Genomic DNA, 1,153,433 nt, shown 5'->3' on the forward strand with positions numbered 1-1,153,433 from the left:
AGTGCTGGCGAACATCGGGTCCGCGGGACCCGCTGTGTATAATCACAGCAGAAGCGAGCGGCTGCTAGCATGCCCTAGCGCCTAAAACCCTAAAGTGTAGATTTATATATATATATATATATATATATATATATATATATATATATACACAGTATCATCTCACAAAAGTGAGTACACCCTTCACATTTTTGTAAGTATTTTATTATATCATTTCATGTGACAACACTGAAGAAATTACACTTTGCTGCAATGTTAATGTCTAAACCGTTGGCAACAAAAATTAGTACACCCCTAAGTGACAATGTCCAAATTGGGCCCAAAGTGTGAATATTTTGAGTGGCCACCATTATTTTCCAGCACTGCCTTAAAGTGGTTTCAAACCTCTGATTGTGACTTTTACCTATAGATAAGCCTAGAATAGGGCTTACCTATAGGTAGTGGAAATGACTCCTAAATGTGCCCTGTCTAGTAGATATTTGCTATACACTGCGTCGATGATGTCATTGGCGCATGCGCTGTGAAGAAACAGCCATCCGAGCCGTTTCTTCACTCGCAAGTGCCGTAAGTGATGGCTCCCGCGCGCATGCCCAGGGGTGACATCACGCTGGTCTGGCCACTCACAGACTTGGAGTTCACAGCCCTGGAAGAGGGGCGAAGATGGATGTGGCCACCAACTGGGACAGCACGGGCTTCGTTTTCAGGTAAGTGCCACATATTGGGCTAGTATACAATGGATACTAGCCGATTATGCTTTTACTTTGCAGGGGAACAAAGAGGAAGTAAAACCCATCAGGGTTTATGTCCTCTTTAACCCTCTTGGGCATGGAGTTTACCAGAGCTTCACAGGTTGCCACTGGAGCCCTCTTACCCACCTCCATGATGACATCACAGAGCTGGTAGATGTTAGAGACCTTGCGCTCCTCCATCTTCCATTTGAGAATGTCCTACAGATGCTCAATAGGGTTTAGGTCTGGAGACATGCTTGGCCAGGCCATCACCTTTACCCTCAGCTTCTTAAGTAAGGCAGTGGTGCTCTTGGAGGTGTGTTTGGGGTCATTATCATGTTGGAATACTGCCCTGTGGCCCAGTCTCCGAAGGGAGGAGATCATGCTCTGCTTCAGTATGTCACAGTACATGTTGCCATTCATGGTTCCTCAATAAACTGTAGCTCCCCAGTGCTGGCAGCACTCATGCAGCCCCAGACCACGAAACTCCCAGCATCATGCTTGACTGTAGGTAAGACACATTTGTCTTTCTACTCCTCACCTGGTTTCCGCCATATACGCTCAACACCATCTGAACTAAATAAGTCTATCTTGGTCTCATCAGACCACAGGACATGGTTCCAGTAATCCATGACCTTAGCCTGCTTGTCTTCAGCAAACTGTTGGCTTTCTGCAGGCTTTCTTTTGCATCATCTTTAGAAGAGGCTTCATTCTGGGACAACAGCCATGCAGACCAATTTGATGCAGTGTCCGACGTATGGTCTGAGTACTGACAGGCTGACTCCCTCCACCCCTTTAACCCACGGCAGCAATGCTGGCAGTACTCATACCTCTATTTGCCAAAAACAACCTCTGGATATGACACTGAGCATGTGCACTTAACTTCTTAGGTTGACCATGGCGATGCCTGTTCTGAGTGGAACCTGTCCTGTTAAACCGCTGTACGGTCTTGGCCACTGTGCTGCAGCTCAGTTTCAGGGTCTTAGCACTCTTTGTATAGCCTAGGCCATCTTTATGTAGAGCAACAATTCTTTTTTTCAGATCCTCAGAGAGTTCTTTGCCATGAGGTGCCATGTTGAACTTCCAGTGACCAGTATGATAGAGTGAGAGCGATAACATCAAATTTAACACACCTGCTCCCCATTCACACCTGAGATCTTGTAACACTAATGAGTCACATGACACCGGGGGAGGGAAAATGACTAATTGGGCCCAATTTAGAAATTTTTACTTAGGGGTGTACTCACTTTTGTTGCCAGCGGTTTAGACATTAATGGCTGTGTGTTGAGTTATTTTGAGGGGACAGCAAATTTACACTGTTATACAAGCTGTACATTCACTACTTTACATTGTAGCAAAGTGTCATTTCTTCAGTGTTGTCACATGAAAAGTTATAATAAAATATTTACAAAAATGTGAGGGGCATACTCACTTTTGTGAGATACTGTATATATATATATTTTAGGGCTGTGGAAATTAACGATTAATTCCTCGATTAATCATTAATTTTTTTGATCGATCAAAATTCTTTCGTTCGGTAGCCTGTCTGCTCTGGGGCCGCTTTGGGCCAAGCTGTGGCTGCAGCGCAGTGCTCCACTACCTCCTTCTCCTCCACTATACGTCATACACAGTCTGCGGGCATCTCCTGCTGTGTGTCTCCGAGCTGAGTGTGAAAACTTTGGCCCGCTGTGTTCTGTCTATCACACAAGCTGATCTAGGAGGAGGGTGGGACTTTTCTCACAGCGCTGCCAAAGTTTTCACACTCAGCTCGGAGACACACAGCGGGAGATGCCCGCAGACTGTGTAATCCAGGCACAAACACTGACTACAGTGAGGCTGCGATTATGGGCACGGTGAGACTGCATTATGGGCACGGAGAGGCTGCCATTATAGGCACACAAGGCTGCGATTATGGTCACGGTGTGAGACAGCATTATGGGCACGGTGAGACAGCATTATGGGCACAGCGGGGCTGCGATTGTGGGCACGGTGAGACTGCATTATGGGAACGGTGAGGCTGCAATTATGGGCACGGTAAGTCTGAGATTATGGGCACGGTGAGACTGCATTATGGCCACAGTAAGGCTGCGATTATGGGCACAGTGAGGCTGCGATTATGGGCATGGTAAGGCTGAGATTATGGGCACGGTGAGGCTGAGTGTGAAGTCCTAGCCATGCCCTGCTATGTCCGGCTTCGGCCGCTGCCATAACAACGGTGCTAAATCAGCTAAAAGTAGCTGGATCTGTATGTGCGTTATAATTAATCTAAATTAGTCCATTAATCGATTTAAAAAAAACTATTAATCGAACACAAACATTTTAATCAGTAACAGCCCTAATATATTTATAATATATAATTATTCTTCTAGATGTAGTCTTAGTATGTTTTATTAAGTTAAAACAATCTGTGGATAAGTGGTTAAAAGTCTTACATTACAAAACAAGTCCAATATAATTTTTTATTTATTTTTTCTTCAGTGTTGTCACATGAAAAGATATAATAAAATATTTACAAAAATATGAGCGGTTTGAGTCTTGGTTCACACAGCGAGGCGCGGCAAGGCGTCTCCGACTTACCTCGCCGCGACCTGCGGGGAGCTCAGCGGCGACTTGCAGAGGACTTCTGTATAGAAGTCAATGCAAGTCGCCCCCGAAGTCGCCCCGAAGTAGTACAGGAACCTTTTTTCTGAGTCGGAGCGACTCGAGTCGCTCCTCTCAGAACGGTTCCATTGTACAGAACGGGGGCGACTTGCGGGAGCGAGGCGAGGCGAGCCGTGTCGCCTCGCCTCGCCTCGCTGTGTGAACCGGCCCTTAGGGTCCTTTCACACGGGGCGGATCAGTGCTGATCCACCCCGTGGATATCCGCTTGCTCAGCGGGGATCGCCCTATGGGAGATTGGGTGAAGACGGACCGCAGTGTCCATCGTCACCCTATCCGATCCGATGACGGAAGGAAAAATAGCTTTTTCCTCCGTCACACTTTTTCTGATCGGAGCGGGTCGGATGTCAGCGGACTTGTAACCGCTGACATCCGCCGCTCCATAGACCTCTATGGAGCATCCGTTCAGGACCGCCTGAAAAACTGACAGGCGGACCTGAACGGATCGTCCGTGTGAAAGGGGCCTAAGAGACCTAGTACTAATCCAATCGCTAGTTAATATACAAAGCGCTGGGGCTATAGCAAGCAATAAATAAATAAGACTGGCAAGACTGGTATCGGAGAGCAGACAATCAGGGCTGCAGACATAGACTGAGCTCCAGATACGAAATGTAAAAATAAATCTTAATTTCCTTTGTAAATAATCTTCTCTGCAATCTGTACTGGAATCATAAAATTAGTGCCATAATAAATAATAATAATAAAAAAAGCAAATCAAAATAAAATTAGTACTTTTCACCTATAGTATCATAATATATATATATATATATATATATATATATATTATTATTATTATACATGATTTATATAGCGCTGACAGTTTACACATCTCTTTACAACACACACACACACACATATATATATATATATATATATATATATATATATATATATATAGATTATTATTACATAAAATGGATAAAAGCATATTTTTATATTTTGTACTCTTGCTTTAGCCTCCTTAATGAGGAGCGCACGGAAATATACAGCCTCAAGGAAGTAGGTCTTCTTCCATGGGGCCAAATATATGCACTACTGTGTTTCTGCTGAGAGACAGCACTGTACAGCCTGCCCTTATGTTTTTTCCTCCTCTTGATTAGAGAAAATTACACATTGGGGTTGATTTACTAAAGGAAAATCCACTCTGCACTGCAAGGGCAGTTGGAAGTGCAGTCACTGTAAATTGGAGGATCTGGATTTACAGCGACTTTGCCTTTAGTAAATAAACCCAATTGTGTTCTCTTTTTCTTGTAAACAAAAACGTGTCGAATATTTAAAAATATTTAAAATGATAAGCTAGATCAGAGTTTGATCTAGGTCAGGGTTAAAGTTAGGGTGAACAGTCATGGTCAGAGTCAAAGGTCAGGGCCAGGTAGGATTTCAAAAACATTTTTTAAAATGTATTATCAGTGTCAGTTAGTATCAATGTCAGCGTGTTTTAGGTAGGATAATAAAAGCAAAATGCACAATATTGTTTCTGGGCCCTACTTTGGGTACAAAAGACAAATAACATACACATATGTGGTATGACTGTGATCGTCTGGAGCAGGAAAATTGGTTTTGAGTTGTTACTTGGTGGTAGGTTATGGTAAAAGCAAATAAATATATAGCTAAATTTTTAAAACATATAGTAAGTATAATTCATCTGGATATACTAAGTAGTTGTAATGATATGTCCATCTTTACTAAACACATATCAAAGTTGCAAAACAGTGTTCAGGCATTAAGATTTTTTTGTTTTGTTTTGTTTTTTTATTTAGGAAAGAAAGGCAGTTTCCATTTGGGGCATACATAGCAAATACATTGGAAACAAGCATCAGAAGAAGAGACACATACCAAAATGAAACTTAATTGGAACAAATCTATCCATCAAGGTTACTGAAACATATTAGTAGGACAATTAAAAAATGACCCCACTCCAACAAAGGAAATAGAGAGAGAGGGGCCCAGAGGGCGAAAAAAAAGAGAGACCAAGAGAAGGTCCCATTCAGGGATCTGAAAGTGCAGCAACCCCCGGAGGAGCCCCTCGTGTATCAGAAAACCACCAGATTTTACATAGATAATAGTAACAAAAGACTAGGAACATAGGAAGAAAGAAAGAAAGAAAGGGGGGGAGTGGCAAGGGGGGGGGGGGGGTTATTACATAGAGCCAGTGAGAATTCCGGAACGTGATACAAATACCCAATCAACCAGTGGGAACTACATCAATGAGAACCCTCCCTTCCTCTGAATAGATAAACATGTTCCATAAGGCCCAGGTTTTCATGTAAGTCACACGTTTCTGCTGGGCCATCAAAAGATTTGTTTTATCCTCCGTCATAAAGGGGATAAAATAGAACTTCAGGTTATTGATTTTTTTAAAGTGTAATGTCCAGTATGTTTAAAAAAGAAGCAGCTTTTGCTGCATTACCCCTACCAAACCTATGTTCCATAGTACCTCTGAATGCTAATCTCATAAGATTTTGGAGCGGGATTTGGTGATGCCACTACTGGATTGCTTGCTGGAGAAGAATTTTTACCTCAAGACTCACACTGCATGTATCTCCCTGCTTTTAATCTTTCATTCTGTAAATCTGTGCCTCCTTCACCTCTTTTGCCGTTTCTTGAATATTCCCTCTTTACCAGTTATCAGATGACCAGTCATCCGAGTTGCTCTGACATTCAGGAAGAAAAACATTACTCTTCTACCTAGATGGCCACGTCCAGAGAGACACAATGCAGTAAAAAGCATTGTAAGTTTGTAGTGAGAAAAAGATCAACTGCAGGTAGCCCACTGAAAATACTGGTGGACCTCCATCTGCCATTTTTGGCCAAGACTTCCAATGTGCAGGTTATCTTTACCATAATATGTTATGAAGCAATTGTATCCCATAGATGCACACTTTGATGCTTTGGGTTTAATTTACTAAGTGTTAAGTGGGATGAAACTAAAAAGTGCATCTAAAAATCCAAACATCTATAGTAGAGTTTTAAAAAAATGCTTCTGTTGTCCATGGATGGATATTGAAAAGAACACAGATTTATTTAATTTCACATTTTAGTAAATCAAGCCCATTATGTTATGTGGTTGCAATCTCAAAATATGTAAAAGAAAATTGTAGATACATGTGTGGCTGCTGTATAATACAAGGAGGTGCTGATAAGTATTGAGCCTTACCCAGAAAAAATATTTCTGGAGGTGCTGCCATGTTCACTTTGAACCCAAAAAAGAAAGAAAAGCATCCTCTGGGACTGTGACATCATAATGAGCGGGGACATCATCCGGTGATGTCCCTATATAAGTCGCTGCACGCCGCTTCTCTGTCATTGTGACCGGAGAGAGCGACGAGGCAACATCTCCTCCGGCTCCTCCGCTAGTAAAAGAGCTAGCAGAAGATAGCGGAGGAGTCCAGCGAGAAGACCCCCGAAGATGAAAGAAGACCCCCAGAGCAGTGCAATAAACTATTTTAACCCTTGTGTGTTGTGTTTTTTTTTTACTTTTTTTCACAGGTGAATGGGTAGGGGTACATTGTACCCCATACTCATTCACATAGGGTGGGGGCCGGTATACGGGGGCCCCCTTATTAAAGGGGGCTCACGGATTCCGATAAGCCCCCTGTCCGCAGATCCCGACAACCAACGGCCAGGGTTGTCGGGAAGAGGCCCTTGTCCTCATCAACATGGGGACAAGGTGCTTTGGGGTGGGGGGCACGCGGCCTGGTACGGCTCAGGAGGGGGGGGCGCTCGCTCATCCCCACCCCCTTTCCTGGCTGGCCGGGTAGCGTGCTCAGATAACGATCTGCTATGGACCTGGGGGGGGGATCCCCGCGCCGATTTTTCGGCATAGGGGTTCCCCTTTAAGTCCATACCAGGTGACGGGGCCAGCGACGCCTCCTACACTGGCCCCAGCTACCTGGAGACGCACTCAAAACGAGCGGACTTTTCCCTGGGCGGGAAAAGTCCATTCATTTCAAAAGTACGGTGGACTGGCACACACACGGCCGGATTGTCCGCCGAAATGCGAGTCCGGCGGACAAATTGGAGTGCAAAAATACTTTCTTAGTCCGCCGGACTTTTGGGTAAAAAAAGTCCACCGGAGCCCACACACGGCAGGATTGTCCGGCGGACTTGAGTCCGCCGGACCTTTCTACCGGATTGTTTGATCATGTGTACGAGGCATTAGGCACAATACTTATCAGCACCCCCTCGTATATCAGGAATTACTATAATATTTATTGGATCTTTATTGCAATTTATATACCTTTTATTCATTTTTAAATGTGCCTAACAATATATGTTTAGTTTTAAAGGCCTGGAAAGTAAGCAAAACCTTTCTAAGTTTCAGGTACTTTCCTAATTTTCAGACAATAAGTCACAGTGAAAGAATTGGAAGAAACATATTGTGGGGAGCATGAAACCATATGTACAGAAAATGCTACTGATGTACGTCTAACAACCGCTACAGAAAAGGCTGATGGAAAATATTGCTCTTTCTGCATTTTGCGGATTGCATTTTAACTTTGACAATTGAAAGTAAATACGGATGATCTAAGGCACTGTGTCACGATCGCAGCCACTAGTCACTGATACAAGACAGCGTAACTGATAATAAAAACAGAAGTTCATTCTACTTATACTTTTTTAATATTTGAGAAGAACCTGCACAACTGTGCAGGACTGAAGTTAAACCGGGCCTTCAGGTTTAAATTGAATGGGTCGTCTATAAAATAAGGAGACCATATAATGGAGGAGACTGAGACAATGTAGAACTAATATAAGAAGCTAATTACAGCAAGAACCTTCAATACTGCACCATTTTGGAAACTACAGTTTTTTGAATATGGCTAAATTAAAATTTTGATCAAAATTATTATTTTATCCAGGCCATGGTATAGCTAGTAGTGGATAGTGAAATTATATTGGACTTGTTTTGTAATGTAAGACTTTTAACCACTCATCCACAGATTGTTTTAACTTAAGAAAACATACTACTGACTACATCTAGAAGAATATATATATATATATATATATATATATATATATATATATATATATATATATATATATATATATATATATATATATATACACATATATACAGTATCTCACAAAAGTGAGTACGCCCCTCACATTTTTGTGAATATTTTATTATTTCTTTTCATGTGACAACACTGAATAAATTACACTTTGCTACAATGTAAAGTAGTGAGTGTACAGTTTGTCTAACAGTATAAATTTGCTGCCCCCACAAAATAACTTAACTCACAGCCATTAACCTGTATCTGTATGCCCCTGCCTCCCAGTGGGTGGTACGCCCCTGCCTCCCAGCGTTTTTGATCAACGTTTTTCAGACTTGTTTACTCCCCATCAAGTTGTCTGTGGTGATGAGTCCCTGATTAATTTTTCTGCCCGATTGTCATTCAAACAGTACCTTCCCAGCAAGCAGCCATAGGCTATACATGTAGTTTTATGGTTTATGAGGGAAGAGATAATAGTCACATAGAGCTGACAAACTGCCCTGACTACATAGGAAGCGCTGGCAAGATTGTGTGGGACTTGGTGTCACCCTTATTTGGAAAGGGGCACCATTTGTATGTAGACAATTATTACACGAGCGTGCCACTTTTTAGTCATTTGTTTGATCAGCAGATTGGAGCATGTGGCACCGTGTGATCTAATCGCTGGGGCTTTCCACAGTGGCTTGTAGATTCCCATCTTAGGCTGGGGGAGAGAGACTGCTTGAAGTGTAATAACTTGCTCGCTATGAAGTGAGGGATAATAAGAATGTTCTTCTTGCAGACACGACGATCCAAATTACTACTGTGACTGGTGTTGTGGAGAAACCCCTCTGTGTTCACAAATATAACCTTAATATGGGAGGACCTCAACGACCAGTTGTTGGCGCCATACCTAGTTGCCCGTAAGACCAGACGCTGGTACAAAAAAGTGTCTGTTTATTTCTTTCAATTGGCTTTGCTGAATGCTCATGTGCTATACAGAGCTTCAGGATGGACTGGATACTTCTTTAAATTCCAGGAAAAGATCGTCAGAGCCCTTCTGTTTCCAGACGGTGTTCCACCTCACTTTCCCAATCCAAATGAAGTAAGCCGGCTGCATGAGAGGCATTTCCTTATGTCCTCCCGAGTACCCCTACTGAGCCCCCCAAAGAAAATGTTATGTCTGTAGAAAGCGCGGATATAGGCGTGACACGCGTTATTATTGTCCCCGCTGTCCTGACAATCCTGGTCTTTGCATTGGTGAATGTTTTTAGCGCTACCATACACTAGTTGAGTTTTAGCATAGGGTACAGCATTGCACAGACTAGGCACACTTTCACAGGGTCTCCCAAGATGCCATTGCATTTTGGGACCCAAACCTGGAACCGTTACAACCAGTTACAAAAAAAGGTGTAAAAAATAAATAAATAAATAAATAAAAAATACACCAAAAATATAAAATAAAAAACAAAAATAGTTGTTGTTTTCTTGTTCTCTCTCTCTCTATTCTTTCTCTATTGTTCTGCTCTTTTTTTACTGTATTCTATTCTGCAATGTTTTATTTTTATTATGTTTTATCATGTTTGCTTTTCAGGTATGTCATTTTTTATACTGTACTGTTTACTGTGTTTTATTGTTAACCATTTCTTTGTTTTTAGGTGCACCATTAAGCTGCAGCACAGATTTATTTATCTTGACAGCAACAGCATTTGCTCCCACAATAGATAAAGCCATGACTCCAGCACTGCAGGAAGTGATTTCACCAGCACAGTTAAAAAAAGAGCATATATGCCAAAACATGGGGGCAGCAAGGGTGTAGGAGCGATTTGCTCCTAACTTTTGCAGGATGATGCCAACATGCTTCGGCATATATATATATATTTTAGGCACAGATTGCGTTAAAAAAAGTTTTATTTTTTACAATTTTTTTTGTGTTTTGCTTTGCAGGTCTTATGCCGCATACACACGATTGGACTATCTGGTGGACAATCCGCCCGTGTGTGGGCTCCGGCGGACTTTTTTTTCCCAAAAGTCCGGCGGACTTAGAAAGAAGTTTGGACTCAAGATTGTCCACCGGACTCGGCAGTCCAGCGGACAATTCAGCCGTGTGTGTGCTAGTCCGCCGGACTTTTGAAATGAATGGACTTTCTCGCACATGGAGAAAAGTCTTTCATTTTGAACGTGGCTCCAGGTAGACGGGAAAAAAAAAAAACAGCATTTTGCTTGCACTTGATTGGAAGTCAGAAGAGCTTCACCTCATTCACTAAGCTCTGGAGATAATTCCCTTGCAGAGTACAACTGCACTTTCAAGTTAGTTAATCATAGTCTTTTTTATTTAGGGCCTGTAGTCAATCAATAAATAGTTAGTCAGGTGAAAAAAAAAGAAAAGAAAAAATCATACAATTCCATATACACAATCCTTCACCCACAGTTGATCCAGAGAAAGACGAAAAACCCCAGCAAAGCATGATCCAATTTTCTACAATAGGGGAAAAATGTCCTTCCTGATCCCCTGAGAGGCAACCGAATGTTCCCTGGATCAACTTTACCTATACACGTTAGTACCCAATTGTATTATGTACATTAAGGAAAGAATCCAGGCCTTTTTTAAAGCAATCTACTGATCTAGCCAGAACCACCTCTGGAAGGAGTCTATTCTGTATTTTCACAGCTCTTACTGTAAAGAAATATCCATATTTCCATATTTGGAGATGAAATCTCTTTTCCTCTAGACACAAAGAGTACCCCCTTGTCCTCTGTGTTGACCGTAAAGTGAATAACTCATCACCAAGTTCACGGATCCCTTATATATTAGTACATGTTGATCATATCCCCCCTTAATCTCCTCTTCTCAAGAAAGATTCAATTCAGTTCCTCTAATCTTTCCTCATAGCTGAGCTCCTCCATGCCTCTTATCAGTTTGGTTGCCTTTCTCTGCACTTTCTCCAGTTCCCCGATATCCTTTTTGAAAACTAGTGCCCAAAACTGAACTGCATATTCCAGATGAGGTCTTACTAATAGTGTAGGTATTTAATAACTGCAGGAGAGAGATTCATTCCATGGATATTAGGTCACTGCAAAAGGTATGCTCTTCTGATTACATGTATCAGTAGGCATACACTTTTTATTATTTAAACCTGCCAAAAATGTTCAGAAATCTTCCTTTTTGGTGTAGCACTAACCCCCGAAGGAGCTGCTGGTTATTTTTGGGCTTACTGTTACCTTTCGTTCTCCTTGTTTCACGTCTAGGGGATGTCCCGTGGTAGATGGCCCAGTAACTTGAGACTGACAATAGATCCACTTGAATGGATTTTATTTGCTAAAGCTCAAACCATTGAACAGTCTTTCAACTTGGGATCAGAGGGTTGGAAAGGAAAGTTCAGGTACTCTCAATGTCAAAGTCCAAAAACGTTAAAGAACTTGCTTACTTTGACTGCATCCAGAGAATAGCCATTTGCAGCTGGATGAACACTCAGATTGGACAGTCCCTCTCTCACAAGGCTTAGCAGCCAACCAGGTGTTTACTCCGGAACAAAGTCTTTATCGACGATTTTGTTGCAGAACACGTAGGGAAACTAAGCTGTAGAACACTTGTAGGATACGTGGATCTTTCAGCCTGCATGGTGATATCCACAAGACCGGATTCTCTCAGTTAATTCAGCCCTTCCAGGCTCTTGTTAAGAAAACCAACCCGCACATGGTATTCTTCTAAAGAGTCCTCCCTTGGAATGCTCGAAGTTCAATGGGTCTCTCCCGAACCGGAGACAGCACCCATCCACCTTGGAATCCTTCCTTAGTTCCCTTGCCTTGGGCTAGCCAGCCCCAAGGCATTAAAGTTGGGTGGATCCGTACCCCAGGCCATAGCCTTCCTTGGGGCTGGTCAGGAGGACCAGGACCATGTAATCAGCACAGCATACTGGACCGAAACCCCAAACCACGTGACGTCCGCATCTTAAATACCCTCTCCCAGAGGGCACAGCGAGAGGGCCACTCCCACTGACCTGACTCCGAGAGAGAGTAAATTAAACACCCAACCAGACCATAGTTCCACGCCTGCCACCAGAGACAGCGCCCCCTGTGGCCAGGCTGAACAATTCACAGCCCAGTCAGACTGACACAGAAGTCAAATTTAGGCAAATAGACCCAAACCAAACTGTAGTAAAGTTACATTTTGAAAACACATAGCGCGTGCTCTTCAGGAGCCCGCCGCTACATTGGTTCCCGCAAATCAAAAAGCAATAATATGTACATCTATGACACTGAAAATGTCAAATGAATTCACCCTATGATTAGGTTTATGTGTACCATTATGTTTCAGATTGGTGAATAAATTGGCAAATTTAGTGGCAAATGATCAGCTCACAGCCAAGCCCTTTAAGTGAATGTAATATTCAGCCTTTAACCAAAAATGCAATTTTGATAAATGTAGTTCATCAAACATAGAATATTTTTTTCTTCTCTGGTATTCATCACAAAAATCTGAAATGCTTCAAATCGATAGTGTTAATATTTATACTATTCAGTTATCTTTAAAATAGTAGCATTTGAACTACCGCTTGATTATAGGAAGGGAAGGTACTTACCATAGGCTATAAATGTAGATCAAAGTATAGTGAGATGTGATAGAACCAATTTTAGATATTACAAATCTAACAGGAGAAGAAGGTGGGGGTCTGGAAACTCTTCTGTATCCTAGGCAGTACCTAAACATGTATTATATACTAGCTGTTATTCAGAAGTTGTCATAAAAGGTTCCCTAAAGGTGAAACATTGAAATACACAGTTGGCATACATACAGTATACGGGAACTGTTTTACATACAAAAGAATTTATATTTCTGGCCATCTAGTCCTGAGATTTACACAGCTCTGTCATGCAGCATTAATTGGCAGGGCATGAGACCTGAGTTTTCTCTGCTACAATTAAGTAACACTAAGCCCCGGTTCACACTATTGCGATGCCAGACATTGCATGTAATGCGCAGCGCACTGCTGTTCACATTACATGCAATGTCTGTGCGGGTGCGATGTCAGCCCTACAGATAGTACGGCTGATATTGCACCGCATTCGGTGCAAACATGCACAGGACCTTTTTTTCAGTTCAGACCAGAATCGGATCGCATGTGTGTTCACACATATGCGATCCGATTCATGTCCGATCTGTCAGTTCGCAGTGCGATATGCGAGCTGAAATGGGGGTGTCGTTAACATATAATGACACTCCCTAGCAGTTTGCATATGGCAGTGTGACCTGCCATGCGTGCCGGGTGCGATGCGGGAACCTGCAGTTGATTCGCAGAATTCTCGCATCGCAATAGTGTGAACCGGCCCTAGGTTTTGTTCCACTCTGTGACTGGACATTGAAAAAAACAGCAGCAAACTGATAAGTTATACTCTATGTCATCCTGCTCTCTCCTCCCATCAGCATGCTTTTTGGTAGCAGGTGAGCACTGCCCCTCTTGCAGTGTGAGGTCTGTTGTACATGCACTTCAATAGGCTAATGCCAAGTCAAATTCAGGTAGCAAAACTGCTTTCATTTAAAAAATATGATTCATGACAATTTGATTGCAGAACTGCATTTATTCCTATGTTTATACCTGCCTGGGGTTCATCTTTAAATGTACTTCTGGATGAGGTAGGTCATTGCTCAATCTTCTGATAATCTCCATGTCACCTCTTTTTGTTCAATTTATTACTTATAATATTTTTGTTTCAACATGGCCAAACCAATGATCTTTTTTAACTAGTTTAATTACAGGAGAATTGTCTTTCATCTTATCTAACACAAGCACATTGTTATAAAAGTACCAAACATTTTCATCCTTTACCCAGAAGATGGCGTTGTTGTTCAGTACTGCTCATGATTCGATTCACATCTTACTTTGTAAAATTAACATGAATATCAGACAAAAAGCTAAATATGCAGATGAAATACATACATGAGAGCTGTGTTTTTTGCCAAAGGGTTTGTGTATTTGTCTATCCAGTCCACAGATTTAAACAGATATACCACACATCACTGTCCCTAGCAGGGAAGTTGGGTTGGAATTATCAAACCTGTCTGGGTTTGATTCGTGGACCCTATATACACTATATATATATATATATATATATATATATATATATATATATAGTGTATATTGTATAATGGATAATGTGACTTTTAACTGGGACATGGCAAAAACACCAATCCTTTAAAATACATACTTAGAGATGCCTAGGGTTGCCACCTGTCAGGGTTTGGAACTATGTGTCCGGGTTTCAGTCTGCCTGAAACCCGGACACATTATTCAGACTGGGCCATGGCTCCCCAAGTAACTGAGATAGTCACACAAAATCTGTTGCCATGCGGGAGCTGCGGGCTGCTGTCTGGGGGTAGGTTTGGCATTAATGGGGCACTGGGTGGGGGCAATGATGTCAGCAAGAGCAGTTTGGCCACATCCACTGTTTGCCACAGCGCGCTGCATTACCATTCTCTTTGGTGCACCAAAAGATGCCCCAGGTCTTTTATAATCCTATAGTGTAAACTATGAAAAAAAAAATGTGCCATGTGCCAAGTGTTCGGGTTTGGCTTGAAGAAAAGGTGGCAACCCTAGAGATGCCTATAAATTTTTTACCTTAATTCATTCACTGTATTAAGGTAAATATGCAAACAATTACCTTTTACCTCTCTTGATCCAACACTGTCCCTGCCGGCAGCTCTGCTCTCCTCTCTTCCTCTTCTCGCAAGACACAGAGAAAGCAGTGGGAGGAGGGAGTGAAGGACATGTCTGAGCCATGCTGTGTGTGTCTATGGATGCACATAGACCTGATCGTGAGAGCGCCTGCATGTGCACTCCCACAGCACACAGGAGGAGGTAAGGGACCTCCCTGTGCAATACTGTAGTACAGAGAAGGTAAGTGTAAACCTCTTTCTTTTTAAATCCAAAACATTTTTGACTTTAAAATCACTTTAAGCAGTATGTGGCAGTGGCGTCCTGTGCATTGTGGCACCTGACACCTCCGCTGCCCTCCCTATTCATGTTCCTGGCCCCTTTCAGGACACCGAACACATGAAATACTATGGTAGGCATAGGTGGGGGGGGGGGGTGTATTTTGAAGCATGTGATTAGAGCCAGAGGCTCTAATAGGTTTCAAAATAGGGTGGACTCGGGGCACAGAGCACTGCGTCCTGACTCCACCCAGTCGTGTCTCATATAGTGATTTAATTTTCCCTATTTTCACATTAACATTGATGGGTTTTTTTTCAGTATGTTTGCCCCCCCCCCCCCCCCCCAAAAAAATTTTTTTTTAGCACCAGCCGCCACTGGTATGTGGTGTTAGGAAATAGTACGATACATCAGTGGTGGTGTGTCCATTTAGGGCGCACGGGCGCTGCCCCCTCTCTCCAGCCACCCCCTCTATATACAGTGGTGTGAAAAAGTGTTTGCCCCCTTCCCCATTTCCTGTTCCTTTGCATGTTTGTCACACTTAAGTGTTTCGGAACATCAAACCAATTTAAACAATAGTCAAGGACAACACAAGTAAACACAAAGTGCAATTTGTAAATGAAGGTGTTTATTATTAAAGGTGAAGAAAAATCCAAACCATCATGGCCATGTGTGAAAAAGTGATTGCCCCCCTTGTTAAAACATACTGTAACTGTGGTTGTCCACACCTGAGTTCAATTTCTCTAGCCACACCCAGGCATGATTATTGCCACACCTGTTCACAATCAAGGCATCACTTAAATAGGAGCTGCTTGACACAGTAAGGTCCACCAGAAGATCCTTAAAAGCTATACATCATGCCGAGACCCAAAGAAATTCAGGAACAATTGAGAAAGAAAGTAATTGAGATCTATCAGTCTGGAAAGGGTTATAAAGCCATTTCCAAAGCTTTGGCAATCCAGCGAACCACAGTGAGAGCCATTATCCACAAATGGCAAAGACATGGAACAGTGGTGAACTTTCCCAGGAGTGGCCGGCCGCCCAAAATTACCCCAAGAGCGCAGCGACGACTCATCCAAGAGGTCACAAAAGACCTCACAACAACGTCCAAGGAACTGCAGGCCTCACTTGCCTCAGTTAAGGTCAGCGTTCATGCCTCCACCATCAGGAAAAGACTGGGCAAAAATGGCCTGCATGGCAGAGTTCCAAGGAGAAAACCACTGCTGAGCAAAAAGAACATCAAAGCTCGTCTCAATTTCTCCACAACACATCTTGATGATCCCCAAGACTTTTGGGACAACATTCCGTGGACCGATGAGACAAAAGTGGAACTCTTTGGAAGGTGTGTGTCCAAGTATATCTGGCGTAGAAGGAACACTGCATTTCATAAAAAGAACATTATACCAACAGTAAAATATGGTGGTGGTAGTGTGATGGTCTGGGGCTGTTTTGCTGCTTCAGGACCTGGAAGACTTGCCGTGATAAAAGGAACTATGAATTCTGCTGGCTACCAAGAGATCCTGAAGGAGAATGTCCGACCATCTGTTCGTGTACTCAAGCTGAAACGAACTTGGGTTCTGCAGCAGGACAATGATCCTAAACACACCAGCAAGTCCACCACCGAATGGCTGAAGAAAAACAAAATGAAGACTTTGGAGTGGCCTAGCCAAAGTCCTGACCTGAATCCTATTGAGATGTTGTGGTATGACCTTAAAAAGGCCGTTCATGCTCGAAAACCCTCTAATGTAACTGAATTAGGACAATTCTGCAAAGATGAGTGGGCCAAAATTCCTCCAGGACGCTGTAAAAGCCTCATTGCACGTTATCGCAAACGCTTGGTTGCAGTTGTTGCTGCTAAGGGTGGCCCAACCAGTTATTAGGTTTAGGGGGCAATCACTTTTTCACACAGGGCCATGATGGTTTGGATTTTTTTTCACCTTTAATAATAAACACCTTCATTTACAAATTGCATTTTGTGTTTACTTGTGTTGTCCTTGACTATTGTTTAAATTGGTTTGATGTCCCGAAACACTTAAGTGTGACAAACATGCAAAGGAACAGGAAATGAGGAAGGGGGCAAACACTTTTTCACACCACTGTAGATGCATTTAATGGCACAGTGGCGGCATTTGATGGGCACATTGGTGGTGTTTGATGAGCACAGTGGCTGCATTCGATGGGCACAGTGGCTGCATTCGATGGGCACATGGGCACAACGAGGCTACAATTGATGTTTTTTTTTAGACTAGGATTGTCCTGCCCGGGACCTGAGGGGCTATACCTGTATAGGCCGGATGGTGAACTGCAAACTGCAAGTTTTCAATGGGGGGGGTCCTATGTAACCCATGGATGGACAGATATAGGAGTGTAAATAATATGTAGATATATTAATGCAGCGCCGGGCTCCTGAAGAGCACGTGCTATGTTTTTCAAAGTTAAAACTTTACCCAAATTACAGTTTGGTTTTGGTCTATTTGTCTAAATTTGACTTCTGTGTCAGTCTGACTGGACTGTGATATGTTCAGCCTGGCCACAGGGGGCACTGTCTCTGGTGGCAGGCGTGGAACTATGGTCTGGTGAGGCGCTTAGGTTACTCTTTCTCGGAGTCAGGTCAGTGGGAGTGGCTCTCTCGCTGTGCCCTCTGGGAGAGGGTATTTAATATACGGACGTCACGTGGTTTGGGGTTCCAGTCCAGTATGATGCGCTGATTACTTGGTTCTGGTCCTCCTGACCAACCCCCAGGAAGGCTATGGCCTGGGGTGCAGTTCCACCTGACTTTGATGCCTCGGGGCTGGCTAGCCCAAGGCATGGAGGAGGATTCTGAGGTGGATGGGTGCCTTCTCTGGTCCGGGAGAGAACCATTGAACTTCGAGCATTCCAGGGGAGGACTCTTTAGAAGAACACCACGTGTGAGTTTGGTTTTCTTAACAAGAGCCTGGAAGGGTTGAAGTAACCGAGAGAATACAGTCTTGTGGATATCGCCAAGTGGGCTGAAAGATCCACGTATCCTACAAGTGTTCTACAGCTTAGTTTCCTACGTGTTCTGAATAAGCACCTTGTTGGCTGCTAGGCCTTGTGAGAGAGGGACTGTCCAACCTGAGTGTTCATCCAGCTGCGAATGGCTATTCTCTGGATGCAGTCAAAGTAAGCAAGTTCCTTAACTTTTATAGACTTTGACATTGAGAGTACCTGAATTCCTTTCCAACCCTCTGATCCCAATTTAAAAGACTGTTGAAGTTTGCAAATAAAATCCATTCAATTGGATCTATTGTCAGTCTCAAGTTACTGGGCCAGCTACCATGGGGCATCCCCTAGATGTGCAACAAGGAGAAGCAGAAGGTAATGGTAAGCCCAAAAATAACCAGCAGCTCCTTTGGGGGTTAGTGCTACATTAACTTGATGGAAATAAGATCTGAACGAGAGTGATCTATGTGCAACCAGACTTAAAAGTCAATCCCCAACCAGGCCACTCAGCTGCGGGCCATAGCTTCCTGGTTTCCGCAGAAGTCTTATAATAGGTGGTCGGAGATTGAAAAGATCTGGCTAGCTCCTATACATCCGAACAGCTTCTTATGGGGGGCGAAGACTGATATAGACTCGGGTCGACTACTGGGGCCGATGGCCCAGCTTCGTCTCCTCTGGCGGAAGCTCTCCCGCGACCACAGCCTCCACTCGGAGTTCTCCCTACTGACCTCCTTCCTCTATAACCCGACTATCCCGACCAGCTTGACCCACCAGATGTCCTGGCCTTGGGCCTCGCGTGACCTGTTCCACTTAGGGCACCTAGTGGACCCCAGAACACGACGGCTGTTGTCCTTCTCGGAGCTTCAGGCTAAGCATGACCTCCCCCGTCAGACGTTCTACAGCTACCTACAAATTAGGCACTTTGCACAATCTAGGGCCCCTCACTTACGGTTCTCCCCACCCTCCCCCTTTGAGCAGATAATCCTGGCAGGACGGGATCGCAGAGGGTTGATCTCAGACATATACCGCGTCCTCAACGCATACCACTTTCAAACGAAGGGGAAGCACTCCTACATGAAACGCTGGGAGGGGGAATTGGGTGAGGAGCTCCCCCTTGAGACCTGGCAGGCGGTGTGGCGCCAGGCAGCCAAATCCTCTCTGTGCACATTGTACAAGGAGAATTTCTACAAAATTCTTTTCTTCTGGTACCAGACCCCGGATGTTCTCCACAGGATATACCCCTCTACCTCGGATCGCTGCTGGCGGTGTCTGAGGGAGCGGGGCTCCCTGTTCCATATCTACTGGGCCTGTCCCCTGATTGCCCCATACTGGCTTACGACCCGTGAGCTGCTCCAGCGTCTATTCGACGTTCCTGTACCCCACTCCCCCAAATTTTTCTTGATGGGCCTGTCCCAACCCGCTCTGTCTAAGCCGAGCCGGAAGCTCCTGCGGCATATCTTGACAGCGGCCCGCTGCCTGATAGCCCTTAACTGGAAGAATCCACTGCCCCCGTCTAGGGAGGCCCTTTACTCCAGGATCAAGGACGTCGAGCTCATGGAGAAGATGACTGCCAGGGTGAGGGACAGGCTGGAAGAGCATGACCTGGTCTGGGGGAGGTGGCGGCTGCTGGAGGACTGATGGTGTACCGGTGTGGACATGGTGAAGTGGACCGTTGGCACTCTATTTCTTTTTCTCTGTCTTTCCCTCTTTCCTTCCTTCTCTCTCCTCTTTTCTCCTCCACTCTTCTCGTTCGCATTAGTTTGGCATGTAAGTTACGCAGCAGACCCCGGGTGGCCTTTCGGACCCCAGCACGGATAACTGACTTTTGGTGTCTTCCGTCCTGCTATGCATCCTGGGCCGGTTGGTCTGATCCCGCTGTATTTCCCGGTACTGTACTTTTCTGCACTGCACACTCATGTTGGGCCTCCTGTGTTTTGGAAGCCATGTTACTATTGCTGTATGCCTGCACTACTACTTTTGTTCTGCGACCACGAAAACTTAATAAATTGTTATTTGAAAAAAAAAGTCAATCCCAAGGCTAGAAGAAAAAGACACTGAAAGTGACTCAATTTAAATATATATAATAACCATCCCTATTTCGGTATTATTTTGTGTGTGCACAGTTTTTACCAGTACAATATCTACGAATGTTACGGTTTTAATATCGTGCTTACCAGAACGATATGAAAACAGGCAATGTAATCATATGATGCAAGAGGTCAGTAATGGACTTGAATGGCACACTCCAAACTTGATAGGCAGGTCATAAAGATATCCAGGTTCATCAATATCAGAAAAAACATCAGGACTCCAGAAGATGGATATATTGTGCAGTCACCACCAGAGTGTAAAATGTAAACCCCAATGAGGAAAAAAGCAACAATAGTGAAGCCTGTAAAGGTAAAACACACGTATATTTATTGTAGTCTACTTACAGGACAGAAGCAACATCATGTCATATAAAAACTCAGCAGTTCACAGCGTGCTTGCATCAGCCAGGCTGACATGTTTCATCCTATGTGGATATCATATATGTGATATCCACATAGGATGAAACATGTCAAGCATGACATACATGATATCCACATAGGATGAAACATGTCAGGCTGGCTGATGCACTTTGGATTTTTATTGTTTATGTTTGATGAATCAGCAAACTGTGCGGGCTGCTGTTGTTTTTGCTTTTGTATAGTTAGCGCAGAAATGTCTTCACCCGGTTTACTTTAATATCATGCTGCTGTGTACAACTATATGATCTATGTTTTGTAATTTTGTATTATTTGTGGCTGGAATGTACTATTACAATAATCATTTGGTTTTATGCATTCTCTGTTAGTTATTGTTCTACTATGGATATATATATATATATATATACACCTTTGTTACTAGTCATACAAAGTCCCACGTTTGAGGCCAAAGACAGCCAGGCAACTAGCATTTTAAGAAAGAAGTCATCCTCCATATTTATCAGTACAGGTTTTCTATAAACACATAAATGCACAGTGTTACTATGTTTATGTAGGTTTATAACTGCTTTTTGATTCCCTCTTTCTTCTAAGGAAATTGTTACCACGACTACCAACTCCTCTCTGGGTGCAGCCACTGTGGACAATTATCTCCGCCATCAAGTGTCAAGAGCTCCCAGCTCTGTGCTGTGTTCTCCTATAGAGATTGAAGTTCAATACACCAAACAGCTGATTACCCGGCAGTGGCAGTATTAATTTAAAAGATAAATACACTGGCAAGACCGGTCCACACCGCGGGCGATGCGTGGCGACACGACTCGCCTCGCCGCAGTGTGACAAGTCGCCCCCGTTCTGTACAATGGAACCGTTGTGAGAGGAGCGACTCGAGTCGCTCCGACTCAGAAAAAAGGTTCCTGTACTACTTCTGGGCGACCTCGGGGCGACTTGCATTGACTTCTATACAGAAGTCATCTGCAAGTTGCCGCTGAGGTCGCGGCAGGTCGCGGCGAGGCAAGTCGGTGTCGCCTCGCCTCGCCTGCAGTGTGAACCGGCCCTTATGGTACTTATCTTGAACAACCCTATATAAATATGTAGTACCAGTACCTATCTGATTGCTTTTTGTAAATATAAATGTAGCACTGACTACCGAAGGAGCGGCTGGTTTGATTTGGGCTTACCGTTACCTTCTTTCGCTCGCTCCTTATGTCTAGGGGTTTCCCGTGGTAGATGGCCCAGAAACTTTAGAGACTGACAATAGATCCGCTTAAAGGGATTTTTATTTGCTAAAACTTAGTTAACAACAGTCTCTCAGTATAGGATCAGAGGGTTAGGTGAAAAATCCAGGTACTCTTAGTGTCAAAGTCAGTAAGAAAGAACTTTCTTACTTTGAATAAATCCAGAGAATAGCCATTCAGAGCTGGATGTTCCCTCTAGTTGGATAGTCCCTCTCTCACAAGGCCTAGCAGCCAACAGGGTGTTTGAGTCAAGAAAAAGTCTCTACCACAGACTTTGTTATAGAACATGAACAAGGAAACTAGAAACTTGTAGAACACTCGCGTGGCACCAGTATCTTGCAGCCGGTCCGTGGATACCGCGCGAGATTGGATTCATTTAGGTCCTTCAGCTTTATCAGGCTTTTGCTAAGAAGCCAACCCTTGCGTGACCTTCTTCTGAAGAGTCCTCCCCTGGATAACTATGAAGTTGCTGGGCCTCTCCACAACTTCAGATGGCACCGGACCACTTCCGAATCCCTTCCTTAGTTTCCTCGCCCCGGGCTAGCCAGCCCCGAGACGTAAAGTCAGGTGGATCCGCACCCCAGGCCATAGGCCTCCTGGGGGCTGGTCAGGAGGACCAGGACCATGGAGTCAGAACATACTTCTAGACCGGAAACCCTGAACCACGTGACATCCGCATCTTAAGTACCCTCTCCCAGAAGGCACAGCAAGAGTGACACTCTCACTGGGCTGGCTTCAAGACAAAGTAACCTTAAAGCACCCAACCAGACTGTGTTTCCATGCCTGCCAGAAGAGACAGCGCCCCCTATGGCCAGGCCGAACACCCTATAGTCCAGTCAGACTGATGCTGAGGTAAAAATTTAGAATAATTATACCCAAACCAAACTGCAGTTCAGGTGTAATGTTAAATTTCAAAAACACATAGCGCATGGTCTTCAGGAGCCGGAGCTACACAAAGATCCCCATAACCTGGTCATATACTGTGCAATTTTTGGCTGGTTCCTGATGAACTGGCCACAATTCGCTCCATGGATGGCCTTGCTGGCCCCTCCCAGTCTGACGTCTTCCGATTGAAAAGTCAAAGGAGCCAGGCAGAAAGTTGTCAGCCAAACAGCAGGTGCATCTAATCAGACATAGTACTTAAAGCGGTATTAAAGCCTTGTTTTTTTTTAAAAAAACAACAATGTTGTACTTACCTGCTCTGTGAAGTGCTTTTGCACAGAGCAGCCCAGATCTTCCCCATTCTGGTCCCACGCTAGCTCTCTTGGCTCCTCCAGCAGTTTGCTATGGGAGCATCCAAGCAGGCACACTCCTGACCTGTAGCTCTGTATGTCCATTCACACAAGGAGCCATGGCTCACCCCTGTCCCCTCGGTCTCCAGATTGGCTTGCTAGCTGGGATTGACAGCAGCAAGAGCCAAAGGCTCCCACTGCTGTCAAAAGCCAATCAGGAGTGAGAGTCACCGGAGAGGCAATGCTCTTGAGGACATCGCTGAATAAAGAGGGGGCTCAGGTAAGTATTAGGGGGTGGGGCTGGGGGGGGCTGCTGCACATAGAAGGTTTTTTTCCTTTATGCATAGAATGCATGAAGATAAAAACCTTGTACCTTTACAACCACTTTAAAATACAATAGCCTGCCAGGGAGATTTATCCACCCACCCTGTAAATCTTGGATGTGGCCTGTTTAGGTAGTCAATCACATTATATACTGTCAGGAACTATAAACCACATTGTACAGAAATTGTTCAGATTCCAACATGTTAGGGAAGCTTTAACCACTTCAATACCGGACACTTTTACCCCCTTCCTGCCCAGGCCAATTTTCAGCTTTCAGCGTTGTCACACTTTGGATGACAACACTGTATCCCAAATTCGATTTTTATAATTTTTTGAGACAGATAGAACCTTATATTGTTGGTATTTAATCACTACTGTGTTGTTTATCTTTTGCTAAATAATCCAAAAAAAAAGAACAGTTTTTCTGTTTCTGTTATATAGTTTTGAAAAAAAAAAGAATCTTTCTTCATAAATTTAGAACAAAATGTGTTCTGCTACATTTCTTTGGTAAAAATAACCCGAATCTGTGTATATTATTTAATCTGTAGAAAAGTTATTGGTTCCACAAACTATGGTATATATGGTGTCTTGAAATGTGTTCATACCCCTTAAAATTTTCTAGATTGTGTTATTTTACAACCAAGAACGTAAATGTATTTTATTGGGATTTTATGTGATAGACCAACACAAAGTGGCACATAATTGTGAAGTGGAAGGAAAATGAAAAGTGTGGCATGCATTTGTATTCAGCCCCCTGAGTCAATACTTTGTAGAACCACCTTTCGCTGCAATTACAGCTGTCTTTTTGGGTATGTCTCTACCAACTTTGCACATCTAGAGAGTGAATTAAAAAAGAAAAAGTGTTAAAAAAAATGGCAATACAAAATGTTTTTAGGAAAGAAAGCTCCTTCAGTTAGGGTTTACATGATTGCCCATGTTTTATCCAATTCCACTGTAATATGGGAAACCTAACCATCTTCAGTGATAGTGAGTTTCAGGGCCTTAGATCATTTTTTTTCCTAGAGGGGTTCAGGTCTTTCAAACTTAAAGGCATCATTTACACTTTTATGTTGGGGGAGGTACGGTAAAAACATGTGACAGCAGAGTGGGGCCATGAGACTTTGCAATTCAGCGCAGCAAAAATGATCCTTTGCTCTTTTCAGACCACCACTTAGATGTACAGGCTGAGCAGAGATTGGAACATCTGAGATGATGATACCTCGAGGAGGAGTCTAAACAGTGCTGATGCTGAGGATAAATAGCAGGGGCACTGTCTGGGCATTTTGCCAGGATGCTCTGGCTGGTTTGAATACCCCTGACCCCCTCCTTTTCTACGCCCCTGTGAGTTGGTGACAATACTGAAGCGAGACGATCTGCATGTTAGCCAGGCAAATACAATTTTTACTTAAAACAGTATTAAACCCAAAACCAAAAATGTAATATATTGCAGCTTACTAATCATAAGTTGTGGTGACTGCTTTTTCCCCTGTTTTCACCTGGTGATCTGGCCAGTACCACACCTGCTGTATTGGTGTGTGTGTGGGAGTACTAATAAATATATTAGCAGATGTAGACCCACTAACAAATTGAAGCCAAACTCCAGCTCACACTTTATAATCAATAATAGCATTTTTTTTTACTTTTGAATAATGGGTTTGCAAGAATAAATAATAGCTGATAATTTTATTCACTGCTGCCAGTGTTAAGTGGTTTATCCTATCTGTGTAAACAGATTCATTCTGCTGGAGAGTTTGTGCTGTGAAAAACAACAGCGGAACTAAAGTTCACAAATTCTTACCTTTGCTTCAGCGGTCCATATCCAGCATCAGCACCTTCTCTCTGGTCTCATCTTGATTGGTGCTGATTTGGAAATCTATTACAGCAAAAAGTAAAATATATTTTGTTTTTTTCAAAATTGTCGCTCTTCTTTTGTTTATAGCGCAAAAAATAAAAACCACAGAGGCGATCAAATACCACAAAAAAAGCTCTATTTGTGGGAAAAGAGGACGTCAATTTTGTTTGGGTACAGTGTCGCACGACTGCGCAATTGTCAGTTAAAGCGGCGCAGTGCCGAATCGCAAAAAAATGGCCTGGTCAGTGAGCAGCCGAATCTTCCTGGGCTGATCATACTTACCAAGCTATCCTCCACTTTCTCTAACACTGAGAACTGAGCGGTCAAACACTCCCGATCACTCAATTTTTGTCAGTCACTGGCTCTCTGATCTGTAACCCCCCCCCGCACTCACTGGAGCACTAGGCTGTGGAGGGGGTGGGAGCGACCAGCTCAGGCTCTCAGCGACTCGCTGAGAACCTCAGCCAACTGCTGATCCAGGCATGTGGGCGGATCTCGACTTCATTGTCGCGATCTTGCCCGAGCCTGGACCAGCTCTGTGACGTCAGCCGACAGCAGACTTCAGACTTGCTGTCTGCTGAAAACAAGTCATAGGAGCACAGAACGAACTGCAGTCCTGTGATCTACAAGAGAAGTACATCCAAACAAGCTTTGGCTGTACTTCTCCTTTAACACACTTCCTGATAACATTGTTTGAGATAAACTGCAGAGGACAGAGCTAAGTTTCCGGCAGGATCAATAGGCATTTTTTTTTTTTTTTGGACTTATTGATCTTATTCTACAAACCACTTTCAATGGTATATTTATCAGACCAAAATGGAGTAAATAAGATAAGCTTATTTTTGGGGTTCGCATAGACTTTTAGTATTAAACATTATTATAAAATTGTTCACCTTTTTCATGATCCTCTTTAACCATTGATCATTTATGTACATCATACGAACGACTTTAGATCATTTCCCTCATTAAAATATTCCACTTGCTACAATTACGTCTTCCTTTTTCCCCTATGAGAGGGGCATAAAGGAAGCCTTGTGTTAATAATCCTCAAAATAGCAAAACATCTCTTGAGAACTGCTTTTAATGAGATAGGAAAAACAGCTCATCACCACAAAGGATGACAGGATACGTTTTGTCTACAAAGAATACTTGGTCCTGCGAGGAATAAATGTGTGAATTATATTTGGTTCATTCATAATAGGAGGATGTGTGTAGTAACAATACGTATATAGTATTAGTATGCAATTAACTGAAAGGGTATTTAATGCTCCACTGTAATCCTGTGCATGTCCATGTAGAAGAAAAATTATTTATGTGTAGTTTGTGATTCTTTGAAAACCCCCTCATCCTCTGCACACCAGCTGGAATTTACCTAAATCATATTATAGCGTCTATGCATACAAAAAACATATTCACTGCATGCTTGCAATATATGCACATTTCTCCATGACTTATCTCTTAAAAAAAAGTTAAAGTACAGAAAAAATACCTGCTGATCTGCCATACCTTTTTCCAAGCTCTATCAAATAGAGGGAGGTGTTTTGTAGCCCTATAACACACTTTCTGATAACATAGTTTGAGATTGTACTGCAGGTTAATACCTCCTGTTTAAAGAAGGCTTTGCTGTGCTACACCCCAATTAGAAGGAGTGTGTTGTGATTGCTTAATCCCATCTCACAATAACCTTTATGGTTATACTGTCTCATTGAGTTCCAAGTCCTACTCCATTGAAGCCATGGTTTCCATACACTGTACTGATGATGGCCAAATAAATGGTTTAACCAGTTTCCGCCCGGCTTATAAGAAGATGATGGCGGAGAGGGGCAGCAGGGCTGCGCTGCCGCCCAATCTGTCAGACACGATGACCGATCAGTGTACACATGACAATTGTAAACAATGGATGGCTTCCTTTCATGGCATCCATTGCATACAATTGTGTTTCTAGCTGTGATTGGTCACAGTGATCACATGGTACAGACAGGGCCCATCTGTACCATGTGCTTGGCTTTGGATAATCACAACAAAACACACTCAATGAATCAGTTTCATTCAGTAAAGATGGTTGCTTATACCAGTGAAATTCACTGGTATAAACAATTATAATGTGTAAAAAAAAAAAATCCTGGTCACTTCCCCAGAGTAGTACAGTATAACTTTGGTAACACTGTATTGCTCTGGTCATCAGACAGTGTCCCTAAACACCGCCACACCTGCTATATAATAACACTATACTGCACTGGTGACAGTATGTAAAAAAAAAAAATTGTGGGGATAAAAATATTACGATTTCAAAAAAATTCCCATGCTTCTTACTAAATACCTTGGATTTTCTACTTTCAAAAAAAGGGTAATTAGGGGGCTATTTGTACTGTCCTGGTGTTTTTGGGTCTTAAGAAATGATTTTCAGATATATACCATAGTTTGTGGACATAGTTTGTAACATTCCTACAGACTAAATAATATACACTGATTTAAGTTATTTTCACCAAACAAAATGTAGCAGAATACATTTTGGCACATATTTATGAAGAAAGATTATTTAATTGCAAAAATTTTATAAAATTAAAACAGAAACTATAAAAAACTTGTTTTTTTCCTACATTTTGTTCTTTTTTTGTATATTTAGCAAAAAATGAAATAACCCAGTGGCAATTAAATGGCATCAAAAGAAAGCTCTATTTGTGTTAAAAAAAATTATAAAAATGTCATGTAGGTAGAGTGTTGAATGGCCACACAATTGTCATTCAAAATGTAGCAGCGTGAAAGCTGAAAATTGGCATGGGCAGGAAGGAGGTAAAAGTGCACTATACATCAGCAGTTTTGGATTTACAATTGGCTAGAAGGGTGAAAAGCAATGATTTGCACAGCCCCTCCCACTGTCCTAAAATGAGGAATTTCTGGAATCTGAAGGAATGAGACATGTGAATACCTTCTGTTTTTGGAGGGCTTTGATGTCCTATGCACTAATTAGGGTCAAGTGCTTTTTTTTATTGTTTTAATCCCTTCCCACTATAACTTGTATGGTTATCCTGTCTTGCAGATCTTCCAGAAATCCATTGAGCGCCTAACCTGTTTGGGCTGACAACACTGTTTCGCTTACACAATGAAAACCTAACCAGCGTAGTCAGCTCTGCTTGCTGGATTACAGAACTCCATTTACCCTCTTTATCCCTCCTGCTGATCTGACTCCCAAGTGATTGTCCATACATTTTGTATAAGTAAAAGGCTCTTGCGAGCAGTGGCGCCCTAGTGTCACAAGAAAAAAAAAAAGTGTCACGAGATTGCAGACGCGGCATTTAATTTGCAGGCATTTATCCCGCCTTGTGGCGCTTTCCGAAGTGCCAAGTAGCTTCCACCCGGCGCTATCTATTACTACGGTTGGCCGGTTTGATTGACATCAGAGTTTGATGTCACTTCCTGTTTTCTCTCTCCCATTGCGCCGGAAGAAAACAGGAAGTATGAGAGGAACGGACCCCTCCATCACCACTGTGGAAGGAGACACCGCAGGAGAGGACAACACACAGTAAGTACCGCTGTGCTCCCAGGGAGAACGGGGGGGTTTGATGTGACACAGGCAGGATGCATTATTTTATGTGACACAGGCTGCATTATTTGATGTGACACAGGCTGGCTGCATTATTTGATGTGACACAGGCAGGCTGCATTATTTGGTGGGACACAAGCAGGCTGCTTTATTTGGTGGGACACAGGCTGCTTTATTTGGTGGGACACAGGCTGCTTTATTTGGTGGGACACAGGCTGCTGCATTTGGTGGGACACAGACGGCTTCATTTGGTTGGACACAGGCGGCTGCATTTGGTGGGACACAGGCGGCTGCATTTGGTGGGACACAGGCACGCTGTATTTTCTGGGACACAGGCAGGGTGTATTTGGTGGGACACAGGCAGGCTGTATTTGGTGAGATACAGGCAGGCTGTATTTGGTGAGACACAGGCTGCATTTGGTGGGGTCCAGGCTGCATTTGGTGGGACAAAGGATGCATGTAAGGAGGGACTCTGCTGGGGGCACCTGATGTAAGGACGGACTCCGCTGGGGACACCTTATAGTATCTGGTGGCAGGTGACGTGGCTAGTGACACGCTCAGGGCTGCCACTGATTCTGCATTATAGAGAGTTGAATGATTTAATTTTATATTACAATGTAATAATAGAAATAATCCACTTCAATCATCCTGACACCATAACAACCATGGCGCCGGGATGATTGAAGTGCTAACACCAGGTGTTTGGAATATCTTTAGCTGCTGATTGTTAAACTTTCTAAAATACACATATTTCTATTGCTGTGTAGGATCTGGGCCTGCTGCCCCTCCATGTCTCTCTCCCTCTCCCTCCATCCCTCATTCATCTCAGACGCTAACCACACCACCTTAGAGCCACACCCACTATTTTTCTGAAACCACGCCCATTTTCACCAAGTGGGAGGGGTCAAAAAAGGAGATGTAGTTCTGGGAGGGGGGGGGGTGCTTTCATGAGTACATAATGACCTCCCATTAGCCACCCCTGCCTGGTGATCAAGACACAAGGGATAATGAAAGAAGTTTTTTACTACAGGAACAATGTAAAAGAAAAACATTGAATGCATTTAGCGCTCCTGCTTCTCATTCCCGCATCCTAGTTTTGGCTGTGGCATTCTCTTTGTCAGTCTGTCCACCTGCAAGATGATTAATGTGGCCAGTATCGGGGTGGAGACCAAACATGATTTAAGCCAGCCAAGCTTACAGTGTGTAATACATGCTCCAAAGCTCCCTGTTTGTCTTCCCTGCTCTGCTAGATTGTATTCCCTCGCTGACAACCTCAGAGAGGATATCGACTATTCTCTGAACTCTGCCTGCCTTTTGACTGTGGATTGACCCCAACTATTCTGAACCTAGCCTTCCTTGTACCGGAACTAATATTGAACCACTTTGCCTGTCTACCAACCGCAAGTACCCATTTTCTTTCCTCAGATTGCGCCTGCCACGTCATGGTTGCCAGGCCCTATAGCATTGTGTATTATTCCTGGGGGCAACCAAGTACCAGTAGGCCTGCTTCTCTTATGGGAAAGGGGGCTGCTATAGGTGAAGAACACAGAAGCTAGCTATAGTGTCTGACCACTTGCGTTAAGGGTAAGCATGACAGAATGCTTTAACATGTTCTAGAGGAGGAGAAAGAGGTTTGAGGGTAAATTTTGGTAATTCCTGGACAAACCCTTTGAAATATTTCTAACTCCAGACAAAACTTGTTTTTTAATTTTTAGATAGTGATGAGAGGGATTAAAAACACATTTTGTCTGTGTTTTGGCATATGCCGGGTGCTGGGATGAATTAAAACAGAGCTTTACCCAAAAGGTGACCTCCCCGCTCCTCTTTCAGAAATCTTTTTATTTATTTTTGGTGGGGAATGGGTACCTGATTTGACAGGTACCCGCTTTCAGTCCCATTCGGATCATCCAGGTGATCTGAACAAAAGTTCTCTATTCCCCGTCCCTCCCTGCAGTCTTTTAAAACTGGTGACAGCTCCCAGAAGACTGCGGAACCATTCACAATGTGCAGGGTGTATTGCACATGCGCAGTGGGCACCCAGCTGTGAAGTCACAAACTGTCACAGCTGGGTGCCCACAGTTAAGACTCCGCCACCGGGGACCAAAGATGCATGGAGAAAAGAGCTTGGGTGAGCACAACTCTGGATCCTGGGACAGGTGAGTGTCTGTTTATTAAAAGTCAGCAGCTACAGTTTTTGTAGCTGCTGACTTTTAGTTTTTACAATAATGACTGGAGCTTCTCCTTAACTCCTGTGCACATGTATAGGAGTTGAAGTTACATCAGCCTGCTCTGGCCAATTAAGATTGACAAAGTCCCCACACCCAGAGGAGAAAATGTCGGTTGTCACATCTTTGAACTGGAATATTTTGGTCATTTAGTTCTGTTTTAATAAAAACCTGACAATGGTTCTACTACCCTACTCTGCTAATGAAAAATGCTTCATCTTTGCTTAGGTGCTATAGTGGAAACTGGGTACAAGGTAAATATATTTTTTACTTTTCTCTGTATATGTTATTTTTAAAGGTATAATGTGGGGTTCTGAGATTTGGGCGCAGGGTGGATTTGGTATGCCATTATTTAAGCTTGCCGGCTGGCTCACGCCGATATACGTTGGCAGAAGGGCACATACATGCAGATTAACGTACCTGCACATTTCCCTTTAAGAAGTGGTTTGCAGACGTGCCTGCCGTGACCTCAGTGAGTGTGATCGCGGGTCCCACGGACTCAATGTCCAGGGGGATACCTGCGATCATCTTACGGAGAGGAAGGATGGGGAAATGCTAATGTACACAAGCATTTCCCTGCTCTACCTAGTGACAGGACACTGATCACAGCTCCCTGTATTCGGGTGCAATGATCAGTGTCATGTCACACATAGCCATGCCCCCCCCCCCCCCCCCCCACAGTTAGAATCACTCCCTAGGACACACTTAACCCCTTCACTGCCCCCTAGTGGTTAACCCCTTCACTGCCAGTGCCATTTACACATCAATGCATTTGTATAGCGCTGATTGACAAAAATGTGTCAAAAATGTCCAATGTGTCCGCCATAATGTCGCAGTCCCGATAAAAATCACAGATCGCTGCCATCACTAGTAAAAAAAACAAAAAACATAAAACTATCCCCTATTTTGTAGACGCTATAAAGTTTTCGCAAACCAATCAATAAACGCTTATTGCGATTTTTTTTTACCAAAAATATATAGAAAATACGTATCGGCCTAAACTGGAGAAAAATTTATATATATATATATATATATATATATATATATATATATATATTAGCAAAAAGTAAAAAATAATGCATTTTTTCCAAAATTGTTGCTATTTTTTATTAATAGCGCAAAAAATGAAAACCGCAGAGGTGATCAAATACCACCAAAAGAAAGCTCTATTTGTGGGGAAAAAAGGACGTCATTTTTGTTTGGGAGCCACGTCGAACGACCGAGCAATTGTCAGTTAAAGCAATGCGAATCGCAAAAAACGTGAAAAGCCAAATGGTCCGGGGCTTAAGTAGTTAATAAGCGGACTTTGCATTTGGTTGCCAGATCCACTATAATTGACAGTGTTGAGGCACCAGAATACGTTTTAAGAGTTGAAGAGCTCCTGACATTTCACTGAGCAATATAAGTTTTACATTATATACAACTAGTCAAACAATGTGAATAAACCAGACTGGTTATAAGTCTAAAAAAAAAATGCAATTCCAGAATTTTTACATACTGCATGTACTAGTAATGGCTAATAATAACCTTTAAAATTGGTCATTTTCTTGGTTGGAAAGCTCTCCTGAGATAATACTCAGTGAAAGAACAGATCGTCCTGTGTTCAGCTGAAATTTTCCTCTAGCTCATCATTTCTGTAAATTCTCTGTCTGTGTAAGGGGAGATTTCTGGTAATAAGTCCACCCACACAGGTCCCCTGTACAAAAAGGAAAGTGGATTACTTAGGCTTTCAGTGACAAATATTCAGTGCGTGCAATGACTCACAAGTTATTTGTCGTGTGCATTCCCCAAAGCACTTCTTTCAGCCTGTAGTAAGGCACACGTGCATCCTTTACATTCATCAATGTACAAGATATGTCTTTATCATGAAACTCACCTGCTCTCTGATGACTATGAGGGCTGGAAACAAAGGCAAAACACTGCAATGTTCAAAATATGGGGAATTTCCTTCAACAAGCATCAAATTTAGAACAGATACACCTATCTGTTTTTTATGTCCTTTTAAAGTGGTCATTCACGTCTGAATTATGCAATCTCTGTACATATTTATTTTAAGAACGCCAATACATTTTTCCTAGGGCTGGGAAAATTACAGATCAATTCCTCGATTAATCGTAAAATTTTTTGATCGATCACAATTCTTTTGATCGGTACTCACCTCTCCGCCGGCTTCCGGGTCTTCAGGGAGTTCCGTCAGAGATCCGGTGATGTCACGGACATCGATCCCCCCCCCTTTCCCAAGTGCCTCCGTCTGCTAATGAAGGGAAGGGGGGAGGAGTCCGGTGACGTAGATGTCCGTGACGTCACCGGACAGCCTGGACAGTGATGGTAGATATGGATGTGGTTAACTGGAATCATTCAGTGAGCTAAGTGTAGGCAAATTTGATAACCTCCGTTTTTAACACTGTTGTAAATAAAACAACAAAATGTAAACACTCTGGTATGTCTGCATGACTGGCTAAAGTGATGCCTACTTGCCTACTATAAAGTGACTGACAGTCAAAATTACTTAGGTCAGTGCTACAGTTTGAATTTAAAAATGTATTTGTGTGAAGTTAAGTCATGGATTGTGGAAACGAACTAGTGTCGGGTGATTGTATATAGTGTATAGCACATTTACCACTGACTAATGCAGAGCTACAATGCAAGGAGATCAGCTAAAAGTAGTTGGATCTGTGTGTGCATTATAATTAATCGAAATTAGTTGATTAACCACTTCCCGACCGCCGCACGACGATGTACGTCGACAGAATGGCACGGGCAGGCATAAGGGCTTACATGTACGTCCTTGCCTGTCCGCCGGTCGGGGGCCCGATCGGGCCCCCGCCCGGTGCCTGCGGCGGTCGGTATTCGTTCGGGAGCGATCCCGGACGAGGGGACGGCCATTCATTCATGGCCACCCCCTCGCGATCGCTCCCGACGAATGAAAATGTCCCGTGACATCACTTCCTCTCCTGTAATGTAAACACAGGAGAGGAAGTGATGTATTCTCTCCTCCGTGTCGGTATTTTTCGTTCCGGCACCGAGGAGAGAGCATCGGTGAGTTGCACAAGCACTACACTACACAGTAGAACATGCCAGGCACACTCACACCCCCCCTTTACCCCCCGATCACCCCCCAATTACCCCTGCCCCCCCAGTCACAGTGACACCAATTGCTTTTTTTTTTTTTTTTTTGCATTGGTGTCATTTGTGACTGTAATAACTGTTAGGGCAGTTAGGGTTAGCCCCCTTTAGTTCTAATGTGCCCCCCTAACCCCCCCAATAAAGGTTTAACCCCGTGATCACCCCCCCTCGCCAGTGTCACTAAGGCTGGGTTCACATTGCAGCGGTTTATGAGAACGAATGTGATTCGCACCGCACTGCAGTGCAAATCACATCCGATCTCTGTGCGATTCGAGTTCAGCCATACAGATAGTATGGCTGAATTCGTGTCGCACCCGCCGCACCCGCCGCAAATTCGCACGGGACCCTTTTTTTGGCCCGCAGCAGAATCGTATCGCATGGGTGTTCACACCATGCGATCCGAGTTTGCAGATCGCACTGCGATATGCGAACTGATCTGGGGGTGTCATTAACATTTCACTGACACTCCCAGCAGTTCGCATAGGGCAGTGTGAACTGCCGCCGGGAGGCATGCGATGCGGGAACCCGCCGCGGATTCATAGCGTTCCCGCATCGCTCCAGTGTGAACCCAGCCTAATAAGCGATCATTTTTCTGATCGCTGTATTAGTGTCACAGGTGACGCTAGTTAGGCAGGTAGGTATTTAGGTTCGCCGCAGCTTTTTATAGCGCCAGGGACCCCCATATACTACCGCATAAAGCCCCCTGATTGCTCCCTAGTTAACCCTTTCACCAGTGATCACCATATAACTGTTACAGGTGACGCTGGTTGGTTAGTTATTTTTTTATAGTTTCAGGGCACCCGCCATTTATTACCTAATAAAGGTTTAACCCCCTGATCACCCGGCGGGTGTCATTTGTGACTGTAATAACTGTTAGGGCAGTTAGGGTTAGCCCCCTTTAGTTCTAAGGTACCCCCCTAACCCCCCCAATAAAGGTTTAACCCCGTGATCACCCCCTGTCGCCAGTGTCACTAAGGCTGGGTTCACATTGCAGCGGTTTATGAGAACGGATGTGATTCGCAGCGCACTGCAGTGCAAATCACATCCGATCTCTGTGCGATTCGAGTTCAGCCATACAGATAGTATGGCTGAATTCGTGTCGCACCCGCCGCAAACTCGCACGGGACCCTTTTTTTGGTCCGCAGCAGAATCGGATCGCATGGGTGTTCACACCATGCGATCCGAGTTTGCAGATCGCACTGCGATATGCGAACTGATCTGGGGGTGTCATTAACATTTCACTGACACTCCCAGCAGTTCGCATAGGGCAGTGTGAACTGCCGCCGGGAGGCATGTGATGCGGGAACCCGCCGCGCATTCGTGGCGTTCCCACATCGCTCCAGTGTGAACCCAGCCTAATAAGCGATCGTTTTTCTGATCACTGTATTAGTGTCACAGGTGACGCTAGTTAGGCAGGTAGGTATTTAGGTTCGCCGCAGCTTTTTATAGCGCCAGGGACCCCCATATACTACCGCATAAAGCCCCCTGATTGCCCCCTAGTTAACCCTTTCACCAGTGATCACCATATAACTGTTACAGGTGACGCTGGTTGGTTATTTTTTTTATAGTTTCAGGGCACCCGCCATTTATTACCTAGTCTCACTAGTGTACCCCTAAATTTAGGGGTGTCTACTTTCCAAAATGGGGTCATTTGGGGGGGGTTTGTGCCATCTTGGCATTTTATGGCCTTCAAAACTGTAACGCCCTTAGAAAGCCTGAAGGCGGTGCTTGGTTTTCGGGGCCCCGTACGCGGCTAGGCTCCCAAAAAGTCCCACATATGTGGTATCCCCGTACTCAGGAGAAGGAGCAGAATTTATTTTGGGGTGTCATTTCACATATGCCCATGCCATGCGTGAGCAATATGTCATTTAGTGACAACTTTGTGAAAAAAAAAAAAAGTTTGTAATTTTCCCGCAACTTGTGGCAAAATATAAAATATTCCATGGACTCAACATGCCTCTCAGCAAATAGCTTGGGGTGTCTACTTTCTAAAATGGGGTCATTTGTGGGGGTTTTGTGCCATCTTGGCATTTTATGGCCTTCAAAACTGTAATAGGTAGTGAGGAGTGAAGTCAAATATTTACGCCCTTAGAAAACCTGAAGGCGGTTCTTGGTTTTCGGGGCCCGGTACGTGGCTAGGCTCCCAAAAAGTCCCACATATGTGGTATCCCCGTACTCAGGAGAAGCAGCAGAATTTATTTTGGGGTGTCATTTCACATATGCCCATAGCATGTGTGAGCAATATATCATTTAGTGACAACTTTGTGAAAAAAAAATTAAAAAAAATTAAAGTTTGTAATTTTCCCGCAACTTGTGGCAAAATATAAAATATTCCATGGACTCAAAATGCCTCTCAGCAAATAGCTTGGGGTGTCTACTTTCTAAAATGGGGTCATTTGTGGGGGTTTTGTGCCATCTTGGCATTTTATGGCCTTCAAAACTGTAATAGGTAGTGAGAAGTGAAATCAAAAATTTACGCCCTTAGAAAGCCTGAAGGCGGTGCTTGGTTTTCGGGGCCCCGTACGCGGCTAGGCTCCCAAAAAGTCCCACATATGTGGTATCTCCGTACTCAGGAGAAGCAGCAGAATTTATTTTGGGGTGTCATTTCACATATGCCCATAGCATGTGTGAGCAATATATCATTTAGTGACAACTTTGTGTAAAAAAAAAAAAAAATTATTTTTTGTCATTATTCAATCGCTTGAGGCAAAAAAATAAAATATTCAATGGGCTCAACATGCCACTTATCAATTTCCTTAGGGTGTCTACTTTCCAAAATGGGGTCATTTGGGGGGGTTTTGTACTGCCCTGCCATTTTAGCACCTCAAGAAATGAGATAGGCAGTCGTAAACTAAAAGCTGCGTAAATTCCAGAAAACGTACCTTAGTTTGTAGATGTGACAACTTTTGCGCAAACCAATAAATATACAATTATTGACTTTTTTTTTACCAAAGACATGTGGCTGAATACATTTTGGCCTAAATGTATGACTAAAATTGAGTTTATTGGATTTTTCTAATAACAAAAAGTAGAAAATATCATTTTTTTTCAAAATTTGCGGTCTTTTTACGTTTATATCGCAAAAAATAAAAATCGCAGAGGCAATCAAATACCATCAAAAGAAAGCTCTATTTGTGGGAAGAAAAGGACGCAAATTTTGTTTGGGTACAACATTGCATGACCGCGCAATTACCAGTTAAAGCAGCGCAGTGCCAAATTGTAAAAAGACCTCTGGTCATTTACCAGCAAAATGGTCCGGTCTGAAGGTGGTTAATCGATTAAAAATAAAATTGATTAATCGAACACGAAAATTTTAATCAGTAACAGCCCTAATGTTTTCCTCCAATTCCTCCAGTTGCACTTTTTCCTTCAGAATTATTTACTCCATATCCATCAGATCATGGGCTATACGCTCCTCTTTCCACCGCTTTGGAAACCTTTCAGTATGTAAATGTGATCCCAGAATGACTTGCTTCCTTAAGCCTCCAGGAATAATATTTTTCCTAATATAGGATTCAAGAAAGCATTTATCCCATTTCAGCGTCAAATGTCTGCACCAGAACATGCAAAAATATGAAATATTTGAGCGCTGTTTCAAAAGCATGCTACAAAATACCCCTAACCCACACATACATGGGGGGGGGGGGGGTATAGCATGCTGGCCTAGAGAAATGTGTATTGATTTAACCACTTTAACCACTTCAGCCCTGGACCAATTGTCAGCCTAAGGACCAGAGGTCTTTTTACAATTTCGCACTGCACTGCTTTAACTGGTAATTGCGCGGTCATGCAATGTTGTACCCAAACGAAATTTCTGTCCTTTTCTTCCCACAAATAGAGCTTTCTTTTGATGGTATTGATTGCCTCTCCGATTTTTATTTTTGCGATATAAATTGAAAAAGACCGAAAATTTAGAGAAAAAAATATATTTTCTACTTTTTGTTATAAGAAAAATCGAATAAACTCAATTTTAGTCATACATTTAGGGCAAAATTTATTCAGCCACATGTCTTTAGTAAAAAAAAAATGTCAATAAGCATATATTTATTGGTTTGCGCAAAAGTTCTAGCGTCTACAAACTAGAGTACATTTTCTGGAATTTACACAGCTTTTAATTTATGACTGCCTATCTCATTTCTTGAGGTGCTAAAATGGCAGGGCAGTACAAACCCCCCCCCCCCCCAAATGACCCCATTTTGGAAAGTATTTTTTTTTTGTCCCAAGTGATTGAATAATGACACAAAAAAAAAAAAGTTTACAAAAAGTTGTCACTAAATGATATATTGCTCACACATGCCATAGTTATATGTGGAATTGCACCCCAAAATATATTCTGCTGCTTCTCCTGAGTACGGGGATACCACATATGTGGGACTTTTTGGGAGTTTGGCCGCGTACGGCACCCCGAAAACCAATCACTGCCTTCAGGATTTCTAAGGGTGCAAATATTTGATTTCACTCCTCACTACCCATCACAGTTTTGAAGGCCATAAAATGCCAAAATAACACAAACCCCCCCCCCCCCCCCCAATGACCCAATTTTGGAAAGTAGACACCCCAAGGAAATTGCTGAGGGGCATGTTGAGCCCATTGAATATTTTTTTTTTTCCCAAGTGATTGAATAATGACACACAAAAAAAAAAAGTTTACAAAAAGTTGTCACTAAATGATATATTGCTCACACATGCCATAGTTATATGTGGAATTGCACCCCAAAATATATTCTGCTGCTTCTCCTGAGTACGGGGATACCACATATGGGACTTTTTGGGAGTCTAGCCGCGTACGGCACCCCGAAAACCAATCACTGCCTTCAGGATTTCTAAGGGTGCAAATTTTTGATTTCACTCCTCACTACCTATCACAGTTTCGAAGGCCATAAAATGCCAAAATAACACAAACCCCCCCCCCCAAATGACCCCATTTTGGAAAGTAGACACCCAAAGGAAATTGCTGAGGGGCATGTTGAGCCCATTGAATATTTTTTTTTGTCCCAAGTGATTGAATAATGACACAAAAAAAAAAGTTTACAAAAAGTTGTCACTAAATGATATATTGCTCACACATGCCATAGTTATATGTGGAATTGCACCCCAAAATATATTCTGCTGCTTCTCCTGAGTACGAGGATACCACATATGTGGGACTTTTTGGGAGTCTAGCTGCGTACGGCACCCCAAAAACCAATCACTGCCTTCAGGGTTTCTAAGGGTGCAAATTTTTGATTTCACTCCTCACTACCAATCACAGTTTCGAAGGCCATAAAATGCCAAAATAGCACAAACCCCCCCCAAATGACACCATTTTGGAAAGTAGACACCCCAAGCTATTTACTGAGAGGCATGTTGAGTCCATGAAATATTTTATATTTTGCCACAAGTTGCAGGAATATTACAATTTAAATTTTTTTTTTGCACAAAGTAAATGATATATTGCTCACACATGCTATGGGCATAAGTGAAATTACACCCCAAAATAAATTCTGCTGCTTCTCCCGAGTATGGGGATACCACATGTGGGGGACTTTTTGGAAGCCTAGCCACGTACGGGACCCCGAAAACCAAGCACTACCTTCCGGATTTAAATATAAAACGCTACCAAAAAAAAATGTTAGCGATTGCAGGGATCAGGCCTGACTCTGCGAACGCTGCAGTTATGTGTTTAGTGTTTTGTAAGTGACAGTGATCGATCGATACTGCACTTGGGTGGGCTGGGCGGAGGGGCAAAACGCAGGTGCCAGCAGGTATCTGGTCTGATCCCGCTAACAATGCGTTTTTTTGGAACCCTAAACTGCTGGGGATGCTAGTATAGATCTGATCAGATCAGATATTGATCTGTTCAGATTCTATACCAGTACGGGAGGTTTATGCTTTGCGCGTGGGTGTTAGCGGTACTGGCACTAACCTGGCGCTGCCTGGGGTGACGCAGACCCTGACCCTAAAACCTAATTGATATCACCCGCCGGGTGATCCGGGGGTTAAACCTTTATTGGGTAATAAATGGTGGGTGCCCTGATGCTATAAAAAGCAAACTAACTAACCAGAGTCACCCGTAACACTTATACAGTGACCACTGGTGAAAGGGTTAACTAGGGGCAATCAGGGTGTTCAAATTTTTATTAGGTAGTATATGGGGGTCCCTGGCGCTATATAAAAACCTGACGGGGAACAAAAATAACTAACTGGCTAACCAGCGTCACCAATGGCACTTATACGGTGATCGCTGGTGAAAGGGTTAACTAGGGGCAATCAGGGGGTTAAAACCATTATTGGTTAGTATATGGGGGTACCTAGCGCTATAAAAACCTGGCGGTGAACCTAAAAAAAATAACTAGCTACCTAGCGGCACCAGTGACACTAATGCAGCGATCAGAATAATGATTGCTTAGTGACACTGGCAAAAGGGGGTGAAAGGGTTAACTAGGGGAAATCAGGGGGTTAAAACCGTTATTGGGTAGTATATGGGGGTACCTAGCGCTATAAAAACCTGGCGGTGAACCTAAAAAAAATAACTAGCTACCTAGCGGCACCAGTGACACTAATGCAGCGATCAGAATAATGATTGCTTAGTGACACTGGCAAAAGGGGGGGAAAGGGTTAACTAGGGGCAATCAGGGGGTTAAAACCATTATTGGGTAGTATATCGGGGTACCTAGCGCTATAAAAACCTGGCGGTGAACCTAAAAAAATGACTAGCTACCTAACGGCACCAGTGACACTAATGCAGCGATCAGAAAAACGATTGCTTAGTGATACTGGCAAAAGGGGGTGAAAGGGTTAACTAGGGGCAATCAGGGGGTTAAAACCGTTATTGGGTAGTAAATCGGGGTACCTAGCACTATAAAAACCTGGAGGTGAACCTAAAAAATAACTAGCTACTTAGCGGCACCAGTGACACTAATGCAGCGATCAGAAAAACAATCGCTTAGTAACACTGGCAAAAGGGGGTGAAAGGGTTAACTAGGGGCAATCAGGGGGTTAAAACCATTATTGGGTAGTATATCGGGGTACCTAGTGCTATAAAAACCTGCGGTGAACCTAAAAAAATAACTAGCTACTTAGCGGCACCAGTGACACTAATGCAGCGATCAGAAAAACGATCGCTTAGGGACACTGGCAAAAGGGGGTGAAAGGGTTAACTCTAGGGGCAATCAGGGGGTTAAACCTTAATTGGGGGGTAGGGGGTTACCCTGGACCTAACACTAACTGCCCTGACAGTTTTTACTGTCACAACTGACACTAAATGCAGTGATCAGTAAATAAATGATCACTGCAATCAGTGACACTGTGACTGGGAGGGGGGGCGGGGGGATCAGGGGGGGATTTGTGTGCCTATGTGTACCTACATGTCAGTGTAGTGTTGGTGCACACTTACTTTCTGTGTTCTCCTCGTAGTCCGGTCAAAAAGACCGCCCCGAGGAGAATGACATCACTTCCTCCCTGCCTGTGTTTACTATACACAGCGGGGGAAGCTTCTCATTCGCCAGGAGCGATCGAGAGGGGATGGCCAGAAACCAATGGCAATCCCCTCATCCCGGATCGCTCCTGCAGCGAAACGGACCGCCGCATCCAGCGGGAGGGGGTCCGATCGGACCTCTCACCCGCTGGAAGGCGAGCACGTACATGTACGTGCTTGTGCCTGTCGGTGCCATTGCACCGACGTACATTGCCATGCGGCGGTCCTTAAGTGGTTAATATAGGGCATTTTCACCCCCGTCCTGCCCAGGTCAATTTTCAGTTTTCAGCAGAGTCGCATTTTGAATGACAATTGCGCGGTCATGCAACATTTTACCCAAATTAAATTTGTATCTTATTTTTCCCCACAAAATAGAGCTTTCTTTTGGTGGTATTTGATCACCTCTGTGGTTTTAATGTTTGCGCTATAAACAAAAGAGTGACATGTTTGAAAAAACACAATTTTTTTACTTTTACTTTTTGCTATAATAAATATCCCAATTCTTTATAAAAAAACAAACAAACAAAAATGTCTTCCTCAGTTTAGGTTAATATGTATTCTTCTACATATTTTTGGTAAAAAAATCACAATGAGCGTATATTGATTGGTTTGCACAAAAGTTGTAGCGTCTACAAAATAGGGGATAGTTTTATGGCAGTTTTTATTATTTTATTTTTTTTACTAGTAATGATGGCGATCTTTTTATCATGACTGCGACATTGCGGCGGACACATCTGACACTTTTGACACTATTTTGGGACCATTCACATTTATACAGCGATCAGTGCTATAAAAATGCACTGATTACTGTATAAATGTCACTGGCAGGGAAGGTGTTAACACTAGGGGGCGATCAAGGGGTTAAACATGTTACCCAGGGAGTGATTCTAACTGTAGGGGGAGGGGACTTACAAGGGGAGGAGACCGATCAGTGTTCCTCTGTACTGGCAACACACGATCGGTCTCCTCTCACCTGACAGGACGTGGAGCTGTGTGTTTACACACACAGATCCATGCTTCTGCTCTGTTATTGGACATTCGCGGGTGCCCGGCGGACATCGGGGCCACTAGGCCCACGCACCGGCTTCCAAGTGATGCGCCAGGTGCACACACGCCCCTTAAACAGCAGGGAAGCCCAGGACATCATTTGATGCCCACCCAGGATGGGAGATCCCTCCTGCGGACATCATATTACTAGGGGCGGGATGCCAAGTGGTTAAAGTCCAGGAGGAGAGGTTGCAAAAAATGTTTTGGTGGATCAGTACATATGATGGCATAATTTAGACATTGTCAACATCTGCCAGGTCTGCTACCACACTTTTAGCTAGTCACTCTTACTACAGAATTCCATTTGGACTTCTGGCCATCTGCTTAACACCAACTCCAGTTGGCCAAGCACCCCCACAAGACCCCAATTGTATTGGGCCATCCTTACCAGAGGATGGCTACCCTGACTGTCAACCCCTTTTGACCAGCCATACCCACAACACCCCCCTTTCCCTAAGTGCCCAAAGTTGTCACTAAATGATATATTGCTCAAACATGCCATGGGCAAATGTGGAATTACACCCCAAAATAAATGCTGCTACTTCTCCTGAGTACAGGGATACCACATGTGTGGGACTTTTTGGGAGCTTATCCGTGTACAGGGCCCCGAAAACCAAGCACCACCTTCAGGATTTCTATGGACATACATTTTTTGATTTCACTCCTCAGTACCTATCACAATTTTGAAGGCCATAAAATGCCAAGATGGCACAAAACCCCACCAAATGACCCCATTTTGGAAAGTAGACACTCCAAGCTATTTGCTTAGAGGCATGTTGAGTCCATGAAATATTTTATATTTTGCCACAAGTTGAGGGGAAAATTGCAAACTTTTTTTTTTTGCACAAAGTTGTCACTAAATGATATATAGCTCAAACATGCAATGGGAATATGTGGAATTACACCCCAAAATACATTCTGCTGCTTCCCCTGAGTACGGAGATACCACATGTATGGGACTTTTTGGGAGCCTAGCCGTGTACAGGGCCCCGAAAACCAAGCACCACCTTCAAGATTTCTAAGGGCTTACATTTTTGATTTCACGCCTCACTACCTATCACAGTTTTGAAGCCCATAAAATGCCAAAATGACACAAAACCCCCCCAAATAACCCTATTTTGGAAAGTAGACACAACAAGCTATTTGCTGAGAGACATGGTGAGTATTTTGCAGCTCTCATTTGTTTTTGAAAATGAAGCAAGAAAAGAAAAATGTATTTTTTTTTTATTTTTTCAATTTTCAAAACTTTGTGACAAAAGGTCTGCAAAATACTCACCATACCTCTCAGAAAATAGCTTGGGCGTTTTCTTTCCAAAATGTGGTCATTTGGGGGGATTTTGTGCCATCTAGGCATTCCATGGCCTCAGAAACTGTGATAGGCAGTTCCTCACTGAAATCAAAAATTTACACCCTTCGAAATCCTGAAGGCGGTGCTTTGGATTTTGGTGTCCCGAACACGGCTAGGCTCCCAAAAAGTCTCACACATGTGGTATCCCCATACTCAGGAGAAGCAACAGAATGTATTTTGGGGTGTAATTTCACATATGCCCATGGCATATTTGAGCAATATATCATTTAGCGACAACTTTGTGCAAAAAAAAAAATTTGTAATTTTTCCCGCAACTTGTGGCAAAATATAAAATATTCCATGGACTCAACATGCCTCTCAGCAAATAGCTTGGGGTGTCTACTTTTCAAAATGGGGTCATTTGGGGGGGGTATGAACTGTCCTTGCATTTTATGCCAACATTTAGAAGCTTATGTCATACATCATTCACTCTTATAACCACTTAGGGGGGGACAGGGGTGCTGTACTTTTTTTGCTTTTTTTATCTTATTTTTAAACTGTTCCTTTATCATTTTTATTGTTATCTCAGTGAATGTAAATATCTCCTATGATAGCAATAGGCAGCGACAGGTACCCTTTTTTGAAAAAATTGGGGTCTATTAGACCCTAGATCTCTCCTCTGCCCTCAAAGCATCTGACTACACCAAGATCGGAAAATGCTTTCCCAATTTCCCAATGGCGCTATTTACATCCGGCAAAATCTAAGTAATGAAATGCTCATAGCTTCGGGCTTCTTAGGCCATAGAGATTATTGGAGCTGTTCTGGTCTCTGATCAGCTCTATGGTCAGCTGGCAGAACCACCGGCTGCCTTCTCAGGTTCCCTGTTGGGACAGGAGAGCCAGAGAAAACCATGGAAGACGGTGGCGGGCATTCCCTCCCACTGCTTGTAAAAGCAGTCTAGAGGCTAATTGGCTGCTAGGATTGCTTTTACATGAAAGCCGACTGCTGGCTGAAAAGAATGATACCAAGATGATACCTAAATCCGCAGGCATCATTCTGGTATAACCACTCAAAATCCAGCAACATACCAGTACGTTGGTTGGGCATATATTGTAATCTTTTTCCTCATGCAGCCTGTGGGCTGAACGGAAAAAAGAGATTGATGGGGGGGGTATGCCCACCATTAGAATACCTCCCTTCATCCACCCACTTGATGGGCATATATGTACCATTTATATATGCCGAAGCATGGGGGTATCCACCCCAAAACGTAGGAGCAAATCGCTCCTCCAATCCTGCTGCCCCCATACTTCGGCATATATGCTCTTTTTTTTAACTGTGGTGGTGAAATCACCTCCTACAGCACCGGAGTCACGGCTTTATGTATCGTGGGAGCAAGCGCTATTGCTGTCAAGATAAATAAATTTGCGCTGCAACTGAATGGCATACCTGCTAAGCAAATGATGGTTAACTATAAAACAAAGTAAAATTACAGTATAACAGTAAGACTTACCATACCTGCAAAGCAAATAGAAAAAAAAAATAGTAAAAATAAAACATTTTTTAACGCAATCTGTGCCTAAAATATATATATGCGGAAGCATGGGGGCATCTGCTCCAAAAGGTAGACGCAAATTGCTCCTCCACCCCTGCTTCCCCCATGCTTCAGCATATATGCTCTTTTTTTTTAACTGTGGTGGTGAAATCACCTCCTACAGCGCTGGAGTCACATCTTTATGTATCGTGGGAGCAAACGCTGTTGCTGTCAAGATATATAAATCCGCGCTGCAACTGAATGGCATACCTGCTAAGCAAATGATGGTTAACAATAAAACAAACATTACAGTATAACATACCATACCTGCAATGCAAATACAACAAAACATAGTAAAAATAAAACCAAGAGATAGCGATAGATATAGAACAATAGTGAACGAACGGTAGAGTGGAAAGTAGAGAGCGAAATAAGAGAGAGAACAATAGAAAGAGAGAAGAAAAATACAACCACAACTATTTTTGGCTTTTTTATTTTTATTTTTTTTGTGTTTTTGTGTGTGTTTTTATTTTTTATTTTCACTTTTATAAAAACTGAACTGAACGTTGCAGATTAGGGTCTCTCACATCTTTTGAGACCCCAAGACCATGTGTACATGTGCCTATGACTGTGTGGTGCTGTACCCTACGCTAATACTCTAGTGCAGTGATGGCGAACCTTGGCACCCCAGATGTTTTGGAACTACATTTCCCATGATGCTCTACTACACTGCAGAAGGCACAAGCATCATGGGAAATGTAGTTCCAAAACATCTGGGGTGCCAAGGTTCGCCATCACTGCTCTAGTGTGTGGTAGCATTTGAAACAGTCACAAATGCAAACACCAGGTTTGTCAGGACAGGAGGCACAATAAAAGCGGGTGTCAGACCTAAATATGTGCTTTCTTCAGACACATCTTATTTGGGGGTTTCTTTGGGTAGGGGTATCATAGAAGACATGTGGAAAATGCCTCTCATGCAGTCGGCTTACTGCATTTGCACTGGGAAGTTGGGCCAGAGCACCGTCTGGAAACAGAAGGGCTCTGATGATCTCTTCCTGCAATTTAAGGAAGGATCCTGTTCATCCTGAAGCTCTATATAGCACATGAGCGTTCAGCAAAGACAATTGAAATAAGTATACAGACACTTTTTTTGTACCAGCGTCTGGCCTTACGGGCAATTAGGTATGGCGCCAACAACTGGTCATTGAGGTCCACCCCTCCCATATTAAGGTTATATATTCGTGGACACAGAGGGGTTTTATCACAACACCAGTCGCTGTAGGAATTTGGACAGTTGTGTCTGCATGAAGGGAGGTAAGAATGAAAACATTCTTATTATCCCTTCACTTCTTAGCGAGCAAATTATTACATCTCAAGCAGGCTCTCTCCACCAGCCTAAGACGGGAATCTACAAGCCACTGCAATTAGGTCGCACGGTGCCACATGCTGCAATCTGTTGATCAAACAAGTGACTAAACAGTGGCATGGTTGTGTAATAATTGTCCACATGCAAGTGGTACCCCTTTCCAAATAAGGGTGATACCAAGTCCCACACAATTTAGCCAGCGCTTCCTATGTAGTCAGGGCAGTTTGGCGGCTCTATGTGACTATCTCTATCTACTATATGTATAGCCTGTGGCCTTGTCACAGAGCTTATACATCTTGACCCCGTATCTGGCACGCTTGCTGGGAAGGTACTGTTTGAATGACAAGCGGCCAGAAAACTTAATCAGGGACTCATCAATGCAGACAAATTGATGGGGAGTAAACAAGGCTGCAAAATGGTGGTTGAAGTGGTTTACGAGGGGCCGAATTTTGTAGAGCCGATCAAATTCAGGGTCACCCCAAGGATGACACTGAAGTGCATGAACCACAAGATCTGCTCGTATCGTGTCCTGGTCATGGAGGCAGAGAACACGGGCATATGGTGAATTGGGTCAGTTAACCAATATGACCGCAACTCACTATTTTTGGTTATGCCCATGAGGGAAAGGCCCAGAAAGGTCTTAAATTTGGAGACAGTAATTAGTCTCCAATCTCTGGCAAGGGTCAGCTGGGGATTAGGGAAAAATATATAAGCTGCGCTAAACCAATATCACACAAAATAAATAAATAAGTGTTATAAACTCGCCTGTGTACTGAGTCGCACCGGCCACATCAAATTGGCCAGAGCAACTCAAATACACAAAGGAGCACTCTGTGATAGACTAGGTATATATGTTAGACAATAAATCTAAACTTAAATACACTCAATAAATGAAATATACAGTGATATCTTGTGAATAATAAATTACAAATGAACACAAAAATTAATGCTAAATTGCGTGCAAAAAATGAAAAGTGATGGCCTCTAAAATAAAGTCCAATTGAAGGTGATTTTAAATAGCAATTTTTGTAGTAAGTTGTTGTTTTTTAGTGGCAATGGGGGTTATTTACTAAAGGCAAATCCACTTTGCACTACAAGTGCAGCAGTTTCAAGTACACTTTTGCAGTGCACTTGTAGTGCAAAGTGGATTTTCCTTTATTAAATAACTCCCACAGTCCTTTATAATTTGCCACAATCAGGCCATTTTCGTGACTCTGCAAAATTCATTCATGGTGCTGAAAATGATGTATATTTTTAACAGTAATGCATTACATACATTAACAACAAAAACAAGGTGTGTGTGTGTGTGTGTGTGTGTGGCAGACCCACAACATAATAATAGTTTGCTTTAGAAGCTTGTCACCTCGTATCAAATAAATTATGTTTGCGCTATTGAAGAAAATGTCAAAAAATAAAAGCCCATTGGTGAAAGAAACACAAGCAGTAAATCAAAGGAAATATTATTTCAGTTTAAATGATAAAAAATTATTTTGAAAATGTTTGTTAAAAATTTTCTGGCATATCAATGCCCCCCCCCCATCCCACAAAGTACTCCATATATTTTATACTGACCTCGCATGCTCATGGGGGGGGGGGGGGGGGCAAGAACTGAAAACCAGATACAAACCCACAAGCACAAACTGAAGAGCAGTAACGAACAGAAAAGCACGAGGCTGAAAAGCACAAATCGTCTCTCACCAAACTTCTACTAACATGAGATTAGTAGAAGGAGCCCAAACGGTGGCACACTTGGTAGTGAACTTCCCTTTTCTAGTGCCGTCGTGTGTGCTGTGCGTCACCGCGTTCTTGACGTTCGGAATATCCAACAAGATTTGTGTGACTGTGTGTATGCAAGACAAGTTTGAGACAACCTCAGTCGGAAAAAAAAAACATGGATTTTGTTGTCGGAATGTCCGATGGTGTGTACGGGGCCCCAGTTCCCCCAGTCTGGATGAAGCAGAAACAGAAATACCAATGGACAGCAGCATTGTCAGGTTTTGGCAAAGCACAAATATACAAAAGAACCATTTTATCAGTCCTAATATGATAAATACTAATTAGCATTTATTGATGAAGAATTATCATAAACTACAGTTCAGACAGTTGTGTGAAAAAGTATTTCTCCCCTTCCTGATTTTAATTTTTTTTTGCATATTTCTCACACTTAAATGATTCAGATTATCAAACAAATTTCAATTTTACATAAAGATAACCTGAGTAAATCCAAGATGCAGTTTTTAAATTATTATTTCATTTATTAAGGGAAAAAAGCTGTTCAAACCTGCATGGCCCTGTGCGAAAAAGTAATTGCCCCCTCCCATGCTGAATTATAAATGAACTGTGAATAACCAACATTTTTTGGAAGGCTGAGTTAAATTTCAATTGCCACACCCAGGCCTGATTACTGCCAGACCTGTTGAATCAATAAATCACATAAATGGAAGCTGTCTGACAAAGTGAAGCAGGCTAACAGATCACAAAAAGCCACATATCATGCCACAATGTAAAAAAATTCAAGAACAGATTATAAACAAAGTAATGTACATGTCTAGGAAGTGTTTCAAAGCCATTTCAAAAGCTTTGGCACTCCAGTGAACCACGGGGAGAGCAATTATCCACAAATGGAGATAACATCTGCCATAAAACGAATACAGCATTTTATAACAAGAACATCATACCAACAGTCAGACATGGTGGTGGTAGCGTGATGGTCTGGGGCTGCTGGAAGGCTTACCATAATTGATGGAATCATGAATTCTGAGCTCTACCAGAAAATCCTAAAGGAGAATGTTCAGCCATCAATTTGTGATCTCAATCTCAAGTGCACTTGGGTTATGCAGCAGGACAAAGATCCAAAACAAAACAGCAAGTCTGCCTCCAAATGGTTGAAACAAAGCAAAATTTTGGTTTTGGAGTGGCCTAGTCAAAGTCCGGACTTAAATCCAATTGAGATGCTGTATCATGACCTTACACAGGCCATTCATGCTGGAAAACCCTCCAATGTGGCTGAATTAAAACAATTCTGCAAAGAAGAGTAGGCCAAAACACAGCAATGTGAAAGACTTATTGCCATTTATTGCAAACGCTTGATTGCAGTTGTTGCCACCAAGGGTGGCACAAACAGTTATTAGGTTTAGAGTGCAATTACTTTTTCACGTAAAGCCAGACAGGTTTGGACAGCTTTTTTGCCTTAATAAATGAAACCATCATTTAAAAATTGCATTTTGTATTTACTCGGGTTATCTTTGTGTAATAATAAAATTTGCTTGATGATCTGAATCATTTAAGTGTGACAAATATGCAAAAAAATAGGAGCAAATACTTTTTCACACAACTGTGTGTGTAATATACTGTACTTCATAGGCATGACGATGCTCTCAAGCTCCCCCTGGTGATTAGGTAAGGAATACACCAACAAAATGTAAATAAGATATAAAAAATGACTCCTAAGCAAGAAAATTACAAGCAGAACTCCAGGCAAAAATCCCTATCTATTCATCGAATCATTATTATGCATAGAAATGGCCTATCTTTTTTTTTGTCTTTTAGAATGTTTTAAAGAAAAAGAATCCCCAAATATCCCAAGGCAATCTATCCCTTCTCACAAAACATTAACATAACATTCATACCTCAACTGTGACCTCACAAAATGTACCTTGTTTAAAATAAATAAAAAATATGCATATACAGTAGTTATATTTCAGCTGAGGAATTTTAAAAGTCTAAATTCCATTCAAGCATACACTATATTGTCAAAAGTTTTAAGATGCCTGCCTTTACACGCACATGAACTTTAAAGGAGAAGTACAGCCAAAGCTTGTTTGGCTGTACTTCTGTTGATCCCAGGAGTGCAATTCATTTTGCACTCCTGTGACCTGTTTTCAGAAGAGAGTGGGCTGAAATCCGCTCTCTGCTGATGTCGCAGAAATGTCATCACGACAATGGAAGTCAGGATCCTCCAGGGGCCTGGACCCACACCCGGCTCAGCCTCTCATTGAATCTATGAGAGCCTGAGACAGCCGCTCTGTCCCCTCTACAGCCCAACACTCCAGTGAGCAAGAAGGGGGCCTAGCAGAGAGTTGCTGATTGACTGTGAGAATCGAGCGATTGGCAGTGTTGGATCGCTTGGTTTTCAGTGCAGAGGAGTAGGGAGACCGATGCTGCATCCACCTAGGTAAGTATGACACTGGAAAAAAATATACTTCTCTTTTAATGGCATCCCAGTCTTAGTCTGTAGGGTTCAATATTGAGTTGACCCACCCCGTGCAGCTATAACAGTTTCAACTCTTCTGGGAAGGCTGTCCACAAGGTTTAGAAGTGCGTCTGTGGGAATATTTTACCATTCTTCCAGAAGCACATTTGTGAGGTCAGGCACTGATGGATGAGGAGGCCTGGCTCGCAGTCTCCACTCTTATTCACCCCAAAAGGTGTTCCATCGGGTTGCGCCCAGGACTCTGTGCAGGCCAGTCAAGTTCTTCCACCCCAAACTCACTCAGGTCATGGACCTTGCTTTGTACACTGGTCAAAATCATTTGATTATGGTGTGGGGTCGTTTGTCAAGGGTTGGGCTGGGCCTCTTAGTGCCAGTGAAGGGACCCCTTAAGGAATCATCATACCAAGACATTTTGAACAATTTCATGCTCCCAACTTAGCGGTAACAGTTTTGGGATGGCCCCTTCCTGTTTCAACATGACTGCACACCAGTGCACAAAGCAAGGTCCATAAAGATATAGATGAGCGAGTTTGGGGTGGAGGAACTTCACTGGCCTGCACAGAGTCCTGACCTCAACCTGACAGAACACCTTTGGGATGAATTAGAGCAGAGACTGCGAGCCAGGCCTTCTCGTCCAACATCAGTGCCTGACCTCACAAATGTGCTTCTGGAAGAATGGTCAAACATTCTCAAAGACACTCCTAAAAACCTTGTGGACAGCCATCCCAGAAGAGTTGAAGCGGTTATAGCTGCAAAGGGTGGGCCAACTCAATATTGAACCCTACGGACTAAGACTGGGATGCCATTTAAGTTCATGTGCATGTAAAGGCAGGCATCCCAATACTTTTTACAATATAGTGTATATAGTTCCTCTGTTTAGATTTGCAGATTTCACTGTCACTCCTCTACCTCTAGCTTGCTTAATGGACCGTGAACTAGTACAATTAACTGTTCAATAAGCACGCAGCTGACCCAGAAACCTGTTAACTTGATTTACAAAATAATTGTGTGATCTTTCTGGCTGTGCAATGAAGAAAAGACTGATAAATCACAACTGGTCAAAAAATCCTTTGAAAGATAAACAAAGTCATTCAAATCTGCATGTATTAAACTGCTTGTCTAGAGTTCTTTCAGCAGTGATGCTAAATGCAAGCATGTTGAGTTCTGGTAAAAAACGAATTATAAACTATAGGTCAATAATTTATCCAAGTATTCTGTTTCCATTCATTGAATTGGGGGTCAGACCAATGGCATCTAATAAACCAGTTTATATTCTTTCAAATCAAATTGTTGTGAGGCTCCTCTAAATTCTAATATTTTCCAGCTTTAGAGTAGTATTAAGACTCTCAATCCACTCATTCATAAATGTGGATGGAACATTATAAAGTAAATTAAAAAGGGAGATTTTTTTTGTATTGTATAATAAACCCCTGAAAGCACTGAATTTGTTTGGGGAATACTCAAATTCCTTGCCCACATCTGTTACATTGCACCATAAGTTTGAGAGCACCATATTCCCTGTGCAGAATAGAGTCGGGTATGCAAGCGTGGCTCTACTACCATAGGAGCCGCAGGAATAACTTGTCCAGGTCTTCCCAACTTCAGCCCCGCAGCCAGGCATACAACAGGCTCATTCAATAATTCTGCAAAGACCAGTCTAGGGGATGTTTTTATTTTTGGAGACTTTGGATAGAGATGATGGAAGTGGTGGGATACTCTAAGAATAAGAACTATGTACATTGAGAACGTAATCTTCCTATAGCTTACATAGTATTAGTAGTAGTAGAGCCAGTAGAGCAAAGCCCCTTTAAGTAGCAAAGGAGCTCTTCAGAACACCAGCCCGTGTCCCCTTTAACAGACCCACAGCTGACAATAACTAGCCATCAGAGGGGTAGCTAGAGCACAAGGTCCCCAAGTTTCAGCAATGCTTGTACTCACAAAGCCCAAGGACAGATGGATGCCGCCTTCCAAGAGATGTCCTTCAGCGATACTAGACAGATCTATGGCAGACAGCTCCCCTCAGTCAGCTTCTTCTAAGCAAAGGGTCTCTGCATTATTCCCTCAGGTTGCCGCACCTGAGGCCTTGTGTCTGAGAGGGCAGCGTGCCCCTAAGGCTGGACTGCTCCACTCTGGGACAGGAGCTCTGTGTGCTCTAAGAAAAAATACAGTATAAAATTTACAGAATAAAATAAATTCCAGCCTGTCTTCAGAGCCTGACTCTCTGGGATAGGCTGGGGCTGTATATATTCATGATGCTATCTTTTTAACTCCACACCTATCATCCAGAAACTTCTCAAGTTGCCTGGATACAGAGGGGAACTATCCAGCAGCAGCAGAGTACACAGATCAGGCCTGACTAAGCGATTTCAGCTCACCGAGTACAGTGAGCCAAACTATGCTTTTACCTCAACAAAAAAAAAAATCACAGCCATACTGACTACAGTGTGGCATCTAAATTTACCTGTCAAAAATGCCACTTATCAAACTATTCTAGCACCTACCTAGGAGGGTGCTACACAAGTATGAAGAGAATTTAGACTAAATTTGGCCATAGATGGATAGAATTTCATGAAAATTCTGTGGAAAAGAATATTCCAAGAAAGTTTGTTCATGGTTTTTAATCATTAGTGGGTCAAAATTAAAGTGATTATAAAAAGGTTGTCATTAAAAGTATGTATACTCATCTGCTCTGTTTATTGGTTTTGCACAGAGCAGCCCTGATCCTCTTTTTGGGTCCCCTGTCAGCGGTCCTGGCTCCTGTCCCCTGTCGACTACCCCCGATAGCAAGGGCAACGGCAGGGGTGAGGAAATCATTGCTTTTTTTTTTATATAGCGCAAAAAAAATAAAAAAATAAAAAAAACGCAGAGGTGATCAAATATCACCAAGAAAAAGCTCCATTTGTGGGGAAAAAAAATAAAGATGTAAATTTTGTTTGGGTGCAACATCGCACAAACATACAAGTCTCAGTTAAAGCAACGCAGTGCCGCATCGCAAAAAGTGCTATGGTCAGGAAGGGGGTAAATTCTTCCAGGGCTGAAGTGGTTAACAACCAATGACTCATCCATGCTGGCTGATAGAGATGAGTCAAAAAGTAGTAAAAAAGAATAAATAATAATAATAAATAAATAGGCATCAAAACGCAACCAAGTCACACTACATAAATCGCACTGAAAACTGGATCCAATTGCAGCCGCCCTATTGTGAACCTGGCCTTAAAAGCACATCTAAATCCAGAGACATGGATGAATTTGTTTTTTTTCCCCCCTCTATTTGTACATGGTGATTCTACCAATTATACACTTTCTATCCTGGAGTAACAAGGCTCACTCACTTCACTGTATAAAAATAAGGAACACTGGGGGTTATTTACAAAAGGAAAATCCACTTTGCACTGCAAGTGCACTTGGAAGTGCAGTCGCTCTAAATCGAAGCCCTTGTACACACGGTCGTACATTTCGACAGAAAATGTCAGATCGGACCGTGTTGTCGGATAATCCGTGCGTGGGCTCCATCTGACTTTTTCCGTCGGAGTGTCCGACCAACAAAGTTTGAGAGCTGGATATAAAATTTTACGACAACATGATCCGATCAGACTTTGTCCGATCGTTTGTAGAGAATTCCGATCGGACAAAGTGCCACACATGCTCAGATCAAATTACGAGACCAAAGCTATTGGCTACTAGCCTGAACATAGTCCCATCGTAACGAACGAACGTCATCACGTTCCGAACGATCGGATTTTCTGACAACTTTGTCCAACCGTGTGTATGCAACACCAGTTTCGGACAAAATCCATCGGAAAATAATCTGACAGATTTTGTGGTCCGAATGTCCGACCGTGTGTACAAGGGCTAAGGGGTAGATCTGAAAAGAGGGGAAGCTCTGCTGATTTTATCATCCAATCATGTGCAAGCTAAAATGCTGTTTTTTATTTCCCCCTCGGATCTACAGCGACTTTACTTCCAAGTGCACTTGCAGTGCAAAGTGGATTTTAGTAAATAACCTTTAGTAAATAACCGCTAATGCTGTTACCCTACCGATTTAGACTAATTATACCCCCCAGCGCTATTACATACATTGTTTTGTAGTTCAGAGACGATAGCTGGGAAAGCTGATAACACAATTAATGAAGCGCAGCCACCAGAAAAAGTACTTGTAAATGGCAATATACTATATTACATTTTCCTTGTTTAGATATACTTAAAGGCATGACTTCTTGCATTCGGGGCATTCATCCCTGGGCGCATACTGCCCTAAAATGTTAGTAGCACTTGGTGCACCATCCCCAGCCAGAGGCCGTCAACCCCTCAGAGTTTACCAGGCAGCCAAAAGCAGGGCTGGATGGTGCACTTGTGCGTTCCGCCACATGTAAATGCCAAAGCCTCACGAATCGGGGCTAAATACCCAGTGTGCATGGGGCTTAATCGTTTTTCCAATTAAAAACTGGTTAGAAAGTTCTTGAAACGGAGGTGTGTATGCTCAATATAAATGTCTAAATCAACTGCTGAATGAGAAATAGACAGCAACTATAGGTCTCAAACATTGGTTTTAAAATGCAACTCTTCAATCTGCCTTTAGATCAGGAGTGGCGCTGTATGGTTACCGAGTAAAGATGAACCCATACTGTATGTATGTATGTATGCGTGTATGTAATGACCTTCAATCACAAGCCTTACTGACATGTGCGAGTGCCACCTAAGCAGCTCTTGGTCTCCACCATCTACTCATTTGCTGAGTTCATCAATGATTAAAATTTGTAACTGACACAGTCATGGACAAGAAACTGCCATAAAAATAATACCAGGAAGCTGAGGGGTGCAGCCTTGCTTTGAGAGTGATTTGGCTAATGAATACATACCACTATTTATATATATTATATATATATATATATAAAAAATACATTTCTAATTCAAGTACTCCACAGCCAGCATATCTATAAAAATATTTTTATTAGAAAATATTTAATCAATATGCTACACTACACTTTAACACACACTTATCCAAGACAAAGCAAAATTGACTTAGTTTTTTTTGACCATTCATCCATTACAATTCAAAAACAGAGAAGAGGAATCTCTATTATGCTCTATGGATACATTCAGTTAGTAAATCTAACATACAGTTCTGTATCTATGTATACGTAATTCAAGGTGTTAATGGTTCTCATTCATAAAAACAAACAGGAGCAAAATGTAAAAGGTTGCCCATAACTGCAAATCAAAAATGAAACTCATTCGGTTACAATGGGCAACATATCTTCCGTTTCTTTCTTTGGATTTTTTTTCTCCTTTCTTGAAATACTATTTTCAAAGTATAGCAAAACACACAGCCTCATTCAATGTAGATTTCTTATCCTTAAAGCTCCAGCAAAACATTTTTTTTTTTTTATAAAATATTCTAGCATTTCCCAACCGTATACAAAAAAAATGTTTGCCTTGAGTTGGGCTTCAAGTGTAGAAACCAGGGGTAACGATCGGAATCCATCTTGTACTGGTTTGGCTTCATAAGCATTAATTATGATGTGTTTAAAACAGAAAATTGCACCTTAAAGCGGAAAGAAAGTCTGTTTCAAAAGCTGCAAGCAGGCAGGATGTTTATTGCTGAACAGGCATGCAATGTTTCTTCTGCAATAATATAAACCTACATGCCTACTCTTAATCTTACTTAGAATGTACACGGTGCTGTGCAAACGCAGCCCAGTTTACATTCTACCATAGATCCTGTATGCCAGGATGACTAAACTCCTTTACATGCACTTGAGTGACGTCATCGTGCACCAGTCAATGAAGATGGGGGCAGCCTGAAACATGCAAGGAGCCGGGCAGAAGATGCCGACACCAGCGAGGGACGCAAGACCGGTAACAGAGAGGCAAGAATTGCAGACTTTAGTCCCGCTTTAAGAATAAGAATTCTCGACTGAAAAGGCCGACAGTGCAGAACGTATGGCCATGATTTATATAGTGGCACAATTCTGAGCATAGGTGGCAGAAACTATACAATGCATCGTCTGGATACCAGTTCCAAAATGATGTTATGACACAAGTGTCCTTTCCTTCTTCTGCTTTGTATGCACATAATGTAAGTTGTTGGCATGCTCTGTTTTGTACTAATAAAGGCTGGTTTTTCGCATGATCCTAAGAAATTCTTGTTCATTAATTTCTCCATCTCCATCACGGTCAGCTTCATCGATCATTTCCTAGAACACATTAAAATTTGTGTCAACACAACAAGACATACAGTGGTTAAAATTAAATGGTAGTCAAAACAATAACTGTCAATTTATATTCTGGAGACCCCTGAGATTCACCTCCAGAGGGGAACAGATCTCAAGGGTAGAGAGGTTCGGAGCAGAAGCATCAAGTTAAAAACCACACACACACACACACACACACAGTTATTTTTTATTATCCTAACCAGACCAATTAAAGCGGAGCTCCACCCAAAAAATAAAATGGTTATTGAAGCAATGAACATAAATTAATAGATTATACAAGTAGAACAATTTGACATGTGTTGGGTTTAATATAAAATTAAATAAATCTCAGCAATAAGCTGGCAAGCATGGGAGGAGAAAAAATGTGTCAATAATATGCATCAGGTGGTTGGTTGGGGTGCAGATTTACTAATAAAATCGAATTACATCTTTTGCGTGGGAAAGGTGCATATGGTATGGGTTATACAGTATTTTCTCTTATGTAGCCTATCATGCTTCTAAAGCTAATCATTAAGAAGGTGAGGTCCAATTTGTGCAATGGGAGTGGCAAGGAGTGTCCAGTTTGGAGTGGGGGTTATTTTGTCAGCTTTTATGTGTCAATCCCTTGTCAACATTTCTCAATAGCAAGAATATTTGTTGTCCAAGAAAGGGGAACCTGACTTCAACTGCCATCACAGTAGACAACCAAGATGCCAGACTAAATAAATGGATCCTTCAGTGTGTCTGGATCTAGAGTTTTATATCTAGATTTCTAGATGAATACTTCTGCAGTCAAGACATGCATATATCTTCTTTTGAAACATCAATTTTTAGTTTTAAAAACAAATCCCCCCAATTTCCATTTACAATCTATGTTGTATACATATAGAGTCCGCTCTCGGGGGGCTGCCACCTCCATCTCCGCTAAGGGAAACCATCAACCATGAAGCCTTGTGGCTCCACGGCTGGTTCTCTACTGCGCATTTGCAAAGCTCGCTGAGCTTTGTAAATGGCTCGGCAGCGGGGGGAAGGAGGAGGGGGAACAGGAATTCCTGCTGTCTTCGCCACTGCGAGATCAGCCGAAAGTGTTAAAACCAGGTACTCCCCCTCCCCCTGAAAGGTGTCAAATGGGGCACTGGTGGGGGGAGAGGGCAAATCCGCAACTGGGTTCCAAAGTGAGTGGAAGGCAGGAGCTCCGTGAGGCATAAACTAAGCTCGGTCTCCACAGTTCCACACTTCCAGACAGCCAATACTCTCGCCAAGCTGGAAGAGTGCTCCAGAACACCTACCCCCACCCATCAAGGGAGATTCTGGGATTGTCGCCAAAAAAAAAAAAAAAAAAAAAAAAAAAAAAAAAAAAAAAAGGGGGGGGGGGTACACCTGGGGAAAACACAGCACCACCATGGTATAGTAAACATAATAACTGAGGCCATAGAGGAAGGATCTTGCCTTATAAGATCTAAGCTGCGGTGTTTCCTGGAAGATAGGGTGGAACTAGCCAGGTGCTGTCCACAAAGACAAATGGGGAAAGTATGTATAAGCAGTAGGCAGGCATTTAGGTGAACCTGCTGCTTTCCATAGACAAAGAACTAGCTTGCTTTAAATTAACATCTTTTGGTTAAGCACCCAATAAGGAGATAGTATGCGAACGGTCTAAACTACTTGGCATGTTCACCAATGCCAGGAGTCTGGCGGACAATATGGGAGAACTAGAGCTACTGTTGTACAAGGAGGATTTTGATTGTTTAGGAATTACAGAGACTTGGTTCGACAACTCTCATGATTGGCTGGCAACCATTCAAGGGTATTCCCTATACCGCAGGGATATACAGGGTAAAAAAGGGGGAGGGGCATGCCTGTATATCGAAAATGATGTACAAGTGAATGTGAGAGAAGACATCACTAAGGGAGCAAGGGAAGAGGTGGAATCCTTATGGGTAGAGCTATAAAGGGAGGAAACTAAGGGGAAAGTAATACTGGGAGTATGCTATAGGTACCCTAACCATAGGGAGGAGGTGGAGGCGGACCTCCTATCACAAACTGGATTAGCGGCAAGAATGGGAAGTGTCATAATGGGGGATTTTAATTATCCAGACATTAGACTGGGTGGAAGGAACCACACATTCATCTAAGGCTTGCCAATTCCTAAAATGTCTTGCAGGACAATTTCATAGATCAGATGATAAATGCACCAACTAGAAACAAAGCGTTACTAGACCACTAATTACCAACAATACAGACCTGATCACGGATGTGGAAATACGGGGCAATTCAGGAAACAGTGAACACAGGTCAATAAGTTTTAGTATAAATCATACAAATAGGAAACATAAAGGGGAATACAAAGACACTGAATTTCAAAAGAGCCAACTTCCCTAAACTACGGTCCTTGCTAGAAGATAAGTGGAATAAAATCTTAAGAACAAAGAACAAAAAATGGGTATGCTTTAACAGCATATTAAATAGGGGCATTAGCCAGTGCATCCCAATGGGAAATAAATGTAAAAAAGAGCTAATAAAAATCCTGGGTGGCTTAACTTCAATGTAAAAAACGCATATAAAAGCAAAGGGGAAGGCCTTAAAAAAAAAAAAAAAAAAAAAAATACAAGGCTGAGGAATCATCATCAGCATTCCAACTTTCCAAAGAATGCAACAAGAAACAAGAAATGTATGGGTCCAGTCAGGGCGGCTAAGATAGAACACTAAAAGGTACACAATGGAAGAGAGTAAAAAAACAAAACAAAAAAAAAACAAATCCCCAAGAAGTACATAAATAGTAAGAAAGGGAGGTCAGATCATATTTTTCCCTTAAAGAATGATGAAGGGAATCTGGTTACTAAGGATGGAGAGATGGCGAAGGTATTGAATTTATTCTTCTCAGTCTTTATAAGGTTTTCTAGTAACCAAAACTGCTATGGTTATCCTCATGGTATGTCACAGGAAGCAACCCCATGGCTAACAGAGGACAGAATTAGAAATAGACTTGAAAAACTTAAATAAGTCACCGGGACCAGATCGCTTGCACCCGAGGGTCTTTACCCACTTTCGTCCCTTCACTCCCAGGACGAATATCAGCTTTCAGAGATGTCGCACGTTGAATGACAATTGCGGGGTCATGCTACACCGTACCCAAACAAAATTAATTTTGGTGGTATTTGATCACCTCTGCGGTTTTTATTTATTTTAATTTTTTTTAAAAGCCCAAAATATTTAAAAAAAAATGTTTTAGGTTTCGTATTCATGCTTTGTAGCCCCTGTGAGGGCGCTCAAGGAGCAGATTGTAGCCTCTTGTTTATTTCTGTTTATTCAAATTTTCAATAAACATATTGAAACAGAAAAAAAATGTTTTATTTTTGCTATAAAATTTTGTTTTCTCCTTTACTGATGGGCACTGATATGTAGAATTGATGGGCACCAATTGGAGGCACTGACAGGTTGCTGTGATGGGTACTGACAGGCTGCTGTGATGGGCGGTACTTACAGGTGGCACTGATGATGAGGTACTGACAGGTTTTATTGCTGGGCACTGATTGGTACTGTGATGGGCACTGATTGGCACCGTCATCTGTTTTTTCTATGGGTCACTGACTGGTAGCTTATACGCACATTTTAGCAGCTGTGGTGGCACATCTGATAATCAATGTGCTAATTATCAGCACAGACCCCCCTTCTGACAGGGAGAGCCGCAGATCGGCTCTCCCTGTCAGTGCGAACTGAGGAATGCTGCTTCCCGGCACTTCCTGGTTCATGTGATGTTCAGCTGTGATTGGTCACAGCTGATCACGTGGCAAGAAGCCTCTCTCAGAGGCTTCCTACCACCATCGGAGATGCGGCGTGTCAGAATGACAGGCGCCCGCCGGCATGTTATGTTGCTGGATGTCATATGAAGCCCAGTCAGGATAACTGAACCACTTCCGGCCGTCATTTTGCTATAGGCCAGGCAGGAAGTGGTTAAGGAACTCAGTTAAGTAATTGCCAGACCATTGTTACTACTTTTTACGAACAGTCTACTGACTGGAATGGTACCAACTGATTGAAGAAAAGCCAACGTAGCACCAGTATTTAAAAAAGGGCCAAGATACGTCCCTGAGAATTACAGACCAGTTAGCCTACCATGAATTGTATGCAAGGTCTTGGAGGGGATAAGGGATTATATATGGGCATACCCCACTTGTAAGTACACAATGGAGTTTATTTACTAAAGCTGGAAAGTGCAAAATCAGGCTCACTTCTGCATAGAAACCAATGAGCTTCCAGGTTTTTTTTACCAAAGCTTAATTGAACAAGCTGAGGTTAGAAGCTGATTGGTTTCTATGCAGAAGTGAGCCTGGCGGAGAGGGAGGGGCCTGATGTGGGCGTTGGACCGGAGTCAATGCTGAGCCCGTGAGGCACGCCAAGCTCCCTCCAGCATGATGAGGGCCTAAAGAGAGGCCGCCTCCCCAACCTTCACAAACCACCCTAGTTCTACGTATGTTCCCTGGAGGATCAATCCCGATCAGTGCAGAGGTCAGTGCCGAGGACCCGCAATAGCGTTGACGGAGGTGAATGCACCTCTGCTTCCCCACACAATGTGCGAGCTCTGCGATCGCTTGTCCCGGTCAGCTGTTGGATAGAGGGGAGGGAACAGCGGCGGTGGGATTCCTGGAGTACAGAGCCTGCGTTGCTGTGAGACACCACTGGAAGGTGTAGAGAGACCCAGGAAGTACACAAGGTACATGAGACGCTGGTGGGAGAGCAGGAAGAGAGCCGAACAAACTAAAAAGTGTCAGCAAAAGTGTGCACCCCTATGAGCGGAGCAAAGTCGAACCTTTCACGGACCCCCCCCCAATTCCGAACTGAGTAGGTGACTTGGTGACTTGCAAGCTCTAAAAAGGTAGAGGGTCCTTTTTGCTATGGTCTTACACGTATTACCCCATATAGACTGCATATGGACTATACAGAGACGGTTGGAGATGGCTGGAATGTTGGACTGGTAAAATATGGTATAATACGTAGAAAGTAATGTGATCAGAGCATATGCAAACAGAAGGCAGACAAAAAGGAGCTCAGAGGGGTGGAAGACAGCCTGCACAGAGTAAGGAACTGAGAGACACAGTGAGAGACATTTTGATGGACTGAGGCTGTGCTGAAGGTACCTGTGAATCAATTTCCTGATGTAAATAAAGAGTGTGCTGGTAGGGAATATCCAATATCCAAGGGGTTGCACAAGTCTACATCCAAACTGAACCCAAACCCTGGAATAGTAACCCTGAAAACAAAAAACGAACCCCCAGGAAAGTGATAGGCCAGAATAAGAGTGGCACAGGAGGAGACCTTAGATGCCAGAAGGTATTAAATAGTTCAACAACTAAATAGGTAAAATAAATGAGGGGTAAAGCGGTGAGGGCGGCAGGAGCAAACCCACCTAAAGTGAGTGCCAGTCCAGGCACCATCAAAAAAAAATACATGGTACAGGAGGGAGGCAAAGAAAGCCCAGGGAGACAAACGGGGACCAAAAGTAAAGTCCGAGGGGGAGGGAGTGTGGCGGGTATGGGAGCCCCCAAATTTAGGGAGGGTATTGGTTTTGTCCGACAATTACATTCAGAGCTCAACCTCTAGAGAGACAAACCATAGGGCTGAGAGGAGTCTGGAGGGCCACGGTTTATGGGGCCTCGCTTGGGGGAGGGGGGGGGGGGAGGGTAGGAAACGGTTTGGAAGGGGCACCTGCTCGGAAAGTAGCACTGATCCTTTTTTGTGGTTGCTGGCTTTCTTTTTCCTTTTTTTACTCCTATTGGTGGTGTCCGATAGAATACTCCCACAAATAAGCAATATGGTCTAGCTTAAATATAATCTCATATAACGTGCGCGGTCTAAATCCTCCTATAAAAAGTGACAATATAATAAGTGAATTAAAACATCTTAAAACAGACGTGGTACTTTTTTCTTTCTGGTTCGAAACCGCGGAATATTTTCAAAAGATTTCCCGTTATGGTACTATGGGGACTCCCCTATTAGCCAAGCAAAGGGAGTAGCCCTAGGGTTTGCCAGGGGAGTGAGGTTCGATATAGAGGAGAGAAAGACAGACCCAGATGGGCACTATTCATTCCTGAGGGTGAAATTGAATGGAGCCAAATATTCCCTGGCAAATATATATATATGGCCCTAACAAAACCCCCATGAAATATTTAACGGGGGCCATAGCAGAGTTTATGGAATTCAAGAAAGGAGGAGCAATTATAGCGGGGGATTTCAATCTCCGTTTAGAACCAAAGAAGGATACTATGTCATATGAACAGGAGACTGGAATGGCAGCAAGGAATAAGTTAAAAAAGAAAATGCACCAATGCCAACTGGTGGATGTGTGGAGGACGTAACACACCAGGGCAAGGGATTACACATTCCACTCCCCTGTACATGGGACGTATTCCAGAATAGATTTTTTTTTTGATCGAGCATAGGCTGCTGGAGGGAGCAGTCAATACAAATATTGGAATAATTACCTTTTCGGAGACATTACAACTAAACATAGGAGAGGCTCAAATAAGAAGTAACTAAATGAAGAACTACTACAGGACAAAGCAATAGAAGAGCGAATAAAGGAAGAACTAGAGCAGTTTTTTAGGATCAACAAATGGAGGGTGTATCAGAAGCCACAGTATGGGAAGCCCATAAGGCTTATATTAGAGGTATCTTGATAAAGTCCGGTTCAGAAAGGAAAAATAGGAATAAGGAGAATAAAATAATTTTAACTAAAAAAGTATAAGAATTAGAACAGCAACATTAGATAACAAGAGATGGGAAACTTCTATTAAAACTTAGTCGAAAAAAGGAGGCTATAAGAGAACGAATAGAGCAGGAAACGAACGGCCTATAAACTAATTAAGAAAGAAAGGTACCAATGGGGTGATAAACCGGGGAAACATCTGGCGAAGGTACTTAAAAAAAATAAATAAAAAAAACTTCAATTATATAGAGAAGATACAAACAAGTACAGGGGAACTGGTGTACAAAACAGTATAAATTGCCAAGACCTTTCAAGACTACTATGGGAGACTCTATTCAATCAACAAGAATGATACAATAGAAGAGGTAGAATGGAAACAAGAGAAAATAAAAGTGTTTTTAAAGGATGCCTGCCTAAACAAAATCCCAGAGGATAAACTTAGCTACTTAAAAGGCCCCATAACAGAAGAGGAGATGATAAAAACACTAAAAGAATCACTGGCTGGAAAGAGTCCTGGACCCGACAGTCTGACAAATTTATACTATAAAAAAAAAAAGTAAAGATATTTTAATCCCTAAACTGTGTGCTTATATGAATGGGATTGGGGATAAATGGGAGTTGAGAAAAGAGGCGCTGGAGGCCACTATCATTCTGAAAGAGGGGAAAGAGAGCACACTTTGCTCCAGTTACAGACCTATTTCGCTCCTAAATACCGACACCAAACTATTCGCGAAGGTAATTGCAGGGAGATTGAAAACAATAATGAATGACATCATACATGTAGATCAAGTAGGATTTGACCCAGGAAGGGAGGGGAGGGATAATGGAATTTGAACACTCCTGGCAGTACAGAAAATGAAAGATAGTAGGGCCCCAGGACTACTCCTGTCTATCGATGCTGAAAAAGCATTTGACAGGGTAGACTGGGGCTTTATCCAGAGTACTTTGGAGGCATTGGGATTAGGAGCAAAAAAAAATGAGGAGCTGGATAAAAGCATTATACACCCAACCTACAGCAAGGGTGAAGGTAAACGGGGTAGCCTCGGGACCACTCAGACCGTTTAACGGCACCAGACAGGGGTCCCCACTATCTTCCCTACAGTTTGTGTTGGTGTTAGAACCCCCTCTTAAAGAGGGCAAGACAAAAATCCAGATATTAGGGGGATAAAGGTAGGGGAGGAGGACCACAAACTAGCGGCCTATGCGGACGATATTTTATTCTTTATTACTAGCCCTAGGATAACCCTCCCAAATTTAATGAAATCCCTAAAAAAATAAAATAAAAAAATAAAAATTAAAAAAAAGAAGAGTACAGAGAGATATCTAACTTTAAGATGAACCCAGCCAAATCAGAAACCCTAACCATCAATACATTTAAAACAGAGGAGCTCACATACCAAAAAGATTTTCCATTTGTTTGGGGGGGAAAAAAAAAAAAAAAAAAGAATTGAACTATCTTGGGGTTAAGATAACAACATCTATTGAGACATTGTATCAAGCCAATTTATCCCACTACTGAACGATATTAAAGCAGAATGCAATAGAATAACAACAGGACAGTTATCTTGGGGGGGAGGTAAGCCTACCTAAAATTAACATACAAGATACAAATGCTCCCAATCCCACTTTCACAGGCTTACTTTAAGACATTACAATGTTTCTAAGGTTTATTTGGAGAGGGAAAAAAGCATGTTTTAGTTTGGCACAGCTGATAAAAGAAGGTGCAAGGAGGATGGGGGGCACCGGATTTAAGAACCTACTATAATGCAATAAATTTAGCACAAATAATAGAATGGGCAAAAAACAATAAGGAAAAGAGATGGGTAAAAATGGAAAGCACAATTAGTAAAGTTGGGGAATATAATTTGGATTCCTGCACAATATAGAGAACTTAGTAAATACACATACAGTATCACAAATAATGCACTAAAAATATGGGATAATTTATACAAAAAGGAAAAATGGGAATACAATTCCCCCCTGATTTCACTGAAAGGCACAAAATATTTCACACCAGGGATCGAGGCAATGTTTGGTAATTGGATTACACAGGAGGACAGACAACTGAAAGATGTAATGGTACAAGATAAACTGTGTGCTTACCAGGAACTAAAAAACAAAAGAGAACTGATGGCGATAGATGTATGTCGGTATAGCCAACTGAAACATTTTGAGATACTACCCCAGCCCATTAGATCGGTAGAGAACCTACTTCCGCTGGAGAAGATATGTGTAGATAAAAACAGGAAGAGGGTGATCTCTCAGATCTATAAAATACTGAATGAATTGAAAGGGCCAGAGATACTGCCATACATTGGGGAAACAGAACTGGGAACACAGGTGAAAGAGTTGGAGATCCGACAACTACTAAGGAGAGTTCATTCTACGTCAATAAACATCAATATGACAGAGTTAAACTACAAGTGCCTGGCCAGATGGTATTTTACCCCCGACAAGGCACATGAATGCCAACGGGAAACATCACAGCTCTGTTGGCGGGGGTGTAAAGAAATTGGGACTATAGCCCACATATGGTGGCTATGCCCTAAAATTAAAATATATTGGGAGGAGATCAGGCAAATAATAACAGAGATCACTAACATAGAGGTCCTGAACAACCCGTGGGGTTGCTTATGCCACGGGATTACAATGCCAACCAAGCAATATAAGAGAACGCTGCTCCCACAGCTCTTAAATGCCCAATACCTAGACATTGGCAAGAATCGGAAAGGCCAACACTGAAGAAATGGTGTAATAAAATAAACAAAAACAGAGTATCTTATGCCGCGTACACACGATCAAACAATCCGGTGGAAAAGTCCGGCAAACTCAAGTCCGCCAAACAATCCCCCCGTGTGTAGCCTCCGGCATACTTTTTTGACCCGAAAGTACGGCGGACTTAGAATGCCGTGTTGCACACCAATCTGCCCGCCGTACTCGCATTTCGGCGGACAATCCGGCCGTGTGTGTGTGCCAGTCTGCCGTACTTTTGAAATGAGCGGACTTTTCCTGCCCGGAGAAAAGTCCGCTCATTTCGAGCGGGTCTCCAGGTAGGCGGGCCCGCGAAGGAGACGTCGCTGGCCCTGCCGCCTGGTATGGACTTAAAGGGGAACCCCAACGCCGAAAAAAAATTGGCGTGGGGGTCCCCCAAAGTCCACAACAGACCCTTGTCCGAGCACGCTACCCGGCCGGCCAGGAAAGGGGGGCGAGCGAGTGCCCCCCCCTCCTGAGCCGTACCAGGCCGCGTGCCCTCAACATGGGGGGGTGCCTTGGGGAAGGGGGGCCGCGCGGCCCCCCCACCCCAAAGCACCTTGTCCCCATGTTGATGAGGACAAGGGCCTCTTCCCGACAACCCTGGCCATTGGTTGTCGGGGTCTGCGGGCGGGGGGCTTATCGGAATCCGGGAGCCCCCTTTAATAAGGGGGCCCCCGGATACCGGCCCCCCACCCTATGTGAATGAGTATGGGGTACAATGTACCCCTACCCATTCACCTGTAAAATAAAGTACAAAAAAAAAAAAACACAACACACGAGATAAAATACTTTATTGCACTTCGGGGGTCTTCTCGCCGGACTCCTCCGCTATCTTCTTGTAGCTCTTTTGCTAGCGGAGGAGTCCGGCTTTCTTCCTCGCCGCCGGCCTCTTCTCCCGACTTCGGGGGTCTTGTCCCCCTCTTCGGTTCTTCTGCCGGGCCACCGTGCCTTCTTATAGCTCTTTTACAGGCGGTGGCCCGGTCTTCTGTCGCCGCCTTCCGTTCTTCTTCTTCTTCTCCTTCTTCTCCTGGAAATGTTGACTCAACGCTCTCTCCGGCCACAATGCCAGGGACGCGCTGCGCGGCCACTTATATAGGGACAAGGGGCGGTGTCACATGGCTTTATGTCACATGGGTTGGTGTCACATGGTGACCCCGCCCCCTTACGATGTCACAGTCCCCATGTGACATCAACCCATGTGACCAACCCATGTGACATAAAGCCATGTGACACCGCCCCTTGTCCCTATATAAGTGGCAGCGCAGGGAGTCCCTGGCATTGCGGCCGGAGAGATCGTCGAGTCAACATCTCCTGGAGAAGAAGAAGAAGAAGAAGAAGAAGAAGAAGAACGGAAGGCGGCGACAGAAGACCGGGCCACCGCCTGTAAAAGAGCTATAAGAAGGCGCGGTGGACCGAAGAGGGGGACAAGACCCCCGAAGTCGGGAGAAGAGGCCGGCGGCGAGGAAGAAAGCCGGACTCCTCTGCTAGCAAAAGAGCTACAAGAAGATAGCGGAGGAGTCCGGCGAGAAGACCCCCGAAGACGGAAGACCCCCGGAGCTGTGCAATAAAGTATTTTATCTTGTGTGTTGTGTTTTTTTTTTGTACTTTTATTTTACAGGTGAATGGGTAGGGGTACATTTTACCCCATACTCATTCACATAGGGTGGGGGGCCGGTATCCGGGGGCCCCCTTATTAAAGGGGGCTCCCGGATTCCGATAAGCCCCCCGCCCGCAGACCCCGACAACCAACGGCCAGGGTTGTCGGGAAGAGGCCCTTGTCCTCATCAACATGGGGACAAGATGCTTTGGGGTAGGGGGGGGCCCGCGTGGCCCCCCCTTCCCCAAGGCACCCCCCATGTTGAGGGCACGCGGCCTGGTATGGCTCAGGAGGGGGGGCGCTCGCTCGCCCCCTTTCCTGGCCGGCCGGGTAGCGTGCTCGGACAAGGGTCTGTTGTGGACTTGGGGGGGACCCCCACGCCGATTTTTTTCGGCGTTGGGGGTTCCCCTTTAAGTCCATACCAGGCGGCTGGGCAAGCGACGTCTCCTTCGCGGGCCCCGCCTACCTGGAGACGCGTTCGAAATGAGCGGACTTTCCTCCGCGTGTGTGGGCGAGTCCGTTCATTTCGAAAGTACGGCGGATAGTACGGCGGACTTAGTACGCCATATTAGTCCGCTGAAAAAGTGCCGTGTGTGGGCAAGTAGCCCGTTCGGAAATTCCGACGGACAGTCTGGCGGACGTCCGGACAGACGGCTACGTGTGTACGCGGCTTTAGGTTCAGTGACAAGGAGGGCATAGCGGAATTTGAAGAGAAATTAAGGGAATGGTCAGAATTTAAGTATTCAGTGAGATTTGCTGAAGTAATAGGAGTATAAGGTAAAACGTATAAAGTAAAAAGAACAGGAACCAAGAAGCTGGACATATGGAGGGAGTAGATAAGGAAAGTGCAGGAGGGTTTGATCAATAGTCATCTATTATTAACTACATCACTTGGAATAATGCACCTAGGCAGTTATTACATTTATTTAATTAATTGGGAGGGGGCGGAGGGCAGAACAGAAATTTCAGGGGGGATCAGGGGGACACGTACAGTTCACAGCTAGATCCCAGTTGGGGTGGCTTGCGTGTCTCCCTTGTTCCCTCTGGAACAAAATCAGATTTTGATACTCTGCCGACCCCTGCTCAATCTTATTATTCTATAGCAAATAAAGAATTTATTGTCACTAATTTGCTCTGATCAATGGTTTATCACAACCCTTCAGGGCATTAATTAGCATTGTTATGTTATAAATATGTTGTTACATTAACATCGCTGTTACCTTCCTAAATTTTGTTTTTGATAAACCCTACTGAAGGGCTATGTTGGCTCCCGGTTTGGGATATTTATTTCTCCATTGTTTTGTTATTTTGATGAAAAATTTTCAATAAAAATATTGAACAAGGGAAAGTGCAGGAGGGACCAGGAATGAAAGATGAGACAGGCAGGATGCTGGGGATGAGTGAGAGGGGTATTGGGAATGCATTATGAATGGTTTTTATTGCTGATATTATGTAATTTGGAGATGAGAGGAGCATCTTGCCAATTGTAATGTATTTTGATACAGAAAAAGCTAATAAAGAAATTGGAAAAAAATAAAAATAAAATAATTCTAACACTCTACAAGACGACTGGTCCGGCCGCAGCTGGAGTATGCTGTACAGTTCTGGGCACCAGTCCTCAGGAAGGATGTGCTGGAACTGGGGAGAGTCCAGAGAAGGGCAACAAAACATATAAAGGGAATGGAGGACCTTAGTTATGAGGAAGGGATACGAGTGCTGAACGTATTCTCTCTGGAGAAGAGACGCTTGAGAGGGTATAAGATTTCAATGTACAAATACCGTACTGGTGAGCCCACAATAGGGATAAAACGTTTCCACAAAAGGGAATTTAATAAGACACGTGGCCATTCATTAAAATTAGAAAAAAAGCGGTTTAACCTTAAACTGTGTAGAGAGTTCTTTACTGTAAGAGCAGTAAGGATGGGGAATACTCTTCCACAGGCAGTGGTTTCAGCGGGGAGCATCGATAATTTCAAAAAAACGATTAGATAAGCACCTGAATGACCACAACTTACAGGGATATACAATGTAATACTGACATAAAATCACACATATAGGTTGGACTTGATGGACTTGTGTCTTTTTTTTTTTTTTAACCTTGACTACTATGTAACTATGGTTTTGAAAAATACCTGCAACTCCTCATCTGTAAGGTTCTCTCCCAACTCCTTGGCAACCCTCTTCAAATTTTTGAAAGAAATTTTTCCTGTGCCATCATCATCAAACAGTCGGAAAGCTTTCATGATTTCCTCTTTGGAGTCTTTCTCACTCTGGCAATAAATGAAAGAAGACAGTAAGCTTTCATTCACATAAAGAAATATGCAGAATTAACACGGTTGTAGGACTTGCCATTTTCTGTGTCATTAGGGCCAAGAAATCTTCAAAGTCAATAGTGCCAGAGCCATCCTTATCAATATCAGAAATCATCTTCTTCATTTCTTCCTTCTTTGGCTCAAAGCCCAAGGCACGCATGGCAACCTGCAAGGAGGACATATAGTAAATTAATCAAATATATCTAAAGCTCTTAGACATCACATACATTATATATTTATTATATACACACATATATACATACACATACAGTAGTTTCTACTGCTGTGTTAGCAACGAGCCGTATGTTTGGTAGATCTTCCTACTAGACCTTGCTCACACTATAACTTAAGATTGAAACTTGAACCGCTTTCCATTCTACACACCAGCATAAAATACCAAACAGAGGTCATGCCGTGCTTTCCTCCAGTCAGAAACAAGAAAAATGGTAGATTACTAAATTTTCTTTAAAGCGGAGTTAAACCCAAAAGTGGAACTTCCACTCATTTGTCTCCTCCCCCACTCCGGTGCCACATTTGGCACCTTTCGGGGGGAGCGGATACCAGTCTTTGCCCCCACTTCTGGGTGACCAGGCTGCGGTGCATTACATCAGCAGCTCGGCTCCTTCCCCCACCGCTGGGACAGTAGAAGAGAGCAGCGGTGCCTCGCAAATGCATAGTTGGGACCGGGCGTGAAGCCGTAAAGCTTCACTACCATATTCCCTTACTGGCAATGGCGCGGCAGCACCCTGGCTCTGCGGTGCCGACATTGCTGGACTTCAGGACAGGCAAGTGTCCCATTTTTAAAAATCACCAGCTGCAGTATGTGTAGCTGCTGGCTTTTAATTTTTGCAAAGGTGGGCGGACCCCCGCTTTAAAGAGCAAAGGACTAGTTGGCACCCAAAAGGGTGATCTGTACACTATGTGAGGGGTTAGCTCGGCAGCGGGTGTGTGTGACCCCCTGGATGGGTTCACAACACAAAGTCAGGCACAGCAGACAGCGGTGTAGGTTCAAAAAACAAAAGATCCGGTTTATTTATGCTCCATGCAGTGATACATATAACAGCCAAACAAAATAAAACAAGAAAATAAATCCTGGTCAGCTTGACCTCTAACTACACACGTAGACTCCCTGTCTAACAACTGGGTACAGCCTTGTGCTGCCCCAGTCCCTGTCTCTATTGTAGGGGTTTGCCACACAGGCGTTAACTCACCGCACAGAACAGATCTCAGACTCCCCAGTCTATACACACAAAACTGGTTCCAGGATGGAGCATCTCCCTATGCATGCTGGGGTTTTTTGTAGAGGTCTTAATGAGCCCACTTACTACAGCTGGACTCATTAACTCTTCCCCTCTAATTGTAAAAGTCTGCATAAAGCCTGAATCTAGGACACACATATTTCCCATCCTGGATACAACCAGGTGATTTTACCTGCGTGCTGCCACAACTAATTACCCTGCTCCTGTATTATGCATGTAAAATAATCATTCTGTCATCAGGACACACTCTGCATGAAGTTTGCATGTCCTCTGTGTGCTTGCATTCAGTTTCCTTTGAGCAAGTTTAAAGTGATACTAAAGTCTTGTTTTCTATAACAATAATAAACATGTTATACTTACCTGCTCTGTGCAGTGGATTTGCACAGAGCAGGCCAGATCCTCCTCTTCTCTGGTGCATCTTCTGTGCTTCTGGCCTTATCCTCCTGCTGAGTGCCCCCACAGCAAGCAGCTTTATATGGGGGCACCCAAGCCAAGTCACAGCTCCCTATGTCCATTCAGACATGAAGCTGTTTGGCCCCGTCCCATCTCCTGGATTGATTGACAGCAGAGGGAGCCAATGAAGCCACTGCTGTGTCTCAGCCAGTCAGGAGGGAGGGTCCTGGACGACCAAGACACTCGTGGACATCGCTTGACAGAGAAGGGGCTCGGGTAGGTATTAGGGGGTACTGGGGCAGCTGCTGCTGCACACAGAAGGCCTTTTATCTTTAGGCATCTAATGCCTTACGATAAAAAAAATCTTCTGACTTTACAACCACTTTAAGTAAATTGGCCCCAGTGTGTGTGAGATACGGACTTTAGTTTGTAAGCTCCTTGAGGGCAAGGACTAATGTAAATGTACAGCATGTGTAAACTGATGGTGCTATAATACCTGTAAGGTGGCATATAGAACTGAGGTGGTGGTAGAAAAACTTTATAGGATCCCCTTATATAACCTACTACATGCAAATGTGACACAGCAGTCCCGTACAGTTTGAAAGTATGTAATTGTGCTGTGCAAATAAAGAATTCTTGCAAGGAGAATTCCTTCTGGTCATTTTCTAGTTAGCCATTGAAAAAGGAACGGTTAGCTCCTGTTCGGTTAGCTGGAGCACAGTTCTTTCTAAACTGCAATGACACATTGTATTTAGAGAATTTGTTCCTTACCTTCAATTCCTTGACATCAATTGTACCAGTTCCATCTGTATCAAACAAGTCAAATGCTTCACGGATTTCTTGCTTTTGTTCTTCCGTTAATTCAGGTTTTGTGCCAGTTTTCTTACGTTGGGCAGCACCCAGGCCAGGTTTTCGTACTGTTGCCTTAAGCAAAAAAATAAATAATAAAATAAAATATTTTTTATTAGCTATTATTTCACAATTACTGGCCACATTCTAGACAGTTAGCATTAAATTGCAAAACAAGGTAAGCAATTATATCTTGATTGTCAAGATAAGTATCTCGGCTTGAAAAAGTAAAATGTCAGAGCCGATGAAGCTACAAGACCCAGCTTGTTCTACAGGCAACAATGGCAACCTGAGGAAGTAAAGACTCTGATCTATCCTCTGATCTCCAAAAACAATTCATTGTGTGTTGTGCTTGCCAAATAAACAGTACTGAATCCATGCAGTTGTGAATAAAACCACCATTTGTGAAATCTAGAACCCAGCCCTTGTAAAACATAGGAGAACATTGTTACCATCATTCCAGGATACATTGGTCGTACAGGTGGAATAAACAAACGCGGAGGATGAACTGTGTGGGAATCACTAAATACTGATGAGGAGGATCCCATATTGACTCAGCGCTGTGCTAATACATTCATTTCTACTGGTATACTGATGATCTGCTGACTTGGGAAGAGCTGCTCCATAACTCATCCCTTGAGGATCAATAACTCCTGGCAACTAGATCCGCCGACAACTTGATTGGTTGCAACTTCAGCTGTAGCACCCTTGCCAACTACCTACTTGCTTGGCTTTTGGGAGCCATAGGGTGCATACAAGATGTGAAAAGGGGTCCTAGGTACAATTATCCCAGGAACGCAACGTGGATTACAGATCAAACATCTAGCAAGCTATGGAAGATATCTGATTCGATAAAATACAGGCTGTAGTATGAGGTGTGTGTGTGTGTGTGTGTGTATGTGTATATATACACACACACACACACGCAACATACATGTAATCACTACAGTATACAAAATCCGAGGGGGGGACACAACAGTGTGAGCATAAATGTATGTGTTTATTATCTTATTTGTTGTTCTAAGCTAATTTAATACATCCTGTATTTGACAATAACCCACGCACATCTCTAGAAAACTGAAATGCATACAATGAAAGGAATCACCGTTTAGCTGGAGGAGTGCCTACTGCCTAGCATACATCAGATGCAGGTTTACATGGGGGAATCAATACCCTGCAATAATAACCTGTCAGCGGATATCCTTTTGTTTGTGCCTGGTTACACCATCTTTTTTTTTTTTCCAAAACACATACATTTCAATTTTTAAACTACATGCAAGTTGTATTAAGATTTATATTTTTTTTCTACCCAGTTTGCCATATAAATGCAGCAAATAGTACCTGGAAATATAATCATAGAGATCAATGTAATCAGATCCCAGTGGAATCGTAGAAAGCAATGTAACCATAGACCCCTCTATGAAATCTCCAAACTAAATGCAATAATAGTGTAATTACACAGTCTTCAATGTATAAATAGATCTCAATGTAATCACAATGTAACCATAGAGCTTAATGTAATCATAGCTGACAGTGTCATCACAGATCTCAACGTAACCAGAATGTTTACACAGATGTCAGTGTATTCATAGATCTGAGTGTAATCACAGATAACCATAGACCTCAATGTAATAGATCCCTGTGTAATCTCCAAACTCAATGCAATAATAGGGTAATCATAGACTTCAATGTATTAATAGTTCTCAATCTAATCATAATGTAACCATAGATCTCAATGTAAACATGGATCTCAATGCAATCATAATGTAACCATAGATCTCAAACATAGATCTCAATGCAATCATAATGTAACCATAGATCTCAATGTAACCATAATCTAACCATAGGTCTCAATGTAACCAGAATGTTTACACAGATGTCGGTGTATTCATAGATCTGGATCAGGGTCGCCAACTGCCAGTAAATTTACTGACAGTTTGTAAAAAACAGTGATTTTTTTTTAAAACTGCCAGTAAATATCAGGGGATATCAGGATCATTTCATGATGTGTTGACTTTAAGTGTAAATCAAGCAAAATTACTTTATTAGGTATTGTCAGCGTTTCCATATCATGTTTATACTGTTCAAATATTCACTGTGTGTCGCTTTCAATTGGAGTTTTGTCATTTCTCGGGTTTCCAGTAAAAAATGTGCTCCGCCAGTAAATTTTCCATGTTTTATCAGTAAAAAAAAATAATGTGGGAGGTTGGCAAACCCTGATCTGGATGTGATCACGGATAACCATAGATCCCAGTGTAATCAGATATCAATGTATTCATATTATAATCAATGTAACTACAGATGCCAGTGTAATCATAATGTAACTACAGATCTCATTGGATTGTAGTGTAGTCATAGACGTCAATGTAATCACAATGATCGTTATCAATGTAATCGCAATGTATTGATCGATCTCAACCTATTGATCGATCTCAATGTAATCGCAATGTATTGATCGATCTCAATGTAATCGCAATGTATTGATCGATTTCAATGTAATCGCAATATATTGAACGATCTCAATGTATTCTCAATGTATTGATCGATCTCAATGTAATCACAATGTATTAATCGATCTCAATCTAATCACAATGTATTGATCGATCTCAACGTATTGATCGATCTCAATGTAAATGCAATATATTGATCGATCAACGTATTGATCGATCTCAATGTAATCGCAATGTATTGATCGATCTCAATGTAGTAAGCCATTGTATTCATAGATACCGATGTAACCATAGATCTCAATGTAATGATAGATGTCAGTTTAGCAGACAGGGAGGCAGAACACAGCCATGGTGACGATGCACTGTGGTAGACTGCAGACATCGCTGGCCATCATCAGCCCTGTGTACTTCCATTGCAGGAGATGAGACTCACCATTTCCCGGAGAGTAGCGCTCTTCCCAACGTACAGATGATCGGACGACCCTCCTCGCACTGGCTGCAGGGACCCTCTGTTACTGGGTTACGGCCCCAACATACGCTGGTCCAGGGGAGGAGCCTGTAGCTGTTCTCCCGCCCCGTCCCTAGTGTTTACGTCTAGGTGCAGCAACAATGGGCGCCCGATGTGCCCGCCATATCAGCAGAACGTTAGCACAACAGACGCTCATTAGCGTGTATCTATGGCGACACCCCGCCCACTCACCCCGCGCCTATCTTTGATCAAGCATGTGTTGGGTTTAGGCAGACCCCGCCCCTTTGCTGGCAGGCTGTGGGCGGAGAATGGTCGTAGCATGGCGGAAGTAGTTGGGATGAGTGGATTGGAGAGCGTGATTGTGAGGTAAGTAGAGAGAAGACTGGGGACTGTTCATGTGTTCTAGTGTACGGCCACACATATTGGATGGAAATGTCTGCTATATATTTAGGCGGGAACCTCTGCTGTAGGGGAGGTCAGGCTGGCCTGTATGAAGGGAGGCTTCTGGTAGAATTTCCATTTATTCTTACATGGCAGTGTCACCTGTATGTGCTACAGCTTAGTATGTTGTTATAAAGAACCGCCACACACTGAGCGCATTTTAATGGGATGTGAGCTCACAGAATGCTAGGTTTGGCTCACATATGTGGCTGTGTTCTGTAGGTAGGACAGCCCATGTATTTTATTGGAGTCCCCCCAAAAAAGAGGGACCCTTTAAAAAAATCAAACCGCCGGGAATCACGCACATGAAGAAAAATTCCGTCTTTTTATTAATGCATGTGGGCGCTGTTAAAAATTGATGGTGCCCCCATGCATCTGTTAAAGCGGAGTTCCACCGTAAAAAATGTTTGGTATTAAAAGACTCATTTTAACCTAGAAAAAAAACATTTGGAGTAATTTGTTTTTTTTATATATATACTTTCCGGAAAGACCCTGAGCTCCTCGTGACTTCGTCCCTCGACTATGCTCCTAGTAAATGATGACACATCATTTCCCAGGAGTCTACGCTACAGCCGCGGTTGAATTGCGAATGCGCGAGATCGAGAGGTGCATGCTGGTTACCCAGCATGCTTCTCTCAAAAGCTATTCCAGGAAGCGATCTCGATTGGGCTTCACATGCCCACGTTCATTATGGAAACGGCCACAAACGGAGGAATAAATAATTACAGTAAGAAAATTATATTATTGAACAATCGATCATGATAATTGTATAATATTTTTTTTTAAATTTCATTAGCAATAATGATGGGATCCAAAAAAAAAAAAATAGGATTTTTGCACTCACCGTAAAAAAAAAAAAAAAACTTCTCTGAAGTTCATTGACGGACACAGCATCTTCATCTTGACCTTAGGGTTGTATCGCACCTTTAGGAGAGGACTAGGCAGAAAGTGTTAAAAACAGCAACACTTGCACAGTACTGCCCAGGGGCTATAACCCCTCATACTGCATCCAGCAGCTCAGTTCGTCAAAAGCAGTACAAACATAAATAGGAGGGGTGGGTGCTGTGTCCGTCAATGAACTTCAGAAAAAAGGATTTTACGGTGAGTACAAAAATCCTATTTTCTCTTTCGTTCATTGATGGACACAGCATCTTCGTCTTGACCTTATGGACGTCCCCAAGCAGTGTCAAAGAAACAAGGGGTGGGAACAGCAAGAAAATAACTACCTATAACAACCAGAGCTCAATGGAGGAGTTGCAACCTTTTTTTTTAAAAGGTGTTTATTTAAATTTTCAACATACAGCATACAAAACAATCAGTATACATAGCGAATAGCCTCACTCCAGAGGTGCAGACAGAGGTATCGGTGGAGAGGCACCACTGGAGTAAACAAAACACAGAAACCCCCCCCCCCCAACAACAAAGACACAACAAGGATATACAGGCATCCCAACACACACACACACAACTCAATCACACAAGTCACCGTCCCACTGTGCAGTATCATTTTTAACATAAGTAGCAGCCTCGTAAGGTCATACAATTGCTGATAACTACCCTAGTTCACCCCTCCCCCCTATACCCGGCATCACCCTCTACAGTGCCCGAGGCCCTGGCCCTACCCCTACAGTCCCCACAGGGGGTCCTGCGAGGATAGCACCGTCCCCCAGAAAGAACCAGAAACATCCAACCACGGCTGCCACACCTTATGGAACTTTTTCAAACAAGCTCTGTTTTTATACACAATTTTAAATTTAGGGAGTTCTCCATTAATAATAGCATACAGGGATTGAATTCTTGGAGGGGCACTCTCTTTCCAATGCAATAAGATCACTTTACGTGCATAGAATAAAATGGTACGTAGTAGAGTCCGAGCTGATGTCCTGTGGACAAAGTCATTCAGTATACACCGGGAGAGCAAGATGATCATCAAAAAATGTAAACAGGTCCTTCCAATATGCATCCAGTCTAGGACAACTCCAATACATATGAAATAAATCAGCCTTATCATACGTACATCTAGGGCACAAGGCCTCATTTCTCAGACCCATTCTAGCCAATCTAGCCGGAGTATAATGCAGCTGATGAATAAACTTAAACTGCACATATTGATCGGAAGTGCTGATAATGTCCTGGAAGCAAGTTTCAGTAGTTTCCTCCCACCCCTCCTCCTCCAGGTCAGGTATCAAACGCTTCCACTTCACAAACGAGTTGTGAAATGGGTCTGCCCCTAGAGGAGTTTCAACCTTAAACAGCCTCCTGCAAAACCTTGCGGCCAAAGCAAGCATCCGAAGATGCACTCACATCTACCTTGTAAAATTTTGTGAAAGTGTGAACGGACGACCAGGTCACCACCTTACACACCTGGGAAACAGACGCTTGATGTCGGAAAGCCCAAGAGGCACCAATTGCCCTGGTAGAATGTGCCGTGACAGGAAAGGGAGGCGCCCACCCCCTTATGGCATAAGCTTGAATCATAATCTGTCTGATCCACCGAGAAATGGTGGCCAATGAGACTGCCAGTCTCTTCTTCGGACCAGCCACCGATACAAACAGCGAGTCTGACCTCCAAAAAGGAGCCGTAGAGCCCGGACCACATTCAAGGAATGCAAAGCCACCTCTTTGGGGTTTGTGCTTCCGTCCTTATGTCCTCGGCCGTCAATGTCCTCACTGAGATGAAAGGCTGAAACAACCTTTGGCAGCAATGAAGACTGCGGACGCAGCACCGCTTTATTCTTGTGGAGGATCAAGTAGGGAGACTTGCAAGACAAGGCCGCCAACTCAGAAACCCTCCTGGCAGATCTAATAGCCACTAGAAAGACTACTTTCTCAGAGTGTGTCAATAAGGGGATCTCCCTAATATTTTCAAATGGCAGTTTCAGGAGCACAGAGAGCACCAGATTCAAATTCCCCGGAGGTAGCGGTGGTCGAACCAGAGGGGCCACATGTCAAACCTACTCACCAGTGAATGAGACGCCAAGGGTCGCTGAAAAAAGACAGCCAAAGCTGATACCCGCCCCTTGATGGTGCTTAAGGCAAGTTTCTGATCCACAAAAACAGCAGGATCCTGGAAATCGAGTATGTGCGCAGACGTCACCCCATCTCCTCACACATGGAGATGTAGGCCTTCCACGTACGATGATAAATCTTCCAAGATGACTTCCGTGCCCTCCGCATAGTGGATATTACCGAATCCGACAGACCTTGGTCCCTTAGCACCTGGCTTTCAACAGCCATGGCGTTAAAGCCAGTGACAGTAAAGCAGGATGAAGTATTGGACCTTGCGACAGAAGGTCCTCTTGTATCAGCAGTAACCAAGGAGCATCCGCCACCATTCGTACTATGTCAAAGCAAAGGAACGGGTTGGCATGGGCTACTCCATATAAGTTACCATGCAACACCTGTGGTGATTAAGGACTATCTTGATACCCAATAATTGAACACAACTAAGTAAAAAAATATAATAATACATACATTTTTATTTAGAAAAACAATTAAAAAGATATGGTAAACAACCAAACAAGGGTTGTTATATCATCATTACATAGACAATTTGATTGTTGAACAATTGTCTACCCCCCATTGAATGGAATAGGGAGACTGGTGCCAAAGCTAACGATGTCCTCTACTAGTTTTGCGACTAGGTCGCTGCTTCAGGAGGTATCTTGACGCATCTAAAATTAAGTAAATACAATCTCATAGTTATATGCTTCACAACTAAATTGCTACAACGTATTCACAATATAGTCTTACAGCATTACATAAATGGAGTAAATTACATAGCGCAACTTACCACCAAAGTCCCCAAAGGAAACCCACAAAATAGGCACGGGTGGCACCTCAACAAGGGTGTCACGCCCCCGGGGCAGACACGGGAGGCGAAAAAAAACAGAAGGCTGTAGGTAACCAGAGTAAGTATAACTAACGTATTATATTGACCAAACACATATGGTAAATGTATAGCTAGAACTCATACCGATGCACCTTTTGAGGATAAGCTATTAAGAGGGGGGAATTATCAGAAAAGGGAAAACCAAGCCACTCAAACCAAATAGAATCCCCACATTCAAGAGCACAGGGAAAGAACGAAGAAGGAAGGAGGGGAAGAGGAAAGAAATACCAGATAAGCAGGGAAAAGGTAAGGGGATAGAAAAGAAAAGGGGGCAAAGGAAGGTGAAGGAAAAAGGACAGTGGGATGAGGGGGAATGGAAGGAGGGGGAGAGGGAAAAAAAGGGGATTGGCGGGGGAAAAAAGGAACAGGGAATGGAAAGGAGGGGGGAGGAGAAGTAGGGGAATAGAAAGGGGGGGGGGAGAAAAAAGGGGAAATGGAGAAGAGGAGAGAGGGAAAGGAGGGGGGGGGAGAAGGGGGAGAAAGCAAGCCTAAATCAATATAAAGGGGCATTGACTATATAAACAAGGGGAACAAGTATAAAGATACCCACCCTTGTAAGGGCTTTTAACGGTACACAGATGTAGCCTGGGGAACTGGAAAGCGCACAGCAAATAAACGTGTAAATGATTCAGGGTACCTTAGGATCAGGTCAAAAGAATCTTGTAACGAATTGCCGCTGGTTGGAAAAGACTGCAATAATGGCATAGGCATTATAATTAGTGGTGATCCCAAATACATGGCTCATAATAGTCACAAAAGAGATCATTCAAAGGTAGCTTCTATATAATGCCAATGGTTCTCTCGAGTTACCTGCAAGTGCTGCGCTTGTTGCGTGGTTCTCTGAAAGCAGGATGAAGTATTGGACCTTGCGACAGAAGGTCCTCTCGCATCGGCAGTCACCATGGAACATCCGCCACCAATGGTACTATGTCGGCGTACTATGGACGCCGAGGCAAATCTGGGGCAATCAGAATTACCGGAATCCCCTCGGCCTCCACTCTGCGAAGCAGACATGGTAGAAGTTTGAGTGGGGGAAAAGCATAAATCAGCCGATAATGCCCCCATGGAGCCACCAACGCGTCTTCCGCATTCTCCCAGGGATCCTTTGACCTGGCCACAAACCGCTGTACCTTCTGATTGAGTCGAAAAGCCAGGAGATCCACGTCTGGCGTGCCCCACCTTAGGCAAAGGAGCCGAAATACATCCGGATGTAGCGACCATTCCTCTTGGTCCAGCATCTGACGACTTAGGTAGTCCGCTTGCCAGTTTTCTATGCCCGCAAAGGAAAACGGCCGGCACATTCTGCTCTGCCCACGGCAGGATGTGAGTGACCTCCAGTGCTGCAGCCAAGCTCTTTATTCCTCCTTGATGGTTGACATATGCCACTGCTGTGGTGTTGTCCGACTGGATCCTGACCGGATGCCCCCGCAGCCTCTGTGACCATGTGGAGACCACCTGACCGCCCGAAGTTCCAGCACGTTGATCGGCAGGCAGGATTCTTCCTGGGTCCAGTGACCCTGGGCTGACTGTATGCCTCAAACTCTCCCCCCCCCCCCCCCAACCGGTCAGGCTGGCGTCCATTGTGATTGCCGTCCAATGAAGAGGAAGGAACGACTTCCCAGACCAAAGGGCCGGCAACCTCAGCCACCAGAGCAGGGAATCCCTGACTAGCTGGCTCACCTGCATTTGACAATCCAGGGACAATGGAGATTTGTCCCATTTGGACAGGATCTCCTTTTGCAAGACTCGAGTGTGGAATTGAGCATACGGTACTGCCTCAAAGGGGGCTACCATGAGACCCAGGACTCGCATGCAAAAACACAGCGATGACCACCTGCGGGACACCAACAACTTTGCAGCAGCTTGAAGAGTCTGAAGCTTGTCCAAAGGGAGAAAGACTCTCCCCTCTGAGGAGTCCAGAAGCAGGCCCAGGTACTCCAGGCATTGAATCGGCACCAACACAGTTTGCATAGTTATTGCCTCATCCTCCCTTAATTCTGAGGCAGAAGCTGCTCTCAGAAGGAGGTCGTCCAGGTACCCCACGATTGCGATCCCTCACTGCCTTAGCAAGGCCAAAATTGGGGCTAGCATCTTGGTGAAGACCCTTGATGCCGACGCTAGGCCAAAAGGGAGAGCTACAAATTGGTAGTGCTTGTCCCCAACCGCAAATCGCAGAAACCTCCTGATGCTTGATGCATATGGGGACATGCAGGTATGTGTCCTTGATGTCCAGGGACGCCAGAAAATCCCAGATGGAGTGCAGCGACCACTGAGCGAACTGATTCCATCCTGAACCTTTGTACATTCACAAAGCTGTTAAGGGCCTTGAGGTCCAGGACCGAACGGACCTCTTCCTTCTTTGAGACTACAAACAGATTGGAGTAGAATCCCTGAAACCTTTCTGGCGTCGGTACAGGTACTATCACCCTGCAAAACAGCAGGTTCCGTACTGCCCAAAACAGCAGGTTCCGTACTGCTCGGAAAGTATGGAGGTCCATCGGGCTGGAAACTCCTGGAGGCGACCCCCCACCCGAGAGTCGGACAGGACAAACCTTCATGCAGTAACAGATTTGCTCGCAGGCTTGTTTGGCTTGCAAAACCAGGGACGCTTTTGTCCCTCAGCAGGCACCTTGTCGGGGTGGGAATGCTTACCTGCCAACCTACCCGCAGATGAAATTTCCGCTTCTGAGCGGAAAAGGAGGGCCCTTGGCTACGACGTGGCTCCTTACCTTTTCTGGACTGTGGGAGCATTGTACTCTTACCTCAAGTAACATTCTTAATAATGTCATCCAGCGAGGCTCCGAATAGCCTCTCTCCCTGGAAGGGCAAGTCCACCAGTGCTTTCTTAGATGCCTGATCTGCAGACCAGCATTTCAGCCAAATCGGACGATGTAGCACTACTGCTGATACAGAGGCTATAGAGAGCAAGGGGGCCATATCTAAGGCCGCATCACAGACATACTTAAGGCCCTGCACCAACTGGTCCGCCAGCTCCACGCAGATCAGGGAAGCCTGTTGCTTCTCCAACTCACGGTGCAACAATTTTGCCCATTCAGTAAGCACCTGTGACACCAGGGCCGTGGCTAACACTGGCCGCAATGCTGACCCCATCACCGTAAACATGGACCGGGCAACCGCCTCGGGCCTTCTATTGGCAGGGTCCTTGAAAGCAGTAGTCCTTTCCACCAGAATCGTGGTTACCTTTATTTAACCTGGCTACTGGGGGGGTCAACAATCGGAGGAGATCTACATTTCTTCAGGAAACTTTCCTCAAAGGGTTAACACAATGCCACCTTAAGGAAACACCTTAGCCGTGCAGGCTGGCTTGTGGGACCCGAACGGGACTGACACCTCTGTAGATGCCCCTGCTGTATCTTCCATCTTTAGGGTATCCCACACTGCTGTAATAAGTGCTCCTCCAAGCACCTTTTCCTGCGCTGACCTGGACACGGAGTCATTCTCGCTGTCCGAACGGTCCTGGTCTGCATCTTCTGACACGTCAGAACAGGGGCCGCCTGTCACAGCGGGGCCCAAGTATGAATTCGGAGCTTTCCCCAGAAGACGGCGGTGGGAGGAGGCTTTTTTTTATCCCCCTTCGCCCGCACAGCGCTTCCACCCTGGCAACAAAAGGCCTCCAGGACCACCAACTGAGCGTCCATAGACACCGCAGGTGCAGGGGAACCAGTTGCAATAAGAGGGATGTCTGGGGAAGAAGTGCCAGCTTCTGACGCCATGCTGACCCACACTCGCCTGTCACCACTTAGGGACCTAAGGCAAGTCACACAAAATGCCCACCCTCCTATCTGCCACAGACTGAGGGGCCCCCCTCAGGTCTCACCACCCTGACCCAGGTACTGCGCTGTGCTGCTGCTGTCCGCTCTCCCCTGTGTCATCCATGAGGTGTCTGTGTGAAAAGCGCGCTGTTCTAGAAGGAAACAAGCACCCAGTGCTGGAGGCAGAACTACCTGAGGCTACTAGAAAAGGACCGCCTCAGCAAAAATGTTTGGCGCAGAGAAAATGGCCGCCAAACTTCCAGAAAGTGGCTGAAAGGCATAAAACTGGCTGTGGCTACAAAAAATGGCTGCTGCCCCAGGAAAATGGCCACGGAGCACACGGCGGCCTCCCCACATGTCAGACCTAGCACAAACACCCCACCGTAGCCCAGAAACGGGGAAAAGGACAAGCGGACCCCCAACACCCAGAGCAGCCCCCTGCCAGGACCCAGAGCCCCCCTGGAGAACCCCCGGCCAGATACGTGCACCGCACCCCCATGTGCCCAGTCACACAGCGGCCCATAGCATGGGGAGGCGGGAAGGGACGAGAGGGAGAAGAAAGGGAGAGTGAGAGACCCCCTAGTCGAACTCCCAGGGAATGCCCAGCTGCTCCATCCTGGACAGGTGGAACCATACTTACCCCTCCCTGGGGACTACTGGACGCATTCCACAGACCGACCCATCACCCGAGCAGTACGGGGTGGCTGTCAGCCACAGCACTAAGTGGCACAGTGGGCACTGGCAGGTGACACTGGTGGGCACAGCCACGGCTTTCTGAGTGAGGGACCGATGTCCCTCTCTATCAGAAGCTGGTGATCAGGTTTTTTATTTCCCCTCACGCTGACAGCGTGATGTTTACATCACGTGATCAGCCTCCATTGGCTGACAGCTGATCACGTGGTAAGGGGTCAGTATCGAACCCTTACTCGGATCTGTGATCAGCCGAGTCTCAGACTCTGTGATCACAGTAGTGCAGACTGCGCTTGCAATTAAGGCCCACGCTGAAGCTGTCTTTTTGGCTATAGCACGGACGGCAAGAAGTTAAATACCACCAAAAGAAAGCTCTATCTGCCTCAAAAATTCATTAGTATACAGTGTGGCGACTTCTCAATTGTCATTCAAAGTGTGACAGCGCTGAAAATTGGTATGGGCAAGCTGGGGGTGAAGTGCCCTCTATTGAAGTGTTTCAAGGATAAAGAAACCTTGAAATAAAGTTTAGTTACCCTTTTACTGGCTCTCCAAAGCTGTATATTTACCAGATTATCTCTGTCTTCTGGCTCTATATGGGTCGGTGGGTTCTCATGTGCATGTAAAAACATCTGGTCAAGAAGTTGCCACAAAGTATTTAAACATGGAGGACCTGCGGAGAAAAAAAACAGTAAGGCCGCGTACACACGGGCGGACTGTTCGCCCAACCTTGTCCGCTGAACAGTGTTTGGGCGGACAGTCCGCCCGTGTGTGGGCTTTCAGCGGACAGTTTCAGCGGACAGTTGGACGGACAAAGTCTTTCGGAAATTCCGAAAAACTGTCCGCTGAAACTGTGTTTGAGCGAACAGTCCGCCCGTGTGTGGGCCTGTCCGCTGTACTTTCGAAATGAGCGGACTGTTCCCGCTCGGAAAGTCCGCCCATTTCGAGCGCGTGTACAGGTAGGCGGGGCCCGCGAAGGAGACGTCGCGGGCTCCGCCGCCTGGAATGGGCTTAAAGGGGAACCCCAACGCCGAAAAAAATCGGCGTGGGGGTTCCCCCAAAGTCCACACCAGACCCTTGTCCGAGCACGCTACCCGGCCGGCCAGGAAAGGGGGGCGAGCGAGCGCGCCCCCCCTCCTGAGCCGTACCAGGCCGCGTGCCCTCAACATGGGGGGTGCCTTGGGGAAGGGGGGGCCGCGCGGCCCCCCCACCCCAAAGCACCTTGTCCCCATGTTGATGAGGACAAGGGCCTCTTCCCGACAACCCTGGCCGTTGGTTGTCGGGGTCTGCGGGCGGGGGGCTTATCGGAATCCGGGAGCCCCCTTTAATAAGGGGGCCCCCGGATACCGGCCCCCCACCCTATGTGAATGAGTATGGGGTACAATGTACCCCTACCCATTCACCTGTGAAATAAAGTACAAAAAAAAACACAACACAGGGAAAAAATATTTTATTGCACAGCTCCGGGGGGTCTTCCGTCTTCGGGGGTCTTCTCGCCGGACTCCTCCGCTATGTGTGTGTAGCTCTTTTACTAGCGGAGGAGTCCGGCTTTCTTCCTCCCCGCCGCCGGCCTCTTCTCCCGACTTCGGGGGTCTTGTCCCCCTCTTCGGTTCTTCTGCCGGGCCACCGCGCCTTCTTGTAGCTCTTTTACAGGCGGTGGCCCGGTCTTCTGTCGCCGCTGCCTTCCGTTCTTCTGTCGCCGCCTTCGGTTCTTCTGCCGGGCCACCGCGCCTTCTTGTAGCTCTTTTACAGGCGGTGGCCCGGTCTTCTGTCGTCGCCGCCGCCGCCGCCGCCGCCTTCCGTTCTTGTTCTTCTTCTTGTTCTTCTTCTTCTTCTCCTGGAGATGTTGACTCGACGAGCTCTCCGGCCGGAATGCCAGAGCCGCGCTGTGCGGTCACTTATATAGTGACAATGGGGCGGTGTCACATGGTATATGTCACATGGGTTGGTCACATGGGTTGATGTCACATGGGGACTATGACATCGTAAGGGGGCGGGGTCACCATGTGACCAACCCATGTGACATATACCATGTGACACCGCCCCATTGTCACTATATAAGTGGCAGCGGAGCGTGTCCCTGGCATTCCGGCCGGAGAGCTCGTCGAGTCAACATCTCCAGGAGAAGAAGAAGAAGAACAAGAAGAAGAACAAGAACGGAAGGCGGCGGCGGCGACGACAGCGGCGACAGAAGACCGGGCCACCGCCTGTAAAAGAGCTACAAGAAGGCGCGGTGGCCCGGCAGAAGAACCGAAGGCGGCGACAGAAGAACGGAAGGCAGCGGCGACAGAAGACCGGGCCACCGCCTGTAAAAGAGCTACAAGAAGGCGCGGTGGCCCGGCAGAAGAACCGAAGAGGGGGACAAGACCCCCGAAGTCGGGAGAAGAGGCCGGCGGCGGGGAGGAAGAAAGCCGGACTCCTCCGCTAGTAAAAGAGCTACACACACATAGCGGAGGAGTCCGGCGAGAAGACCCCCGAAGACGGAAGACCCCCGGAGCTGTGCAATAAAATATTTTTTCCCTGTGTTGTGTTTTTTTTTGTACTTTATTTCACAGGTGAATGGGTAGGGGTACATTGTACCCCATACTCATTCACATAGGGTGGGGGGCCGGTATCCGGGGGCCCCCTTCTTAAAGGGGGCTCCCGGATTCCGATAAGCCCCCCGCCCGCAGACCCCGACAACCAACGGCCAGGGTTGTCGGGAAGAGGCCCTTGTCCTCATCAACATGGGGACAAGGTGCTTTGGGGTGGGGGGGCCGCGCGGCCCCCCCTTCCCCAAGGCACCCCCCCATGTTGAGGGCACGCGGCCTGATACGGCTCAGGAGGGGGGGCGCGCTCGCTCGCCCCCCTTTCCTGGCCGGCCGGGTAGCGTGCTCGGACAAGGGTCTGGTGTGGACTTTGGGGGAACCCCCACGCCGATTTTTTTCGGCGTTGGGGTTCCCCTTTAAGCCCATTCCAGGCGGCGGAGCCCGCGACGTCTCCTTCGCGGGCCCCGCCTACCTGTACACGCGCTCGAAATGGGCGGATTTGCCTCCTCCTTACGTGGGCGAGTCCGTTCATTTCAAAAGTTGAGCGAACTGTTTGCCCAACCTTGTTCGTCAAACAGTCCGCTCGTGTGTGGGCAAGTCCGCTCATGCAAATTTTGAGCGGACTGTTTGCCGAAACTGTTTGACGAACAAGGTTGGGCAAACAGTCCGTGCGTGTGTACGCGGCCTTAGTGTAGAGTTTTGGGTGGGACAGGGACAAAAAGGTAATAAAACATTGAGTTTTATTGTTCTAAAACAAGTTTTTCTACTTTTTAAAGAATACGTAAACCCAGTATTTCATAAATCTGACATGTGCCTTCTGTACCACATACTTGTAGAAACAAAGTGTCCTGTACTCTTTGTATTGCTTTCCTTTGTGTGAACTCCCTGGTGTTCCTGCCAGTCCCTCGCTTTCCTATTAAATACTGACCACACTAAGCAGGAGAGCACACAGTGGTCAGTTCTCAGTCTATGCTGAGAACTCGGCCTGCTCTCCTCCAATGATCACACTTGTCCTGACATGCCTCCCCCTGCACAGCCATTCACTGGGAAGGGCAGCGTGTTGCTGTTTCTCCTCCTCCAGCTGTTTATGCAGCTGAGAGCAGAGGAAATATAATCATTTATATAAAAGGGGGGAAAGGGTGTTTTATAATGTGTTTTGTGTATAGATATTTAAAAAAAAGTTTTTTTTTAGCTTTTCATTTCTATTTGAATTAAATGTGTTGTATTACAAAGTGAGAGTTTACGTATACTTTAAAGTGCATCTCCAGCACTTCAGAAAAATAAAGACATTTGTACTATATTGCTGTATATTCAAACATACACTATATTACCAAAAGTATTGGGACAGCTGCCAAATATACACACATGAACTTTAATGGCATCCCAGTCTTAGTCCGTAGGGTTCGATATTGAGTTGGCCCACCCTTTGCAGCTATAACAGCTTCAACTCTCCCGGGAAGGCTGTCCACAAGGGGTAGGAGTTTGTCTATGGGAATGTTTGACCATCCTTCCAGAAGAGCATTTGTGAGGTCAGGCACTGATGTTGGATGAGAAGGCCTGGCTCGCATTCTCCACTCAAATTCATCCCAAAGATGTTATCGGGTTGAGGTCAGGACTCTGTGCAGGCCAGTCAAGTCCTCCACCCAAAAAACTTGTTCATCCGTGTCTTTATGGACCTTGCTTTGTGCACTGGTCCAAATCATTTGGTGGAGGGGGATTATGGCGGGGGTTGTTTTTCAGGGGTTGGGCTTGGCCCCTTAGTTCCATTGAAGGGAACTCTTAAAGCGTCAGCATACCAAGTTTTTTTGGACAATTTCATTCTCCCAACTTTGTGGGAACAGTTTGGGGATGGCCCCTTCCTGTTCCAACATGGCTGCGCACCAGTGCACAAAGAGAGGTTCATAAAGACATGGACGAGCGAATTTGGGGTGGAGGAAATTGACTTACCATGCTTTGTGCACTGGTGTGCAGTCATGTTGGAACAGAGAGGGGCCATCATTAGTTGGTCTACCTTTCTTGATTAGAGTTGATTGGCATTCTCAATTCCTTGGATATCTTTTTATATCCCTTTCCTGTTTTATACAGTTCAACTGCCTTTTCCCGCAGATCATTTGACAATTTTTTTGCTTTCCCCATGACTCAGAATCCAGAAATGTCAGTGCAGCATTGGATGAAAGATGCAAGTGTCTGTCAGAAACTCACTGACCTTTTATACACACACAATACTTACAAACAAACAGATCACAGGTGAGGATGGTTACCTTTAACCACTTGCTTACTGGGCACTTAAACACCCTTCCTGCCCAGACCAATTTTCAGCTTTCGGTGCTCTCACACTTTGAATGACAATTACTCAGTCATGCAACATTGTACCCAAATTAATTTTTTGTCCTTTTTTTTCCCACAAATAGAGCTTTCTTTTGGTGGTATTTGATCACCTCTGGGGTTTTTATTTTTTTTATAAATAAATGAAAAAAGACCGAAAATTATGAAAAAAAAACGCATATTTCATTGTTTCTGTGACAAAATTATGCAAATTATGAATTTTTCGTCATACATTTTGGCCACAATTTATACTGCTACATATCTTTGGTAAAAATAACCCAAATTAGTGGATATTTTTTGGTCTTTGAGAAAGTTAGAGAGTCTACAAGCTGTGGTGCGAATCATACAAAATTGATCACATCTGATGTACTGGTGGCCTATCTCACTTCTTGCAACCCGAACAAGTCAGGAAAGTACAAATACCCCCCAAATGACCCCTTTTTGGAAAGTAGACATTCCAAGGTATTTAGTAAGAGGCATGGTGAGGTTTTTGGTGTTGTCATTTTTTCTCACAATTCTTTGCAATATTAAGATTTTTATTTTTTTTTATTTTTTATTTTTTCCACAAAATTGTCATTGTAATAGGTTATTTCTCTCACATGGCATGTGTATACCACAAATGACACCCCCAAAAAAATTCTGCTACTCCTCCTGAGTATTACAATACCACATGTGTGGGACTTTTTCACAGCCTGGCCACATAGAGAGGCCCAACATGCAGGGAGCGCCGTCACATGTTCTAGGAGCATAAATTACACATCTAACTTGTTGACTACCTATTACACTTTTGAAGGCCCTGGAGCACCAGGACAATGACACGTGACACTGATGACAGATGGCACTTATACATGGCACTGATGAAAGATGGCACTTATATGTGGCACTAATACGTGGCACCAATGACAGATGGCACTAATACGTGGCACTGATGACGCATGACACTGATGACAGATGGCACTGATAAGTGGCATTGATGACACGTGACACTGACAGGTGGCACTGATGACAGATGGCACTAATATGTGGCACTGATGACAGATGGCACTAATATGTGGCACTGATGACAGATGGCACTAATATGTGGCACTGATGACAGATTGCACTAATATGTGGCACTGATGACAGATTGCACTAATATGTTGCACTGATGACAGATTGCACTAATATGTGGCACTGATGACAGATTGCACTAATATGTGGCACTGATGACAGATTGCACTAATATGTGGCACTGATGACAGATGGCACTTATACGTGGCACTGACAACAGGTGGCACTGGGGACAGATAGCACTAACAGGTGGCACTGGGGGCGGATGGCACTTTTTTTTTTTTTAAACTTACGGCCGCTGCAGCCGTTGATCACTCCCTTCTCACACGCTGTCTGTGTGAGGAGGGAGAGCGGCGCTGAGAGATAATCTCATATGTTTACATATGAGATCCTCTCACATTGGACACGCCGATCGCGCTGTAAACGGCCGCTGACAGTGATCTGTGACTGGCTGTGTCCGAGGGACACGGCCAGCACAGAACTTCCCCGATATGCGCTCGTGGGAGCACGCATTGCGAAAGTAAACAGGAGGCCGTTCAGGAATGGCCTCCCGGCAGTTAGCGTCCGCTCTGCAGCCGTATTTCGGCTATAGGGCAGGCGCGAAGCGGTTAATAGCCATTCAAACCCCTTTGTGTCAACTTGTGTGCATGTTATCAGGCCAAAATCATCAGGGTATGTAAACATTTGATCAGGATCATTTTGTGAAGTTTTTATTGCCATTTTGATTTAAAAAGAGTAAACACAGTTGATTGATAATAAATGGCTTCAGCCAAACACTATCCATGAGGGAAAGAAACGTTTTTGTATTATCATTCATATTCTCTGAAAAATGGCCAAGAAATCATCAATTCTGCCAGGGTATGTAAACGTATGAGCACAACTAGTTGTGAGTTAGGGAACTTAAAGTGTAAGCTCTTTGAGGGCAGGGACTGATGTGAATGTACAATATACAGTATATGTGATGTGCTACGTAAATTGACAGCACTATAGAAGTACCTGTAATAAAATAGTAAATACTGTAAAATCAATTGTAAAAAAGTGTATTTGTTGTGTTTATTGATTGTATTCTGTTTAAACCCAGGTTTAGGTTGCAAACCGTACAGTGGCTACTATGGCAATCAGAGCTCACATTGGACTTAAAGAGTTATGTGACCTATCATCTTCAGTCAAGTCCTTCCTTGGACCTCTTAAATCATACAAGTTCATTTATGACCAAGATACCCAAGAAAGTTCTCTAACTTGCTCAGCATTTCGACTTCTGGAGAATCTAGACTTAACAGGTGCAGTTGGTCAACTTCTTTATGAAACTATTCAAGCCCACCATAAGACATACAAAACCGGTACAACATCATTGTTTTTCCTTGTTGGAGCTTGGAGTAAAGCTGTATTGGAATGTCTTCATCAAGGAGTTCCTGTTTCACTGATTGTTTCAATAATGCTAGAAGGACTTAACTCTTGTATTGAAATAGTTGAATCTTTACACATAGAACATGAGTGTGTACTTGTAACTAACTTAAATTCAAGCAACCAGATACTTGCAAGAGATGAAAGCAATGCTTGTATTCCAAGTAGCAAAAATCACTCGGTTTCCTGCATAGATCAACCTGTTGATACATCTGGTTTTCATCATTTAAATCACCTGCCTAAAAACAGGATGCAAATGCAATTTACTCATACTCAAACGGGAGGCTTAAGAGGCCAGGCTTGTCAGATGAATAGGCTCTCTCATAGCAGACACTTCTCTGTCTCAAACAGAAGCTGTTTTCACAGCTCAGGATCACTTCCCACCAATAATCATACTTTAATGGATTTGTCACGATCTTTAAGTCATGGAAGTTTAGAAGCCATGAGTCTTGTAGAAGAGGCAGTTCGTCATCTCTGCGTAAGTGTGGAGACAAAATCGGTCACTAAAAATCTCTTTCAGGCATCATGGCTTGAACTTTGTTTTATAAAAGGTCAATCAGAGGCGTTCTCAAATGCTTCCTTGGGGTACACTACTTTAGTGACTGCAGACAATTATGCATTGGTCAAAAGCTTAGAAGGCAAATCTTTGAAAGCCCTTCTTGTGGATGGAGACGTGGCTGAAAATTATCGACATGTAGGTTTCAACAAGGCAACAAATGTGAGGTCAATAGCTGAGTTTAAAAGTGAGAAAAGTGAACTTGATCTCTCGTGGATAAATACTGTGTGTAAGAAAATTATTCATGCTGGTATTGATTTAATTTTAGTAAGAGGTGATGTCTGTCAACAGTTTATGATTCAGTGCAGTTGTAGAGGTATTCTCGTCATCCCTCGTGTACGACAAAATGTCCTGCAGGCATTCAGTGAATGCACAGGAGCAGAACTTGTGACATACCTAGCACAGATTAATTGCAACAGCATAGGCCGCAATGTGTACGCAAGTGTATGCATGTGGGGGAATTCCATCTTAAAATGCGGTCAAAAGATTGCTGTTAACCTCAAGGCAAAATGTTTGAATTTTGTCACAGTGGTTATAAGTTGCAGATGGTCGGCAAAAGAGGAATTGCTGGAAGATGAGTTTTGGGCCTGCGCTTATAGATTACATCATGCCCTTTATGACCAAAAAGTGTTTCCTGGTGGAGGCGCGGTTGAACTCTTGTGTCTCAACCATCTTAGAAAACTTGAGGAAATGGCTGGAACTTTCAGTTCAGAGAGTAAAGGATCTTATCCCTCATCATGGCTTTCTACTACTGCCATACATTATAGAGGTTATATATATAAGTGTCTTGCTGATGGTTTCTATAAATACCTCTCTGTTGTTCTCTGTAACATGGGTGAATACTCTTCAGAGCTGGAAGCAATGACTTTCATAAATAATGAACTAAAGAACATTAGAGATTTTTCTTCTCCCTCTTCATATATTTTAAACAAGTATGTCAGAAACCTTGTTTCAGTTGATGGTCAAGAACTTTCCTCATCATATAGACCCACAGTGTATGATAATGTGATCCCAAAACTGGAAGCATGGCGTAGAGCCCTGCATTTGGTTCTCATTGTTCTTCAGTCTGATGCAGAGATCATCACAGGGTCAGCTGCACACAAGCAGAAACTAAAAGGGGACTTTATAACTGGAGAGCATCTTGTTCTGTAATGTGGCCACTCCACCCCACATGCAGTCCAGTGCATTTTTTTTTCTGCTTCAAAAATGCATGGATAGGAGGTTATATGGTTTTCAATGGCTTAGTTCACACCAGTGCGGCCAGTTCCAGTGCTTTCCTGTTCCAGAAAACAAAAATCGAACATACTGGTTTTTTTTTGCCCGGAACATCAAAAATGCACTGAAATGTACATGTCCTTATTTAAGGTGAAGAAAAAAGAGGGGACACAATGCACTGGGATGTATCAAAAACGTGCATACAGGAACGCAACCCGGACTGCGTTACTATGGTGTGAACTGGCTCATAGGCCTTGTTCACACCATGTGCAGAGACATGCGTTTCTCTGCACCTGCCTCTGCAAGGGCACCAAGAAGACAGTTGTTCTATATGTGCCCTGTTCACAGCACAACACGGGTATCGTGATGATTTTTTGCAACCTGTATGCAGATTCCTGCACAGAAAAAAAAACGCATGAACTTTAATGGCATCCCAGTCTTAGTCCATAGGGTTCAGTATTGAGTTGGCCCACCCTTTGCAGCTATAACAGTTTAAACTCTTTTGGGAAGGCCGTCCACAAGGTTTAGGAGTGTGTCTGTGGAGATGCTTGACCATTCAGAAGAGCATTTGTGAGGTCAGGCACTGATGTTCGATGAGAAGGCCTGGCTCGCAGTCTCTTCTCTAATTTATCCCAAAGGTGTTCTATCAGGTTGAGGTCAAAACTCTGTGCAGGCCAGTCAAGTTCCTCCACCTCAAACTCACTCATCCATGTCTTTATGGACCTTGCTTTTGTGCACTGGTCCAAAATCATTTGGTGGAGAGGGATTGTGGTGTGGGTTTGTTTTTCAGGGGTTGGGCTTGGCCCCTTAGTTCCAGTGAAGGGAACTCTTAAAGCGTCAGCCTTGGACAATCTCATGCTCCCGACTTTGAGGGAACAGTTTGGAGATGGCCCCTTCCTGTTCCAACATGACTGCACAGCAGTGCACAAAGCAAGGTCCATAAAGACATGGATGAGCGAATTTGGGATGGAGGGAATTGGAGTGGAGGAACCTGACTGGCCTGCACAGAGACCTGACCTCAACCCAATAGAACACCTTTGGGATGAATTAGAGTGTAGATAGGGAGACATGCCTTCTCGTCCACCATCAGTGCCTGACCTCACAAATGGGCTTCTGGAAGAATGGTCAAAAAATTCCCATAGACACACTCCTAAACCTTGTGGACAGGCTTCCCAGAAGATTTGAACCTGTTATAGCGGCAAAGGGTGGGTCAACTCAATATTGAACCCTACAGACTAAGACTGGGATGCCATTAAAGTTCATGTGCAAGTAAAGGCATGTGTCCCAATACGTTTGACAATATAGCGTATGTTATGGTGTAAACAGGGCACATGGAAAACAATGGTTTTCTTTGTGTCCTTGCAGAGACCTACATAACATAATAGATTAACGTTCATATTTGACAGCACACCACGGATCACAAATGCCATTCGGAAGGCTATTTTTATTGAAGAATGATCACATCACAGAAGGAAAGATGCAAAGTTTTCAGAGCCTCATAGGACCCCTTCGTCAGGCATTTTGTGATGTGATCATTCTTTAATAAAAATAGCCTTCCACAAAACATTTGTGATCCGGGATGTTCTGGCAAATATGAACAATGCTCTATGGTTGTTCCAGTTTCCAGCTGGCTGTTGCTGCAGTGCCCGTTCCTTTTAAGCCTGATTCGGGATAGTGTGCGATGGGAATATTAACATTATTACTACATAACAATTACGCGTGTCTGTGCACATGGTATGAACAAAATTTTCTATGCAAGTGAAATCTGCACAGTTTTTCTGCACTATGGTGTAAACGAGGCCTCCATTATTAGTGTCAGCGTATATGAGCAGATGTTTGAAACCGCCATTTCTCTTGATAGGTGTTAGGGATGCTGTAAATCAGGGGTTGACAAATTTGTTTGGAATCTGGGAGCCAGCTAAAAAAGTTAGGAGCCAGGTCCGTGACGGCGATCTGGACCTGTCCCTGGCCTGACATGGAGACAAGTGAGGGGAAGATAGCCTCCAGCCCCCCACATATGAGATCACCTCTCATTGGACACACCGCTTGAGTGCTAAATGGCCGCTGTGATTGGCCATTTAGCATGATCTGTGATTTGCTGTATCCAAGGGACACGGCCAACACAGAACTTCCCCGATGTGCGCCCATGGCGGCGTTCAGAGGGGAAGTAAACAGGAGGATGTCCAGGGACGCCCTCCCGGCAATTGGTGTCCGTGCTGTAGACATCTTTTGTCTATAGCGCGGGCACGAAGTGGTTAACAAAAGAATGTGACTTTTATTTCCACCATGTTCCCGCTTCTTAACGTCATATCCCCGCTAAGGGTTAGATCAGGTCCGCCTGAAAAACTGACAGGTGAACCTGATCAGACAGCCCTTGTGAAAGGGGTCAAGCAGGGAGGATTACAAATAATATTTTTTTTTTCCCTTAATTAAAATATTTTTTTTTACTTTTTACAAAAAAAAAAAATAATAATAATTAAATAATTATATATATATATATATATATATATATATATATATATATATATATATATATATATATATATATATATATATATATATATATATATATATATATATATATATTTAATTATTATTATTTTTTTTTTTTTTTGTAAAAAGTAAAAAAAATTATTTTAATTAGGGGAAGGAAATGGGCGGGCAGTGAAAAACAGTCAGGGAGCTTCAATCCATTAGGAATTATCATTATTGGAATAGGGTGTAATTTCTACATCCACCACAAGATGGCGCCAGACTACCGAAAGATTTTAGTAGGCCGCAAAGCCGCGGCCTCAATTACTGGCCGGCGCGGCACGATGGAATTGCGCGGCGGAGTTCGGGGTCCAAATGGAGACAGGATACCCCAGCAGCGTTGCCCCAGTCGCCAGGACACGAAATCTAGGCGCAAATGCGACCTGGCGACCGGGGTTTGTCGAGCCCTGCTGTAAATGCATAATGTGAAAGGCAGCGGTGTGCCCTCAATGAAACATTGGGATTCAAAGAAAGCTGCTGGGCTTCATAGGACAACAATCCTGGATTAAAGTTGAATATTGCAATAAAATCTGGCTTTGTTATTTTATCTTTAAATGGACTATTCTTTTTTATGTTATTCTTGGTTGCAGTTCTGCTTTAGGTTTGGTTATACTGTACATACACGAGAAAACCAACAAACGCAAAGCAATCTGAACTGTCACATACCGTTATCACTGAACATGGTGCAAGTGCAAGCTCTGTTACCTCTATGCTTGCTTTACTTCTTTGTCACTGATCCAGTAAGGATGAAAGCACTGGGCCCATCACCATTAAAATAATTTTCAGCTCACGTTTTCTTTCCTGGCATGTTTTATTTAGTGTTTTCCATCTGTAACAGAAAATGGAAAGTTCCATAAGACATTAATGATGATCGTAAACAATAGTTCCAGTAGGCAATTGGTCTGTTGTAATATGCCAAGTTATTAAGTGTGGAAACAGATACCTTTTACAATGTTGTTGTGAAATACAGCACTTGACTTCTAGACCTTACTGATATTATTCTGCTGTCCTTTGCAATGGTGCTGTTGTCAGGAAAGTTTCACGCGGTCACTTATAAAAATTGTTAATTCAGGTAGATGCGATCTGTAATAAATTGAATGTATATTTATAACATAAAAAAGATATACAACTGTTGAATAATTTATATATAATTTTTATACTTAAATTGTCATATTAGTGTGTGGGAGCAGCCTTTGGTTTTTGCTTTATAGTGCTGAACAGTGGTTATCCTGCAACTGCTTCTAGGTCACAATGAAAGTTTACTAGTCTGGGGACTAATTAAAGCCTAGGTTTATGAAAAAAAAAAAAAAACAACATAAGGATCTTGACTTGCTATTAATCCACTGTCCCTTGTGCGACTGGCTCCTGCACTTTATCTTACTCCTCACCCCACGCCACCCAGCCATCATAATCTTCCAGAACAGCAGGGGTTAACAGAGCTGAGGAACCTGTGAAAGGCACTCATCAAGACTGCTAACTATGCCCGCACCTCCCCCCCTCCATTTATTTAAGCTGTACTATAGCTTCAATGAATGAAAATCAATCTATGAATGGATGGGCAGATGGCTGAAAGGTCTGCCTTCTCTAAGTATAGATTCTTTTTTATTCATGAAACCTAAAGTACAGCTTCTGTGAATAGAGGCAGTGGACACTGGACAGGTATATAGTAGGTGACACTCTTGATGAGTGTAAAGGACAGCTCTCTTGTAGGGTTGCCACCTCCTGTCCAGGATTCACCTGGACAGTCAGGTTTTTGAATCATGTGTCCGGGTTTCAGTCTGCCTGAAACGCGGAAACATTACAGGCGATTCAGTTCGCATTGTGCGCTATACAAGTATTTCATTAATTATTCAGACCGGGCAGTGGCTCCCCAAGTAACCAAGATAGTGTCACACAAATCTGTTGCCGACTGGAAGACAACATATTTGGCTGTCTGGGTGCAAGTTCTGTATTACTGGGGGGGGGGGGGGGTTGCAGAGTGATGTCAGCAAGAGCAATTTGGCCACACCCACAGTTTGCTGCGGCACTCTATGTGCACTGCATTATTACTCCCCTTGGGTCACCCAAATGTGTTCCAGGCCGCTAAAGTGTTCAGGTTTGGCTTGAAGAAAAGGTGGCAACCCTAGTCCCTCGGCTCTATTAATGCCATAATCTCCCGACGGGGGTGGGGGGATTGTAAGAGGAAGATTTCGACAAAAGCAGAAGACAGCAATATATGAGCCATGCCAAATTTATAGTAAGTCGCGTGTCCCTTGTGCTTATTTTTATTTTATAAATTTTTTACTAAACTTAGGCTTTAAAAACAATGCATTCGTTGTATCTGTTCCCTGAGATTTTATTTCCATCTTTTTGGTCAAAGAGATTAAAAGGGCCCTGTTGCTATACACTATTTTCTCAGTAAAGGCTTCTCTGTAAAAGAACAGGGTACATAAACCTCTCTTCCACTGCCTGTGCCACTTTGCCCCATGCTACTTCATCCTGAGAAACGGTCTCCTGAAGTCAGCAGGGAAACAAACACTTTTGGAAGCGTTGATATTCTTACTTATCCCTTCTACTGATCTTCATATCACTGGTCTCCAATGACGTGGAGGTTAGAAGGAGGAACCAATGAAATATGTGAGATAAGCTCTGAATAGGAGATCTTAATGTAAGAAAAACAATATGTATTGGAGCACTGGCCCTTGTGTAGTGGTACCCCCTGTAAGGGCTGCTAAATGTTGTGGACCACCTGTCACCTGCCCAGCCTGGCATCCGCTTGCAGACACTCCAAGACAATGAACAGTCTGTCATATTTGTTTTATTGAGAGATTAGAACTTGGATGGGGTTAAGGAATTCATGGGATGCCCAGAAAGATTTGAAAGTGTGGGACAAATTAGACTCCCTCTTCTTCCTCCAACACAACTTTTTAGGCATAGCTAGCACCTGGTTAGGCATGAATCTGATTTCAGCCAGGCCTCAACAAAAACCCTTTGCAGGCAGCGCCTGCGGCCCCTTTAGTGTAGCAAGAAGAATAGAAAGTTGTGGTGCTAGCTGCCCTTGATGGACTACTGATCCCAGTCAGCCCTCTTCAGGTCCCGCCAGCCCTCCCAGCTGCTGCTGCCTGTCTTCACTGCCCATGGCATCAGTCTCTCCCCCTGGCTCTACATCCATCTGCCAGCTCTCTTGACTGTGCCTGCCACTCACCGACATCTGGTGAATCCCTCTTGGAAACTTTGCCTGGCAGTACCTTCCACTGTCTTCTCCTGGTCCTTGTCAGGACACCCCTGTGGTTTGTACGAGGGTCCCTTCCACTCCCGAGCTCCAGGCCCAAGGTCACCCCCCCCCAACTGGGGAGCTTCCTCAAAGCCAATGACAGCTAGCACTCCATCTCCCAGTTCTTCCACCCAACTCCTCCCCAGCTGGGCCCTGCCAATCCAGATTGGGGATTGGTCAGGGCTCCTTTAGAACACCCCAGACAGCTCCACTCTTCTTTCCCTCCTCTCTTCCAGAAGCAGAAGTGGGGTAACCGAAAGGTGATGCTAGCTGTGAGTCACCAGCCTACTCTAAGCCACTCCCAACCCACACAGATCAAAACAAACAGGCCTAGCTTACTGCTAGGCCTCATTAAATGTACCTGCACTTACAAAAACCTACTTCTAGCACCTAAAGTAGAGGGTGCTACACTAGTATATTCCAACAACATAAAAAATGTTTTGCAACAGAGTTGCAGGAAAGGAAGAAGAGTGAATCTGCTTTTTTTTTTTTTAGAAGCTAAGCTACGGTAATATCAGCGGATGTAGCAAAAGCCCTATCCTGCTTTTTCCTTTAAAGTGATTCTGTCCATGGATGGGTGCAGTGGCAGATGGATTAAACATAAGGCCCCCTACCCCCACCCTTCTCATCACCCTCCCCCTTCTGGTATTTCTCCCTGGGCACTGGGAGTACCAAAGTGCCATATGCCCATCATCCTCATTTTCACGTATGGGTGTTTTTTGGGGACACTGCTTTTTTTCAGTCCCTCTCTAAAAATGATCAGGTTTAGGTGTGTTGGGAGATATCAATTTTCAGGCTTTCTTTTAAAATAAATGAAGTTTTGCGATTGCATAGCTGTTGGTTGCATGCTTGCACCATTCTCCATTGAAGAACAGATGTTAGCAAACTTTTATATTCCACTCAGTGATCAGTTATGTTTTTTAGAAGAGGCACATGTCTCCCTGGCTTATGTGTTCATGAGTTTATGAAAATCTAAATAAAATACTAATCACTGCTAAAGGAAGAATCTACTGATATGTATGCTTAATACTGTATGCAAAATATAATGGCAAAGAATACAAGAATTAGAGAGCTACATTAATATTTGCTCTGGGATAAACCTTAAAATAATTAAAAATGTGTGCCCTAGAATGCAGTCATTTCCCCATAGAAGAATATATTATATGTGACCACTAGGTGGCGCAAACACCAAAGTGACATTTTTGTATACCACGAACGATGCATATTTCTTAGGGGAGAGTTGTGTTTACTAAGTCATCATAGCTACATTTCTAATCATATTTACATAACTTCCCTCCTTGGTCCCAGGGCTGGATTAGGAACATAATGGGCCTGGTGCTGAGGATTTTAGTGGGGCTTTTTTATAAAAAGATAAAATAAAAATGCAAACTATTTTTTGTTCTAACAAATTAAATTAACCACTTGCCGCCCGCCATATAGCAAAATGACGGTGGCAAAGTGGTTTTAATATCCTGACCGGACGTCATATGACGTGATCAGGGGGCGCGCATCGTGGCGATCGTTGTTGCGGGGTGTCAGTCTGACACCCCACAACTACGATCTCGGTAAAGAGTCTCCGACGGAGACTCTTTACCACGTGATCAGCCATGTCCAATCACAGCTGATCACAGTGTAAATAGGAAGAGCCGCTGATCGGCTTTTCCTCACTCGCGTCTGTCAGACGCGAGTAGAGGAGAGCCGATCGGCTGCTCCTCTGACAGGGGGGTCTGTGCAGATGCCCACCAGGGACGCCACCAGACCACCAGGGGATGCCCAGCACCACAGGTATACCCCCTAGACCACCAGGGATGCCAGCCAGTGCCCATAATGAATGCCAATCAGTGCCCAAAATGGATGCCAATCAGTGCCCACAATGGGCATCACTGATTGGCATGCATTATTGTTTGGCACTGATTGGCATCCATCCCTACAATACTTTAAATTACAATTCCGCCTATCAGTGCCCATCCATGCCGCCTATCAGTGCCCATCCATGCTGCCTATCAGTGCCCATCCTAGCCACCTATCCGTGCCCATCCGTGCTGCCTATCCATGCCAATCCGTGCCGCCAATCCGTGCCACCTATCCATGACAATCCGTGCCACCTATCAGTGCCACCTATCAGTGTCTATCTGTGTCACATATCAGTGCCGCCTATCAGTGCCACTTCATTGGTGCCACCACATCAGTGCCCGTCACTGCAGCCCAGTCAGTGCCCATCAGTGAAGGAGAAAACTTACTTATTTACAAAGTTTTGTAAACATGTTTTTTTTTTCAAGATTTTCGGTCTTTTTTTTTTTGTTTAGCAGAAAATAAAAATCCCAGAGGCGATCAAATACCACCAAAAGAAAGCTCTATTTGTGGGAACAAAATGATAAAAATTTAGTCTGGGTACAATGTAGCATGACCGCGCAATTGTCATTCAAAGTGCGACAGCGCTGAAAGCTCAAAATTGGTCTGGGCAGGAAGGTGTATAAGTGCCCTATATTGAAGTGGTTTTAAATAGATAGAGGGAGGATGAGAGAGAGAGAAAGGGGATGAGAGAGGGGTGAAGGCTAAGGGAGGGAGCATGAGAGATGGGGGGGTGAGAGAGGATGAGCATGCGTGGGAGTGACATCAACGCAGCCTGGCCAAGGCAAGTGACCGAAGGCACAGAACCCGGAAGGAAGACCGGGTGAAGATGGAAGTGCCCGGGACCCACCGGATTGATCGCAGTGCTGGGGGGCTCAGTCTGATGGGTGAAGGTTCCCTAATGTGCTAATATGCTGTGGCTACTAGTACATTATGGCATAACCTCAGGGCCTCTAAAAAGTAGTAATGTTAGTGATGTTTACTACTTCTTTAATATCACAGGATTCCAGGAGCCTCTCATGGGGCCTTCTACTGACCCAGTGGCCCTTGGGCAGTGCCCAAGTGCATAGTTGCCAACATTTCAAAAATATTTAGAGGGACACTTTTTTTTTTACCAGTGGTATATTTAGAGTTGCAATAATGATGTTTAAAACACCCTCCTATAACACAGCTCCGCGCACTAGACTAATAAACCCCACGACACCAAATATACTCAAAAATGAAATAAAATTAATTTGGGTAGTGTTGCATGGCCAAGTAGTTGTCAGTCAAACTATTACAACACACTGAAAAAATGGTGTAGTAATGATGGGTTATATACAGGCTCTGATCCCATGTAAAATGCCCTGATTCCATGTGCCCTGGTCCCATGTAAGGTGCTCTGCTGTGCAGTCCGATCCCATGTAAGGTGCTCTGCTGTGTGCCCTGATTCCATGTAAGGTGTCCTGATCCAATGTACATTGCCCTTCTGTGTGCCCTGATCCAATGTAAGTTGCCCTTCTGTGTGCCCTGATTCCATTTAAGGTACCCTGATCCAATCTAAGTTTCCCTTTTGTTTGCCCTGATTCCGTGTAAGGTACTCTGATCCTATGTAAATTGCCCTTCTGTGTGCCCTGATCCGATGTAAGGTACCCTGATCCAATGTAAGTTTCTCTTCTGTGTGCCCTGATCCCATGTAAGGTGCTCTGCTGTGTGGCCTGATCCCATGTAAGGTGTCCTGCTGTGTGTCCTTATCCCATGTAATGTACCCTGATCCCATGTAAGGTGCTCTGCTGTGTGTTCTGATCCCATGTAAGGTGCTCTGCTTTGTGTCCTGATACCATGTAAAGTGCCCTGCTGTGTGTCCTGATCCCATGTAATGTGCCCTGATCCCATGTAAGAGGTGCTCTGCTGTGTATCCTGATCCCATGTAATGTGCCTTGATCCCATGTAAGGTGCTCTGCTGGGTGTCCTGATCCCATGTAATATGCCTTAATCCCATGTAAGGTGCTCTGCTGTGTGCCCTGTTCCCAAGTAAGGTGCCTTGATCCCATGTAAGGTGCTCTGCTGGGTGTCCTGATCCCATGTAATATGCCTTAATCCCATGTAAGGTGCTCTGCTGTGTGCTCTGATCCCATATAATGTGCCTTAGGCCCCTTTTACACTTGTACGACTTGTCCTGTGACTGCAAAGTCCAAGGAATCCTCACCCTCCTGTTTGTGGACTTAACTTGGGTCAAAGCATTAACTCCAAGCCCAATAATAAATAACACGTTATCTACTCCGATTTCCACAACATGTCTGGTTGACGAATGGCCGTTCAGAGATGAACTGAAAAGCACAAAATGAAAAGCGTGACTCAACCCTCACCAAACTTCTACTAACACAAAATTAGCAGAAGGAGCCCAAAGGGTGGCGCATGACAATTGAACTTCCTTTTTATCATCTTGTAGAACATCTAGTACATCACTACGTATGTGTTTGTTGGCCAACAATTGTGTGCCGTTTGTATGCAAGACAAATTTTGGGCCAACGCCCTTCGTACCAAAGTCCGAGGCTTTATCTGCGGAAAATCCGGTCATGTGTATGAGGCTTTACAGTCTGCAAAAGACTTGAGACTGGAGCGGAGGTTCACCTCCCAGTAGGACAACGACCCTAAACGTACAGCCAGAATGTGTTAGAATGGCCAAGTCAATGTCCAGACCTAAATCCAATTGAGAATCTGTGACAAGACCTGAAAATTGTTGCTCAGACGCTCGCCATCCAATCTGACAGCTTGGACTATTTTGCACAGAAGAATGGGCAAACAAAATCACTTTCTAGATGAGCAAAGCTGGTAGAAACATACCCAAAAAGACTTGCAGCTGTATTTGCAGCGAAAGGTGGTTCTACAAAGTATTGACTCAGGGGGCTGAATACAAATGCATGCCACACTTTTCACATATTTATTTGTAAAAACTTTTGAAAACCATTTATATTATCCTTCCACTTCACAATTATGTGCCACTTTGTGTTGATCTATCACATGGATATGCAATTAGCGGACCTCCAGCTGTTGCAAAACTACAAGTCCCATCATGCCTCTGCCTCTGGGTGTCATGCTTGTGGCTGTCAGAGTCTTGCTATGCCTCATGGGACTTGTAGTTCTGTAACAGCTGGAGGTCCGCTAATTACATATCCCTGGTCTATCATATAACATCGCAATAAAATACATTGGTTGTAACATGACTAAATGTGGAAAATAACAAGAGGTATGAATACATTTTTCAAGGCACTGTGTTTATGTGTGTGTATATGTATATATATATATATATATATATATATATATATATATATATACAGCATCTCACAAAAGTACATATTTTATTTTATCTTTTCATGTGACAACACTGAAGAAATTGCACTTTGCTACAATGTAAAGCAGTGAGTGTACAGCTTGTGTAACAGTGTGAAATTGCTGTCCCATCAAAAAAACTCAACACACAGCCATTTATGTCTAAACCACTGGCAACAAAAGTGAGTACACCCCTAAGTGAAAATGTCCAAATTGGGTCCAAATAGCCATTTTCCCTCCCCAGTGTCATGTGGCTCATTAGGGTTACAAGGTCCCAGGTGTGAAGGGAGCAGGTGTGTTAAATTTGGTGTTATCGCTCTCACTCTCTCATAGTGGTCACTGGAAGTTCAACATGGCACCTCATGGCAAAGAACTCTCTGAGAATCTGAAAAAAAGAATTGATGGCCTAGGCTATAAGAAGATTGCCAAGACCCTGAAACTGAGCTTCAGCATGGTGGCCAAGACCATACAGCAGCTTAATAGGACGGGTTCCGCTCAGAACAGGCCTCGCCATGGTTGACCAAAGAAGTAGAGTGCACGTGCTCAGCGTCATATACAGAGGTTGTCTTTGGGAAATATACATATGAGTGTTGCCAGCATTGCTGCAGAGGTTGAAGGGGGCGGGGGGTCAGCCTGTCAGTGCTCAGACCATACGCCGCACACTGCATCAAATTGGTCTGCATGGCTGACATCCCAGAAGGAAGCCTCTTCTAAAGATGATGCGCAAGAAAGCCTGAAAACTGTTTGCTGAAGAGAAGCAGGCTAAGGACATGGATTACTGGAACCTGATGAGACCAAGATAAAAGTATTTAGTTCAGATGGTGTCAAGCGTGTGTGGCGGCAATCAGGTGAGGAGTACAAAGACAAGTGTGTCTTGCCTACAGTCAAGCATGGTGGTGGAAGTGTCATGGCCTGGGGCTGTATGGGTGCTGCTGGCACTGGGGAGCTACAGTTCATTGAGAGAACCATGAATACCAACATGTACTGTGACATTCTGAAGCAGAGCATGATCCCCTCCCTTTGGAGACTGGGCTTAAGAGGGTTAAGGCAGTGCTGTAAAATAATGGTGGCCACACAAGATATAGACACTTTGGACCCAATTTGAACATTTTCTCTTAGGGGTTTACTCACTTTTGTTGCTAGCAGTTTAGACATTAATGGCTGTGTGTTGAGTCGTTTTGAGGGGACAGTAATTTTACACTGTTATACAAGCTGTGCACTCGCTACTGTACATTGTAGCAAAGTGTCATTTGTTCAGTGTTGTCACATGAAAAGATATAATAAAATACAAAAATGTGAGGGGTGTACTCACTTTTGTGAGATACTGTATATATAATATAATTATATAATATAATATATATATAATAATAACATTGCTCTGAAGTGCTAGGTTCTTTTCTTTCAATGGATCCCAAGATAAGGTCCTGAAGAAGCTATTTATGAGAAATGCGTTGAGTTTGTGGATCTTAATAATATGGTCTTAATAATATAAATTGTACATATCACGCAATGTTGTATTGATGAAATTTGAGAGACTTGCACTGAATTATATGAAAATATTTATTTTTTTGAATATGGTTTTTAACACATAAAGGAAATGGAACATAAAGTTTTGTGTCAAATGTGTCGTCTCTCATGTACCAGTAAAGTCAGTTTTTTCCTTTTTTTCTTCTGTTTATAATTAGGATGTGGTACACATTCATAATATGTGGTGCTTTACGTATGTTACTAGGATTAGTTTAAATAGCTGATAATTTGCTTGAAAGACCAACGCCGACCAACACTTATTTCTTCAGTTTTGGATAGAGTGGGGAGGGGTTAGGACCTCTTTTAGGTTTTTAGTGTTCTCATTGGAGCGAATTCTCTCACTTTGTGTCACTCACTATATCAAAGAATGAGATGAACTGATGTTCATACACCAGAAGAAACCAACAACATCTGAACAAGCTGAAATTAGAACCTGATAAATCAGTATGCCCAGCTGCTCCCGATTCTCTCGGTTCCAGTTTTAGTTACCCCCCCCCCCCCCCAATTAAATGTATTCTTTACTGAACTGACTTCGGTATTTGATTGACTTCTATGGGTTACTGAACCGTGCACACTGCCGTTCCTTTTTTCTACTCGTTTATTTAACAAACATGATTATGTTGCTACATAGTCATGTTCTCAGTAAAACTGTCAATTGCCGACACTGTTTTGTCTGGCTTAAGCTCATTGTGGTTTCAGTATAGTCAAGCAAGACAAAGCATTACTTCTTATAAAGTATACGATTATTTTCTTAATATGAAACATAAAGTAACACTGCCAGTGGATATTAAAATAAAACCTCAAAAGTTAAAATTCATTTCTTAACTGTAAGCAAAGTCTATAAGACGCCTTACAGATGTCTTAACAATGTTGTTTCTCCCAGTCCAATACAAATAAGTATGATATTAATAAAGTGAGCAATAAAAAAATATTGCAGAAAATAGAAAAATTGTTGAAGAGCTCTTTCAACTAAATATTAGCTTTAGAAATTGAACCCTATGCAATTTCTATGCCACTAATGGGCTTGTCTTGAAAAAAAAAAATGTTCATAGATTTCAAGGATAGGTGCCATTATAGTCAATAAAAAAAGGCATTAAGCACATAAAGACACTAAACTCTCAACAAATATATGGAACTCTTAAAGCTTTCTGCAGAAAACCTACGTCCATTGTAGTGCCAACGCCAATGTTTCCTCGCTTTAGGACCTCATAGCTCTTTATTTTAATTAGGCACGAATGCCAAGCTGGGTATGGGGAAGACCAGGTCTGGCTCGAAGAATAATGGCCAGACTTCATTTTCAAATGAACTGTTCAAAGGTTTGGATTCTCATAATAGTTTCTTGAATTGACAATTGGTGGATATGGATTCTGAAAATGCACTTTTTTAATTTTGTTTAACCGGTTCCCGACCAGCGCACGCCGATGTAGGTCAGCAGAATGGCACGGGCAGGCATATTGGCGTACAGGTACGTCCAATCTTCAATGCCACCCTGCCATCGCGAGTGCGCCGCCGGCGGCACGCTCGCGTGCCGGTCGGGACCCCTGTGAGTCCGGTCGCCGGTCCCGCGGACTCAATCGCCGCGGGCATACCCGCGATCGTCTCACGGGACGGCTGAATGGAGGAAATGCCATGTAAACAGCATTTCTCCATTCTGCCTAGCAACTAGTGACGTTGATCTCTGCTCTATGTGATTGGAGCAGAGATCAGTGTCACTAAATGAAAGCCCAACCCCCCCACAGTTAGTAACACACTCCTAGAAACACTTAACCCCTACACTGCCAGTGTCATTTACACAGGAATCACTGCATTTATATAGCAGTGATTACTGTAGAAATGACAATGGTCCCAAAAATGTCCGATGTGTCCGCTATAATGTTGCAGTCACAATAAAAATCGCTGATCGCTGCCATTACTAGTAAAAAAAAAAATAATAAAAAATTATTAATAAAAATGCCATAACGTCATAATGCCAACTATCCCTATTTTGTAAACGCTATAACTTTTGCGCAAACCAATCAATAATCGCTTATTGCGATTTTTTTTTACCAAAAATATGTAGAAGAATACGTATCGGCCTAAACTGAGGGAAAAAAATGTTTTTTTATATATTTTTGGGGGATATTTATTATAACAAAAAGTAAAAATAATGCGTTTTTTTCAAAATTGACGCTCTATTTTTGTTTATAGCGCAAAAAATAAAAACCGCAGAGGTGATCAAATACCACCAAAAGAAAGCTCTATTTGTGGGAAAAAAAGACGTCAATTTTGTTTGGGAGCCACGTCGCACGACCGCGCAATTGTCAGTTAAAGCGACGCAGTGCCGAACTGCAAAAAGTGGTCTGGTCTTTGACCAGCAAAATGGTCCAGTCTGTAAGTGGTTAAAACCGCTGTCAAGCTTTGATTTTTGCCAACTGTGTTCCACTAGGGAGATTTCTCTTCAGTTCCTGTCTTTTAAACACTGTAGGAATTGAGAGGAGATTTCTCCAAAGTGAGGCAAATCCCCTCTTAGACAATTACCCCAGGAACAAGCATCTCCATTGGAAGATCTTCCCTCCTATTCTTTTATTGGGGACTTCTTAAGCCTCATACACACGATAGGACTTTGTACAAACTTTCCCTTGGATTTTTGTACAAAGGGCGTCGGCCCTGAACTTGTATTGCATACACACAGCAGGACTTTTTCAGCCAACTTTCACCAAATCATGTGTTTTTTTTCTGCTCTTTACCGCCACCTTTGGTCAACTTCTGTATTGTTGTCTGATCTTTTGCATTGGTTCTGAGCATGCCTGTTTGTACTTTGTACAAAAGTCCTATGGTTTTCTGTACACACGATCAGACTTTGCTCCATCAGACTTTTGTTCCCAGAAAGTTTGTCCGTTCGCACAGCCAACAAAAGTCCGATGAAAACCAAAAAAGTTTGTCCGATGGAGCGTACACACGGTAGGATGTTGCTCCAAAACAGCTAATTTGCATGTTTGTTGTCAAAAAGTCTGATCGTGTGTATGGGCCTTTAGAATTAGGACTTTCCCACATTTTTAATCTTGGTGACATTGGTCACCAGAACAAATACAGAGAATAAATGTCTCTCACGTGGAACTATGGGCACTGTTGGATAGCAACACTATTTGTTATGCAGTAAAATCACAAAGCAGCAGCTAAGGGCCAATTCACCCCATATGCAGTCCAGTGTGTTTTTTTTTCTGCATCAAAACCGCATGGAAAGTAGGTTATATGGTTTCCAATGGCATAGTTCACACCAGTGCAGTCACTTCCAGGATGTTCCAGTATCAGAAAAATAAAATATAACGTGCTGCATTTTTCCTGCACTGGACTGTACTGGAAAGCGCCAATACAGATCAAAAACGCACCTGAATGCACTGGATTGCATCAAAAATGCACCATTCCCCAGTACAGTAAAAAAAAAAAAATACAGAAAAAACTAAGAAAAAAAGCATCTCTAATGTATCCAGAAACTCATCAAAAACGCACCGGAATGTGTCAAAAACGTGTTTAAAAGGGTGCATGCAGGAACGGATCTGGAGTGAGATTTTGTGGTGTGAACCAGCCCTAAGGTTCCATCTTAGGTGGACAGTTTAAATGTTTTTTGGGCTTCTATGATGGAAAGCTATTTCAATTCATGGGGCCCTCAGACATCTGAGGTCTGCCTCTTGGATATTGTTAAAGAAGAAGTCCAGCCAAAGCTTGTTTGGCTGCACTTCTCCTATGGATCACAGGAGTGAAATTCATTTTGCACTCTTGTGACCCATTTTCAGCAGAGAGCGGGCTGAAGTCAACTCTCTGTTGACGTCACTGCTGTCATTCCAGTCACCACCTCATCACCACAATAAAGTCTGGATCTGCCGGATCCCTGGACTGACACCCGGCTCAGCCTCTCAGTGAGCCGCTGAGAGCCTGAGACAGCCATTCCGCCCCCTCCACAGCCCAGTGCTTCAGTGAGAGAGGAGGGAGAAGAGCACAGAGCTGTGACTGACATTCTACAGCTCTCTGCTCACAAAACTCTGCAAAAAGAGTGATCGGCAGTGTTTTATCGCTCAGTTCTCAGTGTAGAGGCGCCGGGGGACAGATACAGCATCGGCAAGTATGATTCAGGAAAAAAAAATCCTTTACTTCTCTTTTAATGACTTGTGCAATTTATACCCAGGGTGTACAATTTGAACCCGGGGTGAGTTTGGACCCATGAACCTGCACCCACACAGATTTCACATTGGGACACAGCAGCCACGTCCATGCAGCCATGCCCATGCAGCCACATGTCCCAATACCCATCCAAAGTACTGCCAGCACAGGGATGCAGGGATATCTTTGTATCCATGAGCTAGTAAAAGACGGGACTGCAGGAGCCTAACCGCTAATCACTCCATGTGAACAAGTCTAAAATGGTGTCCTGCTTTCCTTGTTGGATTCATAATTTATTTTAAATTTTTGATAAATTCACAGGAAGAGTGGGACCACCCCAAGGTGGATGGGAATTGCAAAACGTTGCAGTAAGAAGAGACAATGCCAAAAACTAAGTCAATGAGTGACCAACCATAGTCCACTAGAGCTGAAATATTTTTGTGTAAACTGGCAGCTTCACTATGGAGCAATTCATTCTCGAAATTCAAAGCAGAAGTCCTTCAAATTGTTTTCCTAGAAGCTCGTCTTTTTGCCTTCCTGCCTTTAAATTTCTAATGTAAACACAGAGCAGGAGCTCTGGGAGAGGGATCAAAGAAAACTATGCTGCTAGGAAAAGGTGTTGTAAAACTAAAGTCCTTCTACTGTGAACTTTCAAGATAAATTGCTCCATAGTGCCTGCAGGTATGTGAAGTCAGGGAAGGCTTGTTTTCCAGATAATCTTCTGCTTATTAAGAATACTTTATCACTTGTTGCCTGCCCACAGTACATCAGGCACCACAACCTACTGGTACATCACAGCTTACTGCTATGATTGGTCCACAGCTATCACATAGTAACTGGCACCCTGTACCATGTGATTAGCTGTAGCCAATCGCAGCATCACAATAATAAGCAAGATTTCATGAATGAAAGCCATTCATGGCAGGTAAAACTATTGCTTATAACAGTAATCATCAACGATATAAGTAATAATAGTGTAAAAAAAAAATCCTTATCAAGTCTAGAGTAGTACAGTGTCACATAACTAATCTGATGACAGTACGTAATAAAACAATTATATATAAATGTTGTGCCGCGCTGTGTAAATATCTATACATAATACTGCAAACTAAATATTTAAACCTGCTATCAATCCATAAAGTGCAAGTGCAAAAATAAATAAATGTGTCCCACTGTGTAAATTTCTGCTACAATATAACACAATGAATATAAAACAATTCCAATTAACATGGTGCCAATACAAAAGAATATATAAAAATATAGAATATTTAAATATGTGCTATAAATATTCCAGTGCAATAAATCAATGTGAACAAATTGTATAGATAAAAAAAAATTCAATCCTTAAACAACTGATTAATCTACATATAGTGCTTCCAAAGAAAATTCAATAAAAAAAGTGCAATAAATCAATGTGAGCAAATTGTGTTGTGTGTTCGTGAAAACCCCTGATGAAGACACGTGATAAGCCCTTTGTCGAATACGCGTAGGGGAGGGGCTAGGGCGGTGAGGAGTCAGCTGAGGCGCTGATCGCTGAACACGGCTGCAAGGACATACATTTTGTTTGGGTACAATGTCTCCCGACCGCGCAATTGTGAGTTAAAGCACTGCAGTGCCGTATCGCAAAACATGGCCCGGTCAGGAAGGAGGCAAATCCTTCTGGGGCTGAAGTGGTCAACCACTTCCATACCAGGCACGTTCCCCCCTTCCTGCCCAGGACAGCGTTGAATGACAATTGAGCGGTCATGCAACACTGTACCCAAACAAATTTTTTATAATGTTCTTCCCACAAATAGCAAATTCACACAGCAGGTCTGATCACACACGGGCCCCACGGGCACACGCCAGCTGTGTTCTCCTGATCACGTCATATGACGTCCGGTCAAGATATCACAACCACTTTGCTGTCATCATTCTGCTAGATGGAGGGCGACAAGCAGTTAAGGATTGATCAGTTTTCAAATATACTGTATATACCATAGTTTGTAGACTCTATAACTTTCACACATAATAAATAATATACACTGCTTTGAGTTATTTTTACCAAAGAAATGTAGCAGAATACATTTTGGCCTAAATGTATGCAAAGCTGCTCCAAGCAAAGCCAACAGAATATTAGCATGCATTAAAAAGGGAATTCACACCAGAGATAAAACAATAATTCTTCCACTCTACAATACTCTAGTCCGGCCACATCTTGAGTATGCTGTCCAGTTCTGGGCACCAGTCCTCAGATGTGCAGCGCTAATAAGAACGGTCACTATATTAAATATGACCATATAGTGATCATGTGACTCTTAAACACATAAAGCAACACCTATGAAATGACATGATTAGATGAGTCCACAAACTTGATACTAAGTTGAAGAATGAACGTGAAGTCCACAAATGAAGAAACGGAACGTGTGAATAGTCCAGACAAATAGAAAAATTTCTCATGCCATCCTCATGGTTTCAAGAGTAGAGGCAGATGTGAGGAAATGTAGGCAAAATATCCACCACCGACTGTAGGGAGGTTTACCGTAATGCTTGGACGCAAAAGGGCATACGCCTGATAAGTCAAGAAGGCTTATGGTGAAATTACACCAATGGATAAGGGCATCCATGTAGGCAACCTCTGGTTTGTAAGTAGGATGATCCCACAATCTTCCAGATGGTTCACAATGACAGTAACCCTCGGGGTGGACAATCTCAGATCGAGGTGGATTAAATTTCTCCCATAGAGTCATATAATAAGTTCAAGAAGGAGAACAGAGTGGCACATAATGCAATTCCTTTTAGTAACAAAGAGTATTTATTAAAATAAGGAACACTCACATTTAAGAAGATGTAAAAGCACTTTTGGTATAAATGATGCAATGGCATCAGCAGAACTCAGCCCAACGCATTTCGTCTAACAAGACATCATCTGGGAAAAGACTGCAAGCACTGAACTTATTCTCTCTGTAGAGGAGACACTTGAGAGGGGATATGATAGCAATGAACAAATGTCTTACAGGTGACCCTAGCATAGGGAAATTTTTTTTCAGGTAAAGGGAATTCAAAAAGACACATGGCCATTCACTGAATTTAGCGGTTTAACCTTAAACTGCGGAGAGGGTTCTTTACTGTCAGAAAGGTAAGGATGTGGAATTCTCTTCCACAAGCAGTGATATCAGCAGGGGGCATTGATAGTTTCAAAAAACTATTACATGGACACCATACCAATCACAACAAACAGGCATATACAATGTACAACTGACATAAACACAAGGACACTCACACACTACAGGTTGAACTGGAAGGACTGGTGTCTTTTTTTTAACCTTACCAACTATGTAACTATGAAGAAATGTTATAACAAAGACTATGAAAAATTTGTTTTTGTTTTTTCAAAATGTTTCATATTTTTTCTTTTATATAGCAAAAGATAAAAAACCTAGTTGTGATCAAATACCACCCAAAAGAAAGCACTATTTGTGTGAAAAAAATGATATACTTTTTTTTTTGTGTACAGTGCTACATGACCGAGTAGTGTCCAGTTAAAGTAGCACAGTGCTGAATAGCAAAAAAAATCCCTGGTAATGAAGGGGGTAAAACCTTCTGGGGGTCAAGTGTTTAAATACTTAAACTGTTTTGTCAGGTCAAGTAAAATCACCACATTAGAATCAGGCACTGCAGAAAAGCATCTTTTGCTTTTATAGGGTCAGATTGTGCAGCAATATAGTGATGTCTGGTGGACTTAATCACCCGTTGTCTTCTAGTAGACTCTCAAGGTAAGAGCTCCCTGCTTTTTGCTAACAATGTATAAATAGCTGAATGTCTATAGCCTGGTCACAGGTTCACTTTAGATAAAAAAAAAAAAAGACTTTTAAAGCCACCATAAATCTAAAATAGAACAGAAAAATAGGCAATAAAGAAAGTAATGCTAGCAATATTGTAGGATCTCTCATGCCATTATCTTTGTATTTTCCATTCACATAGAATCAGAGGAAAGTCTAATTATTCCTATTCAGAATAAAAGCCACCAAAACACTATTTGTATTATGTAAAACCAATAATTAAATCATAATTACAGCCTAATTGATGGCGCAGAGCTAACATTATGTATATCAAGAAAACTGAAATGTTTCCAAGCTGTCTGCACACATAAAAGCAAACAGGATAAAATAAGGTCTTCTTCCAAAACACAGTCTATTTGGGAAAGTGTTTTTCTGCTTGCCTCCAAAAATAAAGTAAAAGCCAGCAAATGTCATAGGGACAGCTGTAAATGTACATAATAAAGTACAATCTGTCATTTGCTGTGTGCCTATACATCAGATTTTAAAAACCGTATTGTTATTACACTAAAACGTGTTACTAATTTAAAGTAACAAAACAGTTTGGCTTTGCAAGAGAAATCTGCAGGCTTCCATTGCTGACCTTTCCTTTATGCTCTAACTTCAATACTTTCTAAGTTATTGACCTGGAACATGCAGTTTGAGGTCAACAAAATGGTTCATTGTCCAGCAAGCTATATACAATATGTATACAGTATATGTACATTATTTATTTCAGCTGCGTAATTAGCTACTTTCCTAAGAAGCGGTTTAAATGAGACTTCCAAAACACACATAACCTTTGTTGTCAGAAGAACGTGCACAGGAATAAAGTGGAGACAAAATTTATGAACCACAATTACTATTTTGTTTTCTAGGATATGCTAGCAGTACATGGTAAACCACTGACCACAGAAACAAGCATGTGCATACCAAGTGCAGGATTGCTGATATGGACATGGTTAAGCTGGCCATACATGGGTCGATATTTGCCTGTTTAATTTGTGTATTCTGCCGGGGGTAGGGGGAGCCTCACAATCGCACACTGGGGAGGATTCCCCCATCCACCTCAAATATGTGGATGGGGAAATCAGTTCAGTTGTTTTTGTTCAGCCCACTGGCTGCATGAAAAAAAAATGAATTGTGTATGGCCAGCCTTATTCTGGTCTGTGACTTACTAACCAAATAAGTAAAAATAAGTGGAGCAGGAAAAAATAATGTAGTAATTGCGCTCTCATATGTCTATCCTAACAGATCCCCCATGAAAACATTGTTGTTGTTGTTTCAGGTACTTGTATAGCGCCGCCAGTTTACGCAGCGCTTTACAAATATATATTATACATTCACATCAGTCCCTACCCTCAAGGAGCTTACAATCTAAGGTAGGTTGATTTACTATAGAAGTTACAGATTATTAGATTTGAAAAACCATTTGGTGGAGCAGCAAGAAACCATAGGCATGCAGACCCACTAGTGGTAAATTAATGAATTGTGGAAGCTTACATATTTTTGCTTGAGCAGTGATAGTATGCCAACAAACATTAGTAAATATATTAGCAGTACAGATGGTATATGTGTTACATCGCCAAAGCTTTGAAATGGTGCTCTGTTAGTAGAGGTGTGTCTCCTGCATGCCTGTTTTGTGAATAATTTTCAAAGAGATTGGTTTTGACATGCACTTTCATGACTCCTCTTTTGTGGCAGAAAATAGTATACTCCACTACTGGTGAACCGTTTTTCAAATTACTTTAACAGGTCATGTACTGGACTTGCCTTTAACTATGAAATAGCTAATTTATTTGGTGCATCATTTTTGAAATTAGCCAAACCTAAACCCCATTGAAGTCTGTAGGCCAAATATGGTCAATGATGTCACATCACCTAGGTTTCCCCTGCACTGTGTTTACATTCCTTGCAACAGCAGGAATCTGTGTTTTTGAGGTGGGAATGAATCATGTTAAGATTGGCAGCTGGAGGGTCATTGTGATTGACATGGATTACATCGCTGGACAATGTGACAGTAGATTACAAAGGTAGACAATAATAAAAATACTGTTTTGGGTGTGTTTTCATGCAATTAATGGACCTTGTCAAGGGGTCTGTGTGTTTGTTTATTTTCATGTAATTATTCCTGGAAATTAATAATAAAGGGTATAAATGTACCTTGTACTGGTTTTCCTAAGGGGGGGGGGGGAGGTTATTATAAAGGGAGCTTCTAAATTCTGATAAGTCCCCCCTCATACTTCCATATCCCATGAGTTGAACAGGATGTGAGGCTGAGACCCTTCTTAACATAGGGTTAAGGTGCCTTGCAAGGGGAAAGCTTAGCCACTCCCCTTGTAAGGTACCTTCCCAATGTTGTCCTCCTTTTCCTGGCCACCCAGACTATATGTCTAGACAAAGGTATGGTTTAAATTGTAAGGGGAAACCTGTGCCGTCTTGCCCTGAGGTTTTATTTTAATGTCTCTTTGAAAGATCTATACTGTACTCCTTCATAATAGCATGTGCAATTCTTAAGCCCCATACACACTATCAGTTTTTCTGCAGAGTTTTTCCTTTAGATTTACCAAAACCATATAATATGAGGTCAAACCATAGGAGTTTCAATTTATATGCAATCAGGCAAGCCCTTGCACTACATAGTTTTGGTAAACCTGAAGGAAAAAATCAGCAGGAAATCTGATAGTGTGTATGGGGCATAAGGGATCTCTGAAGCATGTTATTTAAAGGGCTTGGGGTTTTTCAGATGGTGACCTTGAAGCCTACTAAATAGACCCTCTCCTCACTGAATGGGCTTTGTTAAATATCTGTTTGGCATGTACATGTTCCAATGACAGTGCCCAGTTCTTTGTATCTTTTTTGACAATAGCATGCCTATAAACTGCAAAGCAGGTGAAGTTTCTGGCCCTTGTTCCTGTCCAATCACTGTCTTGCCAACACCCACAATTTTTGGATACCTATAGCAGGCTCTGGCTGAGCAGAGAAACTATTATGCACTGCCCACATTCAGGAAAGGGATGATGAGTTTGCTGCTCCCCTTTCAAACTACCACCAGTATGACAGGGTGTTAAGCAAGTGTTTGATGCCATTTGTCCCTGAACCCACAATATATCTGATTTCTGTAAACCGATATTGTAGGGGAAATCAAGATGGCTTCCCTCAGGAACCACAAGCAAAACCACAAATATGTGATATCAGCTTCCAGACTGTGCTAACAGGCTTTCCAGGGTACATACAATGACCTCAAACTTTAATATGTTATTGTCCTAAAAATATATTTTTAAGGAGTATAGACATACAATTAAAAAAATAGTGAATCATCTCCCATTCTCCTTTTTATATTATGCCTTAATTTGATGTAATTCATGGACTCGTCTCCTATTGCCTTCCTTTCTTGCTGTACCCCTAATAATGTTCTATGAGTTACTCCTTCCATCTCCCAACCCAATTTCAAACTATAAAACTCGCCAATTGCTTTGGCAATGCTAAAATTTATTTTATTGTGCCATTAAAGCTTATTTGAATTTGACTGAGCAGAAAAGCAAGAGAGCAAATGAAAGAGAGTGTGATAGAGCGAGTGAGACGGTGCAGGATAGATGACATAGATCGATAGACATTTAACAAAAAACCCAGCTACTGCCGCATAGGTGAATAAAACGTTATTATATCATTGTCTGGGTAAAACACATGCATGTGGCCACCATTTCATCTTCCTTTTTGTCTGTACTTTGTTAAATTCAGGTGTGTGAACCAGTGAGAAATATTGCAATTTGTGAAAATTGAAAAATATTGTAATTTGAGGTTATAAGATGTAAACTTTCTTGTTCAATATATAGCTATTAATCATTGGCTTTAAAAATAGCCGGTTCACATACAAAACTTGTTCCATAATAAAACAACAGATGTAAACTTCAGTTTAAAAATGCAGTAAAATAGCATTGATCCCCAAATTGTTACATTCCCTTTAAAATAACACTGTAACTGCTTGTATTACGCTGTCTATTTTTAACATTAGCTTGTCTGGAATATTATACCTATAATGTTTAGTTTCCAGTTAAATGAAGTGCTGGTATAGGAGCAGTGCATGGGAAAATATTCCACAAAGCAGTGGAAAACTAGCCAAACTTTATATCTCTAGGCACCCACTGGCAACCTTTCCAGCCACAATGACATGTCAGCTAATTGCGTTACTATGATCCTGTTTTTAACAGGGCAATGTTTCTCCTCTACGGCTTGGTAGAAAGTATAAATTCTGCATAAATAATAATAATAGGTTTCCATGCTAGTTCAACACCATTAATATACAGGAACATTAATGGGCCCAAATATAATACAGCAGTTGTAGAGTTCTAGTGTGAGGTTGAACGACACTCCTATTTTACTGCCTGCACAGAATGCTATGTTTGACCTGAGCCAGCAGTTTTCATTTTCCATACTTGTCATCAACTTGAGTTAACTTAATATTGGAAATTGTGTTTTAATTTGATGCTTTGGGCAGCATCCTAATTGGTTGCATAATGCTAGTGATAGGTAGTAATTTTTAACAGAATTGTAGATTTACTGCATTATTATTTTTGTAACTTGCTCTACAGTTTCCTCATGCCTGAACTGTGGTATTGACATGGGCATACCTAAGCGTGCACCCATATGCACAGATGTTCCGTGCATCCACGTGCAGTCAGTACAATTCATGTCAATTGGGATGCAATGGCTGCATGGACACAGCCGCCACTACCAATTTGACATCCAATTAGGTATGGGTGCATGTGGGTGCGTGTCCCCAAACGTAGATAGTGTGCATTCTGAGACACGCATCTGCACCAACATGGATGTCAAATTGGGAGCAGTCACTGCTTTCCAATTGGCATGAATGTGAATGTTTACACACAGATGCACAGAACACCTATGTAGACAAAACACAGCCCTCACACAGATGTATACTTAAAGGGGTTGTAAAGGTAAATGTTTTTTCACCTTAATGCATTCTATGCATTAAGGTGAAAAAACATCTCACACTGCCGGCGCCCCCAGTCCCCCCGTTTTACTTACCTGACCCCTCGAAAATCCCGCGCTCGCCCCCGCCGTCCTCTTCGCCGCTCAGCCTGGCCGCTGATTGGCTGGAGTGGATGGATTGAAAGCAGCGCAGCCATTGGCTCGCGCTGCTGTCAATCACATCCAATGACGCAGCGCGCCGGGGGGCGGGGCCTTGTGATACAGCGAGCGGCTATAGCCGCCGGCTGTATCACGGGAGCGCGCCCGCAGTGCTTCTCACCAATGCGAGGGAGCTCGCATTAACGTGAGAAGCACCTGCGGGAGGAAGCTGAGACAGCCGCCGAGGGACCCCAGAAGAGCAGGTTCGGGGCCACTCTGTGCAAAACGAGCTGCACAGTGGAGGTAAGTATGACATGTTTGTTATTTTAAAAAAATAAAAAATTTTACTTTACAACCCCTTTAAAGTGTAACTCCACTTTTGTTGAGAAAAAAATATTCCCCTCTGGGTGATCTGTGTACATTGCAAGGATTTTAACAACCTTTGTTGCAGATTCCTACCTTTTGTTATTTTGCAGAAATCACTCTTCCTCTGTGCCTCTGTTCTGAGTGGGTCTAATGAGAGTGGTTTCATAATTATCAGTCACTAATGAGGAAAGCTGCTGGACCCACATCTCTTTAGATGTGATTTCTTATTGGGAGTATCTCATCAACAATGACATTTTTATTGCAGGAGATGCCTGAAATCTCATTACCAGAGAGTGAGCCATGCTCTACCCGCACCACTAGAGAGAGCCACGCTGTACCCGCACTACCGGAGGGGCCCATGCGGTACCCACACCACCAGAGGGAGCCACACTGTACCGCACCACCAAAGAGAGAGCCTCGCTGTCCTGCACCACCAGAGAGAGGGTCACACTGTACCCACACCACCAGAGAGAGAGCCACACTGTACCCGCACCACCAGAGAGTGCCATGCTGTACCCGCACCACTAGAGAGAGCCATGCTGTATTCGCACCTCCAGAGGGAGCTACGCTGTATCCTCACCACCAGAGGGAGGCACTCTGTACCCGCGCCACCAGATAGAGCCACGCTGTACCCACACCAACAGAGAGAGAGCCACGCTGTACCCACACCACCAGAGAGAGAGCCACGCTGTACCCGCACCACCAGAGAGAGAGCCACACTGTACCTGCACCACCAGAAAGAGAGCAGGTCAGTGTCACTGGGCCATGTGGGCATAATAATATAAAGGGGACTACATTGTAATCATTGCAGTGCCCCTTTATAGCGCAGTTCCCTTTATATCACAGTGTCCCTGTACATTACAGTGTGGGGGACCGACCCCCCCCCCCAGTCCCTGGAAAAAATTAGCTGCTCAGTCTAAAATGCCCAGGCCTATTTTTTGTCCCAGTCCGGGCCTGGATTCAACCAATAAACAAAGCTCATACAACCAATACACATATCAGTAGTGGTGTTCCAAAGTACTCAAAAGATACATAGAATATGACATATCCAAAGAGCAACATTCAACCCAAAAATACACCCACCATTTAAAATCAAGCCAGCAAGAGATATGTGTAGTAGAAGAGGAGTAGCAGTAAAAACATGACCATTCAAAATAAAGGTTCCGACATTTCCAAAAGAGACATAGGTAATATCTCAAACCAAAATTCTATCTACCACTAAGTCGAGAGGCGTAAGGACTGGGACTGCCAGCCAGTCCTCCCAGAGTTTTTAAATTTTCTTGGGCACCACCTATGCTGGAAGCTAAGCTTTTCTAGTCTAAGGGTTTCACCCACATGGACAACTCAGTCTTTGTGGATGGGGGCCCGGTCTGATTTTGCCTTGTCTGATTTCCACTGTTGTAGAAAGAGTCGGCAGACTTGAAACAGCTGCCCTCTGAAACTCAGTTAATGGGAGGTCATCAAGAATACCCAGAATACATTGAGTAGGTTCAAAAAGAACAGTTATACTTACGTAGCTGTAAGTCGGGCATCATAGCTGTAAGTTGGGCACGCGGCAGCCAAGGGGGCACACACTCACCCGGCGCACCCGTGGCAATCGGATTTGCTTCAAAACCAATCAGTCTCCAGGCTCAGGCCAATTTTTTCTGGTCTGGACCAGGTGATCGGTTCTGGCGAATGGGAGACTGTCCCCTGCCTGTAAGTGTAAACACAGGTAGGGGAAGTGATGTCATCTCCCTCTCTGGAATTCTTTTCCATTCCAGAGAGAGGACATCTGAATGTGAGCTGCACCAACACTACACTGACACAGTACACATAGGAATACTTTTCACCCCCGCCAGTTAACCCCTTCACTCCCTGTCACAGTGTCACCAAGTGTATTTTCATATTTTTCTTTGATCACTGTACTGGTGTCATTTGTGACACTAATCAGCATTAGAGTACTTAGTAGCAGGCCCAGATAGGTCTAGGGACCCCCCTAAACCCCCCTAAGAAAAGGTTTAACCCCTTGATCACCCCCGTTAGTGTGTAGTTAGCCAGTTAGCTAGTTACTGTCACCATCAAGTTTTTATAGCTTCAGAGCACCCCCCATAAATTGCTGAATAAAGGTTTAACCCCTGATAGCGCGGTGGGTGACATCAGTTAGGTTTTAGCGTCAGTTAGGGTCCGCATCGCCCCAGGCAGTGTCAGATTAGTGCCAGTAGCGCTAACACCCACGCACGCACCATACACCTCTCTTAGTAGTATAGTTTCTGAATGGATCAATATATTTGATCAGAACTATATTAGCATCCCCAGTAGTTTAGGGTTCCCAAAAACGCAGTATTAGCAGGACCTGAAATGGACCAGAAGATGCACAGGACTATTCTGCAAACCTCTCCGCAGTCGGCCCGGAGCTGTGTGAACCGGCTACATTGAGAACTGGTCACAGTCTTCTGACATTCAAATTGGATGCAGAGAACCCCACATTGAATTCGCACTAGTGTGAACCCAGCCTAAATGCTGGGAGTAAAGCAAAAGGTGGTTTAATAAAAATACTGAAACAAGGGGGTCATCTTTTTTCCAACTCAGTGATTCTGTTTAAAAAAAAAAGGTTGACATGTTGGTGTTATATCTTTCACTTGGATTTTATAAGTTGCACTCAGTAAATACAAATGGATAAATCAAAAACTGTGCCTCTCTTTATTTCTGGCTGCCAAGCAAGAAAATGTGATTGTTTTAAAGGGGGTGATTATTTTCTATACCCACTATATGATCATAGTTTTCGTTCTCGTACATCACGGGACACAGAATCTCAGTAATTACTGATGGGTTATAGGGTGTCACTAGGTGATTGGACACTGGCACAACCTAGACAGGAAGTCAACCCCCTATATAACCCCTCCCCTTACTGGGAGTACCTCTGTTTTTTCTCCAGTGTCTTAGGGGATGGTCATTTTGGAGATCCGTGTGGCATATCTAGCCCTAAAAACCTGGACGTTCAGGTTACAAGGTTGCCCTGTCAGGATCCAGTCCGACAACGCCACAGCAGTGGCTTATATCAATCACCAAGGAGGAACCAGGAGTCGTGCAGCTCAGGAAGAAGTAAACCAGATCTTAATCTGGGCAGAAAAGCATGTGTTGTGCATATCGGCAATCTTCTTTCTGGGGGTAGAGAACTGGCAGGCAAACTAAGTCGCCGGCAGTTAGCCCCAGAGGAATAGTCTCTTCACTCCGACATCTTCTTGGCCATATGCCAAAGATGGGGAGTTCCAGATGTAGATCTCTTTGCGTCCAGGTTCAACAACAAGATTGACAACTTTGTGTCTAGAACAAGGGGATCCACTTGCATGCGGGACAAATGCGTTGGTGACTCTAGGGCATCGGTTCTCTCTGATTTATGCATTCCCTCCTATTCTTCTGCTGCCGCGACTTCTTTGCAGGATCAAGCAGGAAAATAATTTGGTGCTTCTGGTGGCCCCAGCGTGGTATGCAGAAATAGTGAAGATTTTGGTAGGTTTCCCTTGGACCCTACCGTCACGTCCAGACCTGCTATCCCAGGGACCAGTATTTCATCATGCCTTACAAACGCTAAATTTAATGGTTTGGCTTTTGAAACCCACGTTCTGAAGAGTCGTGGGATTTCAGGCCCTGTGATTTCTACCTTGATTAATGCAAGGAAGTCAGCTTGCAGAATGATTTATCATAGAGTCTGGAAAGTATATGTCTCCTGGTGTGAATCCAGGGGTTGGCATCCCAGAAAATATGTCATAAGCAGAATCCTTGACTTTCTGCAAATGGGGTTAGAGATGAAGCTGGCCTTGAGTACCATCAAGGGCCAGGTCTCGGCCTTATCAATTCTGTTTCAATGTCCACTTGCTTTGCATTCTTTGGTCCAAAGCTTTATAGAGAGGGTAACGTGCCTTAGTCCTCTGGTTAAGGCGCCTCTAAACCCCTAGGACTTGAATTTAGTTCTGTCAGCTTTACAGAAGCAGCCTTTTGAACCGATATGCCAAATTCTCTTAGTTCTGTTGACAAGAAAATTTATTTTTCTGGTGGCCATTTCTTCTGCCAGAAGAGTATCATAATTAGCGGCCGTTTCTTGTAAAGAGCCATATCTAATAATGCACAAGGATAGAGTGGTGTTACGCCCTCATCCTAGCTTTCTACCGAAGGTGGTTTCAGGTTTTCATCTAAACCAAGAAATTGTTCTGCCTTCCTTTTTTCCAGATCCCTGTTCTACGGAAGAAAGGTCACTACATTCTTTGGATGTAGTAAGAGCAGTCTAAGCCTATCTGGAAGCGACTGCTCAGGTTTGCAAAACGGATGTTTTGTTTGTATTGCCAGAAGGTCCTAATAGAGGACAGGCAGTGTCAAAACCTACCATTGCTAAATGGATTTGACAAGTAATTGTTCAAGCTTATGGTTTAAAGCAGAAAGTTCTGCCTTTTCAGATCAAGGCGCACTCCACTAGGGCTATTTATGCTTCATGGGCAGTGCATCACCAGGCCTCCATGGATCAAATCTGCAAGGCTGCAACCTGGTCGTCAGTCCATACATTCACCAAATTCTATCAGGTGGATGTGAGAAGGCATGAGGATATCGCCTTTGGGCGTAGCGGTACAAGGTGCTCAGGTCTGATTACACTCTACTTTGTGTGGTTCCCCTCCCCTCATATAGCATTGCTCTGGGACATCCCATCGGTAATTACTGAGACTCTGTGTCCCATGATGTACAAGAAAGAAAATAGGATTTTTATAACCGCTTACCTGTAAAATCCTTTTCTTTTGAGGTACATCATGGGACACAGCGTCCCTCCCCTCTACTAATACACTTATATTGCTTTGCTACAAAACAGAGGTACTCCCAGTAAGGGAAGGGGGTTATATAGGGGGTTGAACTTCCTGTCTAGGGTGTGCCAGTGTCCAATCACCTAGTGATACTCTATAACCCATCAGTAATTACTGAGTCTCTGTGTCCCGTGATGTACCTCAAAAGAAAAGGATTTTACAGGTAAGCTGTTTGAAACCTAATAACATATGTTAAAGCACAGAAATATAGAACACTTATTTGTTAGAAACATGGAGACATTAAAATCACACCGTGTGGACTGTCATCACATCTCACTCGGTCCAACCCAGCATATAGGAATAAGCTCTCATTAATAACTCTTTATTCCATGAAAGCCAAACTTGCACATCAGAACTTAAACACATAAAATGATACATGAAAAAGCAGCAGCATGATGATGTTAATGAAAACAACAAATCTCTACGCGTTTTGTTATCATATCTGTTTGACAAGGGCAAAAAAAAAATAGCTGTTCTAAAAAATTTGTGAGTTGACATTTTCCTCTATTTTCTGCCTCTGGACTGTTATTCTTCCCTGCACCATAGGAGAGGGAGGTGTTGGGTAGTCCTAACACTGTGTTGTCTCTTTGACAACACTGCTCAGTGCAGTTGTTGTCCCAGGACAGGAAGTGCATTATTGGCAGGATTAGCAGGTTAAAATAAGAGAAGAAGAGTGTGAAAAAAAGGAAAACAAAAGCAGCCACTACATCTAAGGTGGCAGTAAGCTGCATCACTATACATTTTTGTTCTTGGGTTCAAAAAATCTTAAATGTTCGGTGTATTTAGCTAATTCAGAATTCCTGAATATTTACATGCATTCAGGGAAAGTAATTTGTTTAACCACTTGAAGCCCGCGCTATACCCGAAAGAGGGCTTCAACCCCGGAAGATTTGGCTGCTGAATGACCAGAGCATTTTTTTTTGCGAATCCAAACTGCGTCGCTTTAACTGACAATTGCGTGGTCATGCGATGCTGTACTCAAACAAAATTGATGTCCTTTTTTTCCCCATAAATAAAGCTTTCTTTTGGTGGTATTTGATCACCTCTGCGGTTTTTATTTTTTGCGCTATAAACAAAAAAAGAGCAACAATTTAGAAAAAACACAATATTTTATATTTTTTGCTATAAAAAATATCCCCATTTTTTTTTTTTTTTTAAAAGCTATTTTTTTTTTCAGTTTAGGTCAATATGTATCTTTCTGCATATTTTTGTTAATAATAAATCGCAATAAGCGTATATTGATTAGTTTGCGCAAAAGTTATAGCATCTACAATATAGGGGATAGATTTTACTAGGAATGGAGGCGATATGCGATTTTTATCATAACTTCAACAATTTTGACACATCTTTGGGACCATTGGCATTTATACAGCAATCAGTGCTATAAAAAAGTATGGCTTACTGTAAAAATGTCACTGGCAGTGAATGGGTTAACACTAGGAGGGCGATCAAGGGGTTAACTGTATTCCCTAGTGTGTGCTCTAACTGAAGGGGGATGGGACTAACTAGGGGAAGAGATAGATCGGTGTTCATACTTTGTATGAACACACGATCAGTCTCTTCTCCCCTCAGAGAACCGAGATCTCTGTGTTTACACACAATTGATCCCGGTTCTTGCCGTGTCATGGGCAAGAGCCCGGCGGTCATCGCAACTGCCAAGCACTCGCATCGGCTCTGGGGGCGTGCAGCAGGCACGCTCGCCCCTAGTGGCCACAAATAGAAGCCATGTAACACAATGGCGATTTGCACAGTACAGCTGCGGCGGCTGGTTGGCAAGCTGTTAAATTGCCAGGAGGGCGTATATGGACATCCTCCTATGCTCACACTGCCTGCATGCCCCCTGCAGCGCGCTCTGTGGTCACCGAGTCCTTGGGACTTGGCTGATCACAGATCAGAGTAAAGGGCCGATCCTGGTCCTTTACATCATGATCAGCTGTCACTGTCAGCCAATGACAGCTGATCACATGATGTAAACAGATCTGCTTTTTTTCTGTCCGCGTGAGGAGAAAACAACAAGCTGATTACTGGCTTCTATTAAAAGGACATCGGTCCAATACAGTTTGCTAACCATTGCCCACCAGTGCTCCTAACCAGTGCCACCTACCAGTGCACACCAGTGCCACCTATCAGTGCCCATCAGTGCCTCATCATCAGTGCCACCTATCAGTGCTGCCTATCAGTGCCCATCAATGCCCTATCTGTGCCCACCAGTGCCGCCTCATCAGTGCCACCTATCAGTGCAGCCTCATCAGCGCACATCAGTGATGGAGAAAAATTACTTGTTTGCAAAATTTTAGAACAAACTATGAAAACTGTTTTTTTTTTGGTCTTTTTTGTTTGTTTAGCAAAAAATAAATAAAAAATTGGCGGTGATTAAATACCACTAAAATAAAGCTCTATTTGTGTGAAAAAATTATGAAAATATCATATGGCTAACCTGATGAAGTCATGTAACAGTGATGAACACGTGCGGGAACACGAGGCACCGGAAGTGATGTGGGCGAGCACACAGCTCGTTTGTTATATGCCTGTTTGATACTTCTTATTGTGAGTACCTTGATTTTACTTTTACTGTTTTGTCAATAAACATTTGGAAATACTACACTATCATGCATCCCTCTTTACACCCCCCCCCCCCCCCATGCCCCATTGCGAGGTTCATTGGATGCGGACACACCAGGGACAATACTGGGAGGCTGCCAAGAAACACATTGTGATATACTCACATGCTGTTACCTTACAGTGGTAAGGTAAGGGTACATCTATACATTACTCTGCGCAGGAACCAGGAAGTCACCTATCATCAGCACTTTATGCCAGAGGATTGTCACCAGCACTTTGTCATTCTATGCTGACACTGCAAATATACAGCCACTTACACTACTTATCTTTTTTGCTTTCACCTATATGAACATTTGTAGCATATACCTATATGGAGAAAACTTTTTTGTATGCTTTTATATGCCTTTTAGGATTTTACCTATTCCTTCAGGATTTATTGCAATAGTAGTGCACCTTCTTTTTGAGCACCGTTTTTTTCACTTTATGTGCACACCATATGGATATATTTCCTATCACTGTTCTACAAAGAATCATTTGAGTGTTTGCCCTTGTACACACGGTTGGAGATTCCGACGGAATGTGTCCTATCGGACCAGTTTGTCGGATATTCCGACTGTGTGTGGTCTCCATCGGACTGTTTCCGTCGGAATATCCGACGGACCAACTTTTCCAACTTGCCGGTAAAATTTTCCGACAAAATGCTCCGATCGGACATACTCCAATTATGTGTAGCCTACTCCGACGGACAAAGTGCCACGCATGCTCAGATCAAATTCCTAGACCAAAGCAATTGGCTACTAGCCTGAACGTAGTCCCGTCATAATGAAATAACGTCATCACGTTATGTACAATCGGATTTTCCGACAACTTTGTCCGACCATGTGTATGCAACAGTTTCGGACAAAATCCGTTGGACAAAATCCAACGGATTTGGCTGTCAGAATGTCCGACCGTGTGTACAAGGGCTAAGATATACTTTTATTGTCTTATTGATACACTTTCATGACCACGCAATTGTCATTCAAAGAGCAACAGTGCTGAAAGCTGAAAATTGGCTTCGGCAGGAAGGGGGTATATGTGCCCAGTAAGCAAGTGGTTAAAGTTGGCATAAACCACCCAACAAACCTTAAATATTTTACATTATGACCTGTTGTCTAAAATTTAAACTCCTGGGAACATTTGTATCACACATATCTATTAGCTGAGACCATCTCCTTCCAGCTGTCAGCTAAACACAGGCACGGAGGCTGTTCACGTTGGGGCTGACAAGCCAAGCAGGGTCAGCCGATCAGTGGTGTAAAAAGTGGGTGTTAAATACTTTCATTCACTGTTTTCGTACACTTTAGTGGCAGAGTTGGAATGTCTTAAAATCCTGCATTTTCCCTGAGTTTGATTTAAAATAAAATGAACTGTGGAGGTGATCACTAGTTACATAAGGCTTGAGAGATGTGTGAAAGTCATCAGTGTGTCAGCTGTTGTACCATGTACTGTAACAACTGTTAATAAATCACACACATCTATATTGTTACTAGTACAGCTGCACCAGTAGAACAACCATCTGTTCATTTCAGAAAAAAACATTTTGGTTCTATATTTAAAGCAAACCTGTGTTTTACCCATGCAGGGCAAAGCCACAGGTTTTCCTAAATGTCCATTACCCTAGCAGCTCATACTTAACTTTCAGTGAACAGGAGTGAGGACAGGAGCCACTATGTAAGCACTAAATCATTCTAGTCAGAGTGGTCTCCCCAGCTCCTTGTGAACAACAGTGGGCACTCAACAAGCACTGTAAAGCCTAGTACACATGAGCCAAATGTTGACAAATGTTAGCCAGCATCGGCCGGGTCAATAGAAACCAGCCGACAGATCGACCCATTAATACGGAATGTTCTTGCAGGGGGGCAGATCGAATTGTTAGTACAGTGGCTCCAATCTGAGCTGTCAGATTTTTTTAAATTCAACCCAGCGGTGGAGTGTACTAGGCTTATTTGCTGTAAGGCCTCGTTTACATAGGCGTAAAGCCTTCATCTAAAGCAGGAGTCTCCAAACTATAGATAGTATGACAGCCCCAAAAATTCACCAAGATACCATCGTCCCAAAAAGTATATATAGAAAACTAAGCATAGAGCTCAGAACATCAAGGAAAGACAACTCAACGAGAGTATTTCCTAGTAGTTCAGTGGGAACAGGGACTATTGCGGTATCGTATACTTAATCAGAAAAATTCAGTAAAATTCAATCATATTTTATTATAAATTAATCCACAACAGTAGATAACAAACAAACAATTATACAAAACATAAATTCAATCCAATAAAGGACCGAATCAGCTCAAAAAGGATTATAACATTGTTTCAAAACAAAGAGGTTTTGTTACGGAGATGCAGAATTGACGTATAAATCCGACCGGTTTCGCGGTACTAGAAACGCCGCTTCATCAGGGAACGTCACTTTACAAATCGAATATGTACAGAGAAATTGGATTTTTAATACATACAATACATGAAAACTTTTTATCACCATAATACAGATTATACACAAAATACAGTCAAAAGACAGGATTAATACAAACGTAATAAACACAACAGTAGATCATGACTCACCCCTGGAATTCCCAACCCCTCAACAACCAAGCGACCGACTTCGAGACACCCTCAGATCAGGGTGCCCCCAGACATGGGGGGTATGTAAATAGGTGGAGGGACACTGAAACAGCGAGTGAAAGGACTAGGAGGAAATGGATAAAAATAGTCCATTTAAAAAAAATGCACAATATATAAAAGAGGAGATCTAAAACCATGGACAGAAAAATGTTTAAGAATTATACTGTTTAGTAGATAAATAGATAGATAGAATCTATCACACCAAAGAAAGCACCCAGTGGTCCATGGTCTATGCTGCTAGGTGTGACTAAAAAAAGGCATGGCCGTTAAACAAAACATACCCCCACTCTTATCTGGTTACTGGACAATCAGTTGTCAAGTAAAGATCCTGGCAGGTCTTCAATAAACAGTGCCAACAGGTTCAAATGGTGAGTTTCCTGGTTATCAGTTTAAAAATAAATATATAGGGATAGATCAGCAAGGAACACTACTATAGCCTGGTTAAATTTAGGAAAGAAAACGGATAACAAAGCGCAAATATAATAATCATTTTACCTTCTAATCACTCGCCACACACATGTCCCATCAATACCGGCGTCGCTCTGAGAATTCAAATTCCAGGTGCGCCTTTCATACCCCCAACCCGGAAGTCATCAGAGCGTACTAGTGCGCTCCTAATCTCTGTCCCTCCATTACCGCGCAGGCGCGGGATCGCTCATGCGCAGGAAAAAAGGATCCCGCATAGATCAGAAAAGACAGGGGGAGTGCTGGGAGGCGTGACTGGGCAGGGATTTACATAATATGCCATCCCCGTCCGACGTCATCGCAAACCAAGCAAGGTTAATTCCGGGTCAGGCACCCAGCGCAATACATATAGTATAAGCGCTCCTCTCACCGCTGCATACAGTATCTGCAGCGAGGCGAAAGGGGCATGGCTGGAATGCTGCCACTATAGGTTGCCACATATCCGCCCACAAGGGGGGAGAATAAACTCCTCGGGTCTCTCTGGCTGTGGGGGCGAGACCAAAGGGGGGAGTCACAATCCACACACAGTGTATCATAATAAACTTGTAAGTTGGCAAGTGTCATCAGGCTGCAGGCTCCGAGCACGGAGCGAGGCGACTCGAACGAATAGCCTCACCTCAATCTCAAAAGCCGCCAGCCGGTGACACCCGCCAATATAAAATAGAATTTAATAAAAAAGGAAAGAAAGACCAGCCCTCAGGGTAGTGCCACCATATACAGGAATTCTAGAATTCCACAATAAAAAAAAGAAGTATTATATTAAAAATAAGATAGTATACTAGAGTCCTGAGTATAACCTAAGGGATATGAGCGCGTGGTAAGTACAAGTCAAAAAGGAAAAAAGGGGAAAGAAAAGAAGGGGGGGGGAAGAAGGGAAAAGAAGAAGGGGGGAAAAAGGGAGGAAAGGGGGAATGAGGGAAGGGAAGGGAGAAAAAGAGAAAGAAAAAAAAAAAGAAAAAATCTAAGAAATCTCCGCCTCCGAAAATCTCTTAGGCTGGTAACCCTCTAAGGAGTGCACCTATATGTGTATATATTGAACTAGCCTAGAAATTGCTACAGATATTTAGTCAGTATATAGACATATGTATATATATGTGGTACTTTCAGAGGAAGCATTTATAGGAATGAGCTTCATTTAAGCCAGGGGGAGTAAGAGCATTTAACCGCTCTATCCATAATGCTTCTCGTCTCAAAATGGCCTGATCCCAGTTCCCCCCTCTGGGGTCCTGTGGGATGACTTCGAGAACAAGGAATTTTACCAAGTCAAATTGAAATTTATGATGTATGCCAACATGGTGACCTACCGTGGTCATTTTCCCGTTAGTCGAATAATATAGGTGGTCACCGAGGCGCTGGCCTAGTTCCCTGATGGTCTTCCCTACGTAAAACGCTTGGCAGGCGCAGACCATCAGGTAAACCAGTCCTCTGGTGCCACAGTCAGCGTGGGGTGGAGGCGAAAATGTCTCTCCATTCGGCAATATAAAAGTCCCTCCCTCTTGAATCCACGGACATTTAGAACAATGTCCACATTTGTAAGTGCCCTTAGGTCCCTCCAAGGGTCCAGAATGCACTCGATAATGACTGCTTGTTAATGTATCTCTAAGAGAGACGGCTTTTTTAAAAACTAGTTCAGGGGTGGGTTTAACATAATTACCCAACACATGGTGTTCAGTCAGAAGGTGCCAATGTTGAGACAGAATGTGACGGAGTTGTTGGTGGTGAGAAGAGTATTTAGTTATTATTTTGGCCGTAGGGGGTTGTTGAGCCCGTGGAGGGCCATAAAGCAATGACTGGCGACTCCGAGAAAAGGCTTTATTAAAAGCCTTTCTAAGGTTTGTGTGGCTGTAGCCTCTAGCCAGAAGACGATCCCGCAATAAATTCGCTTGCCTGTGGAAATCCCCGTCCTCTGAGCAGTTTCGCCTCAATCTTAAATATTGAGCAAATGGAATGCTGCGAACCAGAGGACGGGGATGTGCACTGGAAGCATGTAGGATCGTATTTCCGGCAGTTGGCTTTCGATACAAATCAGTAGTAAGAGCACCAGATGAATGTTTACAAATATTTAAATCTAAAAATTAGATGTTATTATTGTCCACCGTATAAGTGAACTGTAAATTAAATTGATTTGTATTGAGGATATTAATAAACTTTTCAAGATCCAATTTCGTGCCGGTCCATACAATGAATAGGTCATCAATGTAACGGTACCAGCACAGAACTGAATCCAAAAAATACTGCAAAGTGTCTTCACTGAATACAAATCTTTCCCACGCACCTAAGTAAAGATTTGCATAGGAGGGAGCACACGAGGTGCCCATGGCCACGCCCTGCTTTTGTAAATATAGCTGATCCATAAATAAAAAATAGTTCCTAGTTAATATAAATTTCAGCAATTTCAAAACAAAACAATTGAGTGGCCAAAAAGCACAATCCTGCTCCCTCAAAAAGGTTTCGACCATCCGGATACCCTGCTCGTGGGGGATGCTCGAGTATAAAGCCTCGACATCAACTGCCACAAGCAGGGCATCCGGAGGGATCTGAATATCCTCAATATGTCTGAGTAAATCAGTTGTGTCTTTAATGAAGGACGGCAGTCCTATGACATGAGGCATGAGAAAGGAGTCCACAAACCGACTAGCATTCTCAGTCAGAGAACCTAGACCCGAGACAATGGGTCGGCCCGGGGGAGTTTGTATATTTTTATGGGTCTTAGGTAAAGTGTAGAAAGTAGGGGTACGTGGAGTTGCAGTATTGATTTATTTTAAAGTCGCCTCGTCAATAAGGCCCTCTCGGAATGCACCAATTACCAATTGGCGAAATTCCAAAATAAAAGACTCAATCAAAGAGGATTCAATAGGAGAGTACCATGATGTATTGTGCAATACCGAGTAGCACATTGTTTGGTAATGTAGACGTGTCATGAGGACCAAGTTTCCGCCCTTATCTGATTGTTTGATAATTAGATCTGGATGTTTTTGGAGTTTCCTGATTGCTAATTTTTGTCTAGGAGTTAAGTTAGACGGCTGATCCGCCCATTTATACCTTTTGAGAGATTTGATTGACTCATGTAGAAATGCCCAAATAGTGGGGCAAGTCATCAAATCAGGAAAGGCACGAGACTTGGCTGTAAGTTTTGTTCTTTTATGTTCTTTCACATTAGAGCCCAATGGTACAGGGCCTTGGTAAATAGCCAATGAGTCCTGACCAAGGGTGTCCACAGGGTCTATATCAGTAGCAATAGCTCCCTCATCATAGAGTAGCATCAGGTCTCGCAGTGCCCTGAACTCTTGCATGGTAAATTGTTTGGTGCGTTCAGCTAATTCTTTTTCGAATTAAATTTTTTACGTTCAGGATCGTAAATAAACTTATAAGTAAGGTTTCGGGCGAACAGGTAAAGGTCTTTTATCGTCTCAAAAATATCAATTGGTTCCGATGGACAAAAACCAAGGCCAAGTTGAAGGACATATTCTTCCTCTGATGTTAATTTGATAGACGTCAGGTTGATAATGTTTAAGGAGGGTGTCTGATCAGGATGTATTACATTGGTTTTCTGAAGGACACTCTGAATTCAAGCCTTGTGCACAAAGGCGTCCAGGCTGCCTCTTCTGGTGACTTCTGGATTTGTTGGAATTAAAAGGTTGGAGGGAAAAAGGGATTGGATTTGGGGTTGTAATAGTTTAGGAATTACACTGTGTAATGTGGGAGCCGTTATCTCTGGTTTGTTAGGGGGAAGAGAAGAAGCCGATGTACGCAAGGCTTGTGAGGTTTTAGCCGATTTCCCCAACTTCCTATCCTTTTTGGGATCTTTATGGGGGTGGCCATTTCCAGTGAGCGATCTTTTACGTGGAAGGCTAGGGCCCTGGGGGTAAGTAGATTGAGATAAAGCCTGAGAAGATATAGATGATAAGGAAGAGTCTGATTCAGACAGTTCCGTTGGTGGTCTGGTTGAAAATTGACGAGTATGTGAAGGGTTTCTCCTGTTATATGCTCGACCGGCCCATTTATAGGCATACCCCTCAAGGAAGGCTTGTTTGTCCAATGCAAACTTGCCTTGTTTTTTGATAATGATTTCCTTGTTTAAAGTTTCAAGACGGTCCCTAAGTTCCTTCCATTTGTCCGCAAAGATGGTAGAAGAGGTAATGTCAGGATATTGCTGGATTAATCTATCTATTTCCTCATCTAGTGAGGACATATCAGCAAAATGTTGTGCCATCAATTGTTTCATTAGTTCCAGACTACACGAAGTCAAAGTATCTTCCCAGATCTTTTTGAATTCAGTACTGGGATCTTTTAAAGTAGGAAATACTTGGATCCGAAGGCCCAGTGGACATACTTTTTCCTGTTCATAAAGTTTAAAATATTGCGTGTGCCAATGAAGATGGGATTTCCTTTTCAAGAGCTTAAACATTTTATCCAGGAAGGTTTTAATATCATCATCAATCTTGTGGCTAGTTAGACATTCTGCCTGTATAGTGGACATAAAATCACCCCAACTTGATCCCAAAACATCCATGATACCAAAACTAAAGAAATATTTAACCAATGCTTACCAAGGCGCCACACCAAAAGGATACCCCAGTCTCAAGTGTTTTGCAGATTTTCTTCTTTTGTATTAATCCTGTCTTTTGACTGTATTTTGTGTATAATCTGTATTATGGTGATAAAAGGTTTTCATGTATTGTATGTATTAAAAATCAAATTTCTCTGTACATATTAGATTTGTAAAGTGACGTTCCCTGATGAAGCGGCGTTTCTAGTAGCGCGAAACCGGTCGGATTTATACGTCAATTCTGCATCTCCGTAACAAAACCTTATTGTTTTGAAACAATGTTATAATCCTTTTTGAGCTGATTCGGTCCTTTATTGGATTGAATTTATGTTTTGTATAATTGTTTGTTTGTTATCTACTGTTGTGGATTAATTTATAATAAAATATGATTAAATTTTACTGAATTTTTCTGATTAAGTATACGATACCGCAATAGTCCCTGTTCCCACTGAACTACTAGGAAATACTCTCGTTGAGTTGTCTTTCCTTGATGTTCTGAGCTCTATGCTTAGTTTTCTATATAGTCTCCAAACTATGGCCCTCTAGTTGTTCAGGAACTACAATTCCCATGATGCTTAGTCATGTTTGTGAATGTCAGAGTTTTACAATGCCTCATGGGATGTGTAGTTTTGCAACAGCTGGAGGGCCATAGTTTGGAGACCCCTGATCTAACGCAAAGGGTTGTGTTTGTCCACATAGGATGTATAGTTGTTCCATGCATTCACTTGGAGGCAGTCTTGTTCATTTCTATTTGGACACAGAAGCTGCACAGACACAGCTGCTGCTCCCACTATGACATATGTTTGGGTGTGGGTGTCTGAGTGTGCATGTCCTCGAATGTAGACAGTGTGAGTTTGGGGATATGTATCCGCATGCACTCACACCCACACAGATGCCAAATTGGGAGCAGCCACTGTGTCCAAATATGCATGAATGGGACTGCAAGCATGCTGATGCACAGAACAATTGTACATCCAATGCAGACAAACATGGCCCTTCACATGGATGTACGATTAAGTACACCCGGATGAACAAGAACTAACATGAGAAGAAAGGAAGGGGAGTCATTTGCTTCTCCATATCTGGAAGTACCAGGTAATGTCTTTTCTCCTGGTGGCTAAATGGAAAGGCAGGGGGAAGTGGTATTTGTGGTGCTAGGAGGAAGGGGGGGAGGCATTAAAAACCTGTTACTTTTCTCTGCATGGACAAATCACAAGTTTGCTTCAAGAGGTTCACCTGAAAATTGTTATACATTTACCCTTACTTTCAGTGAATTATGGTGATCAGTTTGTGATAAACTTACCTGAGCTGTCTGAGGGACACCTCAGGGAGATGAGGCACATACAGTGTTGTAAAAAGTGAGTGTCATTAAATTATATGTAGGGCCACTGATAAGCCATTACAACTGGCCCTGTTGTACCGAGCCCGGTGTAGTTGGCTCAGCAGGGGGGCCAGGGCAATCTGAACAGAGTGCAGAATAAAAAAAAGCCTTTCTGAATTACAACCATGATTTGACCCCCGCTCCCCTCCTACTAACTTAGCTGGGGTTTTTTATCCATTTTCTGGGCCCCTCTCTCCACCTGTAATGTGATAGTGGGTGTGTGGAACTCTTTGTTCTGTTTCTGGCGCATGTCAATTCTGCGCCATGTCAGCACTGCATGTTGATCTTGGCACAAGTCCTGGCCGCCTGCCTGCATGTTGCCTTCCCTGGCGGAGTAATTTGTCTTCCTCTGCTCACGGTGCTGAGGTCTGCTCCCCACCCGGCCTGAGAGTGGAGAACCTATGTCACCGTCCTTGTACTCACAAATGCTTCTTAATTCAATCTTAATTTTATTGATATAAAGAAAGTAAGATAGAGAAAGTGCAAAGTAAACAAACAGGTTGGATGTACAATGATACTTAATCAGTAGAAATCAGCTTTGTTACAATGGTGTTACACAATCATGGGGTTAAAATACGACGTCGAGCTTCGGATTGTCTAGTATAATGTAAGAGCTTGTACATCTACAATGTTTAGTCCAAGTTAAAGTGGGAATTTGTGCCCCACTATCCTCTCTACGAGTGAGGCCCACTCATTACAGGTAGGCTAGGGCTCTTGTTCTTAATCTGGCTACGTTCTCTCTGGAGGGGACGCTCTGTGCACAAATGCTTCTTAATTACAGTGTCACAAATGAGAGTCTTACAGACACACATAAAGCTCAGCACAAAGAATCCCTTTTTTTTTTTTTTTTTTTTTTTTTTTTTTAATCTTTATTTATGGATTGCAGGTAATACAGAAACATACTGATCAAAACATGTCACTCCTCTTCCCTTGGTACCGATTAATACACATATTACAGTAAACAGATGAATTGGAAAAATAGTATGCGATAGCATTATCACTGTGAGTAACCTACAGCCAAAACACCGGCTCTCCCATCCAGCTGGCAACCCAGCGGTATATTAACGTCTGAGTCCTCCTCTGAGATAGGGCCCCGTCCGGCCGTCTCAGAGAGGTCCCCTGCGGCGCTGCACCTTGTCGCCATTGGGGAGAACCCTGGGCCGCATCATCTGTAAAAGTTGCCCTTCCTCGGTAGGGAAGATGAGAAAATATTGTGGCCACACCTGGACAATCACTAGTTTTTAACTTAAGTTGAGGGGAAGGGAAAGAGTGGGGGGAGGGGAAGGGGAAGAACGGGAAGGGGAGGGGAATGAATGGGGAAGAGCAGAGCAAGAGGAAAACAGACAGTGGGGAAGGGGTAGGGGAGTAAGGTGGGCCAGAGCGGTCCATGTGTGGCAGGATGGAGGGGAGACTCCAGTGGTTCCCGCTAGCCAGGTCTTCCCTTCACTCTCCACCACTGGACTCACTGATAAGTCTTATATTCAGCAGAAAACCTGAAAAGATTCCAAGGCAACCAGCGGGCATCGTGATCCTCCTCCCTATCCCCCATGGCCGCCGTCATCCGCTCCATACGATAGATATCGCTTATCCTCGCGAACCAATGCGTTACCGCCGGCGAGGACTGTTGCTTCCACATGCTAGGTATGCATGCCCTGGCTGCACTCAGGAGGTGTTTCAAGAGGGATTTACGGTATCTTTTCCCAGACATAGGAGTCAGGTTAAGGAAAATCGCAGCTGGGTTATCCCGAAGGTCAACCGAGGTGAGGTCATAAGTGATCCTTAGGACTTGTCTCCAAAACTGAGTTAACCGCGGGCATTCCCAAAAGATATGAATCAACGTACCCACTTGCGTACCACACCTCCAGCACATGGGGCTGTGACCCGGAAACATGGCAGCCAGGACCGTGGGGGTCAAGAATCCCTTTTTTAAATTAAAGCTCTTTTATTACACATGCTCATTCCTGCACAGACTATAGACAGACAGCTAACATCTAGATACTACCTTAAAGAAGACTTTCATTAAAATAGTTGCAGACTACATATCAATCAGCAACTGTTGAGATAAATAAACCTCATGGTCAGGTGTATGAAGTGTACAGCACAGGTTACAGAGTGCATATAACATACAGTGCTTTGAAAAAGTATTCACACCCCTTGAAATTTTCCACATTTTGTCATGTTACAACCAAAAATGTAAATGTATTTTATTGGCATTTTATGTGATAGACCAACACAAAGTGGCACGTAATTGTAAAGTGGAAGGAAAACGATAAATGGTTTTCAATTTTTTTTACAAATAAATATGTGAAAAGTGTGGTGTGCATTTGTATTCAGCCCCGCTGAGTCAGTACTTTGTAGAACCACCTTTCGCTACAATTACAGCTGCAAGTCTTTTTGGTTCTGTCTCTACCAGCTTTACACATCTAGAGAGTGACATTTTTGCACATTCTTCTTTGCAAAATAGCTCAAGCTCTGTCAGATTGGATGGAGAGCGTCTGGGAACAGCAATTTTTTTAAAGTCTTGCTACAGATTTTTATTTGGATTTAGGTCTGGACTTTGACTGAACCATTCACATGAATATGCTTTGATCTAAACCATTCCATTGTAGCTCTGGCTGTATGTTTAGGCTCATTATCCTACTGGAAATGAAACCTCTACCCCAGTCTCAAGTGTTTTGCAGATTTTCTTCTAAGATTGCCCTGTATTTGGCTCCATCCATCTTGCCATCAAGTCTGACCAGCATCCCTGTCCCTGCTGAAGATAAGCATTCCCACAACATGATGCTGTGTTCAGGGTGATGTTCAGTGTTAGTTTTCTGCCACACATAGCGTTTTGCTTTTAGGACAAAAAGTAAAATTTTGGTCTCTTCTGACCAGATCCCCTTCTTCCACATGTTTGCTGTGTAACCCACATGGCTTCTCGCAAACTGCAAACTGGACTTTTTATGGCTTTCTTTCTACAATGGCTTTCTTCTTGGCACTCTTCCATAGAGGCCAGATTTGTGGAGTTACATAGTAGGTGAGGTTGAAAAAAGACACAAGTCCATCAAGTCCAACCTATGTGTGTGATTATATGTCAGTACTACATTGTATATCCATGTATGTTGTGGTCGTTCAGGTGCTTATCTAATAGTTTTTTGAGACTATCGATACTCTCTGCTGATACCACCGCCTGTGGAAAGGAATTCCATATCCTTGCCGCTCTTACAGTAAACAATCCTCTACGTAGTTTAAAGTTAAACCTCTTTTCTTCTAATTTTAATGAGTAGCCACATGTTTTGTTAAACTTCCTTACCGCGAAAAAGTTGTATCCCTATTGTGGGGTCACCAGTACGGTATTTGTGAATTTAAATCATATCCCCTCTCAAGCGTCTCTTCTCCAGAGAGAATAAGTTCAGTGATTTTCCTCATAACTAATATCCTCCAGACCCTTTTTTAGCTTTGTTGCCCTTCTTTGTACTCGCTCCATTTCCAGTACATCCTTCCTGAGGACTGGTCCCCAGAACTGGACAGCATACTGCAGGTGCGCTGGACCAGAGTCTTGTAGAGTGGGAGAATTATCATTTCATCTCTGGAGTTGATCCCCTTTTTAATGCATGCCAATATTCTGTTTGCTTTGTTAGCAGCAGCTTGGCATTGCATGCCATTGGTGAGCCTATCACCTACTAGGACCCCCAGGTCCTTTTCCAGCCTAGATTTTTTCCCACGGTTCTCCCCCCAGTGAGTAGATTGCATTCATATTTTTGCCACCCAAATTCATTATTTTAAATTTTTCTACATTAAACCTAATTTTCCATTTTGTTGCCCACCCCATTAATTTGTTCAAATCTTTTTGCAAGGTTTCCATATTCTGCGGAGAAGTTATTTCCTTTCTTTGCTTAGTATTGTCCTCAAATACAAAGATTGAACTGTTTACCCAATCCTCCAGGTCGTCCCAGCACAGAACCCTGGGGGACCCCACTACCCACCCCTGACCATTCCAAGATCTCCCCATTCATCACCACCCTCTGAACTTGCCCTTGTAGCCAGTTTTCAATCCATGTACTCACCCTATGGTCCATGCCAACGGACCTGATTTTGTACAGTAAATGTTTATGGGGAACTGTGTCAAATGTTTACCCACACCATGTCTACGGAATATACCACGTCTACGGGCCTTCCTTTATCTAGATGGCAATTCACCTCCTCATAGAAGGCTAATAGATTGGTGTGGCAAGAACTATTTTTCATGAATCCATGCTGATTACTGCTAATAATAACATTCTCATTACTAAAATATTGTATATAGTCCCTTATCATCCCCTCCAAGAGCTTACATACTATTGATGTTAGGCTAACTGATCTGTAATTCTCAGGGATGTATTTTGGCCCTTTTCTAAATATTGGTGCTACATTGGCTTTTCTCTAATTAGCTGGTACCATTCCAATCAGTAGACTGTCAGTAAAAATTAGGAACAGTGGTCTGGCAATTACTTGACTGAGTTCCCTAAGTACCCTAGGGTGCAAGCCATCTGGTTCCGGTGATTTATGACTGTTAAGTTTCGCAAGTCTACTTTTAATTCTGTCCTCTGTTAACCATGGAGTTGCTTCCTGTGATGTGTCATGAGGATAAACACTGTAGTTTTGGTTACTGAAGCTCCCCGATTCCCTCGTGAAGACTGAGGAGAAGATAAAATTCCATACCTTCACCATCTCCCCATCCTTTGTAACCAGATGTCCTTCCTCATTCTTTATGTGCATGACTAATAGTTGTCCTGTGGCCAGATTCTCCCACCTAAGCTGTGGATCTCTGCAGCTCCTCCAGAGTTACAATGTGCCTCTTGGCTGCTTCTCTGATTAATGCTCTCCTTGCCCGGCCTGTCAGTTTAGGTGGACGGCCATGTCTTGGTAGGTTTGTAGTTGTGCAATACTCATTCCATTTTCAGATGAGGGATTGAACAGTGCTTCTCGAGTTGTTCAAAGCTTGGGATATTATTTTTTATAACCTAACCCTGCTTTAAACTTCTCTACAACTTTATCCCTGACCTGTCTGGTGTGTTCCTTGGCCTTCATGATGCTGTTTGTTCACTAAGGTTCTCTAACAAACCTCTGATGGCTTTACAGAACAGCTGTATTTATACTGACATTAAATTACACAGAGGTGGACTCTGTTTATTAATTAGGTGACTTCTGAATGTAATTGGTTCCACTAGATTTTAGTTAGGGGTATCAGAGTAAAGGAGGCTGAATACAAATGCACGCCACACTTTTCACATATATTTATTTGCAAAAAATTCTGAAACCATTTATCATTGTCCTTCCACCTCACAATTATGTGCCACTTTTTGTTGGTCTATCACACAACATTAGTTATAGTTATAGTAAAATACATTTACATTTTTGGTTGTAACATGACAAAATTCCAAGGGGTATGAATAATTTTTCAAGGCACGGTAAATCACAGTATTTACAGTTAAGCAATTAGGGGTATGTCACGTACAACATTGCTTATACAATGCACAGTTCATGAGTGGAACACAGAGCACAATATACAGAGTGTAAAGGTAAGGAGTATGTAACATAGGTTAGTGGAAAAAATTACTTTGGTCAATGGGTAAAATAATTTATGTCAGTAAGAATGCATCAAGACTCTCCCCTCCCTGCATCTGCATCAGAGGCAGTGAGAATACCTTCTCCCAAGGCACTAGAGGTTCATAGGAGGGAGATTTCCCCTACCCTTTCTTAAATATTGGTGGTCAGTGGATTAAAGCCACTTACTCTTTTCCAGACATTGAAGGTAAGTGAGGGCCCATTCACACTAGGGGTTGCTGTAACAAACATTATGTGCATTGATGCACTGTGGTGCCATGCATTGTGAATTGTAATCCAATGCACCTTTCCAAAGCAACTTGGGATGCATGTTCGATTTTTGGTCCACTGTGGTGTGTTGACAGCCTCAAAGTAGCACATGCTAATGTGTGACATAATGTGGGTTAAATGCACTGCAGCAGATCCCCCTAGTGTGAATGTGCCCTAAAGGTCCCCACCCTCCGTTAGAGGCATTGGTGGTCAGTGAATTAGCCCCCCCCCCCCCCCTTTCCAGGCATTGGTGGTCATCTCCTTTGAAAGCATTGATGGTGAGTGGTTGCTTTTCCCCCTCCAGCATTGGTGTCTAGTGGTAGTCCCCACCCCTAAAAAGCAATGGTGGTCAGTGGTCCCCCCTCATAAAAAGCATTGATCATTAGTGTTTTTTCTCTGCCTTCCCCCCCATCTGAAAAGCATTAGTAGTCCATTCTGTGGTGTTTCTACACCCCCTTCCCAAAAAAAAGCATTGGTAATTGGTAGTCAGTTGTATTTCTCCAACCCCCCCCCCCCCATAAAGCATGGTGGTCAATGGTATCCCCCTCCCCCCACACCTTTGCAAAAATCACTGGTGGTATCAGGGAATTATTAGACCAGACTGTGTGGACTGCACAGAGGAAACCCAAAACGCATGTAGGTGAAATAAGAATAGTGTTTATTATAAGTGACAAGAAAGTGAAAACAAACAGTGCACTACCAACCACAAACAACAAGCAATATATACAATAAATGGGAAATACCAGAGTCATCAACAAAAGCCAGGCTGAGGTCATACACCGGGGAATCAGTAGATGGGTAAGGATGGGGAACTAGCAGGAGAAGGAGAGGATGGATGGATGGGCTGCAGAGAATAGATCTTTAGGTAACAGGAGAGGGACAGGTCCAGGATGGGCTCAGGATCAGGAGGGATCAGGTCGGGTAGATACAGGCTCAAGGTCCAAGTACAGGCAACACGGTCAGGGCACATGGAGAGAGCGATACCAAGGCAGGCATGTGAAGGCTTTCCAGGTATTTATAAGCCTACCAATGATTAACCTCACGTAACAGCTGAGCGCAGAAGGTGCTGTCTGCTCCACACTGCCGGAGTACACCCGCTGGTGGCTACCGGTACTACAGCCCAAGGATCCAATAGTCCCACCAGGAGGTAGGTCCTCTTATTACAGACCCTGGGTGTTAGAAGACACCCGCTGTTGGACACTGGTACTGCAATCCAAGAGACCAAGTGCGCCACCAACGGGTGGACCTTTTCATGACAGGTGGTTAGTGGTATTTCTTTCCCCTTTAAAGGTATCGGTAGTCAAAGATATTTCTCTCCCTTCTCCCATGAAAAGCATTAGTGAACAGTGGTATTTTTCCCCTCTCCTCCCTTGGAAAGCATTTTTAGTCATTAGAATTTCTCCCTCCTCCAACCCCCCCCCCCATAAAAGCATTAGTGGTCAGTGGTATTTTGGTAATCCCCCCCCCCTGAAAAGTATTGGTATTTTTTAGGATTTCTCCCATTTCTGCTGATTGTTGATCAACTTGTGTACAACAGCTGGTGTGACAAAAGCCAGCTTCTGTGTACAGTAGGCGGTGCGACAAAAGCCAGCTTCTGTGTACAGCAGCCGGTGTGACAAAAGCCAGCTTCTGTGTACAGCATCCGGTCCGACAAAAGCCAGCTTCTGTGTACAGCAGCCGGTGCAACAAAAGCCAGCTTCTGTGTACAGCATCCAGTCTGACAAAGGCCAGCTTCTGTGTACAGCAGCCGGTGCAACAAAAGCCAGCTTCTGTGTACAGCATCCGGTCCGACAAAGGCCAGCTTATGTGTACAGCATCCGGTGCGACAAAAGCCAGCTTCTGTGTACAGCAGCCGGTGCGACAAAAGCCAGCTTCTGTGTACAGCAACCGGTGCGATAAAAGCCAGCTTCTGTGTACAGCAGCCGGTGCGACAAAAGCCAGCTTCTGTGTACAGCAACCGGTGCGATAAAAGCCAGCTTCTGTGTACAGCAGCCGGTGCGACAAAAGCCAGCTTCTGTGTACAGCATCCGGTCTGACAAAGGCCAGCTTCTGTGTACAGCAGCCGGTGCGACAAAAGCCAGCTTCTGTGTACAGCATCCGGTCTGACAAAGGCCAGCTTCTGTGTACAGCAGCCGGTGCGACAAAAGCCAGCTTCTGTGTACAGCATCCGGTCTAACAAAGGCCAGCTTCTGTGTACAGCAGCCGGTGCGACAAAAGCCAGCTTCTGTGTACAGCATCCGGTGCGACAAAAGCCAGCTTCTGTGTACAGTAGGCAGGCCAACAAAAGCCAGCTTATTTTTCGGCTCCAGACCAGCTCTTGATCAGCGCTCTCAGCCAATTTGGGGGGGGGGGGGGGGTAGTGTTCTTCATGTCAGAATACAATAGAACAGCAGGGGAGATCTCTGTACTAGCATTGGACTATTAGTACAGCGTCAGTTTTTCTTTTTTAAGTCCAACTCAGCGGGTTGTATTGTGTTCTAGGCTTAAGACTGCAGACTTTACACTTAGCTCTCTCATGGAAGTGAACAGTCACAGTTGAAAAGAAACAGTTTTTTGTTTTTTTTTACTGTTGACTTCAGATGAATTATTACAGATCTCCGAGTATACGAGGTGATGATTTAAGATGCCAAATATGAAGTGCGTATGAAGAAGTTGTCAAGCGAACACTGAATGAACACCGCGCAAATTATTCATGCATTTGTCATCTCAGGGTAACTAGAAGTTTTAAGCCGATTCATATTTTTCCTAATAAAATTTTGAGGATGTTTTTGTTTCTAACCTTTCATAGCATCACCCTACTAATAGTATTTGTCTTGCTGTCTCTTTTTTCTTTTTTTTTTGTGTATATGTACAAATCTTCCTAATGTCAGGCTGAGAGTCAAGCCCAAACAAATAGTCATAGCCCGGCGTGTCACAGGGAATGACTTTTCCAGAATGCCTCTGCCAGTTCTGTATGACTGAGGTCCACCCAGTACTCAGGATGTTCAAAATAATATAATAATGTCTGGAGATAGCAGTCTCATACATCATCATTTATTTATATTTCTAGGGAAGTATTGATCGGAGACTGATCATGAGTGATTATCAATAAAATTGACATGGCAATGTACAGATAGGGTATGTAGGAGTTGAAAAAAAGGTATCTTTATTTTGTAATGAACAAGCTATATACTGTATTGTTGCAAATAATCGGTGATGTAATGTGATTATTCCCAATCCTCTTACTTCACTGTCAGTGATATTAGGAGCCCACAGATGGTGTAACTATTTAGTCAAATCCCAAAGATGGGCTGTGTACAGACATACCAGTGAGGTCAGAAAAAAGACGCTCATTCCTAAGAGGTGAGTGGATGAGTTGTGTGGGACTTGGCAGCCAATCAGAAAGGATGTAGATGGATTCTTGGGCCAAGATGATGAAATGTTTTCCTTCAGTCAGCAGGTAAGCAGAGTATTGCTGATTACATGGAGCTTTTTTATTTTTTTTTAATTAATTTAAGGTTTCCATTATTGCTGGAGAAAATTCTTAAATGTATCATTTTTTTTTATATTAAATCACGTCAGACAGGCAATCATACCACTATAAAGTCATGCCACCCTGAGTCTTATTTCTACAACATAACCACTTCACCTTCAGAAGGTTTACCCCCCTTCCTGACCAGGCCATTTTTGCGATACAGCACTTTAATGTCGCTTACACACGAGTGGAATGTCCGACAGAAAGAGCTTTTCATCATTCATTCCGATCGTGTGTATGCCTCATCTGACTTTTTTTTTCGAAAATTCTGACGGACCTAGAAATAGAACATGTTCTAAATATTTCCGACGGAACCAATTCCTATCGGGAAAACCGCTCGTCTGTATGCTGTTCCGATGGACCAAAAACGACACATGCTCTGAAGCAAGTACGAGACGGAAGCTATTGGCTACTGGCTATTGAACTTCCTTTTTCTAGTCCCGTCGTTCGTGTTGTACGTCACCGCGTTCTTGACGATCAGACTTTGGTGTGATCGTGTGTACGCAAGACAGTTTCAGTGGAATTCCGTCAGAACTCTGTCGGAAAAACCTTCAGAGTTTATTCCGGCGGAAAATCCGGTCATGTGTACAGGGCATAACTGACAATTGTGTGGCCGTGCGGCGCTGTACCTAAATAAAATGTATGTCTTTTTTGCCCATAATTGTAGCTTTCTTTTGATCACCTTTGTGGGGTTTTTTTTGTAGTATAACAAAAAAAAGACAGATAATTTTGAAAAAAACAACAATATTTTTTACTTTCTGCTATAAATCATATCCAATAAAAAAAGTTTTTAAAAATCGAATTTCTTCATATATTTAGGTCTATATGTATTCTGTTACATATTTTTAGTAAAAAAAAATCCCAAATTGGTTTGCGATAGCGTCTACAATCTATGGGATATTTTTATTTTATTTTTATTTTTTTTACTAGTAATGGCAGCAATCAGCAACTTATAGAGGTACTGTGTTATTGCAGCGGAAAATTGGACATAAACTGACACTTTTTTTGGGAACCAGTGACATTAATATAGTGATCAGTGCTAAAAATATGGACTATCCATGTACTAATGACACTGGCTGGGAAGGGGTTAACATCAGGGGCGATCAAAGGGTTAACTGTATGCATAGCTGGTGTTTATTTACAGTGTCGGAGGTGCTTTTACTAAGGGAAGACATGGATCCTTGTCCCTGCTTTGCAGAGACACAGGATCCATGCCTTTCCTCCTAACAGAACGGCAATCTGCCTTGTTTACATAGGCAGACTGCCGCTCTGCCTCTGTACCAAACAATTGGCGGGTGCTGGTGGACATCGAGCAAACCGCCGGCCCCTACCCAGAAGTTCAGAATCACACACATATATATATATATATATATCATATATATATATAAATATATATATATATATATATATATACGTATATCTATATACGTGATCCTGCACAAAGGGGAAACCATGTAGCAGTAAAACTGCTGTAGGGTGGTCGCTTAGTGGTTGAAGTCTATTTAAACCCTAATAATGATCTCTTATTTTGTTCCCTTTTATTATATATAAAGGTTTTTTTTATAAAATTTTTTATGTACTATTGGGTACAATTCCCTTCACTTCCTGTATCAGAGACACAAAAGGAAGTTAAAAAAGTAAGAGGAATTCCCCACTTACACAGTTTTCCCTAGAACAGGTGTCCCCATTGGAAGAATTCACCTTACCCATTCTTCTGGGGACAAATCTAAATTTTAGATTTCCTCTCACTTGCTGTTTTAGAGGCAGTGGTCATCACCAGTGGTGTAAGTAACTCAGTTAAAATAAACGGAGCTACTTAACGCAGTTACTTTAGAGGGTAATGAGTAATCTAACTGATTACTCTTCCCCTCATGGTAACGCCGTTCCCATTACTTGGGCATCGTTACCGCAATTAAATCCTGTCTGGACCTCCCCATCCTGCCCCGCCTATCCAGAAAGAGAGAATGTAGGGAGGCGGGGCAGACACTGAAAAATGAAGTCAGTTTACCAGCTTAATTTTGAACGTGACTACAGGTAGATGGGACTAGCGAAGGAAGTGAATGTCGCCGCCTCCATCGGCGAGATTGACACATCGTGAGCCCCATCACCTGGTATGGGTTTAAAGGGGAACCCCTATGCCGAAATCATGCCTGTTGATATATTTCTGCACTGTCTTTGCTGACTGTTACCATTTTGCATGGTTCCCAGCAATCTCTTTGGACTACAGAACATCTGGAGGGAGGTATTTTGTAGTCCCAACTCACGTCATGTCCTAGGGTGAGAATGGTGCTCGTTTATAGATACAGTACAGTCAGTTGTCACTCTAGTAAAGTGTGTTACTGGCAGGATTACCAGGTTTAAAATTAAGTTCAAAATGCATAAAAAAATAAAAATAAAACAAATGCAGTCAGCACCTCAAAGAACCAGTGAGTTGCGATATGCTATACCTTTTTTAATTGTTTTTTTTTATATATGCCTTTAAGTGGTGGTAAACCTCAGTCATGAAATCTGCGCAAAGCACATACAGTATATCTGTAGTGTTTACTTATCTTCGTCCAAAGCTCTTAGTGTCGTTTCTCTCTGGTGCTTCGTTCCCCTGTTGTAACTATGTTATTAGTAGAGTAATTTCTAAGAAGTTTTCCTGACACATGTGATAAAATTTGTGTCAGGGAAGGAGCTCAGCACACAGCTTGTCTGTTCACAACATAGTTTTTCTGCTGTGTGTTGGAGGTTATGTTCCTTTTCTCCAATCAGCTCTCACACAGTGTATCTGCTGCTCTCCACCCCCTCCTCTGTCGTACTAACAGATGAAGAAGGATTTTAACACTTTTCTTACCTCTTGAAGGGGTGTAGGGAAGAAAGGGCTGCAGATAAACAAGTAAATTCTATGTAGGGGGATTTGCTTCATCTCTGTGTATCATCTGAGGCTGTTCACTTCCCTGGTAATATGAGAGGCTTTACATCCACTTTAAAGTTGACCTTCAGTAATTTTTTCAACTTTCCACCTATTAAATCTTCTGCTCTTGTTGTTTTAACTTAGTAAACTTAGTAACATAGTAAAAAAAAAAAAAAAAAATTCTACCAGTAAATACCTTATACAGCCCACTTCCTGTGTCTTATCTGGTAAAAAGCCTAGGCTTGTGACATCATGCACAGCTCTTCTCTCTCACTTTCGTGAGAGTTTGCCAGGAAGCAAGGAGGGGTGAGTAATAAGAGGACCAATGAGAGCTACAGGCTGTAGAGCTGGAGGTGTGCATCTGTGTCTGTGTAAATCCAGGAAATGAACAGGCAGCAGCCTCAGCTGCCCACAGTTAAAATGGCTGCAGCCAGACTTCTTCAGTGGAGGGAGATTTGTGCAGCATATTTGACAAGTACAGAATCACAGTATATCTAAAATAATATGCAAAGTGGTTGGAGAAAAGCTTCAGAATGGCAAAGATGTTTTTATTACAAGTTATATTTGTTACATGTGTGTATTATAGGTGTAATAAGAAGCATAAGGGAGCAAAGCCTGATCACACCTGCAACTGCAGCGGTGCTGTGCTTCTATGTTCTTTTTTTCAGGACTGACCCATGTTCACCACTTCAGCCCCGGAAGATTTGGCTGCTCAATGAACAGGACATTTTTTGCGATACGGCACTGCGTCCCTTTAACTGACAATTGCACAGTCATGCGACTTTGTATCCAAACAAATTTGACGTCTTTTTTTCCCCACAAATAGAGCTTTCTTTTGGTGGTATTTGATTCATCTCTGCGTTTTTTTATTTTTTGCATTATAAACAAAGAAAGAGCAACACAATATTTTGTACTTTTTGCTATAATAAATATCCCCAATTTTTTTTTTTAAAAAAGCAAATTTTTTCCTCAGTTTAGGCCAATATGTATACTTCTACATATTTTTAAAAAAAACGCAAAAGCATCTACAAAATAAGGGATGGATTTATGCCATTTGTATTATTATTTTTTTTACTAGTAATGGCAGCGATCTGCGATTTTTATCAGGACTGCGATATTGTGGCGGACAAATTGGACACTTTTGACACATTAGTGGGACCAGTGACAATTATACAGCAATCATTGCTATAAAAATGCACTGATTACTGTATAAATGTCACTGGCAGGGAAGGGGTTAACACTAGGGACGATCAAGGGGTTAACTGTGTTCCCTAGTGTGTGTTCTAACTGTAGGGGGATGGGGCTGTCTAGGAGGAGAGAGAGATTGGTGTTCATACTTAGTATGAACCACAATCTGTCTCCACTCTCCTGAAAGAACCGGTATTTCTGTGTTTACACACACAAATCCCGGTTCATGCTCTGTCACGAGCGATCGCAGGCGCCTCCGGCGGCGCGGCTCGCTCCTAGTGGCCAAAAGGCGAAGCAACGTGAGGTAACGCCGTTTTCGCCCAGCCGGCCCATTCTGCCGCAGTGAAACTGCGGCGGCTGGTCGTCAAGCAGTTAAAGCAAACAATATATTTTCATTTTATAAATTGCACTAGAGGCATGTAAGTTTGTAAGTTGGAATGTGAATACAGGCTACCAGTAGGCACTATAAGATTTGATTTGCAAAGTGACATCATCACCCTGCCTTTCCATCTCATCCAATCAGAAAACACTTTGCATTCATTTATAAAATGTAAGTCATTCTATTCTCTTAATGGCTCCTGTGCTGAGCAGCCAACTACCTGTGTTCACAATGCATCAGGCTGATGGCTTAGCATGAGACCCAAAAGCTAGTGGAGATAATTGGAGTAGCGGTTTCTACTTCAGTGATTTCCAGCTTCCAGCAGCATCAGCCAGGCTTGATATATACATGTACATAGTTACATTGCTCCAAGCTGGACCAAAGTAACTATGTATAAAATATTCACACCAAGAATTCATATTTAAATCTTGTTTAAGAGAGCTATATTATAATGCTGAAGGGTTGACTTATCCACCTAAGATTATGCATATGAAGTTATTCACCAAAATTGTCCTGCACAGGGCACAGGTTCTAGTGAAGAAAACATGTTGATGGAAACATTAAAGAGGAAGTAAAGGCAACATTTTTATTTATTTTTTAAAACATACCCTGTAAGGCAAAGGCATAATGAGCTAGTATGCATAGCATACTAGCTCATTATGAATAACTTACCTGAGAACGAAGCCCCCCGAAGTGGTCCTCCGTCTTCCTCTTCGCAGTTGCCATGTATCCCGGAGCGACTTCCGGGTCTCGCTGCTCCTGCGTTGTGATTCGCCACAGCCGCGATAACGTCACTCCTGCGCATGCGCATGGGAGCCGACACTCACGGGATATCGCCGCAATCTGCGGCCTGCCCAGTGCGCATGCGCGCCGCTGTCTACGGCGCATGCGCCATAGACAGTGGTGGCTGTCTTCTGGTAAATATCTCCTAAACCGTATAGGTTTAGGAGATATTTCTTGGACCTACAGGTAAGCCTTAATCTAGGCTTACCTGTAGGTCAAAGTGGTTTGTAAGTGTTTACAACCACTTTAAATTGGATGCACCAGATTTTTGATCCCTGTTCTCACCGAGCAATGTCCCCACTGAGAAATAACGAGACGTGACTTTATGCAACCTTTAGAGATACAGGGACCTTGTGGGTACATGCCCAACAAGACTGTGGAACTTTACAGCTAAAGGATTGAGGAAGTAGTATGTAAGGGAGGTATCTATAATAGCATTTAAAAAATATAGAGTTTATATAAACGTGTTATAAAAAATAATCATAAAAAAATTATCTGAGCATAATGCCTAGTACACACAATGAGAAAATTGGACAAAAAAGACGCATTTGGTGCGATCGGCTGATAATCTGTTAGTTGAAACTCAGCTTTTGAGAGCTGATCACAACAGTTCATGTGGAAATATCCAAAGGGCCAAGCATGAAAAAAATGTTTGTAAGATAAAAAAAGCAAATGATTTACATGTAATTAGTATAGTATTAGTCAAAAAAATTAAGCGACCAAGACTGCGCATTCTCAGAAAGGAAAGAATACATTACAAAAGATAAAAAAAACAGACAATTATTCGTCTGATATTCTCATCTTGTTTACGAGGCTTGAGACTAATAATGGAGGAAAATCGATAGGAACTGTAAGAATTCCAGTAGAAAGGTAAGTATTTCTGATATAAGTGTAACACATGCTTATGTGGATAGTAAAAGTCCACTTTATTAGCATAAGTGATCCTAAGCACTGCAAAGCAGCCAGGCGGTTGACCAAGGTTTGGGAAACATTGATATACTATAAAAACGCCAAAAAGAGTAAAGGTGTTAAGGAATCCTTACAGTTTTCCAAGTCTGAAGTGCCAGGAAATCAAGATGAATAACATCACAGTTTCATAGTGATTTCCTGCCTCAAAGCTCAGTTTAAATATTTTTAAATAGCAAAACTCTAGATGGGGTTTTCCGTTCTGTTACATCTCTGTTTTTTTTGGTATCAGTTTTATGTTATATATTATCCCAAATATACTATTACTAAGAAGATTATTCTGGAGCTGGAATGCCATAGCAACATTAGATAATAAGGAGACCAACTGGTACTAGGTCTATGTGTAGCTTTAGCTGTAGATTTAAAATGCTCAAAACTTTGCCATTGTGTGTTTTAAAGTTAGTAATACTTATGCCGCATACACACGATCAAACAATCGGGTGGAAAAGTCCAGCAAACTCAAGTCTGCCAGACAATCCCCCCGTGTGTAGCCTCCGGCAGACTTTTTTGACTTAGAAAGTAGTTTTGCACTCCAATCTTCCCGCCGGACTCGCATTTCGGCGGACAATCCGGCCGTGCGTATGCCAGTCCGCCGTACTTTTGAAATGAACGGACGTTTCCCACCCGGAGAAAAGTCCGCTCATTTCGAGCCAGTGTCCAGGTAGGCGGGGCCCGCGAAGGAGACGTCGCTGGCCCCGCCACCTGGTATGGACTTAAAGGGGAACCCCAATGCCGAAAAAATCGGCGTGGGGGTTCCCCCCAGGTCCACATCAGACCCTTGTCTGAGCACGCTACCCGGCCAGCCAGGAAAGGGGGGGGACGAGCAAGCGCCCCCCCTTCTGAGCCGTACCAGGCCACGTGCCCTCAACATGGGGGGTGCCTTGGAGAAGGGGGGCCCCCACCCCAAAGCACCTTGTCCCCATGTTGATGAGGACAAGGGCCTCTTCCCGACAATCCTGGCCGTTGGTTGTCGGGGTCTGCGGGCGGGGGGCTTATCGGAATCCGGGAGCCCCCTTTAATAAGGGGGCCCCCAGATACCGGCCCCCCACCCTATGTGAATGAGTATGGGGTACAATGTACCCCTACCCATTCACCTGTGAAAAAAAGTACAAAAAAAAACACAACACAGGGTAAAAATAGTTTATTGCACAGCTCCGGGGATCTTCCGTCTTCGGGGGTCTTCTCGCCGGACTCCTCCGCTATCTTCTGCTAGCTCTTTTGCTAGCGGAGGAGCCCGGCTGTCTTCCTCGCCGTCGGCCTCTTCTTCCGACTTCGGGGGTCTTGTCCCCCTCTTCTGGGGTCTTGTCCCCCTCTTCGATCATCTGGTGATGTCCCTATATAAGTCGCCGCTCATCGCGTCGGAGCCATTGTGAGCGAAGCATGCGACGAGTCAACATCTGAAGAGAAGAAGAGAAGAACAGAAGGCCAGAAGGCGGCAGCGGCGGCGGCGACGACAGCGGCGACAGAAGACCGGGCCACCGCCTGTAAAAGAGCTATAAGAAGGCGCGGTGGCCTGGCAGAAGAACCGAAGAGGGCTGTGTAATAAATTATTTTTACCCTGTGTTGTGTTTTTTTTTTTTACTTTTTTTCACAGGTGAATGGGTAGGGGTACATTGTACCCCATACTCATTCACATAGGGTGGGGGGCCGGTATCCGGGGGCCCCCTTATTAAAGGGGGCTCCCGGATTCTGATAAGCCCCCCGCCCGCAGACCCCGACAACCAACGGCCATGGTTGTCGGGAAGAGGCCCTTGTCCTCATTAACATGGGGACAAGGTGCTTTGGGGTGGGGGGGCCGCGCGGCCCCCCCTTTCCTAAGGCACCCCCCATGTTGAGGGCACGCGGCCTGGTATGGCTCAGAAGGGGGGGGCGCTCGCTCGTCCCCCCCTTTCCTGGCGGCTCCTTTCACTCCAGTGTGAAAGCCCGAGGGCACACTGAGACACTGACACAAGACTGAGCTGTACTTACTGTTAATGACACATGATCAGGAGGAATGGAGTGGGGGGATGGGGGCAGGGATGGATATAAAGATCAGTCTGGCTGAGGGATGCTGCAGGAACATGGATGGGGGGTCGGCTCTCTCTAAAAAAATGTTGGTGGTCGCTGGCTGCAGAAAAGGTTGTGGCATGGTGGTAGCTTTGCCGCACCCTGCAGCTGGAGCCCATGATTCCCCCCCCCCCCTACCAGCACTGATTCACAGCCCCAGAGAGGGGCAGCCCAGACACCTCTTCTCTCCTACCTTCCCTTCTGTCGGATCGGCTCCATACAGCGCTCGTGAGGCCCCCTCCGCGGTACCCTCCTCTCCTCGTCAGCCAGATGCCTCCTCCGCTGAGCACTCCAGTGATGGTGGTGGTGGGGTGACGGCTGGGGAGGAGGTGGGGCGCGCGATCTGTGTCTCCGGAGCAGAGGGAATTATGCTCAAACTGCTGGAATCTCCTCCCCTTCTCTTCCCTAAGACAACACAGCGCTGGCCCCGCCTCTTCCCCAAGACAGCCACGCTCCGACCCCTCTCTCCACTGCTTGGCTGTGGAGATCACAGGCAACCCGCTGCTGGATGGAGCTTAACGCCGCACCCACGGCGACATTTTTCAGCAGAGGTGGCTCTTCAAGTAGCCTAATTGCCTAATTAGAGAGATGCCTCGGCCGGGCCCCACTCAGCTGCGGGCCCCATAGCGCCTGCATGGGTTGCTATGGCGGTAGTTCTGCCACTGCCATCGCACCTCCGGCTCTCACCTCTGTCAGTCTGCAATCATGACTGGGAAGACTACCCTGCAGCAGAGCAATCTGAAAGCGAGGCTTGAAGTGCCCATGTACCGTAGTGTGGAAGGAATGACATCAATCGTGGTGTGGAGGACGATCTATCCCAGATGCCTGCATACTTAGATGTGTCTGTTTTAATTATCAACCATGTGATTTGCTAAATGATGTACCTTCATTAAATGTAACCATATTGCTACACTTACAGGCGCCTCTCTCCTCTTTTATACTCAGTTGTGAGGTGACGCTACTCTTATATCAAGACATTGCTTGTTTATCAAGTCAAAATTTATTTTAAAAAAATGTTGCTTGTCTTGCAAAACACTCTCAAACCAAGTTACTCTCAATCCAAGGATTTACTGTATAGGCAAAACTTTTTTTTTTTTTTTTGAAAAGAGCAAGGGAGGGTTATAACCCCTGTCCTTCTAATTAAGGGAATTCCTTGGGAACCCCCCACTGAGTGGCACAGTGGTGTAGTGGTTAGCACTCTCACCTACCAGTAAAAAGGGTCACTGGTTCAAATCCCAACGACACCACAACACTACCTGCCTGGAGTTTGCATGTTCTCCCTGTGCCTGCATGGGTTTCAGTCAGGCACTCTGGTTTCCTCCCACACTCCAAAGATGTTCTAGTAGGTTAATTGGCTTCTGTCCAAAATTGGCCCTAGTATATGAGTTGGGGACCTTAAGGATAGAGACCAATGTGAGTGTGCGATGTATGTGCAGAGCACTGCATAAATTGACAGTGCTATATGAATACCTTAAATATATAATAGATGAGCATCTTAATGAGACACAATGGGATAGGGACAATTGTAGACATGCACCCACACTCACTCAGGATGGACTCGTGTCTTTATTCAACATTACTATGTTACCAGAACTAGCTGCCCCATTGGAAGATTTCCCCTCTAATACTTTTCTGAGGACAACCCACAATTTGGGATTTTCTTTTACATTCACTTTTAATGATAATGGTAAACAAGACAAATAGAGAGGGCGAATCTCCATAATAGGAGCACAAACAGCCATGAAAACTGAGAGGTGTTCTAATCCCTCTCCACTCTATCCAATAAAAAAAATAACGTTTGCTTTTAGTTATACTTTCATCTCCTTGGCAGTTTGTCTAGGTCCATGCAAAGTGCTTTTTTAGCTTGTAACTTTTTAATTATCATATGTTTAGCCTTTACACGCGTTGTTTATTTTATTATTTTTGTTATATACAATATATATTTTTAAGGGTAATGAAAGTTACAGTTATATTATTATACAGGATTTACAGTATATATTGCCAACAGTTTTCAGAGTGGTTAAAAAAAAAAGAGAGGACAGTACAGTTTCTGTTTCAATATGTTTATTGAAAATTTTGAATAAACAGGAATAAACAAGAGACTACAATCTGCTCCTTGTGCGCCCTCGCAGGGGCTACAAAGCATGAATATGAAACCGAAGGGCAAACCATCACATTATACTTATAAAAACACAAGAAGGGAAGGAAAAAGTGTAGGGAATGGTATCGAGACTGGTTCCAGTACCAAGCAATTCGTTCCTTTATCGTTTCCGGAGGGCAAGCCCTTCTCCCACTACCCCCTCCTACGGGGGGCAGCAGTATTTGTTAGCAATGAGAGAGATTACAAAGAAGAGTGGAAAGAGATAGGGAACAGGAGAAGGAAAGGTAGGGAGAAAAGAGGGGGAAGAAAGGAGGGGGTAAGTTCAGGTGTGGACGCCTCGCCAAGAGGAGTTAGACCAAGCCCAGGCATGCAGCTTGGAGCCGGGGAACTCATAGGAGATCCACGGCTCCCAGATTTTTAGAAACTTAGCATGAGAATTATGGACAATACTGGACATACGTTCCTGAAGTAGCATAGCAGTCATGCGGGTTTTAACCCCTTGAAAATCTACCCGTTGGGACTTCCAGGCTTGGGCAATGGTCCGCTTGGCCGCTATAAATAAATAAGTAGCCAGCTTCTGTTGAGGGCCTCGCAAACCAGGTACCGGGCAATGTAGAAGAGCTAGCTTAGCGTCCCTTCGGATCGTAAGGTGGAAGAGTGTCTGCAGCAAACCATAAATCCTAGACCAGAATCCCACCAGCCTTGGGCAAGCCCACCATGTGTGCAGAACATCACCTCGCTGTTCACAGTTGCGGAAGCATCTGTCAGTACTCCCAGGGAAAGCCCGAGCTGTGCGGGCAGGTACCCAATACCATCGGAACATTACTTTATATGCAGCCTCTAGGGTATTTGTGTTGAACGAGCATTTGGCGACCGTTTTCCAGGCCCTGCTCCAGTCCTCTGGGTCTACTGGGGCCTGAAGGTCCTTTTCCCATTGAGTCATATAAGAGAGGGGTGCTGATGGCGGGCGACCATTCAGAGAGGCATAAATGGCCGAAATAAGACCTGGGGACCCTGGGGCGTGCTGGCATGAATGTTCAAAAAAAGTTTTTTGGAAGGGATAGGTGGACATGCGGCGCAACGTTGCAATCCAGTGCGAGGACAGTACAGTTTCAGTAAAATTCAAAGGGAGGAGGGACCTGCTCATGAGAGCTTACAATCTAAAGAGAAGGGCAAGTGATACAAAAGGTAGTAACTTTCTGGGTATGAGATGTTCAACAAAGTAAACGTCAGCTGTTATCTAGAGGTGGAATAGGCTTTCCTAAAAGTTTTTGAGTTTTCAGGAATCGCTTAAAAGGTAGACAGAGAAGAAGAGAGCCATACAGGTTGGGGTAGGAAGTACCAACGAATGGGAGAGGTTCTGGAGAAGTCCTGTACATGAGCATGAGAGGAGGTGATGAGGGAGCTAAAGAACAGGAGGTCTTGAGAGGAGCAAAAAGAACGGTTTGTTTGAAATTTTGAGATGAGGTTAGTGAGGTAGCTGGAGGCAGAGTTGTGGATGGCTTTGCAGGTTGTGGTTACTATTTTGAATTGTATTTGTTGGGTGATCAAAAGCCAGTAGAGGAATTGGCAGAGAGAGGTTGTTCACACTGAACTGATGGAAAAGTGGATGGGTCTGGCAGCATCATTCATGATATGCTCATTATTAGTACCTTTCATCAAATGATTTGTAACTCTCTCTTGTGTTCCTGCACCACTGGGGTCTGACGCACATCTCATTAATGGTTTCTACCTTCTTATGTTATCTCTCTAGTTTTCTTTTTTTTTTCAGGGTCACCTACTGTTGTGATCATTCATTGCCCTGTTTAATATTTTCTTGACCCAGAAGATATTGAAAGGATCTACAAATCATTGATTTGGACTGCATGCATACAATTGTGTAAGTTAATCAGTATCATTCACACCTATTGTATTGAGAGTGGACAGTTCATAAGGATCTTGGACACAAACATACAGCGTCTCTTATAATCTGGAACTCGTTCCATCTGAGAGGTAGGATCGTGGATCATTCTTCTGTGCATGAAGTGGTTGTGATTTACCCCAGGATGAAGACTGGATACAGAAGCCTGTAATATTCTTTTGTGATCACATTGGCTTTTTTTTAATTAAGAACTAACATTTGCATTAAAACTTTAATTGAAATATATTTCTTAATAGCCACACATTATATAAATTTACTTTCTGAGCACCAAATGCCTTTGCAAGCACAGATATTACTCTTTATAGATAGCAGTGACATTATCACTGCACTGTATAGAGCCTATACAGAGAGTTGAGCTGTAAGTGACCCAGCAGGCTCCATACCCTACAGACTGCTACCAGAAAATTACATTAGGGGGGTGAGAACAAGACCAGTCACCAGTCAACCAATTTTTGATTGAAGCACCACACCATGAAGTGATAGTCCAGGTAAAAATGTATTTCAGTATAAGATCAAGTAGAAGACTATAAAGAAATCCAATGCATTTTGGGGGTCAAAATGTGTCCCCTTTTTTAGGGCTTAAAGTTAGCGAACAGTGTATATGATATTTTGAAGAAGAACTTCATTGAAACAGCTGGGGACTAATTAGCAATCATTGTCTGAAGGTTCAGCTGCATACATCAGGTTTACCAAAGCATAGAATCTATATCAGATTCATGACAAGGACTGAAAGTACACAAATGATGGACTGGGGGGCAATTCCTGTAACCAGCGCATGTCCCAATGGAGCGCCCTATGGTGATGTACTGTATGCTGGTTATAGGAATTGCCCTTCAGTTCATCATTGTGAATTTATACACTGTAAACTATATCCTTTTCAGTACAACAATAAAAATATTAAAAGCTGAGTTTAATCAAGTGAAAAAAAAATCATTACAAGGGACTGTACAAATCAATTAATTCCGAAGTGAGCCTTGTGCTGCTGACTGTAGATTTTAGTTTAAATTTTCTGTCCTTTGAATGATCCCCCCTACACACACACCCACTATTGCAGTCGTAATCTTGCAATGTTGCAGAGGTGATTATGAGCCAAAGGATCTGTCATATGCACTTGTCAAGAGTGCCAACTATGCTTGTCCACTCTGCTTCCCTCCTCCATTCATAGACGAACTAAAGCTTCTATCAATCAAAAACAATCTATAAATGGAGGAGGCACACCTTTCATATATCCACCTCTCCTCCATTCATACAGCACTCTTCATTAATACTCTCAAAAAACAGGCAGACCCTACGCATGACCCAAGCACGCCGGACACCATGGCCATTTTGGATGTTTATGTGAAGCGCTTATTGTTTTGATATACACGTGAGTGTGCATTTTTAAATAAAGATACTACTGCTTTTAAGAACATATTGCACTATGGTACCTTTTTATACCTTTGCGAGGTGACCTATATTAGAATTGGATGGGGACGTGTGCTTTAGTGCTGGCTATGGGAGGTTTTTGTGGTTGGCCTTATGGTACCGGCTCCCTGTTATCTGCTGGAGTTTTTCCATGTGACATAGTTACAGCTCCTTTGATTGAGGATTCCATCTGATGCCTATCAAGCGAGTTTGACCACTCTATAACTTGAGGGTCTACACCAGGCATATGCAATTAGCGGACCTCCATCTGTTGCAGAACTACAAGTCCCATGAGGCATAGCAAGACTCTTACAGCCACAGTCATGACACCCAGAGGCAGAGGCATGATGGGACTTGTAGTTTTGCAACAGCTGGATGTCCGCTAATTGCATATTCCTGGTCTACACCATCCAGCAAGGAGAATTGCCTAATCACAGTGGTGTTGCGTGGTTCCATCTGTCACACTGAAGCTGATGCTGGGATATTCCTTCTTCTGGCTGTTTTTCTTTTTCAAGGACTTTTTTCATGATTTGCTATACATCTCTACTTTTATTAAGCGCTGCATGTTATTGTATTATACTCTTAATTGATAGAAGCTAGTTTATTTATTGATAGTACAGCTTCTGTGAATAGAGGAGAGGTGGTCATAGTTGGGCTCTCTTGGCCAGTTTATATGACAGGTCTTTTGGCTGATATTAACCCCCATGGCACTGGAAGATTACAACTGCGGGGTGGCCGGGGGGGTTTTGAGCTAAAACCCTAGTCATCGTCACAAGGGACACTTGATGCTGATTGTAAGTACTGATTTTTTTTCTTTTTTTAATTTTGGCTAAACTTATGCATTAAATTCAGGATTTAATGACACTTGGTTAGTACTTATCCTGCTTCTTATACACTATTTTACTTTCTCCATCAGCTCATCCCCCCACAGCTATTACCTTTTGTATCAATTGACCCTCCCTTTTAGATTGTAAGATCTAATGAGCAGTGCCCTCTAATTCCGCTTGTACCAAATTGTAATGTAACATTAATGTCTGCCTTCATTTTGTTAAGCGCTGCGCAAACTGTTGGCGCTATATAAATCATGTATTATAATAATAATAATAATAATGTGATAACGAGAACCACGCTGAGTGTAATATAAATTGTTTGGTTGCTCTGCTAAACAAAAATATACATTGAAAATGTGATCTGCGTGACGTATGACCGCTTTATACAGTCCAGATGACACCAGGACTTGGTACTTTAAATGTTTTTTGCAGGACGCCTGCCTCGTTGAACAGAGTGCTTTGGAAAGTCAGTTTAATAATAAAAGATCTGGCAGCCTCCTGTGTAGCACAAACCCCCCATCTCCTCTCCTGTCTCTGCCCCCTCCCTTGATTGCCCTGCAAAGTAATTCAGTGCTGGGGGGGAGGGAACTGAATGCTGAGAAGTGACTGGCAGAGCCTGTCTAAGAAAATACCCAGGAACACTATACCGCTTCTTATAGTCCATTTGCTTTCTGGCACTGAGCTTTTCTTTAGCTTCCTACACTTGAGAGGCTGGGAAAATACGTGCTGGCTCAGAGACTGTCACAACATCCCTGAGACACTCTGGCTGTTAGTTGCCCTGAACTTAGAAGCAGTAGGAGGAAGAAAAAGAGGTGGAGAAGGAGGGCTTCACCTATACAAATAAATAAGGCCATTCTGACATAACAAGCCTTGATGGTAGAGGGCTGGATCAGGATGAAGAGCAGCCTGCACAGTGCCCCTGGCTCCAGCCACCTCTGCTCTCATTTATAAAGCAAGCACTACGCACTTCTTTAGAGGAAGCATGGGTCAAACACTTGCAGGCTTAACAGAAGAGCAGAGCTGAAGTCAAAGGACACAGCATCCTATGTACCGATTTCGTATTTACAGTATGCGTCTGCAGTACGGTGGCTTTTAGATCCGTGTGACGATGGAAATACCTAAAACGGCATAAGCTGGTCCTACTTCCAGCTGCTAGTAATTGAATGAACAGTGAGGAGGCCCAGACGAGGGAAAGACGCTGAAGAAACAACGGCTATTTAGGAGACACCGCTACCTGTTGAGCCCTTACTGACCGTGTGCCGTTGTTCCAGGAAGAAAGAGTAGCTCTCTGAACTCTGGAGGTGGGAATGGCAACTGGGAGCATCACTACCCTCCCAACAGGATCAGATGATGGGGGTAGCAGTCCATTCCCCCCAGGAAACTTCAAGGATCCCAAAAGACTCTATTGTAAGAATGGGGGCTTCTTCCTAAGGATCAATTCAGATGGGAAAGTGGATGGATCCCGAGAAAAGGGTGACTCGCATAGTAAGTGTTCTGGAAATGGGTTGGTGGGCATGACTTTGGTGTGTGCATGTATACTGTACAAGATAGATAGATAGATAGATAGATAGATAGATAGATAGAGTGGTCCTTACAGTTTGGCAACTGCCAGATATCCAGTTGCACATGGATGACTTAAAGTCTCAACATAACATACCTCATAAACCGCTAGTAGTAAAGATTGACACATTTGACACACAGTTGAAAATCAGCGGAGTTTGTTTTAGTGACTAGTTATGAAAACATTCAGATCAAACCAATTATAAAAAAAAAAACTGTGTCATCTGGCACAGCAAACATGCCAGCTGGTTAGTTTACAGTGGCCTGGCTGCCAACCACAGAGGATAAAATATTGCATTTGGTTGTTGTGTCAGCACTTTACTGTAATAGCAAGCCTTCACCAGCATTGCTTTGCTAACCTCAAAGTAAGATATATTATGATGTGGTATCGATCATCCCTGCATTGTCTGGTATTTTACAGTGCCCATCATTAGTTGAGAAAGGCTTCTTCTACACAGCACTTTGATGCCCGCCTGTTCTTCTTTAATGATTATCTGCATTCTCTACTATAAATAATGGTGGTCTTGTCATACACATAGCACAAGCCTGGGCGCACTGCGGCAGGCCGAAAATAATAATCACTATTGCATTTTATTTGCATTTATTTCCATATTAGGGGCCACATCCACATATCTAGAAGTGAACAGAAAAGAAAATATAAATATGAATAAAACTTAAAATTGAGAACAAATTACCTACACAAAATCAAACTAAAAAAGGTATGCCACCCCGCCAGAAGAGCATGTTGAGCTAGGCCTCAAAGCCAACACAGCCTTGTCAAAGCCTCCAGTTTACTTTTTTATGTATATTAGAGATTGGCACTTACTGACACTAGATCCTGACATTATATATTCAATAACTGAGATCCATGGCTAGTTAAATGTGATGTAATAAACAACAAACGTAGAGGTTGGGCCAACAACCTCTCACCCCAATATTTGTGGTTCAATTTTTAAGACTCAGTGACAGGTTCATTCAATCTAGTCTACCGGCTTGTTTGGAAAAACTCTAAAATATATTTGTTAAAGTAATTTATAAGGGTATAATTTCACTTCAAGCATCTAAAATTTGTTAAAATCGAGAAAGAAATAATGCATTAAATGTATTAAAGCCATTAAAGTGGCTGAATCCCCAAACGTTAAAGAAATTTTGACATTAAAAACATTACAAACAATCACAGTTATACCATTAAGGGCCTGTTAGTCATCTCAACATTGCTATTCATTACTTGTGACACTGTCAGCATCATATGAAGTCCAAATAGTGGACATGTCAAGCCACTAATATTGACAGAGGCTATCGGTCATTCAGGTCTTGTTAACCTAAATTGCAAACATGGCCTAACATATATGCATGTATATATGTGTGTGTTTCCTGATGCATGTACCGTACATAAGAGTACTCTTTTTCATAAACTACAATTATAGGCATAACGCCAGACAAAATAACCTCAGAGTTACTCCTTAAACAGCCTCACCAATCGGTATACATACCCCTATCAAGGTCTTTCCGCTTTCTTAATGAGTACAAGCAATTCCTAATAACTCTGTAAATAAGATACATGAAAACCACAGTACATCTCGTAAACATATATCCAAACTAAGCTTAAAAGTACCACATAAAAACAAGCACCACAAGGCACCCGCTTTGAGGTTTTTTAGCCACAAAGCCCTCCTCTGTGCGTTGCTGTAATCCTGAGAAATCTCAATTATTAAGGCCTCGACTTTTCTAAATTTCCAACTAACCCCTCATTTTCAATGCTAAGCTCTACAATGACCTCCCACTATCAATGCATTTTAATAGGCAAATTATTATCATCTACTCAGGTGCTACCATTAGAAAGATTGGGGAATAGCAGGTAGATGGAGTAGTTATGTAAATGAAAATGAACTCTTCTATTCTGGGGAATAAAGGTCCTAGTAGCAGAATGCATCCAGGGTCAGAGGGTTGCGCCGAAGCTGATGTTTGGCTCAAAGGAGAATTTTCTGGCTAATTAAAGTTAGGAACTGGCAAAACCCGAATGCTGTCTGCTCTTAAGCAAAACTTGAAGGTTTGGAAAGGGTGAAAGGTTCAGTTTAAACTGACATAGAAGTAAGGTGGTGGTTGGATATGCAAAAACTACCCAATGCAATGTTTTTTGGATAACATTTAGAAAAGGAAAATGTACCATATGATTGTATAACCTGGGTGTGTTCACCTAAACAGCACCAAGAGGGCAGACCCCATGCTGTTGACCTCATTTATAAAAAAAAAAAAAAAAAAAATAGCATTCCATTTACTGTTACACCAAAAATAACACGTCACATGGTTTTTAAAGCCTCTCATGTGGTGCTGAAAACATTACAGTGCTTAAAGTGGAAGTAAGTATTTATTTTACATTTGTGCCTACATGTAAGCCTGTAATAAGGCTTACATGTAGGCATGTACAATAAATATCTGTTTAGAAGATATTCACACTGCATACGGACAGTGACGTCACTGGGGCATGTGCTCTGAAGGGTATGCCATCCCTTCAGAGTCATTGTGGCTTGGCCAATCAGACGGCTGGAGCACATAAACCCAGATGAAGACTGGGTGAAGATGGAAGCCCTGTCAGCAGTGACAGCGTGTCGCTGGAGGGCATTGTTCCAAGCTAAGCATTTCATAATGTGCTTTTAATGCGATGCATACTAGCACATTATATCGTCATGCGGGTTTTTTATTTTGTTTTTTTTTAAAGACTGCGGTCTACTACCACTTTAAGCTTAAAGTTTATCCAAACCTTAAACCAAAAATGAAATATATTGAAGCTTACCAGCCCTAAAAAGTGATGGTTGTATTCATTTTCTTTTTACAGGCTTTTTCCCTCATTTATTTTACCAGGAAATCCTGCAAACAACACGGTTCCTGCCCTAGGGTGACCATGCTAACTCATTAAGTGGAATTTATTAAAACTGGAGGAGACATAGTCTGGAGCAGCTGTACATGGCAACCAATCAGTATCTAACGTCAGTTTGTTCAGCTGAACTTTGAAAATGCAAGTTAGATGTTGATTGGTTGTCATGCTCCAGATTCTTTCTGCCCCAGTTTTGATAACCCCCCCCCCCCCCACTGTACTGTATTGTATGAGGAAGCAGTGTTGCCACCCTAGGCTGCACTACTTTGTTCATCTCCATTATTTGGGGCGTGGGAGGTTAGTATTTTACCAGAGATTGATTCTTCTTTCAGTTCAATTCACAAATGGTGAAAAGGACCTGTATTTCAGAAGATATTCAGAAGATATTATCTGTACTTGCATAAAATGTTCTTGGAAAATGAAAACTAATGCAGTCACCATGTCTAAAGTCTGGTAGGCTGCAATATATTACATTTTGGTTCTTGGATTTAGTTATCCTTTAGAGCGATTTGGAGAAGAAGAAAAAACAGGAGAAAGTGAAGGACTAAAGAGAAGAAGTCCGATTGTCAGTAATGTTTGTGAATACAGAAATCCTTGTCCATGTAACACCAGCTTTTTATTATTACACATCAACAATGACTATGTTATTAGTCACTAATAATTCCTATACAGGAGCATTACTCATTACACATATCTACATTAGATCTTTTTACAGGATACGTTTTCCCTTTACAAACCTGTAACAGTATTTATTATACAGCAGCCTTATAGTCTAAATTTAGCAAGTCAAGTATATGATTAACTGTTAAAGCTGGCTATACAGCGTAATAATAATTAGCTATGTGCAGTGTATTAGCTATGCAGTGTATTGTGTGCAGTAATTAGCTATGTGCAATGTATTCTATTACTGTTCAGCAGACCTAACTGTGGTAAAGACTCAATATGCTGAACTCTTGTTTGTCTGAAAGCTCAGTATGCTTTGGCACAAAGTTAAAAAGTCTCTGTTTTTATCTGAAAGAATGTTAACGCTGAACAGATATTAAAAATAACAGTTAATGCAGTTATGTATTAAAGTGTTACTAAACCCACACCAGTAAAATCAGTCTATATATGCAGTAAAGCATGTTTGTTATACTTACCGTGGAACCTAAGGGGTTAATCCTCTCCATTGTGTAAAAAGACAGTTTGATCCTGTCTTCTCTGATCCTCCCCTTCTTCCACAGTGCCCAATCCATCTCCTGATAAGACAGAGCCCTTGTAGTCACTGTGCACATGCTCAGTTTGGTGTGTACTGCTAGAGAGTTTTTATTTGTATGTGTGCACTGTCCAGACAGAGGGTCAGGGGTCCTGCAGCCTCATAGGACAGTCAGAGTACAATGAACACACACTTTAACCAGACACTGATAGAAGTAAAAAAACTGCTATATACTGCTGATGAGAAAAGGTATTTAGCAGTTTCTATTTATTAAAATAATTGCATTCCCATGTTCTGTGTACTGTGGGAGACTAGATAGTGTGAATGCAGGGTCCTGGATTTAGTAACACTTTAACTGGAACAAAATAACTGATTGTATTTTAAAGTACATTTAAGTAGTTAGAACCACTGTCAGGTATTAATTTCTGTCTGTGTTCCCATTAAAGCGGGAGTCCACCGGGACTCCGCGTTTTTTTTTTTTTTTTTTTAAAGCCAGCAGCTACAAATACTGCAGCTGCTGACTTTTAAATAGTGACACTTACCTGTCCAGCGCGCCCGCGATGTCGGCACCCGAAGCCGATCGCTCGCTCGTCTGACGGGTCCTGCCGCCATCTTGGGTATGGGAATCAGGAAATGGAGCCTTTCGGCTTCATTTCCCGGTTCCCTACTGCGCATGCGCGAGCCACGCGGCGCAATCCGGACGGTCCCCGCTGCCTCTGGGAGCTGTGTGTTTCCCAGCAGGCAGCGGGGCACTTGCTGAAGGGGGCGGGCGCTTGCGGAAAGGGGCGTAACGTACGCCCCTTTCCGCAGAGAGCTAGCCCGGAAGTGGGTGCAGTTACCTGGATTATCCAGGTAACTGCACCCCCTCCCCCCTGAAAGGTGCCGATCGTGGCACCGGAGGGGGGGGGGATTCCGATGAGCGGAGGTCCATTTTAGGGTGGACCTCCGCTTTAAGGAGAATCACTCTCCCCTATCCTGGTGACTGCCATCAAGTAAACTAAAAGCAAAACCAACATTTTGAGTTGTCACCATAACAGGAATAAAGGAGAAATCTTACGGGGACACTTGTTCTCATGATAACTGTCATGAGAACAAGGAGAAATTTCTTCCCACTGTTTCACTGCTGTCTCCAAAGGACAGGAAATTAAGAGAAATCTTCCTAATTGGATATAGCCAGAAAAAAAAACACCCTACTCTACTGAAAATTTAAAAAAAACAATGTTTTGCCTTTAGTTATACTTTAATGCATGTAAATACCCCACTCTGTCATGATATGTCCCTCCTCTTACCCCTCATACAGCATCACTTAATCCAGTGGTCTCCAAACTGTGGTCCGAGGGCTGGATGTGGCCCTTTGCTTGCCTTTGTCCCACCCTTGAGGCATTATTGCTTCTATTGAGACCAATGATGGAGCACCATTCCTTTCACTTACACCAACAGTTGGGCTTTATTCCTCCCACTGGCACCAACAATGGGGCATTATACCTTCCACTGACACCAACGGTTGGGCTTTATTCCTCCCACTGGCACCAACAATGGGCCATTATACCTTCCACTGACCCCAAAAATAGGGCATAATTCCTCCTACTAACATCAATGATTGGGTACTGTTCCTGCCACTAATACCAATGATGGGGCACTATTCCTCCACCTATAGACAACCAAGACTGAGATACTGTGGACTCCCATTGATGCTGGGGCATTCTCTACTCTCACTGGTCATGGTCTGGCCCTCCTAAGGTCTGAGAAGCAGTAAATTGGCCCTTTGTTTAGGACGTTTTGAGACCCCTGACTTGGACACTAAGAGGAGAGGCAGCACCAGAAGGTTGACCTTGGCAAAGCTGTGCATCTGCAGTGAGGATCAAGGGGTTGGCTGTGTTGACTGGCATAGGTTCCTAGATCACAAGGCAGGTGTGTATATCACAAGCACAAAGTTAGATGTGTATTATTAACTGTAAATTGATATGGTTGTCTAAAGTTCAGCTTTCATTGTGAACAGCACAGAAGAAAATATATACTCAGAAAATATCACATGTCTATTCAGAATACCCCCAGTAAATGTGTGTTATAGAAACTGTGCTGTCAAAATTCACAACAGTACTTCGGAACAGACAAGGGGGTGATTTACTAAAAGCAAACAGGCTGTTCACTTTGCAAGGGAATTTTCCCCAGACCTTAGTGAATAAAGTTTCTATTATCCAGTCACGTGCAAAACAAAAATACTTTTTTTTAATTTTCTTTCTTGCACATGATTGGGTATACTTTGCAATGTGAAATTTCACCACGCTCACTAACGTCTGGGCAACATTTCCATATAAAGTTTTTCTTTCTTGCACTTGATTGGGTATGCTTTGCAAAGTGAAATTTCACCATGCTCACTAACCTCTTGGGAAAATTTAAAGTTTGCAAGTTGTAAATTCCCTAGCAAAGTGAACAGTCAATTTGCATTTAGGAAATCAACCCCCGAAGTGTATAGAAAAGGTTTTACAATTTGCCCTCGTGTTAGAAAAGATCTGAAAGTGAGTATAAAAGTGATAATTAATTACTGAAGCGTGTTACAGAATCTCTTATGTTAAATAGAGACTTAGAACATGACACAAATGTAGAGGGTTATATAAACTGGCACTGATGTAAAAACGAAGGAATTTAACAAAACTGATACTGACTGGTATCATGGTACTTATAGAAACAAGGACAAGCCAAAATTGTGCTTTGCTGGAATTGTGTTGGAATTGTTAACCTTATTGCTAATGATCTTCATGGGAAATATGGGGAAAAAAAAATACAGACAACTAATCTCAGAATTTTTTTTTTTTTATCAGAACAAAAGTAGAATTGTAACCTTGCAATCAGAAGGAAGGAAGAACACTGCCTGTGCAGGAAAAAAAATATTATAAAAAAAAAGACACAGGACCTAAATAAAAGTGTCTGAAATCAGATATATGCTAATACATTACATGGTTTATTCCTATAGGCAGGTATAATAGACTGAAAAGGAAACCCTACGTGCCTTACTTATAACATTAAAAGACAATCAATGATTATTATTATAATACAGGTTTTATATAGAGCCAACAGTTAGCACAGAGCTTTACAACCTAAGGGTAGACAGTAAAGTTACAATCCAATCTAATACAGAAGGAATTAAAGGGCCCTGCTTTTAACGCTTACAATCTAAAAGGGAGGGTCAAGGGGAAAAAAAAAAGGTAATAACTGTGGAGGTGAGCTGATGGAGAAGATAAAAGTAGAGTTATTAAGTGGAGGCAGGATAGGCTGAAGGGAAGGGTTTCCATAGATTGCCTAAAAGCGGATAGAGTAGTAGATAGTTGGACAGATTGGGGTAGGTAATTCCAAAGGATGGGAGAGGCTCTGGAGAAGTCATAGAGGTAAGCATTGGAGAAGGCGATAAAGGATCTAGAGAGCAGGAGGTCTTGGGAAAAAGGAAGAGAATGAATTGGTTGGTATTTTTTATGCAAGGTTAGTAATGTAGTTATGGCCTGAGTTGTGGATGGCTTTTTAAGTTGTTAGTTTTTTTAATTTAATTTGTTGAGTGAGCAGAAACCAGTGGAGGGCTGGCTTCCGCTCTACCTGGTTTGGCAGAGAGGGGCAGCGGACACTGAACCGTTGGTAAGGTGGATGAGTCTGGCAGTTGCATTCATAATGGACTGATGGGGGAATAGCCTATGTAAAGGTAATCCAATGAGGAGGAAGTTGCAGTAGTCAAGGTGAGAGATAATCAGTGAGTGAACTAGAAGCGTTGTGGTGTCATTGGTTAGGAATATAGGAATAGGGGCATATTTTGGAGATGTTGTGTAGACTGAGTTGGCAAGCTTTGAATAGTGGTTGGATGTGGGGCTGAAAGGAGGTTTTGTGGGGCTGAAAGGAGGTTTAAGAGTCTAGTATAACACCTAGCACCTTGGCATGCGGGGACAGGTTGATAGTTATGCTATATTTTAGCATATTTTATCTTAATGCATAGAATGCATTAAGATAAAAAAACCTTCTTTAACTTTGGGTCTTCAGGAAAGAATACGAGGCAAACTCTCAGGGGAACAGACAGCAATAAAAAACAAAGATAGGTTCTTACTCTCCCCAACGCTATTAAATACAACACAAAGATTCTGTTTAAATTGAGAAAAAACAGGTTGTATATAGAGAATATTTTTTCCTATTTAGGTTTCCTAATGTTTTAGAATTTTTTGATCCACAAAGCTATATTGATAGCTTGTTTGTGTTACCATCAAGAACAGGAATACAGATTACTACCTAAAGTAGAGTTTTTTCCTTTATGAACAGAAATTAGCAGTAAATTGTTCCTTCTCGTTTATTGACCTTTACTAATAATATTATTTCTCATGAGCAGAACTTCTGAATGGTGGCTGGGTTGACAATGAATCTATTGATGAAAAATTGTAAAGGTAAATACAGTCTGAGAAAAATATTAGACAACTTAAATGACTTGATTATAGAAGATTGCGAGTCATTTCCATTAGACCCCCATTCTAATTCATTCTCTAAATAGGCTTGTTGAAGCTCAGCGTTGTAACATCAGGAACATAGTATTCCAAAACAAAGTGCGGCTGAAAATGAAGTCAATGGTTTAGTGAGACCTGTGAATAGACCAGTGAATAGAGCATTAATTCTACCTGCTACTGTGGCTACATATTCTGACAGGAAACTATTAAACAAACACGGTTTCAGGTTAATGTTTTCCGTATTTTTGGGGCTTTCATTCTGTGAAGTGGAAGGAAATTTTAAATGGTTTTCAATTTTTATTTACAAATAAATTAATGTTTTCGGTATTTTTGGGGCTTTCATCCTGAAAATCTTTTTTTTTCAATATATAAAATGAAACAAAACAATACAGTGCCTTGAAAAAGTATTCATACCCCTTTTCCACATTTTGTTATATTACAACCAAAAATTCTAAAAAAGAATTTTTGGGGGCGGGGGGGTTATGTGATAGACAAACACAAACACAAAGTGGTACATAATTGTGAAGTAGAAGGAAAATGGTAAATGGTTTTCAATTTTTATTTACAAATAAATATCTGAAAAGTGTAGCATGCATTTGTATTCAGCCCCCTTTACTCTGATACCCCTAACTAAAGTCTAGTGGAACCAATTGTCTTCAGAAGTCACCTAATTAGTAAATAGAGTCCACCTCTAATTTATTCTCAGTATAAATACAGCTGTTCTGTGAAGCCCTTATAGTGAACAAACAGTATCATGGAGGCCAAGGAACACACCAGACGGGTCTGGGATAAAGTTGTGGTGAAGTTTAAAGCAGGGTTAGGTTATAAAACAATATCCCAAGCTTTGAACATCTCACAGAGCACTGTTCAATCCATCATCTGAAAATGGAGAGTATGGCACAACGGCAAACCTCCAAAGACATGGCCATACACCTAAGCTGACAGGCCAGGCAAGGAAAGCATTAGTTAGAGAAGCAACCAAGAGGCCCATGGTAACTCTGGAGGAGCTGCAGAGATCCGCAGCTCAGGTGGGAGAATCTGTCCACAGAACAACTATTAGTCGTGCACTCCACAAAAATGGCCTTTATGGAAGAGTGGCAAGAAGAAAGCCATTAAAAGTCCCGTTTGCAGTTTGCGAGAAGCCATGTGGGGGACACAGCAAACCTGTGAAAGAAGGTGCTCTGGTCAGATGAGACCAATATGGAACTTTTTGGCCTAAAAGCAAAACGCTATGTGTGGCAGAAAACTAACACTGCACATCAACCTGAACACACCGTCCCCGCCATGAAACATGGTGGTGGCAGCATCATGTTATAGGGATGCTTTTCTTCAGCAGGGACAGGGAAGCTGGTCAGAGTTGATAGGAAGATGGATGGAGCCAAAAACCTGTTAGAGTCTGATAAAGACTTGAGACTGGGATGGAGGTTTACTTTCCAGCAGAACAATGAACCTAAACATACAGCCAGAGCTACAACAGAATGGTTTATATCAAAGCCTTGCCATGTGTTAGAATGGCCCAGTCAAAGTCCAGACATAAATCCAATTGAGACTCTGTGGCAAGACTTGAAAATTGATGTTCACAGGTGCTTTCCATCCAATCTGACAGAGCTTGAGCTATTTTACAAAGAAAAATTGGCAAAAATATCACTCTCTAGATGTGCAAAGCTGGTAGAGACATAACCAAAAAGACTTGCAGCTGTAATTTCAGCTAAAGGTGGGTCTACAAAGTATGGCTGAATACAAATGCACGTCACACTTTTCAAATATTTATTTGTAAAAAAAAAAATTAAAACCATTTATCATTTTCCTTTCACATCACAATTATGTGCCACTATGTGTTGGTCTATCACATAAAATCCCAATAAAATACATTTAAGTTTTTGGTTGTAACATGACAAAATGTGGAACCTTTCAAGGGGTATAAATACTTTTTCAAGGCACTGTATCCTCATTCTCCGAAAATAAACCATACGAATAAGCTAATTAAAAGCCCTGAAATGTGTCATTAAATTGTTTCTTACTGTGATTTTCTGCCTCCTTTCAACATCCTCTGTGAACTCTCGAACCCCTTCTTTTCCTTCCCGATTGCATGGTATGGCCCCCATACACTAGATGAAATTTTTTTTTTAAATAGTACATTTGGACTGTTCATTCATTTTTTGTACAGTTTAAGGGCACAAAAAGAAAATAATTTTCGAATTTTGAGACAAAAAAAATCAAAAGAGCAGGTTTAAAAATGTCTGCAGAACGAATCAAAAATTGAAAAGTTAAAGGGGTTGTAAACCCTGCATTCTATGAATTAAGGTGAAAAACCTTTTGTGCTGTAGCACCCCCCAGACCTGCCTTTTTCTTACCTGAGCCTGATCTTTCTAGCGATGCGGACAAGCACAGCAACTCCAGCCACTGTCTCGGGTCCTCATTGGATAGATTGATAGCAGCAGGAGCCATTAGCTCCTGCTGCTGTCAATCAAATCCAGTAACAGGGGAGCTGGGGGAGGGGCTGCGTCCTGCTGTCTGTGTCAATGGATGCAACAGCAGGACACAGGAGTGCATCTGCACAAGTGCTCCAAAGGGGAGCGGATCTCTCCATGGGGGCACTTGAGAAGAGGAGGAGCCAGAAGCATTGTGGGGGGCCCCAGAAAAGGAGGATTGGGGCTGCTCTGTGCAAAACCCTTGCTGAGAGCAGGTATGACATATGAGTTATTTAAAAAAAACAAAAAAAACAAAGCTTTACAATCACATTAATGTGTTTCGCAGCAGTTAAAAATTGTACTGATCATATAGAAGACTATGAACTAATCAAACGAGAAGTCAATTCACTTATGTCATTCTTGTTTGAAATTTGCTAACTTCAGGATGGTGGCATTGTTTCTTTTTACAGCTGATTTTTTTGGGCTTCGAAAATGAGTTTGAATGTTTTTCAGATAGTGTATGATCTGTATTAGATAGTCATGTGCACTGTTCTATGCACACTACAAATCCCATAGTCTATAGTCCAATTCAGGAGCGAGCAAGAGAATGTGCCTACATACAGTGGGAAAGTAGAAAAATAATGGCATTTGGGTGTTTGAAGGAGACTGATAGCTAGCAATGGAAGGTACTTTTTTGAGTTAAGACTACATATTTAAAGTAGAACAGTTCCACTGTCACACACTGTGAGCAGGCAGGCTCTTTATTGGAGAGGAGACATGTCCTTTCGGCAATAAAATGCATCTACCTACCTGCTCGCAGCATTTACTGCCATGAAAACATCCCTGGCATGGTCCGTGTGCTAGGAGGACTGCCCGCTGCACATGCCCTGGGGTGATGTCATCCCACGCTGGCCAATGAAGGTGGTCAAATACCAGCACCCAGAAGATGCCGGCACCAGCGAGGGATGGGGCCAGGCCCTTTGAAGGAAAGGTACATTTAGTTACACTTTAGATTGATTTTTTTTTTAAACAGAGTTTAGTGTCACTTTAGGTAAGTGATCACCACGCTAAGTCTGGCAATAGGCAAACCTGACTTTTGCAGAAAGAGTGAGTTGGTATCATGGCCGTCTTTAGCGCCGGGCAAACGGGGCACCTGCCCGGGGCCCAATGTTTATAGGGGGGCCCGCACTGCTACCCGCGAATTTGGGCCCCAATGAAGGTTTTGCAGAGGACACGGGATGGGAGGCTGTATTCCCATGCTAGCCAGCTGAGAGGGGGCAGGGCCGGAAGCTCCACTGACACTCCCACTCCGATCACTGGCTCTCACTACAGTCGCTCTGTTCCGAGCATACAGGCTGCACTGGGGCGGGGTCAGAGCATCAGTGGAGCTCCCGGCCCTGCCCCCTCTCAGCTGGCTAGCGCGGGAATACAGCCTCCCGTGTCCTCTGTGCACTCTGCAAAACCTTCATTGGGGCCCCAATTCACGGGTAACGGGGCCACCCTACAAAGCATCAGTGGAGCTCCTGGCTGTTGTAGTGAGATCAGAGAATGGAAGCCCCGCCCACATTCCTCTAAATGTATGTAGTGAGTTTGGCTGCCCAGGTATGTCCTTGTACCCATAAAATGCCTGACTGCTTAAACCCTGAGCTGTGTTATTCAACTGTCAAGCTGTGCGTTGCTGAAAGTTCTGTGACCATCACCTGTAGCATGTCCACAGTCTCTGATTGTCTCCTGCAGTATGTCCGCAGTCTTTGATTGTCTCCTGCAGTATGTCCCCAGTCTCTTATTGTCTCCTGCAGTATGTCCGCAGTCTCTGATTGTCTCCTGCAGTATGTCCGCAGTCTCTGATTGTCTCCTGCAGTATGTCTGCAGTCTCTGATTGTCTCCTGCAGTATGTCTGCAGTCACTGATTGTCTCCTGCAGTATGTCTGCAGTCTCTGATTGTCTCATGCAGTATGTCCGCAGTCTTTGATTGTCTCCTGCAGTATGTCCCCAGTCTCTTATTGTCTCCTGCAGTATGTCCGCAGTCTCTGATTGTCTCCTGCAGTATGTCCGCAGTCTCTGATTGTCTCCTGCAGTATGTCCGCAGTCTCTGATTGTCTCCTGCAGTATGTCCGCAGTCTCTGATTGTCTCCTGCAGTATGTCCGCAGTCTCTGATTGTATCCTGCCGTATGTCCATAGTCTCTGATTGTCTCCTGTAGTATGTCCGCAGTCTCTGATTGTCTCCTGCAGTATGTTCGCAGTCTCTGATTGTCTCCTGCAGTATGTTCGCAGTCTCTGATCGTCTCCTGTAGTATGTCCCCAGTCTCTGTCTCCTGCAGTATGTCCGCAGTCTCTGATTGTCTCCTGCAGTATGTCCGCAGTCTCTGATTGTCTCCTGCAGTATGTCCGCAGTCTCTGATTGTCTCCTGCAGTATGTCTGTAGTCTCTGATTGTCTCCTGCAGTATGTCCGCAGTCTCTGATTGTCTCATGCAGTATGTCGCCAGTCTCTGATTGTCTCCTGCAGTATGTCCGCAGTCTCTGATTGTCTCCTGCAGTATGTCTGCAGTCTCTGATTGTCTCCTGCAGTATGTCCGCAGTCTCTGATTGTCTCCTGCAGTATGTCCGCAGTCTCTGATTGTCTCCTGTAGTATGTCCACAGTCTCTAATTGTCTCCTGCAGTATGTCCACAGTCTCTGATTGTCTCCTGCAGTATGTCCACAGTCTCTGATTGTCTCCTGCAGTATGTCCACAGTCTCTGATTGTCTCCTGCAGTATGTCCGCAGTCTCTGATTGTCTCCTGCAGTATGTTCGCAGTCTCTGATTGTCTCCTGCAGTATGTCCCCAGTCTCTTATTGTCTCCTGCAGTATGTTCACAGTCTCTGATTGTCTCCTGTAGTATGTCCCCAGTCTCTGTCTCCTGCAGTATGTCACCAGTCTCTGATTGTCTCCTGCAGTATGTTCGCAGTCTCTGATTGTCTCCTGCCGTATGTCCGCAGTCTCTGATTGTCTCCTGCAGTATGTCCGCAGTCTCTGATTGTCTCCTGTAGTATGTCTGCAGTCTCTGACACTCTCCTGTAGTATGTGTATTAATGTGCCCCTTTACTTGCTCAATTATTTAGGATTGCTCCACTGCTCAGTGAGAGGTAATGATGTGCATTAACCTGTAGCAACCAATCAGCGAACAGTAGTGATCTTCTTTAATCTCTAGCAGCCAATCAGTAAGTGGTAATGATGTGCATTAACCTTTAGCAACCAATCGGCAAGCAGAAAATTATATGTTGTAACCTCTAGCAACCAGCCAGCGAGCAGTAAGGATAGGCTGTAACCTCTGGCAAACAATTGCAATCACTGCGTGATCTGCTGCAGTAAACTGATTTTGAGTCTACCTGCTATTTTTTGTATGTCTCAGAATGGAGGGGGGGGGCCCCAAGAAAATGTTTGCCCAGGGCCCAATCAAAATTAAAGACGGCCCTGGTTGGTATGTCCAAAGGTACTAATTCAATATTCATCTTATAGATTCACTAATAACTGGTAACAGATCAGGGATCTGCCTATGTAAACAAGGCGGATCCCCACTCTGACAGGGGACAACATGGAGATCTGCTGTTCCTAGCGATCTCTGTGTTGTCCCAGTGAGCCCAGCCCCCACACAGTTAGAACACACCCAGGGAACAAAGTTAACCATTGATCGCCCCTAGTGTTAACTCCTTCCCTACCAGTGTCATTTATCAGTGCATTTTCTTTAGCACTGATCACTTTAATAATGTCACTGGTGCCCAAAATGTGTCACTCGGAGTCAGCTTTGTCTGCCGCAATGTGGCATTCCCACTTAAAATCGCAGATCGCTGTCATTACCATTGAAAACATAAAAAAAAAAGTTCATAAATCTATCCCCTATTTTGTAGACGCTTTTACCAAATATATTATCATTTATTATTCTGATTGTCATACCCTCTGCACTTCGTTTCAGTGTATACGGCCTACTGTTGTATCTGCTGCACTCCTTTCCTGTATATAATGCCCACTGTCATAACCTCTGCACTCTTCTGTGTACACTGCTCACTGGAAAATGGAAATGGCCTAGTCATTAAGGGGGTAAATCCTTCTGGGGCTGAAGTGGTTAATCTATAAAAAATGAAAAAAAGTTTTGCCTTTTTAGTTCTACAGATTGACATACACATACATTATTCCCAAAGATATGCAGCCCCCTTGTCACTGTGAATCATTTCTCCAATTTTGGTATCATTAGGAAGATGGAGAAGCAATTACTAAGTCATGTGATATGCTTACTGTTATTTGCTTTATACTGGTTATAAATAAATTTAATTCAGGCAGCCGATTGTAGGGGAGCCAAGTATTCTCTAGTCCCCGATGAACTAATGAACTCTATTCTGCTTCAGTCTGTAAGATAACTGTCCCCCCTGTGTATGGTCAGGAGGCATACTTTCATGAAATATGTGAAACCTACACAATGTAACTGTAATTCATACTTTAATTTATTTGAATTACTCAGCCACTTGTGATGCATTCCTAAATGTTGGTGTGTGGAAATGTGAAGACGGTTTTAGAAACCCCTGTGACCTTCTGAGGAAATTGCAGTTTCTCCAAAGAATTTTTGACATACTGTGTGACTTCCAGAACCTGATTTCACTTGGAAGCTTTCTAACATTGCTTATGTCTGATGACATGTCATGTAACACTACTTACACTTAGTACCTAAGATCTAAATGCTTCTTTTATAAAGTATTTGGCTTTGGACTTGCTAAGATAGTGATACTTTAGTGTTAAATGTTTCAGCTGTCTCCTTAAACTTTGACCTGTTCCCCAAAGACATGCATTTACTGAAAAATGTTAACACCCTAAAATTAAAACTTGATAAACCTTTTCCAATTTCAGAAAAAAGGTCATATTGCTGATACTAAGATCTATATATATGAATGGTATGACAGTGGGCAGTATACCCAGGAGAGGAGTGCAGAGGGGATGGCAGTGGGCAGTATACACAGAAGAGGAGTGCAAAGGGTATGACAGTGGATAGTATACACAGGAGATTTGTGCAGAGGGTATGACAGTGGACAGTATACACAGGAGAGGAGTGCTGAGGTTATGACACTCTCCAGAGCCTCTCCAATCCTCTGGAACTCACTACCTCCACTGGTCCGGCTATCCCCTACTCTTGCTACCTTCAGGCGATCCCTGAAAACTCATCTATTCAGGGAAGCCTATCACGTCTCAATCTAATCTTCTACCACTTCCATCAGCTCATTCCCGACAGTTATAACCTTTTGTACCACCTGCCCCACCCTATTAGATTGTAAGCTCTTCTGAGCAGGGCCCTCTTAATCCTCTTGTATTTTATTGTTTTGTAACTGTATTGTCTCCTTTTTATATTGTAAAGCGCTGCGTAAATTGCTGGCGCTATATAAATCCTGAATAATAATAATATTAATATAAGAGTGAGCAGTAGACATAGAAGAGGAGTGGTGAGGGTATGACAGTGGGCACTATACATAGGAGAGGAGTGCATATGGTATAACAGTGGGTAGTATACAAAGGAGAGGAGTGCGAAGGATATGACAGAGGGCAGTATACACAGGAAAGGAGTGCAGAGGGTATGACAGTGTGCAGTATACAAAGGAAATGAGTGCAGTGGGTATGACAGTGGACAGTGTACACAGGAGAGGAGTGCAGAGGGTATGACAGAGAGCAGTATACAAAGGAGAGGAGTGCGTGGGTATGACAGTGGGCAGTATACAAAGGTGATTAGTACGGTGGCTATAACAGTGGATAGTATACAAAGGAGAGGAATGCGGTGGGTATGACAGTGGCCAGTGTACACAGGAGAAGAGTACAGAGGGTATGACAGTGGGCAGTATACAAAGGAGATGAGTGTGGTGGGTATGACAGTGGGCAGTGTACACAGCAGAAGAGTGCATAGGTTAAAGCAGTGGGCATTGTATACAGGAAAGGAGTGCAGGGGATACAACAGTAGGCCATATAAACTGAAACAGAGTGCAGAGGGTATGACAATGAGCAGTATGTGCAATAAAGGAGTCTGGAGGTATGAAAGGGGACAATATGTGCAGGAGAGAATTGTAGAAGTCATGACAACACGCATTATGTGCGGAAGAAGAGTGGCATAACAGTGGGCAGAGCAATTATTCTTTTGACTCACTAATGGTGGCTACGCTAATCCTCTTTCCATAATTAGGAACAAAATAACTAAAAAATATGGTCATAGCCATACAAGCAAATGGTTGTGGAGAAATGTACCCCATAATGCATTTGGCGCCCATTTACAAATAAGTTAGTTCTAAAGAAGCACCATAGAAGCTGAGGATTTTACAGAGGAGGAACAAAGGTAAAAAACTGTATTTAGGAAAGGTTATTTTGGGAAAATGGAGATTAACAGGGATCATTTTGGTGGCACCGCCCACTGTAAAGTTGGTGGGGGAGGGGAATACTGAAACAGTGTGTGAATTGGGGACAATGAAGGTTCTATCAAGTTATTGGCAGGAACTGTTACACATAGCCCAGGAACAGTGGTGGTAGTGCTGGGGAGGAGGTAGATGTTGCCAGGCTTTGTTAATGGGGATTGTTTAAACAGGAAATGAGGCAGTGGAATTGAGAGTCCTACAAGACCTGGGTCAGGGGAGATGAGACGAATATTTGGTGTAGTGTACTTCATAAATGTAAGGGAGCAGCCCACATGTGTTAAGTACCAAGGGGTTAACCTACATGCACATGGGTTTAAGATTAAGTGTTGAGGGGTTATCACATATGCACAGAGAAATTAACAGTGAAGGGTTAAAGTACCTGAGCTGAGGTTGGTCACTAAAGGGGTTAATGCTTATATAGTGAGGAATGGGCACTGAGAGTTTAATGCGCACACATACTGCATATTCACCAATGAGGAGTTGATGCACAAGCTCTTGAAGCAGATCACAAACATTGCAACAGGTCACTAAGGGGTTTACACTTATAAGCTGATAAAGACTTGTGGTTAACACCAGGGAAAGACCAATGCATGTGCTAGAGGTGTAATGTCACTGAAGAAAGACCAATGTGTATGCTGAATGTGTGGTGTCACTGGGGAAAGACCAATGTGTGTGGTGGAGATGTGATGTCAATGGGAAAAGAGCAATGTGTGCGCAGGAGGTGTGGTGCCACCAGAGAAAGACCAATGTGTGTGGTGTCACTTGGGAAAGACCAATGTTTGTGCTGGATAATGAGAAGAAAAGGAATTTGGGGACTTTAAATGAGGTAGGAACCAAAGGGGCAACTGCCTCTATCCCTATCATTAATTAAAGTTGAGAGCAAGTGGTGGGACTTTATATGAAGCACACAGCAGCACAAAAGGAAGTCAAGTGACTGGGAAATACTGTTTATTCATGTTGTATAATCTAACACACAACAAAATGGGTATATAACCTCCAAAAGCATTTGATCATTTACAACATAAGTTACATAGTAGTCCACAATCATTGAAACAGTTATAGAACAGACAACGGATACATTTTTATAAACATAGGTAGATTAAGGGCCGGTTCACACTGCAGGCGCGGCGAGGCAAGTCGGAGACGCCTGCGGCGACCTCAGCGGCGACTTGCAGATGACTTCTGTATAGAAGTCAATGCAAGTCGCCCCCGAAGTCGCCCAGAAGTAGTACAGGAACCTTTTTTCTGAGTCGGAGCGACTCGAGTCGCTCCTCTCAGAACGGTTCCATTGTACACAACGGGGGCGACTTGCGGGAGCGAGGCGAGGCGAGTCGTGTCGCCTCGCATCGCCCGCTGTGTGAACCGGCCCTAAAAACAAAACTAAATATAACAAAAAAATATAAGAAAAGGGGAACAAAATAAAATAAAAAATGAAAAGGAATAAACATAATTCATATACTGAATGATTATAAACATGAATAAAACCGTAGCGAATATAAATTGGTCCATGGTAGAATGATAGTAAAGTGTAAGGATTGACGCGTTTCGCATCAGAAGCATAAACCATGTAAAATATCAGGCTGCATATTGAACCTACATCTCCATCTGCACAGGGGCAGTGCAGCATCGAAAGTTGCCAAAAAATCACAAGGTCTCATCTCCGGGCACCACAGTCGTCAAAGGGGCAATAGCAACCAGCACAGACGATTCGTGGGCCATGTAATGTTTGTGCTGGAGGTGTGATGTCACTGGGAAGAGACCAATATGTGTGCTGGAGGTGTGGTGTCACTGAGGAAAGACCAATGTGTGTGCTGGAGGTGTGATGTCACTGGGAAGAGACCAATGTGTGTGCTGGAGTAGTGATGTCACTCGGAAGAGACCAATGTGTGTGCTGGAGGTGTGGTGTCACTTGGGAAAGACCAATGTGTGTGCTGGAGGTGTGATGTCACTGGGAAGAGACCAATGTGTGTGCTGGAGTAGTGATGTCACTCGGAAGAGACCAATGTGTGTGCTGGAGGTGTGGTGTCACTTGGGAAAGACCAATGTGTGTGCTGGAGGTGTGATGTCACTGGGAAGAGACCAATGTGTGTGCTGGAGTAGTGATGTCACTCGGAAGAGACCAATGTGTGTGCTGGAGGTGTGGTGTCACTTAGGAAAGACCAATGTTTGTGCTGGAGTTGTGATGTCACTGGGAAGAGACCAATGTGTGTGCTGGAGGTGTGATATCACTCGGAAGAGACCAATGTGTGCTAGAGTTGTGATATTACTGGGAAGAGACCAAGGTGTGTGTAGGAGGTGTGATGTCAATGGGGAAAGACTAATGTGTGTGCTGGAGGTGTCCCTGAAGAAGGACCAGGAAAAGACTGACTTGCACAGTTTAAAAGTAATTGAAAATGCATTAAAGATATAATAAAGGACGTGAGTGCATTAATAATTTGTTGCGTCCAAAGAGCATTTTGCATCACATCAACTCGGTCAACTGTTCCAGTGACAACTATCTAGAAGGACACAGAAAAAAATGATGACGGCATACCTCCCAATGTTTTGAGATGGGAACAAGGGACACCTATTAGCAAAAGTATATAGGCATAGAGCACCCCCCTGTCACGCCACCTTAAAGGTGAATTATACAACAAAAAAATTATTAGTGAAACACACAAGTGCTTTTTTACCACTACTATTCCTTCATATTGGCTTTTGAAATTTACAAAATGCAGCAATTTAAAATGTGAATGAAATGTTTAGCACTGGGAAACACTAAAGATAAATAATGCATTTTATATACAACTATAGTGATCAGACCAATGTAAGGGACAACTGAGGAGGAAAGAGGGACAGAAAGACTTGGCACCAAATCAGGGACAGTTAAGATCTATGCAAAGGTTTTTACCATTACCATACCCTACTCTATCCAAAAACAAAAAATGTGAGCTTCCTTATCCAGCCTATTCCATGGAGGGGACACATTTTTTTAGGCCTGTGTTATAGAAATAAACTATCTCCAGCCAAAGGCTCTTTGGATAAATGTACCCATAGTCTATAGCAAAAGTGTTCCCTACCACCCTGACTGTGTCAGTGTGGACTGGTGCCTGATAATTCAAAGGGTGGGTATAAATAAGGAGACTGTGCACAGCGGCAAAGATGGCTTTAAGAGTAGACTGACTACACATATTCCCTACTTTAAAGTAGATCTATAGTCACAGTATACACTTTAATTTTATAACACCAGCATTATAAAACCAATCCAAACACTAGTTATATCTGACAATCTAGTATAGGCTTACTTGAAAAATCTCCTTTCAGGTTCTGGGTACTTCCTCCTTGCTGGCCATCTATTTCCACAACTTAGGCCGCGTACACACGCGGGGACTGTTCGCTCAACTTTGTCCGCTGAACAGTGTTTCGGCGGACAGTCCGCTCGTGTGTGGGCTTTCAGCAGACAGTTTCAGCGGACAGTCTGCTGAACAAAGTTTTTCGGAAATTCCGAAAAACTGTCCGCTGAAACTTTGTTTCAGCGAACAGTCCCCTCATGTGTAGGCTTGTTTGTCAAACTAAGTTCCGCGCATGCTCAGAAAGGATTTACACGCCGAAGTTTGCATTGCAGTGTATAGGACGTCGTTTTCTAGTCCCGTCGTACGTGCCGTTCACGTCATCGCGCACGGTTTCAGCGGACTGTTCGTTCGTCGTGTGTGGGCAAGTCCGTCCATGCTAATTTTGAGTGGACTGTCCGCTGAAACTGTTTGACGGACAAAGTTGAGCGAACAGTCCCCGCGTGTGTACGCGGCCTTACTGGATTCCCTGCATGTTTAGCTTAACCTCTGATATTTACTTTCAATTTCTAAGGACTATACATCCCATGATACCTTGCTGCCTGCCAGCAGCGATTCCTGTACTGACTCCACCTCCCGAAACTCCTCCTCTCAGCACCTCCGTAGTTCAGAAGGCAGGCTCTTTGAAATGTGTGACACAGCAGTGCCTATTCACAGGACATAATGAACTCATGTCACAGAATTCAAGGAAGTAAATGTGTGGGGATCTTCACAAAGCAGGTTTACAAACCTCAAGATTGTTCAGAGTAAAAGGAGTAGGCTAGAGATAATTGAAAGAGTGTGAAAATCAAATACAATTTTGACCAAAGATATGCTTGGAAAAAGGGTTAAATGATCTACTGATGCCTCTATGTATTCATTCATGCAGTGTCTTTTTATCAAGAAAATTAGGTAACAAGTCTCCCCCACATCGTTATTCTGGAGCAGCTGGCTCCAGTCTGAATGAATCAAATAAAAATGAATGATAGCGTGTGATGGGATTCCAGGATGTTGCTGATGTCAAATTCCAATACCACCATCGTTGATTGGTTCATAGTAGGGACTAGTGTAGATTTCTTTGAAATCACAATTATTTCTACCAAATTAGTGAGCAGCAAATGAAAAAAAATATATACATTTTGAAATTACATCAAGGAACATGTTAAATCTTATATGGTATTTTAGTTATTAGGTGTACATATATAATTTAACTGAGCTGGTACAGTTTACATTTTAAATAACTCTGAACACTAAAAACAGGGACCAATGCAAATGGTTAAAATGGCAATATTGTATTCTTGCGCATTTGAGCAAGCTTAGAAAGCAATTTAATCTTTCATTTCATGGAAATATTTAATATACAGTGGTGTGAAAAAGTGTTTGCCCCCTTCCTCATTTCCTGTTCCTTTGCATGTTTGTCACACTTAAGTGTTTCGGAACATCAAACCAATTTAAACAATAGTCAAGGACAACACAAGTAAACACAAAATGCAATTTGTAAATGAAGGTGTTTATTATTAAAGGTGAAAAAAAATCCAAACCATCATGGCCCTGTGTGAAAAAGTGATTGCCCCTAAACCTAATAACTGGTTGGGCCACCCTTAGCAGCAACAACTGCAACCAAGCGATAACGTGCAATGAGGCTTTTACAGCGTCCTGGAGGAATTTTGGCCCACTCATCTTTGCAGAATTGTCCTAATTCAGTTACATTAGAGGGTTTTTGAGCATTAACGGCCTTTTTAAGGTCATACCACAACATCTCAATAGGATTCAGGTCAGGACTTTGGCTAGGCCACTCCAAAGTCTTCATTTTGTTTTTCTTCAGCCATTCGGTGGTGGACTTGCTGGTGTGTTTAGGATCATTGTCCTGCTGCAGAACCCAAGTTCGTTTCAGCTTGAGTACACGAACAGATGGTCGGACATTCTCCTTCAGGATCTCTTGGTAGACAGCAGAATTCATAGTTCCTTTTATCACGGCAAGTCTTCCAGGTCCTGAAGAAAAAAAAAAAAAAAGGGAGGGGGGGGGGGAAGGGGGGGAAAAACAAAACTCAAAAACCAAACACACACTGAGTTTTGTTCCCCCCCCCCTCCCCCCCCCCCTCCCTTTTTTTTTTTTTTTTTCCTGATGTAGATGTGGATGCAGATATCTGGGGATATTCCCTTTATATGCACACAAATCATGTACATGATATCTTCATACCACACATGTGGGCCTATATATAAAATATATAAAATAAAAATATATATGTCTAATTCCGATTATGTTGGGATTTCCATCACAGGCGTGGCTTACCATACAGGCAGGCTGCCTACGTTTGCACCTACTTCCTACAACCTTTGTGGGGCATAGGGTTTTCTGTCGTGTGACCGCTCGTGAGCCGCGCCTCTGGGCTTCCGACCCTCACCCCACTGCTGGACTCTGTGGCGAGATGTATGGACCATGTACCTTCTTTAATTTGTGAGGGACGTCTAAGCACGAACCTGGGTAAACTCCACCATTAAGCACTATAATTTACGTGAACCTCTTGGCAATACTATACTGGGTAACTACACTAACAAATTTAGAATATGGTTAATACTAATACTATTCGATAGATTTATTAAGTTTTATCTTGTCTCTCTATCAACAGACTATCTCTGAAGAAGACCCTAGTGGTTGAAACGCGTTAGAACTATAAAAAAAATTATTTTGCTGTTATTAATTTTATACAGTATATTTATAGTTAGGTCTGCTTAGTGTATGCCCATTGATGTTATTGTATTTTTTGTATATAAAAGCTTGGTTCTATCTATTTTTTGTTTTAAATACCCGGGTGAAGCTCATGTTTTTACCATACAATAAAATAATCTTTTTTTATATTATGCTACGCTTATTGTTTATTGCTGCCTAAAAACCCCGTTGGTGGGGGAATTTGTTTTATTTTTTCGATTTATAGGGGTGAGCAGCACCCTTCTTGCTCTTGTCAGCAGTGTGTTCTTTCCAATATTATAGAAATTGAACTCAGGTGTGGACAACCACAGTTATAGTATGTTTTAACAAGGGGGGGCAATCACTTTTTCACACAGGGCCATGATGGTTTGGATTTTTTTTCACCTTTAATAATAAACACCTTCATTTACAAATTGCATTTTGTGTTTACTTGTGTTGTCCTTGACTATTGTTTAAATTGGTTTGATGTTCCGAAACACTTAAGTGTGACAAACATGCAAAGGAACAGGAAATGAGGAAGGGGGCAAACACTTTTTCACACCACTGTAGCTGTCTATTGACATTTGTTTAATAGATTTAGGTTTTCGATTAGCTGGCAAATACTAACACTTTCACGTGGAAAGTTTTGATAATGTCTGTCTGCATGCATAATCTCAAAAGGTTTCGAGTTTCTAATTTTTCCTTCTTTAAACTTTATACATTTTGAAAAAATATTCTACTTTGATATCTTATAGTGAACATTTCTCTATAGCTCAGCTTCATTGTTCATGCTTGAAATAAATTAGCCCATGCAATGGATGAATAGGGTTCGTGGTTAGAGTGCTGGCCTTGAATACACAACTCTGTGGGTTTGTATTCAGCCTAAGCCACTTAACCTCCGTGTGATGTTGGGCAAATCATTTTCCCACTTTCTTCCTGACGTACCCACCTGCACTTGAGGATTAAAAACTGTTTTCTTAAGGCCCTCTGGGAATCTACTGTGCAGAGAGAAATGTGCAGCTGTGTAAATGCTTCTTAAGGATAAGAGGTCAGCCAAAAATATATATACATTTATGAATGTACAAATAATACTTTTCCTGTAATGATAGTGTGCATACAAACCAAATAATATAGCGAGAACATGTTGATTTGGGCTGTTCGCTTTTCAAGGGAATTTGCTCCTTAGTTTAGTGAATGAGGTAAGGCTCTGCTGATTTACAACATTCAATCATGTCCAAGCAAAAATATTGTTTTTTTTTCTTGCATGTGATTGGGGTATACTTTGTAAAGTGCATTTACACCTTTTCACTAAGCTAGGAAAAAATTCCATAGCAAAGTAAAGAACCTATTTGCCTTTAGTAAATCAACCCCATGACATCTCTAGTCACTGATGATATTTATTATTATTATTATTCAGGATTTTTATAGCGCCAGCAATTTACGCAGCGATTTACAATATAAAAAGGAGACAATACAGTTACAATACAATACAAGAAGATTAGGAGGGCCCTGCTCAGAAGAGCTTACAATCTAATAACATTCCATAATTTATTTATTCTGGAATAATTCCCAGTTGAAGGGAATAGAGGTTTACATTATCAGTGGTTTGCTCATTGCAGGTTGTCAGCTACTATACTAGCATACAATTGTGTAACATTGAGTAATAACTGTAGTTTTAGTACAGTTATCCTGTAAATTACCACTTCCCCCGCCCCCAGCAAGCCCAACACATCTCATATTCACCTGTACTCACTTCTCAGAGTTCTTTTCTGTCTATCCCACTGTGAGCTATACATCCACCACTATGAAATCTCCCAACTGGGCTCTTCTGCAAAGAATCACCAGTCATCTCTATAAAGAGGTTGTCGGGCTGCATAATAGACAACCTCTATGGAAATGAATGGAAATCCTTCTGCACTTTTACAAAAGAAAAACCTGGGCAGGATATTCTACAGTGGTGCCTTCCTTTGTGCCACACAGTGAAATTCTCTGGGGCACAATGATAGATGGGGATAACACTTGGGGAAGGGGCATGCTGCGGGGAGGAGACCACTTGAAGGATACATGTACTATAAGAACAGTTATCTTTTAAAGAAACGATCCAGGCAACAATCAAGAGCACAACCTGCTTATGGTGTGCATGTAAAATTGCTAGGATTCTAAAGAAGCACTCTAGACAAAAACAGCTAAATATAATAAATGATATACAGTATTTAATATTATTCAGCCAGCATTGTGATTTGGGCACCCCAGGCAGACAATAAAGCCAAGTCCTGCACATCTCCAAAGACCTGAAGTCCACATGCCAACCTGCTGAGCAATAGTACACTGATAAGGTTACATTTTTCTCTTCCCTCTTGTAAGTTTGACATGCATGGTTCTGCAAAGTAATAGAGCATAGATTCCTCTACAGGCGGCTCACAACACAGATTCAGGTACCTAAAGTAGTTTTATTAAAAATGAATTTAATACATTTTTATAGTGAAGGATGAATTCCATATTTTTTTCCATAATACATTTTTATTAAGTGAAAATTGCAAAAGCATACACGGTTGCCCACAGACACAGAAAACACAAGTCAAAATCCCAATCATGACATAAACAATCCTACACAAGTTAGACACAGTATGCAGAGGGATGTCTGTGGAGTCAAAACCCCAGAGGAGTATTTGGAAGCTACATACCATTAGCAGAACATAAAATAAGAACAAAAACGAACTAACAAAAAAAAGTAAATAATCACATACCCAAAATGGTGCAGTTAGGGATATCCAGGGCCACTGATAAGGCAGTACAACTGGCCCTGTTGTATTGGGCCCACGCCTCATCAGCTAAACAGGGGGGCCAAGAGCAGCTTTATTGTTAATTTCTGCCTAAATTAATAATCGGGTGTTGTTAGATCACACCCCCGTCCCTACTTGCTTCATAGGGCTTAAATTACATTTCCCTGGGCCCCATCAGGTCAACAGAGGGGCCCAGGAGGTGGGAGCAGAGGAGGGGCTTTTTTTTTCATTTTCAGGGGGATAGGCAAATAAAGTAAGTGCCACTGTTGGGGGGCCTTGTCAAGAAGACTGTATGGAGCCCCATGATTTCTAACAGCCCTGGGGATATCTGTCAATCATACCATGCCCCAACCCATTAAGCAATCCCTGTCAGTTGTGAGTAGTCCCCCATGGAAAATGCCAGGCCAATCCAAAAGAGGAGAGAGAAAGAGGACAAGGAAAGTAAGAAAAGGAGACTGAAAAGGGAGTAGTTTTAATCACCGTTTTCACATTCAGCAGACCTATTACACAGCCCCATAGTTTTATTCTAAGAGCCTTCCATCTTATGTTCTAGTTTGTGAATTAAACTACAAACACTTATTTAACCTCTGCTCATTTGTCTAATGAAAATTGTAACAGTTGGGCGCTGTGGCTAAGAATTACGAAATTAAAAAATATATTACAAAAACATAGACTATTCTGGTTATTTATTTTATACGTGGAGTGTCGGACTACAGTATATAGAAGAACAGTGGTTATAATGAGTTCCCAGCAAAATCGACCTAGGATGAACATAAATTAGATCCATCCTGGCTTTAACACTATGTTAAAGGAGTTCGATGGTTAAAGCACACACTTTTATTTTATAACATTGGCATTGTACTATCAATGTAACAATAGTTATACAATGTGCATTTGAGAATCCAAAATAAACTCCATTTGTGTTGTGATTTTTGCCTGTCTGCTGGTAAACTCTTTTCACAACTTTCTGCTGCTTATTCTGCCGTTTACTGTCAGTTTTTAAAAAACTACATATCCCATGGTACCTTACTGCCTGCAAGCTTTGATTCCTGTGACTCCACCTCCTGAAGCTGCTCCTCTCAGCACCTCTGTAGATCAGAAGGCAGGCTTGGTGACATGCGTGACACAGCAGTGCCTACTCATAGGTCATAGTGAATACGTATCAGAGAATTCAAGGTAGTAAATATGTGGGGATCTTCACAAAGTAAGTTTATAAATTTCAGGATTTTTTTAGTATCAGTGTCAGTTAGTGTCAGTGTGTTTTAAGTAGAATAAAAAATAAGCAAAATGGGCACTATTGTTTTGAGCTCTATTATGGCTACAAACAACAATTAACATGCACATTTGTGGTATTGGTGCAATAGTCAGGAGCAGGGAAATTTAATGTGGGTTGCTTTTGGTGGAAAGTTATGTTAGTAGCAAGAAATATACATCTAAATGTAAAAGAAAAAGAGATTTTCTTTTTTTTTTTTACTATTTTGGGCCAGTTTTCCTTTTGATAATAAAAAAAAAATCAGGAGATATCTATTACCATTTACCACCAAAAGAAAGCCCAATTTGTCCTGAAGTTGTGATGATACGTACAGTTTTACTAACACATGTCAAAATTTAAAAATTTTTACCCTTAGGCGTGGAGGGGTTAATAGGAGTAGGCTAGAAATAACTGAAATACAATGTGGATATTAATATGTAATTTTACATTCTGACCACAGATACTTTTTCAGTAAAGTAACAGTAACCTACGATATGATACATCATGGGACTCATTTTATTTATTTTTTAAATTGAATTAAAGGAAACTGAATTCCTAACAAAAGAGCTATTTTTTTTTTTTTTTTTTTATAAATTGCAAAGACATCATGTGTAAATTAGGTACAACTAATCCCTATGCTTTTCTCAGTGCTTCCATGAAATTGTTAAACTAAGAAACCTTAATATGAAATAACGTTCATGTAGTAATGCTCATATTTCTATAGAAATTCTTGAGTAACCATTTATGATTAGGATTCCGAGATGTATAAAAGTTCAGCTATAGGTCAATACAGGTAATTAATCCAGTCTCACAGATATATATTCCTTAAACTGCACTGCAGACCTCATTAGAAGTCTTTTCGAGACCCTAGTTAATTGGGGCTTATGATATCTCAGCATTCCTTCTAGCTTGGACCGTGTTTTGTCAATTATGTCACCTTGGAACACTGCCTAGCATAGACAAGGAGGTATTGATCTTACCATCTTGTCAATGACTTTTGATTTTTTGGGGGGAAATCAGGGTAGCATTGTGTTTAATACCACTCCCCTATTCTCTCCACACAGTTTGGGGTTTGTCAGACCTCATTATTTTACAGGTATCGTTTGTAACAGGCAAAACTTTTTTTAAGTTCATACTGTTTTTCATATAAATGCCAGAACTTTATTTCGGCAAAAAAAGAAAAATCATCCTGCCCCTGTTAATGTCTTGATAGAGTGCACGACCAATGGTGATACCATACAAAATCGGCACCAGATGTTTTTTTAAGTACTTTTTTTTTGTATAATGTTTGTTTTATGCAGACCTCAGTAGAGTTTTGAGGTCTCAATCTTTAGGCATGCTGGCTTTGTCGCAGGGTTTCATATCTGTGTCCTTTACCCTTATTGTCCCTTTCTTTGGGGGAAGAATGTTATCTGAACTGTGGGAACATTGGATCTCTCTATTTGAAGTTGTGCTACTTTGGAAGATGCAAAGTGGTTGACTGTTGGAAAGCAACTATCTTTGATTATACAAGTAAAGAATGTACCCTCCTGTAAAAATAATTTTTTGCTCTTCAGTGGTGCTGGTAATCTGGCTCTGCCAGGCAGGTTGCTGCTTGGTCTTACCAAAGGGGTGTGGGTGATGTTCTTCACACCCACCGGTGCCACCTCATGTAAATTCAGACTCTGGGTACCTGTGTTGGGAAACATAAGAGCCCAAGTTAGATTAATGCTAAGCTGCTGTGAGATTCTGTAGTTGGAGCTCTCCCAATGATGGCCTGTGTGAAAGGAAGAGACCGTTTTCCAGCCATCAATTGTCCTGGCCTAGGAGCATTATGCATGCATTGAATGTTTTGCAGTGAGTATGCATGTAGTTTGTGCCATGTGTAGTCTTGCTTCTCATACACATTCTGTAACCAATACAGAAATTTTGCCAGCAAGGTGTTATTGTCACTAGATAGGCCTATATTTTTAAAAAACATTCTTTGAGTTTTAAACTCCTTGAAGGGTCCATTGTTAATGCAATCAAAAATATGCCAATTGAAAATATACAGTGTCAAGCTGTACAGTGGCATACTCCTACGTGCTCGTTCCCGAGCCAGCTCTCTGCGTCCAAAGGACACAAAAGAGTACGGCTCTGCCCCCCCCCACTCCTGCCTCATTGGCTGTGATTGAAAGCAGTGGGAACCAATGGCTCCTGCATCTCAGCCAATCACTACGGAGAGACCCAAGAGAGCCTCAGGTCTCGTGCACATCGCTGGATCGAGATCGGACTTAAAAACCTTCATGCATAGAACCTTAAAGTGGAAGTAAACTCCCCTATCGTTTTCAGCCAAGGAAGCTGCCATCCTTGCCTCTGTTTAATATTCAACTGCTATGGTGCTGCACATGTGATTTGTTATGACACCAGCCAATGGATGGTTTGATAGTTTGGCTGAGAGCACAGCCAATGTGCAGTTAGAATTCCCGGCATGCCTTTTTTTTTAACTGTTTAAATCGATGGGTTTACTTCCACTTTAAGCCTTTACAACCATTTTAACTAGTTAACTGGTTTAACAATAGACAAACACAATATGCTTCAACTGTTGTCAGAAAAAGTAACGTGAACCCATACACTAATTACTTCAGCAAAAGCTAATTGGAGTCCAGGCAATTTCAAGGGGTTCACACACAGTACTTTCCCAAGGGGTTCACACACTTTTTATTGCCACTGTATTTGTGTACCCTCTCTTTATTTGTGGATGAGCTGTCTGGAAGGAAACAAAAACATTGTGGGACCTGTAGCAGGAAATAATGCCTTTTGTGGACAGCGCCCTGTTTCCAGACATGATTGTAACCATTAAACACAATGCAATTCCATCAACAATTCAGGCTCATTTCCATTTAGGGTAGCCCTTGCCTACCCTTTAAAACATATGTGGTGGAAAGCTTTTCCAAGGGAGATGAGGTAGACTGACAGGTGGCTGGGAGGTGCTATGTCACATCCTCAGCATGTGTTCTAACCTTTAAGATCAAGTTAAACTGCTACAGCAACCAGCCACTGTGCTAAGTATGGGGGGGGGGGTGTAGTAAACATATGTCTTAACCACCTGTTTTTACCACCCCTGGCCTGGCTGCAAGCGTGAACAATTACTTACAAAAAGATTCTTAGCTGTACAGTGTGCAAGTTGAATCCTAATAATATATGTACTTTTGTTCCCTGCTGCACAAGATACCCTACGTGTGTACTTATGCCCCCTACCACTTTTATAGAAGGTTTGTAAGAAGTTTTTTTAAATTGTACCCAATATATTAATCCTTATTTTCACTGCAGTAAAATTTCCACATACTTGATAACCACAGATTTTGTCACATAATATGGCTTTATGTATTCTACAAATTAATTATTATCCACTATTAACAAACTGAACCTCTATCCCCAGATTACTGAAGTTAGGTAACATTGCTGTTTAATTGTGGGTTTGCATAATTACTTCTGAGGTCGAATGATTCAACACTTCTTTTTTGTGCAGTTTTTTACAGGTCATTTTTTCCATCTTTCTTCTCTGTCTTACTTTTTTTCACCGGAACAACGCTTTATAAGGTTCTATACGATGATGCTGAAGCACACACACTATTAGTGGTTTCCTCTGGCTGGGGACTGCCTGGAGGTGTGGGGGCAGGATCTGCATCACGCAATTACAAGCCTTGGAACCAAATGAATAACAATACTACCGCAGCACGTTGCATCTGGGAGTATTACTCATACAAGACTTTAACTCCTGGAAACCTAGTGAAACTACTCCTAATTGACCAATTGATCCCTGTTGTGCATTTCATGCTGGTTTGAAGCAATGAAAAAGGCTAAAGAAAAATGTTATATTTTCATTTTTAGGTATATATATATATTACACTTTGCTCTAATGTAAAGTAGTGAGTGTACAGCTTGTATAACGGTGTAAATTTTCTGTCCCCTCAAAAGAACTCACACAGCCATTAATGTCTAAACCAGCTGCCAACAAAAGTGAGTACACCCCTAAGTGAAAATGTCCAAATTGGGCCCAATTAGCCATTTTCCCTTCCTAGTGTCATGTGACTCGTTAGTGTTACAAGGTCTCAGGTGTGAATGGGGAGCAGGTGTGTTGAATTTGGTGTTATCGCTTTCACTCTCTCATACTGGTCACTGGAAGTTCAACATGGTACCTCATGGCAAAGAACTTTCTGAGGATCTGAAAAAAAAGAATTGTTGCTCTACATAAAGATGGCCTAGGCTATAAGAAGATTGCCAAGACCCTGAAACTGAGCTGCAGCACGGTGACCAAGACCATACAGCGACTTAACTGGACAAGTTCCACTCAGAACAGGCCTCACCATGGTCGACCAAAGAAGTTGAGTGCACCTGCTCAGTGACATATCCAGAGGTTGACTTTGGGAAATAGACATATGAGTGCCGCCAGCATTGCTGCAGAGGTTGAAGGGGTGGGGGGGTTAGCCTGTCAGTGCTCAGACCATACGCCGCAACACTGCATCAAATTGGTCTGCATGACTGTCATCCCATAAGGTAGCCTCTTCTAAAGATGAAGTACAAGAAGGCCCGCAAATAGTTTGTTGAAGACAAGCAGAATAAGGACATGAATTACCGGAACCATGTCCTGTGGTTTAATGAGACCATGATAAATGTATTTGGTTCAGATGGTATCAAGCGTGTGTTGCAGCAACCAGGTAAGGAGTACAAAGACAAGTGTGTCTTGCCTAAAGTCAAGCATCCATTTCTTTAGTCTGCTTGTCTTCAGCAAACTGTTTGCAGGCTTTCTTGTGCATCATCTTTAGAGGAGGCTTCCTTCTGGGATGACAGCCATGCAGACCAAATTGGTGCAGTGTGCTGTGTATGGTCTGAGCACTGACAGACTGACCCCCCCCCCCCCCCCACCCTTCAACATTTTCAGCAATGCTGGCAGCACTTATACATCTATTTCCCAAAGACAACCTGTGGATGTGATGCCTGTGCCCTGAAGTATAGCTGCTACAGTGCTGCTTCAGTGCACCTTTGGTTGTGTGAATACCTGCTCTTTCTTCCACATGGAGTGTTGTCTTCCAGTGGGAAGGACTATTGCATGCAGCAGGAAGAGGAAGTATTGAATCAATCTAGCCAATCCTATACCTGCAGCGGCTGGGAAAGCAGCAGCATTTCAAGACACAGACCCCCATTATAGCACTAATATTTTTTTTCCCCATGTGACGATAGGGTCACTAGTGTCCTAGTTTAAGTTGCAATAAGGCTATCTTCATCTCCTACAGGAGATTGGTAGCTATAACCCACCTTGCGTGTTTGAAAGACTCGTTGGGTTCCTTGATCCTCGGAACCAATGCTATGGAGCAGATATCCGGCCAACAGATAGTCCCTCTGTGTTTGTTTACTGAGGTACTTCCTGCTGGTTGGAACGCAACCCGTTTCCGCCATCAGTGCGTCGTCCCGCCTATATAATCCACTCCAATGTACATCTTGCTTAACGACAGGGCAGAGCCTGTGACAAGACGTGGAGTTAGTGTTTGCCAGGATTCGGTGGCCATCTTGTTGGTGATGTGAGCTGTGAATTACATCCAGCAAACAAGCACTTTTTAACTAGGATCATGTCAGTGTAATACCCTCATTTTAACATTAATAAATTGTACCAAAGATTACTGCACCATGAGGTTAATTCCTTTATGTTACATGGGACATGCTTTTGCATTGAATTAACATCTTAAACACTGAGAATGGATTGTGGAGATCTGATCATCTATGTCCATCCTGCCCCGCCTGATTGATCGTGGTGTGCTGTGATCAAGGATCACTTTATATTCAAGGCTTATTTGACCCCTGTAATAAGGGTCTACAGAGGAGGGTAAGAGGAAGTGTGTTTGGGTGTCGGAGGTTCTCCTCTCTTCTTTATTATCAAGTACTCCTCCCATGAAATGTGGTTCTTTATACATTTCTTTTGAGGATTGATTACCTTAAAGACAGCATTTTTGAGCGCTGCACCTATCTCCAATTAAGTCCCTTGAGTAAAACTGTAGCTGAGAGATACATTCAAACAGCCTGCACCACATCCAAACAATGGAGTATTATCTCCTTGGGATGTACTTGGTCAGGACAGAGAGATGGAGCAGAATCCTGGTTAAGGTGAAAGGAAAACCTACCTTAGGGAGAAAGTAGGCCTTAGATCTCAAGAAAAGGCTGTCTAGAAATGGTGCTGATAACTCTTGCCTCACAGGGGAGATAGCAACACAAGGAAATTATCTTGTGAGAGTAGACAGAGAAATCTCCCTTGTGGGTTCTAAGGCAGGTTTTTGAAGAACCGGCAGAACCAGGTTTAGGTCCCATGAAGTCACAGGTGGACATACAGGGGGACTGTGTAAGCAAAGCCCTGACAAAAGCTGTCACCAGAGAATGAGTGGCCAGTGGTCTTTGGAAGTAAATCACAGGAGCCCAGATCTGACCTTAGATGGTACTCAAAGCCCAATGCTGATCAAGACAGTGGAAAGGCCAAGATACATCCCACAGATTACATCCTGGGATGTAAATTCCTTGCTTTGCATCATGTGAAGTAAGCCTTCCAGGTGTGATAGTGGAAAGAACATTTCCCAGCTTAGGAAGCATAGAAATAATGGAATCAGGTAGACCCCTGTCTTTTAGGATCTGGGTTTCAACAGCCATGCCATAAGGGCAGTGATCAAGCAAGCATTGTGGTAAACCAGTCCCTTTGACAGCAGATCCAGGCAATTTGAGAGAGGCCATGGAGTTTCCACCTGGATTTGAGATCCAAATACCACATCCACCTGGGCCAGCTTGGTGCATTGATAATCACAGAAATTCCCTCTGTTTTGATGCCGCAAAGGGGAAAACATGATTCAGGTTGAACTGATCCTATAGAAACACCATGGCATCCACTGCTATAGTTAGAAGGTCCCTGGACCTGGAGACAGACTTGTTGTTGAATGTGGAAGCCAGGAGATCCATGTCTGACATTCCTCACCATTGACTATTAAGGTTTTTTCAACATCTGGAATGTATACATTGGACAAGGGCAGAGCATGAATTTCCACCCAAGTTAGAATCTAGTTGGCCTCTCTTTGAGCCTTGAGACTTCTGGTTCCTCCCTGATGATTGATGAATGATGCCACTGTAGTGTTGTTATCTAAACAAACCAGGACCCTGTAGTCAAGAGTTACTGCAGTGAAGAGATAACAGAATCGCTGTTTATGTTCATTGGAATGTGAGCTTCCTCCAGCACAAAAGTTCCTTGCATCAAAGGAGTGTCCATGATTCAGCCTGTCAGGCTTGCTTCCATTGTAAGAAATTTCCAGATCAATGGAAGAATTTCTGGACTCCAGGGCTGCATTTGTGTGCCAGGAATAATCTAGGGTGTCAGGTGCTTGCGATTGTGCAGAAAATGTACCCTTTTGTCTAACGCAGCCAACATTTTGAGGGACAGTAGGCTGGAGTGGAATTGAGTATACAGAGCTACCTCCAAGGAAGCAGCCATCAAGCTCCAAAGCCACATACAAAAGCAAAGGACTGACTTGCTTTTGCACTACAGGGTCCAAACATGGAAGAAAATAGTCAGAAGCTTGCCTTGTAAAGAAAAAATCTCTGGACTGAACTGTATCTAATAGGAGAGTTCCAGCACTGATTTATGAAGGTTCAGGACCCAATTGAACCTCTGCAGAGTCTGAAGAGTTTGATAAACATTGGCAAACAGGCCTATGTTGACTGCTCTATCAGGAGAAGGTTGTCCACTATGGGTATGGCTTGTGAATAAAGCAAGTACGGGAGCTAGCACCTAGTCCCAAGGTTCAGTGGACAGATCAAAGGGAAGGGTCCAGGCAATGAACTGGTAGTGTTGGCCGACTTTTCGGGATCTCACAAGACACTAACAAAACACGGGAACTTAATAGGAGTGGGATGGGTTATATCTGGTTGACTAATTTTGTTGCTGTCTGTACTCCCCAGCACAGATATCTCCACTCCAGTACACAAAATTCCCACTTTCTAGCACAGAAAACCACACTTAGCAGCACAGAAATCCCCACTCCCCAGAACAAAAATCACTCCTCAGCACAGAAATCATCACTCTCCAGCACGCAAATGCTCCCCCCCTATGCACACACACAGAAATCTTCATACCCCAGCATAGAAATATCTATTCCCCAGCACACCACATACTCACTCCCCAGCACAGAAATCACCTTATAGCACAAAGATGCGCATCTCTCTAGCATCCCCCTGCCAAGCCAGTAAAAAATTATATTCTTCCAAACCAAAATCCCTACTCCCCTGCACCAACATTCACACTCCCTCAGCATCAGAATCCCCACTGCCTAGCAAAGAAATTTCTGTGGTGGGGGATGGGGATTGCTATGCTGAGGAGTAGGGATTTCTGTTCTGGGGTGTGGGGATTTCTGCATGTTATCAGAATACATTAGTGTGATAGGAGAGATCCTTGCATCAACGTTGTTCGTTTTGATGCAGGGATCTGTCAGATTTTTGTTTTTTTAAACTCACTGGTTAAACGAATAAAAAAAAAAAATTAAACATGTATAGCCTGCTTTGTGGTAGTGAGGCTTATGCTTTCATTGGAGTTTTTTATATGTTTGTGTGTCCCTTTGCTGTGGCTACTCTTAGTATTTCTTTGCCCAATGTTATTGTATGCTTGACCATACAAGCTGTGGTTGACATTTGCATAGTCTTGGGTTTTAGTTACTCTGGGGAGATCTGAAGATGATCTGCACATAGAAGGACTTTATAGACTTTGGTTAGATGAGCCTACAGGTTCATTTTAAATTAGAGCATATGCCAAAAGTTCTAACCTGTTATAACAGATAAATGTTAGCTAGAAGATGAAGAACTGTTTACATTTAAGAAATTCATCTTATTTTATATTTTTCATTTTGCAGTTAAATTGCAACTTCAAGCAGAAGACAGAGGTGTTGTTTCAATCAAGGGAATCAGTGCAAATCGCTATCTTGCCATGAAGGACGATGGCAGGCTAATAGCACTAGTGAGTATTTCCTAAATGTTTTATGTGCAATAATTGTGATTATGCTTGTGTCCTTAAGTTAAAATACTGTATGAACAAAGCAGTTACCACATTAAGTGCTCATAAAGACTAATGCCGCGTACACACGATCGGAAATGCCGCCAGCAAAACTCTGACGAGAGCTTTTTTTTGGAAAACGCGTGTGTATGCTCCATTGGTCTTTTGCTGGTGGAATTCCAGCCTGCAAAATATTGAGAGCAGGTTCTCTATTTTTTGCTCTGGAAAAGTTCCTCTCCGAAAATGCAATAGTCTGTATGCAATTCAAAAGCGCAAAAAATCACGCATGCTTGGAAAAAATTCGACGCATGCGTGGAAGCATTGAACTTAATTTTCTCGGCTCGTCGTAGTGTTGTACGTTACCGCGTTCTTGACGGTAGAAAGTTCAGAGAACTTTTGTGTGACCGTGTGTATGCAAGACAAGCTTGAGCGAAATTCCGTCGTAAAAATCATCCAAGATTTTTCCTACAGAAATTCCACTCGTGTGTACGCAGCATAAAAGTACTTATTTAACCACTTGCTTACTAGGCACTTAAACCCCCCTCAGTCCCAGACCAATTTTCAGCTTTCAGCGCTGATGCACTTTGAATGACAATTGCGCGGGCATACAACACTGTACCCAAATGAAATTTTTATCATTTTTTTCCCACAAATAGAGCTTTCTTTTGGTGGTATTTAATTACAGCTGGGAGTTTTATTTTTTGCTAAACAAACAAAAAAAGATGCAAAAAAAAAAAATCATGTTTAATAGTTTGTTATAAAATTTTGCAAACGGGTAATTTTTCTCCTTCATTGAAGTGCGCTGATGAGGCGGCACTGATAGGCTGCACTGGTGGGCACTGATGGGCTGCATTGGTGGGCACTGATAGGCTGCATTGGTGGGCACTGATAGGCTGCACTGGTGGGCACTGATAGGCATAGTTAAGGCGGCACAAATAGGCACAGATAAGGCAGCACCGATGGGCACAGATAAGGCGGCACTGATAGTCAAAGATGGGCACATAAGATGGCACGGATGGGTGGCACAGATGGGTGGCACGGATGGGTGGCACGGATGGGCACTGATAGGTACCACTGATAGATGGGACTGATGGGCACTGATAGGTGGCACTGATAGGTGGCTCTGATAGGTGGCACTGCTGGGCACTGATGGGCGGCACTGCTGGGCACTGGTAGATGACACTGATGGGCATGGATATGTGGCACTGGGGTGCAGCACCTTTGTTAAGGCAGATTGTGGGCACTGCTGGGGGGCACTGTGGGCACTGCTGGGTGGCACTGTGGGCACTGCTGGGTGGCACTATGGGCACTGTTGGGTGGCACTGACGGGGGGCACTTACTTTTTTTAATGTGGCTTTTGCAGGGGGCAGGTGGGCACTGGCAGGGGGCAGTTGGACACTAGCAGGGCTGGCCGTGATCGGGACTGATGTCCCGATCACGGCCGCCGGTGATCGGCTTTTTTTTTTCTCCTCGCGCTGTCAGTGCGAGGAGGAATAATAGCCGATTACCGGCTCCGTTATATCACATGATCAGCTGTCATTGGCTGACAGCTGATCACGTGATAAGGGGTCGGGATCGACCCCTTGCACGGATCGGTGATCAGGCGAGTCTCGTAGACTCGCCGATCACAGAGCGCGCCGCGCGCGCCCCTCAGGGGGCGCGCAGGCCGCTCGTGCACGGGACGACGTCAATAGACGTAGTCCCGGAAAAGGAGATCCGCGCTGTAGCCGTCATTTGACTATAGCGCGGATCTCAAGTGGTTAATAAAGTTAAATGCAATATGTAGATGCAGTACTCTTTGGCAGCCAATACATTCTTTTCTTCATTGTTTTGACTGAACTCAATATGTGAGAAAGCTGATTCTACTTATGATTCTATTTGTGAAGCAGAATAATTTCTAATGCCACGTACACACGATCGGAAATTCGGCCAGCAAAAGACCGATCAGAGCTTTTCGTTGAAAAATGTGACCGTGTGTATGCTCCATCAGAATTTTGCTGGCCGAATTTGCTCCAGCAAAAGTTTGATTTCAATTTGATTTGCAATTCCGACGTGCAAAATTCCTACGCATGCTCGGAAACAATTCAACGCATGCTTGGAAGCATTCAACTTGTTGTACATAACCGCCTTTTTGACAGTCGAAAATTGAGCGAACTTTTTTGTGACCATGTGTATGCAAGCCAAGTTTAAGCTGTAGCCATGTGCTTGAATAGAGACAAAGCGATTTAGGACACTGCTGCAGTGCTTTCTGGGTCTCCACTGGACTTCAGCTGAATGATTTAACACTACCTCGCCACCATCCACTAGGGGGAGCTGACAAGCAGAAGAAGGTGGGCAGAATTGAATAATAAGAGATGTAGTGCAGGGGAAGGAACATGCTAAGGGAGTCAATGGACTTCTGAACTACAGTTCTCAATGCGAGCCACATATAAAGAGAGAGCTGTATTTTAACAGGCTGAATACTAAGGAAATTTCTCTTTGCTGAAAGGAGACTTAAGCCCCGTACACACGAGCGGACTTTTCAACATCCAAAGGCCGACAGACTGAGTCCGTCAGACTATTCGATCGTGTGTGGGCTGCAACGGACTTTTGACTCGCCAAAGTCCGAAGGACTTTAGAATATGGAACATGCTTCAAATTTTTCCGAAGGAACTCCGCCGTACCCGGTCCCTTCGAAAAATTCGCTCGTGTGTATGCTATTCCGACGGACTAAAACCGACGCTAGGGCAGCTATTGGCTACTGGCTATGTACTTCCTTATTCGAATCCAGTCGTACGTCATCACGTTCGAATCCGTCGGAGTTTAGTGTGATTGTGTGTGGCCAAGTCCGCTCAGCCGAAAAGTCTGTCAGAGCTCCGTCGGAATTCCAGCAGAACTCCGACGGAACTCCTTCGGAAGTCTGTCGGACATAAGTCCTCTCGTGTGTACGGGGCTTAAGATGTACACATCGCTGCTCCTGTGTGCATATCAACCTGCTACCATACTATGGCTGTGTGCTGAGGACTGGAGTCATTCCAGGCAGTTCCAAAAGTGAGTTGACATCTGAACAGTGAGACCCATATTGCTGTATCATTGGGCTCTTGAGAGGACACTGGTGCCATTAACCTGTTGCTGCTAGCAGAGGTGGTACACATAGGGGCTGGCCATCTAAACTTCATGCAGACTTTACTGGGACTGTACTCATTTGCATCACTTTACAGACTGAGCCCCAACAATAGCCAGGTGAAGAACTAATGCTAAAGACTGCTCACTTAGGTAGCTCCTTCACACAAACTTTGTTGTCCATAGTAAGTCATACCTAATTAGGGATTCCTAAATTTCACTGCCATTCATATAGAGTGCACGCTAAATTAGTTATAGCCTACAGTTTACAGAGGAGTTATCGCTGTATTGATTGTCATTGCTGTTACTGTTTTCTAAGGCCATTATATATTGCTTATTTTGTGGATTAACAGCTTTACTCTAATTTAGCAGCATAAAACTCAATTTTATGCTGCAGTAGCCTAGTGAACATATTGACTAGTGAACGGCAATTGATCTAATCCAGCAATGAAGTATCCATTTGCTTAACCTGGTGTGTCAGTGGGGCTGAGATTGGGGCTGTCTACCAAGGAGCACTACACAGGGAAATCTGTATAGACATTACAAATTGTTGGAGCTCTTGTCATTTCACTGAGGCTGCTGTCACACTGGATTTTGATGATAAAACGCCGCTAGTTTTAGCGACGCTCTACCGTCATTTTAGCTGCACTATTCGGCTGCTAGCGGGGTGCTTTTAACCCCCACTAGCAGCTGATGAAGGGGTTAAATGCCTGCGTAGCACCTCTGTCGAAGCGTTTTGCGCTTCAGCAGTGGTGCCCATTCCTTTCAATGGGCAGGAGCGGTAGAGGAGTGGTGTATACACTGCTCCTTCACCGCTCCAAAGATGCTGCTTGCAGGACTTTTTCAATGTCCTGCCAACGCATCGCCTCAGTGTGAAAGCACTTGGCCTTTCACACTGAGACAGCAGGGGAGCTGTTTTTCAGGCGATTTACAGGCGTTATTTTTAACCCATAAAGCACCTGAAAAACGCCTCAGTGTGAAAGGGGTCTAAAAGTTATTATTCCATATTGCCAAGTCTAGTGTGAATTTTGTATTCATTCATTAAGCCAGATACTGGCAGACACTTTGGAAACATGTTAATTTATCTAATTAGTGAACTAATACTGTATAGGTGTGTATTAACTGTGACTTTAACTTTAACTGAACTTTAGCAATATCTTTTGTAGTTACACAGTGACACAGCTGTAATATAGGAAGCTCAGCATCACCAGCCTGCCATTTGTAAAAGTCTACGAGACTCACAATTTCAGGTCCCAAATGAGGGCTTACTGATCCTGAGAGAACTGAAAATTAGTGCTCTCCTCTCCAACTGGATTACCCCAGAGCACCTCACCCTGCATGGATGAGAATCCCTGAGTACCCAAAGCTGTTTCTTATTGTCCCCATTAAAAGACCACAACCTCAATAATGGGGACACATAACTCCCATCCAGGACACATCCCCGACATTCTGTACACAGCCTCCTAAACAGTTTTTACATCATTCTTTCCTAAAACAGCTTGTCTTACAGCTTATCCTTATTATAGTCATATTAGTGTTTTGTTTCTAGAACTTTACAGTCTATAGACCTTATAAGGAAGCTTCTGCAAATGTAAATTTGATTTAACAAAGATAACATTTAAGCACTGAATTTGTCTTTATCTTGCATCTAAAAAAATAACCCCGCACTTTTAATTAAGAGAGGCAATTTATGTTTAGGACTAAAAACTCTTAAGGCCGCGTACACACGCGGGGACTGTTCGCTCAACTTTGTCCGTCAAACAGTTTCAGCGGACAGTCCGCTCAAAATTAGCATGGACGGACTCACGACGAACGAACAGTCCGCTGAAACCGTGCGCGATGACGTGAACGGCACGTATGACGGGACGAAAAATACGACGTCCTATACACTGCAATGCAAACTTCGGCGTGTAAATCCTTTCTGAGCATGCGCGGAACTTAGTTTGACGAACAAGCCTACACACGAGGGGACTGTTCGCTGAAACAGAGTTTCAGCGGACAGTTTTTCGGAATTTCCGAAAAACTTTGTTCAGCAGACTGTCCGCTGAAACTGTCCGCTGAAAGCCCACACACGAGCGTGTGTACGCGGCCTTAGTTCAAAATCGTTCCTCAAAGGATACATTGTCTTGTGTTTATTTGTGCAGAAAATATGGGTCCATTTACATTAAAAAACTATGCAAAGCACTTTCTTGTATCTGAGATGTCTGCCTAACATAAATTTATAAATCAAATGCATTTTGTATAGAAACAGCAAACTTTTACTGAAAAGAAAGGAATATATTTAAACCTTCTCTAGCACTCTTTGCATCCATCCTTTTCAAATAATATAACATCAATACAACCATAGTACTTCCTGATAAAAAAAGAAAAGTAAATGAATGAACCTTCAATTTCCTTTCTGCAAAAAAATAAAAATAAAGACAGTTCTGTTTAAAGGGATATAAGAATAAAAATATAAGGGGATAGACTATAGGGACTCCATGGGAAAGATATTTAAAAAATGAAAAGCTGTTTGCGGCCACTACCCTTCTCAGCATGTTATAGCTGTTAATAGTTAAGTTGGGTACAGGCATTGCACACCTCACACTTATTGCCAATGTTTCTAACCTGTTGTGGCTGTAATCCTTTAGCTGCTTAGTGAATTTTACATGGAGAAACCCTTATTTTTCACTACAGATAGGTGAACTTTCCCATGTTTTATTCACTAAGAGTTCATCAAATACAAACTAGAACATGCCATAGATGGATTAAAATTCGACTTGAATTCGGCAGGGATGGGAGGAATTTAGACCATCTATGGGGGAGACTGGTTGTACAGAAATCGATCTTTCGATTGAGTTCTGTACAACCAGCCTGTCTGTTTTTTACCACTAGATCAGTGCCAATGGCTATAGCCACCATCAGAATACAATAGGTCCACAGGAGGGATTCCCCCATCAACACGGAGTGTGTTGATGGGGGAATTGAATTTTTTTTTTTAATTCAACCTGCTGGTTGATTGAAAAAATGCATCATCTGTGGCCTACCTTAGAGTTTAATCTTGTAAGTAAATTCTGGCTATTTAAGGGCTAATAGGCAAACTACAGTGAAAATAGCATGGGGAGCTGGGCCCTGAACATGAAGCAATGCAAGAAAAAAAAAATGTTTTAACACTGTACAGTGGGGAGAGGACTTTATTGTAGCTTTGAGGGAAACACTGACAATTTTTTTTAACCACTTCAGTACTGGGCACTTTCCCCCCTTCCTGCCCAAGCCAATTTTCATTTTTCATTTCTGTCGCTGTTTAAATGACAATTGCGCGGTCATGCTACGCTGTACCCAAACAAAATTTTTATAATTTTTTTCCCACATATAGAGCTTTCCTTTGGTAGCATTAGATCACCTCCACGTTTTTTATTTTTTGCTAAACAAATAAAAAAATACAGAAAATTTTGAAAAAAAAAACTTTTTCCTTTGTTTATGTTATAAAATTTTGTAAACAAAATTTTGTAAATAAGTAAGTTTTCTTCTTCACCGACGGACACTCATGAGGCTGCACATCCGGGCACTGATAAGGTGGCTCTGATGAGCACGGATGAGGTGGCACCAATGAGGTGGTACTGATGATGGGCACTGATATGCAACACTGATGGGCACTCATAGGCAGCACAGATGGGCACTGAAAGGCTGCACTGATGGTTACTTATGGGTGGAACCGATGGGCATTGATAGGTGGCACTGATGGGCACTGATAGGTGGGCACTGATGGACATGGATGGGCAATGATAGGTGGCACTGATGAACACTAATGAGTGGCACTGATTGACACTGATAGATGGCACTGATTGGCATCACTGATTAGGAGGCACTGGCAGGTATTGCTGGGGGGCACTGATTGACATCATGTGTGGGCACACATTACAACCCATGGCCACCAGGGATGCTATACCTGGTGGTCATCAGTGGTGGCTATCCCTGGTGGTCCTGTGGGCATCCCTGGTGGTCCTGGATGGGCATCCGAGGGGGTGCTGCGCTGATAAAAAATCAGCGCAGACAGACCCCCCATCAGAGGAGCTGTCTAAGTGTCTTGCGGGGAGAGGAACAGAGACCAACGCTGCTGTTGACAGACACAGTGCTGGATCGGGATAGGACTCAGAAAAATATATAGGAAAGTGGGGATGGGGGGCAATGTGGTTACTTAGATATTTTTTCAACTTTTATGCGGCAATTTCATTAAGGTAAACAATGTCTTGCCTTTAGAACCACTTCAAGGTATTCCCCAAGCATGGTCTTCAAAGAATTTGTGTTTATCCTTTACAACTGTTTTAATCCCCTGTACACACGATCGGACATTGATCAGACATTTTCGACAACAAAATCCAAGGATCCAAAATCCATGGATGTTGGCTCAAACTTGTCTTGCATACACATGGTCACACACATCTTGCCGGAAATTCGGAACGTCAAGAACGCTGTGATGTACAACATGTAGGACGAGCCGAGAAAAATTAAGCTCAATAGCTAGTGCGGCTCTTCTGTTTGATTCCAAGCATGCGTGGAACTTTGTGTGTCAGAATTGTGTACACCCGATCGAAATTTACGAGAACGGATTCTGTTGTAAAATTTGAGATTGAGATGGAAAATTTCCAATGGAGTCTACACACGGTAGGAATTTCCGACAACAAGCTCCCATCGAACATTTTCCGACGGAAAATCCGACCGTGTGTACGGGGCATAAGGCTGTTATAAGGTGTTCAGGAACAGAACAATTTTTTATGGACAGTGTAAAATGGCAGTGCATATTTGGCTGTGGAAATTATTATTTTTCTTGTACAATTAGCTTGGCTTACATACAGCAGTAGAACCTCAATCGGATTCATTGAAGTTTGTAAAATAGATTTTTTTCAAGTACTTTAACCACTTCAGCACCGGACCAATAAACAGCCTAAGGGCCAGAGGTCTTTTTACAATTTCGCACTGCACTGCTTTAACTGGTAATTGCGCGGTCATGAAATGTTGTACCCGAACGAAATTTGTGTCCTTTTCTTTCCACAAATAGAGCTTTCTTTTGATGGTATTTGATTGCCTCTGCGATTAAAATTTTTTGCGATATAAATGGAAAAAGACCGAAATTATATTTTCTACTTTTTGTTATAAGAAAAATCGAATAAACTCAATTTTAGTCATACATTTAGGGCAAAATTTATTCAGCCACATGTCTTTAGTAAAAAAAATGTCAATAAGCGTATATTTATTGGTTTGCGCAAAAGTTATAGCGTCTACAAACTAGAGTACATTTTCTGGAATTTACACAGCTTTTAATTTACGACTGCCTATCTCATTTCTTGAGGTGCTAAAATGGCAGGGCAGTACAAACCCCCCCAAACGATCCCATTTTGGAAAGTAGACACCCCAAGGAAGTTAAAGGAAAACTGAGCATGTGCTCAAAACCTCAAGGAAAACAGCTCAAAATTAGAGGGTTTCCTAGTGGTTGAGTGGGAAATAGGGACTATTGCGGTATCATGTAGTAATCCAAAAATAATAATTCATAAAATTTACTCATGTTTTATTATAAATAAATAGACATATATATACACATAACAAAAAAACAGACAAAATATATTCAACCAAAAAGGAAAGGCCTTTTCCTTTCCTTTTTGGTTGAATATATTTTGTCTGTTTTTTTGTTATGTGTATATATATGTCTATTTATTTATAATAAAACATGAGTAAATTTTATGAATTATTATTTTTGGATTACTACATGATACCGCAATAGTCCCTATTTCCCACTCAACCACTAGGAAACCCTCTAATTTTGAGCTGTTTTCCTTGAGGTTTTGAGCACATGCTCAGTTTTCCTTTATACACTAATTGGGACGATGGTATCCTATTTGAATTCGAGGCTGGTACATTATTTACCCCAAGGAAGTTGTGGAGAGGCATGTTGAGCCCATTGAATATTTTTTTTTTGTCCCAAGTGATTGAATAATGACACAAAAAAAAAAAAAGTTTACAAAAAGTTGTCACTAAATGATATATTGCTCACACATGCCATAGTTATATGTGGAATTGCACCCCAAAATATATTCTGCTGCTTCTCCTGAGTACGGGGATACCACATATGTGGGACTTTTTGGGAGTCTAGCCGCGTATGGCACCCCGAAAACCAATCACTGCCTTCAGGATTTCTAAGAGTGCAAATTTTTGATTTCACTCCTCACTACCTATCACAGTTTCGAAGGCCATAAAATGCCAAAATAACACAAAACCCCCCCAAATGACCCCATTTTGGAAAGTAGACACCCCAAGGAAGTTGTGGAGAGGCATGTTGAGCCCATTGAATATTTTTTTTTTGTCCCAAGTGATTGAATAATGACACCAAAAAAAAAAAGTTTACAAAAAGTTGTCACTAAATGATATATTGCTCACACATGCCATAGTTATATGTGGAATTGCACCCCAAAATATATTCTGCTGCTTCTCCTGAGTACGAGGATACCACATATGTGGGACTTTTTGGGAGTCTAGCTGCGTACGGCACCCCGAAAACCAATCACTGCCTTCAGGGTTTCTAAGGGTGCAAATTTTTGATTTCACTCCTCACTACCTATCACAGTTTCGAAGGCCATAAAATGCCAAAATAACACAAACCCCCCCCCCCCCCAAATGACCCCATTTTGGAAAGTAGATACCCCAAGCTATTTACTGAGAGGCATGTTGAGTCCATGAAATATTTTATATTTTGCCACAAGTTGCAGGAATTTTACAATTTTTTTTTTTTTGCACAAAGTTGTCACTAAAAGATATATTGCTCACACATGCTATGGGCATAAGTCAAATTACACCCCAAAATAAATTCTGCTGCTTCTCCCGAGTACGGGGATACCACATGTGGGGGACTTTTTGGGAGCCTAGCCACGTACGGGACCCCGAAAACCAAGCACTGCCTTCCGGATTTAAATATAAAATGCTACCAAAAAAACTGTTAGCGATCGCAGGGATCAGGCCTGACTCTGCGATCACTGCAGTTATGTGTTTAGTGTTTTGTAAGTGACAGTGATCGATCAATACTGCACTTGGGTGGGCTGAGCAGAGGGGCAAAACGCAGGTGCCAGCAGGTATCTGGGCTGATCCCGCTAACAATGCGTTTTTTTGGAACCCTAAACTGCTGGGGATGCTAGTATAGATCTGATCAGATCAGATATTGATCTGTTCAGATTCTATACCACTACGGGAGGTGTATGCTTTGCGTGTGGGTGTTAACGGTACTGGCACTAACCTAGCGCTGCCTGGGGCGACGCAGACCCTGACCCTAAAACCTAATTGATATCACCCGCCGGGTGATCAGGGGGTTAAACCTTTATTGGGTAATAAATGGTGGGTGCCCTGATGCTATAAAAAGCAAACTAACCAGAGTCACCCGTAATGCACACACTAATGCTGTGCACTAATGCACACACTAATGCAGCGATCAGAAAAACGATCGCTTAGTGACACTGGCAAAAGGGGGTGAAAGGGTTAACTAGGGGCAATCAGGGGGTTAAAACCATTATTGGGTAGTATATTGGGGTACCTAGCGCTATAAAAACCTGGCGGTGAACCTAAAAAAAAACTAGCTACCTAGCGACACTAGCGACACTAATGCAGCGATCAGAAAAATGATCGCTTAGTGACACTGGCAAAAGGGGGTGAAAGGGTTAACTAGGGGCAATCAGGGGGTTAAAACCATTATTGGGTATTATATTGGGGTACTTAGCGCTATAAAAACCTGGCGGTGAACCTAAAAAAATAACTAGCTACCTAGCGACACTAGCGACACTAATGCAGTGATCAGAAAAATGATCGCTTAGTGACACTGGCAAAAGGGGGTGAAAGGGTTAACTAGGGGCAATCAGGGGGTTAAAACCATTATTGGGTATTATATTGGGGTACCCAGCGCTATAAAAACCTGGCGGTGAACCTAAAAAAATAACTAGCTACCTAGCGACACTAGCGACACTAATGCAGCGATCAGAAAAATTATCGCTTAGTGACACTGGCAAAAGGGGGTGAAAGGGTTAACTAGGGGCAATCAGGGGGTTAAAACCATTATTGGGTAGTATATCGGGGTACCCAGCGCTAAAAAAACCTGGCGGTGAACCTAAAAAAATAACTAGCTACCTAGCGACACTAGCGACACTAATGCAGCGATCAGAAAAATGATCGCTTAGTGACACTGGCAAAAGGGGGTGAAAGGGTTAACTAGGGGCAATCAGGGGGTTAAAACCATTATTGGGTAGTATATCGGGGTACCCAGCGCTAAAAAAACCTGGCGGTGAACCTAAAAAAATAACTAGCTACCTAGCGACACTAGCGACACTAATGCAGCGATCAGAAAAATGATCGCTTAGTGACACTGGCAAAAGGGGGTGAAAGGGTTAACTCTAGGGGCAATCAGGGGGTTAAACCTTTATTGGGGGTGGTATGGGGGCTACCCTGGACCTAACACTAACTGCCCTGACAGTTTTTACTTTTACAACTGACACTGAATGCAGTGATCAGTAAATAAATGATCACTGCAATCAGTGACACTGTGACTGGGGGGGAGGGGGATCAGGGGGCAATCGGGGGGGTGATCGGGGGGGTTGTGTACCTATGTGTACCTATGTGTTAGAGTAGTGTTTTGGTGCACTTACTTTTAGTCTTCTCCTCGTAGTCCGGTCAAAAAGACCGCCCCGAGGAGAATGACATCACTTCCTCCCTGCCTGTGTATACAATACACAGTGGGAGGAAGCTTCTCATTTGCCAACGCCCATCCCCTCATCCCGGATCGCTCCTGAAGTGAAACGGACCACCGTATCCAGCGGGAGGGGGTCCTATCGGACCCCCCACCCGCTGGAAGGCAAGCACGTACATGTACGTGCTTGTGCCTGCCGGTGCCATTGTAATGACGTACATTGGCAATACGGCGGTCCTTAAGTGGTTAAGCAGTGACACGTGTTTTTTCATCAAGCAGTATTTGACACACTTTGACCAGTAGATAGAAATTGGCCAGTAGTTCACATAGGCTGTCCCTATATATAGTTCTGTCAGACTCTCACAAATTTTTGACTGTAGGTGATACAACAGTCTAAAATTGTCCCGCACCAGGACATTTTTAATGAGCAAGAATGTACAAAAGACAAAAAAGTAAGATGTTTTACTACAAGAAGTTAAGCCGGCCATAGACAGATCGAAATACGAGGGGTTCAGCAGGAATTGGATGAATTTCGATCGATCTATGTGCAGGCTGGTTTTACTGAAGATGATCTATCGATAGACTTCAGTGCAACCAGCTTGTTGGTTCTTTATAATATAATATTGCTGCTGGCAGCAGCAGTAATCGTATTCTGACGGTGGAGAAACCCCCGACTGTCAGAACATAATAGCGCAGTGGGAGAGCTTCCCCCATCAACACTGAATGAGTTCATGGGGGAATTAAGCAATTTTCTTTCCTTGAAACACTAAATGTCCAACCCGCCAGTGCACGTGATAAATTCACATGCACCCAGCCCACGGACATTTTAACCCCAGTCGGCTTTCTTGGGATAACAACCGGTGCGGCTAAGAAGCCACTTGGCTGTTATCCAAAGCAGCTCGCCCAGGCTTTCCCATCCCACTAGGAGGCTTGAGTGACCAGCCGGCATGTGAGACCCGAAAAAAGTCGTAGTTGGCTTTAATCAGGTCTCAGATCTAGTAACCCAGAAGCGCTGTCATGACATCACTTCCTGTTTTACAGAAGACTTAAAGGCGCTAAATTTAGAAAAATGACAGCATTCAAAACAACTAAACGTAGCGTTTTGAATGCTTTTAAATGCAAAGGAGGGATTTGGGGTCTTATAGACCAAAGATAACTCCATAAAGAGTACTTGTCACTGCCTATAACTGTCACAAGGGATGTTTACATTCCTTCCGACAGCAATAAAAGTGATCAGAATTTTTTTTTAAAGGGACAGTGCACAGAAGCGAATGCATACGTAAGTCATGACCGCAAATGTAAGCAGTGTTCAACCACACATGTGAGGTATCACTGCGATTGTTAGAGCGAGAGCAATTATTTTAGCCTTCCTGTGTAACTCTAAACTGGTAACCTGTAGAAAATTTTAAGAGATTAAGATTGGCCCTTGAGATTTTTAAGTACCGTAGTTTGTCGCTATTCCACGAGTGTGCGCAATTTTAAAGCATAATGGGGGGCTGTGTAATATGCAGGGGGAGAGTGTTTGATGTGCAGGGGGAGGGTGTTTTATGTGCAGGGGGGTTGTGTAATATGCAGGGGGGCTGTGTGATGTAAAGGGGTCCAGAGGTGCAAGGCTGTGTAATGTAAAGGGGTCCAGATTATTATCTATTTATTAGCAGGTGAATGTGGCCCTCCATGCATTCACATACATTGAATCCGGCCCTTACAGAGGAAGTAAACCCTGATGGGTTTTATTTTCTCTTTATTTCCCTGCAAAGGTAAAGCATAATGGGCTACTGTGCATTGCATGGTAGCCCATTATGTGTCACTTACCTGAAACCAAAGCCTCTGATGCCACCGCTGTTGCCACTATCAGCGAGCGTCCATCTTCACTCCTCTTCTTTCCGGGGCCATGAACTCCGTCTCTGTCACTGGCTGAAGTCATGTGTCGTCACCCCTGCACATGCGTGCGGGAGCCACCAGTCACGGCATGACCCCTTTAGAAATGGCACGATCCGCCCTTTCTAAAGTGCGCATGCACCATAGACATCGGTATGTGGCTTTATTGTAAATATCTCCTAAACCGTGGAGGGTTAGGAGATATTTCCAGCACCTACAGGTAAGCCTTAATATAGGCTTACCTGTAAGTAAAAGTGGTTGTACAGGGTGTGGAAAGTGGAAAAAGGTTGCTGACCCCTGATTTAGTGTCTGTTATTTTAACCAATAATAGAATTGTTAGCTGACAGCTGAGATAGCAGAATAAGCCCCTTAGATATGCAATTGTTTTATTTTTGTCTGAATAGACTAATACATAGGTGTGCATTGTCAGAAAGGATTAGTAGAAAAAAAGCAACATGCAAAGCATTAAAAAATAATAAAGGAGGTTGTTTCCATGTACAAACAATGACCATTAAGATTTACATCAAGTGGATGCCATTCGCATACATATCTATACATTTACTTGAGTTACCTACAATAAATATACATTTTTTTTAGCAATGAACAAAGTGGAAAGATAGAAATATTAGGACAGAAATACAGAAAAAGTGCTCCATCCAGTCTGCCTGTGATTCCAGTTGAGATTTTTTTGTTGTTAGTTTTTTTATTTTCATTTGAACCGGTTTGTGTGAGTATAGGTCATTCTTTGCAAAGTGAATTTTTCACCGCATTAATACGCTAGCGCAAAGTGCAGCTTCCTGTATTTGTCTTTAAACAATCCACCTTATTGCGTTCCTGCAGTCGCTCCGGATATGTTTTATCCCTCACACTTTCATGCTGTTGTGTTAAACCGGACTCAGTTATATCTGCTTGTGTTTTCTCTTTTTTTTTTTTTTTTTTTTTAACCAACGCTAAATGCAAATTACCTGATTTAAATAAAAATCCTCTTTAAAATGATGTTGTGAGCTATAAAGACACGGGAACACTGGTCATATAAGACTTGATTCAAAGATGCCAGCGGAGCAAATAAAATGATCATATCCAAGGCTTGGCAGATTCTGCCAAAGCTAAATAAAGAAGGTGATGTTTCAATCTCCCTGCGCAGTGGCACAATACCTTCCTTGTTCTATACTGGAGACCTCTTGCTTTCTGTATCCTTTACCTTGCTTAGACAGAAATATTGAAATGAATGTTTATAACTGAACGTAGTCGCTGTATGTGTACAGTACGATTTCCTATGCAATGTTAATAATTGTTTTGAATATCTATGATTTGGCAAGAATAACGTTCTTGTTAATGCAGCAGCATAGAGTGAAGCATGTATTGTTCCTTACCTAAATATTCTAAACTACACTGTCTAGGAAAACATAGGTCAATAAAAAAAATGGAAAGAAAACCTTGACTGTTGACAGCACCAATTTAAAAGGCACTTATTTATTATAGCTCCTGTCTAATTTGGCCTTAGTATGTGTGTAGTGGTGTGGTTGCCACTAGTCACTAACATCCATCATATCACCCTGCTGCCCGACCTTCATATATCACTTCTGAGACAATGAACAGTCATTTGCTTTGTTTTGTTTTTGTTTATTGGGCGGATATAACTTGGTTGGGCAAAGGGTATATGGGATGCCCATAGATCAAATCACTTTGCCATCATATTTGTAAATTATAACTTCGATTGAGCCTTGAGCAAATGATGCACATATAGAACATCTACAGTCTCTTCCCTGCATCACCATGCAGATTATTGCTCCTCCTCTTGCGTAACTCCTGCAGACTATTGCTCCCAGGAATCCTTTCCTTCTGCATAAACTTATTCTGTAGAACATTATGTTTCCTGTCACATTCTCTTCTATGTGCCAAAGACCCCACTCTGAATAGTCTCTAATGCTGACTCTGATTGGTTGATGCTACTAGGCCAGAGGCCTGCAGTACCTCTCCCTGGTGGCCTAGTAGTTTAATAGCATACGCTGAATGGAGGACTACTGTTCCCATCTAGCCCAGCTTGCAAATCCTGCGCCCTTGGGCCGCATCGATTTGACACTATTCCCCAGTCTCTCTTCTGCTCCAGGACTCCTCATCAATGACCATGTTAAGATGAGGACTTAATCCATGACCGTGCATAGATGAAGTTCCCTCACAGACTCCCTGGCATGTCTCCACATCCAGCACTCCACTGTGGTACACTCACCGACCTTTCTCTGCCCCAAGTCCATGGTGAAGAACTTAACTGGACCATACGTTACATAGTTAGTCAGGTTGAAAAAATACACAAGTCCATCCATTCCGACAGCTTCTCCTGCCCCTCTGCTCCAGGAACTCCTCATCAATGACCGTGTAATGATGAGGACTTCACCCGTGACCGTGTAAGGGTGAAGCTCTCTCACAGCTCTCCCGGGCCTCCTTCAGCATTCAGTGCACCCCTTCCCCCCCAGATGGGGTGCCCTCCTGCTGCTGTCCTGCTGCCAACCACTCCTCCCAATGGCCTGTTACCTCAGCTTATATGGGAGGCCTGCCCCCTGCCAATTCCAGTCGGGGATTAGTCAGAGCTCCTCATATGAGCTGCCTGCCACTCCAGTTCTAGGCCCAGCCCCTCTTCCATAACATTCTCACTGGAAGCAGTGGAGGTGCCTCAGAACCAAAGCACAGGTTGTCACACCCACTGCTACACTAACCACTCCCTACCCCCAGATCAAAAGCAAATAGGCCTAGCTTGCAGCATAGGTCTGCTTAAATTTACATGTACTGACAGAACCTACCAAAAATCCTCACTCTAGCACCTACTTATGGTAGAGGGTACTACATGTGTATGTATGCATGTGAGAAAGGCACCTTAGATTGCAAGCTCCACAGAATTCTTTCATCATCAGTTAACCTGAAGTGTTACTAAACCTGCAACAGTAAAATCAGTCTGTATATTCAGTAAAGCATGCTTGTTATACAAATTGTGTAATTCTTTGCATTGTGTAAAAAGGCTGTTTGATCCTGTCTTCTGATCCTCGCTTTCTTCCACTGCCCTCAACAGAGCCTTGGAGGCACTCTGCACATGTTCAGTTTTGGTGTGTATTGCTAGAGAGTTTTTTCCTTTTTCTTTGGAGAGTGCATGTGATCAGCACAGGCCAATCAGGACTGTCCAGACAGAGGGTCAGGGCTCATGAAGCCTCATAGGACAGTCAGAGTAGAAATCATTCAAAAGCTTTAACCAGACACTGATAGAAGTCACAGAACTGCTGTATATTGCTAATGAGAAAAGGTATTTAGCAGTTTATATGTACAAAAATAATTACATTTCCATGTTCTGTGTACTGTTGGAGACCAGATATAGGGAATGCAGGGTCCTAGATTTAGTAACACTTTAAACTACCTAAATCTGACTGGTTGCTACAAATCTCCATATAATTATTCTCTATATTATGGTTACACCTCAGCCCTAATGTCGCGTGCACACGACCGGACTTTCTGGCAGAAAAGGTCAGACGAAATTATTTCATCTGATATTCTGATTGTGTGTGGGCTTCATCTGACTTTGTCTTTTTCAAAAATTCTGATGGACCTAGAAATAGAACATGTTTTAAATCTTTCTGACGGAATCAATTCCTATTGGGAAAACCGTTCGTCTGTATGCTAATTCCGACGGACCAAAAACGACGCAAGGGCAGCTATTGGCTACTGGCTATTTAACTTCCTTTTTCTAGTCCCGCCGTACGTGTTGTACGTTATCGCGTTCTAAACTATCAGACTTTGGTGTGATCGTGTGTACGCAAGTCTGTTTCAGCGGAACACCGCCAGAGTTTATTCTGACGGAAAAACCTGTCGTGTGTACGCAGCATTGGAATAGGGATTTGCTCATTGCCTACAAGTCTGCTTTAGCCAGTTGTGATATACCAATAGGATTCAAACCGTTGGTTTACAAGTGAATCCGCCTATCCCCGTGAAACCACCACTGCGCTTTTGGATATAGATAAGGTAGATCCTACAGCTGCCACTTAAAAGTAATAATAATTAATGCAATCAGTATTTAAACCCCTATTAGAAAATATAGGAATAAATGGTGGCGCTACGTGGTAAATATAAGATAAACTAGTTAATTATAAACTCATCATGTGAATATATAATTTCACCCTGTGAAAACAATGATAATAAAATGAAAAAAAAATTCAAGTAAGCAGACTTAAAAATATTACAATGCAATAAATGCACAAGTGATTAACACCATGTGACAAAAGTGAATTTAGAAATGAAAAGCTGAACATTCTTGACAAAATAAATCCAAAAAGTCCATATATTGTGTGAACAAAAGTCCAATGTATGACAAACACTCAGGTGAAAATTACCGTATTTATCAGCATATAACATGCGCCGACGTATAACATGCACCACAAGTTTAGGAGGGAATTTTAAGAAAAAAAACTTTCAGGAGGGAAGTTTAAGGAAAAAAACTTACATTTAAATGCCCATCAATGCAGCCTTGTCAGTGTCATTTGCAGCCTTGTCAGGGTCATTTGCAGCCTTGTCAGGGTCATTTGCAGCCTTGTCAGTATCATTTTCAGCTTTGCCATTTAAAAACGGCGCTGCCGAGATAAAGAGCCAGATGTTCTGCTTTCGGCCGCCTTCGGCCATTCTCGGTGGCTTTCGGCCGCCGAGAATGGGCGAGAGCGGGCGAAAGCCGATGAGAACGGCTGAAGGCGGCCGAAAGCCACCGAGAACAGCCGAAAGCCATCCGCAGGCTCACAATCGGCGCACACGATTATCCCCTGATTTTAAGGAGAAAAAAGTGCGTGTTATAAGCCAATAAATATGGTATGTGCTTCTTGTAAGCTTCCACCACACCTGTGTGTCAGTGATTCCACTCCCCTCACAGAAACGCACTCACCGGCTGCTTTAGCCTCACTTTCTCGTGCTTGGCCAGAATCCCCTTAACCCACTCAAATGGGGTTTATAATCAGATCTCCAATATCCAATGATGAATAAAAGCACCCTGAATCAAGTGATTGCTCCACATGTAAATTGAAAAATGGGGCTCCAATAGTCTGATAACGTTCAATAAATGTATTCAAATTTCAAACTTCCATCACCATTGTACTCACATGTAAACAATTCACATCAAGCATGAAAAGATAATCACATCCAGTAAACAACATCAAGGCAATCCATGTAGCAGGTATAAATGTATATGTATACACTATTGGATCACTCTTTTTCAATTTACATGTGGAGCAATCACTTGATTCAGAGTGCTTTTATTCATCATTGGATATTGGAGATCTGATTATAAACCCCATTTGAGTGGGTTAAGGGAGAGTGTGAGGCTAAAGCAGCCGGTGAGTGCGTTTCTGTGAGGGGAGTGGAAGAATCACTGACACACAGGGGTGGCGGAAGCTTACAAGAAACACATCATTTTCACTGGAGTGTTTGTCATACATTGGACTTTTGTTCGCACAATATATGGACTTTTTGGATTTATTTTGGCAAGAATGTCATTTTAAGTTCATTTCTAAATTCACTTTTGTCACATGGTGTTAATCACTTGTGCATTTATTGCATTGGAATTTTTTCAAGTAAGTGTGCTTACTTGAATTTCTTTCATTTTATTTATCATTGTTTTAACTTATCACGGGGTGAAATTATATATTCACATGATGAGTTCATAATTAACTAGTTTATCTTATATTTACCACATAGCGCCACCATTTATTCCTATATTTTCTAATAGGAGTTTAAATCCTGATGCTTAGACCAGTAGGACTGTAAGGAATTGGAAATTAGCAGCAAGCTGTACGTTTTGGAGCATTGCTTGTCAGAACAGCAGGGCTTTGGAGGTTGCTGCAGGTGTGCAAGCGATTAAAGTTGCCAATACTTTATATCTGCAGCTGTTTTTTCCGTCCCCATAACAGCCACTTTAAGGTTCCATTCTCACCAGTTGCCTGTTATAAATGTTATTCTATTTCTTTGTTAGGCATAAAATTACACTGCCTTTTAAATGCCATACAGCTTTTATTGATCTATTAAGAAAGCAGATAGAAAATACATCCATGTCAACAGAACTGACAGGAGATTGATAAAACAAAGCTTTAATTGCATATATTCTTCGTTTTTTTTCACTGGATTTGGAGCTTGCGATCCATTACTGCCCAGTCTGGGACAGCTGACGGAGACAAGCCCTCTTTAGCTGGTGCATGACTGTAAAATGGTTAAGTGGTTTCCTGTTTTAGTGCACAGAAGTAATAAAGTCTGTATTAAAATGGAATGTATTTATAACAAATAAAAAAAAAAGCATATTGTGGTAGTAAAAAATAAAGTTGTGTCACGGAAAAGATTCTGTGCTCTGGGCTTGAATTGACAGAGGGGATCAACCTCGGGCTTTGGCTGAAATACAACAGCAAGCTTGCTTGAAGACTTTCCCAATATTTCCAGTAACATCTAATGCATCTGGGAGAATGAATGTTGCTTTGACCTAAAGTGTGTGCCATGCCATTTAAAAGACATTTGTAGCTACAAAGCCACATCATTTTAAGATGACTTAACAGGAAATGATCACTTACATAGATGAGTGATTAGGTATACAAATACTAATTGTAATAATTATGCTGATAGAATTTATTGCATCAAGCAGAAGGGTTATGTGTGTTTCGTGAAATGGATTAACATAGCAAAATAACTTAGCGTAAATGCATTTAATGACAGTAAACTAAAGTACAATGTTTCTTGTCTTTCTGTCAATGTTACATTTTTCTAATAGGTCTGGAGATAAAAATAATTTAATTCAAAGTGGTTGTACCTGTTTATCTACAGCCCTCCCCCCCCTATATCCATTCAAAGCGCACAATTTACATTGGATCTTTCAGCTCTGAAAAGCAGGGGGGAAGGTTAAATTACAGCAGTCAGGAGAGCTCTGATAGCTGATTGGAGGGAAGGGACACACCCCCCTTCACACAGTACACAGAGACAGAACTGAAGCTCTCAATGCCTGGTTGTTGCCCTCATATTGTCAAGTTTTTCTATATCTTGGCTGTATATTGTCACAACTGTTTGCTTGCTTCCTGTGTATTTTAATGATTGCCCGTGTATTGTAGCAACTGTTTTCTATCTGCCTATTGTATATTAAGATGCCTGCTCAGCAGTTTCTTCTTCACCAATGTACTGTTCTTCTCTTTTTCAACTCAATAAGCCTTACTTTCTCCATGCTCCTTGTAAGGACTAATAGTCTTTTTTTATCTTTTTGAATGGCTCCCCACACCATTAACCTCCTGTTTTTTAAGGAGACCATGATGTCACCAGCTTAAAATTTTTTAGGTAAAAGCACATACAAATCAAGTATTTCTGATTCTTATTTGTGATGTTCATTTATAATGTCTTTGAATTTGCTAGAAAGTTTGACTACTCCAGGAAGAGTAAATTCCTTAATATGGCCCCCTCCCTACTTGGATATCATAGCTCTTTTCTGGGAGTGTCTAATTGCTGTACTGGCCAAGCTCCTCTGTCCCTCCCCTTACCTCCCTACATAACCTTTTTTTCTAACTGATGGGGAGGTGTGAAGGGGAATACTATAGACTGGAGTGTCTTTTGAGTGGCAGCTCTGAGTATGTTGACACCACATTCAAGATGGTGACACCCAGCAGCAGTCTCAGATCTTTCGGATGTCTACATAAGGGAAGCTTTTACCAGTAAGATGTGTAGCGCACTACTCCCTTGGGAGTTGCTAAGTTGTTCATTACCTTTATGTTAACAGGCTCCGTTATTCCTCCCCATGCAAAGTTTAACAAACATCAGTCAGTCTTTATATTCTGTAAAGCTTTATTCTTGAACTTGAGTGGACGTTACAATTGTGTAGAGGATACAAGTTGCCTCTATTAATTCTGGTTCCTGACTCTGATCCTGCGTACTTCCCTTTAGTGAACTGACCAGCATCACTCTGAATAATACTGTGGGTTGTAGATTCCAAAGTACCAGGCCTCACCGCCTAATTCCTTGACTCTTGCAATCAGCCCAATGTCAGTTCTGGAAAGTGTCTCTCACTAGGTCCTTGGACACATAACAAGTTTACGGACAGATGGTCGATCCCAGTTTCCTTTGCCCGCTTAACACCTAATTCCTCCTCCGCATGCTCCGGCGCATCCCCGGGTGGGACACCCGGTTGCTCCTCTGGACTACATAGCAACATCTGTTCCGGTTATCCGGCACTTGGGTCACTGAACCCCCAGGCCTTCAAACCCACACCTGCTATCCAGCACTGGGGTCTCTGAACCCCCAGGCCTTCAAGCCTGCTCCTGCTGAACTCACTACATCTTGGGCTCTCTCCTCCTCCCCTGAAGCATGTGACCCCCAACTTATATGCGAGTCCTGCCCCTGCCAATACAATTTAATGATTAGTCCAGAGCTCTCCACATAAGCTGCCTGCCACTCCAGTCCCAAATCCTGCCACCCTTCCAGAACATTTCCACTGAAAGGCTGAGGGGACTTCCTTGAGCCAGAGTGTAGGTGGCCACACCCCCCTCCATTCTAGCACTCCCCTCTCCCAAATAAACAACCAGGCCTAAAAAGTGCAAGGCCCTGGCCAAATTTACCTATTACTATTTACAAAAAACCTATTAAGTACCCACCTGGGCGCTACAGATGCATACAATACTTTAGATGCAGATATAATCTTAGAACATTTTGTTAAAATTAATGGCCTGGCAACATGGTTTCTTTGAGCCTCTCTACATCAGTTTTGCTCGCCTTTACAAAAATTTTCAGTGCCGTCACATCTGTTTTCAGCTATGTACAGTTCAGTACTATAAAAGAATAATGATCCCCTCTGGCTGGCGTAGTTATGAAAGCCCCTGGTCTAAGCCTAAGTAACATCTGGCTTGCTAATGACCATCTCCTCTCCGTACCGTCTGTATAGCTTGTATGAAAATATATATTATAATCTTCTCCATTACTTTCAATAGCAATCAATACCATCACTTTTTTCCCCAAATCACTAATATTTATTGTATGAGTATAAGGCAAGTTTCACACTAGCCAACTCCAAAGTTGCGTGATTTTCAGTCTGACTTTGATACGATTTTGAAGTAACTTCAATAAGACTTTTACACTCTCTGGCATTGAAGCCTTGTCAAAGTTAAATCAAAGTAGTGCAGGAACCTTTTTTCTGAAGTTGCAGTGACTTCAGTAGTGTCTATTGGAATGACTTCCATAGAGATGCATGGCATTTCACATGTCCTGTGGCTTTGGGTCTCACAAGTCAGATCCTAAGTTGCAGGAGTGTGAACAAGAGGCTAGGGCTATGTTTCTACTAATGCGTCCCCAAAGTCGCGTGTTTTTGCCACAAATTGTTTTCCAGCGACTTGAAGCAATGCCTGTGTCTATCAACCTCAAGTTGCATCGACCAAAGTAGGTTAGGGACTACTTTGAAGTCGCACAGATATGAACGGTACTCATTGAAAATCATGGGGTACGACTTGTCAGTCCCAAGTCACATGAAAAGTCACACTAGTGGAAACATAGCCTTAAGCCTCATACATCGGATTTTCATCCGGGAATTGTGTGATGACAGACTGTTGGCCTAAAATCTGACCATAAGTACGCTCCATCAGACAATTGTTGTCCAACTTTCTGCCAACAAATGTTGGATGGTGGGCTAGTACATTTTTGGTGGACAACGGTCTGTTGTCAGATTTTCCTATCATGTGTACACAAGTCTGTCACACAAAAGTCGAAAGTACAAGCACGCATGCTCGGAATCAGTGCTCACCAAACACGACTTTAGCAGAAGGTGCCCAAAGGGTGGCAAGAGCTGAGAGTCCACGTAGTACGTCACTATGTTCGTGTTTGTTGGCCAGCAATTGTGTACCATTTGTATGCAAAAGACACGTTCCTGGGAAACGCCCTTCGGACAAAAGTATGACGCTTTTCGGCAGAAAATCCGATCGTGCGTATGAGGATTTAGACATGTACAGTATGTGCTAAACACAAATTGTATTTGAAAGATTCAACAAATAACACATTATAGCTCTTAACAGCCTATAATGACAGCCTAAATGAACCTGTTCACAAATGGACATGCATTTTGCCAGTAATCATAAAATCCCTTTAGAACAGAAATCAGAAAGATGTGCCATTGTTTACAGAAAAAGACTTGCAAGCTCGTCAGAATATAAAAAAAAAATACATTATTGAGCAAATAAACAAAATCAACAGTTACATCAACAATGCACACGGGTTTTAGCAGAACTGCTTAGAATTACACACTGCATGGATACTGAATAATCATTTCTTTGTTTACAGAGTTCTGAACATAGCATGATGTAAAATGCTGGCCCTGGAGTAGACACCTTATTATTACATAGGACAGCTACTCAGGATAAAAGAAGCCTTACGTGCCATTTAAGGACAGTGTCACACTATTTTTCCTAAACATTTCAGTCACAAAGGTATCCATCCTATATTCATTTTATTTGTTAAGTACTGTAAGGAAGAAAAAAAAGAACATGAATATCATTACAGCAATTTGTGGCTTTGGCTAGGCTTTGACAGTATTGTTCTAACACAGTAAGAATATTACTTTGAAAATTGGCATTCAGCTCGAGGTAATGTAAAAACGTCACCATTTGAATCCTTTGTAAATAATTTCTTGAATTTCTTTCAATTTTAAATTCGAATAGAAAATCGAATTTCTGTTATAGACTTCTCTTCCTGGTTACCTTACTTTCTCTCCTCGGAAAAACCCACTATCATTCTTGGTCACTTCAGCCCCGGAAGAATTTACCCCCGTCCTGACCAGAGCACTTTTTGCAATTCGGCACTGCGTCACTTTAACTGACAATTGCGCGGTCGTGCAACATTGCACCTAAACAAAATTGATGTCCTATTTTTCCCACAAATAGAGCTTTCTTTTGGTGGTATTTTATCACCTCTGAGGTTTTTATTTTTTGCGCTAAAACAAAAAGAGAGCGACAAATTTTAAACAAGCAATATTTGTTACTTTTTGCTATAATAAAAATCCCCCAAAAATATATATAAAAAATTTCTTTCTTTCTCAGTTTAGCCCGATATGTATTCTTCTACATATTTTAGTTAAAAAAAACTCAATAAGCGTATATTGATTGGTTTGCACAAAAGTTATAGCGTCTAAAAAATAGGGGATAGATTTATGGCATTTTTATTATAATGGCGGCGATCTGTGATTTTTATCATGACTGCGACATTATGGTGGACACTTTTGACACAATTTTGGGACCATTGTCCCATACAGCGATCAGTGCTATAAAAATGCACTGATTACTGTCTAAGTGACACTGGCAGGGAGTGGGGTTAAACACTAGGGGCGATCAAGGAGTTAAGTGTGTCCTAGGAAGTGATTCTAACTGTGGGGGGGTGGGCTCACTACAACATGACAGCGATCACTGCTCCCGATGACAGGGAGCAGTAGATCTCTGTCATGTTGCTAGGAAGAACAGGGAAATGCCTTGTTTACATAGGCATCTCCCCGTTCTGCCACTCTGTGACATGATCGCGGGCCCCCGGCGGACTTCGAGTCTGTGGGACCCGCGAGCACAGTCACGGAGTACGCGGAGGGCGCATAAGGAATAGATTTGAAACATTTTCGATTCGAATTAGAAAACTTTTCAAATTCGAAAACTATTCCAATTAGGAAACTATGCAAAATTGATTTGAAAATGTTTCGAATCGATTTCGAAAATGAATAAAGGAAATGAATCCTGAAGAACAAATTAAACAAATTTAACTAGGGCTGTTACTGATTAAAATTTTCGTGTTCGATTAATCGATTTTTTTTTTTAGCAATTAATCGACTAATATCAATTAATTATAACGCACATACAGATCCAACTACTTTTAGCTGATCTCCTTGCATTGCAACTCTGCAGTGGTAAATGTGGTATACACTATATACAATCACCCGACACTAGTTAGTTTCCACAATCCATGACTTAACTTCACAGTTCACACAAATACGTTTTAAATTCAAACTGTAGCACTGACATAAGTCTTTTTTTTTTCCACAGTAGCGTGGCAATCCCTCCACCTCTGGTCTAACTAATCACTCTCACCTTATGGCATGGACCCCTGTGCAAACAGGTGGTCATGCAAGCGGGTATCAAAAGGGTTAACACGGACCATAAACTTCTCTCACGTCTCCTTAGATCTCAGCAAGGACGCCAGGTCATGGATGGAAAGAAAAGATCTAAGTGCTCAGCACTTAAGTATAAGATTTCATTTTTGTGTTCAAACACAAACTACTCACATAAAGATGATAAAAACACAGCATGTAAAGCCGCTGATCATGTTATTTCTGTAGGGCAGCAGCGGGTGATGTCATGCGTAGCTCCTCCCCCATATGTGTAATGTTCAATCAGAACTACAATGTCACCGCACATCGATGTCCTTGACATCACCGGATCTCCGACGGAACTCCCTGAAGACCTGGAAGCCGGTGTTGTGTCGAATACTGTCCCCCATCGGATAGTGTCCGCCCTGTACTGCACTTGCGCATTACGGAAGACAAGGAGACACTGAAAGTCTCCGAAGATGAATGGCACCTGCGCACTGAGTCCAGGTTCAAGCCCCATCATCCAAGTGGACATAGACTTAGAAAAAAAAATTGCCGAGCGAAGCGAGGCCGTGCCCGAAGCGTGGCGAGTGAAGCGAGCCCACGAGGGGCCGTCTTACTAAGTGCTACCGTATGTCCACTTCGATAGTGTAGCTTCAACCTGGACTCAATGCGCAGGCGCTGTTCATCTTCGGAGACTTTCGGAGTCTCCTTGTCCTCTGCACTGCGCAAGCGCTGCACCTGCGTAGTACGGGACAGACACTATCCGATGGGACAGTTTTTGCCAGAACACCGGCGGAGAGGTGAGTAATGATCAAAATAATTTTGATCGATCAAAAAAAATGTATCGATTAATTGAGGACTTAATCTTTAATTTCCATAGCCCTAAATTTAACTAAAAGAATATTCGAATCGTTTTTGAATTCGAATAGTCTTCCAATTTCCAAAAAGAATTAAATAGAATAGGAAATAAAGGAATAGATTTTTTTTCTATTCTATTTCTTTTCTTTTCTATTCTATTTATTTCTCTTTGGAAAATGGAAAACTATTCAAACTCGAATTTTGTCCAAATTTTCGTTATTTTGGATATGTTTAAATTCCGTACTATTCTAATTGGAAATTCGGATACATCTGAATAAAGTTACACACATATTTTCCAATTTTAAAGGCCATACTGTATATCTACATACAGTATATCTGTGTACTAGTTTCTTTTGGGACACCCCTTTATTTCTCACAACATTATTTTTTGTAAATGATGACGAGGATAGAAAAACTAACAAACAACTAACTGAAATAGTTGTTCAAGTGTGTTACCCCAACATTTCCTAGTTCTGATATGTATCTTTGTTACTATGTACTTTAAATTACCCTGTTGTTTTTGCATTGCTTAATTTGTATGAAATACCCGGTGATCCTGCCAGTCCCCATTTCCTATTTCAAACTGACCACACCAGGACATGGAAACATATCCATCCCGGCGTGGCCAATTTTCTTCTTTTTTCATTCTACATGGGAAAACAGGCTGCCTGTAACCCAAAGGTCAGACTTGTGCTGACACGCCCCCCCTCCGCAGAGCCACAAGATCAATGTATTGTAGTTTCTCTGCCTCCTGCTGACGAGCCCTCCTGAAGTCTCCACCCCTAGCTCTCTCAACTTTTGAAGCTGAGAACAAAATTCGATCACTTACAGAAAAAGAAAAAAATTATATATACACTGTATATACATACAAATGTTTGCCTCGCAATTGTTTTTTTTTTTTTTTTTAACTGAATGGATTGGGTTCACATATACTTTAAGTACCCAATGTACATGTGCAATATTGAAAAATGAGAATTTGTGAAAAGCTATTTTATTTCTACTGAAATATACAGACCAATATTTCCAGTGATATATCTGTCTAGACAGTGACAACAGAGTGTGGGATTTGTGATGCAGTTTCCCCAGTCAAGGTGTACTCCCTGAGGTTTGAAAAACATTCTTATTATTACCAGGAAACACTTAAGTATCTGGTTCTACTAATACATTTACAGAAGGAAAGAGATGAACTATGTTACTGTCCAAAAATGAAAATGCCTTTGACAAAAAGGATCTACAAACTTAGCAACTAGACCGGCATCATTTTTGGATAATTGTCAAAATGTTTAGCAAAAGTAGCACCAGGTTACCAAAACTAATGTGAATATGTGACTCAACCGACCCCTGACAATTTGGGGTGTGCTACTGTTGTCATGGTGAAAGCTGGTTTGGTTGATGAGCCATCCATGGAGAACGGATGTCAGCAGATGCCCTTTTTGTGTAAAATGTGAGTAGTTATAGTACTATATATGTTGGCTGACCATTTGGCAATATAGCTTTTTCTTCTATCGACATCAGCAACAATGTTTTAATTGAGGAAATATTTTTAAGCAAAAAGGTCAGTATCCAGAAGGACTCTTCTTGAAGTCTTGGATATCGAAGTCTTGAAGTTCTTGGAACCTTGAATATTCCCTCTTTTCTGTTCAGTTCGCTAGTATCGAAAAAGGTGTTATACTTTATATATAACTCTGGGCATTGCACTTCCCGATTTCATAAATTCTGTTTCCTGATGGTTGCTTTGGATGTGTTCCATGGAATACATTCAAAATGTTCCTTTAACCATGCATGTCAAAATGAAAGGAAACAGTTGGTAGAATTGAGTGGAATAAATTTGCAAGTGGCCACATTTACTTAATTCTAGTAAAAAAAAAAAATTACATTGGTAATATACATTGGAGTATTAACTATAACCTACAATATTCATCCATAAGCAAGAATCCTGGAATATCTTATGAGGCTTTCTACAGGAAAAATATGTAAGGAAGTGTAGCCTTTATCAAGTGGCACCCTATTCAGTTATTCCTAAAGTTTCTCAGAGTAGCAAGGAAAAAGAAGTATACATGTGGCCCAGAAAATACCATTTTGACATACCTGCCCTAAACAAAATGCTTCTCTTTCTTAACTGTTTTATCTTCACATGTTCTGTTATGTTCTGTTGTATTCATAACCATCAGAAAAAAAATGTATTTAAAATGGAAAAATTAGCTATTAAAATGTATTCTGTGCATAATTATGCTAGGAGCTCTAGTTATACTTGCCTGTAAAACACAAAACATTCCAAACAATAGTATAGAACGTAACCCTGGTGTAGCATATTTTTCAATCTTCTGTATTTACTTAGGTTTAACATACAAAAATATAAGAAAAAGTAGTTTAGTTCATAGCATATTCCAAAGTCGTAATTCATCAGTAAAATAAAATTGAAAAAAAAAATCCCGTAACTTTGTCCCTATCTGAACAGCTTCAAGGGCCATACAGGTAACCTAAGGCCGCGTACACACGGGCGGATTGTCTGCCCAACTAAGTTCGTCAGACAATCCGACAGACAGTCCGTTCAACTTTTGAATGAACGGACTTGACCACACACGATGAACAGACAGTCCGCTGAAAGCTTGCGCGATGACGTGTACAGCACGTACGACGGGACTAGAAATACGACGTCCAATACACTGCAATGCAACCTTCGGCGTGTAAATCCTTTCTGAGCATGCGCCATACTTAGTCCATCCAACTTGCCTACTCACGAGCGGACTGTCCGCTGAAACCAAGTTTGGACGGACAAAATTACGGAAATTCCGAAAGACTAAGTCCGTCAGACTGTCCGCTGAAAAAGTCCGCTGAAGCCCACACACGAGCGGATTGTCCGCTGAAACACGGTTCAGCGGACTAAGTTGGGCAGACAATCCGCCCGTGTGTACGCGGCCTTAGAGCAGTAAACAGACCTTAAAAATACAGCTTCACCGCATGATAAAGTGTAGACATAAGAAGAAAACAAAAATCACTTTTTCCATAAAAGCATTTAATTATTATATGAATCCTATTATGCTCTTGCGATCTACACCATGGCAAAACCATGTGTTCTATGGCACTACACTGCATTCTCTGAGGTTTTAGGAGCTGGCCAAGCACCCACAGTATATAGAGAGCCATCAGGGCAGGGGAACAGGATACTGTGTGAACAGGCTGAGGATGTCAGCCCCAGATAATTTTTGTAAGTTACTAAAGCAAAATTAAGGAAAGATTTTGCTACATTACAAACTTGATTTGTAGTAATTGTTTGTCAAAAACTATTACCTTTCTTAAGGTTATGAGGTGATAAGTTCTATGTCACCATAGCTATGTTTGTAAAGTTTAAAACATATGTATCCTAAGCAATTAATCTGAAATACATCTTGTTTGTTCTCAACATGAATCTGTATACAGAACTGTTACGTTATTATGGTTAATGACTTAAAGACTATATCCTACATGTAGTACTATAAATGAAGGGAATTTATGCATAGCTTACTATCTGTTACTAGTAAATATGCATTTCACTACTAATGAGCATTCTACAATCTGTAATGTGTCAAGTTTATGTTTTTTTTTAATTTTTTAATTTTTTTTATTTTTTTATAAAAATCATTTAAATTAAAAACGATTACCTTTTTTTTAAATCTAGTTCATAAATCTTTACTTGCCTCATTGTAACTGTCTGGTTTGCTAGATCATGAAAAACTATGTATTTTGGAATTTATTAAACAGTTTTTATTATGTAATCAAAGGAAACAACAATATTTTAAGATGGTCTGAATACATTTCAGACACCTAAAAACACTCCTGATACATTTATTTATATATACACAGTATCTCACAAAATTGAGTAAACCCCTCACATTTTTGTAAATATTTTATTATATCTTTTCATGTGACAACACTGAAGGAATGACACTTTGCTACAATATAAAGTTGTGAGTGTACAGCTTGTATAACTGTATACATTTGCTGTCCCCTCAAAAGAACTCAACACACAGCCATTAATGTCTAAACCGCTGGCATGGGCATGGAGTTCACCAGAGCTTTACAGGTTGCCACTGGAGTCCTCTTCCACTCCTCCATGATGACATCACAGAGCTGGTGGTGGATGTTAGAGACCTTGTGCTCCTCCACCTTCTGTTTGAGGATGCTCCAAACATGCTCAACAGGGTTTAGGTCTGGAGACATGCTTGACCAATACATCACCTTTACCCTCAGCTTCTTTAGCAAGGCAGTGGTCATCTTGGAGGTGTTTTTGGGGTCATTATCATGTTGGAATACTGCCCTGTGGCCCAGTCTCTGAAGGGAGGGGAACATGCTCTGCTTCAGTATGTCACAGTACATGTTGCCATTCATGGTTCCCTCAATGAACTGTAGCTCCCCAGTGCTGGCAGCACTCGTGCAGCCCCAGACCAAGACACTCCCACCACCATGCTTGACTGTAGGCAAGACACACTTGTCTTTGTACTCCTCACCTGGCTGCTGCGACGCTCGCTTGACACCATCTGAACCAAATAACTTTATCTTGGTCTCATCAGCCCACAGGGCATGGTTCCAGTAATCCATGCCCTTAGTCTGCTTGTCTAAATGCAAACTGTTTGTGTGCTTTCTTGTACATCATCTTTAGAAGATCTGGGATGATAGCCATGCAAACCAATTTGATGCAATGTGTTGCGTATGGTCTGAGCACTGACAGGCTAATCCTCCACCCCTTCAACCTCTGCAGCAATGCTGGCAGCACTCATACATATATTTCCCAAAGACAACCTCTGGATATGACGCTGAGCATGTGCACTCAACTTCTTTGGTCGACCATGGCGAGGCCTGTTCTGAGTGAAACCTGTCCTGTTATACCGCTGTATGGTCTTGGCTACCGTGCTGCAGATCAGTTTCAGCATCTTGGCAATCTTCTTATAGCCTAGGCCATCTTTATGTAGAGCAACAATTCTTTTTTTCAGATCCTCAGAGAGTTCTTTGCCATGAGGTCCCATGTTGAACTTCCAATGACCAGTACGAAAGAGTGAGAGTGATGACACCAAATTTAAAACCCCTGCTCCCCATTCACACTTGAGACCTTGTAACACTAAAGATTCACATGACGCTGGGGAGGGAAAATGGCTAATTGTGCCTAATTTTGGACATTTTCACTTAGGGTGTACTCACTTTTGTTGCCAGCAGTTTAGACATTAATGGATGTGTGTTGAGTTATTTTGAGGGGACAGCAAATTTACACTGTTATACAAGCTGTACACTCACTACTTTACATTGTAATCAAGTGTAATTCCTTCAGTGGTATTTACTAAAATGTGAGGGGTGTACTCACTTTTGTGAGATAGTGTGTATTATTTATTACCAAAAGTATTGGGAGGCCTGCCTTTACACACACATGAAATTTAATGGCATCCCAGTCTTAGTTGGTAGGTTCAATATTGAGTTGGCCCCCTTTGCATCTATAACAGCTTCAACTCTTCTGGGAAGGCTGTCCACAAGGTTTAGGAGTGTGTCTATGGGAATGTTTGACCATTCTTCCAGAAGAGCATTTGTGAGACCAGGCACTTATGTGACTGAGAAGGCCTGGTTTGCAGTCTCTGCTCTAATTCAATCCAAAGGTGTTCTATCAAGTTGAGGTCAGGACTCTGTGCAGGCCAGTCAAATCCCTCCACCCCAAATTCACTCATGCATGTCTTTATGGACCTTGCTTTGTGCACTGGTCCAAATCATTTGGTGGAGGGGGGATTATGGTGTGGTGTTCTTTTTCAGGGGTTGGGCTTGACCCTTAGTTCCAGTGAAGGGAACTCTTAAGGTGTGGGAACAGTTTGAGGGATGGCCCCTCCCTGTTCCAACATGATTGCACACCAGTGCACAAACAAGGTCCATGACATCCAAGACATGGGTGAGCAAGTTTGGAGTGGATGCACTTGACTGGCCTGCACAACAGAGTGTTGACCTCAACCTGACAGAACACCTTTCGGATGAGTTAGAGCACAGGCTGCGAGCCTTCTCGTCCACATCATCGCCTCACAAATTCGCTTATGGAAGAATGGTCAAACATTCCCATAGACACACCCCAAAACCTTGTGGACAGCCTTCCCAGAAGAGTTGAAGCTGCAAAGCTTGGGCCAATTCAATATTGAACCCTCAGGACTAAGACTGGGATGCCATTAAAGTTCATGTGCGTGTAAAGACAGGTGTCCCAATACTTTTGGCAATATAGTTGTGTGTATACAGTTGTGCTCATAAGTTTACATACCCTGGCAGAATGTATGATTTCTTGGCCATTTTTCAGAGAATATGAATGATAACACAAAAACGTTTCTTTCACTCATGGAAAGTGTTTGGCTGAAGCCATTTAATATCAATCAACTATGTTTACTCTTTTTAAATCATAATGGCAACAGAAACTACCCAAATGACTCTGATCAAAAGTTTACATACCCCAGTTCTTAATATATATATATATACAGTGCATCCAGAAAGTATTCACAGTGCTTCACTTTTTTCATATTTTGTTATGTTACAGCCTTATTCCAAGATGGATTAAAGCGGAGCTCCACCCAAGACAGGGAAGCTCTGCTTATCTGAGCCATTCAGCCCTTACAGGCAATGGCGGTGGCAGCACCCGAGAGCCGATGGAAACGGCTGGATGTCCTAATATTAAAAATCAGAAGCTACAGTATTTGTAGCTGCTGACTTTTAATTTTTTCATGGGGGGGGCTGGACCTCCTCTTTAAATTCATTATTTTCCTCAAAATTCTACAAACAATACCCCATAATGACAACATGAAAGAAGTTTGTTTGAAATCTTGGCAAATTTATTAACCACTTAACAACCGGCCCCTAGCTGATTAACGGCTTCAGGGAGGTTGTCTAACTCTGAGAGGCCGTTAATTGACGGCCTCCCAGAATTCAGCTCTCGCGCTCCGCCTGAGGCGCTCACTCGAGAGCATCCGTGACCATCACGGATCACGGTAAACAGCCGCTCAAATGATGGTTCGATCACTTGTAAACAAACCATAAACATAACATGACGCCGGTTCCTCCCTCCCCCTCTCTGTACCGATCGGTACAGCGGAGGGGGAAGAGATTGGTGTCAGCAGGGCTGTGGGCTGCATCTGCAGTGCCCACATCGCTGCTCACCGAAATTTAACCCCTTAATTCCCTGCCAGTAGTCTGCAATACTCTGCCATACCCTGCCAATACTCTGCCAATCCCTGCCAATACTCTGCCAATCCCTGCCAATACTCTGCCAATACTCTGCAATACCCTGCCAATACTCTGCATTACCCAATACTCTGCCATACCCTGCCAATACTCTGCCATACCCTGCCAATGCTCTGCATTTCCCAATACTCTGCAATACCTGCCAATACTCTGCAATACACGCCAATACTCTGCAATACCCTGCCAATACTCTGCAATACCTGCCAATACTCTGCAATACACGCCAATACTCTGCAATACATGCCAATACTCTGCAATACCCTGCCAATACTCTGCAATACCCAATACTCTGCAATATCCTGCCAATACTCTGCAATACCCGCCAATACTCTGCAATACCTGCCAATACTCTGCAATACACGCCAATACTCTGCAATACCCTGCCAATGCTCTGCAGTACCCAATACTCTGCAATACCCTGCCAATACTCTGCAATACCCGCCAATACTCTGCAATACCCAATACCCTGCCAATACTCTGCAATACCCTGCCAATACTCTGCCAATACTCTACCATACCCTGCCAATACTCTGCCATACCCTGCCAATACCGTGCCAATACTCTGCAATAACCTGCCATTTTTTATTTATTTCAGGCTTCCCAGCCTAGAGGTGAGATGTGGGGACTTATTGTCCCCATATCTCACTGTAAAGAGGACCTGTCATGCCCTATTCCTATTACAAGGGATATTTACATTCCTTGTAATAGGAATAAAAGTGATCCAAAAATGTATTTTTGGGGGAAAAAAATGTCAAACTAAAATAAATAAAGTAAAATGAACAATAAAAAATAAAAAAATAATTTAAAGCGCCCCTGTCCCCATGTGCTCGCATGCAGAAGCGAAAGCATATGTAAGTCCAGCCCACATATGAAAACGATGTTCAAACCACACGTGAGGTATCGCTGTGAACGTTAGAGCGAGAGCAATAATTTTGGCGCTAGACCTCCTCTGTAACTCAAAACATGTAACCAGTAAAAAAAAATTTAAAGCGTCGCCTATGGGTATTTTTAAGTAGAGATATTTGGCCCTATTCCACGAGCGTATGCAATTTTGAAGGGTGATATGTTAGGTATCTATTTACTCAGCGTAACTTCATCTTTCACATTATGCAAAAACATTGGGCTAACTTTACTGTTTTTTTTTTAAGCACAAAACTGTTTTTTTTTAAACGCGTTTGAAAAATTGCTGCGCAAATACCGTGCGTGATAAAAAGTTGCAACGACCACCATTGTATTCTCTAGGGTCTTTGCTAAAAAAAACTTAATGTTTTGGGGTTCTATGTAATTTTCTAGCAAATAAATGATGATTTTTACATGTAGGAGAGAAATGTCAGAATTGGCCTGGGTGCTCCAGAACGCCTGATGGCGCTCCCTGCATGTTGGGCCTCTGTATGTGGCCACGCTGTGTAAAAGTCTCACACATGTGGTATCGCCATACTCGGGAGTAATAGCAGAATGTGTTTTGGGATGTAATTTGTGGTATGCATATGCTGTGTGAGAAATAAACTGATAATATGACAATTTTGTGAAAAAAAAAAAAAGGAAAAATGTGCTGCTGTGCCTGCGTTTTCTGCAGAAAAACGTACTTGCACCTTTTTCAAAACGTGGCCTGCAGGGAATATTGGCACCATAGCTTGTGGACTCTATAACTTTCACAAAAAACAAATAATATCCACCAATTTGTACTTATTTTTACCAAAGATATGTAGTAGTATAAATTTTGGCCAAAATTTATGAAGAAAAATTACTAATCTGCTAAATTTTATAACAGAAACGGAGAAAAATTAATTTTTTTACCGAATTTTCGGTCTTTTTTCTTTTACAAAAAATAAAAAACCCAGCGGTGATTAAATACCACCAAAAGAAAGCTCTATTCGTGTGAAAAAAAGGACAAAAATTTCATATGGGTACAGTGTTGCATGACTGAGTAATTGTCATTCAAAATGTGAGAGCATGGAAAGCTGAAAATTGGTCTGGTTATTAAGGGTGTTTAGGTGCCCAGTGGTCAAGTGGTTAAAAATTAAAAAAGACACATGTACATAAGTATTCACTGCCTTTGCTCAATACTTTGTTGAAGCACCTCTGGCACCAATTACAGCCTTAAGTATTCTTCTTTGCAGGACATTTCAAGCTCCATCAGGTTGGATGGGCAGCGTCGGTGCATAGCCATTTTCAGATGTCTCCAGAGATGTTCAATTGGGTTCAAATCCGGGCCAATCAAGGACATTCACAGAGTTGTCCCATAGCCACTCCTTTGTTATCTTAGCTGTGTGCTTAGGGTCATTGTCCTGTTGGAAGATAAACCTTTGTCCCAGTCTGAGATCCAGAGCACTCTGGAACAGGTTTTTATCAAGGATGTCGCTGTACATTGCTGCATTCATCTTTCCCTCAATCCTGACTAGTCTCCCAGTTCCTGACGCTGAAAAACATCTCCACATCATGTTGCTTCCACTACCAAACTTTACACTGTAGGAATAGTATTGGCCAGGCGATGAGCAGTGCCTGGTTTCCTCCAGACATGAGGCTTGCCCTTCAGGCCAATCTGTTTCATCAGACCAGAGAGTTTTGTTTCTCATGGTCTGAGAGTCCTTCGGGTGCATTTTGGCAAACTCCAGGCAGGCTGTCATGTGCCTTTTACTGAGGAGTGACTTCCGTCTAGCCACTCTACCATACAGGCCCTATTGGTGGAGTGCTGCAGAGATGGTTGTTCTTCTGGAAGGTTCTCCCTTCTCCACAGGGAAATGCAGGAGCTCTATCAAAGTGAGCATCGGGTTCTTGGTCACCTCCCTGACTAAGGCTCTTCTCCCCTGATCGCTCAGTTCGGCCTGGCGGCCCACTCTAGGAGGAGTTCTGGTGGTTCCAAAATTCTTCCATTCACGGATGATGGAGGCCACTGTGCTCAATGGGACCTGCAATGCTGCAGAAGTTTTTCTGTACCCTTCCCCAGATCTGTGCCTCGATACAAATACAAGCACTGTTAACTGTGGACCTTATATATAGACAGGTTTGTGCCTTTCCAAACCATGTCCAATCAACTGAATTTACCACAGGTGGACTCCAATCAAGTTGTAGAAACATCTCAAGGGTGATCAGTGGAAACAGGATGCGCCTGAGCTCAGTTGTAAGTGTCATGGCAAAGACTGTGAATACTTATGTACATGTGGATTTTGCATTTTTTTTTTAAAAAATTGCAAAGATTTCAAACAAACTTCTTTCACATTGTTATTATGGAGTATTGTTTGAGGAATTTTGAGGTAAATAATGAATTGAATCCATTTTGGAATAAGACTGTAACAAGAAAATGTGAAAAGTGAAGCGCTGTGAATACTTTCCGGATGCACTTTGTATGTATATATATATATATATATATATATATAAAGTGCCTTGCGAAAGTATTCGGCCCCCTTGAACTTTTCAACCTTTTGCCACATTTCAGGCTTCAAACATAAAGATATAATTTTTTTATTTTTTGTGAAGAATCACCAACAAGTGGGACACAATTGTGAAGTGGAACAAAATCTATTGGATTTTTGAAACTTTTTTAACTAATAAAAAAATGAAAAGTGGGGCGTGCAAAATTATTCGGCCCCCTTGCGTTAATACTTTGTAGAGCCACCTTTTGCTGCGATTACAGCTGCAAGTCGCTTGGGGTATGTCTCTATCAGTTTTGCACATCGAGAGACTGAAATTCTTGCCCATTCTTCCTTGCAAAACAGCTCGAGCTCAGTGAGGTTGGATGGAGAGCGTTTGTGAACAGCAGTTTTCAGCTCTTTCCACAGATTCTCGATTGGATTCAGGTCTGGACTTTGACTTGGCCATTCTAACACCTGGATACGTTTATTTGTGAACCATTCCTTTGTAGAATGCTGTATGCTTGGGATCATTGTCTTGTTGGAAGATAAATCTCCGTCCCAGTTTCAGGTTTTTTGCAGACTCCAACAGGTTTTCATCCAGAATGGTCCTGTATTTGGCTGCATCCATCTTCCCCTCAATTTTAACCATCTTCCCTGTCCCTGCTGAAGAAAAGCAGGCCCAAACCATGATGCTGCCATCACCATGTTTGACAGTGGGGATGGTGTGTTGAGGGTGATGAGCTGTGTTGCTTTTACGCCAAACATATCGTTTTGCATTGTGGGCAAAAAGTTTGATTTTGGTTTCATCTGACCAGAGCACCTTCTTCCACATGTTTGGTGTGTCTCCCAGGTGGCTTGTGGCAAACTTTAGACGAGGCTTTTTATGGATATCTTTGAGAAATGGCTTTCTTCTTGCCACTCTTCTATAAAGGCCAGATTTGTGCAGTGTACGACTGATTGTTGTCCTATGGACAGACTCTCCCACCTCAGCTGTAGTTCTCTGCAGTTCATCCAGAGTGATCATGGGCCTCTTGGCTGCATCTCTGATCAGTCTTCTCCTTGTCTGAGTTGAAAGTTTAGAGGGACGGCCAGGCCTTGGTAGATTTGCAGTGGTCTGATACTCCTTCCATTTCAAAATGATCGCTTGCACAGTGCTTCTTGGGATGTTTAAAGCTTGGGAAATCTTTTTGTATCCAAATCCGGCTTTAAACTTCTCCACAACAGTATTACGGACCTGCCTGGTGTGTTCCTTGGTCTTCATGATGCTCTCTGAGCTTTCAACAGAACCCCGAGACTATCACAGAGCAGGTGCATTTATACAGAGACTTGATTACACACAGGCGGTTTCTATTTATCACCATCAGTCATTTAGGACAACATTGGATCATTCAGAGATCCTCGCTAAACTTCTGGAGTGAGTTTGCTGCACTAAAAGTAAAGGGGCCGAATAATTTTGCACGCACCACTTTTCAGTTTTTTATTTGCTAAAAAAGTTTAAAATATCCAATAGATTTCGTTCCACTTCACAATTGTGTCCCACTTGTTGGTGATTCTTCACAAAAAATAAAAATGTTATATCTTTATGTTTGAAGCCTGAAATGTGGCAAAAGGTTGAAAAGTTCAAGGGGGCCGAATACTTTCGCAAGGCACTGTGTATATATATATATATATATATATATATATATATATATATATATATATATATATATATTATTATTATTATTTTTTACATATATCCCTACCCTTGTCGGAGCCACTACTCTTTGCCTTGACCTCTAGGAACGACAGCTCCGATACCCCAGGCTGAATGTACAAAACATGCAATATCATAAAAGAAAAAAAAAAAAAATCACTGAAAGTAATAGTATCCATTAGTAGTACTATATCAATGAGAAAACAGGCACTGAACCAGTTAGTAAAGGCAAAATTTATATATTGACACCTGGTATGGTAGGTAACGAAGTAAGCATAGAAATGGATTAACAATGGTAATAACACATTTTAGCATACCGCGTGATTAGTAATAAGCACTAAACATAAGATGACACTTGGTGTGCAGATCAGCATAAACAGTAGCATGGTCACCTAAGGTGCAGTTGTGAGCAGTAAGAAACTTGGTTTACTAAACACAGGAACTATATTGACACAGTGCATTGATGGCGGCTATGCTAGACCTAGAGCGACTAGATGTGCACTATACAAAGAAATGAAGGAAATGGGAGAAGAGAACAAAGAAGACTTGAAGGATGGTCTTACGGGAGGGGTGGTCCTTTATGTTGTTTAAATGTTGGCTATCATTGGGGCCCTTTAAGAAGCGTTGGTAGTTTTAATAAACAAGCATGTGGTAAAGTTGCAGTATAGATGTGGTATAGGAGCAGTATACCTAATGTCCTGTCTCCTGTAACTTAGTCCCTACTACTGTAGCTGTGTTTATTAAATGGGCAGTGAGCAATCCCTTCGGTGCATCTGTGAACTCTAACTCCACAAAATGGCTCTGGTGATTAGTGTTGGGAAGTATTCTGTTGCTGCTAGGATTGGTTTTGCAGCATAATTACTATTATTAAAACATATATATATATATTTTTAAATGTAGCCTTGATTTAAAATACAATTAAAAAATAAAGCTGAACTTAGGTTTTAAAACAGAACTCTTTGTTTTCAATGGTTTGCTTGAATACTGTCTGTTCTATTCTCTAAACGAATGTCCCACATGTGTCCTGCAGTGGAATTCTGGTCCTGAGCACACTTCTGTTAATATTTGATAAATGTTTCCATGTGACTGAACATTTACAGTGCACGTCTGTTTCCCAGTGAATGATTTGCCCAGCTATGCGACGTCCACTTTTAATAAAGTGTTGGAGCAGGTTAAAAAAATTCAGCCTCCATAACATAAAATATGGGTATAACAATGTATGAGAGAGAAGGGAGGCAATTTCTATATGTCCCTCAATATTATTAAAAAGGACTATGCAATAAACACTACATTACAAAAACAATGGGTTGAAGGGGATGGAAAGAGGTTCTTTAAATTTTCATACAGTTCTTATAGTAACAATTTAATATAATGAAATGGTTGTAAAGGTGAAGGTTTTCACCTTTTCCAGCTCTCCTAAATACTTACCTGAGCCCAAACTTGCTCCAGCAATGTGCACGAGAACCTGAGGCTCTCTTTGCTATCTGCCTCCTCAGTGGCACAGAGACAGCAGCGGGAGCTATTGTCTCCTACTGCTGTCAATCATAGCCACAGATGAGGCAGCAGGTTGTGGGGCGAGCCCCCTTCTGTATGTCTTATGGACACAGTGTGGGGCTCATGAGTGAGCACACACAAGTGCCCCCATAGCAAGTGGCTTGCTATGGGGACACTAAGCAGGGGGGAGGTGTCAGCAGCTCCTGTGCAAAACCATTGTACTGACCAGGTATGTATAACATATTTGTTTTAAAAATATGAAGCTTTACAATCACAAGTAATTGTGATGGGAAAAGTAAGTAATTAGATGCCACAGTTGTTAAATGGTGGAGTGTATTACTATAATTATCTAAAAAAATTGTTTTTAAGAAATTGCATATCTGACAAAACCAACTAGAGATACTGTAACCTCGTCATTAGGAATTTCCCCTTTTTTCCAATCTGATATATACTTTACCATAACACAAACCCACTTTGCAAAGAAAGAATGCCTGATCCTCTGCTCCTTCCCACAGCTGACATCCAACTTTGTTTATAGCAACATAAAACAGATTTCAAAATCCTTCCTTGTGTGGTATCCTTTTAGATAATAAAAATGAGTGCTTTAAATACTTGAATGTCATTGATTCCAGGGACGATTTCAAGTGCTTGCGCAAACCACTTATCTTTGGTACATAATAAATTACATGGACACATGTTTCATTCTTGAGTCTAAACAAGCTAGTTAATATTTGTATCATAATGTCCTTATCTTAATTATCTACTGTATGTATAGACCATCATGCTGCCGATGTGAATGAAGACTGTGCTCTAGAAATAGTGATGCAGTGAGAGATAGAACAGAACTATAGGAATGGATGCTGCATTATATTTGCTGTGTTTGTAGTTTACCATTAACAACAGAAGGTAGCGTGGTGATATTAAAGTGTTACTAAACCCACAACAGTAAAATCAGTCTGTATATGCAGTAAAGCATGCTCGTTATACTCCCTGTGGAACCAAAGGGGTTAATCCTCTGCATTGTATAAAAAGGCTGTTTGATCTTGTATGCACAGGTGCAGATAGTACAGAGCCTTTGGAGTCAGGCTGCACATGCTCAGTTTGGTGTGTATTGCTAGAGGATTGTTTTTTTCTCTTGGGAGAGACTGAGGATCAGGGGTCCTGGATCCTGGACAGCTCAGTGCAGTATGAAAACTCATCCTAAAAGCTATAATCAGGAACTGATAGAAGTCACAAGACTGCTATATACTGCTGAGAAAGGGTATTTAGCAGTTTATATTTACTAAAACTATTGCATTTCCATGTTCTGTGTACTGTGGGTGACCAGCTATAGTGAAAGCAGGTTCCTGGATTTAGTAACACTTTAAGCACATGATGTTATGAATTATATACAAAAGGAGGCCGACATAATCATTGTTTTGAATGTTTTTTTATTGTTTATTAATAAAAATTATGATTTTCTGCTTTACATTTATAGTGTTGGCATATAGCAGCACATTATATTCTGATGTGATGCCTCTTAAGCAGCTCAAAAATCTTTACAATTAACATATTATGGGTTAGTACAATACAAAGCAAAAACAATTTATGACTGGGCTTGTCTGTGCTGAAGTTTCTTACCAGTTAACATTAAATTTAGCTTTGGTCTTCTGTGATTGTTGTTTATAAATGTGTGAAGCACAAAAAGTAATTATATCAAACGAATGAGCATATCCAGTAATGGGCAAATATGTTTAATTGTATTAATATATATAATATAAACAGTAGATGATTGGACCTATGCATTTCTGCAGACCGCGTTTCTGCAGGCACGGCAGCCCATGCATTTCAATGTGCTGCTGTGCCTGCATTTCCTGCAGAAAAACGTACTTGCACCTTTTTCAAAACGTAGCCTGCAGGGAAATTGCATGTTCATTTGACCACGTTCCTAATGATAGTCATATGTATGAAGGCCTAGCTACATAGGAATTCATATTCGGTAAAATAGTCTATTCACTTTGCAAGGAAAATCATCCCTTAGCTGAGTGAGTGATGTAAAACGCTGCTGACTTCGATTGTCTAAATACAGTATGTGCTTCTTTTTTTTTTTTCCTTTGTATGTGATTGGGTAGTCTTTGCTATTTAAATTTTATCCACATTCACTAAGCTAAGGAAAAATCACCTTGAAATGTGAACAGCCTATTTGCTTTTAGTAAAACATTCAAATAATCTCTAATTTAGGTGAGCATCAATTTATCTTAATTGTGATCGCCTCCTTCAAAAGAGATCATAAGATCATAAGTGAATGACTACGCGTTAAAGCGGAGGTCCACCCTAAAGTGGAACTTCCGCTCATTAGAACCCTCCCCCCCTCCGGCGCCACAATTGGCACCTTTCGGGGGGGGGGGTGCAGGTACCTGTACAGTACAGGTATCTGCACCCACTTCCGGCGTAGATTCTGCAGAAGCTACGCCCCTTTCCGCAGAATCTACGCCCCTTTCTGAAGGTCCCCCGCTGCCTGCTGGGAAACACATGGATCCCAGAGACCATCCTTATTGCGCAGCGCGACTCGCGCATGCGCAGTAGGGAACCGGGAAATGAAGCCGAAAGGCTCCACTTCCTGATTCCCATACCCAAGATGGCGGCGGCAGCACCCGAGAGACGATCGAGAGCGCTGGGCGGGTAAGTGTCCTTATTTTAAAAGTCAGCAGCTGCAGTATTTGTAGCTGCTGGCTTTTAAAAAAAAACTCCCGCTTTAAGTTACTAGAATGGAAAGTAACCTAATTAGCATTTTCATCAAGAAAAGTTAGAGTTTAAGCCCTTCTATTACTCTTTATATATTATTATTTGTTATATAGGATTTATATATTGCAGAGTGCTTTAAAATATAAAGGAAGCTAGTACAATTACAACCAGAAGGATTAGGAGGGCCCTTCTCATGGAGCTTACAATCTAAAAGGAGATTGATCTATCTCTCTATATCCCAGCAAGACTGTTAATATTTTAGTACAGGTCCACTATAAAGCCTAACCACAGCGAAAACTCTTTTTTATGTATTAAGTGAACAGATTATTATTGCTGTTCCTGTCTCTGTTTGAAGGTGATCACTGACACTGCAACAAAAATCTTAGCCATTCACTAATGTTGTACCTCTGCTTTCTGTACATATCTATATGCAGTTGTGATCAGGTGATGCACAGTCTCTGCTGAATTTGGTTTGCTCATATCATATACTGTAAAATATATTCTGTATATTTATGTGTTAAAAAGTAAATGTTGTTGTAAACACCATTCATAAAATTTGACCTAAGCACATATATCCTGTAGTGTTTACTTGTCTCTCTCCAAAGCTCTAAGTGCCATTTCTCTCTGGTGCTCCTTTCCTCTGTTATCTGCAAGAGTCACTTCTGACAAGTTCTCCAACGCATGAGATAACAGCAGCTGAAAATGTATGTCGGGGAGGGAGATAAACAGGGAGCCTCTCTATTCAGACTACAGCTCTGCAAGTTCCTTTGTTTCTCTGCCGGTGGAGTGGGGGGGGGGGGGGTGGGGTGTCCCTTTCCTCCAATCAGCTCTCACACAGTGAAAGCCCAGACTCCCCACCCACTGCTGGAAGAGGAAAAAAGATTTCTAATATGATCTGCACTTTCCTAAGCATGTAGAAAGAGGAAGACAGCAGAGAAGTAAAATGTATGTAGGAGGATTTGTTTAATCTCTGTGTATCATCTGAGGCTGTTCACTTCACTGCGTATAGGAGAGGGTTTGCGACCACTTTAAATATGTTCTAATTCTTCTCAACTTTCTAATCAGTGAGTTTGCAGCCCAACTTATGTCCTTGTGACCACACAGGGTGCGAAGGGAAATTTCTATAATGAGGGACACATACAGAAATAATCTAAAAGATAAAACATGTTGTGGCTGGAACTGGGCTTAAGGGTCATTGTATTAAGAATTTGAACATACAAAATCCCATGTACTGCAAGAATTGTAATGTAATGCACGAATTGCATTATGTTTTAAATGTAACTCTCTCCTTTGATTTTAATTTCAGAAGTATATAACTGACGAATGCTTCTTCTTCGAGCGTCTGGAAGCAAACAACTACAACACTTACCAGTCTCGGAAATACAGTGACTGGTACGTGGCACTAAAGAGAACCGGGCAGTACAAAAATGGATCCCAAACTGGGCTAGGACAGAAAGCTATCCTATTTCTTCCTATGTCAGCAAAAAGCTGATCTTGATGGACATTTGCATTTATAAAAAATAGGAATTCAATTTTTTTTAAAAAGTTAGACTATAATCTATATTTCCAGTTTATAAATGTGACATCAAGTATTAATACTATTCACCATTGTGCCAGTGTTTAAGAATTTAAAAAGTTTTATATATATTCATGTTTTAATATATTTCCAAGTAAAATGTCATACGTACGTAGCAATGCAAGTATTGTCCTGAGGTATTTTCCATTCCAAAAGCGTTCAAAAGAGTGGTTTAAAAAAATGATAATAATCATTTCTTTTTTTTTTACACTGTTTCAATGTGAAGCTTACTTGAGATCAAGTTTTACTTCATAAGAATCTGGTAAATCCTTGTGGTACAGAGAGTAGAATAAACCTGAGTAAACGGCTGGGAGGGTCCTCACAGTTAGGTCAATATTGTGAAAGCCTTCCTTATAGCCATATAGTAAAAGCTTAGCGATTCTACTGGTGATGGGTGTAGTATGACTTGAGTAGGCAAGCTCCTTCAGGTTCATCCATTCACACCTCAGACACTCATGAGGGCAGAAGTTAATGCTGTAAGATAATGGCTTCAAACGACATATGATGTACATATCTGACTTTCCAAAGGCCCCTGGGTGATTATGCTGCTGTCTTATGCTCAGGAGAGACTTAAACTCTGACTTAATGCCAGTCTCTTCCAGAACTTCTCGAACTGCTGTGGCTCCTGCAGAGTAAAGTAAAACAAAACCCTATGAATTTATGTTCTAATATAATTATAGGTCATAAATGAAACCATTGCATTCTGTTAAGACAAGGTACAATTCAAAATATGTCATACTTTAATTTTACAATTGAATGACACCGCAAACTACATACGATACATTCCATGAAACAATTTTACAAATCTGTGGGATCACTGAAATCCTTGGGCTTCGATATAAAATCTGAACAAGGACTATACAATATTACCTTACCTACATCCAAAGACACACTGCAATCTACTCATTGGAGGCAAAGTGACAGTGTCTGCAGAAAGTCCATTCCGTCATCCCTCCCCCCTCTTCCCAGAGAGGTATACCCATTATGGGGGTAAAGGAGGTGACATATTGGAATCTCGAAGCTCCCTTTAACATAGTACCATATTCACCAAGAAAAGCCAAATGTAAATAAAAACACAACACAAGTTCTTTATTAGAAAAAAGTCCCTATAACCTTTCATCAATCGCGTTGTCTGGGGATGATGGTCCACATCAATCACGATGAGCGATGGCCGCCGACCTCACAAAACACACCTGCCAGCCACCAAACCCGGCTGCTCCTGTTTGTTGCTGGGGCACGACAGCTCCACTTTCCCCCCCAGCTACAAATGTACACAAAGGTTGACATTAATGGCTGGGACGTCATAAGGGGGCGAGGTCATCTGATGGTGCCCCTTTATTTACTTTAGCATGGGGGGGGAGCGGAGCTGTCATTCCGTGTGGTTGTGTTCGGTGGGCGGTTTTCTCAGCAGCACTCATTCATCGTGACTGATGTGGACCTACATCTCTGGACAACAAGATTAACAAAGGATGTGCATTGGGAGACATTTTTTTGTTTGTTTATAAAAGACTTGTCAAAAGCTGTGTTTTTATTTACATTTGACTTTTCTTGGTGAAAGAGTAGGGGTACTATGTTAAAGGAAGCTTTCAGATTTTGATAAGTCACCCTCACAACCACCATGCCGGGATTGTGGGGAGAGGGCCCTTGTCCTCATTAATACCCCTGATGTTGAGGGCATGTGGCCTGGTAGCCCCCCCCCCCCTTTCCTGGCCTGCTGCATGCTCATATAATGGTCTCGTATGGATTTTGGGAGGGACCTTACGTAATTTTATTTTTTTGCATGAGCCCCCCCAGCCCAATCTATGCCAGACATGAAGACCTGGAATAGATTGGGGGGAGGGAACCTCATTCCATTTTTTTTTTAAATGCTGCTGTGAAGTCCTCCCAAAATCCATATGAGTTCCGAAGGGCCCAGTATGAATTAGGGGAAAACCTGCACGCTTTTTCTTTATTTTTTAAATGTTGGCTCTTGTGTTTAAGTTCGGCTGTCAGTGGAGAATACCTCATTGATAGAAGGGATGAGTCATAATTGTGAAAGATGCCAATGGGCAGATGTGAAAATGGATGGAAGCTGATTTAAACTGAACTGATATAAACTGAATCTTTTTAATTTGAAAAAAATGTGACAGAACGGATGATGCCCGTGTAAAAGGGGCCTATGTCTTTCAAAAAGATGTATACAAATCTTAGGTGTGTGATCCCTTCTAATTTATTATTAAAGATCTTCCAATTTTCTTCATGTAAAGGTGTGCTCATGAAAATTACAATATGTGGGAAGTTTTAGAGCGTTGTCACTTCAGCACCCTGTCCCATGTGACTAAAATATGCAAACAGCACTAGCACAAAAAAAAACAAAAAAAACGACTCATGCATGTTATAAAAGAGAAAACAAACATATACCAACCAATATCTTCTCCTGGATCAGATAACCCCCCTGGAAATTTCCATGCATTTAGAGTCTGGAATACAAGAACACTTAGTGCTGTAGGTTACATTCAGGTGTCCTTTAAATGGAATCTGGCATGTATTAACATACAGTATAAACCCCTGTAGTAGGTAGGGGCTATATGCAACTTTGTTAAAAAAAACAAAAAAAACCTCAGCAGCCCAGAGCAAGTACATAGACCACAAAAGTCAGAGTAAAGTCAAGTAAAAGCAGTGAAGCAACAGTATCAACTTGATAAAGCGCTGCGTAAACTGTTGGCGCTATATAAATCCTGTATAATAATAATAAAGCACATAGTATTTTTTTACAATTTGAGGTTGGCATTGGCAGCCTTAAGAGTTCTGTCATGGCATATTTCATTTAAAAATGTTATATTATACACAGGCTAGCTTGTCTAACTACAGATGTGGCTAGCAGTATATTAGGAACAACTAGAAATAATGTATGTCAAGTGGTATTTAATAGATGGACAATACACTTTAAATTTACTACTGGCAATAATGCAGAGGTTACTGTTAATATTCACACTGGCCAGGAGGTCAGAGGGGACCATTAAAGATGTATAATATTACTGTACAAATGATAGCAGAAGCTTGACTAAAGCACAACAAAAAGTACATTATAGTTATTGTGTATTTATACATTTGTATACAAATTCATACAAGAAAGCGACACAGAACAAAAGCTAAACCAAACGGCTCCGCAAGCATGGATTTACTAAAAAAAAAGAAAAAAAAGAAATTGCAGTACATGCCACCTAACAACCAAGTTATTGGCCTTAGCAGAATCCCCAGAAGATAAGCAAATAACATTAGCAAAGCGCAGCTAGGTTCACATTGGCCACTGCCACTGGTGTTGTCTTCCAATGCAAGACACTGTATAAACTAAACATTAACAATTCAGCTGCTGTATTATGCACCATCCAACAGTCAAATGATCTTTCTACAAATTGTGGCACACACACATTTGCGTTCATGCTTGTATCTATGGAAAAGGCAGGAAGAGCACTCAGCAGACATACCTGGCACCAGACATTTACAAAATTGACTAGAAGAAAAATCTAACCAGCCCTCCAAGAAAACTTAGGTGGGGGCTGTGACAGTTGGTTACGACCCACAGACATACACACTTTTCTCAGTCTGATAGCTTGCTGGATTTGGCAAAAGTTAGTGGATTTGGCAAAAGTTCCCTGATGTAATGGATAGTAAGACTGTATTAGAAATTTTGGAGAAATGCCTGTGGAGAGGAAAGGGAGCATACTTTGAACATATCCCCGGCACCCTAATAGTCATAATGCGGCAGGTTCATTTCAAAGCTTTATATTTGGAAAATTATATGACTGCTGTGCTCATAATTTTATTTTAACATATTTATGTGTTACAACTATTGCTAGAACGCTATCCTGACATTTAAACAAAAGCAGGACTTTCCTGCCATATCATCCTGAAGGTTGAGAGGGAACAGGAATCTCCTTGTATTCCATTAATCCTAGTATTACATTTATACAAGGATAACTGAGAAAAGTGTATGTATGGAATGTTGTGGTTTTGTTACTAGATAAGATGATAGTACTGTAATGTTTTATGCGTTTGCAAGCAGGGGAATGGCCAAAGGCTTTGTTTTGTACCTATATACTTTAAACCTTTAATAAAAAGAAATAATAAAAAAACAAAAAAACAAAACAAAAGCAGGACATCTCAAATTTGTACCGTAAAATCTGAAGATGTAAAACTGGTGCACAGGCTGACAGGCAACTGGAGATTTATAATGCTGCTAGTCTTATGAAAGGGAATATATACTGATATAATTAGGTATATAATCTCCATATCTATTTTGATTAACATAATACTCCACATTAGATCAAAGCTTTAATTCGAATTACACAGATAAGTTTGCCAAAGCATTATCAACTGCAGTACTGTACAGTAACTGCATTTGTGTTTGTATGCTGTGTTAGAAGGGGACGTATAGCCAAAGCTATTTTGGCTGTACTTCTCTTGTAGGTTGCAGGAGTGCAGTTCGTTCTGCACCCCTGTGACTTGTTTTCAGCCAACAACGAGCTAAAGTCCACTGTCAGCTGACATCACTCAGCCGGTTCAGGCTCTGAAAAGATCCTGACCATATGGTTAGGATCCACCCAGTAGCCTTGATCGGCACCGGCTGATCCGCTGAGAGCCTGAGCCAGTCCCTTCCGCCCCCTACACAGCCCAGCACTCCAGTAAGCGCTAAAGGGCAGAGCAGGCGGGAGACAGAATATTGGATCGATGCTGCATGCACCTAGGCAAACCTAAATGTTTTTCTTTTAAAGTCCATATTTCTCTTTTAATCCCTGTAGGCACAGCTGTTAAAATAGGACACTTTTCCTAATGCTCAAGGAACGTTCCCTGGTGAATCATAGAAAGAGTATGTTGTGCTATATAGCTCAATCTGTACAAGGTCAGCAAAGCAGTCATTGCCTATGGCTTGGAGCATCAGGCCTTGTTTAAAAAAGCAATTCTGTTCGTTTTTATTTGCCTTTCCTGCCAGCCTCTTCACCTAGCAGAAGGCTAACAGCTAAACAGAATTTGGTGGAAGGAACCATCTTGCTAAATGCACGTCTACACTCAACATATGTTTTTTCAAGCTCTTTAAGGGTCCATTTACATCTCTGTGGTGCGTTAATGTCTTTCCATAATATATGTTACATTCAGGCAGCCTATTCGAAATGAATGCCCTGCTAATGCACCATAACGTACCTAAAGTCATGCATGACACTTTTTTTTTCTAATGCCATGCACTACTGTGTGTTGCAGTGTGCTACAGTGTAGGTGGTACACACAGTAATGCATGTGGTACCAGGTTATGGAGGTGTGAATAGGTCCTAGTTAAACTTATGTATCACAATCAGCTGTACCACTCATATAAATGTGATTTTTATAAATATGGAAATCTTTTAGAAGCTGCTATATAAAAAGGGGTATATGTGCCTTGTATTGCATATAATTTTATCAAAATCACATATCTAATCATTTGAAGAATGTGGATTTGTAGTATTGTTCTTTAGTGCACTGATTACAGTGTTTTCTTTTTAACATTTTAAATATTTAATACAGTATAGCTACATTGTGTTTTATTTAAATATGTATTGTTTTGCTATTCTTTCTTTTTTCTTTTTTGTCTTTTATAAGAAAAATAAGAAGAGTACACACACAGATAACTTTATAGATACTGACAACCAAATCAATCAATGTTAAAATTTATTCTATTATATATTATTGTTAATACTGTATGCTGTACTGTATATAATAAAAACCTAAGACAGCATTTGGAAATCTCATTTGTTTTTGATTTTTTTTTCTCCTCCTGACCCATTGAAGGTTTAAGGGACCTGTGGCTTTATTTCTCCCTGTATGCATTGCTTCTTTTCTGGGTCCACTGTGAGCAATGCTTTGCTTAACTGGCAGTTACAATTAAGTCACTTTTTTACGCACACATATCAGCTCCTTCTGTGCACTCATCAAACATGCCAACCAGCAGAGATTGCAGAGAGAGGATAAATGCAAAGTGATGAATCAGCAATGGATTGAGCAAAAGCAAACGGTATTTTTCAGGCCGAGTATTTCAAGCTCCAGCAGCATTTTCTGTCACATTCCATCATCTGTTAACAACATATCACTAGGCAACAGGTATATACAACCCCAATTCCCAAAAAGCTGGGACACTGTGTAAAATCTACATAGAAACTGTAATGTTTATTGTTAATGTTAAATGTTTAATGTTAAATGTTTAAACTGGGAAAATGTAGCATTTTACGAAAAAAAATAAGGTCATTTTGAAATTGTTGGCAGCAACACGTGTCAATACAGTTGGGACATGGCAACAAAAAGCTGGCACTTACAAGGAAGAGCTGAAATTTTTTTTTTCAACTAATTAGGTTAATTGGCAACAGGTCAGTAACATGATTGTGTATAAAAAGAGCATCTGAGGCTGGCCATACATGTTGCAAATTTCTTTCCCTGCAACCATGGGATGCAGGAATGAATTTTGCACAGTTCCCCCATCGTACAGACAGTGTTGGCAGGGGAATCAACAATTGTCTTATGCCCACGTGGGAAGCCATCCCCGCCGGAAGAAGACAGTGATTACTGTTAGCGGCTATAGCACTTTAAAGTGTTACTAAACACACAACAGTAAAATTAGTCTGTATATGCAGCAAAGCATGCTTGTTATACTCACTGTGGAACCTAAGGGGCTCTGCATTGTGTAAAAGGGCTGTTTGATCCTGTATGCGCAGATCCTCCCATTCTTGCATTGCCCCCAAAACATGTCCGGATAAGATAGTTACTGGAGTCAGGTTGCACATGCTCAGTTCGATGTGTTTTGCTAGAGAGTTTTTTTTTTCTTGGGAGAGTGCATGCAATCAGCACAGGGCCAATCAGCACTGTCCAGACAGAGGGTCAGGGGATCTTGATAGGACAGACAGTGCAGTATGAAAACTCCTCCTACAAGCTTTAACCAGGCACTGATAGAAGTCTCATGATTGCTATATACCGCTGAGAAAAAGTATTCAGCAGTTTATATTTACTAAAATTATTGCATTTTCATGTTCTGTGTACTGCGGGAGACCAGATATAGTGAATGCAGCGTCCTGGGTTTAGTAACACTTTAACTGCTAACTTAAAAAAAAAAAAAAAAAAAACTCAAAATGTGTAATATACTTCAATAACATTGCTGTGACCTGCTAATACATGTAGTGCTACTCTAAGCAAACAAGGACAATGTATACAGTCCCGCTGGTACCCAGAGATGGGGTGCTGGCTGAAAATATCCCCATCCAGTAGTGTATAGCAAACTTAGAAAGATCGCCCTGCCCACTGGTGCTCTATGACTAAGCCCCGGTCAAACACGTCAGAAGGTATGGCTTGTGGGATGGTGCAAGGCTGAGGCCATCTTACACACGTTTACCACATAGGCTGGATTGGGTTGAGCAGCGATGGATAACATTGCTTTTTAGTCTGCATATTTTTTCGGGAAGGAATATTTGCTCCCATAGCTTGTTCAAATGCACATTATGAAAGTACCCCTATGTTTACATGCTTTAGGTATAGAAGTACCTACATTATAAATACTCTTTAATTCTGTTACCTTAGTTCTGAGAAACCCTATGAAAATGTACAGTAAAATTAGCAGAAAGACAGAATAGATTTTTTTTATATTTATGTGTTAATGACATACTGGTATTAAATAAGAAAATGGAACAACTGAAACAAGCAATAACAAATTCTGTAGATTAGTTTCCAAGACTAATTTTTATCATGACTTAATTTAGTCTGCAAGACAAAAGAACTTCTTTCTAGTCACTGCCAAGTGTAGTGCTCATCATGAATAATGGCCAGAAAAGACTTGGGGCCCGGCTAAAGGATTTACACTGAGCTGCTTACACAAAACAAAAGTATATATTTTCTGGAATGCTGCATCCCTTCAAACACTATAAAAGTTAACAAAATTGTGTCTGTTATTATAAAACACACAAGCCAAGCAAGATATTACCAGCCCTCATAAACTATGCAATGAGGCATACAAAATTTCAATGAGAAAATGATGTTTGCATTGTCATGGCTGAAAGAAAGCTCCGAGCAAAATACAGAGACCAGCAAATATGTAAACGAAAAGCGATGCATATGTGTCTGCTTTTTGGAATTGGTGTGAAAGAAGAAATAATGTTCTATAAAACCTTGGACCTTCTGCAGGAAATGAAGCTGATAGCACCCTTCTTTGTATTCTGGATCTAGATACCAAAGCAGCCATTACACACAATTAATATAGCATGAGCAATGAATCCCCCTTATCCCCGTCCCTTGATTAGAATAACTTATTTTTAGATTTTGCAAAGAAATCGGCAAAGTGCAGCTGCTGCAACAGTGCCCCTCAACCCCTAAAACAGGGGACTTCTGATAGGGACACCATATCCTGGTTACTGGCTGTTTCTCCTCCTTCCACCTCCATTGACTCTCTAGGTCTGACCGTCTTTCCATCACATTGCTAGACCAATAAGGAGGCAATGAATCAGCAGAGGACTGAACCAAGTACTGGTCTTCAAAATAAAATTGCTCTTTGAATAACAGAGTGATTAATGTTTTGTTTAAAGTGGTTGTAAACCCACTTAGTGATTATCAGGCAACTGTCTTATATAATGCTAAGTGTCCTGTAAATGTGCCTTATTAAAAAACTGCTGTTCTATACCTTATTTGCTGGCGTCGCTCGGCACTCACGTCACTGGCCAGCTCTCCCCTCTCCCGATCTGACAGCTAGAATGGGAGGGGCAGAAAATCCCCCACTGATGTCAGTCGGCAGGAGGGGAGAAGGAGAGAGGCGACCAGACACGTGATCGCTGAGCGGCGCTAGCAAATAAGGTATAGAACAGCTTTTTTTTAATAAGGCTCATATACAGGACACTTAGCATTATGGAAGACAGGGGATTGCCTGATAATCTCTAAGGTTTTTCAGCAGCTGGGCCCTGACACAGAGCTGACAGGCAGAGAGGGAGAGGGGAGAGCACAGAGCAGATCTGTGCATGATGGAGGCAATAATGAGAGCTGTGCATGATGGAGGCTAATCCTGTCTTCCTTGATCCTCCCCTTCTTTTACTGCCCCCAATATATCTCCTGATAGTACAGAAGCTAGGGGGCAAGCTGCATATGCGTTTGGTGTGTATTGCTAGAGAGTTTTTTTATTTTTCTTAGGAGAGTGCATGTAATGAGCACAGGGTCAATCAGCACTGTCCAGACAGAGGGTCAGGGGTCCTGCATCCTCATAGGACAATCATGGGAGAATGAAAACTCCTGCTAGAAGCTTTAACCAGATGATAGAAGTCACAAGACTGCTCTAATTCCTGATGAGAAAAGGTATTTAGTAGTTTATATTTACTAAAACTATTGCATTTCCATCTTCTGTGTACTGTGGAAGACCAGATATAGTGAATGCAGGGTCCTGGGTTTAGTAACACATTAAGAAACCTAACACATACATTTAAATTGGACCTTGCAGTAATGTACATGGTTCACTTACATTGTCCAGACCCCTTTCCTCTTTAAAAATCACCTGCTGTTAGTAAGTGTGAAAGGTACCTTATGTCTATGTTTTCCCTGAGGTATTTAGGGGCAGCCTCATCCTTCCAAGGAGATCTGGGGGAATACAGAACAGCCAAAATGTCACAGAAAGTTGTTTCTGCAATTGACTGGAGTGTCTTCTCGTGAGAACTCGCCTGCTCTGCATTGCCCAGAAATCTTCTAGGAGGGATGGAGACATCATGTCTAACGATGCAAGAGTGAGGAGTAAGGTAAGTCTAAAATCAAACGTTTCCCTTTTTTTAAAGTACAATTCACACCTAACAATAAGGGGCACAGACCTTATATGTTGATCTTGCATTGTGCTTCTTAAAAGGGTTGTAAAGGTTTTTTTTTTTTTTTTAAATAGCAAACATGTTATACTTACCTGCTCTGTGCAAGGGTATCACACAGAGTGGGCCCCGATCTTCCTCTTCTGGGGTCTGGGGTCCCTCAGCGGGCACTCCTGGTGCATCTTCTCAAGTGACCCCATGGAGAGCCGCTTTCCATTGTTCCAGGCGGGCATGCTCCACAGTCCTACTGGTGGGTCCACTGCCACAGACAGCAGGACTCGGCCCCCCCCGCTGCTATCAATCTATCCAATAAGTATCCGAGATAGTGGCTGGAGCTGGTGTGGGTTCAGGTAAGTAAAAGGGGGGCTCTGAGGGGCAGCTGCACTACAGCGGCTGGTCGGCAAGTAGTTAAGATCATTGTTTATAACCAATGAGAACTATGTGTGGAATGTTCATGCTATGCTTTTTATGCCCTTAGTATTAGAAAGTTTGGACTTTTTCAAATAATTAAGCTTACCTTGTTTTTGTCCTGTACAACAAGTACTTTCCCAGTATCCTCATCTAAAACAGCGCCTGAAAGAGATCACAGTTCACATACTAAAGTCAGGTACCAGGTACAGATCAAACTTATACAATACTTTGTACAATGAGTATTTTTACAGTACTTTAACATTTTTAAAGCAATACAGGAAATACCAGTTGTGGAACACTGAATGGTATTTTCCTCACAAAATCAACTACAGTTGAAGTTCTTTTAATTAATCTTCATTATACATGCCTGCACATATAAATAGAGAACTTAACATAACTACACAGATCAAATACATATATGTGTACCACTACCCCGTAGGGGCGGCTGATTTTAATTGGTTCTTCCTCAAACAGTGCACAGGCTACCAATCACTGAAGCAACAGTCCACTCACTTTGGCTCCAAGAAACAGTATGGGGTTGTCTTTTACGATTGCTTGTAGAACTTATTGGGAGAGAGGTTGGGTGGTACGGGATACTCCAAAAAAATTCTGGCTTGTAACAGGAGGAAACCAGGAACAAAGGGGAAGGCCAGGACAGGGACCATGTATGAGCTGCCTCAGAGAAATCTACTGCTGGCACCTCAAAAGTAGAAGAGAACACAGTCACTAGGATCCTGGGCTCAACTCGGTACTCACAATGTCCCAGAGCAGCTACACGCCTTCCAGCCTCCACCAGGCATGCTTCAGTGAGTTCTTCACACCAGATCATTCAGTGAAATTGCACAGTTAGCTCCAAAATTAATTAGGACTGGGAACTTTTCCAGCAGGACAAGAACATGTCTGCACCAGACTCCAGACTATTTATGTTTCCCTCAGCCACCTACTGGACACACCTTCCCAGGGATTGCCTGCAGCACAATAAATATTCAAGCTGCCCATTTGACTTTTCTGACCCTCTATGTTCTGGAAGCCCCCAGAATGCAGGAGGAAGCAATCAAACCTAAAGCCTGTGAGATCTAAAACAGCCCAGAAAAATCAATAGCTGCTCCAATGATTACAGAGGAGCCAAAAATAATGAAACCCTCGAGGTTTTTCACTTTAATGCATTCTATGCATTAAGATGAAAAAGCTTCTGTAATGCAGCAGCCCCCCAGTGCCCCCCTTTTACTTACCTGAACCTGATCTTTCCAGCGATGAGAACAAGCCCAACAGCTTCAACCGCTGTCTTGGTCCTCATTGGATAGATTGATAGCAGCAGCAACTATTGGCTCCCACTACTGCTGTCTGTGTCAATGGACGCAAGCAGCAGGATTCAGGAGCACATCCGCAAGGGTGCCCCCTTGGAATGCGGGTCTCCTATGTGGACACTCAATGTGGGGAGGAGCCAGGAGCGCCGCTGGAGAAACCCAGAAGAGGAGCATTTTTTTTTAAAACGAACCTTTACAACCCCTTTAAATTTACCTATTATCTTAGCAACCAACCTAGGAGGGTTCTACATATAGGTACTGGTTTACCTGCCAAATATTTGTATTTCTGTCCATCCAGTCCTGAGATTTATAAAGCTCTTCCACATAGCACAGCCCTATCTAATCTAATTTTTCCCTGCTGCAATTTCACTTTTACTTTCAGGACCATCTGGACAGAAATGAGAAGCAGCACAGTGATTAACTTTTTTATATGTCGATCTGCTCTCTCCCCCTATCAGCATGCATTTTGCACTGCAACAGAACTGGCTGGCTCCTTGTGCTGCTTCTTCCTCCACCTCATTGAGCTCTGCTGTACAATAGCAATGTACTGACAATGAGATTCATACCAAGTCAAACACAGGTACTTACACTGCTTGCAATGAAAAATCTGAATTATCATGTAACAATAATTATAGAGCTGCATCAGCTTGGGCCTTTTATATCTGCCTAGAGTTCAAGTTCAATCAAAACAAGGATTTCATCTTGCTTGCTTTTTATGTTATATTTACTAAAAAATAACTTTTTAATATATGTTTTTTTTACCTCAATATAAAAGTGATTTATGACAAATTGGGTTACCAGTCAGTTTATCACTAGAAAAGAAACATGTAGTAACATGTCTTCCTTAATGTCAACCATAATATCCTAATGTGCTGCCCTCTGCTGGTCAAAATCTATAACAACAAAAACAGTTCTGTAATGTTTCTTTTTTTCAATGAAAAAAATATTTGATAACAAATAAAAAATATATAAAATCACATCTAATATAATAATTACTTATTTTTTTTTTTTTTAACAAAAGTAATAATTACTTATTTTTAAACTATTTTTTTTTTTTTATCACTTGGTGTTATATTAGAACCCACAAAGAATTCCATTAACCATATCTTTGAAGCAAGCCTTATGAATCAGCTTACAACACTGATTAACTTCTTCAGCCCCGGAAGATTTTACCTCCTTACTGACCAGAGCAATTTTTTGCGATTCGGCACTGCATCGATTTAACTGACAATTGCAATGTTGTGCGGCGTTGCACCCAAACAAAATTGACGTCCTTTTTCCATTTTAAACAAAAAAAGCGACAATTTTGAAAAAAAAAAAAAAGCAATATTTTTTACTTTTTGCTATAATAAATATCCCCCAAAAAAAACTGTTTTCTTCCTCAGTTTAGGATGATATGTATTCTTCTATATATTTTTGGTAAAAAAAAAAAAAAAATCACAATAAGTGTATATTGATTGGTTTGCGCAAAAGTTATAGAGTCTACAAAATAGGGGATAGTTTTATGGCATTTTTATTCAAAACATTTTTTTTTTACTAGTAATGGCGGCGATCTGCGATTTTTATCGAGACTGCGACATTATGGCGGACACGTCGGACAATTTTGACACATTTTTGGGACCATTGGCATTTATACAGCAATCAGTGCTATAAAATGCATTGATTACTGTAAAAATGTCACTGGCAGGGAAGGGGTTAAAACCAGGGGGCGATCAAGGGGTTAATTGTGTTCCCTAGGTGTGTTCTAACTGAAGGGGGGAGGGGACTGTGTAGGGGAGATGACAGATCGCTATTCATACTCTGTATGAACAGACGATCTGTCTCTTCTCTCAGAGTTTACACACACAGATCCCGGTGTGCCCCGAGCGATCGCGGAGCCTGGCGGTGATCGCAACCGCCGGGCACTCGCATTGGCTCTGTGGGCGAGCAGGGGCCAAAAAAGGAAGCAGCGTAAGATAACGGCGATTCGCGCAGCCGAGCCATGTTGCCGCATGTCCTGTAGGCACTTCAGTTACACTATTAACATTAAATGACATATATAGCTATGCTAGCATGCTATGTTTTATACAGTTAGGTCAGAACCGGAGCATTGTGTGTATGAGGCATGTAAAATTGTAAAATTGATGTTAGTGGTCTGCGAGATTCAAAATTGTTCGTTTTGTGGTCCGTAAGGTTGGTGACCACTGCTCTAAAAAAGTGAAAAAGAAAATTAACAGCGCTGGCAGAAAGTATATTACTCTGAACAATTCAATGACATGATAATTAGTGCTATATGAATCCAAATTGTAAACATATAATACACACACGCTATAAAGTGCTTGGTGCTCATAAAATACATTAAATAAAGTGCAACGGTGCTCCAAACTTGGAAAACGTTAAGTGCCACACTCTCCCTTCGGTGACCCCACTCACCAAAATGAATGGAGCCTCAGCTTTGCAGTCTGGGGTCGATAAAGCTGTGATCTAAAGATCTGGGGTATGTGGAATAGTTGCTCAGAGGTTCCCCCAGAAGAAATAGAAGAAGATTTGCCATACTCCATAGATGGGGAAACAGAGAGGGAACTCAGTGAAATATCGCTTGGAGAAAATGAAAAGCGCAAACTAGGTGCCACTTACAGGATAGCTGTCAAAAACAGGCATCAGTTAGAAATCATCTGAGTCTGCCGCTGGTTAGCGTGCGTTCCACGGAGGCGAAAATTGCGTCAATGGTTTAGCGTGAACCAGAAGTACGTCGGAGCGTTTTGCCCCTCCACCAGGGCGTCAGCAAAGACCACTATCCTAGTCCAACTTGACATTTAAGGATGGATCAGAAGACAGTCTGCCTGTTGAACAGCTAATAGTTCTGTCCTTGCATTTGTTTTCTGGACCTACCTGCCTTGTTAGCTTAATCCCTACTGCTACTATCCTTTCACCTTATGGTCCTAAATCAACCTGCCAAAATACAGGTTGCAATTGAGGCAAAGAAAATTGCACCATCTATGATCTGCCAAAGTGTTACTACAGTCTGCTTTATGTTTTTAGGAATAGGGTGACAGAATCTGAAGATACACTGATTCATCACTTTTTGATTCTCCCGATTATATACCGGTACATGTGGATCTGCAGAGAATCAGAGTTCAGGAAAACAGACACTTATGTTTCAGGGATGAATGGTTCTTTGCAGATGGAACATTTCTGCATGCATAGCTCTGCCTTTCAAACTGGTTTGCTCATTACTGGCATACTGTACATGTCTAATGCATCCGTATACGCACACACACTACAGCATCATAGGATGGTGCACAGCATAGAATTAAAGTTGAAGTTTAGGTTTGATCATTTTTACATTGTTACATTATTACATTTTACATAGTGTTTGGAAATGCTTTTAAGCTCATCTTTAGGTAAAAATTAAAATGACACAATGTATAGCCATTGTTGTACTGTACATTGGTGCCTTGTACTGAACCATAATCCCAACCTAAACAGCCATATCCCCTTTTATAATCCAATTTAACTAAAGTAGAATAATTTCTTACCCCGGGATCACACACTTTTCGGATATCATTTGCTGCACAGTGACCAGTCCCCTTACCGCCCCTGTGTAGTTCTCTGCGCTCTTTTGTTGATGTAAACACATCAGACTGATAAGACCCCTTTCACACATGCGGACCGTATGTCCGTATTTCATCCATCCGTTTGCGGATGAAATACGGACATACATGCATCCCTATGGGATAGTGGGTGTCTGCGGATGAACATCCGCAGACACCCGCTATTGTCCGCCTCCGCAATTGTCCGATTCTGCAGACGGAGGAAAATCCTATTTTTCTATCCGTCTGCAGAGCGGATCGGATGAACACGGACAGACGGGCCGTGCTCATCCGATCCCCCATAGAGGAGAGCGGAGAGCTGACAGGGCGGTCCCTGCACAGTGTGCCGGGACCGCCATGTCCGCCGCCGGCTCAGCGGGGACAACGGAGCGATCCCCACTGAGCGAGCGGATCATCACGGGGTTGATCCGTCCCGTGTGAAAGGGGTCTTAGTCTGATGGGAGCGATTATCGTAAAACCAATGTCTTCAACCAGCCTGATGTGTTTCTGCTCATGACTCTTTCTACTGCACCCACAATTACGCCCAAGAACAGGAAACAGGGGCAGGGAATCATCATGAAACATGTCACCCAATATACATAGGTCTGCTGATAAGACAGTTGCCTGAGCAGGAGCAATATTAGGAAAGATATAATGATCACATATTGGGTAATGGGGTCCCCATAAAACCAATCTCTAGCCTGCTTGCAGCATACCCACATGGATAAAACAGTCACTGGCAGCGTTGTCATCTGTTACACTGTCCTGTGCAAATGTGATGCAACATGTGGTTACCAGTTCCACCTGGCAGCACTGGGGTTGTTGGTACGCATGCCAACCATGACACTACCTGCCTGGAGTTTGCATGTTCCCCTATGCCTGCGCGGATTTCCCCCAGGTACTCCAGTTTCCTTCCACACTCCAAAAACATGCTGGTTGGTTGTCTCCTGTCAAAATTGGCCCTAGTATATGTATGAATGTGAGTTAGGAATCTTGGACTGTATGCTCCTTGAGGGCAGGGACTGATGTGAATGTACAATATATATGTAAAGGCGATATATAAGTACCTGTAATAAACAAAATAACTCAATAAAGCATTTATGCAGAGCTTTACATTGTGCACACACATCAGTCCCTTACCTCAAGTAGCTTACAATCCAAGGTACCTAAAGCCTAGTACACACAGGCCAAATGTTGGAATTTGTGTGTATGGGAGCCGGTCTGGCAGAAGCTGGCTGGTTTCTGTCAAAGGCTCATGGATGAAAAAGGTCTGCCAACAGGCACCAATGGCTGAGAACACTGACCGGAGTATTCTGGCATGTGGGGGGGGGGTCAGAACACAATAGCACAGCAAAGGAGATCGCGGTACTAACATTGGATTGTTAGTACAGCGGGTTTGACCTGAGCTGTCAGTGGTGTGCGTACGAGGCTTAACTCACATTCATACATACACATACTAGGCCCAATTAAGGCCGGCCATACACGGTTGCCAATTTCTTTCCTGCAACCATAGGCTGCAGGAAAGAAATGTGCACGATTCCCCCATCAACACAGACAACGCTGACAGGGGAACTCCTCCTGCCAAGTGATTGTCAGCTTCCGGTAGGGTGGCGGGCAGGGGAAGCCGCCCTAGCTGGGAAAAGACAGTGATAATTGCTAGCGGCTATAGCAGCCGCTAGCGATAATCATAAGAGAATCCAGCAGGCTTGTTGTACCCAAGTTGATCGATCAATCAACTTGGTACATTCAGCCTGCCCATTAGCGCTTCGAATCTTGAACCGTGTATGGTCAATCTTAGACAGCAGCCAATTAAACTTGAGCTGAGCTGAGTTGAGATTGAGTTGGTAACCTTGGATTGTAAGCTCCTTGAGGGCAGGGACTGATGTGAATGTACAAAATATATGCAAAGTGCTGTGTAAATTTTTGGTGCTATACAGTGGGGATCGAAAGTTTGGGCACCCCAGGTAAAAATGTGTATTAATGTGCATACCGAAGCCAAGGAAAGATGGAAAAATCTCCAAATGGCATCAAATTACAGATTAGACATTCTTATAATATGTTAAATATATGTTAAATTCTTATAATATGTTAAAAAAGTTAGATTTTATTTCCATCATTTACACTTTCAATATTACAGAAAACAAAAAAATGGCCTCTGCAAAAGTTTGGGCACCCTGCAGAATTTATAGCATGCACTGCCCCTTTTGCAAAGTGGACACCTGCCCGTGTCATGGATTGTTCTCAGTCATCGTCTGGGAAGACCAGGTGATGTCATTCTCAAAGGTTTTAAATGGCCAGACTCATCTGACCTTGCCCCAACAATCAACACCATGGGTTCTTCTAAGCAATTGTCTAGAAAACTGAAACTGAAAATAGTTGACGCTCACAAAGCTGGAGAAGGCTATAAGAAGATAGCAAAGCGTTTTCAGATGTCAATATCCTCTGGAAGTTAAAGCAAGATCTGGAAGACCAAAAAAATATCAGACAGAACAGCTCGCAGGATTGTGAGAAAAGCAATTCAAAACCCACGTTTGACTACATGATCCCTCCAGAAAGATCTGGCAGACACTGGAGTTGTGGTACACTATTCCTCTATACAGAGATACTTGTACAAATATGGTCTTCATGGAAGAGTCATCAGAAGAAAACCTCTTCTATGTCCTAACCACAAAAATCAGCTTTTGAACTTTGCAAATGAACATATAGACAAGCCTGAGACATTTTGGAAACAAGTTCTGTGGACCGATGAGGTTAAAATATAACTTTGTATTGTATTGCAGCCAGGGGCACAGGGAACATTTCACGAGTAGAAGGAAAAATGGATTCGATAAAATTTCAGCAAATTTTGGATGGATATCTTGATGCCATCTGTGAAAAAGTTGAAGTTAAAGAGAGGATGGCTTCTACAAATGGATAATGATCCTAAACACACCTCAAAATCCACGGGGGATTACATCAAGAGGCGTAAACTGAAGGTTTTGCCATGGCCTTCACAATCTCCTGACCTCAACATTATTGAAAATCTATGGATAGACCTTAAAAGAGCAGTGCGTGACAGACAGCCCAGAAATCTCAAAGAACTGGAACACTTTTGTAAGGAAGAATGGGCAAAGATACCTCAAACAAGAATTGAAAGACTCTTGGCTGGCTACAAAAAGCATTTACAAGCTGTGATGCTTGCCAAAGGGGGCAGTACAAGATATTAACTCTGCAGGGTGCCCAAACTTTTGCAGACACCATTTTTTTGTTTTCTGTAATTTTGAAAGTGTAAATGATGGAAATAAAATCTAACTTTTTTTTACATATTATAAGAATGTCTAATCTGTAATTTGATGCCATTTGGAGATTTTTCCATCTTTCCTTGGCTTCGTTATGCACATTAATACACATTTTTACCTGGGGTGCCCAAACTTCCGATCCCCACTGTATACAGTGCCTTGAAAAAGTATTCATACCCCTTTAAATTTTCAACATTTTGTCATGTTACAACCAAAAATGTAAATGTATTTTTGGGGGGGATTTTATGTGATAGACCAAATCAAAGTGGTACATAATTGTGCAATGGAAGGAAAATGATAAATCGTTTTCAAGATTGTTTACAAATAAATATCTGAAAAGTGTGGTGTACATTTGTATTCAGCCCCCTTTACTCTGATACCCCTAACTAAAATTCAATGGAACCAATTGCCTTCAGAAGTCACCTAATTAGTAAATAGAGTCTGCCTGTGTATAATTTAATCTCAGTATAAATACAGCTGTTCTGTGAAGCCCTCATAGGTTTGTAAGCAAACAGCATCATTAAGGCCAATGTACACACCAGACAGGACACGGATAAAGTTGTGGAGACGTTTAAAGCAGGGTTAGTTATAAAAGAATATCCCAAGCTTTGAACATCTCACGGAGCACTGTTCAATCCATTATCTGAAAATGAAAAGAGTATGGCACAACTACAAACCCACCAAGACATGGCCGTCCACCTAAACTGACAGGCGGGGCATGGAGAGCCTTATTCAGAGAAGTAGCCAAGAGGCCCATGGTAACTCAGGAGGAGCTGCAAAGATCCACAGCTCAGGTGAGGAGAATCTGTCCACAGGACTACTATTATTTTTGCACTCCACAAATCTGGCCTCTATGGAAGAATGGCAAGAAGAAAGTCATTGTTGAAAGAAAGCCATAAGAAGTCCCGTTTGCAGTTTACGAGAAGCCATGTAGGGGACACTATGTGTGGTGGAAAATGAACACTGCACATCACCCTGAATACACCATGCCCACTGTGAAACATGGCGGTGGCAGCATCATGTTGTGAGGATGCTTTACTTCAGAAGGGACAGGGAAGCTGGTCAGAGGTGATGGGAAGATGGATGGAGCCAAATACAGGGCAATCTTAGAAGAAAACCTGTTAGAGTCTGTAAAAGACTTGAGACTGGGGCGGAGGTTCACCATCCAGCAGGACCATGACCCTAAACATACAGCCAGAGCTACAATGGAATGGTTTAGATCAAAGCATATTCATGTGTTAGAATAGCCCAGTCAAAGTCCAGACCTAAATAAAATTGAGAATCTGTGGCAAGACTTGAAAATTGCTGTTCACAGACGCTCTCCATCCAATCTGACAGAGCTTGAACTATTTTGCAAAGAAGAATGGGCAAACATGTCACTCTCTAGATGTGCAAAGCTGGTAGAGACATCCCAAAAAAGACTTACAGCTGTAATTGCAGCAAAAAGGTGGTTCTACAAAGTATTGACTCAGAGGGGCTGAATACAAATGCACGTCACACTTTTCACATATTTATTTGTAAAAAAACAATTGAAAATCATTTATCATTATCCTTCCACTTCACAATTATGCCACTTTGTGTTGGCTTATCACATAAAATCCCAATAAAATATATTTACTTTTTTGTTGTAACATAACAATAAAAATGTGGAACATTTCAATGGGTATGAATACTTTTTCAAGGTACCTGTAGTAAACAAATAAATAAACACAGCCTCAGGGCCCTTTCACAACAGCTGCCCAGCACAGCCCAATACACAGACAAGGAAATTTGCCTTAGAATTCAGTTCACACCACTGCACTCTAAAAAAAAGTAGGACATACTCTACTTTTTTAACCACAGCATGTTGCAACACACTACACTACATTGCATTAAGATAAATGAAATGTCATTTTGTGATATTTCAATAAAGTTGCAATAAGCTGCAAAGAAAATGTAAACACTGCAATGCATCATTACAGCACATCAGCACCGCTATCTTCACAGTACTACACTACTGCTGGTGTGAACAAGCCCTCATGTGCTCAATACCTCCCATTTGCTAAACAGCGTGGAAATCTTTTGATAATGAATAAAACACTGACTAACCTGCAACACCCACTTGGTGCGTGGCATACCCAGGGAGCCGGTTTGGACCTTCTTTTAACCAAATAGTCAATGTAGATGTGTCATTTTCTGCATGATGGAACTGAAATCCTTCCAAGGCAGCGTAGGTTATCAATCCACTTAAAGTGATTGGAATGTGCAGCCATACTGCAATCCTGCCTTCTTCCTTCCATCTCTGAACAGCATCTACAGTGAATACAAGACACAGGGATTAAATGACTGTTATGTTCTCCAAGTTACTGGTAGATTTCTGAATATGATCATCTTTGTCCTTTAGGAGTCACTCTACATAATGCTAACATTACAGCAAGCCTGTATATATATTTTTAAGCAGCCTTTTGGGCAGTTGAGAAAATGAGATGAGTGTTAACCCGTTTGTGACCACAATTCGACTTGATAAATCCAAATGTAAAATGTTCAATGTCTAGCACCATTTTCGGTGCAGAGACCACTAATCATTTGACCACTAATCAAGTGCTACGGATGTGGCCTTCTCTTCAGGACTCCAATGCTGGACAGCCAATAGAAAGTGTCCGCGTTATGCAGGCAGTGACATGGACACCTAAAAAAGTATTCTGCCTGATATATATAGAAGAGCAGAGAATTGGAACATCACATGATTTGAGTATGAGTCTAAGGGCTTGCTCACACTTGCTTTGATCCCTGAAGAGCGATCTGCATTTGGAATGTTTTTCAGAGATCATTCTACAAGGCTGCCTATTTTAACCTCTTGAACCCTGCATGCCACAACCCTGTGCATTGCACGCGGTTGCAAGTCACTTGCAGAGATGCCCCATTCACTTGAATTAGTCGTAAAAGCGCCATATAGCTTCACCGCTGCAGTATGTGTACACCCCTGGCCGCTGCCTCTGCAGCCAAAGGGAGAGCAGTTGGGGGGTGGTAAAAATGCAGCTCAACAGTGCAATTTTACTGCTCCTCAACTGATAGTGTGAATGAACCTTTAAGTGAGTAAAACAGCATTTTGTTTTTTTAATCCTTAGAAGGAGATGAGAGGCAGGGGTTCTTCCTGACTTTTTATCTGCAGTCTATGAGATCTCTGCAACTGTTTCCATAAAATAAAGAAGAGTTAGAACCTTTGTAGGATTATTACTCCGTGCCTTACTTCCCTTATTTCCTGTCCGAGTGACCACCATTCCTCTTATTTCCTGTCCATGTGACTACTGCGCTTCTTATTTCCTGTCCTAGTGACAACTACTCCCCTTATTTCCTGTACTAGTTACCACCACTCCCCTTATTTCTCATCCTAGTGACCATCATTCCCCTTATTTCCTGTCCTGTGACCAGCACTCCAATTTTTTCCTGTCCAAGTGACCACAGCTCCCCTTTTTTTTTACTGTCCCAGTGACAACCGCTCCCCTTATATCCTGTCCTGGTGACCACCGCTCCCCTTATTTCCTGTCCTGGTGACCACCGCTCCCCTTATTTTCTGTCCCGATGACCACTGCTCCCCTTAATTCCTGTCCTAGTGACCAGCGCTCCCCTTTTTCATGTCCAGGTGACCACAGCTCCCCCTTTTTTTACTGTCCTGGTGACAACTGCTCCCCTTATTTCTTGTCCTAGTGACCACAGCTTCCCTTATTTCCTGTCCTAATGACCGCCGCTCCCCTTATTTCCTGTCCTAGTGACCAACACTCTCCTTATTTCCTGTCCTAGTGACCACTGCTCCCCTTATATCCTATCCTGGTGACAACTGCTCCCCTTAATTCCTGTCCTGATGACCACCACTCCCCTTTATTCCTGTCCTAGTGATCAGCTCTCCCTTTTTTTCCTGTCCAAGTGACCACAGCTCCCCCTTTTCTTTTTACTGTCCCAGTACCAACTGTTCCCATTATTTCTTGTCCTAGTGACCACCGCTTCCCCTTATTTCCTGTCCTGATGACCACCGATCCCTTTATTTCCTGTCCAAGTGACAACCACTCCCCTTATTTCCTGTACTAGTGACCACCGCTGCCCTTATATCCTGTCCTTGTGACCACCGCTCCCCTTATTGCCTATCCTGGTGACCAACACTCCCCTTATATCCTGCCCTGGTGACCATAGCTCCCCTTATTTCCTGTCCTGGTGACCACAGCTCCCCTTTATTCCTGTCCTGGTGACCAGTGCTCCCCTTTTTTCATGTCCAAGTGACCACAGCTCCCCCTTTTTTTTTTTACTGTCCTAGTGACAACTGTTCCCCTTATTTCTTGTCCTAGTGACCACCGCTCCCCTCATTTTCTGTCCTAGTGACCCACGCTCTCCTTATTTCCTGTCCTGGTGACCAATGCTCTCCTTCTTTCCTGTGCTGATGACCACTGCTCCCCTTATTTTTCATCCAAGTGACCACCGTTCCCCTTATTTCCTGTCCTGATGACCACTGCTGCCCTTATTTCTTGTCCTGGTGACCACCGCTCCCCTTATTTTTCATCCAAGTGACCACCGATCCCCTTATTTCCTGTCCTGGTAACCACCGCTCCCCTTATTTCTTGTCCTGGTGACAACTGTTCCCCTTATTTCCTGTCCTGGTGACCACTGCTCCCCTGATTTCCTTTCCTGGTGACCACTGCTTCCCTTATTTCCTGTCCTGGTGACCACCACTCCCCTTATTTTTATCCTGGTGACCACCACTCCCCTTATTTTTGTCCTGGTGACCACCGCTCCCCTTATTTTCTGTCCTGGTGACCACCGCTCCCCTTATTTCCTGTGCTAGTGACCACCACTCCCCTTATTTCCTGTCCCGGTGACCACCACTTCCCACTGAAATTAAAGCTCTAAAAATTTTTCCAAAAATCTAACTTCTGTATTGCAATGCATGGAAATGCAGGGGTGATGCCTCATGCATTGATGTATCATTTAATATGAACAACAATGTAATAGCACATGTAATATAATTAAGGTTGCCACCTCATCCCTTTAAACACAAACACATATGAATTACACAGGTTCTGCGGCTAATTAATTGCAGATAAGGCACCAAGTGAGTTTAAATGTGTAACTAATATGTGTTCAGGTTTAAAGGGATGAATATAAATATATATAAATAAATATATGTTAGTGCAAATAGGCCCTCAAAGTTTTCTTTTGCTAATCACATCATTGTATGAATTAAAGTGGTTGTAAACCCTTATAGACCACTTTTGACTACAGGTAAGCCTATAATAAGGCTTACCTGTAACTACCCAGGAACCGTGCAGGTTTAGGAGACATCCCCTGTATTAGCATGTGCCGACAACATTGGCACATGTGCACCGAAGAAGCGGACCTGAAAGTGCCATTTCTTCAGCCGATGTGTCGATAATGGCGGCTCCCATGCACAGGAGTGATGTCATCACGGCTCTGGCCAATAACATCACCAGAGCCTGGGATACCCGGAGATAACTCCGGGAGCGATGTCGCTGGCTAGAGCAGTGTGCCGGGAACGCTGCGGGGGCTTCTATCTCAGGTATTTCATAATGAGCTAGTATGCTCATTATGCCTTTGTTTTGCAGCGTTTTTTTTTTTCTCTAGGGTTTACAACCACTTTAAGATCTGACATATGCCGGAATAGTGCCAATGCCTCTCTCTACAAACTTCTAGTGAATACACCTATGTGAGAAGCCTCAGACAGAAGCAGTCAGCCACTATCAGGTTACACACTAGTCCCGTTAGGTGACATCACAGCTGCGCCCAGGCTTAGGTGGTTGCCCTAGGACAGTGGTTCTAAACCTTGTCCTCAAGTACCCTCAACAGGACATGTTTTGGGCATTTCTCTTAGATAAAATAGCTGCCCAAAATACCAAGCCAAGATGAAGGAAATCCTGCAAACATGGCCTGTGAGGGGTACTTGAGGACAGGGTTGAGAGGCACTGGACTAGGAGAAGCAGGCTGTCCATTCTCCTGAGAGGAACTAAAGCACAACACATGGCACTGGATGATTTTATTGGCTTCAATGCACAGAGCCCCTCCCCCTCCCTCCCAGCACCGCCCACACAACACTTGCCCCGTAGCCAGCTCCTGAACATAGCCTCGTCTCCGTGCTGTGTGGGGAGCAGCCGGACACTGACACCCCCGAATCTGTCCACCGTCCCCCGGGGCCAGGGCTCAGTGCTGACAGCACGAGCGGGCACCCTGCTGGCGTACCGACACACGGTACCGAAAACCCACAGCGCTCCGCACCGCAGCATACCGCCCTCCTTACACAACTATAGTAACCTCCCACTACACAAAGTAGAATTGTATAACCACTGGGACAGTCATGTGACCGACTCAACTTAGTATGTCACATGACTTACCACTGCAATAAGAACCGGAAGTAATCAGGAGGCTATGGTCCGTCAGATTAGACAACCCGTCTGAATTGGAGACGGAAGTGACGTTCTGTCGCCGCCATTTTGCTACACCCCGCACCCTACTGTAACGAGGCACCGAGAAGGGACAATCGGACATCTTGTTACACCCACCGGAGTTTTGCAGTTCACTATTATTTTTCACAGTTAACTGACCTTTTATAGTGAAGTGCAGGAATTAGAAATCCGACGGACTGTTTAGATGTTGAATTTCTTTTTTTGTGTAAAATTTTTTATTGAGTTATTTCGTAAATGTTGAATTTTAAAAGCAGCAACAAGCGTGCTCACCTCACAGCTTTATTAATCACACATGACACTGCTGCTTTTATAATTCAACATGTAAACAGTCCATTGGATTTCTAAATAATGTATTTCAGCATATAAGGTCTGTATCCTGTTAAAAATAACTGTGGAATGCAAGACTCCAGTGGGTGTAACCAGATTTCCGCTTGCCCCTGTATCGACACATATGGCGACCCATCACATTTGGCAACCCGCTGGAGTGAGCATGCGCGACGCCGCCATATGCGTTCCAACACTTTTACGACAAAACAGCACACTAAAACCATTAGTGTGACGGAACTGACATTGAACTGCGCTTGCGCAGTTATTACGTGGCTCCACCCCTAAGTCCAGGTTCAAGCCCCACCATCCCCATCCAAGTGGATATAGAGTTAGATTATAATTATGCTGAGCGAAGCGAAACTGCGCCTGAAGCGTGGCGAAGCTGTTGCAAAGTGGTATCTTACAATCAATAATTATACAGAAGAAGAGGTTGTCTGTAACGTCACTTCCGTGACATTATCTGGCGATTTCACTGCTCATAAAAGCAGAATTTTTTTACCACTACTATTTCTTTAAATTTGGCTTTTGACATTTACAAATGTAGCAATTTAGAAACTGGATGAAGGGTTTAGCCATACCTCCCAACATTTTGAGATGAGAATGAGGGACACCTATCAGCAAAAGTATGCAGGCATAGGACACACCCCTTGCCACGCCCCCTTAAAGGAGAATTGTACAAAAAAACAAGATTGGTTAAACCCACAAGTGCTTTTTTTACCACTACTATTGCTTTATATTGGCCTTCGGAATTTACAAATGTAGCAATTTAGAAATCAGATGAAAGGTTGATAGGTGATAGATAAAAGTGCATTTTATATAAAACTATATAGATCAGACCAAAATCAGGGACAAATGAGGAGGAATGAGGGACAGAGGGACATTGCTCCAAATCAGGGACAGTCCCTTGAAATCAGGGACAGTTGGGATCTATGGTTTAACACTGGGAAATACTTTTTGAAAGATAAATAGTGTATTTTATATAGAACTATATAGATCAGACCAAAATGAGGGGGAAAGAAGGACAGAGGGACATTGTTCCAAATCAGGGACAGTCCCTCGAAATCAGGGAGAGTTGGGAGGTATGGCACCTGTTATTTGGAGAATTAAAATGGGAGGCTTACCTATCAGTACTGTGAATATCTCCTAAACGTGCACAGTGTAGGAGATATTTACCGTTCAAGCAGCAGGTTATGCCGATGCATGTGCTCTGCAGGAAACTGACACTTGGGCCATTCCTTCAGTGTCCTGTGCCATAAATGACGACTCCCGTTATCGCGGCTCTGGCAACAGAAACAGCTGGAGTCCGCAAACATGGAAGAAAGACAGATGAAGATGGAAGCCCTGTCAGCGGTGACAGCTCGTTGCTGGAAGGGCTTCGTTCTAAGGTAAGTTTCACATAATGTGCTAGTATAGGATGCATACTAGCACATTATTACTGCCTTGCAGGTCAAAAAATAAAAAATCACCGGCGGTTTACTACCACTTTAAAGTGGTTCTTTAGAATGTGTTCTTTACCTTAAAGTGTTACTAAATCCACAACAGTAAAATCAGTCTGGATATGGAGTAAAGCAGGCTTGTAACACTGTTGAACCTAAGGGGTTAATTCTCTGCATTGTATAAAAAGGCTGTTTGATCCTATCTTCTCTGATCCTCCCCTTCTATTACTGTCCCCAATCCATCTCCTGATAGTACAGAGCCTTGGAGTCGCTCTGCTCATGCTTAGTTTGGTGTGTATTGCTAGAGAATTGTTTTTTTTTTCTTGGGAGGCTGCATGTGACCAACACAAGGCCAATCAGCACTGTCCAGACAGAGGGTCAGTGGTCCTGCAGCCTCATAGGACAATCAGAGTAGAATGAAAAATCCTCCTACAAACTTATAATATACTGCGGCAAGGCAGCTCGTCTGCGCAAACTGATGTGTCTCTACGTTGGTTCAAGCCTGAACCTATTGTGGACATGCGAACGCCGTGGGAGCGCTCCCGGATGTCCACTGGCCAGCCGTAGTCGCGAGAAAAAGAGAGGCAGAACAGGGATCTGCCTATGTGAACAAGGCGGATCCCCATTCTGACAGGGGACAACTCAGAGATCTGCTGGTCCTAGTGATCAGGAACAGTGATCTCTGTGTTGTCCCAGCAAGCCCTTCCCCGCACAGTTAGAACACACCCAGGGAACACAGTTAACCCCTTGATCACTCCTTAGTGTTAACTCCTTCCCTGTCAGTGTCATTTATACATTGATCAGTGCATTTTTTTTAGCACTGATCACTGTAATAATGTCACTGGTCCCCAAAAAGTGTCCCTCGGGTTCAGACTTGTCCGCCACAATGACGCAGTCCTGCTAAAAATCCCAGATCGCTGCCATTACTAGTAAAAATTATAAAAGAATTAAAAGTTCCTAAATCTATCCTCTATTTTGTAGGCGCTATAACTTTTGCGCAAACCAATCAATACAGTGCCATATCACAAAAAATGGCCTGGTCATTAAGGGGGTAAATCTGTCCGGGGATGAAGTGGTTAAAGGATAAGTTCACTTTTTTTTTTTTTAGGAGCCTCTAGCATGGCACCAGTAATCAGCAGATCGCTGGTGTCATGTAGGTCTCCAGCAGAGTCAGTGAATATGCTTGCCCGCACAGGTAAGCAGATGAAATCTGACAGGAAGCATGAATGAATTACTACAGTACTGTGGTAGTTTGTTGATAACTACAAGCCGACAGCCGTAAAGCCTGCCAGACCTTGTAGTTTTCCATGCCCAGAGCCCCATCAATCAATCAATGACATGGCCAGGTGGGCAGATCCCAGCTCGGCCACATTTTAAAATAAAATTTAAATTGACAGCTGTTGGGGAGGAAGAAGAACCCCGTTAGCTGTCACAGCGAGGATCAGGGAGTTGTGGGGGCCGGTCTGTTTGTAACATGTTACACCTCAAAAATAACCAGACACTAAAAGAAGTCACAAGACTGTTCTAATTTCTGATGAGAAAAGGTATCTAGCAGTTTATATTTACTAAAATAATTAAATTTCCAAGTTGTGTTACTGTGGGAGACCAGATATAGTGATTGCAGAGTCCTGCGTTTAGTAACACATTGTCTCCTACTGCTGTCAATCAAGTTCTGTGAGGAGAGAGCAGGGGGCGGGGCCGAGCGTATGTCTATGAACGCACACAGCCCGGTTTGGGTACATGCCCACAAGGGCCCACCATAGCACAAGGCTTGTTATGGGGTACTCAGAGAAGAGGAGGTGTGGGGTGCGCGGGCAGGGAACCCCAGAAGAGGAGATAAGGGAATATCTTTTCACAGAGCAGGTAAGTATATCTTTTATGAAAGACAATTTGAGATTTTAGTTTTATTTTAATACACAAAATGATTGGTTAAAGCCACACATTCTGTTTTACCACTACTATTCTTTTATTCTAGCTTTTGAAAGTTACAAAAACAATACATTAGAAATTAGATGGAAGCACTAGAAAATAGATATGGTGCATTTTTTATCTATCTATCTATCTATCTATCTATCTATCTATCTATCTATATATATATATATATATATATATATATATATATATATATATATATATAGACACACACACACACATCAGACCAAAATGAGGGACAAATCAGGAAGAAAGATGGATAAAAAAAAGAGGGACAGTCTTGCTAAATCAAGGACAGTTTACACACAGTGAATAGGACTTGGCAGCCTTGTGGGGCGCAGTCCAAACATGTAGGAAAGGCAAATGCCTTGACTACGTTTTGATCAGCAGGGGATCCGTCCGCTGATCAGTGCAGAGCGGGCAGATCACAGGTTTTGGGGGAGTTCTGCATCTCTGTAGCTTCAGCTGACAGAATGAATGGACAAGAAGAGCTCTGTACAGTGTCCTATTCATTCACAAATGAAAGCACAATTCATTATGTTTCAGTTATGGATGGACACACAAGAGATCAGTACCGATCACTTGCTGCGACCATTGAGAAATCGAAGGGACCAGTAACTAACATATTTATTGGCCCCTTTGCCCACCCTTAAAGAATCACCCCTAGCAGCCAGCGGGTGAATGGCAGACCCGGGGCCCGGGGGCAACAGGAAACAAATAACCTGGATAGGAGGGGCAGCATATAGAGGAACCAATGCCCTCCATTTGCAGCCGTTGAATGCAGGTGGGAGGGAGAGGAGAAGCTGTCTTTCAGCGTCTGTAGGTATAGAACCACAAATGACAGAGGAGCTGCATGGGCCCCCTAAAGCAATGAGCTGAGTCGCAATTGCAACCCTTATAGTTATTATTATTATACAGGTTTTATATAGCGCCAACAGTTTGCTCAGCGCTTTACAACATGATAGTTACGCCTCATTCCTCCTCACGTGTCCCTCATTTTGCTCTGATCTTTATAGTTGTATATAAAATGTACTTTTTATCTATCAAAAATTGTATCCCAGAGCTAAACCTTTCATCTGATTTCCAAATTGCTGCATTTGTAAATTCTAAAGGCCAATATAAAGGAATAGTAGTGGTAAAAAAAAATCACTTGTGGGTTTAACCAATCTTGTGTTTTTTTTTTTTTGTACAATTCTCTTTTAAGGGGGCGTGGCAAGGGGGTGTGTCCTATGCCTTCATGCTCTTGCCGATAGGTGTCCCTCACTCCCAAAAAGTTGGGAGGTATGTTAGTGAGTTGGAAACAGGAAGCAAGGGCAATGAGCAGGATCACTTGCTATGTAGCAATAAGAAATTAAATCAAAACGGTATAAGTTGCACCTATTTAGTGCCGAAATCTTCGTTTTTGTGGCAGCAATGGTATATAATAGAGATAGTTGGCACACAACTTCTCCTTTTGGTTAATAAAATCGAAATAAACGATACAATAACAATGTAACTAGTAGATGTCTATCAATTGACTTCTGCACGCCCAACGGATGACCACAGCTGTTTGCCCTTATATAATATGGTGGCATTAGCTTCTCTCACTACACGTGAAATTAGCCAATCACAATCCCGCAGCCGGAGAAGGTCGTCACACCGTAATATATGTAATAGCGACTCATTTGTAGAAACTTCCAAAACGGAAGTAGCATGCAGCTGCGTGTCTATGCGAATCATTACGGGAGCCCCGGGGAAGTGTAAGCTGTGCGGGGAAGTTGTCGGCGGGCACGTTTGATTGCTAAGCATGTCTTCCAGCAAGAAGAAGAACAGAGGGAAGGCTGGCTCCTCTCCGGACCCTTCCGCTCACAGCGGACAGCCATCGCTGCTTAAAGTCACCGACTACTTAGAGAAAGGTAGTGATGTCTGTGACCATGCGCAATGTTTCCCTCCTGCACTGCTACTATAACAGTGGCAGCATTGGATGGTGGGTGGCAATCAGGGCACTCTGAAGTCCAAAAAGTAAACATGCCATAACTGTATGAGAACATTCCTAGGTCTACCACACCATGCTACTTAGTTGTGCTGAAGGCTTTTTACCCTTCTGCATTCTCCTCAATAAGGTAACCCCTTGGCACTGGCTCTTGTTGCCCCTTTAAGGGCTTTAGAATGCTGGGACACAGGCATTTTGGCCATGTGAATGCCCTGATTGACTGTCATGGCGGTCACATGATTGGAAAACTCCCAATTGCCAGGGGCATGCTCTGGCACAGCTCTATTGGCGCTATCGCATGCAAATATGCGGCTGCTCGGCGCCAAGAAAACGCATATTTGCGTGTGCTCAGCGCCAACAAGTTAAAGCTGTTCTGCACACATTTGGCTATGTTTGGCTCAATCATTTCTACATGCACTAAAGCGTTCACAATGGACGTTTAAATATCTTTTTTTTTTTTCAATCGTACCTGTTCTGATTTTCAAAGTTATTTTTCTGTCCCTGCGGCGGGGGGCAGTGTTTATGCGGGTATCCGCATCATATCGTGTGTCACATCATAGTGCGGGTAACCACCGCACTGTCTCCGTAGATCTCGTGTAATTAATCCCAGGAGTCAGTGCGGAGGTCCAATGCGAAATCTTGCGTTATTTAAACGGCGTGACGTCATTGTCATGCCAACATTTAGGATTACGCCGCTCATAGCTGTAGTCCCTGAGCATGCATGGGAACCGGCAAGGAATGCTGGTTCCTCCAAATCGAGAGAAGGAGCAAGTGATTGCTTGTGGGCTTCAAATGCTCACAAGCAAGATGACATCGGCCGACAACGATTTTATAAACAACTGATTCTATATAAAAACAGAAATGGATAACGGGCAGCGTCACTACAAGTAAGGATGTTATTAACAAGACATCATTTTTAAACATTCAAAAAAATTAAAATAAATCACGTCAGTGCAAAACCGCTTTTTAAATCTTTTGTGATCACCTCCAGCTCACCCACCCCTTGTAGCTCGCTGATATACTTAGCTGATCTCAATCCAGATACATGTCCAAGAGCCGAGGCAGAGCTAGAGAATATCCCCAGCACACCAAGGATCTCCAGAACGGGTCCAAAGCTTTATTCAGCGATCACATTGTTACAGCAGATTGCAGTGTTTTGGAACCACGCAGGACCCCTTCATGTGGCATCATGCCTGATGAAGGGGTTCTGCATGACTCTGAAATGTTGCAATCTGCTGTAACGATGTGATTGCTGAATAAAGCTTTGGACCTGTTCTGGAGATCCTTGGTGTGCTGGTGACATTCTCTAGCTCTGATGTGTGCGTTGGGAATAGTACATCGAGAGCAGAGGCTCTCCCTCCCCACTAGTGATGGAGGCAGCAGTAGGAGCCATTGGCTCTTTCTTATGACAGTCACAGCCTGTGAGGAGGGAGTGGGGTTGAGCTGAACTGTGCGTGTTTATGGACACACACAGCTCAATTCAGGATTGAGCCCACATGAGTGCCTCCATAGCAAGCGACTAGCTATGGGGTTACTCAGTGGGGGCAGGAGCCAGGAGCACCCGTGGGAAACCTAAGAAGAGGGATCGGAGCTGCTCTGTGGAAAACCATTGTACAGAGCAGGTAAGTATAACGTGTTTGTTATTTAGGGGGAGATTAGAAAGAGCTGAACTTTTCAGGTGAAGTTCTACTTAAGTGGAACTTCACTCTTTTAGTTGACATTGACTATTTTGAATCTCTATGCTGCTAGCATTAGTTAATAGATAGTTAAAACAAGCAAATATGATATATTTTCCTTTTTATTTTTTTATTTTTTTGTTCCTTCCTGGTTTCCATGCCAAGGCAAATGATGTCTTGCATCCCAGCGGGGGGGGGGGGGGGGGGGGGGGGGTGGGGGGGTGGGGGAGGTTGGGGTATTTTCTCAGCTAAACACACATGCCTGAGGTAAGGGCAGTTGGGTTCCAGGAAGTAAATCTTGCATGAATCATCTTCCCTTACTGAAGATGGCACCACCAGAAATGCTAGGGCTTTGTTTTTCAAAGTAATTTTTTTTTTCACCAAATGAAGCATTGAGACATGGATTGGATGGGGGAGTTTGTTTTGAATCTTAAAAATGAATTAAATAGCATGTCTATGCAACACCTGAAATAGCTAAAAGATGTGCGGGAACTACTTTTTCTAATCAATGCAATACCGCAAAGTCAGCGCTGCACTGATTTGAACAGTGCCATTACCGACAATAGGGTGCGACTTGTTAATTCACATGACAAGTTGCAATGGGAACAAGGGCTCAAACGCATGTAGATGTGCTCGAATAGAAAAATAAAATGCAAAATCAAGAGGTATTTCACCCCCCCACCTTCTTTCTCCCTGGGTTATCATGAAAACACACACACGCATTCAGCAAATCTGGCTTCTTCCTGCTTGAATTCACCACCGCGCGATAGGTCCATTGCCATCATCTTCTATGCTTACTTCTTTGTGGGATGACAATCTTATTCAGGTTTTTTCTGCTAGAATGGAAGGGGTGAAGGAGCAATAGTCTTGAAAAAAGGGGTGAAGGTCCACGGTCTTTCTTTCGGCTTGTTCACACAGCCTACGTGCTATAATGCATCTGGACTGGTGTCTGTTGTGACAGGCCCCTTTCACGTGGGCTTTCTGATCAGGTCTGCCTGTCAGTTTTTTTCAGGAGAATGCTCCACGCATCTCTATGGATCAGCTGATATCAGCAGTGACATGTACGCTGACATCCACCGCTATCCGATTCAATCCTGTCGGTGACATTCAGACAGATGGAAACCCTATTTTCCATCCGTCTGGGGAATAGGATCTGATGAAAATGAACAGGCGGTCCGTTTTTATCCGATCTTCCCATAGAGAGCGGGGCTCTGACAGGTCTGTCTCCGTACAGTGAGCAGAGACGGACCTGTCATCCACCTGCTCAGCGGAGATCAACGGAGCAATCCCCCGCTGAGTAAAACAGAGTCTGTACACAGACAAGCCCGTGTGAAAGGGGCCTAGGGGGCATTGTTTACCCCCCCCCCCCTTTTTTTTTTTTTTCTTGAAATGTTACAAAATTACATTTCATTCAACTCCTATGCAAAGCAGCATGTTGTGATATGGTGCAGGAACCTGCAGTGTGCTGATTTGCACTGCTTTAACCGGTTCCCGACCGGCACACGGCGTTGGCAGAATAGCACGGGCAGGCATATTGGCGTACAGGTACGTCCAATCTTTAATGCTGCCCTGCCATCGTGAGCGCGCCGGCATGCTCGTGTGTCGGTCGGGACCCCCGTGAGCCCGGTTGCGGGTCCCGCGGACTCGATCGCCGCAGGCATACCCGCGATCGTCTCACGGGGCGGTTGAATGGAGAAATGCCGTTGTAAACAGCATTTCCCTGTTCTGCCTAGCAACTAGTGACACTGATCTCTGCTCCATGGGATTGGAGCAGAGAACAGTGTTCACTAAATGAAAGCCCAGCCCCCCACAGTTGGTAACACCCCTAGGAACACTTAACCAATACATTGCCACCCACTGGTTAACCCCTTCACTGCCCGTGTCATTTACACAGTTACTGCATTTATATAGCAGTGATTGCTGTATAAATGACAATGGTCCCAAAAATGTCCAATGTGTCCGCCATAATGTCGCAGTCGCAATAAAAATCGCTGATCGCCGCCATTACTAGTAAAAAAAAAAAAAAAATTATTAATAAAAATGCCATAAAACTATCCCCTATTTTGTAAACGCTATAACTTTTGCGCAAACCAATCAATAATCGCTTATTGCGATATTTTTTGGTTAAAAAAAAAAAAAATGTAGAATACGTATCGGCCTAAACTGAGGGGAAAAAAATGTTTTTTTTTTATATATTTTTGGGGGATGTTTATTGTAAAAAAAATTTTTTTTCAAAATTTTTTTTCAAAATTGTCGCTCTATTTTTGTTTATAGCGCAAAAAATAAAAACCACAGAGGTGATCAAATACTACCAAAAGAAAGCTTTATTTGTGGGGAAAAAAAAGGACGTCAATTTTGTTTGGGGAGCCACGTCGCATGACCGCGCAATTGTCAGTTAAAACGACGCAGTGCCAAATCGCAAAAAGTGGTCTGGTCTTTGACCAGCAAAATGGTCCGGGGCTGAAGTGGTTAAGCTACAGACATGTTTTTTTTACTCGCCACATAGAAAACATTTGTTTTCTATGTGGAGGAGGAGAGGCATTGCTTTGACTCGGTGATCCTCTTACGCTGCCTATGTGTGTGTGGTGCTGTGAACAGCTGCACTTAAAGTGGTTGTAAACCCTTACAAACCACTTTGACCTACAGGTAAGCCTAGATTAAGGCTTACCTGTAGGTCCAAGAAATATCTCCTAATCCTATACGGTTTAGGAGATATTTGCCCGAAGACAGCCACCGCTGTCTACGGCGCATGCGCCGTAGACAGCGGCGCGCAGGCGGACTGAGCGCGGCATTTCCAACAACGGAGCTGCCGCGTGTGTCGGCTTCCGTGCGCATGCGCGGGAGTGACGTCATCGCGGCTCCGCCAAATGACAGCGGCGGAGCTGCGAGACCCCACCGAAAAGATGGATGCGCCGGACTACAGGGGACAGCGGTGACATCGCTGGCTCCTGTGTCAGGTAAGTGACACATAATGGGCTACTATGCGATGCATAGTAGTCCATTATGCTTTGCCTTTGCAGGGAATGAAAGAGGAAGTAAACCCATCAGGGTTTACTTCCTCTTTAACATTATAGTTTTAAACAGGAATGCTCCCATAGAGGAGAGTGGAGACTCCTGCAGGTGTCCTGGCAGGCATAGGTCCCTGATGGCAGGCATAGGTCCTGGCAGGCATGGGAGGACCAACATAATGGGAGTCTAGCAGTGCAGCTGTGGGGGAGTTTAAAAAGTAAGTTCAAAGAAGAAACATATTAAAAACAAGCCCTGTAGTAGTATTAGCATATCATTTTAAAAATAAGTCATTATTATACAGGATTTATGTAGCGCCGACAGTTTGCGCAGCGCTTTACAACATTAAAGTGGTGTTGCCACCTAAAAATAAAAAATAGTTTAAAATTCTTTAAAAAAAAAAAAAAATTGGGGAAAATTAACTTTTTTTTTTTTTTTTACTCCCCTCTAAATACCCGTTGCTAGGGGGGTCTCTCGTAGTCTGCCTTCTTCCTTGCCCGGGCTGGTGACATCACTTCCCCTCACGCCGCACAGTCATCTAGGACCAGTCGCGTGTCCCAGATGACTGTGTGGCGTATCATGGCGCCCTGCGCCACTTGCGCATGCGCAGTGGGTGCCCGGCTGTGAAGTACTGAAGTACCCGTACTGTGCCCACAGTACGAATGACGGCAGCGCAAGCGTATCGGGAAATGGGGGGGGGGGGCGGCTTCGTTCCCCCGCATCGATGGACCCTGGGACAGGTAAGTGTCCAATTTATTAAAAGTCAACAGCTGCAGTATTTGTAGCTACTGACTTTTAAATTTTTTTCTTTGTTGGGGCACCCCACTTTAAGACAGAAAATACAATTACAATTCAATACAGGAGGATTCAGATGGCCCTACTTGTTAGAGCTTAAATATCACTTTAACTTATTAAAGCTACAAGGTCAGTATGACAGTCGGGCAACTAGCATTTTCAGAAGTAGATCTCAGCTGTTGCAGCCTCCGTGTGTGTGTGTGGCAGGCAGTGTTTAACTATTGTTTAAATACTTTAAATTCATCTTAAACAAATTTGATTTTTCCCTGCACATGTTGTGTTTCTGTATTAGTTATTTTGTGCTCCTGGCACCCTGTGTTACCAGGCCCTTATATCTGGAATTCTGAATTCCATAATAACATGGGCATCACCAACTCATCACATTAGTTTTTGACATACGGGTTTACACAGTTCTTTTACAGATTTGGGAATGGGGCACTGAATGACTCCTAGCTTGGATTTTTCTATATTTAAAGGCAAGAAGAAAAATGTAATGTATAACGGCGTACAGTCCTTAGATATGATGGCTGCATTGGTGTTATTTGGAATATATATATATATATAATATAATTTTAGATCTGACCAGATATGCAGTGTTTTTGTCAACTCTACGCCTGAGTTGCACCAAAGAGCTTCTTCCTTCTAGCTATGTTATGTAAACTTCCAATTGCCCTGTCCCCAATGTAATGGAATTGAAGTAGGGATGCGCCGAAACATATCGGCCGAAAACGGGGCGGGGCCTGGGGGCGGAACTCGGCCACCGCCCCTGGTGCCGCCCATGATGGGGGGTGTATAGCGCAGAAGAGCCGCTGCCGTCTGATTGAATAGAGCGCCAGGAACATCACAGCTTTAATTTCAATAGCTGTGTGTTCCCCGTCGCAATTGGACGGGTGATCTGTCTATCAAAGTGCCTGGACAAGGGGGAGGGGCTGTGATGTTCCCGGCGCTCTATTCAACCAGACGGCTCTCTTCGCTGCACAGGGGCATCGCTGGCTGCATCACTGGCTGCATCACTGGGGGGCATAGCTGGCTGCATCACTGGGGGGCAACACTGGCTGCACTTATCTCTTGTACCATGTCGCCAGTCTCTGACCACCTCCTGTACCATGTCGCCAGTCTCTGACCACCTCCTGTACCATGTCGCCAGTCTCTGACCACCTCCTGTATAAAAATATTTTTTTCCAGTCATCTTCCAGGACGGCACACCTGAGAGAGATGACTGGTCCACCTGACAGGAAACACAATCAACAACAAATTTAAAAGTCCCCACCCCTCCCTCAGACCCTCAGTTCTTGATTGTGTTTCCCACAGGATGGCAGCGAAACCAAGTTTCTTTCTAAAACTTTTTTCTTATGGGGTCTGGGACCCCGTGTTTTTCGTGAGGTTTTTTCCTGGGACTTAAACAGACAGGGTCTGTGGTGCTCCCTTGTATACCCCCAGGAGAAATCTTGGGGGGGGGGGGGGGGGGGGTATTCCTCACTCAAGGTCTCCTTAGGGAGCCTTGTAAAAGCCTCGTGGGACAGGGGAGTTGTCCCAGTAGCGCTATTTCCCCTGTTGTCTTGTTTTTTTCTTACCTGCACATTTCGTTGGTGGAGTGGTGAGTTGCTGCTTGTCCCTATACGGAACGCGAGTGGCGTGCGTTCCAACGCCACAGCGCATGTCCGGAAGTCCAAGGGCGTCACTTCCGGGTATCGAGTTCCGGAAGTGGGACGGCTGGACGCACCGGCGTGCGTTCCAGCCTCAGGCGCAGGACCGGAAGAGGCCGTACGTCATTTCCGGACGACGGACCTCCTTAAAGATGGCGCCGATCGGCGCGTTTTTTCAAACAGAACGGGTGTGCTGTGATACACCCAGTCTCCTCGTCCGACAAGATGCTTTCCCGGAGGCAGCACCTGAAAAAAGACAACAAGGGGACGCTCGAGACCTGATCCAGCGATCCTGCAGGGCAGCAAATCGCCATGGAAGAGGAAGGTCCGTCTGAGCAGACAGCCGTTGAGGTCGCCACTGGGGGTGAGTGATCCAACTTTATTTAGGGGCAGGGTTCTCTGGGGTAGAGCTCCTGTGCCCCTTTTTAGGACTTGTGTAGCTAAATTGTCTATTTTTTGACTATTCCCAGGGACCGAAAGCTCTGCCCAGGGGTCAGCTGCTAGGTCTAAGGGAAAGGCTACTTCAAAGTCCAAGCGTTGTGATTACTGTAACTCTAAGTTGGCACAAGACCACTCCAAACCTTTCTGCGATCGATGTATCATCAAGCTCGCAGGCAAGGAGACCGCTCAGGTCGTGAAAGAATGTAGGGCCTTACAAGCAGAAATGTTGGCTACCCTTCAATCTTTTCAGTCCACCCTTGTGAAGGGTTTGGAGGAAGTACCGTCAGAGAGAGAGACTCCTCAGTTACAGGAAAACTTTTCCACATCTTATGCGGAAAGTTCCCAGGGCCAAGTCTCCCTATTATCTGAGGTGGAGGAAGGCCAGGTCCCAGATTGTAGTTCTGGAGAGGAAGATTCAGACCAAGATAGCCAGGGGGAGGCTAAGCTTGGGGGATTTTTGTTCTCGAGTGAGGACATGGAAGGTTTATTAAAAGCCATTTACACCTCAGAAGATATTCAGGTTCCCTCTGCTCAAGTCTCAGCACAGGATAGAGTATATAGAGGTTTAGGAAGGTTACAGTCCAGAACCTTTCCCATCCACCAGTCTCTGAAGGAGATAATCCTCAGAGAATGGAAGGAACCTGAACGCAAGCTTCTCAAACTGAAAGCTTGGAAAAGGAGGTGTCCCTTTAAAGATGAGGAGGAGGAAAAAATTTTTAAAGCTCCTCGCTTGGATGCAGCCTTTGCGCAGGTATCTAAGAGGTCCGATTTATCCTTTGAAGATTCTGGAAATATCCAGGATCAGATGGATAGAAAGTCGGAAACTTTACTCAAAAGAGCCTGGGAGGCGAATGCGGCGGCAATGGCGCCTGCCCTAGCTTCCGCCTGTGTAGCCAGAAATGCTGACACCTGGCTTGGCAAATTAATGGATCATGTTTCCCGCAGTAGGGAGGCTAAATAGATCGTAGACTCGCTGGAGGTAATCAGTCGAGCAGTAGCATATGTGGCAGATGCAGCAGTGGAGACTGTTAGGACCACAGCTAAAGCAGCAGCACTTTTGAACTCTGCCAGGAGGGCTCTATGGGTCAAGACCTGGGATGGGGATTTTACTTCCAAGTCTCGCCTATGCGGCATCCCCTTTGAAGGTTCCTTGCTGTTTGGTTCAGGCCTAGATCAGGTTTTGTCCCGATCTACGGAGAAGGGCAAGAAATTTCCTGTAAGGCCCAAGAAGGAAAGGGGTAAAAAAATTTTTTTTCGAGGCCCCTATTTAAAGACCCATCATAAGGGGAAAGCTGAACAAAGGAGGAAATGGAACTTGGGAAAAGGAAAAGAAAAAAAGTGCAATTCTTTTCTCCAGCTCTGGAGCCTCTCAGAAAGAAGGCAAATGACGCCACCGTAAAGGTAGGCGCAAGACTCAGCGGTTTCCTTCCACAGTGGGAAAGGATTACGCAGAGTCCATACATTTTAAACCTTTTAGAAGTGGGGTACAGACTGGAATTTCAGACTCATCCCCCACAGGAATTTTTGGTTACTTTTCCTCCCAGGGACCCAACCAAGGCAGAAGGGTTACTGAAAAATCTAAAGGAGCTAGCAGAGCAAAGGGTTATCACTCCAGTACCAACCAATCAGCTTACACAGGGTTTTTACTCACACGTATTTGTGGTTCCAAAACCCTCAGGAAAATTTCGGTTGATAATAAATTTGAGAAGACTCAACCGTTACCTGCTTCACAAAAAGTTCAGGAAGGAGAGTATTTACTCAGTAAGAAAACATCTACAGAGAGGAGTCTTTATGGTCACCCTGGACCTAAAAGACGCTTATCTACACGTACCCATTGCTCCCGAACACCAGAAGTACCTACGCTTGTTTGCATACAGCAGAGGATACAACACTGGCAGTTCAGGGCTCTTCCCTTTGGGCTGGCGGCAAGTCCAAGGATATTCACAAAGGTGTTAGCCGAAGTAGTAGCATACCTACACCTGCAGGGGATAGGGTTAATACCCTATCTGGATGACTTGCTGATCTACAGTGTGGATCAAGCAGTAATAGACAGAGACATCGTGTTAGAAACTCTGGAGACCTTGGGCTGGATGGTCAGTCAGGAGAAGTCCTCACTGACTCCATCTCAGTCCAAACTATACCTAGGCTACCTGTTAGACTCGCAGGCACAGAAGGTATTCTTACCAACAGAGAAGGTAACGAAGGTCCAGAATGTGGTTGTCACCCTTCTCGAAAGAGGAGAAGCCTCTCTGAGATGTATAATGAGACTGCTGGGTCTCATGACGGCCTGCATTCCGGCAGTAACCTGGGCACAACTCCATTCTCGGGAGCTTCAGGCTTTTCTGCTTGCCTCATGGGGAGGAAAAAGAGAAACATTAGAGAACAGAGTAACCATCACAGAGGAGGTATCTCGTTCTCTGCGGTGGTGGCTCGACCCACAGAATTTGTTGAAAGGTCGCCCCTGGTCTCAGGTAAACCCTTTGGTCTTAACCACGGACACCAGCGCTTGGGGTTGGGGGGCTCATCTGGGAGACCGATATACCCAAGGGTCCTGGAACCACAGCCAAGCCAGGGAGTCTTCCAATTTCAGGGAGCTTCTGGCAGTAGGCAAAGCCCTAGACTATTTCCGAGAGGAACTGCAGGACAAGGAGGTTCAGGTCCTCTCAGACAACCTGGTTACGGTGGCATACTTAAACCACCAAGGGGGGACAAGGTCGGACAAACTAAGACGGTTAGCACAACAGATCCTTGTGAAAGCAGAAGAGGGTCCTTTCACTGTCAGCGATTCATATAAGGGGCTCACTCAATCTGCAAGCAGATTTTCTAAGCAGACAGCCCATCCTTCAGGGGGAATGGAGATTGAGCAAAGAAATCTTCTCCCTGGTGTGCAGACATTTTGGCAAGCCAGAAATAGATTTGTTCGCCTCCCGGGAGAATGCGAAGGTTCTCAAGTTTTTCTCCTTTTACAAGGATCAAGAAGCAGAAGGGATAGACGCTCTTGTACAAGTGTGGGATTTCAGGCTGGCTTATGCCTTTCCCCCATTGGTGCTCCTTCCCAGAGTCCTACAGAAATTAGCCTACTCAAGGTCAGACCTGATACTGATAGCACCCTGGTGGCCCAAGAGAGTTTGGTTTCCCACCATTCAGAGTCTCGCGATAGCTCCCCCACTGCGTCTGCCGGTGCAACGAGACCTACTCAGTCAGGGTCCAATCTTTCACCCCGACCCGGGTCGTCTCTCTCTGACAGCATGGCTATTGAAAGGGAAATACTCCGAGACAGGGGCTGTTCGGAAAAAGTGATAGATACTCTTCTCCTCAGTAGGAAAGGCGTCACCAGAAAAATTTATGCAAAGGTCTGGAAAGTCTTCTCCCTCTGGCTACAGTCTAAGGAGGGGGCTCTCCAGATGATACCTACCATCCTAGACTTTCTTCAGGAGGGGGTGGACCAGGGTTTGGCAGTTAGCACCCTAAAGGTCCAGGTGGCAGCCCTGTCCGTGTTTTTTGATAGGAAGCTAGGACAGGAGCCGCTAATAAAAAGATTTTTGTCAGCCAGGGAAAGGGTAGTTCCAGTTAGGTCGGTCAGTTGCCCTCCATGGGATCTGTCCCTGGTATTAGATGCCCTAACAAGGGGGCCTTTTGAGCCGGTGGCTCAAATTTCGGTTAGACTCTTGTCATTTAAGTTGGCCTTCCTCCTGGCTATCACTACGGCTAGGAGGGTGAGTGATATACAGGCTCTGTCGATTAGGGTAATCCTCACTCAGGATCCTCTTTATTTGCCAAAGGTAGCTTCATTATTTCACAGAACACAGGAGATTATTCTCCCGTCCTTTTGCCAGAATCCTAAGAATAAGGAAGAGGAAAGATTTCATTTCTTAGATGTCAGGCGTTGTCTCCTAGTCTATTTAGAAAGGGTGAAAGACTTTAGGAGATCCAGTCATTTATTGGTCACTTTTTCAGGGAAGAAAAAGGGTCTTCAAGCATCTAAGTCTACGATAGCTAAATGGGTTAGACAAACCATATCCATCGCTTATAGACAGGCAGGTAAACCAGTACCAACCCGCCTTAAGGCGCATTCAGCCAGATCCCTAGCGACCTCCTGGGCAGAGAGGGCAGGCGCCTCAATCGACCAGATCTGCAAAGCAGCAACATGGACGAGCCATAGAACATTTCTGAGGCACTACAGAGTGGAGCTGTTGTCCCCTCAGGATTTGGCATTTGGCAGGAAGGTCCTACAAGCGGTTGTCCCGCCCTAAAGGTAGGCCTGAACTTCTTGCTTATCCTCTCAGGTGTGCCGTCCTGGAAGATGACTGGAGAAAATGACCAGTTACACTTACCGGTAACGTCTTTTCTAGGAAATCTTCCAGGACGGCAGGCCTACTCCCTACCCTTGTTTTATTGGTGTGGTATATTAATTCTTCACAGAATGTTCCCTCTGACACTGGTGTGGGATTTTCTTTACCATAACTGAGGGTCTGAGGGAGGGGTGGGGACTTTTAAATTTGTTGTTGATTGTGTTTCCTGTCAGGTGGACCAGTCATCTCTCTCAGGTGTGCCGTCCTGGAAGATTTCCTAGAAAAGACGTTACCGGTAAGTGTAACTGGTCATTTTTAAAAACGGTGCTGTTTCGGTATCGGTGCTGTTTCGGTATCGGTGCTGTTTCGGTATCGGTGCTGTTTCGGTTTTCGGCCTAGTGTATTTTTCATTTTCGGTATCGGTTTCGGCACCAAAAAACCCATTCGGTGCATCCCTAAATTGAAGAGATAAATCAAAGTTTGTAGTCCAGAGCAGCCTAGGGTGACAACCGTGTGTGTAACGCTAACCCCCAAAGGAGCTGCTGGTTATTTTTGGGCTTACCGTTACCTTCTTTTCTCCTTGTACGTCTAGGGGATGTCCCGTGGTAAATAGCCCAGTAACTAGAGACTGACGACAGATCCACTTGAATGGATTTCATTTGCAAAACTCAGTCAATTAAACAGTCTTTCAACTTGGGATCAGAGGGTTGGAAAGGAAGTTCAGGTACTCTTATGTCAAAGTCCAAAAACATTAAAGAACTTGCTTGCTTTGACTGCATCCAGAGAATAGCCATTTGCAGCTGGATGAACACTCAGGTTGGACAGTCCCTCTCTCACAAGGCCTAGCGGCCAACAAGGTGCTTACTCAGGAACAGTCTTTGTCACAGACTTTGCAGAACATGTAGGCAAACTAAGCTTTAGAACACTTGTAGGATACCTGGATCTTTCAGGCTGCTTGGCGATATCCACAAGACCGAAATTCTCTCGGTTACATCAGCCCTTCCAGGCTCTTGTTAAGAAAACCAACCCATGCGTGTGGTTCTTAAGAGTCCTTCCCTGGAATGCTCGAAGTACTCTCGGTTTCTCCTGAACCGGAGATGGCACCCGACCACCTCCAGAATCCTCCTTTTAGTTTCCTTGCCTCGGGCTAGCCAGCCCCGAGAGATTAAAGTCGCGTGGATCCACACCCCAGGCCATAGCCTTCCTGGGGGCTGGTCAGGAGGACCAGGACCATGTAATCTGCACTTCATACTGGACCGGAACCCCGAACCACGTGACGTCCGCATCTTAAATACCCTCTCCCAGAGGGCACAGTGAGAGGGCCACTCCCACTGACCTGGCTCTGAAAGAGAGCAACCCAAGTGCCTGACCAGACCCTAGTTCCACGCCTGCCACAAGAGACAGTGCCCCCTGTGGCCAGGCTGAACATCTCACAATCCAGTCAGACCGATGCAGAGGTCCAACCCAGACAAATAAAAACCAAACTGCAGTTTAGGTAAAGTTTAACTTTGAAAAATGCATAGCGCGTGCTCTTCAGGAAAATAAAGCAACAGGAGGTGTGTTATATGGAGTATACCCAGGTGGGGAAAAAAAAAGAAAAACAAATGTAGTCACCACACCAGGGACTAGCAAGCAATGTATTACGTTTTTGGATTAAGGCTCCATTCACACTTGTATGACTTCAAAGTTGTACAACTTGGATATGGCTTTGACCAGTGATAATAGACAGCTGTTGCATTGTAGAACATTCAGGTAGGACTTTCATGCAAATTTTGAGGGTTAACATTGATGTCTATGGCCCTCAAGTTACATGAAAGTCGGAACAAAGTAGGGCATGAACTACTTTGAAGTTGCACATATGACTGCTTATCATTGGAAAACACGGAGAAGGACTTGTCATGTGACCTTGATGTCCAAAGCTGCATGACAAGTTGCACAAGTGTGAATGAAGCAGTAGGCTCGCTTTACTGGGACTAGTTGTCAACTAAAGATGGCTGTGTAAAGAAAAGTGATACCGTCACAACTGGTTTTATATGCTTTAGGTAACCTATTTACCTGCCATTTCCATGTCTTGTTAAACATCCAACAGTAATGATAAATAGACCCTTTAATTGTTGCATAGTGAATATGCAGAATGATCCTGTGCTACACAGTAGCTTTCTTTTTGGTAAATTACTTTGTTTTAATTGAAACGGAATATGCGCTATATGCAGTTAAATTTTCAATAGTGTTCAATACATTTTTTTTTTTTTTTGTTCTAAACCCCAGCTAAAGGCCCCATTTAGGTCCCTTGCTGCCTCTGGTTCTGGTGTGGGGGACTGCTAATTCAGCTCTGCAATGGCACTCTGGGGCATCAATAATAAACACTTCTACATTTGCAGTGGCGGCACTATTTACCATCAGCATCGGTGTCATTAACAGCAATAATAAACACGCTCTTAGGGCGCTTTCACATGGACGCTCCGCCGACAGACATCGCTTTGCTCAGCAGGGGATCGATCCGCTGCTCCCCGCACACTGCAGAGATGAACCTATGGGATCCACCAGACTGATGGAAAATGGGGTTTCTATCTGCCTGATTTTCACGGACCGGACCGAATAGAGGCGAGTGACAGCGGACATATCACCGCTGACATCCGCTGCTCCAAAGGGCTGAACGGAGGGTTTGATCCGGTCCGCCTGAAAAACTGACAAGCAGACCTGATTGGAAAAGCCATGTGAAAGGGGCCGACTCATGGAATGTGGATATGGCTCTGTATGGCCCCAGTCAGTGCTGCTCTGGCCACACCCCTTGATGTTTCTCCCACCCATTGGGGCTTGCTCACAGAGGTTCCAGCATCAGCAACTAATCCCCCCCCCCCCCCCCCCTCCATGTAACAGTGGGCAGGCTATCTTCTCCTTGCACCCGCAGTCACAATCTTAAAACGGCATGGCCATGTGACAGCACCTGCATAAAATGTGCATTTATTTATTTCTCTTCAAAAGGTGAATTTATATTTTTAATGTCGGTGAAGGAAGCAAAGCCCTGCTCTTCCCTCTCTACCAAGATGGCCGCCTTCACACATGAAGCAATGTTACTAATGAGGAAAAGATCAACTGCAGAGAGGCCACAGGCAACACTGATGACTAGTCCTTTGTCATCTGCTCCCTTGTTTTGGAACAGCTTATAGAGCTCAGTTTCTTTTTAAGGTGCTACATGGTAGAATGAGTCGGTCAAGCTGGCGTGTCCAAACCACTTAGGTTTCTCACCGTTAACTTGGATGAACCCTAGACTGCCCCACTTTTACTCCTCCTACTCAGATCTCATGGTATGGGTGACTAAAGGTATCAAGCTACCTAAAGATATTACCATGGATGGGGAACTACTAACTTTTTTGATCAACTTGAGGCTAGACATTCACTTCCTAACTAGGTTTTTATTTTTTTTATTTTATTTTTTTATTTTTTTCAGGTTCCTACAACTTCGCCATTCCTTTTGGGCTCAATTTAGGGACCTGAGAATAGTCAATTTCCTCTGCCTTGGAAGATTTTCTCAGGGTAGAAAACCTTTCCAAAACGCTATTTGTGACCTACAAAGAGCTGTTTAAGAGACCACCAGTGGTAACAAAATGTAGGGATAGATGGGAGGAGGTGGTATCCGACATTTTAAGGGGAGGAATGGGATGATATGTGGGACCACCCCTTCCAACATTTGATTTCTGCAAGGGATAGAGGGTAGGGGGCGTGTTTTACTTTCAGCCAGAACGATTGTTATCTGTATTTGTTGACCATGCTTGGTCTTTGGAGTGGCTTGATGTGTCAAGTACACGCTCCTGTACTGTAATCTTCTTCTCTAGTATCTCAATGTCCACTGTCTGAAAGTCAGTATTTTCACAAAGACAGGCACACTGACATCTGTTAGGACTTGGGAAAGGCATTAATTAGGGAGGGCAACATGGATAGAACCCCATTTTGAGTATTTGTGGAGATGGACAGTGCTGGGTGAGCGTCTGTCTGCTGTAAAGTTTTAGGAATCCTATAGTCTGATGGAAGTCGGTACTGGTTGACATTAAATCCTTCTGCCAGGTGGTGTTAGGACTTTTCATAAAGGGCAAACTTTTTTTTTTTTTCTACAGAAAGTTTTCTGGAGCACTAGATATTCCAAATGGGTGCCCTGTTATTTGGAATAATATTGTTTTTTATGGAGTTATTTATATTTCTTGATGGCAAATTGTCAACAATTTCATTTTATGTAATAACTTTTAATAAAATACAATTAAAGTGTTTACCATTGCTTTATTAATAAAGCGGCATCCTATTTATTTGCCTTTACTGTTGGAATGTTTGAACATTTAAATATTAAAATCTGGTGTAAAATATTTAGTTGTGTGATTCTTATTTTTAATACAAAAGATCCAGTTTGGTTAAATAAGTGACCAATGTACCTGGGGGGGGGAAATGGAATTTAATGCTCGACTTTCTCCCCTTGTCCTTGTTCAAGATCTCAATGAGTGAGAATGCTCCTCTTCCCTAAACAGGAAACATAAGTCAGTCATCCACCATTAAAATAAGCCTTTCCTGAAAAGAAACACAGCTTTCTGAAAATGCTAGCTCCCCAAATTCTGCTGACCATTGGCTTTATTCTGTTCTCAGTCACTAACTCAGAACAAATAAGCACACCAGGAAAGAGTCAGATGTTGATGTCTAGGATATTTGATGACCATTTACAAAGCGTTTGGTAAAGCCCTTTTCAACTGTTTGCCAAGAAGGGAGTTCTTGTGAAACTAAACCCCTCCTGTCCTTCCACAGTTTAAAAATTTTCTTCCAGCAGGAGTTCGAGTCTCGTGTGGTAGGACCCAGATCTTTCATATTTCAGCCTCTCCCTACCTCTTGCATTACTGTTTCCCCTTGACATCATTGTCATCAGTCCTTCTCTTCACATCACAGCCCTCTTTGCGTCAGTCCCCTTTACACTCTTTTTACATCACAGCACCCTCTTTACAGTACAGTGCCCACCTTTCATCATAGCCCCCCTTTACAATACAGCATCTTTTTTTATTTTTTTCTTACTCAGTCCCCCTCCTTATATCACAGACCTTCCCTCTTTACCTCAATGTCCTCAGCCCTCACCTCACATAACTGTCCCTCTCACCTTCACACCGGTGTCCTCTGACACCCCTTCACATCACAGCTCCCTCTCTTTACATCCCAAGTTTCCTTCACCAGACCTTACGTTTACATCACAGTTCCCATCCCTTTCACAGCAGCCCTTTTCTTGTATCCCAGCCCCCTTCAAAGCTTCCCTACCTTGCATTCCATTCCCTTTCACAGTCCCCAAAGAATATGAATAAGCTATTACGCTAATTGGAACCCAACTGGCATTTAACGAGGGCCAGGAGAGTGGTATGAAACACCAGGTGGAGTGGCTGCAGCTCCTCTCAGATTAAAGGAGAAGTCCAACCAAAGCTCGTTTGGCTGGGCTTCTCCTATGGAACACAGGCATGCGCTGACATATATACAGGCGTGTGGCTGACATATATACAGGAGTGTGTGAGGGGGGGGGGACTGACATATATATATATACAGGTGTGTGTGTGTGTGTGGGCAAACAAATATACAGGTGTGTTGGGGTGGCTGACATATATACAGGTGTGTGTGGGGGGTGAACAAATATACAGGTGTGTTGGGGCAGCTGACATATATATATATATATATATATATATATATATATACAGGTGTGTGTTGGGGGGGGGCTGGCATATATAAAGGTGTGTGTGTGTGGAGTAAACAAATATACAGGTGTGGGGGTGGTTGACATATATACAGGTGTGTGTGTGAGAGTGAGAGAGGGGGGGGGGACTGCCATATATACAGGTGTGTGTAGGGGGTGAACAAATATACAGGTGTGTTGGGGTGGCTGACATATATGCAGAGGTGTGTTGGGGTGGCTGACATATATGCAGGTGTGTGTGGGGGGGGGGGGGGGACTGCCATATATACAGGTGTGTGTTGGGGGCTGGCATATATACAGGTGTGTGTGTATGGGGGGGGGGGGGTGAACAAATATACAGGTGTATTGGGGCGGCTGACATATATACAGGTGTGTGTAGGGGGTGAACAAATATACAGGTGGGTTGGGGCTGCTGACATATATACAGGTGTGTGTGTGAGGGGGGGACTGCCATATATACAGGTGTGTGTCGGGGGGGGGGGGGGGGTGCAGATTCAGTAAGATGGCCAATAGGCAAGCCCTGGGGAATGTTAGTGGTCAGGCTCAGGGGGGCCCAGGTCTAAAGATGTGTAAGGGGCCCAAAATGTTCCGCTGGCTGCCCTGCACCTGATGTAGAAGGAGACTTCCTTGCAGGGTGTAGCCTCCCCTTGGAGTCCTAACCATTGCTTGTGACAAGAAGTGACTTCCAAAAAGAAACCCATTTACAACTGCTTACTAAATGACTGCAAATCCGTTATTGAGTTGAATAGCATAGCCCTTCTATTAGGATATGACTACTTCTCAGCAGATCTGAACACATTTCAGATGTTGTTTATTGCCACTAAATCAGAATGGTGCTGTAAACATGTACTTGCTCTTTTGTCTTGCTGCAATATGCATAGTGAATATAAAGGCTATTAGTTGCTAGGATCTCTGAAATAGACCAGGAACCCAAAGGGCTATGTTACATTGATGACAGGGTGGGATCTAGCTTGTCTAATGTGAGGGGGGGAAGAGTATGGGAGGTCAGGGGATAAGGTTAGCAGTGTACAGAGTCAGAACAGGGGCCGCTGGTATCAAGTGATGCTGTATAACTTGCACACATATACCACAGTCCTTGTACCCACAACATTCTACTTACTATATCACAAGTGACAGTGTCGCAAATACCTCAGAATGAAGGATCATTTTTAAAAATGTAAAGGTTTCCTTCGCATATGCTTTTCTGCACAGTAAAATTTCACTTTGATTGTCTGATCTTAAAGAAGAGCTTAAAGTGGTTGTAAACCCTTACAAACCACTTTGACCTACAGGTAAGCCTAGATTAAGGCTTGCCTGTAGGTCCAAGAAATATCTCCTAAACCTATATGGTTTAGGAGATATTTACCTGAAGACAGCCACCGCTGTCAGCGGCGCGCAGGCGCACTGGGTAAGCCGCAGATCGCAGCGATATGCCGCGAGTGTCGGCTCCCGTGCGCATGTGCGGGAGTGACGTCATCGCTGCTCCGGCGAATCACAGCGCCGGAGCAGCGAGACCCACCAAGAAGATGGACGCTCGGAACTACAGGGGACAGCGGTGACTTCGCTGGCTCCTGTGTCAGGTAAGTGACACATAATGGACTACTATGCAATGCATAGTAGTCCATTATGCTTTACCTTTGCAGGGAGACAAAGAGGAAGTAAACCCATCAGGGTTTACTTCCTCTTTAAAGTGTAAGTTCACCTTTACAGAAAAAGGTAAGGTGAATTTACACTGGACGCACTGTACCGGTCCAGGGATTTGAAATCCCCATGGAATTTCTCTCCTCTTCTCCCAAGGTGACAGGACAGGCTACGTGGGTTCTGATTGGTCGGCGCCACCCATGCAACAACGCCAACCAATTAGAATGCTCCTAAACTTACCTTCTGGCAAGGTGAGGCAGCGACCCGATGTGTTAGAGAGGGTGATCGCCACTTTGGGGGGGAGGGGGGGGGGGATGAGGAGGGCCTGTGACTATATCATTTAAAATCGGATGCATCTATGGATTGCAGGGGTCAAGAGTAAGTAACATAAAAAAAACAACATATAGCGGGTTATTTACTGAAGGAAAATCCACTTTGCACTGAAAGCGCACTTGGAAGTGCAGTCGCTGTAGATCCGAGGGGGATATGCAAGGAAAATAGAAAACAGCATTTTAGCTTGCACATGATTGGATGATAAAATCAGCAGAGCTTCCACTCATTTCAGATCTACCCCTTAGCCCTTGTACACACGGTCGGAGATTCCGACGGAATGTGTCCTATCGGACCGTTTTGTCCGATATTCCGACTGTGTGTGGTCTGCATCGAACTTTTCCGTCGTACTATCCGATGGACCAAGTTTTCCAACTTGCCGGTAAAATTTTCCGACAAAATGCTCCTATCGGACATACTCCGATCATGTGTAGCCTACTCCGACGGACAAAGTGCCACGCATGCTCAGATCAAATTCCTAGACCAAAGCTATTGGCTACTAGCCTGAACGTAGTCCCGCCTACTGAAATAACGTCATCACATTATGTACAACTTAATCCGACCGTGTGTATGCAACATCTCTTCTGGAATTAATACGTCTGAATTACTCTGACGGATTTGGTAGTCGGAATCACCGACCGTGTGTACAAGGGCCAAGATTTACAGCGACTGCACTTCCACGTGCACTTTCAGTGCAAAGTGGATTTGCCTTTTGTAAATAACCCCCCATAGAGTGCAACAGCAGGACGTGTCCAGCTGTTCACTTTAGATTCCCCCCTTACAACAAGGTCACCAGAGCCCTCCCCCCCCCCCCCCCCCAAACATCTGGGTTATGTCAGGGCCACAGAGTCTCCACCCCCACCCCTACATCAGGGTCCTTGGGGTTCTTCAGCCTTACCTCGGTCCCCCCCTCTATACATCGGGGTCCCCCAAACCACCCACCTTAAACCAGACCCTCAGTGGCCCTCTCTTATATTAGATTGAAATGTGGGCAGTTCCTGCTAAAGTACACAAATTTTGATCCATCTATGGGCTGGCTGGTTGTAATGAAGTCGCTTTATCGATGTACTTCAGTGCAACAAGCCTGTTTTTATTTCCCATACAATTACTGCCAGCAGCTGTAATCATCATAGGCGTCCACACAGGGTGTGCCGCGAATTCTACCTGATATTTCACCAAAGCTCCCTGATGGGCCTCCAAAAAAAAATGTAAAAAATAGAATAATATAAATAAAAACTACTGACACATCCCAGTGCCCTATTGCAGACATCCCAACCTGCAAAAACAAATTTCGGGGAGACGGAAAACTCATTTCAGGGAGGTGGTGCTCCCTGAATAACTTTTTCAATATTTTTTTTTTCACAGTGCTTCTGGGGAAGTTGGGAGGTATGTGGCAGTGGATGGTGTCGGTAGTTATTTATTTTTATGTATTGTTTTTTTTACAATTTCATTTGTTTTTTTACATTTTTTTTTCACAATGCTTTTTGGGGGGGAGGGGGTTGGGGCAGTGGACAGTGTTGGTAGGGTAGGGCAGGGCAGGGCAGGGGGTGGTGTCAGTATTTTTTATTTTTATTTTTAATTTTTTTTACAATCATTTTTGGGATGCTTTTGTGAGATATCAGGGGTCTAAACAGATCCCTGGCATCTCCCCTATGTGACAGAGAAAGGGACAGAGGACACAGATTCCTCAGTCCCTTTCTCAGCACTGAAGATGAATGAACAGGCGACAGAGGCTACTGTTCATAAACTGAGCACACACAGTTTACTCTGCTCAGTTATCACAGGAGCAATCTTGCTCACTGTGTCCAATTCCTGACAGAACCCCCCCCAGCAGCCGGCAGAAGAGAGGGGGGGGAAGATGGCTATGGCGGGGGGGGGGGGACAAAGAAGGACACTGAGGGGGCCAGAGGAGAACGGGGGGGTTGGAGAAGGACACAGGGGGCTGGAGGAGAACGGGGGGTTGGAGAAGGATATGGAGGGGCCGGGGGAGGAGCACACAGAACAGCTGGAAATGATCGGCGTGACGGGAGGGACAGCTGTGAACATCGATCTCCCTGTATAGCTTTTTCTCTGACAGCCGCTTCTCCTCTCCCTCTCGCGGCTGTCAACTAAAAAGCTATACAGGGAGATCGATGTTCACAGCTGTCCCTCCCGCTGCACCGATCGTTCCCGGAAGATTATGAGGCACTTGTGAGTGTGCAGGAGCCGCCACAAAAATGTGGGAAACTCCCGCACCTCGCAGGAGACTTGGGATATCTGCTGTTAACACCAATCTCTGCCCTACTGACACCATCCACTGCTCTTCTGACTGTCACATATACAGTATGTGTGTACACGTGTGTGTATATATACTATTTGAGCTTTGAGGCACACACACCCTAATGCAATAGGCTGTGCACACGTATGGTAATCCTATTCTAACGGTGGAGAAATTTCCTACTGTCAGAAAACAATAGCGCAGTAAGAGGGATTCCCCATTAAGACTGTGTTGATGGGGAATTTAAACAATTTCCTTTCCTGCAACCTATGGTTGTGTATGGCTTGCAGAATTTTCTTTTCTGCAACCATGGATTATAGGGAAGAAAATTGCTCAATGCCCCCCCATCAGCACAGTCTGTTGGTGGTGGAATCACTCCCACAGCACTATTGAGTTCTGCGGACAGGAAGCCTTCCAGCTGGCAGAACACTGATTGCTGCCGACGGCAATCACATCACAAGCTTCAATGTCAAGCAAATGTCAAGCTTCAAAAAAGCATCAGCGAAGCATTAAAAACACATTGAAAAAAAGCATTTTGAAGTGGTAGGCACTTTAATCTGTGTTGAAGTCCAACCAAGTGTGAATGAGCCCTAAAGCGCCTACCGTTTTTTGATTTGCCTTTAATGATTCTGTGATGCTTCGCTGGTGCTTTTTATGAAGCTTGGCAGATGTCCTGTGTGTAAGTTGATATCTTATACCTGCAATACCTCCAAAGCAAAGTTAAAGCTGAATTAAAGCCTCTCAAAAGCTGCAGGTGCTTCAAGCGAGCTTTGTCATAGACTTCTATGGAGGCTTTGAAGCACCACTAAAGCGACATGAGGTATAATTTTTGAAGCAAAGCAAATGCAAGTTGTAAATAGGACTGTAGGCTAACTATTTTATTTAGTGACAGTGCTTAGTGCTTTGACTGGCATTAAGAGAGCTTAAAAAAAAAAAAAAATAAAAAAATAAAAACGTGTCCAAAGCCATGAAGTAAGTGTACATGAGCCCTTAGACCTCATACAATCGGAAGCCACGCAAACTCTCTCCAGGGCCTGTGGCTTCAGTGCTCCTGTAATAAGACCCTATCTCAGGCAAGTAGTTAGAAATGCATATAATCATGGCCAGATCCTCCATCCAAGTCTAAGGTCGCGTACACACGCGCGGACTGTTCGCCCAACTTTGTCCGCTGAACAGTGTTTGGGCGGACAGTCCGCTCGTGTGTGGGCTTTCAGCGGACAGTTTCAGCGGACAGTTTGACGAACAAGGTTTTTCGGAAATTCCGTAAAACTGTCCGCTGAAACCTTGTTTGAGCGAACAGTCCGCCCGTGTGTAGGCTTGTTCGTCAAACTAAGTTCCGCGCATGCTCAGAAAGGATTTACACGCCGAAAGTTATAATGCAGTGTATAGGACGTCGTATTTTTCGTCCCGTCGTACGTGCCGTTCACGTCATCACGCACGGTTTCAGTAAACTGTTCGTTCGTCGTGTGTGGCCATGTCCGTCCATGCTAATTTTGAGCGGACTGTTTGCCGAAACTGTTTGACGGACAAAGTTGGGCGAACAGTCCCCGCGTGTGTACGCGGCCTGAGATGAAAGCGAGACAATAGGAGGTGGGCTGAGGGCAATGGAAAAATCACAAAATAAGTCTGTGGACTCTGTAACCAAAATTTTCCTCATTGCGGAGTTTGACTTGCCTTCTGTGTGGAGGTGTCCATTTTGATGGGGAAGCAGACATCCCAACCTGCAAAATCTAATTTCAGGGAGGTGGCAAACTCATTTCAGGGAGGTTTTGCGCTTCTGATGAAGCCCCCCCCCCCCAAAATGAAATGCAGCCTTACCGTGCCCATCCAGCTCCTTTTGCATTGTGGAAGAAGGTGAAGAAATCATACTGCAAAACCAGGAGAAACAGAAAAGGGAGGAAGAAGAAAGATGGAAACACATCACAAGTGAATTAAGGGCTGCCAAGACATACAGGTTGTCATTCGTTACATTTCAATAGTTCTGTGAAAAAAATAAACTGCAATGTCACTCACAGTGCACACCAGCAGCCATGCATTTAGTGCAGCTTGTTGGTAGAATTTCCCTAAGGCCTCTTGCACATGCACTCCTTTTTGAGCATATACTTTTTCAGACTTTGTTTTATATGTATTTGCATGTATTTTTGCGCATATGCGTTCACGAAAATTTGCGCAAACTTATTCTCACGTTCTTATTCTGCAGTATGTAAATGGACATTTGCACACATTTGCTTCATGAGCCGTGAATTACCCGCTGGCCGACTGGCTCTTGCCGATATACTGTACGTCGGCAGAATGACTCTACTGGCCGAAACCCCGTATGGGTACGTTGTGACCTTTAAGAGCCGCCTGAGGGTGCGCGCGGGCCCGCTCCACGGTGAGGGACCTGATGTGCATGGCTGGTGGGCATGATCGCTGCCAGCCACGCACGATCGTGGGCACGAGAGCCCGCATGGGGATTTGTGTGTGTGTAAACACACAAATCTCCATTCTGTCAGGGGAGAGGAGACATATAGTTTGTTCCTACTAAGTAGGAACAACGATATGTCTCCTCCCCCAGTCAGTCCTATCCCCATACAGTTGGAACACACATTTAACCCCTTGATCGCCCCCTAGTGTTAACCTCTTCTCTACCAGTGACATTTACACAGTAATCAGTGCATTTTTTTTAGCTCTGATCGCTGTATATATATGTCAATGGTCCCAAAAATGTGTCAAAAGTGTTCGATCTGTCCGCCGCAGTACCACTAAAATTTTCAGATCACCGCCATTACTAGTAAAAAGTAAATAAATAATAAAAATGGCATAATTCTTTCTCATAGTTTGTGGACTCTATAACTTTTGCGCAAACAAATCAGTATGCGCTTATTGCGATTTTTTTTATTAATTTTTTTGCCAAAATTATGTAGAGGACGATATATTGGCCTAAACTGATGAAGAAATTTGTTTTTTAAAAACGTTTTTTGGGGAAATTTATTATAACAAAAACTAAAAAATATTGTTTTTCTTTCAAAATTGTAGCTCTTTTTTTGTTTATAGCGCAAAAAATAAAAACCGCAGAGATGATCAAATACCACCAAAAGAAGGCTTTATTTGTGGGAAAAAAAGGACAAAAATTTTGTTTGGGTATAGCATTGCATGACCACGCAATTGTCAGTAAAAGCGACGCACTGCCAAATTGTAAAAAGTGCTTTTGTCAGGAAGGGGGTAAAATCATCAGAGACTGAAGTGGTTAACCACTTCAGTACCAGGCACTTTTGACCCTTCCTTCCTAGGACAATTTTCAGCTTTCAGCACTGTCGCACTTTGAATGACAATTGCGTGGTCATGTAACACTGTATCCAAACTAAATTGTTGTCAGTTTCTTCCCACAAATACACATTTCTTTTGGTGGTATTTGATCACCTCTGGGGGTTTTATCCTTTACTAAACAAACTAAAAAAGACAGAATTTTTTGAAAACAAAAAAGTTTTTTAGTTTCTGTCATAACATTTTGTTTTCTTCTTCACTGATGGCCACTGATGAGTTGGCACTGATAAGGTGACACTGAGAGACTTTATTGAGGGGGCACTGACTGGCAGCTGTTGGGCACTGATTGGCAGTTGATGGGCACATGTGATGGGGGCTGTGCTGATAATGTACTGATTATCAGCACAGACCCCCCCTCTGATAGGGAGAGCTGCTGATCGGCTCTCCCTGTCAGTGCGAATCGAGGGATGCCGTTACCGGCACTTCCTGATTCACGTGATGATCAGCTGATCACGTGGACCAGGAAGTGCCACGTGATTGGTCGCAGCTGATCACGTGGTAAGAAGCCTCTGTCAGAGGCTCCTTACCACGATCGGATATACAGTGTGTCAGAGTGACACGCCACACCAGCGATCGCCGCGCTGCGTGCTGGCATATTATCCCGCTAGACGTCATATGACTCCCGTCTGTTAATCTGCTATAGGTCGGGCGGGAAGTGGTTAATGACCAAATAATGCAGATTTTTTTATATTTTTCTATTTTTTTACTGAAAAATTCACGCCGCTTGCTTACACGCCTTTGTGCATATGCACACTACAATTAATGGGCTGTATTTTAGCTCAGTGAAAAAAAAAGAAAGCTGTACTGAGCTTTTTCAAGCTGCAGTGTGCAAGAATCCTAAAAGCTTCAACAATTCTGCTTCATTAAAGCAGTTAATTCAAAATTGAATATTTGATCAAAATACTTTTTAAAACTTAGCCCTGAGTTGGTGAATATTTCTTTAATTTTATATTTTTAAATGTATATTTAATATAATGCAAAATTGACCTGAATATACAGTTAGGTCCAAATATATTTGGACACAGATGCAATTTGCATACTTTTGGCTCTGTATGCCACCAGAAGAAAAATGAAAACAAAACAATCCAAATTAATTTGAAGTGCAGACTTTCAATTTTAATTCAAGGGTTTGAACACAAATATCAAGTACACATTTTAGGAATTGCAAACCATTTTTATACAGTCCCCCCAATTTCAGGGGCTCAAATGTAATTGGACAAATGAATATAATCAGAAATAAAATTTTCATTTTTTAAAATTTTGTTGAGAACACTTTACTGGCAATTACTGCCTGAAGTCTGGAACCCATAGACATTACCAAAGACCAGGTTTCCTCCTTTCTGATTCTTTGCCAGGTTCTAACTGGAGCTGTCTTCAGTTGTTCTTTGTTTGTTGGTCTTTCTGTCTTTAGTTTTGCCTTCAGCAAGTGAAATGCATGCTCAATTAAGTTGAGATCAGGTTATTGACTCGACCATTGCAGAATATTCCACTTCTTTTCCTTCAAAAGCTCCTGGGTGGCTTTTGCAGTGTGTTTTGGATCATTGTCCATCTGCACTGTGAAGCGCCGTCCAATCAATTTTGCTGCATTTGGCTGAATCTGGGCTGACTGTATATCTCTAAACTCTGCAGAATTCATCCGGCTGCTTCTGTCTTCTGTCACATTATCAATAAACACCAATGACCCAGTGGCACTGGAAGCCATGCATACCCATGCCATCACACTGCCTCCACCATGTTTTGCAGGTGACATGTGCTTTAGATTATGAGTTGCTATTCCAAGCCTTCTCTACACTTTTTTCTTCCCGTCTATCTGGTACAGAATAATCTTAATTTTATCTGTCCAAAGAATGCTTTTCCAGAACTGGTCTGGCTTTTTTAGATGTTTTTTGGCAAAGTCTAATCTGGCTTTTCTATTCTTCAGGTTTATGAATGGTTTGCACCTTGTGGTGAACCCTTTGCATTTGCTCTTTTGAAGTCTTATCTTGGTTGTAGACTGTGACAATGATATGCCCACCTCCTGGAGAGTGTCCTTCACTTGTCTGAATTTTTCTTTTACCATAGAGAGGATCCTGCGATCATCTACCACTGTTGTCTTCTGTGGATGTCCAGGCGTTTTTATCTTGCCAAGCTCACCAGTGCGTTCTTCTTTCCTCAGAATGTACCAAAGTGTTGATTTGGCCACTCCTAATGTTACTGCTATCTCTCTGATGGATTTGTTTTGTTTTTGAAGCCTTACAAAGGCCTGTTTCACTTGAATGGGCAGCTTCTTTGAATGCATGATGACTGACCTGCACAGAGCCCTGACCTCAACCTGATAATACATCTTTGGGATGAATTAGAGCAGAGACTGTGAGCAAGGCCTTCTCATCCACATCAGTGCCTGACCTCAGAAATGCATTTCTGGAAGAATGGTCAAACATTCCCATAGACACACTCCTAAACCTTGTGGGCTGCATTCACAGAAGAGTTGAAGCTGTTATAGCTGCAAAGGGTGGGCCAACTCAATATGGAACCCTACAAACAAAGACTGGGATGCCATTAAAGTTCATGTGCGTGTAAAGGCAGGCGCCCCAATATTTTGACAGTATAGTGTACAGCCGTAGCCAGAAGTTTTGAGAATGACACAAATATAATTTTTCACAAAGTTTGCTGTTTCAGATCTTTTTCTCAAATGTTACTATGGTACACTGAAGTATAATTACAAGCATTTCATAAGTGTTAAAGACTTTTATTGACAATTACATTAAGGCCCCTTTCACACGAACGATCCGTTCAGGCCCGCCTGTCAGTTTTTCAGGCGGACCTGAACGGATGCTCCATAGAGGTCTATGGAGCAACGGATGTCAGCGGTGACATGTCCGCTGACATCCGACCCGCTCCGATCCGAAAAAGTGTGATGGAGGAAAAAGCTATTTTTCCATCCGTCATTGGATCGGATCGGGTGACGATGGACACTGCGGTCCATCGTCATCCGATCTCCCATAGGGGAGAGCGGCGCTGTGACAGGTCTGTCCCTGAGCAGTGTGCAGAGACGGACCCGTCATCTTCTGCTCAGCAGAGATAGCTCCGGCGATCCCCGCTGAGCAAGCGGACATCCACGGGGCGGATCAGCACTGATCCGCCCCGTGTGAAAGGGGCCTAAGTTTGTGCAAAGAGCCAATAATTGACCCTTCTTTTTCCAAGACCCCTGCAATTTGCCCTGGCATGCTGGGCCATATCCTGACTGATGGCAGCCAATTCTTGCATAATCAATGCTTTGAGTTTATTTGTGGTCAATCCTTTTCGCCTGGAGGATTGACCACAAGTTCTCAATGGGATTAAGGTCTGGGGAGTTTCCTGGTCATGGACCTAAAATTGTGATATTCTATTCCCCAGGCCACTTAGTTATCACTTTTGCCTTATGGTAAGGTGCTCCATCATGCTAGAAAAAGCATTGTTCCTCACCAAACTGTTCTTGGATGGTTGAGAGAAGTTGCTCTCAGAGGATGTTTTTGTACCATTCTTTATTCATGGCTGTGAACACATGAAGGGTCAGGATGCTTTACTTTTGGCATGATACAGGACTCCTTTTCTTTTCCAGACAAGGTTTTTTCCTGATGCCCCAAACAATCTGAAAGGGGATTCATCAGCGAAAATGACTTTACTCAAGTCCTCAGCAGTCCAATCCATGTACCTTTTGCAGACTATCAGTCTGTCCCTGATGTTTTTCCTGGGGAGAAGTGGCTTATTTGCTTCCCTTTTTGATATCAGACCATCCTCCAAAAGTCTTTGCCTCACTGTATGTGCAGATGCACGCACACCTGCCTGCTGCAAATCCTGAGCAAGCTCTGTACTGGTGGTGCCCCGATCCCGAAGCTGAATCAACTGTAGGACACGGTCCTGGCACTTGTTGGACTATCTTGGGCACCCTGAAGCCTTCTTCACAAACACAGTGGACATTTTTTTTTATGGAATTAAGTTGATTTTTATGGCAAAGAGGGACTTTGCAATTAGTTGCAATTCATCAAATCACTTTTCATAACATTCAGGACAGGAGTATATGCAAATTGCCATCATAAAAACGGAGGCAGCAGACTTTGTGAAAATGAATATTTGTGTAATTCTCAAAACTTTTGGCCACAACTGTATATACAAACCAATGGGAGTGCCAAACAAATATCCAAGAGTCAAAGGTTTTTAATAATAAAATAAAATAAAAAATGATTCGTGACAGAAAAAAAGCCAACATGTTTTGGAGGCTAAAATACCCCCCTTTGATCAGGGCTTGGGACTTTTGACTGTGCTTAAACAGACACAGGTAAGTAGATATCTATAGATCTGAACTGTGATTTACTGCTTGGAACGGTTTTAGGAGGGCAGGTTAAGCCAATGTTAGTGAATAAAGCAAAGACCCAGAAATGTGTTGGATTTTTTCTGCTGTGAATCAATTTTATTATTAAAAACGTTGGACTCCTGGACATTTATGTGTCGCTCTCATTGGATTGTATGCAAGAGATAAAAACCTGACCACTTTGAGTTAAGAAAAGTTTTGCCTTTACAATACAAGATAGTAAAATATAGTAATCTTATATTCGTAACTACTGCATGAATTGCTTTATCTGCAGCAACGTAAAAGCTGAAAAAAAAATAAAAATAAATTGAAATGACAAAATATATTTCAAAAACCAAAATGTAAGGAAATCAGATATAGTTTGTTTATATATTTTCATGTTACCTCCTATGTAATTTTTTTTTCTTTACCCTTCCTAAATACTTCTAGAGGAGGACAAAGTACCAAAGGCTTACAGATGCTCATTCGTACAGCTTGGACTGACCAGCATGAAATTGGCTGATCTCTGTATTGGACGTCCAGTTTTGCTTACCAGCACAGATGGGAGGCAAGAGGTATAAATATATTTAATACTTTGTGTTACCAAAGCAATACCGCATGCTGCTAGATACATATACAGTATTACTGTTAAAGGGAAACAACAATGGGTTTGTGTACATTTATTTTAGGTTCATTGATTTTAAGCATATGTTTTATAATTCTCTGCAAAAATGTCATTATTGGATGGATGTGCCATAAATACACAGCTGCAAAGAGTTTGTCTTCAGGGCCGATCATCCACAGGCAATTTCAGAATGTCCGATTACATGTGAATGGCCGCAGCTGCTGCGGACACTGTAATGCCACGTACACACGATTGGATTATCCGGCGGACTTGGTGTGTGGGCTCCGGCTGACTTTTTCTTCCTAAAAGTCCAGCAGACTTAGAAAGAAGTTTTGACAATCCGCCCGTCCGTGTGCTAGTCCGCCAGACTTTTGAAATGAAACGGACTTGCCCACACACAGAGAAAAGTCTGTTCATTTTGAACGTGGCTCCAGGTAGATGGAACTAGTGAAGGAAGTCAATGTCGCCACCTCCATCGGCGAGATTGACACCTCGCTAGCACCGTCACCTGGTATGGATTTAAAGGGGAAGCCCTACGCCGAAAAAACAGCGTGGGGGTCCCGCACCTTGTCCCCATGTTGATGAGGACAATGGTCTCTTCCCGACAACCCTCGCCGTTGGTTGTCGGGGTCTGCGGGCGGGGGGCTTATCAGAATCCGGGAGCCCCTACCCATTCACCTGGGGAAAAAAAGTGTACATTAAAAAAAACACAACACAGGTTTTTAAAATACTTTATTAGACAGCTCCAGGGGACTTCTCTTCTTCCGTCTTCATGGGTCTTCTCGCCGGAGGAGCCCGGCTTTCTCCTTTATTGCCGCCTCTGTCCGGGGTCTTCTTACGACTTTGGGGGTCTTGTCCCGCTCTTCAGGGGTCTTGTCCCGCTCTTCGGTTCTTCTTGCCGGGCCTCAGCTTTCTTTTACTAGCATTGGCCCGGTCTTCTGCCGCTGTCGCCGCCACCTTCTGCTTCTTCTTCTCTTCTTCCGATGTTGACACGACGCTCACTCTAAGGCTGGGGACGAGTTGTGCGGCGTTGAGTTGCGCTCACTCGTCCCCACCCCCTTTCCTGACCAGCCGGGCTGCGTCCTCGGATAAGAGTCTGCTATGGACTGTGTGGGGACCCCCACGCTGGTTTTTCAGCGTAGGGCTTCCCCTTTAAATCCATACCATTTAAAGGGGGCTCGCGAGGTGTCAATCTCGCCGATGGAGGTGGCGACATTGACTTCCTTCGCTAGTTCCGTCTACCCGGAGCCACGTTCAAAATGAATGGACTTTTCTCCATGTGTGGGCAAGTCCGTTCATTTCAGAAGTCCGGTGGACCTCCGCTACAAAGTCCGCCGGACTAATTCTGCCGGATAGTCCGATCATGTGTACGCGGCATTAGTCTCTTACTGCTTTGTAAGGGGTTTGCTTAAAGGCTAAGTTTCCCTTTAGGCTTGGTTAACATATATGCTGTGCGGGAAACGCACGAATCCTATTATTTTCCCACACAGCAACAAATCCTGTGCATTTTCCGCAGCACGTTGTAATGGTACAGCATTCATGAAAACAGCAGCGAATGTCAATGTTATGTTAACAACACCCCAAAACGGTTCCCAAAATGCAGTGCGTTTGACACCCATGTGATCCGATTCCAGTGCAGGGGAAAAAAAGGGTCCTTCACCTTTGTTTTGTGTGGATGCGGTGCAGTTTGAGCCATACAAACGAACGGCTCTAATCGCACTGCACAAACAACGCTTGTGCGATTCCTTTCCAAATCGCATGCAGTTTCCTGCACCGGATATACAGTATGTGTACCCGGCCTTACAGAAAATATAATATATGCATTTATTATTTTTTCTGCAGAAGTCAGGAAAGCATTGTAATGTGTAATAAGTAGACCACAGGCGCAATGTGGGTTCCTGCAGATACAGTGCCTTGAAAAAGTATTCATACCCTTTGATATTTTCCACATTTTGTCATGTTACAACCAAAAACGTAAATGTATTTTATTGAGATTTTGTGATAGATCAGCACAAGGTGGCTCATAATTGTGAAGTGGAAGGATAATGATAAATGTCTTTCAATTTTTTTTACAAATAAATATGTGAAAAGTGTGGTGTGCATTTGTATTCAGCACCCCTGAGTCAATACTTTGTAGAACCACCTTTTGCTGCAATTATAGCTGTAGGTCTTTTTGGGAATGTCTCTACCAGCTTTGCACATCTAGAGAGTGACATTTTTGCCCATTCTTCTTTGTATGGAGAGGGTCTGTGAACAGCAATTTTCAAGTTTTGCCACAGATTCTCAATTGGATTTGGCTTTAGGTAAATTTTGGAAAAAAACTTACATTTAAATACCCATCAATGCAGCCTTGTCAGTGTCATTTGCAGCCTTGCATTGCAGCCTTGTCAGTCATTTGCAGCCTTCCATTGCAGCCTCATCAATCATTTGCAGTCTTGTCAGTGTGTTTGCCATTTAAAATGGCACCGCCGAGATACAGAGTGGATGTCTATGTATCTTTGCGGCGCTCGGTAATTCTCGGCCGTTCTCGGCACCTTCCGGATATTTTCGGCTGCACTTGGCCGTTCTCAGCTATTTTCGGCCACACTTGGCCGTTCTCGGAATACCTGGAAGCCACAGAGAATGGCAGAAAGGGTTAGAAACAGCGGGGGATCAGCGTATAACACGCACCCCCGATTTCCCCCTGACTTTAGGGGGAAAAATGTGTGTTATACGCCGATAAATACGATATTTATTAAGTATGCTGGAGGTGTGTTAGACCCCCCTGGGTAATGAATAGTGACAAATAAAGTGAAATAAAATAAAATTTATGGTGTCAAATATGGAAAATAAATAGTGAACAATATATTATTATAAAAATGGAAGAGACCTCTAAATAGCACCTAATGGTAGTAGGTCTGGACTTTGACTGGGCTATTCTAACACATGAATATGCTTTGATCAAAATCATCCCACTGTAGCTCTGGCTGTATGTTTAGGGTCGTTGTCCTGCTGGATGGTGAACCTCGGCCCAAGTCTCAAGTCTTTTGCAGACGCTAACAGGTTTTCTTCTAAGATTGTCCTGTATTTGGCTCCATCCATCTTCCCATCATCTCTGACCAGCTTCCCTGTCCCTGCTGAAGAAAAGCATCTCCACAACATTATGCTGCCACCACCATGTTTCACTGTGGGAATGGTGTTCAGGGTGATGTGCAGTGTTAGTTTTTCTCCACACATAACATTTTGCTTTTAGGCCAGAAAATGTAATTTTGGTCTCTTCTGACCAGATCCCTTTCTTCCACATGTTTGCTGTGTCCCCCACATGGCTTCTCACAAACTGCAAATGGGACTTCTTATGGCTTTCTTTCATCAATGGCTTTCTTCTTGCCACTCTTCCATGAAGAAAGGCCAGATTTGTGGAGTGCATAACTAACAGTTGTCCTATGAACAGATTCCCCCATCTGAGCTGTGGATCTCTGCAGCTCCTCCAAAGTTACCATGGGCCTCTTGGCTGCTTCTCTGGTTATTGTTATCTTTGCCTGGCTTGTCAGTTTAGGTGGACGGCCATGTCTTGGTCTAGGTTTTCAGTTGTGTCATACTGTTTCATTTTTGGATGATGGATTGAACAGTTCCCCATGAGATGTTCAAGCAAAATGCCGCTATTGCGGCGCATTGTGGGTGGTTTTAACCCTTTCTTAGCCGCTAGTGGGGGTTAAAAGCACCCTGCTATTGGCCGAAATGTGCCGCAAATCCGACGCTAAAACGCTGCTAAAAATAGTTTTACCGCCGACGCTATGGGGGACACAGTGTGAAAGGGGTGTTAAACTTCTCCACAACTTTATCCCTGACCTGTCTGGTGTGTTCCTTGGCCTTCATGATGCTGTTTGTTCACTAAGGTTCTCTAACAAACCTCTGAGGGCTTCACAGGACAGCTGTATTTATACTGAGATTAAAGTACACACAGGTGGAATCTATTTACTAATTAGGTGACTTCTGAAGGCAATTGGCTCCACTAGATTTTAGTTAGGGGTATCAGAGTAAAGGGGGCTGAATACAAATGCACACCACACTTTTCACATATTTATTTGTAAAAAAGATTTGAAAAACTTTTATCATTTTCCTTCCACTTCACAATTTTGTGCCACTTTGTGTTGGTCTATCGCAAAAAAAATCCCAATGAAGTACATTTACAGTAAGTTTTCGGTTGTAACATGACAAAACATGGTACATTTCAGGGGGTATGAATACTTTTTCAAGGCACTGTATGTCCTCTGGCTCAGCCCATACCTCTGTACGGGCTTTCTGTCAGTGGACGAGAGTGATTATCAGCGCCATCTCAGCCCATTGAAACAGCAAATCCGTCTCCCGTGGCGGCTGACGGTAATTGCGGTTTATTCATTAAGAGGAATCTGTGAATAAATGATATGGTTGTGTGGGCAGAGCCCTGAACAGCTCTGTTTAAAAAAGTGACAGCTGTCACGGGGGAGGTAGGAGTTGGAACCTTTTAACATGTTCCAAAAGCTGAACTTAGCCTTTGCCATGTGTATGAGTTCAGCCACAAAAGGTTATTAAATATGTATGAATCTGTTGCGCCTCCCTTTGTATTGCTGACATTAGTGAAATAAAAACCTTATGGCAAAATATGTATTCCCACAATGAGGCCTCATGCACACTAAATGTTAAAATAACATTTTAAAAACACCAGTAGCTTTGCAACATTTTTCAAAGTTTTTCATTTTTTTTGCATTTTTCTAACCTCCCTGGTACTATGATTATGTCAGAATTTTGAATCTCAAAGCGTTACATTGCTTTACATAGAAATGTTGCGTTTTATTTTGTAGGCCTGTGATTCTAGAGTCTAGTAGATATCCCGGGTATGATAAAGTTTGAAACACAAAATCATAAATTATAATATAATAAATAACTATAAATAATTATAAAAAATAATACTATAATAATAATAAAATGAATTTCCCCACAAATCACTATCGCTCAATTTTGCAAGTGTTCTAATTTACTATCGCTGTTTTCTAGCTGGTGGTCTAAAACCACTTTTGATCTAAAGGGACACTTTTTGGTTGCCATGGACAATCTCAAGTTTCCAGGCAGAAAGAACAGTGTATATAATATAAAACAGCATGCAGGGCACTGGACAGACCACTAGGATCGTGGATCAAAAACTTTAAAAAATGCTGGTGAGTCGCATTTTTGAGCATTTATCAGCGTTTTTTGACATTAGAGTATTTTTACAACTGAAATCAGCTGAAGAACTCCTTGGAACCCATTTGTTTTGGGGGTTTTTTTACCGCCAAAAAACTCCCCAGCCAAAAACCATTTGATCCACGGACACAAAGGATAACATGATGGGGAATTTATTGACTATAGAAAAAAAAGGTCTGAAGCAAAAAACAGCAGCTGTAAAAACGTCCAGTGTGCATGAGGCATTACCTCCACTCTGTGCAAAACGAGCTGCACAGTGGAGGTAAGTATAGCATGTTTGTTATTTAAAAAAAATAAAAAAATAAACTTTACAACCCCTTTAACATAAATCACAGCTGCGGGCAGGATTATTAAGGCAAGGCCTAGTCCGCGACAGCCGGGATCGCGGCCGGCTGACTGATAGTTCAACTTCTCCCCTGCACACGGTCACCACCGAAGAGGCTAGGGGACACAGGAGGGTCGTGTGTGAGGGCAATAATAGGAGGATTGCGCCGGTGGGGAGCTCAGAGCCTCAGACACAGTGCACATGTCTGCTCCCAGTGTCAAGCGCCATTCCTGCTATGGAAACTCTGAAGAGAAAAAAATCTAAAACGATTTTCCTGAAATCTGAATCGATTTGAACTCACAACTCTATTCAAGATTAAAATAATTTTTCCCCCAGCCCTACCTTCATATCACACATACATGGTTGTGCAGTAGGTATACTGCTGGTGTGAACAAGTCTTCAAAGATGCTTTTTCTGACATAAAAACTGGAGAACATTTTTTCTTAGCTAAAAGAGGCCAAACATTAGATTTAGGATTATATTATTTATCATTTAGAAACAGAAAAGCAAATAGCTCTTCATACATTATATTGGCTGATTTCTATCTTCTGTCTGATGTTCTGTTTGAAGAACTTTCTAAAAGCTTTCATGTTACATGCCATGTATAAAGGGAAATGTTGTATGGCCTACAGCTAAGCAAATATACTGTATATGAAGATGGTATATGTTTGTGCTTCTTGTAGGTGTGCACTGCTTGGCCAGTCAGTGGTTTTCCCTCTGGGAAAGTAGGAATTGGACCTGCAGCACAGAAGAACCTCAAGGTGAAGCCTGGTGATTCAGTTCATGTTGAGCCTGTGAATGGACCTGTGTTACAAGCAGAGGAGATGGAAGTCACCCTCAGGTATAGATGATAGTTATAATAAGTATATACTGTGTGTGTGTGTGTGTGTGTGTGCATATATGTATATATATATATATATATATATATATATATATATATATATATATATATATATATATATATATATATATATATATATATATAAATAATAATAACTAACCACGATTACCTTGAGTGGAGGTGTGGGGGATGCTAGTGAATTTTTCTGGAATTCCAGTTGCCATATTGATGAAGTCTACACCTAAAGTGGTTGTAGCCCTTAACCACTTAAGGACCACAGCCCGTGCCATTGTGCCGCATGTAAATATACATCGGCACAATGGCACGGACAGGCACAAACACATACCCGTACGTGCCTGCCTTCCAGCGGGTGGGGGGTCCGATCGGACCCCCTCCCGCTTGCTGTGGCGGTGAGGTGATGGCCGTTTGTTTCTGGCCATCCCCTCGCGATCGCTCCTGGTGAATGAGAAGCTTCCCCTGCCTGTGTAGTGTAAACACAGGCAGGAGGAAGTGATGTCACTCTCCTCGTGGCGGTTTTTTTGACCGGACGGCGAGGAGAGAAGACATCATAGTAAGTGCACCAACAGTACACTGACACGTAGGTACACATAGGCACACTTTGATCCCCAGTCACCCCGCTGATCACCCGGCGGGTGATATCAATTAGGTTTTAGGGTCAGGGTCTGCGTCGCCCCAGGCAGCTCTAGGTTAGTGCCAGTACCGCTAACACCCACGCGCAAAGCATAAACCTCCCATAGTGGTATAGTATCTGAACAGATCAATATCTGATCTGATCAGATCTATACTAGCGTCCCCAGCAGTTTAGGGTTCCAAAAAACGCATTGTTAGCGGGATCAGCCCAGATACCTGCTAGCACCTGCGTTTTGCCCCTTCGCCCAGCCCACCCAAGTGCAGTATCGATTGATCACTGTCACTTACAAAACACTAGACACATAACTGCAGCGTTCGCAGAGTCAGGCCTGATCTCTGCGATCGCTAACAGTTTTTTTTGGTAGTGTTTTATATTTAAATCCTGAAGGCAGTGCTTGGTTTTCGGGGTCCCGTACGTGGCTAGGCTCCCAAAAAGTCCCCCACATGTGGTATCCCCGTACTCAGGAGAAGCAGCAGAATTTATTTTGGGGTGTAATTTGACTTATGCCCATAGCATGTGTGAGCAAAATATCATTTAGTGACAACTTTGTGCAAAAAAAAAAAAAGTTTGTAATTTTCCCGCAACTTGTGGCAAAATATAAAATATTTCATGGACTCAACATGCCTCTCAGTAAATAGCTTGGGGTGTCTACTTTCCAAAATGGGGTCATTTGGGGGGATTTTGTGCTATTTTGGCATTTTATGGCCTTCGAAACTGTGATAGGTAGTGAGGAGTGAAATCATAAATTTGCACCCTTAGAAATCCTGAAGGCGGTGATTGGTTTTCGGGGTGCCGTTAGCATCTAGGCTCCCAAAAAGTCCCACATATGTGGTATCCCCATACTCAGGAGAAGCAGCAGAATATATTTTGCTTGAGAAGACTTACAGAAAATGTTTGACCTCTGTCATTGCCAACAAAAGATATATAACAAAGTATTGAGATGGACTTTTCATATTGACAAAATACTTATTTTCCACCATAATTTGCAAATAAATTCTTTCCAAATCAGACAATGTGATTGTCTGGATTTGTTTCTACATTTTGTCTCTCATAGTTGAGGTATACCTATGATGACAATTACAGGCCTCTCTCATCTTTTTAAGTGGGAGAACTTGCACAATTGGTGGCTGACTAAATACTTTTTTGCCCCACTGTAATTATCATCCTTGTTGCTCAAATTTTATCTGGTTATTTTTTAACCCCTAAGCTAGTCATTTACTGATATTTGCTTAGATTCATTAGCTAGTGCATGGTCATCTTAAATGTCCTCTTAGCTGTCTACTACACTGTGTGCACAATTATTGGCAAGTGAGTATTTTGAGCTAGTCATAATTTTTATGCATATTGTCTAACTCCAAGCTGTATAAACCTGAATGATTATTGGATTTAATCATATCAGATGATGTGTATTTGTGTAATGACGGAAGGTATGGCCTAAGGAGATCAACACCCTATATCAGTGATGGTGAACCTTGGCACCCCCAGATGTTTTAGAACTACATTTCCGATGAGGCTCATGCATTCTGTAGTGTAGCTGAGCATCATGGGAAATGTAGTTTCAAAACATCTGGGGTGCCAAGGTTCGCCATCACTGCCCTATTTCAAGATGTGCATAGATTTTAGGCAGATTCTTTTCCTCAGGCAAAATGGGCCAAAAAAAAGATTTAACTGACTTTGAAAAGTAAAACATTTTAAAAAGTCTTACAGAGGGGTGCAGCACTTTTGAAATTTTTAAGATATTGGCGCCTGATCACAGAACCATCAAACGTCTTGTTGCAAAAAGTAGACAGGGTCACAAGAAACATGAAGAGGAAAATAGATGAAAATTAACTGCCAAAGATTTGAGAAGAATCAAACGTGAAGCTACCAGGAAGCCATTATCCTCCTGTGCTGTCATATTCCAGAACTGCAACCTACCTGGAGTGCCCAGAAGTACAAGGTGTCCAGTGCTCAGAGACATGGCCGAGGTAAAAAAGGCTGAAACCCGACCACCACTGAACAAAACACATAAGTAGAAACGTCAAGACTGGGCCAAGAAATATCTCAAGACAGATTTTCCAAGGTTTTATGGACTGATGAGATGAGAGTGACAGGTGGATGGGCCTGTGGCTGGATCAGTAACGGGCATAGAGCTCCACTTCGATTCAGATGCCAGCAATGTGGGGGTGGGGTACTGGTATGGACTGGTATTAATATAGATGAGCTAGTTGGACCTTTTCAGGTTGAAGATGGACTAAAAATCAACACTTAAACCTACTGACAGTTTTTAGATGACACTTACTTCAAGCAGTGGTACAGACAAAAGTCTGCATCTTTCAAGAAGACTGTGATATTTATTCAGGACAATGCTCCATCGCATGCATCCAAGTACTCTACTGCATGGCTAGTAAACTAAAGGCCTCAATGATGAAAGAATAATGACATGGCCCCATTTCTCACCTGACCTAAACCCTACTGAGAACTTGTGGGCCCTTCTTAAATGGGAGATTTACGATGAAAGAAAACAGTAGACCTCTCTTTGATCACCTCTGTGGTTTTTATTTTTTGCACTATAAACAAAAGAGTGCCAATTTTTTTTAAAAAACTATATTTTTTACTTTTTGCTATAATAAATATCCCCAAAAAATATATATAAAAAAAATGGATTTCTTTCTCAGTTTAGGCAGATATGTATTCTTCTACATTTGTTTGGCGAAAAAAATCGCAGTAAGCGTATATTGATTGGTTTGCGCAAAAGTTATAGCATCTACAAAATAGGGGATAGACTTATGGCATTTTTGTTGTTAATTTTTTTTTATTAGTAATGGTGGCGATCTGCGGTTTTTATTGTGACTGCAACATTATGGTGGACACATCAGACACTTTTGACACTATTTTGGGACCATTGTCATTTATACAGCGATCAATGCTATAAAAATGCACTGATTACCGTGTAAATGACACTGGCAGGGAAGGGGTTAAACACTAGGGGGCAATCAAGGGGTTAAGTGTGTCCTAGGGATTGATTCTAACTTTAGGGGGGATTGTCTCACTAGAACATGACACAGATCACTGCTCCCGATGACAGGGAGCAGTAGATCTCTGTCATGTTGCTAGGCAGAACAGGGAAATGCCCTGTTCTGCTGTTCCGTGACACGATCACCGGACCCACAGGCACGCTCACAGAGTACCCGGCGGGCGTGCACGCCCACTATGCCGCGATTTAAAGAGGATGTACCTGTACGCCCATTTGCCCAGCCGTGCCATTGTGCCGATGTATTTTTGAGCACCATTGTGCTGTGCTATATTTGAGCTGTTTGTTTACTACTCTCCCCTAAGTCTTGGTTCACACTAACGCGGCTTCAAAGTCTCTTGACTTTGAAACCGCACCGCACAGCGTGACTTCATCGTGGTTTGCAAATGACTTTTATAACATAAGTCAATGCAGGTCGCTCTGAAGTCGCACCCAAGTAGTTCCGGAACCTTTTTCTAAGTTGGAGCGATTAGAACAATTTCATTGCACTGAATGGGGTGCGACTTGTCAGGGGACTAAGTCACTGACAGGTCACCCCAGTGTGAACTGAACCTAATAAATAAACAAGTGAGATGGGAAAATTTTTGTTTTTCATTTAGTTGCATAATAATTGTGCACACTAATAGTTGCCCAATAATTGTGCACACATAGATATTCTCATAAGAAAGCCAAAACCCGACTTTTACTTTCTTAAATATTAGAACATAAATAAGAAAAATTGAATATAAGGCTATAACATAATTTGCCTGCTTATTAGAAGTATGAATATATTGGGTGGGACAATTGCACCATCTAGTGGTGAAATTGGATATTTCTTGACTTCTTTTTTTTCTATTTATGTAACTGTTGATTTACATTTAGGAATTCACCAATGTTGACTTTGCAAAGGGAATTTTCACTCAGCTTAATTAATGTGCTGAAAACTCCCTTTTCAAAGAATTCCCATTAACGAAAAAACAAAACAAAAAACAATGATTTTTGAAGTTAGCAGAGTTTTCACCTTATTCACTAGAATTTACATTACAAAGTGGACATCCACTACTCCTTTAGTAAATCAGGATCATGGTAATCAATTTTATATTTTGCACAACAATATAAATGAAGCGTTGGGGTCTATTTATTAAGGTTTTTACTTTATATGCTTTATAGCTTTATATGTGGGAACAAAATGATAAAAATGTATCGCATACTTTTTTGGATCCTTTTTAAATCATAATGATAACAGCAATCACCCAAATGGCCCTGATAAAAAGTTTTCATACCCTGGAATGTTTGGCCTTGGTACAGACACAGAAGGTGGCACACACGGGTTAAAACCACTTAAGGACGGAGCCTCTTTCTGATATTTGTTGTTTACACATTAAAAACTGTTTTTTTTTCGCTAGAAAATTACTTTTTACATTTTTTCTAACACCCTAGAGAATAAAATGGCGGTTGTTGCAATACTTTCTGTCACAGTCCCGGAGGATGCTGGGACTGTGACATCATAAGGGGGCGGGGTCACCATGTGACATCACTCGGTGACCCAACCCCTTGTCCCTATATAAGTTGCCGCACAACGTGTCCCTGCTATTGCAGCCAGAGACAGCGTTGTGTTAACCTCTCAAGGAAGAAGAAGAGAAGAAGGCGGCGGCGGGGACAGAAGACCGGGCCAACGCTAGTAAAGGAGCTATAAGAAGATAACGGAGGCCCAGCAAGAAGAATTGAAGAGTCGGACAAGACCCCTGAAGAGCGGGACAAGACCCTGAAGTCGGAAGAAGACCCCCGGACGGCATCAGCGATGATGAAGAAGAAAGCCGGGCTCCTCCGCTAGTAAAGGAGCTAGCAGAAGATAGCGGATAGTCCGGCGAGAAGACCCCCCAAGACAGAAGAAGACCACCGGAGCTATCTAATAAATTATTTTAAAAACTTGTTTTTTTTTTATTTACACTTTTTTCACCAGGTGAATGGGTAGGGGTACAATGTACACCATACTCATTCATTCACTTCCTTCGCTAGTCCCGGCTACCTGGAGCCACGTTCAAAATTAACAGACTTTTCTTTGTGTGTGGGCAAGTCCGTTCATTTCAAAAGTCTGGCAAGCTTTAGTTGCAAAGTCCGGCGGGTTTGTCCACTGGATTAAGTCCGCCAGATAGTCCAATCGTTTGTACGCAGCATAAGACACCCAGAGGTATTTTATTGTTCTCCCATGAGCTCAATTCCAAGTTAATCTTTGTTAAAATTAGCCTTTGGTAAAATGCTAATCAGAACTGCAGACTTCTTTGGAAGCACAATGGAAAAAGGCCATCCAATATACCTACTCCTATTCTAAATGCGCTAACCATTGGGAAATGACCCTCCTCAGATGGTATTTAAACTTCCTGCCCAAGTTAGACCCATTGCTGTGAATATATACAGTTGTGCTCATAAGTTTACATACCCCGGCAGAATTTCAGATTTCTTGGCCATTTTTCAGAGAATATGAATAACAACATAAAAACTTTTCTTTCACTCATGGTTAGTGTTTGATTGAAGCCATTTATTATCAATCAACTGTGTTTACTTTTTTAAATTATAATGGCAACAGAAACTACCCAAATGACCCTGATCAAAAGTTTGATCGATATCCCTAAAGTTATGATTACAATTGTATGTTAGTCAAAAAAATAGAAATCTTCTTTGACCCCCAATCTTTCTGAAGTTAAATGCCACTTCAATGTAATTTTAGGTTATGAGCAACTACTGCGTTTAGATATAGTCCACAATATAAGTTTCAACAGTGTTGGGGGGAACCTTGGTTATCTTATAAAGCGGGTATTACATTTCAGTGATGTTATCTTTTGTTACCTGGTGTCTGCTATAATTCCTTCTTCTGGAAAATGTTATGTACGGTATATGCAGTTCTGCCTTTAATGCTGACTTCTTTTTATTTGACTTTATATATTTTGGTCATTCTTATGTGAAGTGTACTTGTACACTGCTGTCACATTTTGTGCTTGAAAATCTTAATAAAAAAAATTTGCTTAGAAATATCTTCCTTCTTTTAGAACCTTACCTGCTAATGTACAGACTCAGTATGTTCCAGATGCAAAAGTGTAATTGGGGTCTTCTCTGAATGAGTTCCCTTATATGGTATTATTTGTCCTGTTTAAAACACACGTTTTTACTTGGAGAGCTGCTTGAAATTGATTTTCCTTTCGGGACAAAAAACTAGCACACCATATTGAGTTAAGCTTGTTACCACAAAGATTGATAAAACTTAAACTGTAACATCTGTGAGACATATACTGTATATATGTGTATATGCGAAGAACCTTTATTTACCATGTCGGTTTGTTTCCATTCATCATCATAGGGAAAGGGATGCTGATGCTGTCAATGTGGAAGAGTTATCTTCATTTCTGCTAAGACTTATGGGTAAGACATTTGGATTCTTTATGGATGTGTTCTAGGACTACAGTGTATACAATGATGTCAAATATTATCGTAATTGTACAGTACAGGACAGAAGCAGGGTATTCAAACAACATGGGTTATAGGCATGTACTTTCTGGTGATTGGACACTGGGAAAGCTTTAGAGGAAACGCCCCTCGGTGCCTTCCCTTTAACCCTACCTTACTCAGTTTGGCCTCCGATTTGTGCCAGGCTGAAGGAGATGCAGTTTTTTTCTTTACATAGAACATCATGCTTGGCTCAACTGATTAGTTATTTTTTCTTTATTTATCTCTGAATTCTTCAGTCAACTGTCTTCCAATGCCAACGTAGAAACAGTGTATCCGGATTGGAGCAACTTCCCTCACGCTGCGATGGCCTGTAATATTGCTTCAATCACTGGATTTTGTGTGGGCGCTCACCTTGGTACCTGGTGCAACAGGTTGAGTCAGCCGCAGGGTTTTGTACAGGTCCAGGGCTATGATCCATTTGTATGGAACCCAGTCCCTGAAGATTCCTTTGGGAATATGCCCACTATGATGGGAAAAGGCTAGGCTTTATATAAAATCCAGCATCATGCACAGGTTTTGCAGGGTCACCCTGTATCTCTGACCATCACTGTAAAATGGGGCTATGTTTGGAAAGTATTCAGGTCGCAGAGTACACATTTTAAGTTTGCTCCTAAAATTCAAATACTCAGAGGTTAGTCTCAGGTGGATGACCAGATGTTACTTCACATAACTGGTCACACACTTGATGGCCACTTCCGCCTAAAGCCCTTATAAGGTACTTAGGCGCATCCTCCTGCCGCTTTGCCAAAAAAACATTTACAACATGGTTTACACCTGGGTTATCATATGCTCCTTACAGACAGGCTTACCCTATACTCTGCACCCTATTTCGTGTATACTCCACGAGGCAATACCCTGACCTGTAGCTATGGTCGGAGACCAGATGAAAGGGAACCAATGCAAAATTGCAGGTGAACATTTGCTCTGCCAAAGGTCCACAGAACAATCAACCTTAGAGTGACAATGCGTTCCTTGCACCTGAGCAAGAACTCGATCTAACACCAGTCTCAGCATCTGATTCTAGCTCTATTTTAGACACACAACAAGCAGCTTTTATGACCAGAATTTTCTGGATCAATGTCACATTTCCTCAAACAGATTACAGCAATGCCAGGACCCAGAAATGCCACGCCTTATCTCCTACTCCCGCTTAACCGGATTCAGATCCTGATATGCCAGTCTTAGAGGATGCAGCCAGAGAAGGGAATGAAGAGGATATTGAGGCAGTATTGGAAGAATCTGTGGAAGATTTGTCTTCCCCAAATTGTCACAAAAACACCACCCATATTTATAGTCCATGTGTTATATAGCTTTACTGCGTTGTTTACTAACTGAAGAGAGCATGTTTTATGAAAATGTGTAAAGTATAATGACTTGCTGCAGATGTGCAGATGTTCATTACTACAGTATAGTAAGATTTAATCTGATTGGTTTATATAGGTCCCTGCACTTTGCTCAAGGACAGTTCACTTTGTTTCCCTGTTTAATGCGTTGACTTGTTCTGTTGTGTTTTCTTGCTTTTGTAACTTTATTATTTCTTGTATTTTAAATTGCATTCCAGATGGGAAGATTGTTTTACCTGGAAATCTTATAAACTTGAGTTTCTTTGGCCGACCTTGTTCCTTGCAAGTTACAAGCATTAGAGGACCTGATGGGGTAGTGCAAGAACCTTTCTCCAGCAGCATATATGACACAACTCTGGAAAAGACCGCGGTGGACAGCAGTAGTTTGGACTTGTCCTTACAGCTCAGCTTACTTGCCATTGAAGACTGTCAGGGTGAAGCTGTTACCAGTACCCCATGTAAGCTTAGTGACAGTAACACTTCATATCTTTCTCCTGACAAGAAAACCATAAATGAAGAGCTGCACCCAGAGGCCTCTCAAAGTCCTGTAATCTCTGGTACTGGTGACGACAGTCAAACAACATCATGCAGAAAACCTGGAATTAAATCCAACTCAGATGTTTTTTATTATTTATCACCACAAACTAAAATCAGATGTAAATGTCCGAAGCTGACTTCCCATTCTGAAGATGATATTAAAAATAAGGTGACTTATGATATGATTGGTGGGTTACACACCCAGTTGAAAGAGATTCGGGAAACAATAGAGTTGCCACTGAAACAGCCTGAACTTTTTAAGACCTATGGTAAGTTGAGACTTCATGTCTGTCTAAATATTATATTAATTGTAGGTTTACACATGTAGCACATGAAGTAGAAGATACAACTTTCACAAGACTTCTATAACAACTATGTGCAAAAAAAAAAAAAAAAAAAAAAAAGATACTGGGCTTAAGAAAAAATAAAAAAAATGAAACATTGGAACATTTCTAGGGTTTGCAAACCAAAGGGTGTAAAATATATTCTATTTCTTTGACTCATATCAGGCTATCAGAGAACAATAATTGATAAAGTGATAATAAACCCCAAAACAAAAATGATATATATTGCCACTTACCAACCCTTAGATGTGGTGGTTTCTGTTTTGTTTGTCTTTATTTGCACCTGCTGATCTGGCCAGTAACACACCTCCTGTGTTATGGTCGCTCCCCTGTCAATGGAGGAGAAACTGAGCCACTCTTGGACAGTAGCATCTTTTTGGAGAGGGTAGAGTTAGATCACTTTTCATAAGTGACGTACAAATGAAAGCCTACCGGTATCTCCAGCTAAACCTTTTTAAGCAGCTATAAATTCTATTTTTTTTTTTCAGATAAAGGTTTTGACTAAATGAATAAATGCTGATCATTGTAAGCACACCTGTCAGTTTTAAATGAGCTGTCTCAACCCTCTGACTTCCACTTTTGCTGCACAGCTTAGTCTGTTAAGTGAAGTTGAAAATAAAATGTCAGTGACAGACTGTCGTATATGTAAATTTTGATTTTCTTTACTACCATCTTTATGCAACTGTACAATGTGTGCTGCACTCTACTTGCTTTAGGATTGTAAAGGCAGCGGAGAGCAATTAAAATCAACAAAAAAATAAAATTGCCACTAAGAGAGCCCTGTCACATGACCTGCCAGAGTCATGTGACCAGTACTTCTTTATTCTGCAATGTTAAGCAGAGCAAACTCCATGGTACACCACAGACTACTGTACACTGTGGCTTGCATTTTATAAACGTGTAAAATGCAGGGCGCAGTGTGGGGTAATTCTGTAATATCAAGTGGAGAGCAGATAGCCTAAGATTGTGCCCAATGTAGTATTACTGTTGATGGTGCCTGCAAGTATGTATGTTAAGTATGGTACTCACTAGTAGTTTTTTGTTTGTTCAACCCAGCGGACTGAACGAAAAAAAATAAAAAACGAAAGAGCTGAAGAGGATCTGCTGTACCAACAATCTGACATTGGCACAGTAATCTCTCCTGTGGAGCTATTGTGTTCCTATAGGGGGATGCCCCCCCAAAACACAGAATACCTGTCATCCAATGGCTGAGAGCGCTTTTTTCTGTCATGCCCCTTTGACAGAAGCAGGTCGAACGGCTTCTGTCAGACCAGCTTCTGTACATCTGGCTTGAAATGTCAACCAGTTTCTCTTGAACCGGCCGATGCCGCCTGAAATTCGGCCTGTGTGTATGGCCCTTTAGTTTTAACCACTTGCCGCCCGCTGGCTGTCATATGACGGCCAGGTGCCACGGCTCTTGTTCTGGGCGAGCATCATATGACGTCCGTCCATTTAAACAGGTCATGCGTGTGATCGTGTGCACGCAGCTCTGTACCTTCGGTGGCGGCGTGTCACGGAGACACCACTTGCCACCTAGGGGTGTAAACAGCCATTGGGCATGGCTGTTTACCATGTGATCGGCCGTGATGATTAAAAAATCGCAATAAGCATTTATTGATTGGTTTGCGCAAAAGTTACAAAATAGGGGATAGTTTTATGGCATTTTTTTATTAATATTTTTTTTTTTTTACTAGTAGTGGCGGCGATCATCGATTTTTATTCTGTGACATTATAGCAGACACATTTTTGGGACCATTGGCAATTAATACAGCGATCAATGCTATAAAATTGCATTGAATACTGTAAAAATGTCACTAGCAGTGAAAGGGTTAACCACTAGGGAGCGGGGAAGGGGTTAAGTGTGTCCCAGGGAGGGATTCTAACTGTCTCGGGGATGGGCTAGCAGTGACACAACACTGATCACTGCTCCCAACGAGAAGGAGCAGATGATCAGTGTCCTGCCACTAGACAGAACGGGGAGATGCTGTGTTTACACTGGCATCTCCCCATTCTTCAGCTCCGTGACACGATCACGGGCACCCTGCGGACATCGGGTCCCGCGGGCACATTCACGGAGCTTGCGGCAGGCGCACGCACAGCGAGAAATTCAAACTAACGTACAGGTATGTTACTTTGCCCAGCTGTGCCATTCTGACGATGTATATTGGCGTGAGCCGGTATTTAAGCTCTATTTGTGTGAAAAAAGGACGCAAATTTCAGATTGATACAGTGCTGCATGACTGAGTAATTGTCATTCAAAGTGTGAGAGCGCTGAAAGCTGAAAATTGGTCTGGGCAGCAAGGGGGTGTAAGTGCCCAGTATTGAGGTGGTTAAAATGAATCTTGATATCCATGTGAAGGCACAGGACATTGATTTCACTCTAAATCTAGATTAAAGGATTGAGTTGAAGACTATGACAGGTATGTGGTGCCTTCTCTACAGAAATTTTTTTTTTTTCTATGCACGTTTCAGACTAGGTTCACTTTAAACTAATTTATGCAAATTAGTAATGTGCATAAATAATGTCTTGGTAGCATTATGGGTTTACTATTGTGGACTGTTAAATGAAACATCCTGTGTAGAGCCTCTCTTTGTTTTATGTGCAGGAATTCCTCCTCCACGTGGGGTTCTACTTTATGGGCCCCCAGGAACAGGCAAGACATTGATAGCTAGAGCAATTTCTAATGAAGTTGGAGCTCATGTTTCAGTCATCAACGGTCCAGAAATAATGAGCAAGTAAGATGAACCGCTGTGTGATTTGTTTCTTTTTTTTGCTTTGTCGCTATGAACCATTGGTAAAAACATCTATATTTTGTGACTGTTTGTAGGTTCCTTGCTTGTTCCTCTGTAAATGCACCATAAAGAAAATTTTAGTTTGTGCGCAAATCTAGTAAATCATTGCATGCTGACTGCACAAAATATGTTAAATAAAAAAAAAAAAAACACCATAATCTTTTTTGTATATATATATCATTTAAAAATGTTCCAAAGGAAGTGTAGTTGATGTTATAGTTTTATCATATGCTCCCAGTGGTATTATATTTCCCCTGACACATATTCTCATTTTATTTATCATCTGTGTCTGTTTTCTCTATTTTTTCTATACTAATGGCTAATTCCCTGTTTGGTAAAGTAATAACAGAGTAACTAAACGCTAAACAGGTAGTAATAGTCTAAGTATTGTAACAGAAATTATTTTCTGCAGAAGCTAGTCTCTGGAATGTCTGGAATAATTTGATACTCTGAACAGTAGGAAATTATAGCAACATCCCCTTCTTTGGCACTGATTTTCCAAAAGTGGACAAGAGCGTTGTGATGGTTATCGGTACAACAAATTAAATATACATAGTAGATAAATTAAAACCATTTCTCCCTGCTAAGTGATCCAATTGAACAGTTTACGTGGTTGGTTTTCACCACATTTATTTTAATTACTAGTACAAATCCAGGGCAAATAAAAGGTTATACTCTATTATAACCTTGTTGCGTCTAAAGTGGAAATCGGGCAAAAACCTTTTTTGTTTTGGGTAAAATGGAAATAGAACTTCAGGCAGGTTTTATTCCTGCAGATCTACCGCCTTTCCTAGTAGCACAATAAGAAAAAAATAAAATATTGTTAAATGCCACTATAATTTGAACTTCTGTGCACATTGTATATTTTCCATAGTTAAAACTATATATATATATATATATATATATATATATATAATATTTACAATTCACCTTTCAAGCCCAGTGACTGCCCCTTATCTTTTGGATTATACATATCTTATTCTTTGGTCCATTTCTCTCAGATCTGGGTATATATAATCCATTGGTTACATTTTTCTGTAGGACAGTTTTATTCTAATCTTCTAGAAAATACATAGTGGGTCCCATATATGAACATGACCGAGAGAAAATCATGACTGAGCTAGAACAGATGTCCCCATTTCTAATAAGATTACCTGCTATGCCATCCCAAACCCATTCTGTACCCGCCAAGAACCAGACCACATCAGAGTTTGGATACAAAGTTGACCCTATCAGCCTTTTATTAACATGTAACAATGGTAACGAAAACCAATTCCTTTAAAACAGAAATAAATATATATATATATTAAGGTTGCTGATCTTTTAAGGCACTACATCCAAAACTGGTTAATTTTATCTGCGGAAACAATAGGCCCCCAGACGCAACACATCAGCTCTGAGACAATAACCAAACTTTTTTACCGCCTCCAAAGACCACAACCGCCAGGCTGCTGTGACTTTAAACCTCGAACCAAACCAAAACAGAAGGAGGGTGAGTGCCCAGTTCCCTCTCCATCCGGTGACCTCCGATTGAGGTATCCGTCACTTCTTGTTCTTGCCCAAAGCCCCACCTGGACCCCTTGCTTCCCACCAATCAGGACAGTGTGTAAATCATGTCCACCATGCCTTAATAATTTCCATCACTGTCACCCCTCTTCACCCAATCATTCAGGACCACTTATTTATTTATTTTTTGCTTCAGGCCCACCTTTTCTTTCTACCTATACTAGTCTGATTAACTCCTTGTTGCTGTGCTGCAGTTTGGGGAGCTAACACATGGAAAATTCCAAAATATATTTTATGTGAGTCTATATATAGGACTTTTAGTTCTAGTGAGTCTATCTCTCCCTAGGACAGTAAATAACAAGTACCGTATATACTCGAGTATAAGCCGAGATTTTCAGCCTCTTTTTTGAGGCTGAAAGTGCCCCCCTCGGCTTATACTCGAGTCATCGCTGTCTGCCTGCTCGATCAGCGTATCGAGCAGACAGACAGCGGCCATTCTAACATTCAAACGCCGCGCCTCCGCCTTTGCCTGTGATAGGCGGAACACTGAATTTCCCAGCAGCCTGTGTTCCGCCTATCACGGGCATCGTCTCATCCTCGTACTACGGACGAGGATGAGACGATGCCCGTGATAGGCGGAACACAGGCTGCTGGGAAATTGAGTGTTCCGCCTATCACGGACATCCGATAGGCGGAACAGCAGTCAGTGGGAAATTGAGTGTTCCGCCTATCACCGACGGAGGCGCGGCTTTTGAATCCTAGAATGGCCGCAGACGAAGAGCTGAAGGACGGAGGCTCGGCTCGGGACGGGACGGGCCGGGACGGGACGGGCCGGCCCGGGACGGGACGCAGGCTGGACGGGACGCAGGCTGGACGGGACGCAGGCTGGACGGACACAGGCTGGACGGACACAGGCAGGCTGGACACAGGTAGGCTGCACGGACACACACACACACACACACACACACACACACACACACACACACACACACACACACACACACACACACACACACACACACACGGATGCATGGACACACACACACACACACACACACACACACACACACGGATGCATGGACACACACACACACACGGATGCATGGACACACACACAGGGATGGATGGACCCACAGGGATGGACAGACACACAGGGATGGACAGGCATGTCTCACCCTCGGCTTATACACGAGTCAATAATTTTTTCCAGTTTTTTGGGGGTAAATTGGGGGCCTCGGCTTATATTCGGGTCGGCCTATACTCGAGTATATACGGTAGTCCATAATTGTGCTATTGGTGTTTTACTCTTGAGAATCTAGGCTGCTAAAGCAACCATAGTGATATCTGTTTTCAAGCTTACGTCTTCTTTTATTTTAGGTATTATGGAGAATCAGAAGCCAGGCTGCGGCAGATATTCACTGAGGCATCCCAACGGTATAACCTTACCCACAAAGTTTTTTTGTTTGTTTTTTTTTTTTTTTACAAAATTACAATTTTTGTAAATTGCATAACGTTTATTGTAATATTCCATAAAAAAGGTATGTAGGGAAGATTTTTTGGAATTTTGAAGAATAACTTGAGTGGCTAACCTATCATGTAGTTTAGTTCTCCCACAATGAAAATGGCTACTGTAAGGAGGTTGCTTTTGGATAGGTTTGTTAGCACACCACATATCTTATGCAAGGCTGAATGAAAGCTGAACTTCTAATCTTCCAACCTTAACAGGGAATTATCTGTTAGTGCTGTGATGACAGCAGGAAAATTCTATGGAGGCACACAGGACTAGAAGAGATTTTATACACTAAGATTTAAAGTTCAAATTCTGGAAGTACTAGAAGTACGTACTTTCCTTATCTTTCTCCTTCATGGTATTGTACTCATACTCAAGTAGAACTGAAGGAACAACTTTTTTCACGGTGGAAAGAATAATCGGGGGCTTGTAAGGTGTTTTTTTTGTATTTTTTCTGCAATATTTGCTTCAGGGGGGAGATTTTCCTTCTTCCTGTCCCACAGTCACAGCAGGATATCAGAGGAAATCTTTAAAAAGTAAGGGAAATCACTGGTAGTCAAAGGATCACTAGTGTCCACATTGCGGATTTGTCCTGTATTCCTAGTCTGATGACTACTCAAAATTTGGAATGTTCTTTAACTTTTGGTGATAACGATCACCCCGGAGAGGGTAAATATACTGAACTGGGACACAGACAGCAATAAAAACCTGACAGGTGTTCTAATTTCTCTCCATTCTATCTAAAAACAATAAAAGTTTTTTTTCAGTTATACTTTAATGAAGTACAAATTTACTGAACGTAAACCTGTACTTTTCTATACTGGGCATAGTAAAACGTCCCTTTACTGTAGGACCCTAAGAAATATCTACTTACTATTCACTTGCATCACTGTAACTCTGATCCAAGGCAGGGGCAGTGTTACATAGTTCCCCCATACCCTGAGGTATTTTTTCAAGCACCAGCAGTAGATCACGGCAGTGGGGGAATGAGTCAAAGATAAGTAAATACTTAAAGCTGTAGATTATTCAGTTTTCCTTCCTTTCAACACAGTCAGTATTGATGGGGCAATGCCTTCCGCAGGGCTATTGTGTTCTGCCGCCCGGGGGACCCCTCAATGATTTCTGCTAGTGGCTATAGCGGCCAACTGTAATCCAATGTAAATAATTTGACAGACTGATTGTACTTTTCACTTTGTATTCAATCAATGGTTCAACTTGAGTACAATCAGCCTGCCAATAGATGAATTGAAATTTTGATCCATGTATCGCTGGCTTTAAGGTCTCTACAGCAAAGGAAATATGCTACTGCTTGCCCAGTATGATCAAACTACAGGTTCACTTAATTTGTCTTCAGCTTTTCTCTGGTTGTAAACAAGGATTTTTCTTTGTGAGGTTGAGTTCTAAGATGTGCTATTCTAAAACATATGAGGAGGGCAGTAAAGCTTAGTACATGAAATCCAGTGCAATTGGGTATTTGCTACATGAAACCACACATTCTAGTAAGTACTTGCATAGCATACAGCTGGTTTCTATCTATTTGCTTCAGGAATTTACCATGTTAATAAAAGATTCACCCTTAGAATATTAAAAAGATGGATAACAGCCAGAAGAGCTCCCCTGGGAATACCCCAGTCTATCTTGAGGCAGTGCTGTCATACTGCTGAGGAGGCCTCCTGTTCAGCCAAGGTCAGCCTAAAGCATAGCTTAACAAAGAGCAGATTCAACGAGAATGGGATATGGAATTTTTTGTTTTTTAATCTATATATGTAAACACAGAAAAGCACTGATTGCTATGTAATTTAATATTTTCACCACTGAATGTAATATTTATTTTCTTATCCTTATAGTCAACCTTCTATTATCTTCATTGATGAACTGGATGCCCTATGCCCAAAAAGAGAAGGGGCGCAAAATGAAGTAGAGAAGAGGGTTGTGGCTTCTTTGCTTACACTGATGGATGGGATTGGTTCGGTAAGAATTGTAATGAGACAGATATTTACAATGAAAGCAGTGTCACCCCTTTCTACTTTTTGTATTCTACTTTTACCTCATTTAGATGAAAAGGAAGCATATTGGTCTAAGATTCTTGATTCCTCATTGTTGCAAATGCGTAATTGACTGTTTTTATGACTTGTAGAGTAAAAGATCAAATTAACTAAAAAAAGATGTAGGGTAGCCATACAGTATATAAACAAAACAAAAATGGCAACCACACAAATTTATAACTAGCCTTTAAAGCAAGATGAACATAGAAGGGCTTTGCAGAGCAAAAACAAAACAAAAGTGTTTCCAGCACACCTACAAGCTAGCCTGCAAAAAACCACAAAAACAAATGACACAATTTGCTTTGAAAACAGAAGTTTTATCTGCACAACATTTACAACTATATGTTGAAGTCGCACTGCTCATCAAGGCACCTCTGTAAAGTGTTATCCTAAGACCCCTTTCGCACCGGGGCGTTTTTTTCAGGCGCTTTAGCGTTAAAAAAGCGCCTGTAAAGCGCTTGAAAGAAGCCTCATCTGCAATCCCAATGTGAAAGCCCAAGTGCTTTAAAGGGCCCTTTCACGCTGCCAGCGCCCGAAAAACGCTGGTAAAGCGCCGCTTAAACTAGCGGCGCTTTAAAAGCATCCACTAAGCACTGCTGCCAAAAGCGCTTTGCAGGCGTTTTGCAGGCGCTTCCCATTGATTGCAATGGGAAGGAGCGCTTTAGGAACGGTGTATTCACTGCTCCAAAAGCGCTGCAAAGAAGCTGCTTGCAGGACTTTTTTTGACACACTGCCAGCTCAGCGCCTCAGTGTGAAAGCACTCGGGCTTTCACATTGGGATTGCAGATGAGGCTTCTTTCAGGCACTTTACATGCGCTTTTTTAACGCTAAAGCGCCTGAAACCCCCCCCCCCCCCCAGTGTGAAAGGGGTCTTAGCCCTTGTACTCACGGTCGGACATTCCGGCGGAAAATGTCCGATTGGATCATGTTGTCGGATAATCCGACCGTGTGTGGGCTCCATCAGACTTTTTCCAATGTCCAATCAGCAAAGTTTGAGAGCTGGATATAAAATTTTCCGACAACATGATCCGATCGGACTTTGTCCGATCGTTTGTAGAGAATTCCGATCGGACAAAGTGCCACGCATGCTCAGATCAAAGTATGAGAGCAAAGCTATTGGCTACTAGGCTGAACGTGGTCCCGTCAGAACGAATGAACGTCATCATGTTCAGAACGATCGGATTTTCCAACAACGTTTTCCGACCGTGTGTATGCAACACCAGTTTCGGACAAAATCCATCGGAAAAAATCTGACGGATTTTGTGGTCGGAATTTCCGACCGTGTGTACAAGGGCTTACTCAAAACATTGAGAGTCTCCATGTTGTAATGTATATTGCGGTGAATAAAATAAAGTGGTTATAAAGGCAGAAGTTTTTTTTTATCTTGAGGCATTCTGTAAAAAGCCTTTTGTGGGTAGCAGCCCCCCTCAGCTCCCCCAATACTTACCTGAGGCCCATCTCTATCCAGCGATGTGTAGGAGTGCCTCGGTTGTCTGGGACTCTCCTGCCTGATTGGCTAAGACACAGCAGCTGTGCTATTGGCTCCATGTCTGAATGGACACACAGAGTTGCAGCTCGGCTCGGATGCCCCCATAGCAAGCTGCTTGCTTTGGGGGCACTTGACAGGAGGGAAGGCCTAGGAGCACCGAAAAGGGCCCCGAGAAGAGGAAGATCTGGGCTGCTCTTTCGAAAACCACTTCACAGTTCTGCTGTCAGTTCTTTGCGGTGAGATGCCTCAAGCCTGCCAATCAGTGCCTCAATGTCAGACCTCGTAGGTAAGGCCAGGAGCAGCGCCTTCACTTCGGCATCGGCTCTCAGGGTAAGTGGTGCAGGTACAGCTTATCCTGGGGGTCCGATCGGAACACATCTGGGGTATCGAAGCCCACCTCGGAGGTAAGTGAGGCCGTTGGGGATGTGGAGGGGTCTTGAGGCGGTCGGCCATTGTGAGATCCACCATCTTGGCAGCCGGAGAGGCCCCCTGAGTAATCAAAAAATATCGGTGGATTTCCCCACTCGTTTGCAGTTTGGGAGATGTCTTCTTCTTGTTCTTTCCCCTCCGCCTCCCAGCAGAATACATGCCGGGGTGTACTGGAGAATATTAGCTGGATTTAAGCTCCACAGACACATTTCCTTACTCGGCCATGTCCAGAACACGCCCCCCATGCTTCATATCTTATTTCACAACTGTCCATTTATCTAAAAATTAAGAAAGGGTTCTGGCTGGAATTAGGTTTTACATTTGCTGGCAAACTTCTAGTGTTACATGTGCAAGTAAATATGCCACGTATTTCCAAGTTCTAGCCACTAAAAGGCAAATGGTCCAATATTTTTGTGCCTTGCAGTCCTAATATAATCCCCAAAAGAACTTTAGAAACTTGTCTGAAATGCCAGCGTTTGGGGGTTAGGTCTCCCCGGGGGCAGTATATTGTAAGTGTGACAGTTTTGCTAACATGAAATTCAGTATATCAAATACATTTTCACATGCAGGTAAAAAATAACTAATTTATTATACTAGAAAAATTACATTTATATCTCCTAAAAATCAATCCTCACCTAACCCTGGGATTACAAATGCTAATTGTAGTTTCAATAAAAACTAAACTAAAATGCACCTGACCAAGTGGACTGCATTTGCAGCTTTAAATAGAAAAAAATATTTATAAACGGACAGTTTTTTCTAGAGGTGTATTCCAGTAAGATACTAATTATTTTACTTTGCTTATGTTGTAGGAAGAAAATCAAGGACAGCTTTTGGTCCTTGGTGCAACTAATCGTCCTCATTCATTGGATCCTGCATTACGGAGACCGGGGAGGTTTGACAAAGAGATAGAAATTGGAATTCCTAATTCTCCGGGACGTCTAGACATCCTCAGACGCACACTTATTAATGTTCCGCATCAGCTTTCATCGGAGGAACTGGTACAGTTGGCAGACAGTGCCCATGGCTACGTGGGGGCAGATTTAGTAGCTCTGTGCAAGGAGGCAGGTGAGTAGCTGAATTATTCATCTACAACAGAGCTAGCTGTGTGGCTTGTGAGATTTGTGTGACTGTCACATTCCTGTAATGATCACAGTAACTTTTACACAGGGGGCTCAATATGGTTATGTTCCAAAGATCCGCTGTACTAATCGCTCTTTATTTTTTCTTGAGAATGGTTATTTGGAATATAAATATTTTTCCATTAATGTGGTTTCTTGAAATGTGAGGGATGTCAGAATGTGGAATGATATTTTTAACCTATTTAAACAATAACAGCCTGCTATCATTTTGTTTGCAGGGGACATGTTTTTTTCCTAGTGTTCTTAGGTGATGGACCTCTTCTCCACTGTTAGATGTTTTACGTTTTTCTATGAAGGTTTTTCTCTCTTTGTCCCTGATGATTATGTTACCAAAGTAACTCTCCTGTCAGGATTCCTGTCGTAATATAGTGAGTGCAGCTTCTACTGCGGCTTCTGAGTTCTCGGCAGAGCCTTGGGGGCCGTTCCAAGACACCGCTCAATGGAATAAGTGGGAGCGGTCTGTAATACTAACATGTATTTATGCACTGTACGCACTCCTCTGGCACAATGTACAACATGTTAGGCACTTTACAGGTGCCGAGCTTTGGTCTGGAAGCTGCCAAGCTCTGTCCCTAAGAACCCTGTAAAGGTATGCTCACCATGGAGGGCAAAGCCAGGCTGGAGTATATCCTCCTGTTAAGTAGTTCTTTAACTATTCATCCCCAGGGTGCCTTTTTCCTTTTATTTCCTAAACCCTTGGAGTGTGTGAGAGCAGGCGACTACCTTTCCAGTGGTTGTGGCTGCGTCCTGTGTCCAGAACTACTATGCCTGCACCACTTTCCTCTTGTTGCGCCTAGTGTACTTGCACGACCTTGGATCTTATTGCACCTGTGAAGCCCTGGCACTCACTATATTTGTGCCTTCTCACTCTCATCTGGTTTACTGTGACTTCCTCTTCCTCTTTATGGGTGCATTTTTTTAACCAGCAACAGCTTTTGACTCTCCTTCATAAGCACAGTATAGCAGTTTCTCCGCACTGCCTGGGTTCACAATAGTGTACAAGTGCTGGGCACCAAGGCCTTCCCCTACATCATGAGTACCCCCTGGTGACAATATTTCACAAGTATAGCAGAGCACAAGCGAAAAGGGCAAGGCAGGTAGGGACTTATTGGTATTAAAAGTCCATATACATTCTACCTGACCTTGGCTTGGTATCAAAAGAGCCGCTAATTTTCCACTTTTTAATAAGTGATTAAACAGTACTGACTGGCATATTCAAGGCTTTGGATATCTTTTTATATCCTTTTCCATCTTTGCAAGGTTTCATTACCTTGTTACGCAGGTCTTTTGACTGTTATTTTCTACCTCCTCGTGTGGGAAATTAACCTTTTAATTGCCATTTTAACCTGTGTGTGCCACCTTCTGTGTCAGTACCAAGGCCAAACATTCCAGGGTATGAAAACTTTTTTATCATGGTCATTTGGGTGATTTCTGTTATCATTATAATTTAAAAATGATCCTAAAAACAATGTAATAATAAATGGCTTCATGTGATTGCTATCCTTAAATAAAATAGATTTTTTGGCATGATCAGTCATATTTTTCATATTAATGCCAACATTTCACAATTTCTGCCAGGGTGTGCAAACTTCTGAGCGCAACTGTAGATAGGAGGGATAAGTCATCGCTTTATGCGCATGATGCCCTACTATTCTTGGGTGATACTGATAATTTCCTTGTTTCTCTTATGTCCCTGATCCACACCTTTGGATCATTCTCAGGTTTTACTATTAATTTGGACAAATCCATCCTCTTTTCTCTGGACAATCCAACTCCGGTCCTCTCACCAAGTGCCCATCAAATTGCGGTTGTCTCCTCCTCTCGGAATTTGGGTATACACAAAAGTGGAGAACTATTTACAGTGTAATCTTGTTCCATTCTTTATAAATTTAAAACAAAAGTAAAATTTGTACAAAATTGCTCTTGTCCATAGTTAGCATACAAAACTTGTAAAAATGTACCGTATATACTCGAGTATAAGCCGAGATTTTCAGCCCTTTTTTTTAGGCTGAAAGTGCCCCCCTCGGCTTATACTCGAGTCACCGCCGCCTGCCTACCTGATCAGGCATGTCATGTAGACAGACGGTGGCCAGCGTGTCATAAAAACATACAGCGGCCATTCCAGTATTTAAAAGCCGAGCCTCCTCCTCGTCTGATAGGCAGAACACTCAATTTCCCAGCAGTCAGTTTTCAGCCTATCACGGACAGCCTATCATGGACATCCCCTCATCCTCATACCTCAGACGAGGATGAGTGGATGTCCGTGATAGGCTGAAAACTGACTGCTGGGAAATTGAGTGTTCTGCCTATCACAGACGAAGAGGAGGCGCGGCTTTTGAATACTGGAATGGCCGCCGTATGTTTTTATGACACGCTGATCGGTGGCTGCAGATGGGCACACGGAGGCATGCACAGGACACAAAGGATGAAGATTAGCACAGGTAGGCTGCAATGGACACAGGGAGGCATACACAGGACACAGGGAGGCATACACAGGACACAGTGAGGTAGGCAGATCTGCACAGGACACAGGGAGGCATACACAGGACACAGTGAGGTAGGCAGATCTGCACAGGACACAGGGAGGCATACACAGGACACAGTGAGGTAGGCAGATCTGCACAGGACACAGGGAGGCATACACAGGACACAGTGAGGTAGGCAGATCTGCACAGGACACAGGGAGGCATGCAATAGACACAGTGAGACATGCAGCTGCAGATGGGCATTGTTGACCCTCTTTGCCACTTACAGTAGCTGCTGCATTTCCCACCCCCGACTTATACTCGAGTCAATAAGTTTTCCCAGTTTTTTGTGGTAAATTAGGGGCCCCGGCTTATATTCGGATCGACCTATACTCGAGTATATACGGGTAAATTAGTAATTATACAGCTTGTATTTTCTATCCCCTCCAAATAACTCAACACACAGCCATTAATGCCTAAACCGCTGGCAACAAAAGTGAGTACACCCCTAAGTGGAAATGTCCAACTTGGGCCCAAAGTGTCAATATTTTGTGTGGCCACCATTATTTTCCAGCACTACCTTAACCCTCCTGGGCATGGAGTTCACCAGAGCTTCACAGGTCGCCACTGGAGTTCTCTTCCACTCCTCCATGACAACATCACAGAACTGATGGATTTTAGAGACCTTGCGCTCCTCCACCTTCCATTTGAGGATGCCCCACAGATGCTCAATAGGGTTTAGGTCTGGAGACATGCTTGGCCAGTCCATCACCTTTACCCTCAGCTTCTTTAGCAAGGCAGTGGTCATCTTGGAGGTGTGTTTGGGGTCGTTATGATGTTGGAATACTGCCCTGCGGCCCAGTTTCCAAAGGGAGGGGATCATGCTTTGCTTTAGAATGTCACAGTACATGTTGGCATTCATGGTTTCCTCAATGAACAGTAGCTCCCCAGTACCAGCAGCACTCATGCAGCCCCAGACCATGACACTTCCACCACCATGCTTGACTGTAGGCAAGACACACTTGTCTTTGTACTCATCACCTGGTTGCCGCCACACATGCTTGACACCATCTGCACCAAATAAATGGTCTCATCAGACCACAGGACATGGTTCCAGTAATCCGTGTCCTTAGTCTGCTTGTCTTCAGCAAACTGTTTGTGTGCTTTCTTGTACATCATCTTTAGAAGAGGCTTCCTTCTGGAAAGACAGCCATGCAGACCAATTTGATGCAGTGTACGGCGTATGGACTGAGCACCGAAAGGCTGACCCCCCACCCATTCAACCTCTGCAGCAATGCTGGCAACACTCATACATCTATTTCCCAAAGACAACCTCTGGATATGATGCTAAGCACGTGCACTCAACTACTTTGGGCGACCATGGAGATGCCTGTTCTGAGTGGACCCTTTCCTGTTAAACCGCTGTATTGTCTTGGCCACTGTGCTGCTGCTCAGTTTCAGGGTCTTGGCAATCTTCTTTAAGCCTAGGCCATCTTTATGTAGAGAAATAATTATTTTTTTCAGATCCTCAGAGAGTTCTTTGCCATGAGGTACCATGTTGAAATTCCAGTGACTAGTATGAGAGAATGAGAGCGATGACACCAATTTTAACACACCTGCTCCCCATTCACACCTGAGACCTTGTAACACAATCAAGTCACATGACACTGGGGAGGGACAATGGCTAATTGTGCTCAATTTGGACATTTTCACTTCTGGATGTACTCACTTTTGTTGCCAGCCATTTAGACATTAATGGCTGTGTAAATGTAAAGAGTATATCCGTGCTAGGAACTAAAATTTAATAAGCAGCTGTGCACTATAACGCAGACACCAGGCACGGATAATATATGTAAAAAGAGTGCAGCGCTAAAAATAAAAGTGTATTTGTGTGAATACAAATATACTAAAATGCAGATCATCAATTGTATATAAACAATAATAACTGTAAATAAAGTTTGAAGACACATATGCAAAATTATATCAAATGTGAGTAAAGTTTATATAAAGCTGGATTCCATCAAAGAAAGTCCCATTGGAGAAAATAGTTTTGAGAAATGATGATCATACACCTGACGGCGTGACACCCATCACCATAATCAAAAATGGAGGCTTACCGCTTGCCAACCAGGTGATGCATTTCAAAGCATGCACTTCTGACAAAGAAGTGTATGTTTTTAAACACGTCACCTTTTACTTACCAGTAAAATCTGTTTCTTTGTGTACAATATGGGACACAAGCCCCTCTTGGGGTTAACCGTTACTGGACCAGCCGCCGCAGTTATTCTGCGTCAGGTTTGCGCCCCTGCACGAACTGTCGTAGCTGTACGCAGGCTCTTTGAGACGCCTCCAGGGGAGCATGCCCGATGCGTGTCTCTGGAGCTGATGCAAGTGTCGGCGGGCGCGATGACCGCCGGGCACCCACGATCGCTTGTGACAGAGCGAGAACCGGGATCTGTGTGTGTAAACACAAAAATCCCGGTTCTCTCAGGGAAGCTGCCAGTGACATGTATACAGTAATCAGGGCATTTTTATAGCACTGATCGCTGTATAAATGTCACTGTTCCCAAAAATGTGTCAAAAGTCTCAGATTTTCTGCCACAATATCACAGTCCCGATAAAAATTGCTGATTGCCGCCATTACTAGTAAAAAAAAAAAATAATAAAAATGCCATAAATCTATCCCCTATTTTGTAGAAGCTATAACTTTTGTGCAACCAATCAATATACCTTATATTTACCAAAAATATGTAGAAGAATACATATTTGCCTAAACTGAGGGAAACATTTTTTTAAATTTTTTTTTATTTGGGATATTTGGAGGCCTGCTGCTGCTACTAATAGGTTGTGTCAGGTCGCATCACTTTTTATTTGGGATATTTATTATAGCAAAAAGTCAAAGATATTGTGTTTTTTTTTTTAAATTTTCGCTCTTCTTTTGTGTATACCACAAAAAAATAAAAAACGCACAGGTGATCAAATACCACCAAAATAAAGCTCTATTTGTGGGAAAAAAAGGACGTAAATTTTGTTTGGGTACAGCATTGCAGGACCGTGCAATTGTGAGTTAAAGCAACGCACTGCCATATCACAAAAATGGCCTGGTCAGGAAGGGGGTAAATTCTTCTGGGGCTGAAGTGGTTAAGGTTTATATGGGGCATTTCTCTGAAATCTTCTGTTTTTGCTAGTGTCTAGTCACCTAAAGGTAGCTGCATTTAACCCAATGGTAATGACTATAGATCCTGTGTTCTATACTTTTCTCCAAGAAATGGATTTTACTGATAAGCAAAAAATCCTATTATTCCTACTCCGTATTCTAGTGAAGCGATGAAACTTTTTCCAAATTTATTTCAGGTAAGCAATATGAGTTTCTCATTATAGTTGTAGATTTCAACAATGTTATAATGACAGAAATTGATGGATGGCCCCCTTTTGGGGTGCAATTTCATAGCTGTCTTTATCCTTTTGGCAAGTTACTGCAGGAGCTTGGCTCAATAGACATATGAGGGTTTATTTGCTAAAGCTGGAGAGTGCAAAATCAGGCTCACTTCTGCGTAGAAACCAATCAGCTTCCAGGTTTTATTGCCAAAGCTTAATTGAAAAAGCTGAGGTTAGAAGCTGATTGGCTATCATGCACTGCTGCCCCAGACTTTGAGTGCACCAACTTAAAGAGGAACTGCAGTCTGCTCACATAAGGGGTAGGGGAATGTGGGGTGTGATTAGCCCTTTGCAATAGTATATAACTCTGCGTGTTACAGATACTCTTTGTCGGTCTGAGCCTGGCTCCTACCATGTTGAGGGTCAAAAGATGTTGGAGAGTTTAATCTTTAAGTGTACGGAATTCGGGAGAGAGTGTGAAAGCCAGCCATGGCTGCCATGTTTTGTTAAAATTTGTGCTGTTTTCATGTTTGGTTGCCACAATCTCCTCTATCTTGTAGATATATTGTACTCTGTTAAGCCAGTCTGTAATACCCGGGACTTTGGTTGTTTTCCAGTGATTTGGTATCAGTGTTTTAGCAGCCGTGAGTAGATGTCGGGTCCGCGATTTTTTGTAGCGGCTTAAATTGATGGGGACCAGATTGATCAAGCATGTGGCTGCATTAAATTCCAGGCGAGTTTCTGTTATGTGTTTTATCCCGGTTCTAATTGCCTCCCAATAGGTTCGTATTAGAGGACATTCCCACCATATGTGCATGAAGGTGCCTGTATGTATTTTACATCTCCAGCATGTGTTTGAGGTGGAGGGAGACCATCTCCTGGCTTTTTGTGGTGTAATATACCATTGAGCGAGAATTTTATAGGATATTTCCTGGTATTTGGAGCTTAAGGAGCACTTGTGTGCCAAAATGCATGCCTTATTCCATTGCTGATCAGATATACTGGTCTTAAGATCATATTCCCACTTTGTTTTGAGTTTAGTTTTGTCATCCTGTGACGCTTGAGTTAACACCGAGTATGCAAGAGATGTGGTGTTTGCTATTGGTGATCTCTGTAGACATATATTTTCAATCTGAGTTAATGGGAGGCAAAATTGATGCTTGTGTTTGTTATTTACCAGGAAGTCCTTTAGCTGGATGTAAAACCAACTTCCAGGAAACAGCTCAACCACCTCGGCGGTTAGTGTTTCGAATGTCTTGACTTGTGGACCTGATGTTATTTTATATATACTGTGACTCGGTGCTTGCCAAATATGCTTCAGAAATATCCCTCCACCGAGTCTGGCTGCAACCATTTTAACTGTGGGCGGCTGAAGCTGTTGCCTGTTCACTTCCTGGATTTACACAGACACACCTCCAGCTCTGCAGCTCTCATTGGTCCTCTTATGACCCCCCCCCCCCCCCCCTCCCAGCAAGCTCTCATGAAAGTGAGAGAGAGCTTTGCATGATGTTATAAGCCTAGGCTTTTTACCAGACAAGAAACAGGAAGTGGGCTGTATAAGGTATTTACTGGCACAAAAAAAATGTTTTACTATCCAAAGTTAAACCTTCAAGGGCAGAAGATTTAAAAGGTGGAAAGTTTAAAAAATGACTGAAGTTCCACTCTAAGTAAATCTATCTTGTTTTTCCAAAACACAAGCAACTTTGTCTAGGATACATTTAGCAATGGGCTTCCCTATTTTTATACCATTATTTTATAAGGTTAAAAAATGGCTAAGGGAATTTCGGATAATTCTCCATTGATAAAACACTTAAAAATACTACTAGAGATGTTTCTCTTTCTTGGAGATAAATCCCCTGTTGGTTAAGTGTGTTCCCTGTGTCTCCTTCTATTCATTCTGCCCTTATTGATTTTAAAGGTGGAATAATTCTATGGGTTCTCTATCAGTGGTCTGGAATCTTATATCTGAGGACTACTTGTGAAAGGAATCTTGGCTGTGTGATTGCACAGTCCTGAACACAGACAGTGTAAGTTCAGGGACATGTACCCACACCCATGCAGATGTCTTATTGGGAGCAGCGCTGTGTTAGTGCAGATGCTGTGTCCCAATTGATATCAAGGGGACTGACTGTATGGGGATGCACAGAACACCTGTGTGGGTAAACATGGCATCGCACGGGTGCATGCTGTAGTACGCCCCATATGAATGAGGCCTTAAAGTAAATACAAAAGACTAGGATAGGAATCTACATTGTACATTGTACAAGTGAAGAGGGTGGAATGGAGAGTTATCAATAATCCATCTACTATTTTTAAAGAAGGATTCAGTGAAAAAAATTGCATTGACCTAAGCCTAACGCAATCATTTTTTTTAAAGCAGTATTATTTGGAAGGGGAAGAAAAGAAGACGTTTATTAGCAATAGCAAGGGCTTATCAGCCATCTGCATATATAGGCGAAATGGAAAATGAAATGGCATAGTATTTAGTTCTACCTCTGATATAGTAGTTACATTCTACCGATTTTACAGAAATAGAAAGAGCTAAAAAACAGGCCTTTCCTAATAATATGGACCTGGAGGTATGGCCTTTCAGCAAACATATCTAAGATTTCTAAATACATTCTCTTGCTATCACTGCAAGATTCTATTAATTCATCCTTTGCGCCAAATTTATTACCAGCCCCTATGCATGAAGTAATACTGGTGGCTATAATGAAACCAGTAATGAAAAGTAAGGATGCAAAGGGGCTGATTTACTAAAACTGCAGAGTGCAAAATCTGGTGCATCTGTGCATAGAAAGAAAATACAGAAACCAATAGGTTCCAAACCCACACAAACCAGTAACCAAAAAACAAACAAACCACAATAGAGTTGCATGTTGTAACCTATAACGTGAAAAAGAAAGAAACCATGCTCATATATCATAAATGACATATTGTAAATTACCATAGTGAACAAACAAATACATCTATTATAAAAAACATAAAAATTGTGATGTCCATGTACAGATCCCACATGTGAGTATAGGAAAGGTTCCTCTCCACCCGAATGCAGACACACAATGCACTCACCAGACTTAATTGACCCCATTACAGGAAATCAAATTGCGCATATGGGAAAATCCAAGATGTCATACATGAAGTCACAGGAATGAATCCAAACCGCTGCTTTCATTCAGTATATTATTAGATAGCGTATTCAAAGCTCCAGTATTGCCATATAGAGAGGGAGAAGAAAGGATACTCTCATGGTGCAGTATTTCAAATCGTTATTTAACCACTTTCAGATCGGACCATTTTACTGGCTTAAGACCAGACCACTTTTTGCGATTCGGCACTGCATCGTTTTAACTGACAATTGCGCGGTAGTGCGACATGGCTCCCAAACAAAATTGACGTTCTTTTTTTCCCCACAAATAGAGATTTCTTTTGGTGGTATTTGATCACCCCTGCGGTTTTCATTTTTTGCGTTATAAACAAAAAAAGAGCGGCAATTTTGAAAGAAAAAAAACGCATTATTTTTTACATTTTGCTATAATAAATATCCCCCAAAAATATATAAAAAAATAATTTTTTTCCTCAGTTTAGGCCGATACGTATTCTTATACATATTTTTGGTAAAAAAAATCGCAATAAGCGATTATTGATTGATTTGAGAAAAATTTATAGCGTTTACAAAATAGAGGTTAGTTTTATGGCATTTTTAGTAATATTTTTTTTTTTTACTAGTAATGGTGGCGATCAGTGATTTTTATTGTGACTGCGACATGGCGGACACCTTGGACATTTTTGACACATTTTGGGACCATTGTCATTTATACAGCAATCAGTGCTATACAAATGCAGTGATTCCTGTGTAAATGACACTGGCAGTGAAGGGGTTAACCAGGGGGTGGCAGTGTTACTAACTGTGGGGAGCGTGGCTGTGTGTTAGTAAATAGTGATCTCTGCTCCAATCACAGAGAGCAGAGATCAGTGTCACTTGTTGCTAGGCAGAACTGGGAAATGCTGTTTACTTCCGCATGTCCCCGTTCAGCCTCCCTGTGAGACGATCGCGGGTATCGTCGCGACCGGACTCACGGGGGTCCCCGACTGGTGCACATACGCGATGGCACAGCGGCATTCTTAAAGGGACGTACCTGTACGCCCTCATTTGTGCCCGTGTCATTCTGCCGACGTACATTGTCGTGCTCCAGTCGGCAAGTGATTAAAAAGAAGGTTGTATTGCGCTTACATCATAGAAGACTGGTATCAGCATGTATTGTATAGGAATCACCAGTTAGTGCTCCACCTGCATTTCAGCTGACCAGAAAGGATATATTTCAAACACTACCCAGCACAACAACGTACCCATACATTGGTACTTTTACGCTAAATACAGGGGTTATGGCAGCAGCTATTCTCTTTAAGATAAAAGTGGTCTCGTGGTGAATTTGCCGCAAGATAAATTTTATCGATGGCGCGAGAGGTGCCAGCCCCTCTCCCGCTGAGCTCCGGTCATCTCCCCCGCTCACCGGACCCGACGGTACCAGCGGAGACGATCGCGTCCTTTCTCGTGGATGCCTGGCTGTTGAGTGAGGGGAATGTGGCCCCCGCTCAGCTTCATAGCTTTGGAGGGCGGAAGCGACGTCAAAGTAACTTACGCCCATAGCTCTAAAAAGAAGACATTTTTTTTGTTTTTGTTTTTCAAGTAACATTTTTTATTTATTGCATTTTAGTGTAAATATGAGATCTGTTTTTTTTTTTTACCCCAGATCTCATATTTAAGAGGTCCTGTCATGCTTTTTTTTCTATTACAAGGGATGTTTACATTCCTTGTAATAGGAATAAAAGTGACCCAAAACATATATTTTTTTAAAAAGACAGTGTCAAAATAAAAAGTAAAATAAATAAGAAAAAGAAGCGAACGCATACATGAGTAGCGCCCGCATATGAAAACCGTGTTTAAACCACACATGTGAGCTATCGCCGTGATCGTTAGAGTGAGAGCAATAATTCTAGCCATAGACCTCCTCTGTTTGTTGCCATTCCACGAGCTGGCGCCATTTTGAAGCGTGACATGTTGGGTTTCAATTTACTCGGCATAACATTGTCTTATTTTTTTATTCAAAAAAGTGTATTTGTTCCAAAAAAAGTGCGCTTGTAAGACCGCTGCACAAATACAGTGTGACAAAAAGTATTGCAACGGTCGTCATTTTATTCTCTAGGGTGTTAGAAAAAAATATATAATGTTTGGGGGTTCTAAGTAATTTTTTAGCAAAAGAAAATGATTTTAACTTGTAAACAACAAGTGTTAAAAAGAGGCCTTAAGTGGTTAAAATAATTAAGACACTAGCTTGTTAGATTGACTTATGTCAAATTAACAAGTTGGAAAACGTTTGTTGATCAGCAGGGTGAAACTTACTATGGCCAGCTTCAGTTTAATGATGATTTAAACTTAATTGGTATTTTCCTTTAATATTCAGTGATTTCTATTAAGGCTTTTGTATGACACTCACAGAGCCTTTAAAAAGTATTCATACCCCTTGAAATTTTCCACATTTTGTCATGTTATAACCAAAAAGGTAAATGCCTTTTATTGGGATTTTATGTGATAGACCAACACAAAGGGGCATAATTGTGAAGTGGAAGGAAAATAATAAATGGTTTCACATTTTTTTTTATAAATAAATAAATATCTGAAAAGTATTGTGTGTATTTGTATTCAACCCCCTTTACTCTGATACCCCTAAATAAAATCTAGTGGAACCAATTGCCTTCAGAAGTCACCTAAGGCCCCTTTCACACGGCTGTGACTTGAAAGTCACGTGATTTTGCCACAATTTTTCCGTGATTTTGAGCCTGCGATTTTGCCACAATTTCAGGGAATGCCTGTGTAAACTTGAGGTCTATAAACCTCAAATCACATTAAAATCAGACCAAAGTAGTACAGGGACTACTTTGGAGTCAGTGTGACTTGAAGTCGCACAGATATGATTGATACTCATTGGAAATCATGGGTTACGACTTGTCTTGTGACTTTGCAAGTGTAAAAGAGGTCTAATTAGTAAACAGAGTCCAACTGTGTGTAAATTAATATCAGTATAAATACAGCTGTTCTGTGAAGCCCTTGGAAGATTGTTAGAGCATCTTAGTGAACAAACAGCATCATGAAGGCCGAGGAACACACTAGACAGGTCTGGGATAAAGTTGTTGAGAAGATTAAAGCAGGGTTAGGTTATAAAAAAAAAATCCTAAGCTTTAAACATCTCATGGAGCACTGTTCAATCCATCATCTGAAAATGGAAAGAGTATTGCACAACTGCAAACCTACCAAGACATGGCCATCTACCTAAACTGACAGGCCGGGCAAGGAGAGCATTATTCAGAGAAGTAGCCAAGAGGCCCATGGTAACTCTGGAGGAGCTGCAGAGATCCACAGCTCAGGTGGGAGAATCTGTTCACAGAACAACTATTAGTCGTGCATTCCACAAATCTTTCCTTTGTGGAAGAGTGGCAAGAAGAAAGCCATTGTTGAAAGAAAGCCATAATAAGTCCCTTTTGTAGTTTACGAGAAGCCATGTGGTGGAGACAGCAAACATATGAAAAAAGGTGCTCTGGTCAAATGAGACCAACCTTGAACAATTTGGCCTAAAAGCAAAACGCTATGTGTGGTGGAAAACTAACACTGCACATCACTCTGAACACACCATCCCCACCGTCAAACATAGTGGTGGCAGCATCATGTTGTGGGGATGCTTTACTTCAGCAGGGACAGGGAATCTGGGCAGAGTTGATGAGAAGATAGATGATGCCAAATACAGGGCAATCTTAGAAGGAAACCTGGTTGAGTATGCAAAAACTTTGAGACTGGGGTGGATGTTCATCTTCTAGCAGAACAATGACCCTAAACATACAGCCAGAGCTACAGTGGAAAGGTTTAGATCAAAGCATATTCATGTGTTAGAATGGCCCAGTCAAAGTCCAGACCTAAATCCAATTGAAAATCTTTGGCAAGAATTGAAAATTGCTGTTCACAGACCCTCTCCACCCAATCTGACAGAGCTTGAGCTATTTTGCAAAGAAGAATGGGCAAAAATATCACTCTCTCGGTGTGCAAAACTGGTAGAGACATCTCCAAAAAGACTTGCAGCTGTAATTGCAGTATTGACTCAGGGGGGGCTGAATACAAACGCACACTTTTCACATATTTATTTGTAAACAATTTTGAAAACCATTTATCATTTTCCTTCAGCTTCACAATTTTGTGCCACTTTGTGTTGGTCTATCACATCAAAATACATTTAAAAAGGAAGTAAAGCCTAAAAAAAAAAAATACACCCTGCAAGGCAAAGTCGTAATGAGCTAGTATGCACAGCACACTAGCTCTTTATGAATAACTTACCTGAGATCGAAGCCACCGAAGCGACCCTCGTTCGCCTCCCCTGCCGGCGCCATCTATCCCAGAGCGATTTCCGGGTATCACGGCTTCGGCACTGTGACTGGCCGGAGCTGCCATGATGTCACTCCGAAGCATGCATGTGGGAGCCGTCAATGATGGCATGTTCGCCTTCACTAACTGCATGGTCAATGCGCCTGCGCCGTTGTTTACAGCACGCATGCGCCATAGACGGCAGTGCCCGGTTTTTGTACAATATCTCCTTAACCGTGTAGGTTAAGGAGATATTTCTTGCACCTACAGGTAAGCCTTAATCTGGGCTTACCTGTAGGTTAAAGTGGTCCCAGAGGGTTTACAACCACTTTACATTTTTGGCTGTAACATGACAAAATGTGGAAAATTTCAAGGGGGTATGAATACTGCTACATACAGTACATACCGAGGGATATGCTTTACCTCCTCTATCTTTACTCTGCTTAATCTCCCTAAAGGCATGTAACTCTCCTCAAAGTGTTATTAAACCCTTCATCATACAAAAATACAGTTAACAGTATTGTTATCATTACAGGATTTGCCTATCGCTTTAGACTGTAAAACATTGCTGTAAGTTTAGAAGGCTGAGCTAATATTAGTGCTTGCATTTCTGGGTTCTATTCCACTTACCACCTCTGACATTAGGTCATGTTTCTAAGTCTAAATAAGGTGTAATAAGTAATCGGATAAACTCAAGTAGTATAATAATTAATGATCAGTTTATACAATAATGTTCAGTGTCTATTTTCTGGCTAAAACACAACTTACAGTAGCTACTATAAACAGCTACTGAAATAAATATTTCTCCTAAACTGTTATGTACGTGACTTTTATCTCATACAATTCAATGAGATTAGTAACCCAAATCTGTTGACATTCAAAAGCCATCAACTGAAGAAAATACCACACAGGTCCTTAACCACTTCAATATCGGGCACTTAAACACCTTCCTGCCCAGACCAATTTTGAGCTTTCAGCGCTGTCGCACTTTGAATGACAATTGCGCGGTCATGCTACACTGTACCCAAATGAAATTTTTATCATTTTTTTCCCACAAATAGAGCTTTCTTTTGGTGGTATTTGATCACCTCTACGGTTTTTATTTTTTGCGCTACAAATAAAAAAATACAGAAAATTTTGAAAAAAAAATTTTTTTTGTTTCAGTTTCAAAACTTTGTAAATAAGTAAGTTTTCTCCTTCACTGATGGGGCTACACTGATGGGCACTGATAAGGCGGCACTGATGGGCACCAATGATGTGGCACCAATGAAGTGGCACTGATGAGGTGGCATTGATGGACACTGATATGTGGCACTGATAGGCGGCACTGATAGGCGGCACTGATGGGCGACACGGATGGACACTGATAGGTGGCACAAATTGGCACTGATAGCTGGCACGGATTGGCATGGATGGGTGGCACAGATGGGCATGGATAGGCGGCACAGATGGGCATGGGTGGGCACTGATAGGCGGCACAGGTGGGCACTGATAGGCGGCACAGGTGGGCACTCATAGGCGGCACAGGTGGGCACTCATAGGCGGCACAGGTGGGCACTCATAGGCGGCATTGGTGTTATACTGTACTAATGGATGCCAATCAGTGCCAAACAATAATGCATGCCAATTAGTGATGCCCATTATGGGCACTGATTGGCATCCATTGTGCTGACTGGCATCCCTGGTGGTCTAGGGAGGATTACCTTTTCCCTGGTGGTCTGGTGGCGTCCCTGGTGGTCCAGTGTGGGCATCCTCGGGGGGGCTGTGCTGATAATCGATCAGCACAGACCCCCCCTGTCAGAGGAGCAGCCGATCGGCTCTCCTCTACTCGCGTCTGACAGACGTGAGTGAGGAAAAGCCGATCACCGGCTCTTCCCATTTACACTGTGATCAGCCGTGATTGGACACGGCTGATCACGTGGTCCGTCGGAGACTCTTTACCGAGATCGTAGTTGCCGGGTGTTAGACTGACACCCCGCAACAACGATCTCCGCGATGCGGGCCCCCGGGGGCGCGCCGCGGCTCATAATCCTGATCACGTCGTATGACGTCCGATCAGGATTATGAAACCACTTTGCCCCCGTCAATTGCCTATAGGGCCGGCGGCAAGTGGTTAAAGATACTAATGTCTTTCATTTTTGCTAGCATGTGGCATTGCTATTCAAGGTATTTGCCATATCCTCTGCACACTAAAATAAGGGTAGGGGAACCCAAGCCTGGCATGGTCAGTCAAATTCCAGTATGTTAAAACTCTCCACAACCCAGTGTGAAAGATGCCTATTCTCTTAGGGCCAGTTTACATCACATGCAGTCCATTCCTTATTTTTTTTTTGCTCCAAAAATGCATAGATAGTAGGTTATATGGTTTTCAATGGCATATTTCACACACCACTGTTCCAGTGCATTCCAGTTTCAGAAAAAAAAAGTAGAGCATGCTGCATTTTTTCAGCACTGGACTCTACTGGAAAATGGTATAATGCATCATAAACACATTGGAACACACCTAAATGCACCAAAAATGCACTGGAATACACGTCCTTATTAAAGGTTAAGAAAAAAGAGGGGGGAGGGAATGCTCTGGACCGCATCAACAACGTGCTGAAACTCATCAAAAACGCCAAAAATGTGCATTCCAGAAAAGCATCTGGAATGCATCCGGACGGCGTTTCTATGGTGTAAACTGCCCATTATTCCAGAACTCAAACTACTACCCCACCCCTGGTTAAGACTGGCTATGACATAGCTTCAGATCTTTATGCCAGATGGCAATTTAACATGGCCTATAATGAATTACTGTATATTCCTTTCAAGATTTCTACAGGGTCTGTCAGTGCCTCTTCTCTTTGTAAATCTACGAGGGACTGTAAGGGTTCTAAAGAGCATTAACTAGACAATGAACAAGAATGCACAACACCCCTCTTTAGCCTAGAGCTGTGCTTTTTTTGTTTTTAGACCCTACACGATTTACTTTAATTAGCCCCACCCTAGCTTAGTATGAAGGTCATTGCTTAGTGGGAAAAGGAAGCCAGCATTTAAGTGTTCATTTTCGATAGAAAAATAACAAATGAAGCCATTCTTTTCTAGGCTGGACTGACTCTCTTCATTTGTAACAAATTTATCTGTACCTAACTGATAGCTAATTTATGTACCATATGGTATGACTTAAGACTTACATAGCAAAGGTATTATTGCTTTGCTACTCTATATTTAAAAAAGACGAGCAAAAATGTTTCTTTTCAATTATGTAAATTCTGTCAAAACTTGTGGATCTATACTCTACCTTTGTTTTTCAATCCTATCAACTCTTTTTCTCTTATGAACAGGATCACTGATTGTCTGGCTCTGCCAGAATAATAGGCCTCCATGCCTTTTGGGTGGAGAGCACATCACCAATGCTACAGAATTGGTCACATGGCCCATACTGCAGAATGGTTGTGGAATTCTACTTTACATATTTATCATTACAAAGTAGAAGTTTTTAACATTGCAATATTATGTGAACAGTATAAGTCTATTTTAACCACTGGAGATCCATGCTATAGCTAAATGACAGCTACAGCGCGGACCTCCTTTGCCGGGACTACGTCTATTGACGTCGTCCCGTGCACGAGCGGCCTGAGGGGCGCGCGCGGCACGCTCTGTGATCGGCGAGTCTATGAGACTCGCCTGATCACGGATCCGAGCAAGGGGTCGATCCCGACCCCTTACCACGTGATCAGCTGTCAACCAATGACAGCTGATCATGTGATACAACGGAGCCGGCAATCGGCTACTTTTCCTCCTCGCGCTGACAGCGCGAGGAGAAAAAAAAAGAGAGCCGATCACCGGCAGCCGTGATCGGGACATCAGTCCCGATCACGGCCAGCTTACCAGTACCCACCTGCCCCCTGCCAGTGCCACCTCAGGAATAAATAAGTGCCCCCCGTCAGTGCCGCACATCAGTGCCCACAGTGCCACCCATCAGTGCCCACAATCTGTCTCAACAACGGTGCTGCACCCCAGTGCCACATATCCATGCCCATCAGTGTCATCTACCAGTGCCCATCAGTGCCGCCCATCAGTGCCCAGCAGTGCCACCTATCAGAGCCACCTATCAGTGCCCATCAGTCCCATCTATCAGTGGTACCTATCGGTGCCCCTTAGTGCCACCCATCCGTGCCATCTTATCTGTGCCCATCTTTGCCCATCAGTGCCGCCTTATCTGTGCCCATCAGTACTGCCTTATCTGTGCCTATTGGTGCCACCTAATCTGTGCCTATTAGTGCCGCCTTAACTATGCCTATCAGTGACCACCAGTGCAGCCTACTGGTGCCGCCTCATCAGCGCACTTCAATTAAGGAGAAAAATTACCTGTTTGCTAAATTTTAAAACAAACTATTAAACATGATTTTTTTTTTGCATCTTTTTTTGTTTGTTTAGCAAAAAATAAAACTCCCAGCTGTAATTAAATACCACCAAAAGAAAGCTCTATTTGTGGGAAAAAAAATTATAAAAATTTCATTTGGGTACAGTGTTGTATGCCCGCGCAATTGTCATTCAAAGTGCATCAGCGCTGAAAGCTGAAAATTGGTCTGAGCAGGAGGGGGGTATAAGTGCCCAGTAAGCAAGTGGTTAAAGCAGAAATAAAGTCCCACTGTGAAAAAAAAATGCAAGGAGGACACGTTTAAGCCTCTTTTTCCCCCCAAAAAAACACTTCTGCATGACACATGCACCGGCATGCAGAGAATAGAGCCTGGTGGCAGGAGTGATGTACAGTAGCTTCTGTTCACATGTGCAGGAGTTACATCTTCAGTAGCCAAAGAGGAGACTCAAGGGTCTCGGTAGAAGTATCGGGGGATGATGGTGGCAGACAGAGTGGCAACTGGAGATTGGACATTGTCACTGCTTTAGAAGGGCACTGTGTGAGGCAAATGTGACATAATTCACATTCAGAATACTTAATTAATCCCAATGGGACATTCTTGCGATACAGCTACATTCAACAAAGACAACACAAGATCACAATAATGAACAGAACAATGCACAGTGACACAATGGGGGTTATTTATGAAAGGCAAATCCACTTTGCACTGCAAGTGCACTTGAATGTCGAGTCGCTCTAAAAATCTAAGGGGTAGATCTGAAATGAGGGGAAGCTCTGCTGATTTTATCATCCAATCATGTGCAAGCTAAAATGCTGTTTTTTATTTCTCTTATATTCACCGACCGACACAGCTCCTCTCTGTAACAAAATGGGTTGTCAGCCCTATCACTGGAGATTACTAGACAAAGTTGTAACACAACACTTCAGAACTTTTAGTTCCACCCAGGGGGCGGTCCCTAGGCTACAACCCCCACAGCCTGCCCTAGCAGACTCAGTTTTATTTTGCCTAGTGAAGGAGATGCACCTAGGAACCCTGCGGGCCCATAGGTCCGTGTTTTTTTGATGCAGAAGCTTGTTTTTTTTGCGCAAGATGAATGATCCTGTGATCTTCTATCAACAGCCGGCTGGGTGACAGGCTGGTTAACTTATCCTTGTAGTCTCCCCAGTCCGGCCATCGAGCGTGTGCAGGTCGCAGCTATGGCTCGGCAAGCCACGACATACCTCAGCTCCAGAGGTGGTCGTGAGCTTTATGCTCCGGGGCATGCATATGACGGGGCTACTGATGTCTGCATCACAGTATGCCAGGCCAGTAGTCTTCCCTGTACTGGTCAGGAGTTCACTACCATGGAATGTCCCCCAGCTCTTCAGGACTGGTAAATACAGCTCTCCCTGTCTCGGCAGGGTGGAGCAGCTGGGTATTCCCTGGGAGGTCGATTCGGGGGCCCCCTCACCCCCTCTCTTCTCTCCCCGGTCCCTAACTCCCTTCCTTCCCCACCTCACCGGGGGGCATGATGCTGAGCGGTGCGTGCGTGTGCCCTGGGCTCTCGCCTGGGGGTTTAGCTGTACTGGGGTGCCTGGGTCCTGCAGCTTAGTCCCACTGGATGCCTGTGGGGTCTGCCCCTGTGTTGGTGCAGCGCTGTGTCTGCCACATGTTTTCTCTAGCCTCTCATATTGCTGATCGGCGGCCATTTTAAGTATGGGCAAGGGTCAGACATGCTTCTGGCTTCAAGCGGCCATTTTCCTAGTAACTCTCTATTAGAACACTGGCGGCCATTTTCTTGTAGCCGGACCGCATTTTTTGTGCTCTAGCAGCAGCCCCTGTGCCCTCAGCTTCCTGTTTGGTCATCACAGAGCGCTGGGAGGTTTATCCTGTGATTCTGTACACCTGTGTCAGATCGCTCACCGATCGTTCACCGACACAGTTTTTGCTATCTCTGCATCTGGTAGCACTGGTGATCGACAGGCACTGCTGTAATACAGCGCGGAACTGATCAGGGTGGTGAGTCCAGCAGGTTAGAGCCCCTCAGTCAGCGGCAGCAGGAGGGTCGGACTGTCACTGTCCTAAGTCCCCTTTGGGTGGCAGACAGGGTAGGGTCAGCATGGCTTCAGAAACTGGTGTTTCTTCCCCCGAAATCCAGGTAATTGCAACCGGGTCACCTGTGGACTGCGCGGTCCCTATGGACACCCTTACGGCGGTCCTCAATTCGTTCTTTGCCAAGATAGAGGCGGTACATGGGAAGAAAGGTGCAAAAAAGCGGCCCCTGCCCCCCGTCCTCTGGAAAGAGCTCTTGTCAGATGACGCTGACCAGGACCGTTCGGATAGTGAGGATGAGTCCCCGTCCGGGTCCGTGCGCGACAAAGCATTAGTTGGAGCACTTATCACAGCTGTGCGTGATACCCTGAAGATTCAGGAGCCAGCGGATCCCTCTGCTGATGTACCGGTCCCGCAAACCAGCACGTTCACCTAAGGTGTTCCCGTATCTGACTTGTTTTGATAAGTTTATTTACAAGGAATGGGGTCGCCCGCAACGGTCCCCAAATACATGGCGGTGTGTTACCCCTTTGAGGAAAGCCTTCTCAAAAAGTGATTGGCTCCTCCGGTCGTGGACCCCCTAGTATCCAGGTTAAATAAAGTAACCATGATCCTGGTTGAGGGGACTCCTGCATTCAAGGATCCCACGGACAGGAAGGCCGAGGCTGTGGCTCGTTCCTTGTTTATGGTTGTGGGGTTAGCCGTGCGACCTGTACTGGCATCCGCACTGGTGTCGCAGACACTGACTGAGTGGGCAAAACTTTTGCACCACGAATTGGGAGAGCAACAGGCCTCCCCTGTCTGCGTGGAACTAGCAGACCAACTAGTACAAGGCCTTAAGTATGTTTATGACGCGGCCCTGGATACTCTGCCTCTGTTATCCAGAGCTTCAGTGTCAGCTGTGGTGCTGAGGCGCCTGATTTGGCTAAAATGCTGGTCTGCTGACCAGGCATCCAAGAAAGCCCTGACGGATCTTCCTTTCCTTGGCGACCGGCTCTTTGGAGCCTTGTTAGAGGACATTATTAAAAATGCCACTGGTGGTAAGAGTACTCTACTCCCACAGGCCAGGAAGGCTAAGGAGCCACGCCGCAGGCAAGGGCCCTCTTTTTCTGCTCACAAGTGGCTTTTTCATCCGCCCGGTGCTTCAACAAAACGTCCCCAGCCCGACAGGACACCCACGGATGGTCAAAAACGTCCCTGGAACTGCAAGCCTAACAAGCCTGCGAACAAAAGTGCTACTGCATTAAGGTTTGCCCCCACCCATTTCTCGGGTGGGGGGTCGCCTTCGGGAGTTTGCAGCCTGGTGGTCCTCCCGGTTATCCGACCAATGGGTTCCTCTCTTGGCCGCCGAACAGATTCTTCCCGTCCAGCATACCCGTGTCTCTGGTTCGCCAGGAGACCCTGTTGGGGACGGTAAGGGACTTGCTGAATCGAGGGGTGATTGTACCTGTTCCGGAGCCGGAACTCTTCCAGGGATTCTACTCAAATCTGTTTGTGGTTCCCAAGAAGAAAGGGGTACGTCCAATCTTGGACTTGAAAGCCCTCAATCACTTTGTAAAAGTGCAGAGGTTCAGGGTGGAATCGGTTAGCTCAGTAGTCGCTGCACTCCATCAAGGGGACTCCCTGGCATCCTTGGACATCCAGGATGTGTACCTGCACATACCCATATGCCTTCGGCATCAAAAGTTTCTGCGTTTTGCAGTCGGGGAAGCCCATTACCAATTTGTGGCTCTTCCTTTTGGTCTGGCATCAGCCCCCCGAGTCTTTACCAAGGTATTGGCTCCAGTATTGGCGTTGCTGAGACAACGTGGGATCGCAATCGTGGGCTACCTGGACGATCTCCTCCTGAGAGCATCTTCCGCCTCAGAATTAGAGGAGGATGTGTCGATCACCATGCAGACCCTGCAAGAATTTGGGTGGCGTGAACCTAAAGAAGTCGGTGATTGTGCCGACCCAGTGACTGGAGTACCTAGGTTTGCTGTTGGACTCCAGGGAAGCGAGAGTTTTTCTCCCTTCAGACAAATTGCAGACTCTCAGGTCCGCGGTGAAACTGCCGATAAACCGCAAGTGGTCGTCGCTCTGGCTTTGGGGCTCATGGTAGCCTCCTTCGAGGCAGTACCTTATGCCCAGTTCCACACCAGAGTACTGCAGAAGGAGATCTTGTTAAAATGGGACAAGTCTCAGTTGTCCCTGGATCGACAGATCCAGGTGAGCCAACCAGTCAGGGACTCTCTCTCGGTCCCCGGCGATTCAGTCCAGAAAATTGTTCCTTCCTCTGAAGTGGACGGTGGTTACTATGGACGCCAGTCTATCCGGCTGGGGTGGAGTGATGGGGGTTCAGTCTTCTCAGGGCCTCTGGTCGATGGTAGAATCCGGGTTGCCGATCAGTCTGCTTGAAATGAGAGCGATCAGGTTGTGTCTCCGCACGTGGTCGGTGAGTCTTCAAGGGCGTCCGATCAGGATTCAGTCGGACAACACCACGGCGGTGGCATACATAAATCACCAAGGGGGAACAAGAAGCGCAGCCGCTGCTTGGGAGGTCGCTCACATACTTCGGTGGGCAGAACGACACGTTCCAGCCCTGTCGGCCATTTACATCCCGTGTGTGGAAAACTGGCAGGCGGACTATCTGAGTCGGCAGATGCTGGACCCAGGAGAAAGGGCATTGCATGCAGAGACATTCAGGCTGCTGTGCCTGAAGTGGGGAACACCAGATGTGGATCTATTGGCCTCCCGTCTCAATCGTAAGGTGCCAAGATTCGTGTCTAGGACAAGAGATCCGCGGGCAGATGCGTCAGACATGCTGGTGGCCCCGTGGGATCAGTATCAGCTGATCTACACCTTTCCTCCACTGAAATTGTTGCCACGTCTGCTTCGCAGAGTGGAAGCCGAGGGGATCCCAGTGATACTGGTTGCCCCAGATTGGCCTCAGCGTCCCTGGTACACAGATCTGGTGCGTCTGTTGGCAGACGCTCCCTGGCGACTGCCGTTGCGAGAGGACCTTCTGTGTCAAGGTCCGATTTTTCATCCTGCTTTACCATCGCTGGCTTTAACGGCATGGCTGTTGAGAGCCAGGTGTTGAGGAACCAGGGGCCGGTCGGACTCGGTGATTACAACTATGTTGAGGGCACGGAAATCTTATTCTAGGAAGATATACAGTGGTGTGAAAAAGTGTTTGCCCCCTTCCTCATTTCCTGTTCCTTTGCATGTTTGTCACACTTAAGTGTTTCGGAACATCAAACCAATTTAAACAATAGTCAAGGACAACACAAGTAAACACAAAATGCAATTTTTAAATGAAGGTGTTTATTATTAAAGGTGAAAAAAAATCCAAACCATCATGGCCCTGTGTGAAAAAGTGATTGCCCCCTAAACCTAATAACTGGTTGGGCCACCCTTAGCAGCAACAACTGCAACCAAGCGTTTGCGATAACGTGCAATGAGGCTTTTACAGCATCCTGGAGGAATTTTGGCCCACTCATCTTTGCAGAATTGTCCTAATTCAGTTACATTAGAGGGTTTTCGAGCATGAACGGCCTTTTTAAGGTCATACCACAACATCTCAATAGGATTCAGGTCAGGACTTTGGCTAGGCCACTCCAAAGTCTTCATTTTGTTTTTCTTCAGCCATTCGGTGGTGGACTTGCTGGTGTGTTTAGGATCATTGTCCTGCTGCAGAACCCAAGTTCGTTTCAGCTTGAGTACACGAACAGATGATCGGACATTCTCCTTCAGGATCTCTTGGTAGACAGCAGAATTCATAGTTCCTTTTATCACGGCAAGTCTTCCAGGTCCTGAAGCAGCAAAACAGCCCCAGACCATCACACTACCACCACCATATTTTACTGTTGGTATAATGTTCTTTTTATGAAATGCAGTGTTCCTTCTACGCCAGATATACTTGGACACACACCTTCCAAAGAGTTCCACTTTTGTCTCATCGGTCCACAGAATGTTGTCCCAAAAGTCTTGGGGATCATCAAGATGTGTTGTGGAGAAATTGAGACGAGCTTTGATGTTCTTTTTGCTCAGCAGTGGTTTTCTCCTTGGAACTCTGCCATGCAGGCCATTTTTGCCCAGTCTTTTACTGATGGTGGAGGCCTGAACTCTGACCTTAACTGATGCAAGTGAGGCCTGCAGTTCCTTGGACGTTGTTGTGGGGTCTTTTGTGACCTCTTGGATGAGTCGTCGCTGCGCTCTTGGGGTAATTTTGGGCGGCCGGCCACTCCTGGGAAGGTTCACCACTGTTCCATGTCTTCGCCATTTGTGGAAAATGGCTCTCACTGTGGTTCGCTGGATTCCCAAAGCCTTGGAAATGGCTTTATAACCCTTTCCAGACTGATAGATCTCAATTACTTTCTTTCTCAATTGTTCCTGAATTTCTTTGGGTCTCGGCATGATGTGAAGCTTTTAAGGATCTTCTGGTGGACCTTACTGTGTCAAGCAGCTCCTATTTAAGTGATGCCTTGATTGTGAACAGGTGTGGCAATAATCAGGCCTGGGTGTGGCTAGAGAAATTGAACTCAGGTGTGGACAACCATAGTTTTAGTATGTTTTAACAAGGGGGGCAATCACTTTTTCACACAGGGCCATGATGGTTTGGATTTTTTTTCACCTTTAATAATAAACACCTTCATTTACAAATTGCATTTTGTGTTTACTTGTGTTGTCCTTGACTATTGTTTAAATTGGTTTGATGTTCCGAAACACTTAAGTGTGACAAACATGCAAAGGAACAGGAAATGAGGAAGGGGGCAAACACTTTTTCACACCACTGTATCATCGTACCTGGAAGACTTACATCTCCATGTGTGAGGAGAATGGTTGGCATCCGCGTTCCTTTTCCATAGCAAGGATCCCGCTGTTTCTCCAGCGAGGAGTAGACCAGAGATTGGCATTGAGCACCATCAAGGGGCAGATCTCAGCCCTTGGACTCTTTTCAACGACCCCTGGCATCGCACTCCTTAGTGGGTACCTTTGTTCAGGGGACAGGACATGTAGTCCCTCCGGTGCGCCCGCAGTTACCCCCATGGGATTTGAACCTGGTGTTGTTGGCGCTTCAAAGACTGCCGTTTCATATCAATGAGGACATTGTATTACCATCATTGTGTCCTAAGCCGAAGCACCCCAAAGAGGTGGCCCTTCACGCTCTCGACGTGGTTAGGGCTCTGAAGGTGTATTTGTCTGCCACAGCTCCCTTTCGTAAGTCAGACTCAATGTTTGTTTTGGTGGCTGGTCCAAAGAAGGGTATGGTGGTCTCGTCGGCTACCATTTCCAGGTGGATCAGACAGATTGTAGTACAAGCCTATGCCTTGAAGGGGCAGGTGCCCCCCTTTCCTGTCACGGCCCACTCTACAAGGGCAATCGGAACGTCTTGGGCCTTCCAACACCAAGTGTCAGTCGCTCAGGTGTGTAAGGCGGCGACCTGGTCGTCTGTCCATACGTTTACCAAGTTCTACAAGGTAGACGTCAGTGCATCGGCTGATGCCTGTTTTGGCCGCAAAGTTTTGCTGGCGGCCGTGTAGTTGCAATTGGATATGCATGCTTTGTTTTTCCTGGTTTTTCGATAAAAACGCAGTACTGATGTGTTTATGCACTGTTGCGGTCTTGGGGATCACTCCTGTTGAGGATACCCGGTTATATGGTGGTGTTTTTCCACACACTGCTGTTTTTTTGTGGGTTTAGTTTCACTAGTTCCCACTTGCCATGGTGGATGAAGTTTTTATGCTGTTTTTTCCCATCCCACGTTTGGCACTGCTTGGGGACGCCCCATTTTGTTACATAGAGGAGCTGTGTCGGTCGGTGAATATAAGAGAAAATAGGATTTTTTGTACTCACCGTAAAATCCTTTTCTCTGTAATTCACCGACCGCCCCTCCTTTTTCTCTTTACGTTATACTGCTTGTTGACGTACTGAGTCTGCTAGGGCAGGCTGTGGGGGTTGTAGCCTAGGGACCGCCCCCTGGGCAGAACTAAAAGTTCTGAAGTGTTGTGTTACAACTTTGCCTAGTAATCTCCAGTGATAGGGCTGACAACCCATTTTGTTACAGAGAGGAGCTGTGTCGGCCGGTGAATTACAGAGAAAAGGATTTTACGGTGAGTACAAAAAATCCTATTTTGTTTCTTGCATGTCCCCCTTGGATCTACAGTGACTGAACTTCCAAGTGCACTTGCAGTGCAAAGTGGATTTTCCTTTAGTAAATAACCCCCAATGAAATTAACAGCAATTAGTACAAATAAAACAAATTAAAATGACACTATAATAAAACATCCATACTATTACAACACAATTTAGAATAAATAACAGATTGAAAACAAAAATCAAACTACCAAAATGCAAATAATACACCACATTCACTATTATTACCCCAAATAACTAAATTAAAGTGATTGTAACGTCTTGTGTTTTTAAAAAAAAAAAAATAACAAAAATGTTACTACACTTAACACCTCTGTGCAGGGGTTTTGCACATAGCAGCCTGGATCCTCCTTTTCTCGGGTCCCTCTTCCCTGCTCCTGGCCCCTCCCCCCTGTCGAGTGCCCCACAGCCAGCAGCTTGCTATGGGGGCACCCGAGCCGAGCTACAGCTCTGTGTGTCCATTCAGACATGGAGCTGCCGTTTGGCCCCACCCACTCTCTCTCCTGATTGCCTAACTGACTTTGACAGCAGCGGGAGCCAATGGCGCCAATTCTTTGTCTCAGCCAATCAGTAGGGAGAGTCCCGAACGATCAAGGGACTCGTGGACATCACTGGACAGAGATGGGGCTCAGGTAAGTCAGAGGAGGGCTGCTACACACAGAAGGTTTTTTTTTTTCTTTATGCATAGATGTCAATAAGATAAAAGCCTTCTAACTTTACAACTCTTTTAACATAATACCAACATACTATAAAATAAATACTACATAAAAATCCTAATCATAAACCATACTAAATCTTCACATCAGCCCTTACAGAGAAGAATTATATAATTTGATGGCCACAAGCAACAATGATTTCCTGTGTCACTCTGGCGCATCGTGGTTGTAACAATCTGTCACTGATGGTACTCCGCAGACTGACCAGTGTATTATGGAGTGGGTGGGAGGAGTTGTCCAATTGAATGTACCTGGGACAACTTTCTCCTCTCCAACACTGTTGGAGTCTGTTGGTGTCGGCCACCCTAAGCCTGGTTCCCCAGTATGCCACTTCATACAGGAGAGCACTGGCCATCACAGACTCGGCATTGCCTACAGATGTTAAAAGACCTCAGTCTCCTTAAAAAAAATAGAGGCGGCTCTGGCCCTACCTAAAGAGCACCTCGGTGTTCTTGCTCCAGTCCACTTTATTATCTATGTGCACCCCCAGATACTTGTGACTCTCTACTACATCCACATCCACTCCTTTGATGGAGAAAGGGATCACTGGTGCCTTTTTCCTTCTCAAATGCACAACCAGCTCCTTTGGCTTTGTCACATTTAGATACAGATGATTATCCTCACACCATGTGACAAAGTTCTCCACCACAGTCAGACTCACACTCTCTTTCCCATCCCCGATGCATGTCACTACTGCAGAGTCATCAGAAAACTTCTGAAGATGGCAAGACTCTGTCTGGTAACTAAAATCAGTGGTATGGAAAGTAACATTACGGCATGCCCCCCCCCCCCCCCCCCCACCAGCCTGCAGAATGTAGTTCAGCTCTAAAATATTTAATATTTAATCTCATGGGATCATCCTTCCAGCTAAGTGTCACTGATTTCCCATTGTGGCTGTTATCTTTTTCATAGTTGAGCCCAACATTGGTAACCGCCATTTCTCGGTTTGTGCTGACAGGGAGAACCGATCGGTGGCTTGCCCTGTCAGAGGGGGTTCTTTGCTGATAATCAGCACATTGATTATCAGCACAGCCCCATCAGATGTGCCACACAGCTGCCAGTCATTGCTCCAACAGAAACGGACATCAATGCTAATCAAAGTGCCAATCAGTGCCCACACCAGTGCCCATTACATTGCTGATCAGTGCCCAGCAGTAACACCTGTCAGTACCTCATCAGTGCTGCCCATCAGTGCCCATCACAGCCGCCTATCAGTGCCACCTGTCAGTTCCCGCCCAACAGTGCTGCATATCAGTGCCGCCTATTGGTGCCCATCAGTGCTGCATATCAGTACCGCCTATCAGTGCCCATCAGTTCTACATATCAGTGCTAACTCATCAGTCCCCATCAATGCTGCTTCATCAGTGAAGGAGAAAACAATTTTTTTTTTCAAAAATGACGGTCTTTTTTAGTTTGTTTACTACCAATAAAAGCTCTATTTGTGGGAGGGAAATAATAAAAATGAGTTTTGGGTGCAGTGTTGCATGACTGCGCAATTATCATTCAAAGTGCAACATCACTGAAAGCTGAAAATTGTTTTGGGCAGGAAGGGGCGAAAGTGCCTGGTGTATTGAAGTGGTTAAGTTTTGAACAGAGCAGAGAATGGTTAAAACCAGTGTCAGATTTTTGCTGATGTCTCTGTCTTTCTGGGGAGATTTCCCCCACTCTACTCAAAAATTTTGGAGTGGAGTTGGACTTTAAATCAAAAGCTTAAACATTGTGAGAATAACTAAACTGATGTGCCTTAGAAGCATATGCAAACCCAAACAATAAACTTAATTTTAAAGTGTCAAAAAACAAAACAAAACAAAAATGATATTCATACAGTACTTAAAGTTTCAGTTCTCAATGTTTCATTATGTTTATTTAGGCCTCCTGCATATGGGCTGTTGAAAACAAGCAACATTTTTTCTGCCACCGTTTGGCAGAGAAACACCTCTTATGTTACAATATGTAGGCACATATGTATGTTTGTTTATGCGTATATGACATTTAAGTGTAAATGCATTCTACTGGACAGGATATTAATTTGTTCTGGCCATTGGAATACAGTGGGACAAAAAAGTATTTAGTCAGCCACCAATTGTGCAAGTTCTCCCACTTAAAAAGATGAGAGAGGCCTGTAATTGTCATCATAGATATACCTCAACTATGAGAGGCAAAATGTGGAAACAAATCCAGACAATCACATTGTCTGATTTTTGAAAGAATTTATTTGCAAATTATGGTGGAAAATAAATATTTGGTCACTACAAACAAGCAAGATTTCTGGATCTCACAGACCCGTATCTTCTTCTTTAAGAGGCTCCTCTGTCCTCCACTCGTTACCAGTATTAATTGCACCTATTTACACTTGTTATCAGTATAAAAGACACCTGTCCACAACCTCAAACAGTCACACTCCAAACTCCACTATGATGAAGACCAAAGAGCTGTTGAAGGACACCAGAAACAAAATTGTAGACCTGCACCAGGCTGGGAAGACTGAATCTGCAATAGGCAAGCAGCTCGGTGTGAAGAAATCAACGGTGGGAGCAATAATTAGAAAATGGAAGACATACAAGACCACTGACAATCTCCCTCGATCTGGGGCTCCACGCAAGATCTCACCCCGTGGGGTCAAAATGATCACAAGAACGGTGAGTAAAAATCCCAGAACCACACATGGGTACCTAGTGAATGACCTGCAGAGTGCTGGGACCAACATAACAAAGGCTACCATCAGTAACACACTACACCGCCAGGGACTCAGATCCTGCAGTGCCAGATGTGTCCCCCTGCTTAAGGCAGAACATGTCCAGGCCCATCTGAGGTTTGCTAGAGAGCATTTGGATGATCCAGAAGAAGATTGGGAGAATGTCATATGGTCAGATGAAACCAAAGTAGAACTGTTGGGTAGAAACACAACTCGTCGTGTTTGTAGGAGTGAGAATGCTGAGTTTCGACCAAAGAACACCATACCTACTGTGAAGCATGGGGTTGGAAACATCATGCTTTGGGGCTGTTTCTCTGCAAAGGGAACAGGAAGAATGATCCGTGTACACGAAAGAATGAATGAGGCCATGTATCATGAGATTTTGAGTGCAAACCTCCTCTCATCATCACAGGCATTGAAGATGAAACGTGGCTGGGTCTTTCGGCATGACAATGATCCCAAACACACCGCCTGGGCAACGAAGAAGTGGCTTCGTAAGAAGCATTTCAAGGTCCTGGAGTGGCCTAGCCAATCTCGAGATCTCCACCCCATAGCAAACCTTTGGAGGGAGTTGAAAGTTCGTGTTGCCCAGCAACAGCCCAAAACATCACTGCTCTAGAGGAGATCTGCATGGAGGAATGGGCCAACATAACAGCAACAGTGTGTGACAACCTTGTGAAGACTTACAGAAAATGTTTGACCTCTGTCATTGCCAACAAAGGATATATATTAAAGTATTGAGATGAACTTTTGATATTGACAAAATACTTATTTTCCACCATAATTTGCAAATAAATTCTTTCAAAAATCAGACCATGTGATTGTCTGGATTTGTTTCCACATTTTGTCTCTCATAGTTGAGGTATATATATTTTGTCTCTCATAGTTGAGGTATATATATTTTGTCTCTCATAGTTGAGGTATATATATTTTGTCTCTCATAGTTGAGGTATATATATTTTGTCTCTCATAGTTGAAGTATATATGATGACAATTACAGGCCTCTCTCATCTTTTTAAGTGGGAGAACTTGCAGAATTGGTGGCTGATTAAATACTTTTTTTGCCCCACTGTACAATTACATGCATATGCAAGCCTTTATGCAAATTTGTATTTACCTTTAGTGTTTTTTTTTTATGCCTGTAAACGCTTTGCTTTTAAGCTCCATGTGCATGAGGCCTTAACATGCTGTGTACATTTACATCCCATAAATATCTTAGAATCCTTCTAGAGACCCGCATCAGCATTCATTTTTCTTCCTTTGTAGCCACTGATGCAGATGTACTAAGAGCAGAGCATGTAAGTGAGGAGTGATGCTGAGCATGAGTGAAAGAGCACTTTTCCTGGCATCCCTTTATATGGCTATGTTCCTCCCTGGTGGGCAAAGGCATCCCTTTACTGTATATGGCTATGTTCCTCCCTGGTGGGCAATGAATGGTACAGCATTTAGCTGTGTTGTGCTCATCAGGTCCATGATTACTGTTGCAGAAGCAGGTCTCATAGAATGTAATCAAGCAACTAATGAGTAGATGAAATAGCTAAATTCTACAGCATTCAGTGGCCAGTTCCTTCTCAGAACTTGCATCTCTAAAGGGTGTCCAGGGATGTGTTTTTTCACTTCTGCAATCAACCCCACAAGCACTTCCAACCTCCCCTGCTGGCTGTTATGAAAGGCAGAAAATACAAAAAAAAAAAAAGCAGCTGCAGATACAGGGATGAATTGAAGATGTGCACACATTTTCAAAGTACAAAAAATAATTCAGCAAAACTAATATAGCATTCTGAGTCACTAATGTTCTTTTCAGGGATTCAGAGCTAGCCTGTGTCCTCTACACACTTGCGGTCTTTTGTTCCTCAAAGTTCTTATGTTAGACCAGCCTTTTTCAGCCAGGGTGCCATTTGGGTTCTTCAGGGTGCATTAGCAAAATGCCTAAAATTTTCCCCAATTTGCCTCAAAGTTGTGTCCAAGCCAGTTGGTGGCTCACACCGGCTCTTTTTGTTACACAAACCCATAGATTTTTATTGTACAATATTACAACCTTGGGCACTTTGCAGGTCAGCTGCCAGGGTCCTAACAAACCTTGACGTCATTGGTTGATAAGGAGGACATCGGGTGCCTGCACAGCATCCTTGTTTGAACCCCCGCCACTCTCTGTCAGCGCTGGGGTCATGTTAGCTGCATGGGGAAGAGAAAATGAGGAAGAAGATTGGATGGAATACTAGTCAGTAGCAGTGTACAAAAGTGTATTTGCTTTGAAGGAATAAATCCCCTCTGATGTTGCGTGTCCTACATGTATGGATGCTGCTGGGATATGTAAAACTATTAGTATTTTAGAATGGGATGCCTAAATATTGTGCAGAATTCTAAAGGGTGCCTTGACTGTAAAAAGGTTGGTCCATCGCTGCCATCTTACTACATCTTACTACACCCTGCACTCGTCCACAGTAATGCCCTGTACACAGGACTTTCTGACGGAAAATGTGCGATTGGATCGTGTTGTCGGAAAATCCGATCGTGTGTGGGCTCCATCGGTCTTTTTCCATCGGAATTTCTGACAGACAAAGTTGAGAGCAGGATCTTAAATTTTCTGACAACCAAATATTATCGTTTAAATTCTGATCGTGTGTAGACAATTCCGATGGACAAAGTGCCATGCATGCTCAGAATAAATTAAGAGACCACAGCTATTGGCTACTGGCCCATTTATAGTCCCGACGTACGTGTTGTACGTCACCTCGTTAAGAACAATTGACAACTTTGTCCGACCGTGTGTATGCAAGACAAGTTTGGCAAAAAATCTGATGGATTTTGTTGTCGGAATGTCCGACCACCTGTACAGGGCATAAGAATAATGAGATGGCGGCAAGCGGACATCTTGTTACACCCACCGGAGTCTTGCATTTCATACTTATTTTTAACAGACAGAGTTTAAATAGTGAAATTCAGTATTTTAAATCCGTCTGACAATTTGGATGTTGAATTTTAAAAGCAGCAGCAAGCCTGCTGATCTCACAGGTTTGCTAATCTGACAGAACACCGCTGCTTTGAAAATTCAACATCAAAACAGTCAGACGGATTTCAAAATACTGAAATTTACTGTATAAGCTCCGTTTACTGTTAAAAATAAGTGTAAATTCAAGACTTCGGTGGATGTAACAAGTTGTCCGCTTGCCGCTTTCTCACTGTATCCTTACTGTGGACGAGTGGGGGGTGTAGCAAGATGGTGGCGACGAAACGTCACTTCCGTTACAAAATCTGACGGGTCGCCGAATCTGATGGAACACAGGGCATTTCTCAAGTTGGTTGGGTTTCCTCTCACTTCCTGTTGTGGCTATGGGACAGGACATGAAGGGAAAACTCCCCAGTGGAACGGAGATGGCAAAAACTGACAGGGGTTCTAACTCTCACTTACTCTATCCAAAATTAAAAAAAAAAACATTTTGCCCTCAACTTTAACATCTGAATCATGCATTTCTGACAGATAAATGGGTAAAGCTCCAACTTCAGGGGAAGATAGAGCTCCAACTACAGAGCTGATGTCACTATTTGCATAATAGTGTGTCTTGGATTTTGGTGCTTTCATGAGCACTCTGCATTATACTTCTTTCTTCTCTCATTTACTAGAGGTTGGAGTGTAATCCTGCAAGCTTTCATCTAATATGGTAAATGTAAATGTTCTGGTTAATTTATCATATGTATTTGAGCATTGGAGAGTTTGGCTATTATAGAATCATATGACTGGAGGCTACAGTCCCACCAGAAATGCAGTGATAAAGTTGGTAAAGCTGTAAAAGATTACAATAATATTCAGACCGAAGAGCAATTAAGTGGATGCTCTGATTCAAGCATAGTTGCAGTGTTCCCTGGGTAATATTAGCATTCATTTATTTTCCTTGTTGCCTAAAGTTGCTTTTAAACTTCTTAATATTGTATGGTAAAAAGAAATTAAATTTGTCTTTTCACAATGTATTAATTTACAGGACAAATTGCAGAGCCCTCAGGATATTAATCTCATAAAGCGTGCATAAATTTGTAATGTCACAAGAAAGATAAGTCTTGTTTTTTCAAAACCGCAAGGAAATGTTAATAATTGAGCAGGGAACAAGCTTCAGAGTTCACTGGCTGGCAATCTAGCTTTCCTAATATAGGGATTTATTGCGATCGTGGCCTTCTAAGGCAGCCTGCGCAGCTGCATCAGGGTGAATGTAAATAGAGCCTGATTCCTTCAAGAAGGGGATTCATGTGATTTGTTTAGAGTGGAAGGAAGTATTTAGTTTGTAATGCTTAAAATTAATCTTCAATATCCGCACGATCTGCACACCATTTTGGCGTGCTGTTATGAAACACTGGGCCTCTGATGTGATAGCATCATGGGGGCCAGTGAGGTTTCAAGGCATTGTTTAAAGAGTAAGACTAGACAGTGAAAGTCTAATTGAATCCAGACCGGACTGTATTATTTGAAAGTTTATTATCATTTTGAGGAAGGAGGAGGAAGGGTACAAGAGGAAAATGAATGACCTAAGTATGCTTTTTTCCCCCCTCCTGCCTATATATCCTGAAGGTTACAGCAATTATCTTCCTTAAGGAACACCAGCACTGAAATAATACCTCCTCCACATTCAATTCATGTCATAAAATGACTCTTCACAGCAGTTCTTGTGTTGTCTAGCAAAGCAGCTATAACGTTTCACCATACATGAGTCTTAATGCGAACCAGGGCAATGCAACAGGTTTATGTTAATCCCACCAGCAGCACATACTCATCTTCTCTTCATTCCACCATCACTCCATTTAACCATCGGCACTGAAGGGAGGCAGTCCTATGTCAGCTCAATGTTGCAAGTCAGAATTTTCACAGGGTTTAGGAATCTCTTCCTTGCACCATGTGGCAGTCATGGTTGCTTCAATGGCCAGTGGCCAAGCACCAACACTGACATACGGGAGGAAGGAATATGAATCACAGTCTCCCCCATACCTGGAAGTACAAATTATTTATTTATTCCTGTTGTCAACAGGGTAAGGAAGGAGAGGTGGGGAATTTATTGCGAATGGGGCCACCATTAAGGTTAACCTGTTATGTTTTAAATCACAGGTTCTCTTTAACCACTTGCTTACTGGGCACTTAAACCCCCCTCAGTCCCAGACCAATTTTCAGCTTTCAGCGCTGATGCACTTTGAATGACAATTGCGCGGGCATACAACACTGTACCCAAATGAAATTTTTATCATTTTTTTCCCACAAATAGAGCTTTCTTTTGGTGGTATTTAGTTACAGCTCGGAGTTTTATTTTTTGCTAAACAAACAAAAAAAGATGCAAAAAAAAAAAAAAAAAAAAATCATGTTTTAATAGTTTGTTATAAAATTTTGCAAACGGGTCATTTTTCTCCTTCATTGAAGTGCGCTGATAAGGCGGCACTGATAGGCTGCATTGGTGGGCACTGATGGGCTGCATTGGTGGGCACTGATAGGCTGCATTGGTGGGCACTGATAGGCTGCACTTGTGGGCACTGATAGGCATAGTTAAGGCGGCACTAATAGGCACAGATAAGGCGGCACTAATAGGCACAGATAAGGCGGCACCGATGGGCACAGATAAGGCGGCACTGATGGGCAAAGATGGGCACAGATAAGATGGCACGGATGGGTGGCACGGATAAGTGGCACGGATGGGCGGCACGGATGGGCACTGATAGGTACCACAGATAGATGGGACTGATGGGCACTGATAGGTGGCACTGATAGGTGGCTCTGATAGGTGGCACTGCTGGGCACTGATGGGCGGCACTGCTGGGCACTGATGGGCGGCACTGCTAGGCACTGATGGGCGGCACTGGGGTGCAGCACCTTTGAGGCAGATTGGGTGGCACTGTGGGTGGCACTGTGGGTGGCACTGTGGGGTGGCACTGTGGGGTGGCACTGTGGGTGGCACTGTGGGGTGGCACTGTGGGCATTATGGGCACAGACGGGGGGCACTTACTTTTACTTTGTTATTTTTCAGGATGGCACTGCGGGAGGCAGGTGGGCACTGGCAGGTGGCATGTGGTGCCTTTCATTGCTGGCCGTGATCGGGACTGATGTCCCGATCACGGCCGCCGGTGATCGGCTTTTTTTTTTTCTCCTCGCGCTGTCAGCGCGAGGAGGAATAATAGCCGATTACCGGCTCCGTTCTATCACATGATCAGCTGTCATTGGCTGACAGCTGATCACGTGATAAGGGGTCGGGATCGACCCCTTACACGGATCGGTGATCAGGCGAGTCTCACGGACTCGCCGATCACAGAGCGCGCCCCGCGCGCCCCTCAGGGGGCGCGCAGGCCGCTCGTAACCAGGACGACGTCAATAGACGTAGTCCTGGAAATCTAGGTCCGCGCTAATGCCGTCATTCGGCAATAGCGCGGTACCCAAGTGGTTAAAACAATATCCCTATCTAATTGTTTAACACTGGTCTTCATGGTTGTGCTAGATGTTGCTTTAAAGAAAATCAGTCATGAGAGGTCCACGGAGACTGCTGTTGCTGACCTCTCAGGAGCATGTGAGTCCATTATGTGTCATTTTATCTTTGCTTAATAAAGAGGTTGTTTGCACTACTAGGGTATGCACTTCCCTGTTTTTTTTTGTTTTTGTTTAGATCAGTGGTCTTTAAACTGTGGCCCGGGGGGGAGGGGCTTGGGGGATGATGTGGCCCTTCACTTGCCTTTATCTGGCCCTTGGGGCACTATTTCACCAACTGACACCAGTGATGGGGCACCATTCCCCCCAGAGGGGACTCTAGGCTTTGTAAGGCTTAGGCAAATCTTAGACATGAGGCCCCACTCACGCCAAAATGGGAAAAATAATTCAAGCGACAGAAATTAATTGTATAAATTACATATAGTAAATGCCTTAAATCCTATGAACTATGAATTCACAGTGTCTAGAATTTTCTCTAATCAATTACTCTTTAATCAAATATCATTAAACATATATAAATCACCCGCTCACTGATTGGTTGCTAGAGGTTACTGCACACCATTACCACTCACCCATTGGTTGCTAGAGGTTACTGCACAATATTACCACTCATTGATTGGTTGCTAGAGGTTACTGCACATTATCTCACAGATTGGCTGCTAGAGGTTACTGTGATGTGTAACCGTTACAGTGATGCGTGGTGTGTGATGTAACTGTTAGGGTACAGTTGGTTGGGTGCAGTTTGGGGTGATGGTGGCAGCATTGATGTGAGAGGCAGAGGTCCTATTGCCACTATAATAATTGGGGGTAAGGTGATAAGATGCTAGAGGTGGGGTACAGGAGGGGTGAGCATGATAATGACTGGAGGCAGGGTGGTAGGATGCCAGAGGTGGGGTAGAGAGGGAAGATGGGGATGTTAATGACAATGAGTGGGGTGGTAGGATGTCAGCAGAGGGGGATGATGACATTTGGTGGGATTGTAGAAAGCTGGCAGTGGGGTACAGAGGGATGAAGATAAGGATGAGGATGGGGGTATGGTGGTAGGATGCTAGAGGTGGGGTACAGGGGGATGATGGGAATGTTGATTACAGGGGGTGGAGTGGAAGGATGCCTGGCACAGGGGGATTATGATGAGGATGGAGATGATGGTGGCAGGAGGTGGGGTGGTTGGATGCCAGGTACAGGGGGGTGATGATGATGGTGACATGCGGGATGCCAGGCACAGGGAGATGATGGTGACATGCGGGGTGCTGGGATGCCAGGCACAGGGGGAATGATGAGGATGGAGATGGTGACAGGTGGTGGAGTGGTGGGATGCCAGGCACAGGGGGATGATGAGGATGGAGATGATAGTGACAGGCGGTGGGATGCCAGGTACAGGGGGATGATGAGGATGGAGATTATGGTAACAGGCGGTGGAGTGGTGGGATGACAGGCACAGGGGGATGATGGGGATGGAGATCATGGTGACAGGTGGTGGGATGCCAGGCACAGAGGATGATGGAGATAATGATGCCGGGCTGTGCCAGGCACAGGGAGATGATGATGACAGATGGTGGGATGCCAGGCACAGGGAGATGATGAGGATGGAGATTATGGTGACAGGTGGTGGGATGCCAGGCACAGGGGGATGATGAGGATGGAGATTATGGTAACAGGCGGTGGAGTGGTGGGATGACAGGCACAGGGGAATGATGGGGATGGAGATTATGGTGACAGACGGTTGGATGCCAGGCACAGGGGGATGATGAGGATGGAGATGATGTTGGGATGCCAGGCACAGGGGGGTGATGAGGATGGAGATCATGGTGACAGGTGGTGGGATGCCAGGCACAGAGGATGATGGAGATAATGATGACGGACTGTGCCAGGCACAGGGAGATGATGATGACAGATGGTGGGATGCCAGGCACAGGGAGATGATGAGGATGGAGATTATGGTGACAGGCGGTGGGATGCCAGGCACAGGGGGGATGAGGATGGAGATGATAATGACAGGTGGTGGGATGCCAGGCACAGGGGGGTGATGAGGATGGAGATGATGGTGACAGGCAGTGAGATGCCAGGCACAGGGGGATGAAGAGGATGGAGATGATGATGACAGGCAGTGGGATGCCAGGCACAGGGGGGGGTGATGAGGATGGAGATTATGGTGACAGGTGGTGGAGTGGTGGGATGCCAGGCACAGGGGAGTGATGAGGACTGAGATGATGGTGACAGGCGGTGGGGAAGTGGGATGCCAGGCACAGGGGGATGATGGGGATGCAGATGATAGTGACAGGCGGTGGGATGCCAAGCACAGGGGGATGATGAGGATGGAGATGATGGTGACAGGTGGTGGGATGCCAGGCACAGGGGGATAATGATGTTGGAAATTATGGTGACAAGTGGTTGGATGCCAGGCACAGGGAGATGATAGTGACAGGCGGTGGGGTGGTGGGATGCCAGGCACAGGGGGGATTAGGATGGAGATGATGGTGACAGGCAGTGGGGTGGTGGGATGGCAGGCACAGGGGGGATGAGGACTGAGATGATGGTGAAAGGCGGTGGGGTATGGGATACCAGGCACAGGGGCATGATGAGGATGGAGAAAATGGCGACAGGTGGTGGGATGCCAGGCACAGGAAGATGATGGTGACTGGCGGTGGAGTGGTGGGATGCCAGGCACAGGGGGGATGAGGATGGTGACAGGTGGTGAGATGCTAGGCACAGGGAGATGATGGTGACAGGTGGTGGGGTGATGGGATGCCAGGCACAGGGGGGATTAGGATGGAGATGATGGTGACAGGCAGTGGGGTGGTGGGATGCCAGGAACAGGGGGGATGAGGATGGAGATGATGGTAACAGGCGGTGGGGTGGTGGGATACCAGGCACAGGGGCATGATGAGGATGGAGAAAATGGTGATAGGTGGTGGGATGCCAGGCACAGGGAGATGATGGTGACAGGCGGTGGGGTGGTGGGATGACAGGCACAGGGGGATGATGGGGATGGAGATTATGGTGACAGACGGTGGGATGCCAGGCACAGGGGGATGATGAGGATGGAGATGATGTTGGGATGCCAGGCACAGGGGGGTGATGAGGATGGAGATCATGGTGACAGGTGGTGGGATGCCAGGCACAGAGGATGATGGAGATAATGATGACGGACTGTGCCAGGCACAGGGAGATGATGATGACAGATGGTGGGATGCCAGGCACAGGGAGATGATGAGGATGGAGATTATGGTCACAGGCGGTGGGATGCCAGGCACAGGGGGGGATGAGGATGGAGATGATAATGACAGGTGGTGGGATGCCAGGCACAGGGGGGTGATGAGGATGGAGATGATGGTGACAGGCAGTGAGATGCCAGGCACAGGGGGATGAAGAGGATGGAGATGATGATGACAGGCAGTGGGATGCCAGGCACAGGGGGGGTGATGAGGATGGAGATTATGGTGACAGGTGGTGGAGTGGTGGGATGCCAGGCACATGGGAGTGATGAGGACTGAGATGATGGTGACAGGCGGTGGGGAAGTGGGATGCCAGGCACAGGGGGATGATGAGGATGCAGATGATAGTGACAGGCAGTGGGATGCCAAGCACAGGGGGATGATGAGGATGGAGATGATGGTGACAGGTGGTGGGATGCCAGGCACAGGGGGATAATGATGTTGGAAATTATGGTGACAAGTGGTGGGATGCCAGGCACAGGGAGATGATGGTGACAGGCGGTGGGGTGGTGGGATGCCAGGCACAGGGGGGATTAGGATGGAGATGATGGTGACAGGCAGTGGGGTGGTGGGATGGCAGGCACAGGGGGGATGAGGACTGAGATGATGGTGAAAGGCGGTGGGGTATGGGATACCAGGCACAGGGGCATGATGAGGATGGAGAAAATGGCGACAGGTGGTGGGATGCCAGGCACAGGAAGATGATGGTGACTGGCGGTGGAGTGGTGGGATGCCAGGCACAGGGGGGATGAGGATGGTGACAGGTGGTGAGATGCTAGGCACAGGGAGATGATGGTGACAGGTGGTGGGGTGATGGGATGCCAGGCACAGGGGGGATTAGGATGGAGATGATGGTGACAGGCAGTGGGGTGGTGGGATGCCAGGAACGGGGGATGAGGATGGAGATGATGGTGACAGGCGGTGGGGTGGTGGGATACCAGGCACAGGGGCATGATGAGGATGGAGAAAATGGTGATAGGTGGTGGGATGCCAGGCACAGGGAGATGATGGTGACAGGCGGTGGGGTGGTGGGATGCCAGGCACAGGGGTGGTGAGGATGGTGACAGGTGCTGGGATGCTAGGCACAGGGAGATGATGGTGACAGGTGGTGGGGTCATGGGATTCCAGGCACAGGGGGATGAGGATGGTGACAGGTGGTGGGATGGTGGGATGCCAGGCCCAGGGGGATGATGAGGATGGAGATGATGGTGACATCATATGCCAGATAACATAAATATCGTTAGTGCTGTGTGTGTGTGAGGTCACAGGCGACTGACAGCGGTAATTTTCGGGGGCAGTGGCACCTTTGCTAGGGATGCCGTGTCACTGTCAGTGTCGGGGAGCAGGACTGAGTGTCATGCAATACCTTGACACTCTTGCAGACTCACTGACTCCTCGATGATTGTGCCAGGCGGCGCCAGCTCTGGCAGCTGACATCCATCCTGGAGAGGAGATCAGGGAGCTTCTCTGCGGCCACTGCAGCTGTGGCCATTATCCGTGGCTCTGCACATGGCAGAGATCCGTGAAGCGTGGCAGAAGAGGAGGAGCCGGGGGAGGGCAGTGCCCAGAGCCATCCACTGATCCGTGCTCAGGTGATCAGTCCGCCCTGGCCAAGCAAAGTTAGTTGCAGGCACTATGGGGAACCCCTTTAAGAACAGCCATGAGGAAATCGAGCGGGGGACATTCCCTCCACTGCTACACAAACGTTAGGCAGATTAGGCGGCCGCGAGGCCCCTTGGAGTGCAAGGCCTTAGCCGAGTGCCTAATTAGAGAGCTGCCTCTGATTCCCCCTACTGGGATGTGAGAAGGTGGTAGTGCTTACATACCTGTATTCATTCCCCCTACTGACACCATCAATGGGGCACTATTCCTCCTATTAAAACCAATGATGGGGCACTGATGCGAGGGCATTTTCTACTCCCAATGCCACAGTCCATCCACCCTAAAGCATCTTTCTTATAAAGTTTGGAGACCCCTGGTTTAGATTGTTCATAGTCCTTGTTTTGGAAATTCAAGTGATGCAAAGATCCTGATATAGTGAAGGCTGCAACACTGGTTCTGGGCTGGTTACACCTGAGCTTGAGAGTGGGATTAATGGTGATCCTGTTAATAAATGTGATTTTTGTTTCCTGCTCTGCTCCTCCACACTTACTGGAGCGCTGAGCTTTGAAGGGGTGGGAAGCAGCAGTCTCTGCAGCTCGCTGAGAGGGTGAGATGGCTATCAGTCCAGGATGCAGACTTTATTGTCGTAATGATGACGCGGTGCCTGGACTGTTTCCAGTGACGTCAGCAGAGAAGCGGACTTCAGACCACTCTCTGCTGAAAATGGGTCATAAGAGTGCAAAACAAATTGCACTCCTGTGACCTTTAGGAGAATCCCAGCCAAAGGAACTCATGTTGCACTTCTCCTTTAAGGAGACATAAGGCCAGTCACCGGCTCCCTGCTCACTGAAGACAGAGAACTGAGCGATCCGCAGTCTTTGATCAATCAATTCTCGGCCTAGAGGCGGTGGGGGGCAGATGCTGCATTCACCTAGGTGAGTATAAATGTTTGTTTTTTTCCAATCCCAAACTTCTCTTTTAAAGTGTCATTAAACCCACATCATTAAAAAATATCAGTAAATGCTGTATTACATGCTGTTCATACTCATTCTGCAAAAAAACTGGTTGAGCCTGCTGTTCTTTATTTCCCCTGCTATTCATGTCCATGCAGTTGGATTTTTCAGAGCAGTGTTGGCAGCTAGTGCACATGTTCAGTTTTCAGTGTATTTCTACCCTGAGCAAAAAGTAATAAAAACACAGAGGCAGTTTTTGACATGCCACTTTTTTTAATATTTTGGTGTGACCCCACGCCATTTTTTTAAATAGCCAGGTATCACTCGAAATATAATTTTTGCTGCAGCATGTTCTATACATGTAACAGATGTGCCGCTTTACAGGCAGACTAAAAGGACCCCCAGGCGCTATATTTAAATGATTTCATCATTTTTATTGTTGCACTATAAGTATCATTAAAATCAAGAAAAAGAAGCAGCCGGCAACTCCATAACCTAAAGCGTATTTATCGTAAAGCCTTCTGTCAGAAACCATAAATCAGACTGAGACAGAAGTACAATTAAAGGGGTTGTAAAGGTAAATGTTTTTTCACCTTAATGCATTCTATGCATTAAGGTGAAAAAACATCTGACACTGCCTGCGCCCCCAGCCCCCCCGTTTTACTTACCTCACCCCTTGAAAGTCCCACGCTCGTCCCCCGACGTCCTTTCGACCGTTCAGCCTGGCCGCTGATTGGCTGGAGTGGATGGATGGAAAGCAGCGCAGCCATTGGCTCGCGCTGCTGTCAATCACCATTGACGCGGAGCACCGGGGGCGGGGCCGTGTGATACAGCGAGCGGCTATAGCCGCCGGCTGTATCACGGGAGCGTGCCCGCAGATGCTTCTCACCATGCGAGGGAGCTCGCATGAACGTGAGAAGCATCTGCGGGAGGAAGCTGAGACAGCCGCCGAGGGACCCCAGAAGAGCAGGTTTGGGGCCACTCTGTGCAAAACGAGCTGCACAGTGGAGGTAAGTATAACATGTTTGTTATTTTAAATAAAAAAAAAATTCACTTTACAATCCCTTTAAATCACACTTGTTTATTAATAAAAATAAAAAGGCAAATAGAAAAGCGTAGTCAAGCACAGCCAGAGTCCAGTAACCAGATCGGGTAGTCAGCCAGGCCAGAAATCAGGGATCCAAGTAGAGTAACAGCAAGCAGGATTAAGTAGCTAGAAGGGATGTCAGCAAGCCAGTCTTTAAACAAACCGCAGGAGATGGTTTCTAGTGATGTGACCAAGGCGAAGGCAGAGGTGAAGTGAGCTGGAAGGCTTTAAGTAGGCAGGTCAGATGAGCATCATCAGGAACAGCTGGTAACTGGAGAGAGAAGAGAGCTGGCAATTAGCCGACAGCTGAGCGGCCAGCCCAGAGAAGGAAGGGCTAAGCCAGCCCTGATACCTTCACAGTGAGTACAGTCAGCAGAAGACTAGTTTTGGCGATAAGCCTTGATGACAGCCCACATATATGTTGAATAACATGAACATTTATACATAAACGACTATCAAATGACTACTGCTCCTCTCCAATCAACAATGTGTTCAACTGAAATCAGGTGATTGGTTACAAGTTGTTAACAGGTGTGAAGATGACTTGAGATACAAAACATACAAAGACTATCTTGACATGTGACAAAATACATATATTAAAAGCTCTATGAGAGAATCTTTAATGAAAAAATATCTAAAAAGATACACATAATAGCGGTGGTGTATTCCTGTAGGTACCCTTGTCTGTAGGTGGAAAATCCACCAGACTTCACGTGAAAGAAATGCACAGTGGATGTCCCTCCCACGTGAGAATAATTTAACTCTTTCCAAGCCTGAGTACGAGAAAGGATGCCATATTGCCATTATGTTAATACTTAAAGTGCTTAGATACATTGGATAAGCCTTTATCGGTACTGTAAGATGCATCATGAAAATGTTCGCTGAATCGAGTTCTCAATGGTCTCATGGTGCAACCCACATATTGTTACATTTACTGCATTCCACAGCATATACAACATTGCTAGTGCCACAGTTGATATATTCACGAATCGTGAATTCTTGTCCTGTGGCACATGAAATTACTGTCTTGTATTGTCTGGAGTGTCTACTACAAATATATAAGAGCCCACAGTGTTCAACCAAGTTTTTTTGTATTGCTGCAACTCAAACAAACTTGTGGACAAAAGGCCTCCTAGCGTTTTAGCACGGCGGCTTGAAAACCTACAGCCCGACTTAAGTAGTGGTGCCAAATCTGCATCCATGGAAAGTATTGGTCAATATTTATCTATGTTTTTTATTTTATTAAATTCCAAAGAGAAGGCAGTTACAAAAGTGACTTAACATCATTAATATCACTTCTCCGTTAAAAAATATTGTTTTTTAAAAACAATTTGAATTGATACATGTCCCCCATGGCAGTACCCAGACCCCAATACCCTTTTTTATCGCCATTTACTTACATATAAAATAAATATAAACCTCCAAAATGGAATTGATTTTTCTTGTTTGGCTCCTATAGATGGGGTTCGCCGTTCGGGTCAGTACTTTTCCCCTCTTCAGGAGTTCTGCTGCAAACCGAGCAGGGGGGTGTTCAGCCCATCTCTAGTGTTTAGTATCACTTTTCTTGTATTTGAGCACCACAATCTGAAAATGCTGTTTTATTCATTTTTAATAATATAAGGAAACTCATGTATTTATTAATGTGCTTTATTTTGTTGAAAAATCTTTTTTTTTGCAAAAACACCCCCCCCCCCCCCCAGCATTTTTAGCTGCAGCCATCTTGAGTAAGGGCAGATGATTCATGTAACATTTTCTTCCTGGAATCCATCTACCCTAATGTGATGACACCAGGGGCGGATCCAGGGGGGGGCAACGGGTCAATTGCCCCCCCCCCGAGAATACTGGCAGGCTGGTTCCGCGGGTCCAATCGCGGCCGGTTCCGCGGGTCCAATCGCGGCCGGTTCCGCGGGTACCAGCGGGCCGGTTCCGCGGGTACCCGCGCTGAGTGGACGGTGAGGGGGGGGGCAGCTGGGCGGCTTAGGAGGGCTGCTGGCCAATCAGGAAGCCAGCAGGCAGGGGAGCAGGGAGATGACATCATCTCTCACTGCTCTGCATCCCTCCAGTTCCGTCCTCACTGTGTAGGAAGCTGTGTGCAGCAGAGAGATTGCAGAAAAGTGATACAGTAGGTGACAACCCGCAATGTGTGGCAGGCTACGTGGCAAGTGGCAATCCGCAATGTGTGGCAGACTACGTGGCAAGTGGCAATCCACAATGTGTGGCAGGCTACGTGGCAAGTGGCAATCCGCAATGTGTGGCAGACTACGTGGCAAGTGGCAATCCACAATGTGTGGCAGACTACGTGGCAAGTGGCAATCCACAATGTGTGGCAGGTGACGTGGCAAGTGACAATCCGCAATGTGTGGCAGGTAACGTGGCAAGTGGCAATCCGCAATGTGTGGCAGGCTACGTGGCAAGTGGCAATCCGCAATGTGTGGCAGGCAACGTGGCAAGTGACAATCCGCAGTGTGTGGCAGGCTACGTGGCAATCCGCATCTGGTGGCAGGCGACGTGGCAAGTGACAATCCGCAATGTGTGGCAGGCAACGTGGCAAGTGACAATCCGCAATGTGTGGCAGGCAACGTGGCAAGTGACAATCCGCAATGTGTGGCAGGTGACGTGGCAAGTGGCAATCCGCAATGTGTGGCAGGTGACGTGGCAAGTGGCAATCCGCAATGTGTGGCAGGCAACGTGGCAAGTGACAATCCGCAATGTGTGGCAGGTGACGTGGCAAGTGGCAATCCGCAATGTGTGGCAGGCAACGTGGCAAGTGACAATCCGCAATGTGTGGCAGGTGACGTGGCAAGTGGCAATCCGCAATGTGTGGCAGGCTACGTGGCAATCCGCATCTGGTGGCAGGCGACGTGGCAAGTGACAATCCGCAATGTGTGGCAGGTGACGTGGCAAGTGACAATCCGCAATGTGTGGCAGGCTACGTTGCAAGTGGCAATCCGCAATGTGTGGCAGGCTAGGTGGCAAGTGACAATCCGCAAAGTGTGGCAGGCAACGTGGCAAGTGACAATCCGCAATGTGTGGCAGGTGACGTGGCAAGTGGCAATCCGCAATGTGTGGCAGGCTACGTGGCAAGTGGCAATCCGCAATGTGTGGCAGGCAACGTGGCAAGTGACAATCCGCAATGTGTGGCAGGTGACGTGGCAAGTGGCAATCCGCAATGTGTGGCAGGCTACGTGGCAAGTGGCAATCCGCAATGTGTGGCAGGCAACGTGGCAAGTGACAATCCGCAATGTGTGGCAGGTGACGTGGCAAGTGGCAATCCGCAATGTGTGGCAGGCAACGTGGCAAGTGACAATCCCCAATGTGTGGCAGGTGACGTGGCAAGTGACAATCCGCAATGTGTGGCAGGCTACGTGGCAGGTGACAATCCGCAATGTGTGGCAGGTGACGTGGCAAGTAACAATCCGCATTTGGTGACAAGTGACGTGGCAAGTGACAATCCACATTTGGTGGCAGGCGACACGGCAAGTGACATCCTCAGGGCTCCCACTGATTCTGCATTATGGTGAGTTGAACCATTTAATTTTATATTACAATGTATTAATAGAAATAATGCGCTTCAATCATCCTGACACCATAACAACCATGGTGCCGTAATGATTGAAGCGCAAATACCAGCCATTTCCCATATAAATTGCCCCCAAAAAAACATATTTTATAGCAGTGCCCCTCCCGAGATTAGACTCTGGATCCGCACCTGGATGACACCCTAGAAATTCTTGTGCATGCACTGCACAATATACATGAGTTGCCTGTAAACTTTCGCAAGGTCAGGCAGGCAGGCAGGCAGGAAGGAAGGTGTGCTTAGCTGAGAAAACCTCTCTTCTTTTACACGTAAGAAAAAAATACCCATGAGGGCTCCTGGGATGTATGACATCATTTTTGCCTAGGCCAGAAACCTGTGCACTGCCTACTAGCACATAATGGCTGACTTACCTTAAAACGAAGCACTCTGCTGCCGGGTCTTCCATCTTCACCCAGTCTTTCTTTCAGGTTCACAGGCTTTGGCTGTTTGAATGGCTAAATCCTGGCACCCTCCATTCAAAGTGCAGTGCGCATGCACCGTCAATGTCCCCAGCTGCTATTAAAGTAAATATCTTTTAACGTTTGCATGTTTAGAGGATGTTTACTGTACCTACAGTTGTCTTCCTCTAGGCTTACCTGTAGGTATAAATCAAAAAGCAGACTTTACTACCACTTTAATGTTGATTGAGAGAATTTAGTTCCACTTTAGGTAAAAGTGAGATCATTGTGTATCAGCAAAATGCTACACAAATGATACTCAAAAAAGGATACCTGTACTAGGACATTCTAAACCAGTGCATGCAATGCCTTTTGGCAGACTTCTTCCACTTGTTTATATATTTATTTCTTAACATAGAGCACAGCATAAACAAGGTAATGAAGAACAGATACATTGTTCAGGGTTAATGGAATTTTAATAACATTTGTCCCACTTTGCAATGAATAAACGACCAGTTTTGCTGCCCGGAAAAGGATTGCACACTTGAGTTGTTTAGCAAAGAAAAATAAAAAATTGCATGTTCTGCCAGATCTTTTTCCTTGTATGAAATGTTTTTTTTCAAACACTTTAATTAGTTACAAGTTAACCATCATTAACCCATAGCAGTTGTAGATGTAGCTGCTATGCCATCTCTATTGTGATCTCATTGAGGGAGACATCCAGAATGTAATATTAGATCTGTTTATTATATAGGATTTCTATAACACCACCGTTTGTGCAGTACTTTACAAAATAAAGGAAGACTAAACAGTTTCAATACATTTCATTGAAAGAGGATTATGAAATGGGAGGGTCTGTTTGTGGAGCTTGCAGTCTAAAAGGGAAAGGGAAGTGGTACAAATGGTAATTGCTGTGGGGAATGGCCAGATGGAGACAGTCAAATATATTTTTAAAAGTGTCTTATTGGACACATCCTGCTGACCGTAAGATATATCCCTGATTTTTTGTGTTTTGTTTTTTTATTTTGCCTGGGTTTCAAAAATACATGGCCACCTATCCATTTAGAGCAAATTGACAGTTCCTCCTGGTAAATCACCCCAGAAAATTGTACACCATCACCACCAACCCACTTTATCAGAACCCTGCTCCATTGCTCTATGGCCTGGATCTCCAACCTACAAGCTGATTCTCTTTTTTGGATAATTGCCTGCATTCAATTAAGACAATCAATGGGAGTAGCCTCCGATCTTTAGAGCTATTATTTATTTCAAAGTTTTATGTCTGTAATATGGTTATGACTTATAGGCTGAAATGTGTCAACTGACTTAATCTGCGTTTGTTCGCTGTGGCTATTCAATAAAATTAAGGAATTTTAAGAGCAATAACCGAAGTGCAGATAATTTTTTCTACACGATCTCCAACCTACAGCCTGTGGGACACATCTGACCTGCTAAAAGATTTTACCCACCCCACAGCTGGGGTTAGTGACATATTCTAAATGTGCACAGATTGAGGATTAAGGTCAATAGAGGCCACCTATGGTCTTGACTTCTACCTCCTCTGAACCCGCACCTTGACACTGTAAGGGGGACTCGGATGTAAGAGGTGACTCTGATGGTGACCCTGACGTAAGGTGAGATGCTAATGGGCACCCTGATGTAAGAGGGGACATTGATAGAGATTGAGATGTAAAAAGGACTCTGTGACCCTGATGTAAAAGGGAATCAAATATGGACACAGTTGCAATATGGGGATTCTGATGGGGATTTTTTAGTCTGCCAGCAATGTATAAAATACCATATATAAAACGTTTGGAGACTCCTGCTTTAATGCCCCTCTCACACTGGAACCGTGGCCGCATTGGTGCTAAAGCACCGCTCTTTTTAGAAGCGCTTTGGTGCTAATTAAGTAGCGCTTTTTTGCCACTAGCGGGGCGCTTTTAACCCCAAAGAATGGGTTAAAGACGCCCATGTTGCGGTGTTTCCGAATCGCTTTTCATGCACTTTGGAAATGCTTCCCATTCACGTCCATGGGCAGGGCATTTGGGAGCGCTGTATAAAGCACTCCCACACCGCCCTAAAGATATTGCTTGCAGGACTTTTCCTAACGTTCTGCAAGCGCACCACCCCAGTGTGAAAAGACACACTGAAAAGATTGAGAGCCGGTTTTCAGGCGCTATTTAGAGGCTATTCCTAGCACTAAAACGCATGAAAACTGCCTCAGTGTGAAAGGGGTCTAAGTGAGGGGTTTTGAGATAACAGGAAAGCATGTGACCTTCTCCATGTGACAGTGCTTTAGCCTAAGTGGCAGATCACCAGGCCCCAACACTGTCATGTGGGAGGGGGAATTTAATCAACCACTCTCATTAGTGCTGACACCAAAGCTTATACAGGGTGAACTACTGAAGCAGGAAGGAGCAGTGAGTATACTTTGCTAGGGGAAGGGGGTGGACTGTTAACAACAGCTGCATGTTCCAGTGTTGGTTGTTGTGAACCTGCAGTGACTATCTGAGACAGCCCCGCATTACAAATTTTAATAAATGGGGACCACAAATCTTTCTGGAGTCCACATGTGTCAAACACAAGGCACAGGAGCCAAATCTGCCCACAAGGCCATTTCTTGTGGCCCTTGCACCTTTCCTCGGAGAGGCTTGTCTCTGACACCCCCCCGTCTCTGCAGTTGGCAGCAGAGAGGAGTACAGAACTCTTCATAGAGATTTTGCGCCTGTTTGTGCTGCCGCAGCTTTCCTTTGTCTCTGCCCCCCCTGGTCTCAGCATTCTATGTCAGTGTGAGGTGAGGGGCGCTGACTACCGGCACCTCCATGTTTACATGTGAACGGCTGTGATTGGACACAGCTGATCACATGGCTAAAGAGCCAAGGCTCTTTACAGAGATCGGGGTCGCGCTGTGTCCTAGCAACACATTGCGACCAGGATCGACGCGCTGCGCATGAGTGGCCGTTCTGGGAAGCCGTCAAATGACTTCCGCCCAGAACGAGAGCTGCACGTTCATTTGACGGTGGGTGGGCGGCAAGCGGTTAAAGGAGTTGTAAAGGCAAAAGGTGTTTTATCTTAATGAATTAAGATAAAAAAAACTGTGTTGCAGCCTTCCCAGCATCCCCTAATTACCTGAGCTCCAGCGATGTCCACGAGTGTCTTAGCCATCCGGGACTCTCCTTCTAATTGGCTGAGACACAGCAGCGGTGCCATTGGCTCCCATGGCTGTCATTTAGAGTCAGTTAGCTAATTAGGGGAGAGAGGAGGGGAGACTGGGTCGGGACTCTGTGTCTGAATGGACACAGAGAGTTGTGACTCAGCTCGGGTGTGCCCATAGCAAGCTGCTGGCTGTGGGGGCACTCGACAGGGGAAAGGGGTCAGGAGCAGCCAAGAGGGACCCGAGAAGAGGAGGATCCAGACTGCTCTGTGCAAAACCAACTGCACAAAGGAGGTAAGTATAACATGTTGAAATTAGACTTTACCATCACTTAAAGCAAATTAAATAAGGTTAATAATTGCTAGAGAAGGAAAAAATAAGTATTTTCTGATGTTTATTATACACAGCATTTTCTATTTTTTTACACAATAATTCTGTGCGTTGAAGAACTATATTTTTTATAGTTGAGGCCCATGATAAAATGCCTGTTGTTCATGATTGTGTTGTCTGTTGGGAGCAGAACAATTATTTGCTGGGGGCTTTTGGCAGTCCTGACTTCTTACTGGTACAAATTGTAGAGCTTCCTGCCCCATAATGAATTGTGAAAGCACTGCACATCCACACACAGTGTCTAGCCAGCCAAAAAAATGTCCCAGTTCTAAAGGACTTCACTGAGCTGTCAAGGGGTGCATTCATATTTAATATACAAGTAATTACATTTTAGGAAACTGTAATTGTTCGGGAAAGAATTATGCACCCTTACAAAATGTATAACATGTAACAAGCATCCAAATAAAGCTGAGGCTACCAGGAAAGAAAATGAACAAACCACAAAACCACATCCTCTTTCAATAGGGTAACCTAGGGCACATGGACAAGTATTAAAGGAAGGAGCAGATTTCAGAGTGATTGCAGCTCACAAATATTAAATCCAGACATGAACAAAAAAAAAAATCACCGTGGGGAAGTTATTTGACTGCATATTTTCCTGTCGGCTAATAGCACTCTGGTTCCTCAGTAACATTTAACATTCAAATATAGCAATAGTATGTGTAGGATGGTCAGGATTTATCATGGTTTACCTAAAAAGAAAAAAATGTTATTTTCTGGTCTTTACTACTTATCCTGCAGCAATTTTCTAATGCTAGTGCCTTGCTTGCTTAGAGAATGAAGACCTTGTATAACCTTTATTGTACATTAGTTTGATTAATGTTAGAATCCAGCAGCCACTAGTACAGATCACATGCTGCATACCGTTACAGAGTTTGGGGGTTATCCTCTAGTGCTGTCCTAAAGGTGTCCTATAGCTAACTTACCTTGCTTCTGTTGTCACATGCACTTTGACTATCTGAACAATGAAGGCTTTGATCGGAGTGCGGCTGTCCAGATTTATTTTCCTCATTATTGCCTTTGCTGAGCCAAAGCCTGTTATTTCCACGCTGTGGAGGGCGCTACTTTCAGTTCACTACCTGGAGCGGTTCATCCTTTTTTCTGCTGTCCTAAAGGTGTCACCAAGTTTTACGAAATACCAAAATAACTGTTCCGTTCCCCAACTATATTGATTTTTCTTTTAAATACTATATATATATATATATATATTAGCAAAGGTGTGACCATAGGTTGGAAATGGGGGTGTGTGTGTGGAGGAGTTGTTTTGGGATGGGGGTAACTGTGTTGGTGAGAGCTAGTGGATTGAGGTGGTGGCAAGTGCAGAGGTGGCAGTAGGTTTGTGTAGGCTGGCAAGTGTAGGCACAGACTCGTGCTGGAGGTTTGAAATAGTGCTGTTAAAATGGTAAGAGTGTGGGGACTGCAGAATGGTGAGGGGGGCAAGGAAGAGTGGTGAGAGCGAGGAGGGTGTGTGTGGCAGAGTGGTGTATAAAGGGGGCAGAGTTGAGTGGTAAAAGTTGGTGTGCAGCGGAGTTTGAAAGAAGGAATGAGTGGTAAGAATGAGGCGGGTGGGCATTTAGCAGAATTATAGTCTGGGGAGCGGCAAAATTCTGGGACTAAGTGGAATACGCTTCTTGATGCCAATGCCTCTTGCTATGCTTGTCCTTTTTGCTCCTTCAATACAGCAGCAGGGTGGGAGAGAAAGCAAATAAAAAATACGTTCTGGCAGGAACACACCTGTCATTGTTGCTAGTGTGAAGTGAGCAAAAATATCATTCCTCTTCGCGCTCACCACTTTGTCAGCAGCCCCCTACCAAGGAAGTGGGTTAACTGATACTGGCCATAATTCAACCTTGAAAACTGAGGACATCTTATGGTGAAAAAAAAACAGTGCTTTACCGCCGACGCCTGCACCGCCCCAGTGTGAAAGAAGCCTTAGGAGCGGTGAATACACCGTTCCTTTCACCACTCCAAAGATGCGGCTAGCAGGACTTTTTTCAACGTCCTGCTATCGCACCTCTCCAGTGTGATAGCCCTCTGGCTTTCACACTGGAGTGAAAGGGGCCGTTTTGTTCAGGCGCTACACAGGCGCTATTTTTAGCACTGTAACGCCTGAAAACCACCCCAGTGTGAAAGGGGCCTTAGACTTTTTAAAATCTGAGACATCTGTGCATCCCTCCTCCACTTATAGTCTGTTTGGAATGGTGCTTCTGAAATGTATTTATTTTTAAAAAGGGGAGGAAACATAGTAGAAGATTAGCCCGTCTTTAGATAACAGACAAAATGAATATGGTATAGTAAAAAATAGTGTTTTGTACATGTTCAATTCTATTTTGTCCGTAAATGGCCAAGCGTGCCCACAAATTTAGGTCACACTCGGCTTTGCATGCATAATAGGTTAGGGTTAGAGATCTTAGTGATTTTGCTTCTAGTAGCTTTCTGAAAAAAAAAAAAAAAAAAAAATACACGCACATCTGAGATCTGTTGTGGGTTGGTGTGTATGTCGTACAACCCAGTGCATCTTATTAAGATTTGTGTGGTCAGGTTTCAGCCCTAGAGTAATGTAGGAGGGGAGAATGATTATGAAAACAGCACAAGGAAACAGCAAAATACATGTTCTTATTCTCTGTCTGTTTTTTATTATCACTCAGTTGTAAAGAATATTTCCAGCAAAATGATGACCCCATAAGTGGTTTTTGCATGAACATTTTACTTGAATTACTTCAGGCTTGTTTGGAGAACTTTGATCATTCATTCCCCAATTTGTGAAGGGGGACTAGATTTTAGAGACATAAATTAACTGGTGTTTCTGTTTAACAGGAGATTAAAAATGCAAGTGTAAGGAAACACATTTCTCTTGGTAATTTCTAGTTTGTTTGTATATAAGTCTATACGCTCCTGTTAAAATGTCAGGTTTATGTGATATAAAAAAATGAGGCAAAGATAAATAATTTCAGAACTTTTTCCAACTTTAATGTGACCTATAAACTGCACAACTCAATTGAAAAAAAAAAAAAAAACTTGGGGGGGGGGTAAAAAAAAATAAAAAATAATGTGGTTGCATAAGTATGCACCCCCTCGTATAACTGAGGATGTAGCTGTGTTCAGAATTAGTCAGTCAGTACACACCTGCTATCATTTAAAGTTTACCTTGTTAACCCCAAATAGTTCAGCTGTTCTAGTACGTCTTTCCTGACATTTTCTTGGTTGCATCCTACAGCAAAAGCCATGGTCCACAGAGAGCTTCCAAAGCATCAGAGGGATCTCATTGTTAAAATGTATCAGTCAGGAGAAGGGTAAAAAAAAAAATTTCCAAGGCATTAGATATGCCATGGAACACAGTGAAGACAGTCATCATCAAGTAGATAAAATATAACACAACAGTGACATTACTAAGAACTGGATGTCCCTCCAAAATTGATGAAATGATGAGAAGAAAACTGGTCAGGGAGGCTGCCAAGAGGCCTACAACAACATTAAAGGAGCTGCAGGAATATCTGGCAAGTATTGGCTGTGTGGTACATGTGACAACAATCTCCCGTATTCTTCATATGTCTGGGCAATGGGGTAAAGTGACGAGACAGAAGCCTTTCCTTACATAGAAAAACAAAACAAAACTTTGCAAAAACACATATGAAGTCTCCCAAAAGCATGTGGAAAAATGTGTTATGATGTGATGAAACCAAGGCTGAACTTTTTGGCCATAATTCCATAATATATGTTTGCCGCAAAAACAACACTGCACATTAACGCCATATCCACTGTGAAACATGGTGGTGGCAGCATCATGCTTTGGGGCTGTTTTTCTTCAACTGGAACAGAGGCCTTAGTCAAGGTAGAGGAAATTATGAACAGTTCCAAATACCAGTCAATATTGGCACAAAACCTTCAGGCTTCTGCTAGAAAGCTGAACATGAAGAGGAACTCCTTTCAGCATTAAAACGGCCCAAAGCATACATTCATATAAACAAAGGAATGGCTTCACCAGAAGAAGATTCAAGTTTTGGAATGGCCCAGCCAGAGCCCAGACCTGAATCTGATTGAAAATCTGTGGGGTGAGATGCCCTCGCAATCTGACAGATTTGGAGTGTTTTTGCAAAGAAGAGTGGGCAAATATTGCCAAGTCAACATGTGCCATGCTGACAGACTCATACATAAAAAGAATGATGTAATAAAATCAAAATGTGCTTCAACAAAGTATTAGTTTAAGGGTGTGCACACTTGTGCAACTTTATTATTTTATTTTTATATCCCACCCCAGATTTCAGTTTGTTTTTCAATTGAGTTGTACAGTTTATAGGTTACGTTAAAGGTGGAAAAAGTTCTGAAATTCTTTATCTTAGTCTAATTTTTTTATATCACAAATACCTGGCATTTTAACAGGGATGTGTAGACTTTTTTTATCCACTGTACAGTTCTATCACCAGTGTTTTCTTTTTAGAATTAAAGGTTAGGTTCACCTTTTCTTTTATTTTTTTTGTGTATAAATTCCAGCTCCCTTATGTACCAATTAATGTACCTCGGTTGCAGAAAAATAAACCCTACCTTAGCCATTGCTGTGGTCCATAGAAAGCTTCATGACTTCTTGGTATGTAGATTCGGTATGTAAGAGTCCGACACAGAAAGTAGTTCACCAGCTCACCTCTAGCAAACACATCCTGCACCCATCAACTAGGTTTGCATGGTTTACTCCATGTGTGCTTTTGCCTGGCTTGTCAATGTAAGCTGCCATGTTTACACAGCATCCCCAGCGTCCCTCCAGATGGGCCCTGGCCGGATGCTAAACTCTCTGGGGCCGTGGGTTAGACACCCCTGATGTAGTGCAAAGGCCTGCCTGATTGGATACAGAGTAAAGGGATAGCTATAGTGTATGGCAAACTTTATACACCTAAAATGATCTAGGCATGCTTTATTTGCCATTCATTGTTATTGGCACCCCAAATGCAGAAGCAAACACATAATTTACCACGTGAAAAAAAGTGTCAAACGCGGCAAAAGGCACAGAAAAAATGTGCTAACTGCAACATGCCAAACTGTCCCATGAGCTACTTTGCCACATGTAGGGCAGCCCATTGAAATCAACAGGTTGCCTTATGTGTGTCACAGGAAAAATGCTACGCTAGTTGTGAACGGGGCCTGAAGGTTCTTTACACAAGAAAAATGAGGCTCCATTTACATCTGTGTGTTTCCAAATCCATGGCAAACCATACAGAAAACCCACACTTTGTAGTGCTTTTCAGAAATGTGCTGCAAATGCACTAAAAAGCATGGTAAAAAATGCACCAAGCTTTGCTCCAAAAAAAAAGTTCTTCCGCTTCTTTGAGATGCTTACGTGTTGTATGTAGGGAAGACCATTCAAGCAATGCGTGATGACCCCCCCCCCCCCCCCCAAAAAAAAAACCCACGTGGAAACGTAAGTTCCCACTTTTATGAAGATGTGAACGGGACCTGTCAGCTGAGTGTCTCCATCCTCTCTCTTCACCATGCTATGTATTAAGTTGGCCATACACTATGCAATCTGATTTCCTTTATATTTCCTTGATGTAATGTAATTTGTATCAAACCAAGCAGGCCTTTGCACTACATAGCTGATGGGAAATATAAAGGAGCTTGTACAATCAGATTGTAATGTGTATGGTCACCTTAAGGGAAGAAGTAGGTGAGTGGGTAGAAATAAAAGGTGGTGGTATAGTAATGAGAGAGGTGTGGACCAGACTGGTAATACACAACCTATCATACCCTTTTCTGTGATGCAACAACACAATGAATGATGGGAGATAACCTATAGGAAGTGATGAAAGATAAAATTATAAGTATAATTATAACTTAAACGTTAAATTTTAAACCATCTGTGAATGAGTTAGATGAGAAAAAGGAACATTGGGATGGCTGGACCATAAGTGACAATAGAAAACGGTTCTATTTACTGGTATTATTAAAAGTGAAATTCTGCCCGAAAAGGTGAATTAGGCCTTTAATATTCTGACTAATGTTTTATTGTAAGGCAAATAATTAAAGCTGCAGGTGACATATGTCCTTTAATACATGCCTTCTAAATATATTGTTTTGTAGGAATGTTATCTATTATTAGTAAAGTATTCTTATTTCCACAGGAAGACAAAAGCTGGCCATAGATGGATAGAAAAACTAACAAAAAAAGTCAACATTTCCGATTTTTAACATCTAATTGATTTCTACTACTACACCTAGTGGTCATGCGCATTTCACTTCAAAATATATATATATTTTTTGAACTATTGACCTTTAAATGATTCGAACATCGTTTGAAAAAAAAAAATCCACTGTGTTTGTTCTTTCATTTTCAATCTTGGAGCGGAAATTGTCTGTCACAGTAAGCACGCTATTTATTTGAAAATTGAACAATCCATTGACTGATTTGATTTATTTTATTTTTTTTCTATTCATGTATGGCCAGACCTGGTTTCATTTCTGTTCAGCCAGCAGATTCCTCCATCCACACAAACGTGGTGGATGGAGGAATTCCCCCTCTTCCCCTGGGCCAATGTACAGTGGAGACGGAAAGTATTCAGACCCCCTTAAATTTTTCACTCTTTGTTATATTGCAGCCATTTGCTAAAATAATTTAAGTTCATTTTTTTTTCCTCATTAATATACACATTGCACCCCATATTGACAGAACAACACAGAATTGTTGACATTTTTGCAGATTTATTAAAAAAGAAAAACTGAAATATCACATGGTCCTAAGTATTCAGACCCTTTGCTTGGTATTTAGTAGAAGCACCCTTTTGATCTAATACATCCATGAGTCTTTTTGGGAAAGATGCAACAAGTTTTTCACACCTGGATTTGGGGATCCTCTGCCATTCCTCCTTTCAGATCCTCTTCAGTTCTGTCAGGTTGGATGGTAAACTTGGTGGACAGCCATTTCTAGGTCTCTCCAGAGATGCTCAATTGGGTTTAAGTCAGGGCTCTGGCTGGGCCATTCAAGAACACTCACTGAGTTGTTGTGAAGCCACTCCTTCATCATTTTAACTGCGTGCTTAGGGTCATTGTCTTGTTGGAAGGTAAACCTTCAGCCCAGTCTGAGGTTCTGAGCACTCTGGAGAAGGTTTTTCATCCAGGATATCCCTGTACTTGGCTGCCTTCATCTTTCCCTCGATTGCAACCAGTCGTCCTTTCCCTGCAGCTGAAAAACACCCCCACAGCATGATGCTGCCACCACCATGCTTCACTGTTGGGACTGTATTGGACAGGTGATGAGCAGTACCTGATTTTCTCCACACATACCGCTTAGAATTAAGGCCAAAAAGTTCTATCTTGGTCTCATCAGACCAAAGAATCTTATTTCTCACCATTTTGGAGTCCTTCAGGTGTTTTTTTTTTTTTAGCAAACTCTATGCGGGCTTTCATGTGTCCTGCACTGATGAGAGGCTTCCGTCGGGCCACTCTGGTGGAGGGCTGCAGTGATGGTTGACTTTCTACAACTTTCTCCCATCTCCCGACTGCATCTCTGCAGCTCAGCCACCGTGATCTTTGGGTTCTTTACCTCTCTCACCAAGGCTCTTCTCCCCCAATAACTCAGTTTGGCTAGATGGCCAGCTCTAGGAAGGGTTCTGGTCATCCCAAACGTCTTCCATTTAAGGATTATGGAGGCCATTGTGCTCTTAGGAACCTTAAGTGCAGCAGATCTGTCTCTGAGCTCTTCAGGCAGTTCCTTTGACCTCATGATTCTCATTTGCTCTGACATGCACTGTGAGCTGTAAGGTCTTATATAGACAGATGTCCAATCAGTATAATCAAACACAGCTGGACTCAAATGAAGGTGTAGAACCATCTCAAGGATGATCAGAAGAAATGGACAGCACCTGAGTTAAATATATGAGTGTCACAGCTAAGGGTCTGAATACTTAGGACCATGTAATATTTCAGTTTTTCTTTTTTAATAAATCTGCCAAAATGTCAACAATTCTGTGTTTTTCTATCAATATGGGGTGCTGTGTGTACATTAATGAGGAAAAAAAGGAACTTAAATGATTTTAGCAAATGGCTGCAATATAACAAAGAGTGAAAAATTTAAGGGGGTCTGAATACTTTCCGTCCTCACTGTATTCCGATTGATTATATGTTACACTCCGCTGAATTCTAGCCCCATGATGAATTAATTTACCTGCAATCCATGTGTTAACAGTATGAAAAAGATAAAGTAAATAAGTAGACATAAGGTTTGTCAGACTGATTAAATTAACTTTCTATTTTAGAAATGATGGTCTAAACCAAAAAAACAAAACAAAGCAAAACCATATGCGCCTACCATTCACATTAATTGCATATTGGCAGTCTCTGTTCTGATTAGCAAATCCTTACCCTACACAATCCACTTGGTATTACCTGATCTGAGGTAGATATATCACCGTAGTAGGGCAGAAGTTAAAACCCAAAGAATGGTATTGGTCAATATTGCTTAATGCTTATGCCCTTCCTTCCCCATTCCAGTCTCAGATACCGTACAATATGGAAAAACTGGCTTTGTCTGTGGTCTTTTGAATGTACTAGCTGGTGATTTTAAGAATATGCTAGATGGTTTTCTTTATAATTTCAGTCCACTCAGACCTCTAAATCCTGGTATTTTGCCACGGGCCAATGCAACCTTATTTACAGATGTTTTGAGATGGGAAAATATCCATATTTAAAGCTTCTCTTATTTATCATGCACTTACAAATAGTCCACGACAATCAATCGGGCTTTAGGGAATTCATCTTTTTTGCAATTGGTGGCTGCTACTCTGTACCTGGCACTCATTCTCCATTGTCCACTATTTGAAGCATACTGGTTCATCCTGGAAGTTGGCCCCTGGCTGGCTGAGATAGGAGGTGTTTTGACAATGACCCTCAGGACTTTAGTGTTCTGTTGTTTTACATGAGAAAGGTCATAAAGTTGGGAGAAACTATCAGTTTCTTGCTACATCTTTATAAAACCACCAATGACCAGTGAGTTTGTCTGGTTAAAGCTGAGTTCCACTTAAAAAAAAAAAATTAGAAGTCAGCAGCTACAAATACTGCAGCTGCTGACTTTTAATGATTGGTCACTTACCTGTCCCAGGGTCCAGCGATGCGGGGGATCGAAGCCCCATCCGCCTCCCCCACTTCTCGGCGGTGCCGGCATTGTAAATGTGGGCGTCTGGCTGTGGCTTCACAGCCATGCACCCACTGCGCATGCGCGAGCCGTGCCGCATACTCATGTGAGACCTGTGACGTGTCTTAGATGATTGCCTAGAGGGAGGGGGCAGAGCTGATCTCCCTTCCTGCACCGAGGGAAGTGACGTCAGAAGCCCAGGCGCTGAAGGAGGCAGATTAAGAGGGACCCCCTAGCAACAGGCATTAAGAGGTGAGTAAAAAAAAAATTTTCTCCACATTTTTTTTTTGTTTAATGCAAATTAATGAAATTTTTTTTGGGTGGAACTCCACTTTAAGAATGATAGAGCCTGGCTGTCCACTGTCCAATCTAACAAATACAGTGGTGTGAAAAAGTGTTTGCCCCCTTCCTCATTTCCTGTTCCTTTGCATGTTTGTCACACTTTTTTTTTTTTTTTTGCATCAGTTTATAGCACGCCATAATCTCTCGTCAACAAATTTGTGGCAAGTTTTACGCCCTTGTGATTTTTGGGTGCCCTTCTTCTTATCGCCACTATTTTGCCTATTGGCAGTGCTGCTTTGACATCACATGCAATCCTTTTTCCTTTTTTCCTTTTTTTAACATCTTCCTCGATTTTATTTTTATTTATTTTAAAGAAATTCGAAAAAGTAGGAATATTACAAAAATATGCTTCCTATTCCATAAACTTATATTTTCCCGTCCCCTCCCCCTCACATCTCCCTCCCCAACCCCCCCCTCTCTCTCTCCGTCTCTCTCTCCCGCCCTCCCCCTCCTCTCCCCTCGGGACCACTCATTCTGGGACATTCCCTTGTTTCTTATACTCCAACCATTTTCCCCATTTGCTATGATAAATTTCCACTTGATCTCCTCTTTTAAATATTGATTCCTCCATTGATCTTAACCACTCTACTTTAGCTAACCATTCCCTCATGGATGGGGGTTCAACAGAGCCCCATCTCTTTGGGATCAGGCTTTTTGCAGCAATCAATAAGTGAGGTACCAATGAGTTTTTATATTCTCCTATTGTTTTATCAGTGTCATGGAATAGACATGTCCAAGGATCCTTCTTTACCTGTTCCCCTGTTATCTGGAAGATGTTTCCTATTATTTTCTCCCAATAAAGGCCAATCTTACCACACTCCCACCAGATATGTGCAAAAGTTCCCACCTTATCACAACCCCTCCAGCAGAGTGCTGATATGTCCGGCCTTCTCTTATGCGCTCTTTGTGGGACAATATACCATCTTGCCATTAATTTAAATGACATTTCCGCTGACATATTGTCCTTAGATATTGTACCTGCTATTCTTAAAATCTTCTTTCTACGTTCCTTATCTCCCAGAGTACCCAACTCTTCTTCCCATTTTTTTAAAAACAGTGGTTCTCCTGGTTCCTTTTCCTCCTCCAGAATTTTATAGATTTTGGACAAACTTTTTTTTTTACAGCCCGGGTCTGAAAGTATTCTCTCCATAGGTCTAAGATCTCCTTCCCCGCGGAGTGGTCGGGGTAGCGCCTGAACAAAATGTTTAATTTGTGCATATCTCCAGCTGTCTAATTTCCTACATCCCCATTTTTGTCTTATTTCTCCTAAAGTACAAACTCTGTCCCCGTTCATCACATCTTTCAAAAAAATATCATCCCTTTTTGCCCATCTTGTGAAATAAACATATTCTTCCTTCCCTGGTTTAAAAAAACTTGTGTCTAATAAAGAAATTAAAGGTGAATTGTGCTGCCAGTGATTTAATTCGCCCACTTTATCCCATATTCTAAACAAATTAGTAGTTAGTGGGTTAGTGCTTCTCCCCAAGTCACGGTAGTCCCTAGGTATCCAGATCCTTTTTCCTAAATTAACTCCACTTTGTGTTTTCTCTATATTTACCCACCCTTTATCGCCTTTATCATACACCCAATCCACCACCCGTGAGATTACTGCTGCCTGATAATATCTTCTAAAGTTCGGGGCGGCTAATCCCCCTTCTACTTTCCCCCTTTCCAGAGTCGCATATGAGATTCTAGGATTCCTACGTCCCCATATATGTTTTAAAATTAGGGTTTGGAGTTTCCTAAAGAACTCCTGCGGAACTTTTATTGGGATCATTTGAAACACATATATCAGTTTTGGTAAAATAAACATTTTCAACGCGTTTACTCTTCCTATTAGCGACAGGGGCTTATATCTCATGCGTTTAATACATTCTTTCACCCTATTCAATATATCTGTATAATTAGCTGCGTATGCGGATGACAATGTGGGTGTGATTTTTACTCCCAGGTACCTCAAATCTTCCCTACACCAGATGAAGGGGAAGAACCTCTGGAGTTCCTCTTGTTCTTTTTTTGGTACCGTTATGTTCAGAATCTCAGTTTTTGACATATTAATCTTGAAATTTGTCAGCTTCCCATATCTCTGGATCTCCCTGATTATATTTGGCAAAGTCACCCTGAGGTCCGATACATAAAATAATATGTCATCCGCATACGCAGAGATCTTATACTCTTCTCCGCCCATTCTCACCCCCCTTATGTCTCCATTCTTCCTAATTGAAGCCAACAAGGGTTCCAAGGCGAGTATAAACAGCATTGGAGACAGGGGGCATCCCTGTCTAGTTCCATTGTATAGCTTCACTACCGGGGAGAGGTTACCGTTAATTTTAATTTTTGCCGACGGGCGGGAATAAAATGCTTTTATCCATCGTAATATTTTTTCTTTTAACCCCAAATATCTTAAAGTCTCAAACATGAAGCCCCAGTCTACCCTGTCGAATGCTTTTTCAGCATCCACCGATAACAGGGCGACTGGGGGTCCACTGCTCTCCGCCCCATGAATCAACATTAGGGTTTTAAGACAGTTATCCCTCCCCTCCCTGCCCATAACAAACCCCGTTTGGTCCTTATGGACCCATTGGGGGAGCAACGGTTTCAATCTCTCTGCTATCACTTTTGAGAATATCTTCACATCCGTGTTCAGAAGAGAGATTGGTCTATAACTCCCAGGGGTTGTTGGCTCCTTCCCCTCCTTTAATATCAAAGTTATGTAAGCCATCAATGCCTCTTCCCTCAGATCTTCCCCTTCTGCAACTGCATTCATATACTCGCATAATTTGGGGGCCAATATCTTTTCAAACTTTTTATAATATAAAATTGGAAACCCATCCGGGCCTGGACTTTTCCCTATTGCCATCCCTCTTATTGCCCTCGCCACCTCGTCTACCGTGACCGGGGTCTCCAACATTTCCAGCTCTTCCTCTGGGACTTTAGGAAGATCTATCCCTTTTAAATACTCAGTAGCTCTGTTTTTCTCCATTCCCTGTCCTACCTTATATAACAGACTATAATATTTATGGAAGACCGTCGCTATTTCAGGGGTGGAGTGCTTCATTTCCCCCTTTTCATTTTTAATTTTGGGTATGAAAGACGCATTCCTTCTCTCCCGCACTACTCTCGCTAACCATTTCCCAGGTTTGTTCCCCTCCTGGTATCTTATGCTCTCTACCCAGTGGTTAACTCGCACCCTTTCCTCCTCCATAAGTTCTTCTAGTTGTAGCTTCTTCTCTTTTAGCTCTACTTTCTCTGGGATCCCCTTTGATCTAGTTTGTTGCTCCAGTTCCCAAATCTCCTTATTTAGATCTTGTAACCTTTTCCCTATTTCCTTTTTTTTCCCTGTCCCGATGCTTATTAAGATACCTCGTATATATGCTTTGTGGGTCTCCCATATCGTACTCCTCGTAACCCCAGGGGAATCATTTCTTATAAAAAACTCTTCTAGTTCTGTTTCAATTCTGCTTCTAGTTTCTGGGTCCTGGATCAAAGCTTCATTTAATCTCCATGTCTCTCTTTTAGCCTGATCCATTACAAGCTCCAGCTGCACCATGACTGGAGCGTGGTCAGATAAGGAGATAGATTTTATTACTGTATCTTTGAGAGCTGGGAGCATTTGATGTTCAATCAGAACATAATCAATTCGGGTGAATGTCCCATGCACCGAAGAGTAGAAAGTGTAGTCTCTGCTGTTCGGATGTTTAATCCTCCAAGCGTCAACCAACTGAAATTCTAAGAGCAGGGCCTTTATTTTTTTATATCTAAGCTCCGGCCATCGCGGGGATCCGGCTGAGGAGTCCACTCGAGGGTCGATGCTCATATTCAGATCTCCCGCTACTATCAGTTTACCTTTTTTAAACTCCGCTAATAGTTCCAAAACCTTCCTTAAAAATTTATCTGGGTCCCTGTTTGGGGAGTATATATTCGCAAAGGTGTATATTCCATCCGATAGTTTCCCTCTTATAAACAAGAATCTCCCTTCCGGGTCGGCCATCTGTTTCTCGACTTCAAACCTAACACTTCTCTCAAAGCCTATTGCTACCCCCCTAGCGTTACATGTTGTAGAGTCACCGTAGAACCATGTTGGGAACCCCCGGGACGTCAATCTCCCTGTAGCCTCGTGTGATAAATGTGTTTCCTGCAAGCAGACCACATTCGCTCCATACAATTCCAACTCCCTATTAACTCTGAACTTTTTTTGGGGAGTACTTATACCCCTTACATTATATGTTATCAATTTCAGTCTTGTCATGTCTCACTGATCCCCTCCCCCTCCTCTCCTCCCCCGCCCCTCCGGGAGGGAAACATCCCCCCCCACCGGAGGTCGACGCGGGGGAAGAGAGAAGGGGGGGGCGAGAGAGCGGGAGAGAGAGCACCTAAACCCTGTTTGAGAGAGAGATTACCCCCTAACCCACCCCCCCCTCCACCCCCCTCCCATCCCCCCTCCCCCCTTCCCCCTCCTCCATTCGGAGGAGTGAACAATTTCCACATTTGTTCCTCGCTTAGGTGTCCCGGTGACCCACAGGTCACCTTTTGCCCACCTAGCCTTCTTGGGGAGGACCGCCTCATTCACGGCCTATTCACGTGCCCTCGCCTCCCCCCCCAACTCCCCCCCTCACCCACCAATGATGGTAATTATACCCCCTCCCTCCCCCCCCCAACCTGAACCCGTGACCATTGCACCACCCTACTAATTCCTTCGTTCCCCAACACCTCCTCCCATCCTGGTAGTGCTGGTGGGGGGATTCCTAACTTATTACAAAAGTCCGTTAAGTCCTCTGGGAACCTTAGTACTGCGGAGCGGCCGTCTCTCCTTCCCCTAAGGCATGCTGGGAACCCCCATTGATAGGGGACATTTAATGACCTCATCAGATCTGTCAGAGGTTTAAGGAGCCTTCTTCTCCTCAATGTTTCCCCTGCTAGGTCCGAGAATATCTGTATCTCCGCCTCCTGAAACAAAATTTTGTCCAACCTTCGGATATTCTCCAACACTAACGCTTTATCCTCAAAAAAATGGAATCTAATTATTACGTCTCTTGGTTTTTCTGTGGCTTGGGCGCGGTATCCCATGACTCGATGTACTCTGTCTATTTTTAATTTGTCCGTCTCCGCCCTACCTAGAATGGGATTGAACAAGTCCTGCATCACCCTGGGGAGCTCTTCATTCCTAAATTTTTCTTCTAGGCCTTTTATCCTTAAATTTTTCCTTCTTCCGCGATTTTCTTGGTCCTCGATTTTATATAGGATCGATCTGTTTGTTTTTTGGGCTAATTTCACTTGTTCTTTTAGATCCCTCATATTTTGTTCGTATCCATTCATTCTTTCCTCCAACTCTTCCACCCTTCCTAGCACTCGGCCAATATCTGTCTTAATCCCGGCTATATCAGATTTAAGTGATGTTTCAACCTTGGTCAATGCCTCTGTAAAAACCTCTCTCAGCATGCTCAGGCTCACTTGTGGGTCTGCCAGCACTAGGGCTCCTTCTAATTCGGGTTGGATTTCAGGTTGAATTTCGGGTAGGGGGGTAGCCTCTCCTTTTCTCCCCAGTTCTTCCCTTTTTTTCCCTTTATCTTCATCTCGGGAGCTTACCCCCCCCCGTCCTGGTACGAGTTGGGCCTACGTCCTTAGGCTTTCCTGCTCCCCGCACTTCTCCCGTGTCTATAGTTTTACTCGTGCCTGCACCTGATTTTCTTGATGTCTTCTGGCTAGGGGTTTCCTGGCTGCTTTCCAACACACTTATCTCCCCCACTAAGTATCGTTGTATCCCCCCCGGGCTAACAGGTCCCGTACCCCCCCTTTTATTCATCTTCCCCGGCATTCTCCTTTGTTGCAGGTTGACACCCAGATCCAGGCCCTGTCCCTTTCCCTATGACTCTTATGGGGTCCGGGTTGCTCAGATCACTTTCTGGGGGCGGGATACCTCACTCCCTTGTACCTGTATGCCTGCAGGCAGCTACAAGACAAGATTGCTGTCAGGGAGTGCTGGGTGCACAATGGGCGAAGGACCGACAATTTGTGAAATGAGCCCCCAACCCGACCGCTATTTTATGTCTCTATCTAAAAAAATAGAGGAAAAAGAAAAAAAACTCTGCATAGCATTACTGATTATTAATCCTTCAAATGTCCATCTGTTCACCTCTCATCATTCCTCCCCCTGCAGGGTTTATATCCAGCTAATCAAGCAGTGTTGGTAACAATCTGATAGTCCCAGAGAAGGAGTCACATTAAGAGCAGTTGTTAGCGTGCTTATATATATATCCGCCTTACCACTTTCCAGGAGAAGTTATTACCATAACAGCTTCTAGTCAATGATGATGACAAGATATGCAGCCGACCATCACCCCTCCTTTCATTCACACAGATTGCTCAGCTATCATTGCTCCTCCACTCTGTCGCTGATTATCTCATTCATAACCTTGCCGGCCTGTGCAGGGGTGGAAAGGTCCGTGTCCAGCTAATCAGGCGATATTGGTAGTACACTGATAGACAGGTAGTAGATGTCACATTAGCAGCAATCGTTAACCAGCTTATACATGTATGTACCTTACCGCTTTCAAAGAGAGGTCTTTAGAATGATAACTTCTGATCACTGATGATGACCAAATCTCCAGCGGGCCATCTCCCCTCCACTCATCCATACGGTTGCTCACCTCTCACTGCTCCTCCACTCTGTCAATGACCCTCTAATTCTTGCCTTACCGACCTATGGAGGGTAGAGAAGGTCCGTGCCGTCAAGCCTGCTCCGCTGAAAGGAGGGGGGGGCGTAAGGCTTCCTACAGAGCCACCTTCCCACCGCTGTGTCTCCGCTTCACAGGAAGCATTCTCCGCTCGCTCTCTCTCCTGGCTTGATCCGGGGCGTCCGCTCGCCTCGTGGAAGCGAACAGCTGACGGCGGGTGGGCGGGGCGGGTGGATCAGGAGGCATGGGCGGGGGCGGCGGGGGGAAAGGATGCGAGCCGACGGCCGCTACGTGTCCACGGCTCCTCCCATTCCCAAGTGAAGCCTCCCCATGTTTGTCACACTTAAGTGTTTCGGAACATCAAACCAATTTAAACAATAGTCAAGGACAACACAAGTAAACACAAAATGCAATTTGTAAATGAAGGTGTTTATTATTAAAGGTGAAAAAAAATCCAAACCATCATGGCCCTGTGTGAAAAAGTGATTGCCCTCTAAACCTAATAACTGGTTGGGCCACCCTTAGCAGCAACAACTGCAACCAAGCGTTTGCGATAACGTGCAATGAGGCTTTTACAGCGTCCTGGAGGAATTTTGGCCCACTCATCTTTGCAGAATTGTCCTAATTCAGTTGCATTAGAGGGTTTTCGAGCATGAACGGCCTTTTTAAGGTCATACCACAACATCTCAATAGGATTCAGGTCAGGACTTTGGCTAGGCCACTCCAAAGTCTTCATTTTGTTTTTCTTCAGCCATTCGGTGGTGGACTTGCTGGTGTGTTTAGGATCATTGTCCTGCTGCAGAACCCAAGTTTGTTTCAGCTTGAGTACACGAACAGATGGTCGGACATTCTCCTTCAGGATCTCTTGGTAGACAGCAGAATTCATAGTTCCTTTTATCACGGCAAGTCTTCCAGGTCCTGAAGCAGCAAAACAGCCCCAGACCATCACACGACCACCACCATATTTTACTGTTGGTATAATGTTCTTTTTATGAAATGCAGTGTTCCTTCTACGCCAGATATACTTGGACACACACCTTCCAAAGAGTTCCACTTTTGTCTCATCGGTCCACAGAATGTTGTCCCAAAAGTCTTGGGGATCATCAAGATGTGTTGTGGAGAAATTGAGACGAGCTTTGATGTTCTTTTTGCTCAGCAGTGGTTTTCTCCTTGGAACTCTGCTATGCAGGCCATTTTTGCCCAGTCTTTTCCTGATGGTGGAGGCATGAACGCTGACCTTAACTGAGGCAAGTGAGGCCTGCAGTTCCTTGGATGTTGTTGTGGGGTCTTTTGTGACCTCTTGGTTGAGTCGTCGCTGCGCTCTTGGGGTAATTTTGGGCGGCCGGCCACTCCTGGGAAGGTTCACCACTGTTCCATGTCTTCGCCATTTGTGGTTAATGGCTCTCACTGTGGTTCGCTGGATTCCCAAAGCTTTGGAAATGGCTTTATAACCCTTTCCAGACTGATAGATCTCAATTACTTTCTTTCTCAATTGTTCCTGAATTTCTTTGGGTCTCGGCATGATGTGTAGCTTTTAAGAATCTTCTGGTGGACCTTACTGTGTCAAGCAGCTCCTATTTAAGTGATGCCTTGATTGTGAACAGGTGTGGCAATAATCAGGCCTGGGTGTGGCTAGAGAAATTGAACTCAGGTGTGGACAACCACAGTTATAGTATGTTTTAACAAGGGGGGCAATCACTTTTTCACACAGGGCCATGATGGTTTGGATTTTTTTTCACCTTTAATAATAAACACCTTCATTTACAAATTGCATTTTGTGTTTACTTGTGTTGTCCTTGACTATTGTTTAAATTGGTTTGATGTTCCGAAACACTTAAGTGTGACAAACATACAAAGGAACAGGAAATGAGGAAGGAGGCAAACACTTTTTCACACCACTGTAGGTCTAATTCCATCAGAAGAGAGCATATTGTTTAAATAGGCTAGTCTTCAGATTGTTGTCTTTTGTTTTTTCCACAGAAATAATGTTATGTGGGGGGGTTGGGGAGGCCACGCAGGCAGCATTTGGGACTGCGTTCTTTTATAATGGCAGCTCTGTATTTTAAAGCCTGGTACACATGGGTGGGATATCAGCCGGTTCAACAGAAACCTGCCGAAATTTGGCCCATGAGTACATCAGCCTGCCACTCGGCCAGCTTCTGTTTAATGGGCATGCTGTAAAACCAGCATCCGATCAGCATTGGCAGCCAATGGCTGCGAGCGCCGAGCGGTGTGTTCTGCCGGGAGGCAGTCACCCTGTCAGAACACAATAGCTCAGCAGGAAGATTACTGTTAACTGTATTAACATTGCATAGTTAGTACATTGAGCTCCTCCTGAGCTCCTCAGGTTTTTTTTTTTTTGTTTGCTTTTCGCTGGGTTGAACAAAAAAAAGTTGTACCATGCTCTACTTGCTGACAGTGTGTTTTCAATCTGTGTTTTATACACTTGGCTCATTCTCAGATCCTAATTCTGGTCCAGAAAGATATTTTTTCTATGTAAAAAAAATTGAACTAAACACATTTTGTAGGCCATTAGAAGATTCAACAACCAGACAACAAAATCAGCAACCAGAACCAGCAGACCAACCTCTGGGGGATTGGATTGCTTGTATCCCAAACCAGCCTCCAAAAATTGGAAGACATGAGTCCAAAGTACAGAGATCTCCAAAATGAATAAAACCGTTCTGCTGGTAATACACAACATTTTTGACGCACCCTTAAATGTCAAACCCATTTTATGTTATCCTCCTGGGGTGTGATGTAACTGGTGTATGAATTTAAATAAATTAAAATTGAATAAGCTAGTTGGTAGTGCTGGCAATTTCCTCAAATCAAACCGCTTCAAGATCATCCCTTTGGTCATCATCTAGAAACAGAATAAGCTTTGTACATTTGCATTGGGTTGTCTTAAAGTACTGAGAACCTCTAAATCAGTAATTCTCAGCCAGGGTTCTGTGGAATCCCATGGTTCCTCCAGCTATTGCTAGGGGTTCCTTAAGCTTTTGCTGTTTGACCTCCTATTTAATGATGCCTGCATAGTTTCAGGGCCAATGTCATTTGATACAGCCAGCAGCATGGCACCAATGACCTTTTTAGCTGCCTGTAAGGGTGTCATTCTGACCACCACTGAAGGGGTTCAAACCTCCTACAGACCATTAATGTAAGGGACATATTTTTTATTGATCCCCGATGAGTTGGTTTTAGAAAGGGTTCCCTGAGACCTGCAAATTATTTTAGAGGTTCCTCTGGGATAAAAAGGTGTAGAAAGACTACTCTAGATTGTAGGTAGGTAAAAAATATGAAACAGGTTTTCCCAGAGCCTCACTGCCCATAAAAACCTCCCACTTCATGTCCGATGTCATGAATATTTTAAAAGAATCCTTTGTTAGTAATGAAATCCATTATAAGAAAAGTCCTTTCTAGGCAATAAGAGAGTCAGAGGTTGCCTGAGATTTGACAGTTGTCAACTTCCGTACCTCTCATGCTGTGTGCAAGGTAGGAAGCTTTGTGTAAAGTCAGGTAGTTGACAGATAGGCTGTCAGATTTCAGGTGACCTTTGCCCACCAGACCTAAACTAAAGAGACCAAGTTTTTAAAGGGGGAATTATACAATTTTTTGTGTTAAGCCTGTACAGTTATACTAATTAAACGGGTAAATATTTATTTCCTATATAAGCTCAGTTGTAAAATGATCTCTTAAAAAATAGCAGCAGTTTGCACCTTGTGCACCCTTTGCATCTCTAAAACATAGAATGCTTTGGTCAAGGATGAAAAACGCTGCAGTGAAAAAGTGGTTAAAGGATAACACACATTTCACAAGACTCACCTGACTTGAATGCTTATTTTTAACATCTTTCTACTACTTATTAACTGGCTAAAATTAAAACTTTTTGAAAGACAGCATGCCATCCTTTCATAGCTGAATCATTTGTCACATAGAAGTTCAAATAAGGTTTCAGTGTATAGTTTAAGCAGTTAGGATACATTTTCATGTTGCGCACTTGTTGCTCTGGGTTCATCTAGCGAGTTTTGATGGTGTGTGTACTGTTACAACTCGCCTGTCGTTGCCATTGGGCTTCTCTCGATAATTAGCTTAAAAATATGATCTGCGGTCACAATAGGGAAGATATTTGTAGCATTTCCTTTGCCTGCGGCCTGTAGCACTCTCCTTCTCCAGCTGGCCTCCTGGAATGTTTTTATTGATATTGTACCGTATCCTGTTCATTATGAATGTGCCACATTACAGGAAGTCTGTATTGCAAATATTTGTGATTCTGTTACAGAGCCTGGGGAGTGAAGGCAGGTGTTCATGCCCTTTTATAGCTCTCATGTCTTTCTCTGTAGGCACCAGATGCTACAAAGTGCACTGATCTTTTAACTGCCCATAGACAAAGAACGGTCAGATGTGCCTTGCATGATCCGACAGTCTCACCCTGTTTTCTGAGGCAGTTTTTCTCCTAAACATGAGTGCTTTAGTGACACAAATACACCTGCTTAGGGTAAAAGGGAGAGAGAGGATCACTTGCAAACAGTTCTGGCACCAGAGAAAACAGTGGTGAGTGGAAAAGGTAGTTCCCCTACCCTCATCCTTGTACCCTGATCTGTTAGAGCAGTGGTTATCAACTGTCATCACCAAAGGGCGAATATATTTTTCAGTATATATAATGCTAGACAGGACTGTCAGAGACTACAGATATACTAGATAAAATGTTGGTCATACACATGCTACAGGTTTTGGTTGGAGATGGAAAAGATGCTGCAGAAGTGAGAGTTTGGGGATATGTTACATGGGACTAGTAGAGATTACTGCTATTACTTCTTTACGTACTCCCACTACAGACTGCTGGGGTCCAATGGCTGCACAGGAAGTAACAAAGGGCCCGAGGTTCGCCACCACAAAGGCTAAGTTTACCTTTTGCACCATGTTACATGTTACGCCAGCACTTGTGGGTGTAACATGTAACATGGTGCAAATGCCAGTCCCCGCCTACCCCGTGACAGCAATGTCAGTTATACATTTTGAGTGACTAAACCTCAAGTCCCATGGTACGTGCTAACCAGTGCACATTGTCTCTTCCTTCAGTTCTGTCACTGAAAGTCCTATAGAGGTACAGGCAGAGAGTTCGAGAAAGGGTATATAGGCCTGACACTGCACCCACAATCTATACTTTTCATAGCTCCTGTAAAAATAATAATTGCATAAATCATTTTTTCTGCAAAATATTTGCATTTATTATTTTTTTTTAAAGGTGAACTTAGTCTTTAATTTTTGGACAACAGGTTCCGCAGTTATATCTCAATTATAATGATACCTGGAACACTGGTGTTCTTATATAGGCCTTTTAGTGTAGGTACATTTTGTAATAGCATAGTAAAGCTTTATTTAAAATAAAAGGTATCCGCATTCCTAATTTATACCACAAATAAAAAAGGTTTTTATTCCTCATTTTAGGATAGCGAGTTTAGTATGTAGATCATTTCTTTTTGGTTTCTTTTAGCCAAAGTCAGCATTTTCTGCTTATTATAACATTCGATTATTATGTTGTTTTCTTTTTTTTCTTCTTAATATTGATTCCGATAGCAGTTTTAGTAAGCCTTTTGGCTTTGTTTACAGGCTTGAATGCTCTGCGGAGAAAATTGGGAGAACTAAATAACCCATCAGACGATCAAGTGGCTGGCTTGGTGGTAATCACTCTGAATGATTTCCTGCAGGCGATGAGTGATGTCAGGCCAAGTGCAATGAGAGAGGTTGCAGTGGATGTGCCAAAGGTAAGTCATATTTAGTACTTTCTTAAAGAGAACTAGACTGTAATCTGAATAGCCACTTTTAATTGCAATTTTGTAGGCATACATGAAATAAAAATGTACCAACTTTTAGGTAACAAATGCCACCCCTTTTAATTTAACTTATAGTGGTTCTGAAACCTAAAGTTTTTTTTACCATAATGCATTTTTCACCTATCCATTAAGGTAAAAAACCTTCTGTGGTGCAGAATCACCCCAACCCCCCTTATTCTTACCTGAGCCCGATCCATTTTAGCAATGTGCGTGAGAACATCGGCTCTCGCCTCTGTCCCCTCCTCCCTAGGCAAATGGATAGCAGCGGGAGCCATTGACTTCCACTGCTGTCAATCAAATGCTTTGACGAACGAGTGGGGGACAGGGCTGAGCCACCCATTCTGTGTGGCTCAGACAGCTCTGGAGCCAGCACACACGGACGCCCCCATGGGGGCACTTGCCGAAGACGATGAGCCTGGAGCGCCGATAGCGTACCAGAGAAGAAGAGGATCAGGCTGCTCTGTGCAAAACCATTGCACAGAGCAGGGACGTAGAACATGTTTAATGTTTCATTTTTTTTACATTAAAGCGGAGTTCCGCCTGTAAAAAAAAAAAGGGAAAGGTCAGCAGCTAAAAAGACTGCAGCTGCTGACTTTTAATATAAGGACACTTACCTGTCCATGGCGCCCGTGGTGTCCTCACCCGAAGCTGACCTGTCCCTTGGCTTCAGGTGCAGGTGCCGGCATCTTCAGTAAGGGAAACAGCCTGCTTCCTACTAGGCTTTTGTGAAGCGGGCTGCACATTGTGAATGGTCCCTGCTGTCTTCTGGGACCTTTGTGTCTCCCAGAAGACAGTGCAGGGGGGAGGGGCCCAACATGACGTAGTTCGGCGCAAAATCTGCCACGCTCTTTCGCCGGAAGCGGAAGTAAATACCTGTATTTGACAGGTATCTGCTCCCCCTTGAAAGGTGTTAAATGGGACACCGGAGGGGGGAAAAACGAAATCAGCGGAACTTCAATTTCTGGGTGGAACTCTGCTTTAAGCTTTTAAAATTGCTTTCATTTTCTGAGCTTCATTCTTTAGCTGGTGTGTGTGGTGTGTATGCTGGTTATCAAAAGTCACCTGAAGTTTGAGCCCATGTGCAAGGCTTTATTTGTATTTTTAATATATTCACCCTCTCAGTGCTACATTGCTACCCTTGTAAATCTAAGTTACTGTGGACCCACTTATTAAGTTAAGAGGGTCATGGAGGTCTGGTGAGTGCACAATTTGATTGTGAGCACCAAGAGAACATGCATTTTTTGTTTTGGTAAGGAGGTGTTTTGTAGTCCACCACACGCGGTTTGCTGGAGCATATATTGAGACGTGGATGAAGAAGCACTGGACTTTATAGAAACATTCATTTGTGGTATATACATTATGAAAGTATAAGGGACACACTGTATAGACTTTGAATTTACTTTATGGTTTTTCGCTGGATACTTACCATGTTAAAAGAGTTATTTTGACATGTTTTACAAAATTACAATATTTATGTACACCCCTCACATTTATGTAATAGTTTTATTATATCTTTTAATGTGACGACACTGCTACAATGTAAATTAGTGAGTGTACAGCTTGTATAACAGTCTAAATTTGCTGTCCTCTCAAAATAACTCAAAACACATAAATGTCTAAACAACTGGCAACAAAATTGAGTACACCCCTAAGTGAAAATGTCCAAATTGGGCCAATTAGCCATTTTCTCTCCCCGGTGTCATGCGACTTGTTAGTGTTACAAGGTCTCAGGTGTGAATGGGGGGCAGGTGTGTTAAATTTGGTGTTATCGCTCTCACTCTCTCATTCTGGTCACTGGAAGTTCAACATGGCACCTCATGGCAAAGAACTATGAGAATCTGAAAATAAAAGAATTGTTGCTCTGCATAAAGATGGCCTAGGCTATAAGAAGATTTCCAAGACCCTGAAACTGAACTGCAGCACGGTGGTCAAGACCATACAGCGGTTTAACAGGACAGGTTGCACTCAGAACAGGCTTCGCCATCGTGAACCAAAAAAGTTGAGTGCACATGCTCAGCATCATATCCAGAGGTTGTCTTTGGGAAATAGACATATGAGTGCTGCCAGCATTGCTGCAGAGGTTGAAGTGAGGGGTCAGCCTGTCAGTGCTCAGACCATACCCCACAAACTGCATCAAATTGGTCTACATGGCTGTCATCCCAGAAGGAAGCCTCTTCTAAAGATGATGCAAAAGAAAGCCCGCAAACAGTTTGCTGAAGACAAGCAGACTAAAGACATGGATTACTGGAACCATGCCCTGTGGTCTGATGAAACCAAGATAAACTTATTTGGTTCAGATGGTGTCAAGTGTGTGTACTCCTCAACTGGTTGCCAGCACAAAGACAAGTGTGTCTTGCCTACAGTCAAGCATGGTGGTGGAAGTGTCATGGTCTGGGGCTTCATGAGTGCTGCCGGCACTGAGGAGCTACAGTTCATTGAGAGAACCATGAATGCCAATATATACTGTGACATACCGAAGCAGAGCATTAACCCCTCCATTCGGAGACCGGGCACAGGGCAGTATTCCAACATAACGACCCCAAACAGACCTCCAAGACGACCACTGCCTTGCTAAAGAGGCTGAGGGTAAAGGTGAGTGACTGCTCAAGCATGTCTCCAGACCTAAACCCCATTGAGCATCTGTGGGGCATCCTCAAATGGAAGGTGGAGGAGTGCAAGGTCTCTAACATCCACCAGCTCCTTGATGTGTCATGGAGGAGTGGAAGAGGACTCCAGTGGCAACCTCTAAAGCTCTGGTGAACTCCATGCGCAAAAGGGTTAAGGCAGTGCTGGAAAATAATGGTGACCACACAAAATATTGACACTTTGGGCCCAATTTGGAAATTTTCACTTAGGTGTGTACTCACTTTTGTTGCCAGCGGTTTAGACATTAATGGCTGTGTGTTGAATTATTTTGAGGGGACTGCAAATTGACACTGTTATACAAGCTGTACACTCAATACATTACATTGCAGCAAAGTGTAATTTCTTCAGTGTTGTTACATGAAAAGATATAATAAAACAATTACAAAAATGTGAGGGGTGTACTCACTTTTGTGAGATACTGTATATAAGGGGAGAGCAGCACTTTATTGTATTCATCACAAAATAACTATTATCCACTTAGGGGGTTATATGGTTCACAGTGCTAGCAGCCTTCAAGGGATAGGGACACTACAGTAGTAAGAGGGATTGGACGAACCTACAGATGTGGACATCCCAAAAAAGAAAGTGGCTACTAAGGCAGAAAAAAGGCAATACTATAGTCTGAGATAAGCATACAAAAATATGTTTATTGATATTAAATATCCAAATGGGAATAAATAAAATCAACTGTAGATAATTAATATGCACACTGGTTTACGATTTGTTGAGTTCCACACTGAAAATAGAGGTGTGGAACTAACACAATGGACAAACAAACAAAATGGGGAAAACAAACAACACCATAACAAGGTCTGGACGCCAATTACCTAGAGGCGATTCAGTTTGCATTGTGCGCTATACAAGTATTTCATTCATTCATTCATTCAATTATGCATACACTCAGAGACCCCCGTCCAAGACGAAGCTATGCCACCTGCCTGTGCGAAATGCGTTGACATCATTACGGTCATGTGACGCTGATCACATGATCCCCCTCTCACCAGGCATATGAGGAGCGTAAGCCTGCTCTCCAGCCGGAAATATCCACGGATCCACCGGTAATCTCCTTGGAATCATCGCGGCATACTCCACACCTTCTGCATTACCAGCATACCTGCGTTGAGCATGAAGCAGCACTGTCTCCTCAAGGGGCCAGGAATGGCCTGAGACAAACAGCGAGGTACTCGCGTATGGTGGCGCTGGAAAACTGAACTTTCTTATCCTAACCGGCATTGTGGATGTGGTAATGTAGGACTTTGTCCATGCTTTTCAATACATCTGCGGAATTAATTCCCTGCAACAATTGAACTGCTCATTACGATTAACTGACATGCCACTTATTGCTTTATTGTGATCCTATGTCACTGTGACTGGACTCAGGGAATACATGTCACAGAACATGTGTATGGCACTCTTTATTATTGCAGTAATTACATGAAAAACTTTCCCTGGATGAACTGTGCATTTGTAGGCACCCACTTGAAATTGATTACAGCATGCTTTCTATGAACTAACAGCCTGTTTAAGGCATATGAAGGGATGTCTATTATGCACCATACCCTTACATGACTATGGATCACATTAAAAGCTCTTCGGGCTTAATGTGTTTGGACATTAACAATCATATTAACAGCAGTTTACCTCACGGAAGCCTCTGGTGTGATAGTTGCCATTTTTTTCACATTATTTTCATTGCTTTCCAGTTGCATTACCCAGAAGTGCCACTATTTTAGCAGCACTATGTATTAGACTGCTGCTTGAGATCCTCCACTGCCAACCACAGTCATTGCCAGTTTTTCATCTAGCAGTTAGCAGGCCTACAATACATAGAGTATTTTGCTCTCCCTTAGCCTCACAGTCTGTCTTAATAGGATTTTTGATGGTTGCAATTTTTGCTCCATCACTCATGTGGTTATTTCCACTGGCGGTCTCTGAATTTATGATTAATCGGCGTTCGGACCTTGTTATGGTTTTGTTTGTTTTTCCCATTTTGTTTGTTTGTCCATTGTGTTAGTTCCACACCTCTATTTTCAGTGTGGAACTCAACAAATCATAAACCAGTGTGCATATTAATTATCTACAGTTAACTTTATTACCATTTGCATATTTAATATTAATAAACACATATTTTTGTATGCTTATCTCAGACTATAGTATTGCCTTTTTTCTGCCTTAGTTACAGCTTTCTTGTTCGGGATGTCCACATCTGTATGTTGGGCTAGGGCAGCAACACCCTCCATGGGTGAACGGCACCTAATCTGTACGGATTTAATTATATGGGAGAGGTGCCATTCATGGATCCGTCATGCTTTTGTTTTTACACTACAGTAGTTACACAAGCACAGGGTATTTGTAGTTTTTCAGGTAATTTTTGGACCTCACTTTTCCTGAATCAAGGGTTAGGAATTATCCTACGGCTCGGCTGTTGACCAGTTGTTTTTTTCCATGGGAATGTTCTATCTGTCTAAGCTTCCTTTTCTTCAAGAGTCAAGAATTAGGGTAGGCAAGGTTTTAGCACTTCCTACAGTTTTCTAAAATACATTTTTGATATCGGACATAGTATGTCTTTTTTTTACTTGTGCTTGGCCCTGTAAACATTATGTTTTGTTGAGCACCTTCGTTGTTGGTCTAGTTTTTTTTCTCCTGTTGCTGTTTCACATGTTTTGGGTTGGTTGTTCCTCTATTTGCTGATTGAGACCCTTGGCTACTCCTTGTAGCACTTACTTTTCCTTAGTGAAGTTTATCTGCCCTGATTTGGAGCACCAGGTTGATCCCTTTTGCCCTCTCCTTGATTATGGCATTTTCTAAATTGATTGGCCCTTTGAACCCAGCCTCCATTCAGGCATTGATTGCTTTAGATACTCTTGTAGTATGATTTTCTTTGTTTTGGATCTCTTATGCCGCATACACACGATCGGAATTTCGGCCAGCAAAAGACCGATGAGAGCTTTTTATCGGAAAATGTGACCGTGTGTAGGCTCCATCAGAATTTAGCTGTCCAAATTTCCGCCAGCAAAAAATTGATAGCATGTTCTCAGTTTTCCCGACGGAAAAACTTTCTGTCGGAAATTCCGATCGTGTGTATGCAATTCTGACACGCAAAAACTCACGCATGCTCAGATTCATCTACAAGATGGAAGCTATTGGCTATTGAACTTCCTTTTTCTAGTCCCCTCGTATGCGTTGTATGTCACCGCATTCTTGACGGTCGGAATTTGGTGTGACCGTGTGTATGCAAGACAGCTTGAGCGAAATCAGAGCTTTTTCCGACAAGAATTCCGATCATGTGTACGCGGCATTAGAAGCTTTTGTCCACTCCTCAGTTGGACTATATTTGGAGGTCTTCATTTTCAGTGTCTTTCAGTACATGATAAAAAAGTAAAATATTTATACTTACTATATTATTTTTTTCTTCAAGTTGATTAAGGGACCAATGTCCTGTCCTCTTTGTCATGGGCTTTATGTACTGCTTGCTCACAAAACAGGCATGACATTTGGAGGCGGAGTTGTACAGTGCTGTCTTAACTTTTTTGTTTGCCATTACCCCAACTTCCTGAAGGCCATAACCCAACTGTTTAAAGCGTAACTTATGGAAAAAAAATTGAAAAATATTTATTCTGCTACGTTTGACGCGCGATGACGTGAACGGCACGTACGACGGGACTAGAAAACGACGTCCTATACACTGCAATGCAACCTTCGGCGTGTAAATCCTTTCTGAGTATGCGCGGAACTTAGTTTGACGAACAAGCCTACACACGAGCGGACTGTCCGCTCAAACCAAGTTTCAGCGGACAGTTTTACGGAAATTCCGAAAAACTTTGTTCGTCAGACTGTCCGCTGAAACTGTCCGCTGAAGCCCACACACGAGCGGACTGTCCGCTGAAACACTGTTCAGCGGACAAAGTTGGGCGAACAGTCCGCCCGTGTGTACGCGGCCTAAGTGACACTTTTTGGTGACCAGTGACCTTAATACAGTGATCAGTGCTAAAAATATGCACTGTCACTGTACTAATGACAATAGCTGGGAAGGGGTTAACATCAGGGGTGATCAAGGGTTTTAACTGTGTGCCTAACCTGTGCTTGTGTGCACTTTGTGAGGTGCTTGTACTATGGGAAGGCAGAGATCCGTGTTCCTGCAGGAACACAGGATCACAACCTTCCCTTCTCACAGAAAGGTGTTCTGCCTTGTTTACATAGGCACACCGCCATTCTGCCTGTGTCCTGAATGATCGGCGGATCCCGGTGGAGATCACATCCAGCGGACAAGCTGATTGGCTCCCGCTGTGGCCAATCACATTGGAAGAGGGTCACCAGTGGCGTGCATGTACTCCCCAGACCCGGATGTGGGGATTGGCTGGCTTGAAACTTTAAATTTTTTTTAAATTTTTATTAATTATTTTATTTAAAACTTTTTTTTTTTTTTTTACACTGTCTCTTTATTTTTTTATTTTTTTAATCAACTGTATTGCTATCACAGGGGATGAACAAAATCCCTTGTGATAGCATGGGCAGTGACAGATACACTTTACTGAGAGGTCTGGGATCTATTGGACCCCGGATTTCTCCTTTGTCCCCAAAAACCAAGATCAGTTTGATCAGATGTTTTACAAGCCAGTTTCTTAATTGGTTTGGTTCCTTCCGTGGCCTATAGAAGGGATCAGGCGACTGTAGAGCTGCTCAGATTACTTCCACAAGAAAGCCCATCCAAGGTAAGTTACTCAAGGGGTAAAGGTTCACATATACTTTAAACCCCCCCACCCTGCATTGGTGCTCAATGATTGGCAGTGAAAATACAAACCAAACCCCCCCCCCCCCCCCCGCTTTGATGGTCATGACAGTAAATGTTAACCCCCTATCCCCCTTACCTGCATTGGTGGTGTAAGGGCTTTAAAGACATCGCCACTCGCTTTTCCTTTGTTTAACCTCCCTGGCAGTATTCCCGAGTCTGGCTTGGGGTGAGATTTCAGTACCATAAGCGGTATGCCCGAGCCGCTGTGATCAGTAAGCCGCCACGTCTCGCTCGATCTGTGACAGCACCGGGCTCCATTCCCTGCGAGCGTTGCGACGCACTGGGATGTAGTTCGGCGCCAAATTCAAAAAGTAAAAAAGACAGTATAGATACAGTATACTGTAATCTTACAGATTACAGTACTGTATCAAATAATTACACATCCCCTTTGTCCCTAGTGGTTTGTCCAGTGTCCTGCATGAAGTTTTATATTATAAATACTGTCCATAGCAACCAAAACATGTCAGTTTACATCAATAGTGGTTATAGACCAGCTAGAAAACAGCGATAATAAATTAGAATCACTTGCAGAATTGAGCGATAGTGATTTGTGGGGAAATTCGTCATCAAACACTAAAAGTAATGACAGCGACAATTCTGCAACTCAACATATTTTAGTGTTTTTGATTTGATTACATTATTGAATAATTGTTATTATTATTATATTATTATTTGTTATAATTATTTATAGTTATATATATATATTATATTATATTATATTATAATTTATGATTTCATATTTCTAATTTTATCATACCTGGGATATCTATTAGACTCTTGTTTGTCTGGATTTAAGTGAATTATTTCTAAGAATTACAGACCTACAATATAAAACACTAAATTTCCATGCAAAATAATGGAACCGCTTTCAGCACCTAAAATCTGAAATAATCATACCGCCAGGGAGGTTAAGGGCTGGTTTTGCCCATTTTTAAAAATAAAGTTAAATATAGTAGATTCCCTTGCAGGGGTATTCAGCATTCCAATTCTGCTACAGAAATAAACAACATTCAGCCCACTTGGCTAATAACCGCAGCTCTCCTGCTCAGGCCTTGTGCTTTATGCCTTGGTCTGTCTTCCACAGATCGGACTCTCAGCAACTCTGTGCTTATCGCTAGCAGCCTCATGCTGCAATGGCTTCCACCTCTCATCTAGGTGAAGCCCTCCTGACTCCTGGGCCAGACTTCCTATCTGCCGGGGGTGGAGCCGTCTCCAACTGGGAGCCTAGAGCCTTGGTCTGGTTATTACTTAAAGCCCAGAACACAGCTGACCAATTAGTGTACTGGCTGTTCACTAGACCTGGAACCTGGCAGGGTACCGCCCTGCTACAGTGGTCAAGGCAGTGTAAGTTACCCTGCCCTGCACTGGTGGTCATGGGAATGACAAATAACCTCCACCCATTAAATAAATAATAAAACAAAAGCAATTATGTCATATAAATATGTTTACACTATCACTTGCCTTAGCGCACATGTATAAATAAAAATTGTAATACGAGTAGTGGCTACTAATGTATTTCACATAAAACCATACAATGTGCTTTGTCTACCAAAATAGAAAAAGCTTTAGCAGTGCTGCAATAATAAATCTCAAACACAAAGTTGTATGATTTCTTTCATCCGAGTGAGGCCAAAAAGTTAATTTCAACTCTCATATATGGCAGGAAACGATCATAGTTGCTTCAAAGATACCATCACCACACCTCGAGGGGGTTCCACTACCTATAGATACTACACTCACTAGATCTAAGTATAAATCACGCATTAGAATCAACCACTTTGTCCAGCTGAAATCCTCAGCTGCAACTGGTATCCACTACACTTTAAGCATAGGGAACCTCTCCCACAAGAGTTCGTAGAGTACACAGCAACAATCTGTCTCATTGCGCAATTCTGTAAGTTTATTGATCCAACGATTCCCCCTCAAGTAATGAACTTACAATGTTAATATTCTTTAAAAGCATATAAAAAAGCATGTAACACTTTGGATCATTGCTCAGTCTGAGTGTGTGGCTCTCAACACTCGTAGGGTGACTTCTCGTGGTAATCCAGGGTTGAATGACACTCTCATTGACTGACACTGTAGACCCTAAAGCTTATCATCATAGACTTCATCAGATTGGCCCTCTGATGAAGTCTGTGACGATACACGTTAGGGCGTGACCACGCGGCTACAGTTTGGTCAACAGTTATAAATAGGTAATTCTATATTAGTAAAGCCTAGTACACACAATAAAATTATCGGATGAATGATCGTCCATTTATTTTTGCATGCTGGTCTCCATTTCGAATGCGAATAGGTTACTAAAGTATGACCTAAAAAAAATTCAGAAGTGTTGTAATGTAATTGTATTGTATTTTTGGACGAAAGCTGTACTGATTAAACGAAAATTGCACTATCTGGTATCATACAAGAAATTTTTTTGTGTTTGTCCCTTTGTAAAATTTCAGATGACAGCTGTGTAGTAATGATCAGATTATCGTATGATCGCTTAGAATGTTGAATTTTTTTGTACGCTTTTCTCATTGTGTTTTTTATTTGCGCTCACTAACTCTCGGGGCTATTTAAAAGGTGAGATAACCGAATGCCTGGATGAAAATTAGAGCAACTTAGCAAGCAGAATATGCCTTTTGTCAGCAAATTCATGTTTGATTGGAGTGTTTCTTTAAAACATTGTATATAGTGTGATGATTGCTGTCCATGGGTACACATATTTAAAAATCACTTGGCTCTTTGCTGAGTTGTGTGTTGCAATCTGGAAAGACAGTGATATAACCACCATATGTAGACCACTGCTATCAGTCTGTAGTTTTTACAAAAGGGAAAAATAATTTCCTCCTCTGGAATAAATTCTCCTTTCCTGTATAGTTTCAGATTCCAGTAATTGGACGCCGCAAACTTAAACCACTTGGCTTTCCAACCTACACATCTGGAGATGCTGTTGCATGTCTAGTCATTTCTGAGCAATTAATCCATGTAGACTTTTCTCCCGTAAACTCCTGTTCAGGAAAGACTTTTAAAGCTAGTTAAATAAGCAGGTGATCCCTATGTGTTGCCGTTTGGTAAAAGTAGGATTAGGTTTCCTTTGTGGAAGTGTGTGTGCTATTCTGTTTGACACATGAAACACCCAGTCTAAAAATACCACACGAGATCACATATGGTCTCAAAGTTTGACATTACCGGAGCTGTGTGCTCGTTACAGGTCCACAGTTGGTCTTGTATTGGTTATATACCAGATACATAGCATCAGGGGAAATCAATCTCAGTGTAAAGTCTTCATGGTTAAGAGTTGTAAGATTAGAAGAAGGAGCATGTGGACAATTATTGCACATCTGCACAAGCTTTTAAAAGAACTCTATGATTATTTTGCCTTTGTTGATCATCTGTTTTCATTGCTCTGCTCCATAGATTTTTTAAAGGATATTACTTAATATGTTGGAGCTCTATGTATAAAAAGACAAAACAAAGTAGAGATTAGTTAAAAAGGGTCAACCACATATAACATAATCATCTAATGCATTTGAATCCTGGTCTATAGCAAATTAGCTACCCAGCAGCCTTCGACATTAATGCTTCACTTGCTGCGCATACATGATGGTGGTGGGGGGGGGTCCTGTGTAGGCATGTGATTCTGATTAATTGCTTAACTATTTTGACTGATCTTAGTATGCTGCCAGTCAGTCCGATTTTTTCTCATTTGCGAACTGTTAATTAACACCTATGTTTCAGCTGTTCTCTTGCACTTTAATCAGTATAAACGTAGAGAACTAGTCAATAGTGTGCATCTGTGATAATCATAATCTCTATTCTACTTAAATTATTTTAACAGTGCAGCCTTAGCTATCAAGGATTACTTGATTTTTTGTAAAGTGTTCATGTTTCCTTCTCAGAGTAGGAGTGGCAGAGCAGGGTGGCAAAATGTCATAACACATGTGCCATAAAAGATTATGTGAAACAACATTTGTTAATGTTGAGCTTACGTTAAAAAAAAAAAAATGCAAGCAAGAAGGCTTTTCATTACAAATGTAGCGCTGACCCCACATTTCCAGGGGCCTGGTGGTGACCCCCCCAGACACAGGGAGGGCCGACATTCCTCCTCAGGGTGCAGGTTTCTAGGCATTGTGGGTGATGTACAAAGGTAGAAAGATGGGCGCCTGTCACTTATAACAAAGAGAAGTTTATTTCTCACAACAAGCAAAATGTGGGAGAGAGGAGTAAGGCACAGGACCCCCTTAGTCAACATTAGTAATGATCAGCAGACAGGCAGACGCCTTAGACAAAAAGATAAGGCAGACAGCGGTACAGGAAAAGAGCTGTTAAGCTGAACCAGCACTTTGTAGAATAGTCTCCTATAGTAATTGAACTTTACTCACAGCATCATACGTAGTTTCCTTTGAATGAGTTCTCTATTGAAGTACATATCCAAGAATTTACAGTCTGGCAAGATCTTCCTTTGTCACTGTCAGAAACTGCTCTGCGGTAAGTGACATGTTCATCCCTTCCAGCAAGCATGGACAGTAGGATTGCACCAATACCACTTTTTTAAGACTCAGTACAGTAACAATACTTTTTTTCAAGTACTCGCCGATACCGATACCTTTTTTAATGTCATGTGACAGTGGCACTAATATGCAACACTGATAGGCACTGATTGGTGGCACTGATGTCAGTAGATTTTTTATTTTTATTGTTACCGTATATACTCGAGTATAAGCCGAGATTTTCAGCCTCTTTTTTGAGGCTGAAAGTGCCCCCCTCGGCTTATACTCGAGTCATCGCCGTCTGCCTGCCCGATCAGCGCGTTGAGCAGACAGACGGCGGCCATTCTACTATTCAAAAGCCGCGCCTCCGTCTGTGATAGGCGGAACACTCAATTTCCCAGCAGTCAGTGGTCCGCCTATCACGGACATCCGCTCATCCTCATACTACGGACGAGGATGAGAGGATGTCCGTGATAGGCGGAACACAGACTGCTGGGAAATTGAGTGTTCCGCCTATCACAGACGGAGGCGCGGCTTTTGAACAGTGGAATGGCCGCCGAGGCGCCGACGAGCGGCGATCCTGGCATGGCAGAAGGACGGAGGCTCGGGACGGGACGGAGGCTCGGGACGGGACGGAGGCTCGGGACACAGGTAGGCTGGACACACAAGGCTGCACGGACACACACACAGGGATGGATGGACACACACACAGGCATGTATGGACACACACACAGGCATGGATGGACACACACACAGGCATGGATGGACACACACACAGGCATGGATGGATGGACACACACACAGGGATGGATGGACACACACACAGGGATGGATGGACACACACACAGGGATGGATGGACACACACACAGGGATGGACGGACACACACACAGGGATGGACGGACACACAGGGATGGACGGACACACAGGGATGGACAGGCATGTCTCACCCTCGGCTTATACACGAGTCAATAAGTTTCCCAGTTTTTTTGGGGTAAATTGGGGGCCTCGGCTTATATTCGGGTCGGCCTATACTCGAGTATATACGGTATTTTATTTTTTACAATTCATGTTTTTAAATTGACATCTTCCCTTTGAGACAGGGAAAGGGACTGATGACACAGATACTCAGTCCCTTTCCCTGAAGATAAATGGACAGGAAACAGAGGCTCCTGTTTATTCATAAACTGAAGCATCGTAAACACTGTTTACAATGCTCAGTTATGAATGGACAGTCAGTGATCACTAACTCTGCTCATTCATAAAAGGAAGGAGCCGGTAAATTTCATATTTACCGGCTTCTTCCTCTGCTCTCCATCCTGACAGATCTTCGACGGGGGGCAACAGAGGAGGACAGGGAGGATCCGGGGAGCACAGAGGTGGACCCAGAGTATGATATAGAGGGGGACCCATAGGAAGATATGGAGGAGGACCCGAAGGAAGATACGGACAGGGACTGGAGGAGGACACAGAGGGAGACCGGAGGAGGACACAGAGGACCCAGGGTGTCGGAGGAGGATACAGGGGACAGTCCGGGGTGTGGCGGTGGGGGGAGCTACAATCACAAACTCCCTGTGTGGCTTTCAATAAAGCAGCTGAACGCTGCAGGAGGGAGAGGAGGAGAAGCAGCTGTCAGCTGCTTTACTGAAAGCAACACAGGGAGATCAGTGTTTGTAACTGCCCCACTACAACCAATCATCTCTGAGGCTGCCCAGGTATCGAATTAGGCACATTTTCACAAGTACAAGTACTCATGCAAATGCTCGTTAACAGTACCGATACTAGCATCTGTATCGGTGCAACCCTACTGGACAGATTATTGACTCTCAGCTTCGAGTTTAAGTAGCAGATGGGTTAATTGCCCAGGTAGCTTTACAGCCTGACACTGATCATGGTACACTCTGTGGTCCCTTTGGTTGGACAGCATAAGCTGCGGTTCCTGTATGTGTTTGCCTATTCTTCTGCATGTAGAAGGGAATATACTTAGTTTAGGAAGGACCAGAGGAGATGTTAGCTTAGTTTACAGCAGGGGTAGGCAACCTGGGGCCCTCCAACTGTTGTGAAACTACATTTCCCATGATGCATTGCAAGACAGGCAGTTATAATTACTCCCAGAGGCATGATGGGGATTGTAGTTCTGCAACAACTGGAGGACCCCAAGTTGCCTACCCCTGGTTTAAAGGAACTAAAATAGTTTCATAGTTCCATAGTAAGGTTGAATAAAGACACCAGTCCATCCAGTTCAACCTGAGTGAGTGTCTACAATTGTCCGTATCCCTGTACATTGCACACTCACATCGGTCCCTACCCTCACAGCCCACAATCCAAGGTCCCCATTCATATACTAGGGCCAATTTTGGACAGAAGCCAATTACCCTACCTGCATGTCTTTGGATTGTGGGAGGAAACAGGAGTACCCGGGAGAAACCCACACAGGCACAGGGAGAACATGCAAACTCCAGGCAGGTAGTGTCGTGGTTAGGATTCGAATCAGCGACCCTTCTTACTGCTAGGTGAGAGTGCTAACCACTACACCACTGTGCCACCTCTTAAAAAAACTAAAAAAAAATACTCAGTTTAGCAGTAAAATTACTCTGCACTTCTGTAGATCTTCATGAAATGTCAGCATCTATGGTATCATTTACTGCACTTGATGCATTCGTAGATGAAAATGAAAACCACTCATAGCAGTAAGGGTTTGAGCACTGAGTGAGTGTATGAATACATAAAAAGTTATTACTGCCCTTTCCCCTAATCCCAGTCCTTTTCTGCTCAAAATCTCCCATTTGATGACATTTGTGTAAAACTGTGGCCGTTATGTTTAAGTGAGCCTTTTGTTTTAGTATGTCCAGAATAAGCACACTAAAGTATTTACATTTAATCTGAACACACAGTAAAAGCACTTTGAAAAAGCCCTTATAGACTTCTCTAGATAAAAGCATTGTGGAGGAATTAGTCTTCAAATTTCAAAACAGAAACACTGAAATCTTTGTTTCCTATTACTTTTTTTGCACCAGAACCTTGACAGCCTCACAGCCATCTAATCTAAATACACAGCAGGTATTTCTAAACATGATTTTAGAGTCCTTGTTATGATTTTTGTAACTGTAAAATGAATGAATTATTGTACATTACAAACTGCCAAAGAGGTGAGAAATGGCTTGTTTTAAAGCCTTTTTACTGCTTGTTAAAAATATGTAAATAATCAAGTGTCCATGATTTGAGCACAGATGCACTTTAAGTTCAAGTATCAGAATTGCTCCACCAAAACCAGGTTGGGGGAGCGGTAATATATTCAGGTTTCGTAAATCTTTTAGTACATCTACCACGAAAGAGGAATGATACATTATTTCAGCTAATTCATTTTTGTGATGTTAATTTTTGTTACCTTTTATCTTCACTTCTAGGTATCATGGTCTGACATTGGAGGGCTAGAAAATGTTAAGCTTAAGTTAAAGCAAGCAGTAGAGTGGCCTCTTAAGCATCCTGAATCTTTTATTCGTATGGGGATACAGCCACCAAAAGGCATCTTACTCTATGGTCCTCCAGGCTGCTCCAAAACCATGATTGCAAAAGCATTAGCAAATGAAAGCGGCTTGAATTTCTTGACAGTAAAGGTAAGGGCTATGTACAGTTCTTCATGTTAGTAATGTTTATTTTTCATATTGCCAGTAGCCTGGCTTAATCAGGGGTATAAAGGTGGTGGTCCATAAGCCAGGTGCCAGTCTTCAGGAGCTTAGTTATGGCCTCAATTTTCTTTGAAAGTTACATAGACCATCTAGTTTAACCAGTAGAAACAAAAACAAATCGAAAACCTCCATGTACAAAATCCTATACCCACTGTTGATCCGGAAAAAGACATAGAAGAAATCTTGACATGAGTGCTTGTTTAAGTTTGTCTTTATATTACATGGTTTAAATAAATCTAAAGGCAATTGTGCAAAAACTCTGCAATTTGATTGTATAGTGTATGATAATCTTTACATAAATTGTATCTCCCTGTTTCCTAAATTAAGGATTAATGTTAGAGACTGTGTATTAAAAGGAGATCTTTAATGAGAAGGACAAACAATAATTGTCATGTTTTACTTAGATGAGAACAGGTTATGCAATTTGAAAGTATGACCAGTTATTATATCCTTGTCTAAGTTTTATTTATGTCATGATTTCCATCAATGGGTCAAGCATGGTGTTACCCGCTTTACTATGGATTTCTTATAGAAATGTAACAGGACTTTGGGACTCTAAAATTACTGTATTAACTTCATTTAAAGCCCCAAACACGGGCTGAATATTGAGTGTGTGTACAGCAGTCGGTTCAATAGAAGCCGGCCGAACTTCAAGCTTCTGTCGAAGGGGCATGACCGAAACAGGACTGCCGATTAGCATTTGATCAGCGCTTCCAGCCAGTGGGTGAGAGCGCTGACTGGTGTGTTCTGGCAAGGTGCCACCCCCCTGTCAGAATAAAATAGCTCAGTGGGGAGATTGCTGTACTAACATTGGATTGTTAGTACATGATCTCCACCCCAGCTCTTCATTTTTTTTGTTCAGCCCACGAAAAGAACTGAAGAGAACTAAGCAATTAAACACTGCCAATCACTCAGTTCTCAGGGCTCCCGAGGATAGAGCTGTAGACTGTCAGTCACCTCTGTCTGCACTGCCCCCTCCTCGCTCACTGGAGCACAGGGCGGTGGAGGGGGTGGGAGCGGCCAGGTCAGGATCTCAGTGGTATGCTTAAAGGCTGAGCCAGGTGCCAGTCCAGGCATATGGGCAGATCTCGACTTCATTGTCGGGATCTTGCCCCAGCCTGTACTGACTCTGTGACGTCAGCCCCCTGTCTGCTGAAAATGGGTCACAGGAATGCAGAACGAACTGCACTCCTGTGAGCCACATGAGAATTACGGCCAAACAAACTTTGGCTGTACTTCTCATTTGAGACTTAGATATTCTAAATAATATACTCTTATGGATGGGGTGTTAATTAAAAATTACTATGACTGAAAAGCAGACATTCATAGGTTTTAAAACAATTTCTCATAATTATCCCTCGCTACTTGAATCTAAAACTTCTCCTGTGGCTAAACTTTTTGAGATCTGTTCAATGGAAAGAGGCCACTTTTTTTTTATAATGTGAAAGTGCATAAAATGGGGAAAATAGTTAAATTATTATCAGGTCTAAAAAATACAATACAAAGTTAATTTCATCAGGTAAATCTGAAATATTAAATATCAATGTTTCATATTTTTATTTACAACCTACGGGTGAAGCTGTTTTATTTTTAATTTTTGTGTGTTTAGTAGCCAATTCTTAACAAGTTCTTTGTTAGCAGAGCTCAGTAGTTACAAATAATCCATAATCTTCTGTGATTAAATATGTAATTCTCTCTGTGACACTATTACGGAAATCTTTCCTTACTTCCTGTTCCGTTGAAGCCCATACAAAAAATATGGGGTGTAGTTGTCACTGGAAATTGTTAGAAACCAAAACATAGCCAGAAGTTCTAATGCCCCGTACACGCGATCGGATTTTCCGACAACAAATATTGGATGTGAGCATGTTGGCTGAAAGTCCGACTGTGTGTATGCTCCATCGAACATTTGTTGTCGGACTTTCCACCAACAGATGTTGGCTAGCAGGTTCTCAGATTTTCTGCCAACAATACGTTGTTGTTGGAATTTCCGATCATGTGTACACAAGTACGACGCACAAAAGTTCACGCATGCTCGGAATCAAACAGAAGGAGCCGTACTGGCTATTGAACTTCCTTTTTCTCGGATCGTCATACGTCTTATAGGTCACCACATTCCCACGTTTGTAATTGTTGGCCAACATTTGTGTGCCCGTCTGTATGCAAGACAAGTTGGAGCCAACAACATTTGAACAAAATTCCGTGGTTTTGTTGTTGAAAAGCCTGATCGTGTGTACGGGGCAAAATGTGTTTTGTTTGTGTCATCTTTGGAGATTTGTGTTAATAATAAAAATGTATAATTAATAAATATGACTGAAACTATTGTATTTCTCTTTAAAGTACTAATGCAAAATATGTTAAATATGTTAAAAAAAGTGTGTTTTTCCAATGACAAGGTGTTCTCTAAGTTGTGAATTTGTGTCCACAGACAGTATATACATACATTAGAACACAGCCCCTGTTTTCACACGTTACCAACTAAAGTAAAAATATGTTTATTTTTTAAACTGTGTATTTTTCATCTGGATGTTTAGTTGTATGTTTCCTGTGATGATTTTTAGCTGCATATTTATTAAAAGCTGTACTGGCATTAGATCAAAGTACTTCTGGATATCAGTGTCCACATCTGGTCCTGCAATGACATCTCTGCAGGTATCCTCCTACAATGACCAGACCAGTAATTATAGTAGCTTTTCATTGTGTTGCACCTGGAACTTCCCATGCAAGTTTGGTTGTATCCACCTGTTAGACAGTATTTACCCCTGGTAATGATAGCTGCACAGAGCTGTATATTGGTGTCCCTATTCTACAAGAACATTTGGAAAACACATTTCAGAGTATTAGGTGACCATTTTTCTGTATGCTCATTCAAACTAGCTCATTTTTGGGTAGAAGACACTGGAGAGCATTCACCGCTAATTAAAAATGCACACTAAGACCAATTTTTTGGTGCTTGTATGAGTGACCAGTTATGATCTGGAAAAAAAAAAAGATTTACATAGATGGAATGCCAGAGTGTCACATGATTATGTTTTAAGCGTTTCCTCCTCCTGTTCTCTTATAGCTCACTGTCTTCCCTCTGGACTTTGTATCATAAAATTCCCGATATGCTTGAAGCTTTTGCAGTAACTGAATTTGGTACTGGTTTAAACTATTGTACAGGAATCTTTAGTTGTACTTTGAAAAAGAGGACAAAGGTTTCATTCCTCTCGGTTTCACACCCTAGCAAGTACAACGGATCCTCCAAATAGTTTTATTTTCGTTCAAGTTGGCAAGACTTATCTATCAACTAATCCACCCTGGCCTAGATTTTAGGTTGAATCGGATGTTTTGCTAGCAGAATTAATTACTAAAGCTGGCCATGATATGATTTTGGTTGCAGAAAAGAAGATCGCCGCTCTTCTCTCCCGCTGAGCTTTTGTGTTCTCAAGGCAAGGTGGGGTGCAGCAAGCTGTCCCTGCTGGGAGAACACATTGATTATTGTTAGCAGCTATAGCCACTGGCAATAATCGCAGCTGAAAAATCCAACATGCTGATTGTAACTAATCAATTAAAGTGGTTGTAAACCCTTACAACACACTTTGACCTACAGGTAAGCCTAGATTAAGGCTTACCTGTAGGTCCAAGAAATATCTCCTAAACCTATATGGTTTAGGAGATATTTGCCCGAAGACAGGCACCACTGTCTACGGTGCATAGGTGCACTAAGCGTGGCATCATCAACGACGAAGATGCCGTGCGTGTTGGCTCCCGTGCGCATGCGCGGGAGTGGCGTCATCGTGGCTTCGTCGAATGACAGCGGCGGAGCTGCGAGACCCCACCGAGAAGATGGATGCGCCGGACTACAGGGGACAGCGGTGACTTCGCTGGCTCCTGTGTCAGGTAAGTGACACATAATGGACTACTATGCGATGCATAGTAGTCCATTATGCTTTGCCTTTGCAGGCAATGAAAGAGGAAGTAAACCCATCAGGGTTTACTTCCTCTTTAATGGATCAACTTGGGTTAGAGCTGCACAATAAATCGTCAAGAATCGTTATCGCAATCTGCAATCTTGACTAAAGTGTTTCACAATTCTTTCTATGCAAAGAATTCTCTCTACTCTTCTGAACCCACAGCCGTCAAAAGAAAGGAAGAGAAAAACTGGGCAGTCTGCCAAGAATCAAAACATTCTTTCTCAGTTGAAGTATAAACATTGTAACAATTTGTCAATGGAATAGACTTCTTGCGTAAGTGAAAAAAGTTTAACCACTTAAACATTAAACCTTTTTTCAGACTTTTGTTGGTTTTAAGTTAAAATATTTTTTTTTTTTGCTAGAAAATTCCTTAGAACCCCCAAACATTATATATATACGCCCTATAAAAGCCCTAGAGAATAAAATGGTGGTTGTTGCAATATTTTATTTCACACTGTATTTGCGCAGCAGTCTTTCAAATGCAATTTAAAAAAAAAAAAATTACTTTAATGAATAATAAAAACAAAACTACCAAGCAAAGTTAAACCATTTTTTTGTATAATGTGAAAGATTTTACATCGTGAGAATCATGATCTTTTTATCCTAAACAATAAAGTCACGATTCTCATTTTGGCCAGAATTGTGCAGCTCTAACTTGGGTACAATCAGCCTGCCCACACATGGATCGACTCTCAGCTTTAAAGTTTGCTTCTCATTGTTCATTGATGTTTCAGCCTCTGCACTCTTAATCTTTGAGAAGTAAATAGACATGCACATACATATGGTATTGTTAATGTTCTGTTCTGAACTGTTACAAAGTAATGCTTAAAAACCTAAAAAGGCCATATCTTCAACCAAAATAAAGAGTTATGGTGATAGCTTTCTTTAGAATTATGGCCGGTTGTACGCCCTTTTCATAGTGACCTGGTGGAACATGTTGAAGGCGCTGACCAAAGAACACTTACATTTCCTTTGAGGTTTTAAAATATCTTCTAAAATAGATGTGTATTATGCAAGATAGCCATCAAAGCCTTTCCAAACTAACCCAGATTTTACATTTTGAACTGGGGGTTGTTAAAGATAATAAGTAAAAACATTGCATAGCGGAAAAGATAAGAAGCAGACTGAAGCCCCATGCCAGATATACAGAACAGCTGCACAAATATTGTCTAACTATGAAACTTTGTTTTGACATTTTTTGTAAACTCCCGATGTATGAGACTTTGATAAAAAGACCAAACAATTTTCAAGACCTAAAGGAAGAGAAATGGATTGGTTTGATGAGTTTTGCTATCTGACACCTTCCTTTAATTTACACGATTTGCAATAAAATAAAATGGAGTCTGGGCATTCAATTACCTGTGCTAATATTATAAAGTCTTCCAAGATGGTATGTTAACAGTCATAAAACTGCTGTCCAGTACATGGCTGAATGACTTTGGATCACAGCAACTGAAACTGCAAAAAGTGTGACCCTCTTGCAAAATAGTAAAAAAAGAAAAGTGCAAAGTGGGCATTAAACAGTCAACTCCAGACATATGTGTAGGGACACAGATATATATAAAATTTGAATATTTATCATAAACCACAACAGGTATACAAAGGAAAATATATATCATATGTCATATGTATACTTAAAAAGGGGGAAAATGAATCCCCAAAAAATACAATACACATACAGTATATATTGCATAAGAGCAAATAATGGCTGAAATGTTTGGTGGTTGTCATCTATAGCCGCTTCATCAAGGCTTGGTTACTGTATATTCAGTGTCTTTTTAGGCTGAATTGAATGGTACCCAGGCCTCGTGGTGGGAAGAAACGAGGTTTAGCCCCTACCGCTTCTCTTTTTAGAGAGCTGGACCCGGGGATCCAGAACTTTTTTTTTTCAGCCATAAGTTTTTTCTGACGGGGTGCTTTTATGGGTCCAGGAGTGCGTATCCCCCGATAAAAGGGGGCCCCAGTTCCTGAAGGTTTTTTAAACGGAGCCCGCCGTGAGAGGTGAAGATTGGGTCTGTTGGTTTTACCACAGAAATCCCTGCGGCTGGAGAGGTAAGTGGAGACTTCAAAAGAAATATAAAGTTTCTGATGAATTGTCTCCTTTAAAAAGTAAATGTTGTCGTGCCTAAAAGTCACCACTGGGGGTTGTATAGAGCACATACCTTGTCATGCTTTCTCAGATCATGCCTCTTCAGACTGTGCATGCTTTTTCCTGTCCATTTATTGTCGGAAAGCCTTTTTTGTATCTGCGAAGATCTCCCAGATAAATGTTATTTTCCTCCTAAGAAAGTTTTTATACTTTATCCTATGGTGGAGGAAATTTACTAAGTACGGTATACTAGCAATTAACGCAGTATACCCTCTGTGAATAAGAGCTGTTTTTGGCAGACAATACTCAAATGCTTAGGCATCCAACGAATAAAGTTGGAATTCCTGTGAAAAATCACACACAAAAATACCCACTTTTTTCTCTGGCAGATTGAGCAGCCTGCTGACAACAATTGCTTAATCGTTGTGAGGCCAGTTTAACAGGTGTTCTAGGTGTCCTGCTCAGCAGGCCTAGAGTTCCGGCAGCTTTATTCTTGCAATAATTGTTTGTGAGTTCCTTTTATAGAACTTGCACAAGGTACTCATGCAGGTGCTGGCTTATAAATGAGTCAAATGCACAACTGCTGAGATGCCTACGGCGGTTTGTACCTATATAGACAGATGCTATACACAGTTCTGTGCACATTGTAGTTAAACACAAGCAGCTAAAATGCATGAGTGCAGGAACGCACATGAGCGGAGGATAAACTTCCTTTTACCATGCAAATACTCCTGGCTAGTCTTCCTTTGCGGTGGAACAGCTATTTGAGGATGTTTGGATAATTCATCCAAAGAAATTCCAGTGGGAAAAGTACCCTGTTTTTTTCTATTTAACCACTTTCAGACCGGACCATTTTGCTGGTAAATGACCAGAGGTCTTTTTACACTTTGGCACTGCGCTGCTTTAACTGGTAATTGCGCGGTCATGCAATGTTGTACCCAAACAAAATTTGCGTCCTTTTCTTCCCACAAATAGAGCTTTCTTTTGATGGTATTTGATTGCCTCTGCGATTTTTATTTTTTGCGATATAAGCGTAAAAAGACCGCAAATTTTGAAAAAAAATGATATTTTCTACTTTTTGTTATTAGAAAAATCCAATAAACTCAATTTTAGTCATACATTTAGGCCAAAATGTATTCAGCCACATGTCTTTGGTAAAAAAAAAGTCAATAACTGTATATTTATTGGTTTGCGCAAAAGTTGTCACATCTACAAACTAAGGTACATTTTCTGGAATTTACGCAGCTTTTAGTTTATGACTGCCTATCTCATTTCTTGAGGTGCTAAAATGGCAGGGCAGTAGAAAACCCCCCCAAATGACCCCATTTTGGAAAGTAGACACCCTAAGGAAATTGATAAGAGGCATGTTGAGCCCATTGAATATTTTATTTTTTTGCCGCAAGCGATTGAATAATGACAAAAAAAAAAATTTTTTTTTTTTTTACACAAAGTTGTCACTAAATGATATATTGCTCACACATGCCATGGTTATATGTGGAATTTTACCCCAAAATACATTCTGCTGCTTCTCCTGAGTACGGGGATACCACATGTGGTCGACTTTTTGGAAGCCTAGCCGCGTACGGGGCCCCGAAAGCCAAGCACCGCCTTCAGGATTTCTAAGGGCATACATATGTCATTTTACTCCTCACTACCTATCACAGTTTTGAAGGCCATAAAATGCCAAGATGGCACAAAACCCCCACAAATGACCCCATTTTAGAAAGTAGACACCCCAAGCTATTTGCTGAGAGGCATGTTGAGTCCATGGAATAATTTATATTTTGCCACAAGTTGCGGGAAAATGACAAACTTTATAAATTTTTCACAAAGTTGTCACTAAATGATATATTGCTCACACATGCCATGGGCATATGTGAAATGACACCCCAAAATAAATTCTGCTGCTTCTCCTGAGTACGGGGATACCACATATGTGGGACTTTTTGGGAGCCTAGCCGCGTACGGGGCCCCGAAAACCAAGCACCGCCTTCAGGCTTTCTAAGGGCGTAAATTTTTAATTTCACGCCTCACTACCTATTACAGTTTTGAAGGCCATAAAATGCCAAGATGGCACAAAACCCCCACAAATGACCCCATTTTAGAAAGTAGACACCCCAAGCTATTTGGTGAGAGGCATGTTGAGTCCATGGAATATTTTATATTTTGCCGCAAGTTGCGGGAAAATTACAAACTTTTTTTATTTTATTTTTTTTTTCACAAAGTTGTCACTAAATGATATATTGCTCACGCATGCCATGGGCATATGTGAAATGACACCCCAAAATAAATTCTGCTGCTTCTCCTGAGTACGGGGATACCACATATGTGGGACTTTTTGGGAGCCTAGCTGCGTACGGGGCCCCAAAAGCCAAGAACCGCCTTCAGGCTTTCTAAGGGCGTAAATCTTTGATTTCACGCCTCACTACCTATCACAGTTTTGAAGGCCATAAAATGCCAAGATGGCACAAAACCCCCACAAATGACCCCATTTTAGAAAGTAGACACCCCAAGCTATTTGGTGAGAGGCATGTTGAGTCCATGGAATATTTTATATTTTGCCGCAAGTTGCGGGAAAATTACAAACTTTTTTTTTTTTATTTTTTTTTTCACAAAGTTGTCACTAAATGATATATTGCTCACGCATGCCATGGGCATATGTAAAATGACACCCCAAAATAAATTCTGCTGCTTCTCCTGAGTACGGGGATACCACATGTGTGGGATTTTTGGGGAGCCTAGCTGCGTACGGGGCCCCGAAAGCCAAGAACCGCCTTCAGGCTTTCTAAGGGCGTACATTTTTGATTTCACGCCTCACTACCTATTACAGTTTTGAAGGCCATAAAATGCCAAGATGGCACAAAACCCCCACAAATGACCCCATTTTAGAAAGTAGACACCCCAAGCTATTTGCTGAGAGGCATGTTGAGTCCATGGAATATTTTATATTTTGCCACAAGTTGCGGGAAAATTACAAACTTTTATTTTTTTTTATTTTTTTTTCACAAAGTTGTCACTAAATGATATATTGCTCACACATGCCAGGGACATATGTGAAATGATACCCCAAAATAAATTCTGCTGCTTCTCCTGAGTACGGGGATACCACATGTGTGGGACTTTTTGGGAGCCTAGTCGCGTACGGGGCCCCGAAAACCAAGAACCGCCTTCAGGATTTCTAAGGGTGTAAATTTTTGATTTTACACCTCACTACCTATCACAGTTTTGAAGGCCGTAAAATGCCAAAATAGCACAAAACCCCCCAAAATGACCCCATTTTGGAAAGTAGACACCCCAAGCTATTTGCCGAGAGGCATGGTGAGTATTTTGCAGCTCTCATTTGTTTTTGAAAATGAAGAAAAAAAAAAATAATGTATATTTTTTTTCTTTTTTTCAATTTTCAAAACTTTGTGACAAAAATGAAGGTCTGCAAAATACTAACCATACCTCTCGGCAAATAGCTTGGGGTGTCTCCTTTCCAAAATGGGGTCACTTGGGGGGATTTTGTGCTATCTGGGCATTCCATGGCCTCCGAAACTGTGATAGGCAGTGAGGAATGAAATCTAAAATTTACACCCTTAGAAATCCTGAAGGTGGTGCTTGGATTTTGGGGTACCGTACGCGGCTAGGCTCCCAAAAGGTCTCACACTTGTGGTATCCCCGTACTCAGGAGAAGCAACAGAATGTATTTTGGGGTGTAATTTTACATATAACCATGGCATGTTTGAGCAATATATCATTTACTGACAACTTTGTGCAAAAAAAAAAAAAAAAAATAATAATAATGTATTTTTTCCACAACTTTTGTCAAAATATAAAATATTCCATGGACTCGACCTGCCTCTCAGCAAATAGCTTGGGGTGTCTACTTTCTAAAATGGGGTCATTTGGGGAGGTTTTGAACTGTCCTGGCATTTTATGCACAACATTTAGAAGCTTATGTCACACATCACCCACTCTTCTAACCACTTGAAGAAAAAGCCCTTTCTGACACTTTTTGTTTACATGAAAAAATATTTTTTTTTGCAAGAAAATTACTTTGAACCCCCAAACATGAAGTGTTTTTTTAAAGCAAAAGCCCTACCGATTAAAATGGTGGGTGTTTCATTTTTTTTTTTCACACGGTATTTGCGCAGCGATTTTTCAAACGCATTTTTTGGGGAAAAAACACACTTTTTTTTATTTTAATGCACTAAAAATCACTATATTGCCCAAATGTTTGATGAAATAAAAAATATGATCTTAGGCCGAGTACATGGATACCAAACATGACATGCTTTAAAATTGCGCAGAAACGTGCAGCAGCGACAAACTACGTACATTTTTAAAAGCCTTTAAATGCCTTTACAGGTGACCACTTTAGATTTACGGAGGAGGTCTACTGCTAAAATTAGTACCCTCGATCTGACCTTCGTGGTGATACCTCACATGCATGGTGCAATTGCTGTTTACATATGCCACCAGACCAACGCTTGCGTTCCGCGTTGCGCCTTAGCAGGGGGGGACAGGGGTGTTTTTTTTATTTATTTTTTTTTTATTATTTATTTTGCTTTTTTTATTTTTTTTTAAACTGTTCCTTTCATTTATATATATTTTTTTATGATTTTTATTGTTATCTCAGGGAATGTAAATATCCCCTATGATTGCAATAGGTAGTGACAGGTACTCTTTTTTAAAAAAATTAGGGTCTATCAGACCCTAGATCTCTCCTCTGTCCTCAAAGCATCTGACCACACCAAGATCGGTGTGATAAAATGCTTTCCCAATTTCCCAATGGCGCTGTTTACATCCCGCAAAATCTAAGTCATGAAATGTTCGTAGCTTCCGGTGTCTTAGGCCATAGAGATGATTGGAGCCATTCTGATCTCTGATCAGCTCTATGGTCAGCTGGCGGAACCACCGGCTGCATTCTCAGGTTTCCTGTTGGGACAGGAGAGCCTGAGAAAACCATGGAAGATGGTGCGGGGGGGGGGGGACATTCCCTCCCACTGCTTGTAAAAGTAGTCTAGAGGCTAATTAGCCGCTAGGATTGCTTTTACATAAAAGCCGACCGCTGGCTGAAAAGAATGATACCAAGATGATACCTAAACCTGCAGGCATCATTCTGGTATAAGCACTCAAAGTCCCGCAACATACCAGTATGTTGCTGGAACTGGTTGGGCATATATTGTAATTTTTTTTTCATGCAGCCTGTGGGCTGAACGAAAAAAAAATATTGATCGGTGGGTATGCCCACCATTAGATACCACCCTTCATCCACCCACTTTCTAATGGTGGGCATACATGCACCATTTATATATGCCGAAGCATGGGGGCATCCTCCCGCAAAAGGTAGGAGCAGATCGCTCCTCCACCCCTTATGCCCCCATGCTTCGGCATATATGCTCTTTTTTAACTGTGGTGGTGAAATCACCCCCGACAGTGCTGGAATCGCGGCTTTATGTATCATGGGAGCAAACGCTGTTGCTGTCAAGATAAATAAATCCGCTCTGCAGCAGAATGGCGTACCTGCTAAGCAAATGATGGTTAACAATAAAACAAAGTAACATTACAGTATAACAGTAGGACTTACCATACCTGCAAAGCAAATACAAAAAAAAAATCGCAAAAAATAACACATTTAACACAATCTGTGCCTAAAATATATATATGCCGAAGCATGGGGGCATCCTCCCGCAAAAAAGTTATGCCGCGTACATACATTCAAACTTTTCCACGGGCAAGCCCTCCGTCGGAATTTTGACTGTATGTACGCGGCATTAGGAGCAAAATCGCTCCTCCACCCCTTATGCCCCCATGCTTCGGCATATATGCTCTTTTTTAACTGTGGTGGTGAAATCACCTCCGACAGCGATGGAGTCGTGGCTTTACATATCGTGGGAGCAAACGCTGTTGCTGTCAAGATAAATAAATCCACGCTACAGCTGAATGGCGTACCTGAAAACAAAAAATGGTTAACAATAAAACATTGCAGAATAGAATACAGTACAAAGGAGCAGAACAATAGAGAGAGAATAGAGAGAGAGAGAACAATAAAACGACAACTATTTTTGGTTTTTTTATTTTATATTTTTTTTGTTTTTACTTTTTTTTTTTTTAACACTTTTTTTTTTTTTTTTAACACTTTTTCTGTTGTAACGGTTCCAGCGGTTTGGGTCTCTCAAAATGCAATGGCATCTTGGGAGACCCTGTGAACGTGTGCCTAGCCTGTGCAATGCTGTACCCTACGCTAATACTCAACTAGTGAATGGTAGCGTTCAAAACACTCACCCTGACAAAGACCAGGCTGGTCAGGACAGCGGGGACAATAAGAACGGGTGTCACGCCTAAATCCGCGCTTTCTGCAGACACGACATTTTCTTTGGGGGGCTCGTTGGGTAGGGGTACTCGGGATGACATAAGAATAATGCCTCTCATGCAGCCGGCTTACTGCATCTGGTAGGGGAAGGTGAGGTGGAGCACCGCCTGGATACAGAAGGGCTCTGACGATATCCTCCTGGAATTTGAGGAAGGATCCAGTCCGTCCTGAAGCTTTGTGTAGTACATAAGCATTCAGTATAGCCAATTGGAATAAATAAACAGACACTTTTTTGTACCAGCGTCTGGACTTACGGGCAACTAGATACGGCGCCAACAACTGGTCATTGAGGTCCACCCCTCCCATGTTAAGGTTATATTTGTGGACACAGAGGGGTTTCTCCACAATACCAGTCGCCGTAGGAATTTGGACCGTCGTGTCTGCATGAAGGGAGGTAAGAACGAAAACATTCTTATTATCCCTCCACTTCATAGCGAGCAAATTATTACTGCGCAAGCAGGCTCTCTCCCCCAGCCTAAGACGGGACTCTACAAGCCGCTGGGGAAAGCCCCGGCGATTAGGTCGCACGGTGCCACATGCTCCAATCTGCTGATCAAACAAGTGACTAAACAGTGGCACGCTTGTGTAATAATTGTCCACGTACAAGTGGTACCCCTTTCCGAATAAGGGTGACACCATGTCCCACACTATCTTGCCAGCGCTTCCTATGTAGTCAGGGCAGTTCTCCGGCTCTACGTGACTATCTTTACCCTCATAAACCATAAAACTACGTGTATAGCCTGTGGCCCTGTCACAGAGCTTATACATCTTGACCCCGTATCTGGAACGCTTGTTGGGGACGTATTGTTTGAATGACAAGCGACCAGAAAACTTAATCAGGGACTCATCAACGCAGACAACTTGATCGGGAGTAAACAAGTCTGCAAAACGTTGGTTGAAGTGGTTTATGAGGGGCCGAATTTTGTAGAGCCGATCGTACTCAGGGTCTCCACGAGGACGACAGAGTTCATTGTCGCTGAAGTGCATGAACCGCAAAATCATCTCGTATCGTGCCCTGGACATGGAAGCAGAGAACACGCGCATATGGTGAATTGGGTCAGTGGACCAATATGACCGCAACTCACTCTTTTTGGTTATGCCCATGTTGAGGGAGAGGCCCAGAAAGATTTTAAATTCAGAAACCGTAACTGGTTTCCATTGTTTGGCAAGGGCGGACTGGGGAATAGTGGCGATGTGTTGAGCAGCGTACAAATTGGTTTGGTCCACAATAGATCTAAAGAGATCTTCGGTGAAAAACAGTGAGTAAAAGTCAAGTGTCGTAAAATCAACTGTTTCCACCTTAATGCCAGGTTGGCCAGTGAATGGGGGAAGTACGGGTTCTGCAGAAGTGGTGGGCACCCAAATAGGATTGGCGAATTCTGCAGGAAGGGCACTATGGGTACGACGGGCCTGTCTTTGTCTTCTTGGTGACACTACTTGTGCTTGCCACCTCGCCAGCTTGAACTGCACTTATGGGACTCGCCACGTCACCACGTGTTACTGCAGTGCTGGATGTAGGTCCAGGGTGTACTAGGCCGCTGGTGCTTGCCAGTTCACCAGAAGGATGAGCGGCTCTAGTACGTCTCTGCTCCATACGAGTGGCCTGCGGTTTATGCACCTCAACAACAGAATACATTCGGGATCGGGCACACCTGTCCCTAACAGAGGCCTCATCTCCGTCGTCAGAGCTATCTGTCATGGAGCCGCTGTCCTCTACAGGATCGTATTCTGAGCCTGAATCTGACAGATGAGTGACGTCCTCTTCACTATCTGTCATGCTCAGAAACGTGTAGGCCTCTTCACTAGTGTACCTTCGCTTTGCCATTTTGGGCTCTAAATTTAGGGGTACACTAGTGAGACTCACAGGTAAAAAAGCACCTAGCCTGTCAGCGACTGTTTCAAAACGCTACAAAAAAAACTGTTAGCGATCGCAGGGATCAAGCCTGACTCTGCGAACGCTGCAGTTATGTGTGTTGTGTTTTGTAAGTGACAGTGATCGATCGATACTGCACTTGGGTGGGCTGGGCTGGGCTTGGCGGAGGGGCTAAACGCAGGTGCTAGCGGGTATCTGGGCTGATCCCGCTAACAATGCGTTTTGGGAAACCTAAAATGCAGGCAATGCTAATATAGATCTGATCAGATACTATATTACTAAGGGAGGTGTATGCTTTACGCGTGGGTGTTAGCGGTACTGGCACTAACCTGACGCTGGGGCGACGCAGGCCTTATCTGACCCTCAAACTTATATCACCCGCCGGGTGATCAGGGGGTTAAACCTTTATTAGGTAATAAATGGCGGGTGCCCTGAAACAAAAAAAAAATAACTAACCAACCAGCGTCACCTGTAACAGTTATATGGTGATCACTGGTGAAAGGGTTAACTGGGGGGCAATCAGGGGGCTATGCGGTAGTATATGGGGGTCCCTGACGCTATAAAAAGCTGCGGCGAACCCAAATACTTACCTGCCTAACTAGCGTCACCTGTGACACTAATACAGCGATCAGAAAAAAATCGCTTATTAGTGACACTGGCGACGGGGGGTGATCACGGGGTTAAACCTTTATTGGGGGGGTTAGGGGGGCACCCTAGAGCTAAAGGGGGCTAACCCTAACTGCCCTAACAGTTATTACAGTCACAAATGACACCAATGCAAAAAAAAAAAAAAAAAAAAAAAAAAAAAAAAAATGCACTTGGTGTCACTGTGACTGGGGGGGGCAGGGGTGATTGGGGGGTGATTGGGGGGTGATCGGGGGGGTGAAAAGTGTGCCTGGCGTGTTCTACTGTTAGTGTAGTGTGTTGGTGCAACTCACCGATCCTCTCTCCTCCGTGCCGGAACGAAAAAGACCGACACGAGGAGAGATTACATCATTTCCTCTCCTGTGTTTACATTACAGGAGAGGAAGTGATGTCACGAAGACTTTCTATTCGTCGGGAGCGATCGCGAGGGGGTGGCCATGAATGAATGGCCGCCCCCTCATCCCGGATCGGTCCCGAACGAATACCGACCGCCGCAGGCACCGGTCGGGGGCCCGACCCGGGGCAAGGCAGGGACGTACATGTACGCCAATATGCCTGCCCGTGCCATGCTGTCGACGTACATCGTCGTGCGGCGGTCGGCAACTGGTTAAGTAAAGGAGTAAATATATTTTTATTTTTAAAAAGCTCCTTCTGTTTGTGCCAGAGGCATCAGCCTCCAGGCAGTCACGATGGCTTCTGCCATCAGGTTCAATAGGTAATCCTCAGATTTAACCCTAGGGGTTACTGTAGCCTCCTTATCAGGAGGCGCCCTGCTAGCTCAATAGGGGGAATTCTTCTGCAGTTCTCATAGATCTGTCATGAAGGCGAATGGGGGACTTCCTCAATAGCTCCAATCTGGAGTTCCAAGAGTCCCTGTCTCCTCGTTTTTTCTCAGATCAAACATTCCTAAGGATCCAGAGAAAAATAAGTCTTTCTCTCTGCATGGAATTTATCCAATCGGTAGTCTCCTTCCTACAAGGGGAGAACTTTGGGCGTCTATCGACATCCTGGATGCTTATCTCCATGTGCCGATCTTCCCCGCTCATCAGAAATTTCTATGGTTCAAGGTAGAAAATCTTTATTCCCAGTTTGTAGCTATACCTTTTCGAGCTAGCTACTGCAACTCGAGTGTGTATAAAGATCCTGGCCCCTCCTTTAGCCCGGTTAAGGGCTCTAAGTATAACGATACTAGCCTACTTTGATGATTTACTCTTGATAGGTCAATCGGTAGCCCATTTAAACCAAGGTCTAATTACCACAGTCAGCTACCTGAAATACTTGGGTTGGCTCCTCAACCTAGTAAGATCCTTCAGACATCAGGGAGATTGCAGTAGTTAGGGTTGATCATAGATACAGTCCACTAAAAGGTATTTTTACCCCAGGAAACAAAGAAGTATCCTTCTATTTATCTTTGCATGTGATTAGGAAAGATGGTGGCTTCTTCAAGACAGTTCCTTATGCGCAGTTCCATTCAAGACTGCTGCAAAACAGTATCCTGTCAACTTGGAACAAGAAGATCCAAACTCTGGACTTCCCGTTGTGTTTATCCGCCAAAGTGTGTCAGAGCCTCAATTGATGGTCGATAACCAAAAATCTTCTAAAAGGAAGATCCTCTCTACCAGTTACCTGGAAAGTGGTAACAAAAGCCAGCCCTTTCGGCTGGGGAGCAGTCTTGGAAGAAACATCTGTCCAAGGGAAATGGTCCAGATCAGAAATGACCTTGCCCATCAATATTCTAGAGATTCGGGCAGTACGCCTGGCCCTGGAAGCCTGGACACTCAGACTATTGTCCTTTCTGGATTCAGCCTACGGCCATATCACCCTGAATGCGTCCGATCTCGTCTGATCTCGGAGGCTAAGCAGTGTCGGGCCTGGTTAGTACTTGTATGGGAGACCACCTGGGAATATCAGGCGCCGTAGGCTCAATCCAACAATGCCACAGCGGTGGCTTATCTCAATCACCAAGGGGGCACGAGAAGTCATGTGGTCCAGAAAGAGGTGAATTTTTTTTCTGTCTTAGGCAGAAAGCAACATTCCTTGCCTATCAGCAATTTCATTCCAGGAATGAAGAATTGGCAGGCGGACTACTTGAGTGCTATTTTTTCCGGGAGAATCGTTCCTTCTTCCTGGCATCATTTTGTCAATATACCCAGGGGAGTTCCGGATGTGGGTCTATTGACATCCGAGTTCAACAACAAGATCGACAACTTTGTGTCAAGGACAAAGGATCCGATGACATCCAAAACAGATGCCTTGTTGTCTCCTTTGGATCAGTTTTTCACTGATCTATGCTTCCCCTCCTGTTCTGCTTCCACGCCTTTTTCACAGGAGCAAGCAAGAAGGGAAGGAGGTGATTCTTGTGACCCAGTGTGGCCCAGGAGTTCTTGGTTTGCCGCAATCGTAAAGATGGTGGCGGGTGACCCTTGGTTCCTACCACTGTGGATAGACCTTCTTTTGCAAAAGTCCAGTATTCCATTCTTCCTTAAAAACGCAAAATTTAATCTAAAATAAGGCGTGGGCTGTCAGATTCAGTAGTTTCTTTGCCGGCCTCCAATGTCATATACTAATGAGTCTGGAAGGCATGTCTACTGGTGTGAATCCAGGGGTTGGCACCCCAGGAAATATGTCATAGGTAGGAACCTTCGAATTCTTACGGATGGGATTCGAAATTTAAGCTGGCCCTGAGTACTTTCAAAGGCCAAGTATCGGCCTTTATCTGTGTTTTTTCAAGGACCATTTACTTTTCACTCTCTGGTTCATAACTTATTCAGGGAGAACCGGGGATTAAATCCTCCAGTTAGGTCACCCCTGAACCCTTGGGATTTAAGATTAGTCCTGTCGGTTTTACAAAAACAGTCTTTTTGAGTCAATTCAGGATTCTTCCCTTGGTCCTCTTGACGAAGAACATCATTTTCCTGGTGTCCATATCTTCTGCAAGAAGAGTATCAGGGTTGGCTGCTCTTTCTTGTAAAGAGTCATATTGGATTATTCTTAAGGATAAGGTTGGATTGCGGCCTCATCCTAATTTCCTTCCGGAGCTAGTGTCAGTTTTTTTTTAATTAAATCAAGATATTGCTCTGCCTTCGTTTTTTTCAGAACTTCATTCTCTGAAAGAAAGGTCACTACATTCTCTTGATGTGGTGAGAGCGGTCAAGGTGCATTTAAAGGTGACCGCTGTGATGCATAAACACAGATGTTTTTTGTTTATGTTGCCTGACGGTCCTAAAAGAGGACAGACAGCATTGGAATCTATGATTTCTAGATCGTTTCGTCAAGTGATTGTTCAAGCTTTTTGGCTTAAAAGAAGAGAATTCCTCCTTTTTTATGTTAAAGGCACTCCGCCAGGGCCGTTAGTGCTTCTTGGGCAGTGCATCACCAAGCCTCCATGGCTCAGATCTGCAAGGCCGCAACTTGGTCTTCAATCCATACATTTACTATATTCTATCAAGTAGATGTAAAAGGTCATGAAGATTTCGCCTTTTGGGCGCAGTATACTGCAGGCTGCAGTATGAGTCCTCTAGTCTCTTGGTGCCCTACTATTGTTGTGTCTCCTTCCCTTCAGTTGGCATTGCTATGGGACATCCCACATAGTAACTGTGTCCCCTGATGTATGAAAAGGAAACATGATTTTTATAAACAGCTTACCTGTAAAATCCTTTTCTTTGAAGTACATCAGAGGTCCCTCCCTTCTTTGGTGTACACGTGTATTGCTTTGCTACAAAACTGAGGTACTCCCAGTAGTGGGAGGGGTTATATAGGGAGTGCACATTTTAATTTAGGGCGTGCCAGTGTCCATCACCTGAAGGTGGCCTATAACCCACATAGTAACTACTATGGCTCTGTGTCCCCTGATGTACTTCAAAGAAAAGGATTTTACAGGTAAGCTGTTTATAAAAATCCTGTTTTTCAGTTTGTAGCTTTGCCTTTCGGTCTAGCTACTGCACCTCGAATATTACAAAGGTCCTGGCCCCTCCTGTAGCTGGATTAAGGACGCCCTAAGTATAATGATTATAGCTTACCTGGATGATCTGCTCTTGATAGACCAATTAGTAGCCCGTTTAGACCATGATCTACAGTCAATTACTTGGAATACCTAGGTTGAAATCTCAACCTAGAGAAATCCTCCTTAAAAAACTATCAAGGAGATTAGAATACCTGGGTATGATTATTGATACAGCCCATAAAAAGGTATTCTTGCCCCAGGCAAAGATCATGGCCATAAAGGAACTGATTCAGGTGGTCAAGGCAATGAAGAATCCTTCTATTCGACTTTGCATGAGGTTGTTGGGAAAGATGGTGGCTTCACTCGAGGCTGTTCCTTATGCGCAGTTTCATTTGAGGCTGCTGCAAAACAGTATATTTTCGGCTTGGAACAAGAAGATCCAAGCTCTAGATTTCCCAATGTATCTGCCTCCATGGTGCGCCGAAGCCTCGGTGGTTGATAACTAAGAATCTGCAGAAGGGAAAATCTTCCCTACCAGTTACCTGGAAGATGGTAACAATGACCATCAACGTTCTAAAGATCTGGTCAGCGAGCTTGGCCCTGAGGGCCTAGATGTTCAGGTTACGGAATTGTCCTGTCATGATCCGATCCGATAATACCACAGTAGTGGCCTATATCAATCACCAAGGGGGGCCTGAGAAGTCGTGTGGCCCAGAGAGAGATGAATCATATCTTAAATTGGGCAGAAAATAGTGTACCTTGCCTATCGGCAGTCTTTATTCCGGGAATAGAAAATTGGCATGCAGACTACTCAAGTCTCCAGCAGTTGTTCCTGGGGGAATGTTCCCTTCACCCCGATATCTTCCTGGCAATGCGCCAAAGATGGGGGATCCCAGACTTACTGTTTGCGTCCAGGTTCAACAAGGAAATTGACAACTTTGTGTCAAGAACAAGGGATCTGCTAGCATGCGGAACAGATGCCTTAGTATTCCAGGGGAACAGGTTCTCACTGATTTATGCTTTTCCTCCTATTTTGCTGCTTTCACAACTGCTTCGCAGGATCAAGCATGAAGGAAAATTGGTGATTCTTGTGGCCCAGAAGAGCTTTAGTATGCAGAGATCATAAAGATGGCGGTAGGGGACTCATGGATCCTACCACCACGTCCAGACCTTCTTTCACAAGGTCCGGTATTTCATCCTAACTTACAAGCGCTAAATTTAATGGTTTGGCTATTGAGGCCCTACTGGTATCATTCCAACAACCATTTGCTTTGCGTTCTTTGGTTTGTAGCTTATTCAGGGGCTAACACGGCTTAATCCTCCAGTTAAGTCACTCCTGAACCCTTGGAACTTGAATTTAGTTCTGTCGGCATTGCTGAAACAGCCTTTTTTGAACTGATAGAATATTCCCTTCGTCCTTTTGAGAAGAAAACTAATTTTCTGTTATGCCGCGTACAGACGACCGGACTTTTCGACAGCAAAGGTCCGACAGAACGAATCCGGCGGACAATTCGATCGTATGTGGGCTCCATCGGACCTTTGCTGTCCAAAAATCTGATGGACTTTAGAACTAGAACATGTTTCAAATATTTCATATCGAGAAATCCGCTCGTGTGTATGCTAGTCCGACAGACAGAAACTGACGCTAGGGCAGCTATTGGCTACTGGCTATGAACTTCCATATTCTAGTCCGGTCGTACGTCATCACGTTCGAATCTGCCAGACTTTGGTGTGATTGTGTGTGGCCAAGTCCGTTCATTCGGAAAGTCCGTCGGAAACTCTGCTGAAAGTCAGTCGGAAAGACGGTTGGACCTTGTCCGTCGAAAAGTCCGCTCGTGTGTACGCGGCATTAGCTATATCTTCTGCAAGAAGGGTATCAGGGTTGGCTACTCTTTCTTGTAAAGAGCCATATTTGATTATTGAAAAAATAGAAAAATCTGCGCTAAGTAAAAACTAATAAAAACGAATAAAAAATCAGCAGCTGAACACCATAACCAGGATACTGGGCACAAAGAAAACAAAAGAAATTAAGTGCAGCGCTTGGCCACTAAATGTAAATGTGGCCTAACAAAAATATAAACCAAAAAAACTGTGAAGTCAAATACACAAATATTATGAAAAAATCTTAATAAAAAATACTTCTGAAACTCAAGTGTCCAATGAGATCAAAAACCAACTGTGAATTCAAATGACCATGTATAAATTGATGCAGCAAAATAATATAAATAATGTCCCGTGTGAATATGAAGCAAAAGTAGCTGAAACTTGTTCATTCAAAAATAATACTTGACCACGTGGACCCTTCACCTCTAAACACCACTAATAGATGGAGGCTTACCAGATCCTCAGTGACCCCCTGTTAGGGGAGGTCAAACTGCGCAGATTCGATCATGAATCACATAGACGTCTCGATGCCGGAGATCGTCCCAATCGTTTGGATGTCACGTGATCTTCAGATCCGCTCGGATACTCACAGCACGCCTCTAAAGGACGTATCACCATAGAAAAACAAAATGTGCCAAATCGTGTGATATAGTTTCAACAGGATTTATTAAAACCGAATAAACAAGCGCTTAAAATGACTCCACCGAGTCATAAGAAGATACAGATAACGTTTAAAAAAACGAACGAAATGCTAGCAAGGTAAAAAAACTCATCAACATGAGTTAATAATGCGAACGCAGATGCACAATGGGTGTGGTCATCAGGGGTACGCCCACACCATTGTGCCAAAGCTTTTTATAGCCTACTGGTAAGGAAAGGAGCCATGCCATAGGTTAAAACGAACGCCCCATCACGGGCTTAATATACTAACCACCGGAAGTATTAAACATTCAAACGGGGTCAGTGTCACAAAATAATCAAATTAATAAAACGGCCGTATAACAATACAAACCGATCGGGATATTTAAATATCCAAATCTCCATTTATGAAAAACTTTGCTATAGCTTGAAAATGGAAATTAAATAAAAAATAAAAAATAAATACTAAAAGATAAAAAGTGGAAAATAAAAGATGCCGCCATCTAGTGGTTAGAAAAATAACTACAATTAAACAGTAGTTATATGTATAAACCAGCTGCCCATCATTACCAATAGTCTATTTACAAAATAGCCTTGTAGATAAACAAATAAAAAAAGAAACAATGACATTTCTTCCAATGATGAGGTACAGTTGATATTCCAAAAAGACATAATAACCAAATTCAGTACAACATATCTATCAAAGTACTTACATTTTGTATCGCCAATCAGCATTTGATAGAAGTGACCACTGGAACGGGCCAAGGAGAGGGACATCAACCGTGGCCTCAACTTGGTCTTCAGTCCATACATTTACCAGATTTTATCAGGTGAATGTAAAAAGGCATGAGGATATCGCGTTGGGCGTAGTGTGCTGCAGGCAGCAGTATAAGTCCTATAGTCTCATGTTGCCCTAATTCTGTTGTGTCTCCCTCCCCTCAGTTGGCATTGCTCTGGGACATCTCACATAGTAATTACTATGACTCTGTGTCCCGTGATGTACGATTAAGAAAATAGAATTTTCTTAAGGATAGAACTGTAAAATCCTGTAAAATTAAGCTTACCTGTAAAATCCTTTTCTTTGAAGTACATCACGGGACACAGAGGTCCCCCCCTCACTAAAATCTAGTGGAACCAATTGCCTTCAGTAGTAACCTATTAGTAAATAGAGTCCACCTGTGTGTAATTTAATCTTAGTATAAATACAGCTGTTCTGTAAAGCTCTCAAAGGTTTGTTAGAGAATCTTAGTGAGCAAACAGCATCATGAAGGCCAAGAAACACACCAGGTCAGGGATAAAGTTGTGGAGAAATTTAAAGCAGGGTTAGGTTCTAAAAAAAAAAAAAAAGCTTTGAATATCTCACGCAGCACTGTTTAATTCATCATCCGAAATGGAAAGAGTATGGCACAACTTCAAAATTACCAAGACATGGCCATCCACCCAAACTGATAGTCCGGGCAAGGAGAGCATTAATCAGAGAAGCAGCTAAAAGGCCCATGGTAACTCTGGAGGAGCTGCAGAGATCCACAGCTCAGGTGGGAGAATCTGTCCACAGGATAACTATTAGTCGTGCACTCCACAAATCTGGCCTTTATGGAAGAGTGGCAAGAAGAAATCCATTGTTGAAAGAAAGTTATAAGAAGTCCCATTTGCAGTTTTCAAGAAGCCACATGGGAGACACAGCAAACGTGGAAGAAGGAGCTCTGGTCAGATGAGACCAAAATTTAACTTTTTGGCCTAAAAGCAAACGCCATATGTGGCAGAAAGTTAACACTGCACATCACCCTGAACACACCATCCCCACCGTGAAACATAGTGGTGGCAGCATCATGCTGTGGTGATTCTTTTCTTCAGTGGGGCCAGGAAATCTAGTCAAGTTTGAGGGGAAGATGGATGGAGCCAAATACAGGGCAATCTTAGAAGAAAACCTATTAGTCTGCAAAAGACTTGGGACTGGGGCGGAGGTTCACCTTTCAGCAGGACAACGACCCTAAACATACAGTCAGAGCTACAATGGAATGGTTTATATCAAAGCATATTCATGTGTTATAATGGCCCAATTAAAGTCCAGACCTAAATCCAACTGAGAATCTGTGCCAAGAGTTGAAAATTGCTGTTCACAGACGCTCTCCATCCAATCTGACAGAGCTTGAACTATTATGCAAAGAAGAATGGGGAAAAATTTCACTCTCTAGATGTGCAAAGCTGGTAGAGACATCCCCAAAAAGACTTGCAGCTGTAATTGCAGCAAAAGGTGGTTCTACAAAGTATTGACTCAGAGGGGCTGAATATAAATGCACGCCACACTTTTCAGGTATTTATTTGTAAGAAATTTTGAAAAGCATTTATCATTTTCCTTCCACTTCACAATTATATGCCACTTTGTGTTGGTCTATCACAGTGATGGGGAACCTTGGCACCCCAGAGGTTGTGGAACTACATTTCCCAAGATATCAAAAAAGCAAGATGAAGAGATCAAACTACAGATACCACATCCCAAGTATGCAAAATAGAACAAACAGAGGGGGTCTAAGAGGTAACAACGGTATCAGGTGCATGGATCAAAATGCCAGAAATAGAAGTATAAAAAACAAGGATTTTTAATAAATTACAGAATAATAAAAACAAAAGGAAAACAATACATCCATACAACAGGAGATATAAGTTAATTGGATATAAACATATAAAGCGCTACCACTCTCGACATGTTTCACTCGTTAGAGTTTCTTCAGGAGATTGATGGTAAAGCTCTTTTGTATGCTGCAATAACAAAGCATAATTGATGATTTTCTCCTTCCCCATGTCGAAAGATTAGCTTCCTATTTGCAGGATACTCTTGATCTTCTGAGGGTGTTGGATGGTATTTCGATCCCTGAGGGCTCCTGGCTCGTTGCTGTCGATGTTGAGGCCCTCTACAACTCTATTCCCCACAATTGGGGTGTTAGAGTTGTGGAGGGCTTCATTTCCGAGAGCCATTGGAATATAACAAATTCATTTTGAATTTGCTTCAATTCATCCTGACTAACAACATCTTCCTGTTTGGTCGCTCCCACTACCTCCAGATGCAGGGGGTGGCTATGGGGACCAAGTGTGCCCCTTCCTACGCCAACCTGTATCTGGAGGGGGGGAGGGGTGGAAGTGACACCCTCTTTATAGAGAGGATATGCAAATATTTTTATACCAGATTCCCATCTGGAGACGCTACATTCATGATATCTTCTTCATTTGGACAGGGACTGAAAAAGATCTTCTGCCATTCTTTGAAAGTTTGAAGATTAATTCTTTCAACCTTAAATTTACCATGGAGAGAAGTCAATCACACCTCACTTTCTTGGATTTACACATTTTTGTTGACCCCAATGGCAACATTGGATCTACTCTGTTTCGTAAATCTTCGGCAGCCAACACCTTGCTACATGCAACTAGTTCACATCCAGCACCACTAATAGCCGGTGTACCTTATGGTCAGTACCTCCGACTTAAAAGAAATTGCAGTGAGGAAGCTCACTTTGAATTGGAGGCTAAGCAACTCCAATCGCGTTCGCGTCAATGGGGGCACAGCAATAAATGTCTGAAAAGGTCATACCTCAGAGCGAAGAAACAGAGTAGATTGGCCCTTATCCATGGCAAGAAGATGCCCAAATCTGATCTTGGGATCAGGATTATTACCCACTTCTCAGGACAACACCTTCAAGTACACAATATTTTCCATAAGTACTGGTATCTTAAAGCGGATCCCAATGTATCTAAACATTTGGGGGACTGCCCAGAGATTACATTTAGAAGAACTCAATCTCTTAGAGATACTTTGGTACGGAGTCACTATGCCCCTTTGGCATCTGTTGGGACCAAACAGTTTGGTACCAAACCCTGCCATAAATGCAATTTTTGTTGTTTCATCCATGCATCCAAACACATTATGTTGCCCAATGGCCGACTTTTCAGGCCTACGTTTTTGGCTACATGTCAATCGATAGGTATAGTGTACATCATGGTGTGTGATTGTAATGCTTTTTATATTGGCAAGACCAAACACCCTTTCTTCCACCGCATCAGGGACCATGTTTCTCTGGTGCGTGCAAAGAAGATGGAAACACCAATTAGTTGCCACATGGGCTTATATCACGGTTTTGATGAAACCAATATGCATTTTTACGCACTTGAATTTGTACCCTTGGGGGGGGGGGTGATAATGACCATTTTTTATTACAACGGGAGGCACGTGGATTTTTAACCTGGGAGCCACTAGTTTCCCTGGCTTGAATGATGCCCTGAGTTTCAAACCTTTTCTTTAGTCCCCCCCCCCCTTTTTTCTTTCTTCTTTTCCTATTTTTTCTAATTTTGCCCTATCAGTTGATTAATTCTATATCTAGACTTAATTAAATTTAATTTAATATTTGTATTATGTAATTAAACAGGTGGTCAAATAGATGGGAATCAGTATTAATTTTCACCACTGCCAGATGACTTATATTTGATAGGGTCATTTTATTATATTACTCCAAATCTTAAGGATCGAGATGGGCGCTAGATTGTTTTTAGTCCTTTTATTTTGCCAGGTATTTACCGCGTGTCTGCTTGTATGGGTGCCTGGGGCATCCTGCCGACCGAGATGTCAATCAATCATCTCCGCCAGTGGTCTGCCCTTTTTATTTGGGCTCTGCTGTGTGTTCTCTGGAGCACTCTGGATTCCTCCCCAGATGATGTGGGATGGGTTGGGCTTTGGTCCGCCCACCCTCTTGTCTCAGTGTATGCCCTCTCTCTATGTACTGAGGTCATTGGTTTTCAAAGATAGCCGCGGTGTTCCGATGACACGATTTGCGCCATCGGCGCATGCACGCTAGACACTCCCGGATTCTTTACATAGCGGTGGCGCCTGATTTCTGCCCGCGACTCGGTGGTGAGGTCAGACGCCGCCGAGTCGGAGAGGGCTTCATAAGGCAGCGGTATTCTATTGTGCCTTACCTTCTGTGTGAGATGGCCGCTTGAGGGACACGTTAGTTTGCTTCCCTCCTCTCGGGTTCCCTTTATCCTCTTATATGCTTGGGTAAGACATTCTGATTACAACAATTTTTATTCTGGGCTAATATATATATTTTTCAGCCTATGAATCGATGGCTCTTTATAATTCCTTTGGCTATAACTTTTTACCCTTTTTACTTGTATGCCTGATTCAGCCAGCATCTGGCTTTTGTGTCTGCTTTTGGGCCACCAGCAATCTAGCTAATTTTCCTTTGCATTGATTCTACACCAACCACATAGCTTTTCAAAGATAATGTTACTGTTAATGAGGGTTACATTTTTGTTTCCCGGTGGATGTGTAAATTATTTAATTTATATATTTTTTTTACATACCTTAGACCTATATAATTTGAGTGTCCCTCTCTGCAAGCATTATCAACGCGGTATCCCTGTGCCTTATGTGGCTATCTCCAACTCTCTATATCTTAATATACTTATTTTTTGGAATTCAAACATATGTGGTGAGACCTGTTTTCCTACTTTTTGATCATTTGTTTTTTATGCCCTTGTAATTTTGATATTTTGTTATTGCTCTTAGAATTTTTGCTTGGTCCTTGATACAGTCACTAAGCCTAATCAATATATACGTGGTGTATCTATGCTATATGCACTCCAAAAGTCTGTTTCTTATTTATGCTTTGTTATTGCAGCATATAAAATAACTTTACCATCAATCTCCTGAAGAAACTCTAACGAGTGAAACATATCGAGAGTGGTAGCGCTTTATATGTTTATATCCAATTAACTTGTATATCCTGTTTTATGGATGTATTATTGTTTTCCTATTGTTTTTATTATTCTGTAATTTAATAAAAATCCTTGTTTTTATACTTCTATTTCTGGCATTTTGATCCATGCACCTGATACCGTTAAAATCCCGAGGTTTGTTACCTCTCAGCCCCCCTCTCTTTGTTCTATTTTACATTTCCCATTATGCTCATGCACTCTGCAGTGTAGTGGAGTATCATGGGAAATGTAGTTCCAAAACATCTGGGGTGCCAAGGTTCGCCATCACTGGTCTATCACATATAATCCCAATAAAATATATTTATATTTTTGGTTGTAACATGACAAGATTTGGAAAATTTCAAGGGGTATGAATACTTTTTCAAAGCACTGTATGTCTAGCCAGTTTCTCAATAGTTAATCAAATATTAAAGCCTGCTTTTAGCCTTCGAATTTTCATTTTTTTAATATAGTGCCGGGATGAGGGGGTTAGAACCACTTCCAGGATTTTTTATTGATTTTTTTGCAGTTGGAGTCCACACAGTTTCCTGGTGTCACCACAGAGAAAAAGAGTAATTTTCCTTATTGGAACAATAATAAATAATCGGCTTTCCACTCTGCCACTTGAAGTTGGTGGATCATTAAAGAAGGAGATTGAGCTATGTTTTTATTGCCTCGCCTACACACATGACCTTGATGCTTTTCATAGATGCCCAACAAAAGTTATTACTCCTATTGTGTTCGGCTGACAGTGCTTCCAGTCATAGGCCACCCATTGAAGCAAATAGGGCTGCAAACCAACTATCTTGCAACCATGTGTAATGTACCGGCTGGCTTTTAGGGGCTAAAACAGGCTGTAGCAAGATGTATTGCTGTTCAGAGGGCTACTGCAAGTGTAAACAATCCCTTACTGTTTCAGGGACTACACAGGTAGTGAGAGAAGTGATGGAAACACAGACAACAATGAACAAATCATAGAAGAAATTCTAACTCATCCTCTTTTAAATAAAAGTGCCTATATTATTGTATTCCTAATGGGAAGATTTCCCTTCACTTCCTGTTTTATTATTACTAACTACTATGTTATTAGAACTGTTGGGCACCTTCATTATCCCATTTTTTTTCTGTTGATCTCAATGAAAAGGATCTAAATACTGAGTAATTGAGTGCTTGCTGCCACCTACAGTGACCTGGTCATCTTTGGCCATTTACATCTGCCCTCTGCAGGTGTTTCATGAGCACTAATTGTGAAGCAGTGCAATATGTAGGATCCCAAGCACAAGGGGAGCAGTCCCCCTTTCTTTTGGGTCTCTACAGCTCATTCACCAACAATTCTGGGGCAGTCTGCAGCGCTCCTTTTTTGGGCCTGACACTGACAGCCAGGACCGCTGTTCTCTGCCTGAGTCTCTACATTACTCAGAGTCTTCCTCCTCTGCTTTACCCTGGTACAAGTTCTCCACAGTTATGATTCATGAGTTTATGGACCACATCGCAACCTTGTTCACTGACTCCAAATGCAGAGAACGTAAGCTAAGGATGTAAGAGACGTTATACTATACTACATTATACTTATCTAGGTGTATGCAGCATTGGACCTCTATGGCTGTAAGGCAGAGAACCGAGCAATCAGACACTGCCGATCACTCGGTTCTCAGAGCTCCCTGAGCAGAGAGCTGATGACTGCCGGTCACTGCTGTCTGCTCCCCCAACCCACCCACGCCAGACTCATTCACAACCAAGCTTTGGCTGTACTTCTTCTTTATCTACAAACCCTGAGCTTCTAAATCCCTAAGTGTCGGTTCACACTGAGGCAGCACGACTTGCAGCGCGACTGCCTCAGGCGACCTGGACATGACAGCTGCGGCAACTTGCAAAACAACTTCTTTATAGAAGTCAATGCAAGTCACCCCCAAAGTTAAACAGGAACCTTTTTCAAAGTCAGAGCGACTTGCGTCGCTCAGATTAGAACGGTTTCGTTGTACAGAACTGGACGCAACTTGTCAGGCAGCTAAGTCGCCTGACAAGTTGTCCCAGTGTGAACCGGCACTAAACCTGCAGAGAAGCCCCCTTTGGCCTGAAGGGACGCCTCTGCTTTCCAGAGTGGGGGGTGTCTGTTAGTCTTTGTAGATACCTGGACAGAATGCATCTGAGATGGCTGTGCAAGAGATGTTTTTAGGAGGTACAAGTTCGAGTTCTGCTCTCTGCCTTCTCCCCACTTTATGTTGTCAAACCTGCCTGTGCCTTGGCACAAACAAACAGAATATCATGCTCTTCTTGCAGATCTTTTTGCCCTAGCTTCATTGGTGTAAAGGTTTTCGAGTTTTTACTTCAGCCTTTCCATGGTTTCCAAAAGCAATATTCACCCCATCTTAAATCTGAAGCCTTTAAATCTCTTCAATTGAGTCCAAAAATTTTGCATATATGCTATATTTGTCATAGCTTCCCTTCTTTAGGAGGACTCTCTTGCCTCTGTGAAAATCAAGGATGCATACTTGTGTGTCTTCACATTTCTGAGGCAGTCCCATTTGCTCAGTTTTACTCCAAATCCCTATAACTCAATATTCTGCCATTGTGGAAAAAATCAGTTCAGTTTCTACATAAACCACCTCACCTGACACTGAAGACCAAAGTATTGCTGGCTCAGGGATCCAGCTCTGTAATTGGGGAAATGCTTCCTCCCAATATCCTAGTAGATCCTCACATTGGATACCAGCCTGAAGGGCTAAGTAAGAGTCCTAGACACCTGGTGAGTGCAGGGAATCTGGTCACCAGGGCAATCCCAGGTTGCTTGACCTCCTGGCTGGAGGGTCATCCACCAGCTCCCGTTCCTGGGAGTATGGTCCGAACACCCTAAAGAGTTTCAGGACCTATGTCACGGGTCAGGGATGCTGGATGTGAACCTTTTGAGCTGTAGGATAAACAACAAACTACACATTTTGGAGGTAAGCAGTGGATGCTCTGGTGACTCTGTGGGATCAGTACAGCCTGATCTACAACATTCCTCATCCATAGTTCCTTCCTTGTCTGCTCCACAAAATCAGCATTCTAGTGATACTTATTTACTTTATATATTTGGACAGGCACAGGTGAATGTGGTACTCTGACCTAACCAGTCTGCTGGTAAATACCTCATAGTCTCTTCCAGATCACCTGATACTGTAAACAATAATTGCCTCATTCCTTTATTAAGGTGGTTTCAGCCTTTTCTCTTCAACCAGGACATTGTTCTCCCATGTCTGTCTAGCTCCAGTACATCAAAAGTAAATTTCTCTACACTACCTGGATGTAGTTAATGCTATGGGGGTTTACCTCACAGCCACAGTTTCCTTTTTTCAGAAAGACTAACTCTCTTTTTGTCTTTCCTGGTGGTCCTGTAAAGGGGAGCCAATTTCTCATGCCATCATTTCTTATGGCTCATACAGATTGATGTTTAAACCCATAGTCTTAAGGATTGGTTCCTCCCTTTCAGGGCCAGTGCAAGGATTTGTACCTACCCAGACAAAGGTGCATTTTGGTGCCTCCCCTCCCCAACCGTCCTAACGAGAATGTGTCCCCATCAGAGTGCCCTCATAGTGCAGGTGTCCCCATCAGAGTGCCCCCATAGAGCAGGTGTCCCCATCAGAGTGCCTCCATAGATCAGGTGTCCCCATCAGAATTCCCCTTTCATAGAGCAGGTGCCCCCATTCAAGTGCCCCTATACAGCGGGTGTCCCCATCAGAGTGCCCCCACCAGAGAGCAGGTGTTCCCATCAGAGTGTCCACATCAGAGAGCAGATGTCCCCAACAGAATGTCCCTAACAGTGAGTAGGTGTCCCCATCATAGTGTCCCCATAGATCAGGTGTCCCCATCAGAATTCCCCTTGCATCAGGTGCCCCCATTAGTGTGCACCCTTAGAGCATGTGTCCCCATTCAAGTGCCCCTATACAGCAGGTGTCCCCATCAGAGTGCCTTCACCAGAGAACAGGTGTCCCCATCAGGGTCCCCCCATCAGAGAGCAGGTGTCCCCCATTGGCATGCCCCCATAGATCTGGTGTCCCCATTAGAGTGCCCCCATAGAGCAGATGTCCCCTTCAGAGTGCCCCCATAGATCAGGTATCCCAATCAGAGTGCAGGTGTCCTCATCAGAGTGTCCCCATAAAGCAGGTGCTCCCATAGTATCTCCACAGAGAAGATGTCCCCATCAGAGTGCCCCCATAAAGCAGGTGCCCTAGGTGATGCCATTGGTTAGTAGAATGTGTTCCTATTAGAGTGCTTCCATAGTGCAGGCGTCCCCATCAGAGTGCCCCCATAGAGCAGGTGTCCCCATCAGAGTGCCCCCATAGAGCAGGTGTCCCCATCATAGTGCCCCCATAGATCAGGTGTCCAAATAAGAATTCCCCTTACATCAGGTGCCCCCATTAAACTACCCCTATACAGCAAATGTGCGCATCAGAGAGCAGGTTTCTCCAACAGAGTGTCCCTAACAGATAGCTGGTGTCCCCATCAGAGTGCCCCCATAGATTAGGTGTCCCCATCAGTGTGCCCCAAAAGAGCAGCTGTCTCCATCAAAGTGCCCCCCATAGAACAGCTGTCCCCATCAAAGTGCCTCCACCAGAGAACAGGTGTCCCCATCAAAGTGCCTCCACCAGAGAACAGGTGTCCCCATCAGAGTACCTCCATCAGAGAGCAGGTGTCCCCATTGGAGTGCCCCCATAGAGCAGATGTCCCCTTCGAGTGACCCCATAGATCAGGTATCCTAGGTGTCCTCATCAGAGTGTCTCTATAGAGTAGGTGTCCCCATCAGAGTGCCCCCATAAAGCAGGTGTTCCCACAGTGTCTCCACAGGTCCCCATCAGAGCGCCTCTATTATGCAGGTGTCCTAGGTGATGTCATTGGTTACAAGAATGTAAAGAAAAATATATAAGGGGCCAAAAAGGGGCTGGGGAATCACCAACCCTCGGGACTTTAAGGGTATCAAATCACAAAATTGACAAAAAGATTAAAATAAAATAATACAATTTTATTCATATTTATGCAAAAAAACAATATAGCTTAAACATTCATAAAAAACGACAATTTAGCCCATTGGTGCATAGACAGGCGTTTATCAAAATTGACCAAGATTTCACTTAACCATACAGGGAAAACGAAGAAAGAAAGCTGCAGTTATTCAACATGTTTCGCCCAGATCAGGGCTTCTTTAGGAAAATTATTTAGGCAGCCAAAGAGTTAGCACTACAATGATAAGAGTATAGCATGAATGTTACAAATCAATGCATGAGATAAAAATATTATTATTGCAATAATCACAAGGGGAAATGAAAATATAATGATCTGTGATATTATAGAACAGTTGATAAATACATATATTGAATCCAATATTGACTATAAAGTAAATACAATATATTATAGTATCTCACCAAAGTCACCAAAAACTCCATATTATCAGTACCGAATTTTGATAGCGGCATTACAAGGGGCAGTTGAAAAGCAACATAAAGTCTGTTATTCGCTCATAGCTAAGATCAGGAAGAAAAATTGAAAGGGATGTGTGTCGCCAAAAGGGTCTGTAGAGAGGAATAAAGATAAGCAATAAATGGTGGGAACATATGGCCCTAGACACTAGGGGCCAATATTAAGGGGAAAAGATATTTATTATATGTAATGAGAGAAAGCTATATAGAATCTGTAATAAGTATTACCTGAGTAGGTTCATTGAATCAATAAGATTGGTTCAAAGTTCTGAAGGAATTCAGTAAGTGTGTCAGGATAATCCATAAGCTGAGATATTCTAGTGGCAGTAAGAGAAATTGGAAATTTGTACTGAAAAGAAAAATACAGATACAAAGGGGGGACTTAGATAAATAAGAATGACCCGCATGTCCCCCAATTTTTGGGTTTTTGGCTTCTATGGGTTTTTCTGGTTTGAAGGGACTTATGTAGTGACTTAAAATTCCTGACTTGGAATGCTTCTTTATAAGTAACTTGGGTGCCGCTCTGCACTAGATGTTTTTCTCTTTAATGTCAGTTACAAGAATGTGTTACCATCAGAGTGCTCCCATAGTGCAGGTGTCCCCATCAGAGTGCCCTCATAGAGCAGGTGTCCCCATCAGAGTGCCCCCATAGATCAGGTGTCTCCATCAGAATTCCCCTTACATCAGGTGACCCCCCTTAGATTGCCCCCATAGAGCAGGTGTCCACATTGAAGTGCCCCTATACAGCAGGTGTGCCCATCAGAGTGCCCCCACCAGAGAGCAGGTGTCCCCATCAGAGAGCAGGTTTCCCCAACAGAGTGTCCCTAATAGATAGCAGGTGTCTCCATCAGTGCCCCAAAAGAGCAGCTGTCCCCATCAGAGTACAACCCAAAAGAGCAGCTGTCCCCATCAGAGTGCCCCCCCCCCCCCCAAAGAGCAGCTGTCCCCATCAGAGTGCCTCCATCAGAGAGCAAGTGTCCCCATTAGAGAGCAGGTGTCCCCATTGGAGTACCCTCATAGATCAGGTGTCCCCATTGGAGCACCCCCATAGATCAGATGTCCCAATCAGAGTGATGGTGTCCTCAGCAGAGTGTCTCCATAGAGCAGGTGTCCACATAAAGCAGGTGTCCCTACGGAACAGGTGTCCCCAGGTGACATCATTGGTTGCTAGGACGCTGGCGGTCCAAGCAATCAATGACTGTAGTGCAAAGAAGGCTGACACAGCCAGGTGAGGACTGCGGCTCAACACACTGAAACAGGAATTGAATGCAACCAGCAGACTACGATCTGGGGAAGGACCGGACCTTTCGGACTGAAGAAACTCTCATGCTTAGTGCTGAGTGATGAAAGGAGTTGAGCCGACTCCCTCACCTGTGCAAGTGGCTGGGGATTTTACTGTCTCCCCCCCACCATCATGGTGAGGTAAGGCAGCTGCCTAAGCTGTCTACTGCTAGCATCGACCCTGCTCCCTTTCACGTTAAAACTAATTTTAGTAGATCTACTGTGATGAGTGCCTCTTGGGCTTTCAGCATCAGGCATATGGTATGGTTCCAAGATTTGCAAGGCTACCTCCTGGTGTTCTGTTCAAAGGTTTGCCAGGTAGATATTTAGGTCTCATCTGATGCCAGTTTCAAGTCTTACAGGAAATTTGTATCACAACAGAAAATAGAGGCAAAAAAACACAATAAGAAACAATTTCATGGAAAATAGATTACTGGACCATTAAGTAATGGATGTATATTGACTGTGATTGGAGAACAAGTTTATCATTTTGTATCACTTTAAGTGTAAGGTGCTGTAAATTATGGTAACCTTAATATTAAATTTGATACATATAAGAGTTCCATATGAAACAAAAATTCTGTTGGCATAGGTTCTAAGGTTATGTAAAATATGGATATTAAAAGGGGTTAATTGTTACCCTGAAACATTTGAGAAAATTGTAATATAAATAGGTTTGGGAGCAAAGCAATGAATTCGTTTGAATAAAGCATGATCTGTATAAAAGCCTGCTTTAGTTTTGAGTTTGCCTTTGTTTAATCTAATAACCTGAATTAGCAGTTCAGTTGCCAGTGCAAAAAGCACCAGTGACATTGGGCTATTCTGCCTTGTATTGTTACCTATGCTTCTTCCCAGTCACTTCTTCTTACTTATAACATGCTACTGGAAAGTAATATAAAGCTTTGATCACAAGCACTGGGCTTAGGATGGCAGCTATATGGAGCATCTGAAAAAAGATAAAGATTTTACATTATGACATATCTTCTCTGGTCAAAATTAAAGCTATCACAGGAGCCATAGTGGTATTAGCATGATGTACCATATTGACTGTACAGTGCAGATATTGACTGTTGAATGACCCACAATAAATATTATTTGAACTGGGAGGAATAAAGGAGAAATATATTCAAGCATTAAATCAATATTTTGGTGACAATCTTTATATCAGTAATTACATATATATTGGCCTGTGCTTCTTGTACTATAAAAACTCATGTACTCATGGGCCCTCTAAGATAGGAGAATCCTGGACATCTTCCAGATATGAAACAAAGTAAATAGAGAGCAAACCTGAGCCAGGTAAAGTGTTATTTTTAAAATTTGAATGTATTCTTTTGAAAATAGGATTACCGTTTATACTCTAGTATAAGCCGACCCAAATATGAGCCGAGGCACCTAATTTTACCACAAAAAAAACTGGGAAAATGCATTGACTCAAGTATAAGCCTAGGGTGTGTTAGGTGTGACTACAGCAAGTCACCTACTCATCAAGTTATGTTACCGTTTCCCAATTATTATTAGAGTTCTTATCTAAGCAAAGAGACACGGAAAGAGGTTCTCAGTATTTCTGCTCAGAAGGCTGCACCCAACTCTCTGAGTCTCTTTATTAACACAGCTCTTATATACACAAAAGACAGGCTTCAGGAATGTTGAAACACAACAACAAGTTTCCATAAAAGGCAATTCTCTAGGCGTCTTCTGCTTTTAGAGCTGATGTGGCAGATGGTCTTTAAGATAAGGTTTCTTCTTATGTGTACGTGACTTAAGGATGAGGTGTCTTTAAGATACTAAGAATGAAACAGACAAGATAAACATTTAGTGAAACATACTGTCAACCATCTTGGTTTTCTTATACCTTGATCCTCACAATTTCCCCCTTTGACATCACCCTTCCCTCTTACCCTGGGTCCACCTGAACAAGTTCTAGTCGGCCTATGTCCAAAGTACTCTCCCTGACCGCGAGTTGTCAGAGGGGTATACACCCATCCCCCTGGATAGTACCAACATCTAAAATTCAGGAAGAGTGGCCTTTCTGAAAGATGGGTGATGTCAAGAAACTAAATCCACCTATCTCATCCAACTTATCAACTTACAAAAGTTCCATCTTTTCTACAGCATTTACCTTGGCTTTCTTGCAAAAACACATAAACAACTTAAAACACAAATAAATGAGAAATATGAATATAAGCACTACTATAATCATCATTGCTGCCTTCTTGAACCAAGAAAATAACCCTGAGAAACTAAAAGTTCCACCAAAAGGATCCCAGTCACGGCCAATATTACGGGCCTTCTCCTGTAGATCCTTTACTTCCGTGCGGTGTTGTGCAATGATGTCATAATAATCGGGTACTTCGATGCTGGTGTTATGTATCCAAGTACAACATTCATAGTCTTCTGTGGTCTCACAGAGTCCTGTTAATGCTGCACTCATACTTTCAATCGCTAACTCATGTAATTCTATTTGTTTTGTGATGGCTCTGGTTTCTAGATTTAACTTAGTAATGTCATCAGAGTTTTTCTCCAAAATATCATTAATTATTCCAGTATAGTTATTTAGTCGCTTCATTAAGTCTATACCCCATCCTGTCCAGGACGGGAACCAAGCCCATGCCATGTCCTGCTCTAAAAATATTTCTCTTTTGCTACGATATCTGAGGGGATATCTGGGGTGCATACTAGCTTCCAGTAGGTGATCACCTCGTTCATCACCCACTACTCCCATTACTGGTACCAAACTTGCGAGGTAGCACCATCCCTGAGCCCTTCTAGGTATCCAGGTATAACACTTATCCCCACAACAGATGTATATATTGTTTCCTAAGGCTACTGGACTTGAACTGATATTACGTCTATAACGAGAGGTGTATCCATAGAGGGAAAGGTTGGACACTAACCACCTAACCTTATTATCCACAATGTTAGTGAGGAAGTCAGATAATGTCTGGTGTGTACTGGTATTACTGGGGTAGAAGCTTCCATTTAATACGACAATGGACAAGTTAAACTTGCTGTCTTGGCATTCTCTATTTCCACCCGTTGTGTTCCCTAGGTTGAAACACCAATCAGGGGGAAAGGCGAGGCCATTCGATTTAAACATTACTGTCTTGCTGGTATTTGTTCCAATTATGTTAATGCTACTGTTAGCAAGATCAGTATAATTTATAGGAACTGCCATCAGTGGTATTTTAGCCGTGCTGGGGTGTAATTTACTGCAAACCCAACATTTCTCATATCCTGACTTCCGAGCATAAGCATATTTAAACTTCAGTAATAACATTTTTTTAGAAAATCCTTCATCCTTGTGAATTTCATTCTGTGAGGTAACCAAACTATTGGTCAGGATTACTGAAACAAAAAGAATAAAAAGATACATGTTGTCATTTGCCAACTGGCTCCTTTTTACAGTGTGAAGCGTGGATCCAGGTAGGTTTCCCTTCCAATTTCACTGAGGTTGCTGTAGTCAATAGCACCTGGAAAGGACCCTCGAACCTTGGTTCCAGTGTCTTCCTGGTATGTTTTTTTACATACACATAGTCTCCCGGTTGTAAGTCGTGAGTACCTGTGACAGAATTAGGGTCTGGAAGAGAAGAATACACACTCTTGTGGATTTTAGTTAGACGCTGTTGCAATTGTATCACATATGTAGTTAAACTATCACATTGCAATTGCATACTTTGAGGAAAATATAAACCTAATCTGGGTACACTCCCAAAAAGTATTTCATATGGGGATAACCCGGTTTTTCCTGTTGGAGTGTACCTAATAGAGAACAAAGCTAAGGGTAGACACTCAGGCCATGGTTTATTTAACTCTTGCATGGCTTTTTGTATTTTTAGCTTTATTGTCCCATTTACTCTTTCTACTGATCCTGAACTCTGTGGGTGGTAAGGGGTGTGAAAACTTTGTTGAACCCCTAACATTGCCATCACATTTTGCATTATTTCTCCCGTGAAATGTGTCCCCCTATCCGATTCTATTGTTTCTGGGAGACCAAACCTAGGTATCAGCTCAGTAATCAGTTTCTTGGCGGTGGCTTTTGCCGTAGCTGATTTCACAGGATAACTTTCTGGCCAGCCTGAAAATAGGCAGATGCACACGAGAACAAATTCAAAAGGGCCGCTCTTAGGCATTTGTATGTAGTCAATTTGCAGTCTCTGAAAGGGATATTGGGCCCGGACCTGATGTTTACGTGGGGTTTTCACTCTCTGTCCTGGGTTATTTAACAGACAGATTTGGCATGCAGCACAGTAGTTCCTTGCAGTACTACTGAATCCAGGGGCTAGCCATCCTTGGCTTACAATCCTATACATAGAATTGGAGCTGACATGAGTGGGCAAGTGGACAGCTGCTGCCATTGCGGGGTATAGAGAGGCGGGTAGACATATTTTTCCTCCCTCTCTCCATACATTGTCAAGGCCTGGTGCAGCTCCCTCCTTAACCCAACGGTCCTTCTCAGTAGTCCCTGCTTGTTCCTGTAGTTCGATCAGCTGCTGCCATGTGGTTTCGGGCATACTCACCTGTACCGTGGCTAAGGTCTCAGGGCTTACTTCCCCTAGAGCTGCCTTCTTTGCAGCTAAATCTGCAAATGCGTTTCCTTTTGCCTCAGTTGTTTTTGCGCCCGTGTGTGCCGCTATCTTCATAATGGCTACTCTTTTAACTTTTTGAAGATTGTTCAGGACTCTTTTGATTCCTTCACCATGTTTAACAGGTGTGCCTGCTGCTGTAAGGTAACCTCTAGCTTTCCATATGTGGCCATAATCATGTGCCACACCGTAGGCGTATGCAGAATCAGTGTAAACGTTCCCTTCTTGTCCCTCTAAGTGTTCTAAGGCTTTTTCTAAAGCTGTTAGTTCCGCTTCTTGTGCAGACATGTGTGCTGGTAGTGACTTTGCCTCAATTACCTGTGTGTCCGTTACCACAGCATAACCTATGTGATATTTACCTTTGTCATCGGCAAATCTACTACCATCTATGTACAGTGTGTGTTCTGCATTTGCAATGGGTGTGTCTGTGACATGTGGGAACCCCGTGGTCTCTTGTTCCATAAGTTGAAAACAATCGTGTTCATCAGATGTTATGTCATGAAATGAAAGTGTGTCAGAATCCTGAGTTTCTTGTGCTGTGCCTTCACCATTACTCCCCCCTGTCAAATCTGTCTGTAAGGGTAAAAGTTGTGCTAAGTTAAAAGAAGTGCATCGCTGGAAGGTAACATTGGGAGGTAGGAGCAAGGTGCATTGCAGACGCAGCTGCCTCGCCATTGATATGTGTTTTGGCTGAACCTGTGACAAGATGGCGTGTATGTCATGTGTGGTATGTACCACTACAGGATTGTCTAAGACAATTTCTGAGGATTTGTCAATGATAATTGACACTGCTGCGACTGCCCGTACACAGGACGGTGATCCTCTAGAGACAGGATCGAGAGCCGCTGAGAAATATGCTACCGGCCTTTGTTTGATGTGTTGTTGTGTCAACACCCCTGTTGCGTGTCCCGTGATTTCAGCAATGTACAAATGAAATGTTTTGGTATAGTCAGGAATCCCGATCGCAGGTGCCGAAATTAGTAACTTTTTTAAGGTGCTAAAAGATTTATGACCTGCTTCTGTGAGTACATAGGGTACTATTTTCAAGCAATCATATAATGGCTGCATCAGAGAACTGGCATGTGGTATCCATTGTCTACAATATGACACTATTCCCAGAAACATACGAAGTTGCTTAAAGTTGCGTGGGACATTCATTTGTCTTATGGCCTGGACTCGTTCTTCAGTGAGGTGTCGAGTACCCTGGGATATACAGTGGCCCAAAAAGACAACCTTTTTCTGGCATACCTGTAACTTAGTTCTATTCACTTTGCACCCTTTTTCAGCCAGGAATTGTAACAATGATAGAGTGGCTTTTAAACAAGTATCGTTATCCGGACAACATAACAATAGGTCATCTACATATTGCAACAATACACAAGTGTCAGGTGGTTGCCATTCCCCCAACACTGTCTGTAGGGCTTGCGAGTATAGAGTTGGCGAATGCGCCATTCCTTGCGGTAGGCGTGTCCAGGTCAACTGGCGGTTTTTGAGACGGAACGCAAACCATGGTTGACATTCCTCCGCCAGGAGTACAGAAAAGAAAGCATTAGCCAAGTCTATAACTGTAAATGAGGAGCTATCTGATGGTACTTCTGAAAGTAAAGTATGCGGGTTTGGTACTAGTGGCGTTATTGGGGCCAATATTTTGTTTACTGCCCTTAGGTCTTGTACCATTCTATACTTTACTGGGCCATCCCCCAATGTCTTTTTCTTGACTGGATACAATGGGGTATTGGCTGGTGACTGTATTTCTTTTAATGCTCCACTTTTGAGTAGAGCCTCCACTTGTAGTTCTATAGCTGCTTCCTGGGGCGCACTGAGTGGGTACTGTTTCTGCTGAGGGAGAACTGCTCCTGGAATCAGCTGTAGAGTAACCGGGGGTATGGGCAGAAGCCCAACGTCCGCTGGATGTGTTTCCCATAGCCCTTCCGGAAGACTAGACAGAATTTGATCTATTTCCGGCGAGGGCGTATTGGACGGTTCTGGTTCTTCTTCCAAACATTGTATTTTATTACAGATTTCTATACCCTCTGGGTCATCTCCTATTGCTAGGGTGACCATACCATCTGGATGATAAGTAATGTTTGCTCCTATTTTCTGAAGAATGTCTGCTCCTAATAAATTAGTAGGGGCTCCTCTAGAAATCAAAAAGCGTGATAAAAACATGTGATTCCCTATTTTTACCTTTAAAGATTTAGTCAGTGGGGCATCGGACAAAAGACCGTCATAACCACTTATGGGTATGGTGTCACGGGATGTCATGTGTGGAGGGACTACTGAATCAGATAATAAGCTGCGTGATGCTCCTGTGTCAACTAAACAAGGAATATGTTTACCTTCCACCTTCATCAACATGTGGAGCATTTTATTCTCTGATTCAGCTAGGACTGGGGCAAGTCATGCTGTCGGATCGTCCCTATCGTCGGTACGCCTCTGTCTGTTGTCCCTCGTGTCTCTGTCCGTATTTCCTTCCTGTTCGTCCTTTATTCTTTTCCTACAGTTTCTTCTTATATGTCCCACCTTGTTGCAGTAATAACAGGTAAGAGGTTTACGGGAGGAATTCCCTCCTTCATTGACCCGGGCAACAGTGTTAACTCCCGGTGTCCTTCTGTGTTTAGCTTCTGCTAAATCAGCCTCTATGCCTTGTGCTTTCTGCAACAATGTTCCTCTGTCCCGTATGGCTCTCCATTCGGGAGTACATGCCTTCAATTTGTCACCTATTTGGGGTACTAGTCCTTCCATAAACTGTCGATTGAAAGCCCTAATGGTGACGGGTAAGGCTAAATCTAGACCTTCGTCAGCCATCATGCTTTCCATGTTGAGGTAAAATTCTGTAACAGTCTGACCTGGGGCCTGTTTTATGGGCGCTGTCGAACCCCTTTCCTGCTGTTTCCCTTGGCAAAATTCTCGTAACTGATTAATAAACAGGGGTCTAGAGTCTATGTGACGGGGGTGTATTCCTGGTGGATCTGCCGCTGGATCCCCTTGTGGTCTATGTGGAGCAATTTCATTCATAAATTGATTAAACATCGTCAGTGTCATTTTATGTCTACACAAATCTTCCCCATCTTGCCAAGCTGCTTCATGTGTGTCTAGTAATTGTGTCACGAATCTACAGAATGCGGCAGGTTTTGCTACGGGATCAGGAGCATTCTGTATTAATGCCATAAGAGTGTCAGCCGACCAAGGTGCCCATGTCCTCAGAACGACTTGTCGAGTCACTGTAGGTGGCTGTCCTGCTTGACCCGCATTTGGATTATTTACTTGTATTACCCTAGTCCGACTGTGGACTGGAGCTACGGGCTCTGGTCTTTGAGCTCCGCAATGTACACATTCCTGTGCCCAGTCTGTATTCTGGGTACCGCATACTCGGCATACCCATCCTCTTCCTCTTAAGGAAGGATAAAGTTTTGGTCTTTCATTACCCGGTTTGGTAGTGCTATAAGGAGGTGGAGTACCTTCCGTTTCTACTCCATCCTCGGGAGCTGAAGGGAGACTCTTGCGTCGGACCTTCATGTCCCATCCACCCTGTTCATGACAATACTTCCATCCCTCCTCTTTAGCCCTGTTGGAAACCTTAATTAAACATTGTATTTGTGATACCCATCTGTTCTGCAGGACCTCTCCCTGTCTGTCTCTCTTTATATTCTCCCAACCTTCTACACTTAGCCCATTTTCTCCATCCATTCCAAATTTCTTGAGAACTCTATTCGTGCCCTGTGCCTTGTCCTTCCCATACAACATTGTAATTATGTCTTTAACAGCATAACATTTCTGAGATTCCTCCTGGGGTTTACCATGTGTCTGGCCCATTTTGACAGTCTTGCCTAGGTGACGTTTGGATCACTTACTAAGTGTCTCGTTGCCTTCTCCTCCTAGGGTGCCAAAATACTAAAAACCTCTCCTAGATGAGATTTCTGAAATCAAATTACTTTATATGCTAGCCAACTGACAAATATTTATGACCAGACTGACGGCTACAACATATACAAGCATTCCTTTTGGTGGCCAAACACATATAACTAGATCTCCGGACTTTGTGGAGACCTTATTCCCTTCCCATTACCATGCAATCTCTCAGCATTCGTTTCTTATTCCTGCTTTATCGAGGCAGTCAGGACTTATACTTTCAACCCGTTTTTAGGCTCATGAATCAAAAAGCGTATATCAAACTTAAGTGTCGGACCCCCAAAGTACTCTTACGAGTTAAAGGCGCATTCCGTTACTCATTGGGATGATATATGTTTCAATTCACACCATACAAACAGGGCTTATCTCAGTCACAACAGACAGATGACAAGGAGACAGACAAGAAACAACGGTAACATAAGTCAAATATTAAATTCAAGACTCGCTTACTACAGAGGTTGGTTTTACCTGAAGAACAATTCAGACAGATCAGGTGGGCACAAATCTAAGAAGCACAGAGTTTATAAGAAAATAAAGCTTTTCTTACCTGCGCAGGTTTTGTCTGTGGTTCCTGATGTGCCCGACCTCTTCGTTCCGTCCTTATGTTCGTTCGCCTCTTGTAGTTTCTTCAGCGAGTCCCTGTTCGGGCGCCAAAAATGTTAGGTGTGACTACAGCAAGTCACCTACTCATCAAGTTATGTTACCGTTTCCCAATTATTATTAGAGTTCTTATCTAAGCAAAGAGACACGGAAAGAGGTTCTCAGTATTTCTGCTCAGAAGGCTGCACCCAACTCTCTGAGTCTCTTTATTAACACAGCTCTTATATACACAAAAGACAGGCTTCAGGAATGTTGAAACACAACAACAAGTTTCCATAAAAGGCAATTCTCTAGGCGTCTTCTGCTTTTAGAGCTGATGTGGCAGATGGTCTTTAAGATAAGGTTTCTTCTTATGTGTACGTGACTTAAGGATGAGGTGTCTTTAAGATACTAAGAATGAAACAGACAAGATAAACATTTAGTGAAACATACTGTCAACCATCTTGGTTTTCTTATACCTTGATCCTCACAGGTGGGAAATGCAGCAGCTACTGGCTAAACAATGCCCATCTGCGCCTCATTGTGCCCATTTGCAGCCTCACTGTGCCCACCTGCAGCCTCACTGTGCCCACCTGTATCATAAGTGCCCATCTGCAGCCTCACTGTGCCCATCTGCAGCCTCACTGTGCCCACCTGTATCATCAGTGCCCATCTGCAGCCTCACTGTGCCCATCAGCAGCCTCACTGTGCCCATCAGCAGCCTCACTGTGCCCATCTGCAGTCTTACTGTGCCCATTTGCAGCCTCACTGTGCCCATCTGCAGATGTACCTTTGGTATCCAAAACAGCTGGTGTCTCCCACTGTGTCATACAGTCTGTTTGGCAGCCGTCCACTATAACAAAGCCCTGCCTCCTCCTCATACATGATAGACAGAACACTGATAGGGAAACTGTATCAGTGTTCTATCATGGACAAAGAGGAGGCGGGGCTTTGTTACAGCAGGATACACCCGCTGTTTTGGATATCAAAGGTACATCTGCAGATGGGCACAGTGAGGCTGCACTCTCACTCGAGTATAAGCCAAGGGGGGCTTTTTCAGCATAAAAGATGTGCTGAAAAAGTCAGTTTATACTCAAGTATATACAGTAATTAAATTCACAAGCAGTTCTAAGGTCAGAGATGGGAAGTTACAGTTTACAAGAACCTGCCAATATTCATTGTCAGATGCACTGCAGAATTGATTGCTCCAGGAGAGGGAGTAATACAACATATTTACAATGTCTTTAGGGTTAGCGCAAAGTTGACCTTGTTTATCTTTAAGAATGTGAATAAGAATGCCTGTTGTAAACCCACTAGATCTTATCTTTAAGGTAAAAGCAGTTTTTAATACAGATTACCTTTTCAGTGTTTGTCAATTGGAGGTTTAGAATTTTGTATTGGTCCTCATAAATCTTTGCTTTGTGGGAATCAGTGTGTTGCATTAACTAAATCCAAGCCAACTTGGCCAAGAGATGTTTGGTAGGAGATTCTTGACCTTATAGTCCTTTTTTCCTGCCAGATTAAAAGGAAATGAAATAATCCCTGATGGCTATTTTAAATGCTTGCCCTAAGAAGTGGCAAAATATCTGTTTTGATGTTTAATAAAAAATAGTCCTGTATGTATTTAGCAGTTTTGTTACAGATTTCATGGAGAATAAGAAGAGAACATTTAATGTCTTTTAGCAAGAAAGTACCGGCTTTAAGCTTCTTATTACATTTAAAATGTATTTTATTTGGGTTCCATTATTGGTATCTTAACCGCTTCACCCCCGGAAGATTTGGCTGCTCAATCACCAGGCCATTTTTTGCGATTCAGCACTGCGTCGCTTTAACTGACAATTGCGCGGTCGTGCAACGCTGTACCCAAACTAAATTGACGTCATTTTTTTTCCCACGAATAGAGATTTCTTTTGGTGATATTTGATCTCCTCTGCGTTTTTTCTTTTTTCGCTATAAACAAAAGAAGAGCCCTTTCAAGTGCAGTTGCTGTAGATCTGAGGGGGACATGCAAGGAAAATAAAAAACAGCATTCTACCTTGCACATGATTGGATGATAAAATCAGCAGAGCTTCTCCTCATTTCAGATCTACCCCTCAAATCTACAGTGACTGCACTTTCAAGTGTATTTGTAGTGCAAAATGGATTTGCCTTTTGTAAATAACCACCACTATCTTTTACTTCTTGCTATAATAAATATCCCACATTTTTTGTAAAAAAACAAAAAACTGATTTTTTTCCTCAGTTTAGGCCGATATGTATTCTTCTATATATTTTTGGTAAAAAAAAACCTGCAGTAAACGTATATTGATTGGTTTGGGCAAAAGTTGTAGCGTCTACAAAATAGGGGATAAATTTATGGCATTTTTATTATTATAATTTTTTTTACTAGTAATGGCGGTGATCTGCGATTTTTATCGGGACTGCGACATTATGACGGACACATCGGACACTTTTGACACATTTTTGAAACCATTGAAAATTATACAGCGATCAATGCTATAAAAATGCACTGATTACTGTGTGAATGTCACCGGCAGGGGGGCGATCAAGGGGTTAATAGTGTTCCCTAGTGTGTGTTCTAACTGTGGGGGGCATGGGACTGACTAGGGGGAGACAGAGATTGGTGTTCATACATAGTATGAACACATGATCTGTCTCCTCTCCCCTGAAAGAACCAGGATCTGTGTGTTTGCGCAAAAGTTATAGCGTCTACAAAATAGGGGATAGTTTTTGGCTTTTTTATTAATTATTATTTATTACTAATAATGGCGGCGATCAGCAATTTTTATTGTGACTGCGACATTATGGCGGACACGTCAGACAATTTTGACACATTTTTGGGACCATTGGCATTAATACAGCGATCAGTGCGATTAAAAATGCATTGATTACTGTAAAAATGTCATTGGCAGTGAAGGGGTTAACACTAGGGGCAGTGTTGGGGTTAAGTATGACCTAATGTATGTTTTTTTTACTGTAGGGGGCGTGGCTTGGCATATGACGTCACTGATCGTCGTTCCCTATGACAGGGAACAGACGATCAGTGACAAACTCACTAGGAAGCACGGGGAGAGGTTTGTTTACACTTACCTCTCGTTCTTCAGCTCTGTGACTTAATCACAGGACACCGGCGGCGATCGGGTCAGCGGGTCCCACAGCCACGGTCATGGAGCTCAGGACCGGGTCGCGAGTGCACCGGCGCACACGACCCACGGCTGGGCTCTTAAAGGGCAACGTACCTGTACGTTTTGTGTCCAGCCGTGCCATTTTGCTGACGCATATCAGCGTGAGGCGGTCCTTAAGTGGTTAAAAATGCAAAAAAAAAAAAGTGTTTTTTTCTGCTCCTAGAAGTTAGAGCTTGAAAAACTTTCTAGCATACAATAGTGTGCATGGATACATAGTATAAGTAAACACTCAAAGTAGCTGCTAGCTGCTAGGAGCTTAAAAATAAGCATGCACAAAGCCTATAGAGGCAGAGAAATAAATGCCCAAATGCCTGTAAAAGCAGCTTTTTTTTGAACTGCAGTGTACATGAGCCCTAAAGCCTTGTACACACGGTCAGAGAATCCGTCGGAATGCGTCTTATCGGACCGTGACGTCAGATAATCCGACTGTGTGTGGTATGCATTGGACTGATTCCGTCCGAATCTCCGTCGAACCCAATTTTCCAACATGTTGGAAATATTTCCCGACCAACTGGTTTGATCGGACATACTCCGATCATGTGTAGCAAATTTTGATCGGACCAAGTGCCACGCATGCTCAGATCAAATTCCTACATCAAAACTATTGGCTACTAGCCTGAATGTAGTCCCATCGTAACAAAATTACGTCATCACGTTCTGAAAGATCGGACTTTTCGACAACTTAGTCCGACCGTGTGTATGCAACAGTTTCGGACACAATCCGTCAGACTAAATCCGACGGACAAAATCCGACGGATTTGGTTGGCAGAATCTCCGACGGTGTGTACAGGGGCTAAGGGTGATTTATTCTTCCAAAGCAAATACACCTTTTGCACCCTGGTGCTGACTAGTATTCCAATGTTTCTTTTTTCCCCTAGTTTCTCTCCTTCACTTGGCAGTGGAGGGGCAAATAAGCATGCTGTGTGGGCGCTGATCATTCTTTTTATCAATTAGTTGTTAGGACACCAATGGCTAGAAGGTTGTAATGGTGAAAAATTAAAACTGTGGCTTTGAGTAATTAAAAGGCAGGCTTGAGCCACCCACTGGCTTGTATACAATTTTGGGGCCATTTTGGCAAGGGACCTCTGAAGAAACCTGAAGGCACCCCAGCCTGGTTGAAAAAGACTGGCATACATAGAGCACGGTGTTACCTGATATCTGAGAGCTGATTGGAGGAAAAGGAAAAACTGTTAGTAAGTGTCTCCTGCAGAGAGAGGAGCGATCAGAGAGGAACCAGACTCTTTGCTTTTGGATTCAGGCTAGTACACATTATAGAAGGATGTGCTTTGTTTATTTTTCATGTCTGAGGGTTACAAGCACTTTAATGTGTGAATAAATGTGTATTAATCCATGTGCATTAATGTAATGGCCAAGAATGCTGAGGCCAAATTGGGCCCTAAAGATTTACATTTATTTACAATTTTTAGCATTTCAGAGCCCAAATCTGGAGGCATTTAAAACTCATATATGTTTTTTTTTTTTTTTTTTTTTTGCATAACGCTTTTAATTTTTTTTTCAGGGGCCTGAGCTCATGAATAAATATGTTGGTGAATCTGAAAGGGCAGTACGGGAGGTAAGTGAAAGCATTGTTATAATGTTGATTGCAGTGGACACATGCTGTGATTTGCAATCATTTATGTTATTTCTGTTATCTTTGAGGTTTGGCCCTCATATACATAATTACACCTGTGTATGCTGAAAGCAATCTACTAACATTGCACGTAATGAGCTGACATTAGATTAATCTTTTGGGACTCATGGACAGCATCCAGCACATCAGTGGAGTGGTGCCCAGTGTTAATTTAGTCAACTAAAACAACTAAACATTTTAGTCAACTAAATTAATACAATTTTAGACTAAAATACGACTAAAATGAAAACAATTGAGATGACTAAAATACGACTAAAACTAAAAGGCCATTGTAGTCAAAAGACTAAAATGGAACTAAAACTAAAATGGCATTTTAGTCAAAAGACTAAGACTAAAACTAAATTGAAATTTGACTTCAAAATTAACATTGGTCTGTATTGCATGTTCATACCTCTAACCCAAAAATAATAACATATGAGATTTTTCACTCCAACAGTATATGAGTTTGGAAATGGTAGAGAAATGTTAACTAAGGCATTACAATTTAATTACACCCATTTGATTTTAGACAACTAAAATGAGATTGTCGACTAAAATGTACTGCAGATTTTAGTCAACTAAAACTTAGGACATTTAGTCGACTAAAATGTACTGGAGATTTAGTCGACTAAATACGACTAAAACTAAAACAATTGCAGAAGACTAAAATGGAACTAAAACTAAAATTCCATTTTAGTCCTAAGACTAAAACTAAATCGAAATGTGCTGCCAAAATGAACACTGGTGGTGCCCAGGGGGTTACTATTATTGTATATACACTGAGCAAAATTATAAACGCAACATTTTTGTCTTTGCCCCTATTTATCATGAGCTGATCGCAAAGATCTACACATTTTTCTATGTACACAAAAGGCCTATTTCTCTTGAATATTGTTCACAAAATCTGTCTAAATTTGTGTTAGTGAGCGCTTCTCCTTTGCAGAGATAATCCATCCTCCTCACAGGTGTGGCATATCAAGATGCTGATTAGACAGCATGATTATTGCACAGGTGTGCCTAATGACTCTCCCACAGGGGACGGATCAGTGATGATGCGCCCTGTGGACATCCGCTTGCTCAGCGGGGATCGCTCCGTCAATCTGAGGATGAAGATGACAGGTCCCCTATGGGAGATCGCATGAGCTTATATTTATGTACAGACAGCCCTTTTCTGCATAGGCAGTTTTTTTGTAAATGTGATCTAACCCTTTAACGCATACTTTCCTACACTGCGTCACACTGAAAAAATTTAAATGGGCCCATACTGAAGTCCTCGTGGTATGATGAAACTGCAAATGATACTGAAATCTAAACCTATACTTATTATATCAATTGTCATCTTAAAGCTGAACATCTGACAAATAGCTAGATAAACTTTTTGAAAGAAATGATTTGTATTTCTGTCCAATTAGTCCTGCAATATAGACAGCTCAGTGACATAGCACAGCCAGCCTGAGGATCGGACTTGTATGCTGCAGTTAATCACTTCAGCCCCGAAAGAATTTACCCCCTTCCTGACCAGAGCACTCTTTGCGATACGGCACTGCGTCGCTTTAACTGCCATTTGTGAAGTTGTGCGACATTGCACCCAAGCAAAATTGATGTCCTTTTTTCCCCATAAATAGAGCTTTCTTTTGGTGGTATTTGATCACCTCTGCGGTTTTTATTTTTTGCGCTATAAACAAAGAGCGACAATTTTGAAAAAAAAAGCAATATTTTTTGCTATAATAAATATCCCCAAAAAATATATAAAAAACTAATTTTTTCCTCAGTTTAGGCCGATATGTATGCTACATATTTTTGGTAAAAAAATCGCAATAAGCCTATATTGATTGGTTTTCACAAAAGTTATAGCGTTTACAAAATAGGGGTTAGATTTATGGCATGTTTTTTATTATTATTTTTTTATTAGTAATGATGGGAATATGCTATTTTTATCGTGACTGCAACATTATGGTGGACACATTGGACACTTTTGACTCTATTTTGTGACAATTGTCATTTATTCAGCGATCAGTGCTATAAAAATGCACTGATTAATGTGTAAATGACACTGGCAGAGAAGGGGTTAAACACTAGGGGGGCGATTAAGGGGTTAAGTGTGTCCTAGGGAGTGATTCTTACTGTGGGGGGGGGGGGGGTGGGCTACCTAGGACATGACAGCGATCACTGCGCCCGATGACAGGAAGCAGTAGATCTCTGTCTTGTCACTAGGCAGAACGGGGAATTGCCTTGTTTGCATAGGCATCTCCCCATTCTGCCGCTCTGTGACACAATCGCGGGACACCGGCGGACATCGAGTCCGTGGCTCCCGCTGGCACAATCATGGAGAACACGGTGGGCGTGGGCCAACATTGCAGCTTCTTAAAGGGAGTGTACCTGTACGCCCATTTGCACAGCCGTGCCATTGTGCCAAAGTATGTCGTCGCACACTGGTCGGCAATTGGTTAAGTAACCAGCTAGATTTACCTACCTGCCTCCAGCCTGTGATTACAGTGAATGAGCAAAAATAGACTGGTGAGGACATATTTTAGCCTTTTCTTGACAGCATGTTACTTGTTCCAGTCTGGAGAGCTGGTGTACGGTGGGTTAAGGCTTTATTTGCAAATTGGACTGAAGTTTGGTCTCCATTATTTTTAAGCTGTTTTTTCATAACATCTTTTAAATAAAATAGGGCAAGTAGATATTTAAAAATAGGACAAAAGTACAAAATACTAAAATTTTAGCCACATAATTTCTTTAACCACCTCAATACAGTGCAGTTACACCCCCTTCCTGACCAGACCAATTTTCAGCTTTCAGCGCTCTCACAGTTTGAATGACAATTACTCAGTCATCCAACACTGTATCCATATGAAACTTGCGTCCTTTTTTCCACACAAATAGAGCTTTCTTTTAGTGGTATTTAATCACTAGTGGTTTTTTTTTTTTTGTGCTATAAATAAAATAAAACGTAAATTTTGTGAAAAAAATGCCTTTTTCTTAGTTTCTGTCATAAATTATTGCTAATTAGTAATTTTTCTTCATAAATTTTGGCCAAAATTTATACTGCTACATATCTTTGGTAAAAATAACCCACATTAGTATATATTATTTGGTCTTTGTGAAAGTTATAGAGTCTACAAACTATGGTGCCAATCACTGAAAATTGATCACTTCTGATCAGGCCTTCAGTACATCAGGTGTATCTCATTTCTTGAGACACTAACAAGTCAGGAAAGTACAAATACCCCCCAAATGACCCCTTTTTACAAAGTAGACATCCCATGGTATTAAGTAAGTAGCATGGTGAGTTTTTTTAAGTTGTCATTTTTTCCCACAATTCTTTGCAAAATGAAGATTTTTTTTTTTTTTTTTTTTTTTTTTTTACTAAATTGTCATATTATCAGGTTATTTCTCACACACAGCATATGCATACAACAAATTACACCCCAAAATACATTCCGCTACTCTTCCCGAGTACGGCGATACCACATGTGTGAGACTTTTACACAGCCTGGCCACATACAGAGGCCCAACATTGATGTAATACCTTCAGACGTTCTACGAGCAAAAATGACGCATCTCATTTCTCAACCACCTATTACACTTTTGAAGTCCCTGGAGTACCAGGACAATGGATTTTCCCATAAAATGACCCCATTTTGGAAAGCAAACACCCCAACGTATAATCTGTGAGGCATAATGAGTCTTTTGAATGGTTATTTATTTTCCAGAAGTTTTTGGAATATGTGGAAAAAAATTAAAACGCATTTTTTTTTACACAAAATTGTCAATTTATAAGATATTTCTAACACATAGCATGTATATAGCAAAAATTACACCCCAAAATACATTCTGCTACTCCTCCCGAGTATGGCAATACCACATGTGTGTGACTTTTACACAGCCTGGCCACATAGAGAGGCCGAACATTGAAGTAGTACGTTCAGGCGTTCTAGGAGCATAAATTACACATCTTATTTCATTCCTACCCATCACACTTTTGAAGGTCCTGGACCACCAGGACAGTGCAATTACCCACAAAATGACCCCATTTTGGAAAGCAAACACCCCAACGTATATTCTATGAGACATGGGCTGCAAATAGGTACTCGGGTACTCGGATGGGCTGGAGATAGGTACTCGGGTACTCTGATGGCCTGGTGATAGGTACTCGGGTACTCTGATGGCCTGGTGACAAGTACTCAGGTACTCTGATGGCCTGGTGACAGGTACTCGGGTACTCTGATGGCCTGGTGACAGGTACTCGGGTACTCTGATGGCCTGGTGACAGGTACTCGGGTACTCCGATGGCCTGGTGACAGGTACTCGCGTACTCTGATGGCCTGGTGACAGGTACTCGGGTACTCTGATGGCCTGGTGACAGGTACTCGAGTACTCTGATGGTCTGGTGACAGGTACTCGGGTACTCTGATGGCCTGGTGATAGGTACTCAGGTACTCTGATGGCCTGGTGACAGGTACTCGGGTACTCTGATGGCCTGGTGACAAGTACTCGGGTACTCTGATGGCCTGGTGACAAGTACTCAGGTACTCTGATGGCCTGGTGACAAGTACTCAGGTACTCTGATGGCCTGGTGACAAGTACTCAGGTACTCTGATGGCCTGGTGACAAGTACTCAGGTACTCTGATGGCCTGGTGACAAGTACTCTGATGGTTTGGTGACTGGTATTTGGGTACTCTGAAGGGCGGTGACAGGTACTCATATGGGCTGTGACAGGTACTCGGGTACTCAGATGAACTGTGACAGGTACTCGGGTACTCAGATGAACTGTGACAGGTACTCGGGTACTCTGATGGGCCGGGACAGGTACTCGGGTACTCAGATGGGCCGGGACAGGTACTCGGGTACTCTGATGGGCCGGCACAGGTACTCCGGTACTCTGATGAGCCGGGACAGGTACTCGGGTACCCTGATGTGCCGTGACAGGTACTCGGGTACCCTGATGTGCCGTGACAGGTACTCGGGTACCCTGATGTGCCGTGACAGGTACTCGGGTACCCTGATGTGCAGTGACAGGTACTCGGGTACTCTGATGTGCCGTGACAGGTACTCGGGTACCCTGATGTGCCGTGACAGGTACTCGGGTACCCTGATGTGCCGTGACAGGTACTCGGGTACCCTGATGTGCCGTGACAGGTACTCGGGTACCCTGATGTGCCGTGACAGGTACTCGGGTACCCTGATGTGCCGTGACAGGTACTCGGGTACCCTGATGTGCCGTGACAGGTACTCGGGTACTCTGATGGGCCGGGACAGGTACTCGGGTACTCTGATGGGCCGGGACAGGTACTCGGGTACTCTGATGGGCCGGGACAGGTACTCGGGTACTCTGATGGGCCGTGACAGGTACTCGGGTACTCTGATGGGCCGGGACAGGTACTCGGGTACTCTGATGGGCCGGGACAGGTACTCGGGTACTCTGATGGGCCGGGACAGGTACTCGGGTACTCTGATGGGCTGTGACAGGTACTCAAATACTCTGATGGGCTGTGACAGGTACTCTGATGGACTGTGATTGACAGGTACTATGAGGGGTGGTGACAGGTCCTCTTTATTGGGGGGGGCAATCAGTATGTTTGGTGTACACTGTATGCGGTAACGAGATGTTACCGCAATCTCCTCCTCACACACGATCGGTGTGTGAGGAGGAGAACCCGGTAACATCCCGTTACCACGGTTTGTTTACATTTGAGTGATCGGCTGTGAAAGGATCACAGCCGATCACGTGGGTAAACAGCCGGCCAATGGCTGTTTACCAGCGTCGGTGACGAGCAGTGTTCCCGGGGAACATGCCGCCACCGACGTGCACGCGCAGCGCGCTCGCGATCGCGCGCATGCGCCGTGCACGTTCGGGGTGTTACCATCTGTGATCGGCCGTGACTTCATCACGGCCGATCACGTGGTAAACAGCCATAACGAATGGCTGTTCACCCCCTTCGGTGGCGAGCGGTGTCTCCGTGACACGCCGCCACCGAAGAAACAGGGATGCGCGCATTCCCTGTTTAAACGGGAGGCCGTCATATGACGGCCTCCCGCCACAATAGGTGCGCCGCCTGGCCGTCATTTGACGGTCGGCGGTCAGCAACTAGTTAAAGCAGATGTAAACCCCCACAAATACCTAGTGAAGTTAACAGCTTTAGATGATACACATGGATGAAAAAAATCTCTCTACATACGTTTTACATTTATATCTGCTGCACATCATGTTAGAAATTTTCTTGCTGTTTCAGCAGTGGGAGGGGAGTCTGGGCTTATACTGCGTGAGAGCTGATTGGAGGAACCCCACCCCCACATAGACAGAGGAACAAAGAAACTTGAAGGGCTCTGCTGTGAATAGACAAGCTCTCTGCTAATCTGTCTCTAAGTTCCCTCCCTGACAGAAATTCCCAGCTGCTTTTATCTCCTGTGTTGGAAAACTTGTCAGAAGTTATCATGCTGATAACAGAAGAACAGAGCAGCAGCAAGACACAGGACTTAGGGCTTTAGAGAGGGATAAATAAACACTACAGATATATGTGCCAATGTCAGATTTCATGAATCGGGTTTACATGCACTTTAAGGTGAACCTATGGCCAGACTTTGGGAGTTCAAGTAAGTAAATTATTTAGGAAACAAATGACTACTGTAGTTGCCGACACTGTAAAGCAATTCATCCTCAAATTTTATAGCCAACACTTTGTAGATGTTCTAGTACTTCTCTCAACAGCTCAGATCCCACAAAAAGACTAATGTAAAATAATATTAATTTTTCATGCCACCAATCTGATCAGTTTCAAACCTGTCCTGGATACAATCAAGCAGAGAGGTCCTTTGGGAAGTACATTCCTTGTGTCAAGTTACTAAGCTCATTAACACCAATGACTGGGAGTCGCATTGCTCATGTTACTGCACAGCACTGCACGTTAAATGCATCTGTGCAATTCTGTGCCATTCAATCACAATACACCTTGCCACTGGATGTGTGTTGCTGCATACTGCCCAGACCAACAACACACTGGCATGCATTGTAGTACGCTGCCAGAAAATGGTGCATGGCTTATGTCACAACACACATTGACATGCACTGCAATGCATGTCTGTTGATATTCAGATGAATGACACCATAACTTTTATTATAGATTCAACATTCTGACTTTAGCTCAGTTGCTTTGTTTATGGGATAGCAAGGGTTGCTCAGTGAATACTTTTAGCTATTGCCTTGACTTGTTCCTAGTTAAATTTCTAATGCAATGCTTTGTGTCTTTTTCATAGATATTCAGAAAAGCAAGAGCTGTCTCGCCATCAGTTCTTTTTTTTGATGAAATTGATGCTTTGGCTGTTGAGAGAGGGAGGTAAGATATCAACTATTGAATAACGGAAATGTATGTTCTGAAATGCTCACAAATCAAGGATGTTAGTAATTTAGGCATTCGTTCAAAACATCATGCATTCCAAGATTCTTCTTAAAATATTTAAAAAAAATGTCAAATAATATTAGAATAACAAATGTGTGCCATTTTATAGTTATTCTTTTTTGCAAAGTGAAATTATGAAGCACACAAAATAAGTTAACAAGATAAAAAAATAAGTTGCTTACACTAATAACTTTTACTACATGATCTACTTGCCTATTAACCCTCCTGACGGTATTCCTGAGTGTGGCTCAGGGTTACATTTCAGTACCATTAGCGGAAACCCCGAGCCATACTCGGGATTGCATTGCAGAATCCTGGTACAACATGCTTACCTTCCATCACCAGGAGCCTGCGATGTCCCTCCGCTGGGTCTTCCGCCCGTTGCTCTGTGTTCTGGGCTCTGTTCCCTACGAGAATCACAACGCATGGGGGCGGTGCCCAGCGGCAAATTCAAAAAGTTCTAAAATACATAACAAATACAGTACACTGTAATATTACATGTTATATTACTGTATCAAATCATTTCACCTTCCTTTTGTCCCTAGTGCTTTGTCCAGTGCCCTGCATGCACTTTTATATTATATACTGTATACAGTTTTTTCTGCCTGGAAACTTGAGATTGTCCATGGCAACTAAAAAGTGTCCCTTTATGTCAAAAGTGGTTTTAGACCAGCTAGAAAACAGCGATAGTAAATTAGAACACTTGCAGAATTGAGTGATAGTGAATCATGGGGAAATTAATTTTATTATTATTTATATTATTATTTTTTATGATTGTTTATAGTTATTTATTATATTATAATTCATGATTTTGTTTTTCAAACTTTATCATACCTGGGATGTATATTTAACTCTTGTTTGGGCATATTTAAATGTGTTATCACTAAGAATTATAGGTCTACAATATAAAATGCCGAATTTCTATGCAAAACAATGTACTGCTTTGAGATGCAAAAATCTGACATAATCATACCACCAAGGAGGCTGCAGTGGTTGTAAGCCTCAGACAAGAAATATGAACAAAGCATATCCCTCCATAGTGTGTGCTTGTCTCAATTAAGAGCACTAAGGGGGAGATTTACTAAAACTGGTGCACATCGTCGAATTTCGAACAAATTTTCTTTTCAAAATCAGAAAGTTCGTTTTTTTTGTGATCCAATGGTGCCACCATTTATTTTTGAAATTTAGCCGACCAAGCCTTTAATTTCACTTCATGTTGCTACAGAAAAGAATTTTCGTGACCGGAAATCTCCTTTTCTCTCCGTAAATTTTATTTTCTTATTACATTTCTTGCATGTTTCTCCCATCATTGATTTGAATATCGTTCGTTTTTCAAAAAATGTCCAAAATGTCCAATTCCTCAAATTTAATTTCCGCACGAAAATCGTCTGTTGCTGCAGTCCACTAATGGTGCGAAATTCATATGAAAATTCTTAGATACGATTTTCGAATTCTTTCGAAATTCGAACCGTCTATGGCCGGCATTACTTCAGCTTGTTCATTTCAGCTTTTGACTATAAGGCCTCATGCACACTGGATGTTTTTGGGCGTTTTTACAGCAGCTGTTTTTGGCTTCAGACATTTTTTTCACAGTCAATAAACTCCCCATCATGGTATCCTATGTGTCCATGCACACATAGGCTGTTATCAGCAGTTTTTGGCTGGGGCATCTTTTTGGCTTTAAAAAAGTCCCAAAACTAGTGGGTTCTGAGAGGACTTTTTCAAACGCTAAAAAACATTGAAAAACGTTGAAAAACTTACTGCAAAGCTACTGGCGTTTTTAGAACATTATTTAATGTCCAGTGTGCATGAGGCCTAAAACCTAGGAGCTGATTGGTTTTATGAACAGCTGCACCAGATTTTGTGTGCACTCGTTTTAATAAATCTCCCCCAAGTGTCATTTCCGTCTGCTGCTTTGTTCATCTGCTATCAGCATGACTCACTTGTGACAAGTTTTCCTGACACCAAGAGAAAAAAAGGTGACGGGGGAGCTCCAGCTGATAGATGGCGTCAGCTCTGTTCCTGCATAGTGTGTGAAGGGAGGGGTGTCACTTCCCTCCAATCAGCTGTCAGTCCTCTCCTCGCTCTGCAAAGTGTGACTTCAGATGTCCACCCCCTTTTTTTCTGACACCTCAGACATGCTTTAAAAATTTGGGACTTTGATCGGATGTAAAGAAAAAAAGACAGCACCTAAACAGATACAAATTATGTAGGAGGATTTACTTCATCTCTGTGTATCACCTGAGGCCTGTCACTTTACTGGGTATATGTAAGGGTTTACAACCACTTTAAGTAATATATATGGAAAACAGAGCACAAAGATGTTGAACTATACAGGCCAGAGAAGGAGCAAGGCAATCAATGCTATAACATATTACAGTTTATTCCATAGAGAAAATAAAAACATTGCATAATATATATGCATCTGAATAATTAAAAGCAATTGTGCTTAAAGGGTTTCACTGTTTGTACACTTAGAAGGTGAATACTGGTACATTAGGTCTTCATACGCCAATGCGTTTCGTAAAGATTTGCTTCATCATGGCTATGAAAACCATACAGCACTCATCTAGAAAAAATAATAGCATTTACATATTGATCATACATCAATTTACATAGTATATACATCCAGCATTTGCTATAGTCATGTGTTTATTGTGTGGTATCTACCTCAGTGTGGGGTATCATTAGCACATTATCTCCCTGGGCAGGCGCTGGAGCACATAGGAAAACTCAGATCATGGAGGGGAGTCACTTGGTATAAAAGAATTGGATATGACAACATTTATATCGGTACATCTTTGTTTGGAGAAACATACATAGATATATATTGATTGCAAAAAATACCTACTAAGGGAGTATATACAGGGGTAAAATTAGTATTGAACATATCACCATTTTTCTATCTATGTTAATTCCAGGTTGTGAGGCAACAAAACTCGAAAAATGCCAAGGGGGTGAATACTTTTGCAAGGCACTGTAGCACACTTGTGCTTGGACTCTCCGCAATGTATTCCTTTTATGCAGGGATTGTTCCTGATTTTAATCGCCAAGGGTTCCAGGGCCAATGAAAATAGAATAGGAGATAGAGGGCACCCTTGCGGAGTTCCTCTATGGATATCTATTTGGGGCAAAACCCATCCCTTTACCTGACTTCTTGCCGTAGTTTGCTATAAAGAGTCTGCAACACCCCCAAAAATTTTGGCCCGCACCCGTAGCCTTTCAATGCATAAAATAGACCCATGTCAAGGAATCAAAGGCCTTGCATAGGTCTAATGACAACAGCATGGCCTTCCTGGGTCCGCAGTTATCCCAATTGGACTGGACCGCTGATATGATATCTATTAATCATTGGGTCTGATCCGGAGCCTGATGATTGGGCACAAACCCCACCTGGTCCACATGGATGTAATTGAATAGGAAAGTATTCATTCGATTTGCCAAAACTTTGGTCATCAGTTTGAGATCTACGTTCATTCGCAAAATCGGCAATAGATAGCACAGTCCCCATAATCCTTCCCAGGTTTAGGAATGACGTGGATAAAGGCAGCATATTCGTGCGTTGCCAATGCTGAACTCATTTTCAGGTCATTGAAAAAGAAGCAAAGGTGTGGTACCAACAACTCTGAATACTTCTTGTAGTAGTGACCCGAGAATCCATCGGGGCCAGGTGCCTTTGAGGGGTGCAGACTCTTGATGACCTCTTTGATTTCACCCTCTGTAAAATCTCCCTCCATCAGTTCCATATGATCGTTTGCCACCTTAGCTAAGGGTATGTCCTTAAAGTGCGTATCGCCAAAGCTGTGGGAAAAGCATTTGATGAAGCATATCATTTTGAGTAAAAGGAACAGAATTCCTGTACCACCAAATTTGGATTTTGGGTCGATTTGCCATCACGCAAGCGTAGGTTTTGGTAAAGCCAGATTGTAGATGGCCAGGGTGTGAGTTTCCTAGCTACCGAGGTGTTCGCCTTGTCTCCCAAGATGTAGAATCGGTGTCTAGACCAGCGAAGATACTTCTCTGCTTTGGTAGTAAGGCTAAGGTTTAGTGCCCTATGAGCCGCATCGATTTTGTGTCTCATCTCAAGCTGGGGGTTTTTCTTTTGTTCCTGCATAAGGGCCTGTAGGTCGGTCTCCGGTTGTTGTATTGTTTGTGTGTGTATGCGTTTGGTCCTAGAGGCCAGTTGAATCAACTGACTGCGAATTGTGGCTTTGTGCGCTGCCCAATTGAAGTTCGGGGTCGTGTCAGTGGCTCGATTTTCAGTAAAGTATTGGCTTATTGCCTTTTCAATTTTGGTGAATATAATATGATCATTGAGTAAGGAGGCGTTGAGTAGTAGGTTTTGTTTTGTCCCCAGATCTGATAAACAAATTTGCACCAGGGAATGATCAGAACATGTCGTGGTCAGTATTTTTACTAATTTGATTGAGGGGAGCAGATTGAACACATGATGGATTCGGGAGTAGGTTTTATGTACTTGTGAATAATGGGTATAATCCCTAGTGGTTGGGTGGAGATCTCTCCAAATATCTATTGGGAAGTGTAGCAGCCGAGCCAATTTACAGCCCTGTTTCGATATGTGTCAAGACCGGATTATATGGATTAGACCTATCCAGGGTTTGGTCCAGGGGTACATTACTGTCTCCTCCTAGTATGAGCTTATCCTTTGCATGTGGAAGCCGTGTCGCTAGCATAGTTTTGAAGAATTTTACCTGTCCCCCATTAGGGACATAGTAGGAGACTAATGTGATGGCCTGTTCGTTAATTCTCCCAGTCCCCTCTTTATCTTTCAGGACCATATCCGAGGTAAAGGGAAAGCGTTTAGCAATACATATCGCGACTCCTCCTTTTTTCTCTGGGTCATTTGAAAAGTAAGATGTGGTATATCGTGCATTAAGTTATTTAGGTGCTGAGGCCCAGGAGAAATGGGTTTCCTGTAAGAGCACTATATCCGCTCCCCATTTATGATATTGGTGAAAAGCCTTTGCCCTTTTAATTGGAGAATTTATGCCCTGCACATTATGGGTTAGAACTGTGAATTTGATTGCATGGGTACTCAACATGGTGGTTCGATAGACTGCACTTGCCTGTTATCGTTTTCCATCATCTCGTCCGAGATCCTGGCGCTCTGAGGATAGACTGCTAGGTTTGGCGCGTGGAGTGCATTTAGGTAAGGAGCTGGAAAAAAAGAGAAGACAAGGTAGGGAGTTAGAGTAATGTACCGACACAGTGATTATCCATGTGTCCAAAAACACAAAATATATAAGCAACATGATTTCACACAAAGTGAATGTATAGTGAGGTTGTCACTCTCTGACGAGACAGGACAAGCTCACCAAGAAGTGGCATGCATTTTGGCCCTTGTGTCTTTCCAGTCCTGTTACTTTGAGGAAAAGAAGTGTCCGAGATTCATATCTTCAACATACGTATAACCAAGTTAGTTTAGTGGATACAATGGAATAGACAGCCACTATCCGACAAGAACAATCATCTGTTTCAGCTTTGGACCAGGATGGAAAAAGTGTACCGCCCTGTGGGAAAACAACATGAAAGAAAGGTGTGTGTGTGTGTGTGTGTGGGGGGGGGGGGTCATTTTGAGTCAAGGAGGGGCAAAGTCTCCATCAACTGGAAGGAATTTTACTAAACTTCTATCAAGTCTGAGTTTTGTCAGGCAAGATTACAGGAGGCTGGAGATCAGTTTTCGATTCATCCATACGTTCCCATGGCTGGATTGGACCATTTGGATAAGGAACGGCCTTGTTGAGACCATATGGGCGAAATTGGTTAATCCCTGGCTTGTCGAAGAAAAGGAGATGAAGGTTCTCAAGTGATCAGTCCAAGGTCTAGCAGAATGTTCTCTTATCACGAAAATTGGCAAAAGAATGCGTCTCACCCTTATAGGCAAATGAGAGGCGGAAGATCATTGATATTTTATGTAGAGATTGATTAGGTACGTCAGTAGAGGCTTCAATAACGTCTCTTCTGGATGGTTAGTTGAGAGATATCCACAAATATTTGGACGGGGTTGCCTAATAAAGTTATGTCTCCCTTGCTCCTGGCTTCCGACATAATTTTTTTCCTTGATCCTATAAAAATGCGGCTTCACTAACACATCTCTGGTAAGGCTATCTGTTCTTGGGGCAGTCAAGGCTCAATGCACCCTGTCAAGCTCCAGATGGTGAGGAGAAATTCCTGGAATCAAGTCCTGCATCAGGGTGTGTACTGCAGCCTCTAGATCGGTGATACATTCTGGCAATCCGCGCAGCCTAAAATTATATTGTCTAGATCTATTTTCAAGTTTTCGATTTTTGCATTAGCTTGGTCATGGAGAGAAGAGATCATCTTAGGCCGCGTACACACGGGCGGACTGTTCGCCCAACTTTGTCCGCTGAACAGTGTTTGGGCGGACAGTCCGCTCGTGTGTGGGCTTTCAGCGGACAGTTTCAGCAGACAGTTGGACGGACAAGGTTTTTCGGAAATTCCGAAAAACTGTCCGCTGAAACCTTGTTTGAGCGAACAGTCCGCCCGTGTGTAGGCTTGTTCGTCAAACAAAGTTGCGCGCATGCTCAGAAAGGATTTTCACGCCGAAAGCTATAATGCAGTGTATAGGACGTCGTATTTTTCGTCCCGTCGTACGTGGCGTTCACGTCATCGCGCACGGTTTCAGCAAACTGTTCGTTCGTCGTGTGTGGGCATGTCCGTCCATGCTAAGTTTGAGCGGACTGTTTGCCGAAACTGTTGGACGGACAAAGTTGGGCGAACAGTCCGCGCATGTGTACGCGGCCTTAGTGTTTTTGTTAACCCTGCCCACCATGCCATCCACCTTAGATTCAATCATGTCTAGCCTCTCCCCAATGCAGTGGAAATCTCCCCTTACTCTGCTGCTGCAGAGTGAGGCGAGACCGGCTGTAAGGTGACTGAGCTGCCTGTCCCTTCTTCGGATCCGGTGCCATCTTGAAAGAGAGGGTCTGGTATGCTGCTGGTGAAGGGTGCCCCTGGTCGGGTCATGTTTTGGTAGCATGGTGGATTCTTTTTAGCTAATCCCGCTGTCCTCCACTGCATAGTATGGTCCGATGCCCAGGTAAGTGTTCACTGCACCCAGATCGCTGTTTATATGCTCGGAAAGCCCTGCAGCAAGCGGTGCTTGGGCAGAACATGTCCACTCCTGGAGCCGGGAGCATGCGCTCCGTGAAATTATGCTCTTTCCACTGCCTGATTATGGCCCCAACAGTGTTAACTGGAACATTTCGAAGTTTAGAAATTCTTCTTTCTGTAACCAATGCTATCGGTATGTTTTGCAATAAGGCTGCAAAGGTCTTGAGAGAGCTCTTTGCTTTTACCCATCATGAGATGCTTCTTGTGTGACACCATTGTAATGAGACACATTTTTAGTAGGCTATCAGTTGAGGCTGAACAACTGATATTAATTTGCACTAACAAAGGAACAGGATTGCTTTCTAATTACTGATAGATTTCAGCTGGTGCCTTGGCTTTCCATGTCTTTTTGCACCTCCCTTTCTTCATGTGTTCAATACTTTTTGCCTGCGTCATTCCATTTTATTACACATAACTTAATTTCTGAACTTATTCATTTTTTTTTGTATGTATGGATTGCAGGGGTTGTTACCAAAATGTGGTGAAAATGTTATGTTAATAGCACCTTTATAAATATATTTACCTAGAAAAATGGTGATGTGTTCAATACTTATTTACCCACTATACACTGACGCAATCCAATTCAAGAAAAATATCCCATTTCTCATCTAAAGATATATAGAAGTGTTTGATCTATAGCAAGGGGGATAGGGGAGTGATACATTGACCAAATAAGATTATATAAGGGATGGCGGCGGCTCCATCACTGCCGCACCACCCGGTGAACTGGACGCTTGCACCATCCTTCTGAGACGGTACGTGTTTACTGGTTTGTGGAACTAGAGTATTGGTAGATGCATAGCTAGTGAGTACAGAGGAACAAATCCTCAGCAAAGACACGGATGTTCATATCCATATAGAAGGACTTGTTACTATCCCATTGGGACCCATGAGTGCGTTTATCCACCTATATGTAAAGAGAGGCTATAGCATATTGTGGGTGTTTTTGAAGACATAAATATATATATATATGGGCATATCTTTATAATATATTGCAGGTCTCTTATTCCTTTGATTTGTCTTTCCTGAGTGGATTGTTTCCTATGGATTTGGATTTAAAATGCTAGGATTTAAAATGCTATCTCAATATATATGAAAAATTATTTGGTCAATGCATCACTCCCCTTGTTATAGATCAAACATCAAACACTTCCATATATCTTTGGATGAGGACTGATATTTTTTATTTGGATATATATCTAGATTGCAAAAAATACCTACTAGGGGTAATATATATATATATATATATATATATATATATATTACCCCTAGTAGGTATTTTTTTGCAATCTAGATACTGTATATAGATTTCTCCAAACAGTACTGTATGTAGCTCCAAACAGAGATGTACAGATATGAGTATTGTCATATCCAATTATTTTATACCTAGTGACCCCCCATGATCCGAGTTTTCCTATGTGCTCCAGTGCCCACCTAGGAAGATAATGTGCTAGTGATACCCCACACCGAGGAGGGCCCCACACGGTAAACACATGACTATAGAAAATGCTAGATGTATATACTATGTAAATTGATGTATGATCAATATGTAAATGCTATTATTATTTTTTCTTGATGAGTGTGGTATGCTTTTCATAGCCCTGATGAAGCAAATCTTTGCAAAATGTGTGCCAGTATTCACCTTCTAAGTGTACAAACAAAAACAGTGACACTTTTGAGCACAATAGCTTTTAAACATTCAGATTTGTGGCCTGTATAGCCTAACATCTTTGTGCTATTTTTCCCATATTTTTTATATATTTAAACTGCCCCTGAACTCAATGTTATCCTATGTGACCATGTACACAGTCTCATTTATTGACGTTTTTAGGCAGCTGTGTTTAACAGCGTTTCTTTTTTTTTTTTAAAGCAAAATAATGGGTTCAGACGCTGAAGATTTCCATGTTTCAGACGCCAAATGCGACTAAAGGCATTGAAACGCGGTACCCGCACTTAGAAACGTTTTTGTTTATAAGCGCTTTTAAAGGTACCCTATATTTTTGACCTGAAAAGACAAAAATATGATGGAAAACAATGAAAAAAACATAAAAAAAAAGTTTAAAATGTTTTAATTATGATTGCGATGATTCATAGACCATATATAGCCCTTGATGCAATGCAATACACCACTAGCATTGCTGTATCCAAATTTTAATTGGAATTTGACCCATATGTTCAGATTTAGTCGTACTTTTTCTAGTAGGTCAAATGTGGCAATGGTCATGCGGGTGAAATTAAAAAAAATTGTTGGGGGGAGGTATGCAGCTGTACGTACATGTTGGAAAAAATATCCTACCAACATTCTCTGCGTATTCAATGGATGGGTCCAGTAGCGACGAACTCTGACTCTGGACCTCGCACGCAATTTTCGATGTCGTTCTAGCCTCATCAAGAGCAATGTTAGGAGCATTTCCTCACATATGCTCATTATGGGATCCATTGCAAAAACCCACAGAAATAGAGGCAAATACAAGTATCCAGCTTCTCTCTCTGCTGCTGCTACTCACTCTGGTCAAAATGGCTGAAATAGTTAAATAACAATCTTTTTTGAGCTTGGGGAGGGTCTTAATAAACACTTCTAGACACGAATGCAGTAAAAACGCCGCTAAATGCGGTTAGCAAACGCGGCAAACCGGGCGTTTCTAAATGCCGGTTTCAAGTTCGTTCGGAGGAGTTTGCCCCTGTGTCCCGCGTACATGGAGCCTTATATGGATAATGGCCAAGAGTGTCACAATATTCTATGCACTGCTCCACATTCCTCTACTGATGCTCGGTTTGCCGTCACATGAGCTTCTCCATTAAAGAAAAACAAGATTGATCGCACACCATGGAAGGAAGAACTTCTGTAGAATAGTTAGTTACTTTATTGTCAAGGTGCCAAAGGACGTAGACAGGACGTTACAGGAACATTGGTAGACCGGTTTCATACGGATAACTCGTGCTTGATCACAACAAAAATGTAGCCCCAAACCTGAGCTATTTAAATGCTCCACCCAAAAGAGATGCAACAAAAAAAAGCCTTGTTTGATTGACTGACCAACATGTATAGCAACTAAACACACCAGATAAAATCACAAAGTGTAAAAACTAGACTTTACAAAACGAACATAACGAAGATAAAATGAAGAGTACAGTACAGCATGATGAGAAATATACATAATCATATATATATATATATATATATATATATATATATATATATAAAAGACTCCCAAAAAATACCTACAAAAATTCAAGAATAAAACTAAAACAAAATGAATATAAAATAATATACATTGGTTAGTTAAACCTGAACAGAGGACACAAGAATAAACCACTGAATCTAAAGAATGGCAAAGATGTTTTTATTACAAATTATGTGAGCAGACTGCAGTCCTCTTTAGGGCAAGCAAAGGGTCTTAGTTTGGAGATCACTTATATAGGACAATAAAGGAAAATAAATGGGTTGCTACACTGGTAGGTTGAATAGTATAGTTTTCCATCAATTAAAAATTGTTTTATATTCAAACACCACAGTCATCATGTTTTAAGAGAACACATCTGTTCTTCTAGCCTGGTACTCAAGTTGGGAAGTACAAATATTTAATTGTCAAATAGGAACGTTGTAGGAGGTAAAAGAGTAGAACATTTCTCATTAGAGTCATCTGAAATAAAATGGTACAGGAGCCTAGACAAGGCACTTGTTATTAAAGACCTATTTTTACAAGCTGATTTTGCACAGTAGGAATTTGAAAATGCATTAGAGATACTAACAATTTGCTGCCTCTGGAGATCAATTTCCTGTAGTGCTAGTGCTAGCCATTCTGATGTTTTTAGGGAAACACCTGTCTGTTTTGTCTCTGCCATTCCTTCTCTCGTGCCTCCTGCTACTCTCTATTGTGAAATAGGTTTTCAACAAGTTTGCTGCAATATGTAGGGAATTATCTGAAAATGAATGTGCATTCAATTGAAACACTAATAAAAAAAAGGGGGGATTCTTGTATAAAAACAACAGAATCAATCCTCCTGGCTTCTGAATTAATAGAAAACTGTGTAGTTATTTGGACAAAAAGACAGCACAAAGGTATGCTTTTACTAATAATAGGCAGTGGGAATTTTGTTTTATGCCATTTTTTCATAGGCAAAATAATGGGAATTTATAATGGTTTTGAAAAGCACAACACACATACAGTGTATCAGTATATATATATATATATATATACACATACAATATCTCTCAAAAGTTAGTACACCCATCACATTTTTGTAAATATTTTATTATATCTTTTCATGTGACAACACTAAAGAAATGACACTTTGCTACAATGTAAAGTAGTGGGTGTACAGCTTGTATAACAGTGTAAATTTGCTGTCCCCACAAAATAAGACAACACACAGCCATTAATATCTAAACCCCTGGCAATTGAGTACACCCCTAAGTGAAAATGTCCAAATTTAGCCCAATTAGCTGTTTTCTTTCCCCAGTGTCATGTGACTCATTATTGTTACAAGGTTTCAGGTGTGAATGGGGAGCAGGTGTGTTAAATTTGGTGTTATCACTCTCACTCTCTTACTGGTCACTGGAAGTTCAACATGGCACCTCATGGCAAAGAACTCTCTGAGGATCTCAAAAAAATTGTTGTTCTACATAAAGTTGGCCTAGGCTATAAGAAGATTGCCAAGACTCTGAAACTGAGCTTCAGCACATTTGCCAAGACCATACAGAGGTTTAAAAGGACAGGTTCCACTCAGAACAGGCCTCGCCATGGTCAACCAAAGACGTTGAGTGCACATGCTCAGCATCTTATCCAGAGGTTGTCTTTGGAATATATAGACGCATGAGTGCTGCCAGCATTGCTGCAGAGGTTGAAGGGGTGGGGGCTCAGCTTGTCGGTGATCAGATCATACACCCGACACTGCATCAAATTGGTCTGCATGGCTGTCATCCCAGAAGGAACCCCCTTCTAAAGATGATGCACAAGAAAGCCCACAAACAGTTTGCTGAAGACATGCAGACTAAGGACATGGATATCTGGAACCATGTTCTGTGGTCTGATGAGACCAAGATAAACGTATTTGGTTCAGATGGTGTCAAGCATGTGTCGCGGCAACCAGATGAGGAGTACAAAGACAAGTGTGTCTTGCCTACAGTCAACCATGGTGGTGGGAGTCTGGTCTGGGGCTGCATGAGTCCTGCCGGCACTGGGGAGCCAGTTCATGGAGGGAACCATGAATGCCAACATGTACTATGACATCCTGAAGCAGAGCATGATCCTCTCCCTTCAGAGACTGGGCCACAGGACAGCATAATGAGCCCAAACACACCTCCAAGGTGACCACTGCCTTGCTAAAGATGCTAAGGGTAAAGGTGACTGACCCTTAAGACCCTTTAAGGGTAAAGGTGACAGACCTCAACCCTATTGAGCATCTGTGGGACATTCTCAAACTGAAGGTGGAGGAGCGCAAGGTCTCTAACATCCACCAGCTCTGTGATGTCGCCATGGAGGAGTGGAAGAGGACTCCAGTGGCAACCTGTGAAGCTCTGGTGAACTCCATGCCCAAGAGGGTTAAGGCAGTGGTTGGAAATAAAGGTGACCACACAAAATATTGACACTTTGACACTAAATCCATACCAGACCCTTATCTGAGCACGCTTCCCGGCAAGTCAGGAAAGGGGGTGAGGACAAGCCAGGCCACCCTACCTTAACCATACCAGGCCACATTCCCTCAACATGGGAGGTGGGTGATTTGGGGCAACATGGAGACAAGCACCTTGATGAGGACAAGGACCTCTTCCTGACAACCCTGGCTGGTGGTTGTCGGGGTCTGCAGGGGGCTTATCAGAATCTTGAAGCCTACTTTTTAAAAAGGGGGCCCCCATGGTATTGTACCCCTACCCATTCACCTAAAAAAAAAAGTGTCAAGCATAAATACAGTACACAAGTTTTTAAAGTATTTTACTAAGGCAGCTGCGACTTCTCTTCTGATTTCTTCTCCCCTCTCCGGCGATTCTCCCTCCTCTGGCGTCTTCTAGCCCTCTCTGGTTCTTCTCCTCTGTCTGCTATCTTCTGCCTCTGTCAGGCCTCCTCTCCCCGCTGTCCTCACCGCTGTATTCTCCGTCTGTTCTTCCTTTGTTCTTCCTCCGATATTGACTCAACGCTCTCTCCCGCTCTAATGCTGGGGCTGCTGTGTGCCAATACTTATATTGGCATGGAGCGGGGCCACTCGATGATGTCCACGGAGGCCCCACCCCCTTGTGATGTGCGGTGACGTCATCAGGGGCAGGGCCTCTGGATGACGTCACCCCATGCCAATAGAAGTAGTGGCACACCACGCACCTAGGATTAGAGCTAGAATATTTTATTTTGGCTGGGGTTCCTCTTCAAGATCATAAGAGCACAAGTCACATGCCAAAGTCGGATTAGTTAAGACTGTGATCCAACTTTGATCCAACTTCAGTGATATTTAATGGGCTGAAGTAGGATCAAAGTTGGACCAAAGTAGTGCAGGACCAGTTAAGAGGGCTCTCATAGGGAAATATTGATTTTCACACATCATGCGACATGAGCTCCCAATGTTGGAGGGTTTGTTGTACAAGTGTGAACCCGGCCTTAGATATACACAGCATGGCTGTCCCCCACCCCCTCCTCACTGGATATAATTGACAGCAGCAGGAGCCAGTGGCTGCTGTTGTATCTCCAGTAAGGAGAGAATGTGGAGAAAAGCCACTGCAAGTGGGCACAGTGCTGAATCAAGATCGGGCTCAAGTAAGTATTTAACCACTAGCCAACCAGCTCACACAGATATACTGCGGTAGGTTGGTGCTCCTGCACGAATCAATGTACCTGTACATTGGTCCCTGCAAGGAGGATAGCAGGTGCCCACGCGACTCGATGTCCGCCGGCGACCCACGATCGTGAAGAGGAGAGGCAAAACAGGGAACTGTGTATGTAAATAAGGTGATTCCCTACTGTTCCCAGTGAACATGAACGGTGGTCTCTGTCTTTTTCCAGTGAGCCCATCCCCCCTACAGTTAGAACACACCCAGGGAACACAACCCCTTGATTGCCCCCTAGTGTTAACCCCATTCCCTACCAGTGTAATTTTTACATTAATCAGTGCATTTTTATAGCATCAATCAATGTAATCATTCCTGGTCCCCAAAAAGTGTAATTTGGTGTCAGATTTGTCTGCCGCATTGTCGCAGTCCTGCTAAAAGGCGCAGATCGCCGCCATTACCAGTAAAAACAATAAAAAATAAATCTAAGTCCCTAAATCTGTTCCGTAGTTTGTAGGCGCAATAATTTTTGTGCAAACCAATCAATACATGCTTATTTTTTTTAACCGAAAATATGTAGAAGAATATATATCGGCCTAAAGATGAATAAATTCGTTTATAGACTTTTTTTTGGATATGTATTATAGCAGAAAGTTTGTAAAATCTTTTTTTTTCTCATAGTGCAAAAAATAAAAACCGCCAAGGTGATCAAATACCACCAAAAGAAAGCTCTATTTCTGCGAAAAAAAAGGACATCAATTTTGTTTGGGTACAGAGTCACACGACTGCGCAATTGCCAGTTAAAGCGACGCAGTGCCGTATTGCAAAAAATGGCCTGGTCGTTAAGGGGGCAAATCCTTCTGGGGCTGAAATTGTTACGGATGGGGGGAGGGGGCACAGGCACATGAAGGTTTTTTTACCTTAATGCAGAGGATGCATTAAGATAGAAAAAAACCCTTTTTGACTTTAGAACCACCTTAAAAAAAAGGGAAAAACTTACAATTGGTTTGCATAAATATACACACCCTTAAACTAATGCTTTATTGATACACCTTTTGATTTTTGACAGCATTTTTTTTTGCTTGTTTTTTTTTGTATGGATATCTCTCCCCCACCACTTACCCTTTTTTGTGTAAATGTTAGTTTTGCTTTAGTAGGTTGTTTACATTTCACAGATGCACCACTTCACAGGCAGGGTCAGGGCATCCCTTAGGCATATTATTTAAGGGAAGTTTTACATTTGTAAACTGATTGTTTTGTTTTAAATAGCAAACATGTTTTTCAGTTCCCGACCAGCGCACGCCGATGTATGTCGGCAGAATGGCACGGGCAGGCATATTGGCGTACAGGTACGTTCAATCTTTAATGCCGCCCTGCCATCACGACCACGCTGGCGCGCTCATGTGCTGGTCGGGACCCCCGTGAGTCCGGTCGCGGGTCCCGCGGACTCGATTGCCGTGGGCATACCCGCGATTGTCTCACGGGGCAGCTGAACGGAGAGATGCCATTGTAAACAGCATCTCCCCATTCTGCCTAGCAACTAGTGACACTGATCTCTGCTTCATGTGATTGGAGCAGAGATCAGTGTTCACTAAATGAAAGCCCAGCCCCCAACAGTTAGTAACACACTCCTAGGAACACTTAACCCCTACACTACCACCCACTGGTTAACCCCTTCACTGCCAGAGTCATTTACACAGGAATCACTGCATTTATATAGCACTGATTGCTGTATAAATGACCATGGTCCCAAAAATGTGTCAAAAATGTCTGATGTGTCCGCAATAATGTTGCCGTCACAATAAAAATCGCTGATCGCCGCCATTACTAGTAAAAAAAAAGTTATTAATAAGAATGCCATAAAACTATCCCCTATTTTGTAAACGCTATAACTTTTGCGCAAACCAATCAATAATTGCTTATTGTGATTATTTTTACCAAAAATATGTAGAAGAATACGTATCGGCCTAAACTGAGGGAAGAAAATGTTTTTTAATATATTTTTGGGGGATATTTATTATAACAAAAAGTAAAAAATAATGTGTTTTTTTCAAAATTGTAGGCTCTATTTTTGTTTATAGCGCAAAAAATAAAAACCGCAGGGGTGATCAAATACCACCAAAATAAAACTCTATTTGTAGGAAAAAAAAGGGCGTCAATTTTGTTTGGGAGCCATGTCTCATGACCGCGCAATTGTCAGTTAAAGCGACGCAGTGCCGAATCGCAAAAAGTGGTCTGGTCTTTGGCCAGCAAAATGGTCCGGGGCTGAAGTGGTTAAACTATATGGTTTTGCATAGAGCAGCCCCGACCCTCCACTTCTGGGGTCCCCGGCAGGTGCACCTGGCTTCATCTCCCCGCCGAGTACCCCCATAGCAATCCGATTCCTATAGGCGCATACTCGTATCATGAGCAAGAGACCCAGGAGAGCCTCAGCTCTTGTGCACATCGCTGGATCGAGATCAAGCTCAGATATATATTTAGGAAGGGCTGCATGGGGAGCTGCGTGCAGAAGGTTTTTTTTTTATTATCCTACTGCAATGGATGCAGTAAGGTAAAGAACCTTCTGACTTTACAGACACTTTAATGTTTCACTTTAAGCATTACTACAAATTGCTGCTCCCATCAAACTGAATTTTTACAAACATTTGTTTTTGCTTTGGTCCATGTTCCCCAGGGCAGTGTCGACCCTCATGCCATTAGTTTGATAATCCTTTGTTAGCCTAGAAAATGACTAGAACTGATCTTTAGCATCTGACTCTTGATTTCAAAGGGGTTCAGTTTCGGCACCCACACTTTACTTACGTTTGCCGAACCCTGCTCAAACCGAACACTGGTGTGTTTGGCTCATCGCTACTAGTCACAACCCTTCATGTTCTATTTACAAAGAGGGAGAACATTTTTAAAATGATCTGATACATTCTTATGACAATTCCACACAATACTTTATGACATACTTTGGAGACTTTAAATACATTTTAAACGGTTTTAGGAAAACTATTCTAATACATTCTTATTTTTTATATGTAAAATCATTTGGAAACTATTAAAATAGTTCTGATCCTTCATCCCTACTTTACAGAGACCAGATTGGTATGCCAGCATGCAACTTGGCAAAACGTTTGCAATCTATAATAAGAATGCAGTCAAATGTTTCCTGTTAATGGTTGAATTTAAAGGAAAACACAGCCTATTTATAAATGTGTTACCAGTTGAAAGCATTAAAGCATAAGGATAGTCAACTGTATGTTGGGAAAATGGCACACCTACATAGAGTGCCTTGAAAAAGTATTAATTCGCCTTGAAGGTGCTTCTACAAAGTATTGACTCAGGGGGGCTGAATACAATTGCACGCCACACTTTTCACATATTTGTTTGTAAAAAAAAATTGAAAACCATTTAAAATACAGTATCTCACAAAATGAGTACACCCCTCACATTTTTGTAAATATTTTATATCTTTTCATGTGACAACACTGAAAAAATTACACTTTTCTACAATGTAAAGTAGTGATTGTACAGCTTGCATAACAGTGTACATTTTCTGTCCCCTCAAAATAACTCAGCACACAGCCATTAATGTCTAAACCACTGGCAACAAAAGTGAGTACACCCCTAAGTGAAAAAGTCCAAATTGGGCCCAGAGTGTCAATATTGTGTGTGGACATCATTATTCTCCAGCACCGTCTTATCCCTCTTGGGCATGGAGTTCACCAGAGCTTCACAGGTTGCCACTGGAGTTCTCTTCCACTACTCCATAACGACATCACAGAGCTGGTGGATGTTAGAGACCTTGCGCTCCTCCACCTTCTGTTTGAGGATGCCCCACATATGCATCCTCAGCATACATTAACAGTTTGGTTGTAACATGACAATGTGGAAAACTTCAAGGGGTATGATTACTTTTTCAAGGCACTGCATTTTTGACAATCATATAGTGCTTAGTATAAATGAGTACACCCTTTTTGAAAAGTAAGATTTTAATTAATATCCTAATGAACACAAGAACAATTTCCAAAATTTTGACAAAACTGAGTTCTATAGAACATTTGTTTAGCTCATTACATAAAAGTAAGGTTAACCACTTCGCGCCCGCCCTATAGCCGAAAGACTGCTACAGAGCGGACGCTAACTGCCGGGAGGCTGTCCCTGGATGTCCTCCTGTTTACTTCCCCACTGCGCGCCACTGCGGGCGCGCATCGGGAAAGTTCTGTGCTGGCCGTGTCCCCCGGACGCAGCCAGTCACAGATCGCTGTAAACGGCCAATCACAGCGGCCGTTTACAGCGCGATCGGCGGGCCCAATGAGAGATGATCTCATATGTAAACATATGAGATCATCTGTCATCACCGCTCTCCCTCCTCACACAGACAGCGAGTGAGGAGGGAGAGATGAACCGCTGTGAGATCTCACAGCGGTTAGTGTAAAAAAATAAAAAAGGAAAATAAAGTGCCCATCTGTCCCCACTGCCACCTGTCCCCACTGCCCCCACTGTCATTTGCCCCCACTGCCACCTGTCAGTGCCATCTGCCCCCACTGCCACCTGTCATCAGTGCCACCTGTCCCTAGTGCCACCTGTCATCAGTGCCACCTGTCCCCAGTGCCACCTGTCCCCATCTGTCTATAAGTGCCATCTGTCATCAGTGCCACCTGTCATCAGTGCCACATAGTGCCATCTGTCATCAGTGCCACATAGTGCCATCTGTCATCAGTGCCATATCAGTGTCACATGTCATCAGTGCCACATATTAGTGCCATCTGTCATCAGTGCCACATATCAGTGCCATCTGTCAGTGCCACCTGTCAGTGTCACATGCCATCTGTTATCAGTGTCACGTGTCATCAATGCCAGGTATCAGTGTCATCTGTCATCAGTACCATGTATTAGTGCCACGTGTCAGTGCCACGTATAAGTGCCATCTGTCATCAGTGCCACATATTAGTGCCATCTGTCAGTGTCACGTGTCATCAGTGCCACGTATTAGTGGCATCTGTCATCAGTGCCATGTATCAGTGCCATCTGTCATCAGTGCCACGTCGGTGTCACGTGTCATTGTCCTGGTGCTCCAGGGCCTTCAAAAGTGTTATAGGTAGTCAACAAGTTAGATGTGTAATTTATGCTCCTAGAACACGTGACGGTGCTCCCTGCATGTTGGGCCTCTCTATGTGGCCAGGCTGTGGAAAAGTCCCACACATGTGGTATCATAATACCCAGGAGGAGTAGCAGAATTTATTTTGGGGCATTATTTGTGGTATACACATCCCATGTGAGAGAAATAACCTATTATGCCGCGTACACACGAGCGGACTGTATGGCGTACTTAGTCAGTTGAAACACATTTCAGCGGACAATCCGCTCGTGTGTGGGCTTCAGCGGACTTTTTCAGCGTGCAGTCCAGCGTACTAAGTATTTAGGTTTTTTCGAAATTCTGTCCGTCGTACTTTGGTTTCAGCGGACAGTACGGTCGTCAGTATGCTAGTTCGACGGACTAAGGATGGCGCATGCCCAGAAAGGATTTACACGGCGGAAGGGTGCTTTGCTGTGTCTTGGACTTCCTATTTCTAGTCCCGTCGTACGTTCTGTACACGTCATCGCGCAAGCTTTCGACGGACTGTTTGTGCATCCGTGTGTGGTCAAGTCCATTCAGTGGAAAGTACGACGGACTGCCCGTCGGATTGTATGACGAACTAAGTATGCCATACAGTCCGCTCGTGTGTACGCGGCATTACAATGACAATTTTGTGGAAAAAATTAAAATAAAATAAAAAAATCTTAATTTTGCAAAGAATTGTGGGAAAAAATGACAACATCAAAAAGCTCACCATTCCTCTTACTAAATACCTTGGAATGTCTACTTTCAAAAAAGGGCTCATTTGGGGGGTATTTTTACTTTCCTGGCTTGTTCGGGACTCAAGAAATGAGATAGACCACCAGTACATCAGATGTGATTTTTTTCAAAATTTTCTGTCTTTTTTCATTTATAGCGCAAAAAATAAAAACCGCAGAGGTGATCAAATACCACCAAAAGAAAGCTCTATTTGTGGGAAAAAAAGGACAAAAATTTCATTTGGGTACAGTGTTGCATGACTGAGTAATTGTCATTCATAGTGTGAGAGCACCGAAAATTGGTCTGGGCAGGAGGGGTGTTTAAGTGCCCAGTAGGCAAGTGGTTAATAATATAACTTAGATTACAAAATCTTCAGTTTGACTCAAATTAGTTGATGCAAAAATAATACACCCCACAACAAAACCTACAACATATAGTATACTGTATGACCTTCATGATTTGTAAGGAAAGCACAAAGTCTTCTAGGCATGGAATGAACAAGTTGGCGACATATTGCAACATTTATCTTTTTCCATTTTTCAAGAACGACCCCTTTTAGAGCCTGGATGCTCGATGAAGAGTGATGCCTCTTCAGAGTTCCCCATAGGTGGTCAATTAGGTTCCAAACATACTTGGCCACTGAATCACTTTCACGATGTTCTTCTTCAGAAATGCAACAGTGGCCTTAGATGTGTGTTTTGGATCATTGTCATGTTGGAAAAGTGCACGACAACCAAGGGCACAGAGTGATGGTAGCAACTTCTCTTTCAATATAGAGCAGTACATCTGTGAATTTATGATACCATCAATGAAATGCACATCCCCCACACCAGCAGCACTCATGCAGCCCCACAGAAAGACACTGCCACCACCATGTTTCATTGTAGGCACCATGCACTTTTCTTTGTACTCCTCACCTTTGTGACACCATACAGTTTTTAAGCCATCAGTTCCAAAAACATTTATCCTGGTCTCATCACTGCGGAGTACAGAGTCCCAGTAGTCTTATTTTTCAGCATGAACCTGGCAAATTCTGGGTGAGCTTTTTTGTGCATGGCTTTAGAAGAGGCTTCCTTCATGGACGACACCCATGCATGTCATTCCTCTGCAATGTACGCCATATTGTGTCAAGGAAAACAATCACTCCAGTTTGGCTTTTTACTTCTTTCTTTTCAATATTTTTATTCAAAATGTTTACAAAAAAAAGCTTACAAAAGTATTTACAAAGAACATGTATATTATAAAATATATGCTAAATGGATGGATACATGGATGGATGGATACATGGATGGAACATTTTTAAGCAGAATATTACACCTATAGTAGGCATTCTTCCAAATGGAAATCTTTGAGGGTGATATTGTTTATATTAACTGTGTCTCCATGGGGGAACCCCCCCACTCGTTTAATATTCCTCATGCAACATTGCCAAAATGCATCTCAATTACCATTTACCATTAGCGATAATACCTCCACCTTTAACAAAGTCAAAGTAAATATCAACTCATAACTCTTAGTAGATTGTAGGTGGATTTATGATTTACTGTGCGTGTGAAAGAAGGGGATCCACATCTCCTTAGAGAGTGCACCCCCTCCCTCGCCGAATCAGACTCCATCCTACCTGGAGATAATCCCCATTCAAGATTGTTAGGGACTAGGCCTAAAAACCCTCTGTATACTGCACAAAGACTAAAAAGAAAAGACAGAGAGATTAAAGAAAGAGAGAGAAGAGAGGTTGGAAGAAGAGAGTCGGAATCCCACAGCCCCAAGGCCACTCTAATCAGGCATACATCTAGGATCTCAAGACAAATAGCTGACCCAGGGGTCCCTGACTTTCTCGAACATCTTCATTCTATCATTTAAGATCTCTGTCATACACTCATTAGGCATAATCCAGTAAAGTTTGTGTTTAAACTGTTCTAAAGGCACTACGGCCGATTTACAAGATTTTGCGATTATAATTTTGGCCAATATCAATATAAATCTTATACGGCGTCTCTGGGATTTTTACACTGTCTCCACCTTGCAGCCTAGCAGCGGCTATCTTGGAGATTTGACAAAGTTTACTTGGGTGAGAGTGTACATGAAGTTATATACCCTAATCCAATACCTCCTTACCTTAGGGCATCACCACCATACATGATAAACTGTTGCCTCCTGTCCGCATCCACGGAAACACAAGGGAGACACAAGGGAGACGCTTCCGGTACCTAGCTGGGACCATGTACCCCCTCAGAAGTACTTTATAATTTGCTTCTATAATAGAAGTATTTATGAGTGACCGCTAGGCTCCCTGGGCTATTGTGTGCTACTCGTCCAACTTAATACTTTCCTGGAGGTCCACTTCCTGTTTTTCCATGTATCCCTGTTTAATAGGGGAGCTAGTTAAATTTCAGAGATATGCCCTCCGATTTTATTGAACTTCTGACACAAATATTACATAGAGGACATGGTCGCTATTTCGGAGTTCTGCGATATAGTGTTTAAAAAATGCTTTATCTTTGTATAGCGGAAGTACTCTGACATCAGCATTTGTTATTTCTCTTCTAGGAACTTACATGTCAATACTCCCTTATGATCACATAAATCAGCTATACGTAGTTAACCTTTGTTAGTCCACCATTCAAATATCCTGGGGGTGAGGCCTGGGGTGAAGTTCCTATTTCCAAATATAAGGACCAATGGGGTATGCTGGGATTTAAACTTAAGTTTTAGTTAACCTATCCCAAATATTTAATGTGACGGAGACTGCTGGGCATAAAATTGGGGGTCGTTCCTTAGGTGGCAGCCAAAGGATATGATAAATCGACCGTCCCCGACATACATAGGCCTCCACCTGCATTCAACTTGGATGAGTAGAGTGAAATACAGTGGGGCAAAAAAGTATTTAGTCAGCCACCAATTGTGCAAGTTCTCCCACTTATAAAGATGAGAGAGGCCTGTAATTGTCATCATAGTTATACCTCAACTATGAGAGGCAAAATGTGGAAACAAATCCACACAATCAGATTGTCTGATTTTTGAAAGAATTTATTTGCAAATTGTGGTGGAAAATAAGTATTTTGTCAATATCCAAAGTTAATCTCAATACTTTGTTATATATCCTTTGTTGGCAATGACAGAGGTCAAACGTTTTCTGTAAGTCTTTACAAGGTTGTCACACACTGTTGCTGGTATGTTGGCCCATTCCTCCATGTGATTCTCCTCAAGAGTAGTGATGTTTTGGGTCTGTCGCTGGGCAACAAGGACTTTCAACTCCCTCCAAAGGTTTGCTATGGGGTGGAGATCTGGAGACTGGCTAGGCCACTCCAGGACCTTGAAATGCTTCTTACAAAGCCACTCCTTCGTTGCCCGGGCGGTGTGTTTGGGATCATTGTCATGCTGAAAAACCCAGCCACGTTTCATCTTCAATGCCCTTGCTGATGGGAGGAGGTTTGCACTCAATATCTCACGGATACATGGCCCCATTCATTCTTTCATGTACACGGATCAGTCGTCCTGTTCCCTTTGCAGAGAAACAGCCCCAAAACATGATGTTGCCATCCCCACCATATGGTGTTCTTTGGTTGCAACTCAGCATTCTCTCTCCTACAAACAGGACGAGTTGTGTTTCTACCAAACAGTTCTACTTGGCTTCATCTGACCATATGCCATTCTCCCAATCCTCTTCTAGATCATCCAAATGCTCTCTAGCAAACCTCAGACGGGCCTAGACATGTTCTGGCTTAAGCAGGGGGACACACGCCTGGCACTGCAGGATCTGAGTCCCTGGCGGAGTAGTGTGTTACTGATGGTAGCCTTTGTTACGTTGGTCCCAGCTCTCTGCAGGTCATCCATTAGGTCCCCCCATGTGGTTCTCGGATTTTTGCTCACCGTGCGATCATTTTGACCCCACGGGGTGAGATCTTGCGTGGAGTCTTGCATGTCTTCCATTTTCTAATTATTGCTCCCACAGTTGATTTCTTCACACTAATCTGCTTGCCTATTGCAGATTCAGTCTTCCCAGCCTGGTGCAGGTCTACAATTTTGGTTTCTTCTGTCCCTCGACAGCTCTTTGGTCTTCACCATAGTGGAGTTTGGAGTGTGACTGAGGTTGTGGACAGGTGTCTTTTATACTGATAAGTTCAAACCGGTGCCATTAATACAGGTAATGATTGGAGGACAGAGGAGCCTCTTAAAGAAGATAGAGGTCTGTGAGAGCCAGAAATCTTGCTTGTTTGTAGATGACCAAATACTTATTTTCCACCATATTTTTCAAATAAATTCTTTCCAAAATCAAACATTGTGATTGTCTGGATTTGTTTCCACATTTTGTCTCTCGTAGTTGAGGTATATATGATGACAATTACAGGCCTCTCTCATCTTTTTAAGTGGGAGAACTTGCACAATTGGTGGCTGACTAAATACTTTTTTGCCCCACTGTATGACTAGCTGGGCCAACTATGCCACATAATATTTTTATTAAGTTGTCTAAAATTTAGCTTTGCTCCTAAGGACCCTTTCACATGGGGTGACATGTCCGCTGACCTCCGCCAATATCCAATCCGATCCTGTTACCAGCTTTGCGCTACCACTCCTGTTTTACCTTGATATGTCATAAATGTTTTATTTGCGGTAGAAAAGCAAAAAAAATGATTTATTTTCTATGCACTTGTTGAAGTTACCCAGCTCTGCTGCTGTGCGTACTGCCACAAGGTCATAGAGGAGATAATCATTTATTATCATTTTTAAATGGTTAGTAAATAAATAAAGAAGCCACTTTTTTCTGCAGAATGGTAAATGTGTTTCCTGTGATGGATTCACTGACATTCAGCATGCATTCACCGCACATCTGCCACATATCCACTGCCAGCATTTACTATTTTTATAAGTTGCTATATGTAATGTCAGTAAATGTTTAAGGGAACTTTTCAAAAGAAGACTGTGCTATCGATATAATCATTATAATTATTATCATTATTGAGATGCAGTGAGAAATTTTAATTGGACATAGTGTTGTTTGTGCATGTGGGAATGGGAGGGATTATGTTGGACAATGTCAAGCTTTGATACTTGCCAGTGTCCAATCATCTGGAGGTGGAGAATAACACAATAGTTTAAGCCCTTGTACGCACGGTCGGAGATTCCGACAACCAAATCCGTCAGAGTAATTCCGACGGATTAATTCCGGAAGAGGTCCCGAAGTGATGTTGCATACACACGGTCGGACAAAGTTGACGGAAAATCCGATTGTACATAACGTAATGACGTTATTTCGTTATGATGGGACTATGTTCAGGCTAGTAGCCAATAGCTTTGGTCTAGGAATTTGATCTGAGCATGCGATGCACTTTGTCCGTCGGAGTAGGCTACACATGATCGGAGTATGTCCGATCTGAGCATTTTGTCGGAAAATTTTACAGGCAAGTTGGAAAAGTTGGTCCGTCGGATATTCCGATGGAAACAGTCTGATGGAGACCACACACAGTCGGAATATCTGACAAAACGGTCCGACAGGACACATTCCGTCGGAATCTCCAACCGTGTGTACAAGGGCTAAGAGTTAATTCTCCAATGTCCTGTGATGCTCCAAGAAAGAGATTTTACAGGTAAATCAAAAATCCCGTTATTTTCCCTTTCCCCAATTCCCCTTTCTTCTTTCACCTCATGCTAATGAAATTGTAGAATAAAATCTTTCTGTTTTTATTACTTACCTTATTGTAGGCCCACTTATATCATTGATGAGTTTTTGAGCTTCTCTATGTATTTCAGACAGATTATGGCTGATGAGAGGTGCAGCATAGTACTGTGTACTGTACATAGCTTCCCGAAAACATCACTCCTCTTAGGAGTCCCCATAATTATTTCACACAGTGCGCTGGCTTCTTGGAGAAGTTATGGAAATGAATAATATTATCACTGTTCGGATGTCCATATAGAGACGTGGGCATTCATTGACAGACTGAATTTGCATGCAGTTTGCTGCTGTTAAAGCCCATATGTGATGCTTAGCCTCCATGTTTGACAGAATGAAGATCAAATGAATGAAATGGGTGTGTCTGGACAGTTGAGCTGGGGATGAAAGGGAATAGGTGATGCTGGACATCTTCAAGCAAGCAAGCATCTTCAAGCAAGGAAATTAATCTCTATATGGCTTGCTGCAGCTTCTAATGAACATCGTGAGGAGCTCTGCTTTAAACTTTATGACTGGAATCTCTCCAGTCACAAAGAAAGGAAAGAAATACACTGATTATGAAGCAGATAACTAGATAAGGGCTAAAATCACCGAGGATTAACAAGAAGTTTTACCATACCAGCCAAACTGTTACTTATTTTAGTGAATCTTACATGGGGTGAGAGTTTTCTCATTTTTGCATTTTCTAGTCTTCTACAAAATCACATATATTGTATTTATTACATAATTACACTACATTATTTTACTTTAAAGCGGAGCTCTGCCCAAAATGGGAATCTCTGCTTGTCTGTCTCCTCTCCTCCCTACTGCCGCATTTGTCAATTTTTGGGGGAGCTGGGACCTGGTTTTGACAGGTACCCGCTTCACTTCCATCTCAGTATGCCTCAGCGAATTGAGCTGGAAGTTCGGATCCCCCTCCTTCCCCCACAGCCTTTTGGGACACTTCACAAATCCCAGAAGACTGCGGCCCATTCACAAAGTGCAGCTCACTTTGCACATGCGCAGTAGGAAACTGTCTATGAAGCCGAAAGACTTCACTGCCGGTTTCCCTTAGTCAAGATGGCGGCGCTGCGACCCAATAGCTGATTGAAGAATTGGCTTCGGTGAGGACACCGCTGGATGCCTAGACAGGTAAGTGCACGAACATTAAAAGTCAGCAGCTACAGCATTTGTAGCTGCTGACTTTTTTTTTTATGAGCCAATAATGCACCAATAACAATGCTCTATTCAAGGAAACTAATAAAAATAGCAAAGTCTAAACTTTAGAGATCATTATAATCCACGTAATAGTCAAGTCTGTATAAAAACTTGAACAGCATATCAGATTGTTTCCAATATTCAACATGATGCTGCAGACAATTAGTCCTGTGTGCAACAATACATTTACTTAGCCCCTTAATCAAACACCATACTGATAGTGACCCACAACAAAAATTACAGTTATCGATCACCGATCTGTTGGGTCCTCTTGCATGACAGACCAATAAGAGTTGGGAAAAAAAGTCCTAAAAGGTGCACATCACAGCAAAACCCTGTAAGAAGGCATAAAGAGAGCCCCCTAGGGTTGGGACTTTGGAGGCACCACTACACAAACGAACAATGTTAGAAAAATATAAAATATTTATTGTAGAACACATATGAAATATTGCACATAAACGTGGATGTACATATACAAAAAATGCAAAGAAAAAAAATAGCGTCCTACGTGGATATGTACAGGTGTATACATACATCCATGGCATTGTGCAATATTTCAATTGTGTTCTACAATAAATATTTTATATTTTTCTAACATTGTTCGTACATGTGGTAGTGCCTTCAAAGTCCCACCCCTAGGGGGCTCTCTTTGTTTCTTGGTATATTTGGGATGTGGCACACCTCTTGAGTTCTCCTTATCAGAAACTTTTTTTCCTGTAAGAAGGTATATGACAGCCTCAGCCCGGGTTCCAACCAGGCCACACCCAGTTGGAACTTGGGCTGAGGCTGTCATATACCTCCACGCAGGGTTTTGCTGTGATGTGCAACTTTTAGGACTTCCTTTCCCTACCATACTAATAGCATGTATGCAATAAATGCACAGCTCCCTGAAAGTGCTGTTTATGGGATCAGAGTTCAAACATATAGATATTTAAACCTTGTAGGAAAATAAATGAATGCCTAGCATATATGGCGCTTACCTGGAGCTTATGCTTGTTTAAACCATTTCAGCTCCGAATTATAATTTCATATTTTTTTTTTCTATTGGGCACCTCATTTTCAACAGTGCACACTTTCTGGGCTTAAACCAAAAGCAGACTTATTGAATAAACATATTTATACATACACTGCATGTACAGTGGTTATAAAAAGTGTACAGACCCCTGTTAAAATGTCCAAGATAAATTATTTCAGATTTTTTTCCCACCTTTAATTTGACCTATAAACTGTACAACTCAGTTGAACAACAAACTGAAATCTTTTAGGTGGAGGGAAGTAAAAATAAAATAATATAGTTGCATAAGTGTGCACACCCTTTCACTAATACTTTGTTGAAGCACCTTTTGATTTTATTACAGCACTTAATCTTTTTGGGTATGCGTCTATCAGCATGGCACATGTTGACTTGGCAATATTTGCCCACTCTTCTTTGCAAAAACATTCCAAATATGTCAGATTGCGAGGGCATCTCCTGTGCACAGCCGTCTTTAGATCACCCCACAGATTTTCAATCAGATTCAGGTCTGGGCTCTGGCCGGGCTATTCCAAAACTTAAATCTTCTTCTGATGAAGCCATGCCCTTATTGATATGGATGTATGTTTTGGGTCGTTCTAATGCCCCTGTTCCAGCTGAACAAAAACAGTCCCACAGCATGATGCTGCCACCACCATGCTTCATTGTGGGTATGGTGTTCTTTTGGTTATGTGCAGTGTTGTTTTTGCTTCCAAACCTATGTTTTGGAATTATAACCAAACAAGTTCAACCTTGGTTTCATCAGACCCTAACTTATTTTTCCACATGCTTTTGGGAGACTTCACATGTGTTTTTGCAAAATTTAGCCAGGCTTGGATGTTTTTCTTCATTAAAAAAAGCTTCCGTCTTGCCACTCTACCCCATAGCCCAGACATATGAAGAATATCGGAGATTGTTGTCACATGTACCACACAGCCAATACTTGCCAGATATTTCTGCAGCTCCTTGAGTCTGGGTTCACACATGTGCGGTGCGAATTGAAGCTCAGGTTTCCCTGCGAAGAGAAAACTCAGTTGTGCAGCGTTTCATGTCAGTTTTTGATCAGTATCAGCTCAGCGTTGCTTCAGTATCAGCTCAGGATTGCATCAGAATTTTATCCTGTTCACAACGGAACACATCTGCGAATCAGATGCGTGCCTATAGAAGATAATGGGCCTGAATTCGCACCTGAGCCGGACCGCACTGCCTAGAAAACGCACACTTTTTTGTGCAATGCGGAGTGCAAATGCACCACAGATATGTGAACCAGCCTCATTAAAATGAATGTATTTTGAAATGTCCTGCGAATTGGATGCGGTGTAAGCCGCATCTAATTCGCATAGGTGCGAACAGGGCCTTAATGTTTTTGTAGGCCTTTTGGCAGCCTCCCTGAACAGTTTTCTTCTCGTCTTTTCATCAATTTAGGAGGGGTGTCCAGTTCTTGGTAATGTCACTGTTGTGCCATATTTTCTCCACTTGATGATGACTGTCTTCACTGTATACTGTGGTATATCTAATGCCTTGGAAATTCTTTTGTATCCTTCTTCTGACTGAAACCTTTAAACAATGAGACCCCTCTGATGCTTTGGAAGCTCTCTTAGGACCATGGCTTTTGCTGTAGGATGTGACTAAGAAAAAGCCAGGAAAGACCTACTAAAACAGCTGAACTTTATTTGTGGTTAATCAGAGGCACACTAAATGATGGCAGGTGTGTACTGACTCCTATTTAACATCAGTTTGAATGTGATTGCTTAGTTCTGAACACAGCTACATCCCCAGTTATAAGAGGGTGTGCATACTTATGCAGCCAAATTATTTTATTTTTTTATTTTTACTTCCCCTCCCTAGAAGATTTCATTTTGTTTTTCAATTGAGTTGTACAGTTTATAGGTCACATTAACCACCTCGCGCCCGCCCTATAGCCGAATGACGGCCGTAGAGCAGGCGCGTTCGTCCCTGGACGTCCTTATGTTTACTTCCGCAATGCGTGCCGCCGCGGGCACGCATCGAGGAAGTCCTGTGTTCGCCGTGTCCCCCGGGCCGTTTACAGCGTGATCGGCGTGTCCAATGGGAGATGATCTCATATGTAAACATATGAGATCATCTCTCAGCACCGCTCTCCCTCCTCACACAGACAGTGTGAGAGGGGAGAGATGAACGGCTGCAGCAGCAGCCGTTCTGCCTGGAGTTGATAAAAAAAAAAAGTGCCATCCTCCCCCAGCAGTGCCATCCTCCCCCCCAGTGCCATCCTACCCCAGCAGTGCCATCCTCCCCCAGCAGTGCCATCCACCCCAGTGCCATCCACCCCAGTGCTACCTGCCCCCAGTGCAATCCACCCCAGTGCTACCTGCCCCCAGTGCCATCCACCCCAGTGCTACCTGCCCCCAGTGCCACCTGCCCCCAAAGCCACCAGCCCCCAGTGCCACCGGTTGTCAGTGCAATTTGTCCCCAGTGCCATCTGTCATCAGTGCCACGTATAAGTGCCATCTGTCATCAGTGCCATCTGTCATCAGTGCCACATAGTGCCATCTGTCATCAGTGCCACGTATTAGTGCCATCTGTCATCAGTGCCACGTATCAGTGCCATTTGTCATCAGTGCCACCTGTCAGTGTCACGTGCCATCTGTTGTCAGTGTCATGTGTCATCAATGCCACTTATCAGTGCCATCTGTCATCAGTGTCACGCGTCATCGGTGCCATGTATTAGTGCCATCTGTCATCGGTGGCACGTATTAGTGCCACGCATTAGTGCCATCTGTCATCAGTGCCACGTATTAGTGCCACGTGTCTTCAGTGCCACGTATAAGTGCCACGTGTCATCAGTGCCACATATTAGTGCCATCTGTCATCAGTGCCACATATTAGTGCCATCTGTCATCAGTGCCACGTGTCATCAGTGCCATGTCTAAGTGTCATCATTGCCACGTATCAGTGCCATCTGTCATCAGTGTCACGTGTCATTGTCCTGGTGCTTCAAAAGTGTAATAAATAGTCAACAAGTTAGATGTGTAATTTATGTTCCTAGAACACATGATGGCGCTACCTGCATGTTGGGCCTCTCTATGTGGCCAGGCTGTGAAAAAGTCCCACACATGTGGTATTGTAATACTCAGGAGGAGTAGCAGAATTTTTTGGGGGGTGTCATTTGTGGTATACACATGCCACATGAGAGAAATAACCTATTACAATGACAATTTTGTGGAGAAAAAAAAAATGAAAAATCTTAATTTTGCAAAGAATTGTGGGAAAAAAATGACAACATCAAAACCTCACTATGCCTCTTACTAAATACCTTGGAATGTCTACTTTCCAAAAAGGGGTCATTTGGGGGGTATTTGTACTTTCCTGACTTGTTCGGGTCACAAGAAGTGAGATAGGCCACCAGTACATCAGATGTGATCAATTTTGTGCGATTCGCACCACAGCTTGTAGACTCTCTAACTTTCACAAAGACCAAATAATATCCACTAATTTGGGTTATTTTTACCAAAGATATGTAGCAGTATAAATGTGGCCAAAATTTATGAAGAAAAATTAATAATTAGCATAATTCTGTCACAGAAACAAAGAAATATGCGTTTTTTTTTCTACATTTTCGGTCTTTTTTCATTTATAGCGCAAAAAATAAAAACCTCAGAGGTGATCAAATACCACCAAATGAAAGCTCTATTTGTGGGAAAAAAAGGACAAAAAAATTCATTTGGGTACAGTGTTGCATGACTGAGTAATTGTCATTCAAAATGTGAGAGCGCCGAAAGCTGAAAATTGGTCTGGGCAGGAAGGGTGTTTAAGTGCCCAGTAAGCAAGTGGTTAAAGGTGGAAAAGGATCTGAAATAATTTATATTTGTCTCATTTTTTTTTACATCACAGAAACCTGACATTTTAACGGGTGTGTAGAATTTTTATATCCACTGTATACTTTTGGCAGTATGTATAATGAGTGTTTTGTGATTGCCTAAAAGCTTCCCATATTTCACAGCGTATCTGTACCCCTGTAAATTACTTTCACATCACATCACTCTATTTAAGAAGATAAATTAGCCCATTTTATCCTTTAATTACACACTTTTTTTTACAAGCTTCCTTAGATTTCCCCCACAGTTGTCGTAATTATGGGATACTTTTGCTATAAATAACCAGAAAGTGTTTAGTCTCGGCACTCCGTGATTAAGCTTTTCTCAAGCATGAAACATGTAGGAGTTGTTTCCTTAATCACTATTTCCGTTGTTCACGCTGCACGGTTTCTGTGAATTCTGCTTACTAAATTTCTAGCCAATATTTGGTTTTTGGTATGGCTAACATCCATTCAGTGTTTATACTCAAAATACTCTTCACTAATACTTTTATTTTTTTCTTATAATTGGATGAAACAATTGTTGCAAAGCCATTGCAAATAATACACATTTGTAGACCATAAGAAGGAACCTGCCATGAGAAAAACATGGAGGCTGCCATAGGATTGATTCTTCTCTGATTTTGCAGACCCGTACACTTTCTCAATTGGTTAAAATATTGAAGACAGTGACTTAGTGTGACAGTGACAGTTTCAGGATGAGGGCAGCAACAACAGGTGCCATATTTCTATCATGACAGATTTACATTGAACTTGCTGCTGGACTTTCTGAGTATTAACAAGAAGTATACTGGAGACATTTTTAGGTGGTTGATCAGGATTTTAAAGTGGTTGTAAATAATGAAGGTTTTTTACCTTCATGAATTTTATGCAAGAAGGTAAAAAACTTTCTGTGTGCAGCAGTCCCCCCAATACTTATCTGAGCCCCATCATGATCCAGTGATGTGCATGGGAACCTTACCGTCCTTATTGACTGAGACCACCAGCGGGAGCCATGGGGGGGGGGGCAGGCCTGAGCTGCGCTGTGTCTTAATGAACATGCAGACCAGCGGCTTAAGAGCCGCCATAGTATGCTGCTTGCTGTAGGGAGGGTTCAGGAGTGTCAGCGGGGGATGCTGGCAAGTATAACATATTTATTACTTTTTTTTTTAAATGCCTTTTAATACCACTTTAATTTCATTATTGAATCGCATGCTTTCAAGGGCTGTTGTCTCATTTCTTTCCCGGAATCCAACCTGCAAGTAAAAACCTGGGATCTCATTGTTTTAATTCAGAAATAATGATGTTCTCTGTGCCCTGCTAGACCTGGAGGTTTGGCCTGGATATTAGAAGCAAAGATCAAACTACATTGTATAATCCAGCCTGGAAATCCCAGTAAAAAAGTAATCCACCACAAAGCCATAATTTAGTTTTTTTTTAGGAGAGCTAAATTACCTGAAATGTTTTATTAAAGGTATCCCAAGTTTTTGATCCCAGGTTTGCACATCTGCCATGGATGCCAGTGTTCCATTCTCTGTTGGATTCTTAATATTTTTTGTTTATGGAGAATAGAAGAGAAGATGCGGGAAAGGTGGTTACAAACACTCAACAGCCCAAAGTGGTCAGGAGCATTGCTGGGAACTTTGATAGGGAAACATTATGACTAGAGTTTGCAAGAGATATAAAAAAACAGTAGATGTAGTATGGACAGTGAGGGAAAAATATTTGATTGCCCACTGACAAAGAAATGATCAGTCTATATTTTTAATGGTAGCTTTATTTTAACAGTGAGAGACAGAATGACAACAAAAAATACAGAAAAACGCATTTCAAAAAAGTTATACATTGATTTGCATTTTAGTGAAATAAGTATTTGATCCCCTATCAATCAGCAAGATTTCTGTCTCCCAGGTGTCTTCTTTACAGGTAACGAGCTTAAATTAGGAGCACTCTCTTAAAGGGAGGGCTCCTTATATCAGTTTGTTACCTGTAAAAAAATACATTTGTCCACGGAAGCAATTAATCAGATTCCAATCTCTCCACCATGGCCAAGACCAAAGAGCTGTCCAAGGATGTCAGGGACAAGATTTTAGACCTACACAAGGCTGGAATGGGCTACAAGACTATCACCAAGAAGCTTGGTGAAGGGATGGCAATAGTTGATTCGCAAATGGAAGAAACACAAAATAACTCTCAATCTTCCTCGGTCTGGGGCTCCATGCAAGATCTCATCTCGTGTAGTTTCAATGATTGTCAGGGGATAAAATACTTTTTTCCCTCACTGTATGTTGACAGAAGGAGAGAAGTCAGCTGGATAGACTCTGTCCCAGGGAAAAGGATTGTCCCATTTATGGACCTGCTGAGTTGACAGTGCAGTTCTAATATGTTATCTTGCAGTGCACAGATCTGTACAATAAGCTCCATCTGGGTGAGGAAAGTGATGTTTCTGCACAACTCTGCAAGTTAGTGAGAATTGACTAACACCAATAACATTTTTCTCTTTCATACATTACGGGACACAGAGCATAACTACCTGGGCTATGTGCCACCTATAGGTGAATGGACACTGGCACAAAAATTTGACAGGAAAACATAACCCCTCCTACTCGGGAATATCCTCAGTTTTTTCACCAATGTCTGAAAGGTGATGGTCAGTGAAGTACAGCTCTGTATGCTAAATACCAGATTCTCAAGTAAATTCAGTAGAGATCCGGAGATTGGGCACCTGGATCAATTCCTACAGCTGGAACACTAATGCCGCTTACACACAATCAGACTATCCGGCTGACTTAGTCTGGTGGACAAACTGCCGTAAAGTCCACCGGACTGTCCGAACAAGCGGACCTGCCCACACACGGGACTTTTCCGGCGGACTATCCGCCGTACTTTCGAAACGAATGGACTTGCCCACACACTTATCCGAGCATGCTACACGGCCGGTCAGGAGAGGGGGCGGGGACGAGCGAGTGCCCCCCCTCTGAGCCATATCAGGCCGTGTGCCCTCAATATGGGGGGTGCCCCCCCACCCCAAAGCACCTTGTCCCCATGTTGATGAGGACAAGGGCCTCTTCCCAACAACCCTGGCCGTTGGTTGTTGGTGTCTGCGGGCGGGGGGCTTATCAGAATCTGGGAGCCCCCTTTAATAAGGGGCTCCCGGATACCGGCCTCCCACCCTATGTGAATGAGTATGGGGTACAATGTACCCCTACCCATTCACCTGTGAAAAAAATTTAAATAAAACACAACACACAAGGGTTAAAAATCGTTTATTGCACAGCTCCGGGTCTTCTTCCGTCTTGGGGACTCCTCTGCTATTTTCTGCTCGTTTGCTAGCTCTTTTACTAGCGGAGGAGCCCGGCTTGCTTCTTTGCTGCTGTCCGGGGGTCTTCTTCCGACTTCGGGGGTCTTGTCTCCCTCTTCAGTTCTTCTTGCCGGGCCTCCACGCCTTCTTCTAGCTCTTTTACAAGCGGTGGCCCGGTGTTCTATCGCCAAAGGATGCTGGGACTGTGACATCATAATGAGCGGGAACATCACCCGGCGATGTCCCTATATAAGTCGCCGCACACCGCGTCCCTGTCATTGTGGCCAGAGACAGTGACGAGTCAACAGCTCAAGAAGAGAAGAACAGAAGGCGGCGAAGACAGTGGCGATAGAAGACCGGGCCACCGCTTGTAAAAGAGCTAGAAGAAGGCGCGGAGGTCCAGCAAGAAGAACCGAAGAGGGGGACAAGACCCCCAAAGAGGGAAACAAGACCCCCGAAGTCGGAAGAAGAGCCCCGGATGGCGGCGAAGAAGAAAGCTGGGCTCCTCCGCTAGTAAAAGAGCTAGCAAAAGAGCAGAAGATAGCAGAGGAGTCCGACGAGAAGACCCCCCAAGACAGAAGAAGACCCCCGGAGCTGTGCAATAAACTATTTTAACCCTTGTGTGTTGTGTTTTATTTACATTTTTTTCACAGGTGAATGGGTAGGGGTACATTGTACCCCATACTCATTCACATAGGGTGGGGGGCCGGTATCGGGGGCCCCCTTATTAAAGGGGGTTCCCGGATTCCGATAAGCCCCCCGGCCGCAGACCTTGTCCTCATCAACATGGGGACAAGGTGCTTTGGGGTGGGGGGGGCGCTTGCTCGTACGGCTCAGGAGGGGACGCGCTTGCTCGTCCCCACCCCCTTTCCTGACCGGTCGCTTAGTGTGCTCAGATAAGGGTCTGATATGGACCTGGGGCTTCCCCTTTAAGTCCATACCAGGTGACGGGGCCAGCGACACTTCCTTCACTAGTCCCGGCTACCTGGAGCCGTGCTCAAAATGAACAGACTTTTCTCCATGCGTAGGAAAGTCCATTCATTTCAAAAGTACGGTGGACTAGCACACACACGCCTGTGTTGTCCGCTGGACTGCGAGTCCGGCGGACAAATTTTGGTGCAAAACTACTTTTGAAGTTCGCCGGACTTTTGGGTAAAAAAAGTCCACCGGAGCCCACACACGGACGGATTGTCCGGCGGGCTCGAGTCCGCTGGACTTTTCCACCAGATTGTTTGATCATGTGTACGCGGCATAAGATGGATGGTACCAAGCCCTGCTTCGATGCAAATGGATGTTTTAGTGGTCTTGCCTGTTATTCAACTGGTCGGCGCTAGACCCTGCAGGTATAGAACCCTATGCAGTTCTTTAACTGACTAAGGTGTTTTTGGTAGGGTGCTATACAAGTCCAGGGAAGTGGATCCCAAGAGTAAGAGGGATTAAGTACCTGATGGTCTGATGGACACAGCCCACTGGAAGGTCCAGGTTTTGGCCAGTAGGGACAGTGATGGTGGAACATATGTCGCTAGGGTTGGCTGCAGCTATGTGTACAAAAGTGGGGTTTAGGTTTTTTATGTGCCGTTTTTTGTTTGGAGAAAAACAGCACGTAACAGCTAAAATGGTTTGTTCTACAGCCATGAGTGATTTGTGAATGCAGACTCCTGGGACATCTTACTGCCTACCCAGGGACAACAAGGTATATTGTTTACTCAGTTAACCTCCTCTGCCACTGCATGGGGAGATTGCGGTCGGTTCTAGTTGCTGAAGGTCTGTTGAATGGATACCACCTGAAACCTTATGCCCGATACTGTAAAGAGGGTGAGTCTCCATTTTTATACAGGCAGAAAATCACAGCCTGCTTTACAATTTTCTTGTGCTGTATTCATTTTAATCATTTTTTGACTGTGACTGTTGTAGTATCCCCTTTGGGCCACCTGTCTCTACACCCACGTCTGATACTTTTCTGGATCCCTCAGGTGTGGTTTTGACAAATGTATCTGGTTCCTCATAAGTATAATAATAAATTGTTATTTAGGATGATCTTCAGAGATAGGGTACAATGGACACTACGTCAATGAAGACTCTAGCTGCATTAATTAGGTGTTTCAATAATGTATTTTGTATTTTTTACTTTTTTTTATTTTTTTATATATAGATATGGACATAAAGTGATAGAAAGCCTGACAAAACATTTGCAGAAATCTATGTAGGTCAGCTATTATAGTTTTCACCATGCATCAAAACTCCTGGAGTTTTAGGCAGCCCCAAAAAAGATGTGGAGGAGCAGGGGCGTTGCTAGGTCTACATTTGATCTGGGGCTAGAACCCATAGCAGCGAAGTAAAGAAAGTCATAGCCTTGCGTGGGCATACACATGTATATAATATACGTGTGTGTATATAAACATTATATATTACATTATATATTATCATTACATTAGGGTCCCCAGAGAGCCCCCCCCACTTACATCAGGGTCCCCAGAGAGACTCCCGCTTAGATCAGGGTCCTCAGACAGCCTTCCCTTACATCATAATCCCCAGAAAGCCTCCCTCTTGCATCAGGGTCCCCAGAGAGCCCCTCCTTATATCAGGGTCCCCATAGAGCCCCCCCTTGCATCAGGGTATCCAGAGAGCTCCTTACTTACATTAGGGTCCCCAGAGTGCCCCCCATACATCAGGGTTACCAGAGAGCCCCCTTGCATCAGGGTCCCTAGAGAGCCCCTCATTTATATCAGGGTCTCCAGAGAGCTCCTCCTTACTTCAGGGTTCCCAGAGAGTCCGCCCCACATTAGGATCCCTAGAGAGCCCCCCACTTACATTAGGGTCCCCAGAGAGCCTCCCCCACTTACATCAGGGTCCCCAGAGAGCCCCCTTACATCAGGGTCCCCAGAGAGCCTCCCCCTTACATCAGGGTCCCCAAAGAGCCTCCCCTTACATCAGGGTCCCCAGAGAGCCCCCCTCTTACATCAGGGTCCCCAGAGAGCTGCCCCTCTTACAATAGGGTCCCCAGAAAGCCCCTCCTTGTATTAGGGTCCCCAGAGAGCCTCCCCCTTACATCAGGGTCCCCAGAGAGCCCCCCCACATCAGAATTCCCAGAGAGCCCCCTTCTTACATCAGGGTCCCCAGAGAGCTGCCCCCTCTTACATCAGGGTCCCCAGAAAGCCCCTCCTTGTATCAGGGTCCCCAGAGAGCCCCCCTTGCATCAGGGTACCCAGAGAGACCCTTACTTACATCAGGGTCCCCAGAGAGCCCCCTTACATCAGGGTCCCCAGAGAGCCCCCTTACATCAGGGTCACCAGAGAGCCCCTCTCTTACATCAGGGTTACCAGAGAGCCCCCTTACATCAGGGTCCCCAGAGAGCCTCCCCCTTTCATCAGAGTTCCCAGAGAGCCTCCCCCTTGCACCAGGGTCCCCAGAGAGCCCCCCATTTATATCAGGGTCCCCAGAGAGCTCCTCCTTACTTCAGAAATCCCAGAGAGCCCTCCCCCACATTAGGATCCCCAGGAAGCCTCCCCACTTACATCAGGGTCCCCAGAGATCCTCTCCCACTTACATCAGGGTCTCCAGAGAGCCCCTCCATACCTCAGAGTCCACAGAGAGCCCCCTTGCCTCAGGGTCCCTAGAGAGCCCCCTTGCCTCAGGGTCCCCAGAGAGACCCTTCCTTACATCATCACTGCTGCCCACAGCTGCACAACGAGAGCGTAACAGCAGGGATGCAGAGCGGGAGGTGAGAGGTGATGTAATCTCTCTGCTCTCTCGCCTATCTGGCTCTCCCGTGCTGCCTGCCTGCTCTCTGGTGCTGCCCACCACACTCGCGGCCACGCCCCTCTCTGAGGGACTCTGGGCTATGGGCCCCAGATTTGGGGCTATAGCCCCAAAAGCCACACCGAGCGTTGCCACTGTGGAGGAGTGTTTCCTGGTACCTCCACGCATGGGTAAAACTTTTGGGTGGATCCTGTGTAGTATAGTGGCAGTTTTGTACCAGCTATTCGGAAGTTTGTACCTGCTTTGATAATTATAGGCAATAGAAGCCTTATGAGCAAAAATAATTATGCGCTTCTTTTGTACCTGGGTGAAGTTAGTCTGTCCTTCTCCCACCTCATGAACAGAGGCCCCCATTGGCATCCCTCCCCAATAAGTATAGCACATAGAATGCAAAAGGAGTGGCACAATAGTGATTGGTCCAGACTTAATTGCTAGAATAGTGTGTTGGTTCCAAATGATTTCTGTATAATATGTATACCATCAAGTTTCTTTGGTAGTGAGCCCTTGTAGAAAGCCAGCTCGTGGTTCCCCAGGGTGCAGAGTCTTAAGCCCCAACTTCCTTCTTCTTCTTCAGGGCCCCTGATGGTGGGGATGGATTTGCAGCAAACTGTAACCAGGCTTTCAGGTATGCCTGGCTGACAACGTGGACACCACTCACATGTACAGAGCACAGATGATGGGAGACAGAAAAAGATCAGAGAAAACGAGCCAAACTCAAGGTTCCAGCTCTCTCAGCGGTTCACTTGCCCATAGTGGAAATCGAGCAGGCAATTCTTTCTCAGCCTTCCTCAGATAAGCACACAATCCTGTCTGCATGCCTGAACTGACAGCAAATGGGTTCCAGGAGGTAAATGCTATGTGAATCATCTGCCCTTACTCAAGATGGCCATCACTAGAAATTCTAAGGGGGTGTTTTGCAAAGTGATTTCTCAAAAAAATAAAGCATGGAGACATGGATGGATGGTTGAATCTGAATCTTAAAAATGAAATAAATAGCATTTTCAGTTTATGGAGCTCAGATACAGTTAATTTCAGCTTTAATGTTTACTTGGTTAAAAAAAAATGATCTTTTTAAAAATGTCTCAGTTAGTCATAGCTATAATAAAGAAACAAGTATAGAACCCCATACATTTCCTGTCTTTTATTTAATACTAATTATTTTTCTGCTTTGGATGTACATTTTCAGGAGAAAATGAGTTAAATGTAGCATCTGTTATTCTTTTAAATGCTATTGATATGAAATGAAAAAATAGCTTGGCTGGCCTTTGTGAAGAATGTGCAAAGGAAATAATGTCAAGTGTTTCATGCCAGATTCCTTTCAGTTTGAAATATGGAAATCTTAGGCCCTGGCAGGAATGGCCTCGTACACCCGGGGCCTCGAAATGATTACATCAGGAAGCAAGGGGAAAAAATGTGTTTTTCAGCACGTTTGGCACCAATTTACCAAGCCACATTGTCCAAGAAATGTTTAAATTAAACAAATGCCTGAAAGCTACGGCTTGTACTCCAAATGAAACTAGCTCTGGAAAAGAAGTATTGTCATTTCGAAGCCAGGACTGTTTATTAGGGAGCACTTCTACTGTGTTTCTATTCAGTTTTTTTTACACTAGTTCCTGCATTATAATGATTGGGAACCATGCTTTAAGTTTGAGGATTTTAACCACGCCCCCCCCCCCCCATTCCATATCAAAAAGATATAGTTAGAAATGGTTAAAAAGGGATAGTAGTGACCTTGTGGAGTTTCTACTGACATGTTTTATTTATAAAATGCATACAGTCCTAGAATGCAATGAGAATGTATATGTAATTTTAGAAGCCGAGAGATTAAAAAGAATAACTACATAGCTACACTAGAAAACTGGGACCAAACAAACCCCAGTGACAAAACACCTGACTAAAGGACCTAACCGAATAACAGAAATCTTAACTATCAAATTAACTATATACAATATATACAAATGGTGAACATGAAAAAGCAAGATAAACTGAAGGGAACATATAGGAAGGAGGAATCGTAGCTGGGGTCAGGAACAAGGAGACATAGGGACAAGGCAGCAGGGTTCAGGGTAAAGATTTTAGGCAGAGAGAGTGATGAAAGAGCAGAAACAAGATAATGGCTAGCAGTATCTGGCTGCAAGCAAAATACTGGAGCAAGGTGTAACAGCAGAACAGGGACCAAATACCCTCCCAGCAGCCACCACTAGGCGGAGCAGATTGCTGGGATCTGCTGGGAGATGCTCGCTGGTGGACACTGAAACTACAAACTTCCCTTTTGGGAAACACAGTGGCACCAACTGGGGATCCAGGTCCAAACACATGGTTTCCTTTCCATTCCTAGTATAAAGCTGTTGGATTCTTTTATAACATTATTCTGGCTTGACATATTACAAAAAATAAAAACACATCACAGAAGCCTTTATCTACAGTGTATGTGACATTACATACATGTGACTAAATTGTGGAATGTCACCTTATATGGCTGTGCATGAATGGGGCATGATAAATAGGTGAAATGTTTAACCATTTAGGCATTTAAAGATGAAGTAAACCCTGCTGAGTTTTACTTCCTTGTTTCCCTGCAAATGTAAAGCATAATGGGCTACTATGCAACACATAGTAGCCCATTATGTGTCACTTACCTGACACAGGAACCAGCGATGTCACCGCTGTCCCCTCTTCCACGAAGCATCCATCTTCCTTCCAGATAACGTGGCTCCGGCGCTGTGATTGGCCAGAGCCACGATGACGTCACTCCCACGCATGCACGCGGGAGCCGCCACTAACAGCATGATCCCTGTTAGCAGCAGCATGCTCAGTGCGCCTGCGTGCCGCTGTCTACGGCGCATGCGCCGTAGACAGCAGTGCCTGTCTTTTGCAAATATCTCCTAAACCGTGTAGGTTTAGGAGATATTTCTTGCACCTAAAGGTAAGCCTTAATCTAGGCTTACCTGTAGGTAAAAGTTGTCTGTAAGGGTTTACAACCACTTTAAGTCTTTCCACATACTTAAAGTGGAAGTCCATACTAAAACTAAAATACCTGCCTCTATAGCCACCAACATTCTAACACTAACCTATCTTGCCCTGTAAAAAAAAATGAGCATACATACCTTTTCTGAACCGATCCGACCCAATTTCCAGAGGCAGATCTCTGCTGAGTACACGTCCGACAATGGCTGTGAAATGAATGTGGAGAAACGTCACTCATAGAGCTACTATGGGGCTTCCGTTGTTGGACGTGTCCTCTGCACACGCCTCTACAGTGAAGCCGCGGCTGACAGCTTAGTGTGGGATCAGAGCTTCCACCACTGAAGATTGGGTCGGGTCATCTGCAGAAAAGTTATGTATTCAGAATTTTTCTTTACAGGGCTAGATAGGTTAGTGTTAGAATGTTGGTGGCTGTATATTTTAGTTTTAGTTTTAGCATGGACTTCCACTTTATTGGTTGGCATCCTTACTAGTTGGTGTGGGGAGCTTAAAGGAGAGCTTTCAGCGCATTTACAACCACAAGACAGTTTAGGTTGTATGATGCATGAACTTACCTCTTGAATCGGCCATAATCATACTGGTTGTGTTTAAGGGTGGTATTTCCTTAGCCCTTGTACACACGGTTGGACATTCCAATGGACAATGTCCGATAGAACCGTGTTGTCAGATAATGCGACAGTGTGTGGGTTTCATCGGACTGTTTCCGTCATAGTATCCGACTGACCAAGTTTTCCAGCTGGGCTATAAAATTTTCCGACAACATGATCCGATCGGATTTTGTCCGATCATGTGTAGAGAATTCCGATCGGACAAAGTGCCATGCATGCTCAGATCAAAATCCTAGACCAAATCTATTGGCTACCAGCCTGAACGTAGTCCCGTCCTAACGAAATAACGTCATCATGTTAAGTACGATCGGATTTTCTGACAACTTTGTCCGACTGCGTGTATGCAACAGTTTCAGACAAAATCTATCGGACAAAATCCGACAGATTTGGTTGTCGGAATGTCAGACCGTGTGTACAAGGGCTAAGATATCCATATATCATGTATGAGTCGTAGCAATATCGCTGATTAATTTCAGAAAGTTTAACAGGGAAACTTGAACTGTTCCATTTGGCACCCTTTTTGATTGATGTACCTTTTTTCAAGTACTTTTACTGGTAGCTGTAAACACATATTGATCTATCTCCGAGAACTCTAAGTGATGGTGACTGCAGTCCATCCAATTATCTAATAAATCTTGGCAGACACTTCAATGCCGTTCAGATAAAGCATGCTCTTGTTCTATAGGTGAACTGCAGGTAAACAAATTTTGTTCCATATAAATGGAAAAAGCATACCTATTGCTCTTCAATGTTTAACTATACATAGACAAGGAAGCAAATGGCAGCAAACCTGTTCACATTAGCTGCACACATTTCTAATCCATAAGAGGAAGCTAAAAGAATCCCTCCACATTTCTTCTTGCATTCTTATCCGGCATTGCAGTAAGCCCAAAAGCTCTGTTTTCCATAAACTCAAATCCTGCATTGCTTGTCTTAAGTTTTTGGCACAGCATGGACATATCTAAACAACGGGTGTCAGGCTGTTCATGCGTCACAAATTCTTAACATTTTGCTTGCTTGCGTTCATATCATATTTTGTGTTTGTGAAATGTATGGGAATGTGAGATGACATAATTTGTATATCTCAGCAACAGCTGCAGGGTTCATTTGCTATAGGGCAAGACATTTTGTAAGATTGGTCATTTACCCATTCATGTCACTGTGCCTAAAGTTCACTTCATGTTTGAATTTGGAAGTTGAAATTACAGAATGGCATCCTCAATTCAGGAATTGCTAAATTAAAGAATTACAGTGGCCTTTGTTTTTTTATTTTTAGCCTTTTTTTAAAAACAATGTTTTATGTTCAAAATTACTTTGGCAAAATTTTATGAAAATCTCATATATTTAGCACAAGTGATTGTATTTTTTTAATAAAGAGAAACTGGTGTTGTAGGAAATCCAGTGTTTTTAAGTGAATTCAGATATTAAAATTGAATAGATGTGACATTGTTTGCATAGACAGTAAATTAGAGATCTCCCAACCTAAACTAATAACTGGATATAGTTGTCAGGTTGGGGAAGCCTTGCAGATTTCCAGCTAGAAGTATATAAAATAATACATTTGGTTGAGGCATTAATATTGAGGTCTTGATTGGTTCTGTTCAGACCAATGATTATTTCAGTTTTTAGCAATTTTGTATGGTGTGATCAATGAAACGTGGGGAAATACTATATATCGTTTGACACACTGGCCACTTATGTTCCAGAATAGCAGAACTTTTCTAACTTTATTCTGTAAAGTCTAACCTTGTTCAGCCAGCTTCTCAGAGCTCCCTTGCTCTTGAGTCCAACGCTGAAAGCAGCCACACCTTGGGCTCCTCCTCCCTGCTCCTATTGACATCCTGTTGTTCTTAAAGGGATTGTAAATTGAATATTTTTTTTTAAAATAACAAACATGTTATAATTACCTCCACTGTGCAGCTCGTTTTGCACAGAGTGGCCCCGAACCTGCTCTTCTGGGGTCCCTCGGCAGCTGTCTCTGCTTCCTCCCGCAGGTGCTTCTCACGTTCATGCGAGCTCCCTCGCATGGTGAGAAGCATCTGCGGGCGGGCTCCCGTGATACAGCCGGCGGCTATAGCCGCTCGCTGTATCACACGGCCCCGCCCCTCGGGCGCTCCGCGTCAGTGGATGTGATTGACAGCAGCGCGAGCCAATGGCTGCGCTGCTTTCAATCCATCCGCTCCAGCCAATCAGCGGCCAGGCTGAACGGTGGAAAGGACGTCGGGGGACGAGCGCGGGACTTTCGAGGGGTGAGGTAAGTAAAACGGGGGGGCTGGGGGCGCCGGGACTGTCAGATGTTTTTTCACCTTAAAGGGGTTGTAAAGGTAATTTTTTTATTTTCTACATCGGTTCCTTTGAGCTAGTGCATTGTTGGTTCACTTACCTTTTCCTTTGATTTCCCTTCTAAATGTTTTTTTTCTTTGTCTGAATATCTCACTTCCTGTTTCTCCTCAGTAAACTTCTCACCATCATCCGAGCTGGTGGTTAGTCAGCCAGAACAGCTTACTGAACAGCTTACTGAGGAGGAACAGGAAGTGAGAAATTCAGACAAAGAAAACAAAGAAAAAAAAAACATTTAGAAGGGAAATCTAAGGAAAAGATAAGTGAACCAACAATGCACTAGCTTAAAGGAAGCTATGTAGAAAATAAAAAATTTACCTTTACAACCCCTTTAATGAATAGAATGCATTAAGGTGAAAAAACATTTACCTTTACAACCCCTTTAATATATGTAGTCTGGCATAAATAATATCAACAGTAAAAAAGTGCATCAATTCGATATATACCAACTGTTCAGATTTGCGTGTGTAAAAATATCATACAATCAATAAAGTGCAAACCAATACATATATGTATGTACAGTTGTGCTCATAAGTTTACACAACCTGGAAGAATTTATGATTTCCTTTCCATTTTTCAGAGAATATGAATGATAACACAACAACACTTCTTTTACTCATGGTTAGTGTTTGGCTGAAGCCATTTATTATCAATCAACTGTGTTTACTCTTTTTAAATCATAATCACAACAGAACTACCCAAATGACCCTGATCAAAATTTTACATACCCTGGTGATTTTGGCCTGATAACATGCACACAAGTTGACACAAAGGGGTTTGGATGGCTATTAAAGGTAACCATCCTCACCTGTGATCTGTTTGCTTTTAATTAGTGTGTGTGCATCTTTCATCCAGCGCTGCACTGATGTTTCTGGATTCTGGGTCTTGAGGAAAGCAAAATAATTGTGAAATGATCTGCAGGAAAAGGCAGTTGAACTGTATGAAACAGGAAAGGGATATAAAAAGATATCCAAGGAATTGAGAATGCCAATCAGCAGTGTTCAAACTCTAATCAAGAAGTGGAAAACAAGGGGTTCTGTTGAAACCAAACCACAGTCAGGTAGACCAACTAAAATTGCAGCCACAACTGCCAGGAAAATTGCTCAAAATTTCTCAAAAATCCACAAATAACTTCTGGTGAAATACAGGGCTCTCTGAAAACATGTGGTGTGGCTGTCTCAAGATGCACAATAAGGAGGCACTCGAAGAAAGATGGGCTGCATGGTCGAGTCGCCAGAAGAAAGCCATTACTAAGCATATGCCACAAAGTATCTCACTTATGTCAAACAGCACAGAGATAAGCCTCAAACCTTCTGGCACAACGTTATTTGGAGTGATGAGACCAAAATTTAGCTTTTTGGCCACAACCATAAATGCTACATTTGGAGAAGAGTCAACGAAGCCTGTGATGAAAGTTAAGGAGGTGGATCGCTGATGTTTTGGGGATGTGTGAGCCACAAAGGGCACAGGAAATGTGGTCAAAATTGTTGACAAGATGAATTCAGTATGTTATCAAAAAATACTGGAGGAACATTTGCATTCATCAGCCAGGAAGCTGCACATGGGACGTACTTGGACATTCCAACATGACAATGATCCAAAACACAAGGCCAAGTCGACCTGTCATTGGCTACAGCAGAGTAAAGTGAAGGTTCTGGAGTGGCCATCTCAGTTTCCTGACCTCAATATCATTGAGCCACTCTGGGGAGATCTCAAATGTGCAGTTCATGCAAGACAGCCCAAGAATTTACAGGAACTGGAGGCTTTTTTCCAAGAGGAATGGGCAGCTTTACCATCCGAGAAGATAAAGAGCCTCATCCACAAATACCACAAAAGACTTCAAGCTGTTATTGATGTTAAAGGGGGCAATAGACGTTATTAAGTACTGGGGTATGTAAACTTTTGATCAGAGTAATTTTGGTAGTTTCTGTTGCCATTATGATTTAAAAAGAGTAAACACAGTTGCTTGATAATAAATGTCTTGAGCCAAACTCATAAAAATGGCCAAGAAATTATAAATGCTGCCAAGGTATGCAAACTTATGAGCCCAACTTATGTGTGTGTGTGTATATATATATATATATATATATACAGTATCTCACAAAAGTGAGTACACCCTTACATTTTTGTAAATATTTTATTATATCTTTTCATGTGACAACACTGAAGAATTGATACTGCTGCAATGTAAAGTAGTGAGTGTACAGCTTGTATAACAGTGTAAATTTGCTGTCCCCTCAAAATAACTCAACACAGCCATTAATTGTCTAAACCGCTGGCAACAAAAGTAAGTACACCTCAAATGAAAATGTCCAAATTGGGCCCAATTAGCCATTTTCCCTCCCCGGTGTCATGTGACTCGTTATTGTTACAAGGTCTCAGGTGTGAATGGGGAGCAGGTGTGGTAAATTTGGTGTTATCGCTCTCACTCTCTCATACTGGTCAATGCAAGTTCAACGTGGCAACTCGTAGCAAAGGACTCTCTGAGGATCTGGAAAAAAATTATTATTGCTCTACTATAAGATGGCCTAGGCTATAAGGAGATTGCCAATTCCCCCCTGAAACTGAGCTGCAGCACAGTGGCCAAGACCGTACAGTGGTTTAACAGGACAGGTTCCACTCAGAACAGGCCTCCCCATTGTTGACCAAAGAAGTTTAGTGCACGTGCTCAGTGTCATATCCAGAGGTTGTCTTTGGGAAATAGACGTATGAGTGCTGCCAGCATTGCTGCAGAGGGTGAAGGGGTAAGGGGTCAGCCTGTCAGTGCTCAGATCATACGCCGCACACTGGATCTAATTGGTCTGCATGGCTGTCTTCCCAGAAGGAAGCCTCTTCTAAAGATGATTCCCCTAGAAAGCCCGCAAACAGTTTGCTAAAAACAAGCAGACTAAGGACATGGAGTACTGGAACCATGTCCAGTGGTCTGATGAGACCAATACAGACTTATTTGGTTCAGATGGTGTCAAGCGTGTGTGGTGGCAATCAAGTAAGGAGTACAAAGACAAGTGTTTCTTCCCTATAGTCAAGCATGGTGGTGGGAGTGTCAGGGTCTGGGGCTGCATGAGTGCTGCCAGCACTGGGGAGCTACAGTCCATTGAGGGAACCATGAATGCCAACATGTACCGTGACATACTGAAGCAGAGCATGATCCCCCTCTCTTCAGAGACTGGGCTGCAGGGCAGTATTCCACCATGATAATGACCCCAAACACACCTCCAAGATGACCACTGCCTTGCTAAAGAAGCTGAGGGTAAAGGTGATGGACTGGCCACGGATGTCTCCAGGCCTAAACCCTATTGAGCATCTGTGGGGCATCTTCAAACGGAAGATGGAGGATCACAAGGTCTCTAACATCCACCAGCTCCGTGATGTCATCATGGAGGAGTGGAAGAGGTCTCCAGTGGTAACCTGTAAAGCTCTGGTGAACTCCATGCCCAAGAGGGTTAAGGCAGTGCTGGAAATAAATGGTGGTCACACAAAATATTAACACTTTGGGGACAATTTGGACATTTTCACTTAGAGGTGTACTCACTTTTGTTGCCAGTGGTTTAGACATTATTGGCTGTGTGTTGAGTTATTTTGAGGGGACAGCAAATTTACACTGTTATACAAGCTGTACACCCACGACTTTACATTGTAGCAAAGTGTGATTTCTTCAGAGTTGTCACATAAAAAGATATATATATATCTATATATATATATATATATATATATATATATATATATATATATAGATATATAGATATATAGATATATATATCTATATATATATAGATATATATATTGAGTAAAAAAAAGTATTGAAATATATTTCTAAAGGTGCTTTTGACATGTAATTTTCACCTCATACCAGTAACAACCCATTCAATCCATTCATACAAAGAAACAAAATAGATTCAGAAATTAAAAAATGCAGTGACGCAGGAAAAAATATAGAACACGCTAACTGAAATGTATTAAATATTTAATTCAAAATCCTTTATTGGTAATGACAGCTTCATGAGGCCTCCTGTATGGAAAAAATAGTTGCAAGAGATAGGCCTGGAGCTGGAGGCACAGCTTAAAGGGGTTGTAAAGCCTCAAAGTTTTTCACCTTAATGCATACTATGAAAACCTTCTGCGCCAATCTAAATGCAGTATGTAAGAACAGTTGTAATGGAAATATACTAAAAGGTGGCCAAGTGGCTACTCACAACTTCTAAGTGAGTATCAGGCATGTAGGTACATATATGGAGAGATCCATGTTCACGTAATGTCATTTAATTTTTATTATATTATTGCATTGTAGTGTAAATATGAGATCTGAGGTCTTTTTGACCCCAGATCTCATATTTAAGAGGTCCAGTCATGCTTCTTCTCTATATCAAGGGATGTTTGTAAAAGGAATAAAAGTGACACATTTTTTTTTTTTTAAACATGCCCCGTCCCGCCTACTTCGCACGCAGAAGCAAACGCATACTTGGGTAGTGGCCGCATATGAAAACTGTGTTCAAACCACACATGTGAGGTATCACCGTGATCGTTCAAGCCTGAGCAATAATTCTAGCCCTAGACCTTCTCTGTAACTCAAAACATGCAACCTGTAGAATTTTTTCAACGTCGCCTATGGAGATTTTTAAGGGTAAAAGTTTGTCACCATTCCACGAGCGGGCACAATTTGGAAGCATGACATGTTGGGTATCTATTTACTCTGCGTAACATTATCTTTCACAGCATCACCAAAAATTCGGCTACTTTTACTGTTGTCTTATTTTTTAATTAAAAATTTTTCAAAAAAAAAGTACGCTTGTAAGACAACTGCACAAATACGGTGTTACAGAAAGTATTGCAATGACCACCATTTTTATTCTCTAGGGTATAAATATACAATGTTTGGGGGTTCTAAGTAATTTTCTAGCAAAACTTGTAATTACCAAATCTTTTTTTTAACATGTAAACACCAAATCTCAGAAAGAGGCCTGGTCCTTATGTGGTTAATAAATGACTGTTATGGCCTTTTCTTTTCCGATAATTTTTATTGAAAATTTACTATATATTATTAGTATATATTCATACCACTTTAACTTTTCCACATTTTGTCATGTTACAACCAAAAACGTAAATGCAATTTATAGCTATATGGTGAGTAAATCCCCATTTTTTGTCCAGGTTTTTTAAATAGCCTTGCAGGAGTTAAGTGTAGTTTTTGTATGTGTGCGCTTTAATATTTTGTTTTGTTTGTATGGTCTTATGGCTGCACCATTTTAATGCATTTTTTAGGGTGTGTCCCCCCCCAAGTATTTGTCAAGTATGTGTTTGTTTATTTCTTCAGTGTTGTCAGATATTATAACATGTTTACAAAAATGTGAGGGGTGTATTCACATTTGTGAGATACTGTGTGTGTGTGTGTGTGTGTGTGTGTATATATATATATATATATATATATATATATATATATATATATATATATATATACACACACAGTTGTTCTTCAGCTCCTCCCCCTTCATATTTTAATAAAACAGACACAGGGGTACATAGGATTATTCAACAGACAGGATAGGATAAAGTAGATAAAGTGGCTTAACCACTTTAGGTGGACCCCCAATATTTACCAGGTCAACAGCGCTTTTTCCTTTTTTTAGTCATAGAGTTTCTGTGTTGCTCTGTGTGCCTCCTTTGCCATCAGTATGGGTATTGGAAAGTTAAGAGTGGCAAGAAGAAATTCATTGTTGAAAGAAAGCCATAAGAAGTCCTATTTGCAGTTTGCAAGAAGCAATGGGGTTGGGGGGGTACAGCAAACATGTGAAAGAAGGTGCTCTGGTCAGATGAGACCAAAATGTAACTTTTAGCCTAAAAGCAAAACGCTATGTGTGGTGGAAAACTAACACTGCACATCGCCCTGCACACACTATCCCCACCGTGAAACATGGCAGTGGCCGCATCATGTTGTGGGGATGCTTTTCTTCAGCAGGGACATGGAAGCTGGTCAGAGTTGATGGGAAGATGGATAATGGGAAATCTTATGCCGCGTACACACGACTGGACTTTTCGGCGGACTGGAATCCGTCAGACAATTCGATCATGTGTGGGCTCCAGCGGACTTTTTCTTCCCAAAAGTCCGGCGGACCTAGAAATAAAACCTGCTTCAAATCTTTCCGACGGACTCGAATCCGGTCGTCTGTGTGCTAGTCCGACAGACTAAATCCGACGCTAGGGCAGCTATTGGCTACTGGCTATGAACTTCCTTATTCTACATCATCACGTTTGAATCCATCTGACTTTTGGAGTGATCGTGTGTGGCCAAGTCCGTTCGTTTGAAAATCTGGCGGACCTCAGCTGCAAAGTCGGTCGGATTGTCTGCCGGACCAAGTCAGTTGAAAAGTCCGGTCGTGTGTACGCGGCATTAGAAGAAAAACTGTTAGAGTCTGCAAAAAAGACTTGAGACTGGGGCAGAGGTACACCTTCCAGCAGGACGACAACCCTAAACATACAGCCAAAGCTACAATGGAATGGTTTAGATTAAAGCATATTCATGTGTTAGAATGGCCCAGCCAAAGTCCAGACCTAAATCCAATTGAGAATCTGTGACAAGACATGAAAATTGCTGTTCACAGAGGCTTTCCATCCCACCTGACAGAGCTTCAATTATTTTGCAAAGAAGAATGGGCAAAAATTTCACTCTTTAGATGTGCAAAGCTGGTAGAGACATGTCGAAAAAGACTTGCAGCTGTAATTGCAGCGAAAGGTGGTTCTACAAAGTATTGACTCAGGGGGCTGAATACAAATGCACTCCACACTTTTAAAATGTTGAAAACCGTTTATCATTTTCCTTCCACTTCACAATTATGTGCCACAATTAAATACATTTATGTTTTTGGTTGACACATGGCAAAATGTGGAAAATTTCAAGGGGTATGAATACGTTTTCAAGGCACTGTACCTAGATCTGATATTCTGAAGAGCATTAGTAAGATCAAAGAAAAACAATGTTTTAAATAGCTTAAAAAAAAAAAAAAAAATATATATATATATATATATATATATATATATATATATATATATATATATATATATATATATATATATATATTGAAATATATATTTAAATTTTCTTAAATTAAGCTTTGCATAAATTGGCTCTAGACCGCTCATGTCTGCTTGACATTAGACTAATAAACACACTGGAGCAGGGATGAATGTAATAGTTGTACATACGTTGTTATAAGCTGTAGAATTGGAGCACTTTAGAGCTGAAGACATTGAGAATATACTAATCAAGTATGGAAAACATTATTAGTAAGCGCTGCGTAAACTGTTGGCGCTATATAAAACCTGTATAATAATAATAATAATAATTAGTATATAAATTATTGCTATATGATGCAAAATCTTGTTTGTTTGTTTTTTTTGTTTTTTTCATATAACCCATTTTTTAAGCATGTTTTATGTTATAATATACATACGAAATAAGATATAATTCATAACCTCAAACAAAACCTTTTCCTAAAGCAGCAAAAGAAATGAAAAAAAAAAAATTCTTTGCATGGATCCTTGGACAAGAAATATGCAGGGGTGCAGAGTTTATCTTCACTGTTAAAGTTCAGGCTGTCATGCTTGAGATATTTCTAACTAGGAAAAGTTAATCAGCAATCTGATTTGTGCCTGTCTGCTGAGAGATGCCCCATGCTCCAGCTCCTAACAGCGTCAATGGTAAGCTGCTAAGAGCCGCTCAGCATTCCATGCTTCAGTGGAAAGAGGCTGGATTACTAACCCCAGCTTCCTGCCCTTCCATCTACACTGGATCACAGTGTCACAAACATCCTGATTCAACTATGATTCTTTTGGTTTATGAATGATGAAAACCTCTTGGATATTGACCAGCAAGCTTTCCAGACCTCCTTTCAAAAATTAAAGAACAAAAGGGAACACTGGAACAAACTCAAAGGATTTCAAATTTACTATGTTCCTGATATAGTGACCTAAAACAATGGCCACTAAAACAATAATCATTTTTTTTATACATTTAACTCTCGTGTGTTATCATATCTTACATTTTGCTCATTTCTTAAAAGCCAGGCTTGTTCATGCCAAAATCAGAACACATTCACAAGCAGTGCAATAAAGTTTTTATCTAAGCCCTAGATCAAACACCTAATATATTGCAGAATAACAGCCCTTACTGTATGTCAAAGCTGCATCTGTTTTCTTTTTTCAAGATCCTTTTACGTTTTCATTCACCTGGTTATTCTTCCAGTAATACACTTCCTGTGTTAGGATGACAACGCTCACTCACTGTACTGTGTCTGAGGAGCAGCTTTGTCACCCTAGGACAGGAAATGTGTTTGATCTCCCCCCCCCCCAACCTCCCTCCATAATATCATAGGGAGGTGTTCTGTAGTTAAGGTGAACAAGGAAGGGCTGACAACAATAATTGAGATAACACTGCTGCAGAGTGCAAAACACACAGGACAGTACTGGATTTCTGACAGGGTCGTATTTTTCCCTTTTTTTGCCCTTTTTGAACAAATATAAGAAAATGCTTTCATTAGTATATTTAACAGACCAAAAGGTAACAGATGTTTATTGTTAGGATTTACTTTAAAGGAGAAGTACAGTCAAAGCTCATTTAGCTGTACTTCTATAGATCACAGGAGTGCAGTTTGTTCTGCACTCCTGTGACCCGGTTTCGGACGACAGTGGGCATAAGGATCACAACCATATGGTCGGGATCCAGGCACGTCTGGACCAGCACCTGGCTTAGCCTCTCAGCGAGCCGCTGAGAGCCTGAGCTGGCCACTCCCGCCCCTCCACATCTCAGCACTCCAGTGAGCGTGGAGGGCAGAGCGGAAAGCCGGTGCTGACAGTTCTGCACTCCTGTGACTCGTTTTTGCAGACAACCAGCTGTAGGATTGCAATCGTATGGTCAGGACCCAGGCACAGGTTTGGACTGGCACCCAGCTCAGCCTCTCAGCGAGCCAGTGGGAGCCTGAGCTGGCCATTCCCGCCCCCTCCACAGCTCGGCGACCCAGTGAGTGTGGGGGGGGGGAGCAGAGAGTTCTGAGAACTGAGTAATCGGTGGTATTCGATCTCTCAGTGTTAGAGCTGGTGGGGGACAGATATAGCATCAGGACCGATGCTGCATCCACCTAAGTAAGTTTGATTAAATAAAAAAAAAGAAGCAAAACCCACACTTCTCTTTCAACTAAAGGATTCAGATAATTTTATCAGAACTTCAGAGCACAGTGCCTGTATCTAAATCCTTAGCCACTTCACCTCTAGAGAAATGTTTACATTTTTCACACACAAAGTTGCTTTTTACAACATTGCGATTTTGGCTAGAAAATTACTTAAAACCTCCAAATAGTTATATATTTTCTGAAAGCAGAGGCCCTGTTGAATAAAAAAAATGATAATTGCATTTTTTTATTTATGCAAATAATTTAATTTTAATGCACACATACACAATTTAATACCCAATTTTGCTGTACAGAATGAGATAAGCTTGTGTTGACTAAATAGGAACTAAATATGCTAAGCCTAAAAACTGCAAAATGGTTTAAAATTGTGTTACCTAAAATCATCAATAGTCAACATTTTATTTTTCTCAAAGAAGTTAAAGAAAAAGAAATTACAAACAGGTCATAGATCTAATTTTCAGGAAGTTTCAGTTTACAAACAATATACTTATCATCACTCCACTACACTACACTACACCAGTACATAATGCAGCGTACACACGACCGGACTTTCCGGCAGACTAGGTCCGACGGTCTTCCCGACTGACTTTTCAGCGGAGTTCCAATGGACATCCAAACGAACGGACTTGGACACACACGAACAGACTAAGTCCATTCAAAAGTCTGTTAATTTTGAACGTGATGACATAAAGCGAGACTAAAAAAAGAAGTTCAATAGGCAGTAGCTTCCCTTGAGTCGTATTTGGTCAGTCGGACCAGCATACAGACGAATGGTTTCCCGATAGCAATCGAGTCCGTTGGACAGATTTGAAACATGTTCTATTTCTAGGTCCGTCTGATTTTTTATAACAAAAAACGATCGGATTAGCCCTCACACGATCGGATTGACCGACAGACTGATCCTGTTGCACCTAGTCTGCCGGAAAGTCCGGTCGTGTGTATGCGGCCTTACATGTCATATTCTTAATGCAAACCCATCACACTGCCCATCGGGCCAGCCATGCTTTCCAGCAACAGGTAACAGTACAGGCTATATGCCTTTCACGACTTATCTAGAATAATAATCTGTCCAGTACTAGGTCCACCGGGGAAAGTCCCAGGGTATCCAGCCAGGATGACCACAATATATCAAATTTACCAGGACGCCTTCTAAGTTGGAAGATAAACCTCTCCAAGCGTAAAGTGTCTCCCATTTGTGTGATCCATTCCTTTAATGTGGGAGGGTTAACTGCCTTCCACTGTCTAAGAATGATCAAGCGAGCCTGAAAAAGGGCTTTAACTATAGCTGGTTTAGAGTTATCCTCAAGGGGGAGGTATGCATGGCTTGGAGTCTGTTGGGATATTAATGGAAAAAGCCTTATGAATCGTTTTCAAAACCACTGTCCAGAGTAGGTGTAGTTTGGGGCAACCCCACATCATGTGGATTAGGTCCACATGGTCTCTAGCACACCGAGGACAGTCAGAATCCATTCTCACTCCCATTCTGAATAACTTTGCGGGCGTGATATGTGAATGCAAGACGATGTATAACTGGGACAGACGTTGCACTACATTGAGGGAGGACATTTGGACAGCCTGTAGGACCTTTTCCCACTGTTCCTCCTCGAACATGTCTACATCATTTTACCACTTGCCCGCCACCCCTAAAGAGAATCCAGCCAAGAACACCGACAACTGGTGGAAATAAAGCCCTTGAAATAGTACACTTCATCCATATAATGAAATATGGCAGTTGGGGACAACACCCACAGAGTCTCGCTGGATTGAGCCCTGACAGCATGTTGCAGCTGCATATAATAAAAGTACATAGTCTGCGGGAGTTGAAATCACTCCCACAAATCAGAGAAAGAGCTCAATTTGCCATCTGCAAAAATGTGCTTCAGTTGCGTGACTCCATGTTTCCTCCACCAAGCCCCACATCTCAAGGACTGCAGCTCCGCAAAATATCCATTGTCCCAAATTGGACTATATCTATTAAAACCTTCAACAGCCTGTAAGTGTCTGACCTTGTTCCACACCTTTTGAATCGGGGCAAATGTAGGTAAAAATTTATTAGGCCTCCAATCCCTCTGCAACGTCCTTAACACCCGTTACTTGAAAAATCATATCCTCTCTCAAGCGTCTCTTCTCAGTGCTCGCAACCTTTCCTCATAACTAATACCATCTAGACCCTTTATTAGCTTTTTTTGCCCTTCTTTGTACTTGCTCCATTTCCAGTACATCCTTCCTGGACAGGGGTTCTGAAAACTATTCATAAGGCTTTTTCAGTTAATTCCGGTGCCCAGAACTGAACAGCATACTCTAGGTGCGGCCGGACTGGAGTCTTGTAGAGCGGAACAATTATTGTTTTATCTCTGGCATTGATCCCCTTTTTAATGCATGCCAATATTCTATTTTACTTTGTTAGCAGCAGCTTGACATTGCATACCATTGGTGATCCTATTATCTACTAGGACCCCCAGGTCCTTTTCCATCCTAGATTCCCCCAGAGGTTCTCCCCCCCAGTGTTTAGATCGCATTCATATTTTTGCCACTTAACCACTTACAGACCGGACCATTTTGCTGGTCAAAGACCAGACCACTTTTTGCGATTCGGCACTGCGTCGTTTTAACTGACAATTGCGCGGTCCAGCAACGTGGCTCCCAAACAAAATTGACGCCCTTTTTTTCCCACAAATAGAGCTTTCTTTTGGTGGTATTTGATCACCCCTGCGGTTTTTATTTTTTGCGCTATAAACAAAAATAGAGCGACAATTTTGAAAAAAACGCATTATTTTTTACTTTTTGTTATAATAAATATCCCCCAAAAATATATAAAAAAACATTTTTTTCCCTCAGTTTAGGCCGATACGTATTCTTCTACATATTTTTGGTAAAAAAATCGCAATAAGCGATTATTGATTGGTTTGTGCAAAAGTTATAGCATTTACAAAATAGGGATAGTTTTATAGCATTTTTATTAATAATTTTTTATTATTATTATTTTTTTTACTAGTAATGGCAGCGATCAGCGATTTTTATTGTGACTGCGACATTGTGGGGGACCCATCGGACATTTTTGACACATTTTTGGGACCATTGTCATTTATACAGTAATCACTGCTATATAAATGCAGTGATTCCCGTGTAAATGACACTGGCAGTGAAGGGGTTAACCAGTGGGTGGCAGTGTAGGGGTTAAGTGTTCCTAGGGGTGTGTTACTAACTGTGGGGGGGTTGGGCTTTCATTTAGTGAACATTGATCTCTGCTCAAAATCTCATGGAGCAGAGATCAGCGTCACTAGTTGCTAGGCAGAATGGAGAAATGCTGTTTACACGGCATTTCCTCCATTCAGCCGTCCCGTGAGACGATCGCGGGTATGCCCGCGGCGATCGAGTCCGCGGGTCCCGTGACCGGACTCACGGGGGTCCCGACCAGTGCGGGAGCGCGCCGCCGGCGGCGCGCTCTCGATGGCAGGGCGGCATTGAAGATTGGACGTACCTGTACGCCAATATGCCTGCCCGTGCCATTCTGTCGACGTACATCGTCATGCGCTGGTCGGGAACCGGTTAAATGCATTATTTTACATTTTTCCACATTGAACCTCATTTGTCATGTAGTTGCCCACCCCATTAATTTGTTCAAATCTTTTTGCAGGGTTTCCACATCCTGCGGAGAAGTTATTGCCCTGCTTAGCTTAGTATCATCCACAAATACAGAGATTTAACTGTTTACCCCATCTTCCAGGTGGTTTATGAACAAGTTAAATAGGATTGGTCCCAGCACAGAACCCTAGGGGACCCCACTACCCACCCCTGACTATTCCGAGTACTCCCCATTTATCACCACCCTCTGAACTCTCCCTTTTAGCCAGTTTTCAATCCATGTACTCACCCTATGGCCCATGCCAATGGGCCTTATTTTGTACAGTAAAGTTTATAGGGAACTGTGACAAATGCTTTTGCAAAATCCAGATACACCATGTCCATGGGCCTTCCTTTATCTAGATGGCAACTCACCTCCTCATAGAAGGTTAATAGATTGGTTTGGCAAGAACGATTCTTCATGAATCCATGCTGATTACTGCTAATGATACTGTTCTCATTACTAAAATCTTGTATATAGTCCCTTATCGTCCCCTCCAAGAGTTTACATACAAACGATGTTAGACTAACTGTAACTCCCAGGGATGTATTTTGGGCCCTTTTTAAATATTGGTGCTACATGCTGTAATTGACCTGCTAAATAGTAAAGGCACAGATTAGGTAAGGCCAGGCCTCCCACATTCTTGGCTTTCTGTAGTTGTTCCAGCTTAACTCAGTCATGCCATAAAAAGGACCTAAAGATGAAATTGACAATACGGAATATCTTGAGGGGAACTACCATTGGGGTATTATGTTAAATATATAGGAGTTGTGGCATAAAATCATTTTTGTTAGATTTACTTTGCCTACCAGGGACATTTTTAATCTTGACCATACTTTAATTCTATCCTGAATGCGACCCACCAGGGGTGACAGATTGAGTGAGATATAATCTCGTGTCTCAAGGGTGACATAGACTCCCAGATATTTAAAGCTCGAGGTCACTGACACATTGTGTAGTGTAGGACCCTGGCAGTCAGATACCGCATCTATTAGTATTTATTGAGGATTTGGTCCAGTTAATCACTAGGCCAGAGTATACTCCAAAGTTCACTATGACCTACATCGCTGTCCTCAGAGTCAGCAGTGTCTCCCAGAAGTAGAATAGTGTCGTTGGCATATAGCATATGTTTTTCGTGAAGTCCCCCATTTTAAAGAAACTGATAGATGGATTAGACCGGATCAGGACGGCCATGGGCTCAATAGGGACAGCAAAGAGTAATGGGGACAATGGACAGCCCTGTCGGGTACCCCTTTGGAGATGGAAAGGTAAGGAGATGTGGCCCGCTTCTCTTATAACTGCCTGTGGGGAGCTATACAGCAGCCGGACCCAGGACAAAAACGTGTCTCCAAAGCCGAACTTGCTCATAACCGCCCAGAGGTATTGCCACTATATGCTGTTGAAAGTTTTATGGGAATCTAGTGACAGCAGCGCCTTGTCACCCACATTATCCAACTGAGCATGTACGTTAAGGAAAAGTCTATGGGGATTTATGGCAGTAGATTTTTGGGGCATGAATCCAGACTGGTCCGAATGAATGATAGAGCATATGACTTTGTTGAGCATCAAGTCTAGGACCTTGGCTAGGATTTTAATATCACTCTGCAAGAGAGATATTGGTCTATACGATTTCAGCAGCTAATATGGATGTATTTCAATATTTGGAAAATAGAGAGGTTAAATTAAGTGATGTTTTTTCACGTACCCCTATTTCTGAACAAACCCCGGATGTGGTTTTGGCCTTTAGAAAACTTGGTCATGTTTTTGAGAAAAAGGTTAAAGCTTGGTGGGATATTGTCTCTTTCCAGCAATATATTTCAGCTAGACTAATACCACGTCGTTTAAGATGGGACGTTCCTCCTAACGATGGACTCCTGGATAGGGATTCCATGTTGGAATGGGAAAACTTTTTTCTTAATAAAGGTCTAGAATTAATGGAATTTTTGCTGAAACGTAAACAAAGAAAAATGACCATTCTAGATAGTCAGATCAATGAGATTAAACATTCCATTGAATCATTTAAAGACACTCCTGATTTCATTAGACTCTCTGTTGAACTAAAGGACAAAATGGCAAAGTGGGACTTTGAGGTCCAAAATAAGAAAAAGAAAAAGTTCATAAGAGACTCAGATGACTTCAATGGGGGTAATGTCTTTAAATGGCAAAAAATGAATCAAACCGAGGGAGATATCCACCATGATACTCCTATTGAGGTTGATGCTATGGCCCCTATACCACCACTTGGTTCCTTAGGCCCCTTTATTCCGGAAAATCTGGTGCCAGATCCCGTTAATACTAGGAGTAGTGCTCCGAGGGGAGGTACTTATAATAGGGGACCCCGTAATAATTACGGAAAGAAAAGAGGTAGAGGTAATGGTAACCGTGACAGGAATTCTGACTCCAGGGCAGGCCCTGTTAATGAGTCTCAATACTATTATGGTTACCATTCTCCTAGCAGACAGGGTGGGTATCAGTCTGATTATGGTTCCCATCAGAGGGTTCCTTATGGTGGTCAACCGAGATACACTCTACCTGTGTCTAATAGGTATGCACCATTACAATATGGAGGAGCCGGTGAGGGAGGGGATTTTTTGGGTGCACAGAGTGGACCCGGAAGGGGCCCTTATGTGCAGCCCCCTATCCACCAGCCCATCCATCCACCATTTGCACCTCCACCTGTCCATCAGGAGTGGTGGAGACAGCAACCGTACGGAACCCCCCAGTCGGGCAATCAGGTCCGAAAAAGAAAAGAGAGAGAGGAAGGAGAGGGGGCAGGAGAATTCAAAAAACAAAAACCCCAATAGGGGCAGGCATATACAACTTAAGTGGATGTCCATTAAGCGATAATGAGTTAAAAGTTTTAGATAGGGGTCTAAAATTCGCTCCGGTTAGGAATTTTAGTAAATTCCATACATATGTTAACATCCAAAAGTTTGTTAGGAATTTGAACATGAAAAAATATTTTCTATCCAACCCTGCTAGACAGGTGAAAATATTTGAGGATCATCACTCAAATCTCCGTAATAAATCCACGTTTAACCCCCTAAACACCGATAACAAGTTTTTGGAGGTTTTTAAGAATGTTGTTATAAATGATCTAGACAATCTTAAAGTACGCAAAGTAAAGGACCCCCAGTTTATTAAATTGGGAATTGAATCCCTTAGGAGCAGGGATGACATAGTCATACGCCCCGCGGATAAAGGGGGGGGATTGGTGATCTTGAATAGAACTAATTATATGTCCGAAATGAATAAACTTGTCAGTGATACTGACACATATCATATCTTGAACAAAGATCCTATGTTACAGTATAAGGATGAATTACATTGGCTAATAGAAGAAGGGAAACATAAAAATATTCTCAATAAAAAAGAGGGATCTTATCTTGACCCATTATTTTGCCGTACCCCCATTATATACAGCCTGCCAAAAATCCATAAGGATTGTGTTAATCCGCCTGGCAGGCCTATTGTTAACGGTATTGACTCTATCTCCTCTAGAGTGGGTCAGTACATTGACACTTTTCTACAACCCCTGGTATTTAAAACCAAAGCATTCCTTAAAGACACTAAACACATTATTCAAACTCTTGAGTCATTGGATATCACTGCCTCCTGTTTTCTTGCGACTGCCGATGTCGGCTCACTGTATACTATTATAGGACACAGTGATGCGCGAGCCTCAGTTCAGTGGGCTATGTCCACTTACTCCGATCTATCGGAGTGTCATAAAAAATATATTCTCAAATGCTTGAATTTCTGTTTATCTAGGAATTATTTTTGGTTCAATCATCAGTTTTATTTACAAGTAAGGGGGGTTGCCATGGGGGCTAAGTTTGCTCCCAGTGTGGCCAATTTATTTATGGCCCACTGGGAGGAGGAAGTTGTTTTTCGGAATCGCCCCAAGGAATTAATCTGCTACAATAGATTCATTGATGATCTCATTTTAATATGGGATGGTGATCGGCGAGGATTGGATGAATTTGTCAGTACTATGAATGTTAACGACAAAAACATCCAGTTATCGTGGAATATCAGCCAAGAACGGTTGGTGTTTCTTGACCTAGAGATCACCAAAGTAAATGATGGGCTAGTATTGAAAAATCACTTTAAGCCAACTGATCGGAATTCGTACATTCCCCTGGGGAGTTGCCACCATAAGTCTTGGTTGTGCAATATCCCCAGGGGACAGTACGTTAGACTAAGGCGTAATTGTTCCTATATGGATGATTTTGTGGATCAGGCCCACACATTGTCCTCTAGGTTCCGGGAAAAGGGTTATGATCCATCTACTCTTGAACATGAAATATCTAGGGTTCAGCAGATGGATAGGTCCCTTCTGATTAAAGATAAGGCAAAAGAATCAGGTGTGGAAGGGGTTAAATTTCGAATGGTCCTTGATTATAACGTACAGTATAAAAAATTTGAAAAAGTTGTGGCCAAAAACTGGTTTATACTGAAACAAGATCGAGTGCTGGGTCCATTGTTACCCGCACGTCCTTCTTTCATATATAAAAAGGCTCCATCATTGCGTGACCAAATAGCACCGAGTGTTATTGATCCCCCTGTACAAACTGAAAGCAGGCTTTTCTCTTTTCTATCCGGCTTTTATGCGTGTGGTAGATGTACGGCATGTAGGCACTCTAGATGCAATATGAAAAGGAGAAAATCCTTCATAGCCACTAGTAATAATAAGGAATACAAGATCGATAAACTTATCACTTGTTCCACTATAGGGGTGGTATATATGTTACAATGTGGATGTGGTCTCCAATATATCGGTAGAACCTCCAGACCCCTACATGTGAGATTGGGTGAACACGTAAATAATATTAAAAAGGGCCTGAAGACTCATAATGTGTCTCGCCATTTTAAATTGGTACATTCCCAGAATCCCAGGAGTTTGAGCTTTTGGGGGATTGAGAAGGTCACCAAGCATTGGCGTGGAGGTAACTTCATACGCCAATTAAGCAAACGCGAATCCTATTGGATCCATGAAACACGGGTTCTTGCCCCGGGAGGTTTAAATGTGGAATTTGATTTAAATTGTTTCATTTCGGACAGATAATTGTTTTACTTTATAGTATCTGATTTTTTAATTATTCATTGTGATATTTTTTATTTTTATTTATTTTTTGTATATATTTTTTGATTTTTTCCTTACATGTATGGTATATGTTTAAGTTTAATTATAGTTATGTTTGTTTGTTTATTCTTCATGTATGGATCAGTGTAGCTTTCTGATGACGTCAGCGACATTTGCGGGTATATTCGTTAGTTCTTATCATTGGTCATGCGACCTACCGGAAGATTCGCTTAAGGCTTTCTGCTGTCCGTTTGGGCAACGTCTCATTAGTTTCTCTGCATGTTTTATGCGAGAACTCTTAGTGGGTGATTTTCTGTTGCCAATCAGCGGACTTGACGTGCGCTTCTCTCTGGTGTTGATTTTAATTTTGTTTTAAATATGTTTTTTTGGCGCTCATAAAGTTTTCTATATGCCCTTTCCTCTCCCCCTGTGTATGGAGCGATCACAGATGTATGTTCCGGTGTCACGCTAGTAGCGGCACTTGCCTTGCGCATAACTCCGCCGTTTATTGGTTTAAATTTAGTGTGTTGGTATAAAGCGGCCGTCCGACGTCATTCCGTCACCGCTGATGAAGTCCCGCCCACTCCCTGGGACGCAACGCGTACGGACCACGTGACTCGCGGCGTGACGTCATCCGCCGGCTGACACACTGATCCATGCATGTTATTTCCTGCTTTGCACTCGGCACTGGAGATCAGTGCCTAGAAATGTGAGTGGAAATTTGTTTTTTATTTATTTATTTTAATAAATCGTTATCAAACGGAGAGCACTAGATCTGCTTGTTCTTTTTCATATATGACATCTTCCTGACCTGATGACATTGAGGAGATTCTATCTGGAAATACTTCCGTTTGGTTTGCTGTAGCCTTATACTTCACCCTTGATGGGAACATGTGTTTTTGACCTATCTGATTTATCAGGGGTCCATTCGATGAGGTGAGAGTCCAACTAGTTCATTGGTGAAGGGATCACATCGTCACTGGATATATTGATTAAAGACACACTGCACAAGTGGACTCTTTTTGATCTTTCCTGATCACTGTATATTGTATCATTCACTAATATGGACTTTTATTTATGCATTTAGCATTTCACTGTAAAGAGTTTTATGTATTTGCGCTGTACTGAGATATTTTATTTTGATATGTGGGATTTGGTAATTTGACCTACAGTATTCTAGCTGCATTTTTTCTATCTGTATTTACTTTTACGGTTTCAATTTTTTTAGCGCTGGTTGATTTTTTCACTATATTGGTCTATACGAACCCGGATCCAGCAGGTCCTTACCAGGTTTCAGTATAAGTACACTAGTGGGCCTAGTCATAGATACAGGCAGACAATGACAGTCCCTGGCTGAATTAAGTACTTAAAGTAGATGTGGTAGAATAGGTCCCCCATATTGCTTATACATTTCCATTGGGAGGCCATCATCCCTTGGGGCCTCAGAATTAGGTGAGAGGCTAATCGCCTCCTGTAATTCCCCTATTTTTATGGGAGTTTTCAGAAGCGCTCGTTGGGATGCGGAGAGACAGGGCAGCTCTATGGCTTGTAGGTAGGTCTGCAATTCCGTCTCAGAGTAGCCCGCACGAGGCTGGTAGAGATCAGAACTATACTCCACCAGCTCTTCACCACTCTCCCCTGTTTGGTGTACAGAGCACCTATAGATGATGAGGTCTGGGAACTTTACAATTTTTGCAAGCAGGCAGCCTGTCTGCTCCCCCTCCTCTTAAAAAACTAGTATATTTAAAAAAGTGTTTTCTGTCAGGTGCTGAGCTGGTAATGCGATCAACTGCTTCTTGTGCGGCAAACCAGACCTGCCTACTAGAATCGCTGGGGCTATGAATAAACTGTGCCTCTATCCGGGTCACCAACTGCTCAACCTGCTCTTACTTTGCTTTAACCACTTGCCTGCCACTGCACGATGATATACGTTGGTAGAATGGCACAGGTAAGCAAATGTGCATACCTGTACGTTCCTCCATCATAGCAGGATAGTGGGCGTGCACACCGGCCGCTCGCGGCGGGAGTGTGCCCATGGGTCCAGCGGACACGGTGTCCGCCAAAGGGCTCGCCATCAGGGCAAGGAGAGGCAGAACGGGGAAATGTAAGCAAGGCATTTCCCTGTTCTATCTAGTGACATGACAGGGATCTACTGTTCCCTGTCATCAGGAACATCGATCTCTGTCATGTCTTAGGTAACACAGTTAACCCCTTGATCATCCCCTAGATTTTAACCCCTTCCCTGCCAGTGACATTTATTCAGTAATCAGTGGCTATTTTTAGCTTTGATCGTTGTATAAATGTCACTGGTCCCAAAATAGTGTCAAAAGTGTCCGATCTGTCCGCTGCAATATCGCAGTCCAGATAAAAATCACCGCCATTACTAATAAACAAACAATAATAAAAATACGGTAATATAAATCTATCCCCTATTTTGTAGACGTTATAACTTTTACACAAACCAATCAATGTACACTTATTGCGATTTTTTTATATCAAAAATATGTAGAAGAATACATATTGACCTAAACTGAATAAGACATTTTTTTTTATATATTTTTGGGGGATATTTATTATAGCAAAAAGTAAACAATATTGCTTTTTTTTCAAAATTGTCATTATTTATTTGTTTACATTTGTCGTGGTCCTGGGCTCCAAAAATGATCAGATGCCCAGATCACTTTTTTTTACTTAAAAGCCAGAAGCCTGGTGATCAGAATAGAAACCCACTCACAGCTGCTACTGCAGCCTGTTTTAACCCTGGGCATTCGTGACATACCCAAAGACCCCAAAAATTTAAGTAGAGATATGGGAATTAGTTTACTAAAGGCCAACAGACTGTGCACGTTTGCAAATGCAGTTGCACTAAGTTTTCCCAGAGATTAGTGAATGCAGTGAAGCTTCATTTTGTTAAGATTACCCAATCAGGTGCAAGTAAAATAAAGTCAACCGTATTTTTGCTTGCACATGATTGGATGATGGAAATAAGCTTCATCGTATTTACTAAGCTTTGGGGGCAATTAGTGTAACTGCACTTAAAAAGTGCAGCATCTATTTGCCTTTAGTAAATCACCCCAATAACCTCTCATTAATAAAAATGTTCTGCAGCGTATGTGCATATGTCTTTACAGTTTTCTGTCCATTTCTAGCAACGTCCATCAAATACCAAATGATCCATACAGGGAAGCCCAACATATTGCAGCTTCCAGTGAACATATGGCAATATTAGCTGCACTTCAGAGCAGAGTTGCCTCTCTCATGTAGGCTGTTCCTGCTTGCACTGCAGTGGGATAAATCAAATGACTATCAGCATTGTCATAGCTGATTCACAAAGCTGTAGCTTGTCAAAAAGCACAAGTCCTGCCTACTGCCCTCTGGATTAACAGCACTGCCTCTCTTGCTGAAACTTTCTCACTGTGAGCTGCAGTCAATAGGAGGTGATCATGTGACAATCAAAAGAAGAAGGACTTGACGAAAGCCTGGTACACACTGGCTGAATGGCTGAATATCGACACTGCTGACATTGGGCCCGTGTGCACATCAGTCTGCCTGAATTGCCGGTTTCTGACGAACGGACATGCTAGAAAACCAGCATCTGATCAATGGCTGCCAGGTATGATCTGGCGCACGGGGGTGGGAGGCAGTCCTCCTGTTAGAACACAATAGCTCAGCAGATCGCTGTACTAACATTGCATAGTTAGTGCAGCGAGCCCCTCCCGAGCGCCTCCGTTTTTTCTTCTTCAGCCCGCTGGGTTGAATGAAACAAAAAATATTAAAACGTGTACCAGGCTTTAGCAAAGGAAGTTGTATTTGGTAATCTTCTAGGTCCTGTGACATGTCCCAGAAGATTGCAGAGAGGGAGAGGCTGCCTAGGGGGAGAGGAGGAGTCACCTAGGTGTTGAGAGGACCAGGTACCCCCCCCCCAAATAAAAATGACATGCCAAATGGGGTATGTATGGAGGCAAGGAGTGCATAAAGCAGAAGTTCCACTTTTGGGTGGAACTCCGCTTTAAAGTAATGTAAAGAACATGATATATATATTAAGCCTTAGAAACAAATAACATTTTAACTTAGCCAAGTCAGAACAGTGACATGGCTTCACAGCTTGGTGCGTACTGTGCATGCGCTCCTCTAGTGGCCAGGCAATCTTCTGGGACCTGTGACGTGTTCCAGATGATTGCCGAGAGGGAGGGGCCGCCTAGAGGGAGAGGAGGAGTCACCTAGGCGGTGAGAGGATGCCACCAGGAAGTGGGACAGGAAGTACCTGTCAAAACCAGGTACCCACTCCCCCTCAAAAAAATTACATGCCAAATGGGGCATGTAAGGGGCGAGGACTGCTTAAAGCAGAAGTTCCACTTTTGGGTGGAACTCCGCTTTAAAGTAATGTAAAGAATGTGATGTATAGTAAGCCTAAGAAACAAATAATATTTTAGCTTTGCCAAGTCAGAACAGTGAAAAGTCTGATTTGTTGATATGGGTTAACTCTCTTTGAGTATTGCTTTTGCCTTCTTGAATAAAGCATGTATGCATTCATTTTTGTTCAGTTGTTTCTAGTATTTGGATGTACCCCCATGAATGAAATGTCAGATCTGCTTTTGATCTGCTCTGATCAACCTATGGCTCCAATGAAACAATAAAAACTTTGCTCAACATTCCAACTTATATGTGTTTAACCCTGCCTCTATCAGTAATCTAAAATATGTTTGATCTTACTTTGGGTGGCCTATGGGTAAAGTTATTTTTATAGTACTGTATATATTGCAATAAAGTGATTCTAAAGGATATTTTTTTTAACTAACACACATTCTACTTACCTGCTCTGTGCAAGGATTTAGCACAGAACAGCCCCCACCCCCCTCTCCTGGGGTCCCCCGCTCGCGCTCTTTTGCTCCTCCCCACTGCCAAGTGCCCACCAATGTAAGCTGCTTGCTACGTGGGCTCTCATATGAGCTGAATCCTGAGCTGCGCTCTCTGTGTGCCCTGTCCTCCACTCTCTGCTCACTGGCTTTGATTGACAGTAGAAGGAGCCAATGGCTTCCACTGCTGCCTCTTGTCCAGTGAGGAAAGAAAGAGCCACTGCTGTGGTGCAGTAATGAGGGAAGATGCTTGACAGGTGGCTGTTAACTCGGACTTTTACTGTAAGTGTAGAGTGTAATGCTAGGATGGAATTTAACATGTGATTTGGGATGCCAGGTACTTTGAGGGCTTCTGTCATGTAGTTCCAGGCCACTCCGTCGAACGCTTAAACAGGCTAAAAAAATAAAGTCCCTCTAACAAGCCTGCTTAAATTAAAGTTACTGTGAGCACATATAAGAACATGAGCATAGATACCTTTAACTCAGCTGTGACCTAACACCAGGACATAGACGCAAGGCCGTTGTAGTGGTAAAAAAACTCAATGTATTGGTACGGGTTAGAATAAATAGTGGTTTTAACATAAATAGGCACACCGAAGGTAGGTCTAGTCACAGTCCCCTAGACAGTGTAACCACTATGATAAGGTAACTTAGAAGAGTTCTGTACCAATAGACTAGAATTAACTAATGAATCAGCAAAGTCATCAATAAACCATGCGTATAAGCATTAACTGCAATGTTAATAATAATACTACAACTAGTCCAGATTGTTTAGTTTGCTGACTAGTGTAGTAAATATTTTTTGCACATTATAGAGCATTGTTCCCTTCTATCTTTGTGTTCTACAAAACACTTTTCCCTGTTATGGGGAAGAGAAGGCAGTCTTACAGGTCTGTGCAGCCTAACACACGCTCCTTCCTAAGGTGATAGCACTTATCAGTATGGTTGTCATGCTAGGACGGGAAGTGTGTTAATGGCAGGACTTCCAGTTATGAATAAAGGAAAAAGGTGTGAAACCAATGCAGCCACACATCTAAGAACATGTGAGCTGCAAAACTATCAGTAATTGTTCTTGAGTTTAGATACGCTTGAAGAATGAGTTTTTTTTAATGCTCATAGAACTGCATTTATTGGTGTTGTTATATTTTCCAGGAGTTCAGCTTTAGAGAGAAATGATAGTAGATCAGTAGAAAAGTGACATCACTTGCATAGATTCTTTTTTAGAATCTGAATACACTAATTGCCTGGCCTGGACCATGTATAAAGAGGAAGAAGAGATGGGCTCTGGGAAGAAAGTCTTATGGGATACTAGTAGGAGACTTTCTTAGCCCATATATGTTTTTTTTTTTTTTTGCTCAACCAGCAGGTTGAATGAAAAAATGACTTGATTTCCCCATCCACACACTTAGACCCCTTTCAGACATACGACCGTTCGTCCGTTTTTCATCCATCCATTGATGGATGAAAAATGGACATCAGTGCATTCCTATGGAAAAATGGGTGATCATTCATTTGCATCCATTTTCACTTGCTTCCGCCAACATCAGTTTTTTTGACCGGATGAAAGCCCTATTTTTCATCTGTCAAAAAAATGGAAATTTATGTTAGCGGACAACATCAGCTTACATCCGATCCGCTGATATCTGTTATTAAACCTCCCCCCCCCCCCCCATGTATATTAGTCAGTTGCTAAGGAGGAGGCTGGGAAGCCAGCCGTTGCATCTTTAACAACCAATGAGTCCTCAGCTGTCAGCCGGGAACACCGCTGACAGCTGATGACTCATCGGTTGTTAAGGACATGGCGGCGGGCTTCCCGACTCCCTCCTTAGCAACCATCTATATACAGTGTTTGAAGTTCAGTTCAGTAACTTTTTTTGTTATAAAACGGATGAAAAACAGATGAATACTTCATCCGTTTTGACGTGACTGAACTGATGAAATGATGATGTGTGAAAGGGGCCTTAAGGTGGATGGGAGTATCCTCCCCACTGAGCCTTTCTATTCTGAAGTCGGGGAGACTTCCCTGCCATCAGAATATACTGATCAGTGCTGCCAGCCATAGTTGGCAGCATTTTATCAAGCGATGTATTCCAAGAGATATTTGGCTCCAGTATAACCACCTTGCCCATTCAAAATATTGATGAATGTATAGCTGACTTTAATGGACATAGGTATCTTTATTTGTTTGAAGTTGAACAAAGTGCTCTTTTTCTGTTCCTTTCTTTTCTTTTTTTGTAACTTAGCCAGGCAACTATTTGACCTATGTACTTTAGTAAGTCTCTTACAAACTTTAATTCAACAACAGTGTTAGTACTATTGTAAGATAATCTGTTATTCCTTGTAATTTCTTATATAAAATGTATGTTTTTCTTCAATAGTTCGGGGTCTGGGAATGTAGCTGACCGTGTTCTAGCACAGCTGTTGACAGAAATGGATGGAATAGAACAACTAAAAGATGTGGTAATATTGGCAGCTACCAATCGTCCCGACTTGATAGACAAGGTAAGTCTTTTCTAATAGTATAATATTGAAGAAAGTGTGCAATAATACAGGTAATGGTATTTAATGTGAATTATTTTTTGCATTTCACATTCTGTAGATTTATTTGGATTTTCACCACATTTACATGCAGAGCAAGGTGTCCAACAAAAGTGATAATGTCTCGGGTTGGGACAATATAACACTGCCAGGGGTGCTTGAGGAGTTGCAGCAAGCTTTCTTTAAAAAGAAGATTTAAATCATACACATAAATAATAACCATTGTAGAGACTGTTGGCAGTTTTATTGTTTGTCCCAACCTTTGTCATTGACCTTTTTGCTGGACAGCTTGGTCTGCATATAAATGTGGAGCAAAGTTTAATAAAAGCATAAAAAATAAGAAATAAAGAAACATGTAAAATTATAATCCTTTAAAACCTAGGGTTTCAGTTTACAATTTTGAACATGCACAACACCTTTGCCAGTTTAGATTAAATTATAAGTCAAATACTTTAACCAGTTGCCGACCGCCGCACGCCGATGTACGTCGGTACAATGGCACGGGCAGGCATAAGGACATACATGTACGTCCCTTGCCTCCCGCGGGTCGGGGGCCCGATCGGGCCCCCGCCCGGTGCCTGCGGCGGTCGGAATTCGTACGGGAGCGATCCCGGACGAGGGGACGGCCATTCATTCATGGCCACCCCCTCGCGATCGCTCCCGACGAATAGAAATCCCCGGTGACATCACTTCCTCTCCTGTAATGTAAACACAGGAGAGGAAGTGATGTATTCTCTCCTCCGTGTCGGTATTTTTCGTTCCGACACGGAGGAGAACGGATCAGTAAGTTGCACCAACACTCACACACACAGTAGAACATGCCAGGCACACTCACACCCCCCCTTTACCCCCCGATCACCCCCCCAATTACCCCTGCCCCCCAGTCACAGTGACACCAATGTCATTTTTTTTTTTTTTTTTTTTTTTTTTGCATTGGTGTCATTTGTGACTGTAATAACTGTTAGGGCAGTTAGAGTTAGCCCCCTTTAGTTCTAATGTACCCCCCTAACCCCCCCAATAAAGGTTTAACCCCGTGATCACCCCCCGTCGCCAGTGTCACTAAGGCTGGGTTCACATTGCAGCGGTTTATGAGAACGAATGTGATTCGCACCGCACTGCAGTGCAAATCACATCCGATCTCTGTGCGATTCGAGTTCAGCCATTCGCCGCACCCGCCGCACCCGCCACACCCGCCGCACCCGCCGCAAATTCGCACGGGACCCTTTTTTTGGCCCGCAGCAGAATCGGATCGCATGGGTGTTCACACCATGCGATCCGAGTTTGCAGATCGCACTGCGATATGCGAACTGATCTGGGGGTGTCAGTAACATTTCACTGACACTCCCAGCAGTTCGCATAGGGCAGTGTGAACTGCCGCCGGGAGGCATGCGATGCGGGAACCCGCCGCGGATTCGCGGCGTTTCCGCATCGCTCCAGTGTGAACCCAGCCTAATAAGCGATCATTTTTCTGATCGCCGTATTAGTGTCACAGGTGACGCTAGTTAGGCAGGTAGGTATTTAGGTTCGCCGCAGCTTTTTATAGCGCCAGGGACCCCCATATACTACCGCATAAAGCCCCCTGATTGCCCCCTAGTTAACCCTTTCACCAGTGATCACCATATAACTGTTACAGGTGACGCTGGTTGGTTAGTTATTTTTTTATAGTTTCAGGGCACCCGCCATTTATTACCTAATAAAGGTTTAACCCCCTGATCACCCGGCGGGTGTCATTTGTGACTAATAACTGTTAGGGCAGTTAGGGTTAGCCCCCTTTAGTTATAAGGTACCCCCCTAACCCCCCCAATAAAGGTTTAACCCCGTGATCACCCCCCGTCGCCAGTGTCACTAAGGCTGGGTTCACATTGCAGCGGTTTATGAGAACGGATGTGATTCGCACCGCACTGCAGTGCAAATCACATCCGATCTCTGTGCGATTCGAGTTCAGCCATTCGCCGCACCCGCCGCAAATTCGCACGGGACCCTTTTTTTGGCCCGCAGCAGAATCGGATCGCATGGGTGTTCACACCATGCGATCCGAGTTTGCAGATCGCACTGCGATATGCGAACTGATCTGGGGGTGTCAGTAACATTTCACTGACACTCCCAGCAGTTCGCATAGGGCAGTGTGAACTGCCGCCGGGAGGCATGCGATGCGGGAACCCGCCGCGCATTCGTGGCGTTCCCGCATCGCTCCAGTGTGAACCCAGCCTAATAAGCGATCGTTTTTCTGATCGCTGTATTAGTGTCACAGGTGACGCTAGTTAGGCAGGTAGGTATTTAGGTTCGCTGCAGCTTTTTATAGCGCCAGGGACCCCCATATACTACCGCATAAAGCCCCCTGATTGCCCCCTAGTTAACCCTTTCACCAGTGATCACCATATAACTGTTACAGGTGACGCTGGTTGGTTAGTTATTTTTTTATAGTTTCAGGGCACCCGCCATTTATTACCTAGTCTCACTAGTGTACCCCTAAATTTAGGGGTGTCTACTTTCCAAAATGGGGTCATTTGGGGGGGGTTTGTGCCATCTTGGCATTTTATGGCCTTCAAAACTGTAACGCCCTTAGAAAGCCTGAAGGCGGTGCTTGGTTTTCGGGGCCCCGTACGCGGCTAGGCTCCCAAAAAGTCCCACATATGTGGTATCCCCATACTCAGGAGAAGCAGCAGAATTTATTTTGGGGTGTCATTTCACATATGCCCATGGCATGCGTGAGCAATATATCATTTAGTGACAACTTTGTGAAAAAAAAAAAAAAAAAAAAAAGTTTGTAATTTTCCCGCAACTTGTGGCAAAATATAAAATATTCCATGGACTCAACATGCCTCTCAGCAAATAGCTTGGGGTGTCTACTTTCTAAAATGGGGTCATTTGTGGGGGTTTTGTGCCATCTTGGCATTTTATGGCCTTCAAAACTGTAATAGGTAGTGAGGAGTAAAATCAAAAAATTACGCCCTTAGAAAGCCTGAAGGCGGTGCTTGGTTTTCGGGGCCCCGTACGCGGCTAGGCTCCCAAAAAGTCCCACATATGTGGTATCCCCGTACTCAGGAGAAGCAGCAGAATTTATTTTGGGGTGTCATTTCACATATGCCCATGGCATGCATGAGCAATATATCATTTAGTGACAACTTTGTTAAAAAAAAAAAAAAAAAAAAAAAGTTTGTAATTTTCCCGCAACTTGTGGCAAAATATAAAATATTCCATGAACTCAACATGCCTCTCAGCAAATAGCTTGGGGTGTCTACTTTCTAAAATGGGGTCATTTGTGGGGGTTTTGTGCCATCTTGGCATTTTATGGCCTTCAAAACTGTAATAGGTAGTGAGAAGTGAACTCAAAAATTTACGCCCTTAGAAAGCCTGAAGGCGGTGCTTGGTTTTCGGGGCCCCGTACGCGGCTAGGCTCCCAAAAAGTCCCACACATGTGGTATCCCCATACTCAGGAGAAGCAGCAGAATTTATTTTGGGGTGTCATTTCACATACGCCCATAGCATGTGTGAGCAATATATCATTTAGTGACAACTTTGTGTAAAAAAAAAAAAAAATTTTTTTTTTGTCATTATTCAATCGCTTGAGGCAAAAAAATAAAATATTCAATGGGCTCAACATGCCTCTTATCAATTTCCTTAGGGGGTCTACTTTCCAAAATGGGGTCATTTGGGGGGGTTTTGTACTGCCCTGCCATTTTAGCACCTCAAGAAATGAGATAGGCAGTCGTAAACTAAAAGCTGCGTAAATTCCAGAAAACGTACCTTAGTTTGTAGATGTGACAACTTTTGCGCAAACCAATAAATATACAATTATTGACTTTTTTTTTACCAAAGACATGTGGCTGAATACATTTTGGCCTAAATGTATGACTAAAATTGAGTTTATTGGATTTTTCTAATAACAAAAAGTAGAAAATATCATTTTTTTTCAAAATTTGCGGTCTTTTTACGTTTATATCGCAAAAAATAAAAATCGCAGAGGCAATCAAATACCATCAAAAGAAAGCTCTATTTGTGGGAAGAAAAGGACGCAAATTTTGTTTGGGTACAACATTGCATGACCGCGCAATTACCAGTTAAAGCAGCGCAGTGCCAAAGTGTAAAAAGACCTCTGGTCATTTACCAGCAAAATGGTCCGGTCTGAAAGTGGTTAAACAAATGACAGTTTATATGCAGCAGTTCTGTGCCTTGTTTTTTGTGGTTTTCCCAACCAATATTTTTGTAAATAAATGTGATATATGAAAAATGTAATCATCTTTGCTGTTCCAGAGTCTCAATAATCACTCCTATTGTAAAATTAAACTGAAATAATACCGCTTATATACTCTGATATATTTAGACAGAAATATTTTTTTTTACTTGAGTCTGTATAACAGATCCATATTTTAATGCTGTTGTAGATGCAATTTTCGATTTTATTTTTAATTTTTTGTTTTGTTTTTTTATTTAGAAAAAGCATCTGATAAATTTACAGTGTATCTAATTGTATATATATAAATGTACATTTTTTGGGATTACATTTAAACCAACCATGGGTTGAAAATAGCCAGTTGCCTATGTGTTTACATAATCTGCAAGACTACCTAAATCTCATGTGTACATGGTTCTTATTCTTGTATTTTGGGAGCTAATTTTAGCAGTCCGGACTCTGAAGATAATGAAAGTGTCATATCCACAGAGTACTTACAGCCTCAATGCAGGAAGCAGTGAGAGCTGAGAAATAGGATTACTTTGTCTCCCATTGAGCTGGATGTAAATGTCAGACACATTAGCCTGGATGCAAAGGACAAGGCACAAAATAAACGCAGAGGCTATGGTCTGTGATGGCACCCTGGGGCCCTTGACAGCCTTTCTCCACCTTATCATGGAGTGTAGAAAAGATGCATCCTCAAGTGTCCAATTTACATAAGAATGACAGGATGTGATTGGACAAATGAAGATGAATGAAAGGCAGTGATGTCAGCCAGGGATATTGTCTGAAGATGGATGGGGGGCCTGAGTTCCATCAAGCTTCAGGGGCTTCCTCATAGCTCAGAATAGCAGCAGAAAGGACACTAGTACACAAAGGAGCTCATTGAATGCCAGACAGATGGGAGTTTATATTTTCTTAGTAGCTGTCATTCGTTGTGATCTTGTAGAGCTAGATTGTCTTCATTAAAATAAACATTTGCGTGACAGGATCATGAAAGATTTCTTGGGTACGTGAATAAAGGGTAGAAAAACACAAATTCTCTTGCTGTCAGTTTAAGGTAAAATCTTATGTCTTAATCAGGTGAATGCACTGTACTGAATGCTTGCCAATGCCCTCTTGACGTTCCTAGACAGTACTGTGGTGGATACAAGCTGAACTCTATGCAGATGCTAAAATGCCATGGACCAGGAAAAAAAATACATTTGTAATACCTGAATTTGGCCTGAAGTCAGGCTCTTCTAATCCCCTGTACAGTAGCGTTCAGTCTAGTGAAAGGGAGGGGCAACCCTTGGGGCATTCAGGTGTAATGGATTCATCAAGCTGCTGCTGATCTATTACTATCTTGCCATTGTCTGGGTGGCAGGGAAGTGACTGTGTGTAGTATAAGTATAGTATAAGCTGGAACTATCAAGTTTGCCAAACTTAGAGGGACAACCTCACATATCATATGTCAGTTTATAATTAGGAAATACATAATTGATAAGTTGAGTAAGTAAATAGATATGTAAGGGGATTTTTTTTCCAGAATGATCAGAATAGCTTTACCAGCATAAAATAACAATACCTTAAAAAAAAAAAACTCATGCATGAGTTAGCTGTGTAAATAATATAGAAGCAACCAGAGCAGGGAACTCCAACTTAAGCTGGGTATACTGGGATTAAAATTTGACCGGTTCAGCTGAAACTGGCTGAATTTTGATCTGTGTGTAGCCTTCCCTGTTCAACAGAAGCCATTCGTTAGACCTGCTTTAGTTGAATGGTCCTGCTGGAAAACCTACATTTGATCAGCCAATGCAACTAATGGCTGCAGTTGTGATCAGTGTATTCTGACAGGGGAGAAGTCCCCACTGTCAGAATACAATAGCACAGAGGGGGTGATCCCTACTTCCATATCAGAAATCAGAGTTTTTTTGTTCAGCCCACTGGTAGAGTGAAAAAAAAAAACTCAAAGTGTGATAAGTGTGTACTCAGCTTTAGTTTTCAGGAAAGTATTAATCTGTGATCAGTAAAGATTAAGATGAGGACAGGATCAAAACACGTGGAAGAGGTCAGCAGGTGTGTTCATGTATCCTATTACTATTCAAAGAGAATAACCATTCTGTTTTTTGTACTAATTTGATGACAGTAAATGAATGCAACTTTTTTGATTGTAATTTGTCTTTCTAATGCCCTGTACACACGGTCAGACATTACAACGACAAAATCTGTCAGATTTTTTCTTATGGATTTTGGCCCAAACTTTTCTTGCAAACACACGGTCGCACAAAGTTGTCGGAAAATCTGATCGTTCAAAACAAGGTGACGTACAACGGGACTATAAAGAGGGCAGTAGCCAATAGCTTTCGTCTCGTAATTTATTCTGAGCATGCGTGGCACTTTGTTCGTCGGAATTGTTTACACACGATCGGAATTTAAATGATTGGATTTTGCTGTTGGAAAATTTTAGATCCAGCTCTCAAACTTTGTGTGTCGGAAATTCCGATGAAAAAAGTCAGATGGAGCTCACACACGATCTGATTTTCCGACAACAGGATCTGATTGCACATTTTCCGTTGGAAAGTCCGACCGTGTTTACAGGGCATAATAGTAAATTGTACATACACAGGCAGATTTATAATCTTGAAAAGCTATTACATGATTGGTGGGAATAATAAAAATTAAAAGTACTAAACAGCAGACAAAATATTCTTACTTGTAAAGTCCTGTCAACTGGTATTTCTTCATCTTTTTGCCCATAAGTACTGGTTTTAATAGTTTGAATACCATTTATCACCCCTGCAAGACATACTATTGTAAATTGTTTAAATATGGTCACATTTATGGGTAGCTGTAACTGCAAAGACATCTCCTGTGGCTAGTCAGTAACTAATAAGATGACTGATGCTGGCATATAATCAATCGTGTATTGTCATATAAAGTCGACCATATATGGATCGATATCTGGCAGGTTTAGCAGGGACTGGCTGAATTTCGATCAATGTATGGGCACACGAAGTTGATCTTCTGTACAACCAGCATGTTGGGTTTTTCCCACTCAATCAGTGCCGCTGGCTATAGCCAGGAGCACTGACCATTGTATTCTGTCTGCAGGAAAGTGTAACACCTACTAGCATAAGGAATTTTGTCCAGAAAATGGGTGCTGAGGCTGGCTGATGCCTAAATAACGATAGCAGTCGGCTTCCAATGAGAGGAATACTAAGATCTGTGAGAAATGTAATACCTGTAAGAATTAAACTTATAGGAGAGAAAAAGATCTGCTGTATATAAATTGCTGGTAACCAAATCTGGGCCAATTTCTCAGCATTTCCTTCCTGCCCGTTACATACACTCTGATAGATATAGATGCCTTATGATCTGAATATCACATCCATCTGCCATTTGGTGTCTATTGGCCACTCAAGGGGAAGTGGAAGTTCTGGATAAAGGTCTTTAACCTTTGACAAGGATTCATTGGTCAAGCCTAATGGCATTGGTTCAGCAACTCTCCAAGAGGTACTCCAAGCAGTGTGAGCAACTCAACTAAAAAAAATCCCAAAATAAACAAGTAAAAAGAGCGGCAAACAGTCATCTTGAGAGGCCATAATCCTTTAATAATAACATGAGTAACAATAGTGAAACAAAAGGCAGCCAATTCTTTTTGGGCCCAAATACTCCTTCACCAGGGTTAGATTCTGGTAGGAAGAATGTATTGCAAGTGGTGGTGCCTGAATCACACGTGATTATGCCTGTCTTCACAGGTGATTGTGCCAGTATGACAGCTACATATTTTTTTTTCACTTAGTCATCATTACTGGCACAACCGCATGTACACACAAGCATAGCCACCGTCAATACAGGCATCACTACTTGTGATGCATTTTTTCTGCCAAACTAACGTATTATTAAAGGACTTTAGACTCTTGAGATGGTGATTTGGCACTCTTTTGACTTGTTTATATTGAACACTAAAATCTGTTTTCAATCTTGCCTTGACACATTTCATCATCAATATATGCAAAACATGATTATGTATTGTTAATGTTTGATATTGCTTTTTGGTGCTAACTCTTTGATTAGATCATAGATTTATTTTCTAACAATCAACTACTTGCTTTTAAAAAGACCCTGTCATTCAAATAAAAAGTAACAAATAGATATACATGGGAAAGAGAACTGAAAACGTATCTTCCCCTCTGCCCACAAAGAAATCAACACTACCTGGGCCCACACTAATCCGGGGGTCAGCAACCCGTTCATCACAATCTACCTGTTGATCGTGAGCCGGTGACGGGTAAACCATAATCCTTCCTTGCCGAGTCCCAGAACCTGGGCAGGAGGGGTGGCGTTAAGTGGATCTGATCTGTATTTTACTCCTGCAGCCACTGAAAGTCTGCTTCTCCTCCTCTCCCTCTTGTCATCATTCAGCGTCAGTAGGAGGAAAATACAGAGGGTCAGAACCAGTATATGCCATCCCCACTGCTCCTACTGTCCCTATTCCTCTTCTTTTTTTCAATACCAATCACTCAACATGTTCATTCATAACTGAAGCATAGTAAACTGTGTTTTGAAGGCTTAATTTTGTGAATGAACAGGAAGTTGCTCAGCACAGAGCAATTCCCATTCATTCACTGTCCAGTGCAGCTGAGGCTGCAGAGAAAGTGACTGGGAAATATCTGTCCTCGATCCCTTTCATTGTCTCAAAAGTGAAACATCATGGGTCTGTTTAGACCCCTTATATTTCACCAAAGCCCCCAATGTGGCTCCTAAAAAAGTTGTAAAAATAGTACTGTAAAAAATGTAAAAAAAAAAATTGTAACAAATATTTTTAAAAAATATAAAAAATTAAAAACTACTGACACAATCCACTGCCTTACTGACACCAACCACTGCCCTGCTGACTGACACCGTCCACTGCCCCAATGACACGTCCATGTTTTAATGCATTTGAAAATGTTTGTTTACATTTATTTATAAGAGTGTGTTTTTTTTCATGCACACGCATGTGTGTTTGAGCTCTGGGGTGCACACCCTAAGACCCCTTTCACACCAGGGCGTTTTGCAGGCGCTATAGTGTTAGAAATAGCGCCTGCAAAACGCCCTAAAGAAGCTGCACCATTGTGTGTAGTGTGAAAGCCCCGAGGGCTTTCACACTACAGCGGTGCGCTGGCAGGACGTCAGAAAAAAGTCCTGCCAGCAGCTTCTTTGGAGCGGTGAAGGAGCGGTGTGTTTACCGCTCCTCCACCGCTGCTGCCCATTGAAATCAATGGGGCAGCGCTCTAATGCCGCCGGCAAAACGCCGCTATTGCGGCGTATTGGCGGCGGTTTTAACCCTTTCACGGCCGCAAGCGGGGGTAAAAGCGCCCCGCTAGCGGCCGAAATGCGCCGCAAATCCGGCGGTAAAACGCTGCTAAAAATAGCGGCGTTTTACCGCCGACGCAAGGTGCGGTGTGGTGTGAAGGGGGTCTAATGCAATAGGCTGTGCACACCTATGGTATGTCAATTTAAAGTTTTTTCATTTATAGACAGGGATGCTTTATATAATAGAGTGCTGTTTTCTTATTTAAAGGTTGAGAAGATATTACTCTGATATGCCGAAACAAAAAAAAATATTTAACAGTGTAAAATCTCAATCTGTCATACTATATGAATCCTAAAAAAGCCTTGTAAATATTCAGTTAGTACATACTAGCTGACAGTAGGTGACATTGCTGGAAGTCAGCCAAGATTCCGTTGCTCACATCACTGAACACTTGAAGGACAACATCCTTCTAACACTCAGCAGAGGGATTTTTATTGCAGCTTCCACAAAATGGTGTTCCTATAATATTTTTTAAAGTTTTTGGCAAAGATTTTTTCTTACAATGTGCATGTTAGTTACTGTAGATCTTAAAAATAATAGTGTAAAGGTAACTATACGGTCTCAGGATGGCAAAAACATCTATTGTATATATTTTTCGGAGTAGTAGTGTATAGTTTTCCTCTGTGTAGCAGAATGGATAGCACATTTTATGGTAAGAAAATTGTTAATATTTCTTGGGACATTTTCCAAAAATGTTTTAATTTATTGTAAACCCCAAAACGCATTGTAAAATGAATCTTTCTACATCTCCCAAGTTTAGCATTGCCAATGAAGTATATTTTTACATGCTGTAACAAAGTTTTGCAGACCAACTTAAGAATAAGTGCCCATTTTGTTATTTATTTTATTTTGTTTGACCTGATGGCATATGTCATCAGCACATAAATCCAAAGCATTCATGCATGTAGCCCATTTGGATAACAGTCACACATAAGGTTTAAAGAAGGAAAATAAACTTTAGTTCACAGGAAGTTACCAGTACACATTTCTGGCAAGATCAATATGTATTTTCTGTACATGGTAGAAATATTCTTAGCATTAAAAAAGGAAAGTAATGCAATCGCCACATCTAAGGTAAGTTGCAATATATTACACTTTTAATCTTGGGTTTAGTTTCTCTTGATGCATTTACTTTGTTAAATTTGTGCTTTGCTGTGCTGAGTTGTATGTAGTGACCTTTTTGGTAGCTCAGTGGACAATCCAGAATGGTCCCATTGAAATTTACCTGCCAAATGGACCATATCATATTTCTTATTCTTTAAATTTCACTTATGTACTTTACAGCCGATTAGTTTGCAAATTCATCTTCTACAGAATAATTGTTAACCATTTGGTAACCATTTGCTTTATATTATTTAATGTGATATTAAAGGTAATTATTTTTTTTTTTTAAATAACAAACATGTTATACGTACCTGCTTTGTGCAGTGGTTTTGCACAGAGCAGCCCAGATCCTCCTCTTACTGGGTCCCCCAGCGGCGCTCCAGGCCCCTCCCTTCTGCCGAGTGCCCCCAGAGCATATGCCGTCACCTAAGCAGGCTCGCTCCCAAGCCGCTGTTCTGCATGTCCATTCACACGCAGAGCTGCAGCTCAGCCCCACCCCTCTCTCCTCATTGGCTCACTGGCTGTTTTTTTTTTTAGACAGCAGAGGTAGCCAGTGGCTCCAGCTGTTGTCTCGGCCAATGAGGAGGAAGAGTCCCTGGAGAGCCGTGGCTCTGGTGCACATTATTGGATCTCGATGGGGTTCGGGTAAGCATTAGGGGGGATGGGGGGGGGTGCTGCACAGAAAAGTTTTTTTTACCTTCATGCATAGAATGTATGAAGGTAAAAAACCTTGAGACTTTAAAATCACTTTAAGGGTACAGTATTAATAATATATATAATCGTTGGAATATGCTAAATAAACAAACTGGTCTCAGATAAGCATAACATTTGCCATGTTGTTATCAATGGTATAGGAGGAAATGTGACATAACCAGAGTGTAAAGTGTTTCTACCAGCAGGGTGATGGAACATAGATGGCTTTGTCTGGTAATTTCCATTTCCCTGTCATCACTGTAGTTGGGTTTTTACTTGTTCAAAACTTATTACAGTGCTCTAGAAAACAGAGGGCTTTTCCCAAAGTATAGCTAATAAATTTTTCCCAGGTGTTCAGCAGTGATTTTTTTAACTGCTTGATTGTCAGAGCTTTAAAGAAGAGCAGTAAATCAGTGGCACAATCCTGCAGGCCCAGGTATAATAAAACAGGGTGGTGACAGCTGAAGAACACTGCCACTTTTTTGGAGATTTATTGCAGAGAGAAAAGAGCTTGCCTATGGAAATCATTCAACTTCATTAGAGGAGAACTGAAAGGCTAAATTATATGTTTTCTTTAAGAAGTATGTATACATAACTTTTATATTGTATACGGACATCAGGAAAGGAAACACCAGCATAAGACATGGCTTATTTAATAAGGCAAAATGGCTGCCAAGCAAACATTTTTTAGCTAGGCATATTATATACGTTTGTGAAGACTAAACACCCCCCAGATGGTCTGCACAAAGGTATTTAAGTATGCCTGTCCCCCCCCCACCGACCCCTATTAATCTGGCTGAAAAGGCCAATTTAGGAGGATGCTATCTATTATTTATGGGCCCCTTGAAGGGAATCACCAGCGACCCAGCAGTTTATAGATTCGGTGTCTTGAAAAAGTACCAACACAAAGTGGCACATAATTGTGAAGTGGATGAAAAATTATAAATGATTTTCAAAATTTTTTACAAATACAGTGCCTTGAAAAATATTTATATCCCTTGACATTTTCCACATTTTGTCATGTTACACTCAAAAACTTAAATGTAGTTTATTGGGATTTCATGTGATGGACCAACATAAAGTGACACATAATTGTGAAGTGGAAGGAAAATGATAAACGGTTTTCCAAATGTTTTACAAATAAATGTCTAAAAAGTGTGGCACTCATTTCTATTCAGTCCCCTTTACTCTGATAGTGGAACCAGTTGCCTTTAGAAGTCACCTACATAGTAAATAGAGTCTACCTGTTTATAATTTAATTTCAGTATAAATACAGTTGTTCTGTGAAGCCCCCAGAGGTTTGTTAGAGAATCTTCGTGAACAAATAGCATCACGAAAGCCAAGGAACACACCAGACAGGTCAGGGATAAAGTTGTGGAGAAGCTTAAAGCAGGGTAAGGTTATAAAAAAATATCCCAAGCTTTGAACATCTCACAGATCACTGTTCAATCTATCATCCAAAAATTTAAAGAGTATGGTACAACTACAAACCTACCATGGCCATCCACCTAAACTGACAGGCTGGGCAAGGAGAGCATTAATCAGAGAAGCAACCAAGAGGCCCATGGTAACTCTGGAGGAGCTGCAGAGATCCACAGCTCAGCTCAGCTCCATAGGACAACTGTTAGTTGTGCACTCTACAAATCTGGCCTTTATGGAATAGTAGCAAGAAGAAAGTCATTATTGAAAGAAAGCCATAAGAAGTCCCAGTTTCAGAAAACTAATACTGCACATCACCCTGAACAAACCATCCCCACTGTGAAACATGTTGGTGGCAGCATCATGTTATGGGGATGCTTTTCTTCAGCAGGGACAGGGAAGCTGGTCAGAGTTGATGGGAAAATGGATGGAGCCAAATACAGGGCAATCTTAGAAGAAAACCTGTTAGCCCTTGTACACACGGTCGGAGATTCCGACAACCAAATCCGTCGGAGTAATTCCAACTGATTAATTCTGGAAGAGGTCCGGAAGTGATGTTACATACACATGGTCGGACTAAGTTGTCTGAAAATCCGATTGTACATAACGTGATGACGTTATTTCGTTAGGACGGGACCACTTTCAGGCTAGTAGCCAATAGCTTTGGTCTAGGAATTTGATCTGAGCATGCATGGCACTTTGTCCATCGGAGTAGGCTACACATGATCGGAGTATGTCCGATCGGAGCATTTTGTTGGAAAATTTTACCGGCAAGTTGGAAAAGTTGGTCCGTTGGATATTCCGACGGAAACAGTCCGATGCAGACCACACACAGTCGGAATATCCGACAAGACAGTCCGATAGGAAACATTCCGTCTGAATCTCCGACCGTGTGTACAAGGGCTTAGAGTCTGCAAAGAGACTTAAGCCTGGGGCGGAGGCTCACGTTCCAGCAGGACAACGTTCCTAAACTTACAGCCAGAGCTACACTGGAATGGAATGGTTTAGATCAAAGCATATTTATGTGTTAGAATGGCTCAGTCAAAGACCAGACCTTTATCTATTTCAGAATCTGTGGCAAGACTTGAAAATTCGCAGATGCTCTCCATCCAATCTGACAGAGCTTGAGCTATTTTACAAAGAAGAATGGGCAAAAAAAATTCTCTCTAGATGTGCAAAGCTGGTAGAGACATCCCCAAAAGACTTACAGCTGTAATTGCAGCCAAAGGTGGTTCTACAAAGTACAGCGGAACCTTGGATTATGAGCATAATCCGTTCCAGGAGAATGCTTGTAATCCAAAACACTCGCATATCAAAGCGAGTTTCCCCATAGAAGTCAATGGAAACGAACATAATTCGTTCCACATTGAGTTCTATTGCATGCAATACTGCATGTGGCCAGAGGTGTTGGGGGGCGGAGAGACTCGGAAATACTCAGAGACCGCTCGGCTTCACTCAGAAAGATTCGGAAACAGAGTGTTTTCAAGCATTTCTGAGTATTTCCGAGTGTCACTAGCGCCCCTGCACATCTGGCCAAATGTGGTACTGCACACCACAGAGGCTTGAATCCTGCTTATTTTGCGAGACAACACTCGCAAACCGAGTCAGGATTTAAAAAAAATAATAACTCGTATTGTGAAATGCTCGTTAACTGCTCGCAATCCGAGGTTCCACTGTATCAACTCAGTGGGGCTGAATACAAATTCACGCCACACTTTTCAGATATTTATTTGTAAAAAAAAAATTGAAAACCATTTATCGTTTTCCTACCACTTCACAATTATGTACCACTTTGTGTTGGTCTATCACATAAAATCCCAATAAAATACAGTTTTTGGTTGTAACATGACAAAATGTTTAAAATTTCAAAGGATATGAACACTTTTTCAAAGCACTGTACCTCCCCTTCACTCGTCAACTGGGAGCATAGAGAAGTATCCAGTACTTAGGAGCATGGAGAGCGTGCGACTTATTCCTCTTACTGCTGCATGATAACATTGGTGATTGGCTGCTCAGATGAATAAATTACACAGGGCTAAATCTCTTCACCAGTGCCCCTGCACATTAAGTTTAATTGACAAGGTTGTGACCCACTGTTTAATGTGGCCACAGCATTAGGATGGCCCCAAGCTCAGCTAGTGTGTAGCTAGCCAAGTCATTACACACAGATATGCACCCGTAGAGCTGCTGGAAGTGCAAAGTAGAAAGCAAGCCCTAAAAAGCCACAGCTCTGTGCACAGCATTAATTATGATAATATCAAAGCACGTTTAAAGAGGATTTAAATCCAAAACATTTTTTTTTATATTTCAATAGCTTTTTTTTATATACATATTTTTATTTGGTTAAATACACTTAATATAGGTCTTTGCATTACATACAATAGTTTCTTGCATATTTAAAGGAGGAAACTGCAAACTGTTGGCACATTTCAATCTTCTTATGAAGAATGTAATAGTAGGCGTAATGCCCTGTACACACGACCGGTTTTCCTGTCGGAATAAACTATGAAGGTTTTTCCGATGGAATTCAGCTCAAGCTGTCTTGCATACACATGATCACACCAAATTCCGACCGTCAAGAACGCAGTGACGTACAACACGTATGACGGGACTATAAAACAGAAGTTCAGTAGCCAGTGCGCCACCCTTTGGGCTCCTTCTGCTAATCCCGTGTTTATCTCGTGTTAGTAGAAGTTTGGTGAGAGACGATCCGTGCTTTTCAGACTCGTGCTTTTCACAAAAGGGACACCAACCTACTTGAGGTTAAAGAATACAAGATAATTATTAGTTATTGTGGTAACTTGACACACAAAAAAAAAATTATTATATATGGAGATCACTAGAAAATATTTTTTCAATAATCCAAAAAAAAAGGAGATCTTGATAAAATAAAAAAATAAAGAGTATTCATGAGATCACGAGAAATAATAAAGAAATACATTTGTGAGAACTCTGTGTGAATATGAGCAGCAAAACAACTTCATTATTTTAGCATTATAAAGAACAAAAGAATGCACTGCATTATAAGATCACAAATATTGCAGCGTGAGGAATGTGCTATCTCCATTATGAACACTAGTTTTACCACATCGAGCGCTTCCGTCTCGCACCTGCTTCAGAGAATGCGTCATTTTTGGTACGTCGGAACAGCATACAGACGAGCGGTTTTCCCTATAGGAATTTATTCCTTCGGAAAAATATAGAACATGTTCTCTGACTAAGTCCGTCTGAATTTTTTACGTAAAAAGTCAGATGGGGCATACACACGGTCAGAATATACGAGATGAAAAGCTCCTATCGGACTTTTTCTGTCGGAAATTCCGACTGTGTGTACACGGCATAAGACTATCTGTGGACATTTGGAACACTAAACTCCAGTCAGTTCTCTCAGCAGTAGCCAGGAACTACTTTAGAGAGATCTCATCATGGCTGGATTTCTGAAGAAGAATACTCTACTAAAATCACTTTTGGGTGGAATTGGCTAATAAAACATGGTATTAGCTTTGGACATCTTTAAAAAAAAATTACATTTATTTTCTTACTAGAATATATGCTATCTCCTATTAATGTCAGACATAACTCATAGCCTTTATATCTCCAGGCGTATGCTGCACAATGTAACAGCTTATTACCTTTCCCAAGTTTATCAGTGGGATGTTATCTTGTGCATTAGAAAGATTGAATGCACCCAGTGCACCTTTTATCTTTATCTTCTACAGGATGTGTGCAGTAAGTGCTAACTCAGACTGTAATCAGCCAGAAGACGTGTCCTTTATATACAGTGTGCCTGTGTTGGTATAATACCTGTCAATGGTATGTTGTTGTGCAGAACAACACCTATGTGTGTTTATATCACTAGAGTGCACTAGAGTACAAAAGTATGAGTTATAGCTGGTAACTTTTTTTATTTTTTCTGAATTTCTGACCTTTGTTTTTAAACTGAAAATATTTTATTATCAATAAGTTTAGATTGCACCTATACATAAATGTTATCAGTTTGACAATTGACATAGCTTTTCTTAACATTGGAATATGGGTACACTTTAAGGTGCCCAAGCACTGGCCTGTTTTTGAGCCACCTTTGAATTTTGAGACCAAGAGATATCTAATTAGATTCAAATTGCTGTGAAAGAATAAAAAGCTATACTATGACCACAGGGTTATGTGTATACAGTTTTTGTATATCCACTTTGATTGTCAAAGCTTGACATGGCCATTAAGCAAGATTGGGTAAACTTGTGGCTGTTTGGGTTAGTTGCATCTGAGATTATAATTTGCTTATATATGGTTTACATTCAGCCACATGCTAGTATGCAGTTACCTATTCCGGCAGGACCTGCTCATACAGCTCTCTGTCTGCAGGGCAACCCACTTGCTTATCCCACTAAAGTGGTGCATATGACCGATCAACCTGTATCTGACCCATCACTACAGCTCATCCTGGGCTTGTGAAGCCCTGGCTCTGGTTGAAGGTGATCTACTTTTCCTTTTTTTTCTTCGGACATTCAGCAGAGGTGGATGATGTCACCATGGAGGTTTACCAACAGAACCAGGGGAATTGTCTTCCCTGGGAGGATTGCAGTGAAAATAAACACAGGCAGTGACGTCCCTAAGGTTGGTTCCACCCAGTGCAATAAAACAGGGTGTCATCCCCCTCCACCAGCTATAGTCGCCCCTCAATACAAGCTCCCCTCCCATAGTACAGATCCCACTCTCCACTAAGTATTGACCCCCATCATCAATACTGACCCTCCCCTCCCTAAGTACAGACCCCCTTCTTTAATAAGTATAGCCTCCCTCAGTACAGACCCCCTTTCACCAAGCATAGACCCCCTCATTACAAACCCCCCTCCCTTCAGTATAGACCCCCCACTAATTATAGACTCCCTCCCTCAGTATAGACCCCCTCCCTCAGTATAGATCCCCCTCCATCAATATAGACCCCCCCCCCCTCAGTACAGACCCTCTCCATCAATATAGACCCCCCTCCCTCAGTACAGACCCCCCTCCCTCAGTACAGATCCCCCTCCATCAGTATAGACTCGCTTCCCTCAGTATAGACCCCCCTCAGTATTGGCCCTCCTTCCCCAGTATAGACCCCCTCCCTCTGAATAGACGCCCTTCCCTCAGTACAGACCCCTTCCATCAGTGTAGACCCTCCCGTCATCCCTCAGTATAGCCCCCCACTCCTCGCACCCCCATAGCAACACCACCAAACAAAGGGGTTGGGAATAGCAGTGATGTCATTAACGAAATATGCTAGCCACTATATTTGGGAAATTGCTACTGGGTGTGTGGAGCCTGAAGGAGAAATGAGAGACTAGTTCCCCACCTGGTCTGCGGCACTTTTGTCTGACAGTAGACGGCAGTGAGCAGATTTGAAAGACTCTATTTGACTGAATAGCGGCCATGGCTCTGCCCACTGCCATGCACTGTCAGTCAACAGCAAGGCAGGCCTGATAAGGAAGTAATCGCTCAGTTCCCCTTTAGGCCCCACCCACCACAGTACAAAACTCCTCAGTCATTCGTCTCTCAGTGTGATGGATGCAGTGGCTAGGGAGGAATGGAGCACCTTGAGGAAGGTGTGTAGTGATCACTGTAAATTAACATATTAAAGTGGCACTAAACCCTTCTATCCTTTACGGCAAAGAAAGCTGCCTTGAATAAAACTTTTGGGAAACTGTTAAATCAATGAGTTTACTTCCATTTTAAGGCACTGTTGCTGGTGCTTAGAGAACATTCATTTACATTCCATTTTGGAACAAGGCACATGCATCAGTCTAATGCTAATAAATGAAAAACAAACATGATTCCGGATCATGTGATCATTGTGTTAGCCAACCTGCCTTTTGCAAGCCTGCCAGCTGTCGTTCTGCCTCACACAGCGGCACATTGACAGTTAAAGTGACAGACTGCAGCTGTCACAGTACAATACAGTGTGTAATACAGTATGAATCCATTTTAAAAATAGAAAAAGTGATCAAAATCCTATCAAACCTTAAAAATAAAAAAAACATCATTTAAGTGGGTAAATTAGTTCTAGAGTTATTGTCTGGTTGTCTGGTATGATATAGTTTAGTGCCCATATATGGATAGATGAAAAAATTGCCTCCTTTGAGAAATTCATAACAGAACAATTCGCTGTCCTTTGAAGTGTTGCATAGGAAGGAAAACAAAAAATAAGATACAATGCACCCCAAAGCACCTGTAGCAGCTCACCCCAGGGCTAAGTAATACAGGGACCATGCATTGTCCATGGTGTACCTCCGATTTTCTTTATACATTGTGGTGTGTTGGAATCCTATTTAAATGAAAAGGCTGTCTTAAAGCAGCACATATTAAAAGGCAAGATAACAATTAAATACTGTTCTTTAACATGTCGCAATGTTTAGATCTGAATAGACCCTTAGGCCGCGTACACACGGGCGGACTGTTCGCCCAACTTAGTCCGCTGAACAGTGTTTCAGCGGACAATCCGCTCGTGTGTAGGCTTCAGCGGACAGTTTCAGCGGACAGTCTGACGAACAAAGTCTTACGGAATTTCCGTAAGACAGTCCGTCCAAACTTGGTTTCAGCGGACAGTCCGCTCGTGTGTAGGCTAGTTCGACAGACTAAGTTTGGCGCATGCTCAGAAAGGATTTACACGGCGAAGGTTGCATTGCAGTGTATTGGACGTCGAATTTCTCGTCCCGTCGTACGTGCCGTTCACGTCATCGCGCACGCTTTCAGCGGACTGTCTGCTCATCGTGTGTGGTCAAGTCCGTTCATGCAAATTTTGAACGGACTGTTTGTCGGATTGTCTGACGAACTTAGTTGGGCGAACAGTCCGCCCGTGTGTACGCGGCCTTAAGCTTCACAGCTCTGCATTTCCACAACATGTTCATATCAACTCACCTGCACTACCACGAAAAGATAGTGCAGGTCTCATTCTAGGTCATTCGTGGTGCATTGACAGCCCATATTTAAATAGGTAGTATCAACAAATGCATCAGCCAACATTAGACCACAGGTGTGAATGAGACCTAAAATATAAAGTACTACACTGTGTATAAATGTACACAAAGTACTATATTGAAAGATGCATATACTGTACTGTGTTATAATTACTATAACAGTTAAGTTGAGAATTCATCTGATACACCTTGATGCAGCTGGCTAGCTCAGCATTTACTGTAGTGTATGGAAAAACAATCCTTGATTCTGTATTGTGTTTTGTAGATTTTCTTTTTTATGGGTACACATAGAATTAATAGTAATATGTATTTTATATGGCAATACACTTTAAGCTGCTTCAATAGATTACTTAATCCTTCCCCTTTTCATTACATTAGCAGAAAAGGTTCAGTTAATTCCTCCGTTCTTTTAGCCATTATAATTTGTTCACAGCAGTATTCCAAAATGTCTCAGCTATTTATCTGCACAACCTCCAGCTGTGCCTCATAATGATGAATTCCTGCTGTCACTTCTTCCTGTTTGTATACCATTCTCCCAGTTCCCTCTTTTACTTTTTTTTTTGTTTCTGTTCTGTTTCTTCTTTTTTTATTTTAACTTTGCGCTTGGACCTGATTTGCAAATAATACTTTTGTGTGTTTATTGCCTACATCTTTTGCAATTGCAAGTGTATGTGGTTACAGTATTGCAAACAATTCTATTTTTTATTTTTTTAAATCTTTTGTTGGGTCCAGAAATGTAAAACAGGTAAACCTTGTGCTGAGGTGAGTAGACTTATCTTAGCATGTTTGGTCTTTATGAGATATAGCTTCACAGATTTGCTTTCCTAAAATGGTTGTAAAGCCTAAACATATTATACCTTAATTCATTCCCTGCATTAAGGTAAAAAATGTTTCAGCATGTGTGTCCCCAGGGCAGGACTTGGGTGGTGGGGGCCCCTGGGCTTGAGTCACTTTTGGGCCCTAACTTCTATACATTACCGTATTTATCAGTATACACACCCCAAGCAGCCTTGTCAGTGTCCATCTGCAGCCTTGTCCGGTGTCATTGCAGCCTTGTCAGTGTCATTTGCAGCCTTGTCAGTGTAGCCTTGTCATTTGCAGCCTTGCCCCAGTGTCATTTGCAGCTTTGTCATTGCAGTCTTGAAGTTTAAAAATGGCGCCGCCGAGATACAGAGTCCTGTGTATCTCGGCGACTCTCGGTTCCTTTCAGCGGCTCTTGGGTCCTCTCATAGACCTGAGTGGAGCCGAGAGTAGCCGAGTGTACTCGGCTCAGCTCACACTCACGCCCAGTCCCTTTGTTATGTCCATGATAGGGCGGGACTGGGCGTGACTGTGAGCCGAGCCGAGTACACTCGGCTATGTTTCTCGGCGGGCCCATGGGCTTGAGCCCAGTCAAGCCCAATGGTATGTCCGGCCCTAGTGTCGCCCCCTCACCCCCCCATTATACTAACTTGAGCCCAACCTCGATCAAGCAATGTTCCTGTCTCCAGCAGCTCTCTCCTTTGTTCCCCACATTCACAGGCTTGCTTTGCTGAGAACAATGGGAGCCGTTGACTCCTGCTGCTGTCAGTCAAATCCTGAGGCAAGGGAGCAGGGCGGGGGGGAAGCCTCCCTGTCTGTGTCTATAGACGCTGGCAGCGCCGCCACAGGTTTGTCACCATGGAAAGCTGCTTCCTATGGTGGTGCTCAGAGAAGAGGAGGAGCCAGGAGCGCTGGCCAGGGCACTACAGAAGAGGAGGTTCTGGCAGCTCTGTGCAATACCATTATACAGAGCAATTAAGTATAACATGTTTGTTATTTAAAAACAAAATCTAACTTTACAAATGCTTTAAAGGTGGCCATACATGTATCGAATGTTGTCCGGTTGAGCAGGGACTGATTGTACAGAAGTCGATCTACTGACCAACACATCAGTATATTTTAAAGATATATATATATATATATATATATATATATATATATATACCGTATGTAAAATTGATGAGTAGTAAAGTCAGATATGGTAGAATTTGATGGGCCCTTAAATAATTTGTGCTGGTCTATTTGAGAAGTGTCAACATTGAATAGGCAATAATAGTAGACTATTGATGACGTAAAGTATGTCAGAGATTTTTGCACTTTGCACCATGTTAGCACAGCACAACCACTGATGAAGTCTTGTTTAAACATGTTGGGTATTGAGGCACATTCTACTTTGTCAGAGGTTTACTGAATTATTTATGGAGAACTAGTGAGAGTTACTTTGGAGGAGTTGTAGTATAAGCCATTGTAGGTGTAATATACTATAAAGAAAGTGATAGACGTATGCAGCAGAAAATTGATATGGAGAAAGGAATTTGTATGTAGTTAGTACAGTTAGAGCACCTCCACAAGTCCTGTTTATTCTCTGCAGGTTATACGTTTGGGATTCTTTTGAGAAAGACTTTTACTCATATGGAATAAAAAAACTGAAGTTTTATGTACTGGTGGGTGAGATGTTCGGTGGTATAAGCACATCACCTCCACGTGTAATAATTATTGTTAATTTTCCATAAAAAGGACACACTTATATACTGTATTTCAGGACCTTCCCCCTCCAATTTTCAGCCTCTCTCATCAGACTTCCTTTGTTTTGCTCCAATCTTCTATTTCCCTTATACCCATTTCTCTGTCACCCTTGAACACACCCCTCCACACAATGTCAGGGCTATGTTTCATCCACCTCAGTCACTTGATTTTAAGCAGGTATAGGGAAGAGGAATTTGTCTTTTTATTTATGATTATCAGGTCACTATCTGCCACACACCCCACATCAGCTTTTACCTCTGTTTTCAAAAGGTCTCTTCCAGTGATTTTAAGACTGCCATGCTGTCTTGGGGGTCCCTACCCCCAGCACACCCTCACTCTGTCTGTCTTTATTCTCAACTCCATTCTTATCTGTTCCACTTTCATTCTTGCCCCCCTGGCCACTATTGCACAAATTTCCCTTTGTGAAACTCTACTCGTTCAAGGCTCCCCACCACACTCCCTTTATCTGTAGCTCTCCTTAAGCTATTGCTTCCCCCTCCAATTTTCAGCCTCTCTCATCAGACTTCCTTTGTTTTGCTCCAATCTTCTATTTCCCTTATACCCATTTCTCTGTCACCCTTGAACAAACCCCTCCACACAATGTCAGGGCTATGTTTTATCCACCTCAGTCACTTGATTATTTAGGGCATCTGCCAAAGTACAAGCCATGGAATTTTTGTTCTTAGTGGACATAACCAAGCCCTCAACTAGTAATGATTGACCCAGTAAGTGACTCCTGTTTCTGAAGACCAGAGGCATGCACTGCTGTATAGGGTAATTTCTCTGAGTTGATCCCTCAAGTCTCCAGTCTCTGCTTGTACTTGTAAAATAATGAGTTGCTGGTACACTATTCTGAGTTGCTGGAACACTATACTAGTCCTATCAGATATATAAAAGCAACCTACCTGTCATTGTTTGAGGATCAAGTTTTTTCTTTGCTGCTGAAGGATCAGATTCACATTGCTAAGTGGCTTCACACTGCTGATCAGGGAGTGTTGGCAGGTGGGCAAATGGGGGCTGAGATTTTATTGCTTATTGCAGTATTTGTATTTAGCCCATCTTGCTTATTACCTTTTAAAATATTCTGTACATGTAACATTAGATCTTTACAATATTTTGTTGGACTGGTAGTTTTGTTAACTTTTTTCCCCTGGAATCTCTGGTTTTGACTAATTCAAACCTGGGATTTTAAATCTCATATGCAGTATATCTTGCTGGTGAAATTGAGATGTTAGCTTGTCTACTTAATAATAGTGGCACTCTAGATCTCATTCTTTTAAGTATTGTAAGACAGCGGGATGTGGCTTCCACTCTTGCTGGCAAGGAGAATGTGATGGCATTAAAAGCAGCATCTGGTAAACATTGGCTATTATAAAGGGCTACATCATTTAATGGAGTTGATGAACACATGTGTCTTCACTAGGATGGTAACCATTATTTATATAGTGATCAAATGGTCACATTAAGTTAATAAATGGAATTGTACCTTGCAGACATGTAATATTTGGTTGGCTCACTTGACTGATCTTCATCTGTATAATACATCTGTGGATTATTTAGATTTCTTTTAGCACATAATAAATCTATTGTTGACAAAAGTATGAGGCTAGCCCTGTGCAAGAACTAAATGTGTATTAAATATGGATGATTATGAGAACTCAGTGTACTGGGAAATGACAGAGTTCTTTTCTTTTTATAGTGTGATATTTATCCAGTCCAAGACCCCTAACCACATGACACAGCCTTGCCGTTTTAATGTTTTTCCTAGAATCCTAGTTACAAGAAAACTATGAAGAAAAAAAAAAGTATATTATGTGAAATTCGGCATCCTGTAATAAACATTTGTAATGGCTAAGGAGGCTTGTATACATTTCTGTTGTTACAGCTTTAGGCTGTGCAAGATTGTTATTTCTTTAACTGCTCTCCATGTTAATACTTATAAAGAATCAATTCAGCACAGTGGCTAAATGGTTAGCACTTCTGCCTGGCAGCTCTAGGGACATCAGTTTCAACATGTATGGAGTTTGCATGTTCTCCCTGTGCTTACATCCTTTGGGTACTACGGTTTCCTCCCACACTCCAAAAACATGCTGGTAGGTTAATTGGCTCTTGTCTAAATTGGCCCTAGTATGTGTATGTATGAATGTGAGTTAGGGACCTTACGTTGTAAACTCACTGAGGGCAGGGACTGATGTGAATGTATGATAAATATGCAAAGAACTGCTTAAATTGATGGGGCTATAAAGCACCTGTAATAAATAATAATAAACAAATAATAAATCCCAAACTGATAATTTAGTTGTAAATAGGCTGGTAAGAATAATCAGTGAATCTACTGCTTTCACCTTAGCTTCCTTTCACCTTACTAGGCAGGTTTTGTGCATCTGAATTCCTGTTTGTCCCACTTGTATTCAGTATTTAATATTGTTATCTGTTTGGGACTGGGTTTTGCACTTATTTTATTGAGAGAGTTGAGGGAGGAATAACTTTTGGCTGAGGGGAGAAGAAACAGAACTTGAAAACCAGGTGGGAGATCTCATTGTTGAAATCCCTGTGCGATACAAGGCTTTTGCTTTTGACCCATAAGTCCTTGTACACACGGTCGGAGATTCCGATGGAATGTGTCCTATCGGACCATTTTGACGGATAATCCGACTATGTGTGGTCTCCATCAGACTGTTTCCATCGGAGTATGTGACGGACCAAGTTTTCCAACTTGTCCATAAAATTTTCCGACAAAATGCTCCGATCGGACATACTCCGATCATGTGTAGCCTACTCCGATGGACAAAGTGCCACGCATGGTCAGATCAAATTCCTAGACCAAAGCTATTGGCTACTAGTCTGAACGTAGTCCCGTCGTAAAGAAATAACGTCATCACCGTTATGTACAATCAGTTTTTCCGACAACTTTGTCCGACCGTGTGTATGCAACAGTTTCGGACAAAATCCGTCGGACAAAATCCAACGAATTTGGTTGTCAGAATGTCCAACCGTGTGTACAAGGGCTAAGTGTCCCTCTTACCTATTGGATTGGACTTCAGTTTCCTAGTTACTGTAAACATTAACTAAAATCTTAATGCAGCACAGTTAGAGTTTCCTACTGGATGCAAAAATTGTAGCCATCAATGGTGTATTATTCCACAAATTAACTCTCTTTATAATGATCATTGAGAGCTTCCACCTGTTTCTAGCTAATAATCCTAGATGTTGTTGCTGCAAAGTATGATTGTGCCTTAATAAAACCATAGTTATTATTAATAAGAAAGGAATTCAATTACCTATGGATTTGCAGAACATTGAGCCACTCATATACCAAAAGCTCTTGATCAACGTGTATCTAAATATCCATTTGACCACCTTTTGAAAAAAATATGCAAATTCAGTAGTCCTTTGCCAATACCTTATCTGTTACAACTGATTGTCTTTTGTTCTTATGTTTGGGGGCTTGAGGAATTGTGTTATTTTTGTAGCCCTAGAACCTGAAGTTTTCTTAGTAAAGTTTCCTTACTAAATCAACCCCATAATGGGGTTGATTTACTAAAACTGGAGAGTGCAAAATCTGGTATAGCTCTGCATAGAAACCAATCAGCTTCCTGATTTTTTTTTGTTGTCAAAGCTTAATTGAACAAGATTTTGCACTCTCTAGTTTTAGTAAATCAACCCCAATGTCTCTATTGTGTGTTAACTGCGCATTCTGGCAGGAATAATGTACAGGAGGGTCTCCCTGATCTTTCTACAAGGATTTCTGAATGTTCAGTCTTATTCTTGTAGAATATTGTTAGTAATTTACTCTGTTGTTAAATAAAGTTCGATAAATGTAGTGCAGGTAATTGTGTGCAGGAAAGGAGTTTACAAAGGAGCCACATTTTTTATAGCACTACTATATGTATGAGATGTGAGTTGGCTGGATTGGGCTATGATCATATTTCTCTAATGGCAGGCAGAAGCCTACTAATTGACAGCTGAGTGCAAGAACACATGGACAGGTTAAAAAACTTGTCCTGATCACTGTCATTCTCACTTAAGATAAGCGGCACCAACATTGTCTGCCAGCCCTGCTCATCTCCTTCTTTTCCCGCAACTACACAAAACGGCTGTCTGAGCAGAGACAACCTTGCTGGACTCATTAGACCATCCTACCACCATATAACACCAGCCTTTGATGATAGTTTTGTTAGAATAATATACTGTAGTTCATTATCACCACTTGGACGGTTGCAGATGAAATACTGACTCTATGCTAGATTTTAGGCCTATGCCTATGCTCATACGGTAACATGCTTAAAAAAATGTGTTCTTTGTTCATGCATTATGCAAACTTATGTGAAACCTTTTAAAAAGGATGTCTAATTGCCTATAAATAGGTTTACCTTCACAGCCTGGAACTGTTAGGCAACACATGATATAGGGAATGAGTGCATCCATCAGTACCTTCTAACTCAGGTATCTCCTTTAGATGGAGTTCTTCAGACATTATCAAATTGCATATTTTTTTTTTTTTTTTTTTGCTGGCACTTGGTGGCACTGTATGCCCTTTCAAGTCCCACACACAGCTCTTTTAAGTCAGCAGGAGATGCCTTCATTCTTTTTTTTTTCTGAAAGTTGCGTGCACGGAGTAGCCCACTGTGTTATTTCAAACAGTGTCTACAATCATAATAATCACCCATTTCCGAAAAGCTGTGGAGAATGTTACGAATGTACACAGCTAGGAAAAGAAAGTCAGAGAAGGGGGGGTGAGTGAGTGCGGATGGGGAGGAAGCAGGAACACATAATACAGAGCTTTATCAGATTGCCAAGTGCCCGTATCTGCTCAATTCACTTCCATATTACTGACTTAAAGCTTTGGTTTATTTTTGCTTGGTGGAAATATTTGTCTGTTGATAAACTGAGCAGACAGTAAACATTTTCTGCCCCACACGCATTCCTTGCAGCAGAGATATAATGAGAAAAGGAATTACCAACACAGGCAGGTCTCTCATTGATTTTGTGGAAAGATCTGTCCATTCTCACTGACTGACGAGTGCCCGAAGCCAATGTAACTTCTCTCTTACGTCTGATCTTCTTTTTTTCCCTTTCACCTTTACTTGGTATTGATATTAAAGTGAAACTGTAAAAAGAAAAAAAAAAGTCCTTTTTTAGAGTCAACCCACCATATGCTTCCTTTAGCCAGAAAGATCATTTGTGCCTTTTCTAAATTTAGTTTTACTTTGTTACTTTGCCTGACTTTTGATTACTTCATAGCTACACTGCATCGGCTACATCCCCTTGTCCAGCGAGACTTCTCTTACTGGCCACTAAGTCAGTCAGGACATGAAAAGTCAGGCCCCAGTGACAATAGGGAATTTAAATTAATGAGGGACAAAGAAGAGTCTTTTCTATCTTTTTGGAGTAATGGTAGGAATTTTCTGTCCTAGGCAACAAGATTAAATGGAGTACAGGTCCACTTAAAATAATATACCATATTAGTGTTACCTATTGTGCTGCATCTTTCTAATCTATAAGTGCAAATGATTTTAACAGACTGAAAAAAAAACTAAATATGACATTTGCAAGCATTTGTGGCCCCTTTCAGTCAGTGCTGATGACCAAATCTGCTGGGTACCCTCTTCCAGACAGGGCAGCCATCAGAAATTTTGGGGCCCCTTACACACATTTAGGCCTGCCCACCCCCTCCCCTGGGTCTGACCACCAACATTTTCTAGGGCCCACCCACCAAATCTGCCCACTGGTCATCCCACTGAGTCCCCATCCATGCCCAGCATCATCCATCCCTCTCCACAATGTATGCATTGTGGAGAGGGATGGATGGGGATGCATTGTGGCGAGGGATGGATGGATGGTACTGGGTGGGGATGGGGATGCATCATGGAGAGGGTTGGATGGATGGATGGTGCTAGGCGGGGATGGGGGTGCTTTGTGGAGAGGGATGGATGGTGCTGGGTGGGGATGGGGGTGCATTGTGGAGAGGGATGGATGGATGGTCATGGACGAGGATGCTGATGTATTGTGGAGATGGATGGATGGATGGTGCTGGGCGAGGATGGGGATGCATTGTGGAGAGGGATGGATGGTGCTGGGCGAGGATGGGGATGCATTGTGGAGAGGGATGGAGGGATGGTGCTGGGCGAGGATAGGGATGCATTGTGGAGAGAGATGGATGGTACTGGGTGGGGGATGGGGATGCATCATGGAGAGGGTTGGATGAATGGATGGATGGTGCTGGGCGGGGATGGGGGTGCATTGTGGAGAGGGATGGATGGATGGTGCTGGGTGAGGATGGGGATGCATTGGGGAGAGGGATGGATGGTGCTGGGCGAGGATGGGGAAGCATTGTGGAAAGGGATGGATGGGTGGATGGTGCTGAGCGAGGATGGGGACGCATTGTGGAGAGGAATGGATGATGCTGGGTGGGGATGAAGATTATAGAGTTGCAGAGTTGACTCTGGGTGGGGATGATAGTTACAAAGTGAATAGGGGCTCTCCACCCATTCTCATACATTTTCCACAATGCAACTTCATCATGCCACTGATGCCAGCTTGTCAGGCTTGGCCCTCAGGTGTCCCATCCAAGGAGGAGGATATTAAATAAATTCTAAATATACAGGCAGCATATTGGGCATAGCAGCACACACTAAACTTTTGAGACTTACCCTTCAGGCTGCTCTCTGGTATTTATCTGCATGCACCTGATAGGGCAGGTTTCATGCAGATAGATGCTGGCAAGCTGACCACACCCCCTGCCCGTGTCCCAGCCAATCACATTGTAAAGCAGCCTAGCAGTAGCCAGCAGGCTCTGCCTCAACAGGGAAGAAAGATGAGCGAGTGCTGCCGTGATGACCTGCTGAGGGGGGGCGGAGTCTCGGGCTGCATGTAAAGTTTCTCTCCACTCCTCTATACCGGGGGGGGGGGGGTGCTAGTGAAAGGAGGCTATATGGCGGCCACAGGTAATCGATTTCATGTGCTGCTGTATGGGAAGCGGGCCCTGGCAAGCCGGGCCCCTTTGGACGGCTCGGGCCCCTTACTTGAGTACTGCCTGTACCCCCCTGATGGCGCCCCTGCTTCCAGATGTCTTCTTGTATTTAGTTCCTTAGTGTAGAAGGCATCTATAATTAAGGTACCCAAATATATGAGATGATTGTTGTACAACCCAGTTAAACACATTTGGAATAGGCAACAATACCTTGTTTCTTGGTAGCCCCATCTAAAATATATGGTTAAATCTTACTTATTTTTTCTTTCCCCAATATTTAAGAGGTGCTCCAGGCTCCCCCTAAAAAAAATATGTCAGCAGCAACAAATACTGTAGCTGCTGACTTTTAATATAAGGACACTTACTTGCCCAGGGTTCCAGCGATGTCCTCACCCAAGCCAATTCTTCAATCACATTCGGGTGCAGGCACCGGCATCTTACGCAAGGGAAACCGGAAGTGAAGGTTTGTAGCTCTATAGCCAGTTTCCTACTACACATAAAGGTAAACAACATGGTGTGCATTCCAGACACCAGTCTGACCACCATAACAATGCCATTCGTGGGTCAATCACTACACCTAGCGGCTGTACACCTAAATATGGATCAACATATACCCCGGATGGTAAGACCCAGACCCTGATAGCGCTATTAATCATTATCTTTAGATGGCTCTCAAAACACATCCATTTCTGTAAGCACCAGATCTGCTCCTGCTCTTGCATTGGCTATGGGGACCTGTGATGTCAAATTATGGGCGTGCATAGATAATCAACTGTGCTATACAATGGGAACCTGGTATTATTGTGTGTGTATGCATATATGTGTGTATATATATATATATATATATATATCAGCTGTCACTCTAGCCCTGCCTATCCATTGGACCACCCACAATAGTGGGTGGTGCCCAGGGGCCTCTCTGGGATGTGTTCTATGTATGCGCATATGTATATAAGAAGCTGAAGGAGGTAGCACTGCTAGGCTCCGAGGAAAAAGGTATCCCTTCGAAGCGCTTCAGCCAGCAGTGGTCCTCATATCCTCTCCTTCATCACCTGGAGACTGCTATTATCAGACCTCTTGCCACAAGTTAAAGGCTTTTACATTGCAGTTTCTTTCACATGCTTGTGAGTAATTTTTATTCATTCTTTTAATAAACTTATCAAAGGATAATGCACAAGGCTGGTGCACCCTCTTTTATTTATTCCTTTTTTGATTGCTAGGATACCCCTATCATGGAGGGCAGCAAGGCCTGAGACATTTTCCACCCTGAACTTTAGATCCCCTGATCAGCACACTTGTGCGCAAGAGTATTTGTTTGCTCCTACTGCACATGCCTGAGCTGCACTGTGCTTTGTTAATGGTCATGCAATTTTCTGGGACCTGTGATGTGTCCCAGACAGCTGTGGGGGAAGGAGGGGAGCCGAACTTCTGGCTTAGGTTGCCACTGCGTATCTGACCAGAAGTGGGAGTAGGTACATGTCAAAAACAGGTACCCCCCCTCCCCCAAAGAGTGCCAAATGTGGTAGTGGGGGGGGGGGGTGCAAACAAGCTGAACTTTCCCTTTTGGGTGAAGTTCTGCTTGAAGCTGGCACAAAGTTGTTTGTACAGTGCACTCTCAGCTGATTGTAAATCGCTGTGCAAGCTGTTGGTGCTATATAAATCCTGTATACTAATAATATACAGTAAGTACGGATGTGTGATTTTATGTCTATGGGTACCTACCATATAGTACCTAGTGTACCATTATGCCTATGGTCTTTAGGACAGTGCTAAGTAAGGTATACCTAAGATTTTTTTTCATTCGTTTTTGATACAGCAGGAATAGGGTTAGAACCTCAGACAGGGTTTTTATTGCCGTATTAAGTAAAATTAAATCTGAAGGTTACACATTTTGCTTTTGGCGCTGTCTTTCTTTCACACCCAATCCCTACTTATGCAAAGAGCCAAACTTTGGCCACCACTCCTGGAAACGCTGCGTAAGGAGAAATATTTCATCTATGCTGCTTAAGACCTCACTGAAAAAACCTACTGCTTTAAGGGATCCAACATCCCATACCTCTTCTTTGCTTCTCAAAGATTTTAATGCCATCATTGTGCCTGGGTAGATTCACCTTTCTCATTTGTCCTGTGACCATACCCTGGAATGAAAGTGATAAGAAATCCAAACTTTTACAGTTGTCACTAGAACAGGAAGTTAGGAAAGGCTTTCTAAGAGGGTATTTACCCCTTACCTGATTTTCTCTCTCTTTCTCAATTTGTGTCTACAAGACAAGCACTTAAAGTGCTACTAAACCCACACCAGTAAAATCAGTCTGTATATGCAGTAAAGCATTCTTGTTATACTAACTGTGGAATCTAAAGGGTTAATCCTCATTGTGTAAAAAGGCTGCTTGATCCTATCTACTCTGATTCTCCCCCTCTTCCACTGTGCCCAATCCATCTCCTGATGCGAAAGAGTCTTTGGAGTCACTCTGCACATACTCAGTTTGGTGTGTATTGCTAGTAGGCTTTTTTTTCCTGGGAGGGTGCATGTGATAAGCACTGGGCCAATCAGCACTGTCCAATCAGAGGATCAGGGGTCCTATAGCCTCATAGGACAGTCAGAGCAGAATGAATACTCCTCCTACAAGCTTTAACCAGACACTGATAAAAGTCACAAGACTGCTATATACTGCTGATGAGAAAAAGTATTTAGCAGTTTATATTTACTAAAATAATTGCATTTCCATGTTCTGTGTACTGTGGGTGACCAGATATAGTGAACACAGGGTCCTGGGTTTAAGTGAAATCTTCCCAATGGGACACAGACAGAAAAAAAACCCGTACTGCTCTTTAAGCAATTTCCTACTGTATCCTATTTACTGTGTGTATATCTATGTATATATAACTTCCCTAGTTCCTAAACTTTTGTTTGATTTCCCAGTTGTTTCTTTAGTCTTTTGTGTTAGCTAACCTTAAAGTGGTTCTAAATGCTAAATGCTTCTCTGCATTACGGTAAAGAATGCAACGCTAACTGTCCCTCTCTTTATCCCTAAACACTTATGTGGCTCTTCTCACTAATCCAGCGCTGCTCCAGGCTGCACCACTACTCCTCCACTTGCTGCTCTAACAGGAGACACTGAGGGCAGTGGGAGCCATAGGTTGCTGCTGTCAGTTAGACTCCTGTGAGGAGGGATTGGGCTTGCCAATGCTGTGTGTGGCTGTGAACACTTACAGCCCAGCTCGGAAGTGTGTCTGCTGGGGTGCCCCAATAGCACATGGTTTGCTAGGTGGGCACTTTGAAGTAGAAGGAGCAGACAATGCCAGTGGGGGACTGCCAAGGAGACCTCTCTGTGCTTACCCATAGGCATTGGAAGGGGCCTGAAATACAAGACAGGGCCTACTGAGTGATAGAATCTGAAAGCAACTTTATTATAGGGGGAAAAGCTTTCCTAGGCCATATACTCTTCTCCTTGTCCCATAACTGGGTGTCTCTCACTCTTGTGTCTGCATTTCTTTATTTCCTTGTCTCTGCGCCAATACATGGACTACCCTTTTATCATTGCTATCAGTTACTGCCCATAATCCTGACCATTATGTTTTCCTCTAGATTACCAAGGTACGTGTTACATGTCAAACTGGTAAAATATAGTTCTAGGCATAGACTTCTGTTTTGGTATTTTTGTTTGTTTTGTATACTCTCTTCCCAACACCCCTAAAGCTGAGCAAGTAATCCCACAATACGTTATGTAAGTCTATAGATTTTACTTTTATATTACCAAATATGTACACAGTACTTTGCAGAAGATACATAGGAACAGCGGGAGTCACAATACAATACAGGGATAAGTGCAACCAAGCATAAAGACAAACACAGAGGAGAAGGAAGCTTACTGTCTGAGTGCTATATTGGAAGGCACACAGAGAAACTTGGAGTATGTATAAGTGCGTTGGTTTGTAGTGTTTGATCAGTCTGGTAAGAATATTATGAAGACGTTTGTTGAGTCTTGATCTAAAGTAACTGAAATACTTTTGTTAACAAGCTGTGTTTTCAGTAGGTGAGGTCGGTTACCTACCCTGTAATATTCAAAAGTAGTAAAATGAATATTGCCTGGGGATAGATGGCATTATAATTGACTCTGCAGTATATGTCTACCCTAAAGTAAAGTAACATGAAATTATGAAAATATATAGCACAAATTGATATTTCAGTTGTTTGATCAATACATCAAGATGAATCTGATATGCCTTAATGCTTTCAAGATGTAAACTTTTGAGTTTGGGGGAAATCTCAGCTATTTACTGTAACACATTGATGGATTGCATAGCCCTGTGTTGTATTTATAGTGCTAGCATGTAATCATCAATTACCAGGGGTAAGGCGTATTAGAATGCGCATATAATGCAGATAGACCCTATTTTCAAGTAAAAATCTGTTAAAATCATAACATACCAACAGAATAGGACTGTAAAGAGAAAAAAAAAGTGTCCGTCTTTAATTGGGCTTTAAACTTAAACAGTTTCTTTCAGTTATTATGGTTGTGCTTCCTTTTATCATTTTACAATTTGATACAAAAAATAATAGAGAGAATTCATTTTCAAACATTTTAAACTTTGTTTTTAGAAAAAGTAGGTATGTGATTCCCTAAGGAAGTACTGTAAAATATTAACATTTTTGTGTGTGGCCCCGGGTAGAACAAATGTGAACCATTGTTGAGTTGTGTGATCCAAAACTGCCACATTTTACTTAAAGTGTAAGTAAACTCCCCTATCGTTTTCAGCCAAGGAAGCTGCCATCTTTGCCTCTGTTTAATCTTCAACTGCTATGGTGCTGCACATGTGATTCGTTATGACACCAGCCATTGGGTGGTTTGATAGTTTGGCTGAGAGCACAGCCAATGTGCAGTTAGCATTCCCGGCATGCCTTTTTTTTTAACTGTTTAAATCCATGGGTTTACTTCCACTTTAAGTTTGACATGTCCGCTGTAGATTCACTGCACTGGAATTTATTGCATTATTTCAATCTGTGGAATCCTTACCTAACCAAATTTCCTTATAACTCAACATGTAGCCTATAATAGTAGCTTTGTTACATTAACAATCATTAAAAACAATTTTGCATAAAATGCCATTTTTTTACATTTTTTAATTTGTCGTCTTGTAATTCACATTGAGCATTTAGCATGTTAAATTCATTACCCGAAAAAGCTAAAATACAAGTACCATATTTCAGGATGATGCACTCAGTGTGTCAGGTGGACCCAAAATCAGACATGCAAATAATGTCTGCAGACCAGACATATTATACTTCTTGTATGGGATTGTCAAATAAGCACTTTTTAAGTCAGTCCTTGAAACTGGAATGCTTGCTCTCTACAAAGTAATATATTTCTATGAGCAAATAATAAGACAGAACATACAACTGATCCACCCCGTGATTTTAACACTCATTTATTAATATGTAGCTTTTATGGTTTGTGTTTTTTTTTGTTCTTCTACCTGTCGGTTACTCCGACTGACTTCTAACCAACTTGTCCCTAGAGTTTTCATGAGTATTACTGTAGTAGGGAATGTAGAAAAAAAGATCTATTTGGAACATAGGCTGATCTAAATGGCTCTATGTCCAGTGTAAATTGGTATATAATAGAAATACTGATGCCTTTTTATGCTAGGCACAGCATAAAAGATATGTTATGGTGTGTCTCAGCACTATGGTTAAAGACTAACTTCATCTTTTCCACACAATAGATTATGCAGTGAAGGGGCTCCAGTAGATATTGACCACTTCAGCCCCGGAAGATTTTACCCCCTTTCTGACCAAAGCACTTTTTAAAATTTGGCACTGTGTCACTTTAACTGACAGTTGTGCGGTCATGCAATGCTGTACCAAAACAAATTTGCGTCCTTTTTTTCCCACAAATAGAGCTTTCTTTTGGTGGTATTTGATCAGTATCAATGAAAGGTACAGTGTAAAAAGAAAATAAAAAAGCAAACTAAATGATTAAAAACAAACAAAACAAAAGCACCCCTGTTCCCCCATGCTCGCGTGCAAAAGTGAATGCAAGCGTCAGTCTCGTGTAATATGTAAACAGCAATTACACCATGCATGTGAGGTATCACCGCAAACGCCAGATCAAGGGCAGTCATTTTAGCAGTATACCTCCTCTGTAAATCTAAAGTGGTAACCTGTAAAGGCTTTTAAAAATGTATGTAGTTTGTCGCCGCTGCACGGTTGTGCGCAATTTTAAAGCATGTCGCATTTAGTATCTATGTACTCGGCATAAGATCATCTTTTATATTTTACCAAACATCTGGGCAATATAGTGTGTTTTAGTGCATTCAAATTTAAATTGTTTTTTTTCTTTAAAAAAATTGCGTTGCTGCGCAAATACTCTGTGAAAATAAAAATTGCAACACCCACCATTTTAATCTGTAGGGCCTTTGCTTTAAGAGAAAGGGCTTTATCTTCAAGTGGTTAGAAGAGTGGGTGATGTGTGGCATAAGCTTCTAATGTTGTACAGAAAATACCAGGACAGTTCAAACACCCCCCCCCCGCCCGTGACCCTGTTTTGGAAAGTAGACACCCCAAGCTATTTGCTGAGAGGCATGTTGAGTCCATGGAATATTTTATATTTTGCCACAAGTTTCAGGAAAATTACAATACTTTTTTCACAAAGTTGTCACTAAGCGATATATTGCTCAAACATGCCATGGGCATTTGTAAAACTACACCCCAAAAAACTTTCTGCTGCATATCCTGAGTATGGGGATACCACATGTGTAGACACCCCAGGGTATTTTCTGACTTCCTCTTCACTCTCTATCATGCTCAGAAATGTGTAGGCCTCTTCACTAGTTTACCTTCGATTGGACATTGTAGCCTCTAAATTTACTACCAAAAAACCTGTTAGCGTTCACAGGGATCAGGCCTGACTCTGCGAACGCTGCAGTTATGTGTGTTGTGTTTTGTAAGTGACAGTGATCGATTGATACTACACTTGGGTGTGCTGGGCAAAGGGGCTAAACGCAGGTGTTAGCAGGTATCTGGGCTGATCCCGCTAATGCTGCATTTTTGGGAACCCTAAACTACTGGGGACGCTAGTATAGATCTGATCAGATTAGATATTGATCCATTCAGACACTATAATACTAAGGGAGTCGTATGGTGCGTGCGTGGGTGTTAGCGCTACTGGCACTAATTTGACGCTGCCTGGGGCTGACGCAGACCTTAACTGGTGCTAAAATCGAACTGATGTCACCGGCTGGGTGATCAGGGGATTAAGATCTGATCAGATCAGATATTGATCCATTCAGACACTATACTACTAAGGGAGGTGTATGATGTGTGTGTGGATGTTAGCGCTACTGACACTAATCTGATGCTGCTTGGGGCTGACGCAGACCCTTACTGATGCTAAAACCTAACTGATGTCACCCGCTGGGTGATCAGGGGTTAAACCCTTATTAGGTAATATACGGCAGGTACCCTGAAGCTATAAAAAAAATAACTAACTAGTGTCACCTGTGACACTAATACAGTGATCAGAAAATAGATCTACGAGTGACACTGGTGAAAGGGGGTGAAAGGGTTAACTGGGGGCTAAACCTTTTATTTATGGGGTACCCTAGACCTACCTGGGCCTACTACTACCTGCCCTAACGCTGATTAGTGTCACAAGTGACACCAATGCAGTGATCAGGAAAAATCTGAAAACTGCAATTGGTGACACAGTGACAGGGAGTGAAGGGGTTAACTGGGGAGGCAATCGGGTGCGGGGTGAAATGTGTGTCTACGTGTACTGTGTCAGTGTAGTGTTGGTGCAACTCACTTTTAGATGTCCTCTCAGCTCTCTCTGGAACTGAAAAGAATTCCAAGAGGGGAGATGACATCACTTTCCCTGCCTGTGTTTACACTTACAGACAGGGGAAGCCTTTCATTGGTCAGAACCGATCAGCAGGTCCAGGCCATAAATCATTGGTCTGGACCTGAAGACTGATCGAATCTGCAACGAATCCGATGGCCGCGGGCACAGTGGGGGCACCCGCCATTCTGCCAGTCAGACAGTCAAACTGCACAAGGTAGTTATACGACATCATGAAGGTCTCTCCCAGGCAAAATTTCAAAGCAGACTGGGGTTTCAAGATGTGCTGTTTAAGCACTTTGAAAGAAGAACAAGAAGCATGCAACATTAAGAACCAAAGACGCAGCAGTTGGCCAAGGAAACTTATTGCAGGAAACGAAAGTGACATCACTTCCCTTGGACATCGGAAGGTGTCATCAGCACAGAACTGGTGGAAACCAGAGGGGCCCAGGTACACCCATCTACTGTCCATGGAAGTCTGGCCAGAAGTGGTCTTCATAGCTTCATAGTAGTATTGCAGCCAAAAAAACATACTTCTGAAACAAGGCTAGGAGACTCAACTATGCACAAAAACATAGGAACTGGTGTGCAGAAAAATGGCATCAGGTGCTCTGAACTAATGAGTGAAATATTTGACTGTAGTAGAAGGTAGTTTGTTTTTGAAGGGCTGGAGAGCGGTAAAATTTTGATTGACCACAGGCAACAGTGAAGCATGGTGGAGGTTCCTTGCAAGTTTTGGCCTGCATTTCTGCAAATAGAGTTGGAGATTTGTTCAGGTTCGATGGTGTCCTCAGTGCTGAAAAATACAGACAGATATTTATCCATCATTCCCTACCATCAGGGAGGCATGTGATTGGCCCCAAATTTGTTCTGCAGGAGCCAAAACACCGCCAATATCATTAAGAACTATCTTCGGTGTAAAGAAGTTCAAAGGGGTCCTGGCAGTGATGGTTTGGCCCCCACAGAGCCCTGATCTCAACACCATCAAGTCTGTCTGGGATTACATGAAGAGACAGGAGAGTTTAAAGCAGCTTACATGCACAGAAGATGTGTGGTTAGTTCTGTTTGGAGCTACCTACCTGCTGAGTTCCTTTAAAAATCGTGTGCAAGTATACTTAGAAGAATTGATGCTGTTTTGAAGGAAAAGGTGGTCACACCAAATATTGATTTAAATTCCTCTTCTGTTTATTCACTCTTTTTACTCATTTTGTTAAGATAAAAAATAAACTATTAACACTTCTATTTCTGTAAATGTTCTTAATTTACGGCTTTTTTTCCACACCAGTCTAAAACGTTTGCACAGTTCTTTGTCTCTCAATTCTTTTGCTTGTATAGTATCACAAAGGCCTTCCATCTTCTTAAAGATTCAATGTTTTACAAAAAATAAAGATTTGACAATTTGCCTGCAAAACATGCAATCTGACATTTGCTCAGGGAGTATATTTCATTAGGTGGGGAGTTCTTAAATGTGTCTGATTTTACTTAAAGTGAACTTTTCAAGCAAAAAAGTACTCAAAAGAAAGTAAAAAAAAACAATACTGGTAAAATGCAAGCATTTTGTATGGACTGTTGGCACCATTGCGTCACTCGATGTCACTGCCAGTTAACTTTAATATCCGCCCCTTTCTTTCTCTAAGACCTGCAAACTTTATATATTTTGGTGAGTTGTAGGTGTGATGCATTACAGGTGCATTATCCAATTTTACTACATCCTTATGTAATGCATGCTGTTCTGGAAACTGCACCAAAGATCCAGCAAGCAGCACTTTTTCAAATGCACCACACACACAACGCAATTAAAATACACAGGTGTGAATAAGGCCCTAAGTCCTAATGGCATTTTGCATTTGAATTATGGCAGTTGGCTTAAGACCAGGAGGAATGGAGCTTAGGTTGGCCATACACATACAGTTAAGAGGGGTAGTAGAAAGTACCTCTCTTAAGTGGCCTTTTTCGACTTTTTTACTGTAGAGGAATCTTTAAAATAAGTATATCCTTAGTTCACAGTACAGTTGTGTAAGTTATAGATATAATAGATAATGAATCATTTGGAGTAGCTAGCATATTTGACAGCCATGGTGGATAATAATTTCTAAAGAAAGAACACAGTGAAATGTTAGTCTCATCTTATATTGGCAGTTGATGGTGACCTCTCGCCTTATCTTGGAAATCAGTGAGAGAAATGTCACCATACATTGGTGTTTAGTGGAGAAGGGCCTCCTTACATTGGTGGTCAATGGAAGAATGACCTTTTTTCTTTTAACCACTACAGCCCCGAAAGATTTGGCTGCTCAATGACCAGGCCATTTTTTTGCAATACGGCACTGTATCGCTTTAACTGACAATTGCGTGGTCATGCGATGATGTACCCAAAAAAATTGACATCCTTTTTTTCCCCACAAATAGAGCTTTCATTTGGTGGTATTTGATCACCTCTGCAGTTTTTATCTTTTGCGCTATAACAAAAGAAGAGCGTCAATTTTGAAAAAAACACAGTATCTTTTACGTATTGCTAAAATAAATATCCCACATTTTGTATCAAAAAACATTTTTTTTCCCCGATATGTATTCTTCTACATATTTTTGGTAAAAAAAAAAAAAAAATCGCAATAAGCATATATTGATTGGTTTGTGCAAAAGTTATAGCACCTACAAAATAGGGGATAGATTTATGGCATTTTTATTATTATTATTTTTTTTTACTAGTAATGGCAGCGATCTGCGATTTTTATTGGGACTGTGATTTTGCGGCAGACAAATTGGACACTTTTGACACATTTTTGGGACCATTGACAATTATACAGCGATCAGTCCTATAAAAAATGCACTGATTACTATATAAATGTCACTGGCAGGGAAGGGGTTAACAGTAGGGGGCAATCATGGGGTTAACTGGGTTCCCTAGGTGTGTTCTAACTGTAGGGGAGATGGGACTGTCTAGGAGGAGAGAGAGATCGTGTTCATACTTAGTATGGACACACGATCTGTCTCTACTCCCCTGAAAGAATGAGGATCTGTGCGTTTACACACACAGATCCCGGTTCTCGCTCTGTCACGAGCAACCGTAGGGGCCCGGCAGTCATTGCGCCCGCCGGGCACACACATCGGCTCTGGGCACACGCTGCTGTGCTCTCGCCCCAAGTGGCCAAAAGGTAATGCAAGGTAACGCTGTTTCGCCCCTCCATTCTGCCGCAGTAAAACTGCAACAGCTGGTCAGCAAGCAGTTAATGGTCAGTGATAGAAGTGCCTTTTTACATTGGTAGTCAGTGAGAGACGTCCCTCTTTACATTGGTAGTCAGTGAGAGACGTGCCTCTTTACATTGGTAGTCAGTGGGAGAAGTGCCTATTTACATTGGTAGTCAGTGAGAGATGTGCTTCTTTGCATTGGTAGTAAGTGGAAGAGGTGCCTCTTTACACTGGTAGTCAGTGAGAGACGTGCCTCTTTACATTGGCAGTAAGTGTAAGAGGTGCCTCTTTACATTGGTAGTCAGTGAGAGACGTGCCTCTTTACATTGGCAGTAAGTGGAAGAGGTGCCTCTTTACATTGGTAGTCAGTTAGAGACGTGCCTTTTTACATTGGTAGTCGGTGAGAGATGTGCATCTTTAGATTGGTAGTAAGTGGGAGAGGTGCCTCTTTACATTGGTAGTAAGTGGAAGAGGTGCCTCTTTACATTGGTAGTCAGAGAGAGACGTGCCTCTTTACATTGGTAATCAGTGAGAGACGTGCCTCTTTACATTGGTAGTCAGTGAGAGACGTGCCTTTTTACATTGGTAGTCAGTGAGCGATGTGCCTCTTTACATTGGTAGTCAGTGAGTGATGTGCCTGTTTACATTGGTAGTAAGTGGAAGAGGTGCCTCTCTACATTGGTAGTCAGTGAGAGACGTGCCTCTTTACATTGGTAGTAAGTAGGAGAGGTGCCTCTTTACATTGGTAGTAAGTAGGAGAGGTGCCTCTTTACATTGGTGGTCAGTGGGAGAAATGTATTCTTACATTGGTGGTAAATGGTAATGTGCTCTTTTTTATTGGTGCTCAATGGGAGAAGAATGTCCCAGAGTGACATCAGCTCTGGAACTAGGTGGACACCATCAGGTCAAACCACCAGTGTTCAAGGATCTCCTTTGCAACCTCTGAATGAACCGTATGGGTTACATGTCTCCCTGGTTGTGAAAGACTATCTGGAAAGTAGCAGATGAGGAACCTTTATCGAACTTAAAATGTTTATTTACTGCTATATTGATATGAGTGCAATCAATTATAGCCATAATTAAAGAAAATATCTCACTAGAGTTTATTTTTCAGTCCATTTTTAAAACAGATGCACCAAGACGAATCGCTGCAATTTTAACAGGAGAAAGGAAGTCTAAGAAGAAAAAAATAAAATAAAGCATTGTAAAGAATTTAGTGACAGTCTTGTGCCTGTGAAGCCTATTCCCTTGGGGATAGTACAGCTGAACTGCCTGTAAGCTTGGCAGCTTTTCCACTTGCTTTCCCTCTTCCTTCCTCTACTAAGTCCATCAGTAATAGGTTCTTTGTTCCTGTAGAACAAAAACAGAACTTAACAGCCATTCGGGAGGGGGGGATTTATTAAAAGCAGGATCAGGGTAATTGTATACGGATGGCCCTTCCACTGTACCTTAGGGCACATAAGGCACATGTTCTGTGGCACAGTTATGCAGACGAGGGAGAGGAAAACAAAATGATACACAACAGACCTGGATGGACATAATCCTTTATGTTACATAGGAAGAAAAAGAAAATTGCCATTTGTTGACTTTAACCAGCTGCTTGAGTTTAAAAACCAAGCCAGGAAGTTCAGTTATAAATAAGCATCCTGTAAGGTATCCTGCTTCAGACGTATGGTTTTTCACATAGTGATCAAATTATTATCCTGATATAATTTACCCTTCCATAAAAAAAAAACTATGTGATATATACATTATTATTATTAGTCACGATTTATATAGCACCAACAGTTTACCTAGCGCTTTACAATGTATAAGGGGGACAACACAATTACAGTACAATACAAAGGGTACAGGAGGGCCTTGCTCCTAGAGCTTACATTCTAAAGGGAAGGGGTGGTGGTACAAAAGGTAATAGCTGCAGAGAATGATTTGATGGGGGCGGCATTAAGTATATACATAAATACTGTTGTAGGTACACTCTATAATATTTTATTGAACATCTTCTTGTTACATGTGTGAATAATTATACAAATTCATTGCAAAGTTATCCGGTTTGTATTTATGACACAACTAACAGATAGTATATTACGACAGCCTTAAAAAATTGCCCTTACACGGTCACCTGTTTATTACTCTGAACTAACTGATCCCATTCAGGATATATAAGTGATAGATTAGACCTTGAGCTGTATTAGTGCAGAGGCGGTAAATAATTCCATAGATATGTGCAGATAAGTAAAATTCCTCACAGAGCTCATTAAACCTCAGATTCACTAGGAAGTCATATTCTGTTATCATCAGCTGCCAAGGAACCTCATACCTCTTAACAAATCAAAACTTTATTGCATTTGTACATGTCCAAATTTCCCGGCCATAAACTCTGTAATAATTTCTAATTGAACAGATGTTGACGGAATAAATCAGGAAATAGCTTTTGTGGTTATGGAAGGATAGGAAAGGATTATGGTGATGCCAGAGGCAGGAGCTCATGATTGCACAATTGTGCCCTGCAAGGTCACAATTTAATGTATCTCTTGTCATAAGTTAAAGTTTGGTTGTATTTCAGGTTGCTTCTGCTCACTTGTCAGAATTTTATCTAGCTTCAGAAAAAGCCATAGCTTTCTGAACACCTCCATACATCAAGAACTGGCAAGCTTAGGCCTGGTTTATAGTATCCAGAGTGCCTGGTTTGTGTTTACAGTTACAGTGGAGTATGTAAGAAGAGAATATACAGGTTGTGCAAGTTATGAGTTTTGTTTTGAAGGATGGGATCATCTTATTGCCTTCCCTCACGTGTTTTGTTAAGAATTCAATAATATCAACATTCCTTTGACTGTCCATCAACCATGTGTTTAGCCGATCCAAGCATCGGTACTGATAGGTAGTACAAGAGTTGAAGTAGATACAGTATCAAACAAAAATGAGTACACCCCTCACATTTTTGTAAATATTTTATCATATATTTTCATGTGACAACACTGAAGAAAGAGTGTCATGGTCTGGGGCTGCATTAGTGCTGCAGCTACAGTTCATTGAGGGAACCATGAATACCACTGTGACATACTGAAGCAGAGCATGACCCACTCCCTTCGGAGACTGGACTGCAGAGCAGTATTCCAACATGATAACGACCCCAAACACACCTGCAAGAGGACCACTGCCTTGCTAAAGAGGGTAAAGGTGATGGACTGGCCAAGTATGTCTCCAGACCTAAACCATATTGAGCTTCTGTGGGACATCCTCAAACGGAAGGTGGAGGAGCGCAAGGTCTCTAACATCCTCCAGCTCTGTGATGTTGTCATGGAGGAGTGGAAGCGGACTCCAGTGGAAACCTGTGAAGCTGTGGTGAACTCCATGCCCAAGAGGGTTAAGGCAGTGCTGCAAAATAATGGTGGCCACACTAAATATTGACACTTTGGGCCCAATTTGGACATATTCACTTTTGTTGCCAGTGGTTTAGACATTATTAGCTTTGTGTCGAGTTATTTTGAGGGGACAGCAAATTTACATTGTTATACAAGCTCTACACTCGCTACTTTACATTGTAGCAAAGTGTAATTTCTTCATTGTCATATGAAAAGATATAATAAAATATTTACAAAAATGTGTGGGGTGTACTCACTTTTGTGAGATTCCATATAATTCCTAACTGAATGACATTGATTTGTTAACCGACCGCTGCAGGCTAATATATGTCGGCACAATGCCAGCATTGGGCAAATGGGCGTACCTGTATGTCCCCTTTAATTGGCGGGGCTAGCGGGTGCGCACACACCGCCTGCCACATACAGGGGGACCGTGCCCATGGGACCAGCGGACTCAATGGCCGCCGGTCTCCGGTCGATTGTGCCACGGAGCCGCAGAATGGGGAAGTGCCTATGTAAACAAGGCATTTCCCCGTTCTGCCTTGTGTTATGACAGAGATCACTGCTCCCTGTCATCGGGAGCAGTATTCGTTGTCGTGTGAGTTGTAGCCCATCCCCCCCCCCCCCCACAGTTAGAATCACTCCCTAGGACACACTTAACCCCTTCATCGCCCTCTAGTGGTTAACTCCTTCCCTGCCAGTGTCATTTACACAGTAATCAGTGAAGTGTTTATAGCAAAATTGTGCCAAAAGTGTCCGATATGTCCGCCATAATGTCGCAGTCACAATAAAAATCGCAGATCACCGCCATTACTAGTAAAAAAATAAAATAAAAATGATATAAAACTATCCCCTATTTTGTAGACACTATAGACGCAAACCAATCAATATACGCTTATTGTGATTTTTTTTTACCAAAAATATGTCGAAGAATACACATCGGCCTAAACTGAGGAAAAAAATAGTTTTTTATATATTTTGGGGGGATATTTATTATAGCAAAAAGTTAAAAATATTGTTTTTTTCCCCCCAAATTGTCGCTATTTTTTTGTCTATAGCACAAAAAATAAAAACCGCAGAGCTGATCAAATACCACCAAAAGAAAGCTTTACTTGTGGAAAAAAAAGGACGTAAATTTTGTTTGGGTGCAATGTTGCCCAACTGTGCAATTGTCAGTTAAAGCAACGCAGTGCCGAATCGCAAAAAGTGCTCTGTCGGGAAGGGGGTAAAATGTTTCGGGGCTGAAGCGGTTAAAGCACTGCGCATCAAAGGTGAGAATTTGTATAATCCAGGTCAGGCAGTATGAAAAAAAAGGTGCAAATTCGAACATCTTTACCCTTTTAGGTTGTACTTTATACCATAGTGAAAAGAATAACCCAAAATAATAATTCACATATCGCTCTTTATCGTTTTGTCTGTTCATACCATGGCTGAGTAACTTGGGTTCAACACCGTGTTTTATCACACCCTGCTCTTCGCATGTTTTTTTTTTTTGTTTTGTTTTTTAGTGCAGTCTTTTTTTTTTTGTTTCATGAACAATAAGAGACCAAAATTTAGGCTGGCCATGCACGGTGCAAATTTATTTATTAATGCAGTTGTCTTCTCCCGGCGGGGGTGGGCAGGGGAAGGATATAGCAGCCTCCAGCGATAATCACAAGAGAATTGGGCAGGCTGGTTGTTCTCAATTTGATCGATCGATAAACATGGTACATTCAACTTGCCCATTAACGGTTAGAATCTCGGCCTGCTGAACTGGCAAAAATTAGAACCATGTATAGCCGGCCTTACAGTTTTTGAATTAGGTTTTTAAACAGTGACACCTTCTGCCATTAGATCATGGGTGGAGCTTGATCAACCAACCAGCTTGATCAATCAGCCTTTTATGAAGATTTAAATTTCATAAATGATCTCAGGGCACAGTTGTGCTGAGGGTCACATCTGCATGACTTTTAAGATGGGAACATACATATTTGTCGCTCAGGAGTCGATGCGCATGCCCAGCGGTCACGATGATCCACGTCCTGTCAGGGGACTAGAGACAGATTGTGTGTTCCTAGTATATAGGAACACCGATCGGTCTCCTCCCCTAGTCAGTCCCCTCCCCCCACAGCTAGAATCATTCTTTTATAGCACCGATCGCTGTATAAGTGTCACTGGTCCCAAAATAGTGTCAAAAGTGTCCGATTTGTCTGTCCCAATGTCGCAGTCATGATAAATATCACAGATCGCCGTCATTACTAGTAAAAAAAAAAAAATGCCATAAATCTATCCCCCAGTTTTGTAGGTGCAAAAACTTTTGCGCAAACCAATCAATATATGCTTATTGCGATTTTTTTTTTTTTTTTTAACAAAATATGTAGAAGAATACATATTGATCTAAACTGAGGAAAAAAAATGTATATATATATATATATTTTTTTTTTTTTTTTTTATTGGAATATTTATTTTAGCAAAAGGTAAAAAATATTTAGTTTTTTTCCAAATTTGTCAATTTTTTTGTTTATAGTGCAAAAAATAAAAACTGCAGAGGTGATCAAATACCACCAAAAGAAAGCTCTATTTGTGGGGAAAAAATTATAAAAATTTCATTTGGGTACAGTGTTGCATGACCATGCAATTGTCATTCAAAATGTTACAGCGCTGAAAGGTGGCTTGGGCAGGAAGGGGGTGGAAATGCTCTGTATTGAAGTGGTTAAGATCGGGCATTATCAACCATTGTGTTGACCCGCCAAACTCATCACAGCGTTCTGTATTTCTTTTTTCATTCTGTAATGGCTAGAGAGCTCTTGATGACTTTGCAGCTAAGTAGATGGTGAATATAGATTTTATTTCCTGTGGCAAGCCACTGTAAATGCCTGTAATTGGATGGTTCCTGATGGAAGCTTTATGGTTTCATAATTAAACATGATTGGAGTTATGGGATGGTAAGCCTCAGGCAACTGCATGGAACAAAACCCAAGGTTAATTTAGGCCTACAGGAGACTGCTCAAAAGTGCTGCAATTAGAGACAGTCAAGTGCTCCTGGTTGCATGTCAAAGGAAACAAATGTTTTTGTTTCATTTATGTGACACATAAAGCATGTTTTATTTATCTTTATGACTTCATCTTAAATGACCGAATGCATTAAATGATATGATACAGCAACATATCTTGGTATAATTTGATGTACTCATACATATAAATTGACTCCTAAAACCATATCCAGCAATAAGTAAATCAAACGAATCCCTTTCATGACTAAGCCTATTTTTGACATTTGGTGTTTACAAGTTAAAATCCGTATTTTTAGCTAGAAAATTACTTGGAACCACCAAACATTATATATATATATATATATTGTGAGGGGTTAGCTTGGCAGCGGGTGTGTGTGACCCCCTGGATGGGTTCACAACACAAAACCAGGCACAGCAGACAGCGTTGTAGGTGCAAAAAACAAAAGATGCGGTTTATTTATGCTACATGCAGTGATACATATAACAGCCAAACAAAAATAAAACATGAAAATAAATCCTGGTCAGCTTGACCTCTAACTACACACTTAGATTCCCTGTCTAACAACTGAGTGCAGCCTTGTGCTGCACCAGTCCCTGTCACTGTTGTAGAGGTTTGCCACACAGGCATTAACTCACCGCACAGAACAGAACAGATATCACACTCCCCAGTCTATACAACACAAAACTGGTTCCAGGATGGAGCATCTCCCTAAGCATGCTGGGGTTTTTTGTAGAGGTCTTAATGAGCCCACTTACTTCAGCTGGGCTCATTAACTCTTCCTCTCTAATTGTAAAAGTCTGCATAAAGCCTGAATCTAGGGCACACATATTTCCCATCCTGGATACAACCAGGTGACTTTACCTGCGTGCTGCCACAATATATATATATTTTTTAGCAGAGAATCTAAAGAATAAAATGGAGATTGTTGCAATATTTTATGTCACACGGTATTTGAGCAGCAGTGTTTTAAACACAACTTTTTGGGAAAAGGGACACTTTTATGAATAAAAAAAAAAAAAAGTAAAATTAGCCCAATTTTTTTGCACAATGTGAAAGATAATGTTACACTGAGTAAATAGATACCAAACATGTTGCGCTTTATAATTGGGATCCCTCCTTTGCACTTCAAAGTATTCAGATTGGCGTTTTCGATGATTCTGAATACTGTATTTTTTTTAAACTGGCGCCATTGGCAGCCGAGTAAACGGGAAGTGACGTCATGGCGTTGCTTCCGTGTTTACGATTAGGAGGCTGGAATGAAGCCACTTACGGCTTCATTCCAGTCCCTCCCTACCCTCCAAAAGCGGCGGATTGTTCATCGGTGCTCCCCATTGAACAGGAGCCCCGGTAAGAGCGGCGGGAGGGGGGTCTTCCCCTCCCGCTCCTCCGGCATAACAGCCGAGCAGCTTTTAGCCGCATCGGTTGTTATGGCTGTTAAGCCGATCGCCCGTCCTGAAAAACAAAAGCGGGATGATGCCTGCAGCTGCGGGCATCATCCCGGTATAACCCCTGGAATCCGAGTACGCACATCTGCGTATGCTCAGCAGAAAGGGGTTAAGTTTCTTTTTACAAATTCTGTGGTCTTTGGGGGTTTTATGTCAGAGATGATGAAATCTTTTTTTATTTTTTTGTTTTGGATAGAGTGTGCAAGAGTTAGTGAATTTTTTGTTGGATTTTTATTGCTGTTTCTGTTTGACCTTGGGAGGTTCAAGCTCTGTTTATTGGGGAATCCAAACCTTTGCAGTTGTTACTGAAGGTGAGAAAAAACTCTAGATGGAAACACCTGTTCTAAGCATGAATTTCCCCTCAATTTAGAGTGATTTCCACTCTTTTCCTTTTGAAAAAACAATACCCTTGCTCAACTGGTCAATTACTGCATGGATTATTGGGGTCGGTGCTCGTAGCTAGAACGTGTGCTCCCAAAACAACAGTCCATAAGAGATGGTAGCCGGCAGTTGCTGGCTACTATCTCTTATGGACTGTTGTTTTGGCAGCACACACACTTTTCCTTTTGCTTCCTTAAGGAAAGGAAGTGGCCCCTTTCACACAGATGCTCCAATCATGTCCTCCTATTTGTTATTGCAGGCTAACCCAATCTGAACCTCTATTCTTCTCTATGGAATGGCGGGTGTAAACAGATGTGTCCATTTACACCCGTCTACATCCAGTCTGATCTGATCTGCCAAAAAGAGACAGCTGGGGATCCTCTTCTGTCCAGTGGTTTGGATCGAATGGCAGTTGGGTATAAACAGGCAGGCAGTCCGTTTACAACAGGCTGCCCATAGAGGAGAGTGGGCTGTCATCCACCTGCTCAGTGGGGATTAGCGGGCACTGGGTAGTTTCCCGTCTGAGCAAGTGAATCACAGCTGGTGTCCACCCCATGTGAAAGGGGCCTTGAAAAGAACAAAAATCCAAAAAGTGTTTTGGCTACAGATATACTTTAAATAGTATCCGCCAGTTTTGACCTTATTGCAGGAGTACACAATAGCTGCCTGTTACTGTGTAATCTAGATAAAGCCTTTTTCTTCAATATATTAACCTCTTCTCGACCTGTGTAAGACCCCTTTCACACTGAGGCACTTTGCAGGCGCTATAGTGCTAAAAATAGCACCTGCAAAGCGCCCTGAAACAGCGGCTCCATTCACTCTGCCCATGGCCTTTCACACTGGAGCGGTGCACTGGCAGGGTGTCAGAAAAAGTCCTGCCAGCAGCTTCTTTGGAGCGCATTAGAGGTGGTGAACTCACCCTTGCCCATTGAAAACAATGGGGCGGTGCTGCTATACCACCGGGAAAGTGCCGCTGCAGCAGCATTTTTTGGGCGGATTTAACCCCTTTTCAGCGACCGAATAGTGCTGCTAAAACGATGGTAAAGCGGCGCTAAAAATGGCGCCACTTTACAGCTGACGCCCGGGGCAGCTCAGTGTGAAAGGGGTCTAAATGTGGCCAGCATCAGTTGTTGTTAGCGATCTGTGAAGCATCTGACACTACATGTATTCAGCTTCAGTTAGGGTCTGTGTTGATCAGCTTTTGTTGATGTCAAGAGGGTTTTGCATACCCATACAAGTATATAGAAATGCAAAAATCTACTTAAGGGCTGGTTAACGAGGGTTTTGCACAGAGAAGCCTTGATTTTCCTCTTCTGGGGTGTCCCACCATCGCTCCGGACCCCTCTCCTTCATCGGTGCCCCCACGGAGAGCTGCTTTCCCAGGGGGCACCCGTGCGGGCACGCTCCCGAGTCCCACTGCTGCGTCCATTGACACAGACAGCGGGACTTGGTCCCTCCCCCCTGCTTCTTTGTCACTGGATTTGATTGACAGCAGCAGGAGCCAATGGCTATCAATCTGTCCAATAAAGAGAGAGACAGCAGCTGAAGCTGCTGGGCTCATGCCCATCGCTGAAACAGATCGGGCTCAGGTAAATAATAGGGGGGGGCTCTGGGGGGCAGCTGCAGCAAAAGAGGTTTTTCACCTTAATGCGTAGAACAAACCTTGAGCCTTTACAAGCCATTTAATAGTAGGTGTGAACAGGTTGTGGCGTCACATGGCAGGGCTGAATTTTTTTGTTTTGCAAGTGTACTTTCAAACATATGCTCATAAACTTTCAATTATTCTGACATTTTTATTTGTATGTACGTGTTTTTGTGCTGATGAGTACGTTGTCTATGTTATCAGCCATTTTAGGCTGCAGGTGACAATCCTACTAAGAGTCCATTCACACAGGGGCAACACGACTTCCAGTGAGACTGGGAGGTAACTTGGACATGACTTGTTTATGAATCACAGCACGACTTGAAGCAACTTACAAGGCAACTTGAAGTTGCCTCCAGGACAGGGAACTTTGCCAGTGGCCAATCACATAATAATCAGCTCTGTGGGAGGGAGGGGTTTGCCTAGAAAACTATTTTTACTTCCTGGAAAGTTGCTTCAGTTAAGACAGGGGATCAGACTTGGAGGCAAATTCCATTGAAATCAATGGGTACAAGTTGGCTAGAAGTCAGATTGAAGTAGTACAGGAACCTTTGGCACTGCTCCTGGTTTTACATTAAGACGGCTCTCATTCACTTACACTGATTTTATCATGTTGCATGACTTGAGGCAACTTGGGACGACTTCAAGTCGGATCCAAAGTTGCCCCTGTGTGAATGGGCTCTAAGGGTGGAGAGAACAGGACACAATCCTAAATTACTGCATGAAAAGTCAACTGTGTATAAAAAATAAATGTTATACACAAGTTACCAGAATATGTTCCTGTTCTGATTCACGTTTCCTATAGGCACCAGAGGATAGGTGAATATGTAGTCAGGATATTGCGTATTTATAATCATTGTCACCATATTGTGTGTACTTTGATATGCATGTTTAGTTGAATGGATTAGGATGGAGGCAGTTTATCTCAGGAATAGGGCTGCAACTAACGATTATTTTCATAATCGATTAGTTGGCCGATTATTGTTTCGATTTTATCGGTTACTAACCTTTAAAAAAAAACGTAATTTTGCTGCAATTTGCATTTTTACATATTTTTTTGCCCAATTTGTTATTGGGCAGATTAAAAAACACAAATTGTGTTATTACATGCTTTTCTGCAGCTTCTCCATTGAAGTATATTGAACCAAAAAAACAAAATAGCACCATCTTGCGTTAAAAAAAAAGTCCTTGTCTTTTCCAAATACGCAGCAGCTGAAAAAATCATGGATGTGAACACGTCCCATAGGAAACCATGTAAATGAACTGTGTTTCTGCCAAAAAGCACCAAAAAACACAGAAGTGTGACCCAGGCCTAACATAATGGGGTTAAAAAAAACAAAAATTAGTACAAAAAGTATCTGTAAGGGGTTCATTTTTTACTATGGGACAGTGAAAGTAATAATGTTAGTGGCCGATTAATCGATTATGAAAATTGTAATCGATTATTTTCATAATCGATTCGTTGTCGATTAATCGATTAGTTGTTTCGGCCCTACTCAGGATGCATAATACCTATTAATCAGTTTTACATATATCTTTGTAAATATTATTCACTGCTTTTTATATTGCATCATATACATTTTTTTTTTTCAAATTCAGATTTACTGACTCTTTAAATCACAGGGGTGGTATAACTAAAGCTGTGTAACCTTTTCCCCTTTCAATCACTGGTCATGGGGAAGTCCTCTTCAGCGTCTGGTTTCGCTTAATTGATGTTAGAGCATGTTTGAAAATGTGCCATCCAGCCAAGTATTCCAGCCTGGGTATTATGACTGTGCAAAATGAAAACTAAGTCAAGCAGTGTATTGTAACAAACATTTCTGTGTCATGTAATTAGCTGCAAAAATAGTGGTTGGTCGGCACACATTCCAAGGGAGTCACAGCTGCCGCACTAATGTATGTGTATGCATGCAACCTTTATGTGAGTGTTAAGTTTTATGTCTGCAGACCGTAGCAAATATATGTTTGTATCTTTGCAATTTAGTCAGCACAGCTGGCAGGCCTATGGTACAGAACACCTGCTCACTTTAGTGCTACTGATGAGGACCATTACACACTTGCCCAGTTTTGCAAGTGTGGCTGTAAACTGAGATATTTGTGACTCGCTTGTGTATGAACTCCATTTTTAAAGAACGGTTTTACTTTACAGGGAAGTAAAAGAAAATAAGTCATTTTCAATGCATGTGTTACTTTTTTATCATCCTACCTAACAGGTTATATACACTTGAACATCGGCTGGCAAGGAAGTATCTTGGAGTCCTGTTTTTTTAATAGACCTAGTTCACAATACTATGCATTATGGATAATTGCACTGTTCACAATTTTTCAGGCCAGCCAGAAAACGTATAGAATGCTACAGTTTTGTTGAAGTTTCCTGTAGTTCTAGACATTTATAGGAGGAAAAAGAAAGGATAATGTAGCACACAGTGCACTTTCTGAACTCTAAAAAGAGATATGTTTAACTTTAATCCATTATAGAAGTATAGGCATACCCAGCTTTACATACCCTCACTTTACGTACACTCGCTAGCACGGACACATTAACGTCTATGGGAAATCTCGATCAGCTTGACATGGCACTGCTCCTGGTTTTTAACATTGGCGTCTTTGGGAAATCTTGGTCAGCTTGACATGGCACTGCTCCTGGTTTTTAACATTGGCGTCTATGGGAAACCTTGGTCAGCTTGACATGGCACTGCTCCTGGTTTTTAACATTGGCGTCTATGGGAAATCTTGGTCAGCTTGACATGGCACTGCTCCTGGTTTTTAACATTGGGGTCCATGGGAAAACTTGGTCAGTTTGACATGGCACTGCTCCTGGTTTTTAACATTGGTGTCTATGGGAAATCTTGGTCAGTTTGGCATGGCACTGCTCCTGGTTTTTAAAGTGGTTATAAACCCACCAAAAAAACAAACAAAAAAAAACTGCAAGACAAAGGCATAATGAGCTAGTATGCATAGCATACTAGCTCATGATGAAATACATACCTTAGATCGAAGCCCCGTGCATGGGTCCCAGAACGCTTCTCTGGCCGGGGCTTCTATCTAAGGTAAGTATTTCATAATGAGCTAGAATGCTATGTATACTAGCTCATTATGTCTTTGTCTTGCAGGTTTGTTTGTTTTTTTGAGTTTACAACCACTTTTAAAACCAGGAGCAGTGCAATGTCAAGCTGACTAAGATTTCCCATAGACGCCAATGTTAAAAACCAGGAGCAGTGCCATGTCAAGCTGACCAAGATTTCCCAAGATTTTGACCAAGATTTCCGAGGTATCGCGGACTCTGGTGCTGTGATTGGCCAGAGCTGCTATGATGTCACTCCTACACATACGCATTGGGAGCCGACGGTAACAGCACATCCTTTGAAGAAACAGCATGCTTGGTCTGTTTCTTCAGTGCGCATGTGCCGATGACATTGCACATGCTGATACAGTGGATATCTCTTAAAACGTGCAGGTTTAGGAGATATCCACAGTACCCACAGGTAAGCCTTATTATAGGCTTACCTATAGTCAAAAGTGGTCTGTAAATGTTTACAACCAATCTAACATTGGCATCTATGGGAAATCTTGTCCGCTTGACTTGGCACTGCTCTCGATCCATAAGTGACAGGGACACCAAACTTGGGGAGCACCAAGAGGGGACCCAGGACTACAACATATCCAATTTTGGGGTCTATCAGCATGGCTAGGTAATCAGTCATGCCTGTAATTCACTATTGCAATGCAGTACATGCATTGAGAAGTAATAAAAGGTATTTCTTCACTTTAACTACATTTTTGTTTTTACATACATGCTCTGGTCCAATTGTGTGCTTAAAAGTGTTGAAAAAATCACAAAAGGAGCATACTTTGGACTTTTCAGGTGCTGAATGGACTAATGCCCTGTAGACACGGTCAGATTTTCAGACGGAAAATGATTGATCAGATTGTGTTGTCGGAAATTCTGATCGTGTGTGGGCTCCATCAGATTTTTTCTGTCAGAATTTCCAACACACAAAGTTTGAGATCTGGATCTAAAATTTTCCGACAACAAAATGTGATTGTTTAAATTCCGATCGTGTATAGACACTTCCAACGCACAAAGTACCACACATGCTCAGAATAAATTACGAGATGAAAGCTATTGGCTACTGGCCTCTTTATAGTCCTGTCGTACTTGTTGTTCGTCACCTCATTCTGAACGATTGGATTTTCCGACAACTTTGTGCGAGCATGTGTATGCAAGACAAGTTTGGGCCAAAATCAGTTCGGAAGAAATCCGACTGAATGTCTGACCGTGTCTACAGGGCATAACAGTTGAAATCTTTTTTAGATTCTTTATTAACATACAATTAAAAAAAATATATAGATATGCATTATTTGTTAAAATACAACAATAATAAAAAAAATCCAGAATTCCATACACAGTGGACTCCCATATATTTTAGTTCTTTTCATGTACAGTATCTAATAAATAAAGGGAGTCCTAAGACCACCTTCTTGATTCCTCAATGTGTCCTGTGGGATTGACCTGCTTCCTCCCTAGGACTCCAAGTCTGCGGGGGAGCGTACTGGATGAAGAAGATGGAAGCAAGAGCTATGCAACTAAGGCATAGCTCCTCCTAGTGAATAGCATACAGCAATGGTATACTCAAGTTAGAAAAAGAATCTCCACAATATGACCCCTGACTAAAAAAGGGAGACAAACTGTCAGTCCAAGATACACCAGGAGAGAAAAAGAGATGACAAAAGGTGGGGTGAAAGTAAGAATATATAGATTAGAATGTTCCAATCTGAATATTAAAAGGATGCAAGACCACTCCCCTCACAAATTATAGGGTCTACCCATAGCTGGTCCATATGATCCCTTTTGTAATGTATGCCTCTGCCCCTGTCTCAATCACACATTGCACAAGGGATCATCTGGACTGGCTATGGGTAGACCCTATCATTTTTGTGGAGAGCTGTCTTATGCCGCGTACACACGACAGGACTTAAGTCCGGCAGACTTTCGACGGAGTTCTGACAGAGTTCTGACGGACTTTCCGAATGAACGGACTTGGCCACACACAATCACACCAAAGTCCGACGGATTCGAACGTGATGACGTATGACTGGACTAGAATAAGGAAGTTCATAGCCAGTAGCTGCCCTAGCGTCGGTTTTAGTCCGTCAGACTAGCACACACACGAGCGGATTTCTGGGTCCGGCAGAGTTCTGTCGGAAAAATTTGAAGCATGTTCCATTTCTAAAGTCTGTCAGACTTTTGCGAATCAAAAGTCCGTTGCAGCTCACACACGATCGAATAGTCTGCCGGAATCATTCCGTCAGACTTTGGATGTTGAAAAGTCCGCTCGTGTGAACGGGGCTTTAGACCTGCCTACTGTCAGGATTCATCTTTTCCTGTTCTATGATGAGAAAATATATAAGCAACACCGCGCTTAGTGGTTAACGCTAAAGTCACCAGTTCAAATTCCAAGTATGACACTGCCTGCATGGAGTTTGCATGTTCTCCCTGTGCCATGCGTCGATTTCCACTGGGCACTCCAGTTTCCTCACATACTCCGAAGACATGCTGGCAGGTTAATGGGCTTCTGTCCAGACTGTCCCTAGTATGCATGTGTATGAATGAGAATGACCTGAGATTGTAAGCTCTTTAACCACTTCACGCAAAACGACGTACCCGCACGTCTCTTCTTTAACGCTACAGTAAATACCAGGGTTATGGCAGTTAAAACCACACATGTGAGGTATTGCTGCGATTGTTAGAGCGAGAGTAATAATTATAGCTCTAGACCTCCTCTGTAACACAAAACTGGTAACCTGTAGACATTTTTAAACGTTGCCTATGGAGATTTTTTATGGTAAAAGTTTGTCGCCATTCCACCAGCAGGCGCAATTTTGAAGCATGACATGTTGTTTTATTTTTTAATTCAAAAAAGTTCATTTTTTCCAAAAAAAGTGGGCTTGTAAGACCACTGAGGAAATATGGTGTGACATAAAGTATTGCAATGACCGCCATTTTATTCTCTAGGGTGTTAGAAAAAATATATATAATGTTTGGGGGTTCTAAGTAATTTTATATTAAAAAATAATAATTTTAACTTATAAACAACTAATGTAAAAAAGAGGCTTGGTCCTTAAGTGGTTAAGGGCAGAAACTGATGTGAATGTATAATATATAAATTGTTGGCACTACATATAGTAAGTATTGTACGTTAAATAAATAAAAAATAAAACTTCAACCACAACAAGAATCTGATGGGGTCTAACCCTCCTCTCTCTAGCCAAAAAAAAAAATGCTTTGATTAAAATTCTACTATAAAATATCTTTTTTAACCACTTGAGGACCGCCGTATTGCCATTGTACGTCAGCACAATGGCACAGGCAGGCACAATCACGTACATCTACGTGATTGCCTTCCAGCGGGTGGGGGGTCCGATCGGACCCCCTCCCGCTGTTTACGGCGGTCCGATTCGGTCCAGGAGCGCTCCGTGATGAGGGGATGGCCGTTGGTTTTCGGCCACCCCCTCTGGATCGCTCCTGGCCAATGAGAAGCTTCCTCCCCTGTGTATTGTTTACACAGGAAGGAGGAAGTGATGTCATTCTCCTCGGGGTGGTCTTTTTGACCGGACTACGAGGAGAAGAGTAAAAGTAAGTGTGCACCAACACTACACTGACATGTAGGTACACACAGGCACACAAACCCCCCCCCCGATCCCCCCCCCCCCGATCGCCCCCCGATCCCCCCTCCCCCCCCAGTCACAGTGTCACTGATTGCATTGATCATTTCTTTACTGATCAATGCATTCAGTGTCAGTTGTGACAGTAAAAACTGTCAGGACAGTTAGTGTTAGGTCCAGGGTAGCCCCCTATCACCCCCCAATAAAGATTTAACCCCCTGATTGCCCCTAGAGTTAACCCTTTCACCCCCTTTTGCCAGTGTCACTAAGCGATCATTTTTCTGATCGCTGCATGTGTCGCTAGGTAGCTAGTTATTTTTTTAGGTTCACCGCCAGGTTTTTATATCGCTAGGTACCCCGATATACTACCCAATAATGTTTTTAACCCCCTGATTGCCGCTAGTTAACCCTTTCACCCCCTTTTGCCAGTGTCACTAAGCGATCGTTTTTCTGATCGCTGCATTAGTGTCGCTACAGTCGCTAGGTAGCTAGTTATTTTTTTAGGTTCACCGCCAGGTTTTTATAGCGCTAGGTACCCCGATATACTACCCAATAATGTTTTTAACCCCCTGATTGCCGCTAGTTAACCCTTTCACCCCCTTTTGCCAGTGTCACTAAGCGATCATTTTTCTGATCGCTGCATGTGTCGCTAGGTAGCTAGTTATTTTTTTAGGTTCACCGCCAGGTTTTTATATCGCTAGGTACCCCGATATACTACCCAATAATGGTTTTAACCCCCTGATTGCCGCTAGTTAACCCTTTCACCCCCTTTTGCCAGTGTCACTAAGCGATCGTTTTTCTGATCGCTGCATTAGTGTCGCTACAGTCGCTAGGTAGCTAGTTATTTTTTTAGGTTCACCGCCAGGTTTTTATAGCGCTAGGTACCCCGATATACTACCCAATAATGGTTTTAACCCCCTGATTTCCGCTAGTTAACCCTTTCACCCCCTTTTGCCAGTGTCACTAAGCGATAATTTTTCTGAACGCTGCATCAGTGTCGCTAGTGTCGCTAGGTAGCTAGTTATTTTTTTAGGTTCACCGCCAGGTTTTTATAGCGCTAGGTACCCCGATATACTACCCAATAATGGTTTTAACCCCCTGATTGCTGCTAGTTAACCCTTTCACCCCCTTTCACCAGCGATCACAGTATAAGTGTCACTGGTGACGCTGGTTAGCCAGTTAGTTATTTAGGTTCCCCGTCAGGTTTTTATATAGCGCCAGGGACCCCCATATACTACCTAATAAAAATTTGAACCCCCTGATTGCCCCTAGTTAACCCTTTCACCACTGATCACCGTATAAGTGTTACGGGTGACTCTGGTTAGTTTGTTTTTTATAGCATTTTATATTCAAATCCGGAAGGCAGTGCTTGGTTTTCGGGGTCCCGTACGTGGCTAGGCTCCCAAAAAGTCCCCCACATGTGGTATCCCCGTACTCGGGAGAAGCAGCAGAATTTATTTTGGGGTGTAATTTGACTTCTGCCCATAGCATGTGTGAGCAATATATCATTTAGTGACAACTTTGTGCAAAAAAAAAAAAGTTTGTAATATTCCCGCAACTTTTGGCAAAATATAAAATATTCCATGGACTCAACATGCCTCTCAGTAAATAGCTTGGGGTGTCTACTTTCCAAAATGGGGTCATTTGGGGGGGTTTTGTGCTATTTTGGCATTTTATGGCCTTCGAAACTGTGATAGGTAGTGAGGAGTTAAATCAAAAATTTGCACCCTTAGAAATCCTGAAGGTGGTGATTGGTTTTCGGGGTGCCGTGCGCGACTAGACTCCCAAAAAGTCCCACACATGTGGTATCCCCGTACTCGGGAGAAGCAGCAGAATGTATTTTGGGGTGTCATTTCACATATGCCCATAGCATGTGTGAGCAATATATCATTTAGTGACAACTTGGTGCAAAAAAAAAAAAGTTTGTAATATTCCCGCAACTTGTGGCAAAATATAAAATATTCCATGGACTCAACATGCCTCTCAGTAAATAGCTTGGGGTGTCTACTTTCCAAAATGGGGTCATTTTGGGGGGTTTTGTGCTATTTTGGCATTTTTTTTTTTTAAACTTAGAGTTTTATTGACATTTTTCATAATACAGAGTTGTATACATGCAGTACAAGAAAGAGGGTGTAGTTGCAAATCTTCGTGTAAAAGAGAAAAAGAAAAAACAGAGGAGAAGAGTTTGGATACATCATCGTTTTCGTTAATAGCGATTGATAGTAGGTCTAACAGCAACAGTGCTAATATATCAAGTAAACATAAGATAACAGAGATACAACTGCTCTTGGTAGGCCTAGTGGCCAACTCATTTGGGTATAACACAAGATACATACGTTATGTAAAACAGTTATAAAGATTGTGATTAATCGGTTTTATCGTATAGTAAACAGTTAGAGTATAACACATATCAGAATTATACGTTAAACAGGTTTGGTGCCAAGGGTTATGATAGTCGAGTACTTCTCGGATCAGTGATCCAAGGTTCCCAGTCCCTGAGGAATTTATTCTTTGAGAGGTGAGCTTTGGAGAAATTGTGTTCCAGTTCGAAATTGGAGTTTAGAATGGAGATCACTTCCCGGAATTCCGGAGGTTGTATGGACTTCCACTTACGAGCGATAGCCAATCTTGCGGCTATTAACATGTGGGTGGCTATCGTTTGTAGCTTTTTGGGCCAAGATGGTATCGTTAGACCTAGAAGGATATCTAAGGGTGTCAGATTAGAGGTAGCACCGTTAAGTATTTGGAGAGCGTTTCGAACATGGGACCAAAAGTCTTTAAGTGATGGGCAATCCCACCAGATATGGAAAGGCGTTCCTATGGATCCGCATCCCCTCCAGCACAGAGGGGATACATCTGGAAAGAACCGTGCAAGTCTGTCGGGCGTGTAATACCAGTGATGGAATATTTTTTGTAGTGTTTCCCAGTGTGTTGTACAGCGAGAGAGCTTAGCAGGAAGAGAGAGAGCTTGGAGCCATACATGGTTAGGTGGGCTGCTTGGAACGTGTTTATACCACTTTAAAATACTGGTTTGTAGCGGGTCATCTGAGGATCGGGAAAGCTCTTTGTAAAAGTACGATATGCCCTTGCATGTGAGATCGTTCGAGGTGAAATATGCTACCGTGGCATGCAATATTCCGCGGTGGTGAGACCATTTAATTTTGTTAAGTAAGGATCTAACCCTTAAATATATATAGAAGGACTTGTGAGAGATTAGATGAGTAGATTGGAGCTCTGCAAAAGATTTTAGCCGTGAGGCGGAAAATAATTTCCCTAGATCCGAGATGCCCGCTTCAATCCAGGGTTGTATGGGAAGGTCAGGTAGTAGGAGGGTCAGCGATTGAGTAGGAATACGGGGCAATAAAGAATGTGGTATGCCTGTCGATATTTGTGAAAGGGATGACCATACTCTGATGGAGGCAGATACAGTGTCTAATGCGAAATGTCGAATTCCAGGTGCAAGAATATAGGCAGATAAAAGTAGTTTGGGTTTGGTAGGTAGTACTTCTGCTTCTATCTGTGCCCAGTTAGATGCGCTAGGTGTATGCCACCAAACCTTAAGTTGTTCTAGAACAACCGCTTTGTAGTATAAAGTGACATTGGGAACTCCCATACCTCCTTTACAGATGGGAGTTGTGAGGATTTTCCTATTAATCCTGGGTTTTTTACCTTGCCAGATAAAGGCATGGAGAATGGCTTGAAGAGATCTCAAGTGCACCGGTAGGAAGGGTATCGGGAGAGTGCGGAAGAGGTATAAGATGTGGGGGAGCAGAAACATCTTAGCTAGCGCAACCCTGCCAGCCCATGAGACAAACGGATGGTTCATCTCACGCGATAATTGATGGAGCTTCTCTGTGAGGGCCGAGTAATTAGATCGTAGAAGTTGTGTACTGGAGGAAGTTAATTTGATTCCCAAATATGTCAGAGACGCAGAAGTAGACCAGGAGAAGGGTGAGATTGTGGATATATGTTGGACCGTCGATTTGTCAAGGCCTAGGGCTAGCATCAGAGATTTGCTGTGGTTCACCTTATAAAGCGAGATAGCACTAAATTGATCTAGTATTTGTTGAACTACTCCCAAGGACTGTTGTGGATCGGAGAGCGAGATTATTACATCGTCTGCGTATAGTCCTATTTTATGTTCTACTTGTCCTATTGTGACCCCTTTGACGTCCGTGTTGGAGCGAATGTGCTGGGCTAGTGGTTCCATGATCATAGCGAAAATTAGAGGGGAAAGAGGGCATCCCTGACGGGTACCATTAGTAATAGAAAAGGGATCCGAGATGACTCCAGATGTCCATACCCGTGCACTAGGGGACGAATAAAGGCATAAGATGGCTTGCAGTAATTTGTCGGATATGCCAAATTTACGTAGGACAGCTTCTAGATATAGCCAATGAACTCTGTCAAACGCCTTCTCTGCATCCAAGGAAAGGAGCAGAGAAGGCGTTTTGTTGTGTTCTGTCCACTGAATAATGTCAATAAAGCGACGAGTGCCGTCCGAGGTTTGCCTTCCAGGGATGAAGCCCACCTGATCTATATGGATCAGTTGAGTCATCACCGTGGAGAGTCTAAGAGCCAGCAGTTTAGCGTATAATTTGGTGTCTGTATTTAAGAGTGAAATAGGTCTAAAGTTTCCCGGAGTATCCGAGGGTTTACCCGGTTTGGGTAGGGTCACTATAAGGGCATTCAGACACTCTGTAGGCATTGTGCCAGAGGAAGCATATTGATTAAATGCGTTACAGAGATGAGGGGAGAGGATGTCATTGTAGTGCTTATAATATTCATTAACAAAGCCGTCAGGGCCTGGTGCTTTATGTAGTGGGAGCGATTTAATAGCTGCTTGTACTTCGGTGAGCGAAAAGGGGGTGGATAGGTCTTTCAGTTGAGTCGGTGTAAGTGCTGGTAGTTGAACTGAAGAAAGGAAGGCGTTAATAGAGTCGGTAGTTATCGGGGGGTCTGATATCGTCGTTTGGAGGTTGTATAAGTCCGAATAGAAAGCTGCAAATGTGTTGGCTATATCTAGGGGATTGGTCATACGTGCACCTTTGGAGTTTAGGAGGTATGGTATTTTGGCCTTGCGTTGTTGTTTTTTTATTTGTTTAGCTAAAAAGGCTCCAGATTTGTTGCTGAAGGCATATGAGTTCAATTTTAGTCGTTTGATGTAATAGTCAAATTTGTGGTTCAATAATTCAGTAAGTTGTTTTCTATAGTCACGAAGGGAATCTAGCAGTGTAGTGGTGGGATTGGTTTTATGGGCTAGTTCCAGGGATTTAATGCGATGTAATAACTGGTCTACTTCTGCGTTTCGTCTTTTGCGTTCTCTAGCTCCCAGTTTCATAAAAAGCCCTCGTAATGAGGCTTTGTGCGCCAACCAAATTGTAGCTTGGTTGTCTACCGATGCACAGTTGTGCTCGAAGTAACTCCTAATCTCGGATTCTATTTCCTTTTCGTAAGTAATATTGGTTAACAGGGATGCATTCATTCGCCACACCGAGTGGTTAGTGGGGCATTGGGGCGGGAACAGGGTCAACGAAATTGGTGCGTGATCTGACCATGTAATCGTGCCAATATGGGCTTCTGAGGTGGACAATAGAGCTTTTTTGTTTGTGAGGAAGAGGTCGATCCGAGAGTAGGAGTTGCCTGGGTAGGAGTAAAAAGTGTAATCACGCTCAACATCGTGTGTGCACCTCCACGGGTCGTATAGATTTTCGTTGGTCATAAACGCGGAAAGGGCGGAGGAGTCCTTCCTACTTGGATTGGTTGTGTCTAGCAAAGGGTCAGGGATGTCATTAAAGTCTCCGCATATGATTAGGGAGTCATGCTGAACCAGCTGTAATTTGGACCTGAGACGTTTGAAAAACTTCTTTTGAGAGGTGTTGGGCGCGTATACATTAACTAATGTTAAGACTTGGTTATCAATCGTTGCAGTTAGAACGATAAACCTTCCCTCCTCATCCGTGTCAACGTGATGTGGGTTGAAAGAAATGTTGGAGCTAACAGCTATCATTACCCCACATTTCTTTTTAGTGTGGTTAGAGAAAAAGTAGTGTGAATAATTTTTTTGTGTACATTTGGGTGGATTATGTTGCGTAAAGTGCGTTTCTTGCACACATACAATGTCAGCTTTTTGTTTACACGCTTCCTTCCAGAGGAGGTTTCTTTTGAAGGGGGAATTAAGACCTTTGGCGTTGAGGGAAACTATTTTAATTGGCATGGCGGTCAATTATGAAATAGAGTTGCACAGATGTTGAGCGCGACCACAGGTAGAATAAGACAGTGTATTATAATCCTATACAGTACAATAATTTATGATGATAGTTATGACTTACATCTTGTAAAAACTATGAGCATTAAGATTACAATAAAAGAGACAGTTCAAATGGGTTTAGAGATGTCGGTATGTTGAAGAAGCGAACGGCATCAGGGACTGGTAGGTCTTACAAGAGTCGTTGGGCACCAGTAGTTAACAAAGTGGTGAGACAGGGGTCGGGGGGAAAAATGGGACTCAAAACAATAAGAAAATAAAAGAAAAAAAAAAAAAAAAAGGGAAAAAAAAACTGGTAAGTCAAAAAAAATATCCAGGTGACAACAGAGCAGGTTACCTTCAAGGAAACAAAGGTTTAGGAAGGCACCTAAACAGAGTGTGCTTGGCACACTGTAATTCAGCGGGGGGGGTGAAACTGAAGAAGACGCCCATGCAGGCTTCATGTAGCTGGGACAGTGCTTGACGTAGAGGGCCTCAGGTTTTGTTGGACTTGTTTAATGGTCGCCGAGAAGGAGGTGGGGAGTCCTTCGAGTGATTTGTTGAATTGTGTGACTTCGGTCGGAGAGGAAGTAGGCCCCAGTTAGTTAGCTTCTTGTACCCGTCCTTGGGTGACAGGATAGGAACCACTTTTTGTTGGTAGGTGACTAGGAGCTTGGTGGGGAATCCCCAGCGATAAACAATATTATGCTCTTGGAGTAGGGACGTGACCGGTGAGAACGCTCTGCGGAACTCCATGGTTGCGGGGGACAGGTCCGCGAAAAGCGATACTTTACTGTAAGGAGCTGGAAGGGGTCTCAGGTTCCTGGCCGCACGGAGGAGTTGTTCCTTGACCTGATAAAAGTGGATTCTTGCTAGAACATCTCGGGGTGTATCATCTGGGAGATGGTCCGGTTTCGCAATTCTATGCGCTCGGTCGATGGTCATATCATGAGGAGTAAGGTCAGGAAGGAGAGTGAGGAAAAGGTGGTGCAAGTACTTTGGCAGCTCGTTAGGCAATACGGTTTCAGGGATCCCTCTAAATTTTATATTGTTACGTCTGGACCTGTCCTCGAGGTCTGCGAGCTTCAGCTTTATCTTTTGTATCTCATCCGTGTGGTGGTCGTGTGCGTTGAGGAGTTCATTGTGAGCTTTGCCCATGTCTGAAAGGTGATCTTCCATTATGTCTGCTCTGTCTTCCAGGCAGTCTAGCCTGTCATGTGCTTGAGAGAGGGAGAGCTGCAGCTCCCTGTGGAGGTCTTTCTGCAGAGTGAGCAGCATAGATTTTAACATGCTTTCAGACACAGGGTTGTCAGTCACTGGAATGGTAGCCAGGGTAGACAAAGGGGTTGAGGTGGTATGAGTAGGTCCAGAGTCAGGGCCATGGTGCTTCTTAGCAGTGGGTGCTTTGTGAGGAGAATTACAGGGGGAAGAGGCCAGTCTCTTACCTCTCTCTTGCGGAGTGTCCCCTGCGTATAGCGGTGTATGGGGGAGGCTGTCCATCTCCTCAAGATCTCCTCTGCCATCCCTGTCTGTGCCAGGCCGGTCTCCCTGTGGATCGAGCGGCTGCGAATTGTGCGGCGCGGGGCCCGTGTGCAGAGCGGCCTGGTCGGCGCCATCTTGGCTCCCTCCGTTCTCCATGCGGCCGAAGAATTCGGTCATTCGGCGCGGTTGCGGCGGAGGATGGCGGCGTCCGGGCATGCCGCCGAGTGTCCCACGACTTCCCCGCTCTGTTGTGCGAGAGAGAGTCGATCAGTTGCGCTGGTGTAGCTGCGGAAGCCTGCTGTGGAGCGGAGCTCTGTGATCAAGCTTCCATCTTGCTCCGCGGCTAGCCACGCCCCGCTATTTTGGCATTTTATGGCCTTCGAAACTGTGATAGGTAGTGAGGAGTTAAATCAAAAATTTGCACCCTTAGAAATCCTGAAGGTGGTGATTGGTTTTCGGGGTGCCGTGCGCGACTAGACTCCCAAAAAGTCCCACACACGTGGTATCGCCATACTCGGGAGAAGTAGCGGAATATATTTTGGGGTGCAATTCCACATATAACCATGGCATGTGTGAGCAATATATCATTTAGTGACAACTTTTTGTAAAAAATTTTTTTTTTTTTTTTTTTGTCATTATTCAATCCCTTAGGACAAAAAAAATAAATATTCAATGGGCTCAACATACCCATCAGCAATTTCCTTGGGGTGTCTACTTTCCAAAATGGGGTCATTTGGGGGGGATTTGTACTGCCCTGCCATTTTAGCACCTCAAGAAATGAGATCGGCAGTCATAAATTAAAAGCTGTGTAAATTCCAGAAAATGTACTCTAGTTTGTAGACGCTATAACTTTTGCGCAAACCAAAAAATATACGCTTATTGACATTTTTTTTACTAAAGACATGTGGCTGAATAAATTTTGCCCTCAATGTATGACTAAAATTTAGTTTATTCGATTTTTCTTATAACAAAAAGAAGAAAATATCTTTTTTTTTCAAAATTTTCGCTCTTTTTCCATTTATATCGCAAAAAAAAAAAATCGCAGAGGCAATCAAATACCATCAAAAGAAAGCTCTATTTGTGGGAAGAAAAGGACGCAAATTTCGTTTGGGTGCAATATTGCATGACCGCGCAATTACCAGTTAAAGCAGCGCAGTGCGAAATTGCAAAAAGACCTCTGGTCCTTAAGGTGTTTATTGGTCCGGAGCTGAAGTGGTTAACCACTCACCTTAAGTTGCTGATGTCTCCATCAGTTCTTAGTATATCTATCTTCCTGTCTATATTGCAGATTGCATTGGAAGACTAAAAGAATGATAACAAGAGACACATTTCTTCTGTTATATTTGCGCAATTGTCGCTTCTCTGCCTTTTGGCTAAGATAAAGTGTAGTATCTGTTCTTATCAGTTGCCAGGAGGTGACGCTTGCTTCCGTCCCTGCTCTATGGCAAGGTGGTACAGGGGTGGCGATTGCTATGCAAAACCTGCTGGCGTGAAGGTAACCTGGAGCGGTTCGTAGCCGAAAGGGAAGCCTTCTGATGAGGATGGAGAACCACTGGTCGGCGCCAAGGGAGGGGACCCTGGCCTTCTGGCCTGGATTGGGGCAGCTTTAGCTCCGGTCAGTTTTTCGGGAGGGAACGCTAGTTCCCCTTTTTCTCCCAGCGGGGGAACGGCCGATACTTCCCGAAAGTAATTAGGTAGGAGTGATGGGAGCGAGGGTGAGGCCTGATGGCAAAGGGCTCTCACTAAGCTCCTGGATCTCCATGCCTTTCTGACTGGGGTGGGGGCTGCTGTGGTCTGGGCTGGGGGGTCGGGGATGCTTTTGAAAAGCCTGTGGTGATGTGCCCCTGAAGTGGTAGTTCAGGGGTGCCTTACTTTCACTGTGATTTATCACTTTGATGTTTGGCACCATGGCCACCTCACCATAACACAGGCCTTTTCACACCTGCCTCTAGGGCTGGGCCTTTTGGCTAGGACCAGAGGAATTTTTTGATTCCTGGCTGGAGGGCCTGGTCATTGTGTTACACAATGGCCACTCCTTTCACTCTCCTCTTCACTATCCCTTCCCCACTTTGTTTATTTTTATGTGTGTTGTTTGTCACGTTTTTTGTTTGTCACTGCACGTGTGGCGAGTAGGGTGTCGGTCCTCGGGCCAACCCTGAAAGTCTTGTGGGAGGATGGACATAGACCTTCTGGCTTGGTTCGCCCTATCTCTCTGGGAGTCTCCCTTCGGGGGAGCCCCTACCCAAGTACCTGGATGGGTCTATTTTGGCAGACCTTCCGGAGAAAGGCGGTCGTCCGGTTTCGGCCAGGTGGGCCATGTATGGTACCTCAGTCCCCGTCTGGAGCCTAACGCCCCGGGGGATCAGGGTAAGGTCCTTCCTAGTGGAGGACAGTCGTACACCCGTTGCACGTTTTTGCGTTCACTCTTGATGTGTGTGCACTTTTTTTGGCACCGGGTGGAAGTTTTTGGGTGTGTTTTGCACGCCACAGGCTTTTCAATAGAAAATGTGTGCAATTGTCTGATTCCAGATCCAGGGCATATGTTAGCTAGTATTTCTGCCTCCTTGGTGTGCTAGGTCATCTAGATGTAAATAATCTTATCAATGTATTGTAATTCTCTTGGAGCGAGTTAACAAAGAGTGGTGCAAACGTTATGCCTGCACCACTCTTTTAAGCTGAGGAAATGTTGCAGATTTTGCTCCTATTTAACAATAGGTGCACAATCTGCTTAATGTTCTATATCATGTCTGTGACAGACACAGCACAAAAGTTCAGCTGGAGCTGCATGCTTCAGATACCCCTGCCTGCACTTCTCTCCCCACCCTGCCCACTCAGCTGAGATCATGAGGGAGGAGGTGGGTTGGGACAGCTCACACCCCCTATGCCAACCTGGGGAGGATCTAAGATCATTTTCTATACTGAAAACTGCCACAATCCCTCTGGTAAGTTAGTACAGAATCTGTACAAGTTTTTTTTTATTCCTAAATAGTAACTGGGGTGGGTGGTGCAGATATATAAATTGTAATAGTGTTTGTGCCACAGGTCTTGTGTTTGACAAATGTGCTTTACATACATTCTAATAAAGGGGTCAGTGAGTTAAAGAGTTTGGAGACCCCTGTTTTAAAGTATAATACACCGATCTCCTGTATAAATCCAACAGAATAACAAAAATATGCAAATTTGTGAAATGCATCTCAAAACTTTGTTTAACTGCTTGCTGATCCATGCTGCCACAGGTCGGCTCATACAGGCACAATCACGTACCTCCACATTCGGCTTTCTTCTGTATCTGCTTGCACATGCGTGTGGACCTGGAATACTGTGCTGTCATTCTCTGCAGCACAGGCTGATCAGTGGATCCCGGCCAATGATTTATGACCGGCACCTAGTGATCGGCTCAGCGAATGACAGGTAAACAACATATATATGCCGTTTTTTTTTCAACATTGTTAGGCACACATTTAACCCCTTGATCACCCTACATGTTAACCCCTAGTGTCATTAGTACAGTGACAGTGTATGTTTTTAGCACCACTCACTGTATTAGTGTCACTGGCTGTTAGTCAGTTCCCCCCAGCATCAGTTAAGCCCTATACACACTAACACTTTTTCTGCTGAGTTTTTCCTTCAGATTTACCAAAACAATATAATATGAGGTCAAACCTTAGGAGTTTCCATTTGTATGCAATCAGGCAGGCCCTTGCACTACATGGTTTTGGTAAATCCGAATACAAAAATCATCAGAAAAACTGATAGTGTGTATGGGGCTTAACTGATGCTGGGGAGGACACTATCACAGTCCCACTATAAGTCGCTGATTACCACCATTACTACCCCGTTTCCTCGAAAATAAGACCTAGCGTGATTGTCGATGATGGCTGCAATATAAGCCCTACCCCCCAAATAAGCCCTACCCTGTTTCCCTGAAAATAAGCCCTACCCTGAATATAAGACCTACAAGGACTTTAACTAGGGCTTATTTGGGGGTAGGGCTTATATTGCAGCCATCACCGACAATCACGCTAGGTTTTATATTCGGGGAAACAGGGTAGTATAGCAAAAATAAAAATTCCAGGGATATGCAATTAGCAGACCTCCAGCTGTTGCAAAACTACAAGTCCCATCATGCTCTGCCTCTGGGTGTCATGCTTGTGGCTTTCAGAGTCTTGCTATGCCACATGAGAGTTGTAGTTCTGCAACAGCTGGAGGTCCGCTAATTACATATCCCTGATCTATACCATAGTTTGTAAATGCTATAACTTTCACACAAACCCATCAATCTACACTTGTGATTATTTTTTTACCAAAACCATGTGGCAGAATAAATTTTGAACAAAATTTATAAAAAAAAAATCAGATTTTTTTTTTCAATTGGAATGTTTGAATGCAGAAAATAGAAAATATTGTTTTGCGTTTTCTAAATATTGGGTCTATTTTTGTTTTTATCACAAAAAAAAAAAAAAAAAAAGTGGTGATCAAATACTACCAAAAGAAAGCTTTGTTTATGTGAAAAAAATGAATCAAAATTATTCGATTAATCGATTAAAAAGAAATCGATTAATCAAACACGAACATTTTAATCAGTAACAGCTCTAAAAAAATGATATAAATTTGCATGACCGCACAATCGCCATGTTAAAGTAGTGCAGTGCCAAACTGCAAAAAAATGGCCTGGTCAGGAAGGGGGGTGGTAAAACCTCAAAAATCTAAAGAGCTTTGAAGCACCGTGCTCTGTAACATCAGGCATACTCCTCAGCTGCAGTTTTTTATTTTATTTTTTTGAAGTATATGCCTTTCATACAAAATGAATGTAGCACTTACATTTGTTGGTCATCTGTTTGACTTTGTACAATTGCAGTTATCTAGATTTTGAAGACACTTTATCAAAGGAAGGAAAATACTAATTTTCGAAACAAAAGCCTGCCATAATTATAAATACAAGCTTGCTTTTGAAGTGGCAAGTGTATAATACATTTGCTCCTGTGTTCCTTTGTTCCGTCATTACTGATCTTAAAAGTGTTGTTTTATAAACAGTGTGTAGCACTGTGTGCCAGACTCTTAAGAGGCAGGGGGATAAAGTTACGTTTGCAAGGAAAAAGCATCACATTAAGTGAGAATAAATAACGTGTGAACCTGGGGATGTGTATCAACTGTAAACCACAATGTGATGATAAAGCAGAGCAGAGTAATTACGCAGAGTAGTGCGTTCTGCCCTTTGAAGACTTCTCCGAGTTAGTGTTTGTTTTGAAGTAGACTAAAAATAATCCACAGCCGGAAATTTCAGAACAAAAGAAGAAACTTTTTTTTTTATAGGAGCCATTTATAAAGTCTTAAATGGGGTTTAAAGGGAATTAATGCCAGATACATTTTCTTTTTACAAAGAAAATATGATTTGCATTGCTTGTTTTACGTTATTTGTTGACAAAATGAAAATGAGTCCACTATGTCTTCTGTGGATTTAAACTAAAATGTTAAGAAAAAAGTTGTGAAACTTGCTAGGTTGGATAAGTTGAGAGTGATAGAGGGATTGTTTTTTGATCAGCCTTATTAACCACTTTTGCTCTGGAAAGGTTTACCCCCCCCCCCCCCCCTTCGCGGCCAGGCCTTTTTTGCGACACGGCACTGCCTTACTTTAACCAACAATTGCGCGGGCGTGCGACACTGTACCCAAATAAAATGTGTGCCCTTTTTTTTCCCAATAAAGAGAGCTTTTTTTTGTCTTTTTTTTTGTGCACTATAAACAAAAAAGACTTTTAATTTTGGGAGAAAAGAAAAACAACAATATTTTTTGCTTTCTGCTATAAAACACGCCTGATAATTTTTTTTACAAAAATCACATTTTTTTCATCAATTTAGGCCAATATGTATTTTGCTAAATGTTTTTGGTCAAAAAAATCCCAATAAGCGTATATTGATTAGTTTGTGCAACTGTTATAGCGTCTACACACTATGGGATATTTTCATTTGTATTTATTTATTTTTTACTAGTAATGGTGGCGATCAGCGACTTATAGCAGGACTGCGACATTGCGGTGGACAAATCAGACACCAAGTGACACTTTTTTGGGGACCAGTGACACCAATACAGTGATCAGTGCTAAAAAATATATGCACTGTCCCTGTACTAATGACACTGGTATGGAAAAGGTTAACACCAGGGGCGGTCAAATTGTTAAATGTGTCACTAGAGAGTGCTTGCTAACTGTGTGGGGGATGCTTGTACTGTGGGAAGAAAGAGATCCATGTTCCCGCTTAGCAGAAAGACAGGATTCCTGTCTTCCCTTGTCACAGAATGGCAGTCTGCCTTGTTACATAGGCAGATCGCCTTTTGCCTCAGGAATTATCGTGGTGGATTGGATTGGCTGCCGCTGTGTCCAATCACAGCAGGAGGTGGTCACCGGCGGCACTCGTGTGCCACAAACCCGGAAGTAGCAGAAGGTGGACTGGTACGTGATTCTGCCTGTAAGAGCCACCGCCCCACAGTACATGTATGTGGGGCAGTCGGCAAGCAGTTAAACAAGCTCTGGAGAAAATGCTAGTCCAAGCTCCCTTCAGTACTGGCCATATGTCGGAAAACCTAGGCACCAGGGCACATGATCCCTGCTGAGACTCTTATCCTCCCCTTTTCCAGGGGCTACATGACTACATTCCACACTGGTGGCCAGCATTTATAAGGCAACATTTTCTCCCTTTGATAACTCTTTTATTCATGCCAGCAATACTCTTCACATTTGCTAAGATTTGACAGTAGATGCACTTGACTTGACTGTACTAACCTAGGCCCTGTATAAACACATATTTTGCTGACATGTAAAAAATACTTGTTCCACTGATACATTTTTTTTTCAAATCGTCATTCCTCTTATGTTATAAAACAATGGTAGAGAACGCGCGGGTAGTTATAAACAAAAAGCTGCTGGAAAAAATAGACAAACTATATAATACAAGTGTTAATGTGTAAACGCTAGATGTGATGATATACAAACAAATAAAGGTGAATCAAAATAATGTGAAATATACCATATAAACTACACATATGTGCATGTGTGTTGTAAAATCATAAAGAAAAGTCCAATCTGGGTCGTCAAAGCACCACTGTGATACCTTGCAAGAAACCAATGTTCAATCCACTTTGGCGATCACCATGTGAACAATCACCAGCCATAAAAAATGGACTCTTACCAGAGTGCAAGGACTCCACTACAGAGTCAAATCAGCCTTTATATGGCAATCCCATCAAACAGAAAACTGGCTCATGCCACTTAGCTGGAATTCCACAGTATATCTCATTCCCAATAGATAGTAGCATTAATGACAACCATATGTTACACTAAGTTCCACATAAAATCAAAATGGAAGACTCTACATAGTGTAAATCCAACCAAAAAGCTTGATTGTACTTCAAAGTATGAATACTACTCACATGGATAAAACAGATATGTGCTTTGTATAAAACATTACCAGGATGCATAGTACAAAATTTCAGAAAATGCTTCACAAACACGTTTCGTCATAGGTGGCATCATCAGGGGCTTTTAACAGCAGAAAAATATAGTAGTATATTGCAAACCACTGCATGATGACATTTTTTTTTTTTTTTACAGTTGTGTGGACTTCAGTAGGTTGTTGAAATATAATGTTCAGTTCTCTTTAGCTGTGGCTGACAGCTCTGAACAGAGCAGCGGACCTGGACCTGTCATCCGCCTGCTTAGTGGGGCCAGCAGACAGATCCCCCACTGAGCAAGCAGATTTTGCTTTAGTAAATCTATATCAACCATTACAGTCAGTCTCCTGTCAAACATTTTTTATTTTGCTCTGAATAGAGTGGGGAAGATTTAGAATCGCTCCGATTTGTATTGCTGCCTGTGCCTTCTTCTACTTGGCAACCCATGTTTCCCTTATTTGTGTCCTGGTTTTACAAAAATACAGTGGGATTCATTTACTAAGGCTGGCCATACATGGTCTAATTTCCGAAATAATTTTCTTTTGAAAATCAGAAAATGAATGTGTTTTGTGACAGTGCCATTATTGATTTCAAAATTTGACCAACCAAGCCTTCAATTTCACCCCATGTTGCTACAGAAAAGAATTCTGGGAATCTTTTCTTTCCGGGAACTTTCTTTTCTTGCACATGCACATTTCTTTTTGCGATTAAATTTCTCGCACGATTCTCCCATTATTGGTTCAAAAATCGTTTGTTAAAAAAAAAAAAAAAATTCCAACATGTCCGATTACTCAAATTCGATGGCTGTTGCTGCAGCACACTAATGGTGCAAAATACGAAGGAAAATTCTTGGATAAGATTTTCGAAAGAAAATTCTTTCGAAAATCGACCTATGTATGGACTGCATAAAAGTGGAGAGTAGTAAATCTGGTGCAGCTGTGCATGGTAGCCAATCAGTTTCTAACTTCAGCTTGTTCAATTAAGCTTTGACAAAAAAAAAAACTGGAAGCTGATTGGTTTCTATGCAGAGTTGCACCAGATTTTGCACTCTCCAGTTTTACCAAATCAACCCCAGTGGGTGGGAACACTCCCTAGTTGGTTTACAGACAGCAAAAAAAACCCTGGCTGTCCTCTACCCCTGTTCGGAACCAAAAAATATATATATATATTTTAGCTGGAGTCTGGCGTTAAACCTGCCTACAGTTAAACTATGCCTACTCATTACTGCGTTATGGCTTTGACTTTGTGACTTTATCCCTTCCTCTTACAATTAGCCCGTGCCTGTGACCTCTCTGCTTCCTAACAGTGGATTGTAAAGGAAAACACATGTATGGAGCAGAGCTCTTTCAAAGGCTGACTCAGGTGACTGGACCTCACATGCGTGTGTCTTGCAATTTGTTTATCACAACATCCTTCATCTCTTCCTGCCTTCCTTCCTCTGAAACTGGATCCTCCGGATAACAAAGAGGCACAGTGCTCGCATTGGTAGGGCTTATCCGTGAGCACTGAATGAATTCTGCAGGCACATTTATCAAGGCTCTGTCCTGTGTTTACATAGTGGTTACAGTTATGGATAGCACACCAGCAATATAAACAGGCCCGAATAGTGGAAACTGGGAACCTAGCCATAGGAGCAGAAAGAAACACATTTCTAGAGGAGGAAGAAAGAAACACAATAATATGCTAATAAAATCGAGATCATGCCCTCGTGTTTAGGAGTACTTCATATATTGCACAGAGCTTACTAAGAAAATGTGTATGTGTTCATGCGTCTTTGTTTCAGAAACAGGAAGTCAGGACGTAGCGTCTTGAATTTTGTTGTGGTTAAAATCCGAAATTGTATAAATTATTGTCTATGTGTACTTCCCATTCAACTGTCAGTTTGCAGCAGCTGGAACATGTTTAGAAACATAGAAAGAATTTGCCATATGACAAAGCTGGCAATACACTATACAAGTTTTGTTTAGCTCCTGATGAGCTGTCCAAAATCCGCTTTGTTGGGTGTCCCTGTCACCGTCCTTCCACCCAGCATCCTTCCATTGAAAAATTCAAATACTTTGGGCTGAATAGCGACAGCATCTAATCATATTCAGACACTGAAATGTAACAAAAAGTGCAACGCTATAAATTAAAATTAGTGTTAGTTGATACAGATGTGCATGTACCAAAACGGGATATTAACCACTATCCGACAAGCTGCCGCAGTTGTACTGCGGCAGCATTACTTGGCTGCGTGAATCGCCATTATGCTACGTCGGTAGTATAAACGGCCACTAGGGGGCACTTGCGTGGCCGTGGTGCGCGCGCCCTGCCGCTCACTCCCCGAGCCGATGCGAGTGCCCGACGTTCTCGATCGCTGCCGGGCTCCCGCGATCCCTCGGGGCACATGAAGAACCGGTGTGTGTAGCCAGTTCTCTAAGCAGTGAACTGACAGATCATCTGTGCATACAGAGTATGGACAGCGATCTGTTCGTTTCCCTGCACAGTCCCATCCCCCCTTTAGTTAGAACACAAACTAGGATATATATTAACCCCTCCCCTGCTCCCTAGTGTTAAATGGAACAAATTCCCCCACAAAGGTGTTTTTAGGCATCAAAACAATAAATGTATGACAATATAGTATAAAAGATTTCCAATATTTATTAGCATAAAAAAACAATATAGCACATGGGTAAAAACATGAGCTCCACCGAACAGTTGAAAAACTCAAAACAATAGCACAAAGACTGTATGGAAAATACAATAACAACAATGGATGTGCAAAAACAGACACGACTATTGCTAACACTGTACAAATACAACAACAGTTGCCCCCTAGTGTTAACCTCTTCGCTGCCCGTGACATTTTTACAGTAATCAATGCAATTTTAATCCCACTGATTGCTGTATTAATGCCAATGGTCCCAAAAATGTGTCAAAATTGTCCGTCGTGTCTGCCATAATGTCGCAGTCACGATAAAAATCGCTGATTGCTGCCATTACTAGTAATAAAAAAAAATTATTACTAAAAATGCCATAAATCTATCCCCTATTTTGTAGACGCTATAACTTTTGCGCAAACCATCAATATACGCTTATTCTGTTTTTTTTTTTTTTTTACCAAAAATATGTAGAATACGTACCGGCCTAAACTGAGGAAAAATATATTTTTTATATATTTTTGGGGGATATTTATTATAGCAAAAAGTTAAAAATAATGCGTTTTTTTCAAAATTGTCGCTCTTTTTTTGTTTATAGCGCAAAAAATAAAAATGCAGAGGTGATCAAATACCACCAAAAGAAAGCTCTATTTGTGAGAAAAAAAGAATGTCAATTTTGTTTGGAAGCCACGTCGCATGACCGCGCAATTGTCAGTTAAAGCAACGCAGTGCTGAATCGCAAAAAACTGGTCTGGTTTTTGGTCAGCCAAATGGTCCAGGGCTTAAGTGGTTAAAGTGCAAAAGTGCAAATATTAACTGTGATTATTAAACATGAAAAAATCAATACAGTGCACAGCAACACTTTTTAGGCAAATTAAATGCACTGTATTGATTTTTTCATGGTTAATGTTTAATAATCACGGTTAATATTTGCACTTTTGCACTTTATTATCCAGTTTTGGTACATGCATATCTGTATCAACTAAAGCCCCATACACACAATCAGATTTTCTGCTGATTTTTGTCTTCAGATTTACCAAAACCATGTAGTGCAAGGGCCTGCCTGATTGCATACACATTGAAACTCCTAAGGTTTGACCTCATATTATATGGTTTTGGTAAATCTGAAGGAAAAACTCAGCAGAAAACCTGAGAGTGTGTATGGGGCTTCACACTAATTTTAATTTATTGTGCTGTCCTTTTTGTTACTTTTCTGTTTCTGTGCCTACTATCTGGGTTATAGTGCTTAGCTGCTGTATGATATTGTTATTTTACCATAGCACAGATATTTCTTTTATTTTTATATTCAGACACTGTTTGAAAATTCTGACAGCTGCTGGGCAGGGTCATCAAATTAGTAAATTTACAAACAGTTTATAAAAATCTTAAAATTATGCATCTGTCTGTGAATGTCTGTACGGATTTTACCAACTGTTTGTAAATTTACTGACAGTTGGTAACCCTACTACTGGGAGTGCAGTTGGAGATTCGTAGATCTGAGGTGTATAGCGTGAATAGAAGAATCCGTTTTTTTTGTTCAGCCTCAGGGTGTCAGTCTGGAGGAGTGGGTATTACTAGGCATTGACTGCATTTTTATGCACATTCATCAATCTGTCCTGCACTTTTGCTCATGGCCAGTATGGAAGTATGCTCAGCCAACGGAGGCACAGCATAAGTTCAAAGTCAGAAAATAGCCAACATTTTCAAAATGCAGAAAAGCAAAATAGAAGGTTTCAAAGGCACACAGACCTCCTTTATCAAGGTATTAGGACAGAGCAGCAACTACAGAGAAATACACATTTACTGAGAAGCCTGTGGGCTGAATGAAAAAAAAAGAGAGACATTCCTCCATCCACACTAAACATCATGGATGGACGAATCTGCTGCTGCGGATTTTGTATTTTGACAGCCGCTGCTGCCAATCAGTTACTGCATTTGTTTGAATACAGGCAATTCTCTGCCGATAATTTTACAATGCGATTTTTCAGTTGTAGGATATCAGGCCAGGGTTGGTGCCATCAGGGTCACCCACAGAGCAAATTGTGGACAGTTCATCAGGAACCAGCTGAAATTTGCTTCCTGCCAGCTTAGAGTGGTTGTAAACCCTTACATATATATACCCAGTGAAGTGCCTGGCCTCAGGTGATATATGGAGATGAAACAAACCTCCTAAATATGTTGTACCTGTCTATCTGCAGCCTTCTCTTCTCTTCATTCCTTCAAAGTGCTGAATTTATAAGCTTGCCTGAGAGTTCAGAAAAAAGGGGGTGGAGATCTGAAGTTACATTCTACAGAGCTCAGTGAGAAGAGCTCTAAGAGCTGATTGGATGGAAGGGACACACCCCCTTCACACAGCACACAAGAAAAGAGCTGAGGCTATTAATCTCCTGGAGATCTCTCCCCATCACCTTTTTTCTCTTGGTGTCAGGAAAAATTATCAAAAGTGACTGATAGCAGAAAAATGAAGCAGCCGACAGAAATGGCACTCAGTGCTTTTAATTGACAAACTATAGAGGGATATGTTTTATTCATATATCATGTCTGAAGTTTACAACCACTTTTATTATCAACTCAGATATGGTCTGAAGGTATGTAATAAATATACGGTTTTGAAACATATAAAAGAACGGCGATATATCCAGTAAAGGTTGATGCTTCAGTCTTGTCTTTGGATCCTGGAAGGGCATATGTAAATACTCATCCTAGTCAGAGGTACCAGAAAGACTAGTGGAAATTGGTATTTGTTTACCCTAGTGAAGCCTGGGTGATTAGCAGTTAGTGATGATCTGATGTGCACTGATAATGTGGAGAATGGCTTTAGTAACTGTCCTGTTGTTGTCTGTGCCTGAGGAAGAGGTGTGTCTGTCTCTTGCCCGCAGTAAAACTGATGACACAGTCTGATAGACAAGTGCTACACAAAGACAGAGGAATTTATGGGCACCTGAAGGCAATACAAGTCAATGATGAAAGGCGTTCTCAATGTTAGACACTAATTCATAGTGAAAAGAAATCCTTACAAGCGCTTTGTGTCTGCTGTGCAGCTTGTGAGGATGAAAGCCATCGCTAAACTCTTAAATGCTAGGAGGTCATAACTCAAGTGAGGTTCGGTGCCACTGTGAAGTTTATAGTGGACACTCAAGTACTAATTAGAATACAGAAAGATGGTTTCATGCTGCGAAACATCCGTTTTTTGTTTTTAATGACAAAACTGTTTATCCCATATGCTACTATGTCTTATGTAAAAAAATAATAATAACAGTAAGCACCAATAGGACTTTGTACATTATTTGTTAAACGCCAACATAGCCCTGGAAAGAACAGACATTGTTTTTTTAGGATGTTACATGGTTATCACAGATCTGCTTATGTCAACATGACTTACAGAACTCTACACTATAGGGATCAGCATTGTTTTGCCATTTCTAGTGATCTTTTTGAAACTGTGACTCTGTCCCAGCTTGATTTTTCCTGATTCAGTGGTACCATGTTGCTTGGCTTTTAGGGTCCAATCAATTAATAGGTTCATGTCTTTACCCAGCATCTCTCCTTGTTTGCAGTGTCAGTGGTTAAAAAAAAACAAAAAACCACGCACACGTGATAAAAGAGAACTATAGGGATCAGCATTGTTTTGCCATTTCCAGTGATCTTTTTGAAACTGTGACTCTGTCCCAGCTTGATTTTCCCTGATTCAGTGGTACCATGTTGCTTGGCTTTTAGGGTCCAATCAATTAATAGGTTCATGTCTTTACCCAGCATCTCTCCTTGTTTGCAGTGTCCGTGGTTAAAAAAAATAAAAAACCACGCACACGTGATAAAAGAGAACGTCGCGCCATGGATCTAAATTTTACTCACATTTTTACCATATTGGTGAAACCGTATGCCCATTGTGACAGCTCTTGCCTTTTTAGAACCTGGTGGTGGCAACCCTGCCAATGTTGTAATAGCAGAAACAGAGGGTATAGCTGAAGGTTTGCTAAAAAAGGCATTTTTTACAAAGTTAAGGCCCGTACACACGGTCGGACTTTTTGACAACAAACATGCAAATTAGCTGTTTTGGAGCAACATCCGACTGTGTGTACGCTCCATCGGACAAATTTTTTCTGTTTTCATCTGACTTTTGTTGGCTGTGCGAACGGACAAACTTTCTGGCAACAAAAGTCCAATGGAGCAAAGTCCGACCGTGTGTACGCAAAAGCATCGGACTTTTGTACAAGGTACAAACACGCATGCTCAGAACCAATGCAAAAGATCAGACTACAATACAGAAGTTGACCAAAGGTGGCGCGGGAGTCATTGAAGTCCTCTTTTGAAGTGGCGTCAGTACGTTGTGACGTCACTACGTTCGTGTTTGTTGTCAAAAAGTCAGACCGTGTGTATGCAATACAAACTTGTGGACCACGCCTTTGTACAAAAGTCCACGGAAAAGTTTGTACAAAGTCTGACCGTGTGTATGAGGCTTTAGACTCTTTTTCTTCTTCCCTTTACAAATGAAAGATAAATTAAAATCCACCCACATAAGCTTTTCTAGAAGGCACTTCCACAGGATCAGTAAAGCAATAAAAAGGGCTATATTAGGCCATCCATCGACCTGCATGCATGATCTGACTGGCCTCAGGCATCGGGATTGGGTTGCGTGGCCATGAACAGAATTGTTATGCTCAACTGAATGTTTCTGAATATGAAAATGCAGACAGAGGTATGAAAGCCACAGATAAGCAGATGTTGATGGATTTTCTTATTTTAGGGAAACCATAGTAATCAGGACAAGATTTATTATGGCTGGATTTGTTGATTGTCACCTCATGTTAATGGGATTATTAATATGCCTAATAGATCTGGTGGATCATTAGTTCCCACTGTTAGGATCCTGGCACTAAGAGATCTGAGCACTAGTATCTTCTCTCACTGGCATGCCTTGTGCCTGATTAGGTAAGTATATTCCTTTAGGCCTAAATTTAATATTCAAATGTATTTCCACTTTTGCAGTCAAATCTGAGCACCCCCACTATATGTTAATGTGTTTCCATTCACACAGCTTCTCTTGTTTATAATAGCTTGCAATGTGCATTCATTATTATTTTTTTTAGGTTAAGCTATATAAATAAGAACAGTTAACAAATATAAAGTAAGTGTTATCCCTATTTGGCTGCAAAAGTGGAAATACACTTTAAGGTCAAGGGTTTGCAAGTTCAGGGTTAGAATTCAGAATACAGTTTGGGGTAGATAGGTTAAGTATTAGATGGTTTGCAGTTTACAGTATTAACAGTTTATATAGGATTACAGTATGTGGTTGTATGAAGCCTAGTACACACGTTCAGAAAATCAGATGAAAAATACCACTTACAAAGAGATCATACCATAATCTGATCGTTAATACACAGCTTTCGAGACAAAAGTTTGTCCAAAAATATCTAAATAGAACAAACACAAAAAAATGTCTTCATTTAATCAGTACAGTTCATCTGAAAAAAAAATCTGAAGAACAAGACTATGCATGATCGGAAATAAAAGAATACATTACCATACAATAGAATACATTACATCACTTCCGAAGTTGTATTCTGTCATACTAGAATTTCCGTAAGTTTAGTAACCTCTCCATTTTTGATGTGAGACTAGCATGCAAAATAAAAACAGACGATCGTTTGTCTGATATTCTCATCGTGTGTAAGGGCCTTTAGTATAAGGGTTTTTTTTTGTTCAAAAAGTTTTTATTTATTATAAATCAGAAGATATAAGATCCACCAGTACAGTAGCACATGTAAAAAATGTGGTTGAATACAAAGAGTAAGGACCAAGCTTTAAGGTGTAAATTTGGGGTTTGCAGAAAGGATTTAAGGTTGTGTTGGCATTTCAGTTAGGCCCCTTTCACACTGGAGTGGTGCGGACGTCGGCGGTAAAGCTCTGTTTTTTTTAGCTGCGCTTTACTGTCATTTTAGCGGCAGTATGCAGCCGCTAGCGGGGCGGTTTTAACCCCCGCTAGCGGCCGAAAAAGGGTTAAAACCGCCCGCAAAGCGACGCTGAAGCGGCACTTTGCCGGCGGTATAGCCGCGCTGCCCCATTGATTTCAATGGGTAGGAGCGGTGAATACACCACTCCTTCATCGCTCCAAAGATGCGGCTAGCAGGACTTTTTTCACCGTCCTGCCAGAGCACCGCTCCAGTGTGAAAGGGGCCAGTATTGTTAGCGCTGTAGTGCCTGAAAATCGCCTCAGTGTGAAAGGGGCCTTAGGGCTAGGAAAAAGGAAGACGTCAAGGACATATTTTGACAGTTTTTTAAGTGTCAAAAGCCCCATAGACCTGGTGCTCATTGGTTAAGAAAGGTTGTATGTGTACATGCTGCTTATCATTTCTGTCTGTTAGGCTGGCCATACAAATAAAGATTTTTCTCATTCAGTCAATTGATTCAACCCCTCTGTTAGTTTGGATGAATCTTTCCTGATTGCTATTGTATTTTAAACAGCTGGCATCTGTGGTAGTTAGAATACCTAAACACACAAATACCTTCCTTTGATTGGATGCAGCCATTGTTTGGCCACAGGTTTTCCACCCAGCTCCCTCAATTTTCAGGTCCATTTTTAGATCCAAGGATATCGGGCAGGAAGATGTCAACAGGTATAAAGTGAGTTAGAAAAAATAATAATGGAACTTTAAATATACTGTCGGGAGCAAAAACATAGATAAAAGGATAAAATACTGTTTAAAAATAATTTTTTTAAATTTTTTGTCCATAAAATTGCAAAGAGGCTAGTACAATACAATCTAGAACATGTTTATATAGGTGTTATAATAAGCAATCACAATAGCATGTATAATCTATGCATTTCATGGACCTTGTATGCCTTGTGTGTGCTTGACCAAAAGTTGTAAACTTGTAGTGGAATGTAAACAAAACAAATAACTTAATAGCACAACAATACAAAAAATAATATCAAGGTATATAAATACAACCTAACAAATCAAACGCAAATTTGTCCATAACAATGGGAAAGAAAGAGAAAAAAAATGGAAAAGGGGAAACGGGGAAAGGAAATGTAATAAATTGTTCAGGGATCCTCACACTCACCCTCGCCATAATATGGACACACTTTCTCACCTGGGGGTAAACGGAAGCACACACCGGCCCTTTTATCTATGTATTTGCTCCTGGCGGTATATTTAAAGTCCCATTATTTTTCCTTACTCTGTTTATTGATATTGTGACATGATATCCCATATCATGATCATATTGCAATATTGTTCATAAGTTCCACCACTTCACATATATTCCTTGTAGAAGATGCCAACCGTGCCATCCATTCGACATGTTCATCAGGTACTGAACCTATTATGCAGAGTTTTTTTTCCCTGTTATTAAAAAAAAAAAAAAAGCTGAATGATTAATTAGTCCATGACTGATACTAATGACTGACTGCTAGAAAATATTTTTTTCTCCTGGTCATTTCACATATTGTTACAGTCACAGCCTATCCCTTTCAGTGAGAAATGTGTGGTAACCAATGAAAAGTTGGCCAATTATGCATATATCCATTTATACTGTAAAATGGATACCTGTTAAAGCTGTGCTAGCATACTCCATATTTAATTTTTGGCTCATAAAGTGTCAGCATCTTCCACACCACTGTCGAAAGTGATTCTGTACATAGAGCGGCACTAAAACTATTAATTCTAAAATAGACTACTTTAATGCTACCCATATGTGATTTTTACCGGTAGAAAGAGCGTTCTATGGTATCTATAGTTATTGAATAGTAGCAGCAGTAAAAATTAACATGTGTGCTCTCTAGGTCCCTTGTTACCTTTTCCCATGCTCGCCTCCAGGACTTCTTCAGAGCCTCTCCCATCCTCTGGAACTCCCTGTCCCAGTATGTCCCATCAGCCCCTACCCAGTCTACCTTTTGGCAATCCCTGAAAGCTCACTTATTCATGGAAGCCTACCCCGCCTCCACCTAAGAACTGTTACCTTCATCAGATCATCCACTACAGCTATTACCTTTTGTACCACCTCCTCCCTTTTGGATTGTAAGCTCCAGAAGCAGGGCCCTCCTATGCCTATTGTAATGAACTGTATTGTAATTGTACTGTCCCCACTCTACATTGTAAAGCACTGCACAAACTGTTGGAGCTATACAAATCCTGTATAATAATGTGTAAAAAAAAAGGGTTTTAGTGGTACGATAAATGTTTTAGCATAAAAAAGAGCCTTTGGTAAACCATGGCAGAAACAGTTTATAAACGTACAAATTTCTCCATCCTTACTACTAGTGCAGATGGCTAAATCTCCTGTGTGGGCTATCATATTCTGTCAGAATGCCTAAACAGTGTCTGTGCCTGACTGGGTGCAGGCACTCCACTTTTATTGATGCGGATATTGCCAACAGGGCAACCTGTGGAGGATAATTTAGACAATTAAGCTGAATCATCCAACATTTTATGCATGTATGGCTAGCTTAACAGTGTATGTAATAAAGGATATTTATACACAGATGTAGCCACCACCTGTTTGGATGCAGGTGACCCAATCTACAAAGAGATTGGTCATCCACAGGGATGGTCATTATTGACAGAAATAAGAATTCCACAAAGGCACCAAATGCTAGGGGGAAGGCAGCCATCAAAGGCATGTGCTGACCCTGTTGCTTTAAAGAATTACATCTTTCATCCTTCATTTTTTTTAAACCAACAAGGATATTTGTTGCCTGAAAGGCTTTTGGAGGTTAGTACATGGGCAAAAAAAACTTAAAGTAATGCCAGAAAAATAGATGACTTGGGTCCCACCAAAGAACATTTCAGTTCTAGGCTTTTTCCGTCTGTTGTTTGGGGATATAGCAGTAGTAACAAAGAACGGAGATCTAGCCAGAGTGTACACAGGCTACTGGGAGATCAGCAAGTGTACAGTGTGTATGTACTTCTTTTGTGAAAGTGCCAATCATTTCCACACAAACTGAAGCATCCTAGTTGAGACCAGTTATTACTTAATTGATCTGTATTCAAGTATATTTAATTTATTTCAATAAAAATAAAAATGTTAAGCAGTGTTATGATATTACTCAGAATTGTCAACCAAAACTTGAAACAGTTGTAGATCAAAGAGCTGATTTATCTTTGTTGAGTTCCCGTTACAAACATGTACTTTATGTCCAAAAGCCTGTCTGAAGCCCCAACCCCCCAGCCTATATCCCAGTAAACAGACCCTGTTTTGTAATGTTTGTTTGGGCTGTGGACAGATGTTCCCGCTTGAACTTGAAAAATGGGACAAGTTCATTATGTGGACTATACAGCAGAGTGATACCCTTTAATTGTCCATGTACCTTCCCTTCTCTTTAGCTTTATTTGATAGAGTTGTTCCATTGATTGTCCAAGTATCTTCTTTTTAGCTTTGTTTGATAGAGCGTTACCATTGATTGTCCAAGTATCTTCTTTTTAGCATTATTTGATAGAGTTTTTCCATTGATTGTCCAAGTATCTTCTTTTTAGCTTTTTTTGATAGAGCTTTTCCATTCTTTGTCCAAGTATCTTCTTTTTAGCTTTTTTTGATAGAGATTTTCGATTGTTTGTCCATGTGTCTTATTTTTGGCTTTTACTTAATGGAGCTTTTTCATTGATTATCCATGTGCCTTCTTTTTAGCTTTTATTGCATCTAATTTTACTTAAAGATGTTTACTGACAACTGAGGGATGTGAAGATAATACTGTATTTTAAATAGGGCAATAACTTACTTGCTATGTACAAACTGACACCCATTTTTATGAAAGCAAAGTGTTTTGTTTGATAAATGTACAAAGCTTTTTGTATTATTATAGTTTGCCCATTAAAAGTCAACCACTATAATGACATTAAGGCTTGTTTACACCAGATACAGTCAAGTGCATTTTTAAATGCAGTATGAATGCATATGCAAGATGAATGTATTCCAATGAACCTAGTTTACACCATGAATGTGTATTTAAAAAAGTACAGCATGCTGAATTTCTCTGGACCGGCACGCACCACAAATGCACATAAACACACGTAGTTGCACATGAATGCATGCAAATGCACATGAACACATGCAAACGCAACTAAGTAAAGAAAATACATTGAAATAAAAAAATTGAGGCACTGCAAATGCACTAAAAATGCATGCAAATTTGCATGCAGGAATTTAGAATGAATGCAAAGACTGTGGTGTAAATCTTAACATTGGCTTGATGTAAGTGTCCATATCTGATATCCTGAGGGCTGCTGGGGATGCTGTAGCACTATATAGAGCAAGAGATGCAATCCTCCAGGTTCTATGCAAATGGCTCCCACTCTGCACACTGAGCACAGGGGGGGGGGGGGTGCTCTCTTGGCACCTTTGTCACTTTTAGAATGCCTTGCTTTTTTTTCAGTTAATTTAGATATTCCCTGAATCGATCATGGAAATGATGTCACTCAACTTCTCCACCACAACCCTTCAAAGGTCCTCACCACCTTATCTAATCAGAGAATTCATTGTGCGGAGGAGGTGACGCCACTCACAAAGTAGAAGATCACAGTAATCAATGTATGTAGGACTAGTACATCAGTGCTTGTTAGCTTTCCCAGGGGCCCTACGGATATAAGATATGTAGACTTACTCCGAGGCAACCTGGCCCAATGTAACTATGCGAGTTCAGCTTTAAGCCTCAGGATATAGTTAAAACAAATATCCAGCCCAAGATTGTTTCAATCCTGTACTAGATGTCAGTGCAAGGTAGAGGTAGTATTGCTCTACAATAAATAGGAATCATTTGGAAAATGCAATGAATTAAAAAATTAAAAGTATATATTATAGAAACAAAAATTTAACATAATGGGCTGTAATATGTAATGTAGAGTTTTATCTTAAACCAAAATGATGGTATCATAAAATAGTTTTTTTTTTCCTCTAATATACCTTTTTAGGTGTAGCATTTAGTAGAATTATCCTTAAATAAATATTATGCAATTATCAATTGTATTTCTTTTCTATTTTTTTTAAAAGTGCATTGATAACTATCTGAGAACGACTACATTCCCAAGGTAGCCTTGTTTATATTACTTGTATTACTTAATATTAAATGGGTGGATCTTGGTTAGCTTGGCACTTCAGTGAATGCTAATAATAATGTGGTGTTGATGTTTATCTGGGAAAATCTAGTTTGCAAAGATCTCTGATGGCTGGTAGCTACCAGTAGAGGGCAACAATACCTAGAGACATCTCACTCACTAACTTCATAAATCTTCATTGAGAAGCTGCCGGCTTTAGCAATCATGATTATTTCATATGTGCAAACATCTAGTACTGTATTTAAAAACCTAAACCTAATCATATAAAATTGCAAATGGTTAATTTAGCAGTTTTTTTTTACTAAAAGCATTTGTCCTTCAGTTTTGATTTTGCCATGTTTATATAATTTTCTTCTTACAGTAATTGAAAGCAGCCATTGATTACTTTAATTTGTCCACTAGCAATAACTATTGGTTTTCTAGGAAAACCTACAGTGCATCCGGGAAAGTATTCACAGCGCTTCACTTTTTCCACATTTTCTTATTTTACAGCCTTATTCCAAAATTGATTGAATTCATTATTTTTCCCAAAATTCTACAAACAATACCCCATAATGACAGTTTGAAAGAAGTTTGTTTTGAAATCTTTGCAAATTTATTAAAAATAAAAAATCACTTCTAAATAAGTATTCATAGACTTTGCCATGACACTCAAAATTGAGCTCGGGTGCATCCTGTTTCCACTGATCTTCCTTACGATGTCCCACAGTACATGTAAGACACAAACCAAGCCATGAAGTCCAAGGAATTGTCTGTACACCTCTGAGACAGTATTGTATCAAGGCACAGGTCTAGGGGAAGGGTACAGAAAAAATTCTGCAGCACAGTGGCCTCCATCATCCATAAATGGAAGACGTTTGGAACCACCAGAACTGAGCGATCGGGGGAGAATTGCCTTACTCAGAGTGGAGACCAAGAACCCAATGGTCACTCTGACAGAGCTCCAGTGTTTCTCTGTGAAGAGAAGAGAACCTTCCAGAAAAAAACAACTTTTCCCCTGTATACATGAGCAGATTTTCCGTCTGAAAAAACGTGTAGGTTTTTTCCATCTGAATTCCGCTCAAGCTTGGCTTGCATACACACAGTCACACAAACGTTCTCTGAACTTTCGACCGCCATGAACGCGGTGATGTACAACACTATGACGAGCCGAGAAAATTAAGTTCACTGCTTCCTCGCATGTGTAGGAATTTTGCACGTCGGAATTTGTACAGACGATTGGAATTTCCGATCGGAACTTTTTCTGACCAAAAAATAGAGAACCTGCTCTCAATCTTTTGCTAGCTGGAATTCTGCCAGCAAAAGGCCGATGGAGCATACACACTGTCGGAATTTCTGACCAAAAGCTTACATCCAACTTTTGCTGGCAGAATTTCTGATTGTGTGTATGGGGCTTAAGATTTCGAACAACCTTCTTTTACACTGTCATTATTGGGTATTGTTTGTAGAATTTTGAAGAAAATAATGAATTGAATCCATTTTGGAATAAGGCTGTAACATACCAAAATGTGGAAAACGTGAATACTTTCCAGATGCACTGTATACTGGGAGCAATGGCAATCTAAATATTCTTCTCAGGCCAGTTTTCTTTTAAAGCTGAATTTTAGGGGGGAAAAAAAATAAAACATCCCTTGTAAATGGAATGAATGCTAGGTAATGCCTAGGGTACCAGTAAAAAAAAATAACTATCTTAACTGTACAGTACAGGACACAGGTTGGTTATTTATAGACCTTTGCTACCTATGACCCTCGGTCTATGAATACCCAGCCTTTGTCCTGTACTGGACTCCAAGATATGAAATTTACAGGTAAGTCAAAACTCCATTTTACTTATCTTTTCCCTCACTCCCACAGGCTACCTCAATGATATAAAACCAACTGCCACAGCCTTATTTTACTAAGGTACTCTGGCTGGCACTCTGATGTCATAAAGTACAATATATGTGAGAACACACAATCCCAAGGCATCAGGGAGAAGAGTCACATACTTCTCTTTTAATGGTTCATTTTTTTTATCATATAACAAAATGGAGCGTAAATAAACAGAAGAGAAATCCAAATGAAATTAATATTTGGATTGACCACCGCTTCCCTTCCCAATTATTCTAGGTGTACTTGAACACAGTTTGTGAAGGAACTCCACAGGTTGGTTGTTCCTAAAATCTTGGGGAAATAATCACAGATCTTCTGTGGATGCAGTCTGCCTCAATTTTGATTGGACAACGTTGAGGACCATAGACGCAGTAGATCAAAGTTTAGCCGATCCCTGCTGAACCAGCCAAATTTTGATTCATGTATGGCTGGCTTTACTCGTTCTGCGCTGTGTCTTTGTATGAATCTTGATAGATATCTTCTATGCTATCTTGATAGAGGACAGGGCTTTGTTATCTCACCCCTCTGGTGACTAGTGATATGATATCTGATAATATTCAAGAAGCTGCAGGAGAGTAGGAGAAGAAAGCAGTCACAAGCACAGTGCCTCTCACACTTTATCTATACAGTTATGGGGCTATAAGAACAGTGTCATGAGTGTATAGTGCTCTTGATCCTTGATAGCTGCTGGTCTCATTATAGCTTCCTGGTTTTGACTGTGTTACATTCTCCCTGCCTGTTTGTCTACCTGCAAGGTGATTTAGTAGTTAGTTTCTGGGTTGGGACCAAACCTGATTTAAGCCAGCCAAGCCTGCAGTCTCATGCTTGTTATATTGCGTTTGCAACATGTGCTCCAAGCTCCCTATTTGTCTGCTCTCCTGATTGGATTTTCCTGTTTATGACCTCAGATCAGATGTCGACTATGCTCTAAACTCTGTCTGCCTTTTGACTATGGAAAATAACAGTATATGAACTACTGGTTGGGAGGAGCACAATGTAAATAGCAATGCTGGGGTTTAATACTCTTTAAATTAGACAGACCACTACAATATCTTAGTTTATGGGGGGAACAAGGTATAGCTTTTATATCGCTATAATCGTTTTTATTTTTTTAATATGCATTCTAGGCTCATTGCAATATTAATATTGTTTTGTAAAAAAGGTGCAGATGCCCTTCCAACTCGATTTAACTATGAAAGTATCTGAGGCATGCTATAAAGGCAGGAGCAGTGCTTGTGACCAGATAATACCATTGCTACTTCCTGATTAATATTTAGGTGGGGGAGTGTGGTCTGGTGGGGCCTAAATAAGGCATTATACATGGATAATTTTGTCACTGATGACCTTATTGTTAACAGCACTGGTAAATGTTTACTATGGTTCAGTTGGTTTTATATTGGACAACACAGCCATTTCTGATTTCAGACTCCATGCTAAATAATGTCCTGAGCATTCAAAGACTGGTGGAAAATTTGAATGTATTCCAGGTCCCAGGCCACGCCATTAAATACATTACACAACATGCAATAGACTTATAAACACATAAAAGTGTACTGGATTACAGTAATAATCCACAGTTCCTTAAAGTTGCACAGAGAATTCAGTTCTCCCATCCATGCTAAACAGCATAAATGGAGGAATCTTCCCTGCTAGCAATTGTATTCTGACAGATTCTTCTCTCACCACTTTCAGATTACCCAAACAGTGACTGTATCTGGTTGGGTGCAGTCACTGTTTGGCTGGGAGTTTTCTGCATAGCGCCTTTGATTTTCAGATCAAAGTATTTCAAGCTGGGTGGTGCCAGCGGGGCCATCTATGGCAACGTTTGAGCAATGTATGGCCAGGATAAGCAGAGAGTCTGTCATACCAGATACATGGAAAGCAACACTAATACACCAACTAAAGAAAGATACTTTATAGGGCAGTGTTTCTTTCTTAACCTGCGGTAATAATGTTTTGTAACCTCCCATCTGTTATGCAATTTTAGTCTGGCATCTTACTCCACACTGTTTTCCTGGACTTGTGCCTTGTGTTTTGAGCACAGTCATTTTAAGAGTTGGAATAATTAGCGAATAAACAGTTTGCAACTGAATAGGTCCAATTAGTGTCCCTTGGCCCTTGAAAAGAAAAACAGGTATATTGTGATAGGCACTAGACTATAGCCCTGATAATAACAAAACAAAGTTACCAACATAGAGCCTGACATACAGAATCATAATTGCTGACATGCATTATATATAAGTGAATGTGTATAATTTTTTAACCAAAGTGCAGGTGTCTGTAAGTACTTTGAAAAGAACAATCTCATATTCTGAATTTATAGTGAAGTGTTTGCCTTAACCCTGGTACACGAGGGCCAAAAATAGGCTAGTTCCTGCTGAACCGTCCGAATTTCGGTCCATGTGTACAGCTGTCTGTTCAGCAGAAGCTGGTCTGATGACTGGCCTCTGTTGAACAGACTTGCTGGAAAACCAGCAATCGATCAGCGCTTGCAGCCAATGGCTTCAGGCGGAGAGTGGGTCAGAATACAATGTATCAGTGGGAGAATTCCCTGCATGCACCATCATATGTGTTGATGCAGGGATCTGACAGTTTTCTTTTTTTTTTCATTTAAGACATCCATGCTATGGCCGAATGATGGCCACAGCACGGATGTGAGCTCCCTGCACGCACCCTACGATCACCGAGTCACTGAGACTCAGGTGATCACCGATCTGAGTAAGGGGCCGGTCCCGGCCCCTAACCATGTGATCAGCTGTCAGCCAATGACAGCTGTTCACATGATCAAAACAAAAGCTCGGTGATCGCTTTTTTTTTTTTCTCCTCATGCTGACAGCGGAGGAGCAAAAAAAAGCTGATTACTGGCTTATCTTAAAGGGACATTGGTCCCAAAACGGAAGAGGCAATTATGCCTCATTTATGCCATCGGAAAGTGCCCACTTATCAATGCCCACCAGAGGTGACAAGCAGTGTAACCGATCAGTGCCCATCGCTGCCACCCATCAGTGCCCATCACTGCCACTTATCAGTGCCGCCTCATCAGCATACATCAATGACAGACAAAAATTGCCGTTTTAAAATTTTATAACAGAATAAAAAAATTAATACTTTTTTTTTTAACAAAAAATAAAAATCGCACAGGTGATCAAATACCACCAAAAGAAAGCTCTATTTGGGGGAAAAAAAATTATAAAAATTGAATTTGGGTACAGTGTTGTATGACCGCACAATTGTCATTCAAATTGCATCAGCGCTGAAAGCTGAAAATTGGTATGGTTAGGAGGGGGGTTTAAGTGCCCAGTAAGCAAGTGGTTAACCTGCTGGTTGAAAAAAAAAAGATGTGTGTGTGCCCAGCTTAAAAGATGAATTTCAGGCATAGTATTTTCCAGCTTGAACCAATGTAACTATGTATATACCATACTGGCTAATCCCCCTGGAAGCTGAAAATCACTGAAATAGATGCCGCTAAATCAGTGATCTCCACTTGCTTCCAGGTCCTGTTCTGAAAGGCTGGTCTGATTCATTGTAGACACAGGAGATTGGCCACTAGGCACAGGCGCCATTCAATGCGTGTTTTGAACCATCTCAATAGATGCAAAGCGTTTTCTCATTGGATGAGGTGGCGAGGGTCACAATTGTATATGAGCACTAACTACAACAAAAAGTCCCAATTTGCATCTAATAGTATATCCAAAGGCAATGGTGTATCATCCATGTGTGCAGGGTGCTCACAGCACACGGGCACCCAAGGGGGGGGGCCCACTGTGACCCACCCTGCACACATGGATAATTGCTCCTTGAACGGGACGAAGATTGGTGCGGCAGGGGGGACAGTTGCGAGCACCAATTTCCCTGCATGGTTTTTCAGACAGCCGTATTTCCTCCCCCCCCCCCCCCCCCCCCCCCCCGGTGACAGCTGAAATGCCATACAGGGAGATCGGGGCTTGCAGCTTTTGCTCTGCCACACTGATCATCCCCACAATGTCCGCTGTGTCCTTCTCCTCTAGCCCCGTGTTCTCCGGACCCCTGTCCTCCTCCTCTGACCGCTGTGTGCTCCTCCTCCAGCCCGGTGTGCTCCTGCCCCCTGTCCTTCTCCTCCGCCCTCCCCCCTCATTTCCCCGCACCCGCCTCTCTCCCCTCCTCTCCCAGTTGCTATGGGGGATGTATCAGGATGGAGAGCGGAGGAAGGAGCCGGTAAATATGTAATTTACCTGCTCCTTCCTTTTCTGAATTGGACATAGAGAGCGATTGCTACTGAACACTCCATGTCCTGTAATAACTGGACAGAGTAACCTGTGTGTTTCTCTGCTTCAGTTTATGAATGAGCAGGAGCCTCTGTTTTCTGTCCATGCGTCTGCAATGCTGAGAAAGGGATTGTGAATCTGTGTCCTCAGTCTCTTTCTCTGTTTAGACCCCTGACATGTCACCAAAACCCCCAACTGATATTAAAAAAAAATCTAATAAATATGACTTTTTTTAAAAAAAAGATAAAAAATACAAATGAGTAAAAAAAGAATTTAAAATAAAAAAATACTAACACCAGCCCCCCTCCCGCCCTACCAACACAGTCCCAACCCCCAATACAAAAAATTTAAAAACGAATGACACCATCTGCTGCCCTACTGACACAGTCCACTGTCCCATAACCCCCCTCCCACCCCTTCTCCAGAAGCACTGTGAATTGTTTTTTTTTTAGAAGATAAAAAAAACACAATTGTAAAAAATAATATATAATAAAATATTAAAAACAAATAACTGCCCTACTGTCACTGTCCTGCCCCCCCCCCCCCCCCTGCATCATTGTGAAAAAAATAATACAAAAGTAAATTGTAAAAAGTAATAAAAAGAACAAAAAATTCTGACACTGTCTATTGTTCTACTGACACCATCCAGTGGACCCGAAAAACATTTTGAAAAAAAAAAAGATAAATTGTAAAAAATATTAAAGAAAAATAAAGAACTACTGACACTGTCCTACTGAAACATCCTGCACATACTACTCACTACTGTACACTCCACACTCCTCACCTACACATTCTACCCACCTCCGTACACTCCACACTCCTCTCCTGCACATATTACCACCACCATACACTCCACACTCCTCTCCTGCACATAATACCCACCTCCATACACTGCATACTCCTCTCCTGCACATCCTACCAACCTCCGTACACTCAGCACTCCTCTCCTGCACATAATACCTATCACCATACACTCCTCTCCTGCACATACTACCCACCTCCATACACGCCATACTCCTTTTCTGCACATACTACCCACCACCGTATACTACCCATTCCTCTCCTACACATACTACCCACCTCCATACACTCCGCACTCCTCTCCTACACATACTACCCACCGCCATACACTCCACAACCCTCTCCTGCATACTACCCACTGCCTTACACTCTGCACTGTACATTCCCTATTTAACATTATCACATTCTGCATTATGTAAGTAATCTCAGACTCTATTAAATAACACCCCTTTAAGCCAAGCCCTATATTTCATGCAATTTAAGCCACACCCACATTTTGTTGATGCCTTGGGCCCACTTTTTATCTTGCACAGCGGCCCACTCATTTCATGATACACCTCTGTCCAAATGAGTTACATTTTTTTTATCATTTATCTTAATAGGGGGCTTAATGAAGTTGCCCTGTATTGATTCAATGAATGCATCAGTAGCTGATATATTTTGATGGTGGTAATGACATGCAATAGAAGTTATTATGAACATATACTATTGTTTTATGGATATTAATTTGGAAACATTGACAAGCTTGTTCATGAACATGTCAAATCTCTGCTCTAAAATTTGCACTTTGCAACTGCTGAACTCTGTTAGTAAGGTATACATTTTTGAATGGTCTATACACATGGATGTGTATGTCATTGGAGGTAGAAGGGGGAAGCACAACCCAACTCCTTTGATGCTGGCTTATCCTAGGGAAAATTAATATCAATTGACCAAAGCATCTTTCACTTCCCTTAAAATTATCCCTGAACCCCCCTCCTCCAGACTGGTTTAGTTTGTAGGCACCCATAAATATGAGGGCCATCACCAACAATCAGCTTTCTAACACATATTAATAGTGTGTTTGAATGCTCCTTAGCAATCAGAATTAACATTGCCCTCAATGGTTTCTTAAGAAAAGGCACAAGAAGTCGAACATTAACACCTGGTCTTTGCCTTTCACAAATTCATTTTGAAATTTCCACTAATGACCTGACAGCCATATGCCGCGTAAACATTGTTGGATTTTCCAATGGAAAATGTTCGATGGGAGCTTTTTGTCAGGAATTCTGACCATGTGTAGGCTCCATCGGACATTTTCCATCGGAATTTCCGACACACAAGATTTGAGATCAGGTGTACACAATTCCGACGCACAAATTTCTATGCATGCTCGGAATCAGAAGAGCCGCACTGGCTATTGAACTTCAATTTTCTCGGCTCGTCGTACGTGTTGTACGTCACCGCGTTCTTGATGCTCGGAATTTCCGACAACAATTGTGTGACCATGTGTATGCAAGACAAGTTTGAGCCTAACATCCGTTGGAAAAAATCCCATTGATTTTGTTGTTGGAATGTCCGATCGTGTGGACACGGCAATAGTAATGAAAACTATACATTTATAAAGTAAAACAAAGGGAAATATATTTGATATGTTACTGCATTTGCACATTATTATCTTTGCTTATTGTCAAGAGCAAGGATAGCCATAGATGGCCAAGAGCAATGGGTAGGAAGTCATCTGCTTGTTATCTTTAGCAGTAGGATCTACCTCTCTTCCCAAGTTTTCTAACACACTAAAAGAGTGCACAGATTTTGAAACAAATTGAAAATGATCAGTGAGCAATTAAGATTGCTTATAACATATGGTAAGTGCCTTTTATCTCCTTTTTGGGGGGGGGGGGGGGCTGCACGTAAATGTCTGAGACCTCAACGCCTTATCGTCACATTTTGTGGCTAGTTTAAAATTATTTATTTTATTGTACCTCAACACTAAAATGTTATCTACTGTTTTGTTTTCCCCACAAATCCCCCCAAACATTATGTTTCCAGATATTGAAATTGTGTATGTGAATATATTTATATAACACCTCTTTAGTATTAATAGCTGATGAAATAACCTTTTGGCCAGAGAGTAGACCCGTGGGCAGTAGTAAAACATACATATTTTAATGAACACGCGTAACACAGGAAAAAAAAAAGCATTTATGAAATTTCCAAAATATTGCAGGTGGTGTACAAACCTATACATAGAACTGTTATAGTTTGCTAAGCGTGTTATTGAAATGTGTTCAGAAGTGTTTGTGGATTAGCAAATTTCAACTATGTCCGTTATTAGGCAGTGGATATAAATTTAATATTTATAAAATATAAGTAAATGAAGCTAGCTAAATGATTAGTGGAAATAAAAGGTGTATAAAATTTACATTTCCGTTATTGCCATAAGAAAAAAATATTGGTCTAGCATTAATGAATACGATAGTGTATGCTGAAATTTAATAAAAATGTTTAATTGAATAATAATATTTTATTGTATGCATATTGTGTTATGTGCTTCTCTCGGTGTATGAATCACGATTGCAGCATTTTACACAGCTCTCATGTATTTCTAATTAAACTAATAATGATTATATTCATTTCAGTATGATGTCATACTTTCAGGCACATGCTAAAAATGTATAGGCCGGTGTGCTTTCTTATTATTTCCATGAGAATGCAGCCTGTCATCTCATTACAACCTGATACTTAAGGCAAAATAAAATAGGATGCTTTATTTTCATAACTTATTTCTACTTCAGGAAATACCATTCGTTTATATGGACACACTAGGGTTGATGTGCAAAATCTGTTGGAGCTGTGCATGGTAGCCAATCATCTTCTAACTTTCGGCTTGCTCAATTAATGTGGTCGTAAAGGCTGAAGCTTTTTTACCTTCATGCATTCTGTGCATGAAGGTGACAAACGTTCTGTGTGAAGCTCTCCCCAGAGCCCCTCCCCCTTATACTCACCTGAGCCCCCCCCCCTCGCTCCAGCGATGTGCCCGGGAGCCTCAGCTGTCCCGAGTCTCTCTCTCATTGGCTGAGACATTGGATCCCACTGTTGTCAATCACAGCCAGTGAGCCAATGAGGAGAGAGCAGGGTGGGGCCGAGCCTCGGACCCGTAGAGTGGGGCTTGAGAGCGAGCACGTACCAGTGTCCCCATAGCCAGGGGCTTGTTATTGGAGGCACTGGTCAATGGGGAGGAGCCAGGGGCACCAGTGGAGGGCCAGAGAAGAGGAGGATTGGGGCTGCTCTGTGCAAAACCATCACCCCCCCTTCCTGACCAGGAATTTTTGTTGCGATACTGCACTGCAATGTTTTAACTGACAATTGCGTGGTCATGCGAGGTGGCATTTGATCACCTCTGTGTTTTTTTTTTGTTTGTTTTTTTTGCGCTGTAAAGAAAAAAAAGCATACATTTTGAAAAAAAGAAACAATAATTTTTTACTTTCTGCTATAAAACTTATCCAATAAAAAAATGTAAAAAATCTAATTTCTTCATCAATTTAGGTCAATATGTATTCTTCTACATGCTTTTGGCAAAAAAAAAAAATCACAATAAGCGTATATTGTTTGGTTTGCGCAAAAGTTATAGCGTCTACAAACTATGGGATAGATTTATGGGCTTTTTAATTTTTTTTTTACTAGTAAGGGCAGCAATCAGTGCTATTTAGTGGCACTGCGACATTGCGTCAGAAAAATCAGACCCCTAACTGACACTCGTGACACTTTTTGGTGATCGGTGATAAAAAAAATGAACTGCCAGTGTACTAATCACACTGGCAGGAAAGGGGCTAACATCATGGGTGATCAAAGGGTTAAATGTGTTCCCTGGGAATGCTTTGTTACTGTGTGGGGGATAGTTTAACTGGAGGAAGACAGAGATCCGTGTTCCTGCTTAGCAGAAACATAAGATCTCTGTCTTCTTTAGTAGCAGAACAGCGATCTGCCTTGTTTACATAGGCAGACTGCCGTTCTGCCTCTCTTGGAACGATTGTTCCTGGCGGACATCCGCTGAATTGCTCCCACTGTGTCCGATCACATCGGGAGCGGGACTCCAGTGACGGCATGCTTGTGCCCCAGTGCCAAACATAAAAAATCACGTACAGGTAGGGCCCTGCCATAGTATATGTATGTGGGTGGTCCTTAAGTGGTTAAAAAAAAACGTTTAAAATCATTATAACCACTTACGCCCACTGCAGTTTTATGGCGGCTGTTTGAAGAGGAATATCGTTGTTATGGCAGCAGCTAGCTGCCATAACCCCGGGAATCCCCTTCTTCAGCGGGTAGTCCGCTACAAGATAAAAGTGGTCCCTGTGGTGGATTCACCACAAGATAACTTTTATTGGTGGAGGGAGAGGGGCCCCCCACCGTGATCCAATGCCTTCCGCCGCTTACCAGAGCTGTTGGCAGTGTGGAGACAATCGCGTCCTGCTGCTGGCTCAGTATGGAGACGAGTGAGGGAAAGATGGCCCCCACCCGTCTCCATACAATTGCTGGGCGGAAGCGACGTCAAAACATCACTTCCACCCATAGCTCTTAAAGGGCCAATTTTTTAAAATTACAATTTTTTTTTTTTTTTTATTATTATTATTATTGCATTTTAGTCTAAATATGGGATCTGAGGACTTTTTGACCTCAGATCTCATATTTAAGAGGACCTGCCATGTTTTTTTTCTATTACAAGGGATGTTTACATTCCTTGTAATAGGAATAAAAGTGATTTTTTTTTAAATCGTGTAAAAATAAAAAATAAAAGGTAAAATAAATAATAATAATAATAATAAAGCATTTTTTTTTAAACGTGCCTCGTCCTGCCGAGCTCATGTGCAGAAGCGAACGCATATGTGAGTAGCGCCCGCATATGATAACGGTGTTCAAACCACACATGTGAGATATCGCAGTGATCAGTAGAGCGAGAGCAATAATTCTAGCCCTAGAACTCCTCTATAACGCAAAACATGCAACCTGTAGAATTTTTTTAATGTTGCCTATAGAGTTTTTTAAGGGTAAACATTTGTCGCCATTCCACAAGCGGGCGCAATTTTGAAGCATGACATGTTGGGTATCAATTTACTCAGCGTAACATTATCGTTCACAATATTTAAAAAAATGGGCTAATTTTACTGCTATCTTATTTTTTTATTCAAAAATTTACATTTTTTACAAAAAGTGCGCAAATGCGGTGTGAAAAAAAAGAGTTGCAACGGCCGCCATTTTATTCTCTAGGGTGTTAGGAAAAAAACAATATATAATGTTTGGGGTTCTGAGTAATTTTCTAGCAAAAAAAACTGTTTTAAACATGTAAACACCAAAATCTCAAAACGAGGCTGGTCAAAATCTGGTGCAGCTCTGCACAGAAAACAACCAGCTTCCAGGTTTTTCTTGTCAAATCTTGAAGGGGTTGTAAAGGTTCGTTTTTTATTTTCTAACTAGGTTCCTTTAAGCTAGTGCATTGTTGGTTCACTTACCTTTTCCTTCGATTTCCCTTCTAAATGTTTTTTTTCTTTGTCTGAATTTCTCACTTCTTGTTTCTCCTCAGTAAACTTCACACCATCATCCGAGCGGTGTTTAGTCAGCCAGAACAGCTTACTGAGGAGGAACAGGAAGTGAGAAATTCAGACAAAGAAAACAAAGAAAAAAAACATTTAGATCCTATTTAAGCTTTGACAAGAAAAACCTGGAAGCTGGTTGTTTTCTATGCAAAGCTGCACCAGAAGTTTACCCTGTCTAGTTTTAGTAAATCAACCCCACAGGGTCTAATGCTATCAAATCAGAGCAAAGAATAATAGTTGTTGCTCATAGCAGACAGTCTAATTCTGTCTTTCATTCTGTAACCGACAATGGCAAAATTAAAATGTGGTGGCTTTTAGCAACAGGTTTACTTTCATTTGCTTTCTTTTTTTTTTTATATCAGCATGTCAGACTTCATAATGATACATTTTTAAATTTGCCACACATGGGCACATGCAGCTCCTCTAAGAACCCATTCACACTTAGGTGGTTTTCAGGCATTTTAGCACTAGAAATGGCCTTTAAATAGGACCTGAAAACCACCCCCTATTCATTTCAGTGTGTCTTTTTACACTGGGGCGGTGCGCTTGCAGGACGTTAGGAAAAGTTCTGCAAGCAGCATCTTTGGGGCAGTTTGGGAGCGATGTATACACCAAAACGCCCTGCCCATTGAAATGAATCGACTGCACTTCCAAAGCGCCTGAAATCGGAAGTGCCGCAGCACAGGCCTTTTTATCCCCTTCTTTGGGGTTAAAAGTACTCCGCTAGCGGTCGAAAAGCGGCGCATAGGCACACTTTAAACAGCGGTAAAGTGCTGCTAAAACTAGCGGTTTTATCGATAATGGCTGGCGCTTTCAGTGTAAAAGCAGCCTAAATGTTCTCCTCTAAATCATATCTAAGCTTATGGCTGACTGTAAAATAACTGCACATACACTGCCTAAACCAGACTTCTAGGCTTTGCAGGTGAAGACTTTTTCTTATCGTACATCATGGGACACAGAGCCAAAGTAGTTACTATGTGGGTTATAGGTCACCTTCAGGTGATGGACACTGGCATGCCTTAAGACAAAAAGTGCACTCCCTATATAACCCCTCCCACTACTGGGAGTACCTCCGTTTTTTCACTAGTGTCTAAAATGTTGGTCACAAGTAAGGATATGCTGTGCTGAGCTCCACTGGAGCAATCCTTGCTGGGGATAGCCATGTAGCCGGATCCATTCAAAGTGTCTTTTAGGCCGAATTGAATGGTACCCGGGCCTCATGTTTGAAGAAACGTGGTCTTGCCTGTAAACACTTCTCTATTAGAGAGCTGGACCCCGGGATCCTGTACTTTTGGTAGTAAGGCCATAAAGTTTTACTGTCAGTGGTGCTATTACAGGTCCAGGATTGTGGTTTTCCCCTGAGAATCTCCATCTCCTGAAGGTTTAATGGAACCCAGGCTGCAGTAGAAGTCCTCTAGTCTCTTTGTGCCCTACTTTTGTTGTGTCTCCCCCCTTCAGTTGGCATTGCTATGGGACATCCTACATAGTAACTACTATGGCTCTGTGTCCCATGATGTACTTCAAAGAAAATGATTTTACAGGTAAGCTGTTTTAAAAATCCTATTTTTTGAGGAGGTGGGGGAGCGGGTACCTGGTTTAGACAGGTACCGACTCCCACTTATATGTGATATGCTTTTTGGTCTTAGCTGCTGGTTCTACAAATTGGTTATTGGTGTTGTTGGGTAGCTTTGTGGGGAAATATTTTATGTATTATTTTGATGTCACTGTTCTGCACATTTGGATCCGTGTTTTTATTCTTTTCTACAGCGTGCTTCTGTGAAGTGATCTGTAGGAAGATTGAAAGCCCAAAAACTGATTGTTTCTATTCCTGGCATTAGCGCTGGATCCTAGCTGTCACTGAATGAGTGTCAGAAGCCTCTGGTACCCAAAGGAGTCTGGCTGCCATTTTAAAATGGAATTGACAGCCTTTTGGTCTTTTGGAACATACAGTATGCAAGTTCACAGCAACAGCTTCCAAATGATTTTTAGCTAGCAGGAAAAAAAGACAATGGGAAAACATGAAAAAGGAGTCTAAATCAGATTTTAGTTATTTAGAGTTGGTAGCATTTCTAGGGAGGCCTCCCCTTCTTCCAAACTTTATATCTGTCACTTCAAAAAAATGTTGTAATGTAATTGTTTAGTTATTTTCATAATAAATTAATATGATATAATCAACGCTACTATACAGTACACTTACAGGAAAGCTTCATTGGTTTGGGTTCAGTTACATTTTTGGGAAAATGTATTTATTTTTATTATTATATAAAATATTTTACAAATCAACATTTAGTACAGGGTACTTCTATGACAGAGTGACCACAGTCTTTGATTTTCCTTTGAGATTGCTATTCTGTAGTTGTAACGCTGTAAGGAGCAATAAAGAAAATGGGAGATGGGATTGTAGGTAAAGGAGGCACATACCTTGGACACATCAGTAGGGTGAGATGCATCCTCATCTGCCCTGTATAAGAGGTGGGTCCATTGTGATACTTGTGCTTCGTGTTTGTTGCACCCATACTACTCTACGCTGTTGCATGATCACACTAAAGTAAATCTCCACAGGATTACTCTTGGAGATCTTGGTTCATCTTCAGTGAGGCTTTGTAATGTTGTTAAAGGAGGTAATAAAATGACTGACAATGAAGACTTGCTCATTGCTCTGAGAAAGAGAATGATGCAAATTAAAAACCACAAAAATAAAACAAATTAAAACCACATTGAAAAGTACAATGCAGTTACCAAGGGCTAACTGCAGGGGTTCTTATAATTTATTGCTGTGTGGGTGGCATTTGTAATGTATCCCTTCCTGGGAGCTTATTCTATAATCTATCTGAGGCTTTGTTATAATTTTTGGCTGTCTTTGACCACTTTTAAAACATAGCACTGCTTTCTAGGATTTATTATATTTTATTGCTGCCTGGGAAGTTTATTATAATTTATTGCTGGTCCCTGGGGTGAATATAACATTTTGTTGCTGTCTGTAGTGGGTAACAATTAGTACAGTATAATTTGTTGTGAACCGGGTGAGGATTTAATGTAATTAAGCTATTCCTGGACAGTGGAAATTGTTATAATTTGTTGATCTGTGATTTTTTTTAAGGTGGGTGTAAATTATCGCTTTGGGAGTTTTTATAGTTAATTTGCTGCTTGGTGGGATCACAGTAACCTTCTGGAAGTTATACACTCCTGGCTGGGGTATATATAATAATTCCAGCTGACATTTTAAAGTAACTGGGAATTTTTTATATGCTGGCTGGCTAATAATTAGCCACACCTCAAAAGATAAACCTTCATGGTAAAGCCAGCTATAGATGAATAGCAATTTGGTTGGTTCAACAGGAACCAGATGAATTTTGATCCAAATGTTGGCAGGTTGGGTGTTTTGAAGTCAAACTATTGATTAACTTCTGTACAACCAGCCTGTCTTTTTTTTCCATAGGATTACTGCCCCTGACAGCGGGAAAACCTCCTGCTATTTGAATACAATCAATACTGAATGTGTTGATGGGGGAATTCATCGATTTTCTTTCCTTCAACAATGGGTTGAAAGAAAGAAAATTGCTGAAAATAGAACCAAAGGTAAAACGTTTTTGCCATTTTGGAAAGAGTAAGGGAGGGTTATAACCCATGTAAGGTTTAGTTTTACAATCTGTATCCCATTGGGGACATGTCCCTTCACTTCCTGTCGAATAGTCAAAACAGGCAGTGAGAGAAAATCCCTCTAAAGGAAGGAAAGTCCTGGTGGTCACCTGGGCCACCAGAACTAGTTTCCCCATTGGAATATATCCCCACTATTACTGTTCTGGGGACAACCCAAAATTTAGGATTTTCTTTTACTTTCACTTTCATTGATATCAGTAAACAGGACCAATAGAGAGAGTGAATCTCCCTAACAGGGATACAGACAGCAATTAAAATTGACCAGTGTTCTAATTTCCTTCATTTCTATCCAAAATGAAAAAAAAAATGTTTTGCCCTTCATTACACTTTAATGCATGGCAAGCCTTAGGGCCATTTCACACGGGCTGTCGTATCAGAATCCAATTTTATACACATAGAATGTACCCATCTAGCCTAAAGGTGTACTTAGATCCTAAAGATATGCATACATGCATATGGGTGTGAACACACAACCAAAACTGATGTAACTGTAATCATGCCAAGACTCTTAATGAGGTTTTCAAAAAAAGGGTTGGGGTGGGACATCTTCATCTTGAGTGTTATCTTGGAGTGGCACTCCCTGAGCCACAACTCTCTCATAACATGTATGGGACAGTTCAGAATTTGTATAGAAAACACACATGAAGAATCATTAGGCTATTTTTCAAAAGGAGATCAAATTAGATTTGAAACAAGCATGGCAGCTGTGTTACAACATCATAAAAAGCATGAACTGAAGTGTTTTTATATAATTTAATTATTACTTTGGAGGTTGGGAAATATAAGAAAAATACAGTTCAGTAAGTGTCTAGTCAACAAATTGTAACTTCCACTGTTTAACTTAAAAACAATATTTCCAGTCTTTTATTAAAGTGTTAAATAATCATTTTTTAATTACTTTCTGGTCAGATGTTATAGCAGTTGTGAAAGTGGATATAAACCCTCACATATACCCAGTAAAGTGAACAGTCTCAGATGATACACAGAGATGAAACATATCTCCCAAATTAGATTTGCATGTATATCTGCTGTCTTTCCCGTTCTATATTCTTTAGAATTCTGACATTGTGTTAGAGATTTTCTCTTCCCGTTCAGCACTTGGAGTGGATTATTGGCATACAGCCAAGGCAGCTAGTTGGAGGAAAGGCACCCCTCCACACTCCACATAGGCAAAGACTTGCAGAGCTATACTCATAAAGCATCTCTGAACTGATCTATTTTTTTGCAACCTCCCACGACACAAACTTCAGGCTGCTTTTATCTCCAGTCTCTGAGAACTTGTCAGAGGTTATCAGGCTGAAAACAGGGCTACAGAACAGAAGAAACACTATGGCCTCAGTGCTTTGGAGAGAGATAAGAAAACAGTACAGATATATGTGCCCAGCTCCAATTTCATGAATCGGGTTTACATCCACTTTAAGGTTTATTCTACTTCTCTTTCACCTACTTTTTGTTTTATTTTCTCGTTACTCTAGAGCAGGCTTTCTCAACTGGGGTGCAGTCTGGCACGTGAACATGTCATCCAGGTACAGTGAAGCCGGTCATACATGGGTCAAAATTCAGCCGGTTCAGCAGGGATGAGACGAATTTTGATCCATGTATGGGCAGGGAGGTTGTACGGAAGTAAATTTACTGATTGACTTATGTACAACCACTCTATTGGAAAATATCCACTCATAGCAGCCGGCAGCACTGATCAGTGTATTCTGACTAAGGGGAAGTCGCTGTCAAAGTACAAAGGCTCATGAGGAGTCCAACCTAGCTTTTTTGGATGATTGTGCTTGAGCAGGTTGTTACTATAACATTTAGGCTTTAAATGCCATTTTGGTTCTAGTTAATGCAGGCAATATATGTCTGGTCATGGTGTGATCTGACTCATCTGCTTCGGTGTCCATAACTTGTCAAAACTTTTTCTAGTACTCACATTACTGCAGCCTGTTTTGTATAGTGACTGATCTAGTCCTTTTCCATTGTGAATCCTAGGTGTACCTTACCAAAAGACACTGAACATACATGTTGAGGACCCTTTGGAGTTTGGGGATACAGTTGAAAAGTGGTTGGAACCTTTTCTTAGTCCCTGTTTGTCCTGACAGACCCTGCTTTGCAACCAGTCAATACTGTCAAGGCCCAGGTTCATGGTCGCTGGTCTCCACAAAATGGCTGTTGAAGCCCAGGTTTTAAGGAATAATGGTATATCTGATTGCATTATTTATATGCTCCTGAAGACTAGGAAATTCACCTTCCACAAGGTCTACCATTGTACCTGGAAATGTACTTTGCATGGTGTAAGGCAAGGAAGTTTTAACCAAGAAAGTACTCAGTGGGATGTATTCTGACCATACAATCTGGTCTGGATCAACAGCTAGCCTTGGGTGCTGTTTAGGGTACTGTTTAAGGACAGATCCTGGCTCTAGAAGTTCTTTTCAAGAACCGCTTGCCTCTCATTTCTTGGTAAAGCATTCCTACAGGGTATTACTCGCATAGCTTTACCTTTGACTCCATGGGATCTTAAACTGGTCCTGTCAGCTTGTCAAGAAATACTCTTGAATTAATCACTGATATTCCCCTGTCCATTCTCATTTATGCGGTTGTCTTGTTGACATTACTTCTGCCATTGCAGCTAATATTTCAACATTGTAAGCTTAAGGATAACGTTCCACCTTTTCCCATTATGGTACACTCTGTTAGATCAGTATGTGCCTCTTGGGCTTTTTGGCATAATGCATCTGTTCCCAGACTGAAAGCCTGCCACCTGTTCTTCTGTTCACACGTTCGATAAGTTTTACCAAGTGAAAGTTCAGGCCTTTTCGTAAGCCAGCTTCAGACTTAAAGTCCTTTAGGCAGCTCAATGGGCTTTATTTAGCCCCCCCAATGTTAACGTGTTTTAGTAGCCTGTTAGCACCCTGTTGCCGAACCCTCAGTTAGACTGGGATGTGTTTCAAGAATTACTTCTCTCTGTGTCTCATAATGAACAATAAATTAGGTTTATGTTTTTGAGCTACTGAAAAATTATGAGTCCCTAAAGAAACAACTAATAGGACTTAAAAGGTACCACACCTTATATTTAAATTTCACATTTTTTATTTGTACAAAAATATTCTAAAAAAGGTCTAAAGACACAGACAACCTAACACATATGTATTTGATTGTGGAAAACTACAGTTACATATATTGTCAGTTAAAAGTAACCATAACTCAAGATGAAAATAGGGGGGTTTCCATGCAGGAAAGCTGACACGTTTCGCATGGACAAGGCCCGCTTCCTCAAGGAGAATTGGTAAAAGTCTCTAAAGATCACAAACAAATAATCAAAATGAGCATCATGTGAATACGTACATATAAGTAAATAAACACAGACCCAGCCTCATATGTATTAGGAATAGCAATGCTACCTGTTATAGATGCTCAGTGTACATGCGACTTGAACCAGAAGTGTGGAAAAATGACCACTGCGTATCAAGGGAAACCAGCTGCATAAAAATGTTGTATGTCACAATAGGAAAAGATTGAGTTGTTGCCTAAAGGACAGAAAAAAAAATAGAAAAAAGAAGGGTTATAATCACTATATAGAGGGGTATACAATGGAACCTACCAGGGTAGAGGGGTGCACTAACGTTTGTGAGATACTGTGTGTGTGTGTGTGTGTGTGTGTGTGTGTATATATATATATATATATATATATATATATATATATATATATATATATATATATATATATGTATATGTGTGTGTGTGTGTGTGTGTGTAAAAAAACATGACTGAAAACTAGGACCAAAGAGCTGAAAAATGAAAACATACCAAAAAAGAAAAACAAAAATCCCAAAGGTTTCCTCCATAGTGTGGCTCTAATAATCCCACATACGCTTTATGGAGTATCAATAAATTTGGAAAGATTTAAGTGTATGTATGGAGTTGCGAATCCTCTTCTATTAATTATCTTGTTGGCAGCTAAGCGACTGCTTATCCTGAACCTGACAGCTCAAGAGGACTTTTGGATTATTTGGGGTAGTAGCACTTTTTTTTATTTATTTAATTTCCCACATACATGGCTGCCTGGTGGAGCTGTTGCTTGGTGAATGAAAAAATAACCTGCTTTATATCTCTCAAAATGGCAGCAAAAAACAGTGTCCAGGGCATACCTCACATGCACGATGTCGCCGACATCTTAGTACTCGTAGTCAACAACAGAAAGGCAGCACAGCTCCTTGAGAGGCATTTGCAGAACAGCCATGATAGTACATCTAACTAAATAGACCCAAAAGGGCAAGACATTCAAAATAGTTGCCAATATAGAATGGTCAAAATCATGAAATGTATCATGTGGGTCCCCCTATGGCAGTGATCATAGTCCACAAAATTGGTCAAAAACTATTACAAAAAACACCAACATGTGTTAGTATAAACCTGAAAATATGTATTGTCAACTATCTATCACAAATGTCACACAATTTACTGTAAAAACCCTTTCTCTGAGTTCATTAATAGAAATAGGTCCCACCCCTTTGTCTTTATCATCCACTTTTACTATTGCTTTTCCGCAAAACCAAAGGATGATGGGAGTGGAAGAGGGTACAGCTTTGTTTGTCAGTGTCCAATCTCTTGTAAGCAGCAGTATAACCCTGGTTGTTTCAAGAATCATCTGTGTCTAATGAATTCAACTTCTGTTGAGCTGCCAGAAATTCAGTGTGCTCTTAACTTTATATTTGAGCTGACAACACAGTGCCTTTGCTGTACTGAAATCCCAAATATTGTTGTCAGCCCTGAGCTGTTCTTTCCTACACAACAACTCTCATCACCTCCATATCACTGGACATATTAATAAAGATCTTCTGGACTTACTTTGAAATATCTGTGTTGCATCACCCTTCCATATCTCAGACCTCTTGCATTCTGCAGGAGAACTGTTTCTTTATACAAACCTAAATTCTACATTTTTCAACTCTGAGAATATTTCCCCCAACCAGGGTCCAGCACTCCACCAATACCCTTTTTTCTTAATAGCGTATGGGAAGTTGTTCTGTAGGCCAGCAGAGGAATAGATTTGTAAGCTCTGACAGGATGCTTGGAGCTCACTGGATTTCTGGCCAAATCAAAAGGTATTTTTCAGTAGTTGCAGAGACAAAACATGTGGGAATATGCACAAATCACAGGGACGGATTGAATATATTTTTTTCCCCAGACGTACACTTCAAAGTATAACTGGAAGGAAATATATAAGCAGGCATTGCTGACCTCTCCTTTTGAAAATGCTAGTTCCTTGGCATTACTAGTTTCTGCGTCACTGACCCAGGTACAGGTATACAGATCACAATTTCTCAATTCTCCCTGGCTTCACTTGCTTTGTGTTTGTTCTGAGTCAGTGATTTAAAAAATATTCAGTCTGGAGGCAGCAAAGCAACTCACATTTCTACAGGGAGGTCATTAATGACATCCTCTATATTACTTCAGTACAGATTTCCTTTATCATGTGTCTTTGAAGGAGCTCAGTCATTTGACAAAAATAAAAAATAAATTAATTTTTGTGTATTTTTTTTTTGTTCTGAAAAAAAATGCAGCAAATGCAGTACTGGGCCATTGCATATAAACATTTACCTGAACTGTGGCAGACAATAGAATAACATTGATGTGTTTTCCTTTATGTTGTTGCAGTACCGTGCAATGTTTATATATCTTGTGAACAGTATAGAGCAATGCTATACAAGCCTGACCATAACATAAGATTAATGACTAGCTGAAGGGAGGAAACCCTTAATTTATTTCTGTTCATACTCTGAGTGAGCTACGCAGAGCCAGTCACTGCAGTGGCCCGTATTTCACAGCTGTGTCCCGTGTCATTTACTCGTACAAAATGTGGCATAACAGAGTCTGAAAAGTTATGCTGGTACATAGCTTGTTTGGTGTCCTTACATGACAGCTGCTGTTTTCTTTTTCTAATCTTTCCTAAAAATGTAGGCCTTACCCGTATGGAAAGAGCTTGTGTTATGATAGCATGCCTTAACTTGTTTAAATAAAACATGCCCGCCAGTTCGAAATGAGAACATTACCGGTAATATTTCTTGCAGTATCATGAAGTTGACTTTTAAATCACTAAGGGGAATAATATTTTCTTTATTGTTTATTGAGGGACACAGGACAGTTGTTCAGTGGGTATGGAAAAGAATCACCACCCTTTAAAATCATCACATTTTGTTGCAGCCTGAAATGAAGACAGACACAGTTTTTGTGTTTATGCAGCTGTATTTATTCAGTGCAAATTATAACATCCAAGTGAAAGATATAACACCAAATGTCAGACATTTTAATTACAGCCATTGGGATATGATGTCTCTACTAAGTTTGCACATTTAGACTTTGCAATGTTTGCCCACTCTTTGCAGAACTGCTCAAGTTCAGTAAAAATTGATAGTGAACATTTGTGGGCTGCAGTTTTCAAGTCATTCCACAGATTTTCAATGGGGTCTAAGTCTGGGCTCTGACTAAGCAATGCAAGGACATTTACCCCATTTCTCCTTCAACCACTGTGTGGTCATTTTTGCTTTGTGCTTTAGGTTATTGCCACATTGGAAGGTAAACCTTCTTCCCATTGACAACTTTCTGGCAGAGGGCAGCAGATTTTCCTCAAGAATTTGACGGTATTTGACCAACCCAGCTTTTTCCATGTGGCCTCAGAATCTTCAAATTGCACTTTAGCAAAGCTCAGTCATGACTGCATGTGACCTTTCTTGATGAGTGGCTTTTTTTAAACCCTCCCATACAAGTCACATTTGTGGAGAAAAAAATGTTGATACAGGAAAATGACATACCGTATTTGCCGGTGTATAAGGCGACCCGGCATATAAGACGACCCCCTAAACCTACAGGACAAAAACGCTTTTAAAACTGTACTTACCGTATAAGACGACCCAGCTTTCGAGGCTTCCGAGGCTTCATATTTCTTCCTTTTTCCTGCATTTGCTGGAGCCAATCACGGCGAGCGATGTATTCTATTAATGACTACAAAGCCTGCTTGGATTGGCAGAGGCTGTAACATCATCAGCCCGCGCCGCTCTGACTCTCCAAGCCAATCAGAGCAGGCTACAGAGTAGCCTGCTCGGATTGGCAGAGGTCGTTACTCCAATCCGAGCAGGCTTTGTATTCATTTGAATACATCGCTCACCAGGATTGGCTCAGCGGTATATACTGTATGTAGCCGAAGCTACATACAGTATTACCGAACACCCAGCCGGCATCCGAGGGGCTGACCCGGCGTATAAGACGACCCCTGCTTTTTGGCCAATTTTTTTACATGCAAAAGGTCGTCTTATACGCCGGAAAATACGGTATCTTCCTCAGGGATACTCCACCTGAGGAAGATACGTAATTTCACTGTATCAATGCGTTGGGGAGGGGACAGGATGGTGCAGTAGGCAGCTGATCTGTCTCACAGTCGAGAAACTTACGACCTCACAAGTTCCCAGAGTCTTAAATCTTTGAATAGATAAATTGTATAATAAATTGGTGTTATAAAACAATATCACACTATCGAGCCTTTTTTCCTACTGTTTACATATGGGGAGATAGCGTTATTGACCAGCTCGGGATCCCGCAGTTAACATAGAATCCAGAGGTGATTCATATCCAGGGTTGGCCAAACTTAAATGTGAGGTCACATTATCAGAGGTGAGCAGCTATTACCTAAGGATGGGGAGCACCAGAGTGTGTGACACTGCAACACGGTTTTTGATCACTTCTATCAATGGATTCACAGATTTATGTTTGATAAGGACTTGTTGTGCTATTTGTTTATACTGACTCATGTGATATATGGTCAGGACATCACAGTTTGTATGCACTATAGCACTTTATTTTTTACTTTTTTGTCACTTTTATTTATTCAGGATTCATTGTAATAAATCTGGTTTGAACAATTTTATTTTATTAGTTTGATGTGTGAGATCTTGAATGGTTTTATATATCACAAGCATATATTACTATAGTATTTTTTATCAATTTTCATGAATTTGATTTTGCACAGTTGAGTATCATATAGCACTGTTGACACTTTATTCATTCTTTATTACTGCTGTGATAGCTGAACAACAGGTAGATAACGCGGCACATATTTCTTTATTTTGTATGCTCAAAAACGGCTACATGAGACGTGATTAGTGGCAGCAGCTGTCCATATACATTTTTTACTCTCAGTAGGTAGCTTGCAAGACTTTTATATTCTGTTTCACATTTGTGGAGAATTTGTGATATTGTTGTCACATGCATAGAATGACTACTCTTTGTCATAAATTACTGCAACTGCTTCAGAGTTAAAGCGGGATTGCACTGTGGAAAAAAATATTAAAAGCCAGCAGCTACAAATACTGCAGCTGCTGACTTTTAATAAATGGACACTCACCTGTCCCGGGGTCCAGTGATGCTGGCAGCCGAGGCTGATCGATCGCTCGGCTCTTGGCTGCTGCCGTCACCATTCTAGGTGAGGGAATCAGGAAGTGAAGCGCTGCGGCTTCACTTCCCGGTTCCCTACTGCGCATGCGCGAGTCGCGCAGCGCAATAGGAATTGTCAGCGCTGTCTCTGGGACCCGTGTGCGTCCCAGCAGACAGCGTGCAGGGACAGGAAGAGGCATAGACTCCCGTGGGAGTCTATGCCCAGAAGTGGGTGTAAATACCTGTCTTTGACAGGTATCTGCACCCCCCTACCCCCTGAAAGGTGCCAATTGTGACACCGGAGGGGGGGAGGGTTCCGATCAGCGGAAGTTCCACTTTAGGGTGGAACCCCGCTTTAATGTAGGCCTCTTGGTAGCCTCTCTCTGACCAGTTTCCTCCTGGCTCTTTTATCTAGTTTGAAGGAACGTTCTGATCCAGGGAGGTTCTGTGTTGTACCAAATACCTTCCACTTCTTAATAATATACTCCACTGTGCTTCTAGGCATTGATAAAGCCTTTGACATTTTATGTATCCATCTCCTGACTTGTGACTGTCCATAACTTTATCCTGGAGATTTTTGGAGAGTGTCATGTCACCCATAGTTGATTGTTTGCTTTAGTTGCACTATCAGGGACTGAAATGCTCCAGGAAAACTTTTCATGCTGAGCTTATCAAAAATACCACAGTTAAAAGTCAAACAACTTTGTGTGCCATTGAGAAGGTGATTAGCTACACCTGATTGAGTTTACAAATCATTTTTAGGAGAGGAGTGATCATTTTTCCAACTCAGTGATTCTGTTTTTGAATTGTTTATATTTTTTCTGACTATGTTGGTGTTATATCTTTCACTTGGATGTTTTAAGTTGTACTGAGTAAATACAGATGGATAAAATAAAAACATTTCAGGCTTGCAAAGCAACAAAATGTGATTATTTTAAAGGGGGTGATTCTTTTCTATACCCACTGTAATTATTGGATGCATGGGTTTTACAGCTGCATAAAGGTTTGGACAATGGCAAGCAAATAAAACATTAAGCCAGTCCTTGTATAATCCGCTCCCAGCTATCATGCTTTCGTTTTTGAATAAGCAATTCATAAGGCCTAATAGTGCAGAGGGGCAGGACCAGTGTCCCTCAATGAAATCCAAGAAAAAAAAAATGTTTATAGAAAGTACAAACATCTCTTTTTCTTTACCATCCATTGAGGGACACAGGATCGTAGTAATTTTTGGACATGTGAGACATCCAAATGCAGTCCAACTGAGGGGTCGGCAAAGCCACTGAAAGATCCTACAGATGTGGAGTCTTACTGCAAGAGTAAAAGAAGAGATCAACACTTGAACGAAGGCTTGATGGAGATGAGTGAATCAATATGGAGATGGTCAGCACCAGGATCAAGCTGGTTTTCCAGACAAGGACAAAAATCCTATAGGGGGAAACTATAACCTGAAGCAGCAATGGGCCTCAACCAGCCAAGTAGAGGACAACCAATCATCGACCTTAAGAGTGACAAACCATGGGGCCATAACTACTTAAATAGAAGAATAAATTAGACTAATAAGCAAGTTGGTCATCAAAAAAAAGAAAGTCCTAAGCACAGCATACCTAATCCTTGACTTCTGGGAAAGGAAGCATGGACACACAGGGAATATCCATAAAAAGCCAGCCAGTTAACTGTGGGAGGGAACACACTTAAACCCCCTTCACTGCAGTGAAAAGGAGGTCCAAACATGAAGAATGTCACCTGAGAAAAAAGTAATCTCTCAGGCAATCAATAGATTATGTGATTTTCTTTCCTGCAACCCGAAGGGGTTGGGGATGCAGGGAGTGGTCTCTGCTGGGGAAACACAGTGATTACTGCTAGCAACTATAGCCACTGGCAATAATTGCATGCTAGAAATCTGACTGATATGCTGGTTGTACCCAAGTCGATCAATGGATAAACTTGGAAACAGTGAGACTGCTCATATATGGATTAAATCCTGTGCAGTCCCTGTTGAACTGGCCAAGATTCGAACCATCTATGGCTGGCTTTAAAGCGACAAGTATGTATATTAGAACTGCTTGAGCGGGAATTCCTAAACAGCAAGCAAGGTAGTATATTGGATTCCCTTATAGTGGTGCCATAATCACACCACATCATAGCTATGTTTTATATCATTTAGTTACTCAACAGTGACAGATTTCACATTGAAAGAAAGATTTAAAAGAAAATTGTGAATCATTGCGATCACTCTTTGCCTCATAAGCTTTTACTCTGACTGTACTACAATCGTACTGAAATACATGTACATTACAACATGTATGAGTAGAAGCCAATCAACCTATTCGCATGCTTTTGAAATATGGAAGAAAATGGAAGCACCCATGGCAAACTCATTCAAGCATTAGCAGTCTCTTCAAACTTTTTGTAGATAGATGGTGCCCTTGGTGGGAACTGATCCCAGATCTCTTGTGCTACAAGGCCACAAAATACTGATAATGCATCTTTTAAACTTTTAAAAACATATCAATTTTTTTGTGCCTGACAGTTTTAGCCCAACAATTCTAATACCAAGCCAGTTTAATGCTGTGCGGGAGACTGAATTCTTTAGTGTTGTGATTTACATTATTGTAAGATTGAACTTGAAAGAGTAGTGGATGTAAAGATCATTATACAAATAGTGAAGTCATTCATTCTAATGCCTGTCATCTGTCTTTATCAAAAATAATCAACTGGTACTGTAAAGAACCAATAGTTGTATTTGTACAGTGATCAGGTACTTGTAGGTTGGATTACAGCTAGTGGCAATTTATGGTGCAACAAAACCACAGATGCAGCACTTTTCCTGGTGAAGGTCCATCTTGGGACTCACATTGATGATGTTGATTTATAAAATAATAACATTCCACTGATGTCTACCTGTGAGCTCCTATATCTTGTTACTCTCATATCATAAACCTGCAAACAAAGCCAAGGGTTTTAGTTTATTGCAGCCTCCAGTATCCCTCAGCAAATTGGACTCTTGGTTATGGTGCCTGACTGTCTGTCTCTACCTGGACACTAGACACTGCGGAGCTGAGAATTTCCTCTCAATATTTCTGCTCAATGTGGCATGTAAGCTTAAGTGGTCAGAGGTGTAACCCAAGGAAGGTTTACTCTTAGTAGAGAGCTAAGCCTCAGCTTTCAGCATTCTTTGAAAACCGACATGGAATTTGTTTTAAGATAAAAAAAGTATTTATGTTTAAGCACTTTTGCCATGGTATGCAATTCTATAGAAGAATACATACAGGCAGAAGACAGAGGCTCAACTCCTAGTACCACACATAAGGAGATGAAATGACTTGCACATAGTCACACACAGTGAGCAGCTGGATTAGTAATCCAGTCTAAGATGTAATATCTCCCAGCATCAAAAGTAAGAGAAAGTTCAAAGAGTTTGTAGTGTGTCAGTGACAACTATATTGTTTCTTGATCATCATTGTGTTTTCTCTTGGACTATGCATATAATGTGTACTAGTGCATTGACCTTTATACACCTACCAATTGTCAGCATTAAATAAAAAATAGCCATTGCTCTACCCATTTTGGGAACATTAATGAAAATGTTTTTAAAAACACCTTTAAAGTAACATGCACATATGGTAAATCCCCTGTTTACTGCAGCCTATAAAATCATCTTGGTCTATACATTTCTGAATTCCTTTGCGTGTAGCTTCTTCTTTTGTTAAACGCATTATTGCTGAGAAAAAGACTCCATTGATGCCTAAGACTAGCCATGAATGAATTAGTGTTTTCGGTTGAATGAAAAATAGTTGACCCGATTCCTCAATCTACATATTCAAGGTAGATGAATTCTGTTTAACTACAGTGGCCAAATATGCATGGAAATTTGGCCTGTCCCTGCCGAACTTGCCAAATTTTGATCCATGTATTGCCAGCTTTAGCTTGCTTTAGCAATTTGGAAACACGTCCAGCTACAATATCTCACAAAAGTGAATACACCCCTTACATTTTTGTAAATATTTTATTATATCTTTTAATGTTACAACACTGAAGAAATGACACTTTGCTACAGTGTAAAGTAGTGAGTGTACAGCTTTTTTAACAGTGTAAATTTGCTGTCCCCTCAAAATAACTCAACACACAGCCATGAATGTCTAAACTGCTGGCAACAAAATTGAGTACACCCTAAGTGAAAATGTCCAAATTAGGCACAATTAGCCATTTTCCCTCCCCAGCGTCATGTGAATCGTTAGTGTTACAAGGTCTCAAGTGTGAATGGGGAGCAGGGGTTTTAAATTTGGTGTCATCACTCTCACTCTCTCATACTGGCCACTGGAAGTTCAACTTGGCACCTCATGACAAAGAACTCTGTGAGGATCTGAAAAAATGAATTGTTGCTCTACATAAAGATGGCCAAGGCTATAAGAAGATTGCCAAGACCCAGAAACTGAGCTGCAGCACGGTGGCCAAGACCATACAGCGGTTTAACAGGATAGGTTCCACTCAGAACAGGCCTCGCCATGGTTGACCAAAGAAGTTGAGTGCACATACTCAGCGTTATATCCAGAGGTTGTCTTTGGGAAATTGACATATGAGTGCTGTCGGCATTTCTGGTTGAGGGGGGGGGGGGGTCAGCCTGTCAGTGCTCAGACCAAATGCCGCACACTGCATCAAATTGTTCTCAATGGCTGTCGTCCCAGAAGGAAGCCTCTTCTAAAGGTGATGCACAAGAAATCTTACAAACTGTTTGCTGAAGACAAGCAGACTAAGGACATGGATTACTGGAACCATGTCCTGTGGTCTGATGAGACCAAGATAAACGTATTTGGTTCAGATGGTGTCAAGCGTATGTGGTGGCAACCAGGTGAAGAGTACAAAGACAAGTGCGTCTTGCCTACAATCAAGCATGGTGGTGGGAGTGTCATGGTCTGGGGCTGAATGAGTGCTTCCGGCACTCGGGAACTACAGTTCATTGAGGGAACCATGAATGCCAACATGTACTGTGACATACTGAAGCAGAGCATGTCCCTTCCCTTCAGAGACTGGGCAGCATTCCAACATGATAACGACCCCAAACACACTTCCAAGGTGACCACTGCCTTATTAAAGAAGCTGAGGGTAAAGGTGATGGACTGGCCAAGCATTTCTCCAGACCTAAACCCTATTGAACATCTGTGGGGCATCCTCAAATGGAAGGTGGAGGAGCACGAGGTCTTTAACATCTAGTTCCGCAATGTCGTCATGGAGGAGTGGAAGAGGACTACAATGGAAACCTGTGAAGCTCTGGTGAACTCCATGCCCAAAATAGTTAAGGCAGTGCTGGAAAATAATGGTGGCCACACAAAATATTGACACTTTGGACCCAATTTGGACATTTTCACTTAGGGGTGTAATCACTTTTGTTGCCAGCAGTTTAGACATGTTGAGTTATTTTGAGGGGACAGCAAATATACACTGTTATACAAGCTGTACACTCACTACTTTACATTGTAGTAAAGTGTAATTTCTTCAGTGTTGTCGCATGAAAAGATATAATAAAATATTTACAAAAATCTGAGGGGTGTGCCTACTTTCGTGAGATACTGTATATCCAAAATGGAGTTCTGCTCTTTTAAGTACTTCTTTTCAAGTGCACCAATCAATTGCAACCAGCTGGCTGTAGTTGCCTAGCAACATCAGAGTGAATACTAAACTAGCTGTGATGAATTGCAACTCTATGGGGGAATTTAATAAAGCAGTTTTGACACTTGTCTGGTAGAATGGCTCCTTTAAATATCCAAATATTTAAATACCAACAAAATGTTACAGTCCTGAAAAAGCCTATTGATCATGAAAGTTACAGAAAGGAAGTGACTTTTAGAGAAATATTACAGCAATGTGTCATAAGACTTCCAAATCCTAATATTATATATCATTTAGCAAAATACCTGTAAAGTGAAACTATTACAAAAACAAAAATGATGTAGTACAACATATGTTATATAAATATAGTAATACTTTTGTCTTTGGTCCGGTATATATCCAGTTTTGTCTTTTGGTTTGGTATATCATGTATACTATGTATACTACCCTTTAGTTCTTCTTTAAGATTTTAGATCAGGCTTGATGATTTTACCACTTATTTACAAATGGGACTGGCTCCATAGTTATGTTTTCTGGGTTTGCAACACATTACTTTTTTCTAATATAGATCTTGTGTGCCGGGATGAGTGAACTCTTGCACAAGCACAGGAGTGATGTCATCCCACGCTGGCCAATATAGATAGCCATAGCCTGGCATCCATAAGAAGCAGGGTAGAAGATGCCAGCACCAGCAAGTGACCTTGGACCATTAAAGGAGAGATAAGACTGGGAATTTTAGTTCTGCTTTAAGCTGATCATACACGGGTAGAATTTCAAAATACAACAATTTACAAAGCCGTCCACAACTCGGCCCCCAGCTACATCATTAAACAAGTCTCCAACCTAATCGTTTTCTTCATTCCCTCCAAGACACCTCCTGCTTTCTAGCTCCCGCATCACCTCCTCCCATGCTTGCCTCCAGGACTTTTCCCAAGCATCTCCTATCCTGTGGAACTTCCTACTCCAGTCTGTCCGACCATCTCCTCCTCTGTTTGCTTTTAGATGGTCCCTGAAAACCCTTCTGTTCAATGAAGCCTATTCTGCTCACACTTCACCAACTGTACTTTTATTTTCTCCATCAGCTCATCCCCCACAGCTATTAACTTTTGTATCTCTTGACCCTCCCTCCTAGATTGTAAGCTCTAATGAGCAGGGCCCTCTGATTCCTCCTGCATTAAATTGTATTGTAACTGTACTGTCTGCCCTCATGTTGGAAAGCACTGGGCAAACTGTTGGTGCTTTACAAATCCTTCATAATAATAATAAATTCAGAATGTTTAATTTCCTAATAGTTAATAGAGTCAAATATATGATTGTTTTCAACTGTAGTGCTGAAAAAAAGTTGAGGGAGAAGGATGGAATTTTTTTTCTCGAGCAAATGATTTCTAACAGCGAATGGGTTTTTGTTTGAGAAATTCCATTAATTATAAATTCAAATGTTAAAAGCAAACAACCTTTTTAAGTACTTTTGAACGACATGAGTCTCAGATAGTGTGTACTGATGAGACTTTTTCAGGCAAACATTTGTATGAAAATCTACCAGTGTATTACCAGCTTTAGACTACGGGGGTGGGTCTGTACCTGAGTCAAATTGGGTAATTTTGCTGTCAGTTCAACAATGTGATCCTGTTGGAGAATTGACAAAAGGAGGAATAGCCTCAGCAACCTCTTTTAGCTATAGTCACTTATTAGGTGAGTATTATTACCACTGTTTCAGAGACAAAGGGTGTTAAACTCTGTGTCTGGCTCAGTGTTTCTCAACCTTTTTCCAGTCAAGGAACCCTTTAAAATTCTCGAGGCAACCCATTCTAAAAAGTAAAATACTAAACAAAAACTTTTACATAATGCAGCAACACCCACACATGTAGGACACCCCACATTAGAGATGATTTATTCTTCTACAGTGCAGCTCTCCAAACTTTTGACATAAAAGGGTCAGTTTACTGCCCTTGAAATATTAGAGGGCAGAACTGTGGCCAGTGGGAGAAGAAAATGACCTGGCATTGGTAGGAATAACCATTGCCATAGTCTTGGTGGTCAGTGGGGGGTAAAAAATTACATCATTGGTGTCAAATGGAGGACTAGTGCCTCATCTTTGGTGTCAGTGAAAGGATTAGTGCCATGTATTAGTGGAAGGATTAGTGCCCCAAGGGCATAAAGGCAAGCAAAGGGCCACATCCATGCCAACAGGTCAGAGTTTGGAGACCACTGTTCTAAAGCAAACACGCCTTTGTACACTGGTATTGACTAGTATTGCAATGTTTTTCTCTGTCATTTTCTCTGCCTCACTAAGCTAATGTGACTCCTTCATCCTTATCAACTGATGATGTCAGTGGTCATTAGGAGGTTGGCAGCTTGAAGGTGGTAATGGCGCATAATGAAAGCCTGTGGCTTTGTGTAACTAAAAGGCAGGCTTCATCCACCTGCTGGCTTGTATACTATTTTTTTACAATTTTTAGGCATTTTGCCAAGGCATCCCTAAAGAAATATGAAGACACCTCAGGGTGCCTGGGCACCCTGGTTGAAAAAGGCTGGTCTGGCTTTAATACAAATACATGTTTATTATGTAATTATTATCCAATATTAATAGTCTGGTTTGGTGTATCAAAAACATGGAATAGTAGAGGTTTTTATGTCAGAAAGACATGCCCCATTATATAACAATTCTGGATCAGAGACAAATAAGTTGCAAGGGCAACCCATTTAATGTAGATTTCTCTAGTTTTCCTGCACTAGAAATATGATAGCTGGAATCTTATTGGTTGCTACAAGCAGTGCCTTTAATCTAGTTTTCTGCAGGTTTCTTCTTGTGCATACATAAGTTTCTGTATACTTTAACCTCCATGAGATGTGTCAGTCATCACCAGTGGAATAGTATTAATGATTAGCACATTATAAATCACACCCTTCTTTAAATGGAAACTAGAAGATTTTGGTAATACTCCTGGAGACAGCTTGGTGGGATTATAGCTCTTGTCCTGTTTTGGCTTAAGAGCAGTGTTTGCTTTAAATAGCTCCGCTAATGTGATAGCTTTTCCAACTCTTAAGAAAGCAATTTTCAAGGAAATGTCAACAGTTTTGCTGAAAGTCTGTTAAACTGTGTGAATACTCCACTTGTTGACTGCTTACAGAAAGTCAACGTCTTCAACATACTGACTAGAATGTTCCTGGACACATTGATGAGGAATTCCACCTTTTATTTTTATATCTCTTTTTCAGTATTTCCGATCTGTCAAATTAAGAGATGTATGTAGCCTTACTAATACAATTAAAGCGGGAGTCCGCCGGGAGTACGCATTTTTTATTTTTTTTAAAAGGCAGCAGCTACAAATACTGCAGCTGCTGACTTTTAAAATAGTGACACTTACCTGTCCAGCGCGCCCGCGATGTCGGCACCCGAAGCCGATCTCTCGATCGTCTCTCGGGTGCTGCCGCCGCCATCTTGGGTATGGGAATCAGGAAGTGGAGCCTTTCGGCTTCATTTCCCGGTTCCCTACTGCGCATGTGTGAGTCGCGCTGCGCAATAAGGATGGACCCGCTGCCTCTGGGATCTGTGTGTTTCCCAGCAGGCAGCGGGGGACTTTCGGAAAGGGGCGTAATCTACGCCCCTTTCCGCAGAGAGCTATCCCGGAAATGGGTGCAGATACCTGTACTGTACAGGTACCTGCACCCCCTCCCCCCTGAAAGGTGCCAATTGTGGCGCCGGAGGGGGGAGGATTCCAATGAGCGGAAGGTCCACTTTAGGGTGGACCTCCGCTTTAAGTTCCCCAAGGACACCTAGAGAAGACCTTTTGTCTTTTTAATGTTTTAATTTTGGTACTGATGTGACAAGATCAGTCAAGTGTAACTAATGTTATCGCAGTGTGTATTAATTAAAACCTTATTTGTATGAATATTTTTTTAATTACATATTATGTAGATTGAACAGACATAATTGCTAATTACTTAGGCAAGGTTTGCTACCTGCTCATACTTTTTGAATAAATTTGCTCTCTTCACAGTGAAAATGATGGGAAAGACCCATAATGCACCCTATAGGCCAAGACCTCGTCATTTTTGTCTAGGGTGTGACATAATTGAGCTCAGAGCAACATCTTGGATTTAGGACTAGGTAAGACCTGTATAGTGATGGAATTGCCAAGTCACGATGGTATGGCTGTAGGATCTATGCCTCAGTGAAGACATTGGAAGGCCACTATACAGTATGTCATGTCCAGGCAGGTTCTTTGGAGCCATCAGAAAGTGAAGTGGTTTGTGACAGGGAACTGGCTGATGTAATTTGGAGGAACAGAATAGGAATGGCTTATTAGAATAATGACACTGGTGGGCACAGTGTTTGGCAGAACTGCCAGCAGGAAAATATTATGCAGACAAGAATGGTATCTGGATCGCATGTCTACACGTTTCAGCTGCCCACTGTTAACAATTCAAGTAGTTCAACAGTTGGGTCCAAAGGGAAGTTAAAATAGCATTGGGTAGCCTGCCAAAGGTTGAAAAAAAAATCATAAACTGCTTAATAGTATTCACAGAGAAATGGCACACTCCAGGTCAAATACTGCTATCTGTAAATCTGTCTATTCATTTCTAATGATACAGTCATGTATATAAAACCGTTGTTGTGTATAATACCAATTTTTTTTTATATGTATAAAAAATATATTAGATATTAGGAACAAAATTATCACTTCCGCTACACAACTTTAACAGTGCAATAAAAAGGAGATCATTGCTCACCAAAGGAAGGCTTTGGTAATTCAGTAAAAGAAGCGCCTGTGTAATAGAAGTGACATTAGCTGCTGGCTCTTAATCTAAAACTCTGATTCTATTATTGAAGGGCATCAGTATAAGTGATGGACATATGCTTTCCTACTTCCTGTTCACAATAGACAGACCAGATGTGGCCCTTGGCTAAAAAAGACAGTTGGTTTTCACAGGAAATGCTCAGGGTGCAGTAATGATATAAAATCCGTATGTTTCCACCAGCTTCTGAGCCAAACAACAATTTAGGAGAGATCTATGTTAAACTAATACATGCACGCTGATGGAAAATTTGCTATGTACTTTTGCCTATGACAGCCTTAGTAATAAACGAGTTGATTTATTTTGCAGAAAACCTTTATTCCCTGATGAGGGAAACATCTAATCATGTAGGTCTTTTGTACTGCATTTCTACGTTGGTCAGTAATTGATCCCTTTACTTGAGCTTTATATTAGTTATTTACTGTATGTTTTAAATTGATTGAACGGTCCCCCTCGTGTCCTGTAAAGCTCTGTAAAACCATTTTAAAATCAATTAATGACATAAACATTGTAACCATAGCTGAGGTTACATCTAAGTTACCATCAGGGTGGCTGCTTATGTGTGGAAGTGGAAGAGAGAGGGTTCTGTAGCGTCTGCTGTACTTGTGGAGTGAGGTCAACTGTCTAAGCCTAGACAGGGGAATGCTTTGTCTGTGCAGTCACTGGTTCATCTGTCTAGATTGTAGATCACTTGATATATGGGGCTTTCTGTAAAAATATGAGCAGTAAATGATTTAATGGAAATATCTGGGAACACTCTCTTTATCACCCTAGCTTTTCCTCTCTTGGGGCTTTAATGTGACTGAAGATTATCACCCACGTTTGTCAGGATCTTGACAATCTAATGTATGTATTTACTGATCAGAATACACGCACGAGGTCTCAAAGTAGAAGAAGAGGATATTATCCCTTTAATGGCCTTTAAAGTGAACCTGTGCTTTGCACAAAAAATTTAATCAAGCCCTCCCCATTAGCACATTCTTAACTTCTTTTTAACAGGCGGGGAAACCGCCATCGCCAGGAGAAAACGGTGATTATCGCTAGCAGCTATAGCAGCCACTTGCGATAATCGCAAGTGAATCCGACAGGCTGGCTTTACCCAAATTGATGGATATACCAACTGGGTACATTCAGCCTGCCCATTAATGGTTCAAATCTCGGCCGGTTCCTGTTGTATTTGAACCGTGTATAGCCAGCCTAAGGCCATACTTTCCAATACTGACTGGAGTGTAGCAATTAAAACCAACCTGTCTCCAGTCTGCCGATTGAATGAAGGAGCATCACCACACTGATGAGATCCTAAAGATAGACAAAACTGTGCAATGAGGAGTTGCTTAATTGTCTCACAGTGAGTGCCTCCTCCCAATTTGAGCCCTTCTTAACCACTTCAATACCAGGTACTTAAACACCTTCCTGCCCAGACCAATTTTGAGCTTTCAGCGCTGTCGCACTTTGAATGACAATTGCGCGGTCATGCTACACTGTACCCAAATGAAATTTTTATCATTTTTTCCCCACAAATAGAGCTTTCTTTTGGTGGTATTTGATCACCTCTGCGGTTTTTATTTTTTGCTAAACAAATAAAAAAATACCGAAAATTTTGAAAAAAAAAATGTTTTTTTTGTTTCAGTTTCAAAACTTTGCAAATAAGTACGTTTTCTCCTTCACTGATGGGCACTGATGGGGTTACACTGATAGGCAATGATAAGGCGGCACTGATGGGCACCGATGAGGTGGCACTGATGAGGTGGCATTGATGGACACCGATATGTGGCACTGATAGGCGGCACTGATGGGTGGCACTGATGGGCGACACGGATGGGCACTGATAGGTGGCACAAATTGGCACTGATAGCTGCCATGGATTGGCATGGATGGGCATGGATAGGTGGCACAGGTGGGCATGGGTTAGTCGGCACAGGTGGGCATGGGTAGGCGGCACAGGTGGGCATGGGTAGGCGGCACAGGTGGGCATGGGTAGGCGGCACAGGTGGGCATGGATGGGCACTGATAGGTGACATGGATGGGCACTGATAGGCGGCACAGATGGGAACTGATAGGCGGCATTGTATTATAATATATTGTACTAATGGATGCCAATCAGTGCCAATCAATAATGCATGCCAATCAGTGATTCCCATTGTGGGCACTGATTGGCATCCATTGTGGCACTGACTGGAATCCCTGGTGGTCTAGGGTGGCATACCTTGTCCTGGGCATCCCTGGTGGTCTGGTGGCGTCCCTGGTGGTCCAGTGTGGGCATCCTCGGGGGGCTGTGCTGATAATCGATCAGCACAGACCCCCCCTGTCAGAGGAGCAGCCGATCGGCTCTCCTCTACTCACGTCTGACAGACGCGAGCGAGGAAAAGCCGATCACCGGCTTTTCCTATTTACACTGTGATCAGCCGTGATTGGACACGGCTGATCACGTGGTAAAGAGTCTCCGTCGGAGACTCTTTACCGAGATCGTAGTTGCTGGGTGTCAGACTGACACCCCGCAACAACGATCGCCGCGATGCGCGCCCCCGGGGGCGTGCAGTGGCTCATAATCCCGATCACGTCACAGGACGTCCAGTCAGGATTATGCAACCACTTTGCCACCAACTATTTGTTATAGGGCGGGCGGCAAGTGGTTAATAGAGGAATGCAGGGCGCCAATATAAAGACAAATCAGAGTTAGGTACTTATATTTCCTGTGTATAAAATACATTTAAAAATATATATCCATAACTGTGTTCATGTATTTTAATATTTAAAGAAATCTTTTGGATGAATTAAAAATGAAAAATTAGCATCCTAAGGAGGTAAACGATACATGGTTAGTCCAACAGATTCTGCCATCCACACAAATATGGTAGATGTAGGAATCTGCCCCCTTTCAGGACATTGTATTCTGATAGGGGACTGGCTTTGTAAGCTATATGCAAACTGGAAGTATAGCTCAATGTAAAGGCCCATACACATGATCAGAATTTTTTACAACAAACATGCAAATTAGCTATTTTAGAGCAACAACCGACCGTGTGTACGCTCCATTGGAAAAACGTTTTCAGTTTTCATCAGACTTTTGTTGGCTGTGCAAACGGACAAACTTTTTGACAACATAAGTCCGATGGAGCAAAGTCCGATCGTTTGTACTCAAAACCATCGGACTTTTGTACAAAGTACAAACACGCATGCTCAGAACCAATGCAAAAGATCAGACAACAATACAGAAGTTGACCAAAGGTGGCGCTGGAGTAATTGAACGTCCTCTTTTAAAGTGTCATCAGTACGTTGAAACATCACTACATAAGTGTTTGTTGCCTAAAAAGTTCGATAGTGTGTACGCAATACAAACTTACGGCCAACGCCCTTTGTACAAAAGTCCACGGGAAAGTTTGTACAAAGTCTGATCGTGTGTATGGGGCTTAAGTGTTTTTTTTTTTTTAACCATACAGCATCTCTGCACTTGATCTTACCTGTAGGAGAAGCAGCTTCATTCCATCTACAGCAGCATTTAAGATGGCCATATGCCAGTAGAATTGGGTTCAAACTATTTAAAGGAAATTCAGAAAAATTGTGTGTCAGAGCATTTGATCTTGTCATCATTGAGTCAACTAATTTTGCACAAAAACTCTTTTATTTTGTGGCTAGAACATGTACATTGCAATATGTACAAAAATCATATTCACATTAGAATTGAATTTGATAGAAAAAAAATTCTATCCTGCTCCTTTATATTCTAATGTCACTACAGGCAAAAACATTTGTCGGTTTGACCCAATTGATTAGAAAATTGTTGCAAATGTTGCAAAAATTAATTTTTATATAACATTCTACTGAAGTACGGTCATCTTCAACTCCTGGCCTACATACTATTTCCAGGTAAATTAAGCTTTTCATCTTAATTCTGATGAGACCGACACTGACCTAGCATGTGATATGTTAGGATCAGAGCTGCTTCTTCCACAGGTTTGCTCCATGACAAAGTGACAAAATGCATGGCTACAGAAGGTTAAGAGAAATAATTTGCCAGTTCAAAGTACCTCTTTTTGAGATATTCATGTGCCCTAGATAGGTAAATATCTCCTGTTCTAGGCAAATACTGTACATTAGTTAAAATCAGTATTTACTTATCACATCAGCTGACACAATTAGCAGGGTAGGGAATAAAAAGAACAGGATCAATTTGTCTTTGGTCTCATCAACACCTACGCTGATGAGTCCTATTAACACTGTATATTGGATGCACAACTGACTACACCAATCTTCTTCTGGCACCCTGTAATAGCAGGCAGCTGCACTAGCTCAAAGTGTTGAGAAGAACAAGATAGCCGTTGGAGTCAGGTGCCAATGTGTGAACCATGTGTCCATCATTCTTAGAGAGTTTATGTCTGAAATTCGGCTCACACATGCATAGTGATCAGATTAGCGCTAACATTACCAGCTTTCACTTTACCAAGAATCACTGTTTTGTCCAGAACTGTATTGCTCAGTTAATATACAGTACTTTATGGAATCTTGACCATCATAGTAACTCAGATTTGAGCTCTGTTTTTGGTACTGGACTCTGGGTTTCATTATCACCAATGTGTAGCCTGTGTATACTAAGTATACAGTATGTGTACGTTTTTCCTGCCACCCAAAATAGGCCAATAGGCTTGGTATTTAAATTGACCTTAGAGCGGTGTTGTAATTGTGTGCACAAATTATGCTTTGTGATCTTTGCAGTCCTTTTTTTTTTGCACTTATAAAATACAGTATATCATGTTTTAGTTACTGGAAAATATGAACTATACATATTAATGCAGGCATGGATGCTGATCACACAAGAAAATTTGTATTCTTGTAATAGTATTTAGAATTGAAGACTACATTAAAAGATAACTGCACGGGTAACGCTACCTCCCTGGATCTGTCTGTTACCTCCTTTGCTGAGGAGGAAGCAGCTCCCAGGTTCCTCCAGAAGATGCTATTGGGAGCAAGATGAGAGGCTCTGCATTGGAATGAAAAATTATTTTTCAGAAACATACCATATAGTGTTTGGGCAAATTGTGTGTTGATCTGGGCAACAAAGAAGGGCTAAGCCTAGATAACTTAAGCCATTCAGCCCTAAGAAAGGGAGAGAAAATCTCTTGATTCCCCAATCCATGCACAGCACCTCTAAGGCAGACCATAAATTATGAAATTTTCTTTTCTACAATCACAGGTTGCAGGAAAGAGAATCTCTTGATTCCCCCATCAACACAATCACTGTTGATGGGGGATTCCCTCCCATGGAGCTATTATGTTCTTCCAGCAGGGAGGGGGGTGGTGCAGGGTGCTGTCACTGCCGGGAGAACGCAATGTTTATTGCTAGGGGCTATAGCCACTGGCAATAGTCACATCCCGAAAATCCGACATGCTTGTTGTACCCAAGTCGTCTGATGGATGGACTTGGGTACAATCAGCCTACCCATAGATGGTTTCCAATCTCAGCCTGTCTCTGCTGAACCGGCCAAGATGCGAACCGGCCAAGATTTGAACCATCTATGATTAGCTTAAGTCAGGACATTTACTAATTTTACCCTAAATCAGAATTGATGTATTTCAAATGCATCTGGATTCAGTGACTTAATTATAAGGTGGGACTGCATCTTCTGGTCACATAATTTTGTTCTGCACATGGAGCAGAGTCAACCTGACTTGCACCTGCAGGAGGGTAGGAAAATGGTGTTGCTAAAATCACATTGATGAGATTTGAACAATGGGTGGGTTTGGTACTTTATAGTAATATGCAGGTAGAATAATAGAACCCCTAGATAAATAAATCATATCCCATATATGCATTTCATTTTCAGTTTAAATTGATTGTATATATTCATTTTTCTTTATCGTACATCATGGGACACAAAGCCTTAAGTAATTAATGGGTTATGGGCCACCTTCAGGTGTTGACACTGGTATACCCAATCAAGGAAATTCACTCCCTATATAATCCCTCCTCCTTCCAGGAGCACGTCAGTTTTTTCGCCAGTGTCTAAGGTGTTGGTCACGAGTGAAGATGTGCTCTGAGGAGCTCCAGGAGGGATCCATGCTGGATTTAAAAAAACTCCACAACTGGATCCATCCACACCACTGCAGCCACAGGATGGTACCTGGAGCTCGCATAGAAGAACGAGGTTTTGCCTGTAACGCTTCTCTTTGAGGGCTGGACCCTAGGAACCAGGACTCTTTTTGGTCTTGCTACAATACCTAAAGTTGTCCTGAGGGGCGCTATACAGCTCCAAAGGAGTGGAACCCCTATTAAAAGGGACCCAGTCTTTGAAGGTTTAATAACGCTGCCACCGTGATGGGTGAAGTTTGGATCTGTCTGTTTTCAGCAGTATCCTCCAGTGAGGATAAGGTAAGGGAAGAAGCCTAGGAACTGTGAAAGGTCCACCTATGCTTTTCTTCCATATATTCAGACTTGTATGCCTCAAAAATCTCCACATAAAGGGAGTATATTACACATACCTTGGTACGTTGCATCTCAGCAGCTGTGCCCTGGCTGTAACAGTGTGTGTGGTCCCAGTAGTCAGCGGTCTCCTCTTCTGATGGAACTAAGTGGGGGGACAGCAGTAGTTTTTACATTTTTATGTATAAAAAAGCCTCTACAAACAGGTTACATATATATCCTGACGGCATAACATTCTGCTGATAAAACTCCCCTTCCACCCCCCCCCCCCATCCCCCAGAGAGGTGCGGTGGCAGCTTCACACATACTGCTTGTATATATTAAACATGCCTTTATGTGACATGTCCAGCAAGGGATTGTTAGTACAGGCTGCGCCGTTTCTTGTACTCAGACAGTGCACTCGCCGTTCTGCTAAAGCCAAATGGTGTTCACAGCCTCCTTCTTTGGGTCTGCAGTTGCAGACCCGAATGCCGTTTCACGTGTGCGGATTAGATTGGTTGTAAAAAAGGAGGGGGCAGGTATTAGAGAGGGTGTGGTCTAGCTAATAGCCGGCACCGTATGCGGGACTTAGCGCCCTCGTGGAACACATGGCACACACGCTGAGGGGGCAGAACGCTGACAAAAGCCAGATCAGGTTCACCTGAGGCTTTTTAAAAGGACAGACGCTCTCTTATCAGAAACTCCAAGAGCAATCCCTGCAGGAGAGTAAGTCTGACACACTAGAGGACAAAGGAGCACTGGATCACGTGAGGGGTTTATAAGGCATTTCCAGTACAGGAAACACAATTGTTATTCAGCATCAAAGCTGATTTTTATGGTAGCATTGTTTTTCTAAACTATTGCTCAACAAGTGATTTTCCTAAGTGCCTCTGGTTTTGTGCTTTGCACTATGACTTCCAGAACTACCGCTAAGGTACCAATAAATTCCATCCCTAGGCGCTGGGAACTCCAGTCATGCCTCCACATTGTTATCCTCTCCGGATATACCAGAAATGGCAAGCCAGGGTGAATTATTGGAACCTGCTGGTAGTGCAACTGCTTCTCACACTTCAGCCCATGTATACGTGACAGAAGATGCATTGTCCTCGACCCTGCAGGGCTTAGAAGGAATATTAGCGGCTTTAATCGCATCCTCCATCCAAGAGGATAGGAAGCGTGCTAGATCCCTCTCTCCCATTCCAAACCCTTTATAAAGGGAACAGTGGGGACAGGATAAGGTGTTACCCTCAGACAATTAAGAGGAAAAGAAAGCTGATTATTAAGCTGCGGAGGAAACAACAGTTGATGATTCAGCTTCACAATCCGAGGTACAAATCCTTACGGAGATGGTTCGCTCCACTTTCAGGCTACCCCTAACAGTCAGCTGAAAGTCTGTTTTTTTCTTTGGGTTCTTTGAAACCTTCACAACCTATGCATGCGTTTCCTATCCATGCATTACTAGAAAAGCTTATTTATGCTGAATGGGATCATCCGGATAAGCATTTTCTCCCTCCAAAGAGATTCTCAGTTCTCTATCCCATGGAGGAAAAATTCACCAGAAGATGGAAAGTTCCAGCAGTTGACGCTGCGATTTCCAGTGTGCATAATAGTTTTTACTTGTCCAGTAGACAATGTGCAAATGCTTAAGGATCCAACAGATAAAAAGTTGGAATTCCTGTTAAAATCCTCTTTTTCCTTGGCAGGGAATGTTAGGCATCTGTCTGCATGCGCCGTAGACAGTGGTGCCTGTCTTTCTGTAAATATCTCCTAAACCGTGTAGGTTTAGGAGATATTTCTTGGGCCTACAGGTAAGCCTTAATCTAGGCTTACCTGTAGGTCAAAGTGGTTTGTAAGGGTTTACAACCACTTTAAGGGGTAAGAGTCCCCCTTTTCAAGTTAAGCGAACTCTACCAGAGTGGTTAGTGCTTCTTGGGCAGTGCGTCACCAGGCCTCCATGGCTCAGATCTGTAAGACCGCAACTTGGTCTTCAGTGCATAAATTCACAAAAATGAGGTGGATGTAAGGAGGTTTGAGGAGATCGCCTTTGGGCGCAGTGTACTGCAGGCAGCAATATAAGTCCTCAAATCTGTGGGTATCCTGCGGGTTGTTTTTCCCTCCCCTTAAGTAGCATTGCTATGGGACGTCCCATTAAGTAATTACTTAAGGCTCTGTGTCCCATGATGTACAATAAAGAAAATAGAATTTTTATTACAGCTTACCTGTAAAATCCTTTTCTTGGAGTACATCATGGGACACAAAGATCCCATCCCTCTTTTATGGGGTTTAAGTATATGCCTTTGCTACAAAAACTGATGTGCTCCTGGAAGGAGGAGGGGTTATTTAGGGAGTGAACTTCCTTGATTGGGTATACCAGTGTCAACACCTGAAGTTGGCCAATAACCCACCCAGTAATTACTTAAGGCTCTGTGTCCCATGATGTACTCCAAGAAAAGGATTTTACAGGTAAGCTGTAATAAAAATCCTATTTTTTTTTTTTATTGAAAGGACTTGTTTATTCTTTACATTGCTGTTTGATACTCTGCAGGTTACTGTCGTTTTTGTAATTAGAATTCAACAGATTACATAATTGCAGCTTTTAATAGACCAGCGTTTCTTAGCTTTATTAAATTATGTAACCCTTTGTGAAAGCTACCAATCATACCTCCGTGTCAGTCACCTAGTCTGTAAAAACCCTTGACATGTGCATTTTTTACTTCTACCTTCCTGCTGTGTATTAATGTTTTCTAAATAACCCATTGTTTTTTTTTAAACTAAAATTATCTTGCTGATTCTTATTTTATATGAGACATATTTGTTGCTAAAGTTGCCCCATTTCACTTCAAACGTAGCTTATGTACCTTTTGGAGCTTAAAGGCATTGAGCTTACAAGCACCTGACCAGTTAAATGTGAACAAGGAAATTCTAAAACTATGGGATTTGGCTTGTTGAGTGTTTTGGAGCTTTGGAGCTTCAAGCTACAAAACCCTCAGATGTGAATAGGGGCCTAACTAAAGCTTGATACACACAAAACTGTCAGCTCTGGCCCCCGCCAGAACACTCTGATCAGCGCTCTCAACAATTGGCTGAGAGTGCTGACCTGGAGCAGGTCAGTTGCTGGTTTTCCATCATGCTTGTCCGACAGAAGCCGGCTAAACAGTGGCTGCTGTCGGCCTGGCTGCTTTACACACGGGCCAAATGTCAGATGTTTTTTATTGAACCGGCTGATGCCGCCCGACATTCAGCCCGTGCGTGTGGGGCTTTAAGTTGGCCATACATTATACAATTTTCTTTATTCGATTTAACTTCAACTATGTAGTGCAAGGGCCTGCCTGATTGCATACAAATTGAAAGTGTTTAGGTTATGGTTTTGTTAAATCTAAAGGAAAGTTGTACAAGAAAAACGTATACTGTATGGCCACCCTAAAACCTCATACACACGCTTTGATTTTTGGACGACAGAATGTCCGATTTTTGTGGCATGCTAATCTCATGTCGAAAGTGAAGAGGTTATTAACAATACGAGAGTTTTCGTTTAACAGAATACAATGTCAGAAGTGACGTAATGTGTTGAATAGTTTTGTATGTATTCTTTCCTTTCTGAGCATGCGTAGTCTTGCTCTTACGATTTCACAGCCGACCAAAATTTTATAGTCTGCACATCCAGCTTCTGTCTGACGAAAAAGTGAGCTCAACTGTCGAAAGCACTGTACTAATGGTAAGATTGCGGATGGTCGGTTGTCGTAACACAATTGACGTCTGAAAATCCAAGCCTGAGCATTTACACTTACAGGTCTTGTCCTTCCCCCCACTCTGACTGCACAATTAAAGAAGCAGCAGCAAACTGATGAGTTATTCTGTCTGTCACTTCGCTCTCTCCACCTATTGTTGCTTGTTGGGACATTAACCACATAGCCCTGGAAGAATTTACCCCCTTCCTAACCAGAGCACTTTTTGCGATTCGGCACTGCATCAATTTAACTGACAATTGCACGGTCATGCAATGTTGTACCCAAACAAAATTGATGTATTTTTTTTACCCACAAATAGATCTTTCTTTTGGTGGTATTTGATCGCCTCTGCGTTTTTAATTTTTTGCACTATAAACAAAAAAAGAGTGACAATTTTGAAAAAAACACAATATTTAGTACACTTTTTGCTGTAATAAATATCCCCAAAACGCAATAAGCATATATTGATTGGTTTGTGCAAAAGTTATATCGTCTACATCTATCGCAGATAGATTTATAGCATTTTTATTATTATTATTTTTTTTTTACTAGTAATGGTGGCGATCTGCAATTTTTATCATGACTGCGACATTATGACGGACACATCAGTCAATTTTGACACATTTTTGAGACCATTGGCATTAATACAGCGATCAATGCTATAAAAATGCATTGATTACTGTAAAAATGTCACTGGCAGTGAAGGGGTTAACACTAGGGGCGATCGAGGGGTTAATTGTGTTCCCTGGGAGGTGATTCTAACTGAAGGGGGAGGGGACTGATTAGAGGAAGTGACAGATCGTGGTTCCTAGCTAATAGGAACACACGATCTGTGTCTCCTGCTCACGATCGCTCGTGGCCGGCGGACATCGAGACCGCCGGCCACGAGCATCGGCACCCGCGCTGTGCAGCGGGCACGCGCCTGCTATCCCATCCCTCACGCAGGGGAGCCAGCCTGCTGCAGTATAACTGTGGTGGCTGATTGGGAAGAGGTTAAAATTTCATTCAAATCGTCAGTTTGCTGCTTCTGCCTCTCCGTGTCTGAGCTCTTCTGTACTCAAATTATACTAAGTCAAATTCAGGTGCTTTGTGCATAAAATTCAGTTGCTTGCATTTAAAAAAATGCATGTATTTAATGATATGTGAATGAATATGGAGCTGAATTAATTTGTGTTTTTTATACATGCCTGGAGCTTAAGAAATGTCTTATCTAGATTGCAGTTTCTTGGTCTGTCCAGGACGTGGACGTTAGCTGGCTGTCATCTGCACCTGGGTCCTCACCCCCATGTCACAATACACTACAAGATGAAGGAGCTTTTGTATGGTGAATTCATTCAGACCGGAACACCTTGATCTCTGTGGGTAGTTTCTTGTTTTGTTTACCATCTAAAGCTTAGAGCAGAAGCCAGGCAGCCTACCACTGCTTCATGTCTGTATGCAAAAGTACAACCAAATAGCAGTAGAAAAGTGAAAGGACTGTGCAAATACTAGATTTCCCCAATGAGACCACCTGTTGGAGATATTTCATTGTGTAGAAAGCTTTGCTTATGCTTTCAGGCCAACAAATAGCCTTCGTAGGCTATAAATACAAAGTATGAGACAATCTAATGGCAAACCTCGTGGGAACATTACTTGTGAAAACTGTAGAGCAAATCTGTATGTATCTCAAAGTTCCCAGCCAAATAAAATAGGATGGCAGCTTGCTTCGTGTGAAAACCAGCTATTTCATGCTAAGGAAGATAGAGCAGAGTCAGCCTGTAGTATACTTCATTGGATCTACTAAATCAAACTATAGACACATGGGGTTGATTTGCTTAAACCGGAGAGTGCAAAATCTGGTGCAGCTGTACACGGTAGCCAATCAGTTTCTAACTTCAGCTTCTTCAATTAAGCATTGGAAAAAAAAACCTGGAAGCTGATTGGTTTATATGCAGAGCTGCACTAGATTTTACAAACTCCAGTTTTATTAAATCGACGCCATGATGATTCCGAAAGCTGACACGATTCATTTATTTTTAATGCTCATTCCATTAACCTGCACTTTCTTATCATAAAGCTTTGTAAAGATCTCATTGTGATGGATAAGATCCAACAAATTGGCTCGAAAAACTTTCCTTGACAATATATTGCTTTTGCCATGTGCTTGTACTGATGACACTCGTAAATGCCTAGGCACTTGGTCATGCAATTATAAATACAAATACTGTATAACCTCTGGAAGATGATCTACTTGTAACCTTCCACTGGTGAGAAAGGAAAATTACAAGAACAGCCCGCCGGTGAGAGAGTCCCTAGTATGGCTCAGCGCAGTGGGGACATTGGCACCACCCCCACTGCCAGGTTCTTTCCATCCATGGATGCCGTAAGCTCCTCCTTGCTCTGAGGACCTTCCAGAATCACCGTAAGCCTTTATCTCCTACCCTTCTCAATATTATAAGTGCTTTGACATTTGGATTGCTGTTACCACATGATCCTTATCGAATAAACTGTTCATATTATTGCATCACTGCTTCATTTTAACCTATTGAGCGCTGGTATCTTTTGTTATAAATTTTGGTATCTATATCTTCCAGTTTTGGTTGGTTTCCAGCTGCACGGAGTTCAGTTCCCGCTGTACCACATGTGATTTTATTCATAGCCATATATGACCACAATTTAGCGCTGGTGACACCCACCATTCACAGCTCTGCCATGCAGCACAGTTTGTTCTGGTGGGGGAAAGGAGCTCATCTTTCTCTGCTGCAGTTTCACTTTTACTTACACGTCTCTTTCCCACCCTGTGACTGGACAGTGAAAGGAGAAGCAGGACACTGATAAGTTCATCTCTATGGTACTTTCCTCTCTTCTCCTATCAGCCAGTTCCTTGCACTGCAGCAGGCTTGATTGGCTCCTTCTACTGCCTCTCCCTCCTCCTATCTCTGAGCTCTGCTGTATAGGGACTGCAGGAGGCTAATACCCAGTAAAATGTTGAGGTACTTACAAAGCTTATAAAAAATAAATAAAAAATTATTGATATATTAACTACTTAAGGACCGCCTCCTGTATATATACGTCGGTACTTTGAAGAGGGATATCTCGGTAACGGCAGCAACTGCTGCTACAACCGAGATGTCCCTCTTTACAGGAGGCAATCCTGTTTACTATAATGATAACGGCGGGTTTGCTGCGAGATCACCGTTATCGGCGGCGGGAGAGGTGCCACCCCCCTCCCGCCGCTCTCCCGTGCCCTCCGCCGCTTACCGGAGCCGTCGGTAGCGGCGGAGGCGATCGGGTCCTTTCAGTGCCTGGGTATGGAGCCGAGTGAGGCTAAGATGGCCCCCACTCGTCTCTATACCATAGGAGGGTGGAAGACCTTTTTTATTTATTTATTTTTATTGCATTTTAGTCCAAATATGAGATCTGAGGACTTTTTGACCCCAGATCTCATATTTAAGAGGACCTGTTATGCTTTTTTCAATTTTTTTTTTAAAAACAGTGTAAAAATAAATAAAATCAACTAAAATAAATAAGAAAACTTTTTTTTTTAAAACACCCCATCCCGACGAGCTCGTGCGCAGAAGCGAACGAATACGTGAGTAGCGCCCGCATATGAAAACGGTAGTCAAACCACACATGTGAGGTATCACCGCGATCGGTAGAGCGAGATCAATAATTCTAGCCATAGACCTCCTCTGTAACCAAAACGTGCAACCTGTAGAATTTTTTAAATGTCGCTTATGGAGATTTTTGAGGGTAAAAGTTTGACGCCATTCCACGAGCGGGCGCAATTTTGGAGCATGACATGTTGGGTATCAATTTACTCGGCGTAACATTATCTTTCACAATATTAAAAAATTTGGGCTTATTTTACTGTTGTCTTATTTTTTTATTCAAAAAAGGGAATTATTCCCAAAAAAAGCGCGCTTGTAAGACCACTGCACAAATACGGTGTGAAAAAAAGTATTGCAATGACCACCATTTTATTCTCTAGGGTGTTAGAAAAAAAACCAATATATAATGTTTGGGGGTTCTAAGTAAACTTGCTTTGCCGGCGACTTTTAACCCTTTTTCAGCCACTAGTGGGGGTTAAAAGCATCCTGCTAGCAGGCGAAAACCTCAGCAAAAACTACGGCGACGCCTCAGTGTGAAAGCACCCTTATATAATAGTAATGTCTAAAGAAATCTCCCTCTACTGAGTCTGGCTGCAGCCATTTTAACTGTGGGCAGCTGAAGCTGCTGCCTGTTCACTTCCTGGATTTACACAGACACACAGAGGCACACCTCCAGCTCTGCAGCTCTCATTGGCCCTCTTATGACTCACCCCCCCCCCCCCCCCCCCTGGCAAACTCTCGCGAGAGTGAGCTGTGCATGATGTCATAGGCCTAGGCTAATGACCAGACAAGAAAGAGGAAGTGGGCTGTATAAGATATTTACTAGCAGAAAAAAATTATTTACTATCCAAAGTTAAAACAACAAGGGCAGAAGATTTTATAGATGGAAAGATGAAAAAATTACTGAAGTTCCGCATTAAATCTATATTGATGAGATGTAAATGTTTTAAGGCTGGATTCACACCTATGCAGTTTTAGTGGTTTTTGCATTTTGCAGATTTTCACTACAGTTCATTTAACATGGTTTCCTTTGGAAAACGTTCTGTAGGGCAAATCTGCAAAATGCAAAAAGCACAAAAAATGCATAGGTGTGAATCCAGCCTAAATACATTAACTTTGTGCAATTTGAGTATTGTAGTTTTTTGCTGTCTCATGAAAGCACATCAGTTTATGGACTGATATATTTGGTATTTATTTACTCAGCACAGACTTATCTTTTATATTTTGTAAAATAATTGGGGATTATATTGTGTTTTAAATAACTTTTTTTGCCTTCTTTTTATTCTTTAGTTCCTCTGCTTTCTGCAAATATATAATTTGGGGGTCCTAGTAAATTTTTAAAACAAGGAATGCACATTTATATTTGTATATACACACTTTAATGTCTATAAAAAGTTTGGAAAAAGTGGTCAGTGAAGGGGGTAAACCATTGGACCTTTTTTTGATTTGGTTCTGATTTTCTTAAAGCCCCATACACACTATCAGATTTTCTGCTGATTTTTGTCTTCAGATTTACCAAAACCATGTAGTGCAAGGGCCTGCCTGATTGCATACAGATTGAAACTTTTAAGGTTTGACCTCATATTATATGGTTTTGGTTAATCTGAAGGAAAAAATCAGCAGAAAATCTGATAGTGTGTATGGGGCTTAACTCTTCTTATGCTGGCCATACACTATATGAAAAATTGTCAGAAATTCGGTCATTTAGACAGTTAATTTTTAAGCAGTTAACCACTTTCAGACCAGATCATTTTGCTGGCTTAAGACCAGACCACTTTTTGCGATTCTTTCTTTTGGTGGTGTTTGACCACCTCTGCGGTTTTTATTTTTTGTGCTATAAACAAAAAAAGAGTGACAATTTTGAAAAAAAAAAACACATTATTTTTTACTTTTTGCTATAATAAAAAGCCCCCAAAAATATATATAAAAAATTATTTTCCTCAGTTTAGGCCAATACGCATTCTTCTACATATTTTTGGTAAAATAAACCGCAATAAGCGATTATTGATTGGTTTGCACAAAATTTATAGCGTTTACAAAATAGGGGATAGTTTTATGGCATTTTTATTAATATTTTCTTTTTACTAGTAATGGCGGCGATCAGCGTTTTTTTTATTGTGACTGCGACATTATGGCGGACGCATTGGACATTTTTTACACCTTTTTGGGACCATTGTCATTTATACAGCAATTCAATGCTATACAAATGCACTGATTTCTGTGTAAATGACACTGGCAGTGAAGGGGTTAACCAGGGGGTGACAGTGAAGGGGTTAACCAGGGGGTGACAGTGTAGGGGTTAAGTGTTTCCTAGGGGCGTGTTACTAACTGTGGGGGGCATGGCTGTGTGTTAGTGAACGCTGATCTCTGCTCCAATCACAGGGAGCAGAGATCAGTGTCACTTGTTGCTAGGCAGAACGGGGAGATGCTGTTTACTTCCGCATCTCCCCATTCAGCCTCCCTGTGAGATGATCCCGGGTATCCCCGTGGCAATCGAGTCCGTGGGACCCGCGACAGGACTCACGGAGGTCTTGGCCGGCTCGCATGCAATGGCATGGCGGCAATTTTAAATGGATGTACCTATACGCCAATTTGCCTGTCCATGCCATTCTTCTGACGTACATCGTCGTGCGCCGTTCGGCAAGAAGTTAATGGGCACAAAATCGATAATCGTTGGGATGTTTTTGAGCTGAAAAAATGAAGGACAAGTTTGGAAATTTTCTGCTGAACAAACGATAAATTTAAAGGTTAATGTGTTTCCCGTCCAAACTGTCTGCACTAGGTATATGTAAAAAAAATGCAATCATTATGTCCGCTGAACGATGTATCGGTCATTACATGATGGCACTATTGCTTGCACTCATGGCCGAATGTTCGTTTATTGAAAAGGGGTTCGGCTGATTTTTCGTATAGTGTATGGCCAGCATTAGTCCTGTCTCAGGTATAGTGTGTTTTTGTTTAAAGTCATTTTGAATACCAGTTGAAGTATTACCAGCCTGTATGACTTTGGGCCTCCAGATGAAAAACTACATCTGTAAAATGAAAAACCTGACTTCTGTGGGGCAATCCTGACAGTTCTTATTTTAGACACTTTAATAATCAAGGACAAAAATGGTGCAAGCCAGCCATATTCATTTATTGATCACCTTAATGGCACAATTAATCATAGGTTTGCTTTTGTGTGTATTCACAGGAGTATGTAGCGTGCAGGTCTGTATCCCCCTATGTGGTATTGAAGTGATTAGGTAGAGGGTGACTAATGCCTAAAGCAGTTTGTTCACTCTGCTCAGTTACTAGCACATGTCAATGCTACAGTTACAGAAAGCCCAAATAATACACATCGTTTTTGTGTTCTTCCATAGCATTGCTTTGGCATTTTACATTTCCTGCCTTTTTTCATACACCATAGGAAATGTTTCTCCAAAAACAACGTGTTGCCTCAGGCAGCGAACAAAGTGTCAGGTGTACATTATTTATTTTTCCCCTTTTTTCCAGGACTGAGTCTGAGCCAGGACTTGCACAAGGGGCTGGAGAATATTAACAACCTCTACTTAGTTTGTAGCGTTAGGAAGTATATTTCACATAGCTTGGGCTAACTTTCTGGCAGGATGAACAATGGCCGTGGAATGCTTGAAAGACGAGAGACTGCTCACCTTTCATGAAACTTGTAAATTCAATTGCGAAAAAAAATTCCCATGGATGATCATACCCATACTTGAACTTCCATTTGAGAAATCAGTGGATATGGTTGATTTTAAAGGCTTTTTGAAGTGTCTCTGTATTGTAGTGCTACACAGATACAGGCAAGTGGCTATGGGGACTAGCATTTAACCCATTCACTGCCATGGGCCACCTACCATTTATCTCACAGGATGGTCAAGCAAGGTTCTGTTTTCTACATGCAGCAATAAAAAGTGCATTTGCCAGCTAGGAGCGCAGAAAAAAACAACCCCCTCACAGTATATTGTCCCCAACGCCTATTTGAACAAGACCTTAGACAAGTTTAGTGCAGACTTTACAAACTACATAGAGTGTAGCCCCTTAAGCCTGGTACACACGGGCCGGATGTCAGCCGGCATTGGCTGGTTCAATAGAAGCCGGCATTGGCTGGTTCAATAGAAGCCGGAATTGGCTGGTTCAATAGAAGCCGGCATCGGCTGGTTCAATAGAAGCCGACATCGGCTGGTTCAATAGAAGCCGGCCGACATTTGGCCCATTTGTATGTGGCAGCCGGTCAAAGGCTCGTGGCCGACAAATGTCTGCCGACCAGCTCCCGATCAGTGCTCTCAGCCAATGGCTAAGAGTGCTGACCGGAGCGTTCTGGCGGGAGGGGTCATCCCCCTGTCAGAACACAATAGCACAACAGGGGAGATCACGGTACTAACATCGGATTATTAGTACAACAGCTCTGATCTGAGCTGTCAGGTTTTTTTTTTTTTTTTTTCAACCTGCTGGGTTTGAACGAAAAAAAAAAAACTAGTAGTGTGTACCAGGCTTTACAGTACCAGATGCTACCTCCTATTTTGCACCTGGCTAAGGGAATTTTGCTGTATTCCACATACACATTACAGTCTTCTAATTAAATTAAACTCCCAACCCCAAAACAATAGGAGCTGTAGCATTTAACCCCCTCATGACAGAAGGTAAAACAAATGTTAATGCCTGAACACAATTCTGCAACTTTGACATGTATTAGTAAAACTGTACATGTTATTGCGACTACTACTAAACTGGTCCAAAATCGTAAAATACAGTATATATGTATGTATATTTATGTATGTTTATTTATTTTTTAAATCTAGCTGTATATTTCTTGTCATTACAATAACTTACCACCAAAGAACAACCAAAAATAAATTCTCCGACTCCTGATGATTGCATCGATACCACATATGTGTATTGTATGTGTATTATATGTGTATTATTTTTTTCTTTACTTTCTTTTATTTTTTTATAAAAGAAAGTATTTTTTAATTTTTTACGCATACTCTTGTTTGTTTACAACATATCTTTCTCTCCATTCAGAAGAGGAAAAAAAAAACACATGCGTGGTCTGAACAGTGACTGATCACTGGGATAGTCAATTCGAGGCTATCCCAGGATCAGGTGATTGAGAATGGGGCCTTCCGGTTCCCTATTGTTAGTATGAGACCTGAGAACTAAACTATACACCAAAAAGAGATTTGTTAATGTATCCCACAGGTTTTCACAAATGTTTATACTTTTGTGTACTCACTATATACCCTTTTAGGTTTTTGTTGAGATGGGAATATTAGAAGGCCCATTATGTGGCCCCCATGTTGTAAAACGCTGCACAAACTGTTGGCACTAAAAAAATCTTGAATAATAATAATAATCACAGGTACAAGGTCAGGTTCCCATAGACACTGCTTCCAGCTTTAGTGCCTGTACCTCTGTATGGGCTGTCAGAAAGCTGATGTACATTTCAGTGAACTACGGGGTTTCTCATTGAGAACTACAAGCCATCTACAGCAGTGGAAGATGGGGCTTGAAGTTTATTCATTCACAGATTTCTGTGAATGAATGACATGGCTGTGCATGCAGAGCCACCCGCAGTCATGCCAATTTTAAAATGTGATAGTGGGTGCGGGGGAGAGAAAACCCTGGCCAATATCACATGGGGGGTGAGGGGGAAGGGCATGCTGAATCAGGGGTAGGATGGGGAGGCAGGATCTGGAGTATGTTACATGGTACACTTTAAATATGGATGTAACATACTCCAAAAAGTAAACTCCATAGGTACCGATCAGCCACTGTTGTCCTCCTTATTGGGCAGATTGATAGCAGCGGGAACCATTGGCTCCCACTGCTGTCAATCAAAAGCTGTGACATGGGGAGCGGGGCTGAGTCCCGCTGTCTGTGTCAGTGGATGCAGCAGTGGGACTCGAAAGCGACCACGCATGGGTGCCCCCATGGAAAGCGGCTTTCCATGGGGGCACCCACAGAAGAGGAGAGGCCTGGAGCGCCAGCAGGGGACCCTAGAAAAAGAGGAAAAATTGCACAGAGCAGGTAAATATAGGCATGTTTTGTTATTTTAATCTAAAAAAAATTGCCTTTAGTAACACTTTAAACTCGGTGTTCCAACCACTATTCAAATTGGCCCTGAAGCAATGCATACTGGGCATATATATTAGATGACGTTGCAGTACAGAGACACATTAGAAAGACCATTCCTAGGGCTCTATTCCAAATGTATTTTACTATACTTTGGAACCCCCAACTTATGTACAATGGATAAGGCACATGGGTAATACTTTAAAGCATGAACATATCATATATCAGCATAGATGTTGCCCAACTGAATTTGAGAAACTATGGATAAACTGGTTGGATACCCCTGGTGTATGTCCGCTTGATCTTGTAATAAAAATAATTTTGTGACCCACACTGTGTGATCTAACTCAGGGAGTGATGTCATGAGTATGCTCCGCCCAATGCATTTCGTGCCAGGGACCACCCCTGACGACGTTCTCCGGCATAAGAAACAAGTTGGGAAAAGCTTACCAATTACATCATGATATACTCCACACAACTCCACTCTTTGCATTGCTCTTTGTAAAAAAAAAAAAAGAAAACACTGTGTGCCATGAAATATCAAAGAATGGCGACTAAATTTTGAAAAAGATCTGTAAGCTATGACGGGAATGCACTGGCAATCAGTGTCTAGGTCTATCTGCGTAAAGCGTGTGATCATAGGCACATACGTTGATAGGCACTGTACGCTTCTGGCAGCTGACGGCACAGGTAGATTTTTTTCCATTTTTTTTTTTGGTAGAAATGCTATCAACCTTTATAAACTTTATACAGCAATCATTGTTCTAAGCAAGATTAGTATTTGTAGCGGCAGAATGCTCTGTGCCGTGCTCTGTGTTACAGAGAAGTATTGACTTGGGCAGCAAAGTTTGTAGGTCTGCAGGCTTCAGCAATGTTAATACAGCTAATCTTCTGTTACTTACCTCTACTAATGGAATGCATTTCAATTGTACTCCTCCGAATTACTCATCATGGGCTCTACTGAATGCTGCTTATATAAGTTCTATATAACTATCATTTCATACCAGACTGTCTAATGCCAAATATCATGGCAACCCTCCAGCTGCTTTTGGCGTTTCCCTCTAATAGTTCTCGCTTATTTAAGTGATGTATTTTACAATACCAAGGGTTTGATTTGCCATCTGTGGTTTGATTTTTAGTTTATTTATTTGTTTAGTTGTTACCTTACTTGTAACCCTGGACTGCCTCTCTGCTAAATCTAGGTTGGAATTTAAGTTAAAGCTGAACCTTTTTCAGCAAAGAAAATGTTGGAAAAAATAGCTCTTAAATTTACATTTTCTTGAAGGTAATTGAATACAAATCCATGAAAAAGATATGTGTAGGCTACCACAACAATATGTTTCCTATTTTCTCATAAGTTTTGCATTTGCATAAATTATTTCTAAAGGTTTTATTTAGAATGCAATCACTGTGTAGTTGTGCTCTTAAAGAAAAAAAAAAGTAAATAAAGTTAAACATAGTTGCCAACATTTGAAAAAAGTTTTTTTGGACACTTTTTTTTTTTGTGTGGAGAGAAAGCCTCTGTAAATTAGCTTTAATTAGGGATGGGGCATTCAGCTGTCATGGGCATGGTTATACAAAAAGCAAGTATTAATGCTATGTGCTGTGCATGGTTTAAAATATGCTAAATATTGGGTGGGGCTTTTAAGGGTTGTGGTTAAATAGAGTCTGACTTGACTTGCAAAGTGCAGAATGTCAGTGAGTGTTATGTCAGGATAGTCAGTGCAGAGTATGTCAGAGCAGGGCAGGACAGGGAATTCAGTGAGGGTTATGTCAGGGCAGTCATTGAGCAGGGTGATCCATCAGTCATTTACCACATTTCTGCATTCAGAAGACTTCCCAGACTGCTGCACCTGCTCCTCCTTACATCTTCAGCTGCTACATAAGCCCCAATAAATCAGCTACGTGTGCTATGATGGGAAGAAATGGCCACAACCGTTGCCCCACCCACCCACTCTGGTGGCCCTAGCCTGTGTGCCCTGCCCTAATGTCTACCTGCCCTAGCTAATACCTTAGGCTCCCTCACGTTATCGCTCCCCAATTGCTCTCTCACAGCCTCACCCAGTGCACCTGAGATGACCCGCCTGGGCGCAATCACCTCCAAGGCTGGCAGCACCTCCTACCGTGCCCAAGTCCCACAGAAGGCTCCGCCTCCGAGAGTTTCTCTAAAAGGAGTTCCCCTGATCAGCTGCTGGGGGAGGAGGGATCAATGTTCCTAACAGGTGTTTTTGTGTGAGAGATCGTGCACCATGAGCCCAGCCTGGTGGCACATAGAGCTCCTGATGCATGCCCCGATGTTAGGTACTTTCTGTGATGTGTGCGGGCACCTGGGGCACTGTCTGACTGTCCGTGACAAGCATTGATTTCGAAGACTCAGCCCGGGACAACCTCATATTGGGACAGCTGATAAAAATTTGTGAGTGTCCTGGGAAAATCAGGACTGTTTGGAGCTATGAGTTAAGTGACCTAGTAGAGTGTGATAATAGGGACCGCTGGTGGTCCAAAACACTTGTTATCTCACTCACACAAAGCTTTTCCAGCTATGAGCTGGTACACATTTCTATTGAGGAGAGTGAAGGATCCAAAAAACAAGAAGTCATGGGTCTGAGGCCTTATGACTAAGCACTTCAGAGCAAAATGCCCCAAATGGAAATGGATGTGTTTTGCATCACTGAACAGTAGCATGTTCATCTCTACTTGATCCAAAGAAGAAGCCTTAGGCTAGGATTGTAGCAGGTCCTGGCACACTCATACAAGAAATGGCAATTTTCTCTTTGCCCTTTGCTGCAGTGGATGAACCTCCCTGTCTGTGACCAGCCTCAGCAATGGATGAAGGTGCTTGTTGTATTCCTAGAACTATACATTAGTGAGCACTTACAGTATCCTTAACATTTTTAAATGTGGCCCCCACTGTATGTACTACAAACTACAAAAAAAGACTCACTGATACTACACAGAGGTGGTAGCATCTTGATAAAGATGAGCAGAGCAGGGTTTGTGCAGGTCCATATTGTGTACGTACAACTTCTTTTTTTTGTTAGTCCCATTTTGAAAAATGATTGGTTAATAAGCACATCTTCATGTCAGCTGAAGTAGAAAAGGTGTAAGAAAAAAATGACATTGTACAGTTTAAACTTTAGCATTTTTTTTGTTGACCATATATTAAATAAAGTTTTTTTTTTAACTTGATTATGTTTTTTTTTTTTTTTTCAAAATAACTTAAAACTGTTGATTATTATTTTCTGGTAAATCAAAGTGTGAACCCATCAGCAGTGAATTGTTTGGAATTCATGTGGCCAGCCTGTACTGCATTTGAGGAATGAAAGGAGAGAGGAATTTAGGGGCATCTGACATGATGTAGGCTGCTGCCTTGTTTTTACAGGTGTTTCGGTTATAATCCTTGCTTTGTAGAAGAATAGAGGCAGCAAATCCTTGTATTATGCGAAAAGATAAGACGAAACACATGAAGGCAGTCAGCCATGTTTCAAAGCAAGTATTGCTCCTCATCTGTTCCCTGGTAATTAGACATGTTTAAAGATCTCCTGTCTAATGAAAAAATGATAGCGCTTGAAAATGAGGGAGCAACCAGCTTGTAATCCAGTACCTAGAGAAAAGTTATGGTGCTGGTCAGGATGTCCTGCTCCCCAGGCCCATTTAAACCTATTTCTCATTTGGGCAACCAGCTACAGTGGTGATATGGCTAGTTTATATTAAAAATACCATAAATAGTACTGCTAATGGGATAATAGGTCTAGAAAAAATGTGTATATCATCATATATTATGTGGAAGAGAAAGCATTTAAAAATGCAGTCACCGCCAATATGGATTTACCTAAAGTGCACCTGTGCCAAGACTATGTACATTAATATCTTACCTATTCTTAACAGACAGCTTTAAAATAACCAGTTATTGACCCCTGTAGCTGCTTGTACTGGCGGTACAATTTTTTTTTTTCGTTTTGGATAGAGTAAATAGGGCTTGGAACCCATCAGGTTTTTATTGCTGTCTCTACCCCTGGTAAAGAGATGCACTCTCTCTAGTTGTCATGTTTACCATTATCATTGAACATGAATGTAATAAAAAAAAAATCCACATTTTGGGTTATCCCCAGAAAAGTAAAAGATGGGAAATCTTTCAATTGGGACACTAGATCTAGTTAACCTTGTTGCAACCAGGGATTCCCTCACTTTGAAGGCATTTCCTACCATTTCCTGTTGTAGTTATTGGACAGGAAGTGAAGGGAAATCTCTCCAATGAAACACATATGGCAAAAATAAAAAAATAAAACAGGCAGATGTTATAACCCTCCCTTACTCTATCCACAATAAAATGACATTTTTTTTTTCTTTAGTTCTATTTAAAAGTCATAGGCTGTACATAGACCCTTGCCTTTTCTCCAAGTTGATAGTAAACAATACCCCTCCTGGCAAACCCCTTGTCATTCAACCATCAAATAGCAGCAACTCAAGAGGCAGTAGAGTCTGGGGTACAAAACAGATATCTACACATAGGCACAAAGAATCTTCTGATGACTTACACAGACTCTGCATTTTTTGAGGCCAGATCAGGTTCAGCCATTTATGACTGGACTTATGGAAGAATGTAAACATTAAGTCATTATTTTAATTATGCAGGCTTACTTATAAAAATATTCATATTTCTCTTTACATTACCTAAATCCAACACTTTAGCTGGAGTGTCTGGAGATCAGAGGTCATCTAAAATCTGACAGTCACTGCCTGTCAACCACTTGACCTCACCCATTGCACTGTTAGAAGACAGGACACAGTGTTTGAGAGCAGTCCGCTAACAGGTCAGCAACCCTTCGGCTAACATCGTATCTTCTGATTTTTTCGGCAATGGCAGATCCCATACATCTATCCTAAAGTTCATTGAAGCCAGAATCAGAAATGTTCTGTGTGCTTTGGGAGAGTACAACCTCTTGTTACTTGACTGGGCACTACATGTTGCAATCTCCTTGCTTTGTGTGTGAGTACCATTGATGCAACTCCTTGCAAACTCTAGTACAGAAAGTCTTAGGGGGTTTTACAAAAACTAGTGCACACAGAATCTGGATAGTAACCAATCAGCTTCTAAATTTACCTTTTTCTTTTAATCTTTGGCAATAAAACCCAGATGCTGATTGGTTAATAAGCACATCTTCACCAGATTCTGTGTGCACCAGTTTTATTAAATCTCTATTTTATCACAGATACCTGAGTTTGTTTTTGAGGCTGTATTCGATGTGTGCAAAGATAGAACTACTTATAAGTATAACATTTAATTAAGTAATTACAGATATCAAATATAATAATATTAGAAAAAAAATATAACAAGAATAATTAAAGTTTTACTAAACCCAGGACCCTGCATTCACTATATCCGCTCTCCCACAGTACACAGAACAATTAAATGCAATTACTGTATTTTAGTAAATATAAACTGCTAAATACCTTTTCTCATCAGCAGTTGGAGCAGTCTTTTGACTTCTATCAGTGTCTGGTTAAAGCTTGTAGGAGGAGTTTTCATTCTCACCTGATTGTCCAATGAGGCTGCAGGACCCCTGACCCTCTGTCTGGACAGGGCTGATTTGCCATGTGCTGATCACACACACTCTCCCTAGAAAAAAAAACTCTAGCAATACACACCAAACTGAGCATGTGCAGCTTGCCCCCAAGGCTCTGTTCTATCAGCAGATAGATTAGGGACTGTGGAAGAAGGGAAGGATCAGAGAAGACAGGATCTAACAGCCTTTTTACACAATGCAGAGGATTAACCCCTTAAGTTCCATAGTGAGTTTAACAGGCATGCTTTACTGCATATACAGATTGATTTTACTATTGTGGGTTTAATAACACTTTTACTAAAGATACTGTTCCACCATGGCGTACCACCCACTTTCGTGGCGTGGCCAGAGGATTGGACCCAGGCACATGCTTGCCCTGGTAGAGTCTGAATATTCCAAGTTATAGCTATAGTATATACGATATGTGTGTAAAGACATGGTCAACCCCTGGCTAACTCGCCTTGGAGAAACGTGACCTTTTAAGGACTTGGTCAGTATGTTATGACATTCCTTTAGCACAAAGTCATCTAAGGTAACTACACTTTAAAGGCTTTCTTAGATAGTGTAATGCCACGTACACACGATCAAAATTTAGCTGGCCGAATTCCCAGCCAGCAAATATTTGAGAACATGTTCTCAATTTTCCAGATGGAAAAATCCGATTGTGTGTATGCAATTCCGATGCACAAAAACTCACACATGCTCAGATTCAACTACGAGACGGAAGCTATTGGCTACTGGCTATTGAACTTCCTTTTTCTAGTCCCGTCGTACGTGTTGTACGTCACCGCGTTCTTGACGGATGGAATTTGGTGTGTAGGCAAGACAGCTTGAGCGGAATTCCGTCAGGAAAACAATCAGACCTTTTTCCGACCATAATTCCAATCGTGTGTACACGGCATTAGACAACGTTAAGGAAATATGAAATATGCAATTTCCCCATCAAATCTCCCCCCATCCAATTCCTAAGAATAGCTGTGGCATGACCCTCATGTATGAAAGTGGCAGTAGATTTTTTCCATTTATGGCATGGACTGCTTAGCTTTTTCTATAAAACCAAAGCCCTTTGACCACTGTGACAGAGCAGGTGCGGACAGTTAAAATGTAATTCTTGCTAATAGAAAAGCCTGTTCATGTGTTTGATCACTGATGGCCAGCCACTGACAGTGATACCATGCAGTGCAATGCTGTCCATGACACTGCCAAAGAAACAAGTATGTGCAGTTATAGTAAGGGAAATCTCTTTCCTTCAGCTTGTATTTGCTGCAGCACAGGAGCAGTTAACAGGAAAACGTACATGCACTGATCCACAATTTTCTGTTGGCTTAATTTCACGGTACGGTATTGATTATCTCAAGTTGAATGTTGTACATTGTGGTATCATATTGCTTTTTTTTATAAGTACACCTCTGACATCTATCTATACGTGTTTGTTTACAGTTAGGAGGCAAATTAAGGACAGAATCAAATCAACATTTCTGGGAAACAAGAACAAAGCCACTCATTCACCCAAGCTTCCCATATTACTGGAATATATTAAACCAGCGTAACATTTACTACATTGTCTTTTAGGATTTGTAGATTGGGAAGTAAGATATCACACAATAGAGCCATGTGTAGTATGGGCAAACTGCTTGAGTTTAGGGCTCGTATGAATTGTGATCTGTGTAAATGCTTTTAATCTGTGTTTAAAGAAGAAATTCAGGAATTGCAGCAGCTTTAAAAATATGCTGGTTTATAAGGGGCCAACAAAGTATATGCCATTCACTTTTTGGACTTGTTTTATTTATTATTTACATTTTTACTGAGCACCAGGAGTACAGCTATGACTATACTTCCAGCACTCAAACACTGGACCTGGGGTTTCTGATCCTCCAGCTGTCCTTCCCTCCCCTCAGCTCTGCTGTCCATTCACAGAATACTTTGCACATAATACAAAGCCTCTGTGAGTGGGAAAGGGGAGAGAGGAGGGGTGGGCAGAGTGGCTGCAAACTACTCTGTATTTATGGAGTCAGAGACCCGAAGGTCCTGTGTGTGGAAGTATAGCAATAGCTGTACTCCTGTGCTCAGTAAAATTGTAACCAAATGTAAATAGTAAAGGGATCTTCAAACTATGCCCCTCCAGCTGTTTGCGGAACTACATGTCCCATGAGACATTGTAAAATGCTGACATTCACAGACATGACTAGGCATGATGGGAATTGTAGTGCCTGGAAAAACTGGAGGGCCATAGTTTGGAGACCCGATAATAGTGATAAATCCACAGCACAAGGTGATATACCCCTCAGGATGGGCATACAGTATAAAAGGATTGCTATGATTGGCCATGCAATGGAATATTTCTAATTGAATGTTCATGGCTAAAGATCTTATTTTTGAAAAAGCATGCACCCTTAAGCTCCGTACACACGGGCAGAATGTTGGGAGATATTTGCCGGTACAAAAAATACATTCTGCCTATGTGTATGTCAGGCTGTTCGACAGAAACTCGGGCTTTCGGCCGGCTTCTGTTGGACGTGCATGCTGGAAAATCAGCAGCTGACCGCCTCCCAATCAGCACTCTCAGCCAATGGCAGAGAGCACTGATCGGAGTGTTCTGGAGGGGGAGCCACCCCCTTTCAGAACACAACAGCTCAGCGAGAGAGATCGCTGGACTAACCTCTCATGGTAAGTACAGTGGCTCCTGACTGGAGCTGATTTGTTTGTGCAATCTGCAGTGTAATGTGTACCAGGCTTCAGGATACATTATGCACTGGCTACTATCTTATCCTCGGCATGCAGATTAATCAGTGATCAGTCTCTGCATTGTGCTTGCATTGGAGAAACGATATAATGAGGGGAAGTCCATAAAGCTACTGTGCCACTTTTCTGGCGTTAATCCCTCTTGTTAAGCCTTGTACACACGGGATGAATATCAGCAGGTATTAGCTGGTTCAACAGAAATCGGCCAACATTCAGGCCATGTATACACCAGCCTGTCTGTCAGAAGCCGAACTGAATGGCCAGCTAGTCGTATGGGCATCATCCAATCAGCACTGGCAGCCAATGGCTGCCATCATTGACTCGTGTGTTCTGGTAGGTGGGAGGGGGCAGTCCCACAATAGCTAAGTGGGGAGATTGCTATACTAACATTGGATAGTTAGTACAGAGAGCTCCTCCCAAGCCCCTTAGTGTTTTTTCATCCAGTCCGCTGGGTTGAACGAAAAACATGATAGCGTGTTTACCAGGCTTTAACCACTTGCCCACTGGGCACTTAAACCCCCTTCTAACCAGATCAATTTTCAGCTTTCGGTGCTCTCACATTTTGAATGACAAATAGTCATGCAACACTATACCCATATGAAATTTTTGTCCTTTTTTTTTTTACACAAATAGAGCTTTCTTTTAGTGCTATTTAATCACCGCTGGGCTTTTTATTTTTTTGCGTTATAAAAGAAGAAAGACCAAAAATTTTGTAAAAAAATGAATTTTTCTTCGTTTCTGTTATAAAATGTAGCAAATTAGTAATTTTCTTCATACATGTTGCCCAAAATTTATACTGCTTCATATCTTTGGTAAAAATAACCCAAATTGGTGTATATTAATTGGTTTGTGTGAAATTTATAGTCTACAAGCTATGGTGCCAATCTCTGAAAATTGATCACACTTGAAGTACTGACAGCCTCTCATTTCCTGAGAAGCTAACAAGCCAGGAAATTACAAATACCCCCCAAATGACCTTATTTTTTGGAGAGTAGACATTCCAAGGTATTTAGTAAGAGGCATAGTGAGTTTTTTGAAGTTGTAATTTTTTCTCACAATTCTTTGTCAAATCTAATTTGACTAGCTATTACACTTTTGTGAGACACTGATGGGCACTGTAGTGGCATTAATGTTGCATGGATGAGTATGGTTGGGTATGACTGAGTATGTTTGGGTATGGCTGGGTTGCTGAGTATGGCTGGGTTTTGCTACGTATTGCTGGGTATTTCTAGGTGTGGCTGAGTATTGCTGGGTATGGCTGAGTATTACTGGGTATTGCTGAATATGGCTGGGTATTGCTTGATATGGCTGAGTATGGCTGGGTATGGCCGAGTATGGCTGGGTATTGCTGAGTATGGAAGGGGGTGGATGGGATGGCTCAGTATGGATGGATGGCTGAGTATGGATAGATGACAGAGCATGGCAGAGCATGGATAGATGGCTGAGTGTGGATGGGTGAATGAGTATAGATTGATGGCTGAGTATGACAGAGGGATGGCTGAGCATGGATGGATGGATGAGGCTGCAATGGGCATAGAGCAGCACTGTGGACAGATCCAGCCCACGGCGCTGCTGCATCCGATCTCTCCCCTCTCCGCTCATACTGTACTGATCGATCATTTGATGAAGCGATCATGTGGTAAACGGCCACTGTCAGGGGCCATTTCCCTTGATGTCCCGGATTCTCAGGACCCGGCAGTCACGGATACTCCCGTGTGCACGCACCAAGACGTCATAGTACACCCTCCCAGAGTTATCGAGCCACGCTGTAGCCATCATTCGGCTAAGTGGTTAATGTAGTGCACCAAATTCATGAAGAATCTGCAACACTTTTGGTCCTGACAGCAACTCAAGATTTAAATTCAGGTAGTCCTAAAATGCACCACTTTTACATTGTGGCACACTGAATGTACCAAATTCAGAATAAAATACTGACAGTTTTGTATCTTACAAAAGTGGAGCTAATTAAGTATAACTCTCTTTTGGCATACAGAGAGTGAAACTGGCTCAGACAGATTTTGTGAAAGTGTCTGTCCTGCATCCTAAAAGTAGCACAGTATGCGCCAAATTTAAGTGCAAGCTAGTCTAGACAGATATATGAATTTTGAACATGCTGCACCACTTTTAGAATGGATGAGTCAGTCTTTATGAATCCCAGGGAAAGTTGCTAAACCTTCTGTGATACCCTGAGGCCAAATGTATGGTAAAGAGCAGAGTGCCTACACATTCAGGCTCACTTACAGGGGGGTGGGTTTATATTGCGGCAGATCGGTCATCTTGTCAAAGTAAAACTGCTCCCACAGGGGCGGTGCTGGCGGGGGGGGGGAAGTTATTCCTGCCGGGAGAAGATAGTGATTATCTCTAGCGGATCTAGCAGAATCCAGCAGGCTGGTTGTACCCAAGTTGATTGATCGATCAACTTGGTACATTCACCCTACCCAGTAACGGTTCAAATTTTGGCCAGTTCCTGCTGAACTGGCCGAGAACCGGCCGAGGTTCGAACCGTGTATGACCGGCCTAGATGGACTGTGAGATTTAAATGGACGTTACATAGGTGACTAACAAATTAAAGCCTAACTCTAGTTAATATTTTAGAAGCAGTTACAAAAATCCTTTTGGGATAAAGGTTTCACATAAATGAATAAAAGCTCACCATTGTAAGTGTTAGATATTTTGTTTCAACCCTTTATCTTCCACTTTTGCTGGACAACTTGTTAAAGGAAGATGAAACATAACAGCAGGATCAACAGAGAAAACTGAAGCAGACCATAGATAAATCAAGATTTAGCTGGTTCAGCTGGGACCGGCTGACTTTGAGCCCATCCATGGCTGTTCCTGCGAGAGCTAACAATAGGAATGTTGGAAAATTTTCATTTGATCACCACATGTAGCCAATCAGCTGCAGCACTGAACACTATATTTTGACAGCAATGTCAACATACAATAGTGCAGTGAGGAGGATTTATTCATCTGCCTCGATTGAGTGGATAGGGCAATCTGTTAGTTTTTTTTTTAATTCAATCTGCTGGCTGATCAAAAACATAACAATTCATATATGGCCTTCTTAACTTACAGGGGGAAGCAGAAAAACAAAGACTGCTTTGGTAATGTCAGTGACACTGTATCATAAACGCCATTTCTGATTTTGCCTTTGAGCTGCTTTCACACTGCAGCCTCCCAAGTGTCAGTGGTAAAGCGCCACTCATTACTTTAGCGGCGCTTTACTGCTGTTATAGCGGCACTTTGTCACCGCTATTCGGGTGGTAGCAGGGTGCTTTTAACCCCCAAGAAGGGGTTAAAAAGCGAGCATGTTGCGGTGCTTCTAAAGCGCTTTTCAGACATTTGGAAGCACTCCCCATTCATTCCAGTGGGCAGGGGCAGTCAATTTATTCTGTTTAAAATAGAAATGGAAGGCAAAACATGTGTGCATATATATTTTGTCTCCAAATATCACCCAAACCATCCTCTCAGCTCCTCCCAATACCTCTTGCTCTCTAATTCCCTTGTCTCCTCCTCCCAGGCTCGTCTCCAGGACTCCTTCAGAGCCCCCCCATCCTCTGGAACTCACTACCCCAATCTGTCTGGCTATCTCCTACTCTGTCCACTTTTAGGCGACCCCTAAAAACTTGTCTCTTTAGGGAAGCCTATCCTGCCTTCAGCTAATAACCAAATGTTCTATGTTCTCCCATCAGTTCATCCTTCACAGTTATTATATATTATTATAAGCTAACAGGAGCAGGGCCTTCCTAACCCTCTTGCATTGAATTGTACTGTACTATATTGTAAACCACTGCACAAACTGTTGGCACTATATAAATCCTGCATAATAATAATATAATAATATTATATACAAAAAACATTATATATATTTACAAAATAAGTATAACTGATCACATGACCTCTGTTCTCAGTCCCATAAGGAGCAGTGAATGGCTGTGTGTGTGAAGGGGGGGGGGGGGGGGGGGTGTCAGCACAAGTCTTGGCCATTGGAGGACAGGGAGGCTGTTCTCCCAGCACAGCCAGAATACTGACCACACTAGAAGGAATGTGCTCTCATGTATGGGGCATGGTCAGTTTAAAAAAAGACATCCTGGTTAATTGGATCCTGTCTAAATTGGCCCTAGAATGTGTATGTATGAATGTGAGTTAGGGTCCTTAGATTGTAAGCTCCTTGAGGCCAGGGACTGATGTAAATGTACAGTTATGCTCATAAGTTTACATACCCCGGCAGAATTGATGATTTCTTGGCCATTTTTCAGAGAATATGAATGATAACAAAAACTTTTCTTTCACTCATGGTTAGTGTTTGGCTGAAGTCATTTATTATCAAACTGTGTGTTTACTTTTTTTAAATCATAATGACAATAGAAACTACCCAAATGACCGTGATCAAAAGTTTACATACCCCAGTTCCTAATACCGTGTACTGCCCCCTTTAACATCAATGACAGCTTGAAGTCTTTTGGGGTATTTATGGATGAGGCTCTTTATCTTCTCAGATGGTAACACTGCCCATTCCTCTTGGCAAAAAGCTTTCAGTTCCTGTAAATTCTTAGGCTGTCTTGCATTAACTGCATTTTGAGATCTCCCCAGAGTGGCTCAATGTTATTGAGATCAGAAGACTGAGATGACCACTCCAGAACCTTCATTTTATTCTGCTGTAGCCAATGGCAGGTCAACTTGCCCTTATGTTTTTGATCAGTATCATGTTGTAATGTCCAAGTACGTCCCATGCGCAGATTCCTGGCTGATGAATGGTTCCTCCAGTATTTTTGAGGTAACATTCATCTTGCCATCAATTTTGACCAAATTTCCTCTACCTTTATAGCTCACACGTGTGCAGCTTTACCATCTGATGTAATGGGCAGCTTTACCATCTGAGAAGATAAAGAGCCTCATCCACAAATACCACAAAAGACTTCAAGCTGTCATTGATTTTAAAGGGGCAATACACGGTATTAAGAACTGGGGTATGTAAACTTCTGATCAAGGTCATTTGGGTAATTTCTGTTGTCCTTATGATTTAAAGAGTAAACACAGATGACTGGTAATAAATGGCTTCAGCCAAACACTAACCATGAGTGAAAGAAAAGTTTTTGTGTTATCATTCATATCCTCTGAAAAATGGGAAAGAAATCATAAATTCTGCCAGTCTTTGTAATCTTATGAGCACAACTGTATATGTAAAGTGCTGTAAATTGATGGTGCTATATGAGTACCTAATAAGTAATAAATAATAATAAATAAAAATAATATATAATAATATATAAAATAATAAATAATAATAAATAAAAATAGGAGAGCAGGGGGATTTGCAGGATCACCACGTATTTCATACAAGGAAAGTAATGCAAAGAGAACAGGATACTTTTTAACACAAGTACATAGTATTATCTTACACGCATCAGGAATATGAAACGTTGGAGTAATATATTCTTTATGTCATACGTAAACTATGAATACCTTGTTTTCAGAATACTAGCTTTTCATATTGTGCTTCTGTCATTTATTGAATTAAATACACCTTATTTTAGGCCCGTACACATGATCCGAAAATAGTACAAAAAATACCACTTTCTCAGCAATCCTACTATAATCGGATCTAGATTTTCTAGATTAAAATTTTGGTCAAAATTGTGTTATCGGCAGAATGGCGTTAAAGAGGGATTCCACCTACAAAAAAATATTAAAAGCCAGCAGCTATAAATACTACAGCTGCTGACTTTTAGTAAATAGACACTCACCTGTCCCCAGCGATGTCGGCAGCCGAGACCGAACGATCGCTCGGGTCTCGGCTGCTGCTGCTGCCATTCTAGGTGAGGGAATCAGGAAGTGAAGCGTTGCGGCTTCATGTCCCGGTTCCCTACTGCACATGCGCGAGTTGCGCAGTGCACTAAGAATGGTCCCAGCAGACAGCGCGGCGGGACAGGAAACGGCATAGACTCCCATGGGAGTCTATGCCCAGAAGTGGGTGCAAATACCTGTCTTAGACAGGTATCTGCACCCCCCTTCCCCCTGAAAGGTGCCAAATGTGACACCGGAGGGGGGGAGGGTTCTGATGAGTGGAAGTTCCACTTTAGGGTGGAACCCCGCTTTAAGAGAAAAGGTGCCGATAATTGCACTGAAAATGCACTTAATTTTTACGTAAAATTTGTGCCAATTTTACCATGTTTACTGTACTTATGGAGTGTTTTTCATAGGTCATGTGACTCAAAAACTTAACATGGACACGTTAATGATGCATTCTTGCTACATTTTCAATGCATTTGAACTGGGAGGTGCGTTTTTTTTACCTGACCAAAAATGCAGCAACAAACCAGTGTGAAGACATACATAGAATTTAAAGGGATAAATTTTACTTGAGCTTTTTTCTTGCGCTAAAGTTGCCAATAATGGCCAACAATAAATCCATATTCATTTAAATTGACGATATTAATTAAAAAGGCGAATATAAAACAACACGAAAATGATTCTCGTACGATACCAGTGCGATTTTCATTTAGTTCAGTACAGTTGTCACAGTTTATTCTGTCGTACGAGGAAAAAAAACGGACGATCTGTCGTCAGACTTTCGGATCGTGTGTATTGCATTGTAAATGTGCTCTGAAGATTTTTAGGCTTTTACCGAACTAAAAATGCTTTGCTATATGTTGCTTTGACAAGTTTAAAAAAGGTATTAGTTGATTAGTCTGTTATATTTGTGTGTGCCTGACTCGGAATCCTCATGCTCACACTCCTCTGGCAGTATCAGTGGCGGCAGCTAGTCTGACCTGGGATGAAGTCTACACACTGGAGGTCTCCTTTAAACCCGGAAGTGTCAGTAATCCAGCGCTTTCCTACAAGCTGGCTCTGTTTATAAAGGATATCAAGTGGCTCCTTCACCTGATTCTACTGTCACCAAGTAGCCCGAGGCTCCAGCTTTGTGGTGCCTGTAGCTGATTGCCGTCTGGCCATTCACACCAATTTACCTCTTTTTGCTGGCTATGTCCATTTGTCTCTTCTGCACACATTCATCACCAGGGCTTGTCTTCATGCTTTGTTACCAATGCCGTAGTTGTTTAAATAGACTGTCAACCTTTTATTACTTCTTATTGACAGTATGATCCCTATAAAAAGGCAATTAGTTAAGTGCATTTCTGCAAGGGCTTTTTAGTTAGCTTCTAACCATTTTAAAAACTAGCCAGTAAATTAACAGCGACTGTTTTTCATAACCACAGATTTAAAAAATAGCTTTAAAAGCTAAAGGCTTTCTTTTCGTTCTTTTTATTTTATACTTTTGGTTGAAAGAATCCTTTATATGGAAATGCTACATCTTTAACCAAGGTGCTTTGAATGGTTTTCTGTATGTGTTTTAATGGATTTTACTTTGGCTTTAGTTTTAAAATATATAAAAAATGTGGAAACTACTATTATTTGAAGAAATAATTGCAAAGAACAGACTATCTATGCTCTAAACTTTTTTTTGTGTATGTTTTTATACAAATGGAAAGCAAAAATTCAACCCAATTGTTGTTTAGCTTACTGTTGGGTTTCTGTTGTTCCCGGTGTCCCCCTTTGGGAGACTTTCTCTCACACGTCTCAATTTTTCCCTACCCATACTCTGACATGGCATTCCTAGTACAACCAGCTCCCCAGCAAGGATAAAGAGAGCAATAAAACCCTGATGGAAGTTCTATCCCTTTTCTATCAAAAAATATTTTTTTTATCTTCCCTGAAAATCAGTGGTCTCCAAACTGTGGCCAGGTGCAGCTTGCCTTTATCTGGCCCTTAGGGTGCTGTTTTCCCACAGACATCAACAACGAGGCATCAATCCTTCTTTTGATGCCAACAATGGGACACTATTCCTCCTATTGACACCAACAGTGGGACATTATTCCTTCCACTGGCACCAACGATGGGGCACTATTCCTCCCACTGATACCAATGATGGGACACTATTACTCCCACTGACACCAATAATGGGGCACTTTTCCTCCCACAGACACAAATGATGAGGCATTATTACTCCCACTGATACCAATGATGGGGCACTATTCCTCCAACTGACACCAATGATGGTGTACTTTTCCTTCCACTGATACCAATGATGGGGCACTATTCCTCCCACTGACACCAATGATGGTGCAATTTTACTTCCACTGATACCAATGATGGGGCACTATTCCTCCCACTGACGCCAATGATGGTGCACTTTTCCTTCCACTGACAACAAGGATGGGGCACTATCCCTCCCACTAACACCAGTGATAGGGCACTCTTCCTCCTTCTATTGACCACAGGCACTATGTAATTTTTTACTCCTGCTGACCACCAAGCTTGATACATTGAGGTTTATTTACTAAAGGCAATTCCAATTTGCACTACAAGTGCACTCGCTGTAGATCTGAGGGGAAGATCTGAAATGAGGGGAAGCTCTGCTGATTTTATAATCCAATCATGTACAAGCAAAAATGCTGTTTTTAATTTTCCTCGTATGTCCCGCTCAGATCTACAAAGACTGCACTTCCAAGTGCACAGATTTGCCTTTAGTAAATAAACCCCATTGTCTATTCTCACGGATCACATTCTCGCTAACCTAATGTCTGAAGCAAGTTTACCCTTTGTTTAGAAAGTTTGGAGACCCCAGATTTAAATCATCACTGAAGTGTGGGACAACAGGTTTTCAGTCAGTTAACGAATTGTGGATTGTAAAATAAAATAAACAGATTCCTTTTTGTATTAGGGTGCCTATAGATTAGGGCTAGGCAACCTTAGAGGTAAAGCTCTACCTGAAAAACATGGAAGAAATCAAATATTACCAGGCATACATGTGTAGCACAGTGTCGCCTCCTCACACCTGATTTAAACCTCTAATTGTAGTATTCCCGTGTCGCAGTCACGTGCATGGAATGGCAATCATGGGTTTAAATCAGGCAGTGAGGAGGCAATATATCGCCTTCTCATCACCTGTCAGACACTCAGGTCACTTTTCAGAGGAGCAGCAGTGCCTACTGCATTTGTGAATGAGCCCTTAGTTGCAGTGGCACCCTTAGGGCTTGTTCACACGTGAAGTTGGAGGGTGTTAAAACCCTGCGGTTGCGTTCACTGCCCCCAATCCCTACCTCAGTCCCTGGTGTACACATGCCACAGCAGGAATTAACCCCCTGTTGCTTTTGGTGGGTGCTACCGCCTGCCAATCACGACCCATTCAAGTAAATGGGGCCACTCTGCAAGCGCCCTGCAACTGAATGCTTCTGCGATGTCCAAGGGGTTAAAGCAGGTGGTGAGAAAGCAACATAATGCTGCCTGCTTTAACCCCTTGTTTGCTATACTGCCCAAGGTTGCAGGGCATTTGCAGAGTGGCCTCATTCAATTGAATAGGTTATGTTTGGCAGTTGCTACACCCACCAACCATGACAGGATGTATAACTCTTGCTTCAGCTGCGACATGTGTACACCCCTGGCAACTGAAGCTATAGGGGGTGTGGTTGGGGCGGGGTGGTAAAAACATGTCCTAACTATGGGGTTTTACCACCTCCAAAATGCAAATGAATCCTTACTGTTCTGAGACCCCTATAATGTCGCGTACACACGTATCAGACTATCCAGCGGACTTAGTCTGGCGGACAAACCGCCGGACTGTCCGCCGGACTTTCCGAACGAGCTACCTGCCCACACACGGTACTTTTGCGGCGGACTAGGTACGGCAGACTAAGTCCGCCAGACTATCCGCCGTACTTTTGAAATGAACGGACTCGCCCGCACACACGGAGGAGGCGTCGCTGGCCCCGTCACCTGGTATGGATTTAAAGGGGAATCCCTACACTGAAAAAAACGGAGTGGGGGTCCCCCCTAGGTCCATATCAGACCCTTATCCGAGCACGCTACCCAGCCGGCCAGGAAGGGGGGGGATGAGCGAGCACCTGAGCCGTACCAGGCCGCGTGCCCTCAACATGGGGGGTGCCTTGAGGAAGGGGGGGCCACCCCAAAGCACCTTGTCCCCATGTTGATGAGGACAAGGGCCTCTTCCCGACAACCCTGGCCGTTGGTTGTCTGGGTCTGCAGGCGGGGGGCTTATCGGAATCCGGGAGCCCCCTTTAATAAGGGGGCCCCCCACCCTATGTGAATGAGTATGGGGTACAATGTACCCCTACCCATTCACCTGTGAAAAAAATGTAAAAAAAAAAACACAACACACGAGGGTTAAATTAGTTTATTGCACAGCTCCGGGGGTCTTCTTCCGTCTTTGGGGGTCTTCTCGCTGGACTCCTCCGCTATCTTCTGCTAGCTCTTTTACTAGCGGAGGAGCCTGGCTTTCTTCTTTTTTGCCACTGCCCTCTTCTTCTGACTTTGGGGGGCCTTCTCCCCCTCTTTGGTTCTTCTTGCCGGGCCACCACACCTTCTTCTAGCTCTTTTACAAGCGGTGGCCCGGTCTTCTGTCGCCGCTGCCGCTGTCGCCGTCTTCTGTTCTTCTCTTCTGGAGATGTTGCCTCATCGCTGTCTCCGGTCACTATGACAGGACATGCGGCGTGCGGCGACTTATATAGGGACATCACCGGATGATGTCCCCGCCCATTATGATGTCACAGTCCCAGAAGTCTATGGCTAAGAGCAGCAAATCTGTAGGAAAGCTGTAGGTACACTGCACTGCACTCGTGTGGGTAAACAGCAGGACATCAGTGTGAAAGCAGCCTTATACTATTATACCCAGTGTATTGCTTCACATTGACCTGAATATTTCTTATTTCCTTCTGCTGGCACCACTCTGGATACCACTAGCCTGGATAAGAGATGGAGTGCAGTTGGTATCACTCCACATGGGACAGGAGCCAGCACTACAGGGGAGGCATCGGCTTATGCGGCTCTTGCTCCCTACTACAGCTCAATTTTTACAAATACTCCCTCTGCATTGCACTCTGTTTTATGCTCTGAGATGGCGGGTCAGCAAGTCCAGTCCACGATCTACCAGTCACCTGTCCACCATCTACAGGTTGCTGACCCCCTGCTCAGGATCAAGAAGAGTACACACACACAGGTATAATCTGACTTTGCTCTGTCTTTTCCTGCAACACTGCTATTAATACAAATGCTCAGGCCAGTGGTTTATTTCTATGGAGAGGTGAGGATAGCCCCATAGGTGACACTGCCAGTTCTGCCTATCTGTGCAAGAACTGTAGTTACTATGAACAATGTTGCATGTCGCATTGACTTTTCATCATGGGAAAGGAACATACCCTACCCGTACTAGCATAAACACAACTACAAGTAGGGGTGCAGTAACTTACATAATGCTCCACAGGTTTGTACTGGTAAGTCTGTTCTATAACACACTGCAAAAAATGACCTGGAGATGTTTTGTGTTTATGAATAGATCCCAAGGTCTGTGATCCATTATTTGCAAGCCTGCTGCCTAGCAATACAGGAAGACAATCATTACTGCTGCTCTTCTATATAAAATTCATACTTGGAAATAATGGAACTTGTTTCCTCCAGTAATTGCACAGAGCATTGCTAATCAATTTAATTAAGATGGTGAAGCAAGAAGCAGTAGTAGAGGGTGGCAGGGGTCAGTTATGTAAGTATATTTTATTTTGTCTATAGTATTCAACACTTTAGGAAGATTCCTTATCTAGAAACCATCAGTTGCTTTTTAATCCAGATAATATTACCCATATTAGTACATTGAATAAGAAAAGAAGAGCTTGTATGTGGCATATCTATTATTCATTTTGTCATCATTTGGTGTTTATACAATACTTCTCCGATGCTGCAGCAGGCCCTGTGACAGTGAGAGATATTAATGATGTAAGAAACACTCTCCGGAGTATCCAGTTGCTCTCTTTCAGTTACAGTATAAACAGACACAGTGACAGAGTTTGTTTAAGGACAGAATTGACATGGCTACAATGGGACGTTCTTTTATTGAGATATGTCTTCTTCTCTTATTTACATGTTATGTATTTTTTAAAGCATTTCGAGTTCTTTGAATGCTGAAATTGTTTGTTTTCTACTTTTTCTAGTTTTTGCTGCTAGAACCTGAAGGCCACTGGAAGTCCTTCTTATGCATTAATAAATGGCAATAGATTTACTTTCTCATTCTTACACCTTAGAGCAGGTGTCTCCCAACTTTTCAGCCTGAGGGCCTCATCTTATATTTTACAAATAATTGGGGGCTGGAAGAAAATCAATTTTATAAATGAGCCCCCCCCCCCTTACATTGGGAGCCCAATCAGACTCCCCCTTACATCAGAGTCTCTATCAGGGTTCTCTTCAGAGTCTCTGTTACATCAGGTTCTCCATCAGAGTTCCACTTTACATCAGTGTCCCTATCAGAGTCCTCTTACCACCGTAAAGCTGGGTGCACACGGATCAAAATTTGTCCGGTTCAGCAGGAACTTTTGATCTTTGTGTAGTCCTCTCAGTTCGACAGAAGCCAATTGTTAGCCGGCAATCAGCTGCAGCGCTGATCAGTGTATTTTGACAGCGGAGAGTCCCTGCTGTCAGAATACAATGTCCTGGCGGGGGGGGGGGGGGGGGGGGTGACGGGGGGATCCCTGCAACCACCTCACTTGTAAGGGTGTAGAAATCTATAATTTTTTTTTCATTCAGCCAAACTGACAGTGTTTACTCAGTTTTAGGCTTATGGTTATGGCTGTAGCAACAGAACAGGAGGCAGAGCAGATCTGAACAGAGGAAGTTCTGTCCTCCTGTGAATTCTGGGTCAAAGGTTAGTACACCCAAGGCCCTAGCAAACAATGTTGGGGAGGATATAAGGGGGGGTTTGGGAGGGGGGTAAAACTGCACTGGAGACTGCGGGAGTTCTGGGGGGAGAAGCAGAGACCATAGGCATCCTCTACCTACCTGAATTCTCAATCTATGCAGGATATACCATTGTCCCTAGCTGTAGGCTGGACAAAATCAAGTTGTATGAGTTTTGAGAACCTGCCTTAGGCAGGTCATACTTGCTTTATTTTCTTTCGTTCAACCAGCGGGTTGAATAAAAGAAAGTGAATCGATTCCCCCATCCACACATTTGAAGTGGAAGGGGGAATCCCTCCAGTGGGGCTATTGTAGTCAGACAGTGGGGAGCCTTCCCTGCCATTGAAATACACTCATCAGCATGCCAGCTACAGCTGATGCTACTGACAGAATGAAAATTTTTCATCTGTCCATAGATGGATCAAAAAATTGGATCCCTGCTGAACCCGCAGAATTTCAAACCATCTATGGTCTGCTTTAGAGGAACTCTAATGACAGTCCTAACTGGAGCTACAGGCCCTTGCCCCATTTTCTTTACCATTACTAACGTACTTCTTTTCAGGCCTGTAAGAAAAAACCTTGGCTGCATGCTACCTTAGGTGTAGAGAATCAGGAGTTGCCATTTATGGTCTACTCTCTTTTGATTTTAGAGTTATAACATAAAGAAAAGTTTACAAAGGCTAAAATATGAAATGACTGTTTAGTGTGCAGGTTCTACTCTGCACTCCCTTGACAAGTAAAGACAAGTAAAGTCCAATACAGAACAGAAGCAGAAGATTGATCAGAAAGCACCATGTATGCTTGGGAGAAAAATAATTAAATTAAATGGTTAATTGTGACATATCCAAGTAGTAAATAAATACTTAATATCCCACATATAGTGCCAATGTATTATTACACTACACTTTTTGTAGTACACTATCTAATTTGCATTAGTCTTCTCCCCAGTGGAATTTACAGTCTAATGTCCCTACCACAGTCCCACAAGTGTACACAATTTACATCCGGCCTGGTTAACCTAATAGTAGTTTTTAGATTAGCACTGAGTACAGACAACATATGTCTTACCTCCTTGTTCTAGCTGATTGTAAACAGGCCTTAGCTAAAGTTTTTATCATGTTTAAATGTACTTGTAGTGTTTATAGAACATATGGATTATTTACACAGTACAAGCCTAGGATAATTACAAAGTATACTTTATTTATTTAGTGGCTTCCTTGCTGATGGGAAATGCAGAACATTTCAGTTGTTAGTTCAGAGAAAAGTAAATTGTTTAAAGTTTGTTTCCCGTTGTACCGAAATGTGACAAACATGCACATGATTTTGCAATCTGCAAAGCCCTGAGCATTTAGTATATGAGACTGTACATTTCCAATAGATACACAATATATTTTTTATTTATTTTTTTCAGGTACTTATATAGCGCCGTCAATTTACGCAGCACTTTACATATACATTGTACATTCACATCAGTCCCTACCCTCAAGGAGCTTACAATCTAAGGTCCCTAACTCACATTCATACATACTAAGGACAATTTAGACAGGATTCAATTAACCTACCAGCATGTCTTTGGAGTGTGGGAGGAAACCGGAGTACCCGGAGAAAACCCACGCAGGCACAGGGAGAACATGCAAGCTCCAGGTAGGTAGTGTCGTGGTTGGGATTCGAACCAGCGATCCTTCTCACTGCTAGGTGAAAGTGCTATTCACTACACCACTGTGGCACAATATATTCTAAGTTACATAATTTACAACCAGATTAATTACTTGAGGACCCGGCCTATTCTGACACTACTTGTAAAAATCTGTATTTTTTTGCTAGAAAATTACTTAAAAACTTCAAACATTATATATTTTTTAAAGCATTGGCCCTGGAGAATGAAATGGTGGGTTTTGCAACTTTTTATGACACAGTATTTGCGCAGCAGTTTTTCAAATGCAATTTCTGAAAAAATACACATAATTTTTAATTTCATAAAAGATGATGTTACACCAAGTAAACAGATACCAAACATGTCATGCTTTAAAATTGTGCATGGCTGTGGAACGGCGACAAACTAGGTACAATTTTTTATCCAATCCCAAGGGTAGTTACGGCACTCTCTAAACATTGACAATAAAAAAAAAACGCTGCTGTTTTGATCTACCTCCTCTGCAAGACCCATGAGTGCCTCTATATTACTTTTGAATTTAGATTATATTATCCATTTGCGATGCTTTAAAAGCCTTTACAGGTTACCACTTTAACCTCACCTCACATGTGTGGTTCGGTCGCTGTTTACCTACCAACGCGGGACCAATGCGTGCATTCGCCTTAACATTTTTTTACATTTTTTTATTTGTTTACATTTTATTTTTACATTGTACCTTTATTTATTTTTTTATCACTTTTATTGTTATCACAACAAATGTAAATATCTCTTATGATAGCAATAGGCAGTAACAGGTCCTGTTTACTAAGACATCTGGGTCTATTAGACCCCAGATCTATCCTCTGCCCTTAAAAGGTTTCTGTATGATCCAATGCTTTTTTTCAAACCAGTAATGTTTTTTTTACAACCAGCAAAATCGGAAGTGACAAAATACTCATGGCTTCCGGTTTCTTAGAACATAGAGATGCTATGGCCTCTTCTGATCCCCAATCAACTCTATAGTCAACCACAGCAACCAGTCATGGGTTCCCCTTTCAGACAGGAGAGCCTGGGAAGTTGGCAGGAGGGGGAGAGGCAGGACCTTTCTTGATGCTTGTAAATGCAATTCAGTGGCCATTAAGTGCTCTGCTGGCAAAAAAAAAATACCACTTAGACCCCTTTCACACCACACCGCTCTTTGCGTCGGCGGTAAAACTGCACTATTTTTAGCAGTGTTTTACCGCCGGATTTGCGGCGCATTTTGGCCGCTAGCGGGGTGCTTTTACCCCCGCTAGCGGCCACGAAAGGGTTAAAACCGCTGGCAATATGCCGCAATAGCGGCGTTTTGCCGGCGGCATTACAGCGCTGCCCCATTGATTTCAATGGGGACCAGCGGTGGAGGAGCGGTAAACACACCGCTCCTTCACCGTTCCAAAGAAGCTGCTGGCAGGACTTTTTTCTGACGTCCTGCCAGCGCACCGCTGTAGTGGGAAAGCCCTCAGTGCTTTTACACTACACACAATGGTGCAGCTTCTTTAGGGCGGTTTGCAGGCACTATTTCTAACGCTATAGCGCCTGCAAAACGCCCTGGTGTGAAAGGGGTGTTAAAGTCCCGTGGAGTACCGGTATATCGCAGGGTGGCAAGTGGTTAATAGTAACATAATGTTCATCCCTTTTATTGTGCAGAAGGTCGTGTAAATATATCTTTAAAATACAGCAGAGCACAAAAACTGAAGATTTTGTTATCGGGAACATTTCAAAGTGTTTATTGTATCTAAGCAATACCCAGGAAAATGTACCCTTTGTCCTGAATCTTTCATGAAAAATAGCAGTGCATACTCTGGTATGTGAGTGTGCCTAGGCACTCCTGTGCCTTCAGCCTCATAGCTGTATATCTGCATTGCGACATCAAAGGTACTATATCACTGATTACTAGTCTCAGAAGTTTTGAAGTGAGATTTGGTGATGTCACTACTGTGCTGCTAACTGTTCTCTGTGTTGGAGTCTCTGAATTGAAGAAGCAAAGCCCTGACCAAGAAGGCCATCTTCACACAGTGTAAACAGTATGGTAATGCTGTTGACTGGCTATTTGCCCTCTGTTTGCCTTTTTTCTTCACAACTTCCAAAATTCAGTTGCTCATCATCCCAGGGATCACTAGGTACAGAGCCAATTGGACCATCTCTGTACATTGTGTCTGTTATATGAACCTTCCAATGATGGCTCAGATCACAGTCATTCACAGACAAACTGGCTGCTTGTGTGTTTTCTGAAGTGCAATTTTTTAAACTGCACTTCAGATGGCCCTTGACTTTTTCTGAAGTTGTTATTCAGAAAGAATGACATGCAATACACCTTTTGTATATCTCCTGGGATTGCAATCATAACAAAAATGTGCAGCGTTTACGTAATGCATAAAGGCAGAAGAACCTACCTTGTGACATCATCATGCTACACAGGGCCGCTTCTTGTCTCCTCAGGGAGTCTGGTAAACGGTGATCTGCCTTTTGTCAGTGCCTTTAAGCCGATGTTAAGTGGGGAGGCTCATCCTTACATCACTGAAGCTGTGTACACGAGAGATCTGTGTTTAATCCTTTGAGCGCTATTATTGATTTGTTTTGTGTACAGTATGTTTGCTGCTTTTAGTTGATAAAATCCTTATACGGAGGGCATTCTTTTTTGTTCTGTGATCTATTCCATTGAGGGACCTATGGAAGGGAGATAATGAGGAATGCAGGGAGATACCTTTGGATCAATCGAGCTCTAACATCCTGGATTCTTTCAAGATTGAATGTGTATGGAATCATTTGCTGAGCTTTCTCCACTGAGCTTAACTTGACCTACTATAACCGAGATTTCTATATTTGGGTGAGAAGATATATATGAGAGCACAATTTGCAGTGGTATATTTTGAGAAGGTTGTTTTCCGACATAGTGTGCTATTGAAGAGGAGTGTACACGTTTGTTGATTGATTGGAGACCGTCCCAAGGATATATCTGAATGGCATCACATATCATAAACATCGGACTTTATTTTATTTTTATTTATTTCAGGTACTTATATAGCGCCGTAAATTTACGCAGCTCTTTACATATTCATTTTACATTCACATCCGTCCCTACTCTCAAGGAGCTTACAATCTAAGGTCCCTAACTCACATTCATACATATACTAGAGCCAATTTAGACAGGATCCAGTTAACCTACCGGCATGTCTTTGGAGTCTGGCAGGAAACCGGAGTACCCAGGGGAAACCCACACAGGCACAGGGAGAACATACAAACTCCAGGCAGGTACTTTAACTTTATTCATTTTTTGTGCTTCACTTTTAACGTATGCATATACGATCTTTAGGCTGGGTTCACACTATTGCGGATTGGATGCGGGTTCTCCGCATCTAATTCACAAAAGCAGGAGATTTTGACCGGCTCTCTATGGAGCTGGCTCACATATCTCCAGTGTGGCTCCAGTGCGAATTTGCACAGGAGTCCTGTGCCTCTCTTTTGGTCCGTTCAGGTCTGAATTTGCTCAAATATTCGGGCTGAAATCGGACCTGAAACTGTGAACGCTGATGCACCGGACCCTTGCTGTGGGCCGCATGTGAAGATAGTGTGAACCCAGCCTTAATGTTTTGTATTTTCACCAATGAGTATAATAAAAAGGCTTTATTTGTTGTATGAGATCTGTATTATCTTACATTTTTAAGTGCTGCACATTTTTGTTCTAATTGGTATTTATTATTTCTGTGGGTGAATCACAGTGTGTGTTGGCTTGCTTTCATTTTGAGAATTTATATATTGCTGCACAGTGATATTTTTTGCACAAATCTCCTGTGATTATCACCACTTTAGGAATCCTCCCTGGTTATCATAATGACTATACCAGCCCTAACTTCCTTGCAGGTGGTGTCTGGCGTGCTCCGCTGTCTATAATACAGGAGCTTGGATCATAGAACAATTTCCATGTGGATGTTCATTAATTACATATAAAGTAATTCTCTGACTCATTGCTATTCAGACGTGTTGTGCTTTGGTCTGGCTGTCCGTACAATTCATGCCAATTATTGTTGCATTTAGGTGGGAAGTTGGCTTATTTATATTAGTGTCTATCAGTGTTATACACTCTAAAATTTTGTATATAGTTTCCTTATTTGCCTTTTATTTTTTTGCCTCATAAAGCCTCCTGGCATGTGCCCTCTTTGTCAACAAGGCACCTTTCATCACTCAATCAACATTCACAAGCTTTTAATTGGTCTTTAGCCCTGTTTTCCCACCATTCAGCTTGTAAAAACTTTCAAAATACTGTTGCCAAAAGGCCTTTCCCTGAGTGAAACAGGATTATCATAAATACTGGTACTGAAAAGAGGGGGATTACTTCAGCCCACTTCATTTCAGAGTTCTGAGTAAAAAATATATGCCTTCTAATTATCTTCCCTCCTCTGAATAGCCTGCCTGACAGGAAAGTCTGCTTCATAAAGGTGTCTTAAGCCAGTATGCCCCAAGCACAAGTTCCCTGGAACTAAAGGCCTGTGGAGTAATGAGCATGTTAATTAATAGGTTATGGAAAGAGACTTATTGTTAGAGAGGAAAGTGTGAACCATTTTCATGTGAAAAGAAAGAGGCTAATGTTTCAGTTCTGCCCCCAAACGTTATGTGGTCACAGTAACAACAGGTACACTTAGTGGATAAAGCAATTCAAGCCTTCACAGCTTGTGAATACCAATAGCAGCGTGAACTGCTTTTTTGACTTGTAAGCTTGAACTAGCATCGTTGTATCCAGTGCAGCAAGCTGCCACTCAGCCGGTGTGGAATGCAGAAAAACAGTGCAGCATTCAGTCAAAGAAGGGTACAAAGAAGCTTCCAGGATTACCTCATTTAGTCATGTGGGTATAGTACTTACACTGAACAAATGTGTGGGAACACACAAAGCCTCACATGTGAACATTGGAGGTGGGGTAACATGGACGCCAATTAGGCACTAGCTTTCATTTTCTAACCTGGGTCAGTAGAATCTCATGTTAACGACATGAGGTGGCTATATGACAATAAGGAATGGACCCCTAGGGGACTTTATTAGCCAGAATATATAAACCACAAACTATATTTTTGGTTTATGAATTTTGGGTAATAAAGTCCCCTGGGGGTCCATTCCTTATTGTTGTACTATGCCTAGGATGACGGCCTAACACGTTCCTGACTATACCTCTATTTGTTATATTTTCATTTCCCTGGGCTTTGTATACTTATGTCGAACATGTGCTGATTAAAATATTATTTGGCATAGGACACACGTCTAAACAAGAATATTAAACATGGTCCTGGCTGTATAAAGTCCTGGTGTCCAACCTGTGGCCTAGGGGCTGCATATGGCCCTTTGCCACTTTTTGTGCAGCCCTATTGCCCTGTAATAACAGTGATCTCTAGCAAACTATTATCATCATAAGTGTGCACAGCCTATTGCCTTAGGGTGTTCACCCGAAGCTTGTGCGTGTGTATGTATGTGTATATGTATGTGTATATATACACATACACAATAAATGTAAATAAACATTTTAAAATGTATTAAAACATGGACGGTGTCAGAAGAGCAGTGAATGGTGTTAGTAGGGTAGAGGTTGGTGCCAGTAGGACAGTGGATGGTGTCAGTCAGTAGAGCAGTGAACTTTGTCAGTAAAACAGTGGGTGGTATCAGTAGGGTAGTGGAATTTGTCAGTAAAGCAGAGGATGGTGTCAGTAGAGCAGTGGATGTTGTCAGTCAGTAGGCCGGTGGAAAGTGTCAGTAGTGCAGGGGGGAATCTACACCACATATGATGATTAGGGTGTGCCCAGTCACACCCTGTGTGCACGCTTATGATTATCATGCAAGATTTATATAGTGCCAACATTTTGCACTGTACTTTACAATATCAAGGGTAATAGTAAATTTACAATACATTGCAGATGTTTTACAAGGGCCATGTTTGCGGAGCTCACAATGTAAAATGTATCCTTATTCTATGACTATCTGCTGAAGCATGTTTCCAGTCACCAACAACTCCTATAGCTTGTTAGCAGTCTCTGATCATCTCATGCAGCATATCTACATTCTATGACCACCTCTTGTAGCATGCCTGCAGTCGTTCATCATCTCCTGATGCATATATCAGCAGTCTGAAATATTTATGTAGCATTAGCTTCACTAAATATTATGTGTAGTCCTTTGGTTGTATTAGGGGCTGCACTCAAAGCGAAGTTCCAGTCATTTGTTTGTTTATTAAAAAGTCAGCAGCTACAAAAACTGTAGCTGCTGACTTTTAATCAAAACACACTCACCTGTCCCACGATCCAGCCGTGAACTTAGCCGCGTTCTCCTCGAGTCCTCCCTTTGCCGGTGCCTCTACTATGGGTACCCTGCTGTAACAGCTTGTGTCTCCACAGCCGGGTGCCCACAGCGCATTCACTTTGACTGGTCCCAAAGTCTTCTAGGACCTTTCATGTGTCACAGAAGAATTTGGGAAGGAGAACTTCTGCTTCTGATTGCCTAAGGTGACTGGAACGAAAGTGGGAGCAGGTACCTGTCAAAATCGGGTAACTCCTCCCCCCTCCTCCCCAGAAGCTGAGTTTCACAGACAGAAGTCAGGGAGGAGGCATTAAAGCAGAAGTTCCACTTTTGGGTGGAACTCCGCATTAAGGCCCCCATATCAGAAACATTTACCACCAATGGTACAAAGGGGCAAAGGTACCTAAAATTGCTGGGAGGTAAAACTTTTTGGTAGAAGAGATTTGTATGTTGCATGTTCAACTTGCACATTATGGCAAATGCGTCCACATCCCCACCATCTTTGGGGCCTGTATCACCAGGTTTTTGTTCACTTCAAACATACAAGTCTAAGGAAACGCAAAACCTTCTTAACCACTTCAATACTGGACACTTTCACCCCATTCCTGCCCAGGCCAATTTTCAGCTTTTGAATGACAATTGCGCGGTCATTCAATGCAATACCCAAACAAAATTTTTATCATTTTTTTAAGACAGATAGAGCTTTATTTTGGTGGTATTTAATCACCACTGAGTTTTTTTTTTTTTGCTAAACAAATGAAAAAAGAACATAAATTTTGAAAAAAAAAAGTTTTTCTTAGTTTGTTCCAAAATTAAGTATTTTTTCTCCTTCACTGATGTGACCTTATAGGCTGCACTGATGGGCACTGATGAGGAGGAAATAATATGTAGCACTAATATGCAGCACTCATTGGTACTTCTAGGTGGCACTGATATGGAGCACTGATGGGTACTGATAGGTAACACTAATGGGCACTGATAGACAGCATTGATATGTGCCACTGATTGGCATTACTAATGGGCACTGATTGGCATCACTGGTGGGCACTGATTGGCATACACTGGTGGGCATTGGCAGGCATCGCTGATGGGGCTGCACTGATAATCACTGCACTGATTTATCAGCGCAGACCCTACTGTCAGGAGAGCCGGTTACCAACTCTCCTCTACTCACGCACTGTCATTGTGAATAGAGGAATACTGATAAGCGGTCCTTCCTCTTTACATTGTGATTAGCTGTGCTTGGACACAGCTGAACACATGGTAAAGCACTTACGTCATAGGCTCTTTACTTTGATTGGAGATGCAGTGTGTGCGAGCAACACACCGCACCCGCATGCACGATCGGCATGTTGTGAAGGACGTCATATGACGCCCAGTCACAACAATTAAACCACCGCCCGGCCATCATTTTGCTATAGGCCAGGCGGGAAGCTATTAAAGAAGGTGAAATGGAGGTCAAATGCACTTGTCAAAAAGATTTGAATGGTCTCAGAAGTTTCTCAAACTGTTGACATCAACACAAGCCCAAAGCCTGACAAAAAATGCCTTTAGCCACTCAGGTCCCAGGCGCTGTATTGAACCGGAACAGGGACAGGGGCTATGTGTCACAGCACCCTTTTCACAATGCTCCACATGGAGGGAGTATATATTTCCTGCAGCCTGGGTGTCATAGACACATCCTATACAATTTTGGCATGGCTGAACTGATGTTAAGCTGTCCATAGACGGATAGAAATCCGCTTCAGCAGGGTCCTGCCTCATTTTGATCAGTGTGTAGCCACCCGTGCTCAAAAGAAGTCAATCATTTGATTACATCTGTAGAATAGGAAAGTTGGAAAACTTTACTCGATCAATGGCAGTCGCTGATCAGTGTATTCTTGTGGGTGGAGGAATCTGATGGGTAAATGAAAAAAAAACAAAAAAAAAAACTATAAAACTAATTTTTCTTGGGGTAACATTATCTTTCATATTAAACAAAACAATTGAGGTATATGTTTTTTTTTTTATTATTTCACTAAAGTTTTTACCAAAAAAAATTGTGTTTGAAAAAGCCGCGTGACATAAAAAAAATTGCAACCACCACCATTTTATTATCTTGGTTCTCTTTATTCTGCTAAAAGTGTAACGACAAATGCCCAGTCAGCAAGTAGATATTGGGGGTTATTTACGAAAAGGAAATTCCACTTTGCACTACAAGTGCAAACTACAAGTGCAAAGTGCACTTGGAAGTGTAGTCGCTTTAAATCTGAGGGTTAGATCTGAAATGAGGGGAAGCTCTTCTGATTTTATCATCCAATCATGTGTAAGCTAAAATGCTGTTTTTTTTCTCCTTGCATATCCCCCTCGGATCTACAGCGACTATACTTCCAAGTGCACTTTCAGTGCAATTTCAAGTGCACTTGTAGTGCAAAGTGGATTTGCCTTTCGTAAGTAACCCCCATAGGTGTCCGTTTATGAAGCAGTGATCAGTGGAGATCCAGAGGATCACCGCTGATCACAGCCCATTAACAGTTTATAAACCAGAGATAATCAGGGGGAGAAGTGTTTGAACTTGTTCTCCCGCCGATTATCTCCACACACTGAGAATACTCATTGAATGACACAGCAACAGCCAGTCTATGAAGCTGGGATCTCAGCGCTTCACTGGCGATCTGTGTCAGAATTCACACTCCCCGATTCACCAGCTCAGAGGTGGAGAATCGGGGAGTGAAGAGAGAATCTGGGGGGATCTGAGGAGGAAAGAGGAAGATAATTAACTTCCTTATGCCTCGTTCAGACCCCCCAACACTGTAACTATGTCCCCCTGTCATATTTATGTGTATACATTTATATACATATATATATATATATATAATGTGTATATATATATATATATATATATAATGTGTGTGTATATACATGTATACAGTGCCTTGCGAAAGTATTCGGCCCCCTTGAACTTTTCAAACTTTTGCCACATTTCAGGCTTCAAACATAAAGATATAAAATTTTAATTTTTTTGTGAAGAATCACCAACAAGTGGGACACAATTGTGAAGTGGAATGAAATCTATTGGATATTTTAAACTTTTTTAGCAAATAAAAAACTGAAAAGTGGTGCGTGCAAAATTATTCGGCCCCTTTACTTTCAGTGCAGCAAACTCACTCCAGAAGTGCAGTGAGGATCTCTGAATGATCCAATGTTGTCCTAAATGACTGATGGTGATAAATAGAATCCACCTGTGTGTAATCGAGTCTATGTATAAATGCACCTGCTCTGTGATAGTCTCAGGGTTCTGTTGAAAGCGCAGAGAGCATCATGAAGACCAAGGAACACACCAGGCAGATCCGTAATTCTGTTGTGGAGAAGTTTAAAGCCGGATTTGGATACAAAAAGATTTCCCAAGCTTTAAACATCCCAAGGAGCACTGTGCAAGCGATCATTTTCAAATGGAAGGAGTATCAGACCACTGCAAATCTACCAAGACCTGGCCGTCCCTCTAAACTTTCAGCTCATACAAGGAGAAGACTGATGAGAGATGCAGCCAAGAGGCCCATGATCACTCTGGATGAACTGCAGAGAACTACAGCTGAGGTGGGAGAGTCTGTCCATAGGACAACAATCACTGCACAAATCTGGCCTTTATGGAAGAGTGGCAAGAAGAAAGCCATTTCTCAAAGATATCCATAAAAAGTCTTGTCTAAAGTTTGCCACAAGCCACCTGGGAGACACACCAAACATGTGGAAGAAGGTGCTCTGGTCAGATGAAACCAAAATCGAACTTTTTGCCCACAATGCAAAACGATATGTTTGGCGTAAAAGCAACACAGCTCATCACCCTCAACACACCATCCCCACTGTCAAACATGGTGATGGCAGCATCATGGTTTGGGCCTGCTTTTCTTCAGCAGGGACAGGGAAGATGGTTAAAATTGAGGGGAAGATGGATGCAGCCAAATACAGGACCATTCTGGATGAAAACCTGTTGGAGTCTGCAAAAGACCTGAAACTGGGACGGAGATTTATCTTCCAACAAGACAATGATCCCAAACATACAGCAAAATCTACAAAGGAATGGTTCACAAATAAATGTATCCAGGTGTTAGAATGGCCAAGTCAAAGTCCAGACCTGAATCCAATCGAGAATCTGTGGAAAGAGCTGAAAACTGCTGTTCACAAACGCTCTCCATCCAACCTCACTGAGCTTGAGCTGTTTTGCAAGGAAGAATGGGCAAGAATTTCAGTCTCTCGATGTGCAAAACTGATAGACATACCCCAAGCGACTTACAGCTGTAATCGCAGCAAAAGGTGGCTCTACAAAATATTAACGCAAGGGGGCCGAATAATTTTGCACGCCCCACTTTTCATTTATTTATTAGTTTAAAAAGTTTCAAAATCCAATAGATTTCGTTCCACTTCACAATTGTGTCCCACTTGTTGGTGATTCTTCATAAAAAAAAATTTTTTTTTTATATCTTTATGTTTGAAGCCTAAAATGTGGCAAAAGGTTGAAAAGTTCAAGGGGGCCGAATACTTTCGCAAGGCACTGTATATAATGTCTGTGTGTGTATACATGTATATATTATGTAGGGGGACGCTTTATTTTACTAACATCAATCACACCGTGTGTCAGTGTATTGAGCTGTGATAATTTATCACTGCTTAATAAATTGACATCTCTGTGTAGGTGAATTTCCAGTACTGTAATCTCGTAAAGTCTCACGAGATTCCAGTATTAGGGGCCGTTCTCCAGTGTTAGAAGCGTTTGTAGATCGCTTCACTCCTCCAAGGGTGAAGCGATCTACTCCGCTTTATAAACTGACATACAGAGGAGAAAGATCTCCTCTGTGAATGCCGGAGAATGAAGCAGTGAATAGATTTCACTGCTTCATAAAAGGACACCATAGTGTCTAAAGTTTGCCCTTTGCTTCACATATATTGTAGAAACAAGCTGAAAAAACGTTACACATTTAAATTAAGTTCATCACTTTTTTATACTTGAAAACAATAAAAACACGTTTTAAAAGTAAAGCGAAGAAGAGAATACTGCCGTCATCCATGGAAAAGCCCTGCGCAGTTCTGTGGTTGTCTAAACTGGATGTAGTCGTTTTTCATTTATGCTTGGCATCATTGCTGGTCTATTTAAGAGGAAAGTTTTCACAAGCAGTGTCCTATCTCTGTGGGGAAGAGACAGATCAGGAGGGTTGTCTTGTGTGGTATCTTTCAACACAGCAAGCTTTAACGGAACAGAGGAAATAGCTAGAATCCTGTGTTACGGGTTCAGTGGTGCACACAGCACAGGAAGCCCTGTGTAATAACATCAAATGTTTGCATGTTACAGGGGCTGCTAGGGCTAGATATTTGAAGGCAGGTGTTTGCTGAAAAAATATTACACACCTGCACATTAACTGCAGTGTCACGTTTTCATTACAATCAGGCGATACTGCAAGCGTGGAAATAATCAACCTCTCCATAAATGAGCTTTGCATTATTTACTAGACACATTTCATAAAACAAAAAGGACAACCCACCTATGAAAAAAGCACTGTTTTGGGGGTATCCATATTTAACCTCCTCAATACCGGGCACTTTCATCTCCTTCTTGTCCAGGCCAATTTTCAGCTTTCAGCACTGTCACAATTTGAATGACAATTGCGCGGTCATTCAACACTGTACCCTTATGCATTTTTATGATTTTTTTTTTTTTAGCCAGATAGAGCTTTCTTTTTGTGGTATTTATTCACCACTGGGGTTTTTATTTCTTGCTAAGTATGGGAAAAACCACCAAAAATGACAAAAAAAATTGTATTGTAAAATATGGCAAAACATTTTCTTCACTGATGTGCGCTGATGAGGCTGCAGTGATAGGCACTGTGGTCTGATAAGGTGGCATTGATGGACACTGATAACCTGCACTGATGAGGAGGCTGCACTTGATGGACACTGATATGTGGCACTGATGGGCACTGGTAAGCTGCACTGATGGGGCTGCACTGATCATCGATGCCCTGATCTGGACATATGGGTGGGGTTTTAAGAGATATCTGGATAGCTTTAATAAGAATCCCACCTGGTACTGGAAGATTTATCATAATAAAAACAGAAACACAGCCAATAATGTGTTGTTCATTAATAAAATTATTTATGTATCTGTTTAGCTAGCTACAACTTTTTATTCTGTACAGCTGCACTGCTCTTGCAGTGGATATGATAATACATACCAATTACACTGCAAACACATTTGGCTTAAAATATTTAGAAAATATAATTTGACACTGACCTTTCTGCTGAACACTGCAACACCAACTGCTGATTGGTTGAAGGTTTTTTTTTGGTGACCAAAACACAGTGTGGATGTCAGGAATATAACGTACAACAGGAGTATAATATGGTTGTAAGGCGTATGTCATAAATAGCCCAGCATACAAACCGTAGCTGTCAGGTGTATTAAATGTACAATTTAGTGTCTCTTGTGTAGGGGTCAGGACTGCGTAATGCACAGGGTTCAGAGGTCACTAGTGTGTATCACTCAGAGTATTAGGCCAGGATTGCATAATGAAGGGAGTGCAGAGGCCATGAGTATATAATGCACACTGTGCAGGGCTCAGAAGTGAATACGGCACAGAGTACAGGGTTCAGGAATGTGAGGCAAGGAGTGCATAATGCATAACCAGTGTAGGAATAAGGAGGTTGTGACACACAGAATGCAGGGGTCAGGAGGAGTGCATAACACACAAAGTGCAGGGGTCAGTTGTACAGAGTACAGAAATCAAGTATGCATAACACATAGGGTTCAAGGGTCATTGCATAGCATTTGTGGGTCAGGTGTAGTTATCACACAGTGCAGGGGTCAGGAGTGAGTAATGCAGAAGTCAGAAATATGTGGGTTATATGCACAACACTACCAAGTACTACCAGAAACAACCCATATCCCCCACAATACATATCTTCCCCAACAGTCCCAGTTCCCCTCCTAGTATGTATTTTCCCCCAGTGTCCTAAACCCTCCTAAGCACAGACCCCCCTCCCTTCCTTCCATCCCACCTCCTTAGTACAGAACACCCCATTACAATTCCCCCACCCTGCCCTTCTCTGTACAGACCCTTTTCTTAACCTTAACATGTCTCACCAGATCCAAGGAAGACCTCACATGCCGCAGCAGCAGGTAGTCCACTCTTCGGCTGTGCTGTGACCACAGCCAAGGAAAATTCTCAGCTTTGCCTCTAAATGAGCCACAGCAACTCATTCATATCCAAATCTTGTTGCTTCCTCAATTATAATGCCATACAGCACCTTATTAATTTGCAAATATTGTGGTGATTTGCATAAGCTGTGCGCACACTATAGTGAGGCAGAGCCTTTGTGGGACAGAACCTATGTATATGGGACTCTGGGATTACGGTGAAAATGTGGGACATTACCGCACAACCTGGGACTGTTGGAAGGTATGGAAGTGATAAGCACAGAGACATTGTAATGGTGTCACCTCCTATGATTTATTGGCCACTTTTTGAGAATATGAATAACACAAAAATGTTTCTTTCACTCATAGTTAGTGTTTGGCTGAAGCCATTTATTATAAACTGTGTTCTTAATAGCGCGTATTGCCCCCTTTAACATCAATGACAGCTTGAAGTCTTTTGTGGTATTTGTGGATAAGGCTCTTTATCTTCTCAGATGGTAAAGCTGGCCATTCCTCTTGGCAAAAAGCCTCCAATTCCTGTAAATTCTTGGGCTGTCTTGCATGAACTGCACATTTGAGATCTCCCCAGAGTGTCTCAATGATATTGAGGTCAGAACACTGAGATGACCACTCCAGAACTTTCACTGAAAGATGCAAGTGTCTGTCAGGAGTCCAGAAACTCACTGACCTTTTATACACACACAAATGACAAACAAACAGATCACAGGTGGGGATGGTTACCTTTAACCACTTAAGCCCCGGACCAATTTGCAGCCAAAGGATCAGGCCCCTTTTTTGCGATTCGGCACTGCGTCAATTTAACTGACAATTGCGCAGTCGTGCAACGTGGCTCCCTAACAAAATTGGCATCCTTTTTTTCCCCACAAATAGAGCTTTCTTTTGGTGGTATTTGATCACCCCTACGGTTTTTATTTTTTGCGATATAAACAAAAATAGAACGACAATTTAGAAAAAAAATGCAATATTTTTTACTTTTTGCTATAATAAATATCCCCAAAAAATATTCGTCTGCATATTTTTGGTAAAAAAATCGCAATTAGCAATTATTGATTGGTTTGCGCAAAAGCTATAGCGTTTACAAAATAGGGGATAGTTTTATAGCATTTTTATTAATATTTTTTGTTTTTACTAGTAATGGCGGCGATCAGCTATTTTTTGTGTCTGCAACATTATGGCAGACACATCGGCCATTTTTGACACATTTTTGGGACCAATGTCATTTATACAGCAATCAGTGCTATTTAAATGCACTGATTCCTGTGTAAATGACACTGGCAGTGAAGGAGTTAACCACTAGGGGGTGGGGAGGGGTTAAGTGTGATGTGTGTGTTTTTTTTTTTTTTTTACTGTTGGGGGAGTGGCTTGGCATGTGACGTCACTAATCGTCTTTCTCTATAACAGGGAACAGACGATCAGTGACAGCCACACTAGGAAGCATGGGGAGATGTTTTTTTACATATACACTGCTTCCAACGTGCGTGCAGATACATCCACTGCACGCCAAAATACTCAAAGTGGCTTAAGACTTTTGAGTTCCCAGAGTTCCTCTTTACATCAGAGGACAGGGACCCCTAGCATGTCACTTGACAGAGCTCCTTTCCCATCATAGCACTGTATACAACTCCCCACCCCACACTACACAGGGCTGAAATCACATTCCTTTACACACAGTCTGTCAGTCTTCACAGAGTGTATTTGTCTTTTATGTTGCCTTTCTGACCTGTGAAATTCTCTCGTCAGAACAGCAGTGTAGTTGCAGTAGGCAGATACAGGCACACCCTATGCAAATCATGGCCTACTGGCTGTGTTGCGAAGAAATGTGATTTCAGTCCTGCGGAGGAGGAGCAGTATAGAGTGCTGTAAAGGAGCTCAGCAGCCGGACATAGCAGGGTTTTGGGTCAGTGGTCATGAGGCTTGGGGGGGGACTTATATCTGGGAGGGCAAAGCTATGTGACATATAATCTGGAGCCTGCAGTTCTTCAGGGGCCCCCCAAGGAGGTGTTAAGGGATTTGTTTTAGCAATTTCTGAAGATTTCTTTGTCAGTGTTGGCAGGTGGCGGGGGAAGGTCTCCTCCCAAAGGTGTGTGTCTTCTCCCCAGTTATCAGGGAAGTGGGGTAAGTAGACATCCCCGGGTAGGGGGGTACAGAGAATCCCAGCTGCTGACTAGGAGACACCGAGCAGTGTCATACCTCACCAGTGACATTGGTCCCATTGTGGCCACAGGACGGCACTCTCCTCCTCTTGCCTTGCTGAGCTCAGTTACCATTCCACACATCGCAGGCATTTCTCCATCCTGGGCTGTTCTCACATAGTGCTCCTCTCCATTCAGGAAATGGCTCACAGCTTCTTCCCACCCAATGGGAACAGAGGGGTGTGGACTGTGGAAGGCAAAATAGAAGCCCAATACTGGAGTGTGGCTGTGGGGCCCTAGGGCAGATCCAAGCTGGATTTTGTGGAGGATATGATAATATGACAGGGAGGCTGCAGGGGGCCCCTGGAGCTAGGGTCAGGTTCCAATTGTGGCCCCTGCAACCCTTTATGCTACGCCCATGACTCAGACTTTTGCTGTTCTATGGAAGTTATTACACCAAGGGCTAAAAATGATTCTAAGTCATTTAACCGTTTCCAGATATCAGCAATGAGGTACTCACCGAGGCCAAGATGCAGAGAACGGTGGCTGTTGCGACCTGGAGGTGATACAGGGAGTGGGTTGCAAAGGAAATGGTGCAGAATGGTGCTGGGCTCGGTAAACTGGGGGGATTCATCTGGGAGAGTGCATCTGCTTTGCCATTTCTGGACCTGGGATGGTAGGAAATGTGGAAGTTGAACCTAGAAAAAAAAAGTGCCCAACGGGCTTGTCGTGGTCTTAAGCGCTTGGCTGTTCTGAGATATTCTAGGTTCTTGTGGTCCGTAAAAATTGTAATAGAATGAGTTGCGCCCTCTAATGCCCCGTACACACGAGCGGACTTTTCAACATCCAAAGTCCGAAGGACCGAGTCCGTCAGACTATCCGATCGTGTGTGGGCTGCAACGGACTTTTGATTCGCCAAAGTCTGACGGACTTTAGAAATGAAGCATGCTTCAAATTTTCCCGAAGGAACTCCGCCGGACCCGGTCCCCTTCGAAAACTCCGCTCGTGTGTATGCTACTCCGACGGACTAAAACCGACGCTAGGGCAGCTATTGGCTACTGGCTATGAACTTCCTTATTCGAGTCGGGTCGTACGTCATCACGTTCGAATCCGTCGGAGTTTAGTGTGATCGTGTGTGGCCAAGTCCGTTCGGCCGAAAAGTCTGTCAGAACTCCGGCGGAACTCCTTTGGAAGTCTGTCGGACATAAGTCCTCTCGTGTGTACGGGGCATAAGAGATACCGCCATTCTTCTAGGGCAAACTTAATGGCCAATAGCTCTCAGTCACCGACATCATAATTCTTTTCTGGAGGATTTAGCTTTCGGGAGGCAAAAGCTACTGGATGCAAAAGGGCCTTGGGGCCCTGTCTTTGTGAAAGAATGGCTCCAGTGGCGGTTTTAGAAGCATCAACTTCCAACACGGATGGCAAAAGCGGGTCTGGATGCTGTACAATGGGTGCTGAAGTGAACAAAGATTTTAGTTTAATGAAGGCTTCCTGAGCTTCTTGGGACCACTGGAAGCACCCATGTTGACGGGTCAGCTGCGTAATTGGAGAAACAATGGCTGAGAAGCCGGCAATGAATCTTCAATAGAAGTTAGCAAACCCTATGAATCTTTGCACAGCTTTTTTGTCCCCTGGAGTGGGCCAATCAAGAATCGCCTTGACCTTTTGGGGGTCCATGGCGATCCCCTCAGTGGAAATGATGAATCCAAGAAATTTGACAATGGTCTTCTCGAATTCGCATTTTTCTGCCTTAAAGTATAGTTTATGTTTCCTAAGCCCCTATACACACGGTCGGAGATTCCGTTGGAATGTGTCCGATCGGAGCATTTTGTCGGATATTCCTGAGGTCTGCATCGGACTGTTTCCGTCGGAATATCCGTCGGACCAACTTTTCCAACTTGCCAGAAATATTTTCCGACAAAAGGCACCGATCGGACATACTCCGATCATGTGTAGAGAATTCTGATCGGACAAAGTGCCACGCATGCTCAGATCAAATTCCTACACCAAAGCTATTGGCTACTAGTGTGAACGTCGTAACGAAATAACGTCATCACGTCGGATTTTCCGACAACTTTGTCTGACCATGTGTATACAACAGTTTCGGACAAAATCTGACGGACAAAATCCCATGGATTTGGTTGTCGGAATCTCCGACCGCGTGTACAAGGTCTAAGAATGGTAAGGACCTTTCTGACATGGTCTCGGTGTAGTTCGATGGTGGCAGAAAAAATTAGAATGTCGTCTAAATATATGACTACAAAGTCATCAAGGTAGTCTTTGAAAATGTCATTCACCAGGTGTTGAAAGGTGGCCGGGGCATTGCACAGACCGAAGGGCATCACTAAATACTCAAAGTGCCCAAACCTGGACCCGAAGGCTGTTTTCCATTCGTCATTGGCACGAATCCGGACAAGGTTATAAGCACCTCGTAGGTCAAGTTTGGAGAAGATCTTGCCAGTCCGGAAGCACTGAAATAGTTCTGAGATGAGCGGGAGCGGGTATCGGTTTTTGATAGTTATTTTATTGAGTTCTCTATAATCGATGCAGAGTCTGAGGGAGCCATCTTTTTTCTCAACAAAGAAAATACCAGACCCGGCTGGAGATGAAGAAGGACGAATGAAGCCTTTTTTCAGGTTTTCATCGATGTAGGCTTTGAGAGCCTTTAGTTCAGTCTCGGATAGAGGGAATATGCGCCCAAAAGGAATTTCAGATCCTGGTAACAATTCGATGGGGCAGTCGTAAGACCAGTGAGGTGGTAGACAATCGGCCTTCTTGTTATCAAAAACATCCTTAAACTCAAGATATACTGGAGGGACATGCTGAAGACTGTCGGATGCAGGAACGACTGCCATACAGGGAGCTGGAATTTGAGGAAAACAGTGTTGAGAACAGTAGGAGGACGTAAAGAAGACCTTCTTCTTGCCCCAGTTAACTTGAGGGTCATGGACCTGCAACCAATGGAGTCCTAAAATAATAGGGAACATGGGAGAAGAAATCAAATCAAAGCATAGGAACTCCTGGTGGCCTGAGTCCGTGATGGTGAAAATCGGCTGGGTCTCTTGTGTAACTGGTCCGGAGCGAGGTAAAGACCCATCAGCCAAGTGGACAAGAAGATTTTTTTTTGTCATGGAGAGGGATGTGAAGTTTTTGAGCCACAGAGATGTCCAGGAAACAACTGCATGCTCCGGAGTCAATTACGGCCGGTAGTTGAACCCTCTCTTCCGCCAGCTGCAGAGAAACAGAAAGCGTAACATAAGACTGTGTGAGATTTGTGATAGATAACAAATTGCAGAGGTGGCTTACAGGGTCTCACTGGGCAGTTGCGAAGGTAATGGCCAACCTCTCTGCAGTACAGACATAGGTTGGTCTGTCATCTTCGTTGCCTTTCATCAGGGGAGAGACGAGGGCGAACAAGTCCCAGCTGCATCGGTTCCCCTTCCAGGGCAAGGGGCCGGCAGGGACTGGAATTGGAGGGTAAGGAGTGGTCGACTTGGGGAGCATCCAGCTGGGCCGAGGGGTCAGAAGGCGCTCAGAGCGCCGCTCTCACATGCGCCTGTCCAGCTTGGTGGCTAACTGAATCAGGTCCTCCAAAGAGGCGAGGGTCTCCACTCTTGCTAATTCATCCTTCAAAGTTTCAGAAAGACCTTGTCGGTATTGGTACCCGAGGGTGGCCTCATTCCAGCCGGTGTCAGCTGACCACTTGCGGAACTGGAGGGTATAGTCCTCCACTGGTCTCCTTCCTTGTGTTAAGGTGTGCAGAGTTGCTTCAGCTGTAGCAGCACGTTGTGGGTCGTCGTATAACTGACCCATGGAGTTAAATAAGGTTTCCACAGAGTTCAGGAGAGGACTTCTTTGTTCCATAAGGCTATGTGCCCATGCCTGGGGTTCTTTGGACAGTAGGGAGATGATGAATCTGACTTTCACTATTTCAGAAGAAAAAGTCCTTGGTTGCAGGGCCAGATATAAGGAGCAGGCATTTTAAAATGCCTTAACTTTTTTTCGGTCGCCCGAAAATTGCTCGGGCGTAGGTACCCTCGGTTCAGGAGTCAGCATCATCAGGGCAGGCGGTGAATGGGCCTGTGGCAGGGAGGCCCCACCGGGGGGGGGGGGCTGGTGCTGTTTTAACTGGTGCAGGTGTTCTGGCTAATTGCTGAAGACGGCTGTCAATTTGGGTGTACCCTTCTTGCAATTTCTGCACAGCGTCTACGAGTGCTGTAACTTGCTGGCACATCTCCAAAGTTGAAACCGCTCTGTTGGCCTCTGACATGGCTGGTTTGTACTATCAGCAAAGAGGTACTCACCGAGGCCAAGATGCAGAGAGCAGTGGCTGTTGCGACTCAGCGCACACCACCCCTGAAGGTGATACAGGGAGTGGGTTGCACCAAGAGGCACAAGCCTCCAGCGGGATACCTGACTTGTGTGAAAGTCTGTAGGAGGGCTCGTGCAGGATGGACCGGACCAGAAGGTAAGTAGCAAGCAAGTCTGTAAAACAGGTAAGAAAAGTGCAGATGCAGGCCGAGGGTCAAACACAAGTAATCAGTCCAGGAGCCAGCAAGGCTGAGTGCAGAGGATACTCCAGAGGCAGGCCGAGGGTCAAACACAGGTATCAGTCCGGGAGTCAGCAAGGCTAAGAGCAGGAAGTCCATTAACCACTTGAGGTCCGCGCTGTAGCCGGGACTACGTCTATTGAAGTCGTCCCGTGCACGAGTGGCCTGCGCGCCCCCTGAGGGGCAGGCGCGGCGCGCTCTGTGATCGGTGAGTCTATGAGACCCGCCTGATCACCGATCCGAGCAAGGGGTCGATCCCGACCCCTTATCACGTGATCAGCTGTCAGCCAATGACAGCTGATCATGTGATACAATGGAGCCGGTAATCGGCTATTATTCCTCCTCGCGCTGACAGCGCGAGGAGGAAAAAAAAGAGCCGATCACCGGCGGCCGTGATCTGGACATCAGTCCCGATCACGGCCAGCCCTGCCAGTGCCCACCTGCCCCCTGCCAGTGCCACCTCAATAAAAAATAAGTGCCCCCCCGTCAGTGCCACCCAGCAGTGCCCACAGTGCCACCCAGCAGTGCCCACAGTGCCACCCAGCAGTGCCCACATTGCCACCCAGCAGTGCCCACAATCTGCCTCAACAAAGGTGCTGCACCCCAGTGCCACATATCCGTGCCCATCAGTGTCATCTACCAGTGCCCATCAGTGCCGCCCAGCAGTGCCACCTATCAGAGCCACCTATCAGTGCCCATCAGTCCCATCTATCAGTGGTACCTATCAGTGCCCCTTAGTGCCACCCATCCATGCCACCCATCCGTGCCATCTTATCTGTGCCCACCTTTGCACATCAGTGCCGCCTTATCTGTGCCCATCGGTGCCGCCTTATCTGTGCCTATTAGTGCCGCCTTAACTATGCCTATCAGTGCCCACCAGTGCAGCCTATCAGTGCCGCCTCATCAGCGCACTTCAATGAAGGAGAAAAATGACCTGTTTGCAAAATTTTATAACAAACTATTAAACATGATTTTTTTTTTTTTGCATCTTTTTTTGTTTGTTTAGCAAAAAATAAAACTCCGAGCTGTAATTAAATACCACCAAAAGAAAGCTCTATTTGTGGGAGAAAAATGATAAAAATTTCATTTGGGTACAGTGTTGTATGCCCGCGCAATTGTCATTCAAAGTGCATCAGCGCTGAAAGCTGAAAATTGGTCTGGGCATGAGGGGGATTTAAGTGCCCAGTAAGCAAGTGGTTAAACAAGCCAGGAGTCAGGTCAGGAGAGAATCAGTGTAGTCTTCAGACAATACGGGTCACAACAGGAAGCGGTAAACAGGAACAGGAAGCAGAGGAACACAGGTGAGCTGAGACAAACCAGCAACTTGTCTGTCTGCTAAGGCTCCTTTTATAGGCTGGTCAGGGAATTCACGTTATGGGTGTTCTTGTGCGCACTCGCGGCCGCCGCTCAGTAGGGCCACGAATGTACGTGCGCTGGAGCGCTGATCCATAGCGAATTTGTGTTCGTCTTTGCGCAGGGAGATGGTGAGCTTGATCCAAATTACTTCCCTAAGACCAGATAAATAACTCTTAGTGCCCATTCACACTAATTGTTGTGGTCCATTAATGCACATGCATTATCATATGTTATGGCATGGTATGTGTGCTGTGATGCATTGTACTCTACCATACATTGTATTAAGGAGCAATTCACAATGAATGGCAATGCACAGAGCTGGTGCATTGCCATGTGTAGTGTTGCCACAGCTCACACGTGTGAATGGGCCCTTACATGCATATCATATAACTGAGCCCAAATGCAATTGCATACTGTATATGTCTTTGTAGTTACATTTGCTCCTCTCTATGCACAGTAAAATGGTTATGATTGGGCATAACGTTTCCTTTACCCCTGTACACACTGTCGGAGATTTCCACAACCAAATCCGTCGGATTTTGCCCGTCGGATTTTGTCCATCGGATCTTGTCCGAAACTGTTGCATACACACGGTTGGACAAAGTTGGCGAAAAAATCAGATCTTTCAGAACGTGATGACGTAATTTCGTTACGATGGGACTAGATTCAGGCTAGTAGCCAATAGCTTTGATGTAGGAATTTGATCTGAGCATGCGTGGCACTTGGTCCGATCAAAATTCTCTACACATGATCGGAGTATGTCCGATTGGCAAAGTTGGTCGGGAAATATTTCCAACATGTTGGAAAATTGGGTCCGACGGATATTCCGATGGAATCAGTCCGATGCATACCACACACAGTCGGATTATCCGACGACACGGTCTGATAGGACACATTCCGACGGATTCTCCGACTGTGTGTACAAGGGCTTTGAAGTATCTCATATTCTCCATCATTTCTACTACAGAAATGGGGTGTTCCAAGGGAAAATTAAAACTTGACTTTTTTTTAAACTCCACAAATATGTATTCGTTTTCTACTTTCTTACTATCTCTTTTAATTAGTCACAGAACTGTCACGATGGAATTTATGAGTCAATTAACTATAAATATCTCTTCTTCATAATGGGTAACTGTGTGCCATAGAAATAGTCTGTACTTTTGTCTAGACAGAAAATATTTGGGTCAATAGATGACATTATGACTGTATAGAAAAGTCCTGATGAATTCCCCCTATTGTGTTGTACAATCAAATGTTCTGTGCTACCAGTAGAGGCATTTCATATTTTGGCCAGTGGAATGTCTTTTGTATTAGAATAGAAAGCAGTGTAATAATGACAGCTAATAGGAGCATTAGATACTGCTGGGTGTTAAACTTGCATAATTTTAAAAATATTTTGGGACAAAGAAAACTTAACTAAATTCTATTGTGCTTACAAAAAAATACTAGTCCCTAGTTCAGAGACACAATTAAACAAGCTTTATGAATCTAACTTTTAAAATTCCATAAGCTGTCCTGTGGCCATCTCAACAAAAAGTAGAATCTAAGGAGCAATGTGATATTTACAACATTGTTTAATATCAGACAGGCTCCTTTTTCAGGAAATCCATAATAGCAGCCATTTTTGTTAATAAATGTATAATTGTACTCGTCACTACAGTAGTGCATACCTCCCAAATTCCTGAGAAGGGACAGAGGGGCACATTATAGCATAAAGTTTGTAGGCAAAGCACATGCCCTGCCACACCCTGTTACACGGAATCTTTTTTCACAACCACTTTTTCTTTATACTGGCTTCTCAAAATTGAAATGCAAATTTATGGGTTGGATGAAAGGATTTATGTAGTAGACCACTTCTGGCACGTTAAAGAAAAAGTATTGCCAAAGCTATTTTGGCTATACTTCTCCTGTGGATCGCAGGAGTGCAGTTAGTCCTGTGACCCGTTTTCAGTCAAAAGTGGGCTAAAGCCCACTGTCGGCTGACGACACTCAGCTCAGTCTGGATCGGCAGCTGGCTTAAAGGAGAAGTACAGCCAAAGCTCATTTTACTCTACTTCTCCTATGGATGACAGGATTGCAGTTCATTCTGCACTGCTGTGGCCCATCTTCAGCAGACAGCGGATGTCACCGAGCCGGTCCAGGCTCGGGAAGGATTGCGACCATATGGTTGGGATCCGCCCACATATCTAGATCTGCAGCTAGCCCAGCCTCTCAGCAAGCTGCTGAGAGCCTGAAATGGCTTCTCCCGCCCCCTCAACAGCCCAGCGTTCCAGGGAGTTCTGAGAACTGAGTGAATGGCACTGTTTGAACGCTCAGTACTCAGTGTTAGAGTCGGTGGGGGACAGAGGCAGCATCAGCTATGTATTTATGATTCAGAAAAAAAACCAAACCCTATACTTTTTTAAGCCTGGTACAAACGATCAGAAAATTGGACAAAAACTATCACTTTCTAAGCAAACGTACAATAATCTGATTGTTAGTACACAGCTTTCGAGAACCGATCACATACGATACAAGGCTGTACGATTTTCATTTACTTAGTACAGTTTTCTTCTGAAAAAAAAATTGGAAGAACAAGAGTACACATGCTCGGAAAGGAAAGAATACATTACTATACAATACAATACATTATATCACTTCTGAAGTAGTAGCTGTACGAGAATTTTTGCAAGTTGAGTAACCCCTTCATTTTCAAAATGATACTAGCATGCAAAAAAAAAAAATGGACATTCATTCGTCCAAGCCACTGAGAGCCTGAGCTAGCCACTCCCGCCCCCTTCAGTGAGTGCTGGAGGGGCAGAACAGAGAGTTGGTGAGTGACAGTCACTGGCTCTCTGCTCAGTGAAGACTGAGAACCAAACGATCAGAAGTCTTAGAAGCATTGGGGGACAGATGCAGCATCGGATCCATGCTGCATCCACCTAGGATGATTTTTTTTTTTTTTTTTTAAGAAACCTGAACTTCTCTTTTAATGGGCAACTTCAGGAAAATCTATCTTTGCAGTGTTCCCCCCCCCCCCGCACTGTAATAATTAAATGTTTGTTATGTCTAGGGGGTAGAAGAACAGGCATTAATACTTACCCAATTTCCCACTCCGCACAGCCTACTTCTAGCAGAAGCTCCGGCGCCTGCAGTTGGCCCCTTGATCTCTATTCTATGAGTATCTTTGAGAAGAGGCTGCAGACTCTGCTGAAGCACGGAATTAGGTAATTTCCCTAGATGTAAAGAGAATTTAACCCTTACATTGCGGTTGGCCCCACTGCTATGGAATTTTTTTGTTGGGCCTGGGAAAATTGAGGAGTAACAAGGGATACAGGTATTTGATTCCAAGAAAAAGGGCAGTTGCTCTAGAGTGGAGACAATTATAAGCTATTGTAGAGGAGCGGTACAAAGCTGAATGAACAGGAAGTTTATCTGCAAACTGCTGTCTGTGTAAAAGTTCAGAAAGAAAAGGGAGGATGGGTGGATTCTAGTACTTTCTTTGACGGAGAAACTGTCACCACACCATTCATTTCAAGAAATGTTTTATTTTTTATTAAATATGCAATTTTATGCGTATTAACATATTTAAACTTATTGTATGCATGTTATTTACCTATAAGGCCCTAAGATTGCTGCTGGGGGCCACTATCTAGATGTAATGCCAGCAGCCCCAGTAGATTCAGAGCTGTCACTCAAGTTATGCTGTATTTTATTCCTCTTTGTTCCTCCCTCTGCAGCTACATAAGACTTTATGTAGGGCAGGGCCGGGAAAAGGGGTGAGCAGGAGGGAAGCCTGCCATGGGCACTGTGGTATCATGAATGAATGAATAATTTGTATAGCGCACAATGCGAACTGAATCGCCTCAAGGCGCTGTGAAGAGCTTTGTTGTCCAGCTTCTAGAAGAGGAAGGTCTTGAGTTTTTTTCCTGAAGACCTGGTGGTTTTCTTCCAAGCGGATGTTGGTTGGTAGAGCGTTCCATAGCCGTGGTCCTTGGACAGCGAATCTCATGTGAGGATGATTGGGGGGAGGGGATTTGTATTGTAACGGGATTTTTCGGGGGGGGGGGGGGCGGGGGTAATAAATGCTCTAGGAGGGGACATTTTGGGGGGTGGTGCTAAGAGTTGTGAGGGAATTTGGGGGGAATTTCTGCTGGGATTTGAAGTGGGGGGGAGAAGATGTGTCTTAGGAGAGGAAATTTTAGGGGTAGAGGATTTGTGCTAGGAGAGTGAATTTTTTTTTGGGGGGGGGAGATCTGTGCTAAGAGGGGGGATTTCAGCAGGAGGGCAGATTTGTACTGGGAAGAGGGGGAATTTAGGCTTAGGGGGTAAGCATGCTGATTAGTGCTTTTGTGGGGGGGGGGGAATTTTGCTGGCACATAATGCTCTTACATCTCGGAGGGGTGCAGTTTGGCATGTTCGCCCTGGGCTCTAGACCCTGTACTGGCATTGATGTAGGGAGGCAAGTGGAGTAGCGGAAGAGTGGGTCAGCATAGAACATAATTGGACTCTGAAATGAGAGGGCTATAAAATGCCAGGAGTGAGGAGGGAGCTGTGCTAAGAGAATTGACTCTCCTCAAGTAGACAAATTCAAAGGCACATTCCAAGTGCCAAGACTCAAATGATCTTTTATGCAAAGGAAAACCCCTGCAAGCAAACATAAAGTTATATGATTTTTCTGTGCTTTTAAATGTAATTTTTAAGATGGGGACAGGGTCTCATAAAAGTGTTCTTAATGCTATCAGTTAGCAGGGACCAAGGAACACCACCTTGTTGAATTAATGCCAAAAAAGATTACAAGCTATTCTGAAGGTAAAGGGGGTCCTACCTAGAACTAGCTTGTTTCACCTAAAATAATGGTGACAGATTGTCAATTTATATATCTTTTTCTTAGGAAATACTTTGTTTATAGTCTGGCACATTTATGCTTTCTTTGTTCAGACAACAAGAGAACAGGTCTGATGTTTTTAGTCACTTGATAAAGGCCAACTTACTGGTAAACTTGATCTAATAATTACCATGTTTCTCGCTTTCAGCATTACCCCTAACTGAGTTCCTTTACTGAGGATTTTGAGCCTTCTCCAAGCAGCATGCTTCCTCTGTCTGTGATAGCTGGACCAGATAAGGAAACAAATAAAGCCTTGTCTCCTCAGCCCAACATCTGCATTTTAAACAGCCCCTTGCACATTACTTCTCCCTCAATCCAGCTTGTTTTCCTGGATGATTTTGTTTAATTATCCTTCTTCAGGAATTCTTCTTGTTCTCCTGAGAAGGCGGATTTTTTTTTCAGGCATGAAAACCACTAACACATGTTTGTATGCATACACAATGTTAAAAAGAGGTTTTTTTTCTTCTTCCTATATTTAAAAAGTTCCAGCCTTTTCACTGGAGACAGGATGAAGCTGGACAAGATGTTTCCTATTAGTAATGAGGTTAAATCTTGGATAACAATCACTCAGTATTGCTTGAAAGGCTGCGAATCAGACCAAGAAGTACCGTGCATACAAATTACCTAGTAATTCAAATGCATTATGATTTGCATACCAATGTCCTTCACGTATTATCTGCACATTGCTAGATAGAAAAAAAGTATACTCAAGATTTACACCAATAAAATACCAGTGTAGTATGAATTTGAAGTGAACAAGTCATGCCCCCCCCAAATGTGTATAAAGCAACATTACTGATGAAGTGCAATAATCTTGTGCCCCCCGAGGTAGCTATGGTTTTCTTAAAACCAGTTTCTCTGAGCCTAGGAAGGACTTTGAATCCTATGTCCTGGCTGCATAAAGGGTCTTTACTTCTCTTCTTGTCAGGATATGCCATCTTATGGTCCTAAATAAGCTTAGTCACCTGTCATTCAGCTGTCTAATAAAAGGGGCATAAACTGTCTGGCATTTGACAGCGGAATTAGGGGTGGAGCTTAGCAAAATGTATGGGCAGGGCTTAATCTAAATTCGGAGAACTTGAGGCACGCTTATAAGATCAAAGTCACACCATGTCACAAAGGAACTGTTTTAAAGAAAAATTGAGTTACCACAAGGTCTAAACTATACCAGGAGTGTTAGTTTGGCATTTTGATGAATAGGTTCCGTAGTTCCCCTAAAGTGGACCTAAGTCAAAAAAATTGAAGGTTTGCATTATTATAGGGAATATATAGAAATGTTAAACATTGCCCAATCAGTACCCTGAAATATGTACCTTTTTGTCTGGAATTCTTCCAGGGCACTTCTTGGTATGTGAGTGTGCCTAGAGCCTCATAGCTGTATAGAGAGAAGTAATGCTTCTCCTGACTGCTAATCTCGGGGGATTCGAGTGAACTTTGTTGATGTCACTTCTGTGTTGGAGGCTCTGACCTGAGGAAGCAAATCCCTGCCTTTACCAAGATGGCCACCTCCACCCAAAGGCAGTGCAGAAAAATGCATGGTAAATAGGTAATGGGGAAAGTTCAGCTGCAGGGAGACCACAGGTAGCAGTACGGTATTAACAATTCCTTTGCCCTCTGCCTTTTTGGCCACAGCTACTAGAGTTCAGTTCCACTATAAATGTTTTTCTTAATGCTACATAACAGGTTACATTTTTGTTATCCTGTGAGATAACTAAAGGCTTCAAAAACATCTTATAACATTTCTCAGAATAGGTAATGCAGTGGTTTCTAATAGCTGTTACAGACACTAGTGCAAAGATCTCTCTAAAGAGAACCTGAGTTCACCTTTCACCGCAGCTATAACTTATTTTCTTAGAGTTTCAGTTGAAATCCATACAAAACTGATGTTTTTATATGTGCAACTGAGAGTTGGATCAGTCACCAGCTTTATATATCTCTTAGGGACTTTGATCACGATTTCCTTTTTTCTGTACATATGTAGGACACCATTGATTGTCTTCTTCTGAAGATGTAAAATGACTGGCTGCTTAGATAATCAAAAAGCTGCTCTTTGAATCACAGATGTAAAACAAGCATGCAGCAAGTGGTTTGAACTCCTGATCTACATATGTTTTGTAGGTCAGTGACTGAGACAGTATTAAAGCTTAGGGATCAGCCTGACAGCCAAGCAAACAGTAAATGGATAGAAGGAGTGCTCAGCAATGCTATTCTTTATATTTCCCTCAGCGGAGCTTTCCTTTAAATGGGTCATTATATTTTTGTTATGCTCTTACAGTTAAGTTTCCCCCATGATTAATTCAGCCAACATTATGGAAGATCCAGCAGGGGGAGTGTGACACCATTACTTGACATTGTAAAGGCCGTGGCCATGAGACAAAACTGGAAAACTCTTACTGGAGATAAAAGAAGTCAGTAAGTGATCCAGTTAGTCAGCCACCATAAAATAATAGTTTTGGATGAACTTGACCTGGTGCACCCAGGGTTATTGAACAGAGTATTTCTAACAATAATCTATGGTTTCTAAGCTACTACTGGATAATTCTCCATGAAAGGTGGTGTCTAGCAGCCCACCTAAAACACACTACTGAACATAATTTGCTTACTCATTCTTCAGGATTTGGTGTAATTACATCATATTGATTGTAAAACCACAGTAGATCCAATTAAATGCACTAAATAACTAATCAGAGAAGGGGAAATTTAAGATTGCAGGAATCTTTTATGATTCCGTTGTACAATACTGCTATACTAAATTATCTTTGGAAAATAATTCAGTCATTACTTAATTGCTATCATGTTAATGTGGTATTGTTGGAGTGTGTTCCTCCAACGACACAGACCCTTATTTGTGTTGGGGGGGGGGGGGGGGGGGCTTTTGTAATTTATCTTCTTGAAGCACCTGCCAACCAGGGTGATGGTGATTAGTATGCTACTATATTTTTAGGGTTTTGTCCTTGTATGCCCTCTCCATCTTATGTTGAACTCTTTCTCCAAGCCTATATGGAATTTCTGACTGTTCTCTTCATGTATTATTTGCACCAAAAACATTGAAATTCAATTTCATATACTTTTCTCAGATTAACAATAATGTGCTACATATAATATTGTTATAACAAATAAAATAGTTTATCTTAGCTACAGTATCTCACAAAAGTATCTCACATTTTTATAAATATTTTATTCTAACTTTTCATGTGACAACACTGAAGAAATGACACTTTGCTACAATGTAAAATAGTGAGTGTACAGCTTGTAAAACAGTGTAAATTTGCTGTCCCCTCAAAATAACTCAACACTCAGCCATTAATGTCTAAACCGCTAGCAACAAAAGTGAATACACACCTAAGTGAAAATTTCTAAATTGGGCCCAAAATGTCAATATTTTGTGTGGCCACCATTATTTTCCAGCACTGCCTTAACCCTCTTGGGCATGGAGTTCACCAGAGCTTCACAGGTTGCCATTGGAGTCCTCTTCCTCTCCTCCATGATGACATCACGGAGCTGGTGGATGTTGGAGACCTTACTCCTCCAATTTCCATTTGAGGATGCTCCACAGATGCTCAATAGGGCTTTGGTCTGGAGACATGCTTGGCCAGTCCATCACCTTTACCCTCAGCTTCTTTACAAAGGCAGTGGTCATCTTGGAGGTGTGTTTGGGGTTGTTATCATATTGGAATACTGCCCTGCGGCCCAGTCTCTGAATGGAGGGGATCATGCTCTGCTTCAGTATGTCACAGTACATGTTGGCATTCATGGTTCCCTAAATGAACTGCAGCCCCAGACCATGACACTCCCACCACCATGCTTCACTGTAGGCGAGACACACTTGTCTTTGTATTCTTCACCTGGTTGCCACCACACACGCTTGACACCATATGAACCAAATAAGTTTATCCTGGTCTCATCAGACCACAGGACATGGTTCCAGTAATCCATGTCCTTAGTCTGCTTGTCTTCAGCAAACTGTTTGTGGGCTTTCTTGTGCATCATCTTTAGAAGAGGCTTCCTTCTGGGACAACAGCCATGCAGACCGATTTGATGCAGTATGCGGCATAGGATCTGAGCACTGACAGGTTGACCCCCCACCTCTTCAACCTTTGCAGCAATGCTGGCAGCACTCATACATCTATTTCCCAAACACAACCTCTGCATATGATGCCGAGCACGTGCACTCAACTTCTTTGGTTGACCATGGCGACGCCTGTTCTGAGTGGAACCTGTTCTGTTAAACCGCTGTATGGTCTTGTCCACTGTGCTGTAGCTCAGTTTTAGGGTCTTGGCAATCTTCCTTTAGCCTAGGCCATCTTTATGTAGAGCAATAATTCTTTTTTTTCAGATACTCAGAGAGTTCTTTGCCATGAGGTGCCATGTTGAACTTCCTGTGACCAGTATGAGAGAGTAAGAGCGATAACACCAAATTTAAGACACCTGCTCCCCAGTCACACCTGAGACCTTGTAACACTAATGATTCACATGCCAGCAGTTCAGACATTAATGGCTGTGTGTTGAGTTCTTTTGAGGGGATAGCACATTTACACTGTTATACAAGCTGTACACTCACTACTTTACATTGTAGCAAAGTGTAATTTCTTCAATGTTGTTGCATAAAAAGGTATAATTAAATATTTACAAAAATGTGAGGGGTGTACTCACTTTTGTGAGATACTGTATATAATTCTGCTTACAGAACTGATCACTTATTGAATGTATTAGCTGCATTAGGTCTAATCAGTCACACTCTCTTTTCCTTTACATTTCTTGGAATTTCAGAAAAAAAAAATCCCTATTTTAATGTTAATGAACTTGGGGGATTTTAAGTAATTGATATTTTCATTACATACAACATCTGTTATTTTGGGACAAGACTCAAGTTTTGAGGAATTTCATATGGTGGGGTCACATATCTGGATGATTAGAAAACCATGTGTGTAAACTGTTTGTTGCAGCCTCTGTGGGCTGGGTGGACATTGGCTGACATCTACTAATGTTATATGATAAGCTTAGTTACTCTAACAAGTATAGTTGCTGTATCTCATAAATTTGCATATGTATATATGTATGCCAACATTTCTATACTGTATAACATTTATATTAATTTTTGTACAACTTTGCCACATTTTCTGGTCTCGGCTTATGATGCTCCAGGAAACACTGTAGCTCCTTGTATTGTATGTATGTAGTTTCTAAACGTAAGTGAACTCTGCAAGTGTAGTTGCACATACAGTTGTGCTAATGAGTTTACATACCCTGGCAGAATTTTATTTCTTGCCCATTTTTCAGAGAATATGAATGATAACACAAAAACGTTTCTTTCACTCGTGGTTAGTGTTTGGCTGAAGCCATTTATCAATCATCTATGTTTACTCTTTTTAAATCATAATGGTAACAGAAACTACCAAAATGACCCTGATCAAAAGTTTACATACCCTGGTGATTCTGGCCTGATAACATGCACAAAGGGGTTTGAATAGCTATTGAAGGTAACCACTCTCATCTGTGATCTGTTTGCTTGTAATTAGTGTGTGTGTATAAAAGGTCAGTGAGTTTCTGGACTCCTGACAGACACTTGCATCCTTCATCCAATGCTGCGCTGACATTTCTGGATTCTGAGTCATGGGTAAAGCAAAAGAATTGCCAAAGTATCTGCGGTAAAAAGTAGTTGAACTGTATAAAAAAGCAAAAGGATATAAAAAGATATCCAATGAATTGAAAATGCCAATCAGCAGTGGTCAAACTCCAATAAAGAAGTTTCTGTTGAAACCAAACCACAGTCAGGTAAACCAACAGCCACAACTGCCCTGAAAATTGTTCTGGATGCAAAAAAAAACACAAATAACTTAAGATGAAACACAGGACTCTCTGAAAACATGTGGTGTGGCTGTCTCAAGATGCACAATAAGGAAGCACTTGAAGAAAGATGGGCTGCTTGGCATTTGGAGTGATGACACCAAAATTGAGCTTTTTGGCCACAACCATAAATGCTTCATTTGGAGAGAAGTCAACAAGGCCTATAACAAAAGGAAGGTGGATCACTGATGTTTTGGGGATGTGTGAGCTATAAAGGCACAGGAAATTTGGTCAAAATTGATGGCAAGATGAATGCAGTATGTTATCAAAAACATTTGCATTCATCAGCCGGAAAGCTGCACATGGGACGTACTTGGACATTCCAACATGACAATGATCCAAAACACAAGGCCATGGCAACCTGTCATTGGCTACAGCAGAATAAAATGAAGGTTCTGGAGTGGCCATCTCAGTCTCCTGACCTCAATATCATTGAGCCACTCTGGGGAAATTTCAAACGTGCAGTTCATGCAAGACAGCCTAAGAAGGAACTGGAGGCTTTTTGCCAAGAGGAATGTGCAGCTTTACCATCTGAGAAGCTAGAGAGCCTCATCCACAAATACCACAAAAGACTTCAAGCTATCATTGATGTTAAAGGGGGCAATACACGGTATTAAGAACCGGGGTATGTAAACTTTTGATCAGAGACATTTGGGTAGTTTCTCTTGTGATTATGATTTAAAAAAAAGAGTAAACACAGTTGATTGATAATAAATGGCTTCACTAACCATGAGTGAAAGAAACGTTTTTGTGTTATATTTTCTGTAAAATGGCCAAGAAATCATAAATTTTGCCAGGTTATGTAAACTTATGAGCACAACTATATTTTCTTATTTTTATTTTCAGAGCTTCTGCCAATTTCCATCATCCAATCATGTGCAAGCAAAAATGTTTCTTTTTAATTTTCCTTGCACCTGATTGGCATTCTTTACAAAGTGAAGCTTTTACCATATTTACATTTACCACGAAAAATGAGTGCAACTACACTTGCAAAGTCCATTTGCCTTTAGAAAATCCACCTTTATGTATTGGATGTATTCAGCATGTTCCCACTTTCACCACATACGCAGTTCCCGATTGTGATTTGGTGCAACACTCTGTGGGATATATATGCTTCATGTCTGTAAATTTGTTGTACTATTTGCACTTGAGATTTTCCCAGCAATTAATTGGAAGAGTTTGAGATTTTTTATTAACTATATTAAATATATATATATATATATATATATATATATATATATATATATATAGATATATACACATCATAATTAGAGTCCGATATGGGTTTTTCTCTGGTCGATGCTGATATTTAGAAATCGTGGTGGCCGATATATGATGCCGATTTTTTTGGGCCGATATGTTAGGCCAATTTTTTTTCCCTTCATCTCATAAAATCTAACAGACACCTTTCAAACGGGGGCGTTTTTCAGGTGCTTTTGGGCTAAAAATTGCGCCTGTAAAGTGCCTACAAAACGGCTCCCCTGCAGTCTGTGTGGAATCCTGAGTGCTTTAACACTGAGGCAATGCGCTGGCAGGATGTTAAAAAATGTCCTGCAAGCAGCATCTTTGTAGCAGTGTATACCGCTCCTCCACCACTCCTGCCCATTAAAATGAATGGGCACCGCTGCCGAAGCACCTGCAATGCGATTTGGCAGCGGCACTTCATGGACGCATTTAACTCCTTCCTCGGCCTCTAGCTGGATTATAAGTGCCCCGCTAGCAGCCAAATAGTGCCGCTAAAATGACGGTAAAGCGCAGTGTTTTAATGCCTGCCCACTCCAGTATGAAAGCAGCCTTAAGTAATACAGAAAAATTCTTACATTTAAACATTTATTAAACAAAACAAACCTCCAATCAGTTCATTTGTATGTATAATTTAGATTTAATTAGATTTAAAAAAAAATATATATATATATTATTTATGAAATACACAAAAACAGGTAATCAAAACTTTTGGATGAAAAAAATGGGCTAACTACTGTTTTTGTTTTTCATTAGTGTATTTTTTCCCCAAAAATTGCGTTTGAAAGACCTCTGCGCAAATGCCGTGTGACATCAAATATTGCAACAACTGCTATTTTATTCCCTGTGGTCTCTGCTAAAAAATATATATATATATAATTTTTGGGGGTTCTAAGTGATTTCTAGCAGAAAATACAGGATTTTTACTTGTAAGCAACAAGGGTCAGAAAAGATTTAGTCTTTAAAGGGTTAAACCGAGAACTCTACACACTGAGTTCAGTCCATTCATAAGTATAAACATTGTATCTCTTTGGTCTTTTCTTGGCCAACTGCCCAGAGAGAAGAAGTCTCCACAGAAGACTTCAGGCAACTTGCATTGACTTCTATTACAGAAGTCATTTGCAAGGCGCACTGAAGTTATAATTGGTCTTTTTTATCAGCACAATCGGCCAATGACGATTAATTAAAAAACGCCAAGTATCGGCCGGCCAATATATCGGTCGACCTCTAATCATGTTAATGCAGCATGGCAGCATGAAGAGCAAGTAATGAAGCTCAATGTGTAGCAGCTAATCTGATTTAGTTGACATGCATTTTGATTTGTTCCTTTGTCACTACACTTAGCACATCAGTACTGTGCTGCCCTAATAAACCCACATGAAATATTCTCAGACAATAAGAGCATACCTCCCAACTTTTTGAGATGGAAACGAGGGACTTCTATTGGCAAAAGTATGTAGGTATAGGACCCACACCCTGCCACGCCTCCTTAAAGAAGAATTATACAAAAAAGATTGATTAGTTAAATCCAAAAGTACTTTTTTTTTACCACTACTATTCTTTTATACTGTCTTTTGAAATTTACAAATGCAATTGAGAAATTAGATGAAAGGTTTAGAACCGTAAAACACCTTTGAAAAGATAAATAGTGCATTTTCTATACAACTATATAGATCAGACCAAAATGAGGGACAAATAAGGAGGAAAGAGGGACAGAGGGACAGTTGGGAGCTATGGCAAGAGGTACCTATAAGTTAGTACTGAAGCCAGCTCTAGTGATATTTTGTTAGTGCTCTTATTGACTTTCCTAACCCCCATGACTATGTAAATTGCAACCATTAGTGAATGGGGAAACTCATAAAAATGCAGCCGAAGTATAGTTGGTTGAGTTCTCATTATAAAGAACTCATTTGCATTCACTTGACTCACACCATGGCATCTTTTGTGGGAGAAAACTAAAAATGGATTTTACAATTCAGCCTTTTCCATCAGTAATGCGAGTCTCATTCTATGTTTCCCCTTCTATACATTCTATTTTGAAAGCGTGAGGCTGTTTTGCTATTTTTTGGCACTATTACCTATGTTTCGCATTCAAGGGGCTTCCTTGGTAACTGCATCTGGCTGTTCCTTAAGACTTTTTTTTTTTTTTTCTGAAGCTGAAAGGAAGGAGGTGATGAAAAGGATCTCCTCAACTCAATGGTCTGGTTCCAACGACTTGCTAGAGCTTGCCCTCCTCCTCCTCCTATACACTGGCTGGCTTTTGGCAGCCCTGTGCAAGGCATTACATAAGCATGTTTATTCTTATTCCCCACAGCTCTTCCTTCATTGTGAACATGAAAGTGAGAATTTCCTTAATGAAAACAAAGACAGAAATATCTTGATAAAGTTGTATGCCTCTTGCGTTTGCACGAAAATAGATTTCAGCATTTGTTCCATTTAAATGCTTTACAAATTATGCATGACATTTTATGTGAATTAAGTTTACGTTACGTTTTGTTTTTCATTATAGCTTATGGCTTTCCTTGCGTCTTTTTCATTTCTGCTTCTGCCCTGTAGGTAAGAGTAGCATTTGCATAGAGATCATTAATAACCATGAAAACACTGTAATCTTTATCCCCATGATTGCCGTTCAGAAATGGCTATAGTGAAAGAAATAATTACTGTACTATTATGAAAAAATCCAGTTTCTCTGTGCAAGGCCTGCTCTCTTTTTTTTGTGGCTAAAATAGAATGATGGCAATGAAACAACAATGCTTTGGTAAGCATAATGCTAAAAGACTCATGTGTATACATAGATTAGTGAAAAGAAGTTTGGGCCTAATAGCGATAAGCAGCAAATCCAAGTCAATAACCATAGGCTAACTTTTGGATACCTCTATCGTCCACGGTTTAAACTTTCCCAGCTTGTCGTGGAGCCTGAAACACAATACTAAGGTGATTGTGTTAAGCAAGGATTAAATATGATTATAATGTTATACAATAAACCTAAGCTGAGCAAGGTGATTCACTACCGGTTCTCTAAGGCCACTCAGCAGGTCTGAACCAGGAAAGTCAAGAGTTCTTGTTAATATACAGACTAGCTTTATTGGAACCCAGGCTACATATTCTCTGAGCTTGCTTTCTGTATCTTTACACAATTGCAACATTATCATCATGTTGTGATATTTAAAGTAGCACTAAAGGAAAAACTTTTTTTTATCTTGGATAGAGTAAGGTCCCTTCTGCTTTGATCAGCAGTGGATCTGTTCACTGATCCCCTGCTGATGTGGATCTGCAGAGTGGGAGAATGACAGATCTGTGTCCGCTCAGTTTATGCAGTGTGCACACAGACAGACCCCACTCTGCTCTATGGGCGGTAAGGTGTGTAAACATACTTTGCTGTCCATTTACACCCGACTACCCTCAGATCCAATCTGTCTACATGGAGGAGAACAGATCCCCTCTCGTTTGTTGTTAGCGGACTAGATTGGAGGTACTCGGGTGTAAAAGTCAGTTTACACCAGCCAGTCCAAAGGGGATGATTGGAGGGTCCGATCAGGTCCACCAGAAAAACTGACAGGCGGACCTTCTTGGAATGGTCGTTTGAAAGGGGCCTAAGGAAGGGTGATAACCTAGATTTATTTAGTTTTTTTTTGTCATCTGTCCCATTGGGGAGATTTCCCTTCACTTAGCTAAAACGTGACGTGTGGGAACATTCCTCTACAGTGAGGAATTCCTTGGTAGTCCCCACTGGAAGATTTCCCCCCTTTTCCCATTCTGGTGACAACCCAAAATTTTAAACTTTTATTTTCCTTTTGCTCTAAGGGATAACAGGTGGACAAATAAAGACGATGAATCTCCGTAATGTGAGGCACAGACAGCAATAAAAAAACTGACAGGTGTTCCAATCCTTCTACCCAAAAAAACACTTTCTTTAATTTTATACTTACCGTATATACTCGAGTATAAGCCGAGATTTTCAGCCTCTTTTTTGAGGCTGAAAGTGCCCCCCTCGGCTTATACTCGAGTCATCGCTGTCTGCCCGCTCGATCAGCGTGTCGAGCAGACAGACAGCGGCCATTCTATAGTTCAAAAGCCGCGCCTCCGGCTCCGCCTTCGCCTGTGATAGGCGGAACACTGAATTTCCCAGCAGCCTGTGTTCCGCCTATCACGGACATCGTATCATCCTCGTACTACGGACGAGGATGATACGATGTACGTGATAGGCGGAACACAGGCTGCTGGGAAATTCAGTGTTCCGCCTATCACAGGCGAAGGCGGCGGCGCAGCTTTTGAATTTTACAATGGCCGCCGAGGCGCCGACGAAGAGGGCACGGGACGGAGGCAAGGCAAGGCACGGGACGGGACGGGGCGGAGGCAAGGCACGGCGGCGAGGCAAGGAGGCAAGGCACGGGACGGAGGCTCGGGACAAAGGCTCGGGACACAGGTAGGCTGGACACACACACACACACACACACACACACACACACACACACACACACACACACACACACACGGATGGATACACACACACACAGGGATGGATGGATGGATGGAGACACACACACACAGGGATGGATGGATGGATGGATGGAGACACACACACACAGGGATGGATGGATGGATGGACACACACACACACAGGGATGGATGGACGGACACACAGGGATGGACGGACACACAGGGATGGACGGACACACAGGGATGGACGGACACACACACAGGGATGGACAGGCATGTCTTACCCTCGGCTTATACACGAGTCAATAAGTTTGCCAGTTTTTTTGGGGGTAAATTGGGGGCCTCGGCTTATATTCGGGTCGGCCTATACTCGAGTATATACGGTACTCATTTTCTAATTATTGATCCTGATTCTGTTTCATTCTGTTGAAAACTACACATTTCTGGTTCAGCAACATAAATACCTAAAATACCTATAGAGTGTAGATGTTGCAGGACCTTTCTTACTGGCTGTGCATCTCTAGAGAGCAAATGAGTGTAGAGCTCAGACATTCTGAGTCCATTAGGGATGCACGGGCGCCGCCCCCCCATCCATGCATCTGACCCCCGATCTACATGCAGGGCACCGGATGTATGGATTCCAATGGAAGGCGTGTGTTTTTTTTAAGCTTGTAATTAGAGCCAGAGGTTTTAATAGGCTTCAAAAAAGGGTGGTCTCGGTGCCCAGAGCACTGCGCTCCGAGCCCACCTAGTTGTGTGACAATAGTGAATTAATATTCACTATTTTCACACTGAGTCTTCTCCTGGCCAATCAGGAAGAGGGCCATGAGACCCATTGCCCAATTGGCTGAAAGAAGATGAGATCTGATTGGCCACCAGGAGGAGGGAGGAAACCCTGACGAACTGAGGGAGGAAACACACGCAGCCCTGAGAGAAGCCACTGGGAAACGTGGGAGGAAATGTCCACAGCCCGGAGAGAAGCTGTTGGGGAACCATGAGAGGAAACGTCTGCAGCCCAGAGAGAAGCTGCTGTGGAACTGAGGGAGGAAATGCCCGCAGCCTGGAGAGAAGCCGTTACGAAACCGAGGGAGGAAACGCCCATGAGATGGGATAAGTGCTGGCCCTGACTGACAGATGGGGGGTGGAACTGTGACGCCCGTGACCCTCGTAACTAGGCCGAGCAGATTGTTTTCTACTTTTTGCCACACCAAGTGGCACTCTTTCTGCAGTGCAGCTCTCTTGTATTGCAGATGGTTATTTTCTTTCCATGGCTGTAGTCATGTGGCTTTGTGGTTGATACTGCTGCCATGCCTTTCTGGAGGCCTGCTTTTTTATTCATCCAGATAGTGCATGGATTATGTCTGTTCATGATTGCTTGTGTGGCCTTGGGTAGTTTTATATGCTCCACAACCCAAAACATGCTGGAAATTTAGTTAGCTTCTGGTTATGTTAATTCTAGGGTAGTGGTGCCAATATAAAATAAATGTGTCTCCCAAAGCCCTGAAAGGGAATGCATTGTACACACAGATTGAATTTTCACCTGTATAGGATTGGGGATTAATCATGTCGTTTCATGGAGTCATGTGTTTCCCTGTACACATAGCCTATAGTAGAGACAATTTTTTTGTCAGAAGTTTCTGTTTGTGTTCAAACATGAGGCAAGGCACATGAAATTGCACAAGTTAATACATGACCACTGTCTGTAGTCTGAGAACTGACAATTTCTGTGAAGAGACTACACATTCCACAATCCCTGGGTCTCACAATCTAGTGCTCTGCAGGTGAGAGCTAAATAGTAATTAGAGCTAAAACAGAGACAAACGGGCAGATTTGAAGTCTATCTTGATTCCTATGTTATAGTGGCTGGTCCCAAGAGTGTTTTCTTTCTCACTTGACTGGAGTAGTGGTGTCTACTTCAGTGATTTTCAGCTTCCACAGCTTACCTATGTACAATGTTACGGCTGACTCTTTCCATCTGTACATTTTGCCATGTGAAAAAACGAGTGGCAAATGCTGAAAAACGCACAGAAAAAAACCTGCAACACGCAAAACGCCAAAATGTCCCATAAGCCACATATAGCACAGACCATTGAAATCAAAGGGCTGCCCTATGCCTGTAACAGGAAAAACAAGCCACAAAACATTCGCTCCCACTATGCTAGATGTGAATGGGTCCTGAAAGTGAAATTGGTGCGGTAACACAAGAACACTGAGGCTCCATTCACATCTGTGTTTTTCCTTGCATTTGATAAATGCACTGCACCAAAAATTGCAGTAAAAACAGCACCAAGCTCCGCTCTAAAAAAAATTCGGAAGCTTTTTTGGGGTGATTGCTTTGTGTAGGGTGGCCTATTCAGGTGTGATGAGTGAAAATGCTCCAAAACACCTCCCCCTCTCTAAAAAAAAGATGCATGTGGGAATGCGAGTACCCACTATGCAGAGATGTGAATGGGGCTTGACAGGTGAGTGTTTCTGTCCACTCCCTCCTATGTACGTGTATAAAGATGGCCACACACTATGCAATCTGATTGTATATTGTGTATTTAGTGAGAAGGGTGATTACTGATTGATTGCATTTCATCTAATAAAAAACATGCAGCTGGGAGTGGGTGGATGGATGATGCAGAGTGTGTGCTAATCAGGTCAGCTGGTCAACTCCATCCTGTGTCATGACCTACAGTCTGTAAGGAAGTTTGACAGAAGCAATAGATACGTTTGGAAACATGGATGGAGGACAGTAAGGTGACTGTCTGTAAATTTTATGGAATGCTTTGATATTTAAATGAATGCTATATTGGTATATAGGGGGGCTAGAATTTAGGGGAAAAAAAGTGAACAATGGTGAACTTAGCCTTTAAGGTGACAATTACAGAGATTTGAAACCACTCTCCGCACTCTGCATAATACTGCAGTCAATACTCCAAACTTTCATTAAAATAATAAATTTGTGGCATAATACTGCAGTGAACACCCTGTGATAGGCTGAGATGCAGGTGACGTGACCTGTCAAAATCATGTGAACAGTTTCTTCTTCCTCCTGGAACATTTATTTCTCCATTCATTAAGATGAATGGAGCTTCACTTGTTTCCAAGAAATCCATCACATTCCTGCATAGGCTAGCTCCCTGCTGTCTCAGAAACTGTGACCTGCTGGAACACTAAACTTTGTAGAGAGATCACTGATGGGAGTATGTCAGAGGGTCTACTACATCTTCTTGCCTGTAGCAAACATGCACTGTTTCTAATTTCAGCCAGTTCCTGATAAATTAGATTGGTAGGTGGTCTTGTTGGCTGCATCCCAACCAGCATCCCTTGATTGAAAAATTAAAGAAGCTGGGCAGAAAATGTTTGTCCGAATGGCTACATCCAATGAAACGCAGCTACTGTTTGGGTATATTGACAGCTGGCTAGGCCAGGAGATTCATCCATCTGCTCTGTGTATCACGGATGGAGAAATCTGTTAGATTAAAATTAAATGAGGCTTTGCTTGCTTCGGACTTCCGAAGCAAGGAAAGTGGAAGGCACATTTGTAAAGCACATAGTATGGATGTGGCTGCTTTATAACCCAGCTCCTAAGATGCTTGCTCTGAGGAAACACAGTTCTCCAAACCCCATTGCCTGCGTAACAGCCTTTATGTTATTTTCTGCGTATGCAAGTCTCGTACAGCTCAGTTGTGTGCTGCTTCTCACTCTGTGACTGGCCAGTGTAAAAATCCCTCACTTGCTCACAAAGACTAAATCCAGCCATATGCTAGTAGATTTCCCAACAAACATTCACACCAAAATTCTCACCATTACATTGAATAACTTGACAAATGTCGTTTGAAAGCACTTCAAAAACATTTGCTGAACAAAAACCACATTCACTGTTAGGAATTTGTTTGAGAAAAAATTTCCATCCTGCTCCTTCGATTTTTCTCGCCGCTCTGGTCAACAGTGATGTCAATTTGACCCCACTATCAATTAAAATATTGAACGTACATTCTTAAAATGAACATTTTTGCACAAAATTCTATTAGGCCCCATTCACATCTTAAACGTAGCGTTTTCAGGCAGAAAATTGTGCGATTTTGCTGCGGTTTTTGACGCGATTTTGTGCAGGGCAAAAGGTCACCAATGCAAAAAGAAGAAAAATGCCCAAATCTGCCCGATTTGAACGACAACAAAAGGTTCCAGAACTTTTTTGAGCTTCAGGCGTTCGGCTTCAGGCGACATGGAGTGGAGATGTGAACCATCTCCATTGAGAATAATAGATTTTTTCCCCTCCAGCGTTTTGTAACTTCAGGCTTCAAGCTACAAAACGCTCAGGTGTGAATGGAGCCTTAGCATATCACTAGTTAACCCTTTTCTGCTTCCTAACCTGTGACCTGGAACACTTGACTTAGTAGTGATTATCTATGGAGGGAAGACTATGGACCAGAGGGGGAGATTTACTAAAACTGAAGCACTCAGAGTCTGGTGCAGCTGTGCATGGTAGCCAATCAGTTTCTAACTTCAGCTTGTTCAATTAGCAGAATACATATTGGCCTAAATTTATGAAGAAATGTATTGTTTTACATTTTTTTAATGAATGCGTGTTATAGCAGAAAGTAAAATATATATATATATGGTGTATGTATATATATATATATATATTTCAAAATTGTTGGTCTTTTTTTGTTTACACCCCCCCATATCACATGACGAGGGGGGGGGGGGTAAATATGCCAGAGGCCAAGTGGCTAAGCTTTGGCAATAAAATCTGGAAGCTGATTTCTGGTTTCTATGCAGAGCTGCATCAGATTTTGCACTCTCCAGTTTCAGTAAATAATCCTGTTTCCTCCTGCAGTATATTGAGATAGCATCATTTCCATAGGATCTAAGGCAGAATGTAGGCACAGTCACTTGACTGGTGGTCAATAAGTACTAATAGGTCCGCTTTAAAATCTTTTAGTGTGCTGTGAATTACTTTATATGTATTGCAAAGCAAACATCAAAAACACAATTACATAAATTGCTTGCTCATACTACTTAAAATTCAAACTAATATAAATGCCAATATCAACTAAAATAAAGGTGCCAGCACAATTAAGTGTTTCAGTCTTCACATCTAAAAAAATAAAGAAAAAATCGCAGCTACTTTTTGTGTGAACTCATTAAAATGGTTCTAAAGGCTTAAGGTTTTTTACCTTCATGCTTGTTATGCATGAAGGTAAAAATCTTTCTGTGTACCATAGCACCTCCGATACTTACCTGAGCCCCATTCTGATCCAGCAATGTGCACAAGAGCCTCGGCTCTCCAGGAACTCTCCCTTCTCATTGGCTGAGACACAGCCAGTGAGCCAATGAGGAGGGGGCGTGGCTGAGCCATGGCTCTGTGTGTGAATGGACATGTAGAGCAGCGGCTCAGGAGCAAGCCTGCTTGTGTGCCCCATAGCAAGCTGCTTGCTCTGGGGCAGGAGGGAGGGGACAGGAGTGATCTCGGGAGACCCGAGAAGAGGAGGATCAAAACCACTGCACAGAGCAGGTACGTATAACATGTTTGTTTTTTTATTGCCTTTAATATCACTTTAAGTGAATTGTGCACCAGAAATCGCTAAAATCAAAAGGAAAAAAAATCTAAAAATATTCAGATATTCTTACAAATATATTAGTCAAATTTCTTAGTCCAAATGATGAACTTTTATATATATGTGTAGTCCAAATGTCCAAAGTGGTCAAATAGATCTGTGTCATAAAAACCCAAACATATTGGGCACTTTGGACATTTGGATTACATTTCTAAGTTCACAATTTTAAATTTATGAAAATATTTGAATCGTTTTGGATTTTTTCCATTGATTATAGTCATTTCTTGTGCATTATTCACTTAATTAGTTCACACAAAAAGTAGCACTGCACATTTTTTTTTATACATTATTATTATTATAATTATTATTATACAGGATTTATATAGCGCCAACAGTTTACGCATTGCTATACAATACAATATAAAAGGAGACAATACAGTTACAATACAATAAAATACAAGAGGATTAAGAGGGCCCTGTTCAGAAGAGTTTACAATCTAATAGGGTGGGGCAGGTGGTGCAAAAAGTTGTAACTGGGGGGATGAACTGATGTAAGTGGTGGAAAATTAGTTGGAGACATGGTACATCAAAAACATATAATAGTACTGTAAAGCCCCGTACACACAATCAAACAATCCTGGGGGAAAAAAAGTCAGCCGGAGCCCACACACGGGCGGATTGTCCGGCGGACTTTTTTCCCCCATTTTTTTACCCATATATCGCGCCGCGTCCCTGTCATTGTGACCAGAGACAGCGACGAGGCAACAGCTCAAATAGAGAAGAACAGAAGGCCAGAAGACAGCGGTGACAGAAGACCGGACCACCGCTTGTAAAAGAGCTAGAAGAAGGCGCGGTGGCCTGGCAAGAAGAACCGAAGAGGGGAACAAGACCCCCGAAGTCGGAAAAAGAGGGCGGCGGCGAGGAAGAAAGCCGGGCTCCTCCGCTAGTAAAAGAGCTAGCAGAAGATAGCGGAGGAGTCCGACGAGGAGACCCCCGAAGATGGAAGAAGACCCCCGGAGCTGTGCAATAAACAATTTTACCCCATTGTACCCCATACTCATTCACATAAAGGGGGCTCACGGATTCCAATAAGCCCCCCGTCCGCAGACCCCAACAACCAACGGCCAGGGTTGTTGGGAAGAGGCCCTTGTCCTCATCAACATGGGGACAAGGTGCTTTGGGGTGGGGGGGCCGCGTTGAGGGCACGTGGCCTGGTACGGCTCAGGAGGTGGGGGGCGCTCGCTCGTCCCCACCCCCTTTCCTGGCCGGCCGGGTAGTGTGCTCGGATAAGGGTCTTATATGGACCTGGGGGTGACCCCCACGCCATTTTTTCAGCGTAGGGATTCCCCTTTAAGTCCATACCAGGTAACGGGGCCAGCAACGCCTCCTTCGCTGGTCCCGGCTACCTGGAGCCGCGTTTAAAATGAACGGACTTTGTGTGTGGGCGAGTCCGTTCATTTCAAAAGTACGGCGGATAGTCCATGTGTGGGCAGGTAGCTCGTTCGGACAGTCCGGCGGAAAGTCCACCAGACTAAGTCCACTGGATAGTCTGATAAGTGTGTACGCGGCATAAGTAACAAGCCGCTTTTGTTGATAGCATGAAGTTAGTATGCATTTCTATACGTTTTTTTCTTCTTTTTTTCTAACAACTTTTATAGTATCTTGATTTTCAGCATACAAACAAACAAGCATGCATTTAGTGTGCAAGACAAGAAGTGATTTTGATTTTGACAGACGTAGTAGTTAAAAAAATGTACAGAGTTGGTGCTGACCTGTTTTCCTTTTATCTTGTACATCGGCTTTCTTAATATAACCCTGGTACTTTAATCGCCCATGGCAGTGCTAATCCGAAGGCACAAATTGTGCATGGAAAATACAGCAATGCGACACAGATGTTGCTACAATCTACAATGCCTTTTCAAAAAGAAATGGATATTTTTGGATGAGGCCCAACATATTTTTTTTTTCCCAATGTCATTTTGAGGTTATCCAGTAACATCTGTCCAAATTACAGTAAGCTCTGTCATCCATCTGTTGCAGCAGTGGCATTTTCATTCCAGGCTCCAGATCCACTCTCTTCTCCCCTTTTTTGGTCCCTCCTGCAAACATCTGCCCTATCTCCAAAGCTTTAAAAATTCAATGAGAAGAAAAAAAAAAAATATCAGGTGGAATGAAGTGGTTAGAAAAGCATCTATCAACACATGTGGAGCTTGCCAAGTCAAGTATTTGGGTTGGAAGTCATGCTTTCCCAACTGCTTGAAAACAGGAAGTATCTCTGCTAAGTGATAGATAGCCTTACTTCACGGTGCGCAGAAAGAAAAAAATAACTCTTACATATGTATAATTCAAGTATAGCATGTGCAACAGCTGATATAAAGTAATAGTTATTGTATTTAAACTTTGTGGTATAACTGTTTGTATGATTAATCCTCTTGTATTTTATTGTATTGTAACCGTATTGTCTCCTTTTTATATTGTAAAGTGCGTGTAAACTGTTGCCGCTATATAAATCCTGTATAATAATAATAATTATGCTGTGACAAAACTATCCTAAGAATTGGGACACACTTAATATATGCAGTATCTCACAAAAGTGAGTACACCCCACACATGTTTGTAAATGTTTTATTATATCTTTTCATGTGACAACACTGAAGAAATTACACTTTGCTATCATGTAAAGTAGTGAGCCTACAGCTTGTATAACAGTGTCAATTTGCTATCCCCTCAAAATAACTCAACACACAGCCATTAATGTCTTAACCGCTAGCAACAAAAGTGAGTACACCCCTAAGTAAAAATGACCAAATTGAGCCCAAAGTATCAATATTTTGTGTGGCCAACATTATTTTCCAGCACTGCCTTAACCCTCTTGGGCATGGAGTTCACCAGAGCTTCACAGGTTGTCATTGGAGTCCCCTTCCACTCCTCCATGACAATATCACAGAGATGGTGGATGTTAGAGACCTTGCGCTCCTCCACCTTCCGTTTGAGGATTCTCCACAGCTGCTCAATAGGGTTTAGGTCTGGAGACATGCTTGGCAGTCCAACACCTTTACCCTCAGCTTCTTTAGCAAGGCAGTGGTTGTCTAGGAGGTGTGTTTGGGGTCGTTATCATATTGGAATACTGCCCTGCGGCCCAGTCTCCGAAGGGAGGGGATCATGCTCTGCTTCAGTATGTCCCAGTACATGTTGGCATTCATGGTTCCCTCAATGAACTGTAGCTCCCCAGTGCCAGCCACACTCATGCAGCCCCCAGACCATGACAATCCCACCACCATGCTTGACTGTAGGCAAGACACACTTGTCTTTGTACTCTTCATCTGGTTGCTACCACACTCTTGACACCACTTGAAACAAATAGGTTTATTTTGGTCTCATCAGACCACAGGACATGGTTCCAGTAATCCATGTCCTTTGTCTGCTTGTCTTCAACAAACTGTTTGCGGGTTTTTTTTTGCATCATCTTTAGAAGAGGCTTCCTTCTGGGATGACAGCCATGTGGACCAATTTGATGCAGTATGCGGCATAGGGTCTGAGCACTGACAGGCTGACCCCCCCACTCCTTGAACCTCTGCAGCAATGCTAGCAGCACTCATACATCTATTTCCCAAAGACAACCTCTGGATATGTGTATGTGCACTCAACTTCTTTGGTTGACCATGGTGAGACTTGTTCTGAGTGGAACCTGTCCTGTTAATCCGCAGTATGGTCTTGGCTGCAGCTCAATTTCAGGGTCTTGGTAATCTTCTTAGAGCCAAGGCCATCTTTATGTAGAGCAGAAAAAAAACTTTGCCATGAGATGCCATGTTGAACTTCCAGTGACTAGTATTAGAGAGTAAGAGCGATAACACCAAATTTAACACACCTGCTCCCCATTCACACCTGAGACCTTGTAACACTAACAAGTCAATGACACCGGGGGGGGGGGGGGGGGTGGCTAGTTGGGGGCATTTTCACTTAGAGGTCTACTCACTTTTGTTGCCAGTGGTTTAGACATTAATGGCTGTGTGTTGAGTTATTTTGAGGGGACAGCAAATTTACACTGTTATACAAGCTGCACACTCACTACTTTACATTGTTGTCACATGAAAAAGCATAATAAAATATTTTCAAAAATTTGAGGGATGTACTCAATTTTGTGAGATACTGTAGCTTTCTATTAAACATTGCTAAAACTTAACATACACTATATTGTCAAAAGTATTGGGGTGCTCACCTTTACACGTACATGATGTTTAATGGCATCCTAGTCTAAGACCATAGGGTTCAATATTGAGTTGGCCCACCCTTTGCAGCTATAAGAGCTTCAACTCTTCTGGAAAGGCTGTACACAAGGTTTAGGAGTGTGTCTATGGGAATGTTTGACCATTCTTCCAGAAGCGCATTTGTGAGTTCAGGCTGATGTTGGACAAGAAGGCCTGATTCACGGTCTCCGCTCTAATTCACCCCAAAGGTGCTCTGTCCGGTTGCGGTCAGGACTTTGTGTAAGATAGTCAAGTTATGACAAGCTCTAACAAAACCAGGCTTTCTCAACCTTTTTTCCCTAGAGGAACCCTTGAAATAATGTTCGGGTCTCAGGAAACACCTGCTAAAACCAGTCACCCCTTAAGGGCCCCTTCACACTTCAATTCAGTGTGCAATGTAGTTCTTTGCGACTTCCCACACCACATTCTGATCACAATGCCTTTGTTATCCAGTGGGGGGGGTCAGTTAAAAGCTAACAACACCCCCCAAAGGCAGGTCGCAAATGCACAGCATTTGCCTACACCAGATTGCATTGTACAAAAGTACCATGCAATCAGGTTGCCGTACATTTAAAAAAGTAATGCACACTTTTGGTGCAGTGTGGTTCGGTTTCAGTTCATTCAAAATGAATAGGCTGAAATTGCACATGCCCTTCCTAGTGTGAATGGGCCCTAAATTGGTGGGAAGTAAGAAGACCCCCCCCCCCTTATGCCCCATACACACGGTCGGACATTTCGACCACAAAATCCATCGGATTTTTTTCTGACGGATTTTGGCTCAAACATGTCTTGCATACACATGGTCACACAAAGTTTTCGGAATTTCCGATCGTTCTGAACGAGGTGACATCAAACACATACGTTGGCACTATATAAGTACCTGAAATAAATAATAAACAGGGCAGTAGCCAATATCTTTCTTCTCTTAGTCTATTCTGAGCATGCGTGGCACTTTGTCTGTCGGAATTTATGCGATCGAATTTTGTTGTCGGAAAATTTTAGATCCTGCTCTCAAACTTTGTGCGTCCGAAAATCCGATGAGAAAAGTCAGATGGAGCTCACACACAGTCAGATTTTCCGACAACATGATCCAATCGCACATTTTCCGTCGGAAAATCCGACCGTGTGTATGGGGCATAACAGTGGAGATCAGAATTCCAACCATCTTTAGATCAACCAGCAAGTGTGTAGAGCAGGAATAAAGAATGTTTGGATAGATTAGGTAGGTCTTCATATTACACAGTTTTGGTAAATCTAAAGTTGTTTGTACAGATTGTACGGTGAGCCATACTGGCTAAAATTATCATTGGTGTCATGCTGCTGACTCGTAGTACCAAGTACCATCAAATGGCATTTCAGTCAGCCACAGCACATGGAACCCTGCAGTTCCTCTTCATGTTTTGGAAGTTGGCGGCGGTGAAAAAACAGCCCAGTTAATGACAGTGCTGGATCCCTAGCCTAGTAAATGTTTGTGTATTAAAGGTCAGCAGCTACAATATAATTTTTTTTAACTGACCAGAACTCCTCTATAACAATTGTGGAGATTTTATTCACAATGCAAAACTTTTGTGAGCAATGAGAAGCACACAATGCTTGTTTCCCCCCTCAAAGATGCCCCCTACATCCCAGAATATCTAAAAGTCTATCTAAACCCAAGAAAAAAAATGTAATACTTTGCAGCTTACTGGTGAATATTATTTTTTAAGGCTTGTTTTTCCCTTTTTTCCATGGTAGTTCTGTGAATAACACACTTTCTGTCCTAAGGTGGCAATTCTTACTCACTGCCGTGTATCTGTGGAGAAACCATGTTGTCACCCTAGGCTGCACTCAGATTTCAGTAGCATGCACAAGAAGTGACAAGGATACAATTTCTAACAGTATCCACAGGTATTTCTGCACTTGCAGGAAATGCACTTTACCTTAAAAAAAAAGTTTTGGGGTTTTTCTATAATTTAAGTAATGTTCGGATCTGTCACATCAATTAGGAAAAGCTGCAGATGTGTGGGCATGCTCAAGTCCAGTAGTTTGATCTTAGTGTTTACGGCTAACTTAAAGCTGACTTTGCACTTAAAATGCAAGGTCTGCTTTTTAAGTGCGCCCCTCTCCCATTTGCTCAAATGCAGTGGAAACTTTAAAAAAAAAACACCTGTAAGGGGAAAAAAGTTAGATAATATACTTGCCTCCCCACCGCTTAAGCCACTGGTCTCTAATCAAGGGTGACGTCATCCTCCTCCTGGCTAACATTCCATATTCCCATCACACATGTTCCTGGAATGGGCTCTCAAAAGTTCCAGGTGCTGCAGCGACCACCAGCTAGATATTGGAGCATACACGACATAATGTAAATATTCACCAGCAGACCATTGATCTTCACTTACGTCCAAGTTGTTTTTATTGAAGAAAGATCATATCACAAACAGTTTTAGTGCAACTTTTCAGAGCCACGCAGGACCCATTCGCCAGGCGTGTGATCATCAGGGGTCCTGAGGGGGTAAAAATAAAAAATGAAGATCAGAAGTTGGCAGCTTATGCAGATGATTTGATCTTTTTTGTAACGTCCCCAATTACATCTCTCCCATCTTTACTAATGGAGCTACGAGAATATGGGAAAATATCCAACTTTAGAATAAACTATGGAAAATCGGAGGCAATGGGAGTAGAGATGGATTCGCCTCAGTTGCAAGCAGTGTCCACGCAATTTGATTTTAGATGGACGAATTCATATATAAGTTACTTAGGAACAAAAATGTCAAAAAATCTAAATGAACTGTTCGAACTTAACTATATCCCACTGGTAAGACAGATCAAAAGTGATCTTCAAAAATGGGACAAAGAGATTTTTACATGGTTCGGGAGAACCAATATTATTAAGATGAATGTGATGCCCAGACTGTTATACATAATTCAAACTATACCAATTAAGATCCCTTCAAGTTTGTTTAAGGATCTTAGATCAAGATTTATGAAGTTCATCTGGGCTGGGAAACCAGCAAGAGTACGTCGAGATATTTTAGTACTCCCCAAAGGAAAAGGAGGGATAGGACTTCCAGATCCAATAAAATACCAGGAGGCTTCACACTTAACTAGAGTAGTGGAATGGTGTAGGCTTAAAAACGAAAAACCGTGGATACAGACAGAACAAGCAGCGACAGATATCCCATTGGAAGGATTAGTGTGGATTCCAGATACAGAAATACCAATGGGATTGAGAAAACATCCAATACTAGGGGAGACATTACGAATAACTAAAAGAGTATTCAGGAAAACATCTATTTCAAGAATTCCCAGTCCGCTCCTTCCTATCCTTGGTACCCCAGCATTTCTACCGGGAATGACAGATCCAAAGTTTAAAACAATACAAGATAGAGGTATGAGTAGAATTTGTCATTTCTCGGTAGGCAATCGGTTAATGACTAAAAAAAGATATTGAAAAAGGAATGACATTAGGACTAGACCCTTTCAGAATGAGGCAATTAGAAGCCTTTATTAGATCTAAATCAAAGGTATACGTAGAAATAAGGGCATTGACTGAGTTTGAAGAGATCTGTTTGAAAGGAGAGGAACTGAGACATCTGATGTCTTATTTTTATAGTATGTTAATAGAACAGGAGACTTCACAAGATCTGCCCTTTTTACAGGCTTGGGAAAGAGATTTAGGGACTACGTTTTCCCCAGAACAAAAGGATAAGATGTTGTTGTTTAATCAAAAGGCCTCGATGGCAAGCAGATATCAAGAAGGGGGATACAAGATCCTTACTAGGTGGTATAGAACACCAAAAGTGTTACATCAAATTTACCCCCAGATATCAGAGACATGTTGGAGATGTCATGGAGCAGAAGGAACATTAATACATATATTTTGGGAATGTCCAAAAATTAGAGTGTTCTGGGAGATGGTAGCCGATACTATTGTAAGGATTACAGGAATTGACCTGGGAGATAAACCGGCAACTTTTCTGCTGCTGGACATCCCAATGGCAATAGAAAGATTCAAAAATTCTTTGCTGAGACATTTATTGATAGCAGCAAGGGCATGTATCCCGGTTCTGTGGAAAAAAAGCAACCCTCCAGCTAGAGCACAGTGGTTTCAGAGAATTGCAGAAATCCAACAAATGGAAAATTTAACAATGACAATGAGAGATCAAGATGAGAAATATCAGAAGATCTGGGCTCCATATCTAAATTATAGAGAAAGTATGATGTAAAACATTTCGAAATATGATAGAGCAGGCGGGTGGTGGTGGTGGGGGGGGGGGGGGGGAGTGAGGGGGGGGGGATTATAGTGAAAATTCAAACATTTTTTTTTTTTTTTGTATATTTATTTATTTATTTTTCTGGGAGGGAAGGGTGAGGGAGGGGGGAGGATGACGTGGAATTGAGGTATGGATTGAAATATTGTAAGACTGTTATAGCTGTTAAAGAAGTTGTAGATGTATAACGAAATGTAATGTGAAATCTATGGAAAGAAAAGATGAAAAAATAAAGAATTTATAAAAAAATCAGGGGTCCTGCACGGCTCCGAAACGTTGCACTGCACTGTTTGTGATGTGATCTTTCTTCAATAAAAACTGTTTTAAAGTAATTGAAGATCCATAGTGTGCTGGAAAATATTTACGTTGTGTTCTCCTTCTGGCACCACCTGGGGAATGTAGAAGCCCAAATCTCACTGAGAAGAAACTCTCAGCATTATGGCGCAGTTTCTTTTTGCAAGATTTCTCAAGACCTCATCTGCAGGAGGATGACGTAACCCTCAACTAGGCAAGGTGTTTTACAGATGTTTTTTTTAAGCCTATCTCTGAGAAAAGGAAAAAAGGTTCCCTTGCAGTGTGGATTGCCCAGCACTGCAAGGATTTAAAGCCTGTTTAAGTCTGCGAGGCTGCAAAAAGCAGTTTTACATACCTGACCCTCCACTCCCCTGGCAGCCAGCGCTCTCCTTTACTTCCCCACGCCCCATAGTGGACTGTCCCTCTGCAACCTCACAGCCAGTGCAGGGCTATGGGATCTACATTGCACTTGATGATATAAGAGGACTGCAGATGCCAAAGCATAGAGGACAAGAGGATACAGGGACCGGACTTACAGTCTGGAGGAAGCCTGGAGTAGGATAAGGTAAGTGTTTTTTTTTGTAACCCCTAGACAAGCATTGAAACTTATGCAATGCAGGGCCAGCCCCACTGCAAGGGAGCATTTTTTCTTTCTCTAGAGTTCACCCTTAAGTCTGTATTCACACTTCAGCGTTTTGAATCACGGGCCGATTTGCCGTGAATCTGCCTGTGTTTTGAAAATGCTGATGTGTGAATGACAAATAGTGGGACTCGCATTTGAGATGACATTAATTTGAATGACACATCATATTGCAGCACGGGACTGCCATGATAAATCACACTGCAATCACGGCAACACGCATCACGAAGCCTGTCGCCCAAAAAAGTTCAGGAGCTACTTTTGGGGCAATATGGTTTCTCACGGTGCATGTTGCCGCAATTGCAGCACGATTTATTGTGCAACAATCGCAGCAGACCGGCACCGCGATTTGAGGTGTCATTCAAATGAATGGCATCTCAAATGCGAGTCCCGCGATTTGTCATTCACACATCAGTGCTTTCAAATTCCGCCCAGATTCATGGCAAATCTGAACGCGATTCAAAATGCTGAAGTGTGAATGCAGCCTAAATGTTTATACTGCATTTCAGCAAGGCACGGGTGGGGGGGAATCAAAAAGTGGATCTTAAACTGAGTGCTGCAAGGTCTGCTTTCATACATTTTTTTTTAGTTCGAGTTTTTAAACACAATTGCTGAAACACTTCCAAAATATAACTAAACTCTTAACCCTTTGGGCAGGAATTACGTTATCTCTTTCTATCTTTAAAACGTAAGCTAGAAAAAAGTAAATATGAAATAAAAAAAGCAAGTAAATTCTGGCAAGATGTTGCAGCCTGATGGAGTTTTAAGAGATGAGCTCAGTTTCAATAACCACTTGTAATGCAAATGTAGGTGCTGAAATCTGTTCCAGACCTGAAATAACCTTAGTAACAAGTTCCTGCAGAAATCAGAATGCTTCTTGAGAGGAAGCATTCCAAGATACTGCTTTACTTTCTGAACTTCGATGAGGAACATTGAACTTTACTTACAAGCCTTTGCAGCAACCTAGCCCTTTAGATTACACGCGTTTTCATTTTCAGTAACAAGAATGATTCAGCCTAAAATGTACCTCTCCATTCAATGTGTATGCTCTAGACAAGTATTTTACAGGGCTAAGGCAAGCCATATATGATTTTTTTTTTTCGTTCAACCAGCGGGTTGGAAAAAAATATGATTCAATTCCCTCATCAACACACTTGATGTTTATGAAGGAATCCTTCCAGTGGAGCTATTGTATTCTGACAGTGGGGAGAGTTCCCACTACATCAAAATACAATGATCAGTTTTGCCGACCCTAGCCAGCAGCACTGATCCGGCAGAAAAAAAAATGACAGGCTTGTGCAAAAGCTCATCAACAGATTGACTTTTGTACAACCAGCCTGCCCATAGATGGATCAAAAATGTGTCTGGTCCCTGCTGAACCGGCAAAGTTTTGATCCATCTATGGGCAGCTTAAGTAAATTCTGTAGTAACGTATTAAAATGGGTCCTTCTTAAAGCGGAAGTAAACCTATCAATAAAACAGTTTCATTTCCGGCACGTGCCTGAAATATAACACTCCCATTGGTTCTGCTCTCAAGCAAACTGTCAAACCATCCAATGGCTGTTGTCATAACTGATCACATGTGTAGCATTGTGGCAGTTGTAAATAAACAATGGCAAAGATGGCAGCTTCCTTGGCTGAAAACCATAGGGGGTTTTACTTACACTTTCATATGTAGCCTCCGGACATGTTTCTGCACTGACTCCCCCTCCTCCTGTTTTTGAATGGAAAACTATTCCTCCTGGGATATGTAATGTATATATCCCAGGAAGCACAGCTGGCAGTGTATGCATCATTCACCGAAGGCTAGTGACGTACATGGGGAGGCGCGGGGACTTAACATAAAAGAAAAAATACCTCAACAAAAAAAAATTATGCCTTATTCCAGAAGAGGAAAGCAGGAGAATTGGAAGGGGAATCGTCCTCCGGAGGGTGAGAGGCCGCGTTAATACATAACTGAATATGTACTGAACAGTTTGGAAAATGACCTCAGTATGTGGTCATCATATGGCGATTTGGGAATATATAAACTGGACACACAGAAGTTGATTTACTAAAACTGGGGAGTCCAAAATCTGTGCCTGGTAGCCAATCCGCTTCTCTTACTTCAGCTTGTTCAATTAAGCTTTGACACCTTCCAGTTTTAGTAAATCTTCCGCACAATATAATATTTTTTATTTGGTCATATTTGTTAAAGAATGAGACAACCCAAGATGGATTTTTTGGAGAGCTTGAGAGTTTACTAAAATTATCAACCCTGGAATGTGCATCCCATTATGCTCTCCTACATCGGGCATTACTAAAGGGCGGGCCGGATCCGGACCGAGCCACTGTCCCATCTGGACCCATGGTCCCATCATTTAGGAGCCACTTCTCTTCCTCAGCCGCTGTCGTTCTCTACATGTCAGGAGGCACCATGGTAATATCCCGGCTGTGGGAGGCACAGCTCTGCATTGGGGGAGGGCAATCAGCTGAATGCTGGTATTAAACGGACTTCGGGAGACACGGCTCTGCATTGGACAGGAACAGGAGCTACTGGCTGCTTTTCATATTAACCAGCAAGTGATTGGTGGCTAGGACTGCTCTGCATCCTAGCCACCAATCACTTGCTGGTTAATATGAAAAGCAGCTGGCAGCTCTTGTTCCCATCCAGTGCAGAGCCGTGTCTCCCGAATTCCGCTTAATAACAGCACTTAGCTGATTACCCTCCCCCAATGCAGAGCTGTGCCTCCCGCACCCAGGATATTACCATGGTGCCTCCTGACCTCTGCTCTAAGGTAGGAGAGTGAAGGGCAGAGGACACTACAGGAGGGTGGAGGGTGATGTGAGAGGAGGCATTGCTGGAGGGGGGAGGCTGGCTGGATATTCAGAGGGCAGATTACACTATTGTGGGGGGGCAAAGGGGGAGTGAGGTTAGTGCTGTGGGGGGCTGTGAAGAGGCAGGGTTGTGATTTGAGAGGGAGCAGTGATATAGGGGAGTGAAGAGGGCAGAGCAGATTACTGGGGGACAGGGCATTTCTGATGTAAGGGTGATGTAACGAGGGGAAGGTGATGTGAAGAGGGTAGATCCCACTACTGTGGGGGGATTTGTGATGTGAGGGTGCAGTGCTGTGGAAATGAGTAATATGAAGGGGACAGTGCTGTGTGTGTGTGTGAGGGGGTTGATGTAGAGGGGACTGGTGATGTAGTGGGGGGGTATGTAAAGAGAAGCAGTGATGTGGAGGGGGTGGGGGCAGTGCTGTGGGGGGGGGGGAGAGATGTGGATGGAAGTTGGGCAGGTGATGGGAAGGGGAGCAGATGATGTGAGTGTGGGAGGATATTGGTGATGTGAAGGGGAGTTAGTGGGGGAAGTTAGTGATGTGAAAGAGTCTTCGCACAAACGTGCGATTCGGACCTCTGCTGGCCGAAAATGTGGCTGAACGGACCTCCATAAAATTTAATTCAATACCCCTGCCCCACACAGTAAAAGAGATGAATAAGAAAAAAGTTCAGTGACAGTACAAAATCAGTGACCAAGTCTTTGCATTTTGCATTTCTTTTCTTCACATCTTTGTACTTATACCCCCATTCAAATTTCATAATAGCTATAATGTCTATGAAACAAGGTCACCCTCTCTTTTTACTGCTTTGTCACCTAAGTTTGCACCCATAAATACGTTTGTGTACAAGATAAGTTGTGTATCTTTACCCTGTCTTAGGCCCTTTTCACATGGGGAGGATCTGCTCAGTGGAGTCCGCCAGCTCTGCGGGAGATCGCTCCTTGATCTCCGCTGAGCTGGTGGATAACAGGTCCGTCTCTGCTCACTGAGCGGGGAGGGACCTATCAGAGCCCCACTGATTCCTATGAGGAGAGGACAAAAAGGGACAGGATGTCAGTTTTCATCAGATCTCACCCGATCCGCCAAGACGCATGGCAGACGTGTCTTGAGCGGGTCGGATGGCAGATGGGTGTCAGTGAGCACATCTCCGCTGACATCCGCCAGCCCCTAGGAGTCAATCGATGGCCCGCTCGGATATGCCTGAAAAACAGACAGCTGGCACCTGAGCAGGCTTATCGTATTAAAGGGGCCTTAGGTATACCAGAATAAACTTCAACTAGGACAACACAAACTGTTCTTCAATGTTACCTGTATGTACACATGAGGCATATGGTGCTCTAAGGTCAGAAAACATAATTTATGCTTTCAGATTCTGATGAGAGAAAAAATGCTGAGAGCACATTTTTTTAAGAAGACTACATTAACGTGTAGTGAGACAGTCAATGTATCAATCTTGTTTCCCAAGTGGGGCTGGTATTGTGTTTATAGGAACATTGTCTCTGGAGTATGTGAGGATAGACTAATATCAGATGCAATCATGTTCCAAGAACAATTTCAGCCATTTATCTCAGTTACCTGTAAAAGCAGAGAGCATGTTTTATGAAGACAATATGCAGACAGTATTTTTTGTGCAATGAAAAGAGGCCCAGAGAAGGACAGCTAGCTTAACTTACAATTATGTCTTTAGGGGATTAGAATAGTGAAGTTTGAATGGAATTTTCTGCCCTCTGGGTAAGACAGAGCTGCTAAATAGATGTATAATGTATGCCATATTTATTAATAAGGGTTATGCTTTATTTTTAAAAAAATGTTGTAGTTCCTCAGCGTAATCTAGCTCTTGTTCTGAACACATTTCCATTTGTTTTTGTTTAATCTTACAGTGTATGTAAACCGTAACAATGAACTTCACTTCTTTGCTCTCTTTTGGTCTGGTAATGGTATCACTGGAAGCATTTTGTTATATCTTTTCAATAAATGCAAACAAAAAAATACCTGACTTATGCCATGTACACAAGACCGGACTTTTCTATGGACTTTTCTATGGACTTTGCAGCTGAGGTCTGCCAGACTTTCAAACGAACAAACTTGGCCACACACGATCACTCCAAAAGTCTGACGGATTCGAACGTGATAACGTAAAATAAGGAAGTTCATAGCCAGTATCCAATAGCTGCCCTAGCGTCGGTTTTAGTCCACCGGACTAGCATACAGACGAACAGATCGTCCGCTAAAAGCCGAGTCCTGCGGACAAATTTGAAGCCAGTCTTATTTCTAGGTCCGCCGGACTTTTGGGAAGAAAAAGTCCGCTGGAGCCTACACAAGTTTGAATTGTCCGACGGACTCTGGTCCGGCATAAGCAACCCAGTGAAATCCTAAGACCCCATACACACTATTAGATTTTCTGTAGATTTTTGTCTTCAGATTTACCAAAACCATGTAGTGCAAGGGCCTGCCTGATTGCATACAAATTAAAACATTTAAGGTTTGACCTCATATTATATGGTTTTAATAAATCTGAAGACAAAAATCTGCAGAAAATCTAATAGTGTGTATGGGGTCTAACTTGTTGTAGTAAGCAGACAACACGTTGCCTTTGCGGCACTAAATCCCAAGTAGCCTTATTTGCCCCACCCAGTTTTTCTCTGTAAACTAAAGAACTTCACCTCCCTAGGATACAGAATGGGGGGGTATATGGTTGGTTGGTTCTGTAGTCCTAACACACTTACTGTCCTAGAGTGACAATGTAATATATTGCTTTCTCCAGTCCTCACTTCCTGTCCTAGAGATACTTATCCCACATTTCCTGTCCCAAGGTAACAACATTGCTTCCCCTATATATATACAGCATTGTGGGTGAGCATTTTCACCCTAGGACAGGAGTATGTTACTGACACAATCACCAGGGGAAAATAAAGATTAATTCTGCCAACACATCTAAAGACTGGTACCCTGTAATATATATTAAATATTTGTTCTTGGGTTTAGATTTACTTTCACAGGCATTTCATACTACATGTTGGACTATACTTTGATTCTAGGTCATGACATCACTTGAATGATATTTGCTTCCCGTGTCTTCCTTTTGAGAGGCATGACCCTTATTTTCTCTCTACTTTGCTCTTGTCAGAGCATGGCCACCGAAAACAGTCATGATTCACCCTGCTGTGAACCAAAAGCATTAAGGCTACTTGAAAGCCATTACCTAGAGTCCATTACAGACATTTGGCAGCAAAATTCTGGATATGTATAACGCTGGACTTGTACTCAAACAAATTCATATTGATGGAACAACATAGTAGTCAGGACATAGCTGCAGTGAATCCACCCTTTTTGGCCAAGACTTTAAAGCAGTAGTAATCTAAAAAGCTAAAGCAATGGTCCTCCCTGCTGGTTTAAGTCATAATGTACTTGTATGCAGCGCATACTAGCACATTATAAGAGACTTACCCTCCAGCTCAGTGCTGTCATGGCTCTCTGGCACTTCCATCTTCACCTGGTCTTCCTTGCAGGCTTGCAAGCTCTGGCTGTATGAGTGGCCGGGCCTCGATGACGTCACTCCCGCGCACATGCGTGGGCACCCTTGGCTCCAGCACAGAGCTCTGAAAATCCAGCACAGTATGCTGTGACTTCAGAGCGCATGCACTGGTGACGTCACTGGCTGCATGTTGTGTGAATATCTCCTAAACAGTGCAAGTTTAGGAGATATTCACTGTGCATACAGGTAACCCTTATCATAGGCTTACCTGTAGATACAAGTTCAAAAGTGTACTTTACTTCCACTATATAATGTCTTATAAATAGGGCAGGATTTCTGCATAGCCCATGTCCTAAGTATGCAGAGATACTAGGGGTGACACTTATGGCATAGGGGGATATTTATAAAGGCGCGAAAGTGAAATTCATCAAATAATTACTGCAAATGGATCAATCTCTGTATTTTAATACACATGCACCAACAGATTCACCTGCAGTGAATTTTGCGAAATGTCACATTCACTGCTTTATAAATATGCCCAACAGTCACGGTGCTGGCAGTGGCAACATATTAAAATAAGGCTCTAGACTGCTGTCCTTTCTGCACAATTTGTGTAGCTTGGCTGATAGAATGATTTATGGAGTTCACACACCTAGAATTGAACTTCAAGCAAAATAAAGTGACAGGTTATGTGTGCTCAGTGGTTGTAGCAAATATTAAAAAGAAAATATTTAAGGCCCTAATTAAGAATGATTATTGGCACATGATCTTCGTATCAGTTCCACATATATGCATTTTTCAAGGTTCTCTTAAAGTGGTGCTGTAGGCTGAAGGTTTTTACTTTCATGCATTCTATGTATGAAGGTAAAAAACCTTCAGTGTGCAGCTCCCCCTTGACTGAGCCCAATCCAGCAATGTGCATGAGAGCAGAAGCTCTCCTGGGTCTCTCCCTCTTCATTGGCTGAGGCACAGCAGCAAGAGCCATTGGCTCCCGCTGCTGTCAAACACAGCCAGTGAGGAGAGAGCGGGGGCAGAGCCCAACCACACAGAGGTGGCTTGGGATTGAGCACAAAGGAGTTTACCCAGAGCAAGCAGCTTGCTCTGGAGGCACTCAGCAGGGGGAGGAGCCAGGAGCGCTGGCCGGGAAACTCGCAAAGAGGAGGATCAGAGGGCTGCTCTGTTCAAAACCATTGCAGGTATGTATGACATGTTTGTTGTTTAAAAAAAAAATCTAAACCTTTATAACCCTTTCAGGAACTCCTGTATGTCTTTAGAAATCAGTTTTTGTATAAATTATTACAGTCTCTGCTCGCAGTGACTACAGTCCAGCTCTCCTAGGTTTGAAAGCTGGCTGTTTGTTTAAAAAGTTAAAGGACCTCTGCTTTACAGTATAACACCGCCCTACAAATAAAAAATATGGATTTGGAGTAGATTTATCTTTTAACAAATTTTATTTGAAGAAAGTTGTTCTAAAAAGTTAGAAAATTAAAGATGGTTCATGCTTGATTTACGTTATAATAAAAAAAACTGAAAAACTAATAGTAAAAAAGAACAGATAAAACATATAAAAATTGTGAATTAAACGTCATTCAACAATCCTAAAAACACTGTACTTATAGTACAGTAAATAGTGGTATTTGTGATAGCATTGACAAGTTTTGCAAGCCATCTGTGGGATGTTGAAATTCATATAACACTCCAAGCAGTTTACTGTAGCGACTCACAAGAGAGTATAGTTAATGCAATAGGCAGATGTGTGAGAGACCAATACATAGCTGGGGGATTTCCCTTATACTTAAGACAATTTTCTCTTTTGCATTTGGCCAATAGAGGCTTGTTAGTACTGAACCACTTGGCAAGAACTTGGTTTCCACTGTGGCTAAAAATCAGTCTAACTAACAAATGGCAGATGACTATGACTAGCAAAGCCCTAGGGTTCAATGTAGTTGAGGAATTAGTTTCTATCATTGTAACATAAGCCACAAGTAGTGACATCGAATTTTACTGGCATAAATGCGAGTGTTGTGGTTACTTTTCTACATATAGTATACTACATGACAATGTAACCCTAGGCCAAATATAAAACACAATATATATACAGACAGTCCCAAAGTTACGTGCAAGGTAGGGTCTGTAGGTTTGTTCTTATGTATGTGAGTTGGAACAGGTAAAATATTTTAAGTCTAATTCTAGCCCAAATCAAATTTTTACGTTCGAATAGCATGCACAGTAGGAAACTGGCTCTGAAGGCTTTAATGCTGGTTTTCCTTATTTACAATGCTGACACCTGTACCCGAGTGCAATTGACGAATAGGCCCGGGGTGCTGACATCACTGGACACGTAAGTCCTTATATTCTAAGTCAGCAGCTACAGTATTTGTAGCTGCTGACTTTTATTTTTTATTTTTTCCAGGCTGGAGCTCCCCTTTAAGTACAAATAACTGGCTTCCTGTGCTTCTTCTCCTTCCTCCAGTTTGAGCTCTGCTGTACATGGACCGCAAGAGGCCAATACCAAGTCAAAATATGTTCCTTATCTTGAATTCATAGAAGAACGCAGAGTTGCATTCATTTTTGTCTTTTAAATCTGCCTGGAGTTCAGTTTTTAAATGCTAAAATCTGTTAAAAAATAAAACTTCCTTTGAGCTGGGCTAAAGCCACTTTTTATACGATCTTGTGTTGGTCACTTTATTTGGATAAGCATGAAGTAAGGTCCGGGACAAGGTGGTGTTGGGGGCCTGTAACACAATGACTAGCATTTCAGTTAAACTATAGGGATTTAGCCGGCGAAATGAAAACCAGACCGAAATTGATGGCCAATCAGCAGGAAGATTTTTGCTCCCTAAGGCAGTGTAATTTCGGAGCTTTTGTATTTGACTTGATTGTACCTTTTATATACTGTTTTGTGTAGGCGATGGGTTTGCTGCAAAATATTTTTTTTTTTAATTGCTATGTGTTACTTTATTGTATTATAAGTTTCTACAATACCGCATGCCAACATTTTTTTTTTCACTAAATAATAGCAGAATGTAACTTGCCAGCAAAGAGATTGAAACATTTTACCAAGCTGACATAGTAGAAGTACTCACCCACAGGGTACATGCCAGGTTTTAGTAAGAGTACACGGAGTACAGAGTAAGCGATGAGGTCACTTGTGTTGTGCTAAGAACACAAGGATAGCTTTCACCTGCTTGGTTCAGATGTTTGTAGCATTAGAACCTACTACACTAGCGTCTAAAGCAGAGTGCCATGCTAAAAATGAAATGTACTGCTAAACATACACATAAATGTTTTACCTGCCAAGGGTCTTATGCCCTGTACACACGGTCGGATGTTCCAATGGAAAAGGTCCGATCGGATTATGTTGTCGGAAAATCCGATTGTGTGTGGGCTCTATCGGACTTTTTCCATCGGAAATCCTGACGGAAAAAGTTTGAGAGCTGGATCTAAAATTTTCCGACAACGAAATCTGATCAGACTTTTTCCGATAGTTTGTAGAGAATTCCGACGGACAAAGTGCCACGCATGCTCAGATTAAATTACGAGACCAAAGCTATTGGCTACTGGCCTCTACATAGTCACGTCGTACGCAACGAACGTCACCTCGTTCCGAACGATCAGATTTTCTGCCAACTTTGTCCGACCGTGTGTATGCAAGACAAGTTTGGCACAAAATCTGTCAGAAAAAATCTGATGGATTTTGTTGTCAGAATGTCCGACCCTGTGTATGGGGCATAACTCTGCCTTTTTTGTGAGGCACACGTTTGCCACATGTTTGCTGATTCAGCTTTGCATCTCCCATCATCACTTTTCCACCTCAGCCTGCTCAATGAACAATAATCAACAAACTGTGAAGGTAATGTAAGAAAAAGCACTGCAATCTTCCTGACTATGCAGTGTGGTAGAGGTATGTAAATCACAAGACTAGTTAAACAGTTACAGCATTTTTGGAAGGTTAAAGGTTCATACATAATTATCTCTGTTGTATGTACAGTAGTTGTTAGGCTGGAGTACTACTTTATTTGATTTTAATTATTTATTAGAGGTATTTATATAGTGCCGACAATTTATGCAGCACTTTACACATATATTGTACATGCCCATCAGTCCCTGCCCTTGAGAAGCTTACAATCCAAGATCCCTAATTCACTTTCATACATATACATACTAAGGCCATTTTTTTTAGACAGGATCCAGTTAACCTACCAGCATGTCTTTGACGTGTGGGGGGAAACCCACGCAAGCACAGGATTCAAACCGACACTCCTAGTGCTGCCAGGTGGAATTGCTAACCACCTAGCCACTGTGCTGCCCACAGCATGTTTTATAGACGGAAACTAATTTATGAAATTGTTTTTCATTTTAGTTTTTCTTTGCTTTTTTTGCACGTACCAATTTGTTTGATAAGCCCACACATGTTTTTGCATGCAGAAAGTATGGGATACACTACTAGGAAGTAATATAATTATTACCTGGAAGAATGGAATTTAGTACATCCTTAAATGCCACTTGAAAGCCAACAAAGCCCATGCCCATTTTGAGGGCTGCCAGTTGCCAGGCACCTTTGAACACACGTTGTGCTCCCTTAGGGCTTGTACAGTAGGGCTCTTCTAGGAATACTATTACATTACTATAGGAAAGCATACCTAAAGTGGTATTAAACGCCAAAAAAACAAAATGTAATATTTATATATGTAATGTATGGAAAACCTAGTCCTTAAATGTGATGGCTTCTTCCTTTATTTTCTCCTGGCCATCCAGCCAGTAATGCACTTCCTGTCTTGGGGTGTCTCCACTCTGGTTGAGGAAGCAATAGGGACCCCTTTTGAAAACAGCATTCATTGTCAATTCTGGGAAAGGATAGTGTTAGATGTACTAGCAGATTTGGATGAATTGATTAACAAATTAAAGGATAAGTTCACCTTTTGGAACATGTTACATGAATACAATCAGTGTCAAAAAGAGCACAAAACATAAAAAAACATAAATTACTGAGACCTCAAATGAAGTTTAAAAATAAGCTAACACAGGTAAGTGGCCCTGGTAGCTGAAAAGTCTGCTATCAGAGTGCTCATCACCTATTCTATGCCTCTTAAATGCGACACAATGGCATCAACAGCCCAATCCTAGCATATTTTGTTAGGCTGGTTATACATTATGCAATTGACTTATGAGGTCAAACCTAAACATTTTCAATGTGTATGCAGTCAGGCAGGCCCTTGCACTACATAATTGAAGGTAAATCTAAAGGAAATATAATGATAAAATTGTATAATTTATGGCCAGCTTTAGATGCTGGCATTCTTGCATTGCTTCCACCATTTATTCACACAATAAAAATCACTTTTCAACTCCCTCACCAAGGTGAAAAATAAGAAGCAATTTTTTTTCCAATGCAAACAGACTTACCTTAACCCACAAATAAAGATTGAACTAGAAGGAAAGTTTGCATAACAAATTTACCTTAAAAAAGAGAAAACATTTGTGAAATGAAAATGTGTCAAACAAACTATTGAATAGAGATCGATGAACTAGATACTCAATAGATACAGCATATATGAAAAAAAATATTTTCATGCAGCAGACCCCATGGCCTCTTTGTACTGTATGTTGAACAGTATAACACAGGTGGTGTAAGGAATATAGGATAAGATATATTTCTGCATGCCAGTAACCCCCAAGGGAACCTTTTTATTTTCACCTTCAAGATGAAATTCTGCAAGTAGGTAGATGAGCCTGACAAAGGAATCCACAAATGTTCAGGGATGTTTTACAATGTTGAAAATGAGTTCAAAGGCCCAAAGCTGACTTCTGCCTGCATGTGAAAAGATCCCTGTAAAAAGGAGCTCAAACTGTTTGTATGAATACAAGCGGAGCGAAACTTGGTGAAACCTGAGACATCTGCCTTTCAGACCTGTCAGAACGTATTCACAGTTCTAGCATACCAAAGATATGTAGGTGTCTCTAGGTTTGAGTGCACTCTGAGGATGCTCTAATTTCAGCCTCAGCCAATGCTAACAGCATGTGATGGGAACATTCAAGAACAAGGACAACATCTTCAGTGGCTAGATGCTTTCATGTTATTTATTGCATAGTTAAAAAGAGTTACAATAGGTCATAGCCGATAGTTTCCAGCACAACAGCCTTTATAAAGAATCATCAGGAAGGGTGTTAGCTCTATTGGTGTGTTACAGGAAGGAAGGCTCCTTCCTTCCATTTTTCTGCATGACTTTCACTGACATGATGAAGCTGGGAACACTCTCACTGGCCCAGAGCCCAAGGCAACCATGCACTGTTTGTAATCAACGGAAACTAAATGATGTTGCCCAGAGGGGACATTTCAAAAAATATGTTATCAGATGCTCTTGTGACTTATATAATGCATTTATTTCATTTAGAAAGTTGAAAAAATGTAATGTTTATGTAGCAAAACTCAGATACTCACTGGGTGGCCAAAGAGTATTTGGTCTCCTTTAAGTGGTGTACACACTATGATAAAAATTAGTAGAAAAATTCTGTATGAGGCACAATTGTTAAATTTTTGTACGGTGTGTACACAACTTTTGACATCCGATTCAGACTTTCCAAACGAAAATTTTTCCGACAAACTCCAAAAAAAGATTTTTGTCTAATATGTACTGTTTTCGTACGAGAAAAATCGAAGAAAAAAAGCGGATACTAAAGACTGCGCGTGATCAGCAACAATAAACAGCAATTGAGTTAACCAAAAAAAAGCCCTTGTCCAAGAATTTCTGACAATTCATTTTTTTTTTAAGGAAAACCAATTAGTACCATCTTCGGTTTCCATTTGCTGTTAAACGTCAAGGAAAACCAGAAAATCGTTCACCCAATTTTCTCTTTTTTTTCTTACAGTGTGTACCCCACTTTAATGCTGCAATGCAAAGATTACAGTATCAGTGCATTTACATCTTAAAAACTTTCCACAGTTCCTGGTTTGTCAACTTGAACTACTCTGGTTAGTAGCTAGTGAAGGCTTGAAGCCTATCTGGACTGGAGAGAGATATCACAATGGCATCACCTGGTCCAGATGGGTGCACTGAAACATATACATGTGTTTGGGATAGGGCTTCCAGAAATGGTGGCCTTAACTAGAGTCTGATGTCACTATCATAGTTGTACAGAAGCACAAGTGCAGGAGACCCTTTTGTTGGAGTCTGTTAACCTACCATAGTCAGTTTTTTTTAAAAAATGCCAGCACCTAGAGGAAAGCAATGGAAGCAGGAGCATAGGAACAGACAAACTCCAGGCAGGTATATTTGCCATGGGAAGGTCAACCCAGGATCCCAGTTTTGCAGTGCAGATTTTGTTTGGTTGTAACTTTTTCAGCAGTTAATCTGTGCATAAATGTGTAGATTTTTCACCTTCACATGTCATTTTTATTGCAGGCGCTGATGCGTCCAGGACGTATTGACAGAATCATTTATGTGCCATTGCCCGATGCCGCCACTCGAAGGGAAATTTTAAAACTTCGGTTCCAAAGCATGCCTGTAGACACTGAAGTCAGCCTAGAGGAGCTGGTGATGCGTACACAGCAGTATTCTGGAGCTGAGGTAAACATGAATGCTATATACTCATAATAACAGCAATGTCAAGCATGTACTTTTTTTGTCACCATGCCATTGTTCTCCTTGCAGGGCAAAAAGCAGGCTCAATTTAATGTCAACTTTTGCAGCTACTTACAATCGCCATCTTTGACAGTCCTTGCCCAGGGAAGAAAAATCATATATTTTGCATACCATTTGTTGTCAGTGACGGGCTGTAATATTAAACCTCACCCCAGCATTTGTGGTCAGTGGCTGGCTGAAACACCCCTCTCCCCCAGCATTGGTGGTTAGTAGCTGGCCGAATAATAATAACCAACCTCCAGCATTGGTGTTTAGTGTTTGCTTACCTGAACCCATGCTTCTCTTTCCCGGTTGAGACAGTTTCTGTGCTGGAACACAAAGGACTTTGCATGTTGCCAATAACTGCACTGGGGCACCCTCTAAGTGGCAGTGATGCAAATGGCCCTTCTTGCCCAGATATGCCACTACCTAGTACTGTCAAATAGGGGTGGAAAGGGAGTCATGTATGAATTTATGTTATACAGTAGTACATGGAATTACCAAAATAGTAAGAAATGATAGTGCAGGATCCTAGGGCAGTGTCTCCTTCTAACTTTGCTTTTGGGAAACATATTGAGGCAAGGGGAAAAAATGGAGGGGGAGTGAAGTTCCTCCTTAATAATACTCACAAGTCTTTTGATCCAGCTGTGTTCTCTGGGGAAAAGCATCTTCGCAGTAGCACCCCTGATTCTGTTCTGCCATCTTCTCTAGATGTCATAGGAGGTGGTTGCTGTCTCTTTTGGGTTGTGCAATGGCCCTGTGATGATGTACATGTGGGAGGCACAGCATCATCGGGGGGGGGGGGGGGGGGGACATCTGCGAAAAGCATGAATAGACAACCAAAATCCTAGTGACATAGTTCACGTACCAAGTACCCCTTGGGCACCTTGGACCCATGACATTGGTATCCCAGGAGGCTGTGGTTGCAGCATACGTCTTTATTGCCTGAACCAGAAATAAGAACATGGAAGAGTCTCTAAAAAAAGTGCCCCCCTCCAAAAAAAAATACAGTTCTATAGTGGAGGGTGCAGGAGAAGAATGATATAACGTTGATATGGAGGGCAAAGTTCAACTTTAACTTTAATACACTGAACCATTTTTGATTAATTGCTGTGGGCCACTGACCACTGCACATTGTACACAGGTATTTGCCTTTTGAATCTGTAATAAAGAAACCAGCTGAAATTCATTTAAATTATGGAGCTTCTTAGACATTGCTTTGGTCATGAGAAAGCAATGGTGTATATAGAAGAATACCTCAGTTGTCACAAACTCAGGTCTCAGGCTAATAATGATGCCAGGGTTACCCCCACCACTTGAGAGTATGGAGAAAAATGCTACAAGTATTCCTATGTAAATTTGTTCAGACAGGTTTTGGTTTCAAGCCTCACGTAAATTGGCAGACAGCTTATCCTTTACTACAATTAGCTAAAGGCGAACACAGGAAAGATGTTTATAGCAATAACAGCAGCATCCTCCAGAACAACCTGTGCTGCCTTGCCTTAGACTCTGACAGCATGCCAGACATATCTATTTGCTGGGAAGCCATGTTACATTCCATTCTGTCCAAAAAGCCACAGAAAACTACACAATAATATAACGTGCCCCAGATCTGTGTTGCTATCTGTTGAGATGGTGTCTCTCTGTCAGATAGTTCTCTGTTTGCACTTTGCAGAAGTGTATATGTATTGGATGTTGGCCATCCACAGTCAGTGAAAGCATTGTTTCTGTTGTGCATGTTCCAAATCCATTAATCTCAGCAGCTGACAAAATCAGCAGTTCTCGCATCTGATTGAAGCCATTCTGAGGATGGTGTTTGTGCATTGTGCTGAATGTCCAGCCTTCCATGTTTTAGTTATAAATGTTTTATTTGTGTGGGAGACCCATTGACTGCTATTCAGACATTCCTTTTCATGTCATTGTTCAGAAAAATTCCACACAAGCTTTTCAATATCATCTTCAAAACATCGTTTTAATAATTTAACAAACCGGATTTGAAATGCATTGACCTTCAATATGACACTGCATATACTTATTATAAAAGCCACCTGACTAGTTTATGTATCCAGTTGAAGTGGAACTTAACCCTCTTATCTTTACAGCCAAGGAAGCTGCCATCTTAAAGTGCTTCTAAAGCCTGAAGGTTTTTTACCTTACTTCATTCTCTACATTACGGTAAAATAACCTTCAGTGTGCTGCCTCCCCTAAATACTTACCTGAGCCCGATCTCGATCCAGCACTGTGCACAAGAGCAGCAGCTCTCTCAGCTCTCCCTCTCCCCAATGGACAGAGAGGCTATTGGCTCCTGCTGCTGTTAATCACAGACCATGAGGAGGGAGTCAGGGGTGTGGCCGAGTCATGCTCTATGTGTCTATGGATACACAGAGTGGGGCTCAGGAGGAAGCATGCAAAAGTTTTCCCTGAGCAAGCAGCTTGCAATGAGAGGCACTCAGCAGGGGGAAGGAGCTAGAAGTGCCAGCAGGAGACCCGAGAAGAGGAGGATCGGGGCTGCTCTGTGCAAAACCACTGCACAGAGCAGGTAAGTATGACATGTTTGTTTTTTGTTTTTTTTTGTTTTTAAAGGGAAGCTTTAACCACTTGCTGACCAGTGGCAACAGTTATACTGCAGCAGGGCAGCTCTATTGCACAAATTGCCATACCGGTATGGAGCTTTGTGCAATAAATACAGTGGGCACGCACACACAGCGCCATACCACCCACGATCGCTCCACAAAGAGGCAGAACGGGGATCTGCCTGTGTAAACAAAGCAGATCCTGGTTCTGTCAGGGGATTACAGTGTGATTGTCTTCCTAGTGATTAAGAAAAGCGATCTTTCTGTACTCCCAGTCAGTCCACTCCCCCTACAGTTACAAACACCTCCCTAGGACACACTTAACCCCTTGATCGCCTCCTAGTGTTAACCCCTTCCCTGCCCGTGTCATTTATACAGTAATCCATGCATTTTTATAGCACTGATCACTGTATAAATGTCACTGGATCCAAAATTGTCCAATCAGTCCGTATACACTTCCGTATACGTTTTCTTTGCTGCGCGAGCTCGCGGGGACAGGATCACTTTAAAAAAAGGGTTTATTATTTATTTTTATATTATTAAATTGTGTTTTAAAAAAAATAATAATAATTGATCACTTTTATTGATGTCACAAGGAATGTAAACATCCCTTGTGACAATAATAGGTGGTGACAGGTATTCTTTATGGAGGGATCGGGGGTCTAAAAGACCCCAAATCTCTCCTTTGCACTTCAGGGTATTCAGGTTGCCGAAAACGGCGACTCTGAATACTGTATATTTTTTTTAAATCTGGCGCCATTGGCAGCCGACTAAACCGGAAGTGACATTGTAAAGTTGTTTCTGTGTTTACATTCAGGAGACTGGAACGAAGCCCCTTCCGGCTTCGTGTCAGTCTCTCTCTAGCCGCCAGAAGTGGCGGATCGAGGATCGGGTCTACCGGTGGGACGGGAGGCCCGGTCAGAGCGGCGGGAGGGGGGACGTCCCCTCTCACTCCTCCGAGATAACAATCAAGCGTTTTTTATCCATATCAGTTTTTATCCCTGGAAAGCCGCTCGCCCGCTATAAAAAACGCTACCGGGATGATGCCTGCAGCTGCGGGCATCATCCCGGTATAACCCCCGAAATCCGAGGCCGCATATCTGCATACGCTCAGCGGGAAGGGGTTAAAGCAACGCAGTGACGTATCTCAAAAAATGGCCTGGCCATTAAGAGGGTAAATCCTTCCGGGGCAGAAATGTTTAACATCATTTTAAAGTGATTGTAATGTCTTGTTTTTTTTTTCTATAAAAATAACAGATATGTTATACTTACCTCCCCTGTTGCAGTGGATTTGCACAAAGCAGCCCTAATCCTCTGCTTCTTGGGTGCCTCTTCTGTGCTCCTGGCCCCTCCCTTCTGTTGAGTGCCCTCAGAGCAAGCAGCTTGCTATGGGGGCACCCAAGCCGAGCTGCCGCTCCATGTATCCATTCAGACACGGAGCTGTGGTTCGGCCCCACCTCATCCCTCCCCTTGTTGGCTAACTGACTTTGATTGACCGCAGCAGGAGTTAATGGCGCACTGCTGTGTCTCAGCCAATCAGGAGGGAGACGTCTGAAACACTCGCGGACATCTCTGGACAGAGATGGGGTTCCAGTAAGTATTCTGGAATCTGAATCTGGAATTAAATAGTGCTTTCTCATGGAGCCAATTTACTGAATTGTAATATATAGAAATGGCCCATATCCTGTTGCCGGGGCAGACATCCTTAAACTTTCACACAAAATCTTTCACCTATCTAACAAGAAGACGGGGGGGGCTCAACTTTGAATATTTCACCCATCGCCCCTCTCTGGCTTAATCTTCAATTAACCAAAGTAAACAAAATACCTGATGGAATGTGATGGGCTAATTATAGCATTAAATATGTACATCAACTGTTCTCTGAAGGGGTTTTTAAACTGTTTCGGGGGCCTTCAGTTAGAGTATAAGGTCCACAACAAGTATTTTTTATGGCTACTTGCACTTGAGGTATGCAATAACAGCGCAGTTTGGGTTGATGGGGTATCACTTCTCCCTTCCAAATTGGAGAAACTTATATCTGAGGACAACCATACTAAACTGATATCTAGATACTACTCTCTTCTCCTGCCCTCTGCATCCAAGAGAATGGAAAAAATAGCGGGCCTCTGACATCCCAACCCTGACTGATGAAGCATGGACGGAGGTGGTGGGGGGATCTACTGCCCTCGGTTATCTCTGCTAGGGACAAGGTAATACAATTTAACTTCCCACATAGAATTTACTATACCCCAGCTCGTCTATATCAGATGGGTAGAGCAGATGCCCCAGAATGTCATCGATGTCATGGAGAGGAGGGGAACTACTTTCACATGATATGGAGGTGTCCACGTGTAGCACAATTTTGAAAGGCAATCATGGTGTTCCTGAAAGGATCGATCCATCCCAAACATTTAATCCCCAGCGAGGTGCCTCCTTGGAGACTTTGAAGGGGAAAAAATGTCCAGTAATACGAAAACCCTATTACGTAGCTTTTTTTATGCCAAGAAGGCTCTAGCACTCAATTTCTCTCCTGCAACCCTTTGTGTATGGCCTGCTTTCGATAATCGGTGGATTTCGTTTTGCTTTAAGAAACTTTTCTAGATTTATTAGCCCACTTATAGGACCTGAACGCCTTAAATGGAAAATATCTTTGGACTTATGTCCTAAAAACAATATGCTGTACAGTAATCCATAGGTTGTCAACCTCGCTCTGCCTGCCCTAAACAAAATGCAAAGGTAAAAATCTGCACTCTGCACATCGCCATTGTTTTTTTATCAGCCTTATTAAATAGGCTCAGGAAAATACTGATGGCATTTTCAAGTATAGATATCGTGGATCAAATCAGGCATCATCAGGATATGAAACCCTATCCTGTTTACAACACAAAGTATACATTTAGAAAAGAAGTTGTTTCCCTTCATAGGTGCACATATTGAGCTCCTTGGCTCAGTGACTTGAGCAAACCATGTCACTGGATTACAGACAGCAAAGAAATCACTCACAAGTTGCGTGACAAGAGTAATGAAATGATTAACAGCTGCATATTTGTTCTTTTGCCTGGGGGGCTTCATATTTCCTATGCGATCCTATCTTTGTATTGTTAGAAGACGTCGTTTAATCCTCCTAAGTTCCGTCTCTCCTGTCTATCTGCCCTTCATGACTTTCTCACCTCCTTTCCTCTTGGGCTGGAGCAGAAATAAATAGCAAATTCTTCCATCTGCTTAAACTGCAAATACATATTTAATGCCTATATTAAAAAATACAAAAGACGTGAATAAGAAAATAAGGTTTTGTTTAAATATTATTTTTACACTGTTAAAAAAGATGTAGCTTATGTAATAATAATTAGAGCTGTATGCAATTTCAGGGACCCAAAGCAAGTAGTCATCTGTCCTTGTTCTAACTGCTGGTTGATAGAATTCTGCTGGTTAAAATCTTGTGTTTGGAACAGTTTCTTTTTTCTTTTTAAAGAAACCAGTTTTGTGGGCTGCCATGTTTGATCTCTTTATGAAAAAAATAGCTAGTTACTTATCTGTCATGCTGATCCAAGGGTTTCAATACTAACCTAAAGCAAGTACACAGATCAGGATTCCTGACTTGACTGATTAAAGTTGCTACATGTTTATTTTGGGTCATTAAAAACATTGAAATCAGAATCAGCCCCATATTTACGTATTTTTTGGTCTTCTTTTTGACAGTATGAGAGAGAGAGAGAGATCAATAACACCAAATTTAACACACCTGCTCCCCATTCACACCTGAGACCCTGTAACACTAACGAGTCACATGGCACCGGGGAGGGAAGATGGCTAATTGGACCCAATTTGGACATTTTCACTTAGAGGTGTACTCACTTAGGTTGCCAGTGGTTTAGACATTAATGGTTGTGTGTTGAGTTATTTTGAGGGGACAGAAAATTTACAGTTATACAAGCTGTACACTCACTACTTTACATTGTAGAAAAGTGTCAATCCTTCAGTGTTGTCACATGAAAAGATAGAATAAAATATTTACAAAAATGTGTTATAAGTACCAAACAATATTAAAAGAAAGGTAGAAAACCAAAACTAGGAGTAGCTAGAAGAGGGTAGAAAAAAAGGGGGGAAAGGAATGAGGTGTGGGGGGTTACAAGTGGTGATGCAATCCCAAATGAATAGAAAGTATAGTCAAGGCAATAATAATATGTCATCAAAGGTAAACATTGGAACCAAAAAAAGAAACAAAAAACTATGCACGTTTTTTGTTTTCTGCAGAATGTGAATTTATTTTATTTTATTTATTTATTTTCCAAAAGGTGGAGTAAGCCTTTAAGTGACTAGAACAGTCAAGTACTGTGATTTGATAATACCGTATATACTCGAGTATAAGCCGAGATTTTCAGCCTCTTTTTTGAGGCTGAAAGTGCCCCCCTCGGCTTATACTCGAGTCATCGCTGTCTGCCCGCTCGATCAGCGTGTCGAGCAGACAGACAGCGGCCATTCTATAATTCAAAAGCCGCGCCTCCGGCTCCGCCTTCGCCTGTGATAGGCGGAACACTGAATTTCCCAGCAGCCTGTGTTCCGCCTATCACGGACATCGTATCATCCTCGTACTACGGACGAGGATGATACGATGTACGTGATAGGCGGAACACAGGCTGCTGGGAAATTCAGTGTTCCGCCTATCACAGGCGAAGGCGGCGGCGCAGCTTTTGAATTTTACAATGGCCGCCGAGGCGCCGACGAAGAGGGCACGGGACGGAGGCAAGGCAAGGCACGGCACGGGACGGGACGGGACGGGACGGAGGCAAGGCACGGCGGCGAGGCACGGAGGCAAGGAGGCAAGGCACGGGACGGAGGCTCGGGACAAAGGCTCGGGACACAGGTAGGCTGGACACACACACACACACACACACACACACACACACACACACACACACACACACACACACACGGATGGATACACACACACACAGGGATGGATGGATGGATGGAGACACACACACACAGGGATGGATGGATGGATGGATGGAGACACACACACACAGGGATGGATGGATGGATGGACACACACACACACACAGGGATGGATGGACGGACACACAGGGATGGACGGACACACAGGGATGGACGGACACACAGGGATGGACGGACACACACACAGGGATGGACAGGCATGTCTTACCCTCGGCTTATACACGAGTCAATAAGTTTGCCAGTTTTTTTGGGGGTAAATTGGGGGCCTCGGCTTATATTCGGGTCGGCCTATACTCGAGTATATACGGTAGTTGTGTTTCAGCACATGGATTTCTAATACACACTACTTTTATTACATGTGTTTTTACATCCAAAAATATCATCACCAGAAAATTAAATCTATCATTCGCCAAAATAGTTGTTACATACTGACACTTAACCTAGACCTCAACCTACAGTAGATCTAAGCTCCCACAACAAAAAATACTTATTTATGTACTTTAGAGCAGTGGTCATCAACCCTGTCCTCAGGGCCCACTAACAGGCCAGGTTTTATGTATTACCTCGGGGAGAGCAGACTAGCATGCTGCAATCACTGAGCAGCAAATCATATCACCTGTGATGTATTTCAGTTATCTTGCAAACGTGGCCTGTTAGTGGGCCCTGAGGCCAGGGTTGATGACGTTGAAGTTAAACCGGATTGCATTATTTTTGAATTAAATAAAAGTTTTTTTTCCCCTTCCTTTTTTTTAACAGTTTTCCCTGTTCTGCGCAAATCCTGTAGTCTGTAGAAAATTGCTGTGGATGCTTCAGTGAAGGCTCAACAGTTTTAACGTGGTGACTAGGGTGCAATGTATCAGTGCTTTGGAATGGCTACTAGGATTAAAGTGGTTGTAAACCCTTACCAATACCCAGTAGAGTGGCTGGACTCTGATACACAGAGATGAAACAAATCTTCCAAAGTTCTGTAAATTGTACCTGTGTAACTACAGCTGTCTTTCCCTTATATCCATTCAAAGTGCAGAATTCACACAGGGTCTCTCAGCTCTGAAAAGGGGGGGGGGGGGGGGTGGAGCTGAAGTTATATCAGTGAGGAGAACTCTGAGAGCTGATTGGAGGGAAGGGACACCCCATTCCTCCCTTCACACAGCAGACAGGTTTCTCTTGGTGTCAGGAAAACTCATCCGGAGTGACTCATACAGATAGCAGAGAAAGGAGGCAGCAGACAGAAATGACACTTTGTGCTCTGGAGTAAGACAAGTACACACTATACAGGAATATGCTTTGTTCATATTTCATGTCTGAGATTTACAACTGCGTTAATCATTCAGCAATTATAGAAACATGTAGCTATATATATAGTTTAAGCCAAACTCCAGGCTCCATCTGAACACTTTTTTTCTAATGCCACATACACACGATCGGAATTCCGGCCAGAAAAAGACTGATGAGAGCTTTTCATCGGAAAATGCGACTGTGTGTATGTTCCATCGGAATTTAGCTGTCTGAATTTCTGCCAGCCAAAAATTGATAGCATGTTCTCAATTTTGCCGATGGAAAAACTTTCTATCGGTAATTCGATCGTGTGTATGCAATTCCATCACGCCAAAAATCACGCATGCTCAGATTCAACTACGAGACAGAAGCTATTGGCTACTGGCTATTGAACTTCCTTTTTCTAGTCCCGTCGTACGTGTTGTACGTCACCGCATTATAAACTCGGAATTTGATGTGACCGTGTGAAGGCAAGACAGCTTGAGCCGAATTCCGTCGGAATTCCGTTGGGAAAACCATCAGAGCTTTTTCCGACGAGAATTCCGATCGTGTGTACGTGGCATCAGTGTCTTCAATCTGGTCACAGATCCCCGTTAAGGCTCGGTTCACATTAGAAATTGCACAGGAACACGTTCCTGTTCGATTCACAAGTGATTCAGTACAGTGTGATTTGAGCCCATTGAAAATGAACTGCATGCACTACTTTTGGAAACACACTGCAACTGAATTGCGTGCTACATTTATACCAGGTGATCCGATGCTGGCAAATGTACTGCGTTTGCAGTGTTGTTAGCTTAACATTGACACCTGCTGCAGATCATATCCGCAGTGCGTTCTGAATGTGATGTGGGAAACACGTACGGATTGTAAGTTTTACACACCACATTCTATTGTGAACCAAGACTTTAGGGTATGCCCCTGGGGGCATGTCATCATTCCACCCAGCAATCACAGAGAATACTGCAAAAGAGTGGTGCTACATCATTGCATGTTGCCACTATCTGCACCATTCTTCTGTAATGCCAGGACAGATTGATAATGGGATTTTTATATACAGCTTACCTGTAAAATCCTTTTCTTGAGAGTACATCACGGGACACAGGAGCTTCATTACATAGTGGGTTATATAGGCACCTCTGGTGATTGGACACTGGTTGACCCCAATTAAGGAGAATTCCTCCCCTATATAACCCCTCCCATCCGGGAGGCACCTCAGTTTTGTAGCAAAGCAATAAGAAACCACGTAAAACCCAAGAGGGGCGGGAGCCCTGTGTCCCGTGATGTACTCTCAAGAAAAGGATTTTACAGGTAAGCTGTATATAAAAATCATACATCACGGGACACAGGAGCTTCATTACATAGTGGGATGTCCCATAGCAATGCTCAGATTGAGGGGAGGGAGACACAGATCATAATTATAGACCGCCAGGGACCGGAGGACCTAAACTGCAGCCTGCAGTACACTGCGCCCGAAGGCGATATCCTCTTGCCCTCTGACATCCACCTGATAGAATCTGGTGAATGTGTGGACTGATAACCAAGTTGCAGCCTTACAGATCTGAGCCAGGGAGGCCTGGTGATGCACTGCCCAAGAAGCACTAACAGCCCTAGTAGAGTGCGCTTTCACCCGAAAAGGAGGAATCTTCCCCTTTAAACCATAGGCCTGAGAAATAACTTGTCTGATCCACCTTGAGAGAGTGGATTTTGACGCCGCCTGGCCCTTTCTAGGGCCTTCCGGCAGAATAAATAAGCAATCAGTTTTCCTTATCTGAGTAGTTGCCTGAAGATAAATACTGATTGCTCTAACCACATCCAAAGTGTGTAAAGATTCTTCTTCTGTGGACTGAGGGTCCGGAAAAAAGGATGGTAGGATTACATCCTGATTCAAATGGAAACCCGAAACCACCTTAGGTAAAAAGGACCTGTTGGGACGCATGACCACCCGGTCCTTATGGATGATTAAATACGGCTCTTTGCTGGAAAGAGCTGCCAACTCTGATACTCTTCTAGCCGTAGATATGGCTACCAAGAAGACCAGCTTTTTAGTCCGAAGAACTAAAGAAGCCAGATGCAAAGGTTCAAATGGTTGCCCCTGTAAGGCCGAGAACCAAATTCAGATCCCATGGGCATACCGGAGGTTTAACTGGCGGTTTTGTCCGCATGACCCCCTGGATAAAAGCCCGTACTAGGGAATGTGATGCAAGCGGCTTTTGAAAAAATACTGACAGGGCCGAAATCTGCACCTTGATAGTGCTTATGGCCAAATTAATTTCTAGGCCTGACTGGAGAAAGGCCAAGATTCTGTTAATGACATACTTTCTAGGATGCCATCTCCTGAGTTCACACCAGGAAACATATGTCCTCCAGACCTTGTAATAAATAAGCCTGGAGGCCGGCTTTCTGGCATTGACCAGAGTAGAAAGGACTGGCCCCGAAAGGCCACGGTCTCTCAGAATGTGGGTCTCAGCAGCCAAACCGTCAATTCAGACTGCGTAAAGTGCTAGATTGGACCCTGTGAGAGCAGATCTGGCCGGAGAGGGAGGGTCCATGGCCTGCCTACTGCCAACTTCATGATTTCCGCGTACCATGGTCGCCTGGGCCAAGCCGAGGCCACCAAAAGGACCGACTTTGTCTCCCTCTTGACTCTTCCCAGGAACCGCGACAGAAGCGGGCTCGGGGGGAAGGCATAGATCAGATTGTACTGATCCCAGGGAACTGTCAGAGCATCTGACCCCTGAGCAAGTGCATCTCTTGTCCTTGACACAAACTTGTCCAGTTTCCTGTTGAACCTGGATGCAAACAGATTTACGTCCAGAGTACCCCCCTTGTGACATATGTTCTGAAACACGTCGGGGTGCAGAGCCCATTCTCCTGGGCCCAACCGCTGGCGGCTGAGAAAATCCGCCTGCCAATTTTCCACTCCTGGAATGAAGACTGCAGAAAGACATGAAACATGCTTTTCTGCCCAGACAAGTATGCGATTCACCTCTTTTTTGGGCCACCAGACTTCTGGTACCGCCCTGGTGATTGATATAAGCCACTGCTGTGGCATTGTCGGACTGAACCCGAACCGGGAAACCTCGCAGTCTGTAAGACCACTCTATGAGTGCCATGTAAACTGCCCGGATCTCCAAGATATTTATGGGCAGCAGTTTCTCGGTCGCAGACCATTTCCCCTGCGAGCATGTTTCCTCCAATACAGTTCCCCAGCCTGTCAGGCTGGCATCTGTTGTGATAATCTTCCATGGAAGAGGAAGAAAAGTTTTGCCCTTCAGCAAATTCTTGGTTTGTAACCACCAGACAAGACTCTTGCGTGTCCCTGGGGATACACGCATAGGAAGATCAAGGGATTGGGGCTTCCTGTTCCAAGCCGCAAGGATGCATCTTTGCAGAGGCCTTGAGTGGAACTGGGCGAATGGGACGGCCTCGAAGGAGGCGACCATTTTCCTTAACAGTCTCATGCACAACCGAATGGGGGAAGATCTTCTGCCCAGAATCAGGCACACCAGATCCCCAATGGCCAAGGCTTTTAGCCTTGGAAGAAAAACACCCTGCCCTGAGCGGTGTCGATGATCATACCCAGGTATTCCAACCTGGTGGCCGGTTGTAGGGACGACTTTTCTAGGTTTATGATCCAACCTAGGCGTTCTAGGTGTTCTAGCGTTTTGGTGACGCTGTGACTTAGGAACGCTGCTGTTTTCTCCATGAGAAGCAAGTCGTCTAGATAAGCCATGACGGCTATGCCCTGAGCTCTTAGGTTTGCTAAGAGAGGGTCCAGAATCTTTGAAGACTCGAGGGGCCGTAGCAAGCCCGAACGGTAAGGCCACAAATTGAAAATGGCGCCGCTCTACCGCGAACCTTAGAAATTTTTGGTGTGCGGAAAAAATTGGCACATGGAGATATGCATCCTTGATATCTATTGATGCCATGAATTCTCCCCCTTGCAGGGAGGAGACCACAGTGCGGATTGACTGCATTCGGAAGGACCGGATGTGTCCGGTTCAGATCCTTCAGATCCAGGATAGGTCTGACACTTCCATTTGGTTTTGGAACGGTGAAGAGATTTGAGTAAAACCCCGAACCCTGTTCTTTCGGATTCACTTTTACTATCACCCCCTGGAATAGTAACTGATCTAAGGCCAGAAATAGCGGTTTTGCTTTACCGGATCCCTGGGGATCCTTGACCTTAGGAAACGAGAAGGTGGAATCTCCTGAAACTCTAGCCTGTAGCCCAGAGATACTGAAGAGATCACCCACTTGTCCTGGATCTCTTCCCGTCAGGCTCCTGCAAACTGCAGGAGCCTTCCCCCCACTCTGCCGAGCGGGGGCGCCCCTTCACAAGGAAGCTTTTGGGCTCTGCTTGGCAGGCTTTCACCCCCAAGTCTTTTTCTACCCCTGGGCTCGGCCTTGAGCCTTTCTATTAGAGGAGGACTGAGAACGCCTGAATGAAGGACGCTTGCTCCTTTTGACTGGAAGGAGAGTAGATTTATCTAATTCTTCTCCAAACAAACGTTCCCCTTTAAACGGGAACCCAATCAAATGCTTCTTGCATGACAGCTCAGCTGCCCAATTCTTTAGCCATAGGGCCCTTCGCATGTGAACCAACATGAGAGACAAACGTGATGCTTGTTGGACGGAATCCAAAATCGCATCAATTATAAAACACAGAATGTGAGGCAATTCTGCATAATTTTCTACTTCCTCTTTGGGAAGGAGCCCAAGCATCTGCTTAACCTGTTCCTTGAGGAACTGACACAACCTCACGGCTGCGACTGTAGGTTGCACCACAGTGCCAGCCATGGAAAAGGAGGCTTTTAATAAGGTTTTCAGCTTTTTATCAGTTGGATCCTTGAATACCTGCGCATTATCCAATGGACAAGTCAGGTTTTTATTCACACAAGAAGCAGCCGCATCGACAGATGGGACCCCCCACTTCTTGGTGAAACTTTCCTCCACAGGATAATGCATAGAAAACGTTTTAGGAGGAGCAAACAGTTTATCGGGATGTCCCCAATCCTCATACATCAATTCATCCATTAAGGGATGAATTGGGAAGGAATAGGCAGTCTGTGGGGCTTTCCTGACTCCCAGGGAAGAAACAGAGGATGTAGCGACTTCAGCAGCAGGCATTCTGAATGTGGTACGCACCAATTCAGTATAATACTGCACCTGCTTTCTGAGCGCCTGGGAGGAGGGGGCTATCTCCTCTTCCTCTGACTCATCCGACTGCTCATGATCCCTATCCCAAGATAGGGATCCCTCCTCATTTTCAGAAGAATCACCTGAGAGAGGGATTTCAGCAGAGGGAGGGGATCTACCCCTTTTCCTGCTATCTTTCAGGGAAGCAGAAATAAAATTCATGATTCTCCCTTCAAAACCCTCCAATGTAGCCCTAAGGCAGTCCTCAGTGACATAAACCAGGGCTGAGACATTAGAAGAGGCTGCAAACCTGACAGGTGCACTGACTCGTTTTGAGAGCCTGGCTCCAGTCTTGCAGGGGGGGGTGGTAACTTACAGGCACTTTTGGAACCCCTGGACCTAGGCGGTGATTTACCAGTGCCTTTGCTACCTCCCCCTGAGACCCTCTTACGAGGAGACATAGTCCTAAGCTACAAAGCAGAGGTACTAGTACAAGTGCAATCACTGTTGTGCATAAAGTCTCACAATAATATATATGCTTAAACTGCACAACCTGATGCTGAGTAGGTGTCTTAGGTTTGCCTGGATCCAATCCCCACGGATGCTTACTGCCCACAGCTCCTGTGTCTCCAATTACAGCCCCCTGACGCTCTGGGCTTTTTAAAATTGCCGCCTGGTGCCTGCGCAGTACAGCGTCGTGCACACTGACGTGCACGGCTCGCAACCACACCCCCCCCCCTCCTCCATTAGGCCGGGCACGCGCCCGGCGCGCGTGCACGAGGACCGCGGGATCCAGGGGGGGAAGGAGAACCCAAACGGAGCTGCGTGGGACCCCCGAACTACGTGGGACCCCTGTTACCTTGTTGTGGCAGGGACTGCAATGGAGACGTGAGTCAGCTGGAGAACCAGGCTTCACTGAGCGTGTGTATTGAAAGGCATGTAAGTATGCATCAGGCTGCTCTTACTCCCTCTAGTGGTGGAAACCAGGTAAGACATACAACTACTCATAATGAAGAAATCCATTCATATATTTATATATACAGGATTAACTTCCCTTACCTGTCCTCGCCGCAGGAATTGCTGAACCAGACAAATTCCAGCCTTCACCCATCACGGCGGGTATTGTTAGCCAACCTTCAGGTTTATCTGGGGCTCTTTCTCGGAAGAACCTCCTACCTGGGCCATGTAGAAAGCTCTGCCAGAAACTTTCGTGCGCTCTGTATAAACAGTACACCAAGTCTGGTTTTCCCAGAGCCCAGTCTTCCAATGGAGAGGACTTACAGGCAAAACCTCGTTTCTTCGGCTGATGAGGCCCGGGTACCATACCATCTTTGGAGTCAAATATCGGCCCGAGGTATAGATCCGGTTTGTTGTAGCATTTAGGCCCTCGCAGGGACCTGCATAGAGCTAAAGTTTTACGTGACCACCACCATAGACACTGGCAAAAAAACTGAGGTGCCTCCCGGATGGGAGGGGTTATATAGGGGAGGAATTCTCCTTAATTGGGGTCAACCAGTGTCCAATCACCAGAGGTGCCTATATAACCCACTATGTAATAAAGCTCCTGTGTCCCGTGATGTATGATCAAGAAAATAGATTATTGATGCCCCAGGCTCAGTAGAAGTGCATGGCTTTAAGCGTTTAGGTGTAGATACATACGCTGTGTGCACAATTATTAGGCAAGTTGTATTTTTGAGGATTTGTTTCATTATTGAACAACTACAGTGCTCTTGGTCAATCCAAAATGTTAATGAATCTTAAAGAGGAAGTAAACCCTGATGAGTTTACTTCCTCTTTTTTTCCCTGCAAAGGTAAAGCATAATGGACTACTATGCATCGCATAGTAGCCCATTATGTGTCACTTACCTGACACAGGAGCCAGCGAAGTCGCGCTGTCCCCTGTAGTCCGCCGCATCCATCTTGCTGGTGGCGTCTCGCAGCTCCACCGCTGTCATTCGGCGAAGCCGCGATGACGTCACTCCCGCGCATGCGCACGGGAGTCGACAAATGCGGCAACTCCATTTTTGGAACTGCCGCGTTCAGTGCGCCTGCGCGCCGCTGTCTACGGCGCATGCGCCGTAGACAGTGGTGCCTGTTTTCGGGCAAATATCTCCTAAACCATATAGGTTTAGGAGATATTGCTTGGACCTACAGGTAAGCCTTAATCTAGGCTTACCTGTAGGTCAAAGTGGTTTGTAAGGGTTTACAACCACTTTAAACCTGAATATTTAAGAAAGTAAAAGTGAGGTTTTGGCTTTATTAGGAGAATATCTATGTGTGAACAATTATTGGGCCATGATCAGTGTGCACAATTATTATGCAGCTAAATAAAAAACAACAAATGTTCCATCTCACTTGTTTATTTTCTTCTGTTAAAGTGAGAATAATAAACTACTCAAAATTTACAAATAAACATTCTTGACATAAAAAAAAAACATCAGACCAATATAACCAGCATTTTTTTCAGTAACAGTCATAAGCCTTCCATTCATGGCATCTGTCAGTTTCCTGAACTGTTTACGATCCACTTTTTGTGCAGCAGCAACCACAGCCTCCCGGACACTGTTCAGAGAGGTGCACGGTCTTCCTTCATCCCCCATTTAAGAAGGGCCCACAAGTTCACAGCAGGGTTTAGGTCAGGTGAGGAATGGGGCCATGTCATTATTGTTTAATCTTTAAGGCCTTACTGGCTAGCCACGCAGTAGAGTACTTGGATGCATGCGATGGAGCATTGTCCTGAATAAATATCATGTCTTCTTGAAAGATGCAGACTTTTTTCTGTACCACTGCTTGAAGTAAGTTTCTTCTTAAAACTGGCAGTAGGTTTGGGAGTTGATTTTCAGTCCATCTTCAACCTGAAAAGGTCCACCTAGCTCATTTTTAATAATAATAGCCCATACCAGTACCCCTCCTCCACCTTGCTGGTGTCTGAATCAAAGTGGAGCTCTGTGCCCATGAGTCACTCTCATCTCATCTGTCCATAAAACCTTTGAAAAATCTGTCTTCAGATATTTCTTGGCCCAGTTTTGACGTTTCAACTTGTGTCTTGTTCAGTGGTGGTCGTGTTTCAGCTTTCCTTACCTTGGTCATGTCTCTGTGCACTGAACACCTTGTACTTATGGGCACTCCAGGTTGGTTGCAGTCCTGGAATATGACAGCACTGGAGAATAATGGGTTCCTGGTAGCTTCATGTTTGATTCTTCTCAAATCTTTTTTCTCAACACGTTTCTTGCAATCCTGTTGACTATTTGCAACAAAACATTTGATGGTTCTGTGATCATGCCCCAATATCTTACCAATTTCAAGAGTGCTGCATTTTTGCAATTTTTGAGAGTCAGTTGAATCTTTTTTTTTTTTTGGCCCATTTTGCCTGAGGAAAAGAAGCTGCCTAATAATTATGCACACCTTGATATAGGGTGTTGATCTCCTTAGGCCATACCCTCCCTCCATACACAAATACACATCACCATGCTTAAATCCAATAAGCATTCAGGTTTATACAGCTTGGAGTTGGACACCATGCATAAAAATTAGGGTTTGGTCAAAATACTCACTTGCCTAATAATTGTGCACACAGTGCATAACCTAATAAACTAAGGCCAGCTTTACATGTTTGGATTTCTCTTGTTCAGGGCCAAACCAGAAAAATCACTTGATTCACCCATCCACACTAAACAACATGAATGGGAAAATCTCCCCTGCCATATTTAGACAGCTGAAGCACCAAACAGTGACTGCATCTAATTGGCTGCAGTTCCTGCTCAACTGATAATTTTCCACCTGACTCCTGAAGTTAATTCAGCTGGGTGGGGCAACAGGGCCACCTACGGCTTTAAATTCATCCAATTCATCAGGAGCCCTATAAAGCCAGATTTATTGTTGAAGGAAGACTAAGCTTTGGTTTAAAAAGTAAATTACATTAAAATATTTATTTTTGACTCAAAAAAGTGCCTTCTGTTGATCTCAGCTTCCTTCATATTCCTTGTAATATTGCTGTGATTTGACTTCCTGTTAGAAGGTGCCTACGTTCATTCTCCATGACCCCACTGTATGTAGGAACGTAGATGACCTTGATTGCTCGCTCCAGAGATGGACTATGGGGATGTCAACATAGAGCAGTGCACAGGAACACAACTAATGTGCACTGCTCATTTCAAATGGGGTAAGGGGGGGGGGGGGCAGAGATTTGGCAGCATATAAAGGATGTGACAAATAGACAGAAAAACACAGTAAGAAACAATTTCATGAAAAATAGATTATAGAACCATTAGGTGGTGGATGAGTGCAGTTTTTTTTTGTTTTTTTCGAGAATGCGGAATTTGTTTAGTGTCACTTTAACCTGAATCTAAACAAAGTGTTACTAAACCCACAGCAGCAAAAGCATGCTTGTTATACTCACTGTGGAACTTAAGGGGTTAATCCTCTTAATTATGTAAAAAAGGCTGTTTGATCCTGGCTTCTCCGATCCTCCCCTTCTTCCACAGTCCCCAGTCCAACTCCTGATAAAACAGAGCCTTTGGAGTCACTCTGCACATGCTCAGTTTAGTGTGTATTGCTAGAGAAGGTACATGTGATCAGCACAGGGCCAATCAGCACTGTTCAGACAGAGGGTCGGGGTCCTGCAGCAACATAGGACAGTCAGAGTAGAATGAAAACTCCTCCTACAAGCTTCAACCAGACACTGATAGAAGTCACAAGACTGATATATACCGCTGCAGAGAAAAGGTATTTAGCACTTTATAATTACTAAAATAATTGCATTTTCATGTTCTTTGTGCTGTGGGAAACCAGACATAGTGAATGCAGGGTCCTGGGTTTTGTAACAATTTAAAGTTACCCATTAAGCTAAATATAAAATCTTGGCTCCAATTTACAATGCCTTAAGTCGTCAGCACCAGAAAGCTAGGCACTGAAATCATATGATCCACACATTACATTGCAGTGATATATTGTTTGCAGATATCATTGTTTCTGTTTTTTTTTTAATTATAATGCAAGTCCTATTAGAACAGTAAAAATTACTCCAACTTACCCACTCTAGTGAGCAGTGTCTCTACGATGGACGATGCAGGTGGATGGTAGCAAGCTCTCACATTGTACAGTATTACTGTCCCAATACCCAATCAGTGTTATATGGCTCAACACAGTGTGGTAATCATTATGAAATCCACTTTTTAGGACACATTCAAGTTTTTTTTTTTTTTTTATCTAAAATGAACAGGTCATGTTTCTGCATTGTGCCATGGTATGTATACTTGGGAAGATTTCCTGGAATAGAGAAACAAAATGTGTATGAATTATGACAGCCTCCTATACACATGTTCAGCAGTTTAAAAGCCCTTTATCACTTCTATTACAGAGCTGTCAAACCTCCCGCATTCTTCGTTTAATACACACCTTCCAATATCTCCTATGGACACAGCAGGGAGTACTTGAAGTGTATTTGAACCCAAGAACAAAAATGTAATATATTGCAGCTTACCAGTCCTTATGCCCCGTACACACGATCAGACTTTCGGACAACAAGACCGTGATTTTTGTTCAAAGGGTGTTGGCTCCAACTTGTCTTTCATACACACAGTCACATGAAAGTTGGTCATCAATTATGAATGTAGTGAATTACAAGATGTACGTGATATCTCCATTACGAATGCTAGTTTTACAAGACCGAGCTCTTTCGGCTCGTAATTGATTCCGAGCATGCGTGGACTTTTGTGTGACAGACTTGTGTACACATGACCGAAAAATCCGACAACAAACACTTGTTGGCGGAAAATTTGAGAACCTGCTAGCCAACACTTACCGCCAACAAGCTCACATCCAATATTTCCCGTTGGAAATTCTGATCATGTGTACACCGCATTAGACTTTTGTTCTTTTATTTTTACCAGGTGATCCTGCCAGTAACACATTTCCTATTTCAGAGTGACAACACTTACTGCACTGTATTTTATTCAACTTTTTCTTTAACCTCTTTGCTATCAGAACATTCTCTATTTTGCTCACACGTACTAAAGTTCACATTTTGTACATTATTATTATAATACATGACTTATATAGCACCAACAGTTTGTGCAACATGAGGGCAGACAGTACAGTTACAATACAATTAATTACAGTAAGAATCTGAAGGCCCTGCTTATTAGAGCTTACAATCTAGGAACATGAAAATACACTTAACACCCAAAAACATTATACATTTTCCGATAGCAGATATCCTGTAACATAAAATACTGGCAGAAAATCTACGTAAGAATCTATATTTTGGTTAAAAATACTCAAATTAATATGTAGTGCAAACAAACATAATATAATCCCCTATATACTGGTAAAATATAATAGATAAGGCGGTGTCATGTTAATAGATATCAAATATGCCAAGCCTCAACATTGTATAGGTTTATGAAAGTTAAAAACTAGAGTACTCAAAACTGTCCAAAGGTGACTCTTTAAAAGCCTTTAAAGCTCATCAGTTTAGAGGTAAAATGATTGTAAAGTCTTGTCCCCCTCATCTCGGGTGACTCTTCTGTCATCCTGGCCCCTTCCTCCTGTTCAGTGCCCCCACAGCAATCAAATCAGTGCCCCCACAGCAAGCAGCTTGCTATGGGGGCACCCGTGCTGAGTCATGGCTTCAGCCAATCAGAAAGGATAATCTCGAACAACTGAGACACTTGTGGACAGAGCGGGACCTCGGGTAAGTGTTAGGGGGGCTGCTGCACATAGAAGGCTTTTTATCTTAATGCATAGAATGCATTAAGATAAAAACATTCTGCTTTTACAACCCCTTTAACTGTAAATTACAGCACTAGAATGACTGCTCTCGCTCCAACATGCACTAGGCGGATTAGTCACAGACTGTGTTTGATCAGCTGCCTACCCGGCCAGAGAAGCTGAGATTTGACGGCTCTGAGCACGGCTCAGAGAGGGTGCATAGAGACCCTCTCTGTCCACAAGTGTCTCAGTTGTTCGAGATAATCCTTTCTGATTGGCTGAAGCCATGACTCAGCACGGGTGCCCCCAAAGCAAGCTGCTTGCTGTGGGGGCACTGATTTGATTTGATCAGCGGCCAGAGAAGCTGAGATTTGACGGCTCTGAACCCATAAGTGCTCAGAGCTGAGCGCTTCCAGGTTCATACCCCATTATAGTCCCAGGCACCTAGGAGGGACAGATAAAACTCAGACACATGTTGTGAGATGGAGGGGGTCAGTTAGGGGAGTGTAGCATGTTACAAACACTGTATAAGTAATTGAGCAGCTGTCTTACCTACTAGAAAACCATCAGTCTGGAGAAAAAAAAAAAAAACTCCCAGCTGCTGCAGTGAGAGCAAAGGGGTTTAATTAATTCCCCCCTCCTGAGTGCAGCCTGCTTTGGTAAATACTTCCTTCCTTAACATTGCAGCAAATTTTACTGAGGGGCACACCATACAGCCTTTCCTCTTCTTGAATAGGCTATGGCCCTATTTATTCCTATTAGTAAGCTGTATTCTCCTTAATAATGTGGTGAAATTCAGTGATGGTGCAGAGCTCATGACTAGAACAACATAGTTACACCATGCTAATTGTCACCATAGACTACATAAAAGGTAGATGGGGCTGTGTTCACATCTGAGCAGTTCTCAGTGGTATAACACAGTCAGCTCCTGCAGGGCAAACACAGAATTGTCATACTAATGAATCAGTTCTCACTTATCTATGGAAAATGCAGCCTGTATGACATAGACACGAACAATAATGCAGCAAAACACATATGTAATGCTTTTTAGTGCGGGATACCATCCAAATCTTTCTCTTTGTTCCTCCCAAGACCACCTTCTCCCTAGCTCGCCTGTCACCTCCTCCCGCGCTTGCTTCTAGGACTTCTCCCGAGCTTCTCCCATCCTATGGAACTCCCTACCCCAATATGTCCAGCTATCTCCTACTGTGTCCACTTTTAGACAATCCCTGAAAACTCTTCTCTTCAGAGAAACCTATCCCGCTTCCACCTAACAATTATATTTCCACTTTCTCTATCAGCTCATCCCCCACAGTTATGACCTTTTGTATCACTTGTCCCTCCCTTTTAGATTGTAAGCTCTAACGAGCAGGGCCCTCTGATTCCAACTGTATTGAATTGTAGAACTGCATTGCCTGCCTTCCTGTTGTAAAGCACTGTGCAAACGGTTTGCGCTATATAAATACTGTATAATAACAATAATAATAATACCATATTACCAACAAAGATTATTTACCAAGGCAAGAACATGCAAAATGCATTCAAGGTAATGCAGTAGAACGTCAGTTGTATTTCTAACATTCTACTGACTTGTGTTGTATGGCCAGTTTGGTTCCAAATGTTGCTTATCGAAACTATTCTTCAATTTGCAGGACAGTAAAACATATCCTTGTAAAGAAGAGTGTGCCTTCACAGATGTGCCTACTCTCATGATGTGGAGGTTATGAGCTAGTCAGGAAAATGTAGAAAACAGCTGGCAGTCTTTTTCTGTAAGAAATCTCGTATTTTACCACTCCAGCCTACCTGGAACATAATCTGATCTAGCCTTGAGGTGCCACAGGTTTACACATCCTGCTCCATGCACTCTGCTTTTCTACTCAGCTATCTCCGAACAATCGCTGAAGATCATAAGACCTTTACTCCTTTTCATCCTGTTCAACTTTTCCAGCTGTTTCATTGCTTCCTTCCTGCGGCTTTATGTAGTCTTTGTTACTTCATCAGCCATTCAAATACCACAGCTATATGTTCATGTTCCCCATCACCCATGCTTGTTTATCTCATTATTGGGATAAATGAGAGGATATCTCTGCTCCAGATCATACACAGTCTACCCCATGGCATTATGTGTCTGAAACCTAAACTGCCTCGTACACTCTTCAAAGAACTCCCTCTCAAGCCATTTCCTATATGAGTCAATGATATTCCATTACGTGTTATTATTTATACTCAAAGGAAGACTGCTGGAGTTAACTGCTACATTTTAGGCACAGATGGATTGATTTATAAAAATGTGAGACAAGGAAGAGCAGAGCTGTTGTTTGTAGCTACCAGTCTTTTCCTCATTTAACCACTTCAGTTCCGGACCAATAAACACCTTAAGGACCAGAGGTCTTTTTGCAATTTCGCACTGCGCTGCTTTAACTGGTAATTGCGCGGTCATGCAATATTGCACCCAAACGAAATTTGCGTCCTTTTCTTCCCACAAATAGAGCTTTCTTTTGATGGTATTTGATTGCCTCTGCGATTTTTTTTTTTTGCGATATAAATGAAAAAAGAGCGAAAATTTTGAAAAAAAAAAGATATTTTCTTCTTTTTGTTATAAGAAAAATCGAATAAACTAAATTTTAGTCATACATTGAGGGCAAAATTTATTCAGCCACATGTCTTTAGTAAAAAAAATGTCAATAAGCGTATATTTTTTGGTTTGCGCAAAAGTTATAGCGTCTACAAACTAGAGTACATTTTCTGAAATTTACACAGCTTTTAATTTATGACTGCCGATCTCATTTCTTGAGGTGCTAAAATGGCAGGGCAGTACAAATCCCCCCCAAATGACCCCATTTTGGAAAGTAGACACCCCAAGGAAATTGCTGATGGGTATGTTGAGCCCATTGAATATTTATTTTTTTTGTCCTAAGGGATTGAATAATGACAAAAAAAAAAAAAAAAATTTTTTTTTACAAAAAGTTGTCACTAAATGATATATTGCTCACACATGCCATGGTTATATGTGAAATGACACCCCAAAATACATTCTGCTGCTTCTCCCGAGTACGGGGATACCACATGTGTGGGACTTTTTGGGAGTCTAGTCGCGCACGGCACCCCGAAAACCAATCACCACCTTCAGGATTTCTAAGGGTGCAAATTTTTGATTTAACTCCTCACTACCTATCACAGTTTCGAAGGCCATAAAATGCCAAAATAGCACAAAACCCCCCCAAATGACCCCATTTTGGAAAGTAGACACCCCAAGCTATTTACTGAGAGGCATGTTGAGTCCATGGAATATTTTATATTTTGCCAAAAGTTGCGGGAATATTACAAACTTTTTTTTTTTTGCACAAAGTTGTCACTAAATGATATATTGCTCACACATGCTATGGGCAGAAGTCAAATTACACCCCAAAATAAATTCTGCTGCTTCTCCCGAGTACGGGGATACCACATGTGGGGGACTTTTTGGGAGCCTAGTTAACTAGCTACCTAGCGACACTAGCGACACTGATGCAGCGTTCAGAAAAATTATCGCTTAGTGACACTGGCAAAAGGGGGTGAAAGGGTTAACTAGCGGAAATCAGGGGGTTAAAACCATTATTGGGTAGTATATCGGGGTACCTAGCGCTATAAAAACCTGGCGGTGAACCTAAAAAAATAACTAGCTACCTAGCGACTGTAGCGACACTAATGCAGCGATCAGAAAAACGATTGCTTAGTGACACTGGCAAAAGGGGGTGAAAGGGTTAACTAGCGGCAATCAGGGGGTTAAAAACATTATTGGGTAGTATATCGGGGTACCTAGCGATATAAAAACCTGGCGGTGAACCTAAAAAAATAACTAGCTACCTAGCGACACATGCAGCGATCAGAAAAATGATCGCTTAGTGACACTGGCAAAAGGGGGTGAAAGGGTTAACTAGCGGCAATCAGGGGGTTAAAAACATTATTGGGTAGTATATCGGGGTACCTAGCGCTATAAAAACCTGGCGGTGAACCTAAAAAAATAACTAGCTACCTAGCGACTGTAGCGACACTAATGCAGCGATCAGAAAAACGATCGCTTAGTGACACTGGCAAAAGGGGGTGAAAGGGTTAACTAGCGGCAATCAGGGGGTTAAAAACATTATTGGGTAGTATATCGGGGTACCTAGCGATATAAAAACCTGGCGGTGAACCTAAAAAAATAACTAGCTACCTAGCGACACTAGCGACACATGCAGCGATCAGAAAAATGATCGCTTAGTGACACTGGCAAAAGGGGGTGAAAGGGTTAACTCTAGGGGCAATCAGGGGGTTAAATCTTTATTGGGGGGTGATAGGGGGCTACCCTGGACCTAACACTAACTGTCCTGACAGTTTTTACTGTCACAACTGACACTGAATGCATTGATCAGTAAAGAAATGATCAATGCAATCAGTGACACTGTGACTGGGGGGGGAGGGGGGGCGGGGGGCGATCGGGGGGGGTTTGTGTGCCTGTGTGTACCTACATGTCAGTGTAGTGTTCGTGCAGACTTACTTTTACTCTTCTCCTCGTAGTCCGGTCAAAAAGACCGCCCCGAGGAGAATGACATCACTTCCTCCTTCCTGTGTAAACAATACACAGGGGAGGAAGCTTCTCATTGGCCAGGAGCGATCCAGAGGGGGTGGCCGAAAACGAACGGCCATCCCCTCATCACGGAGCGCTCCTGGACCGAATCGGACCGCCGTATCCAGCGGGAGGGGGTCCGATGGGACCCCCCACCCGCTGGAAGGCAATCACGTAGATGTACGTGATTCTGCCTGCCTGTGCCATTGTGCTGACGTACAATGGCAATACGGCGGTCCTGAAGTGGTTAATAGGCTTTGTGCATGAGTGGGATGTAGAACATGTATATTAAAATGAAAAATTTGAATTGTATCTGGTGGACAGCAGGATTTTAGTAGGAATCAAGAAGTTGAAGGAGGGGTGGATTAGCTAAGTAGTGGTATTCAGATTATAGAAGGTTTGTTTAGTGGAAGACCACAGAGGAGCATCAGACACCACCGATGTTATGCCTAATACACACAATCAGAAAATCTGATGAAATATACTGCTTTCGAAGTGATCATTTGATAATCTGATGGCCGAATTTTGGTTGTTCGGACGTTCGGCGAACAACGAACATTATGCGGTGTTTGTGGCAAATTCGAAAGCCGCCAAACCCCGTTAAAGTCTATGGGACACTAATATAAAAAAACAAAAGTGCTCATTTTAAAGGCTTATATGCAAGTTAGTCATAAAAAGTGTTTGAGGACCCAGGTCCTACCCCAGAGGCCATGTATCAATGCAAAAGAAAGTTTTAAAAATGGCCGGTTTTTCAAGAGCAATGATTTTAATAATGCTTACATTGAAACAATAAAAATTTAATTTGCTTTTAAATATCGTGCCTGGGGGGGTTTCTATAGTATGCCTCTAAAGTGGCGTAGTTTTCCTGTGTTTAGAACAATACCACAGCAAAATTACATTTCTAAAGGAAAGAAGTAATTTAAAACTGATCGTGGCTGTAATGAATTGTCGGGTCTCGGCAATATAGATAAAACTAATTGGAAAAAAGAGCACGGTCCCCCCCCCCCCCCCCCCCCAGTCCATTACCAGGCCCTTTGGGTCTGGTATGAATATTGAGGGAAACTCAGAGCAAAAAAATGTAAATAAAATTGCGTGGGGATCCCCCCAATATCCATACCAGACCCTTCAGGTCTGGTATGCATATTAAGGGGAACCCTGCACCAAATTTTAAAAAAATGGCGTAGGGGTCCAAAATCCATACCAGGCCCTTATCCGAGCACGCAACCTGGCAGGCCGCAGGAAAAGAGGGGGGCGAGAGAGCGCCCAGGCCACATGCCCTCAACATGGGGAGGGTGCTTTGGAGTAGCCCCCCAAAGCATCTTGTCCCCATGTTGATGAGCACAAGGACATCATACCCACAACCCTTGCCCGGTGGTTGTGGGGGTCTGCGGGCGGGGGGCTTATCGGAATCTGGAAGCTCCCTTTAACAAGGGGGCCCCCAGATCCCGGCCTCCCCCCTATGTGAATTGGTAATGAGTATATTGTACCCCTACCATTTCACAAAAAAAATGTCAAAAATTATATAAAAGACAGTATTGACTGACAATATTACGTTGTCAATTTTACCTATAGGCCCTGACTTTTTTCATGTTTTCTCTACGTACCCATTATGTGTTGATTTATTACATTTTTACTATATTGGAAGATGTACACTTCTTGTGATGGCTTGACATAATGTATTGGAGAAGTTTTGCCATAACAAAAGAATTTTAAAAAGACATGATATGATTAGATTATCGAGGAACATGTGTTCATGCAGTAGAATAGGACAATTATTACACAATGTTTTAACCACAGCATCTCTTTTAGCAAAGGGATCAATAAAAACTAGTATGGCCACATTCTTCTTTAGTACTGGAGGAATTTACTGAGAATTAAAAGAATAATTAAAGAAAATTAGGTTGATACCTTTAGGAAAAGCCCTTTTGGGTATAAGCAAGGTAGCCTAGGGAACTGTCCACAAGGTATAAGCTATGTGCGCCACCGGAAACCCATGCCTCTGACGAAGTCCTGAATGACGTAGTGTATAGTAGTGGCACTATGGCTGTGAGAGATGGATCGGGAGTGACTGATCAGGTCTAGCCTGCTTTGAATAGGGTGTAACAGCCCAGTTTTTACATGCAGTTTTTCTCTGAGCGCTTATTTTATAAGCGTATTTTTGCATTCAGGTTTAGTAAAATGCTTTGCGGTTTTACGCTCTGTTGCAGTTGGGTTTATTTCTCTCTCTTTGAACATGCTGGCACACTGAGGCTTCTCTGGGGTGGGCAAGATCCTAAGCCATTGTAACCCTGGCTATGTGCAAAAAGCCTGTATGACCTGGCCAACATATCTTAGTTAAAGCGTTTGTTACCCCAACACTTCATATTCCTGATATGTGCCTGCTGTACAATCACTTTAAGGTCCAAAGCACAAGGTTGTGTGATCGGCAATTGGAATTACCATTTGGATTACTGCACAGCTGGGTGAAGGGAAAAGTCTAAACTTTTGTTGGATCTCAATTTGGCCGGTTCAGCAGGGACAGCTATTCCTGTGTCCACAGAAGTCAATCATTAGATCGACTTCTGTGGAACGGGAATGCTGGAAAACTTTTGTAAATCAGTGGAGAACACCTGATCAGGTGTCTCTCCACTGTCAGAATACTATGTCCCATTGGGGGTTGAGATTCCTCCATCCATCTCACTTGTGTGGATGGAGGAATCTGTTTGGTTTCTTTTTTCATTCAGCTCTCTGGCTGAAGTTAACAACACAGTTCCATCAAACAATAATTCATATTTACACTTGTTCCTATATAGAAAAGAGGGCATGATCTATCCATCTATCTATCTATTTAGATTAGCAGGATTGGTTCCCTCTTGTTCTTTATAAAAATGAACTCCATAGTGTTCTGTTCATCTCTACTGAAAGCTGTTTCTCATCACTATTATACTACATTTAACTCTTCTATATCCAATGACAGTATAATATTTGCACATACTTTATTTTATATGAGCTCTGCCTTTGGCTCCCATTTGAGGTTGAGGTTTTGTTTTTGTTCCTTGGCACATTTGGTTTAGTCTGCGGTGTTATAGAAAGGATCAGTCTGTTGTTGATTAATCAGTGTGTAGACGTGCTTTGGCTGCTAGCTTCATTTTCCTTTTTATGTACGATAAATAGACTATGCCTGCTGGAATAAGAGTCACGAGCCTTACGTATTTGTTCTTTCCTATTTTATCAAATACTAACACCGCCTCAGCTTTATTAGATGTTATGTAGTATTTCACCACAATGTCAGATTTTGCCTGTTTCTTCCAATTCTATATGGTTGCAGGAACTGGGATGGATCATCTGTTATACACAAAGTGGACCTGTGTTCACTTCGGACTTATTTAGTACTTGTAGCCCTGAAAGGTAGGCACATACAGTTCTTTGCCCCAGAATACAAGCAATTTGAAGTTGAGTATTTGCTTGTCCCTTCACTTCTGGCTCATATTAATGATAGAAGTGGCCATCTTTAAACCTATAGCCTAACGCTGCCCAAAAGGGCATCCAGCATTTATATATACAGCCCCTAAAGGAAAATGTATTTACTGTCTTAAACATCCAAACAACTTCCAATATTTTTACGTTATATGGTCAACAAGTATACATTTCATTTTGATAAGTGGTTCTTGGGCCTCACACAGTAAACCCTAATGGCCCCTAAGCCTTACCCCTTCACCCTTGGGCTAAAAATAGCTAAATGTGATTATGAAAAAGTACCACCGTATAACAACAAAGAAAAGTTGCATTCTGTTTCAACACCAAAAAATATCACATGAATAGCAACAGTAAGTACCACAATCTAAAATGAGCAATTATGTATGATACGTATGTATTAGATGTTGAGTACTTGAAAAGCTTGTTAACTACTTTGCGACTACAGTACAACTTTTTAACAAATGTAAAATGCCCCTTTTTGCAGTGAGACTGTATGGTAATTTACTAAAACTGGAGAGTACAAAGTCTGTTGCAGCTGTGCATGGCAACCAGTCTAACTTCATCTTGTTCAATTAAGCTTTTAACAATAAAACCTGGAAGCTGATTGGCTACTGTAGAGCTGCATCTGATTTTGCATGCTCCAGTTTTAGTAAACCAACCCCTGTGTGTGCTCCTACCTCTGCTGTCAGACAAATTACTCATAGAATTATTGTCAAGTGCACTGACACATACTGATGGTAGGTGGGGCCAGTTGATTGGTACCAGAGATGGAGTAAAGGTACACAAAGGCCAAGGAAGGTGTCACAATTGTTATTTGGAGCTCAGTTATCGTTCCAAACACTATGGCAATTGAGCCTCAATAGTACAGGCAATCTGGGTGTAACGGCTCTTAACGCTAGTACAAACGCAGTACTTTAACACAAGCTTTGTACTGAAGAGGGCACTTTGGTGGGCTATGTTACTGGAACAGCTTCTGATGAAGGGTGTGGATGACAAGCAGTATAGTGGTGGGTGCAGGCGCCTTTAGTAACCAGGTAGGCAAGTCCTGGTCCCAACTTCTATGGTTCCCAGACGGCAGAGCCAGGTGGGGTGTCCCTGTACTGTTCCTCCTTGACTGGAACCTCTCCCTAGCAGTAAGTGCACTGTCCCTAGCCAGAGGGGATCATGTCCCTACACTATCCAATTTGCAAATGAGCGCCAACCGTAATGAGGCAGTGCTATTTATTAGCATTGCTCTCACTAAATATGGCTATGGTAGTCAGCCAAGGCAGCAGCACCCAATCAGACTTGCTGCTCCCCTGATGACACCTATGAAGGCTTCAGAGGAACAAAGACCCTCCAAACCTCCATTCCCCTCTGCACAGCGGCCAGTTAAACAACACCACCTACAGCGTGGAGGATAAACTGTTGCTAAACATGGTCTGGGCATCTAAGCTTCAAAAAACTGGTCATAATAGCCTTAAGAAAGAAAGGATACTTAATTTGTGAGGATGAAGCCTCTCTTGCTGTCTTGATATGATTGCTCTTACTGTCAGTATTGCATGATCTGTGGTCACACTGATCACGATTTCTCTCTGCACTAGTTACACCTCATGGTTTTTCATTTCCACTATCTACTGTTGACTCCATCTTCTGACCACAGCATCTTCTGTTGCACACTGTTCAAGCTCAGCCTACTTTCTTACGTTCACTGTTACTTAGTGCTTTGGTCATTGCACCTGGTGGACAACTGATCCTTTAGATGTTGGCCAGTGCGATACCTACAGATGCAACCATGCAGAGAAGGAACAGCACACTGCTTCAGGCATATGTACTCTACACAAGTTTAGAATGAGCACTATTGCCAGTCTGGCACTTTGAGTTGTGACACGAGAACAGAAGAAGAGAAGGCCCGGCGGTAACAGCTGTGGGGAGATCATGCAGCTCTTGTTCACCTACCCAGGAGAATGGACACACCTTACTTTAAACTTCATTGTGTTAAATTTTTTTCCCCACGCACACTAACACAGTACATTGGTTTGAACTGGGACCACTGAAAACAAGGCTATTTGCCTTGTGCTTTCATTTGAACTACATTAAGCAACACAGCTCAGTTTTATTACTTCTTAAGGCTCATGCACGTGTATTGAGGTATGCAACATAAAATACTGCTTTATTTCTTTACCCAGATGTGTTGTGTACAGCTGCCTGTAGAAATTAATTACAGATTACGGCTTTAAGCAGGTATACAAAGCTCTGAGTGTAAACACGTGTACATATCTACATGTGTGCTCCTGCATGCAAACAATCTGTGTCTAGGAGAATACAACCATATACATACACATTTACACTTAGGGCTGTATGTTCCTCCGTCCAGCCATATCCTGTAGTTCATTTGTACTAGCCGTCGTAGGCACACCTGTGGCTCCCTAGACTGAAATATGGCTGTATTTTACATTATATGCCTCAATATACCTTAGTAAGAGCGTTCATTTTGAAACCAAAATAAGAATGTAGATTATAATTACAATATGCAACATGCATTATTTCCCCAGATTACATGTACAAGGCTAGTTCCCCCCATAGTGTAAGAGTTAGCGGTATTAAAACAAAAATGTTACATATTGCAGTGTATTGGTCCTTTGGTCCTTAGATGTGATGGCTTCATTTGTTTTCCTTTTTTCTTCCCACATGGTGATCTGGCCAGTAACACACTTCCTGTCCTCGGGTGTGTCCGCTCTAGACAGAGGAGACACAGAGACACCCTTGCACAGCATCATTATCAGTTTGGAGAGAGGGTAGTGTACAGCCTGGTACACAATATCAGTTTTTGTTTTTTATTCGACCCAGCGGGCTGAAGGAAAAAAAACTGAAGAGTTTGGGAGAAGATACTGTACTAACAATATGATGTTAGTACAGCAATTTCCCTGCTGAGCTGTTGTGTTCTGACAGAGGGAACACACTGATCAGCCATTGGCTAAGAGCACTGATGGGATGCCAATTGGCAGACCTTTCTCGGTCATGCCCCTTCGACAGAAGGCGTACGTTCGCCCAGCTTCTGTCAGACTGGCTGCCGTATATACAGGCCAAATGTCGGCTGGTTTCTATTAAACTGGGTGATAATTCCCAATATTCAGCCGGGTGTATGGGGCTTTAGATGTACTTGCAGATTTAAATGGGCTTGATTAACAAATTGAAGCAAAACTCCAGCTAACACCCTTTAGGCAGTCACAGCAACATGTTTTTGTTTTGTTTTGGGATATATATTCTGAGTCATGGGGGAAGCAAAAGAATTGTCAAAGGATCTGAAGAAAAAGGTAGTTGAACTGTATAAAACAGAAAAGGGATATAAAAAGATACCCAAGGAATTGAGAATGCCAATCAGCAGTCTTTAAAACTTTAATGAAGAAGGGGAAAATGAGGGGTTCTGTTGAAACCAAACCATAGTCAGGTAGACCAACTAAGATTTTAGCCACAACTGCCAGGAAAATTGTTTGGGATGCAAAGGAAAAACCACAAATAACTTCACGTGAAATACAGGACTCTCTGAAAACATGTGGTGTAGCTGTTTCGAGTCGCCAGAAGAAAGCCATTACTACACAAAAACCACAAAGTATCCTGCTTACAATATGCCAAACAGCACAGAGACAAGCCTCAAACCTTCTGGCACAAAGTCATTTGGAGTGATGAGACCAAAATTTAGCTTTTTGGCCACAACCATAAACACTACATTTGGAGAGGAGTCAGCAAGGCCTATGATGAAAGGTAAACCATTCCTACGGTGAAACACGGAGGTGGATCCCTGATGTTTCGGGAATTTGTGAGCTACAAAGGCAGAGGAAATTTGGTCAAACTTTATGGCAAGATGAATGCAGTATGTTATCAAAAAATACTGGAGGAACATTTGCGTTCATCAGCCAGGAAGCTTCGCATGGGCATACTTGGACATTCCAACACGACAATGATCCAAAACACAAGGCCAAGCCGACCTGTCATTGGCTACAGCAGAATAAAGTGAAGGTTCTGGAGTGGCCATCTCAGTCTCCTGACCTTAATATCATTGAGCCACTCTGGGGAGTTCTCAAACGTGCAGTTCATACAAGACAGCCCAAGAATTTACAGGAACTGGAGGCTTTTTGCCAAGAGGAATGGGAGCCATCTGAGAAGATAAAGAGCCTCATCCACAAATACATCAAAAGACTTCAAGCTGTCATTAATGTTAAATTGGGAAATACATGGTATTAAGAACTGAGGTGTGTAATCTTTTTATCAGGGTCATTTGGGTAGTTTCTGTTGCCGTTATGATTTAAAAAGAGTAAAGACAGGTGATTGATAATACATGGCTTCAGCCAAACACTAACCATGAGTAAAAGAAAAGTTTTTGTGTTATTAATTTTCTCTGAAAAATTATAAATTATGCCAGGGTATGTAAACTTATGAGTACAACTGTATATTTAGCAGTAGGGCAATGGACAGTGTCAGTAGGGCAGAGATTGTGGTCAGTAGTTTATTTTTATTATTTTTTTTATTATTTTTACAATTTAATTTTTTATACATATATATATATATTTTAATTTAATAATTTTTTTTTTTCTAAACAGACCCCTGAGGTCTCACTTTTGAGAGCTAGATAGGGACTGAGGACAGTCCCTTCCTCTACAGCAAAGCAGCAGGAGGAATCTGCATAGCACAGGGTGATTAGGGTGTCCCCAGACACACCTGGCACCCCGTGCGCATGCCTATGGTTAACCACTTCAATACTGCACATAGTCAAATGACGTCCTTGACTTTGTGCGGGGATATCTGAATGATGCCTGCAGCTACAGGCGTCATTCAGATATCATTCTTTCCAGCTGGCAGTTCCGCAGCTTGAACGTTCTTATAGGCGACGGGAGTGGACATCAGCATGAGATCGGGGATTTTTTTTATCTCATGCTTTCCAGCACGGAGGAGAGATGCGGAGTCTTATTGACCCTGCATCTCTCCATAAAGAGGACCTCTCAGAATAGATTCCTATTACATGGGATGTTTACATTCGTTGTAATAGGAATAATAGTGATCAAAAAAAAAAAGTAAAAATTAAGTAAAATAAAGAATTTAAAATGCCCCGTCCCCGGTAGCTTGCGCTCAGAAGCGAACGCACACGAAAGCCCCGCCCACATATGTAACCATGCATGTGAGGTATCGCCGCGTGCGTTAGAGTGTGTGCAACAATACTAGCACTAGAACTCCTCTGTAACTCTAAACTGTAAAATTTTCAAAGCGTCGCCTACGGAGATTTTTAAGTACCGAAGTTTGGTGCCATTCCATGAGTGTGCACAATTTTAAAGCATGACATGTTAGGTATATATTTACTTGGCATAACATCATCTTTCACATTATACAAAAAAATTGGGCTAACTTTACCGTTTTGTTATTTTTTAATTCATGAAACCGTTTTATTTTTTCTAAAAAAAGGCGTTTGAAAAATGATTACCGTGTGAGATAAAAAGTTTTTATTCCCTAAGTTATTGGCTAAAAAAACATATATAATGTTTGGGGGTTCTAAGTAATTTTCTAGCAAAAAAAATATGATTTTTACATGTAGGAGAGAAGTGCCAGAATAGGCCCGGTATTGAAGTGGTTAAAGGTTTAGTTCACCCTTGACAAAAATAAAACTGCCTATGCAGGTTAGGGATGACTGTAGATAAAAACAAACTGTGCAGCTTTGACCAAAGTTAAGTAATGCCTTTGTTGTAGTGAAGGCCTTTTATGTACCTCCTAAAATGTCTGAAAAACTCCCAGAGATAGCATCATCCCATCCTGCCATGTTGGTAGGATGCGCCTAAGATACTGCAAGCAGGTTCAAAACCCCTTGAATGCACGTTTGGATCACACTTGGGGACCTTTGCTTGACAGATTGGTCTGAAGTTGAAAAATAGTAGACTTAATAGTTGGATCCCCAGGTGAAAAAAAGTGAAGAAAAAGAGAACGAATTCAGCCACCACATCTAAAAATTGTTAATATGTTTTTGTCTTAGGGTTAATACTGCTTTAACAATTGAACAAACTGCCGAGAAACTGAATATTATCCACATAAACATTCTTGTTTTTTTATGAGATGTTGGAAACCATCTTTAAAGCTTTCTCAAGGGGCACATTTAGTTCTCACTGTCTAAAACACAGTACAAAGGAAGAGTGAACAATATATTACCTTAAAACATTGGCTTTCCGGAATCAGACTAAAATTAATGTTATAATTCAAACCACATTGAAAATTTGAAAGTACCACTCTCTTTCCCTGTCTCTTTTATAGTATGCAGTCCATTGTTCGTTCTCTCTCTCTCTCTCTCTCTCTCTCTATATATATATATATATATATATATATATATATATATATATATATATATATATATATATGGTGTGTGTATATGTATATATATATATATATATATATATCTAGGGAAGTGAGGTGAATCTGAATTGTGCAGTATGGATGTCATCCGTCCCTGTGTGCCAAGGGCAGCTCCTAGCAAACAAACATCCCCAGTGATGTCCTCAGTGGAAATGTGTTCCTAGAAGTCTACATTGGGTACCACCATTTAGAGTGAGGTCGGACATCCATCGATCGCAATATACCCATTGATGATGGGCAGGTGACAGATGAATTGCAAACAACCTGCTGACCACATGCTGGTTACTGGTACCAACGCCTGAGGTGCAGAAGTGGGAGTGTACAAGCATTCCATTTTGTAATGGGAACTAAGGCCAGAGGAGCAGAAGTCTCACGGTACAGAGTGCACTGCTTAGACTGGAGTGTAGTAGTGTAGGGAGAGGATTGGGAGGCTACAGCACTAAACAGTGTGCGACAACAATTTTACTGACTTTCATTTTGAGGACCTTAATAGGCTACTTAACTGGAAAGAGCACAAACCTGTGTTAGGTGTTTAATTTCTGTCTGTATTCCCAATGTGGAGATAAGATTACTGCAAGTTTGCTCATCAATCTTTCCAAAAGGAATAAGGATGGACCGTTGTCCCCTTTAGAACCATGGAAAACGAAATGTGAGAAGGATATTTACAGCCTAACTCAAGCTTTAATTCACCTTAAATTAGTTCATTTGGACCAAACGGGTCCAAACAAACCATTTCTTCATGAATACATGGGCGTGCTTGGAGCACTGTATAAACTGTATGTATCATCAGCTACAAACAGTATAAATTGTTGTTTCGGCAGTGGTACACGGAACAAAATCAAGTGAGTGCTGTCCAGCCATTCACAGGAGGGTTTGTATTTTTAAGAATGAATATAAAGCTTCTTCTGATTGACTGAGCTGGAGAGGCAGGCAATTTACATTACCATCTCCACCTCAGCTCATCAGTGGAAGCTGTGTATTCATTCATAAAATACACAGCTACCTGTGAATGGTTGAGCAGTGCTCAGCTTTGCTTGATTTTATTCTGTTACCACTGCCAGAACACTGTGCTGTATACAGTATGTAGTTGATTCTACATGTAGTTTATATGGCACTGAAGCAGGCACGTGTATTGGTGAAGGAAATTGTTTGTTTTGGCCAGCTTGGTTCAAACAAACTATTTAAAGGGGATGTAAAGGTATGCTCTGAACAGAGGTAAAAAACCTGCACACAGCTTCTTCAGCCCCCCTTATAATTACCTGAGCCTGATCTCGATCCAGCAATGTGCATGAGAGCTGAGGCTCTCTCGGCTCAATGGCCCAGACACATCAGTGGGAGCCATTGGCTCCCATAGCTGTCAATCACAGCCAGTGAGGAGGAAGCGAGGGGTGGGATCAAGCTGCGCCCTGTCTGTCAATAATCACACAGAGCGGAGATCAGGAGCGAGCACGCATTAAAGTCGCCATAGCAAGCAGCTTGCTAGGAGGGCACTTGGCAGGAAGGGGGGAGCCAGGAGTGCCGGTGGTGACCTGAGAAGAGGTGGACCGAGGCTGCTCTGTGCAAAACCATTGCACAGATCAGGTAAGTATAATACCTTTGTTATTTTAATTTAAAAAAAGCATTTACAATCACTTTAAAGTTAAATGAAACCTGGAGTTAGCCTTTATGCATATCTAATTTGGGTTCCATGCATCTAGTGAAATTGTATATTCTAACATGCTATATACAGTTGTGTGGAAAAGTATTTGCCCCTTCCTGATTTTTTTATTTTTTGCATATTTCTCACACTTAAGCCCCATACCCACTATCAGATCTTCTGCTGTTTTTTTCCTTCAGATTTGCAAAAACCATATAATATGAGGTCAAATCTTAGGAGTTTCAATTTGTATGCAATAAGGCAGGCCCTTGCACTACATGGTTTTGGTAAATCTGAAGACAAAAATCAGCAGAAAATCTGATAGTGTGTATGGGGCTTTAAATTTGATTCAATTCAATGATTCAGATCATCAAACAAATTTTATTATTACACAAAGATAACCCGGAGTTAATCCAAGATACAGTTTTTAAATTATTATTTCATTTTTTAAGAGAAAAAAGCTGTTCAAGCCTGCCTGGCCCTGTGCGAAAAAGTAATTGCCCCCTCCCATGCTGAATCATGAATGAACTGTGATTAACCACATTTTTTTGGAAAGCTGAGTTAAATTTCACTTGCCATACCCAGACCTAATTACTGCCAGACCTGTTGAATCAAGAAATCACATAAATAGAAGCTGTCTTGTCTGACAAAGCTAACAGATCACAAAAAGAGTTCCTGGGCCAAATTCACTGCTGACCAAAGAGAACACAAAGGCTTATCTCACATTTACCAAAAACATCTTGGTTATCCACAAGACTTTTAGGCAAACATTCTGTGGGCTGAGGAGACAAAAATTTTACTTTTTGGAAGGTATGCACCCCTTTACATCTAGCATAAAACGAATACAGCATTTCATAACAAGAACATCATACCAACAGTCAGACATGGCGGTGGTAACGCAATGGTTTGGGGCTGCTTTGCAGCTTCAGGACCTGGACGACTTACCATAATTGATGGAACCATGAATTCTGAGCTTTACCAAAAAATCCTAAATGAGAATGTCCAGGCCATCAGTTTGTGACCTCAAGCTCAAGTGCACTTGGGTTATGCAGCAGGACAATGATCTGAAACACAACAGCAAATCCACCTCCCAATGGTTCAAACAAAGCTAAATTTTACTTTTGGAGTCGCCTAGTCAAAGCCCGGACTTAAATCCAATTGAGATGCTGTATCATACACAGGCCTTTCATGTTGGAAAACTCTTCAATGTGGCTGAATTGAAATAATTCTGGGCCAAAATTGCTCCACCGCAATGTGAAAGACTCATTGCCAGTTATCGCAAGCGCTTGATTGCAAGAGTAGCACAACCAATTATTAGGTTTTGGGGGCAATTACTTTTTCACATAAAGCCAGGCAGGTTTGGACAGCTTTTTTGCCTTAACAAATGAAACCATCATTTAAAAACTGCATTTTGTGTTTACTCAGGTTATCTTTTTGTAATAATAACATGTGTTTGATGATCTGAGTAATTTAAGTGTGAGAAATGTATTTATTGCAGATTAATGTTTACTATTGACTTAGGGTAATTACCGGTATATAAGTATACAGATAATATGTGTACATGTAATATGAGTGGATAACCAGCAATCTCCTACAGTCTACAGGCAAGTTGTCTAGTAAGTTTAGTTATAGTGTCTATATCGATAGATTAGTCCTTTATAATTCTGACAAAATCAGCAAGTACTTATACACTCCATTCAAAACTGGGAATTCACTGTTCACTGTATAGAGGGAATACCCCTTACTTAGGGTGGCCAAACATGGTTAATTGTTTGAAAAAACACTTAATACTCTCGTTCGATCAACTTTTCAAACGTTAGTGGGCTCATTTCAATCCTTGAAATGCAAAGTTTTATGGCAAATAAACAAGGCGTCATGTCAGATTTTTGTAGCCTAAATGATCGATTTTCAAAATGTTAGTAGTGGAATTGATGGGAAACAGTTTGAAAAAAACCTACAGCCCATGTGCCTGCTTAAATGTATCCCCAGAAGCAATGAAAAGAAAAATCTTTCTTTTAAATACAGTTGACGAGTGGGAGGGTTCACAAAGGTCAAAAAAATCTTTACATCATTTCTGCCGATTGATGAAAAATGTACCATTTATTTTAATGGTCAATAACATGTCGACAATTGGGGGGAATATTTTGATATAATGATGGCGTTATCGTATGCACGTTCGACAGATCTTTATGAAATAAGACTGTTTTTTCCAACAATTTTCTAACCATGTATAGCCAGCTTTACTCATGGCTTCAGTTGTTCATCCAGATATTGCTGTGTTGAACAAGTCCACATACTTCCCTTGTGTTAGTGATCTGGCTGCCTAAGAGCCTCTTTTGCTTACCTGTTTATAATGCAAAAGAGAAATAACCAAATATACCAACAGTAGGCTCCTTGTTGTCTCTCACATACACAAGGTCTGATATATGAAGGTGCCACATCCGCCATTCGCATTCAAACTTGCCTTAAGTGCTTGGATCTGATTGGTGCCTAATCAACTAGAGAGGGGAATATGCACATCAGTGACATCAGGAAGCAGACCCACACACTGCTCATGTGAGGTGCTCTATGTAATCATGCTGCAGTGGATTACATTTATTATTATTACAGATACTTATATAGTGCTGTCAATTTACGCAGTGCTTTACGCATAAACCATATATTGTATATTCACATCAGTCCCTGCCCTCAGGGAGCTTACAATTTAAGCAACAAGCACGTAAACGTGACAGATGTAGACTTTGCCTACTAATACGACATTTTGCACATTAGCTGGTACACATGAGCCTAGCAGTAAGATGTCTCTGGAAACTCTTTTGTTCTGTTAATAAGCACAGCTACATGTGCAGGGTCTCTTAACATGTTTGTGGATATTTATAGTTTTCACTTTAACTGTGCATACAATTTTAAATATGTGGCCAAGATATGTTGGCCACGATTAGCATTGCAAACATCATAGCCAAAAAAAACACAAATGATTTCACTCGTAAACTTGTAGATAAAATGCCTGTAGTCATGCCTAATGGTTTCCTTTTCTAGGTTTGTATCTTACTCAGGGGCACTACTAACACAAACATTTCACCTGCACTCTCCAACATCCCTATGGACAGGATGAACATAGATGTTAAATTTGGATGTATATTTTCCTGCTCGCAGTTAGTATGTGGTCCCCGTTCCAACCCGTGTGCAGCCTTCCCCGATTATCTCAAATGACTTTCACATGGAGCTGAGGTTAGCCGTTATTTCTCTTGGCTCTTCCCCATTGCAACAGACACTTCCTCTCCGCATTAAAAGGACCAAGTGATGTTCAGCTGACTGGGCTCAGGCCCAGCTCTTGATTTATACATTATTTAATTTCCTTCAGAAAATTGAAAACAGTGCTTTTAGGAATGGAAGTTGATATTTTTCATTTGCCTCAGAACTCTTTTAGGGCTAATATAATCAGCGGTTGCGCATATCAGCTTGTTTATGGAGGCTAGCAGTAATGGAACATGGAGCTAAAGGGCGTTTTATCTGAGTTCAGTAAACACAGGAACAGAGCAGCTCAGACATAGAACAGAATGTCGAGTCTGTAACTCCATGACAGGAGAGACTGTTCAGCGCTTAACCTAGAGACAACAGACGAGGGGATATTATCAATGTAAGGCTTCCTATGCTGTGCAGAACATTGCATTCCTCTGCAAGGTAGCAAAAGAAGCATCTATTTAGGTGTCACTATAATAAACATGACTGGGTTATATAAACTGCCTCGCGTCATGCGTGGTTAGCAGCTTCCCAAACAGCCGCAGTTTTACTGCGGCAGAATGGCACGGGCAGGCGAATCGTCGGTATGTTACGGTGGCTGCGAAGTTCGGATTCAATCCAGAACCAATCAATCCCCAGGCTCAGGCCAATGAAATCTGGCCTGGACCTGGTGATCGCTCCTGGCGAATGAGATTGTTCCCCTGCATGCCTATGTGTAAACACAGCAGGGGAAGTGATGCCATCTCTCCTCCTGCCAGTCGGTCTCCATTCCAGACCGAGGAGAGATAACATCTCACAGTAAGTGTACCAACACTACACTGACACCAGTTCATGTAGGTACACTTGCCACCCTCCGATCACCCCCCCCCAAGTTAACTCCTAGACCCCCGGTCACTGTGTCACCCAGTGCAGTGTTCAGATTTTTTTGATCACTGTACTTGTGTCATTAGTGACACTAATCCGTGTTAGGATATTTAGTGGTAGGCCCAGATAGGTCTAGGGACCCCCCCTAATAAAGGTTTAACCCCTTGATCACCCCCTGTCACCAGTGATCACTGTATAAGTGTCACGGGTGACACTGGTTAGCTAGATTTGTTTTTATAGCTTCAGGGCACCCACCCTATATTACCCAATAAAGGTTTAACCCCACCTGGCAGGTGACATCAGTTTTAGGGTCATTCAGAATCTGCGTCGCCCCAGGCAGCGTCAGATTAGTGCCAGTAGCGCTGACACCCACACACGCACCATACACCTCCCGTAGTAGTATAGTGTCTGAACAGATCAATATCTCATCTGATCAGAACTATATTAATGTCCCCAGCAGTTTAGGGTTCCCAAAAACACAGTGGGATCAGCTCAGATACCTGCTAGCACCTGTGTTTAGCCCCTCCGCCCAGCCCAGCCCACCCAAGTGCAGTATCAATAGATCACTTTCACTTACAAAAACACAACACACATAACTGCAGCGTTCGCAGAATCAGGCCTGATCCCTGCGAATGCTAACATTTTTTTTTGGTAGCGTTTCAATCGGTTGCTGACAGGTGCTTTTTTTCTTGTGAGTCTCACTACTGTACCAGTAAATTTAGAGACCAAAATGTCAAATCTAAGGTACAGTAGTGAAGAGGCCTACCCATTTCTGAGCATCAAAGATAGTGAAGAGGAAGTCACTCATCTGTCAGATTCAGGCTCAGAATACAAACCTGTAGACAGCAGCGGCACCCTCACAGATAGCTCTGATGACGGAGTAGTGGTCCCTACCAAGGTCAGGCGTACCGGACCCAGTTCTTCTGCTGTCGTTGGCATGCAAAAAACGCAGGGCTCTCGTATGGATCAGAGATCCAGTACTAGTGCCGCTCTTCCTTCTGGTGAACTGGCCAGCTCCATCGGCCTAGTACACCCTGGTTGTACATCCAGCACTGCAGTATCACGTGGTGACGTGGCTAGTCCCATAAGTGCAGTTCAAGCTGGCAAGGTAGCTAGCATGAGTAGTGTCCCGCTGCCACCAAGAAGACAAAGACAGGCTTGTCAACCCATAGTGCCCTTCCTTCTGCATTTGCCAATCCTAATTGGGAGCCCACCACTTCTGCAGCACCCGTACTTAATCCATTCACTGGCCAACACGGAATTCAGGTGGAAACAGTTGATTTTACGTCACTTGATTTTTATTCGCTTTTTCTTCAGTTTTTTTATAGATCTATTGTGGACCAAATCAATTTATATGCTGATCATTTCATCGCCGTTAATCCCCAGCTGACCTTTGTCAGAATGGAAACCAATTACGGTTTCCAAATTTAAGACCTTCCTGGGCCTATCCCTCCTCATGGGCATAACAAAAAGAGTGAGTTGCGGTCATATTGGTCCACTGACCCAATTCACCATATGCCCGTGTTCTCTGCCTCCATGACCGGGACACAATACGAGCAGATCTTGCGGTTCATGCACTTCAATGACAATGAACTCTGTCGTCCTCGGGGTGACCGTGAATTACACAAAATTCGGCCCCTCGTAAATCACTTCAAGCAACAGTTTGCAGCCTCGTTTACTCACCATCAAGTTGTGCACGTTGATGAGTCCCTGGTTAAGTTTTCTGGCCGCTTATCATTCAAACAGTATCTTCCCAGCAAGCGTGCTAGATATGGGGTCAAGATGTATAAGCTCTGTGACAGGGCCACAGGCTATACATATAGTTTTATGGTTTACAAGGGAATAGATAGTTATGTAGAGGCGGAGAACTGCCCAGACTACATAGGGAGTGCTGGTAAGATTGTGTGAGACTTGGTGTCACCCTTATTCAGAAAGGGGTACCACATGTATGTGGACAATTATTACATAAGCGTGCCACTTTTTAGCCACTTGTTTGATCACGAAATTGGTGCATGTGACACTGTGCGATCTAATCACTGGGGCTTACCCCTGCAGCTTGTAGATTCTTCTCTTAGGCTGGGGGGGCGAGGCTGCTTGAGATGTAATAATTTGCTCGCTGTAAAGTGGATAGATAATAAGAATGTTTTTGTTCTGTCCTCCCTTCACGCAGATACAACGGTCCAAATATCTACGGCGACTGGTGTTGTGGAGTAACCCCTCTGTGTCCACGAATATAACCTTAATATGGGAGGGGTGAACCTTAATGACCAGTTGTTGGCGCCGTACCTAATTGCCCATAAGGCCAGACGCTGGTACAAAAAAGTGTCTGTATACATATTTTAATTGGCTCTGCTGAATGCTTATGTGCTATACAAAGCTTCAGGATGAACTGTATCTTTCCTTAAATTCCAGGAAGAGATCATCACAGACCTTCTGTTTCGAGATGGTGCTGTGGCCCAACTTCCCAATCCAAATGCAGTAAGCCGGCTGCATGAAAGGCATTTTCCGCATGTCCTCTCTGGTACCTCACCCAAAGAAACCCCCAAAGAAGATGTTGTGTCTGTAGAAAGTGCAGATATAAGCGTGACACCCGCTTTTATTGTCCCTCCTGTCCTGACCAACCTGGTCTTTGCATTGGTGACTGTTTTGAACGCTACCACATACTAGTGGAGTATTAGCGTAGGGTACAGCATTGCACAGTCCTAGGCATACTAACACAGGGTCTCGAAAGATGTGATGGGCATCACATTTTGAGAGACCCTAATCTAGAATGTTTACAGTTTATATAAAAGTGAAAAATAAAGAAATAAAGAACACACAAAAAAAAAATAGTTTAATTTTTTTTTCTTCTGTCTATTGTTCTCTCTCTATTGTCTGCTCTATTGTTCTCTCTCTTTTGTTACTATATTTTAGGACTGTAGTGTTTTATTTTTACTATGTTTTATTGTATTTGCTTTGCAGGTATGGTAAGTCTTACTGTTATACTGTTATTGTTAACCATCATCTGCTTAGCCATTCAGCTGCAGCACGGGTTTATTTATTCTGACAGCAACAGAGTTTTCTCCCATGATACATAAAGCCTTGACTCTACCGCTGTAGGAGGTGATTTCACCACCACAGTTAGAAAAAAAAAGAGCATATATACCGTAGCATGGGGGCAGGGGTGGAGGAGCAATTTGCTCCTAATATTAGGGGCGGATTGCCCCCATGCTTCGGCATATATTTTTTAGCCATAGATTGCATTAAAAAAAAATTTGACTATGTTTTATTGTATTTGCTTTGCAGGTATGATAAGTCTTAGCCCTTGTACACATGATCTGAGATTCCGACGGAATGTGTCCGATCGAAGCGTTTTGTCAGATATTCCAACTGTGTGTGGTCTGCATTGGACTGTTTCCGTTGGAATATCCGTCGGAGTGACTTTTCCAACTTGCCAGAAATATTTTCCGACAAAATGCTTCGATCGGACATACTCCGATCATGTGTAGAGAATTCCGATCGGACAAAGTGCCACGCATGCTCAGATCAAATTCCTACATCAAAGCTATTGGCTACTAGCCTAAACGTAGTCCCATCGTAACGAAATTACGTCATCACGTTCTGAAAGATCGGATTTTCCGACAACTTTGTCCGACTGTGTGTATGCAACAGTTTCGGACAAGATCCATCGGACAAAATCCGATGGACAAAATCCGACGGATTTGGTTGTCGGAATCTCCGACTGTGTGTACAAGGGCTTACTGTTATACTGTTATTGTTAACCATCATTTGCTTAGCCATTCAGCTGCAGCACGGGTTTATTTATTCTGACAGCAACAGAGTTTGCTCCCATGATACATAAAGCCTTGACTCCATCGCTGTAGGAGGTGATTTCACTACCACAGTTTAAAAAAGTGCATATATACTGAAGCATGGGGGCAGGAGTGGAGGAGCAATTTGCTCCTAATATTAGGGGGGGATTGCCCCCATGATTCGGCATATATTTTTTAGCCACAGATTGCATTAAAAAATGTTTTATTTTGACTATGTTTTATTGTATTTGCTTTGCAGGTATGGTAAGTCTTACTGTTATACTGTAATGTTACTTTGCTTTATTGTTAACCATCATTTGCTTAGCAGGTACACCATTCAGCTGCAGCACTGATTTATTTATCTTGACAGCAACCGCGTTTGCTCCGACGATACCTAAATCAGTGACTCCAGCGATGTATGAGGTTAAAAGAAAACTCCACAGTTAATTAGAAATGATGTATGTATGCCCATCATTAGAAATCATTAGAAATGGGTGGATGAAGGGCGGTATTGTAATGGTGGGCATACCCACCGATCAATCTCTTTTTGTCCTTCAGCCCACAAGCTGCATGAAAAAAAGTACATTATATGCCCAACAAGGACCAGCAACGTATGTTGCTGGACTTTGAGTGGTTATACCAGAATGATCATCTTGGTATCATTCTTTTCAGCTGGCGGTCGGCTTTCATGTAGAAGCAATCCTAGTGGCTAATTAGCCTCTGGACTGCTTTTACAAGCAGTGGGAGGGAACATCCCCGAAAACCAATCACTGCCTTCAGGCTTTCTAAAGGTGAAAAATTGTGATTTTACTCGTCACTACCCATCACAGTTATGGAGGCCCTGAAATTTCCAGATAGCACTCCCCCCCCCCCCCCCCCCAAATGACTCCATTTTGTAAAGTAGATACCCCAAGGTATTTGCTAAGAGGCATGTTGAGTATTTTGCAGCTCTCATTTATTTTAAAAAATTAAGAAAGAAAATATATATATATATATTTTTTTTAATTTTCTAAACTTTGTGACAAAAAGCGAGATCTACAAAATACTGAATATGCCTCTCAGCAAATAGCTTGGGGTGTCTACTTTCCAAAATGGGTCATGGGGGGGGGGTTGTGCTATCTGGGCATTTCATGGCCTCCGAAACTGTAATAGGCAGTGAGGAGTCAAATCAAAAATTTACGTCCTTAGAAAGCCTGAAGGCGGTGATTGGTTTTCGGGGTCCTGTACGCTGTTAGACTGCACTCATGAGAAGCAGCAGAATGTATTTTGGGGTATAATTCCACATATAACCATGCCCTGTTTGAACAATATATAATTTAGTGATAACTTTGTGTAAAAAAAAAAAATGTAATATTCTCTAAACTTGTGGTAAAATATAAAATATTCCATGGACTCAACATGCCTCTCAGCAAAAAGCTTGAAGTGTCTTCTTTCCAAAATGGAGTAATTTGGGGGGGGGGTTGTGCTATCTTGACATTTCATGGCCTCTGAAACAGCGATAGGTAGTGAGGAGGTCAAATCACCATTTTACGCCCTTAGAAATCCTGAAGGCGGTGATTGGTTTTCCGGGGTCCTGTGTGCGGCTAGGCTCCCAAAAAGTCTCACACATGAGGTATCCCCATACTCAGGAGAAGCAGCAGGATGTATTTTGAGGTGTAATTCCACATATAACCATGGCACGTGTGAGCAATATATCATTAAGTAACACTTTGTGTCATTTTTTTTTTCATTTTTCAATCACTTGTGACAAAAAATAAAATATTCGATGAGCTCAACAATTTCCTTGGGGTGTGTACTTTCCAAAATGGGGTCATTTTGAGGGGGGGGCAGATTTGTACTGCCCTGCCATTTTAGCACCTCAAGAAATGAGATAGGCAGTCATAAACTAAAAGCTACATAAATTCCAGAAAATGTACCCTAGTTAGTAGATGCTATAACTTTTGCGCAAACCAATAAAATATACGCGTATTGACTTTTTTTTACCAAAGACATGTGGCTGAATACATTTTGGCCTAAATGTATGACTAAAATTTAGTTTATTGGATTTTTATAACAAAAATTAGAAAATATCATTTTTTTCAAATTTTTTGCTCTTTCTCCATTTCACAAAAAATCTAAATTGCAGAGGCAATCAAATACCATCAAAAGAAAGCTCCATTTGTGGGGAAAAAAGGACGCAAATTTTGTTTGGGTACAGCATTGCATAACCGCGCAATTACCAGTTAAAGCAGTGCCAAATTGTAAAAAGTGCTCCGGTCATTGAGCAGCCAAATCCTCTGGGGCTGAAGTGGTTAAACAAAATATGGCCTCTGACTCTTTTATATTGGTGTGTACTTGAACTGGTCTTCCCATAAGAATTTACTGAATCATAATGGAACCTTATCATTGGGGATCTCATAACAATGGCAGAAATATGTGCTCTCCTAGGCAGGGCCAAATGTTCATCACTGCACCCTGTAGGCACACAGCCTAAGGCCGGCCATAAACAGAGCAAATTTCTTTCCTGGAAGCACACAATCAGTGTTGATGGAGGAATCCGTCCCGCTGAGCCATTGTGTTCTCCCAGTGGGAAGCCATCCCCACCAGGAGAACACAGTGATCATTGCTAGCTGCTATAACAGCCACTTACAATAATTACAATTAAAGTCCAGCGGGCTGGTTGTACCCAAGTCCGGAAGGCTGGTTGTAGCCAAGTTGATCAATCTTTCAACTTGGGTACATTCAGCATGCCCATACACAGTTCAAATCTCAGCCTTTCCTGCTGATCCGTCCGAGATTTGAACCGTCTATGGCCGGCTTGAGGCACCAGCGTTTTTTACTTTTATGCAGAAATATTTTTGTGTTTTACTGGTTTAAACCTGGTCAAGAATACAAAAAAAATAAGTAGGTGAGGTTATGGGGTGATTGTGTTCCCACTGATAACAGAAAATGTGTGGCTGACAACTATACAGTGAAAAGTCTCCTCTTTACCTCTGCCACCTTGCAAGTACAAAGAAGAGTCAATGTTGTTACCTTGAAGACATATTTGAGGTGCTTTGGTATAAACAAGAAGTAAAATATGTGACATAGAAACTGTCTTGATTAATGACTGCAACAAATTGCAACACAGAAGGAATTCCTATGATGTCCATCGTCTGAGCGACAGAAAAATATCAGTTTATTTTTTTTTAATTCTTTATATAAGGTATGCGGTTGAATAAAATGGTATGGCATTACATAACATAGTCAATGAAATCCATTAATAGACTGTAATATCACCCAGTCAAAGAGTCGATGGGCATTAATGAAATAACAGACAAGGTTTCAATACAGCAATATGGGGTATCTGTAATCTGTTGGCAATAGCCTCTACAACAAATATATCCTTTTTTTTTAACCTGTAGTGTGGTGGAAACCCAAAAGATAGAATTTATTTGTCATACACAAATCAGTAGAAAAAAAAAAGAAAATGGGAAAAACCCTATCTAACAGATACTGAACCATCGCAAGGTAGGGAATAAAACAAAGATAGTGTACAAAATATGGCTCTAAGCTCCATGTGTCAAATATTCATCCAAGAGCCAGAACATATCCCAAAATAGCCACAGTGTGTTGTTTTCCTCTGCCCTGTCCCTAAGGGCAGCCATCAGGTGTTCCATCTGATGAATATCGCTCACCCTGGTGAACCACTGTGACACCATAGGTGGAGATTGTTGTTTTCACATGCTGGGGACACATGCCCTGGCTGCATTTAGAAGCTGTTTCAGTAAGGATTTACGATATTGCTTATTGGACATAGGGGTCAAATTTAGGAGCACTGCTGCCGGGTTGTCATAGAAAGAAACGTCAGCAAGCTTGTGAGTGATCTGCAGGACCTACTGCCAAAAAGAGGCCAGCTTCGGACAATCCCAAAAGATGTGGAATAGTGTACCAGTCTGGGTACCACATCTCCAGCATAACGGGCTATGTCCTGGGAATATGGACGCTAGTACCGATGGAGCCCTGTACCAGCATGTCAAGATTTTAAATGTGATCGCCTGATATTTGGCGCAAAAGGAAGACTTATGTGCAAAGAAGAGGATACTTTTTTTTGATCCTCTGTGAACGTAACGTTAAGGTCTCTTTACCGTTTCCTCAAATATGAAGGGTCGTGTTGAGATGTGACTGCAAGTAAATTACTTTAAGAACAGGATAGAGATTTCCGTAAGAGCTCATCTCCCAAGCATAGGTTCTCAAACAAAGTGGGTTGTCTACAGAAATGACCATGGGTCTGGGAGGGACCGTAGAAAGTGGGACTATTGAAACATTTTCCACTTACCTAAAATAGAGGATTCGAGGGCTGGATACAAGATTGAAGGCTTGACCCACTCAGAGGGGCCAAGAAAGGTAGAAGCTCTAACCAAGCTCAGGTCTGGTTGGACCTGGAAAGCTTTGTCAGAGAGACCGGGCACAAAATCCAAGTGGCCAATAATAGGCGTCGGCAGAGAGGAAAAGCTGGACATCTCCACTATCCTGTAACCCCGGCAAACTTTGTGCAAAGTGGATTCGATCAAAGGGTGTGGAGAGGAAAACTGGGAGTACTTAGTCCTACTTCAGGGGAGGCCAGCTAAGGGGTCGGCACGGATTCCTGTTCCAAGGAGACCCATAATTTATGGGTTGTCTGCACCAGTCAACCACTCTGTTCATGTGGACCGCCATGCAATATAGCACTGGGTCGGGGAGGCCAACCCCTACTCTGAGCTTTGGTCGCTGTAAAAGTGATCTCTTTAGCCATGAAGGTTTACCCTGCCAAACATAATTAATAAAAATCGGTCGGAGCTTGCGAAAGAAAATTCTGTGGTATCCTAACTGCCAGTGCTTGTAAAATATACAGCAGATTCGGTATGATGTTCTTTAAAACATTGCATCTACTGAACCAAGAAACAGCCAGCGTCTTCCATTTGTCTAGGTCTGTGGAAAAAAGTTCAGAAGAGGCTGGAAGTTGTGTTGGAAAATGAGGTGGAGTTTGGAAGGAATCTTGGTGACCAGGTATTGGATAGCTTGAGGAGCCCAGCTGAAGAGGAAGTTGCCACTAAGGTGCACTAGAGAGCTAGGAGTAAGAGAGACATTAAGTTCTTCCGACTTTTGCAGATTTACCTTAAAGTCTGACAGGTCGCCATACTCGTGTACTGCAGATAAAAGGACCGGAAGAGAGACAAGCGGCTCTGATATGTAGAACAGTAAATCGTCCGCATAACCAGCAATTTTATGGGGGTATTAATCCTCTAATGTCGGGCTTGAGCCTAATGTGTTGCAACAGAGGTTCTAAAGAAAGTATGAAGAGGAGCGGGGAAAGCAGGCACCCTTGTCTCGTTCCGTTATTTATAAAAAAGTATTTGGAAGCGGCTCCATTCACCTTGACTGTTGCAGTAGGGGGTCTAATAAATAGCAGAAATCCAAAATAGGATAGCTGCCGGCATCCCAATATGTCGTAAGGTGGCCAGAAGAAAAGTCCAATTCACCCTGTTGAATGCTTTTTTACCGTCTGTAGAAAACAGGATGAATGGAGTGTTAAGATGCTTGGCCCTTGCTATTACTTCAATAGTCTGTATCGTGTTGTCCTGGGCTTCTCTGTTGCGGATAAATCTGACCTGATCCAGGAGGATTATGCACTGGAGAACTGAGCACAGTCGCTCAGACAGAATTTTCATGAACAATTTGAGGTCACAATTATGCAAAGAGATGGGCCTATAGCTGGCACAAAGGAACGGGTCTTTTCCTGACTTGGGGATTACAGTGATATTTGCCTGTAAGAGGTCTGTTGGCAAGGCGTGGTAATCCAAAATTGCAATAAAGGCGGTAACAAAATGGGTCGCTAGATGCTCGTGAAAGATTTTGTAATATGAAATTGTGAAACCATCAGGTACAGGTGCTTTCCTGGCCGGGTGCTCATGAGTAGTTCTGTGGAAATAGGTTGCGATAGCAACTCCATCTCTTCCTCATTAAGAGAGGGAAAATTTGCAGCTCTAAGATAGGCAGCTATTGCCTTCAATCTGTCTGAGGGCAGGGCCATGGTAGAGGGGGAATGTAGGTTATAAAGTGCTGCAAAAAAAAAACACAGGACAACTCCGCAATCTCCAGGGACTTATGGATTTTGCTGCCTGTGGGAGTGGACAATGCTGAGAATACGTTGGATTCGTATGGCATTCGCCAATGATCTGCTGCATTTGTCTCCATATTCATAAGCTTGTTTTTGGCCTTAAAGTGGAGGTCCACCCTGAAAAAAAATTACATAGAAACGCAACAAAAAATTGAAAAAATAAAGAAATACATTTTTTACTCACCAGAAATGCCTGTTGCTAGTCAGATCGTCCTAATCTGCCACTTCCTATTCCATGGTGATCTTCAGTCTTCTCCCCGTGTTGATTTCTGGGAAATGTGGGCACGGTGTCTTCTGGGACCTGTGTGTGTCACAGAAGACAGCCGGGGGACTCGCACATGCGCAGTAGGAAATGGGCAGTGAAGCCGCAAGGCTCCACTGCCTGTCTCCCTTAGTGAGGATGACGGCGCCGGCCCACGATATGTGGGACAGATTGGCCGACATCGCCACGGGCGCCCTGGGCAGGTAAGTGTCCTTAGTAAAAGTCAGCAGCTACAGTGTAGGGCTGGAACACTGCCTTAAAGAATGGGTGTTCCCCAATTTACTCTTGTGCTTTTGTAGACGAGTTACCTCTGCCTCCAGCACAGTTCTTGTTAGTATTGAAAAAGAGGTCCAGCTCTCGCAAAATATCTGCTTTAATATCAGGGTCCTGTAAGAGGGATTCATTTAATCGGCAAGTGGCGGATCTTGGTGTCAGGTATTGCAAGGCTATTTCCACTGAGATTGGAGCATGGTCAGCTATGGCCAATATGAGCATTAGATACAATCGAGATGGTAGCGTGGGAGACCAGGAAAAGGTCTGTACAAGAGTATGAGCCATGAACCGGTGAGAAAAAGGTATAGTCTCATTCCTGTGAATGAAGGATAAGCCAAATGTCAACCAGCTGGTGAGAGTGAAACAGTTCCCTAACTCAATATTTGCTCTCTGGGATAGGGCAGAGGAGCCTGTCAATGAATTCTTGCAGGGATCAATAGTAAGGTTAAGGGTACCTTCGGCAAAAGAAGTCAAGGTGGGTAGACATGTTTTGAGCACTGGAAGCTGATCCAAATTTTGTAGATACAAGTTCACCAGAGTGAGCGTCTGCAACTGGAGTTTGCCTTTTACAAAGAGGTATCTACCCTCCTGGTCAGTACAGAGGTCTAGGAGTTGCCAAAGTACAGTTTTGGCCAGAAGAATACCTGTCCCTTTTGATTTAGATGAATAAGCTGTAGGTAAATGTTTACTGTGCAGTTTCGGAATTCTGTCAGTTCGGAAGTGAGTTTCCTGTAAGAACACAACTTTAGGGTGTTGTCTCCAAAGGTCTGAAAGACAACTGGATTGCTTTTCAGGAGCATTAAGGTCCTTCACATTCCAGGACAGGAGTTTCAGTGTCATTTTAGAGATGTGAGTTCTGGCCGTTGACCCTCGCCAAAACTTAGAACGATGGGTAGAGTGGGACATGGGTGGGTGGGGGGTTGAGAGGAAGAGCAGAGGTTAGGCTGAGGGATGGGAAAGGAAGAGAAGGAGACGAAGAGGGTAAAAAGAACTGCAAGAGAAGGCAAGGAAATTAGAGGAGATAAAAGGAGGGAGAAAAAGTGTGGATGAGGTGTGCGAGAATTATTTCTCATTTCAAAGGGAGGACTACTGCCAATATGGGCAGCAAAGGCCTAGTGGAGGAAGAGGTAAGGCACTTCAGAGATTGATCGCCTGGGCCGCAGGGATCCCCCATACAGCCCAGTGCCATGAGGGGCCTACACAAGGACAGCACTAAAGAATTTACTTCTCGTTAATATAAAAAAAAAAAAATCAAAGAATACAAGCAGTGTTAAAAAAGGGGTTGAGTATGCAAGCCCTAACTTTAAGCAGAGCTAAAGATCATTAGATGGAGAGACCATTCGCCTTCCACGAGCCGAAGTCCTTCCCTTTCTTGTCCCTACATGAGTGCCAGCTTTGTACAGCTACATGTATTAACTCGGTATAAACCCATGCAATTAAACACTACATTGACCCCAACGGGGGCACCCTTAAAGAGCAATGTCCCTACTGCCAAGTGATCCGCCAGCTGTCTTCATTGCACGGTACCTTGGAAAATACAAAAAATCAAAAAAGAGGGGATCCATAGATGGTAGAGTCAGGATACTCCCAGACCGATAATGAAATGGGATCAGATGCAGCAGAACACACACCACGAATAGATAATCAAAACAGAATATTATGAAGCAAGATAAACATTTAAACAACACCTCAACAGAAGACAGGGACACAGGGGCACCAGAAGCACTTTGTGTCTTCCTAATAGAAAGGGTATGTGCTCTTGACAACTCCGCCATAACACAAAGGGGGAGGGGAGGGAGTCTCATGATATCAAGACAGAACAATTACTAAGCTGCAGTTAATGACAGGGATTAGATTTCATTGTCCTGAGGAGCTTGTGGTCTTCTGCGCTGAGAGCGACGATTTCGCCGGGACCCCTGAGGTCTGCCAGTTGGAATCGCTGTGGGGTGGCTAATTATTGTTGGTAAGAGGAATTAAGGAGAGGCACTAGAGGCATCACAAGCGAACTGAAGAAGGTTGGAAAATCCAAGGGATGCCGAAGAGTGTACGATCGGCCTCCCCTACATGCAAGCAGATGAAAAGGATAGTCCCACTTATAGGTGATCCCCAGTTCACCAAAATTCTCCAGAATGGGCTTCATAGATTGGCGCATCTGGAGGGTCCTCCAGTATACGCCCATTAAAAGAAGGACCTGTGCACCAGCAAAGTCCATGGGCCTCCTGTGCCAAGCCCATTGGAGGATGTCCTCCTTTACAGAGTAATTGTGCAGGCAGCAGAGGACATCCCTGGGTCTGTCTTCGGCGGGACTCCTGGGTCCTAAGGTCCTGTGGACTCTGTCAATAATGATGGTGGTCTCAGGGGGCACTCCAAGTACTTAAATATTAAATATGGTAGTTACCATTGTTTTGAGGTCTATCTGTCGAGTGGCTTCTGGCCATGAATTCTGATGTTGCTTCTGCGATTTTCCAAATCGTCCAGAAGCAGATGCAGCTGTGCAACTTGGTCTGACACCTTGTTGCGTGCCAATTGTAAACTGGAGATTTCTTAATGGAGGGTGGCAGTGGCAGTTTCCAATGAGGAGACTCGAGTGCTCACCACTGCTACCTTCCGTTTAAGCCCCATGAGCTCTCTGCAGGGTGCCGCCTCTACACAGGAGGCTAGTGAGTCAAAGTCCTCTCTGGTGGGTAATTTCTGCAAGAGGGCCCACAGGGTCTGGTCAGTGAGAAATGAAGAAGGGGACTCCTGTGAGGGCAAATTATATAAGTATATAAATCTCACTGTGGATGTAATTTGCGCAGCTGAGGTCAGTGGCACGCCTGATACAGGGATATGATACTGGGAGGTTTGTGAGCACAATGGAGCCCTGTGCTCCCCCTGTGGAGCGGTGAGCAAAGAGAGTGATCGCTTGGAGGAGGAAACGGAGGCATATCAATGCTGCGATCGAATCTCTCTCCCCCTCCATCAGCTGCAGACAGGCTAAGCTCCGTCCTCGTGGCAGGTGTCGGCGCCATCTTGGCTGGGTCTGGGGTGGATGCGGCTGGCTGCACTGAGATTAGGAACCATTCCATGGAGGCAGCAGGGTCCAGTACTTGCGATACCACTTTCCTGTCTTACAGGGCGATGTGGGGAGAATATGCAGTAAATCTGAATAGGTAAGCAGCTGGAGAGCCGCAGACTGGAAGCTCAGGGAAAAAATGTCTTCAGGCTTCCATCCAGAGACCATGCCCCAAAATATCAGTTTATAAGTGTTTTCAGGGATAATTACATCTATGACTGAAATAAGTCCATTAGTTGAATTACATGAAAAATTATGTACAATTACACATGGAATTTATCCTGAAACTTATGAATTAGACCATGGGTCTCCAAACTTTCTAAACAAAGAACCAGTTTACTGTCCTTCATTCTTTATGGGGGCCATGCTATTGCCAGTGGGAGTAGAAAATGCCTTGGCATCAATGCCCCAAAATTGGTTTTAATGGGATAAATCGTGCCCCATTGTTGGTATCTGTCAGGTCACCTGAGACAAGGTGACAGATGCACTCCGTAGGAGTCGGAAGTGCACCTCTAGGTAGTAGACCTTAGGACTGACTGCTGCGGATTGTACCCAGGGAGATTCAGGACACTGGTCTACGTAGGAGCAAGAGCATAGATTCCCCAGGGCGCGGAGTCTAAGAGCCAGCAGGTGTTCACCAGAGCCTCCAGTGGTGAGGATGGACTTGGCTGCAGTCTGGCTCCAGGTCGCGGCCCCTAGGGTCTCACAGCTCACACTCACAGTAGACTACAGGAGAAGGAAACAGCAGGCTGGAACAACAAGAATAGTAAGGGGATAAGGCAGAGTTCAGGGCAACTAGCAGACAGGAACAACAGAGTAGACGCCAAAGGTTCAGGGTCACAGGCAGACAGGGATGGTCAGGGACATGCCAAAAGGTCAAGGTCACAAGCAGACAGGAATCGTTGAGAACACGCCAAGGTCGGTAACAGAGACAAACGAAGAGCACACGGCAAGCAGGAAACAGGAAGCCAAACACACAATGAATACACAATGGTTGATCAGCACTGTTAGCTTGCAGTGCACAGGTTAATATAGGGTTCCCTGATAGGGCCTGGGGTGGAACCATGCTTAGAGGAGAGGTTATAAAAACCACCAGGTGGAAGTGGCTGGCCTCTTAGTCAGAACACATGAGAGGAGTTAAGCAACCAGAGGAAGATCACTGCATAACCATGACAGTATCAATGAAAGAATAGTGCTCCATTAATGGTGTCGGTTGGTGAAATAGTGCCCCAAGGGCTAGGTAAAGGCAAACAAAGGACCACATCCGGGCTGCAGTTTGGAGACCACTGAATTAAATAATGCAAATATTGTATATTTACAGAGTCCTTTAATGTCATGGTCAAAAATAGGGACAACTAAACAGAGGATGAAATTAAATCTGACTTTTTTTTCAAAAATTCTGATGGACCTAGAAATAGAACATGTTTTAAATCTTTCCGACGGAATCAATTCCTATGGATAAAACCGTTCGTATGTATGCTGATCCGACGGACCAAAAACAACGCAAGGGCAGCTATTGGCTACTGGCTATTGAACTTCCTTTTCTAGTCCCGTTGTACGTCATCGCATTCTAAACTAACAGACTTTGGTGTGATCGTGTGTAGGCAAGTCCGTTTCAGCGGAACTCCGTCAGAAAGACCGTCAAATTTTATTCTGACGGAAAGTCCGGTCGTGTGTATGCGACATAAGAATACTCAAACAGCAGCTGCATCTGACTGGATGCAGGTGCTATTCAACTGACAATTTTCCATTTAGCGTCTTTTTTTCAGTTGAAGGATGTAGTATGGGAGGGTGCCAGCAGGGCCAACCAAGGAGAATATTTTGGCCCTTTCATCAGGAACTGGACGCAATGGGGTTTATTTACTTTGCACTACAAGTACACTTGAAACTGCAGTTGCTGTAGATCTGAGGAGGACATGCAAGGAAAAAAAAAAACAGCATTTAATGCTTGCACATGATTGGATGATAAAATCAGCAGCACTTCCCCTCATTTCAGATTTTCCCCTCAGATGTACAGCGACTGCACTTTCAAGTGCACTTGTAGTGCAAAGTGGATTTGCCTTTAGTAAATAACCCCCAATGTGCTCAGTATATGGCTAGTTTTCCTCTTAAAGACTCTACAAGAGAGCACAGCTGACATAGGAGGGTAGTTAAGAAAAGCATATGTGTTCCCAAATGCTTACATGAATTTAAAAATGTGACAGGTGAAAGTCTAGTGACCGTATGCATGTCTGTGAATGTGCCCAGCTGTTCCAATGGTACATATAGACTGAAAAGCACCCAGCACAGGAATGAATGTAACCCATGCTTGGGTACGGTTTTGGTTAAGTCAACTGGTGTGGTAATATTAGTAATACATTTTGCCTGCCTACTTGAATTGCTGTGAATCTGACCTGGAATCTGAGTGAAGAGATATAAACAAGTTTGGAAACACCTGTTTAACATTTCTGGGTTTTAGCAGTATGCAGCGACTCTATTCTTCGCTTGGTGCAGCACAGGAACTCTGCTCAGAGTCTCATTTTACAGATTGTTGAGCTGTGCTGCTAGTTCCCTATTGGGCTGACTCTGCATTCATTCCTGCAGTGAGGTCCACATATGTTGTGAAAAAGAGCCAAGATTGTTTGAGCATTGCAACTAGGTCAGGAAATTAAAAATTAACTCTGGAGCGGTGATCTTACAGTGTTTGGCACTGCTCTTTGAGTAATGTGTCCATTAGGAACTGGATTCCTTCTCCGCACCCTTTCAGGAAACAAGAAAACTTGCTCCAGAGAATACTTCAGTGGTCTGCAGCTAGACAAATGTCTTGTTGAATAAATATCTTTATTAACACCAAAGGGACACCCTTATTAGAAACCTGGCCCAGAACTGTATGTAATGTAGACTACAACACAATGTCCAATCCAGGCACTGCATTTATTTTCTGTGCACAGACAAGAGGATCTACTATATTTATGGATATGCTTGGGAAAGACTAAAAAATATATATTTTCTCTATTTTCTTTAACATTTGAAGAGGATTGACAGTTTATACTCTTTGTATGTTTTACGCTTTAAATCGCGGTGATTAACTTCCTAGATATAGGGAGACTGATGTACAGCCCCTGACATCACCAGAGGGGCTCATGTTATAGTTAGTGTTTATAATTACTTGTACAGTCCCTCTAAAATAGGCCATACAATATGTAATTTATGCAAGATTCATGATTCACCCTTCCACGCAGTTCGTGTCAAAGGGGAAATCCATCCTGCAGCTCGTTTGTGTTTTGCCAGCAGGGGAGGTGGTTGGCGCAAAGGGGTTAATCAATAAATACTTTAAAACTGTAAACAAAATCAGTGGGGCACTCTTCAAATATGCCTCTGACAACTGGCAAAGACCTCCTCAGCCTCCTGCTTAAATAGGGGTCCTGGAAATTTCTGTACTGTTCTGGGGGGGAGTCAGGTGATGTTAAATGACCCATCGTAGAGGACCCCTCAGAACATTCCCAATCAGCTGACAAAACCCCCCACTGAAATCAATCAATGGGAAGCTTGAAACTACTGCCACCATCCCATGAGGAACGGGCTCCCCCCCCCCCCCCAAGCTGCAATTGCCAAACCACTAGTGACTGATATTAATATTCAGAAGAGAAGAGAGTGGTGCAATAGCCATAAATTGTGGACTATCAATCAATGGAATACTGTAATATGGTCCGATGAATCAATCTTCACACTGTTTCCAACCACTGGACCTGTTTACACGTGGTGAACACTGTCCAAAGCTTACGACCAGGACTGTCTTGTGCCAACAGTAAAGAATGGTTGTGGCACAATCATGGTTTAGGCAGCCATATCTTGGTATTCTGCAGGCCCCATCATCACCTTGAAAGGTAGAGTCACTGACAGCGACTATGTACAAATTTTTGTTGACCATGTGCACCCCAAGATACAGACATTGTTTTTACGAAGAATATGCCCTTGACCAAGATGATAAGGCTCTGATTCACACAGCTGGTATTGTCAAATCGTGATTGACGAGCATGCAGACCAAGTTTTGCACCTTCCCTGGGCACCGCAGTTGTATGGCTGGCCATACACGGTTCAAATCTCGCTCGGTTCAGCAGGAACCACCCAAGATTCTGACCGTTAATGGGCAGGCTGAATGTACAAAGTTGATTGATCAATCAACTTGGGTACAACCAGCCTACCATATTCTCTCATGATTATCGCTAGCAGTTACTATAGTCGCTAGTGGTAATCACGGTCTTCTAATTGTTGATTCCCCTGTCAGCACTGTCTGTGGTTGCAGGAAAGAAAATTGTACCATGTATGGTTACCTACTTAATGTGCTGTTTTGTTTAAAAAAAAGTTTTGACTCAGTTTAGGATTTCATTGACAGAATGGTAGTTTAGTAATTTTTTATTATAGAAAGACAAATGGTATAAGCTTTAAAAACTGAAAAAATACATTGTAGATTAGAAACGCTCGGCATGCAGATGTCCATAGAAAGCCCTAACTGTGAAAACAGTAATACTGACACTGTATACTATACCCCAAACATACTGACGTTTTATATTTCTGACTTATAGGCATAATGACATTTCATGACATTTTCTACTCACTCATGCTCATTATAGTGTGAAAGGCAAGTGTCACGGTGTAGCAGCAGTTTCAGTTTTCAGATTTTTAAAAAAAAATTTAAAGTACCTCTTGCTTTCAGCTTTATCCTCTGAAAAAAAAGGGGGGATAAGAGGAAAACAAAACATCACTTGCTGTTAATGTGGTGCCTGCTAGACCCAGCTCTTGCAGCATTAAACCATCTGCCAGCTGGAGCACTTTAGAGGCTCTCAGAAAAAGGAAACACTGCACTAGCACTTTGTACAATCTAAAGCATAATCTATTGGATTATGTTTGCTACAGCTATGTTAATAGCGCTCTTGTATACACGGACATTTTTTCAGTCATTAATTGTTCAGCATCAGCTTCATTCACTCACGTAATCCATTTATTATGCTGCTCAAGCAAAGCATATTGGATGTTTATGCAAAGTTTGCAGCTCCATTTCCTCTCTGGTTTGTTTCTGTATAGGCTGACATTTGTTTGCTGCCTTTTTACATGCAGATGTTACTTCCTTTCACAATTCCATGGCGCATTCCCCTAAATGGCAATCTTCCCCTTCAGCTTTGCATCTAAAAATAGGATGGATTTTCATGGCATGTGCTGCTGCAACCAGAGGCTTGAAAAACTCACTTGATTTATGCTCTGTCCTGTTTCTGAAATCAAGGTTGCTTACATAGGAAAAGCTCCCTGTTGGCTTGTCTGTCACATGTATGGATAAACATCAAGTAAGAACGGTATAGATGTGTATTGTATTTAATGAGCACTGAGCAATCTCTCAAGGTAAGCTCATGGTGCATAACCTTTGGACAATTTACCTAGAGCAATGGCTACCTTTGGGTTTATATAATAGGGCACTGCAGAGATCACGGATGATGGGTGAAGTACACTGATGTATTTGAACCAATGACAAAGTTCACCCACTCTATAGGTTTGGAAATCTCTTCCAAAATATCTCTTTCTTTTTTGATTAAAGTGTCCCGGGCTTAGTTAAAGTAAATATAAATCCAATCAGTCAAATATCATATACGTTTTAATACTTTAAAACAGAATTCAATTTTCCCAAATACATTTAAAATAAATAAATAATAAAAAAACGCTTTTCCGATTGCTTCTAGTGTTTTTTTTTTTTTTTTTTGTGTGTACACTGCACAGCACATGAACCATGCAATGTACATCCTGGCTCATCTTCGGCACAGATCTGCTGCCAGGGACAGTGCAAATCTTTTGTTTCATCATCGGTGGCAGACCAATAGCCCAAAAGGAGCTTCGGGGAACCTGAAAAGATAGTGGCTTAGATAGCGTTAGATGGAGTCTGGACAGGAGCCTGGGGCTGTTGTTGTTGGATAAGGGCACGGTAGTAGGTAAGTGCCCCAGATCACTTATGCCGCGTACACACAAGCGGAATGTCCGACAGAAAAAATCAGACGGAAGCTTTTCATCGTATATTCCGATCATGTGTATGCCTCATCTGACTTTTTTTCAAAAATTCTGACGGACCTAGAAATAGAACATGTTCTAACTATTTCCAAAGGAACCAATTCCTATCGGGAATACCGCTCGTCTGTATGCTGTTCCGATGGACCAAAAACCACGCATGCTCTGAAGCAAGTACGAGAGGGAAGCTATTGGCTGCTATTGAACTTCCTTTTTCTAGTCCCGTCATACTTGTTGAACGTCACCGCGTTCTTTACGATCGGACTTTGGTATGATCGTGTGTGCGCAAGACAGTTTCAGCGGAATTCCTACGGGAAAACTGGTCGTGTGTATTACTGTACTTCTGCTTTAACCACTTAAGCTCCAGAAGGTTCACCCCCCCCCCCCCCTTCCTGACAGGCCATTTTTTTGCAATGATGCGTTGCGATGCTTTAACTGACATTTGCGCAGTCGTGCAGCACTGTACCCAAATAAAATTGATGTCCTTTATTTATTTTTTACAAATAGAGCTTTCCTTTGATGGTATTTGATCACCTCTGCGTTTTTTATTGCTTGAGATATAAAAATAAAAAAACAGACAATTTTGAAAAAAATATATATAGTTTTACTCTTTGCTATAAAACATATCAAATAAAAAAAAAAAAAAAAATATCTAATTTCTTTATCAGTTTAGGCCAATATGTATTCTGCTACGTTTTTGGTAAAAAAAAATCCTGATAAGCGTATATTGATTGGTTGGTGCCACTGGCCCATTATAGCTCAGAGGGTTTAGTATAAGCCCCACACTATATAGGGCCGCCAGCGCGGCGGCCTTGCGTAGTGTGTTTCAGCGGCTCATAGAGAGACAGATAGGCAGAGACAATGTCTTCAATTCTTTTGAACCTAGTGCAATTACAGTCGGTATATTGTGTCCCCTGCACAGTGTACACCTGAAGCTACCCCAATTGCTGATGTTGTTCTAGTCCTATACCACAGGCAGCTGCAGCAGTTACAGTCGGTGTATTGTGCCACCTGCACAGTGTACACCTGAAGCTACCCCAATTGCTCATGTTGTTCTAGTCCTATACCACAGGCAGCTGCAGCAGTTACAGTCGGTGTATTGTGCCACCTGCACAGTGTACACCTGAAGCTACCCCAATTGCTTGTGTTGTTATAATCCTATACCACAGGCAGCTGTAGCAGTTACAGTTGGTGTATTGTTCCCCCTGCACAGTGTACATGTCACGTACCTGATGGTCGAGCCCACGGATGCAGGGAGCGGCTTCTCGTATTCTTCTGGCTCAAGAACTCCTGATAGAGCAGACAGAGGTTCAGGAGCGCAGGAGGAGCACAAGTGCCTGACAGGTCACAGATGCAAAGGCTGGTCCGGACTCCAAGAAGCAGAAGGAGAACCAGATGCGGGCTGGAACTGGGACCAGCGGTGAGCAGGAGCAGCAGGAGCACTCAAACCGGATCAGAAATGTAGGTGTTTAGTAGATCAGGACACCAGCGGATCTCAAGCAGGCCGGGTCAAACACTGGCGGGCAGGAACAGTACCAAGGCGGCAGGCAAGGCGTAGATGTCGTCAAGCCAGGTCATACACAGGCAGGCAGGATCGGTACCAAAGCAGCAGGCAGAAGAATAGTCGAGCCAAGCCCGGGTCGGTGGCAGGCAGCAAACAGAGAGTAGTCAGAGGCAAGCCGAGTAACAGGTAGCAGGTAACGGACAAAGTAATAGCAGGAGGTTTCTCAGGAACACTGTAGACCGGACAGCAGGGAGGCAAGGTGACAGGTTCCTTTAAATAGCCCCTTTGGCGCCAAGATCCGTCATACTCCGTGCACCGACGCACGCTTGTGCTCACGCACGCATACTCGTGCGCGTTTGTGCGTTCTCATTAATGTTACCACGCACGCAAGTGTGCCCATTAGCGTTATCGAGCACCCGCGTGCGCCTGTTAGCGTGCACCCACGTGTGTCCATTAGCGTGCAATTGCACGCGCCCGTATGTGCCCTCGCGCACCCGCATGCGCCCACCTGTGTTAACGCCAGTTGGCTCTCCTGCTGGGGATTCTGCGGGTAAGACTTCTGGAAATAGCCGGGTGATCAGAACGTCCTTCTTGACAGTACACCTGAAGCTACCCCAATTGCTTGTGTTCTTCAGATCTTATACAACATGCAGGCAGCTGAAATAATTACAGTCGGTGTACTGTGTCATCTGCTCAGTGTGCACCTAAAGCTACCCCAATTGCTGGTGTTCTCATCTCCCTTCAGGCCATTAGTATGTCTGGAAGGCCAACAAGGAGAGGCAGACAGTCATGAACCAATAAAAGAGGGCAAGCAGGCTCTGTGTCTAGAGGCAACAGTGCTGGTCGTGGACACGGTGCATCGTCATCAGCATGTGGCCATGGGACACGCTTGTCCTTATTTTTGGCAGCTGGACGTGTTGAGCCGCAACATGCCGGAGACTTGGTAGAGTGGATGACCAAGCCCTCCTCATCCTCTCACCCAGGCTCAGGGTACTGGAAAAACAGCTGCCAACGCGGCCTCTTCCCTTGTCTCAATGGCATCAGTCACTCCTTCCCTAGACCCACCATGTCCTCCTGAGAAGTTCCCCGAACTGTTTGAGCACAGTGTTGGGTACATGCTCCAGGAGGATGACCAGCGTTTTGAAGGTTCTGATGAGGATACCCAGCTAGAGGAAGGCAGTAGCGTGAGCCCAGAGAGAGGGGATGCCCAAGAAGGACAGCAATCTGGCAGTCATGTTCCACCAGCTGCAGCATACTGCTAGGTTTGCTCCAGTGATGAGGAGGGAGGGGATGATGAGGTCACTGACTTCACGTGGGTGCCTGATAGGAGGAGGAGGAGGAGGCACATATCCAACGAGGTAAGATGCCCTCCAGGGGCCAGCTTAAGAGCAGCACACCGACTGAATCACACCGCAGAGCTCCGCCTATGCAGGGCGCTGCCTCTGCACGTTATTCCAAAAGTTCTTTGGTGTGGGCCTTTTTTGAGACGAGTGCATCAGATCACACCGCTGCTATTTGCAACATATGTCTCAAGCATATCTCGCGTGGCCAAAACATCAGCCGTTTGGGCACCACATGCTTGACCAGACATATGTTGACCTGCCATGCAGTTCGTTGGCAAGCCTACTTAAAAGACCCACACCAAAGAACAAAGTGGACCTCTCCTTGCTCCTCATCAGCTGTGATCTCCAACCCCACTGTACCTTCAGTCCTCTCTGAAACCTGCACTGAGAGGAATGAAGGTGTAGAATTAGGTGTGTCACAGCCAATAACTTGGGGGCACTCTGCTAGCAGTACACCGGCGTCTGATTTTACCAGGCAAATTTCCCTGCCCCAGCTGCTGGACCGTCGAAAGAAGTTCCCTCCCAGCCATCCACATGCCCAGCGGTTGAATGTTAGCTTGGCTAAATTGGTAGCACTTCAACTGCTGCCTTTTCAGTTGGTAGACTCGGCCCACTTCCGTGAGTTCGTGCAATGTGCGGTTCCTAAATGGCAGGTTCCCAAACGCCAATTTTTCTCATGGAAGGCGATTCCAGTTCTCTACCGGCATGTGGAAGGCAATGACAATGGACAGGGCGGTCAGCGGTAAGGTGCATATTACCGCTGACTCATAGTCCAGCAGGCATGGACAGGGACATTACCTATCTTTCATGGCGCATTGGGTGACTCTTCTGGCAGCTGGGAAGGATGCAGGACAAGTTGCAGTAGTGTTGCAGGTTGTTCCGCCACCATGCCTCCAAAATGCTACTACTGGTTGTGACACACCTCTCTCCTCCACCCCCTCCTCTTCTTCTTCCTCCATGGCCTCTTCCGGTGCTTTGTCTTCGGAACCAGCAGTGCTCCGTAGGCGTTCAAGGGGCTACGCAAGTACGCAGGCAAAAAGATGCCGTGCTTGCGCTGGGGTGTTTGGGGGACAGGAGCTACACTGTGGCAGATATTCTGTCAGCTCTGCAGGGGCAGGCTGAGATTTGGTTGATGCCACGCCAGCTTAAGCCAGGAATGGTGGTTTGTGACAATGGCACCAACCACCTCTCCGCCCTCCGACAGGGACAACTGACCCATGTGCCCTGTGTGGCTCACGTCCTTAACTTGGTGGTGCAGCGGTTCTTGGGCAGGTACCCAGGCTTACAGGATGTCCTGAGGCAGGCCAGGAAAGTTTGTGTGCATTTCCACCGGTTATATAATGCCAGTGCCTGGCTGGCTGAGCTCCAAAAGGAATTGAACCTGCCCAAGAACCGCCTAATCTGTGACCTGTGGACTTGTACGTGGCTGGGAGGAGGTGGCTGCGGATCATGTCGTCCTTAGTGACCCAGAGGATTCTGGACTCCAGAGGACTCCGGACCGAAATGCCTCAGCTAACCTACGCGGCATGGCCTCCCTGATCCTGCAAAGCCTGCGGAAGGATCCTCGTATTTTTCGGATCAAGGAGAGGGATCATTACTGGCTGGAAACTCTCCTTGATCCACGGTACAAAGGTAAGGTTGCGGACCTTATCTTGCCGTCGCAGAGGATGAGACATCTCCGGGAGGCCTTGCAGAAAGGTCTGTGCAACACGTTCCCAGAGACTGGGAGGTTACAAATTCCTGGTCCTGGACAACATGTTGCTGAGGCTTTGGTCAGTCACAGAAGGAGTGGTGGAGAAGGTGGCTGTCTGACCGATGTGTTCATACAATTTTTTAGTCCGCAGCCCCAAGGTATGATCAGTTCAAGTAACCATCGCCAGTGTCTGATTTACATGGTTTAGGAATACCTGGGAGCAAGGTCAGGCTTGGAACCTTTCCCATGAAAATCCTCTGGGTTACTGGGTCTTGAGGATGGATCACTGGCCAGAGCTTTCACAGTATGCAATTGAGCTACTGGCCTGTCCTGCATCCAGCGTTCTTTTGGAACACACATTCAGTGCTGCTAGAGGCTTTGTAACTGATCATAGGGTGCGCCTGTCTACCGACTCGGTTGATTGACTGACCTTCATGAAGATGAATCAGTCTTGGATCACCACCAGCTACCAAGCACCGGAAGCTGATGTAACCGAATAATTTTTTTTGAAATGTCACATCCCTTCAAGACTACCTATGCTGATGCTGAGTGACTATACTGTTATGCTGACTGACTATCATCTTCCTCCTCAATGATCCTGCTGATAGCCTGGAAGAATGTTTTTGGCTCTGGGCGTCGCCACCAGTGGCTAATGCCCAGTTTTTCAGCCTCTGTTTAACAGGGGCATGTAATTACAATTTTTGATGCAATACTTTGCAGAAGGGCTCATTCCTGCGCTCCAACTAGAGTATCTGTGAGGGGTTGCAGTGTCGTGGCACCAGTGCCTAAGGCCCAATTTTTCAGCCCTTTTAACAGGGGCATGTAATTACAATTTTTAATGCAATATTTTGCAGGAGGGTTCGTTGCTGCGCTCAACTACAATATTTGTGAGGCCGCGTACACACGCGGGGACTGTTCGCTCAACTTTGTCCGTCAAACAGTTTCAGCGGACAGTCCGCTCAAAATTAGCATGGACGGACTTGCCCACACACGACGAACGAACAGTCCGCTGAAACCGTGCGCGATGACGTGAACGGCACGTACGACGGGACTAGAAAACGACGTCCTATACACTGCAATGCAAACTTCGGCGTGTAAATCCTTTCTGAGCATGCGCGGAACTTAGTTTGACGAACAAGCCTACACACGAGGGGACTGTTCGCTGAAACAAAGTTTCAGCGGACAGTTTTTCGGAAATTCCGAAAAACTTTGTTCAGCAGACTGTTCGCTGAAACTGTCCGCTGAAAGCCCACACACGAGCGCACTGTCCGCCGAAACACTGTTCAACGGACAAAGTTGAGCGAACAGTCCCCGCGTGTGTACGCGGCCTGAGTGGTTGCACTGTTGTGTCACCAGCACCAGTGCCTAAGGCCCAATTTTTAAGCCCCTGTTTAACAGGGGCGTGTAATTACAATTGATGAAATACTTTGCAGCAGGGCTCATTCCTGCACTTCAACTAGAGTATCTGTGAGAGGTTGCAGTGTCGTGGCACCAGTGCCTAATGCCGCGTACACACGTAGCACACTATCCGGCGGACTTAGTCTGGCGGACTGTCCGCCGGATTTTCCGAACGAGCTACCTGCCCACACACGGTACTTTTGCGGCGGACTAAGTATGGCGTACTAAGTCCACCATACTTTTGAAATGAACGGACTCGCCCACACACACGGAGGAAAGTCCGCTCATTTTGAGCTCGGCTCCAGGTAGCCCGGACCAGCGAAGTAAGCGTTACTGGTCCTGTCACCTGGTATGGACTTAAAGGGGAATCCCTACACCGAAAAATTGGCGTGGGGGTCCCCCCCCAGGTCCATATCAGACCCTTATCCGAGCGCGCTACCCGGCCGGCCAGCAAAGGGGGTGGGGACGAGCGAGCGCCCTCCCCCCTCCTGAGCCGTACCAGGCCTCGTGCCCTCAACATGGGGGGGGCGTGTGGCCCCCCCACCCCAAAGCACCTTGTCCCATTTTGATGAGGACAAGGGCCTCTTCCCGACAACCCTGGCCGTTGGTTGTCGTGGTCTGTGGGCGGGGGGCTTATCGGAATCCGTGAGCCCCCTTTAATAAGGGGGCCCCCGGATCCCGACCCTCCGCCCTATGTGAATGAGTATGGGGTACAATGTACCCCTACCCATTCACCTGTGAAAAAAAGTAAAAAAAAAAACATAACACACAAGGGTTAAAATAGTTAATTGCACAGCTCTGGGGGTCTTCTTCCGTCTTCGGGGGTCTTCCGCCGGACTCCTCCACTATCTTCTGCTCTTTTGCTAGCTCTTTCACTAGCGGAGGAGCCCGGCTTTCTCCTTCACTGCCGCCCTCTTCTTCCGACTTTGGGGGTCTTGTCCCCCTCTTTGGTTCTTCTTCCCACCGCACCTTCTTCTAGCTCTTTTACAAGCGGTGGCCCGGTCTTCTGTCGCTGTCACCGTCACCATCTTCTGTTCTTCTCTTCTGGAGATGTTGCCTCGTCGCTGTCTCCGGCGTGCGGCGACTTATATAGGGACATCACCGGATGATGTCCTCGCCCATTATGATGTCACAGTCCCAGAGGATGCTGGGAATGTGACATCGTAATGGGCGGGGACATCATTAGGTAAATATCTCCTAAACCGGGTAGGTATTTCTTGGACCTACAGGTAAGCCTTAATCTAGGCTTACCTGTAGGTCAAAGTGGTTTGTAAGGGTTTACAACCACTTTAATACTTGTTGGCAATCACAGAGGTGAGACGTTTCTTTTAGTTGGCCACAAGGTTTGCACACATCTCAGGAGGGTTTTGAGGCTGACATTTGGTAACTCGAACCTTCAGCTCCACATATTTTCTATGGGATTAAGCTCTGGAGACTGGCTAGACCACTCCAGGACCTTCACAAGCTTTTTCTTGAGCCACTCCTTTGTTGCCCTGGCTGTGTGTTTTGGGTCATTATCATGCAATTAAACCCATTCACGACCCATTTTCAATGCCCTGGCTGAAGGAAGGAAGTTCTCATCCAAAATTTGACATTACATGGTCCTGTCCATCGTCTCTTTGATGCAGTGAACTTGTCCTGTCCCCTTAGGGGAAAAACGACCCCAAAGCATAATGTTTTCACCTCCTTGTTTGATGTGGGGATGGTGTTCTTGGGGTCATAGGCAGCATTCCTCCTCCTCCACCAACCACGATTTGAGTTGATGCCAAAGAGCTTGATTTTAGTCTCATCTGACCACAACACTTTCACCCAGTTCTCTGAATAATTCAGATGTTAATTAGCAAACTTCAGACTGACCTGTACATGTGCTTTCTTGAGCAGGGGGACCTTACAGGCACTGAAAGTTTCATTCCTTCACGGTGTAGTGTGTTACCAATTGTTTTCATGGTGACTGTGGTCCCAGCTGCCTTGAAATCATTGACAAGATTCTCCCGTGTAGTTCTGGGCTGATTCCTCAACATTCGCATGATCATTGAAACTCCACGAGGTGAGATTTTGCATGGAGCCCTAGACTCCCTTTAAGAGAGTGCTCTTAATCTCAACATGTTACCTGTATAGAAGACACCTGGGAGCCAGAAATCTTGGTGTTCGATAAGGGATCAAATACTTATTTCACTCATTAAAATGCAAATCAATTTATAACTTGAAAAGTGTTTTTCTGGATTTTTTTATTATTCTGTCTCTCGCTGTTAAAATAAACCTACCATTAAAATTATAGACTGATCATTTCTTTGTCAGTGGGGAAACGTACAAAATCAGCAGGGGATCAAATACTTTTTTCCCTCACTGTAATTCACTACGAGACGTATAAGCAAAGAGAGAAACCACAGTGTGTCCATGTAAGCGGGTTACAGACTTTAACAACATCCAACCAAATACTTGCCAAGGCCTGAAAGAAGCAAAGTGACAGAGGTTCAACAAACACTTATATACAGTACAAAATTTCGGCCCGCAAAAGACCCATGAGTGTTTTTCATCAGAAAATGCAACCGTGTGTACGCTCCATCTGTCTTTTGCTGGCCAAATTCCAGCCAGCAAGAGACTGAGAGCATGCTCTCAATTATTCGGTCCGGAAAAGTTCCTATCTGAAAATGCGATTGTCTATGGCAATTCCGACGTGCAAAATTCCTACGCATGCTCGGTAACAATTCGACGCATGCTCAAAAGCATTGAACTTAATTTTCTCAGCTTGTCGTAGTGTTGTACGTCACCGCATTCGTGACAGTCGTAATTTCAGCAAACTTTTGCGTGACCGTGTGTATGCAAAGCAAACTTGACCGGAATCCCGTCAGAAAAGCCGTCATATCTTTTTTCGGACGAGGAATCCGATCGTGTGCACGCGGCATAAGTCTAGGTTCACATCTATGCGGCTGCCCTTAATGTGTTTTTCAGGCTCAGTTTTCAGTGCATCTTTGCAGTTTTAAACCAGCGTTTTTTATGCGTTTTTGCTGTTCTCATGAATTTTACTTTTTTTTTCTTTAAACGTACTGTAAAACACACTGTATATAGCTAGTTGCTAAGGAGGGGGCCGGGGAAGCCGCCATGTTCTTAGCAGCCAATGAGTCATGAGCTGAAAGCTGAACGTAAAAAAAATTACTGGCAATATAGTTTGCGATAAAGTCGGCGTGGAGTTCTCCCCGGGTATATACCAGGCCCTTCAGGTCTAGTATGGATTCAGAGGGGGCCCCCTCGGCAACATTTTTTAAAAAACAGCATGGGTTTCCCCCCATAATCCATACCAGACCCTTATCCGAGCATGCTGCCCGGCAGGTGAGAAAAGGAAGGGGATGAGTGAGCGCCCCCCCCCCCCGAACTATACCAGGCAGCATGCCCTCAACATGGGGGGGTGGGTACTCTGTGCCCCCACCTTAAAGCACCTTGCCCCCATGTTGATGAGGACAAGGGCCTCTTCCCGACAAGCCTAGGCGGTGGCTGTCTGGGTCTGCGGGCGGGGGGCTTATTGGAACCTGGAAGCCCCCAGATCCCGGCCCAGCCCCCCAAGTATATCATACCCCTACCCATTCACCAAAAAAAGCAGTGAAATGTAATAAAAACACAAGAGCGGTTTTTGTTACAATTCCTTTATTAATAGCTCTGTCTTCTCTAGCCATCTCTTCCCGATATCTTTTCCTTCCTGCCATCTCCTGCTAGAGCTGTCTCTTCCCGCTGTCTTCTCCTTCCCGCCATCTTCTCGAGCTGTATCTTTCTGCTGTCTCCTCCTTCCTGTCGTCTCTTTCCGCCGTCTTCTCCTCGAGCCGTCTCTTCCTGCTGCTGTCTTCTTCCTTGCTGCCGGTTACCCGCTAAACAAGCTTAAAAAGCTGCTCTTGTTCTGTTGATGTCTTCATCTGTTTTGTTATCGCCTGCTCTCTGCCGAATCTTATATAGCAAAGCACCCCTCCATGTTGAGAGCATGCTGCCTGGTATGGTTCAGGAGGGGGGGGGGCGCTCGCTCATCCTCTCCCTTTCCCAACCTGCCGGGTGGCATGCATTTTTTTAAAACAATTTGGTGTGGGAGTCCCCTCCGAATCCACACTAGACCTGAGGGACCTAGAAGCTGGTATGGATCTTTTTGACAGCAAATTTTTTTTTTTTTTTCACATTCATCTTTCAGAGGGGAATCCCGCTGACAGCTGATGACTCATTGATTGTTAAGGACACTGCAGCCGGCTTCCCGGCCTCCTGCTTAGCAACCAGCTATATGGTAAAATAAGAACCACAAAACACATCAAAAATCGCATCCAAAATGCACCACTTGCATTTCTGGTGCAGCTCCTTTGAAGTCTATTAGCTGCAGATTGTGGGAAAAAAGTCCCTGACCCTTTCCAAAAATGCACTGGCCGCAAAATGCATAACCATGTTCAATGGACTGTAGTGCGTTTCTGCAAAACGCACTAAAAATGCATAAGTGTGAACGTAGGGTAATTGTATTCCCCCTTTTACATGGTAATAGGGCCACTTTAATAATAAGCTTTGCTCTGTGTATTAATAAAGTGTGCCCGGGTTGACATAGACACCTAGTTAGTTAAAAAGAAAACTGGGAAGTGGGACCACGAGACGATGACAATTTCTAAATCCACATGCTGCTGTTTATTATTCCTGACATTAATGCTAGCAGGGAATTGATGTTGTATTACCTGTAATGCCTCTTTACCTGTAAGCCATGTGGAAAGTATGTAACCTGTTGGTCTATATGTGGACCCATTTCCAGCTATAAATAAAAAATAAATAAAGTGTGCCCGGGTTGCATAGTGTCTGCGGTTTGCCCCTCTTGGACCTTGAGCAATGGTGTTTTTTTTATCAAACTCAAGGCACCCTATTATTCAAAGATGTTCTTTAGGGCCCTTTCACACGGATGCACTTTAAAAACGCAGTATGTGGTTTTAAAAAATGCATATGATGCTTTTAATACTTCTTTGGTGCGTTTTCTGGTTTCTTGACCAAAAACACAGATGCAATGAACTTATGATGCTGTTTTGATGCGTTCCCGTTGACTGACAACAGAGGGTGCCTTTTTGGTGCACTTTTGATAAAGTGCACCAAAGATGCAGTATGCAGTATTTTTAAAAATGTGGCACACCTGTAGCGCAGTTATGTGAACAGTTGCATAGGATTTAAAGGGGAGTTGTTTTTTATACATTTTTGTTACCCTGGAAAAATGTGGCAAAAGCACACCAGTGTTAAAGGGACCTCAAAGCGAAACTCCACCCAAAAAGGGAAGTTCTGCTTTAAGCCCTCCTCTCCCATATTTGGATGTCATTTTCGTGGGGCAAGGAATTGGTACCTGGTCCTTCTCCACTCCCTCCCCACATAACTGGTCCTAGAAGACTGTGGGACCAGTCACAGAGCACAGTGGAGCTTGTACATGCACACTGAGCAGCAGGCTGTGAAGCCGAAAGCTGCATAGCCAGCTGCCCTCCGTTAGGATGCTGGTGCCAGGAACACAAAGGCTAATGAAGAACTAGCCTGCGTGAGGACGGCGCTGGATGCCTGGACTAGTAAGTGTCCTTAAAATAATAGTCAGCAGCTACAAATACTGTAGCCCTGACTGGACAACCACCTCAAGGCCTAATTTACACATGTGGTTGGGGGGGGGGGGGGGGGGGGCAGTGAGAATGCATATTGGAGCTGCGTTTTTTTTTTTCTAACCCCCAACCACTCCCCTTAAGCTGCAAAGGCAGCAGAGGGGGTTGTACATAGTGAAAATTATCTAAACTATCACATTCGGCAGGCTTTGCCGCCCACTGAACACAGATAAGTCAACTGAGTAGGGCACGCCACAATCGTTGCACAAGGTTGCAGCCCGCTGGTGCAGGGTTTAAGGGGTTAAAAAAAGGCAGTGAGGAGGTGATATAATGCTCCATTACCACCTGTCAAATGCGGATCGCTCTTCAGAGTAAACAAGGTCTCATGCATTTGACTTGAGTTGGTTTCCAAGACTAGAAGTGTATGGCTTCATAAAATGTGCAGTTTATACAGATATTTACAGATTTCCCTATTAGGCAAAGTACATACTAAATATGCAACATACACACGCTTTCTGAAATGAGCATGTGTATAATTCTTACATAAATCAAATTCAATGTAAATCATTGCATAAGTGGCATATTCAGTCCAAGGTCGTATGTGACTTCTTCCGCCAGAATATATGCCAAGTGTCTGTCAGCAGCCAGAGACATTAAGACATGCCCTATTTTCCCATGCTGCCCTTCATCCAGCTTCTGACGTGCCATTCCTTATCAAGCGCTCGGATAGTGTCTTCCCTTGTACGCTGTGTTGCTTTGAAGTGAGCAATTCTCCCTGGTACATACAGTACCTTTCTAATAAAGTCATTACATTTCTTATAATTTGTACATTTTTGGAAAATGGTTTTTGTTATACGAGGAAACAAATCTTCCGGGCAAGTTGGAACCAGCGGCAGGAACCTCTGGCCTGTATCCTCCCCACCTGTTGAATGTGAAATTAAAACATTTGCTCTCTGCAAGATTCCACAGTTTAACTCTTTATGAAACTCATACAGCAGCCAATCAGAATTCAGCAGTCAAATTTTTGTTGCAGTTCAGATAATGACCAACACTTGATCTGTTGCTATTTACAACGAGTTTTTTCATTTTATTTTAATTTTTTTATAGTTTTATACGTCAGCCCTGTTAATGAGTAAAGAGCAATGAGTATAATATATAATAATAGATAGAATAATAATAATAGAATAATAGCATTCAGCCCTGGTTCAACATCAGTACAGCTTTGAAATCGCGCTACTTCAGCTCAATTTAAAAGTCGCAGATCAGTGTGATTTGAATCTCCAATTTCATTATGACTTCATTTAACAGAAGTCAATGCAAGTCACAATGAAATCGCACAAAAGTAGTGCAGGAACCTTTTTCAAAGTTGCTGCGATTTGAATGGTTCCATTGCCTGCAATGGGGTGCGACTTGTCATGCAATTTTGAACTGTCAATTTCCATGTCAAATTGCGCTGGTGTAAACAGGGCTCAATCCAAATTTATTTTGATACTTTAGATTTCAGGTTACAGTTACCTGTTTCAGCGCCATTCAATGTAAATGTAAAGCACCACAACACACAGTAACCCACTATCATGCATTGTGGTGTGCTGTATCAGAAGAGATGCTCCATGTCTTATTTTTTTCCCATTCTGGTGTTTTGGCAGCTCATTTATTTAAATGAGATGCCATATAGCAACCACATTAACTTGTAAGAACAAGGAAGTGTAAGTGGCCTCTCAGTGTTGGGAGCTCTTGGTGTGCGGGGTGTTCTCACACAAATCACGCCTGTAATCGCAAACCACAGAATCACAGGTTCCCTGTAACCTTAACTCTAAAGTCTCATACACACGATCGGATTTTCCGCAGACAAAACCTTGGACTCTTGTCCGAAGGCGTGTGCCTGGATTTTGTCTTGCAAACAAACGGCAAGGAGTTGTCGGCCAACAAACACGAATGTAGTGACATACTATGTATTTTTTTTCAGCTCTTTAGTGCCACCCTTTGGGCTCCTTCTGGTAATTTGCTTTTCATTTCACACTTTTTACTTGGCACTTTTAATTTCACGCTTTTCATTTCGGTTTAGTTCCTTTCTGAAAACGCTTATTATTGGCCTTGGGGTTATTGCTTTGATCCAAGTCCAGTCCAGAAACAGGAGGAGGAGGATTTCTTGGACCAAAAATTGGTTGCTTTATTAATCGTGACCAATTGTGTCGTATGCCTTTGCTACGGGAGCTCCAGGAGAATAATCCGGATGATTTTAGCGAATTATCTCTGGGTGACGGACACCTGCTTTCGCCAATTCTTGGCATTGTTGATCCCCTATATTAAGAAGCAGGACACATGCATGAGGCTTTTATTTTATTTTTTTTGGTTGAATAATGATTTGATTTGGTATATTTTCTATATTTTTGATGCATAGAATACACTTTTTGGTTAAGTTCTATTTGCAGATAGCATGTCTAATTGTATTTGTTTGCTTTTTTTTTAATGCACAATAAAAAAAATTGTAGCGAATAATACTTGGCTATGTGTTTTACTTCAAATGACAGATTGGGAGTAGGCAGTTACATTTAAAAAAAATACAATGTAAAGTTGACAAGGGACACCAACATAGTTGTATCTTTGATCTTAAATATGGGATAATGGTGTTGTGGTAACTTGCACCAAAAAAATAAATAAAAAATAAGCATAATAATATTATTCTTTATATCACTAGGAAAAAAAAAGCCTTTGAAAATGTGTTTGCAATAAGTATCACAGCAAAGCAGCTTCATTATTATTCCATTAAAGAAGAAGAGAATGTGTGCTGCATTTCGAGATTTCATAATTTGCCACATCACAAATGTTAATTCTCCATTACGAACCCTAGTTTACAAGACCGCTTCTGGCTTATCCTTGCTTCCGAGCATGCGTGTATGTACTTTGGACTTTTGTCCGATGGACTTGTGTAAACACGCTCTGAAAATCCGACAACAGACTGCTGACGACAGAAAATTTTAAAGCCTGCTATCCAACATTTGTCTGTGGAAAATCTGACAACAGTTGTCCAATGGAGCATACAGCAATGGTCGGATTTTCCACCAACAGCCTGTCATGACCCAATTCCCATCGGAAAATCTGATCGTGTATGAGGTTTTAGGGTTCATTCACACCAAGCTGGCCTGTTGTGCATCTTAACACAAGCACATGAATGTGTATTATTTAAACCACTTATCCTTAGGTGGACATCATATAACATCCTGGACTTTAAGGCTGCATTCACACCTAAGCGTAGCGTTTTCAAGCGTTTTTTGCGCCGTTTTTTACCGCGATTTGATTCGAAGCGCCCAAATCTGCTCAATTCGAGCGACAAAAAAGGGTCCAGAACTTGTTTGAGCTTCAGGCGTTCGGCTTCAGGCGACATGTAGTGGAGATGTGAACCATCTCCATTGAGAATAATATAATTTTTCCCCTCTAGCTTTTGTAGCTTCAGGCTTCAAGCTACAAAACGCTCAGGTGTGAATGGGGTCTAAGTGGTGATATTTGCAGCTACAAGCTTCATCCAGATATCTTTTTTTTCAGCAGGCAATTCTCTGCAATGTAAAAGCAATCACAGCAGCTGTTTAGATGCTTTATTGCTTTTACAGGTGACAGGAGGGGGCGTTTACCCCCTTTCCACCACCCTCTGGTTTTTCTCTGGCCTCTCCCGTGTGATCTGAAAGCCCGAGATCAATTTTTTTCTTTTTATCTCATGTTTTCCAGGATAGAGGAGAGAAGTGGGGACTTATAGACCTGTCATGCCCAATTCCTATTACAAGGGATGTTTACATTCCTTGTAATAGGAATAAAAGTAAATAAAAAAGGGAAAGTGTAAAAAATAAAATAAACAATTTTAAAAAAATTAAATGTAAAGTGCCCCCATAAACTTGCGCTCGCACACAGAAGGGAACACTTACGTAGGTCGCACCCACATATGTAAACGACATTCAAACCACGCATAAGAGGTACCATCCCGAACATTGAGCGAGAGCTGTAATTAAGAAATAATTATAATAATAAATTAAATAAGCAATAGACCTTCTCTGTAACTCTGGTAACCTATAAAAAAATGTAAAGCATTGCCTATGGGCATTTTTAAGTACCAAAGTTTGGCACCATTCCACAAGTTTGCACAATTTTAAAGCATGACATGTTAGGTATCTATTTACTCGGTGTAACATCGTCTTTCACATTATACAAACTTATTAGGGTAAATATTGTGTTTTTTTTTTTTTAATTCATGAAAGTGTTTATTTTCCCCCAAAAAAATCGTGTTTGAAAAACTGCTGCTCAAATACAGTGTGACATAAAAATTGCAATGTCCACTATTTTATTTCCTAGGGTCTCTTCTAATATATATGATTTTTACATGTAGGAGAGGAATGCCAGAATTGTCTTGAGCTAGAAGTGGTTAATGTGGCTTTTTTTATTTGAATGGGCTGCCAATGCACCACAAAGGACCCAAAAATCATTCCTGCACAACATTTGGTAATGCAGCACAACGTAATGCACAGTAGTTCTTTGCCATATAGGTGCATTGAAAATGAATGGAGCTGCAATGTACTAAGGCCCTGACTGTTACACTGATCATCCCTGTAATTCTACCCCCCACACCAAGTGCTTGTAAACCTCAGACATGAAATATGAACAAAGCATATCTCTCTATAGTGTCATTTCTGTCTGCTCCTTCGTTCCTGACACCAAGAGAAAACTGGTGACAGAGGAGGGAGCTCCAACTGATTGCCAGCCTCAGCTCTGTTCCTGTGTGATGGGGGGTGTGTCCCCTCCCTCCAATTAGCTCAGATTTCCCCTCACTGAGCTCAGCAGAGTGTAACTTTAGCTCTTCGTCCCATTTTTCCTGAGCTCTCAGACATGCTTTATAAAATCTGCACTTTTAACAGATGTAGAGAAGACTGCAGATAAACAAGTACAACTTATATAGGAAGATTTGTTTAATCTCTGTGAATCACCTGAGGCCATTCACTTCACTGGTATTCACTGGCTGACCATGCAATAGTAGGATTTTGTTCAACCACTTGCTTGGGAACTTAAACCCCCTTCCTGCCTAGGCCAATTTTCAGCTTTCAGCGCTGTCATTTTTTGAATGACAATTGCACAGGCATGCGACACCGTACCAAAATTACATTTTTATTAAAAAAAAATCACACATATAGAGCTTTCTTTTGGTGCTATTTAATCACTGCTGGATTTTTTACTTTTTGCTAGAAAAAACGAAACAAGACTGAAAATTTGGGGGAAAAAAAATGTCATATTTATTTAGAAAATTTAGCAAATAGGTAATTCATTGATGTGTACTGATGCGGCTGCACTGATAAGGTGGCACTGATGGGCACTGATAGGTAGCACTAATGATGAGGCACTGATGGGCATTGATAGGTGGTACTGATGGGCACTGATAAGCACTGGTAGGTAGCACTGGTGGGCACTGATATGCACTGGTATGTGGCACTGGTGGGCACTGCTTAGCAGCAGTGGGTGTCTGATGTCCCTCTGAAAGAAGACTGCAGGGGCTGCTCAGTTAGTAACATGTTACTGATAAAGCTCTTTTGTGACTTCTTAAGCATATGTAATCAGTTTGGCACCGGCAATACGCATTTATGTGGCCTCTCGGCAGATGGGCCTTAACACTGAGTGCCCGCATATATGCAGCCCTGTGTAAACTACTTTCCTTGTTTAGAGTGTGCTCGGTGTAGCTCCCAGCACAGCAGTCAATGTCATTGGTAAGCTCCCAATGCATACTTGGAATTGGGAGCTTTCCGATCATGTTGACCACTGTGACAGCCAATAACAACGGTCACGTTACCCTGCCTCCACTTCCCAGCATCTTAAACCTCTTAAAGGTCCAGGAGGCGCTTGTGCTAAAGGTTTAATGTCCACAGTTTGGGCACAGATGCACACTAACTTGCAAATCAGAAGGGCCCCATAGCAAATTTTTGATTAAACCTCAAGGAAATCAAATTGGGCGATAGTCAAGTGGTTAAGAACTCTATATGGATTAAACTGGGGGTGGGATAGCATTTACCTCCATGGCTGTCATGAAGAACTCTTTTTGCTCTCCAGAGTCCTTGACCACTGACCAAAACCGCTGCAATTTGCCGGACATCCACAATTCAGGTCAATGACTGATGAATTGAGTATTTCAGTATGTTCATTAGAGAGTGACTGGAATTAGGTTACACGTTGGGAACATGCCTGCAGAGAGGAGGGTTTTAATCAGCATAACTCTTGATGACAGTAACGAGTATTACTCAAAAGCCGAATGCTATAGCGACCAGGTCTAGCTTTTGATTGAGTTCTCCTTGAAATGATACAAGAAATAGCAATTGCCACTGTAATTTAGGAGTAAATGTGTCATTAGATAGCTACATTTATTAATAGGTTAAGTAGTTCAAATATTTTAGTTAGCTGGTATGCCTGATGTTACTCTCGGGTAGGCTTGGGAGTGCTTATAAGTGTGTGAATAAGAATTCTTGAAGACAGAAAGTGTGTTTACAATTGGCTCACAAAGCACCCTCGTGTCTCTTCATTCATATTCATCACCCAAAGGAATTTCAGAATCCTCACCTCATTTTCATTCACGGTATATCCTTGGCAGTATGATATCTACACATGACAAGCTGCAACATGGAGAGGCTGGGGCAAGCTACAAATATGCAGTAACTCTGAGATGTTGGAGGCACGCTACCTGTTTCACACTCTTTATAATGGGTGTGTGGCTATACTTCCACATAACACCTGTTTCTTATTACACCTGGCACTCATAATCACAAAGGGCGGCCAATTGGTTGGCTGAACCCAAGGTTTATGATAATGCAGCCTTTTACATTCTACCCATTTATGTCCCTTGTATCAATAAAAATATGTTATCTAAATAACATATCACATGACATCACTACTACTAACAGCAATGCACATATTATTGTATATTTTAATGGATAATTTACATGACACTTCACATATAATATTCATAAGTGCTGATTTACTAAAACTGGAGCGTGAAAAATCTGGTGCAGCTATGCATAAAAACCAATCAGCTTCCAGTTTTGTTTTTTTTGTTTTTGTTTTTTTTAGTCAAGCTTAATTGAACAAGCTGAGGTTAGAAGCTGATTGGCTACCACACACAGCTGCACTTGATTTGCACGCTCCAGTTTTAGTAAATCAACCCCATATTATCAATAATTTTGGTTATGCTAAATCACCAAAAAAATATGGATTGGGAGATGGTGAACATTTTATCAATTTAAACAACCTTGATATCAGTGAGAGAACATAAATTAAAGTTTATTATTTATAGGAAAATTAGGGCCAAAGCTCCTTTGGCCCTACTTCTCCTATGGGTCACAAGAGTGCACTTAGTTAAGCACTCCTATGACCTGTATTCAGTCAACAGTGTGCTTAAGTCTGCTGTTAAGTGACATCACTCAGCCAGTCCAGGTTCTCGAGTGATCCCAACTTTAATGTCGGGATTCACCCAGATGCCTGAACTGGCAGCTGGCTCAGCTTCTCAGTGACCTGCTGAGAGCCTGAGCCAATTGCTCTCTCCCACTCCACAGCCGGGTGCTCCAGTGATTTCTGCAGGGGCAGAGCATAGAGCCGATGACTGTCACCAGCTCTCTGCACATTGAAGACCAAGATCTGAGTGATCATCAGTCTTTGATCGCTCAGTTCTTGGTCTAGAGGCGGCTGGTGACAGATGCATCATCAGACAGCCATGCTGCATCCACCTAGTTTTGTTTAAATCCCTCACTTCGTTTTTAGCTTTCTGAACCATTAAGAATCTAACTGCCATAATTCCTGACTTTATCACCCTCCTTCCTCTAGTGCCCCATACACACTATCAGAGTTTTTCCTTCAGATTTACCAAAACCATGTAGTGCAAGGGCCTGCCTGATTGCATACAAACTGAAACTATTAAGGTTTGACCTCATATTTTATGGTTTTGGTAAATATGAGGGAAAAACTCAGCAGAAAAACTGATGTGTGTATGGGGCTTAAGCCTACTTTTCCTTCCGCAGTGGCACTCTTCTTGTTGCATTTTCTGTTATATTAGAAAAATGAAAACTCCAGCTGTCAGAGTGACATATCCTCTTTGATGGTTGCGGAAAATTGATGGATATGGAATGCTGGCTGCAAACATTTTACCAGAGCAAGGCCCAAGATATATAGGAAGCCATATAGTGTTTCAACTCTCTAGCATCTTGCCAATAATAAAATATTATCTTTGAGCAGATTCATACTGTGATGGGAGTCACTTTGAGCGGGGGGCTGGTGGAACCCAGAATCCCTTGGAGAGGTTGGGAAACCCTTGCTTCAGCTCCCCATGCACCTGCTATGTCTAAGTCACCCTGTGTCTATTAGGGACACAGGGTGACCGAGAACCCCAGTCTGATCTGTACTAATTGTACTCGCTCTACAACCACACTGGAATGTTGTATATATAATAGTGCCTTGCAAAAGTATTCACCCCCTTGGCTATTTACCTATTTTGTTACTTTACAGCCTTTAGTTCAGTATTATTTTAATCTCAATTATCTGTGATGGATCAGAACACAATAGTCTAAGTTGGTGACGTAAAATTTGAAAAATACATACACGTAACTATTTTTCAGAAATAAAAAACTGATAATTGGCATGTGTGTATGTTTTCACCTCCTTTGTTATGAAGCCCATAAAAAGCTCTGGTGCAACCAATTACCTTCAGAAGTCACATAATTAGTGAAATGATGTCCACCTGTATGCAATCTAAGTGTCGCATGATCTGTTATTACATATACACACCTTTTTGAAATGCCCCAGAGGCTGCAACACCTAAGCAAGAGGCACCACTAACCAAACACTGCTATGAAAACAAAGGAACTCTCCAAAGAAGTAAATCTTTGATGATCCCTAGGAGCACCATCAAATCTATCATAACCAAATGGAAAGAACATAGCACAATGGCAAACCTGCCAAGAGACGGTCGCACACCAAAACTCATGGACCAGGCAAGGAGTGCATTAATCAGAGAGGCAACACAGAGACCTACGGTAACCCTGGAGGAGCTGCAGAGTTCCACAGCCAAGACTGGAGTATCTGTACATAGGATGAGAATAAGCCATACACTCCATAGAGTTGGGCTTTATGGCAGTGGCCAAAAGAAAGTCATTACTTTCAGCAAAAAACAAAATGGCACGTTTTGAGTTTGTGAAAAGGCACGTGGGAGACTCCCAAAATGTATGAAGAAAGGTGCTCTCGTCTGATGAGACTAAAATTGAACTTTTTGGCCATCAAAGAAAACGCTATGTCTGGCGCAAACCCAACACATCACATCACCCAAAGAACACCATCCCCACAGTGAAACATGTTGGTGGCAGCATCATGCTATGGGGATGTTTTTCAGCAGTCGGGACTGGGAAACTTGTCAGAGTTGAAGGATAGATGGATTGTGCTAAATGCAGGGATATTCTTGAGCAAAACCTGTACCACTCTGGGTGTGATTTGAGGCTAGGATGGAGGTTCACCTTCCAGCAGGACAATGACCCCAAATACACTGCTAAAGCAACACTTGAGTGGTTTAAGGGGAAATATGTATTGTGTTGTCATGTCATGTCTATGTGTCACCACTGGAGGCTGTATTGAGCACTCACCATTCTGACTCTGGAAACAGTAGAAGCTCCACTCTCTTCTCCGTTCAAGCCAGCTCAGACCCTCAGGTATGAAGGGGGTCTGATCACTTCCTGGGCCCCCAGATTGGCAATTTTGGTCTGTTTGAATGCCAGCCAGCTGCCTTTTTTTCTTTGATGAATAAAAAGTGTTTTTTTTTGACAAGCCGAGCGGAGGATTTACCCCCTGCCGCCACCCGCCATGATGCCGGCGCTCATGCGGGAGATTCGACCTCCCTGCTTGAAAGAGGAAGGGGTGGGCTGTTTCCACGTGGGGGGTGTGGCTAAATGGCATCAGGCGCCGGCCACACTTGTAGGAAGTATTTTAAGCTGTGCAAGAGAAGCTGCTGCCTGGCAGTGGAGGGACAGAGCAGAGTGGTTGCTGGTCAGATTTGGCGACACAGGCATTCCCCTTTTGACAACATTGTACTGTATAGCTAGGATTAATAGCAGTTATGGTACTGTACTATAGCCTAGCAAGTGAAACATTGTTTTGCTGGTAGTGCCTCTATTTTATACTGTAAGCTATGAGTGGCTTATCCTCTTCTGAGGATCCTAACACGGAAGGAGTATCACCGATTGCTTGTGCACGCTCTCACTAAGTTGGTTCGCTCAACTTTTTTGCTACCTGCAGCGCAGGCTTCTGATGATACCACCTCTAAGTTAGGATCATTAAAACCTCCTGTGACTGGGGGTGCCTTTCCTATCCATGCGTGGCTTAGAAAGCTTATGTATGCAGAGTGGCAACATCCGGAGAGCAGTTTTATCCTCTGAAGAGAGTCTCCAAACTATATCCTATGGAAGAGGATTTCTATAAGAAATGGGGGGTTCCAGCGGTTGATGCTGCGATTACCTCTGTAAATAAGAACCTCACATGTCCGGTTGATAATGTGCTAATGTTAAGGGATCCAGCAGAAAAGAATCTGGAGCACCTTTCTAAGAACCAGATGCCTTTAGCAGGTTCAGCAGTGCAGCCGGTTCTGGCTGCAATGGGTATATCCCAGGCCATTAAGTAACAGTTTGAGGAGATGCTTAAATTTTTACCTGTTGAACAGGTTCAGCAGTATGTTGATTTAGCAGACGCACTGTGTTTTACAGTAGATGCTTTGAGAGATGCATCCATTCAGATCTCACGTCTGATGTTGGGACTGGTGCATTCTCGCAGAATTCTTTGGCTTAAGAGTTGGTCAGCCGAAGCACCGTGCAAGAAGCTCCTAGCCAGTTTCCCTTTTCATGGTGAACGACTATTTGGAGAAGATTTGGATAAATACCTACAGAGGATTTCCAATGGCAAAAGCTCTCTGTTACCAGTAAATAAGAAATTTAGACATTTCTCATTTAACCACTTAAGCCCCGGACCAATTGTCAGCCTAAGGACCAGAGGTCTTTTTTACAATTTTGCACTGCACTGCTTTAACTGGTAATTGCGCGGTCATGCAATGTTGTACCCAAACTAAATTTGCGTCCTTTTCTTCCCACAAATAGAGCTTTCTTTTGATGGTTTTTGATTGCCTCTGCAATTTTTATTTTTTACGATATAAAAGGAAAAAGACTGAAAATTTTGGAAAAAAAAAAGATATTTTCTACTTTTTGTTATAAGAAAAATCTAATAAACTAAATTTTAGTCATACATTTAGGCCAAAATGTATTCAGCCACATGTCTTTAGTAAAAAAAATGTCAATAAGCGTATATTTATTGGTTTGCGCAAAAGTTATAGCATCTACAAACTAGAGTATATTTTCTGGAATTTACACAGCTTTTAATTTATGACTGCTTATCTCATTTCTTGAGGTACTAAAATGGCAGGGCAGTGCAAACCCCCCCCCCCCCAAATTACCCCATTTTGGAAAGTAGACACCCCAAACTGCTGAGGGGCATGTTGAGCCCATTGAATATTTTTTTTTGTCCCAAGTGATTGAATAATGACACACAAAAAAAAGTTTACAAAAAGTTGTCGCTAAATGACATATGGCTCACACATGCCATAGTTATAGGTGGAATCGCACACCAAAATATATTCTACTGCTTCTCGTGAGTACGGGGATACCACATATGTGGGACTTTTTGGGAGCCTAGCCACGTACGGTACCCCGAAAACCAATCACTGCCTTCAGGATTTCTAAGGGTGCAAATTTTTGATTTCACTCCTCACTACCTATCACAGTTTCGAAGGCCATAAAATGCCAAAATAGCACAAACCCCCCCCCCCCCAAATGACCCCATTTTGGAAAGTAGACACCCAAAGGAAATTGCTGAGGGGCATGTTGAGCCCATTGAATATTTTTTTTTTTGTCGCAAGTGATTGAATAATGACACAAAAAAAAGTTTACAAAAAGTTGTCACTAAATGATATATTGCTCACACATGCCATAGTTATATGTGGAATTGCACCCCAAAATATATTCTGCTGCTTCTTCCGAGTACGGGGATACCACATATATGGGACTTTTTGGGAGCCTAGCCACGTACGGCACCCCAAAAACCACTGCCACTGCCTTCAGGATTTCTAAGGGTGCAAATTTTTGATTTCACTCCTCACTACCTATCACAGTTTTGAAGGCCATAAAATGCCAAAATAGCACAAACCCCCCCCAAATTACCCCATTTTGGAAAGTAGACACCCCAAGCTATTTACTGAGAGGCATGTTGAGTCCATGAAATATTTTATATTGTGCCACAAGTTGCGGGAATATTACAAACTTTTTTTTTTGCACAAAGTTGTTACTAAATGATATATTGCTCACACATGCTATGGGCATAAGTGAAATTACACCCCAAAATAAATTCTGCTGCTTCTCCTGAGTACGGGGATACCACATGTGAGGGACTTTTTGGGAGCCTAGACGCGCACGGGACCCCGAAAACCAAGCACCGCCTTCAGGATTTAAATATAAAACGCTACCAGAAAAAACTGTTAGCGATCGCAGGGATCAGGCCTGACTCTGCGAACGCTGCAGTTATGTGTTTAGTGTTTTGTAAGTGACAGTGATCGATCGATACTGCATTTGGGTGGGCTGGGCGGAGGGGCAAAACGCAGGTGCTAGCAGGTATCTGGGCTGATCCTGCTAACAATGCGTTTTTTTGGAACCCTAAACTGCTAGGGACACTAGATCTGATCAGATCAGATATTGATCTGTTCAGATACTATACCACTACGGGAGGTGTATGCTTTGCGCGTGGGTGTTAGCGGTACTGGCACTAACCTAGCGCTGCCTGGGGCGACGCAGACCCTGACCCTAAAACCCAATTGATATCACCCGCCGGGTGATCAGGGGGTTAAACCTTTATTGGGTAATAAATGGTGGGTGCCCTGATGCTATAAAAAGCAAACTAACTAACCAGAGTCACCGTAACACTTATACGGGATCACTGGTGAAAGGGTTAACTAGGGGCAATCAGGGGGTTAAAATCTTTATTAGGTAGTATATGGGGGTCCCTGACGCGATATAAAAACCTGACGGGGAACCTAAATAACTAACTGACTAACCAGCGTCACCAGTGTCACTTATACTGTGATCGCTGGTGAAAGGTTTTAACTCTAGGGACAATCAGGGGATTAAAACATTTATTAGGTAGTATATGGGGGTTCCAGACGCTATATAAAAACCTGACGGGGAACCTAAATAACTAACTGGCTATCCAGCATCACCAGTGACACTTATACGGTGATTGCTGGTGAAAGGGTTAACTCTAGGGGCAATCAGGGGGTTAAAACCTTTATTGGGTAGTATATGGGGGTACCTATGCTATAAAAACCTGGCGGTGAACCTAAAAAAATAACTAGCTACCTAGCGCCACACTAATGCAGCGATCAGAAAAACGATCGCTTAGTGACACTGGCAAAAGGGGGTGAAAGGGTTAACTCTAGGGGCAATCAGGGGGTTAAACCTTTATTGGGGGGTAGGGGGCTACCCAGTACCTAACACTAACTGCCCTGACACTTTTTACTGTCACAACTGACACTAAATGCAGTGATCAGTAAATAAATGATCACTGCAATCAGTGACACTGTGACTGGGAGGGGGGGGGGGGGTTGATCGGGGGGTGATTTGTGTGCCTATGTGTACCTACATGTCAGTGTAGTGTTGGTGCACACTTACTATGTCCTCTCCTCACAGTCCGGTCAAAAAGACCGCCCAGAGGAGAGTGACATCACTTCCTCCCTGCCTGTGTTTACAATACACAGGCAGGGGAAGCTTCTCATTCGCCAGGTGCGATCGAGAGGGCATGGCCAGAAACCAACGGCCATCCCCTCATTCTGGATCGCTCCTGGAGCGAAACGGACCGCCGCAGCCAGCGGGAGGGGGTCCGAGTGAACCCATCCGCTGGAAGGCAAGCATGTACGGGTGCGTGCTTGTGCCCGTACATGCCATTCTGCCGACATATACATCTACATGCGGCAGTCCTTAAGTGGTTAAGCGGGCCTCTTCTCCTGTACCAGGGACATCAGCCTCTAGGCAGTCTCGACGGCCTCAGCCGTCAGGTTCAAAGGGAAAACCCCAGGGTCAGAAAAGCTCTTGGGGAAAAGAAGCCCACCAAGCAGAGTACTAAAGCCTCCTTATGAAGGGGCGCCCCCACTCGCTCGGGTGGGGGGAAGGCTCCTGCAATTTTCAAAGATCTGGTAGGAGCAATGTCAGGTCAAGTGGGTGGCTTCTGCGGTTCCTCTAGGTTACAAACTAGAGTTCTGAGTTTTGCCGTCTCCCCGATTTCTACGGTCAAGTGTTCCCAAAGACCCAGAAAGGAAGGAGGCTCTCCTTCTAGCACTGGACCATCTGCTATCCAAGGCAGTCATATCAGAAGTTCCTTTAGAGCAGTGTTTCTCAAATCCAGTCCTCAGGCCCCCCCAACAGGTCATGTTTTCAGGATTTCCGTCAGATGAAACGGCTGTGGTAATTGCTAAGGCAGTGAAACTGATCAAATCACCTGTGAAAAATAATGGAAAACCTGAAAACATGACCTGTTGGGGGGGCCTGAGGACTGGATTTGAGAAACACTGCTTTAGAGGAACAGGGCACGGGTTTTTATTCAAACCTCTTCACGATCCCAAAACCAAACGGGTAAGTAAGACCTATTTTAGATCTCAGAGATCTAAATCAGCACTCAAGCATCCCATCCTTCAGCATGGAGTCAATCTGCTCGGTTGTAGCCATCCTCCAAGGAGAGGAATTTTTGGCTTCAATCGATATCAAGGATGCCTATCTTCATGTGCCAATATTTCCCGCTAACCAGAGGTTTCTGCGCTTCGAAGTAGAAAACCGTAATTTTCAGTTTGTGGCTTTGCCATTCGGTCTAGCCACAGCTCCTCGAGTGTTCTCAAAGATTCTGGCTCCTGCTTTAGCCAGATTAAGGGCTCAGGGCATAATGGTCCTAGCCTACTTGGACAATCTACTCTTAGTAGATCTTTCGGTTTCTGGATTAGACCACGGTCTGGTGACAACGGTAAACTACCTGGAATCTCTAGGCTGGGTTCTCAACCTAGAAAAATCCTCCTTGAGGCCATCAAGGAGAGTATAGTACCTGGGACTAATCATAGATACCAGGCAGGGAAAGGTATTTCTACCTCCAAAGATAATCAGTTCCATTGCAGAACTAATCCATTTCATCAAGGCAAAGAAAAAGCCTTCCATTTGGTTGTGCATGAGACTGTTGGGAAAGATGGTGTCCTCCTTCGAGGCCGTCCCTTACGCACAGTTTCATTCAAGATTGCTACAAAGCGCACTCCTTTCAGCCTGGAACAAGAAGGTTCAGGCCTTAGATTTTCCAATTCAGCTGGCTCCCGACGTACGTCAGAGCCTAAGTTGGTGGCTGATATCCAGCAACCTTCAAAAAGGAAAGTTAATTTCTACCTGCCACCTGGAAGGTAGTAACTACCGATGCCAGTCTTTTAGGCGGGAGAGCGGTCCTGGAAGAGGATTATGTCCAGGGGAAGTGGTCCAGGTTGGAAAGGACCTATCAATATTTTGGAAATTCGAGCAATTCGTCTGGCTCTAAGTGCCTGGACGGTCAGACTGAAGGGTTGTCCTGTCAGGATTCAGTCTGACAACGCCATGGCTGTGGCTTACATAAATCACCAGGGGGGCACGAGGAGTCGTGCAGCCCAGAGAGAGGTGAATTACGTTCTGTCTTGGGCAGAACACAACGCCCCTTGCCTTTTGGCAATTATCATTCCTGGGATAGAGAATTAGCAGGCGGACTACTTGAGCCACCAACAGTTATTTACAGGAGAGTGGTTTCTTCACCCCGAGATCTTTCTTGCGATATGTCAGAGATGGGTACTCCGGACGTGGACCTGTTCGCATCCAGATTCAACAACAAAGTTGACAACTTTGTGTCAAGGACAAGGGATCCACTAGCTTGCAGAACAGACACATTAGTCTTCCCATGGGGTCAGTTTTCTCTGATCTATGCATTTCCTCCAGTCCTGCTACTTCCGCGTCTTCTTCGCAGGATCAGGCAGGAACAAAAGGAGGTGATTCTTGTGGCCCCAGCGTGGCCCAGAAGGCCTTGGTTCGCCGAGATCATAAAGATGGCAGTAGGAGTTCCCTGGACTCTGCCATTATGGCCGGACTTTCTCTAGCAGGGTCCGGTATTCCATCTTACCTTACAGACGCTAAATTTGACGGTCTGGCTATTGAGACCCACATTCTAAGGGGTCATGGGTTGTCTCCTTCGGTTATATCTACCTTGATTAATGCCAGGAAAACAGCTTCCAGGATCATTTACTATAGAGTCTGGAGGGCATATGTTGCCTGGTGCGGGTCCAGGGGTTGGCACCCTAGGAAATATAAGAAAATTTGGAGAGCTGCGCCAATGACCCTATATATTAATAGACTAAGTCCACAAATAAGATGTCAAAGAGGGGTTAAATAGCATACATACAAAATGAATGTTTGTTGCCAATAACACTCACATACTACACATTAAACAATCCAAAAAATATAATAAATATAAAAATGACATAAAACAAAAGGAAGCTGTGTAACTGAGACTTAAAAATAAAGTCCAATATATCGGTCCAATATAGGAGTGATTATCGAGTCACCACAGTGAGTCCATACAAAACTGAAAATCAGTGCCCGTCACCAGATTATTGATGCGCTTACCAGATGCGAAAAAAATAACAGCCTTAATAGTATTTATCCAAAGCAGGTTACGATTTAAGTAGTAAGACATCCGATCAAGGTTCTTGCATCCAGATTGCACTTATCATAGGTATATGGCAGTACCACAGCCTTTAAAGCTTCAATAGTCAGCGATCACGTATGTCACCAGCAACAACCCCAGAAAGAAAAAGATGCCTCCATAGCGTAAAACCATTCGAATAATTTATTAAAGTAAAAGTATCGCACTTACATGAAGATTTCTTTATATCAGCATCAAACAAAATCAGATAACGCCGGCCGACATTCAAAAGAGTGTCCCGTCCTCCCCTCGTAGAGCGTGGTGGCGTCACTGCGTACCTTCCCTAGGAAATATGTTATAGGTAGAATCCTTCATTTCCTACAGATGGGATTAGAGATGAATCTGGCCTTGAATACCATCAAGGGCCAGATCTCGGCCTTGTCAGTGTTCTTTCAGCGGCCTTTAGCTTCTCACTCTTTAGTGCGTAGCTTTGTGCAGGGGGTAACACGGATCAGTCCTCCGATCAGGACACCCCTAAATCCTTGGGATTTTAATTTGGTCCTGTCAGCTTTGCAAAAGCAGCCTTTTAAACCCTTACGGTAAATTCCCTTAGTTCTGTTGACTAGAAAGATGGTCTTTCTGGTTGCCATTTCTTCTGCTAGAAGAGTTTCTGAACTAGCAGCTCTATCTTCTAAGGAGCCATATCTGATTATGCATAAGGATAAGGTGGTTTTACGCCCTCATCCTGAATTCCTGCCAAAGGTAGTGACAGGTTTTCACTTAAACCAAGATATTGTTCTTCCTTCATTCTTCCCAGAGCCTCGATCTAGGGAAGAGAGGTTGCTACATTCCCTTGATGTAGTAAGAGCGGTCAGAGTGTATTTAAAAAGCAACCCCTCAAGTTCGTAAGACAGATATTTTGTTTATTCTGCCGGATGGTCCAAGGAGAGGACAGGCAGCTTCTAGATCCACTATTTCCAAGTGGATTCATCAAGTCATTATTCAGGCTTTTGGTTTAAAGCGGAAGATTCCTCCTTTTCATATTAAGGCACACTCAACCAGGGCAATTAGTACCTCCTGGGCGGTGCATCATCGGGCCTCTGTGACTCAGATCTGTAAGGCCGTGACATGGTCTTCAGTTCATACATTTACCACATTTTATCAAATAGATGTTAAGGGTCAGGAGGATTCTGCCTTCGGGTGCAGCGTACTGCAGGCTGCAGTATAAGTCCTCTGACTTCCTTTTCTTTTTTGTTGTGTCTCCCCCCCCCTTCAGTTGCCATTGCTATGGGACATCCCACATAGTAATTACTACTGCTCTGTGTCCCCTGATGTAAGAAAAGAAAATAGGATTTTTAAAACAGCTTACCTGTAAAATCCTTTTCTTTGATGTACATCAGGGGACACAGAGGTCCCTCCCTTCTTTTTATACACTTTGATTGCTTGGCTACAAAACTGAGGACTCCCAGTAGTGGGAGGGGTTAACTGGGGGAAGTTCATGCCTTAAGGGCCATGCCAGTGTCCAGCACCTGATACGCCGATATTACCCACGTAGTAATTACTACGGCTCTGTGTCCCCTGATGTACATCAAAGAAAAGGATTTTACAGGTAAGATGTTTTAAAAATCCTATTTTTCTGTTATTTTGTCCTGTTTGTTGTTTGCTTCACAATAAAAAAAAATCTTCAAAGTTGTGGGCATGTTCTGTAAATGATGCAAAACCTCAAACAATCCATGTTAATTCCAGGTTGTGAGGCAACAAAACACGAAAAATGCCAAGGGGGTTGATATTTTTGCAAGGCACTGTGTATATACAGTGGTGTGAAAAAGTGTTTGCCCCCTTCCTCATTTCCTGTTCCTTTGCATGTTTGTCACACTTAAGTGTTTCGGAACATCAAACCAATTTAAACAATAGTCAAGGACAACACAAGTAAACACAAAATGCAATTTGTAAATGAAGGTGTTTATTATTAAAGGTGAAAAAAAATCCAAACCATCATGGCCCTGTGTGAAAAAGTGATTGCCCCCCTTGTTAAAACATACTATAACTGTGGTTGTCCACACCTGAGTTCAATTTCTCTAGCCACACCCAGGCCTGATTATTGCCACACCTGTTCACAATCAAGGCATCACTTAAATAGGAGCTGCTTGACACAGTAAGGTCCACCAGAAGATCCTTAAAAGCTACACATCATGCCGAGACCCAAATAAATTCAGGAACAATTGAGAAAGAAAGTAATTGAGATCTATCAGTCTGGAAAGGGTTATAAAGCCATTTCCAAAGCTTTGGGAATCCAGCGAACCACAGTGAGAGCCATTATCCACAAATGGCGAAGACATGGAACAGTGGTGAACCTTCCCAGGAGTGGCCGGCCGCCCAAAATTACCCCAAGAGCGCAGTGACGACTCATCCAAGAGGTCACAAAAGACCCCACAACAACGTCCAAGGAACTGCAGGCCTCACTTGCCTCAGTTAAGGTCAGCGTTCATGCCTCCACCATCAGGAAAAGACTGGGCAAAAATGGCCTGCATGGCAGAGTTCCAAGGAGAAAACCACTGCTGAGCAAAAAGAACATCAAAGCTCGTCTCAATTTCTCCACAACACATCTTGATGATCCCCAAGACTTTTGGGACAACATTCTGTGGACCGATGAGACAAAAGTGGAACTCTTTGGAAGGTGTGTGTCCAAGTATATCTGGCGTAGAAGGAACACTGCATTTCATAAAAAGAACATTATACCAACAGTAAAATATGGTGGTAGTAGTGTGATGGTCTGGGGCTGTTTTGCTGCTTCAGGACCTGGAAGACTTGCCGTGATAAAAGGAACTATGAATTCTGCTGTCTACCAAGAGATCCTGAAGGAGAATGTCCGACCATCTGTTCGTGTACTCAAGCTGAAACGAACTTGGGTTCTGCAGCAGGACAATGATCCTAAACACACCAGCAAGTCCACCACCGAATGGCTGAAGAAAAACAAAATGAAGACTTTGGAGTGGCCTAGCCAAAGTCCTGACCTGAATCCTATTGAGATGTTGTGGTATGACCTTAAAAAGGCCGTTCATGCTCGAAAACCCTCTAATGTAACTGAATTAGGACAATTCTGCAAAGATGAGTGGGCCAAAATTCCTCCAGGACGCTGTAAAAGCCTCATTGCACGTTATCGCAAACGCTTGGTTGCAGTTGTTGCTGCTAAGGGTGGCCCAACCAGTTATTAGGTTTAGGGGGCAATCACTTTTTCACACAGGGCCATGATGGTTTGGATTTTTTTTCACCTTTAATAATAAACACCTTCATTTACAAATTGCATTTTGTGTTTACTTGTGTTGTCCTTGACTATTGTTTAAATTGGTTTGATGTTCCGAAACACTTAAGTGTGACAAACATGCAAAGGAACAGGAAATGAGGAAGGGGGCAAACACTTTTTCACACCACTGTATATATATACTGTATATTGTCTCATATTGTTGTGGGCTCTTTGCTTGGTCTTTTGGGGTATGGCTGTATTCCGTTGTTCTATTGTTTCTGTCTGTCTTGGGAGAAAAGTATTATGGGATGTGTATGTGTGTTTGCTTTGAGGGAGGGGGGGATTCCTCCAACAGCTGTCCCTGCTGATTGAACAGTCTACCCCACCCTGAATGCAAAGGGAGGGGGAATTGTCCCAAATGTGTTACCTCTGTGTACCTGTGTTTCAATAAACAGTTCATGTTCCAGCTTTGTAACTGCACTAGTCTCGTCTGGTTCTTGGTTACAATATTCGGCTGTAAAATCTGATAGCTGAAGGGCCAGATTGGAGAAAGTAGTGTACTGACAGATGTGCTCAAGTGGAGTGCGATGGGGATCCATTACAAATACTTTAAGGTGGATTGGGAATCCTATCTGGTACCTCTCTAAGTCCTCTAGCCCTCCCTTCCCTAAGCCCCATTCTTTCTCAGGATAGAGATTCTTCAATACTAGGATTCACTTGTTGAACCTATTGATAGTGAAAACAGATATTGCATCACAGACACCAACTATGGTAGTTTGAGTCTGTAATTATACTGTTGGTTGGAAAAACAACACCTGCTAAAGAGATCAGAGACTTTATTGGAACCCCATGGCCATAACTGCTGGGTTGAAATGGTGGCAATGGAACTAACAACTGTTCAATTTGGCATAGTAGAAATGTGGGATAGACAAGGGGGGTCTTATTTCATTACATACATAGAGTCAGTAGCTTAGATATAACCTGAGTTGCTCAATTTAACTGAACAGGTTGTCAGTTCTGCACCTTCAAAAATCATTTTCAGAAGAAATCCCAAATATCAGTGACAGCTGAGCACAACAGGATAGAGTTGCAATGTATCACGTGAGTCTTTCTTCATGGGGAAGCGGAGAATGGGATGTTTATCATATCTTTCATGGACCTAGTACATTGCATGAAAGGGAAAGAATGGGAAGGAAAACACTCTGAATGGTATAGAATTTCCTTTGCACCGACAGGAATTCAGTGTAGATTTTTAGCTTCACTGCCCTTGTAAAAAGCAGCCGCATGGCACTAAGTGCAATATTGTTGCATGACAAAGCCACCTAAAGCCATGCATGTTTTTGTGAAAGCTTCCTAAACATGCTGCTAAATCCTCTAAAATGCGACTTAACTGCTTTGCCTTCCATCAGCACAGCATAAGCAAGGCAACAGCAAATGGACAAACAGAAAATATGCTGAATGGGCAAACAAATAGGCTTCAGCTGGTCTTTTGGTTCACAGCGATGGGCGCTCTGTGAATACCAATCACTGTATTCTCTGCTGTACTGAAAACCCACAATATCTCTTTTCATCCCGCGGGCCCTTTTCACAACAGCAATGGGTCTTTATGTCTTTAGAATGACACCAGCCTCGGTCTGCTTCCGCTATCCAAAGGCGTGGGAGCTGGGAGAAGAAATTCAATCAAAAAACCTTTTACCTACTTCTTTGCAACTGCTGTATCCCTTTTCCACAATGCCTACTTTTTTAATCCACATGATTTAAAGGAGAACTGCAGTCAGTTTAAGTATATCAGCTATGTAAATATCAGTTTATGTGAACTTTCCATTTTTTTTTGTGTGAAAGAAAGCACTAACATAGCTAAAGGTGTTTTGCAGTACTTGATTACAGCTGCTTGCAGATGAAGGTTTGGGGGATTCAGTGTGGAATAAAAACGTTACTGTGTACATTGGCTAGATAGAATCCCGACTAATCAGGAGCAGAATCGCGATGAAGAAAGGCTTCATCTACTGCTGCTGATCCATCAGGGACTTTACTTTCTTCCAAAAAGTGTATCCAAAAACAAGAAAGCGGACAAGGGATCACTTTTCACTTTACATATTTCTTCCCTAATTTTGTGTCTTGCCGACAGTTCTCTATTAATATAAAATGATACGGTGTAAACTGTGTCTGACAATGGTGGTGACAGGCTGTTTCCCCTTGCACTAATGTGAAAACATTTATTTAACAGCATCTGAATAAAACCTAGTACATCAGCCATCTGTCTGCTTGCACTTACCATAATAAATCCTGTCCCCCTAAAAAAAAAACTTCCTCTAGCTTTGTATTTGCATGTGGTATTAGATGCTGAAGCCTAATAGTTTATACAGAAGAGTATTTTTACCAAATGCTGTGTAAAGATTACATTGCAACTGATTCCATATGTAAAAGATTATAATGAGCAGGGCCCTCTGATTACTCCTGTATTGAATTGTATTGTAACTGTACTGTCTGTCCTCATGTTGTAAAGCATTGCACAAACTGGTGGCTCATAAGCTGGAAAAGCATAGTTTGCTTATCTTACATTTGAAAGGCATCCATGAAGGCAGGGTCCAATTTGGGCCTTTATAGAGCCCCTGTCCTCTTCTTCTTCAACCAAGTCAGCCATCTTATCGGTGGGAGAGCAGCCCCTTTTTGAGGTTCTTTCCATTCTCTCGCTTCTTCATTGCAGTCCTCAGTCAGTTTTGAGAAAATGGCTCCCTGTAGAGAAAAGAGTTAATTCTTACCTATCCCATCACTGATGTTGCCAATATTCAGTCCCTTAAAGAACTATGGTGGCTACAGAATGCCTTTCTGGGAGTGTTTGAAGCCTGGTCCCCCTCTGTACTTTTTGGTTCCATGTGCCAACCCTATATCACTATAGGCACAGTAATGACATAGGGAGGCGGCAAATAGAACCACAGTGACCTGGAGGGGGCTTCCGACGCACCTGGAAGTTTGTGCTATGCTGAATAATCTTTAGCAATAATAGATTGATGGACAGGTAAGCAATAACTTTTTTCTTTGGAAAGCCTAAAAAAATGTAATCTGTCATTTTAACATTGATCTATGCATTAACTTTTTTATGTTTTCTACTTTCTGCATAATTCCTGTACACTCTAAAATACTGTATTTTCTCCAGTGTTTTCGATATTGTGTATGTTTTTGTCCTTCTAGAGTTATCCTCAAATAGTTAACTTTCTAGTCCCCAGGACACTAACAAATTAAGACAGGTGCTCTTTGTGGAGTTATCTGACAACATTGGACTTCTGATGCCTCCTCCTCCTTGATCCCATTCAGCTTACCCAAAAGCTTCTGTCATGATACTGAAACACTGAACCCGGAATTAATCAATTAAGTATTTCCAGATACATCTTAAGGAGAGGAGATTGGTAAACAGGCTCAGTACTTTTAAAACATTTTATTTTCTCCTCATCTGGAATAAAATGTTATAAATTACAATATTTACTGCACACAGAAGGTACAATCAGCCTGCCCATACATGGTTCGAAATTTGGCCAGTCTAAAGTATGTCTCTGTTTATAGTTAGTATACCATGTAATGTACTGTAATCTATTTAAATAAAGAATTTATGTAAAAAACGTACCACATATGAACATTGACACAACAAAGTATGCACAACAGCAGCTCTACCAGCTTCCAATTATTGTGTGCTGGTGGACAAACGTCTTCTGTAGATCTGGTATTAGACTTGTTTATTATACTATAGGGCTTTTCCAAACTTTTATAAATCTGTGAAGTGTTCTCATACAGTATGTTGTCTACTTGATGTCATGACTACATTTATCATTATATTCAGTTACATGCAACTACATTTAAATATATTTATTTTTGCAGATCACTGCTGTTTGTCGAGAGGCTGCACTGTTGGCCCTACAGGAGGACATTCAAGCCCAGTGCATTATGGGAAGATATTTTGACCAAGCTTTAACTATTGTTACCCCAAGAATTCCTGATTCACTTATCAGGTTTTATGAGACCTACCAACAAAAGAGTGGACTGCATAATTTATGAGATTTGTTTTGACCAAAGGAAACCAAACTTTGATTAAATATCCTTATTATAAAAATGAAATGTGTCTATTTTCTTGCATTAGTAAAAATATATGATCAATTAATGACGCCAATTTTGACAGAGAAGGCTAGAGAATGTATTAAACATTGAAAATTAGAACATTTAAATGTGTATACAAAATATTAAATCTGTAAGAGTAACTGCTGAAATATCACCCTAAAGCGATTTGTTTTAGGATGGGTGATGCTTGACAGATTTTGAAAGACAGCACATTCCAACACTAAAAGCTGTTAATGAAAATGATCTAGTACTAGTGGTGGAAAATGTGGTAGTTTATGGATATAGTAAATGGTATCTGTGGTGGGTGACAGAGTCAAAACTGACACCTGTAATTTTGAGGCGAAAACATTTGCACTTTTTTCTGGGTACTTCCAACATTATTCATTGGGGTAAATCTACAAAAGCAATAGAGACTGTTCACTAAGCTTAGTAAGTAAGATGGTTAATTTCAATCAACCAAGTATGTTCTCTCGTTCATTGGAGGACACAGCTCTGCTTTAGTCTCTAAAAAACAAAAGACAGCCCAGGTACAGTCCCTAGAACAATACATGTTTCTGGCGTAAAGCCTCTCCACATGGCTGCATACAGCCCCTTCTGTTTTGATCCCAGAGGAACACTATGGGCTGTAAAGGAGCAGGTGCAGATGTGTGCCGTCTTCTTTCCCCACCTGGCCAGGCAGTCACCAATTGCTGTTACCAGTACTGCTGGGCCTCAAGGGTTGTAAATAGACCCCCTTTGAAGGCCTGATCTTGAACTGTTCCTGTGGTAGAGTAAGAAACGCCCACCTCCTCCCTCTATGCCCTCAGAGGAGCTTAACCAGGAGCCAGATACAGGTTGGCCACCTCAGTGAATGTTGACGAAGAGTGACATGCACAATCAAGGAGGTGTCTGCATTTAGCATTTTTAATTAAGCTTCTGCTGGTGTCGCTACCACACCTCCATTTAGAGAGTTCTGCTTGTTGCCCTCCAGCCACAACACCATTGATACCAAGATCTTAACTTGGAATTGCCGGCATTGAAATATCTGGATATTAGGGAGATCCCACTGATAACACCCACTGAGAAAGTAAGGGTTGCCTTGCAAACCTCAATTTTTGGTCCTTCATAGGTATAAGGTTGTCCTGCATCTGAGACTTTTCTTGTGGTACATCACGGGACACAGAGCCATAGTAGTTACTATGTGGGTTATAGGCCACCGTCAGGTGATGGACACTGGCACGCCCTAAGTTAAAAATGCACTCCCTATATAACCCCTCCCATTACTGGGAGTATCTCAGTTTTTTTTCGCCAGTGTCTAAGGTGTTGGTCACGAGTAAAGATGTGCTGTGCTGAGCTCCACTGGAGCAATCCTTGCTGGGGCTAGCCATGCAGCCGGATCCATTCAAAGTGTCATTTTAGGCAGAATTGAATGGTACCCAGGCCTTGTGTCCGAGGACACGAGGTCTTGCCTGTAAACGCTTCTCTTTTAGAGAACTGGACCCCGGAATCCAGTACTTTTGGTAGTAAGACCCTAAAGTTTTACTGGCGGTGGTGCTATTACAGGCTCCTCGGCTTCTGAAGGTTTAACAGAACCCACCGTGAAGGGTGAAGATTGGGTCTGTTGGTTTTACCACAGAAAACCCTGTGGCGGGAAAGGTAAGTGGAGCTTTTCTAAGAAGTTTTGAATTTTCTTATGAATGTATCTTTAAATTAGTAAATGTTGTTATGCTTATGTGTCACCACTGGGGGCTGTATAGAGCACATATCTTCCCACGCTTCCTCCGGAGAGCTCACAATGTGTCCGGAGCAGCAGTTTCCATTTTCCTCCAGCAGCAGCAGACCCCCGGTAGGTTTTCCTCCCCACCAGATGACTCCACCTGTGCTATTTGCTACCCCTCTTCAAGAGGAGGAAGCACCAAAAAGAAAAAACGGACAGCACGCCACACTAATGGGAAATGCCTAGCGAGGGTAGTAAAAGAGAAGAAAAATGCAGCATTTATAGCTAAAATCAGAAATGAGAAAGGGGAAGTTATACATCCATCCCCCAAGATAGCAGACGTGTCCATAGGTTTTATAGTCAGCTGTATAATGTAAGACAAGGGGTGGAAAATAAAGGAAATAAGGAAGAAATATTAGAGTACCTGCAGGGACTGGACTTCCCAGGGGTCCCTAAAGAAGAACTGGAGCTTTTAGATGCTCCAATAACACAGGAAGAAGTAATGAGAGCAATAAAAAGTAATGAGAGCAACTGGAAAAAGTCCTGGTGGGTACTCTATTAAATATTAAATATTATAAGAAGTTCGGAAAAATATTGGTACCCAAATTGTGTGATTATATGAACGCCTTGGCAGGGGGGAGGGGGGAGTAGAGGGATAATTATGTATATGTACGTGGAAATTTAAACATTTTTGATATTTGGTAAATATTGTTAATTTTAATATGCATAAAATAAAAAGAAAATATACACTACCCCGCGGCTTCCAGGCCATTTTCTCCGCTCTTTCTGTAAGATCCCATAGGATCAGAAGCCAGCGCTCGTGTGGGAAAACTCTTTGTTTTGAAAAAGAGGAGGGGGCCGTAGGCGATGGCGGGGGCGGGGCTTAGCATGGCGTTGGTGTCCTTCAACACCCAGCACGGGAAAGTGTGTTTTTTAAAAGCACTAGTGTTATTGCTGAAATCTGCGGAGGGAAACAGGAGCATAGAGGGGCATGAAAGGTTGGTGACACAAACATTCTTTTTGACAAATTTACTATTGCATCAGGCTGAGCGTTAATAGCAGCAGCAGTGGCTGACTATTGCTCAAGCAATGGATGCGATTTTCTTCTGGTCGTACCTCTGCTTTGTGCATCAGGCTATGTTTAGCTCTATTATAAGTTCTGGAAATCCTACTCTTCAAATGCATCCTCCCCTCAGAAGGGGTGGCTGGTCAGAGTGAGCATCGGGGCCATGAAATGTTTGCAACTGTTTTCAACACTGCAGCCCCTGTTAATTTTACTATTTTTCCTCAGCCATGATAGGTTTTTAAAAGAAGTTTAGCGTCAAGATGGTTAATCGCATCCCAGTATGGTCAAGATACGACAGATTCTCTTCCATTTTCCTAAGACCCTGGCACTGAGGAACTAGGGACAGGAGAAGACGATTCCCTCAGGGGACCATGGTGAGGCTGATGACTCTTGTGAGGTGTCAACTGCGGGAGAGTCCGCTTTTACAATCTGTAAGAATGATGGTACAATATATTGCTGAATGATCCGCTCCACATTTATGTACCCTTAACTGAGTGTTTGGGTTCGCTAAAGCCTCCTCAAGCTGTGCTTGCCTTTTTCTGTCCATTCTTGTTGGGAAAAAAAATTTGTACCTGGAGAATCACCCAGATAAGCATTATTTTCCATTCTAAAAAGTTTTGGTAGAGAAAATTCACTAAGCGGGGTATACCAGCAATTAATGCCACTATATCCTTTGTAAGTTTGACTTGTCCAGCAGACATTACTCAAATACTTAGGGATCCAATGGATAAAAGGTTCTAATTCCTATAAAAAATAAAATAAAAAATAAACTTTTTCTCTGGCAGGTTGAGTGTCTCAGCCTGCGCTGACAGTAATTGGTTAATCGTTGAGAAACCAGTTTTAACAGGTGTTTACCTGCTCAGGTCCAGGAGGCAGCTTTATATTTGCAATAGTTGCTATGACAGATTGCGCCTTTCTCTAAGCGTCATGCAAGAAGCTCCTGGCTAGTCTTCCCTTTTGCGGTAAGAAAGCTATCTGGGGATATTTTGGATATATCCAAAGAATTTCTAGCAAAAGAAAGATACCCTTTTGCCTTTTAAATGAAGGAGTAAATGTGTTTTTTATTTCAAAGCTCCTTCTTCTGTGCCAGGGCCATCTGCCTCCAGGCAGTCACGACGGCCTCTGCCGTCAGGTTCAAAGTGTAATCCTCAGGGTTAACCCCAGGGACAAAAGAGGTCTTGAGGGAAGAAGACTACAAGATCCTGTAGCCTCCTCATGAGGAGGTACTCCTGTGTGCTCAATAGGGAGAATTCTTCTACAGTTCTCAGGGATCTGGCAGAATGAATGTCAAGACGAATGGGGGAATTCCTCAATAGCTCCAACGTACAAACTGGAGTTCCAAGAGTTTCCGTCTCCTCATTTTCTCAGATCAAACGTTCCTAAGAATCCAGAGAAAAATAAATCTTTCTCTCTAGCATTGGTCCATCTTTTGGCAAAAAGTGTTCATGGTGGCCTCCATGTAAGAGCAGAAATTGGGATTTGGTTAAATCCAAATGGACAGTCTAGATCTCAAAAATCTAAAATTCAATTGCTGAATATAATCTCTCCCTTTTTGCATGAAGATGCATATATCCATATACCTATTTCCTTGCTTACTAGTAATATTTTCTTTCAAGGTGGAAAATCTTATTTTTCAGTGTGTAGCTCTGCTTTCCAATCTTGCTGCTACTCCTCGAGTACAGGGTTCTGGCTCTTTTTCTAGCCAGATTGAGGACTCAAGGTATAACGATTATGATTTACCTAGTCAATCTGTTTTTGTTGGACCAGTCGGTAGCCCGTTTAGACCAAAGTATGGTCACAACATTCGACTACCTGGAATATCTAGGTCTGATTCTTAACCTAGGAGGAATCTTCTTTAAAACATAAAGAAAATACTTGGGTCTGATCATAGGTACACCCAGAAAAGGGTATTTGTACCCGAGGCTAAGATCAGTGCCATAAAAGACTGATCTAGGTAGTCGAAGCAAGATGTTGTTCTCCTATTCAACTTTGCATGAGGTTGTCGGGAAATATGGTGGCTTTATTCTAGGCCGTTCTTTATGCTCAATTTCATTCTAGACTGTTGCAAAGCAGTATCCTATTGGCTTGAAACAGAAAATTCAAGCTCTATATTCCCAATATGTCTGACTCCAAAGCCTACGGCCACATCACCCTGATAGCGCTCAATCTCACCCAATCTTGGAGTCTAAGCAGGGCCGGGCCTTGTTAGAACCCAGATGAAAGACCACCTAGAAATACCAGGTGCTGTAGGCTGAGTGTGCCAGAGCATCAGTTTATGGTTAACATCCAAAAATCTGCGAAGGGGAAAATCCTTCTTTCAGTTACCTGGGAAATAATATCAACATATGCCAACCTTTTTTTGTTTAGGTTGGGGGACAGTCCTGAAAGAGGCAGATGTCCAGGAGAAATGGCCTAGATCAGAAATGGCCTTGCCCATTAACTTTAAAGAAAAAAAAAATTCAGGCAGAACACTTGGATCTGAGGGCCTGAACGTTCAGTTTAAGGTATTGTCCTGCTAGGAGTCACAATGGCCTATACTAATCACCAAGGGGGCACAAGAAGTTGTGCGGCCCAGAGAAAGGTGAATCTTATCCTATCTTGGGAAGAATACAATCTACTTTGCCTATCGGCAATTGTCATTCAAGGGATAGAAAATTGTCAGGCGGGCTACTTGAGTCACCAGCAGTTTTTCCTGGGAGAATGGTTCCTTCACCACGATATCTTCCTGTCATTATGTCAAGGATGAGGGATCCCAGACATAGAACTGTTTGCGTCCTGGATGAACAAAAAAGAGTGATGACTTTGTGTCAAGAACAAAGGATCCGCTTGCATGCAGAACGAATGCCTTGGTATTCCCGTGGAATCCGTTCTCACTGATTTGTGTATTCCCTCCTATTCTGCCTACATCCACAACTTCTTCACAGGATCAAGCAGGAAGGGAAGTCTTTGTGAATTTCAATCACAGGAGTATGAAATGTTTTTTGGGGTGCACTTTACACAATATGGACACAAGGATCACACATGAAACATGCACCAAATGAAGGGGATGGGGAAAATATGCACTCTATAGTTATATATTAGTTATGTATCATGTATTGTCAACGCATACACAGAACACTGTATTAGCAACAAACCAATGGTGGTATCTCCGAATAGGGGGTAAAGAGGGTAGGCTAGGGCACAATGGAAGAGAGGGGCTTCCCCCCCTTCTCTTTTTTTTTCTCTCTCCATTGCACACATCACATTTATGAACCATGATGCAATAATTAAAAGGGTCAATAATGTTATAGATACAATGTTACAATACATGGGCACTGTATAAGTGAGGACACTTTCTAAGCATAGAACACGGAATGGGAGAAAGAGGTCACGATTGGTATGATGGGGAGTTGGAAGGGTGGGGTTTCCTCCCCCTTTTTTCCCCTTTCCCCCTTTTTTTTTTCTTTTCCCTTCTTTCTTTCTCTTCTCTTCTCTTCCTTCCCCCCCCCTTCCCTGTCCCTTCCCCGCCCCTCACCCTTGTCCCCTGTTTTCCCTTGCTTCCCTGCCCTTGCTCTCTAATAGTGGGGCAACATTAAAATAAGTAAATAATGCCCATGCCGGCCACGTCCTCTCTAGGGGAGGTTACCCCATCACCTCTAAATTAGGGACCTTACTTGCAAGGGTATACTCAAAGGAGTCAAATAGGTAGTGAGAGGTTGGTATGTGAGGAGAGATTAAGTGTAGTAGTGGGTGGTGTGTTTGAGTGGTGACGATGTGTGTGGTGTTTGTTCGCTAGAGGTTCGTTTATATCTCCCTTGCGCTTCTCTCTCCCCTGCTTGTAAAATCCTATGGGCACGGTAAAAATATGTTCTTATAATATTAGAGGGTTAAATTCAGCATATAAAAGATCACAGGTCTTGTACTCTCTTCACAAACAAAATGTTGGTATCATCCTCTTCCAAGAGACACATTTTCGCTCAGAAAACATACAAAATGGATATTACTTAACCTGGTATCATGACTCCTTTGGCCGCGTACACACGGGCGGACTGTCTGCCCAACTAAGTCCGTCAGACAATCCGACAGACAGTCCGTCCTACTTTCGAATGAACGGACTTGACCACACACGATGAACAGACAGTCCGCCGAAAGCTTGCGCGATGATGTGTACAGCACGTACGACGGGACTAGAAATACGACGTCCAATACACTGCAATGCAACCTTCCGCCGTGTAAATCCTTTCTGAGCATGCGCCATACTTAGTCCGTCGAACTAGCCTACTCACGAGCGGACTGTCCGCTGAAACCAAGTTTGTACGGACAATATTACGGAAATTCCGAAAGACTTAGTCCGCCAGACTGTCTGCCGAAAAAGTCAGCTGAAGCCCACACACGAGCGGATTGTCCGCTGAAACACGTTTCAGCGGACCAAGTCCGTCAGACAGTCCGCCCGTGTGTACGCGGCCTTTGCCTATTCTAAATCCAGGGGAGTCTCTATAGCAATACATAAATCAATACTCTATCAGGTAATGGAAGTTTGGAGGAATAGAGATGGAAGAGTAATATTATTAAAACTGGTCATATATGGTAAAAAGTTTACTTTTATTAATATATACCTCCCTAATCAAGATCAAATAAAAATGGGAACGCAACTTCTAATGGATTTAATGGAAAAAACAGAAGGGGTGACATTAATAGGCAGAGATTTTAACTTTGTTCTTGATCGGGATATAGATACTACAGCACCCCTAATGTTGCAGATAAGTAAGGAGAAAAAGAAATTTAAGGATATGATGAGAAAATATCAACTAGTCGATATATGGAGGGCTTCCCATCCACTAGAGAGGGATTATACATTCCACTCGAAAGTACATGGAACATATCATAGACTTGATTACTTTCTGATAAATCAATTAGAAATGGCTGTGGCCTCTTCCTCTGAGATAGGTAGTTTGGTATGGTCTGATCATATGCCGATATTTCTGAGGATGTCTAGCAGGAATAGTGCAAGAGGTTCCTGGAAGTTAAATGATAATCTATTGTTTGAGGAGGTATGTACATTAGAGATTAGATCAGCAATAACAAATTTCTTGGGGGACAATTTGAAGCATACTACCTCCCTACCTATCCAATGGGAAACACTGAAATGTATAATATGGGGCTTGTTTATAAAACATGAAGCAAGACTAAAAAAGACAAAGGGGAATAGAATATTACAGCTCTCAAAAGATATAACTAAATTGGAAAAACAACATAAACAAAATCCAATACAGGAGAAATTAGTAAGTTAACAGCAAAGAGAACAGAACTATGAACTTTATTAAATGAACAAACGCTATGGATTAGAGATAAAACTCGTTCCCTATACTATCAACAAGGAAATAAACCCGGTAAACTCCTAGCTAGAGCACTTACATATTTGGGAACATTTATCCCTAGAGAAATAGAAAAGCTTCATGAACTTAATTACCTCCCAATAATGCAAAAAATAATAAAGACACTCCAACGATATGATAGAGGGATCTTTTTGTGGATAGGTAGGATAAATATTATAAAAATGGACATATTGCCCAAGATCCTATATATATTCCAGACCACTCCAATATTTCCCTCAACAAACATCTTGAACCAATTACGAAAGGCTATAGGGAGCTTTATATGGGCGGGTAAGCCTGCTAGAATCAGTAGAGATACACTGATTCGCCCAAAAAAGGAGGGAGGCCTGGCCCTCACAGATTTATCGGCATATTTTAGAGCAGTGTTTATAACAAGGATAGTGGACTGGTTTCATAATGCAGATTGTAAGCAGTGGGTGAAACTCGAGGAGGAGGTCAAAGCCATTAAATTAAAATTACTGCCATGGATAAAGCGAGAGAAACGCCCCCCCCCCCCCCCCCCCCCAATGGGGATATGCCTTTTCTGGTTGCATCAACATTGAAAATATGGGATGGACTGCTGAGCCAGGGGACAGGGTCAACATACATAGGCCCGAAGACCCCTCTCTTTGGCAACCCAGAATTCCCACCAGCACTGGAAGCAGGGTCTTTCTTGAAATGGCAGAGAAGAGAAGATACTAGGGTGGTAGAGACAATGAAGCAGAGTGGACTCCTCCCATTGGATTCCGTGGGGACAGAATATAAAGCTAAATGGATGCAACATTGGCAGCTCCAAAAATACATGCTCTCCTTAATGAAGGAGGGTATAATTAATAGACCACTGACCGAGTTAGAAAAAATATTTGTAAAAGAACAGAAACAATACACATCTTATCTAAAGTATATACATACTTAAGCTCAAGGAATAATATGCAGGAGATAACATATATAAAAAAATGGGAGGAAGAACTAGGGATTACTATCCCCAAAGTGAAATTGGAAAAAGCTATTACAGTAACACATAAACTATCAATATCTAATAGATACCAAGAAAGGAACTATAAAATATTATGGGGTCCAGACCTTTGGGAAAAAATATATAAAATATATACGGCAATGACAGGGGTACAGTTATAACCCAATATATTAACATCAGTACTATGAATAATCCCCGGGTCAGTGAAGAATATAAAAAAAGGGTATCCTAAAATATTTTCTAACTGCAGCATGAACCATCATAGCCAGGAAATGGAAAAGTAGACGAATACCAAATATAGAGGAATGGGAGTCTGAGATGGGTGATATGTGTGCCCTGGAGGAGAGGATAGAGAATGAAAAGGGATTAAAAAAACAGATAATAACAACATGGCGGATATGGAAAGAATTTAGTACCTCACAGGTCTTGTGGAGGGAGATATAGGACATAGGCTTTAAGTATAGGTATGGGAGAGAGAGGAGGTATTTCTCTCTTTTTTTTTTCTCCACGTTAGGTGTATATGTAGGGTGAATGAAGTAGTGTGAGAGGAATGAATGGGTGTGAGATGTAGGAGGAATGAGAGTAATAAATGGCTATACTGGATTGTTGAAGATATGTACAGTGGTGTGAAAAAGTGTTTGCCCCCTTCCTCATTTCCTGTTCCTTTGCATGTTTGTCACACTTAAGTGTTTCGGAACATCAAACCAATTTAAACAATAGTCAAGGACAACACAAGTAAACACAAAATGCAATTTGTAAATGAAGGTGTTTATTATTAAAGGTGAAAAAAAATCCAAACCATCATGGCCCTGTGTGAAAAAGTGATTGCCCCCTAAACCTAATAACTGGTTGGGCCACCCTTAGCAGCAACAACTGCAACCAAGTGTTTGCGATAACGTGCAATGAGGCTTTTACAGCGTCCTGGAGAAATTTTGGCCCACTCATCTTTGCAGAATTGTCCTAATTCAGTTACATTAGAGGGTTTTCGAGCATGAACGGCCTTTTTAAGGTCATACCACAACATCTCAATAGGATTCAGGTCAGGACTTTGGCTAGGCCACTCCAAAGTCTTCATTTTGTTTTTCTTCAGCCATTCGTGGTGGACTTGCTGGTGTGTTTAGGATCATTGTCCTGCTGCAGAACCCAAGTTCGTTTCAGCTTGAGTACACGAACAGATGGTCGGACATTCTCCTCTTCATAGTTCCTTTTATCACGGCAAGTCTTCCAGGTCCTGAAGCAGCAAAACAGCCCCAGACCATCACACTACCACCACCATATTTTACTGTTGGTATAATGTTCTTTTTATGAAATGCAGTGTTCCTTCTACGCCAGATATACTTGGACACACACCTTCCAAAGAGTTCCACTTTTGTCTCATCGGTCCACAGAATGTTGTCCCAAAAGTCTTGGGGATCATCAAGATGTGTTGTGGAGAAATTGAGACGAGCTTTGATGTTCTTTTTGCTCAGCAGTGGTTTTCTCCTTGGAACTCTGCCATGCAGGCCATTTTTGCCCAGACTTTTCCTGATGGTGGAGGCATGAACGCTGACCTTAACTGAGGCAAGTGAGGCCTGCAGTTCCTTGGACGTTGTTGTGGGGTCTTTTGTGACCTCTTGGATGAGTCGTCGCTGCGCTCTTGGGGTAATTTTGGGCCGGCCGGCCACTCCTGGGAAGGTTCACCACTGTTCCATGTCTTCGCCATTTGTGGATAATGGCTCTCACTGTGGTTCGCTGGATTCCCAAAGCTTTGGAAATGGCTTTATAACCCTTTCCAGACTGATAGATCTCAATTACTTTCTTTCTCAATTGTTCCTGAATTTCTTTGGGTCTCGGCATGATGTGTAGCTTTTAAGGATCTTCTGGTGGACCTTACTGTGTCAAGCAGCTCCTATTTAAGTGATGCCTTGATTGTGAACAGGTGTGGCAATAATCAGGCCTGGGTGTGGCTAGAGAAATTGAACTCAGGTGTGGACAACCACAGTTATAGTATGTTTTAACAAGGGGGGCAATCACTTTTTCACACAGGGCCATGATGGTTTGGATTTTTTTTCACCTTTAATAATAAACACCTTCATTTACAAATTGCATTTTATGTTTACTTGTGTTGTCCTTGACTATTGTTTAAATTGGTTTGATGTTCCGAAACACTTAAGTGTGACAAACATGCAAAGGAACAGGAAATGAGGAAGGGGGCAAACACTTTTTCACACCACTGTATTTAATAAGAAAATAAACATAATAATAGATAAATAGAGGTTAATGTGATGTGGGAATTGACTAATGATTTGATGAGGATAATAGAAAGAAATTCATACCGAGTAATAAGTAATATGTGCATTTGTAAATGTATAAAAATTTGTAAAAAATGGTATGTTAAATAAAGATTATAAAGAAGAAGGGTATCAGTATTGGCTGCTCTTTCTTGTAAAGAGCCATATTTTTGTTGTTCACAAAGATGAGGTAGCATTGCGTATTTACCAAAGGTAGTATCAGGGTTTTATCTAAACCTGGATATTGTTCTACCGTCTTTTTTCGAGAACCCTGTTCTTTGGAAGAAAAATCACAACATTTTTGATGTGGTGAGAGCAGTCAATGTCTACTTAAAGGCGATTGCTCAGCTTTGGAAAACAGATGTTTTTATTCGTGTTACCAGCAGCATCGAAATATACTATTCTAAATAGATTAGTCAAGTAATCGTTCAAGCTCATGGTTAAAGAGGTGAATTCCACCCTCTCAAATCAAAACGCACTCCTCTAGGGCTGTTAGTGCTTCCTGGGCAGTGCATCACTGAGCCTCCATGGCTCAAATCTGTAAGACCGCAACTTAGTCTCCAGTCTACATCTAAACGGTCATGAGAATATTGCCTTTGGGCGCACGGTAGTGCAGGCTGCAGTATTAGTTCTCTAGTCTCTTATTGCCCTACTTTTTGTTGTGTCTCCCTCCCTTCAGTTGGCATTGCTATGGGACATCTCACATAGTAACTACTATGGCTCTGTGTCACGTGATGTATGATAAGAAAATAGGATTTTTAAAACAGCTTACCTGTAAAATCCTTTTCTTTGACGTACATCACGGGACACAGAGGTCCCTCCCTTGTTGGTATACACGTTTTGCTACAAAACTGAGATACTCCCAGTAGTGGGAGGGGTTATATAGGGAGTGCACATTTTAACTTAGGGTTTGCCAGTGTCCATCGCCTGAAGGAGGCCTATAACCCACATAGTAACTACTATGGCTTTGTGTCCCGTGATGTACTTAAAAGAAAAGGATTTTACAGGTAAGCTGTTTTAAAAATCCTATTTTTTCCTCCATAAGGTGGTATCACCTTTTCCACTTAAATAAGGACATAGTGCTTCCATCTCTTTTTCCCAAGCCAGTCCACTCTAAGGAATTTGCCTTACATTCTTCTATGCAGAGAGATTAGGGTATATTTGAATGCAACATCTTTGTGGGACAGATGTAACTGGACCAGATTAGGGCCTTGTAGTGTTGACTGCCACTATTTCATGCTGGATTCGGCAAACCATTTTCCAAGTGTCTGAGAATCACTGTTTGCAGTTGCAGCGCATTCTCCAAAGTCAATAAGTGCAGACATTCTGGCATCAATTTCTCAGGTTTGTAAGGTGACCACTAATGCCGCGTACACACGACCAGACTTTCCGGCAGACTAGGTCCGACGGTTTTCCAGACTGACTTTTCAGCGGAGTTCCAACGGACTTCCAAATGAACGGACTTGGCCACACACGAACAGACTAAGTCCATTTGAAAGTCCATTCGTTTTTAACGTCATGACGTAAGACGGGACTAAAAAAGGAAGTTCAATAGCCAGTAGCCAATAGCTTCCCTTGCGTCGTATTTGGTCCGTTGGACCAGCATACAGAAGAACAGATTTCCCGATAGGAATGTTCTTTTTCTAGGTCCGTCTGATTTTTTATAAGAAAAAACGATCAGATTAGCCCACAAACGATCGGATTGTCCGATGGACTGTTCTGTCGGACCTAGTCTGCTGGAAAGTCTGGTCGTGTGTACGTGGCATTAGTCATCCATTCATACATTTACCAAGTCTTACAAGGTGGATGTGGCAGCATCAACTGATGCCAGTTTAAGGTGTAAAGTTTTTAACTCTGTCACTTGACTGGCCTGTATAGTTTTCTTTTAGGATGGTTAATCTATTTTTTCCATTCTACTTTTTGTCCATCACGTTGTGGCACTGCTTTGGAACATCCCAGTTGGTGATTATCTAAAGTAGAACTGCATCCTCCAAAAAATGAAAGAGAAAATGTAATTTGTTTAGGTACTCACCGTACAAATGTTTTCTCTGCATTAAACATATGTAGGTATTGTAAGTTTCATACTGTAATAGAAGCAAAGAAATAGTTTCTATGGTGACGGGAGAATGGTTCAAACAATATATCAATTGCAATACATGTGATGTGGTGTATGTCATTGTATGTTGAGAAGGTTCCTTATAGTATGTGGGCTGTACCAGGCAATGCACCCACACTGCAGAGTACAAAAACCTACATTCCGTGTGCGTTGTGCTACATTAAAAAACAGGTGTATGTTTGATATTTTGTGCATTAAGGTGCACTGTCAGCTCATTCAGTATGATGATGATCAGTTTTGACTAGTAAGATTATCTACAGGGAGTATGAATGATTTCCCTATATTTACATCGGTTTTCTTCAGATGGTTCAGATTTCTTGTAGTCCAAGAAAAAAAAATCCAGGTAGATTAACTGGCTTCTGACAAAATTCGCTCTAGAGTAGGTATTTGAGTGTGGTAAGGACATCATACATTTTTCTTTTAATGTAGAGACTGATGTTAATGCACCTAGATGCTTTGTTAGGCACTGTCAAGACTATAGTTATGGGGAAAAGATGATAAATAAAGGCCATTAAAAGATTGGGGGGGTTAATTTATTGCTGCAAATTTGACAGTATATCTGATGAAGCATATCATCATGTTTGTATTTTCCCTAATTTTGGAGAAACAGTCTTAAGGATAAAGTTGCTGAACCATCATCGATTGCTGTTCAATCTTTTCAATAATCTGGTGTTATTTTAAACAAAGCTGGTGGTGTTGCACCATGGGCCTCTGGACTGTGTTAGCCTCCAAGCTAAAAGCTGTCAGCCCCCACTCTGCTGCATCTCTACATCCATCCAGCCATCCATTCACTTTTTACCTTTATTTTTGTCTCAGAAGATATCCTGACAGTGTCATTCGAAAGGTTTAATATATATATGTTGGGTTTCAGATTGCATACACAATATTATCTTTATCATTATTACTATTAGTTGTTAACCTACTCGCGCTGAGCCAGCCTCTTTGCTTGCATTGGGCCAATAGAGCTTTGCCAAGAATACGGCACAGTTACTGGAAGCTAACTGAAAGCTCCCGTTGCTCCCGCTACTTGCAAATGGGTGCTTTCCAATCATGTGAACGTTGAGACAGCCAATCACAGCGGTCACATGACCAAAAGCCCCGCATCCCAGAATTCTAAAGCCCTTAAAGGGGCGGCAGGTGACTCTAAAGGGTTAAATAAAATAAAACCCAAGAACAAATATTTAGTATATTGCAGTTTACCAGTCCTTAGATTTGGTGGCTAAATTTGTTTTCTTTATTCAGGCTTTATTTACCTGATGATTCTGTCAGTAACATACTTCTAGTCCTAGGGTGACAACACTCACTGTATCTATGAAGAAGCAGCTTTTGCATTTATGAATTAAACTACAGAGACCTCCCCCTCTCCTCTCCTCTCCTCTCCTCCATAACATAGATGAGAGTAGGACACAAAAATTGCTCATATTAGGAGGTGGGATTTTTAAGGCGCCAATGACTCAATAATATGAACAACTGTTAAAATGCATAGACTTTATTATGCTGATTAAAAAGTATAAACATAACAGAAAATACACAGTGAAAAAACACATTTAAAATTGCTGGATCATATCATTTTTAGAAGTTGATAAACATTATCAATAGTTGGTGGTACTTATGGGGTGATAACCCAACATGTTTTGCCAATGATTTAGGCTTCCTCAGGGGATATTTATTATCACATCTAAATAGATGAACAGATTGCAGTATAATTATCTTTATATACAACAATATGTATACATTACACAAGTAAGTCTAAACTAAGCAAAATAGAGCAATGTCCATTCAAATAAATAATTAGTATTCATTATAAATTCATACATTGCAACAATGCATCAGTATTGAAAATAAAATTGATGGCAGGCATTCTACCACTAAATACTATTAATGTGTATATTCATCCAAGCAGATATTTTTGTTGAAAATTAGGTCCAGGGATCTACATATAAAAGTTCAGCAGGCATAGAGAGAGATATACATCGACTGGCCGTAATATGGAGCACTTATAATGTATGCTGGCTGCAGGAGGGGCAAATCAGATTCTTTGTCTGCTACAAGAGATATACCTTATAAATATGCCATGAAGTTAGCAAACAAAAGCAAAAACTAGACAAAGCAATCCAAAACTAGCCCAGCAAAGAGGCAACAACCACTAGTAATAACACCTTTGGGATGAATTAGAGCCGAGACTGCAAACCATGCCTTCTCTTCCAACATCAGTGCCTGACCTCACAAATGCACTTCTGGAAGATTGGTCAAACATTCCCACAGACACACTCCTAAATCTTATGGACCACTTTCCCAGAAGAGTTGAAGCTGTTATAGCTGCAAAGGTGGGCAACGCAAGATTGAACCCTACAGACTAAGACTGGGATGCCATGAAAGTTCACGTGCGTGTAATGGCAGGTGTCCCAATACTTTTGGTAATATAGTGTATGTCTGTACATAGATAACTGAAGTCGGTATTGTACTCCAGTTATGAGGACACTATGCACTGCATGTGCTGCATTGCACAATTTGGAACTTTCTATTGGGTGCCTAATGCTAAAAATTAATGAGTCACATTGTGTTTAGAAATGTGATACTAGAAACACCGGGTCTTACCCTGATGGCAATTATGGTTGAACAACAGCTGGAGAGGCACAGGTTGCCTAAGCCTACTTAGTATATGGAAAGTTAAGTGCACAGTGCAGTATTCAGAGAGGCCAGACAGAGGCTTCCTTCTGTGCTTTTGTAAGCACACCTCTAGCACTCACTTCCCTTCTACCTGCCTCATTACTTTTTGTGTGTGTACGGAAACTGCAGGTTCACTTCCGTCACTCATTCATTTTTAACCTTTCAATACAAGGCACTGAAAGAACCTTCTATACCTCCACAGCGTTATGTTCATGGTCTGCTTTCATTGGAAGGGCTAGGGAAAAAACAGCTAATTTTGCTCTTGACCTTTTTTTTCCTCGCAGTGTTTCACGGTTCTGTGTAATTCTAGCATTTTGTGTAATTCTAGTATAACAAATCTGCCCTGTAAGAAAATAACATTAACCTGTCTGAGGTTTTACCTAATTTCACAATAATCTTGATATATTTTTGACTACACTTCAACAGACCAGCAGTTTGAAAAGAGGGACTATAATATGTCAAGTCTGTCACATTTTACTAGCTGCCACAGATTCATTTGAACTGCTAACTGAATGCAAACCAGAACTTGAGGATTTGAATATACAGTACTTGCCAAACTGGTAACATCCTTTTAAAATCTTTTTGGTGCATCCCAGATAATGGATTGTCTTGTAATGAACTCATCTAACCTTCAGAACCTTTTATATCAGACATATTTCATAGTGGTGACAGAGAAGTGTTTTGAGTACAATGAAGTGTGAGCAGTTTGGCCTACCATTGATAAAATGTTTGTTTTGTCTGTAGAGATCATACATACAGTGAGGGGAAAAAAATGTATTTGATCCCCTGCTGATTTTAGTAAGTTTGCCAACTGACAAAGAAATGATTAGTCTATAATTTTAATGGTAGGTTTAACAGTGAGAGTCGGAATACCAAAAGAAATACAGAAAAACGCATTTCAAAGAAGTTATATATTGATTTGCACTTTATTGAGTGAAATTAGTATTAGACCCCTTCGCAAAACATGACTTAGTATTTGGTAGCTTGGTAGCAAAACCCTTGTTGGCAATCACAGAAGTCAGACGTTTCTTGTAGTTGGCCACCAGGTTTGTACACATCTTAGAAGGGATTTTTTTCCCACTCCTCTTTGCAGATCCTCTCAAAGTCATTAAGGTTTTGAGGCTGACGTTTGGTAACGTGGACCTTCAGCTCTCTACACATATTTTCTATGGAATTAAGGTCTGGAGACTACCTAGGCCACTACAGGAGCTAAATGTGCTTCTTCTTGGGCCCCTTTGTTGCCTTGGTCGTGTGTCTCATCCATGACCCATTTTCAATACCCTGGCTGAGGAAAGGAGGTTCTAACCCAAGATTTGATAGTACATGGCCCCGTCCATCATCCCTTTGATGCGGTGAAGTTATCCTATCCCCTTAGCAGAAAAACACCCCCAAAGCATGTTTCCACCTCCATTTTTGGTGGTGGGGATGTTCTTTTTGGGGTCATAGGCAGCATTCCTCCTCCCAACACGGCGAGTTGAGTTGATGCCAAAGAGCTTGATTTTTGTTCTCATCTAACCACAACACTTTCATCCAGTTCTTCTCTGAATCATTGAGATGTTCATTAGCAAACTGCAGATGGACCTGTACATGTGCTTTCTTGAGCAGGGGGACCTTGCAGGTGCTGCAGGATTTAAGTCCTTCACGGCGCAGTGTGTTACCAATTGCTTTCTTGGTGACTGTGGTCCCAACTGCCTTGAGATCATTGACAAGATTCTCCCGTGTAGTTCTAGGGTGATTCCTCACCGTTCTCATGATCATTGAAACTCCACGAGGTCAGATCTTGCATGGAGCCCCAGACCGAGGGAGGTTGACAGTTATTTTGTGTTTCTTCCATTTGCGAATAATCGCACCAACTGTTGTCACCCTCTCATCAAGCTGCTTGGCGATGGTCTTGTAGCCCATTCCAGCCTTGTGTAGGTCTACAATCTTGTACCTGACATCCTTGGACAGCTCTTTGGCCATGGTGGAGAGATTGAACTCTGATTGCTTCTGTGGACAGGTGTCTTTTATACCGGTAACAAGCTGAGATTAGGAGCACTCCCTTTGAGTGCACCTGATCTCAGCTCATTACCTGCCTAAAAGACACCTGGGGGCCAGAAATCTTGGTGATTGATAGAGGATCAAATACTTATTTCACTCATTAAAATTCAAATCCATTCATAACTTTTTTGAAATGCGTTTTTCTGGATATTTTTGTTGTTCCGTCTCTCACTGTTAAAATGCAATGACCATTAAAATTATAGACTGATAATTTCTTTGTCAGTGGGAAAACGTACAAAATCAGCAGGGGATCAAATACTTTTTTCCCTCTCTGTATCTCCTTTAATTTCAATAAATACATGTGGGCAGCACAGTGGCTTGGTGGCTAGCACTTCTGGCCCTATAATGCATGTGAGTTAGGGACCTTGGATTGTAAGCTCCTTGAGGGCAGGGATTGATATGAATGTACAATCTACAGTATCTTGAAAAAGTATTCATACCCCTTGGAATTTTCCACATTTGTCATGTTACAACCAAAAACATAAATGTATTGTATTGGGATTTTATGTGATGGACTAACACAAAGTGCCACATAATTGTGAAGTGGAAGTAAAATGGTAAATGTTTTTACAAATAAATATGTGAAAAGTGTGGCTGGCATTTATATTCAGCCCCCTGAGTCAATACTTTGTAGAACCACCTTTCGATGCAATTACAGCTGCAAGTCTTTTTGGGGATGTCTCTACCAGCTTGGCACATCTAGAGAATGACATTTTTTGCCCATTCTTCTTTGCAAAATAGCTCAAGCTCTGTCAGATTGGATGGAGAGCGTCTGTGAACAGCAATTTTCAAGTCTTGCCACAGATTCTCAATTCGATTTAGGTCTGGTCTGACTGGGCCATTCTAATACATGAATATGCTTTGATCGAAACCATTCCATTGTAGCCCTGGCTGTGTGTTTAGGGTCGTTGTCCTGCTGGAAGGTGAACCTCAGCCCAAGCCTCAAGTCTTTTGCAGACTCTAACAGGTTTTCTTCTAAGATTGCCCTGTATTTGACTTCATCCATCTTCCCATCAACTCTGACCAGCTTCCCTATCCCTGTTGAAGAAAAGCATCTCCACAACATGATGCTTCCACCACCGCATTTCACGGTGGGGATGGCGTGCTCAGGGTGATGTGCAGTGTTAGTTTTCCGCCACACATAGCGTTTTGTTTTTAGGCCAAAAAGTTCAATGTTGGTCTCACCTGACAGGCACCGTCTTCCGCATGTTTGCTGTGCCCCCCCCACATGGCTTCTTGCAAACTGCAAACTGGACTTCTTTTGGCTTTCTTTGAACAATGGCTTTCTTCTTGCCATTTCTCCATAAAGGCCATATTTGTGGAATGCACAACTATTAATTGTCCTGTGGACAGATTCTACCACCTGAGCTGAGGATCTCTTCAGCTCCTTCAGAGTTACTATGGGCCTCTTGGCTGCTTCTCTGACTAATGCTCCCTTGCCCAGCCTGTCAGTTAAGGTGGACGGCCATGTCTTGGTAGGTTTACAGTTGTGCCATACTGTTTCCATTTTTGGATAATGGATTAAACAGTGCTCCATGAGATGTTCAAAGCTTGAGACCTGTCTGATGTGTTCCTAACCAGAACACAATGGCTCCCTGGGATGGATTATCATAGTCGGTGTTGATGGGGGAATCAAATGATTTTCTTTCCTGTGACCAGTTGCGGTCTATTGCCCTCTGTCACACTGACTGCGTTAATGTGTTGACCTGTGGTGGAAGCAGTGCTGTGTCTTGGCCTAGGCTGAACTCAGGGCGGCACTTTGCGGGGGGGCCAGCTAAAAAGCCGCCCCCCACATGAAAATAAACCCCCAACCTCCTCCCGAGGGCCACACAAATTCAATCTCCCATAAAGCGGCATTAAGTGACTGGCAGGGCGGTCTCAGCTGACCTTGGCTGGGCTCGCGAGGGGCGGTTTTCATCTCACTTCGGCTGTTCTCGGACGGGGGTGGTTCTCAGCTCACCTCACCTCGGCTGTGCGGGGGCGGGGGTGAGGGCGGTTCTCAGCTTGCCTCGGCTGGGCTCGGGCAGGGCCGGTTCTCAGCTCACTTTGGCTGTGCTTGGGCGGGGGAGTGGGTGGTCTTGTACCACTTATATGAAGCTTTTTAAAACCTACCCCTTTAAGACTGAGCAGTGAATAGGTGACAATTATCCTCTGGCATGATGAAAAGTCCTTGACCCTTTTCAAATACACAGAGGCACAAAAATGCATTGATGTGAACGTGTTCCATAGGAAACCATGTTAAAAAATGTCCTTGTATTTCTGCAAAATCAAAAAACGCATTAGTGTTAGGCCGTTTTTTGTGATACCGTACTGCGTCGCTTTAACTGACAATTGCGCAGTCATTCGATGTTGTACCCAATGTATGTCTTTTTCCCACAAATAAAGCTTTCTTTTGGTGGTATTTGATCATCTCTGCAGTTTTTATTTTTTGTGCTATAAACAAGAAAATAGCGACAATTTTGAAAAAAGAAACACAATATTTTGTACTTTTTGCTATAATAAATATCCCTTTTTAAAAAAAAAATACATTTTTTTCTCAGTTTAGGCCGATATGTATTCTTCTACATATTTTTGGGAATAAAAATCGCAATAAGCATATATTGATTGGTTTGCGCAAAAAAGGAGCCGACGTACAGCTACGACGGATTGTGGGATCGCGCCGACCAGACACAGTATAATGACGGTGGCTGGTCGGCAAGTGGTTAAACAGAGCAACAAACAGAAGAAAAAGAAAGAAAAAAAAAAAGAAGAGGACAGTCCAACTGGTAGTTTACAGCAGTTACTTCATGTTATAGTAATCCCAATTCCATCACACTAAGGTCAAGTATCACATAAGGCAAATCACTTCTGACAGGCCACTTATAGTGTCATATGGTCACTCAAAGTTAGCGCAGGAAACCTTTTATTATTATTATTATTATTATTCAGGATTTATATTACAATACAATACAGTTACAATACAATAAAATACAAGAGGATTAAGAGGGCCCTGCTCAGAAGAGTTTACAATCTAAAAGGGTGGGACAGGTGGTACAAAAGGTTATAACTGTCGGGAATGAGCTGATGGAAGTGGTAGGAGATTAGTTTGAGGCGTGATAGGCTTCCCTGAATAGATGAGTTTTTAGGGATCGCCTGAAGGTAGCAAGAGTAGGGGATAGCCGGACCAGTGGAGGTAGTGAGTTCCAGAGGATTGGAGAGGCTCTGGAGAAATCCTGGAGATGAGTCTGGGAGGAGGAGACGAGAGAGCTTAAGAGTAGGAGGTCTACTCCTTAGCCCATTAGTAATATGTCTAGAGCCAGCTGCGGGGGTGCCACCTCTGGGGAGTTCAACCAACTCAGCCATATGTTTATACATTTTTTAGGTGATTTCCTATGATAGTAGGTGTTTTTTTCTCGGATAATAATAGTATTAACCATTTGCATCCACTGTGCATCCGTCAGGACCTGTACCGAAAGCCAAAGTCAGGCAATCGGCCTCCTATCTAGGTATAAGAGCCTCGTGAGGGTGATGTACACCGGGGGGTACGGTTCCTCAGTGGAAATCCCCAACAGACACGTCAATGGTTCCACCGGCAGCTGAACCTGGTATACATTGTTAATTTTGGTGACAATTCTGTTCCAATATTGCACCAACTTGGGGCAACTCCAGAGCATGTGGATGAGGTCACCAGGATGAGCCTGACATTTTGGACATATGGAAGTCTCTCGTCTACCCCATTTATGTAGCTGTATGGGTGTATGATATACTCAGTGCAATATAAACAGGTGTGACAGCCACTGTGCCGCAGGTACTGACACCAATGGTCCCACTACAAGAATCTGATCCCACTGTTCACCATCAATGGGACCAACATCTCTCTACCATCCCTCCCTGCAGGGTATAAGGTCAGGGGCTTGTATATGTGATAGTAGATGGGTATAAATTCTAGAGATGATACCCTTTTTCTCAGGGTCAGTGTATATAGATTCAAAGAACATGAAGTCCTCTAACTTCAGAGTGTCCGCGCTAGCAACGCATGGAATGCTGTAGCTGTATATACTAGTAATCATGACCTTTCAGCCCTGGGAATTCCCAGAGAAGTTGACTATATGATTTTATGACAGAGTCACTTAGTACTTGATTGTGGAATCTAATCCCCTCCCTTTCCCAGATCGGGGGTTTAACAACTTTAGCTAAATCTGTATAAAAGTGGTTCTGCCAAATGGGCGTTTGACGAAGAAGTGGTTGGTCCTTCCCATCCAAATTTTTATATCACAAATACAGTTATATAGTAGAGAAGCCAAAATAGAATCCAGTTCAGTGTGTATGTATAGCTGAATTTCGTCAGCATAAAAGTAAAAATTGAGCCCATGTGATCTAAGTAGCTGGCCAAGTGGAAAAATGTAAATGCTAAAAAGTAATGGACCCAAGATTGAGCTCTGAGGAACAAAAAACTTGACTGGGCCGACTTCAGACTGGAATCCGCCAAGAGAAACAAACAAATCCGCTATAGGTAAAAAACTGTCAGCTCTGGTCAAAGCTGCTGTACTAACCATGCAAGGTTAGTACAACGATCTCCCCCACTGAGCTGTTGCATTCTGACGGTAGGATTGCCCCCTGCCAGAACACTCCGATCAGCGATATCTGCCATTGGCTAAGAGCACTGATCGTGAGTCGGCCTGATGCCTGTTTTTCCAGCATGCACGTCTGACATAAAATGGTCGACTTCTGTTGGACAGACTGACATACACATGGGCAGAATGTCTCCTGACATTCTACCCGTGTCTACGGGGCTTTATCCAGCATGTCCTCTAATAATCTCTATTATAAGAGAAATATGGAAGAGTATCCGCTGAAAAATTGAAAAGTCACATTACAATAATTAAGATTTTAACCGCCTGCCGACCGCCTCACGTTCATATTCGTCGGCAGAAGGGCTCGTACATGCAGAATCATGTACCTGTACGTTGGCCTTTAAGAGGTGGCCAGCGAGCGCGTGCCCACGGCAAGCTCTGTGAGTCGGGTCGTGGGTCCCCGCGCGATTGCCTCACAGGTAGGAAGAACGGGGAGATACTAATGTAAATAAGCATCTCCCCGTTCTGCCTAGTGACAGTGTCACTGAACTCTACTCCGGAGCACACGGAGCCGAGATCAGTGAGGTATCATACACAGCCATGCCCCCCCCCACAGTTAGAAACACACCCCTAGGACACACTTAACCCCTTCACTGCCGGTGTCATTTACACAGGAATGAGTGCATTTGTATAGCGCTGATTGCTGTATAAATGACAATGGTCGCAGAAATGTCCGATGTGTCCGCCATAATGTTGCAGTCACAATAAAAATCGCTGATTGCCGCCATTTAAAAAATAAATTATTATTAATAAAAATGCCATAAAACTATCCTCTATTTTGTAAATGCTATAGCTTTTGCGCAAACCAATCAATAATCGCTTATTGCGATTTTTTTTACCAAAACATATGTAGAAGAATACATATCGGCCTGAACTGAGGAAAAAAAAATTTTTTTTATATATTTTTGGGGGATATTTATTATAGAAAATTTTTTTTTTGTTTATAGCGCAAAAAATAAAAACCGCAGGGGTGATCAAATACCGCCAAAAGAAAGCTCTATTTGTGGGGAAAAAAGAACGTCAATTTTGTTTAGGAGCCACATCGCACAACCACGCAATTGTCAGTTAACTGGTTCCCAACCAGCGCGCGCCGATGTACGTCGGCAGAATGGCACGGGCAGGCATATTGGCATCGTGAGCACTCCGCCGGCGGCGCGCTCGTGTGCCGGTCAGGACCCCCGTGAGTCCGGTCACGGGTCCCGCGGACTCGATCGCCGCGGGCATACCCGTGATCGTCTCACGGGACGGCTGAATGGAGGAAATGCCGTGTAATCAGCATTTCTCCATTCTGCCTAGCAACTAGTGATGCTAATCTCTGCTCCTTGTGATTGGAGCAGAGATCAGTGTTCACTAAATGAAAGCCCAACCCCCCCACAGTTAGTAAAACACCCCTAGGAAAACTTAACCCCTACACTGCCACCCACTGGTTAACCCCTTCACTGCCAGTGTCATTTACACAGGAATCACTGCATTTATATAGCAGTAATTACTGTATAAATGACAATGGTCCCAAAAATGTCCGATGTGTCCGCCACAATGTCGCAGTCACAATAAAAATCGCTGATCGCCGCCATTACTAGTAAAAAAAAAATTATTAATAAAAATGCCATAAAACTATCCCTATTTTGTAAACGCTACAACTTTTGCGCAAACCAATCAATAATCACTTATTGCGATTTTTTTTACCAAAAATATGTAGAAGAATACGTATCGGCCTAAACTGAGGGAAAAAAAATTTTTTTATATGTTTTTGGGGGATATTTATTATAACAAAAAAGGAAAAAATAATGCGTTTTTTTTCAAAATTTTCGCTCTATTTTTGTTTATAGCGCAAAAATTAAAAACCAGAGGGGTGATCAAATACCACCAAAAGAAAGCTCTATTTATGGGGAAAAAAAGACATCAATTTTGTTTGGGAGCCACGTCGCACGACCGCGCAATTGTCAGTTAAAGCGACGCAGTGCCGAATCGCAAAAAGTGGTCTGGTCTTTGACCAGCAAAATGGTCCGGTCTGTAAGTGGTTAAAGCGACTCAGTGCTGAATCGCAAAAAGTGCTCTGGTCAGGAAGGGGGTAAATTCTTCCAGGGCTGAAGTGGTTAACCACTAAGGCTGGACTCTAACTTATGCATTTTTAGTGCTTTTTGCATTTTGCAGATTTGCATTGTGGCCCATTTAACATGGTTTCCTATGTAACACGTTCTGTAGAGCAAATCTGCAAAATGCACTAAAAGCACTAAAAATGCATAGGTGTGAATCAAGCACAAGCGACTGGCCCATTCTAGCTTTACTGCTATAGGGCGGCCACTCTGTGCAGAATCACTTATATATACTGTACATGATTATGCTCTATCGGGTAGGGAGTGCACGCCGCTTCTGCTATGATTAGTCACAGCAAAAGCCGATCAGCGGGTGCCAGCCAATGGATGTCTGCCGGCACCTGCTTATCGGCGAGGAGACAGACTGGATGGAGCTCTGCCTATGTAAACAAGAGGGGATGTGCTGGATTTTGTTCCCCTGCAAGGCATGGGATAGAAACCAGCACATCCCTTAGTGAAAGTACTACAGAGTACACACAAAAACACTGGCAGACATTAACCTTTTGATCGCCACTGATGTTTAACCCCTTCCCAGCCAGTGTCATTAGTATAGTGATAGTCGATTGCTGCCATTACCTGTAGAAAATAAATAAAAATTCAAGTATGAGTAAGTGAGGTGGGGTGGATGGCGCTACCTATATGTGGAGAAAAAACCTATTCCCTCGTTTTCAAACAAACTTACAAACTAAAGTGCACAAATACTTAAATGGTGGTGTTACAATCATAGATATCAACATGTGAGCTACAAATACTAATGCAACCAAACCAAATCATAAATGGCAAATATATAATAAGTGACCAAAATTAATTACTCATGTGTATAAAAAAATGATTATGAATACCAGAAAATGATTCCCAAATTCATCAAAAAAGTTCATCAAGAAATTAATATGTGTATCATCAAACAGTCCAAATAATAAAAAGTCCAAAAACAGTGTGAAATTGGTGAAGCTCCAAAATGGCCAAGTGTTCAAACGATCAAAGTGACTCTTGTGCTCAACAGATCAGGTGACTCATGTGCTCCCCTTGTGGGTCCCCACTCACCAGCTCCTGATACCCCTGCAGGGGTGGTAGGCATATATGAATAACCGTGGGTTGTCTCCCTTGGTGGCTTTTCCAGTGGTCTGCCTGTAGCCTATGACATTCCTTACTAGCTTCTCCAGCTATTCCACCAGACTAGGGTGCCCTAACCGGTCTCCTGCTCAGCACTTCACTGATCGCCTTATCCAAAGAACTGGTCAGTAGCTTCCCAAGATTAGATCCGAAAGCATAAGGCGATCGGTGAAGTGCTGAGTAGGAGACCGGTTTCGGCACCCTGGTCCGGTAACATTGTTGCTATCAGAAAGCCTATCTAGAGCAATTATTTGCAGGCAAAGCTGGAGTACATGCATGTGGACAGGAACTGGGGAATTAAAGCCATGAATCGAAATTCAGCCGGGTTAAGCAGGGGCCGGCAAAATTTTGATCCATGGGCTAGGTTGTACACAAGTCACTCTCTGTTGATCAACAAAGCTTATCTGGTCAACTGCCATTTATTTACCAAATGATTTGTTCTCCACCCCTCAAAAGTCAGAAGGTTTGTTAACAAGGAGTACATTTTCTTCAATGGATTGTACAGAATGCTATCTTTCAAAAAATATCAATGTTTAATCTAAACCTAAACATCTACTGTAAAATCATATCTACTATTGCCAGGATTAGTGTTTTGTGGTATGACTTGCTATGATGTGATACTTTGCTGTACTGACCTAAGTAAACTTGAGATACCTTTGTAAATAAATGTTGAATTTCTTTTAATTCTTTTGTGTATATAACAGTGACTCCCGGAGTGTAGTTCCTCCGTGCACCACTGCTAGAAAAGAAATGACCAGTACTTCTTTGAATATAATCATTCAGGTGGTGCTCTCCATGAAATATTGCTTTCTTCCTTTGTACTCGTTTGTGTTTGTTAGAAGTTGGAATTCGATACGCCTGCCTTGTGCAGCTACTTCCTGATCGTCACGCTCCTCTTATTGAGTGCTAAGCACCTATTGTTATTCCACAAAGAACACAATTTTAGAATACTTCCACAGTGCATTCACAGGATATTACTCAAAAGCAAAGTAGACAGCAGGACACCCAGAGTGGAATAAATAATTTCATATTGAAATGCCTATTAATAATGTTAGAGATGAATATCCAACGTGAAATACAAACAATTATTGCTCTTTTCCTATAAAATAAACTGAATCAAGGAAAAAGCTGCTCAGAATGTGACAAAAATTCAAATCAGTAATAGTGGTGAATATGTAGCGCTAAACCAAACATATAAACCAGGGGTCTCAAACTGACGGCCCTCCAGCTGTTGCAGAACTCCAAGTCCCATCATGCCTCTGCCTGTGGGAGTCATGCTTGTAACTGTAAGCATTGCAATGGCTCATGGGACTTGTAGTTTTGCAACAGCTGGAGGGCCACCAGTTGAGACCCCTGATATAAACAGTGCAAACTTGTGAGTGAGATTAATCAGACAAAAAATAAGTAATAAGTGAGAATAAGTGAGTCCACATAGAGGTAAGTGAAACACTAAATGTCCATCTAGACCAGGGGTCTCAAACTGGTGGCCCTCCAGTTGTTGCCAAACTACAAGTCCGATCATGCCTCTGCCTGTGGGAGTCATGCTTGTAATGGTCAGCCTTGCAATGCCTTATGGGACTTGTAGTTTTGCAACAGCTGGAGGGCCGCAAGTTTGAGACCCCTGATCTAGACACATAGGTGAATACACAGGATGTCACACAGCCCCCAGAGTCATCAAACTGTAGGCGTCTTCAAAATAAACATCAAGGTTCATATACACTTACCAGAGATGTTGGAATCGACTATCATAAGACGAGTCAATCAAGCATGAATGCACCCATGGGACAGGTCCACGATGACTGTATATCCGATGTGAGGAAATTTCCGGATTGGCCTTACTCCAACTTCACACGGTATCGACCATGGATATAATGGATACTGCAGGCGGTACCAGGACAGGAACTCCAGTGATGGCAAATGATCACTTATCAATTAAGGTTTTCCAACAATCACAATCAACTTTTGTTGAACAGCCACACGTGGAGTGAAATTTGGCCGATCCCTGCTGAACTGGTTACTGTTTGCACTGCCTTATTAAAGGAAAAATATTTTTTTGTATAATAGAGAGAGATCATATCAATATTTGTTCACAATGTATGTTTTTTTTTTTTTTTGCATATAAAAAAGATCAGCTTAATATATTGAGGCAACCGTATTTTACTATTGCTGACCTAAAAATAAAAAATCCTTGACTTCCATACTTTCTGGAATACCTACCTAGAAGAACAGCTTGATGATGTAATTTATCTTATTTATGTTTAAGTAAACTCAAAATTTTATAAAATATCAAATATATGGAAGCTCCTGCTTTAAAATTATTTTTTATTTTTATTCTTTAATCAATTCAGCTCCAGAAGATTTTACTCCATAAGCAGGCCATTTTTTGCAGTTCGTCATTTAAGTAGTATATTTAGGTCTATTTCCTCCTGCCAAGAGAAGCGGCAAACTGATGAGTTTATTTTCTGTCGCTCTGCTCTCTCCATCTATCAGAGCACAACTGATTGGCTCCTTGTGCTACTTCTCTTTCACCCAGCCTGAGCTCTGCTGTGTAGGGGACTGCCGGAGGCTGTGTAGGAGGCTTTAGGTGCTTTCTCTGTTTTCATTACTTAAAAATAATTTAATTATATCTTAACCGCTAGCCGACCAGCCGCCGCAGTTGTACTGCGGCAGCATGGCTCGGCTGCGTGAACCGCTGTTATGCTACGTCGGTAGCATAAAGGTCCACTAGGGGGGGCGCTTGCGCGCCACCCGCTTGCTCCCTGAGCTGATGCGAGTGCCCACCGGTCTCGATCACCGCCGAGCTCCCCGCGATCGGTCTGGGCACACGGAGAACAGGGAGCTGTGTGTGTAAACACACAGTTTCCGGTTCCCTGAGCAGTAAACTGACAGATCGTCTGTTCACACAGAGTATGAACAGCAATCTGTTAGTTTCCCTGCACAGTGCCATCCCCACTTCAGTTAGAACACTCCCTAGGATACATATTAACCCCTTTACTGCCAGTGACATTTTTACAGTAATCAATGCAATTTTAATTGCACTGATCGCTGTATTAATGCCAATGGTCCCAAAAATGTGTCAAAATTGTCCGACGTGTCCGCAATAATGTCGCAGTCACAATAAAAATCACTGATCGCAGCCATTACTAGTAAAAAAAAAATATTAATAAAAATGGCATAAAACTATCCCCTATTTTGTAGACACTATAACTTGCGCAAACCAATCAATATACGCTTATTGAGATTTTTTTTTTTACGAAAAATATGTAGAAGAATACGTATCGGCCTAAACTGAGGAAAAAAAAATTTTTTTATATATTTTTGGGGGATATTTATTATAGCAAAAAGTTTAAAATAATGTGTTTGTTTCAAAATTGATGCTCTTTTTTGTTCAAAAAATAAAAACCACAGAGGTGATCAAATACCACCAAAAGAAAGCTCTATTTGTGGGAAACAAAGGACGACAATTTTGTTTGGGAGCCACGTCGTACGACCGCGCAATTGTCAGTTAAAGCAACAAAGTGCCGAATTGCAAAAAGTGGTCTGGTCTTTGGCCAGCCAAATGGTCCGGGACTTAAGCGGTTAATAAATACAGAGATAAAAATATTGTGTGTCTTTTATATCTGCCTGGAATTCATCTTTAGGGTAACATCTGCATCAATAGTTCAAAATATGTGATTATTGAAAATACACTATATCCTATTCCTTTTAAATAAGCACAATACAATCTTCAGAGGCTGTTCTAAAAATCACACATATCATTCACACATGCCCAAGTTTCACCAATTCCAGCCAGGCTATTGACTTGATTTCCTAAAGTAAGCAACTAAAGGCACTTGTACTAAAAACCCATGTTGTCAAGCTATCAGATGCTAATGCCTAATTCGAGAGAAGACATTTTTACAACTAAAGAAAACGGCATATAGCCATATAAAGATGGAATGTCTGCCATTACAAAGTTCTTGATTACATGATATTTTTCATGACATTTCAAAAATTAACCTAAAATATATTAAATATATTTTATAAATCATTAATTTTCTTATTGCGTGTTTATATTTCCTTTGAATGTAGAAAAATATAGATTATATTTTAGGATACTGCAAAATAAATAAATAAATAAATAAAATAAAGCAAGAGAAAAACATTGGCTCTTAAATAGGACAAACTGGATTTACAAGTAGGCTGCTACAAACCAGGTATTATATTACTGCCAGTTCATGATCAGGAAGGGAGAATAGAGCGTACAGATTACTTCACTCTAGAGGAGGAAGACATCCTGAGCAATGGCTTATCTTGGAGCAACCTCTCTCTCCTACACATTATTTATGCCACCGTTCTGGGAGAGATATATATTTGCTGGACATTTTTACAGCCTATATTTACAGTTTTACAATAAAACACTTTTTATTCTGCATCGCTGCTTAACACATGGATATTTGAAGTCCTTTACCAATGAGCCTCTTCTATCTAGGAGAGCCCTGGTGGCTGAAGAAATGGTTGGAAACTCAGTTATAGCTGTATGGGTAATCTAATATATTATATAGGGTTTATAGCAGGATATAAAAGCAGCAAGGAATATCAAATGGGTTTATACTACTTGCTTTTGGGCAATTTCCAGTGCACAGCTATTCATGCTTATATTGTATCTGCAAGCCAGGCAACTAACTTTTCAGTTTCAGCTCGTTATATATGTGCCCGATGTAGAAATGTTTTTTAACAGCAGCTATTATTTAAAGTGAGAGATTCTGAAGGGGAATTTGCCAATCCTTGTATATATCTTTAGCATATACAAATAATACATATTTTATTATTCAAATGTATTGCAGGTATTTATATAGCTCTGACAATTTATGCAGCATTTTATATAGTGTACATTCACATCAGTCCCTGCCCTCAAGGAGCTTACAATCTAAGTTCCCTATCTCACATACATACACGCACGCACATACCAGGGTTAATTTGGACAGGAGCCAAACAACCTTCTAGCATGCCTTTGGAGTATAAATAAATAAATAAATAAATAAATATATATATATATATATATACTGTATATACACACACACACACACTGTTGTGGGAAGCTTTTCTCCTACAAATACATAATCAGACTTGTGATAGTGGATAAGCAATTAATTGCCAAAACATGTTTATCTCTATGGTGGGCTTTGAAGGTATCCCAATCCTATGAGGTTATGACCTTTAACAAGGACAGAGATGCTTATGTACAGTATAGGAGTAACACAAAGAGTAATGTAATGTAATTAGACATGTGCTTGTGTTTGTTCTAAACCTGATTTGTGTTTGAAGTCAAAAGTCAACTGTCATTTCGATGTCACTAGGCTGCAAGTGGGGGATTCCCTGCCCTGCAGCCAATGGGGTGACCTAACAAGGCCGTGTTATTTTATTTTTTTAGTGCTGACTATAGTACTACAATACACAGAGCAGCACGGTGGCTAAGCACTTCTGCCTAGCAGCACTGGGGTCGTCGGTTTTACTCCCAACCATGGCACTATCCGCCTGGAGTTTGCATGCTCTTCTTGTGCCTACGTGGATTTTCTCTGGGTACTCCGGTTTCCTCCCACACTCCAAAGTATATGCTGATAAGTTACTTGGCTCCTGTCTAAATTGGCTCTAATATGTGTATGTGTGAACCTTAGATTGTAAGCTCCTTGATGGCAGGGACTGGTATGAATGTATAATATACAGTATCTCACAAAACTGATTACACCCCTCACATTTTTGTAAATATTTTATTATATCTTTCCATGTGACAACACTGAAGAAATGACACTTTGCTACAATGTAAAGTAGTGAGTGTACAGCTTGTATAACAGTGTAAATTTGTTGCCCCCTCAAAATAACTCAACACACAGTCATTAATGTCTAAACTGCTGGCAACAAAAGTGAGTACACCCCTAAGTAAAAATGTCCAAATTGGGCTCAAAGTGTCAATATTTTGTGTGGCCACCATTATTTTCTAGCACTACCTTAAGCCTCTTGGGCATGGAGTTCACCAGAGCTTCACAAGTTGTCATTGGAGTCCCCTTCCACTCCTCCATGACGACATCACGGAGCTGGTGGATGTTAGAGACCTTGTGCTCCTCCACCTTCCGTTTGAGGATGTCCCACAGATGCTCAATAGGGTTTAGGTCTGGAGACATGCTTGGCCAGTCCATCACTTTTACCCTCAGCTTCTTTAGCAAGGCAGTTGGTCGTCTTGGAGGTGTTTTTGGGGTCGTTATCATGTTAGAATACTGCCCTGTGGCCCAGTCTGCACAGGGAGGGGCTCATGCTCTGCTTAAGTATGTCACAGTTCATGTTGGCATTTATGGTTCCCTCAATGAACTGTAGCTCCCCAACTGTAGCTGGCAGCACTCATGCAGCCCCAGACCATGATACTTCCACCACCATGCTTGACTGTAGGCAAGACACACTTGTGTATGTACTGCTCAGCTGGTTGCCATCACACACGCTTGACACCATCTGAACTAAATAATTTTATATCAGTCTCATCAGACCGCAGAGCATGGTTCCAGTAATCCATGTCCTAAGGCCGCATACACACGGGCGGATTGTCTGCCCAACTTAGTCCGCTGAACCGTGTTTCAGCGGACTAACCGCTCGTGTGTGGGCTTCAGCGGACTTTTTCAGCGGACAGTCTGACGGACTAAAGCCTCATACACACGATAGGACTTTGTACAAACTTTCCCTTGGATTTTTGTACAAAGGGCGTCGGCCCTGAACTTGTATTGCATACACACGGTAGGACTTTTTCAGCCAACTTTCACCAAATCATGTGGTTTTTCTGCTCTTTACCGCCACCTTTGGTCAACTTCTATATTGTTGTCTGATCTTTTGCATTGGTTCTGAGCATGCCTGTTTGTACTTTGTACAAAAGTCCTATGGTTTTCTGTACACACGATCAGACTTTGCTCCATCGGACTTTTGTTGCCAGAAAGTTTGTCCGTTCGCACAGCCAACAAAAGTCCGATGAAAACCAAAAAAGTTTGTCCGATGGAGCGTACACACAGTCGGATGTTGCTCCAAAACAGCTAATTTGCATGTTTGTTGTCAAAAAGTCTGATCGTGTGTATGGGCCTTAAGTCTTTCGGAATTTCCGTAAATTTGTCCGTCCAAACTTGGTTTTGTCCGTCCAAACTTGGTTTCAGCGGACAGTCCGCTCGTGTGTAGGCAAGTTGGACGGACTAAGTATGGCGCATGCTCAGAAAGGATTTACACGGCCGAAGGTTGCATTGCAGTGTATTGGACGTCGTTTTTCTAGTCCCGTCGTACGTGCTGTACACGTCATCGCGCAAGCTTTCAGCGGACTGTCTGTTCATCGTGTGTGGTCAAGTCCGTTCATTCAAATGTTGGACGGACTGTCTGTCGGATTGTCTGGCGAACTTAGTTGGGCAGACAATCCGCCCGTGTGTATGCGGCCTTAGTCTGCTTGTCTTCAGCAAAAATTTTTCAGGCTTTATTGTGCATCATCTTTAGAAGGTGCTTCCTTCTGGGACCACAGCAGACCAATTTGATACAGTGTGCGGCATATGGTCTGAGCACTGACAGGCTGACCCCCCCACCCCTTCAACCTCTGCAGCACTCATACATCTATTTGCCAAAGACATTCTCTGGATATGACGCTGAGCACGTGCACTCAACTTGGTCAGCCATGCTAGCTGTCACTAGTTTTATTATATTCTGAGTCACGATCCTGTAATAGCATGATGTAAATTATCTTATCAATGTATGTAAGTCTGGCCATACACAGTTCGAATCTTGGCCGCTTCAGCAGGAACTGGCCAACATTCGACCCGTTAATGGGCAGACTGAATGTACTGGCTGCTATAGCCCCGGGAGCAGACAATTGCTCAACAGGAGGGATTGCCCTGTTAGCACTGTCTGTGTTGATGGGTGAATCGTTTGAATTTCTTTCCTGCAACCTGTTGTTGCAGGAAAGAAATTTGCACCATGCATTGCCTGTTTTAAACTCACCTGCTCCCCTGTTTACCTAATGGAACCGAGTTAAAGACCCATTTTAAATTTTAAAAATTCCCCTTTTTTGGCTAAGATCTTACCTTGACAGCTGGTAAAGCCCAGCTCCCACCAAAACATTTGTTTTTGGAGAGAGAACAGAGAAAGGTTATCATTTCTATCAGGTTTAAATGTTTGCGTCCACACAGTTTTTTCTTCTTTTCTTTTCCATTCTGACACCTGGGCAGGAAATAAAGGGAAATTTGCCCAATGGGGTCCACATTCCAACCTCTTGTAATTCAACACTTACCTGTCCCTGCTCCTTAACTACTTGTCGCCCACGCTATAGCCAAAAGACGGCTACAGTGCGGGCATTAATTGCTGGGAGGGTGTCCATGGACATCCTCCCGTCCATGGGCTACCTGCATGTCCCTGCAGGTCGTGCGTGGTGCACTCTGTGATCACTGAGTCTATGAGACTCGGCTGATCACAGATCAGTGTAAGGGGCCGATCCCTGATCACTTGTATACAGATCGGTAATCTGTATATTTTTTTTCCCCTCACGCTGTCAGTGTGAGGGGAAAAAAAAAAAAGCTGATTACTGGCTTACAGTGAGCCGTGGCTGCCTCATCAGTGCCCACCAGTGCCACCTATCAGTAGCCACCTACCAGTGCCCACAGTGCCACCCACCTTTGCCCACCAGTGCCATCCATCAATGCCACCGATCAGTGCTGCCTATCAGTGGCACCTACCAGTGTCGCCTCATCAGTGCTTTTCAGTGCCCATCAATGAAGGAGAAAATTTATCCGTTTTCAAAACTTTATAACAAACTATCAGTTTTCTTTCAAATTTTTTTTATTTATTTTTTTAACAAAAAATAAAAAACCCAGCAGTGATTAAATACCACCAAAAGAAAGTCCTATTTGTGTGAGAAAAAAAATCATTTGGGTAGAGTGTTGCATGATAGCTCAATTGTCATTCAAAGTGTGACAGTTCTTAAAGCTGAAAATTACTCTGGGCAGGGAGGGGGTTTAAGTGCCCAGTAGGCAAGTGGTTAAAGATCTTCTCTATGTGGCCAGCTGGGCACCCCCTCTTCTTTAAAAGTCTACTATATAGGATTTGTTCCTTTTGCACAAATGGGCCCCTGAAATTTCCATTTGTTCCTTTGAAAAGGACATCCCATCAGTGCATTTAGGCTTAATACCATAAACAGCAAATCCAAAACAGATATAGAGGCACTCACGGGAATTGCAGAGGAGATAGATCAAAGCAGCAGCATTTTCATTGTCAACGTTTCTAAACACTTTATATGGATTTCTTTGTGGGTGAGAACCTGGGCATTTACCTTAAACACAGAGTGCACTGGCTACCCTTGAGACCACCAGAACAATAAGCAAGCTCGAAAAAAGTTGAAACGTCATATGAAACAATTTCTTAAAGATAAACAAATATGCCCGCACCATAATTTTACTTAAAATAGAGACAAAAATTGAAGACAGTTTACAATATAAAGAAATGCACTAATGTAAGGAGCGCCAGACCAAGGGTTAGAAGAGTCCAAATGAATTTATTAATTTATACTAAAAAACATCCAGCACATTTCAGGATTTAGAAAAAAAAAGTCCCCCCTTCATTAGGGCTTCAATTGAAATAAGAACCTTATCTTGATGGCTCATGCAGATACTGCTGGGCATGAAGGCCGGCCATAAACGGTTCAAATCTCATCCGGTTTCAGCAGGAACCACCCAAGTTTTGAACCATTAATGAGCAGGCTGAATGTACCAAGTTGATCGATCCATCAACTTGGGTACAACCAGCCTGCCGGCTTCTCTTATGATTATCGATAGTGGTTACTATAGCCTATATAGAGTAGACAATTGCTCCTCAGGAGGAATTGTGCAAATTTATTTTCTGCATCCCATGCAGGAAAGAAATCTGCACAGTGTATGGCCTGCCTAACTCTCCTGATCCAGCGATTAGCTTGCCTACACAGATTCACAACGAAAAGCTGTGCATTCAAGGCTTCCTTTTTAACTGATTCCCTGATGAAGGAGGAGTGTCTTCTGATCCCTGAAACGCATTGGACTTTTTTTTTTGTAGAAACGAATAAATAAATTTGGACTCTTTTATACTTTGGTCTGGCACTCTATTGGTGCATGTTGTTTGCTGGTAACCTGCTAGGGTACTGAATGGAGGGTAGCCATGTCTATTGTGAGCAGCCTAACCTGAGCCAGTGAGATCTCCAAATGTTTTTTGTCCTCTCATTCCTTTGTATGAACTCACACCAAAGTTCCAGCAACTCCTGGATGCTTTTTTTTTTTTTTTTTAGACCTTTAAGACCCAGTGGTAAGTAATACTTCCTGTAGTGCAGTACTTACTGATGGTCACTTCCCACTTTTTCCATCATCCACCATGCCAACTTCTTATGTTGACAGGAATTGGCAAGTTTAAAATGGCTACACCAGCCCCTTATGCTATGATGTGTGCGCACTGATGTGCATTATATAGGGACAGTGAAATGCATTGTTATGACGAATTGCTTTGTTCACTTTTTTTTAACTATTGAAGCGTCACAAAATGACACCTCAAACATCTTTATGCATGTCATGGTGATGTGTGGTGCTGTGTATTGCACTGAATAAAAATGCAGACAGGTTGCATTTTATTTAACGTACCACAACATTCCTCATTGTAGTGTTATGCTGTGAACAGGACACATAGAAAACAATTATTTTCAATGTGCCCTTGCACTGAGCTTATGTTGGTCTCTGCAGATCAACAGACATTGTGTCAAACGAGCCCTAATTTATGAATGTAAGTTGCATAAAGTATTTCAACAACAGGAGACGATCTCATGGGTCACCACACCCATCTGTTGTTTATGCCTGTCACTGGAAAATCCATATAGGAAACTACATAAATAGAAAGCAGATTAAGAAAACATCTATCATATAGACAAATGAGAAAGAGTGTGACCTGGCACAACTAGCAAAGGCATGCCTCCATCCCTCATATATACATATAGGTAGAAAAGGAAATGTTGGGACTTTGCATGAGGCACGTCTGTGCAAATAATTTATTCATATATTTATATATAAATAAAAGCAACAATGAAATACATATGATCTGCTCTAATTTAATTAGATGTCGTAATCATGTGAAATACACGATTCATGGACACATAATACATGAATTCATAATGATAATATTAATAAATCTAATGATAATAATAGTATTAATCATAATAATCATATCATTTTTATTCAATACATAATTGACATAACAATCATAATATATTTGGTACGGGTAATCAGTAAACATAATTGAATAAGAATCCAAAATTACAATAATCATGATTGATTAAATGCAGAATGGTAACCTACATCCAGTAAAAATTGATACATGATATTAGAAATTAAAATTCAAAATTCATCATAAGAACCGGCTTGTCTTGGCACCCTTTATCGTAGACTCTACGCGTTTCATGGCCAGCGAAAAATGCAAGACTATACTGGAAAAATGAGTAAATAGATATATAACTATTAATGTATAATCCCCTAAAAAAAAAAAAAAAAAAAAAAAAAGGAGGAACATACAAACAACAGATAGCTGGTCAGTCACTTACGAATCAGCTCAAAGGCTTTCACCAGCTGTTGGAATGGGGATATGATGAGTCCGGGCAGTGTGTCTCACCCAGGGTTGAGGCAGGAGACCCCCGACCCTCCCTCCAAGAAGAGGGGGGCAGGGGAAACAGCCAAGGGACATACCAGACTACCACAGCACTGTCCATGCGTATGTCTATGTGTTACATGCACTCAGCATGTTGTTAGTGCCTAAAAAATAATGTGTAAAACCATACATCACTAAAATTATATATATCAAGGTGAAATAAGTGCAAGATAAAAAAAGGGGATATAAGGTATAGCAGGTGTATGAAATTAGTGAATCACTTGCGTACCCACACAGGGATAGTTGTGTGAATATATGCCTGTGAGAAAAAAAACCTGTGTCAAGTAAGGCGATAATAACAATTAATGATAAAGAATAAACTAAATGAAAAATTGTAAATAGATAAACTAGTATCTCCAATGGGAGTGCATGATGTTTAAAGAGTATAGGACCATTTGAGCGGACATTAACTGTAACAGAACATTACATAATCTTATAAAATACAATTTATTACAAGAAAAAGATATTTACAAAATAAAAGCAAGAAAATATGAGCTCTCATTGATATGATCACATAGTGTACGTATAACATAATAGATCCCTATTGCTGCTAGGTAAGGGAGGTTACCGTTTCTCTTTTATACTTCCTCAGGACCTTCATTCCTTGACTGTAAGCAGAGGTATTCTGTATGGTAGGCAAAGGAGGGAAACATCATGTTTCAGCAATGGATATAAAATGCAGCAAAACATTTAATAATATTGTGCCCATATATAAATATGGAGAACAGTGTGATACAAGTGCCACTCCCATGTCAGAGGACACTCATACATGTAACATGCCATGTACTGTCCAAGGGCGTCTGGACTAGCGATAGCCTTCCAAGATCAATCAGCCAATAAATCAAAATGCCCCCCTTCCATGAAAGGGACAGAAAGGAAAACTAGCCTACAGAAAATAAGCCACGGGGGGCGGTAGATGTATTTGCCGTAAAGCCGCAATTACGTCAACCGCGATCCTAAGCGCGCCTCGGCCTTAGGAAAGGCCACGGCTTCGGCCTAGCTCCGGAGCGGCGGCCATCTTGGTGCACCTGTCGGCCGTTTACAATGTGATTGCTCCGTCAAATGACGGAGCGATCACTTGTAAACAAACTGGCGTCATGATGACGCCGGTTCCTCTCTCCCCTCTGTGTACAGATCTGTACAGTGGAGGGGAGAATTCGGATGGCCTCCATATCCTGCCAACACTCTGCAATTCCCTGCCAATACTCTGCAGTACCCTGCCAATACGCTGCCAATACCCTGCCAATACGCTGCCAATACTCTGCCATACCCGGTAATACCCAGCCATACTCGGTAATACCCAGCCATACTCGGTAATACCCAGCCATACTCGGTAATACCCAGCCATACTCTGCAATACTCGGTAATACCCAGCCATACTCGGCGATACCCAGCCATGCTCATCCAATATTACAGTGGGGGAGATGACGTGGATATTACAGTGGGGACTATATGGTGGTGGAATTTTCACAGGTTTTTGCAAATTCGATTATTATCTGCTGATCCGAAAAATCATCTGATCCGTGACTCCGATTCGAGGAACGATCCGATCCGTGAGTTTGGGGGGGGCGATGTACAGAGGGGAACAGATATATGTGTGTGGGGGGGATGACAGATGTGTAGTGGGGTACAGAGGGGGAACAGACGTGAAGGGGGTACAGAAGGGAAATAGACGTGCAGGGGGGGAACGCGCCCCTTGCTTACAGTAATACTAGACCCGCCCCTTAGAATATTTTAAAAAAAAGTCAGAGTTACTTTGCTGAGTAACTAATTACTTTTCCAGTGTAGTAACTGAGTTACTAACGCAATTACTTTTTGGGAGAAGTAATTTGTAACTTAACTAATTACTTTTTTAAAGTAAGATGGCCAACACTGGCAGTAATACACTACTTACTGGGCAGAAGAATCCCCAGAGTCACTACACCAGGATAAGGGTTAATAACCAGTATATCGTGTTTTATCAATCTGGCTAGTTATCCAACCAACTCCTATATAAAAGTATAACAAACATAAAATGAACGGTATGTCAGATGTAACATATTCTATCTAACCATAGGGATCACTGAATAAAGTAACAAGCAAAATCAAATACCTTAATGGTCTACAGGTAGGAGAAAGTGGTGAAGTGGCTTAATGGGACCATAGATTTCTTCCACAGACCAAATAGTGAATAGTCTGAGATAAAAAGTCATAATATATTGTCAGAAAGTAAACCTCCAATCAGTTGAATGAAAGTTAGAATAGCTGTTCAAATGATGAACAACATTCAAATGCAGATTTACCAATAGACCAGTGTGAAGATTAACATCAGTTACTACCATGCGGTTGCACAGCGCAGATATAATCAACATTCACTGGAGACAGTATCAGCAAAAATGTCTAAAAAGTAAAAATAATTATAAACATAAATAGTTCCATAGCACACAATAACACTGACAGGGATAATCAGAGTCACCATCATGGTACACTCAGTTAACTTATCTAGCAGAGTTACCCTAGATCAAGCCACAACACTAATGCCCTGTACACACGGTTGGACATTCTGACAGATTTTGGCCCAAACTTGTCTTGTATTCACACAGTCACACAAAGTTGTCGGAAAATCCTATCGTTCAGAATGAGGTGATGTAAAACACGCATGACGAGACTATAAACTGGCCAGTAACCAATAGCTTTCGTCTCGCAATTTATTCTGAGCCTGCGTGGCATTTTGTCCGTCGGAATTGTCTACACATGATCAGAATTTAAATGATCAAATTTTGTTGTCGGAAAATTTTAGATCCTGTTCTCAAACTTTGTGTGTCGGAAATTCAGACGGAAAAAGTCAGATGAAGTCCACACGCGATCGCATTTTTCGACGTCAAGATCCGATCGCACATTTTCCGTCGGAAAGTCCGACCGTGTGTATCAGTCAATAGAGACTGCCAGATAATTGCTGACTTCAATCAGCTGTAAAGGCACATACCCCAGGGGCCGGAATGGAAGATTGGACCTTGCATAATATATAAGGCTAGAAATTAAACCATAGAAAAGCAAAATCTCCAATAGTAGCAATGTCGCACAGACAACCGAGACAAAATAAGGACACCTGTAGCCAGATGCATATACCCCAATACCCTTTATTATGTGTCCATCAATCAGGTATTTCACGTGACTGCGACATCTAATTAAATTAAAGCATAATATATTATTATTTGCACAGACATGCCTCATGCAAAGTCCCAACATTTCCTTTTCTACCATTTAATCAATTAATCATGATTATTGTTATTTGGATTCTTATCAATTATGTTTACTGATTACCTGCACCAAATATTTTATGATTATGAATTGATATGTTAATTATGTATTGAATACAAATGATATGATCATTATATAATAGTATTATTATGATTAATACTATTATTATTAATTTTATTATCATTAGATTTATTAATATTATGATTATCATTATGAATTGATTTATTATGTGTCCATCAATCATGTATTTCACGTGACTGCGACATCTAATTAAATTAGAGCAGATCATATTTATATATATATATATATATATATATATATATATATATATATATATATATATATATATATATATATATATATATATATATATATATATATATATAAGTATAAAATTATTTGCACAGACATGCCTCATGCAAAGTCCCAACATTTCCTTTTCTACATCTAGATCTATCATATAAATATTGTTTCCTGTAAAATAGGGATGTATTTTTATGTTTGGAATTTCATTTCACCTCACATAAGATTCTTTTTGTGAAAATAAAACCAAAACTTCTGAATTTCTTAGTGCATATTTGGCATCCATCCTACAAGCTGTCTGAGAATTGCATGCAACTTGTCAAATTGCATTGTACATGTTGTTCCTAAAAGCTAGCAGACCAGACAGTGAGGAATTACTCCACCTAGTGGATGTGCTGGTACTGCTTCCAGACGCCAGTCCTTAGATAACAATGTATTTATTAATATGGAATGTTTTTAACAAGAGTTATTTATAAAGGAAGATATATGTTGTAGTTTCAGCTTGTTAACATGTTGAATAATAGATCCAGCTGTGCTGTGATAACCAATATAAAGTTGTTTTTTATTTATTTGTACTAGTTTTAGGAACGCACTAAGCACCGTAAAGATTTTTGCTAACCCATTTAAAAGCAGCCTGTTATAGTAGAAGTATATTGATTACCATTGTTGCATTGCCTGTATGTTTATCATCTGGCTTCAATAGTTTTCAGGTCACTGACCCAGAATACAAATCTTCATGCTTGTTACAGATAGAAAGCACTTAAGTCCAATGATCAGTATGACAGCCAGGCAACAGCATTTGCAGAATGCTAGCAATGGCAGCCTACATACTTCTGTCATTATAGGCTAAGCAACCTCATCTAAAAAGGCAACTCATGTAAAGCAATAGAATATACATATTGTAATATAAATATTGTGGCCCTTTAAAAAGACTCCCCTTCTTCCGGTTTGACTTTATCATCATTGTTAGAAAATGAGAGTCCTTAGTTTGCTGGCCACCCCTTTCATTTACCTCCAGGTCCATTATGTGCACAAACTGTAAAGTTATTTGCGTGTTTGCTTTTTTTTTTTTTTTTATTAATCTGTATCATGGCAATGCCAAAGAAAAACTGTAAAATAATTAGTTCCTATGATCTTATAAAATGTACTTTACATGAATCAACTTGAATTGTTCAGTAACCCCTTTACGCAGCAGAATTCGATGCTACAGCCTCAAGATCATCATTCGATCTAAGGCATGTGGTTTATTCTATAACATTCTATTTAAAATATATCTAAAGCCTACACTTTTTTATTTTTCTACATATAGTAAGAAACAGTCAGAACCCCCTGTATTTTTTTTGGCCATCTGCGTCCTGTTGTGGAGCTTTCCCTTTACTTCCTGTCCCACAGACACAACAGGAAGTGAGAGGAATGTCTCCAAAGTGAAGGAAATACCCTCTTAGACAGGAAGATTTCTCATCCATTTCTGTTCTGGTGCTAAAGCTGGCCATACACTAGTAGATTTTCAAACCCGATGACTTGACAAATGTCATTCAAAAATTCTTTAAGATTTCGTTTGCTTTTAACATTCAATTTTTTCATGAATGGAATTTTTTGAACAAAAAAACACATATACTGTTAGAAAATCGTTCATTCAAGAAAAAATTTCCATCCTGCATCTTTGAATTTTCTCATCACTGCTGTCTAAAATGAACATCGATATGATCCCTCTAATAATTAGAAAATTGAACAAACGTTCTTAAAATGAAAAATTTCAAATGAATATCTTCTACTAGATTATGGCTGGTCAAAGATGACTGGATATTCAAACGATTGCTGCTAAATTGTCTGAAATGTGAGCAGTGGGTAGGCCTGCAAGCACCATCCATAGTGACAATTTAAAAATCAACAGAGATGGCTGGAAAACATCAGCTGAACGATGACTATGTCCTATCAGATGCAGTCACTGTTTGCCAGCGCCATTGTATTCAGGCAGCCTGTTGTGGCTGGCTGAATACAACAGCCAGCAGTGAAGATTCCTCCATCCACAGTTAGTATGGATGGGGGAATTGTTTAAAATCTGTGCCATGTATGGCTACCTTAAAAGTCTACAAATGTTTGATATCTCTTACCTTCAGTCTGGGTAACAATGGTTATCAAGGCAAATAGAGGTAGTAAGGCTGGCCAAAGATGGTTCGACTCCTGCCTGGTTCAGCAGAACCGGATGAGATTCGAACCATGTATGGGCAGGCTAAATGTACCAAGTTGATCGATCAACATTGGTTACAACCTGCCATCCGGATTTTTCATACAATTATCGCTAGTGGCTGGTATAACCACTACCAATAATCACTGTCTTCTCCTGGCAAGGAAGGCTTCCCTTGACATGAGAACACAATGGCTCAGTGGGAGGGATTCCCCACTCAACACTGACTGCGTTGATGAGGGAATCAATCGATTTTATTTCCTGCAACCTGTGATTGCAGGAAAGAAAGTTGCTCCGTGTATGGCCTGCCTAAATATAGATAACAGGGACACGTACAGGTTCTCCCCCTTGTGCAGTCTATCCAAAAACAACAAAGTTTTACAGTTGATGTGCTCTTTACCTCTTGTCTTCTTTGTATACTGCATAACCTACTTACAAGCCCAGCGAATACAGAGCTGTCCTCTCTCCCCTAACAGGTCCTGTCCCTCAGAGGAAGCAATATTCCATAAATTAGAAATGGAGGGAAGGTTGGCGTTAAAATGTTAGACTACCATATTGCAATGCCACCTTCCTGCCCTGTTCACAGCTATCCGTGTATGCTGTCATACATTTTTCCTTGCGGTTTTTTATATTTTTCTTAATGTGTTTTAAATGCGAATTGCCGGTATTTTCATGAATAGCGCATTTTTGGAATTTAGCCAATGAGGATGAATTTCCTGTAATGACATCACGAGGGAATATGTATCCTGGTTTTCTGTGACTGGATTTGAGGAAGCATGGCTGACTTTACGCTGCTATTTGCAATTGCCACAAAAACTGTCACAGTGTTCATTTTTGCTAAGTACATGGCAGGTAAATTGTGGCTGAGCACATGGCAGGTATCCAGGGAAGGTGCTTATAACCATGGGATGACAAGCTGTTCACCCACAACAAGCTGAATATATATTTTAAAAAGCATTAAAACGCACATTACCTGCTTTTTCATGCACTTCCTTAGACTTTGATGGGCCAGAAAACACATTCAAGTGCATCTGGAATTTGAAATGGCTCATTTTTATCAATGCAGATCAACGATGTGAACAGCCTCATTGGACTCTATGTATTTTTGTGACGTGTTACAAAACACACATAAAAACGCTAAGGTGTGAACCAGGCCTAAGCAGCATCCTTGTATTTAGAGCAGTGCCCTAACATAACTGTTGGATGACCCTCCCCTGTGTGTTGATCGAGCAATAAATACCAGGATCATGACCTGAGTGAGCACAACAGCTTGTAAGCTCCCAGAGTGTCAGATGATATGGACAGGTGGCAGTGACATTGTGTATACAACTGCCTGCACATCCTGCTTATTGTGGCGCAGCATACAGTGTTGTATAGGAAGCACATAGTCCTGAATGTGGCTTTGGGAAGTCAGACAGGAACTCTTGTGCAGTGATTAACCCCACTTGTGGTTTCCCCTCCCTAAGAATAGGATTTCTCATTGAAATGTACCCGGATGTGGTGCTTCCTCTTTCACAATGCAAGCAGACAGCTGGGACAGACTCGGCCATCTGTCTAGCAGTATGCTGTATGTCCTCCCGGGGCAATGATCAGGAATAACCATCGATCTGTGCATTGTCAGTGCTGCCAATAGAACGCATTGGTGTATTAGCAGCAGGCGGCTTAGTTATCTGCTGCAGCTAGGGCTATGAACAGCACTGAGGGCTGTGCAATGTGCTAGTGTAGCTGATGTTCAAATATTTACAAGGTAAACAAGTAAGTGTTAACTCTTCCCTGCCCAAGGACAGCCATTGGCATGCAGTCCCTGTATGTGTATTACACTAGGGTAAGGCCTGCCATAATAATGAAGTGTGGAATTCCACGCTGTGCGGCAGGTTGATTAGAGAACGCGTGGAGAGGAGCAGGCTGATTTCCTGTTTACATCTCAGCATGGCCTTGGCTTCACCCTAGAATGGATGGGGTCATATTTTCCTCTTCATAGGTGTTATAGGAAGACATAGCACTGGCCACTACCCCTGTTGTGTGTGGCTTCCTCCCTGTATTCTCCTGCAGAGCATTACTTTTTATTCTAAGGCCTCATGTACATGGGACTTTTTTAAGCTGCTCTTAGGGGCATCTGGCGTTTTTCTTTCTGCCTCTAAACACCCCTGCATGTGCATGTCCAATTAAAGAAGTTTAGAGGCAGGGGTATTTGTTTAGAAGCAGAAAAAAAAAAAACATTGCCAATGCGTCCAAGAGCAGCAGTGATTTGGCAGAAAAAAATGATTGACACATGTAAACGTGTGTTAATGCCTCTGAACATATGTTAATGCTAGTCACATTTAACGCTTGAGCGTTAATAAATTTCAATGGGCAGAATTAATTATTATTCTGGCCAATTAAATGAATTACTGCCAAAGCGCTTGATGCGCCTAAACATGTCACATGCATTTACAAACATCGAGCATTTTTTCTGCTGATATACACTGCTGCCAGGAGGAAAGGTGTGTGAGAGAGATAGCAAAAATGTCCAGTGTGCTTGAGGCCTTAAAAACAATGCAACATAAAGGCAATTACTGAGTAGCAAAAAAAAAAGGAGTATTTTATAGGCCTTCATGAAATACAAATGTCCCCGTCACATAAATTGGTGAGTACAAGTTTTAACAGAACTTTAAAGGTTAGGTTCACCTTTCTGCAGGAAACAATAAATGCACATATTTTTTACAGGCATGTTTTTTTATTATTTCTTGCACAGGTACCTGAAGAGCATCGCACCCCGTGATCATCCTGCAGATATAACCTCCACCTCTTGCCCCTACTTCTGTACAGGCTTTCTGTTAGAAAGCTGAAGGACATGTCAGTAGATTATGAGGGCACTCATCAGCGACCTTGCAGTCCACTGAGAACTACAAACTGCCTGCCACGGTGGTAGATGGGGCTTGTAGTTTTCTTATTCACAGATTCCTGTGAATGAATGACACGGCTGTGCAGGCAGATCCCCACTTAGCTGCAGCTTTTTCAAATGTAGCAGCGGATGCACAGAGAGGAACCCCCTGCCCGATGTCATAGGAAGGGAGGATCAGGGGTTGTGGGGACTGGTTCTGGAGTATGTTACACGTTAGACCCTAAATAAGGGTGTATCATGTAACATGCTCCAAAAGGTGAACTTAGCCTTCAAAATGGGCCTTCACTCAATAAAATAACTTTTCTCCCATTTTTAAATCCTGTTACACAACTGAAGCACATTTCCTAATTTTTAGAAACATTTTGTAGTTTTTTTTTCTTCTGCAGCCCAGCACTTTCTGCTCCCTTGCCTAGGTGAGAATGACGTAGGACTCCTGCTGTCTTGTGGAGTGTCCACATCAGGCATCCAGGGAGGCAGTATTTTAGTGAGAGGTGCACATTTGCAAAAATGATTCTGGTCTCTGCCAGGTATTTGGGAAGGGACAAAGTCCTGCAGCACAGCTTGTTTCCATGCGCCCAGGGTGTTCTGCGCGTTCCCACTAAGGACGCAGTTCTCTTTAAGGTCCCAGATACCTGAAACCAGTGGCACGTATGAGTGAAATCCCATAGGTCTCTGCCGGGTTCCAAATACCTGGCAGAGACTTGTGGTACATCTGTGCACATGTGGAACATTTCAAGATGGTGGTGTGGAAGAGCAACAGCAGGAGGAGAATTTCACCATTAAGTCCCTCTTTAAGGACTCATTCACACCATATTTATACAGCTACACTGATTGTTTTGATCAATGCTGGCTCAACGCAAGGGTGCAGAGAAAACTATTGTTTCCCATGTGCCTTATTCACACCATAACATTGCGTTGAGGTGCACTGTCTTCATTTTTACGCAGTGCAAATTATGGCATCCATGTCACTAAGCTATGGCGCATTCACTTGAATGAAGTGTAATTTTGTGACGTTTCAATAAATGAAACAAAAATTAAAATGTGTTGTAACAATGCATCGCACCACCCCTCCACACATACACCAACGCACATGCGTTTTAGCATGCAGGCTACTGTAAATGTGCCCTTAGGACAACCTCAAAAACAATAGGAACCCCAAGACATATTGCATATCCAATTACAATCATGTAATTTTTAAATAACAATATATTTATCAGTATGTAAAATCTTATTTTACATCTCAAGTGAATTCATGTGTTTACCTAAGTAGTAGAAATTAGACAATATGTTGCATTTAGCAGGCAGTACCGCCGCCAAAGTAACACATTTTAGTGTATTGGAGCCACTCTGTAATTGTCCTGCAATTGTGTGCAAAACAGGTGGTGAGAAGGTGACATATCGTCTCCTCGCCACCTATCATGTGCCCCATAATCCACCGACCGCGATCCACCACAGAGCGCTTTGTGGAGGGGCAGCAAGGGCTGGAACAGGTGAGAATGAGTTTCAGAGGGACCAGGTTTCCCCGATTGCACGCATACTGTATGAATTCTTGATTGTCAATATGTATTAAATGAAAATTTGCCAGTATATACCTCCTATGTTAGGTAGTTATTAATTATAGGTTTGTTGCCATAAAAGGACTGGGAAATCTGAAAATTGTTTCATTTTTACCTTAATTTCCCTTTCCTGGCACCTCTCCATGGCATTCCCACCCACTTCTGAGGCTAGCCAGGAGAAGTCACAGAGGGTTGGAGTGTCTTGTGTGGTGCATTTCATAAATATATTATGGGGTTAAATTTGTGTCTTTTGTCTCCCCGTTCACCGTTTGCTTTAGGCCCCCTTCCAGTACATACAGTACATGCTTTAACACTTGTTCAGATTACATGTTGTTGCACGCATTCTCATGTATGCTTGTCAAATGTAGATGTTTTTTCTTAGTTTTTATACAAATTGAGTATAACCTTGGAGGATTCAGATATGGTAAAAAGTGTGCATGTTCAGATGTAGTAGTGTTAAAAAACACGCGCTTGTGTTAACGTTCACTAATAAAAGGGCCTGTTTAATGTGTGTTACTATGCACAAAGTGCAGTAAGGCATACGTGTTGCGGTGTAAGTGTGTGAGCAGGCTATCAGTATGATTTGTGACATCCTGAAGGACAATAAATACCGTCTTCTTTTCACCGAAGCCTCTCAAAGTTCATGGTGGTTCAGCTATTCAACACAGGCTCACTGGACAGCTGCTGTCACCAGATGTTACACTCTATTAAAAATAAAAAAGGTCAGTGAACGAGGCAGTCACAGGTAAATGCATCAATAATAAATAACTAAATGAAAAAGGCAGATCACATAGGCTACCTGGCTGTTATTTCCCATGACTGCACCAAAGCCAGCCAATCACTACCCAACTTAACCAACTGAGCACTGCTAGTGGAAAGGTACGTGAGTTTACGAAGCTATAATGATCATTAAGGACCATAATTGTGTTCATTGATAGCTGCACATTAAGCCCCATACACACTATCAGATTTTCTGCTGATTTTTGTCATCAGATTTACCAAAACCATGTAGTGCAAGGGCCTGCCTGATTGCATACAAATTGAAACTACTTAAGGTTTGACCTCCATATTATATGGTTTTGGTAAATCTGAAGAAAAAAAATCATCAGAAAATCTGATGTGTGTATGGGGCTTAAGGCTGCTTTCACACTGAAAGCACCTGCCATTAGCACGAAAGCACTGCTCGTTTTAGTGGTTCTTTTGCGTTGCTTTTCACCCGCTAGTGGGGCGCTTTTTACCCCCCAAAAAAGGGTAAAACAAACGTCTCATTTTGCGTCGCTTTCGAAGCCCTTTAAGGCTGGATTCACACCTATGCAGTTTTAGTGCTTTTTGCATTTTGCAGATTTGCACTACAGTCCATTTAACATGGTTTCCTTTGGAACACGTTCTGTCGTGCAAATCTGCAAAATGCACTAAAAATGCAAAGGTGGGAATTCATCCTTAAGGTGCTTTGAAAGCGCTGCCCATTCCAATGGGCAGGGCATTTTGGAAGCACTAAATACAGCGCTCCCAACCCGCCCCAAAGATGCTGCTTGCAGGACTTTTCGGAAACTTTCCACAGGCGCACCGCCCCAGTGTGAAAAGACACACTGGAATGAATGGGAGGCTATTTCTAGCGCTAAAGGGCCTGAAAACTGCCCCAGTGTGAAGCTGGTCTAACAATTATTATGACAAATAACACATGCATTATAACTCGGTGAATAAAGCATTATAAGGAGAAATGCAATAAGAAGAACATATTCACACTTGCACAAAAACAGGCAGTTGAGTTTTTCCACCCCCCGATCACCCACCTTAAATTGGAACTAAAAGCACTATACTTACCAGATTTATGGCCCAGGTACCTCAACAGCACCTTCTCCTCAGATGCAGGTCTTCGGGCATCTCTGCTGGCTGGCACAGGATGACATAGCTCTTGTGCATGCACAGGAGTCAGTCATCCTGGCACACAGGGACTATGCCAGGGATGTGAGCTGAGCTGCTCAAATCCATTTCATGCAGTTTTATGTACAAACATTCTACCAGCAAGATCCTTCATAGATCAGCAGCAATTTTATTTGGGTCCTACAGGCTCTTGCACACGGGCACCTTTAAAGGAGAAGTCCAGCCTGAGGTTTTTAGGCTGGGCTTCTCCTCTGGGTCGCAGGAGTGCAATTCATTTTGCACTCCTGTGACCCGTTTTCAGTGGTCTAAAGTCCACTCTCCTCTGACATCACTGCCATCAGTGGAGGCAGCGCTTCACCCCACTTCAGAAGTCTGGATTCGACAGCTGCCTTGACTGATGGCAGTCTCAACGAGCCACTGAGATACTGATACGGCCGCTCCCCACCCCTCCACAGCTCAGCGCTCCAGTGAGCGTGGAGAAGCAGAAATGAGAAACAGTGACTGACAGTCAGCTGCTCTCCTCTGTTGGAGGAGTGAGAACCGAGCCATCGGCGATGTTAGTGGCTCAGTTCTCAGTGCAGACACTGAGGTAATACTGCATCCACATAGGTAAGTATGAATCAAAAAAAAACATCATCTCTTTTAAGACCAGTACACACTGGCCAAGCATTGGCTGAAATCAGATACCAGTCGTGTACCGGCCCTTGTTTGACAGAAGCCTACGGACTTCTGTTGAATGAGCATGCTGGAAGATAAGCATTCGATCAGCGCTCTCAGCCATTGGCTGCCAGATATGACCAGTGTGTTATGGCAGGAAGTGGGGGGGGGGGAGAAACCCCCCTGATCCCACTGTCAGAACAAAATAGCTCAGTGGTAGAGTTGCACAATTAATCGTCAGGAATCGTTATCGCGATCTTGACTAAAGTGTTTCACAATTCTTTCTATGCAAAGAATTTTCTCTGCTCTTCTGAAGCCACAGCCCTCAAAAGGAAGAGAAAAACTGGGCAGTCTGCCAAGAATCAATACATTATTTATCAGTTGAATTTAAGTATAAACATTGTAACAATTTGTCAATGGAATGAACTTTGTGTGTAAGTGAAAAAAGTTTAACCCCTTAAACATTAAACCTTTTTCTGACATTTGTTGGTTTCAAGTTAAAATCATTTTTTTCTTTGCTAGAAAATTACTTAGAGCCCCCAAACATTATATATATGTTTTTTTAGTAGACACCCTAGAGAATAAAATGGTGGTTGTTGCAATATTTTATGTTATACTGTATCTGTGCTGTCTTTCAAATCCATTTTTTTTTATTACTTTAATTAATTAAAAAAAATAAAAGAAAACGAAACCAGTAAAGTTAGCCCATTTTTTTCTGTATAATGTGAAACATTTTACATTGAGAGAATTGTGATTTTTTTATTCCAATCAAAAAAATCCTGATTCTCATTTTGGCCAGAATCGTGGGCTCTACTCAGTGGGGAGATTGCAGTACTAACATTGCACTTACCATGTGTAGCAGACTTAATTCTGTGCAATGTATTCCACCCACTTGAAAAGCCCAGCTGCTTATAGGCATGAATGGCTGTGCATGACTGAACTCAATATTTGATTGTACTCACGTAAATGCTTGTATAGCATACAGGTGTATTACAAGAATACAAAGTGTTCTATTTTTTTAACACAATTGTATATATGAGTGTTTACATGAATACTGCTGTATATCTGGGTACCACTATATACCCGAGTATTGCTGCCCACAGCCATCCATGTCTATGAGTGGCTGTACTCAGAACCTGGACTTCTTGAGTGGGTCGAATGCATTGCACAGACTTATGGTGCCTGTGTGCAAGACAAGGAACAGAAGGCGCACTGGCCTTGCACGTTACCTAAGTCATAGCTTTATTATACTAATAAAAGATGTATACTCATAAACAACTTCAATAATGAAAGCACATCAGAGTCCACAGTATACTTAAAGCAACCTGGTCACCTAGACAAGTCCCAAACACGAAAGGACCCTCCAAAAGGCTGACACACTTCCAGGGGAGATCACCTCTTCCTTATAGACGAGGGCTAGATGACCAGCTCGCTTAATACATTTATTATAACAAGGGAATTTATAATGTAAGGGCTCAGAGTGGCTCTGTGATGAAGATTTAGATTTGTTTCAAGTGACAAATTCAGAAAGAATAAGGCTGAGCTCACATGTAAATTGGGTGTGGTTTTAACCACATCCACTTTGCATAACATGTGAATGTGAATGGCTTTCAATGGAGCTGGTTCACACATGTCAGATACGGTGTTGTTTGAAGAAGGTTTCTGTGTATTTTTGGGTCCAGTTCAGGTGCAAATTCAGGTAAAAATTTGCACCTATGCAGGTGACCAGAAATACACCGGACTCTGGAGTGCAAACTGCAGCCGGACATGTGTGAACCCAGACTCCATGCGCACTGGGTTTAAAAAAAAAGTCTGCTCTCTGTGAAGTAAAAAACGCTTGTGTAGAGCATTTCTGTACAAAGTTTAGACGATTTTAGGAGAGTTTTGCATTTTTTCTGCCTCCAAGCTCCCATCAGAAACACGAGCCAGAAGGTTGTTTTTTTTCTGCCTCTAAACGTTAAACTCAAAATATGCCTCTTAACGTCCTAATGTGCATGGACACATAGGATAACATTGAGCTGCTTCTACAGGTAGAACACAAAACTCCTGTAGAAGAAACGTTTTTTAAGCCAGTGTGCATGGAGCCTAAAGACAAAAAGTATCAGCATGACACTTAGGCTGGATTCACACCTATGCATTTGTTGTGCTTTTTGCACTACAGAATGTGTTTCATAGGAAACCATGTTAAATGGGCTGTAGTGCAAATCTACAAAATGCAAAAAGCACTAAAAATGCATAGGTGTGAATCCAGGCATAGAAAAGTCACACACTAGATCAGTGGTTCTTTGAGCCCTGGAATCTGATTTTTAAAAAAAAGCTATGGACCATGTAACAGAAATATTCACATAAACACAACTTTGCATGCAATCAATATATTTGTTTTATTACTTTATTTGATTGAAATGTGATTGCCTCATACATATAAGACACAAAGGGGGTTATTTACTACAGGCAAGTGCAAAGTACGCTTGGAAGTAAAGTCGCTGTAGATCCATGGGGGACATGCAAGGAAAATAAAAAATAGCATTTTAGCTTGCACATGATTGGATGATAAAATTCCCCTCATTTCAGATCTGCCCCTCAGATTTACAGTGACTGCACTTCCAAGTGCACTTCCAGTACAATTCCAAGTGCAGCTTGCACTTGTAGTGCAAAGGGGATTTGCCTTTTGTAAATACCCCCCTATGTCTGCTCACATTTTTTGCATGAAAAGGAAATAGCCACTTATTACAGAAATGAAAGACAATCATCTAGTGCAAAATAAAATCATTTTCATTTTTCTCAAATCTACTATTAGTAACTAGTATATTTTCTACTGCCATTCTCTCTTTATCTGACCCTCAGGGGCCTCTGAAACCAATCCATGGACCCATGTTTGGAACCCCCTGTTCCAGATCCATCCAGTCCTTATCTGATGGGAGTAATGCGATCTCCTGTGACCAGACGTATTGTGTCAGTAATTAATAAAAGTGATCAGTGTCTACCGTCTACAAAGCTGCCTGAATACTGTCTGATCACCGTCCATCCAAAGCTCATTAGTGTCCCCTGACTGGTGATAAACACGGGGGGGCTCTAATAGGACTCATTAGCATGGGGCACTTTGAAGGTCGGAAATGAGAAGGCCAAGTGAACATGGGCTCTCTCCTTCCGTCCAGCCCCGGGGCCATCCATCCCCCAGGGAGCCCATTATTGTCGCTGTTTACCACAACAAGCCTCTCCTTCTTTCCAAGCAGGCACTCGGCAATTTCCGCTCTCCTCCATGGGGACGCACTTAACTCTCTCCCTGCCGGCCAGACTGGAGGCGAAGGAGATTAGGAGAAAGGTCGTCTACCTGAAGGAAGCGTCACCCACCCTCCGGGGACAGGTCACGGCTCTTCCTTCCCGGAGGAAACAAAGCGAGTGCGGCTCTAATCAGCGGATGAGTGCAGGCAGAGGACTGCTCACCCCTCCCCCCCATCCCAGACGTACACCTACAGCTTCACTATGACCTACTCACCTACACCCAGGACCCTGATCAGGGTGACTATACCTACAATGTAACCTGCACTGATCACCTTCTATGATAGATCCTCCCATCACCTACCATAACCTCTGATAGATCCTCCTGATCACCTACTGTAACCCCAATAGATTCTTCTGATCACCTACTGTAACCCCTGATATATCCTCCTGATCACCTACTGTAACCCCTGATATATCCTCCTGATCACCTACTGTAACCCCTGATAGATCCTGCTGATGACCGACTGTAACCCCTGATAGATCCTCCTGGTCACCTACTGTAACCCCTGATAGATCCTTCTAATGACCTACTGTAACCCCCCATAGATTCTTCTGATCACCTACTGTAACCCCTGATAGATCTTCCTGATCACCTTCTATAACCCCTGATATATCCTCCTGATCACCTACTGTAACCCCTGCTAGATTTTTCTGATCACCTACTGTACCCTCTGATAGATCTTCCTGATCACCTTCTATAACCCCTGATATATCCTCCTGATCACCTACTGTAACCCCTGCTGGATTTTTCTGATCACCTACTGTACCCTCTGATAGATCTTCCTGATCACCTTTTATAACCCCTGATATATGCTCCTGATCACCTACAGCAGGGATATGCAATTAGCGGACCTCCAGCTGTTGCAGAACTACAAATCCCATGAGGCAGAGCAAGACTCTGACAGACACAATCATGACACCCAGAGGCAGAGGCATGATGGGACTTGTAGTTTTGCAACAGCTGAAGGTCCGCTAATTGCAGATCCCTGACCTACAGTAACCCCTGATAGATTCTTCTGATCACCTACTGTAACCCAATAGATCTTCCTCATCACCTTCTATATCCTCCTGATCACCTACTGTAACCCCTGATATATCCTCCTGATCACCTACAGTAACCCCTGCTAGATTTTGCCGATCACCTCCTGTACCCTCTGATAGATCTTTCTGATCACCTCCTGTACCCTCTGATAGATCTTCCTGATCACCTCCTGTACCCTCTGATAGATCCTTCTGATCTGGTCTTCAATCAGGGTGCCTTCTGGGTTCTTCAGGTGTACCCTGGCAAAATGTCTAAAAATTGCCCAAAATTTGTCAATAAGGTGGCAGAAGGATCAGACCTCCCCAAGTTTGATACACAAAGCCACGTGTTTTTATTGTGCAGTATTACACAGGCATCCTAACAACTCATGTTGTCATCAATTCTTAAAGAGAATGTTGGGCACCTGATGTCCTTGTTTGGCCCCCCTCTGCCCTCTACATCAGCGAACCGAGTGAGGGCAGGCTGGTTGTACCCAAGGTAATCAATCGATCAACTTGGTACATTCAGCCTGCCCACACACGGTTCGAATCTCAGCCGGTTCTTGCCGAACCAGCCAAGATTTGGACCGTCTACGGTTGGCCTAAGGCTTCATGTACACCCTGCCTACATTTACCGCAGCAAGACAGTTTTGCTGCATTTTTCCGTGGCCAAAAGTTTCCTTTAGTGAATGTGATTCTTCCACATTTAGGAGAGGGAGGTTGAAGCTCACCTAACCACAGCAGCTCTTAAACTCTGCTAAAAGCCTACGTGTACACGGACACCCGGGCTTTTATGGAGCTGAGTTTAGGAGCTTTGGCAAACAAAATAAAAAACAGCAAAAGCTCCTAAACTCAAGTTTGGGAGCTGCCAGTGTACATGAAGCTTAAAGCCTGGTACACACTATGAGATATTTTACTGAGCTTTTGTGTTCTGACAGTGGGATGGCCCCCCGCCAGTAGACTCCGATCAGCGCTCTCCGCTATTGGCTGAAAGTGCTGATCAGGAGTCAGTCGGCTGCTGTTTTTTCAGCATGCTTGCCCGATAGAAGCCGGCAATTTGGACAGGGTGGCATACACAGGCCGAATGTTAACTGGCTGGTTTCCTGACATTCGCACCGTATGTAATGTATGGGGCTGAAGTGTGTAGGTGCTGCTGTGATGTGTTGTGCAAATGTAGTGCCTCACGTTTGTGCATCATTTTAACCGGTTCCCGCTGGCTGTGCGCATATACTGTATGTGGCCCAAATTCAAACAGTTCTGTACTGAGAGCTATCTGATTTTATGATGGCTGTGACAGCCAATCGCAGTGGTCACATGACCAGAATATGGCCTACTTATCTAGACCCCGATCAGGATAAGTACACCACCTCCAATACCTCTATTCTGCTGGTAGGATGCGATTTGCAGCACTGCCCATTTTGTCAGGTACAACCTTCTTTGGACTTGTCCTTGTTCTGATCTAGACCATGATCAGGTCGAGTACAGCACCTACACATACCTCAAGGTAGGTGCTCTACTAGATCCTTTATGACCTACTGATCCAGCCCCAGAACCCTGGATGTACAATGTGACTAGCTGCCTGCACCCAAAATAATGACTAGCAGAGTCCTCTGTGATATAAGAATGACTAGCCCAGCAGAGTTCCCTTCTTTCTATACTACTATCCAGTCACAGAGTCTCCCGCCCCTCTGTCTCTGCTACTATCCATTCACAGACTCAGAGCCCTCTCTTTCCGTACTACTATCTAGTCACAGAGCCCCCTATTAATATACTACTATCCAGTCACATTGCCCCCCTCTTTCTTTACTACTATCCAGTCACATTGCCGCCCCCTCCTCTTTCTATACTACTATCCAGTCACATCGCCCCCCCTCTTTCTTTACTACTATCCAGTCCCAGAGCCCCCCTCTTTCTATACTACTATCCAGTCCCAGAGCCCCCCTCTTTCTTTACTACTATCCACTCACAGAGTCCCCCTTCTTTCTATACTACTATCCAGTCCCAGAGCCCCCCTCTTTCTTTACTACTATCTAGTCCCAGAGCCCCCCTCTTTCTTTACTACTATCTAGTCCCAGAGCCCCCCCTCTTTCTATACTACTATCCAGTCACAGAGCCCCCCTCTTTCTATACTACTATCCAGTCACAGAGCCCCCCTCTTTCTATACTACTATCCAGTCACATTGCCCACCTCTTTCTTTACTACTATCTAGTCCCAGAGCCCCCCCCCCCTCTTTCTGTACTACTATCCAGTCACACTGCCGCCCCCCCTTTCTATACTACTATCCAGTCACATTTTCCCCCCTTTTTCTTTACTACTATCCAGTCACAGAGCCCCCCTCTTTCTATACTACTATCCAGTCACAGAGCCCCCCTCTTTCTATACTACTATCCAGTCCCAGAGCCCCCCTCTTTCTATACTACTATCCAGTCCCAGAGCCCCCCTCTTTCTATACTACTATCCAGTCACAGAGCCCCCCTCTTTCTATACTACTATCCAGTCACAGAGCCCCCCTCTTTCTATACTACTATCCAGTCACAGAGCCCCCCTCTTTCTATACTACTATCCAGTCAGAGACCCCCTCTTTCTATACTACTATCCAGTCCCATCCTCCGAGCCCCCGGCCGGTGTTCTCTCGCTGACTTCTCTCTCAGAATACACCTTGCAGCTCCCTCAGCTCTTCCCAGCCTCAGGCCGCGCCACTGCAGCGAGCGCGCCCCCGGACTCAGCCAATGAGAGAGCGCGGGGCAGCCCCACGTTCTGTTTTTTCCCTTCACTCTTTGGAGGCAGCCAATGGGAAGGCCACTCCGTGAACAAACCCAATGTTCCAGGAATCCATTCATTCAGAGGCAGAAGAGCGCGAGGCGTGGAAGGTAGTGCGGGGAGCTGTGAGTGATCGGTGTAGGGTGACACCCTCATTCATCACCATTCTTGTGTTCCTGGGATGTGGAGTATCAGTTCACCTGGCCATAGGAGGATCTACCACCGGGGCTCCCCCGCCGTGCTCTGCTCTTAGTGGGCTGTGTTGCCAGCGTTTGTTTTGCCTTTTGGCGAGGACGAATCGGGGAGTAGAAGAAGAAGAGGTGTCCTCCTCCCTAGAGCCAGCCTCCTCCCATCGCATGCAGCAAACATCCAGCCTGTCCGATCGCCTGGACCCAACACCCTGACAGACATCAGGCTTCTACCGTGCCGGCCACTGGGGGTGACATCTTCCGGCCACTGGATGTGACATCTCCGGATTATTATCGATGTGTGTGAGTGTGGAGCGGGGAGGGCTGTCACTCAGCAGCCTGCTGGAGCCCCTACCTGGAGATTATTTGTCCTGGAGTAGTATGACACCACTCATGTCCCATGCTTAATCCTCACACTCCCATCTCCTGGTCCCATCACATTGGAGCTGGAGCCTGCTCGAAGCTAGGTGAGATCTCCGTACATGGGTGAGTGGGTGGGGGGCACTGCTCCCTGCAAGGGGGGCTTCACCATGGCTGCATGTGTACTACTGAGGGCTACCTTACATGTGCCCTACTGGGGGGGGGGGGGGGGGGGCACCTTACCTGTGCCCTACTGGGGGAGGGGGGCACATCCCGAGGGTGCCTTACATGTGCCCTACTGGTGGGGTGGGGGGGGGGCACAGGCTAGGGGCACCTTACATGTGTACTACTTGGGGGATCACAGGCGGGGGACACCTTACATGTGTACTACTGGGGGATCACAGGCTGGGGGCACCTTACACATGTGCCCTACTGGGGGGTGGCATCTTGCATGTATACTACTGGGGGATCACAGGCTGGGGGCACCTTACACGTGCCCTACTGGGGAGTGGCATCTTACATGTATACTACTGGGGGATCACAGGCTGGGGGCACCTTACACATGTGCCCTACTGGGGAGTGGCATCTTACATGTATACTACTGGGGGATCACAGGCGGGGGGCACCTTACACATGTGTACTACTGGGGGGGGGGCACCTTACATGTGTTCTGCTGGGGGATCACATGCTGGGAGACTGGGGACACCTTACACATGTGTATTACTGGGGGGGGCACCTTTACACATGTACTGCTGAGGGCACCTTACACGTGTACTACTTGGGGGATCACAGGCTGGGGACACCTTACACGTATACTACCAGGGGGTCAGAGACTGGGCAATCCTTGCATGTGTGTTGCTGGGGCATAAGAGGCTGGGACACTTACACATGAGGGGGATGTGACAGGAGCCTGGCTTCACCATAGCTGCACGTGCATTGCTGGGTGATCTGCAGCCGGGGGGGGGGGAAAGACACATTACACTTGTGCATTGCTGGGTGATCTGCAGCCGGGGGGGAAGACACAATACACTTGTGCATTGCTGGGTGATCAGAGGCTAATGACACCTTACACATATGTACTGTTGGGGACACCTTACACTAGAGGGGGTGTGATAGGATCTTGGCTTCACCATGGCTGCATGTGCATTGCTGGGTGATGTGCAACTGGGAACCCCTTACACATGGGCAATGGTGGGTGATTAGAGGCTGGGGAAACCTTACACTTCACAGGCTGAGAGCAACTTGTATGTGCATTTCTTGGATGATCCAGTGCACATGTACATTACTGATTGATCAGAAGCTGGGAACAGCTTGCATGTGTATACTTAATTCCTCTTGTACTTTCCTGGATGATCAGAAGCTGGGTACACCTTACACATGAGGGAAATCCTAGCTTTAAGATGGCTACTTTTGCCAGGTGATCTGGAACCGGGAACACCTTGCACAAATGGGTGATCAGGAGCTGGGAACATTTGGCACATGATGCCCCATGCAGCAGAGAAGGGGTGTGTCCAGCACTGGGGCACAAGAAGTGAATGAAAGCAGAACAGACAAGACAGCAGTGCATGTGGATGAGTGGGAAGTCCGCCCCCCTGCGGTCACCTCTCCCTCCTCCTCCTCTTCACAGCAAGAGTTTGTTTTCATTCATAAGTTTTTCCTTCCTCTCCCCGTCCTCGATCACCAGGCTCTTTCCCCTCATCATTCACAAGGAGCACACAGTCCCCCCAGCCATCTGCAAACCATTGATCTCCGCTGCCCTGCATCCCCCTCCTGCAGGGTGCATGAGGATGGCACGATCATTGGATCTTTAATGCCGGGCTGTTTCTAAAATGCAGCAACATATCGACATCTACGTGCTGCTCAGGCTTCCTGAGAACTCGGTCAGGGCATTGTAAAGCCCCACAGCGTGTCTGCAGCCTTTTAACCAATTTTTCACAACTCGTAACGAAGTAAGGCAAGCGCTTGTTGGGTGCTTTTAAAAATAATTGGCGAATGTCATTCCCAGGGTTGTTTATTGATCGAGGTACGGTTACTATTCCCTAATGGGGGATTGATGGAAGCAGTCCTAGTGTAGGATGAAGTGATCGTCGTGCAAGCGCAGAAATATATATTGCTTTACAATGCACAATTCCCTCTTAAGAGGTGTAGCTTGGTCTGACTTTTATGGGCTAGTCACATTCTTGTAAGGGTAAAGCTTTGTATATTTTTATTTTGTATTCTCTAGACATTTGGCTGAATATCTACTACTGTACGCTTTTGTTTGGCTAGAGCGGTGAAGAAGATAAGTTAGAATGTAGAAGTCTAAGTAAATGGTTATCGGGTAGTTGTGTGTGTGTGTGGTTTAATAATAATTTTTTTTTTATTTTTTTTTTAATATATATATTTATAATTTTTTTTTCTTTTAACACAGTTTTACATATGGTTCATTTTTTTAAATTTTTTTTTTTTGTTGCAGATTTTCAGATGCATGCCAAGTTCACACTGAATGCCAGAAGTCGAGATCACCACAGATGGAGCTACAAAGTCAACATGGCACTAGCGGTTCATTAGTGGTCATCCAGCAGCCTTCTTTAGACAGTAGGCAGCGGTTGGAATATGAGCGGGAAGTTCAACCAGCGACTATCTTGTCTTTGGACCAGATCAAAGTTCTTCGCAGTAGGAATGAGTATACAGAAGGCCCATCCATGGTGAGGAAACATGGGCCAAAAACTGCACCAAGGCACAGTAAGCCAGAGAGAACTCACGAGATTATACCAGTTAATGTGAATAATAACAATGAGCACAGAGTCCCTCACCTGGCTCACACGGGACATGTGTACGTTGCTCGGGCTCCTGTGCTCAGTAGGTCCACCAGCACAGGGAGTGCAGCAAGTTCTGGTAGCACAAATAGTGCCTCCTCGGAACAGGAACTTTTGGGACAGTCTCCTCCACCCAGAAACGGCTCTGGGCACAGGACGGACAGGGTAGTTCGGATGCAGCCCAAGGCTTCTGTGTTGGTTGTAGATGACCTAAAGAGCTCTTTGAAATTGGACTCGACACAGCACAGGTTTATTTGTGAACAGTGCGGAAAGTGCAAGTGTGCAGATTGCACAGCTCCAAGGACCCTACCGTCATGCTTGGCATGCAACCGTCAGTGTCTCTGCTCTGCTGAGAGCATGGTGGAATACAGCACTTGCATGTGTCTTGTCAAAGCAGCTTTCTACCACTGTTCAAACGATGACGAGGGGGATTCATACGCGGATAACCCTTGTTCTTGCACCCAGTCTCACTGCTGCTCTAGATACTTGTGCATGGGAGCAATGTCCTTGTTATTACCATGCTTGCTTTGCTACCCTCCTGCCAAGGCATGCCTAAAACTGTGCCGTGGTTGTTATGACAGAGTTAATCGCCCTGGTTGTCGGTGCAAGAATTCAAATACTGTGTACTGTAAACTGGATGATGTGCCACGGGGCCAAGGCAAGCCCTCTTGACTTGATTGGAGTAATGTTGTTTCCAACTAATGGATCCACTGGCTGCGTAGGCTATATAAATCTACAGATGTCTTTTTAAGTACCTCTATTTCCCCTGGAATATTCTCTTCTCTTCCCAGATTTCCACAGAAATTGGTTAAGATAAGGTGTTGGCTTAGACATCTACTATGTTCGTTCAACCAGCATAGTCTGCACAGTGGTGCAAACGACAGTGTTAATTTACAAATTTCAGCAACTGATTAGATCAGATGAAGTTGTAACGGTGAATGATGACTTCTGATTTGTCACGAAGGGAAATGTGTCGACAGTCGAGGGCAAAATGTGTATCTTTTTGTCGTCTAGAGGAAAGCCTCATTTCCATTAACCGTTTCTAGTTTATTTTACCATCTAACTAGTTAAATTTTACATTCTGTGTTCTTGCTAGTATGGATGGGCATTTGGTAACCTCAACAAAATATCCCTTGCACCTTCCCCGATCTATTCCCCCCCCCCCCCCTTTTAAAGGCTATAGGCTTTTATTATTATTCCTTCCCCTTTACCTCCTTTTTTTTTTTTTTTTTTTTTTTTTTTTTTTATGCAAGGTGTAGGAGTCTGTTCAGCATGCCACTCTGCATTGAATGAGTTAATCTGCATGAACTCCCACCCCTTTTTTACTTGTTTATGAATTGGCATCAGACACACTTGTCTATGTTGAAGGACATCTATTTAAATCCCCACCCTGCTCCAATTTGCCTTATCTTGTCTCTGTTACTAATGTGTTGCATTCAGGTGCCAGAAAATTCAGTAGCCTTAACTAAATAAGCTCTTTCTCCCGGGAAATCGCAGGGCATCCGATATATTGTTTCCTGACGGTGACCTGTTTTTCCCGTTTCCTACAATGTTTGTTTTCCTCCTTACACCCCCGCCCCCCCCCCCTTATTTTTTTTTTTTTTTTTTTTTTGTGTCCTATGTTTTTAATTGCCTTAGCCACAGCTTGGCGTCTTTTTGTATATTTTATGTACAAATCACAAAAAATGAATATCGCCTATTTTTAAAGACAAAAGTCTGTTTTAGAACTTTTTTATTGTAAAGAAATATTTATTATGTGAATCTATTATTTTATGATATTTATTTGAAAAGACTGTTTTGAAAATTTACAGGTCTGAATATAACAAAGTATCAATACTTACTGAGAAAATAAGGATGACACAAAAGAAAATACCTATGTTAACTATAATGCAGAAAAATATAATTATTAATGAATATGTGTCTGTTATTTCTTTATTTTTTTTTTCAGCAGTCAATACCCACACCATTATGGCTGTCCCACTTTGTAGCATATATTTCAGAATGAATTTTTTATTTTTTTTTATTATTATTTAATTAAATGTATTTTAACTTTAAAATGGGTTTGTTTTTGTTTTCAAAATTAGAATATATATATAATATAAATTTTTTTTTTTTTTTTTTTTTGTTTTTATGCTGCTTTGGTGATCGGAAAGAGCCTAAATTTATTCTGATTGGGGTTCTTGCTACTTTCCATTAAACTAATTCATCAAAGTTTTGGATCCTACATTCAGGAATACATGACTAATACAGAAACGCATTAGACATTTTAAGATTGAACTTTTTTTTATTTATTACAATAATTGGACAACGTAAGCTCATGTCTTATTGGATCATGCATTTGTGCACTTTATTAGTAATAAACCCCCAAAAAATCCGCTGGTGTTAGAAACATGATAAAAAAAAAAAAAAGAAAAAAATCTGCTTTTTTTTTTTTTGTCTCCGAAGGAAAGTCTGTTCCTAAGTCTTAAGGCAGAATATTGATATATTGTTGCAGCTGTGCCCATGTGGCTCTTTAAAATCACATATTTGCAATGCTTAAGAATGTGTGTTATTTGGAGTGAGAGGGAAAAAAATGTCACTCTTTGTTTCAGAAGTGGCAACTTGCACTTAACGTAGAGATGACTTGTTGACCTTGCAGTGTTGCAAGTAAGTTTAATAGCGGTTGTCTGAAACTGTTCAATTACTTTTTTGTTATTTAATCTTGGGTTGTTATATAGATTTTATTTTTATTTATTTATTTTGAACTGCTACATGGGGGGGGGGGGGGGCGGGGTGGTGGAAACAAAAAATTATCCTTGAACAAATTGCTCATCCGCTCCTTCTTTTTTTTTTTTTCCTCCCCCCACTTTGAAAAGACTCCAGTAATAAAATTTAAAAAAAGTGTTTTACTGCCCCAGCAGTCTGACATACCATGTGTGTTTTGCAAGGCAGGATATCCTGACAATAAATTGGAAAATGCCTCCTGACTTCTGTGGGGGAAGGAGGGAATGATAGGAGGTCAAGGGTTTAAAACAAGGGCTGTTGCCAGTAATTCTTCCCAAAGGTTATAATTTCAATGGCTTAATTTGCCTTGCTATCAAATTTCAAGGAAGAACCAGCTGATTACACAAGTCTCTAAAATAGTTTGAATGGTTTTTTTTTTTCCTTTCTTTTAAAATAACATACTTTAGATTGTCTTAATTACACAAAATTATTTTTGCTTTACTGCTGCGCCTCCCCCATATATAATTTTTTTTTTTTTTTTTTTTGTGGGGTCAGCTTAATTGAACAGTAGAAGCTGATTGGTTTCTATGCAGAGCTGCACTAGATTTTGCACTCTCCAGTTTTAGTAAATCAACCCCACAGTTTACTTATCATACACTGATGAGTCCTCCAGAGGCATCAAACAGCTGCATGGCTCTATTCTATCTTTGCTATAGGCTAGTGTTCTTGGATTCATATGTGATGTTATTTAAAGAATGTTTTGCATGTGCCCATGCAATTTCTCCTTATTAAAATCTTTAAAGCAGTATAAAACCCAAAACATATTGTATTGCAGTTTAGCAGGCAGATGTGGCAGCTGCATCAGTTTTCTATTTCCTTTCCCTTTTTTTTATAATTTTTTGGTGATTTGGCCAGTGAGACACAACTCCTGGAGGAATGAGCACAGGATGCACGGCAGACAACAGCATGAAGGGAGTGTTTAAATGTATTAGCAGATTCAGATGCACTAAAAAAATCTCCAGCTCACACTTTATAATCAGTTACAGAAAGCAGTTATTTTCCCTTTTTTTTAGGTTAAAGGTTTTGCTTGAATATATGAAAGCTGATCATTTTAATCGCCACCTGCCAGTATTTAGTGTTTTTTCTTATCGATGTAACCTGATACATTCTGCTGGAGAGATTGTACTTTTGAAGACAAAAATAGAAGAAAGAGAGCCTAAAAAGGGGCAACTAGTACAGTCGTCACCTCTATGAATTGGTAAACTGCAATATGTTTGCTTTGGTTTAATGCTGCTTTAAGGCCTTGTTTCTACAATGTCCCTTGGGCTGTGTGTTGTTTTTTTTTTTTTTTTTTTCATTATTATTATTATTATTAGGTATTTTATATAGCCCTAACGGTGCATGCAGCACTTTACAATGTTAGGGCCGTCGGTACAGTTACAATTCATTACAGGAGCCATCAGAGGACCCTGTTTGCTAGCGCTTACGATCTAGAAGTGTTTTTTCTGTACACCACCACCCATCAAGCTGATATACCCCAAGGGTATGTTAACACCATGTCCATTAAAGTGTAAATAACCCCCCTATAATAATTTTCAGCCAAGGAAGCTGCCATCTTTGCCTCAGTTTTAATCTACAACTGGCATGATGCTGTACATGTGATCAGCGATGACACCAGCCGTTGGATGTTTTGACAGTTCGGTTGAGAGCACAACCAATGGGAGTGTTACGATTCCGACACGTGCCATAAATGAAACTGTTTTATGGGTGGGTTTACTTCTGGTTTAAGCTGCATTTTTTTTTTTTTCTGTACACCACCACCCATGTATGCTGTGAGCAGGGCACATAGAAAACAATTGTTGTATAGCGTGAATCGGGCACATAGAAAACAGTGTGCCCTCTTCACACTATAAAACAATTGTTTTCTCTGTGCCCTGCTCACAGCATACATGGGTGGTGGTGTACAGAAAAAAAATGCAGCTTAAACCAGAAGTAAACCCACCCATAAAACGGTTTCATTTATGGCACGTGTCGGAATCGTAACACTCCCATTGGTTGTGCTCTCAACCGAACTGTCAAACCATCCAATGGCTGGTGTCATCGCTGATCACATGTACAGCATCATGGCAGTTGTAGATTAAACTGAGGCAAAGATGGCAGCTTCCTTGGCTGAAAATTATAGGGGGGTTATTTATACTTTAATGGACGTCAGCGTATATCAGCTTGATGCACAAGTGACAAAAGGTGGCTTCTAGCACTTTCCTAATGCCCACCCACATGGCTAAGGTGTAAAGGGTATTGAGCCAAACAACTTTGGTATGCATGTTCACATAGTGAAGCATTTGTCTTGGTGCCCAGTTGGAGGAACCTGTTATAGTAATCCTTCTGATTGCTATCTTAGCAGACCTGGTGCTGGGGAGGGCAATAACATTGCCTTTAGTATGGCTACACAAGTGTCAGTTACTATCTAAACAGCCCTCGCCATGACCTACTTCATATAAGGTGCTTCATTTCCTTCAGAACCATTCTTTCCTTCTAAAGAAAATTCCCAGTGTTTGGTCATAAAACTCTTCCCAAAAATTTGCTTAGATGTGAAGTGGTTTTAGTGACGGGGGGGCATTTGGAGCATTTTATGAGCCTTCTAGAGTGGTAACGTTGGAGGGTCTTTAAACCCAAGTCCTGCCCCTTGATTTGTATACTTTCACACAGGTTAACTTTTTTTTTGTTTTTTGTTTTTCCCCAGCTTTTAATTAGTAAATGTTTGGTTTGCTAAAATCGTATTTACTGGAAAGTAAAGCAGTCTCTTTATAGTGCCTGTCCATTGCATCAGAGAGGTGTCCATAACAGAGCTCAGTTCCTGTGTCGTGTTCTCTAGCTGTGCATCACCATTCACAAAATACAGCATGTGGTGATGTTCTGGCCCTAAGAAAATGAGTGTTATAGCACCTCCGCTTTTAGGGTCCCTTGATGCTGATTGGTGACTCTCACATGTGAGCATATACAGAGTGGTAAAATTTCAGCCCACTCCTTCCCTCCCTCTCTCCCTCCATGACCAGCTAAACACAATGAGTGTGGGATATTACTTGTAGATTGATGGAGGCTTCTCCTCCCTCTTATTCTAAGACACAGGCTGGAGGGGTGTGACACTGCCTGTGACTGGCAGACCTCCGCCAACACCATGTTATTGCTAAAAAAAAAAAAAAAATTAGATTCAAATATATATTTGTATGACCATTTAAAACAGTTTGATATTAATTATTTTTGCTCTGTGTTCCAAAGGCTTTTTTTTTTTTTTTACATGACCAGCAGCAGAGGATTGGAAGCTGCTATTGCTTATATTTCATTGCATACAGGCTGGCAAAGAGCTTGGTCATGTGACAGTGGTTTATCAGTTAGAAAAAAAAAGGTACTTTGTGTGGTGGGTTTTTTTTTCATTAAAATAATTACAGCACCATCATCCATATACAGAAATAAAAGGGACAATGTAAATTAAGTGTGGGGGAGATTTACTAAAACTGGAGAGTTCAAAATCTGGTGCAGCTCTGCATAGAAACCAATCGGCTTCCCCCCCCCCTTTTTTTTTTTCTCCTTTTTCAAAGTGTGAAGTGGTACTAAACCCACAACAGTAAAATCAGTCTGTGTATGCAGTAAAGCATGCTTGTTATACTCACTGTGGAAACTAAGGGGTTAATCTTCAACTGTGTAAAAAAGAGGCTGTCCTCTCTGATCTGATTTTTTCTTTTAGGAGGGAGCATGTGACCAGCACATGCCCAATCAGCACTGTCCAGACAGACGGTCAGAGGTCAAGCAGCCTCATAGGTCCGTTAGAGGAGCATGAAAACTCTTCCTGCAGGCTTTAAAGGGTAACTCCACTTTCGTGGGGAAAAAGAATAGCAAATAAAGAAAAAATTATGTAGCATATTCAATTGCGACACAAGTCATATCGTAATTGAATGTTATTAAAAAAATCACCTTTCCTTTTCAATCTTCAGCTTTGTAATTTTACAAAAATGCAATGCGATATGGCTACCTGGAGGTGTTCTGTACACAGAATGTCCCACAGAAACATAATTTTCTGCTTGTGTGATTGGCTCATCAACTTTCCCAGAAGTCTGCACTAAGATACAGGTCAGATTTCAGGGCCAGTTCACACTACATACAGTCCGGTGTTTTATTTATTTATTTTTTTTATGCATCAAAAGCGCATGGAAAGTAGGTTATGTCGTTTTTCAATTATATAGTTCCACCAGTGCTTGCAGTTCCAGTTAAAAAAGTAGAACATGTTGCATTTTTCCTGGACTGTACTTGAACGCTGTAAAACACACATCTTTATTTAAGGTTAAGAAAAAAGAAATGCACTGGAAAGCGTCAAAAACAGGCCTGCAGAAAAGCATCTGGAATGCATCCAGACTGCGTTTCTATGGTGTGAACTGGTCCGCAGGCATCCCCTGCACCAAAAATGTCCTTTTTGGTGAGTTAGCCAATAGGCAATCACGTCTAAAAGAATGCAGACCATGCAGCTTTCCTCATTAGAGCCCTGCAAGTGCAACAGCTGATTGATCATTTTGAAACCACTCACATTAGATTCACTTACCCACATGGACACAAACACACAGATTTCTTTAGAATAACAAAAGGTAGGAATCTGCAACAAAGTTTTTTTTTTTTTTTTTAAATCCCTGTAATGTACATAGATCACCCAGAGTGAAAAATGTTTTTTTCCTCAACAAAAGTGGAGTTACTCTTTAACCAGACACTGATAGAAGTCACAAGACTTCTTGGTTTATTAACACTTACAAGCTGAAGTTAGAAGCCGATTGGCTGCCAGGCAGAGTTGCACCAGATTTTGCACCCTCCAGTTTTGGTGAATCAACCCCTGCTGTTTAGTATACTATAAGTTAAGTATAAGTTTATACTTGGCCGTGCAATCTTTTTTTAGATGACCCAAGAAGAAAAACGTAGGTAGCTGAATGACCGTGGGTAAAGGTTACTGGAGAAGATGTCAACTGCATTAGCTTATTTTCTATATTGATATCTATTGCATAATGTTGGTGCAAATGGCATATGGAGGTCATTAGTTTATTAGCCCTTGATGGTTAAATGCTAAACCTCACCGGAGCAGTGAGTTGTAGCTCATTGCATGCACTTGTGGCACTGCACAAATATGTACAAATGATTGTGGCTCCGTGTGACCGCGTAGCGTAGTGTGTCCTTTACTTTTCCATTGTTGCATGGATGGTGCTTAGTTTCCTGCTACATCAAAAGACACTTGGGCAAGCTGGCTCCATAGCAGTGCCTCTGGTCAAATTCTCGCCATTGGGTTACAATACTGCATTAGCTAAGCAGCTAAGGTAAGGCTTTTTTTTTTTTCTCTATCTCTCTCTATATATCTATAAAAAAAAAAAAAATATATATATATATATATATATATATATATATATATATATATATATATATATATATATATTTTTTATCATTAAAGCACAATGATCTAGCAGCACCCTCAGAATAGAGCATAATCACACTTCTTCCTCTCAGTAATCAGTTCTTTTTCTGCAAAACATTTTTCTGGATTTGTTGATTCTGTGCGCTGGGTGGAGCCGCTTGTGTCAAGTTGCACAGATCAGATTTCATAAGCTTGTACTTTTCTTAGGAGTGGAATGAGGATGCCACTTCTGCACCTAATTCTCACATGTCTGCGGAGGCTCGCATTTAGACCTGATTGCACATCAAGTTAAACCTCCAATCATTTTTTCCTTTCCCCCCTTTTTTTTTTTTTTTCTCCTTTTCTTAAAAAAAAAAAAAAAAAAAAGTTCAGGATCTCTATTTCAGACATGCATAGCAATTCCTGGCATTGGACATATTCTGTGAAGATTTGTGAGCGGACGTAGAGCAAATGAACCTGTCAAAACTCGACCCAACTTGTACAAGAGAAACAGGATTTGTATGCAACAGGCAGTTCTAAATCATGCCTTTCGTGCTCGAGCTCCTTTTTTTTTTTTTCCTTCTTTTTTTTATGAACTACAGTGTATAAATGAAAAATGTCATCTGTACAAATAGTACTGAACAACATTAGTTGTGTAGTGCATAGTAGCTCCTATGTAGTATCCTTTAACTTGTAAATGAAAAAAAAAAATAGACCCCTTTCACACTGGGGCGTTTTTCAGGAGCTTTAGTGTTAAAAAAAAGCGCCTGAAAGAAGCCTCATCTGCAATCCCAATGTTAAAGCACGAATGCTTTCACACTGAGGCGCTGTGCTGGCAGGGCGTCAAAAAAAGTCCTGCAAGCTGCTTCTTTGCAGCGCTTTTGGAACAGTGAATACACTGCTCCTAAAGCGCCCCTTCCCATTGAAATCAATAGGAAGCGCCTGAAAAACGCCTGCAAAGCGCTTTTGGCAGCGGCGCTTTGTGAGCGCTTTTAACCCTTTATTTGGCCATTAGCGAGGGTTAAAAGCGTCCCGCTAGCGTTCGAAAAATGCTGGTAAAGCGCTGCTAGTTTAAGCGGCGCTTTATCAGCATTTTTCGGGTGCTGGAAGTGTGAAAGGGCTCTTAAAGCACTTGGGCTTTCACATTAGGATTGCAGATGAGGCTTCTTTCAAGCGCTTTTTTTGTAACGTTAAAGCTCCTGAAAAATGCCCCAGTGTGAAAGGGGTCTTATTGTATATTCCTCTAATAGAGGTTTTTTTTTTCTTTTTTTTTTTTCCTTTCAATAGTTTTTATTTGAGATAATCATATATGATAACAAGAGTAGGAGTAGGAACATTGTATCAAGATTAATGACATTGAAACTTGAACAGGTTGAGTCTAACAAGTATAACTTGCATATGTCACTCTATTAATATCAATCTTAAATGCAATCATAAGAAATAACTCTAACGTACGGGTTGATTTACTAAAGGCAAATCCACCCTGCACTACAAGTGCACTGCAAGTACACTTGAAACTGCACTTGAAAGTGCAGTCACTGTAGATCTGAAGGGAAGCTCTGAAATGAGGGGAAGCACTGCTGATTTTATCATCCAATCATGTCCAAGCTAACATGCTGTTTTTTTATTTTCCTTGCATGTCCCCCTCAGATCTACAGAGACTGCACTTCCAAATGCACTTATAGTGCAAAGTGGATTTGCCTTTAGTAAATAATCCCCATAGTGTCGGATTTTTTTTTTTTTAAACAAATTATTTATTTGTTGAAAGGAATCAACAATGCAACATGACAACACCAGTCACAGAATCATTAAAAGTGTTGTATAAAACAAAGGGGGTTATTTAAGAAAGGAAAATCCACTTTGCACTGAAAGTGCACTTAGAAGTGCAGTCGCTGTAAATCTGAGGGGTAGATCTGTAATGATTGGAAGCTCTGCTGATTTTATCATCCAATCATGTGCAAGCTAACATGCTGTTTTTTTATCTTCCTTGCATGTCCCCCTCCCTTTACTTCCAAGTGCACTTGCAGTGCAAAGTGGATTTTCCTTTAGTAAATAACCCCCAAAGGGTTGATTGGAAAAACATTCCAAACACGCATGTTCCTACATCTTCAAATCACTAACCCATACTGAACGAGTTTACAAAAAGCAGCAAAAAAATATAAATAATGGGTTGCGTTCCCATAGTATTGTAAAATATTTGGGATTTACAAGAAAAGCGTTTGCAACACAGATAAGCTAAAGGGTCGTACATAGGGACGGAATATCAGGTGGCATCGACCTGTTCAATAGAAACCGCCTGACATTCGACCCGTGTGTACGGAGGTTAGTCCAAAAGAATCTGGCCATTCGGCCGACTTCTGCTGAATAGGGCATGACTGAAAAAGGTCTGCAGATCGGCATCCGATCAGCACTCTCAGCCAATGTAAACGGCAGCTCGCGTGCTCAGGAGTGAGCCCTTGTACACACGGTCGGAGATTCCGACGGAATGTGTCCTATTGGACCGTTTTGTCAGATAATCAGACTGTGTGTGGTCTCCATCGGACTGTTTCCGTCGGAGTATCCGACGGACCAAGTTTTCCAACTTGTCTGTAAAATTTTCCGACAAAATGCTCCGATCGGACATACTCCGATCATGTGTAGCCTACTCCGATGGACAAAGTGCCATGCATGCTCAGATCATATTGGCTACTAGCCTGAACGTAGTCCCATCGTAACGAAATAACGTCATCACATTATGTACAATTGGATTTTCCGACAACTTTGTCCGACCGTGTGTATGCAACAGATTCGGACAAAATCCGGATTTGGTTGTCAGAATGTCCGACCGTGTGTACAAGGGCTTACAGCTTGCGACTCACACAGCCGGAATCCGCAGACCTGGAAGGATGATGAGTGACGATGGAAGCCCTGTCAGGGGTGGGCTTCATTCTAAGGTAAATTTCACATAATGCGCTAGTATGCGATGCATGCTATCACCTTATAACTATGCCTTGCAGGTGCAAAAAAAAAGAAAAAATCACCTGCGGTTTACTACCGCTTTAAAAAGTACTGTGGGGGGGAGGATCTTTTAACTGAATCTTACAACACAACTGATTTAGTTATTTTATCTTTTAAAGAGCTATTCCTTTTTCCATTATTTTTGGTTGCAGTACTGCTTTAATGACCAATAACCAGAAGCCTTGCCTGAAAATGCTAATGCTAATCTGATTACATCAGTACTGCTTGGGTTTCTGACTCAAAACAAGGATGCAGGGGTTGTGCTCTGACTTCACTTGTTACATACTTGGATCAAGTCGGTCACTTTAGATCAGTGATTCCCAACTCCTGTCCTCAGGGCCCACTAACAGGACAGGTTTGCAAGATAACCAATATACATCACAGTGATATAATTTGCTGCTCAGTGATTGCAGTTTTCTAGTCTGCATCTCCCCAAAGTAATATATAAAATCTGGCTTGTTAGTGGGTCCCAAGGACAGTAGTTGAGAAGCACTGGTTTAGAAAGTGCTTTGAAACACTAGTCTATAGGAATACTTCAACTGTGCTTTGTCTGTTAAAGACCAATATAAGAGACCTCTATATCATCAGTAGTTTACAGGCCAAAGTACCTGAGTCATTAAACAAGTGAAAACGATAACAGACTTACAATGGGATCCTAGGTCAGCTGAAGACTCCAAATGTGCTGAGAATGCTTCATGATGCTGGAAAACCTTCTCTTTTCTGAGATTTGGGAGCTCTACCAAAGTGGTCATCAACCCTGTCCTCAAGACCCACTAACAGGCCAGGCTTGCAAGATAACTGAAATACATCACAGGTGATATCATTTGCTGCTCAGTGATTGCCGTATTCTAGTCTGCGTCTCCCCAAGGTAATACGTAAAAACTGGCCTGTTTATGGGCCCTGAGGACAGGGTTGATGACCACTGCTCTACCAGGATCCTGGAGTGAGTCCCAGTGATCTCACTAGTATCTCCAGGAAGTGGCCAGAAGCCAAGATGCAAAGTGAATCTTTTTTTCTCTATATTTTTTTGCTTGGGTGGGTAGGTGCAGGGTGCACGGACCTTGTATTTTCATACAAAGTTTGCTTTATAATGTGCCAGGAGCATGTGTTAGAAATTCAAAATTGATCAAATCGAGAGGTGCAAGTAATTAGATCAGGGATCCTCAAACTACGGCCCTCCAGCTGTTGCGAAACTACACATCCCATGAGGCATTGTAAAACTCTGACATTCACAGACATGACTAGGCATGATGGGAATTATAGTTTCTGAACAACTGGAGGGCCATAGTTTGAAGACCCATGATTTTCTTGCATGCATGGCAAAATGGGGTGAATACAATATCAGTTTACACCATCTGTGTATTGGTTGCAAAGAGGTCTATAATAATGTAAGAAGAGATGTAGTACTGTATATAAAGTACTACAGAGATCTGGAGACTACTAAGCTAATGAGGATGCTTATACTAACATATATACAAGAATAGCAGTAAAGAAGGTGGAACCGTCTATAACACCACTTGATGTGTCCAGCAAATGATATAGAAATACAAATCATCAATACAAATCATATAGGACTTGTTAGTAAAACACAAGGTTTATTAAGAGTTTTCCTTCAAGGGAATCTGTCAGGATTGAAATTTGTAGGTTACCTTTGCTGATTTTAAGGCTGGGTTCACACCATCGCCACATGCGGCTCCCAGCAGGGGTCTGGTGCGCCCTTGTTTACCATTTCAGGTCCGATTGTAGCCTGAATTTTTGGCTGAATTTGGACCTGAAACAGACCAAAAGCGGCACAGGGCTCCTGTGCAAAATCACACCTTAGCTACAGCAGAGATATGTGTACTGACTCCAGGGTCAAAATCTCACCACATCCAATTCACAATGGTGTGAACTCGGCCTCAATGATTTGACTTTCACACTTCTCTTGGCTTGATTACTTAGTCACTGAGACAGAACAAGCATGTTCTGACACCTTATATGCTCATGTTCGTTCTAGATCAGTGATTCATCAGGCACTGAAGCAAGAATATAGATGATAGGCTCAGATCCATTTTCAAAAACAAGACACCAATGGCAGCTACCATATTTATAATGTAAGAGGTGTCTTTTAAAGTAGAAGAAACGTTTTTATACCTTTACCTCTATACCTTCATTATTTTTTTTGTTCAGCCAGCGGGTTGAATGGAAAAAAAAAAGATCTGATTCCCCCCATCCGCACATTTAGAGTGGATGGAAGAATCCTTATACTACGCTACTGTTTTAAAGGCGGGGTGCCTTCAGAATACAATGATCAGTGCTGCCAGCTATAGCCTAGTGGCACCAATGGATGGGCAAGAACCCAACAGGCTTATTGTATAGAAGTTGCTCAGTAGAGCAACTTCTATACAGCCAGCTATCTCATACATTGTTCAAAATTAGGCTGGTCTGTGCTAATCCTTGTATGGCTGACTTAAGTTTATGGTTGTGTTGGATAACTTTAAAGGATAGCAAAATATAAAGACTAATAAATTAGGAAACAGAACATTTTTTTAAAACGTTGATGGATTTAATTTTTATATTCTGTTATAACAGAGAAAAAGTAAGCAGTGAATATAAATGTGAGAATAACTCCGGAGAAAGAATATACTCAGCAATGACACTTTTTGTCCCAGACTTTGAAGATAAAACTTTATTAATCTACAATTAGACCAAATGTAGCATACACATCAGCAATGCAGTATTTAGCACAAATGCATGGGAAATATTTCTAGTATGGGAACAGAGGGTGAAGATTTATGGGGCAAATAAAAAAATGAGTAAACATGTAGAACCAGACATTGTAACACCCATAAACATGAATACAATGTACTTTAACGCATTATGAATAAATGGATGAGGAAAGACATATTAAGAAAATGTGTAGAAGCAAAACAGTAGGCAGAAATGTTATTGGGCAGGCCCAAGAGATCGAAGTTAAAGTGGTTGTAAACCCTTACAACCAACTTTGACCTACAGGTAAGCCTAGATTAAGGCTTACCTGTAGGTCCAAGAAATATCTCCTAAACCTATACCGTTACCCAAAGACAGCCACATGCGCAGGTAGACAGCGGGCAGGCCGCAGATCGTAGCGATATGCCACGAGTGTCGGCTCCCGTGCGCATGCGCGGGAGTGACGTCATGCTCCGGCGAATCACAGCGCGGGGGCAGTGAGACCCGGAAGTCCCTCCGGGATCCATGGCAGCGGCAGACATGTAGACGGAGGACCGCTTCGGGGGCTTGTTTTTTGTTTTTTTTTAGCCTTTACTTCCTCTTTAAGGAAGGTAAAAAGCATATGGGAAAAGGGGAAGACACGGAGAAGAATGGACACAAGTCTTGGTGGAGGCCAACATATGGTATATTCCTCTGATACATACTGGAATGGACCATGTGATTAAAAGGGTGCTGCAATGACTCCCGAATGGTCACGGTGTATAACGTGGATGATGTCAACAGCACACCTACAAGCTTGTTTCAAAGTTCTTTATTCTTGTACGATTAGATTAAAAAAAAAAAAAATTGTGACCGTGCATGATGAGGAAGGGTCCCTTTGTGATCCTGAAATAATGTTTTTCTATGTGATCCTATATCATATTTGCTCATGCTCATGCTCATGCTCATAAGACTTGTCCAGATGCTGGCGATGCCAAGGAGATAGGGGCACCCTTTTTCATATATATTGGAACTGTCCCAAGATCACATCCTTTTGGTCGGAAACACAGCTCTTACTGTCCCGTCTCCTGGGAGTGCAGATCCCCTTATCCCCAAAATTATTCCTGCTAGGGGTCTTGCAACTACATATCTCCAAACCATCTAAAAAATTATTAAGACATGTCCTTACAGCGGCTCGGTGCCTAGTAGCCCTTCATTGGAAGAGACAGACTCCCCCCTCTCAGGAAGATCTATACACTAGAATAAAATATGTAGAAAATATGGAAAAAATGACAGCCAGACTACATGATAGGTTGGAAATGCATAACACGGTCTGGGAAGAATGGCACCAATGAGGACCCTTCTTGAGCCGAGGGACGGAACCCTGCCCTTACCCTTCATCTCCCCCCCCCCCCCTCTATTTCTCAATCCCCAACTTTTCTTTTCTCTCTATTCTGTCCGTTTAGTTCTCTGGGTTTTTTTTTCCGTGATCTTTCGCATCCTAACATCAAGTCACAATGGATCACACCTAGAGACTGCAAATGTATGTAAAAGGCAGTTCATGAATCTTTATTACAATGTAAGTTTCTTGTTGATGCTAAGTGTAACCTGGTTAATTTCTTGCTCTGACATTATTGATCTGTCATGATGCTCAGGCTGTGTTCAACTGTTTTGTGATAATTTCAATAAATCGTTATTTGAAAAAAAAAAAAAAAGACTTGTCAGTGTGATGGCGACACATTTATTCCCTGGTGAAGGCCAAGGCTTATCGTGGTCTCAAGCTCCATACAGTGCCTACTTGACCAGTATGTTTATGTCAGAACAGCAAACTAGATGCTCTCATGGGCAGAATCATGTGGATCAACATCCTGTTATGGTTTAAAGTAAAAAAATCCTTTGTTGAAATAAGTGAAAAAATCTGACACATAATGATATTACATTACAGCTGATATGCAATGTGTATTGCATTAGCTCTGTTTTTCCAGTCACCTCCTACATCATTAGGATCCATGTACACAGGTGTGTATGGATCTTGATGCCCATGTCATTAAACTTCAACACAGGTCACTGCAAGCAGGACAGCTGCCATTCCCCACTACGGTGCACAAAGAATGTCATTCACATGCAGTGCAGGTGAGTGCTCTTGAGAATACACCTCTGAAATGTTAGTCCACGGAAGTGTTTTTTAAAGTTGACCTTTTTGTACATGACAACCTTCCATTACCAAAGAGTTGAATGGCGCTTCTTTATGCACTGAAGTTTTCAGAGTAGCTGATGCTGGTTCAATGACCTCATTTGGAAACATGAGAGCCAGGATCTTAGTAGCTGCTATGAGTCACTAGGAGTTCCAGCTGGTGCTTTGTGTGGGCAAAGATTTAAAATTTAACTAGATGTAAACACTAACTGAATATTTAGTTTGCCAAAGCATCACGGACCATAAGCAATTTACATTATTTAGTGCTGCTAACCTTCTGCAGCCTGTTTGTTGCCACGTCTTGTCTACATTCCCTCCAGTGATGGCTGTATGACATTCTCAGGGTGGGTTTCCTGGTGGTTACAAAAGTGGCTACATCTAAGGAACTGGCTTCCATTTTTGCTTGGGAGGTCTTTCGCTTACCTGGCTACCCAAGGTGATTGTCTTGAACAGGGGTAGTCAGTTTGTGTCCCGGTACTGGCGAGCCTTTTGTGCACAGTTGGGAATTCAGCTTTATCCTCTGCATGTTACCCACAGTCTAATGGGGCCGCAGAACGAGCCAATCAGTCCTTGGAGCAATTTCTAGGTTGCTATATTTCTGATCATCATAACAAATGGTCAGACCTGTTACCGTGGGCAGAGTTTACTCACAATAGGATTAACCCAGTGGCTTACGCATTAGACCTTCCTTCTAAAATACGTATTTCGAATGTATTTCATGTCTTCTTATTAAAACTTTTGGTCTGAAACCGCTTTACCACCTCAGTGCCATGTCCTCCACCTGTACAGGTTGAGAACCATGAGGAGTATGACGTGCAGTCCATTGTTGCTTCCCATAGGTTCCATGGGTAGCATACAGTACCTGGTGCATTGGAAAGGATACAGTCTGGAGAAACGCTCTTGAGTCTCATCTTCGGACGTACATGCTCCTGTCCTCCTCCGTGATTTCCATAGATGTTTTCCCCTCAAGTCTGGTGGTCCTCAAAGGAGGAGGGATCGTTGAGGAGGGTTTACTGTCAGGACCGCCCTTCCTTCTCTGAGCTGGCCGCTCAGCTGTAGGCTAATTGCCAGCTCCCATCTCTCTCCTCAGTTACTTAGCTGTTGATGATCCTGCTTGTCATTCCTGCCTAATTAAGCCGTCCAGTCCAGAGGAGCTCTGCCTTTGCCTAGGTCAACATCACATAAACAGTCTCCTTGATCCTGTTCAAGACTTGCTTTGCTGACATCCCTTCTGGCTCCAGATTCTGCTTGCTGTTCCACTACATTGATCCCTGACTTCTGGCTTGGCTGACTATTCGTTCTGGTTACTGAACTTTGGCTGTGTTTTGACTACGTTTGTTCTTTTTACTTTTATTATTAAACAAGTGTGATTTAACTGTAATTCTGCCTCAGCCATATTTTATGGTTTCTGACCGAAGGGTTTCAAACCATTTCTAAGGCTTTGGAACTCCAGTGAACCACGGAGAGAGTCATTATCCACAAATAGAGATAACTTGGTGAACCTTCCTGAGAGTGGCCGGCCTACAAAAATTACTCCAGGAGCATGACGATGACTCATCGAGGAGGTCATAAAAGAACCCAGAACAACATCTAAAGAACTGCAGTCCTCACTTGCCTCAGCTAAGCTCAATGTTCATGATTCAACAATAAGAAAGACTGGTCAAAAATGGCATCCATGGGAGAGTTCCAAGGCCAAAGCCACTGCTGACCAAAAATAACACAAAAGCTTGATTATCCCCAAGACTTTTAGGCAAATATTCTGTGGACTGATAAGGTAAAAATTTTACTTTTTGGAAGGTGTGCGTCCCATTACATCTGGCATAAAATACAGAATACAGCATTTCATAACAAGAACATCATACCAACAGTGATGGTCTGGGGCTGCTTTGCAGCTTTAGGACCTGGATGATCTACCAAAATTGATTGAACCATGAATTCTGACGTCTACCAGAAAATCCTAAAGCAGAATGTCCGGCCAAGCTCAAGTGCACTTGAGTTATGCAGCAGGACAATGGTCCAAAACACAATAGTAAGTCCACCTCCCAATGGTTCAAAGAAAGCAAAATTTTGGTTTTGGAGTGGCCTAGTCAAAGCCCAGTCTTAAATCCAATTGAGATGCTAGGTATCATGACCTTGCCCAGGCTGTTCATGCTGGAAAACCCTCCAATGTGACTGAATTAAAACAATTCTGCAAAGAAGAGCGGGCCAAAATTGCTCCACAGCATTGTGAAAGACTCATTGCCAGTTATCGCAAATGTTTGATTGCAGTTGTTGCCGCCAAGGGTAGCATAACCAGTTATTAGGTTTAGGGGGCAATTACTTTTTCACATAAAGCCAGGCAGGTTTGGACAGCTTTTTTGCCTTAATTAAACCATGATTTAAAACTGCATTTTGTATTTACTCGGGTTATCTTTGTGTAATAATAAAATTTGTTTGATGATCTGAGTCATTTAAGTGTGCCAAATATACAAAAAAATAAAAACTCTGAAGGGGGGCAAATATTTTTTCACACAACTGTATCTTTTTCAATCATTTAACCTCAAAGGAACCAAAGGAGAAATCCTGCTAAAGTGTATTATACCAATCACACATGGACACTTGCAAGCAATTGCAATAAAGAAGTCAGCCCACGCACATTATGGGAAGCTCATAAGGCAGTCTAGCGTAGGCTCTATCAAGTTGGCCTCTAGCCTTAAACATGAAAGAATAGCTTATCTCTGTCAAATGGAAGAACCTTCCAAACAAGGAAAACACTTTTAGGAAAACACTGGCTGCAAATAGTGAATCAACTAGAGTGAGCCAAACACAAACTTAGTAACAGTCAACCAAGCTCATAAGCATCTCAAATGCAGAAGCAATATACTGTTTTTACTGCTTCGTAAGCTTGGCCCTACCCAAAGATCACTGCACCTGGGCCTCCCTGGCCTTAATTTGAAACCTATCAAAGAAAGTCTCAGAATTTTCTTGACACCTCTCAGCACTTTATGCTTCTGCCAATTCATTTTTTCACTTACGCTATCAAATTATATACTCTCCCACACGCCTCAAATACAGGATTCTTTCTGGAAAGTCATGGAACAACCAATTGAGTTGATGGTCCCGGTGGCTATTAAGTTCCTAAAGTCCAATAAATGCTCTGGCCCTGATGGTTTCACAGCCATCTACTATAAAAAATATACATAACACCTTGCCACTTTGCCAATGGAGGCCATTTATGACCTATGGCAGTGATGGCGAACCTTGGCACCCCAGATGTTTTGGAACTACATTTCCCATAATGCTCATGCACTCTGCAGTGTACTTGAGCATCATGGGAAATGTAGTTCCAAAACATCTGGGGTGCCGAGGTTCGCCATCCCTGACCTATGGCAATAACATACTGTAACTGTTGCTTGGAATCCTTGTTTGTGGCGGTGTGTATCGTTCTGAAGCCAAACACTAATGACTCCAAGTGGACTAATCTTCACCCCATTTCGCTACTTAAATGCTAAGTTCCCCTTTAAAAAATAAATAAATATATATATATATATATATATATATATATATATATATATATATATATATATATATATATATATATATATATATATATACACACACTTTCTGAAACCAAATATATGATATGCTAGACATGTTGTTAGGTACCAATATCCCCATGTTGAAAGATGAAGGACTGCTCACCCTCAAACCAGATGGTCTTTTGAGACATGAATTCAAATTGTTGTCTGATAGACCTGTGATGTTGATATGCCCTGCTTTTGAGCTTAAATTGATTTCTCTCAACTCTGAGATACATCCCCACCTTTTTCTTGCTCTCTTCTGCTTTCTTTAAGACCTACCTACTTCTAACTGGTTAGGGTTGCAAAAAATTTTTCACATCATTAACCTCTTGGCGCCAAGCGTATGCAAATATGAGGCCTCTCGGTAGGTGAGCCTTGGCACCGAGCGTCATTAGTGCACACCCAACACAGTTACCTAAGGCTAACGGAAAGCTCATAAACACCGCTTGACCATAAGCCCCAGCATTCTAAACCCCTTCAATGGCTGGCATGTGCTGGCTCCAAGGAGTTAACTAGTCAGTGTTGTACGGACAATTTTTCTGTATTGTCTGTCTCTGATCCCTCTCAAATGTAGAATATTCCACTGAATTCTAATATGAGGTAATGTCAATTCCATTTCTGATTGATTTTCTGCATGTTTTTTATATTTTGAAATAAAAACTATTAAACAAAAAATATTATACTTACAATGTTTGGTACATTAGCATGATCAGCAAGTTTGTAGAATGTTTTAAATGTGGTGTATCCAGAGTAACTGACGCCCAGGGCAGATCATTTGTTTTGCCATTACTCCCTTCTCTGTACAATAAAATTGATTAAAAAAAATTAATGAATATAAAGAAAAAAATTAAAATATAAAAATTCATGATATAACCTAACATTAGTGCTTAAGAAATGACCACTAATATTGGTGGTCAGTGGAAGATGATCCCCTAACCCTGATGATTTTATTATTATTATTATTATTATTATTATTATTATTATTATCTTCCATATTACTTCCAGACCGCTCCTGCTTCTCTTTGACCATTGGGTGGTCACTGATAATGTAACTTCCATGCATGTGCACAGAAATTATATCGTCCCTGACACCTGACTCCAGTCTTGGCATCTGAGAGATGATGAACAGCAGACAGTGTAGGTAAAAAAAATAAAAAGTTTTTTAACTTTGAATGTCTGTTCTGCCAAAACTTATCTAAAGTAAATTATTCTATGACTTTATGAAAAAAAAATTCCTTGGATATATTTTTCAATGTGAATTTACACCACATTTACTAGGCCAAGGGAAAATGCCCTTGCAAAGTGAACAAGCTGTTTGCTTTTAGTGAATCAATCCTGCAAGCTTGCATTGTGAGGAAGACCAGTAAAACCCAACCAGAGTACAGTTTACGCCTTACAAATCAGGAAGCAAAACCTTCATGTATAATGAGTAAAGAATAAAAAAATAAAAATAAATCACATAATCAATTAATCACTCTGACCCTGAACACACCATTCCCACCGTGAAACATGGTGGTGGCAGCATCATGCTGTGGGGATGCTTTTCTTCAGCAGGGACAGGGAAGCTGGTCAGAGTTGATAGGAAGGTAGATGGAGCCAAATACAGGGCAATTTTAGAAGAAAACCTGTTAGTCTGCAAAAGACTTGAGACAGGGGCAGAGATTCGCCTTCCAGCAGGACAGCGATCCTAAACATACAGCCGCAGATACAATGGAATGGTTTAGATCAAAGCATATTCATGTGTTAGAATGACCCAGACAAAGTCCAGACCTAAATCCAATTGAGAATCTGTGGTAAGACTTGAACATTGCTATTCACAGACGCTCTCTATCCAATCTGACAGAGCTTGAGCTATTTTGCAAAGTAGAATGGGCAAAAAATATCACTCTCTAGATGTGCAAAGCTGGTAGAGACATCCCCAAAAAGACTTGCAGCTGTAATTGCAGTGAAAGGTGGTTCTACAAAGTACTCAGCGGGGGGGAGTGAATACAAATGCATACATTAAAAAAATGTATTATTTACCTTCCACTTCACAATTATGTGCCACTTTGTGTTGGTCTATCACATAAAATCCCAATAAAATACATTTGGTTGTAAAATTCCAAGGGGTATGAATACTTTTTCAAGGCACTGTATATCTAAAAAAATTAACTGAACAGAGACATTACGTATGTACACTGAAGCACATGTCCATGCTGAATGCACACACATAATCTCACTTCTTGATATTTATGGTAACCATTCTTATCCCAGCTGCATTCCTGTACCGCAGGCAGCCCTTGAATTTTTTACTATGACATCACTAGCTTTCATTTTTGTTGAGGGTAGAAGCCTTTTAAATGAATCCAAGATAATATATATACATCTGGAAGGACCCAAAGAACCTACAACATGTTTTCAAAATACAGCTGGACTGGCTATTTCTTGAAGAAATATGGAAAAAGTGATATCATTTCAGGAGTTACATATCTTGCCAGTAGCACGGATTGCTTCTTGACGTAAAGCACAAACCTAAAAATAAAATCCAATAAAAGTTTACTAAGTGTTTATAAAATTCACTTAATTTTTTTTATTCATTTTGCTTGCATTTCAGAGGTACATAAACTGTTACATACATATTAAGGACACTGTCAAATATGGTGTTATTATGTCTTCAGCTGAATAATCTCAGACTAATTACAGCTGAAGGTGCAAAGTTTTCTGTATGACATTAAGAATACTGTTTAACCACTTGAGCTCTGGATGGTTTTAATATCGCAGTTTTATTTGGGTACAGCGTTGATTGAATGATCACGCAATTTTCAGTTAAAGTAACGCAATGCCGTATCGCAAAAAATGGCATGGTCACAAATGGGGGTAAATCTTCCGGAGGTCAAGTGGTTAAATTAACCCCTTGGTCTAGTTTAGGAAGCAATGTAAGAATCTTGATGTGATGCGCTAATTACAAAACATTCAAATAGCCACAACAAGACTAAAAATGTGCAATTATAGAGCTATATAAAGTGCAACCGTGCATAAATCAATCAGAGAATATCCCTATACATATATATCAATGAGTTAAAAAACCATGCCGGTGATTGATAAGTGCAAAAAAAACACAAAAAAAAACACATAAATGTTTAACGTAAAAAATAAGATATAAGATATATGCACGTGTCCAGCGTGTAATATATATATACAAAGAAAAATAAATAAATATTAAATCGTGATTTGTATAAAATGTCCCATACACAATCAAATCAAAACGTGCAATTCGGTAAGCACACTCAATTAAACGTGCAATGTGCTGGGTAATGAGTCCATTCGTGGTGATCCGTGCAGGTGGTGTAAATGCTATGTAATTACCTCACTGCTGTGGGTAACACAGCGAAAATAGTAATGGACACAAATTTTAAACGTGCAATTCAGTAGGCACACGAGATTAAACGTGCAACGTGCTGGGTGATAGATCCATCCGTGATGGTCCGTGCAGATAGTGTTAATACTATGCAATTACCTCACTGCTGTGAGTAACAAAGAAAAATAAATAAATATTAAATCGTGATTTGTATAAAATGTCCCATACACAATCAAATCAAAACGTGCAATTCGGTAAGCACACTCAATTAAACGTGCAATGTGCTGGGTAATGAGTCCATTCGTGGTGATCCGTGCAGGTGGTGTAAATGCTATGTAATTACCTCACTGCTGTGGGTAACACAGCGAAAATAGTAATGGACACAAATTTTAAACGTGCAATTCAGTAGGCACACGAGATTAAACGTGCAACGTGCTGGGTGATGGATCCATCCGTGATGGTCCGTGCAGATAGTGTTAATACTATGCAATTACCTCACTGCTGTGAGTAACACAGCAAAAGATAGTAATGGGCACCAAGGTGATTGCAGGGATGGCTGTATAAACGAATTTTCTTTAGGAGACTTCTTATGGCTTCCTCATGGATGGTAGGTAAACTCAGAGGAATGAATCAGAGAAAACTGCCATAGTGTAGTTGTTTTTTAAAATATAGCAATTTATTTAAATGATTTAAAACTACTCACAAGTGAAGCAGGAAAAATAGACACATACGACAAACAGCAAATGAAACCGGATACGAACGTCACTTCCGGGCGTCCTACGCGTTACGTCGTCAAGACTTCAACTGGGATGGAGTCTCAGTTGAAGTCTTGACGACGTAACGCGTAGGACGCCCGGAAGTGACGTTCGTATCCGGTTTCATTTGCTGTTTGTCGTATGTGTCTATTTTTCCTGCTTCACTTGTGAGTAGTTTTAAATCATTTAAATAAATTGCTATATTTTAAAAAACAACTACACTATGGCGGTTTTCTCTGATTCATTCCTCTGAGTTTACCTACCATCCATGAGGAAGCCATAAGAAGTCTCCTAAAGAAAATTCGTTTATACAGCCATCCCTGCAATCACCTTGGTGCCCATTACTATCTTTTGCTGTGTTACTCACAGCAGTGAGGTAATTGCATAGTATTAACACTATCTGCACGGACCATCACGGATGGATCTATCACCCAGCACGTTGCACGTTTAATCTCGTGTGCCTACTGAATTGCACGTTTAAAATTTGTGTCCATTACTATTTTCGCTGTGTTACCCACAGCAGTGAGGTAATTACATAGCATTTACACCACCTGCACGGATCACCACGAATGGACTCATTACCCAGCACATTGCACGTTTAATTGAGTGTGCTTACCGAATTGCACGTTTTGATTTGATTGTGTATGGGACATTTTATACAAATCACGATTTAATATTTATTTATTTTTCTTTGTATATATATATTACACGCTGGACACGTGCATATATCTTATATCTTATTTTTTACGTTAAACATTTATGTGTTTTTTTTTTGTGTTTTTTTTGCACTTATCAATCACCGGCATGGTTTTTTTAACTCATTGATATATATGTATAGGGATATTCTCTGATTGATTTATGCACGGTTGCACTTTATATAGCTCTATAATTGCACATTTTTAGTCTTGTTGTGGCTATTTGAATGTTTTGTAATTAGCGCATCACATCTTTATTCAATTACCTTTACCAGTGAGAGACAACTCATTTAGTGATTGCTGCTTTTTTTCATTTGCTATTCTCGCCCTCTCCTATCTTTTCCATAGAGCGCGGAAGTCTCTATATATATTCAATGTAAGAATCTTCTCTTGTTACCCTGTAAGGACAACATAAAACAATTATGTCATGTATTCTTCTGACCTCTCAGCTGTCAATGACCACTGCCAGAAATGCTACAGGATTACATTTCTGCTTCCTTGCTCTTTTCTCCGGTGTCCATCGTGAAGAGCTCTAATTCCAAAGGAGCTGGCATCCCAGCAAAAATTCAGACCAAGGTTAAGGGTGGCATTTCACTGGTGACTCTAACGATACTCTGGGAGCCAAAAACTCCAGTCAGCAATGAACATTGAATATGCAAGAACCTCTATGGGTCTTAAGACCCATACACACTATCAGATTTTCTGCTGATTTTTGTCTTCAGATTTACCAAAACCATATAATATGAGGTCAAACCTTAGGAGTTTCAATTTGTATGCAATCAGGCAGGCCTTTGCACTACATGGTTTTGGTAAATCTGAAGACAAAAATCAGCAGAAAATCTGATAGTGTGTATGGGGCTTTAGAACTTGCAGTTGCATGTCGTGTTTCCCTTATGTCAATTTCCTCCGCCAAGTTTGGATGTACAGTGAGGGAAATAATTATTTGATCCCCTGCAGATTTTGTAAGTTTGCCCACTTACAAAGAAGTTAAGGCTCTATAATTTTTATCGTAGGAGTATTTTAAATGATAGAAACAGAATATTAACCAAAAATGCAGAAATAACACATGATACAAATGTTATAAATTGAGTTGCAGTTCAGTGAGTAAAATCAGTATTTGATCCCCAAGCAAAACATGACTTAGTACTTGGTGGAGAGACCCTTGTTGGCAAGCACAGAGGTAAGACGTTAGTGTAGTGTAGTTAGTGACCAGGTTTGCACACATTTCAAGAGGGATTTCAGTCCTATAGTTATATCAGATCATCTCTAAATCAGCTCTCTCGATATATTTTCTATAGGACTAAGGTCTGGAGACTGGCTAGGCTACTCCATTACCTTAATGTGCTTCTTCTTGAGCCACTCCTGTTGCCCTGATGGTAAGTTTTGGGTCATTATCAGCATTTTTTCTTCCTCCAAACACGGTGAGCCCCCCTCCTCAAGAAGACACATGTACAATCATGCCAATGAACATCTAAATGATTCAGAGAATTGGGAGAAAGTGCTGTGGTCAGATGAAACCAAAACTGAGCTCTTTGGCATTAACTCGACTCGCCATGTTTGGAGGAAGAAAAATGCTGACTATGACCCTAAGAACGCCATCCCTACAGTCAAGCACAGGGGTGGAAACATGCTTTGGGGCTGTTTCTCTGCTAAAGGTACAGGTCCACTTTGGGACATTGAGGGGCCAATGGATGGGGCCATGTATTGTAAAATCTTGGATGAGATTGGGGTGGAGCTGGAGCTTGTAACGAATGTTGGCGCAGGAATCAGGTAAAGAGGAGCAATTCTCCAAGACCTGGACCTCATGGTCTATGTTTCAATACTCCTCGGAATTTATCCCATGGGCGACAGAGGACCCTAACATCACATCTGCCTGACCTAAGTGGAATATCTACTTACCCTACTGCATTGACCCCTCTATTTTAACCATCATTCCCTCTCTTTAACATGATGCAATGATACAAGAACACCAAACCATAATCTCTAGTCTCGACAGACAGGAACTCTGTGACCCACATAGAGTTCCCCCCTATGAGAAATTGCGTTTAGTACAATAACAAAAGCCCTAGCATGTTTACAGTAGGTGGACACCGCTCGTTGAGTGGATAGTGGTGCTTATCGACCCTCAATATGTCATAGTAGATGCTATGGCTACACAGCCTTATATACTAATTTAATTCCGTTGAAGCTAACAAATTCTCAATACAATGTGACGTTATGGTAGCAAAATTGAAATGTATGTTTCTATCTATGTGTTAATGTACAATATACTTGTGTATTGTATACTTCTCCTTTCTTAATAAAATAAGAACTAAATCTTGAATGAGAACCTTCTTCTCTCAGCCAGAACACTGAAGATGGGTCGTGGATGGGTCTTCTAGCATGACAATGACTCAAAACATATCACCAAGGCAATAAAGCTCAAGAAGAAACACATTAAGGTCATGGCATGGCCTAGTCTCCAGACCTTAATACTACAGAAAATTTGTGGAGGAAACTGAAACGTATGCCTCGTAAACACAACCGGACTTTTCGACGGACTAGGTCCGATGGTCTTCCCAACAGACTTTCGGTGGAGTTCCTACAGACTTTCCAAACAAACGGACTTGGCCACACACAAGCACAACAAATTCTGACAGACTAGAATAAGGAAGTTCATAGCCAGTAGCTGCCCTAGCGTCGATTTTCATCCTTCAGACTAGCATACAGGCGAACTGATTTTTCGACCGGACTCTAGGGCCGTCTGACTTTTGGGAAAAAAAGTCAGCTGGAGCCCATACATGATTGTAATATCTGATGGATTCATTCTCTCGGACCTAGTCCATCTAAGAGTCCAGTCGTGTGTACGTGGCATTAGAGTTGCCAAGAAACCTTAAGGATTTAGAGAAGATCTGCAAAGAAGAGTAGACCAAAATCCCCCCTGAGATGTGTGCAAAACTGGTCACCAACTACAAGAAAGGTCTTATCTCTGTGTTTGCCAACAAAGGTTTCTCCACCAAGTACTAAGTCAAGTTTTGCTTGGGGATTACATACTTATTTTACTCACTGAACTACAACTTAATTTATAGCATTTGTTTTATGTGTTTTGTCTGTATTTTTGGTTGATATTCTATCTCTATCATTTAATATATACCTATGATAGCAATTAAAGACCATTTATTTCTTTGTAGGTGGGCAAACTTACAAAATCTGCAGGGTATCAAATAATTATTTTCCCCATTGTAGCAGGACTACAAGCAAAACACATAATTCAGCATTAAATAAGTACAGTTGCTTACCTTTAAAAAAATCTAATGATCCACATAATGTTTTGGTCTACCATAACTCCAAAGGCAGGCTTGCAAAACAGGGTCTTCCTTTAAGTTCTGATTTACACTTGCTGTTATGGACTGTGTGATTATCTGAATCAATATTCAGAGATGGTAATCAGTATAAAATCTGGGAAGTAGAAGCCGCAGAGTTTTGAACTTTAACGTGAACCTAATCTATGTATTTAATTGATAAGTTATATATACCATAGTTTGCAGACCCTATAATTTCACGCAAACCAATTAATATACACTTATTGGGATTTTTTTTTACCAAAGACATATAGCATAATACAATTTGGCCTAAATTTATGACAGAATTAGATTTTTTTACTGGATATAAAATATATATTTTTTTTTTCACAATTTTCCTTCTTTTTTTTGGTTTATATAATAAAAAAGAAAAAACACAGTGGTGATCAAATACCACCAAAAGAAAACTCTATTTATGTGAAAAAATTATATAAATTGAATTTGGGTACAGCGTTGCATAACATTACCTGGTCATGAAGGGGGTAAAATCTTCCAGAGCTTAAGTGGTTAAATGCCAATTTATTTCAGATTTTTTGTTGATGAAATAGAAGTATACATTTCTTGTCTGCTAAGAGAAGTTTGTTAACAGGCCTAGATGTTTGTAATCATGCATAATTGTTTTTTGACCTGTGTTTACTTTTTTTGGCTTGTAAATAGGGTTCAGAGAATCCTGTTTGAAATCCAACAAACCTTAAAGTGCCACTAAACCCACAACAGTAAATTCAGTCTATATATTTAGTACAGCATGCTTGTTTCACTCACTGTGGAACATAAGGGGTCAATCCTCCGCATTGTGTAAAAAGACAGTTTGATCCTGTCCTCTCTGATCCGCCCCTTCTTCTACAGCCCTCAATCTTTCTCCTGATAAGACAGATCCTTGGGCTCACTCTGCACATGTTTGGTGTGTATTGCTAGATAGTTTTTTTCTTGTAGGGTGCATGTGATTTGCACAGGACCAATCAGCACTGTCCAGACAGAGGGCCAGGGGTCCTGCAGCCTCATAGGACAGTCAGAGTAAAATGAAAACTCCTCCTACAAGCTTCAACCAGTGCTCAGCCACACACTGATGGAAGTCACTGCTATATATTGCTGATGAGAAAAAGCATTCAGCAGTTTTTATTTACAAAAATAATTGCATTTCCATGTTCTGTGTACTGTGGGACACCAGATATAGTGAATGCAGGGTCCTGGGTTTAGTAACACTTTAACTTAGTTAAAGTCTAGAAGAGGTGAATCCTGTTATTTATTTCTGGCCATTGTTAGGACTAATAGGCAAGCTACTGTAAAAAAAAAGCTGGGTACTGCCATGGGTACTGCCATGCATAAAAAACATACATCAGGGAGAGGATCTTTTCATGTGGCTTTGAGGCAACATTGAAAATCTACAAATCCTTTGAATAACATGCTTAGGGATGACTTAACTGCTTGCCGACCACCTCATGCCAATATATGTCAGGCAGAAGGGCTTGTACAGGCAAAGTAATGTACCTGTACGTTGCCCTTTAAGAGGCGGCCTGCGAGCAAGCTCCGTGAGTTGGGTCGCGGGTCCCGCGGACTCGATCACTGCAGGGATACCTGCGATCGTCTCATGGAGAGGAAGAACGGGGAGATGCTAATGTAAACAAGCATCTCCCCATTCTGCCTAGTGACAGTGTCAATGATCTCTGCTCCCTGTTATTGGGAGCAGAGATCAGTGACGTGATCGCTTCTCAGCCTTCTGGCTAAGATCAAGTGTAGAGATCAGTGACGTGTCACACATAGCCACGCCCTACCACAGTTAGAAACACTCTCTAGGACACACTTAACCCCTTCTCTGCTCCCTAGTGGTTAATCCCTTCACCGCCAGTGTCATTTACACAAGAATCAGTGCATTTGTATAGCACTGATTGCTGTATAAATGACAATGGTCCCAAAAATGAGTAAAAAATGTCCCATGTGTCTGCCATAATGTCTAAGTCGTGATAAAAATCGCTGATCGCCGCCATTACTAGTAAAAAAAAAATTATTAATAAAAATATAAAACTATCCCCTATTTTGTAAACGCTATAACTTTTGCGCAAACCAATCAATAAACGCTTATTGGGATTTTTTTTACCAAAAATATGTAGAAGAATACGTATCGGCCTAAACAGAGGGAAAAAAATAAATTTTTTATATATTTTTGGGGGATATTTATTATAGCAAAATTTAAAAAATAATGCATTTTTTTCAAAATTGTCGCTCTTTTTTTGTTTATAGCGCAAAAAAAAAAAAAAAACGCTGGGGTGATCAAATGCCACCAAAAGAAAGCTATATTTGTGGGAAAAAAGGGCGCCAATTTTGTTTGGGAGCCATGTCGCACGACCGCGCAAATTTTCAGTTAAAGCGCTCTGGTTAGGAAGGGGATACATTCTTCCGGGGCTGAAGTGGTTAAAGCTGTACATGATGTCACGGAACAGTATGATTTTCATGGACATCAGTGAGTAATGGAGTACACTGGCAGCACGTAAACTAAAATTAGCTTGGCTTACATAAAATGACAGAACACCATGACAGAACACCGATCTGATTCCTTTCAGTTTGAATCAAGAAAAAAAAAACACTTTTTTCAGTTTGTTTCAGCAGCAACACATTTTTTTTTTTCATCAATTGGTAATAGACCTGCTTTGACTGACAGAACTTAGTGAGCAGTTCATGGTGACAGTCCCTGTTCTTGCTGTTGCAAATCTGTCTTGTTGCTAGCTGCTTTATTTCTAGTTCTTATTAAAAACTAAGAGACCACAGATGACCGAGCAGTGTAAAATTGGCCAGCCACAGGACATTTTTAATGAGGGACAATTGACTGAAATTAATAAGAGAAAAAGATATGTTTTATTAAAATAATTAAAGCGGAGTTCCACCCAAAAATGGAACTTCCGCTTTAAGCACTCCTCATCCCCTTACATGCCACATTTGGACACCCCACATTAAACTTCCCCCATGTTCTCATAGCTGTTCTTAAAGAACATAGGGATCCTCCCTATGGCAGTGCGGGCGAGTGTGTGACCTGCCTAAGAGGAACTTTAGACTTCTGTTTCATAGGTACCAGGACTGTCCAATTATTTACAAATTTATCCTCTGGTAATTACCTGATGTGACCCTATTGTGGGTAGGGCGCATCCAGATACTGGTCGCCTACATGTTATTTTGTACTGAAAACTTATTCTGGGAAGTTATCTTTTCATTGTGTATGTCGCATACCAAAAAAAAATAAAAAATGCTGCAGATCATACAGCAGTGTAAATCAGTGTAATAGGCCTAGCCAATGTAAAATGCAAAACTTTTCTTTTACTAATACGTTTAAGGGGTGCGGTGAATGTAAGTCAAATAATGTAAGGTGGTCTATGTGCATTTTGGCATTTAATGGCCAAATTAAGTATTTTCTGTATCATTGGAAGTTCCTATGATACTTAGGGCCATCTAATGGCCAAATACTGTAATTCAAATTTTATTTCAATGAAGGACATTTGACCAGAACAAGAAATAGCCTAATAACATTCCTTGTTTGCCTCACACAGAACAAAGGTACATGCACTTTTACTGGACAAATTGCTATACTATTTTCTTTTTATAAATAAACCCCATAATTTGAATGGGGGAGATTTACTTAAACTAGAGAGTGCAAAATCTGGTGCATAGAAACCAATCAGCTTCCAGGTTTTATTTGGTAGTGGTTAATTGAACAAGCTGAAGTTAGAAGCTAATTGGCTACCATGCACAGCTGCACCAGATTCCAAGTGCTCCAGTATTAGTAAATCCCCCCCCCCCCCCCCCCCGCGCGTCTAATTTACCCCAAAGCACATTACTTGCTATGATGAAATGCTCACCTCCACTTTAAATGATCAAGCTGTACTGTAATCCGGAAGTTATAGCTCTTGCCAGAGGCATGTCTTTCTGCTGGAACTGAGCTGGTAAATGCTGCTCTGCAAACAGCAATCTGTACATTTTGAGGCTGATTTACTCTTTTTTTGTATAGTTGGGGTTTTTAAAGTGCACATAAGTTTTTATTTATTTTTAATTAATTAAAAAGCATACAATATATTCAACAACATGTTTTAGGTATACCTATGTTTCAGGAATTAACCCATATACCCTATAATAAGGCTTACCTATAGGTAGTGTAAATATCTTCTAAACGTGCACGGTTTAGGAGATATTTAGTTTACATGTAGCCAATGACATTACTGGCGCGTGCACTCTGAAGGAACAGCCATCTGTGCTATTTCTGCAGAGCCCCGTGCCATGAATGGTAGCTCCTTTACTGTCGTTTTAGCAGCGCTTTTCGGGTTAAAACCGCCCCGCTAGCGGGAAAAAAGGGGTTAATTTCATCTGCAAAATGCAGCCGGAGCGGCGTTTTGCCGGCGGTATCGCAGCGCTGCCCCATTGATTTCAATGGGGAGCAGCGGTGGAGGAGTTAACCGCTCCTTCACCTTTCCTTCACTGCTCCTTCACCGCTCCAAAGAAGCTGCTGGCAGGACTTTTTGTGACGCCTTGCCAGCGTGCCGCTCCAGTGTGAAAGCCCTCGGACTTTCACACTGGAGGGAATGGAGACTTTTTTTCAGGCGCTATATAGGCGCTATTTCAAGCGCTGTAGCGCCTGAAAAATGCTGGCAGTGTGAAAGGGGTCTGACAGTAATAGGTATACATGCTCCTAATGCCATACATATGTGAATGAAGGGCAAGGCTTCATGCAGTCCTATGGGTCTGGCTACAAATGAGTGCACTCCTTGTGTTACTGTAGTAGTATATCATCACCCTGATATTCATGAAAAATTTATGTAGTAACAGCAGGAATGGTATCATTTTGCTGTGTACCTTATTGCCAAGGGGACAGCCAATATAAATGTATAGATTTTTTGTAGGACAAAACTTTGATACGCTCAAAATCAGCGATTTGCTAGTGTTTTGGATTTCGCAGTAGAAACTTACAAACCTAAATTATATATAGAAAAATTAAACCCTATTTTTTAATTTAGAAGAGAAGTATGGGTTTCAATAAAACAAAAAAATATACTCACCTAGGTGGATGCAGCATCAGACCAATGCTGCATCTGTCCCCTGCCAGCTCTAAGACCGAGAACTGAACGATCAAAGACAGCTGATTTCTCAACTCTTGGTCTTCAGCCTGCATAGAGCTGGTGACTGCACCAGCTCTCTGCTCTGCCTCCCCAGTGCTGGGCTATAAAGGGGGGTGGAAGTGCCTGGCTGAGGCTCTCAGCAGCTCGCTGAGAGGCTGAGCCAGCTACCACTCCAGGCATTTGGGTGGACCCTGACCATATGGTTGGGATCTTTTCAGAGCCTGGACTGGGTCTATGATGTCAGCTGACAGTGGCCTTAGCCCACTGTCAGCTGAAAATGGCTCACAGGTGTGCAGAACTCCTGTGATCCATAGAAGAAGTACAGCCAAATGAACTTTGGCAATACTTCTCCTTTAAAAGATGAGGTTCACGCTTACATATAATGTTTAGTCTTCTTCCTTAAAAATATCAATTTTCTTGTAGTAAAATAAGTCTGTTAGACAAGTCCCCAACTGCTCCCACCACCCTCCTTTTTTGCTGGTGTCTCTTTATATAGCCAGCTGCTAAGGACACACCTGTGCATGCACACTCTTGGGCATTGCTTTGTGCATCCACTGAAATGCATAGCACCTGCCAAGCCATGCTGTTCCTTCCTCATAACAATTTGAGCAACAGCAGCAGGAGCCTGTCACTCCCCTATGCTAAGTCTCTCCTCTACCACTTAGAAGTGTGGGGAATGGTGCAGATCGTGCTGGAGTCAGCAGTATTGAGTATTATCTTAGAAAAGAGAAAGAAAAACCCAGCGAGAAAGAAAAAAAAAATGAGGGACTGCTACTGCTAGGAACGCTAGTTGTTTGATGTAATGCTGATCCATTGGCTTAATCGTGTCCATGACCCGGAAAAAGCATGTCGATTTTAATAGTCAGCACTGCCTACCTGCAAACTTATTCTGGGTCAGTGACTTTGAAAATACTGAAGTTAATAGATCCAATAACTATTACTGGAGTTCAGCAATTACACCCTCAGATCTTCCTCAGTACAGATGTCTTCTAATGATAATAATTATAATAATCTGTGACCAGATGGAGTCCTAAAAAGAGAGGCCTCCTTTACTAACAGGTCTCACAACCCAGAATGTCACTGCTAGGACACTCATTGGTAAAAACTGGGTGCTACCTAAAGCCTCATACATATGATGAGAACATTGGATGAAAGATAGTCTTTTTTTTTTTTTTTTTTTTGCATGCTAGTCTCATATCGAAAAACCAATAGGATACTAAAGTTATGAAAATTCTATGACAGAATACAACTTCGGAAGTCATGTAATGTATTGTAGTGTATACTTTCATTTCCAAGCATGCGTGGTCTTCCAATTTTTTTTTTTTTTTTTACTGTACTCATTGCATGAAAATTTTTCGTTCTTGTATCGTGTGAGAAAAAATGTTGTGTTTGTCAGATAATTTTGCATGAATTGTTGTGAACAGCTATCGATCAGATTATTGTACGATCGCTTTGAAAGGATGGTAATATTTCATGCTCTCGTTCTCCGTGACTTTGAAGTCCTGGCTTTTTTCTCAAAGCTCCTTTTTTTCCAGGTGAAAAAGAGGATGATGTGCATGAAATGTTGTTGCTACAAACATGAGGAAAGTCTTTTTTTTTTTTTTATTAACGCATTAATATGTATCTTTTTTTTTTTTTTTAAATAAACTCCAAACTGTTACAGAGGTCCAGCTTTGACCTTCCTTTTTTTCTTTGAGATAACTCCCGTGAGCATTTATAATTCATGCAAGCCACAGGCCAAAAAAACGGAAAGAACAGTTTCCTGGGACCCTCTAATTAAAGGCCTTCGCTTCTGGTGGATTTGTTCTGTCCTACTTGCTAAGACAGATCTGCCTAGGATTTCCAATGGTGAATATTTTAGCAGGAATGTAGCCTTTGTTACTATGAATAGTTCACTGCAGATTAGCAGTATGCCAATTTCCTGTTGCCTTTCAGAGCTGCTATTTGAGCCCCATTTGCTCCTGGCTCTTGCACAATTGAAAACAATGGCTAACTTCATTCAGGTTTCACTTCAGAGCTCTTTAGAAACAGTGGAAGTGGCTAAAGCCCTACTTTACAGCTAATTAACAATAGATAATGTTTGCTCTGCATTTTTTTTTCCAGATCTGATAAAAGGTAGAAGTACATATACTACTTCGGCTGCAGATACTGTGACTTTATGGATACAATAACTGTATTAGCATTAGCAAGTGGCATTGAATATCTAGGACAAATGTATGTCTGTGATAAATAATCCCCAATGGATACAAATGGTTACTTCACCCTGTAACCGCCCCAGGGCCTTTAAAGCTTTGTAAAAGCCAGGCATACTTGGCAACGTGGATTAGATTTGCAGAAAAAAAGGGTATTTAACATGCTCAACATTGAGCAGAGCTTAGATCCCAGATAAAAAGGAAAAAAGATGTGTCTCATATTTATGATTTTTTTTTTTTTTTTTTTTTAAACTCTATGTTGTAAAGCTACTTATAACATTTACAAAATTATCAATACAAGTTCCAGTGTCAGCACAGAAGATAAGTTATTTCATATATTTTTAAAAAAATCTGTTATTTTTTGTTATCCACCATTTGACTTCCAAAAAGGTTAAAGCCTACGCTCAGTCAAAAAATAATTTTTTAAAAAAAATTGAGCACAAGAGATATTACTTATATCAATGTAACTTGTATCAATGGGATTTTCCCTGCATCAAATATGCCTATAAATATTAGTACCCAGTTATATTATGTACATTTAGGAAAGAATCCAGGCCTTTTTTAACACAATCTACTGAGCTGGCCAGAACCACCTCTGGAAGGAGTCTATTCCACATTTTCACAGCCCTTTCTGTATTTGGAGATGAAATCTCTTTTTCTCTAGACGTAAAACGTACCCCTTTGTTCTCTGTGATGACTGTAAAATGAACACCAAGTTCACTATATGGACCCCTTATATATTTGAACATGTTGATCATATCCCCTCTTAATCTCCTCTTCTCAAGAGAGAATAAATTCAGTTCCTCTAATCTTTCCTCATAGCTGAGCTCCTCCATGCCTCTTATCAGTTTGGTTGCCTTTCTGTGCACTTTCTCCAGTTCCCCGATATCCTTTTTGAGAACTGATACCCAAAACTGAACTACATATTTCAGATGACGTCTTACTAATGATTTGTACAGGGGCCAAATGATATCTCTCTCTCTGGAGTCCATACATCTCTTAATACAAGAAAGGGCTTTGCTCGCTTTGGAAACCGCAGCTTGGCATTGCATGCTATTATTAAGCTTATGATCTACCAAAACCCCCAGACCCTTCTTCACTATGGATCCCCCCAGTTGTACTCCCCCTAGAATGTATGATACATGCATATTCTTAGCCCCCAAGAGCATAACTTTACATTTCTCAACATTAAACCTCAAATGGCACATAGTCACCCAATTAGACAGTGTATTGAGGTCGCTTGTTAATTGGAGACATCCTGTAAGGACGTGTAGCACTGACCCCCGAAGGAGCAGCTGATTTTGTTGGGCTTACCGTTACCTTCTTGACCTCCTATGCGTCTAGGGGTTTCCCAAGGTAGATGGCCCAAAGAATTGCAGAGACTGACACTGGATCCACCTTTGAATCCTCCTTCCAGTTACTTTGCCTCGGGCTAGCCAGCCCCAGGTCACGAGGGCCACGGGGGCTTGTCAGGAGGACCAGGACCAAACAGACAGAAAGATCTTCTGGACTGGACCCCAGAAGCATGTGATGTCAGTACCTTAAGTACCCTCTCCCAGAATGCACAGCAGGATGACACTCCCACTGCGCTGGTTCCGAGAAAGAAATGACGCTCAATGCGGCTAGCTAAACTGCGTTCTCACACTTGCCAGAAGTGACAGCGACACCTGTGGCCAAGCAGAACCCAGTGCAATCCAGCCAGACTGGTACTGAAACCATAATTTGATATAATTAAGCCCAAAACCAAACTGTGGTTTTAGGAATCTTAAATAGAAAAAAACACACGTGCTCTTCAGGAGCCGGCGCTACAGACGTTATTCCACTGCATAGTTTGGTGTCATCTGCAAAGACTGAAATGGTACATTTAATCCCAGACCCAATATCATTTATAAAGATATTAAAAAGTAAGGGTCCCAACACTGAACTTTGGGGTACACCACTGATAACCTTAGACCATTCAGAGTCAGAATCATTAACCACTACTCTCTGAATTTTGTCTTTTAGCCAGTTTTTTATCCATTTGCAAACTTAGGTACTTACACTGTTGGCATTAAAAAAAATGAAAGATGTGTAATGATTATAGAACTGCAATCATTTTTACCTTTTATATCTATCTGGAATTTTAGGGCCCATGCACTATAAGCTTAAAACGATGCTTCTACAGGAGTTTTGTGTTTTACCTATAAAAAAGCTCAATGTTCATGGACATTAGGATGAATAGGGGTATATTTTAAGTTTAGCATTTAGAGGCAGAAAAAAACCCTTCTGGTTTGCATTTTTGAGAGGTGTTTTCAGGCATAAAAATATGCTAAGCGTTACTAAACGCCTGTACAAAAACGCTCTATATGAGCATTTTTTTCTGCTAAAAGAAAGTGGCCCTTTTAAGCCCAGTGTGCATGGACCCTTAAAAACAGGGGTGAACAGCGGCGCTAGATACGGTGATAACATAAAATTACATAGCACCTGGAATATAGGTATACATAAAATGTGTGTGAATAAGCACACATAATATTAAAACATTTGTTTAAAATGTAATGTCCATAAATGATCCGAGATCTTGTATGATTAGCACCTGGAGGCAGCTCCCTTAGAGTGAAGCGATGAGCTCTGTGTACAAATGGGAACAGAGGGGCGCCAGACTGAGTGTAGTATAAATCATATATTTAATAAAAACAAGTAGTAACAATAAAAAACAATAAAATCTTTTTTTTTTTTATAATTATTATTTTTTTATTTTATTTTATTTTATTAATTTTTTTCCTTTTGCCCCCCTTCCCCTTTTTGTAAAATATTGTGTTCCCTCTAGAGAGTATTGGGACAGAAAGATGTTTGTATATACTCACGTATATACATGTGTTTGTTGCACGTACGTGCAGGTATGTGGGTATGTATATGCATGAGCTATTATTGTATTTGTGTGTGTATATGTATGATTATATGTGTGCACACATATATACACAGTAGGTATCACCATTATTATCCATTAACCATTTATTATCTGAAGATTCGATTTTTTGGGAAGTATTTTTGGTCATGATATAACTAAACTTAATATTATATCTAGCATAGAGTCCTTTCCTTCCTCCATTCTCATCATTTTATTAATTCATTACAATTTATAATAATCAATTGATTTCCAATTGCCAATAATTTTCTTAATTCATTTTTTAGTTAATTTACTCATAAAAATGTATTCTTTTTAAATCTGAGGTATATTTATACATTTTATATTTATGTATTTAATCAATTAATGATTTGATTGATTTCTGCAAACGTCATAAACTTATCATCTTCCACTATTAATCAGCAAGCTTCTTACTCATATTTACATTCACTTTGGTCTCCAACCATCTACCTCTTTAAATCTGTCTATTTGATTGATGGGCTGGCCAGCCCATCAGATCTCTCTGTTTCTATTTCCGCTGTAATATAAGACTGCCAGGTTTGTCAACCAATCATGGTCTGATGAAGAAGCTGTAGCTTCGAAATGCATTACCATTCCTTGCCACTGTGAATAATCCCATTTCCTGTTCCTGTGAAGTCACGACCAGCTGCTTCTTGTTTCCTGCCTCCTGGTTCCCAGCAATCTCTGGATCCCTGTAAGATCACACCAGTGCCCCAGGCTGCAAAGGGAAGACATTTATGAGACTCCAGGACTGGCGATTTTCACCACATACTGAACTCATCTAATTTAACCTGGGAGTTACTACTTGTTTTTATTAAATATATGATATATACTGCACTCAGTCTGGCGCCCCTCTGTTCCCATGCATGGACCCTTAAAGCTAATGTTTAAAGTGACACTAAAGACCTAAACACACGATCAGACTTTTTGACAACAAACATGCAAATTAACAGTTTTGAGGCAACATCCGACTGTGTGTACGCTCCATCGGACAAACTTTTTCATCTGACTTTTGTTGGCTGTGCGAACGGACAAACTTTCCAGCAACAAAAGTCTGATGGAGCAAAGTCCGATCGTGTGTACAGAAAACCATAGGACTTTTGTACAAAGTACAAACACGCATGCTCAGAACCAATGCAAAAGATCAGACAATACAGAAGTTGACCAAAGGTGGCGGTAAAGAGCAGAAAAACCACGTGATTTGGTGAAAGTTGGCTGAAAAAATCCTGCCGTGTGTATGCAAAGTTCAGGGCTGACACCCTTTGTACAAAAATCCAAGGGAAAGTTTGTACAAAGTCCATTCTTGTGTATGAGGCTTAAGGGCCAGTTCACACTTCCACTGCAGGTTCCCGCATCGCACCCAACACGCATGGCAGTTCACACTGCCATGTGCGAACTGCTGGGGAGTGTCATTATATGTTAACGACACCCCCATTTTAGCTTGCGTATCGTACTGCGAACTGACAGTTCGGACATGCAATGTCTGGCATCGCACAAGTGTGAACCGACCTTGAAGGCTTTTTTTTTTAATAAATAACAAACATGTCATACTTCTAGTGTGCAGCCCGTTTTGCACAGAGTGGCCCCGAACCTGTTCTTCTGGGGTTCCTCAGCGGCTCTCACGGCTCCTCCCCATATCAGATAACCCCCTGGGAGAAGTGCTCTCCCGGTGGGTTACCTTGCGGGTGCACTCCGAGTTCAGCATTGGCCGTCCATAGAGGCTAAATGCAGGACTCCACCCCGCCCACCCCCCGACACCTGTGTCATTCGATTTGATTGACAGTAGCAGAGCTGGTCACTGACAGGTGTTTTTTCACCTGAGTACATATGATGCATTAAGGTGAAAAAACACAAGGGTTTACGACGACTTTAATGTAAATGTATTTTGTTTACATCCTTGCTGTTTTCATTACATACCACATTTTAGACCCAGTGATCATGGCTTGTTAGAGGGGTCAGCAAGGTGATGTACATAGCTTCCTGAAAATAGCACAAAACCCTGCCTCTGTACTTCCTTAAAGAGCCCTCAATCCTGATGCAAGCAGTGGGTTGCCCTTCGAAGGATTTATGTGAATTTCAAAATACCTGAATCAGCAAGAAAGTTTGTTAAAATCCTTGCAAAGTACATAGATCACCCAGAGGGGAATGTTTTTTTCTCAACAAAAGTGGAGTTACTCTTTAATTGCTTAAGGACCAGCCACTGTCATTATACTGCGGCAGGTTGGCTCTTCTGGGCGAATCGCCGTAGGTGTACGTCGGCTACATTAAGACCAATAGGGGGCACGCACCCACAGCTCGATGTCAGAGCCGATGCGTGTGACAGGCGTCCGCAATGTCCGCTGGCCACCCACGATCGCTCCACAGAGGGCCGGAATAGGGATTTTTTCAATGTAAACAGACAGATCCCCATTCTGACAGGGGAGTAGAGAGAGATATGCTGTTCCTAGTGATTAGGTAAAGCAATCTCTCTCCTCCTCCAGTCAGTCCCATCCCCCCACAGTTAGAAACACCTCCCAGGGAACACAATTAACCCCTTGATTGCCCCTAGTGTAAACCCCTTCCCTGCCAGTGACATTTACACAGTAATGCATTTTTATAGCACTGATCATTGTATAAATATCATTGGTCCCAAAAATGTGTCAAAAGTGTCCAATCTGTCCGCCGCAATGTCACAGTCCTGCTAAAAATCGCAGATCGCTGCCAATACTAGTAAAAAAAATAATAATAAAAAATGCCCTAAATCGATCTCTTATTTTGTAGACGCTATAACTTTTGCGCAAACCAATCAATATACGATTATTGCAATTTTTTTACCAAAAATATGTAGAAGAATACATATTGGTCTAAACTGATGAAGAAATGTGTTTTGTTTAATTATTTTGGGGATATTTATTATAGCAAAGAGTAAAAAATATAGGCTTTTTTCCTAAATTGGCGCTTTTTTTTTAATAGCGCAAACAATAAAAACCGTAGAGATGATCAAATACCACCAAAAGAAAGCTCTATTTGTGGGGAAAAAAAGACATCAGTTTTGTTTAGGTACAACGTTGCAGGACCGCGCAATTGTCAGTTAAAGCGATGCAGTGCCGTATCGCAAAAAATGGCCTGGTCATTAAGGGGGCAAATCTTTTGGGTCCTTAAGTGGTTAAAGTTAGCAATTTCCTTCTGTAGGATGACCTCTCTGCTGTTAGTTGAGTAATCTTGTTCCACAACTTCATTTTAAATTTTCAGCTCTGGTAATCTTGTTAAACTTTTACATATTTATACAGGAATGTTACTCAAAACTCTATTATAAAAGTTAACATATAATTAGCTGTCCTTTAGAAATGTTCACCTGTTCCTTCATCTTTTTTCATCAGAACTTAAAGTGATACAAAACACACACACTGTTTAATTTACATTGTCCCTTCTATTTCTGTATATGAATGAGGCCACTGTAATTATTTTAATAAATAAAAAAAATAAAAAAATCTAAGTACCTTTTTCCTAATTGATATTCATTTGTCACATGACCCAGCTCTTTTCCACTATGTCTGCAGGGAAACATAAGCAGGAGGAAGAAGTTGGTCCACACTATCCCAGAGACACATTACTGTTAAAGGTACCTCATCCCCTAATAATTCTATAAATATTGTATCCAAAAATAGGAAAAAAAAGGGGGGGGGGGCCAGGGGATTTTTTTACGGTACACTATATAAAGAGACAGAGGTTTCTTGTAAAAGAATTCATAGCTTTAATATTTGAAAATGTGTTAAAATTATTTTGGAAGAACCAAAATAGCAAAAAAAATAATAACAAATACACTCTTTATACAAAACATTACATGACATAGAGTATAGGGGATCCTGAAAATGTTAGTTGCTGAGAATGATCATGTATCCTCCCGACATGTTTCGCGTTTTTGCTTCTTCAGGGGAGTATGCAACTAACATGAACATAAACACAAGAAAAAGGGGGTTTAAGAATACAGAAAATACATTTATGCCATACAATTAGATACACATAAATTTCAGAACATTAAATATGAAATTGGTCTCAATTCGCTCAGTCCAAAGAGGTACAATGCTTACCCAGGTATAGTCATTCCCGGCATCGCAACCCACAAGCCAATAGATGGTGAAATAGGTGGCAAGAATTAGGTGACAGGATCAAATGCTAAAAACAACCCAGCCCCATGCAGGGCATAGATGGAGGTAGACAAGCGCTACAAAAATCAAAAACAAAATCCAGAAATCCCCCCCTTTTTTTTCCTATTTTTGGATACAATATATATATAAGCAGGAGGAGTTTCTAGTCCTCTGCTGCAGGTCACATTTTCAAAATAAAAAACAACCTTTGGACTACAGAGTAAACATAAATAATTAACATTAAGAAACAGCTTTAAATCATCATACAAGTATATGAAATCAAATCTTTATTATTTTTTGGCAAAAAAAATGGTTTGTGGTGAATTTCTGCCAGCCACAGGCCGTATCACACCCATCCAGCCTGTGTCTTAGAATAACAGGGAGATAAAGCCTCCATCAATCTACATGTAAAATCCTGCCCTATTGTGCTTACCTGGTTAGTGTGCATTAAGGAGGAGGGAGGGAGTGGGCTGTCATTTACCACTGTGTATACACCCACATGTGACTCTATAGTCACATGGGCTACTCAGATGTGATAGGGAGGAAATGCTCAGCATAGTAAATACACTAAAAACTGAGCATGTGCAGAGCTGCCAACACTGCTCTGCAAAATTCCCAACTGCATTAGGGACTTGGACAGAAGGGGCAGATAGAGAACAGCAGGATCAACCAAGATTTTTGAAGAAAAAAGAATCTCATAGTGGCTTAATGAGTATGACCGGCATGTAATACAGCATTTATTTATAGTTTTTTATGATGTGGGTTTAGTGACATATTTAGTGTAAATGGTTTTTAACATAGTGGAATGATGACACAAGTAAAGTGCGTAATGACACAAGAGCTTACTCTCAAACAAATGAATGTTCTTTGGTAATGGTAATGGTAATGTCAAAATCTAGGTACAATAGGTAGGGTTACACATTTTAGAATGTTGGAATCATACCAGGGAAGAAAATAACAGCACCAGCTGGACCCAGGCAGAGTAATTATCCTCTTTAATGTAGAAGTCCTACATTGACTCAATCCAAAATGTAGAAATAAGATACAATTTTATAGAACACATTTTTTTATGATTATTTAACAGGTCTCAGGTCACATAGACAAGGCCTAGAGTAAGGTCGGAGTCCAGCCAGCACAAAAAATAGGCTATGGTAACTATTAAGCTAAATCATTTAACAGATTTGAACACTGTTAGGGCTTTTTCACACAAGTGGTTCTCCCAACGGACTGCGCTTTGCTCAGCGGGGGGGATCGATCTCAGTTCACTGTGCCTCTATGGGGAGATCGGATGAAAATGGACTGCCTGTCCGTTTTCATACTATCCGATCCATCAGACAGATGGAAAATAGGGTCACCATCCATCTGGATTTCAGGGACAGGATTGGATCTGATATCGGTGGATGTCAGCGGATTGGCATCCGCTGCTCCATAGAGGTCAATGGAGGCTCCGATCAGGTCCGCCTGAAATACTGACAGGTGGACCTGATTGGAAAGCCTGTGTGAATGGGGCCTAAAAGAGTTTTGTAAGGGATCACTTTTCTGAACCATTTTATGCCAGCTAGAGCTGATGCTTTAAGTGGGCCATGACATTAGAAGGTAGGACTATTGACCTTGCCCCAGTGTTATTGGCTACACAGTGCTGATGTCATTGAGGCCCTGCTTACCAGCTTCACATAATAAATATGTGTGGCTGGCATTTGTATTCAGCCCCCCTGAGTCAATACTTTGTAGAACCACCTTTCGCTGCAATTACAGCTGCAAGTCTTTTTAGGGATGTCTCTACCAGCTTGGCACATCTAGAGAGTGAAATTTTTTGCCCATTCTTCTTTGAAAAATAGCTCAAGCTCTGTCAGATTGGATGGAGAGCGTCTGTGAACAGCAATTTTCAAGTCTTGCACCAGTTTTTCAATTGGATTTAGGTCTGGACTTTCACTGGGCCATTCTAATACATGAATATGCTTTGATCGAAACCATTCCATTGTAGCTCTGGCTGTATGTTTAGAGTCGTTCTGCTGGAAGGTGATCCTCCACCACAGTCTTTAGTCTTTTGCAGACTCTAACAGGTTTTCTTCTAATGCCGCGTACACACGAGCGGACTTTTGAACATCCAAAGTCCGACGGAATGATTCCGTCAGACTATTCGATTGTGTGTGGGCTGCAACGGACTTTTCATTCGCCAAAGTCTGACGGACTTTAGAATATGGAACATGCTTCAAATTTTTCCGACGGAACTCCGCCGGACCCGGTCCCTCCGAAAAATTCGCTCGTGTGTATGCTATTCCGATGGACTAAAACCGACGCTAGGGCAGCTATTAGCTACTGGCTATGAACTTCCTTTTTCGAGTCCAGTCGTACATCATCACATTCGAATCCGTCGGAGTTTAGTGTGATTGTGTGTGGCCAAGTCCGCTCAGTCGAAAAGTCCGTCAGAACTCTGTCGGAACTCCGGCAGAACTCCGGCAGAACTCCTTCGGAAGTCTGTCTGACATAAGTTCTCTCGTGTGTACGGGGCTTAAGACTGCCCTGTATTTGGCTCCATCCATCTTCCCATCAACTCTGACCAGCTTCCTTGTCCCTGCAGAAGAAAAGCATCCACACAACACGATCCTGCCACCACCATATTTCACGGTGGGGATGGTGTGTTCAGGGTGATGCGCAGTGTTAGTTTTCCACCACACATATCGTTTTGCTTTTAAAAGTTCAATTTTTGGTCTCATCTGACCAGAGCACCTTCTTCCACATGTTTGCTGTGTCCCCCACATGGCTTCTCGCAAACTGCAAATGGGAATTTTTATGGCTTTCTTTCAACAATGGCTTTCTTCTTGCCACTCTTCCATAAAATCCAGATTTGTGGAGTGCATAACTAATAGTTGTCCTGTGGACAGATTCTCCCCACCTGAGCTTTGGATTTCGGCAGCTCCTCCAGAGTTACCATGGGCTTCTTGGCTGCTTCTCTGATTAATCCTTGTCCGGCCTCTCAGTTTAGGTAGAAGGCCATATCTTGGTAGGTTTGCAGTTGTGCCATACTCTTTTCATTTTTGGATGATGGATTGAATAGTGCTCTGTGAGATGTTCAGAGGTTAGGATATTTTTTTATAACCTAACCCTGCTTTAAACCTCCCCACAACTTTATCCCTGACCTGTCTGGTGTGTTCCTTGGCCTTCGTGATGTTGGTTGTTCACTAAGGTTCTCTAACAAACCTTTGAGGAATTTTCAGAACAGCTGTATTTATACTGAGATTAAATTACTCATAGGTGTACTCTATTTACTAGTTAGGTGACTTCTGAAGGCAATTGGTTCCACTAGATTTTAGTCAGTTGTATCAGAGTAAAGTGAATGGAATACAAATGCGCACCACACTTTTCACATATTTATTTGTAAAAAATGTTGAAAACCATTTATCATTTTGCTTCCACTTCACAATTTTGGACCACTTTGTGTTGGTCTGTCACATAAAATCCCAATAAAATACATTTATGTTTTTGGTTGTAACATGACAAAATGTGGAAAATTTCAAGGGGTATGAATACTTTTTCAAGGCACCGTATAATTTTCTATTGGGAATAACTCACTCTGAACTTGTCATGATTTTATTCTGTCATGTCACCTTCTCCAAAGGAACATCTAAAACATAAGAAATATTTTTTTAAATGTTTTCTTTAAGTATGTTGTGTGAATGGGAACACATAACAATCAATTATTATTATTATTAGACAGGATTTGTATAGCGCCAACAATATGCACAGCTCTTTACAACTTTAGGACAGACAGTACAGTTGCAATACAATTCAATATAGAAGGAATCAGAGGGCCCAGCTCGTTAGAGATTACAAATAGTCACGTTTTCTCAAATGTGAATGCAAGAGTAGAAATAAAATAGGATCTTCACGCTAGAGAGAAAATAATTAAAAGTCAGTAGCTACAAAGACTTTAGGTGCTGACTTAAAAGGCCACCTACCTGCCCAGGGATGGTCTTTGGGTCCCCAGCTCTGGCAGCCGGCTGTGACTCGTTGCAGCTTCAGAGATGGCTTCCCACTGTGCATGCGCAGGCTGTTCTACTCTGAATGGTCCTGCAGCCTACTGGGATCTGTGATGTGTTCTAGAAGGCTACGGACAAAGGGGGATGGGAGTGCGAACCTCCCCTTGGATCGCCTAGTTAGATCCACACACCTGTTGCAGCTAATATGAATCCCACTTCCTAAGAAGCAATCTGAAGTAATCAGTAATGCAATGTCGATCAAAGAAAATGTGCAGAGACTCATCATGGGCAAACCAGTCTTCTTTAAAAAAAAAAAATTGCACTAACCCAACCTCAGTAAAAAAGACAGTTTTACCCTCTTCCTGCTGCTAATTCCTGCAGCAGTTACTGGGAAATTATGCAGGCAGTGGGGGAAGTGGCTTGATTGTAATGCATTGATTGTAGCTTGGGTACTTGAGAAAATGTCAAAAATAGCATGGCTTAATCTTTGGACAGGGCAGCAGAATTAAAGGGCACCTATTCTTTGCATATGCAGGGCAAAGTAAAGGAGTCATTCAACTCCCCCCTGTTCTACTGCTACATGTTCACTTTTCCTTCCTTTCCATTTGGTTGCTGAGAGTGACTATACCTAGGTTCACGTACCCTCTTTCTACTATGTGATACTAAGGGGTTGATTTACTAAAGGGAAAAATTCTATGCACTTTGCAAAGTGCAGTTGCTCCAGAGCTTAGTAAATGATCAGAAACTCTGCTGTCTTCCATCATCCAATCACATTCAAGCAAAAATGCAGTTTTCTTTATTTTCCTTGCACGTGATTGAGTACTCTTTGCAAAGTGAAGCTTTACCTCACGTACTAAGCTCTGGAGCAACTGCACTTGCAGAGTCTATTTGCCTTTAGTAAATCAACCCCTAAGTGCCTTGTGATTTGCCAGCAGTGTTCCCTAGGGCTTGGAAAGGAGCCATTGCCTTATGTCCGCTAGGGCAAGTCAACTTGGAGCTTACACAGTTCTTTCAAGGGTGAGTTTTTACTGCTGGAAGGGGAAGGCGGTTAGGTAACCTTTTTACTTTGCTCTGCATTGAAAAATAAAAGGCACACATTAAACTTGTATTCTGCTGATACACATTTGCTTCTTTAAGTAATATTTTTATTTTAGCAAAAAAAAAAAATCAAGTACTATGGGGTTGATTTACTAAAGCCAAATAGACTGTTCACTTTTGCAAGTGCAGTTGCTCCAGAGCTTAGTAAATGAGGTAAAGCATCATTTTACAAAGAACACCCATTCACGTGCAAAGAAAACAAAGAAAAAAAATACGTTTCTTGCTCATGATTGGATAAGGAAAGTTAACAGAGCTCTTCCTCATTTACTAAGCCCTGGAGCAACTGCAGTCTATTTGACTTTAGTAATTCAACCCCTATGTGGTAGCAGCACTGTATGCAGAAAATTTACTTTGCAACAAAGTCAACATTTTACTCCAGATCATTAGGTGGCAACACGAGCAATTCACTAAATACAGTGTTAACTATCAACTAGAGAAATGCACAGTTAATGGAGCAATATGACAACCCAGCAACATGGGAGAATGAGAAAGCTGTACCATATGACATTAGTCTTATCGGAATATAATATTTAGATTGTTCAGGTCCAATTGTAAAGGTGATTATTTAATTCTAGCTAACCAGTAAAGCTCTTTCTTCTACATATGAACAAGCTATGATAATATGCATTTTCACCATGATGTTTATCATAAAGTTGGGTTGGGATGCAATAGGGTAAATGCAACCATTTGCTCCAGAACAATCTGCAGTTTCTAAAGCAAGAAAAAGACTTTCTTGTATAAAAGGTATAGTCTCAAGAAAGAGAGACACAGGAGTCAATCTACTAAAACTGGAGAGGGGAAAATCCGGTGCAGATCTGCATAGAAACTAATCAGCTTCCATTTTTTTTTGCCAGTTAGAATTTAGAAGTCAGTTATGCACAACTGGACTTTCCGTCAGAATAAACTCTGACGGTCTTTCCGATGGAGTTCCGCTGAAACGGACTTGCCTACACACGATCACACCAAAGTCCATTTGTTTAGAACGCAATGACGTACGACAGGACTAGAAAAGGAAGTTCAATAGCCAGTAGCCAATTGCTGCCATTGCATCATTTTTGGTCCGTCGAAATAGCATACAGACGAACGTTTTTCTCGATAGGAATTGATTCCGTCGGAAAGATTTAAAACATGTTCTATTTCTAGGGCCGTCAGAATTTTTGAAAAAAGTTCACTGAAGCCCACACACAATCGGAATATCAGATGAAATTCTGCTGGAAAGTCCAGTCGTGTGTACGCAGCATAGGAAGTCAGTCGGAAGTCAGTCGGAAGTCAGAATTTAGTCGGAATTTAGTCAGTTGGAATTCAGTTGGAATTCAGTTGGAATTTAGTTGGAAGTCAGTTGGAAGTCAGTTGGAAGTCAGTTGGAAGTCAGTTGGAAGTCAGGTAGAAGTCAGTTGGAAGTCAGGTAGAATTTAGTTGGAAGTCAGTTGGAAGTCAGTTGGAAGTCAGTTGGAAGTCAGTTGGAAGTCAGGTAGAATTTAGTTGGAAGTCAGTTGGAAGTCAGTTGGAAGTCAGTTGGAAGTCAGTTGGAAGTCAGGTAGAATTTAGTTGGAATTTAGTGGAAAGTCAGTGGGAAGTCAGTAGGAAGTCAGTCGGAGATTGGCTAGCATGCAGAGCTGCACCAAATTTTTCTTTCTAGTTTTAGTAAATGAACCACACACTTTTGCCCCTGTACAAATCTTTAGTAAGACCTCATCTGGAATATGCCGTTCAGTTTTGGGCATCTATTCACAAAAAGGATATCAGAGACAACAAGCTATTGAGAGGCATACAGGAGCTCAGCTATAAGGAAATATTAGCTGAACTGAATTTATTCTCTCTTGAAAAAAAGGCAATTAAAGTGTTACTAAAGTCAGATATGTTTGTTATTTTAATTAAAAAACTATATATCTTATTTTCCTGCTCTGTGCAGCGATATTGCACAGCGTGGCCTCGATCCTCCTCTTCTGGGGTCCTTGGCAGAGATCTTGGCTCCTACTCTTTTTAGGGCAACCATAGCCAGCCGCTTGCTATGGGGAGAAATCAAGTCTGTGCGCCCCCAACCTGTGTCTATGGAGCCACGCTCCAAAGACTTACAAATCGTGACTGAGGCCTGCCCCCACTTCCTCTTTACTGCATTTAATTGACAGCAGCAAGAGCCAATGGCTCCTGCTGCTTCTCGAATGCTGTATGAAGAGGAAGTAAGGGGAGTATAGATACAGCCATGCACAGCCCTGATTTATTCTCCCCTCTCTTACTCTTCACACACGGGGGGGGGGGAGCACAGGGAAATTGAAAATGTTTTCATCTTAATTTAATTTAATTGCTTTAACCACTTGCCTACTGGGCACTTAAATACCCCTCCTGCCCAGACCAATTTTCAGCTTTCTGTGCTCTCACACTTTGAATGACAATTACTCAGTCATGCAACACTGTACCCAAATTCATTTTTTGTCCTTTTTTCCCCACAAGTAGAGCTTTTTTTTTGTGGTATTTGATCACCTCTGGGTTTTTTATTTTTTGCGCTATAAATGAAAAAATAACGAATATTTTGAAAAAAAACGCATTTTTCTTTGTTTCTGTGATAACATTTTGCAAATTATTTATTTTTCTTCATAAATTTTGGCCACAATTTATACTGCTACATATCTTTGGTAAAAATAACCCAAATGACTGGATATTATTTGGTCTTTGTGAAAGTTAGAGAGTCTATAAGCTGTGGTGCAAATCATAAAAAATTTATCAAACCTGATGTACAAGCCAGGAAAGTAAAAATACCCCCCCAAATGACCCCTTTTTTGAAAGTAGTCATTTTTTCCCCACAATTCTTTGCAAAATGAATATTTTTTTATTTTAATTTTTTCCACAAAATTGTCATTGTAATAGGTTATTTCTCTCACGTGGCATGTGTATACCACAAATAATGCCCCAAAATAAATTTTGCTACTCCTCCTGAGTATTACGATACCACATGTGTGGGACTTTTCCACAGTCTGACCACATAGAGAGGCCCAACATGCAGGGAGCGCCATCACGTGTTCTAGGTACACATCTAACTTGTTGACTACCTATTACACTTTTGAAGGCCCTGGAGCACCAGGACAATGACACGTGGCACTGATACGTGGCACTGATACGTGGCACTGATGAGAGATGCCACTAATACGTGGCACTGATGACACCTGGCACTGATGAGAGATGGCACTGATGACACGTGACACTGAGGACAGATGGCACTAATATATGGCACTAATATGTGGCACTGTTGACAGATGGCACTAATACGTGGCACTGATGACACGTGACACTGATGACAGATGGCACTATACCTGGCATTGATGACCCGTGACACTGATAACAGATGGCACGTGACACTGACAGGTGGCACTGATGACAGTTGCTACTGATATGTGGCACTGATGACAGATGGCACTAATATGTGGCACTGATGACAAGTGGCACTGATGTGGAACTGATGACAGATGGCACGATGTGGCACTGATAGGTGGCACTGATGACACATGACACTTATACATGGCACTGGGGACAGGTGGCACTGATGACAGGTGGCAGTGGGGACAGATGGCACTGACAGGTGGCAGTGGGGGCAGATGGCAGTGGGGGCAGATGGCAGTGAGGGCAGTGGGGACAGATGGCAGTGGGGGCAGTGGGGACAGATGGGCACTTTATTTTCATTTTTTTTTTTTTTTACACTAACCGCTGCATCTCTGCAGCCGTTCATCTCTCCCTCCTCACACGCTGTCTGTGTGAGGAGGAAAATCCGGCGATGGGAGATGATCTCATATGTTTACATATGAGATCATCTCTCATTGGGTACGTCGATCACGCTGTTAATGGCCGCTGTGATTGCCCGTTTACAGCGATCTGTGACTGGCTGTGTCCAGGGGACACGGCCAGCACAGAACTTCCCCATGCATGCCCGCGGCGGTGCACAGAGGGGAAGTTAAAGGGAGGACATCCAGCGATGGCCTCCCGGCAGATAGCGTCCGCTCTGCAGCCGTCTTTTGGCTATAGCGCGGGCGCAAAGTGGTTAAAGTGGTTGTAAACCCTTACAAACCACTTTGACCTACAGGTAAGCCTAGATTAAGGCTTACCTGTAGGTCCAAGAAATATCTCCTAAACCTATATGGTTTAGGAGATATTTGCCCGAAAACAGGCACTGCTGTCTACGGCGCATGCGCCGTAGACAGCGTCGTGCAGGCGCACTGAGCGCGGCATTCTCAACGATGGAGCTGCCGCGCGTGTCGGCTCCCGTGCGCATGCGCGGGAGTGACGTCATCGCGGCTTCGCCGAATGACAGCGGCGGAGCTGCGAGACCCCACCAAGAAGATGGATGCGGCGGACTACAGGGGACAGCGGCGACTTCGCTGGCTCCTGTGTCAGGTAAGTGACACATAATGGACTACTATGCGATGCATAGTAGTCCATTATGCTTTGCCTTTGCAGGGAATGAAAGAGGAAGTAAACTCATCAGGGTTTACTTCCTCTTTAAGGTAGATTTTTTTTTTTTTTAGGTTTAGTAACACTTTAAGGGGGGATATAATCACCATGTATGAATACATAAGTGGTTCATATAGTGAACTTGGTGTTGAGTTATTAACTTTCAGGTCATTACAGAGGACAAAGAGCCACTCTTTACAGCTGGAGGAAAAGAGATTTAACCTCCACATACAGAAAGGCTTCTTCACAGTAATAGCTGTATAGATTCCCTCAAGTACTAGTTCTGGCCAGCTCGGTAGTTATTTTTTTCGAAAAAAGATCTGGATGCCTTCCTAAGTGCACACAATATAACTAGATACTAAGATTTATAGGTAATAACAACAGCGGTATTTGATCCGGGGAATATGCTATTGCCTCCTGGAGGATCAGGAAGGAGTCTTTTCCCCCCCGGAGCAAATTGAATCATACTTTATTGGTTTTTATTTGCCTTCCTCTGGATTAACTGTGGGCAGAGGCGGCCCCTCCATTAAGGGCGCACGGGCGCTGCCCCCCCTATCCATGGCCACCCCCCATTCCAGAATCTGGCCCCATTCAGGATGCCGGCTGCAAGGATTCCAATGCAGGGTGGGTGTTTTTTTGAAGCACTTGATTAGAGCCAGAGGCTCTAATAGGCTTCAAAATAGTGAATATTCACTGATTGTAACACTGATCCTCCTCCCAGCCAATCAGGAAACGGGTCTTGAGACCCGTCACCCAATTGGCTTTAAGGACAGGCGATCCTATTGGATACCTAGGAGGAGGGGGGGGAGAGACGCACGACCGCTGAGATGGAGGAATAGAGGAGATGCTTATCCCACTGTCGATGCTTGATCCCACGCTGATGCCCAATCCGGCTGCTGATGCCCGCCACCTAGATGGAGTAAGACAGCAAGCGGTTTGCCGCCCCCCCCCCCCCCCAAAAAAAAAAAAACAGCTGCCACTGACTTTGCTTATAGGATTGTGTATATGGAGGTTTTTTATTTGTTTTATTTTTTAAAAAATTTTTTAATACTGATTGAACCAGATGGGACTGTCTTTTTTTTCAACCTGACTAACTTTGTGACTATGTAACAATGTTACTAGTTCACGAGTTCAGAACTTGTGGCGTTGGATCCTACATCTGCATTTATTATTTGTTGACATTTATATAAGACAGTTAAATATTTTCCTAGACTGTGCAATCTGAACACCAGGAACCACCTGTTCATTCCAAACTTATCTCAAGTGATCAACTTTTATTCATGTCATAAAATGTTAACTATTAGACGTAGTTCAGCATTTCTATTAAGTATACATAGGACACTGGGAACAAAAGGCTCTTATTGCTTATATCGATGTCATCTTTGTGGTGGGAAGGGGGTTAAAGGACTGTTTTGGCCATCTGAATATATGAAAACAAGGTTTGATAAGAGTGCAAATTGATTTAGTTCCCGGGCTGACAGCTTTTAATTTCTAACAACAGATGTTTGCTGCATAACAACTGATAGAAATAGTTTCCAGTGTTGAGTCACAGTGTGGAAATTGTATTTGTGAGAGACGTTCTGGTAGAGGCAGACAAATGTGTCTTATTTTCTGAGGAAGCATTCATTTACAAGAGCGGATGACATGTAATGGCACCAGTGACTGTTAAAAGCTAAATTGTTATTGTGTTCTCCTACGGACATGAAACGCATATTACTCCACTGTCAATACGTGTCAGCCTCTTTAAATGTCATCTTTTTAAAGCTTTGAATACATTTTTTTCTGATGAAATCCAAGTGCTGGCTATTTTGGTACTAGCTCTAAACCCATTACTAATAGTACGACTTTTGAGGTGGTAATGAGAAGTAGAAAAACATTGGAGGAGATTTACTAAAACTGGTGCACACAGAATCTGGTACAACCGTGCATAGTAACCAATCAGCTTCTAGGTTTTATTGTCAAAGCCTAGTTGAAAAAGCTGAAGTTAGAAGCTGATTGGTTACTAGGCAAAATAACCAATCAGCTTCTAGGTTTTATTGTCAAAGCTTAAAGTGGTTGTAAACCGTGGATGTTGTAAAAACAAAAAACAAAAAAAAATAGCTGCAATCGCATACTAGCACATTTTGAAATACTCAGCTTGGAACAAAGCCATCCAGCTCTGTACTGTCACTGCTGAGAAGGCTGACATGTGCCTCTAGTCTGTCTTCCAGGTTTGGGCACTCTGACTATGTGATTGGCCGAGGCTGCGATGACCTCATTTCCGGCATGAAGCTCTGAAGTTCTGGTAAGGTATGTTGGACCCTCAGAGCGCATGCGCCAGTGATGTCACCGGCTGCATGTAGGGTGAATATCTCCTAAATGGTGCACCTTTAGGAGATATTAACTTTACCTACCATAGGCATTATTATAGGCTTACCTGTGGGTAAAAAGGACCAAGCGGGTTTACTACTGCTTTGATTGAACAAGTTGAATTTAGAAGACGATTGGTTGCTATGCACAGCTGCACCAGATTCTGTGTGCACCAGTTTTAGTAACTCTCTCCTATTGATAAAAAATGCAAACTATATTAACATGAATATTGATAATTGGTCAGTACCAGTCATTTAATTTGGGTGGAGATTGCAAGGTTATTATTATTTTCAGGATTTATAGCGCCAACAAGATTTATAGCTCCAATAGTGTGCACAGGGAGACATTACAGTAACAATACAATTTAATACAAGAGGGTTATGAAGGCCTTGCTCCTGGGAGTTTACAATCTAATAGACCAGATTGAACCATTCACTAGTTTCTTATTTCCCCCAGCTGGTCCGGAGACATTGCCTAAGTACCCAAGTTTAGCTCTGTCTATTTGATGCTCCCATTATTAGTATATCTCACTAGTGATGGACGAACTTCCGACGGGACGTTTCACGAACGCGGCCAAAAGTTCCCGAACTGCAAAATTCGTGGTGGGCCTCATTGACTTTAATGGCAGGCGAACCTTAAAAACCTACAGGTCATATTTTCAGCCACAAAATACTTACTAGCTGTGCACACATAGTCCCACCACATGGAAAATGACATAACAAAAGTATTAAGGGAATCTGGGATCAACAATGACAAGCATTCTTTTTTTTATCTGTGAAATTTTGACAATTCAGGAGCGCATGAAGGCCATGGAGGAGAGGCAAGGTCAGGGCAGGCTATGAAGGGGGTGCAGGAGATGATCAGTGCCACAGTCAGGGCAGCACAGTCCTATGCCAGAGTCCCAGTGTGCCAACCTGTGCTTGAGCCCCTCCCTCTGCCCGGCCCTTACCCCCACCTATGCAGGGCTCCACTGCGGTGGTCCGGAGGTGCCAGTCCAGTGCTGATCCTCAGCCATTGTGCTGCCTGCTTATTCGCTTCTCCGCTGCTATCTCCCTCACTGACACCAGCACTGAGATAGAGACTGAGCACTGATACCAGCACCGAGATAGAGAACACTGACACCAGCACCGAGATAGAGTGCACTGACAACACACACGCACCAAGATAGAGAGCACTGACACCACACCAGCACCAAGATAGAGAGCACTGACACCACACCAGCCCCATGATAGAGAGCACTGACACCAGCACTGTGATAGAGAGCACTGACACCAGCACCGTGATAGAGAGCACTGACACCAGCACCGTGATAGAGAGCACTGAGACCACACCAGCATTGAGATAGAGAGCATTGAGACCACACCAGCATCGAGATAGAGAGCACTGACACCACACCAGCACCGAGATAGAGAGCACTGACACCACACCAGCACTGAGATAGAGAGCACTGACACCACACCAGCACCGAGATAGAGAGCACTGACACCACACCAGCACCGAGATAGATAACACTGACACCACACCAGCACCGTGATAGAGAACCCTGACATCACACCAGCACCGTGGTGGAGAGCACTGACACCAGCACCGTGATGGAGAGCACTGACACCAGCACCGTGATGGAGAGCACTGACACCACTCCAGCACCGTGATGGAGAGCACTGGCACCACACCAGCACCGAGATAGAGAGAGAGCACTGACAGCAGCACTGATACCAGCAACTCACTGCGGGAACCAAAAATATGACAACGCTCAACCTCTTCAAACAGGAGGGTACGGGCATTTAGTACTGTGTGCTTTTTTTGTACAAGGAAGTGAGCGAAAGGTAGAAAAAAGGTCCCTGTGCTTGATTAAATAAATCGTTTATAGAGTTATGCATATACATGGTCTACTGGTCACATGTGTTGAATTCCTCCGAGATCCATGCCTCATTCATTTTTATAAATGTCAGGTAGTCAACACTGTCGTGAGCTAGGTGAGTGCGCTTATCGGTCATGATCCCCCCTGCTGCACTCAACGTCCTTTCGGACAGGACACTGGACGAGGAGCAAGCCAACAGTTCCATTGCAAATTGGGCAAGCTCTGGCCAGAGGTCAAGCCTGCCCACCCAGTAGTCCAGGGGTTCATCACTCCTCAGAGCGTCCACATCGGCCATTAACCCGATGTAGTCAGACTCCTGTTGGTCTAGGCGCTCCCTGATGCTGGATCCAGATAACACCTGTCGATGGGTCGGCTGAAAGAATGACCTCATATCAGAAGTCACCAACACATCTTCAAACCGCCCTCTTCTTGGAGACGCTGTTGGATTGGTATCCGCAACTCTTTCTCTGGGAGTGGGAATTCCTCCTCTGGTAGCGCATACTAAAACAGAATGCAGCATTTCTCGAAGAAAGGCCTGGAAGTGCTCCATTCTGACAGCCCTCTGTGATGGTGGTAACATTGCCACCATTTTCTGTTTGTACGAGGAGTCTATGTACGTTGCCACCCAGTACTGGTCCTTGACCCCTATGCTTTTTATATGGGGGTCCCTGTCAAAGCACTGGAGCATGAAGGCCCCAATTTGCACTAAACTGGAAGCGGTGTGGTGGTCTGGCTCCTGCTCATCATCCAGGATAATGTCATCCTCCTTGTTCTCCTCTCCCCATCCACGCACAACAGGGATTCCAGAAAGGTTTAAAGCATGCTCTTCTTGCTCCTCCTCATCCGCCCGGCACCATCCTCCTCTGACTCCTCTTCAGACTCCTGTTGTTGACTTGTCTCAGATAGTGTAGCCCCCCTGGGAATTCATCCAGCATTGCGACTTCCTCATCTTCTTGATCCTGCTCCTCCATGGCTTGATCAATGACATGATGCAATGCACACTCCATAAGGAAGGCATAAGGTACCATTTGATATAAATAAAAATGCGGCGCTACCTAAAAGTGCTTATACATATACAATGAGTAATAATACCAACAAAAAAATGAAAATATAGTGCAAATGAGATGCTATCCACTACATGATAAATAAAGCATATATAGTGCAAAAAAAAATATATCTGCATAAATGATCCAAATACAAACGAACGTACAAAAAATATCTATATAGAGTGAAAGTACGTGAAAAAAATCAATCCAGCGATTAAATATAAATAATCAATATAAACAAGTGATTGTCCATAAAAAAAACGTGCACTGATGACTGGTAAACTTGCAAAAATAAAGTTCATGCAGAAAGTGTAGAAATCATTTCCCAAAAGTGACAATCCACTGCAAACTTCAGTGCTTAATGAGTGCACCACCTATTTCCCCCAGCCTCTCACCTCCAATAGCTGGTAAATAGGCACTGTGTATAATTAAAGTAGCTGCTGGCTCCTTATTCATTCAGTCACACTGCTCCACCGCTGTCAGTATCTCACTGTATGGCTATGTAGTACATGCCCTCCCAGTAACTCCAGGATGTCCAACCAATATAGGATAGAAGAACACAGAGGGGCTTTCATGTGTAGTATTTAGCTATTTTATTATATTTAAAAAGTAAAATCCACACTTACATAGACATAAACAGCAGAGTGTGCAGCAGACGCGGACTTCCGGTTTCGGCCGTAACCGGAAGTGATAGGTCCGACACCAAATTCCTTCCCTGACGCGTTGCGTTACACCACGTAACTTTTTCAAAAGTTTCACCTTTGAAAAAGTTACGTGGTGTAACGCAACGCGTCAGGGAAGGAATTTGGTGTCGGACCTATCACTTCCGGTTACGGCCAAAACCGGAAGTCCGCGTCTGCTGCACACTCTGCTGTTTATGTCTATGTAAGTGTGGATTTTACTTTTTAAATATAATAAAATAGCTAAATACTACACATGAAAGCCCCTCTGTGTTCTTCTATCCTATATTGGTTGGACATCCTGGAGTTACTGGGAGGGCATGTACTACATAGCCATACAGTGAGATACTGACAGCGGTGGAGCAGTGTGACTGAATGAATAAGGAGCCAGCAGCTACTTTAATTATACACAGTGCCTATTTACCAGCTATTGGAGGTGAGAGGCTGGGGGAAATAGGTGGTGCACTCATTAAGCACTGAAGTTTGCAGTGGATTGTCACTTTTGGGAAATGATTTCTACACTTTCTGCATGAACTTTATTTTTGCAAGTTTACCAGTCATCAGTGCACGTTTTTTTATGGACAATCACTTGTTTATATTGATTATTTATATTTAATCACTGGATTGATTTTTTTCACGTACTTTCACTCTATATAGATATTTTTTGTACGTTCGTTTGTATTTGGATCATTTATGCAGATATATTTTTTTTTGCACTATATATGCTTTATTTATCATGTAGTGGATAGCATCTCATTTGCACTATATTTTCATTTTTTTGTTGGTATTATTACTCATTGTATATGTATAAGCACTTTTAGGTAGCGCCGCATTTTTATTTATATCAATTTATACACTCACTTTCGGTGCTGAGATCACTGTTTTTATGCTGGCTGCTTCCTGCGCACATTATTTTGTATTCATTTAGTCTTCCTATGAATTATTAGGTGGAGCGCACTAGTTTTCCTTTTTACATAAGGTACCATGTCACTGATGGCGCCATGGCTGCGACTAACCAGTTTGGTGATCTCATCAAATGGCCGCAGAAGTCTGCATGCGTCGTGCCTGAGTAGCCACTGGCGCGGTGAAAGAAACCAAGCTCCCCAGAACCTGTTCTGCCGCAGAGTTCGTACAGGTAGTCGTTAACTGCACGTTTCTGCTGGAGCAGCCTATCAAGAAGGCTGAGTTCCACGTGTCGGGTAATTGCAAATGAGACATCTGACCGGCAGATTGTGTCGCAGCTGAATGTCAGCAAGGCAAGCCATGGCCGTGTAAGATCTTCTGAAATGGGCCGAGATTTTCCTTGCCTGCCGCAAGATGCCTTGGACCCCAGGGTATTGGACAACAAATCGCTGCACGAACAAGTTTAAGACACGTGCCATTCACGTGCCATTTTGCCCTGTTTCAATGCGCTAAGCAGATTGGCACCGTTGTCACACACCACTTTACCAACTGTCAAATTGAGCGTGTTAGCCACTGATCTGCCTGTGAACGCAAAGCTGAATGGAGTGCAGGGCCAGTTTGGCTCTTGGCTTTCAGGCACAGCAGATGCAGCACAGCATGGCAACGTCTCACCTGGCATGTCGAATAGGTTCTGGGGAGCTTTCGCAGCACAGCGGAAGAGACGCTAGCAGCGGAAAAGGAGGAGTCAGCTGAGGAGGAAAGGGAGAAGGATGGAGTAGGAGGAGGAGAAGAGCCAGGCCCGCATGCAATCAGTGGCGGTAAAAAACCAAATCTACACGGGTTACATGCTTGACGGCCGTCAGAAGGTTCACCCAGTGGGCAGTAAAAGTGATATACCTTCCCTGCCCGTGTTTGCTAGACCATGTGTGTGTGGTCAGATGTATCTTGGCACCGACACTGTGTGCCAGAGATACATTCACTTGCTGCTGAACATGGCCATATAGCTCTGGGATGCCCTTCTGTGAGAAATACTTCTTTCCTGGGATCTTCCATTGTGGTGTTCCAATGGGCACAAATTTTCGAAAGGCCTCCGTGTCCACCAGTTTATATGGCAGTAGTTGGTGGGCTATCAGTTCTGACAAGCCAGCCGTCAACCATTGGGCAAGAGGGTTATCAGGCGTCATCATTTTTTTTTTTATGCTCGAAAACTTGGCCCACAGAAGCCTGCCTTTTTGCAGAAAAACGTGAGGACTACATGATGGAAGGTGGAGTGGAGGACAATTGTGAGGGGAGAGGAGAAGGAAAAGTAGAAGACGAGGCTGGACGGTGGGAGCCTGGAGTGTGGCTTTGTGGGTTCCGTTGCTCCCACTGGGCTCGGTGATGGCAGCTCATGTGCCTTCTTAAGGCGGTCGTCCCTAGGTGAGTGTTGGGCTTACCGCGACTTATGCGTTGATGGCAAAGATTGCAGATGGCAACACTATTGTCAGCAGAGGACACGTTAAAAAAAGCCCACACTGTGAAGCCATGTGCCGGCGTCCTGGGAGCGCCAGATGTGACCGTACATGGTTGATGCCTCACTCCTGATACATTAGCAGTCTGCTTTGTCCATCCTGTGCAATGTAAGTTCCGCCTGCTTCTCTTCCCTATCTGCTGGTCCATATCTCCCTCTGGACTCCCCTCATCTTCCTCTCTTGTGGGCACCCACGTGACATCACTAGACACATCATCATCGACGTCACCTTCCCCACCGCTATAATTAGAGATCTCGGAGTAGGCAGCAACAGCGGGGACCAACCTCCTTGGGCTGATCTGGGTACTGTCCTCAGACTGCTGAGTGGCGGTTGTTGCTACCTCCTCTTCCTGATCCAATGCCAAGAGTGGCTGCGCATCGGCAATGTCTTGTGATGGATACGAAAATAATTCCTGTGACTCAAGCGGAAGGTATATGGTGCACACAGCAGAGAGTGAAGAAGAGGGTGCAGATCGAGAGGATGAGGAGGGTGGAGAAGAGTAAGGTTGAGTGAGCCACTCAACCAAGTCTGGTGCGTCCTTTGACGTAATTGCACACACCTTCTGCAATTTGCCACTTTGGCTCAAGCCTGTTGCTCCTGCCCTACCCCTACCACCCTTGCGGAAGGGCCTGCCTCTTCCTCTGCCTGTCATTTTTTTAAATGACCCTGTGACAAAAGTCTCTAGAGAAGTGCAGTATGTATGTGGAAGAAGGTATATAACACTGTGCTTCAATCTGTTGTTTTTGGGGGCCACTGGTCTATCACATCAGTTATAATACTTCTTTTTTAATTGTGTTTGTCACTCTTTGTAGTATCGCTGCTGAACCGCTCAGCAGTCACAATGCTGCACAGTGGAAATGCACTATACTATGCTTTCTATATGTGCAAGTATTTTATACGTGTATTACACCCCTATATACTGCACACCAAATAGTACACCTATACCAGTCCTTAAAAGGACCTTTGTGGACATAGTAGCTAGTGATTTGCAGACTGTCCCTCAGTCCCTACACTGATAAAAGACAGCTGCAGAATCGGTCAGCAGTCAAGTATAATATTCTTTCTATATTTGAAAGAAAGTATATTATACGTGTACAACCCTATATACTGTACACCTATACCAGTCCTTAAAAGGACTTTTGTGGATCTAATAGTAATAGCTAGTGATTAAACTGACTGTCCCTGCTCCACACAGTGTCCTGTCCCTACACTGACAAAAGGCAGCTGCAGAATCGGTCAGCCGTGCACTCAGCAATCCCCAGCACAGCAGTCAGCAGCAGTGCACCAGAACCCTATATACTGTACACCTATACCAGTCCTTAAAAGGACTTGTGTGGACCTAATAGCTAGTGATTTGTGTCACTACAGTCTGTCCCTGCTCCACATAGCAACCTCTCCCTACACTGACATAAGACAGAATGTAAAATGGCCGCCAGATCAGGTCTATTTATAAGGTAGGGGGAATGTCCAATTGTCCATGTGCTGAAATGTCTCAATTGGCTGTCCTGTACCCCACGATGGATGTGTCATCATGGGTCAAAGTTCTTTCACAATGTAAACGCATATGTCCACCGGGCGAACAGCGCCAGAAGTCCGCCAGTTTGGCGAATCGCGAACACGCAAAATTTGCCGCGAACCGCAAGGCCATCTTTATATCTCACCCTTCTTACAAAACTACCATTTATCTCACTGAAAAAATATGATTCTAGAAGAGAACCTTGATGGAGAGAATGCAAAAGCAGAGTTAAATACAATTGTGGACACAGCCCCTGAGGAGCATGAAAAACAGAACCTTCTGTCTCCTAGAATTACCCAATTAGAACTAATATCCTCCCTTTCAACCAAGATCATGTGAACAAATACCTAAGGATTTGGTCGTATGAATAGCACATGAAGGGATCTGGGGTTGCATTCTCCGCAGGAGTGAATAGGTAATTGTGTTTTTGTTCTCTCCATGGGACGCCCCTCCCCCCACCTTCTCCTTTATCTTCTACAGCTTAGGGGATACTTATCCCAAAAAATAGGGGTGATGGCATAACCAGTGTATACATTAAAACCAAAGGTTTTGTAGCCTTTCACCTTACCACTTTTTAATTCAATTAACGGATTTCTGTAACATATGTGGTTATGCTATCGGCAATATTTTTCTGGGATTACTATAAAAAAAATCAACAAGTTGGATATACACCTAGTGGTTAGTGTAGGAAAGGGTGGACCAAACTAGGCTGCTCTGCTTAGGTGGTACTTGCCTCTCTAATTCCATGGGCAGACAGACAGGTGTCATATACTTCTAGAATTTTCTGCCTTGTGCTGACACTTTATTGAGCTTCCAACCTCCCCTCCCTGAAATTTATAGATTGTGGCATTTTGTGGGGAAGATCTGGTTTTGCTTGATATTTTATAGGCTGTTACATGAGTTTTATGATTTAGGCATTGTTCTGTTTTATTTTATTCTTTCAATTTCAAGAATGTTATAGTGATCTTTTAAAACCATTAAAGTGTTTTCTTTATTACTATTTTATTGTTGGCTATTATTGTCTCTTGGTGCTGGTTGCAGTCCCATAGTATTTCAGGCTTTCTATTACTCTTTATCCATCCCAGTAAAACCATTACCATAGCTTGGTTTTCATTTAACCTGGTTTGAGATTGTGGGTGGGTGCATTAGCATGCTAGACAAATTATCCTGGACATGGGTCACAGATTGATTCTAAGTATTCTGATTTCCGAACAGCACTGTGGACTAGGCTATGGTTAGGGTGGCTTCACACTGCCCTGGTGCAATCCTGCATGTTTTGTGCAGATTAGTGGTGCTTTCCTATAGACTTCTATGATGTCCCATGGTTTTGGTGCAATTTCAGAAATCGCACAAAAAGTGCAGCATGCAGAAGTTTTCATTCCCATTCTGAAAGGCACCAAAACCACAGGACCTTATAGAAGTCTATAGAAAAACACAACTAACCTGTACAAAAACAGCAGGTTAGCTGGGTGTTAGCAAGAGCACAGCAGGGTAGTATGAAGCCACCCTTATGCACATTTCTTAAATTAATATGAGCATTATGTTTCTACAGTAGGTGTAAGACATGCACATGCCTCTCTACCTCTCTATAGGTAGAACTTTTTTGCAATTTATTTATTTTATTTAGTCAATGCCACCATATTGTGCACACTTATGCCGCGTACACACGATCGGACTTTCCGCCAGACAATTCGATTGTGTGTGGGCTCCAGCGACTTCTTTTTCCCAAAAGTCCAACGGACCTAGAAATTAAACATGTTTCAAATCTATCCGACGGACTAAAATCGGGAAAACCGATCATGTGTGCGCTAGTTCGACGGACCAAATACGAAGCAAGGGCAGCTATTGGCTACTGGCTATTGAACTTCCTTGTTTAGTCCTGTTTATGTCATCACGTTCAAAATGGACTTTGGAACAGGTCATGTGGGGCCAAGTCCGTTTGTTCAAAAGTCCGTCGGAACTCCACCGAAGGTCCGACGGGAAGACCGTCGGACCTAGTCCGTCCAAAAGTCTGGTCGTGTGTATGTGGCATTAGAGATTACATAAATCGAGGATGAGATAGAGAAAGTTAAGAGGCTGGATAGAGATAGAAATAGAGAATGGTAGGGATGGATGGAGGTAAGGATAGAAGAAGAATGGCTAGAGGGAGGAATAGATAATAAAGGCACAGATTTAAAGAGTGATGGGGGGTGTAGCCAGGGGTAGGAGGGAAGAGTATGAAAAGATGGATGGATGTATGAATTTATGGATTGACGAATGGTATAATAGCTAGAAGAGGGACGTAGGTCTGACTCACAATGATCTTAGATATTCCTGAAAAACATATTGGCCAATAAAAACATTAGATCATTTTTAATATGTTGATGACGTGTGCAGAAGTGAGCTCCTTTGCAATTCTGGTGGTGATCCTCAACCAAAATTATTGCCTTTAATTTGTTTCCATTGATGGATTGGTACTTCACCAAAATTGTTGTTTTATAACAAAACATCATATATAATATATATGATACAACTATTCGTTAACAACACATTAGTAATGTAAAACACACTGCTAACCATTAACCACCACTCATCACAAGAAAATACGTTTTGTGAATGGGCTACATACCGTAGTTAAATTTCAGTCTACTACAATGTTTGGGGTGTGTGTTAATGGTATTCTATGTGATTTTATAAGAGGACAACTACATTTATTATATGATTAAAGTAATGCATGTGTGCTCAAAACAATGGAGATTTCTTTAATGGGCGGATAATTTTTTGAAAGATGATTTTTTGAAAGATTCGGTATACTGTGATAAGTATAGAGAATAATATTCATCCCAGGTGTATTTGCCGAGCTAGAGACCAGATGGCCATTTTTCGTTATGACTATAACTGATGCATATGCATCTACATTACAGGCAACAACAGCTGGAGAGGATGCTAACATTAGGAGGCAGTGGGAGCATGCATTGTCTGCATCTTAGGTCTGCACTAAAATTAGGAAGTTTTGTGTGGAGGGCAACGAGGAACCAAATACCAAGTTTATATTAAAAGAAGCAATACCTATTAATGAACTAACAAATACACTTAATGACCATTATTTTTAGTTCCAAGACTGCCTTTGCTGTAACTCAGCTCTGTCAAACTAAAGACTTGATAAAAAAAGTAAATGCAATTATGTAAATGATCTTCTAACAACAGTGTCATTTGTGAATGTTATAATATGCACACAAAGGCTGCTCTAGACGCAGACACCTGTGGCATGTTCCTTAGATGTTATATTGGGTGCCTTAGGTCTTTGGTCAGTGATCAGCATACATAAAGATTTTTATTATTTAGATCTGGTAAACTGCTGTTGTTTTTGCCCTTTTTTATGCCCAATGCCATCCATATACTGTTGCCGTATGAATTCATGATGTGTTTTAATATCAGCACATCACCAAATATCCTTCCTACAATGTCTGGAGCTCATCTTCTCCCTGCAACTGCCTATCAGGATGTGGTGAACAGTAGGAAGTGTGCCTGCAGCACAGTGCAACAATATAGAAGGGGGTGTTGAGTGTAAAAAGTGGGCAGTTGTTGAATAGTTAGAATGATGACTGAAAAGGGTTACTTGTTCAGCAATGGCTTAACAAGTGAGATAATGGCTAAAGGAGGAGATAGTGGGCTTTAAATGTTGCCTGCCATGGGTGAATGATAAAGCCTATATAGGCATGCCATGGGAATAAGAGCTTGCCATCTAACTATGTCCTTACATCTAAACCTATATTTTGGCCACATTCTTTATTTGCCACAGGAAACAAATGTACTACTCCCTACCCCATTATCTGCAGTAGCTCAACTCTTTTAGGAGCCATTCACATCTGCATGTTCTATGTACTAGCTGATGTATGCACATTTTAGGTCTATTTTACACGTGTTTCCATTGAATTCTATGTTACTGGAATTTTGATGGAAACTGTACCAAGGATATACAGTAGCAAGCAGGGCTTTGTAATGCACTGCACTCACAATACACCTAAAATGTGCAGTTGTGAATGCAATCTTAGATCTTAACACCCCTGCCCTACACCTTCTTAGAAAATACTAATGTACATTTTTAGGGTTGCTTGCCAGCTGCCTTGTTATGCTTGTGGAGGCAGCATAATGACAGTTGGTTGATATATTTCTGTGGCATAACTAGAGACAAAATCAGCTAGGTGTTGCAAAATACTGCTTCCCCATTGTAACATTCTAAGTGTAGATATGTTCTCTTTTGATCATTTCCACAAATGTGTCTATATTCATCCATGAATGATATTAAAACTTTTATTTCAAAATCATTTTTGTAATCCTAATACACCTGAGAAAATATTAATGTGATATTGTTTAAACATTACATAACCTTTTGTGACAATTTGAGCAAAACCTGGATGCGAGTTAAAGCTAACTGAGTGTGACAGGTCTTTAGTCAGGTGCAATGAAAGAACCAAGAAGTGCTGTTTTCACCACAAATGCCAAAGCTACCATTTCTCATTCAAAGGTTTTTATTGAAAGATCAACCTGTGGTAACAAGCATGGGCATCTGCATAACTTTTTTCAGGGGGGGGGGGGGGGGGGCATAATTTTAAGGTCATCCATGCTCTGACTCTTTTCAACAATGTCATTATCACATTATCACAGTCAGAGACTGCAGACGTAGTACAGGAGATGATCAGAGACTCCGGACATGGCACGAGATGGTCAGAGACTGCAGACATGGCCCAAGAGACTGTCAGAGTGTGGACATGGTACAATAGACTGTCAGAGACTGCATACATGACCCAAGAGACTGTCAGAGACTGCATACATGGCCCAAGAGACTGTAAGAGACTGCGGACATGGCACAAGAGATGACCAGAGTCTGCATACATGGCCCAAGAGACTATAAGACACTGCAGGCATGGCACAAGAGACTCTAAGAGACTGCATACATGTGGGGGGTGACAGAGAGAGACAGCGGGGGTGACAGAGAGAGAGGAGTCTGACAGAGGGGGTGACAGAGAGGGGGGTGAAAAAGACAGATGGGTGACAGAGAGAGGGGGTTGACAAAGAGAAGTGATGGGGGGTCAGAGAGAGGGACCCCTAGCCCTGTCTGCAGTCCCTAAAGTGCCTCTATGTCCCAGTGGTGTGTGTAATGCTCAGTATGGTACCTTGCATGCCAGTAGAATGTCCATGATGGCCAGCACTGGCAAGACCCATTTAGATTCTGGGTGAAGACAGGAGGTGCTCTGTTCCTTCCATTGGATCTATGATGTGACATGGAGTGGTCCCTGGCTGCCCGTCCTTGTTCTCTGATCCCCCAGTCAGTCTGTCCTCCAGGCCTGGGAGCAGTGAGGAGATTTAAGGAGCAGTGAGGGGATTTAAGGAGTCCAAGGGTTCCAGGCTCTGGGAGATGTTGTGCCCGCTGTTCCTGTTATCTTGCTGCTCTCCTTTCCCCTGCTTCCGTCTCCTGGGCCGCTTGCTCGCACTATGAAGACCGGGTGATGTCATCCTGCTCACCCCTTGAGGCCTTCACTGTCCCGCTCCTCGCACCAGCTGTCACCGGCCTTGCTAAACTGTGTACAGGTGCGAGCAGGGCCAGCGCTAGGATAAAGACAGAGTGGGGAACTTCTGATCCGATCCCTGATTTCAGGGGGGTGCACTTGCCCCTACCTGCGGATGCCCATGGTAACAAGTATAATGTATCACTTAAAGGTATTTTAGTAGTTACATGTAAAATAAAGAAGCAGGTTATGATATTGTATTAATATAACACACAGATGGTAAAATTCGTGTCAGATAAGTTCCCTTTTTATCAAAATGATACAGAGTTTTCAAACTGTTTCAATATTAGCTTACATTAATATTTAGAGGATCATTATCTGTTAATGAAAGAAAATTAGATCTATTTGTGTCTGAGTTCTTATGTGTGTTTAACATTTGAATAAACTATATGTATCAAACTACTGAGTGTGATATTTTAAATATTCAATATCACCTATTGCTGTTAGGTACCTTATGAAATGATAATAAGAGAGAAATAAGGAAGAGAAGAAAAAAGAAATAAAATAAAATAAAGCAAAGGTGGGGGGGACAGAGGGCATGTGGTGTTCCGAAGGCATAATCTATTCTTATAGTTTTATCATTGTTGAATATAAAAATGTTAGTTCCATGACTAGACAACATGGTGGTCAAAGTTTATAGGTAAACAATGTGTGATCCATGGTTTCAAAGCTACCATTTTAAATCTTGGATTATGCAACACTTCTCAGTAGTGCTGCTTTGCTTAATAGATTGTACAAAAAATCTTTGCTATAGATCTTTGTTGCTTCTGAAATGGTTGTGTTACTGATTGCTCAACACTTATACTACCTGATTATCTTATTTTCTGATCTGTTATATTGCTTGCAAAAATGGAAAAGTATTTAGCCACTGTAACAATCGTGGATCACCACACCATGTTTTACATATAGGACTAGGTAACAATCAATAATACAGTATGTAACCAATTATTTTAATGCAAACCTGTACCAAGTGACATAAAGCACAATTTGCAAGCTTTGACAGCAGTCTAAGCCACATAATTTGATCATTTAAAAAAAAATTGTACTCAACTGAAAATTACTGTCACTTTTTTTTTTGAAAATCAGGATGGTGTGTTAGGTTTTTAAATTGAGCCCACGGGATCATGCTGATCCTGCATTATTGATACTTTCTGGGTCACTGACCCAGAACATATCAGCAATCAGAACACCAAACATGCATATGTGTTTCAGGTAAGTGACTCAAAGCATAAAGTGTAAACTCTCTTACTTGTGTGCTTAAGGCCACAAGCTGTGCTTTTGGGATGCCTAAGACCAAAACTTTTGTTTTGTTCTGGATAGGGTAGGGAATGGCTGAGACCACCCTGTTTTTTTCCCTGCTGTTTGTATTCTGTTGGCAGATTTAATTTCACTTCCTTTTTTAGAGACATAACAGGAAGTAGTGGAAATCTCTCTGTTGTAAGGGAAATCCTCCCTTAGACTATTGTCATTGGAACATGTTTCCCTGTTATACCATTTCTCCTGTTAGGTGACAGCTACAGAATTTTGGATTTCCCATCATATTTTGACCTGGTGACACTGCAGATACATAAAAAGCAATAAAAACTTAGTAGAGGTTGTAACCTTTCAAACTCTATCAAACGTTTAAAAAAAGATACAGTTTGGTGATAGCAGTTTGAAGTGTTAACAGGTAAACATTTTTGGTAGTGAGATTTTGTATGTCTCTTCTGGCAAAAAAATCCTTTTGCCTGTCTTGCAATTTGTTTTTGTCTGTACACTGACTTTAGTACTTGTATAATGCAGAGTCTGTTGAAGGCACCTGTAAGAATGGAGCCATGTGGTGGGATAATGTAACCTGTGGCCCTCCAGCTGTTGAGGAACTACAAATCCCATGAGGAATTGCAAGCTGCTGACAGGTACAATCATGACTCCCAACGGCAGAGGCGTGATGGGAGTTGTAGTTCTGAAACAGCTGGAGGGCCACAGGTTGAGCCCTCATGATTTAGATCAATGGCTCAAGAAATAAAATGCCAAAACCAGAAGAAAGAAAAAAAGAAGATGGCAACAGTGGGGACAGAGCAGTGCAAGGAGCGTGTACCTTCTGGTATCACTGGAAGAGGGCTGTGCACATTGCACATTAAGTAAAATACTGCCATGGTCACCCCCCCCCCCCCCCCCCCCCATACAGTTCTGCTTTAAAAGCAAAGGATCAATATGAAAATGATCCAGTTAACATGTTTAGACAAAAGAGATTGACCTCTGTATATCTGAGCACACCAAAAGTAAATACATGTTCTTGGTGAGGATAGTCCCTAAAATATAGTAAATCACCCAGCATAACCAAAAAATAACATTTTTCAGACATTTTCTATTTCCTAACAGGGTCTTCTTGCGTTGGTGCATCTAAAAATAGTAGTAGTAGGAGAGTGGAAATGAAGGGAGAAAAGGAAAGCATGAGCCACATACGTTCAACGCAAATTCTGAGTCTGTGCTTCTGACATCATTGTTTCCTGTTCGGTATTTTTGTTCACATTGTGATTTAATCTGGTTTAGTCACTTTCAGAGGATGCCAGATAACATGCCAGTGGTGTGTTTTTTTCCTTTGCTTTAAAATAGAACTAGAGGAAACATTTAAGAACAAAGAGAACACTTGCAGTAACAGATCTGACTTTTTCTGGTACAGTATATCGTCAACAGACAGAGTTACATTTTCGAAGGGTTTTTCCACCAGCAAACCTTGACAGGAGATCCCTAAGTGTTTTTCAACTCTAGAGAAATATTGACACATCTCATGCTTTACTAAGGTTTACATAACTAAAAGGAAATTAAACAACTCACAGATATTAAAAAATGAATCATGATGAAACGTGGCAATAACTTTATACAAAATACCTTAAAGGCACTACACATGAAACTACATAGGGCATTGGGAGTAAAAACGTACCCAGCCTTGCAGCGATGCAGCTTTTATAACTTGCCAGTGCATGAGCTGTAATTCTTTTTTTTGTGCATAGATTTACAGTCTTCTCGCATTGATACACTACTCAAGTTCTAGATATGCCTGCAAAAAATTAGTAGTGTAAAGGCAACAAATAGGAAAGCTACCAACAGTCCCCTTCTATTCCTTAGAGCCAACCAAAATAAGCCAAGATCAATGGAAACCACCCAATGTACAGTACTACTGATCCATGCCACTATGTGGCACCAGGGATTGCTTCAACTGTAGTATATTTGTTCTAGTTGGGAGAAGGGCATGAGCATAATAATGGCATCGCATAACAGTAGTGTTGATTGGGTAATGGTTATGAGATACTTTGTAGCAAAGAGTACAGCTTAGTGAGAACTGGCCAAACAGGATAGCACAATTTGTTTCCATTATGAAATTATTTGAAAGAAGAATTGTCTTGGGCCATTGTTGACCAACAAAAACCAAACACATGCATTTCTTCTAATATAGGAGAATAGTAGAATTTGCTGTGGTGCAATAAAGGCTGCCTGAGATAGCCTCAGAATACATGATGCCCACTAAGTACAGATAGGTGATGGCTGGGTACTGCTGAAAGGATTTTAAACATTAAATCGTGAAGAGTAAAGAATACTGTAGGGATCAAGATCAAAAGATGAGCTTTATAATTACAGCAGGGTATTGTAAAAAGACATAAATATTTACTGTTCTTTTAGTGCGGGCCTTTACTGTAATAGAGGTGATCTTTACTGTAAAATCCGTAAATAGTCACACTAGTCCACAGAAACTAGTTCTAGTTGCCTCAATAAATTGTTATACCAAAAGGATTGGGTAAGAGATCACTTTTTTTTTAAGAGCCTTTTCACACCTAGCCACGGGGGGTGTCGGCGCTAAAGCAGCGCTAAAACTACGCTAAAGCTCCACTTTACTGTAATTTTAGCGCTATTCGACCGCTAGGGGCCAAAAAAAGGGGTTAAATCTGCCCACAAAATGCAGCTGGAGCTGTGTTTTGCTGGCCAGATCGCAGCGCTGCCCCATTGATCTCAATGGGGAGCAGCGGTGAGTTCACCGATCCTTCACCGCTCCAAAGAAGCTGTTCCAGTACATTGGGAATCAGTGGCCCAGAACAAGTTTGCAGATTTTCGAAAATAAGAAGTCCTTATTTGTTGAATTTTCCAAGTCATAGCTCAGTGTATTAAAGTCTGATTCCCTTTAACATGAAATCCCACCTTACACCTAACTAGCCTTAAAACTGTCCCCTCCCCTCTCCTAACACCAATGCTAACTAATCTGTGTTATAAAGATGTATATATATACCTAAAAACAAAATAAGGCTGAATGTACCCTGTGAGGCACCTCCATGCATACAAAAATACAGAGTCTTGCCTGTGGGACTTTAGATGAAGAACGACACAGCCAGTAAAAACAAAGTAGAAATTTATTGCAAGTAGTATCAATAAGGTAATCTGAAAAAAGTTTTCATGTTGCCAAACAAATTGGCCCAACTATACATGTACAATCCATAGTAATATACAACATTTGTAAATCCATAGTAATTGTAACATAGCATATTGAGTTACCCAGCACGTTTTCGGGAGTATGTTATCACTTCTTTAAGGATGGATGCATATACACATATCTAAAGGGTAAAATAATAAAAAAAAATTATAACATGGATATTAGGAAGTATAGTATATGTATACACATCATGTGGGGATCACGTTTGGGGATCTATACTTTTGAAATTGCATGATATTGCACGTCTAACCCAAAGGCAGCCACCAGGGACATCTTACTGGGAGCTGCGGGTAAAGAGCCAGAGGAGACCATAAGTGCAAGTAGGACAGAGTGTAATTCAGGGCCATCAGGGCAATTCAGCAAAGCCTCTATGGTGGTGACTAGAGAGAAAAGTGTGTGTGTATAATAATAGTGTACAAAATAAAAAGTAGCAAACATAACCTGTTACAAACAAAGATGGCACAATTGTGAATACATATAACCTACTTCCTAATATCCAATTTATACATTTTTTAATTATTTTACCTTTTAGATATGCGTATATGCATCAACCCCTGAAGAAATGAGAACATGCTCACGAAAAGTATTGGGTCACTCAAGATGCTATGTTACATTTCCTATGGATTTACTGTGAAATGTTGTATATTACTATGGATTGTTCATGCATAGTTGGGCCAATTAGTTTGGCAACATGGAACCTTTTTTCAGATGATCTTATAAGTACTAAATGCAAAAAATTCTACTTTGTTTTTACTGGATGTGCTGCCCTTCATCTAAAGTTCCATGGGCAAAACTCAATATTTTTGTTTAAATTTACCTATTTTCAGGTACCTCAGTCTGGTCACATGATCTCCCCTGTGTCAGCCAGCAGTGGCTGCCGAGGAGAATGCTCTGACAATGGCTAGTAAAGCCTGGAGTGGTGACGTCACCCATAGTCTTCAATGCCCCATCTGTTGTTGCCTCTCCTTCCTCTCCCCTGAAGCCACACTGGCTGACACAGGGGAACTGGATCAAGTGACCAGACCAGAGCAAGCATCTACATCTTACAGGTTAATAAGAATGGGTGTTAGGAGGGGGGAACAGGACAGTTTGAAAACTAGTTACGTGTAAGCTGGAAGTCCATTTTAAATGCTACACTGGAGGTTTTGATACTTCATACCATATTCAGATGCCACCTAAAACTGTAACTGTACAAAAAAATTCAAGCAACTCTGTCACTATACCTAAACAACACACCTGCTGATAGGTGTAAAGTTCAAGTATCTAGAGGGGCAAAAACTTTTACATGACACAGTATCTTCAAAATTACACAACTTTTAAAATTATTCAGAAAAAAGTACCTGCTTTGTGTGTTGTAATCCATCCAAAAAATTGAGCTATAGAAATATGCATCCATATATGACCTTGCCCCATGTACAATGGAAACCCCCCATTTTATAATTTGAAATGTATAGAGTAAGCACACGACATACCGAGAATGCTTTTACAGTAAAGTTATATTCAGCACATAAGCACTATTATACAATAGGTACAGAGATCCAAGTATGTCATATCACATCAGGTATAATAAATCTTATGTCACATTATGCTTGATGTGATATGACATGCTTATGCAATAGGTAATATGAAAATTCAAGAATTTTAATATAAATTCTAAAATAAAGCCTGTTTTTTTTCAGTTTGGATCCGTCAGTGCTGCTTAGGTGTGTTTGAATCCTGACTTTTGACTAATATATATATATATATATATATATATATATATATATATATATATATATATATATATATATATATATATATATATATATATATATATATATATATATATATATATATTTTTTTTTTTTTTTTCACAATTTTAAAATCATATGCCTAATTACTCCACAAAAAAAAAAAGATGAGTAATTTAGATAAACACTTCATCTGCTTGATTAACCTAATTTTTACAGATCAAAAAACCTCTTCAGGTCAACAAAAAACACGTTTAGCACTGTATTAAGCTTTGATGGCACACAAGGTAATTATGTGTTATGTTGAGGTCTCACTAATTAGTTAAGAAGCATTGATAAGAACTGTGAGTCAGGCTGATTCAGCATTCTAAGGCCGCGTACACACGCGGGGACTGTTCGCCCAACTTTGTCCGTCAAACAGTTTCGGCAAACAGTCCGCTCAAAATTAGCATGGACGGACATGGCCACACACGACGTACGAACAGTTTGCTGAAACCGTGCGCGATGACGTGAACGGCACGTACGACGGGACGAAAAATACGACGTCCTATACACTGCATTATAACTTTCGGCGTGTAAAGCCTTTCTGAGCATGCGCGGAACTTAGTTTGTCGAACAAGCCTACACACGAGGGAACTGTTCGCTGAAACAAGGTTTCAGCGGACAGTTTTTCGGAAATTCCGAAAAACCTTGTTCAGCGGACTGTTCGCTGAAACTGTCCGCTGAAAGCCCACACACGAGCGGACTGTTTGCCGAAACACTGTTCAGCGGACAAAGTTGGGCGAACAGTCCCCGCGTGTGTACGCGGCCTTAGTGTGGCGAGCATAATATGTTAATAGTGTGTTTATAGGGAACGACGAGCATGCAAAAGACAAAAATGAGAACTAGAGGCAAAACACCATATTACTACATAGGAAAAATCATAGACACAGCTGCTTTTACTGTGTTTATGATTTTACATTTTTTTGCTGCTTGGCAGAAATTCTAAGGATCCATATTAGCTTTTTGGTATGCTATAACAATACATACTTGCCTGTAATATAATGATTCTGTGTATATTCAGGAATATTCACTGGAGACTAATTCAGGGATGATAAAAGGTATAGCAGCATGAAACTGGAGGTCTTGATGTTTTATGGGTTTTCGACTTTCAGTTGGAGGGCGGTAAAACCACATGACTAATTCACATTTATACCCCCCTTATGCTGCAAAGACAGTGGACAGGGAAGTACACATTCAAGAGAATATGATTGTGCCACAATCACCATGCAACATTGTATAATGCCCTTGGTTATGGTGTGGTGGTAAGGGCTTTTTAGAGTTAAAACAGGCAATGAGGAGGCAACATAATACCTCTTCACTGCCTGTTAAACACACTAAAAAGTGATCGTTATTCTGAGGGCTACTACACGTTTAAACAAGCCCTAGGTTTGGCCTCCAGATGAATAACTAAATATATTGCTGGAGTGCATAAATGGGAGCTGTGTGTATTTCAGTCCATTCAGACCTGAGATTTACATTTACACACACATTTACACACACAGTGCAGCCAGCCTGGTGACCTGACTTTTTTCTCCTGCAGATAAGAAACACAGTTAGGTCATCATTTTGCCTCACCCTGTGAATAGACACAGAAGTAGCAGCAACAGACTGTTAAGGTGATCTCTCTGCTCTCTTGTCCTGTCAGCATGGGCTCAGAGGACAACTGATTGAACCAGAGATTTTGATATCTGCATGAAGTTCAGCTTTAAATTTTAATTCAGGAAGTTCTGGATTCGATATTTAAAACTAGAAAAATCGCCAGTTAGCTATAACCTGAATATAATTGACTGATTATTTTGGTTGTTATGTAAGGTCTCATTTACATGGTCATCAATTTAGTAAAATGTGCCATATGAGGTCAATGACATCATGCCTTTTTGTACATGAAGCAGCAGTGAGGGGAACGCATTGGCCATAGCTGACGGGGATGGGATCATGTCAGTTTCCTACAAGTTCTGTTGAACTGGGTCCAGACCGAGTTTTCACTGTGCACAGCTTACGCTTGGCTCTAATTGTCATGCATTGTCCTTATTTATAACTTAAAGTAGAACTATAGGCAAAACTTTTTTTATTTTTTTTTATTTTGGATAGAGCAAGGGAGGGTTATAACCCCTGTAAGGTTTATTTTTGCCATCTACATCCCAATGGAAAGCTTGACCTTCACTTTCTGTCCCATAGCCAATACAGGAAGTGAGAAGACATCACTACAAATTAAGGGAATCCGTAGGGGGCCCCCAGTTCACCAGAACTAGTGCCTCCATTGGAAGATTTTGCCTATATTACTTTTCTAAGGACAACCAAAATTTGGGGATTTTCTTTTACTTTCACTTTCAATGATAATGGTAAATGGGACAAATAGAGAGGGTGAATCTCCCTAATGGGGACACAAACAGCAATAAAAACCCGACAAGTGTTCTAATCCCTCTCCACTCTATCCATAACTAAAAAATAGTTTTGCCTTTAGTTATACTTTAAAGCCTAGTATACACGGGCTAAATGTCATGCAGCAAGGCAACATTGGGCCCTTGTGCATTGGAGTTGGTCCGACAGAAGTCAGCAGTTCAACCAGCTACTTTTGAAGGAGCATGACCGAACAAGGTCTGTTGATCGGCTCCTGATCAGTGCTCTCAGCCAATGGCTGAGAGCTCTGACTAGTGTGTTCTGGTGGGGGAAGGCCATCCCTCTGTCATAACACAATAGAACAGCAGGAGAGATCACTGTACTAACATCAGATAGTTAGTACAGTGGCTCCTCCTGAGCTGTCAGTGTTTTTTCTGTCAGCCCAGCCCTAGTGTGTACGAAGCTTAAGACAGATACCAAGCAATATTTTCCTCCACACAGCTGATTTTATAAGAGAATACTGGCAACGAGGGCAGCCATTAGGGGGGACAGCCCATACACATATAGGGTGCCCAGGTGTCCCCAAGGGGCCCATGTGCCCGGGCCCCAACCAATGAGTGTTTGCTGCTGTAGTAACTAGCAATTGCTAAAGCAGGGTGGCCACCGGGTGAGCCGATGCAGCTCACCTAGGTCCAGCTGCAGGGGAAAGGTGGAGTGATATCATCTGCACTCCACCACTCCCTGCAGACCAAATGCTGGTTAGGGTGCCATGCCAGTTGCAGTTCAGTTGTGTTGAAGAGCTGCACTGCGTGTAGCCTGCAGGACTGTTCCGTGCTCAATGTGGACTGGTCTAGAGACAAGTTTTTAGACATCCCAATGGTAAATTGATTGATAATGTTGCTGGATGTGGGCCTGTTCTGTGGTTGTCTCTTTGTTGGATTGGGCTGTCTCTTTGCTATATGGGGAGACTCCTTACTATTTGGGGATGTCTCTGTTATATTGGATTCTCTTTGCTGGATTGGGATATCCCTTTGCTGAATATATGAGGATGTTTTTTTTCTGGATGGAGATGTCTCCTTTCTTGAACATATTGGGGAGGTCTCTTTGCTGGATGAGGATGTCTCATTTCTGAATATATGGGTCTCTCTGTTTGCTGGATTGAGATGTCTCTTTGCTGAATATATGGGGATATATCTTTGCTGGATTGGGATGTCTCTTTGCTGAATATATATGGACGTCTCTTTGCTGGCTTGGGATGTATCTTTATTGAATTTATGTGGATGTCTCTATGATGGGTTGGGATGTTTCTTTGCCTGATTGAAATTTCTATTTGCTGGATTGGACTGTCTCTTTGCTGAATATATGGGTCTGTCTCTTGGCTGGATTGGGATGTCTATTTACTGGGTTGGGCCATCTTTGTTGAATATATGGGGATGTCTCTTTTAATGGATTGGATTCATTTTCATATAGTAAGTTGTAAGAGTGTTAAAACAAAAGTGGGTGCACTGAAGGACTCGGGAATGTTAGTGGTCATGCCCGGGGAGCCCAGGCCTAAAGTTATGTAAGGGGTCACAAAATTTCTGATGGCTGCTCTGCTGGCAACTGACACATTTACAAGACTATATTGTATATATGTGGCTACATGAGATTGTATAACATAAATAGCAGGCATATTTATGCACCCCAAGTTCACAACTGTCACATACAGCCAACCATAGTAATGTTTGTGGCTGTTTGAGGGTTACATAGTTACATAGTAGGTGAGGTTGAAAAAAGACACAAGTCCATCAAGTTCAACCTATGTGTGTGATTATAGGTCAGTATGACATTGTATATCCCTGTATGTTGCGCTTGTTCAGGTGCTTATCTAACAGTTTTTTGGAAACTAGCGATGCCCCCCGCTGAAACCACCACCCGTGGAAGGGAATTCAACATCCTTGCCGCTCTTACAGTAAAGAACCCTCTATGCAGTTTAAGGTTAAACCTCTTTTCTTCTAATTTTAGTGAGTGGCCATGTGTCTTATTAAACACCCTTCCACAAAAAAGTTTTATCCCTATTGTGTTGTCACCAATCATATCCCCTCTCAAGCGTCTTGTCTCCAGAGAGAATAGGTTTACTGCTTACTGTATTTTGAACATAAGAGCTTGCTCTTCCTCTTCTTTTAATTTTCTAGGTGGAGCTCATGTTTTTACCATACAATAAAATATTTTTCATATTATTTTTGACATGTCATCATCATTGTTTTTTGCTGCCTAAAAACCCCGTTGGTGGGGGAACTTGTTCCATTTTTTAGGTTTACTGCTTGCAACCTTTCTTCATAACTAGTATCCTCCAGACCCTTTATTAGCTTTGTTGCCCTTCTTTTACTCGCTCCATTTCTAGCACATCCTTCCTGTGGTGTCCATAACTGGACAGCATACTCCAGGTGAGGCTGGACCAGAGTCTTGTAGAGTGGGATAATTATCACTGGAGTTAATCCCCTTTTTAATGCATGCCAATATTCTGTTTGCTTTGTTAGCAGCAGCTTTGCATTGCATGCCATTGCTGAGCATATCATCTACTAGGACCCCCAGGTACTTTTCCATCCTAGATTCCCCCAGAGGTTCATCCCCTAGTGAGTAGATTACATTCATATTTTTGCCACCCAAATACATTATTTTACTTTTTTCTACATTAAACCTCACTTGCCATGTAGTTGCCCACCCCATTAATTTGTTCAGATCTTCTTGCAAGGTTTCCCCATTAGTGATGGCCGAACGGTTCGCCCGGCGGTCGTTTCGCGGCGAATTTCCGACATTCGCGGTCCGCACGTTCGAACGCCTTTTTCCGTCGTTCGCCGCGGCGGACTTACGTGTTTAATGTATACAAGAACTTTAACCTTTGGTGACACGTTTATCATGTGATACAGGACAGCCAATTGAGACATGACAGCACATGGACACTTGTACATTCCCCCTAACCTATAAATACACCCGATCCGGTGGCCATTTTACATTCTTTCTTCTGTTAAGATAGGGACAGGTTCCTGTGTGGAGTAGGGAGAGATAAACCACTAGCTATTTGGTACACAAAAGTTCTTTTCAGGACTGGTATAGGTGTTAGGTGTTGATAGGTTTGCTGTGCTGCTGATTCTTGCAGCAGCCTGAGTGTCTTTTGTTAGTTTAGAGAAAGGGAAAGGACGGTGTATGCTACAGGGACAGCCAGATTAGTCTTTCATCATCATCATCATCATCATCATCATTAGCTGTTACTATCAAGGTCCACAAAAGAGCTGTTCCAGTAACCACTAATCGTTCTCTTTTTTTGCCAATTTGTATAGGGACAGGAAGGAAGCAGTGTTGTCAGGCAGTGAGGGTAATTTTAAAGACTTGCTGTTATTATTAGTTCCACAAAGGTTCTTTTCAGGACTGGTATCAGTGGTACAGTAATAGGCTTGTACATGTATAATATTCTTTCTTCCAAATATAGAAAGGATATTATACTTGACTGCTGCCCTTCTGCTGCAGTCTGCTAAACATTCACAACTCACTTGTTCCACAAAAGTTCTTATAAGGACTGGTAACTTGGTATAGGGTGCTACGGTACATAGGCTTGAGTGCGGTACAGTCTGCTGTTCTGTAAGGACCGCTATCGGTCCACAATAGATAGGGTTGACGTGCACCACTGCTGACCGCTGCCCTATACTGCAGCAGTCCTTCAGCGGTATAGGGACTGACGTACAGTCTGCTAATCACTAACACACAACCTGCTTGTTCCACAAAAGTTCTTATAAGGACTGGTAACTTGGTATAGGGTGCTACGGTACATAGGCTTGAGTGCGGTACAGTCTGCTGTTCTGTAAGGACCGCTATCGGTCCACAATAGATAGGGTTGACGTGCACCACTGCTGACCGCTGCCCTATACTGCAGCAGTCCTTCAGCGGTATAGGGACTGACGTACAGTCTGCTAAACACTAATACACAACCTGCTTGGTCCACAAAAGTTCTTATAAGGACTGGTAACTTGGTATAGGGTGCTACGGTACATAGGCTTGAGTGCGGTACAGTCTGCTGTTCTGTAAGGACCGCTATCGGTCCACAATAGATAGGGTTGACGTGCACCACTGCTGACCGCTGCCCTATACTGCAGCAGTCCTTCAGCGGTATAGGGACTGACGTACAGTCTGCTAAACACTAATACACAACCTGCTTGGTCCACAAAAGTTCTTATAAGGACTGGTAACTTGGTATAGGGTGCTACGGTACATAGGCTTGAGTGCGGTACAGTCTGCTGTTCTGTAAGGACCGCTATCGGTCCACAATAGATAGGGTTGACGTGCACCACTGCTGACCGCTCACCTATACTGCAGCAGTCCTTCAGCGGTATAGGGACTGACGTACAGTCTGCTAATCACTAACACACAACCTGCTTGTTCCACAAAAGTTCTTATAAGGACTGGTAACTTGGTATAGGGTGCTACGGTACATAGGCTTGAGTGCGGTACAGTCTGCTGTTCTGTAAGGACCGCTATCGGTCCACAATAGATAGGGTTGACGTGCACCACTGCTGACCGCTGCCCTATACTGCAGCAGTCCTTCAGCGGTATAGGGACTGACGTACAGTCTGCTAAACACTAACACACAACCTGCTTGGTCCACAAAAGTTCTTATAAGGACTGGTAACTTGGTATAGGGTGCTACGGTACATAGGCTTGAGTGCGGTACAGTCTGCTGTTCTGTAAGGACCGCTATCGGTCCACAATAGATAGGGTTGACGTGCACCACTGCTGACCGCTGCCCTATACTGCAGCAGTCCTTCAGCGGTATAGGGACTGACGTACAGTCTGCTAAACACTAATACACAACCTGCTTGGTCCACAAAAGTTCTTATAAGGACTGGTAACTTGGTATAGGGTGCTACGGTACATAGGCTTGAGTGCGGTACAGTCTGCTGTTCTGTAAGGACCGCTATCGGTCCACAATAGATAGGGTTGACGTGCACCACTGCTGACCGCTCACCTATACTGCAGCAGTCCTTCAGCGGTATAGGGACTGACGTACAGTCTGCTAATCACTAACACACAACCTGCTTGTTCCACAAAAGTTCTTATAAGGACTGGTAACTTGGTATAGGGTGCTACGGTACATAGGCTTGAGTGCGGTACAGTCTGCTGTTCTGTAAGGACCGCTATCGGTCCACAATAGATAGGGTTGACGTGCACCACTGCTGACCGCTGCCCTATACTGCAGCAGTCCTTCAGCGGTATAGGGACTGACGTACAGTCTGCTAAACACTAATACACAACCTGCTTGGTCCACAAAAGTTCTTATAAGGACTGGTAACTTGGTATAGGGTGCTACGGTACATAGGCTTGAGTGCGGTACAGTCTGCTGTTCTGTAAGGACCGCTATCGGTCCACAATAGATAGGGTTGACGTGCACCACTGCTGACCGCTGCCCTATACTGCAGCAGTCCTTCAGCGGTATAGGGACTGACGTACAGTCTGCTAAACACTAATACACAACCTGCTTGGTCCACAAAAGTTCTTATAAGGACTGGTAACTTGGTATAGGGTGCTACGGTACATAGGCTTGAGTGCGGTACAGTCTGCTGTTCTGTAAGGACCGCTATCGGTCCACAATAGATAGGGTTGACGTGCACCACTGCTGACCGCTGCCCTATACTGCAGCAGTCCTTCAGCGGTATAGGGACTGACGTACAGTCTGCTAAACACTAATACACAACCTGCTTGGTCCACAAAAGTTCTTATAAGGACTGGTAACTTGGTATAGGGTGCTACGGTACATAGGCTTGAGTGCGGTACAGTCTGCTGTTCTGTAAGGACCGCTATCGGTCCACAATAGATAGGGTTGACGTGCACCACTGCTGACCGCTCACCTATACTGCAGCAGTCCTTCAGCGGTATAGGGACTGACGTACAGTCTGCTAATCACTAACACACAACCTGCTTGTTCCACAAAAGTTCTTATAAGGACTGGTAACTTGGTATAGGGTGCTACGGTACATAGGCTTGAGTGCGGTACAGTCTGCTGTTCTGTAAGGACCGCTATCGGTCCACAATAGATAGGGTTGACGTGCACCACTGCTGACCGCTGCCCTATACTGCAGCAGTCCTTCAGCGGTATAGGGACTGACGTACAGTCTGCTAAACACTAATACACAACCTGCTTGGTCCACAAAAGTTCTTATAAGGACTGGTAACTTGGTATAGGGTGCTACGGTACATAGGCTTGAGTGCGGTACAGTCTGCTGTTCTGTAAGGACCGCTATCGGTCCACAATAGATAGGGTTGACGTGCACCACTGCTGACCGCTGCCCTATACTGCAGCAGTCCTTCAGCGGTATAGGGACTGACGTACAGTCTGCTAAACACTAATACACAACCTGCTTGGTCCACAAAAGTTCTTATAAGGACTGGTAACTTGGTATAGGGTGCTACGGTACATAGGCTTGAGTGCGGTACAGTCTGCTGTTCTGTAAGGACCGCTATAGGTCCACAATAGATAGGGTTGACGTGCACCACTGCTGACCGCTCACCTATACTGCAGCAGTCCTTCAGCGGTATAGGGACTAAGAGTTTTGTCACAGGGTCATTTAAAAAATGACATGCAGAGGAAGAGGCAGGCCCTTCCGCAGGGGTGGTAGGGGTAGGGCAGGAGCAACAGGCTTGAGCCAAAGTGGGAAGTTGCAGAAGGTGCGTTCAATTACTTTAAAGGATGCACCAGACTTGGTTGAGTGGCTCGCTCAGCCTTACTCTTCTGCACCCTCCTCATCCTCTCGATCTGCACCCTCTTCTTCACTCTCTGCTATGTGCACCCCCAAAGACACTACCACCAACAACACGACCACCACCACCACCACCACATACCTTCCGCTTGAGTCACTGGAATTATTTTCCGATCCATATCAAGAGGACATTTCTGATGCGCAGCCACTCTTGGTATTGGATCAGGAAGAGGAGGTAGCAACAAGCGCTACTCAGCAGTCTGACGCCAGTACCCAGATCAGCCCAAGGAGGAGGTTGGTCCCCGGTGTTGCTGCCTACTCTACTTATAGCGGTGGGGAAGGTGACGTTGATGATGACGTGTCTAGTGATGTCACGTGGGTGCCCACAAGAGAGGAAGAGGAGGGGAGTTCAGAGGGAGATATGGACCAGCAGATAGGGAGGAGAAGCAGCAATGACTTACATTGCACAGCAGGGACAAAGCAGACTGCAAATGTATCAGGAGCGAGTCATCGACCATGTACGGTCACATCTGGCGCTCCCAGGACACCGGCACATGGCTCCGCAGTGTGGGCTTTTTTTAACGTGTCCGCTGCTGACAATAGCGTTGCCATCTGCAATCTTTGCAGTCAACGCGTTAGTCGCGGTAAGCCCAATACTCACCTAGGGACGACCGCCTTAAGAAGGCACATGAGCAGCCATCACCGAGCCCAGTGGGAGCAACGGAACACACAAAGCCACACTGCAGGCTCTCACCGTCCAGCCTCGTCTTCTACTTCTCCTTCTCCTCTCTCCTCACAATTGTCCTCCACTCCACCTTCCATCACGCCAAGCTCACATTTTTCTGCAAAAAGGCAGGCTTCCGTGGGCCTAATGTTTGAGCGTAAAAAAATGATGACGCCGGATAACCCTCTTGCCCAACGGTTGGCGGCTGGCTTGTCAGAACTCATAGCCCGCCAACTACTGCCATATAAACTGGTGGACTCGGAGGCCTTTCGCAAATTTGTGGCCATTGGAACACCACAATGGAAGGTCCCAGGAAGGAAGTATTTCTCAGAGAAGGGCATCCCAGAGCTATATGGCCATGTTCAGCGGCAAGTGAATGTATCTCTGGCACACAGTGTCGGTGCCAAGATACATCTGACCACAGACACGTGGTCTAGCAAACACGGGCAGGGAAGGTATATCAGTTTTACTGCCCACTGGGTGAACCTTCTGACGGCCGTCAAGCATGTAACCCGTGGCACCCGTGTAGATTTGGTTTTACCGCCACGGATTGCATGCAGGCCTGACTCTTCTTCTCCTCCTCCTACTCCATCCTCCTCCCTCTCCTCCTCAGCTGCCTCCTCCTTTTCCGCTGCTAGCGTCTCTTCCACTGCACCGCCCAAGCTCCCCAGAACCTATTCCACATGCCAGGTGAGACGTTGCCATGCCGTGCTGCGTCTGTTGTGCCTGGAAGCAAAGAGCCACACTGGCCCGGCACTCCTTTCAGCTTTGCGTTCACAGGCAGATGAGTGGCTAACACCGCTCAATTTGACAGTTGGTAAAGTGGTGTGTGACAACGGTGCCAATCTGCTTAGCGCATTGAAACAGGGCAAAATCACGCACGTGCCGTGCATGGCACACGTCTTAAACTTGGTCGTGCAGCGATTCCTTGTCAAATACCCTGGGGTCCAGGACATCTTGCGGCAGGCAAGGAAAATCTCGGCCCATTTCAGAAGATCTTACACGGCCATGGCTCGCCTTGCTGACATTCAGCGGCGACACCATCTGCCGGTCAGACGTCTTATTTGCGATTGCCCGACGCGATGGAACTCAACCTTCTATATGCTTGATAGGCTGCTCCAGCAGAAACGTGCAGTTAACGTCTACCTGTATGAACTCTGCGAAAGAAACGGTTCTGGGGAGCTGGGTTTTTTTTCACCGCGCCAGTGGCTGCTCATGCGCGACACATGCAGACTTCTGCGGCCATTTGAGGAGATCACCAAACTGGTCAGTCGCAGCCATGGCGCCATCAGTGACATGGTACCTTATGCCTTCTTTCTGGAGCGTGCATTGCGTCGTGTCATTGATCAGGCTGTGGAGGAGCAGGAGCGGGAAGATGAGGAAGTCGCAATGCTGGATGAATTCCCAGGGGGGGCTACTCTATCTGAGACAAGTCAACAACAGGAGTCTGATGAGGAGTCAGAGGAGGATGGTGCCGGGGCGGATGAGCAGGAGCAAGAAGAGCATGCTTTAAACCTTTCTGGGATCCCTGTTGTGCGAGGATGGGGAGAGGAGAATGAAGAGGACGACATTATCCTGGATGATGAGCAGGAGCCAGGCCACCACACCGCTTCCACTTTAGTGCAAATGGGGGCCTTCATGCTCCAGTGTTTTAATAGGGACCCCCGTATAAAAAGCATGAGGGTCAAGGACCAGTACTGGGTGGCAACGTACTTAGACCCCCGGTACAAACACAAAATGGCGGAAATGTTACCGCCGTCGCAGAGGGCTGTCAGAATGCAGCACTTCCAGGCCTTGCTTCGAGAAATGCTGCATTCTGCTTTTGCGTGCGCTGGCAGAGGAGCAATTCCCACTCCCAGAGAAGGATTTGCGGGTACCAATCCAACAGCGCCTGCAAGAAGAGGCCGGTTTGAAGATGTGTTGGTGACTTCGGATATGAGGTCATTCTTTCAGCCGACCCATCGACAGGTGTCATCCGGATCCAGCATCAGGGAACGCCTAGACCGTCAGGTGTCCGACTACATTGGGTTAACGGCCGATGTGGACGCTCTGAGGAGTGATGAACCCCTAGACTACTGGGTGGGCAGGCTTGACCTCTGGCCAGAGCTTGCCCAATTTGCAATCGAACTGTTGGCTTGCCCCTCATCCAGTGTCCTGTCCGAAAGGACGTTCAGCGCAGCAGGGGGGATTGTGACCGATAAGCGTACTCGCCTAGCTCACCACAGTGTTAACTACCTCACATTTCTAAAAATGAATGAGGCATGGATCTCGGAGGAATTCAACACATGTGATCAGTAGACCATGTATATGTCTATAAACAATTTTTGGAATCAAGCACACAGACCTTCTTAATTCATTTGGCTCACTTCCCTGACCCAAAAAAGCACACCGTACTATATGCCCCTACCCTCCTCTTTGAAGAGGTTGAGCGGTGTCATATTTCTACTGGGGCTGCTTATTATGAGGGGTTCCCACCATCCCTGTGCTGTGCTGACTTCCTCCTGGGTGTTCTTATTATGAGGGGCTCCCACCATCCCTGTGCTGTGCTGACTTCCTCCTGGGGGTTCTTATTATGAGGGGATCACACCATCCCTGTGCTGTGCTGACTTCCTCCTGGGGCTGCTTACGGTGCTGCTGTCAGCGCTGTATGTCACGGAGCTGCTGTCAGCGCTGTATGTCACGGAGCTGCTGTCAGCGCTGTATGTCACGGAGCTGCTGTCAGCGCTGTATGTCACGGAGCTGCTGTCAGCGCTGTATGTCACGGAGCTGCTGTCAGCGCTGTATGTCACGGAGCTGCTGTCAGCGCTGTATGTCACGGAGCTGCTGTCAGCGCTGTATGTCACGGAGCTGCTGTCAGCGCTGTATGTCACGGAGCTGCTGTCAGCGCTGTATGTCACGGAGCTGCTGTCAGCGCTGTATGTCACGGAGCTGCTGTCAGCGCTGTATGTCACGGTGCTGCTGTCAGCGCTGTATGTCACGGAGCTGCTGTCAGCGCTGTATGTCACGGAGCTGCTGTCAGTGCTGTATGTCACGGAGCTGCTGTCAGCGCTGTATGTCACGGAGCTGCTGTCAGCGCTGTATGTCACGGAGCTGCTGTCAGCGCTGTATGTCACGGTGCTGCTGTCAGCGCTGTATGTCACGGAGCTGCTGTCAGCGCTGTATGTCACGGAGCTGCTGTCAGCGCTGTATGTCACGGAGCTGCTGTCAGCGCTGTATGTCACGGAGCTGCTGTCAGCGCTGTATGTCACGGAGCTGCTGTCAGCGCTGTATGTCACGGTGCTGATGTCAGTGCTCTGTATTACGGTGCTGCTGTCAGTGCTCTGTATCTCCTGCACCCTCTTGTTTGCCTACCCTGGTCCCTGACCTTCCCTCTCCTCCATTGCCTTCATTAGCTCCATAGTCCTGAATTGTCAGAACAATTTCCCAAATAAAAAAAAAATGCTTGTAGTTATCGATCCCAAATTCACCTCATACATGTATTATGCTATTGTCCAGGTGGTGGGACTACGTGCTACCCCCTAATAATTACCCCGTGGCCGCAAATTCGACCTAAAGGTTTGCGAAATTCGCCTCCCATTGAAGTCAATGGAGCCCGCGGCGAACGGTCGTTTTCGCGAACGTTTGTGTCCGTTCGCGTTTCGCGTTCGCGAAACGTCCCGTCGGAAGTTCGTCCATCACTATTCCCCATCCTGCGGAGAAGTTATTGTCTTGCTTAGCTTATACAGAGATTGAGCTGTTTACCTCGTCCTCCAGGTCGTTTATGAACAAATTAAACAGGATTGGTCCCAGCATAGAACCCAGGGGACCCCACTTCCCACCCCTGATCATTCCAAGTATTCCACCCTCTGAACTAGCCCTTGTAGCCAGTTTTCAATCCATGTAGTCACCCTATGGTCCATGCCAACGGTCCTTACTTTGTACATTAAACGTTTATGAGGAACTATGGTAAATGCTTATGTAAAACCATCCTTTATCTAGATGGCAGCTCACCTCCTCATAGAAGGCTAATAGATTATTATTATTATTCAGGATTTATATAGAGCCAGCAATTAACGCAGCGCTTTACAATATAAAAAGGAGACAATACAGTTACAATACAATAAAATACAAGAGGATTAAGAGGGCCCTGCTCAGAAGAGCTTACAATCTAATAGGGTGGGGCAGGTGGTACAAAAGGTTATAACTGTCGGGAATGAGCTGATGGAAATGGTAGGAGATTAGTTGGAGACGTGATAGGCTTCCCTGAATAGATGAGTTTTCAGGGATCGCCTGAAGGTAGCAAGAGTAGGGGATAGCCGGACTAGTGGAGATAGCGAGTTCCAGAGGATGGGAGAGGCTCTGGAGAAATCCTGGAGATGAGCATGAGAGGAGAAGACGAGAGAGCTTGAGAGTAGGAGGTCTTGAGAAGAGCGGAGGGGACGATTTGTGTGATATTGGGTGAGATTGTTTTTGGAAAGGACGATTTTTCATGAATCCATACTGATTACTGCTAATGATACCATTTTCATTACCAAAATCTTCTATATAGTCCCTTATCATCCCCTCCAAGAGCTTGCATACTATTGATGTTAGGCTAACTGGTCTGTAAGTCCCAGGGATGTATTTTGGCCCTTTTTTAAATATTGGTGCTACATTGGCTTCTCTCCAATCAGCTGGTACCATTCCAATCACTAGACTGTCAGTAAAAATTATGCCACGTACACACGGTCGAACTGTATGACGTACTTAGTCCGTTGAAACACATTTCAGCGGACAATCCGCTCGTGTGTGGGCTTCAGCTGACTTTTTCAGCGTGCAGTCCGGAGTACTAAGAATTTCGGTTTTTCCAAAAATCTTTCTGTCGTACTTTGGTTTCAGCGGACAATACGGTCGTCAGTATGCTAGTCCGACGGACTAAGAATGGCACATGCCCAGAAAGGATTTACAGGGCTTTGCTGTGTCTTGGACTTCCTATTTCTAGTCCCGTCGTACGTGCTGTACGTCATTGCGCAAGCTTTCGTCGGACTGTTTGTGTATCCGTGTGGGGTCAAGTCCGTTCAGTGGAAAGTACGCCGGATTGTCCGTCGGATTGTATGACGGACTAAGTACGTCATACAGTTCGACCGTGTGTAAGCGGCATTAGGAACAATGGTCTGGCAATTACTTGACTGAGTTCCCTAAGTACCCTCGGGTGCAAGCCACCTGGTCATGGTGATTTATTAATGTTAAGTTTCCCAAGTCTATTTCTAATTCTGTCCTCTGTTAGCCATGAGAGTGCTTCCTGTGATGTGTCATGAGGACAAACACAGCACTTTTGGTTAGTGAAGCCCCCCCGATTCCTTAGTGAGGACTGAGTAGAAGAATAAATTCAATACCTTCGCCATCTCCCCATCCTTTGTAACCAGATGTCCTTCCTCATTCTTTATGAGGCCAATATGGTCTGTCCTCGCTTTTTTACTGTTTATATACTTAAAGAATTTTTGGGGATTTTTCTTGCTCTCCTCCGCTATGTGTCTTTTGTGTTCTATCTTAGCAGCCCTAATTGCACCCTTAAATATCTTGTTGCGATCTTTGTAAAGTCTAAATGCTGATGATGATCCTGCAGCCTTGTATTTTTTTGTTTGAATATTCCCATTAAAATCTTCTAATTTCCCGTGACAACAGACCTTGTAGATCTCTAATAGAGTCTAATTCAATTGCCCATTTGCCCAGGTAGGGTACCGCTGTTGATTTCCAATTTTGCCTAATGTCATGTACCTGGTGGTTTAGCACACTGATGCAGGGAGCGGCTTCTCGTATTCCTCTGGCTTAAGAACCCCTGATAGAGCAGACAGAGGCACAGGAGTGCAAAGGGGCACAAGTACCTGACAGGTCACAGACGAAAGGGCTGGTCCGGACTCCAGGAAGCTGAAGGAGACCCACATGCGGACTGGAACTGGGACCAGCAGAGAGCAGGAACAGCAGGAACACTCAAACCGGATCAGAGAGGGAGGTGCACCGTAGTCCAGGAGTGGAAGCAGGAAGCCGAGGACTGCAGACAGCAGTATGGTGTGGCCGTATAGCAGGAACAGCAGGAACAACCAGACTGGAAGCTGGAGGCAGAGGTAGTCGGGAGGTGTCTTGTAGATCAGGACACAAACAGAACTCAGGCAGGCGGGCTCGAACGCTGGCGGCCAGGAACAGTACCAAGGTGGCAGGCAAGGCGTAGTCATGAAGCAAGCCGGGTCATACACAGGCGGGCAGGATCCATACCAAAAAAGCAGGCAGGAGAATCGCTAAGACAAGCCAGGGTCGGAGGCAGGCAGCAAACAGAGAATGGTCAGAGACAGGCCGGGTAACAGGAATCAGATCAACGGATGAAGTAACAGCAGGGGGCCTCAGGAACACTGTAGCCCGGACAACAGGGAGGCAAGGTGACAGGTTCTTTAAATAGCCCCTTTGGCACCAAGTTAAGTCCCAATGCGCATCCATGCATACTCGTGCGCGTTCACACATGCTCATTAGTGCCCTTGAGCACCCACATGCGCCCGTTGGCATTAGCGCGCACCCGAGTGCACCCGTTAGTGTTAGCACACACCTGTGTGCGCTGGTTAGCTCCTCTGCTAGGGATTCTGCAGGTAGGTCTTCCGAAAACAGCTGGGTGGTCAGAACGTGCTTCTTGACACGTAATGACTGCTCTAGCTGCAGCGAGAAAGTGTCTAAGTACATCCTCCTTCGCTGTCTTTAAATATCCTGGAATCATAGTTAAGAGAGCCACTCTAGGTGATGCGTGGATAGTTGTATTCACTAGTTTACCAAATAATTCAAATATATGTTTCCAAAACTTTCTTACCGGGGGACAGTCCCACCAGATTTGGATCATATTTCCCTTTGAATCATGACAACGCCAACAGATTCTGGATATATCCTGGTTAAATTGGTGGAGGGTAGAGGGACACCTATACAATGTAGTCACCAATTTACATCCCTTTTCTTGAGTTTTTATAGCTATTGACATTTTGAGTCAAAATAAAACTTTTTTGCCAATCCGATGTATTTAAAGTCTGTTGGAGGTCTTTTTCCCATTTCTGTGTATATGGGGGAAAATCTGGATGGATTGATATCAAAAGAATAGAGATTAGCGCGGAGACCGAATGTGATAGTGGCTCATCTTGCAACAACAAAGATTCAAAGGTAGGTGGTTTAGCATAAATGTCTTGCTTTGATGGGATAGATTGTATATAAGACAAAGCTTGATGCTTCTGTAGCCACTGCGTGGGATTATAGGAAAGCATCATAGATGAAGAGGCTACCGTTAATAATGGATGCGACTGGAGGACCTGAACAATTCTTCTGTGTTCCTGTTTATACCAGGGGCCAAACACAGTTGAATGAAAGGCTGGTAAAAAATCAGGTGTTCCAAAGAAGGGGGTCATAGGGCTCAATTGTTTTGATATTCTATAAATGGGTATCATGCGATCCCATAGTGTTTGCCTAGTAAGATCTGCTGGAGTTGAGAGCCTTGTATTTTTTTGAAGGCCTTCTCCTTTGCTTTTATATGCATTTTTATATCAGAGTTAAGCCATCCAGGACTTTTGTTCGCTCTTTTAAATTTATTTCCCAATGGGATGCAATGGCTAATGCCCTTATTTTGTTGTATGTCTGTATGCATTCTCACGTTTATGCAAGTTGTGTCGTAAAAATTCATAGAGCAATTTATTACTATGGTAGGCTTTATGCAACAGCTATGTATCCGAGGTGAGCAAATATGCCTGCAATTTACATTGTATGACTCCACTTGTCCATGTGCATAAGGCCTAATGCCGCGTACACACGACTGGACTTTCTGGCAGACTAGGTCTGACGGTCTTTCCGACGGACTTTCGGTGGACTTCCGATGGACTTTCCGAACGAGCGGACTTGGCCACACACAATCACATCAAAGTCCGACGGATTCGACCGTGATGACGTTCGACCGGACTAGAATAAGGAAGTTAATAGCCAGTAGCCAATAGCTGCCCTAGCGTCGGACTAGCATACAGACGAACAGATTTTTTTGACCGGACTCAAGTCCGTTGGAAAAATTTTAAACATGTTCTAAATCTAAAGTCTGTCTGATTTTTCCATTGGACCTTTGCTGTCAAAGTCCGGCCGTGTGTACACAGTATTAGGCCCCATTCACACCTAAGTGTTTTGTAGCTTGAAGCCGCAACAAGAAAACAATTGGTAACACATTACGCAGTGAAGGGCTGAAATACTGAAGTGCCCGCAAAGTCCCCCTGCTCAAGAAAGCATGTACAGGCCCGTCTGATGATTGCTAATGAACATCTGAATGATTCAGAGGAGAACTGGGTGAAAGTGTTGTGGTCCAAAATGCTGCCTTTGACCCCAAAAACACCATCCCCATTGTCAAACATGGAGGTGGAAACAATATCCTTTGTGGGTGTTTTTCTGCTTAGGGGACAGGACTACTTCACCACATCAAAGGGATGATGGACAGGCCCATGTACCGTCAAATCTTGGTCTTCGAGTGACCAAACGTCAGCCTCAAAACATTATTGAGTTGGAGAGGATCTGCAAAGAGGAGTGAGACAAAATCCCTCCTAAAATGTGTGTATACCTGGTGGCCAACTGCAAAAAATGTCTGACCAGTGGCGGCCCGTGACCCAACACTGTCCGGGGGTGGTTACTGGTGGATTGTTTCTGCCCCCCTAAAAAAAAAAAAAACACCAGCAGCCACTGCGTCTGACCTCTGTGATTGCTAACAGGGGTTTTGCTACCAAGTACTAAATCATGTTTTACCAAGGGGTCAAATACTCATTTCACTCATTAAAATGCAAATCAACTTTTTTGAAATGCATTTTTCTGGATTTTTTTGTTGTTGTTCTGTCTTTCACTGTTAAAATAAACCTACCATTAAAATTACAGATTGATTTCTTTGTCAGTGGGCAAACATACAAAATCAGTAGGGGATCAAATACTTTTTTCCCCTCACTGTTTCTTAATCTTTTCCTAGAAGTTTTCACTATGTAACAGACCAGATTTTGAACATCCACATGTAACAAAAGTGTAATTTTTCATGTGATTCTCTTAAAGGGAAATCATGTCTAAAGGGGTGCAAACCCAGCAGCTTTCCTCATTAGAACTGTGCAGGTGCAGCAGCTGATTGATAATTATAAAACCATTCCCATACAGATTCACTAACATGAACACAGAGAAACAAACAGCTATTTCTTCAGAATAACAAGAAGTAGGAATCTGTAATAAAGTCTGTTAAAATCCTTGCATTATAAATAGACTACCCAGATTGGAATGTTTTTTTCTCAACAAAAATAGAGTTACTCTTTAAGCATGCTTGGAATAGCTATCCTCAGATAAATATGTTAAAAAAACAGACATAGAAAATAAAAACTTAGTGGACTTTTGCACTTTTTCCATTGTCAGTCTTCTACGTTTTTAGGAATAAAATGTAAAAATACTTTACAACTAAATCTCACTACGCTTACTGAAAATTATTGGGTATTTAATCTCTTCAAGCTTAACATGGCAGCTAAAATAGGCAATAAGCTGCAAAGCAAATTTATATACTATGTGAAAAATGTAATTTTCTCTGCAGGTGCAAAAAGGTCTTTAATCCATTTATGGCTGATATGAGCAGCACATTTTATATATGGTAACTTTTTTGGCTTAAATTGAAGGGTTTTTAAGGAATTCCGCGGAAGTAAAATTTCGTAAACAGTTTTTTTTGTCTTTTCTTTTTTTTTTTTTTTGCATTTACCTTTATTGTACTTCTTCCCCCCTTATGTGTTCTCAGATGTTTGGTGGCAATGAAATCTGTGCAGAGTGACTAGCCCACTGTGAAGGCTTTTCTCTCTTCTTAAGGGCAGGCCACTCACAGAGCCAGATGGTTCCTGTCTGCTGGCTTTATTCAATGCACTTCCTCCCACAGAGGGGACGAAAGGGGGGCTTCTTTTACCCACCATTCCCCTCCCCTTCCAACCACCTCTAGACCTTTCTGTTCTGAGGTTAGACATAATCTTTTATTGCCCAGTTGTTCGGAAGTGACCTTTTGGCCTTGATTAGATAGCACCAGGCTCTATCACTGGATTGCTTTTGAGCTGCCAGTTGCTTTTTTATGTGCTTGCTGATCCAGTGTCAGAACAATGCAAGGCTTTGCAAAATTTTTAGTACAGCAAAGGCCTCTTTTGGGATAGCAGGGGGCTGGGAGAATCTCTGTTATATAAGAATGCCTAGTTCTTCTCCAAATACCATTTTCTTTCCTTTTCAGCACTTAAACTGGTTAAATATTGGAGGAAGATTTCTGCATGGTGCCAAAGGTTTTTTTTTCTTTTTCTCTGATCGGCCATCTGTAAACTGTTTCTTTGTGTGTAAAGTATTTTTCAATTCTTATATAGCGCAGCTGCTATTTTATTATACATATAGATGTTTTTCCAGACTTCCAGCACTTAGAGGCATTTTATTGCAGCTTTTTCACTGCAGGATGTAGCTGGGTCATATGGCAAATGGCATTGGTGCCCGATAAGGTTGAACTGGAGCTAATTTTTACATGATAATGTTACAGACTGTAACTTAGGCCAGGGCACTGAAATAGCAAAGTGGCAGATTTTTGCAAACTCCTTTTTTGTTAGCTTTGGATGTTTAGAACAGTGTCTTTAAATCATTCTATATTGTGAAATTTAAGATAAATCTGCAGTGATAAGCACATTTACATCTAACACAGCTTAATTACTATTTTTTTTAACTTAAATATTCCATAGATTATTTCAATAGATGTTTCCATAGATTATTGAGAATTTAGTAAATATATTTTCATCTTGCTTATTATACTGAGGATTTTGGACATTTGCAAATTTAAATAGTGAAATATGTATATTTTTTACAGCTGAACTCTAAGGAGTTTATTTACTAAAGGCAAATAGGCTGTGCACTCTGCAAGTGCAGTTTCTCCAGAGCTTATTAAATGAGGTAAAGCTTGACTTTGCAAAGAGTACTCATTCACGTGCAAGGAAAAAAAAAAAAAAAACAGCATTTTTGTTTGCACATAATTGGATGATGGAAATCGGCAGAGCTTCTGCTCATTTACTAAGCATTGGAGCAACAGCTCTTGCAAAATGCAACTGTACTTTACAAAGTGCACAGTCCTTTTGCCTTTAGTAAACCAACTCCTAAGTGTTACTTGTATTGCATACTTACATTGGTCTAGCTTGGCACAATAGATGTATGCATATCTCACACCTGATGTGCTGCTGGGGACGTGAAAAATCACTGTAGTAGTCATTGCTACTACCATGATAACTGTCATCTAACAGGCTGTGCATGAGCTGCTTCCCTTTACACTCCGACCACAGGAAAGTTTCTAGGCACTGGGACCATTCATTAAATGCTTTGTATCTTTTTCATTGAATACAAGGCGTACTTTGATTGGACAAGGTGAAGATCATGACATTACTGCTCTTCTCCTACACCTCATCCAAGCAGAGAAAGCCTTGTATTCAAGGAAAATTTCAAGGCATTCTATGAATTGTGACAGCGCTGGGCAAACTAGCCCCTGTGGCCAGTGTGCACAGGGGTAGCTGCTCGCAAGAGCCCAAGTAGAACCGGAGAATCTGTACTACCACTGTAGTAGCACTGATTATTGAAGTGATTTTCATAATCCCCAGAGGCCCAGATATACATATTTGCATTGTGTCAAGAGGGACCAATGTAACTATGCAATACAAAAAATTACTGGAGTTCAGCTTAAAGCAGAGTTCCACCCAGAAATTGAACTTCTGGGTGGATCGAATCCCCCCCCCCCCCGATGCCACATTTGTCACCTTTCAGGGGGGAGCGGATAACTGTCAAATCCAGGTATCTGCTCACATTTTCAGGAAAAGATCGCCGATTGTTAGAAACCATGAATCAGACCGAGACAGAAGTACAATTAAATCACACTTTATTAAATAAAAATAAAAAGGTAAATAGAAAAAGCGTAGTCAAAGCATAGCTCGAGTCCAGTAACCGGATAGAGTAGTCAGCCAGGCCAGAGTTCAATAGCCAGATCGGGTAATCAGCCAGACCAGAAGTCTGGGATCCAAGTAGAGCAACAGCAAGTAGGATAAGGAACCAGAAGGAATGTCAGCAAACCAGTCTTTAAACAGAACCGCAGGAGATGGTTTCTTGTGATGTGACCAAGGCAAAGGCAGAGGTGAAGTGAGCTGGACAGCTTTAAGTAGGCAGGTAAGACTAGCATGATCAGGAACAGCTGCTAACTGTGGAGAGAGATGAGAGCTGGCAATTAGCCGACAGCTGAGCAGCCAGCCCAGAGAAGGAAGGGCTAAGCCAGCCCAGACAGAGATCTACACAATGTCTGGCCCCTCCTCCTTCCCCCGCTGCCTTCTGGGAGACACACATGTCCCTGAAGACAGCAGGGATCATTCAAAAAGCACATCGTGACTCGCACATACACAGTAGGAAACAGACTGTAAAGCCGTAAGGCTTCACTTCCTGTTTCCCTTATTAAGGATGCCGGCACCTGCACCCGGAGCCGAGTGATGGGTCGACTTCGGGTGTCGACATCAGGGGCTCCCTGGACAGGTAAGTGTCCATGTACTAAAAGTTAACAGCTGCAGTATTTTTAGCTGCTGACTTTTAATTTTTTTTACCCAGGCGTAGCTCCGCTTTAAGTTAAAGTTTGCATTTATATTTTGCACATGGTATTTACTGGCTACTAATTATGTCTTACAGTCAAAAGTGTAACTTCTGCTTTACTGCTCCCCCCCCCCCCCCCCAGGTGTCACATTTGGCAACTTTTGGGGGGGGGGGGCTGATCTCTCAGAAGTTCGGAATCAGAAAGCACAGTGTGCTTCATGCATGTGCAGTAGGGAACCAGCCGCAAAGCCAAAAGGCTTCACTACCAGGTTCCCTTACAGCAGGAGCTGCACAGTCGATCAAATTAAATTAAGATTAAAAGGAGTGCTCCTAATCTCAGTTTGTTACCTGTCCACAGAAGCAATAATTCAATCAATCAGATTCCAATCTCTCCACCATGGCCAAGACCAAAGAGCTGTCCAGGGCTGGAATGGGCTACAAGACCATCGCCAAGCAGCTTGGTGAGTGGGTGACCACAGTTTGTACGATTATTTTCAAGTGAAAGAAACACAAAATAACTGTCAATCTCTCTCTGTCTGGGTCTCCATGCAAGATCTCATCTCATTGAGTTTCAATGATCATGAGAACAGTGAATGAGGAATCAGCCCAGAACTACACGGGAGAATTTTGTCAATGATTTCAAGGCAGCTGGGACTACAGTCACCAAGAAAACAATTGGTAACACACCACACCGTGAAGGACTGAAATCCTGCAGTGTCCGTAAGGTCCGCCTGCTCAAGAAACCACATGTACAGACCCATCTGAAGTTTGCTAATGAACATCTGTATGATTCAGAGGCAGGGGCGGATCCAGGGGGGGGGCAACGGGTCAATTGCCCCCTCCGAGAATACCTGCAAAGCCGGTTCCGCGGGTCCAATCGCGGCCGGTTCCGCGGGTACCCGCGGGCCGGCTCCGCGGGTCCAATCGCGGCCGGTTCCGCGGGTACCAGCGGGCCGGTTCCGCTGGTCCAATCGCGGCCGGTTCCGCGGGTACCCGCGCTGAGTGGATGGGTGAGGGGGGGGGGCAGCTGGGCAGCTTAGGAGGGCTGCTGGCCAATCAGGAAGCCAGCAGGCAGGGGAGCAGGGAGATGACATCATCTCTCACTGCCCTGCATCCCTCCAGTCCTGCCCTCACTGTGTAGGAAGCTGTGTGCAGCAGAGAGATTGCATCATCTCTCTGCTGCCTATCTTCACTCTGGGACCCAACAAAAGACCACCTTAGCAGAAAAGTGGCACAGTAGGTGACAATCCGCAATGTGTGGCAGACTACGTGGCAAGTGGCAATCCACAATGTGTGGCAGACTACGTGGCAAGTGGCAATCCGCAATGTGTGGCAGACTACGTGGCAAGTGGCAATCCACAATGTGTGGCAGACTACGTGGCAAGTGGCAATCCGCAATGTGTGGCAGACTACGTGGCAAGTGGCAATCCACAATGTGTGGCAGACTACGTGGCAAGTGGCAATTCGCAATGTGTGGCAGGTGACGTGGCAAGTGACAATCCGCAATGTGTGGCAGGTGACGTGGCAAGTGGCAATCCACAATGTGTGTCAGGCAACGTGGCAAGTGACAATCCGCAATGTGTGGCAGGTGACGTGGCAAGTGGCAATCCGCAATGTGTGGCAGGTGACGTGGCAAGTGACAATCCGCAATGTGTGGCAGGCTACGTGGCAAGTGACAATCCGCAATGTGTGGCAGGTGACGTGGCAAGTGACAATCCGCAATGTGTGGCAGGTGACGTGGCAAGTGACAATCCGCAATGTGTGGCAGGCTACGTGGCAAGTGGCAATCCGCAATGTGTGGCAGGCAACGTGGCAAGTGACAATCCGCAATGTGTGGCAGGTGACGTGGCAAGTGGCAATCCGCAATGTGTGGCAGGCAACGTGGCAAGTGACAATCCGCAATGTGTGGCAGGTGACGTGGCAAGTGACAATCCCCAATGTGTGGCAGGTGACATGGCAAGTGGCAATCCACAATGTGTGGCAGGCAACGTGGCAAGTGACAATCCGCAATGTGTGGCAGGTGACGTGGCAATCCGCAATGTGTGGCAGGCTACGTGGCAATCCGCATCTGGTGGCAGGCGACGTGGCAAGTGACAATCCGCAATGTGTGGCAGGTGACGTGGCAAGTGACAATCCGCAATGTGTGGCAGGCTACGTTGCAAGTGGCAATCCGCAATGTGTGGCAGGCTACGTGGCAAGTGACAATCCACAATGTGTGGCAGGTGACGTGGCAAGTGACAATCCACATTTGGTGGCAGGCGACATGGCAAGTGACATCCTCAGGGCTCCCACTGATTCTGCATTATGGTGAGATGAACCATTTAATTTTATATTACAATGTATTAATAGAAATAATGCGCTTCAATCATCCTGACACCATAACAACCATGGGGCCGTAATGATTGAAGCGCAAATACCAGCCATTTCCCATATAAATTGCCCCCAAAAAAACATATTTTATAGCAGTGCCCCTCCCGAGACTAGACTCTGGATCCGCCCCTGTTCAGAGGAGAACTGGGTGAAAGCGTTTTGGTCAGATGAGACCAAAATCGAGCTCTTTGGCATGAACTAAACTCGCGGTGTTTGGAGGAGGAGGAATGCTGCCTATGACCCCAAGAACACCATCCCACCATCAAACATGGAGGTGGAAATATTATCCTTTGTGTGTTTTTCTGCTAAGGGGACAGGACAACTTCACCGCATCAAAGGGATGATGGAAAGGGCTATGTATCGTCAAATCTTGGGTGAGAAAATCCTTCCCTCAGCCAGGGCATTGAAAATGGGTCGTGGATGGGTATTCCAGGGTGACAATGACCCACAACACACAGCCAAGGCAACAAAGGAGTGGCTCAAGAATAAGCACATTAAGGTCCTGTGGTGGACTAGGCAATCTCCAGACCTTAATCTCATAGAAAATAGGGAGCTGAAGGTTCGATTTATCAAACGCCAGCCTCAAAATCTTAAAGGAGTTGTAAAGTCTCATGGTTTTTCACCTTAGGGCATTCTATGCATTAAGGTGAAAAACCTTCTGTACTTCAGCTTCCCCCCTTTTTTATTACCTTAACTCGATCGTTCCAGCGACGAGCAGTAGCCCAGCGGCTCCAGCCGCTGTGTCGGGTCCTCATTGGATAGATTGATAGCAGCAGGAGCCAATGGCTTCCACTGCTGTCAATCAAATCCAGTGACATGGGAGCCAGAGGCAGGGCCAAGTCCTGCTGTCTGTGTCATTGGATGCAGCAGTGGGTCTTCTAAGCACAACCACACGGGTGCCCCCATTGAAATCGACCAGGAGCTCCTTAAAACTATAGACTGATCATTTCTTTGTCAGTGGGCAAATATACAAAATCAGCAAGGGATCAGGGGATCAAATAGTTTTTTCCCTTACTATATATATATATATATATATATATATATATATATATATATATATATATATATATATATATATATATATATTAATAATTAAAATTTTGTAGCTTTAAGTGTAAGATTGACTGCATAAATACTGTACTGAACAAAATAAAAGTTGTGTTTCCAGTAGTTGCTTGCACTACATTAATGACACATGGAATTTGTCTAGCTTCCTTCTCTGTCTTTTATTGGCTCGTCCTGCTGTATGCAATAACACTTTCTAATGCATGCCATGGGTAGGAAGGAGAGGGTGCCGAGCAGTCACCAGGAGCCTCAAAGAAGTCAGGCGCACAGACCTCTCCTTTTTGGTTTCCAGTTCCTTAAGATATTAGTTAATCTATTTTCAAGTTTTTAGCACCTAGCAAACTGTGAAAACATGCTTGTTTTAAAATGGATATTGAGGACAAGTTTTAGTTAAAGACCTGAACACCAAAAAAAATGTGACCTTTTTAAACAACACACCATATAAGAAAATGGTAACTGAGGATCTGAAAGACTCATTTTCCTTTTGTAATGAAATCAACAAAAGAAGGATGGTGAGATGGTCAGATGATCAATGCAGATTCCTTAGTCATGTGGCCTTAGACAAAGGCTTTTGGGGAATGGATATTTAACTAGAACTGGCCAATCATTGTCTCTGTTGCAGGAATAATCCTTTAAACCAGCATAGGTCAAGTGCAACCAGAGGTATTCCAGTTTTCTGTTTTACAGACACTCAGTTACTGTTTTCTTACAGGATGCAACAGGACTGTTAAACTATTTGTAGTTTTTTTTTTGCAGCCTGTGGCCTGGCAGGAGATAGGTGAGGACAGGAGGTAATGGGAAATATCTCCATTGTGGATACAGACTGCACCAAAACACATTTACTTTAGTAAAATAGCAAATTATTAGAAACTCTCTAAAGTTGCTATTACTGCCTTTCTTTTTGTTCCAGTGAACATTGCTCCCTTCATTTCTTATCCTGCTGTCACAGGAATAGAATAAGCTGGAATCTCTCCAATAAGGTCAGGGACAGCTATCACATTACATATGCATTGTTGTTTGCTTGCCTTTAAATAATTATGTCCCTACCTCACTTTGTAGCTAAGGGATACTCTGTACAATCAATCCTGCTCTTCCTCAGTGTGCCGTTTTTATTTGGAGCATTAGTAAATGCCAGGGCTAGAAATATTATGATTTTTTGACCATCTGACCTATCTGATGTATATCTGTTAAGATCTGCACAAGTTTTGTATTAAAGTTTTCTATGATCTGCAAGATGTCATTTGGATCGAGTCACTGTCTGATAATTCTAAGGAGACTTTCACATTACATCCACATTGCCACAATTTCATTAGTTATACAGCTCATATGTTCAGTGCTTAGGTTGCAGAGGCAGAACAGTCAAAACATAATATAGCTACAGTCAAAATTCATCTATAGCTCTGGAATATACTGCAAAATGTGATTTGGAACCTGGATACACAGCAGCTTAGGACAGTGTAGCCATTGTTATACAAGCCTGTACATACCTGCAAGCTAATAACAGCACAACATCTTACAGTCTACAATAACAATACTACAATGCTTGCCTAATAGGACTGTTATACAAGTCAGTTGTTTATTATACATGTGTGCCTGCATTACTACATGCCATTCTGATTTCTCAAACAAGTAAGCCAGAAAGCAGCCTGCGTTTCACAAAAGTCTCCAGCACAGCCAAGCAACTGACACAATCCTACAAGACTCCCAGTTAACTTTTTCATTGTGAACACAATGTCATAGCAAAACATTTTCTGAAACACAGCAAAAATTTGAATTCTTTCCATATCAGGAACTAAGGTAAACACTTGGTTAAACCAACTTGGAACTTTTAACAAAATTATGAGGCTGATTAAGAATAACTTTAAACAAAAATCTGCGAGGTGGATGGATAAATCAATTCACCCGTAGAAAAAACAGCGCATAATACTCAATAGAAAAAAAAAAAAAAGAAATTATATACAAATTGCGCTAGTGCAACCTATTGTTCTATGGAAAGAATATTTCTATCTTCCTAAATGTAGCCATACAATCACAATATTGTCCATGAACACTGTCCATATATCTAAATTGTACTGAGTACTTAGGATAGTTTCAGGAAACAAGTTGAAACAGGATATCTATTTCAGTCCATCAACAGACAATAAAATTAAAGGCCCAAACTAAAACAAAATGTCCTGGTATAAATGAAGAGGAGTGTACGATGCAATCCTTCCTTAACATGAAAAAACAGTGATCCCGAATTTGCTGGGGTACAATCTCAAGACTGAGGTGACCCCCCCTTAGTAATGCTCTTACCAGATATGCCTGGTTACATAGGCTCTTCGAAAATACTCCTCATCCGCTCGATTTCATCCGGTTCATCTGCGCTAGGTAATACACGGTTGGATGTGCTTGGTTACACGGGCTCTCGGATGTTACTCGTCGGCTGGATCCCATCCACTACATACACGATCGGATGTGCTTGGTTCCACGGGCTCTCAGATGTTACTCATCGGCTGGATCCCATCCACTGCATAAGTGCCGGGTGATTCAAGATCTCCGAAAGAAGCAATTACGGGAAACAAACATAGCGTAATACTGTCTTATAAAAACACGATTTATTTAAGTAAAAATGTTGCACTCACACAAAGTTAATTCTTTAAAGCATTGGTTCACTCAGCGTGCATAGTTCTTAATCACAGTCTCAGGGAAAACAATAGCATCAGCCGCTAATGGCCGTCACCACTTAGTAGCCCACGGTTAGAGCTGTGCGTCTCTTCCTCCCTCCTGTCAGTTCCTCTATGCTGCGAACGTGTGCTACCACCCTGACGCGTTTCGTCGTATTGACATCATCTGATGGCTATGATGCATAACTGTCTGTCATCCTGCAAGGTGGTTAATGTGGCCAGTCTCTGGGTAGAGATCAAACTTGATTTAAGCCAGCCAAACATGCAGTCTCATGCTTGTGATAGCATGTGTAATATGTGTTCCAAGCTCCCTATTTTTCTCTCCTGCTCTGTTGTTTGAATTCCCTTGTTGAAAACCTCAGATTAAATATTGTACTATTCTCTGAACTCTGCCTGCTTTTTTGACTATGAATTAACTCTAATTAATGGGAACCTTATCTGCCTTGTATCTGAACTGTCATTGAACCACTCTGCCTGTCTGCCAACTTCAAGTATCTGTTTGGTTTGTTTAGTTTGCGCCTGCCCCAGCATGGTAGCCAGGCACTATAGCATTGTGTAGAAGTCCTGGGGGGCAAATGAGTACCAGTAGGTCTGCTTGCCTTATGGAAAACGGGGCTGCTATAGGTGAAGAACACAGAAGCTAGCTATAGTGTTTGACCACCTGCGTTGGAGGTAAAGGTGACACCAATACACTTTACTATAGGGATAGTCAATGACCTCCTACCAAATATACTCCTCCATGGTCACAACTTAACTTGATAATCAACTCTAAACCAGTGCCAGGTATAAATGCCTTTGTACCACCATACCTCCCAAAGTTGCTCAATCTCAGCACACTGGCCAATGAAACTAACTTTGTTCCACATGCAGCAGTACATCCAAAGTCTGGAAACACAGACAGTGAAGATCATGTGCATGCTCTTTATCCATTTCAAGATGGTCCCATTTTGTCCACAGCCCGAGGCAAAGCATGGAGGGGAAAAGCACAGACCAAACAGCACTTCATACTCCAGATGTACAGATTTCTGTGGAGAAGGACTCTGTGACAAATCCTGTGCCAAGATATGCTTAGTTCATGTATACCCCAAAAGTCAACCTGAAAAGGCTGTAAGACTATATACTATTTAAGATGATCAGAGTAACAGGTCTCCTGCAAGATCAAATCATTTTGACCTGTTTAACATAACAGGAAATGCCTTACCATACATTGTGGGCACCTGTGTGGGCATTACAGAAGTTTCAGGCAACAGAACCACTGGTCTTATAGTAGCTCCCCTGAATGGCAGTGTAGCAATACCATTGCAAACTTTCAGTGAGTGCAACCAGGTCCAAACCCACCAAGAGGAAATCCCTACTCCTGCAGCTGCCTCTCACCACGCTCACTTAAGAGGCATAACTGACCACATACAAGCTCTTGAAAGAAATGCTGATATGCTTCTAGGGAGAGACATCCCAAGGATACGAAAGGCTTGCCAACAAATTAACGGCCACATGACACACCATGTGCACAATGCTTGGACCTATTTAGAGCACACGTAATTGCTGGAGATAGAAATATTATGGATTGTGGATTAAAGCGTTCTACAAACTGAAAGATGTCATTTGGATTGAGCCATTGCCTACCAATTCTACAGAGACTGTAAGTTACAGCTATTTTGCCACAACTTAATCAGTTATAGAGATCACACCTTCAATGCTTAGATTGGAGGTAAAATAATAGCAATAAAATCTAGATAGAAGTATGTACTCTTTTTAACCCAATTCAAAACAAAAAAAATTCCATAACAGTTCAAACATAAACATACAAACATAAGTTCGACTCGAACATTGGGTGTTCGCCTGTTCGCCAAACAGCGAACAATTTGGGGTATTCGTGGCAAATTTGAAAGATGCAGAACACCCCTTAAAAGTCTATGGAAAAATCAAAAGTTCTAATTTTAAAAGCTTATATGCATGGTATTGTCATAAAAAGTGTTTGGAGACCTGGGTCCTGCCCCAGGGGACATGTATCAATGCAAAAAAAAGTTGTAAAAACTGCATTTTTTTCAGGAGCAGTGATTTTAATAATGCTTAAAGTGAAACAATAAAAGTGAAATATTCCTTTAAATTTCGTATCTGGGGGGTGTCTATAGTATGCCTGTAAAGTGGCACATTTTTCCCATGTTTACATCAGTCCCTGTACAAAATGACATTTCTAAAGGAAAAAAAGTAATTTAAAACTACTCGCGGCTATAATTAATTATTGGGTTTCAGCAATACAGATAATAGTCCTTGAAAGAAACGGCATGGGGTCCCCCCAAAAATCCATACCAGGCCCTTTGGGTCTGGTATGAATATTAAGGGGAACCACGAACCAAAATTAAAAAAAAATTGCATTGGGTCCCCTCAAATTCCATACCAGGCCCTTCAGGGGGGAACCCTGCACCGATGTTTAAAACAAACAAAAAAATGTGTAGGGGTCCAGGTCTGGTATGGATTTTGAGGGGAACCCCACGCCAAAATAAAAAAAAAATGGCGTGGGGGTCCCCCCAAAAATCCATACCAGACCCTTGTCCGAGCACGCAACCGTACCAGGCCACATGCCCTCAACATGGGGACCCCCAGATCCCGCCCCCCCCGTTTGAAATGGTAATGGGTACATTATACCCATACCATTTCACAAAAAAGTGTCAAATTGTTAAAAAAAAAAACACAAGACACACTTTGTTATCAATTAACAAATAATTAAAAAAAATAAGGAAATAAAAATGTCCCACAAAGTCCATTCATCTTCTTCTCTTGCTCCGCCAACGGAATGGAATGAAAAAAACCCTGTACACAGCCACTGATCCACCTCCATGGGAGGCACCCACCATAATGACCGTCCTCTCAGGTGACAGTTGTTTTATAACTGAGAGCGGGGCCACGTGGTGATGTACCCGGGTGACTTCACCTCCCTGATGCACGGGGACTTCCCAATATCTTCCTCGTGGTGTCAGAGGGGACGGGGCCACTCGTTTACGTACCCAGGTGACCCCGCCCCATCTGATACATGGGGACTTCCCAATGGCTTCACCGTGACATCAGAGGGGGAGGGCCATCTGTTTACGTTCCTGGGTGATCCGTTTATGTAAATGGGTGGCCCCTCCCCCTCTGACACCACAGGGAAGCCATTGGAAAGTCAGGAGACTTCACCCCCTGATGCACGGGGACTTCACAATGGCTTCCCTGTGGTGTCAGAGGAGGCGAGGCCACTCATTTACATACCCAGGTGACCCCGCCCCTCTGACACACAGGGACTTCCCAATGGCTTCACTGTGGTGTCAGAGGGGGCGGGCCACCCGTTTATGTTCCTGGGTGACCCGTTTATGTAAATTTTTAAATAAAGGACTTGTCCCAAAGTGCGTCTTGTGGTTTTTTAACAATTTTACATTTTTTTTGTAAAATGGTACAGGTACAATATACTCATAGTTTCATAGTTAGTAAGGTTGAATAAAGACACTAGTCCATCCAGTTCAACCTAAGTGAGTGTCTACAGCTATCCCTGTACATTGCCCACTCACATTGGTTCCTACCCTCAAGGAGCCCACAATCCAAGGTCCCCATTCATATACTAGGGCCAATTTTGGACAGAAGCCAATTAACCTTTGGAGTGTGGGAGGAAACCGGAGTACCCGGAGGAAACCCACGCAGGCACAGGCAGAACAGTGTCGTGGTTGGGATTCAAACCAGCGACCCTTTTTACTGCTAGGTAAGAGTGCTAACCACTACACCACTGGGCCCCCTTTACTTGTTACCATTTTAAACAGGGAGGGCCTGGATCTGGGAGTCCCCTTGTTAAAGGGGGCTTCCAGTTTCCAATAAACCCTCCACCCACAGACCCCCACAACCACCAGCCAAGGGTTGTGGGGATGAGGCCCTTGTCCCCATCAACATGGGGACAAGGTGCTTTGGGGGACTACCCCTAAGCACCCTCCCCATGTTGAGGGCATGTAGCCTGGTATTGTTCAGGAGGGAGGTGGGCTACTCTCTTGTCCCCCCTCTTTTCCTGCGGCCTGCCAGGTTGCGTGCTCGGATAAGGGTCTGGTATGGATATTTTGGGGGGACCCCCACGCCATTTTTTTACATTTTGGTGCAAGATTCCCCTTAATATCCATACCAATGCTGAAGGGCCTGGTATGGAATTTGGGGGGACCCCCATGCAATTTTTTTTTACAGTTTGGTTCCAAGTTCCCCATAATATTCATACCAGACCCAAAGGGCCTGGTATGGATTTTTGGGGGATCCCCATGTCGTTTTTTTCAATGACTTTTAACTGTATTGCCAAGATCTGACAATTCATTATAGCCGTTTTAAATGACTTTTTTTCCTTTAGAAATGTCATTTTGTGCAGGGACTCTTGTAAACACGGGAAAAATGCGCCACTTTACAGGCATACTATAGACACCTTCCCAGGTATGAAATTTAAAGGAATATTTCACTTTTATTGTTTCACTTTAAGCATTATTAAAATCACTGCTCCCCCAAAAAGTTTTTTAAACCTTTTTTTGCATTTATACATGTCCCCTGGGGCAGGACCCAGGTCCCCAAACACTTTTTATGAAAATAACTTACATATTAACCCTTAAAATTAGCACTTTTGATTTAATCATGTTCGTGTCCCATAGACTTTAATGGTGTTCACGTGTTCGAAGAAATTTTTTGCCTGTTCGCATGTTCTGCTGCAAACCGAACCGGGGGGTGTTCAGCTCATCCCTAGTAAGGAGCAACATAACTGCTATTTGTTTATTTTAGACACAAACATGCATTTGTTCCTTAACACAAAAGAAGGCCATATAGCCATACTCAACAATGTTGGTCATAGAGTGTTCAATAAAAGCAAGTTCCAAATTCTGAGTACCTATTACAATTTTTGGGCTGTTTCTGCGCTAGAGAATCACGATTGTATTATTCAGTGGCAAGCACTCATTGTCATACTTTTCATCCTTTTGTCCCCTTCAATAACTTGCCTATGGGGAAACGTGGAGGTCCCTTAGTGGAGCACATGGCTGCTGTCAACATTAGGTAAGCATCATGGCTAGGCTATTTGTACACATTATATAAATGTATCCAAATTATTCATATAGGCTTTTGTTGCCAAATAAAACCATTTCTATAATGCTCATGCTCCTAAAACATACAGTTCTATAAATGAATATGTAATTTAAAAGAAATACTTAAAAAAAAAAATTCTTAGGAACATGAGATACAATTGTTGTTGATATTAAGAGGTTAATGTGGCGGAGGCACAACTTTTGTTAAAATATCTAACAACAATTGTATATCATGTACTTTTATTGAATTAATATTGATTTTATTGAAAGTAGCTATTTTAAATGACATATTATTAAAAAGAATATATGTTTTAAAAGTACAAATAGTTATCTGTATGGTGACATAATAGTTTGAGATCTTTCTGGGTGGTACTTAAAAAAAAAAAGAAAAAGTTATTCGTGTGTTTTACATAACCTGATTATAAATCAGTGTACAGTTCAGTATAAGCACCTCGAGGAGGTAGCAAGCAAAGAATACCTAAATGACTTTGAGCATTGGATATAAAGGGTTAAATATATCCTCCTAGGCTTTATGAACAAGAACCTCCTGTGGAATTCTATTCTTTACATTCCTGGAATCAACCACAATGGGATACTTGATACTTCCTAATGTCAGATTCCAGACTCGTAGATTTCTATCTGGAAAGTTTGACCTTGAATGCTTATCAACACCCTCTGAGCTAATGTTAATACACAAGATGCATCAATCATAGAATTACAATATTGTCCAGTATAAAAATATATGGTTTTCAAATGTGTGCTTTTTAACTGATAATTAAAGAATATGTCTTTTAAGGAATAATTGAAAATAGATAGAGCTAACCTACAATTATATACATAGGGATACATTATAACCTTCAATGATTTGCACAGTATATAGGGAAACACAATAACCTACACTGATATACATAGCGGTACACAAAAATACATAATTTAAGTTTAAATTAAAAGTGATAAGATCTTTAAAGATATGTTTCAAAAAATAATTTAGTTATTAATATGTTTTTAGTAAGCTTTTTAATTAGGATCCTAGAAAATGGGAAATAAACTTTGGAAAAAGCATAACATGATAATTTATTTTTATGGATACTTATAAACCAACAAATAATTTTCAAGTGACCTAACCAATTTTTATTTCAGTAGGGATTATCTTCTTTGTTGAGATAACAAGTCTTGAAAATCTGTGACGTCTATAGGGAGATTTCATTGCATACTGCCAGGAGAATGACAAGCCCTTCACTAAACAAGGAAAAAAAGTGATCTGCATGAAAAGGTTGGATTTTGAAGACCAAAGATATTAGGCAGTAATATTAATGTTGAACACAATATATTAATGTTAGACAATACCATCACAGGTGACATATTGTCACTTGGGAAGATGTTATGTACCGTCTTCATGTCATCTACATATTTTGCTGTGCTTTTGCTGAATAATAATATAATATAATATAATCAGGGATCGTTACATACCAAGAACCTGATCCATATATGGTAAAGGATATTTGGACAGAATGCATGGCTGGCTGTCTTATAGTCCTTTTGTTCTATAAGGTTTGAAGTGTTATACCTATTGTTAAAGTCAAAGAAAAACAAACTTAAAGTCTCATTTGCCAAAACTAGTTCAACTGGCAGCTAACAGTTAACAACAGAGCAAGCTAACAGATAAAGAGGCTAGTAAAACATAATATTTCTTTTAAATACCACTGGTGTAAGGCAGAAATACTTTACCATTGGATACCCTTATTAAAAAAAAAGCAGGAAGAAATCAGATACTTCAGTAAATACATCATTAATTGCAGACAAGCTGAGCTGGGGTTGAAATTCTGGTTTTTAGTCACCCAGAGACGTCATGGGAAATGCTCTCCACATTACCATTTTCTTTGGAGATGTCAGGAATGACCTGCCTTTGTTGGAATGACTGGTGACATTTCAAACCTTCCTTTCCCTTTTATGCTCCTACAGAGGGTCAGTGCTCTTTGGCTCGGAACAATTACAGCTACCACACTCATCCGACCTGCTACTTTAACCCATTTAGCCCCCTTGCTGCCAGAGGTGTTATGTTTTGATGTTCTTTCAAATAGAATCACTCCCAGCAGAATAGTGCTATTAGTCTGGATCTCTGAGTGATTAATGAATTATAGAATGGTGCTTTAGTGAGACTTCAATGTATGAAGGAATTGCCATCATGTTTTCATAATACAATGAGGCTGATTTACGAAAGGAGATGAGAATCTTCACACAAACAAAAAGTATAAATATGTGTTTCAATTATTTCATTGTGTAAAGCCAACTCAACAGCAATTGTTTTTTGCGTGATTGGATAATTGAAGTGAATATTCACTGAATTGTGTTAAGATTCTCAACTGAGAGCTGAGAGTAAAGACCAACTTCAATTATCCAATCATGTGCAAAGCAAATCCCTTTTTTTATTTCATCTTGTCACTCTTCTTTTGAGTGAACATTCTCTGCTCCTTTAGTAAATCAGCCTCATTATCTCCACAAAGGGTCAGTGCAGGAACTTGGCTGATACTGCGATGGGGATGCACTGCATGATCCTCCTATCTCTGAGCTAATACCTTAGCTAACGCTTGGAACAGCTATAGTGGGGCTGATGTTTTATTTTGGGCACACAATTTGATATATTGGATAGATCAATGTGAGCATAACCAAGTAATAGACACAACTATGAATATTATTATTATTATATTGTGTGGCTTGTACAATGTCAGGTAAAATTGCTGTTTGCTATTTTAAACTCTCTTAAACATTCAGGTTTACAGCGGACAAAGTTTTGTGTGCCACAGCTGATAAGCAAGAGATTGGATCAATTAAAATATTTACAACATTTATCAGAGTTTTGAATGCTTATTAAAGATGTAATTTTGTTTTGGATAGATGAAAGGAGGCCTATAACCCCTGTTAGGTTATTTTTTTTTCCATCTGTGTTCCCTTCTATTCCTGTTCCATATCCTAAACAAAAAGTGAGAAGAATTTCCTCCAAAGTGAGGGAATACCTGGTTGTCACCAAGGGGTCCTGAACTACTGTCCCCATTGGAAGATTTCCCCTTTATTTCTGTTCCGGGGACATCTCAAAATTTGGTATTTTCTTTCACTTTCACTTTAGATGATAACTGTAAACAGAACAAATAGAACTAAAACCAACCATACATATATTGAAATTCAGATGGTTCAGTGGGAATCTACCAGTCAACATCTGTACAACACCCCTGTCAGATTTTACCTACTCGATCAGTGCTGATGTCAGGGAGGTCTCCATAATACAAAAACTCAGGAGGGAGGATTCCCCCATCCATATCAAGAGTCATTTTTTTTTCCTTCAACCCTCTTGCTTAAAAAAAACAAAAACAAAAAAACTGTATCCTCTATGGGCTGGCTAACAGGGAGCACAGACAGCAATAACAACTTGATAGGTGTTCTAATCCCTCTCCACTAAAGAAAAAGTTATGCTTTAATTTATAATGTATTCCCTTTCTGGATCCATCATACGTGGTGGTCCTATCTATGGGTACCGTTGTTGTCATCTTTAGCAGATGGCAGCAGATCAGTCTGCCTTCCTGGAGTTTGGTACTTTGGAAGCTTGGGCATATTATGTATGCTTTACCTGCTTCTAATATGCTTAAATTCAAGACAGAGAGTATGCACAACACAGTTAACTTTACATTTACTCCGTGCTGTTTAATTTACTATATTTTTAGTCCCACATGGGAGCCATAGCTCTCACATTGTGGTGATCTACAGTTTTTAAATTAAAATACAAGCTAACAGTATAATAATAGTACTGATTCACAATTTGTCATCAGTGTCATTAGTAAACTATAATAGGGATGACACACTTGTGTTACTTAGGCCCGGTTCACACTGGTGCGACATAAGCTCCGACTTTGGGAGCACATGTCACATGACATGTATAAATCAATAGTTCCCTATGAGAGCCGTCTCAACTTTGAAAAATCTTCCTGCACTACTTTGGTCCGACTTGGGCATGATTTCAACGAATTGATTTAAATGTAAGTTGCATCCAAGTCAGATCATCTTCTTAACTGATATGACTTGTGGTATGCATTTTTGATTTTGAAGGGGAACCCAAAATTAAAAAAGAAATAGTGTGGGGTTCCCCCCAATTCCATACGAGGCCCTTTGAGTCTTGAGAGGGAACCCCACGCCAAAATAAAAAAAATGGTGTGGGGTCCTCCCCAAGATCTATACCCCATCCTTATCTGAGCATGTAGCTGGATAAGGGTCTGGTATAGGGGAATGAGTGAGCAGCCCCCTGCCTGGACCATACCAGGCCACATACCCTCAACATGGGGGTGGGAGCTTTGGGGCAGTGGTGGCTCTGCGCCCCCCACCCCAAAGCACCTTGTCCCTATGGGGCCTCTTCCCGACAACCCTGGGCGGTGGTTGTGGGGGTCTGTGGGCAGGGGGCTTATTAGAATCTAGAGAAGAACCTGCAGAAGAACCAGAGGATGAAGACATCAGCGGAGGGAGAAGAATCGGAGGAAGAAGACATGTTGGAGCTATGACAGGGAACATTCTTCATTTTTAATAAAGGACTTTGTCAAAAATCTGTGTATTGTTTTTATTTATTGTTGACACTTTTTTTTAGATGAATCAGTAGGGGTACAATGTACCCCATACTCATTCAAATGGGAATCTGGATCATTCAGATTCCGATAAGCCCCCTGCCCGCAGACCCCCACAGCCACTGCCCAGGTTTGTGGGAAGAGGCCCTTACCCCCCATCAAAATGGGGACAAGGTGCTTTGAGGTGGGGGGCAAAGCCCCCCACCCCAAAGCCCCCACAGCCCCATGTTGAGGGCATGTGGCCTGGTATGGTCCAAGATGGGGGGGCTCTCACTCATCCCGCCTTTCCTGACCTGCTGGGCTACATGCTCTGATAAGGGTCTGGTATGGATTTTGGGGGTTACCAGACCAGACTCAAAGATTCATACCAGACTTAAAGAGCCTTATATGGTCAGATCAAAGTCGGATCCCGTTCATTGAAGTCACATGGAAATCGGACATGAAGTCGTAGGGCAAAGTCAGAACAGAAGTTGTCCGGTTGCCATGTTGGAGCAGTGTGAACACGGACTTACTAGTTGCATCCTCCATGTGAATGTTATGGCTGATTGATTTGGAGATCCAGGCTGAGCTTCACCTCTACCGTGCCCCCCTAATCCCAAGAATCACACAAGCAATCAGGGAAGACAGCAGATGTCACTTTATTGCAGAATATTTTCAAGTGGACACAGAAGCTTTGCTGAGAAACTCATATATGGATAACCAAAATACATTACTTATTTTTGACAATTAAATTAGTAGATCTGCTGCCCTATTGCCCTTACCAAATGCATGCTCTGTGGTGCATGTGAGACATATTTTCTATCACAGAATGACAGTCTTAGTACCTTTACAGTAACTTTTCTATGACCGTTCCACTGAAGTTTGTGTGGAAGTTGTAAGGCTGTCTGCAGTGTGGCATCATCTGAATACTATAAATTCACATCCCTCAGTCAGGTGATTTAGATGATCCTCTAAGGCCTGAACCTGTGCACCATCGTTAAACTCAAGCTATGTTCAGCCATACGTCCACCTGGACAGCATTTGAATTTAAAGGACAACTTCACTAACAACTTCACTAACCCTTTCACACTGTCAGACCGTTCAGGTCCGCCTGTCAGTTTTGTTGGCGGACCAGAACGGGCGCTCCATGTTAGTTTATGGAGCGATGGATGTCAGCGGTGACATGTTCGCTCACATCCGACCCGATCCGATCTGCTAAAATCAAACGGATAGTCCTACGTTCGCATCCGTCCCTGGTGGATCGGATCGCGTGAGATCTGATGAAAATGGACATGCTGTCCGTTTTAATCCGATCTCTCCATAGCAACCAGCGGCGCTCGACAAGCCCCTCCCCACTCAGTGAGCAGAGAGGGACCTGTGATCTGCCGGCTTGGCGGAGATCAACGGAGAGAGCCATCGTTATTCGTGGGAATGAAGCATTCTTTGACTGCTGATTTATTTACACCCACAGTATTGCAAACATTTATAGTGGATATTTAACTTTTATATGCAACAATTGATATTAAATGCAGAATCTTAGCCTTTTTATAAGGTTGCTCCACCCTAAAGCAGGCATATTACATTATTTAAAGTGGAGGTAAGGATTGAAAGGAACTTCCCTCAATACTTTTTTGTTTTTGGTACCTTTTGCCAGGTTTTTTTAAATATTTTTATCCAATATAGGCGTATCTACATTTTAGAGATTTAGAGGTGAAAAAAAACGCAATTATTTTGGCAGCCCCTAATGAGCCAACACTGAACACTATATATAGTTTTGTTTTACATTTTAATCTTTTGTCTGAATGGGCCTATAGGAGGAGACAATATTTATTGTACAATCAGTACTTTCCAGATTGCATTGTATTGTGCTGGATGCCATGACCTAACATCATCTTGAAAAAGGCTCCCCAGAGATGTGAGACAAAATCTCAAGAAATAAGCAAATAATCCAATAATAGAACAATGTGTACAGGAAAAGAGATGTTTTATGACCCAATGTGTAGGAGCACTTTCAGCTAACTAAAATAATCTATAGCAATCACCCTGCACTCACTAATGATGTCCATGCTTTGTGTGACTCTTAAGTTTTATGTTGCTAGCTGGTTCACAATAAAGGCCATACTGAAGTGGAGTAATTGCCTGTGTACACCTTCCTGTTCAGAGTAAGCTGAAAGTCATTCACTGTAGCAAATGCATATGGACAATTTAAATAGGTGCAAATGACAGGAAATCCACATGCTTATTGCCACTGAAAGACAATGCTAAAAAAAAATCTACTTTGCCAGTCACTGGAAATGTTAATGGCTCCACATTACAGGAATAACTTGGGCATGAACAGAAAAACTACACAGCATGCAGGATAGGGAACTATTAGAAACAATTTTTATGGGAGAAAATTTTATAAAGCTGCTGTTTTTTTATGCGGTTTGCATCCATTACTGTACATCCAATAGGTTACATTTTATTACAGATTCTCAGCACTCACTTTTGACACAGAAAGGAAGGCTCTTCCCTTTTGCAGAAAATTCCATTGTAGGAGAAGAATGTGAGCAAGGGGTTATGTGTACAATAGGTAGAGTTAGTGTTAGGGTTGCAGGGAGGGTTAGTGCTAGGGTTACTGTAACTGATAGAGGAGGGTTAGTGTTTAGATTACTGGAAGGGATAGGGAAACAGGGTGGCATATTGTTAGGTAACAGGGAGGGTTAGTGTTAGGCATGAAACAAAAGGTTAGTGTGAGGGTTAATATTAAGGGTGTAGGGAGGGTTAGAGTCAGGGTTAACTGAGCTCATTTGCTGCTGCTGGAGGGAGAAAAACGTGCTACACATGGATGAAGTTTAAAGCTGATGCAGAAACTAAGCGTGCTGCGGGTCTACCATTCTGGTTGGCTCCAGATATTCTAATCATGCATTTAGGAGGTAATGATTTTGGAAAAATTACAGCTTTAGATTTGTTTGCTAATGAAACAGGATTGTTATCAAGTTAGACTTTCTTCCCTGTTTGACATGATTTAATTTTCCTCTATCCTTTATCCTTAAAAAAAAATCCTCAAGCTACTTAATAGAGCTATTTCAAAATGTATGATTTATATGAGTCATTTACCATTTCATCACATTTAGAAGGAAGCTTGCTGGGTTTGTACCAAGGTAATAGTGTCCACCTTTCTGATGTAGGGTTTGATAATCGTAATCTTGATCTTCAGTCCTGTGTTGAGTTGGCCACAGACTGGGTTGTTGGCAATTGGAGACTTTTGGATGTTTTATTATTCCTTATTTGGATTGGCTCAGGCTTTAGTGGCTGAGCTAAACATACTTGTTTATTAATAATTGGTTATGTTTCATTACATTTAAATCAAAGCATGTGGTATTTTATTTGATTAACACCAATAAAAATGTTAAATTACAACCACTAAATAGAATTGTTTGTACTTTTTACTTTAGTTGTTTTTATTTCAATGGTTTAATATGTGCTGCTTACAATCCCACAAACATGGAACGCTTGATAGTTTTTTTGAATTCTTGCATTCTGGTCTTTCGAATGGGAGTGATTTCAAACATATGTACTTGTAAACTTATCTGATCTGAAAAAAAGGAAGGGGTTAGCCTTGAGCCTTTCTTAAAAGTCACACTAGGCCCCTCAGCTGTGTTTTCTTCCATTATTTTTAGACAAATTGAAAACAAATGTGTACAGGATATCACGAGGAACTCAAACCATCTGTTTGTGAATGGCTTTGTTACTTCTTCATTTCAAGAGCATACAAAGTGCTGCACAATAAAAAAAGATTTTATTTAATCTGCTTAATTAATTAGAATGAAGATACTACAAGGGACAGTGTGACACTGGTGATGCATTTTAAAAGAGAGCCACAACCATTTTATGTACTACACATTGCATTGTTCTTTTTTCCTTCATTTAAAGCTTTGTGCTTTCCAACTTTCTTTAGCTCGATCTCTGACCCTAAAGTGAGACTTCTTTCTTTAAATTAGTCTTGATTTAGGTAATTTAGAGATACATGACATTCATTCAAATTAGTCTTGGAACTGTGAACAAGAAAATAAATCAGGCTATTCACAGAGCTTTTAAATGATTAACTTGAATACAGGTTTGATTTTCTGATCACAGATTCACTATTTAAAGGAAAAGTCCACTATGGGATGGTGGAGTATTGGGTAAGGTTTGGGTTAAAATCATGATCAAAGCACACTTAGCATCTTCGCTGTTGATTTCTGAGCTACCTTCTGGACTTGCTGTCATGTGTTTTGGCCGCCCTAGTGTAGACACTCTTTTTAGACTTTTATAGGCCTGACACCAAGTAAAGACAGATAAAGGAATATATCCATATTTTTCACAGCTAACTTAGCCATCTATATCTTTTATAACAAGTACTCCAGTGTATCATGCACACTTTAAAAAAACTTGAGACTTAATGTGCATCATTACTGTATCAGCTGGAGAAACCAGTCGACCAGGAGATTGACTAAAACTGCTGGTATATTTTATTGTCAAAGCTTAATTGAACAAGCTGAAGTTAGAAGCTGATTGGCTACCATGCATAGCTGCACCAGATTCTGAGTACTCCAGTTTTGGTACATCTCTCCCTAAGGTTGGTTTCACACGGGCAATCTCCATAGTCTGCATCTGCCTGCTCAGCAGGGGATCATCCCGCTGAGCAGGCGGATGACAGGTTCGTGTCCACTCTGCTATGCGGACACGGACACAGCCCCGCTGTTCTCTATGGGTCTGTCAGATGGATACAGATCTTCTGTTCATTTATATTCTATTGTCATCCAAATTGATCTGCTGTTTTTAGTGGGCAGGATCGGATGCCAGCGGGTGTCAGTTGGCACATGTCTGCTAGCATCCACTGCTTTTTAGAGAGCTATGGATGGTACAATCAGGTCTGCCTGAAAAACCGACAGGCAGACCTAAAATCGGACAGCACATGTGAAACCAGCCTAAGTGTCAGTTTCTTGAGGAGACGTGGTTCCATTTGACAGTGTAGACACCATGGCTTCAACATGGTGCCATTTGACAGCATAGGCAGCAGAAAAAATAAGCATTTACTTTTTTTTTTTTACACAGGCACATGTTTTGTAACCACTTTTTCTTTCGCTACAGAGTCACTAAAAAATAAATGCACACATACTATATCTTTAGACCTATACCAAAAAATACATTTGATAAGACATGTATTCATAACGTAAATATTATTAACAGCCCAAATATGAATAAACGATTTACAAAGTATTTTCAGAAACTTATTAGTTACATTTCTTCCTTCACTTTTGTTTTATGTTCCATTGTTCTTGTAAAAATAGCATGTCTCTGTTTTCTAGAATGTGCTATTTACTGTAAAAACACCAAACACTTGGTATTTTAAGAACGCTTTGAAGAAATTGCTATATAACTTTAGATGTGTCTTGTTATTATTAGAAGGCCTTTAAAACTATCCCTTTTTTGTTGGGGGTACGTTTGCTTTGTTATTTTTTCCTTTATGTGGTATTCTCAGAATTTCTAGCAATGTGTGATTTTGAAAACAAACACTGTTTTATTATTTCACTAAATAACTAACAGACTTGGTGCTGGGGAACTGCATCTCAGAGTTTTATAGTCTGGTTAGGGACATATATAAATAATCAGTACATAGGATATTATAATTACTTATTATTACTGCTATACACTGCTTCAAATTAAACTGTGTATTACCAACTTTATGAACAACTCTTGGCAAATGTTAGGTTCAGTTTATTTAGCTTATGTGGGTCCTCACCGAAAAATTTAGTAAACTGTGCGGTCTGCATTTATTTGTAATAGTTCTTTAGATTGAATCTTCATCTGATCTGAAGATAAAATGGAAGAAAAGCTTAATGCCGCGTACACACGAGCGGACTTCTCGTCGGACTGAGCTCCAAAGGACTTTTCGATGGAGTTCTGAAACAGACTTGCCTACACACGATCACACCAAAGTCCGATCATTTAGAACATGATGACGTACGATAGGACTAGAAAAAGGAAGTTCAGTAGCCAATAGCTGCCTTTGCTTCGTTTTTGGTCCATCGGAACAGCATACAGATGAGCGGTTTTCTCGATAGGAACTGGTGGAAAGATTTAAAAATGTTTATATTTCTAGGTCCATCAGAATTTTAGAAAAAGTCAGATGAAGCCCACACGAGATCGGAATATCCGACAGAATGATTCCGTTGGACCATTTCTGCATAATGCCCTGTACAAACGACCAGACTTTCCGGCAGAAAAGGTCAGACGGAATCATTCTGTCGGACATTCCAATCGTGTGTGGGCTTCATGTGACTTTTTTCTTTCTAAAATTCTGACGGACCTAGAAATAGAACATGTTTCAAATCTTTCCGCTGGAACCAGTTCCTATCGAGAAAACCACTCGTCCGTATGCTGTTCCGACAGACCAAAAACAACGCAAGGGCAGCTACTGGCTATTGAACTTCCTTTTTCTAGTCCCTTAGTACATCATTGAGTTCTAAACAATCAGACTTTGGTGTGATCGTGTGTAGGTAAGTCCGTTTCGGCGGAACTCCGTCAGAACTCCATTGAAAAGTCATCCGGAGTTCAGTCCGACGAGAAATCCGCTCGTGTGTATGCAGCATAAGTCTAACTAGTCTTAAAAAAAATTCTGTCCCCCTTCTCCTAACTTTCCTGTCTAATCTGTATAAAAACAGATCTGTATACTTACCTATTCTTAAAGTGGGGTACCCCCTAAAAAAAAAAAATTAAAAGTCAGCAGCTACAAATACTGCAGGAATACTGTAGGAAGAACTACCATACAGTACCAGATTCTTTCAGCCGACCCGGCGATACTGTAAGCATATTGATCCGGTATGCGTCCTCAAAGTACGTTTCCAGGCTCCCCCAGAGACACCAGCCTTGCGCTCGGTCCTCCACAGGAAAAGTCCTCCCCTGGATCCTTCAGCTCTCCTCGGCTTCTCCCCGCAGGCGAGACAGCACAGGACCACCCTTGGATCAATAGGCCCTGAGAAATTCCTTCGCCTATACTCTCAGCTGCGAAGCCTCGGGCCAGCCAGTCCCCAGGCGCAAGACCATGCGACACAGACCCCAGGCCAGGAGGGCCCTGGGGTTGGGATCACGGACCCTGGAAAACAAAGTGGACGAACCCTGAAAAATGGCGTCAGTACCTTAAATACCCTCTTCCAGAATGCACAGCAGGGAAACCACACCCACTGAACCATTTCTGAGAAAGAGGCGGTATTCAAAACATCCAGCCTACTGCTGTTCCACACCCACTGACGGTGACAATGACACCTACGGTCAGGTGGGAATCAGTGCAACCCAGCTGAACTGGTACAGAAACCAGGAAACTTTAGAGAAATGAATCTGAGCTAAACTACAGCTTCAAATAATTACATTTAAAAAAAAAAACAATAGCGTCTGCTCATCAGGAGCAGGGCGCTACACTTGTATAACTTTTTTTTCCATTTTGGATTGCGTAATTGAGGGTTGTAACTCCTGTTGGGTTTTTTAGCGTGTCTGATTAACCTCCAAGGATTCTCTCACTTTGGGGAGATTTCCCTTCACTTCTTGTCCTATAGCCAAAACAGGAAGTGAGACGAAATCCCTCCAAAGTGAGGAAATCCTTGGTTGTCATCAGAAATAGTGCCCCTATTGGAAGAATTCCCCTCTATTATTGTCCTGGGGACAACCCAAAATGTGTGATTTTCTTTTACTTTCACTTTCAATGATAACAGTAAACAGGAAAAATAGAGAAGGTGAACCTTGGGGGCTCAGAGAGAAAACAAAACTTGACATGAGTTCTAATCCTTCTCCACTCTGTCCAAAACTAAAAAATAAGTTTTGCCTTTAGTTATACTTAAATTTACTGAAAGAGTAGAAGCCGCTTCAAGTACATATTAGTAAATAAAGAGGAGCTCCAGTCTCTCCCAGGAAAAATGTATTCAAATTTTAATATAAGGACACTTACCAATCCAGGGATCCAGCGTTATCCTCACCTTCTTCAATCGGCTTTGGGTCCACATGCTGGGATCTTAAGTAAGGGAAACCAGCAATGAAGCCTTGTGGCTTCACAGCCATTTTCCCACTGTGTATACGCAAGTCGCACTGTGCTTTGTGAATAAGCTTGCAGTCTTCTGGGACCTGTGATGTGTCCCAAAAGGCTGCAGGGCAAGGAGGGGGGGCTGAACTTCCATTCAGATGGCCACCAGGTACCCCTGCCCCCCCAAAAATTATTAAAGTGAAGTTAGTGAAGATGCAAAGAAGCGGAATTTCCTATTCAAGTGAAGTTCTGCTTTGAGGTGACATTATGTTATCTTTGAATAACAAATATACAAAAGCCTGTGATATTGATAATACTTCGACAGTCAGCTACTCTGGTTGCTCATTTTCTTAATTTTCTTTTACTTTCTTACCTTTGGCGAAGTTGTATTTGAAGAGTGAAACATGTTGAATTTGGGTGATTTGATTTTGGGAGCACCTTCTGACTTTATTTTCATTTAGGTTAACATGTTTTAATTTTTGTCCTGACACGTCCCCCCCCCCCCCCTTCATTTTTGTGGGATGAGATATGCCTTGTGTCAATGCAGTCTTGATTAATAGAGAAGCTTTTTTGTCGATATAGCGATATATGGAGCACATCCATTAGTGGTGGTCTGTGTCCACATAAAAGAGTGTACCCATATAACATATCTGAAAGATAGATATTTTCATAGGGCAGAAGACAAATAGCCCATATTTTCAGTAAGATATTATACTTTCTCTTTTTTATTTTTTATCTCATTTTCATATGTGGCTAATAGATGGGAGGATAGACAAATGCACCCCCATCTCTCCTTTATATTGAATATAAGAGGATATACTGTAATTACCCTCATATTGTCTGTATGTGTATATCAAGAGAAGTTTTTACCAATTAAACTTGGTAGGTATAAATAGGGGTAGAACTCTGGTTCATATGTAGTGGCATTGACCTCACCCTATAAGGATATCTGTTATGGTCATCTACATACCTTCTGTGATTTAAAATAAAGGTTAAGTGTAAGTAGCCTTTTGGTGCGTAGGGAGGCGCACCCTCTTCTAGTTCTAGTTACCTTTAAATAACTAATAATACATTTTTTTTTTTCACTGCCCAAGATTGCGTAAGATCTTGGGCAGATTGGGTATTCATAGTGAACGGAAGTTAATGTTGGCGATTATTTTTTATTTCTCAGAATGCAAATTTTAATTAAAGAAAATAGTAGGGTTAATTTATCATATTATCTTCAGTCTGAGAGTTTGAGAAGTGAATGTTGACAGTTTTATGCATAGTGCATAAAATGAAGTTCTGTTTATGTCAAGAATCCAATCAGGAGCTAAATGAAGGTTGAATGAAAGTAATCTACGTGTGTACAACCAGCCTTTGGCTAGGTTCACACTATCCTGCATAGTAAAATGCAGCTTTTTTGCTGTGTGATGCACAATGTAACGTATCGAACTGCTTGATTTTTTTTCCCCCAATTTTATTTGAAGTGTCACAGTGACATTCATGTTACTGCACTAAAGTACGATGTGCAGTGACATGCGGTGCCATCTAGTGTGATCCTGAAAATGTTGCATTTTTCCACACTGCACCGCGAAGCACATCACATTAGTGTTGTGGTGTGAACGGGGCATATAGAAATTTTTTTTATATGTGGTCTAGTGTTGACCTTTGTTTTTCCATTGTAGAAAAATGCTGGTCACTGCGCATAGTGTGAACAAGCTCTCCCTATTATATAAAGAATTTAAAGCCTGATTAAAAAAATATTTGTTTTAATGCTTCCTGTGCAAAACATGAAAGCTTATCACCTGTGTATGGCAAACATTTGTATCACAATGTCAATAATTTGTTATCATACTCTACATCCTCCTGCTGCCTGACCATTTATTTACAACACAGTAGTAGTGCAAATGAAGCAGAACTATTTTCACATATCTGTTATTTAACTGCCGTGCTTAGAATCTGCATCTACTGCATCTGGTGCTAAGTGTTACATGTGGTTAAAGTGTAAATTTAAGTAATTATAAAAATTTTAAAAATATAAAAAAAAAAGTCAATTGAATTAGAGTGTAAATTTAATGATTAATGCATAAATTAAAATGTAAAATGGTTAAAGTATAAATCGTGGCCAAAATGTGTCATGTATAAAATGCGTGACTATTTTTGAACTGTATGAAAGATTCACAACTCTACTTAACAAAGTATGAGGGGATGAGAGATGCCACACATCAGTAGCTCAACAGGTGGAAAGAAATGTGAACGGCCTCAGCCTTGAGCTCCTCCTGAGCCCTGTCTCTGATGCAGTTTGCACGGCCCATTGTGTTCTCCATGATTAAGCCCTGATGGGTAGGGTGAAATACAACAAAGATGGAGCTCAGGAGGCATTTCTTTTCACCTATTTAGCTAGTGGTCTTTCATCCGCTCATACTTCCCTGCTTTCTGTATTAAGCATTAGACTTATACGTCAGACACCTGATCTACCAGAGCACCTTGAGCGGCGCTATAAGCGGTATTGCGTATCGTGAGCATATCCACTTTACAAAGGTTGTACATAATTTTGTACAGCGCTTCATTCACTGATTGGTGGTAATAACCTAAACAGTCCAAAAAATTAAGTTCAGTGACCCCATAAGAGGCCTTGCATGTGCATATATGCAGTCATAGTGAATAGATCATCGACAAAGGACAGTGGGACAAGACTGTTGTGTCACAATGGTTGCAAAACAATACTGCTACCTCCTGTGATCCCCAGTATAGCAATTTTTCCTTTGTTGTAGGTCGTAGGTTGGTATTTTTTCTGTTTGTGCACAATGGATATAAAAAGTCTACACACCCCTGTTAAAGTGTCAGGTTTCTGTGATGTAAAAAATGAGACAAAGATAAATCAATTCAGAACCTTTTCCATCTTTAATGTAACCTATAAACTGTACAACTCAATTGTAAAACAAACTGAAATCTTTTATGGTGGGAGTAAAAAAAATAATAATAATAATGTGCTAACATAAGTGTGCACACCTTCTTGTAACTGAAGTGAAGACAGTAATCATCAAGTGGAGAAAATATGGTACAACAGTGACATTACCAAGAACTGGACATCTCTCCAAAATTGATGAAAAGATGAGAAAAACATCCAAGCCTGGATACATTTTGCAAAAACACATCTGAAGTCTCCCAAATGCATGTGGGAAAATGTGTTAGGTGTTATGGCGTTCTTTTGGTGACGTGGCCCAAAAACACTGAACCTCACCAAAAGAACACCATACCCACAGTGAAGCATGATGGTGGCAGCATCATGATTTGGGGCTGTTTTTCTTCAGCTGGAACAGGGGCCTTAGTCAAGTTAGAGGGAATTATGAACAGTTCCAAATACCAGTCACTATTGGCACAAAACCTTCAGCCTTCTGCTAGAAAGCTGAACATGAAGAGGAACTTCATCTTTCAGCATGACAACGACCCAAAGCATAAATCCAAATCAACAAAGGAATGGCTTCACCAGAAGAAGATTAACGTTTTGGATTTGCCCAGCCAGAGCCCAGATCGGAATCTGATTGAAAATCTGTGGGGTGATCTGAAGAGGGCTACGCACAGGAGATGTCCTCGTAATCTGACAGTTTTGGAGTGCTTTTGCAAAGAAGAGTGGGTAAATATTGCCAAGTCGAGATGTGCCATGCTGATAGACTCATACCCAATAAGACTGAGTGCTGTAATAAAATAAAAAGGTGCTTCAACAAAGTATTAGTTTAAAGGTGTGCACACTTATGCAACCTTATTATTTTCTTTTTTCTTTTTACTTCTCTCCACCTAAAAGATTTTAGTTCAACTGACTTGTACAATTTATAGATCACAGTAAAGGTGGAAAAAGGTGGAAAAAGTTCTGAAATGTTTTATCTTTGTCTCATTTCTTTACATCACAGAAACCTGACATTTTAACAGGGGTGTGTAGACTTTGTATATCCACTGTAACTTGATAATGACAAATTTATGCACACCTGAACTTCAGGTACGTCCAAGACCAACAGGCAGGCTTAGAAAGTGGAGAAACTTGCCCTATTAGTGCATCTAAATCCCAAAACAAAAACAGAAATTCAGTATATTGCAGCTTTGCAGTCCTTATTTGGGGCAGTATAGGTGCTCCATTCCCCTGAAGGCGCTGTTTGATGACGAAAGGCATTGGGAGGGACTTGATCAGTGACTCCATTACACTCGTTGATTGGAAGCTCGTGAAGAACTGCTTGATGTGGTTACATGGTGTTTTTAACCTACCTTTGTAAGTACCTGGCTATTTTCAATAAAAATGTATGTAAACAGTTTTACACTATGTTTGGCCTCTGTTCCTCTTAATGAGTATGGATGCTGCTCGGCTGTGGAGTCATTGAAGTTCACACTGGCGATTCACTGTGATTATTGATGGATCCAGCATCCTCCGGGACTGTGACATCATAAGGGATGGGGTCTCCCTTCCCCAAAGCACCCCCCCATGTTGAGGGCGCGTGGCCTGGTACAGCTCAGGAGGGGGGTGCTCGCTCGTCCCCACCCCCTTTCCTGACCGGCTGGGCTGCATGCTCAGATAAGGGTCTGCTATGGACTTTGGGGGGATCCCACACCGTTTTTTTGGCGTAGGGGTTCCCCTTTAAATCCATACCAGGTGACGGTGCTCACGAGGTGTCAATCTCGCCAATGGAGACGGCAACATTGACTTCCTTCGCTAGTTCCGTCTACCTGGAGCCAAGTTCAAAATTAATGGACTTTACTCCGTGTATGGGCAAGTCCATTCATGTGTGGGCAGGTCCGCTCCTTCGGAAAGTCTGGCGGACCTCCGCTGCAAAGTCTGGCGGATAGTCTGATCGTGTGTACGCGGCATCAGAAGAAGTGGAGCATCACACTGCTGAAGACTCCCACAGAGGTGGATTGTGCAGACGGCGCGGAGAAGAACCTGTAGCAAGATGCGGGACGAGAAGAGCGGAGGAAGAAGAAGATGAAGAAGAAGATGGAGAAGAAGAAAAACACCAAAGGAAGACCAGAAGAAAGAAGACGAAAGAAGAAGCGCAAAGATGAAGAATTTAATAAAGGACTTGTCAAAAACTGTCTTGTCTTTTTTAACTTTTTTGTCACTTTTTTTGTAAAATGGTAGGGGTACATTTGTACCCCATTACCAATTCACACGGGAGGGGAACGGGATCTGGGGGTTCCCTTGTTAAAGGGGGCTTCCGGATTCATATAAGCTCCCCATCAACATAGGGACAAGGTGCTTTAAGGGGCTACCTCAAAGCACCCTCCCAATGTTGAGGGCATGTGGTCTGGTACGGTCCGGGGGGGCGGGGGCGCTCTCTCGCCCCCCTATCCTGCCAGGTTGCGTGCTCAGATAAGGGTCTGGTATGGATTTTTGGGGGGATCCCATGCCTTTTTATTTCAAAATTTTGGTGCGGGGTTCCCCTTAACCACTTTGCATCCAGGCCAATTCTGACATTTCTCTCCCACATGTAAAATTCATAATATTTTTGCTATAAAATTACATAGAACCCCCAAACATTACCGTATATACTCGAGTATAGGCCGACCCGAATATAAGCCGAGGCCCCCAATTTACCCCCAAAAAACTGGAAAAAATTATTGACTCGTGTATAAGCCGAGGGTGAGACATGCCTGTCCATCCCTGTGTGTCCGTCCATCCCTGTGGGTCCATCCATCCCTGTGTGTGTGTCCATGCATCCGTGTGTGTGTGTGTGTGTGTCCATGCATCCGTGTGTGTGTGTGTGTGTGTGTGTCCATGCATCCGTGTGTGTGTGTGTGTGTGTGTGTGTCCATGCATCCGTGTGTGTGTGTGTGTGTGTGTGTGTGTGTGTGTGTGTGTGTGTGTCCGTGCAGCCTACCTGTGTCCAGCCTGCCTGTGTCCGTCCAGCCTGCGTCCCGTCCAGCCTGCGTCCCGTCCAGCCTGCGTCCCGTCCAGCCTGCATCCCGTCCCGGCCCGGCCCGGCCCGTCCCGGCCCGTCCCGGCCCGGCCCGTCCCGTCCCGAGCCGAGCCTCCGTCCTTCAGCTCTTCGTCGGCGGCCATTCTAGGATTCAAAAGCCGCGCCTCCGTCGGTGATAGGCGGAACACTCAATTTCCCACTGACTGCTGTTCCGCCTATCGGATGTCCGTGATAGGCGGAACACTCAATTTCCCAGCAGCCTGTGTTCCGCCTATCACGGGCATCGTCTCATCCTCGTCCGTAGTACGAGGATGAGACGATGCCCGTGATAGGCGGAACACAGGCTGCTGGGAAATTCAGTGTTCCGCCTATCACAGGCGAAGGCGGAGCCGGAGGCGCGGCTTTTGAATTCTAGAATGGCCGCTGTCTGTCTGCTCGACACGCTGATCGAGCGGGCAGACAGCGATGACTCGAGTATAAGCCGAGGGGGGCACTTTCAGCCTCAAAAAAGAGGCTGAAAATCTCGGCTTATACTCGAGTATATACGGTATATATGTTTTTTTAGCAAAGACCCTAGAGAATACAATGGCGGTCGTTGCAACTTTTTATCTTGCACGGTATTTGCGCAGCAATTTTTCTAACACGTTTTTTTCAGAAAAAAAAACTGTTTCATGCTTTAAAAAAAAAAAAAAACAGTAAAGTTAGCCCAATTTTTTTGCATAATGTGAAAGATGAAAATTGCACATGCTCGTGGAATGGCGCCAAACTTTGGTATTTAAAAATTCCCATATGCGACGCTTTACATTTTTTTACTGGTTACATGTTTTGAGTTACAGAGGAGTTTCAGGGCTAGAATTATTCCTCTCACTCTAACGTTCGCGGCGATACCTCACATGTGTGGTTTGAACACCGTTTTCGTATGTGTTTGCTTCTGCACACGAGCTCACGGGACAGGGGCCCTTTTAATTTTTTTATTTTTTTTTTATTGTTAATTTTACTTTTTTTTTTTTTGTTTGACACAAAAAAAATTGATTACTTTTATTCCTATTACAAGAAATGTAAACATCCCTTGTAATAGGAATATGGCATGATCGGACCTATTTACAGTGAGATATGGGGTCAATACGACCCTACATCTCATGTCTAAGTTTGGAAGCCTAAAATAAAAAATAAATAAATAAAAACAATCACTGCTTCCCAGCCAAGGCAGCGCCTTTATTTGAATGCAGAGGCGTGTTTGTTGTTGCCAGACGGGCTGGTCTGAGTATTTCAAAAACTGCTAATTTACTGGGATTTTCATGCACTCTCATCTCTAGGGTTTACAGAGAATGGTCCGAAAAAGAGAAAATATCCAGTGAAGTTGTGTGAACAAAAATGTTTTGATGTTAGAGGTCAGAGGAGAATGGGCAGACCAAGGTATGCAGAATACCATCTCTGAACACACAACACATTGAACCTTGAAGCAGATATGCTACAGCAGCTGAAGATCACACCGGGTGCCACTCCTGTCAGCTAAGAAGATGAAACTGAGGCTACAATTCAAACAGGCTTGACGCAATTGGACAATAGAAGATTGGAAAAATGTTGCCTGGTCTGATGAGTCTCGATTTCAGCTGTGACATTCAGATGGGAGGGTCAGAATATGGCATAAACAACATGAAAGCATGGCTCCATCCTTACATAGTTACATAGTTACATAGTTAGTCAGGTTGAAAAAAGACACAAGTCCATCCAGTTCAACCAAAAAAAATAAATAAAAAAAAATAAAATAAAATATACTATATATATATATATATATATATATATACACACATACACATATATATATATATACACATACATACATACATATATATATATATATATATATACACATACACACACATACACACATACATATACCAGCCCATATACCCAATTCTATACCCACAGTTGATCCAGAGGAAGGCAAAAAACCCCAGCAGAGCATGATCCAACTTGCTAAAGCAGGGGAAAAAACTCCTTCCCGATCCCCCGAGAGGCAATCGGATTTTCCCCGGATCAACTTTACCTATAAATTTTAGTACCCAGTTATATTACCTACACTTAGGAAATAATCCAGGCCTTTCTTAAAGCAATCCACTGAGCTGGCAATAACCACCTCTGCAGGGAGTCTATTCCACATTTTCACAGCTCTTACTGTGAAGAAACCTTTCCGTATTTGGAGATGAAATCTCTTCTCCTCTAGACGTAAAGAGTGCCCCCTTGTCCTCTTTGTTGACTTTAAAGTGAATAACTCGACACCAAGTTCCCTATATGGACCCCTTATATATTTGTACATGTTGATCAAATCCCCCCTTAATCTCCTCTTATCAAGAGTGAATAAATTCAGTTCCTCTAATCTTTCCTCATAGCTGAGTTGCTCCATGCCTCTTATCAGTTTGGTTGCCCTTCTCTGCACTTTCTCCAGTTTCCCGATATCCTTTTTGAGAACTGGTGCCCAAAACTGAACGGCATATTCCAGATGAGGTCTTACTAATGATTTGAACAGGGGCAAAATGATATCTCTCTCTCTGGAGTACATACCTCTCTTAATACAGGAAAGGACTTTGCTCGCTTTGGAAACCGCAGCTTGGCATTGCATGCTATTATTGAGCTTATGATCTACCAAAACCCCCAGATCCTTCTCCACTATGGATTCCCCCAGCTGTACTCCCCCTAGCGTGTATGATGCATGCATATTCTTAGCCCCCAAGTGCATAACCTTACATTTCTCAACATTAAACCTCATCTGCCACATAGTCGCCCAATTAGACAGAGCATTGAGGTCTGCTTGTAAATTGGCGACATCCTGTAAGGATGTTATTGCACCACATAGCTTGGTGTCATCTGCAAAGACGGAAATGTTACTCTTGATCCCAGACCCAATATAATTTATAAAGATATTAAAAAGTAAGGGTCCCAGCACTGAACCTTGGGGTACACCACTCATAACCTTAGACCATTCAGAGTAAGAATCATTAACCACTACTCTCTGAATTCTGTCTTTTAGCCAGTTTTCTATCCATCTACAAACTGATGTTTCCAAACCTGTAGACTTTACCTTACACATGAGCCGTGTGTGCGGAACAGTATCGAATGCTTTTGCAAAATCCAAATATATCACGTCCACCGCCACCCCTCTGTCCAAGGTTTTACTTACCACCTCATAAAAAGAAATCAGGTTTGTCTGACAACTCCTGTCTTTCATGAATCCATGCTGTCTGTTGCTCAAAATATTTTTTTCCTGCAAGAACTCATCTATGTGGTCTTTTATTAATCCCTCCAGTATCTTCCCAACTATAGAAGTTAAACTAACGGGTCTATAATTACTTGGTAAAGACTTTGTTCCCTTTTTAAATATAGGCACCACATTGGCCCTGCGCCAATCCAGTGGTACTATTCCTGTCATTAATGAGTCCCTAAAGATTAGATACAATGGCTTTGAAATTACAGAGCTCAATTCTTTTAGGATCCGTGGGTGGATGCCATCAGGTCCAGGTGCTTTCTCCACCTTTATTCTGTCCAAATATTTCTGGACCATATCACTTATGAGCCATTGCGGATTAGGGGCTGCGTCAGTACCACCCCCATTGTGGACATGAACTTCCCCATGCTCCTTTGTATACACAGAGCTGAAGAAAGTATTTAATAAGTTAGCCTTCTCTTTGTCCCCAGTCACCCACTCCAGATTATTTTGCAAAGGGCCTACATGCTCAGACTTAACCTTTTTACTATTAATATATTTGAAGAATTTTTTGGGGTTTGTCCTACTGTCTTTTGCAATCTGTCTTTCATTTTGAATTTTTGCATCCTTGATTTCCTTTTTACATATTCTGTTAAATTCCTTGTAACATTTAAATGACACTAGTGTTCCTTCATTTTTATATTTTTTGAAAGCTCTTTTTTTAGAGTTTATAGCTTTTTTAACTTTGGCCGTGAGCCACATCGGCTTTATTTGTAACCTTTTAAACTTATTGCCCATGGGAATATACTTTGCCGTGAGATCACAAACAAGCTTTTTGAAGAATTCCCATTTCTGTTCTGTGCCCATTGGTGCCAATATTCTCTCCCAGTCTAAGTCCTGGAGAGCAGCCCTCATCCTTGGAAAATTTGCTCTCTTGAAATTAAGTGTTTTTATCTTTCCCGTATGTGATTTTTGCTTACAGCTAACATCAAATGAAATCATGTTATGGTCACTGCTACCCAGATGTTCCTTTATCTGAACATTAGTAATACGTTCTGCATGGTTTGAGATTACCAGGTCCAACAGAGCATCATTCCTAGTTGGGGCCTCAATAAACTGTACCATAAAATTGTCCTGTAATAGGTTTACAAATTTTTGCCCTTTAACTGTCCCAGCAGTGCCATTACCCCAGTCAATTTCTGGGTAGTTAAAATCCCCCATTAATATCACTGTCCCAGCCCTTGCAGCCCTTTCTATCTGTGCAAGGAGCCGAGTCTCCACCTCCTCATTAACATTGGGTGGTCTATAACAAACTCCAATGATTAACTTTGAACTACGCGCATCTGTATGCAGTTCTACCCATAATGCCTCAGACTCATCACACTCTCCGCCCACCAGGTCCTCTCTCTCACTCGCTTTGAGATTATTTCTCACATACAGACTGACCCCTCCACCTTTCCTTTTTACTCTGTCTTTCCGAAAGAGTGCATAGCCAGGAATATTAATAGCCCAGTCATGTGAGGAATGAAGCCAAGTTTCAGCAATACCGATTACATCATAGCTCTCCTGATGCACCAGAGCTTCCAACTCGCCTATTTTGCTTGGCAGACTTCTGGCTTTGGCAAACAAACATTTTAATGTATTAATATATTTTGACCGGTCACACACTATCCTCTTGGGTGTTCCAAGATTACAACTAGGACTTGCTACTATATTTACCTTGGGTTTATGTGCTTCGGTTACCCCACCACTAATGCCCCTAATATTACCCTCTGGAATATGCTCCACGCTGACTATCTCTATCTCTGAACCCACCCCCCCATCACCTAGTTTAAAAAACCCTCTAACTTTTTGGCCATCCTCAATCCCAGCTGATCTGCACCCTCCTCATTTAGGTGCAGTCCATCCCTTCTATAGTACCGGTTGTCGACTGAGAAGTCGTCCCAGTCCTCCAGGAACCCAAACCCCTCCTTACTATACCAGCTTTTGAGCCACTTGTTTACTTCCCTAATCTCCCTCTTCCTTTCTGGTGTGGCTCGATGTACTGGTAGTATTCCTGAGAATACTACCTTGGAGGTCCTTTTCCTCAACTTAGCTCCCAAGTCCCTAAAATCATTCTTTAGGACACTCCATCTGCCTCTGACTTTGTCATTGGTGCCAACGTGCACCATGACAGCTGGGTCTTCCCCAGCCCCTCCCAGTAATCTGTCCACCAGATCCGTGATGTGCCGAACCCGAGCGCCCGGCAGACAACATACAGTTCGGCACTTCAGGTTGTTGTTACAGATTGGCCTCTCTGTCCTCCTAAGAATTGAGTCCCCTACCACCAGAATCTGTCTTTCCTTTCCCTTCTCTCCCCCCCCACTCTCACTGGAGGAGTTCTTCTCCTGGCAGCTAGGAGAATCCCTCAGCTCCAGCAGTGCTGGTCCCTGACTGGGATCACCAATGTCACTCAATGGAGCGTACTTATTGGGATGCTCCAGCCCTGGATCGGCCTCCCTGGCACTTGCCCCTCTACCCTTCCTGACTGTCACCCATCTACTCTCTGCTACTGCCTGCACCTCCTTGTCTCCACCCACCTCTGTGCTGGCCCCTGCCAGCACCTGCCGTGTACTATCCTGGTTCTCATTTAGGGTGGAGGGGCCTCTCAGTGCTGACAGTTGCTTCCCCAGATTCAGAACCTGGGCTTCCAGGGAAACAATGTGCTTACATTTTGCACAGCAGTATTCACCCTCGATCAGATGATCAAGGAACGCATACATGCCGCAAGATGTACACTGAGTCGCCTCTCCACACCCGCCAGTCATCGTACCTATTAATTTAATGAGGATTAGAGATTATACCCAGTCCAAATTACATAACAACTAGCTTCCTGACACTAATACTCAACAAGACAGTACACAGGTACTCACAGACCACTGTGCACCCACAATACACAAGTACTAATGATACACGCACACTACTCAGACAACACTCAGGTACTCACACTACACAGGTACTATGACCCCTGTTATAACCTCCTGTTTTAAACTCTGGGTTTTAACTCACCACTTTGACCAGTTCCACTACCTCTGGTTTTTAACTCACCACTTTGACCAGTTCCACTACCTCTGGGTTTTAACTCACCACTTTGACCAGTTCCACTACCTCTGGTTTTTAACTCACCACTTTGACCAGTTCCACTACCTCTGGTTTTTAACTCACCACTTTGACCAGTTCCACTTAGACAGAGTTCTCACAAACTCAAGATGAGCAGGCTCAAATGAGTTCAACCCAAGCTTATATAGACCTCAAGCACCTGTGCCCAATTAAACCCTGCCCTTAATTAGTAGGCTGAAGGAAGGAAAGGAAGAAAAAAAACCAAAAAAACACTATTTAAAAAGTGACAGAAAAGGGTATAAAAGCTACAAGAAAAAGCCCCAAAAGAACCCAAAAATGCAACCCAGCAGTCACCAGCAGGCAAAAAGCAAAACTTATTCACACTCCACTCAAGGCTCCACTATTCAGCTTGCAACCAGCAGTTTGGCAATTTCACATGAGTTCAACCCAAACTTATATAGACCTCAAGCACCTGTGCCCAATTAAACCCTCCCCTTAATTAGTAGGCTGAAGGAAGGAAAGGAAGAAAAAAAAACAAAAAAACACTATTTAAAAAGTGACAGAAAAGGGTATAAAAGCTACAAGAAAAAGCCCCAAAAGAACCTAAAAATGCAACCCAGCAGTCACCAGCAGGCAAAAAGCAAAACTTATTTACACTCCACTCAAGGCTCCACTGTTCAGCTTGCAACCAGCAGTTTGTATCAATAGTTCAGGCTGGTGGTGGTAGTGTAATGGCGTGGGGGATATTTTCTTGGCACACTTTGGGCCCCTTAGTACCAATTGAGCATAGTTTAAATGCCCCAACCTGAGTATTGTTGCTGACCATGTTTATCCCTTTATGACTACAGCGTACCTATCTTCTGATGGCTACTTTCAGCAGGATAATGCACCATGTCACAAAGCTTAAATCCCCTCAAACTGGTTTCTTGAAAAGGACAATGAGTTTACTGTACTCCAATGACCTCCACAGTCACCAGATCTCAATTCAATAGAGCACCTTCGGGATATGGTGGAACGGGAGAAAATCCATGGCATCATGGATGTGCAGCCGACAAATCTGCAGCAACTGCGTGGTACTATCATGTCAATATGGACCAAAATCTCTGAGGAATGTTTCCAACATCTTGTTAGATCTATACCACAAAGTTTTAAGGCAGTTCTAAAGCCCAAACTGGGTCTACCCAGGTAGTAGAAAGGTATACCTAATAAAGTGGACAGTGAGTGTATACGTGGTGGCTTTTTTCCTTTATTTCCACCAGGTGATCTGATCTGTCTACACTCCTATGTCCATTGTATTTATGGGGGAGCAACATAGCTACCCTTGGACAGCATTTTCAACCAATAGAAGAGTCTTAGATAGACTAGTAGATTAGGATGGACTTCACATAAGTAAACAAATTAAAGCCTAACTCCGGCTAACACATTTTAAGCAGCTACAAAAACATTTTTTTTCTTTGGGGATAAAAGTTTTACATAAATAAATAAAAGGTGATCATTATAAGCACTCCTGTCAGTCCTAAATGGTTTGTCTTAACACTGTTAAAAGAATATGAAAAATAAGACTTGCTAGCAAGATCAACGGGTAATAAAATTATGTTATGGGGGATATAGAAAACAAATATTGCTGTAGTAATGGTAAATACAAGCCTTATCATATACACTATATTACCAAAAGTATTGGCACACCTGCCTTTACACGCACATGAACTTTAATGGCACCCTGGTCTTAGTCCGTAGGGATCAATATTGAGTTGGCCCACCTTTTGCAGCTATAACAGCTTCAACTCTTCTGGGAAGGCTGTCCACAAGGTTAGCATGGTTATGTAATTAAAAAAAATGTTTATTATATTTTAATTATTTTCTTTATATTATTAAATCTACAGCTTTCATTAAAATAATACCTGGTGATCCTCTCATGTAGGCCTATGTTTAGACATTGTCTACTCATTGTTTTCCTGCTTTGTCACCCTCCTGAACATGAGCAACTCTTCTCATCATCTGGAAACCTGATGATGGGAGGAATGAGTAGGAATGAGTTTAGATGTTTTCAGATCCTATTCCAAACCCAATTGAAGCTGTCACTGTACAGAGCAAATCATAAGTGGCTGAGGTATATCCCGCTATGCAGCCCCACATATACAAAGGGTGTGTATAAGTGCTGCTGTGGGGTGGTGAATGCCTTGGCTGTTTATGATTGGCTCTCTACAGTGACAGCTTTGTAGCAGGATAGTTTAAGTTGATTCAGACTAGGATGCAGTGATGGCTGGTGGTATATTGTATTGGTGTGTGTGTGTGGGGGGGGGACAAACTATCTGTCCTAGGGTAACAGCACTCACTATATGGAGTAAAAGTATTGTGACCCTTCATAACTGAGGGAGAGGTGTTCTGTAGTTCACAAAGGTGACCTGGGCAGGGCTGATACCACTGCTTGAGATAACACTGCAGAGTGTATAGTAACTTACGAGCTCACTGGATTTTTGACAGTATCAACTGGTATTTGCTTGCATTTATCAAACTAATTTAAGAGAATGCTTTAAATAGTATAATTTATAGACCTAAAGGAAGAAAACAAGAGAAGTTAAGCATTGCAGATATTCTGAGCAGTCACCTACAGGTTATTTTTTGGCAGTGTTTTCAGATGAAAAGTTAACATCTTGGTCCACTGATAAGATTGAGCATAGTGTCATGAAACACAATAAGAAAAATGTCAGACTGCCTTCTCCTTCCCTGCTCTGCCCATATGACAGAACCATAAGGAGGACCTCCCCTCACTCGGTGGTCAGTGAGTGAGCTTAGGGAGGGGGGATCGGTACTGAATGTTCTGTATATACTAACGGTTATGAACTTGAGGGGGAAGGAGGGGATGGGAATGTTTATTCTGTGGGAGAGGGATGTTTGTACTGAGGGGCCTATTCTGGTGCTTGAGGGCCGGTTCACACTCATGCCATCCGATTCTGCTGCGGACCAAAAAAAGGGTCCTGTGTGAGTTTGGTCCAAATGCGATCGCATCACACAGACATTACATGTGATTTGCACTGCAGTGCAGTGCAAATGATACCTGATGTTAGACAGCACAGCAATGTGAATCAGCCCTAAAACAAGAGGTCTGTACAGAAGTGTCGGGGGGGGGGGGGTAATCTGTGCTAAGGTGTCTGTACTGAGAAGGGGGATGTCTGTACTGAGGGGTTTGTACTGCGGAGTGGGGTGTCTGTGCTGAGGAGTCTGTACTGTGGGAATTTAGGAATGTTAGGGCACTCATTCTGTATTTGTTCTTGGAGGGGGGAGGGTGTCAGAATCCATGAATCAGACTGAGACAGTAAAAAAAAGTAAAAAATTTGTTAAATCACACTTGTTTAATAATAATAAAAAAAGGTAAACAGAATAAACGTAGTCAAAACATAGCCAGGAACCAAAACGCATAGTCAGACAAGCCAAAACGTCAGGGAGCCAGAGAACAGCGTAGTAGAACAGCAAGCAGGATCTGGAGCCAGAAGGAATGTCAGCCAAGCAAGTCTTTAACAGGAACACAGGAGAGCGTCTCTAGAGATGTGACCAAGGCGAAGGCAGAGATCATCTGAACTGGATGGCTTACGTAGGCAGAACTGATGAGCAGGATATCAACAGGTGAATCACTGTGGAGACTGAGATAGAAGCTGACAATTAGCCGACAGATGAGTGATATCTGTACTGGTAAGGGAGGATGTCTGTACTGAGGGGTCTGTACTGAGGAGGAGGGTTTCTGTGCTGAGGGGTCTGTACTGTGGGAATTTAGGAATGTTAGGGCACTCAGTCTGTACTTAAGGGTCTGTGCTGGAGGGTGGTCCATACTAAGGGGTCTGTGCTGTAGGGGATTGATCTGTGCTAGGGGGTCTGTCGTGGGGAAAGTTGGTCTCTACTAAGTAGTCTGTATTAGTGGGAGGTCAGTCTGTGTTGAGGAGTCTATGTTAGGGGGAGGCAAGTCCGTGCTGGAGGGGTCCTTCTGTACTGGGGGATCTGTGCTGAGAGGGAGTCCGTACTGAGGGGTCTTTGTTGGGGGGGTTGGTCTGCACTGGGAGAGGTATCTGTACTGGGGGTCAGTGATAGGGGGAGCTCTGTAATGAGGGGGTAAGCTAGGAGGGAGGGGGATTTAGTGATGTTAGAGGAAATCTGTACTATATAGAATATGGGCTTGGGGATGGGGGATGATCTGTACTGGGAAGAGGGGATCATTTTGATTGTACTCTGTAAAGTGGTCATGGGTTCCGCACCCCTGACCCCTGCACTGTAGGCACTTGAGAAATTTATCAAAACAGCATTGCTTTGTTAATAGATTACTCCTGAAGTTCTTCTTTAACTGTGCAGAAAAACATATGCAATGGAACAGTTTTATTTTATTAAAATGAGTGTGCTGAAGTTTGTGTATGTCTGTTACACTCTTGGGTGTGGCACAGTCATAAAACATATTTGCATATGTACTGAGTATAGGGGAAGTAGGCCCAGGTTTTGTTTACCTATGCTCTTTAGGCCCCTCCTGTTACTGCAATTTAGCATAAAAGAAAAAAAATCAGCGCTGGGTTCCAGATGTGCTAAGTATGCCCAACCGTGGATCTGTCATTCTCATGGGCAAACATATTGCCTTATAGAATAACTGTGCTTTGTGTGGAAAACCTTATGTTGAAGTTCATAGTTATTTTCAGCACAAAAAGAATTATCTCACCCATAAGGCAGAACCCAGATTCAATAGACTGTTACTTTCTATTGTGCTAATCTATTTGTTGATATGCTTTCTTGATAAATGGTTTCCATTTCCTAGGTTATCTTATTTTTTTTACATTCTTACTGCTCAAATAAGGGAGGTTCCTTAGAAATTGCAGAGTACATATTTATGGCAATGGACCTTGGCCTTCCCTGCGTGTATTTCCAAGAATCCAAGAATAATATAAATCCCTGTGAACCACTCATTTAAAGTAAAAAGATATTTATTGCTACAAAGCCATGCTTACTTTACTATATGTGGTTTTCCATCACAAGGGAAATTAAATATGTTTTTGCCAGGCTTACTTGGTATCACCACTAATACACAAAGACATAGCAATAATTAGTTTTAAATCTATGGTCACCCATAGAATGTATGAGTGATAATGAGATCCTGTAATGCTGAGACCAAGCATGGCTTTTTCTGTTGTATAAGGCCCCTTTCACACCTGACGGATAGAATGGTGCTTTTAGCTGCGGATTTTCTAGTTTTCTACCGCAGCTAAAAGCACACAGTGCTTTCCAATGGCCCCATTCACGCACATCGTTTAGCTGCGATTTCGTTACATGTGGTTCGGTGTGAATAGAAAAAATAGAATTGAATGCGTCTAGGTGCGATGTAGCGCAGGTATAGGCACATAACCGCAGGTAATCGCAGTCTTTTGTGTCAACTGTGGATAGCAGCGTGAGAAGGGATTCAAGGGACCAAACAAAATAAATTAAAAAAAAGGATTGCTATGGGAACGACTATATTAGATAACTGCAGCTGAACGCAACTGCACAGAAACGCACAGAAACGCAGGTAATTGCACTGTACAAATGTAGCTGATCGCTGTGCCCAGAGTCTTGAATTTCACAGAATAAAATAAACATGCTAAACTGCGGCAGAACAGCCGTCCGCGTGAAAGGGGCCTAAGGCCGCGTACACACGGGCGGACTGTCTGTCCAACTTAGTCCGCTGAAACACATTTCAGCGGACAGTCCGCTCGTGTGTGGGCTTCAGCGGACTTTTTCAGCGGACAGTCTGGCGGACTAAGTCTTTCGGAATTTCCGTAATACAGTCCGTCCAACTTTGGTTTCAGCGGACAGTCCGCTCGTGAGTAGGCTAGTTCGACGGACTAAGTATGGCGCATGCTCAGAAAGGATTTACACGGCAAAAGGTTGCATTGCTGTCTATTGGACTTCCGATTTCTAGTCCCGTCGTACGTGCTGTACACGTCATCGCGCAAGCTTTCAACGGACTGTCTGCTCATCGTTTGTGGTCAAGTCCGTTCATTCGAAAGTAGGACGGACTGTCTGTCGGATTGTCTGACGGACTTAGTTGGCCAGACAGTCCGCCCGTGTGTACGCGGCTTAAGGCTTAAAACTGATACAGCACATCCATTTTAGCACCAGGAGAAAGGATCCATTGCTCATTGCTTGCAGAGGTATAGTCATGTTATGCATGATAATGTTTTACAGCTAAAAAGACTCTGCTTACTGGACTCAAAATGTAAAATGTGGACTCAGAATAAACTTAAAATGTGGACATCAAACTGACTGTAAAGGAAGTGACCTCAGGAAGACCAGGGGTATTAGCTCATAAGACCTGCTTTTTTATTAGTATCACTTTAAACAGCAGCACAAAAGACTTTAAAGAAGAACTCAATTTTTCTAAAAAATATTAATACAGTATGGCATATACATTGCAACACAAGCCATTTTGTATTTGTAATTGTAGTTTGTAATTGTATTAACATTTCCATTTTGATCTGCAGTGGCTGTCATTTAAAAAAAAATATCAAAAAATCCAATGCAACATAGCAACCTTGGCATCCCCTGGAACAGGAATTTCAAATTTTATAAGATGCTTCCTAAGAGTTAACCACTTCAACAGGGATGAAGACACTGCAACTTTCTTCATTATAGCACTGAAAGTGCACCAGAAGGTCATAATAAACACATACCCTCATATTCAGGAATAAGTCTGAAACAGATTTTTCTTCAAAACTGAAAAAAAAGTAAGACTGTGCTAAACAATATGTTATCATTTTGCAATGTACATTAATAACCCAGAGAATGTTTTTTTGTCTCAACAAAAGTTGAGTTATAATTTAAACTACTGACTAGTTTTGTATCCAGGGGTCAAGTCCTGGGGAAAGAAGTGTGTGTGTGTGAGTATACTGTGTGTGTGTGCCTGTGTGTGTGCGTGTGTGTGTGTGTGTGTGTGTGTATATATATATATATATATATACAGTATATATATAAATATATACAGTATCTCACAAAAGTGATTACACCCCTCACAGTTTTGTAAATATCTTATTATATCTTTTCATGTGACAACACTGAAGAAATTACACTTTGCTACAATGTAATGTAGTGAGTGTACAGTTTGTACACATAACATTGTAAATTTGCTGTCCCTTCAAAATAGCTCAAAACACAGCCAATTAATGTCTAAACCGCTGGCAAAAAAAGTGAGTACACCCCTAAGTGAAAATGTCCAAATTGGGCCCAACATGTCAATATTTTGTATGGCCACCATTACTTTCCAGCACTGCCTTAACCCTCTTGGGCATGGAGTTCACCAGAGCTTCACAGGTTGCCACTGGAGTCCTCTTCCACTCTTCCATGACGATGTCACAGAGTTGGTGGATGTTAGAGACCTTGCGCTCCTCCACCTTCCGTTTGAGGATGCCCTACATATGCTTAATAGGGTTTAGATCTGGAGACATGCTATGCCAGTCCATCACCTTTACCCTCAGCTTCTTTAGCAAGGCAGTTTTCATCTTGGAGGTGCGTTTGGGGTTGTTATCATGTTGGAATACTGCATGCAGGCCCTGACTCCGAAGAGAGGGGATCATGCTCAGCTTCAGTATGTCACAGTACATGTTGACATTTATGGTTCCCTCAATGAACTGTAGCTCCCCAGTGGCGGCAACAATCATGCAGCCCCAGACCATGACACTCCCACCACCATGCTTGACTGTAGGCAAGACACACTTGTCTTTGTACTCCTCAACAGTGTTGGTCATCTTACTTTAACCACTTGCCGCCCGCCCTATAGCAGATACACGGCGGCATAGTGGTTTCAAAATCCTGACTGGACGTCATATGGCGTGATCAGGATTTTGAGCCGCTGCCCGCCCCCGGTGGCGCACATCGTGGCGATTGTTCTTGCGGGGTGTCAGTCTGACACCCTGCAACTACGATCTCGGTAAAGAGTCTCCGACGGAAACTCGTGTAAATAGGAAAAGCCAGTGATTGGCTTTTCCTCACTCACGTCTGTCAGACGCGAGTAGAGGAGAGCCGACCGGCTGCTCCTCTGATGGGGGGGTCTGTGCTGATCGATTATCAGCGCAGCCCCCCCGAGGATGCCCACACTGGACTGCCAGGGACACCACCAGACCACCAGGGATGCCCAGCACAAGGTAATCCTCCCTAGACCACCAGGGATGCCAGTCAGTGCCCACAATGGATGCTAATCAGTGCCCATAATGGATGCCAATCAGTGCCCACAATGGGCATCACTGATTGGCATGCATTATTGCTTGGCACTGATTGGAATCCATTAGTACAGTATAATGTAATACTGTGCCGCCTATCAGTGCCCACCTGTGCCACCTATCAGTGCCGCCTATCCATGCCCATCTGTGCCGCCTATCCATGCCCATCTGTACCGCCTATCCATACCCATCCATGCCGCCCATCCATGCCAATCTGTGCCAGCTATCAGTGCCAATTTGTGCCACCTATCAGTGCCCATCCGTGTCGCCCATCAGTGCCACCCATCAGTGCCGCCTATCAGTGCCCATCAGTGCCACATATCGGTGTCCATCAATGCCACCTCATCAGTGCCACTTCATTGGTGCCACCTCATTGGTGCCCATCAGTGCCGCCTTATCAGTGCCCATCAGTGAAGGAGAAAACGTACTTATTTACAAAGTTTTGAAACTGAAACAAAAAAAAACATCTTTTTTTTGTCAAATTTTCGGTATTTTTTTATTTCTTTAGCAAAAAATAAAAACCGTAGATCAAATACCACCAAAAGAAAGCTCTATTTGTGGGGAAAAAATGATAAAAATTTCATTTGGGTACAGTGTAGCAAGACCGCGCAATTGTCATTCAAAGTGTGACAGCGCTGAAAGCTCAAAATTGGTCTGGGCAGGAAGGTGTTTAAGTGCCTGGTATTGAAGTGGTTAAAAAAGTAATTAGTTAAGTTAAAAATTATTTCTCCCAAAAAGTAATTGCGTTAGTAACTCGGTTACTACATTGGAAAAGTAATTAGTTGCTCAGCAAAGTAACTGTGACTTTTTTTTATATTCTATAGACGGGACTAGCAAAGGAAGTGAATGTCGCCGCCTCCATCTCTTGTGCCATGCCCGCAGTCTCTGTCAAACTCTTGTGCCATGCCTGCAGTCCCTGCCCATCTCTTGCACCATGTATGCAGTATCTGATCATCTCTTGTGCCATTTATACAGTCACTGACCATCTCTTGTGCCATGACTGCAGTCTCTGACCATCTCTTATGCCATGTATGCAGTCTCTAACCATCTTTTGTGCCTTGTATGCAGTATCTGATCATCTCTTGTATCATGTATGCAGTCTCTGCCCTTCTCTTGTGCCATGCCCACAGTCTTTGCCCATCTCTTGTGCCATGTATGCAGTCTCTGACCCTCTCTTGTGCCATGTATGTAGTCTCTGACCCTCTCTTGTGCCATGTGTGTAGTCTCTGACCATCCCTTGTGCCATGTATACAGTCTCTAACAATCTCTTGTGCCATCTATACAGTCATTGACCATCTCGTGTGCCATGTATGCAGTCTCTAACCATCTTTATGCCATGTATGCAGTCTCTGATCATCTCTTGTATCATGTATGCAGTCTCTGACCATGTCTTGTGCCATGTATGCAGTCTCTGCCCTTCTCCTGTGCCATGCCTGCAGTCTCTGCCCATCTCTTGTGCCATGCCCACCGTCTCTGCCCATCTCTTGTGCCATGCCCACAGTTTCTGCCCATCTCTTGTGTCATGTATGCAGTATTTGATCATCTCTTGTGCCATGTATGCAGTCTCTGCCCATCTCTTGCACCATGCCTGCAGCCTATGCTCGTCTCTTGTGCATGCCCACAATCTCTGCCCATCTTTTGTGCCATGCCCGCAGTCTCTGACCATCTCTTGTGCCATATATGCAGTCTCTGCCCATCTCTTGTGCCCTGACTGCAGTCTCTGACCATCTAGTGTGCCATGTATATAGTCTCTGACCATCCCTTGTGCCATGTATGCAGTCTCTGACAATCTCTTGTGCCATTATACAGTCGCTGCCCATCTCTTGTGCCATGCCCGCAGTCTCTGTCAATCTCTAGTGCCATACCTGCAGTCCCTGCCCATCTCTTGCACCATGTATGCAGTCTCTGACCATCTAGTGTGCCATGTATATAGTCTCTGACCATTTCTTGTGCCATGTATGCAGTCTCTGACCATCTTTTGTACCATGTATGCAGTCTCTGACCATCTCTTGTGCCATGTATGCAGTTTCTAACCATCTCTTGTGCCTTGTATGCAGTATCTGATCATCTCTTGTATCATGTATGCAGTCTCTGCCAATGTCTTGTGCCATGTATCCAGTCTCTGCCCTTCTCTTGTGCCATGCCCACAGTTTTTGCCCATCTCTTGTGCCATGTATGCAGTCTCTGCCCTTCTTTTGTGCTATGACCCCCTGTCTCTGCCCATCTCTTGTGCCATGTATGCAGTCTCTGCCCATCTCTTGTGCCCTGACTGCAGTCCCTGACCATCTTTTTTGCCATGTATGTAGTCTTTGACCATCTCTTGTGCCATGTATGTAGTCTCTGACCTTTCCTTGTGCCATGTATGCAGTCTCTGACAATCCCTTGTGCCATGTATGCAGTCTCTGATAATCTCTTGTGCCATTTATACAATTACTGACCATCTCTTGTGCCATGACTGCAGCCTTTGACCATCTCTTGTGCCATGTATGCAGTCTCTAACCATCTTTTATGCCATGTATGCAGTCTCTGATCATCTCTTGTATCATGTATGCAGTCTTTGACCATCTCTTGTGCCACACATGCAGTCTCTAACCATCTCTTGTGCCATGTATGCAGTCTCTAACCATCTCTTGTGCCATGTATGCAGTCTCTGCCCATCTCTTGTGCCATGCCTGCAGCCTATACCCATCTCTTGTGCCATAACCACAGTCTCTGCCCATCTCTTATGCAATGTATGCAGTCTCTAACCACCTCTTGTGGCATGCATGCAGTCTCTGACCATCCCTTGTGCCATGTATGCAGTCTCTGACCATCTCTTGCGCCATGACTGCAGTCTCTAATCATCTCTTGTGCCATGTGCGGTGGGGGTTTGCTTTGTGGGAGGGAAGTGGGTGGCAGGAGGACAGTTGGTGTGGGGGCGGGCACTAAAGTGCACCTTCGACTAAGTAGACAAAAATCGTTGCATCGGCCCTGATAGTATGTATAGTGTATATAGTGTATGTGCTTATGCATTTTTTTACAAAATGGATCATTTTCTCATGACATTTTTTTTTCTCATTACATTTGATGTTTCAAATTTTTGACAACTGGTCAGACCTTTGCTTCTCTGCATCACTATATCTTGGGTGTGAGTATGTTGGCCAAGGTGATTCTTGTCTGAAACTTGTCTGACCTTTATTAGAGGATCAATATGATTTGGCAATGTCAAAGCCCACTGAGGAGCTTTAGGAAGAGTTGACCATCCACTTCTGGGAAAAGACATCGTTTTCCAACTGCATTGGAGTCCTGGGCAAAAAGCATGTGAGGGTAAAGATGCCAATTTTACGGTACTTCTCAATAAACCTTCTAATTCAGATGCCCACCTTTGTTTTGTATCTATTGATGTTGGGCTATGCAGGAGTTCAAAAGATTTCTGCATATTCCTGGAGTTTGAAATGGGGCAGAGGCTGATTGAGGGATGCTCAAGGATGTCATCAAGCAGGACTACTATATGTGATTGTGGCAGATGAGGCTTTTGAACAGGCAGAGAACCTAATGCACCCTTACAGTGGGCATAGACTTAACAATAAACAAAGGGTAAACAACTACCATCTGAGCTGGTGGGGTGCATATTTGTAGTCCACACCTCTAATTGGCATATTCTTCTGTCCACAATCCATCTGGACATGGAGAACATGATCAAAGTGGTAATTGTTTGCTGCATGCTCCACAATTTTGTGATGGAATGGGTAAAAATGTTATCAGACCATGTACCCCAGAATGCTGCTCAAGATGTGCAGCTCATCAACTTGGAGGCAAATGCTGTTTGGCCAACAATTTTCCACCCAGCTCCTTCAGTCTTTCAATCAAAGGATTTCAGCAGCAGGGCCACCTACTAAGCAAATTTAGGCCAGTTCATCGGTAACCAGATGAAATTCAGTGTACTGTATAGACAGCTTTAGTCTAGGCACGCTAATGAAATCTCTATGCTGTACCTAATTTTACACAGTTGCACCATTTTGTTTATTTCACCAGGACAATGATGGGGGGAGCCTAATTGCTATAGGCAGCCCTTTGAATTTTGCTGATTTTTTTCACATAAGTCTCATACCATAGAATGCTGAATGTATATTTTGGGCCGAGCAAGAAAGTCCCAAACGTTTTTGGCTATGAAAGGGTTGGATTCGTACATTAGACATAGATTACCAAGGTCTGCTGCACATCAGACTTATCACAGTATGTAATTTATGGAAACTATACTTAACATGTCAGGAAGGGGTCTTGTGATGCTAGAATCACAATATTTACAGAAAATAACCTACAGTATAATTGTATACTAAAATAATTGATTTAGTCTCTATGTATTTATATTTACAATGCCAGAAATGTTCACGCAAATTGTATACTCTCCTATGGTTAACATTACATGTATTCTTATTTTCTAGATGTTACGAACAGATTGTGCTTTTTTTGCCCTTGTATATCTTTCTGCTCTGCTCATTACTTTCTCGTTGTTTCATACCTACAGTGGGTATAGAAAATAATCACCCCCTTTTGAATAATTACAATATGTTGTTTGCCGGAGGTGTGTTAAAGAGCTGGCGTACAGCTACGATGGCTCGTGCAGGAGAGCCAACCTGCCGCAGTATAACTGTGGCGGCTGGTCCGGACGTGGTTAAAGAACTGTCCCTGATTTCAAGGGACTGTCCCTGATTTGGAAGAAAGTCCCTCTGTCCCTCTTTCCTCCTCATATGTCTCTCATTTTGGTCTGATCATTTCTTTTCCAATACAAACAATCGTAAAATCCAATCTCTCAGTTACAATCAAATGTCAATATAATTATAAACCTTCCAGAAATGTAATTATCCAAAAAAAATCTTAAATCATTCTTATACAAGAACAAAGAAAAAATCCAACATAAATATACTAAATACTAAAACAAAACAAAACAAAAAAAATCACATCGCTGGTCAGGTGCATGCGGACACTCAAATTTCCTGCGAATGCCCCATAATGTTCAGAATTCGGCAAACGGGGGAACACTTGATGTTCGAGTCGAACTTACATTTGACTCTAACCGCGGGCTCATCCCTATCCCCCAGTGCCTTTCAGTGTGATCTCCATGCCTCCAGTGTTACCAGTGCAACTCTTAGGTGCCTTCCAGTGTGACTTCATACCTACAGTGTTCCCAGTGTGATCCAGCATATCCCCATAGATACTCTGTGTGTACCTGCCTGAAACCTAAATCCTAGCACTTGTCACTCTCTGAGCACTCCAGTATACCTATACCTCTGGCTTTTGAACCTAAGCCAGCTTCCAACTTTTCTGCACTCCTGTGATCTCCTGTGTGTTCCAGCCTGTCATTCATTACCAGCACCTATGCACATTATGTCTAAAGCCTGCTTCAGTGTTTATTTGCACACTCCTAACCTGCCTTCTGCTCTGTGTCCTCATGCAACCCAGCCTGCCACACTCTCAGGCGACACCATGTACTCCTACTGAGTCCCAGTGCCTCTGTATGTTTTCATGCTCAAAAGGTTTCTTATTTCCACAACCCTTCTTCTTTTCTTTATTTTCACAGAGCTGGTCACACTCTAAGGATGGCAGTTGCTTCTGTTGCAATTTACATTTTATAAACTATTAGGAACTGTATACACCCAATGGACCCTTAGCCCACGTACACACGGTCGGAGATTTTGCCAACCAAATCCGTCGGATTTTGCCCGTCGGATTTAGTCCGACGGATTGTGTCCGAAACAGTTGCATACACACGGTCGGGCCAAGTTGTCTGATTTCGCGGTTGCCAAGAACGCGGTGACGTAAGCCGTGTACGGCGGGACTAGAAAAAGGAAGTTCAGCACCACGTCCGGCACCCTTTGGGCTGCTTCTGCTGATCTCGTGTTTTAGTAGAAGTTTGGTGAAAGACGATTCGCGCTTTTCAGATTAGTGATTCAGATCGCTACTGCTCTTCAGTTTGTGCTTGTCTTTGCGTATCTGATAATCAGTGCGTGCAGTCATTAAGTATTTGCTTCTCATTGTGGACTCTATCTTGGTATAGTACGCTTTGAAAGGCATTTTTTATTGTCTGCTTGCTTCTGCTATTCAGGTCGTCCTTTCTGGTGTCCGTTCTGACCAGCCGACCGTTTTCAAAACATGTTTAGTCTACGTACTCATCGTACAGTTTGTGCTGTGCAGGGGTCCTTACTTTGACTTTGACACAAGCCAAAGGGCTTGTGTCAAAGTCAAAGTAAGAACCCCTGCACAGCACAAACTGTACGATGAGTACGTAGACGAACCTTCAGGACCTCAAGTTCTCTACAGGCATCTACCCCCAGGCTCTGGGGATCATTATTCCAGAGACCTGTTCTGCCATCATTCAGCTCCTGCTGAAGGACTATATTATGCTAATTTTTAACCTTAAACATCACATTCTATGTATTTCATGATTGCTAATGTCTTGCATTTCTTTCCTCATTCCCTAATTACCATCATTGCAATATGCTCTAATTCATATGCTCTTCCCCTTTGTCCTCATGCGGATTTGCCTCACTAACTTCCCCACCATGCTCTTCTTGGCCCCTAAAACTATAGTCTAGTCACTTGACAATGTCTTTTGTCAGCTTCATAGTATTGCTTTCCCCTAAACACCCACTAAAATGTCTACAAATGTGATGTGTGTGCTTCAATTCATGCAAAGTGACCTTTTTATTGTTTTTTGGAGTTGTGCCAAACTCATTAGGAACCCCCCTCTCCCCAACTGTCACCTCAGCTGATAGCAATCTTCTATCTGATGACTTGACCTAACCCAATACACACTCTAAATACCTTTTTCATGATCACATTTATGGAACAATTCACCAAAGCATGTAGTGTAAGGGCCTCAATACTTTCAAATGCTAGTTTTATTTTTTTAACACATTAATTTTCTTGCTATGTAATAGCAGAATGTCAAAATGTCCTTCCATTTTGTTATTATGACACCTCTTACCTGTCCGGTGGGCTGCCAATAGTGTAACTAAGGAGGGGCTTCACAAAGTATCACACATTATTTAGGCATTCAGCTCTCAATCAAAGTGGAGAGGGTTACCTCTCCTAAACATCCCCCCTCATTTTTTATCAAGGGCCCATCAGATGGGGGGGATGGGGGGGTTAGGACTCTCATAAGGGGACCTTATACTTTAGGCCAGTGATGGCGAACCTTGGCACCCCAGATGTTTTGGAACTACATTTCCCATGATGTTCCACTACACCGCAGAGTGCCAGAGCATCATGGGAAATGTAGTTCCAAAACTTCTGGGGTGCCAAGGTTCACCATCACTGCTTTAGGCTTTAAATACTCATTTAAAAAAATGTTATACTAATTTTGTCCAAAAATGTGTGTGTCTAATCTGCATGCAATGTTGATTTGTAAAATTACTAGTTTTTTTTCTTGTGTCACTACACAGTGTCCTTCAACGCCACAGGAATGGCAGACTGTGGCCTCCCACTTTGCCATTTTTCGTCAAGTTGTGCCTTTTTCAGCAACAGTGCAAACCCAAGTTCAGAGTGAGATGAGGGGACAGTCTCTTCTTCAGATAATCTTATTATGTTGTGGGTCTGCTACACACACACCTTCTTTTTGTTAACTAATGTGTAGTGCATTACTGATCAAAATCATGCTCATTTTCAGCACCATGGCAGGAAAATGGCATGATTGTCCAAATTTACATCTCACTGTGGGTGCTTTTTACTAAAGGCACATCCACTATGCACTACAAGTGCACTGCAAAAGTACACCTGAAACTGCACTTTGAGTGCAAAGTGGAGTTGCCTTTAGTAAATCACACTCCTTCTCAGCACAAACTAAAATTTCACTACAAATACATTGTAATCCCAATGAAAAAGGAAGCCACACATTGTTGAGAATTCAACTTTTTAATACAAGCACATTCATATGTGCGTTTAGTAAAGGTTTTTACAACAAACCAAGATATTTTGGGTAGCCAAAACCCAGTTTAATCATATTTATTTTTTACTTGTTTTTTTGTGTAAACAGGCATGTATCAAACCGTAAAATACAGAACACAGGAACTTACAAAGTTCAACTTTGAAAAGTGAAGACAATATCAGACATGAGTATGTACAAACTGGGCTGATATTACCTTCATCACATGGGGTGTCACCCCTGAAAAATCCAAATTTGGAAGATGCACACAGTGTGTCAACATGTGCTATCTCCCATCATGGGGGATCAATGTACATGCTTTGGGGCTGCAATCCCTTCATCTCAGACACATTCCACGTGCCATTCCATGTGCCATGTATGCAGTCTCTAACCATCTCTTGTGCCATGTATGCAGTCTCTGCCCATCTCTTATGCAATGTATGCAGTCTCTAACCACCTCTTGTGCCATGCATGCAGTCTCTGACCATCCCTTGTGCCATGTATGCAGTCTCTGACCATCTCTTGCGCCATGACTGCAGTCTCTAATCATCTCTTGTGCCATGTGCGGTGGGGGTTTGCTTTGTGGGGGGGAAGTGGGTGGCAGGAGGACAGTTGGTGTGGGGGCGGGCACTAAAGTGCACCTTCGACTAAGTAGACAAAAATCGTTGCATCGGCCCTGATCGTATGATTAGTGTATATAGTGTATGTGCTTATGCATTTTTTTACAAAATGTATCATTTTCTCATGACATTTTTTTTTTCTCTTTACATTTGATGTTTCAAATTTTTGACAACTGGTCAGACCTTTGCTTCTCTGCATCACTATTTCTTGGGTGTGAGTACGCTGGCCAAGGTGACTCTTGTCTGAAACTTGTCTCACCTTTATTAGAGGATCAATATGATTTGGCAATGCCAAAGCCCACTGAGGAGCTTTAGGAAGAGTTGACCATCCACTTCTGGGAAAAGACATCGTTTTCCAACTGCATTGGAGTCCTGGGCAAAAAGCATGTGAGGGTAAAGATGCCAATTTACGGTACTTCTCAATCAACCTTCTAATTCAGATGCCCACCTTTGTTTTGTATCTATTGATGTTGGGCTATGCAGGAGTTCAAAAGATTTCCGCATATTCCTGGAGTTTGAAATGGGGCAGAGGCTGATTGAGGGATGCTCAAGGATGTCATCAAGCAGGACTACTATATGTGATTGTGGCAGATGAGGCTTTTGAACAGGCAGAGAACCTAATGCACCTTTACAGTGGGCATAGACTTAACAATAAACAAAGGGTAAACAACTGCCATCTGAGCTGGTGGGGTGCATATTTGTAGTCCACACCTCTAATTGGCATATTCTTCTGTCCACAATCCATCTGGACATTAGTTAACACAGGAACTTACAAAGTTCAACTTTGAAAAGTGAAGACAATATCAGACATGAGTATGTACAAACTGGGCTGATATTGCCTTCATCACATGGGGTGTCACCCCTGGAAAAGCCACATTTGGAAGATGCACACAGTGTGTCAACATGTGCTATCTCCCATCATGGGGGATCAATGTACATGCTTTGGGGCTGCAATCCCTTCATCTCAGACACATTCCACAAAACATGTACATTGATCCCCCATGATGGGAGATAGCGCATGTTTACACACTCTGTGCATCTTCCAAATTTGGAATTATGCAAAATACACCTTTTTTTAAAAAACAAAACAAAAATAAAACCCTATCTAGTTTTTTTTTGTCACACTCTCCCCAAAACATCAATGATGTTCTTCATTTTATTTTTAACATCATTGATGTTTTGTTGTACAATTTCCAAATCCCGATTGCACCCCATTATCTCCCCGATCAAGATCTGGGCACTTTCACTGGTAAAACGGGAATCTTCCTCCACATCACCTAGAAAAAAAACAAACAAACACACCATGTAATCCAAATATGGTGATATACATTGATGAGCTTACCCGAAGCTGTGTTCTCCGACACTCACCTGTTGTGGAGACAATTTGGCCAACCTCCATGATCTCTCCTTCTTCCTACTCCTCCTGCTCCTGCTCTTGCTCCTCTGTTTCTTCTTTTGGAAGTTGCCCTTCTTTGGGAGGGGTGTGGTCCTTGGTGTCCTCATGGTCCCTGGTGTCCTCATACTTGCCGAGTCTTCTCTCCCCTATGACAATGTAAACAAAGATTAATTAGCACACAGAGGGCATAAATAGGAATATGAAACATTGCTTGGAAGTGTTGTACAATTGTTTTTTTGGCCCGAGTTACAAGGTGAGAACATTATTGGGGCCACTTTGTTAAGCTGGAATACTTCCCTGCAGAACGATGTTTCATACGAACGAACAAAACCATGACCTTGAAAGTGGCCATTTTAAAATGCACAACATGAAATCAAAGCACATGGAGCATGTATGCAAGCAAGAATAATCATATGAACACACGACAACCAGGGGAGGGCTGGCAGCCTTAGGCCTGGGGGGCAAGTCCAGTCAAGTGGCCCATTGAACCACTTAATCAGCTAGGTGAGTCCACTGGTTGGGGGGGGGGTGTTAGATAAGTCCGCCGGTTGGGGGGGTGTTAGATAAGTCCGCTGGTGGGTGGGGAGGGTGTTAGATAAGTCCGCTGGTGGGTGGGGGGAGGGTGTTAGATAAGTCCACTGGTGGGTGGGGGGAGCATGTTAGATAAGTCCGCTGGTGGGGGGAGGGTGTAAGATAAGTCCGCTGGTTGGGGGGGAGGGTGTTAGATAAGTCCACTGGTGGGGGGGAGGGTGTTAGATAAGTCCGCTGGTGGGAGGGGGAGGGTGTTAGATAAGTCCACTGGTGGGGGGGAGGGTGTTAGATAAGTCAGCTGGTTGGGGGGGAGGGTGTTAGATAAGTCCACTGGTGGGGGGGAAGGTGTTAGATAAGTCCGCTGATGGGGGGAGGGTGTTAGATAAGTCCACTGGTGGGGGGGAGGGTGTTAGATAAGTCAGCTGGTTGGGGGGAGGGTGTTAGATAAGTCCGCTGGTTGGGGGGAGGGTGTTAGATAAGCCCGCTGGTTGGGGGGGTGTTAGATAAGTCTGCTGGTTGGGGGGAGGGTGTTAGATAAGTCTGCTGGTGGGGGGGACGGTGTCAAGTCCTCTGGTGGGGGGGAGGGTGTTAAGTCCGCTGGTGGGGGGGGAGTGTTAAGTCCGCTGGTGGGGGGGAGAGTGTTAAGTCCGCTGGTGGGGGGGAGAGTGTTAAGTCCGCTGGTGGGGGGGAGAGTGTTAAGTCCGCTGGTGGGGGGGAGGTGCTAGAAAAAAACAAACAAACACACTCTGCCACTGCCAAAATTTTAAATTGTCATGATGACTATGCATTATTAATTACATTTACAACTGAAGCGGATTTTCCCATTCTATTCCATTTTGTGAAGGTTATCACAGATGCCTTACTTCAGGCTGGGGAGCATTGATTCAGTGAGGACTGGAGACACTGAGCCAGGTCCTTGCCACTCTTCGGGGGGGGGGGGGGTGATGATCCTGGTCTCATCTTCTCTGCAGACTGCAGCTAGCCACTGCTCCCCATAAGCCCAGCAGGTCACGTGCGATGTGACGTTTTTAACGCCGGGCGTCCCCTCCCCTGACGTGCCACACACCTGGCCTGCCTCTGAAACTCCTGGGAGGTAGGAGTTGTAGTCTGCTGTACTCACACCAGGGGCGTACCTAGAACATTTGGCACCCGGGGCGGATCCTATATCTGGCACCCCCCCACCATAAAATTTAAAAACACCCACTGTGTCCCCTGCATACCTCTGCATCCTTCAATATCTTTTTGTCACTACTGTGTACCCCCCCTCTCCACAACTGCACCTCTGGACCCCTTTAAATTACACAGCACCCTGCATCTCTGGACCCCTTTACATTACACAGCACCCTGCACCTCTGGACCCCTTTACATTACACAGGACCTTGCGCCTAAGGACCTCTATACATTACACAGCACCCTGCACCTCTGGACCCCTTTACATTACACAGGACCTTGCACCTAAGGACCCCTTTACATTACACAGCAGCCTGCACCTCTGGACCCCTTTACATTACACAGCAGCCTGCACCTCTGGACCCCTTTACATTACACAGCTCTTGTACCTCTGGACCCCTTTACATAACACAGCACCCTGAACCTCCTGACCCCTTTACATTACACAGCCCTTGTACCTCTGGACCCCTTTACATTACACAGCACCCTGCACCTCTGCACCCCTTTACATTACACAGCCCTTGTACCTCTGGACCCCTTTACATTACACAGCACCCTGCACCTCTGCACCCCTTTACATTACACAGCCCCTCGCAGCTCTGGACCCCCTGCATGTTACACAGACCCCCTACAGTGCAGACCCCCCTCCCTACCATACAGACCCCCATCTACAGTGTAGACCCCCCTACAGTACAGAATCCTCCCCTACAGTGCAGACCCTCCTACAGTACAGACCCCTCCACCCTACAGCGCAGACCCCCCTACAGTACAGACTCCCCTACATTGCAGAATCCTCACCTACAGTACAGACCCCCCCTACAGTGCCGAATCTTCCCCTACAGTACAGACCCCTCCCCCTACAGTGCAGACCCCTCTACAGTGCAGGACCCCTCCTACAGTGCAGGGCCCCCCTACAGTGCAGGACCCCCCTACAGTGCAGAACCCCTTCTACAGTGCAGACCCCCCTACAGTGCAGGACCCCTCCTACAGTGCAGGACCCCTCCTACAGTGCAGGACCCCCCTACAGTGCAGGACCCCCTCTACAGTGCAGTACCCCCCTACAGTGCAGGACCCCATCTACAGTGCAGGACCCCCACAGTAAAGAACCCCCCTACAGTGCACAGACTCCCCTAAGGACCCATAATGTACCTCGAGCCCAAGGCAGTGGCATTGCAGGGGGGAGGTGCGAGCAGCACCCGAGTGGAGTGACATCTGTCGGCTCAGTGATCCGGGACCCGGCGCAATAATCCCCATCTCTCTGTGGTCGCGTGACTCACGTCGCGCCATTCTGATCAGTCCCGGCAGCGGCTGTCACTCACAGCCGAGCAGAGTGAAGCCGCCTCCCCCTCCTCCTTTATGTCATTGTCTACACAGTGCTGTGCATGGAGGAGGGGGAGGCGGCTTTACTCTGCTCGGCTGTGAGTGACAGCCGCTGCCGGGACTGATCAGAACGGTGCGACGTGACCATAGAGAGAAGGGGATTATTGCGCCGGGTCCTGGCTGCCCGTCACAGCGTGAAAAAAAAAAAAAGAAATGAACAAACAGCCAGCGGCCGTTTTAAACATAATGTAGGCGCCGGCCTGGGGGGAAATTTCCACCCCGGCCCAGCCCGCCCCTGACGACAACTACTTACTTTTTTTAAGAACACGCTTGATCCTTAGGTACTGCTCGTGCTCCCTCAGTTTCAGGTCTGACCAGCGTTTTCTCAGTTGATCCTTGGATCGGCGTACCCCAAAATTCTTCAGAAGACTCTTCACAACTTTATTCATTATCTTGGTCTTTCTGATATTTGGGTTTGGGTAAGGTCCATACTTCCCATCATAGTCGGTCCTGTTCAATATGTCGACCATCTCCAACATCTCTCCAAAAGACATATTTGAGGCATTAAATCTTGTCTTCCTGGATCGGGACGTTTCAGGCTCTGGGCTTTCCTCCCCCTCCTCCTCGTTAGTGGAACTATTATTGCGCACCTGCGTTCTCTCCACCATGTGCTCTCCCCACTGCGCGGGAAGCGAAGGGGCGGGGAATAGTCTGGAAATAACGTCAGGGGCGGGCGGAGTTTCACGCATGCACACTGTATATAAAACGCCACACATGTGTATCGTCCGTACGATCTGGGAGGAGAGTGTGAGTCACGGACGCGGCAAACGTCGAAACGAAGGTAACATTTTTAAATTTGTGCTTCACTAGACTAGACTGCTTGTATCTAGGCCGCTGTTGGGACAAGATTAGGAGGGATTTTAATTGCATTATTAGTATTTGAGGGTTTGTCTTGTGTTGTGTCTTGCAGACAAAATGGACCCATTCAACAATCCCAACTTTATGGGGATATTCCTCGAGCTCTACATGGAGATGCCCTGCCTGTGGCAGTTCCACAACAAATTTTATTATGACAGATCAAAGAGGAACGCAGCGCTGGAGAAACTGCTTGCTTTGATGCAGATCAGGGTCCCCATGGCAGACATGACCTATCTGAATCGCAAAATTGTGGCCATGAAGCTTACATATTTCAGGGAGAGAAAGAAGCACCTGGAGTCCTTGAGAGCAGGAGATCCATATGCTGTTTATTACCCCAGGATGGTGCACTTTGACAGGCTGCATTTTCTGGTAGACCAGGGGGTACCCAGGCCCCCACTCAGGCCACCACTCTCCAGGCTTCCTCCAAGGCATCCTTCACCCCCAGCTGAGGCTTCTGATGTACAACCTGGGCCTTTCAGGCAGCACCATGTGGTGGGGCCCAGCTTGAGCCAGGTATTGCATTGTTGAACATATTTCTTGTGTTACATTTAATGATGTTAACTAGATGTTCTTATTGATCAGTAAGTTGTGATTTCTCAAAGTGGTTTACATCTCAATAGACAGTAGTGACCAAAAATGATTGGGACGGGAAAGAAAAATGCTGGTGTCAGAATGATAGTCTGTTCTATTTGGTAACAGTCAAATAGCAAAAGCCAGGAGCACAAAATGTTGTGATTGATGATCAAAAAACTAAAACTATGTCCCCTTTTCATACACAGGAAGACCTCAGTCGGGGGGAGACTGTGGCAAGTGGCAGCCAGGAGGTCCAACAACGCCCTCCTTCTCCTCCTGCCCCAGCTACAGGAGCCCAGCCACAGCCTGGAAGGATGCCTGGTGGGAAGTCACAAAGGAAGACCAGAGAGTGATGGCCTGGGATGAGTCTGGTGTGCCAGAAGATGCAGCCTCTTCAAGATCACCATCCTGGGGACAGAAATGTCATCTGAATTTCCTGCTCTCTAGGACTTCGGGACCAGACTTCTCTCCCTGAGATATGTACTCCTCAGGCCACCAATTTTTTTGTATATGTCATTTAATCATGTCTGCCCTGGGGGCCAAAGGCTGCACCAAAGTTAAGAAGTTTCTCCAGTGCTGCGTTCCTAGTTTTATTTTCTAGCAAAAAAAATACATTTTATTTTTGTTTGATGAAATACTTGTGTAATGTGTTTTCCTTCAAGAAGTAGAGTTTATTTGTGAGCAGGCAGGTGCATTTCCAAAATACAAAGTGAACTAAATAACAAGGGGTACCAACACTAAACAACCTCCTGTAGATTAAAAAAGCAAAAGAAAATCTAAAAAATACAATAATGTTGTTGTTGTAAGTTTACACCCAAAAAAAAAGTAAAAAAAAAAGGAGAAATGAGCAGTGTCTTTAAAGGATATTTTTAGGGAATTCCCCCCCCCCCCCAAAAAAACAACCAAAAAATAAAAAAATAAAAAAAACATTGTGTAGATGTGACTTAAACTAAAATTGTATTGCTGAAATGGTTAAAAAAGAGTAATGAAATCCGTTCGGGAGAAGTGTGTGTGACTATGAGCATCAAAAGAAGTTGGTTCTTGCAGCATTGTAAAGAACAAGAGAATGCGCTTGATGAATGATTTTTTAACATTGCAGCGTGACGAATGTGCTATATCGCTTACGAGCAGTAGTTTTACCTGAACGAGCGCTTCCGTGTCGGAATTTGAATGTGAGCATGCGTGGCACTTGGTCCGAAGAAAATGCTCTACACATGATCGGATTAGGTCCGTGCGGCCCAGTTGGTCGGGAAATCTTTCCAACATGTTGGAAAATTGGGTCGGATGGAGATTCGGACGGAATCAGTCCGATGCATACCATACACAGTCGGATTATCTGACGACACGGTCCGATAAGACTCATTCCAACAGATTCTCCGACCGTGTGTACAAGGGCTTAAAGAGTTTTTAAAGAACTTATAGGCTGGGATCTATGCTTTCTATACAAGATAACTTCTACAATTGCCTTGGAACTACACTAACCAGCTGGGTAAACACCCTCTATGCACCATAATATCCTGATCCCTTTAATGTTTTAATGCTTTCCTACCAGCTTGGGCTGTATTACCTACTGGCTTGTGATCCCAGCATCTCAGAGGTGTAAAGAGATTTTACCTGCATATCAGCATTTCATTTTCAGTATCTGCCTACTGGGGTGAGTCATAGGGCCGCCACCTGGGAATCAATTGCAGCAAAACCCTTCTCCATCTTCAGGAGCTCTAGTGAAGACAAAGGCAGCTCCTTAAATTGCCTATGTTTTTTATGTTTGCTTTCATTAAAAAAAATAAGAAAGTTTTTATTTCCTTCATCTGGCTTATTTCCATTAAATATTTCCATGTCTACATATGCAGAAAGAAGTTATTTTGTACATATTACATTATCGGGTAGCTTTTAATTGCTCATCTAAAAAGAACAATGTCCTGACAAATGTAATTTTTTCAGAAATAACTACTCTGCTGATTAATCTAAATCTATAGACAGTATTTCTAAACATAGAGATTGTACACAGATTGTCATTGCAGCATTCGGCTCTTAGCTGAAATTAGGTTTTTAACGTGTCTTTTATATACACAGTTTTTTTTCTGTTACACTGAACCTTGCTGAACTGCCAGTGATTGAACCAAAACCAGCAAGATTTAGTCCACTCTGAAAACTCTTAAGTAGATTAAGCTAGGAGTTAAATGCTGTTACCCAGACAATGGCATGCAGAGAGAATCCTTCCTTCCTTCTGCATGATCTGCCTGGCTAACCAAATTGAATAGACTTGACTCTCCTGTTGCAGCAAGTAGACTTGACCATAGTTAAAACCAACAAATGTAGTTTCTGCTGGGTGCTTCTTAAATGCTGGACATTGAATCAACAAGCAGACTTAATTTAAATGCAAATTGAGTTATGTACTCAACAACACCTTACTTGCCCTTTTCTACCCTCTGCCATTGGAATCCAGTTTGGCACTGTTTCCCCAGCTGTATTTTGTGGAGATAGCTTTTTTGGGGAATGAAAACTGTACAAAAGCACCACAATTATTTTACCCGTAACGATAGAAATTGAAATTTTTTATTTGTTGAGCAATTCTGATGGAGTGAGGTTACAGCTTAAATCAGAACTAAACTCGCCTCCCCTTTAGCAATGCAACATCCACATTCTCTGTCCCCAGCACTGAAATCTTCTCTGTGGCCTCTTCCAGGTTCTGGATCTTTGATCTCTTTGGCCGGGCTGGGGTGACATAATGCCAGTACAGCCACACAGGAGCTTGTTCATCTTGGCAGCTGGTATATGCCAGGATTGTACACTGACCTGCAGATTAAGAAGCTCGCAAAGGGAAGTGTATATGTCTTATCATGATTAATACAGCAGAAACTGAAGGCATAGGGTTAGGTTCACACTAGAATGGGGTGCGGGAAGGCCACCATCTGTGCATGTTTCCTGCTTCACATTCAAAACACACTGCAATTGTGATGTGCAGTAGGTGTCAATGTTAAGGTAAGGACTCCCCAAATGCAGGTGACAAATGCAGAGCATTTCCTGACGTGGTTCCACTGCACATCCCCTGCTGATGACCCCTACTGGGACATATTCATCAAGCCTGTTTGACCCTTCATAATAAAGGGTCCAGGCTCTCTGGTAAGAGTCCAACCTATTGTGGTGGTGGCGTGTTAACTTGGTGAAGGGATTAGATAACTTTATCCACTGTTGAATCATGGAGTTTGCCATTTGACCATTATGGTCCATTTGAGAGACTGATTTTTCAGGACTATTTATTTATCTATAATTGTTTTTTCATTATTTTTTAATATCAATCATTGTAGAGCAACACACCTTTATTTTGTGTCCTGTTTTTTGTGGTAATATCTCACATTTGTAGTGCTGCTTTTTTTCACAGTTAATAATCTTTTCACATGTGCAGTATTATTTTTGTATTTAAACGCAGCACATTTGCCTTCACAAGATTATATACAAGTATTATGGCGCACATAAAAACACCTACCCGCCTATCACTATTTTTCAAGAAATGAAAAACACTTAATAAACACAATATTTAAAAAACATATTTAAAAGGCATAATAATAATGCTGCAAGTAATAATGCTGTAGGTGCAATCAGCACAAGAGGGGGAATGGAAAGGGACGGGGGGAATGGGAGTGAAAGGGGCGAAAGTAAGGAGAGGACCCCTTCCTTAACTAGGTCTAAAATCCGACAGGGAAGGGGTTAATCACGCTCAGGGGGTAAAAAATCTCAGGGGGGTAAAAGTACGGTCCAAACACGGCAGCCATCCAGTGGAAACTGAAACAGGTTCCCAATTAGTACTGTAAAGATAAGAGAGAGAGGCGCCTCTGAGTGTAGACTGTAAAATTCTTATTTAATGCACAGGTGGTTAAAAACACTCACATTAAGTAGTACATTAACAGGCAATGTAAAGATTCCAAACCGGAGGGAGACCCTCGATGTGTCATCTGTATCCCTTGCGCTGGGGGAGTACAGTCGGCGTGTGTGACAGGACGGCTGCGCTCCTTTATCAAGGGCTTGATAAAGGAGCGCAGCTGTCCTGTCATACACGGTCTTGCCAGCTCAGGAAACGCGTTGCATCCCCTGTGATGTCATCTCCCGTCGCCCGGAGTTCCTCGTGCGTTCCACAGACTAACGCTCAGTGCTCTACATCGGCCGGCTCTGCACATCTAATACAGCCCCCAGGAGCGGACACACACCGACAGGACTCCCCCAGCGCAAGTGATACAGATGACACATCGAAGGTCTCCCTCCAGTTTGGAATCTTTACATTGCCTGTTAATGTACTACTTAATGTGAGTGTTTTTAACCACCTGTGCATTAAATAAGAATTTTACAGTCTACACTCAGAGGCGCCTCTCTCTCTTATCTTGCCTGCACAAGATTGTATGGTATAAATGTACCATATAAATGTACCATGCAATCCAGTTGCAGTGCATTTCCAAAAGTTGTGCATGCACTACTTTTTGTGCGATGCAGTGCGATTTGAGCGCATACCTATGCGATTCATGGTGTGAACCGAGCGTAATACTGCTGAACCAAACAAAGTAAGAAATCATCATAAATTAGTATAGTATATGTTACATTTTTACTTCAGCTTTCTGTATTAGATTTTGTACTGGCACCAAGGAACCATCACCATTAAAATAAGAAAAATCAACAAACTACTATTGGGCTGCTGCTGTGTTAAAGGATAAGTTCACCTTTGGGAACATGATAAAAACAGGTGGAACATGTAACAGGCTCCCATTGCTTGTTGTGGGAAATTCCGACCATGTGTATGCTCCATCGGACATTTGCTGTCAGAATTTCCGACAACAACTGTTTGAGAGCTGGTTCTCAATATGTTAGACAAAAAAACGTATTGTCGGAAAATCCGAGCATCTGTACACTAATCTGACGCACAAATTTCCACGCATTAGCTGAATCAAGTACGAGACGGAAGTGCTCGGTCTGGTAAAACTAGCATTTGTAATGGAGATAGCACAATCATCGAGTTGAAAAGTTTTTCATCTTTTAATGCAGCACATTCTCTTTTTCTTTATAATGAAGAAACAAAGAGGTTGGTTGGTGTTGGTGTCCCTTGTTAATTTGACATTGTATTTTTGAAATGTACCTGCCTACTCACAAACAAACTGTCCTTTTTGAACTAAAACACAGCCAAGGATTTAAAAAATATATAAAATGTGAAATTTAATAGGGAGCACAATCCAGTCCAGAGATCGGAAGCAGCAGCAGATGACATATGTCCCCAGGCTGTGGCCTTACAACAGCCTGCGTCTTTTGGCAAACCAAACCAAACCCAGGCCATCACACTCTTGTCTTCCTTCCACGCTTCGTTCCAGGCTGTGGCTGTGGTGTTGGAGTTGTGGCAGGAGGTGGAGGAGGAGTATAGTCCCCTCCTCCTTTTTTACCCTCTCTATCCCTGCAATAAAGGGTATACCCTAGAATGGTTGCCAGCCGATCATGAGAGCTATTGAACCAGGTCTCCGAAATTCCCACAAAATGAAAATCCTCCTTGAACAACAGTATCTCTAGTTCACCCATCTTGTTGTCTTGCCATTTTTTGCGATATGGAACTGCATCGTTTTAACTGACAACTGCATGGTCATGCGATGCTGTACCCAAACAAAACTGATGTCCTTTTTTTCCCACAAATAGAGCTTTCTTTTGGTGGTATTTGATCACATCTGCGGGTTTTATTTTTTGTGCTATAAACAAAAAAAGACTGACAATTTAAAAATAATATATATATTTTTCATTTTCTGGTATAATACATATCCAAAAAAATATATATATAAAAATAACTAATTTATTCATCAGTTTAGGCCAATATGTATTTTGTTAGATATTTTTGGTAAAAAAAATCACAATCAGCGTATATTGATTGGTTTGCACAAATGTTATAGTGTATACAAAATAGGGGATAGATTTAGGGACTTTTTATTTTTTTAATGTTTTTACGAGTAATGGTGGAGATCGCCGATTTTTAGCAGGACTGCGACATTGCAGCAGACAAATCTGACACTTTTTGGTGAACAGTGACATCAATACAGCGATCAGTGCTAAAAAAATGCATTGATCACTGTATAAATTGCACTGGCAGGGAAGGGGTTAACACTAGGTGTGATCAAAGGGTTAAGTGTTCCCTAGGGAGGTGGGGACGGACTGACTAGGAGTAGAGAGAGATTACTGTTCCTGATCACTAGGAACAGCTGATATCTTTCTCCTACACTATCAGAATGGGGATCCTTGTTACATAGGCAAATGCCTGTTATGCCTCTCTTTACCACAATCGCAGGTGGCTGGCGGGCCCGAATCTAATGCACAAACCAACGTACAGGTGTGTCAGTTCACACAGCTGGGCCACCCTGCCACAGTATACTGTATGTGCGGTGGACGGTCCAGAAGTAGTTAAGTTGCATGTATTTATATGTGCGAATAATGGGACAGCACTGTAAAACTATTGCTTTACTAAGGAACCATCATTTTTGTACTGTACTTAGACTCTGTTCACACCAGTGCAACCCCCCTTCTGCAGGTAGTGCACCCCATTCATTTAATGGCTACCCTACCTTGCAGAAAAGTGGCTGAAGAAGTCCAGGACCATTTCTTCAAAATCGTGCCACACGAAAATTACATAGTGCTGTATCATTATGGGGTTTTATGCACTCAAAAACGTAGCCATTTTTGGCAATATGTGGGGGTGCCATTATGAATTATTGGCACTTCTGCATGTCTGTTAAAGAGCAGCACATTTTACATAGATAGACAGGGATGGACTGACCATTTGAATACTGCACTGCATGAGACGCTCCCTGTACCTCCTGCAGCAGGGGGAATCTGAAAGTCGGGGGTGATCGGTGCGGCGGGCAATCACAAGCACCATCACCATGACAGCCTCCCTCTATGGCTCTCCATGAAGCAGCCGAAAGCCACTCCACCTCCTGTAGAGGGAGATCGGTGCTTGTAATTGCCCCCCCCCATACTGATCACCCCAGACTGTCCATTAGATTCCCCCTGCTCTGAACCCCCCATGTGTATGCAGTACTGACACCTTCCACTGCTCCATTCTCCCAAAAAAGTATTGTGAATAAAAATGTAAAAAATAAAAAAACTCCAACAAATAATAATAAATGAAGAAAATAATTAAAAAATGTAATAAATAATTTAAAAAATGAGGGGCTCATTCACATGGGTTTTCTTGCACATACAGTGCGAATGAGTGGTTTGTTTGAAATATTTAATTTACTTTAATTAAAAAAATAATGTTTTCATTTTATTTATTTCCATAAAAAGACCCATCAAAATCCTCAGCACCAGGCCCATGATACTCTTAATCCGACCCGGAAAAAGGTGCACAGTGTTTGAAGCTATAAAAAATATAAAAAAACAACAATATAGCTTCAAACACTGTGCACCTTTTTCCTTCTGTTTTGGATTATTCCCAGAGGGTTGTTTCCCTCTCACCAACACTTGGATCGTTTACGCGTTTTTGTTTTGATTCAACAATTTGATTTATTTTCTTTGATTGTATGATTCAATTTAGTGCACTGCACCGATATTTAAGTCTATGGTATAAAGACACCCGCACAGAGTCACTTTGCTTAACCCTCCCTTGGCTTTAACACCATATGCGATTTCTTTAGTCACAAGGCAAGCATTACTTACATCTTTTGCCTTATCTAGCTAATGATTACTTTTGTACACTGTTACACATATACTTTGACTTAGCAGATTTTCTTTTCAGATCTATTTATTGTTCAGCACTAGCACTTTGTATGCGTTTTTCGTCATTTTTAACAAATCGCATGGTGATTCACTTTATATATTTTTTATTTCGTCCACTATTTTATGTATAGTACTTTAGTCACTGAAACAAATACAGTAGTAGTTATTTTCACGGACCTTCTTTATATTCAGCACTGCCACTTTATGCAACTCTGCTACCTAAAAAATCACATTGGGACCACCAGTCTTATTTATCATTAATTGTTTTTCTTATCCATTTGTCTACCACTCAAAATACTACTACGCATAGGAGTGAGGGTCCCTCACTATATATACATATATACATATTTTTTATATTTTTTATATACATATATTGTCTTTTCTTTTTCTACGTTCCATTTATTACCTGTAGTGGAGACGATATTACATTTATCTTCTAATCTTTTGAGTACCTATTGAATATATTAAACCTGTTTTAACTAGATTCTTCACCATAGTACCGCGCACCACTACCTTTTTACCTTTTGTCTTCTCCAATTGGGGTTCAAGTACCCCATTTCAGTGTGTGCAGCGGTGCAACAATTAGATTACTCTTTGATTAGGCGCAGGAATATTCTCTTTTATACTAAGGAGAGGTAGACATTCCCATGTCATTATGAGGGGGCCAGCAGCATCTGTGTCCACAGGAAAAGGTGGACATGGTCCGTCCTCAAGCAGGGCTCATTTGTCTCTGTTTAGTGATGTTGCCTGTGCTATCCAGCCACAGCATGCAGAGGAGGTGGTGGACTGGCTTACTAAACCATCCTCCTCCTCTTCCTCTATGACCCAAACTGACACTACTGCGCAGTCCACTGCAGCTGCCAAATCAGCTTATTCTACCGCTAGAAGGTTATGGGGTAAAGACCCCACCAACACCCAACTGTGTGACAGGGGCATCAAATTTAATTTTTTTACAGCAAGGCCAATTCTTGCTTTCATCCAGAGTACCTCTAAAAGGTTACAGGGTAAAGGCACCACCAACACCCAAAGACCAACTTTTCTGCAACTGTGTGACAGGGGCATCAACATTCAACTTTTTACGGCAAAGTCAATTCTTGCTTTCATCAAGAGTACCTCTGTAGGGTTACGGTGTGAAGGCACCAATAATGCGCAGAACCAACTTTTACGCAACTGCTTGACAGGTGCATCAAATTAATTTTTTTTACAGCAAGGCCAATTGTTGCTTTTATCAAGAGTACTTCTATAGGGTTACGGCACCCACACAAAGCCCAATTTTTTCACACCTGTTAATTCTATCCAAAGTCAGAGAAAGAGACAGCAGACTTTTATTTTATTTTTTTAATTGTTAATCTTGGCCTGAGTGTACTATAATCTGGCTTCTTTACATAAGGCTTATGGTGTAAAACCATGATATTTCTATCCAAAGTCTGCCAAAGAGACACCGGAATTTAGCCAAAAAATCTCTAATCTTGTTCTGATTGCACAAAATTGTGGCCCCAAGCTGTTGTTTACTAAATAAAGAAAGCTTGCAGTGAAAATTTAATTTAAACATCATTTTGTTCTCTTTATAAATGTCATTTTTTCTGCAGCAGGTTCTATACACAGCACCGATGTGCCACTTTACAGGCAGACTAAGCCCTTGTACACATGGTCGGAGAATCCGTTGGAATGTGTCGACCGTGTTGTCGGATAATCCGACTGTGTGTGGTATGCATCGGACTGATTCCGTCAGAATATCCGTCGGACCATGTTTTCCAACTTGCTGGAAATATTTTCTGACAAACTGGTCCGATCGAACATACTCTGATCATGTGTAGCCTACTCCGACGGACAAAGTGCCACGCATGCTCACATTCAAATTCTGACACGGAAGCGCTCGTTCAGGAAAAACTACTGCTCGTAAGCGATATAGTACATTCGTCACGCTGCAATGTTAAAAATTCTTTCATGAAGCGCATTCTCTTGTTCTTTACAATGCTGCAAGAACGAACTTCTTTTAATGCTCATAGTCACACACACTTCTCCCGAACGTATTTCATTACTCTATTTTAACCATTTCAGCAATACAATTTTAGTTTGCGTCACATCTACACAATTTTAGATTTTGTTTATTCTTTTTTGGATGTTTTTATTTTTGGATTCCCTAAAAATCTCCTTTAAAGACAGTTTGCTCATTTCTTCTTTTTTTGGGGTGTTTTGTGTGTGTAAACTTACCACAACATTATTGTATTTTTGATATTTTGTTTTTATTTTTTAATCTACAGGAGGTTGTTTAGTGTTGGTACCCCTTGTTATTCATTTCACTTATTTTTTTGGAAATGAACCTGCCTGCTCACAAATAAACTGGCCTTTTGGAAGGAAAACACACACACAAGTATTTCATCAATCAAAAAAACCTTTATTTTGGTCACAATAAACTAAAAAGAGGAACGCAGCGCTGGAGAAACTTGTTAGTTTGGTGCAGCCTTTGGCCCCCAGGGCAGACTTGAACAATTTAGAATATAAAAAATTGGTGGCCTGGGGAGTACATATCTCAGGGAGAGAAGTCTGGTCCCGAAGTCCTAGAGAACAGGAAATTACGATGCCATTTATGTCCCCAGGATGTGGATCTTCAAGATGCTGCATCTTCTGGCAGACCAGACTGAACCCAGGCCATCACTCTCTCGTCTTCCTTGGGCACTTCCCACCAGGCATCCTTCGAGGCTGTGGCTGGGCTCCTGTAGTTGGGGAAGGAGGAGGAGGGCGTTGGTCGACCTCCTGGCTGCCACTTGCCACAGCCTCCCCCCGACTGAGGTCTTTCTGTGTATGAAAAGGGGACATAGTTTTAGTTTTTTGATCATCAATCACACCATTTTGTGCTCCTGGCTTTTGATAATTGAATGTTACCAAATAGAACAGACTATCATTCTGAGCCTAGCATTTTTCTTTCCCACCCCAATCATTTTTGGTCACTACTGTCTCTTGAGATGTAAACCACTTTGATAAATCACAACTTACTGATCAATACGAACATCTATTTAACATCATTCAATGTAACACAAGAAATATATTCAACAATGCAATACTTGTCTCAAGCTGGGCCCCACCACATGTTGCTGCCTGGAAGGCCCAGGTTGGACGTTGGAAGCCTCAGCTGGGGGTGAAAGATGCCTTGAAGGAAGACTGGAGAGTGGTGGCCTGAGCGGTGGCCTGGGTACCCCCTGGTCTACCAGAAAATGCAGCCTGTCAAAGTGAACCATCCTGGGATAATAAACGGCATCTGTATCTCCTGCTCTCAAGGACTCCAGGTGCTTCTTTCTCTCCCTGAAATATGTAATCCTCATGGCCCGAATTTTCCTATTCAGATAGGCCATGTCTGCCGTGGGGACCATGATCCGCACCAAAGAAAGCAGTTTCTCCAGCGCTGCGTTCCTCTTTGTTAACTCGTTGTGGAACTGCCACAGGCAGGGCATCTCCTTGTAGAGTTCTAGGAATAGCCCCATAAAATTTTGATTTTGGAATGGATCCATATTATCTGCAAGACACAACACAAGACAAACCCTCAGATACTAATAATGCCATTAAAAACCCTCCTAATCTTGTCCAAACATCAGCCTATATAGAAGCAGTCTAGTCTAGTGAAGCAGCAAGTTAAAAATTTTACCTTTGTTTGCATGTTCGTCACGTCCGCGCCTCACTCTCTTCCCAGATCGTACGGACGATACACGCGTGTTGCGTTTTATATATAGTGCTCATGTGTGAAACTCCGCCCGCCCCTGACGTTCTTTCTAGACTATTCCCCGCCCTTTCGCTTCCGGCACAGTGAAGAGAGCACATGGCGGAGAGAACGCAGGTGCGCACTAATAATAGTTCCACTAACGAGGAGGAGGGTGAGGAAAACCCGGAGCCTGAAACGTCCCGATCCAGGAAGACAAGATTTAAGGCCTCAAATATGTCTTTTGGAGAGATATTGGAGATGGTAGACATATTGAACAGGACCGACTATGATGGGAAGTATGGACCTTACCCAAACCCAAATATCAGAAAGGCCAAGATCATGTCTAAAGTTGTGAAGAGTCTTCATAAAAATTTTGGGGCACGACGATCCAAGGATCAACTGAGAAAACGCTGGTCAGGCCTGAAACTGAGGGAGTACGAGCAGTACCTAAGGATCAAGCGTGTTCTTAAAAAAAGTAAGTAGTTGTCGTGTGTTCATATGATTATTCTTGCTTGCATACTGCTCCATGTGCTTTGATTTCATGTTGTGCATTTTAAAATGGCCACTTTCAAGTTCATGGTTTCATTCGTTCGTAAGAAACATCGTTCTGCAGGGAAGTATTCCAGCTTAACAAAGTGTCCCCAATAATGTTCACCTTGGAACTCGACCAAAAAACACAATTGTACAACACTTCCAAGCAATGTTTCAGATTCCTATTTCTGCCCTCTGTGTGCTAATTATTCTTTGTTTACATTCTCATAGGGGAGAGAAGACTTGGCAAGTATGAGGACACCAGGGACCACACCCCTCCCAAAGAAGGCCAACTTCCAAAAGCACAAACAGAGGAGCAGGAGCAGGAGGAGGAGGAGGAAGGAGAGATCGTGGAGGTTGGGCAAATTGTCACCACAACAGGTGAGTGTCGGAGAACACAGCTTCCGGTAAGCTCAGCAATATATGTCACCATATTTTTATTACATGGTGTGTTTTTTTGCTTTGTTTTGTAGGTGATGTGGAAGAAGATTCCCGTTTTACCAGTGAAAGTGCCCAGATCCTGATTGTGGAGATAATGGGGTGCAATCGGGATTTGGAAAATATACAGCAAAACATCAATGATGTTAAAAATAAAATGAAGAACATCATTGATGTTTTGGGGAGAGTGTGAAAAACCAAAAACTAGATAGGGTTTTATTTTTGCTATTTTAAAAACAAAATGTTGTATTTATCGAAATTACAAATTTGGAAGATGCACAGATCAACATGCGCTATCTCCCTTCATGGGGGATCAATGTACATGTTTTGTGTAAAGTGTCTGAGATGAAGGGGTTGCAGCCCCAAAGCATGTACATTGAACCCTCATGATGGGAGATGGCACATGTTGACACACTGTGAGCATATTCCAAATTTTTTTTTTTTCAGGGGTGACACCCCATGTGATGAAGCAATATCAGCCCAGTTTGTACATACTCATGTCTGATATTGTCTTCATTTTTCAAAGTTGAACTTTGTAAGTTCCTGTGTTCTGTATTTTACGGTTTGATACATGCCTGTTTACACAAAAACAACAAGTAAACAAAATTCTGATTAAACTCTGTTTTGGATACACACAATTTCTTGGTTTGTTTTAAAAACCTTTTCGAAATGCACATGTGAATGTGCTTGTATTAAAAAGTTTAATTATCAACAATGTGTGGCTTCCTTTTTCATTGCGCCAAAAATGTATTTGTAGTAAAATTTTAGTTTGTGCTGAGAAGGAGTGTGATTAAATAAAGGCAACTCCACTTTGCTCTCCAAGTGCAGTTTCAGGTGTACTTTTGCAGTGCACTTGTAGTGCATAGTAGATGTGCCTTTAGTAAAAAGCACCCACAGTGAGGTGTAAATTTGGACAATCATGCCATTTTCCTGCCATGGTGCTGAAAATGAGCACGATTTTGGTCAGTAATGCACTACATACATTAGTTACAAAAACAAGGTGTGTGTGTAACAGACCCACAACATAATAACATTATCTGAAGAAGAGACTGTCCCCTCATCTTGCTCTGAACTTGGGTTTGCACTGTTGGTGAAAAAGGCACAACTTGAAAAAAACTGGCAAAGTGGGAGGCCACAGTCTGCCATTCCTGTGGCGTTGAAGGACACTGTGTAGTAAAACAAGAACAAAAATTAGTAATTTGACAAATCAACATTGCAAGCAGATTAGACACCCACATTTTTGGTCAAATTTAGTATAATATTTTGGGAACTGAGTATTTAAAGCCTAAAGCATAAGGTCCCCTTATGAGAGTCATCACCCCCCCCCCCCCATATGATGGGCCCTTGCTAAAAAATGAGGGGGGATGTTTTGGACAGGTAACCCTCTCCACTTGATTGAGAGCTGAATGCCTAAATAATGTGTGATACTTTGTGAAGCCCCTCCTTACTTACACTATTGGCAGCCCACGGGACAGGTAAGAAGTGTCATAATAACAAAATGAAAACAAAATGGAAGCACATTTTGACATTCTGCTATTACATATCAAGATCATTAATATGTTAAAAAAAAAATAGCATTTGAAAGTATTGAGGCAGGCCCTTGCACTACATGCTTAGGTGAATTCGTCCATAAATGTGATCATCAAAAAGGTAGGTATAGTGTGTATTGGGTTTGGTCAAGTCATCAGATAGAGAATTGCTATCAGCTGAGCTAACAGTTGGGGGGAGGGGGGTTACTAATGAGTTTGGCACAACCCCAAAAATTTCAAAAATTTCACTCTGCATGAATTGAAGCACACACATCACATTTGTAGACATTTTAGGGGGTGTTTATGGGAAAGCAATACTATGGAGCTGACAAAAAACATTGGTAAGTGACTAGACTATAGTTTTATGGGCCAAGAAGAGCATGGTGGGGAAGTTAGTGAGGCAAATCTGCATGAGGACAAAGGGGCAGAGCATATGAATTAGAGCATATTGCAATGATGGTAATTAGGGAATGAGGAAAGAAATGCAAGACATTAGCAATCATGAAATACATAGAATGTGATGTTAAAGGATAAAACTTAGCTTCATATAGTCCTTCTGCAGGACCTGAATGATGGACGAACAGGTCTCTGGAATAATGATCCCCAGAGCCTGGGGGAAGATGCCTGTAGAGAACTTGAGGTCCTGAAGTCTTCTCCCAGTCGCCAAGTAGCGCAACGTGTTGATGAGCCTTGGCTCCGGAGTGATGGCTTGCCGCATACAGGTATCCTGCCTGGTGATATAAGGGGTCAGCAAAGCCAGCAGACAGTAAAAAACGGGGTCCGTCATCCGGAGATAATTCCTGAAATGATCAGGATTATTCTCGCGGATCTCACGGAGCAAAGGCATGTGCGAGAAATGGTAACGCTGGTGCAACCAATTCTTGGTCCACAAATGCCTCCCCTCCCTGTTCATGGACCGGGTTTGTGTCAAAGTAAGAACCCCAACACGAAGCCCCTGCACAGCACAAACTCTATGACGAGTACGTAGACGAAACATGGTTTGAAAACGGTCGGCTCGTCAGAACGGACACCAGAAAGCACAGATAAACAGCAAGGCCTGAAAGAACGACCTGAATAGCAGAAGCAAGCAGACAATAAAAAATGCCTTTCAAAGGGTACTATACCAAGATATAGTCCACAATGATCAACAAATACTTAATGACTGCACTGATTATCAGATATGCAAAGACAAGCACAAACCGAAGAGCAGTAGCGATCTGAATCACAAATCTAAAAAGCACGAATCGTCTCTCACCAACTTCTACTAACACGAGATCAGCAGAAGGAGCCCAAAGGGTGCCGGACATGGTGCTGAACTTCCCTTTTCTAGTCCCGACGTACACGGCTTACGTCACCGTGTTCCTGGCAACCGCAAAATCCGACAACTTGGTCCGACCGTGTGTATGCAACAGTTTCGGACACAATCCGTCAGACAAAATCCGTCGGACAAAATCCAACGGATTTGGTTGGCAGAATGTCCGACCGTGTGTACAAGGGCTAAGGGGACCCCCAACCACTATATTTAAAGGAATTTTTCATTTTTATTGTTTCACTTTAAGCATCATTAAAATCACTGCTTCTTTAAAAACAATTTTTTTGAAAAACATTTTTTGCATTGGTACATGTCCCCAGGACAGTACCCGGGCCCCTATACCCTTTTTATGGCCAATAACTTGTATATAAATAAGCCTTCAAATTGAGGACTTTAGATTTTTTAAGTTCGGAATCCATGAACTGTAATAGGGTTCGTAGTTTGGGTCCAAACTTTTACCATGTGGGGTGTTTGGCCCATCTCTAATCAGCACCTATCTTTAGTATAAAAGGGCACCTATGTTCCAGAGGTCATTGCGCAGCTGTACAGTTTGCACAAATGTGTAGCTTGCTAAGTAGCTACTTATATTTGTAGTCTGATACTCAGGTGACATGGGGTCACTGGAGTATTTTATGCAGGTAGATATTGCATCCCTCTACCAATGTTATCATCCTCATGTACCCCTACCTCCCCTTATAAAAACTTTCCTCTGGGTTTCCCTCCTGACTCCCCTACAGTCCTTTTGCATACATACAGTACCTACACACACTTTATCTGTGCTCCTGTAGTTGTCTGACTGACCAGTCCCCTCTCCTGTCAATTAGAGGACTGAGCAATGCATACTGCACCTGACTGGCAGCTGCTCCAATACTTCCCACAAGCTGTTCTATAAAGTAGCAGGAGGATTGCAAAAAAAACGAATAAACACTAACTTAGGTGGATTGCTTTGACACATTTGCAGCTTTTCCTGGATAGAATTAGTAATACACCGACTTAAGATTAAGGAGGTCTAAAAAAATTAACTGTATCTGAGCATTTGCACAGCCATCATGAATAACCACCGTAATTTGTCTAATATATATAATTTCAATGACTATCAGCTTAATCTAGGGTCTTTAATGCAGTATTTTCCTGAAATACCACAGTTAGGACAATACTGCCTTATAGCCACTAGATGGAGCTGCTGGTCATAAGAAATACACATATTGGACAAATTATGGGGATTATTTGTGATAGCTACAAATGCTCAGACATTTGCACAGCAATTTTTTTTTTAAATACACCGCAAAGTGTTAAAGATCAAGTCATGTATAGCCCAATGCTATGATGTAGAGTATGACCTAATGAGATTGTACAAGAGCACCAAGGCTTTTTGGAAATAGATGGTGCGTTTTGGCAAAGTCATAACTCAGGCAATAGTACTGATATGCCAAGGTTTGTGTCTAGGCTGCAGAAGTCTTTGCTTAGGGCAGCATAATCTCATTAAATATACAGGTTGTTAATTGTAATATTTCAGAATTGTAATATTTTCATATGATTCACTGCTTTCACTACAAAATATATTAAACTGAATCTGGCTATGGGGCCACACAATGGAAGAGGCCAACAAAGGCATATTAAAGTCTGACCCTAAGTACTGAAACCCTATCCCCTACTGCATTACCAGTGCAAAGAATTCCATTAGAACTGCAAGCCATATGAAGAATCCCTTTGCCTAGCAGTGGTATGTCTGACTGCAAAAAAGAACAAATTGCGTATACCTGTATAACACCCTATAGTGTGCTACTAGTGTCAATGTAGACAAATGTATGTTCTGACTCTTAGTTAACTTCTATGTCTAAATTTGGTCAGGGTTTACTATAGGTTTCTCTCTCTCTTCAATTTGTAATTACGGGGCCTCTATTTGCAAAAGATAGTTTTTGTGACATATATTTTCATTTCATACTTTGTCTTTTTAGATATACTGCATACAAAGACCTATTCTTGAAGAAACGAGCAGTGGCTCCTGAAACGCGTTGTGTTTTAGATGCTTGTATAATTCCACATATTCCACATATTTTATACAATAGCATATGTGTATGTTTTTAAGCATTTATCACCATGCTACCTTTTTTTGGCTTGGCTTTCATGTCTATGTTATTATGTTTACCCTACTCTGTTGGCCCCCATGCTCACCACCTTTAAAGTCCCATGGGCTATTTTCTTCTTTTCACGTGCTCAACCATAAACATTTTTTGCTGATGGCATTAAAAGTTGGCACAACTCTGGGAAAAATGCATTGCAAAGGAAGGGGACTATTCTGAAAAGCGATGCCATTTGTTATTGAAATTTTTAATAAATAGAGTTAAAAAAAAGTAGGGAAACTTTTTGACAAACCCTTGTACGTACCGTATATTGTTTTATTACACTCACAAAGTTCCCATACGTATATCTGTTTAACAAACAACCATGTCTACAACAAGAAATATGGTTTGAAACAGGTTTGGTTTTTGATACATGTCCAAAGCTTTGCATCTTTTTTTTCTTTTATTTCTTCTAAACAGTAATTCTTAAAACAAACACCAGACAAATGTAAATCTTTTAACTTACATGCACAACTCTAAAGAATTCGTAGATATACAGATAACCTAGTAAGTATTATATAGCAGGATTTTGATAAGGATAAACTAAATAACTACCTTGGGCCAACCACCATATCTCTTTTGCTTGCTGTTTCCTAAATAATGATATTATCTAACTATTCAAGTAACCCTTTCTGCTACTGTATATAGTGATTGTCCGACATGTAAGTACAAGGCACTTCAAAGTACAGCTTTTATCAGTCAGCTTACCATAGGAAAAATTCATGATGAGAGGTTAGCTAATGACAAGTCTCTTACAAGAGGGAGGAGGTGGGATGCTGGCATAGTTAATCACTACAATTGCCATGTAAGTAAACATTATCATTCTACAATGACAAAGTGAACAAAATACTGGGGATCTAGAAAAAAAAGAAAGAACAAGGAAAATTACATGGTCAATTCCATCCATTTTACTAGCTGTATCTGTGTTTCTTAAGGTAACCATGAACATAAGAGGATGGTCACCAATTAACATTCTATCAATTATGGCAGGATAAGCAACATCCTAATATTTATCAGCGCTTACAGATCTAAAGAGACAACCAGGATCATTCTTGGGACTGGACAGTCCCAGCCTTTCATTTACTTTTAAGACTGAGTTGGTGTATGGGAAGAATAAATGTTAATATGAAATAAGTGTGTGTTCCATGCAAATATCTGTTAAAAACCTAAGTTGACCAGTCAGATGGCTAATGCCAACTGCCAACTGTTTAAGAGCAGCTGCATGCTACCGGAAAATGTACAACTAACTTGTACACATTAGATGATGCAGCTCTATTTAACATCCCTACAAAAATCGATTAAACCAAATCTATTGATCTTGATTATTCTGCAATGTTTACTGCGCTTCTTGCCATATGTTCTCCACCACAACTTCTGATAATATTAATATTATTATATTAATCATTTTTTTTCAGTAAAAAGGTAAAGGGATAGAGCTATCAGGATTGGTTTCTTATAACTGTCTGTGTCTTCTTGTCCTCTGGTCAACTGCTCCCCTCATTTCTAGTCTAGCAGTCACAGAGACAGCGAGTAAGGCGAAACAGAAATGGGGTAGTAGACAGAAGTAAAACTTTAACAGAATTATTAATTCTTTCAAAATTTGTAAAAAAATGCTGGCGTTGTGCCAGGAGGTAGTGGTGTTCTAATATGTGTAACAATAGTGTTGCACTACTACAATTAAATAAATACAGTAATAACATGTGTCATATTACCTAAAAGAATAATTAACTGCACCAAGGTTGAAAAATGTGAAACAATTAATAACAAATAAGCGAAATAAAAGTTGAACAGAATTCCCACTGTAGGTGGTGCTTGTGAGGTATGCACAATGTACGTCCAATATATATTGTACGTGAATGCCATGTCAGAGATGCCTCTGCCACCAGCACTAACAGACCAAAACGCTTACCACATGTATATGATCCTCATTTAATTTAGAAGTTATATAGAGTATAATAAGCCTGAGACTGTATTCACACCAGATATTTCTCCCATTATATATTCATCGACAAGATAGTATGTACAGTGTAAATAGTACAATCCTCCTTGATCCAAGGTATTTTCTGAACGACATGTAATTTTTTGCCACACATTTTTAGAAAATGCAGGAAAGAGCAAGAAAATGTATTTTTTACACAAAGTTTAATAAGATATTTAAAACACACATCATAGGCATGCTTAGAATGATACCTCAAAAACGAATTCTGCTACTCTTCCCAAGTCTGATGATTTCACAAGTGTGAGACTTTGTCAAAGCCTAGTTATATAGAGGGGCCCAAAATCCAAGGAAGCACTTTCAAATGTTCTAAGGGCATAAATTATCCATCTAATTTCCTGACTACATAACACAATTTTGGGGACACTGGAGCACTAGGACAGTAGAAACACCCACAAAATGACCACATTTTGAAGCGTAAACACCCCAAGGTATTTTATAAGAGGCATGGTGAGTCCTTTGAAGACTTCCTTTTATTGCCACAAGTTTTTGGAAAATGCAAAAAAAAAATTTAAATGATTTTTTTTTTTACAAAACTTTGACAGTTAAATAAGGTATTTCTCACAAACAGAATAGGTATACTTAAAATTATACCCTAAAACACATTTTGCTACTTCTCCCGAGTATGGGAATACCACAAGTGTGAGACTTTTTTAATGTCTAGACTGATTATGTACCAGACATTTTATCTTCTATATGAGTGGCCAGGACGTAGCAGCTGCCCGCTCCTTAACCACTTAAGGACCAGGCCTATTTGTCAAACTTGTTTACAAGTTAAAATCAGTTTTTTTTTTGCTAGAAAATTACTTAGAACCCCCAAACATTATATATTTTTTCTTCTAACACCCTAGAGAATAAAATGACGGTCCTTGCAATACATTTTGTCACACCGTGCAGCAGTCAACACTTTTTTGAATTAAAAAATAAGACAACAGTAAAGTTAGCCCATTTTTTTCATATTGAGAAAGCTGATGTTGCACTGAGTAAATTGATATCCAACATGCCATGCTTCAAAGTTGCGCCCACTCGTGGAATGGCAACAGACTTTTACCCTTAAAAATCTCCATATGCAACGTTTACAAAATTCTACAGGTTGCATGTTTTGAGTTACAGAAGAGATCTAGGGTTAGAATTACTGCTCTAACGATCGTGGTGATACCTCACATGTGTGGTTTTAACACTGTTTTTATATGCAGGCGATACTCGCGTATGTGTTCGCTTCTGCATGTGAACTTGGTGGGACGGGGCATGTTTAAACATTTTTTTTTCTTATTTATTTTACCTTTTATATTTTTACACTGTTCTTTTAAAAAAAAATGTGTCACTTATATTGCTTTTACAAGGAATGTAAACGTCCCTTGTAAAAGAAAAAAAGCATGACAGGACCTCTTAAATATGAGATTTGGGGTCAAAAATAAAGATGGACTAGGCCAGGGATATGCAATTAGCGGACCTCCAGCTGCTGCAGAACTACAACTCCCATGAGACATAGCAAGACTCTGACAGCCACAAGCATGACACCCAGAGGCAGAGGCATGATGGGACTTGTAGCAACAGCTGGAGGTCTGCTTGTTTTACAACAGCTGGAGGTCCGCTAATTCCCTATCCCTGGTCTAGGCTATAAGAAGATTGCCAAGACCTTAAAACGGATCTGCACCATGGTCAGGACCATACAGCAGTTTAACAGGACAGGTTCCACTCAGAACAGGCCTCGCCATGGTCGACCAAAGAAGTTGAGTGCACGTGCTCATCGTCCTATTCAGAGATTGTCTTTGGGAAATAGACATATAAGTGCTGTCGGCATTGCTGCAAAGGTTGAAGGGGTTGGGGAGGTCAGCCTGTCAGTGCTCAGACCATACACCACACATTGCATCAAATTGGTCTGCATGGCTGTCTTTCCAGAAGAAAGCCTCTTCTAAAGATGAAGCACAAGAAAGCCTGCAAACTGAAGACAAGCAGACTAAGGACATGGATTTCTGGAACCATGTCCTGTGGTCTGGTGAGACCAAGATAAAGGGATTTGGTTCAGATGATGTCAAGCGTGTGTGGCAGCAACCAGGTAAGGAGCAGTGATGTAAGTAATTCAGTTAAAATAAATGGAGTTACTTAACGCAGTTACCTTAGAGGGTAACGAGTAATCTAACTGATTACTCTTCCCCTCATGGTAAAGCTGTTCTCATTACTTGGGTGGCCTTTCCGCAATTATATCCTGTCTGGACCGCCCCATCCCACCCAGAGAGAGAGAATGTAGGGAGGCGGGGCGGACACTGAAAAATAAAGTCAGCTGACCAGCTTCATTTTGAACGTGACTCCAGGTAGATGGGACTAGCGAAGGAAGTGAATGTCGCCGCCTCCATCAGCGAGATTGACACCTCGCAAGACCCTTCGCCTGGTATGGATTTAAAGGGGAACCCCTACGCTGAAAAAACGGCGTGGAGGCCCCCCAAAGTCCATAACAGACCCTTATCCAAGCACACAGCCGGGCTGGTCAGGAAAGGGGGTGGGGACGAGCAAGCGCCCCCCTCCTGAACCGTAGCATGCTGCGTGCCCTCAACATGGGGGGTGCTTTGGGGAAGGGGGGCCCAATTTGGACATTTTCACTAGGGGGTGTACTCACTTTTGTTGCCAGCGGTTTAGAAATTAATGGCTGTGTGTTGCGTTATTTTGAGGGGACATCAAATTTACACTGTTATACAAGCTGTACACTCACTACTTTACATTGGAGCAAAGTGTCATTTCTTTAGTGTTGTCACATTAAAAGATATGGTAAAATATTTACAAAAATGTGAGGGTGTACTCACTTTTGTGAGATACTGTACATATAACTAACATATGCAATCACATTATTTTCAGGATGGAAGTGAAGAAAAATCTACACAGCAGGACAAATGGCAAAAAAGTACTAAAAAACTGACAATGGTTTTAACCCTCTCCTTACTCTAAAATGAAAAAAACAAACAAAAACGTTTGACTTTAGATAAATATTACCCATAATCTAATGTCAAACGTAATTTTCGGGGGAGGGGGGGGGCATGGCCGAGACCGGCATGTGAGAGGACGTGCATCACGGAGCTCCCGCACTGATCCTGTAAAGATCCTCTTCCCAGCCAGCTAATACACCCGGAATCGGGCTGATCTCAGCACAGGGGATCCCACTGGTGTGCCTGGAACCGCGGACACGGTCCGTGGAGATTATGATGACCCGAAAACACACGGAAACCGGAACGCCAGATTCTCAACATGGCGCCGCAGCTCCTCTCTCACAGCGTGCTCGTGGCAAGGAGAAGTACAAAGATCCCGGTAAGGATCCTAAGACCCCTACAAGCACAACGAAAGACCCCCCGAGGGACATGTTATACTATGCCCAGAAAATAGTGCCCCAGACGGCCCAGGGGAGTGGGGAGGACATGTCTGCCACCCCTGCGGTGTTTCATACTCAGCAGGAGGAGGGGAGCGCCGTACAGGGCACTGTGGCGTCCCCCAGCCAGAGCCTTCCTGCTATGGAGGAGGAGGATGAGGGAGAGGAAGCAGCTCAGCCATCCTTAGCAGACATACTGAGGGCAGTACAACGATGCACAGCTTCAGTTCATACTCTGCAGGATCAGTTTGGTGGTCTGAAGGAAGAACTGGGGTTTATTAGGCATGACCTACAAAAAAAGAGGGAGCGCACCACCACGGCAGAAGGCCACATCAGTGAGATAGAAGACAAGCTGACACCCCTGCTGAGAGACACACAAATTACAGCCAGGATTGCTAGAGCGAATGAACTGAAATCTGACGAAATTGAGAATCGCTTGAGACCGAATAATATCCATATTGTGGGGCTCCCCGAGAAGACGGAGGGTAGGGACCCCACAGACTTTGTTGAACAATGGCTATTGGAGGTGTTTGGGAAAGAAGTGTTCACACCATTGTACTCGGTTGAACGCGCGCACAGGGTACCCCCACACTATGATAGCCAGGTTACTTAACTTTAAAGATAAAGAAATAGTACTGCGCCAGGCAAGAGAGCGACGCAATGTCCAATATAACGGGGCACGCATCTCATTCTATCCTAACTACTCAGCGGAAATACAGAAGTGCAGAGCAAGATTTACTGATGTCAAAAAACGATTGCAAAGGCTTAGAGCGTCATACGCCATGTTGTTCCCGGCGAAACTGCGGATTACGGAGGGGGGCCAATCCCACTTTTTTGAGGCGGCTGCCGAGGCGTCCGCGTGGTTGGATGCTAATGAACACATTATCAGACAAGCAGGAAGAAATGCGTCAGCAGGAGACTGACCAGACCTCCATTTCAGCATGACACCCAGAGGCAGAGGCATGATGGGACTTGTAGCAACAGCTGGAGGTCTGCTTGTTTTACAACAGCTGGAGGTCCGCTAATTCCCTATCCCTGGTCTAGGCTATAAGAAGATTGCCAAGACCTTAAAACGGATCTGCACCATGGTCAGGACCATACAGCAGTTTAACAGGACAGGTTCCACTCAGAACAGGCCTCGCCATGGTCGACCAAAGAAGTTGAGTGCACGTGCTCATCGTCCTATCCAGAGATTGTCTTTGGGAAATAGACATATAAGTGCTGTCGGCATTGCTGCAAAGGTTGAAGGGGTTGGGGAGGTCAGCCTGTCAGTGCTCAGACCATACACCACACATTGCATCAAATTGGTCTGCATGGCTGTCTTTCCAGAAGAAAGCCTCTTCTAAAGATGAAGCACAAGAAAGCCTGCAAACTGAAGACAAGCAGACTAAGGACATGGATTTCTGGAACCATGTCCTGTGGTCTGGTGAGACCAAGATAAAGGGATTTGGTTCAGATGATGTCAAGCGTGTGTGGCAGCAACCAGGTAAGGAGCAGTGATGTAAGTAATTCAGTTAAAATAAATGGAGTTACTTAACGCAGTTACCTTAGAGGGTAACGAGTAATCTAACTGATTACTCTTCCCCTCATGGTAAAGCTGTTCTCATTACTTGGGTGGCCTTTCCGCAATTATATCCTGTCTGGACCGCCCCATCCCACCCAGAGAGAGAGAATGTAGGGAGGCGGGGCGGACACTGAAAAATAAAGTCAGCTGACCAGCTTCATTTTGAACGTGACTCCAGGTAGATGGGACTAGCGAAGGAAGTGAATGTCGCCGCCTCCATCAGCGAGATTGACACCTCGCAAGACCCTTCGCCTGGTATGGATTTAAAGGGGAACCCCTACGCTGAAAAAACGGCGTGGAGGCCCCCCAAAGTCCATAACAGACCCTTATCCAAGCACACAGCCGGGCTGGTCAGGAAAGGGGGTGGGGACGAGCAAGCGCCCCCCTCCTGAACCGTAGCATGCTGCGTGCCCTCAACATGGGGGGTGCTTTGGGGAAGGGGGGCCCAATTTGGACATTTTCACTAGGGGGTGTACTCACTTTTGTTGCCAGCGGTTTAGAAATTAATGGCTGTGTGTTGCGTTATTTTGAGGGGACATCAAATTTACACTGTTATACAAGCTGTACACTCACTACTTTACATTGGAGCAAAGTGTCATTTCTTTAGTGTTGTCACATTAAAAGATATGGTAAAATATTTACAAAAATGTGAGGGTGTACTCACTTTTGTGAGATACTGTACATATAACTAACATATGCAATCACATTATTTTCAGGATGGAAGTGAAGAAAAATCTACACAGCAGGACAAATGGCAAAAAAGTACTAAAAAACTGACAATGGTTTTAACCCTCTCCTTACTCTAAAATGAAAAAAACAAACAAAAACGTTTGACTTTAGATAAATATTACCCATAATCTAATGTCAAACGTAATTTTCGGGGGAGGGGGGGGGCATGGCCGAGACCGGCATGTGAGAGGACGTGCATCACGGAGCTCCCGCACTGATCCTGTAAAGATCCTCTTCCCAGCCAGCTAATACACCCGGAATCGGGCTGATCTCAGCACAGGGGATCCCACTGGTGTGCCTGGAACCGCGGACACGGTCCGTGGAGATTATGATGACCCGAAAACACACGGAAACCGGAACGCCAGATTCTCAACATGGCGCCGCAGCTCCTCTCTCACAGCGTGCTCGTGGCAAGGAGAAGTACAAAGATCCCGGTAAGGATCCTAAGACCCCTACAAGCACAACGAAAGACCCCCCGAGGGACATGTTATACTATGCCCAGAAAATAGTGCCCCAGACGGCCCAGGGGAGTGGGGAGGACATGTCTGCCACCCCTGCGGTGTTTCATACTCAGCAGGAGGAGGGGAGCGCCGTACAGGGCACTGTGGCGTCCCCCAGCCAGAGCCTTCCTGCTATGGAGGAGGAGGATGAGGGAGAGGAAGCAGCTCAGCCATCCTTAGCAGACATACTGAGGGCAGTACAACGATGCACAGCTTCAGTTCATACTCTGCAGGATCAGTTTGGTGGTCTGAAGGAAGAACTGGGGTTTATTAGGCATGACCTACAAAAAAAGAGGGAGCGCACCACCACGGCAGAAGGCCACATCAGTGAGATAGAAGACAAGCTGACACCCCTGCTGAGAGACACACAAATTACAGCCAGGATTGCTAGAGCGAATGAACTGAAATCTGACGAAATTGAGAATCGCTTGAGACCGAATAATATCCATATTGTGGGGCTCCCCGAGAAGACGGAGGGTAGGGACCCCACAGACTTTGTTGAACAATGGCTATTGGAGGTGTTTGGGAAAGAAGTGTTCACACCATTGTACTCGGTTGAACGCGCGCACAGGGTACCCCCACACTATGATAGCCAGGTTACTTAACTTTAAAGATAAAGAAATAGTACTGCGCCAGGCAAGAGAGCGACGCAATGTCCAATATAACGGGGCACGCATCTCATTCTATCCTGACTACTCAGCGGAAATACAGAAGTGCAGAGCAAGATTTACTGATGTCAAAAAACGATTGCAAAGGCTTAGAGCGTCATACGCCATGTTGTTCCCGGCGAAACTGCGGATTACGGAGGGGGGCCAATCCCACTTTTTTGAGGCGGCTGCCGAGGCGTCCGCGTGGTTGGATGCTAATGAACACATTATCAGACAAGCAGGAAGAAATGCGTCAGAAGGAGACTGACCAGACCTCCATTTCAGCATGATTGTATAGCGATTATCATCACACCATTGGGCTGGGAAGCCATTACCTACTGTTTTTCCACAAGCGACGTGAGCAAGTGAAGTTACCTTTAAGACAGCTAAGCAACACTTTGGTTTGGAACATTCAATAGCTTAACTGAAGAGCCATTTGGAGTTTTTATGTTCAACCCAAGTTTTTTTGTACACTTTTTGTTTCGGTATTCCCCCTTCTATTGAATGTTGTTTACCCCCTATTTTGCCGCATGGAGGGTCCGCTCTCACTTTTTGGAGAGGGTTACCCTCTCTGCCCCTGCGGGGTCCGGGAGAATTTTTGCTTTACAGTTGTGATTCTTATTTTTTTGTTTTTGTTCTGTTGTTACCGCAGCTTCAGCTCGAGTAGGAACCGGCAGGCGTACAGGAGGGACTGTGTTCTATGCTGTTTCGCCTTCCATGCCATGGCGGACTCAGTTTATTGGGACTCAGGTATCAAGATTTTGTCACACTTGGCACCCCACACATATGCACGCCCTAAAGCGCCTAGGGCACACACGATGCCTTAACCTAATATGTTGATGAGTGACTATCTTAATGTGTACTGTACCTTTGTTGTCTTGGAACATTAGGGGCGTTCAGAATCCTCTGAAACGATCTATGGTTTCTACTATCCTTAGGAAATATTCCTCTGCCATTTATACACTGCAGGAGACTCACTTGGTGCCGGAGACGATCTCCTGCCTGGGATTTTCCTGGGTGGGTAGTGCGTTCCATTCCACTCACACCTCGTATTCCAGGGGGGTGAGTGTACTGGTGCACTGGGCCATAGCTTTCCAACTGCTGGATATATTGATAGATACTGAGGGGAGATATGTGATCCTACTGTGTAAAATGTACCAATTGCATTGTATACTTGCTGCTGTATATGTGCCACCTCCTTTCACGACAGAGGTGTTGAGGGTCATGCTGACGTACCAATTGGGTCCCTCGGATGTACCCTTCATTATTGTGGGCGACTTCAATTGTTACATGGATCCAGTCCTGGATAAGCATCCACCTCCGGCGGCCTCCAACACGGGGGCTCGAACGGTATTGCGGAAGTTTACGGAGGAGTTTGAATGGGCTCAATCGTAATCCACTACAGAAACTATTTTCTTGTTTTTCGAAGACCCACCTCTCTCTGTCGAGAATTGATCTGTGTCTCTGCTCACCTCAGGCGATCCATTTATTGGAGGATATTAGGTATCTGGTGAGGGGTATATCCGATCATTCGCCCCTATTGGTTTCCTTGGTTGCCAAGCCGGCTACGGATTTGCTGAGGGCACCATGGAAACTCAGTGCATTTTGGCTTAATCTATTTCAATCCCATGACAGGGTGTTGACTGAGATCTCAGAGTTTTGGAGACGACATGAGGATTACCCTGATTTAAGGCTTGTATGGGAGACATTTAAAGCACATCTTAGGGGACTCTTGATCAATGAGGTGGTGGAAATTAAATACAAATCACATACTATCAGGGAACAGACAGAACGACTGGTTAGCCGACTGGAGGCAGACTACATTGCTGACCCCTCTGAGACAGCTAGGGCGGCGTGGCTAGCCGCGCAGGAGGCAGTTACCCGGATCTCCAAGGAGGCGGCTGACAGGAAAAGATTTTTCCACAAGCAGGCCTTCTATGAGGAGGGAGAGCAAACGGGCAGTCTTTTGGCCAAAATTGTTAGGGTCTCCCAGATGTCCCTGTCTATTGGAGCATTGTGCACTGAGGGAGGGAGGCTGGTAAACACCCAAACTAAGGTTATGACAGAATTGGTGAGGTTTTACTCAGATTTGTACAAATCCAGGGCGTCTTATTCGACCACTGACTTAGGAGAATACCTGCAGGGAATTGATCTGCCTAAACTTTCTGACTCTCACAGAGCACTCCTGGATTCTCCAATTAGCTTGGAGGAACTGCAAGGGGCTCTTAGCCTCTTTCCAAACTCTAAGGCCCCGGGGGACGACGGTCTCCCAATGGAGGTCTTTAAACAATATGGGGAGGCAATTCTGCCTCGCCTATTGAGAGTTCCTAATTACGCAAGGGAATGCCAAAGTCTGCCTGACTCCATGACCAGGGCTAATATTGTTCTTCTTCTAAAACCAGGTAAAGACCCCTTAGACCCGGGCTCATATAGACTGATATTCCTTCTGCAGAGCGATATCAAACTCCTGGCCAAGGTTTTGGCCTTGAGATTGAATGGGGTCATCTCCTCCATTATACACGCGGACCAGGCAGGTTTTATGCCCCAAAAGTCTACAGCGGTTAATCTCCGTAGCCTCTACCTGAATCTTAAAACACAAGAGAGAATGTGGGTGATCGGGCCTTGCTCTCGCTGGATGCCCACAAGGTGTTTGATAGCGTGGAGTGGGAATACTTATGGGCTGTCATGGGTAAGTTTGGCTTTGGCGAAGGGTTTCTGTCATGGGTGAAGCTATTATATTGCTCGCCTCGGGCGACTATCAGAGAGGTGGGACACATTTCCGCCCCATTCGCCCTGCACAGGGGCACTCGACAAGGGTGCCCACTGTCGCCCCTCCTTTTTGCCGTGGCCATCGAACCATGGCATCCTTGATTAGAGCAAATTGGAGGATATGAGGCTTCCAGTATGGGAAATTCCAGGAAAAAATCATGCTATACGCAGATGATACCATGTTACAGTACTTCTGGGAGACACAGCTGATTCTGAGGCTATGGAGATGATAGGAAAGTTTGGGGTGTATTCAGGACTAACTATAAACTGGACCAAATCCTCCCTGCTGCTTGCTGGATGCTAATTCGGACAGTGACGGTCGGATGATACACGGCGTGCCTGTGTCCACGTGTCTGAAGTACCTGGGTATACAAGTCACGTTGGAACCTCTTGATTATGTTTCCCTTAACCTAACCCCACTTTTAAATAGAATTAGAAATAAAGCAAAAATTTGGTCCCGTCTTAAGATGTCACTGGTCGGTAGGGTAAATTTGATAAAGATGATCTTTATGCCCCAACTTTTATATATTTTGCACAATACCCCTATGGTAATCCCTCTGAAATTCTTTCGCATTATTAACTCAATTTTTAGAGCTTTTATTTGGTTAGATAGACCCCCACGGATTAAACTGGAACAACTACAACGGTCCAAGGAGGCGGGGGGCCTCGCCCTCCCTAATCCTTGGGCCTACTCCCTGGCAGCACAGGCACAACATATAGCAAGGGCTATGCAGGGGGGGACAGGGGGAGAGGAGGAGACCCTATGCCTGGACCCAGTTAAGGCCCTGATGTGCCTGACCTCTGGCCACGGTGATGTACCCACGGGAATGGAGGCCTTGGCCTATGCAAAATCGAATAAACGACTGCCCACCTATGCCCTTATGCAGAAAATTTGGAATAAACTACGACAAATGCAGGGGGTGGAGGGCTTCACTGAGTACAGTCCTATATGGGAGAATAGACATTACGAGGAGTTGCTCCTCCTGGATTGTGGTGCTCGGTGGAGGAGGCACGGGGTCACACACTTGGGACACATTTTTACAGCAGGGAGGCTGACTCCCTTCCCTGATTTGAGGGAGAGATTTCACTTGCCGCAGTCTATGCTTTTCTACTACTTGCAACTGCAACATGCAGTGAAGGCGCAAACGGGGGGGGGGGGGGGCCCATGGACTCTTTCACCGACCCCGATCTTCCGATCTATGGCTAATGTACCGCAGTTCCAGGGCTTTATCTCCAGAACTTACTCCATGGTCCTCAGTGCCTGCCTCGGGGGATTCCCACAGACGGCACTGAGTAAATGGAAGAGGGATTGTGATGCGTTTGAGGAGGAGCAATGGGAGGAGGCTCTACAGGCAGTACAGTATTGCTCACTAAATGTGGCCCAGCGGCTTTCTCAATTATATATTGTGCTCAGAGTACACTACATGCCGGATAGGCTGTTTAGGATGGGGATGCGACAGGACCCAGATTGCCCCAGGTGTGCTAGGGACCACGGGGATTTGATCCACCTGCTGTGGAAATGCCCCAAACTACACCTATTCTGGACAGGGGTACTGGACACTATTAACAGAGTGTTTCAGATTACCATACCTTCGGACCCGAAACCATGTCTCCTTGGGATCCTGGATGACGTTTCCATGGGGAACAATAGTGGACAGGCTGTGGCCAGGGCCCTGTTCCAAGCACGGAAGATGATTCTTCCGCACTGGAAGGCGCCCGAGCCCCCAACACTGGGGGAATGGATGGCCCAAATGGGGGATACTATTAGGTTGGAAAAGTACATTTTTCAACATAGAGGGTGACTGGAAAAATTTGAGAAACTCTGGGCGTTTTGGTTAGATGCTCCTGGTCTTTCACCGGTTGATTTAGTTCAATGCTGAGATAAGGGCTGGGGGAGTGAAGCTAGAATAGGAGGGGCAGTGAATGTTAGACACCCACTGAAAATACATAACTCTGTATGGGTGAATCAGGAGACAGGTGGAAGATAATATGTCAATCTCTGTGGAGGCTGGGGTGCCGAGGCATGTGAAGTGGTGAAATAACTGTCTGTATAGTCCTTTTGTAAAGATGAACAAGTTTGTACACTGTGCCAAAGATTTGAACTTGAGATGTAAGCTGGAAGTTGTACTCAAATGTTTTGTTGTTATTCAATAAACTTTCTCTGATTTAAAAAAAAAGTAATTTTCATTTGACCAATAGTGGCAACCACCAATAGCTTTACCAGTGTATATCGATTTCTTCCTTCAACCCTTGGTATGTCAACTCTCATTGTACATTAGGGATTCGAGCCAAGGCCCTTCAACACAATTCCTGGGAGGATGGATACATGTGGGCCTCACTTTATGTGGCCTCCCTTTATACAGCTATTCCCCACGCGGTAGGCCTTATGGACATACAACACTTTCTCACTGAAAATAAAGACACTAAGCCATTACAATCTGATTTCTTGGTGAAATATATGGATTTCTGGTTGAGGCATAACTATTTTACATTTCTTGATCAGTTTTATTTATGATGTAGGGGCACTGCTATGGGAGTAAATTTTGTCCCTGTATATGCCAATCTCACTATGGGCTGCTGGGAGGAGGAATACATCTCAGCCAACAACTCGTTTGCCAGGCATATTTTGTTTTTTGGAAGATACATTGATGACATTTTGCTCATCTGGAGCGGTGGCCCAGATATGTTCCCCTCCTTTGTGGCCCATTTGGTTTATCTTTTACACATGTACTTGACTCAAGAGAGTTCGTGTTCCTAAACCTTGTCCTAAACCACCAAGAGGGCAGGATCCTTACAAAAAAACATGTCAAGCCCACCAGTGGGAACTATTACCTTCATTCTAATGCTGCGTACACACGACCGGACTTTCCAGCAGAAAAGGTCTGATGGTCTTCCTGACGGACTTTCGATAGAGTTACGTCGGACTTCCGAACGAATGGACTTGCCCACACAAGAAAGGACTAAAGTTCATTCGAAAGTCTATTTTGAATGTGATGACGTACAATGGGACTACAAAAGGAAGTTCAATAGCTAGTAGCCAATAGCTGCCTTTGCGTCGTATTTGGTCAGTCGGACCAGCATACAGACTAACGGTTTTCCCGATGGGACAGATTTGAAACATGTTCTATTTCTAGGTCAGTTGGAATTTTTTAAAGAAAAATTATCAGACTATCCCACACACAATTGGACTATCCAACGGAATGATTCTGTCAGGTCTATTCTGCTGGAAAATCCGGTCGTGTATACGTGGCAAGAGTTGCCACCACTCATACCACTACATTGAAAAAGAATATTCTCAAAGGACAATTCAATAGATTAAGGAGAAATTGTTCAAGAGTGGAAGACTATGTTTCACAAGGGGAGTCCATGAAAATGAAATTTGAGGAAAAAGGATACCCTTTGGAACTAGTCCAAGAGGCATTCTTTTCACACATGAACCCCCCTTCGAGAGAGAAACGGGCAGCTGAAGGGGACAACAATTATAAATTGAGATTTATCTCAACTTTCAATGACAAATATAGGTCTGTCTGTAAAATTATAAAAAAGCATTACAATATTTTAATGTTAGATCAGCATTTAGCATTTAGCCCCGACGTTACCAGCCCAGCCACCCCGCAAGTAACCTTCAGAAAGGCCTGCACTATGAAAAATATACTTGCACCTAGTAAAATACAGAAAGAAAACACTAGATCTCCGTTTGACTTTAGAACATATTTCGATAATAGAACAGGCATTTTTCAATGTAACAAAAGAGGATGTCTTACATGCCAATTCATCACCTATGGCAGTAATAAAATGACCACTAATAAAGGAAAAACGTACTCAAACAATTCATTACATGACATTGACAGAGTTTGTTATCTACATCCTACGTTGTACCTGTGGTCTCTTGTATGTGGGATGCACTATACGTGCCCTGCGTGCAAGAATTGGGGATCACCGCAGGTTCATCAAAAAGGATGTGATGAACACAGTGTACCACGGCACTTTCACTGTGTGCATAGCGATGACATAAAATGCCTAGAAGTGTCTGTTGTAGAGACCATCCCCAAGGGGACCTTAACAACAAACAAGAGTTTCTCTCTCCTATATAGAAAAGAAGTATTCTGAATCTATATGCTTGATCCCTCGCTCCGAAAGGGTTTAAATGAGGAACTGGAAACATGGAGGGCCTACAAGTGTAAACTCTTGTTGTGATATATCACTCCACGTGTCCACTATCTGCCCTCTGCATGCACTCATATTTGTATAAATACATAGTAACTCATTTTTAGTTTCTCTTCCCCATAACACCAATAGTCGTGTCAATTACCTATTGAGACACCAGTTCTAGTGGAAAGTTTTTAATGCTTATGGTTTATCATGATTGTTTTTTGTTGTTTTTCAGTTTTTTTTTTTTTTTTTTCTATGTGTATTATTATTTTTCCATTTATTTTTATTTTAATTTCATTTTTGGTCATTTGTTTTTTTTATTTGGTTTATTTCGTTTTTAATGTGGTTTGGGGCAATTATGAGAAATTTAATCGCATTACAATAAGTTTATGGACTCTTTAACTGTCTTTTTAATTATATGTATAATATCACCTTGAGCAATGAGGAGTTAACACCATCAATTCTGCCCCTCTGCTCTGCCGCTTTTTCCCACCCTTTCCTGGGTATTTAAACAATAGGGTTGCCTGTTCCTGTGAGTTTAACGCGTCATCACGGTAACCCTCCTGCCTGCACTTCATGCTGGTTTCCCGAGGACATCCGAGGACTTCCGATTTCCACCCTCCACCTCTTGACCAGGGTGTTATGTCATCTGTACGATTCCTCCCCGGCTTTCCCTGGTCTCTGGCTCAAGATTGCAGTGGCTCCCTGCTCCACCACACACCCCTGACACATTGACTGGCTTGCTGTGGATCCATCTAGGGAGAGTGTCATCAATACCGACGGTCCGCATCTTTCCCCTCCACATCCATCTGCCTGTCAGTCTACATAGCGGCTTGCCTTGTGGAGAACGCTCTGGAACTCTGACCGTAGCCGCTGCTACCAACTTCATCCATCAGCATGCGATCCAGACCACGCTGGCCAGCAGATACACCATTCGGGCCAGGACCCTTCAGTGTAGAGGGATTATTGGCACCCCCCTAGCTACACTGTTTCACTGTTGGACATCGTTAGCTCTTCATTGCTCCCAGGGATATCGTAGGCTCATTTAATCTTACCCATTTTAATACATTACATGTATGCAGATTTTTTGTCTGTTTTTTAATGTCATGATGATTATATATTAAACTTGTCCTAATCCCCTAGCATTACCCATAAGGAATATATGTATTAAACCCATTGCCTGCCATTCATGGTTCCTGCCAGTGCTATGTCCACCTAATATTACTCACTGAGCGCTGACATCGTTTGTTTTGTCTTTTAAGTTCCTTGTTTGGGTGCTTTCTTGTATAGAGTGACAATGCTCTCGGTTGTAAACTGCATTGTCACCTTGACATATGAGCTTCTGATGGAGACTACAAATGGCACACACATAATGCAGAGATATAATACAAATAAAAAATCTACACTAAAAACCCTCAGAAGCTGCATACATTTCACAAACATATTTGATAAATGTTAACTGCTTCCCTCCCAGCAAGCTTCACATGAAAGCTATATTTTCAAAGGCATTTGCTAGAAAAAATAAATCAGTCACAACATTTAACATGCAGGAGTAAAGGACTATAAAAAAAAATATAAAGGCATAAGACTTCAATAAGGCTTCAAAAATCGAACTTATTATATGCAAACATGATGGCAGGAGTAAAGGCAGGCATTGTTAATAAATTAACAATGCCTGCCAATACTATGCACAAGAAAAATACATACCAAACTCAGCACTCCAAAAACCAAACGTATGAGTCCATAAAGTCCATAAAAAGGTGGAAGGGGGGTATAGGATCAGTCAAAAATGTTTCTGCCGCAGCTTGTGTGAGGATCTGGGAAGGATCTCTCAGCAGCATTTCAACCATTAATTGTATTATTTATCTTGGTTTTATTTATTTATTTCATCCATTAATTTAACTATTTATATTGATTTAGGAATCACATGATATGTTTTATATATTTAATATTAATTTAAATGTATTCTCATAAACAAATTTTATTGGCATTCTGTTGACATTATTCATTTAGTATATTGAAATATTTTTTGCCAGTGTTGTTCTTATGTTTTTAAAAATGATTAATTGTTTCCAAATGTTGCTGAGGCTCTCTATTTGTATCCTTGTATGCTGGTTATTGTAGTTCTTCCCTTTGTTCCATTGAATCTTCCAGCTACTGTGCTACTCGTTAACTTCTCCTTCCCCTTCTTTCCCATTCCATTCTGAAGCATAAAAGACAATTATTCCCTTTTGGGGGGCTGGCTTGACAAAGGGGGTGAAGCCCCTGAAACGCGTAACAGCCCACCCCTCTAACTGGCGTTGTTCAGTCTCCTATTAGTGACATGAGTTACAGCCAAAGGTGGCACTTGCTATCCACTCCTCTGGCAGGTCTTTTCTCATGCGCAGTAGCTGCTTATGAGGCAAACTAGACTGTCGCTTTGTGTTGCCTTCCATCACTCACTGCCTCTGAAACTGGAATAGAGCTTTTTAGATGTAAGTGTGCTCTTTACAATAAAGTGATGTCTTTTTGATGTACTAACGCCGGCGCCCTGCTGTTGTTCATTCTGCATATTGCTAACTAACAACTATTCCAAACTGGATGTTTTATATAACTAAGTAAAGGTTGTGACACACTAGCTACTAACAAAGTACCAAGGGCTTGTCAGAAACCATGAAATTAGGCCGAGATAGAAGTACAGTTAAATCACACTTGTTTCATAATAAAAGTAAAAAGAACAAACATAGTCAAAACATAGCCAAAGTTCAGTAACTGTAATGGATAGTCAGCCAAGCCAGAAGTCAAGGATACATGCAGTGGAACAGCAAGCAGGATCTGGAGCCAGAAGGGATGTCAGCAAAGCAAGTCTTGAACAGGATCGCAAGTGATAGTTTCTGGGATCTTGACCAAGGTGAAGGCAGAGATCCACTGGGCTGAACAGCTTAAGTAGGCAGGAGTGATGAGCAGGATATCATCAACAGCTGAGTACCTGTGGAGAGATGGGAGCTGGCAATTAGCTGATAGCTGAGCGGCCAGCTCTGAGAAGGAAGGTCTGAGCCCAGCCCTGACAGGGCTCTTTGGGTACCAGGGCTTTGAAGATTATCCATCATTACAATAAAGGTTTGAGAAATCTAGAATTACATTGTTTTCCTGTGAAATCATGTGTTCCATTTCAGGCGGTCTCACTGAATTTGCTATATGTGTTTTTATAGTGGGCAATTATAATTTCCTATGGCATGACACAATTCAGTTACTTGAAAAAATAAAGGTTTGCTACACATTCTACATGTACAGTGTTTAGGTCTCCAGCCCTCAAGTCAAAATACCATCCTTCTGTCCTCTATGGCTTAGTTACCAGGCAACACAGCTCAACTTGCAAAATGTTACCATGTCCTTTTCATCATACTCAGGGCCCAGCACTGGTGTTTAGTGCACAGAAATTGCTGCCATTATGTGAACTAACTTCCTCTAGGAGTCACTTATTAACCTTAGCTATGCAGCTTTCTGATTATAATTATTGCATGCCAAAGGCACGGAAAACATTTACTTCTAAAAGGCATAATACATGCACAGTAATTGCTACAATTTTGTAACTCGCTGAAGGTGACTGTATTTCCACTTGTAATCAAAAAAACAGCAACACAAAAAATGCTGTGTTAAATTATGATATGTAGTAATGTTTATTGTTATTTTGGCACATTCAGAATTTTCTTTGAAAATATTTAAAGATACATTTGTGTGGAATATAAAGGTTTTGCATTTTAAGGCCTCTTGCACACTGTAGCTTGAAAAAGTGCAGCACATTAATTGTAATGTGCTTTTACACACAAGCACACAAACAAGCAATGTGCATTGTTCAGTAAAAAAGAAATAAATATCAAAATCTGCATTTTTGGTCAGTAATTTACGCCTCATGTGTGCAAATGAACGCAAATATTATATTTGCGCACAAATGCGTGTGAATGCCCATTTGCATATTGTACAGAACGAGAACACGAGAATAACTTTGTGTGAAAATGCGTGAACACATATATCCGTGAAAATGCACAAGCGCATATAGGCGAAAATGCACAAACGCATATACGCGAAAAACGCACAAACGCATACATGCGAAAATGCGCAAAAATACTTTAATAAAAAAACTACTTGAACTTACATCTTAAAAGGAAGAGGTTTGAGGTTTATTTTTCTTTTTTCTTTATTTGTTCTGGGGGGTTTTGGTTTGGTGTGATTTCTATTTTTGTGGTTTTGTCTGTATTGTGTCAATGTTATAGTTACATAGTTACATGGTTAGTCAGGTCGAAAAAGACACAAGTCCATCCAGTTCAACCTTAAAAACAATAAATAAATAAAATAAAAAATATCGTACAATCCAATATACCCAAATTTATACCCACAGTTCATCCAGGGGAAGGCAAAAAAAACCAGCAGAGCATTCTCTAATTTGCTACACCAGGGGAACAATTCCTTCCTGATCACCCAAGAGGCAATCAGATTTTCCCTGGATCAGCTTTACCTATAAATGTTAGTAACCAGTTATATTATATGTACATTTAGGAAAGTATCCAGGCCTTTCTTATAGCAATCTACTGAGCTGGCCAGAACCACCTCTGGCGGGAGCATATTCCACATTTTCACAGCTCTTACTGTGAAAAAACCTCTCCGTATTTGGAGATGAAATCTCTTTTCCTCTAGATGTAGGGAGTGCCCCCGTGTCCTCTGGGTTGACTGTAAAGAGAATAACTCAACACCAAGTTCACTGTCAGGTCACCTTGAGGCGAGGTGACAGATGCACACCGTAGGGATCAGGAGTGCACCGCAAGGTTGTGGACCCTACGGCTGACTGCTGCAGATGGGGACAGATCCCACTGGGGTTAGAGCGTAAGATTCCCTGGGGCGTGGAGTCTAAGAGCCAACAGGTGTTCACCAGCGCCTCTAGTGGTGAGGATGGACTTGGCTGCAACTGGCTCCAGGTCGCGGCCCCCAGGGTCCCCCAGCTCACACCCACAGTAGGCAACAGGAGGATAGGGATAGTGAGGGACAAAGCCAAGGTCAGGCCACAAGCAGACGGGAATAGTCAGGGACACGCCAAAAGGTCAGGATCACAGGCAAACAGCGATAGTCAAGGACACGCCAAAGTCGGTAACGGAACAACAGACGAGCACACGGCAGGTAACAGGAAGCTAACACACAAAGGTTGATCAGCAGGGCTGGCCTGCAGTGCACAGGGTAATATAGAGCTAGGGTGGAGCCATGCCAGAGGATGGATTACAAAAGCAGACAGGTGAGGGTCGAGGTAGGGAGAGGATGAGAGGACTTAAGGACTAAAGGCTTCTTAGGAATGGGTAAGGGCATGAGAAGATCAGGAGCCTGAGCAGGGTCCCCCAGACCCTTAAAGATGAGCTGGGCATCCATAACAGGACCACCAGACTGGGCAGATGTCAGTGGATCCCTGAGGTCAGGTTGGTTAGAAGGTGACATGTCACAAGAGTCAAGTTGGATAGCTGAAACACAAACAGAATTCAGAGAACCCTGAGAAAAAGATTGAAAACCCCCCCTGGCCGAATGAGGTATTCTATCCAAAGGATGGATTAAGCCTCTTAAACGGGTTTGAACGGGCATAGTAGCAGTAGGGTGATGCCAGGTCACAGAAGGTCCTGAACAAGAAGCAGGAAGCTCATTGGGCATGGGCTGGACTGGCATAACTGGTGCAGAGGCTGACTGAATAGTATTGTCAGGTGTAGCGGCCATCTCAATCGCATCACAGGGCATAGCAACTGTGGAACTTGCAGACAAGTTAGCCTGGCTGTGCGTCCAAGGGAGATTAGGGACAGGCAAAGGTAAATAGTTATGTGAACTGTAGTGAATGATCGACTCAGGTTCATAGGTGGGCCCCTCATCCAGAGTACCACATGACCTAGAGAGTGCACCAGTCCGACTATTGCAGGACGCATCGCAGAGATCGCTATATACAGCGGGAAGAGCAGAAGATACTGGGATGGTGGTAACAGGAAGTCTCTCCTTTGGGGTACCCTTGAGTAGGAAGGAAGAGGAACAGGAGGAACCCCAAGTCAGGATCTGTCCAGCAGACCAGTCAACGTGTGGAGAATGGAGCCGTAACCAAGGAAGACCTAATATGATAGGAGATGAAGCCTTAGGTAAGACAAGTAAGGATATCCACTCCTGGTGGAGTGTCCCTACTGACATCTTAACAGGAAGAGTCTGGAAGCGGATAGGGCCACCTGGGAGAACCGTGCCATCAATCGCCAAGACCACCAATGGCGTTGTAAGGGGCAAAAGGGTAAGTCTCATGGAGGATGCAGCTTCCCAATCCATGAAATTGGCAGCGGCTCCGGAATCCAGATGTGCTGAGACCGAACGAGAGGAAGCACCGTCATGAAGCAACACAGAAAGGAGAAGACGAGAAGGTGAAGGTGATATTTCAGGGTCTAATACTCCACCTTCCAGATGTATTAGCCCTGAGCGTTTTTCCGGACGAAGAGAACAAGTGTCACGGAAATGACCTTTGGCCCCACAATAGAGGCATAGGCCCAGAGTTCTGCGCCTAGCACATTCTTCGGGAGATAACTTAGTCCAGCCCAACTGCATAGGTTCCTCGGTAGGCAGGGGGTGCTCCTCGGATCGAAGAGAAGGGACTGGGGGCTCAGGCTGCCTAAAGAACGGGGAGTGCTGGCGTCTTTTTTCCAGGGCCCTCTCCTGAAAGCGAATATCGATCTGGTTACACAAGGTGATGACACTGTCCAGATCAGCAGGAAAGGATCTTCCTGCTAATTCATCCTTCACTCTATCAGAGAGGCCATGTAAAAAGGTTGCAACTAGGGCCTCATTTTTCCAGCTCAATTCAGCTGTGAGGATACGGAACTGAAGAGCATACTGTCCCACAGACGCGGAGTCTTGACGGAGACGTAAAAGAGCGCTTGCCACTGAGGAGACACGACCCGGTTTCTCGAAGATATTCCGAAAAAGTTTCAAGAAATCAGACAGGCTAAAAACCACTGGATCATTAAGTTCCCACAGAGGGGCAGCCCAAGCTAGCGCCTTGCCAGACAGGAGGGATATGATATATGCTACTTTTGCCCGATCGGACAGGAAGTTTTGGGGCTGAAGTTCAAAATGAATTGTGCACTGGCTAAGGAACCCCCTGCAAGCCTTGGAGTCCCCAGAGAAACAGGACGGAGCTGGCAGTAATAATGCATGCGTGGATGCGACTGGTGCGATAGGTGCAGCTGCTGATTGTACTTGAGGCTGCAGGTTCAGGGTTCCCAAGGAAGCCTGTAGCTGCTCGAAGCGGGAAGCCAGATCTTGAAGGAATCGCATCACCTGGGTCTGATGCGATTCTTGGGTCTCAAGTCTGCGAACTAAGCCCTGCAACGGATCGACTGTAGGAAGCGGCACGTCAGCCGGGTCCATGGCTGATCAAACTGTCAGGTCACCTTGAGGCGAGGTGACAGATGCACACCGTAGGGATCAGGAGTGCACCACAAGGTTGTGGACCCTACGGCTGACTGCTGTAGATGGGGACAGATCCCACTGGGGTTAGAGCGTAAGATTCCCTGGGGCGCGGAGTCTAAAAGCCAGCAGGTGTTCACCAGCGCCTCTAGTGGTGAGGATGGACTTGGCTGCAACTGGCTCCAGGTCACGACCCCCAGGGTCCCCCAGCTCACACCCATAGTAGACAACAGGAGGATAGGGTATAGTGAGGGACAAATCCAAGGTTGGGGCCACAAGCAGATGGGAATAGTCAGGGACACGCCAAAAGGTCAGGATCACAGGCAAACAGCGATAGTCAAGGACATGCCAAAGTCGGTGACGGAACAACAGACGAGCACACGGCAGGTAACAGGAAGCTAACACACAAAGGTTGATCAGCAGGGCTGGCCTGCAGTGCACAGGTTAATATAGAGCTCTCTGATAGGAGCTAGGGTGGAGCCATGCCGGAGGATGGATTACAAAAGCAGACAGGTGAGGGTCGGCTGGTCTCTAGATGAACACATGGGAACAGGTAAGCAGACAAACTATTGCATAACCATGACATTCACTATATGGACCCCTTATATATTTGAACATGTTTATTATATCCCCCCTTATTTTCCTCTTCTCAAGAGAGAATAAATTCAGTTCCTCTAATCTTTCATCATAGCTGAGCTCCTCCATGCCTCTTATCAGTTTGGTTGCCCCTCTCTGCACTTTCTCCAGTTCCCTGATATCCTTTTTAAGATCTGGTGCCCAAAACTGAACTGCATATTCCAGGTGAGGTCTTACTAATGATTTGAACAGGGGCAAAATAATCTCTCTCTCTGGAGTCCATACCTCTCCTAATACAAGAAAGGATTTGGAAACTGCAGCTTGGCATTGCATGCTATTATTGAAATTATGATCTACCAAAACCCCCAGATCCTTTTCCACCACGGTTTCCCCCAGTTGTACTCCCCCTAGCATGTATGCATGCATATTTTTAGCCCCCAAGTGCATACCTTTACATTTCTCAACATTAAACCTCCTCTGCCACATAGTCACCAAATTAGACAGTGCATTGAGGTAGGCTTGTAAATTGGAGACATCCTGTAAGTACTGCATAGCTTGGTGTCATCTGCAAAGACAGAAATTTTACTTTTGATCCCAGACCCAAAACCATTTATAAAGATATTAAAATGTAAGGGTCCCAGCACTGAACCTTGGGGTACACCATGGATAACCTTAGACCATTCAGAGTAAGAATCATTAACCACTACTCTCTGAATTCTGTCTTTTAGCTATATCACCCCCATGTTGTTTTCATATAAAATAATAAAAAGTATTTGATAAAAAAAAAGAAGAAAAAGTAGATGCTCAAACAGGAATATCAGGTGCAAGGGTCCTAACTGGCCTAGAAGCAGAACTAACATTACAGGTTCCTTTGTGTGCAATCCTAGTCCCTCTGCTTTCCTATAAAAAAAACTAACCACACTGGACATAAGAACACGCTGTGTTCAGTTCCCTAGCTGTGCTGGGAACTCAGTCTGCTCCCCTCTAATGATAAGCCTTGCCCTGATACCACCCCCCCCCCATTCTCCACAACCATTCACTGGGAAGCTTGGTGTTCCCCCAGCTCTTATGCAGATGAGAACAGAGGAAATGGGATCACTTATAAAAAAAGGGAAAAAGGGAAAAAAATTTTTAGATTTTTTTTATATCTATACTGAAATGTTTTGCCTTTCATTTCTATTTTGAACTAAATGGGTGGTCGTTTACATACGCTTTAATACAGTGTTTTGCGTCACTGAATAATGCTCTTTATTAAAATTTAATGTAATGGCTGTGTCTTTAGTACTCCTATAGGGGCTTATTCACATTATATGCGATGACCTGCATATTTCTGCATAAGAACAATGCAGGTCCCCACTAGGGCACTGAGAAAATTTTTATTTTCTATGTGCTTATTTCACATTATAATGGGGTTGATTTACTAAAATTGAAGAGAGTGCAAAATTGTGTGCAGCTCTGCATAGAAACCAATCAGCTTCCGGGTTTATTGTCAAAGCTTAATTGAACAAGCTGAATTTAGACGCTGATTGGTTACCATGCACAGCTGCACCATATTCAGAGTGCTTCAGTTTTAATAACACAACCCCTATGTGTGCTGTATGGAGAAATACAGACATTGTACTTGTCAACACTTGTATCTCCTCCACAGCTCAGCTGTGGCACATACACTTTCACATAATGTCAGTTTGTGATACTTCAAAAAAGAAAAAAAAAAAAGTAAATAGTGTAATGTGCTGAAAAAGGTGTTTCACACCTTCCCTTACCACTGGTACACAAAGGGATGATTTTGTGCAAAGGCTGCTGTGAGTAAAGCCCAAATATATTTGTCAAAAGTCACAAAGGGTATAAGTCCACTTTGTGTGCACCAAATACTTCCAAATCCAGATATTAAACTGTAAGGGATTGTGGGCGAGGTTATGGTGCCCTAAATGGAACCACTAGATTCTTTGCTTGCTAATGTCCAACAGTGCAGCCAGAGGCTGTGGTCATGAGAAATCTACATTAAGGTGGCAGTCTAAATTACAAGCAAGCACACTTCATGGGACAATTATCTCTTTATGTCTTATTCATTTCACAGTGAATTTATGTGTGTCTAACTGCAGGGCTGGTGCAAGGATTTTTGACACCCTAGACAAGGCCTCCTTTTATCTCACCCCTCTGGCTCCACCCCTAACTCCAACCCCCTTGCCATGCCCATGTATACCCCACCTTTTAAATTTGAAGTGCACCCTAAAATGCAGCCCATCAGCGCCCATAAATGCAGCCTCAGCAGCGCCCAACAAGTGCAGCCTTACCAGTGCCCATCAAATACAGCCTCATCAGCGCCCATCAAATGCAGCCTACCAGCACCTATCAATGCAGCCTACCAGTGCCCATCCATGAATGTTTGCATGCTTCCATTCATTCGGGAGTCAGAACACAGACCTCCTTCGTGCCTCTGACACTATGTGCGAATGAAGCGGTAGCTGCCTGCTGATGCTGAGAATTAGTTGCTTGCTGCAGAGAGAAGAGAGTAGGAACACCAGTGGCCGGGCGCCATAGCAGTATGCCCTAGGTGGCTGCCTAGTTTGCTTTGTAGTAGCACCGGCCCTGACTAACTGTACCCAGACTTCCTTCTATGGTGCAGCAATTTTGATGGGATACCGTGGAGCCTGTATCCCACTCTCCAGCCTAGCTTTGATGTCACCTCACTTAAAGTGACATGCTACTAGAATCAAACTGACTCTTGAAGATCCTCTTCACACTTCTTCCCTGTGACAGGCAGTGAGATACATAGGGGCTCCATGACATGGGTTCAGTCCCAATTACACAGAAGCACCAGATGCTAGGGAGGGTGTTGCACACAGAAACCTCCTCACTATCAGAGCACACCATCATCCTTGCTAGTCACACCGAAACACACTGACAATGACAATTAGAGCTTCTTGTAGCATTTTGCAATTCCTATGTTGTGAGCCCTGTTCTTTTGATACACCTGCCTTACATGCACCCCTTTAGAGAGACTTCAGACCAGGCACTTAGTAACTTAGGAAAATTTATTGATGGTTCTTGCAAGTACAGAGTTAACAGATCACCCTAATAAGTACATAGCAGACACAGTTCCATTTCATTCTAACTAACTCAGGCTGATTCGGGCTAATTCAGGTGGCCCATGTCATACCTCTCAACCTCTACTATGAGGGGATTAAGTGGTGTTCATAGTGCTGGCCTGTAGATGTCACTATTCACAGTTGTTACATGCATCATTTTCTCTATACTCTCACAAGTTAGTTGCAGTTCCTGTTCCTGTTATGAGATAATCAAAAGCTTGCATGTGTTTTATGGAAGACTTAACTTTTCATTTTCACACTATAACTACTTTGCCTCCCACTACAGAACACATCACCTAAAGATATTAATAAAATGAAAGTAGATTGTTGCCTGCACTTCTCTAGTCAAAATATGCTATAAAAAAAGAATGTTCAGTTCTCTAGCTGTGCTGAAAACTCAGCCTGCTCTCCTACATCTGATCAGAATTGTCCTGACACGCCCCCTGCTCCACAGCCATTCACTGGGACGCTCAGTGTGCTGCTGCTTCTCCTCCCCCTCTTCTCTTATATAGCTGAGAACAGAATGAATGTGATCACTTAAAAAAAAGGGAAAATTGTATTTGAATTTTTTTTTTATAGCTATACATAAATGTGTTGCCTTTCATTTCTATTTTAAATTAGATGGGTTATCTTAGAAGGTGATCATTTATAATCATTTTAAAACAATACAGGTTACAAAACAGCAAGATTTGCCCACCAGAGACCCTAAAGAGATGCAATACCAAGTTTGGATTTTTTGGATTTCATACAGGATTCTACAAACTGAATCCCAGCACATTCCCCATTTTGTGATGTCAGATGTAGTCTATTAGTGCATTGCAGGTATTTATTACCTTTCACAAAGATCACTGGTGGCTCTTTGAACATTAGTGAAAGGGATCATTAATTGATGGGAACATTGGTACTAAGGGCTGTGCAGATCTTAGATTCGTAAAATGTTCGTAAAATGTTTTATAAAGTCACTGGAAATTTGGCATATTTTTAATGGCAATTTTTTCTAATCCGTGTCTGCCCACAATATTTTTGCCTTAATAAATGTCCTCCCCTTTGTCCTCCCCTTTGAGAGCACGTAGCCAACACTTTATGTGGCTGCTCACTCTCAATCTCCACTGTCATTGACAGCAAGATGATCAGAAACCACTTAGCCCTTGTACACAAGATCGGAGATTCCGACGGAATGTGTCCGATCGGAGCGTTTTGTCGGATATTCCGACTGTGTGTGGTCTGCATCAGACTGTTTCCGTCGGAATATCCGTCGGACCAAATTTTCCAACTTGCCGGAAATATTTTCCGACAAAATGCTCCGATCGGACATACTCTGATCATGTGTAGAGAATTCCGATCGGACCAAGTGCCACGCATGCTCAGATCAAATTCCTACATCAAAGCTATTGGCTACTAGCCTGAACGTAGTCCCATCGTAACAAAATTACGTCATCACGTTCTGAACGATCGGATTTTCCGTAAAACTTTGTCCGACCGTGTGTATGCAACAGTTTCGGACAAGATCCGTCAGACAAAATCCGACGGATTTGGTTGTCGGAATCTCGGACCGTGTGTACAAGGGCTTAGAGTGGTTCTTAATCTTGGGATCACTATGTCAGCTCTGACAAAGTGATCAAATGTAGGCTGGAGGCTTCAGTCATAATAAGTAAAACCTTCAACCTGCAAATGAATACTGCTACTCATCTATCAGAATCAGCTGCACTAATAAAATAATAGCAACATAATTAAAAAGTAAATACATAAAAAAAAAACCTTTGTTTTTATTTTTGCTGAAGTTTTTTTTTATTAAATTAAAGCATTTTATGTTTTTTTTTGTTAAATATTGCATTTATTTATACATGCAAATTAGTCATCGTGTTGATAATAACAGGGTAATTAACACATAATGTTGTGCCAAATTTGGCCTGAGCATTTAGGCATGATTGACCTCTGGTCACAAAAGAGTTAAATTTGTCAACCCCCCTCCCCCCGCCCCAGACATTTTTACATATAGGTAAGCCGGAAGGAACAGGGGCAAAGATGGATGCTTCCACCAACGGGAACATCGCAGACATTGCGCGCTTCATTTACAGGTAAGCGCCACATAATGGGCTAGTATGCAATGCATGCTCTGTATGTATTTGACATATCACCATGAGTTTCCAAGTTGATATGAATATGTGTCTCTAGTGTCCATGACATGCAGGCTAGAGTTGTTATGGGATTATGTATGCTATTCACCAGTAAAGTACCCCCCCCCTGACAATTCCTTCATCTGCTGTTCTCTACAGAAGGATAGAACCAGCTTTGTCATGCAAGGCCAACATCAACAAGACATTCATTTATTTATATCAATTTGTGAAGGTGCTAATAGGTGAAATTTAGTTAGCACAAATTAATAGCATTATTATTTTGAAGCACAGTTCTTGATCATGCATGCAAGATGTATAATAGTGTATCAAAGTATATATGTTAAAAAAGCAAAACAAAACGTAAAAATAGATAAGAAATTTGTTGTAAGACAGGTTTCAAGCAGCTACAAAAGTTGAGAGCCAATGCTCTAATACAATCTTACCTTCAGATCTACAGGAAGCATTCCACTACTCTATTACACAGAGCATTGTTCCCGTGCAAACAACTCAAATTTCCAAATGCAGTAGGACATTATTTAGTCTAAGAGCATGCCTGCATTTCCAGAATGTCATTTCAGTGCAAAGAAACCGTGATTGAAAGCTTCATTTAAAAAACACGCTTTTGACCTTAACTATTGACTTGCCAGATGGGCCTCCAAAATAAGCCCCTGTTTATTTTGCAACCACTGCAGTTGAAGAACACACCATAAACCTCATCCAGTTAGTAGTTACGGGTCAGATTGTGTTACGTTCTTAATTGGGGCTCTAACAGATGATTATTTCCTGACTTTTTTCTAATTATCCAATACAAACTTTAACGTTCTAAAAAGGCTCCCATTGCTAATCATCATTTCCTGCCTCTGCATCATCTTTCCCTGTTTCAGGGCTTGATATGTTTCCAAGTCATGCACAGAGGAGTAGAGCCATCAGTGAATGCTTTCAATCTTCCGCTCACCAAAATAATTAGGCCACTGTGTAGCTCCAGCCTTGTAGCCACTCTTACTATAAAGGAAGCAAAGTAGCAGTGCCAAAGTAATTTAATGGTGAAAACCCGAGATATGGGTTCATTGTGTCTGACCTTTACATTGCACTGCATGCTAAATTAACTGTAATTCACACATAAGTGCCTTTTTATTTTTATTAATTAGCAGTACATAAATGTCTAAGTATGTTCTTAATGGAGCATATGACCGTAGGTAATTTTATAAGTTACTGCGGTACCGCATGTTTATGTATTTTATGCTATGTATATTGCTCTTGAATAGAAAAGTAGATGGAATATTTTGGTTAAATTCTTTATTTAATCTGTAGACCATTATTTTTGAGTGTACAGCCCAAATATGTATAGAACTGCAAGTCTAGCAAGAAAAATAATGTACATGTATACCTTATTTTTTATATTTTTTTTAGTTCCTACATTTATGTAGTGCTGAAACGTTACATAAGAGAGTGTGATCAGGCACTTATAGGGACATATTTAACTGTGGTTTATGTTTTCTGCATGTCCAAAATATTTTGGGCTAGGCTCACAGAAGCACTCTGAAATTCCTTTCTATGGGCTTTCAAGGCCATAGGCATCAATAGTATTGCAGCATGAATACGCTAGATTTGTAGATATTGGACAGCTGGACCAGAGACAGGTAAGTATAAAACTAGGGAGGGAAATAAGAATGAAGGTTGTTTGATTATAAATGCAAAGTACATCAAAGGTAACTTTTAAAGTACAAATAAAGGCTCCTGTATGATAGTCTAAAGGAATCCAAAGTCCACTTACTATGTGATGTACAAGCTGATATGAATACAAAGAATTACCGCTCTAAGGTAATGACTTCTCCCAAAACAGCTGTCTCCACAATCCCACAGGATGCTGGCTCTGTTTGCAACAGGAACTGAAGTAGAAAAGATGTAGCTGGATAGCCGCACACTACAAATTATTCAACTTTATTTCAAAAATGTAATTAAAATCATAGCATCTAGTAAACAGACTAACTGCACAGCCGCTGACATGTTTCACACCGAACACGGTGCTTAGTCATAGCTACTTCTCCTCTCAGCTTTTCCTCTCAGCCAATCAGATCTTAAGGCCCACTCCTTGATTGGCCAGGAGGAGAAGCAGGAAGGCAATAGCGAATATTAATTTGCTATTGTCACATAACTTAGTGGGCTCAGGGCGCAGTGCTCTGCGCCCCGAGCCCACCCTTTTTTTTAAGCCAATTAGAGCTTCGGGGTCTAATCATGTGCTTAAAAAAATAAAATAGAATTGAAACCAATGTGTCTGGAACCATTCATGTAGATTATGGGCCGTGCGCATGGATTAGGGGGGTGGCACCCCTGCTCCCCTAATGGAGCAGCCACCACTGGTTCAGATTAGGAAGGTTAGTGACATTTTTGTATGGTTTAGTGCCAAAAACAGCATATCGCTCTTGGGGCTAAATGTATTATTTATTTATTAAAGGTATTTATATAGCGCCGTCAATTTACGCAGTGCTTTACATATATATTTTACATTCACATCAGTCCCTGCCTGCAAGAAGCTTACAATCAATGCACTGTCTTTTCATTAGTGTGCCTTTAAGCATGACACAAGACATATTAAAGATGTGTCATCCTTTGTTGAACATTGTTATCATGCACTAACGACTCAGGAACAATAAAGTTATACATTCTACCAGAGAAAACCCCATTAGAATATTTATTAAGCTGCAAAAGAAGGTATTCAGCCCTATTCGAGTAGGAAGAGCAATAATTGACTTTAGTCCAGAGGGTGAAATATGGGAGTTATTTTACTAAAGGCAAAGAGACAGTTCACTTAGTAAGAGAAGTTGCACTTTGCAAAGGAAATCGTCCTAAGCTTAGTGAATGAAGTGAAGCTAAGCTGACTTTCAGCACCCAGTTATGTTCAAGCAAAATGCATTTTTTTCCCTAGCGAGTGATTGGTTATTCTTTACAAAGTGAAATATTACCACATTTACTAAACTCTGGGTAAAATCCTCTTGCAAAATCCCCTTGCAAATGGCAACTCCCCTTGCAAAGTGAACAGCCTGTTTGTCTTTAGTAAATCATTGCTATGATTTCAGATTGGTTGTTATCGACCACTGCACCTTTTCACTGCTCTATTAGTCCAACAGACTCTTGGTAAAAAAATCACTGTTCAGAGTGCTGTTAGGAAATTCTTTGTCACATGTTCTTCACGCCTGAAATAACATTCTGCACCACCAAGTGCAGTAAAAGCAAAGCACCTAATGCTCTGGTTGCTTCAACAACTGAATACATATGGAAGCTTAATTAACACTTTAAGTGCAGGAAAAACTCCCCATACACATAGGGGATTAAAAGATCACCATGGGGTGAAAGGGTAAGGTATGTCTGGAATACCAACAAGCACAAAAAAGATTTGTAGTAGGAAGTTCAATGATCATTAAAATACCCCTGAGATTCTTTGAGAAAATTCCCTTATGAATAAGTTGATGATTCCAAAGCCAGCTGTCCTCCCCCAGCACATTCCTCCTGGGCATACTCCTCCACCGTCAGTGGCGGCATCTGAATGCCAGAATTTAGTACTTCCTCCTCTGGATCACCTGTGTTACTGCATAAATAAAACATTGTTTTTTCAGCTGTCTAACCTTTGCTTCCATCTGTCTTCTGCTTGCCCTTTGTTTTCATAATGAAAGACAGCATGCAGCACCTACTTCTGCAAATGGAGAGCTAAACTCACAGTAGTAACAAGCTGGCCCAGCGTACTGTCATATTTGCTATGAACCCACGTGGAAAAAAGAGAATGGTTCTAGATATTCGTTTTTTTTATTTTGAATGGTAAATCCACTTATAACTTGGAACTTAGTTTCAGGATGGACCCTTCCTTACCTTACTTCTTTAAGTACAACTAAAAGGCTGAAGTAACCATTGCAAATACTCAATCATATGCCTCAAATACTGCATAATTATTGATGAATATTATTAAAATTATTATTCAATTATAGCTTAATGTTGCCAGCCGTTCTACTAACCCTAACACCAGTCTAAAGCTGGCTACACATTATACAATATTAATTTGTTACATTTTCTTTAGATTTACCTTCAACTATGTAGTGCAAGGGCCTACTTAATTGCCCACAACATGAAAGTGTTTAGGTTTGACCTCATATAATGTGGTTTTAATAAATCTAAAGGAAAATTGCACAAGAATATTGTATAATGTGTAGTGAGCTTAAGGGTATCCTCCTTGTATCTGAAAGCCCTAGGTAAACTACATGACCCATCATTCTTTTCTTTATTTGCATGAAGTTGAGACAGGCTAGGCAATGCTGAGTGGGATGAGGCAGACATCACTGCATCGCCCAGTTATTTCAGCCAGTACACTTGGTGCAAACAGTGACAATGCTGTTTTGTTCAAGGATGCTGCAACATCACCACCTGACTAAATACCTGTAATAAATAAAGAAATAAATAACAAAAGAAATACTAAATGAGACCTTCGGATGTCAAAATTCACGGTAGAATTTCCAACGTAACACATACAGTATATTAATTAAAAGGAAGAGACAATTGAGTACTCTCTGTGATACTTTTTTTTATTTGCACTAATATACAATTTTTAGGGACAAGCTTTCAGAGTATGCCCTTCTTCAAGCTCCAAGCAGTACCGATTCAGAAAAGTTTCAGCAGAATATAAAAAAACAAAAAACAAAACAAAAAAAACACAATCTCCGAGGCTAAGGGAAAATAGTGAAAAACAGACAAACATAAACAAATGTACCTGGCAATGGTTAATCTGTGCTGGGACTAGAATCCAGGGCAAACATGCCAAACCCCACCCCAAGATGTATGAGCATTATGTAACAGCAAAAAAAAATGGGCACTAATCTGCATGATTAGCCCTTAAGCATAAATTCCCCCTCCTACCAGGACAAATCGGCCCCCTGATGAAATCTTTCCCCCCAGGACAAATCTCTGCCACCTCCATCCCTCAACCCCCCAAATAAAATTACCCCTTCTAGCACAAATCCTCCACCCCTCAAATGCCCCCTCCAAGTGCACATCCCCCCCCACTTCCCCCCCCATAGCACAAGCACCCCCCAATCATACTTACTAGCACAACCCCCCCCCCCCAAAAAAAATCTCCTCCTAGCACAAAACCCCCCAAATAGACCCTCCTAGAACAATTCTAACACTCTGCCGCCTCCCAAATTCCTCCTCCCAGCATATATCCCCTCCCCCCTCAATCTCCTCATGGTGCCCCCCACCTCAAATGATACCACAGTGCCCAGGGCATTCTCCCCTCTTGCCCACCCCTTGTCCTGGCCCTGGGGTTAATTAAAGTGTTCTTATTTATATAGTTGCTACCTCTCAGCAGTCTTCCTCTGCAATTTCAGCACAAAACTTGTAACAGTGAAAAATCTTGCTGGAAACAAAAAGTTTTTTTTTTCTTGTGTTTGGGAAATAAATTAGGATAAGTTCTATTGCCATTATTCAGCAAGGGTAAATAACCTTGCTTCATCACCCTCTTGTTTTAAGACATTAAAATTAGTAGTGTGAAAAGCTGCTGCCATATAAAGTAGAATTAATAAAAAAATCTCCATTTTTTTTTGTCTTTATTTACTATTTTTTAATTCAATTCCAGATTGTACATACAGCTATAACCCCACACAGGGGCAAGACCTACAGGTCACAGTGTCATACAGCAACATGTATCTTAGGAACTAAACAAAAAACAATCTACTAAACTACTGCACCAATGTGGGAAGAGGGTTAAATGGGAAATGGGAAATGGGAATGGGAATGGGAATGGGAATGGGAAATCAGGATAAATTAAGGTAGTTACCTCAGGACGAAGTGTGCGGTCAGAGAATATGCTTAACTATCACAGGCCTGATTGCCGCTTGCTGTAGTGGAATCATCAAGCCTGCTGGTCATCAACCCTGTCCTCAGGGCCCACTAACAGGCCAGGTTTGCAAGATAACTGAAATACATCACAGGTGATATAATTTGCTGCTCAGTGATTGCAGTATTCTAGTCTGCATCTCCCCAAGGTAATACATAAAACCTGGCCTGTTAGTGGGCCCTGAGGACAGGGTTGATGACCACTGATCAAGCCAACATGCCCAAACCTTATTAAATTTGTTGGGCAACCCATGTTCGCATAGGTGGCCTTATATAAGGGTAGACTGGAGTTTATTAGACCTTTTCAGAATTTGGTAGAAGGAGAGGATGGGTGTTTCCAATTCATTGTGATGGCTTTATGAGCGTAAAACAGTAATAGATTCATGAGTATTGTTCTAACCATGGTCACTGAGAGTTGTTCAACCAATCCTAGCAAACAATATCTTGGGTCACATGGTATATGGATTTTGTTTAGACGCTTAATCACTTGAAAGAGCTCTTGCCAGTATTGTTGTATTGCTGGACAGCTCCAAAAAATATGGAAAAACTATCCAGGCTGGTGCATGCATTGACAACACAATGGGGAATATGCCGCAGACATCCTGTGGAGTGTATGGTATGCTCTGTGCAAAATTTTATGTTGAACCATCTTATCCCTGGCAGAGACCACGGGGGAGAAGGGGAGATCCCAAATCTCCCCCCAGTCACCCTCATCCAGTTCCAGGATGTCCCCCTCCCATTTCCTGCAGAGGGAGGACAATTCAGGACTAGTAGCCTCGAGTAGGGAGCCATAAAGTTGGGATGTGGGTTTCCCCAGGTCCTTCACTCAGAGGGTAGATTCCAATTCTGAGTATGATAAAGTTACCGGTTGACCCAGAAATTGGCACTGAAAGGCATGGGCAATCTGGAGGTATCTAAAATATGCATGAGCAGGTACATTCAATTTTGCCTGTAGAGTATGAAAAGAGGACAGCTCGGTGTTAGTGATAAAATGTTCCAGCTTCACAATTTTGTGTTTGGTCCAAGTCTGTGGATCTGGGATGGTGTAGAAGTGTGGGAGATTGTGATTCAATGACAGTGGTGTATGTGGAGAATAAGAATTTGGCTGGGATGTCTGCAGAGCTTCACTAATTTTTACACTTGTATGGTGGTGCACATGGAAGGAGTGAGGTGGTGTGGGGACATTTCCCCCCTAAACAACAGTCCCTGTGAGGCCTCCATAGATTTGACAATTGCTGCCTCCAGCACTATAGCAGAGTTGGTTAGATCAGGCTGAAGCCACCAACAGGCAGTTGCCAGCTGGACAGCCAGGAAATATTTATAACAATCAGGAACAACCAACCCCCTCCCCTATCCACAGGCCTGGTTAAGGTGGTATATTTATATCTGGGTGGTTTTGATCCCCAGATAAAGGATGTGAATAGTTGTTTGATGGAGTTGAAGAGTTTTTTTGAAAGCCACTGAGGAGAGTTTCTAAAAATATATGTGAATTTAAGGAGGACCTTCATTTTTAAGAGGTTTATGCGTCCAATTAGTGAAAGGGGGAGATTGCTCCATGCCTTCGGTTTAGTCTTAACCCTGGCCAGCACAGGGTCCAGGTTGAGCTTCACAAAGTCCCTACTATGTCTGGATACCACAATTCCTAAATAGGTAAAGTGGTCAACCCACTGCAGTGGGAGAATGGGGGGTGAGGAAGATCTAGCCTCCTCGTCTACTGGAAACAGCTGGGATTTGTGCCAATTCACCCATAAACCCATGAAGGCTGAGAAGGTGTTCATAACTCTAAGGGCACCCTGCAGAGAGGCACCAGCATCATTCAAGAAGAGCAGTAAATCATCGGCATAGAGAGCCACTCTCTCCTCCAGCCACCCCACCCAAAGGCTGCGGTGAAATTCTGAGGGCTTCAGCAATGGGTTCCATGGCCAGGGCGAAGAGGGCTAGTGAAAGAGGGCATCCCTGTCTTGTGCCCCTCTGCAGGGGAAGGGGGGCAGACAGCAGGCCATTAAGCCTTATGCTTGCCAGGAGGCCGGTGTAGAGTGTACATACCCAATCAATACATTTTAGTGGGAATCTCATCCTCCTCATTACCTACCATAGATATGACCATTCCACAGTATCAAATGCCTTTTCCATGTTTAGGGTGCAATCGTTCTAGTACCCCGATTCATGTGTGGGGGGGGCATGGATATTGGAGAATAATCTGCATATGTTAATATCGGTGGATGTACCGGGCATAAAGCCCGTTTGATCTGGGTCTACAAGGGGTTTTATAATTTTATTTAGTCTGGTGGCAAGCAACTTGGTAAGGATCTTCAGGCAATTGAGACGTGCAATTGGTCTCTAGGAGGCTCACAGTTTGGTATCCTTATTGGGCTTAGGTATTAAAATAACATGGACTTCCTTCATGGAGAGGGGTAAAGAGCCTGCTAGTAAACAGGATTTAACCTCTTCAATACCAGGCACATATACATATACATATATATATATATATATATATATATATATACATATACATATATTGTATACCTTCCTGCGCAAGCCAATTTTCAGCTTTCAGCGCTGTCACAATTTGAATGACAATTGCGCAGACATGCTACAATGTACCCAAACAAATTTTTTATCATTTTGTTCCCATAAATAGAGCTTTCTTTTGGTGGTATTTGATCACCTCTGCGATTTTTATTTTTTGCGCAAAAAAATAAAAACCTGCAAAAATTTTGTAAAAGAACAACTGTTTTTCTTTGTTTCTGTTAAAAGTTTTTGTAAATAAGTACGTTTACTTCTTCAATGATGGGCACTGATATGGCTGCACTGACGGTCACTGATAAGGTGGCACTGATGGGCACCGAGGAGGTGGCACTGATGGGCACTGATGATGGGTACTGTTAGGTGGCACTGATGGGCACTTCTATGTGGCACTGATAGGCACTCATAGGCAGCACTGATGGGCATACGTAGGCACACTGATGGGTTCGTATGGGTGGCACTGATGGGTACTCATGGGTGGAACTGATGGGTGGCACAGGTGGGCACTGATAGGTGGGCACTGATGGGCACGGATGGGCACTTATAGGTGGCACTGAGGGACACTGATGGGTGGCACTGATGGGTGGCACTGATGGGTGGAATTGCTGGACATCACTGAATTAACTTGTTCCATAATGGTGCCAGTCAGTGCCCATTTGTGCGCACTGATTGGAATAGATTGGGCATTAATTTGCACATGTGGATGGTCATGGGTATGTACCTGGCCATCCACATATTATGTGCTTCCCTGGTGGTCTTGGCGGCTTCCCTGGTGGTCCAGTGTGGACATCCAAGGGGGACTGCACTGATAAACAATCAGCGCAGATCCCCCCTGTCAGAAGAGCTGCCGAACGGCTCTCCTCTACTTGCGTCTGTCAGATGTGAGTAAGGAAAAGCCAATCAATGGCTCTTCCTGTTTAAATTGTGATCAGCCATGATTCGACTGATCATGTGGTGAAGAGCCTCCGATCTTGGCGATGCGTGCCCCAACTGATGCGTGGCAGCTGTTATCCTGCAGGATGTCATATGACGCCCAGTCAGGATAAACGAACCACCGTCCAGTCATCATTCTGCTATAGGCCGGGCGGGAAGCGGTTAAACAAATCGTCCAGTCTTGGGGCAAGCAAGTCGATGTGGGTTCTATAAAATTCTATGGGTAAGCAATCAGGGCCCGGAGCCTTACCCACCGGGGAAGACTATGGCAAGTTTGATTTCTTCTGGGGTGATGCCTGCAACTAGAAGATTCTTTTCAGAATCAGAGAGCCAGCCTAGCACCAGAGTATCCAAAACAGAGTTCATGGGTGCAGGGTCAAAAGCATCTGGCAAGGAGGAAGTGTAAAATCTAGTGAATTCAGCTAGGATGTTCTTCTGTGAGACAGCTGTCGCTCCATCTGCTGTGAGGATTTCTGGGTCTACTGCAAGGGGTCTATCTTGCTGTGCCAGTAGCACCAGTAATCTGCTGTTCTTGTCCCCATAATCAAAATACTCCTGCCTAACAGCCTGTATGCCAAGTCTAGTGACTTCAGAAACATGAAGATGTAATTCCCTCATAAGTGAGGAGAGATGTTCAAAGTTTGGGGCAGTGGGTGATGCAGAGTACTGACCTAAGGCTCTATCAACCTTGTGTTGCAGTGAACAGGCCACATCACCGTGCTCCACCTTCACAGCAGCCACAGCAGAGATATACTGTCCCTTGCTGTGAGCCTTGAACGCATCCCAAGTCAACTCTGGGGAGGCCGACTCCGCATTTATTGCCCAATATGCCTGTAATTGAGGGGGAACTCGCCCATGAACTGACTCGTGGTTAATCCAGTAGGGTTGTAGCCTCCAAAGGGCTTGGTTGTCCTCATTTTAAATTTCAGCGGATTATGATCTAAGAGGCCAGAGGGAAGATAATATACCTCTTGGATCTCGTGATGTGATATTCAAGGTGGTAGAGAAACAGGAGTAGATTCTGTCTTGAGGATGTGACCATCTCCATACCTCTGTAAAGTCCATGGCATGTGCCCAGGTGCCCAGGTCTGAGTTTAAATTAGTTGGAGGTGAGGGCCTATCTAAATTCTTGTGAAAGGGTGGCGTTGAAATCACCCATGAACAGAATTTGGGTAGGCAATGCGAAGTCAGCCTCTCATGTAAGGTGTACAAGGACTGCACCTGACTAGGTGGGGCAGGTACACATTGACAATAATATATTTCCTGTTATATATGGTCAACACCAACATGACATATTTCCCATGAGGGTCTAGATAAGGGATATGCAATTAGTGGACCTTCAGCTGTTGCAAAACTACAAGTCCCATCATGCCTCTGTCTCTGGGTGTTATGCTTGTGGCTATCAGTGTCTTGCTATGCCTCATGGGACTTGTAGTTTGGAATTAGCCATCATGGAATGCCAGGTTGGCACAGGACCAGGATGGGGTCAGCAAGCCACTCCGCATTGAGGTTATCATAGAAAAGAGCATTGTCTGCGTGAGTCTTTAGAGTAAAACTTGTTTGAGCAACAGTATATACATATAAATCTTTAAAACATATACCCTCCTCTACCCCAACTCCCTACCCTGACTCCATGAAAACAAAATACCACGGCCAAAAACAGGGGCCAAAAAGAAAGAAAAAATTATGCAGAGTTTGTTCCCACAACTTGACAACAAGGTGAGAACTTCAGGTCTCTGGGACCCCTTGAAGCCTTGCACACAGGGCTGGTGCAGATGGAGCACACCCCAAGGAAACTACTGACAGTACCTGGGTGAGTTTAACCACTTTCAGACCGGACCATTTTGCTGGTAAATGACCAGAGGTCTTTTTACACTTTGGCACTGCGCTGCTTTAACTGGTAATTGCGCGGTCATGCAATGTTGTACCCAAACAAAATTTGCGTCCTTTTCTTCCCACAAATAGAGCTTTCTTTTGATGGTATTTGATTGCCTCTGCGATTTTTATTTTTTGCGATATAAACGTAAAAAGACCGCAAATTTTGAAAAAAAATGATATTTTCTACTTTTTGTTATTAGAAAAATCCAATAAACTCAATTTTAGTCATACATTTAAAATGTATTCAGCCACATGTCTTTGGTAAAAAAAAAAGTCAATAATTGTATATTTATTGGTTTGCGCAAAAGTTGTCACATCTACAAACTAAGGTACGTTTTCTGGAATTTACGCAGCTTTTAGTTTACGACTGCCTATCTCATTTCTTGAGGTGCTAAAATGGCAGGGCAGTACAAAACCCCCCCAAATGACCCCATTTTGGAAAGTAGACCCCCTAAGGAAATTGATAAGAGGCATGTTGAGCCCATTGAATATTTTATTTTTTTGCCTCAAGCGATTGAATAATGACAAAAAAAAAAATTTTTTTTTTTTTTTACACAAAGTTGTCACTAAATGATATATTGCTCACACATGCTATGGGCGTATGTGAAATGACACCCCAAAATAAATTCTGCTGCTTCTCCTGAGTATGGGGATACCACATATGTGGGACTTTTTGGGAGCCTAGCCGCGTACGGGGCCCCGAAAACCAAGCACCGCCTTCAGGCTTTCTAAGGGCGTAAATTTTTGAGTTCACTTCTCACTACCTATTACAGTTTTGAAGGCCATAAAATGCCAAGATGGCACAAAACCCCCACAAATGACCCCATTTTAGAAAGTAGACACCCCAAGCTATTTGCTGAGAGGCATGTTGAGTTCATGGAATATTTTATATTTTGCCACAAGTTGCGGGAAAATTACAAACTTTTTTTTTTTTTTTTTTTTTTTAACAAAGTTGTCACTAAATGATATATTGCTCATGCATGCCATGGGCATATGTGAAATGACACCCCAAAATAAATTCTGCTGCTTCTCCTGAGTACGGGGATACCACATATGTGGGACTTTTTGGGAGCCTAGCCGCGTACGGGGCCCCGAAAACCAAGCACCGCCTTCAGGCTTTCTAAGGGCGTAATTTTTTGATTTCACTCCTCACTACCTATTACAGTTTTGAAGGCCATAAAATGCCAAGATGGCACAAAACCCCCACAAATGACCCCATTTTAGAAAGTAGACACCCCAAGCTATTTGCTGAGAGGCATGTTGAGTCCATGGAATATTTTATATTTTGCCACAAGTTGCGGGAAAATTACAAACTTTTTTTTTTTTTTTTTTTTTTCACAAAGTTGTCACTAAATGATATATTGCTCACGCATGCCATGGGCATATGTGAAATGACACCCCAAAATAAATTCTGCTGCTTCTCCTGAGTATGGGGATACCACATATGTGGGACTTTTTGGGAGCCTAGCCGCGTACGGGGCCCCGAAAACCAAGCACCGCCTTCAGGCTTTCTAAGGGCGTTACAGTTTTGAAGGCCATAAAATGCCAAGATGGCACAAACCCCCCCCAAATGACCCCATTTTGGAAAGTAGACACCCCTAAATTTAGGGGTACACTAGTGAGACTAGGTAATAAATGGCGGGTGCCCTGAAACTATAAAAAAATAACTAACCAACCAGCGTCACCTGTAACAGTTATATGGTGATCACTGGTGAAAGGGTTAACTAGGGGGCAATCAGGGGGCTTTATGCGGTAGTATATGGGGGTCCCTGGCGCTATAAAAAGCTGCAGCGAACCTAAATACCTACCTGCCTAACTAGCGTCACCTGTGACACTAATACAGCGATCAGAAAAACGATCGCTTATTAGGCTGGGTTCACACTGGAGCGATGCGGGAACGCCACGAATGCGCGGCGGGTTCCCGCATCGCATGCCTCCCGGCGGCAGTTCACACTGCCCTATGCGAACTGCTGGGAGTGTCAGTGAAATGTTACTGACACCCCCAGATCAGTTCGCATATCGCAGTGCGATCTGCAAACTCGGATCGCATGGTGTGAACACCCATGCGATCCGATTCTGCTGCGGGCCAAAAAAAGGGTCCCGTGCGAATTTGCGGCGGGTGCGGCGGGTGCGGCGAATGGCTGAACTCGAATCGCACAGAGATCGGATGTGATTTGCACTGCAGTGCGGTGCGAATCACATCCGTTCTCATAAACCGCTGCAATGTGAACCCAGCCTTAGTGACACTGGCGACGGGGGGTGATCACGGGGTTAAACCTTTATTGGGGGGGTTAGGGGGGTACCTTATAACTAAAGGGGGCTAACCCTAACTGCCCTAACAGTTATTAGTCACAAATGACACCCGCCGGGTGATCAGGGGGTTAAACCTTTATTAGGTAATAAATGGCGGGTGCCCTGAAACTATAAAAAAATAACTAACCAACCAGCGTCACCTGTAACAGTTATATGGTGATCACTGGTGAAAGGGTTAACTAGGGGGCAATCAGGGGGCTTTATGCGGTAGTATATGGGGGTCCCTGGCGCTATAAAAAGCTGCGGCGAACCTAAATACCTACCTGCCTAACTAGCGTCACCTGTGACACTAATACGGCGATCAGAAAAATGATCGCTTATTAGGCTGGGTTCACACTGGAGCGATGCGGAAACGCCGCGAATCCGCGGCGGGTTCCCGCATCGCATGCCTCCCGGCGGCAGTTCACACTGCCCTATGCGAACTGCTGGGAGTGTCAGTGAAATGTTACTGACACCCCCAGATCAGTTCGCATATCGCAGTGCGATCTGCAAACTCGGATCGCATGGTGTGAACACCCATGCGATCCGATTCTGCTGCGGGCCAAAAAAAGGGTCCCGTGCGAATTTGCGGCGGGTGCGGCGGGTGTGGCGGGTGCGGCGGGTGCGGCGAATGGCTGAACTCGAATCGCACAGAGATCGGATGTGATTTGCACTGCAGTGCGGTGCGAATCACATTCGTTCTCATAAACCGCTGCAATGTGAACCCAGCCTTAGTGACACTGGCGACGGGGGGTGATCACGGGGTTAAACCTTTATTGGGGGGGTTAGGGGGGTACATTAGAACTAAAGGGGGCTAACTCTAACTGCCCTAACAGTTATTACAGTCACAAATGACACCAATGCAAAAAAAAAAAAAAAAAAAAAAAAAAATGACATTGGTGTCACTGTGACTGGGGGGCAGGGGTAATTGGGGGGGTGATCGGGGGGTAAAGGGGGGGTGTGAGTGTGCCTGGCATGTTCTACTGTGTGTGTGAGTGTTGGTGCAACTTACTGATCCGTTCTCCTCCGTGTCGGAACGAAAAATACCGACACGGAGGAGAGAATACATCACTTCCTCTCCTGTGTTTACATTACAGGAGAGGAAGTGATGTCACCGGGGATTTCTATTCGTCGGGAGCGATCGCGAGGGGGTGGCCATGAATGAATGGCCGTCCCCTCGTCCGGGATCGCTCCCGTACGAATTCCGACCGCCGCAGGCACCGGGCGGGGGCCCGATCGGGCCCCCGACCCGCGGGAGGCAAGGGACGTACATGTATGTCCTTATGCCTGCCCGTGCCATTGTACCGACGTACATCGGCGTGCGGCGGTCGGCAACTGGTTAAGATGCAAGGTGGGTGAAGGAAAACTGGGCTCAACTTCAGCAGTGTGCCGTGTGAATGGGGTGCTCCGCTTTTAGAGCATGCAGTCAATGGCAGGATTCCAGCCTCCCTGAATAGCTGCAACTGGCAGAATTGTAATCCTGTGGGAAGGTCTTAAAAGGATCAGCAGGAATCAAGCCAAGAAAGCGCTGCAGCAGTGGTTTCAAAGTAGCGGGTAGAACTGCCATCCACCACCCTAAGCTTGCTGGGGTACCTGACACTGTATTTCAGTCCGTTCTTCCGGAGGCACTTGCAGATCTCCGTGAAGGAGCGACGTCATTGTTGCCCTTCAGGTGAGTAGTTGGGGCACAGGGAGATCTTGGAGTTTTCAAATGAGAGCTCCTTGACAGTTCTGGTGGCTGCCTGCAATCTATCCCTGTCTCTGTAGTTGAGGAGTTTAATCAGGAAGGGTCTAGGTGGGGTTCCAGGGATAGATGGGGTAGTGGGGAACCTATGGGCCCGCTCCACTACAAATGTGGGTAGGAGATCCATGAGGCCTAGCAGCATGGCAAGGAACACCTCAGCAAATTCAGCAGGTCTGGCACCCTCGACCTGCTCAGGGAGCCCCACCACCCACAGATTATTACGTTGGAGTCTGTTCTCCATGTCCACGGTCTTTTCATGTAAGGATTGTACCTGTTTTTGGAGGATTCTCAGTTCCCTGGAGTCCTCGTGCACTGTGTCTTCCACCTGGGATATACGGAATTCTACCTCAGACATCCGGGACCAGAACTTGTCCATGTCATGCCTGATTAGACTGACCTCCGTGGACACAGTATCGATCTTGGCGTTAAGTGTCTCCTTTAGTGAGTGATAGCAGCCATCAGGTCTGCTGATGAAGGCCCTGCGTCTCCCATGCTTGTAGAAGCTGTCTGAGTGCTCGCTGTTACACAGAATGAGAAGGAGGGGGCAGAGCGTGTGATCAAGATGGCTGCCGATGGGGGAGACTGGGCCTGGGGCGCTGTGTGTTTGCCATATTTTCTCTTCCCCGCAGCCATCTAGGAGGTCAGGAGTAAAGGCAAACCGGAAAGGCACCTTTTGGACACCCGTATATGAGGTTTGATGCGCCGACTGCGATGGCAGGATAACAAAAAGGATTAGGTAGAAGCGGAGCTCAGCTACTGCATATCTGCCTTACTTCACATCTGGACACGCCCCCGAAGATCTCCATTCTTTACTACATTTGCAGCCTTGCAAGCATTTAAGTTTTTTAAATTAATCTATTAGCCCTTGTACACACGGTTGGACATTCCGACAACAAAATCCGACTGATTTTTTCCGACGGATTTTGTCCGAAACTGGTGTTACATACACACGGTCAGACAAAGTTGTCGGAAAATCTGATCGTTCGGAACGTGAAGACGTTTGTACGTTACGACGGGACTACATTCAGGCTAGTAGCCAATAGCTTTGGTCTCGTAATTTGATCTGAGCATGCGTGGCACTTTGTCCGATCTGAATTCTCTACAAACGCTCGGACAAAGTTGTCGGAAAATTTTATATTCAGCTCTCAAACTTTGTTGGTCGGACATTCTGACAGAAAAAGTCAGATGGAGCCCACACATGGTCGGATTATCCGACAACCCGGTCCGATCGGACATTTTCCGTCAGAATTTCCGACCGTGTGTACAAGGGCTTACAGGTACTTAAATAGGGCAGTACATTTTATACAGAGCTTTACATTATATATATATATATATATATATATATATATATATAGTCATGGTCAAAATTGTTGGCACCCCAGAAATTTTTCCAGGAAATCAAGTATTTCTCACAGAAATGTATTGCAGTAACACATTTTGGTATACACATGTTTATTCCCTTGGTGTGTATTGGAACAAAACAAAAAAAGGGAGGAAAAAAAGCAAATTGGACATAATGTCACACAAAACTGCAAAAAATAAATAAATAAATATATATATATATATATATATATATATATATATATATATAAAAATATATAAATATATAGTATCTCACAAAAGTGAGTACACCCCTCACATTTTTGTAAATATTTTATTATATCTTTTCATGTGACAAAGCTGAAGAAATTACACTGCTACAATGTAAAGTAGTGAATGAACAGCTTGTATAACAGTGTAAATTTGCTGTCCCCTCAAAATAACTCAACACACAGCCATTGATGTCTAAACCACTGACAACAAAAGTGAGTACACCCCTAAGTGAAAATTTCTAAATTGGGCCCAAAGTGTCAATATTTACTGTGGCCACCATTATTTTCCAGCACTGCCTTAACCACTTACTGACCAGCGCACGACGATGTACGTCCTATTTTTGAAGAGGGATATCTCGGTAACGGCAGCAGCTGCTGCCACAACCAAGGTATCCATCTCTTCAGGCGCCGGTCGTCTGTACGATAACAGTGGTCTCCATGGCGGATTCGCCGCGAGATCACCGCTATCGGCGGGAGAGGTGCCACCCCCCCTCCCGCCCGCCTCCCGCACCTTCCGCCGCTTACCGGAGCCGTCGGTAGCGGCGGAGGCGATCGGGTCCTTTCGCTAGCTGGGTATGGAGACGAGTGAGGCTAAGATTGCCCCCACTCGTCTCTATGCCATAGGAGGGCTGAAGCGACGTCAAAACGTCACTTCCGCCCATACCTCTTCTTTTTTTTTTGCATTTTAGTCCAAATATGAGATCTGAGGACTTTTTGACCCCAGATCTCATATTTAAGAGGACCTGTCATGCTTTTTTCTATTACAAGGGATGTTTACATTCCTTGTAATAGGAATAATAGTGATCCATTTTTTTTTTTAAAAAACAGTGTAAAAATAAATAAAATCAATTAAAATAAATAAGAAAAAAAAAAGATTTTTAAATACACCCCGTCACGACGAGCTTGCGCACAGAAGCGAGTGCATACGTGAGTAGCGCCCGCATATGAAAATGGTAGTCAAACCCCACATGTGAGGTATCGCCGTGATCGGTAGAGCGAGAGCAATAATTATAGCCCTAGACCTCCTCTGTAACACAAAAAATGCAACCTGTAGAATTTTTTAAATCTCACTTATGGAGATTTTTGAGGCTAAAAGTTTGACGCCATTCCACGAGCGGGCGCAATTTTGAAGCGTGACATGTTGGGTATTAATTTACTTGGCGTACCATTATCTTTCACAATATAAAAAAAAATTGGGCTAATTTTACTGTTGTCTTATTTTTTTATTCAAAAAAGTGAATTTTTTCCAAAAAAAAGTGCGCTTGTAAGACCGCTGTGCAAATACGATGTGAAAAAATGTATTTCAATGACCGCCATTTTATTCTCTAGGGTGTTAGAAAAAAAAACAATATAAAATGTTTGGGGGTTCTAAGTAATTTTCGAGCAAAAAAAAATGTTTTAAACATGTAAACACCAAATCTGAAAAAGAGGCCTGGTCCTTAAGTGGTTAATCTCGTTGGGCATGGAGCTCACCAGAGCTTTGCGGGTTGCCACTGGAGTTCTCTTCCACTCCTCCATGATGACATCACAGAGCTGGTGGATGTTAGAGACCATTCACTCCTCCATCTTCCATTTGAGGATGCCCCTCAGATGCTCAATAGAATTTAGGTCTGGAGACATGCTTAGCCAGTCAATTCCCTTTACCCTTATCTTCTTTAGCAAGGCAGTTGTCGTCTTGGAGGTGTGTTTGGGGTCATTATCATGTTGGAAGACTGCCCTGCAGCCCTGTCTACAAAGGGAGGGGATCATGCTCTGCTTCAATATGTCACAGTACATGTTGGCATTCATGGTTCCCTCAATGAACTGTAGCTTCCCAGTGCCAGCAGCACTCATGCAGCCCCAGACCATGACACTCCCACCACCATGCTTGACTGTAGGCAAGACACACTTGTCTTTGTACTCCTTCCCTGATTGCCGCCACACATGCTTGACACCATCTGAACCAATTAAAAGGGAAGTATGGGTCTTTTTTCTAATCATACTTATCTCGGTAGATGGAGCATCGGACCAATGCTGCAGCTGTCCCCTGGCGTCTCTGCACTGAGAACTGAGACACTGAACACCGCCAATGGCTCCGTTCTCACATTTCCCGGAGCAGAGCGATGCTCAGACATTGAGACTTCCATCAATCAAGGCAGCTGGCGAATCCAGACTTGGGATGACTTGACTGATGGCAGTGACCTCAGCGGAGAGCGGACTTCAGACCGCTCTTCACTGAAAACGGGTCACAGGAATGCAAGACTAATTGCACTCCTTTGACCCTTAGGAGAAGCCCAGCCTAAAATGCTCAGGCTGGACTTCTCCTTTAGGCTTATCTTGGTCTCATCAGACCACAGGGCATGGTTCCAGTAATCCATGTCCTTGTCTTTAAGAAAGTGTTTGCTGGCTTTTTTGTGCATCATCTTTAGAAGAAGTTTCCTTCTGGGACAACAGCCATGCAGACCAACTTGATGCAGTGTGCGGTGTATGGTCTGAGCACTGAGCACTCATACGTCTATTTCCCAAAGACAACCTCTGGATATGATGCTGAGCACTTGCACTCAACTTCTTTGGTCGACCATGGTGAGGCCTGTTCTGAGTTGATCCTGTCCTGTTAAACCGCTGTATAGTCTTGGCCACCGTGCTGCAGCTCAGTTTCAGGGTTTACGCAATCTTCTTATAGCCAAGGCCATCTTTATGTAGAGCAACACTTATTTTTTTCAGGTCCTCAGAGAGTTCTTTGCCATGAGGTGCCATGTTAAACTTCCAGTGACCAGTATGAGAGAGTGAGAGCGATAACACCAAATTTAACACACCTGCTCCCTATGCACACCTGAGACCGTGTAACACTAATGAGTCACATGACACCGGGTAATTTTCACTTAGGGGTGTACTCACTTTTGTTGACAGTGGTTTATGTTTCAATATTTTTATTAAAGGTTTTCAGTACAATACAAACAAAAGTCTCATTAATGCGGCAAAGTATTACATCAAGCACAATGCACAATGGGCCAACGCACCGGTCAGTTCCGCAGACATGCTGGCGGCAGCGAAACAGGTGCCTTATCTAATAACCCTGGATCACATAGGATCCCATCTGCCGAAGCTGTTACCTCTAGAGTGATATAAATATCCAATCGTGCAGCTAGCACCGCTAAATGAGAGATGTAAAGAAAACAGAGAACAGTGAGGAAAAGAGGAAAGACCCAATAGCAGGGGAAGAGAAAAGAATAGAGAGTAGAAAAAAGTGTAGAAAAAGAGGGAAAGGGGGAGAACTGGGCAGGAGGGGGGGGGAGGGAGCCGTAGTCCTGAATCCTCAAACCCATGCTACCATGGCAACGTTAAACAGCATACGTCCCGGAACCATTAGTTAGATAGACAATCCATGGATCCCAAATTCTATAGAACATTTTCATATTTTCATCCTGTCTTGAGTCAGTGCGGATAACCGTTCGTTCAGCATTAACCATGACATTTTATGTTTAAGCTGGGCTATCGGTAGTGCGGCTGATCTCCAGTTACGAGCTATGGTGATCTTAGCTGAAATAAATATAAAGGTAAGGAGCCTCTGCTGAGGCCTGGAAGCCTCTGCCGCCTTGCCCCCCAAGAGGGCCAGCTTAGGTGATTTCTTCAGGTTCAGTCCTGTGATAGTGTAGACAAAATTAAACACTCTAATCCAAAACCTTCTGACCTTCGGGCATGACCACCAAATATGGTAGGTGGTCCCCACCTGGCCGCATCCCCTAAAACAATGGGACGTAGCTCCCGGAACAAAGGCGGCCAATCTGGCTGGGACCATGTACCACCGCAACAATACCTTGTAATTAGCCTCTATCACCGATGTGTTGGCGAGAGAGCGATATGCCGTCTCAGAGAGCGTGCACCAGTCATCTAGTTCAAAGGATTCCCGAAGGTCCTGCTCCCACTGGATCATATAACTCAACTTCTTCCCTGGACCCCTAAGTAATGTGTAGATGGCTGATAAATGGCCTCTAATTTTGTCATATTGCATACTCAACTGCTCCATGGGAGTCAGGGACCCCAGGTCTCCCCTACGGGCCATACTCTGTACGAAATGCCTTAATTGGGCACATCGAAACTTCTCCGAAGACGGCATATCAAATTTTTCAGTTAGAGCTTGTTCAGAAAGTATACCCCTACGGTCACATAGGTCAGCAATGCGCAATAGCCCTTTATTTGTCCACCAGCTGAACAGTTGAGGAGAGAGGCCCGGGGTGAACTCCTTGTTGTTAAGCAAAGGCGCCAGCGGATTGTGGGGCGATCTGAATTTGTATATTTTTGACAGCCTGTCCCATATAGCCAGAGCCAGGGACAGGGTAGGACACAATATCAGCGGTCTATCTTTCATTGGAAGCCATAATAGCTGTGAAACCTGTGAGGGGCGACAGGAATAAGATTCCATATCCATCCAAATAGCATGTGTGTGGCGTGAATGGTATCTGGTAAGGTGGGCCAGCTGAGCCGCATGATAATATTTCTGCAGATCCGGCAGGCCCAGTCCCCCCTGTTTCCTTATGGTGTACATTGTGCTCCTGTTCACCCTGGGCCTCTTGTGTCCCCAAATAAACCTAAGGATTTCATTTTGCAACATTTGTAGATCCCTATGCAGTAGAGCCACCGGTAGGGTACGGAACAGATACAGTATTCTAGGCAACACATTCATTTTAATAGAGTGTAGTCTGCCGAACCACGATGGAGGGTGTATCTGCCATTTAGCTAGGTCCTCTGTCAGTGTTTTGTAGAGTGGGGGGTAATTCTTCCTGTATAACAACTGGATAGTCGGGGTCAGATTAACACCAAGATATGGCAGTGCCTCCGGCTCCCACTTAAATTGGTATGTGCTCTCTAGAGCCTTCTGTGTGGCCTCCGACAGGGAAAGATTGAGCGCTTTAGATTTGGACTGATTAACTCTCAACCCCGAGATTTCGGAGAAGGGTTGAAGAATCGCATATAGGTTAGGGAGGGAAGTAATTGGTGACGTCAGCGTTAGCAAGAGATCGTCAGCGAACAGTAGGCATTTATGATCCCTATTTCCACACCTAATCCCCTGAACATCCTGACATTCCCTAATCCTAATGGCCAGTGGCTCTATCGCAAGAACAAACAGGAGCGGGGACAGTGGGCAGCCCTGCCTCGTACCCCTTCTAATCGGTAGAGGCGCAGAGGAATATCCCCGCAGCATCAACGATGCTGATGGTGTGTCGTAAAGCGTTCCGAGGAGAGTCAAAAAGCGCTCACCAAAACCATACCTGCGTAGGACAGCAAATAAATATTCCCAAGAAAGGGAGTCAAACGCTTTCTGAATATCCAACGATAGCAGCATTCCCCGTCTAGAACCTCCACCATCCCAGTCCGACTGCACTGCTGATATAAGATTAATTAGCCTGCGGGTCTGATCCGATGCCTGTCTAAGCGGGACAAAGCCGGCCTGGTCAGGGTGGATATAGTTCGGCAGAAAAGTGTTAAGTCTAAATGCTAAGACTTTCGTTAAAATCTTTAGGTCAGTATTGATCAGGGAGATCGGTCGGTAGTTCGCACAGTCCCCGTGATCCTTGCCTGGCTTAGGAATGACACTAAGATAAGCTACATTTTCATGTAGGGGTATCTTGCTTCCCCTCCGAAGCTCATTAAAATAAGAGCACAGGTGAGGAATCAGGACATCCTGGAATTTCCTATAATATTGGCCTGGAAAGCCATCTGGTCCAGGGGCCTTCGAGGGGTGTAGTGACTTAATCGCCATTTTAATCTCCAATTCCGTGAATTCAGCCTCCATCAGATCCGCGTGGGCTCGCGTCAGCTGAGGCAGCGGAACATCACGGAAAAAGAGATCAGCTCTACGAGAATCATACGTAGTCTGTGAGCCATAAAGTTTGGAATAGAATTTGTAAAATTCCTGCAGAATAAGTTCAGGGTTTTGTGTGGAGCGACCCGTAGAAAGCCTCAGTTTAGGTAACGTAGGCGTATGTGGTCGGGGAACCAGTTTCCTGGCTAACATAGTATTCGGTTTGTCACCCATGGTATAGTACCTATGTTTAGTCCAGCCAATATGTTTTTCCGCCTGAGTCGTCAGAGCCAAGTTCAATTCCAGTCTAACATCGTCAATCGTATGTCTAATGTCGCAGAGCGGGTGAGCATGTTGTTCCCGCAGCAGCTGGTCCAATTTGGTTTCCAGTTGTCGAATCGCATGGTCACGAGCTTGTTTTTGCCTAGAGCCTATTTGTATCATAATGCCCCTAATCGTGGCTTTGTGAGCCGCCCAATTAATCGCGGGTGATGTGTCCGAGGATTTATTACCCGCAAAAAACTGTTGTAATGCTTTGTCTATTTCAGCGCACAAAACTGGGTCCTTTAACAGACTAGAATTCAAACGCCACGGGGCTGGGGAAGCTTTGGACCACAACCCAGTCAATGACATCTTGATCGGAGAATGATCCGACCAGGGGGTGGATAGTATCGATACCGACGTTAGATACGGGAGCAGAGGTGTGCGGACCAGAATATGGTCTATCCTGGAATATGTATGGTGCACCTGCGAAAAATGCGTATAATCTCTAGTCGTGGGATTGGACTCCCTCCATGCGTCAATTAAATCATAGAGATGTAAAAGTCTAGCCACCCTATTACTCCCAGTCAGCGGTCTCTTGAAAGTGGGTCTGTCAGGGTTGGATTTATCCATAACTCTGTCCAGCGGGATATTGCTGTCCCCCCCCAAAATCACTTGTCCCTGGACCTTGGGCATCAATGTCCGCAACATCTTGCTAAAAAAGTCCACCTGTCCTGAATTTGGAGCAT

The 1,153,433-nt window shown here is 42.6% G+C and overlaps 6 protein-coding genes, 4 long non-coding RNA genes, 1 other non-coding gene and 1 pseudogene across 19 annotated transcripts; 6 read left to right on the forward strand and 6 right to left on the reverse strand.

Annotated features, from left to right (window-relative positions):
• Positions 1–56,090: 56,090 nt before the first annotated feature.
• LOC143974966 (uncharacterized) lies at positions 56,091–76,252 on the reverse strand. 2 transcript variants are annotated; one of them, XM_077476867.1, is made up of 5 exons: positions 76,104–76,252; positions 73,143–73,295; positions 70,757–70,885; positions 70,540–70,677; positions 56,091–57,356 (listed from the first exon to the last, which is right to left on the reverse strand). In XM_077476867.1, exons 1-5 carry the CDS (start codon positions 76,104–76,106, stop codon positions 57,267–57,269), a joined length of 513 nt encoding a protein of 170 aa, XP_077332993.1. In that variant the 5' UTR covers positions 76,107–76,252; the 3' UTR covers positions 56,091–57,266. The 2 variants fall into 2 exon arrangements, with proteins under 2 accessions (XP_077332993.1, XP_077332991.1); XM_077476865.1 differs by lacking the exon at positions 76,104–76,252 and adding an exon at positions 73,673–73,792.
• A 138-nt stretch (positions 76,253–76,390) lies between these two features.
• BBS12 (Bardet-Biedl syndrome 12) lies at positions 76,391–94,479 on the forward strand. The gene is made up of 2 exons (XM_077476864.1): positions 76,391–76,505; positions 91,917–94,479. The coding sequence occupies exon 2, from the start codon at positions 91,947–91,949 to the stop codon at positions 93,945–93,947; it is 2,001 nt and encodes a 666-aa protein (XP_077332990.1). The 5' UTR covers positions 76,391–76,505; positions 91,917–91,946; the 3' UTR covers positions 93,948–94,479.
• On the reverse strand, positions 80,163–97,569 carry LOC143974967 (uncharacterized). Its single transcript, XR_013272303.1, has 3 exons — positions 97,486–97,569; positions 97,248–97,371; positions 80,163–80,254 (listed from the first exon to the last, which is right to left on the reverse strand). It is a non-coding gene; the product is annotated as an uncharacterized LOC143974967 (long non-coding RNA).
• A 63,237-nt stretch (positions 97,570–160,806) lies between these two features.
• On the forward strand, positions 160,807–248,662 carry FGF2 (fibroblast growth factor 2). Its single transcript, XM_077476869.1, has 3 exons — positions 160,807–161,676; positions 198,055–198,158; positions 242,631–248,662. Exons 1-3 carry the CDS (start codon positions 161,499–161,501, stop codon positions 242,814–242,816), a joined length of 468 nt encoding a protein of 155 aa, XP_077332995.1. The 5' UTR covers positions 160,807–161,498; the 3' UTR covers positions 242,817–248,662.
• On the reverse strand, positions 240,014–267,635 carry NUDT6 (nudix hydrolase 6). Its single transcript, XM_077476868.1, has 5 exons — positions 267,375–267,635; positions 263,381–263,584; positions 253,242–253,297; positions 245,305–245,359; positions 240,014–243,525 (listed from the first exon to the last, which is right to left on the reverse strand). Exons 1-5 carry the CDS (start codon positions 267,556–267,558, stop codon positions 243,128–243,130), a joined length of 897 nt encoding a protein of 298 aa, XP_077332994.1. The 5' UTR covers positions 267,559–267,635; the 3' UTR covers positions 240,014–243,127.
• Positions 267,636–273,142: 5,507 nt separating this feature from the next.
• AFG2A (AAA ATPase AFG2A) lies at positions 273,143–868,448 on the forward strand. Of its 2 annotated transcripts, XM_077476870.1 has the most exons (16): positions 273,144–273,328; positions 303,265–303,389; positions 309,647–309,804; positions 316,804–316,865; positions 318,514–319,101; positions 321,783–321,912; positions 324,853–324,909; positions 326,833–326,956; positions 329,761–330,016; positions 401,860–402,014; positions 417,409–417,618; positions 465,341–465,394; positions 472,710–472,789; positions 542,421–542,544; positions 772,229–772,393; positions 868,212–868,448. In XM_077476870.1, the coding sequence occupies exons 1-16, from the start codon at positions 273,220–273,222 to the stop codon at positions 868,386–868,388; spliced, it is 2,574 nt and encodes an 857-aa protein (XP_077332996.1). In that variant the 5' UTR covers positions 273,144–273,219; the 3' UTR covers positions 868,389–868,448. The 2 variants fall into 2 exon arrangements, with proteins under 2 accessions (XP_077332997.1, XP_077332996.1); XM_077476871.1 differs by lacking the exons at positions 542,421–542,544; positions 772,229–772,393; positions 868,212–868,448 and adding an exon at positions 511,938–512,360 and having other exon boundaries at positions 273,143–273,328.
• LOC143974972 (uncharacterized) lies at positions 372,595–384,783 on the reverse strand. 2 transcript variants are annotated; one of them, XR_013272304.1, is made up of 3 exons: positions 384,658–384,783; positions 376,545–376,686; positions 372,595–372,867 (listed from the first exon to the last, which is right to left on the reverse strand). It is a non-coding gene; the product is annotated as an uncharacterized LOC143974972 (long non-coding RNA). The 2 variants fall into 2 exon arrangements; XR_013272305.1 differs by lacking the exon at positions 384,658–384,783 and adding an exon at positions 376,770–376,919 and having other exon boundaries at positions 376,545–376,689.
• Positions 434,416–434,534, forward strand: LOC143977397 (5S ribosomal RNA). Its single transcript, XR_013273678.1, has one exon. It is a non-coding gene; the product is annotated as a 5S ribosomal RNA (ribosomal RNA).
• LOC143979984 (U2 spliceosomal RNA) lies at positions 608,387–608,519 on the forward strand (annotated as a pseudogene).
• Positions 868,449–905,674: 37,226 nt separating the features above from the next.
• On the reverse strand, positions 905,675–924,974 carry LOC143974973 (uncharacterized). 3 transcript variants are annotated; one of them, XR_013272308.1, is made up of 6 exons: positions 922,205–924,974; positions 916,944–917,036; positions 908,254–908,336; positions 906,730–906,786; positions 906,058–906,265; positions 905,675–905,943 (listed from the first exon to the last, which is right to left on the reverse strand). It is a non-coding gene; the product is annotated as an uncharacterized LOC143974973 (long non-coding RNA). The 3 variants fall into 3 exon arrangements; XR_013272306.1 differs by having other exon boundaries at positions 906,058–906,786; XR_013272307.1 differs by lacking the exon at positions 922,205–924,974 and adding an exon at positions 922,077–922,199 and having other exon boundaries at positions 906,058–906,786.
• Positions 924,975–926,000: 1,026 nt separating this feature from the next.
• On the forward strand, positions 926,001–931,339 carry SPRY1 (sprouty RTK signaling antagonist 1). Of its 4 annotated transcripts, none has more exons than XM_077476872.1 (2): positions 926,001–926,610; positions 928,940–931,339. In XM_077476872.1, the coding sequence occupies exons 1-2, from the start codon at positions 926,525–926,527 to the stop codon at positions 929,952–929,954; spliced, it is 1,101 nt and encodes a 366-aa protein (XP_077332998.1). In that variant the 5' UTR covers positions 926,001–926,524; the 3' UTR covers positions 929,955–931,339. The 4 variants fall into 4 exon arrangements, with proteins under 4 accessions (XP_077332998.1, XP_077332999.1, XP_077333002.1 ...); XM_077476873.1 differs by having other exon boundaries at positions 926,002–926,591; XM_077476876.1 differs by lacking the exon at positions 926,001–926,610 and adding an exon at positions 928,085–928,507.
• Positions 931,340–970,941: 39,602 nt separating this feature from the next.
• Positions 970,942–971,352, reverse strand: LOC143976111 (uncharacterized). Its single transcript, XR_013272513.1, has 2 exons — positions 971,220–971,352; positions 970,942–971,074 (listed from the first exon to the last, which is right to left on the reverse strand). It is a non-coding gene; the product is annotated as an uncharacterized LOC143976111 (long non-coding RNA).
• Between the last annotated feature and the right edge of the window lie 182,081 nt (positions 971,353–1,153,433).

The sequence above is a fragment of the Lithobates pipiens genome, unplaced genomic scaffold, assembly GCF_037356315.1.
Source record: "Lithobates pipiens isolate NorthernLeopardFrog02 unplaced genomic scaffold, aLitPip1_a1.2 Scaffold_13, whole genome shotgun sequence".
In the NCBI taxonomy this organism is placed as follows: domain Eukaryota; kingdom Metazoa; phylum Chordata; class Amphibia; order Anura; family Ranidae; genus Lithobates; species Lithobates pipiens.

Bases quoted from the DNA above. Each gene is read 5' to 3' on its own strand.
- LOC143974966 (XM_077476865.1), bottom strand. From the start codon at position 73,768: ATGGGATCCTCCTCATCAGTATTTAGTGATTCCCACACAGTTCATCCT. The intron at 70,886-73,142 runs GTAAGGAACAAA...TCCTCCTTGCAG, and splicing joins TTGATGTCAAGGAATTGAAG to GTTGCCATGCGTGCCTTGGG. The intron at 57,357-70,539 runs GTATTTTTCAAA...AATGTGTTCTAG, and splicing joins TTACAGATGAGGAGTTGCAG to GAAATGATCGATGAAGCTGA.
- SPRY1 (XM_077476872.1), top strand. From the start codon at position 926,525: ATGCTTAATCCTCACACTCCCATCTCCTGGTCCCATCACATTGGAGCT. The intron at 926,611-928,939 runs GTGAGTGGGTGG...TTTTTGTTGCAG, and splicing joins GGTGAGATCTCCGTACATGG to ATTTTCAGATGCATGCCAAG.
- NUDT6 (XM_077476868.1), bottom strand. From the start codon at position 267,558: ATGCTGCGGTGCGGAGCGCTGTGGGTTTTCGGTACCGTGTGTCGGTAC. The intron at 253,298-263,380 runs GTTAGTCAGTGT...GATCTCTTTCAG, and splicing joins GCACCAAGTGGGTGTTGCAG to GCGCTGTTTTAGATGAGGAT. The intron at 243,526-245,304 runs GTTGGTATATGT...TTTACTCTGCAG, and splicing joins TGATCCAGGAGAAGATATTG to GAGCCACAGCAGTTCGAGAA.
- AFG2A (XM_077476870.1), top strand. From the start codon at position 273,220: ATGTCTTCCAGCAAGAAGAAGAACAGAGGGAAGGCTGGCTCCTCTCCG. The intron at 330,017-401,859 runs GTGAGTAGCTGA...CTTTGTTTACAG, and splicing joins AGCTCTGTGCAAGGAGGCAG to GCTTGAATGCTCTGCGGAGA. The intron at 472,790-542,420 runs GTAAGATATCAA...TTTCTTCAATAG, and splicing joins TTGGCTGTTGAGAGAGGGAG to TTCGGGGTCTGGGAATGTAG.
- FGF2 (XM_077476869.1), top strand. From the start codon at position 161,499: ATGGCAACTGGGAGCATCACTACCCTCCCAACAGGATCAGATGATGGG. The intron at 161,677-198,054 runs GTAAGTGTTCTG...TTCATTTTGCAG, and splicing joins AGAAAAGGGTGACTCGCATA to TTAAATTGCAACTTCAAGCA. The intron at 198,159-242,630 runs GTGAGTATTTCC...TTTTAATTTCAG, and splicing joins ATGGCAGGCTAATAGCACTA to AAGTATATAACTGACGAATG.
- BBS12 (XM_077476864.1), top strand. From the start codon at position 91,947: ATGGCAATCAGAGCTCACATTGGACTTAAAGAGTTATGTGACCTATCA.